The sequence below is a fragment of the Lissotriton helveticus genome, chromosome 1_1 (assembly GCF_964261635.1).
Source record: "Lissotriton helveticus chromosome 1_1, aLisHel1.1, whole genome shotgun sequence".
In the NCBI taxonomy this organism is placed as follows: domain Eukaryota; kingdom Metazoa; phylum Chordata; class Amphibia; order Caudata; family Salamandridae; genus Lissotriton; species Lissotriton helveticus.
In genome coordinates, this window is record NC_136057.1 from 1,713,147,314 (window position 1) to 1,714,300,746 (window position 1,153,433).

At 46.5% G+C, this 1,153,433-nt stretch overlaps 2 protein-coding genes across 4 annotated transcripts; both read right to left on the bottom strand.

Annotated features, from left to right (window-relative positions):
- Nucleotides 1-110,581: 110,581 nt before the first annotated feature.
- Nucleotides 110,582-201,121, bottom strand: SMARCD1 (SWI/SNF related BAF chromatin remodeling complex subunit D1). Its single transcript, XM_078689125.1, has 13 exons — nt 200,876-201,121; nt 168,491-168,690; nt 167,733-167,778; nt 165,076-165,198; nt 146,954-147,076; nt 145,350-145,466; nt 145,024-145,125; nt 144,602-144,763; nt 144,268-144,365; nt 143,586-143,721; nt 118,494-118,616; nt 118,196-118,297; nt 110,582-112,400 (listed from the first exon to the last, which is right to left on the bottom strand). The coding sequence occupies exons 1-13, from the start codon at nt 201,023-201,025 to the stop codon at nt 112,347-112,349; spliced, it is 1,536 nt and encodes a 511-aa protein (XP_078545251.1). The 5' UTR covers nt 201,026-201,121; the 3' UTR covers nt 110,582-112,346.
- Nucleotides 201,122-437,284: 236,163 nt separating this feature from the next.
- Nucleotides 437,285-922,905, bottom strand: ASIC1 (acid sensing ion channel subunit 1). 3 transcript variants are annotated; one of them, XM_078689128.1, is made up of 15 exons: nt 922,541-922,902; nt 845,764-845,959; nt 777,008-777,028; nt 599,976-599,999; nt 491,548-491,584; nt 480,679-480,689; nt 477,480-477,630; nt 475,088-475,215; nt 472,448-472,598; nt 471,474-471,530; nt 467,362-467,515; nt 466,006-466,097; nt 457,438-457,517; nt 454,082-454,186; nt 437,285-446,370 (listed from the first exon to the last, which is right to left on the bottom strand). In XM_078689128.1, the coding sequence occupies exons 1-15, from the start codon at nt 922,900-922,902 to the stop codon at nt 446,266-446,268; spliced, it is 1,674 nt and encodes a 557-aa protein (XP_078545254.1). In that variant the 3' UTR covers nt 437,285-446,265. The 3 variants fall into 3 exon arrangements, with proteins under 3 accessions (XP_078545254.1, XP_078545253.1, XP_078545252.1); XM_078689127.1 differs by lacking the exons at nt 480,679-480,689; nt 491,548-491,584; nt 599,976-599,999; nt 777,008-777,028 and having other exon boundaries at nt 922,541-922,905; XM_078689126.1 differs by lacking the exons at nt 480,679-480,689; nt 491,548-491,584; nt 599,976-599,999; ... (1 more) ...; nt 845,764-845,959; nt 922,541-922,902 and adding an exon at nt 529,655-530,606.
- Between the last annotated feature and the right edge of the window lie 230,528 nt (nt 922,906-1,153,433).

The following is a 1,153,433-nucleotide window of genomic DNA, read 5'->3' on the forward strand; positions in this document are numbered from 1 at the left end:
TACCTGCTAGGTCCCTCCTATGGGTGGGACCAGGGAAGGGGATGGTTACACCCCTTTCCCTTTGTCCAGTTTCGCGCCAGAGCTGGGGCTGGAGTGCACCAGCAACTGGTTTGAACCGGGCTATGCATGGGACACCTTGTGTGCCCCAGGCAGTGTCTCATTTCATTCAGCCCTCCCTGCCCCAATACACTATGGCCTGTCTGGGATGGTGCTAGCACCTCCCAAGATAGGAAACCTATTGTCCAAGCCTCCTCGCTGGAAGGACTCCCAGCAGCAGGAGGTCAGACTTGTGTCTGTGGCAGCAGCATCCATTTTGTGATGCTGAGACTCTGGCTAACTTTAACCGGGATTAACAGGAACAACATGTCTTCTCCCTCTAGAAGGGTGGAATGCTATCCCCATCGCCAGAACTGGCGAGGGGGTAGTATTCCAAAGCGTATGACACCTTACACGACATGTTTTGATAAAGCCAAACCAGAGTTAGCATTTAACCGCGAGGATTATAATGCACTTAAGTGTATATGGTATGGCTATATCATAGAACAGCTATAAGGACATGGTTCCGAAAGCTGCAGACAGGCTCAGCTCATGCTAGAGCACCATCTCACATAACACCAAGCACTCTGCCTCCAGGATTGTTAGGCCTGCCATAGGAGTGACTTATAGGTATATATGTGTCCATATATAATGGTAGGTATAGGAATATTATACCTAAGCAAGGGGTGATTACACGACCTTGCCCCAACTGAGTGATCAGCCAGTTGTGTCAATTTGGATGGCCAGCCAGGGGTGGCATAATTCATGCTGCAGCCCCTGGTAGGCCTTGGATGCACCTATGCCCTGGGTACCTATGATACTCTATACAGGGGCTCACAAGGTGACCCAATATCCAATTTGAGATGTACCTAAAGTACATGGAGTCCATTTTACAGGGAGAGCAGATGTCCTGGGGCCCTGAATAGCAGGATCCCAGGCCAACTAAGTCGAAAACCAGCTAAACAGCAGGCAAAAAAGTTGGGGGTAACCATAGTCAGATATCCATCCTCCTACAGATGGTGCACCCCACCCTCTCATCGTTGAGTTTGGCAGCATGGCTCCTGAGATAGTACAGTGTGGACACTTGAACCTGCCTGACAACTGCATGGAAATACTCAAGGAGGCTAAGAAAGCATCCACCAGGAACTCCTATGCCTACAAGTGGAAGAGGTTCTGCATTTGGTGCACGTCCAAGAATGCGGACCCTACCTCCTGCAAGGAAGATGTCATCCTCCTATACCTACTGAATTTAGCTACATCTGGCCTTAATTTCCATTCTATTAAGGTTCACCTCGCAGCATTAACTGCGTATAGGAAATGCCCTTCACAAACATCCTTTTTCCAGATACCTGTAATTAAAGGTTTTTTGGAGGGCTTGAAGAAGGTATTTTCCCCCCGTTAGGCATCGTTCGCCTTCGTGGGAGCTGAAATTGGTGCTGTCAAGGTTGATGAAGGAGCCTTTTGAGCCTATTCATAAGGCTTCTTTGCAGCATTTGTCCTGGAAGGCGGCTCTCCTTGTGGCTATAACATCGGCTCGCAGGGTGAGTGAGATTCAGGCTCTGTGTTGTCAGGAGCCCTATACTGTATTTCATGCTTCCAAGGTTGTCACGAGGACTCACCCTAAGTTTCTCCCTAAAGTGATATCGGATTTCCATTTCAACCAGATGATCACTTTACCTATGTTTTTTCAACATCCTTCCTCTCCGGCGGAGAGGTCTCTCATTCGCTTGATGTGAGACGGGTGTTGAAATTCTACTTAGATAAGACCAAAGACATACATAGGTCAGACCAGTTGTGTGTTAATTCCAGTCCAGTCAGGACTGGTCTTGCCACCTCCAAACAGTCCATCTCTTGGTGGATTGTGTCCTGTATATACTATGTTACCAGAAGGCTAACAGGACTCTAGGGGGTAAGCCTAAGGCTCATTCAACTTGAGGCAAAGCGGCTACAGCAGCTTTGCTACGTAACGTTCTCATTGCAGATATCTGTAGGGCGGCTACGTGGAAATCTGTCCACACCTTTGCTAAACATTACTGCCTGGATTCTGATGCCAGGACAGATGCGCAAGTTGGGCAGGCTTCGCTGAGGAATTTATTTGCTCAGTAAGGATTTTTCTTCTAGGTTTCTTCCACCGCTGGGTTTGGTTGTTGGGGATGGGCTGGTTATTCTATTCACAGATTATGACTATACACAGAGATCCCCTACTACAGAAGGAGTACTTTCTTACCTGTAACTCCAGTTCTGTAGTAAGGGTATCTCTGTGATAGTCATAAGCGAACCACCCTCCTCCCCGGTGGAAGAAACATATTTTTTTCTGGATGCTACAGGCCTGGCTTTAAGAGACCTTCAAAAAGATCTGAAAGTAACTTGCCTTTGGCTGTGCATCATGGGATACCGAGGGTCTCTGGAGGGTTCCTTAAAGGCACGGTATCCCTTTTCCAGACACATAATGGCAGCCTATTAGGCTTGTCTGTCCAATCCTTCCTCTCTATCATGACAAATGATTTTTGTGAAGGGGAGTTTCTCTATGTGTGAAACTCTGTAAAATGTGTAAATTTATATATTATTTGGCTATCCTTTTTTACTTCAGGATGAAGTGCTGGCCAATGTAGCCTTGTTAATGTCAGGCTGCATTATTTGTCCTTCATTTTCTCTTAAGTGTCTATGCAGGACTGCAGAAGAAGACAACTTAAGAGACTATTTTGATTGCTCCGGGGTCTCCGCACATGGGCGGGATTATTCACAGATTATGACTATCACAGAGATGCCCCTACTACAGAACTGGAGTTAGAGGAAAGAAACTACTCCTTGTTTTGAATATATATGGCCTGGGTGAAATGGGATACATCTTGCTGGTGCCTGAGTCATATGCTGGGCGGTGGTGTGTTGTTTTTTTTTTGTAGGACAAATCTGATGTAAGCCATTAATAAATGTCTTCTACAAACATTCTAAATGTGAACCTGTAATCTCTATCAACGGCACTAGAAATTGCATATGCTGCTTGAAAGAAGTAGAGTCCTTTCCGACTCTGCTGAGACCGCTTCCCGGACACACAGACAGCCGCACCTGAGTACTTCACAGGTCTTTAAAAGACCATTTGCTTGTGAATGAGCCTTTGTTTTTCACCTCTTAGCGCCCCTGCATCTCTACTCTGACTATGGCTGGAATCGCCCGGCCTTCATAGAGCAGCCTATCTCGGAGTCCGCAATGCTGCAACCGGCGGTGTTTGCCAACACACTTAAAAAAAAAAACCACTGGTACAATGTCTGCAAGGTCAGTGGGCCGCCAAGGAAGGCTTATCGGGCTGTACTAAGAGTACCCCTGTTCTTCATCAACAAGCAAGGAGGAACACACCCCGTAGCGCTATTGAAAGTAGCACAGGAGATATGGGCATGGGCCATTCCACTGAGAATAGACCTACTAGCAATACACCTACCAGGGAAGGACAGTGTGGAAGCAGACCGACTCAGCAGGCAGACGGCAGCATCCCAGGAATGGGAAATCAACGAGCAGGAGATAGAAAAAATATTCCAAAGGTGGGGAACACCGCAAATAGACCTAGTTGTAACACGCATGAATGCAAAATGCCAACACTTCGCATCCAGACAACCAGACCATCGGTCAGAAGGGAATGCGCTATGGATAAGTTGGTCAAAGACATTTGCACACGCTTTTCCCCCGATACCACTGATACACAGGGTACTCAACAAATGCAGGATCAGCAACATGACGTTAATACTGATAGCACCTCAGTGGGCCAGACGGTCCTGGTTCTCACAGTTAATAGAAATGGCACAAGAACCAGCACACAGGTTCCCAAAAAGAAGGGACCTGTTAACAATGCAGAATGGAAAGGTACTGCACCCATAGCCAGAGAGACTCAGCCTAGAAGCATGGCTCCTGAAGACCTAGAGTTCACACACCTCAAACTACTGGCAAGTACTCTGGGAGGCAAGGAGGCCTACGACAAGAAAGTGCTACATAGCAAAATGGAAAAGGTTCTTCCAATGGTGCATCAAGGAGAAACTGCAACAGAAGATTACAAGGGAATCCACAGTACTAAAATACTTAACACACCTGCTACAAAGCAAACTAAGCTACACATCCCTAAGGGTGCACTTAGTGGCGATAGTAGCTTACACGAGGGGAGAAACAGGGAAGAGTTTCTTCACCTCCCCAGTTGTGAAAATATTTCTGGAAGGAGCTAAAAGGATTGCACCCCCAAAAAGGATGCCGGCACCAACATGGAACCTCAATGTGGTGCAAACTCAATTGATGAAGGCGCTCTTTGAACCTATTCACAAGGCAACACTGCACATGCTCACACTAAAAACAGCCTTCTCAGTGGCAATCATGTCGCTACGAAGAGTCAGTGAATTGCAAGCGCCAACACTCCAAGAGCCCTATCTACAAATACACAGCAACCGGATTGTAATGAGGACGGACCCACACTTGATGCCAAAGGTGGTGTCTCGATTACACATTATGGTACAAAAGGGGGTGGTGATGGACGGAGCATCTGAACCAATCAAACACTCACACCCAGTCAACAGATCTGGATTTAATCCATCACCGTTCTTTAGCCCACTCCGCCACCCCAGTTCAGACATGGCCATATGCAAATCAGTCTGACACTGTGCCTCATGGGAACAGTCCAGCCCGAACTGCCGAGCCATGCCTTCCCTGGACCGGAAACAAGCTTCCGAGGACCGGTTTCTGGCATTTCAGCCGTCTTCAGCCTGGCTTGCTTGAATCCAGTGGCAAAGTAAGCAAGGGACTCACGACTGAGCATACCCTGCCAACTTATGGCGAACAAAGTGGTACAAAAGGGGGTGGTGATGGACGGAGCATCTGAACCAATCAAACACTCACACCCAGTCAACAGATCTGGGTTTAATCCATCACCATTCTTTAGCCCACTCCGCCACCCCAGTTCAGACATGGCCATATGCAAATCAGTCTGACCCTGTGCCTCATGGGAACTGTCCAGCCCGAACTGCCAAGCCACGCCTTCCCTGGACCGGAAACAAGCTTCCGAGGACCGGTTTCTGGCATTTCAGCCGTCTTCAGCCCGGCTTGCTTGAATCCAGTGGCAAAGTGAGCAAGGGACTCACGTCTGAGCATACCCTGCCAACTTATGGTGAACAAAGTGGTACAAAAGGGGGTGGTGATGGACGGAGCATCTGAACCAATCGCTCAGACGTGAGTCCCATGCTCTCCACACCACTGGAGTCAAGCTATCCTGGCTGAAGACGGCTGATAGCTGATAGCCAGAAACCGGTCTAGGATGCTTGATTCCGGTCCAGGAAAGACATGGCTTGGCAGTTCAGGCTGGACTGTTCCCATGAGGCACAGGGTAAAGGCTGATTTGCATATGGCCATGTCTGAACTGGGGTTGGGTGGAGTGCAAAAAAACGATGGATTTAGGCCCAGATCCCTGTACTGGGGTGAATGCATGACATTGTTCTGCATTCTGTCCATCAACCGTTGTTTTTGCATTGATTACACATTAACCAAACAATCCAAATACCGAGTTTTTTCCAAAAACCAACAACAAGCACAGAAAGGGCGCTACGCACACTGGACGCCAGAAGGACAGTCATGCACTACATAGAAAGGACAAAGAAGTGCAGGAGACGAAACAGTTCTTTGTATCCTTTGGCAGCAGTTTTTGGGGACAGCCAGTCACCAAAAACACCATTGCCCGGTGGATTGCACAAGCAATTCAACTCTGCCACAAGCGGGCAGGACAAAAGCTACAGGGAGCAGCTGAAGCTCACTCTACCAGGAAGAAAGGGGCAACAATTGCATTTCTAGCAAACACACCTATTCAACAAATTTGCCAACTGCAGCATGGTCTTCAGTGCACACATTCACTAAGCACTACTGTGTGGATATTCAGATGAATAAGAAAGCGCAAGTGGGACAGAAGGTCTTACAGCACATTTTCAGTAACCAGTGCTCATCTTCCACCCAACCACCATAATAAGGAGAAACCGCTTCTAAGTCTATGCACAGCATAGTGACTCCAGAAAGATTTGCGCTGCAAAAGGATAGTTTCTTACCTGTTGGTGTAGTTTTGTAGCTTGAAGACTTTCTGAATTCACTAGCGATGCCACCCTCCTCCGCCAGAAAGATGCGAAAGGAGGATAAAAATTGCAATCATAACTAAAGGGATCAACGAAGAAAAATAACACAAGACAAGACAAAATCCGAAGATGGCGACCAAAGGTGGGAGCTTCCGCCGGAAGCGCTTTCACGTCACGAAGGACACCAAATGGTGGGATGTCGACGCCCACCTTGGCCACGAAAAAAAAAAAAGAAATACTATGATTCCGGACCCAACCACTAGTTGGCGGGATAATGCACAGCATAGTGAATCCAGAAAGTCTTCAAGCTGCAAAACTACACCGACAGGTAAGAAACTATAAGTTTTTCATTGTGTACCAGGTATATTGCAATTCATATGGTAAAATATAAAGAGTGAAATCTAGGTATCCAGGAAACCTATGTATTTCTGAAACAGCCACAAGATGTGCAGTTTAGAAGCAATATTTGCACACCTCTGAATTTGTAGTTACACATACTGGTGTGTGAATTTGAGGGCATTTCTGAAATGCCATCTTTCTTATACACTGGCTTGCATTTAGAGGCACAAATGCAGAGAAATACAATTGATAATAACATGTGTTCTACTATTCTGTGTTCCCTTAAGTATCCCGGTAAAAATTGTACAACAATTGTGTAGGTAGACCTAGTGCCCACAATAAGAAAGGACCCAAAATGTAACATGGACAAATCACATTTTTCTACTGAAGACCAACCCATTTTTTAGCAGTGTAGCTAGCTGTGGATTGAGGGGACCAGCTCAACTGGCACCTAGGGGAACTTAGCATACCTGTATATTTTTGAAAACTAGACACCTGGGGAAATCTAGGGTGGGGTGACTTGCATGGCTCTCGCAAGGTTTTCTCTCCCAGAAGACCTTGCAAACCTCAATTTGTGACTAATATTATACACTTTTATTGCATTTCTGTGACAGAAGCTTCTGGAATCAGCAGAAATCCACAAAATTGCTTCCATCCAGCATTCTCCCTCTTATCCCAATAGAAACGCAGCCCTACTTGTGTGGCTGGCCTAGTGCCTGCAACACAAAAGGATCAAACTGAGGTCAATGAGTGTCCCTTTGCGAGGACCCCCATTGATGTTAGTTTGATCCTTTCCTGTCAAGGGCACTACACCCAGCCATACAAGTGGGCAACATTTTTATTGGGACAAGTGAAACTCTGGGTGGTAGGTATTTTGCGGATTCTTTCTGATTCTGGAATAATACGTCACAGAAATCCAAGGAAAATGTGTGACTTAAGTAAAATTCTGAGGGTTACAGGGCGTTTTTGATCAAAGTAAAAAAAAACGTTGTAGGATCCACTAGAGGCACACCACCCTGTACTCCCCCGGGTGTCTAGTTTTCAGAAATGGCTGGTTTTGGTATGTTTTCCTGGGTCGCTGCCGGACCCAGGCCCAAACACTGCAGCTACCCCTTTTGTTGATGTTACCTCATTGCTTCTTGCTCACTTCTCTTTTACAGGCACTAGGCCCACCCACACAGCTGAGGTACCATTTGTATCAGGAGATATGTTGCAACTCTGAATGGCAGGAAATGTGAGGCTCCCAGCAGATTCCCGTACTTTGAGGGATCCACGCGAGCCACCTTGGAGTTCCCCCTGGTATATAGTTTAAGAAAATATATAGAGTTGGTAGATTTTCCATAGAGACAATGTGCACCCTGGTAGAGAAAGAAAAGACCAATATTACTGTACAACCATCTACTCCTCAATACACATACACACTTGTTAGATCTGGCATGAGGGTAAGTGAAACGTTAAACATGTACATTTTATTAGAAAGAGGTTTCACATAAATGAAATTCACTGTTAATATAATTGAAAGTTAAGAATACTGAACCAGAGACTCAACTCGTGAGCAGTAAATCCATGACAAGGCACCAACTGCTTTACACACTGTTCATGTGTCATGCACCCAAAATCATTCACACAATGACAGCCATGGCCCCAGCACATTACAACACTCACATCAGCAAAAAAAAGTCATTCAAGAGTCAATCACTTTCACACGCTCACAGGACTGGCACAGCAATTACACAGCCTGGCAGTAGACTGTGTGTGTGGACTAGCTTTTGGCTGGCAGTGTGGGTGTATAGTGACTTGCTGCTGGTCACTACACACACCACCAGCCAAATGCTAGCACTCACACACTGCCAGCCGAAGTCCAACAACACACACCACCAGCTAGATGCCAAGTCAGACACAACAATCTCACCACCTAGAGGCTGGTGGTGTGTGTGTGTCTGTGTCTTGCTGCTGGTCACAACACACACTGGCAGACAAAAGCCAGCTCACACTCGCCTCCAGCCAAGTGCCAGTTGACGCACATCACCAGCCAAGCACTGGTCCACACACTGTTATTACTTTTTAAAGATTATTATTAAACAAACAAGAAAACAAACCAACTAGGCCTACAAACACAAAAAGTTTAACTAAATACATCACACAACTGCAAACCATGAAACTGGACAAAAGAAAACCATACAGACCAGTCAGTTCACTTTTACTCTCCTGGTTGCTCCCAATACTTTAGTTGCGTGAGGTACTGTTTAAAGCATGGGGGCACACTGCTGATACAGCGGCCTGACTGGGCAGGTGCCTGAACGCCTGGGTCAGAGAAGGGGCCTCCGTACAAACTGTTTCCCTGTACTGTAAGGAGTACTAGACCATACTGGAGCAGTGAAGAAGGGCAGTGAGCTGAGGCAGATCTGACTGGCTGGGGAGACGCTTAGCTTTGTGAGAACGCGAGGTGCCGAAGCTGCTGGGGGCATTACCGGCAAACGAATAGAGGACTACCTGACCCAGGAGGCACAGGGTCCAACGAGCTGCTTAAGCCCCACCTATCATCAAAGTGGGAGTACTTCATTGAGCACCTTCCTCCGCGACGCGGGACGAGCCGAGCGAAGCCCATCCGCGCCCGTCAAAGCCAGGAGAAGGCAGGGCAGCGCCACATCCCTTTCGTCTGGACATCAGTCTCCTTGCCCTCGTTCTATGACATTGGAAAGTGGTTAGTGACTATTACCTTTTGTTCCGGCGGTGCATATATACCGACCGCCGTGTCTCTTTGTTAGCTATTTGTGATCATAAGTAAAAGCGGCGATAAGGGGGCGGGGGCTCACGGGTAGTGGGAACCCTTGATGCCTTTTTGATAAGAGCAGAGTCTGTTTTGTGCCAGGAGATTGAGTTAACTCAAAGGCGCCTTTCTTTGGAACATCGTCGCTCCTCTATCGGTGTCCCTGCTACTGGCCCATTGGTGTTGTTAGAGCCAGATGGATCTGTGGTCAATAGAGAAGGCCAGGTGGATGCATCATTACCTCAGGGCCCAGCAATGCCCTCACTGGAGCCACCTGAAGTTGACTTTCATGAAGAAGGGGATACACCCCTCACCCCCCCTCACCCCCTTCCCCTCCCCCCCCTAAAATATGGACTCGCCAACAACGTATGAACAAAGCTACTAGGGGGGAACACTTGGTAAATGTAACCTCAGTTAAGAGGAAAGCAGGTAGTATCCCGGCCGCCTTACAACAGGCCAGTAAAGTGTCCAAAAAGGGGGGTGGCACACGGGGAAAGAAGGGGTATGCACTTGAGGTAGTTGGCTCAAGTGCACACAGTTCGTTAGATACTAGCTCTCAGGTAGGGTCAGAGCGGATGTCATGTGACTTGGAGAATCGAATTGTTTTAAAAATTGAGGAGAAGTTATTGCAATTATTGAGACCCATCTCCTTCAAACTCTCTGAAATAGACTCTAGGCTGGATAAAATAGAACACCAGTTGCTCTCCCCTGCTGGCAACTCACAGAGTGGAGGCTCTAGCAAACCTATTGCCCCGACCGGGCCTATGGGGGCCGTGCCTATGCAGAACACAACAGTGGTTGACGCAGGGGGCACTGTAATCTCTAAGGCTCCCGTGCCGTTTGTAGGTGGTAAGCAGGGCCTGCCTCCTAATAAGATCTAGGGATGGTTCCAGGGTTGGGATAATCGAGGCACCGGGTCGGGGGACTTATGTACATCAGTTTATAACAGATAGGTTAAATCTTCCCCCCGAGGCAACCCCATATACTGTCATTTTGACAAATGGTCCCCCTCTACAGAGTGGTGTGGATGAACAATGGATGTCTTTGCGAAATAAGGTGCTACATCATGTAAATAATTTGACTGGTTTGGGGGGTTGTTTATTCAAAGAATTTAAAATGACACGCAGGATCCCTTGGGTAGGGAAGTCTGCTAAAACCTTTAGATGAAATTGTGTAATTTTGAACTTTGCCTCACCACAAATTGTTAAACTGATCCTGGAGAGGGTGGGCTCGAGGATGGTATTGGCATTGTACCCTTAGGATTCTTCTATAGAAACCCCCAGCTGTGACATATGAAAGGTCAGAACGCAGGCATTTACCCCAGGCACGAGGCCCCTGTGACTTCTTTGTACCTGTTCAAAATAGATTTGAGGTATTCTCAAACTTGGAAGAAATTGACTGACTAGTCACTTCAGAGGCATCCACCACCGCTGTCCAGCCGATTGGGGCTCAAAGGAAGGAATCATCCAAATTAAGTACTTCCCCCAAAGAGAGGGTGGGTCTGATTGAAACTAAAGAAGGTACCAAGACTCTAATTTGGAACATTGCAGGCCTAAAAAACAACCTAGACGATGTCCTTTAGAGAAACTCCTTATGTGGGGCCGACATTATTGGGTTGCAGGAAACATGGGACACCGAGAACTTGCTATGTTTAGACGGCTACACAACACACTTCATTCCAGCAATCGCCTCTAGTATGGGGAGGGCAAAGGGTGGGTCAGTGACTCTGATTTCTGCTAGTATTTCAGATACCCATACTAAACTGGACACAGGGTCACCGCACTGTTTGGCAGTGCAAATTGTTTTTAGTAATGTGGGCACCATTTTGATTATTAATTTCTATAATTTATTTGACAGGGCTACTACTACAGAACACCTTGTTAATCTAAACTCTTTTCTCGGCAATTATAGAGAAGCCCATACAGACTCCTTTTCGGTTATTGTCTTTGGAGATTTTAACATTCACGGTTTCCCTGAGAACTGTCAGGTTATGGACAGTTTCGGCCCCTTGGACCAGGGTGACACCCATTTTGAGCACTCCTCCCAAGGAGAATTTTTGGAAGCTGTAATGGTTGATAATGGATTAATACTCCCCTGTACATGGAAGGAGGATGTACCTACTTTTAAAGGGAACGGAACACCATCAATTATTGATTACATTTTTTTTAGTTCTGTGCTGGGCGCTCAGGTCTGTGGATACACAGCTATCTGGTCTACATTTAGTGACCATAACCCAGTGGTCTTGACCATGGTGGACCTGGTCGATTAACCGGAGATATATAATAGGAGGACAGATTAACTGGATATTCGGCCGGTAGATCAGGCCCGTAGAATCAGATGGTGCCGAGTAGTGCCTGGAGACTTTCACACCAACCTATTAACTAAGGATGGAATGGAAATGCATATCTGCATGAATGAGCAAGCTGGGGACAAGGAAGTTCTAGAGGCATATGTTAAAATCTGTTTTCAGGTTGCGGATGATCTTAAACGGCCTGGCAAGGTGCATGATTTAACCGGGGAGAGTTGGTTTGATCATAATTGCTCACTAGCACATCGGAAACTGATGGAGGCCCTGAAACAAAATCCAGTGGATAGGCCCATTGTGGCGGCTCTAAGGAAAGCCTACAAAGTTGCCCTGGAAAATAGAAGACGTGAAATCAGAGGCGAGGCATGGGAAGAGCTAACATCGATCAATGTCCTTAAAAACAGCTCCAAATTTTGGGCAGTGGTCAATAAACCTTTCTTTAGTGATTCCTGTAATGGTGAACTAGATTGTGGTATACAGGAACAGGTGTGGTATTTCCATTTTAAATCAGTTTATGAAGGGGCTGACTCAGGAGGGGTGGCTATACCCCTACCCATGTATGATCCTTATACTTTATCGGTCACCGAGATAGAGGTGGCAGAGGCCATCAGTCAGATGACAAGCAACAAGGTACCCGGACCTGATGGCGTCCCAGCCGACCTTTTTAAATCGGATGTCAAGACATGGTCAAAGGTTTTATGTAATGTTTTTAAGAAGGTGTGCAAATCAGGTTTGCCGGGAACCTGGTTTGAATCTGTTATTGTTCCCATTTTTAAAAAGGGAAATAGAGGGGACCCTAGCTGTTATCGCCCCATTTCCCTTATTGATTCTGCTGTCAAAGTCCTTGGCCGGGTGGTTTTAGGTAAACTCACAGGGTGGCTGGCAGAAACTAATACCCTTTCGGGTCTGCAATTCGGGTTCAGGAAAGGGCGAGGCACAATCGATCAAAGTCTCAACCTGCAATTATTAATTGGGAAGTACACAATCGCCAAAAGGGGTACCCTATATTTAGCTTTTATGGATCTTTCCTCTGCCTTTGACCGCGTGAATAGGTCCAAATTATGGGTGATGCTCCTTCACTTAGGCGTGGACAAAAACATTGCTGATCTTCATAGGGACCTATCTGCCACAGTGAGATACGACCGCAAGGGTAATTGTACAGGGAAGATCTGTATTGCCAATGGTGTTAGGCAGGGGGGCATTTTGGCTCCCCTGCTCTTCACCCTGTACATTAACGACTTAGGCACTGTTTTAACGGAGGCTTGGAAGGACATACCGAGGGTAGGCAAACGCTTAATTCCGGCATTGTTATATGCGGATGATGCCGCCCTTTTAGCTCGTACAGCGGTAGGGCTGCAAAGCCTTTTAAACTCATTCTCTGTTTTTATGAAATCGATAGATCTCAGCGTCAATTTTTCTAATTCCCATGTCATGATGGTGGGCACTAAAGTGAAAGGGGTAAAAACTTTGCATTGTGAAGGGAATGTGCTGTCCAGGGTATCCACTTTTCCATACTTAGGCGTTATCTTTGACGATAAGGGCACATGGTCGCCTCAGATAACAGCTAAACGTAATGTTTTAGCGAGATCCATTTTGGCTGTCCTGGGATTTGCCCGTAAACTGGGGGTTAAACCACTTCAAGCTCTGCTAAAGATATACAACGCTAAATGTACCTCCCTTGCTATGTATGGGGCAGACCTCTGGGGTTTTAAGAACGTGAAGGCCATTCAAGTGGCGGAGGATACGTTTTAAAAAACTATTCTATCTGTTCCTCAATCCACATCTGGTTACATTGTCCTAGGAGTGTGGAGTTGGTTTTTTGGAAGACCGAATAGCCATAGCTTCTCTTATAAAATGGATTTCTATCTGGCTAAACCCTGAGCTGGAGCTGAATCAAGAAATCCTTAGAGATTGCCTAGCACTCGATTTTGCCCATCGCATCCCCTGGCTGAGTTATGTCCATAAATTAGCTATCAAACTGGGTCGACCAGAATTGTTCAACTCGCCTGACAAGTTAGTGAAAGGGGACATTAAATGGGCCAAGGATTCTTATAAGTTAGTGGCGTGCTTGGCCAGAGAGGACAGAGAGCTGGGTAAACCGACCGTAGGGGCTCATCAACTATTAAAAACTACAGGAGTGATTGAGCCATACCTGAACATTGTAAATAACACTAATCATCGTTTTTTATTGACCAGATTCAGGTTGAATCAATTCCATCGCCTTTTTTCCGAATCTCCAGGGTGGATAAGGGAGGAAGAGTTGGGGATTTGCTCATGTGATGGCTTTTCCACAAAAGACACTATGTATTTTATTTTATTTTGTGATCACTTTCACCCCATTCGCAAGCGTTTTATTATCCCTCTTATAAAAGATAAAGGTTTTACGCAAGTCAAACCGGCCCTTCTTTACTTGAAGCTACTTTCTAATGTGTGGGAGATCATTAATATAGCTAATTTCCTCACTGTGGCTGTAAGATTAAAGAAAAAAATCAATTGAAACTAGTTATTATAATGATTCTTGAAGAAATGAATTGTGACTGAGCATATTTCTTTTTATTCAAATGGTTTTAAAGGTTTTAAACGATGTTCTTAATTGATATGATAATATGTACTGTATATATTGCTAGTTTGCACTTTTCAATTGTATTCTTAACTTTTTTTACTTTGGTCTTGACATAAAATGTTTAGTATACTTTTATGGTTTTTGTTACGAACCGAATAAAGTATTTTTGACTAACTGACTGACTGGCTGTGGTGCAATGTGACTGGATACAGTATTCATAGGGACGACGGGGACTGTGAAGCCGTGGCTGAGTGCGGAGCCAGGGGTGCTGGCGAAGTGTGGTGCCAGGGAATACCATAGGCTGGTTCCTACTGCTGGATTTGTGGGCTGATTTGCTTAGACACAGTGGGAGGACAGACGTACGTCTCACTGGGCGGACTACATTGGAGGTGTGCTGGAGATCCGGAACACGCGTGAGAGGCGTGACACTATGGGGCGCAATAAAGGTAAGCGGCCTGATGTACCAGCCAGCGAGGAGGCCCTCTTCGCACCTAATAGTGATCCCTCCAACACCTCGGATAGCTAGATGGTGCCCCCCACAGGGACAGATCAACATGCTGCCAAGCTTGATTTAATTCTGAAGGAGATACAGGACTCACGCACCGCTATTGAGCACTGTCCTCTAGTCTGAATTTACTAAAGGCGGATCATAAAAAATCATCGGACAAAGTAAAGTCGAATAAACTTGCATTGGATGACCTGATACCGCAACAGACTATGCACTCCTCCCAAATGGAATAGTTCCAACGACCGCTGCGTTGCTTGCAAGAAAGGGTGGATGACGCAGAAGGGCGATCCTGCCGTAACAACGTCCGAATTCTTGGGATTCCGGAACGGAGCGAGGGGTCCAATCCCACTCAGTTCGTGGAGACCTGGCTGAGAGACCACGTGGCGAAGGAGGGGCTGACGGCCATGTACTATGTGGAACGTGCGCACCGAGTGCCGCCGAGACCGCCTCCAACGGGGGCACCGCCGAGACCACTGATTGCGCGTATACTGAACTATAAAGATCGTGATACAATCCTGAGGGCGGCAAGGGAGAATTCACCAATACGCTTTGAGAACAAAACAATCTCTCTTTATCTGGACTTCACCGTGGCGGTACAGAAGGCTAGAGCCACCTATCAAGATGTGAAGAAAAAACTGAGAGCACGTAACTTGAAATATGTACTCCTTTTCCCGGCCCGGCTGAAAGTCATTCACGGCCAAAAGTCGATCTTTTTTGACAGTGTGGAACAGGCTGCGGAATGGTTGGGAATCACGTTTACACCAACAACATCACAGGCCTCACTACCATCGGGCCAACTGGATAAGACGCGCACACCACGGAACACAGGTGCACGTGGGGAGCGCAATGGACGTGTGGTGGAGACAACGGGCAGTGGCCCCACTTCTGAGCAAATAACGGACAGTCAGAACAATGCCCTTCTGACAGCGGCGGCGCTGGACGTACATGATGCACAGGTTGAGTCCTCGTCATCGCAGTCCTCAGATGCAGCGACTATACGCTCTGATTCCGAGACTAACTTGGCACTATTTCCTTCCATTACTGCACAAATGGCCAGGGAATACTAGAGTTCTGTTGAGGGTATGTTCGGAGGTGGTAATGTATGAGACACTCTGCATATTGCTTTGCTGGTGTGGGCGGGTGGTCGTGAGTCCGGAGGGTTGGTACTGGATGGGGTACTATGTAGATTTGTACGTTTCTACATTTTTATTACGCAGTGTAATGACTGTTTGCAGTGAGGCTGTTGCCACTTTCTCCCCCATGGCGACTGCACTACGGCATTTCTTATTGGGAGTCCATGTTGGACTTTTGTTTCATGTTTGGTCCTCTAGTGTTGTATGGAGGTACCCAATGTTGGGGACGTTTGTTGGGAATGCTTGCTCGGCCCTCATACCCTTGCTCTCCTGTAGGTACGTACATAGTATTGTATTGATAGCCCTGTTGGACCTGCTGTTGCCGTGGTCTCTCTCCTGCACTTGGATTTTCCCTTGCTACTACAGCTCCTCGCCGGACCCGCTTCGCGGGTCCCGCTTCGCTGCGTGGTGCGAGGCGCTCTGTGAACTGAGGGGCTTTGTTTCCTGACATTGGACTTGGGAGTAAGGACAGGCAAGTTCAGGGCTGCGAGCGGACCCGCAGGGACTCTAACTTCCAGGAGTCCCTGCGTGAGGTCAACCCACAACACCTGGGTCGCTCTCCCTGACTGCCCCGCCCCCTGCCCCAGCATTGAAAGCAGCTTCCATATCGAACGTCGTGGGATTCCCTGTTGGACCTGCTGTTGCCGTGGTCTCTCTCCTGCACTTGGATTTTCCCTTGCTACTACAGCTCCTCGCCGGACCCGCTTCGCGGGTCCCGCTTCGCGGGTCCCGCTTCGCTGCGTGGTGCCAGACGCTCTGTGAACTGAGGGGCTTTGTTTCCTGACATTGGACTTGGGAGTAAGGACAGGCAAGTTCAGGGCTGCGAGCGGACCCGCAGGGACTCTAACTTCCAGGAGTCCCTGCGTGAGGTCAACCCACAACACCTGGGTCGCTCTCCCTGACTGCCCCGCCCCCTGCCCCAGCATTGAAAGCAGCTTCCATATCGAACGTCGTGGGATTCCCTGTTGGACCTGCTGTTGCCGTGGTCTCTCTCCTGCACTTGGATTTTCCCTTGCTACTACAGCTCCTCGCCGGACCCGCTTCGCGGGTCCCGCTTCGCTGCGTGGTGCGAGACGCTCTGTGAACTGAGGGGCTTTGTTTCCTGACATTGGACTTGGGAGTAAGGACAGGCAAGTTCAGGGCTGCGAGCGGACCCGCAGGGACTCTAACTTCCAGGAGTCCCTGCGTGAGGTCAACCCACAACACCTGGGTCGCTCTCCCTGACTGCCCCGCCCCCTGCCCCAGCATTGAAAGCAGCTTCCATATCGAACGTCGTGGGATTCCCTGTTGGACCTGCTGTTGCCGTGGTCTCTCTCCTGCACTTGGATTTTCCCTTGCTACTACAGCTCCTCGCCGGACCCGCTTCGCGGGTCCCGCTTCGCTGCGTGGTGCGAGACGCTCTGTGAACTGAGGGGCTTTGTTTCCTGACATTGGACTTGGGAGTAAGGACAGGCAAGTTCAGGGCTGCGAGCGGACCCGCAGGGACTCTAACTTCCAGGAGTCCCTGCGTGAGGTCAACCCACAACACCTGGGTCGCTCTCCCTGACTGCCCCGCCCCCTGCCCCAGCATTGAAAGCAGCTTCCATATCGAACGTCGTGGGATTCCCTGTTGGACCTGCTGTTGCTGTGGTCTCTCTCCTGCACTTGGATTTTCCCTTGCTACTACAGCTCCTCGCCGGACCCGCTTCGCGGGTCCCGCTTCGCTGCGTGGTGCGAGGCGCTCTGTGAACTGAGGGGCTTTGTTTCCTGACATTGGACTTGGGAGTAAGGACAGGCAAGTTCAGGGCTGCGAGCGGACCCGCAGGGACTCTAACTTCCAGGAGTCCCTGCGTGAGGTCAACCCACAACACCTGGGTCGCTCTCCCTGACTGCCCCGCCCCCTGCCCCACCTCTTCTGCTTTATTTTTGCACTGTGATTCCGCTGCGCGGGAGCGCGCGGGAGGGCGCCGGGAGAAGCCCGGGACAAGGGCGGGACCGTCTGTGGCCGTCCGGGGCCGAAGGAGGCCGGGCTGGGCCAGCCCCCTAACACCTGTAGTTTAGTGGCCCGTGTCTTGCCACACGTTGGATATGGCGACAGAAGAGGAAACCCCGGGGAAAAAAGGTAGATTACGCAATGGGTCATTGGAGAATTATTTTCCTAAGAAGAGTGAGGGAGAAAAGGATTCTACCCTAGCAGAGCGTAGGGCAGAGCGGCGTCGCTCAGTTGAGAGCATGAAACATAGACCCCTCACTGATAGTTCCCTGCTTGAATTGACCCGGGAGGGAGGTTCTGTAGACTTGAGTGAGGATAACGCTAGTCAAGAAGGCGTTCCCCTATTGTTCCGTGATTTTGTATCCACTCCCTGTTTGCCTTCGGATAACATTATAATTGTTTCTCCTACCCCTAGTCCAAGTCGCGTCACTGTCACATCTAAACCCAGGAAACAGAAACCTAAGCTTTTACTTGCGGCCCAGATCCACCGCCCACCACCTAGTAAAAAAAGGAGGAAACATAGGGTGGCACCAGGTAAAGCCAAAACCCCGCATACTGAGTTTGGTAAAGGGGCAAAAACCCCCATTTTAACTGAGATTACCCCAGCAGTGGAACAGGATTTTACACCAGCAGTAGTACCACCATTGGTTCACAGTCCACTTGAAGTAGCTATACAGGCAGTGGTTCCTGATAGCAACACTAGAGTTACAGCAGCTGTTACTTCACCTCCCCCCACATTGATAGGGAACTTGGAGTTTTTGTTGAGATCGCTCCTTTTACCTATTAATGAGTCCATTAAAAAGGTGGAAATCAGACTGACCATATTGGAAGCCGCCATAACTAGCATGGCCACTCTGACTAAAACCCAGGGGAGCGGGGTGGCGCATCTTACACCCTCGATAAGGCCCCCTCCTACCTCAGTTCAAAAAAATCCACCCGCCCCAGCTCAGCCGGCCAAGCAAACTCTACAGTCCCAGGGTAGAGTTGACCTTTCCTCTCAAAACCCACCGCCTTCAAAACAATTAAAGTCACCAGAAATTGAATTGGGTGATGCCCCAAACAAACCAATCTTAAAGGCCCCGACAAGTAACAAACAGAATGTCCAAGGGGAAGGTAGAAATAATAGAATACCACATAAAAAGGTCCCACAAGTGGAGATTCCCCCAGAAGCAGTGCCCTCTGTGGTGGTCTTGACTGGGGTCCCTCAGTTAGCAGAAAATAAGAAGGAGGGATATGTAGACCTCAAGAATAAAATTATTCATTGGTTGAGAACGTACAGGCCGATAGCGCCCAATATAGATGGGGATATAGTCCATGTTAGACGGATCAATTGGCTGGGGAGTAGAACTAAAAATATAGAGGGGGATCTAGTGGTGGTCAATTTTAGAGATCCTCGGGCTGTCGATTATATTTTAAACTGGCCACCAGGAAACGGGGAAACTTGCATCATCCCTCGGGCCTTAACACACTTTTATCCCAGGTCAGAGGCTACCCCTTTTAAATATCCAAATAAATTTCAATCCTATAGGCCTTCTCTTACCTTGCCCTACAATAACAAGTATCCCCAGTATGGGCAACATTTTGCCTTGGTGCCTGACCAGCACCTTGCCTGGTCTACGGTCCCTTATAGACATACGATGAACCATGACACCAGGACGAATCATCTGAGACCTTTCACCCCGCTGGACACTTACAATCGGTTTTCTCAGCTCTCTGGGCTGGAAGACTGCGATTGAAGTTCAGTGCTCGGGGGGGAGATAAGTGAACTCCCCGGGGAGGAGGCCCCACGACGACTCTGTGGTAGTATAGATACAGGGGAAGTTAGTCCACTTTCAGCTCAAACTGTTATTACCAACAACATTACTGAGGCTTCTATGCCAGCTAGGCCTTTGACTAGCATGGTTGGTCGTCCTGCAACCCCTATTCCCTTGGCACAGGAGGGGGGGAGCTGTATGACCATGGTGGATAATGAGGGTGTGAATGGGGAGGGATACACCATAGTGCCCAAAGGACGGCGGGTAATAAACCTCCTTTCTTGGAACATCGCGGGGTTAAAAAGGAAGTTGGAAATTCCAGAGTGGCACACGTTCATTGAGAGGTTTGATGTTTGCCTGTTTCAGGAAACTTGGGGCCTATCTCCGTTACACAAATCGGGGTATACCACCCACTTTTTGCCAGCAGTAAGCAAGGGAAAGGGTAGACCAGCGGGGGGCCTCATGGTCTGGATTAAAATAGAACTGGATTGGGTGGTCACACGCCACATCTTGGAGTGTAATGATATACTCCACCTCTCCTATAGAGGCAAGGTGGAGGGTAGTAGGCTTGACCTTTTCAATGTTTACGCTAGAGGGGCCCCTGGGGACTCTGCCTCCTTGATTTTAACAGCTCTGGACTCCGCCTTAGCTAATTGCCCGTCATCAGCAAAAATCATCGTGGGGGGTGATTTCAACTGTACGTTTGAACCCCTCCTCGGAGATGACCCCTTGGGTATTGAAGAGGAGGATTCAAAATGGTCCATCCCAACCTTATCCCTGCCCCCCATTAGGAAATGGTCAGCTAGGGCAATTCAAATCAATGCACTGACTAGGGACCACAAGTTAAGAGCCCTCAACGGCAGGACTATATCCGATCAGGCAGGGGCACTGACCTTCAATAGACTTACTGGGCCGTCCCGAATTGACTACATCCTAATGGATGTTAGTTTTTGGGCAGACCTTATTGACATGGAGGTCCTCCCAAGTCAGGATAGCGACCACAATCCCCTGTGTTGCAAGTTTAATTGGGGTACCCTTAAAGATAGGAGGGTGAATGTCACCCTAAAAACATCTAAAGAGGTTATCCCATATAACAACAATCGCAGACTGAAATGGGATAAGGCTAAACTTAAGGAGGATGATCTAGGGGCCATTAAATCTTTGGTAGAGGGCTTGTCTTCTGATTTGGAGGTCTGGGTCGGTGAAAACCAGATTAGCAGGCTTCCATACCCCTCCCTCGACCTAGTTTATAAAGCCACAATAGACCATGTTGGTCAATTTTTTACCTCGAAAGGGAAAAGTAATAGGGTTACTGTTACACCCCCCACTCTTAATAAACCTTGGTATACAGATCAGTGTAAGGGCAAAAGAAAAAACCTGACAAAAGCCCTGATTTCTGGGGATCCTTTGCTGGTTAGAGCGGCCAGGAAGGATTACCTAAAAACACTATCACTGGCCAAACGCGAGTGGGAGGAACAGCATTGGCAGGACCTATGCAATGCAGTGAGTAGTAGGAACCCGAACCTTTTTTGGGATCTGATCAATAGAACTAGGCAGAGGAAATCGCAACCATTGGCTGCACACATAACTAGTCAGCAATGGTTTGATCATTTCTCATCCCTATATGGAGGCATTGAGGAAACAGTCAGCCCTGGGGCAGATAGTTTGTGTGACGGGGATTCCCTAGGGGTGGACGACCTTCCATTTACAACCACAGAGGTAGTGATAGCGATCAGACATCTCACCCCCAAGAAAGCAGCCGGGCAGGATGGGATTCCTGGAGACCTGTTGATAGCGGAGCCACAGGCTTGGGCCAAATTAATAGCCACAATAATGAATTTGATTACCAGGGGTCACCAGGTGCCAGATTCTTGGAAGGGGGCAGAGGTAGTAACCGTGTTCAAGAAGGGGGCAGGAGATGACCCTGCGAACTACAGACCTATCAGTCTGATAGATATAATTCAGAAAGTGGTTGGCAGGGTCATCATTTCAAGAGTAGGAGATTGGATGGAGGAGGCCAGTATTCTTTCCCACCTACAAGCGGGTTTTAGAAGAAAGGTAGGCACGATGGACCAGGTCTTTCGCTTTTTTGTTATCTATTGGAAGGCAGTTACCATCAAGAAAGGCAGTTTATATATGGCCTTCATAGATCTCAAAACGGCTTTCGACCTGGTCCCCCGTGCTAAATTATGGGAAATCCTTGGAGAGATGGGTTTTCCCAGTGGTCTCCTGAACCTAATCGTAAAGCTCCACGAGGGGAATTACGCGAGGGTCAGATGGGGATCCCAGGGACAGTTAACAGATAGGGTCCCTGTGAGGAGAGGAGTACGCCAGGGCTGTGTTATGGCTCCGACCCTTTTCTCCCTATTCGTGAATGGAGTGGCGGACCGTCTGAAGGGGGAGGAGGCGGATGCCCATCCCTGGCGGGGGAGAGAATCCCCACTTTACTCTTCGCCGACGACACCATATTAATCTCCAAATCCCCAGTGGGTCTGAAAAAACTCTTGAACCGGTTTAGCTCCTTCTGTACCATCCGAGGCTTAACCATCAATACCTCGAAAACTAAATTGATGGCATTCTCCCCCTCTAAAAGATTCAAAAATAACTTCTTGCTCAATGGTGTTCCTCTAGAGCTGGTCGAGTCTTTTGACTATCTTGGTGTCCAGATAAACAGTCGCATGACCTGGAAGGACCATTTGGCCAAAATGTTACTCAGTCACCAAAGAGTATCTGGGGTGACTTTGAGGGAGTTCCGTGAATCATGTAGTAAACCTGTCTCCCCGGCCATGGCCATCTATGAGGGTCAGATTCTACCTGCGGCATTATATGGCTCCGAACTTTGGGGGTTTGAAAATGTTTCTGAGCTATCGACAGCGGAAAACAATTTTCTAAGGAAGGTGGTGGCTCTTCCTACTTCCACCCCACTGATCCCCTTGAGACTAGATCTGGGCAGAAGAGCACTAAAGGACTTGGTAAGGCTACGCCCGTTGCTCTTTTGGACTCGTTTAAGAAGAACTGGGGAGCTTGCAAAATATGCTGAAGGGTTGGACGATCTCCTTCTACTGGATACGGGTAAAAAAATAGGGTGGTTGAATAAATTGAAAGACCTGGCTCTTAACCTGGGGCTAAGGGATGCATGGGAGTCACAATTGCCGCCACCTAAGGAAGTGATCAAAAAGCTATATTGGGACTGGGTACAGAGTAATGCGCTGAGGGTTACGGATGGGGGCGCACTCACGGACCAATTTTTGTTATTTAAATGTGTGAGAAAACTGGAGCCCTTCCTTGACCTGATAACCAAACCTTTAGATCGAGCGCTATATCTAAAATTGCGATATGGGACGCTTCCGGTGCATGATTTCACGGTGAGGTGGTCAAACTCTGGTGCCCCCCTGCGTTCATGCCCTGGCTGGGTAGCACCAAAGGAGTCTGTGGCCCATCTATTTTTTGCCTGCCCAGCTTACAAAGGGGCGCGGAAATTTTGGTTGAAACCTGTTTGCAGGGAACTGGGGTTGAGGTGCCATAGCCAGGCACTACGTGTACTTTCTACGGACTCTTCATCTTCCAGCATGATTTGCGGGGTGGCAAAATTCTTGGGTAGTGCGTGGATGACGCGCTCCCGTTTACTGAAATTGCATTCGGGGGGACCTACGGTCTGATGCTGTATCTGCTGATAGCAAACTAGTGACTGTGGTGCACCTCCTTCTTTTATTGTATTTTAATAATTTTTCTGGAGAATTGGAAATGTATATTGCATATGTATTCTTTTATGGTGATTAATTTGCCGAATAAAGATATTGACTGTATTGATAGCACCACACCTCAGATTACCATATGACAACACGTAAAAAATAAAAAAAAAGCATGGGGGCACACATAGCCCAGGATTAGGACACTCTGGGCAGTACATATGACTGTCCTTTCGCACTCCTCTTCGGACACAGATTCTACATCTCTCACAGGGAAAGTTTTTTCGGTGGCACGTGTGGCTGTAGATACCCATACTCTGCATACTCCTGCCATCTCGTGATGGGTCTGGAGTAGTGCAAGTTATTTATCTTCAAAGAAGTCTTTCAATTCACTAGGTTTAGGGACTCCTCAAGGTGATGTGCATGGGCATCAACTTCATTGTTAAATTGTTTTTTCTCTGCCATCAGGTTCTGGCGTGTGTGGCTCCGCTCCGTAGTTTTTCGGTTCCTTTATCTGTTTTCGATGGTGTTATTGTTCACGTTTTTCCATCTGTGACTCCTATCTAAAACTCTGCCTGTTCAACTCTGTTCGACCGAAACCCTTTCGAGACACCGCCTTTCGGGACCTATCATCAATACTAGTACCGGTTTTCCAGAAACTGCTTCACTGGTAATTGAACATACGCCTGTTGTGCCCATGTTGCCACACGAAGTATCCGCATACGGACCAAGTCAGTGTGTAACTTGTTCCTGTCTCAATATCACAAGTAATCTGACTGCAACGCATGCAAATCGTCCAGGTCAAAGAAAACACTTCTGGACTGCAGGACTCGTTGCTTTGAGATGTCTCACAGAGCCATGGGCGTAGGAAGTGTGGGGGACGAGGGGGATATATCCCCCCAGATTTTGGAGTGGGGGGGACACGGGGGACAAGATTGGGGGGACGAGGGGACAAAGAATTTCCCCCTCCTTTCTGTATTCGCAGGGTCATTAGCGCTCGAAAGCGCTTCGTACAATGGCCCTGTACTTTACCTGTGACTTGCCCCCAGTTACCTGTGATCAGGCTGCACGCGAAAAATGGGCCGAAAAGGGATTTAGCCACTCCCACCCTCCGTCATTGTGTGTCTCAGCCCGGGCTGCTTGACTTGCTGCGGCAGGGCAGTGTCTGGAGTCTTATCTCCAGAGCGCCGGAGTTTTTCACAGGTCTTTACAGACCATTTACTTCCCGCTTGGAACTGGTTAAGGAGGCTTTGTTGTTTTGTTCACTGGTTCGTACCCCCTGTGTCTGCACTCAGCCTATTCCTGTACTTTGTATTTAGTTTTTACTGCCACAGTGGGAGAATGCATTCAATGAAAAGGCATCTCTGAGTAGGGATGCCACCTTTCCCCCCCAAAAAAAAAGTACCTTCCATTTGTTGTGTTCTTCTTCACAGAGTCTGCAAGAGAACTTTAATAATATATTGTTACTTCATTTTATTTTTTGTCATTTAGTCTTTAATGTTGGCTTCCCAGAGCTATGACATGCTGCTTTATTGGAATCTTTTAAACGTGGATAACTGTTTTCCTATGGGGACATTAAGTTCTAAGTGTTGAATGCAAAATGAAAATGTAGCTGTTTTACATATGTACAAGCTTTTGTTGCACTTGCATTACATAACCATCATTGCGTAGCCTCAAAATCAGTGTTCAACTGTTGAAGCGCCTGCTCTTCCAAATGCAAACTGCTGCCACATTTTATGTTGGTGTTCAGTGCCTTATAGACAATCCAGTTTAGCCACGGTAAGGGTATTCTCTCTGGGATTTACAGCTTGGAGTCCATTCCCAGACTAATGAACCTCCGGTAATACTAACATCATTTGAAATGCTGTAGGATAACCCATCAGTGTCAAACTTTGTAAGGGGGGGGGGGGGGCGTGAGAAACTTGACACCTGCAATTATATGAGCTAGAATCAGAATAATTTCTCTCATTGTTGAACTCTGTCAAAGTTAGTATTTTGTAACTTCAGTCTTGTTGGTGTAATTGTATGTGTGAGCACTGTAAAAGTTCTACAAAACCAGAAAATAATTTGTGGTACAGGTATAAACTTGTAGTACATTCTTCATTGTTACAAGTTTGATTACTTTCAGTTTCACGTGTTATAAAGCTGATATCTGTTACCAGCAAGGCTTGCGTTTTGTAAATTCAAAAGGGGAGAACGTTGTAGATCAAAGATTTTCCTGGGCTACAGCGGGGCAGACGTGAACCTGAAACCATTGTTTTTGTAGTTTACCACAGTGGTGACCACTTTGCAATAGATGCTAGAACTCCTGTTCTGATTTGCAGTTTTCTACTGCAGGGGCTACAGCATCTGGAACTGACAAGAGTGCCTGTAACAGGTGGGAGACCAAGAGACTATTTTTATGGAACTCAGCGTAACAGAGTGAATGATTTTGCTGATTCAATGCAGGCAGTGTATGGAGGGAGATTGCCGGGGAAAGGGTGCAAGGTCAGCAGTCTACATATAAAGTTGTATGCAGGCTCGACTGTGGCATAGAGAGGAGAGAAGGTACCACCCCCCACCTGACACAGCGAACAGAGGAAAGGATGGCAAACCAAACAGAACATAGGTGAGCAGGGTATGTTCCTGAGATAGGGCAGAGGAAACGGGCAGAATGAGTACTTTATTGTGGCTGGACAGTGGAAAAGATGCTGTAAATGAACTTTGTGATTTCTCCTACTGGCTCCCACTTCCAGATTAATAGAGCCCCTGGCATAGGGATTGGAGGTCCTCCTGAAGCTGCTTTCATAATATATACGAGTTTAGTAATTTCCATGGGGCAAGAAGACAGCACTCCCCATTCCTCCCTACTGGTACTTCAAGCACTGTTCACATTATGTTTGTAGTCAAATGTGATCGAAACTGTATTTTAAGCCTTCTAACAATTAATAAAATAAGACCCATCATTTTGGTGTCTCTAAAGTGAAGAGCTTTTTTGTGTTGTGCTGTTGGTAGTGATAACCGTTACAACACACATTGTCCATGAAGTTGATGTACAGGCACCCCAAACTCTGCTGAGTGATTACAAGATCCGTAGTAAATGTAGAGTTTCAGCAGTAAGCAAGGAGCACCTACTAGGACGATTCATACTGTGCTCTCCAATTGAAATTCAGGAATTGTGTTCCGAAGCGCCTCCAGACAGCCAATGGTGCAACAGTTATGCTAGAGGATGCTTGAAGCCATGAAACAATAAAAGCAGTGTGGCACTCAGCATGAGAACATCTAGATGGAGGATTATGTGCATCTGATGGTGTTTTGCTGACGATGTGCTGAGATTTAGGAGGAAATCAAGTGATGGAATTCCAGGGGTGTTCCCCTTTTAGAGGTGTCCGTTCCCCCCTGTGAAGGTAATCCTCAAAAATGCCTTTGGATGCTGGGACCTTAGACATAAATAACTTATGAGTGTGTAGCTCATGTGTGTCAAGTAGGATGTGTGTGTAGATTAAATGCTAAATGAGGCCATGGTCACTCAGGAATACATTTTGATTTCCTGTTCTGCCAAAGTGCATAAGGTAGTGGTTGGAAAGAGCCCAGACACCATTATGAATTGCAGGGCTCCTCCAATGCATTACTGTTATCCTTTGTGGTGGATCAGACTCTAAGGATTGGAATGAAGGAGACTAAGGTCCTTTTGTAGTGTTAGGAAACCCTTTGCCCCCTCTAGCTCCATTCTTTCCTGACGGTGTTCCCCACAGAAAGATGAGGGAAATTGAATGGAGAAGCCTCTCCATCTTTTGTGCCTTAGTTGTGGGTCTCCTCTGACTGGACAGCATAACCCTACCTTCCTGCTGGCACTGAAGCAAAGGCTATGGCTGTAAGGAATACACCAAAGACGAGGACTGTCTGAAACAGGTCACAGAGCTGAGTTTGTCTGCCGACTTGCTATAAGTACAGGACAGAAACCACTAGCCAATGTGCCAGGCTTTCTCTGGAACCAGAATCAGAGGTACCTCACAACTGGCGAACGAGAAACTCATTGTGCTCCACGGTATGGAGTCTGACTGGCAACTCCACTTCACCAGGTGCTGGGAACAGAGATGTGAAACATTCTGCTGCTAGGAGAGCAACTTCATTGAGCCTACTTTGAAGGAAAGAGCTGAATGACTGACAAGGAGGGGGTGATGTAGGTGTTCTTGTACAAATGAGAAGTTATCCAGAAAAGAAAGACTGCAAGGACTATAGACAGGAAGAACTGTCAGCAGCATGCTGCAGTCAATGGAAATATCAGCACTCCCACGCTGTGTGGTGAGGTTTTGAGACACGGCTAAGCACTCACAAAACAATTTCATCCTGTGATTCCCCCCTCTCCCTTCCCAGCACTGGTTCTTAATTTTGTTTCCAACAGAAAGGTAAAGCCCCAGGACATCATCCTGAAACTGAACATTTTTTTCCACAAATGGAGCATCTTTGTAACTGGAATTTAATTCATTTACCACTTCAAAGATCATTTTACGAGCACAACTTTTAACCAAAAGGCTTCAGTCTGTGGCCAGGCTCTATACTGTGCATATACAACTCACACATCAATACAAGGATAAGTTACTCCGGGTGTTTGGGTATACATCCTGCATTCAGACACCTCACTCCTCATTCTCATCACTCCCCGTTCACTTTCACGCTTGCCCTGCACTCACAGCGATCACACTGCTCATCATGCACTCACGCAATTCACCCTCCTCCTATGCTACACCCACATGAGCACATTGATCACCCTGCATGCACATGACACTCCACTCACTTGTCACGTTCACCGCTCAACCTACACTCACAGCCATCATACTGAACTCGCGTGTTACCCTACACTAACACCGTTCATCCTTTTCTTACCCTGCGCTCACACATGCACACTGCTCACCCTGCACTCACAGTGACCACACTGCATTTATGCCCCTTGCCATGAACTCGTGCCGTTCTCCCTCCCCTTACCTCGTAGTCACATCAGTACACCGCTCACCCTGAACTCACAGTGATCACACTGCGCTCACACCACTCACCATGCAATTACGCTTTTCACCCTGCACTTACACGAGCACACTACTCACTGCACTCATGTGCCACTTTACTCACCTCGCTGCTCACTTTGCAGTCTCACTCAAGCAAGCACATTTCTCACCATGCATCAATTTCTCACTCTGGACTTTCACCTACACCAAAACTCATATGTCAAATCCCTCACCCTGCAGTCACTCCTCTCACCCAACTCTCCCTCTGTCACATCATTCACTGTGCACTCACATAGGCACTCCTGTCGCTCATACAGCTTGCCCTTCACTCACATCTTCAAGCACATTTTCATTCACATGGGCACAACACTCACCCTGTATTCGTACTCATATCACATAAACAAGAATAGCACACACCCTGGAGTCACACCAGTTACCCTGCTCTTTATCCTCTCACCCTGCACTCACGCAGACAAACCTCTCAGTCTGCATTCATACAGACACCCTGTTCATCCTGCCTGCACACAGGGACAATAGTGTGCCAGACTCATAGGAACACTCTGCGCCAACTCCTCTCACCATGCACTCACCAGTCACTCTCACTGATCACCCTTCACTCTTGCCACTCACCCTGCACCACCCACAGGCACATCACTCTTCCTACATTTACACCGTTCACACTACCTTGCACTTGCTCCTCTCACTGCATGCACTCATATCACCCGACACTCACATGGGCCCTCCTCTCAAACTGCATTCATGCAGCTCACCTAACACTCACATCAACACATTTTTCACCCTACACTCGCACCACTCATGCTGTAGTCACTCACACTATTCACCATCATCCAGCACTTACATGAGCACACCTCTTACTCTGCACAAATAAAAAATACACAACTCTTCATGAATCAACACATTTCTACAACGGCACCCACAGAATACCTGCTCTTTAGATGGTACTAGATGCCTACTTAATTCCATCTGCAACAATGGGGCTGGGGCAAGAGGAGAGAGAGGACTGCGAATGTGGCATGGCACGAGGAGGGAGACTAGGGAGGAGGCTTTAGGGTATGGTGCTGGATTGAAGAACATGTGGCAGCTTCAGCCATTCCTGGCTTTCCGTTCACCACAATGCTTCATCTTGAGACATGCAGTTTTTTTTCTTACATTGCAAGTTGGGTCTCAAAAACCCCAAAATGTAAAGTGTTACTGGATGAAATCCATAGTTGCCGAAGAAGTCAAGCATTTCATAAGGTCAGCTGGATGCATACTACATGTTAGAATGTGGATTAAGTAATTTCCAATACTGTAACTTCTTGATAAATTTGTGAAACCAAACATAAGCCCCGCACAGCTATTTTAAGATGTTCATTTTTCATTCACATCATACTTGTAAAAAATATTGTCAAGGCATTATATTATTATTTTGAATAACGCATAGAGAATCTGTTTTTATTAAGTTTCACTAAAAGGCAAGGCAGGTAAAGCAGAAACAGCAGGGCAATAAAAGTAAATTTACTAATTGAAGTGTGAGTGGCAGTGTGTGTGAGTGTGACGGAGTACAAAGGTACGAAAGAGTGCAAGAGATATAGCGAGAATGTGTGTGTGAGTGTATGTTTGTTATGCATGCAAGTGTGGTGCTGGTCTGGCATACTGGAGGTTATTCTTGCCTTATGGACATGGGCAGTAACAGCATATGGATGGGAGGAGTTACCTATGGCAATCTGCAGGCCATGACATGCTTCCATGAAGACACCGTCAGTGGCTGTGGGGTCTCAAACTGTCTAACTGAGAAAGCTGATAACCCATTCATACCTAGCAGCAGGGACACAGAACACCAACCACCACACCTGGCTGAAGGTCCTGATATGATGCACATAATTATTAGCATATGGGCTGGATCCATAGCAAAATGTTGGAACTGATATTTGAGGTAACTCTTGTCATAAGATTTCCAGTACTCATTTTATAGGGGTTGTCAATGGCAAAATTCTGACTCTTGTATACCGGAGGGAATCTTTGAAGGTACCCATGACTGTGGCTGCAATATCCATGGTAACATTCTGGCACTGTCATATGGAATGTAGTCATTGGCCTAAGCGGCTCACCCAGGAAAAATTAGGATCTTGGTATAGTGGAAGTTATTAAGGACTTAAGACATTTAAAAAAAATCAGATTTACTCCTAGGAAAAGCCAGGCTTCCAAGGTGCACCATGAAAGTACTGGAATATTTCATGAAGGCCCCCTAAGGATCTGCTGCGTTTTCGAAATTTGATCCCAAAAATGTTAACAATTCTCCCTGGTTGAAGTCTACTCTCCCTTAAATCATGTAAGAAAAATCTGTTAAATCATTTTGCTTGCTGCAATTTGGGGGGAGTATTACATTCCACCACTTACATAGATCTTTTTCCTCCTATAATGGCTATGAGGTTAGCTCTGACCCCACTTCTGTAAATGCTTGTCCTACCCCGTTGCTGGGAGCAGGACTGGCTTTAAGGCGGTGCAACCAGTACAGCCGCACTTGGCGTTGACTTTGGTTGGGGCTTTATGTTTAAAAATTATTAAAGTAAATGAACTTCCTTGTGAATCAGGCAGTTTTCAGTCAACAATACAAATGTCAAGATAACTCTGGTGATTAATGTTCCTACTAATAAGAGTTTGAAATGTTGTCTAGTGGAAGTTTTGGTTCATCGTAAAGTAGTGCGGAGGGTTAATGTGCCTGCTTCCAAAGAACGTGTACCTTGCAGATCACAGAACTGAGTGAACTATGAGTAGCACTATAAAAAAGTATACATGATTTTTCCACATCTCTCTAATTACATTGTGAATGCAAATAACAATAAAGCATGTTTACAAACTGTGACTACATGCTGCCTTTCTCAATGTTTCACTTTAAAACTATCTGATTGTATGAACGGACGTACGGTCTCATGCAACAGGCGATTTCTATAGGGTCACTGGAAAGGCCACAAGGTTGTCCCTGTCCCCCCCAGAAACTTAGTGTCTCCTACGCCCCTGCACAGAGCCACAGACGGCATTCCCGACATTTTCAGCAAGGAGCATGCTCAATAGCAGCCACCCTTTGAATAAGAGGAGGCCTTCTCTCTCGATGAAAGCTCCAGCTGTGACCTTGAGATATATTTAGAAATGCTGGAACTTCCATCTTCCCAACCTGTGAGTACTGCAGACCCTGCCCCTCTAACCCAAGCAAACCAAAAAGCCTTTGGCTTCAATGGTCCTAGACTCCGAGGTCCCCAGTTCACCACTGCTCTCTGGCCATGGTCGGAACCAGAAACCCGTTTCTATTTGACCTGGGCCCGGCGCTGAAGTACATGCCAAGCCAAACCAAGCCAAAACCTTAAGCATTAACCTCTTTGGACCAAGACCTGCATTCGGCACACGCATGGCAGTAGACTTCCACCACCCCCCATGCCGACTGTGTCTCACTCTTCCAAATCCAACATTTTGAACTCCGAGCTGAAATTTCAAAGATTTCTTCGGAATATACTTCACCTGTTGAACCCATTTTGGCAAAGCTAGACATTCGACAAAAGAAAATCTACATACAAGTGGGAACTGGTTGCATATTTAAGAAAGCCTTCCTTTTCTCCATCACTAAAGAGGAAGCGGACGTGTGAAGAAGCACTAGAAGCACTCCTTACTTCTCAGAATAAAACTATGGACAATGCCATCATCCTTGTTTTTCTTCCACATCCCTCCACACCACCACCTCTACCTCATTCTCCTCTACCACTATCTCCACCTCAAGACCCCTTAGACATGTCACCTCAGGGGTCACCACTGGTGGGTACGAGGGTGGTGCTACAAGGGGATGATCCATGGGGCATGTATGTCACAGATCGCATTGGAGGTAATGATCCTGACCGTTCATTCCCCCTCCTGAGGATGCAACTTCCCATCAAAATTTCTTAGCGAGGGCCGCAACCTTCCACAATGTGGAGTTACACAGGGAGCCATTGGAAGATGACTTCCTTTTTGACACTCCATCCACTACACACACAGCCACTCAATGTCTATCTGCCCATGTTAAAATGTATGCTGAGACATACTGAAGACATTTTTAAGGACTCTATTAGGGCTACGGTCATAACACAGAGTGGACAATAAATATAAACCTGCCCCATCTGACCCTATATTCATCAGAAGTCCACTTCCACCAGCCTAGTTGGCACCACGGCACGTAAAGGAGCCAGCTGCCAAGCCACTGGAGAGAGACCGCCTCCAGATAAGGAGAACAAGCGATTAGATGCTCCAGGAAAAAGGGTTGCAGCACAGGCTGCTGACCGCTGATTTCCCAGGCTCTCTTGGCACCGTTTGACTGAGCCCACTGTAGCGAAATGGAGGAGTTGCTTCAGTATCTCCCAGAGAAGCATAGGAAAATGGGACAACAGTTGGTAGCAGAGGGATGAACCATCACAAATACCTCTATATGGTGTGCACTAGATGCGGCAGACACTGCGGCAAGTGTGGTAAACACCAGTATGCTCTGAAGATGTCACGCTTGGCTCAGGATCTCTGGCTTCAAACCAGAAGTTCAGCAGGCTGTCTTGAACTTACCTTTTGACAAAGAGCATTATATTCTGTCCCCAGGTAGACACTACTTTAGAGAAGATCAAAAAAGATACCAAGGCCATGGGAGCGTTACAGACACCTGCTCCCAGGGGGTAATTTTCGTCACCCAACACACCATGAGGCATAGAAGTCTCCCTCTTCAGAAGCTGTCAACTCGCAGCAAATGTATTCCCAAGGCACATATGCCCAGAGATACTACCGCAGCTCATTTAGAGGCAATAACACCACGGGTAGAGGAAAAGGTGTCTCCCTCAGCAGAGCCCGCCAAGCAGTGACTACCCTGTTCTACCAAGCCCCAACCCCCAACCCCTCCCGAACATGCAATCCCTTTGTGGGGCAGACGGCAGCATTGCCTTCCAAGTTGGCATTCCATTTCCACTGACAAATGGGTATTAGCCATTATCCAACTTAGCTATTGTCTAGAGCTTATTACCACACAACCCAACATCCCACCTCGTGTTCACAAAATGTCACACGAGCAACCATTGCTCAAACATGAAGTTTAAGCTCTTCTCAAAGGTGCTATAGAGCCCGTCTCTCTTCAACACCATGGTTCAGGGGTATACTCTCTATACTGCCTAATTTAAAAAAAAAGGAGGGTACTTTAAAGCCAACCTTGTATCTCAGGCCCTTGAACAATTACATCCTTTCAGAGCACTTCCACATGGTTACCCTACAGGATGCCAATCCACTTCTCCAACAAGGTGACTTTATGGTAACATTAGACTTAAAGGACGCTTATTTCCACATGCCAGTTCACCCTGCTCATCGCAAATACTTGATTTGTCATAGTGGGCAAACGTTACCAGTTCAAAGTCTTGCCATTCGGAGTAACCACTGCATCTAGAGTGTTCACCAAATGCCTAGCAGTGGTTGCAACATATCTGCGCAGACAGACTATTGACATATTCCCATACCTTGATGACTGGCTTATCAAAGCCAGCACTCTTCATTGGTGCCAACCGCACACTCAGATCATCATAGCTCTTCACAAATTGGGGTTTATTATCAACATCCCCAAATCTCACCTACAACCATTACAAAGTCAACCACACTTGGAAGCGAACCTGAACACATAAACAGGATTAGCCTTCCCCTATCCTGTGAGAATTCAAACCTTTCAGACAAAACTTCCATAGTTTCAAACCCACCATCAACTCGCAGTAAATATGTTCATGCGTCTCCTATTTATGATGGCTTCCTTCATTCCATAGTTCCCCATGCAAGAGTACATATACTGCAATTACAACCGTGTTTAGCTAGTCAGTGGTCACAGGGTCAGTTGACTGATATAGTGTTGATAGACCACCACACTCACCGTTCTCTTTAACGATGAAACACCACCAACCTGTTAAAAGGCTTGTCTTTTCTCGACCTTGCTCACCACATCACTCTCACAGTGGACGCATCAAAGACTGGACGGGGTACTCACCTACAAGACCTAACAGTGCAGGAACTTTGGGATACCAAGCACCAGTCTCGCTACATCAGCTACCTAGAGCGTCTAGTTGATCACCTGGCATTGAAAGCATTCCTACCTCACCTCACTCACAAGGTTGTCCTAGTCCGGACGGACAATAGTGGAGTGGTGTGGCTCACTGGTTAGAGGCAGCAGACCCGGAAGCAGAGGTCGGCCCGGGACCAGGGTTCGATTCCCGACGCGGCAGGGTCTTGGGCCATGGTCAGCAGACTCGATAATTCTCGCCTCGGTGCCCACTCCAACCGTGGGTCCCACTCAGCAACTCTGGGCAACAGCTTGCTTAATCTCTACTAACGGCCCCATCAGCGCCGGGGATGCTTGTCTTCACCTTGGAGATGCCCAGAAGGGACCATCTCACATGGAAAGCCAGGATGGGTTCCCCAGCGGTATACAGCGCCAGGACGCCCCTTTGCTGGGGCAGCTGTGCGCTTTACAAGTATACGACATTTAACATTTAACAATAGGACAGCTATGTATCATCTTCAACAAGCATTGGCATAGCCAATAGGTCTCGCCTTTGGGACCTTATAAGTGTTTAGTCATGCAACAGTTGATGTTGCTGCACCAAGGATATTGTGCTGGATAACTAAACAATAACTAAAACTGGATAACTAAACAATAGGTCTCGCCAAAGGCGAGACCTATTGGCTATGCCAATGCTTGTTTCTCTTTGCCTCAGGAACATGAGCACTTTAAGCAATGAAAAAACTTCGGGTGTTGTGAATGATATATCTATGTTTAATTAGTCAATTCGACTTTCAAATGGCATTTACACAAATCTAGAAAAAAATGACTTTTTGATCAGGCTTAGTCAATTTACAACAAATGCTAGAAAGGCTCAGTAATTCTGCTCCATGTATTTCTACAGACTAGTAAACACGTTCACGCATTTTTGTCCTCATATGTTTAACTCTCTGCTTCTTTATACACACATGTGCATGACCACATTTTCATAAAAGTACGAAAATGACTCTCCCGATCAATGTCTAGTGCTGCTGCCTAATCTGGTACCCAACAAAATTATCTGGATAAATTTACATTAAGGATGTGACTCTTGTTTGATGGCGGTCTGTTCGTGGCTTTATGGCTGCCACAGAAATACACGATCACAAATCTGCTTCAAACAATGCTGCCAACAAAAGACCTTCGCCCACACTTATGTACGCCCACATGCATACACCTGTACGCACTGACAGGTGCACACAAACTGTTAATTAATCATTGAAGACCCGTGTGATTGCGATGGGGGTGAACTCTGTATACATCCTTAATTGAAGTAGGTTGGGTGCGTCTTTGGGTGTCTGGCACAGATACCCCTACATGCAGTAACATGCACATCCAAATGTCATAAATTCATACACATAGAGGGTGAGTCACTGTGTGACTATACCCTTGGCAAGAAAGTGAGTGAGGTTAGGTACGCCACTCAGAGTTAAATGGTCACTGTGGATAACTTTGTGAGACCTGCTGGTCACATGTTTGAGTCCTGGAAAGGCGGACTTTGTCCTTCTTGCTTATGTGATTCATAAATGGAGTACATTCTATTCTGTACTAGTAATACATGCTATTTACAGCGTTATGAAGAGGCAAACGTGGTAGCAAGTGCAGTAGGGAAAGAAATATGGGCTGCCCTTCCCTGTTATCCCCGGTTAAATACGAATGGACAGAAGTCAAGGCAACTTTTAAATGAAGGTGGACACAAACTTCACACCTATGTGTATCGGTGACTGTGAACAAGCCTAAAATGTATCAACATCCAAAAATGCATGGGGACTGATCCATTAACATGCATGTGTAATTTTTCAAGGGTGCAGGATCAGATACTTTGCAGCGCTGTTTTCCACATTAGACAAGATGAAGCGTTGATTGTTTAGGAAGGTGGAGGTTAAAGAGGGAGGAAGAAAGTGTGAGCCGAAGCACACTAACATTTGACAGGGATGTTGGAGAACCACAGCTCTTGGGTGTGGAGAGATACGATCTGGCGTCACAGTTCACAGCGCATAACTACATGGTTTACGAAGGGGATGGACTAGACCAGAGTTTACTGTGGGAGAAGGACTGGTACATGAAGTTGCCACGTCTTCTAATGTACACCAAACAGGACCATGATGGTTATAATGTAATCAGCATTGCAAACTGAGCAGAAAGCACACGTCATATACTCTGGTAGCCTTTATGGAACATACATGAACTGAACAGAGTGCAGATTGATCTGGATTTCTCCGCTTGGAGGATGGGCGGATTGGTTCAAATGGAGACCTGTCGTTAATGGGACCTTTCTTACATAAAGGGAGGCTCAGGGCAAAGGACGCCCCTATTTTCTTTACTACAATAGGCCAAGGAAGGGTCGGGTGTATAGTATTCCCAGATGAACCGCACGTTTCTAAAACAGAACAAATATTAACTAAAATTGAATCACACAGGATGTTGCGTATGCCATTTTATAACGCAATGAAGAGTCCGACAGCAGAAATGCCCAGGGACAGAGACCGCGGAGGGAACAGAAGGAAGAGGAGCGAGCAAAGGCTTGTAAGGCGGGAGGCAAAACTGTTCTAACAACAGATTTAAACGTATTCAATTCCACATCCCGCACAGCACTGACGCAGTATTGTCATGTTGGACAGAATGAGTGACACTAAAAGTGACAATTGCCCTAAATGCAAACATAGGAGAGCACACTCCCTATATATGCATGGAGCTGTCCTAAAAGTGCTGAAACCTGGAAAAGCGTGTGCAAACATTTTGAAAGCACCGTTAAAATGATGTAAGCTCGCATGCTTGAAATTGAGGCATTTAAAACAAGAAAATAACGAGCATCGCTGCACTGACGCTTTACTTTTAATGTTAAAAGTAAAGCCCGGGTGCCGCGTTTATAGCAAAAGTACCGAAATAGAAAAAAACATCTATTTCTTTACTTTTGCTATAATCGCAAGAGTAAAGAAATAGATGTTTTTTTCTATTTGTTTACTTTTGGTATAATCAAGGCACCCGCGCTTTACTTATAACATTAAAAGTAAAGCGTGGGTGCCGCGATTATAGCAAAAATAGAGAAATAGATGTTTTTCTCTATTTCTTAACTTTTGGTATAATCGCGGCACCCGCGCTTTACTTATAGCATTAATAGTAAATCGCGGGTGCCACGGTTATATCAAAAGTAAAGAAATAGAAAAAAACATATATTTCTTTACTTTTGCTATAATTGCATAAGTGCGGCACCCGCGCTTTACTAAAAGTAAAGCGCGGGTGCCGCGATTATACCAAAAGTAGAGAAAACAAGCAATGGCCGCACGGCCTTGAAAGTGACACGGCCGCGCAGCGCGAAAGTGAAAATGAAGCTGACGAGGAGGGAGTGGGAGAAGGGAGGGGGCAGGGGAGGGGATTAGTGCTACCCACAGGCTTTTGCCGGCCACCAGCTTGCTATTACGCACACAGGCGCGCGCGACGTGCACAGCAAGCCAGATGGCAGATGTGCACGTCGCGCGCGCTTGTGTGTGTAATAGCAAGCTGGTGGCCGGCAAAAGCCTGTGGGTAGCACTTTTAAAACCAGCTACTAAATTTTTCGCCAGAGCAGCGCATGCGTTGGCTCTAGCGAGACCTAAAAACAGGGAAGGGGGGCGCCATGGTCTCCACAACTCTCACACCTGTTTTAGACTATCTGGAACTGGACCCTACATCACCACATTCACCTGTTAGTGTAATATCTTCCCGGAACAGGCGACTTTGTTGACCCGCTCATCAGAATGCTTCAAGCCCACAAATGATAATTCCCCCCTAAGTCCTTCTACTCTACTTCCAAAAGTGGGGTTTCCCTCAAATAGACCTTTTTGCCACAGAAGAAAACCCAAAATGCTTAAACTTCGCCTCCAGGTTCCCACACCTGCTATCCAAGGGCAATGCACTATGGATGAGTTGGTCAAAAATATTTGCCTGTGCTCCATTTCTGGTTCGAAAACTCAGACGCCTCTAAAAATGATCCTAGTAGCTCCCATTTGGGCTCGTCAGCCTTGATTTACAACATTAGTAGACCTTTCAGTGGTTCCACAAGAGATGCTCCTTTAAAGGCAGGACTTTCTCACTCAAAATCACGGACAGATCTCTCAACCTAGCAATCTGGCTCCTGAAGTCATAGAATTTGGTTACCTAAACTTACCAGCAGATTGTGGGGACATTTTTAAAGAAGCACGTAAACCTACCACTCGGACCTGCAATGCAGCAAAAAAGGAAACGTTTTGTTTGCTACTGCCATTCAAAACAAAGTGACCCTTTTATCTACTTCACTTACAAAAGGTGGGGTTAGCATATACTTCTATATGCTTACATCTTGCTGCTATGACTGCCTATCTTGAAAATAGACGACACCTTTCCCTCTTTAAAATTCCTGTTATTAAAGCCTTAATGGAAGGATTTAAATGTGTTATTCCACCCAGGCTTTCTTCAGCACCTTCATGGAACCTTAATATAGCACTTACAAGACTCATGGGACCTCCTTTTAATTCTATATAATCATGCCCCCTTCAATTCCTTTCTTGGAAGGTATCAATGTTAATCGCAATAACTCACTCAGACATGTTGGTGGGCTCTAGGCATTCACCATAGAAGAACCATTCTTCCAAATACACAAAGACAAGGTGGTTCTTCGAACTTACCCTAAATTCCTACCTAAGGTAGTTTCACAATTTCATATCAACCAACCCATGAATTGCCAGTTTTCTTCCCTCAACGGGATTCTGTTGCACAAGAGCTCTCCATTAATTATATGTAAAAAGTGCTTATGTTCTACATCGATAGAATTAAACTTTCAGGTCTAAACAACTGTTTGTCCCCTTTTCACCACCACACAAAGGCAACCCTATATCAAAAGCAGGCATAGCCAGGTGGATAGTTAAGCACATTCAGACTTTGTATGTTAAGGCCAAAAGAAGGAGTAGTTTCTGTCCTGTAACTCCAGTTCTGTAGTAGGGGTATCTCTGTTATAGTCATAATCTAGTGAATAGTCCCGCCCATGTGCGAGGACCCCGGCAATCAAAAATAATCTCTTAAGTTGTCAGAAAATTGCAGAACTGCAAAGACACTTAAGAGAACATTTAAAGACAAATAATGCAGCCTATATCCACAGGCTACACTGTCCAGTACTTCAACTAGAACATTCCACCAAAAATCCACAAACAGCAAAGCCTGTCCAGATTTCCCTTGCTTTAACTGCAAAACCCCTCAGAAATGATAGAGAGGAAGGCATGGACAGACAAGCCCCATAGGCTGCCATTATGTGGCTTAAATAGGATACTGTGCCTTTAAGAGAACTTTCCAGAACTTCTCCCAGTATCCCAGAATGCATAGCAGGTCCCTCTCACTTTCAGTTCTTTTTGAAGGCGTAACACGCCAGACCTGTCACATTCCTGAAATGAACATTTCTCTCCACCGGGGAGGCGGGAGGGCGCTTATGACTATAACAGAGATACCCCTACTACAGAACTGGAGTTACAGGACAGAAACTACTCCTTCTGTAGTAGGGGATCTCTGTGTATAGTCATAATCTAGTGAATAGAATGGCAAGCCCATCCCCACACCAAAGCGGCGGTGGAGAAAATAGAAGTAACACCACTATTGTGCGAACAGATTTCGCAGCGAAGCCTGTCCAACCTGAGCGTCTGCCCTGCCATCAGTGTCCAGGCAGTACACAACTAGAGGTCAGAAGAAAATAGACTTTATATTCCACACCAACAGACCTGACGTTTGGGCCACCATCTTTAATTCATCCCTCCCCGTCTCCAAAACCACCTTCACTGATCACAACCGCAAACTAACAATCGCCCCCCTAAATCATCTATCCCTGACGGGAGACATCTCCATCACCATTTATAGGAACGGCACCATTCTTATCCAGGCGAAAGAGGAGAACCTAGAGTTCTTCGACTCTCTCTTCCCCACACTTAGGATGGCTACGTCCCATTACCCACTCAAAACTCCCCCCGCCCAACGTTCCGGCTCCGCTCAAACCCTGATTCTCCAGAACTCGCCACCCCAGCGTCCTGCCACTACACTACCTAGTCCCTCCTCCACCCAGCCTCTCCCGACAGCCTTAACCCCCCATACCTCACAACTCTCGCCCCCCGGCCGTCACACCCATCCTCCCCCCACTGAGCCCCCCTCGCCACCCCAGCGCCCTTCCACTACACTACCTAGTCCCTCCTCCACCCAGCCGCTCCCGACAGTCCTAACTCCCCATACCGCCCAATTCTCGCCCCCCGTCCGTCACACCCAACCTCCCCCCACTGAGCCCCCCTCGCTCCCCCTAAGGACCCTCAACTCACCCCTCCCCAGCCCCCGTAACTCCCCTTACTCTCAGTCCTACGCCCTCATTGGGCCGCGCCAGCGTCGCCTCCCGTCCCTATCCCTTCAACCTGTCAATATCTCGCCCGCACCAGTCCCAGCTCCCCCTTTCTCCCTAGCCCCGCCCCCCCATTGCTCCCAATCTCATCCCCAAAGGACCCCAACCCTCCTACTCCCTAGCCCACAAAGTTCCACTAACTCCCAGACTCCCCCTTGTGATCCTAGACCATTCCCTAGCTCCAGAAGCACCACCCGCTCTCTGACTCCCCCCCTCAATGATCCCAGGCCCCTCATCTACACCATCGCTCAATCCACCCCCTCCAATACCCACTCCCCTTGTTCACTTTGTTCCCTCTAACGAAGTAAACACGCACCCCCGTTTGGACAGTTATTCAACACACCCTCTAACCCTCCCACAATTGATATATAGACCTGACAACCCCATTACTCAACGTCCTAACCCACCATCCCTCTCTCCTCTAGCTCTCACTTCCCCCTCCTCTGAAGCTATCTCCCTCCCCCGTAGGGTCCACAACACCCTACCCTTAACAGCCCTCTCACAACCAATCCCTAATACAGATCCTGCCACCTCCCATCCTGTGATCCCTCCCACTGGAAACCCGCCCATTAGCTCCTCACACCCAGGAACCAGTTCCACTGACCCTCCCCCCCCCCCTCACTCGAGATAGCGCACCGCCTCGACCTTGTTGAAGCACAGATCTCGACCCTGATCCTAGGACTGAAGGAAACCCTCTCTGCCCTCGGGAATCTCCAACTACCCCCTTCCCCCTCCGCCCCACTCCACATCCCTCCGCCTCCCCCTAGGAATGACTTTCCCCGTACCGTCCAGGCTCATACTCTCCCTGGTTCCCTGCCCCCTCTCACGAAAGTCCCGACGAAGTCGCGACCAGTCACTCCCAGCAGAAACTCTACCTCCCTCTCCCCTCTAGAAGTGAGCGCACTCGTCACTTCACACGAACTCCCCCCGAACCAGCCTGCCCTGGCCCCTCACGTGATTTCGACCCTCTCCTCCTCGATCCAAGTCATCACCGGAATTGGTAGGGACCTGCCCACCCATAGAACTGTCAGACCCCCACTTTATCTGTCCCCCATTCCCAGAGCCATCCCTGACAATTTGAAAGCAAAAGAAGACCCCCCCCACTTGAACTGCATGCTTATCAACAGCCGGTCCGCAGTCAAACATGCAACGGAAATTGCTGAATCCATCCTCTCCCATGACCTGGATGTGGCCTTCCTTACTGAAACGTGGCTTAACTCCCTATCCCACCCCATTCTGGATATGCTGGTGCCTCCCGGCTTCTCAATTATCCGTAAAGACAGGCCCATTCACAAAGGTGGCGGCATAGCGATCATCTACAAAAGCAACCTCGCAGTCTCTGAAGCTCCCTCCTACCTGCACAGCTCCTTCGAATGCCTGTCGGTCAACATCAAATCTCACGGTCATAGCTCTCGTCAGTGCCATCTCCTCTACCATCCCCCAGGCAATGCCAACGAATTTAAAGCTCAGTTATCGGATCTGATCACCCAATCTGCACTTAATGGCGACGACAATCTAATTATGGGCGACCTCAACTTAAGATGGAACGACCACAAAAACCCGCTGATTCAATCTCTCAACACCATGCTTCAAGACAACGATCTGGTCCAACATTGCTCAGAAGAAACACATTACAGAGGAGCGACCCTGGATGCCATCATTGCGAACAAAACTGCAGTCTCGATTGACCACATCATCCCGGTGGACTGGTCAGACCACCACATCATTTTATTTCATATCATCCAGCCGGCCGTGTCACTCCCACCCACTCAAGCCCCCCCCAAATGGGTCAGGAACACCACCAGAGTTCCCAGATACAAGCTTGAGGAAGGACTCAGCACGCTCCTCCCGAACACGGCGGAGACCCTCTCTACCTCGGAACTCACCTCGCTCTACCATTCCAATCTAGAGCTTGTCTTAGATCAGCTGGCACCTCTGAAACTAATAAAATCCAGAAGCATCCCCTCCAGATCTTGTTTCTCTACTGACATTAATGAGGAAAGAAGACACCTTAGATCCTTGGAAAGAACTTGGAGAAACAACCCCTCTGCCTTGCATCGGGACCAACTGAAGGCAGCCCGCAAAATCTACTATACTCACATCAAAAGTAAGAAGTCTTCCTTCTTCAGTTCTGCATTAGACAATGCCAGAAACCGCCCCAAGGAACTCTTCGACATCATTAGAAACCAAACCTCCATTCCCAAGGCAGCCAACTTAGCTGCCTCCAAAACCCAATGCGACAACTTCGCAAGCTTCTTCAATGAAAAAATCGCCAACATCGATCGCTCCTTCATCCAGAGCCCTGCAATCATCCACAACCCCCCAGTAACCTCATCTCTCCGCTGGTCTTCTTTCCAGCCGATCGAGGTTGAAATGATAAGCAATATTATCGACGCAGCGAAACCCTCCTCTCACTCTCTCGATCTACTTCCCTCGAGAATGACCAAGGACCTGAAGCTCACCCTAGCCCCAATCTGGGGCAAGATCATCAATAGCTCCTTAAGCGAGGGCCTCATCCCTGACTGCCTTAAACTAGGACAAGTCACCCCTCTGCTCAAAAAACCCGGCCTTGATCTCACAGACATGAATAACTTCAGACCAGTCTCGAATCTTCCGTTCCTAGCCAAAATTCTGGAAAGATGTGTGCTGTCACAATTAAACCAACACTTAGAGAATTCTAACCTACTGGATCCTCTCCAATCAGGGTTCAGAAAGGGCTGCAGTACGGAAACCGCTATCCTAAATGTCCTTGATGACTTGCACATGTCACTCGACTCCAACCAATGAAGCCTCCTCATTCTCCTTGACCTCTCGGCTGCATTTGACACGGTCGATCACTCCCTCCTTCTTAATGTCCTCCGAGAAAGAGCGGGCATCGAAAACACAGTCCTAAAATGGTTCGCCTCCTTTCTTAACAACCGCTCTCAAAGAATAAAGATCAACAGTTTCGAGTCAGACCCCCTCCCCATCAACAGAGGTGTTCCACAAGGATCAGTACTCTCCCCGCAACTTTTCAACATCTACATGGAACCCCTCACCTCTCTCCTAAGGAACTCTAACATCCCCTTCCACCTGTACGCGGATGACACTCAACTCTACTTGGAAACCACTTCGATCGCTGACATTCACAGACTTAATGCCACACTCATGGAGGTTCAACACTGGCTCTCAGCCAACCACCTCAAACTGAACGAAGAAAAAACGGAAGTTCTCCTAATTTCGAACAAAGATGAAAACCCACAAATAGTGGAATGGCTCAAAGCCTTAAATGCCCTCAATGTCTCTCTTACTCCAACGGACTCAGCAAAATCACTAGAAATCACTCTCGACCCCAAACTGGACATGAAGAAGCACATCTCTAAAACAGCCAAAAGCGCGTTCATGAACTTGAAACTTCTCTACAAAATTAAACCCTTCCTCCCCCCCAAAGACCTGAAACATGCCACCCAGGCACTTGTGCTCTCAAGAATTGACTATGGCATTGCTGTACTGACTGGAACAGCCAAGTCACACCTGGGACCCCTCAACTCCACCCTCAACGCTGCCGCAAGAATGATCACAGGAACAAGGAAATTTGACCACATCTCACCGGCGCTCAAAGAACTCAAATGGCTTCCGATTGACCAACGAGCCAACTTCCGCACAGCCTGCCTCACACATAAAGCCTTGCATACAGGCAAACCAGAATACCTGGCCTCTAAACTCAAAAGGGCTGGACAATCCAGGAAACTCAGAAGCTCCAACACACTCCTGCTCATCCCGCTGAAATCACAGAAACGCAAGACCTCTAATAAATCCTTTGCGGGGAACGCTCCCAGGATTTGGAACTCCATCCCCCCACATATCAGAACGACCGCCTCCTTCCCACAATTCAAAACGCTACTCAAAGCCCTCTTCCTTGAACGCTCCGGTGCTTAGCGAGAAGCCCATCTCCCAACAGCAGAAATCTGATATCCTTTGCGGAACTCAAATCTAACCGATTCGCCCCCGAACTCAGTCTCTTATTGCGTTAATATTGCTGTTGTTTTGTTGGTGTACAGGCTTTATTCCCCTCCTATCGTTTCCGATTCTTGTATTCTATGCTTATTGCCTTGGTTGCATTTCTCTATTTGCTGTGAAGCGCTCTGATACCCCCGGGTCCAGCTAGCGCTATACAAAACTTCAATAAATAAATAAATAAATAAAAGTAATGCTTAGCAAAGGCATGAACCGACTTCCAAGTGGCCGCCTTGCAGATTTCTGCAATCAGAACATTACGGAGCAAGGCTGTCGTGGCAGCTTTGCCCCTGGTGGAATGAGCCTTAGGCTTACCTCCTAAGGTCTTATTAGCTTTTTGGTAACATAGCTGTATGCAGGACACAATCCACCTAGAGATAGACTGCTTAGAGGTCGCAAGACCCGTCCTGACCGATCCATAATTGATAAACAATTGGTCAGACCTACGAATATCTTTGGTCTTATCCAGATAAAATTTCAATACCCTCCTAACATCCAGGGAATGTAACGACCTTTCCGCTGGAGACGAAGGATTCTGAAAAAACGTAGGCAAAGTTATGGTCTGATTGACATGAAAATCAGAAATAACCTTGGGAAGAAATTTAGGGAGAGTACGCATAACAACCTTAGCAGCATGAAGTACAGTATAAGGTTCTTGGCAACACAACGCCTGAATTTCACTCACCCTGCGGGCCGATGTAATGGCCACGAGGAACGCCGCCTTCCAGGACAGGTGCTGCAACGAAGCCTTATGAATAGGTTCAAAAGGCTCCTTCATCAATCTGGACAGCACCACATTCAGTTCCCATGAAGGCGAAGGAAGCCTGACAGGAGGGAACACTTTCTTCAAGCCTTCCAAAAAATCTTTGATCACAGGGATCTTGAAGAAGGAAGTCTGCGAAGGGCATTTCCTGTAGGCAGTCAAAGCAGCAAGATGAACCTTAATAGAATGGACATTAAGGCCAGACTGCGCCAACTGTAGAAGATAAGGAAGGATGACATCTTCCTTACACGTCGTCGGGTCATGGTTCTTGGACTTGCACCAGATACAAAATCTCTTCCACTTGTACGCAAAAGAAGTCCTAGTGGAAGGTCTCTTAGACTCCTTCAGTATGTCCATACAATCTGCAGGAAGATTTAAATGGCCATATTGCACTATCTCAGGAGCCATGCTGCCAAACTCAAAGACGAGAGGTTGGGGTGCAACATCAGCCCCCTGAACTTCGTGAGAAGGTCCGCCTGCGTGGCAACCGCATGTGAGGAAGGAGAGACCGGTGAAGCAGGTCCGTGAACCACCACTGTCTGGGCCATTCCGGGGCAATCAGTATCATCCGCGCCCTGGACTGGGACAGCTTGATGAGAACCGTCGGAATCAGGGGAATGGGTGGAAAAGCGTACAGAAAGCTGTTCGACCAATTGATCCATAACGCATTCCCCAGCGTCCCCGGCTGGTAGTACCTGGAGGCGAAGTCTCGGCATTTGCTGTTTTTGGCGGTGGCGAACAGATCTACGTCTGGAGTCCCCCACCTTGCGAAGACTTCTCCTAGCACTTCGTCGTTTATGACCCATTCGTGGTTTTCCTGAATCAGTCTGCTCAGCGCGTCTGCCTGAACATTCTGCACACCTGGCAGATGGGTAGCCGTGATCGTCAGCCCTCGAGCCAGAAGCCAGCGCCAGATCGCCTGCCCCTCCTGCGACAGGGTGCGCGATCTCGAGCCCCCCTGCTTGTTGAGGTAATACATCGTGGTCGTATTGTCCGTCTGTACAAGCAGAGAGTTGGTCCGGAAGGACGGGTGAAAAGCCTTCAGTACCAAGTGAACAGCTCTGAGTTCCAGGAAATTGATGTGGTACGTGGACTCCGTCGGGGACCACGTCCCTTGAATCTGCAGGTCTCCGGAGTGCGCTCCCCAGCACTGGAGAGAAGCATTCGTCATGATAGTGTGAGTGGGAATGTCCTTGTGGAAGGGAACCCCTCTGAGGAGATTCTCAGCTGAACACCACCACTTCAGAGACTGAAGAGCATGCAGAGACAGTCGTATCTTGTCGTCCCAAGATCCTCTCCTCTGATCCCACTGATCCTCCAAGCACTCCTGCAGCGGTCTCATGTGCAGCCGCGCATGTGGCGTCAGGAAGATGCAAGAGGCCATCGATCCCAGTAGAGAAGACACCGTCCTCACTGTCGTGGACGGAGAGGTCATAAGAGCCTGAGCCTTCCGAAGCAGTGATAACCGTCGCTCCTCCGAAGGAGACACGCTTGCTGACAGCGTATCGATGGAGGCTCCCAAGTACTGAATGCACTGGACTGGAGTCGGGACAGACTTGGACATGTTGATGTGCAACCCCAGCTTGTTCAGTAGAACGCACGTCTTCTGGAAGTGTGCTTGCGCTTCCGTGAAGGAGGAGGCCTTGATCAACCAGTCGTCCAGGTACGGGTAGACAAACACATTGTTCTTCCTTAGGTGTGCGGCTACCACTGCCATGCACTTTGAGAATGTCCTCGGCGCAGACTTCAGCCCGAATGGCAGTACTGTGTATTGATAGTGATTGGCACCGACATGGAACCGCAGGAACTTCCTGTGTTTGTGTGCAATGGGCACATGGAAGTATGCATCCTGCAGGTCTATGGCACACAGCCAGTCTCCCCGTTGCAGCTGAGGATAAATCTGATGCAACGACAGCATGCAAAACTTTTCTCTGCGAATCCACTTTTTTGCTTGTCGCAAATCCAGAATGGGCCTGAACTCGTTCTTGTCCTTTTTGCGAACCAGAAAGAACCTGGAGTACAGACCTCTTCCTCTTTGAGACAGAGGTACGTCTTCTATCGCCCTTTTCCTTAACAGTATATCGGCCTCCGCCTGGAGCTCGCGCAGCTGATACTGTGAGCTGACCGGAGGAATCGATGGAGGCGGGCTGATGAACCGAAGACTGTATCCATTGCAAACAATATTCAGCACCCACTTGTCCTGAGTAATTTTTCTCCACTCTGCCAGAAAAGATTGAACGCTTCCCCCCACCGGAGCGGGTAACAGTCGCAGGGGAAGTAAGTGCTCAGGGCCTAGACCCGGCCTGGCCTTTAGTCGCTGGGGTCGACTGATGGCCGCCTCTGCCCCTCTGGCGCTTCTGGAACGGTCGTCTGAACTGCTGCTGTTGTTGTTGCTGATGTTGCCCAGAAGACTGGCCACACCCTCTGCCTTTACCACCGAACCGACGTTGGAACGGACGGTACGACTTCTTTGTCTCTTTGGGTTTCTCCAAACCCACCGCTGTGAGCGTTTCGGGCTCCGTCTTCATGCAGGCCATTTCGTCGTCAGCGTGTTTCCCGAACAGGGTCTCGCCAGAGAATGGAAGATTGGCAACCCTTTGTTGAGCGTCCGGTTTCAGAGACGTGAGGCGGAGCCATGCATGTCTCCGCTGGTTAATTCCGTGGCAGAAACCATGTGCCGCCAGCAGCGAAGAGTCGGCTGCAGCGCTGATGACTTGATTCGCCACCAACATCCCTTCATTCAGCACCTCTTGAAAGTCTTCCCGCTTGTCCCGCGGTAGAAGCTCCACAAACTGTTGAAGGGACTACCAAAGGGCTCTATCATACCGACCCAACAAGGCCATGGCACTAGCAGCCTTCATTGAGGTCGCTGAGGTCCCACAAACTCTTCTCCCAGATGAATCCAACCACCTACATTCCTTATCTGGTGGAACCGTGGAGGAAGGCGTGGTGGCATGCTGTTTGCGTGCCGCCGTCACAATCACCGAATCTGGAGGGGGCTCCACCCTCAGAAAGGCCAGGTCCGAATCCGGAGCCCGGTACTTCTTCTGCAGCCTCGAGGGTGCCGCCTTAGTCACCGCTGGGGTGAGAAAAAGATCCATGGCCAGTTCTTCCAGACCCGGCACCAGTGGCAATAACGGTCGAGACAAATGCTTCTGGTGTAGCGTCTCGAAGATGACTGATGTCTTGGGAGTGGGCACCGTCAAGGTAATGCCCAATTTTGCCGCACCACGTAACAGTACGTCCTGGAATGGCACCAGATCGTCAATCGGTGAAACTCTTGTATCTGGCGAATCCGACAAGGTCGGGGAATAGTCCCTGGTCCCTGACGACCTGGTCCGGGAACGAGACCTGTGCCTCCTGTGGTGCCGTCTAGAACGTGTGGAAGACCTGTGGCGCGAACGTTCCCTTCTCCTGGAACGGGAGCGCGACCTCCCCGCACGTGGGCGCTCCACCGGTTTCCGTGGAGGCGTCTTCCGTGGTCTATCCTGGGGCTTCGGGGTAGGAGTCCCCTTAGGAGGTGTCGGAAGCAGAGGCAGTGACACCGACCTCGGTGGCCTGACAGGAGGCCTCTCCGGCAAAGGCGCTGGTCCATGAGGTGGGACCGGCGGCGGAGGTTGCCCTGAAGGCGGTAGCGTAGGAAGTGGAGGTAGCGGCGGATTAACCGGAGGAGCCTCATTCGGCAGAGGCGGAGGAGTCGCAGGCCTTGGCAGTGTATATACCACCGAGTACACCGAGCCCGGTGACTTCTTCGGGGGAGGGGCCTGTGACCCAGACCCTCCAGAGCGTGAGCGACGCCTCCGACGTCCTCCACCAGATCCAGCGTGACTTTTGGCGCCAGAATCCCTCCTGTGCCGCTTAGGGGAGGTTGAGATCCTCGGGGACGCTGATCTCTTCCTGCTCGATGTCGAGCGTCGTTTTTCAGGCGTGGAACGGCGATCCCTCGACTCTGGCGTCGAACGCCGTCTCCTCGACGTCGAGTGCTTCTTCCTCGACGACGAACGTCGTCCCCTTGACGACGAGCGGTCAGACCTCGACGGCGAGCATCGACTCTTCCTCCTCGATGACCGTTTCCTCACAGTCCTCGACGTCGAGGATCCCCTCGACGGCGAACTGCTCGACGGCGACCGGCGGTGTCGCTTCGACGGCGAGCGCCGGTGCCTTCGTCGACGGCGACGCCTCGACTTAGACGTCGACGACGCCGTCGGCGGTGATCTCGACGGCGGCCTACCCAGGCCTCTCGACGTCGATCTTCCACGCTGTCTCGACCCGGAGCCCCGGGGAGAAGGGGAACACACCGTCGTCATCCCTCTCGACGTCGTCGTCGATGCGATCGACGTCGACGGAGACCGGGACCGGGACCTTTTGCTGGACTTCCTGCCTCTGGGGAGCCCCCCAGAGGCCTCAGCAGGGGCAGAGGGAGCCTTCCCAGCCTGCCCAGACCCACCTGCAGCCTGCAGTCGCCTCTCTTCTAGGCCTTGGAGCCTAATTCTCAGCCTTTCCCTCAGGGTCCTTGTAGAAAAGGTCTGGCAGATGTCACAATCTTCAGGGACATGCTCTTCAGGGAGGCAAAGAATGCAGACGTCGTGTGGATCAGTCTTGGCCTTCTTCCTTCCACATGCTGGGCACTTGTCGAATAAAGCAGGCATTTTAGATCCCTAAAAGCCTGAACAAACACACAGAAGTGAAAAGGAATTACCAAGAAACAACTGAGAACACTTTAAAATCCAAAAAGTGAACAAAAACTCCAATAAACCCTTGAAAAAGGGAGAGCTCAATGCACCAGGGTCCTGTAAGCAGGAGCCGGAAAAAAGAACTGAAAGTGAGAGGGACCTGCTATGCATTCTGGGATACTGGGAGAAGTTCTGGAAAGTTCTCTTAAAGGCACAGTATCCTATTTAATCCACATAATGGCAGCCTATGGGGCTTGTCTGTCCATGCCTTCCTCTCTATCATTTCTGAGGGGTTTTGCATTTAAAGCAAGGGAAATCTGGACAGGCTTTGCTGTTTGTGGATTTTTGGTGGAATGTTCTAGTTGAAGTACTGGACAGTGTAGCCTGTGGATATAGGCTGCATTATTTGTCTTTAAATTTTCTCTTAAGTGTCTTTGCAGTTCTGCAATTTTCTGACAATTTAAGAGATTATTTTTGATTGCCGGGGTCCTCGCACATGGGCGGGACTATTCACTAGATTATGACTATACACAGAGATCCCCTACTACAGAACTTTATCTGCTCCTTCCAGAGAGCACACTACTTGCAAAAGGGGGGCCACCATGGCCTTGTTAGGAAATATTCCCACAGCTGACAGCTACATGGTCTATACACTTTCACTAACCATTATTGTGTGGATGTTTAGCATGCCAACAAGCCAATTTAGGACAGGCAGTGCTACGTACTGTGTTTCAAACCACTGCAAAACCCACAGGTTAGCCACTGCTTATCTGGAGGGACTGGTATACAGTCTCTGCAGAGCATGTGTACCTACAGCCACACATGACATCGAACGAAATAGGTTACCCTGTACGCATCTGTTTGTGGCATGTAGTGCTATAGATACATATGTGCCGACCCTCCTCCCTGGACATCAGTGCTCGTTGCAGTTCCTTACATTTACTATTTATACATTTAGCTTGGTCATTGCATTACCTACACACACTACACTCCTTTCTCACCCGCCTGCGGAAAAACAATCTAACAATGGAGTCGAAGCCCATGCGCATTATCATAGAGAGGAGTCTTCAGTAAACCTCGTGACTCAAAAGAAAATCAACTTGCGCAACTCTGGACACAACACTAGATGGCAGGAGTATGTACAGAATGTGAATCTACAGCGCTACATGTCATGAATAGATGCTTACAGGGTAAGTAAAATATTCCTTTTTGGGTGTGGGAGGAATGTAATCAGGAAAGTTCAGCTCTTCCAATCTAGCCATATCCTCCACCACTCCAACAACATTTGCTTGCTCCACTACTACACGGCTTCCTACTACAGACTGCTGAAACAGAAGAAAGGTCATCTGTGACTCTGGAGGATATTCCTTGACTACAACAAAAGCATTGAAAGTTGCCAAATGAACATCCAACATCTTATACCAAATGTATGACTTCTGACCTGCTCTGTAAGGCTCCAACCTCTGCTTTTCTCAGTCTTCACCACCCATGTGCTTTTTGTCATCTAAAATGCACACAGGTTTGCATACTTCAGCAACCTGAACTCAAACTGTTACAGGTGAAAAACTTTCATCATGATTGGTTGTCAGCATGTGGACATCTCTCCTGTCTAAACATTTCACATCTAGGATTTCATCACTACGTATGGCACTGCACTCTGTTTTCTGTTTTTTGTTGGTTTTTTACATATATGCTCTTTAGTGTAACCTTAACGGTTGGAGTGGATTGTGCCACATGCAACAGTATCCACTTTAAACAATTGCACAACTTTGTAGAAGTTACCTAAGTATATAGGGTGACAAAATTGATAAAAAGTCCTGTACCAAGTTCCCACAATTGTTTCACTGACTCCAAAAGTGGATGGACGACTATGGGAGTCAATAGAAGAATCTTTACCAGTGTACACCCTGAAGTTATATTCATATCCAGAACTATTCCCAGACTGCATATGCATCTTAATTCAATAATATGCCCTCTTGCTAGGAATGTACTGCTTAAAAACCAAACTGCTCTTGAACAGGACCAAAGATTCAGCCGCAGCTATTTATTGCCCTGGAACCTAGATCTCTCAAAATTATCAAAGACAGAGCAAATCTTTATGAGACAGTCACAATCGGGGTAATCCCATGGCAATGCTGAAGCATTATCAACAAAATTCAGCATCTGAAGCAAATACTGATCACGACTCATAGTTGCAGGAAATACAGCAGTTGCTATATAGGGGACTAGAAGACAGCGACAATATCCTTATCAATCCCCAAAAAAGTGAAACCCCAGAATTACTTTAACTCATACAGATTTGTGAGAGTCCAATGGCTAGCTCTAGAGTGAAACGTAAGTCTGGCACAGTTGGCCCTCAAATACTGTTCAGAATACATATTAGTCTGGTCAGCCATCTCATCCAAAAAATACATCATCCACAAACTACTGAAAGAAATGTATAGGCAAAATGTTTTCAGTATTGACTCTACACCCTGCGACGCCATAAAAGGTAGGCAACACAGGCTGCACTGTGTTTGGGGCAACCTAGAATTCTGCACTTCTAATGGGAAGCCTTTTAGCCCCAAGCTACAATCCAGATTCCTTTTGCTGCACTATCTGCATCAGTGTCCTCTAAAAGAGGCACATCCTCTGCACTGATAGTGGCTTCATCATTAGATGATTCCTCTCCTCTCGGACAAAGAAATCACTGCCAGAATCTTGGACTGCGTCCTCTATCTTAGATGCAGAGTCCGTCTCAGAGCCATGATCAGTGGAAGATACAACAAGCATTTGCAATGCAATAGGTCTCGCAGCATTCAAGTTTGAGTTATTGGCCTTGTATATGACAATGTGTTGCATGAATTTTTTTGCAAACTCTATATTGGCTGGTGGTGTTTGTGCCCGGTGAAAGCGTACACTGAGGGATGGTGGTGTTTGTGCCCGGTGAAAGTGTGCACTGACGGCTGGTGGTGTTTGTGCCTGTTGAAAGTGTGCACTGACGGCCGGTGGTGTGTATGCCTGATGAAAGCGTGCACTGATGGCTGGTGGTGTGTGTGCATGGTGGAAAAGCGTGCACTGACATGTTTAAAAGTAAAGTGCGCCATACTGCGATTGCTACAATATTTAACTGTGGATGTGTTAACAATTGATGCGTGAACTGATGGCTGGTGGTGTGTGTGCCTGTAGAAAATGTGCCCGGCGCATTCAGAAAACAGTTGTGGCCACATCAAAGGGCTGCCGCTGGCTCCGATCAGCTGGGAGCCTAGAGCGCCACATAACCCCTAGCTAGCGCATTTTAAAATTTGTATATTCCTCTTCAGCTACCCAAGAGGTGGCAGGTTCACCAACAATGTATTAAAAATGGTTGTGGGGCTGCAGGAGCATGTCAGTCACACAGGAGACCCACTGAAGTTTTTTATTTTTGATGTATTTGATTGTGTCAATCAAAACCGAGGTATTTGATTATGTCAAAGGTGACCTGAAAAGTAATATCACCCGTAATATGACAGATTATTTCGGTTTTTATGTCATCGGTGATTTAATAAGTGAGGTCATGAGCAGTGTAATGAATGGTTATGATTGTGGTGATATAAAGGCTAATGAACATTAGGTATATTTTTTGTAGTCAGTTACATACTGATGTTAGTAGACACGCTGAAAGACTGTTTCTTTTCTTGCACTACAACTACCAGAAGCCCCTGCCTGAAGAACACTGCAGGTGGGTCTACACCACTTGCAAGGATGCTTTCTTCTATCGTAGCATACAAAAGATTAGCCTACCCTTAAGGCTTAAGGAAAAAATCAACATATTTCGAGACGGGTTCTAATGCCGAGTCACACCGTCTCGAAATATGTGGATTTTTTCCTTAAGCCTTTCCTACAAGAGGTGGATTCGTATTTGAGGGACACCACCGACTTTATAACAAAGATTGAGGACACAACATTTGATGATGAGATCCAGGTGATGGCGACACTAGATGTCGCATCGCTTTACACACAAATTCCCCAAGAGGAGGCACTTGAGGTAATGGAACTATACCTTGAACAACGAGAACGTCCCCATCGCGTTCCCACCCAGTTTATTGTTCAGCTGGCAGAAGTGACCTTAAAAAACAACTATTTTAAATTTGAAGACAAGTTTTACGTTCAAGTCAAAGGTACAGCTATGGGATGCCCATATGCTCCGGAGATGGCTGTGCTGTATATGGCACAGTATGAAAAAAGATTCGTCCAAAACAATAATCCTCATAAGACACACATTAGACAATGGTTGAGGTACATTGACGACATCTGGCTCCTGTGGCAGGGGAGTCAGATCAAGCTCAATCAATTCTATGACTGGCTCAATACCAGACATAGAGATATAAAGTTTTGTATACAATCAAGCAAAATAAGAATGACCTTTCTAGATGTGGAAGTCAGTGTACATGACCACAAACTTAAAACATCATTGTATAGAAAGGAGACTGATAAGAACACGATTTTACACTTCAGGAGCGCGCACCCAAAGAGCTTAAAAGAGAACCTCCCCTATGGGCAGTTATTGCGCATTAGGAGGAATTGTACCGAGTTGTCCGATTTTGAAAACCATGATATGGTCTTCTGCAATGCAATGATGAAGAGGGGTTACCCCAAGAAATTGTTGAACCATTCAAAAAAACGAGCGAGGTATACGCCAAGGGACACCTTGTTACAGGTTAAAGAAAAGAAAGAACTAGAAAGACTGGTATGTGTTACCACTTTTGGTCCACAAACCAATCAATTCAAACAGATTGTGCTCAGGAATTGGCACCTGCTTGAGAACCTTGAAGTCCCCATGCAGAAGCCAATATTTGCAATGAAAAAAAACACAAGTATTGGACAACAGATTATTAAAGCAGATGTCTCTATTCCTAAACCGAAAAGTGATTTGATATCTCAATGGAATTTAAAACCTATACAGGGCCATCACAAATGTGGCAATTGCGTTGCATGTAACCACACCATTGAAGGTTCAGAATTTAGCCACAATGGAGTGAAGTGGAAACATGAGCAATTTACTAATTGCAGAACTAAGAGTGTGGTGTATGCCATCCGCTGCCCCTGCAGTAGAATATATATTGGCAAAACGAGTCAGCAGATCAATGCAAGAATAACGCAGCATAGATCTCGCAAAAAGAACAAAGTGACTACAGCACCTATGGTGGAGCATTTTTTGGAAGAGAAACATGGGGAAAATGATTTCCTATGGACTGTTTTATCGGTAATAAATGCCTCTAATTGCACAACAGACATAGAAACAGCGTTGTTGCGCAGAGAGGCCTATTTGATAATGAAATTCAACAGTACGACCAGTGGGCTAAATACTATGAGTGAAATAAATAGAATTTGAGTATTAATAAAGTGTGCATTAAGCACAATCCGTTTAAACCAAATATCACGTGGCTTAACCTCATACCATCTTGGCTTTAGGCCTATTTAGCCACATAAATCAGTCCCACCCAGCAATTTCCATCGACCTGTGCAGGTAAATATAGACATGTTAGTTGCCTTACACAATGAGGCACTACAAAACCCATAATGCATTTGGGTGCGAATAGGCCACCTGATGTGTCACATGACACCAGAGAGAGCAGAAAGCATTGAGTGAGGGAGACATGGCGTCTGTGAGAGGAGATTAAACTTTGGGGACACATTCATCTATTTCTGGTGAGTGCCAAACGCTCGACAGTAGTTTAAAGTACAGTTTATGAGTAGAGCAGTGAAGACTCACGGCCAATTTCACTTTGTTACAGAATGCAAATGATGGACAGTGTGTGCGTTTAAATCGCCCTTCACCGTAAAGCTAGTGAAATTCACCAAGCAACTAACAGCTCATCAAGGTATTTTTCAACCTTATTTTTCACTCTCAAACTACCGTTGCGCGGTTGGAATTAGTCCCGGTATTTAATTAAAAAACGCTTGTTTACAGAGAAAAGCTTCCTGAAAGCAGAGGTTCCCCAGCGCTCAGTAAACGAAGTAAAAGTTTGACCACACGAACTCCGCTCCGCCCTAGGTATGTGGCGTAATTTACTGAGACTTATTTATCAAGACTCGTGCATTGGTCTAGGCGACTTTGTTCTATACGTGACATCTAAATAACACAGTCTTTAATGACACACTTACACAAGTTAAATCTGTTCCCCTGCAGGCGACGGGCGGATGGCTCCTTCACTTCAAAATAAATTAGAAAAAGCAGCAGTACATTTATAAAGACAAGATATGACATACCAGTCATTCAGGTACAACGAGACATGAGAGAATAAAGTGCAGCTATTTATTTAGAAAGAAGTTTTCATTTTAATAATCACATTTTTATAGATCAGAATAGTAAAGCCCTGAAGAGAGTTTGGTGACTTATGACCTGGACTCGAAACGCGTCGGCATAAGCCTCTTAGCACACCGAGGCGCAGTGATTTATACTCACATTAAACCGACAAACTGGTCTTTTTTGTTTGAAAAGCTTTATTGTTCAAAATGTATTGATGTGATAAATAATGTTGAAAATTAGTTTTTGATGTCATGTTTTTTAATTAACTTTTGATCAATTTGTATATGTGTTTTGGCAAATATCACCTCACTTTTGTAAGAAAATTGTTTATGATTATGGTTTGTTTTTTATTGATATAATTTATTCTTAATGAATCACATGATTTTGGTATGTGGGTGAAAGTTGAAATGACAATGTGAACCTTTTTCCACATATGAATACATTTTTGAAAAAAAAGAAAATATTGAATGGATTGATAATTAAATTTCCATGGTAAACAGAAGAAACGTGTTTATCTATGTAGTGTAGTTCCTATTATCCCAATAGGCTCTGCGCATTGGAATAATATCTTCAATAGTATAGACCTAGGGCAGAGGTTAACTAGGTCTTCCACTGACGATATTAGACTTAAAGTTTTTGGTTTTGCCAGCTAGCTCAGAGTTCACTAGAAACTTTCTCGAATAGGCAAGGAGTTTAACCTCCCTGGATAGACAAGAAGGGATTTAGTTTCTGACAACCATAGAACATGACAACTTTGCTCTCCCTAATCAAGAGTGTATCTCTAGAGTCGTGTGAAAACAAAAGACAACTTATTTTACTCAGTCAGTACGTGCATTCTTAGTTTCACCAGATTGTAGAGAAAAGGAAGAGACGGGCGTGTTCAATAAAAGATGGTATTTATTGATCAGTCTCTTTTCTCGTACAAGAGAAATGAATCGATATTATTGCGATACTTATAGTTAAGTAAAGTGCATACAATAAAAGCAGAAGTATAAAATAATACTGCAGAAGCATTGATATGGTTTCTAAGCCATATGATATTTAAAACTGATAAAATAGATACATACATATATACATTTGACTAATCGTACTCAACTGGTGCTTCTAACCACGCCTACCCCAGTGTACCTGACCTAAGCCTAATACGTGGGCGGTAGTAGATAAGTAGCAGTTTAAGTTAAGTTTGTTTTGCCAAGGGACTGACTCAAGAATTCTCTGCAAGGGGTTGTTCAGTTCTGTACCTGAGGTCTAGAATGATTGAGGGCTGGTATCTCTCGTCTCTGGTCTTGATATTCCAGCTGCCTGCGAGGGTGCTGGATTTCTCGGCAGGAGAAAAGCAGCGTCTCGTTCTCAGCGCCTCAGGAAGGCGGGGCAGCGCGTGTGGGCTTCGCTCTCTGCTGGGCTCCTCAGCACGTCTCGCTGCTCCGATCTCGTCACAACCGCGTGTGTTTGCTTAAGGCAATGTCGGTAATATTTATACCTGTAAGGTGCCGAGATTGACGTAAGGATGGACATGGATACGTCAATAAGGATGTCATACGAACGGGCTTGTTCGCACATTCTTTTGCTGAAGTTCTCGGTGAAATCAAAACAATGGCCGCAGGGATTTTCCCAGGTTGTCATAGGTTTGATTTGTTTTGAGAACTCCGTATGCCTTATCAGGGGCTGGAGGAATAGTGCTTGCCTAATTAGATGGCAAGCGTTATGACCTAATCAGATAACGCGTTCCTGTGCCGTGGTGTGGCTTAATCAGATAACGTTTTTTTGTACCGTGGGATGGCTGCTAGTTAATTATTAACCAGAACAGGGTCAGGAATAGGGGGATCGATACAGAACCTATAGGAATACATCACACCCACTCCACGCAGACTATGTCCATATTTACAAGATCTAGGCATAGTAAATATACTAGTAGAGCACGTGTATACCGTACCACCCCAAAATACATCCATATGCATTTTGAAACCATGAAATATACGAAAAGATATATATATGCATTATATGCACTCAAGCAGTATAACAATGCTAAATAAATTACGCATATTCATACATCATTATTAATAAAATATGAAAATTAACACATGAAATGGCTCTTAATACAGAAGAGAAAAAAAAAATGCGAGACCATTTCATCACAAAATAAAATATTTATGAACATGCCAGAGGGCAGCTAATGTCTCTAAAGTTCCTAAACTAGAAATTTAGTTCCCTAGGAATAGTTTCTACTTTAAGCAGAAGATAAGTGTCCCGAAAAACTGCAAAATATTTTGGGGCCGCTGAAAAAATTATGTTCCGCTGTCCATAAACTGGAAAAAATTGTTCACAATACTTTATTATCAAAGTTCAAGGCCAAATTCAGGGTGTTGGGAACGCCGTGTGCTAGCCTGCTCAAAAGTCATTATTTCTGCTCTGGTGAGAACATCATATCATTTAGACTCTCGAAAAAACTGTCAACAGCTTCCTGTGAAAGTTCCATTAACTCGGAAAAAGATGTTACCATGCATTCATGAGCATGATTGCCTTCATTGATGTTTCGATCAGCATAGCTGACAGAAGGTCGTACCTGATCGATGCTGTTTTCATCTTGAACCTCACTACCCCTCAATCGTAGTGGTGAAGTCTCCACGAATGCCGTCATCAGGATTGGTAGCCGCTGGGGACAGCACAATGCATGAGCCGTGACCGGACCCAACAAAGTTTCTGCATCCATTGGCGCATCCGATTGTAGCGTCAGACAGGTGTCCAACACGCATTCTTCTCCGCATAGCAAGCACCTTAATACAGGTAAAACACAGCTTTGCCACATTGGTCTAAATGAAAGAAACCAAGTCATGTTCAGGTCTCTAAGCCGGGATAGTCCAAGGATTTTAGATATCCGGTCCCGGTATCCAATGGCTAGGATTGTTTCTTCCCTTGTCGCAGGTGTTTTGTCTGTGACACGGTTTGCCATAGCGAAATAACAGGATAAAAAATAGGATTCCTGCCACTAGTCCCAAAAGGAGAGGAAGTCCACCAAAGATGGAATGGACAAAGTCCGGAAAAATACCCAGAATGGCTTTAAATGGTGTTAAAGCCCCCGAAAACACTGTCTTAAATACATTTGAGACTCCACTGGTATTAGAAATATTTAAAATTTCGTTCAGGATTTCTGCGAAATGTATGGGGGAATTAGTTGATAACAATGAATGAATCTCTGCCGTTGTCCTTGCAACTTGGAGATCATACGTTTCTTTTGATGACGTGAGCCTGGTCGGCGTCTGAAGGAGCACTGTTTTCATTCTGCTTAAAGTATCAACTCGAATGGAAGCAATTTTCAAATTCGGCCATAACCTTGCCTCCCTGTCTGGCATTGCGCTGGGGAACAATACTCGTTCACAGCACATAACCTTCGCAGTCGTAGTTATGAGATAAGCTATTCCGGGCACCAAGCTACAACATCTGCGGTCTACGATTATAATGTAACTCCCGTTCGATAGTCTCCTAAAGAATGGTTCTATTTGTGTCGCAGGTGTGCCTAGCTGGTGACATGAAAGGTTATTTGAGGACCCTTCACAGGCTCCGTGTAAACTAATACCATTACACAGAAGTGTACCGCTTAGTGCGTTGTCTGTCACTGGAGCGTGTCACAGGTGGTGAGGGTGCTCCCTCGTTGTTTCAGCTCCCTGCTCCGTTGGGAGTCGAAGGACCAGCTTGATTGGGCAATGTCCTGTTCCTTGGCGCTTACTGGGCCATTCCACACACTATACTCCTGCATACATTTTTACGATCTTATACATGGGTGACACACGCTTAAATGTGATTACCTGGAATGTGAGGGGGCTGGGGGATTTCAGGAAGAGGAGGCAGATATTAAGCTACCTTGATCGCCACAACGTTCACATCGCCTTCCTGCAGGAAACGCACTTTGCGGCCCTCAGGTCGCACACATTTGGCAGTAGATGGGCTTCGTACACGGTCTTTGCTAATTACTCCTCCTATGCGCGGGGTACGGCCATTTTGGTTAGGAAAACCACTCCCTTTCAGAGAGCTGGCTCCAGAGCTGACCCCCAGGGGAGATATTGCTTGCTGTGGGGTAGACTGGGACATATGGCAGTGACACTGGCGTGTTGTTATGGGCCCAACTTAGATGACCCGCACTACTTTACGGCTTTGTGGGCTGCGATAGTGGAGACGGGTCCGCAACACCTCATATGGGGGGGCGATTTCAATACCACCTTGCACCCCCCTCTGGATAGGTCACACCCCGCCCCCCACCATTACACTAACAGTCGGGACGTCCTTCAGGCGACCATTGCCGGTAATAATCTTATAGATGCCTGGCGTTCACACTGCGGGCCCAGAGAGGAGGGTACACACTTCACAGCGCAGGCTAGATCATGGGCACGGCTCGACTATTTCCTCCTGACCTCACATCTGTACACATCGCTGGTTCACGCGTCGCACCTCCCCAGGACGTTTTCCGACCACTCCCCCGTCTTTATTACATTGTCCGGCTCTGAACTAGGGCCCCCAGTGACTGCGTGGCGTATGCAACCCTCTATGTTATTGGACTCGGTATTCCAGGAAGAACTCCGGGATGAATGCCTGGATTTCTTTAAACGTAATAAGGACTCTGTCCAGGACGTTGAGACGATATGGGACGCCTTTAAGGCCACGCTCCGAGGTCTCTGTATTTCGAAAGGCTCGGGAGTACTCAAGAGCATACTAAATAGGTTACGCACTCTAGAGTCTGACTTGCGGAATGCAGAGAACTGCCTCAGAGTAAACCCGGACACTGCAACCCTCGCTGTCATACGCGAAAAGCTGTCTGAATACTCTGAGGAAGCTGCTAGAGAGGTGAAGTTTAGGAATAAATACTGGGTGGCCAGGCGATACGGTGAGGGTGAGAGACCTGGGAGGGCCCTGGCGGCGACGGTTAAGCTAATGCGCTCACCGACCGTTATACTGGAACTTGAGACTGCTGAAGGGCTGATACTCAGGGACACCGCACAAATCCTGAACGAATTTGTGCGACACTATGGTGCGCTCTACTCCTCTAACAGGACTGGTGAACTCACGCTGGACGATTATCTGGCGGATGTGTCCTTGGGGTGGTTGAGCGATGCGCAGCGAGCCTTTTTAAGTGCCCCGTTTGAACTGGATGAGGTCAGGGAGGCAATCATGCATATGAAATCGGGCAAGGCCACCGGGCTCGATGGCATCCCTATTGAATTCTATAAAACGTTTATTGATTTCATGGCGCCAGTATTGCGGGAGGTTTATGAAGACGCGCTGGAAGTGGGCCATCTCCCTGCCTCCATGAGAATTGCCCTTATTACATCCCTACTCAAACCGGGTAAATCCGCTTCTAGCTGTGACTCCTATAGGCCTTTGTCTTTATTAAATTGTGACGTGAAAATTCTTGCTAAACTAATTGCAGCGCGCATTAGCCTCCTCCTTCCCGATCTGATTCTTCCAGACCAGGCCGGATTTGTTCCTGGCAGAGCGACGTCGCACAATCTCCGTACCTTCTTTTCGATCCATAACTCCGTCCACGAGGACCTCCCTATGGCGGCCATTTTTTTAGACGCCACCAAGGCGTTTGACTCGCTCGAATGGGATTATGTGTTTAAAGTACTGGAGCGAATGGGGTTCCCACTTATATTCATTTCCTGGATCCGATTATTGTACACACGTCCGGTGGCCAGAGTCCTCATAAATGGGAAACTATCTCCGGAATTCCAAATCTCCAGGGGGACGAGGCAGGGATGCCCCCCGTCCCCGCTCCTATTTGCTATAGCCACTGAACCCCTGGCTGCTAAACTACGGCAACATCACCGGGATAGTGCACTGCGCTGTTTTCAGAGACAAATACTTATCTCTATGTATGCTGATGATATCACCCTTTATGTTCGCCACCCCGGCGAAAACTTGCACCCCATCCTCAGAGAATTTATACGGTTTGGTGCCCTTTCTGGAGTCCAGATTAACTGGAATAAGTCTTGTATTTTCCCTCTTACTGCCTCGACACGTCAGTTTCCACTTGAGTTCCCGCTTGCCTGGTGTGAGGGAGATTTTAAGTATTTGGGTATACATATAGAGAGAAGTAGAGAAGAGCTGATTCGTGCTAATTATGGCACTGTGATGAATAAGATCAGTGACAATGTATCCAGGTGGATCACACTCCCCCTTTCCATGGCTGGGCGGGCCTCACTGGTTAAAATGGTGATTCTCCCTCAACTTTTGTACCTTTTTTTGAACATTCCTTTTCATCCGGGACCCTATTTCTTTAGGCTGCTACGCTCGGAGTTGCTCCGGCTGGTGTGGGGCGGGAAGACACCCAGGCTCAAATGGGAGATCCTGGTTCGACCGTTCTCGCAAGGGGGCTTTGGTGTACCGGATTTTGAGCTTTATTACCGGGCGGCTCAGGCCCACTATGCTTACTTCTGGGTGCACCAGCAGAAATATATGCCTCAACTGGCAGCCGAACACTGGTTGGCCCACCCGACCCCCATTGAGGGCGCATTCTACTCCCAGATTGAGGGCAGAGACAAGACTCCAAACACGGTGTCTAGCACTGTGACGGCGTGGAATTCCATTACCCTGAAGATGGACTTACACTTCCTATATGCTCCGCTAGTGCCGCTGACCTACCACTCGCAACTCCCGCTCCTACAGGAGGCTGGCTTTCAAAAATTGTTGAAAAGAATCCATGTCACTAAATGGGGGGACCTATATCGTGATGGCACCTTCCGTACCAAAGATCAGTTATATGAGGGCATACAACCGACACCTCTAGACTTGTTTTACTATATTAGGCTCAGGCACGGGCTACGGGCCATCACGCCAGACTTCCCCTGCGAGCCCCCAGTGCTTCTTCCTCTGCAGAACCTGCTACTTCACGACAATCCCAATAAACTAGTCTCCACACTCTATAAATCTGTCCGGGCCAATATGACTTATACTGCACTGCCCGCTAGGCACAAGTGGGAACAAGATCTAGCCCTGACCCTTACAGATGAACAATGGGAGTTCTGCCTGCAACAGACCGAGCGCATTTCCTCTAACAGCCGTTTTAGGATCATTCACTATAAATTCCTACACAGACTATACCACACTCCAGCGCGCTTACACAGGTTCCAGCTGAGACCGACGGACACGTGTGACAGGTGTGGGGCTCCTGGGGCTGACTTCCTTCACCTTGCATGGGGATGTGCCAAGGTGGGCCGATACTGGTCCCAGGTGTTTCATGCATTGTCCAAGATGATACACATGACGATAGACCCGTCCCCACTGGTAGCTCTGCTTGGGTATGTTGCACCTCTCCAGGCGGCACACCGCAAATATGTGGCACTAGCTATGCTTTTGGCTAAACGCAGGGTGGCCTGTAGGTGGGGGAGAGGAAGGGCGCCCAAGTTTAAGGATTGGATGACTGACATGGTGCACTGCCAAGAACAATTGCATACTTATTCCGAGCTGCTGCCGCCTACTTCTAGGCCTACTGACATTTGGGCCCCATTGCAATGTTATTTGATAACTGACCCACTGGATGATGATGGCACCTGAGATTGGGATGGTGAGACGTTGAAGAGTTGCTTTCTGGGCCTGGTCTGAGGGTCCTGGACTGATCTGCTGCGTTCTGGCATGATGTGTTTACTGCCCCCCCCCCTTTGTCCCCCCCCCCTCTTTTCGCCCCCCACCTCTCCAGTTCTAGAACATCTGTGGATTGCTCATACCCCCGTGTCGTTGCCGGGGTACTCTCCGGCCTAATGACGTCTGTACTATGTACGCCGTTACTATGTTTTTGGACTCATGGCTTTGTTGACTGCGTGCCTCCCCCCCCCCCCCGGGTTCACCTAGACACCGCACATGCTCATGTTGATAAAATTTAAACAAAAAACTCGAACAATGCAAGACACATTGATTTGGCTATGTAGATGATGCATTTGTCACTTGGTTTCTACTGTTTGGCGCGATTACATCGCACTGATGCACCTTTGTTGTTACTTGTCCTATAAATTTGCACTGATAGCGGCCGGCCTCCGGGTTGTTGGCGAGACGCTGTGTAATCCTGACAATGCTCAATAAATGTTTTGCACCCAAAAAAAAAAAAAAAAAGTGTACCGCTTAGTGACATGGCACAATTATTGCCACTAAGAAACACTTTCCGGCCTTTATTACTGACACAAGCATGTGAATAGAGCAAGTTCCATGTTGACTTAATGTACCCTTTACCCAATTTTTCGTACATGCCAGCCTGTATATATTTTTGGCAATATTGAAACCTGAAAGTAGATATTGGAATATTAATTATTCCATGTATTATCCATTCACTGACAGGTCGTTCTGACATTGTCAATGGTAATCTCTCGAGTTTCTCAATGCTCAGGATTGTATAATCGATTCAAAAAGGGGGGTGGTGATGGACAGAGTATCTGAATTAAGCAGAACACTCCTACCCAGTCAAAAGATCAGGGCTTGATCCATCACCGTTTTTTAGCTCACTGCACCATCCCAGTTCAGAACCTGGCTACATGCAAATTAGTCTGTCCCTGGCCCAGTGCATCATGGGAACAGGGCAGACCAAACTACCAAGCCAATTCTTTACTGGAAAGGAAACAAGCTTCCGGGGACCGGTTTCTGGCATTACAGCCGTCTTCGGCCTGGCTTGCTTGAATCCTGATGGTGCAGTGAGCAAGGGACTCACATCTGAGCATACCCTTCCACACTTGTGGTGGCCAAAACGATTCAAAAAGGGGGGTGGTGATGGATAGAGTATCTGAATTAAGCAGAACACTCCTACCCAGTCAAAAGATCAGGGCTTGATCCATCACCGTTTTTTAGCTCACTGCACCATCCCAGTTCAGAACCTGGCTACATGCAAATTAGTCTGTCCCTGGCCCAGTGCATCATGGGAACAGGGCAGACCAAACTACCAAGCCAATTCTTTACTGGAAAGGAAACAAGCTTCCGGGGACCGGTTTCTGGCATTACAGTCGTCTTCGGCCCGGCTTGCTTGAATCCTGATGGTGCAGTGAGCAAGGGACTCACATCTGAGCATACCCTTCCACACTTGTGGTGGCCAAAACGATTCAAAAAGGGGGGTGGTGATGGACAGAGTATCTGAATTAAGCAGAACACTCCTACCCAGTCAAAAGATCAGGGCTTGATCCATCACCGTTTTTTAGCTCACTGCACCATCCCAGTTCAGAACCTGGCTACATGCAAATTAGTCTGTCCCTGGCCCAGTGCATCATGGGAACAGGGCAGACCAAACTACCAAGCCAATTCTTTACTGGAAAGGAAACAAGCTTCCGGGGACCGGTTTCTGGCATTACAGCCGTCTTCGGCCCGGCTTGCTTGAATCCTGATGGTGCAGTGAGCAAGGGACTCACATCTGAGCATACCCTTCCACACTTGTGGTGGCCAAAACGATTCAAAAAGGGGGGTGGTGATGGACAGAGTATCTGAATTAAGCAGAACACTCCTACCCAGTCAAAAGATCAGGGCTTGATCCATCACCGTTTTTTAGCTCACTGCACCATCCCAGTTCAGAACCTGGCTACATGCAAATTAGTCTGCCCCTGGCCCAGTGCATCATGGGAACAGGGCAGACCAAACTACCAAGCCAATTCTTTACTGGAAAGGAAACAAGCTTCCGGGGACCGGTTTCTGGCATTACAGCCGTCTTCGGCCCGGCTTGCTTGAATCCTGATGGTGCAGTGAGCAAGGGACTCACATCTGAGCATACCCTTCCACACTTGTGGTGGCCAAAACGATTCAAAAAGGTTTTTTTTTGTCCACCCTAAGCGTGGAAGGGTATACTCAGACATGAGTCCCTTGCTCATTGCACCATCAGGATTCAAGCAAGTCGGGCCGAAGACGGCTGTAATGCCAGAAACCGGTCCCCGGAAGCTTGTTTCCTTCCCAGTGTAAGAATTGGCTTTTGTAGTCTGGTCTGCCCTGTTCCCATGATGCACTGGGCCAGGGACAGACTAATTTGCATACAGCCAGGTTCTGAAACTGGGATGGTGCAATGAGCTAAAAAACGGTGTTGGATCTAGCCCTGATCTCTTGACTGGGTGAGAGTATTCTGCTTAATTCAGAGACTCTGTCCCTCACCACCCGTTGTTGTAAATATTTTTGTCCACCCTAAGCGTGGAAGGGTATACTCAGACATGAGTCCCTTGCTCATTGCACCATCAGGATTCAAGCAAGCCGGGCCGAAGACGGCTGTTATGCCAGAAACCGGTCCCCGGAAGCTTGTTTCCTTCCCAGTGTAAGAATTGGCTTTTGTAGTCTGGTCTGCCCTGTTCCCATGATGCACTGGGCCAGGGACAGACTAATTTGCATACAGCCAGGTTCTGAAACTGGGATGGTGCAATGAGCTAAAAAACGGTGTTGGATCTAGCCCTGATCTCTTGACTGGGTGAGAGTATTCTGCTTAATTCAGAGACTCTGTCCCTCACCACCCCTTGTTGTAAATAACAGGATTGTATAATCAGCACCCTTCTGTGCCATACTGATTTGTTTATCAGTAAGGTTAAAGATATTGAACAGTGACGTTGTGTTGATTAAACGCCAAGGCACATAGCCTGAACGCAGATTTTGTAACGTCCAGCCAAGTTGTACAATAGAACGCAATTGAGACTGACCGTGTTGTAACAACAGTAAGTCTTGCGATATTATGTCGATTGCTGAAGACACAATGCTGTCCAAAGAGTATATTCTGGAGGACAGAGTCATTAACCCATTGTCCACTACAGAAAGTGATTTTTCCAAATGAATACGGTCAATTTCCCATATTCTCTCTGATGTTTCAATTTGAGTTATTTTCCAGGCTTCGTTATAAGCTGCATATACAGAGGCTGCTATGAAGCGTTTTTGACGCTGTTTGCGCGGTCCCATAATGAAATCACGCAAGTCAGCACCATCAGTAAGTAAAATCAGGTGTTGCTTAATTTCTGCCAGTGTGGATGTTTGTAGCCATTGAAGGCAGAGCTTGCCCACACTGTACGTGGTATTTATCCCTGGGTGTTGTCTTTGGGAATATCTAGGGTCTGGCCTGGTCAATGTGAACCCTTGGATTTTGTTCAGGAATCTGTCTTGACAGTTATTTGTATCTGTGGGCCAGATCAACCACTTTTTCCAATCAGGATGTGTTCTGTTTTGGCTTAATATATGGTTTACGTCTATCTCAACATCTATAGAGCTATTACTGTTCATTGATGGCTTTGGAATAGACGGTTTGTTTAAGTCTTTGATTTTGGCTAGGCCAAGACAGGTAGTTTGTTGAACAGTGTCATTCAAAAATATAATTTGTTCTGGGATCATGCAGGCTCTAAACAATGATTCTATACCTTGTACTTGCCATTCCTTTGTACCCCAAACACTTTTTACTTCAACATTTTTGTCCCAGTAATCAAAACCAAATGTACTCATTTGCTCAAAAAACGAGTCTGAATATATCAATTTAGTGTTTGTAAGCATGGTCTTTGTACCTGTCTTATTTGATAATTTGAAATAAAATGTTTCTGCATTGCTTGTGTTGAACCCTGAAAAATATGAATATTTGTCATAAAAAGTTCTTGAGCTACCTTTTGGAGGGGTTGCACAGTGTTCCCATTGATTATAATTTAAAACATTCCTAGGTTGTGCAGATTTATGCAGATAATGATTACTATAGTGATTATAGCAGAACATTTTATCATAATTAGACGAACCCTGCAAATAATCATGTTTTGTAAATTTAGCAGACATCACTAGGTCAGACATCATATTATTAATGCTTTCAACGTCCCAATCATCAGCAACTGAGCTTGGTTTTACAAAGTCACTCAATGAGATCTTGATTTGATGTGGATACTTCAGGATTTCAACCGGACCATAGATTTCATATTCAGTATTGTCCCATGCTACCCCACCGGGTATAGGATTGGTTGTGAAGTTGACTGAAGAAAGTTCTCTTTTCTCGACGTGTGAAGACGTGTGTGGTTTGAGGACCAGGTTGATTTTCTGGCTTGCTGTGTCCATTTTAGCATATTTTCCCTCAATGAAGTGTCCCAAACATAGTATCATGATGAGCCAAAGTATGAGGATTATTGCACCTAAGGCCACCCAGAATTCAATCCATGGAGAAATCAGATAGGTTTCTTTCAGATGTTGAAAAAGTTCCTTAGCTTTATCTTTAAAGGTTTTTGTTGATGTTTGTTCCTTTGATTCACTCAGGTTTTCAGATGAATCACTGAAGTTGATGAAGTAACCGGATGCCGTTCTGTCTATTGTTCCTATTGTTTCAGGATTGCTGTTTGCTTTATTAGTGTGTTTTGTTGCAGCAGCATAGCCATTTGTTACTTCATTGTAGATTGGTGTGTCTCTGCTAAATGTTTTTATTTGGGTTTTTAGAGGTTTAAGTTCCATAGCATTGTTGCATAGTCCTTGTTGTTGTTCTGTTGGCATTTCAAATGTGAGTAGCCTCTTAGATTGAACCTCTGTGTTTGTAGCAAACCTTGGTGTTCTACTACTTATCGGGAGTCCACTTGGCCTACTGTTTGTTATCGGCCACATGATTGTGGTTTTATCAGGTCGATTGATACAACCCTGTTCTCCTTTTTACCAGCAAGGGGCGGTAGTACTACTGATCTTGTCCCGTTGATAGACAAGACAGCAACTGCTTTTCTGTAAGAAGGCCCAAATTCCTTCTTTACCGCGATCTTTTCTCTGACTGGATCCCCGACTTTTGGAATCCAGACAGGTCTTGCTGAGACAGGTGGTTTTTCTTCAGTGGTTGTTGGCTGTTGTTTCAACTTTATGTTGCTCAGGTCTTTCCTTGTTTCGTTTAAGTCCTGTAAAATAGCCAAACGATCTTTGATATCAAAGCTTTTTTCTTTAACCACTGAAGTCTGACTGTCATGATCTAAGATCATCATTCTAGTTCCAAACAATAATTCGTACGGACTGAATCCCCTCAGAGAATTTCTTGGCAGGTTATTTAAACTACGTTGGACACTTATTAGATGTTTGACCCACCCAGCTACCGAACCTAATACCTTCGCTGTTATAGATTGCTTTATGTCACGGTTTTTTCTTTCTACGATTCCGTTTCCCTCGGGATGAAATGGACAAGAGTACCGCAATGCAATGCCCATGCTGGTCATGGCCTCCTTATAAGCTCTAGAGCTAAAAGCAGGACCCTGGTCAGAATGCAGCATGCCAATTGCGTATGTGCCGATAAAGACCCGCAAATCTTTTATAACAGTTCTGGCGTCAGCCGATCGCTGGGGCCACATCCATATGAATCTTGTGCAAGAATCCACTGCAACCAAGATATATTTATAGTTACCATCCCTTTGTAAGGCTAATGGTTTATCCGAGATTAGAAGGGGCGTCTGCGCTGGTCGTCTCACTGTTGATACTTTCATTTTTTGACATATTTCACATTCTAGAACATAGTTCCGTGTTTGTCTTCTCATTTGTGGCCACCAGTATCTCTGTTTTAATAACGATACTGTGGCTGAGACACCAGCATGTACAGAAGCAAGTCCTTCGTGTGCCGCTATTATTAGTCCTAACCTATGTTCCATGTTTGGAATTGCCCTATCCCCCACTCCAGGGATTCGAGCAAACGGAACATTGTTTGTATCAGTTATATATGAGTACTTCACTGGAAAGCCTTTTGGGAGTGTTTCTATCGAATCTTTTTCTGTAGCGCTGACAGCTTGCAATATATCGCTGTCTATTTTTGTTTTTGACCGTGTGATGGCAGCTACGGAAGCCGTTTGCACAGCTGCCTTCGCGGCCTCATCAGCCAATGAATTCCCTGCAACGTGAACGCCATCACGTTGATGACTCAGTGTATGTATCACGTGAGTCTTTGGTAGTTCTTTTTGCAAATGAACTACTTGTTCCCAAAGCATTTTATGCTTGATTGTGCCTCCTTTTGCATCCTTAAAACCATTCTGAAGCCAGATCTGCAAGTATTCATTGTAAGACTGAACGCAATAATACGAATCGCACACTATGAGTGTGGGGAATTCTCGATCCGTATTTTCAAGCGCCATCTTGAATGCCAGTAGTTCAGCTCGCTGAGCTGTACAATCTCCTAGAGATTGTGTTTTAGTGACCGCTGGTTTAAATTTCCCTTCGTGCCAGTGACCTTTAACAATCGTGCACGCAGCACTGTAAGCTTGTTTACCCCCTACTGCGGGTTGTGCTGACCAGTCTGTATATATTATACAGCCGTAATGTTCTAGAGGCAGAATTTCGATTGGCGGAGGACATTCAAATTCGTATTGGAGAAATTCTTGTGTTTTTAAGTTGGGATCAAATTCGTATACCACGTCTGTTGCAGCAAGAGAATTAGCCCACTGGATCCACCTTGGATGGAGTGCTTTAGCATTCGGAATGCTTGCCTTTGTTACCGCCTCCAGGGGTGGTATCGGTGTCACGATGATTATTCGTTTACCTTGTGCTAGGGCCCGCTCCTTTGCTACAGCAGTCTGTACCGCGGTCAGAATTTTTTCCGTTGGACTAAATTTCATTTCAGCCTTTGTGTACAAGTGTGATTTGTATGCAATTGGTACCTTTTCTCCCTCAGAGGTCAGGTATGTGAATCCGCATCTTCCTGGGATGACTCGAATCACAAGATTGCGTGTGTTGTCACGTGTTTCTAATTTTGTTTTAATTAACATGTCTGTTTGTAAAGATCTCAAAATTTCTGTGTGTTTTTGAGTCCAATTGATTCTTTTAAAATCTGGTTTTATTAGATCATAAAGGGGTTTGATCCTTTCTGCGTAATTTGCAATGTATGTTCTTCCGAAATTTAGGAAGCCTAGAATTGATTGTAAATTTTTTAGTGTTCTAGGAGCTTGGAGTACAGCACATTTCTCTAGGAAATTGTCAGCCAGGCTTTTGCTTTCACTTGATAATTCATATCCTAAAAACAGGACTGTTAGATGGGCAATTCTTGATTTTTTAAAGTTGAATTTGTAACCCTCTGCTGCGAACCCAAGTATTATGGTGTTCACTCTCTTCAAGTGAGTATCCAAGTCATCATCTGTTAGGTAAATGTCATCGACATATGATAATGCCTCGTCATCGTATGTTTGTAGTAATTCTGTTACTCTCTTTGAGAATAATCCTGGGCTGTTCTTCTGCCCCTGGGGTAAACGGCAGAAGCTTTTTTGCGAGCCATTTACAGAGAACGCAGTCAAATATCTGCTCTCTGGTGCTATATTTTGACAAAAGAATCCATTAGAGATGTCTAATGTTGTTTTGTATTTTTTGCGCACTATGTTATTCATTAGGGCAGCACTATGCGAGTTTTGTACTGCAAATGTTTTGCAACATGAGTTAAGGTGTCTGTAATCCAAAACAAGACGATATGAATTGTTTGGTTTGGAGACAGGAAACAAAGGATTGTTCATTTGTGAGGTGCAAGTTTCAATCACCCCCTGGTATTCAAGTTGATCTAGGATCTCTTTTACCTGTTTTTTAGCTTCTTGCTTAATTGGGTACTGCCTCTGTGCAGTAGGTTGTGATTTTAACTGGATTTTGTGAGGAGGAGAGTCCTCATCCCATCCTACATGATTTTTATATAAAGCAGGAGCTTGAGCTACTGCCCACTTTCTAGCAAGTGTATATTTTTTATGAATTGGAATATGATTTGAGAAGGCAGGCATAATTATTTCTTCGCCATGAGGACACTCCCTGACAAACTCTGGTGGCCAGTCTTTCTCAGCTAGAAGGATGTCATAGCCCTGGGAGAGATTATCCCAAAATAGTCCCCTTATTTTTCTAGTCTTATCCCCCTCTATACGTAATGTTATTTCATATATTTTATGAGGTTTGCTAACTCTGGTGTCTGCAGTTTCCACCTGAATGTATTCATTGGTGTCCACTGTCTCCAGATGATTCATAAGGACTTTGCGAGCTATGCTCTCTTCTGCTGCGCTGTCTAGCATTGTCTGAGCCCATTCTCCGTTTTTCAGCTGTGTTCTCAGTATTCTCGGCATCTTTGATTACTTTAATACTGGCTACCTTCTTTTTTGGAAATTTTAACTTTTTATTTGGATGAGCAGGTTCCTTGTCTTTGGACTTGACGTGCTCTTCCCTGTGTTCTGATCGTCCTCTTCTTTCCGATTTCTGCGAGGAAGTCTGAAAAGATTGAGAGGGACGTGTATCAATATCTTGATATCTATCAGGTTTTTTTATATTATCCCTATTTCTAAGGTTGTATTTTTTCCCAGAGGGCTCACTTTGGGGAGACCTGCGTCCTTGGTTCGGAGATCTTTCTCTCCGCCGAGGAGACCTTCCTCTGGACTGGAATCTTTTTTCTTTAGGATTGGATTGTTTGTTTCCATCCCAGCTCTTATTTTGAGTGTTTAAATTATTTTTAATAAATATCTTTTCAGGACTTTCAATCAGTTGAGGTTTTACCGGTATTCCACCCAGACTATCTCTTCCTAGTTCTTCATAGGATTTCTCTATGATTCTGGCAATTTCAGTTGGTTGGTCTGCTATATCTGTCTCTTTTAACCTTTGGCGGATCGCCACGTTTGCTGCTTCTCCCTTTATGTTGGCTAATAATATAGCCGAGACCTGCTTGAAGTCCTTCAGTAATTTCATACCGAGAGTTAAAGCGGGTTCTGGACCGTATTCATCTTGGATTTGTTTTAGCACATCTGGTATTACTGACATGGATGGTACACCATGTGTTTTTGTGTATATGGAAGCAAAGACTGTACCCCAAGTGTCACAGTCTTCCACGTGTGGTGCGATTCCCATTGGAAGACAGATAGTCAGAATCCTGTGTTTTTCTACCGGGGTGGTGTCTGGAAACACCGCCTCTATTTGAGTGATTTTTTGTGCTAGCCAGAAGGGTATTTGTTCCCGTTTTGCGGGTACTTTACCCAGACAGGACTGTATGTTCTGTGGTGTAATTTTATTTGTGTTACCCTGATGAGGGTTCAGCTGTGGAATTTTAACCGCTGGTTGGACTGTTGAAGTCCGCATTACATATTGGACTAATTGTCTATGTGTTTTGATTAGTTGTTTTAGCTGTATTAAAAGCTCTGCTGCAGGCATTTCTTCAATGTCTGGATGTGGTGTATATCCGGCTAGGACCGGCCACGTTGCTCCTGGTCTACCTAGTGGACCGAGCCTGGTGATGTGATTATTATGTTTTAGGGCGCCATGAAACAAGAGCAGGTGCTCTTGGAATTTGAGTGGTATTTCCACCTCCTCGAAAGGAGTGTAGATATCCGGTGGTTCCTCTATTTTATAATAGTGGAACTCTTTTGTTACAGCGTTTGCTGCTGGAACGTTTATCCATGAATAGAATACCTCTGTCTGCCGATATTCGTGTGCCTCAATTACGAATATGACTGTACCACCTCTTGGTGTCAGTCCATTTTCTATAAGTTTTAAGGTTATAGATTTCCTTATGTTGACCGGGATGATACTGCATTTGGGTCATTTTCCAGCAGAGTATTGTCTGCTGCTAGGAGTTCAGCTGCTATTCTAGCTGTCTCCCTTTCTTCTTCAGTTTCTGACATACTATTGTCAAGAAGATTATTTTATTTATTTGCAGATCAGGTTTCTATGGAAACAAAGATTAGATGCACAATATTTTGGAACAGTGTATCCTTCAACGTTGACTAAACCAAGAACCATACATAGGAGTCTCCTCCTGCGAGGTTTGGCGGATATGACCTTTCACCCACTCCAGACGTCTTTGGAGTATTATGGGAAAAAAGGGGTTCTGTGTGAAAAAGCACGACTGAGTTACTCTAATGTCTTGCGTTAGTTTTATCGCCTATCCAAACGTTTGGGTGCCATGTAGTGTAGTTCCTATTATCCCAATAGGCTCTGCGCATTGGAATAATATCTTCAATAGTATAGACCTAGGGCAGAGGTTAACTAGGTCTTCCACTGACGATATTAGACTTAAAGTTTTTGGTTTTGCCAGCTAGCTCAGAGTTCACTAGAAACTTTCTCGAATAGGCAAGGAGGAGTTTAACCTCCCTGGATAGACAAGAAGGGATTTAGTTTCTGACAACCATAGAACATGACAACTTTGCTCTCCCCTAATCAAGAGTGTATCTCTAGAGTCGTGTGAAAACAAAAGACAACTTATTTTACTCAGTCAGTACGTGCATTCTTAGTTTCACCAGATTGTAGAGAAAAGGAAGAGACGGGCGTGCTCAATAAAAGATGGTATTTATTGATCAGTCTCTTTTCTCGTACAAGAGAAATGAATCGATATTATTGCGATACTTATAGTTAAGTAAAGTGCATACAATAAAAGCAGAAGTATAAAATAATACTGCAGAAGCATTGATATGGTTTCTAAGCCATATGATATTTAAAACCGATAAAATAGATACATACATATATACATTTGACTAATCGTACTCAACTGGTGCTTCTAACCACGCCTACCCCAGTGTACCTGACCTAAGCCTAATACGTGGGCGGGAGTAGATAAGTAGCAGTTTAAGTTAAGTTTGTTTTGCCAAGGGACTGACTCAAGAATTCTCTGCAAGGGGTTGTTCAGTTCTGTACCTGAGGTCTAGAATGATTGAGGGCTGGTATCTCTCGTCTCTGGTCATGATATTCCAGCTGCCTGCGAGGGCTGCTTGGAAGCGCCGGAGCTGGATTTCTCGGCAGGAGAAAAGCAGCGTCTCGTTCTCAGCGCCTCAGGAAGGCGGGGCAGCGCGTGTGGGCTTCGCTCTCTGCTGGGCTCCTCAGCACGTCTCGCTGCTCCGATCTCGTCACCACCGCGTGTGTTTGCTTAAGGCAATGTCGGTAACATCTATACCTGTAAGGTGCCGAGATTGACGGAAGGATGGACATGGATACGTCAATAAGGATGTCATACGAACGGGCTTGTTCGCACATTCTTTTGCTGAAGTTCTCGGTGAAATCAAAACAATGGTCGCAGGGATTTTCCCAGGTTGTCATAGGTTTGATTTGTTTTGAGAACTCCGTATGCCTTATCAGGGGCTGGAGGAATAGTGCTTGCCTAATTAGATGGCAAGCGTTATGACCTAATCAGATAACGCGTTCCTGTGCCGTGGTGTGGCTTAATCAGATAACGTTTTTTTGTACCGTGGGATGGCTGCTAGTTAATTATTAACCAGAACAGGGTCAGGAATAGGGGGATCGATACAGAACCTATAGGAATACATCACATCTATTTTGCTTCGAGTAATTGCAAGAACCAAATATATTAAGGGTAGGCTAATCTTTTGTATGCAAAGTTTATTTGGCCCTGCTTACTCTTTGTCCCTAGGGCCTAACTCCCCTTTTTTTGCTATACTTCTTCTACCGTAGGGCAGGACATGCTGAAAAGCTGTTTCTGTGCCACTACGGCTACTGGAGGACACTGTGGCTAGAGTGTTTAAAAGGGTGCTTCCTTCTCCAGCCACGCAGGACACTCTGAAAGATCGTGTATGTGCTTACTACAGCTTCCAGAAACCCTTGCCTGAAGGATACTGGGGGCAGAGATACAGTGCTTGAAAGGGGACTTTCTTCTCCTTCTTGGGTCTAATCTTGGTCTGTGGCCTGACTATTCCTAACCAGCATAGGTAAGCATGAAGCCACATCTAACATCATTCCTAATTCTGCTTGCAACAGCACTACCTTTTTTTTTATTATTTTTTTTGATTTTTTTTTTAAACAACTCTGATAATACAAACAAATAAAAAGAAACAATACGAATACAAATCTTAAATTTAACAAAGATTTGCATAAAGTCATTAACAAATCAAACATTCCATATACTTATTATAAACCTACAACAGCACTACCACTGCTATCAGCAGCATCCTTAAGCGGGCCATAAAGGTTGCCACTAAAGAGATTGTGCTCATGGAAAGTATACTTTCACTAGAGTCCAAGGGCATATTTATTCATCAAGCTAAATTGGACCTAACTGAGACTGGTCCTGCCTGTTGCTGTGTTGGGTCGGATCCTTGTGAGCCCACAAAACTGAGCTGTGCCTCTAAATGCTCATTCCGTATTGCACCGGTCACTAAAAACAGAACAAAAGGGGCCGCTAAACCAGTAACAGCAAACAGACATCTGGGGCTGCTTTTACTGAGGCTGCTCCCACCTCTGCTTCAGATACCACAGAATCATGCTTTTTAAAGTGTGTTGTGATAAATTCAGTACGATTCTGAAAGATAATTTGCGACTGATTATAAAGCGTTTGGGTCATATTGAGTAATTTCTAATTGCTGCCAGATTCTTAAAGTCTTATGAGTTTAATGCTTCAGCGCATCAGGTGGAAAAACGCAACAGACAGTTCCCCCCCTAACAGAGAAAGTGGCCTCTGGTTGAATCCACCAGCCTTGCCGCACACTGTCGCTTCACACAACGCATCTCCCTGTAAAGATAAATCATGCTCATAATACACCAAATCAAAGTCATACAGGAGGAGTGCATACACCGGCCTGCCTCGCCAGCAAACGCAAAGTACCTTTAACAGGCAAGACGTTATCACCATTGGAGCGCCTGGCACAAGGGACTGTCCCAAGAAGCATCTATTGTGTAAAAACGAGCAACACTCGGTACTAGCCACCGCTCCGCGCCCGTATTTAGAACTACAAAGTGATGTCAGCAATATGGCGTCTGTAGTCTTTGTACAGAAGCAACGTGCAGCATGTGTATCTAGGAAACTTCAAAAGGGGAGACAACCTGATCCCAAAAAGTCTCTGTCACTCAAAACCGCACCTCCACAAACGAGTGTAGGGATTTAAAATCCGAATGCTCCCCAGATGCGCCGAAATGTCCTGACGTGTGATGAACTACAAAATGACGCCATATTTTATTTATTTTATTTACTGGCTTGTATAGCGCTGGTATCGACTCCCATGGGAGCATCTCCGCGCTTTTGACATCTGCCACAGTGCAATCGGGAGAACGTAAGCTGTCTAAAAGCTGAAAAGGAAGGTCTTTAGCATCTTCCTGAAAGGAAGGTATTCTGTGCAAAGCCTTAAGGAATTAGGAAGGCTGTTCCAAAGAGACGGTCCAGCTATTGAGAGAGCTTTACTGCCCTGTCTTGCCTTCCTCGCCCTAGGTACTACTAAAAGGCCTTGTTCGCTCGAGCGAAGAGGGCGGACGGGCTGATAGGGGACAAATTTGGTGGCCAGGTATGTCGGACCCATACCATTGAGACTCTTGTGTATGGTACAGCATACCTTGAATTTAGCCCTCTGTCTGATGGGTAGCCAATGAAGCTTTTCCAGTAGGGGCTTAGAAGGGGAGCGAGGGGGTGCATTTAGGACTAGCCGGGCCGCCGTATTCTGTACTACCTGCAGTCTTGCCATGACTCCCTCATTGGCGGCTAGCAACAGGCCGTTACAATAGTCCAGGCGACTTGTGACTAGTGCCTATACCAATGTTCTTCTGCTGGCATCTGGCAGGAGGGGGAAGATTTTGCGTAGCATACCAATTATGTGGAGGCAGGATCCCACTACCTGGTTGGCGTGTTGCTTGAGGGAAAGTTCCTGGTCCAGCCGGACCCCCAGATTTTTTACAGATGGTTTCGGTTCTGGTACTGGGCCAAGATCTTGGGGCCACCAGTCCGGAGTCCAGAGTTGTCTTACCCCCCCAAACAACATGACTTCCGTCTTTCCAACATTGCATTGTAAAAAGTTGGAAGACATCCAGTGTGCTACCGCTTTCATTCCCAAGGAGAAGGAGTTCCTGATTTCAGGTGTTAAGGTTTTAAAGGGAAAGAGGAGTTGAGTATCATCAGCATAGGATATAGGAACAAATCCATATGCTCTCAAGATGTTAGCCAGGGGTGCCACATATATGTTGAAAAGAGTTGGGCTCAAGCATGAGCCCTGTGGCACCCCCTTAGTGATCTCAACTTCCTCTGACCGAAAGTTGCCCATGATTACCTGTTGGGTCCGATTGGTTAGGAAACTCCTTACCCATTCGAGGGCTTCATCTTTTAGGCCGATGTTTTCCAGCCTGGTCATGAGAATGGGGTGAGATACGGTGTCAAACGCCGCAGACAGATCTAGTAGCACCAGGATGACGGAGAACCCCCCATCCTGGTACATATGCAAATCGTCTGCGACTGACATTAAAGCGGTCTCCGTACTGTGTTTGGGCCTGAAGCCCGACTGTGATGGATCCAGTACTCCTGCAGACTCAATGTATCTCGACAGATGTTTATTCACATGTTTTTCTGTGATTTTGCCCAAGAAGGGGAGTAAGGATATTGGTCTGAGATTGTTAAGCTCACTCCAGGAAATGGTGGTTTTTTTCCTGAGAGGTTTAACCAATGCCTTTTTCCATCCAAGTGGGACCTGCCCCGTACTAAGTGAGAGATTTATTAGTCTCTGGATGGTAGGTCCTAGGGCTTTGGCTAGAGTGGGCATAATACGTGCTGGGATGATGTCTGTGGGGGAGCCGCTCTTTATCTGGGACGTAAGCGCCAGTACTTCCTCAATCTGGATAGGGGGAAATACAGAGAGGGAGTTCTCAGAAGGGAGAGGGCTAGCAGGGTTTATTATAAGGTTGTTTGTGGTACTGTATATTAAGTTGGAAAGTAGAATTTTATCATAAATGGCATCGATTTTGTTTGTAAAGAAGTGAGAAATATTATCGCATAGTTGTTGCGATGCCACTTCCGGACTTTCACAAGCAGTAGGTTTAGTGAAGGTCAGTAAAATCTGATACAGAGTCTTAGAGTTATTGCCGGCCGCCAAAAGCTGTGAGGCTATATGGCTCTTCCGTGCTGATCGGATTTCTTTGTGGTAGGCTTTCAAAGACTCTTTGTAGATATGTTTGTCGCTGTCTAGGCGGGAGACCCTCCATTTCTTTTCTAACTTCCGTGTAGCTTGTTTGGATAGTCTCAGGCTTTCCGAGAACCATATCTCCTGTTTAGGAGTGGGTTTAGGTTTAAAAGTTCTCAGAGGGATGGTCTTATCAATTGTATGTGACAGCATTTCTTCATATTCTTGTAAGGCTTTATCTATGTTGTCATTTCCACTCATTGTGGGCTTCCCAAATGCTATACAGAAGTTTTCCTGAGTTAATCTGTGCCAGGGTCTTCTTTTACAGGGTAAGGTCTGATGTTTTTGGGTGTGAGGGGTGGGAAAGGGGGTGGAGAATTCCAGAACATAGTGATCTGTCCAGTCTACTTGGTACGGGAGGGAACATTCAATAGATAAAGAGTTAGTAAAAATTAGGTCCAACGTGTGTCCTGCCGTGTGGGTGGGCCCTTTGTTGATCTGTTTTAAACCTAGTGAGCTTAGATCACTAATAAAAGTTTTAACTTCGGAGCTGTTTACGACCTCACTGTGAATGTTGAAGTCCCCTAAGAGAAGGAAATCTGAGTTGTCACATACATAGGGTGCCAGAGCTTCCATTAATGTCACAGAGGTGTTTTTACATGGACCAGGGGGGCGGTATATTAACGCTCCTTTCCTACTAGATTTTGTAGAAAAGTTAAGATTAAAAATCATAAGTTCTAGCTCAGGGGTACATATTTCATCCAGAATATTAACATTGATTTCCTCCTTGTGTACTATCGCTATCCCGCCACCGATTTTCAATGGCCGATCCATCCTGGTTATTTTGTAGCCTATAGGGATTCCCAGTGTTATAACGGGTGTTAAATGGGGTTTAAGCCAGGTTTCTGTCAAGAAGCATAGGTCCGGCTCCCTACTGGAGATCAGATCCCATACTTCGACGGAATGTTTTGATAGTGACCTGATATTGCAAAGTATGTTTTTACTGGTGGTTTTAATCTTAGTATTGGTAGAGTCATCAGATGGATGCCTTGTATCATGTTGATCAATGTAAACGCGAGGATTGGGAATATGTGCTATGCTCGTGGGGGCCTCGAATTGAGTTTTACAGTGACGACAGGAAAATGGACCCTCAATATTGTCTATCATCCTGTTAGAGCAGTCGCTGGCGGAGTTACGCAATATATTTAGTAGTACCTGTGAGGTATAACGTAGTCGGTGTGCTCGGTGATTGGACATGGTAGCCGGCCCCCGGCCACGTCCTGTCGCGGACGGGCGCAGACGGGCCTCTCTCTGGCTTCTCTCAGGCGCGTCACTGGCGCTTCCCTGCGCGCGATCGCTGCGCGCTCAGGGTGACGAGAGGGCTAAGTAGCCCCTCCTAACAGCAGGCTAGAGCGCTAACCACTCCGCTAATGTGGAAAGCGGAAGTGGTGTAGTGCCGGTAAAACGCGACCCAGTGTTCCCCCAACAAGTGTGTGCAGGTATCAGCAAAACAGGCTGTAGCGTAGACGTTTGTAGTTCGCACTCCGGAATGCCGCGCACGCGCCCTCGGATGGCCAGAGAAGCAGTGCTGGTGACGCGGGGCTCCCATGCCCGAGGGAGAGCCCCGTGGAGTCTGCAGAAGTCAACAAAGCCGGTAAGTGGGGCTTAGTTGGAGGGGGAAGGGGGGGGGTGCGCTTGTGTGTGCAGCAGCAGCAGCGGCAGCGGCGGCGGGGGTCTTTGTATGTGTGTGTGTGTGTGTAGGTGCGCTTGTGTGTGTTTGTCTCTGTTTGTGCGCATGCGTGCAGGAGGAGGTGTGCCTGTATATGTTTGTGCTTCCCAGGAGACAGCCACGGCGAGCGCGCTCGCGTGGCCTGCGCCGATTGCCTTTTGCGAGATGCGCGCGGCCAGGTACTGTCTCCTGGGAAGCAGACCCAGTGACAAAAGATCTCTGGCGAGACAGCGCTTACGCGCTGTTTCGCCACGAGACCTAAAAAGTAAACCAACAACCTGCTGATTGGTAATTCTGCGGTTAGCCATAATCCTTACTAAATAAGTGATAAACTATCAAACAGAAAGTAAAACTACTGGCATAGAGTAATCTGGAAGGAAAAGTCAATCAATTCAAAGCACACAAAGACAAATACCCTCAAAAAGGATACCACTCCCTTGCAAGAGACAGCAGGCCAAGGATCAACTGCTCCTACTCTGCATAGACATAGCAGTCACCAAAGAAGTCCCACTGAAACACATTACGCATATCACAAGGCAGTATAGAAAGTGCACAAATCAATACTTTACTTTGAAAGTGTGAGAGGGACTGGCGGAAAAAGAATCGAGGAGGTCTTGTGCGTGGATCAATGATGGCTTTAATGTATCTAGTATTAACACAAAGTATAGGTCAGGGATGTGTAGTGATCTTCTTTCTTCTTGTCTGGTCTTTCCCTCCAGGTGGGCGGTGGTAGTGTCCCCGGGTACCGAGGGGAAAGAAAAGATGGAATGCGGTAAGTATATGTGGCCTTATGTTCATATAATGAAGAAAGGGAAAAAAGGGCCGTCACCAGGGTCAAAAGAAAAGGGTAACATCTCGGTGCATGGTTTTTTAGGGAAGTGAACTAGGATAATTTGTTCACAGGAGCCTCTGTCACCTTAAGAGCAGTGACTGCAGTGGGGGACTGTCTATAGTGGCTTTCCCGTGTAGGAGCGAGGTACTATAGTTTCCCCTTATTCGCAAATTATCGCCGGGCAGGCAAGCTCTAATTGAGGCAAAAATGTTTAAAGAAAATGAGGCTTAGACAGAGTGCTCGCAGGCGTGCTCTACGTGAAGCCAATGTTTAAAGAAAATTATGCTCTTGTTTTAAGGCATACACGTAACACAAGACCCACACCCACCCAAACACATCAGAAAGAAAAATGCCCTCCCACTGTTTTCCCCGTGGGTAATGAACTGGCACCCCTCCCTCCCTTCCTACCTACCCCTTTCCCGGTGCACGTACCGCGGTAGCCATACCTCTCCAGAGTTACGGTGGAGTGAAGGCATCCTCCGGGGGCGACCACCAGTCTTCAGTCCAGAGGTCGGGCTTGGCTGCTTCTTCCTCTCCGCTGCTGGGGTCCGGTCCGGTCCGTCGGTCGTCTTCTCTGCTGGAGGGGTTGTCTTCTCTTCGTCCGTGGTGCTGCTCTCTTCCTTCAGCTCCTTTTCGTTCTCCTCCCCGATGTTTCCCGGCTTACACTCTTGAAGGGCTGTTCCCGCCTCCTGGGTCTCCGCTGATTGGTCTCTCTCCCCTCTGGGCCGTTCCTCTTTCTCTCCGCATCTCTTCTCTTCCTGTATACGAGAGGAGTCCGGGAGAGCTAACACTTCGCATACTGGGGAAGTCCGGCATCTCACACAGTCATGGTTAGTGCTTGGGGTAAAAGCGGGTTCCTCCTCACAGAAGGACAATCACATAAAAAGCTAAAGATTCAAACAGTACAGCAGTCGGAAAAGCTATACAAAATGGCCAAGGATATACATTAGATGAAAAGATTACAAAATTAATGAATGAAAGGTGACTTTTACCGCGCAACTTAGCCCAAGGGCATCAAGGCGTAAGACAGATCATCAAGATGAAATTCCCTAAATGCACCATTACTGGTATGCCTCAGTAAATAAACAGGTCTTCAAAGCTTTACGGAAAAGCACAGATGAGGATTGTCCTGTAAGATCAGGGGGAAGAGAGTTCCACCGTCTGGGGGCCAAGATGGAGAAAGCTCTACCTCCCCATGTTGCCTTTGTAAATCTGGGAACTTGGAGAAGATTTTTACTAGATGAGCGTAAAGATCTTGTGGGTATGTAGAGGTAAAGAAGGGGCCTAATATCTTCTGGACCAGTCCCATACACAGCCCCATACGCAAGACATAGAATCTTGAAAGAGATCCTAGACTGGATTGGCAGCCAGTGCAGGTCTCTTCTCGCCAGAGATGCTGAAGATAACCTGGGAAGACCAAGAACCATTTTAGCTGCCGCATTCTGGACTATCTGCAATCGGTAGGATAAGACTCCTGTTAATACCCACATACAGAGCATTACAGTAGTCCAGTCTTGAAGACACAAGTGCCACAGCGGCTTGCTTCTGAGCATCAAGGGAGAGATAGTGGGCGATCTTTATAAGGATCCGAATGATACCGCAACAGGTGGAGACCGTCCTGCTGACCTGACGATTGAAAGAGAGCGAGGTATGTAAAAGAACCCCTGGATTTCGAGCAAATTGACAAGGAAGGGGGCATTCCCCAAGGGAAGCTGGCCACCAGTCCTTAGACCAGATGTCCTGCTTTCCCCCAAAGATCAGGATCCCAGTCTTCTCCCCATTTAATTTCAGGAAGTTCTGAATCATCCCACTAGAGATAGCCTCCATACAGTTCCTGAAATTCACGGCAGAATCCCTCACTGACTGGGTAAGAGAAACCTTGATTTGGGTGTCGTCTGCATACGACAACACCTCAAGCCCAAAAGATCTCACAACCCTGGCAAGGGGGCCACATAGATGTTAAAAAGTGTGGGGCTTAGTGCGGAGCCCTGGGGGACCCCACACTGCACAGGTTTAGATGGAGAAAAGAACTCACCCAGCTTCACCCTTTGTTCTCTTTGGCTAAGAAAGGATGCCAAAAGACTTACGGCAGGCCCTCAGACTCCTATCTCCCTAAGGCGAGTGATTAGAATAGAGGGGGACAGAGTATCGAAGGCCGCCGTGAGGTCGAGCAGGTCCAAGATAGTCGTGTAGCCCTTGTCGACCTTCAGGCGGATGTTGTTGACAACCATAGTGAGGGCAGATTCGGTGCTGTGTGATTTTCAGAAACCGTGCTGAGACGCATCTAGGAGAGTAGAATCCTCCAAAAAGGAGCTAAGGTGATGATCAAGATGTGTTTCCAAGATTTTTGTAGGAGCAGGCAAAAGAGAAATAGGCCCGAAAATTCTTCAATACCCCAGGGTCCAAAGTGGCCTTCTTCAGAAGGGGTTTGACGACCGCCATTTTCCATGAGAGAGGGAAAACTCCCTCCATAATAGCAGAGTTCATCACCTCCATAAGAGGAGGGATAACCACTTCCCTACAGGCCTTCAAAACCTGAGTGGACAGGGGTCTAATGGGGAGCCCGATTTAGTTGTATCAAGAAGCTGATTGATCCGCTCCAAAGTAAGGAGAGGGAAATTCAAAAAACTAGGAACGGATTCATCAGCCTGGCACCCCACCGTGGGAGGGACAGGAGAAGGGGAAGGTCCCAACTCATGGTTGAGGGATTCAAGGGTGTCATAAATATCTGCAATTTTAGAATGGAAAAAGGTTGATATTCCATCGCATAACTCCAGACTTTCCACTACTGGGTCAACCGCCCGAGTCGTGGAGAGGGAATCTATAATCTTAAAAAGATCTCTGGGGGAGTTAAGGGAAGCAGTCAGGTTAGTGAAATGGGTCCTCTTTCTCTCTATAATCGCCAACTTATACTCTTTTAGGAGAAGTTTGTGCTGTTCCCTCTCTGCTGGGTCAAGCCGCGTCCGCCACAACCTCTCCTGTTTTCGACAGCCCTGCCTCAACAGCCTAAGGCTGTCTGAGAACCAGGGGGCAGAGGGGCTCTTTCTGGCAGAGTAGTGTTCCTTAACAGGGGCCAGAGTATCGAGAGCCTCAGAGATGGTATTTGAAAGTCCAAGGGCAGCAGAATTGGCGTCCGGCCCTTTATTGGACCCAAGTTTCTTCATGAAAGGGGAGAGTGTATCGTTATTAATCACCTTGAGGTTCCTTCTAAGTTCCCATTTCTTAGGCTCCCCGGGGGAGGAGACAATGTGTTGGTATTTAAGCTCCAAAGGGACAGCCATATGGTCAGACCAGGTGAGTGGAATTGGAGTACCTGCCTTCAATCTAGCATCGTTTGAAAAGACTCCAACAAGCGTGTGGCCCGCCTGATGGGTAGGACTTTCCAGAAGCTGTAAGAAGAGTCGAGGGTTTCCTCTAAAGACAGGGTGTCTCTGGAGCCTACGTCTTCCAAATGAAAATTGAAATCCCCTAAGAGGGAGAAATTGGGCCTATCAGTAAAGGGTTCTAGCACCTTAATCACATCCTGACTGAAAGCAGATCTAGCACCTGGAGGCCTATAGAACAGGATGCCAGAAAATGAAATAGAAGGGGTGGAATTAATGGAAAAATACAAAGCCTGAAAGGAATCAGAGGGGGTGGAGAGACATTCGGTACAACAGATGGAAGAGGTTTGATGTAGTATTCCTAACCCCCCTCCTCTTCGCCCAATTCTATCTGTCCTGGTCAGGATATAACCCTTAGGAATTGCATCTACAAGATCGGGACCTGAGGACTCCGAGGCCCAGGTTTCAGTGATGAACACCAAGTAAGGTTTCCTTAAAGAAACAAAAACCCTAAAGGAAATGTTGTTTTCAATAAGGGATCTCGCATTAACAAGAAAACCCTCTTCGATGACCCATGAGTGCGATGAAATGGACACGCTAGCATGCATCTGTGCCTTCAAAGTATTCACTTTCCTGGGACAGGTATCTTTGCATTTACAGTTAAGAGAAAATAATGCCTCAGGGCAATAGGTGTGATGACAAGGTTTTCTGATGGGTTTTAAAGCCAAAATCTCTTGTACAGAGTAGAGGACACTTACTAGAGGGTGTGCAGGTGCAGAGCCATTTTCCCTGGCCCCTGGCGCTGACTCAGCGTGGACGGGCGCAGATGGGCTTGACTTATGCGCGAAAGAAAACATGAATCCTAAATAGGATGGCGCCTTAGTAGAGATCAGCACGTGACCCTCCGTGAGCCAATCAGTGCAGAGACTCACGATGTATGCCGGCGCCCTCCACAACAAGCGGGAATACCCCAAAATGAGTTGTTTTCCAACCCCAATTCTACAAACCACAGATCTGCCATGGCTACATCTGCAAACCGGTCACCACCAAGGAAATGATTGGCTACGCAATTTAAAAAAAAAAAAAGAAAATCAAAACAAATAAAAAAAATATAAAATATCAATCAAGAGACAATGATATTCCCTTGAAAGGAGCCGTGACAAAGGCAAAACAAGCATTGGAAATGCAATAGGTCTCGCAGCATTAGAGTTAGTGCTTTTAGAATTGTTTATGGGTTTTTTTTGTAAATCTTTAGCATTTTTGTTTCCTGTAGCCAATGCTAAAGAATTACAAATAAAAAAAGCCATAAACAAATCTAAAAGCTCTAACTCAAATGCTCCGAGACCTATTGCACTGTGTGAGGGTGAGGGGTTGAGGGTGAGTGAGGGTGAGTGAGGGGTTGAGGGTGAGTGAGAGTGAGGGTGAGTGAGGGTGAGTGAGTTAGGGTGAGGGGTTGAGGGTGGGTGAGGGTGAGGGGTTGAGGGTGAGTGAGGATGAGTGAGGGTGAGTGAGGGGTTGAGGGTGAGTGAGGGTGAGTGAGGGTGAAGAGTGGTATACAATTACAATAGGGTGTGGCTACACCCAATGTTTAGCCCAGGTACCACCTTGCGGGCCTAGCAGCAGTGCGCATGGAGGACTGCATTGCCCCCAGCGCGATGGTTCATATGGCAGCAGGAGTGGAGCAATATGCGGGAGGGTAGGTTAATGATGTGTGAGGATAGGAGGGTTGAAGTGTTTTGTCTGGGGCTGGCTCAATGGTTGTTAGAAAATTGCAATTCGTGAGTGGCAGGCTAAGCTCGGAGGGCGGACAGGATCACAGAAGACGCAAGTTAGTCAATGGGGCCCGCTAGGCAACCGTAGGCTATAGTGGGGACCATAGGGGAAGTGATGTGGCCTATGCACAGAGCTGCCGACTTGGGAGTGGCTCAACATCCTGTGATCCTGCGCAGATGATTTACTCTTCTCGGAGTAAAACAAACCAGGTATTTGGCATGGGGTGACGCACCGAGTATCAGGAAGAAGGTTTCAATGGGGAGTCGGGTTAAAGGGTAGACAAAGGCGCACGAGGGGCGAGCGCGAGTGGCGGGGGGCTGCTGCAGGAGCCTCAGTTTAGGAGTTGTCTCCCAGAGTACTAACGAAGAGGAATTTGGCCTGGAGAGACGCAACGGGGGGAGGGTGGGGGGCATAAAAACGCTTCAATTTCGGAGGCAGGTTAGAGGGAGAAAAAGCACAGGAGTGGGAGCGAAGAGAGTGGAGGGGTATGGGGGGCCTCGTTTTGGTGGCTTAAGGAAGGGCAGCAAAGCGTCTAATTACAAGGTTAAGGCGGGGAACCAGGCTGCGCACGAGGAGGCTCGTGCAGATAAGAATGGAGTGGGTCGGTCGGGTTACAGTACATTGGGTGTTCCCCCACATGGGGGGTGGGGGGGCGTTGCGCCCCCACCCCCATGTCACATGACCGGGGTCTGCTGGAGCAGGTAGGAGCCCTTTAAACTCCAGCAGTTTCATTAGCTGGATGCCTGCTAGGTGAGTCACCGTTGAGGGGGCGGGCCCTTAAGGAGGATGAGATCTGGGGGGAGGGGAGAGAGATGTACGTGAGAGAGAGAGAAGGCACACGAGGCAGAGAGACACCAATCACACGCACTCGATGAATCCTGATGAGTGGCGCTAAGTTTCCAAGGCGTTTCTTGCGACAGAGCAGCTCTGCAGGGGCCCCTGGCAGGGGCCCGGGACAGAGACTCACTCCCTCCAGCCCGCAGTGAATAACAAGCGTTGCAGTGAAAATAACGCGCTTATGTTATGCGCGCCTTGCTGTTCAGAAGTAAATAAGTTGTAAGTAAATGGGATGCACTGACCCCATTCTGCAATTTAAAATCCTGTAAGAGATGGTCTCACACTGCCGCTGAAAATGGACCCTAAAAAGGGACTAATGTCTTAAAGAAATGTCTTAAACTCTTTTAACCTAATAAATAATGGTTCCGCTGTCACCTCTGGTAGAAACCTCTGAGCTAAGAAATCACAAATGTTAAATGCAACTACGGCGATGTGCTGCGACTTAAGGAGGGGTAATTTTATGCGCTTACCTATTCGCCAACTAGTGGTTCTGCACTCGTGGCTGCTGGCCTGCGACTCCGTGTCTGCTGTTGGGAGTCGAATCAGCGTGTGATGCAAGGGGGCGTGTTTAGATCCGGAAACGGCGTTGCGCGAGTGCTGTGTATAATAAAGTTATGTGCGTAAGAGATAGTGTAAGCCACGATAAAAACAATAATGAATAAAAAAGAGAAGTGACATATGTTGTTAATCGGACGCTGTGTGCGCTGGGCAAAATAATAATAAAATAAAAACAAGACGGAGGGAAGAGAGGGGAGGGGGGAGGAGAAATGCGACACGGCGGGAAGGGGAGGGGGCGGAGCGGGTAAAATAAACAAGACGGAGGGAAGAGAGGGGAGGGGGGAGGAGAAATGCGACACGGCGGGAAGGGGAGGGGGCGGAGCGGGTAAACAAAGACGGACGTGCACGCGCTTTTAAGCTCAATGCGCATGCGCATTGAGCTTAAAAGTCACGGGCACTGCAAGGAATCGCCACGATTCCTTGCAGTGTGGATAAAGAGTGGATAAGTCCCAATACTCTCGCCTTGCTCGATGCGCATGCGCATCGACAGGCGAGACCTAAAAAGACACCACCATATGTAAAAAAACCTTAGCCCAGAAGCAGATCCTAAACCACATACATAACCTTATTCCCAGGTGACTCAAGTGTTACCAGCCACCCTGAGGCTCAATCCACTCAAAAAAGACCAAAAACGTATGCCCAAAAGGGTTTGATTGAATGCAGTAATATGCCCTCAAGGAGAGCTACCTTTTCCCATACAAAATCCCTGCTGAATAGTAGTGGGCTTCCATCACCCCTCAGAGGGCTGCTCAGCCTAAAAATGCCCAATCTGCCGGGGGGATAAAAAAATCATGGTCCCAAAGGGTCACTCTCCTTCAAAACACAATCCCCGGTGTCTAGTGGGCTTTCTTCCCCCCCACAGAGGGCAGATCAGCCTCAAAACAGTAAATCTGCCCTTGGGGCAGAAAAAGTATGGCCCTCAAGGGGAGCGAGCCTTGTCCGAAGAGTCGCTCACCTTCAAAACATAATTCCCTGGTGTCTAGTGGTCCCACCCGTGATCATGGAGCAGGAATCACCAACAGATAGCGATGGGGGAAACTAAAAATTCTTTCCTTTAGCCCTTTGTCTGTTCTTCTAACAAACCTCCTACATCGCCAGAGAAGGATTTACAGAATTAACGTCCACTCTCCTAACGCGCTGGGAGCAAATGGCTTCCAGTGCGTCCTCAGCACCATCTGATGGCATCTGTGCTGTGTACTCGCTGACATCATCAGATCGCTGAGGGGGTGGCAGGGTGGAAGTGGTGTCGCCGGATCGGCAGAGTCCATGGATCCAGTGAAAACCATTGTTTTCTATGGCGTTTGAGGCTTTGCACAAAAAGGCAAGTAGCTGTAGTCTTTGAGCCTCAATTTCCTTGTTCTCTGGATCACAAGTTAGTTTAGTGGCGTACACTTTAGCACTAGTCAGGGGTCCGGGACCTGAGAAGGGATCTTTTGGTGGGGCTAGGACTCAATTCTCAGCTATACTAGCGGAATCCAGGGCAAACTGGTCAGCTGAGCAGTTTGCAGGTGCAGGGCGTCTTTAGCGTGTGTGTTCCTGAAGTTAAACAGGAGGCTAGCAAACTAGCCCTTGGAGTCCACTCATTGGTCCTTAGCACAAGTGAGAGCAGGTCCAGCCCTTGGGGTCTCTCTCCATCAAGTCAACTGAAGGAGCAGCCCTTCTCTTTCTGAAGTCCTATCTTGGTCCAGTAGGTGCAGGCTTCCTTTGTACAGCCTCTTTTTGGGGTCCACAGGTTCAGCAAGTGCAGTCCTTCTGGTCTTTTCAAGTCTACCATGATATGAGGCTGGATACCACTTCATTTAAAACACTTTGTATTGAAGTTTGAAATAAAGATCTTCAGAATATAAAAAGTAGCATGCAATGCATCATGAAGTAAAATGCTTGTTATAATGAGTGAAAATGTTACCAAAACCCCCACACACCCTAAACCCCCAAAATACCCTTGCTACCCAATACCCTCACCCATCCCTAATCCCTGAAAAACAACCGTACCTTAATATAAATATAGACACATTTACCTGGCATATACTTACATTTTCGTAGTAAAGGCATATGTGTGGTAAAGGTATTGTGGGGTAACAACCGCATTGTAAAGCTTGTATACCCTAAGAAGAGTATGCAATGTATGTCATTGACTAGTTATGAAATAAGGGATTAGAAAAAGGAGGGAAAAAGGGAGAGGAAATGAGCATTTGAGTCAGAGATGTGGATTATATTTTGTTGGGGACTACCAATGCAGAGTGGTGTGGATTTGGGAGCAGGAACGAAAGTGTTAGTCATTACACATGTTAAGAACTATCTGTAATGAGGTAAGTGTTATGCATGGCTGTTCGAAATGGGGGTATCTAGTTGGCAATGGCACAGTAATACAGTGGAAACACTACAGAAGGACACCACACCAGTTTTAGAAAGATATCCAATATTTATCTGTGCAAACAAGACCAAAATGATAGAAGACCAATATTCAGTAACCAAAAATATGCACTTTGCAAGAATGACTTTAAGGTGCAGTTCCTTAAAGCCGGTACCACGGTGCTGAAAACAATAGAATCCAACAGTTCTGGCCAACCTCATCGGTGCGAACCGGTGTCAGAGTCAGCAGACTCTGAAACAGTACCGTTGGCTCCGGCGTGCGGGCCGGTCGCGGCAACCTTTGCAGTTGTCATGTGAAGCGTAGCGGTGGGTTGCCCTCAAGTCGCGTTGATGGTAGCGGCTCAGTGACTGTAGTCCAGCAGCATCAGTGAGACCAGGGCTGTGGGGCGGTGCTCGTTGTGGTGCTGACAGGTCACGGTGCAAGCGACAGTGCCGGTTGATGGGAGCTGGCAGACTGCAGTGTGGGACGGGGCTGTGCGTCATGTGCCTTACGAGCAGGGCACCCAACCCACGGTGCAGTCATGAGTGTCTAAGTCAGCATGCTGCGATGCAGTCGGTGAGACAGGGGCGACGGAGTGAACTGAGGCGGTGTGGAGTGCGGTGCCCACAGGTCACAATTAGAGATGCAGTGGTTGTCATCTGTGAGACCAGCGTTGCCTTCAGGATACGAAGCCAGCAGCAATGCCAGTGACAGCTGCTTTCCCCCTCTTTGGCAACCAAAACCCAGGGTTCCAAAGACAGTACCCAGAGGTAAGTGAAGTCTTTGCTGTCCCTGAGACTTCATGAACTGGAGGCAAGCATTATTTCAAGCCCTTGGAGATACTCAGTGACAAGTGAAGAAAGTTCAGTCCATTCCTTTCACTTCCCAAGGCAGAAGCAGCGACTGCAGGCCAACCCAGCAAAGCAACAACACAGCAAAGGGGCAGTACTCCTCCTGGCAGTTCTTCCAGCTCTTCTTCTTGGCAGGTTCCTTGCCCCAAGCGAGTTCTAAAGTTCTGGGGTCAGGGCACCAATATTTATACTTAGTTTATCCTTGTTCTCTTGGGCAGAGAGTGTCTTTGCTCAGTCCAAACCAGTCTGGTCCTCTCTGGCGCAGCTTTCTGGCAGGAGGACACAGCATTGTCCAAGGTAGACCAGGTTTATTGGGGTGCAAGGAAATCTCCTCCCACTACTCTTAATGCAGCCCAGGTCTATTTAGCTCATCTCTGACTCATCCAGGAAAGGCAGGACACACCTCAGCCCCTCCCAGTGGCTGTCTGAAGAGAATTCACATCCCCAGCCTCTGTCACTCCAAGGCTAGACAGTCCATCCACAACCCATCAGAGGCACACAGGATGGCTAAGCAAGAAAATACCTACTATCTAGGGATACTACTCCTTTCCCAAGGGGAAGATATAGTCGTAAAATGTTACCCAGTACTTCCCATTCTATCCTATGAGGCAAATAGCCTTTCAATAGTGAAAAGTGAAATATACTGCATTTCACTATCAGGACATGTCACACACACCAGTACATGTCCTACCTTTCAAATACATCGCACCCTGCCCATAGGGGTACCTTGAGCCTACCTTAGGGATGACTCACATGTAACAAAAGGAAATATTAGGGCCTGGCAAGTGAGTGCACTTGCCAAGTCGACATGACAGTAAAAACTGCACGCAAGCACTGCAGTGGCAGCTCTGAGAACCCTTTGAAAGGCTGCTTTTGTGAGTGGCACAATCTGTGCTGTTGGCCCACTAGCAGCATTTGATTTACAGGCCCTGGCACTCTCAGTGCACTTTACTAGGAACTTATCAGTAAATCAAATATGCCTATAATCTAAACATCAATTCAGAATGCAATTTACAATAGGAGCACCTGCACTTTAACACTGAACAGCATTGAGAAAGTGCGCAGAGACACTAAATCAGCAAAAACCGGGAGGTCAGACAGCAAAAGACGGGAAACATGCCAAAAGAAGCCAGGTCTAACAATGGCAGTTTGGATGTTTGCATGAACTGGTCTAGTTTGTTCCATAGCTTGTATGAGCTTTGGATGTTATAGTTAAATGCATAGTTATCAGCACTTCTAATGAAAGACACCAAAGGTTCTTAAATGATTTCCATTCACACTGAATGTTTTTGATCCTGATTATTAGAAAAAGGACTAGGAGGTAAAAGTTCTGCCTACTGATGTTAGATGCAGGCATGACAGACCAGGGGCCTAATTCTAAAGTGTTAATAAGTGATAGTTGTGTGTGAATTATCTAATTTATGGTAACTTCAATTTGCAACCAGAAGGATTTGAGCATTGTACAACTAAAGATCGTGTGATCCAGAGAACTAGTTGGTATTCCACAGTTCCAGCTTTTTTCAGACTTTGTAAAGTCCAAATTGTGGAGTCTTCCTGGGGTTCGGAATGTTCTGCGCTGTTTCCAAATTTTGCATTGTTTTAATACTGAGGAGAGTGTGTCTTTAGTTGAAGATTCCCATGTCTCAGACCATTCTTTTATCCATTAAAATAGGGTAAGTGGATGCTTGGCCAGACAGCTGCCTGTGTTTGCATGGGTGTAGGAACAGTGGGGGATGCCCCCCCAGATTGTGGGGGACACAGGGGACAAGAGTGAGGGGGGACGAGGTGAACAAACGAACCTGATGTTTAAAAAGAGATCGCAACACCGTCCCTGTTCAAATTTCATACGTTTTCAGCGCATTATAAATATGGGACTGAAAAACGGATGAGGTTTGAACGGGCTGCCGACAAATTCTATGTCGGGACGGGAGGCGAGGATAATGCCATGCTCTCTTCGCTGTATTAACATAGCAGCGTTTTTAAAACTTTTTTAGACTTTCTTTTTTAAATGAAAAGCAAAGAAATATCTTTAAACTTTCTTTCGAAAAAAAAAAAACTAACAGTTCTCTGAGTCTCTGGGAGTGTGCTTCAACTAATCATAACATAGCAGTAGCCCATAATGGTGACCAATCCGTTTCCTCCTGTGCCTATAATATTCCTTCCTTGACTGCGCTCCCCCTCTTTCTTCGCTACTCGCAGCCTTGAAGTTGTCATTTCTCACCTCTTAACATAAGCTTTTGAGTGTGAGCGTATATTTTAACGAGCGTGTAATTTAACCGTGTTTGCGTGATCGACCTTTTGTATGCTTGCAGCGCATAACGCTATTACCTGCCTGCGGGAGCGTCTTTTCCGCTCTTCCGTGGCCGATATCTAAGGTGCCGCGGTGCAGTCCTCAACCCGCTAGATGGCGCTTAGACTTCGGCGGCTCTTCACCCGCAACGCGCAATTCCTCTTAGTCCCAGCGATTCCCTAGGCCTATTCCTTGTCCGTGACGTGGTTCTTATACCACTATTTTAGTATATGGTTTTACGTGCCCCTAGGGCCCTACTGTATTTTGTGCAACGTATTGTATGATAATTGAGTAACTTGTTCTGTGCTTTAACCTCTGACCTCATAAAGAGTTCAGAGGGGTTGTGTTTATAATAAATACATATATATTTTATATATAACCTGTGTGGCGTCCTTTCATTTGGTAGTCAAGGGGTTACATATGGTAAAACAGCTGGCTTCACATGCTCTCTGAAGTTTTAGCCTAAGAATGCTTTGTCCATGCTACCACTAGGATAGCTGGACTATAAGGTCGACTTTACAACCATAAGCGTTGTTTGGACTGATACAGGGTGCCCACTAGAATAGTGGACATCACATATCAGGCCAACTTCTCACACCATCTGCCCCCCGAACTTCGTTAGAAGGTCAGCCGACATGGAAGCCGCAGATAGGGAGGGAGAGACCGGTGGAGCAGGTCTGTGAACCACCACTCTCGAGGCCACTCCGGAGCAATGAGGATCATCCGCGCTCTGGATTGAGACAGCTTGATTAGCACTGCTGGAATCAGGGGAATGGGCGGAAAAGCGTACAGAAAGCTGTTCGACCAGCTGATCCGTAGTGCATTCCCCAGAGTCTCCGGTTGGTAAAACCTGGAGGCGAAGTCTCTGCATTTGCTGTTGTCGGCGGTAGGGAACAGATCTTTTTCTGGAGTGGCCCATCTTGCGAAGATTTTTTCTAGCACCTCGTCGTTTAATACCCACTAGTGGTTTTCCTGAACGAGCCTGCTGAGTGCGCCTGCCTGAGCATTCTGTACACCTGGTAGATGGGTAGCAGTTATCGTCAGTCCCCTGGCTAACAGCCAGTGCCAGATCGATTGCGCTTCCTGAGACAGTGTGCGCGATCTTGAGCCCCCCTGCTTGTTGAGGTAATACATTGTGGTGGTGTTGTCCTTCTGTACAAGCAGGGAGCTGGTCCGGAAGAACGATAAAGGCTTTCAGCTCCAAATTAACAGCTCTGAGTTCCAGAAAATTGATGTGATACGTGGACTCCACCCGGGACCACGCTCCTTGGATCTGTAGATGGTCCGAATGCGCTCTCCAGCCCTAGAGAGAAGCATCCGTCACAATGGTCTGTATGGGAATGTCCTTGTGGAATGGAACCCCCTTGAGGAGATTCTCTGCTGAACACCACCACTTCAGGGACTACTGAGAGTGCAGAGACAGACGGATCCTGTCCTCCCAGCTCCCTCGTTTCTGGTCCCATTGATCCTCCAGACATTCCTGCAGCTTTCTCATGTGGAGGCCTGCATGTGGTGTGAGGAAGATGCAAGAAGCCATCAACCACAGAAGAGAAGACACTGTCGTCCCAGTTGTTGAAGGAACAGACATGAGAGTCCGAGCCTTCCGAAGGATCTATAAGCATCGCTCCTCCAAAGGACACACACTTGCTCTGAGAGTATCGATGGAGGCTACCAAGTACTGCAGACACTGAACAGGAGTCAGGACAGACTTGGACATGTTGATGTGCAGACCCAGTTGTTGGTTCAAAAGAACATCCGTCCTGTTGAAATGCAATTGTGCTTCCTGGAAGGTGGAGGCTTTGATCAACCAGTCATCCAGGTACGGGTAGACAAACACCTTGTTCTTCCTCAGGTGCGCTGCCACCACTGCCATGCATTTCGAAAACGTCCTGGGTGCAGACTTCAGACCAAACGGAAGTACGGTGTACTGATAGTGATTGGTGCCGCCTAGGAAGCGTAGGAACTTCCGATGTTTGTGCAATGGGCACGTGAAAGTACGCATCCTGCAGATCTATTGCGCAAAGCCAGTCTCCTCAATGCAGCCGAGGATAAATCTGGTGCAAGGACAGCATGCAAAAATTTTCTCTGCAAATCCATTTGTTTGCTTGTCGCAAATCCAGAATGGGCCTGAACTCCTATTTGTCCTTTTTGCGCACAAGAAAGAAACTGGAGTATAGACACTTTCCTCTTTGAGACAGAGGGACGTCTTCTATCATCCTTTTTCGTAACAAGGTATCGGCCTCCGCGCAGCAGGTATTGCGAGCGAACCGGTGGGATAGCTGGAGGAGGGCTCAGAAAACGTCGACTGTATCCATTGCAAATAATATTCAGCACCCACTTGTCCCGAGTAATTTTCTCCACTTTGCCAGGTGATTCTGAATGCTCCCCCCACCAGAGTGGGTAACAGAAGAGGGGGGAAGTAATCCCTCAGGGCTTAGACCCAGCCGGGCCCTTATTCCCCAATGTGGACTGCTGGATGCCTCTGCCCCTCTGACGCTTCTGGAAGGGCTGCCTCTGATATTGTTGTTGTTGCTGTTGCCCAGCTTGGCGACCCTGCCCGCGCTGGAATCTCTGGGAGGAGTAGCACCGTTGGTAGGGGCAGAAAGACTTCGCTGTTCCTTTGGCTTCTCCCAGCCCACAGCCTTGAGCTTCTCAACTTCTGCCTTCATGCAGGCCATTTCCTCGTTCACATGGGTCCCGACGAGTGCGGAACCTGAAAAGGGCAGGTTGGCAATCCGCTGTTGCGCCTCCGGTTTCAGGGAGGTAAGTCGCAAGCAGGAATGGCGTCTCAAATTCACCCTGTGACAGTACCCATGAGCCGCCAGGAGAGAGGTGTCTGCAGCAGCACTGATGATTTGATTGGAAACCATCTTCCCTTCTGTCCCATAGCGAACTGTCATATCGTCCCAGAAGGGCAGGTGAACTTGCTGCTTTCATGGAAGTAGCTGCTGTACTGCAGACCTTCCTTCCCGCCGAATCCATCTTGCGGCTCTCCTTGTCCGGAGGGACCGTGGATGACTGGGCCAGTAGAATGTTGCTTCTTGGCTGCTATCACAATGGCCGAATCAGGGGTAGGATCCGTTCTCAGGAATGCAGGATCCGATTTTTGGGGGCCTGTACTTCTTCTGAAGCCGGGATGGAGCAGACTTCACCGAGGCAGGCGTTAGGAACAGCTCCATGGCCAGTTCCTCCAAACCTGGCACCAAAGGCAGCAACGGACGAGAGGTGCTTCTGTTGCAGTGTTTCGAAGATGACAGATGTGGACGGGGTAGGCACATTCAGTGCTATCCACAGTTTTGCTGCTCCCCTCAACAGCACGTCCTGAAACGTAGCAATGTCATCAACTGGCGAAACTCTCGTAGACGGAGAGTCCGACAATATAAGCAAATACCTCCTGCCACTAGAAGAGTCTGTGTCCCTTGTATACCTGGACCGCGACGATGTCATGATCTAGTCAAAGATCTGCGCCCACTGTGAGAGCGGTGTCTTGCATGGGAAGGGACCTCGGTCTTTTGGGCCCCGCCGGAGCCACCGGCACAGGCGGTTGCGGAAGAGGCGGCGGCTGAGCCAGAATCAAAGGCCTCAGCGGAGGTGGATGCGGAGGAGGTGGATGCGGAGGAGGCGGTGAAGAATGTAGAGGAAGAGGAGGAGACGTGGGTGTCCTAGGCTGTGAGGGTGAGTAGGTCCTGGAGTATTCCGAATCCGGAGACCTAATTACTCTCCTCTTCTTACGAGCAGACCTCGAGGAGGGTGCTCTGGAGGTCAAATTCCGCCGTGACCGTGGACTCTCCGATGCAGAAACGCTAATAACAGAGGACTAGCTTCCACTAGACACTGTTCTGGACGTCGACCCCTTCCGTGACGTCGACCCTCCCCTTGGACGTCGACCTCCCCCTTGGACGTCGACCTTCCCCTTGGACGTCTACCTTCCCCTTGGACGTCTACCTTCCCCATGGACGTCGACCTCCCCCTTGGACGTCGATCTCCCCCTTGGACGTCGATCGAGTTGACCTTTGACGCCGACCTTCGTGTCGACGTTGACAGTGAACGGTGGTGTCGCCTCGACGGCGAGCGCCGATGTCTTCGGGACTCAGCACGACGATGATGGTGTGTCGACGTAGTCTGTGAAGTCCTTGACGTCGACCTCGTCCGAGGTCTCTACGTCCTTCCCCTCGACGTCGAACATCACTTCGACCCAGAGCCCTGGGTTGACGGAGAGCATATCGTCGTCATACCTCTCGACGTCGTAGCCATCGACGTCGACCAGGACCGTTTCTGGGCCTTCTCTTGACTGGGGAGCACCCCCAGAGGCAGATGCACGAGTAGAGGACAAAGAAAGAGTTCCTCCATGCCCAGAGGCCCCACCTGCGCCCTGATGTCTTCTCTGCTCGAGGCCTTGAAGACAGATCTTCTCCCCGTCACGCAGGGTCCTCCTGGAGAAAGAATGGCAAATATCACAGGAGTCAGGTACATGTGTAGATGAAAGACCGAGTACACATACTCTGTGAGGGTCTGACTTGGCCTTCTTCCAACCACACTCAGGGCACTTGTCAAATAAAACTGGCATTTTGACAAGAAGTGGTTCAGCTGCATAAAAAAGACAGCAAATGGAAGAGTAAGGCCCCAGACGTCGAGTGAAACACTAAATATCACAGAAAAGCTCCAAAAATTGAAGATATACCAATAAAGGTAGAGCTCAATGCTCCAGGGTCCTGCTAGAAGGAGCCGTAAAAAAGAACTGAAAGTAACTTGCCTTTGGCTGTGCATCATGGGACACAGAGGCTCTCTGGAGGGTTTCTTAAAGGCACGGTATCCCTTTTCCAGACACATAATGGCAGCCTATGAGGCTTGTCTGTCCAATCCTTCCTCTCTATCATGACAAAAGATTTTTGTGAAGGGGAGTTTCTCTATGTGTGAAACTCTGTAAAATGTGTAAATTTATATATTAATTGGCTATCCTTTTTCACTTCAGGATGAAGTGCTGGCCAATGTAGCCTTGTTAATGTCAGGCTGCATTATTTGTCTTTCATTTTCTCTTAAGTGTTTATGCAGGACAGCAGAAGAAGACCACTTAAGAGACTATTTTGATTGCTCCGGGGTCCCCGAACATGGGCGGGACTATTCACAGATTATGACTACACACAGAGATCGCCTACTACAGAATTAGCAATTCCCAAATCTCTGATTTACGTTCCTCATTAATATACATGTTCATGATGTAAGGAGTAATGTATAAAGTGATTAATAAATAAGCGCAACAGGAACCACCTGCACCAACAGACTACGCATTTTTCCGTGGGTGCCCCAGCCCGCCATCCAGTACAGTAATAAAAGGCCTTAATAGATAGATTAGGCTACAATTCAATTTTAAAGGTAGCGAGACAACTTTCCCCGCGACATCAGTGTCTTCCGTGAGCTATAGATTCCTCATGCTGCGAGTGTCCTGGCACTATTCCAAGTGTCGCGGCGGTGAGGCGACAGAGGCAGAGAAAGATAGAGGTAGATCGCGATAGAGAGAGAGCGACAGAGGCAGGGGCAGACCGACAGAGGCAGGGGCCGACAGACAGAGGCAGGGGCCGACAGACAGAGGCAGGGGCCGACAGACAGAGGCAGGGGCCGACAGACAGAGGCAGGGGCCGACAGACAGAGGCAGGGGCCGACAGACAGAGGCAGGGGCCGACAGACAGAGGCAGGGGCCGACAGACAGAGGCAGGGGCCGACAGACAGAGGCAGGGGCCGACAGACAGAGGCAGGGGCCGACAGACAGAGGCAGGGGCCGACAGACAGAGGCAGGGGCCGACAGACAGAGGCAGGGGCCGACAGACAGAGGCAGGGGCCGACAGACAGAGGCAGGGGCCGACAGACAGAGGCAGGGGCCGACAGACAGAGGCAGGGGCCGACAGACAGAGGCAGGGGCCGACAGACAGAGGCAGGGGCCGACAGACAGAGGCAGGGGCCGACAGACAGAGGCAGGGGCCGACAGACAGAGGCAGGGGCCGACAGACAGAGGCAGGGGCCGACAGACAGAGGCAAGGGCCGACAGACAGAGGCAAGGGCCGACAGACAGAGGCAGGGGCCGACAGACAGAGGCAGGGGCCGACAGACAGAGGCAGGGGCCGACAGACAGAGGCAGGGGCCGACAGACAGAGGCAGGGGCCGACAGACAGAGGCAGGGGCCGACAGACAGAGGCAGGGGCCGACAGACAGAGGCAGGGGCCGACAGACAGAGGCAGGGGCCGACAGACAGAGGCAGGGGCCGACAGACAGAGGCAGGGGCAGACAGACAGAGGCAGGGGCAGAGGGAAAGAGGGAGACAGACAGACAGACAGAGGGAAAGAGGGAGGGAGGCAGACCGAGGGAGGGAGGGAGACAGACAGACAGAGGGAGGGAGGGAGGGAGGCAGACAGACAGAGGGAGGGAGACAGACAGACAGAGGGAGGGAGACAGACAGACAGAGGGAGGGAGACAGACAGACAGAGGGAGGGAGACAGACAGACAGACAGAGGGAGGGAGGGAGACAGACAGACAGAGGGAGGGAGGGAGGGAGACAGACAGACAGAGGGAGGGAGGGAGGGAGGCAGACGGAGGGAGGGAGGGAGACAGACAGACAGAGGGAGGGAGGGAGGCAGACAGACAGAGGGAGGGAGACAGACAGACAGAGGGAGGGAGACAGACAGACAGAGGGAGGGAGACAGACAGACAGAGGGAGGGAGACAGACAGACAGAGGGAGGGAGACAGACAGACAGACAGAGGGAGGGAGGGAGACAGACAGACAGACAGAGGGAGGGAGGGAGACAGACAGACAGAGGGAGGGAGGGAGGGAGACAGACAGACAGACGGAGGGAGGGAGGGAGGCAGACAGACAGAGGGAGGGAGGGAGGGAGACAGACAGACAGAGGGAGGGAGGGAGGGAGGGAGACAGACCGAGGGAGGGAGGGAGACAGACAGAGGGAGGGAGGGAGACAGACCGAGGGAGGGAGGGAGACAGACCGAGGGAGGGAGGGAGACAGACCGAGGGAGGGAGGGAGACAGACCGAGGGAGGGAGGGAGACAGACCGAGGGAGGGAGGGAGACAGACCGAGGGAGGGAGGGAGACAGACCGAGGGAGGGAGGGAGACAGACCGAGGGAGGGAGGGAGACAGACCGAGGGAGGGAGGGAGACAGACCGAGGGAGGGAGGGAGACAGACCGAGGGAGGGAGGGAGACAGACCGAGGGTGGGAGGGAGACAGACCGAGGGAGGGAGGGAGACAGACCGAGGGAGGGAGGGAGACAGACCGAGGGAGGGAGGGAGACAGACCGAGGGAGGGAGGGAGACAGACCGAGGGAGGGAGGGAGACAGACCGAGGGAGGGGGGGAGGGAGACAGACCGAGGGAGGGGGGGAGGGAGACAGACCGAGGGAGGGGGGGAGGGAGACAGACCGAGGGAGGGGGGGAGGGAGACAGACCGAGGGAGGGGGGGAGGGAGACAGACCGAGGGAGGGAGGGAGGGAGACAGACCGTGGGAGGGAGGGAGGATGACAGACCGTGGGAGGGAGGGAGGGAGGGAGACCGAGGGAGGGAGGGAGGGAGGGAGACCGAGGGAGGGAGGGAGGGAGGGAGACCGAGGGAGGGAGGGAGGGAGGGAGGGAGACCGAGGGAGGGAGGGAGGGAGGGAGACAGGGAGGGAGGGAGACAGACCGAGGGAGGGAGGGAGGGAGACAGACCGAGGGAGGGAGGGAGGGAGGGAGACAGACCGAGGGAGGGAGGGAGACAGACCGAGGGAGGGAGGGAGACAGACCGAGGGAGGGAGGGAGACAGACCGAGGGAGGGAGGGAGACAGACCGAGGGAGGGAGGGAGACAGACCGAGGGAGGGAGACAGACAGACAGAGGGAGGGAGGGAGGGAGACAGAGGGAGGGAGACAGAGAGAGGGAGTGGGAGACAGAGGGAGGGGCAGACAGAGGGAAAGAGGGAGACAGACAGACAGAGGGAAAGAGGGAGACAGACAGACAGACAGAGGGAGGGAGGGAGACAGACAGACAGACAGAGAGGGAGGGAGACAGACAGACAGAGAGGGAGGGAGACAGACAGACAGAGAGGGAGACAGACAGACAGAGAGGGAGGGAGACAGACAGACAGAGAGGGAGGGAGACAGACAGACAGAGGGAGGGAGACAGGCAGACAGAGGGAGGGAGAGAGGCAGACAGAGAGAGGGAGGGAGGCAGACAGAGGGAGGGAGGGAGGCAGACAGAGGGAGGGAGGGAGGCAGACAGAGGGAGGGAGGGAGGCAGACAGAGGGAGGGAGGGAGACAGACAGACAGAGGGAGGGAGGGAGACAGACAGACAGAGGGAGGGAGGGAGACAGACAGACAGACAGGAGGGAGGGAGACAGACAGACAGACAGGAGGGAGGGAGACAGACCGAGGGAGGGAGGGAGACAGACCGAGGGAGGGAGGGAGACAGACCGAGGGAGGGAGGGAGACAGACCGAGGGAGGGAGGGAGACAGACCGAGGGAGGGAGGGAGACAGACCGAGGGAGGGAGGGAGACAGACCGAGGGAGGGAGGGAGACAGACCGAGGGAGGGAGGGAGACAGACCGAGGGAGGGAGGGAGACAGACCGAGGGAGGGAGGGAGACAGACCGAGGGAGGGAGGAGGGAGGGAGGGAGACAGACCGAGGGAGGGAGGGAGACAGACCGAGGGAGGGAGGGAGACAGACCGAGGGAGGGAGGGAGACAGAGAGAGGGAGTGGGAGACAGAGAGAGGGAGTGGGAGACAGAGAGAGGAGAGGGAGTGGGAGACAGAGAGAGGGAGTGGGAGACAGAGAGAGGGAGTGGGAGACAGAGAGGGAGTGGGAGACAGAGAGGGAGTGGGAGACAGAGAGGGAGTGGGAGACAGAGAGGGAGTGGGAGACAGAGAGGGAGTGGGAGTCAGAGAGAGGGAGTGGGAGACAGAGAGAGGGAGTGGGAGACAGACAGAGGGAGTGGGAGACAGACAGAGGGAGTGGGAGACAGACAGAGGGAGGGAGACAGACAGAGGGAGAGAGACAGACAGAGGAGACAGACAGACAGAGGGAGACAGACAGACAGAGGGAGACAGACAGACAGAGGGAGACAGACAGACAGAGGGAGACAGACAGACAGAGGGAGACAGACAGACAGAGGGAGACAGACAGACAGAGGGAGACAGACAGACAGAGGGAGACAGACAGACAGAGGGAGACAGACAGACAGAGGGAGACAGACAGCAGAGGGGGGAGACAGACAGAGGGGAGACAGACAGAGAGGGAGACAGACAGAGGGAGGGAGGAGACAGACGAGGGAGGGAGGGAGACAGACCGAGGGAGGGAGGGAGACAGACAGAGGGAGGGAGGGAGACAGACAGAGGGAGGAGACAGACAGAGGGGAGGGCGACAGAGGGCGGAGGGCGACAGAGGGAGGAGGGCGACAGAGGGAGGAGGGCGACAGAGGGAGGAGGGCGACAGAGGGAGGAGGGCGACAGAGGGAGGAGGGCGACAGAGGGAGGAGGGAGACAGAGGGAGAGGAAGACAGAGGGAGGAGGAGACAGAGGAGGAGGAGGAAGACAGAGGGAGGAGGAAGACAGAGGGAGGAGGAAGACAGAGGGAGGAGGGAGACAGAGGGAGGAGGGAGACAGAGGGAGAGAGAAGGAGGGAGACAGAGGAGAGAGGAGGGAGACAGAGGAAGGAGAGCGAGAGAGAGAGATAGGAGAGAGAGAGGAGGGAGACCGAAAGAGAGAGAGAGACACAGATGTGTGTATGCCGGGTCTGGTGGCTCAGTGGACGAATCGTCTGCTGCAGGGGCCTGTGTTCAACCTCATGGTCACAGGTTGTTTTTTTTTGCTCGAGCCCAGCCCCCTCCCCCACTGACCCCGCCCCCACCGGTGCGGCCCTCGGCCACAAACCACACTGTAAATTTGGCCCCCCGAAAGAAAGTTTGTGAGTACCCATGATGTAGAACATGGTCGTGGTGTTGTCTGTCTGGATCAACACCCTGTTCCCGTACAGCTCCTTCTGAAATGTTTTGAAGGCTAGGAACACTGTCTTCAGCTCTAGGTAGTTGATGTGTTTAACCGCATCTTTCTGTGTACATAACCCCCTCACCTTGAGTTTGTTCATGTGTGCTCCCCATCTCAGGTGGGAGGCATCTGTTGTGATGGTCACCTTTGGAGTTGGTGTGAATGGCTTCCCCTGTGCTATGTTTTCTTTGTTCCACCACGCTATTTCCTGCTGCACAGCGTGTGTGAACCACTAGATCTTCCCAACTCCCTGTTGCTTGTGACCATTGCTGTTGTAGCCATTCTTGGAAAGGTCTCATGTGGAGTCATATCAGGGACTAGGTGTATGCATGACGCCATTATTCCAATGAGCTTGCTCACTGTCCTCACTGTCAGAGCTTGCCCCTTGTGGTAGCGATGTGTCTTCTTCAGTAGTGCCTGTGTTCTCCTAGTGCTGGGGAACACCTTTCCTTGTAAGGTGTTTATCTCTGCCCCATGGAATATCTTCACCTGGTCTGGTTCTGTTGAGGATTTTCCCCAAAGTATTGAAAACCCTAGTTGCATTAGCGTTTGAGTGACCTGCTGAATGTGATGTTTGCATTGGCTGTATGAGTTTGCCTTTACCAGCCAGTCATCGGGTATACGTGTATCTCCCGCCTCCGTAGGTGTGCTGCCACCGCAGCTATGCATTTTGTAAACACACTTGGTGCGGACTTTAGCCCAAACGCCAGGACCGTGAACTGGTAGTGCGTTTCCATGATCACAAATCTTAGTAGGCATTTGTGTCTTTTGTTCATGGGGATGTGTAGGTAAGCGTCCTTTAGGTCTAAGTTGCCATGTAATCCCCTTCCTGTATCTGTATTACTTCTTGCAGAGATGTCATCTTGAATGTTTTAGTCCTTACAAATTTGTTTAAGAACCGTAGGTCCAGGATAGGTCTTTACGTTTCGTCTACTTTTGGTACGAGGAAGTAGTTGGAGTAGACCCCCTCGTTCCTTTCGTTGTACGGCAGTCTCTATTGCCTCCTTTTTTAGGAGCTCCTGTGCCTCTAGCAGAAACAGTGATAGTTCTGCTGTAGAGTGTCCCTTGTAGTTTGGCCTCTTGTTTGGAGGTGGCTTTTCTAGTTCTATGCAGGACCCGTGCTGTATGATGTTTAGTATCCATTTGTCGGTTGTGATCTTCTTCCACTCCTGGAAGAAGTGTCTGATTCTGCCTCCTACAGGTTTTATTTGCTTGGTGAACTGTTTGTCTTGTGGTGCTAATAGTTTCTCCTCTCCCTTGTATTGTCGCCCCCAAGAAGTGTTGTGTGGGTGGGCGTCCTTCTTACAGCGGAGTCACTTGGAAGTGGGTAGCTGCACTACGCTTCTTGTCTGACCTCGTCCATTTGAGCGCCCTCGAAAGGCATGGCCTCGTGGCTGGTACTGCCAGCTGTCACAGTTTCTGTGTCTGATTGCCTCCTTGGTAACCCTGTTGAAAGGCTTGATATGATGTTCCGGGCTGGCTGTTTCCTCTGCCTGCTGGTCTCCTTGAGGGGGTGCCCCTTCTCATTCCCCTGAACTGCAGCGCTCCAATGGACCTTGCTGTTTCAATGTCCTTTTTTAGCTGCGTACGTTTTGCGTCAACCGGAGTGCCGAACAGTTGTTCTCCGTTGAAGGATGTGTTCAGGATGTTATTTTGGATTTCTGTCTTGAAGCCAGAGATCCTCAGCCAGGCATGCCTTCTCTCCGTAACCCCAATCATCATCTGCCTACTGGATGTCTCCGCTGCGTCCAGGGCTGATTTCAGGCATGTGTTTGCCGTGTTCCTGGCTTCTTCCACGAGGTGGTGTGCCCGCTGTTGGTACTGCTCCGGGAGATGTTTTAGCAGTTGGCCGACGTCCTTCCAGTGCTGGTAGGCATGCCTGCTAATTAAGGCATTTGAGTTGGCGATGCGCCATTGAATCGCCGCATTCCTCTCATCTTCCTCCCTGTGAAGTCCATCCTCCTGCTCTCCTTGTCTGGAGGTGGTCCTGAGTTAGTGGGCACGTTGGCCCTCTGCCTAGCTGTCGATGCTATTATCGAGTAAGCATGCACTGATCCCTGAATATATGCTGGATCTTGTGAGGAATGTTTATATTTCTTTTCTGTCCCTGGGGTCACTGACTTGCATACAGCTTGCTCCCTGAAGGCCTCCCTGCCCTGGTCCAGCACACTTTGTCGCATGGGTAGGAATTGGCTCCTGGTCTGTGTAGAAGCAGGGTTTTCAGGAGAAAACAAGCTTTGGGCTTCTTCTCCTTTAGCTTCACTCCATAAGTGGCTGCAGTGCTCTTTATGACCATATTGTATATGCCAATGTCGTCCAGCGGCATAGGCCTCGACGGATGTGTTTCTACACACTCTTCTGGGTCTTCGGCGTCGAGATCCTGCAACTCCACTCCGGGTCTTGCGCCTCCGAGGATTTCGAGTCCCGGTAGGTCTGTTGATCCTCTTTGCCTTCTGCCTCGAAGTAATCTAGGCCCTCCTCCGCCTGTTCTTCGGCCAGTTCTGGCGGATCAGGGTCCTTGACCCCCCCTTCGAGTTCTGATTCGGCTGCAGGCTTCTAAGTGATGGTGTACCAGCTCAGCCGGTCGTAATTTTTTTTTCCGCTGGAGGATGTTTGCCATTTCGGCCTCGACCGCCTTCTCTTTTTCTCCATCTCGGCCGCCTGTTCGGCGTAGAGAGCTTTGGCGCTTCGCTTCGTGGTTGTCGGCCTCGATGTCGCCTTTAACTCTTCTTGCCTCGGCATTGAGGTCCTTTTCAAGACTGGGCTTCAACGACCTAGGTTTCTCCAGAGTTTTCGCCGGCTAGGAGTCCTTTTCAAAGGATTCGCGGAGCTGTTTGTCTTTGGGTGCAGGCAGCTGCAGGTGCCGAGAGTTTCGACGGCAGCACCCTTTCAAGGACTTTGCCTCACTCTTTCGAGCGTCGGCCGGGGTTTTTTGGGTTGACGACTCTTACCTCCTTCGCAGACTTCTCGGTCTCAACAACCATGCAGTATTCTGGTCCTTCCGCGATGTTGTCCTCTTCCCCACTGGAGAGGCCCAAGTCTGAGCGATGGGGGTGGTCCTTGCCCCTGCATGTTGTCGTTTGCCCTTCACTGCCTCTCCCGAACTTTGAGGGTCTTGGGTATGAACGCCGAGCAGGCGTTGCAGTCTTCGCTTCGACGGTTAAGCAGCAGGCAGCAGTTGCAAACTGGGCGTTTGTCCTTCTGCGCGTATTTGTGGTGGCAATTGTTGCAGACTTTGAATGGAGTTTTGTCCATCACCCCCTGTGTGCGCATTCTCCGTTGGACGTCAAGGTTTTGGGTGTTTCCTCTCCTCTTCGTCGTCCCGGTTGTCCGGCCTGCAGTTGGTGTGCTGAAATCGACAATCTTCACTGTTTTTTGCTGATTTTTGTTGATTCCTACTTCCAAGTTTCTGGAACTCTTCTGTGACGATCCAGACCCAACGGCGGAAAAATGAATCTGAAGATAGCAACCAAAGGTGGGAGCTTCCGCCGGAAGCGCGTAGACGCACAAAGGACACCCAATGGTGGGATGTCGAAACCACCTGGGCCACGAAAAAAAACCAACTACTACGATTCCCGACCCAACCACTAGATGTCGGGATAATGCACAGCATAGTGAATCCAGAAACATTCACGCTGCAAAACCAATTGAAGGTGAAACTCAGTTTTTGGCTCTGGGTACCTCAAGTTCTTGGAAAACTCACAAATGCTTTATATATCCCGCAACGAGAAGTGTCTAGCAGATGTAATAGTATATTGAGTTTGTAAAACTGCCATTGTGACAAGTTACACATGAAATCACCACAAATGGATGATTTTCTACTAATTTTTAATATTTTAAAATTTCAATACTTAGTTCATTTGGGAAATCTTGAAGGATCTATACTAATGACTCCTTGCTGAATTCAGGATTGTGTCTAGTGTTCGGAAATGTACAGCTTTCGCGATCCACCATGGGTTTCATACCCGTACCCACAACAAACTGGAAGGAGGTTGAAAACACACAAAAATGGGAAAAATGGGCTATCTCCCAGAAAAATACCAAAATTATGGTAAAAAAATGTTTTCTGAATCAAACCGGCCTGAACCTCAAAGCAGGTGAATTTAGCGCTGCAAACCTTTTGCTGATGCCATTTTCAAGGGGAAAAAACCAGACCATTTCTTCTCCAGCACTTTTTTCCCTGGGAAAAAACAACATAATCTAGCTATATTTTAGCTAGTTTCTAGGTCCCCTCTTGGAGAATCCACAAACTCTGGGTACCTATAAAACCCCCAAGATGTTGGAAAAAAGGATACAAATTTGATGTGGATAGTTTATGTGGAAAAAATGGAGGCCTAAGCGTGAACTATACCAAATAGCCAAACAAGCATTGGCATAGCTTTTGGGATCTTATAAGTGTTTAACCAGAGCTATTGCCTTTTCCAATGACTTTAAGCTATGCTGTAGACCAGTGTGGCAGTTGTGCATCAAGTTGAAAAGTTATAATAACAAGCATGTCCCGTCTTCTAAATAGTCTTTGCCTGCTCTGGCAGACAATTTTAACATTTTCTTAGTACTGCATTTCTAAAAACAAAAAACACCACCTCGAAAATCCCCCCAATCTCCATCTCATGTGGTTTTATCTGCAAAGTCTATCCCAGCCCGTGTCACCTAAATAGACATTGTGCATAAATAATTGGCTTCAATACAGTCTGGAAACTTAAATGGCCACTGCCGGACAGACTGAACTAAATGTATTTGGGGTGTTGCTTCACAACACTTGCCTGACTTGGTGTGCCAATAGCGTATATTGCAAGAACTTCCACCCGAGACACTGGCCCGCAGCTACCCAGAGGCACGAGGCTGCCTAAAGACGCCAGGTGACTCCCCCCTACGGCGGGCGCGAGGCCTCCCCTTCAAATTGAGCTAAAAGTGTGGGCCGTGGACGTGTGTGTGTGAAGGAGGACTCCTATTCAGACGGCAGCGTGTGGAGTACGACAGTTCTAATGTGTCTTTTTTACTTTGCCCTGTCAAAATTTTTATTTTATTTCCCCAAAGCATGTACATAACAAGTTAAGACACACCCGGCCTTCAATGCTTCACCTGTACCACTTTCATATGCCTTAAAAACTGCACCCTATCCTAGTTTCTCCACACTCTTTCGCTTTTTTCAGTTTTATTATAGCGCGAACGCGACCAAGGTATTGAAGCGCTTTACATGAGCACCAGTTAGTTACAATACACCAGCTCTCATTCACACAGATATCAACACTCCCCCTCCACCCCCCAGGTGTGCTGCATCCTGTAGCTACAAAGGGTGCAGGGATCCCTAATACAACGAAGGGAGTTGGTCCCCACCCCCTGGTTCTGTAGTAAAACACAGCCAATAATTTTGATGAAGTTGCCCCTTTCAACCTAAGGCTTCAGTGCAACGGCTCCTGCTGATAGATAAAAGTATTCATTGGAACTCTCTAGCCAAGTGCGACATCCCTAATTAGTCTTACACATAGCTGTCGGCCCTGCTACGAGTAAAGCATAACTTTAGGTCAGATCTTCCTGGCCGCGGCCAGTTACTTGTTTGTGGCACGGCAGCTGGTACCGCAGGTGCGGGGTGGCCTCCCAGAGCAGCAGCAGGAAGCCGCCGAGCAGGAGCAGCGTGGAGAGCGCCCTCTGCCGCCAGAAAGCCATGCTGCAGCTGGAGTTGGGCGCAGTCTCGGGCCGAGGAGAAAGCAGGAAGCCCACCGCGTGGGTCAGTGAAACAGCAGGGTGGTTTTGGCTCGGTCTCAGCTCGGGGCTCACACCCACCCTTGGGGCTCGCAGGGAGAGGGGAGGATGCTGTGCATGGGGGAAGGCTGCAGGCGAAAAAAGAACAGCTTGTCCAAGCAGCCAGACTACACCCTGCCTCTCCTCCTCCCGGTCCTTCCTCTTTGCTCTGCCACCCTCTGGTTGTACCACCCTCTGTGGCTCCGGAGGTTCCTCTGCCGTGACAGCAGTTCCCAGAAGCCCCACCACAATATTACCCCGCCACAGGCGCATTAATTCTTAGGGCTTAATATTTGTATGACGGAGCAACTTCTGGCAGTTTCCGTTTGAATTTTTTTACAGCATTTCTCTTGTGTTTTCACCTTTTCATTGTTGAGGTTAACCCAGGAGGCGTGCAATGCGCCTCCATAAAACCTTTGAAAGCACAAAAGACGTATTAGGGGGGTAGTAAAACAAGCATCATGCCAAGACAGGAGACAGGCAAGAACAAGCCTGCGAGAGGTGTGCGCGCGCTTGCGAGAGCAGCCCATCTGTTTCCAATTATCACGCCTGGGTACGATAATTGGAAACAGATTCCGCTGCTGCGCGTAACCGCAAGCATTAGGCCGTGGGCGTCAACATTGGGACAAAAAGTCGCCTTTGGCCAATTGCGTGTTCTCTTTTTACAAAGACACATGCAAAGGCCAATGGAATATCAGGGCTTCGAGCACGAGCTTGCTCTCTCGTGCGCGACGTGCTGGTCAGCTCCAAGAGGCCTCCCTTAGAGCAGCACATGCGCGCTGCGCTAAGGCTCGACCTAGAAAGACCCAGCCCGGAGGGTGCGGGGTAGCAGAGAAAGGGCTAGAACTGGTCATTGCTTATTTTCATAAAAACTGAATGGGGGCAATTTCAGTAACCTATCACAATGTCAAAGGCTTAAAAACATAAAAGTTTCTGAATGTAGCCAACAGATGGCGATCTCGTCAGTGGCACAAGTGACAAAGTGGGGATTTGTTAAATCAAACACAAAAGTTCAGGGGACCAGAGTAGCTAAACAAACACAATTATAAAAGCAAGGAATGGATAAAGAAGACACACGCACAGCCTTAGTACTTGCAAAAACTGCTGCAAACATACAAATGTAATAACTGACAGACAGAAGATGGTTTGCTTACAGCTGTAGACACAAAACTTTCCATTTTTGATACAGAGACTAAAAGTAGCCCAGTGAGGTGGAAAAAAACACTACAAAAATAAGACTCACTTTAAGATATTTTTATTAAAACGGATGTCTCTAGCAGGGAAACGTACAAAATAAATTTGGTCCATCAAAAAACGTTAAGTTAATAAAAAACATGAAATCTGCCAGGATCCCACGTTTAATGGAACCGAGGCATAAATGACACAGGACAGGCAGGGAGAGACGCTGGGGCGCCAGGTATGCATCCAATCTCAGAAATACCAGCTGTGGAGGCCAGTAGCACACTTACTTTGCCAACGTAGACAGATGGAATCCATTCACCTGGGTAGCTCTACAGCACCATCAAGATCTGAAGCAGGGGTTAGAGAATCTGAGGTATTCCAAGCGAGGAAGAAGTAATGGTTGCTTGAATTAAGGCAGGCACCCAGGAATCTTGTGGACCGGGTCCAAGACAGAAAGGAGTGTGCTGGCATCAAAAAGGTCAGCACAGCTTCCAATGTGGTTCATCCATTTCAAAAGCCAGAGGCAGCTTGGTCCAAAAGATTATCACCAGGTGTGGTCACGCTAAATTGTCTATACTTCCCAAGTCTGTGGCAAATTAATTCACAGAGATCTTCCACTATAAACCTAGAGGGAGGTCATTTCAGCAAAAGACTACTGCATGCTTGTGTCCGAGAACTAAAGCCTGGAATAAAGGCAAATCAAGCCTTACGGATTATTGTGACTGATAATACACCTGTGATGTGTCACGGTAAAGCATTTGTGTTGTAATAACAAGAGAATTGAAAAAAATCTAAAGAAAATCTCCCTCACTGTTACAAAGGATAGAGCTTGAAATAAGTACTTCTACACCACTCTTCCAGCCAACTACTGACTAGTAGGTCGGTCGGGATTTTATCAGAAATTGAAATTTACTCGTAAACATCTTAGAATGGGCATCCATTAGGATAGGATAGGATGCTCACTAGCTAGCTCCTAAGAAGATCAAATACATTTGGACCAACATTCACTTACTGCCCCCTAGATCCTCCTCACATTTGTTCCATTTTCATTAGCTTGCAAGGTTTAACTAGGCTCGTTCAGATTCAATTCACTAAAGATGCAAACATCCAACTGTCTCACACACTAAACGAGTCTCAAAGGAAAATCAACTTATCACGACTAACATGGGTCAAATAATTACATCTTTTCGGAATGGATAAAATGCAGTTTACACACTCTAACGGCTTCATTTAACTGCGCGCCCCATACCCACCATTCAACCTGCACTACAGACCTTAAGGTTGCGTTGAGAAAGAAGCCATCACTCTGTTTGGCAAGTTGATAGGCTAACCAGGGCAGTACTTTGAACCAAGTAACGAGACAGCAGCAGAAGGCAGTTCTAGTGAATATAACTTGTGCCTGCCTGTCCGCCCCTCTATCTATCCAAATGTGGACATGTGTCAGGAGAGAAATACAAGGCTTTGTTCCAGAGTGAGCAGTCTAAAGACATGTCTTGGTCAGAGCCCCAAAAAGCAGTGTCCTTCCTGAAACAATCTTGAGTGTGAAGAAAAGAATAATTAGCTCACAAGCGTGGAAGCCACTCTTGTACTAGGTGAAAGCTTCAAAACGCCAGTAACACCAACTGTCCAGTATGGAGACAGAGCCACAAAATGCAACGGCTTCCGCCAGTGTCCTGGTGAGTCGAGGTATGTATGTCTTGTAATTGCATGTGTGCACATCCAGTGCTGGAATCCGAAGGCATCCATGCTGAATCCAAGACCATAAACTGTAGGCTCTTACAGCCCGGCAGCTCAATGCAGCACTAACAACCTGGCCCAAATTTTAGGTGTTGCGAATCCCCAGTGCTTGCTCAAGCTCCTGTCGCCTCTGTTGCACCTGTGGGGAAATTATACATAACAGTTAGCAACGCACGAAACAGAGCTATTCTTTATTGTGTGCTAAGAATTTACAATCACCTTTGTTCTTATTATCCTTAATGATACATTAACAGAATTTACATTTTATTAGCCAATGCCAATTTACAAAGTAACATCTGTTTTATTTCATGTCCTCTAAAGAAATTAAAACCTAGAGGTTACATCTTAACCTCTTGGGTGCAAGGACGTGCTCAGGATGGCCCCATCACACATTTTCCATGTATTTCTGTGACGTATTCTTCCAGAATCTGAAGGAATCCACAAAATACCTACCACACAGAGTTTCACTTGTCCCATTAAAAATGCTGCCCCACTAGTATGGCTGGGCCTAGTTCCTGTGACAGGCAAGGATCAAACTAACATCAATGGGAGTCCTCTCAAAGGGACACTCATTGATCTCAGTTTGTGTCGCAGACACTAGGCCCAGTCACACAAGTAGGGCTGCGTTTTTATTGGGATAAGTGGGAGAATGCTGAATTGAAGAAATGTTATGGATTCCAGCTGATTCCAGAAGCTTATGTCACAGAAATGCAAGAAAAGTGTATATTAGTCAAAATTTGAGGTTTGCAAGGTCTTCTGGGTGAGAAAACCTGGCGAGGGCCATGCAAGTCACCCCACCCTAGATTGCCCCAGATGTCTAGTTTTCAAAAATGTGCAGGTATGCTAGGTTCCCCTAGGTGCCAGCTGAGCTAGTCCACCAAATCCACAGCTAGCTACACTGGCTCCCCATCGAAGCTAGAGTCACCTTCAAGAAGCTCACCCACGCTCACAAGGCCCTCCACGACACGGGACCAGCCTACCTGAACAGCAGACTCAAATTCCACGCACCTCAAAGGACCCTACGAGCAGCCCAGCTCTCCTACGCCGTGGTCCCTCGCATCAGAAAGACCAGATCAGGCGGCCGCTCCTTCTCCTTCCTCGCGGCCAGAGCCTGGAACGCCCTCCCTCACCACGTCAGACAGACCTCTCTCCCCATCTTCACAAGAAACCTCAAAACCTTGCTCTTCAACAGACCCCCTCCTTGATGGACTGGAACCTGCATACCCTCCCCCCGTGCCTGGAGACCCTCACAGGTGAGTAGTAGCGCTTAAACGCATGATTGAGATTTCTGTGTTTGGAGGTCCATACACCCTGAATAGTGAGGTTTTGTAGATTAGCTTCCCCAACAAATCAGGGAAGAATCCTCTGTGAGAATTATTGGTGGAACTAGGTCTTGAAACAGACGCCCCTTGGATAAATTCTGTGGATTCCACCACTGCAAAAAGAGATGTGTGCAGCTATCCAACCAACACTAGATCGTGAAGTTGACCCAGTCACTGTGTCCATTGATGGGAGACACATTCCTGGAGAGGTCTTGTGTGTAGTCTGGCATGTGGGACTATTGAAATGCAAGATGCCATCATGTCTAGAAGTCGTAGAAATTATCGCTGGGATTTTAGTCCAAGTTTGAAACTGTTGAGTTAATGTTACTGAGCTGTTTATTCTGACTGTATTTGGATATGCCAACGCCGACTGTGTGTTGCGCATGGCTCCTTGATACTGCTGCTATGGTAGCTGGTTGTAGATTTGGCTTTTGTAGGTTGATGGTGAACCCTAAGTGATGGAGTAAGGTTAGGGTATGTTGAGTATTTTGTTTACAACGGTAGAGGCTGTTTGCTTTTGTTAACCAGTCGTCTATATATGGAAAGAAATTGATGTTTTGTCTGGAGAGATGTGCTGCTACTAGCGCTAGACATTTTGTGAATACCAGTGGTACAGTGATCATTCCAAAGGGAAGAACTATGAACTGATAATGGTGTCCTTAGAATTGAAACCTTAGATATTTTCCGAGTACAGGATGGATAGGTATATGGAAGTAGGTGTCCATTAAGTAAAATGAAACCATGACATTTTGTAGCAAAGGAATGATTTCCTGACGAGTGAACATGTGGGAGTGTTCCAATATGATGTAATGATTCAGCGTTCCGAGGATGAGAATGGGTTGTAGCGACCAGCCTTTTTTGGGAATAAGGAAGTATAGAGAGTATATTCCTCCTGTTCTCTGCTACGGTTTTGGAACTGGTTATATTTCTCCTTTTTGTAACAGAGCTATTTCCTCTTCTAGGAGATTTTGATGGTGTATTGATAATTTGTGAGGTGGAATATTTGGAGGAGTTGTAATGAGCTCCAGACAGCAACCATGTTGGTTAATATCCAACACCTATTGATCTGTTGTGATTGATTTCCATGTTGAGAGAAAGTTTTAAAGACTACCCCGACAGGTGTTAAATGGTCTGGGGGAATGGTAAGTAAGCCACAGTTTGGTACTGTTTGAGGTACAGGTATTATTCCCTTAAAAACTGTTCTTTTAAAATGGTTTCCTCTGTAGGAACCCCTATAGAACTTTCTAGGAGTAGAGATTTCACCCTGGTTTTAATATGCCGACCCTGTGTTGTCTGAGGAGGCAGATCTTGCTTATATAGTTGGGGCTACAAAATTAACTGCGGTATGTGTTTGGAGAGCCCCATTGATTTTGTGACATTGGTGTCCTTTTTCATTTTCTCATGGGCTGTTTCCAATGGAGGGCCAAAAAGATGTTTATCAAATGGGAGGCTTGAAATTGCCTGTTGTACCTCAGGCTTAAATCCGGTGCCATGGGGCCATGCATGCCTATGTAATAGGAGGCTAGTATTTATACCTTTAACAGTGGTGTCAGCTGTGTCTAGTGCACTTTTACTAGCTTTTACTAGAATTGTTGGTAATGAGATTTCCCTCATTAACAATTTCCTGCCCCCTTTTTCTGTGTTCCTCTGGGATGTGTTGGAGGAGCCCCTAGCAAATAGAGCCTGGCTGTTGGCTATACATCAATGGTTATCCGATTGTGCAGCTACACTTTTTCAGAACCTTCTATAAGTTTAGATTCTTTCTGTTGGGGGGGGGGGGGGGGGGGGGGGGGGGGTGGCATCTCTTGGTGTTTGGAAGTTTGCCCTTTTTCTTGCATTAGACACAGCCAGAGTCTGGGGTTAACTGCCTTCTAATATATAGGATTTGGGGATGCAGCAGCTTTATCATTCGTCAAAGCATGATGTTATGATTTTAGCCATGAGTGTCTTTACAAATGTCATCTGCGTGACGTACCATACCTTTAAGGAGTTGTAGATACTGTGCCCCCTTTGAGCATTAGATAAGGTTTCTAAAAGGAAATGCTCCTTTATTGTGTCCTTATGTAAAGGTACTTGCTACTAAATCCTGATATCCAGAGGCAGCATCAGGTGGTGATGGACGTGTGGGATAGAGATCAGGGTCTGACTCCCCTTGTGGTTTAATATCATAGTCATCCCAAATATCCCCCGGGAGTATGTTTAGTGGTATATCATCATCCTCTACTATGGGTGAGTGAGGCATTAGGTCACCTGCCTCAGATATTTCTGGTGAGCGAGGTGGTGGAGTGGATGGTGGGGGTGGCGGATGTGGGTTAGGTGAAGGTGGAATATGGAAGCGCAAAGAACTAGTGGCAGCATCCTTTTTTTCTTCCTTGGAGGCTGTAGAGGAATGTCCAAATCCTCTTGTAAAGTTACCTATTTCTTAGGAAAGAAAGGTCTTGCTGGTTGAACAACTATTTTCTTTGTTCCAGGCTGAATTTGGAGTGATTTTGGCCTTGGATCGAGCCTTTCATGCATCACATCGAGGATCGGATCGAGTGGAGATTTCCGTACAAAAGTGAATAACTTTGGGAAGGATGTTTCAATTTAGGAGCAGCTGTGTCCGGATCCGAAATAGTAGGTTTTTGTTTCGGAGCTGAAACTAATGGTCGAGACGCTGTAGACCAGGAGGTCGAGTAGATTGAGACCACTGCTGTAGGCCGGATTTTCGGAGCTGAGCCGAAGGCGGGGCTTCCAAGTCAGGCTTTTTTGCAGTGGCAGACCATAAGCAGTGTTTCAAATGGAGTCGATGTTTTTGGGCTTTGGATCAGGGGTAAAAGTACTCCCTGTCTGATGCTTCTGTGCTGGCTGGAGGGTGATTAAATCCTGGTCAGAATTGGACTTGAATCGAAATTGTGAATTGATAAGGATTCCTCTGGCAGTGGATGCTTTTCAGTCTTCCTCCTTTGTCGACTGAAAATGTCCGGTACATCTCCCGTATGTCTACACTGCATATCTTGGGATTTAGCACGTCGATCTCGAAGAGTCTTTTTTGTTCGGAATGACTTGCAGGCCTCTCACATTTCCTCTTGATTATCTGGTGAGAGGTATAGGTTGCAAATGAAGTTTTTGTCAGTAAGGGGGTACTTCGAGTGACACTTCGGACAGAAGCAGAGCAGAGTTCGTTCCATTAGCAGGTCATTTTATAAAGGACCGTGAAAGTGAAGAAAAGGCCAAGCTAGCAGTGGCTTGTAGGCAGAGGAAGCGAGTAGGAGACCCGCTAAGCAGAAGGATGATCGTTCAGGGCTTAATAAAATTGCGATATAGACAATACTGTTGAGTGGAGATCTACTACAGAACCGAAGGGAGCCCGAAAGAGTCCTGAACCAGAGCACGAGAGATTACATCTGAAACAGTTGGCAGAAAAAAACAATCTGGAAATGCAATCAATGACCATGCGCAGTATCATCAAGAGGAGGAGTCACAGCCATATGACGCGAAGAAAACTTCTTGGAACAAAAACTTGCTATCATCCGAATCTAACACTAGATGGTGGACTTATGCAAAGCATTTGCATCTACAGCACACATGCCTTGAACAGATATATATATATATATATATATATAATCTGTGCTGGTCAAACAAGGACTATAGGGTCACACAGAACATGTCATTAATAGTTCATTTCTACTCCATGAGTCAGGACATGCTAATGTGGGAAAGTTAGCACAGGCAAACATTCCATAAAAGCTCAGCAAATATGCTCCTATTGCCACTTTATAGTCACCATGATTACTACATAAAATGGGGTAGGGCCTTCTCAACTAAAAGCATAATCAATTATACACAGCATATGAAAGGACATGTCTGTTTGTTATCGTGGGCTGGCACAGCAAACCATGAAACGAAGTAGTTTTCACCACCAAAAGTAAGAAAACTGTTAACTGCAGTTTGTATTGCTAGTGGCCCCTTTGGAAATTTCCTCAGCTCAGATAATGGATCCAGTGCAAGACTGCTCTTCCAAAAAAGAACATTTACATGAAAATGTGTAGAACCAAAAAAAGAGGAGAAATCAAGCAAGGTTCACCCAGAGGAGTATGCAGCAAAGCGCAAACAGGATCCTAGATGAGAAGACACAATTTTGCTTCCCTTTCCCAAAGCAGGTACAAAAACAAAGTGAGCAGGGTGCCCCTGAAAAGGGTTTAAAATCAACCAGCAGAAGCAATTAGTTTTATTTGCCGCAGTATCAGACTACAGCAAAGATGCCCAACTGAGGTGATAAGTATAAAGGCCATAGAGGATAAGACAGGCACAAATTATCCTCCTACACAAATATACAACCATTCTTTATATCTTCAAGTACAGTTGTGCTCCTAAGGAAAGGGGGAAGACAGTCACAAGAAGTCATATAAACAACACATTCCACCCCTTCCGCCATGCTGCTCATCCACAAGGCAGGGGATTGGACATTATAATAAAACTTTTTTAAAGACACTTACAACAAGCTCAAAAAGGTGGAGAGCTAATGTGGGGGTGGGGAGGACTGCGATCACAGTATTTCCACAAGCTTTAAATGCTTCACACTTACAGTTGCTCACTTAACAGTAATGCTACCCACATCCAGCACACTCACCTTTGAATAGAAATATCTACACACGGCTTCTTGGGCCCAAGGCTGAAAGTAAAACTCAGCTCGGCGCTCCTCCTCAGGATTTCCCACCACATCAGTCATGGTCTGAATTTAACAACAAAAAAAATAATCAGAACCTGCCTCCGAAGGAGATTTTCAACAAACATGTGCTTTGTGAACACAGTCATTGACAGTCATGGGGACGTAAAAGTTCTATGCATAACACAATCAAGCATGACTATTATTACCAATACAAGAAACACGTTGCAGCTCTTCTAGAAGGGTTTGCTGAAACTTTTACCTTGAGATCACGGCACTGGGACTGCAGCCAGTCATTGATGAAGCCCTGTGGGTCTCGAGCAAAGCTCAGCATGAACTCCCTCTGCGTCTTCAGGTGGTTAATAGTTTCTATGGTCTCATGAATCTATTTAAGGCAGAAAAATTGATTTTAAGGTCTACAGCAGTCGGTGGGTGAAACTGGTACGATTGAAAGGGTCAATTTATTTTTTGCATCTCACTGGGGAACAAACAGTGAAACTCACAAAAAGAATAGGCAAATTGAAAGAAAAGTAACCACTCTGCATGAAACAAAGAAAACGTTAATAACTAGGAAGGTGGAGTGAGGAAGCGGTGAGAGTATGGAGACAATTTACCGTGGCTCAACTGGGGCTTGGGGTACAGTGACCAGATATCCTGCATCTACCAGAACAGTTCCAGTTTTCAGGGATTGTCCCAGCAGCCCTACAATTATTAGTACATTATATATGTTCCGTTTTTGGCAAAAGTTCCCAAATGAATGTACTCAACAGGATAAAAATGTTCCCTTACTTAGACTTCTACGAACCCTGTAATTAGACCAGAGCGTGAGAGCATAAATTCCTTTAAAAGAAAGCGGTTTAACGCTTCTCTGCAGGTTTCATTGGACAGCTCTCATTTTGAAAACCGTGGTTTTCTAAGCAGACAATTTCAGAGGACACTAGTGTAAAATTCTCATTGTAGCTATACGGAGTGTGAAGCAAGAGGCCTGAATGTTTTTTTTGCTTCCATCTGAAATAAGGTGCAAATGATCAACATCACAAGTTTATCGATCATAGTTAGTTTCTCCCTCCCTGATGAAAAGCTTTCTTCTGCCCTTCGTTTCTCTTAAAAAGCCTTTGAATTTCAGTGGCTGACCATTTCACACCCATGTTGCAGGGATGTGGAATTCCTATAGCCCGACTCAAGCACAAATTGCTTGGGGTCAAGGGCATCAAGTTTTCATGTGTATTTTGTCCTTGGGACAAGTAGGCCCAACTCCCTGCAGCACAAACCCTTTGGCTGCCAGTTTTCAGTACCACTTTATGGTTCAGGGAAGGACACTGTCTGCATTTAAGGTCATATTGGTTTCCATATGTTAATGCTGTTCAAACTTGTATTCATGGTTCATTAATTGAAATCCTTTATTAGGGTGAGCGCTCTAAGTAAATGTTGTAAGCGCTGCCTGCCCTGCTGACAGTGGTTCCAGTATAAAAATGTGTACACACGTTTTCAAAGTTGCGCAATTTGAGGATATGTAGAATGCTCCCAGAACGCTATCTGATTGGATGCAAATATTTGCAGACGCTTGAAAGCAAGATTGATGACTCTGTTTTGAAAATAAAATATTTCGCTCAACTACGGTAAAAATTCAGGTACCATTTCTTTGCAGTATCATTTAGTAAAATCTGTTACATGCTAATATTTCCCAAAAATATTCATAATGGAAAATCTGTGTAACCAGTTTCAATAAAATTATGGGAAAACAAATAAACAAGCATTGGCAAAGCCTGTAGGATTGAAATTGGTGGTCAGCTTTTTAGTTTTGTCAATGTGTAAATTGTTTTGGAATGGCTTTTGTAAAACATTATTGGTGTGGGAGCTGCCGGGCCCTCACCATAATAACAAACATTTGCAAAAGCAAAAACAAATTAGCTCTCAAAAAGCATATTCTGCCACAGTAGTTACCGGCAGTAAACAAAACTACTTTGTGTGCAGATATGCTCCTTGTGAAATAGCACAATGCTGTCACAGCAAAGCCATCCGATACAGAGAGAGAGAGAGAGAGACAGAATTTTAATAAACACAAAAGGTCATGGTTAACACCAGACCCAATTATTAAATAAAAATTCAAAAGTGCACCCATGGTATATGTCCTTGCATTGAGAGCAGCCATACGGCTTTCATGATTTCACAAGAATTTATAGAAGTAGGGCAAGAAATGGTGCTCCTAGAAAATAATTGTAAACTGCATTTTAGCATGAGCAAACATACATGTGTACTTTTGCTCATGCGGAAATGTGAGTGTATGCAAGTTCACTTTCCCTCCAACCACTGTTTTCCTCAACCTGATGTTGAGACGAAATTTCCAACATTTCTCAGTATGGGAAGAGATCAGAGAAGAGTTGTTGAAAACCCTTAAAACATGCAAGTTAGTAGGTTTGCACAGACTCACAAGGGCATTGCAACCCTGGAACTATTGCTTACCACTTCCTAAAGCCCCAGTATGTAGATCTGCGGAAACATGTCAATATATGGGTATTGCAAGTATTCAAACACTACTATGGTATGAGCCCTGGCATAATCATAGAGTCTATATCCAAGCTCTTATATAAGGAGATTACTGCCAAAACATGTCGCCGCACTACATGGCACCAAAGGGACAGGTGGATTTTGTTACAGGACAAGTAGATTTATGAAGCAACCTGCCCCATGGACAAGTAGATATTTTATTAAATTCCACACCCCTGATTTAGCAAGCTGAATCCTCCCCTATCAATAGTAAATACACAAATGCAATACCCCGTAAGTGCAACTCCTACATCACTTGGGAGAACCTTGGTAAATTACACAAGAAACCGCTTAAATATAGGTGAAGTTAAAATGAAAACTGACTGTTGCAAGGGTGTGACAAGAAGAGATAAAGGGTAATGTAAAAAAAAAGACTGGGAAGGAAGAGGACAAGTGGAGAAAAATATGCACTAACAGCCAGTAGGATTACGTTTGATTTAGTATACGCACGGACAAGACATACATTCACATATTCACATACATTTCACACCTACAGACATACACACTTTCAAGAGTAAGAACTCCTACCCTACAAGCCAGCAGCGAAATCAAGAACACACCTCCGAACCTCACGATGCCCAACTTTCTATAAATATGCCTCATCGTAAACTCAGAATACCAACTACACATAAAAAAATGAGCAGAAACCTACTTGCCCATTCAGAAATCACTTTGTGGACTTACTAGTGTTATGCAGAGTTAGACAAATGTTTATAATGCCAGCACATACACCAATGTAGTTTCAGAACCCCAATACACTCGGACAGCACATAGAGGCATGCATGTATGGACTGATGAGATTAATACCTACAGATAAACAGACCTGCCTGCACCCAAAGGCACAATTAACAGACAACAATGCATTCAGACCAAGAAACAAACCTTAATTCATACATACAGACTAACACTAACAGGAGGTATATTTGAACACCGTTCTTGCTGCTCTAATAATAAAGTCTATTATTCCACATTGGGCACCCAAGTTCCCCTACTGCTAGATGTACAAAGGACTGAACATCAATGCCGCAAGCAGCCAACCATCTAAAAAAGGGAAAGGTGTTACAACAGTCTAATTCGAAAGGAGTGGGGAAGGAGGGAGGGAGTTGGAAAAAATTAGGACATTTATGAAATGGCTGTTAATTACTGAGCTGTAAAAGTGAGCCATAGTTAAAATGGGAATTTTTGCACACTATTGCACAACGAAATGGCTTGGTACAGTATGAAATCTAAGGGATGGCAGCACCAAAGGACTGGACTAGGCTCAAGAAGTGGCAGAGTCTTGCAAGATGAGCACAAACGAATGCAGCAGTAATTGAAGCACAGACCACTGTTAAATAGTAGCTCATTAAATGGAGATGCTTTTTTTTTTAGACTCATCACATTTCAAAGAAAAGTTTAAAAAAATAAACAAAACGTGTTTAGAGCAGGGCTAACCAATATGGAACCAGTTTTTCAAGAAAACCTCTAACTAGGTCTGGATGGAACATCCTACTTACAAGTATGCATCTGTTCTTGGCATGTAGAGCTGCAGATTTCTACACTTTGCATTAGATCGCCACCTGGTGTTGGGCTCGGATGATTGATGTTGTTGTCGTCTTGGAAGAAGTTTTTGTAGTCACGAGATAGGTGACTCCTCCCTTGGACGATAGTTTGCATGGCCATTGGCTCCATCCATAGATTGTTTTTCACCATGATGGGAAATGATGGAGTTAGTAGAAAGAAAGAAAGGATGTCCATGCGTGTTTATCTAATTAAGATAAAACTGAAACAGATACAGGTCCCGGGGAAGCGTGTAGAAATCTGCAGCTTTACATGCCAAGAACAGATGCATACTGGTAAGTAGCAATTTCCGTTCGATGCATATGAGCTGCAGATTCTACAATTTGCATCGATTGTGCAGCAGTATCTCCCCTAGCGGTGGTCACCTGTATCCGTTGCAGTAGTTTGAAAAAAAGTTTTGAGGACAGCTTGGCCTACTGCAGCTTGCGGCTTGGCTTGCACATCAACACAATAGTGTTTAGTGAAGGTGTGTGTTGTAGACCATGTTGCTGCCTTGCAAATGTCTTCTAGGGGAATGTTCCCTAAGAAAGACATGGAGGCTCCTAGTTTGCGTGTGACGTGCGCTCTAGGAGGAACTGTTAATGTGCGTTTTGCCTTGTGATAGCATATTTGTATACATTTAACAATCCACCTTGCAATTCCCGATTTAGAAATGGGGTTGCTTTTATGTGGTGGACAGAAAGCTACAAATAGTTGCTTTGTTTTGCGAAAGGATTTCGTCCTATCAATGTAATAGAGAAGAGCTCTTTTGACATTTAGTGTGTGTAGAGCTCTCTGCTACAGAGTCTGGGTTTTGAAAAAACACTGGTAACTCTACAGATTGGTTTAGATGAAAAGAGGGAATTACTTTAGGAAGAAATTTAGGATTAGTCCTTAGAACCACTTTGTTACGGTGTAATTGTAAGAATGGTTCTTGTATAGTGAAAGCTTGAAACTCACTAACTCTAAGAGAGGCAATTGCAATGAGGAACGCTGTTTTCCATGTGAGGAATTGCAGTTCACATTTGTGTAAAGGTTCAAAAGGGGATCCCATGAGCCTGTTAAGAACAATGTTTAGGTTCCACACTGGAGAGGGGGGGGTAACCTAGGAGGAATAATTCTTTTTAGTCCTTCCATAAAGGCTTTTATTGCTGGTACTCTAAAAAACAACATATGTTGTCTGTTTTGTAGATATGCCGCAATGGCTGCAAGATGTAAGCGTATAGATGAGTATGCTAGATTAAATCTTTGTAAATGGAGAAGGTAACAGATAATATTTTGGATGGAAGCATTCAAAGGGTCAATTTGGTTATTAGTGCAGTAAATGGCAAATCTTTTCTATTTTGCAGCATAGCAAGCTCTAGTAGTAGGTCTTCTGGCTTCTTTAATGATATTCATACATTCTGGTGGCAGGTTAAGGTAACCAAACTCTAAGACTTCAGGATTTGCTAGATTCAGTTGACATGGATCTTGATGCCTGATGTCTCCATGGTTCTGCGTTAGCATGGATGGTGTCAGAGACAGTTTTTGGTGTGGAACTAGAGAGAGTTCTAGCAGTGTGGTGAACCATGGTTGGCGTGCCCATGTGGGAGCTACCAGGATCAGTTTGAGAGACTGTTGTCGGAGCATGCGTACCACTAGTGGTATTAGTGGGATTGGCGGAAAAGCGTATGCCAATCTGCCTGACCAGTTCATCCATATTGCATTACCCTTGGACAACGGGTGTGGAAACCTGGTGACGAAGGTTGGGCATTTTGCGTTTTAGTGTGTGGCAAACAGGTCTATGTCTGGATGACCCCACTTGTGAAAGAATGGTTGAAGAACTTGCAGATGTATTTCCCATTCGTGAATCTGTTGTGTCTGTCGACTTAACAGATCGGCTATCTGATTGTGAACTCCTGGAAGGTGTTCTGCAAGCAGATATATCTTTTGTGGAATGGCTCATCTCCAAATGTTTTATGCGAGGTGGGACAGCTGCAGGAATGTGTGCCTCCTTGTTTTTGTATGTAGTACATGGCTGTCATGTTGTCTGTCCGGATTAAGACAGCTTTGTTCTGTTTGTGCATTTGGAAGGACTTCAGGGCTAGGAAAATTGCCAGCAACTCTAGGTGATTGATGTGAAGCACCTTTTGTTGAGAGGTCCATCTTCCCTGAGTTGTGTGGTGGAGCAGATGTGCTCCCCATCCTATCAAGGATGCGTCTGTTGTCAGTACTATCTGTGGAACTGGCTCTAGGAACGGCCGCCCTTGGGACAAATGTTTGGTGTTCCACCACTGCAGAGAGCGATGTGTGCGGCTGTCCACCAACGCCAGGTCTGTTAGTTGTCCTTGTGCCTGATTCCACTGATGTGCTAGACATTCCTGCAATGGGCACATTTGCAGTCTTGCATATGGTGCAATAAAAATGCAAGATGCCATCATGCCTATTAGTTGCATGAACACTCTGGCTGGGAGAGAGTGTTAGTTTTGAAACCTTGTAACTAAGGCTTGAATGCTCTGTATCCTGGCTGGACTGGGATAAGCTAGAGCTGTATTGGTGTTTATGGTAGTCCCTAGGTATTGATGTACATGAGAGGGCTGGAGATGTGACTTGGTGTAGTTGATTGTAAACCTCAAGTTGTGCAGTGTTTGAATTGTTTGAGATGTGTGTTGGACACACCGATTGAATGACTTTGCTTTTATGAGCCAATCGTCTAAGTATGGGAAGACGTGGATATGTTGTCTTCTGAGATGTGCTGCTAATACTGCTAGGCACTTTGTAAACACTCGTGGGGAAGTTGTGACCCCGAATGGAAGGACTTTGAACTGATAGTGTTGTCCTTCTAGTACAAATCTGAGATACTTCCTGTGAGAAGGATGTATGGGAATGTGGAAGTAGGCGTCCTTGAGGTGTAGTGTGGTTAGGAAATCGCCTTGTTGCAACAATGGGAGCACTTGTAGTAAAGTGATCATGTGAAAATGATCTGATTGTATATACAGATTGAGAGGCCTTAGGTCTAGAAGCACAAGTTACTACTTGTGTAACGATATATCTGTAAGAGACATTAGTTAGTATTAGATTCCTTACCTTAGAATATCCCCAGGCGTCAGACTGGATCCAGAAACTTTTGCGTAGCAGTACCCTTGCGCGTCGGTAGGCGTCGTCTGCGGCTCCGCGTCAGTCGTTGGCGTCGTGGGCGCCGTGATGATGTCGTCGGAGTACTTAGACGCCGCCTCCGCGTGCTGACGTCAGTTCTTAGACACAGCTTTTCCGCGCCAGAAACGCAGAGCCATGTCAAAAAACCAACACTGGTGCCATTGAAACTAGGGTCCTGAAAGGGGTAAACCCTAACCCTAGATATCGGTTCGCAGAACGGGGAGGATGGGTGGGCCTGTAAGGAATCTAATACTAACTAATGTCTCTTACAGATATATCGTTACACAAGTAGTAACTTGTGCATCTGAAAGAGACACGTTTATTTATTTATTTATTTTATCAATTTATAGGGCGCAACAGCTACCCAAAAAGGGTTTCCCGGCGCCTAGACACAGCTAGATTGAGGACAGAGAAGGAGGTGACTGTTAAGTGGTTATTGTTCATACAGCCAGGTCTTTACAAGCTTTCTGAACCTACAGTAGTTTTCCTCCTTCCGGATACCGGGGGGAAGCGTGTTCCACAGGGAGGGTCCCAGATAGGCAAAAGATCTGCCACCTGTTCTTGCACGTTTAAACCTAGGTATGCTGAAACAGGCTGCTGTCTGTGACCGGAGGTTTCTCTTGGGCGTATAGAGGCAGGCAAGAGATTGGAGATATTTTGGTGCTATTCCTGCTTTTATTCTGAACATGTAGTTCAGGGTCTTAAAGCGGATTCTGCTCTCTATCCTGAGCCAATGAAGATTCCGACGATGGTTCGAGACTCCAGAGTTCTTCGGAATATTGCAAAGGAGTCTGACCGCAGCGTTTTGCGCTACCTGTAGTCGTCCGATCACAGATTTGTTTGCGCCCAGATAGAGGATGTTGCCGTAGTCAAGCCTTGATGTGATAAGGGCATTGACTACGGTCTTTTGCGTTGACACTGGCAACATCCACAGGATCTTCCTCAACCATTTGGCTATGGTGAGACAAAGGCCGGTTACTTTACTGGCCTGTTTGTCCATGGATAAGGCATTGTCCAATATAAAGCCCAGATTTCGAGCATGGGACACCGGGGTAGGAAAAGTGCCCATCTGGTCCGGCCAATGTGCAGGGTTCCAGAGAACTGGATCCTTACCCAAAATCAGAATTTCCGTCTTGTCGCCGTTCAGTTTTAACTGGTTAGTTGTCATCCAGTTCAATATTTTTAGTAGTCCTTCCTTGAGTAACGACGGAGAGTGGGGACAAGATTCAGATAGGGAGAAAATGATTTGGGTGTCGTCGGCATAGTTCATAAGCGTTAGACCTAACTTTTCAACAAGTTCTGCCAGAGGTTTAAGATAGATATTAAAAAACAGAGGGCTCAGGATGGACCCCTGAGGCACTCCATGTGATGCAGGTAGGGTGTCTGACACAGCTTGTGCAGAAGCGATCTGAAAGGTTCTATTTGCCAGGAAGGATTTGATCCAATCCAGAGCCTTTCCTCTTACACCATTTGTAAATAGCTCTTTAATAAGCGTTTCATGAGAGATGGTGTCGAACGCCGCACTTAGGTCCAATAACACAAGTGCGACCGTCTGGCCTTGGTCAAGAAGTTTTCTAATGTGTTCGGTGACACCTAACAGGGCGGTTTCAGTCGAGAAACCAGCCCTGAAGCCAGATTGCGAAGGATGGAGTAGGGAATTTTCTTCTGCAAAAGTGGCTAAAGTAGAGTGTACGTGTCTCTCAAGACATTTAGAAAAAGCTGGAAGCAGAGATATAGGTCTATAATTGGCCAGTATTTCTGGGTTTGCAGTTGGCTTTTTCAAAAGGGGTGTCACCATGGCATGCTTCCATAAGGCTGGGACAGTGGCGAGATCGAGGGATGAGTTTAGGAGATTGGCAATGATTTCCAAAGACTGGTCATCCAGTTTTTTAATAATTTTAATAGGGATGGGGTCCCTAGGGGAGCCGGATTTAACAGTTTTTAGGATTCCTTTCAATTTCTCTAATGAAAGAGTCGGCCAGGCTTCCAGTAAATTTTCATCCAGAGCAGTGGGTTGAGGCAAAATTGGGTCAGAAAGAGGGGGAGGATCAGGGTCAGAATTTTGTGTCTTGATGTCTGAGATAATTTTATCGATTTTCTCAGTAAAGAAACAAGCTAACGCCTGGCATTGTTGTGTGCTTAGTGGGGGTGCAACAGCTGTGGTATGTGCGCCCGCCAATTCCTTGACTTTGGAAAAAAGAGTTTTAGGCATGTTAGTTGCTTCGATAATTGTTAGTTAGTATTAGATTCCTTACCTTAGAATAGATACCCCAGCAATACCAACCCCGGTGGTGGGTCTGCGAACCAATAATCACACCAGAAAGTCCTGGAGGACAGAACGGCCAAAGAAGCCATCCCTCCGGACTTGGCTGTCCAGGCAGTGGTGCCTTGCAAACGTGTGCAGTGATGCCCACGTAGTTGCCAGACAGATGTCTTGTAGGGCACTCCCCGGCCCAGGGCAGTTTTATTCGCCGTGGCTCGGGTAGAGTGAGCCCGCAATCCAACAGGGGGCTCCTTTTTAGCCAAGGAGTAGCATGCCTGGATACACAAGATGATCCACCGTGAGATGGTCCGAGACCAGCCGTTTCTTCTTCTGTGGAGTCCGCCGACCGGGACACCCGTCATGAAGCGACCTTAATGTCTCCGCTGATCCCCGCAGCCAAGAACATGCCAGGACGGACCTCATCTGTCCAAAACTCAACAGAGGGTCCTCATTTCCATCCTTGAATCCCACTTCGGGTTTCTACTCATCCCTGTACCGGTCGGCGGCGCGCTCCCTCCTCCCTGAGAAACCACCGAGGAGAGTATTCCCTGCCACCCCAGGGTCTCTGCGCATCCCACTCGCCCCAGGATTCCATCTGCTTCGCCCCGCTTGAGCACTTTCCCGGGGGCACACCTCCTGAGAATCGACTGAGGAGAGAACCTCCTGCCATCGCTGGGTCTCCACGCCTTCGACCTGCACCAGAACGCCTTCTGCCTCATCATACCCGAGTCAGAAATCTTACCTGTTTGTGGTTCCCCTTCCGCCCTTCCACTGTGCCCTGATGAAGGTGTAGTCCCGGACGGGACCATACACCGAAACGCGCGTAGGCGCTCTTTCCTATTTAGGAACCCTCAGAACCTACCCGGACCTCGAACCATCGGTCCCCACGTTATCTACAACCATCATCGCTTGGTGCTGTTTGATCGGAGAATGAATGCTGTATGAATGTTGTTGATATGCTAGAGCGGAATCTGAACCACCATTTACTTATTTTTATTATAGTGTCTATTTATTTCGGTGTAGGTCAATTCTCGAAACATATTTATGTATTAGCAAAAAAAGCAATCCCTTAAATAAATTCATTCCTGAAAAATAAATTTTGATACTAAATGAATAAACCTGTTTGTGTGGTGTAATTTGCCTGGGCTTAGGTGTCTTTGTAGTAATATATTTGGACCTCTCCTAGGCCTTTTTGTTCAAATCCATAGGGCAGGTACCCGTTCTGCTTTGGATGGTCCTCTTGTGCACCGCTTTCCCCTTCTTTGCGCCCACGTAACCAACAAAGAGTTGGTCATCCACCCGGAACTGCCGTGTGCGATCCAAGTAAAATGAGAGCGCACGTTTTGGGTCCAGACGGTGGAGCCGCTCTTCCTCTTTAGAGGGATGCGGTGGCGGGAAGAAGGTTGGCAAGGTGATAGACTGCCCGATGTGGAAGGCCGTGACAACCTTGGGCAGGAAAGATGGCTTAGTACGCAACACCACTTTGTCCGGATGGACAGAAAGGAAAGGTGGAGTACAAGAAAGGGCCTGGAGCTCACTCACTCTCCTGGCAGAGGTGATGGCAACCAGTCTTCAGAGTTAGAAGGCGTAGAGGACAGTTGTGAAGTGGCTCAAAGGGAGCGCACATCAGAAATGTAAGAACCAGGTTCAAGTCCCACTGAGGCATCACAAACGGAACAGGAGGAAACGTGTGTGTGATGCCCTTAAGAAATCTATTTACAATAGGGGACTTGAACAAAGAAGGTTAATCAGGCAGCCTCAGAAAGGCTGAAAGGGCAGAAAGGTAGCCCTTGATAGTGCCCAGAGCAGAGCCCTGCTGGGCAAGAGAAAGAAGGAAGAGAAGAACCTCAGAAAGAGGGGCAGCAAGAGGATCCACAGCCTTTGCTGTGCACCATGCCACAAATCTGTTCCACCTGCAGGCGTATACCGACTTCGTGGAGGGACGCCTGGCTGCCAGAATGACGTTACAGACTTCAGGAGGCAAGTTAAATGGCCTCAACTGTCGCCGCTCAATCTCCAAGCATGGAGGTGGAGACTGGACAGGTTCGGGTGGAGGACCGTCTCCTGCTGCTGCGACAGAAGGTCATCCTGATGAGGCAGACGAACCGGGGGATCGACTGACATACTGAGTAGCTCTGGATACCAGTACCTTCGAGCCCAGTCCGGAGCCACAAGAATGACTTGGGCCCGGTCGCGCTTGATCTTCAGCGCTCTGGGCAGAAGTGGTATAGGCAGAAAGGCGTACAGTAGACCGCAGCTCCACTCGCAACAAAAAGCGTCTCCGAGCAGGTGCCGCCTTGGAAATTCCAACACGCAGAACTGATGACATTGCGCGTTCTCTTTGGTGGCGAATAGATCTAACCAAGGCTCTCCCCATCGCTGAAAGAGGCCTTGCGCCACGTCCGAGTTCGGACGCCATTCGTGATCCATCATGCACCGACGGCTGAGCTCGTCCGCCCTGGCGTTCAGAGAACCTGCCAGGTGTTGAGCCACCAGGGACACGCCCTGGCGTTCCAGCCATTGCCAGAGGCGCAGAGCCTCCTGGCAAAGGGTCCACGACCCCACCCCGCCCTGTTTGTTGCAGTACCACATGGCGGTGGTGTTGTCCGTGAACACCTGCACTACACTCCCCCGGACAGAGGGGAGGAATGCTTTCAGTGCTAGACGAATTGCCCGTAACTCCAGCAGGTTGATGTGGAGCCGGGCCTCCGCCAGAGACCAGAGGCCTCTGATCTCCGCCTCTCCCATGTGGCCTCCCCAGCCCTGGAGGGACGCATCCATCACAACTACGTGCTCCGGTTGGGGTAGGTAGAGGGATCTGCCGCTGACCCAATCGCGGTCCGGGAGCCACCACTGCAGCTGTCTCGCAGTGCCCTCCGAGATCAGGACGTGGTCGGATAGGTTGCCCTGATGCTGGGCCCACTGAAACTTCAGGTCCCACTGCAGAGCCCGCATCCGCCACCTGGCGTGATGCACCAGCAGGATGCAGGAGGCCATCAGCCTCAGAAGCCGCAGTGTCAACCTGACCGAGACCCGGGATAACGGCCGAAAGATGGGAATCAGAGCCTGAATATCCCGGACCCGCTGCTCGGGTGGATAAACCCGAAACTGCGCAGAGTCTAGAACCGCTCCGATGAAAAGGAGCTTCTGAGAGGGGCACAGGTGTGACTTCGGCACATTGATGGAGAACCCCAGCCGATGCAGGAGATCTGCCGGAGTCTGGAGGTGGCTGACGACTGTCTGGGGCGAGCCCGCCTTCAACAACCAGTCGTCGAGGTAGGGGAAGACTGAAACCCCTAACCTGCGCAGGTGAGCTGCGACCACCGTCATCACCTTTGTGAACACCCGTGGGGCGCTGGTAAGGCCGAAGGGGAGCACGGTATACTGAAAGTGCTCGTGGCCAACCGTGAACCGCAGGTGGCGCCGGTGGGCCGGCAGGACGGGGATGTGGAAATAAGCGTCCTGCAAGTCCAACGCTACCATCCAGTCTCCTGGGTCCAGGGCAGCTAGGACCTGAGCCAGTGTCAGCATCTTGAACTTCTCCTACCGGAGGAAGCCGTTGACGTTCCTTAGGTCCAAGATGGGGCGTAGGCCCCCTTTGCCCTTCTTGGGTACCAGAAAGTAGTGGGAGTAGCAACCACACCCTACTTCTGGCCCAGGAACGCGCTCGATGCCCCCTTGGCCAAGAGGGCCGTAACTTCCTCTCACAGAAGATTCAAGTGATCCCCCGATACACGGTGGTTCTGCGGTGGCATGGCTGGAGGAGCCGCCTCGAAGGGGAGGGAGTAGCCCCTTCGGACGATCTGCAGCACCCACCTGTCCGAAGTGACGGTGCGCCAGTGGAGGTGGTGATGGCGAACCCTGCCCCCCACTGGCGTCACATGGGCCTGAAAGCACGGACTAGGAGGATTTCGAGGCGGATGCTGCGGGGGAAGGTGTGGACTGACCTCGCCGTTGTCCCCGACCGCCGGGACGGCGGTTCCCACGGCCGCCACCGTGTTGGGTATTACCCTGCGGAGCGTGGCTGGCAGCACGTGTGGGTGCACCCCTTCCGTGGCCACGAAAGGAATGAAAGGCAGCTGATTGCTGGCGCGGGGCCGAGAGGCCCAAGGGCTTGGCCGTAGCCCTGGAGTCCTTAAAGCGCTCAAGCGCATGATATGCCTTGTCGCCAAAGAGGCGACGGCCATCAAACGGCATGTCCATCAAGGTGTTCTGGACATCGGCCGAAAAGTTGGCGGACCTCAACCAGGCGTAACGTCTAACCGCCACCGTCGCTGCCATCGCTCTACCCAGTGAGTCAGTGGTATCCAGCCCACACCGTATAGAATACTTGGCTGCATTCCGGCCCTCCACAAGGGCTTGGCCAAGTTTGGCCCGTACCTCCAACGGACACTCTGGCAGCACTTCCGCAACCGTATCCCACAGAGTGGGTGTAGCGGCCCAAGAGGCATGCGGTGTTGGAAGACCGCAGTCCCAGACTAAGGGATGAGAAGATCTTTTTGCCATACTGCTCGTACCTCTTGGATTCCCTGTCCGGCGGTGCCGACGGGAATGCGGTCTGGGAATTGGAGGCCTGGATGACCAGGCTCTCGGGGGTAGGGTGGGTGGACAGGAAACATGGGTCGCCCGGTGCTGGGCGGTGGCGTCTGGCCACGTTCCTATCTACGGGCGAACCCGTAGCGGGCTTGGACCAAGTGCCCAGAAGAACGTTGGTCAAGGCCTCATTAAAGGGCAGCAGAGGCTCGGCCGAGCTTGACTGCGGTTTAAGGACCTCAGTGAGGAGATTAGTCCTCACGGCCGCGACGGGGAGCTCAAGGCCCAAGGCCTTGGCAGCCCTCATCAACACCACACTGTAGGTTGCCCCCTCCTCCGAAGCCACGGTAGGAGGGGAGACAAAACCAGTGTCTGGAGAGGTGTCCAGGCCACTGGCCTCCCCAAGGTCTCCTGTCCAGTCCTCATGAGACTGACACTCTCTGGTCAGGGGGTCCTCAGACCCCTCCCAATCCTCTTCATCACCCATCTCCTGAAACTCAGGGTTCTCAACTAATGGGGCCTGCTCATAGAAGTGAAACTCCCCAAACGACGTCTGGAGCGGCACCCATCGGGGCCGTCCCGACGCCGGAACAGGAATGAAGGGGGCATCGGGGACGGCGCCGCCCGAGGACGGCACCGGAGGCGACACCTGATGGGCCGACGCCAGGGAGGTCGTAAGGTCCACCGGCGACGATCCAGATCCCGAAGAAGGTCCAGCGGCGTCGGGCCCGAAGGCGCCTGCGCCGCCGGGACAGCTGTACCTTGCGGCGCCGGGCCCGAAGGCACCGGTGGCGTCGGGATAGCGGGAACCTGCGGCGCCGGGCCCGAAGGCGCCGGCGGCGTCGGGGCCGAAGCACCCGACCCGTTAGAGGCCCCAGACGGGTCCGCTGGGCCCGAAGGCGCCGTGGAGCCCGTCGGAGGAGAGAGTTTCCTCATGGCCATGAGGAAGCGCTCGATCTCCTCCGGCGTCTCGTTGAGCCCAGGGACCGGAGGGTGTGGGGCTGAACGTGGCGCCCGCGACTCTGACGGAGCCGCGTGGGCGGTGTCACCCGAACCCCCGGCAGCATCGCGCGAGCGTCGGGGGGGGGAGTCCGCAGAGCGATGACGCCTCTTGGACTTCTTGTGCTTCTTACCTGACGACGACTTCGACCCGGAGGAGTGCGGCCTACTCCCGGAGCTGTGGCGGCTCCGAGCCCGCGACCTGTCCCTCGACCTCCCGTGGGACCGAGACCTCTCGCGGCGCGGGACCGACTGCCGGAGATCGAGTCGCCTGCGGTACCGCTCCCGCCTGGCTTTCGAAGAGAGGGCCCGGCAGTCGGAGCAGGCCTTGTCGTCGTGATCGACGCCTAGACAAGTTAAACACAGGTGGTGAGGATCCATAACCGACATCGTGCGGTCGCAATCCTCGCAGTGCTTAAAGCCAGGCATCCCTACGGCACCAAGCGGAGTCGAAAGACTTTGAGAAATGATCAAAAAGGTAGTCAAAAATGTACTAGGGTTACTGCCTTTTCCAGATCTGCGCTTGCTGGCGCGGAAAAAAGAAGAACTGACGTCAGCACGCGGAGGCGGCGTCTAAGTACTCCGACGACGTCATCACGGCGCCCACGACGGACGCGGAGCCGCAGACGACGCCTACCGACGCGCAAGGGTACTGCTATGCAAAAGTTTCCGGATCCAGTCTGACGCCTGGGGATATTCTAAGGTAAGGAATCTAATACTAACGTGTCTCTTTCAGATTTGGTCTTAGTGTTCCATCCTTTTTGGGTTTTAGGAAATAGAGTGAGTACACCCCTGTTCCTTGAGGTTTTAACGGAACTAGCTCTATTGCATCTTTTTGCAGCAATGAGAGAACTTCTTGTTGGAGCAGCGTTAGATGTTCTGTGGACATTGGACGCTGTCTGGGTGGTATATGTGGAGGGGTAGCTGTAAGCTCTAGGCAGTAACCATACTGGATAATTTGTCTTACCCACTTGTCTGTTGTGATGGAATTCCAGACAGGTAGGAACTGTGTTAATCTCCCCCCTACAGGAGTGGTATGCTGTTGGGTGAGCTGAAGGAAGTCATCATTTAGTGGTGGAAGAGGATCAATTGTTGTTATTACCTCAACCTCTTCCCTTACTGTTATTCCCGCTGTAACCTCCTCTAAAATATCCTCTATTGGAGGATGTTTGCGTATTGTTTTTAAAGGAAGTTGAATTATCTGCTCCAGTTTGTTTGGAGCCTCCTCTATAAAAGGAGTGACGAAAGGAGCCTCTTGGTTGAGTGGACTGCAAAGCTCCCATAGATTTAGCAGAATCAGTGTCTTTTTTCATTTTTTTTAAGTACTACGTCTATTTCTGGACCAAACAATTGTTGGTTGAATGGCTGATTTAAGATGGTTGTTTGCACCTCTTGCTTAAACCCTGAAATGCGTAGCCACACATGTCTTCTAAGGATGAAGCTAGTGTTTGTGCTCTAGATGCAGTGTCTGCTACAACAAGAGCGCACTTGATTGAGGCATTTGAAATAGGCTTACCCTCCTGTATAAGGTAATTTGCCCGTGCCTTATATTGGTCAGGTAGATGTCTTAAAAGGGTTTCTAACTGGTCATAATGAGCCCTGTCGTATCTTGCGAGGAGGGCTTGTGTGTTAGCTGTATTGCTATCTTGTGCAGCTATCCTTTTGCCTGAAGCATCTATTATTTTTGATTCCTTATCAGGAGGTGGTGCCTCACCTGATGTCTGGGAATTTGCTGTTTTTCTAGCGTTTGAAACGACTAGGGAATCTAAGGGTAGCTGTCCTTTAATGTAAGCAGGATCCCCAGGAGTGGACCTGTACTTTTTTTCTATTCTTGGGTTTATGATCCTAGCCCGTACAGGGTCTTTAAACACTTCTGGGGCATGCCTAATGACCCCTTTAATCATGGGTAATATTTGAACAGATTTTTCTGAGTGTTCAAAAGTGTCTAACAAAAAATCTTCCTCTGCCTCATCGGAGTGCATTGTTATATTATGATAGATGGCAGCCCTATTAAGTAGGTGTCCAAACCCAATATTATCTTCAGGAGGAGATGGTTTGGATGGAAATGTATGTGGGTCAGGGATATCTGGTACATCTTGTGGGTTTGGATATTCCTATCCTGGTACATCAGTAGGGTATGAAAGGGCTCATCTGGGTCTTCCCCATCCCCTATGTTATACTCATCTTCATTCTGAGGTGTCTGTGGAGGTGAAGAGTGAGGTGGAGAATTTTATGATAAATGAACAGGTGAACTTTGAGGTGAAATGTTATAAGGAATAGAAGGTGAAAGAGGAAGTACAGGAGAAGAAGGGTGCATAGGTGATGTGGCAGAAGGAGTAGTTTCTGTCCTGTAACTCCAGTTCTGTAGTAGGGGTATCTCTGTTATAGTCATAATCTAGTGAATAGTCCCGCCCATGTGCGTGGACCCCGGAGCAATCAAAAATAATCTCTTAAGGTGTCGAAAAATGCAGAACTGCACAGACACTTAAGAGAGAATTAAAGACAGATAATGCAGCCTATATCCACAGGCTACACTGTCCAGAACTTCAACTAGAAATTCCACCAAAAATCCACAAACAGCAAAGTCTGTCCAGATTTTCCTTGCTTTAACAGCAATATCCCTCTGGAATGATAGAGAGGAAGGCATGGACAGACAAGCCCCATAGGCTGCCATTACGTGGCTCAGAACAGGATACTGTGCCTTTAAGAGAACTTTCCAGAACTTCACAGTATCCCAGAATGCACTGCAGGTCCCTTTTACTTTCAGTTCTTTTTGAAGGTGTAACACGCCAGACATGTAGCATTCCTTACATGAATATCTCTCTCCACCGGGGAGGCGGGAGGGCGCTCTTGACTATAACAGAGATACCCCTACTACAGAACTAGAGTTACAGGACAGAAACTACTCCTTCTGTACTAGGGGATCTCTGTGTATAGTCATAATCTAGTGAATAGAATGGCAAGCCCATCCCCACACCAAAGCGACGGTGGAGAAAAGAGAAATAACACCACTACTGTGCGAACAGATTTCGCAGCGAAGCCTGCCCAACCTGAGCATCTGCCTGGCATCAGTGTCCAGGCAGTAATGCTTAGCAAAGGTATGGACCGACTTCCAAGTGGCCGCCTTGCAGATTTCTGCAATTGGAACATTACGGAGCAAAGCAGTCGTAGCAGCTTTGCCCCTGGTGGAATGAGCCTTAGGTTTACCCCCTAAGGTCTTATTAGCCTTTTGATAACACAATTGTATACAGGACACAATCCACCTAGAAATGGACTGTTTAGAGGTAGCAAGACCTGTCCTGACTGATCCATAATTGATAAACAATTGGTCTGACCTATGAATATCCTTGGTTTTATCCAGATAAAATGTCAACACCCTCCTGACATCCAGGGAATGCAGGGACCTTTCCGCTGGAGAGGAAGGATTCTGAAAAAACGTAGGTAAAGTTATGGTCTGGTTAACATGAAAGTCAGATATAACTTTAGGAAGAAATTTAGGGTGAGTACGCATAACAACCTTAGCAGCATGAAATACAGTATAAGGTTCTTGGCAACACAATGCCTGAATTTCACTCACCCTGTGGGCCGATGTAATGGCCACAAGGAAAGCCGCCTTCCAGGACAGGTGCTGCAACAAAGCCTTATGGATAGGTTCAAAAGGCTCCTTCATCAATCTGAACAGCACCACATTCAATTCCCATGAAGAAGAAGGAAGCCGGACAGGAGGGAACACTTTCTTCAAGCCTTCCAAAAAATCTTTGATCACAGGGATCTGAAAGAAGGAAGTCTGTGAAGGGCATTTCCTGTAGGCAGTCAATGCAGCCAGATGAACCTTAATGGAATGGACATTAAGGCCAGACTGCGCCAGATGTAGAAGATATGGAAGGATGACATCTTCCTTACATGTCGTCGGGTCATAGGTCTTGGACTTGCACCAGATGCAAAACCTCTTCCACTTGTAAGCATAAGAAGTCCTAGTGGAAGGTCGCTTAGCCTCCTTCAGTATGTCCATGCAATCTTCTGGGAGATTCATATGGCCATATTGCACTATCTCAGGAGCCATGCCGCCAAACTCAAAGACGAGAGGTTGGGGTGCAACATCTGCCCCCCGAACTTCGTGAGAAGGTCCGGCCTGCACGGCAGCCTCATTTGAGGAAGGAGAGACCGGTGAAGCAGGTCCGTGAACCACCACTGCCTGGGTCATTCCGGGGGGCAATCAGGATCATCCGCGCCCTGGACTGGGACAGTTTGATGAGCACCGCCGGAATCAGGGGAATGGGTGGAAAAGCGTACAGAAAGCTGTTCGACCAGTTGATCCATAGTGCATTCCCCAGCGTCCCTGGCTGGTAGTACCTGGAGGCAAAGTCTCGGCATTTGTTGTTTTCGGCAGTGGCGAACAGATCTACGTCTGGAGTCCCCCACCTTGCGAAGACTTCTCCTAGCACTTCGTCGTTTATGACCCATTCGTGGTTTTCCTGAATCAGCCTGCTCAGTGCGTCTGCCTGAACATTCTGCACACCTGGCAGATGGGTAGCCGTTATCGTCAGTCCTCTGGCCAGAAGCCAGTGCCAGATCACCTGCGCCTCCTGCGACAGAGTGCGCGATCTCGACCCCCCCTGCTTGTTGAGGTAATACATTGTGGTCGTATTGTCCGTCTGAACAAGCAGAGAGTTGGTCCGGAAGGACGGATAAAAGGCCTTCAGTGCCAAGTGAACAGCTCTGAGTTCCAGAAAATTGATGTGGTACATGGACTCCGTCGGGGACCACGTCCCTTGAATCTGTAAGTCTCCGGAGTGCCCCCCCCCAGCCGTGGAGAGACGCATCCGTCACTATAGTCTGCGTAGGAATGTCCTTGTGGAAGGGAACCCCTCTGAGGAGATTCTCCGCTGAACACCACCACTTCAGAGACTGAAGAGTATGCAGAGACAGTCGTATCTTGTCGTCCCAAGATCCTTTCCTCTGATCCCACTGATCCTCCAAGCACTCCTTCAATGGTCTCGTGCAGTCGTGCGTGAGGCGTGAGGAAGATACAAGAGGCCATCGACCCCAGTAGAGAAGACACCGTCCTCACTGTTTTAGATGGAGTGGTCATAAGAGCCTGAGCCTTCCGAAGGAGTGATAATCGTCTCTCCTCCGAAGGAGACACGCTTGCTGACAGCGTATTGATGGAGGCCCCCAAGTACTGTTTGCACTGGACCGGAGTCGGGACAGACTTGGACATGTTGATGTGCAACCCCAGCTTGTTCAAGAGAACGCACGTCTTTTGGAAGTGCGCTTAAGCTTCCGAGAAGGAGGAGGCCTTGTCCAAACCAATCGTCCAGGTACGGGTAGACAAACACCTTGTTCTTCCTTAGGTGTGGGGCTACCACTGCCATGCACTTCGAGAACGTCCTGGGCGCAGACTTCAATCCGAATGGCAGTACTGTGTACTGATAATGATTGGCGCCGACTTGGAATCGCAGGAACTTCCTGTGTTTGTGTGCAATGGGCACATGGAAGTACGCATCCTGTAGGTCTATGGCACACAGCCAGTCTCCCTGTTGCAGCTGAGGATAAATCTGATGCAACGACAGCATGCAAAACTTCTCTCTGCGAATCTACTTGTTTGCTTGTCGCAAATCCAGAATGGGCCTGAACTCGTTCTTGTCCTTCTTGCGAACCAGAAAGAACCGGGAGTACAGACCTCTTCCTCTTTGAGACAGAGGTACGTCTTCTATCGCCCTTTCCTTAACAGGATATCGGCCTCCGCCTGGAGCTCGCGCAGCTGAAACTGCGAGCGGACCGGAGGAATTGATGGAGGCGGGCTGGTGAACCGAAGACTGTATCCATTGCAAACAATATTCAGCACCCACTTGTCTTGAGTAATTTTTCTCCACTCTGCCAGAAGAAATTGAACGCTTCCCCCCACCGGAACGGGTAACGGATGTAGGGGAAGTAACCGCTCAGGGTCGAGACCCGGCCGGGCCCTTATTCGCTGTAGAGGACTGCTGTCCCCCTACCCCTTCTGGCGCTTCTGGAAGGGTCTCCGGAACTGCTGCTGTTGTTGCTGCTGCTGTCCCGAAGACTGCCCTCGTCCTCTTCCCTGTGCACCGAACCGTCTCTGGAACGGGCCTTCTTCTCTTTGGGCTTCTCCAAGCCCACAGCCGTCAGGGTCTCTGCCTCCGCCTTCATGCGGGCCATCTCCTCATCGGCATGCTTTCCGAACAGGGTTTCCCCCGAGAAGGGCAGATTGGCCATCCGCTGCTGGGCCTCCGGCTTGAGTGATGTGAGCCTGAGCCAAGCATGGCGCCGCTGGTTGATCCCATGACAGTACCCATGGGCAGCCAAAATAGAGACATCCGCAGCCGCGCGGATGACCTGGTTTGAAACCAGCATCCCCTCTTTGAGTATCTCCTGGAAGTCCTCCCACTTGTCTCGTGGCAGGAGTTCCGTGAACTGTTGCAGGGATTCAAAGAGGGCACGGTCATATCGCCCTAGTAACGCCGCTTCGCTGGACGCCTTCATGGCCGTGGACGCAGTCCCACAAGCCTTCCTTCCAGCTGAGTCGATCCATCGGCTTTCCTTATCGGGGGGTACGGTGGAGGACGGGGAGGTAGAATGTAACTGCCTGGCCGCCGTCACTATCACGGAGTCAGGTACCGGGTCTATCCGCAGGAAAGCCGGGTCCGAATCCGGGGCCCTGTACTTCTTCAGAAGTCGGGAGGGAGCGACCTTCACCACTGCTGGCGTGAGGAACAGCTCCTCCGCAGGCTCTACCAAACCAGGCACTAGAGGGCGAGACGAATGCTTCTTGTGAAGCGTCTCAAATATCACGGACGTCGTGGGTGTTGGAGCCGTCACCGTGATTCCCAATTTTGCAGCCCCCCTCAGGAGAACATCCTGGAACGTGCTGATGTCGTCCACCGGAGACACCCTTGTCCCCGGAGATTCCGACAATGTCTGAAAAAAGGTCCTGGAGGAGTCCGTGCGGGACCTCGATCCATGCCTCCTATGGCGACGTCTTGACCTGGTGGAGGATCTACGCCGACTCCTCGATCTTCCTCTCCGTCCGGAGCATGATCGTGACTTCCTCGGCTTTGGTCGATCCGCCGGTTCCACCGGGGCGGGCGACTTCGGCTTGGCCGGGGCCTTCGGCTTAGGGGTCCCCTTGGGAGGGGTCGGAAGCCTGGGCAGCGAGACCGACCTCGGAGGAACCGGAGGCGGCTTGTCTGCTGGTAGCTGAGGTCGAGGCATAGTGTGAGGCAGTGGTGGTAGAGGAGGAGGAGTAGGGTCCCTTGGAGGGAGTCCCCTCGGTAATGGAGGCGGGGTGTAACCGGCCTCTGTGACTGAGTATACACCATGGAGTACACCGAACCCAGTGATCCGCCTTCCTTCCCAGCCTGGGACGTAGGCGAACCTCCCATTGCGCCAGATCTCCTTCCCCGCCTCTTCGCCGTCGAAGAACGGCGACTGGACGGCGAGCGTCGGTCCCTCGACGGCGAGCGTCCTTTCCTCGACGTCGACCGTTTACCCCTAGACGGCGAATGCCTTTGCCTCGACGGCGACCTTCGGCGCCTCGACGGCGACCTCCTGCGCCTCGACGGTGACCTCCTTCGCCTCGACGGCGAACTTCTCTTAGACGACGAGGATCCCCTCGACAACGATCTTCTCCTTTTCGCTGACGGCAAACGGCGGTGTCGCCTCGAAGGCAAGCGCCGACGCCGGGCCTTTCGACGTCGATCACTCGACGTTGACTCCGACGAGGACGACGAAATCGTCCCTGGAGACCTCGACGGCGGTCTGTTCAGTTCCTTCGACGTCGACGGCGCTTCGACCCAGAGCCCTGGGGAGACGGGGAACAGACTGTAGTCATCCCTCTCGACGTCTTAGTCGGTGCAATCGACCCAGACGGAGAATGGTGACGCTTGCTGGTCTTCCTGCCCCTGGGAAGCCCCCCAGAGGCCTCAGCACGGGCAGAGGAAGCCCCTCCAGACCCACCTTGTGCCTTCAGCCTTCTTTCCTCAAGGCCCTGAAGCCTGATCTTCTTTCTGTCCTTCAGGGTCCTGCCAGAGAAGCCCTGACAAATCCCACACTCCTCTGGGACATGGGAAGAGGGAAGGCAGAGGATACACACCTCATGGGGATCTGATTTTGCCTTCTTCCTGGAGCACTCCGGGCATTTGTCAAATAATGCAGGCATATTTGACATCAAGTGCAAAAAACAAGAAACAAGAGGAAAGGCACCAAAGTACTTAGAAAGCACTCAACATGACAAAAAAGTGAAAACATCACCAATAAATCCCTGAAAAGGGAGAGCTCAATGCTCCAGGGTCCTGCTTGCAGGAGACGGAAAAAAGAACTGAAAGTAAAAGGGACCTGCAGGGCATTCTGGGATACTGTGAAGTTCTGGAAAGTTCTCTTAAAGGCACAGTATCCTGTTCTGAGCCACATAATGGCAGCCTATGGGGCTTGTCTGTCCATGCCTTCCTCTCTATCATTCCAGAGGGATTTTGCTGTTAAAGCAAGGGAAATCTGGACAGGCTTTGCGGTTTGTGGATTTTTGGTGGAATTTCTAGTTGAAGTACTGGACAGTGTAGCCTGTGGATATAGGCTGCATTATTTGTCTATAATTCTCTCCTAAGTGTCTGTGCAATTCTGCATTTTTCGACACCGTAAGAGATTAATTTTGATTGCTCCGGGGTCCACGCACATGGGCGGGACTATTCACTAGATTATGACTATGCACAGAGATCCCCTACTACAGAATCCTTCTTGACAGGCACAGGGTGACTGACTCCGGAATCTGGGGATCACGGTTCGATCCCTGGGGCCGACAGCAGATTAGCCCAGCACCATGTGACTCTGGGCAATAGCTTGGTTAATCTTCCCGGCGGCCCCCAGCGCCTAGAGACCCTAACGGTTGATGGTTCACGCTTTACAAAATGTGGATTATTATTATTATTGTTATTATTATAAGGTGCTGTGTCTATCTTCCTCTTTCTATGTGGCATAGTGGATACATGTTCTGTTTCTGGATCAATGTATATCCTTTTTTGCAAAGGATCAGGTCGACGATTTTTTCAGCTCCAAGCCTGGTTTCTGCTGGTCTCTAGCCTTAGGAGTTGTTGTATAGTACTTTGGCGTAGTTTTCGGCCCCGAAGGTATTGTTTTCGGAGTCGAGGCCTGGTTCGAGGGCTTGGAGGCATCGGAAGCAGGCTTTGTAGGTTTCGGCACCGAAGATTTTGGGATGGAAGCTGTTTTGGTCGGCTTGGAAGCGTCGAAAACAGGCTTCATTGGTTTCAGTGCCATCTTGTCTCTAGGAGTCGACGGTTTTCGAGTGTTTTTCGGAACCGGGACTTCTTTCGGTTTCGGTGCCGAGGGAGCTGGTAGTATCGGCACGTGCGTTTTGCTCGGTATGGAGCTACCGGCTTTAATATTTTCTTCGGAGCCGGGCCTGATGGCGAGGCTTTCGAAGCAATGTCTCGGTTTCGACTGGGCCCCGAAGGCGGAGTTTTGATCTTAGCCTTTGGTTTAGGGGCTGGGGTAGGGGCAGTCATACTCACGTTGACCTGACGGTATGGAGTCATCGGAGTCGTCTGCCTCAGATATGATTTGGAGATCATCGGAATCTTCCTCGGGGACACATGGACCTTCGTCGAAGATATCCACCGGTTCCGGAGCTGATCTCTGTATGTCGCATCGACAGGCCCTCCGATCTTTAATGGTCCTCTTGGATCGAAAGGACGCACAAGCTGTACAGTTCGACTTGTCGTGTTCAGGTGATATACAAAGGTTACACACCTCGTGATGGTCGTTGCGTGGAAATTTTGCTCCACACACGGGGCGTTTTTTTGAATGGTGTCCTTTCCATGAGTTTTAGCCCTCACAACGTGGGTAGGCCCAACAGCCCGCGTCGAAGACCGGAATCGAACTGATGAAGTCGAGTCTATGTATGTTGATGTTGAAGTTTGTTTTTAGAAAAGTTTTGCGCGTCAAAGTCTTTGAAAAGTAGATCTTCGGAGCGGAAAAGTTGCATCCGAACCCAGTGGCAGAAAAAAACAATCTAAGGATGGAGCCGATACCCATGCGCACTATCGTCCAAGGGAGGAGTCACCTATTTCGTGACTTCAAAGACTTCTTCCAAGACGACGACAACATGCAATCATCCGAGCCCAATACCAGGTGACGATCTAATGCAAAGTGTACAATCTGCAGCTCATATGCCTCGAACATACTGTTTAAACATCAGCCACAAAAAGGAAAGGAAAATTATTCTACATAGGCTTCCAAGGATTAAAGGTGCGAGAGGCAACAACAAAGGTGCAGAGAAAGTGCGGAGAAAGTGGAAGGGCGCATTACCTTATTATCTAAAGCTGCGATTTCCTGCTGGCTGGCCGTAGAGAGAAGGAAAGAATTCATCTGCGTCTTCAGCGTGTCATCCACTTCCACATCAATGTCATAGCAGGCAGTTTTCTTCTGGTCATTTGGGTCAACGCTGGGAAACAGAATATAGAAGACGAGTTATTGCACAACCGGAAAAGGGATGTGTAGGTAGGACTCTGGGAAGAGAATAGTTCGGTGTGCTGTAAGTCAGGATTTGGGTTCCTAACAATGCAATAGCAGAGGGCGCTGCATGTCGCAAATAATGTGCAATGGAGGAGCTGTGTCTGTGGCTGAGTCTCTGAAATTTTACTTAACCCTTCATTCTAAAAACAAATCTTTTTTTCTCTTGCTCCTTCCACATTGCTGATGCTCTGCTCAACAGGACTCAAGTAGAGTTACAGCTGTGCAGAATACGTACATAACACAGCCAAGAGAAATGGCTACACAGATGGAAGAGAAAGTTCTTTACTACCACAGCTAACACAGGATATTGCTGAAGGTTCATAGTACAGCAATCTACCCATGAAGTGTGGGCAGCCCACCGATGGATTCAATTCTATGATTAAACACAGGACAGGTTTTGCCCAAATATATCCAACTGTCTGCCCAACCCCGACTGCCATGCGGGGTGTGGTATGTATGTATATACTGGTCCCACCTGATTACATGATTTATGATAATCGGCTCCGGAGGCATCAGCAACGCATGCAGGCGCTGAGGAATCTCAGAGAATTTCATTCGCTGAGATTCAAAGATCTGCAAGAGATGGAAATGAAAGACTTACAAATCAGAGAACAGCACAGAAATCATAGGTAGACTGATGGCTTGTCTTGAACTAAGCAAGTGACAAAAATGAACCAAAGCTTAAGCTATGTAGGAAAAAAATGTTTACTAAAATAGCTAGTCAGATAAGAGACAGGAGAAGAAGTGTAAAATCCAAAAGGGTAAGCACCAAAACTGATGAATGCTCATTGAGTCCAAGGAATCCTAACCTGCTGCAGGTACTTGTCACAGATCACAAACTCCCTCTCGTGGGGGTCCTGAAGCTTGTGGGTTTTGATGTACTGCCAGAGAGCTTGGATAATTACAGGGCGAGTCTGGGTATGGATCCCCAGGAGGCGAGCAAGGCGTGGGTCCAGCTTGAACTGTGGAGGCTGCAAAGAAACAAACAGTAAAGACAAATTAGACATGGTGAATATATAGAACTTGTGGCCGATGCTACCCTGCAATCAATTTTATCATCAGTTTTGTTAACATATTTTGGCATTGTGTGGAGCCAAATTTATAGTTGAATAATGAGGCATTTACACAGAAGGATGCCATCAGCTATTTTTTTCCCTTCTTGCATAGAGTTCATGGTCAGACAGACCAGCTTCTATAGGATTTAGTACATCTTAGCAACCTGCCTACCTACCTGATAGTCCAGCATTAGAAGCACGGTACATCGCACATTGACGTCACCCGGCCGTTTCACCTGGAAGCCGTCTGTCTCTTGGGTGGTGGCAGTCCTATGCCACTGAAAAACAAGATACACTAACCTTAGGGCATCAGGCAGGTAAATGAACATTAGCAAACAAAAGAGAAACTGAAAATCTGGACATCTGTCGTCTCGCCAATCTTGTTTGGTGTAGGAGAGCTTTGAAAATGCAGTACAACATTAATGCTTATCCACTCATTACAAATGGCAGCGCACTCTCAATGTACCAATTCTGTCCCAGAGGATGGTCCCTAGCTGCTTACCTCCACAAGATGGTTGTCTGGCCCATACAGATCCTTGTCCAGCTCGATCACCAGAGATTTAAAGAACGATGAGAATTTCCTTTTCTGTTTTGTTGCATCGTATTTGGACAAAGCAGACTGCACAGAAAAATAAAGACATTTGCATCACAGAAGGTATTCAGAAATCAACATTGCTCATTCACATGACAGTCTAAGTGCTTTCAGGAAAATTAGTCATATAGAAATGTAAGGCCCTAAATGAAAGATGCACCTTGGAGATTAGTGTGTAAGATGCAAATGGTTTTCTTTAGTCTAAATGGTCCATAGAGTGCAGATTTTTCCAGATATCCTAAATTGCAGAGTACGGGGTAAGGCCTCGGATCTATTTCTGTGTTGAAATGAGGACCAGTGGTGAATTTGGGAGCAAACTCTTTCCGAGAACATTGGAGCATGTTGCAGGAGGACCAGATTACATTACACATGGCCAGAATTCATGTTATTAGAAGTACAGGAGAGTAATTGATGTGTTTAGAATCAAAGGATTATGAGGGAACTCTGGGACTCAAATCAGTTCCCGAGATCCAAAGTCAGAACTCTGGCCACATCCTTATTTTTTTAATTTATGGTGTGAAAGTCGTATAAAAGTGGTATGGCTGTGTATGATCACATATAGCGAGCACAACATCTCTGTTGAAATAGCTTTAGGGAGTAGGGAGTAAAAAAACGACAGCAACAACAAATGCTGGAAGGGTAACCGGAGTAGTACTTGAGAATAAATTAAAGGCTTCGTTTTAAAACTGGATTTAAGGACATTGTGCACCAGTGCAAATGTGCTGAACTAATGGGGTTAATCGTTTTAAATATTACTTGCATATAGATCAGGGCTTTCGCGACCCACCTAAAGTCAGCTTGCGACCCACAGCTTGAGAAACAGTACTCTAACGCCTCCTAGAATAAGCCTTGATTGCTTACCATCACTACCACTGTAGAGTAAAGTTTACAAATGAAGTGACATGGATATCTAACTGGAATGCAATGGCATGCAAGGCCAGGGCATACCAGGGGTAAAAAAAAAAAAAAAGAACGCCGCCAAATACTGCAGAGCAACTAACCACCACCCTAGGACTGCAGACTTTAAGATAAGAATTTCATAAGGGCTATTGTTTTGACAGTAATATGCACAGTCTATTATAGCTAACAACTTGTAAGATGCAGATAGCTATAAAACCTTGAACTTGCAAGATGCAGACTTAGGTTAAACAGTTTAAGAGGCATTAAACTCAGCAGAGCTTCAAACATGTAGTTTTACATCCACAGACTTGGCTGCCAAAAAGATCTCCCCAGAGATACGTCCGCTCTTATGGTGGGTTAGTTACGTTGTCAAATTTTTAAGGAATGGCAAGTATGGTAAAAACACGAATATATGAAGCATTAATAAGACTTGAGTCACAGACTTTGCAATAACTAAGTTGGTCTTGGTTCCCCAAATTAGCAATGCGCACACTTCTTACTGCTTACTTCACTTACAGCTAAAAGCCAAGACATTCTAATTCCAGCTACTTGAACTTTACTATCATCCCCTATCCATCACTATATCCTGCCAGAAACCAAAGCTCACAACTCACATCCTCCAAGAGTCGTCCCTCGACGCGCAGCTCCCACGATGCCACAGTCCCTTCGCCATCCTCCACATCAGATTTGGCTGGGTTGAAGGTATTGGAGATAAAAATGCGAAGCTTCCGCTTTTGCTAATGTAAAAGCACAATCCTTATTGAAGAGGTTCATTAGTAATGAAAGTTCAATGCTATTATAGAAGACGACCATGACGTCACACAGCATAAGGCCAAACATACCCGCCAAGCAACGGCAAAAAGAGGGGCCAGCAACGTGTCTCAGAAGTACTTTGTTCAATGCAGATAGGATGAATTTTAACTCCATTCGATTTAGGAATTTATGCCAAGGTTATTTAAGCAGGCTACCAAAATATTGGACAAGGCAATAAAGGTGGATTCTCAAATTATGGGGAGATTCAAGTATCCTGCCAAATAATTTGCCATGACTGTATTTTCAGAAAAAGGAAATACAAAGATGGTTCTATCTCAGTGAACTCGTGGAGAGAACTGCAGGAATACTTTATTGATAAAAACACTGCTTACCTACTTTCGGCAGAATTTTAATCAGTGGAGGCTAAATTAACACCCAACACTGACATTCAATGGTAACTTAAAAGTTGTGCTACATTTTAGGTTTCATGTTCTTTTTTGTATTATTACATATCAACCTTACGTGTATATATAAACAAAGCACTCAGCATTGCAGCACAGGGGAAGAAGATCAAACACAAGAGACAAGCATATAAAGGCACCACACTATTAAACCTACATGAACAAAGCTTCTGAATCCAGGGCTCATCTCAATGCACCTTATAGACTGGTGTATATTTAGCAGACGTGCTACAGTGAACTATAAACAGCGAGAAAGAACAGAAAGTCCGCTATCTACTCATGTTATGCTTCAAAGCCTCTCAACTCGCTAATGTACCACTTTGAAGAACTTCATAGTTCTTATTTAACTTTCAATTCTTATGTTTCTTCATTTCCGGCCCATGCAGGGCCGTGAGACGATGCCTTAGTGATGCACAGAACATTCCCTCTAATGTTCATTAATGAGCAGCTGCCACGGTGTGCACCCACTTACAATAACGACTAGGGGGATAGTGCTGGCTCACAAAGAACTCAAAACAAATTAAGGAAGCAAACAGGACCTCAAGATGGCCTTGTATTAGCTCATGTGTGAATTTTGTTTTGCAAATAACTAGGTCCTGGTATAAGATGTGTTCTAGTGGCTATGTTGAAGATTATGAATCCTCCGAGATTTGAGTTTCAATCTCAGCTTCGACCAGGGACCAAACACATTACTTTTTTGTTTGTTTGCATCTGTAAATACAAAGAAAAGTGTGATGGACAAAAATTTGCTTTAACCCCAGCGTCTGATGATTACTAGGGGCAGCATTCTAGTCCATCAATTGTTTCTCTCACGATCACCCACTGTAAATGTGTAACGTAATATTAATATAGAAAAGGCAAGCATTCACTGCACAATCTAGTGCTTTCCCAATTAAGTTACCTCCTCTACCTCCTGGGCCGCTCTCAGCTGAGTGTTGACGCTGAGAGCTGGTCCCGGGGAGGCGAGGGCTGTTTGGCGGCCATCTTGAGTGTAGGCGCGCCCTCGCGCTCTAGTCACTATAAAAGAGTACCCTGTGGCTCCGCGCAGCGGACGCGGCAGCGGATGCCCGCCGGAGTCACGCCAGAGTCCAGCCCGTCTGCGCCCGTCCGCGCTGAGGACGGGCTGGACGGCTGGGCCCTGGACTCTGATAAAATGTCATCCCCTTCTTGTAGCTATTCTCTTCGCGATATGTTGGCCCTTAAACCGTGTAAAAAACACTGTTCTCATACCTATGAACCTGATGACCTCTCGCTCCCACTCTCCTGTGGCTGCTATCTCCCGCCAGGACCCCCCAACCCTGTTTCCATCTACCCTACCACTGAACACCCTATCACATCTACTGCTAGTACAGTAGAAGTAGAGGGCATCTTGGTCAATGCCCGCTCCCTTATTAAGAACAAGGTTATGTTTAAAGAGATGGTACTGGACAGAACGCCCACCCTAGTGTTTGTGACTGAAACCTGGGCTAAGGACTCCTCCGACCCAGATCTAATAGAGGCTGTCCCGGACGGTTATTGCCTGGCCAGACTTGATAGACAGGGACGAGCTGGAGGGGGGATAGCGATCCTTTATAAAGATCACCTTCAATGCCACACTGTACCTCTGAGTGATTTTCCTGATAGTTTCCAAGCTCTTTATTTTTCTATTAAGGAAGAGCAACGTCCCTTTTTTAACGGTATTTTAATTTACCGTCCCCCCGGCTCGAGGACCCACTTTACGCACCATCTTCTTCAATCTCTTGAACCTCATTTTGGCCAAGATAACCTTTCCATCATGGGTGACTTTAATTACCACCTAGAGCGGCATGACCTCTCTGATACCTCCTGTCTCAATGAGGCCCTTGAATCTTGTGGGCTTACGCAACGTGTTACCGGAGCCACTCACCGTGCAGGACACACCCTGGATGGCATCTTTTCCAATGACCCCCGCTTGATTATTAAGGATATGATCCATCTCTCCTGGTCCGACCATTTGGCGGTCCATTTCCTTCTTAATCACCAACGGGTGAACTCCCGTAATTTGGGGAATCATGTCATCGAGACCACTCGAAACTTCAGGAATATCAACAGCAATTCCTTCGCGCCCTGGGCCGCAAGCTTTGCTAATACTGACCTACATAGCGTACAGACCGCAGTCGCCCACTTCGAACAGGTCACTACCGAGGCCCTGAATCATCTTGCCCCAGAACAATCCCGAAGCCGCGCTAGAAAGAGACCGTCCGCCCCCTGGTACTCCGAATCTCTTAGGCTTCTTAGGCAAGAAGTGAGGAGAAAGGAGAGGTTATGGCACGCTAGTTGGGACTTCAAAAATAAGGAAGCTCATCGACTTCTTGTTAAAAAATACAAGGCTGAAATTTTACAGGCCAAACAAGAATACTTTGTGACCGCGACTTCCTCGCTCTCCTCCCCGAAGGAACTTTTTAAAACTGTAGACTCCCTGGTCAGATTGCAGGTCCCTGACCCTGTTATCCCTTCGCAGGATCTCTGTAATAAGATTGCCTCCTTTTTCCATTCTAAAATACAGAACATTCACCTAGCCCTTGAGGAACAAAGAGTCGTCCTTAGTGCTTCTATGCCTAGCGTAGAGACGTGTCCGACCATCAATGAACTCTCCCCTTCTTGTACTCTGGACACCTTTCCCCCGCTGGCCTTGCAAGACCTGGAGCTTCTGTTAGCCAAGACTAAGTCCGGTTCACCTTTGGATACCTGCCCACTGAAGGTCATCAAACTGTGTAGGGAAACCCTTTTACCACCGCTGCTAGAGATAACGAATCTAGCTATTAGAGATGGCGTTTTCCCTGCAGAGTGGAAGAAGGCGGTAGTGAGACCCCTTCTGAAAAAGGCCTCTTTGGATCCGGGGGTCCTAAAAAACTTCCGGCCTATTTCCCTGCTCCCTGCTCCTGCTAAGATGCTTGAAACTTATCTTAACAAGCATCTTGCTGCCTTTGTCGAAAGTTCGGGATGTTTAGACTCCTCCCAGCACGGATTCAGGAAAGAATTTAGCACCGAGTCAGCCCTCACCATCGTGCTTGATAAGATCCGCACTTCAGTAGATGAGGGCCAGACCTCTCTCCTGGTCCTGCTAGATCTAACTGCGGCTTTCGACACCCTCTCCCCCTCAGTACTTACATCTCGGCTGAGGGAGGTAGGGGTGAAGAACGCAGCTCTGGATCTCTTGACCTCCTTCCTCACGGGGAGGGAACAAAGAGTCAAGCTTGGGGAGTTTCTATCTCCATCCCATCCTTTGCTTTGTGGGGTTCCTCAAGGGTCGGCACTTAGCCCGACCCTTTTTAATATCTATGTGACCCCACTAGCTAAACTAATAAGATCATTTGGGATGGAGGTAGTCTCGTACGCAGACGACACTCAAATCCTCGTCTCTCTTCCCCGTTCCGATGACCTAATCGCCTCCAAGTTTAGATCTTGCATGGAGGCGGTTGGTCAATGGATGATCCGGAACTCCCTGAAACTGAATGGGGAGAAGACAGAGGTGATGGTGTTTGGGGGGAAAGAAAACATCTGGTCAGCCAACTGGTGGCCTGACTCCCTTGGAACTTGTCCTTCCCCCACTTCCTCTGCTAAAAATCTCGGGGTGTTAATAGATCCCGCCCTCGACCTAGGCAATCAGGTGAGCAGAACTGTTTCCACCTGTTGGGGCCTGATCCACACTCTGCGGAGGGTCAGGAAATATCTCTCTCTCCAGGCAAGAAAACAAATAGCTGTGGCTCTCATCGGCTCGCGTTTGGACTATTGTAATGCGCTGTATGCTGGACTTAATAAAGGTCAGCTGCAGCGCTTACAGGTAGTCCAAAACGCCATAGCTAGATTTGTCCTGGATTTACCCAGACGCTCGTCAGCCACTGCAGCAAGGAAAACATTGCACTGGCTGCCGATGGAACATCGAATCCGCTTTAAGGTCCTTTGTATGACCTATAGAGCCATCGCTAAAAAGAGTGATACTGGAATAGGATCCATCATCTCCCTCTATGCCCCCCAAAGGAACTTGCGCTCCTCTGGTAAACTGCTTCTGACAGCCCCCCGTGTAAGAAGAGCCAAGTGGGGAGGCAGAGCCTTCTCCACCCTTGCCCCTAAATGGTGGAACGAACTCCCTTTGGACCTGAGATCTCTCCCATCCCTTCAGAACTTCCGCACTGCCTTAAAAACCCTTCTCTTCAGGCAAGCCTATGTCTAAGGTCCTAAGTTCTCTTGATCTTCCTCTGATCTTCTGTTAGGCGCCTTGATACCTGCGGGTCATTGTTCTGCGCAATATAAATTATTTTTCAATTCAATTCAACGCACTCGCCATCACATTCTAAGTTCAAAACTGTGGTCTCAACTGAGCCACAAACACTTCTTCCGATATGTACTAGATTCGAGATGCCTTTCACAATAGACAACTTCCCTAAAGCACCTGTTCAATATCAGAGACATGATAAATATAGTAACCCCTTCGGTGCTCAGGACGGCCGGGGGCCGTCACGAGTCACGGTGGGCGTATGCTAACGATAGCCGGGTGCCGGCCAAATCCCACCCATTCTTTATTTCGCCTGCACAGCACGAAAATTCGGCCAGCACGGAAGGGGTTAAAGACAAATTAATATATCAAAAAGAATCCAGAGTCAGTTCCCTTCAAATCACGTGATCTGTTACTCTCGCCATGTGAATGCTCCTTAACAGGGATTTTAAGGCAAGACACAGAGGCCAATATTATGCATATCAATTGCCAACTGCCAGCAGCAACTACAAAACAATGTAAAGAACTTAGAATAGGAATCTATAAGTGTTCTAAAGGCTACTTAGTTCCCTCTGAGGCAGCCATCTTCCTTCTTTGTTGCTGCTCACACCTGCATATAAGTCACACTTTTTGCTGTCTTAATTTGGGCATGAATGATACCCTGATTGTACTTTATGAGCTTCTGATACGATAGGTGTGTGAAGAGACTGGATTGAGTGGCCATTTAGCACTTGAGTTTTGAACATTTTATTTTGGAGTTTCCCTTTGAGACCTTGGGGTGTTTCTTTGATGTGCCCCGGGTCTGATATGCACACTCGTTTTGATCTTTTGCCCGCTGTCTACCGACCGGGAAAATATTGAGATGTTCGGCCGCTTTGTTCGCTAGATATTTAGATTTTGATCAGCTTTGCTCCTTCTGACACCGAGCAGTGCCAACGGCTGCTGTGGGCGCGAGCAGGGTGGAGACCGCAGCGTCAGCATGAGCAGTCTTGACCCAGCGATTACTGGCGGGGGACATTTCCTGGTAAGCAATTAAGTTTTGCGTATTCGCATGATTTTTAAAAAATATCTTTAGATTTCAAAACTCCACACTTAAGTCGTTTTTTGGAAGAAAAACAGTGCATTGAAATGAATAGGCTTTTTAAGTAAATTACAGGCAAGTTACTTTGTACGTTACTTTTCTTACTCCTTGCTGGATACCTGAACACTGGGACATTTCCTGTAAACAGGTAAGTAAATACGTTTTGGTTATTTGTGCGATTTTTAAAGAATATTTTTAGATTTCAAAACGCCACACGTAGAAACTTTTGGAAGAAATTTGTCGATGTTATTATATGGAGGAAAAACAGGTTATCGGTTCACAGGTAAGTAATCGACTGTGGGAGTTAAGGTTCTGGGCTTAGACTCAGGGGTCCCCCAGGGTCAGTGATGCACTCTTGTTACACCCTCAGCAGTACTAGGGCGGCCGGGTGCAGAGTGTTAACCCAATGTTATCCAATGAGGGTTAGGGGGCCTCCGGTTGGTGGCTGCTGGCAAGCAGGCCACTTGGTTGTGGGAGCAAAGCTCCTAGGTTTAAGGTCAGGGCAAATGGAGAAACAAAGTAGCACAAAAAGGTGCACCCTCAGCGGCACTGGGGCTGCCGGGTGCAGCCTGTGGAAGTGAAGGCAGGCAGGCAGGTCCTCCGGGGTTTGAGGTTGCTGACTGCAGGACACACCGGGATTTCGCAGGAGCAGGTTTGAGGGGAGACAGGCCTGTAGGGCTGGGGCCAAGTCAGTGGGCGTCTTCCTCTTGTTAGCTGGCTGCAGGGCTGTTCGGTCCTTCTTTTCTTCTTGTTGTCAGGCTGGATCTGAGGAAGCAAGGTTCAGGGTGCCCCCTAAATAGTAGATTTAGGGGTGTTACAGGTAGGTAAAGGGCAGGGGCCAATGGGTCCGTACCCTGGGGGTGGGTGCACCCCCTATCATGCCACCCTCCAGTGGGAGGGGGTAGAAGCCTGTCCCTGGTTGGTTGCCCCCCCCACCCCCCATCCTCAAGATGGCGGGGACTCAGCTGTGTTTCACCTCGTCTCCCCCACCAGAGGGGCGGAGTTGGCAGAGGTGGGCACACCTCTTTCCCTCACTTGTTTATCCTGCCGGTTCTCCTGCCCAAAGTCGGGGGTTGAACCAGTGGGGGCCAGTTGCTGAAAGCAGCAAATGGTCTGGTGAGGCTCACAAAGGCGGCCTGCCTTTGAAACTTCCCCTTCGTGAACCCTGCCCATCCTGGGGGAGGAGACTTGGCACCTCGTCCCGGGATGTGCATGGTCTCCGGCCCCAGTGAGCAGCAGGCTCTCGACCCCGGGGTCCAGAAACATATCTGGTGGTGGCAGCTGAAAGCAGCCACTCAGCCTGGACACTAGTGGTGGGTTCGTTTTCAGGGGGCATCTCTGAGATGCCCCCTGTGTGTGCATTTTTCATTAAATCCTACACGTGCATCAGTGTGGGTTTAATGTGCTGAGAAGTTTAATACCAAACTTCTCAGTTTTCAGTGTAGCCATTATGGTGCTGTGGAGTTCGTAATGACAAGCTCCCAGCACCATATGCTCTTAATGGCATCACTGCACCCACAATGTCTAAGAATGGACTTAGACACTGTATGGAGTACAGGGCTCATGCACCTGTACCCTCACCACTGGCATAGGACACCCAGCTAGAGGGGTGACTGATCTATGCCAGGGCAGTGGGTTGTAGGCATGGCACGCAGGCATGCGTGCCATGTCGACCCTTTACTTTGTTCTGCACCAAAACACGCAGCCTGCAAAGGCAGTGTGTGTGTGTGTGTGTGTAAAGGTACAGGGCCTCTAAGGGTGGCACAATAAGTGCTGCAGCCCTTGGAGGTCTTCCCTGGTCACAGTGCCCTGGGTCACTGTGGTACCATTTACCAGGGGCTTGCCTGTGGCCAGAAATGCCAATTGGTTTATTTTTGGGGAAAGAACACATGCCCTGGGAACCTGATTGGCAGGGACCCAGGGCACACCAAGAAAAAGTCGCCTGGCAAAAAGTGGGTGGGTTACTGCAACAGAAACCCACTTTCCTACAGTTATGCTACTATGTCTTGTATCCTTTAGAAGGGTATCAAACGTTAGGGCTCTTGATATTTCAGGTCGTAGGTTTGTACCGGAAGGGGTGTGCTTTTACATCACTAGGAGAACTAAAACTAGGTCTAGAACAATTTTTTTACCCTAATTTAGATGAATGTAGAAAGCTGTGTGTTGTGTGATGCATCCGTGAGTACGAGAGAAGGACTGAGAATGTGAGAAGTGGATCAAATCCTCAACTGTTGATTTCTTATAGACACCCACATAAGGCTGTCTCCACCCCAACTTTATCTCGTTGGGTCAAAGAAGTTATGGGGAAGGCAGGTATTGATTTGAGTAGACTTGGGGCTCATTCCACTAGAGGAGAAATTGCTTCAAAAGCTCTTCTTCTAGGAGGTGGGCTTAATGGGATTTTAGCCGCAGCGGATTGGTCATCAGATTCCGTTTTTAAGAAATTCTATTTTAAACCTGTGGATTCTTTAGTAAGGAATATTATGGCAAGGATTTAAACATGCATTATATTGGCCTCCGTGCCTTGCCATACATTTCAGACTTTCCACAGCTAGGTGGTTGGAAAATCATGATTTTATTAAAGACACGGAGGCTGACATTATTCCTCCCTGGCTTCTCACCCTATAATTTGTCTATGTCTTTTCTTTCCAGGAGGAGACTATAAGAAGTGTTAGACCTGTCTGGCCCTTTGCGTAGTCCCTCCAATTTATTATTTATTTTGTCCCCTTTTTGCCCCTCACACCGTTGTATCTTTTTGTGCCACTAGGTTTTTATGGTGTTGGTCTGGGGAATAGGTGCTCTTTTGCCCTCATAGTTTTTCATCCCAGGCCTAGATGCCTTTCCTGACAGGAATTCACTTGGAGTCACAAAATGGTGGCTGCCAACTGTCACAACTGCCAGTCCCTGGAATGGCCTCATAGACTAACATTGGGGCCTTCCAGAACCTTCTGGACCCTACTGGACCCTGTGTGGACAGGCTATATAAGGGTAGGGGTCAGGAAGCCATTTTGTGTAGTTAGAGAGTGAGAGGAGTAAGGTGGTGGTGGTGAGGGAGGTGGACGCACAGAGAGAAGTTAGTTGCACAGAAAGTTTGACAGCCTCTTCTGGTAGACGTTTCCCCCTTTGCCTCTAACTAAACCCTCTGATGGGACCTTGTTATCTGAGTGAGGCAGCTCAGAGATTTCCGTTGCCCCCCCCCCCTTGTTGATATCCTCGGGCCCCTGCTAGCCTTAAGCCTCACTGTGGACTGAGTAAAATCCTCTCCCTTTGATTTGCCTTACCGTTCTCCCCGAGAAGTGGCAGTGAATCTCCCTGCACCGGTCGGAGACTCTGTGAGGCAGAGGCAAGGAATTTTGGCGGAGCTGCTGGGCTGGAGAAGGAGATCAGAGTCGCTGGTCTTTGCGCATGCTGAGTAGCGCGAAGCGGTGACCAGCGTGTGAAGGCGGGCGGCTCCGGAGGAGTGAAGTCGTCCTGTATGCTGCGCAGGCCCAGTGAGGTGCGAGGTGATTACCGTGAGGCGAAGCGCCGTCTCAGGGCCGCGCATGCCTAGTGCTGGTGGGCGGCTGGTGAGGAGCGGAGGCGTTCCGTGAGCTGCGCAGGCCCATCGGCGCGCTGGGTGTCCGTCTAAACTGGTGAGGAGCGGAGCTGGAAAGACTGGCGGGCGGCCCAGCAGCGTGAGGGAGACGGGCCTGGTGAGGAGCGCGGGAGTTCTCCTGTGCCCTACAAGAGGAGCGAGGAAGATTTAAGAAGTAAGCGTCCTGACTGGGTGAAGTCCCAGAGAAGGACGAATATTTCCCATCAGGCGGCAGGGTTCAGGGAAAGTGGTGTGACGGAGTCCCTGCAGCAGATCTCAGACACAAGGTGACATTCAGATTTCCTGACTCCTGAGCTGGGGTGTAGCCCAAGAGACCAATAAATCGGTTTTATCTAACGTTGCTCACAAGCTGATGAGCGTGAGTTACATAGGATGTCCGGAGCCACTGGGAGGTAGACACTGCCCTGACCAAGCAATAGAGCCAGCCTATGAGTGGATGTCAGCAGGAAATCCCCTATTGGTAGACAGAGTAGGTGGTTCCTTGGATTAGGTTTGACAGAGCCTGCCTGTTTCCAGTTTCCCAGTGTACTGCGTGGGTACCCAAACAACAGGGTCTTCAGTGGAATTTTGATTTGTCACCTACATTCTGATTGTTGAAATGCTGATGACCAATTGGGGAAACTGAAAAGAGATAAATTGCTCAAAGTTCTATTTGCTCTAAGCCCTGTTGAGTAATACTGATAAAAAGCTGTAAGAGAGTTTAAGACCGAAACCAAATGTGATTGACAAAGGAAATGTAATTTAACTGTGAAATGTGATGACTAACTGTAAGAGTGAAAAGAAATAACAGGAGAAATTATGGTGTGAAAAAGAAAGAGAAAAACCAATCTATTTTTATAAAGCAATCCATATTTTTCCAATCTTTTGGTGTAGTGTCGTTTCTAACGTGGAATTGCATTGAGTTACTGCTGGGTGATTTGCAACCTTCACACATGTGCCTCTAATTGTTAAATGTCTTGCCCTAGGCCAGGCTACCCTAGGTGACCTGACAACATTAAGTGCCATCATACTGGTGTCTAGCGGTGGGATCTTGACTGTGGTTGCGACTACTCTGCAGTAACTGAGTGTAATCCACTAACCTACACCTGGAGTTTTCTCCTAGCGGCCTTCCTAATTTTTACTTTTGTTTTTTCCAAATTTATTCCTGGTGGTGGGGTGGAGGTAGCTTCAGGTTGCCCTTGTAACTCTATTCTTTTTGTGTGTTTAACCTTGTGTTGCCTTTTGCAAAATGGAATTTGCACTGGAAGAACGGGACACTTATTCTGTGGCCCAGCTAAAGGATTTCTGCCAACAAATGGGGGTGTTCTTTAAGCGTGGTGCTAAGAAGGGGGAACTCCAGACCAGTTTAAGGGCTTGGGTGGAAGCATGCAGATGAAGGGACAGACCGGGACACGGTCATAGAGGTAGAGGGATTATTCCCCCCCGAGGTGGGAAACCTACTCCCAGGACCAATGACCTCCTCTAGGAGGGGCAGTAGTGTCTCCGGGGGAAGCTTGACCGAAGCGGAGCTCACAGACAGGAGGGAAAAAAGGAAGCTGAAGTGGGAGTTAGCCAGATTAGAACAGGAGAAGGAAGAGCGGAGAATGGCTCATGAATTCAAACTAAAAGAGTTAGAACTCCAGGCCCTGCAACGGGGACCCTTTCCAACTCCAAATGGTGGCAGCGAAACCAGAGAACCAACCAGGGAGTCCAGACCCTACCTGCCTAAGGATATAATTGCCAGCTATAGTCAGGGGGATGATATAGCCAAATGGCTAGCTTCCTATGAGGGATCCAGGAAAAACACTGGGGGGGTGGGTTGTATAAGTATATGCCTCCCACTGGTCGAGATACCTTGTTAGCTTTAGAGCCAGAGGAGCAGACTAACTACCCCACCATGAAGCTAGCATTGATCAGGAAGTTTGGGCTAACCCCAGAAAAGTATCGCCAGAAGTTCAGGGGGAGCCACAAGTTAAGCACCCAGAACTGGGTGGACTTTCTAGATTATGCAAGGAAGGCATTGGAGGGCTGGGTACAGGGCAGTGAGGTGAAGGATTATGAGGGGTTGTATAATCTTTTTTTTGAAAGAGCATCTACTCGAGAAAGGTTTTCCCGATCTGCGCCAACACCTGGTGGACAGCAAGCTAACTAACCCCCGGAAGCTTGCAGAGGAGGCGGACATCTGGGCAAGTACCTGGGTGTCCTCAAAGGGGACTGGAGGGGATTCCCAGAAGGCCGGACAGGGCGCCCCTCAGAAGAAGGAGGGGGAAGATAAAAAGCGGGAGTTCTCTAAAGGTCCCCAAAACAGTTTCCAGGGAAAGGGAACAGGTTTCACCCCTAAGGCTAACCCGCACAGAAACCCTCATCCTGGCCAAAGCCAGCAGCCAAGGGTTGTCCACTGTTTTGAGTGTGGTGGTGTTGGACATTATAAGGGAGATGTCAGATGCCCAAAGAGACCACCCCCTCCCACCGGAGGAAAAGCCCCGGGAGTAGCTAGTGTAGCGCTCGGGGAGGAGTTGCCCTTAGATAAGGGGGGCGAGTGGGCAGGTGTCACCTTAGTGTCCCTGGGAGAACGGGAGATGGTTCCTAAGATCCAGGTGCCCCCAAATACCACCAAGTATGGGCAGTGGATCACCATCAATGGCCAGAGAGGGGAGGCTCAGAGATACAGGAGCCAGTATGACTATGGTGAGAAGTCAACTGGTGTCTCCAGAGCAGGTGGTTCCCAATGTACTCCACCCCGCCGCGATGGCTGACGGCAGAATGGGCCACTATCCGGTGGCTGAGGTTCCCTTTGAGTGGGAAGGGGTTGCAGGTTCACTTCGAGTTGCCGTAAGCCCTGCCGTGCCAGTTGATTGTCTGCTGGGGAATGATATGGAGCATAATGCTTGGAGAGAGGTGGAATACCGGACGCATTCTGCGATGCTGGGTACACCTGACTGGGCCTGTGTAAGCACAAGGTCTACGACTGCCCGGAGAGGGAGTTCGCCTGGGTTGGAGCCTGGAACAATGGCCCAACCCGCTGCCAAAAAGGAACAGACCCGAAGACAGGAGAAGCCTGCTTCGGCTTCCACACCCCATGTGACAGATCGGCCGCCTGCGGCGGTGGACCAGGAGTCCATGGAGGGGGAAGTAGTTTCTCTGGAGGACCTGCCCATCCCTGCTGAGTGGCATGTGGAGGGAGGGCCTACCAGAGAAGAGTTCTGTAAGGGCCAGAAGGAGTGCCCTACCCTTGAGGGACTGAGGCGACAGGCCGAAGCCCAGGCAGCAGGGGACGTTGCGGGACACTACCACATTTACTGGGAGGATGGACTCCTCTACAGTGAACCCAAGGTACCCGTACCTGGTTCATCAAAGGCCTTGGTAGTCCCGCAACGGTACTGAGCCTTTCTGCTGGAATTGGCTCATGCAATACCCTTGGCAGGACACTTAGGTCAGAACAAGACCTTTGCTCGGCTTGTCCCCCACTTTTACTGGCCTCAGATGAAAGTGGCGTCCAACACTTACTGTCGGACATGTGTATCCTGCCAGGCCAGTGGGAAAACAGGGGTGAAGCTGAAAGCTCCCCTGGAACCACTTCCAGTCGTTAGCACCCCCTTTGAAAGGGTGGGCATCGACATTGTAGGGCCATTGGATCCACCAACAACAGCTGGTCACAGGTTTATCCTGGTTCTGGTGGATCATGCCACACGGTACCCAGAGGCAATTCCTCTGAGGACTGTCACTGCACCTGTGGTGGCTAGGGCCCTGATGGGGATCTTTACCCGAGTGGGATTCCCCAAGGAAGTTGTGTCCGACAGGGGGACCAACTTTATGTCAGCGTACATGCGGGCAATGTGGAAGGAGTGTGGAGTGACCTACCGGTTCACCACTCCCTATCACCCCCAGTCCAATGGACTGGTCGAAAGGTTCAACAAGACCTTGAAGGGCATGATCAGAAGTCTGCCTGAAAGCCTGCGGAGGAAGTGGGACGTTCTCCTACCCTGTTTGCTATTCTCCTACAGGGAAGTGCCACAGAAGGGAGTGGGCTCCAGCCCCTTTGAGCTTCTGTATGGGCACCCTGTACGCGGTCCTCTCAGCCTGGTGAAGGATGGATGGGAAAAGTCTCCCAGGAAACCCCCCCAGGATGTGGTGAGCTACATGCTGGCCTTCAGGAGCCAAATGGCGAAGTTGTGGAAGCAAGCTTCTGACAACTTGGAGGCCAGCCAGGCAGTGATGAAGGAGTGGTATGACCACAACGCTCACCAGGTGGAATTGGAGCCTGGCCAGAAAGTGTGGGTGATGGAGCCTGGAGAGCTAAGTGCCCTCCAGGATCGCTGGACAGGCCCCTTTGAGGTGTTAGAAAAGAAGGGTAAGGCCACATACCTGGTGGACCTTAAGACCCCTCGACAGCCCCTACGGGTGCTACATGCTAACCGACTCAAACCCCACCATGAGAGGCCAGAAGGTCATCTTAATGATGGTGACTGATGGGGGAGAGGAAGCGGAAAGCGAACCTCTCCCAGACTTGTTCTCGTCTCAAGAAAAGGATGGGTCAGTGGAGGGAGTGATTCTCTCTCCAACCCTAACTCCTGAACAGCGGGAGGACTGTCGCCAGATACTGGAGCAATATTCTATGCTGTTCTCCCTTGTCCCGGGAAGGACTCACCTGTGTACCCATGATGTGGACACAGGGGACAGCCCACCAGTGAAGTCAAAGACCTACCGGCTGTCCGACAAGGTGAAGGCTAGCATCCACGGTGAGGTTGCCAAGATGCTGGAGCTAGGAGTTATAGAACCTTCCAACAGCCCCTGGTCCAGTCCGGTGGTTCTAGTGCCAAAAGCCGCTCCACCAGGCACCACTCCAGAACTGAGGTTCTGTGTGGATTACCGGGGACTGAATTCAGTCACAAAAACTGATGCTCATCCGATTCCTAGTTATAACAAAAGGGGTGGTCGATTACAAAACAGTTAAACATATCATTACTTCAACATAAAGATAATGATGAATTATACGTAACCATGTATTGTATGAATATGAAATATAATATATGCGTAACTGCAGAAAATCACTGCGAATAGCTGGATTAAATGCAATTTAAATGACATTTACTTGGTGGATGTACCTTTATGTTGAAGTAATGATATGTTTAACTGTTTTGTAATCGACCACCCCTTTTGTTATAACATTGTACTGACCCAGGTCGATGAGGTAAGGGTTTACCCCATTATTACCTACCACATCCGATTCCTAGGGCGGATGAATTAATTGACCGGCTGGGAGCTGCCCAATATCTAAGTACCTTTGACCTCACTCAGGGGTACTGGCAGATCTCCCTGACAGATGGAGCAAAGGAAAGGTCAGCCTTCTCCACGCCTGAGGGACACTTCCAATTTTGTGTGATGCCCTTTGGGCTCAAGAATGCCCCTGCCACTTTTCAGCGGCTGGTGAATCAGGTCCTCTCCGGAATGGAGGGTTTCTCCGCTGCTTATCTGGATGACATTGCGGTCTTCAGTAGCAGTTGGGAGGACCATTTGCAACATTTGCAAGCAGTTCTCCAGGCCCTGAAGCAGGCTGGATTGACAATCAAGGCCAGCAAATGTCAGATTGGGCAGGGGTCGGTTGTGTACCTTGGACACTTGGTGGGTAGGGGAACAGTGCAGCCCCTTCAGGCAAAGATTGAGGCAATCATGGCCTGGGAACCCCCCCCCAAGACCCAGACTGAGGTCCGAGCTTTCCTGGGCCTCACAGGTTACTACCGTCGCTTTGTGAAGGGATATGGCACTATTGTAGCGCCCCTCACAGAGCTTACCTCAAAGAAACAACCTCGACGGGTAGTTTGGACAGAGGCTTGTCAGCAAGCCTTTGAAAAGTTGAAGCAGGCAATGTGTGCAGCACCGGTCCTGAGGGCCCCAGACTTCTCCAAGGAGTTAATTGTCCAGACAGATGGATCAGAACATGGCATTGGGGCAGTGTTATCGCAACTGAATGAAGAGGGCCTGGATCAGCCTGTAGTTTTCCTATCCAGGAGGCTGCTTCCCCGGGAACAGAGGTGGAGTGCAATTGAGAGGGAAGCTTTCGCAGTGGTGTGGGCTCTGAAGAAGCTGCGGCCATACCTGTTTGGCTCGCACTTCCTGGTTCAGACTGACCACCGACCCCTTCGTTGGCTGATGCAGATGAAGGGGGAGAATCCCAAGTTGCTGAGATGGTCCATCTCCCTACAGGGAATGGACTTCCGGGTGGATCATCGGCCTGGAGTAGACCACGCCAATGCAGACGGTCTCTCTAGGTATTTCCGCCTTAGTGATGAGGACTCCCAAGGGGTTGGGTAGCTCTCCCCACTTTCAGCTGGGGGGGACGCGTGTTAGACCTGTCTGGCCCTTTGCGTAGTCCCTCCAATTTATTATTTGTTTTGTCCCCTTTTTGCCCCTCACACCGTTGTATCTTTTTGTGCCACTAGGTTTTTATGGTGTTGGTCTGGGGGATAGGTGCTCTTTTGCCCTCATAGTTTTTCATCCCAGGCCTAGATGCCTTTCCTGACAGGAATTCACTTGGACTCACAAAATGGTGGCTGCCAACTGTCACAACTGCCATTCCCTGGAATGGCCTCATAGACTAACATTGGGGCCTTCCAGAACCTTCTGGACCCTACTGGACCCTGTGTGGACAGGCTATATAAGGGTAGGGGTCAGGAAGCCATTTTGTGTAGTTAGAGAGTGAGAGGAGTAAGGTGGTGGTGAGGGGAGGTGGACGCACAGAGAGAAGTTAGTTGCACAGAAAGTTTGACAGCCTCTTCTGGTAGACGTTTCCCCCTTTGCCTCTAACTAAACCCTCTGATGGGACCTTGTTATCTGAGTGAGGCAGCTCAGAGATTTCAGTTGGCCCCCCCCTTGTTGATATCCTCGGGCCCCTGCTAGCCTTAAGCCTCACTGTGGACTGAGTAAAATCCTCTCCCTTTGATTTGCCTTACCGTTCTCCCCGAGAAGTGGCAGTGAATCTCCCTGCACCGGTCGGAGACTCTGTGAGGCAGAGGCAAGGAATTTTGGCGGAGCTGCTGGGCTGGAGAAGGAGATCAGAGTCGCTGGTCTTTGCGCATGCTGAGTAGCGCGAAGCGGTGACCAGCGTGTGAAGGCGGGCGGCTCCGGAGGAGTGAAGTCGTCCTGTATGCTGCGCAGGCCCAGTGAGGTGCGAGGTGATTACCGTGAGGCGAAGCGCCGTCTCAGGGCCGCGCATGCCTAGTGCTGGTGGGGAGCGGAGGCGTACCGTGAGCTGCGCAGGCCCAGAGGCGCGCTGGGTGTCCGTCTAAACTGGTGAGGAGCGGAGCTGGAAAGACTGGCGGGCGGCCCAGCAGCGTGAGGTAGACGGGCCTGGTGAGGAGCGCGGGAGTTCTCCTGTGCCCTACAAGAGGAGCGGGGAAGATTAAGAAGTAAGCGTCCTGTCTGGGTGAAGTCCCAGAGAAGGACGAATATTTCCTATCAGGCGGCAGGGTTCAGGGAAAGTGGTGTGACGGAGTCCCTGGAGCAGATCTCAGACACAAGGTGACATTCAGATTTCCTGACTCCTGAGCTGGGGTGTAGCCCAAGAGACCAATAAATCGGTTTTATCTAACGTTGCTCACAAGCTGATGAGCGTGAGTTACATAGGATGTCCGGAGCCACTGGGAAGTAGACACTGTCCCTGACCAAGCAATAGAGCCAGCCTATGAGTGGATGTCAGAAGGAAATCCCCTATTGGTAGACAGAGTAGGTGGTTCCTTGGATTAGGTTTGACAGAGCCTGCCTGTTTCCAGTTTCCCAGTGTACTGCGTGGGTACCCAAACAACAGGGTCTTCAGTGGAATTTTGATTTGTCACCTACATTCTGATTGTTGAAATGCTGATGACCAATTGGGGAAACTGAAAAGAGATAAATTGCTCAAAGTTCTATTTGCTCTAAGCCCTGTTGAGTAATACTGATAAAAAGCTGTAAGAGCGAGTTTAAGACCGAAACCAAATGTGATTGACAAAGGAAATGTAATTTAACTGTGAAATGTGACGACTAACTGTAAGAGTGAAAAGAAATAACACGAGAAATGATGGTGTGAAAAAGAAAGAGAAAAGCCAATCTATTTTTATAAAGCAATCCATATTTTTCCAATCTTTTGGTGTAGTGTCGTTTTTAACGTGGAATTGCATTGAGTTACTGCTGGGTGATTTGCAACCTTCACACATGTGCCTCTAATTGTTAAATGTCTTGCCCTAGGCCATGCTACCCTAGGTGACCTGACAACATTAGGTTCCAACAAGAAGTAATCAAGGAAGAATGTGGAATATTCTCAGAGTTTGTTGTTTTATAGGATGCCTTTTTGGATTTTTCTACACGTTTGATATATCGAAGGTGTTCGCACCAACAAAGAAGGAAGATGGATGCCTCACAGGGAACTAAGTAGCCTTTAGAACACAGATTCATATTCTAAGGTTCTTTACATTGTTTTGTAGTTGCCGCTGTGAGTTGGCAATTAAAGAGATATGCATAATATCAGCCTCCATGATTTTCTACCCACCCTAGCTGTGGAACCCTATGTAAAGCGCTCCGATACCTCCGGGTCTAGCCAGCGCTATATAAAAACCCAAATAAATAAAAATAAAATCCCTCCCATCGCAGACACACTTTACCTTGATGGGTCGCTTCAAAGCTTCCTGGATATCTAGCCTTTTTCTCATGATTGTCTGGTCCAGCTTCCTTTCAAATGCCAACAAATCCATGTAGGCCTGAGACTCCGGAACTAGCTCCCGGATCTGCAGCAAAGAGGAGAATTGGTCAGGCACAGTCACCAACAGGCATCGCTGTAAACTTCCTGTTCACCAGGAGCTGTCAGATACATGGTCTTTCTCAAACTGGAAACTGATCAGATCACATGCAATCTAACCTAAAAGCATCACAATCTCAGAAATGCCACCGTTATCATACTTTCTGCTAAAGCAATGCTGAAAATAAACAATATGTAAATAAATAGGTCCACATTAAGTTCATGTTTCAATCTTTATTTGGTTAAAAAAAACACATAAAAGCACAAATATAAAATACATTTCATTCTTAAAAAACCCAATCATGTACGATAGAATTGCCATGCTCAAAATTGCTCTGTATCAATGCATGATCGCAAGTAATGTTAAAAAGAATCACATTAAAATCAGTAAAATACATTTCAAATGTGAAAACTAGTCACAGGTCCTTAACATACCATGCTATACGCAAAGTGGCTAAGTGCATGAAATGGTAAAAACATGGCATAAATAATGCTAAAAATATAAAGACAGTGGGCAGTAATAAAAGATAATACCCAATCGACTTTCCTACTTATGAACAGAATACTAGGATCGTTTCCCCGTTCATTTCCCAACTAGTCTGTACTGTTTGACTACAGCAGCAATAAATCTATAAATTGTGTGACAAACCACATCAGTTTGAAGCAACTGAAGATACTCCAGTGCCGCCTTGCACTTGAGGATGAGATGCCTCATTAAGGGTCGAGTCCATATATAATTTTTCAAAAGAAGAACAGGTGCAACTGGAAAGTGATTAAGTTGCACAGTATCAGATCTCTCGATAAATACATCTGAGGGATAGGATACCACATAGTGGACCATACGGAGTCAAAATCTTGTCAAATAAAACCTGACAGCGTGGCACCATGGCTAGATATGGTTCCATACAGGTGACGGTGCACAGCGGAAGATATGCTTCAACTGTCTTCCTCAGTTCGGTTCCCACTCTTTTCCCAACTACAAAATGTAGTAGTTTGCTTTTCACTGAAACTTTGATGGATTAGTTGATGCTCAGCGGATTTTTGTAGAAATCCATCTTACTGATAGCCCACAGATATTCTATTGCATGCATCAGCCCTTTAATGTCATGGACTCTTGTCATTTTTAAGCAGTCAGCAATCACCATTTGCCTAAGTTTGGCTTCTGGCCTGAAATAGACTGAAAGCCAGAGCATAGTTGGTGCTAATCCTGTGATCGCTCCTAAATATTGGAGCCCTAGTTCCTTATGACTTATGGCTAGGACACTGTTGGTGAGCAATAAGTCTTTGCAGACCTGGAGTGGTCAGTGTACTCCTATACTCCTGCACCAGAGGAGGCTATCGACACAGATCTGGCTTTATACATTTTAATAACGTCAATTGGCATGGACCCTAGTTACCCAGGAAATTTGAACAGTGATGCTATGGTAGGTTTGAATTGCATTGTCCTCACACTCATCAAATGCTTCCAGGAGCTCATATTATCGAAAACCCCCTGGTAAGCAAAGTCCACATTATTTAACAAAACAGTTCATTGCCGAGGGTACATAGAGTGTTCTTTAAAAAAATTGTCTTACATACGTGTACATTAGAAACCTTTCTCTAATAAATACTCAAGACATTTGTAGGGTGCAGAGAACAGGATGTACGACCATTTGCTCAGCTTTAAACATTCATTTATAGCGGGACAGCTACCACAGAGTTTAATCAAAAGAACAAAAAAACTATTCTACATTAAAGGATAGGGTAGTAAAAATATATGTAATTGATGCATGCAAAAAGGGATAGAGAAGGCTACTTTACATAAGCAAAACGTTCTGTACCATGAGGCACTGATGACAGTGCTATTTACTGAAGTTGCTAAGCTAGTTTATGTATACATTCAGGCTCATACAAAAGACATGGATTGTAGGGCATAAAGGTAAGGAGGGCGTGCTTGTGAGCTTATAGCCTGATCAAATCCAAATATTAGCACTAGTAAATCATTTGCATAAAAATACTGCAGGCCTCTGTTCCAGGATAAAAACGGAAAGCATAGAGAAGTCAGACATACACCAGCTGCTAGGTGCAGAATAAAATGGAGCCCCGGGATCTCATGTTTACTCTACTGAGATAAAAGGCTCAGGGCAGGAATATTTAGTACTAAATAGCTCTATAATAATTAAAATCTAACCAAGCTCTTGAGCTGGTGAACAAAATATCTGTCTAATCTCAAATCTGGCGAAGCTAGATGGTACTCCGTGCCACACGGATGAGAACGACTGCAGGTGGCAAATATGCAAGTGAAAGATGACTTGGTATGGCTGAACAAGAGGCAACTTTGAGTCAACATTGCAAGTGAAAGAAGTCCAGGGAATACACTTCAGCAAGAGTATTCAATACACAAACCACTGGTACGTCCCATCATTTTTGCACAAACATTAGAAATGTCTTGAGAAAAATAGTTCTCCAAACAATCACACAAACCCTTTCACATAAACTAAAACAAAAGTTACTTGAACATTGAAATCTTTGGCAGTGTCTCACCCTCTGAGGTAGAATCTTGTCTGCCATCTTCTTCTTCTTTGTATTGCTTAAAAAAATACAATTAAAATCCTTAAACTAAAGGTCAACAGAAGTGCAATTATGCATTCTTTACAATAAATCCACCCAACACCAACCCAACCAGGAATAAACAGATCTATTTGAAGGAATGACATTTCTGCCAAACCTGCGAGCAACTATTCTCCGAAACGTTTGTGGTCAACATTTGAACAATGTCCTGACATACTCCAAACTTCATGAAGATTAGTACCATGACCAAGGCATGCTCATTCACTGGCAGAACTTTCAGTTTTCCAATGGAGACTAAAAACGCCTGCAGGAGCCTTTACCAAGCACCACTTCAGAGAGGTCCAGCTGGGGTATTTGCTTTTGCAGGGATATTTTGGTTGTCCATTTTAAACTAAAGGGTACCCTCTGCAGCTCAAAGATCACCGTGACCCTAAATTTGCAGCGTGTATAACTGCAGGCGGATAGAAAACATGAAAGCCTAGAGAGATCCCTTCCCAAGTTTGAGATGCTCCGGTCTGGTGATTGCAAAGAATCGAAAGATTTTGCTCTCCTATCCTCCCATAGCATTTCACAGGAGGTGGTTTACCTCAACTTTCAGACCTATGCTTTTGTTGCTATTCCTTACTGCCTCAGCCATGAAATGTGTGGGAAGTAACCTTTTTCACCCAAATGTTAGCCCCTAAGCTGCCATTGCTTTCACCCTCGGAGCAAAATTAAATGTCTGCTATTACCTGTGATTACGGTTCTGTGCTGCTTGCGCCTGCTGCTGCTGTTGCTGCTGCTGAATCTGCTGGGAAGCTGGCCTCTTGCGGGCTGGATCCATTCCGGACTGTGCACCCCCAGTCCTTGCCCCTGGACTCCCACCATACCCTGGTGGTCCCATGGGGGGTCCCTGAGGGGTCATTCGGCTTCCTGGAAGCATACCAGGGCGCTGTGTAGAAAAATAAATTAATATCAGCAAAACATTTTTTAAAGTTGGTACGACAGGACAAGTATTGCTAAAACCAATGCAACAGAATATGAGCATGTGAGGATTTATGAATCCCATTCAACTTCCCAACCACATCTCAACACTTCATTGACAATACACAAAACTCCATGGAGTGTGTCCATGCCTGACAACATTTGCTAAAGACATCTTGAGGATATTCAGACAGTTTGCCTGGGAATACATTCTGCCCGTTGCATCTCATTGGGTTCGTAACTCATTTTTTCTGGCTTTGTTTTAGGCTGCCCAGTGTGCGTTCGACCCTCCCAGTGAGTAAAGTGTCTTCACACTACCTTTCCTTGTATTCTCCCATGAGTGCGCCTTTCAGTAAACAGGCCTGTAAATCTTGTTCTTATATGGTCACATTTGCTGTGTATTCAAAGACAGAAGTCACTTGGTCCGTGCTCCAGACGAGGAAGTGAAGCTGGCACAAGTAGGAGGCAGCAAATAGGAGTTAAAATGAAGCCCATGATTGGTAAGCAATGGGCGGGCCCCAATGCCTTTGCTGAAAACAATATCTATAGTAAGCATCGCGATCCTGAACGAGACCTAAGAAAAAGGTGACAGCGGATGCTTTTTTTTTTATTCTGGAATGCAGGGGAGGACTGTGAAGCCATAGTGCATTTCTTGGGGTTCGAACAGTTCATTCTCCCCTTTAACTGGTAACATTCTAGAATGTATTCTGGACATTACATGATGATATTTTCTTTATCTATGAAGAGGGACAGAAACTTTTAAACAAATGGAAAAATGCTCTTTACAAGTTTGTTACAAAGGATATTTAACAATCCCTTGTCGTGTAGTTCAGAGGACCCCCCAGGACCTGCACGTTTCGGATGACCTAAACTGAGGGCTTTGTGTGCAGACAGACTCCTCTACAGTGCCACTACCACCCCTCTGTATTCTACAGTGGTGTACGTAGTTTCTGGCAACCACTGAACATGAAAACCCTGATTCCTCAAGTATTGTGGAAAACAATACGGTTTCTTTCGCTCAGTCACTCGTGCTTACTTTTCTCAGAATACACATAGAATGGCGATTGGAACAGTTTCAATAATTATTTATTGATCGCTAGCGCCAATATCGTAAATGGCAGATACATTTTTACCATGGTGAATAAAAGATTATATAAAACAATAGCATTGGCTTACTCCTACAATGCGTAACCTACCTAAATGTACTTAGCCTAGATATGTGAGTGAAGCATGGGTATGTAAGGGCTAGGATATATCTTAATGAGACAAGAATCACCCGGGGAAGTGCTAACCCCTCACCTGATGGTTCTGAATGAAGGACCCAGTCTCGGCATCGAGAATTGCACCCAGCAAGGGATGTCAGGCCTCTGCCTGTCGAAGGATCAGCCTGCAGAGTCTCAGTCCAGCCTGGAAGGAATTCTCCTCTCTCTCTATAAGTAGGAGTGAGGGTATTTTATACTAAAGTGGTCACTCCAGGGTTTCGTCTAGAATCGATAGGTTTTGAAAACACTCGCTAATCCTTTTCTAAACAAACATGATCATACACAGCTGGTTGTTGGTCATGGATAAAAAAAGTGGTGACCCTCATACAGAATAAATCTGCTGTGCCTGAGGACATGTTTATGTAAGTCAGGTACAGGGATTAAGATAGGGTACCGAGAGCCTGGTATCGAAGAGACAGAAGTAGGCTACTAGTTAAAAGGTCACCCGTGTAAGACTTATGTCGTGTGGATGGGACAAAATGTATATAATCGGTATGTACGATGGAACATGATGGGACTATCCTAAAGGGCATGACACCCTGGTTTCTCATAATTACCAGAGCTGTATTTTGCATGCGGATGATCTGTGTAGTATGCACAATTAAAATACTGAGAGAAGATACAAAGTGTAAATCAATCCCCAAGTGATTTGATTGCTATTTCCCACAAGTCATTCACAATAACCAAGAGGAAAAGCAATTTCCTAAATATTTGGGGACACGGAGCAGAGAAGACTATGTTTGTCTCTGCAAATGAGAGGCAGTCATGTAGCTGAGGGCTCTACTAACAAATAATATGTACATTGACTCATATGTACAATGAGTTTTGGGAATTTACATTATTATTATTATTATTATTATAAGGTCATTTGTAGCGCATAGCTACCCAAAAGGGCATCCCAGCGCTTTGGCAGAGAGATAGGCGCTTGCAAAATAAGAACCGATCAGAACAACCAGGTTTTCAGATTTTTTCAGGAGGTGGTCAGTGAGGGATAGTTTCTCAGAGACTCGGGCAGGATGTTCCACAACTTAGGACCCAAAAACGAGAAGGGGCACCCTCCTGAATGAGCCAGTATAACCCCAGGAACCATACAGAGATACCGGTTGCTCGATTGAATGGAGCAAGTTGGGTGGCATGGTACACTCAGTTCTTTTCGGAAAAGTGGACCAGACAAGAACATCCCTGGATAAATATATTATAGGGATTTCAACTGTATGCGTTTGTCCACCGTATGCTAGTGAATTTCACGCGACAGACCCAACACAGAGGCATGTTTGGGTAGATGATATAGAAGTATGGTAGCAGAGTTCTGAATGACTTGTAGGTGTCTGATAGAGGCATTGCCTGCTCCTAATTAGAGGATGTTTACATAATCGAAGTCTTGATAGAATCAAGGCCAGGATGATCGTGCTTTGGGCTGAAAACAGGAGCATCAGATAATAATTTTCAGCAATTTCAGGACCGCGAAACAGGGTAAAGCTATCTTGCTATTTGAGATTTCATCTATAGATTGACATCTAGCCAAAAACCAAGGTTCTTTACTTTAGAGACCGGTTCTGGGAGAGTGCTTATGGTCTCAGGCCAGTACTGGTGAACCCATAACAGGGTTCTTAACCATCACCATCACCTTGGTCTTATCGCCATTGAGCTTTGATGAGTTGGTGTTCCTCCAGGTAAGGATCTTACCCAAACAAGAATTCAAGTCATCTGAACTATGGCCTTGAGTAGATGACAAAGAGAAGATGATTTGAGTGTCATCTACGTAGTAAAACAGAGTAAGGCCACAGCTTTCTACAAAATCCACCAAAAGCCAAACAGATATTGAATTGCATCTGGTGTAACGTCGACCCTCGAGGAACTCCAGATGCAAGGGTGTGAGTCTTTGACGCAGAGCTGGAGGAAAAGATTTGGAAGGTGTAGGCTCACAGAAAGGATGCCATCCAAGATGCAGCTGTCCCTTGGAGACACAGGTTCGCCAGACTTTTTAAGAGAATGTATGTGGCAAAGTATTGAGGGCCGTGCTAAGGTGGAGGAAAGTCAACGCAACAACTTCGCCATTATACAGGAGCTTTTTAGGTTTCGACTGCAAAAAGCTGCGCAAGCAGCTTTTGCGCAGGAGAAATCTAATGAGAACTGTAGTGTGGGTTTGGGTCGGCCCTCGTCATTCATTGGCTGGCTCCATAAATGGAGCATAGCCATTGGACGAGGGGCCTGTCCGTCAATGCCGGACCAGATTCGGGGGCGTTCCCGAGATTCTTTGGCTTTTGCCGACGTCACGCGACGTCAGCCGAAAGCCGGGAACGCCCCCGAATCTGGTCCGGCCGGGCCGCAAGCAAGCCGGAAGTCCCGTTGTTGGTTAATTGTTGTCTATTTATCATGTGTGTACTGGCAATGTCAATTTGTGTGAATGGAATATGCAAACAAAGGCCTGCACAAATTCTGTTTTCATACTTTAAAGCCAGACTGATAGGCTTTGCCATTGCTTGTTTAACGAAAGCTGCTCCCTCAATGAAGATCAGGAGCCGCTTCGATGAAAAAAAACACACCGTCGAGGCAAAAAACAGAATGAGTATGGCAGGCCACCCGCAGCTGGACCGGAAGTGGTGCAGTCTCCACCGCTCCAGAGGTTTGGCAGCCAGCTCATCAGACGCAAAATGAGGCCATAAATCTTTCTCACTTTTGGTGGAGTCACGTGCCTTGAGCTGATCTGAAAATGCGCAGGGGCCTGTATCTGATTACCCTCGGCAGGTAAGCCAGCCTTATCTTCCCGAAGGCTGAGTGAGTCATAGCCAAGGGTGTAAGCCGCGCCTGGCTGACCACCGGCGACCAATGCAGCCCGGCCAGCTGCGCGGAGATAGGGCCGCTCTCTCTCCGCTTCCAAACACCCTGACAGCCTCACCCCGAGGAGCGCAGTGACTCATTTGTACGAGCAAGCTCCCTTATGCAAAATGAGATTTTTCTTCCGAAGAGCGCAGCGATTTTGCCATTCACAACGACCTGATAACACGCAACACTATTAAACTGCTGGGTTTCCTTGCGATGCGAGCCATTACACCTGCCGTCTCGAGCGATTAACGCCGTGAGCAAAACCCACACACCCGACTGCTCGGCGGTGATTTAAACACTTATAAACTAGGGAATGGGGAAAAGTCCATGAATGAGAAAAGAGGCCGCGGATGGCACCTCAACCCATAATAATTCTCTGTAATCTTGTCTGGCTGATGGGAGAGCAGATATTTGCAGAAGCGCTGTCGATGGCACTCTTCCGTAACCCGCGAGACCGGAAGTGGCCATGCTGCGTGGTAGGGGCTCGTAGCGGCAATAACGACGGCCTCCTCGTTTCCACCACGATGAAAGATGCGCATCCGGAAATTGATTGACAATCAAGAGAAGCATTATTACTGCAATCGATGCGCTTCTTGCTGATGGCAGCGGGCACTGCCGCATATCTGAAATAAGGAAGGGGGGTGGCTGTGAGGGAGGGGTGCAAACACATTCCAGCGCAGGTGTAATTCTAAAACAAGGGCCATCAAATATGACTTATAGAGGGAGTTGTAGATAGGATATTGATTTGAATTTGAAAATTGTAGAGCGAACACCACAAACAGAATTACGTCTAGTTGATACAACGAGCACAGGCTACATCGCACAGGGAATACACGGGTTAGAGGGCCTCTGAAAAGACTCGTTTTGAGCATAGGTCACAATTTTAAAATGTGTGCAAGCGTTGTTGCTCCACTTTCAGAGGAAGGAATGGAAACAACATAAAAATTGTGTGTTTAGCAATTGTCAGTGTATTGTCTGCAAAGGCTGTAATGTGTCGTACTAAAATGAATGTGTCAAATTATACTGTCATGTTGACATAGACGGAGAGGGACGTACAATCAGAAGGTCACTTGGGGCTGCATTGTAGAAGTGCCCCGGTGTGTGTCTGGCTCTGTGTGTGTGTGTCTCTCCCCCCTCCCGCTCTCGGTGTGGTCCTGCCTTCCTCCCGGAGCCTGATAATGAAAGCCTAAGCAGTCCGGTGAGTTTTGAAGTTCTCCGTGTCCCTTCTCCCGCCGTCCCCCCTCCCGCTCTCCGTGTGGTCCTGCCTTCCTCCCGGAGCCTGGTAATGAAAGCCTAAGCAGTCCGGTGAGTTTTGAAGTTCTCCGTGTCCCTCCTCCCGCCGTCCCCCCTCCCGCTCTCCCCCCTCCCGCTCTCCTTGTGGTCCTGCCTTCCTCCCGGAGCCTGGTAATGAAAGCCTAAGCAGTCCGGTGAGTTTTGAAGTTCTCCGTGTCCCTCCTCCCCCCTCCCCTCCCCTCTCTGCTTCTTTCTGTCAGTACAGCCCGGAATCACCACCTCCGAAGCGCTAATACATCCTGCGTGTAAAAGCAGCACAACTAGAGTGACATACGCAGAAGCGAGGATGAATACAACCGGACTTCAACAATAAGAAGCATAGACAAAGCCAGTAGGCCTCACTATTTTAAGAATGTCCACCATTTATAGAAACCGTTACTAACATTCTGCCAATACAGGCATTTCATTGTTTTTGTGAGTGCTAGAGTGCTTGGTTGCCTCATTAAAATAGGTTTGCTTTATTAAGCGAATTTGTACTATGCACCTCTATTTATATTAGAAAAGTGTGTTTCCTACTTGGTGTGCTTCAGTAGTGATGGGTGTGAGTGTTGCCGGTAGTGTTATTACTAATCTGTGTGGGGTGTGAAGGTAATGTGTGACTGCTAATGTGTAAAAGTACTCCTGGTAGCGTGTGGATGCTAGCCGGTGAGGGGAGTGAATATGCTTCCAGTTGTGTGTGACTGCTAGTCTGTGGTGGATGGGGGGGCTTTTAGTTGCATGTGACTACAACATTCGGAGGGTTGTTAGCCCTGCTGGTAGTGTGTTGTGCTAGTCTGTGAGGGGTGTGACTGCTACTCTCGGAGGGCTTTTAGCGCTGCTGGTAGTGTGTGGTGCTAGTCTGTGAGGGGTGTGAGTGCTTATGATAGTGTGACTGCTACTCTCGGAGGGCTGTTAGCGCTGCTGGTAGTGTGTGGTGCTAGTCTGTGAGGGGTGCGACTGCTACTCTCGGAGGGTTGTTAGCGCTGCTGGTAGTGTGTGGTGCTTGTCTGTGAGTGCTTGTGATATTGTGACTGCTACTCTGTTAGACTTTTAGTAGAGTAGGGTTGCTGGTCTTTGAGAGGTGGGAAAGTGCTATTGGTAGAGTAGAGAGAGTGCAGAGTAGAGAGAGTGCAGAGTAGAGAGAGTGCAGAGTAGAGAGAGTGCAGAGTAGAGAGAGTGCTAGGGAGTGCAGAGTGACTAGGGAGTGCTAGGGACTGCAGAGGGACTAGGGAGTGCTAGGGAGTGCAGAGTGACTGCAAAGTGACTGCTAGAGATTAAGCTAATGGCAATGTAAATGACAATGCCATTTATTTATCTGTTTTCAAAACCAACACATAAATACAAATTTTGTCATTTACAATGCCAATAGCTCTAACTTTTCCAAAGGCGAAACCATTGCATTGTAAATGCTTGTTTAGATGTTCAATGACTCCCGGAAGGGCGGAGTCAGTGTCGAGTCCTGCTCTAAAGCCAGACTGTGAAGGATGAAAAAAATTGTGGGAGTCTACAAAACGCAGAAACTTGCACATTAACATGTTTCTCCAAGATTTTGGCAAAAAGGGGAAGCATCAAAATTGGTCTGAAATTTGACCAATTGGAGGGATCCAAATCGGGCTTTTTAGGAGAGACAGGACCTCGGTGTGCTATGCCAGAGGAAAGCGTCCCTCTTGTAGGGAGGATTTGAGAAGAACTGTCAGTAATTGTATTAGAACTGGCTCCAGTGTACAAAGTTTGTCTGGGGGAAAAGTATCTCAAGGGGCACCAGGCTTTATGGGATGTAAGCGAGCATGAAAGAGAGGTATCCAGAGGGGCAAAAGAGTTCAGACTTTTACTGGCTTGCGAAATGCTGAAGTTATCCGCTTTGCAGGTAGAGCATTCCATCTGTGAGCTGGTGCTAGACACATTATCATCCCTCTGAGATTCGCTCGCTGAGACAGTGTTCGATATATGTCACTTTTTTACAACAACAAAAAGTGTCCTAGAGCCTCACTTTGTGACCGACAGCAAGGGGGATGGGCGTTACATTACCAGGGCCTGAAAGTTCTTTAACTACTTTAAAAAGAGTTTTGAAATAGTTATGAGCAGCTCGGATTTTATCTTGAGTAAAAAGTCGCCCTTGTGGCTCTGCACAGTTTGTGAAAGTCTTAGTGCTGCTTTGTACTTAAGTTTGTGATCCTCAGCATAAGATGTTCTCCAAGACCTTGCCAGAAACTCACACATCTTTTTCTTCCCACAAACAGCCTCACTGAATCAGGGATCAGGAGGGTGGAGTCTAACTGAGGAGCTCGATTTAGCTGGCAAGAGGGCTTCCAGGAAATCTGGATCCAATCATCAACCATAGGTTGGTCTAGCACAATAGCCTGCACTAGACTAGATAAGGTATCTAGGAATCAAAAGTTTAAGAGAGGGGAGGTCTAGTTTGGACCAATTTCTTGACCATGCCGGAGGTTTAGCCACAGCTGTTGCGGGCAGTGAAAGAGTCAGAATGGAAAAGAGCACTGCGAAGTGGTCAGAGTAGTAGTGAGGCACTTGATGTTAGAAAAAAATAGGATCCAATAGATGTCCAGCCTTGTGTGTAGGTGCAGAATTAATTAAACTGAGGTTCAAGGCACTAAGACCCTCTATAAGGGCCGACCATCCAGATGTATATTTAAATCCCCAAGAAGAGTAAAATTGGCAGAATTAAGAATGTAAGGAGACAGAAGGTTAGAAGGTGGTAAATCAGAGCGCCGGATTTGGTGAGGTTATGGAGAAGCAGAGAGAACAAAAACATGGCTTCACAGACAGGGATAAGTATCTCCTGTGTTTTAAATTGGTATTTCTCTTTAAAATGATGGCTATCCCAACTCCTCTCTTATTGCGATCTCGCTTAACAATAAAATAGTTCCAGGTTAAAGCTGCAAGAACATCAGGCAATGAGGTCTCATGGAACGATGTTTCAATAAGGAACATCGCTATCCTCTAGGATAGAGGGGAGTCCCCCAATTCGCACTCTGGCAATTAAGTGTTTGAATTTTGGTAATCGATGAACAAGAATCGATAGCTGTGATTCATCAATCTTTATCTTTATTTCATTTCAGTTGAATTCTGTATATACTTGATATTTTTCTCATTCCAAATCATTAACGCTTAATTCTTGTGAAATATTCAGAGTATATCCTGTTGCCCAATGCATTTCGGGCTTCTGCCCTTCCTCAGGGGCATTACTGCTAAATGTAAGGAAATTACCAACAATCAGTTAAGACACAGGGTTTCATATCAATTACATCACTGATGCTGAAGTGGTAGTGAGTTCATATCAAAGGTGAACAAAAATGTGATCGAAATCCATGCTACGTGTAAATTTAGAAGAGTCAGAATGGGAGGTAGACTGTTTGAAGTTGCAGCGGCTAAGCTCTGGAATAGTCTGCCCTGTGAAATCAGACAAATTCAGGAGCTACTCCCTTTCAGAAAAGCCATTAAGACCTGGCTATTTCCTACACTCTAATGCCGCCATACTGTACACACTCTTACTCCTTGAGCTGTTCAGCGCCAGGATGCCTGCTAGGCGATAATTTGCTTCATAAGTCCCATAAACTAAATAAATAAATAAATAAACCAATGTGATAAATAGAGTGAACAAAACGTGTCCAACTCGTGACTGCGGTGAAAATCTAATTCTGGTATAATTAATCGCACAGGTGTGTGTGGGGTTAATGACTCGCATTGGTAAATCTCGCAAAAGAATGCTCTTCCCGTATCAATCGTGGTACACATAAAGTGTTACTAGTTTCGCCAAAAGAGGAAGAATAGCGTGCTATGTTAATAGATGACGTGTATGATAAGAAACGCTGTGAAAACAACCGTTACCGGAAACGCTTACTTGGATATGTAAAACTGTAAGCACTTGATTACGAATACATTTCGAATGGTAATCTGTACAAAGAGATCGTAAACGATAATTAATGGATTTTCTGTTTCTGCCTGTTAAGTTTGTACAGACAAAGTTCTCATCGCAGCTTACCAGATAGATGCTTATTCGGTAATTTCGGAAAGGTACATGCACAAGCGTGGCTTCAGCGCAAAACAAAATGCTGAGAGTGATATGGCGCCATATAGTAGTGTCAGGAGTCACCTGACATTCTACGAAACGAATGCTGGTATCGTCACGGGCCACATGGTAATAAACATGGGAAAGTCTGTAGTTTTATTGCGTACGGGTCAAATCATGAAATGCAGAAAAATAAAAGGCGGATGCCTGATATGACGAACATCTACTACGAAGTCAAATAAAGTTCCCAAACAAAGTTAAAGTGTGAGATATAGCGAAACAGTGTGAACTCGTGATAAAATATCAAAATGTGAATGTGGGATGTAAACAAGTTATGCTGAAACGGTGCAAACCTGTAATAAAGTGTCAACACATGTAAAAACTGTGCAAAAGTTCAAGAGCAGAAAAACATACTGTCTGGTTAACTAAAATCATGTACACAACAAAACTTTGTAGTGTGAAATATCTATCAAAGAAAGCAACTCAATTCTAATTTCTCGTTGAGTCCGTTAGGGCTGGTAGTGTTCAAATGGTATATCCAATAAGTCGCACGTTGTAGTGTTTCGTATTCTCACGTCCTTGTTCAGCGGCGATTTGTTCTAGTACGCAAAAGCGAAGTCGACTGATGTTATGGTTGACTTTGTTAAAATGAACGGCTACTGGTGATTTCTGATTTTTTGTTTGGATGTTGCTTTTGTGTTCATTTATGCAAATTCTGATTTTGCGTTCAGTTTTTCCGATGTAAGCCAATCCGCACGGACATTTCAATAAATATATGACATTTTCACTATAGCAAATGGCATTGACTTTCACTTTGATAGGAATGCCCGTTTGGGGATGTTGGATGGTATCACCCTTCATGACGGCGTTACAATTCCCACAATTCAAGCAAGGTGAGGTGCCTTTAAAGGTTTTGGACTCACGTCTGGGTATTTTGAGAAGTTGTTGTTATGTTGCAGGTATGTTGGTAAGCAAATCGCGGCATTGATTTAAAGATACTGTTAAAATCTGTTTCAGACTTAAGCATTGGCCAATATTTAAGAATGAGTCTCTTGTTCCGGTGGCTCTGTTGAGTATTTAGACACAAATACTATTCTGTTGATATCGTTGTCTGTTGTTTTGGGTTTTAGTAAAAGTTCTTTAATTTTGATTTCCGCCTTCGTTCTTGCTTCATGTATCACGGTTGTTGGGTATCCTCTCTCCTTGAATTTTTTAATACATTTGTCTGTACTGTGTTCATATAATTCTTTAGAGGATGATATTCTCTTGAGGCGAAGTAATTGCGAGTAAGGCAAGTGCTTCTTCAGTGAGGGTTGATGAAATGAATGATCGTGCAGGAGATTATTGCTATCAGTTGTTTTGGTATATACCTCAGTTGTTAACCAGCCGTTGGAGAGTTTGATGCATGTGTCCAAAAAGGTGATTTCAGTTGCACTTATGGATGCTGTGAATTTAATCCGCTGGTCGATTTTGTTTAAGTTTTCAATAGCTTCCAACAAAATGGGTACAGAACCATTCCATATAACAAAAATGTCATCTATGTATCTTTTGTATGTAACCAGATGTTCTTTCCATATTTCTTGGTTGAAAATGTTATCAATTTCAAAACGGAACATGAACAGGTTGGCATATGTAGGGGCGGCATTGTATGTAGTATTTGTCTTGCCACTTAAAATTCGAAAGATAAAGGGTGAAATGTAGAAGTTCCATTAAAAATATTTTGAGTGACTTATCTTTTTCACTGGTAATCAGAAAAGATTCCACAGCTGTAATCCAAAGGTCACGCGGGATAGATGTGTATAGGGATTTCACATCAATGGTGCACAGAATGGTGTGGTCTGTGATCAATGTTTTGAGCCCGAAATGCATTGGGCAACAGGATATACTCTGAATATTTCACAAGAATTATGCATTAATGATTTGGAATGAGAAAAATATCAAGTATATACAGAATTCAACTGTATTCAAATAAAGATAAAGACTGATGAATCACAACTATCGACTCTTGTTCATCGAGCACCAAAATTTAAACACTTCATTGCCAGAGTGCGAATTGGGGGACGCCCCTTAGAGGATAGTGCTACTTGAATATTTGATATCCTCGCTCTAAGGAGGATTAACCCATCCGCACCACCTACCTTTTCCTCCAAACTCTTAACATTTGAATAAACCAGAGTGCGTGGGTCTTTCATAAACCTGTTTCAACAAGGAACAGGGCATCGCCCATTAAAAAAAAATGGTATAGATGCTGTTGGTGTCTTGGCAAGAAGCGATAATTCTGTAGAAGAAAAAATTACTACCCAACACATTAAAAAGGCACGCAGCCTCATTTCTAGATGCCCCAGGAGAGTAATGCTCAACTTTATTAGCAGAGTTAAAGGAGTTGCAATCTGAGATTAACGAAAAGTTACAATAGGTATACCTCTTGGAACTCACCAGAGGGTCTAAGGAGGCCAAAATGACCTCTGGACAAGCCTAAGCTGGTCTGCAGAAAAGACCATTCTATTTGGATGGATAGATGCAGAGTTTACTGGCCCCTGGTTTCGCTTGTGCGCAGCCAGGCTTGACTGAGGCGTGCCAGTGGCACGCCTGTACCGCGGCTGCTCTTTAATAGAGGCCATGCGGTAGAAACTAGAGGGCTGACTGTACGGCAGAGTGGGCCTCTCAAAATGGCTACTATGCCTTAATATGAAAGAGCAGGGCACTTAAGACTACGGAAACACACTCTACGCCAGAGCCTCGGCCAAACTCCTGAAAAGGCTTAAACGCATCCAGAATGCCTCTGCACGCCTAATCCTCGCCATCCCTTGCCACTGCCACATCACACCCACCTGGGAGACCTGCACTGGCTCCCCATCAGCAAGAGGATAACCTTCAAGCTCCTCACCCATTCACACAAGGCACTCCACAACACAGGACCAGTGTACCTGAACGGACTCAGCTTCTACACCCCCACCCGCCAGCTACGCTCCGCCGACCTCGCCCTTGCCACAGTCCCCCGCATCCGAAGAGCAACGTCCAGCGGCAGATCTTTCTCCCACCTCGCCGCAAAGACCTGGAACACCCTCCCCATCCACCTACGGCAGACCCAAGACCTGCTGACCTTCAGAAGACTCCTCAAGACCTGGCTTTTCGAGCAGTAGCAGCATTCCCCCTCCCCCCAGCACCTTGAGACTCTCATGGGTATGTAGTGCGCTTTACAAATGTATTGATTGATGAATTAAGACACGTGCACCATACTGAAAATGCCAAACACAAGTGATGAAGTTAATAGATTCAAAAGGTCCCAGTCCTCCCCAACAGAATTCCAATCACTCACAAAGCAAGTAGTATGTTTTTGAATAAGGAGTGGAGCGGAGCCACAAGCCACCCTACCCACTGCTGCTCTTAAATAGAGGCTGTGCGTAGAAACTAAAGCAAAGACCTAACCGCACTCAATGTCCAACCCACCATCGTGGACTCAGCAAAATCTTTAGGCATAACACTCGACACCAATCTCAACATGCAGCAACATATCAGCAAGGCAACCAAGGGAGCGAACTTCCAAATCAATACACTGAGGAAACTTAAACCCTTCCTCCCAGCCAAAGACTTCCAAACCGCAGTACAAGCGCTAGTCACCCCTCGAATAGAATATGGCAGCATCGCCCTCTGCGGACTTCCCTTAACTACTACCGCGCCCCTAAGAGCTTCTCTAAACGCTGCAGCGAGACTCATCACTGGGTCAAAAAAGCACTCACATATTTCCCCTGACTTGAAATCCCTGAACTGGCTGCCTTTTGAAGCCAGAATTCATCTGAAAATCGCCTGCATGACACACAAGGCGGTACACCTGAACTCACCCGGCTACCTCGCTCAGAAGCTGACAATCTCTGGCGGCGCTAGAAACACTAGAGGCACACACAATCTTCTGCTGAAACCTCGAAGATTCCGGAAGGAAAAAACATATAAGCGCTGCTTCTCAGGGATGGCACCATGGATCTGGAACTCACTCCCTCCCGAAACCAGGCTCTTATCTTCCTCTACACTCTTTAAGAAAGAAGTAAAAGCTATCCTCATGGCCAAATACACTTGAACTATTATCTCGAACTCTTTAAAGACGTTGCACCGATCTGTACTACGTGTTGCTTATTTGTATTACTTGTCTTATTGATTTACATGATTGGCTTTGCCTCCACCTGTGTGTACTGTTAGCCTTATTGACTCACCTGTTTTAACTATGCTTCCTCATGTACCCCTTCTATGTAAAGCGCTCTGATATCTGCAAAGATCTGGTCCGCGCTATATAAAACTTTCAAAATAAATAAATAAATACAATAAAGCGCTGACGTACGGCAAAGCGGGCCTCTCAAATTTGTTTTAGAAATAAGGAGTGTTGCGTTGTGGCAGGACACTCTACCTGAGCCCTGAAACTCATTCCCAGTAGTGATAGTGATATGTAGTGTCCCTGATTGCATGGACTCATTCAGTAACCTTGTGTGAAAAACACAAAGAATCTGAGAATATCTGGACTCTGAAGAGAACCGTTGTCCTTGAATAATACTCTTCCTATGAAAGAGCTCTTCACTTTATACTACACCCACGTCACTGACTTTGCACCAGGACAAGATCGTTTGAAGCACAGGAGTGCATAGAGTAGAACATTTCACTTTTCTTCCTCTTCTTTACAGGTACTGATCCTGGATAGAGTTTAAAGTGCAATGTTGTATTGTACTGTAATATTTATACATCTCAAATATCCAGTGCCCTAAGAATTATGCCATTCTGTGGCTGCAATGTTTTCAGCATAACCATGGTGCTACCACACTTTCTGCACAATCCACCTTTTGCTGCATTATTTGTGAATTTACACCCAAAAACAATTGTTCCTTGTTCAAACTGATCAAAATGTAGCAACAAAAAAAGCAAAATACGTGGTGCTGCTCATGGCAGGCACTTTGCAATGGGGCTACTGAAGTGAAACTTTTGCCTAGACAGTATGTGGTTAAAATGATAAATTAGGAAAATAGTAGTGTCACGGTATGTGATTCAAAAGTTAGTTAATTGAGCTGCATAACATAGTTTCCCTCCAGAAGCCCTGCATTAACCCTTCAAATACACTACAAAAGGTGCTTTATAAAAGCAGCATAGGATCACGGCTTACACAGAGAGTCCCGTTGTGATCTGCTTACAAAGTGAAAAGGGAAAGACCTTTCTAAATCACAATAATTCCTGCAAGCATTCCATGGGTGTGGAAATCCTATTGCCCGACACCCAGGACATAATGTTTGGGGTCAACGGCAACACGTTTTCATGTTTATTTTTTCCTTGGGACAAATAGGCCCAACCCCCTGCAGCACAAACCTTTGGCTTCTAGAGTACAATACCACATTGTTTTTCTAATCTACTGTGAAATTTTAAGTATAATTTCTTTGAAGCATCATTTGATAAAATGTGTTGATGCATGCTAGTATTTCCTAAAAATAGCCATAATGAAAAATCAGCGTAACCAGTTTCAACAAAATTATAGGAAACATGACAATAAACAGGCATTAGCAAAGCCAATAGGTATGACAATGATGGTTAGCCAATCAGGTGTTTGTTAAGCGCGACTACTCACCCGCAAGGGTCTCAAGGCGCTGGCGGGGTGGGGTTAGCAGCCTCCAGTCCATCAAGGATCAAGGGGGGGGCGTCTGTTGAAGAGCCAAGTTTTGAGGTTTCTTGCGAAGATGGGGAGCGATGTTGTCTGAGGTGGAGCGGCAGGGTATTCCAGGCCCGGGCCGCGAGATAGGAGAAGGAGCGGCCGCCTGATCTGGTCTTTCTGGTGTGGGGGACCACAGCGTAGGAGAGCTGGGCAGATCGTAGGGTCCTCTGGGGTGCTTGGAATTTGAGTCGGCTGTTCATGTATACTGGTCCGGTGTCGTGGAGAGCCCTGTGGGCGTGTGTGAGCATCTTGAAGGTGATTCTACCTTTGATGGGGAGCCAGTGGAGTGTGCGCAGGTGCTGGGAGATGTGGAGTGTCTTGGCAGGTCGAGGACCAGTCTTGCGGCGGCGTTCTGGATGTTCTGTAGCTTGAGGGTGAGGTTTTTGTTTATTCCGGCATAGAGTGCGTTGCCGTAGTTGAGTCTGCTGGAGACCAGGGCGTGAGTGACGGTTTTTCTGTGTTCGAGCGGGATCCATTTGAAGGTCTTACGTAGGAGGCGTAGGGTGTGAAAGCAGGAGGACGAGACCGAGTTGATCTGGCGGTCCAATTTGAGCTTGGAGTCCAGGATGGTTGCCAGGTTGCATGCATGGTCCATGGGGGTGGGCGGGCTTCAGAGGGCGGAGGGCCACCAGGTTTTGTTCCATGCGTCGGGGTTTGGGCCCATGATGAGTACTTCTGTTTTGTTGGTGTTCAGTTGTAGGCAGCTGTTTTTCATCCATTTGGCGACTTTTGGTTTTGATTTTGTGAATGTGTGTCTTGTTTTGACATGATTTTTGTACAACTTTATTGTTGAGGGAGCTGCTGGGCCCTCATAATTATAACAAACATTGGCAAAAGAAAAAAATCTTGGGCTCAAAAACCGCACACTGCCAGTCGTTTCTGCCACTTAACAAAACTACTTTGCGTGCCGATATGCTCCATGTGAAACAGTAGAATGTTGTCACTCACAGTGAAACTAGTCGAGGGAGAGAGAATTGCAATAAAAACAAAAGATCTTGGTTAACATGAGACCTAAATAGGGGTCAAATTCCTCAAGAAAGTCACAAAAGTACAGCCACAGCATATGGCCTTACATACGTGCAGATTTATGGATTCTTTTGAGCAGTAACACGTTTACTTTCCCACCAACCACTTTTCCCCCCGAACCTTGGATGAAGTTTCAATTTTGCCCTTGTCAGATGTAAATTTTCAGTCTCTCTCAGTATGGTAAAATATTAGAGACGAGCTGATGAAAACCCATAAAATATGCTAGTAGGTTTGCACAGACTCAAAAGGGCATTCCAGCTATGGGAACTATTGCTTACTGCTACATCTAGCCCCAGGATGCAGATCGGCGAAAAGATGAAAAAAATAAGTGAATTGCTAGTAGTTAAACTCTGGTATGAGCTCTGGCATGATCAGCGAGGCTATTATGAGCTCTTCTATAATGAGATTGCTGCCATACTACATGCCACCAAAGGACAAGAGTATTTTTTTATAGGGCAAACAGATTTATGAAGCAACATGTCCCACAGACAGGTAGATATTTTATTAAATTCCACAACCCTGATAACAATAGAATGCTTGTTTAGACGAATTGTAGACAATGGAGAAAGTGTCTATGTATCACATCAGCAGGAAAACGTGTACAAAGTGAAGTACCAATACAGGACCAGACTTCCTACAATAGCAGAATGAAAAGCAGCACAAATAGGGTTAAGATTTAGCGGGAAGAAAGCAGCGCATATTTTCGTAGAGTAGAGAATGATATTTAGGCAACCGCTGTAGCAGTGAAGGCCACAGGCCTGCTTTGTAAGATACTTGTGTTTAATAAAATAAGTTGATAAGAGTAGAATAGCTGTGCAGGCCAGCCAGGATGTTAGGGTTCACAAAACTGTCTGCAGACATGTAGGAGTAGTGCCTTACGCTTCAGAACCAGACAGGCCAAGGACACCAAGCTAGAGTAGAAATGTATCAGTCCCCAGGTGTACACTTTCAAAGTCATGTGATTAGTTATTTTTGTAGAATAGTATTGTCACTTATTGACAATGAAGCCTGCCAGACGTTTTTATCGATAATTATGCATGTGATCTATTCACCTTTGAAAAGATATATATTTCGCTACCTGCTTATGTACAATGGGAAGTTTAGTTCACAGCTCAGCAGAGGTGCCTATGCCCCCCCCCCCACCCCCATCTCGATCGAGTGAAATCTGCGCTTTGCTGCCAAATTCTTTTCATTCATTCCGAGAACAGAATGTATGGCAAAAGGACCTTTAGACAAAACTGCAGTGGTCTGTGACCAATGGTGATAATATGCAAGTAAAGAGGGGGCCGGAGCAAATAATTCATGTTTTGAGAGCCAGCAAAAAAGTACAGCGAAGAAACATTGGCACAGAAAGTGGGTGGGTAACAAAATAAGGTCCATCAGCAAGAATAAAAAGAATTAGCAAAGCCAATAGGTTTGGTCTATGTTTAATCTTTTGGCTTTGTTAATGTTTTTTCACATGCTGCATTGCAGTTCAGCTGCTATGCAACATGTCTAAGTAAAAAGGCTTAAGGTGAGAGAACAGCAGCAATGGAAGAAATCAGTTTTAATTCCAGCATAACTGTGATACATTTTATCTCATGCATTCAGGTAACACAAGAGCTCTTCAGCAACACTAGAAATCCAGAGATTCATGAGCAATCTGTTTTAGCCAGTTAATTGACGATCGCAATTACAAGGGTGAAACAGAGCATGAGCCAAGTCGTGTCACTGCTTTTTGACTTTTACAGCAAAATTATTAGTTTAGATATTCTGAGAGGTTAACACATGGCCGAGTTTCATATACAACACGAGTTCAGTGCATAAAATCCAAAGTAGGTATGCAATTGAATGTAAACGTTTTAATTTCTTAATTTCAGCTGCGTTAAAATCAATTACCTTTTGTTGGAAAGATATTTCAAAGTTATCAGTTTATGCATGGTGGTCATGGGTTATTTTTACAAGAAGAGGTGCACAATTATCTTTATCTGGGGTTTGTCAAAATTCTATTTCTTATCATTTATTTTGGAGTCCTATTGATATTTATTTATCACAATAACTATAGCCATTGTTTCTTTCTTTGTTGCAAGATTACTACATATACTGTTATTATATAAGTAGCTCAATTTATTATATATTAACTTTGTGATACTATATGTTCCCTTCCCTTACTCCCCCTTTTTAAGTTATCCTTGCAAAACTATATCTTCATATTTTGATTTACGAATATCTTATATTTTTCTGTATGTCATGCCTATTGTTTCTTCTGCCGAAAAATTCAATAAAACATTTTGAACTTTAAATCAAAAGTAGGTCTTCTTACCTTTCTTTTAGAGTGACCATTCTTTCTTTAGAACATGATTCATGTTCACGTCACCTACGGGCCATGCGGCCTCCTACGAGCTGATTCCCCCATCTCTTGGAGGCCAGAAAGCCAAGTGTCCTTGAAGCAGGGTTGTGACAAGACAGGTGCCTGACTAACTATCCCAGAACAGTTTAAAAGAGAAAGCAATATAACTGTGACCTAAAATAGACCCCTTCACCCTTGTATGCTGCAGTGAGGCTGGAACGGCCAAGGATTAAACAGACAAGGGGGATGGGGGAAATCAGGAAAACAACTGAACTGAGAGCGTGGGAGGTTAGGAGAAAACGGACAGCACTGAGGGTGGGCAAATCTTTACGGAGAATGGAAGGAGGGCAGAAATGCTGATCCGTAAAAAAAACTGAAAGTGCCTGCAGAGTGAAGTAGCCAGTGGCTGGAAGCTGTACTTGGTCCAAGCTCCACGGACAGCAAAGTAGAGCAGTAAGCCAAAGCAGAAGCTGTGCTGACCAATGAGAACCAGGTAAATTAGAGCGATTTGGGGATCAACAAATGTTAAGTTCTGGTAAGTATTGGGCAGTTTCTAAGCCCCTTTTAAGTTATTTTTCCTGAATATAAGAGACTTTGCAGACAAAGCCTAAAAAGACGGGAACACTGCCTGCCATCTCCTGATTGCATGACAGGAGTGTGCATGTTTGTTGCACTCCTCGCTGAACACCCAACTTGTGTACTTCTCTGACTGATCTTTTTGTTTTTTGTGTTCTTTTTTAAGTAACTGAAGGGGCAAATAGATGCATATCAGTTGTTCTGCCCCTCCTCAACAAGATTTCTCCTGTCTGCAGGCACGGTCTGGTGTTTAAAGGCAGGCAGCAGCAACAATTAGTCTTCGCGGTGTTTTGAGCATGCTGCCCCTTCAACACCTGCTGGATAAATATTTATCCACTTGACTCAGCGCATACAAGATGTTCTTTAGCCATGCAGCAAAAAATACTAAAACAGTACAGTGACTGCTGGTAAGTAGCCTGTTAACGTTTAGGCTAAACAAGCTAAGTAGTAAACTATCTTCACCACATTCTTGCAATCGGGAACAGGGGGAAGCAACACGAACAGGCCAGTGAGGGAGCTAAGAAAAGGGGGTGGTGATGAACAGAGTGTCTGAATTAAGCAGACCACTCTTACCCAGTCCAAAGATCAGGGCTTGATCCATCACCGTTTTTTAGCTCACTGCACCATCCCAGCTCAGAACCTGGCTATATGCAAATTAGTCTGTTCCTGTCCCAGTGCATGATGGGAACAGGGCAAACGGTGATGGATCAAGCCCTGATCTTTGGACTGGGTAAGAGTGGTCTGCTTAATTCAGACACTCTGTTCATCACCACCCCCTTTTCTGAATCGGTTTTGGCCACTATAGGTGTGGCAGGGTATACTCTGACATGAGTCCCTTGCTCACTGCTCCATCAGGATTCAAGCAAGCCGGGCCGACGACGGCTGAAATGCCAGAAACCGGTCCCCGGAAGCTTGTCTCCTTTCTGGTGAAGAATTGGCTTGGTAGTTTGGTCTGCCCTGTTCCCATGATGCACTGGGCCAGGGACAGACTAATTTGCATATAGCCAGGTTCTGAGCAGGGATGGGGCAGTGAGCTAAATAACGGTGATGGATCAAGCCCTGATCTTTGGACTGGGTAAGAGTGGTCTGCTTAATTCAGACACTCTGTTCATCACCACCCCCTTTTCTGAATCGGTTTTGGCCACTATAGGTGTGGCAGGGTATACTCAGACATGAGTCCCTTGCTCACTGCTCCATCAGGATTCAAGCAAGCCGGGCCGACGGCGGCTGAAATGCCAGAAACCGGTCCCCGGAAGCTGGTCTCCTTTCTGGTGAAGAATTGGCTTGGTAGTTTGGTCTGCCCTGTTCCCATGATGCACTGGGCCAGGGACAGACTAATTTGCATATAGCCAGGTTCTGAGCTGGGGTGGGGCAGTGAGCTAAATAACGGTGATGGATCAAGCCCTGATCTTTGGACTGGGTAAGAGTGGTCTGCTTAATTCAGACACTCTGTTCATCACCACCCCCTTTTCTGAATCGGTTTTGGCCACTATAGGTGTGGCAGGGTATACTCAGACATAAGTCCCTTGCTCACTGCTCCATCAGGATTCAAGCAAGCCGGGCCGACGACGGCTGAAATGCCAGAAACCGGTCCCCGGAAGCTTGTCTCCTTTCTGGTGCAGAATTGGCTTGGTAGTTTGGTCTGCCCTGTTCCCATGATGCACAGGGACAGACTAATTTGCATATAGCTAGGTTCTGAGCTGGGATGGGGCAGTGAGCTAAATAACGGTGATGGATCAAGCCCTGATCTTTGGACTGGGTAAGAGTGGTCTGCTTAATTCAGACACTCTGTTCATCCCCACCCCCTTTTCTGAATCAGTGAGGGAGCTAAAGCAACACGAACAACAGAAATAGTACCTGAATCACAGCGCGGTCAGACACTAATTAAACTAAATCAGTAATACTTGGTCCATGCTCCACACATAACAGAAAAGGACAGTGGCAAGCTCTGGCCAATTTGACGCTAGCAAACACGAGTATCAATGAAGCCAATGAATAATAACCAATGGGTGGGCTGCAAGCACTTTATAGTATACAATACTCCCTCCTGCATACAGCACATACGTTTTCAGCAGGCAAGACTAACTGCCCGAACTCCTCCCTACACACGTATTCTCCTCCAACGTTTAACCAAAGCTACTAGCCCATTTGATCAACAGACAGCCAACTTTTTATTATCCTCTACTACTACGACTTCACCAGAATCCAAATCAACAAGCTACCTTCCGAAGGGTCTACAACAAAGCACATCCATAATCCCCTTCCTTCTTTAAGTTCAGGTTTAAGTACAAAGACTAGACCATGCACCCAGAACTTTCGTCACACCAAACCAGTGCAATGCACAACCAGTCACATTCACTGGGTCACTGCTATCACCCAAAGAGACACTAGCAACACCTGACATTAAAAAGCAACATGTCCCGACCAACAATCTACTACATCCTACAATTCCTAAGAAAAAGCAATCATTGACAAAGCCAATAAGTCTTCCCCATCAGAGCCAATGGCCTAGCAATGTTTTTTCAGTCACGCTGTTTAGCAGAGAGGATGCTTTGTAGTGAGGCTAAATCTAATTTATAAAGTGATAAGAGGCTGCTAGGGCTAATGCACTTTTTTTTTTAAAATGCAAGTGCAGTAGCGTTGGATGCATCATATTTCTTTTTTATAAAAAAAAATGTAGCCAGCATGGCTACAAATCAATTCCAAAGTTGGCAAGACCCATGCTGTACAACAGGAACAAAAGACCATGGCAGGTTAAACATTCTCAAAGCCAAGATCTACTGGCTTTGTCAATGCTTTTTAAGTGTCTGCAAAGCAACCCTGAGATTCTGAGCAAATCCCTTAATCTCCTCATGAGTGAAAAAGATAAATATGAAATGTTTACAAAAATAAAATCCCATCACACAAAAAAAAGCAATTGTGCCAATGTCCATGCCTTAGTGAAGATACATTTAGAAGCGGGTACTATCTGTTGTCTCAATTAAAATTCATTTTAAAGGAGAAAGGGCTTCTTTCTAGTGCATGTGGCAGAGTAAAACAGCAACAAATGGCAAGAGGTTGAACAAGGACAACAGTGAAGAAAAAAATAAAATAATAGTACCTCAATCACAGCGCGATCAGCGGAAGGACAGCAATCAAGCTGAAACAATCAGTACTTGATCCACATGCTCCAGAGTGATAATGAAACCAACGAATGTTAAGCAATGGACCTGTTGCAGGGCCTTTGTATACAATATTTCGCGCATGCGTTATTGCAGGCAAGACCCAATAATGAAAAAGAAAAGCTACAACTGCGCTATTAGCATGCATTTGCCAACAATATTCTCAACAACTCAATTTGATGTTTGTCACAATACAAAAACTATGCCACTAGCAGTAGCGGGCAGCCTAATCTTAATCATGCCTGGAGAGGGGCATGCAGTTCTCAAACTCAGCCATATTTCATATCAACGTTATGCTCCAAATTCCCAAAGATAGAAAAGGATATCAGGGGCTGTACTAGATGTAATCAACTCTTCAACCAGTGATTTTTGAACTTCACTAAACAACCTCCTATTGGGTGCCGTCCTTTTATCCCTTTGACTTGAAGCTTTGTAAACAACTTTTATAAGACAATATCTCCAAATAAGTCACTTCTAGATCACTGGTATAGCTTATGTCCAAATGCATTAACTGCGTCCCAATTACCTTCAGAGCACAAAACCAACAGCATCAATCTCCTCTCTCTAGTCTTCTCCACTTAAACAAATTCTGTACTCCAATGCAATTCACTTTCTTTTATGTGCTTTTCACAACTTCTCACAAGAACGATTACACGATTAGTCAGAAGTAAGCCAAAGAGAAGTATTAGGATGTATGCAGAGCCTAGACATTTGTTTTTCTTATGTTGGTCACAATAAAAGTCACAGGACCATCCTTCAGGATTTTAACATCTTTGAAAAACCCGAAGGTGCTTCTACTTGTCCAACTAAACCTCAAGTCACACAGCATAGTACTCACACACTCACTAATCGGCAAATCACTACTAATGATCATGTGTGCATGACACCTCTAGCCAATCTGGCTAGCCCACAGCACATGTAATAGTTTGTCTTTAGGTAAGGCTTCACACAGAAGTTGTCATTGCTAAGCAATGTAAATAACAGGTGTCACTATCACCCAAGTGTATTGGTATTTTATTTGGTTCACAAAACAATACAAAATACACAATAGTCATTGCTTTTAAACAGTCCAATTTGGTTTATTTACGGATTTGTATAAGGCTTTCAATCATCCTTTAGCTCTACAAAAACTAAATTCAGCTAACTGTACCTTACACTGATTGGAGTACACCTTGCTGCATTAAAATAATGCATGATCTGCAATAACCGTTTACAAACAAATATGATCCAATGAGTTGGCGAAGCAGTAGGAGAGTCTGCATAGGATTCTAAATATTTGCAGTAAGTATGCTAACATCACAGCCCTAAAGATTAATGGAAACAAACATTGGCAAAGCAAGTACATCTGGATTTCCTTGCTGGGCACATGGGCAGATCTAGAAAGAGTAGAGGGAAACAATGGTTGGAAGATGAGGCAATGTAGCAGAAAGAGGGAGTAGGAGAAGCTGAAGAGATACTGGGCAAAGGGGAGTGGACAGTACTGGAGGAGAAGCAATATCAGTGGACAGAATAGACAGGAGGCGGAGGGCAGCGTACATGGAGGGTTATCTGGGAAGATCGTGAAAACCAAGTAGAGGTAGGCACCAATTGCGTTGCTGGAATTCCTTATGTTTTACCCACTGCTGCTCTGGAATAGACCGCCTATTTCGATGGGAAAATAAATGGGCCAGCTACATTGGAGTGAGTAGGTGTTCGGCATGTGGCGATATTATATGGGCTTAAGCCTATTACTTCATATGCAAAACGGAGGTGCACTGTCCTTGGATGTAGCAGCATGGAGCAATTTCCGGGGGAGGAGTAGGCAATGGTGGAGATGGTGGAGAACAAAAAAGGGATGGCACAAGGAATGATAGCGGAAACATCAGGAACCCCCACAATATTTGTGCTGTATGTTAATAGTGCCCCTGCCAATTCAGCTGTGCCACAAAAGCACAAAAAAATTATAATTAGCCACAGTGGGTCAGTATGAGGTGCGTCACTGCCAATTTTATTTTTGCTTTGTCACAATGCTGGTTTGGTTTTTCCTTTTTATTTTTCTTTCAAGCGAGTGCCCTGGTCCCACCTGGGGTACCCATCAGCCTTATTTTTCATTGGGAGCTGTAAGGACAGTTCCAAGGCCAACGCGACCCCAACTTGTTCCCCAATGCTAGCACCCCACCTCACCCCGGACAAAGGGGGCAGAAACGCACCAGGCAAAAGTTTTCTTCTTACGGGTCTCAGGCCTCATTCAATAATGACCAACCCTGGAGAGATGGGGGCACCCCGGAGGGGCAATAAAAAGGTACCAAGAGGAGGCACCACGTATGCCCCTTCCACAAAAAGGACTTACATTTATGCCAACCCCTGGGCCCTGACTGACAAGGGTATTTTTTAGGTTTCGCCTGGCGGTAGCACTGCGCAGCAGTGCTCGCGCACAGGTAAATTCTTATGATCCTACAGTGTGGGGCTTTGTCCCGCCTTCTCTTCCATTGGCTAGCTCCATAAATGGAGGCTAGCCATTGGAAGAGATGGTTGTCAATGACTCTTTCCCCGTCACAACGCGATTCGGGGGTGTTTCCGTGTCTTTTTTTAAGTCCCGCCCCCCACACCCTCCCTGTTGCCGTCCCGCCACTCCAATGGTCACATCCAGCGCCCGGCTGTCCCGCCTTGGCCCTCGTCACCTCATCCCGGGGCGAATATGAAACGAAGACCGGGCTGTAATTGCCTGCTAATAAAATGCGCAGCTTGCACGTAAAAGCACTTTGCAATCCTCCCTGGGGCACCCAGTGCCTCATAAATATGTAATCACTATTCATTTTGGTGTTAGCAGGCAGCCAAGGAGCAGAGGGGGAGGTGGGGGTCTCGAGATCCGGTAAAGCGTGAAGGGGGCGGGGCATAGGAATTCCCACCTTTTTCTTTCTGGAAGATTCTGTGGCTGACACCGGTCCTTTGGCCTTGGTTTATCGCGTCCGCTCGCACTTAGTGTGTGGAGGGACCCCTGCTCCTCAAAGCAGGGGTTTCCTCCACGCCCGTCGTCTCCAGTGACACATAACTGTGGTGGGTTCCACCCTCAAATCTCGGGCACTTGGCAGTGAGTGGTGCGGGCGAGGCCCAGCTGCCAACGGGCCACTTGCCATCAATTCCATGTACGACACCCTCTAGCCGGACAGGGCCTTTTAGCCTTCATGGAGCTTTAAAAGCTGCAATATTTTTTTTATTATTTGCAGTTTTATATAGCGCGAACTCGACAAAAAGCGCTTTACATGAGCACCAGTTAAGTTACAAAATGCCACATTCATTTTTTTTTATTTTGGTAGGCACGGAGATATTGTGATTTGCCCAGAATCACAGGATGTTGAACCGACGCCTAGACTCGAACTTGGTACCCTAGCCCGAAGTCAGCAGCTCTGGCCGTGACGCCACATCCTCTTGAGCTCAGTTTTGCGATGCTAAAGAAACAAAAGTACATGTCCTAGGCTACAATGTAACGTGTTGATGGCTGAAAGAATCGGGGCAGGGGCTCGCATGACGTGAAGCCACATGTTGGAGATATTCCGGTCAGAGCATTTCAGGTGTGCGCAACACAGCCCACTTTCCGACTCCTGTCGTGCTGGATGTGCTCAGCTGGCTCCTGGCTCCAAGGTGATTTATGGGCAGAGCGGACACTAAGCCTTTCATCTCTGACCTTTGCCCCCCCCCCTCCTTCGGTCCGGAGGCCCTGCACGTGTGCTGCACAGCTGAGCAGTCGGTGTAACCTGCACGGACAGGTCTACAAAGCCAAACGGTGACACTGAAAGGTGCCCCCTCAACGTGCCCTGGTAGAGAGGCCTTTCTGACAGAAGCAACCGCCCGCCTCCCTTACGAGCCCCCCACAATGCTAGACACCCTGCAGAACACAAGTTTACGACGGAGATTTTAGGTGCAGAGGTGAACACACGGGGGAGGGGCGAAGCATTGGCCCGCACAGCTGCAGGCTCGGGGGCTGTCAAAACGAACATCTGGGAAGCACAAAACACCCTTTGACAGGCCCGCGCTGCCTGAAGGAAATGTACTGCTATAACGACCCGGGTGATATATATATATATATATATATATTTGGTGTTGTAGGGTGCTGTATACAGGAGCTGTATATATATATATACACATCACAGCATACTGACAGCCAGGCACCTTGGTGCTAGGACTGTACATCACACTATATATATATATATATATATATATATATATATATATATATATATATATATATATATATATATATATATATATATATATATATATATATATATATATATATATCACAGCATACTGACAGCTAGGCACCTTGGTGCTAGGACTGTACATCACACTAACAGACTGCTATTTTGCCTCTAGCACCCCTCCCCCAAACAAATAATGGATATTGAGGCTGGTACCAATGTCTTTGGGTGTCTGTACACACTTTAATGGACGTCACTGTTCACCCTGTGTTATCAGCTCCTGCTGGGTGACCCTGTGGATAGGATGGGTGGACGCGTGCATTCTGTCCATAAGTGTATTTCAAAATTGGTAGTACACAGTCTGGGAGGGCGGCGTTTCATGGGTGCGTTTTACGTGAAGGGGCTACGGCTTATGATTGAGGGGTGTTTCTATGCAATATATTTATATTTATACTCATTATTGATTCTGGCGTGTGTGACTTATTTTGTTTTAAATCTCTTCAAGCAGTCGTTTAGACGGGGGTGGGGTGAGAGTTGCATTTGGGCTGCAATTCATGAGTAGTCCTTGGGCTGAACTAAGGAATCTATCTGCATTTACTGCTCCGGCGTCAGTTCAAGTTCAGTCTGCCCTCACGAGTTGGATAGGTGTCGGTGGGGCTGGTCTGCAGCGCCTTTAGTTGGTATGGGGGTGCTCTTCAGGCTCTGGGTGTGTGTGTGGGAGGCTCTGGGTGTGTGTGTGTGTTGCTCTGGGTGGGTGTGTGTGTTGCTCTGGGTGGGTGTGTGTGTGTGTGTGTTGCTGTGGGTGTGTGTGTGTGTGTGTGACTCTGGGTGTGTGTGGCTGGCTCTGGGTGTGTGTGGCTGGCTCTGGGTGTGTGTGTGTGTGTGTGGTAGTAATTGCTGTCTGCTGAGCTCGTCCGTAGGGTACAATAGGTCTCACATTTGCGAGAGATTAAGCTATTGGCAATGTAAATGATAATGCCATTTATTTATCTGTTTTCAAAACCAACACATAAAAACAAATGTTGTCATTTACAATGCCAATAGCTCTAACTTTTCCAAAGGCGAAACCGTTGCATTGTAAATGCTTGGTTTTTTTAATTATTACAGTAGAGCGCCACACGCTCTTTTTGTTGTTTAAAGTCTGCATCTTTGAGGATGCATCTCTCAGGCCCTGTTGGGACAGTTTTCTTCATAGGATAGGATAGGATAAAATGTGTTAAGCGCACTTACACCCAGGGGCGTCAAGGGGCTGAGCAGACGAAGGAGAGAAAGGAGGCACGAATCAACCATCTATGATGAGAAGAGCCATGTTTTCAGCAATTTTCTGAAAACCGTGAGAGATTTCGCGGTGGAAATGGAAGGGGCAGGGAGTTCCAGAGTTTGGCGGCCACTACCAAAAAGGAGCAACAGCCCCATCTGGCCTTGGGATATCTTGGAGAGATCTGTTTTTTGCCTCGGAGGAGGATCTTAGAGTCCTTATAAACCATATTAAGGACCTTGAAAGAGATGCGCTTCCTAATGGGGAGCAAGTGCAAGGCCCACAACCCTTCCCTGGCCGATTTGGTGCTTCGGAATGTTAAGGATCAACCTGGTCGCCACATTCTGAAGCTTGTTTTGAGTAGCTGCATTGATGTCGAGATACAGATCATTGCAGTAGTCATACAGAGAGATGACAAGTGCAATGATGATAGACCGATACAGTTCAGATGGAATTCACGGTAGCACCTTTCTAAGGGTTTTTAGGATATAGAAACAGGTACTGAGAGTACGGCCGACTTGGGCATCAAAGGTCAGAGCCTCGTTGAACGAAACCCCCAGGTTTTTTGCTGTCCTAGCCAGAATAGGAAGGGGACCACAGTCTGCCGGCCACCAGGCATTTGACCATATTGAATTTTGCCTAACAAATATCAGTATCAAAGTTTCAAAGTTTATTTATTATGATAAGGAACTCTTTATGAGGTCCACATAAAACAACATATACATACAAAGCACAAATACTTAAAAAGAAAAGAAAAAGAAGATATTTTCATCACAATCACATGAGATATCTTAATACAGGTCCAAAAAACATTTAAAAAAGTTGTACAGTTTAAAAACAAACATTTCATTAGGAGGGTTAATCAAGGCTGCCTTAAACAAAGATGCTGATAATATGTTAAGTTGTAGGCAGATTGATCTTAACCATCTACGCCTGCAAGGCATCAGTGTAGGGCAGATGAACATCACGTGATCTAGATCCTGATCATGTAATTGACAAAGATCACAGCGTGCCGAACAACCAAACCAGCTGGCTTGTAAAACTTTTAGCGGAAGCAAATTATGTCTTAATAAGTACACCAGGCGTCTCACGCCATGGGCGATGTTCCAGTACATATATGGTTGTGCTTTCCGCAGGGTATAAGATTCAATAACAGGCGTACAACCTTTTTTCGCTAGACAGAAGTCTCTATCCAGGCAAAACCCCAATTCCCACGAGGCTGACTTCAAAACTGTTTTTAATTGATGAGAGGACAGTAAAAATAAAGTCTCCTCATCCAATTTCAATTGTAACACAGCAAGTCTAAAGTTTTTTACAATTGATGAGAAGTCATTAAACGATCCTAGTAATTCATTTTTTATAAGGTCTCTTAAGGTATTGGGTTCACCTTTAGATAAAGCTACTACCCAGCGTATAATACTAGCAAGACCTTGAACCCTGCTGCTACGTAAACCCAATTCTTGTCGCAAGGAAGCAGTTGAGTTTGCAGTGCCTACAGACATTAAACTCCGAAGAATTTTTCCTTCTGCAGAGTTTAGAAAACTCCATTTTTTTAGATCAACTAATTCAATTCCATATAACAGGGAGGCTGGAACTTTCGCTCTAAAAACATCTAAGAGAATAGAAAAATGCCTTCTACCTGTTGCTTTATATAGGGAAACTAAGCTCTTTCCCTGAGAAATAGCCTTCCGGGAATTATTATCTGTGTGTGATTTGTCACTTAGATTGTGAGTGACAATTTTACCTAAAAAGGTATAAGATTTCACACATTCTAGTTTTTCCCCCCCCACAACCCATGAAAAGTTAGAACATTTAGGCTTCTTTCTACCAGAAAAACAAATCACCTTGCTTTTTGCCATATTTATTGATAAAAAATGACTTTCCGCGTATTCAAAAAGTGCATGCAACCGATTGTTTAAGCCCTTTGGGGTGAGGTCCAAAATTAGGATGTCGTCTGCATACATAAGGCATGCAATTGGAACACCCCCCAAGGATGGGGCAATACCGGCGCAGGCAGAAAGAGTGATGGGTAAATCAACAATATATAATGAAAATAGCAACGGAGCCAAAAGGCAACCTTGCTTCAACCCATTAGATGTTGGGATTAATTTGGATACGCCGCGATCACCTCCAAGTAAAACTCTGCACCAAGTGTCAGAATATAGGGCACGAATTAACTTAATAAGGGAAGCAGGCATACCAAGGTTAACTAACTTTCTCCACAACAAATTTCTATCTACTTTGTCAAAAGCGGTGGAGAAGTCAATAAAGGCGCCATATACCTGACCACCCCGAACTTTCACATATTTTTCATTGATGACTTGCAATGCGGTCAGGTTATCTAAGGTTCCATGATTTTGTCTGAAACCTGTTTGCTCCAGAGGAAGGATATTATGTTCAGATACCCAATCGTTAATTAAAGAAAGCACACACTTTGCAAACACTTTACCAATGGCGTCAAGCAAGGCAATTTGGCGATAATTTTGTGGTAGATCTCTTGCCCCTTTTTTATACAAAGGGACAATGATGCTTCCTTTCCAGGAGGGGGGGACTATTCCACTTAAAAAACAGAATTTAAACACTGGAAAGAGTATTTTACTCCAAAGTTCACTCTGGTTTTTTAATACTAAAATTGGGATTTTATCAGGACCCATCGCACCAGAGGAACGCATGTTCTTAATGGCACATTCAATTTCCTTTTCTGTTGGACAGTCAAGTGTAACAGCAGCATTATCGAATCCAACATTAATACCATGAGAATTATTATTACTGTACAACTTCTCAATATAGTGAACCCACACCTGTTCCTCAATGGCAATGGGCGTAGGACTGGCTCTAGTACCGCAGCCTTTGCCAATTAAGGACCAAAAGGTCTTAGTTTGGTGGTTAAAAGAGGCTTCCCTCAATTGAATCCAGAGGGCGTCTTCCTTAGAGCGTTTTAAACGAGCCTTAAGCCTAACTCTCCTTCTTTTCAGGATGGACAACTTAGACTTAGCTTCTTGGGTAAAACATAAAAATTGCCCCCTTACAACTTTATTTATTTCTCTATTTATAGCCCGCAAAGGGTAAGGGGCAACAAAAGACTGTTTCACACCTGATTTCTCCTTTGCACAAGCGGTTACAGAATCTAAAAAATTAATAAAACAAGACAGCTCTCTCCCCTCCCAGAGAGGAAGATTCTCGACAGTAACACACAAAAGAGGCGCCAGGTTTTCCACAGTACTGAGGTTCCAAAAACATTTCCCTGAGCTGGAATCAAAATTCACAGAATCTATATCCAGCCTCCATGGAACTACTTTCTGAAGACTAATGGAAACAGAAAGCGTCAATACATTATGGTCACTCAGATTCGATTCAATGACCTTCATATCCTTTACTAGGTGGAAACCGGCATAATCTATCATGATAAAATCAATAATAGATTTTCCCTTATTAGATTTACGAGTAAAAGCTGCCGGGATATCAGACGGAAGCCTCCCGTTTACAATTAAGCAGTCCGCTTTAAGTAAACCATCTAAAATAAGTTTACCTCTTTTGTTAGTTTTTATGTTGGGGGGAAACTGGGCTGAAGGTATATTCAGAGACTCAAATATCAGTATCTCTCTTTTTGGCATTGATCTTTAGGGAGTTACCCCATATCCAGCAGATAATGCTCCCATGCACTTATTACATTTCTCTGCGATCAGTTGCAAATCATTTCAAAGCACCTATTGCCAGAGGAACGTCTTAAAATGTGACGTTAACGTGGCGATAGGGGTTTGACACCCTTAGTTTGTTGCATGACAGAAAGCCACCGAAGTGAGTACTATTGAACTGCAAGGGACGATTCTGGAAATTAATTTCAAGTTACACACAAGCATATATTGCACTGAAAAAGTTATGACACAAAGGAGGAATTGCTGGAGAGCACACACAAATCCGGTATCAACACTTGAAACCTAACAATACATGCTGTGGTTCTTGAGCAGGGGATATAAAACGAGGCACACCTATTTTTAAAGACACAACACAATCACCACCGCTGAGCATCAACCAAGACGAACACCCACACACACCTTTTATACAGAAACGCGTTTCCATGACACCGACTCAAACGCTTCACGCGTGTATTGAAACACGTATTTCTGTCACATCCACATCTGTGAATGTATCACTCGCTCTCCTCTTCAAAGCCAAACAACCAGCTCACCGCGCCCATGCCACTGTATGTAACGTTTTAAATATTCTCCGTCTCTCCACACAATGACATCCCTTCTATACAATTATGACACGTGTGTCAGTTTGAGGGTACGCGTGACAATGACAGCTCTCGGACCGGTACTTTAGAAGCAGAGAAAACAAAAGTGATTACTTTGTACAAATCCGCAAACTTCCCATGCGTAACGTTTTTTGATTCCTCACCATTTTCCCCATCATTCACACCGAAAGTATGCCCCTTGTGCATAACCTCAAACCCTGGTGACCACACTCGAAGGACAGCCACCTTTATTTGACTCTTAAGTGGCCTCCCCCCTCCCACCAAGCATTGGCTGCTCTTCGCTTCCCTCCTCACCGGGTAGGCGGCGCCGGGCATGGGGGATCGGTACATGCCCTGTCCTGGAGCGGGGCCCATGCGCACTGGGGCCCCAGCGGTCCCAGATCCCAAGGCCGCGCCACCAACTCCACTTGGAGGCGCCGCCTGGAAGCCCGCTCGAGCCGCCATCTTCTCGGTCGGCAGCACAATGAAGCGGAACCGGAAGTGACGTGCAGGGCCGCCTTGTCAGGTCGACAGAGAGAGGAAGGAACGAGAGAACCTTAGAGGACGAGACGGAGGCTAATACAACAGCGGCAGAGTTCCTGGTTCCTAGCCGCTTCCGTCACAGACGTTAGAGAGAACCACAATTGGCAGTCGTCTAGAAACGGCGTTTGCGCCGTGGAAACTATGGAAAAAGCAAAAACTATAAACTGTTTTTTTAAAAAGTCAGTATTTTTTTTTACCGCTTTAGCAAGAGAGCTATATTAGGACAAATTGAAAAGTCATATTTCGAATGAATATATATATATATATATATATATATATATATATATATATATATACATATATATGCTTCATGTGCCATCCATACACAAAGACCTATGAAAATCCATTTATTTTTCAATTTCATTACAAGATGGGTGCGAATTTCTCAGCTTCACTCCCTAGTTAATCGTCTTCTCGGGCTAGGATTTGACCTGACGATCATGGGGATTTTAATTTATTTATTTAATGCAGTTTTATATAGCGCGAACTTTACCCATAAATATCAGAGCGCTTTGCAAAAGAACCAGGTAAGTAACAAAAGGTACACAGGATAGACTAAACATGCTAACAAGTTACATATATACAGTTACAGGTATATAAGATAGGCTGAACACGCTAAAAAGTTACCTATATGCAGTTACAACGCTAACAAGTTGCATATTTATATTGTAAAAAATATATAAGGTGTCAGCGTTAGGTTAGAACAGGAGTAAAATACATATTTACAAAGTTGACCTCAAATGAGTGCCAGGTAAATTACAAAAGGTACACAAGGTAGACTAAACATGCTATCAAATTACATATACACAGTTACAGATACACAAGATAGGCTGATCACGCTAACAAGTTACAAACATGTAGTTACAACACTAACAGGTTGCATATTTATATTGTAAAAATATGAAAGGTGACAGCGTTAGGTTGAAACAGGAGTGAAATACATATCTACACAGTTGTCCTCATGTGAGTGCAAGATGGTCGTAGTGGAGTAGAAATAGGTTGAGTTATTCCAGGTTTGTTTGGAGGAGGAGAGATTTAAGATCTATTTTGAAGGTCCGGAAAGAGGTGGTGGTTCGGAGGGATGGAGGAAGTGAGTTTGAGATTCTGGTTGCATTACCAGAGAAGGATTGACCCATAAATCTTTTCCTTTTGAGGGTAGGAGGTTCGAGCATTAAGTTTTCCGCCTTGCGTGAAGGTCTAGAGCCTCCTGAGATTTTTGAGTTTATTAGCCAGATAGCATGGGGTGGAGGTGTGCAGGGCTCTGTGGGTGATACAGGCAGTCTTGTAAATTAACCTTGCTTCGAAAGGAAGCCAGTGAAGAGACAACACTATGGGTGAGATGTGATAATTTCTTTTAGCCCCATATACAAAACGAGCTGCTGAGTGGAGGATGGATTTTAGAGGGGAAAGGTGGGATTTGTGGAGGGCAGCATAGAGAGAGTTGTAGTAGTCCAATCTGGAAAGAACCAATGATTGGACCAAGGTTTTTAGGTCTTGTTCAGGAAAGAAGCGCCGAACCCCCCAGAAAAGGGCACAGTTAGTAACGTGCATTCATGGTGATGGAATTGATATGGGATTGTAAGTTGAGCTTTTTATCTAGGATGACACCTAGGGATTTGGCACTGTCAACAATGATAGGCTTGTTGTTCAGATTGTTCATCCAAGATTGGATAGGAGGAGAAGATAGGTCGAGAGGCGAATGAATTCAGTTTTGGAAGGATTCAGTATTAGTTGATGAGTAGAAAGCTAATGGTGGATGGAGTGGAGTGTAGTGTTGAGGATTGAAATGTCATGAGTGTAAGAAACCTTTAGGTAGATTTGGGTGTCATCTGCATATAGGTGATAATGGATTCCTGATTTTTTTTATTAGATTACCCAGCAGTTCATGTAGAGGTTGAACAGAGTGGGCGCGACGATCGAGCCTTGAGGGACACCTTGTCCAACAGCCATTGAAGTGGGGAGACAATTAGCTATTTTGATCATCTGGAATCTGCCCGAGAGGAATGATTCGAACCATTTGAGTACTGTGCCTTCAAAACCCATTCTTAGCTTTAAAGTGTTCGAAGAGTGTTGTGATTAACAGTGTTAAAGGCTGCGGATAGATCAAGAAGGATCAGTTTGGAAAGTTGCTTCGCCACACAACTTTCTGTGATTTTAGCAAGAAAAGGAAGGTTGGTGGCAGGGCGAAAGTTGTTCACATCTTTTGCATCAGCAGAAGGTTTCTTAAGAAGTGGGGTAACCTGTCCTATTTTAAGGGCAGCAGGAAGGGAGCCTTGGTTGAGTAAGAGGTTTATCAGACTGGTTCAGTAGGGGAGTGTGGGTGTAAAAGTCAATGGCAATGTCACTGGGGATGGGGTCGATGGAATTGTTAGAGGTTTTAGTTTTACATATTCTTTTTTTAATGTAAAATTTCCTAGCTATTGAGAGGAAAGGTTCAACTCTATTAAGGGCACAGAAGTGAGGATTGTGTATGACTTTCTTCACTTCACAGGGGTGTGGAATTTAATAAAATATCTACTTGTCCATGGGGCAGGTTGCTTCACAAATCCACTTGTACTGTTACAAAATCCACTTGTCCTTTTGGTGCCATGTAGTGCATTGTCAAATTATGGCAGCAATCTCATTATAAAAGAGATCTGATATAGCCTCTCTGATTATGCCGGGGCTCATACCATAATAGTGTTTGAATACTTGCAATCCCCTTATTTTGCCACATTTCCGCGCTCTTCATACTGGGGGTGAAGGCAGTGGTAAGCAATAGTTCCAGGGTCAGAATGCAAACCTACTAACTTGCATGTTTTAGGGGTTTTCAACACCTCTTCTCTATTCTTTTCCTGAACTTAAACATTTTGGAAATTTACTCCTGACAATGGTATATGTAAACCTTCTTCCAGAGTTGGGAAAAAAGTGGTTAGAGTGAACCTGCAAACACTCAGAATTTCACATGAGCAAATCTACACATGCATATTTGCTCATGCTAAAATGCAGTTCTCAAATATTTTCTGAGAGTACTATTTCTTCTCCTGTTCTGTAAACTCTTGGGAATTAACAAAAGCTGTATAGCTGCTCTTTATGCAAGGACATAAACCATGGGTGCACTTTTGAGACTTTAAAAAATAATTTGGCCCCTAATTTGGTCTAGCGTTAAGCGTAACCTTTTGTGTTTATGAAAATTCTGTCTCTCTCTGTATCGGCTGGCTTCACTGTGAGTGACAGCATTCTGCTCTTTCCCAAAGAGCATATTGATACACAAAGTAGTTTTGTTCGGTGTCAGTACCTACTGTGGCAGTGTTGGCTTTTTGAGACCAAAAACAATTTTTGCTTTTGCCAATGTTTATTATAATGCTGAGGGCCCGTCAGCTCCCACACCAATAAGGTTTTACAAAAACCATGCCAAAACAAGTCACACATGACAAAACTAAAAAGCTGACCACCAATATCAGACCTACTGGCTTTGCCAATGCTTGTTTATTTGTGTCCCATAATCTTATTAAAACTGGTAACACTGATTTTCCATTATATCTTTGGGTAATACTAGCATGCATCAAGGCAACACTAATTGATGCTACAAAGAAATTGTACCTCAAATTTTACCGTAGTTAGCAAAATGTTTTTTTCCTGCTTTCATTTTTTATGAACACTTTATTTTGAAAGCAAAGAATCATCAATTCTGCTTTCAAGTTTCTGCAAATATTTGCATCAAATCAGAAAGCATTCTGGGAGCATTATACATAGCATCATATTGCTAAGCTTTGAAAACGTGTGTACACATTTTTATACTGGAACCACTATCAGTAGTGCAGTCAGAGCATACAACATTTACTTAGTCTGCTCACCCTAATAATAAAGGCTTTCAATTAACGAACCATAAAAAGTTTGAACAGCATTAACATCTAGAAAAAAATATTACCTTAAATGCAGACCGTGCCCTTCTCTGATGCATAATGTGGTATTGCAAACTGACAGCCAAAGGATTTGAGCTGCAGGGGGTTGGGCCTACTTGTCCGAAGGACAAAATACACATGAAAACGTGTTGCCCTTGACCCAATACAATATGTCATGTTCGTTGGGCTATAGGAATTGCACATCCCTTGTTCATAACTGTCAAATTTCCCAGGTATGTGAGGGATGTGCTGGGCCAGTCCATGTTTTCTTTTCTTTTAATTGTGTGGCTTATAATCCAGTTTAAAATGAGACTCATCGACCAGCGCTGAGCAAGGCAACATTGTTTCTCCTGTTGTCTCTTCTCTTGCTGTTCCTGCTAGGGAAACCGGGTCTGTTCTCAGCAATCCTTTATCATCTAATGCTGGGATTTTACCTGCTGAAAAAGTTGAAATGCTGGCACTATCCTTGTAGGTTGAGTGTTCCAAGGGCCTTGTAACAGAAACTACGATACGTAACCACAGCAGTGAGGATATACAAAATGGGGCAGTCTGCAACACTCCTGTGCTCTCTTTGGAGATGGATAAAATGGATGATTATGAGTAATGCTATCCTGGCCAATAGCAATACAGTCATCTCAAACTGTACTGGAATTCACTGTTTCTGAGCTAACATTAATACCTCTGATGTCTGCAGTGGCCAAGATACCAGTGGGTGCCCTACTGCCAATGATCTAAAAAACAGAGGGACCTTTACAATCTAATACCGATGTCGAGTGGGCTTCTGCAGCTACCAACTCGTTTACTGATACTCCTGGGCCATCATTTGCAACTATTGCTCAACTTATACAGGCACATCTGTCTGAGACACTATAGAATTGTCCCCAGTTTAGGTCTGGTAATATGCAGTTGCTGCAGGCACTTCCAGAAATAACAGGGAAGTTGACTACATTGACTTCTCAGATAATTGAGCTTCAGAGGAGGGTGGTGAACACTAAAGAAGTTGTAATGGTTACATCAAAGGCAATCAGAGAGCATGAATACAGGCATGGAACAAGTGCAGTCCTAGATTGAGGATTTGGAGAATCCCCAATTTCACAACAACTATAGGGTCCTGGGGTCCCAGAGGGAAATAAGGGGACAATCCTCAACAGTATATTATAAAATTGGTCCAGAGAGCTTTTTCTGAGCTATCGGTCTGGGATCTGGACTGTCAGATACAACAGCCACAACAGCCTCTGCTTTCTCATGTTGGTAGTACTTCTAAAGTGAATAGTGCCTGTCTTCGGTCAATCCTGATATACATAGGGAACTTTCTATTGACAAAGACTATATATCTGAAGGCACGACCATCAACATCCTTCACTTGTGTCTCAATTTCTTTAAAAGTGCAGTCAGATTATTGTAACTAACAATCGAACTTCGGTGTAAGTTCTGGCAAATGATTGAACTACTGAAAGCAGGTGGGATTCAAGTCTTCCTCCAAGAGCTTGCTCGTTTGAAAATTATACTAGATGGTCGAACACCGATCTGTTTCACAGAAACTGAGCTTGCTAGAGCCCTTAAGCAGTGGCAAGGGTAGATGTTCATCTTATTAAACCGCTTACTAATATGACTATTGTGATTACTGTGATCATAAAAAGAAGGGTAAACTCTTGTTTTAGCCAGACTCTATAGTGAAACGCTCAAGGCCTTCAATGTTTTGTTGGAAAATAAGAGCAGGGTTGGGGGTTTTGGGTTACACCAAGGACTGTCTTTAAGGTCTGGCAGCTGAAGGGTGGGATGGTTTTTATTCCCTTTGGCCCAGGGTGGGTCTTTGCTGCTGGGTGGGGTTTTTCTGTGATACAATAGAGGCACTTTATTTTGGTTTCATTGGGGGATGGGCTTTGGCGGACGTGGAGGGGCCAGCAGGATAAAATGAATGGTCACATGTTTACATTTTGTGGCTAGATTAACTTTGCGGGTGACATTTTCTTGAATGTGTCACAGGGAAAATAATGAATTCTTGTTCGGCTTGAGTTAATGTATTGGAATGTGGCTGCCTTGAACCGCCCCTTAAAACACTGCTTGGTTAGAGAGTAAAATCTGCTTGCAAACCACAGTTTCTTTGTCTAACAGAGACTCATCTTGCATATTAAGATAGGGCACTGTTACAACAGCTTGGGTATGACATAATCGGATGTACCAGCCAATCGATTTCTATACGATGACTTTGGGAAAAGACAGCAAGTCCAACTTTGCGGTCCAAATTTTGAACGTCTGTCCCAGCCCTCACTTAATTACTGTGCTGCACTAATTGGTCCTAGTATATTGTATTGTATGGCATACTTGTATAGCGCAGACACTGTCACCCAAAGGGTATCCTGGCGCTTTGACTTAACCAGCCATGCACGTTGTTACGCTGCCACAGTCTTACACTGCCCTAGTGAAGAGGTAAGTTTTTAGTCCTTTTTTGAAGGAGGTAAGATCCCCCTTATTTCTCAGAGGCAGAGGTAAGGAATTCCACAGTTTAGCTGCAGAAAATCTAAAAGAACGTCCACCCATCCGAGTCCTCACAATTTTTGGGATTACCACCATACAGGCTGACGAAGAGCGGAGAGATCTAGAAGGTGTGTACCAAGAAAACATTGCCTGCAATGTGGACGGTCCTAGCCCATGCAGGGCGTCAAAAGCGGTGGAGAAGTCAATAAAGGCGCCATATACCTGACCACCCCGAACTTTCACATATTTTTCATTGATGACTTGCAATGCGGTCAGGTTATCTAAGGTTCCATGATTTTGTCTGAAACCTGTTTGCTCCAGAGGAAGGATATTATGTTCAGATACCCAATCGTTAATTAAAGAAAGCACACACTTTGCAAACACTTTACCAATGGCGTCAAGCAAGGCAATTTGGCGATAATTTTGTGGTAGATCTCTTGCCCCTTTTTTATACAAAGGGACAATGATGCTTCCTTTCCAGGAGGGGGGGACTATTCCACTTAAAAAACAGAATTTAAACACTGGAAAGAGTATTTTACTCCAAAGTTCACTCTGGTTTTTTAATACTAAAATTGGGATTTTATCAGGACCCATCGCACCAGAGGAACGCATGTTCTTAATGGCACATTCAATTTCCTTTTCTGTTGGACAGTCAAGTGTAACAGCAGCATTATCGAATCCAACATTAATACCATGAGAATTATTATTACTGTACAACTTCTCAATATAGTGAACCCACACCTGTTCCTCAATGGCAATGGGCGTAGGACTGGCTCTAGTACCGCAGCCTTTGCCAATTAAGGACCAAAAGGTCTTAGTTTGGTGGTTAAAAGAGGCTTCCCTCAATTGAATCCAGAGGGCGTCTTCCTTAGAGCGTTTTAAACGAGCCTTAAGCCTAACTCTCCTTCTTTTCAGGATGGACAACTTAGACTTAGCTTCTTGGGTAAAACATAAAAATTGCCCCCTTACAACTTTATTTATTTCTCTATTTATAGCCCGCAAAGGGTAAGGGGCAACAAAAGACTGTTTCACACCTGATTTCTCCTTTGCACAAGCGGTTACAGAATCTAAAAAATTAATAAAACAAGACAGCTCTCTCCCCTCCCAGAGAGGAAGATTCTCGACAGTAACACACAAAAGAGGCGCCAGGTTTTCCACAGTACTGAGGTTCCAAAAACATTTCCCTGAGCTGGAATCAAAATTCACAGAATCTATATCCAGCCTCCATGGAACTACTTTCTGAAGACTAATGGAAACAGAAAGCGTCAATACATTATGGTCACTCAGATTCGATTCAATGACCTTCATATCCTTTACTAGGTGGAAACCGGCATAATCTATCATGATAAAATCAATAATAGATTTTCCCTTATTAGATTTACGAGTAAAAGCTGCCGGGATATCAGACGGAAGCCTCCCGTTTACAATTAAGCAGTCCGCTTTAAGTAAACCATCTAAAATAAGTTTACCTCTTTTGTTAGTTTTTATGTTGGGGGGAAACTGGGCTGAAGGTATATTCAGAGACTCAAATATCAGTATCTCTCTTTTTGGCATTGATCTTTAGGGAGTTACCCCATATCCAGCAGATAATGCTCCCATGCACTTATTACATTTCTCTGCGATCAGTTGCAAATCATTTCAAAGCACCTATTGCCAGAGGAACGTCTTAAAATGTGACGTTAACGTGGCGATAGGGGTTTGACACCCTTAGTTTGTTGCATGACAGAAAGCCACCGAAGTGAGTACTATTGAACTGCAAGGGACGATTCTGGAAATTAATTTCAAGTTACACACAAGCATATATTGCACTGAAAAAGTTATGACACAAAGGAGGAATTGCTGGAGAGCACACACAAATCCGGTATCAACACTTGAAACCTAACAATACATGCTGTGGTTCTTGAGCAGGGGATATAAAACGAGGCACACCTATTTTTAAAGACACAACACAATCACCACCGCTGAGCATCAACCAAGACGAACACCCACACACACCTTTTATACAGAAACGCGTTTCCATGACACCGACTCAAACGCTTCACGCGTGTATTGAAACACGTATTTCTGTCACATCCACATCTGTGAATGTATCACTCGCTCTCCTCTTCAAAGCCAAACAACCAGCTCACCGCGCCCATGCCACTGTATGTAACGTTTTAAATATTCTCCGTCTCTCCACACAATGACATCCCTTCTATACAATTATGACACGTGTGTCAGTTTGAGGGTACGCGTGACAATGACAGCTCTCGGACCGGTACTTTAGAAGCAGAGAAAACAAAAGTGATTACTTTGTACAAATCCGCAAACTTCCCATGCGTAACGTTTTTTGATTCCTCACCATTTTCCCCATCATTCACACCGAAAGTATGCCCCTTGTGCATAACCTCAAACCCTGGTGACCACACTCGAAGGACAGCCACCTTTATTTGACTCTTAAGTGGCCTCCCCCCTCCCACCAAGCATTGGCTGCTCTTCGCTTCCCTCCTCACCGGGTAGGCGGCGCCGGGCATGGGGGATCGGTACATGCCCTGTCCTGGAGCGGGGCCCATGCGCACTGGGGCCCCAGCGGTCCCAGATCCCAAGGCCGCGCCACCAACTCCACTTGGAGGCGCCGCCTGGAAGCCCGCTCGAGCCGCCATCTTCTCGGTCGGCAGCACAATGAAGCGGAACCGGAAGTGACGTGCAGGGCCGCCTTGTCAGGTCGACAGAGAGAGGAAGGAACGAGAGAACCTTAGAGGACGAGACGGAGGCTAATACAACAGCGGCAGAGTTCCTGGTTCCTAGCCGCTTCCGTCACAGACGTTAGAGAGAACCACAATTGGCAGTCGTCTAGAAACGGCGTTTGCGCCGTGGAAACTATGGAAAAAGCAAAAACTATAAACTGTTTTTTTAAAAAGTCAGTATTTTTTTTTACCGCTTTAGCAAGAGAGCTATATTAGGACAAATTGAAAAGTCATATTTCGAATGAATATATATATATATATATATATATATATATATATATATATATATACATATATATGCTTCATGTGCCATCCATACACAAAGACCTATGAAAATCCATTTATTTTTCAATTTCATTACAAGATGGGTGCGAATTTCTCAGCTTCACTCCCTAGTTAATCGTCTTCTCGGGCTAGGATTTGACCTGACGATCATGGGGATTTTAATTTATTTATTTAATGCAGTTTTATATAGCGCGAACTTTACCCATAAATATCAGAGCGCTTTGCAAAAGAACCAGGTAAGTAACAAAAGGTACACAGGATAGACTAAACATGCTAACAAGTTACATATATACAGTTACAGGTATATAAGATAGGCTGAACACGCTAAAAAGTTACCTATATGCAGTTACAACGCTAACAAGTTGCATATTTATATTGTAAAAAATATATAAGGTGTCAGCGTTAGGTTAGAACAGGAGTAAAATACATATTTACAAAGTTGACCTCAAATGAGTGCCAGGTAAATTACAAAAGGTACACAAGGTAGACTAAACATGCTATCAAATTACATATACACAGTTACAGATACACAAGATAGGCTGATCACGCTAACAAGTTACAAACATGTAGTTACAACACTAACAGGTTGCATATTTATATTGTAAAAATATGAAAGGTGACAGCGTTAGGTTGAAACAGGAGTGAAATACATATCTACACAGTTGTCCTCATGTGAGTGCAAGATGGTCGTAGTGGAGTAGAAATAGGTTGAGTTATTCCAGGTTTGTTTGGAGGAGGAGAGATTTAAGATCTATTTTGAAGGTCCGGAAAGAGGTGGTGGTTCGGAGGGATGGAGGAAGTGAGTTTGAGATTCTGGTTGCATTACCAGAGAAGGATTGACCCATAAATCTTTTCCTTTTGAGGGTAGGAGGTTCGAGCATTAAGTTTTCCGCCTTGCGTGAAGGTCTAGAGCCTCCTGAGATTTTTGAGTTTATTAGCCAGATAGCATGGGGTGGAGGTGTGCAGGGCTCTGTGGGTGATACAGGCAGTCTTGTAAATTAACCTTGCTTCGAAAGGAAGCCAGTGAAGAGACAACACTATGGGTGAGATGTGATAATTTCTTTTAGCCCCATATACAAAACGAGCTGCTGAGTGGAGGATGGATTTTAGAGGGGAAAGGTGGGATTTGTGGAGGGCAGCATAGAGAGAGTTGTAGTAGTCCAATCTGGAAAGAACCAATGATTGGACCAAGGTTTTTAGGTCTTGTTCAGGAAAGAAGCGCCGAACCCCCCAGAAAAGGGCACAGTTAGTAACGTGCATTCATGGTGATGGAATTGATATGGGATTGTAAGTTGAGCTTTTTATCTAGGATGACACCTAGGGATTTGGCACTGTCAACAATGATAGGCTTGTTGTTCAGATTGTTCATCCAAGATTGGATAGGAGGAGAAGATAGGTCGAGAGGCGAATGAATTCAGTTTTGGAAGGATTCAGTATTAGTTGATGAGTAGAAAGCTAATGGTGGATGGAGTGGAGTGTAGTGTTGAGGATTGAAATGTCATGAGTGTAAGAAACCTTTAGGTAGATTTGGGTGTCATCTGCATATAGGTGATAATGGATTCCTGATTTTTTTTATTAGATTACCCAGCAGTTCATGTAGAGGTTGAACAGAGTGGGCGCGACGATCGAGCCTTGAGGGACACCTTGTCCAACAGCCATTGAAGTGGGGAGACAATTAGCTATTTTGATCATCTGGAATCTGCCCGAGAGGAATGATTCGAACCATTTGAGTACTGTGCCTTCAAAACCCATTCTTAGCTTTAAAGTGTTCGAAGAGTGTTGTGATTAACAGTGTTAAAGGCTGCGGATAGATCAAGAAGGATCAGTTTGGAAAGTTGCTTCGCCACACAACTTTCTGTGATTTTAGCAAGAAAAGGAAGGTTGGTGGCAGGGCGAAAGTTGTTCACATCTTTTGCATCAGCAGAAGGTTTCTTAAGAAGTGGGGTAACCTGTCCTATTTTAAGGGCAGCAGGAAGGGAGCCTTGGTTGAGTAAGAGGTTTATCAGACTGGTTCAGTAGGGGAGTGTGGGTGTAAAAGTCAATGGCAATGTCACTGGGGATGGGGTCGATGGAATTGTTAGAGGTTTTAGTTTTACATATTCTTTTTTTAATGTAAAATTTCCTAGCTATTGAGAGGAAAGGTTCAACTCTATTAAGGGCACAGAAGTGAGGATTGTGTATGACTTTCTTCACTTCACAGGGGTGTGGAATTTAATAAAATATCTACTTGTCCATGGGGCAGGTTGCTTCACAAATCCACTTGTACTGTTACAAAATCCACTTGTCCTTTTGGTGCCATGTAGTGCATTGTCAAATTATGGCAGCAATCTCATTATAAAAGAGATCTGATATAGCCTCTCTGATTATGCCGGGGCTCATACCATAATAGTGTTTGAATACTTGCAATCCCCTTATTTTGCCACATTTCCGCGCTCTTCATACTGGGGGTGAAGGCAGTGGTAAGCAATAGTTCCAGGGTCAGAATGCAAACCTACTAACTTGCATGTTTTAGGGGTTTTCAACACCTCTTCTCTATTCTTTTCCTGAACTTAAACATTTTGGAAATTTACTCCTGACAATGGTATATGTAAACCTTCTTCCAGAGTTGGGAAAAAAGTGGTTAGAGTGAACCTGCAAACACTCAGAATTTCACATGAGCAAATCTACACATGCATATTTGCTCATGCTAAAATGCAGTTCTCAAATATTTTCTGAGAGTACTATTTCTTCTCCTGTTCTGTAAACTCTTGGGAATTAACAAAAGCTGTATAGCTGCTCTTTATGCAAGGACATAAACCATGGGTGCACTTTTGAGACTTTAAAAAATAATTTGGCCCCTAATTTGGTCTAGCGTTAAGCGTAACCTTTTGTGTTTATGAAAATTCTGTCTCTCTCTGTATCGGCTGGCTTCACTGTGAGTGACAGCATTCTGCTCTTTCCCAAAGAGCATATTGATACACAAAGTAGTTTTGTTCGGTGTCAGTACCTACTGTGGCAGTGTTGGCTTTTTGAGACCAAAAACAATTTTTGCTTTTGCCAATGTTTATTATAATGCTGAGGGCCCGTCAGCTCCCACACCAATAAGGTTTTACAAAAACCATGCCAAAACAAGTCACACATGACAAAACTAAAAAGCTGACCACCAATATCAGACCTACTGGCTTTGCCAATGCTTGTTTATTTGTGTCCCATAATCTTATTAAAACTGGTAACACTGATTTTCCATTATATCTTTGGGTAATACTAGCATGCATCAAGGCAACACTAATTGATGCTACAAAGAAATTGTACCTCAAATTTTACCGTAGTTAGCAAAATGTTTTTTTCCTGCTTTCATTTTTTATGAACACTTTATTTTGAAAGCAAAGAATCATCAATTCTGCTTTCAAGTTTCTGCAAATATTTGCATCAAATCAGAAAGCATTCTGGGAGCATTATACATAGCATCATATTGCTAAGCTTTGAAAACGTGTGTACACATTTTTATACTGGAACCACTATCAGTAGTGCAGTCAGAGCATACAACATTTACTTAGTCTGCTCACCCTAATAATAAAGGCTTTCAATTAACGAACCATAAAAAGTTTGAACAGCATTAACATCTAGAAAAAAATATTACCTTAAATGCAGACCGTGCCCTTCTCTGATGCATAATGTGGTATTGCAAACTGACAGCCAAAGGATTTGAGCTGCAGGGGGTTGGGCCTACTTGTCCGAAGGACAAAATACACATGAAAACGTGTTGCCCTTGACCCAATACAATATGTCATGTTCGTTGGGCTATAGGAATTGCACATCCCTTGTTCATAACTGTCAAATTTCCCAGGTATGTGAGGGATGTGCTGGGCCAGTCCATGTTTTCTTTTCTTTTAATTGTGTGGCTTATAATCCAGTTTAAAATGAGACTCATCGACCAGCGCTGAGCAAGGCAACATTGTTTCTCCTGTTGTCTCTTCTCTTGCTGTTCCTGCTAGGGAAACCGGGTCTGTTCTCAGCAATCCTTTATCATCTAATGCTGGGATTTTACCTGCTGAAAAAGTTGAAATGCTGGCACTATCCTTGTAGGTTGAGTGTTCCAAGGGCCTTGTAACAGAAACTACGATACGTAACCACAGCAGTGAGGATATACAAAATGGGGCAGTCTGCAACACTCCTGTGCTCTCTTTGGAGATGGATAAAATGGATGATTATGAGTAATGCTATCCTGGCCAATAGCAATACAGTCATCTCAAACTGTACTGGAATTCACTGTTTCTGAGCTAACATTAATACCTCTGATGTCTGCAGTGGCCAAGATACCAGTGGGTGCCCTACTGCCAATGATCTAAAAAACAGAGGGACCTTTACAATCTAATACCGATGTCGAGTGGGCTTCTGCAGCTACCAACTCGTTTACTGATACTCCTGGGCCATCATTTGCAACTATTGCTCAACTTATACAGGCACATCTGTCTGAGACACTATAGAATTGTCCCCAGTTTAGGTCTGGTAATATGCAGTTGCTGCAGGCACTTCCAGAAATAACAGGGAAGTTGACTACATTGACTTCTCAGATAATTGAGCTTCAGAGGAGGGTGGTGAACACTAAAGAAGTTGTAATGGTTACATCAAAGGCAATCAGAGAGCATGAATACAGGCATGGAACAAGTGCAGTCCTAGATTGAGGATTTGGAGAATCCCCAATTTCACAACAACTATAGGGTCCTGGGGTCCCAGAGGGAAATAAGGGGACAATCCTCAACAGTATATTATAAAATTGGTCCAGAGAGCTTTTTCTGAGCTATCGGTCTGGGATCTGGACTGTCAGATACAACAGCCACAACAGCCTCTGCTTTCTCATGTTGGTAGTACTTCTAAAGTGAATAGTGCCTGTCTTCGGTCAATCCTGATATACATAGGGAACTTTCTATTGACAAAGACTATATATCTGAAGGCACGACCATCAACATCCTTCACTTGTGTCTCAATTTCTTTAAAAGTGCAGTCAGATTATTGTAACTAACAATCGAACTTCGGTGTAAGTTCTGGCAAATGATTGAACTACTGAAAGCAGGTGGGATTCAAGTCTTCCTCCAAGAGCTTGCTCGTTTGAAAATTATACTAGATGGTCGAACACCGATCTGTTTCACAGAAACTGAGCTTGCTAGAGCCCTTAAGCAGTGGCAAGGGTAGATGTTCATCTTATTAAACCGCTTACTAATATGACTATTGTGATTACTGTGATCATAAAAAGAAGGGTAAACTCTTGTTTTAGCCAGACTCTATAGTGAAACGCTCAAGGCCTTCAATGTTTTGTTGGAAAATAAGAGCAGGGTTGGGGGTTTTGGGTTACACCAAGGACTGTCTTTAAGGTCTGGCAGCTGAAGGGTGGGATGGTTTTTATTCCCTTTGGCCCAGGGTGGGTCTTTGCTGCTGGGTGGGGTTTTTCTGTGATACAATAGAGGCACTTTATTTTGGTTTCATTGGGGGATGGGCTTTGGCGGACGTGGAGGGGCCAGCAGGATAAAATGAATGGTCACATGTTTACATTTTGTGGCTAGATTAACTTTGCGGGTGACATTTTCTTGAATGTGTCACAGGGAAAATAATGAATTCTTGTTCGGCTTGAGTTAATGTATTGGAATGTGGCTGCCTTGAACCGCCCCTTAAAACACTGCTTGGTTAGAGAGTAAAATCTGCTTGCAAACCACAGTTTCTTTGTCTAACAGAGACTCATCTTGCATATTAAGATAGGGCACTGTTACAACAGCTTGGGTATGACATAATCGGATGTACCAGCCAATCGATTTCTATACGATGACTTTGGGAAAAGACAGCAAGTCCAACTTTGCGGTCCAAATTTTGAACGTCTGTCCCAGCCCTCACTTAATTACTGTGCTGCACTAATTGGTCCTAGTATATTGTATTGTATGGCATACTTGTATAGCGCAGACACTGTCACCCAAAGGGTATCCTGGCGCTTTGACTTAACCAGCCATGCACGTTGTTACGCTGCCACAGTCTTACACTGCCCTAGTGAAGAGGTAAGTTTTTAGTCCTTTTTTGAAGGAGGTAAGATCCCCCTTATTTCTCAGAGGCAGAGGTAAGGAATTCCACAGTTTAGCTGCAGAAAATCTAAAAGAACGTCCACCCATCCGAGTCCTCACAATTTTTGGGATTACCACCATACAGGCTGACGAAGAGCGGAGAGATCTAGAAGGTGTGTACCAAGAAAACATTGCCTGCAATGTGGACGGTCCTAGCCCATGCAGGGCTCTGAATACCAGGCAAAGCGCCTTAAAATCAATACGCTGAACAATTGGCAGCCAATGAAGGTCCATAAGCGCCAAGGAGGAAGAATCCGAACGCCGCCTAGAAAGGGCCAGCTTAGCAGCTATGTTTTGTATTCGCTGTAATTTGCCCACTAAGGTGGCTGGTGCACCCAGAAGTAGCGCGTTGCAGTAATCAAGCCTGCTTAATATGATACTGCGCACTACTTCTGGGTGGGCGTAAGCCGGGAGCAGAAAAAGAATCTTCCGCAGTGTGCGGAGCAGCATCATACACGTAGCCACAGTTTTGTTGACAAACGTGTCTAGCTGTAAGTTGGATTCGAACATCACGCCCAGATTACGAACTGAGTCTGCCGCTAACCCAGGGCCCTGGGAAGAGGGAGGCCAAAAGTCCGGTGGCAGAGGTCGGGGGATGTGGTCTAACGAGCAGTGCAGTACCTCAGTTTTATAGCTGTTAAATTGCAGGGAATTAGAACTCAGCCATTCTGCGGTCGCAGTCATACAATGATGGAAAGTCTCCTGCGATACAGCATCCCTACCTTCAAAAGAGAAGATAAGTTACGTGTCATCGGCATAGTTGATGACCGAAATGCCAAAAGACTTAATCAACCTGACCAGGGGACAGAGGTATAGATTAAATAGTATGGGGCTGATGGCAGACCCCTGGGGTATGCCCTGCCCTACCGTTTTGATGTTAGATCGATAGGGCGGCAGGGCCACCACCTGGTGTCTGTTACCAAGGTAAGATATCAACCAGTCCATGGCCAAACCAGACACCCCAATTTCCTCTAGTCTCCTGACCAGGGTGGCATGGTTGACCGTATCGAACGCGGCCGACATGTCGAGCAGCACTAAAAAGGCTGCTCGACCGAGGTCGACACGCGAACGAAGGTCATCCAAAGCGGTCACCAACGCAGACTCAGTGCCATGGGCTGGTCTAAAGCCAAACCGAGCCACATCCAGGCAGGTGTTTGTCTCTATAAAGCTGGTCAGATGTTTAGTAACCAGCTTCTCCAAGATCTTAATTGGGAAAGGAAGCAATGAAATTGGCCTATAATTTGCTAAGCAAGTGGGATCTAATGTATCCTTCTTCAGGAGCGGCGATACCACGGCCAACTTCCAGCAGTCCGGAACCCGAGCAGAACTGAGAGACTGACAGCAAATGGCATGAAGGGGGGGAAAAGAGCTCCCCATGGAACAATTTCCAATATTTGTGTGGTAGAGGATCAAAGGGAGAGCCCGACAAGACCGCGTCAGCCACTAAGCGAAAGTCCTCGAAGGACGGGACGGGGAAGCTGTTCAACCGGGGCTGCCTATCGTCCATCTCCAAGGGTCCACAAGTGGACATCGCTACAGAGTTAGACAAAACCTGGGAGTCAGGGGTGGATGAAGTACCTAGATTGCTCAGGATGGAAGCAATCTTGTCCTCAAAAGCTTTTGCCAAAGAGTCACACAACGACTGGGAGGCCGGAATATCATTGGTAACACAGGCAGGGCGAGAAAGATCCCTAACGATCCTAAACAAGGCCTGAGACTTGTTCGCTGCTAGCAGTAGCGTCTCCTCGAGGAAATTGGCCTTGGCAAGCTTGATCTGTGTTTTATACACCGACAAAACCTGTTTAAAAAGGGCCTTGTCTGGCTCAGAATACTGTTTCCTCCAGGTACGTTCAGCCCGTTTACACTGGAGGTTCAACTGGAGGAGCTCCTTGGAGAACCAAGGCATTGCGTGTTTGGCCCTGTTCCTGGTTTTCCGCACCGGGGCCAATACATCCAGTGATTTAGAAATTTGCTGGCTAAGGAACTCATAGCTCTCCTCCACACTACCCCTCAAGGTAAAACCTTCCGGGAGCAAGATTGGCAGGCTCGACTGTCTCAGCAGCCTCGACCATTGCCTGCCAACCTTAGTAGTGGCTCCTGTACTCTTCAGTGTATCGGCAGGAAGTAGGAGAGAGAAGTGGACGAGGGCATGGTCCGTCCAACATTGGGGAGTGATGTTCCGTAAGGTCACCTGACCAGCATCTGCAAAGATCAGGTCCAGGACATGTCCCTTAGAATGAGTCTGGGAAAGTACCATCTGCTGCAGATGGATATTGCAGCAGGCCTGGACCAGATCCTTATAAGCTGAGTCTGTGTGCCCGTCCGGCCACAGATTGAAGTCTCCCAAAACCAAAGTCCTGGTGTGGGAGTTAGAGATGTCGTAAATTAGATCTATCAGCTCGGGCACAGCAGATAAAGCATTGGTCGGGGGTCTGTAACAAAGCAACCCGGAATACAGGACGCCTCCTTGTCCTTTTAAGGAGAAACCCATAAGTTCACAACCCGGGATTTCCTTAGTCTCCAGCTGGGAGATGTCCAATGCTTCCCTAAAAATAAAACCCACGCCACCTCCTCTAGACCCCACACGGGGATTATGTCTAATTTTGTAGCCCGGAGGGCAGGCAAAGCCCAATTCCACTACACTGTCTGTTCTAGTCCATGTCTCTGTCATGAAGAGCACATCTAACTCATAAGACTCAATGAGTAGTGCAATTTCCGTGTGATGCTTGCTCAGAGATCTAACGTTGAGCAAGCCACAGGACAGGGACTCCCGACAGCTAGCGGTAGCATGGGGCTGGCGATTCAATAAAGAGCGAGGGTTCATACTCATATAGGACTGGTGCCTAAATCTTCTTTTGCGCAGTTTTTAGTAAGACTGACACTAACGAAGAAACGGGACCGGGTGCTGGATGGCTTCATTGTGCTCTGCATTATAACTGTAAGTGGAATTGACTCGTTGCGTGATTCTTGTTGTGAGGGAAGGGCTTGGTGGAGTCTGTGTCTCAGACTACTGCATTCTATTCTTCGTAATTTTACACAGGTCATTATTATTTCGAATTTGCCAGAAATGTTACATTTACCCTGCAAGGGATAGGTATAATTACACTGCCTCCTACCGATTCCATTGGGTTACGGCTCTCTTACACTTTGAATGCGATCATAGCACATGCTGCGAGAGAGTAAGGATTTAGTTTCTGAGACTCCCCAGGTTGTCTTGGTCGGTCGTCTGTAAATACATACGCCTTGTGCAATTACCAGGAGTTTCCTTGGGGGTACGCACGAGTGTATAGAATGCTAATTACCCCGTTTGTTTTCCTTTAGGGTTTTTCTAATTGTACAACAGTATTGAGTCCTAAGATCTAAGTGCCCACCCATAAGATGGGGCATGATATGTTTTGGTTTTATCGGCAGGGACAGTCGTTTTGTTCCGTTCTTTCATGCCACTTTATGGTTCCTTTTGGCCGGACTTCCCAGTTCTTATCTGACTCCAAACTGGTGTATGAAAAAGTAGCTAGCAGTCTGTTGAGACATTTCAGTTCCTTTTATTTTAACAATTCATTTGCATGTCTTTTTTTCAGTGTCACATCCAGGGACACCTATCATAGTGTCCACCCGGAAATGTATGCATTACTCACTGAGACCTGACCACTATACGTATTGGAGGTAATTGTGAGCGTATTCATCTCATTTGAGTGTTTCTGGGATGACAGTGCTTAACCAGATAGCTGCATTACTAATTGTCTATTTGATGATAATCCATGTATGGTGGATTATAACTATCCTTATTAATTGTTTCCAACACAGGAGGATTTATTTGATAGTACATTTCTGCGTCAGGACCGTGTTCTTGTTCAATGCACACTGACATCCATATTTAAATAGAAAGTGAGTGGACCTCACTACTTATAGACAGGTAGAAATCCATCTTCCTCAATAAAAATATAGTGTTGGCTGGCACATTCTTTTTAGTTGTGTGCGCACAATTAATGTGCTATATGTTATATTCACAGCTTTAATTCGGCATCAAAGAATCAGGTCCGCCATCCGCGTGGCTTCGCACTGAAGTGCCGTTGGCGTTTAAATACCTTTTTGGTGAGTTTGTGTGCATTGGTCATGCTTTGTTCACTGTTGGTGATACATTTGAGTTACGATGTTGGTTCTAGGCAGGTCACCTGTTGGCTGTAATAACCAATTACAGGTGTCGTCTGTGTGGATCTACGTTTGCCTCCATGTTGTATCATGCTATTTAATACACTTTTATATAATCTTTTTCTGTTGTTGTGATGGTATTTAAATTCTCTCTGGTTCTATGTCTTTCGTTGCTTTTTCATCTCTTCTCGCTCTCTCAGCATTCTCTTTCTTTGTCTATCTGGTTTTCCTATCTCATGGGACCTTCTCTCTGTCCCTTGTGTTTCAATTTTTATTCCTTTGTTATAGTCTGATCACACATTTCACTTTTTGTTAGATATGTTAATGCATGGCATTTTGTGTTAACATGTATGTATAAGCTCGATTGTTTTAACATGATGTCATCAAGATAACGAGAGTGACAATATTGCCTTTCTTATATTGTGATGGAATACCATCTGCTCTGCTTTATGCAATAAATCTCCCTTCTAGTCATGAAGGTTTTTTTGATATTGTTCTTTGATATTGTTTGGTCCTTCAACATATTGAACACAAATTGAATCAAGACACTTGTGTATATATAGGATATTTGTGTTAGAAACTGTCATTAGTCTCACTGTGGTGGATTAATGAAATGTCTTTATAAACTTGTTTTCATATATCCTGATTGTTGTACGGTTATATTTACAGCCCTGAGGAAGCCCAATCTAGGCGAAACGCATTATGCATTACTGACTGAGACCTGACCACTATACGTATTGGAGGAAGATTTATTTGATAGTACATTTCAGCGTCAGGACCGTGTTCTTGTTCAATGCACACTGGCATCCATATTTAAATAGAAAGTGTGTGGACCTCATTACTTATAGACAGCTTTAAATCGGCATCAAAGAATCAGGTCCGCCATCCATGTGGCTTCGCACTGAAGTGCCGTTGGCATTCAAATACATTTTTGCCCTGAGGAAGCCCAATCTGGGCGAAACGCGTTGGCTGCATTTCTGTCAAGATATTGTTTGAAGACTGCAATAAAAATATTTGAAGAACAACCTGAAGGACCGCTACTCTTTTTTTAACATATATGAACACCTTTTGGAAAACAACTTGATTCATGCACTGTATTCTATATTGTTGCCTCTCTGTTCTCTATTTTGTCTGTATTATTAGGGTTCTCTAGCAGTGGACCTAAGAGGTGGGCAACAATGGCAAATACGGTTTTGCTTTGACTGTCGTGTATATATTAGGGTAGTGCAACTGCCGATTCCTACTGCTATTCGTTGTTTGTTTGGACTATACGATGAGTTGCTATAGGCTTCCGAGAATTTGAATATAAAACCCTTAAAACTTATACAGACTAAGGGGAGGTGGGTGATTGCTCATATCATGGTTAGGTGTTAGAAATATACTATCTACACGGTGTATGACCCATGTACCGATGACCAAATCCTTTTTGATTGGTTGAATTTAGAGCTTTTGGATTGCTCTGGGGATTTAATAATCCAGGATGATTTTAATTATATTGTGAACTATAAAATTGATACAACAGATCGAGCTGCTCTTCCCTGTATGGTCACAACCAGATCATCCATTTTTGAGTTTGGTTAGGTTAGAAATTATTAAGCACTCAAATCACCCTGGGACATCTCGGCGCTGACTAGCAAATTTATCTACAGGTGGCGGGAGTCGGACAGATCTAGTCGTTGAAGAGGAAGGCTTTCAGCTGTTTCCTGTAGGTACCATAATTTGAAATAGCCCGTAAGGCCTCTGGGAGTTGGTTCCAGTATCTGGGTGCTAGATAAGAGAATGCTCGACCACCCGTCCGAGTCAGACAGATTCTAGGGACTCATAGTAATCCATGAGTGGTGGATCTCAGCCTCCTACTGGACAGTATTTAATGACTTAATTTTGCAGGTAACGAGGGCCTTTTTTGCTAAGGGCGTTGTAAGTGAGACAACAGATTTAAAAACAAGCATTTACAATGCAATGGTCTCGGCATCATTAAAGGTAGAGCTATTGGCATTGCTCATGACATTTCTTTTTTTTTCTTTAAATCATAAATAAATGGCATTGTCATTTACATTGCCAATACACCGCACTCTGCACTCAACAGCACACAGCACTCAACAGCACACACCACTCTGCACTCAACAGCACACACCACTCTGCACTCAACAGCACACACCACTCTGCACTCAACAGCACACACCACTCTGCACTCACTACTCTGCACTCCCCACTCTGCACTCCCCACTCTGCACTCCCCACTCTGCACTCCCCACTCTGCACTCCCCACTCTGCACTCCCCACTCTGCACTCACTACTCACTACTCTGCACTCCCTACTCTGCACTCCCTACTCTGCACTCCCTACTCTGCACTCCCTACTCTACACTCCCTACTCTACACTCACAACTCTGCACTCACTACTCACAACTCTGCACTCACTACTCACAACTCTGCACTCACTACTCACAACTCTGCACTCACTACTCACAACTCTGCACTCACTACTCACTACTCTGCACTCACTACTCACTACTCTGCACTTACTACTCACTACTCTGCACTCACTACTCACTACTCTGCACTCACTACTCACTACTCTGCACTCACTACTCACTACTCTGCACTCACTACTCACTACTCTGCACTCACTACTCTGCACTCACTACTCTGCACTCACTACTCTGCACTCACTACTCTGCACTCACTACTCTGCATTCACTACTCACTACTCAGCACTCACTACTCTGCACTCACTACTCACTACTCTGCACTCACTACTCACTACTCACTACTCTGCACTCACTGCTCTGCACTCACTGCTCTGCACTCACTGCTCTGCACTCACTACTCTGCACTCACTACTCTGCACTCACTACTCACTACTCTGCACTCACTACTCTGCACTCACTACTCTGCACTCACTACTCACTACTCTGCACTCACTACTCACTACTCTGCACTCACTACACACTACTCAGCACTCATTACTCTGCACTCACTACTCACTACTCTGCACTCACTACTCACTACTCTGCACTCACTAATCACTACTCTGCACTCACTACTCACTACTCCGCACTCACTACTCTGCACTCACTACTCACTACTCTGCACTCACTACTCACTACTCTGCACTCACTACTCACTACTCTGCACTCACTACTCACTACTCCGCACTCACTACTCTGCACTCACTACTCTGCACTCACTACTCACTACTCTGCACTCACTACACACTACTCACTACTCAGCACTCACTACTCACTACTCTGCACTCACTACTATGCACTCACTACTCTGCACTCACTACTCACTACTCTGCACTCACTACTCTGCACTCACTACTCACGACTCTGCACTCACTACTCACTACTCTGCACTCACTACTCACTACTCTGCACTCACTACTCTGCACTCACTACTCTGCACTCACTACTCACTACTCTGCACTCACTACTTTGCACTCACTACTCACTACTCTGCACTCCCTACTCTGCACTCACTACTATGCACTCACTACTCTGCACTCACTACTCTGCACTCACTACTCTGCACTCACTACTCACTACTCTGCACTCACTACTCACTACTCTGCACTCACTACTCTGCACTCACTACTCTGCACTCACTACTCACTACTCTGCACTCACTACTCTGCACTCACTACTCACTACTCTGCACTCACTATTCTGCACTCACTACTCACTACTCTGCACTTACTACTCACTACTCTGCACTCACTACTCACTACTCACTACTCTGCACTCACTACTCTGCACTCACTACTCACTACTCACTACTCTGCACTCACTACTCTGCACTCACTACTCTGCACTCACTACTCACTACTCTGCACTCACTACTCACTTCACTACTCTGCACTCACTACTCACTACTCTGCACTCACTACTCACTACTCTGCACTCACTACTCACTACTCTGCACTCACTACTCACTACTCTGCACTTACTACTCACTACTCACTACTCTGCACTCACTACTCACTACTCTGCACTCACTACTCACTACTCTGCACTCACTACTCTGCACTCACCACTCACTACTCACTACTCTGCACTCACTACTCTGCACTCACTACTCACTACTCTGCACTCACTACTCACTACTCTGCACTCACTACTCACTACTCTGCACTCACTACTCACTACTCTGCACTTACTACTCACTACTCACTACTCTGCACTCACTACTCACTACTCTGCACTCACTACTCACTACTCACTACTCTGCACTCACTACTCTGCACTCACTACTCTGCACTCACTACTCTGCACTCACTACTCACTACTCTGCACTCACTACTCTGCACTCACTACTTTGCACTCACTACTCTGCACTCACTACTCTGCACTCACTACTCTGCACTCACTACTCTGCACTCACTACTCACTACTCACTACTCTGCACTCACTACTCTGCACTCACTACTCACTACTCTGCACTCACTACTCACTACTCTGCACTCACTACTCTGCACTCACTACTCTGCACTCACTACTCTGCACTGTTAGAAAGGCGACCCCGGGGGAGGCAGAAGATGTCTGACTGACCACCCCTAGGTCCACCTCTCCTTCGAGAAGTAGCCAAGCGTTACCGAGAGGCCTCCTGGGTGAGGGTCCTCTCCTAGGATCGTACAGCAGAATAATCACAACACTACAGACGGACACCACACCAGAGGTCGAGATCTTAAGCTTTTATAGGTAATAAAGGTTGCTGGTTCTTGGCAGTATATACAGGCAGATCGAAGGATCCGTAAAGTCTCGTAAAGGGGGGTAGGGTAGCGGGACAGTCTCAACTCGGGTGGAAGAAGGGATACCCTACGCACAGCTCTCAATCCTCGAGCTGGGGGGTTCCGAGAGGTCGGGCCGCGGCAGCGCCAGCAGGCCCTCAGGCTGGTTTCAGCAAGGTAGGCCGCGGCAGCGCCAGCAGGCTCTCAGATGGTTCCAGCAAGGTAGGCCGCGGCAGCGCCAGCAGGCTCTCAGATGGTTTCAGCAAGGTAGGCCGCGGCAGCGCCAGCAGGCTCTCAAGATGGTTTCAGCAAGGTAGGCCGCGGCAGCGCCAGCAGGCTCTCAAGATGGTTTCAGCAAGGTAGGCCGCGGCAGAGCCAGCAGGCTCTCAAGATGGTTTCAGCAAGGTAGGCCGCGGCAGCGCCAGCAGGCTCTCAAGATGGTTTCAGCAAGGTAGGCCGCGGCAGCGCCAGCAGGCTCTCAAGATGGTTTCAGCAAGGTAGGCCGCTGCAGCGCCAGCAGGCTCTCAGATGGTTTAGGTTACCGGAGATGAGTTCGTCTGGTGTCGGCCGTGACAGCGTCAGCAGGGCTTCCAGTCCAGGATACAACTGACGTCCTAATCTAGGGCTGGCCCAGATATAGGACTGGAGTCCTTTGATGTCCGGACCCTCGCGCCTGGGGGTCAGAGGGGCCGGGATGATGGTGTCCAGACACCCAGCAGGGGGGTGGAGCCAGCGCCCAGGGAGGCCGGAGGGCGATCGAAACCAGGCGCCCGGGGACGGCTGGAGGGCCATCGAAACACCCTTTTCTCCGGGATCTGTCGAGTGGCCACTCGACCACCTGGGTGGATCTTGGTGCCTCGAGGTCTGGGCTTCGCTGGGGCCTGGGCCGGGGCCGAGGCCACGTGGTCGTGACGTGGTGGGCCCAAGATGGAGTCGGGCGCGGCCTCGTGCTTAAGTCGTGAGGGGCCCACGATGGAGCCAGGTCGGTAGTGGGGGTCCGGGATGGTGGCCGGACCAGCAATGTTGGGGCGTGCAGTGTCGGGCAAAAGGGCTGCCCGATGCTGGGCGGAGGGCCGATGTCGTCCTGGGCCCGCCATGCGGGAGGGGTAGGACCACGCCATGAGGCCGGGTCCAACATGCACTCACTGCTCTGCACTCACTACTCTGCACTCACTACTCTGCACTCACTACTCTGCACTCACTACTCTGCACTCACTACTCTGCACTCACTACTCACTACTCACTACTCTGCACTCACTACTCTGCACTCACTACTCACTACTCTGCACTCACTACTCACTAGTCTGCACTCACTACACACTACTCACTACTCTGCACTCACTACTCACTACTCTGCACTCACTACTCACTACTCTGCACTCACGACTCTGCACTCACTACTCTGCACTCACTACTATGCACTCACAACTCTGCACTCACTACTCACTACTCTGCACTCACTACTCTGCACTCACTACTCACTACTCTGCACTCACTACACACTACTCACTACTCAGCACTCACTACTCACTACTCTGCACTCACTACTATGCACTCACTACTCTGCACTCACTACTCACTACTCTGCACTCACTACTCTGCACTCACTACTCACGACTCTGCACTCACTACTCACTACTCTGCACTCACTACTCACTACTCTGCACTCACTACTCTGCACTCACTACTCTGCACTCACTACTCACTACTCTGCACTCACTACTTTGCACTCACTACTCACTACTCTGCACTCCCTACTCTGCACTCACTACTATGCACTCACTACTCTGCACTCACTACTCTGCACTCACTACTCTGCACTCACTACTCACTACTCTGCACTCACTACTCACTACTCTGCACTCACTACTCTGCACTCACTACTCTGCACTCACTACTCACTACTCTGCACTCACTACTCTGCACTCACTACTCACTACTCTGCACTCACTATTCTGCACTCACTACTCACTACTCTGCACTTACTACTCACTACTCTGCACTCACTACTCACTACTCACTACTCTGCACTCACTACTCTGCACTCACTACTCACTACTCACTACTCTGCACTCACTACTCACTACTCTGCACTCACTACTCTGCACTCACTACTCACTACTCTGCACTCACTACTCACTTCACTACTCTGCACTCACTACTCACTACTCTGCACTCACTACTCACTACTCTGCACTCACTACTCACTACTCTGCACTCACTACTCACTACTCTGCACTTACTACTCACTACTCTGCACTCACTACTCACTACTCTGCACTCACTACTCACTACTCTGCACTCACTACTCTGCACTCACCACTCACTACTCACTACTCTGCACTCACTACTCTGCACTCACTACTCACTACTCTGCACTCACTACTCACTACTCTGCACTCACTACTCACTACTCTGCACTCACTACTCACTACTCTGCACTTACTACTCACTACTCACTACTCTGCACTCACTACTCACTACTCTGCACTCACTACTCACTACTCACTACTCTGCACTCACTACTCTGCACTCACTACTCTGCACTCACTACTCTGCACTCACTACTCACTACTCTGCACTCACTACTCTGCACTCACTACTTTGCACTCACTACTCTGCACTCACTACTCTGCACTCACTACTCTGCACTCACTACTCTGCACTCACTACTCACTACTCACTACTCTGCACTCACTACTCTGCACTCACTACTCACTACTCTGCACTCACTACTCACTACTCTGCACTCACTACTCTGCACTCACTACTCTGCACTCACTACTCTGCACTGTTAGAAAGGCGACCCCGGGGGAGGCAGAAGATGTCTGACTGACCACCCCTAGGTCCACCTCTCCTTCGAGAAGTAGCCAAGCGTTACCGAGAGGCCTCCTGGGTGAGGGTCCTCTCCTAGGATCGTACAGCAGAATAATCACAACACTACAGACGGACACCACACCAGAGGTCGAGATCTTAAGCTTTTATAGGTAATAAAGGTTGCTGGTTCTTGGCAGTATATACAGGCAGATCGAAGGATCCGTAAAGTCTCGTAAAGGGGGGTAGGGTAGCGGGACAGTCTCAACTCGGGTGGAAGAAGGGATACCCTACGCACAGCTCTCAATCCTCGAGCTGGGGGGTTCCGAGAGGTCGGGCCGCGGCAGCGCCAGCAGGCCCTCAGGCTGGTTTCAGCAAGGTAGGCCGCGGCAGCGCCAGCAGGCTCTCAGATGGTTCCAGCAAGGTAGGCCGCGGCAGCGCCAGCAGGCTCTCAGATGGTTTCAGCAAGGTAGGCCGCGGCAGCGCCAGCAGGCTCTCAAGATGGTTTCAGCAAGGTAGGCCGCGGCAGCGCCAGCAGGCTCTCAAGATGGTTTCAGCAAGGTAGGCCGCGGCAGAGCCAGCAGGCTCTCAAGATGGTTTCAGCAAGGTAGGCCGCGGCAGCGCCAGCAGGCTCTCAAGATGGTTTCAGCAAGGTAGGCCGCGGCAGCGCCAGCAGGCTCTCAAGATGGTTTCAGCAAGGTAGGCCGCTGCAGCGCCAGCAGGCTCTCAGATGGTTTAGGTTACCGGAGATGAGTTCGTCTGGTGTCGGCCGTGACAGCGTCAGCAGGGCTTCCAGTCCAGGATACAACTGACGTCCTAATCTAGGGCTGGCCCAGATATAGGACTGGAGTCCTTTGATGTCCGGACCCTCGCGCCTGGGGGTCAGAGGGGCCGGGATGATGGTGTCCAGACACCCAGCAGGGGGGTGGAGCCAGCGCCCAGGGAGGCCGGAGGGCGATCGAAACCAGGCGCCCGGGGACGGCTGGAGGGCCATCGAAACACCCTTTTCTCCGGGATCTGTCGAGTGGCCACTCGACCACCTGGGTGGATCTTGGTGCCTCGAGGTCTGGGCTTCGCTGGGGCCTGGGCCGGGGCCGAGGCCACGTGGTCGTGACGTGGTGGGCCCAAGATGGAGTCGGGCGCGGCCTCGTGCTTAAGTCGTGAGGGGCCCACGATGGAGCCAGGTCGGTAGTGGGGGTCCGGGATGGTGGCCGGACCAGCAATGTTGGGGCGTGCAGTGTCGGGCAAAAGGGCTGCCCGATGCTGGGCGGAGGGCCGATGTCGTCCTGGGCCCGCCATGCGGGAGGGGTAGGACCACGCCATGAGGCCGGGTCCAACATGCACTCACTGCTCTGCACTCACTACTCTGCACTCACTACTCTGCACTCACTACTCTGCACTCACTACTCTGCACTCACTACTCTGCACTCACTACTCACTACTCACTACTCTGCACTCACTACTCTGCACTCACTACTCACTACTCTGCACTCACTACTCACTAGTCTGCACTCACTACTCTGCACTCACTACTCACTACTCTGCACTCACTACTCTGCACTCACTACACGCTACTCACTACTCTGCACTCACTACTCACTACTCTGCACTCACTACTCACTACTCTGCACTCACTACTCACTACTCCGCACTCACTACTCCGCACTCACTACTCTGCACTCACTACTCTGCACTCACTACTCTGCACTCACTACTCTGCACTCACTACTCACTACTCTGCACTCACTACACACTACTCAGCACTCACTACTCACTACTCTGCACTCACTACTATGCACTCACTACTTTGCACTCACTACTCACTACTCTGCACTCACTACTCTGCACTCACTACTCTGCACTCACTACTCACTACTCTGCACTCACTTCTCTGCACTCACTACTCACGACTCTGCACTCACTACTCTGCACTCACTACTCTGCACTCACTACTCACTACTCTGCACTCACTACTCTGCACTCACTACTTTGCACTCACTACTCTGCACTCACTACTCTGCACTCACTACTCTGCACTCACTACTCACTACTCTGCACTCACTACACACTACTCACTACTCTGCACTCACTACTCTGCACTCACTACTCACTACTCTGCACTCACTACTCACTACTCTGCACTCACTACTCACTACTCCGCACTCACTACTCTGCACTCACTACTCTGCACTCACTACTCACTACTCTGCACTCACTACACACTACTCACTACTCAGCACTCACTACTCACTACTCTGCACTCACTACTATGCACTCACTACTATGCACTCACTACTCACTACTCTGCACTCACTACTATGCACTCACTACTCTGGACTCACTACTCACTACTCTGCACTCACTACTCTGCACTCACTACTCACGACTCTGCACTCACTACTCACTACTCTGCACTCACTACTCACTACTCTGCACTCACTACTCTGCACTCACTACTCTGCACTCACTACTCACTACTCTGCACTCACTACTCACTACTCTGCACTCACTACTCACTACTCTGCACTCACTACTCTGCACTCACTACTCACTACTCTGCACTCACTATTCTGAACTCACTACTCACTACTCTGCACTCACTACTCTGCACTCACTACTCTGCACTCACTACTCACTACTCTGCACTCACTACTCTGCACTCACTACTCACTACTCTGCACTCACTACTCACTACTCTCTACTCTGCACTCACTACTCACTACTCTGCACTCACTACTCACTACTCTGCACTCACTACTCTGCACTCACTACTCTGCACTCACTACTCTGCACTCACTACTCTGCACTCACTGCTCTGCACTCACTACTCTGCACTCACTACTCTGCACTCACTACTCACTACTCTGCACTCACTACTCACTACTCTGCACTCACTACACACTACTCACTACTCTGCACTCACTACTCACTACTCTGCACTCACTACTCACTACTCTGCACTCACGACTCTGCACTCACTACTCTGCACTCACTACTATGCACTCACAACTCTGCACTCACTACTCACTACTCTGCACTCACTACTCACTACTCTGCACTCACTACTCACTACTCTGCACTCACTACTCTGCACTCACTACTCTGCACTCACTACTCTGCACTCACTACTCTGCACTCACTGCTGTGCACTCACTACTCTGCACTCACTACTCTGCTCTCACTACTCACTACTCTGCACTCACTACTCACTACTCTGCACTCACTACTCACTACTCTGCACTCACTACTCACTACTCTGCAGTCACTACACACTACTCACTACTCTGCACTCACTACTCTGCACTCACTACTCACTACTCTGCACTCACTACTCTGCACTCACTACTCACTACTCTGCACTCACTACTCACTACTCACTACTCTGCACTCACTACTCTGCACTCACTACTCTGCACTCAGCACTCACTACTCTGCACTCACTACTCACTACTCTGCACTCACTCACTACTCTGCACTCACTCACTACTCTGCACTCACTCACTACTCTGCACTCACTCACTACTCTGCACTCACTACTCTGCACTCACTACTCTGCACTCACTACTCTGCACTCACTACTCTGCACTCACTACTCTGCACTCACTACTCTGCACTCACTACTCTGCACACTCACTCTGCACTCTGGACTCACACCCTGCACACTCACTGCTCTGCACTCACTACTCTGCACTCACTACTCCGCACTCACTACTCTGCACTCACTACTCTGCACTCACTACTCTGCACTCACTGCTCTGCACTCACTACTCTGCACTCACTACTCTGCACTCACTACTCACTACTCTGCACTCACTACTCACTACTCTGCACTCACTACTCACTACTCTGCACTCACTACTCTGCACTCACTACTCTGCACTCACTACTCACTACTCTGCACTCACTACTCTGCACTCATTACTCACTACTCTGCACTCACTATTCTGCACTCACTACTCTGCACTCACTGCTCACTACTCACTACTCTGCACTTACTACTCACTACTCTGCACTCACTACTCACTACTCTGCACTCACTACTCACTACTCTGCACTCACTACTCACTACTCTGCACTCTGCACTCTGCACACTCTCTCTGCACACTCTCTCTGCACACTCACTACTCTGCACACTCACTACTCTGCACACTCACTCTGCACTCTGCAAACTCACTCTGCACTCACACTCTGCACTCACACTCTGCACTCACACTCTGCACTCACACTCTGCACTCACACTCTGCACTCACACTCTGCACTAATGGAATCTTCCACCACACTTTCTAAAACTCTATAGTCCGAAGCATAATAGGCACAGGACCAAAAGCAGGGTAGACATTTGCTTGAAATAATCTTATTGTATTTATGAGAAGCAAAAGCGAGACTGTGAAATGTGCTGAATATCAGTTTGTTACGAATCAACAGAGTGGAGTTAGAGAACCAAGAAATAGTAATTTAGAATCCGGGTTAGAAGGAGTAGTAATCACAAGCTGAGGATCAACGGGCGCGAAACAGCGTGGTGGGCGCGCACGAGACGCAGCGTGGGCGTGCACATCAGCTGAAGATCGCCGGAGAAGACACCGAGTCTGCCTGCTGCCATGACTGACCCGCTGCGGAGGGAAAGAGCCCGGTGAGTGGGGGTAAAGGGGGGGCGGCAGAGAGGGAGTGGGCAGAGAGGGAGGGTGTGTGTGTGTGTGTGCGTGCGTGTGCGTGCGTGTGTCTGTCTGTCTATGTGTGTCTTTCCGTGCCTGCCTGCCTGCCTGCCTGCCTGGGTGTGTGCGCGCGTCCACAGACCCTGGTCGGCTCGTGCACCGCTCTGTACTCCCTTGCGAGCTTACTCGGTGACAATAGTTCTCGTTGCCGAGACCTAAAAAATCTCTTTTTTACAGTGAGCACAAGTGCATGGTCTAGTCAATGTATGGAGGACTTTGAACTCAAAGAGACCAGGATATACCTTCTTTTCCCCACCACATAAACATTACTTCTAGAATTGATGTGGTTTTTATTGCACAGGGCCTGATTTAACATGTAAATATGGAGTTATCTCCTAAGGTCACCTTGGATCACAATCCTGTACTTGTAATATTACAGCTGTCTAATATTAGCATGCAATGGCACTGTATCACTTTTCCTAGATCGATTCGATCAAAACAGAGCTAACTATAACTTGCGCCTGCAATGCACTGCTTATGACATCACATATTACATCACTCATTACATGATCTATGACATAATCCAATAAGTGTGTTAGATTTATAGTTTACATAGTGGCAGGAAACTAGCATATTACATCTCTACCTAATTTTGTACAGTCCAACTAATAGGTGTGTTTACAAAACACGTGCTCCTAATACATCATAGGTGGGAAAAGGTACTGAACACGATTTTATTGGGGTTTTTGCCGCAATCCAGCAGGATCGTGTCCAAATTTGCAGATTTCTATTTTTAGCCGGGGTGGGGTGGGGTGGGGGGATGAGAATGCTGAGGCGTGCCCCTCTGGGCCCCTCCCATAGGGACAAGTGGGCAGGTTATTCCTACCCTTCCACCCATAAATGCAGTGAGCGGTTCTCCATGAATGACTGAAGCCAGAACAAGGCAGTACCCCACACTCCTACCTGTCTCAGTTTCTCCAAAAGAATCGCGTGGGCCACAGTGTCGAATGCTGCCGACAGGTCAAGCAACACCAGCATGGCTGAGGTGCCTAGGTCCACAGATTTGCGAATGGTTTCAGAGACTTCAAGAAGTGCGGTCTCCGTGCTGTACCCTTTTCTAAAACCCGATTGTGAGTCATAGAAGGAGTCATGCGATTCGAGGAATTCAGCCAGTTGCTTCTGGACTTCCTTTTATAGGATTTTCGCTGGAGCTGGCAGAAGAGAGATAGGATTTAAATTCTTGTGCTCCGCAGGATCCGCATCAGGTTTCTTAAGCACAGGCACCAAGAATGCTTGTTTCCAGGCGACTGGGTAGAAACCAGATTTCAGGGAGGAGTTCCAGATCTGGTTCAAGAGCGAATTCAGCCAAGGGGCCAGTTGGTTAAAGAACTGAGCCGGGAAGGGATCTCCTGGGGAGCCCGACTTACACTTGTGTACTTCCTTGAGTGACAACTCGGATGGCAACAGGCGTGAAATTCAGACCAGGTGCTGGGAGGGTCTGGGGTAAGAGAGGATAAATGAGATGGCGGGTAGGTTGATAGAGGGAAAGCAGAGTAAATCATTTGTATTTTTGCCTCAAAATAGTCAGACAGGTCAGCACAGAGGGTATGAGATGGCACAACTGTGCTGTCCAGAGCTGTGGGATTAGTAAAGCTTTGGACTATTTTAAACATCTCTCTAGCTGAGTTGTCAGATTGTTTAATCTGGCTCGAGAAATATTCCCTCATGGTACTGCGCTTGAGCCTATGACATTTTTTAAATGACTCTTTGTAAAGGCCTTTAGCCACCAGATCTTAAGATTTACGCCAGGAATGTTCTAATTTCTTGCAGAGGCTTTTCTCTGTACATAATACCGTGGACAACCAGGGGCCAGAGGGTTTCCTTCTTGCGTACATCACTGTTCTGAGTGGGGCAACACTGTCTAAAGCAGAGGTGACCCAGCAATTAAAGCTGGATATATACCTGTTGGGATCACCCGTTAGCTGGGGGAGAGCATTTAGGAGCGCCGGTCTCATCGCTTCTGAGGTGACCCACTTCCAGTTTCTCCTCCTATCGGAGATTGGTCGGGAATTAAACTGTTTGGATTGAAGCCGAAGATTGAACTGTACCAAAAAATGGTCTGTCCAGGACAGGCATACAGGTGCCTCCACTGTGAGGTTGGGTTTGTAGGAAAAAATAAGGTTAAGCATGTGGCCCACCGTATGGGTAGGGGCGTCACCAATTGCATGAGATTTAAGCCCTCTTGAGTTTCTACCAGCATTAATGCCTGGGAACATTCTGCTGTTGTTGGCAGCGATTCAGAGTGCTCACTTCCGCAGGAGTCTGACTCGTGCAGGAGTGAATTGGCCTAAAGAAAAAAAGCTCCCTGGGATAATCAAAATGCCCTGTTTTTGAATTGGAGCTCCGGAAAGACTTTCACGGGTGTCCCTCAGACCCAACCATCCAGCTATACAAATCTTTGTAAACCTTAATTTCTCAAAAACTATTGAATGGATTTACACCACACCAGAAAGAGCATAATCTGTTAACCAAGATCGAATTTCCTGTCAACTTTGGCGTAATTTCATTTAGCAGTTTTTGCAAAAACGTTTCTGACAAAGTCTTTGGAAAATGCGTGGGGAAATTTGCCTTCGAGACACCCTTTTTCTCGGCCCCGCTTAATGGATCTGCCTGAAACTTTCCAGGAAGGAGATGAGGTGAATTGGCCTTTTTATTGGGGGAGAGAGGGGGGGGTTAGTGTGAAGGTTTGTCAAACAGCGTCAAAATTATTAGCCAACCAAACAAGCATTTACAATGCAATAGGTCTCGCATTATTAAAGTTATATTTTTGTTGTGTGAAATAGTATTGTTTTGTAGTCATAGGTATGTATTAATGCAGATGACAAAGAATATATAACATATAAAGTATGACAAGTATGAAAGAGTGCATTGAATATACAAAGTAATGATATTTGTATTGTAAAACAAAACTTTAATTTTCATTCTCATAATATTGTTGTTAAATTATACAGTACCTAATATTTAATGGTTATCACATTCAGCATAACAATTTTTGGTATATTTTATTTGTTTCGGTAACATAGTAAAGACACAATTGTATAATAAATTTCTATTGGTAAGCAAAAGTTGTATTTTTTATTCTAATGATATTTTACATAAAAGAAAATAGTAACTGTGATATGGTTATAATCGTCACCATCAACATGTTATTGGTCTGTGATTTATGTTGCAGTTTCTGTCATTGATTCTTGACAGATTACATTTTTTTGTATATCGTTTTCACACTAAAGTAATAACAAATGCAAAACACATAGTCTTCTCCATAAAAAGTGCTCCCACGTCTCTGCGAGTCGCAGCACGCCCCGTCCTGTAGCTAGAACGGGAAGACCCCAATGATGAAGCATGACATCAATTAATACTTGGTGTGTGAGGGGTATCTTACAAACACTCTGTGTGTTTTTGAACATTGCACTTCTATACAAACCTCTAGGCACATTTATATTTTAGAGTGTGTGTTGGTACTGGTATTCATTGGTATGTAGCACAGCATTGCATATCAAGAACGCTGGGTTTAGGAACACTAGTGTTTAGGTACACTTTCCTGTTGGTAAGTGTGTCTTTGTGTCACTGTCTGTCTCACTGTGAGTTCACCTCTTAGTTCCAGTATACATCACCAGGCAGTGAATAGTGCACCTTTAGGAAGAGGACATTTAAAATACTGAGCAGAAGCACAACTGAAGGTAATGGCTACAGATGGTGCAAAATAGACTATTCCACTTGCAAATAGAAAGTATGGAGCATAGCAAAGATGGTGGCAAGTTGACCATTAGCCCTATGGTTGCCATGTGTGGAACATATCCCACTGAATTGTTGACTTGCCTGTGAGTGTGTACGTCTGCCTGTGTGTTTGTTTCTTTAACAAAGACTGTGAGTCTGTCTTTGTCTTTGGCTGCTCGTACATACCACAGTAGATGTCAGTTTGTTTTATAGCCACTATAACTCTTTGTTTACACTAGGTCACATACCCAGAGGAACTTGCAAACACAAACCTAATGTAGACGAGATTAGATCGGATCTTGCAAACAGTAATCACCGAATGCTTATATCACACTCACATAGGCCATCACAACATCAAACTTTTCACACTGCAGTAATGACACATGCAAAACATATACTGTGTCTCATAAAAAGTGCTCACAAATGTCTGCAAATCGCAGCACACCTCACCCTGTAACTAGAACGGGAAGACCTAATAATGAAGCATGACATAAGTTCAGTTTGGAAAGCTTTATTCGGTTTGCATGACACCACCATAAAAGCAACATTAAAAATGCATTCAATAGCATATAACATGAATTCATCGTAATTTTAAAATTTTACAATTGCCCTGGTAAGGTAGAAAGGGTTGACTGTACATTCCATATATTTACCCACGGTGTGGTGCACCAACGGAACAACAAAATACTAAAAAAAAATAGTTCTAGCACTCACGTGCAACTCATAACAGCAAATGGAAAAATATTACAATAAAGTGCATAATGCTGAGGGTACTTTAACTTAGGCTATAGCCATTATTCATTAAAGTGACATGTGCCTGGGTAAACACTTACGTACAAACTAGTAGCAGCAAATGGAAAAGTATTACAATAAAGTGCATAGTGCTAAAAAGTATTTTTTGCTAGGGTTGTTATCCCTTATACATTTTCATTAAAGTGACATGTGCCTGAATAAACATTCGTGATCTTGTGGTACATTTAAGACATTTCCACTCCAAAAAGTGTCTTGTACTTTGTGAAGGAGTCAACATAACTGCTAATTGTGGTAGTTATGGTATTATCGATTTCCTTATTGTCCTGCATTTCAGTATATACAATGCAACCCGAAAACAAATATCTGTATTTTCAAGGACATATAATAAATTCATTGCATCCGCTGTTGTACGAACATTGTATTTTAAAAGGATAGGCTTCAGATAAAATTTCCTTAAGAATATATAAAATTTACAGAAAAGTAAAAAATGACAGCAACTCTGGCTAGAGGTATTATCACATGGACATAATACAGTAGATCTCTCTCCTATTACAGGAAAGGATACCAAGTGATGGGCAATCCCCAACCTCAGGCATGTTAAAACAAAACGATGTGGGAGGAGCCAAGATGGCGATCGGGATGGCTGCATAACCGCTTGGCTCCGTGAGCCCTCCCGCCCCGCACGTATATCCTGGCGATAAACCTGAGCAGTCTTTGCTAATTTAAGTAGGTGAAGGGAAGCATTCACTTACCGTCTGCTTTTGAGGCTCCACCGCACAGGAGACCCGAAGAACTGTCTCCGTCTCTTTGGCGGCCTTCGTGGTGCTGAGGCCGGGATCTCGAGTGAGGGGAGTGTCCGGCCGCGAGTGCAACGCCAGCGGCCTCTGGTTGCTCTGGGAAGCCGGTCGGAGAGAACCTGAGATCTGCGAGCCGGAAGAGATGATACCAACCCACCCCCAATAGTGGGTTGCCCTGCGGGAGGTGCGAGACAGCTGGGACGGAGAGAGTCCGTGATGCCCATTTCCCCTTCGAAGTGATACCCGGTTATGCAAACAGCCCTCCCTGGGAGCCGGTGGGTGACCCCCGGGCAGCGGGGAGCTTGTTTAGCCTTTCGGTGACTCTCTTTTCCGCTGCCTGCCCTGACTATTGAGATCCCGCTGTGAATCCTGCTGATCCCGGGGTCGGATCCGTGCGGTAGAGGGGGAAGAGAACGTGACGGCTGGCATGGCGGGCGATACTTTCCCGTGCACCCCTCACCCGGGCAGAGAAACCGTTGCACAAGAGAATCCCGGGGTCTGGCTATGTGAGAAACCGCCCACGCCCAAACATATACTGGCTGCACTAACAACCCTGCAGACGGCCCTGATCCGGGAGGCCCAAGATTTGGGACAAAGGATGGCCGCCATTGTTGCCCCGCCATCTTGTAACGGCACGGATCGCTCTCAAGGAGACGCCGATGTGTCTGCCTCTGCTTCATCGACGTATTCCCCGGATGAGTCTACATTCTTAGAGACGTGGATAGATTTGGTTTCTGAGTTTACTGTGGATGCACCTGTGGCGCATGTGATTGTCTCACCGGGGCCTTTCCCTGGTCGGCTAGAGGAGGAACAGCATCGTTACACGGCATGGGCGGCCCCGTCTGGGTTCTGGCGCTTCCCGCTTCGTGTGTTTCCCTTTCCGTGTCTGGCGGGACTGTGTTCGGACTCGAGACTGTTGGCGGTGTTGACGTTGTTCCAATCAGACTTCCGCCATGCATCATCGGCGAAATTTCGGTGGCTTGGGTCCTATGGAGCGGCGACACTGCCTGATCCTCCCGGTGTACTCGGACCCTTTGTGCTTCTTTGTATCCCGTTTGAGGGGTGTTTCAACGTTGGTACTGTTGACAAACGAGGCCAGGGGTGAATTTGATTGGAACATGGCGGGACTCATGGCTGGTTGATGGTGCTTTGAGGGGCGCTTAGCGGGGTTGTCATTGATTGCATTATACGCGATTGCTGCTACCTGTACTTTTTTACTATTACTGTTTATACGATTTTTGCACGCGGAGGTGGGAGGGGCCGGAGGACCAGATCGTGGGCCCTTCTCCTGTATTTTTTCTCTTCTTTTTCTCTTTTTCTTATCTGTATTTCGGGACTCTTATTTAGGGCGACAGGCACGCTGCGGGGGGCGGGGGAGGCTGTAGCCTTTTGCAGGGGTGCAGGGTTGAGGGTTGGGCGATGGGTTTGTTATTTTGTTCTATCTTTGTTTCTATGGCCCTTTGCCCTTCTTCCTTTTTCGATGTCGTCGTCTTCCATGTCTCCCATGTTGTGTTTCGCCTTGAGGGGTGGGGTTAGTTCGCCGTGATTGCTTGGTGTTTATTGCATCTATCCTGACTCATATACCCCCTCCCCCGTCCTTTTCATCTAGGTACATCACTGGCGTAAAATCTCTTGCTTTAGTTCGCTGTATTAGGAGTGCGTGATTATGCGACATTGATTTTCATTTTATTTTTCGTTATTACAAAATGAACCGTCTCAGATCCTTATTATCGCATGGTACTTTAACTTTATGATGTATCCTGTATGCTACTCAGCTCTTGAACTCCGGACCGATGTGTGTTTTTATACTACATTATCTTAATCGATTTGAATAGCGGCCGGCCGGACTGGTTGTAGGCCCATGTTTGTATCTCCGTACTGTAACAATAAAGGTTCTAAAAAAAAACAAAAAAAAAAAAAAAAAAAAACGATGTGAGGGTCCAGATACATTGGACAAATAAGCCTGGAACCCACTTTTGAGTTTGAGTTGCCTATAGAGCACAACAGTTTTTTGAGTCCTAGTTAACTTCCGTCGCCCTTCCCTTTTGTATAACAAGAAGGAATCCTTGATTTCCTTCTTTGTGAAGGGGATTATGTATTCGGACATCTTTAAAATATTAAGATCAAACAATATATTATACTAATGTATGATATAGCTAAGCCATGGGATGCGGGAGGCATGCTCTAATTTGAGGCAGTCTTCAATTATTTTCTGAGTGAACTCTGTCTCGCTCTTATACCAGATCGAACGCCACAAAAGTAATGGGCGTAAGGCTGCTAGATCTGATATGTAGTTCAGGCCAGTTTCTTGATGGATTAAATCATTAGAAGCCGAAACCGGGGCACACAGTAATCGTTTTAAAAAGCAATTTTCGTTTTTTTAAAGTTGGGTTGTAGATGAATGGCCCCATATACCGGCTCCATATAGAGCTGAGGAGACACATCTAGCATTATATATGGTTACCATATCTTGTAATCTACGATCCACTAGTTTACTAGCAAAACAAAAAATAACATTGGTGTTCCTTATCATTTTGTGTCTTATATTTTCTTGTTCGCATACCCATTTACTATTGTATTCAAAAGTGACACCAAGGTAGCAAAAGGATGTAACGGCCTCTATTTTTGAACCCTCGAGAAAAAATGGCCTTAATGTCTTCTTCTTCTTACCGCAGGCCATGGTGTAAGTCTTTGATGTATTAATTAAAAGTTTTCTATCCTTAATAAAATTTGTAAATTCATTAATAAGTCGCTGAAGGCCTAGGGGGGTACGGGAGATTAAAACAGCATCATCAGCATATAATAGGACAGATACCACTGTGTCATAAATTTTTGGGGCATCTGCCGGGATATTATTTAAAATTGTGGCTATTTGATTGATAAAGAGGGAAAACAACAGGGGTGCCAATACGCAGGCCTGCCTTATACCTCTTTTTACTGGAAAAAGGGGGTTCGCTCGCCTGTGGGCCCATAGCACACACTACACGTAAGTCTCTCATATACCCGTGCCAGGAAACCTACTATTTCCTCATGGGGCTCCAGATTCAAGCAATACTTTCCATAGCAGGGCATGGTCCACCAGATCGAACGCACTACTGAAATCAGCAAAGCACAAAAACAAATTGCGCTCCTTGGCGACTGTGTACTTGCTGATGAGTAGATCCAAATTTACGCATTGTTCGATCGTTCCCATGCCCTTCCGGAATCCAAATTGGGCTGGGGTCAATACATTGTGATCTGTGGCCCAAGTTTCCAGTCTTTTTAGGAGTACCCTGCTCATCACCTTTATGGAGGAGTCCAGTAATGAAATTGGCCGGTAATTGCAGACCTCAGAGCGTGATCCCTTTTTGTGTAATGGGACAATGGTTGACTGTGCCCATGTTACGGGAAAATTCCCCAAAGCCGATATATTAAAAATTATTGGAAGGAGCGGAGCCCACAAGTCCATCAGATCCTTATAAATGTCTATTGGGACGCCGTCCGGTCCTGGTGCTTTTCCCTCTTTGCTATTTATCAAACCCTCGCGTACCTCAGCCACATTAATTAACAACGGTAGTCTTGGCCACGTATAATCATTGTCTAAAAATACATTTAAAACCAGCCTATCAGGGTTAAAAATATTAGAAAAATGTTGAATCCATTCGGTGCAATTTACGTGAGATGTTAATTCAGGTGTACAGTTCTCCTTTAAGAAGGGGCTGTTAACAGTTTCCCAGAAAAGTTTACTGTTTTTCGTGTCGGCAGCCATATTTAGTTTATCCCAGGCTTCAGTTCTCATTTCTTTCTTATGTGACAACAAAATAATTTTATAACTCTTTCTAAGTTCATGGATTAACAGTTGATTGCGGGGTTTGGACCCTAACGCCATTTTGAGTTTCTGTAAAGCCTGAGTACATTTTGAGTCGAACCACCTCGTGCCACCCGGCTTCTCCGCTCTAGGAATTTTAGTCAGTACTTTCTTGATTACATTGTTTATTTCTGTAAACTTAGTAAGTAAAATTCCAGGTGTAACATCCTTATTTATTGACATAAATATGGGACCCCCTCTATATCTACTTTACAGGTCAGGGAAAGAGAGGAACAACAGAAACATAACAAATAGCAATATTCCCCCACGACCTACACAATTTTAGAAATGACAACTTCTACACTTTGGCAAATATTATTTAACACAGTGTGGCAACATTAACTTTTTTTCATTTATAATTTTTGTTATTTTTTTATGTACAAAATATCATTCATCAATTTCTCATTTTGACATATAGATTTTCAAAGTTCATTTAGTAAAACATATAATGATTCATTTAGGACGATAAAAGACATAACCATACCATGCAGAGAAACCATATGAGACTAAACAATTCTTACAAATTCACACAACAGACTCTCTCATTCATACTCCATTCACTCCTTATTCTGCGTCTGAGGGATCGCAGGTTGTGGCGCGAAATTATTACGCAAGGTCGACGCGTTTCGGTGGTGTAAAACCACCTTCCTCAGGACATTTTGGTAGAATAATCAGATATTCATAAATGAATTATAACCACTGCATGGTGGGGTATCTGTAACGATAAATAACATATATTTGTATCATGAACCTCATGTATTTCTTCAGATTAGTCGTGCTTTACATAAATACTGTAATTTGAGTTGCCCTGTGTTTACATCAATAGCTACTGCTTCACATATCTTATTTTAGTGCTTTATATCTTACAAAATTGATCCAGAGACCAGTAGGATAGTACATGTCTTAATCTCCCAACATTAAAAAAACTTTTTTTAGTTTTTAGAAAAAGAGTAAGAAAAGAGAGAAAGAGAAGGAGTTCATAAAGATTTATAAAAAGACTTTTTAAAAAAAAGTTTTTTGTCACATTGAGGCTATCTCTCATCTAGCTTATTTTAGGAGACAGTTGTTTCATACCAAGAATTCTATCGGTAACAGCCAACCCTTGAGGCTGTTACCACTTGAGTTATTACGAGTTCTTACCCGGAACTTTTCACTAGGGTGGACCACTGCTTCGGTCACAAGTTCATATCAATAGGATATGTCATTCTTAAATGTTCCTATATTAAGTCAAAAATAGGATACATCAATCAACTCTTGATTTAAAAACATATTGAAGGTCTAAATCTAATTTAGTTGTAAATGCTTACCAAGCATAAAGACTAACTATTCCTCAGGCGATCACAGTTACGAGGGTTTTCTGGGGTTATATACCCTCATCCAGGGGATCAAGGTTTCCTGAAAAAACCAATAGCAGTTCTTAGTCTAAAGAGTATGGCTTCTTTAGTGTCTACGTATTTAGTAAACATGAGGCACTGCTACTAACCTTCTTCAAGCACTTTGAGTCCCAAAAACTTCTTCTTTCGTCTAATTTATTCAGGGGTATTATTAGTATTGATTTTGATCTTTATATTATCAACCCAATTTATGTAATAAGTAACAAGAACAATTGGTTATATGGTTATACCATATTCCATAAAGGGTTGCCTGTTCAATTTTTCATTATTCTTTGTCTTTTGGTTACAGTCAATGGTAAATAAATCCAAAACCTAACCTGATCAATCGTAGAAGTAATACACCTGAATAAATTAGACGAAAGAAGAAGTTTTTGGGGCTCAAAGTGCTTGAAGAAGGTTAGTAGCAGTGCCTCACGTTTACTAAATACGTAGACACTACAGAAGCCATACTCTTTAGACTAAGAACTGCTATTGGTTTTTTCAGGAAACCTTGATCCCCTGGATGAGGGTATATAACCCCAGAAAACCCTCGTAACTGTGATCGCCTGAGGAATAGTTAGTTTTTATGCTTGGTAAGCATTTACAACTAAATTAGATTTAGACCTTCAATATGTTTTTAAATCAAGAGTTGATTGATGTATCCTATTTTTGACTTAATATAGGAACATTTAAGAATGACATATCCTATTGATATGAACTTGTGACCGAAGCAGTGGTCCACCCTAGTGAAAAGTTCCGGGTAAGAACTCGTAATAACTCAAGTGGTAACAGCCTTAAGGGTTGGCTGTTACCGATAGAATTCTTGGTATGAAACAACTGTCTCCTAAAATAAGCTAGATGAGAGATAGCCTCAATGTGACAAAAAACTTTTTTTTAAAAAGTCTTTTTATAAATCTTTATGAACTCCTTCTCTTTCTCACTTTTCTTACTCTTTTTCTAAAAACTAAAAAAAGTTTTTTTAATGTTGGGAGATTAAGACATGTACTATCCTACTGGTCTCTGGATCAATTTTGTAAGATATAAAGCACTAAAATAAGATATGTGAAGCAGTAGCTATTGATGTAAACACAGGGCAACTCAAATTACAGTATTTATGTAAAGCACGACTAATCTGAAGAAATACATGAGGTTCATGCTACAAATATATGTTATTTATCGTTACAGATACCCCACCATGCAGTGGTTATAATTCATTTATGAATATCTGATTATTCTGCCAAAAGGTCCTGAGGAAGGTGGTTTTACACCACCGAAACGCGTCGACCTTGCGTAATAATTTCGCGCCACAACCTGCGATCCCTCAGACGCAGAATAAGGAGTGAATGGAGTATGAATGAGAGAGTCTGTTGTGTGAATTTGTAAGAATTGTTTAGTCTCATATGGTTTCTCTGCATGGTATGGTTATGTCTTTTATCGTCCTAAATGAATCATTATATGTTTTACTAAATGAACTTTGAAAATCTATATGTCAAAATGAGAAATTGATGAATGATATTTTGTACATAAAAAAATAATAAAAATTATAAATGAAAAAAAGTTAATGTTGCCACACTGTGTTAAATAATATTTGCCAAAGTGTAGAAGTTGTCATTTCTAAAATTGTGTAGGTCGTGGGGGAATATTGCTATTTGTTATGTAACATCCTTATTTAAACAACAATCAATAGCATCTCTACATCTGGTAACCACCTCTGCTTGAATCTTTGGCGGGTCCACGCCAGCCCACTTTATTCTCATCCCGTTGGGCCGAACAGGGACAATGCCTACAAGTCGATCCTCAGTGTTGGGTATTTTCCTCCCCCAATCTAATAATACTATGGAGATGCTATTATGGTCACTAACCACCTGCTCTGTTATCCATAAGTCAATAAAACAGCAGTATTCAGATAATATGATATGATCTATGTTACTATTCCCATTCCTCCCAGTAAATGTCGGGCATTTAATGTTATCTTTGGTCATAGTACAATCTAAAAGCCCAAGATCAAATTTTGCCATGAGTGTATTTATAGCCATGCCATAATTACAATGTGGGAAATGTAGATTATTGTCATCATTTGTGGAGGGAATAGTATGGTGCTTCATAAATCCACAAGAATTAGTTAATGCCGTTGAGCAAACTCGAATATTAAAATCACCTGCCCACAGAATAACTACAAGTTTTCTTGAGAGATTTAATACTCTATCTATTTCCTTTTCTAGTGGGCCTAAAGGTGATTGTCTTTCCTTATTAAAAATATTATTATAAAAATTAATTAAGACATAGTCCTTATCCTTCGGGAACGTTAGTCTCAGGACTTGACTATAATTGCCAATTGAGGCGTAACTTATAATTTTACACCCCGCAAGTTTTGTTGATATAAGCAACAATAGGCCGCCCTTAGCTCTTCCTGTTTGAGAGGGAACTGCATTTAAACAGAAAGAGGTATAACCCTCCACTACAACCTCATTGGTACTCCATGTCTCCTGTAGGCAGATAAAATCACTACCATGTCTTATAAAAGCCTGCCAAAAAGGAGTATCCAACTTTCTCTTCAGGCCTGCAATGTTCCAAGTTGTTAGTGTGTACCCTTCGTGTCCTAAGCCCCCGACAGCATCATCATCCATATCTAAAGTTGGACTTACAATTAACTGTTCTCCCCCGTTGGTTGAACACTCAGTCGGAATTACTATACCATATTCACATATCACATCATCCTTACTAATCTCATTTTCCCTACTCCTCAATTTGTCATCTATGTTAATAGTTAGACTATTTCCCTCGGCACAACCTATTTCATGGAGACCAATTGTTAATGACTGGTCTATCTTGTGTCCCACAGGAACCCTTTCTGGTACTTTATGTCAGTAATTTTCCTCCATCGTTGTCAAACATTCAAATCTGTCAAACAACGGAAAGGGGGCTCGCATTGGATGTGCTACTCGTGGGAGGGGTAAGTAGTTAATGATTGGGTTAGGGCCTAACATTCTATGTGCGGGTAGTGTAGGATTGGTCCATAAATGTTTATAAAAGTACCCCAAAGGTAATAATGTCATGTTAAACTCTGTAGATGATGGTGGGGGGGCGTAGAGTAGAGTTGCATGCACCCAATTTGGTGACCTAAAGCTTATTATTACACAGTCCCCGTCAAAGGACTTGGGGGCTGGGCCTATCCAACCCACTCTTTGGGTGAGTAATATGTATTCAGCACTTGATATGGGGTAGTTGCAGTTGTTAGTCATCCAATGGAGGGTTTTATTCCCAAGTGTTTCTTGCGATTCTGTTTGACCTTCCCGCAATTTAGGTACATTACAAAGTATCGTGACATATGTGGTGCATTCTGGGGGTAGATTCACTACCCGGGGAACATCACTGCGCCTTGTGATTCCTTGGACATAGGAGCCCTTCCTCTCTGCTGTATCGTTTTTCCCTGTGGCCTTAACCCCACGTGGAGCAGTTGTCTTTGTCTCCTGGGTTAAGGAATGCTGTATCCCCTTTGGGATACCCTTGCTATTACTCTGGGGTTTATCCTTATTGAGGTTATCACCAACAGATGATGGGCCCTTACTTATGTTTATGTCACTAATAATCCCCCTATGTTTTCGATTTAGTCTTTCCTTTGCCTTCCCACCCTCTTTGTTGTTATTTAAAGTGGTCTTTTGCAATGCACCATTTGAAGTGGATGCTTGTGGTGGCGGACAAGACTTGGTACCACATTTATCACTACACCCTGCAATCTTTGCTATTTGTTCTTCTATAGAACCTATCCTATTTTCAATATTTGTCATCTTTAGGCAGATAGGCCCTTATAGAGTGGAAAGCAGTGTCTCCATTCGAACCCAAAATCCAGCATTCCCCACCTCGGTATTATCCTCCGAAGGTTGGGCACCTATATTACTTAAATGGCTCGTGACCTCACTTCTTTGACCAGCCAAGTTTTGTGTAGCCTTTCAGTATACGCGCCTAGCTTTGCCCCTTTGTTTGTTTACTAGTTGCTCATTGGTAACATGTTTTAGTTTACTCTTTGCTTTTTGCCCCCTGGTACGTACTGGTGAATTATCAGTGTTTACCCTGTCCACAATCACTGATATGCTACTTTGTTGGGCATCTGAGCCTTCCAAAACTGCCTGATCGTCAGTCTCAAGTGGTAGAGAATCTTGATCGGACCGGTGCGACTGCATGGTGGGGGTAGATGAAAGCCTACTACCCATACAGGGATGTTCATTAATTGCCAGATCTTGTTTTGGGCTGGTCCCGTAGTACACTGCACCAGGTAGTCCCGCATATGAATCTGCAAGTAGGGATTCGGTGGAGTTGTCCAAGGTCATAGATGTATTTTCTACTTGGGCAAAAGGAAGAATACTTGGGGGGAGCGAAAATCATCTCTCGGTGTTCTCTATGGCTGTGGCCACAACCCCTATTGTTTTTTGTAACATTTTGTCTATCGCGGTCAAACTTGGAAGGGTGGTAGTCGTAGTTTGTTGCCTAGTTTGCGACTGTGATGTAACTTGGTTTCTTTTACCCATTTTACGGTAAATAAATTGTAACCTCAACAACTCTGGAACAACCAAAGCAAATACAGGGGTCAATACCAACGGAAATAGTAGATGGATCAATACTTGGCACACTTTTTTAACATTACCACTCGATCCTGATATAGTCTTGGATAAACTGCCAAAGGACGAGGCCCAGCCCAGCCTCCTCAGGCCTCTGACTGCCACAGACGGCCCGCCCTTTGCCCGGGCGACGCGGAGGAAGCTGCCGCAGTATAAGCGCCTCCGGGCGCGCAAAACCAGGAAGTGGGCGGTGCTGGTCGGTGTCGCTAACCTTGCTGGGAGCTGTAGTTCCCCCCCACAGCGGCCGTGCAGGATGACAAGCAATGGCGGCGGGAGGAACAAGCAGCGTCAGGGCCCCAGGAGCGAGTGATGAGAGGTAGGTCTGCCTCGACCCTGCCTCGGCCCCAGTTGTGTCAGCAAAGGTCCGCGCTCCTCAGTGGGAGCTGCCGCAGTATAAGCGGGAAGTGGGCGGTGCTGGTCGGTGTCGCTAAGCTTGCTGGGAGCTGTAGTTCCCCCCCCACAGCGGCCGTGCAGGATGACAAGCAACGGCGGCGGGAGGAACAAGCAGCGTCAGGGCCCCAGGAGCGAGTGATGAGAGGTAGGTCTGCCTCATCCCTGCCTCGGCCCCAGTTGTGTCAGCGATGGTCCCCGCTCCTCAGTGGGAGCTGCCGCAGTATAAGCGCCTCCGGGCGCGCAAAACCAGGAAGTGGGCGGTGCTGGTCGGTGTCGCTAAGCTTGCTGGGAGCTGTAGTTCCCCCCCACAGCGGCCGTGCAGGATGACAAGCAACGGCGGCGGGAGGAACAAGCAGCGTCAGGGCTCCAGGAGCGAGTGATGAGAGGTAGGTCTGCCTCGACCCTGCCTCGGCCACAGTTGTGTCAGCGAAGGTCCCTGCTCCTCAGTGGGAGCTGCCGTAGTATAAGCGCCTCCGGGCGCACAAAACCAGGAAGTGGGCGGTGCTGGTCGGTGTCGCTAAGCTTGCTGGGAGCTGTAGTTCCCCCCCACAGCGGCCGTGCAGGATGACAAGCAACGGCGGCGGGAGGAACAAGCAGTGTCAGGGCCCCAGGAGCGAGTGATGAGAGGTAGGTCTGCCTCGGCCCCAGTTGTGTCAGCGAAGGTCCCAGTGAGTCATTACTGGAAGCAGGGGACCATGGCATAAGCAATATTGCTGATTTGAACCATATGCCTTCTGAAACTAGTCGGCGTTGGTTGGCGACAACGACTTCTGTAGAAACTCGCGAAAGATATTTCATTACAATACAAAAACACATTCAGGAGAAAAAAAACGTGATTTCACCTCTCTCGAAGTAACGGTCTACATGCAGTCACTCGAAAACGCAGCCAAAAGACAAAAATAAATACTTAATGTATGAGGTGTATCTTCATTCGATTTGTGTGCAGCCCTCTGGGTACATTTATAGTGCAGAGTCTGGGTTGGTACTTGTGTTCATTGTTTTGCAGCTGAGCATTGCGTATGCAAGAACGCTGGTGTTTTGGTATACCTTCCTGTTTGTAAGTGTGTCTTTGTACATACATTGGTGTCAGCGTCTGTATCACTGTGAGTTCACCTATTTGTCCCAGTGTACATCACCGGGCAGTGATTAGTGCACCAATTGGAAAAGGGCATTTAAAACTTAAGAACAGAAGCACAGCTGAAGGTTGTGGCTGCAGATGGTACGAAGTAGAAAATTCCACTTACAAATAGCAGGTATGGAGAATAGCAGAGATGGTGGCAAGTTGACCATTACCCGTACAGATGCCATGTGTGGAACATTTCACACTGAATTGTTCACTTGCCTGTGAGTGTGTGCATGTCTGCCTGTGTGTATGTTTGTCAAAGCCTGTGTCTCTATCTTGGTGCATGTATTGTACTTCTACCTTTGTGTGTGGAACATTTAACACTGAATTCTTCACTTGCCTGTGAGTGTCTACATGTCTGCCTGTGTGTATGTTTGTCAAAGCCTGTGTCTCTATCTTGGTGCCTGTCTTGTACTTCTACCTTTGTGCTTCTTCTACATTTTTTTTATCTAACTAGATCTATATATGCATCTTTATATGTCTGTATCACGATATTCTCCTTGGTAAGTACATGTGTATTGCTTTGTTTCTTTGAATGCATCATTGTCAATGCATAATTATTCCTGCATGTCTATTACTGCTTCTACCTTTAGGATTCTGTCAATTTGAGTTTGCATACCTTTGTTTTACTCTTTATTTCGACTTCTATTGTATATTATATATGTATTACATTCCTTACAAAATAATGCCAAAAAAAGACAATCTCTAAATACCATTCCATTGCTAATGCTTAAAGCACGACTTTATTTAACTTTCAAATGTTCAGAAATGAAAACAATAGCAATTGGGAAAAAAAACCTCCAAAATTGGTAAACGCGCGCATTCAGCCTCCAGGTATACATTACTACTCATACCTTTGTAATTGTCTGTACAGGAAGGCAACTATACCCGAATTTAAAGGGAGAAGGCAATTTTTTTCGGAAGGGGGTGGGGGGCTAATTCTAACGACCATAGCCTGTGAGAAGAACTGAAAACATAACAAAAGGTAAATGTACAAGTAAATGGTGTTTTACAAATCTATTAAATACTCCTGCAAGGCTGCAGTTACGCCATTAGTGAACGTGCGCATTGTACCTGCATGTATATTAATGCTCCTACCTTTGTACTTCACTGTGCAGACAGGCAAGTAGAGGTACATTGCAAGGGGTTGATAGCCTTTCTTTAGAGGGGGACTAATTCTAACAACGATAGACAGAGTGCCTGTGAGAAGGACTGAAAACATAACAAAAGCCTAAGTTTCAAACAAATGGTGTTTTAAAAAACTGTGAAGTACTCCTGCACCGCTAAAACTACGTAATTGGAAAACACTCGCATTCTCACTGCTCCTACGTTTGTACTTCTCTGTACAGGCAGACAGACAATTTCGAAGGAGACATCAAATTAGTTTGCAATGGCTTCAAGCACGTCATTCAACAAAAAAAAAAACGTGCACGCGCAACAGCAAGGCTTGTCATTTACCATGCCCGTCGCTCTGTTGCTCTTCTCTCTTGCTTAAAGCACGCCACACAGAAAAAATAAATGCCCGTAGTTGGTAACACACACGCACTCGCACAACAGCAAGGCGTGACATTTCTATTAACATGCCCATCGCTCTGTTGCTCCTCCCACGGCCTATTGGTGTCTGTTACGAGCTTCATGCGCGTAATAGAGACCAATAGGCCATGGGAGGAGCAATGCGTGCAACACAAGCCAATAGTGGGAAGTCTTTTGTTATCGGAAGAACGCAAAGACCAATGACGTTACACCAAACAAAAAAGCACACTGCTACGCAGTGCAACGCTAGGCGCGAGACCTAAAAATGCCTTACCTATGGAAACGTTTACCTAACTATACCCATCCAGTGGCGACCGCCACTGGGTAATATATAACATACACATATCAGCATAATACTTTTTAATATTGAAGTACATGGAAAAATCCCTATGTATCTGCATCTATATTTACATTCATGTAATACTAGTTACATGTTCAGACCTACCCATATATGCTGTGCTTATACATAGACTGTACATATACATTCATTTTTTAATCATAATATATTGTAGTTTCTTTTCCCTCCAATCATATTTACATACTGTAACTTATATGTATTATCCTAGAAGGAGCAGAAGCCTATATGCAGACACTTATCTACTTACATTTACACATATTTATCCATATTTTGCAGATATGGAATATTTTTCCCTCTCACTTTGGTTCAAGGCAGCGTAGCAACTTTGGTGCAGTGTTGCATCAAAGAATAGTAAGTGCGGGCCTCAATAGGGAGAATCTAATTTCCTCTCCGGATTGTTGCACGTTCCCTTTGGTGAGTCCCATTTTTCACGAGGACTCTACTGTTGTGCCGGTATCAAAATATAGCCCAGTTTGCAGAATAACTATCTCAGCTGGGAACATTGTGGGACAGATTTTTCAAGACTTTGCACCAGTGCAAAGTCACAAAAGTGATGCAAATAAGCACAAAGTCTTATTAAGCTATTTACTTTCCAATGCAAAAATTGTTTTGTGCTAGAAAGTGGTCAAATAGTAACGCTTCTTTGCGCTATGGAGGTGTTCTATAAGTGGTAGATGGATATTCTCATGCAGCCACCCATGGATTTTGACGCAAAGCTGTATCTACTTAACAAGATAGACAGCCACAACTGACCTTTGTCGGCGTGATGAACAGGACCCTACCATCCATGAGAAGTGGGAAAGAAAGGGGTGGGAAGGCATGAGCAGCTCAGGAAAATGCTAGCTGATGCATATTAAAAGGGGAACAGCCTTTACAATGCGGGCATTACAACGCGCTGCCATTACTACGCTGCTTTTACAACGCAAGTCGTTTCAACGACTTGCGCTGGAGGGCGCTGTTGGACAAGGAATAGTTTAATTTTCTATTTCAACACCTTCCCTACTGTAACGTGGGCTGGAGTTGGAATAGAACATTAAACTATTCCACAATCCAGCGCTTACAGCGCAAGTCGTTGTAACGACTTGTGTTGTAAAAACAGCGTTGTAATGGCACGCGTGGTAATAGCCCGCGTTGTACTGTCATACAACCATATTAAAATGGATTGGAGGCTTATTCTTTGGATGGGCTTACTGCGCAGACTCGGTTGAGGGCTCCCCTCACCCTCAGTGCCGCAGCCAGGGCAGATACGTCAGCTTAGTGGTGTGACCTTCTTTCAGTTCTGCTGAGCTTGTGTGCCCTGGGGCATTCCACGGCTCGAGTAAACTTAACACAGCACATGAGGACCATAGAGAGCTGCGAGGAAGGCAGGAGGCAGAGTCATGATTGGGATAGGTGGTCTCTGTGGGCTGGGTATGGGTGCTAGGATCCACCCATTATTGTTTATTGCTGGTTGAATTTGCGAAGGGCTTGGGAGGAGTCACTGCACGTATGGACTCTTTGGATTTTTATACTGCACATGTGCCTCCTCTTTCAATGTATACACTGGCTGGTAAACACCTGATGATGAGCGATTTGAGCAGATGGTGAGCACTGCTTATGTGAATGCTGTTTTTTTTTATCCATGCACACAACACACATGCCGGTACTGATATCAGTTACTCATCATTTCATTTGATCACACATCACACTTGATATGACCAAAAAACATAGTTTTTTATTTCTTTTCAATGAATTTGAGAATTAATTTCTCATTAAAATTTTTTTTTTTTAAATGTTTATCATCGGTTTTAATAAGGAGAACATATAGAAACACATTTTCAACAGACCACTAACTTGATTTTACACGTTTTTAACCACACAAATTATATCATTAGACATAACATAGATATGACAAAGACAACAAATTCCACATAACAAATGCAATGAGCTCGAGTTCAGTACTTGGAAAAAAATGAAAACAATAAAAAAAAACAGAAAAACTAAATGAAACAAAAGAATGCAGCCCAAAAGGTTGAAGTTCTTTTGCTGAGTTTTGTTACAACCTTATTCAGGGCAGCGACGAGACAATGTACTATACAGGCACCCAACGTAATTTTTTGTGAAAACGGTATCCTTGCCATTCAGCCCTCTATTACTCGCCCGCATGGCAGGCTTTCTTCCCTTTAACTGACTACAGCATGGCGGTGCACATGGGCGTCCGCAGGGGGGGGGGCAAGGTGGGGCGCTTGCCCCCCCCCCCCCGGATCCAGGCCTGGTTCTAGAGGAGGGGCCCACGTACCTTGGCCGACTTTCCTGCTGGGGCAACACCTGAAAGGCTGCTACAGCCCGAGTGTGACTCTCAGCAGGTCACAGAGTCAGCCGTTCCTCATGGGCAGAATGACAATGGGCCGACAGAGGAGAAACAGCATGGTCCATCTCCTCCCATCCCAGGTCTTAGGAGATGATGTTGAGTCCTTGGGGAGCTGCTGATGCTTTCGAGCGGCACAATTAACAACTCTTAGGCAGCGGACGTGAGCTTTAGTCCCTCACAGCAGGCCACAACGATCAGATAAAAAGCTACGGGGCGCGGGTGGGGGCGTTTGGGGAGCAGGGTTAGTGCCAACATTAGTAGTTTAAAAACTGTGAATTGACAGACCTGATTGAAATTGAAAGTTTCTTTCTTATGAAATTCCATGAGTGCTGTATACAACTAAGAGTGAAAAAACTCTGGAAAAAACACTAAGGACTGAAATAACTACATTTAAAGAACAATATGACAAAAATTTGAATATAAAAAGGAAAATTCGATTTTGACAATGTTGTAGTGAAAAATGTAATTAACCCTCCATGTTGAGACAAAGGGAGGTGTAAGAGCAGAGGAGAGATAAAGAGAGAGACAGAGCCAAAAGGAAAAACAAGCATTTGCAATGCAATAGGTCTCGCATTAATTAAGTTTGACCTATTAGCATTGCTAAATATTGCAACGAAAGTCTATAAATTGTAGGAAAAAAAATGTGTATTTATTTTTGTAGTAATGATAGCGTGCTGCGCTTTAGATGAATATATTTAAAAGTAAAGTGCGCCATACTGCGATTGCTACAATAGTTAATTGTGGATACGTTAACAATTGATGTGTGCACTGATGGCTGGTGGTGTGTGTGCCTGTAGAAATTGTGCACTGATGGCTGGTGGTGTGTGTGCCTGGTGGAAGAGTGCACTGCCAGCTGGTGGTTTGTGTGCCTGGTGGAAGCATGCACTGACGGCTGGTGGTGTGTATACCTGGTGGAAGCATGCACTGACGCCTGGTGGTGAGTAAGTGCCTGGTGAAAGTGTGCACTGATAGCTGGTGGTGAGTGTGTGCCTGGTGAAAACGTGCACTGACGGCTGGTGGTGTGTGTGTGCCTGGTGAAAGCGTGCACTGACGTCTGGTGGTATGTACCTGGTGGCAGCGTGCACTGACGGCTGGTGGTGTTTGAGCCCGGTGAAAGAGTGCACTGACGTCTGGTGGTGTGTGCTGGTGAAAGCTTGCACTGACGGCTGGTGGTGTTTGTGCCCAGTGAAAGCGTGCACTGACGACTGATGGTGTCTGTGCCTGGTGAAAGTGTGCACTGACGATGTGGTTGTGTGTGTGGTTGTGTGTGTGGTTGTGTGTGTGTGTGTGTGTGTGTGTGGTTGCGTATGTGGTTGTGTGTATGGGTGTGGTTAGGTGTGTGGTTGTGTGTGTGGTTGTATGTATGGCTGTGGTTAGGTGTGTGTGGTGTGTGTGTGGTTGTATATGTGGTGTGTGTGGTTGTGTGTATGGGTCGGGGACAGAGGGACGGAGAGGGAGACAGGGGGAGAGAGAGGGAGGGAGACGGAGAGAGGGAGACAGAGAGGGAGATGGACAGAGTGAGTGAGACAGAGGGAGAGAGAGAGAGAGAGGGAGATGGACAGAGAGGGACAGAGAGAGAGAGAGAGAGAAAGAGAGGGAGGGAGGGAGACAGAGACAGACAGAGATAGAGACAGACAGAGAGACGAAGAGGGAGACAGAGGGAGGGAAACAGGGACAGATAGAGACAGGTTCAGAGAGATAGAGGTAGAGACAGGGACAGACAGGTAGAGGCAGAGACTAAGACAGACAGAGAGACAGAGAGGGAGACAGAGGGAAAGAGAGAGAGGGAGGGAGACAGAGAGAGAGGGAGACAGAGAGAGAGAGGGAGGGAGACAGAGAGAGAGGGAGACAGAGAGAGAGAGGGAGACACAGATAGAGGGAGACACAGAGAGAGAGAGACAGAGTGAGAGAGGGAGACAGAGAGAGAGGGAGACAGAGAGAGAGGGAGACAGAGAGAGAGAGGGAGACAGAGAGTGGGAGACAGTGGGAGATGGAGACAGAGGGAGATGGAGACAGAGGGAGATGGAGACAGACAGAGGGAGACAGGCAGAGGGAGACAGACAGAGGGAGACAGGCAGAGGGAGACTGAGGGTGACAAAGGACGACAGACAGAGGGAGACAGACAGAGGGAGACGGGCAGAGGGAGACAGACAGAGGGAGACGGGCAGAGGGAGACGGGCAGAGGGAGACGGGCAGAGGGAGACTGGCAGAGGGAGACAGGCAGAGGGAGACAGGCAGAGGGAGACAGGCAGAGCGAGACTGAGGGTGACAAAGGATGACATACAGAGGGCGACAAACAGAGGGAGACAGACAGAGGGAGACAGACAGAGGGAGACGAGCAGAGGGAGACGGGCAGAGAAAGACGGGCAGAGGGAGGGAGACAGAGGGAGGGAGACAGAGGGAGGGAGACAGAGGGAGGGAGACAGAGGGAGTGAGACAGAGAGAGATAGAGAGAGGGAGGGAGACATGGAGGGAGAAAGCGATAGATAGAGGGAGGGAGACAGAGATAGAGAGAGGGAGGGAGACAGAGATAGAGAGATCGAGGGAGACAGAGCTAGAGAGAGGGAGGGAGACAGAGATAGAGGGAGGGAGACAGAGATAGAGGGAGAGAGAGAGAGACAGAGAGAGAGAGAGATAGAGAGAGAGAGAGCGAGAGAAAGAAAGATTTGTGTATGCCGGGTCTGGTGGCTCAGTGGATGAAGGCGTCCGCTGCAGGGGCATGTGTTCAACCTCATGGTCACAGGTTTTTTTGTTGCTCTAGAACCCCACCCCCTCCACCACTGACCCGCCCCCTCCGGTGCGGCCCTCGGCCACAAACCACACTGTAAATTTGGCCCCCGAGAGAAAGTTTGTGAGTACCCATGCTCAAGAACCACATCAACCTTATTTAGAATGTTTTTGATTTTTTCCGGCCATTTTTAGTTTTTCCCTCTGTTTTATTGTAGTTGCCAGGTCGTCTGCTGTGTCGCCTCACAAGATTTTTGGGTTTCTTTGTTTATTTAAGCACTTTGTCTTATTAGATTTTTTAAAATGTATTTAATACTTGTGATCAATCATGTCGGAGGATGGTGATGAAGTTAAAATGTTGCCCCCCCCTGGAAACATTTCTGCGGATGCCCATGGCGGTGCACAACACCAGGGGTCATACTGCTCTGTGACATGCAGTGGTTAAAACACCAGTGTCACACCTGGAGTCCTGCTCTCTGCTGCAGTCAGTTAAGAGAGAAGAGAGCCTGCTATGCTGGCGCTGATGTGTGTAACTGTGCGAGCGAGTGTGTGTATGTAAGTCTGACTCTCCCTGTGTGTATGGCTGTCGATGGGCTGTTTGACCTGAGAAGAGGACCTAACTGAAGTGTCACTAAATATATATTTTCAAATATTGAAAAGGGAAAGTACATTCTTACTTCCAAGTAGACCATACTGCGGGCACTCAACTGTAGATTGAATCACCCAGACCCATATATAACCTTCCCAGAGGTAGCATTAAAAAAAGCCTGTCACGTCTAGACTGCGCTAGGCAGCTGTCAGATGCTCCAGTTTGGCACAATACGCCAGCACCAACCAGTATTAACTGGAGCCATGACCACCAACGGCACAAAAGACCCTTGTGTTACACTGATCAGTGCACACCCAAAACCACCAAAACAAAAGCAACGCCAAATAAACAATAGGACAGCAGGAACATGGAAAATCACACAAGGAAATGCTTTTCGGGTATAGCCGCCATCAGTTGTGCAAATATGCTTTAAAGCGCTCTGTTTCTTTTTTTTAACTACACCAGCTTACTTGATTTACAGGAGCATGGGCAAACTGCACCTAGGAAGCTAGTGGCCCGATTTCTTCATAGCAGGTCCCTTTCAGTCTAATTCCACAGTGTGCAGCACTAGTCGCCGTCTCCTAGATATAAAACAAAAGTTCTCCAGAAGCATGTAAAAAAAATACACTGTGTGACTATTGAACAGGCAGAAAGTATTCCAATGTATTTCAAACAATACTGGTAGGGAAAGTGTAAAATGAAATGAAAATTATGCATCACAGTGCAAACAGCATGAAAGCAGCTTTCTTTACATTTACTTGCCTAGTGAGTGCAGAGATAAATAATACTCTTCTGTTTTTGGATGACTACCTGAAGCAGTTGCATCATGCTGCATAGAGGCTGTAAGCTAGAATTTTCTATTGCTGAAAATGCATTTTCCACTAAGTCCTGTTAGTCACACTCACTATTCTAATGTGCACCTGAATCAGTCTGGTAATATGTCTAAAGTAGAGTATTGCACCTAGTATTTGGTGAATTATTGCATAAGGCTAAATAAATGTATTTCATCATTTATTCCATGGTGTTCAATATAGTGATGATAATTTGCCTTCCCACCATGGCAAATGACTAGCTTACAGTTAGACTCGTGTAGCCACTCACAACGTTTCTCTGTCTACATTCATGGGCGTCCGCAGAAATGTTTCCAGGAGGGGGCAACATTTTAACTTCATCACTCGCCTTCCAGGGGGGGGCAACATTTTAACTTAATCAATCGCCTTCAAGGCACGTTTAATGCAGACGGCCCATTGTCATTCTTTATGTGATGATTAGCAGCAGACAGAATGACAATGGGCCTGTCCACAGTCTGCTTGTGGTCGGGGAGGGGCTGCTGCAGCCTCTAGAGTTCAAAGACAAGTGCGAGAGGCCCCAAGTGAGAGAACATTTAAACTCCTGGAGCTTCTCGCAGGGGAAAATCTTGAACATTACGGACCAAAAGGAATGGGACCGGCGATCCAGGGGGGGGCAAGCGCACCCCCTTGCCCTCCCCTGCGGACACCCATGTCTACATTTGCCTGCCAACTACTCTTGAATTTTTTCGGTCCAGTGCAGTTCTAGAGACTCCAGTTCACGTTTTTCGATCAGCCGGGTCCGTGTGCGAGGAGCAGAGCAGGCTGTGCACGCCACTGAGAAACGCCGCCGCAGCTGCCGAGGAAGGCCGCCAAAAAGCTGCCCAGTTGTGGACTGGGACTGGTTTGGCCCCCCGATCTCGTTTTCTGCTGACGGGTGACGGGTGAGGTAATCCGTGGCATGTGGAGGAAGCCTTGGAAAGAGCTACAACAGTGATGAGCTGGGAGCAGAGAGTGCGGCCGTCACTATTGACGGCCGCTGAGTGTATTGTATTGTATTGTAATTGCATTTATATAGTGCTTACTACCCCTGACGAGGCGGCGAAGCGCTTTTTCGGCGGGTGGCACGCTACTCCGGGACCCAGATTTGGAATTGATGGAGCGAGGTGGTGAACGCAAAATTTTGTGTACCCCTCTCAAAGTCAATGTTCCATAATGATAACATTTATTAATGGTATGTTTTGTGAATTAATCAACCATAGTTTCAGATGCATACACTTTCTACACACGGGAGTACTAATTTTGCTTGCATGTTGCAATAAAAATTACTAATATGTATTGTTGTCGTGTTGTGAATTAATGCACCGCTTAGATATAAACAAACGCAGCTTAAATGTGCTTATTGTATACGTTTTGTGCTAAGAAGTGGTCAAAAATGTAAGTATAATAAGCATATGTGTGGCTTACTTGCTAGGTAACAACTAATGGGGAAATATTAGTATGGTGGGAGGTAAACAGAAGGGTTTTATTTCCATAATTAACATGAATTTGTGTTTGTTTTTATGATAGTTCCAAAAGTGGCCTCTGAGGCCTGTATAAAAGATTGACGCTTGGGTAAATTGTAAGCAAGAGTTGGACAGCGCAGGTGCGCCAAAAGCCTGCAAGTCAGAGTGAACTGCCTGTGCTCTAGGAGGTTCAAGGCTACCTTGCCCGGATCCTAGGATGGGTGCCAAACATGGACGCTTGAATGTTGTGATCATGGGAAAAGGTTCCGATGTTTCAACTCGAGGAAATGGCTAAGCTATGGACTGACCTAAAACAAAGACCCTTTATTTTTCTGCTGATTCATTGTGAATATGATGCTGTAATGGTGAGGAGATGCTCACCCACCCCGAATTTGTCCAATCAGAGCTCGAATAAGTAGTAGTAGTTACTTTTTAGATAGATTAAATTAGAAATTAGTGTATAAAAACGCCTGGTTTCGTCTAGATGAGGTCGCTCTTTCGATTTCTACACGAAGTGCTGCCAGACTGAAGATCACTTCCTGGATGTAAGAACTTTTTCTTTGTGAACTTTGTTTGCTTTGCAGGACTGAAGGATAAGATGAGGGTGTTAGTTAGGGATGTTAGGAGAGAATGAATTTGGAACTATCTGTTCTTTGCTAAACTTTTAACTAATTTCTAAAAGCGATTTTTCTGAGCTCTAAATAAAATGATCATTTTTTAAATAACGTTTAAGATTTTACTGAATAAAGAATTAATTAATGCATAAATGTCATATATAATAACATTTTGCTTTTAATACAATTGGGAAAATGGAATTTTAAAAGCTGGTCTTGTGATTTTCCTACTCCTAATTTTCTTTTTAGCAGATCCATTGCCATTATGGTGGTCGTCTGAATAATTAAATGTTTGAATAAAACCATGGTAAAGTGTAATAATCCGTAAGTGTAAATAATAACTGATTTAAATAGGTTTTAGACTGATAGAGCAAGCTTCGCATCGCGACTTGCTCGAGTCATGAACCTCGCCCGTGTGTAATCAATTAATAAATTTGTACGTCTTACTAATCTTTTATTTTTATATTCGAACGAAGTAGAGGAAGCTTGCGTATGTGTATTTCTAATACCACTAATCCGTGTTCCTCAATCATGGCCGCCGCTTGGTAAATGGCTTCTGCGCATGCGTCAGTCACACTCACGTGACCTGACGTAGTTATAAGTTTGGTGGGAAAGGGTGCGCATGCGTAATACACAGCTTTCGTGAATAACGTGGTGATGCTCTTGTGAGTGTGTATATGTTGCTAACATTTAAACTGCATAGCATATTTTTATAATGATAAGTTTAAAGTACAAAACCAATGATGTGTTTTTCATACCGTCACTTCTATGTTTTAATTTGTTTTCGCTTACTTTTCATGTATCCTCGACTCGGAGGGGTGCTGGGCTGGGGAGTCCATCTTGGAGGGTATTTCTGCGCAGAATCTAGAAGTTGCCATGGCATTAAACTCAGGCCAAAGGAGGTTGATGCCAGAGCCACCCTGGGAAAGAGCACCTTCACCCAGCAGAAGCATCATGATTATGTTCTATTGTATCGAAATGTATTCTTCTCATTGTATTCTGTGCGGCTTTCTCATGGGAACCCCAATCTCGCTAGGCGGTACCCAGAGATGCAAAGTAGGCCTCCAAATAGTCTATTCTGATTGGTGTGTTACCCAAATCCTACCTTAGGACCAATCCAAATTGAGGGATTCTGATACTTTGCAACATTGGGGGGTGGTACACCGTCCCAAAACAGTATATCTACCCTGGGTTCACCTAGGGAAATTGTCCGACTTGTCTGGTTTAGCTGACCTGTCACTGACCCAACGCACTCAATAGGTGACTTGATACAGAGGAGCTGCGGAGCTCTCTGTCCGAAATTTGACCATAGACTCTGAAGGTTTTACTGAACCTTAAGTGCTGGCGAAGCACTTTGCTGGGGAATTCGCTGACCCAATCGGGGTCCTGATCGATAGCTGCAGAGAGGGTGGAGCGCAGGCGTTGCTTCCGAACTGTGGGTGCCGGTCCTGTCCTGAGGGTCCTGTCCTGAGGGTCCTGTCCTGACGGTCCTGTCCTGATCCTAATCTGGTCTTCCTGTCCTGTCCTGGGTGTCCATTCTGCACCTGCTGTCCATTGAGGGGTATCCTTCCTTGAGGGTTTCCTGTTCTTAACTGACCCGTGGCCAGGGTTTGGTTTCCACACCAGTCTAGGTAAATATTGCTCTGAAAACTCTGAAATCTTGCACCTTTCTATTTTTCTGTCTTTGCTTCAATAAAGACATACCTTTGCACGTGAATTAATTTTCCATGCTTTCTCCCGCAACCATTGAATCATAAAGTCATTTTGCATTTGTTTCATAACGTGTTCCTATGTTACCCTATCTGTTAGAAATTATATTTTGCATTGCAGTTTGTCATTTCCTGATATGGTCTAGAACCTCCTTACTTAAACTGTCTAAAGAACTTTTGCCTTAAAGCATAGCGTGTCTCTCTCCATAGACTCTCCAATAGTTATATAAATGTCCCGAACTCCTGTCTCATATTTTTGAGATAATTCTAGAATACTAGTCCTAATCAAAACCTATCCCATCTTTAGTGATTCATCTTAAACGTTCTAATTCCTGATCCTTCATTTTAAACGTGTCCTGGTTCCATTAGTTTATAAATGGTTGCACTGACTTATTTGCTATTCAGCTATGTACTTTCTGTTATTCTGATTATCGATTGCTTAATTACTGTGAATTTGATGATTTCTGAATTTTACTAAATTAGATAAAGACTTTAAAACTTCCAGTTGTCCGTGGTCATTTTACAAAGAGTATTGAATGTTATTTGTGGGGTTTGTATTTTGCTGCCTTTCCTTTTACAGCTAGCTCCCTGATCCATTGTGGTCATAGGTACCCGCATCGGTGGATGGTAAGTCGGGTACTCTGAGGAATAACGAAAGGAACTCACAAATACCTGATAGCAGACCGTGAGGTCATCCGATCAATGTATATGGTGATTTGAAATATATGGGCCCGAAGTGGCGAAATTATTGGTCGGGTGACCCGCGCGCTCTATCAGTATTTTCTGGTAGCAGAGTTATGGTTAGGGAATAGTTAAAGGTTAGGTAGGACTAGTGAAGCTAAGTCAAGTCGGTAGCTGCTAGTATATTGATGCTGCTATAAGAGCGGCCATTTCGGGGGACTTGATCACTCTCTTGAGAATGCGCTGCTTTTGAAATATATGAATTGTTTGAAAATTGTTATTCTTGTTCTTATATTATTATATGCATTAATCCATGCGTATGTAAAACGTTTTGTTAAGTGTTGTCGGAACTCCCCGGGGAAATTGAATGGCAAGTGGTGAATAGAATCCATTGCCTTGAGGTCGCAGGCTCAAGGAAAGTTAGGTGCAGGTTAGGTAGAACCAGAAGCACTAACTAGGGCTTTTCCTGAATACATGTGTGAATAAATGTTAGTAACGAGGTTCATTGGCAAAATTCCCATAGTGGCGTAACCTAATAAGGGTCACATCGGAAGAGTAGCAGGTTCATCGGAGCTTGGGTGAAAGCAAAGGGGTCCGCTGGGAAACCTTAGACTCGGATATATCCCGGAAAGAGTGGATGGGTCTAGGGAAGTAACAGGTTCACTGATGCTAGAGTGAAGGGTGGGCAGAAGAGATCTACCCGTAGTGTGTGAAAAGTAAATGGAAGTAGTTTACTTGCAGTAAAACAACTCTTTCCTGTCTAGACACTTGAGCACTGTGGCGAATGTGTATTCGTTGTAAAATAACCAAGCACTAGCACTTTAGAAAGAAAGAAAGTTTCCGTTACCTTGTGAAGGGAGGGAGTCAGTCGCGAAGCGTCTCTGACGTCACTCCGTGCCGCGCTGAGATTGGTAGAAACAGCGGGTGGGTAGCGGGGCTGGAATTGTGAAGGAGGGGTGAGCGCCGAAGCGTGAGAACTGTCTCGCGAAAAGGCCGCGCACCCATTGGCCGAAAATATTTGAACTCGTGCACCCCATTGGTCGCACGGAATTGCAAGGCGCATTTTGATTGGAGGTAATTTTGTAAACAAAGTTAAGCGTAGAAATCGTATGTGGCACTCGTATACTCCAGAGACTAGACCCGATCCAAGAAACCTAGGGTTTGAAAGGGATCAGTGGAAAGCTAATAGATACGGCTGTCAGGTCTGCCGTGGTTGCTCCTCAGGATCGGGTCGATGCTATAAAGGGGCCCACCTCTCGATCGTCCCAAGTCCGCCTGACAATTGTCACAGACTGTTAAGGAGATCAAGCGGGGGAAAATAGAAATGTCCGGAGGGGAACAGCTGGGCAACTGGGACCTCGACCTGTAAGTACAGAAGCAAGGGGTAAGTATAATGACAACCCTACCAGTGAATAAATGTTAAGGTATCTAACACTTGGTGCCTCACCTGTATACCCTACAGGCATGCGTGAACGAATGGAGAATCTACAGGGCTGCTTCTAAATCCCCTGGCATGCGCTACCAGTTTTGGGATAAAGAATACCCAAACACAAATGCCCAAACTATACACGAAATGCGATCACATCCATTCGCGGTCCGTACAAAACAAAAGGCTCCTCCTCCTAGGAATTGTATGATAATATTGTTCACTGGGCAGTTCAGGACAAGTCAACCCCAGTTATGATGCATACAATCCCTTTTTTGTTAGGTGTTGATAGAAATGAAAGGAACACAAATATGCCCAACATAAAGTATAAACAAAGCGTCTCTACAGATCCTTCTCTGTAAGCGCTGAGGAATGATATAGGGCGATGACTGGTATCGCGGCACCCAAGCCCAGGTGTCCTGCAAAACCCAGATCAAAAGCTAACTGGTGAATATAGATAGGAGAAGTACACCAAACCTTGGCTCCACCAGCGAGAAACTAGCCCCACACTTGTTTGTTAGAAAAACCTGATTCTCTGTAGTCCGGTGTCCAAACGGGCGCTTCCTAAGCCCCACCAGAGTAATCCCAGGAATCAAATGTACAGACGTCAGAGGACTTCTCCGTAGTAGGCGCTTCCTAAGCCCCACCAGGGTATTCCAAGCACACAAGTAAAGCAAGGTGATACACAGCGCTAGTAGTGAGCGCTACCAGCCCCCACCTCGGGATTTCGAATACCGGATAGCGCGAACAAACGCTTTCCGCCGCTGCAACCAAAGAACCTTCCAAAAGAGACAGGAAACAACAACCAGAGACTCTCCTCGCCAAACAGGAATAATCGGCAGCGCGCCTCCAATGAGACGCAGTATTAACCACTCCAGTCGCACAGCGTCATAGGAACGCGCCGCCGCAAAGGATCATGGGATATGTAGTTCCCAAACCTGTTCAGTTCCAAGGAGCAGGCAGTGATTTACCAGCGGTCGGGGGAATCGTGACAGTACACCCCCCCCTCCGACATTCACTGACTGCCACCAGGCTTCCCAGGATGAGACAAGTGGAACCTCTGAACCAGCCGAGGAGCATGAACAGCACCAACCGGCTCCCAAGAGTCCTCCTCCGGCCCGTAACCCTTCCAAGACACCAGGTACTGGAGTTTCCCCCTCACCCTACGAGCGTCCAGAATACGCCGCACCTCGTACTCCACCTCCCGCTCAACCCTCACAGGCGCAGGTGCCACAGGCCCTGGACCCCGAGCAGGTTTGAGCAGCGAGACATGGAATACCGGGTGTATTCGGAAGTGTGAGGGGAGTTTCAATTTCACCGCCACCGGGTTAACATGGCGCATCACCTGGTACGGACCGATGAACCTTGGGTTGAACACGCTGTACTTCCTGAAACGAATGTTCCGAGTGGACAGCCACACCCAATCCCCCTGTTTGTACTCAGGACAATGCCTTCGGTGTTTATCAGCCTGGGATTTGTATCTCAGTTTTGCTTTTTCAAGATTCCGCCTAGCATGCAACACCGTCTTCCTCAACCGCACTAATCTGGACTGCAACTGTGGAATAGGAGCATCAGTGACTGGTACACTCAAGGGTGCGAACCTGGGGTGGAACCCATATGTACAGAAAAACGGGGTATGCCTAGTAGAGGAATGAACTGCGTCATTATAGGCCACCTCAGCAGACCACAACCATTCCACCCATGCCTCAGTAGTGGTGTCAACAAAACACCGCAGGTATTGCTTGAGGGTCTGATTCAACCTTTCGGTCTGCCCGTCCGTTTGTGGATGGAAGCTGGTGGACAAAGAAGAGGCAATACCTAATCGGTCGCACCAGACCCTCCAGAACTTTGCGGTGAATTGTGCTCCCCTATCGGAAACGATAACCTTGGGAAGGCCATGCAACCGAATCACATGTATTAGCAGGATATGGGCTAATTGACTAGCTGAGGGAACCCCTTTATAGGCGATGAAGTGGCCCATTTTCGTCAAGTAGTCCACAACGACTATGATAGCCGTCATCCCTTGGTCTTTAGGGAGACCCACCACGAAATCCACAGAGAAGCTCTCCCAAGGGCTCACAGGAGTGGGCATGGTTTGTAACAGCCCTTGTGTTGGTCGATGATCGCTCTTAGATTGCGAACAGACGTCACATCGTTGAACCCAAGCATACACATCCGGTCTGATTGTTGGCCACCAATAGGATCGTAGCAGTTTTTCCAAGGTTTTCATCCCTCCAGTGTGTCCGGCGCATGGCAGAGTGTGGCACCATCGAAACACTTGTTGTCTTAAGGCGAGCGTGGGGAGAAGGAGCTGGGACCCCTTTCTCGGCAATCCTTGCCGTATTCTCCATTCCGGGTGTAGACGGATCCATGTTTTCCAAGCAAAGGTCTGGATACCTCTCTTGACCTTGTGGAGAAACTCAGCCGTGTGGATCACCCCTACCACTTGTCGAGGTTCTATGATGCTGGTCTCTGGGGACGCCGTCAGTTCTGGATGACTTTCTTGCCGCGTAAGAGCATCGGCTTTCCGATTGTCACAACCCGGACGGAAGGTTACCACGAAACGAAACTCTGAAAAGAAAAGCATCCATCTTAGTTGTCTGGGGGTAAGGTGTCTGGCTGCTCGCATAAACTGTAAATTACGGTGGTCGGTGTATACAGTGATTTGATGTGCAGCGCCCATTAGCCAATGCCTCCATTCCATGAAGGCGTCTTTAATCGCGAGCAGTTCCTTCTCCGCGATGGTATAATTGCGTTCTGCTGGATTTAACTTACGCGACATGAAGGCGATGGGGTGGAGATGGCCGGTACTCTCATTCCTTTGCGAGAGGACTGCTCCCACCGCTAGTTCTGACGCGTCAGCCTCAACCACGAAGGGGAGGTCCGGTTCGGCATGGACCAGTATCGGGGCTGACGTGAACGCGGTTTTCAACCGATCAAAAGCGTTCTGTTCTTCCTTCCCCCATACAAAGGGGGTGTTCTTCCGAGTCAGTTTTGTGAGCGGCGTTACCATATCGGAAAAGTGCGAGATAAACCTCCGATAGAAGTTCGCGAATCCAAGGAGTTTTTGGATGTCTTTCACAGAGGTAGGTCTTGGCCACTCCACAATGGCCCGTACTTTTCTTTCGGCCATTATCTGCCCCGATGGAGTGAGCATGACTCCCAGAAATTCCACCGTGGTGACGTGAAACTCACATTTTGTTAGTTTACAGTACAGTTGGTTTCGTCGTAAGGCCTCCAGCACCTGACTCACATGTTTGATATGTTCAGGTTCATCATTCGAGTATATTAAAATATCGTCTATATAGACTACTACAAAGATATCCAAGTAGTCTCTCAGTACCTCGTTAAGGAAAAACTGGAAGGAGGCAGGGGCGTTGCATAACCCAAAGGGCATAACCAGGTACTCAAACAGCCCGTACCTGGTTTTAAACGCGGTTTTCCATTCATCTCCTGCACGTATGCGTACCAAATGATAGGCTCCCCTCAGGTCCAATTTCGTATAGATCCTGGCAGATCGTACTTGCTCTAACAATACCGGTATTAATGGGAGAGGATATTGATTCTTTGTTGTTATGGCGTTTAACGCCCTGTAGTCAATACAACAGCGTAATTCCCCGTTGGCCTTTGGTATAAAAAAAAGCGGGGAAGCTGCTGGAGATCTTGATGGTCGGATGAATCCCAAGGCAAGGAGGTTATCCAGATATTCCCGAAGATGTTTGGTTTCAGGTTGTGACAACGCATAGATTCGACCACAAGGAACCACTGACCCTGGTGTTAGGTCAATGCGGCAGTCATATTCTCTATGCGGAGGAAGGACTTCCGCTTTCACCTTACTGAATACCTCCTCATACTCCTGGTAACATCGAGGAAGTTCTACCTCTTTTTCAGCGGCTGTAGAGATCATATGAGTGACTGCAAGTATCCTGGAAGGTCGATGAGACTCCTGGAGGCAGTGGTCAAGGCAATAAGAGGAGGAGAACACCATAGTCTGTTCATTCCATTGTATGGTGGGTTCATGCTTCTTCAGCCAAGGGAGTCCCAATATTATTCCATAGGTAGGGGCCTGGATGAGGTTGAACGAAAGTCGCTCCACATGATAACCCCCATACCACATTTCGTACTCCGGGGTGTGTTGGGTAATAGGACCGGATTCCAACACATGACCGTCTACTGCAAATACGTCTTCGGAGACGGATTTATCCACCGGAGTTACTCCCAACTTCCTTGCTTCAGTCAAGTCCATAAAGCAACCTGTGGCTCCCGAATCTACCATGGCCCGGACCTGCTTAGGGTGTTGATCGATCCATAATTCTATGTCCACGAAGAACAGATGTTTTCCCTCGAAATCCTCCTCTGTTATTGAAGGGATGAAATGTACACTCGAGTCCCTCCCTTCCTTTGGACTCAAGCGTTTGAGTTTTCCGACCCTTTGTCCACTGTGGATACTACTCCTTGTCCTGCACGATAGCGTCCTCCCTTTGGTTTCACAGGACATTCGCGCAGGAAGTGTCCTTTTTTACCGCAGTACAGACACAGCCCGAACTTGCGACGATGTTCTCTTTCACTTGCGGTGAGGGATGCTCTCACCACTCCTATATCCATGGGTTCAGGTTTCGCCTCGGCTTTCTCCCCACCGTTTGGTTTCTCCCCGAACAACAAAGGCCTGTCCTTTCTTCCCGTCTCTCCTTTTCTCTCTCTCAGCCGGTGGTCCAGACGTAAGGCCAAATCTATTAGGGCCGCACATGTGGTAGGCTGGGGCTCAACTTGTGCAATTACGTCTTTTAGGTTATCTGTGAGCCCTTGGTAGAATAGAACCAACTGTTTGGATTCAGGCCAATCGGTTTCAGCAATTAACCTCCTGAAATGGTTTAGATATGTCACTATATCGGAATTACCTTGCTTAAGGACAAGCAACTCCTTATCTGCGGAAAAGGTTTCTGCTCTCCTGTCGAAGGTTTTTTCAAATTCTGCCCGAAACAAGTCCCAATCGTACAGGATCCCATCGTTATTCCGAACGATAGGGACCGCCCACTGAGCTGCCTCGCCACCCAAATAGGAAATCAAAAAGGAAACCCGTGATTGGTTAGTAAGAAAACATTTGGGCTTACAGGTGAAATGCAACATCACCTGTGTCATGAACACCTGCACCTTCTTTCTATCTCCCATAAACCTTTCCGGGGGGGCTAAGGGTACAGGGGAGGGCATTTCCACCACCACTGATGCAGGCTGAGGGACAGGGTTTCCTGCATCAAACGGATTCCGCTGCATGGCATCCATTCGTGCCTGTAACGCTGCAGTATCCTGGCGGGAGGCGGCTAGTTCCGCCTGTACTAAGCCTAATGCGGTTAGTACCTCATCTAAGGAGGCCATCCTTTATGTCAACCCAACCGGGAGGAGCAAATACTCTTGGGCCGATTATTCTGTCAGGTCTGCCGTGGTTGCTCCTCAGGATCGGGTCGATGCTATAAAGGGGCCCACCTCTCGATCGTCCCAAGTCCGCCTGACAATTGTCACAGACTGTTAAGGAGATCAAGCGGGGGAAAATAGAAATGTCCGGAGGGGAACAGCTGGGCAACTGGGACCTCGACCTGTAAGTACAGAAGCAAGGGGTAAGTATAATGACAACCCTACCAGTGAATAAATGTTAAGGTATCTAACACTTGGTGCCTCACCTGTATACCCTACAGGCATGCGTGAACGAATGGAGAATCTACAGGGCTGCTTCTAAATCCCCTGGCATGCGCTACCAGTTTTGGGATAAAGAATACCCAAACACAAATGCCCAAACTATACACGAAATGCGATCACATCCATTCGCGGTCCGTACAAAACAAAAGGCTCCTCCTCCTAGGAATTGTATGATAATATTGTTCACTGGGCAGTTCAGGACAAGTCAACCCCAGTTATGATGCATACAATCCCTTTTTTGTTAGGTGTTGATAGAAATGAAAGGAACACAAATATGCCCAACATAAAGTATAAACAAAGCGTCTCTACAGATCCTTCTCTGTAAGCGCTGAGGAATGATATAGGGCGATGACTGGTATCGCGGCACCCAAGCCCAGGTGTCCTGCAAAACCCAGATCAAAAGCTAACTGGTGAATATAGATAGGAGAAGTACACCAAACCTTGGCTCCACCAGCGAGAAACTAGCCCCACACTTGTTTGTTAGAAAAACCTGATTCTCTGTAGTCCGGTGTCCAAACGGGCGCTTCCTAAGCCCCACCAGAGTAATCCCAGGAATCAAATGTACAGACGTCAGAGGACTTCTCCGTAGTAGGCGCTTCCTAAGCCCCACCAGGGTATTCCAAGCACACAAGTAAAGCAAGGTGATACACAGCGCTAGTAGTGAGCGCTACCAGCCCCCACCTCGGGATTTCGAATACCGGATAGCGCGAACAAACGCTTTCCGCCGCTGCAACCAAAGAACCTTCCAAAAGAGACAGGAAACAACAACCAGAGACTCTCCTCGCCAAACAGGAATAATCGGCAGCGCGCCTCCAATGAGACGCAGTATTAACCACTCCAGTCGCACAGCGTCATAGGAACGCGCCGCCGCAAAGGATCATGGGATATGTAGTTCCCAAACCTGTTCAGTTCCAAGGAGCAGGCAGTGATTTACCAGCGGTCGGGGGAATCGTGACAACGGCATTATGTACGGAAATAAGCAAAAAATGTCCCTTGTAAATAAGGTAAAGAATTACTTCAAAAAGGACAAGCCGATTCAAACTAGAGAGGGCATTGTTATTCCACCACCAAATACTCCCGCCTCTTTCATGATGTTTGACAGAGGGTACAATACATGTGTATGGTTAGAAAATTGGGTGAAATACACAAAAGATGTCGGAATAATGGCCTTTCCGTTAGAAGGTACTTTTAATGGTAGGATCCTATTCAATTTAAGAACCCGAATGAATGAATTACATCCCAGACCGAGACTAACGCAGTATGAGGCATTAGAGGAATGGGAGATTGAGGCTTTCCAAAGAGAAAAGCCCCGAATGGACAAAGGGCTGACAAAGTATTACCCAAAACTGAAACAAGAAACCCGAGACAAAAAGATGAAACAGTGGAGACAGAGCATGATTGTTGAGGGTCTGTTTCCCATGATGCCAGCAGAAGATCCTCCTGGGGGGGGAAAAAGGACAGAGAAATCCAAACACTGGGGGCCCCTGGGAGAATCAGATGACGAATTGTTAGATGACATATGCATGAGAAGTCCGCCTCCTTATAATGAAGGCTACCGACCTTCGAGTGCAGGAGATATTCCCCGGAGACCCCTACAAAGGGAGGAGGTCAGGTCCGCAAGTGTAGGAGGGGATTATCTGATTCCTCCTTATACTGAAAATCTAGGACCCGTAGAAACCAGAAGTATTTACCCCAGGAGACCTGTAGGTGGGGAAATGGGATATTCACGGGAAGGAGATTTTTGCTCTCGTCCTCCCTACGGAGGTGAGGTGAGGCCCTTGAGTTCAGGAATGCCACTATTACAGCCCCGGGATGAGGAAGATCCGAGAATCCTAGGCACAGGAAGTTTGTTTCAGAAACCTAATTATGGTGGAGGGCCGAGTGAGACACATCCCACTGCCCCGAGTTATGCTCCTATTCTGACCCCGCAGGTGTTACATGGAAACACTTTGGACAGGTTATTAGCAGAAAAAGAACAAGAAGCGCTAGGAAATCAGAGAGCTGAGATAATACAAAAAATGTCACAGCTAAATGCAAGTCCTAATGCCTTGACGATCCCAGTAACTATCGGACCGGTGGTTCCGTTGTATGGGGACCGTCAAGGAAGTCCGAAACCTCCCGTAATTACTCCTGTCATTGCACTGACCAGACCAGAACCATTAATTGTAGATGACCAGACCAGTGAGTGCGAGTCGGAGGTCTCGCTGCTAGATCTGCCCATTAGAAAGACTGGAAAAAGGATACCGAAAGGACAGAATACTTTTAATGCGAGGGAAATTCAGATGGAATCGACCTCAGGTACGAAGAGTGTCACATTGGTGACTCCTGAAGAAATCGAAAGATGGAGTCAAGAATTTGAAAAACAAGCGTCCCCAACAAAACCTTTAGATCTCTACAAGCTGAGAATAGAAATAGAGGAATTGATGGCAGGAAACGTAGGATTAGACAGATTAAATACCTACTCTGAAGACGAAATGCTGTTTATCTGCAAGAGTCTCACCCGAAGTACCAGAGTACTTCATGAAAAACTGACAGACACGGCTGCTAGCATGGGAATAGATATTTCAAGATCGAAACCGCTGCGAAAACCATACAGGGCAGATTTCTCAGACAAAGATTTGGAAAACTTGAATATGTCGGGGAAGAAAGCACAGGTCAAAGAATTATTGACAGTATTGGAAAAATGGGGAGATGTGGAAAGGTGGAAAGCCAGATGGGCCAAGAAAAAGGATGAGGCCAGGTCTAGGCAGGCAACTCCCGAATTCTTGCTAAAAGAAGCTGACAAACCAGAACAGTTATGCCCTATGCGTGAAGTACCAGGTGGAAAGTATGTGCACGTTCCATGGTCCAGACAGGATATTGTGTCCTTTACTAACGATTTCCCGAAATTGCGCGAAAAGCCAGTTGATTGGTACAGGCAGGTGGAAAGGTTCGTAAAGGTGCAAAAATGCCTGTGGAAAGACCTGGATGGGTTTTTCGACATTGTGGTCCCGGTAGATCTGTGGACCGAGTGTAAAATAGCCATAGCTTGGCCTAGTGAGGAATACCCGAGAGATGACAAAACAGGGGAACCATCGAAAGAAGTGATGAGAAAATATGAACAAGTAATTCAGCATCTGAAACTAAAAGTGCCAGCAAAGGAAACTGATTGGACCAAGATAGATAGAACCACGCAGGAAAGAGACGAGACAGTGCACTCCTTTTATGAAAGGCTGTTGCAGGTGTTCAAAACATACAGTGGTATAGATAACATCGAGATGAAGGATATGACACATTTTATTTACAGGTTTGTAAATGGTTTAAGACCCGAAATTTGTCAGTGGATAAAAGATAACAAAATCTGTTGGCATACTAAAAAGATGGGTGAGGTCCTACGGTACGCAAAGTACTGTGAGGACGAGATGGCAGAAAAGAAAAAGGCTCTCAAGGAGAAGGTTATGTGGGCTCAAGTGAAGCTCGCAGAACAGCAGGAAAACAATTGAATGAAATGGCCAAAACTACTCAGAACCAAGGTCCTGGGGGTGGGGGTGGAGGAAAGCCCCGGCCCAAAATGAGCAGGGAGGAGGCTAAGAAGAAATTTCCCTGCCACCAGTGCGGAGAAATTGGACACTGGCGAGACGAGTGTCCCTATTTGCCGGATGATAACTCCAAAACACCTGATTTAACTCCACAGACGCAGAATGAAAGACCAAGAAAGACCCAACAACAGGTAAAAACGATTCAGTTGCCCCGAGCACCAAAGCAAGTGTTTAAGGGAAAATCCAAGCAGGGTGATGACGTAGAAGTCTGGGGAAGCGATGAGAACAGAAATACAGCAACTTCGCAGTATTTACTAAATGATACCTTCTTTTGTGATGACCAGTACTGACGGGGCCTGAGAGGGGAGGACGAGGAGTGCGTACTTGGCGCCTCCTTGCCGGTAGACCAGTCAGGGCCATACATTGAAGGAAAGGTTGACGGAAATGATGTCACTTTTCTGTTGGACACTGGCGCTACCCGTTCTACTGTGAGAACAGTGGACGTTCCAAACCTACCCCTCTCGGGAGAAGCAATCCAAGTAGTGGGGGTATCTAATCAACTGATTAGTACTCCTGTTACCGAGCCCATGGAGATCTCAATTGGAAACTTTAAAGAAATGCATAGATTTGTCGTTTGTGACACCAGTCCAGTGAACTTACTGGGACGTGATTTGCTGTGCAAAATGAACTGTACTATCTTTTGCACACCAAAGGGTGTTGAAATTCAGACTCCAGATGAAGATGGCATTTATAAATTAATGTTAATCAGACCTGACTCAGAAATTAAGCGAATGACTATGCAGGATTTGCCCAAAGAACTCCAAGAAACAGTGAAGCCCGAGGTATGGGACTTTACCGGAAAAGATGTAGGATTAATGAAAAACGTAGACCCCATACAGATAGCAATAAAGGACAATGCAGTATACCCTAATACTAAACCCTACAGAATGAATGCAGAAGTGAGAGCAGGTGTTGCCCTGGAAATACAGAAATTGCTAGAAGGAAACATCATACAGGAAGTAATGAGTAGCCCATGCAACTCACCGATTATGGGCATCAAAAAGCCTAGTGGCAAGTACAGAGTAGTGCAGGACCTAAGAAAGGTAAACAAGATAGTGGTTCCTTGCTGCCCTATTGTCCCGAACCCAGCAGTGATTCTGTATCAGATTCCCTGGGATGCTGAGTGGTTCACTGTGATAGACCTATGTCATGCATTCTTTTCCATTCCCTTGCATCCAGACAGCAAATTTCTTTTCTCATTTGCTTTCAACAGTCACGTGTATGTCTGGAACAGGGTCCCCCAGGGGTACACAGAGAGCCCCTCTATCTTTAATCAGATCTTGAAAAAATGCTTGGAAACATTGGTCTTACCTGGAAATTCTGTCCTGGTGCAATACATTGACGACCCCTTGGTGGCGTCCAAAAGTCATAAGGACTGTGTGATTGACACCATTGCCCTACTGAATCACCTGAGTGAAAAGGGACATAAAGTGGCCCCTGAAAAATTACAGTTCTGTGCAAAATCAGTAAAATATCTGGGGCACCAGATAGAGAAAGGCATCAGGAAAGTAACGTCAGAAAGAGTGAGAATAATTGAAAAGATGCAGTTACCCCGTACTCAGAAAGAAATCAGAATGTTCCTTGGGGTGATAGGATACTGCAGGCAATGGATTCTGGGATTTGCAGTCCTAGCTAGGCCTTTGATAAAAATGACCAAGAGAGGAACACCGGATGTTGTAGAATGGGATGATGAAAGCTTAACAGCCTTCACAAAATTGCGAGATTGTCTGTGTACAGCCCCTGCATTAGGAATGCCAGACTACTCCAAGGAATTTGCCCTGTTCTGTGACACTCGCGATAATTGCGCTTTGTCAGTCCTAACACAAGAGCATGGCACAACCAGAAGGCCAGTGGCATATTTCTCTGCCACCCTGGATCCAGTGGCTGCTGGATTACCAGGATGTCTGAAAGCAGTAGCTGCTACTTGCACAAGTTTAGAGCAGAGTGAATCAATTGTCATGGGACATCCTGTAACTGTGTATGTTCCACATGGAGTGGTAATTTTGCTAACGAGAACGAAAACTCAGTACCTCACCCCTAGTCGGCTGACTAAATACGAGAGGATTCTCGTGGGTGCTGCAAATACAACAATTGTCAGGTGCAACATTCTGAACCCCGCCACTCTGCTTCCCAACTCAATGGATATGGAAGATGGGGAGGAAGATGAGCATAACTGCATTGATTTAACAGAATTTTGCACAAAACAACGCCCAGACATTAAAGAAACACCTTTGCCTAAACATGACATGGAATTGTTTGTGGATGGTTCATGCCTAAGACATGAACAAGGAGGCCTGAGTGCTGCCTATGCGGTAGTCTCCTTAACCAAAATTGTAGAAGCAGGTTATTTATTTGAAGTAAAGTCTGCACAAGTAGCCGAATTGATCGCTATGATAAAAGCTTGCAAATTGGGGAAAAACGTACGCCTAACAGTGTATACTGACAGTCAGTACTGTTTTGGAGTTGTGCATGATTTTGGCCAATTATGGCTACAGAGGGAGTTCCTGACTTCATCAGGTACCCCTATTCGAAATGGAAAAGTTGTTCAAGACCTTTTAGAGGCAATCCAATTACCAAAAGAATTGGCAGTGGTCAAGTGTGTTGCCCATAAGAAGGACTTTGACCGTGTATCATTGGGAAATGATTTCGCTGATCGAGTGGCACAATTATGCGCCAGGGATCGATTGATCATAAATCCAAAACGGGGGGGGGGCCTGGAAACAGCTGCCAACTTCGAGTGTTTGAAGAAGTGCCTACATGGGATGAAGTGAGAGAATGGCAGCAGGCGGCACCCTGGCAAGAGAGAGAGAAGTGGAAGGAAGAAGGGTATAGACCAAGACGTGAGGATGGTGTCATCTTGGGCCCAAATGGTATGCCTGTGTTACCGAGACACTTGCTTGGCACAATGGCGAGATTGATACATGAGGGATCACACATTGGTAGGGACGCCATGATTCTGGTATTCCAACAGACTTGGTACAGCAAAAAGTTCAGGAAAGTAGCAGAGTCCCTCTGCCAGAGGTGCCTGTCATGTCAACAGATGAATCCAGGCAAGAGAACAATGGTGGAACTAGGGAAAATTGGGAGGTCAGGGGGTCCCTTTGTGAGAATACAGGTTGATTTCATCTCCATGCCACGTTGTGAGGGGAAACGTTATGTCCTTGTCATTGTCTGCCTATTTTCAAAGTGGGTGGAAGCTTACCCTACTCCCCAAAGTGACGCATTGACAGTAGCAAAGTGTTTACTGAAAGAACTGATACCTAGATTCGGGGTTCCAGTCACTATTGAATCAGATAGAGGCTGACATTTTCAGAATGATGTGATCGACCAACTCTGTAAGGCATTTGGGATCTCGCAAAAACTCCACTGTGCATATCATCCAGAGGCTTCTGGAGTGGTGGAACAAATAAACGGGACTATCAAAACAAGACTAGCGAAATTGTGTGATGCATCTGGCATGACCTGGGTAAAGGCCCTGCCTCTGGTTCTGATGGGACTCCGAAGTATTCCAGACCGAAAGACAGGCCTGAGCCCCCATGAAATTCTGATGGGAAGAGTGATGAGACAAGCGTGGGTACCAGGAAGCAAACTGTTGAGTATTACTGATGATTTGGTGCTTGAATACTGCAAGAGATTAGGTGACCAAGTACGTTATATCTCTCGCCAGATCGGAGAAGACGCCGTCACCAATCCAACGACTCCTCTCCACAAACTGGTTCCAGGGGACTGGGTCAAAATAAAGAAGCATACTCGGTCGAGCTGCCTGGAACCTAGGTGGGGACAGAAGCGCCAAGTAATCCTGGTGACGACTACAGCAGTGAAGTGTGCAGGTGTTCCCCATTGGATTCACGCCAGCCACACCCAGAAGGTACTACCAGACGAGGAGCCTGGAGAAGAAGGCCGTCCAGCAGAGGGGCCTGCAGAAGCAAGACCAGAAGTAACTGACGACGTACAGCCCAGTACCAGTCAAGCTGAGGGGTCCGCAGACGTTGGTCCAGGAGTAGTTGATAACGAGCTACCAAGAGTCCAGCCTGCTGAGGGGTTCCCAGAAGTTGGTCCAGAAGTAGCTGATGACGAGCTGCCGAGCATATGGCCAGATGAGTGGATACCCTTGATTGACCTCACCGAAGACCCAATCAGAACAAGAGAGCGAATTTTGGAAGGTAGAGAGTGGAATAGAGAGGAAAAGCAAGGCACAGGCGAAGAACCTCAGACTATTGAGATTCACATCAAACCTGAGGAAGGAGAAGGTCAGACAGGGACTGAGCAAGTAATTGATACACCTCCACTGACTCCTGATGTCGAAAAGGGACAGACTAGACATAGTATAATAGTTCGAGCAGAAGAAAATCAAGGGATCGAAGTGCTCGAACAGGATCAGACAGGGTTAGAAGAACGTGTTCAGGAAACAGAAACAGAGACATTTGAAAAGCAAAAGCAAAACTCTCCTGAACAAGGCCAGTTTAGTAACCAGGCAGAAGAAATAGATACGAGCCCTGGAACTAGTCAGGTAGGAAGGGAAGTAAAGGAAGCAGAATTGCCACCAGCCAATGAAAATAAAAGGGCAATAAAAGAAAACGAAGTCCCAGTACCAACTAAAAGACTTAAGAAAAGAAAGCACATTGAGCCTGGATTCATAAAGAAATTGAGACTAAGGATAAAAACGGTAGAAGAAAAACGTGCAGAAGAAAGGAGGAGTTCTCGCATAGCAGAACAACCAGAAGACACTTCCAAAAGAAGGAGCGATCGAATAAAAAGACAAAACAAAAAGTACAAGTCTCCTGAATGGACGCTCGTTTTGGAAGAATTTGAAGATCTTGATATAACTGACGAAAGCGACGGAGAACCAGTTGCTGAGTACTCTGCCGAAGAAGAAGACGAGCCACTGTGAATTTGCACAAAGTAAGCTACTGGTGCAAAGAGACAAAGAGGGGTCGAGAAACTTCTTCTGAGCCAAAATGTCTGATTCAAACGTGAGTGGTAGACCTAGTGGCAGCTGTTTCAAAACATGCTGCAAGGTATGTGTATGTAGTGTAATTATAGTGATATTAGTTTGGATAGGACTAACAGTTTTCATTCCTTTTGCGGTGAGCAAAAATACTAATATTGACCCTACTGAGATTACCGACACTGAAGAACTGACAACACGAAGTGTAGAAAGACGTGAAAAAGCACTCAGACAGACAAAACAAGACTTAGAAGCATCAGATGAGGAAGGACTACATTACCACGGAGTTAGAAACAAGACACATTTAAATGTTTTCGCAAACTTGTTAATACACTATGTAGAGACTATGGAAATTGAAGATTGCTATGTCTGCATGAAGCTACCTACCTCTGTGGCTGATGGCGTGACATACCATCACTTGCCCCTGACATATGGAATTTCCTGTAGTATTTTAGCAAGCTTATTTTACAAAAGAGGACCATTACAGTACTATTACTCTAACAATGACGTGATCTTTTCTGAACTTCCTATACGTGGGAACCTGAATCCTGTACATACCAAAAGTGACGTTACTCGCTATATGGGCGAATACTTCCTGACTATAGGTAATATAGACATAGGTGACGCACACAGAGATAACTTAACCTGCTCTTTGCGTGAGCAGGAAAAGATGTTCCTGAACATAGCAGAGAAGAGGAGAATAAAAATAAAAAGAAAGGCAGATGACGAAAAACAGAAAACGCCAAAATGGGCTGAGGACATGGAAGGCACCTCAAAGGGTGGGGCGGGACCTGCTCTGTTGCTGGATTTTGAAAGGAAGGGAAAGCTATGTCTTCACCGCGAGAAGACTAGCTATTATAATAACATTTTCATTGGTTCCAGTGAATGTGAACATAATTACAAGGTAATTGGAGGATGGGGTTTCAAAAATGGGTCAGAGCCTGTGTTTCCTGGAATTTATTATATATGTGGAGACAAGGCTTATTTCAAATTGCCGGATCACTGGTATGGAAGCTGCTACTTTGGCATTGTCTTCCCGAAAATATACCATGTGAATGAAGTTGCTGGAAGCAGTGAAAATACTAATGGCTTAGTGCGTAGTAAAAGAGAAAGCGTAGGTGAAATAATGGGTAGTATTTTCAGTGCACTGATACCTGGAGTGGGAGTGGTTCTGAACACTCACAGAATTTGCAAATTGTCCACTATAGTGGATGTGTTGTCTACTGACACAGCTCATGGATTTCTGCTGGTCAATACCGAAATGGTTGCGATCAGATCAATGGTTTTGCAGAACAGACTTGCTCTTGACACCTTATTAGCAAAAGAGGGCGGAGTCTGCCGGATGTTGAAGGCACAACATTGTTGCACTTATATTCCGGACAAAAGTGTGCAGCTCAAAAGATATGTGAAAAACATTACTAATTTGGAAAAGGAACTCAAACAACTCGAGGTTGACAGTGCCTGGAAGAGACTGGTAGATGGTCTCTCAAATGTAGGTCATTGGTTTGCTAGTTTAGGTAAAAGCTTATTGTTTAAGGTACTGATGCCAATTGGAATTATAGGTCTTATCCTATTTTTCATATTTGTCTGTTGCAAATGCCGTAAGCACACCAGAAAGCATCAAGTGAATGCCAGAGGAGTGAAACGAAGTGTGGATGAGCTTGAATTAGAGGAAATGAATAATCAGATATACAAAAAGGTGAAAAATTCTCACCCTACCAAAAATGAAAAAGAGAAGCTGGATCGCTTGCTGGAAGAGATAGAGCTGTATAAAGTGTGAAGAAGTTGGCATCTGGTTCCATTATTTTTGTGATGATAGTAAATATCATTAAAGAGGGGATTGATAGAGCAAGCTTCGCATCGCGACTTGCTCGAGTCATGAACCTCGCCCGTGTGTAATCAATTAATAAATTTGTACGTCTTACTAATCTTTTATTTTTATATTCGAACGAAGTAGAGGAAGCTTGCGTATGTGTATTTCTAATACCACTAATCCGTGTTCCCAAACATGGCCGCCGCTTGGTAAATGGCTTCTGCGCATGCGTCAGTCACACTCACGTGACCTGACGTAGTTATAAGTTTGGTGGGAAAGGGTGCGCATGCGTAATACACAGCTTTCGTGAATAACGTGGTGATGCTCTTGTGAGTGTGTATATGTTGCTAACATTTAAACTGCATAGCATATTTTTATAATGATAAGTTTAAAGTACAAAACCAATGATGTGTTTTTCATACCGTCACTTCTATGTTTTAATTTGTTTTCGCTTACTTTTCATGTATCCTCGACTCGGAGGGGTGCTGGGCTGGGGAGTCCATCTTGGAGGGTATTTCTGCGCAGAATCTAGAAGTTACCATGGCATTGAACTCAGGCCAAAGGAGGTTGATGCCAGAGCCACCCTGGGAAAGAGCACCTTCACCCAGCAGAAGCATCATGATTATGTTCTATTGTATCGAAATGTATTCTTCTCATTGTATTCTGTGCGGCTTTCTCATGGGAACCCCAATCTCGCTAGGCGGTACCCAGAGATGCAAAGTAGGCCTCCAAATAGTCTATTCTGATTGGTGTGTTACCCAAATCCTACCTTAGGACCAATCCAAATTGAGGGATTCTGACACTTTGCAACATTGGGGGGTGGTACACCGTCCCAAAACAGTATATCTACCCTGGGTTCACCTAGGGAAATTGTCCGACTTGTCTGGTTTAGCTGACCTGTCACTGACCCAACGCACTCAATAGGTGACTTGATACAGAGGCGCTGCGGAGCTCTCTGTCCGAAATGTGACCATAGACTCTGAAGGTTTTACTGAACCTTAAGTGCTGGCGAAGCACTTTGCTGGGGAATTCGCTGACCCAATCGGGGTCCTGATCGATAGCTGCAGAGAGGGTGGAGCGCAGGCGTTGCTTCCGAACTGTGGGTGCCGGTCCTGTCCTGAGGGTCCTGTCCTGACGGTCCTGTCCTGACGGTCCTGTCTTGATCCTAATCTGGTCTTCCTGTCCTGTCCTGGGTGTCCATTCTGCACCTGCTGTCCATTGAGGGGTATCCTTCCTTGAGGGTTTCCTGTCCTTAACTGACCCGTGGCCAGGGTTTGGTTTCCACACCAGTCTAGGTAAATATTGCTCTGAAAACTCTGAAATCTTGCACCTTTCTATTTTTCTGTCTTTGCTTCAATAAAGACATACCTTTGCACGTGAATTAATTTTCCATGCTTTCTCCCGCAACCATTGAATCATAAAGTCATTTTGCATTTGTTTCATAACGTGTTCCTATGTTACCCTATCTGTTAGAAATTATATTTTGCATTGCAGTTTGTCATTTCCTGATATGGTCTAGAACCTCCTTACTTAAACTGTCTAAAGAACTTTTGCCTTAAAGCATAGCGTGTCTCTCTCCATAGACTCTCCAATAGTTATATAAATGTCCCGAACTCCTGTCTCATATTTTTGAGATAATTCTAGAATACTAGTCCTAATCAAAACCTATCCCATCTTTAGTGATTCATCTTAAACGTTCTAATTCCTGATCCTTCATTTTAAACGTGTCCTGGTTCCATTAGTTTATAAATGGTTGCACTGACTTATTTGCTATTCAGCTATGTACTTTCTGTTATTCTGATTATCGATTGCTTAATTACTGTGAATTTGATGATTTCTGAATTTTACTAAATTAGATAAAGACTTTAAAACTTCCAGTTGTCCGTGGTCATTTTACAAAGAGTATTGAATGTTATTTGTGGGGTTTGTATTTTGCTGCCTTTCCTTTTACAGCTAGCTCCCTGATCCATTGTGGTCATAGGTACCCGCATTGGTGGATGGTAAGTCGGGTACTCTGAGGAATAACGAAAGGAACTCACAAATACCTGATAGCAGACCGTGAGGTCATCCGATCAATGTATATGGTGATTTGAAATATATGGGCCCGAAGCCAGAAGTGGCGAAATTATTGGTCGGGTGACCCGCGCGCTCTATCAAGACACTCCACCAAATGTTGCAGCATTTCTCCAGTGTGATTCACCAAAATCCTTGAAGCAAAGTATAAGTGAACAGAGTAAACGTGCAGTGTTATGGGCCCCACTGACGAATGGTTGTGTGTTTAAAGGTTTCAGGGAAATGGTGAGTATTGATTAGAAATTATTTCTGGAGCCGCGCTGTAGCAGTTATATCTTGGTAGCAGAGTAGTGGTTGCTAAGGAAATTAGCTAGGGTTATGTATAAAGTACTATATACAATTTGATGTATAGAATTATGACTAACATCTGTTGAGTTCGTATTACGTTATATGTAGTTTTGAAAAGGCTTCCAAGTGTTGCGTGAAGCCAGTGCCTCTGTCTGCAGGTGGAGGAAGTGTGGCAAGTAAAGTCGCACAGTGCATTTGGTCTGTTTAAAAAAAAAAGGAGTATCGTCGAATACTGCGGTGATATCGTCGTATATCATTGTTTTGGGACCTTAGTTGTGAGAGGATAAATGTATAGTGATGACAGTCTATGAAAACGTAGCCTTCAAGCACAGGGATCATTGCGTATCCTGATTAAAACTTACTGCTGGGCTTGATTGAAGGGTAAAGGGAGTGGCGTCTCTCTTTTGCTAACAATAGAGGAATTCTGTGGTGGGTTAGATAGAAGCGCTGCCTACTGGTAAAGCAGAGTCCATGTATATATGAATAGGGTTTTCCGTATGAACGTGTGTAAATGAAATTACAATACGCATTCTGGTGAAACTCTGGGATTGTCTCTAAGGAGGTGAAAAAGATTTCTGTATGTGCTTTCCTGGAGAAACAAGTTTGTTATTGCCTGATAGAAGGGTAAAATAGGGTAGTGCTGTTTTATCAACGAGTCTAAAATTCTAATTTCTAAAAGCGATTTTTCTGAGCTCTAAATAAAATGATCATTTTTTAAATAAAGTTTAAGATTTTACTGAATAAAGAATTAATTAATGCATAAATGTCAGACATAATAAAATGTTGCTTTTAATAAAATTGGGAAAATGGAATTTTAAAAGCTGGTCTTGTGATTTTCCTACGCCTAATTTTCTTTCTAGCAGATCCATTGCCATTATGGCGGTGCGTCTGAATAATTAAATGTTTGAATAAAACCATGGTAAAGTGTAATAATCCGTAAGTGTAAATAATAACTGATTTAAATAGGTTTTAGACACTCCACCAAATGTTGCAGCATTTTTCCAGTGCGATTCACCAAAATCCTTGAAGCCAAGTATAAGTGAACAGAGTAAACGTGCAGTGTTATGGGCCCCACTGACGAATGGTTGTGTGTTTAAAGGTTTCAGGGAAATGGTGAGTATTGATTAGAAATGATTTCTGGAGCAGCGCTGTAGCAGAATGATGTGCCCAGCAAGACTGCGGAAGCGCCCCAACTAGGGGGTCGATTACAATGGCGGACGGAAGGACGACCGCCGTCCTGGAGTAGGCGGAAAATGCCTTTTTACAGTCCGCCAGCCGCGGCCAGTCCGTCCGCCATATTAGGATGGGAAGCACTGTCAAATGTCCGTACGCCGCGGAAGAACATGCACCGCCGCGTAAATACACCCGACCCCGCGGCAGACGTAACCAATCCAGAGACACCGCCGTACGGAATGACGATCCGACCGTCCTATAAATCACGATGGCGGAAAAGACACAGCAAATCGCAGCGGAAAAACAACCAGCCTGAACACGGCGGATTCACCACAGCGGAAAGACAAAACATTGCAGAGATACCCACCACAGGCAGATCGCCGTCATGGACCCAGCTCTACACGCATTTCCGATACTCTTCGTGCTTCACCACCAGCAAGTCATGGACCGTCGCCGACGACGACGCAGGTACGCAAACACACCAATTGCTGTCGGAAGGGGAGTACCTGCCGGGGCCGTGACGTGGGGAGGGGGAGGGGCATGTTGGGGAAACAGCATTTACGATAGCACCAATATATCAACAATGCAAGGAGACAACCAGGAATGACAAAGAGAAACCACTACACACGATTAACTTGCTTTATTGCACATAATAGGGGTTTAATCCTAGAGTAGCCAGGAGCATGGGCACTGGATAGAACAGAGCAGGTACATCTGAGGCAGCACATGAGGGCACAATGCAGCATCCTAACAGCAACAGGGCAGTGTTCACAACAGAACAGGTACCTCTGAGGCAGCACATGAGGGCACAATGCAGCATCCTAACAGCAACAGGGCAGTGTTCACAACAGAGCAGGTACATCTAAGGCAGCACATGAGAGGGGCAACAAGCATCACAGTCCATGGCACAGAACAGAGCAGGTACATCAGAGGCAGCACATGAGAGGGGCTAAGTGCATTAACAGTCCATGGCACAGAGCAGGTACATATGAGGCAGCACATGAGAGGGGCTAAGTGCATCAACAGTCCATGGCACAGAGCAGGTACATATGAGGCAGCACATGAGAGGGGCTAAGTGCATCAACAGTCCATGGCACAGAGCAGGTACATCTGAGGCAGCACATGAGAGGGGCTAAGTACATCAACAGTCAATGGCAAAGAACAGAGCAGGTACATCTGAGGCAGCACATGAGGGCACAATGCAGCATCCTAACAGCAACAGGGCAGTATTCACAACAGAGCAGGTACATCTGAGGCAGCACATGAGGGCACAATGCAGCATCCTAACAGCAACAGGGCAGTGTTCACAACAGAGCAGGTACATCTGAGGCAGCACATGAGAGGGGCAATGAGCATCAATAGTCCAGGCAAAGAACAGAGCAGGTACATCTGAGGCAGCACATGAGGGCACAATGCAGCATCCTAACAGCAACAGGGCAGTGTTCACAACAGAGCAGGTACATCTGAGGCAGCACATGAGAGGGGCTAAGTGCATCAACAGTACATGGCACCGAGCAGGTACATTTGAGGCAGCACATGAGAGGGGCTAACTGCATCAACAGTCCATGGCACAGAGCAGGTACATCTGAGGCAGCACAAGAGAGGGGCTAAGTGCATCAACAGTCCATGACACAGAGCAGGTACATCTGAGGCAGCACATGAGAGGGGCAACGGGCATCAATAGTCCATGGCACAGAGCAGGTACATCTGAGGCAGCACATGAGGGCACAATGCAGCATCCTAACAGCAACAGGGCAGTGTTCACAACAGAGCAGGTACATCTGAGGCAGCACATGAGAGGGGCTAAGTGCATCAACAGTCCATGGCACCGAGCAGGTACATTTGAGGCAGCACATGAGAGGGGCTAACTGCATCAACAGTCCATGGCACAGAGCAGGTACATCTGAGGCAGCACAAGAGAGGGGCTAAGTGCATCAACAGTCCATGACACAGAGCAGGTACATCTGAGGCAGCACATGAGAGGGGCAACGGGCATCAATAGTCCATGGCACAGAGCAGGTACATCTGAGGCAGCACATGAGGGCACAATGCAGCATCCTAACAGCAACAGGGCAGTGTTCACAACAGAGCAGGTACATCAGAGGCAGCACAAGGACGTGTGTCATTCGCCCCGTCCCATGGACATCAATAATGCAAGGGTGGTTACAATGGACAATCCAGACACCAAGTACAATGACATGTGAGTGATGGGAACTGCACCTCACAGCACAGAATCAGCTGGACTGACTGACCCAGTAGCTTCGGACACAGTGGCAGGATCTGATACAGGATTGGGAGACACAGCAACAGTACCAGTGACTGACACATGAGCCATAGACCCAGACACACTGCCAGCACCAGAAACAGGAGTGTGAGACACAGCCACAGCTCTAGTGACTGACACATGAGCCATAGACCCAGACACACTGCCAGCACCAGAAACAGGAGTGTGAGACACAGCCACAGCTCTAGTGACTGACACATGAGCCATAGACCCACAAACACTGCCAGCACCAGATACAGGAGTGTGAGACACAGCCACAGCTCTAGTGACTGACACATGAGCCATAGACCCAGACACACTGCCAGCACCAGATACAGGAGTGTGAGACACAGCCACAGATCTAGTGACTGATACATGAGCCATAGACCCAGACACACTGCCAGGACATGTCCCTGTACAGTGACCAACAAATACCATGCCAGCATCTGAGACATGAGAGTGGCGGACACAAACAGTGGCAGTACCTGAAACAGGAGAGGGCCCAACTGACACAGTGCTACTACATGAGGCATGACAGCGAACAACAGACACAGTGCCACTATCTGCACATGAGAGTGAACTGCAGCTGACCCACTAGGACCACTGAAATGATGAGCCACAGGGCTGTATGGTCCAGGAGGCAGGGTGGCTCTGGGAGCTGGGGACAGCTGTACTGGAGCGACATTGGGGTGGTCAGGTGTCACTGGTGTGTGTCTCCGTTTCTTAGGGATATGTAAGGGCACCCTGGACATGACTGGGCTGGTAAGTGGTGTGGGCTCATCTGAAACATCACCCATCAAAGGTGGATCATGTGCTGGTGGGGGTCTGCTCTCTGGGGACGTGCTGGACCCTGCTTGACGCTTGCTCTGGCCCTGCCTTCTGTCCTCTGTATTATGTGTAATGGGGGATGCAACAACAGTGTACTCCTTCCTCTGCTTCACCGGGGTGTGGATGGGAGTAGAGGTATGGGGGCACTCCACCTCTGACACATGTGTGTACGTTCCTTCACCAACACCAGCTTCAGGGGACGCAGGGGTGATGTATGCCTGTCCTTGGTGGATGTCCTGTGAATGGGAGAAGCCTTGGCCCTGGGAGGTGTCCTGTCTTTGGAATGTGCCTCATCCGTGGGCGGTGCTCGGTCCCTGGGAGTGTCCCTGTCCTTGGGAGGTGCTCTGTCCTTGGGAGGTGCCCTGTCCTTGGGAGTGTCCCTGGCCTTGGGAGGTGCCCTGTCCTTGGGAGTGTCCCTGTCCTTGGGAGTGTCCCTGTCCTTGGGAGGTGCCCTGTCCTTGGGAGTGTCCCTGTCCTTGGGAAGTGCCCTGTCCTTTGTAGTGTCCTTGTCCTTGGGAGTGTCCCTGTCCTTGGGAGGTGCCCTGTCCTTTGTAGTGTCCTTGTCCTTGGGAGTGTCCCTGGCCTTGGGAGGTGCCCTGTCCTTTGTAGTGTCCTTGTCCTTGGGAGTGTCCCTGGCCTTGGGAGGTACCCTGTCCTTGGGAGTGTCCCTGTCTTTGGGAGGGGCCCTGTCCTTTGTAGTGTCCTTGTCCTTGGGAGTGTCCCTGTCCTTGGGAGGTGCCCTGTCCTTTGTAGTGTCCTTGTCCTTGGGAGTGGTCCTTGGGAGTGTCCCTGCCCTTGGGAGGTGCCCTGTCCTTTGCAGTGTCTTTGTCCTTGGGAGGTGCCTTGTCCGTTGTAGTGTCCCTGTCCTTGGGAGGTGGCCTTGCCTTGGGAGTACCTTTTGAGGGGGATGCCTGTGTTCCATGTGAATCCCTGTCCCCCAACACCTCTTGAGGATCCTGTGTGTCAACTCCAGGGTAGCTGAATTTGTGTACTGTGAAAGATTTCCCTGTCCTAGGGGATGGTGTCTCTTGCCTCCGTGCCGTGCTTTGCTGCTTGTGCCTGCTTCTAGTGCAATACCCTGAAAATGAGGCCTGGTCAGAAATGTCACTCTCCCCTGAGACATCAAGTGGTGTGGATGGGAGAACTGAAGTAGAACCTTGTCCATGCGACTGTTCAATGGCTGCAGACACTGTGTTGGATAATGACTGAACTGTTCTGTGGAGACCAGCAACATCGCCATGCATCCCCTCCATGAATGCTACCACCTGCCCCAACTTTCTATCGTGGTCTAGGAATGCATTGATCATGTTGGTCTGCCCTACACACAGCTGTCGCAGCAGATCAACCGCCTCAGCACAAAGGGCACTTTGTGTCACAGGCGCAGGGGCAGCGGTGCCTGCACTGAAGGCCACTCTGCTCCCCCTACTCTGGCGAGCACGAGCAGTACTTGTTGCAGTTGGTGGCAGTGTGGACCCTGTGTGCTGTGTACCGACTGAAGGTTCAGTTGCCCACTCCCTGTGTCTACCAACAGTGCTGACTCACCACCACTGTCTGAAGATGAGGACGATGGTGTCTCCACATGTGAGTCCTCAGGGACAGTTATGTCCCCCTCTCCGGGGCTGCTCTCTTCAGTCTCAGTCTGCGTGTGTGTGATTTCCGATCCGGATGCATTGGCACCACTGAGCTCCGTTGTTTGTGGGTCAGTGCCCTCGGCCAAAGCTGAAAGAGAGAGAAAAGAGGTATACCTAAGTGCCTCACTCATGTACTGCAAATTACAAATTCAACACTTCCTTGACTGCTGACCAACATGCAGTACCCATCCTGCACACGAACCACCCCTACCAGACATCCTCATGTCAAAGAACCGGGGGTGCCTGTGAAACATGTATATCAAACAAACAGGGCAAGTGCATGCAGACCACCACACATGTGATGCCATGGGACCACAGACCTCAACGGCATGTCCTGGGACCCTGCACTACAATGCAACTGGTATGTCCACCTGGCTGACATGGATGCTAACGCTCACTCTGCCAATGGCACCAACATGCAATTGCAGCACAACATACACACCACAGATGTCACTACTGTGTCTGAGCAGCAATACATGCATGCACTCACAAGTCACAAACACATTCAGTCTGCTTACCGCTAGTTTGCTGCTGCTCCCCTCTCAACCGGGCGGACAGGTCAGGATGCGTCACAGCTATGATACGTAGCATTAGAGGGGTCATGGTACGTCGTGCAAGCCGGGATGATCTTGGAATCAGCTCCAGTGTCATCTCCGCCACATTCTTGCTGAGCCTGGAGATGTCGTCCCAGCGCTTGTGGCAGTGTGTGTGTCGCCTATTGCACACCCCCACTGCCCGTACATCACAAGCTATGGTCCTCCACAAGGCCTTGCGAAGGTGCAGCTTGACCTACCATGATGGGAGACAAGAGGGGGCAAGTCAGTGGACAGTTGGCCATTCACACAGATAGGAGCAACACGTATCTTTCAGCAGCCATGCACAGTACAACACATGTGAAGATCCCACAGCACACCGCCAAGATTGCAGAAGCCAGGAGTCAGTGACCACCTCATGCACACCAACATGTCCCCCACTGCACTTACCACCTGTCCGGGGGCACCGTAGAGCCGTTCATAGTGGCGGAGCACACCGTCCACAAGGACCTCCAGCTCCGCTGCGGTGAAGGGACGAGACCGGATCTCTCGAACTCTCTGCAAGGCAAGGTCCAGGACTGTGGCACAACAGCAGCAGTTAGTGGAGTGCTCAGCAGCAGCAGGTAGAGGTGATGGGTGCAGGCAGCAGTTGTTGGAGTGCTCAGCAGCAGCAGGTAGAGGTGATGGGTACAGGCAGCAGTTGTTGGAGTGCTCAGCAGCAGCAGGTAGAGGTGATGGGTGCATGCAGCAGTTGTTGGAGTGCTCAGCAGCAGCAGGTAGAGGTGATGGGTGCAGGCAGCAGCGGCTAGAAGCAGTGGATGTGTGCAGCTGAAATTCACACATTTATAGGGCCCTGAGCTGATATCAGTGGCCCACGTCTGCAGCAATTGGTTTTCCCGGGCTGCCTCATTCAAAATGAGCCAATGACTGGCCCTGCCGTGGCGGTGCACGGCTTCCGCTATTTTTGAAATCGCTTACGCGCCCCGCGTTACCTGTTTCCATTGGCTACATGTGCAAGGACCATCACGGTCACACCCCGCTAACCGCATGTGCGCGCTACCGCGATGGTGCATCTTTTGAAACTCATGAACCACTGGCATTGCAATGGCGGAGCACACATTGCGCGGGGGCGGGGCAGGCCAACACATACATTTGAATGTGCAAGTGGAAATGGCGGTTGGTACCCCCCTTTCAGTCACATAGTAGCACCCACCGCAGACCACCGGGTGCGGGCGGTCACCCACCGCCAGCCATGGCCGGCCACCCACCGCCGGGTGCGGCCGGTGGGTGACCGCCCTGTGTATTGATGTTACCCTGGCATGGATGGCCATGGCCGGTCACCCACCGCCAGCCATGGCCGGTCACCCACCACCGGCCATGGCCGGCCACCCACCGCCGGGTGCGGCCAGTGGGTGACCACCCTGTGTATTGATGTTACCCTGGCATGGATGGCCATGGCCGGTCACCCACCACCGTGTGTGGGCGGTCACCCACCGCCGGCCATGGCCGGTCACCCACCGCCAGCCATGGCCGGCCACCCACCGCCGGGTGCGGGCGGTGGGTGACCGCCCACATCCGGCAGTGGGTGACCCGCCGCACCCAGCGGTGGGTGACCGGCCATGGCCATCCATGCCAGGGTAACATCAATACACAGGGCGGTCACCCACTGGCTGCACCCGGCGGTGGGTGGCCGGCCGTGGGTGACCGGCCATGGCCATCCATGCCAGGGTAACATCAATACACAGGGCGGTCACCCACCACCCGCACCCGGCGGTGGGTGACCGGCCGCACCAGGCGGTCTGCGGTGGGTGCTGCTATGTGACTGAAAGGGGGGTTCCAACCGCCATTTCCACTTGCACATTCAAATGTATGTGTTAGCCTGCCCCGCCCCCGCGGAATGCGTGCTTCGCCATTGCGATGCCAGTGAGTGATGATTTTCATAAGATGCACCATCGCGGTAGTGAGCATATGCGGTTGGCGGTGTGTGACCGTGATGGTCCTTCACCATGCAGCAAATGTTACGCACAATTGCAGTATCAAGGATCATCTTCTGTGTTGGCGGAAGGCGTACCCGGATGCAGTGTGTACACACACTGCATGTCTCCGCACACATGTAATGTTTATAGGTGTACATGTGTGTCAGGCCATGTCCTGAATGCGTCAAGAATCATAATGTCATGTCAATGGTCTGTGTCCACGTGTCTCATTTATGTCCATTAGTTGCATGTGTGGTCATACTATTGACCTTGCCAGTGGTTAACAAAGGTCAGTGATGTGAGCCCAAGTTGCGTCAGATGTGCATGGCTATGTGGTGACGTCTTGGTTTTGAGCTCACACGTTTCTAATTGTACACATCTACACAGTACATCAAGCCTGTGTACCCACATTTTTAAGCTGTTGAGTGTGTGGTTTGTGTGTGCAAGTAGCATTCTGTGTATGCGTCTGTGTGTCGCATGTTGTATGCCCATGCCTGTCATGTGAGGATACACAGCACTGTAGGTGGTGTCATGGGTGCATGAAGACAAGGAGGGTGTGTTCCATGTTTGTGTTGTGTGTGCACGTCCATGTGTGTCTGTGGGGACGCTTGTCCACACATGGGCCCTCAGTCATGTGATGTTGACTGTTCTTTCAACATGTGTGCACGTACCATTGGACATGTTTCCACACAGGATGTTGTTTGTGGGTGAACATTGTGTGTGTAGTTAGCTGTAGTGCCTTATATTTCGGTCACGTCACACATACAATCCGTGTCTGCAACATGTATTATTTGTATTGTGTTGGTCAAGATGTGATAGTATGGCACAGCTGTGCGTTGTTGGTCAATTGACATCTGCTCCCATCTACTCCCACACAGGAGGGCTCCAAATGTGCATCGACCATACACTGTGCTGGAGGACATGGTTGAAGAGGAGATAATCCGCAAATTTCGGCTTGACCGACGGACATTGCAGGACCTTGTAGCCCAATTGGCACCTCATCTGCAGCCACGCTGGCCATATCCAGGAGCAATTACACCCACAGCAAAGGTGATGGCGGCACTTCACTTCTTCGCGACTGGCACTTTCCAGTACACAGTTGGTCATGCCGGGGGGATGTCCCAATCCATGTTCAGCATGGTACTGCGGGATGTGCTGCAAGCCATGATGCGTTACAAGGATGATTACATCCATTTCCCCAGAGCTGGCTGCAGTGAAAGGTGACTTCTATGCCCTGGCCCAGATTACACACGTAGTGGGTGCCATTGATGGCACACATATTGGTCTGATTCCACCCCAGGCACGTGAACCCGTCTATCGCAATCGGAAGCACTACCATTCTATCAATGTGCAAGTGGTTTGCCTGGCTGACAACATCATCTCCCATGTGTGTGCCAGATTTCCCGGGTCCGCACATGACTCCCACATCCTGCGGATCAGCATTTTCCCCCATCTGATGGCTAATCTGCGTCAAGAACGTGCGTGGCTTGTAGGTGAGTGTGCTGTGATGACTACTGTCTTGTATGTGTGCCATGCTGTTCCCGCCAATACTGGTAATGATGTATGTGTCTGTCATCCCCCCACCTAGGCGACTCTGCGTACCCAAACCGCCCGTGGCTGCTAAGCCCCCTACGGAATCCTACTACCCCAGGTGAAATGCGATATAATGAGGCCCATGGGAAGACACGTCGGGTGGTGGAACGTACATTTGGACTGCTGAAGTCTAGGTGTCGCTGCCTGGATAAAACCGGAGGGGCCCTGCCATACTCACCCGGCAAAGTATGGAAAATAGTGATTGCCTGCTGCATGCTCCACAACCTGGCCTTACGCGAGAACATTGAACTGATCATGGACCCTGCAGACCAACAGCTTGCTCCGCCTCCCATCCCACCCATGTCCAGTGATGAGGATAGTGGGGAGGAAGAAGGTGTGGACCAGAGGCGTCAGCTCATTGCTCGCTACTTTCTTTGAATGTGAGTAACTACCTCTTGTGCTGCTGTTCAATGCGTGATGCATGTTTGCTGGTGATGTGTGGATGTGGTGTGTGAATGCTGCCTGTTCTGGTATGTTCGGTTTGCAAATGGGTGTGTGAGATGGTATACATGCAATGCTCCCTGATGTGTGTCCTGTGATCCGCTTAATTCGTGATGAGTGTGGTTTGTGGCATGTTGCAGTACGGTGCGGTGTGATGGGTGTGATTCAGTTTCCTGACCTGTGCTTGTTGTTCTCTCATTATCCCTAGGTCACTCCCACAGATCCATGATTCTGAAAAACATTGAGCCCTGCACCTGGTAATGACAACTACTGAGACAAACCTGTGTTTAAAACATGGAGTTCACACAGCCTTGAGTGTTTCCGTGGTGTTTATTTACAGGGTGTGGATTACTGTTAGTGCATATTTACAATTAGGTGTTGGGGGAAGTGTGAGTTGAAGGTCATGTCAGATGACAACACCGTGGGGACACCACATTGTGTGATGTACACCTAGTCCAACAGACGTGTGCCAATGCTTGGCATTGTGGGGCAAGATAGTTCGCAGAGTGAATGCCAGGCTCAAGGAAGGGTGAAGTCAGTGGCGGCCCCTCTTTCGAGCGGGTGGATGGTGCATTGCCACTGCTCTCTGCTGGATCCAGCCTTGGACAGCCCCTCCGTCTTGGAGCCGGAGCGGAGCCAGCTGTGGGGGCAGGTTGTTCAGGGACCACCTCCCTCTCAGTGGCCTCAGGTAATGGTGGCGGTGGTGTTGGTGTCCTGTCCCGCTGGCCACTTGGGGGAGGGGGAGGTGGTGTGGCACGGGTTAACCACTTCCTCCAAAGAGCTGTTTGCTGCCCCATGAGGTCAAAAATGTGTCCCATGCGGGTGTCCATGGACCGCAACAGCTGGCAGGTCTGTAGCGAGTGTTGGTGTGCCCGATCCGCCTGTGCCTGCGATCGCTCGTAGGAGGCTTCCACTCTGGCAATGGCATCCAGGGTCTCGGTCCCAGGATGGGCTGGCTCTTGTTCCCGACCTCGCCTTGCACCTGCACTCCTGTTTGTGAGCTGTGGCCTCACCTGTGTCCTCCCCCGTCCACTCTCCTTGCTAGCCTGAGAAGTTGATGGCCCATCATCGGACGATGGGTCAGGCAGGGTGGCACTGGCAGGAGTGGTGGTGGTGGTGGTGGTGGTGATGGTAGTGGTAGCTGCACAGCTCACAATGGCAGGTGTTGGAGTTGTTACACTAGCCAAGGTGGTGGAGGCAGGGATGTCCTGGGAGCCTGGTGGCCCTGGGAGTGTGCTTGGGCCAGCATCGTCCTCTGCACCCGAGGTGTCCATGGAATCTTCACCGGAGAGTCCTGGCTGTGAGGGAGGCGACTGGTGCTGGCGGTTCCTGGTTTCGCCTGTCAAGTTGCGATCACCTGAGGGACAAGAATTTAAGAATCAATGCTGTGGACATGACAGGTTTGTTGTTGTTACATTTCAAATATCTAGCGAATCAGGACATGGTTGTTGGTGTCATCATGTTGGTGTGGTAGACAGTACTGGGCATTATGGTGGTGTGGAGGTGGGGAGACAATACTTGTATATGTGTGGTCCGGTCTTGCTATTGGATGGTGCCCCTGTGAAGATGGCTACCTACCTAGGTTTGAAGGAGAAGATGCACTGCTCAGCAAATGGTGTGCGGACTCCATCTTGCTCAGTGATGGGACATGTGGGCCTGTTGGGAGTTGAAGTGCTGGACTCTCACCCACCCACACCCACCCTCCCTGTGGACATGGGGGCCTGTTGGGAGTTGTGGTGCTGGACCCACCCCCACCCTCCCTGTGTACATGGGGGCCTGTTGTGGAATTTTAGTTCGTGAACTGAACATCATCTGCGCCATCTTGCCCATTCCTCAGACTCACGTATGAACATACACGACAGCCATTTTAGGTACCATGGTCTCCCTGTTCACGATCGATCACCAGCGCACTTCCCTGACCCTGCAAGCATCCCCCATGCACCTTGGCTGCCCCCGCGCTCACATGCACGAGTCATGAACCCTCCTCTTCCGCATGACTCTGTCTCCGGGAATCACACCCCGCGCCTGACCAACACCTCCTTTCCTTCCATGAATACCCCTCTTTTGATAAACCCTTCTACGCTCGATTGTCCACACCGATCCTTCCTTCCATGAATATCTCTCCTTTGATGACCCCTTCCTCTGAGCCTGATTGTCTGCACGGACCGCTGGTCATCCCTTAAGCCTGAGGATACAGTTTATTGCCCACTACTGTATGCACTCGCCCCTCTTCAAAGGAGCTACTATTGATCACGACCTCCCCACCCCCTGAGATTCGATCAGGCGCACACATTCCAAAGGAATCGGCGGAACACTCAGCTGCGTGATAGCCCCTCCTATTGTATGGGGGGTGAGGACCTCTACTGTAGCCACGTGTTGGAATGAGCCGGAACTGGGGGGGTACCGGGGATGTCATTTTTCCATTACTTCACAATGTCTTTATTGTAATAAAGAGCGGTCACATGTCGTAAACCAGTGTATAAAAGGCCAGGTCTCAGAGAGGCTGTCAGAGAGCACCTCGAGACGATACCTTGTTGTCCGATCTGATGTGTTCTGCTCCGTCGGAATAAAACTTGTTTCCTGTCTTCCTGTCTCCAGCGCCTGCCTCTTTATTTGATAACCTTCATATGGTATTAGAGGCATTTCACGCCGGGCAAAGTTACTTAAGAAACATCGACTAAATCGCCTGACCATTTTCCTGACTTTCCTCAATTGGCGTCCCAAGTGTGGGGCCCATCAGCGACACGTGGATCCAGTGGGAGAGGTCCCGACGACAGAGTGAACGACTGCAACGATCGGGAGAGCTCCTGTCCGATAGACCCTCGTCTGACAGCCGATCATCCGAACTTCACTGGTTCCAAGCAGACCTCTCCCGAGTGATCTACGGTCCTGACTGGGAACCATCAGGAGTGCCACGGTAGCAGCAGAGAGTAGAGGACGATCGGGCGCTGGAAGCGGAAGACAAGAAACTGTCCATGCGGTCCGGGTAAGGTTGTGACACACGACAAATTGCGAATTAATTGATTGATTGATTGATTGAAATACTAGTATTTGCTTTGTCGCTCTTTGAGATATTCGCTGCCTGCAAACGGGGAGGAATAGGAATATTCTATCTCCCTTTGCGGATAGTGAAGGGTAGGTAACGCGGACTTTTGTCCCCCATTGTAATCTGCCGTGCCTATTTTTTTCTCCCCACTGATTGATTGTCCGAACATAGATTGTTTGGAGTATAGTTCTTTTTGAGGTTCTCTGCTTGCAAATAACGTAGAATAGCAATATTCTGTCTAGTCTTTGCAAATAGTGAAAGATAGGTAGTGCGGACCTTTGTCCCCCGTTGTAATCTGTCATGCCTGTCATCTCCCCACTGATTGGTAGTTGGTACAACCCGGACCGCTTATTAGAGATGAACCATCCAGCTCCATTGGAAGGCACCCCTAATAAGGACATGTTCACTAAACAAGGACTAGTCGCTATAGCTTATAGTAAGTTATGGCATAAATATACAAAAAAGGATCCCGAAAGTCAGTGGCCACTGATAGGTTCCTTTGATGATCATAAAATAAAAGCGCTAGAAGCAGCTGTTAGAATAAATAAGGCAACACCCACCATGCTCGATAGTATCGGCATGTGGCGCAAAGAAGCAGAGCAACGAAGGAAAAGAGAAGAAGCAAGAATAGGGAAAGAGTTGCGAAAGGCAGCCCACCTGGCCGCTAAGGAACTAGACGAAGAAATAAGAAGGAAAGAGGAAGTTAGACGAACGCAAGAATCAGGGTCGACAGGCCAATGCCCTGTTAGGACCTCCTCTACGCTCTACCCGGAGATGCCCTCCAAACAACGGGCAAACGACGAGTTGCTGCTAGGTCCTCCGATTATCTACATGCCCCCTCCTTATGCCCCCTGCCAGCCTCTGGCACAGCACCTACCAATTCTGGGTGCGGGCGAGGGTAACTCTAGCGCTAGTGCCCCGGCTCTTACGGCCTTCGCACCAGCCACATTGGTAACAACATCAGATGAACTCGAGACTAGCAAGCAGCTAACGGCCAGACCAAACAGGTTGAGCAAAGATGAGCGGGATGGGATTGACAAGATAGCAAAGACACTGGTAGAACGGAAGGAGAGCGAAGAATACACGATGGATATGCACAATTCACATGCCGGTAGCCACAGACGGCATTTCATCTTACGATTCAGCTACCACACCCTGAACGCATATGAGGATAGGTATCAAACTAAGGGTCCTGCTAAGCTGACGGCTCTATATAGAAAGATCGATGTTGGGGATGGGACTGAACGCGATGTGACGGACCTCTTCATGCAAACGCTTGAAGTCTTCCGCCACCTCACGGAACAGAAACCAGAGGTTAAGATCACAGTCCCTGAAACGGCTGAGTCCCCATTAGAAGTAGCCAACACTATGATGCCTATCAGAGAAGCCGCCCCCTACTGGGTTCCCCCAAGAGGTCAGGGAACAAACGACGATATCAACCACGCAGATGCAAAAGGAAGGGTTGTGTACAATTGGGTTTACCAACCATGGGATCGACAAGATATTTTAACCTTTAGGCAAACCCTGCCTGATTTAAGGAAGAACCCGACAGCATTTTACACCGAATTAGGCACAGCCTTGGGTTCAACGATAATGACTCTAGCAGACATTGATTTGTTTTTCGGGTTATGTCTCCCGGCTGACGTGTGGAAGCAAATCCGGAAAGCCGAACACACAGATCTGTTCGGACATACCTGGAATCAACTCAATGAGCTAGATAGACGACGAGAGCCCGGAAGGAAACCGATAAAAGACATACTGGAACTTCCGGACAAAATAGTTCAGAAGCTGAAAACCTTGATCCCAGAGAAAAAGGTAGATTGGTCAATAGTCACGGCTTGCCGTCAGAAACCTCAGGAAGACGTATCAGAATACTTCTCCCGATTTGAAACGGTGTTCTCCGACTACAGTGGCCAGGACATGACCACCGCAACCGGACAACACCTATTTGTGCAAAACTACGTAAAGGGTCTGTCACAAGAGGTTTCCCAAAAGTTACAAACGAGCGAGAGTAGTTGGGGGGCCTCCAAACCCGCCGCTATCCTCCAAATGGCTCAGTACTACGAACACCAAAAGAATGAGAATGATAGGACAACCGAGAGAAAGAAGAAAGATTTGAAAGAAAGGGTGATGATAGCCCAGATACAAGGGGTGGCAGTCGGGAAAGAGCTACACAGGGGGAGCTACCAATCAATCGCCCCTAGAAATCCACCCCCAAAGGACCGCACATCCACTCCCTACTCTGGACGTAGGGACATAGAAGATAATCAGTGTGCATTTTGCAGAGGATTCGGGCATTGGAAGTCTCAATGTCCGGCTCTTCTGGAACTAATTAAAAATAAAGAAACGAGGGACATGACGAATGGCCCCAGGGCTAGAGGACAGGGACGGGGGTACACAAACAGCGACAGACCAGGAAGATCGAACACATTTGACCATCCCGACAGAACCAGTACCAACTATCTGACAGTGAGAACACCCCCGATTTCGCATAGGACTGCCAGGGGCAAGGGAGGGATCCAGTCGAGCTCTGTGTTGACCAGCAAGGTCCTTACGTCACCGCTAAGGTCCTGGGTACAAAGTCTCCATTCTTGGTAGACACTGGAGCGACACGTAGTGTATTATCAAAGCAACTGATTCCAAGGGCACCCTTGTCTGGCTCACACATTACATCGATAGGTTTCGATGGAACGCCCTCCACAAATCCCCTGTCTGTACCTATCTCCTTTGACCTAGGAAACAACCCCACTGACACAACATTTCTGCTCTCCTCCAACTCTCCTGACGCCATTATGGGTATTGATTTACTAAAACATTTCCGAGCTACTATTAGGTGTTCCCCAGATGGAGTCCGAGTCATCCTGTACGACAACCCGAGCATGTCCAGATCCCGCCCCGCACGACATATGTACTCTATGACTGATGCTGACCTAACCTTGCTCGACACCCTACCCCTGTACCTATGGGCCAGAAACGACTCGGATGTAGGACGAATGATGATCGACCCTGTGCACATAACTGTTCGACCAGACGCAATACTCCCGAAACTCCCACAGTACCGGATATCGCCCGAAGGCGAGAAGGCATTGGTAGCGATTATTCAGTCCTTGGTAGGTGCAGGAGTGGTAGAGGAAGTGGTTAGTAATGTCTGCAACAGCCCTATCCTACCCATTGTTAAGAAGCAAGGTGAGGGAGATGAGAAAGCATATCGCTTCATCATCGACCTGCGAGAAGTCAACAAAGTGGTGGTGCCACAGTACCCCGTAGTCTCAGACATCACCACCATTCTGACCCTCATCCCGTCCACTGCCACCACCTTCACCGTTATTGATCTCAAGAATGCATTTTTCTCTATCCCCATCCATCCAGACAGCCGTTATCTCTTTGGCTTCACCTTAAAAAACCGTTCGTACCGATTTTGTAGAGCTCCCCAGGGCTACACTGAAAGTCCCAGCATTTACAGCCAGGCCCTCAAAAGACAGCTGGACGCCGTCCAGCTACCAGATGGAGTGGTGTTGATCCAATATGTCCATGATATCCTTCTGGCGGCCGACACCACTCCACTTGCAATCACGGCCACTATCCAACTCTTGCACTTTCTTGCGGAGAATGGCCACAAAGTCTCCAAAAAGAAACTGCAGTTCTGCCAGCCTCAAGTGACATACCTAGGCCATCTCCTGTCCAAAGAAGGGAGGAAACTTACGCCCGACCAAATCCAAGCCATCCTAGACACCCCCATCCCAAAAACACAGAAGCAAGTCCGTTCATTGGTGGGCCTTACCTCTTTTTGCCGACAATGGTTAACAAATTTCAGTCTCATTATAAAGCCCCTACTTTCCCTGTTGGCCAAAGATGTTCCCTTCCCACTCCCTTGGACCCCCGAATGCCAAGCGTCCTTTAAGGAGTTGCGGGATGCCCTTTGCTCGGCACCCGTCCTAGTAACACCAGATTACTCCAAGCCCTTCTCCCTCTTCACTCACGAAAGGGAGGGATGCGCATTGTCTGTTCTAACTCAGCCCATTGGCTCCAAACAACGCCCTTGTGCCTACTTCTCTGCCACTCTTGACCCAGTCGCCAGAGCTTTACCTGCCTGCCTTCGAGCAGTAGCCGCCGCTGCTGTCTCTATCCGTCAGAGTGAGGGAATTGTACTTTCGAACTCTCTCACGGTGTTAGTGCCCCACGCAGTTGACACCCTTTTGAACCAGACCAAGACCCAACACCTGACTAGTGCACGACTGACAGGGTACGAATTGACTCTACCTGCACCCCACATCACTCTGAAGAGATGCACAACTTTGAATCCTGCTACACTGTTGCCCTTGCCTGAAAATGACCCCGATGTGCCCCCTATACACGACTGTGTGACCCTCACGGACGAACAGACTAGGAGTAGAATTGACCTCCGAGACATTGCTTTTACAGACCCTGATGGAGAGCTATGGGTAGACGGCTCTTGTATCAAACTCTCAGACGGCACCACTTCAGCTGCCTATGCGGTGACAACAGCCCGAACAGTAGTTGAAACAGCCCGCATCACGCAACGATCCGCACAGGCGGCAGAGCTAATTGCCCTCACACGAGCATGTATCATAGCAGCAGGAACCACGGCGAACATTTACACGGACAGCCAATATGCCTTCGGGGTGGTTCATCATTTTGGGCTCTTATGGAGGGAAAGGGGATTCCTGACTTCCCACGGCACGCCCATCCTTCACGGAGATCTAGTCTCCGCCCTGATTGAAGCAGTTCTCCTCCCCAAACGATTAGCAGTGATCAAATGCCAGGCACACAAGAAGGTGACGGACTTAGTTGGACAGGGAAACGCACTGGCCGACATCACTGCCCGAACCACAGCTGAGAATAGGACGACGACACGCATATATGTGACCAGGTCACAAGCAGAACAATGGACAGACGCTAGGGAAACGATTAGGGACATCCAGTCGGCCAGCACACCTCACGAACTGACTGAGTGGGCACGGGTGGGTCTAAAGGACGATGAAGGCTGCTGGCGGACAAAAGACACAAACAAATGGTTGCTGCCTGACTCATACTTGATTCCCATACTGACTATGGCACACTCCCTTGCACACATAGGTTCTGCCCCCATGATTGAACTCATTTCCAAAGTCTGGCACAACAACAAAATCCCCGACTCAGCCAAACGCCTGGTCCAGCAGTGCCTTATCTGCCTACAACACAACCCCGAGAAAGGAACTGCAGTACCCCGGGGAGGGTTTGGGATCCCCGACCACCCCTTTGAGGTCCTCCAGATGGATTACATCCAGCTGGAGAGATGCCAAGGCCTGAAGTACGTATTAGTCATTGTATCCGCCTTCAGCAAATGGGTGGAAGCCTATCCAACCCGTGATAACACTGCCATGACTACTGCCAAAGTACTACTGAAAGAGTTTTTCCCTCGCTACGGCCTTTGCCGAATTTTATGGAGCGACAATGGCCCCCACTTCATAGCTGAAGTTATACAACTAATCTTGAAGGGGCTGGGGGTAAGGTAGAGGTTCCATGCGGTCTTCCACCCCCAATCCGCTGGCCTAGTTGAGCGACACAATGCCACACTGAAACTGAAACTGTCAAAAATAGTGGCCACCACAGGACTTAAGTGGCCGGATGCCCTCCCACTGGCATTGCTATCGATGCGCTCTACTCCCACTAAGCACCACTTGACACCCTACGAGGTTGTGTTTGGGCGACCAATGAACCTCTGGACTGCCCCCAAGCCAACATCCATTCACGACGTCCCCGACGTCCTGCTGTCAGATTATTTGTGCAAATTAACTAAAACGTTGTCTGTCATTCATCAACAGGTGCAGCAGGCCATCCCCGATGCTTCCAGGGGTCCCGGTCACGATATCCAACCGGGAGATTATGTTTTAGTCCGAAATTTTCAACGGGCAAAGAGTCTGGAACCCCGGTGGACGGGCCCCTGGCAAGTACTGATCACCACTCGGACGGCTCTTCGAGTAGAGGGAAAAAGGCACTGGCTGCACGCCCACCACTGCAAGAAGGTCTCCTCGACCCTGGCCACGACAGACAACATCGACACCCAAGAAGAGCTCCTGAACAAAGACCGGCCATCACTGAACTGCTATCCTGATACCGAGGCACTTGAACTTTCAAAAATTCTCTGACCCCACTGTGCCATCCCGGGAAGGGTATTTCCTGCGTCGAAAGGAGGGAGCTTCGGCTAAGTAGACCACGGACTAAGTTAAAATCTCAGAACGGTGGCCTAAAACAACCAAGGGTTACCCGGAGAGAAGCTAAACAAAGTCTGTGGTTCTGCCCACTACCGAGCACCTTGAAGATGATGGAAGCGCCAGATAAGAAGATGATGGAAGCGCCAGATAAGAAGATGACGGACGCAACCGGAAATACCCACTACAGGAACCCAAAGGCTGACAATTTGCATAAATTAAAGACAATCGCCTTCTTCATTCTCTTCCTCCTTTGCCTCCTCCTCATGACTTCCTTCTGGATCTTGGAGGACAGCACACCTGCTCATCAGATATTGCTGACCACTGCACAGCCAACCACCATGAAAGAGCATCACCTGATCTCCCTTTCGCCTCAGCTCCGAGAAAGGCGTAAGGAGTTCTGGAACAATTCCTTCGTGCAACTACTGCACCAGCACAACCTTGCTGTAAATGCCACGAACTGCTGGATCTGCGGGTTGCTCCCGCATGCCACTGGACACTCCATCCCCTTCATCACACTTCTACTATGGGTTCTGGCTGAACAAAACAGGAAGGACGTCTGCCCCCTTTTGCCCTGTGACCTCAGGTTCCTCCTTCCATATGAACATCCCTGCCAAAGAACGAGTTGAGATGCAAGTGCTCCACAATCCAGCTAGACCCACCTTTTCCCACCTGCGGAAGCGAACGGCTGCCACTCTGACTGTGGCCTTGTCTGTCATCAATGTCACAGGTCTCGTGTGCCTCGAAGGCCAGGGAACACAGCTGGTGGGTCACAGTTCCTGTCGCATCACCAGAACATTGGTTTCAGTTGACCCCTCCTCCTTTGTTGCTTCTCCGAATATGTACTTTGTTTGTGGCATCAAAGCTTACACTTGGTTCCCGAAAGGTTGGAGGGGTACGTGCTACATCGCCTTCCTTCTTCCCCCCACGTATGTGGCCCCAGCCTACCATCACCGGCAAAAGCGCGCCGGAGACATTGGACAAGCCGACTCCACCGGAGCACAGTTCCTGGATGCGGTGAAGGGACTTGTTCCTCTGTGGGGCCCAATGGCAAATAGCCGCGCTATCCGACACCTGACTCAGGCAGTAGAAACAACCATTAACATCACAGCTGGCATCCTCGCTAACAACAAGGCTGAGCTTCAGGCAGTCCACCTAGTGGCTCTTCAGAACCGCCTTGTCCTAGATGTGGTTCTGGCCAACCGCGGAGGAGCATGCCGCATCATCGGCTCCAGCTGCTGCACCTACGTGCCAGATAACTCGCCTTCGGTCTACAAAGCAATCGAACACCTCCACAGACTATCCTCAGAGGTTCACCAGGAGCAAGAAGGATGGTCGCTTGGAAGCTGGTTTTGGGACACTTTGAAGGACTGGGGATGGAGGTTGTTTACATTTATACTGATACCAGTCATGATACTGTGTGGGTGTTGCTTAGGTATTCAATGTTTGCCACCTTTGTGTTCACTCATTTCTAACTGTATGTGCCCTAAGACTTTGGACTTTAGAACTGAGCACATGAGTCCCCTCTATGAGATAGAAATACGTGGTCTTATGGGGATAGATCCGAATTGACAAGCTGGAGAGACATGTTAAAAGGGAGGACTGTGGAATTTTAGTTCGTGAACTGAACATCATCTGCGCCATCTTGCCCATTCCTCAGACTCACGTATGAACATACACGACAGCCATTTTAGGTACCATGGTCTCCCTGTTCACGATCGATCACCAGCGCACTTCCCTGACCCTGCAAGCATCCCCCATGCACCCTGGCAGCCCCCGCGCTCACATGCACGAGTCATGAACCCTCCTCTTCCGCATGACTCTGTCTCCGGGAATCACACCCCGCGCCTGACCAACACCTCCTTTCCTTCCATGAATACCCCTCTTTTGATAAACCCTTCTACGCTCGATTGTCCACACCGATCCTTCCTTCCATGAATATCTCTCCTTTGATGACCCCTTCCTCTGAGCCCGATTGTCTGCACGGACCGCTGGTCATCCCTTAAGCCTGAGGATACAGTTTATTGCCCACTACTGTATGCACTCGCCCCTCTTCAAAGGAGCTACTATTGATCACGACCTCCCCACCCCCTGAGATTCGATCAGGCGCACACATTCCAAAGGAATCGGCGGAACACTCAGCAGCGTGATAGCCCCTCCTATTGTATGGGGGGTGAGGACCTCTACTGTAGCCACGTGTTGGAATGAGCCGGAACTGGGGGGGTACCGGGGATGTCATTTTTCCATTACTTCACAATGTCTTTATTGTAATAAAGAGCGGTCACATGTCGTAAACCAGTGTATAAAAGGCCAGGTCTCAGAGAGGCTGTCAGAGAGCACCTCGAGACGATACCTTGTTGTCCGATCTGATGTGTTCTGCTCCGTCGGAATAAAACTTGTTTCCTGTCTTCCTGTCTCCAGCGCCTGCCTCTTTATTTGATAACCTTCGTATGGTATTAGAGGCGTTTCACGCCGGGCAAAGTTACTTAAGAAACATCGACTAAATCGCCTGACCATTTTCCTGACTTTCCTCACTGTTGGGAGTTGTAGTACTGGACCCATCTCCACCCTCCCTATAGACATGGGGGCCTGTTGGGAGTTGTAGTGCTGGACCTACCCCCACCCTCCCTGTGGACATGGGGGCCTGTTGGGAGTTGTAGTGATAGGACCCACCCCACCCTCCCTGTGGACATGGGGGCCTGTTGGGAGTTGTAGTGCTGGACTCTCACCCACCCACACCCACCCTCCCCGTGGACATGTGGGCCTGTTGGGTGTTGTAGTGCTGGACTCTCACCCAACCACCCCCTCCCTCCCTGTGGACATGGGGGCCTGTTGGGAGTTGTAGTGCTGGGCTGCAACCCACCCACACCCACCCTCTCTGTGGACATGGGGGCCTGTTGGGAGTTGTAGTGCTGGACTGCAACCCACCCACACCCACCCTCTCTGTGGACATGGGGGCCTGTTGGGAGTTGTAGTGCTGGACCCACCCCCACCCTCCCTGTGGACATGGGGGCCTGTTGGGAGTTGTAGTGCTGGACTCTCACCCACCCACCCACACCCTCCCTGTGGACATAGGGGCCTGTTGGGATTTGTAGTGCTGGACCCACCCCCACCCTCCCTGTGGACATCGGGGCCTGTTGGGAGTTGTGGTGTTGGCTGCTTTGCCAACATGCAAGCCTGTGTACGTAGGAGGCAACATTTGTGGTTGGTCATGGTGGGTGCATTTGATCCCAGGACTTCACATTTGGGTGACTGTGTGGCCCACAGGCATGGATTGGAGCCTGGGAGATGTGTCTTGGCAGTTGTGCAAGGCAGACCATGACAGTGTGATAGTGGTCATTGGTTTGTACTTACCAGCCTCAAGTCCCTCTTTGATTCCTTTCAGGCTCTCAGGGTGCAGTATGCCCAGCACCTTCTCCTCCCATTCGGCAAATGGTATAGCGTCCGGGGGAGTGCCGCCGCCAGTGTGTTGTGCCCGCAGGTGGTTCTTGGCCCGGATGCCTTTCACCCTTGCCTTGAGGTCGTGCCACCGCCTCTGGATCTCGTGTTTGGTGCGTGGCACGGTCCCTGAAGCATTCACTTTGGTCACTATCCTGTCCCACATGGTGGTTTTAGTTGCCAAGGTGGTCTGCTGGACTAGGGTACCAAACAGATGTGGTTCGACACGGATGATTTCATCCACCATGACCTTCAACTCACTCTCTGTGAACTTGGGGTTTTTCTTGGGTGCCATGGTATGTGATGTGCAAGGTGTTGGTGCGGTGGGGTGGGGTGTGCAGGTGTGTGGTATGTAGGGATGGTGTTGTGGGGGTTTGTGTGGTGGGTGTGTTGGTGTGCAGGTTGTATGTGTGTTTGTGTGTGTCTGCAGTTTGTGCAATTTTGCCTCTTTGTTCCAGCTGTGCTGTGATGCAAAGGATTGTGGTAATGGGAGGGATTCATTTTATACTCTTTGTGGTGGTTGTGTCCCAATGGTTGTTGCCAGTCTGGTGTTCTGTGGGTGTGGTGACTTGGGTGCTCTTGTTTGTGCTGGGGGGGGGTGTCATTGGGGCGTGTAGTTGTTGGGGGTGGGTGTTTCGTGTGGGTGTGTGTCCTGTTTTAGGTGTTTTCTATTTACTTCCGTCCGCCATTTTTGAATCGGTTTGACGGCAGGGGTGATGTTCGTTTGGTCCTTCCGCAGTCATGCTCCGTTTGTCGAGGCTTTTTTTTCCGCGGCGGTCGAGGAAGTTGGTGAGTTCCGGTGGGATGGCGGGGTTATCCTAATCGTGCGGCCGGACCCTCCGCAGGTCTGGCGGCGGTTGGGCCTGTTTCCGCAGTCAATTCGTCCGCGGCGGAGGGTGTTTCTGTGGTACTGTCCCCTTACGGCGGTCTTTGGTGTGATCCGTCCGCTGCGGACGGTGTTTAATGTGATCCGTCCACTGCGGTCGGTGTTTGATGACAGAAATATCCTAATCGCAACCGCGGACTATCCGCGGTGCGGTCGGGAGTATTTTTGCCACGACCATGGAGGACGGAACACGTTTCCGTCCGCCATCCTAATAGGCCTCTAGGTTGGGTGCGGCTTGGAGTCTGCCAGTGTGCCCTGCTCTCTGACCCCACCCTCCACCCCCCTCTCACGCCCCGTAGCCCCATAGCCTGGTGCTTGGTGCCTATAGCACCCACTTGACCTCACTTAAATTGTATTGTTCCATACTGCCCTGCATTGTACAGCATTTTCCTTCACTTCCCAACATCGTCCAGCATAGTCCAAGCATTGTTCTGCATTGTTCTGCCCTTGCATCTGCATCTGTACCGTCTGTCAGGTCTGAGACCAAGAGTAGTACTAAAATTAAAGGAGCCGGTCGCGGCCTGTTGCTGGCTGCAGTTGGTTTCTGGCTCACCGAAAGTGCACGGCAGGTATACAACAAGTGCATCACCCACCCATAGCTCGCCTACCTCCTTTCTCCTCGGTCTCAGCCCTAAATCTGCTTACCTGCCATTTGCTATCATCTTTCTTGTCGAAACAGCAGGAACAAGGACAGACGAAAGGAGCGGAGGGAGCAGCGGTGGCTAGAGCTAGAGGCTGTTGGGAGCCTTGAGTGTTGAGCGCTGGGGAGTTGACTGTCGGAGAGTGTTGGAGAGCTGAATATAACATCAGAACATTTGGCACAACATGGAGTGTCATGAGGTCTGGCAGAGTAAGGCAACCAGTTACTGGACCAAAGCCCAAATAAAAAAAAGAAAAGTCGACTGCAAGGGAGTCCCTGAACCAGGACAAAGTAAGCACAAACGGTGTTGTAGCAAAGGCCGTAGCAAAGGTCGGAAGGTGTGCCTCTACAAGTTCTGCACCTGAAGGGGGTAGCACCTGTAAAATCTATGGTTCAGCAACAACTAACTTTCTAACTGTAACCGACTGCATGTTGCCATTAAAGTGTCAAGAATTAGAAGATCTGATAAACATTGAGGGGGTGCCTCAGAGGAAAATTCCATGTACTTTACAGCCAAAGATCTATACACATTTTTTCTTTTTTAAAGACCCCGGAACAGTAATTTATTCCAACACTGAGAATATAAAGGGGCTGCAAATGCCCCTCCAACCAGGCAAACTCGATGGTATCTCATTGAGTAACATCAAGCCGGTAGACTCTCTGGCAGCATCTCTACCATGTGTAAGGAACAGCCCCACAACTCAGATGAAATAACCTTTGCAACAGAAGATACAGCTGCCCTGATAATTTGGTGAGGCTAATAGCCTAACAGGGGCAATAGCCGGTAGAGACATTAGAGACGGAGGTGAGCCAGAGCAGGTCGTCTTGAGTAATACCAGGGAGAGCCCCTGCAACAAAAAAAGCAGCCCGTCGAGTTGCCAAAAGGGGGACAAACCCCCTCAACCGGATGCGAATACAAATGCAACAGAAATAACTCAAGGCAAACAGAAATCAGTGACCGGGCAGACCTTAGGGATACGCCAGCCCGCACTTTGGAACAGGGCCAGCAGGCCAATCAAAAACCACAGGATTTGTTATTACAGCCAAAAAACAGTTCTGCCCTTCAAACGCAAATTATCTAATCTGATGCATGTGAAGCCCTGGTAGGGCTCAACAACTCAACAGACAACGCACCTCCAGTGCGCCGTACGCTGCTTCCCTGTGACGACTCCCATTCGATGAACACTGATGTGACCTTCTTAGCTTCACAGGAATGGGAGGAACTAGTCGCCTCTTATAACTTAAAACCTGTTCCGCACCACTCACCCAAGGGAGCAATCAATATCCAGCGGATAGAGAAAATAATTTGACTGGATGTTCAACCCCAGAATCCATCTAGGTAACAATTTTAAGTACCTTGCAACACTTAGCTGCGGCACTACAATATCAATTGCATAAACTGGGACCTGCAGCTCACGGTTCTCCAAGTCCTGGCTGACTCCATCTCAGGGATTGATTGGAAATTATCAGAGCTCAACGGCCTTATAAAGCGAGGGCAGGAAGCAGTTTATGTACTTCAAATGCCACAACCAGAATGCTCCTGTGCACCAATAGTGGACAAACTACAAACGTTCCCATCAATAGGAGACCTAATATTAGGCTTAAAAACAACTGTCTCACCCAGTATCCATTCAAGTAACGGACCTCTTTGAACAGTAACAACAATATCGGAGCATCCAAAAGCGGGGTTGATATCAACCAGCCGTATTATCCCTCTGTTGCAGTGAAGCAACATCAACAATAATAGAGAGCGCGGAATCTAAAAACCACTCACCCCTGAAAGCTCATCGGAACCTAAAAAGGAAGGGAAGAAATAGGAAGTCAGAATGTAAGGGTTTATGCATTAAGTATCAGCCCCACGCAACTCTAACAGCTCCTGAATTCGACCTTGAGGCTGTTAAGCAGGCCCCCACTTTTACCTCGGCTGACAGGCCTGAGCACTCTTCCACGGTACCAAACGCTGTCCAGCATCTGATCTGGGCCTAGAGTATCAACGCAGAATGTTTCAGCTGAAGTCAACAAGCAGGAGTCAACCCAAATAAGAGAAGGGCCAGTTACATCAAATTCAGAACTAAGAAAGACTACTAAAAAAAGCAAAATTTAAGGTCGCCCGAGATGACACTCAGATTAATAATACTGAGTTACTACAACAGCCAACAAGAGGAAATGCAAACACATCCTGGGTGTGAGGAAATACAAGGACACAATGTGACCACCAGCAAATCCTCCCCCCATGAAGGACAATCCAGGAGCTACCATAAGTCGTCTTACTCAACCTTGGTCCTCTGGACAAGAGGGATCTCTAACCGAGCAAATGGTGGTACGACACGATGAAGGTACGACTACCATCATATTCATCCAGGAGTATGAATCTCGGGGCAGGGTGGACATATTAAACAGAGGCAATATTTCGCGGCTCCTACACTCTATTACAAGCTTTGATAGCATTAGCTCTGTAGATCTCCTCTATATAGAGTTTCAACCAACCAACAACCCGCAATGTCCAGAAGCACCTAAAACAACATGGAATTCTAGCAAGGTAGTTAATAAAATTTTGAAAGAAGTGCATACGTTTAAACATTGGGGGATACAATTGGAAGTCGAACTGAAACCACCTTATCCAACACCTTTTTTACACACCTGTACGGATGGCCCACCTAAGAATACCACCTCAGTAATAAAAGGAGCCAGGAGCAGTATCCCTGGAGCCTGTACCGTTCACCTCTAATTTATATTGTAGGGAATCACATCTTGCTACACTGACACCATCGCAAAATTGGAGGCAAATACAGTGTACAATTACAATGGAGCAAACAAACTGACAAGGGGAGAGCAGTTCACTGATGGTCCCGGCCGAGAACAACAAAATTAGTATATGTATTTGGAACATCAATGGCTTAGCCAGCAAAATCGAGGATAATCCACCAGCTGCCACATTCCATTCATCAAAAACATCTTCCCACTTAGACTTCACGTTTAAATCTTTAAACATGCTTGGTAAAGTCGCAACTTTTGGAATAGGCAACAAGGAACACAGCGATCACTTACCACAGGAAATTACGCTAAAGGCCAACACAGTCTTCACATTAGAGTCATGCAAAGGGATCAATGTAGAAGGAGCCTCAAACCTCAAGCGATTATGGTGTAATCCCAGTAACATTGACGTAATATCATTTACGGCAAAAACATTGTACATCCAAGGGGTAGGCACCCCAATTCAACCAGTTGAAGCATGGCAAAACTTTACTGTGACCCTAGGCGGAAAAGTATAGAAGGGTACAGTGAAAAAGTCAAGACAGCCGGGGGATGCCTTGATACGATTATCAACTAGCCCAGAATCCAAAGAACTTAAATGTACCATACACTAAGACAGCTGCGTAAAAATCCATTAAATTGGGACCTGCAAAATGCTCTCCGGAAAATGAAGGCACTAATAAAGAGGAAGAAATGGGAAAGGAAAAGATCAAAGAATGACGAATTATAGGCCAAGCTGCTCCATGAAGTCAAACAAAAAAACAGTGCCAGGTTCTGGCAAACAATTAATAGAATCAAACATCCAAATCATCCTGAAATAATCTCCAATATAACGGAGGAAGTTTAGGCTAGATACCTCTTCAACCATTTTAACAACACAGCTAGAAACAAAGGCGAGGAATATGATAAAGAACAAGGGTGCCACTAGCAGGGCAAAGACAGGGTATAGCCTCATTTCAGTCAAGCAGCATGATCCACAAGGAAGTGAAAAACACCTCCGGGAAGGGGACCTGGTGGAAGGCTCAAATACTTCATCCTCCGCCAAAGAAGAACACTATGGTCCAAAGCCAACTGAGATAAAAAGGCAAATAGCCAGGGGCAGACCTACAGGCGCCCCAGGTCCAAATGGCATCCCACCAATGCTGTATAAACATGATGTGGAGTTTTTGAGTCAAGCTCTATTACCAGTTTTCAAAGATATAAAGGATACAACAACAATCCTGGCGCCCCGGAAAGGATCCATTGTCAGTCCAATTTTCAAACTGGGCGACAGGAAACTTCCAAGTAATTACGGGATAATTGCCCTCTTTGACGTGGAGGCAAAATACTTTGCAGGAACAATTCTGGATGAGGTAACATTGTGGGCATCCGAAAACTCCATCATTCCAATCAATAAGACAGGGTTTTGCCGGGGCCAAGGAACCACAACACATCATGGCATTAACCTTGTTAATGGGTTCAACTAAAGAGGCCAAAAACGCCTTATTCCTCTGTTTTATTGATTTTACTGCTACCTTTGATCGTGTTGACCGAATTAAACTTTGGCAAACATTGAAAAGTTGGGGGATACCGAAACCATTTCTGGACCAGCTCAAATTGTTGCACACAGACACCTAGATCAAGATCAACTAGGAGCAGGAACGCACCTTTCCAAACAAATACCGCCTTCTAAAGGGTTAAAACAAGGTTGCTTACTAGCCCCTTTATTATTCGACCTTTTCCTAGCAGATTTGCCAGGCAAACTGGACAAGTGCTCTGCTCATGCTCCAAAACTGGGGAACATATTGCTGTCAAATGTGTTGTATGCGGACGATCTGATGTTGATAAGTCGGACCCCGATTGGCCTTCAACATCTTTTGAACGCTATTTATACCTATTCAAAAAGTAATTCCCTGCAAATAAATCTTAAGAAAACTAAGATCACGGCAGTAAATTACTTAAAAAAGGAAAGGATGAATTGCCATTTAAACGGACAAGACTTGGATTCGCCAACCTGCTACATATACGTGGGAGTACTTGTGTAACATAAAAACACATTCAAAACACAGCTGGAGTCTCTTCAGGGGAAGGAAACCGCGACTTACTTGGCGATGAAAGCACTGAAGGACAAACTGCCCGACTTAACACTTGACCCCTTGCTACAGGTGCTGCAAGCAAAATTGCAGCAGACTCTAACATATGGGAGTTAATCTCTTCAAGGGAATGATGCCGCAGTCCTGGACATAGTGATAGCCAACTCCTATACAGCAATGTTCCACCTGCCAAAATACGTTTCACCAGCCCAAATATGGCTTGAATTTGGACTTCATAAACAATTGGTGGAAAGAAGGGGTGTGTACCTAAGTAGTGGCACAAGATCCACAGCGCAGAGGTTGGCTTGTTAAACTCCCACTTCTGGCTCGAGTTGCTCCGCCACAGAAAATCTCCAGCTAGGGACTATCTGCTTGACTCGCTTAAAGTACTGGGATTGTCCGATCTCTGGGAAACACCTACTGACCACTCGTCTTTTTTAAAAAATCATGAAAAAATCAACACGAATTGTATCCGCCATAGAGGACCAGGAAGTACTTGCTAAAAGGGCACACAGCTGGATAATGATTAGCAATTATGGAATACTGCAACAACAATCTTACACCAAAATTGGAGTCAAAATAAAGACGAAAGAAAAGTTCTTAAAGCTACAACTTGGTGTTATTCCGATTACCCCTCACCTGCCACCCTGGGAGAGGAGAGACAGTTTGCAGTGCTGTCGGCTATGCGGAGTCGGTAAGGAGGACATCTTCCATGTCATCTGTATCTGCCCCAATTTAAAGGACATTAGGTATAGCTTACGACGGCCTTTTTTTAAGCAATGATGGTAAGGTGTGCAAAATAACAGCCTGAAACAAGACTACTAGTGCTAGAACCAGCATCCTTTCTAATTTAGGATAATCAAATCTAGTTTAGTTGTTCCTGAAGCACCAGCAGCTCAAGGGCCATCTAAGCCAGGACCAGTTCACTTGATCCTGAAGTGTTAGCATCTTAAGATCTGTTCACTCCATGGCAATAAAGACCAGCCTACTGATGCACGAAGCACAATCATTTTAAGATCTGCCGGCGAGCACCATACTGAACTATGCAAATTTAAACAATGCCAAGAGTGGACTTTAATAATGCTTTGTTTCTGCAAACTGTTGCCTAATCCAGGGCAATTATGATCAGCTTACTTGATCCAGAAGCATAAGCATTTTGAGACTTGCCCAACTCAAGAAACTATGTCCAGCTTATTTAAACCTGAAGCACTAGCACCTTAAGATCTGCCGATCATATTATACCGATTTGTGCAATTTTAAACAATGTTTAAAAGTGGATTTAATACTGCTTCATTTCTGAACGTTGTTGCTTAATTCAGGTCGACTACATACAGCTTTATTTGTTCCTGAAGCACAAGCAGTTTAAAATCTACCTGATCGAGGACAATTACAATCAGTTTGCTTGATGTGGACAACCACCATCAGTCCTTTCTAGATACTTTCCGCTTGCAGAGAGCAGGCATAAAATGTCTGCAGTTTTACTCCAAGGAATCAGGGGAGGTCACACAGAAATGGAACCTGTATCTCTGGGCCACCATGTTTTTCCCATTCCATGAAGAAAACTCATACTTGGCAAATTGTGGTGTGGGCATACTGTCTGGACTCAATGGCTGGCATTATAATCTATGATCGTGTCTGGGGTGGAGCCGAGGATCGCTTCCATAGGATCCAGCCACCACTAGAACTTCGTTCTGACTGCTGTGGATAATTGATGAGCTCTGAACACTTGACACACTTCCTAAGTTGATTCACCTCCAACCCCTGCAGTGTTCTGTAGAGTAGAGGCCCCAGAAAGATGGCCTGAATGGATGACAACAGAAGTCCTACCAATCTGGCCAGTTGTTTGAGAAGTACTCAGTCTCATTGAATGATGGTTTGTTAGTGTTGGGATCCAAAAGGATAGATTTCCACCACAGGACTCAGTAGTGTGGTTTTAAACCTTTTTTCGTGGGTACAACGAACCACCGCTCCTCTCAGTCTAGAAGAGAGGCACCAACTGACTCTACTTAGAACAGGCAGCAAAGAGTACCATGACTACTACACAAGAAGGCTCTGTGTGGAACCTTAAACAAGCATATGTAAGCACAACATATTACCTTTTTTTTTTACAGAAATACAAACAAGGTTGAATACAAAAGTGCACAAATAAACAAAAATAATACATAGACACAACTGTATGAGATCTCATTAGTGTGTGCATAAGGCATTATTGTGAAAACAATAATAAAAAGCCAAAAGAAAACAAAAGAAATAAAACATAAACAAAGAAATGCATACATTACAATCAGCACAAAATAAACATTGTGCAGAATATGGCACAACTGCAATTTCAGCGTAATTTCCAAGGAAAATGTTTAACACGAACAGACTTCCTTGATACTTGGCATGTCGCATTGGTTTTAGAGACAATATCTGAGGATACAACGGCTGGACCAGTAGGAGAATTGCCTGCAAGCTCATCACTTCTGGTGCCATTGCAATTATCACCTGTAGATTGAACTTTCACAACCTTTGCTAGGTTCCACCAATGTCCGCCACGAACCATGACAGCACCCCCACAAACCTACTCTACACACACTGGTTCACCAAAGGACCTACCACTTTTTTTTAACAAAACTGGTGCTTTTAATACGAACCCAGTCCCCAGGAGACACATGGACTGTCTTAACCCACATCTTTTGATTGTACCTATCAGACATCTTCTTTTGTGCAGTTTTAACTCTTGTTTCCAGTGCATCATTGTCAACTCAACATGACACTTTATCACTAACAGTTCTTAAGAGCCAAGCAGGATAAAGTGCAGATGTGGGTGGGTACTCTACCTTTGAATGATATGAAAGGCGCCACTTTAGTAAGTGAATGTGGCATAGTGCGGTAAAACCACAACATGGATCTGACGGCACCTTCAACATCATAACAATGACTCTTTGCCCAATTGATGCATTCTACCACCCCTCTGTTCATCCTCTCTACTAAACCGTTGGTTTGTGGGTGTCCAACAGAGCTTCGAAGATGCTTCACGCTAGATTCACTCAAAAACACACTCTTTTCCTGATTGACAAACGGCATCCCGTTAACCGAGACAAGGACCTCCAGGAATCCTTCCCTCATGATAATCTCTTTGAAAAAAAGAATGGCGTTAGCAGCTGTGGGAGAGGAGCAGAACTTGACTTCAGGCCACTGCTATGGAAATCCATAAGAACAAACGCAAAGCGTAAGTTGTGCGGGAGAAAATTGAAAGGGCCAACCATATCGATGCGTACCTTAAGCCATGGCTTGGTGGGGAAAGGGATGGGTTGAAGAGGAGGAGTAACAACTTTCATCCCCTTTTCTGTGCCACTACAAACAAGACATTCCTTGACCCTCTCCTCTATTTCCTTGTCCATGGAGGGCCACCAATAATGTAGTCTGACCCGCTTTTTAGTCATGGTTGCCCACAGATGGCAATCATGTGCACAGTCAACCAACTAAATCCGAACATTCATGGGTGGAACGCATCTACCATCTCTCATGACTACTCCGTCCTCAATGGACAATTCTTAAGCCACTTTTCAAAAAGGCTGAATATTCGGGGACACACACCTCTGCCTGGACCAACTTTTCACTATGTAATCTTTGACTTTCTTTGACTCTAGCCAGACAGGAATCTTGACTTCACGCCTCCTTCCATTCTGTCTCGCTGCAAGCTTTGCTTTCAACAGCATCTACAACATCAATAAAACAATCCTCCTTGTCTTCCTCCACATCCATAGTGTCATCTTCACTTAAGGGAAGTCTTGACAACATATCAGCCCTCACATTCTGCTTTCCTGGAATATGCTTAACCGTAAAATCATACTGCAGGAGTTTGGTGGTTAAACGTGCAATGCGTTCTCCCCCCAATATGTATAGCAAGGGTTTATGATCAGTTTGTATGACAAACTTCCTGCCCCAAATGTACGTTCTGAATTTTTCACATGCCCAATAACAAGCCAAAAGCTCCTTTTCTATCACTGAATAGTACAGCACAGGATCTCACAGTACTCTAGATGCACAGCTAATAGTAACCTCATTCATACCTGTAGATTACGTAAGCACTGCCCCTAGACCATAATTGCTAGCGTCAACAGTGATGGTACAAGGAACTGCCAGATCATATGCTCTGAGTGTTTTGGTGTTTACCATTTCGGATTTGACCAGCTCAAAAGTTTCCTGACAGTTGCTATCCCATACAAATGAAACATTCGTCCTCAACATATTGGATAGTACCTTCATCTTGCTAGCATAGTCAGGAATAAAGCGTGAGTAAAACTCACACAATCCCAAAAAAGAACGTAGCTCATCCTTATTTTTTGGACATGGGCACCACCGCTCTTACCAAACCAGGTCTGGGACTTACACCATCCGTAGAAACTAGATGTCCTAGAAATTCTATCTCTCTTTTCCAAAACTCACACTTATTTTTTTTTACAATACCTTTTTCCTCAAAAGTGCCAAGCACAGTTCTCAAAATCTTATGATGTTCCTCTAAATGTTTTGCAAAAATGAGTACATCATCTTGGAAGATGACAACGCCCTTCACATCTCGTAGCACTGACTGCATGACTCTTTGGAAATCCGAGGCCGCGGACGTGAGACCAAACGGAATCCTGCAAAATTGGAAGGATTCAAACGGAGAGATTTCCACCAATGGACTCAGTAGTGTGGTTTTAAGCCTTTATTCATGGGTACAACGAACCACCGCTCCTCTCAGTCCAGAAGAGAGGCACCAACAGGCAGCAAAGAGTACCATGACAACACAGGATGGTTCTGTGTGGAACCTTAAACAAGCATATGTAAGCACAACACAGTTCCTTCTTAATGGCTGTCATCTTCTTCTATGGAAGACTGAGGGTCGCCTTCACTGAGTCTTTGGTAAATCTCAGGAATTACATTGTCTGGGTTGGATGTAGCTCCAATTTCTCCTGGTTGATGGCGCATCCCGGTCTTGAAAGAATGCTAAAGTCATGTTGTAGTTGGAGCACAAATGGTGTTGGGACTGATCCATCAGCATTAAGTCGTCCAGATATACGATCAATCTGACACCACTCGTTATCAGTCATTCTGCAATAGAACTCAGTTTGGTAAAGCACCATTTGGCTGAAGACAACCCAAACGGTAGTGCTTTAAACTCAAACATATGATTTATTCTCATGAAAGAAATGTTCTGTGTGAAGAAAAGATAGGAACGATCAGGTAGGTGTCCTTCTGGTCAAGCCCGACCCTCCATTCTCCCAAAGGATGCACATACTTCAAGAGCTGGAGGCCTTTCATCTTGAAGTAGCCATCCTAGCACTATCCAGCAAAATGAATATTGATAAATACCCTCTGAACTAATATCACTCGACATATTTGCATACATCTGGTTACATAAACAATAGCAGCCATTTGAACGAATAAGCGCACAGAATACAGAGCAGAAAAAGATGTTGGAAAGCAACAATTTAACTAAAGAACTTCCTTTGAGGCTCTTCAGGAACAGCCTGCCAACACAAAGCATCAGTGCTCATTTTACTGCATTTGGTGTCAAAGAGAAGTGACAAAATGGGCAATTCTAAATCCAACATGAAGTCAAGGCTTAATTGAGGCCTAGTTCGGCCTTTGCCAGGAAAACCAATTTTGTACATACAGTATTATTGTTTCAATTGCAAAATGTTCATATTACAAAGCAAGTATTACTTAAACTAAAAACAACACCAACAATACCGTCCTGTAAATTGCACCTTTGGTCTCCATCACTTAATTATTTATGAGTGTAAGGCAATAGGTTCAGCCCATCAAATCTGCCTAGATTTTTCACTTTTTTATCACCTGGCTTTTGATTTTCTTACAGTGGTTGAGCCTTACAACTGGTGGCTCACCCACAGACAACTCACAGTAAATGGACTGCGAATATTTATCACCATTGTCTGCCTTTTAAGAGAAGGGGTAGGAAAGAGCCCCTTTTTGCATGGTTACTCCCACTTTTTGTCTAATATCTGATGCGACCTGACTTGATGTGCCCTGGGTCCCTGCCAAACATGGTCCCAGGGCCTGTGCTCTTTCCCAAAATTGTACCTTTATACCCACAATTTGCACATGCCTGGCCACAGGTAAGCCCATTGTAAAAGGTATCCTGGGTACCATGGGCACTATGACTGGGGAAGGCATCTAAGGGCTGCAGCACCTATTGTGCTATCCTTAGGGGCCCTGCACCTTAACACCCACACACTGCCCCAGCAGGCTGTGTGTTTTGGTGCAGAGAAAAGTCAACATGGCACACATCCCTGTGTGCCATGCCTACAACCCACTTCCTGAGGCCTAGGTAAGTCACCCCTCGAACAGGGTGTACCAGCCCCTAGGTGAGGGCACAGTGGCCTGAGCCCTGTGCCCCTACAGTGTCTAAGTCCATTCTTAGACACTGTAAGTGTAGTAAAGCCATAAAGAGTATAGGGTCTGGGAGTTGGTTAATACAAACCACAGCTCCATATTGGCTTTACTAACAACTGGGAAGTTTGGTAGAAAGTTTCTCAGCACATTAAACCCACACTGATGCCAGTGTGGGGTTTAATCTAAAAGGCACTCAGAGGGCATCTTAGAGTTGCCCCTTGAAAATCGTCCAGCCCTGGTGTGGTTCCTAAATGGCTGCCCGCCATTAGCCCTACCAGACAGGTTTTTGGACCACTGGGTAGAGAGCCTCTGCCCTCTGGGTCCAGAAACAAAGCCCATTCTAGGCAGAGGTGTCATGCCTACTCCCCAAGGATGGGCTGGGCTCACGAAGGGGAAGTTTCCAAGGCCTGCCGCCTTTGGAAGCTGTCCCTGCCTTTTGCTGCTCCCAGCAACTAGCTCCCACTGGTTCTGGCCCCTACTTTGGGTGGGAGAATTGATGGGAAAACAAGCTAGGAAGAGAGGTGTGCCCACCTTTGCAAGCCCCAACCCTCAAGTAAGAGAGGCAACGTGAAGCACACATCTCAGTCCCCTCCATCTTGAAGATGGGGAGACTCAGCCAATTAGGGAGAGGCTCATGCCACCTCCCACTGGAGGGTGGCATAATAGGGAGTGTACCCACCCCAAGGAAGGGAACCATATCTCCCGACCTGCACATCCCTTTAACGCCCCTAAATTTAGTATTTGGGGCAAACCTGAACCTTGCCTTCTCAGATTCGATGAAGAAAGAAGGACTGAAGAGCCGTGCTTACTGACCCAGGAAGAAGAATGGACACCTACTGCTTTGGTCCCAGCCCTATCTTACTGTCCCGACTCTGGCCTGCCTACAGCAAAGAACGTGGTGTATCAAGCATCCCCCCAGAGCCCAGAGTACCTGCCCAGCACTCACCTTATAGACTCTGTCTCCCAGGAGCACAGGATTTGCTTAAGGAAGACTCCAAGACCAGATTCTGGATTCAGGTGACTCAGTGATTCTGCACTACTCTGCACCCGATGCCCACTGCCCGAGTTTGAGTGGCCAACCCAATGAGGAGGTCTCTCCAGCAATCCTGACCAGGGATCTGGTGATCCCCGATCTCCCAAAAGCTTAAAGAAGACGCCTGCAGTCTCAACATGAAGGTTGCCCCAGACCCCGACAGGAACTGGTAAGAAAACCTGATGTGAGAAAGAAGCCCCTGCACCCGACTCCCAATGGCCTTGCGTGGTCCAACCGATGGTGTCCAGGCATCCCCCAAGATCCGAACGTACCTCTCTAGCTTGTGGTCGCCTTCAGAAAGTCTCCCTGCCCGAGCCTGAAGCAACTTCTCTGAACCAAAGGTCTCCATTGAAAATCACAGGGTCCTCAACGTCTTTTTGGCACCTGGCCGTCCCAGTGCCACTGGTGGTGCAGCTCCTGTGCTGATTGTGGGCACCTGCAGTGCTGACCTTAACCCCAGGAGCTTTTTTCTCATACCCAAGTGGCCTGCTCATAAGCAGTCCCTAACCGAAGGCCCCCTTAGCACCGTTGGCTAACATTGGGCCCCTGCACTCTATACCTGGCCGCCCCAGTGCCACTGGTGGTGCAACTCGAGTCCCCATCTAGACCTTGGGGGACCTTGGTCTTAACCTCCAAAACTCCTACTCATGTACTTACCTCATCAACCACTAACACTTTTTCTCCCATAGGAACCCATGTTGAGAAATTTTGGGCCTAAAAAATTCTAAGTGTTGAGCTGATGTTTATATGGAGAAAAGAGGACTAAACTACAAAGTAAAAACAGTCTTAATTACTGTGTATTGTAAGAACCTTAGATGTGGTACCTAGATATACCACCCCCAGTACTCAAAGTAATCCAAACGTAACTAAAAAGTATTCCAAAAGGAATTGTTGTATAATGCAAACTACTTTCTGAATCAATACCAACCTGCAACGGCGTAGCTAGAGCTTGTGGCGCCCGGGGCTATCCCTCAGATTGCCGCCCCTAGGGAGAGGGGTGAGTGGGGGTGGAGGGGTGCTGGGGAAAAAGGACCGAGAGACACGTAGTATCGCCGCTAATAGTTACCTCGATCATGCAAATTACATGCACATACATTACACGGTCCAAGGCTACACAGTTTAATACTCCGGTGACCGGCAGTACAAAGAAGAACACACAGACTGCCACCCTGCAGGATTTCAGGAAGGGCCTAAAAACATGGTTATTCAATTAATGTCCCTCATCAGCAGCACTGCCCCCATCGCCCAGTGCCTAGATACCCTCACAGGTGATAAGTAGCGCTATGCAAATCCTGTTTGTTTGATTGATTGACACCCGATTTCCACACATCGCTTGTGCGTGTATAAGTTTTATCTGTAAAAATGTATGTCTTTGCAAGTTAAGTGACCCCTTCAATGGAGATTGTGCTGTCTATAAATGACAATGCGCGAACACACCATGCAGCAATGATATATGTGCAACATTGTGAGTACAGTGATGAAGCATTGATGGCAGCGACACCACTCTGAAAATTATTCGAGCAACACTGGGTGTTCCCAATCCTTGGTTATTTCTCTTGGTTATTACCTTCTCTGAAAATGCTCTGACGTCATCCTGAACATTTATTTGTAAATATGTATGATTATTATTTTAAATCATTTCTCACATTAAAAAAAAAAAAACCTGTAGAGTAAGTACTTTGTCGTCTGCGTGTGGTATAAAATTTTAAATAAAGAAATAAAAACGTAGAAATGACCAGCATTTGCAGAGTTCTATACTTTATGGAATGTTCTCCGACACCCCACTGTACAACCGGCAGCCATGTCTACGTTTCTGCAGTTGCAGGGCAATGCCTGTAATGTTCAGCTCTTGATTTGAGCACGTGCAGGGACGCAGCTGGCACCTGATGTACAGCTAACAGCAGGCCGGGCATAAAGGAAGGAAGAGTTACTCACATCTGAACTAGAGAATGGCGGAGTGAAAAAGGTGGGAGTGGCACACCCCCGCCCCCACCTTCCCGCCAGTCTTCTGCCACGGTTGGGAAGGCTTTGACTGCTTGGTCTGACATCTGGTCCTCTTCTCTCTCTGCTGTACTCTCACACAGGATGAAGAGCCCACTAGTCTCCCTTATGCTACCGATCCTCGACCTCATCCATCAGCTGCCAAGGTTTCAGAATGCTATGTGTGACATTTTCATAATTTCAATGTGATTATGAGTGGCATTTCCACAAATATGAGAGACACTTTATAGCAAGAAAATCAAGCAATGAAGACAAGGGAAACATATAAATATTAGAAATTACACCCATTTAAGCACAGCTGCTAATCTTTCAAATTGCTTGTGTGTGAAATTTGTATAGATTCAGTGGATTTATGAGAGACATTCAGTGAATAAATGTGTGACACATCTAAAGTGACTCTTTCTTGCAACCAAAAATATGCAATGAAGTCCATGGAAACAGACACAAATCGGAAATCACACATTTGTGCAACAAGAAAGTCAAACTCTGCAGCAGATGCTTTTAAAGTTATTATTTATTTTTTAAATAATCAGCACCCTCCACCCCGACCTCGGCTCCAGGTGCGGCTGAACCACAAGTAAGAAAGGGATCTCTGTCACAAAAGCAGAAACCCACTGAGCTATCCACATACAATACAGTTCTGTAATGGTGGCAGACTTTCTTTACATCAGGCATATTAACCCTCGGCAATAGTTATGGTGAGAGAGAAACTGTGACCTCTCTCCAGTGGGAACATCAATCACAGGACTTATCAGTGACTTCCACTTAGCAAGTCTCTTAGCGCTACTTTAAAGAGCTTTCTGATATAACAAAGAAAGCCTTCTTTAAAAACAATAAATATCTTCGGCTGGAATTCGCGCTAATATGAACTGGCCAAGAAGATATAGTGGGCCAACGACGCACAGTTCTACTTTACCTGCATATTGAAAAAACGTCGTAGGCAGGTCAGAGGAACAGTGTGAGTGACACTACTCTGGTCTCCCACCCATACCCCCCCACCCTCCGCCGCACAGACCGATGGTCCGGGCAGCACCACGGTGCAGGACCCCCTTGTGACTCTCGTGGCATTGATTCATGGCCGCAGGGCAGAGCAACCTAGCCGCCTACTGAGGCCGCACCACCTACAGATGAGTGTGTCACGGAGTCAGTGTCAGCCCTGGCTCTTCCAAAATAGTTATTGCATCTGCTTGGTAAAAGAAAACAGGCTCACCGGAATCTTAGGTTTTCTGCATTACATCGGTGTTCTGCAGAGGTCAAGCACGCACCTCACATTTGCAGTTGGCAGCGCGGTCTTGCGCACCTAGGCCCGGTGACGTCAGACGTAGGTAGGGTGACCCGGTCGCGACTCGCGCACGCACCACACCACCACTACTATGCATGGTGGTGCGTGCGTGCAGCAATTGCAAGCGGATGAGCTAAGCTTGCTTTCACTTCAAACGGAGGCGCAGGCAGCACTGATGGCCCGTTGCGGCGGCCTTTATAATTTATTTGGGGACACTCACTGAGTGTCCCCAAATAAATTATAAAGGCTGCCGCGCGCGCGCTGCCCCCGAAACAGTGCCGCCTGGGGCGGTCCGCCCCCCTCGCCCCCCCTAGCTACGCCGGTGCCAACCTGTAACTATTGCAAACTTTAAGCATAACTGTATTTCATGGTGAAATCCTGCATTCCAAGTATATTTTACCTACCCATACCATGTCCTGTTTGGTTCTAGAAATAAAATACACGTATATCTTTTTTATACTTACCCAATGTGTCTGGAATCAGTCTCTGAGTGTGTGCATCAGTCTTGATTGAGTGAATACAATAAATGCTTAACACACCCTCTGGATAAGCCTAACTGCTCGCCTATACTAACATAAAGAGGGCTGTTAGTACTTACCTAATTTAGCCTCTGCTATACCTCTGGGGACTCCCTGGACTATGTGCACACTATACCTTACTTTGGTATAGTATATGCAGATTTCTATGGCTCAGCTCAGGATGAGAGCCCAGACCTTTTGTCACCCTGCTGTGCCAAGTTAATTACACTTCTCTCTGGCAGCTGAAACAAAGGGCTCCCCACTCAAAGGGGAAACAGTGCTACAGCCAGCTCCTGAGGAGGAAAAGGGTGGGGTGGAAGGATCTGCATCAATCAATCAGCTGTCACACTGTGCCAGGGATGGCCAGCCCAAGCCCACTTAACAAAGGAGGGAGCCTTTGGGGCCAACACAGGAGGGGGCTCCCCATTGAAGATTTGATGGGAAAGGCCTTGGCAGTTAAGCCAGCCAGGGGGCAGAGCTGATGCCCCCGCAGGAGATATGGCTAGTGATGCCATTTTGAATTGTCTCAGAATGCTTCGCAGTAGGGTTGGGACAGGGGCAAGAGGTAATGTGGCACCCCTGGATAGGCCTGAGGGGCCTCACTTATAGAACGTCGTCCTCCCAATTAAAAGGTTTTTCGCATGGGGGAGAGCTCTCTCTTGGCTGTGTTTTTCTGCTGGACACTGGAACTGGAGGCAGTAGCCATGGACAACTGAAAGGAGGAACCTCCTGACATCCATCTGGACTAAGTACTCGGACTACAGTTTCCCCCAGGTCCAGTGGGGCTCTCCCCTGGACCAGGGAAGCTGGTTCCCTAACACCCCAGAGGACTAATTAAGCGAAAGACTGGACTTCTGCGTCAAGGAGGAGAGGAGCTCCAGAAGAGAAAAAGAAAGGCTGGTGCAGGGTGCCAGTGGAGTCAGCTCCCTGCAGAGTTTGCCACCATAGTGGCCAGGAGGCCTGAGGAGAGTGCTCCATGTGGCTAGAGCTTGCTACTAGAAGCAGCATGAGCCCAAAAGCATGTAAAACGGTCCAAGGGGCCTGAGATATCAGCAGGAGAAGGATTTGACCTTTGGCCCCCCAGCGAGGCCCAGCAAGTGTGGGCTCTGCTGCTGGAGTGCTTCATGCCTCCCTTGATGGGCAAATGCATGGGGGTTGCGGCAAGGAATTCTTGGCAGTATTAGCTCTGGGATGGTGAATGTGTGGGCTCCCTCCCTCAGAGATCCAAAGGCCCAAGCATCCAAACCCCGGATTTTCATTGTGGTGGGCCGCCTGGGACCCCCAACTCTGGGCCCCCCACCACGAAGAGGAAGGCTGTAGCACTGCTGTGCTCCGACAAAGAAAAGGGAAGGGTCCTGGATCCCAACTTCAGGTCCAGGCATCTTCCAAGACAGGAGGTGCGCTGGAGGATCTGGAGAAGGGGGAGTGCCATTGCATCTCCTCAGCTGTGGTGGGCCTACCCTGCTCCCTCTGCTTGTTATTTAGAGGAGGTGGCCACCATGAGAAGGAGCGGGAAATAGAACTGCGGCTCCCACGACAGCACAGAGAAGTGCTGCCCGCGTGGGGAGATGGCAGACAGTCGGGGTGTGCTCCCCTAGCTGCTCCCAACACTCGGAGGCTGACAGGGTGCCCAAGTGGGATCGGGCATCACCAACAAATAAACACAAAAAGAGGAAAATCTAGCTGTGCAGTGTGAGGCCATGGGGCTCATCAAAAGCAAGCGACAGGAACCGCAAATCACCCAGGAGGGAGCACCCCATAATGTCCTGCGCTACTTTGTTTTGCCCAAAGAAATCTGCAGTATGGTGGCCTGCAGGATGACAGGGCTGCCAAAAAATACTGACCCTAAGTTTGCAGGGTCCCAAAATGGAAGGACCAACTCAGGATTCCCTTCAGTTTCCAAGCACTCCCTAAGCTGGAGCTGGAGCTCTACAGCTGGGAGTGCAGCTTCCTCTGGGAGCTAAGATCATGATTGCAAGGTTTGGGGCCTAAAGATGGCGAAAGAAGATTCAGAGACATGTTGGTTTGAGGAGTGCTTAATTTAAGTATTTGTCATAAGGATTTGAATAACGCTTTATTGACTAGTGTTCTTCATGAGAGTTTGACACTGCTTTCCCTAAAAGCATTATTCACCATGAGTTTAAGCAATGCTTTATTAAAATGACTGTTAATCCTGACAGTAGCTCATATTCGTGAGAGGCTGTAATGTTTAATTATTGATGTGCAAGCATCTTACTGCAATGTCTGATTACTCATCATAAGTGCAGAAGAGACTGTCCTGCTTTATTACTGATAATGTGGACACATGATTGCAAGGCTTGACTATTGATGATAAGTGCAAAGGAATGATGGTTACTGGAGTCAGTGATAGAATGAAGTATTACTGTGACCTGTGATTCTAAGTTTTAACTGTGCTAACGTTGACCGAATGCCACTGGCACCCCCACAATTATGTGTCATATGATACATGAATGAAAGTACTGTGTACTTTGGGGTTATGACGATTTAGGATTCATACGTAAGGTTGCCAAGGGTATTTCCACCAGCCTTATGTATATTTGCAAATTATTGTGTAGTATTGAGTTGTGTGTGTGTCACAAATGTACTTTTACATTTTTGAAGAAAAACACAGACTGGACAAATATTTATCGCGTGTTATTATTGTGTGCCCGCAAATGGTGATTACTAGCCTACACCGTCTCCCTTGAGTAGGCTTGGGACTACTCTGCTCTGCTACCCTGAGAGTCAAGCGCTAAAATGGGGTGTTTGTTCCCAGTGGAGGGAGAATGTGGACACATTACTTTTTCAGGCTGCACAACTAATGGCCTAGTTCCACAGAAGGAGGATTACGTCTTATTTTAAAAATCTCAAAAAATCTCATAGGTTGGGGATGAGAGGTCTAAATTGAGGTCCCATAATATTTTGTGTGTAATCCCTGAACTGTTTCCAAGACCCAAAGGTTGTTCATCAATGTCTCCCTCTTGGTGCTGAACCATTTAAACTGCCCCCCCCCTAATTCTAGGAGGGAAATATGAACACTCCTTAACCGAGAGCACCCCTGGGGCATTGCCTCCTCTGAAGGGTCCTCTGCTTACCCTGTCTCTTGAGTAGGCTCTTAAAAGGAAGAATGTTTCTGATTGGGAACTACTGTGCTAACCATTATTTATCTTGCTCTGCCCTCTATAGAAGGCTTTGTTAAATGGGTGGCTGGAGGAGTAGTCCTGCTTTTTCCGGCCCCAGAGAAAACTTTACCCGGGAAATTCTTTTTGATAGGCAATTGAGTCTTGTTCGCTGGCTGAGAAAGTTGTGGCAAACTTCCCCAATTTTTTTTCACAAGAATCTCTGAAGAGATACCTGTTGCTGATGGACCCAGCCTCAGATGTGGACAGAATGGCAAGTTTAGGAAAAGTTTTGATAAGTAGAGATCTACGTCTTTCCCCCGGAAAGAGTGCAAGAGTGCCTACGCTAGGCAGCCAAAAGTGGACCAGTGCATGGAAAGGGCAGTAATGCATCCTTATGATGTTAAATACAGCGCATTACTGCTCTTTCACACAGAGCAGGAAAGTGGCTTGCTGCATTGCACTGCATGAAACCGTGATAACGATGCCCCATAGTGTATTTAAGCAACTTACTAGATTACTTGCTTTTTCTTGAGCTCCTTTAGCACTAGAGGACAGTGGCTTTGTACAATTCTGTCAAATGAATAGTAGACTGTGTTAAGTAAATACAGATCACAGGTTAATCTCACACAATATCTATAAAAATAAAGGTACATAGTGAAGTTGAGGGACTACAGGAAACCATACATTAACACCATTGGCTTTCTCAGTCTTTACATAGCTAGTCAACGCAGCAGTCAAAGTGCATTAAATATAAAAATGGATACAGTGATCCTGAGTGCAATTGGGACGGGGTCAGTGAGTGTGGAGGCGGAATCATAGGTTTGGCTAAAAAGAACAAAATATTTATTGACTATTTTATCAATCTTTTACCATTAGCTAACTGCATATAAAATAATTCACAACTTAAATGAAAATAAATGCAAGTTAAACAAATCCCTGACTCTGAAAGGGGCATCAGTGGCAACTGTGAATCCACTCCCTCTTTCAGGTTTATGTTGGCTCCTGCCTTGCAGAATCCAATTGAAAAGTAAGAATTAGCAGGCTGAGTGACTAGTTCAAGGCTACTAGTACAACTGGCATGGTGCGAAATTGGTTGCTACTGCTCTGGAAGAAATATAAAAACTACTTTTTAACCCTTCGCCGATTGGTGATGACAATAATGATGGCAGTGCGATGGCTGAGGTAGAGGCATGCTCTAACCTCAAATATGCACTACAAGTACTTCATACTGTGGCAGGCACAACAATGAGAAGCAACATCATTAGGCGATTATTGTACCAACCTTACAGAATCGGTCAGTTGGTCAGAAGGATAAGGGCTCAGTTCTTGGAGGGCTGTAGATCCCACATTTGCATAGACTTGTTTATATGGAGTTAGGTAGGTTTTCAGCGTATAGCACAGATGATCCTGCCTTGTACAATAACCCCTTTAGCTTCTGTACAGGAGTGCAGTGACCAAAGGATCAATGCCTCTTTTACTGTACGTTTTTTATTGAGATTATTAATTATTCTGACAGTACACATTTTATAAGGACTGCAAGAACTACCTATGAAACTAAAAGTAATTCTTAGGCTGGGCAGGTTCCATAAATTATCTTGTGCATATGCCACCAGATGGCCATGGTCTAAATGAAGATCAAGGCAGAGTTGACAGAGTCACAATTCCCACATCAAGAATATGAACAAGCAAAGTGATTGAGACATGTTACACAGTATACCCAAATATGAAGCCATGTGGAAATGAGGCGCACCCTCCCCACACATCCCTTGTGAAGGCCAAATGTATTCTGCCAGTGAAAGACTAATCACGTCGCCAAAGCATGTTGCAGCACAAGCTACAATTAGACAGGACTCAGAAGTTTTATCCCAACACAAAAAGTGTGCACAGTGACAATTGAGGAGGAAGAGATGATCCAAACAACACAATCTGTGTATCCAACAGAAGAAGGACAATGAAGAGATCTTTATCATCTAATTTTTGGACAAAATCACAAGATGCATGAGGTCTCAGCTTAAATGCACGTTTAGAATCCAAGCCCTGAACATCATCGCCTCATAGATGCAGCAGCATCAGTAAATGTAATGGACCAGCAACAGTTTCTCCTGTCTGAGGCAATCATTGGACAGATCTTCTTAACTTGTCCTTCCAATCTGCTGAGTTCCCGCGGCATGGAAACATCTGAATGTGATTCCTCTGTTTAAAAAATCTTCAGATCCCTCAGAGCTGTTTCGCTTTTGTGTAGTGATGAAGGTCCACACAAGAGGTAGTATTTCATGATGTTTTATTCCATTAAGATAACAAGAAGTAAGGTACAGGACAACATGTAGATATGTGGTAGATCAGAGCCCCACCAGGAGCTGCCTGCCAGCGGCTCAGCCCATGACCAACTGTCGCTCTGCCTCTCTCAGTCCCAACATTCCGAGGCATCATCAGATGCCAACATTCTAGTGAGTCAGAGCACAGGCACTAGCTGAGCAGGTCTGGTAAAACACCTTACAATATAATATGCAGGATACTACATATCCCCTTTCGTTCTAACACATGTATTAAACGAATAAGTAAATAACAAATAGCGAGAGAGAATCAAGGAAGAGATAACAAAGAAGAACAGCAGAGGAACAAAAACAACAACAGGGAAATGAGTAAGCAAAGCAGCGAGAAGAGACAGGTGGAAGAAAACGCGGAGAAAGAAGAACAAGAGGAAGAGAAGAATTAAGCGGAAACCAATTGAGATAACCCAAACTCACGGCCATAGAAAAGGTGTGAGATAAAAACAAGTACCAGAGGATGGAAACAACAAGGGGCAGAAGGACACAGACGTACCAAAGACTAACCCCCGAACGCACCCATTGGCCAGGCAGGCAGGAAGGGAAGAAAGAACAAGGCACGACGCACTACGAACACCACACAGATACAGGAAAGAGGTAATAACGGATTTCCTCCTGAACTGGGAAGGAAAAGAATGAAGATACGAAAGAGAGAAAGGCTGGAGACAAAAGACGACAACAAGCAGTGTAGATCCAGAAACCAAGGATGACAAATAAGAATGACACCACGAGGAAAGCTGGACGAAATGGAAAACAGAGAAGAGGCAAAGTAGATACAAAAAGTAACTAATACTTCCCCCTGTTTTCAATAAACAATAACAATACAATGAAAGTGTGACATTGCGTTATACAAAACAGCAAAATTACAGAATGTACATAAACAATATCAGTCAAAGGGACTAAAACCCATGACCATCCTCTACTCCTGTGCAAGAGTGTGAGGAACACTGTGAATGGGACTGTGACCCATATGACGCCCAGTATAGTGAGACTGAGTAAATGTAAATGGGTATAAGAACTATAAAATTGTACCCTGTGTAAGGGTGCTATGTAAAATAGGACTTAGACCCATAAGACGCCCTGTGTGAGGGTGAAAATGTAAATGGGACTGTAACCCATAAGACACCCTGTGTGAGGGTGACAATGTAAAAGTAAATGGGACTGTAACCCATACTACGGTGCCCTGTGTGAGGGTAACAACTGTATGTGACCAACGTAGGCAAGTGTACATGGGCAAATGGGGTATAACCCATTGCCATCCATAAAGGAAGAACGTAAATGTAGTGTGAGCATAAGGGAGAGTAAACCATTAGTCCTCCCTATGTAGGGAAGTAAAAAAAATGTATGGTGTACACATGTGTAATGGACAAATAACCCAAAAAGGTAAGCACCCAGAGTCCATACAATGCCAGATGTAATCCATGTAGGCAATAGTGTAGAAGGTAAAAGGGAAACCACACATAGTCACCCCTATGTGTAAGCATGTGGTGATAACACAACAAACAAAATACACTTAGCTAGATAACTGCATCACATTAACACTAGGTGTCTGTCCAAGATAAAGGTGTGCATATCACTGTGATACTGTGACACAATCCAACGTTTGTAAGTGAACAAACTAGAAGAGATAGTAGACAGCAAAACTTGAAATATAACAACCACGTGGACTACCAGTTCAAATAAATGTCAAATCCCATCTTTGTAAACAAGGAAGACTTGCCTCTATCCAGATAGGGTGTAATTGTCTCTGAAAACTGTCAGTCGTGGGATTCATAGATGTGAGATGCTTATAAGGGCCTTATGGACAAGACTTAAGGGACCCATATCTGCAGGAATACACTCTCCTCTGAAGATTTAGGTTTCCAGCATGGGGCAGATGAATGATTGAAAGCATCTGGAGCTTCAAAAGGAAAGAGCTCTGTAGCGTAACAGAGCATTTTACACAATCACAAACAAGCATTTGCAATGCAATAGGTCTCGCATTAGGAAAGTTTGAGCTATTGGTATTGTAAATGACTATTGTTTTATTTATGTGTTGGTTTTGAAAATAGCGAAATGAATAGCTTTTTCATTTACAATGCCAATAGTTTTAACTTTTGCAAATGTGACACCTATAGCATTTGTAATGCAATATGTGTTGTATTTAAGCGATAGAGGCTAGAGTCATCCAGGCCTTTTCTGAGCCCAGATTTTCAGAAGCAAAATCAAATATGAATTATATTTTCTTAGAAAAAAAGTCTTGTTAGTTTGCTTGTCGAAGACGGCTCTTCTCTGTTACTAAGGAAACACTTCTTATTATGCATTTGACTTTCCCATGCTTCAAGTGGGGGTGCCAATGTTGAAACTGAAAGTTGATCCAGGTGGCACTGCATTTGGACTAAATTATTAGACATATTTTCCTTGTTAGTAACAGGATTCGCACTCCAGCCTTGCGGTCTGAAACAGTTTTGTTTTTATTGTTATTAAATGAGACAACATAAACGTGCTTGTCCCCTGGGTCCTTGTTAATAATCCCAAAGTTAGCTGGTGTGATCACTGGTGCCGCTGTGGCTGGGCAGGTAGCAGCCACTGTCTTTTTTGTCCCACTTCGGTGTCACTCATAGACGTTGAAATGTCACTTCCTAATTACACTGCAATTATGAAAGTGTCACACACAGCAATCTGAAATATTGGCAGCTATGAAGGAGTTATTGCTGGCAGGGTAGTACTGACATTACGGGGTCACAAACAATGCAGACAATATGTGCCGAGGGGCAATTCTACTTCGGAGGATCAGTGAGCATTGCTCTGCGGGTTATCCTGCCGCATATTTCCTCTTGATTCCATGAGGTGCCGAACGTTGTGCCTGTGCGCACGGGTGCATTAGGGGTGGGTGCATGGGAGTGGGGGGGGTCAGGGCAAGTGCGCTGTGCGGGGACGCGTGCAGCCAGGGTTCGAGGGATGCAAAAAATCAATTTCTGCGTTCAAGGAGGTGCTGAAAGTTCTGCTTGAGTGGAAGGGGGGAGGCAGATGGGGAACACGGGAGGAGCAGGGCACGTGCAGCCAGGATGGGAGCGGGATGAAGAAATATCCATTTCTGGGTTCAAGGGAATGCTGAAAATTGTGCTGGGTGCAGGGGGCGGAGGTGAATGCACGGGGAGGGCAGGGTACAGGCGCTGTACTGGGACGCGTGCAGCCAGTATTCGAGGCGGGAAGAAGAAAGATCCATTTCTGGGCTCAAAGAGGTGCTGAAAGTTGTACCGGAGTGCACGGGGCGGCGGTGGGTGCACGGGGAGGCGGGTACAGGCGCTGCACGGGGACGCGTGCAGCCAGGATTGGAGGGATGCATAAAGATCCATTTCTGGGCTAAATGAGGTGCTGAAAGTTGTGCCTGAGTGCACGGGGCGAGGTGGGGTGCACGGGGCGAAGGTGGGGTGCACGGGGCGAAGGTGGGGTGCACGGGGCGGAGGTAAGTGCACGGTGGAGGTGGGGTGCACGGGGAGGGCTGGGTACAGGCGGCAGGCGCTGCACGGGGACGCGTGCAGCCAGGATTGGAGGGATGCATAAAGATCCATTTCTGGGTTCAAGGAGGTGCTGAAAGTTGTGCCTGCACTCCCTGGGCACGTGTGCACGTGGAGGGCGGGGACCCGTGCCCCCAGGACTCGAAGGATGCCCGGAGCACTCGGCCCGAGCCGGGGAGGGTGCCCGAGCCCCGGGGGGCACAGCGCCTCACCTGTCTGCCGATGCAGCGCCTCGTCGCCTCACTGGATCCGCCGCTGGCGCTGCCGTCTCGGCTCCAGCCTGTCCACTGCCATTGCCATGGTTACCACATTTCCCGGTAAAGCTGTGACTCACGGGGACCACTCCGCCGAGCGAGCGTACCCCCCTCCTCTCGGCTGACGGCTCCCAACCGCATCCTGACCCCTAGAGAACATTACAAGCGAGCGAATCGCAAAAGTTACGATACAAGCACTGGTGAGCGCCACACACAGGGCTGGGCTCGGGGTGATGGGCTGTCTTAGGAAGGTGTGTTAGCAGTCTCAGCAGAGAGGCCAGTACTGTATTGGTCTAGGTGATATCTAACACCAAAAAAATAAAAAAGATCAGCCTCGGCCGGTGCGGTCGGGTCCGGTCCCGGGTTACCGTGTCCCCCAACAGCAATAACAAAAACGGAAGTCAGGCACTTTTGCCTGAGACGGGGGCGGGGCCTGCAATCCAGCAGGAAGTCCCGCCCGCCGCCACAGCCGCCGCCGCCGCCGAAGAAGAAGTGGAGCGATGAGACACTGAACACGCCGAAAGAGCCCGGTAAGTGGTGGGGATGGGGGTCACGCGCGTGTGTATGTGTCTGGAGTGCGTGTGTGTGACTGTGGGGGAGGGGTGTGTGTGTGAGCGAGTGTCTGCCGTGTGCCTGCGTGTAAATGCGCTCGCCTGTGTGTGCGCATGCAGAGGGGTGGGGGGTGGGGGCTGCCTATATGTGAAGCGCTCTGATACCTGATTCGGTTCGGGGCTGGGAAATAAAAAAAAAAAAAAAAAAAAAAAAAAAAAAATGCTGTTACTCTGCGCATGCGCGGGTGAGACGCGCGCTCCCGCGGTGAAATCCGCGAAGGAAACGCTCGTGTCAGATTGGTGTCCACTCTCCCAATAACGGGCAACATTAGGTCTGAAGCAGACTCTCTCAATGCTCACGCATTGAGAGTACGTCTGCTCGACCTAATGAAGCAGACTCTCTCAATGCTCACGCATTGAGAGTACGTCTGCTCGACCTAAAAAAACAGGGAGGCACGTAAAAGGCGCATGCCGGGAAGCTCACAGCACGCACTGGCTCCAAATTTTGTCATTAGAGCAGACTTTGCGTGATGATGTCACAGAAGGCTAACAGCGACTCAAGTTACTGCGCAGTTCTATAGATTGAGGTAAGAACTGCACGCTGTAGTTCAACTGAAATAACAGTTGTAACGGTAACAGTACTAGGAATATGTTGAAAAACTCACCCTGGTGGCGTTGTGAGGGGAAACAAAACTGTATTAATGGCCCAACTGATGTGTTGGAAAAAAAAAGAAATGCCACAGAAACTTGATACAGGTTAAGGGTTACACATTTGGCACGCTCCAGCAGGCAGCAAGAAGACCGCAGAACACAATTTGGCTAAGTACAACTGCGCTTCTCCATACACCGAGACACTGAAATGACAGGATTAAAGCCAGTGCCAAACACACTCATGTAGGCTGGATTCGTCACCGCTCTGATACTTGGGGTGAAAGGTTGTGAGAAAAAGTCAATCTTCTTGTTTTTGTAGACAGGATTGTATTACCATGGTCCTCAATGTCTTTGGATGACCACATGCTAAAAAGGGTTTGCACAGTACAAAAACAGCTTACTAACTCCACTATGCACCACATGGACAGATTTAAATGTACTCCAAATCTAGTTTCTTTTTTTTTTAAAATATTTTTATTGAAGAACCAGCAGCAGCATAAGACAATCAGGGATAATATTAAACAGTGTATACATGGAAAAACAAAACAGAACATAAAGCTTTAAGAATGGATACATTATAGATACATTTAGGAACATTTATGAACTGTGGAACTGAATACAGAAACTAAGAGCTACTAAGTGGTATATATACAATCAAATGGAGTCTTGTAAAGCTCAACCAATTCCGCTTGGAAATATCCCGGCTTTCCAATTTGAAACAGCCCGCCAAATCGCCTCCCCTCGAAGCATTGCTTTAAAGCCTCTAGTAGCAAATGTAGCCGATTCGTAACTGTAAACCGCTAAGAAGCGGGCTAGCCACATCTGAAAGCTAGGTGGGGAAGCTTCTTTCCAACAGGCGGACAAAATTAATCTCAAAACCGCTGTACCAATAAATAACAGTCTTTCTTCAGTTTTTGAAAGTTTTAAAGAGTTGTCATAACCTAAGACAAATAGGGTATCAGACTCGGGGAGTTTATGACCAAATATTTTCTCCCAAAAGGAAGCAATCATACTTTTTATAACAATAAGTTCGGAACAATTGCTGAACATATGGATTAGAGTACCAGGTCCCTGTAAACATCGTGGGCACAGATCATTCTCTCTTTTGCCCCACGCAAAAAGTTTGGCCGGGGTAAAATAAAGATCAAATACTGTTTTGAACAGTTGAGCTTTTAGGTTACTAGCCATAAATAATTTATGGCTCAACTCCAAGACTCTGTCTATGTCAATATCTGGATTATTAAGTTTCGCCGCCCATTTACTTTCCGTCTGTTCCATATCATCCTGTGATTCCGTCAGAAGGGTGTCATAAAACATTCCTATCCTAGTATTTGGTCTAACAGTTGCCTCAATTATATCAATTTTTGAAAGACACAGTGGAGACCCTTTAGCTCTTAGCTTAGCGAATAACTGTGCAAACTTAAGAAAGTCCCCGTTAGAAAGACCATATTTCGATTTTAAATCAATAAAAACAGTGTCTGATCCTTTTAGCAAAAACTCATTTATAGTTTTAATACCCAGCCTTTCCCATTTCCTTGCAGTAGATTCAAAATCAAGACCAAGTGTAATGGTGGAATGCCAGAGAGGTGTATAACGATTAATTTTCCCAATGTGCATGTGTTTGGCTACTTTATCCCAAATTTTCCAGGCGCTATTTAGAATTTCTCCCTTATTCTTCTTATAATAACTTGCCTCGGTCCTTCTTAGTAATAAACCTTTAGCATCTTGGCCGAGTACGAGCTCATAAATTGAGGGAATTAACGCTGTATCAGACCAATTTTCTTCGATCGAATCTAACACCATAGGAGTTAGCTGTTTAAGAAAAGCAGCCCAGTGGTAGAAAGTTATATTAGGTAAAGTAAGCCCACCCCTATCCAGTGGAAGAGACAGAAAAGAATGTGATCGCCTAATCTTTCCGTGCTGCCAAACACATTTAGACATAAGGGCGTTGATCAAAGTGAGAATTTTAGGTTCAACAGATCAAGGAATAGTTCGAAATAGATATAGGCATCTAGGGAGTACATTCATTTTCAAATAATTGACCCTACCTTTGATGGAGAGGTAGAGACCATTTACCCTATCCAAATCAGTCTTTATCTTTTCCAGGAGCGGATCAAAGTTAAGTTTCACTACAAGCTTAGTATTAGAGCAAATGACTACTCCAAGATAAGTAGCTGTCTTGGCTCTTCTTTGATCCGGGCAGACAGTATTATCAGTACATAACATAACAGTCTTTCCTCTATTGAGAGAATACCCGAGCAATTACCATATTCTAAAGCCACTCGCTCAATTTCCTGAATCGCTTCGATCGGGTCAGGTGTTAAACCCGCAATGTCATCGGCATAAGCTAACACTTTTGTTTCAAATTGATTACAGAGTGCTGGTTTAATGACATTGCTTTCCAAAAATTTAAGAATTAGGGGGTTGATATAGAGAGCGAAAAGCAGGGGCGAACAGGGACACCCATGCCTCGTGCCTCTTACAATATTAATATAACCAGATTCCGAACCTAACATTAGAAGTTTTGCTTTGGGACGTATATACATTGATTTAATAGATTTCAAAAATTTAGGGCCGAAATTAGTGCGTGCCATGGCTACCCACAAAAAGTTCCATGAAACACGATCAAAGGCTTTCTCAGCGTCAAGTAGGATCATTGACATCCGGCCCCCCGTGACAGACATGGCATCAAATAGGGAAATAGCCCGACGGGTATGGTCTGTAGTCCCCTTGCCCGGGACGAAGCCATGTTGCCACGGAGAGACCAGATGCCCAATGACCCCACTGAGTCTAACAGCCATCACCTTTGCGTATAATTTGGAGTCCGAATTAATCAAAGATATTGGGCGATAGGATGTTAATTGCTCGGGTGGTTTTCCCTTCTTTGGGAATACAATAATGCTGGCCTCATCCCAGGAGTGTGGAGGAACACCATTGTACTGAACCCCCAGAAATAAATCATATAGAAGTGGACATAGTTGTTGGGCAAGAATTTTATAAATATCGATCGGCAGATGTTAAAAGCGATAATGCAGACTCTACCTCAGCCAACGTAATCTCACCTTCTAACTCTTCCCTGGATATATCACCTAATAGGCTAGCAGCCTCCGGGTTATTGAGGAAGTTCGCCAGAAAATAATCGATATCTTTTTCGGTGGTAACAGCTTCTTCTGAATACAACCTTTGATAGTATTTTTGGAATTGAAGGATGATATCAGCTGCTTGCGAAAAGGTCTGCCCACCGTCTACAATTGTAGAGATGTTATTTGTTACGTTTTTTTGACGGGTTCGAAGTGCAAGCTGCTTGCCCACCTTTTCACCGCTTTCATACACCTTCCTCCTATGAACTCTATAGGTTTGAGCAGCTTTCTGGCTAAGATTAGTATTAAGCTCAGCTTTTATGACCTCTACCTGGAGCATCTGGTTACTAGCATCTCTACCCTGTGCGATTAAGGAAGTGTGGTCTTGCTCAGCTTTAGCCAGTGCTGACACCTTTGACTCATGTTCTCTTCTTAATTTAGTTCTGGCGACGTACTGAAAACTAGTAATCTCCCCCCTTAAAGCGGATTTGTAGGAGTCCCACACTGTATTTCTGGAAGCGCTGAACCGATTTATATTAAAGAACTCTTCGGTCCAGTTTTTAATACGAGTAATAAACTCGTTGTTAGACAAAAGTTTCCTATCAAACGACCAGGACCGTCGTTGAGTGTATTGTGAATTAGCTGTGATCCCAAGTATGAGTGCATTATGATCGGAAATTATTCTTGTGGGTTTATTGATTGTCGCTTGTGGTGCTAAGTCTCCGGAGACAAATATGTAATCAATCCGAACTTGTTTTTGGTGAGGATGTGAAAAATAAGTATATCCTGGGTCGTGAGCATTGTTTAGTAACCAGACGTCAATTAATCCATAGCTAGCCAAGAGTCTTTTAACAGCCTGATACACCCTGGGTTTACGACCATGATATTTCTGTTTGGAGGGAGTATTGGACAACAACGGTATAAGTGAGATGTTGAAATCACCACACAAAACTAGTGGGCCCTGCCAGGTGGCCAGTTCAGCTTCCAGTACCTCAAAGATAGTTGGATCGTCGTGGTTTGACCCATATATGGTGCAAATAGTAATTCCACAAGCAAGCTTAACAATAGCCCATCTACCCTGGGGGTCTGAAAGGTAAAGTAGTCCTAACCCAAGGCTTGTTTTTGCTAAAACTGCAACACCCCTTATGTTCGAAGATTGTGTAGAGGCTATCAATAAATTGTACCCCTTCAAGTTCAACCATGATTTCTTAACCCATGGAACATGAGTTTCCTGAAGACAGAGTATATCAACAGGATTTAGTTTCAATAACTCAGCCAGTCATCTTCGTTTATCCTCAGATAAGAGCCCTCCAACATTCCAAGTTTGAACACTTAATCTACCCATTGCTTATGGGAAAAGATAGTAAAATCACTTTAAGCAGATACAAATTTGTTTTAAAACGTTGCTCCAACTCGAGTTCTGTTCCATTTAACTTCCCCTTGCGTAAGCCTCTTGCTGACAAAACTGGTTCTTTTTTAGTATTTTCACCCCCCCTAGCCACCCCCGCTCCCCCTTCCCTGCCTCCCTCCCCACCCTACCCTCACACACCCCCTTGAACCCCCCCAAACAGTAGGCAAACAGACTCAACCAGAGTCTGAGTGATGCAGTTACAGCACAACATCTAAGCTACCGCCATTTAAAGTACCGAAATAATAAATAAATGCCCAGAAAAGGGGTAAAAGGAGACCCATGATACCACCTATACTAACAATATACAATTAAGTGTTAAATGACAACCTTAAATTGTTTCAATGCCTCACTTCTTAACCATATCAAAATCATACCCTGACTAAGTGTGTGCATTTATCAAAGGTTGAATCAAAAAATAAAGGCCATAGGTAAACAAGTGTCAATGATCTAAGTCATTTCTAAGACAATTCATCAAGGTATGCTTTTGCTTTGATTTCAGAATAAAAGAATTTTGTGAGGCCACCAAATACAATGTTAAGCTTCGCAGGGTTGTTCAAATATGCTTGGGCACCTATGTCTTGGAACGGTTTAATCAGAGAGCGGAGCCGCCACTGTCTCTCCACAGTTACGTGGCAAAAGTCTGGTCTCGTGAAATAAGTGAGCTCGTTGTATACCACCTTACGGTCTGGTCTCGCTTTGTCAGCCACCGTCTGCCTTAACAAGAAATTTCCAAAATATACTAAAATGGCTCGGGGATAAACCCCGGGTTTAGAAGGCAGGTTAAAGGGCATCCGGTGGGCTCGTTGGATTTCGGCGTCCTAGTTCCAGTTTTTGAGATCAGGCATAGACTCTCTGAATAGTTTTACTACAAAAGCTCGAGTATCCGCCCCCTCCATTTTCTCCGGGATTCCCAGAATACGCAAATTATTGCGACGCTGTCGATTTTCGAACTCCTTCAGCTTCCATTTAATGTCTATGAGTTCGGCTTCCTGAAGTTTAATTCGCTCAGAGTTCAGAGTGGCCCCTTTCTTGTTCGTCATAACCCTGGCTTCCATCTCTGTAACTCTTTCGCCTATCAGGTTGCAAGATTTGGAGAGTTTCTTGACAACTCCTTGCATTTTACGGAGTGCAGCCCGGGATCTCTTACTGTCCAGAGCTGTCTCTTCCCTATGAGCTGCAATAGCCTGCAAAATAGTTTCCACTGCTGAGTGAGATATTTCCGAGGTAGCTGAGTTTTTAGGGCCCCTCCCCACATGTAACACCGGATTAGCAACTGAGTGGTTATCGACCGAACCACACTGTTTAAGTCTGGATGTCGGTTTGGGTTTGGCTCTGACAGTATTAACATTCAAACTCTCCTCATCGTAGCTACCCTCGGAAGAGCTGAGCAGTGGTTCTGATTCAGACTCTCCATCATCCAAGCCTTCTATAGAGTCACCTTCATCCGACCACTCGTCTACAGCATTAATCCCATTCTCGTCGGAAAAGGAGTAGAACTCATTAGGTTCTTTATCTTTCTCCTCCAGCAGATGAGCCTTTAAAGAGCTTTCCCCCGATGTAATTTGATCTAACACTTGATTCCCAACCAACAAGCCAGAATTGTCAGAATTGTCAGTGAGTTGGGGGGATGGGGTGAGTTTGGAGGCCCAACAGATGTGGCTGGTAATGATTCAGTCAGGAGCCCAGTAGATAACACCTGTGTTGAGTGATTTACCCCAAGCGGAGTTAATTCGCCTTGTACCCTCAAGACATTTTCTCCTGCCCCTGAAAACAACATACAGCGCCCTTCCAGCTCTTGAATACGACCAACATCACTCACCAGGACCCCATCAGGTGTAATAAGCGGGGGAGAATGAACAGATTGAGCAGACTCAACTGCATCAGTATTACTTACAATTAAGGTGACTGTTGGAGGGGGCTGTACTGGAGTCGTGGTAGCAACAGTAGAGGTAACTCCAGCCAAGGAGTTCATGGTGGTGTTCATGAAAGGCTCAGGCTCCGATGTTGCTATGGGACTCCCGGAATTACCATTGTTTACTCCCGGACTGTGGGTTATTACCTCATTGGCGGCGTTGTTCAGTGTATCTTGGATAGTCTCTTTTACTGGACCTTTCTGCAATCCCCTCTGTAATCCCTTTTTAAGCAACAAGTCCAGTACTGTACCCCCGGTTGAGCTCAGCTTTCTTCTAGCAGCGTGGGTGTTATATCTTGAAGATTGTTCAGAGGAGGCTTGTTGATTTCTAGCCTTAGATCTTCCTGAGTTGGTAAGGGTGTTGCCTCCTTCCTCATCGTCTAACAAATCCTCATGTTGCTGCCGCTCAGCCTCCTTTCAAAGAATTCTGGCGGCCTTTGCTACACGCGCTCTGGTCGCCGCGGCTGAGGCTGCCGTTTTCGAGGGCATAGCTGTAGCCGGGTCTAGTGGCTCTGCAATGAACACGCGAGCAGAGAGAATACAGTTGTAGCACTGCACCCCGTTAAGCGATCGGGGAATACAGTGTAGCCGCGATGGTAGAGCAGCGGCCGCTGAGGTTGCTGCGACTGCGGCTGTGATTGTGGGCGGACTCCTATCTGCAGAGCTGGATCCGGATCTCTGGCTGGAGCAGGAGCCGAAACAGGGGGGAGCCGATAGGTCGCAGCGCTGCCGAACCAGGTGAGCGGTTCTCCCGTAATGCTGTGGGAGCAAGGTAGTTGCAGCTGATCGTTGAACTCGAAAAGCAACATGCGGGGTTTTTTGATCGCCGCAATTTCGTGTAGACTGGGTGGTCGTTGAATTAGGTGCGGCACTTCAGAAACGAGAAGCAGCGGGGCCTTATCTCTCCCCTTTCACATTTCACAGGAACGCGGAGCAGGGCTTAGACGTGGTGCTGCTTCGCGGTCTACAGACAGACCGCCATCTTGCCCTCAAGCAATCCAAATCTAGTTTCAATGAATTTTCAATGCGCTCACTTGTAAAGAAAATACAAATACTTGTGGAATGAAGGTTTCAGCCTGATCCTTGTGGAAACATATCCTACAGTGGTGACCAAAATGTTGTAAAAACAGCTTGCATCGGCGCAGTGTCATTTTGAATGGATAGTAATGCCAGGTTCCATGTTCTTTAAGGTTTTCTTCTGAGACAAGATAATTTTCAAGCTGAAGGTTGAAGGATTGATGTCAGGAATCATTGGTTGTAGCGAGAAAGTCCAAATTAAGTAATGTCGATCAGCACTGCACGCCTGGGCTAGGGCTGGCCGATGGTTTTGGCCACTGGTGGGGCTTAAAGGCATAGTGCTTTGTGCTTACTTGTTTCGTGACGTGATGTCGTCTTTTCTTTTCTGTGAGAAGCTCGTTTCCTCCATGTATCCGTCTTGGTTGTCCTGTGAAGAAAATACATGTTTCTTATTCGCCGTAATTCCTTTCTTATGGATACCTCCTCTTGTGTACATTGTGGTAGTAACCACCATAGTTTCTGAAGATTGCGCCATCTCTTGGTCCTCTAGTTTGTCAGGTACCTGAGATCTTCTTGTAGCTGTAGGTTCTTATCTCTAGTAAAAGAGAGGGACCCAAAAAAAACCCAAAGGGAATGGGTACCAGAAGACAAATGTCAGTCAATAAAGATCCCCTTGGACACATTGGTTTGAGTAAAACTACTCACAAATAATCACAAACTACACATTTGCGAGCACATATGTAAAAGTCAGAAGGGAATATAATAATCATACAATAAGTAAATATACTACACAAATTTATTAAATAAAAACAAGCATAAAAACACCAATATGGTCCAAAAAATCACATTTCAAAATTACAGTATATATCATAAAATTATACACAGTACATTGCAAAGGGACAGATTTAGAAGGAAAAAAGTTGATTCCTATTAGTAAAAAAAGGAGACACAAAGATATGATGAGCACAATTTCAGCTTTTACATCAGAATTGTTTTCTCTCTAAATGTGGTGTGTTTCTCCTTTGGCATCGACGCGTTTCGGTGAACCTTTATCGCTGATAACAATCATCCTTGATACACTGAAACACTTCATTGCTCTCGATACAGTACCCTGTGGTTTGTGCTGGAGATAGTTCAACATGGGTATATAAGATTATCGATGTGGGAATAAACTGCGAATAAATAAATATGTGCACTTGATTCTCCATATTAGAAATGAGGACAAGTAGGGAGGTTGTTGTTATTTATATCAGTACACCATATCGCTATCCCCTAACAGTTTTTGTACTGGCATGCAGATATGTAAGCCACATTTGTGGAACGCTGCTATTCGATGTTTTGTGGGTGGTATTTTGTATTACATCAGTTTATTCCCACATCGATAATCTTATATACCCATGTTGAACTATCTCCAGTGTTTCAGTGTATCAAGGATGATTGTTATCAGCGATATGATATTATGAAGTTAGTCCTGTTGGTCACGTTTAGGTGACCGTAGAAGTATGATACATATGAAATCATAGTTATGTATACCTCCTTAAATATTTGTGTATCTTCATGTATCTGTTTATGTATGTACATGAATTTATATAGCGCAAAATCACCGAGCGGTTTCTAAGCGCTTGCTTAGGGAACCCGTCCTGGTATTCCCCTGTGAGATAACCCCGGCAGGGTATCCGCAAGGTGAAAGCCAGGCACCCGCCGTGAGGGGCCGTTGTGGAGATTAAGCAAGCTATTGCCCAGAGTCGCAGAGTGTGAACCCGTGAATCGAGTAGGCACCGGAGCGAGAATTGTCGAGTCCATGGACATTTTAGGACTCAAGACCCCGACGAGCCGGGAATTGAACCCTGGTCCCAGGCTGACCTCTACTTCCAGGTCTGCCTCCTCTAAGCAGTGAGCCACACTTCTCCACTCCATATGTTTTGCGAGAATATGTATTAGTGATTAGGAATCATTATGAGTAAATGTGCGATGCATTATTTATTTTCTGTAGACCACAGGAAAAAACTGTGTCTTTTTTTAATTACAGACTTTATGGAATGGTTATGTGTATATTTTTTCCTGAAGAAGGTGGCTATATCCTAAAGGTTCACCAAAACGCGTTGATGCCAAAGGAGAAACACACCACACTTTGAGAGAAAACAATTCTGATGTAAAAGCTGAAATTGTGCTCATCATATCTTTGTGTCTCCTTTTTTTACTAATAGGAATCAACTTTTTTCCTTCTAAATCTGTCCCTTTGCAATGTAATGTGTATAATTTTATGATATATACTGTAATTTTGAAATGTGATTTTTTGGACCATATTGGTCTTTTTATGCTTGTTTTTATTTAATAAATTTGTGTAGTATATTTACTTATTGTATGATTATTATATTCCCTTCTGACTTTTACATATGTGCTCGCAAATGTGTAGTTTGTGATTATTTGTGAGTAGTTTTACTCAAACCAATGTATCCAAGGGGATCTTTATTGACTGACAGCTGTAGGTTCTTAGTCACCTTGGCGCCAAAATATGTAGTGATAAAGGTCCACACAAGAGGTAGTATTTCATGACGTTTTATTCCATTAAGATAACAAGTAGTAAGGTACAGGACAACATGTAGATATGTGGTAGATCAGAGCCCCACCAGGAGCTGCCTGTCAGCTGCTCAACCCATGACCAACTGTCGCTCTGCCTCTCTCAGTCCCAACATTCCGAGGCATCATCAGATGCCAACATTCTAGTGAGTCAGAGCACAGGCACTGGCTGAGCAGGGCTGGTAAAACACCTTAAAATATAATATGCAGGATACTACATTTTGCTCCATTTCCTTGCCTCCCTACACAACAGATATTTGTTAAAGGCTCTTCAATCTACAGCTATCTGCCTTTTTGGAGGAAAATAAGTTGTTGGATCCCTCTTAATTGGGATTCAGGGTGACGCAGAAACCACCTTATTGGCTGCCAGTGATCCCATCAGGATCAAGTTGGATGAGGGCAAACCTGCTACCCTCATCCTCTTAGACTTATCAGTGGCATTTAATACGGTTGCCCATGTGATTATAATCAGAAGACTGTGTGAGGCAGGCCTTTTCTCTAATGCCTTAAGATGACTTCAGCCTTACTTCATAGACAGAACCCCGTGAGCCTTCCTTCCCCAATTCAAATCAAGTTCTGTGGCTGTTCCCTGTGGTGTTTCCCAGGGCTCATCTCTCAGTCCAACGTCATTTAACATCTGTAGTGATCCCTATGCCGGAATTGTCTGAGAAAGTAATTTTGAAATCATATCCTTGCTCCGACAGCCATTGAGCAGTTCATTGATGTATTTTTGGTTTGATTTCATCAAGCTCAACTGTTGAGGTGTGCCTAGTTGGATCCTTATTACCTCCTGTCCCTCCCTCGCCTTCCTGCTTAACCAATGAGGCTCCCTTGACTTCAACGGACCCATTCCTCTTCCACATAAAAACACCCCTCGCCCCTCCACATCCTGTTCTTTTTTGTCTCCAAAGAGGCTTACCTTCCGGTGTTTTCCCTTCATGGCAGAGCCTGGGGGGCTTCAATGGATGGATCCCTGGCAGTTGGGTGCTTCTGCCAGCGATCTCCCGGCTAGATGGTGTCGTCCAGGTTACCCTTCAGCAAAGCAGGGAAGGATCGCTTTTGGCAATCGTCGGACAGAGTCCGGCGGTCCTGCAGTGGCTGGGGCTGCGTTTTCAGGTCGACGTCTCTGGCGAGGCAGGATGCAATTTGGTGCATTTTTTGATTTCGAAGGACAGTAGGAGGGAGTTTTGTTGCCTGTTTTTCTGTGTTCCTATTATGGATATTGCGGGGGGGGGGGGATTGTGTCGGTCCATGATCCTTGCACTGCTGGCATCCCCACTTTTGTGTTTTTACAGGGATCCATTTGAAATGTGTCGCTGTGGCCTGGCGTTTGCGGTCTTTGACTCCTGCCCTAAAGGTTCAGTGTTTCGATGCTGGGGCATGCTCCTTAGCAAGGAAGGGCGTTGCACTTTCATTGCTGAAGGTTGGGCCTATGGCCGTCCTACCCTGACAACCCCTCATCTCATCTGATCTCAGAAGTTAAGCAGGGTCACGCTGGGTTAGTGCATGGATGGGAGACCACCTGGAAATACCAGATGCTTAACGATTTTCCATACATCATGTATAAATTATAAATTATAAGAAGATAAAAAAAAAGAAGAAAAAAAGAAAAGGAAAATCAATGCGCAAAAGTTATGGGATCCTGTCTGCATCGTTTGTCTCAGAGTCCCCGTGCGAGGTTGATGCCCCTTATGTCTGGGATGGGATGCTAACCTTGGTTTGAGCTGCATGTAGCCTTCAGACTGAACCTTGATGGTCTGTTCCTGTGTCCACACCCTTGGCTGTTTTTTAGGTCGTGGATCCTTCAGCATCAGATCCTGATGGCGCCCTCAACTTCTTCTGGCTGTGCAGAAGTAGTGTGGGTTGTTTTGTGCCATATGCATGTGGTCTTGGAGTGAGCATCCTTGCTGGCGACTGTAGATGGGGATTGCCCTTTCTTATCAGTATTTTACTCCTTCTAGGTGTGCCATGCCCATTCTTAGGGTTCGGTTATGGTTCTTCTCCTTGGGGTAGTGGAAGGATGGTGATACAGTTTGGTTCCTTGGATGCTGCAGAGGTTGCCGCTGTTGGGGTAGAGGCCTTTTTCTCTCACTGTGCGCCTGGGCTCTGTTTCTGCTCCCCAATTTGATGTGCCTACCTCTGATCTGGATGTCAGCAATGGTTCAGCTGGCTGGGTCGCTTGCAGCCATATCAGCACACTTTGTGCGCTCTTTGACCATGGCTCCTGGGGCTTTAGTCGCGGCTGTGAGTTCCATATAGCTGTGGCTCTGTCAGTTTCTGGAGTGTATGATTCCTTGTTATGGATTGTGTTTGGGACTCTTTTTCTCATTGGAGTGCGGTTGCCATGTATTTTCGAATATTTTATGAATGGTTTCTTGCCTTTGCCAGTGAGGGTGGTCTTTGGCTAGGTTGGGGTGGACGTCAGCTATAATGCCGTCCACCACTCTCCTGGCCCTTTGCTCTGCCTTTGGTGACCTTGCTTCCTGCAGTAAATTTTCCTGAGCGTGCTGTTGTGATTTAGTTGAGGGCTTTGCTGTACGCTTCCTGTCCATGTCTGTCATGGGAGTCTGTGGCACTGGGTGGCTGGTTCTGACATTTTCTTTTATTTTGAGCAGACAGGCTCGGTTTGTACTATGGGTCTTGGTTGTTGGGGCCACTGTCTGCGCGCTCGAATGCGTGCATGTCCCCCCAGCGACTGATGTCTTTCTCTTTCTGGTTTCTCTCACGGGTCTGGGAGGTTTTTTGCCGCTGCTCTGCCGACACCCCTACGTCTTGTGCAGCCAGTCTTCTGGGTGCCTATCTACTTGTTCCTGAAACAGGTCCTCTCGCAGCAGTCCAGTGTTTTAGCGATGGGATTGATCCCTTTCCGGTTTTATGGTCTCCCCTTCGGCCTCAACTCTTCACCTGGAGTGTTTCTGTGGTTCTGGCCCTATGGATGTTTATTTGTCGCAATGAGAGTGTTTTCGTTCTTCCCTAATTTGGTGACCTGTTGGTGCAGCCTCCTGAAATCCTAATTGGTGGTTCATATGGTTGTGGGGTTGCAAATCCTGCTGGGATGTGGGATATTGATCATGTGGGTGCAGTCTTCTTGATGCCTTTCCCAGTATTGATGGTTGTCAGATTGCGGTTTCTGACTCAATGGAGTCTGCTACCTCGGTCCCAGAGGGGTTTCATCAGATTCCGGGTTCCGGTGCGGTCCTTGATGGCGTTGGCAGCGTTGCTGCTGTGGTTTGGTTGTGATCACTGGGTCACCTGGCTTTGAGTGGGTTTCTGGTTCTTGAGCTGGCGTCTCCTGCTCCAGCTATTCTTCTGGTTTCTCTCTCGTTGGTCACCAGGAGCCCTCTTTCCTCTGGTCTGCCTACGGGTGTCGACTTCGGCCCCCTGGGTTCTGTGGTGCTGGCTGGCACTGGGTCTTATTGTGTGGGATTCTTTCAGTCTCCTCTGATTCCATGGTGGTGGCTGTGGTCATAGGCCTCTCCTGGTGGGGCCTGGGGGCTTGGCTGGAGTCTGGGCAGGTTCTGGGATTCTGGTCTCTTTTCTTTCGATGGTCTTGGGACTGGTGGGCATTGTGGAAAGTTGCCCTGGTGCATTTCTGGCGTTCCTCCTGGGGTAGATGGTGCCGAGGCTGACTGACTTTCTGGTGAGGACTCTTCTGTCCTCTAACAGGGCGGTTCCCGGTCCATGCCGGTGTCCTTTTTTTCCACTAGACTTCATTTTTGGGGCACGGGTTGGGTTCTTTACCTGTGTGCTATGCGCATTTGGGGGTGTTAAATGTCCGAAGGGTTTCCTTGAGCCGGAAGCTCCAGCCCTCGTATGTTTCTCCCTGGTCCTGTGCCTGTTCGTTGGGCTTGTCTGAGGTGGCTTCTCAGGCGTCTCTCATAGTGCAGAGCTTGTGGTCTGCAGGACGGTATCCACTGGCTTGGCCAGTGGTTGGTTGTCTTGTTGTGGGCCTCTAGTTCTGGTGTTTGTCCTTTCCCCATTTCAGTTGCTCATGTTTCTGGTGAGGGTTCCTCCCCTTTGGAGTGGCTGGGGCTCGGTCCGGGGTGGGATACTCCTGTGGTTCCATCTCTGCTTTTCTTTTCAGCTCCTCCTTTCAGATCATTGGGGAGGTGTGACTTATCTGGTCTGGGTGATCCGGTGCTGTTGGCGGTGTCTTGGCAGACCTTGTGGTTTGTCTGTGTTGCGTTCTTGAGCCAGCCTTTGGCCTGCCTTTCTCATCTGGGTGTTTGGAGCCACTGGTTGTCCCTGCTATGGCCTGTTTTTTTTCTGGTTGTGGGGTGTTTGTGGTAAGGTGCTGCCATGGTTCTGTCTGTCACTGCTTGGGGGTTCCTTGGGTAACGATTCAAGCGTTTCGTAGTTCTTGGCATATTTTAATGGGGCTGGTGCCTTGGTTTTTTTGGGGGGGCTGTTATCCTGGTTTCCCGGCGCAGTGTATTATTTCCCTGCAATTGTAATTTGCCGGGGGAGTTGGAGGCTTTGCCTGGTCCTCCATTTGTGCCCCTTATGTATGCATTATATGTGGCATGTGGCCCCACTGGGACTGGCCTTCTTTCTTACGCTTCTTTATGTGGATGGTTGCATTCTTGGTCTTGTCGGCTGATAAGGGGATGGTGTTGTTTCTCCCCTTGGGGTTCAGGGCTGTCCCGGCTCTGGATGGTGTCTATGGTGGTTGTCTTCCTGGGGCCCTCTGTGGTGAAGTTTGTGGGACAGTGACGTAGTTGCTGAGTTTTTTCCTCTAGTTTCTGGGCTGGGTCAAATAATTTTGTCCTTTCTGTGGTAATAGAGGTGGTTCTGTGTAAGCTCTAGGCGCTCTTTTATTGTTTGGTATTTCTGACCCAGTTGTCCGTTTCTATTTTGCTTGCTATGTCCTCATTGGTTAAGGAGGATGGCAATGGAGGGACGGGAGGTAATACGCCCATTACTTATAGATAATGGAATTACTCCTAGTCCTTCTCCCACGCCTTCCTTCACGGTCTCTCCCACCCACCCGGTACGGAGCAACTGAGTGTCTGGGCTGGCTTGTTTACGTACAGGATATGGACGAGCCGAGGGGTGTTTTTATGTAGAAAATGGAGGGGTCTATTTGAGGCAAGGGAGTCTCATTGGTTAAGAAGGAAAGCGAGGGAGTAGGACTAGGAGTAATGCCACTATCGATAAGTAATGGACGCATTACATATTGTCTTTGCATGATTGTTTTGTCTATTTATGCTGCCACTCAGAGCAGAGACTGAGCCCACTTAGGCAGGATTGTCAGCATGTGTTCCAATAAGATCAATGGTGTCACTGAATGCATTTAATAATTTCCTTTGAACAAGATGTGAACTGAATTTGCACAGATTGAGGTATGTGCACTTGAGCTGAATAAAATAATGCATAGCAATGCAATGCCTGGTTAGGCTCGGATATCACTTGAAGTTCGCAAAATTATGGTAGAAATAGAAATCATGAGAAAATGAGATAATGCTTCCAAATAGTAAGTGTATCTCTTCTCTTTTTTATTTTTATTGTGAGGCATTCTTTATAACAGAATGCATAGTATTTTTTTATGTTGCTCGCGTTGGTACATGGTACTATAAATAATCCAAACAAAATGGTGCTCGCAATGTGAACAAGGCCGGGTGAATGGCCCAAACGCGTTATATGTTCACGCACAGATGTACGAAGTGTAATATGATATCCATTGCTATCCTTAAGTGTGGAGAGGGTCCATGGTTCCCAAGAGGCTGCACGTTAAATATTAAATAAAAATGCAAATGCCAACAACAGACGGTGCACTTGACATCTTATTTGTTCTCCTCAAGCTAGGACCCCCATGTCTCATGCTCTGCAGCCTGAAGCCATCATCTACACACCGCTGACTACCATAAGGCACCAATCATTATGCTCAGAGTCAGGTACCATAGTAACATAACTTTCCCGGAGATCATGACCATCACTGTCTCTGTCTACTCTGCCCCAATAGAAGGAGTTGGCTACCGTGTACAGAGAAACATGTATATTAAAACATTACTAATAAGTCGATAAAATGTACTTTAAAACCTTCACATGTAATGGGGCGTGGTTTGGACGCCGCGCGGGATGGACGGCTAGGTGGGAGCTCCTCCGCACCGGACCCTCTCCTTCTACTTTTCCTGATGTGACGGAGACCGGACTTCTTCTAAAACGCCGGAATTTGTGACCGGAGTGTGTCGTCAGCATGAGGTGTGTCTTTCCGACTGTTATTCACCGGTCTTCATGACTTTTCTAAGACTTTGCATTTTGTGATGCCGGGACCCGCCATTTTGTAATCCGCCTCAGTGCCGGCGGTTTCCTTGCGGAACTGCTCTCCTTCAGCTCCCAGCTGCTACCGGCCTCACACCATCGGCTATTCTTGCAACCTAGACTTTAGAGGTGAGCTTTTGGGCACATTCTGCCTCTCTATGCCCCTCTTCCACCTCAAGTCGCTCTAACTTTCTACATGTGTCCGCCATTTTGCCATTTTCCACTACTCGCGGCTGATTGCGAGCCGCGGTTTCTGCGCAGCTCCACATACTTTGCTGCCGTCTAAGATGTTCCTCTGCTATCTGCCACCTCATACCCTCCTCTGCTGTCTACGGCCGGCATGTTTCCTGACCTACTGACTCCAACATACTAGCTGACTGAACGCACTTATTACGGAGCGCCTGTCACGGTAACACCTCATTGTGCCTACTTCTGTCACTAACAATAAATATTGTGGGAGGCTCCTTCAAGTCTCCATACATGCCCTTTCAGCTGCAGCGCTTGTAGGAGAAGTAGCGCTTCTGAGGCATTAGTAGAGCGTCCCTTCCCGCACTGCAACCCGTGTTCACCTAAGCGCAGGGGGTTTGAAGTATCAGGTGCTCCCAGCCTCAGCTGTTGCTCATTTGTTGTACATTTTAACTGACTCCATGTATACCACCGAACGAGGGAGTTGAAGTGTCAGTCTCAGCTGTTCTTCATCTGCTGCACATTTCCACCGTCACGTTTCAGTCAGGGAAGTCCAGCGCAGGTGAAGAATTACTTTTATCATGGTCTTTGCCTTTACTGCCACCTACTGGATTTTGGATTTACAGCTGCAGGTGCTACTTTAATATTTCACGATCTTTACCAGAGTCTATGCCCTGCTTCGAAAATTGCATACTATTGGTTTGAGAATCTTCTTAGGAGGCATCATCTGTTGTTTGACTGCACTTCTCACATCAGCTACTTCTTGGTGCTTGCCTCTCTTTGGAGATATTTCTGGAACATTTCAAATGCACCTTTAGTTGTTTCTTAGGAATTGAGAATATGTGAGACGCGACTAGTCATTTTTATGGTCAGATTGCGCAAACTTCTATTTGTCTTCACGCCATCGGGGAGTGCTTCAGAGGCTTCTTCATCTGGTACTAATTAAGCCACATCTTCTATGAAAATGACTTCTCAAAAATCCTCATTGGCTCATACCAATACCAGCAAGCCTCCCCCACCTACTCCAACGGGCAAACGCCTTAAGCAAAATTCTCCTACACCAGAAGACAATCCTTCCACTTCTCCTACTGACCAAATTCTAGAGGAGCTACGTGCGCTACGCCCATTTATTGAAAAAACGAGTACAGATATGCAGCTTTTAAAAGATAAATGGGACAATATGGAAGCCCGTCTTTCTACTGTTGAACAGCACCTTCCTGAAGTTCAATCCAACACACAACGTATAGACACTTTAGAAAAAACTGTCCTCTCACTGCAAAAGCATACAGAAGATTTGGAAAATCGCAATAGGAGGAATAACCTCCGTATTTACAATTTGCCGGAAAATCTTGAGGGGGACAATCCAGTGTCTTTCTTCACCACTTTCTTGCCGAAACTTCTGGACCTACCACCGTCCACCTCCATTAGTATACAAAGAGCCCATAGACTAGGTGCCAGAACGGGCTCCTCCTCAAAACCTCGTGGAGTCATCATCTTATTTCTGAAATACACAGATCTCCTATTGATTCTTTCAGCTGCAAGAACTAAAAAACAAGTGTCTTGGCAAGGTCACCGAGTATTTCTATCTCAGGATGTTTCTAATGTCACTGCCTCCAGACGGAAAGAATTTTTGGCTATGCGTCCTTCTCTGCGCTCCCTGGGAGCAAGATATGGCTTGTTTCACCCTTGTACTCTCAGGGTCACCTATCGCGACAAGACTTGGTCATTTCAGGAACCTGGAGAATTACGAAATTTTCTTCTTCTACACAGTGATGAAGGGATGGACGCCTCCTCTTCTGCTTCGCACAGTGGCTGAAATGGGACTTTTATTGTCTACATGCTTGTTTTTCTAATGGCTTCTCTTTGCCTTCATGTACTTCTCCCTGTTTCTCATCTCAGTTCTCACATTCTCTTTTTGCGTATCTTTTCCCTTTTGTCTTTTTCTTGCGTCTCCTATATATCTCTATATCTCTAATTTCTTTTTCTACTTTTTGGACCTATTCTTCTGCGTCATATGTTCTGTATGTTAACAATTTTTCCTTTTTCTTCCCCAGACGGATATATATTGGATACTCCTTTCAACATCTTGTTCCGTCCCATGTTCCTTTTTTTGCGGTCTTGATGTGGTTCTCCTCCTGCTCCTGGTCCGTGCGTCTTGTAACGCGTCACCACCTCCCCACCTTCCCTTTGTATACTTCCCCTTTCAGGTATGTTTAATACAGTCATCCTTTTGGATTTGTACTGTCTTCTATGCCTTCTCTCTTTCCTTCTTTCTTCCTTCCCCACTGACCTTCTTTCCCTGTTCCTACCCATCTCCCCCTCCCTTTTCCTTTTTCTTCTTCCTTTTATACCTGTTCTTCCTTCTACCTTTTTGAAGAGTTTTATGGTTACTATTTTTCTGCAGTTTGCATTACTAAATGTACAGTATGTTCTTGCAATTCTCGGTTTTGATCAGTTTACTAAGCTTTCACCTTCAAAGTTGTTTCATGGAATGTGAAAGGATTTAATCACCCTATCAAAAGGCACAGAGTACTCTCCCACCTCTCATCTTACAATCCAGATATTGTCCTTATTCAAGAAACTCACCTATCTGATATTGAATCTTTGAAGCTAAAACGATTGTGGGTTGGAACTGTTTTATTTTCTCCTGCTTCTCAAAAAAAGAATGGGGTTGCTATTTTGATTCATAAACGACTCCAGTGTAAAGTAGTTCTAGAAGAAAAGGATGATGAGGGACGCTGGGTTTTGGCTAAACTAATAATTAATAATATCCCAATTACGATATTCAATGTTTATGGCCCTACCTGTTTTGATTCCTCTTTTTGGCCCTCCATTACGGCAAAATGTATTCAATATAAAGATGATTCCTTTTTATTAGGTGGAGATTGTAACCAGATCGTAGACCCATTTTTAGACCGTAGATCCTCTGTTCGTTTTTCCCCTCACAAACCACATAAGCAATTCCTTGACACTATCACTCAATCTCACCTTGTAGACTCATGGAGACTAACTCACCCAGATGTTGTGGACTCCTCTTTTTTTCTCCTCCTCATGCCTCTTTCTCCCGCTTAGACTATATTTTTCTATCTTCATCTCTTTCTCAACACCTTATCTCCTCTTCTATTGAACCGATTGTTATCTCTGACCATGCTCCTATTATCACTGTTTTTGACCTTCTTCCTCTGACTCCTAAATCTTCTCGCTGGCGTTTTAATCCTTCTCTTCTTGTTGATCCTCTTTTTTCTTCCTCTTTTCGCACTTTCATCTCTGAATTTTTTCACCTCAACTATACACCTGATACCCCTCCTCATATACTTTGGGATTCTTTTAAGGCCACAGCCCGAGGTTTTATTATTGATTTTGTCTCCAAAAAGAAGAAAAAATTCCTTCAAGAACGTAAAGTTACCCTTGCTCATATTAAATCGATGGAACATCATTTCTATACCTCCTCTACTAAGATTATGTCTCCTGAATTACTTAAAGCTAAGATAGCCTTTAACAAACTTACCACGGACTCTGCTTCCTCTTTTCTCCTCCGGAGCAGCGCGCGATATTATGGAGGTCGAAATAAATCAGGTAAATTATTAGCTAACTATTTAAAATCCCGTAAAGAACGAACTAATATTGACTCTATTTATTCCCCCTCTAATACTCTTCTTCATACCGACGCAGAAATTTTAGAACAATTCCACTCTTTTTATGAGACTTTATATACCCCCGAAAACCCTCCCGGCCCAGAGCTTCTTCAATCTTACTTTGACAACATACCTCACCCAGATACTTCCCACCTTAATTTCTCGGACGTCGATTCTGACCTCACTCTTTCAGAACTATCCTCTGCTCTTTCCTCCCTCACTAAAGGCAAAACTCCAGGACCTGACGGCTTCCCAGTTGAATTCTACTTACACTTTTCAGACCTCCTCTTACCTAAATTACTAGCTCTCTTTCAGTCTTTTTGTTCTACTGGATCAGCCCAAGGCTCCTTTCAAGACGCTACCATATGCCTTATCCCTAAAGACGGTAGGGATCCTAAGTTTTGTAAAAATTACCGTCCTATATCTCTAGTTAATGTGGATTATAAACTTTTTGCGAAATTACTAGCTCTTCGCCTTGACCCGCTCCTACCGCATCTTATAGGGAAAGAACAATGTGGATTTGTTAAAGGCCGTTTAACATCGGACAATTCTAGACTTTTCCTTAATGTTTTAAGTAAAGCCCCTTCACTTTCACTTCCCCTTGCAGCCATTTCAGTAGACGCTGAGAAAGCCTTTGACCGGGTTGACTGGTCCTTCCTCATGGCCTCCTTAAAATGGCATGGTTTCCATCCCAAATTTATATCTTATATTTCTTTAATATATTCTATGCCCAAAGCCTCTGTTCTCGTTAATGGTCAACTCACTTCCCCATTCATACTCCAACGTGGCGTTCGTCAAGGCTGTCCTTTATCTCCTCTTTTATTTATTTTAGCGCTTGAGCCCTTCCTTACTTCCATACGAAATAATCCATCCATCTCTGGTTTCCCGTATGGTAAACACCATCTTAAATTGTCTGCTTATGCTGATGATATACTTTTATTTATTTCAGATCCGACCACCTCTGTCCCCGCTTTATTAAACGAATTTGAGAGATTTTCCTTGGTCTCAGGTTACAAAATAAATTCTGACAAAACAGAGATCCTTCCTTTAACCAAATTTTGCCTTCCCCACTTTTTCACAGCCACTGGCTTTGCCTGGAATTCTACAAAAATTAAATATCTTGGTGTTCTTTTTTCTAACTCTATTTCTTCGTCTATTCAACTCAACATGAATGCAGTCATCTCTAGAATAGACTCATTACTCACTTCTTGGAATCCACTATTTCTTTCCTGGTGGGGCCGTCTCGATTCCATCAGAATGATGATTGCCCCTATTCTGATCTACTTACTGTCCATGCTCCCACTTCGTATACCAATCTCATATTTCCGTCGCATTGATTCTGTGTTGTCCAAATTTCTTTGGAAGCAGAAAAAAGCTCGCATATCGCTTTTACACCTACGTAAATCTAAACTTAATGGTGGTACCAACTTTCCAGACTTTCGCCTCTACCATAAGTCCTTCTCCCTTCGACAAGCCTCCCGTTGGTTATCTCAGGAACCCTCCCCTTTTTCTCCCCTCTGGCTTTCTGTTGAACAGGAGTTATTGCTCCCATACTCCTTCCAAGAGGTAATTCGCTTCACCTCTAAAGCCCCATGTCTTAATCCCTTTCTATTCAAACATACTTCTTCTCTTCTACATCCTTTAGTCTCCCCTGCCTCAGTATCACAGGAATCCTTCCTACTATTGCCTATATGGTACAATTCACTTATATTAATAAATAACAGACCTATTGCATGGCCCTCATGGAGAGCGAAAGGTATCATATGGGTACATCATCTTTTTGATGGTTCATCCCCTTGCTCCTTTCCCAAATTTCGCTCCCAATTTCACTGCCCTCCTTCGTTTGCAAAGAAATTCCCAATCCTTATGGAAACCATTCTAGATCGTTATTACTCTCTCCCTTCAAAAGACCTATCAGCCTCGTCTTCCTCTCTACTCACTGTTCTTTCTACAACTCCTAAAGCTTCCGTCATTTACCGGTACTTCTCAGCCCCCAACCCAGATCGTCTCAAATCGAAATTGGAATTGTCTTGGGAAACGGATTTACATTCTTCATGGCCGACTTCGCTTTGGGATAAAATATGGGCCAGATCCTTGAAGACTTCCCGTACTGCCTCTCTCACTCAAACCCTCTTTTTCTTTTACCACAGACTATACCTCTCTCCTCTTTCTATCTCTCGTTTTCACCCAGATTCTGTTTCTACCTGTTGGACCTGTAATACTCCCTCTGCAGATCTTTTGCACCTCTTCTTTTTCTGTCCTTCAACTCGTATTTTCTGGTCTCAGATCTTCTCTCGCCTTTCTCGTATTTTTACCATCTCTGTTCAATTCTCCACTTCTTTTGTATTTCTTGGCAGCCTCTCAGAAGATTTAGCTCTCCCCCCACATTCTCATGGTCTTTTTGATCTTATGCTGGCTATTGCATTACAACATATCGTCTCCAACTGGAAATCTTTGAACAAATTGTCTCTAAACTGTTGGTGGAATCTTGTATGTCAATCACACAGACTTGATGTTGCCTTTGCTTCCTCCTGCAAACCTTCCCGAAATGTTGATCTTTACTGGCTACCTCTTACTCTGTACTTAGATCAATCTGCCAAAAAGTTTTACTCTCCACTTTCTTCGGATAATTTCAAACCCCCCTGAACACATGTACTCTTGCCTGTAGTTTTATGATATTTTTCAGTTATGATATTTTTCAGTTTTCATATTGTAATAATTTCAGTTTTCATATTGTAATAATTTAGCTTTATATTGGTCTCCTCTACTTCAAGTTCTTCACTCAAGTACTTACTGAATATGATGGTTTTTTACTGTACTCTTTGATTCACATTTACTGTATTTTCTATATTTATTTATCCATCTTCTATGATATCCACCATGTCTTCTTTCCCTCTCTCCTCCCTTCCCCCTTCCTCCCCTCCCAAATAATTTAAAATGCTTTGTTTTTTCCTTGTGATATTGGCTGCCTCTATTTACTTTATTCCATTGTATGCCCTTTACTCATATTTTGCCGATGTCACCTTATTGTAATATCTATTTTTCCTTTAATAAAGCTTTGAAACATAAAAAAAAACCTTCACATGTACAATCCTTATTTGAAGTGCAAATACTATTTTTAGGGACAGATTTACCACTTACTCACGCAGTGCAGCCAGGGCCGGACTGACTACCGGGTAGTATGGAATGCTGCTGAGCTGGGGGCTGAATTTGTTCATGAAGACCTGCTTGTGCTAAACGAAATTCGTTTTGCTTTAAATATTTCGAAGCACACACATGTCTCCATGAACTAAATCAGCGCCCACCTCAGTGAAATGAGCCCCCAGCTCGGCAGCATTCCAAACTGCCCGGTAGTCAGTCCGGCCCTGAGTGCAGCAGCTGCTAATGCTGGGCTGCGTGAAAAGGAGAGAGGACAAGAGCGCCATATTTACAGAAATATGGCACTCTCCTACCCTTTCCCTAGCGCCGGACTGAAATCTGCTGCCATGCGTCACAGAGACACTTTTGTGCCATAGTGCAAGGGTGTCGGCATGACTCTAGCATAGGGTTTGTACTGGAAGGGTACCCTTCTAGTCAGTGGCAGCTCCTCCGCTAAGGCGGAGGAGCAACGCCCCACTGCTCTCAGAGCAGTACCACAAGGACAAATAAAATAATAATAACACATTGTTATTATCATTTTATTTTTCTGCACGTAGCCAGGTTGGGGCCGGGAGAAGTGGTATGGGCACTACTAAGTGCGCATGAAGACAGCCAAACTGTCATGCACCCCCCACCCATGTTCCTTAGCAGCCGCCACTGCTTCCAGTGTAAAATACTATGCATAGAATTCTTTAACCCTTTTCCATCTTTGTGTGTGTTCGCTGTAAAGTGTAGCACACATACAAAGTCGGAAAAGGAAGGGGAAATGAAAGCATTTTCCTTTGTTGCGCCTATTTTTACAGGGCACAGTTTTCTGATGCTAAACTCTGTCTACTTTATTTAGTAAATAGGGTTTAGCATCAGAAACCTTAGGTGGTTGCATGTTAACACCCACTCGCCATCCATGGTGCGCCCCCTTGGCGCTCAGTAATGCAAAGCAGCGACAGGGCTGCTTCGCATTACTTTCAAGTTATTTCCAATGCTAAACAAGTTTAGCGCTAGAAAGCTGGAAAGTAAATCTGAAAAAATTATTTTATGCTGATTTCCGTCGCTTTTGTGACGCAAGCACGCAATAAAATGTTAGTAAATCTCCCTCTTAGAGTCAAAGTTCTCATTACAAAATGTCATATTGAACGGCTACCATTGTTGCCAATTCCAAACATGTTTTATGAGACGATTGTGAAACGCTGGGTTCTTGAAGCACTGTTGAACATTACATCCTTCTGAAGTATTTCGAATCATTCATTGCCTTTGTAAGACTGAGCTGCAATTGTAGTTTTTTCCAGCAGATGGAGCTCGTGGTCTGTGCATGTGGTACTGGCCAGCTGCGGGGTTCAGACAGGAAAGGCCGAACCTTTGCAGTATTACAAGCAGCCCTTCTATAACTTGATTTTATAGTCCAAATTTAGTAAGACCGCCATTCAATAGTCCACCGTACTCAACAGCTCAGTTTGTTTTATCTTAACTTGGGATGCAGCCCCTGTGCGATACTCTGCAGTCTAAAACCGTTCTGTGTGATGTTTATATTGTTTTGCAGTTTTATATAGCGCTAATTCGAGCTACATTAAAAAAGGACGTCTTCATGTTTTTAGGCACGGGGAGATGGTGATTTGTCCAGAATCGCAGGATGTTGTTGAGCCGGTCCCGAGACTCCAGCCTGGTTCTCCAGTTCCAAGGTCGGCAGCTCTCGCCCTTACGCCACATCCTCTTCGGATGTAGCATCTGAAGCATCCTGAAAAGAAATGCTGTATGTAACAGTACACGGAACATATGCAGTGAGCAGGTTGTGGGAGCAAAACTTAGGTTATGGAATCAAAGTGTAGTAGATGTTCAGGTGTTACACTGGTAGGTTTATTGTGGAAGTAAAGTCAGGGCGAAGATACATTAGTCTGTAGAACAGAGGTCTTTAAACTGGATGTATGACGTTACAACGCATACATTTACAACGCCTGCCTTTACATCGCAAGTTTTACAACGCATACCATTACAACGCATAGTGCTTTTGGGCGCTGGAAAGTGAATTGTTTAATTTACTATTCCAACTCCAGTCCCCGTGGATAGTAGAGAAGGTGTTGGATAGTACATTAAACCTATTCCCTATCCTAGAGCGCCCCCCAGTGCAATGCGTTGTAATAGTTTGCGTTGTAAAAGTTGCGTCGTAAAGGCACTGCGTGGTAAAAGTTGCATTGTAAAGGATGTTTACCCTTTAAACTTCTTGGCTCTGAGCCTCCCATAAGGAAAATGTTTCGAAGTTGGCCTCCTCCAAAAGTTAATGGAAAGAAATAGGGGCGGGGGAGGGATGATCACGGGGTGGGGGAGGGGGCGGGGGGGATCATGAGATCATTTCAGGGGTGCTTTTCTGTGGCTCGTAATCCACGCTAAGTGTGGGACTTATAAAAAAGCAACAGCATCAAGCAAAACACTATTGCCTATAATTGGGATGCTGTGGGCTCTTGGGCAAAAGTGGCACTGCACTTGTCTCACTAATGATAGGTGCTGTCTTGCTGTCACCTCTGACGTTTAACAACATGGGCTCCCATCTCACACCATCCCTCTCCCTCCCATCTCTCATCATCCCTCCCATCGCTCCGTGTCCCTCTCCCTCTCATCTCTCTGATGTCCAAATCAAGGTGCCTCCTCTGCTTCTTTTTTCCCCGTCCCTTGGGCCATTGCTCTAAGGCTCAAAGAAACACTGGCACTGCAAGTGGGATGTGGGCCTCTAATGCAACCACAGCACCAATGATACCTACAGCTCTGCAGAGCTGGGTGTCTACTGGGCCCACTCCACAGAGCCGTTACTTCTAGGCCAGATGCCCAAAGTAGGCTTTCTGCCGCTTTGTGTAAAAAAAAAACAAAAAAAGCACATTTAGCGCCCCCTCCCCCCTGGCCCCACCCCCCTCCTCCCCTGTTGCTTGGGCCCTGTTCCGTGCACAACAATTGTGACCTGGACTCTAAGGCTAGCAAGGTAAATGCACCCCGTTCTTTTTCATAGTAAGACTGCCATAATGGGGTCCAGTGCCCACTCGAGGAGGGTGTGGTGGGGGCTCCTGTGCTGTGAAACAGAGAGTAGAGACTAAAGAAGAAACATGCCTTTTCACCAAGGTACCTGCTACCTGAAAATAATATAAATGTGTGCAATAGTTAATAACCAAATATAAAGGCTGCTTTGGAGCCAGTGTAGCTTTTAATTAATGGAGTCACTCAGCTTTATAAAATGTATTCTTCTAGAGAGGTGATATATATGCCTGTTAAAAGGAGAGCACCTTTTAATGGACACAATAATATTTACAGTAGATATAGTTTGAATGCTTATCACTAAAATGTGTATTTTTAATTCACTTGTTTTTTTCTTAACATTATTTTAAAATTGTATTACACTGTATAAAACAGGCTACTGCAAAATATTGACATTCACAGTGCAGGAGGTATTTTGGTTGGTCCTGATCCCATACCTTTATTCATTATTGTTTTTTAGGTCTCGCCTGTCGATGCGCATGCGCATCGAGCTTGCGAGACTATGGGGGCTTATCCACTCTTTATCCAACTTGCAAGGAATCGTGGCGATTTCTTGCAGTGCACGAGAAATTGAAGCTCAATGCACATGCGCAATGAGCTTCAAAGCGCGTGCACAAGCCCCCAGCCGCCTGCATTGCCTGCTCTCTCTGTCACAGCCTCCCCCAGCTCCGCCTCCTCACTTTTTGATTGCACGGCCGTTAGGCCGTGCCTCCCCTACTCTACTCCCCCCTCCTTCTCCACTCCCCCTCACGAGTGTCACGACGCACCTCCGGATCCGCCCCCTCCCCATTTTCTCTGCCTGCCATGTCGCGTCGCATTTCTCCTCCCCCCTCCCCCCAGCCGCCTGCCTTGCCTACTCTCCCGCCCCCTCACTTCTTGATTGCACGGCCGCTAGGCCGTGCCTCCCCTACTCTCCTCCTCCTACTCTCCTCCCCCCTCCCCTTATCTGGCCTTCCCCCCGTCTGTTCCCTCTCCCCGCTCCGCCCCCTCCCCTGCCCGCAGTCTGTTCGAGACAAGACGAGAATTGAATTCCCTCTCAATAGGAAAGGAGGGAAAGAAAGACAGCGCGGGTCACGCCTTCTGCAGCCACCTTCTTTGGGGGTCCGGGACTCCGGGTGCTTGTTTTATGAATGAAGTGGATGCAAGTGGTGCAGGCGCTTTTTTTATTTTTTACTTGGATTTTAGAACAGCCCGCGGCGGTTTGCAGTGAGCTTTTAACAACACGTCGCCCACACACCAAATTGAGGGAAATCAAAATAAAAACGTCTTGGGGATGTTTCTTGAGTCGTGAACGGAGTCGGCCTATTTTTAGAAAATGCGCTAAGCACATAATTGGGTTGTGGCCTACAAAGGAATGGCGCCACCTTTCACGTATTGGTGGCCTCTGCTCAAATAGCAGCGGGTGTTTTTGTGGCTGTTTGTGTTATGTCTTTGAGTTGTATGGCCTTGTGTGTGTTTCTACGGGTGGAGTCTAGCTATGTGTATGACGCGTCGCATTTCTCCTCCCCCCTCCCCCCAGCCGCCTGCCTTGCCTACTCTCCCGCCCCCTCACTTCTTGATTGCACGGCCGCTAGGCCGTGCCTCCCCTACTCTCCTCCTCCTACTCTCCTCCCCCCTCCCCTTATCTGGCCTTCCCTCCGTCTGTTCCCTCTCCCCGCTCCGCCCCCTCCCCTGCCCGCAGTCTGTTCGAGACAAGACGAGAATTGAATTCCCTCTCAATAGGAAAGGAGGGAAAGAAAGACAGCGCGGGTCCCGCCTTCTGCAGCCACCTTCTTTGGGGGTCCGGGACTCCGGGTGCTTGTTTTATGAATGAAGTGGATGCAAGTGGTGCAGGCGCTTTTTTTATTTTTTACTTGGATTTTAGAACAGCCCGCGGCGGTTTGCAGTGAGCTTTTAACAACACGTCGCCCACACACCAAATTGAGGGAAATCAAAATAAAAACGTCTTGGGGATGTTTCTTGAGTCGTGAACGGAGTCGGCCTATTTTTAGAAAATGCGCTAAGCACATAATTGGGTTGTGGCCTACAAAGGAATGGCGCCACCTTTCACGTATTGGTGGCCTCTGCTCAAATAGCAGCGGGTGTTTTTGTGGCTGTTTGTGTTATGTCTTTGAGTTGTATGGCCTTGTGTGTGTTTCTACGGGTGGAGTCTAGCTATGTGTATGACTATCTGGCACGGTGTTATTCAGCTGTACAACGATGTGGTGCACAAGTGTATGGCTGTTTCTGGGTTGATGTGTGTGTTTTGAATTCCAGGTAACGTGTAGCTACAAATACTTTATGCAAATACAACTTCATGCCAGTTGCTGGGCTCTGAGACAGAGAAGAGTAAGTCACGAGACAGTGCATCTGTTTTCGTAAACACTCATCGAGCCTGGGAAAACTGAATCTCTCCAGGGCAAATCATGCGGCTTTTGGCAAACGAGTTCGATGTGAGGTGACAGTCACCTTCACCACTATCCCGCCAAGAAATGTTAAATGGACTTAACAATTTGTTTCATAAACAAATTGATTTGTGACCAAAAAAACAAGTCGTTGCATGAAAAACTGGATTTGGAACAAAAACATCACATGCAGCGATGCGATCCAATCTTCTTTGCTGTTAGGTTCAGGGTAGCAGATTTCGTACCGCCCTGCCTGTTTGCATATGTCTTGGCTACCATGTTGTCTGCCCCTGCTTCCAGTATGCACACCCCGAGCACGTCCTCGAAACACATTTCCATTGCATCCAGTGCAATAGGTCTCGGAGCATTTGAGTTAGAGCTTTTAGAAATGTTTATGGCTTTTTTTTTTTGTAATTCTTTGGCATTGGCTACAGGAAACAAAAATGCTAAAGATTTACAAAAAAAACCCATAAACAATTCTAAAAGCACTAACTCTAATGCTGCGAGACCTATTGCATTTCCAATGCTTGTTATTAGAGTCTCCCTACCATTCCCAACTCTGGAAGTGACTGTTACACCACTCTATGGTCCTGAAGAAGGTGACAGGCACATTTTTGTGCCCATACCGAAACGTGTGCCGACCTTTGATTGGAGAACAGATCACAGCTTACAACATCGCAGTGAATCATACCAATTGCTGTTTCTCTGCTGAGGCTTGTTTGGATGTACACATTACTGGGAAAATAGTATGAATGTTAAGTATGTTAGTGTTACAGTGTGAATGAAAGTAAGAATGAGAGATGTGGGAATGCAGATAGTTAACCTATTGGTGATGACACCATAGTGTTTTAGTTATATCAAAGTAACATATGTTATTTATTGCATCACAATACATAGAAAGAATGATGAAATGTATTTGTAGATCGCTTTCAGTTATATGATGCCTTGCAAAAAATGTATAAGGAGTAATTGACGATTTGACAAATAACAAAAAAATAATAGAATAAATAACATATTTGTAAAAATATAGATACTATAAAATTGATCTTTAAATAATTCATTTTCTTGTGAATTATTTATCATTAATGGGACAGTACCACTAGCATGTATCAGTAAATTTGAAGCAATACAGGTCAAGAGGGTGCTCTTTTCCATTTCAGTTTATTCCCCCGGCACCTAGGCCTAAAAGTATTCTTTTAGGGGGTTACCTTCTCATTCTTGGATAGCTTAGTGGGCTACTGCTTTTGTCACAGAAATCCCTCTGTTACAGCAGTTCGTTAATTATAATCCTAATATAGCACACTGAACTGTTACCACGGGTCTGCTTGCAAACTGCATCGTTTAGGTTAGGGCGTTCTGTTTCAACCCCATTCTTTCATTATCTATTGCTAGGGTTGCTAAAAAGGGGTTTATTTGGGTAGATATAGATTCTTATTAGTAAAGCCAACCCCAACCAACGATTTAAAACAAATGAAAAGTATGTGAGAGGGGGAATATGAGAGATGAGGGGCACTGTTGGACGACGTGCTGTTTGTGTGGAGGGAGCCACGATCTCACTCACTTCCTGGTGAGCACTTGCAGAGCGGCCATTGTGGCAGGGTGACGCTCTAGTGCTCCACCAGCAGCAGGCTACTTAAATTCAGTACAGCGCCGACGTACAAAGGACAGCAAGCCAAGGCTGAGACTGCGCTAGTTCCGCATTGTAATTTGAATGTAATTCGATTTTAACATTTTAAAAACTGCACTGTTGCCAAATTCTCCTCATTTCCTACCTGCATTGTTTTCTCTCGCTACTCCCGGTCCACCGCAGCAATCACGTGCTGTTTGTGTGGAGGGAGCCACGATCTCACTCACTTCCTGGTGAGCACTTGCAGAGCGGCCATTGTGGCAGGGTGACACTCTAGTGCTCCACCAGCAGCAGGCTACTTAAATTCAGTACAGCGCCGACGTACAAAGGACAGCAAGCCAAGGCTGAGACTGCGCTAGTTCCGCATTGTAATTTGAATGTAATTCGATTTTAACATTTTAAAAACTGCACTGTTGCCAAATTCTCCTCATTTCCTACCTGCATTGTTTTCTCTCGCTACTCCCGGTCCACCGCAGCAATCACGTGCTGTTTGTGTGGAGGGAGCCACGATCTCACTCACTTCCTGGTGAGCACTTGCAGAGTGGCCATTGTGGCAGGGTGACGCTCTAGTGCTCCACCAGCAGCAGGCTATATAAACACAACATGGCGCTAACGCGCAGGCGATGCACGCAGCAGGCGCGCCAAAGGCAAGCCCGTCTGCACCAGGCCGAGTCCCGGGGCCCTGACCCCTGCCCCTTTGCACGGCGATAAAAAAAAAAGATTCACCCCTACCCAGTTGTTGCTGCTCCGCACGAATCCCCAGCCTAACTGCATTTGCCTCAACATGGAAGGGACCATTACTACATGCACTGGCTGTAATTTTTCAGTCAACACGCACTTAGAAGGATTAGGTAATGCCATTACTGTCCCTCAGCATATACAAAGCCACAATAAACCCAAGTTAACCACCTCTAATAACTTCTTCTATAACATCAATTGCTGCTCCCTCCCAAAACACCAAGCGGACATCTTTAACCTCTTAGTGGACCAACACCCAGACGCCATCTTCCTCGCCGATACATGGCTTAATGGCAGCTCTGGCCCTGATGTAGCCAGAGCCCTTCCACACAACTATGCCATTGTCAGGAAAGGTAGAGAAGATAGGTTGGGTGAAGGGATCGCCATTATTTAAAAAAAAATCTTTAGCTGCGAGTTTGATGAGTTACTAGTCCCCGGCTGTGAATTTCCTCGATCTCATCACTCCTTTCCTGTTCGGCTCTGCCAATTTTACTATTTTAGGAGACCTCAATCTTCATCTAGAGGACCCCACTTGTACTACCAGTAATACTTTTATCTCTGATCTGGCTGCTATGAACATCTTACTTCACAACAGCGGACCCACTCACAAAGCAGGCCATCTCCTCAACCCCATCTTCTCAAGCCTACTTTCCCTACACTGTCCAGCGGCAACCCCAGTGTGCTGGACCGATCACTTTTTGGTTAGCTTCAGCATCGAGGCACCTTGTCTAACCTACATCATGCGTGATGGCGTTGCTAAACCGTCCAGAAACTGGAAGAATCTTGATATTGTTAACTTTAATCAGTTTCACTCCACTAATGCCCCCATTTTTAAAAATAATTTTGTTCTTGACCTGGTGGCTTTCCATGACTGGATTCAGTCCGCACTAGACACCTGCCTTCCCATTACAGTCAAGAAGCTAAACAATCATCGCCCCCCCGGCACCCTGGTTCTGCGATGAACTAAAAAGGGAGAAGACCAAATGTACAAATTTGGAACGGCGGTGGCGAAGGATTTATGAGCCCGAAGCTAAAACTGTTTATCTCACCGCCAGAAGGGTCTACCACTCCTACTGTAAGTCTGCTCAAGCCAATTTTATTTAATCAACCATCACCCTGGCTAAAAACTGCCCTAAAATCGTATTTAAGATGGTTAAAGAATTATCGGGCTCAGCAACCAATCAGGCATCTCCCAGCTTAAATAACACCAAATGTGAGGAACTGGCACAGTTCTTCTTAAACAAAGTGGAAACAATATACTCTGCATTGGCTAGCTCCATCCTCCCTTCCACACCTGTGCCTATTGTAATCCTTGTCCTATCCTACCCAATACCTGAATGTTGCACTACCCTTGCTTCTGACCACACACTTGATGTCTGGCTACTTCTGGAGATGGTGACACTTAAACTACTCCTTAATAAAATAAAATCGGGATCCCCTTGCGATTTACTTCCCATCACGGTCCTACAGCAAATTCAACAACCATCTCTGTGTTACATCCTTGACCTTCTTAACGCCTCTCTTAGGGAGTCCCTTGTTCCCCCAGATTGGAAACATGCGACGGTCGGCCCATTATTAACAAAACCTAATTCAGACCCTGAACTTCCCTCAAATTACCGTTAAAATTTCACTACTCCCTGTTCTCTCAAAAAGTTTGGAGAGACATATTAATGGACATCTTTCTAGGTTCATCGAAACCAATGAGCTTCTTCATCCTTCCCAATACGGCTTCAGGCCCAGTCACTCTACGGAGGCCACACTTTTAGGTGTCACTGAAATGCTCCGACAAAACCTGGATGCAGGTGGAACTATTGCCCTGGAATTGCTGGATCTCAGCGCGGCCTTTGATACGGTCTCTCATACCGTACTTATTAAGGCCCTCCACTCCTCTAGGGTTACTGGGACGGCCCTGCACTGGCTTTCATCCTTTCTTTCCAATCGTACCTTCCATGTCTTTTCATCTACTGCTAATCTAAGCCCTACTCTTCGCCTTACGGGGTTCCACAGGGCTCAATTTTCAGCCCCCTGCTTTTTAACATTTATGTTCGACGCCTGGCAGTGTTAGTAGAGGATTCTGGGCTGTTGTTATTCTCATACGCCGACGACACCCAAATCATCTTCTCCCTTTCAGCAGGTAAGACCACATAGCTGTCTATCCTCAAAACAGGCCTAAGCAAAGTTATGACCTGGATGAACGCCAACTTCCTAAAACTTAAAGGTGAAAAAACAGAGGTTCTGATCCTGGGCAAAGATAAAGATCTCTGGGGCCCCCAACATTGGCCCCCAGAAATGGGTGCACTCCCGCAACCCTCAAACCAGGCATGCAATCTTGGTTTCATCATCAACGATTCACTATCCATGCGTCAGCAAGTTACCAAGGTTGCCGCTACCTGTTTTACCATCTTAAAATGGTTGAGGAAGATTGTGTGGATGCTACCTGCTCCTACCCAGCGTACCGTAGTCCAGGCCCTCGTTACATCAAGCTGGACTACTGAAACATCCTCAATCTGGGCGTCAATAAGGATGTAACGCGTAAGTTGCAGCAAGTCCAAAACTCTGCTACTGGATTACTATGCCGAGTTTCCAAAGCTGCTTCGGCCTCCAGACTGCTTGGGAGCCTCCACTTGCTTTAGGGGAGAAACGGGTTGTGTTCAAGGCCCTTACTTACATGTTCCGCATTAAGCATGCTACATCTCCCCTCTACTTACAACGCCTAGCTCATCTTTACGTCCCTTCACTTACTCTCCGATCTTCCACACTTGCAAAATTCCAAGTCCCTAAGACCAGACTCTCCCGTATGGGAGGGCGCACCTTCTCATACTTGGGTCTTGTTTTATGGCATGCTCTGCCTCTGTCCCTCCGTACACAACCCAAACTTCTCTTGTTCCGCAAATCCCTGAAGACCTGGCTCTTTGGCCAGTGGTTTCTCTCCCGTCTCTTTGCTGTTCCTTCACTGCGCCGGGTAACCCTTTTTGGGTAGCTGTCACGCTGACACATAAATTTAATTAAATAAATAAATAAATGGTAGTGAGGGAATCTGTGGCAGAAATCATGGGGGGTGGGGGGGCAGGGACAGTAACAACTGTTGCACGGATGTACGACATTACAACGCATGCTTTTACATCGCATGCTTTTACAAAGCGGTTTTTACATCGCATACCATTACAACGCATAGTGCTTTTGGGCGCTGGATAGTGAATAGTTTAATTTACTATTCCAACTCCAGTCCCCGTGGATAGTAGGGAAGGTTATTGGATAGTAAATTAACCTATTCCCTATCCTAGAGCGCCACCCAGCGCAATGCGTTGTAATGGTATGCGTTGTAACAGTTGCGATGTAAAGGCACTGCGTGGTAAAAGTTGCGTTGTAAGTGATGTTTCCCCTGTTGCACTCACGCCACCAGCACTAAAGATGGCCCAGGTCTTTCCATGTGTGATGGACACTCCCCCTCTCAATCTCTCTCTCCCAACATTCCTCTCTTGCACAAAATCAGTTACCCTACCTCTCCCTGTACCACTACTGTACCCACCCCCCTACAGTACTCCATTGACTTGCAGCTAGGCAGAGGCGCTTTTAAGCCATGGGCAAAGTGGGCTCTGGGCCAGGGCCCCAACCTTTCCGGGGGGCCCTGATAGATCCAGCTCTGTTCTGCAGAGAGTCTTTCACTGATGACCTTGAATAATTCTTAAACAGATTGTTTTCAATGCTGTTTTTCTTTAATTTAATTTTAATGTGGGTGATGTGTGGGAGTCTATCACAGACATTTTGCAGAGAACTGTTTGTTTTTCAACACTATGCAATATTCACAAAAAAGTTTCTTTTAGATAAAAACAAGACCTTCCATGTGAGAAATGGGTGGGGGGGGGGTTACAAAGATTATGTGCAATTATATTAGGGAACTGCTGTATACTCTAATATTAACACATCACTATCATTGAATATTTGATGTAAACACATTTAGAATTTGGACCAGTGTGTCTGTGCACTGTCAGTGACCTGGCCATGCAGGGCATAAAAGGGCTGAAATTGGATCATGAAGCCAACGCTGTTCTGAACAGGGACCCCCTCCATATCGCTTTTGGCCCAAGGCCCCTAAATCCTTAAAAATGTCCCTGCAGCCAGGGCTGTAAGTGGGCCGGGTCTCACAAGGTCAGAGCACTCGCAGTATTTTTAAATGGGTCTCGCAACGGGTCTCTATCGGGTTCTGTTATGTGCCCTGGAAAAGGCGGTACGTTTTTTTCCGGACTGCAGTGACAGCAGGCACTCCATGCACGCGTGCTCACACTGCTCACTAGTGGAGAAGTTTCGGCATGACGTCATGCCAGGTGAGCTTTGTAGGGGAAGGGAAATCCTTTAACCCCTTGACCGCGGCGAAAATTTAGCCGCGGTGCGGGTGATTTATGGCGTGGGCGTGGTTTGGACGGCCCCCGGCCGTCCTCCGCACACGCCCACCGTGAGGTCGGGACGCACGCAAGGGGTTAAAGAGTCATTTTGTCTCTAGATTTCCCTTCTCTTTTTGGAATTCAGGAGCAGCAACATTGTCGAGGTGTCACCAGGTCTTTAAGTGGAAGCTTTTTCAATATTCTATACAAGCCATAGTTGCTGCTTATTTACCATACACATCTAACAACCATTAGCAAAGCCAATAGTCCTGACTTGTTGTATGATGTTACTTGTTGTATCATATATCTGGGTGCAATGACAGAAAAAGCAAAATACAAGTCGGGCGGGACACTATGCTAAGCAGATTTTTAGTTTGTGTTTTTAAGCCACGCCCTTAATTAAACTGGGCACGCCCCTTTGAGAGACCCCACCCCCAGTCTTTTCATCCCACTTAAAGCCCTGCCTGCAGCTAGGATGTGCTCTATAATTTACATACCTTCACACGTAAATACATACCTACAAACATACGTGGGGTACTTAGGCCTTGCGCTGTGCCTCCTACTCCCAGCAGGAGCAGGCTGTACCCTGAGGTGGAGGCCGCCGCTCGGGGTCCAGGCCAGAAATGACGCTCCATCTTCCTGCTAATGAATTCCCACCGATCAATGGGCTGAAGTAATGTTAGCAGCTAATGGTGCGGGAGGAGGGAGGGAGGCTGCAGCCTGCTAATGGAAGCACTCTGCAGCGGCTGCAGTTAGTGAGCAGGCCCCAGGGGAGCTCTTGTGCAAATGAAATGAAGCCATCCCGGAGATTAGCGCCTGATGTCGTCGCGTGCCGCCATGTTTGGGCAGCTCAATGCAACGGTAGTGGGAAGTGGCAGAACTGGTTTTCAAGACCCGGCGCGTTGCAAGCGTTCCCTCCCACACGTCCCTATTTTTCTAACATTCAAACAAGACACCTCGTAATCCTATGGGCATAACGTCACTAATTGGTGAATATTTGGGTTGGTTCTATCTGTAACCACTTTTACTTTCTCGCACCTGTCCAATGAGACAATTTCGAAACACAACCAAACACATGGTGAGCTGCCTACTTAGTACCCCGTACAATGATGGAGAAGGTTCAGCATACGGTATGCAGGTCACAGGGGTCTCATGCTAGTACTCTTCAACCTCTTATCAGAGATAATTGCATGTCAGCACTGGAATCAGGCAACACAACTATGCCACCCTTTAATAAACCAACTATGACACCATTTACTATCAGAGCTGGTACTGTATTTATTTTAGACCATTCCAAATCACTGCTTTATAGCGTCACCGTTAGAGGCCACAAGAGAGCGGTAGAGTGCAACAAGTACATTTAAATGGTCTTTTAGGTCTCGCTGAGCCATTGCGTTAGCGATGCACTGCGAGAGTAAAGTAGGGACTTCCAAAAATGCTCCCAAAGTCTGCAGGCGGATCTGGCACAGTGCATGTGCGCCGGGCGCGCGCATTATTTGTCCGCTTGCAGCCTTTGGGAGTACTTTCGCGGCCGCCTTGATGTTCTCAGTGAGCCGCGCGGCCACTGAGAACATCAAAGCGGCTGCGTGCCTCCTCAGGCACGACATGCTTTGGCGACTTCTTTACCCATCCCCTAACTCTCGCTGTCGTGCCTTCTCTCTCCCCCGCCCTCCCTCCTGTTGTTCATGCCTCCTGGCCCTCGCATGTCCATTCCCCCCATTTCAAATACTTGTTTAGCCTTTGAAGTTTTGTGATATTTACCTTGGGATGTAGCTTTGTTTGATATGCTGTGGCAATTGGTAATGGGTGCTGGTTCCGTTCCAGTACTTGGGTAAACAATAGAAAAGGTATCTTTGAAGAAGTGAACTATAGTACTGGACGTAAACAGATCCACGTGTGTACTTAGCCAAAAATAGAGCTCTGCATTGCCAGTTGGAGTAACCAAGGTAAATTAATTGTCTTATTGAAATACAACCTTTCAGGAAGGAAATCGGCTGCAAAATGAGGCATTGCTCTCGGCTTGTTTAAATAGAGGTGGCTTTTTGGGCAGAAAGATGCTCTTGCAAGCGTTAAATAATGTAAATTCAACCATCCCGACCTAATTGCCTTAATCACGGTGTTTGCTTAATTAAAGCAGCGCGCGGAGACCAGGACGGGGCACGGACGGAAGTTGTTCACATGCAGCTATTGAACCGCCGCCTCCTGCTGGGCTGCTACCCTAGGGCACCACAGAGTGGGGAGGGCGTTGACCCCCATTACCAGGCGTGCCCCCGGCTAGGCTCAGCGGTATATTATAACACATAGGGAAATAAAGAAAACAATCTAGTTACATTTTGTTGCTGTTTCCTTTTTCACCCCAACGTCCGTCGCCTTCTGTTACAGTGTTAATTTAACTCTTTGTAGATTATTCAATCACGTTATATTTCGGGACTTCACACATTATCAAATATTTTCATTTAGATGCGACTTTATGCTCATGTCTGCTTGCATATTTTCTTCTAAATAACTATTTGCTTTCTGTCTTAATAGCAAACACTCACATTACGACTATTTTTTAATAATTGCTTGTTTTACAGGAGATGTTAACACTTGTCTTCTGTTTTTTTGGGGAGACCCAGAATCCTCTGGGCCTGGTTTGGGCTTGCATTGTTTTGTTAGAGACTTCCCACCCTCTTAGGAGCCACGGAGTTGCTTTCCTTGGTTTGTCAGTAGGCTCTTGTTTACATTGTTCATTCAAGTGTTACACAAAGTGCCTGACATTGTTTCTACTTTTTGAGGCGTAGCTAAAAGGTCTGGTTTTTTAGCCTTTGAAATTTTGTGATATTTACCTTGGGATGTAGCTTTGTTTGATATGCTGTGGCAGTTGCTAATGGGTGCTGGTTCCGTTCCAGTACTTGGGTAAACAATAGAAAAGGTATCTTTGAAGTGGTGAACTATAGTACTGGACGTAAACAGATCCACGTGTGTACTTAGCCAAAAACAGAGCTCTGCATTGCCAGTTGGTGTAACCAAGGTAAATTAATTGTCTTATCGAAATACAACCTATCTCAGAAGTAGTGTTGCGGCCATGTTGGTTAAGGAGTTGAAGTCACTTGAGCCCTCCTGTGCACAGAAGGCTGAACCCCGTTCACACTACCACACACACAACCACACATACACACAACCACACACACAAACAACCACACCCACCCAGAAACACACAAAACAAGACACACACACACAACCACACATACAGCCACACATACAGTCACACATACAGCCGCACAACCACACACACAATCACACATACAACCACACACACACAACCACACACACAAAACCACCCACAACCACAACCACACACACAACCACAACCACACCCACCCACAACCACAACCACAACCACACACACACACACAACCACAACCACACACACACAACCACAACCACACACACAACCACAACCACACACACAACCACACACACACAACCACACCCACAGAACCACACCCACAACCACACACACAACCACAACCACCCACACCCACAACCCCAACCACACACACACACACACACACACACAACCACACACACAACCACACACACAACCACACCCCCACACACAACCACACACACAACCACACATACAACCACACACACAACCACACATACAACCACACAACCACACATACAACCACACACACACACAACCACAACCACACACAACCGCACACACAACCACACACAACCACAACCACACATACAACCACACACACACACAACCACACATATAACCACACACACTCACAACCACACATACAACCACACATACAACCACACACACACACATACACACAACCACACATACAACCACACACACACAAAGCCATCCACACAACATTCACACACACAACCACACACACACCAACCACACAACCACACACATAACCACATACACAACCCCCCACACACAAAAAACCCACACACAACCACCCATGCAACCACACCCACAACCACACACACAACCACACCCACAACCGCACACACACAAAACCACACCCACAACCACACACACACACAACCACACCCACACACAACCTCACACACAACCACACACACAACCACACACAACCACACACACAACCACACACACACACACACACACACACACACAACCATACACACACAACCACACACACACACCACACACACACAACCACACACACCTAACCACACGCACAACCACACACACAACCAACCACACAACCAACCACACACACAGCCACACACACAACCACACACACAACCACACTCACACAACCACACACCCAACCACACATACAACCACACACACACACAACCACACACACAGAACCACACCCCCCCACAACCACCCACACAACCACAACCACACACACACAACCACACACACAGAACCACACCCACCCACAACCACACACACAACAACAACCACACACACAACCACACATACACAAGCACAACCACACACACAACCACACACACATAACTACACACACACAACCACACACACAACCACAGACTCACAACCACACACACAACCCCACACACAACCACACACACAAACACACACACAACCACACACACAACCACACACACACACAACCACACACACAACCACACATACAACCACACACACAGAACCACACACACCCACAACCACACACACAACCACACACAACCACACATACAACCACACACACAAGAACACACACAGAACCACACCCACCCACAACCACACACATAATCCCAACCACACACACACAACCACACACACACAAACACACATACAACCACAACCACACACACAACCACACACAACCACACACACAACCACAACCACACACAATCACAACCACACACAACCACACACACAACCACACCGTCAGTCCACACTTTCAGCAGGCACAGACACCATCAGTCATCAGTGCACGCTTTCACCGGGCACAAACACCACCAGCCGTCGGTGCAAGCTTCCACCAGCACACACCACCAGACGTCACTGCACGCTTTCACCGGGCTCAAACACCACCAGCTGTCAGTGCACGCTTCCACCAGGCATACACCACCAGACATCAGTGCACGCTTCCACCAGATACACACACACCACCAGCCGTCAGTGCACGCTTTCACCAGGCACACACCACCAGATGTCAGTGCACGTTCCACCAGGCACACAGACCACCAGCCGGCAGTGCCCTCTTCCACCAGGCACACACACCACCAGCCATCAGTGCACAATTTCTACAGGCACACACACCACCAGCCATCAGTGCACACATCAATTGTTAACGCATCCACAATTAACTATTGTAGCAAACGCAGTATGGCGCACTTTACTTTTAAATAGCTTCATCTAAAGCGCAGCATGCCACCATTGCTACAAAAAAAATACACATTTTTTTGGCCTACAATTTATAGACTTTTGTTGCAATTGGTGTTGCAATATTTAGAAATGCCAATAGCTCAAACTTAATTAATGTGAGACCTATTGTATTGCAAATGCTTGTTTTACAAGAGGAGGAGGCGGCACAGCAAGTGGCCAATGGCCGTTTTGCCAGACACTCTGAAAGTCATTGGAACAGAGTTTGTGACAGTCATTTTACATCTATTTTGGGGCCTATGCCCTCATTTCCCTCTTATTCAGCAAAAAATACCCTGCCTCTTACTAGGTGCTAATAAAAGAACTGCTTGTCAGGTTTATGGATCCAGAATATCCTATATTATGTATCATATGACAACAAATTAGCTTTGTTTATGAAAATATCGTCCGCCTAGAATTAATAGAAAATTGAAACCCACTGGCATAGTATTTTCGTAAACGACATTTCGAGTTTATTAATTAGGTGGGAATATATTATTTATATTAGTATTCTGACATACTGGCTTCTGAGGGCCCCTTGATCTCCTGTGGAGGAAGAGACAACTAACGCACACATTTTAATTCCAAAGTAACCGCCCTTCTCTCGGTTCCTCCCCGGAAATTCGAGCCACGCAGAAGCGCAGACAAGAGACCACAAAGGCCTCTTTTCAAGTGTTACAAAAGGGGGTGGTGATGGACGGAGCATCTGAACCAATCAAACACTCACACCCAGTCAAAAGATCTGGGTTTAATCCATCACAGTTCTTTAGCCCACTCTGCCACCCCAGTTCAGACATGGCCATATGCAAATCAGTCTGACCCTGTGCCTCATGGGAACAGTCCATGCCGAACTGGCTGAAGACGGCTGAAATGCCAGAAACCGGTCCTAGGAAGCTTGTTTCCGGTCCAGGGAAGGCATGGCTCGGCAGTTCGGGCTGGACTGTTCCCATGAGGCACAGGGTCAGACTGATTTGTATATGGCCATGTCTGAACTGGGGTGGCAGAGTGGGCTAAAGAACGGCGATGGATTAAACCCAGATCTTTTGACTCGGTGTGAGTGTTTGATTGGTTCAGATGCTCCGTCCATCACCACCCCCTTTTGTACCACTTTGTTCGCCATAAGTTGACAGGGTATGCTCAGACATGAGTCCCTTGCTCACTTTGCTACTGGATCAAGCAAGCCGGGCTGAAGACGGCTGAAATGCCCGAAACCGGTCCTAGGAAGCTTGTTTCCGGTCCAGGGAAGGCATGGCTTGGCAGTTCGGGCTGGACTGTTCCCATGAGGCACAGGGTCAGACTGATTTGCATATGGCCATGTCTGAACTGGGGTGGCAGAGTGGGCTAAAGAACGGTGATGGATTAAACCCAGATCTTTTGACTGGGTGTGAGTGTTTGATTGGTTCAGATGCTCCGTCCATCACCACCCCCTTTTGTACCGCTTTGTTCACCATACGTTGGCAGGGTATGCTCAGACGTGAGTCCCTTGCTCACTTTGCCACTGGATTCAAGCAAGCCTGGCTGAAGATGGCTGAAATGTCAGAAACCGGTCCTAGGAAGCTTGTTTCCGGTCCAGGGAAGGCATGGCTTGTCAGTTCAGGCTGGACTGTTCTCATGAGGCACAGGCTCAGACTGATTTGCATATGGCCATGTCTGAACTGGGGTGGCAGAGTGGGCTAAAGAACGGTGATGGGTTAAACCCAGACCTTTTGACTGGGTGCGAGTGTTTGATTGGTTCAGATGCTCCGTCCATCACCACCCCCTTTTGTACCGCTTTGTTCGCCATAAGTTGGCAGGGTATGCTCAGACATGAGTCCCTTGCTCACTTTGCCACTGGATTCAAGCAAGCCGGGCTGAAGTCGGCTGAAATGACAGAAACCGGTCCTAGGAAGCTTGTTTCCGGTCCAGGGAAGGCATGGCTTGGCAGTTCGGGCTGGACTGATCCCATGAGGCACAGGGTCAGACTGATTTGCATATGTCTGAACTGGGGTGGCAGAGTGGGCTAAAGAACGGTGATGGATTAAACCCAGATCTTTTGACTGGGTGTGAGTGTTTGATTGGTTCAGATGCTCTGTCCATCACCACCCCCTTTTGTACCGCTCTTTTCAAGTGTGGCATAAAGTGAAATTTAAGGGGCAAGGGGATTTTAGCTCCTGATTTTGTATTGAGAGCCTATTTGGAGACGAAATGTTTGCATAGGGCACCAGTGAAGACAAGGCATGGTATAACTGAAGAGATCAGACACATGTCAATGGTCAACAGAGGACTGTAATTTAGTCCACCTCTGGAGGTCCGAAGAAGCTACATGCTGTGACCGCTTCTTGACCGGATGATATTAACAAAGTCGATCTCTACACCATTTCTTCCTCCAAACTCTCCCTGTTCAGGAGAATAAACTTTAAACAAAACATCTCAGAATGGACAACCTAGTGAAGTAACCTTCTAAGTGGACTATGATTATAAGAAATACTATAAAGGGACTTGCTCAGCTGCTCAAACCTACCGGCTTGCTTAAAACCATAAACTTTGCGTCTGTTTCTCATGCCTCATCGCACATCACACTGTTACTTACTGCCATCTATAACACAATAACTCTACCCAGTGCTTTAAATCGGCCAGTATTGTCCATTACTGAGTACCGGTACATTTTTATTTTTTGAGAGGGAGAGTACCGGCACTTCTCAAGAGTGATGTAATCCTTTTAATTGGAGAGTACCGGCACTTCTCAAGAGTGATGTAATCCTTTTAATTGGAGAGTACCGGCACTTCTCAAGAGTGATGTAATCCTTTTAATTGGAGAGTACCGGCACTGTTCAGAAACAGGCAGGTACTCTGGTACGGGGTACCTTCACTTCTATTTTTCCATTTCAAGCACTGATTGTACCTTGGTGGTCCTCATGCACAACATGGGAACAGTTCCCACATAGGATCAAAGCAAACACAACCCACTTCCAACCACGCACTCTTCACACTGTAGCATAGTGGGAGAGGTGTGGCGCAGCGGCCAGGGCGGCTGAGTCTGGATCACGGGGCTCACGGTTCGATTGCCAGCGGCAAATCAGCTCAGCATCATGTGACTCTGGGCAATAGCTCACTTAATCTCCTTGATGGCCCCCAGCGCCTTGAGTCCCTTAGGGGTGACTAGTTCGCACTTTACAAATACCAGCTTACTTACTTACTAGCATGCTGACCATAAAGGCAAGCACACCAGCACTGCACATAGGTATAGTAAGAGCTATATAAATGTTGCAGTACAATATGCACTTACCACCTGGTACAACTTGGAGGAAACTGTGTGCGCAAAACTGTGCAGTAAAAGCCGGCCTATGCTCAAAATCAGGCACTAAAACAATTGTGCAATTGTTATTTTATTGTATATCACAAAAGTATCAATCAGGTGCAAGAAACACAAATCATACAGTGTGCAAACTGTTTTTATATCAGTCTGTTTGTTTACCTGTTACAGATGTCCAATTTGGAACAAGGACAAAAGTCCTCACACACACCTTTGTTGACGCTCTGGATACTCCTATGGGTCCTATGGGGGATACTTCCAAAACAAAAGAGGAGCGTAGAGGTACTGATAGAGTCACCCTCCTAACAGAACTTTATAACCAAAGAGATTCTATCAAAAAAGTGAAAAAAGTGATAATATTTATATTAATTTTTGGTTTTTCTGAATGGTGCTAGGCTCTCTCTTAAAAGTGGAAAGATGAGAGCACAATGTGCTTGTTAAAATACCCCTCACACACTAAAAAATCCGTTAGTGTCATGCTTCATCATAGGGGTCTTCCCGCCCCTATAACGGGACGGGGCGTGCTACGACCAAACGAACTACGCGGGAGCACTTAAGTTGTGACAGTGGCTATGTGTGGGTGCACGGGTGTCAGTGAAAGTGTAGGGACCTAACAAAGTGAGTATAAAAGAAAGGTTAAAATTCCCTGGCTTAGTAGAAAAAAATTATTTTATTCACTTCTCTAGCTGGGAACATTAAGAAGGGGTTGTGAGGTAGAGCATTAGCTAACTACCTAGTCAGACTAGGTAGTTAGCTAGTTTTTCTACTAAGCCAGGGAATTTTTAACCTTTTTTTTATACTCACTTTGTTAGGTCCCTACACTTTCACTGACACCCGTGCACCCACACATAGCCACGGTCACAACTTAAGTGCTCCCGCGTAGTTCGTTTGGTCGTAGCATGCCCCGTCCCGTTATAGGGGCGGGAAGACCCCTATGATGAAGCATGACACTAACGGATTTTTTAGTGTGTGAGGGGTATTTTAACAAGCACATTGTGCTCTCATCTTTCCACTTTTAAGAGAGAGCCTAGCTCCTATGGGGGATAGACAGCGGTCTGGCAGGCTCCAGAAAATAAATATAGGATCACTGACTGAACTCGACCAACCACCTCATCATACATCATGAATTCTGCCCTGGGACCCGGCAAGCACAGTCACCTTCGCACCCAAGTGAAGGGCTACCGCAGTTCTTAGACACAGGGGCAATTTCTTCTCATCTTGAGAGTCCGGAAGAGGCAGAAGCTGGTTCCTGAAAACAAGTCTTTGTGAACGCCTCTGGATTTCTTTTGATATGATAACTATGCCCATTTGCTAGGAAATCATTTAAGAACAGTTTACAGAGCTCTATCAATCATGATTCCTTCTTGTTCACACTGTTGTACGTCTCTATCTAAAAGAGGAAAAAAAGATTTGGCAGATGTCCAACTATCTGGTCGCAGAATACTGGTCGCAAACTGTAACCAGCATTTTTACAACTAGGAAAGGATTTTAAGAAATGAGATATCTCCTAATAGATTGGCTCTTAAAAAAACAATCGTAGTGAGTCAAATCTGCTGCACTTAATGAATATTAATGAGATATGTCGCGAATTGTGACTCACTACAAGTGGAGGCCATCAGCGGAATGGTGGCCTGCTGGGTTCAGTGGACCACCATGTCTTTGATCTCATTACATTAAAGTAAACTTTTTTTTTTATGCAACCTTTTTTTTCTTAAAGAAAACCAGTGTATGTTTAAAAATATTTTTGTTTGTTTGTTTGTTTGGTATAGTGTTTTCAGTGGTCCCTTGGAACACTACCTACACCCAAACAAACTTTGACAATGGGGGACTCCTTTCTTTTTAAAAATGGGTTACCACCACAACTTGGTGTTCAGTAGTTTTTCAATAGTTTACGACTGGTATTTCATTCCTAAACTATTAATATGTATAGATAGAAATGGCTATTTGGAAAGGACGCCTAAAACATGCCCCTTTCACATAGTGATTACTTATCCATTTCTAAACCTATGTTAGGAGTCAGTAAAAAGTTACTGACTCTTATAATGGGGTTCGTACACTTCTAAAAGCAGTTTTTCAGTCACAATATCCAAATCTGTGTGTTTGTGACCAAAAAATAGCTTTCTACATCTGGCCCCTAGTGTGGTAAAATTGTGATTACACATATAACTTATATTGTGTGGTATCAGTATTTACCCATTGGTGATCCCTTAGGGAGATGGGTTCGCTCTGCACTTTCACTCCCCACTGCCCTGGCACGTTGAGAGCTTAGTGTGGGCAGCAGAGAGCAAATGAGCCCATTAGCTGTGTAAAGGTAATGGGGAGTTAAGAGAGGTTTTTGGGTGTGTGCAGGGAAGGCTTCCTCTTGCCATCCCCTGTGCACCCTGTAACTATTGCTGCAATCAGCAGGCAAATGGAGTAGGTTAAGTTGGTATTAGGATAGTTAACTAAGCCAGTAGTTTTAAGGTGTGAGGCAGGTGTGCAACACCCCTTGGGATAAAATGGCTATATCTCCCTCCCCTTCCCCAGTCGTGTGTCTTAGCCGGGCTGCTGCAGCTGTAGGGGCACACACAATTCTTCATCTGATGTGCACTAAGCTGTGCAGAAGATAAGGCTCAATGACAGCCTCCTACAAAGTATTTCACTGGTCATCCAGGGGCTGAATTGCATAAAACAATTATGGGAATTGTGGTCCTGGGTGCAAAGGGGACCGGGCCAGGGACGTAGCTAAAAAAGAAACAACGTATTCTATAAATATTTTGTTGGCCTTTCATCTTCATTTAAATACATTTAATACACACAAACCTTAAATAAAAAATAGATGCAAGTTAAAGTAACCAGTGTGAAATGCATTCTTTTATGTAATGAAATCTCAATCAATTGATGTGATCACAGCAAATGTCTATGGCCTGATTCACAAAGGTAAATGTACACTTTGTGTAAGTTTACTATTTGTATGCACAAACTGCGAGTTTAATTTTACTAATAGTAATTTTACCACTGCCGAGACTCCGCACATAAAAAGATAGATCTCCCTATCCACTGCCGTCAATGCGGAGACAGGAGAGGAAATTATAACAGCCACATCATCGGCATAGACAGGGATTTTCAGATCTAAGTGATGAATTCACAATGGGGATATTAGAATCCAAAAGTTGTAAAGCCTGAATATACAGATCGAGATAGAGGGCAAAGAGTTAGGGAGAATGAGGACACCCCTGCCTGGTCCCTCTAGTGAAGCATCTAGGATCAGATAGGGCCCCACCACACGAGACTCTAGCCAATAATCCACTGTGCATCAACTTGACCCATGATATGAACCCTGGACCAAAACCTGAAATTCTCATGACAGCCAAGAAAATTGCCAGGAGACACGGTTGAATGCCTTTCGGCCTCCAGCAGGATCACCCCAGCGGGGGCCTCTTCCACTGATGCCACCTCCAACTCTGTAATAGCCATGTTCACATGCAAGGTCATGTTCCAACCCAGGATAAAACCATGTTGATTTGAATCTGAGATGACTATGGATAACCAATTTGCCAATATCCCAGTGTAAATCTTTGAATTAATACTAATCAAGGATACTGGCCGGTAGGAGCCACAGAAAGAGAAATCTTTCCCTTTTTGGGGAAAATTACAAGGGACCCTATCCAGAAATTTGGAGGAATTAAACAGGTCACGAAGGACCTGTACAAGCACACTTGAGAAGGTCTTATATAATTCCAACAGGATTTGGTTCGACCCAGAGGCTTTACCTCTCGCCAGTTGTCCAATGGCCGTCTCTACCTCTGCAAGTGTAATCGGCTTTTCCAACCATTTACAGTGTTGCTGTCTCAATTTCTGACAAAGAAATTTATTGATAGAGCAATTAATGGAGTGTGGGGAAGCTAGACAATTCTCCCACTAGAGATATTGATAGAATTTCCTGAACTCCTCTCTAATTTCAACCTACACTACAATTTCCTCTCCCTTATCATTTACAATCTCATGTACAAGATTACTGCTAGTTCTATCTCTAATTCGGAAAGATTGTAGCCAACCCATCTTCTCATTATTTTCAAAGCATGACATTTGGCTAGGCCAAATCTTCTTGTTGACCCTGTCCCAATTTTTTTAACTTAGTGTTGATTTTACAGACGCCTGCGGTTCGAATATAGAATAATGGGGTAACCCAGTTTTGGAGGTGGTCTAGCTGTTGTATTCAGGCAAACAATGCATATCACTAAAATTGACAACATCTCCGTAAAGAATTGTGAGGCTCTTCTAACAAGATGCAATCCTACACCGTCTTCCTCCTGTAACTTCCTGCCACTTTAGAGACCTCCACCTAGCAAGGCAACATTCCCAGAAGCACTTCTAGACAAAGATTCAAAACTGATAACAATACACTCCAACCTCCAACCTATGCGTTCTGGGTGACCTTAACATTTGGTTTGATAAACCCAATATGACCCATCCAAAAACTATAATCACCGGCCTAGACGCATTGAACCTGCATCAGATTGTCCACAATCCGACACACACCGCTGGATATATCCTAGATGTCATTTTTGCTAACACTGAACTAGTTACCTTTCAAACTATAACTCCAGTCACATGATCAGACCACCACTTGCTTGCCTTCCAACATAAAACAACGCTAAGCGACTCACCTAAAACTACCTTACATCCATCCACCTATCGGCCGTGGAACAAACTCAATTTAGAACACTTGGAAACACAAACTAACATCCAGTACAAATCTAGAAAGCATAAATTCTGTTCAAAATCTATATGAGTGGCTACAGGAAGCTTTTGACATCCTGATACCACTCAAAACCACACAACAGAACAAAAAAAAAAAGCGCCTTGGAGAAACATAGAAATAAAAGACATAAAACAGCAAATTAGAAAGCTGCAACGTACCTGGCTCAAAACTAACGCCAAACAAGACAAACTTCACCTACAGAAAATTAACAGATTATACAAGTCTGCTATCAAAAAAGCTAAGAAAAGGTACTATTCAGACAGAATTCAAAACGCTAAAAGTGCAAATAAAGAAATCTATAAAATACTCAATGAATTTTGCAAACCAAATTGCCTAGAAGGAACTCATCCTGTTACTCAAGATTTCACAGACAAACTAGCAAATCAATTACACGGACAAAGCAGACACATTGGAATCGTACTTAAAACAGAAACAAAGCACCAGCACTAACCCTTGTACAAAACAACAATCCAAGAATGCTCTAATCAAGCCTCTCCGTTCTTTCAGACACATCTCACAAAATGAACTTATGGACCTGGTCAAAGCAAGCAGGTCTGCCGGCAGCCCTTTTGACCCCTATCCACCACAAACTTTCAAGACAATTCTTTTAACAACCTCTGCTGCCACTCCAGTAAGAAGAATCATCAACGATTCCTTAACTACTGGAATATTTCCAGAAGGACTCAAAAAGTAATTCAAATGCCCTTTACTGAAGAAAACAAACTTGGACCCGCTGAACCCTGACAACTACAGACCCATTAAAAATGGACCGTTCCTGGGCAAACTGATAGAAAGAGCAGCGTTTGCCCAGATGTCACAATTCATTGAAGAGAATGACATACTTTTAGACTTCCAAACAGGATTCCATCCGCGAAGAGGCACGGAATCTGCCCTCCTTGCCATCTGGGATGACCTAAAGAATACAGTTGACGGCAACAGGTTGCTGCGCTACTCCTCTTGGACCTCTCAGCTGCCTTTGACACGGTTGACCATGACACTCTGAAACAAAGACTCTATGAAGCCGACATAAAGGGAACTGCTTTAGAATGGATAGCGTCCTACCTTCAAAACAGAACTAATGTCATCCATACCCCGCCTTTCTCGTCCAAACCATACTCCACAAAAGCAAGGGTCCCTCAAGGTTCTATCATCTCGCTCATGCTTTTCAACATCTACATGAAGTCATTACCAGTACTGATCAATAAATTTCACTTCACGTGCTATAACTATGCAGATGACACGCAAATACTCCTTCAACTGGAATATCCCAAAGACATTGGAAAATCACAAATTTTCAGCTGTCTCAGAGCCGTGGATCAGTGGATGACCTGGAGCTATCTCAAATTGAATGCTTCAAAAACTGAAATACTCAAGTATGGCGATTATAAACATTACAACCCGCTTGACGCATGGCCTGATGAATTGGGATCACTGCCTAAAGTATCGAAGGAAGTAAGAAACCTCAAATGACCATGGACTCCAAGCTGTCGATGAATGCCCAAGTGGATAAATTAGCAAGATCAAGCTTTGCTACTATAAAAACGCTGCGACCAATTTTCCCTCATTTGGGATTTCCACACAAGGTCTAAGCTACCCTCTCCCTTGTCTGTCCAAACTCGATTACGCCAATAGCCTCTACCACGGATCACCTTTAACGACCATGAAAAGACTACAACGGATTCAGAACTCGGCTGCCAGACTACTCTTGCATATCAAACCGCGAGACCACATCTCCCCTGCCTTGAAAGCCCTGCATTGGTTGCCAGAAGATCCACGTTCAAGCTGCTTTGTATCACCCACAAAGAAATACATGGAATGGGACCGCTCTTCATCAGGAATAAAATCACCAAACACATTCAACAAAGGAACCTCCGCTCTAAAGGTGCATCTCTCCTCAAAATCCCACCATACAAGAAAAAAACCATGGGTGGCTCATCCTTCTCTGTTCAAGCAGCCAAACTATGGAACTCTTTACCCCCCAACATAAGGTCCACCGACAACCACCTTATCTTCAGAAAACTACTCAAGATTTGGCTCTTCCCCACATAAGCACCATACGCAAACAGAACTTTACAGCATATCCCTCTGTATACAAGCATTTTTTTCACTATAGATATGTACCTAGCTTTGTGTATTACTTTGTATAAAAATGTAAAATAATTATGTTGTTGAGAGAAAAAATAAATAAATAAAAATCATCTTTGGTCTACATGTACATACTTCCATTGTGCATCTATGTACCTTCCATGTACTTGGATCTGTGTGTCTGTTACTTTTTTTCCTGAAAAAGCATATCCAATGCTCTACCCCATTTCTCATCCAGTGCCTCTATCAATATCTTTAATCCTCATATACTTACCTCCTTTATGTATCTATATACTTTCAATGTAATTATGGATCTATACATTTATCACTTCTAATTTAGCATTTCCAATGCACTACCCTATCTCTCATCCTATACATCTATCAATATATCCTCTACATCCACTCTCTCATTTATCCCAAACTCCATACCACAACTATGATTGCCAAAATAACCCTTTCTAGACTCTCTCCTACTCTACCCGTCCTTGCATCATCTGACACCTCTTTTACTATACCGATCCCCTAAAACAAACCTTTCTAAACTCTTTCCTCTGAGTCCTCCCCTCCAAAACTCCTTTTTACTCATCCAAAAGCCTCCTCCTATTGATAATACAAAAAAAAATCTTTCACTCTTTTATCCCTCCACTATCCTTTTCAATCGAAATTAACAGACTAACATGTTCACTTCTCAAATTCCATATTAAACTATACTAATATACTACCCAAATAACTGAATAACATATCCACTACTCAAATGACTTCATATTTTTTTTATTTTTACTATACTAATTTTCAACAGTAATCCTCTATGGGTTCCGGAGTGGCGTGCTACTCGCCAGAAAAGCGATTCAACACCCATCAGGGGTAACAAGTGCTATATGAATGCAAATCTTTCTTCCCCTTTTATCCCTCCGCTATCCCTCTCGCTCCAAGTAACTGACTAATATCCACCACTGAAATTACTTCATATTTCACCATATTAATTCACCACTAATCCTTTGTAGGCTTCTTGAATAGCGTGCGTCAACAAGCGCTATATAAATACAAACTTTTGTCCTCCTCTATCCTTCTGCTATCATTCCAAATCCAAATAACTGACTAACCTATCCACCACTTAAAATGTACTTACATGTTTCACTATACTAATTCAACACTAATCCTCTATGGGCCCCGGAGTAGCGTGCTACTCGCCGAAAAAATGCTTGGATGCCTGGTCAGCGGTAGTAAGCGCTATATAAATGTAATTACAATACAATACAATACAATATACAAACCAAAAGAAAACTATGTGTTCTATTTCCAAGATATGATAATATAGTAAATAAGTATAAATTGTGTAAACAATTCAAACACATATATATACACACACAGATAGACTCTATACGATAACAATTACGTTTGTGATGTGAAGTGAACACAGAAAAATATATATATATTACACATCACACCACATTATATACATGACACATGAACATATACTCCAAAAATAAATAGACACAGTGTGCAGTTTTGAAAGTAAGTATCAACCCAGTAGGTAATTTCTCCTGTTATTTTTCAATTATTCTGGGTGATCATTAACACTTGGCATTAAAGCGTCGATGTTTCGACCCCTGGAATTTATGACGACATTGTAATCATCTGTGTGGGATCTTCTTCAGGACTAGATAATGAGTTTGTGTGTGGCCTTCAAAGAGGTTCCACCCTGATATGAATTACAGCACGGCAACTTGTACTCATGCGATGGATGACCTGATTCTGATGTATGCCTTCTGGTCGTCGGTAGGGTTTAGTCAGTGGCAAGGCTTTCCTCCGGCGTCTGGCGCACAGGGTTCCATAGATGATTCTCCTTGTATTTCAAGAGATTGCTGGTAGGGGGCCTTCTGCCTCCAATTACAAACTATACAGTGGAATCCAAGGCTGATTAATCGCTTTTGGATACTCTTGGACCATATATCCGTCAAAATGAAAACCGGGAAGCTTAAAGTTCCAAGAGCTCAGCAGCTTTTCCCCAGTCCTGACTAGATATACTCTGTGATAATCTTCACTCGATGTAACTAAGGGAGACCTGCTTATACAACATGACTAATTTAGGCATCTTCTGTTGATAAATAAAAAACCCAGCCTTTGACCGCTGCAGAAAGCATTGAGTGCATCCCAGACAGAGCTTGTTAAAACAGAGTCGATGGTGACGTCTAGATATTCCTTAATATTTTCAGTCATTTTAACAGTCATTATACAAATATACTCGTCATCCAACAACAGCTTCTGATTAAAGGCCATTGTCATGGCGTAGGAGGTTGCCCAGACCACTCTGAGCGAATTAACAAAGATAATGATTTATGGTCAGATATTACTCTTGTGTTTGAAACAAATGGGTGAAGTGAATGGTTAACAAAAAACATGTCAATCCGGGAGAGAGATTTCTGAGGGGCTGAATAAAATGTAAACCCAGGGTCCTGTGGTCTACAACTGTGCCATACATCCACTAATGCATAGAAAACCACAATTTAACTCAGGGCATCCCTGAGATTTTTCCCACAGACCGTATTCCGATGTCCCCCTGGACAGAGTGCAACATTGAAGTCCTCATATAATATTGAGGGCTCTGGCCATTGATGACGTTTTGGCCAATAGATAGTTAAACATAGATGGGTCATCTTGATTAGGCCCATACACATTACAGATAGTAATTTGAATATACCCTTTTTGAATCAAAGCTATTAGCCACCGCCCCGTATCCAATTTAGTCTGCAGTACCAGCTAATTTGTTTCCCAGGCTAGTAACACCACCACTTGTCGAGAGGAATTGTAGCCAGGGGCACTAAGAACCCTATTATCCATCTTTCGCAGCTGGGGGTTTTGCTCTAAAGACAAGTGTATTTCCTGGATACAAATGAGATGCAGCTGAGGTGTATCAAACTCCTCATTCATTTTCATTGTTATTCCAAGGAAGAATATGAAGATACTGGCCAAGACCAACAATGCTAACATCCATCATCATCTTCCAGAGCGAAAATGACATCACATGCACCATCTTTTCTGCTTTCGGGGAGGTTCCCATGCTCCCATTCACCTAACCTAGACCTTCCAACTGTTTCCCCCATTTTCCCCTAATATACCTCCACACCATTGTGAAACATGCAACGATTACTAAAATCTACATCCCCAACCAATTTCTCAGCTCCACTCATATAAGACTCCCCACAAAACTACTACACCCCCAACTTCTGTGCCCAAACTCCAGGCCATCATCCCACCTATCCCTTATGCACTAACCCTTCCAAACGGATTAGACCGCTAAAACCTCCCAAGCTTCACCATGGTCAACACTCCATTATTTTCACCAAGCTGACTTAACCCATCATTTGTGGGAGAAGAAGAGGGAGAAGAAAAAAAAAGAGAAGGGGGAAAAATACAATAGATAGAAAAAATCATCCAAGACCAGAGCATAGACTAACTCTACTCAGGAGATACAAGAATGTCTACTTAATAGATAGAGGCCGGAGAGTTAGAAAGAGCTGAAAAGAGAGGGCCGTTCCAAAACAGCATATGAAAGTGTATTAGTCCCCTGATCACAATAGGGGTTTGCTGACTGGAAGTTAATTATTTTGCCAATTCCCATTTCTTTAACAGTTTAACAACTTTGAATACATCTTGGCAAAAATATGTAGGGCCTTCAAATTTGATTCTCAGCTTAGCAGGCTTCATCTGTGAAATGATAGCCACAGTTTTTTGGAGTGTCTGAATTTTCTCGCGGAGCTGCCAACAGCACACAACTGTCTCATGGCACAATCTTCCACAAAATTCCACACTATAAGCTCACATCCAGATATCGGGTCGGGCAACCTGGAAAATTGAATGCTGCAGAATAACGTTTCCAACACAGATTTGAATTGCTTGAGGATATTAAGCAGCTTTCCCCTTCCTAGGTTGCTAAAATGGTAAGTGATGTGCCCTCTGAATCATGTAGTTTATATTCCAGTCACTTAATGTTAGAAAGGCCTCTCTAAAAAGACAAACAATATAACCCCTTGGGTCATCTCCCTAGCTACCCTCAGGTATCCCCAGGACTTGGATATTGTTCCTTCGAGACCTGTTTTCTGAATCTTCTAATTTGGAGAGCCCTTCCTACTGAGTTTCTTGTTGTTGGACAGCTGTTTCGGTCATTCTAACAGTCTCTTGGGGGGCAGCCTGACGTGTCTCTAAGTCTCCCAAGTGGGTGTGCAAAATGTCCATGTTCCTAGGAAGCTTTTGCAACACCACCTGTGTCTACAAATGTTCCCTTTTTAAAATAGGAGAGTCCATCCTATATTCCTCCCTATGAAGCTGCTGTAGATCATAAATAGCAGATAATGTGGGGGTAGTTGTAGAGACAGAGGCACAACCATCATCAATTTCTTGATGGTCGACTCTAATAGTTTCTGATAAACTATGCCGGCGTTTTCCTTACGGACAGCTGATGCCAAAAGTACAGTTTAGGGAGAAAATAATGTTGCCTCCAACCCAGGGGAGGAATTGAGGTTTGTTGCTGTAATCTCCAGACGATCAGGATCCCTTAGTAGTTATTCCTCCTGTTTGGATAAAGCAGAGTCCAGGTCTCCCTGAACAAAAACTTTAGATATCAAATTTTCCAGCTCTGTTGTTGTTAGGGGTCGGCCCACCATTTCTTTAAGGATTAGTGCTGGCAAAATTCTTCCCAGCCATGCCATCTACCCTGCTATGCAGTGGCTATAATCTGCTTCAACATCGTCATCTGATTCCAATAAGTTATGCCCAGGCTGCTGACTTATTCCGGTGCTCGCCCCCTGTCCCCCTTACTCTTTATAGCAGTCCGCACCCTACTGAATAGTGTGCTCCTTCCACCTCTCAAATCCTCCAGGGTGGGCTGGCTTTTTTTCGAAGAAAGCAAGATGGTATCACATGGTCAATCGTGGGAGAGATGCTGGGCGCCCTTGGACTGTATAATTGAAATCCCTCTTTGACCCTGGGTGTGGGAGGATGTTTCCTCTTGCTATTTGACTTTGTCGTATCTGGGGCAATGGTGCAGTGGTATGAGAGAAGCAGGGGGCTGTTTATGACCAGGTGGTAGAGGCAACAACACAATGATCTGGCATGTTGCAGCTCTGTGGGAGGATTCACCTCCCACACGGAGCAGAGCAGGTTTCAACGGGCAGAGGCGTAACAAAGGCCGCCGCAGCCCCTGCTATGTGCGGCGCCCCTAGGCTTACCCATCCCCACAGCCCCTACTGATGTGAATGTTAGGGGCCCCTTCAGCATATCTTGCAGGAGGATCACTCATGTTTTATTATGCCACTGCACAGACATCAAGATGGCAGACTATCAGGGCCTACAATATGCACCTGAAAGATGATCCGTGTGATGCCTCGGCATGATAGACTTGCAGAAGATCGAAGATCTGTTTCTTGTGTGTCTGGGTGACAATAGATCGGATGAGCAGCGCACAGAGACATACACTGCATCTGCATACTCATGCAAATCACTGTGGCCGGCTGTTGATGGGCAACCTCACGCGTAAATGCGTCTCCTTGGTGACGCATTTACGCTGCCTCAACGCAGCGGCAAGACTTATCTCCGGGTCAAGGAAGTTCGACCATATCTCTCCACACTTAAAAGCATTAAACTGGCTACCATACGAAGACAGAATTCAGCTAAAAATGGCATGTATCACCCACAAAGCGCTTCATTACAACACTTCAAGATATCTTGCCCAGAATATAGTATTATCTGGTGGAAATAGACCTGCTAGGAGTGCTAAGGAGCTGGTATTGAGACCACCCATTTTCCGGAAGAAGAGAACGTATGATAGAGCATTCTCGGGAGCAGCCCCTAGAATCTGGAACTCTCTTCCACCAAACATCAGAAAAAAAACAAACACAGCAACATTTAAGAGGGAAACGAAAATATTTCTAATGAGCAAATTCCTCCCATAGCTCCAGATCGATCTTCTTTAACTTAGAGACAGAAGTAAGCCCAAGACACTTACTCACAAGAAGCGAAAATAATCACAACAACGGAGTAGGTCTTACTAGAGGAATACAATCCATGGATGGTGAAGTTGGATATGACTGGACAAGATACTGGACAAGTGAACTTATATCCTAAAAACAATATATACCGCAGGTCTCTGTCCATACTTTGTTAAACTAAAATAGTACTTTACTAATCAGGGTATTAGATTGTAAAGAATATTGAACACTTCGGAAAGATCATTTATAACCTTTATGCAATCAGGAAACCTCACTACAGAGATAGCTTGTATTCAATATGCTATTCTCAGCCTTTTTATATATTGTGTTTATTGTATTTTTATCTTGAGTTTGATCACATGTAATTTATGTCATATCTCTTTGTTTAACCTTTCCTGATAATTTGTGTCTTCATACTACCTCATGCTATGTAAAGCGCTCTGATACCCATGGGTCTTGTTCGCACTATACGAAACACTTTAAATTAAAAATTTAAATTAAATTAAAATTAAAAAATGAAAAGTGCATTATAGATGGCCAAGGTGCATTGCTGCTGTGCAGGATCCTGGTGCATCTTGGCAATCATGGGGAATCGGCATTGGAAGGCGCCAACCTCCTTGCACACTTTGCTGTTGAACATCCAAACCGGATCTGGTGTTTTACCCCGTGCTGCATATGCAAAGGGCACCTGGCTGAGAATGATCGGTTTGCATATGAATTGGTCACATGCATACATGCAACTAAGCTATTTTGCATTTTGATTGATATTTTGAAATATCCTCCACTCCCCACTCCCCTCCGTGAGAGGGGAGTGGGTGGTGAGTGGTACTGCAGGCTGCTCTTCCGTCCGGTGATCCCACATAACTGGTAGCACCAAATGGGTTGGCCACGGTCCAATTTGGTGCTTCAGGTAGGCAGGGCAGTTTAGGTCAGTCACTGCTGCCTGCCCTTGGATCGCCCGTAAGTTAACCCAGCATGTTGGCATACTTTTGTATGGAATAAACCTGCAGCAATCTGTTTCCAACAAAATTGTGTTGCGTGATTATTTATTCCAATTGCATGCCAGGTTCACCAGTGGTGGGTAGGGTTTACCTATATAGGCACTATCAGGAAAGGCAGCAAACAGACCACTATTATTCGTGGAATTCCACATTATTATGCCTGCGGCTGGGAAAGCAGGGCTCTGTCAGTCCTTGCACACTGGGGGCCTCATTAACAAGAAAGCATGCAGCGTGGCAGCGCAAGCCATTTGGCTGCGCCGCACTGCGTCAATTTCAAAGCAGAGGGATGCGTCATATTTACAACAATATGTAGCATCCCTGTGCTTTCCTCTACGCTGGCACACAAATGGCTGCAATGCACCAACGCAGGCACCCATGCGCCATAGTGCACGGGTGTCTGCATTTTAGGAGAGATTGTTTTTGTGGAGGAAGGGACACCTTCCTGCACAAAAACAATCATGTGAGGTGTTTTCCTCTTTCTGTGTGTGCTGCAGATAGCTGCACCCAAAGAAAGAGAAAACAACAAGGAGAAATGTAAGTATTTCTTCATGTTGCACATCCTTACTCCTCCCCTGGGGAGGCGTAGGATTCTGACGCCTTCCCAGGATATTGCGTTAAAACACCCACAGAAACACCTATGGCATGCCCCTTTTCACGCAAAGTTCTGCATGAAAAGGGGCCATATTTACAAGGCCACGAAAAGTCATGCAGGGTGGCTTTCTGTGGCCGTGTAAATATGGAGCACCACACTGCATCACCGGTGTGTCAAAAAAAGTGACACTCCGGCGGCACAAGTGGCTTGAAATGATGCCCCTGGCTGACCAGTGGCGTAACCCAAGCCCCTGCAGCTCCCACGGTGCAGCGGCGCGGGCACCAAGCGGCTCCATTTGGCACTGTGCACAGGCAGTGGCAAAGAGCTCCTGATTGGGTCCAAAGGGTGTGGGCTCGCTCGAAAGACTTTGCAGGGGGCCCCCCTCAAGTTTTGTCATGCCTCTGTCAACGGGAAGACGAAGCACAAGTCTACCTATCAGTGCCTGGTGCGTCAGCACTCATTTCCCAGAGGCAGGGAGAAGCCTTCACCCATTGTCAAGGTTCATGACCGGACTGAGAATAGAAACCAACTCTCGCAATTTCGCTCGACTGACCCAGGGGTTGGGGGGTGCTACTGAGAGAGGGGTTGGTGGGGGGGAAGGATGCTAATGTCGAGCAGCGCTGCCGCTTTTCTTACAGGGGGCCGATATTGCAGCACTGCTTCTAAACCGGGCCCCAGTAACCTAACCGCCCCCCCCCCATGGGTCAAAAATTGCCCCCCACCCTTCCGGCCCACCAGGAACAAGCCAGGTTTCTGCTAGGGCCGGTCTGACCCTGTCAGGGTACGGCCTTGGAGCTCAGTACCAGTGGCGTAACACAGGCCCCCGCAGCCCCCACGTTGTGGGGGGCCCCCTCAGCACAGTACTCAGGCCTGAGAGCTCTGTATTAAATCCAGAGTGGGTGCCCCTCCATGTGCCTTGTAGGGAAGCCCCCTCAACTTTCGTTCTGCCGCTGCTCTGTACACTCCAGGTATGAAAGCTGCTGGTAGCTCCACTGATATAGCACCCTTGTTTGAAGAAGGGGGAGCCTCCAGTCCGGTCATTTACTGTTCAGAGCGAGGCTGCCTCAAGACAGTCCCTACGGCTGCCGAGCTAATACCCTCTCTAATGATGGCTGGGCCAAGTGGTCATGACTCGTGAGTTTCTCGCAGCATATATGCAAGGTGGCAACTAAGGGACCAGCTGTGCCTGCTGGGGGAAATGCTGCTAGTAAAGCTGGGAAAATGGGCAAGGCAGAGCAGATTTACACTTCAAGACAGGCCAGTAGGTCTGGTTCTGGTCCCATCTGCACACCATTTGGCGACAGCTGGAGGAAGCGGTTATCACACAATGTGTAAAAAGGAAGGGGCAGTTTTTCAAAAAAATTACACATCTCTGCATTATAGCAGAGATGCATCAGTTTACTTGTGTCACGCAAAAAACCCTTCACCACTATGGATGCTTCGCATTTACAATGTGGCGCACATGGCGCAAGGATTGTCGGATGGGTCACGCCTCTGTTGGCGCAAAGGTCACACATTGCTGCAGTCGTGTCGCAAGCACGATGCAACTCCAGCAATGCTCAGCAAGGCCTACATCTATTGTGCTGCGTCACTCCTTATGCATGTTTCAAGCAGGCGTAAGGTTTTGACGCAGTGGCGTCGTAGAAGTGGCGCCGTGAAATCTTGTAGATTTCACTGCGTCACTTTTACGAGGCTTTCCTGCGTGGGACTGGGAACGCCCACCCTGCATACATTATACCTGATGCAGGTATAATGAGGCGGAGGGCTTTACATGATGGGTCACGTCGGAAATGTGTCACAACGTGGCGCATTCTTTACACCGCCACTGCGTCACAAAAGTGACATAACGGTGGGGCAAAAGTGTTGCAAGGGGCTTGTAAATCTGCTCTTAAATTATTGCAGGGTCTTGGAGTACTTGGAGCACTCCTGTTTCTCAGGTATCGGTGGCAGGTACCCCTGTAGTCATGTTTCGGTCAACCATTGATCAGTATATATGCCCTAAAAGATTTCTGCCAGGAGTACATTTGGAAAGGATTGTGAATCAAACAAAATGTGGCTAATCCATCTAGCAATACGGCAGTAGTGAAAGCATGGTCTCTAATCCCGCCTTGGCTCCTATCCCTGTACCGATGCATGTACCAGGAGCTGATATTGCACTCATCTCTGTATCAAAGGAGTGAGCATCCAGAACAATAGGTTTGGGTTATAAGGCTCCGAAGATCCCTATGAAGAGTGAGGGAGCCTTATTGATGGAAATAGGCCAGGCCGGTCTTTGGAGATAGAGGTGAGGGTCAATGGTCCCCACATGGTAGCCGGGCGGGCGACCAACCCCACCCTAGAGAACAATCCTTTGTCACCATAAAGACTTAAATGATTCCATCAATTTAACCACATGAGCGCTAGCGAAATTCCGCTCCTGTGCTCATTTTTAAAAAAAACCATTATTCATGACGAGCTGGGCTCGTCATGAGCGTGCGAGGAGGCTACCTCATGACGAGCACAGCTCGTCATGAGCGTCGAAGGGGTTAATACTGGCTCCCAAGCAGCCTTTGGACTTGCTGATTAACCAATTGCACACATTTACATGTATTTCAGGTAGCAGAAACCCTATCAAAAAGACTTAGGGGCATATTATCAAGGGGGTTTATCTCCGCTTTGTTGGCTTTAAAAGCCAAGAAAGCGGAGATAGAATTATCTCCCTATTACCTAGCTGTCGCTAACACCAGTTAGCGACAGCTGGTAGGAGATAGCAACCATCTTGGGCCCCGCTTTGCATGTCAGTGAAATTTATCACTAATGACATGCAAAGTGGGCGTGCCAAGATGTTAGCGACTGGAAACAGTCGCTAACATCGCTATCTCCTATTACCAACTTTTGGAGATATTCGCGCTAAGCGCGAATATCTCCAAAAGCTAACACCTGCCCCTGAGCAGTTCTTAGCCATGTTATCCAATGGTAGGTGGATAACATGGCTAAGAGCATTAGCTCGGTAATGCATGAATATCGCTGACTTTCCAGCGATATTCATGCATTTCGGCCGATTTTTATCGCTTAGGAGATAAACCTTGATAATAGCAAGGTTCCTAAGCGATAAAAATCGCCACAGCTCGGCGATAAAAATATTGCCGCTAAGCCAGCATAGCGATATTTATCGCTAGTTGTTGGTAATATGCCCCCCCGTCCCTTCCTTTTCAGTCAGTGGCACCTGAAAGCCAGCATTATCGGTTCTGGCATGGTTGTTTTAAAAAAAAAAAAAAGTATATAAACTGTTATTTCAATAATTAAAAAAGATTGGGAATGTCGTTCCTAAAAGCTCATGTCCACTTCAATCACTGAGGTCACCCAAAAGCAATTTATAGGTAGAGGATTTCTTTTCATTGCCTCATGTTGGTGTGCTCTCTCTGCACTATCAGCCCACGTGCCCGTGGGCTCCCAGTGGGAACTGGGCAGAGTGAAATTCCTGTATCCAGTTTTCCTGCTTTGGGATTTACTTGCTGCAGAAACAACGAACCAGATTTTACAGTGTGTTAAACCCTGCAGGTAAAATCACTGCAGCCCATATTTCATTCACTCTCTTCAAATTCACAAAGAGGCAGAGCAGCAAAACTTATTAAGAGCATAACTCTGGTTTTGAGGCATAAAATCTCCAACTTCCCCATATAGGCCATAAGACAAACACTCACTGTTCTAGCTTTGGCGCCCCATTAGGAGTATGAAGCACATTATAAATACAAGTACAATACAATAAAACATATTCATACCCTACAGCACTGTGAACCCCTAATATTGGCAATACAGAGCTAGGCAAATTACTGTTGAAATGCCATATCCCTGTCTTTTATAAACACATATTTTACTTAGACTCTGATTTGATGTTGTGATTTGAATTCTGATCCAGGCACAGATGAATGCTTGTGCAAAGGTCACAGTTCTGAGCCATGCATCAGATACCACATTCTGCAATTTTCTCCTGACAGATTTCTCCAGAAAAATGCTGAGAAAATATATGAAGATAAAATGCTAAGACATGTATGCAAAACATGCAGACATCGGTGTTGTAAACACCGATTCCACTAGTTAGGTTTCATTCTGAGATGTTGAACTCAGGAGAAGTTATTTATGTTACCCATTAAATATCTTACACAAGGTTAGCGGTAATTACCATGTGCGCTAATTATAGCCTACATAATTTGATTTCCTGTCCTTAGGCTCCAAATCTATGCTTGTGCTTCATTCGAGATAATATCCATACAGGTACATAGGCTTCAGCATAAGGCACTCTGCTTTGCCCACAGAGCCTATTATGAAACATTCTCCACACTGCTTATGTGTTTCCTTCTGAGTCTAAACAATCTCTTCATTGTGACTCTTCCATCTTGGTATCAGTTCTCCGATTAGGGTCTGGTGGGGACAAAAGGAGGATGTTCCTTCTCTATTGTTGCTTCCTCTGTTTAGAATGTACTCAGTATTGGTCAGCGCTAAATAGTGGACCATTCTATGTTTAGGAAGGCTCTTAAATTAATCAGTTTCATTGATTATCTTCCTATCTCTTCCAATGTTAGTCAGTTAAGTGCCAAGATCCCTCAGGGTGTTTCTTGCACTGTATAGATAACACCACAACTCTTATCTTGCATGTGTAAGTGTCCAATATATTTAATGGGGGGACGTAGGCCCTAAACACAGGGCTGGTGGTGAATTCAGATGAAATTGGGCAGAACGGATGGCTTATGGCTCTTGTCGTTTGGTGATGGGCATAGTAACCAGAGGGATAGCTCAAATGCTTGCCTCATGACTTGTAGGTGGACTGAGAGATAGCTCTACGTTGTGATGCCTGAGCACATAGCTAGAGGCATACATCTTCCGCCTAAAGCGAACACCTCTATGATCAGGTCCTCAGAGTGAAATGTAAGATTGAGCTAGAATTTGCTTTAATGTATAAATTGGGTTTGTTTGTCGCCAGAATGGTGCCTATGCAGAAGTAGTACACCCACACTCCATTCCGCCTCTTCAAACTAATGTAGTTTGGCAGCAAAACGCTTCTAAAACCCTATTATGCTGTCAAACTTAACATCTGTCTGTCAAAAGCATTATAGTTCTGATACAGCATATTATAATAGGTTCCAATGCAAAGTAACAGCACATTGAAAGCAGTACTTTGTTCACTACTTGTTCAAGTATTACAATGACAAACTGGTGACCATTTTCTCTCCCAGTGTGTCTCTTGTGCTCTATTCAGGGTTGCCTTTTACTTTTCTTGCCCCAGGCTGGGCTACACTACTATAATTACTATCAACAGTGGCAGCTCCACCGTTAAGGCAGAGGGGCGTCTCCCCACCGCTCTTGCAGCAGTGAGAACAGGAAAAATTAAATTATAACAACACAGGTTATTATCATTTTTATTTTTCCTCGCTTACTTCAGCTGAGCCGAGGGTGGGGCCATCCATTCTGATGACATGTTGACACTAGGCAGCTGCAGGAAGGAGGAGGAGAGGGGGCACTGCTGCAAGTGAGCATGACCGTTTGGCCAGCCGTCTTAGTATGGCCAAACCGTCAAGCGCACTTAGATCTCTCCACTTGAGCTCTGTTGTACAGCCGGGTGGAGAACAGGCACAGGCTCATAGGCCCTTAGTGAGGACAGAAAAAGGGTGCTCAGACCAATCCTGGGACTGCTCTTATGCTGAGCGGCATCTGTATTGGTGTAAGGGAGCCTGTGGAATGTCGGGAGTCGAGATCAGAGGCTCAGAAGAGAACTGAGGCTGCAGACTGCAGGTAAGCTCTATTTTCTGTTCTCACACGCGCTGCCCCTGCGCAACCTCCCCTGCAGTGCCCCACAACTTTAATAGCACAGCAGCCCCCACTAACTACAGACATTTATGAAGAACCATTATAGAGACTATGGTCATCCTTCTCAAATGAAGTCAGCAGAAAGTTTTAACAAATGTTTCATTTTATAATGCACATTGCCCCAGCGGTATTTAAAAAATTCATTTATATTTGAGTGTATTTTACCATTTGTACTGGGAGCTTCAGAACAGAATTGAAAGCATGGTTGTTGTTATTATCACATATGCTATTAACCTGTTAACCGCGGCGGTAATTCCGCTGCGGTGCGGGCGTTCTCTTGGGTAGGCGGAGCCGCGGCGGCCGTTGGACGTACCGTGCACTACGAAGGGAGTGCTCGCGACTGCCAACGGCCGACGGCAGCAGGGAAGGGGTTAATAGAAACTCCTTCTATGCAGGACATGTCCATCAGCCACACATTCTATGTGTTTTGGAGTTTGAATGAATATTTATATCCTTAGCTTGCTAGAAACATGATTTGTAGCAGGTTCCTAGTGTGATAGTGTGATTGGAAGGATGTTGCCTTCATGGGAGCCTATGTGGAAAGCATTTTAGTGTGGCGCATGAGTAACATGGAATGCGCCCTTACTGTGATGTAGAACTTAGCGATGTGATGATGAGCATGCAGAGATAGACACACAGATTTAAACTTGGGGTTCTTGGTGGAACTGATTGGCTCTGCAGATCCTCGTGGTTCCTACTATGCAGGGCTACAGCAGAGTGTGTCTGTCATGCACGCACCTGTTATGTCTCGGAAGTGCCCTGGATCCACGATGCTATTCACCCTGCCTTCCCCCTGTCACCCTCCGGGTGCCAGGAAATAACACTAACACCCAAAAAGTAACTAAGAGGAACACAGGGGAACAAAACAAGGGTAGGAGGGGGAGGAAAAGACAGACACTCCACAGTCTTCTTCCACGCTGGGGTATATGGTGTCTTCTGTATAACACTGCAAGGATATATAAGAAACAATCATGAGAAGAAACCCCTCCCTGTGTCTTCCTTGTAAAGTTATGTAATGCGTGTCTAATGTACCTTATGGACTGTGTAATGCCCCACGAATCCAAAGGAATATAAATTTAACGACAGGAACTCTAGTGAACTCTGGAACGGACTGTGTACGAAATGTCTGTACCCCTGCACACCTTCAAGGTGCGCCTCAATATATCCACGAAATGCCCTCCACAGAGGGGTCTGACCACACACGCTGTAACGAGCATGTAAACTAAAAGTAAACCTCCAACTCCTTGAGGCAAAAAACCGGAAACAACTGAAAGATACCACCGCACACCGCGGTAAACAGAAGACAAAAGGGATAAGGCAAAATAAAGACACTCTTCCTGAAGCAAGCCGCTTTACGGAAGAACGAATGCACCTACGAGTACTTGCACGCCAACCTTCTCCTAGCTCCTCGGACGCCGAAGTGAAACCCGGAACGGAAATGACACTCTCTAACTGAACGCGAAGCACTTCCTGTATGTCGGGGCGGGCTTATCACTCGAATACTGCTCAGTTGCGCATGCGTGGTGCTAACGCATGCGCACTCGTCTCTCAAACGCTTCTTGCCAACCAAGCCAACCATAAATAACCTGCCTGAACCGCGGAACTACTCTAATGCGCCTCGCCAATCGTACTGCAGGCATGACAGTGTCTCCTTGCAGTACGGAGGCTCGGTAGGGTGTGTTGAGATTGAGAAAACGGGAGGTTGAAGATCAGCCTGGATGCCGCGTGTTACTGGCATCATACATTTAGGGTAGAACAGGGGTTATTTAGCATGTCTCACAATCTGTAGGGATGGACTGTGAATATAGTCCTCCATTTCTCCAGCTAGGTGGGGAATCTCGTCTACTATGAATAGCCACCCATCTAGTACTGAGTGCTAATAAAGAGGACACTTAGCAGGCTAGGATGGAAGAGGCATGCCTCTTTTGGAGTTGGTACAATTGTAATAGCCAACATATATGGGCGAAATCACCATGAAGCCATAAAAGATTAGACTGCTTGCATGCTACTCTGAGAGCGACAGGGGCTTTTGGATCAGGATGAAAGTTTGCGGGTGTCTTGATGATTTGGGAAGCTGTTCGGTGGATAGCCAGATTACAATGGGCCATAAGGAGGCTGTCAGTAGATTGTTTCTATCAACTCTGTAGCAGGACCAATATCCTAGGCATTATTTTGAAAACAGCCAGGTTTTACCTCTCTTCTGAATTTCAGATGTATTGTATACTACGTATTATGACTGCCAAGGAGTTCCAGATTTTCGCAGAGCTAACTTGGAGCACCCATGTCTTTTTTTGGGAGAATTGGTTGAACTTTAGTTGTAGGTATGAAGGTCCCTTTCCTTGGAAATCTCTGCGGATGATGCCTAATCCCTTGACTATTGATTGTCTAGCTAAAGGTAGTCAGTGAAAAGTTTGTCGGATGGATGTAATGTGTTTCTAAGGATTTAGATGAAGTAGAAGCCTGGCTGCAGCTTTCTGGATTCATTGGACCTAACATATAAGGAAGCAAGGGGCGTCTAGGTATAGGCTTTTGGCATAGTCAACCTTGGACATCACAAGAGTGAAGATGGCTTGTAGAATTTAACACGTTCCTCCCTAAGGCTTTTCTACTGACTTTGTCTCAAGGCTAATGTTTCGTCTGTGCCAATGAAAAGGAGTACGCAGATTCTGCCCCTCTTCAGAGTCTTTTATCTGGTGGTTAGTATTTTTTAATGTCTATCAAGGAATCATGTTAATTGATCAGCTGTACTGTTCAAAACTAAAATCTTAATCTAATACCATATTTGTTTCCATCCATGGCCAAACCAGGCCTCAAGTATAGACCCTGACTGAATAAATCTCAACACCATCCTGGTCATGTTGACCAAGGCTATAGAGGTGGCGACTGGGTCAGAGGAGCATAAGAGCTACTATCCCACATCATCACTCAAATAGCCAATATATTATGAGCGGCCTATTAATTGTGATGGGGCCAGTTATAGCTGCAAATGGATCAGAACTATGAATTATTTACTTTCAGGTGGAGGTTTTGGCTCCTGAAAGCTGCAGAAAACTCAAGTGACAGTATGGCCCGAAAAGAGGAATTACTGGGTCATTGGGCCTGAAATTACTGATTTCCCCAGTAATTCTTCATTTCCCAATAGACCCTCAGAGTCCAACTCGTAATGGGCCGGATTATCCTCACCCTCGGAGTTACCGGTAACCCTGGAATTGGCATCTCTTCGCCGGGGAAAATCTAGGTCATTTACTTGGCCACCTGTAATGATGGCTAGTAAGATCCACAAAGGGCATTCCACAACTGTTTACTGGACTGATTCCTCTTAAACCTACTGAGTGATGCTGCATGGTTGTTGGCAGCAACAATAAGCCGGCAGCAGGCAATTTCTTCTGCTAGTCATGTCGCAAGTAGATGTAAGACAGCAAATCCTGTGTTAGGCTATGAACCCCATGCAAACAAAAGGTGATGGGAGGAATGCTTGCAAATATTTTAATCACTGTCAGTCGCTCAGGGTTAAATTTCAACCCATTTTGTTTGCAACCATGCCTCCCTGCAAATCTTTGTTCTAATCTAATTGGAGCAGTCCACCACAAAGATCCAAGCCAAGCACGGTGGCTCTTCTGAAGACACTGAAAGTTTGGTGAAATGTGCCATGCTTTAGATGGCAACTCACCAAGTTTTTCTTGATTTCCAACAATAAACTCCTAATCTGAGAGCTTGTTTAAAAAAATTTTTTTTATAATAAATGGCACTGGGACCCTGTGAGTATTTCCAGGGTGAGGGGTTCATTTTCCTATTTGATCAGTTTGAGGTCACCAGGGTTGCACTGGCATTCCTGAACCGAAAATAATGCACCAGACTTTCTGCTCTCAATAGGGCAGATGGACAGATGCCCCTGCAGCCCCAAAACCATTTGTGGCATGGCTGTCAAAAACATGACGGTCCACAAAACTCTAGAATTAGTGGGGCGTCAGTTTCACGGAGAGGGTACTCTGCCATGTTTGTTGCAAATTCTTAGCCCTTGGCCAAGGAGACTTTGGTTTTTGCCACAAAAGGAAATTAGTTTGCGGATCGGCAATCCCATAAAGACATGAGACTCTTGAAACCTTATCATCTCTATGTGGGTAGCCTTTGTACTTTTTCCCTAAAGGATCAGCAGAAGTCTGATTGCATGACTTCAATAGATAAACTTGAACTTATTCCTGAACACTCTGGGGCAGATTTATCAATCTTTCACACAGCACAACGCAGCAAGCTGCCTTGCTGTGCTGCACTGCATAGATGGGAAAGGGAAGGAATGCACCATAGTTACCATTATACAGCACATTCCTGTCCTTACCTAGAGCTAGCGTACTTTTGGCTGCCTAGCGCTAAGGCAGGCACCCTTGAGTTAAGGTGCCTGCATTTTAGGAAGGATTGTTTTTGTGCAGTAATGGATACCTTCCTGCATGAAAACAATCCTGAGAGGCATTTTCCTCTTTTTACCTGCTTCCTGCCTGCTCACGTTGCAAGAGGAAAAAACAAAGGGAAATAAGGAGGAAAAAACAAGGTGAAATAAAGAAATTTCTCCTCGTTACACCTCACCTGGGGAGAGGCAGCATTTTGACCCATTCCCAGGTCTAGCACTAATGGTAAATCTGGGAATGCACCAAAATCTAGTGGGGGACGCTTGGGAAGACCCAAGCTCCACCCATGGAACTCATCCTTGCTGCAGAGTAATGCAAGGCAGTGATTTGTGCTGCTTTGTGTTATTCTAGATTTATCAAGCCATGCAGGGCCAAATGAGGTGGCCTTGCGTGGCTTGATACATCTCACTTAGGTTTTGTAAGTCTCACTTAGATTTTGCGTCGCCCATGCGCCCCCTTGCATGGTGCAAGGGCGACATAAAACCTCGATAAATCTGGGCCAAAATACTAAGGTGTGTGTATAATCCAAAAGGATTTGTGAGAGATCATTTAGGACTCAGAGTAGCTTGATTTAGGATTATAGAAGGGCATATGTCCTTTATCTTCATAGGGGGCTCTGGGCCCACCTTGTTGTAAACTATACACTAGCTACTACCCTGGGGCGTATGCTGCGATACCATATTTTCTAAATTGACCCAGTGAAAAGACACAAACAGGTAGGAGTGCACTCCTTTATCTAAATAGAAATGTCTGCAGTAGGGAGTCTTGGAAGTCCACCTCCAGTGACCGGATTCATCTTCTCTTCGACAGGGTCTGCTCCGCCATGACCCCTTTCCTAACTCCATGCCCCACATTTTGCTGCATACTGTTGTGGTAGCACATCTTCCAATAATTCCATTAATGTGCAGTGACAAGGGTACATTCTGCTCCTGCATAAGTATTCTGGACCCTGACATTTACAACTACAGCTCTCTGTCGGCTCCTTCTCAAGTGATCCACTCTAAAGTGCTAACGCTTCATGCGTCAGAGCATTAAGACCAGACCTAACGGCTTTGCCAGTGCTTGTTCTTATCAGAATGTGCAGATATTGGTGCGAAGCTACTCTAGCTCTATGTTCAGCGGCCTATGCTATGTCCTCTTCTGGGGATAAAGGCACAATAGGCTGAGGAGCTCACAAACACCCTCAGTCCTCCTCGCCACATCAACAATATTTAATGAGCTCACACATTTTACCTGAAGGAGGGAATTGTAGCTGCCTTATCCCTGCTTTGACCCTCATTTGGAGGGCATTAGCTTCACTTTAACCTCAATTTCCAGTTAATGATCACCAGCATTCTGCTTTGACCCCCCATATCATTTTTCCTTTCCAATGCATCCCAGTGGAAAATTAGACTTGACACAGATTTTAATTTAAAATGAACCTCATTACAGCTTTGAAAAGTTGGCAGCCATGTTTTCTGTTTTGACCTTTCCATTTCTTGTTTTATTTCCATTATTTATCTCTTCTGGCACCTGATCAGAGTGCAGGTCCTTCCCCTACCTTTCCTGGCTCATTCGAAGCTAGGATGTGAGCCTTCTTTCACAGGACGATCAGACCCAAGGGGAAGCCAGAGCATCCCCCAGACTGGAGACTGGAAAGAGGTCCTGTCGCAGGCACAGTATCCTGCATGCTCAGGGACATCTTAAGGAATTTGGGAGCCCTGGCCCAAATGTATTTTGGAGACCCCTGTTCGAAACAGCTTTGAATTTATGATCCAATTTGAGCTCTTTCATGCCCTCTTTGGCCAGGTCACTGACAGTGTACAGGCGCATTGGTCCAAATTCTAAATTTGTTTATATCTAATAGCAACATGTGTTTTCAATACTGTAACACAGCAGCAGCTCACTAGTATTGCTGCAAATAATCTCTGTGACACCTTCCCATTTCTCATATGTGAGGTCCTGTTTTCATTTAAATTAAATTTTTTGACTCCTTGTGTGCTGGTGATGGAACCACTCCGTCGCCAGCCACGGACGCGCTGTGCTGGTGATGGAGGGGTTCCGACACGGCCCGGCCGCCGCGCCTGCGCGGCATCAATTTCGCGCCTGCGCGGCGCGTTCTGTTGAGCGGGCGGGGCCGTGACGGAACCACTCCGTCACAAGCACAGCGCACCCGTGGCTCGTGACGGAGTGGTTCCGTCAAGAGCATGGCGGCGCCGCGCGGCCCCCATACCCCACAGCGCCGTGGCGGAATTACCGCCGCGGCCAACGGGTTAAGGAAGTTGAATGAAACATCAACACAACATTTCTCTACAAAATGTTCATAATGCACTGTCACACATTACCCACATTAAAAATAAATAAATAGGAAAATGCTATTTAAAACAATCTGTTTAAGGATTATTCAAGGTCATCAGAGCAAGACTCTGCAGAACAGAGCTGGCTCTATCAGGGCCCCCCTGAATAGGATGGGTCCTGGGCCCGAGCCCACTTTGCCCATGCCTTAAAACATCTCTGTGCATGCTACCTACACAGAAATGTGGCACTCTGTCCCAACCATACCCGCATTTTCTCAAAGAAAACTGTTTTGTACATTTTTATGTTTCGGTAGATTTTTTATTGAATTTTTAACAGATGTTACAAACACCCAGACCCTTTTCTTTCAGCCCTTCCTCCCTTTTACTATCAGTGTCTCTTATATACCCTCCCTAGAATGTATCATGCTTTCCCATACCATTGTTGTGCGTGGGTATCAAATGTATTCCCCATTAGGCAGCCGCAAAGCCATTTTTTCCTCTAACCCTAAGATTTACTAACTAGCCCCATTTCGTTTCAGGGATCCAGCCTAGTATTCTACTGACCGTGTCTCTCTGTGTGGCAGTGAGAGCTCAGCTTCAGGCGGTCACAGGGTACATTTGTGATGACAGTCTCTTCAGCAGTGACTGCTTGGAATTGGTTCCTTTGGTAGTGTGTAAGTGACTTGGTGTCCCGTGCCAGCGGTGTAGTATCTTACAGGCTGTGTCTCTTCCCTGTACATGCCAAATGCCCCTGTATTTGATGCAGCCTGACATCTCAAATTGTTCCTTATACAGATTGATGCCTAGTTCCCTTTCCCAGCCAAGCTAAGTTCTTAGTGTCCGTCTTCCCCTCAATGAGATGCTTCTGGATTTGTTTATATCCATTGTGTTTCATCCCTCACTTTCTGGAGTCGTTTTTCAAAGTCAGAGTTTGTTTGAGTTTCCTATTTGTTTTTGCATTACCCTGTGCCAGATTTGTAAGCGTCTAACCCTTTCTAATTCACCCAGGACGTAGTCATCTTTAATAAGCTCAAATGATTTGATTTCCCCATTTGTGAACATGTCTTCAGTCTTCATAAAACTTGCTTCTTGCCATAGTCTGAAGACCTCCCTATCTCCCCTGGGCCAAAATCTGGACTCCCAAATAATGGGGTGAAAGGTGATGAGTGTTGGGTAAGGCCTAATGGTTCTCCAATGGCGTCCCGCATTTGGATGATTGCCCTAGTGACGGGGCGGGCAAGTAGGTTTGGGTGTCTATGTTTCAATTGCTTCCACACCGTTTTCCAAAGGAGCCTCTTGCAAGAAAGTGCTCATTGAAGTTCCAGTGGTTCTCTCTTTCAGGTTTTGATCACTCAAGGAAGTAGCTCAGGTGTGCAGCCTGGTTGTTAACCATGAGATTTGGGATTCATTGACTTCCTTTATTTAACAGCCGCGTTCCTATTTTGAAGACGATTCTGGTTTTCTTCCCTCCCTCTAGGTAGTCAGGCCATGTTGTTTGTAACCGTGTCAGGATCCGAGGGTCTTCTTGAATCCGTATTGTCGGGCAGAGAAATACAACTTTCAGTAGTACTGCCTCCTTTATTATGGCAATAAGTCTGTGCCATGAGAGCAGGTAGTTGTGCCAGCTTTGGAGTTCCTTCTGAACTTCCCTTAGCCGTGGACAAAAATGAGCATCATATATGCACCTAATGAAAGATCAAAGGTATAGGCCTAGATATTTTCAAAATTTTTGGCTCCAAATAAACCCCAAAATGGCTTTAAGCCACGTATCCTTGCATAGGGTATGTTCATTCCTTGGAGTCCTGATTTTGACATTCTTTCACCATACTGAGCTACTGTAGTTCCTCCACAAGAACACACCCTGAATGGAAGAGTTGTTCTGTATTTGTTGTGCTAGCAGCTCCAGGTAAAGTCTATAGAGCAATTGGAGATAGGGATCTCTTGTCTGGTCCCCTGCTCTATGCAAACCAGTGCTGACTCCTAGCCATTTACCCATATTTTGGCCGATGCATGGTGATAGTCTGACAATGGCTTGAAGATAAAATACTGTCTCGGGCCCCTGTATCCCAGGATTCTCTCAGGAAGGACCAAACTACTCAGTTGAATGTTTTTATGGCATCCAACAAGAGCATGACAGCCAGCCTCTTTTTTTTGTTACCTACATTTATCAGCTGGATCACCCTCTTGATGCTGTCTCCCACTCGACTTTTGGGGATAAATCCCGCTGGGTCGAGATGGATCAGCCCTGACATTATTTTCTGAAACGGATTTGCAGGCCCCCTCCCAGGACCTACTTAATAGCTGCCACAGTCTGGACATGCATCAAATGCGCTCAGCGGGCGCACTACTGGTGTGCCAAAGACAAGCCCATCTGCCCCTATCTGGGCCTGTCCCGCACCTAGACCAATCAGAGTGCCAGAAATCCTGGTCCTCCCGCCACTACCATGCTGCGACCCTCTGCACCCTAAACCCCGGTCCCTGCTCCATACACTGCAGTCTTGTCGGACAACTCTGAGGGAGAGTACTCCTGCACTTCCTGCAAGTTTTAACCCCTTGTGTTCTCATGACGAGAGCAGGTCGTCATGAGTCACAGTTGAGCTGTGCTTATGATGGCCTGGTCTTGTCATAATGCCGCCGCTCTGCCCACGCGTGGTTAATTCCCCGCCTGTGCGGGCGAATTAATGAGTGGGCGGGGCCGTGACGAGACCAGGCCATCATGAGCACAGCTCTACCGTGACTCATGACGGCCTGGTCGCGTTACGAGCACCGCGATCACCCCCCCCCCCCCCGCGTCGCACAGTGGGGGAATTAGCCCCGCAGGGAAGGGGTCAATGCACTTGCCCACACCAAACACTCACCACATCAACAGCACCCACCACCCCACTCTCTGATACTCCCACAGTCCTGCAACCACCCACACAACAATTCACACTCACATGCATGCTGAACACCCACTCACTCACCAAACAGGCCATAGAGATCTGGGACCTGCTGCATGACAATGCCTCTGAGTTACTTTTTCTCACAGTATCCTGGCTGAACCCAGCCTTGGCACCTGACATCGCCACAGCCATCCCCCTGCCTACAAATTGCCAGGCAAGACAGACTCCACCACATTCATGGACATGTTATCCTTTAACATGGAACATCTATCATTCAACCTCCATGTCACAGCCAACTTCATCCTAAGCGGCACTCTAATCTGCAGACCACTTGGACTACTTACCAACCTCACTGACACCATCACAGACTTTGTTGCAGTACTCACCCTCAATGCTAGCAATTACATCCAATTCTGAGACATGAACTTCCACCTGGATGAACAGGCCGACCCCAACTTAAGAGCATTCATCAAAGGCCTTGAAAGCCTGAGCCTTGCCCAATGAGTAAAGGGACCTAGCCACATCGTTGGACACCTCCTGGACCCTATTTTCATCAACTTTGGCAACATTCGTGTGGATGAACCCACACCATTCCTTGGACAGACCACACCCTCGTCAAGTTCAGCATACCCGTCCTGGTCTAATGCACAAGCACCATTGCCAGACCAGCCTGCTGAAACTGGATCAGCATCACTGACAAGGACTGGAACACCACTCTCAACACCCACCGACCCGAACACAGCAACAGCCTCTCCAAAGTCATCAAGAAATTCAACAATTGGATCACCTCCTGCACCGACTCTCTGCCCCCCTCAAACACAACACTACAACAAGATCCAGACCCCAGGCCACTTGCTACACAGAGGAACTCAGACTGATGAAACTCCACTGAAACAACTGGAGCGCAAATGGAAAATGTGCCAGGATAATGAAGACAGAAGCCCAATCTTATCTGCCTTGAGACTCTACCACCAAATGATCCAGATCACCAAATGCCCCACTGTGGTGGACCGCATCAATTTCAGCACCAACCAAAGCAGACAAATCTTTGCCATTGTGAAAGATTTTACCTCACTATCATCTGCCTCCAACATGATCTCTCTCTTACAGGGCCTCTGCACCAATCTCTCTTAATTCTTCAGCAAAAAAATCTCCCACCATTTACAGCAACCACAGCCCAAAACCATAGACGACAGATCTTGCCAAACTTCTACTGATGTTATCAAATGACCCATTACTAACTACATGGCCTTTCTTCACCTCAGAAGAAACTGCTGCCACCTTGAAGTTCACCCACTTAGGGGCCACTCAGTCTGGTTTCAGACAAAAGGATAGCATGGAAACTGCCCTCATTGCTGCCACAGATGACATCTGAATAGAGGAGACACAGCGGCCCTCATCCTCTTGGACCTCTCCGCGCCATTTGGCACAGTCTCCCACCCTTTCGTCATCCAACTCCTACTCATCCCAGAATCCAAGGACATGCACTCTGATGTATCTGCTCCTTCCTGAATGAAAGGACCCAGTCAGTCAGCCTGGCACCGTACACCTCATCTGCGGGGTCCTGCAAGGATCCTCCCTGAACCACACCCTATTCACCACATACATGATCACTCTAGCCAGCATCATCCACTCTCACAATATCTATGTCCTCTTCTACGCTGAGGACACACAACTTATTCTTTCCCTTACTGAGAAGACGCTCAGTACCCGCATTAAGTGCATTGCCTGCATGACTAAAATTGCCCATGAGATGAAAACCATCTGTCTAAAGTTGAACACCAACAGATCTTCGAGAAGATCACATCACTGTGGGATTCTACCTGGTGGCAAACAGAGCTAGGACTGACATCCACCCCAAGAACCTCGGATCATCATCAGCAGTAAACTCGACGTGACTGCCTAAGTCATTGCTGTCACCGCTTCCTACATCAATACCCTGAAAATGCTAGGAGGATTTTCAAATGGCTCCAAGTCAGCGAACACAAAACAGTCATGCAGGCCCTGAGCACAAGCAAGCAGGATTACGGCAATACCCTCTAAGCAGGGTTCAACAAAAAACTCACCAGAAGGTGGCAGACTATTTAAAACTCGATGGACAGAATCACTCTTCGAGAGTCGGAAATCACATTGTATACCTTTGACATTATCCTAATCAGTCATGGCCAGAATGTTTTGAAGAATGTCAAAACTAACACCTTTAGGCTTGGGCCATCCCAGCCTGAAGACCTCTGATTGCTTTGATAATTTCCTCTTTGGCTATGGGGTAGTTTAGGGAATCTATCTGTTCTGGTATATGATTAGGTAAGCTGACTGCTTCTTGGTATCCGATCGCTTCTTCCCATATTGCTTGTTCGGCTGCATAGAGTGATTTTTTGTACAGTGTAAAGGCCTCTCTCTTATTGTGTTTCCTTTAATCCATCGTTCCATCCTTTTTTTAAATGGACATGATCTGGGACATGTGTTTGGAGGCCAGTAATGTCCGATATTTTGCTTAGCATGGGTGAACACTGGTGGTATCCCTCTCCTTAATGGAATTTGTAGCTTCCTGGAATATCTTTTGGACTAACCTTCCATTTGTTGGGAGAATTAAGTTGCTTGGGTCTCCCCTGGAATGTAGCTTTCACACACACAGGTAGATTGGCCATCACCTGCCCCCTCCTCTCTCACCCCCATCGCCCCACCGGGCCAATGCCTGGTGTCATCCGCAAGGTCTCTGGGATCTCTTGATGCCTCCTTGATCCATTCTCATTCTCCCGTCCCCCTCTGGTTGACTGCATTCCTTACTTTGGGTGGCCTCCTTCTGGGTCTTACAATCTGCTGAGACAAGTTAGTATCCTGGGAGGAGTCCATCAGATTGCCAGTCCCCATATGACCCTGGGAAATCAGTGCTGCCAGGCAGGTAGTGGGGTGCTAATGTGAAAGTGGACCAGGTTCTCATCTTTTTCTGTTATCACTTGCTCTGAAGGGCTGCCCAAGTCTGGCCTGCTTGTCGTTTGCGCCCAGACCAGGAGCGGGCTGTGCAGGTAAGAGCGGTGGAATGTGGGGCTGGGAGGAAGTTGACAGACGAGGTGGAGGGAAAATTAAATATTTATTTAATTTTCCCTCTCCCTCATTTGTTGAGTCCCCCCCACCCACACCCCACCCCACTGCTTTTACCTGCACGGGCCGCTCCTGGCCCAGCCCCACCTTCTGGGCTGCTCCGTATTCTCTAAGTGCAAGCCTCCCAGAGGCTAAGGATACCACCATTTGCATCAGAACATCCTGCACCTTGTCAGTTACCATTTTCTATTTCTGGGATCTTCCTCACTGGGTTCTGGTTTCTGGTCTCTGGCACTGCTACTATTTCAAGACTTTTGGAGCCCTGGGTAGATTGGCATGTCTAGGGGAACGGGGTCCCTCCAGAGTCAGTCCCTTCTAGCATTTTGGCAATCCATCCTCCTCTCGTTGCCCTACTGGGTTTCACTGTCACCGGTCAAGTGTTTCTTCACCATTTTAGTGCTGCGGGCTCAGTTTTCTGCACAAAAATAAATACTTAATTTCCCCCTGTTCCTTGTTAAAATGTTGTCTTGCTCTCTGTTCCTCTGTGTTGTGGTATCACAGAGAAGGTGTTGAGTGCCTTTTGAAGGGTGTGGATGCCAGAACCTCTGTAGATTTCCTCAGTCCCAGCTGGCAGACAGGGAATAAGTGTCTTGCCTCTCCGCCATCTTGGAAATGCCGCACTTATCATATATTTTTTACCATAAATACCCATCTCAAACAAGATTGTAGGGTGACTATAGAAATATAATATGCATGAGTGGGAGCAGGACCATTCTCTTAAAATTCGGTGTCTACATGAAGCTCTGCTTTCACCATAGTGCAAGTTTTAGTTCTGGACTTAGACAGTGCAGTTGTTAAACATGCCTATTGCTAACAGCAGGCTTAGAGTGGGTTTTGAGTCTTCTCCTTTCAGCCATTGGCTCTCTTTGATCAACCTCTTTCAGCCATTACCTTAAGTCTTCGGCAATCATGTCTTGGCTCAGCCTAATGGAATATTCACCTCTCACCAAATGCTGTTGGTTGTTTGGAAGTATCCTTCCGCATCTACTTAAGTGCTGGTATTGAACTGCATGAGGCACTTCTTTACAACTATAGCCCTCTCTGTCCGGTCCTGCTGTGTCTTGCTCTAATGTGCTAATGCTGCCTGCGTTAGCACATTAAACCTAAACCTATTGGATTTGCAATGTTTTGTATTTACATACAGCTTGTTCATTGTTTACTTGGTCTCCTTTGTGAAACTACTGAATATGTCATTTGCAGGACTGCCTTTCTTTGCCCATGAGGTACAATAGGCAGAGAATTGCAAAACGTCCAGCACGAAATGAAAGCTTATAGCCGAATAGCCAGTTTTGATGGTCCTAGTGTTAATGACAATTGCCCTGAATTCAGCCTTTCTAAGGCATGGGCTATGTGGGTCGTGCAAGGGTAGTGTTTTAGGGTTTAGGGTAGGGGGGTCATGCAGGGTAGAGTTTTAGGGTAGGGAGAGGATTGGGGGTTGGGGAGGGTCATGCAGGGGTAGTGTTTTAAGGTTTAGGGTAGGGTCAGGGGGTCGTGCAGGGTAGTTGTTGTAATTTGACAGTGATCGTGGTCAGCATTTAGCTGAAGCCATCTTGGATTTGGCAGCCATTTTGTATGCCATGTGCTACACGTGACCATCCTGCACTCTGTAGAGGCGGTCGCTCCCTCACGCTGCTCCCCGAGCTGCCAGACTCCTACACTGCTGTCTGCTGCCTTCGCCTGCCTGCACGAAGTACCGCAAGTACATCGTAGCGCTTGATTCACAAATAATTAATTAATTTAGAAGCGCTTTTGAGATCGTAGCTCTTTAATTGCAAAACGCCTGATAGAATCTTGAGCAGCGCTGAGCCAAGTGTACTGCTGATTGCTGCCTGGTTGTGCCGGCTCCACTGCCACTTGCACCGCGTTGTTACCGTTTGCGCCCCAATCCTATGTGGCTTTTGGCCTGCGTCCATTTTGTTTACTGCACTGTTGTTGTTGTGGCTCCCTACCCGAGTCTCCACCCCCGCTCCCGCCTCCCAGCTGACCCGCCCTCCCACTGATAGCGTTAGCCCCGCTCCCCCCGCTGTAGCGCTGTGACCATCCTGCACTCTGTAGAGGCGGTCGCTCCCTCACGCTGCTCCCCGAGCTGCCAGACTCCTACACTGCTGTCTGCTGCCTTCGCCTGCCTGCACGAAGTACCGCAAGTACATCGTAGCGCTTGATTCACAAATAATTAATTAATTTAGAAGCGCTTTTGAGATCGTAGCTCTTTAATTGCAAAACGCCTGATAGAATCTTGAGCAGCGCTGGGCCAAGTGTACTGCTGATTGCTGCCTGGTTGTGCCGGCTCCACTGCCACTTGCACCGCGTTGTTACCGTTTGCGCCCCAATCCTATGTGGCTTTTGGCCTACGTCCATTTTGTTTACTGCACTGTTGTTGTTGTGGCTCCCTACCCGAGTCTCCACCCCCGCTCCCGCCTCCCAGCTGACCCGCCCTCGCCCCTCCCCCCTCTACCATCCACATATGACAGATGCCATCACGCGCAGCGGTCACGCGCAGCGGTCGCGCCGAAGGTACGCCAAAGGTAAGCCCTTCTACGCCCGTCCGCGCCTGGACCGCGCCCAGCGCCAGACCCCCTGGTCCCCGCTTCACCCATCCTCCCCGCATTACATACGACGCCTCCTCCCTCTTTGCACTCAACCCCGGCCGACTCACTAACTGCGCCCAAGCAGCACCAGGACACACCCATGGACCCTTCACCTGCAACTCTTGCAAATTCACCTGCGTCAAGTCCCAAACCAAATCCACAAACACCAAACAGAGAGCCAACACCAACCACCTCAAATGCATCCTTCTCAACACCCGCTCGGTTCACAAACACGCCATCGACCTTTGGAATCTACTCGACACCATTTCTCCGGACATCGCCTTCCTAACAGAAACCTGGATGAATGCCTCTTCAGCTCCAGACATCACCATAGCCATCCCGGATGGCTACAAGATCATCCGTAAGGACCGCCCCATCCAAACAGGAGGAGGCATCGCCATCGTCCACAAGAACACCATCCGCGTCTCAACCAGCTCAGATGACAACCTCGCTATCGCCGAACACCTTCACTTCCAGATCCACACCGACCCCAAGACAACACTTAGGGGCACCCTCCTTTACAGGCCACCAGGACCCCGTACAAAATTCAGCGAAGACATCACTGACTTTATCACCCCACACGCCCTCCCTTCGGAAGAATACATTCTACTTGGAGACCTCAATTTCCATCTGGAAAAGAGCAACGACAGTAACACCACCACCCTTCTGGACAACCTCGCCAATATCTGACTCAAACAACTTGTTAACACCCCCACACACTATGCAGGACACACACTCGACCCGATCTTCACTTCCAGCAAGCATATCTCCTTCACTCATACCACACCCCTCCACTGGACGGACCACAGCTGCATCCACTTTATTTACAATAAGACCTCGATCCACAACCACCCTCAACCAACTCTGCGAAGAAATTGGAACAAAATCACCATCGACCAGATCTCAACATCGCTTCTTCAAAAACCCCCTGCCTATTCAACGAACCCCAACAAAGCCGCCATCAACCTCACACAATGGTTAACACAAACCGCCGACAAATTAGCACCCTCGAAAAAACATCAAATCAAGCAAGGAAGCAAGAACGCCCCCTGGTTCAACGATGAACTTAAGATATCCAAGAAGCTCTGTCGTTCCCTCGAGAAAACTTGGAAGGCAGACCCAAACACTATCACCCAAGCCGCCTTCAAAAACGCCACCCGCAAACACCACCAATTAATCCGGACAGCCAAGAAATCAGCACTCAAAGACCGACTAGACAACAATGCCCACAACAGCAAGGAACTTTTCAACATCATCAAAGAATTCACAAACCCCACCGCCAGCTCTAACGACATCACCCCCTCTCAAGTACTCTGCGACTCCCTTGCCTCATTCTTTCATGACAAAATCGCCGACATCCATAACAGCTTCGACAACCAACCTGTAAACCAGTCCACCCCACTCACCTCCGAACCGTTACCTCCTCCGAATATCCTTTTCGAATGGAACCCAATGACCACAGAAGAGACCATTCGCCTGATGAACTCCATCCACTCAGGATCCCCTACAGACCCATGTCCCCATCACATCTTCAACAAAGCAGACACCATTATCGCACCCCATCTCCGAGATGTCATCAACTGCTCCCTTAACTCCGCCACATTCCCAGAAAGCTGGAAACACGCCTAACTCAGCGCCCTTCTGAAGAAACCCACAGCTGACCCCACCGAACTCAAAAACTACCGTCCCATCTCGCTCCTCCCATTCCCTGCCAAAGACATTGAGAAAGCCATTAACAATCAGCTCGCCGCCTTCCTCGAAACGAACAAATCACTCGACTCCTCACAGTCTGGCTTCCGAGCCAAACACAGCACCGAGACCGCCCTCATCGCAGCAACAGACGACATTCGAACACTAGTGGACAACGGAGACACAGTCGCCCTTATCCTCCTTGACCTCTCCGCAGCCTTCGACACAGTCTGCCATAGCACCCTGATACGACGCCTCAGAAACATAGGAATTCAAGGAAAAGCATTGGACTGGATCATTTCGTTCCTCGCTGGAAGAACTCAGAGAGTCCGCCTCCCCCCTTTTAAATCAGAGGCCACCGAAGTCATCTGCGGCGTCCCACAAGGATCATCTCTCAGCCCCACCCTCTTCAACGTCTACATGAGCCCCCTCGCAACGATTGCACGTCAACACAACCTCAATATCATCTCCTACGCTGATGACACTCAGCTGATCCTCTCACTCACCAAAGACCCAACAACCGCCAAAACCAACCTACAAGAAGGGATGAAAGAAGTAGCCGAGTGGATGAAGCACAGCCGTCTGAAACTGAACTCGGACAAAACGGAAGTCCTCATCTTAGGCTCATCCCCTTCCGCCTGGGACGACTCTTGGTGGCCAACGGCCCTAGGAAAAGCCCCCATACCGACGGACCATGCACGGAACCTGGGCATCATCCTGGACTCCTCACTCTCGATGACTAGACAAGCCAACGCCGTCTCATCTTCATGCTTCAACATCCTACGCATGCTCAAAAAAACATTTCACTGGATCCCCACCGAAACAAGAAAAACGGTCACCCACGCACTGGTTACAAGCCGTCTGGACTACGGAAACACCCTTTACGCCGGTACCACCGCGAAACTACAGAAAAAACTCCAACGCATCCAAAATGCTTCAGCCAGACTCATACTAGACATCCCCCGCACAGACCACATCTCCGCTCACCTGAAAGACCTCCACTGGCTCCCCGTCAACAAGAGAATAACGTTCCGTCTCCTCACCCACGCACACAAAGCCCTATACAAACTTGGACCTGATTGTCTCAACACGCGCCTTTCCTTTTACACCCCCACCCGCGAGCTGCGTTCGTCCAACCAAGCCCTCGCCGCTGTTCCGCGCATCCACAAAGCCACCATGGGAGGAAGATCCTTCTCCTACTTAGCAGCCAAGACCTGGAATTCCCTTCCCATCCACCTCCGCCTTACTCAGGATCACCTAGCCTTCAGAAAACAACTTAAAACATGGATATTCGATAAGTAAACCTCCCCCCCTTCCTCAAGCGCCTTGAGACCCCATGGGTATGTAGTGCGCTATATAAATTCTGACTTGACTTGACTTGACGTGCTCACCATGTGTTCTGTCCTACCTTTCTGTCGTCTTCTCTTGTACTCTGCCTAGTGTCAAGGTATATTTAGCCTTTTCTGCTTTGCAGATGCTCAGTTGAGCTTGAAGCTGTCTATGCAGCTGCCATTAGTCTGTAACTGTCAGGATGTGTTTACTAGAATTAACAACTGTTAGCTCCTCCCACTTGTTGATAGTGCATTTTCTGTATGACCTTATGTGTACCTAAAACCTTCTTTCTGTTCTTATACCGCCTTCTTTTGAGCCCCTGTGTGGGTATAAAAGGTCCATGTTCCTACTGTTCGATGTGCTACTTCATACACTACCGAAGGGTGTTATGTGAATGTAGTTCCACCTCTTGAGGTTAATAAAGTACTTTGTTTTGTATTGCAGTTTCCGTGCCAACTTCTTCCTATTGGTCTAAGGACTTTGTGCAGAGAAGGGCGAACCCCTAGCACTGGTAGGCCTAACTGAGGCTCACCACGACAAATTTGCACCCAACCAGTGGGGTTCATCGGCGACTCGGATGCCCGAAGGAGTGGTTGAAACGAAGGATTGGATTCTCGCTACGGATGATCATTGCCCGAGGAGACCCGCGTCTTGGCAAACCACAGCGTTTTTCCTCTCTTTCTGATCTGACCATCCAGGTGGTGCCGGTCCTCGACTGAGATCTCTTCTGTTGATTCGCCGTGCAGTGACCATTTGGTCAATTTAAGAACTTGGCAGTTGGAATGTGGATGCCTGGAATTGGTAAGGTCATTTTGCGACGCTTTGCTGTGGTATTTGGAATTTGTATTGGCCAATTTAGATATGTGAAAAGTTGATATATATGAATTGCAATTTTTTATAGGCAGGTAATGAGAAGAATTTTCTCTGTTTTGAATTGATTTGAACGACACAACGTATAAGAGTACTTTAAGTGATACTTTGGATATAATACTGCATATTCTGCACTATTTTTGGCATGCCTGTTTCTAGCAGACTTCGTAGAATGTGTTGCTTTTATAGTGGTACCAGTTTTGGAATTGATGAAGCACAACCGGCCCCCCCGGAAGAAACGCCTAATAGGGATATGTATATTAAATATGGTATTTCTTCTATAATGTACAGCACGTTATGGAATAAATATACTCATAGGGATCCGGAGTTGCGTTGGCCTATGCATGGGTCATTTGATTTGCGAAAGATTCAGTATGTGGAAAAACGAATGTTTAAGCGAAAGGCAAGGCAAGACATGTTTGACTGTGTATGAATGTGAGAGAAAGAAGTACGTGAACGAATGAGTGTGAGCAAGCCTTGATGGAAAAGGAACAGCGTAAGAGCATTCTTGCAAAAGCATTAGAAATTAAAAATAAAGAAATTAAAGAGAGAGAAGATAGGGAGCGTCATTTACAGGTAAATGGCCAATATGCTGTTCGTAGACCTCTCTATCCTATCCTTAATAAACCCCAAGATGATTCTCTTTTGTTAGACCATTCTCCGCCTCCGTATACTCTTCCTACTGCTCCTCATGACTCAGAAGAAGACTCTTTTACAGAGCAGGAGAAAGCACGGGTTACTCGTTCTATGTTGTCCGTTGAGCGTGCGTTTGAAATGAGATCTGCTGCTCGTAAAGCCGCTCGTAGTGTTGCCCCTGCTTCTGAACTTTTAGATGACATGAAAGATTGGCTTGAAAGGGACCAAATATATTTTACCGAGGTATTTGCTGCAGAGGCCATTGAGCGGTTTAGGAGACATTCTGAGGAATTGGAGGCTGGTGATGTAGCAAATGACTGTAAGCAAATGCGTGATGGTCTTTTTGTCATATCTCAGGTGGCTGACACAAACAGACGTTTGGTTAAACTGCGTGCTGATGCTGTCCGTTTGCGAGAGGAGAAAAAGGCAGCAGAAGCAGCTGCACAAATATCTGAGACCGGCGTGGTACAAGCTTCTATCTTCGCAACAGATAAGACTATAATAGTTCATGCGAAACCTATGCGGGAAGCTGCACCTTTAAATGTTCCTCCTAGAGGCACAGGAACTAGTGATGATGAGGATTCTACTGATGCAAAGGGTTATTTTGTTTATAATTGGGTTTACACTCCTTGGAATAGAGCGGATGACATGGCTCTTAAAACTGCATTACCTGATCCACGGAAGAATCCAGCAGCCTTTTATGAGGAAGTTGAGGGTGCTATTAGCTCTTGTACTATGACTCTGCCTGATATTGACCTGTTTTTCGAATTGATATTACCGCCTGATATGTGGAGAACTGTTCGTAAAGTTAATGATCGTACAGCTTTTGGTGCGAAATGGAAAGATTTAGAACAAATGGCTGAAGAAAGGGAACCAGCACAGAAACCATGTCAGTTAAAATTAGATCTCCCCACGGCTATTATAGTAAAATTAAAGACGATTATTCCTCCTAAAAAAGATAGACTGAACAGTATAAGCATCTTGTAAGCAAAAGGTAGACAAATCGGTTTCTGATTTCTTCACATGCTTTGAGGAGGCATTCCACGATTTTAGTGGCCAGTCATTGACACATGACACGGGCAGGTATCTGTTTGTCGATAACTATGTCGCCAACCTGTTGCCAGGAATAGCTAGTCGCCTAAAGGCCAGTGAGAGTTCATGGACTGCCTCTTCTCCGGTTTCCCTTTTAACTATGGCTCAGTATTACGAACGACAGGAGTTAGAAGCGAAGGGCAGTGAGGATAAAAAGACTAAAGAGTTAAAGAGAGCTCAGGCTTATGGTCCGCCTTCTAGAGGCAATGATTGAGGTGGACGTGGATCTTATGGTTCGTCCTTCCCTTCTTATACTCGTTTGAATTTGTCTGTCGACAAGTGTGCGTACTGCAGGAAATTTGGACATTGGGCTTCCGATTGTCCGGCACTACGTGCTCAGCAGTATCCACGTGGAAGGGGACAAACGTGAAATCATTCAGGAGATCCAGGGCCTAGAGAAAGCACGGATGATCGTGCTAGGTTTGATTCTAATGTGCGTGGACAGGATGGGTTTAACACTTTTGACAGACGAAATCAATATCAAATGTCCGATTATATGCCGTCTGATTCCACAGATTCAGTTTATGCTAAGGATTGCCTAGGAGGGGGTAAGGAATCAGTTGAAGTTCCAGTAGATCAGAAGGGTCCCTATGTTACAGCACATGTTTTGGGTTCTACTGATCAGTTTCTGGTTGATACAGGAGCTACTCGTAGCGCCTTATCTAAACACTTGGTTCCAAGGGCTCCCCTTTCTGGCTTAACTATTACATCGATAGGTTTCGATGGAACACCTTCCCTCAGCCCACTATCACAACCACTGGCATTTCATGTTGACAAGTTTACTGCTCCATGTACATTTTTGCTTTCTCCAAATACACCTGACAATATTGTGGGTCTTGCTATGCTCAAATATTTCAGGGCTACGATGCGATGTTCTCCGGAAGGAGTACTTTTCATTTTGAATGACAACTACCCCATGATTGAGAGATCCTGTATTGTTAAAAAGGACATTGCATTAGCTTCACTCCCGAGTACTTTGTGGGCTACTTCAGATACAGAAGTAGGGCAAATGGTTATTCCGCCAGTACATTTTAGTGTCAAGGAGGGCGCTTTATTGCCACGATTGCCTCAATATAAAATTTCTCAAGAAGGCGAAGAAGAACTTATACGCATTGTCCAGGATTTGATTAAGGTGGGGGTTGTGGAAGAAGTTCCTTATAAGGTTTGCAACAGTCCTTTTCTTCCCATTTTCAAAAAAGACACTGACACTAGGATTTACAGATTCAATATTGATTTACGAGAAGTCAACAAGATTGTAGTACCGCAATACCCTGAGGTTTCTGACATAACAATACTGCTTACCTTAGTTTCTCCAACAGCAACTGCATTTTCTGTAATAGATCTGAAGAATGCTTTCGTCTCGATTCCTATTCATCCTGATAGCCGATATTTGTTCGGTTTCACTTTGAATAATAGATCGTACAGATTTTGTAGAATTCCTCAAGGGTACACTGAGAGTTCGAGTATTTACAGTCAAGCATGAAACCGCAACTTGATTCTATTACTTTGCCTGAAGGAGTGGCTCTCATACAATATGTCAATTACATCTTGTTGGCAGCCAATATGCCTGAGCAGTGTGAAAAATTTACTTTGTCTCTATTTTCTTTTCTTGCTACACACCACCATAAAGTGTCATGGAAGAAATTGCAAGATTGTAGACCGAAGGTTACCTACTTAGGTCACCTTCTGTCTAAGGAGGGGGGTGCACTTACACCAGATTGCATACAAGCAATTTTAGACACACCAGTGCCTTCTACTCAGCAAGATGTCCGTGCATTGATTGATTTGACCTCGTTCTGCAGGCAATGGATATTATGTTTTTCACACATTGTTAAACCTTTGCTAGCGCTTTTGACTAATGACACTCCAATGCCCCTTCCAAGGACAGATGAATGCCAGGATGCTTTTCGTCAGCTACGACAAGCTCTTTGTTCTGCACGAGTGTTAGGCACTCCAGATTACACGAAGGTTTTTACACCCTATGTACACGAGAAAGATGGGTGTGCATTGTCAGTTTTAGTACAGATACATTGTGACAAGCAGCGTCCCTGTGCATATTTTTCAGCGGTTCTTGACCCTGTTGCTCTTCCATTGCCTGGGTGCTTCAGTTCAGTTGCGGCAACAGCTGTGTTCATACATCAGAGTGAAGGGATAGTTTTGTCACATAAACTGTTGGTGCTAGTACCCCATGCGGTCGATGCCCTTTTGAATCAGACCAAAACCCAACACTTAACTAGTGCTCGCTTGACAGGATACTAATTGACATTGTTGGCCCCTCACATTACACTGAAGAGGTGTGTGACACTGAACCCAGCTACTTTGTTGCCATATCCAGCGACTCAGACTCAGTCACAGGAATCTCATGATTGTATCTTCCTTACTGAGGAAGAGACAAAGGGTCGCATCGATTTGCAAGATATGCCCCTTTTAGATGTAGAGGGGGAACTGTGGGTTGATGGATCCTGTTTGAAGTTACCAGATGGCACGACTTCAGCTGCATATGCAATTACGACACTTGAGACAGTAGTGGAGACAGCTCGTATACCACAAAAGTCAGCTCAAGCAGCTGAGTTAATAGCTTTGACACGAGCATGTGAACTTTGCACGGATTTGTGTGTGAACATCTATACAGATAGCCGCTATGCTTTTGGAGTGGCCCATGATTTTGGCCTACTCTGGAAGGAAAGAGGCTTTCTTACCTCTCACGGGATGCAGATAATGCACGGAGAATTGGTGCATAATCTTTTGACTGCACTGACATATTCAAAGAAAATAGCTACTGTTAAGTGTAGCGCACACAAGCAAGTGATTGATAAGACAGGACAAGGCAACGCCTTTGCAGACTGCGTAGCTTGTGAGACTGCGATGCAACAAAGTACTACATCTATGTACGTAGTGAAATCACAGGCTGAGCGTTGGCATGATGCTAGACAAGAAGTATTAGACATACAGAGATCTGCCTCTGTGGAAAAACTTGAGCAATGGTCTAAAGAAGGAATGTTAGATGATGAGGGCTGTTGGCGCAACAAAGATATGAATAAGTGGAAATTGCCTGCTGCTTATTTACAGCCTATGGTTCAAATGGCACATGGGCCGGCACATGTTGGAGCTCTAGCAATAACGAAAACGCAAGTTTGGGAGCATCCAGAGATTGCCGGTACAGCTAAAAGGATAGTACAATCCTGTTTGATCTGTTGGCAGTACAATCCTGGAAAAGGGACACAAACTCCCACAGAAGGGTTTGCTACACCAACTGCACCTTTTGAAGTTTTGCAAATGGATTACATCCAGCTTGAACGTTGCAATAACTTGAAGTATGTCCTAGTGGTGGTATGATCTTTCAGTAAATGGATAGAGGCGTACCCTACAAAGGATAATACAGCTCTTACATCAGCAAAGGTGCTTTTAAAAGAGTTGTTCCCTAGATATGGTGTTTGCAAACTTTTATGGAGTGACAACGGACCTCATTTTATTGGGCAAGTTGTTGAGCATGCCCTGAAAGGATTAGGGATCAAACAGAAATTCCATGCAGTTTTCCACCCACAATCAGCAAGATTAGGGGAGAGGTATAACGCTACGTTGAAATTGAAGTTAGCGAAAATACTTGCTTCCACGTCCTTGAAATGGCCAGATGCACTACCCTTGGCATTGTTGTCCATAAGATCAGTGCCACATTCACGATCTGGGCTTACTCCATATGAAGTGGTATCTGGAAGACCGATGAATATTTAGGGAGTTCCAAAGCCACACGCCGTACATGGTGTACCATGTATTCTGATGAATGATTATTTGGCACAGTTGACTGACAGTTTGATCTCTATTCATCAACAGGTTCGAGAAGCTCTTCCTGACAGATCTACAGTGAGGCCCACAAACTCCGACCTGAAGACCATGTGATGGTAAAGGCCTTCAAGAGATCGAACAGCTTGGAACCGAGGTGGCGAGGTCCGGATCAGGTGCTCCTAGTGACGAGGACAGCGGTTCGAGTGACAAACAGAAATAATTGGATCCATAGCACTCACTGTAAGCGAGTGTCGCCTGCCTTGCTGGAACCTGCTGTGTTGACCAATCATCGAGAGATCTTGGAAATGGAGAAGGGCCACGCTATCTCACCTGACAAATCTGAGGGAGTCTTCCCGGACCACACGATCCCTGGAGTATTGCGATACCAACTGAGACAGAGGAAAGAATCTGCCTTGTTGAGACTGGTTGAGCTGCCGTCCTGGGTTGGGGAAACGGAGCGCCAATGTGGCAAGGGGGGATCAGCCCTGCGTAGTGACACCAGTCTTGACCCTTGGTGAAGTAATCAATGGCTGCCCAGGTATTTAGAGCTCGAACGATTGCCTTCAACAACGGAAAAATCATGTCTGCAGAGAGATCAACTGTTACTGTTGCTAAAATAATTGTGCTGTAGGGTTTGTTGTTGCTATGGTGGCTTTAGCAGTAATAACTTGGTTCGTAGAGAAAGTGGCTCCTGCTCAACAATAGCTGATTGCAACTACTCCTGTACGAGTTGAGCATCATTACTTTATGCTTCCCTCCCATGAGCAGAAGCATCGACAATCCTACCTAAATAACACATTTGTTCAGATGTTGCATCACACGCATAATGCCACAAATACCACCAACTGTTGGGTGTGTGGGATGATACCTGCTCACCAGAAGAAAGGGGGAACACCTTTTATTCCTCTTCCTTTCTCGCACAATGGTTCTTGTCAAGCTTGGTTTGCGCTTTTGATTGCTTCAAAGAAAGCAGCAGTTGGAAGGATTAACTATCATCTTAATAAAGAGTGTTACCCTGATGAAGATGGTTACCCTCAAGCAAAAGGGACTAAATGGGAATGGGAAGAGTATCGACCGGACAATATTTATGTACCATATGTTTTCACGAACACAATAACTATAAAGAACACTGGATCATTTGTAATTTCTGTGACCAGAGCTAAAGCAGATTTATGCATAGAAAGTGATGGGAAAATTAGAGTGGGAAGGAGTGAGTGTACTGTAACATTAACTAATTAAGGTGCCAATAATAGTAGTTTTACATCATCACATAATACATATTTTGTATGTGGTAATAAGGGATATTATCAACTCCCAATTGTTTGGTCCGGAGTATGTTATGTATCATTTCTGTTACCCCCTGTGTTCCTGGCCCCTCCATCATATCACCGTGATTTCAAACTATATAATGATATCTCTAAGAACAGATACAAAAGAACAATAAGTACAGATGAGGTTGATCAGCCTGACACCACTTTGCAACAATATGTCGATTTTAATTTGGGCTTGTTTTTCTTTGTGGGTGCTGCATTGAACAGTAGAAAGATAAGGTGATTGACTCGTGTTGTGGAAGCTGTTACCAATCAGACAGCTATGGCACTTGGGAACATTACAGAAGAGCTGCAAGTTGCAAGGATTGTAGCACTCCAAAATCGTATGGTTCTTGACGTGGTTCTAGCTGATCGAGGTGGTGCATGTCACATTATCGGCAGCAGCTGTTGTATTTACATTCCGGATCACTCACCTTCAGTATATGATGCAATATCAAAACTGCATAAAATTGCTGCAGAGATTCACCCAGAGATTGGTACCTGGGCTTTCTCGAGCTGGTTCTGGACAATATTTGACACTTGGGGCTGGAAGCTACTGACTATTCTATGTATACTACTGGTGATACTATTTACATGCTGTGTATGTATACAATGTGGTCCCATGCTTTGCTCTATGGGCATTACTGCTTGTATACCTGCTAAGCGAAATGTTGCAGAAATAAAAGCCCAACAAATGCTGAATAAAGAAGTTACTGAAATTATGCTAATTAATATACAGGACGCATATTTAGATAATCCAAATGAACGAATGTCTTCAGCTAATGCTAAAATGGTCGTCTGTTGTAATTTGACAGCTATCTGGGTTAGCATTTAGCCGAAGCCATCTTGGATTTGGCAGCCATTTTGTATGCCATGTGCTACCACGTGCTCACCATGTGCTCTGTCCTTCCTTTGTGTAGTCTGCTCTTGTACTCTGCCTAGTGACAAGGTATATTTAGCCTTTTCTGATTTGCACCTGCTCAGTTGAGCTTGCAGCTGTCTATGCAGCTGCCATTAGTCTGTAACTGTCAGGATGTGTTTACTAGAATTAGCAACTGTTAGCTCCTCCCACTTGTTGATTGTGCATTTTCTGTATGACCTTATATGTACCTAAAACCTTCTTTCTGTTCTTATACTGCCTTCTTTTGAGCCCCTGTGTGGGTATAAAAGGTCGCTGGTCCTACTGTTCGATGTGCTACTTCATACACTACCGAAGGGTGTTGTGTGAATGAAGTTCCACCTCTTGAGGTTAATAAAGTACTTTGTTTCGAATGCAGTTTCCGTGCCAACTTCTTCCTATTGGTCTAAGGACTTTCAGCCTGATTCATGTAGGTAAATTGCACTCGCAAAGGGCCAGATTCTGAGAATCTGGCCCTTTGCGAGTGCGATTTTTGCATTTGGTATTCATGATACCAAATGCAAAAATCGCTATGTAAGAATTCGCATATTTGCGTGGAATGGCATTTAAGGAATCTCTAATAGAGATTCCTCAAATGCTATTCATGACACAAAACAAAATAGCGATTTTGGACTTTTGGGGCCGCTATTTACCGACAGGTCAGACCTGTCGGTAAATAGCAAAAACTCAGAAAAATGCTTTTAAAAGCATTTTTCAAAGTTGCATGTAGCACACACACATGTCCTTTGGACATGTGTGTGCGCAACACCTGTCCAAAAGTGCATTTTAGGGGTGCTACAGGGCGTCCTTTGGACACCCCTGGCACCCTTAAAATCGCTATCTTAGTTGCGAGTAGCAAATTGCTACTCGCAAATCCCCATTCATTCCTATGGGCCTCTTGGCCCATAGGAATGAATGGGGAGTATTTGCGAGTAGCAAATTGCTACTCGCAAATAAAGAACATGTAGGAATCGCTATTTAAGTAGCAATTCCTACATGAATGCCGTTTTGCGTGTCCTCAATAGCGAATCGCTATGATTCGCTATTAGGGACACGCAAAACGGCATGTACATGAATCAGGCTGTTTGTGCAGAGAAGGGCGAACCCCTAGCACTGGTAGGCCTAGCTGAGGCTCACCACGACATAGTGTTTTAGAGTAGGGAGAGGACAGGGACAGGGGGAGGGTCGTGCAGAGGTAGTGTTTTAGGGTTTAGGGTAGGGTCATGCAGAGCAGTGTTTTAGGGTAGGGAGGGGGAGGGTCATGCAGGGGTAGTGTGTTATAGTTTAGGGTAGGGTTGGGGGTGTAACTTACAATAGACACTTTTACCAAGTGTATGCCTTTAGCACGCATGCCTTTACGTTGTAATGGCATTTGTGGTAAAAGAATGCATTGTGATGGTAGGTCGTTGTAGAGGTATTAGCGTAGTAATACCCACATTGTAATGGCATGTATGGTATTAGTATGTGTAGCATCATCATACATTCTTGCAAGGGTGATTACCTGGGTTTTTGGCCCCAGGCTTGGCGGCCATCAGGGAAACCTACCAAACCCACACATTTCTGAAAACTAAACATCCGGAGAGTCCTGGAAGGTATGGCTTGCGTGGATCCCTCACGATTTCCTATCCAGAAAGCCCTGCAAACCAAAAGTGAGGTACCATTATTATCGGGAGACTTTGGGGAATGCAGGGTGCATGGACGTTTGTGGATCTACGCAGATTCCAGAGCTTTCCATCACAGAAATATGAGGAATTTGTTTTTACAAAGTTTGAGGTTTTCAAGGGATTCTGGGTAATAGAACCTAGTGAGAGCTACACAAGTCACCCCATCCTGGATTCCCGGGTGTCTAGTTTTCAAAAATGCATAGGTTTGCTAGGTTTCCCTAGGTGATTCAGAAAAGGGGGGTGGTGATGGGCAGAGCATCTGAGTTAAACAGAACACTCATACCCAGTCAAAAGATCAGGGCTTGATCCATCACCGTTTTTTAGCTCACTGCACCATCCCAGTTCAGAACCTGGCTACATGCAAATTAGTCTGTCCCTGGCCCAGTGCATCATGGGAACAGGGCAGACCAAACTACCAAGCCAATTCTTTACCGGAAAGGAAACAAGCTTCCGGGGACCGGTTTCTGGCATTACAGCCGTCTTCGGCCCGGCTTGCTTGAATCCTGATGGTGCAGTGAGCAAGGGACTCATGTCTGAGCATACCCTGCCACTCCTATAGTGGCCAAAACGATTCAGAAAAGGGGGGTGGTGATGGACAGAGCATCTGAGTTAAACAGAACACTCATACCCAGTCAAAAGATCAGGGCTTGATCCATCACCGTTTTTTAGCTCACTGCACCATCCCAGTTCAGAACCTGGCTACATGCAAATTAGTCTGTCCCTGGCCCAGTGCATCATGGGAACAGGGCAGACCAAACTACCAAGCCAATTCTTTACCGGAAAGGAAACAAGCTTCCGGGGACCGGTTTCTGGCATTACAGCCGTCTTCGGCCCGGCTTGCTTGAATCCTGATGGTGCAGTGAGCAAGGGACTCATGTTTGAGCATACCCTGCCACTCCTATAGTGGCCAAAACGATTCAGAAAAGGGGGGTGGTGATGGACAGAGCATCTGAGTTAAACAGAACACTCATACCCAGTCAAAAGATCAGGGCTTGATCCATCACCGTTTTTTAGCTCACTGCAACATCCCAGTTCAGAATCTGGCTACATGCAAATTAGTCTGTCCCTGGCCCAGTGCATCATGGGAACAGGGCAGACCAAACTACCAAGCCAATTCTTTACCGGAAAGGAAACAAGCTTCCGGGGACCGGTTTCTGGCATTACAGCCGTCTTCGGCCCGGCTTGCTTGAATCCTGATGGTGCAGTGAGCAAGGGACTCATGTCTGAGCATACCCTGCCACTCCTATAGTGGCCAAAACGATTCAGAAAAGGGGGGTGGTGATGGACAGAGCATCTGAGTTAAACAGAACACTCATACCCAGTCAAACGATCAGGGCTTGATCCATCACCGTTTTTTAGCTCACTGCACCATCCCAGTTCAGAACCTGGCTACATGCAAATTAGTCTGTCCCTGGCCCAGTGCATCATGGGAACAGGGCAGACCAAACTACCAAGCCAATTCTTTACCGGAAAGGAAACAAGCTTCCGGGGACCGGTTTCTGGCATTACAGCCGTCTTCGGCCCGGCTTGCTTGAATCCTGATGGTGCAGTGAGCAAGGGACTCATGTCTGAGCATACCCTGCCACTCCTATAGTGGCCAAAACGATTCAGAAAAGGGGGGTGGTGATGGACAGAGCATCTGAGTAAAACAGAACACTCATACCCAGTCAAAAGATCAGGGCTTGATCCATCACCGTTTTTTAGCTCACTGCACCATCCCAGTTCAGAACCTGGCTACATGCAAATTAGTCTGTCCCTGGCCCAGTGCATCATGGGAACAGGGCAGACCAAACTACCAAGCCAATTCTTTACCGGAAAGGAAACAAGCTTCCGGGGACCGGTTTCTGGCATTACAGCCGTCTTCGGCCCGGCTTGCTTGAATCCTGATGGTGCAGTGAGCAAGGGACTCATGTCTGAGCATACCCTGCCACTCCTATAGTGGCCAAAACGATTCAGAAAAGGGGGGTGGTGATGGACAGAGCATCTGAGTTAAACAGAACACTCATACCCAGTCAAAAGATCAGGGCTTGATCCATCACCGTTTTTTAGCTCACTGCAACATCCCAGTTCAGAACCTGGCTACATGCAAATTAGTCTGTCCCTGGCCCAGTGCATCATGGGAACAGGGCAGACCAAACTACCAAGCCAATTCTTTACCGCAAAGGAAACAAGCTTCCGGGGACCGGTTTCTGGCATTACAGCCGTCTTCGGCCCGGCTTGCTTGAATCCTGATGGTGCAGTGAGCAAGGGACTCATGTCTGAGCATACCCTGCCACTCCTATAGTGGCCAAAACGATTCAGAAAAGGATCAAGCCCTGATCTTTTGACTGGGTAGGAGTGTTCTGCTTAATTCAGATACTCTGTCCATCACCACCCCCCTTTTTGAATCGTTTTAGCCACCACAAGTGTGGAAGGGTATGCTCAGATGTGAGTCCCTTGCTCACTGCACCATCAGGATTCAAGCAAGCCGGGCCGAAGACGGCTGTAATGCCAGAAACCGGTCCCCGGAAGCTTGTTTCCTTTCCAGTAAAGAATTGGCTTGGTAGTTTGGTCTGCCCTGTTCCCATGATGCACTGGGCCAGGGTCAGACTAATTTGCATGTAGCCAGGTTCTGAACTGGGATGGTGCAGTGAGCTAAAAAACGGTGATGGATCAAGCCCTGATCTTTTGACTGGGTAGGAGTGTTCTGCTTAATTCAGATACTCTGTCCATCACCACCCCCCTTTTTGAATCGTTTTAGCCACCACAAGTGTGGAAGGGTATGCTCAGATGTGAATCCCTTGCTCACTGCACCATCAGGATTCAAGCAAGCCGGGCCGAAGACGGCTGTAATGCCAGAAACCGGTCCCCGGAAGCTTGTTTCCTTTCCAGTAAAGAATTGGCTTGGTAGTTTGGTCTGCCCTGTTCCCATGATGCACTGGGCCAGGGTCAGACTAATTTGCATGTAGCCAGGTACTGAACTGGGATGGTGCAGTGAGCTAAAAAACAGTGATGGATCAAGCCCTGATCTTTTGACTGGGTAGGAGTGTTCTGCTTAATTCAGATACTCTGTCCATCACCACCCCCCTTTTTGAATCGTTTTAGCCACCACAAGTGTGGAAGGGTATGCTCAGATGTGAGTCCCTTGCTCACTGCACCATCAGGATTCAAGCAAGCCGGGCCGAAGACGGCTGTAATGCCAGAAACCGGTCCCCGGAAGCTTGTTTCCTTTCCAGTAAAGAATTGGCTTGGTAGTTTGGTCTGCCCTGTTCCCATGATGCACTGGGCCAGGGTCAGACTAATTTGCATGTAGCCAGGTTCTGAACTGGGATGGTGCAGTGAGCTAAAAAACGGTGATGGATCAAGCCCTGATCTTTTGACTGGGTAGGAGTGTTCTGCTTAATTCAGATACTCTGTCCATCACCACCCCCCTTTTTGAAAGGTTTCCCTAGGTGCCGGCTGAGCTAGAGTTCAAAATCCACAGCTAGGCACACTGCAAAAAAAGGGTCAGTTTTCACTGGAAAATATGGTGTCTATGTTGCGTTTTGTGCCGTTTCCTGTCATGGGCACTAGTCCTACCCCACAAGTGAAGTCCCATTTTTATCGGGAGACTTTGGGGAATGCGTGGTGGGTGGAAGTTTGTGGATCCACACAGATTCCAGAGCTATCCATCACAGAAATGTGAGGAAAATATATTTTTTTGTTTTTTACAAAGTTTGAGGTTGGCAAGGGATTATGGGTAACAGAACCTTGTGAAAGCCACACAAGTCACACCATCCTGGATTCCCCTGGGTGTCGGCTGAGCTAGGGCCAAGAATCCACAGCTAAGAACTTTGCGAAAAAGGGTCTGTTTCTACTGGAAAAATGTGATGTACCTATATTGCGTTTTGGGCAGTTCCTTGTCGCGGGCACTAGCCCTATCCACACAAGTAAGGTACCATTTTTATTGGGAGACTTAGGGGAACACAGAATTGTAGAACAACTGTTATTACCAATTCATTTCTGCCTTCTAAATGTAAGACAATGTGTAAAAAAGAAGTCAGTTTGAAAAATGTCCTCTAATTCACAAGCTAGTATGGGTACCCACAATTTCGGAGATGTGCAAATAACTACTGCTTCTAAACTCTATATTGTGTTCTCTTTTTGGAAATACATAGATGTCCTTGATAACTATTTTTCACCAAATGAATTGCTATATACCCGGTACACAATAAAAAACCATTGCATGGTGCAGCTTAGTTATTGGCTCTGGGTACCTTGGGTTCTTGATGAACCTACAAGTCCTATACATCTCCACAACCAGAAGGGTTTATCAGACATAATGGTATATTGCTTTAAAAAATCTGCCATAGTTAGAAGAAGTTACAGGTGAAAATTTCGCCACAAATGGCTGTGTTTTTCAACTCAATTTCAATATTTTTTTATTTCAACTGTTTCTATAGGAAAACCTTGAAGGACCTACACAAATTACCCCTATCTAAATTCATATTTTTATCTACATTTCTGAAATTTAATAGCTTTTTTGGATCCATTTTTGCTTTCACACACATTTCTACCACCAACTGGAAGGAGGTTGAAAGAACACAAAATAGTAAAAATAGCCTATGTCCCAGTAAAATGCCAAAACTCTGTAGAAAATTTTGGTTTTCTGACAAAAGTCTACCTGTCCCTGAAAGCTGGGAAGATGGTGATTTCAGCACCACAAACCCTTTGTTGATACCATTTACGGGAAAAAAACAAATGCTTTCGTCTGCAGCACATTTTCCCTATTAAAAAAAAAAAAGATGTTGCTGTATTTTGGCCAATATCTGGGTCCCTTGCAGGGGAATCCACAAACCCTGGGTACCTTTAAAATCCCCAGGATGTGTGAAGAAAAGGATGCAAATTTGGCATGGATACCTTATGTGTATGTGGACAAAAAGTTACATTGGCCTAAGCACAATTACCCGAAATAGCCAAAAAAAAGGCTTAGCCCAGGCGTGAAAAATACCTAGCAGCAAAAGGGTTAAGGGTCAGTGGGGACAGTTGCTTACAAGTGTGGGCAATGTCCCTCTTTGCTACCGGAGTCGCTGAACCAATCAGTGTTCGGTCTCCACAGGATCCCTCTAACCCGTCCAGTATCCCCAACAATGTTACTTTATGTGACAGCTGTATGGGAAGGCGCAAGACCATTGAGGGGATGGAGCTTACACAGGACCAGTATGAAGCAATTTGGGGGAATAGCCATGTCATATGAAGGAAGTCGGTGTCCTGGAACTGACATCGAGCGCAAGTGGTGTCAGTAAGAATTCAAGTGTGGCTCAACCTCTGAGGGTTCATATAGGGGTGGCGGAAATAATGGAACTGACTGAACCTTAGTCAGGAGGATATCCCCAGCTCATGCCACTAGACCTCATCTGACTGCGCGATACAATTTGGAAATCCTGCTCTTACTCATCCTCCCAAAGAGCAATCTGACCGTGAGGGGATTAACGTCTGGGAGATCTTGCAGATCCTCACTGTAAGGAGCGAAGGCATGCCTTATTTGTAGGCAGTGGTGGAACTGGGTGGTGTAAAGGGAGAACTGTATCTAGGAATCACTAAAAGTATAGATTTGTGACCCGTGGCAAAAATCGGCCAGTGTGGTGATAGCGGTCAAGTTCCAACAGGATAAACCCTCAAGTCTTGTCAGGTGTGTTGACCAGCGGCCTCTCCACAGTGGGGCATCCCCGTCAGAAGCCTGTTCCACACCATAAAATGAAGGGCCGTTCTCCAAACCAATACAAAACATTCTGGTGACCTCTGATTGTGCAAGGGGAAGTGGGCAACCATAGATATGGTCCACTACGCCATTGAGGCCCATTTCACTAACTTCCAACTGATAGACTGGGTCGCTCCAACTGCCTGACAGCCAATCATTTATTATCAGATGCTGGGCGGCCCAATAATATAGACGGACGTCTACTGCCCCAATCCAACCTGCGTAGACCAAGCAACGGCATGTGACATAGGCTCCAGGGGGGACGCCTGTGCCAGAGGAAAGAACAAAACATCAATGACACGTTCGTGAATCATGCATTCAGGATATGAAGCAGGAAGTTTTGGAATATATAGAGAAATATCAGCATTTTTATCAGTGCTATTCTGCCGAGGAGGTTCAATAGGAGGTTTTGCAACTTATTCAGACTAGCCTGAGTACCGTGCAAGAGGGGTGTCACGTTAAGGGGATGAGTGAGTTCTGGCACAGTTGCCACATGCATTCCCAGGTACTTAAAGCCAAGCCAGCGTATGGGGATGTCCACTTTCCAGACAGTCAAAGTTGTATCACCCCTCACGGGGATATGGAGGGATTTTGCCTTGTTAAGGTATAAAAAAGGGCTAATCACAGTGGTAATAGTTTGCACAATGTTAGTGAACACATATGTCTCCAATTAACATGGAATTATGACAACACCAAAAAGCCCACGTGGCTCTTCTTGTTTTCCAGCTCGAAACTCTCCTGCTGACACTGGTAAATCTCAGTACGATTCTTCACTAATTAGATTCTCTCTATTCTCAGACACACCACATTAATTTCTAATGTTATCCATAGGTGCTTATCCCCTTCTACTCCTCCGGTCCTGAAGAAGACCCCGCATCCAAGATTTTCACTTCACTGGTCCTTACAGGGGTCGAAACGTCGACTTTTTCCTCTATCTTTATACAAACAAACCTGGTTGACAGTGATTCTATAACTGTTCCCACTGTTTATGTTGTTGCATTTATTGTATTGGCCAGTTAGCTGGCAGGATAGGTTAGTTAACCAACTGTGGATGTTTTTATACGCACTACCTTCCCCTTGCACATCACCTGCACTGAATCTCATTTTTTGCACTTGTCACCTCATTTTGCACCTGCTCCAACCAAAATGTAGATATTGACATATACTCTGTCATTTGAAACGTTGATCTTTTGACTAACCTTGTTTGAACGATTAAATTATGGTCATTCATCGCTTTTGCTTTTTGGTGTTGTCATAATTCTATGTTAATTGGAGGCATGTGTGTTCACTAACATTGTGCAAACTATTACCACTGTGACTAGCCTTTTTTTGTACCACTATTTACCCGAGTCCAGTGGTCTATCGGGTTACCCCATTGATATATAACTTGTTACGGTATAGGGCAGATGCCCTTCGAAGAATGAGAGAAGGTCCAGGGCGTGAGGGCTCGAGAACGCCGTGTTCAGGAGACTAAGCAGAACATCATCCACATATAAAGCGATTTTGTCCTCGACATTAGACGTCCAGCACTAGCCCTCGATCTGCGCATCGGATCAGCCTTGCCAAGGGCTCTACAGCCAAGGCGACCAACGGGGAGAGGGGACACCCTTGTCTAGTTCCCTGTTTAATTGAGAACGCACCTTATAGTGCAGTGGTTCCCTAACTTTTTTGACCCGCGGCTCCCTTCACCCATTAGTCATTGCCTGTGTTTCCCGACTGTGGGGAGGTTTAAGCCCGGCCTTTTGAGTACTTACATTTTTTCCCCTGAAAATAAATGGGATGAAGCTGATGAAGGTATTATAATCCTATACACACAGTGTTTCGTACTACTAAGGCAGCGCCTCAAATAAAATATTCCTAGTAAAACCTCTTTGCCAATGCCTTTTTTATAGTACCCTCTCAACCTTTGTATCCCAAGTACAGTGCTAGATAGCACCCCTATGCATGTAGGCCACAATTGCCAAAGTGTTTCTGTGCATGCACTTCCCTTTCTACCCATGTCATACGTGCCAACACACCTGTCTCAGCAGGGTGACTAACCATTTTGTAAATCACATACAGCTTGATTTTTGCTCTCTCCTCCCTAAAAATGCCTCCAAATCAATCCAAGTAAAACAAATTCTTCAGATTTTTTTAAAATATCCCTCTTTTCTTGTTTCCAAATGTTGGCATTATGCCGTATATCGTATTTTACTTCCCTGTGCTCAAGGAGAGAGAAAGCCTGTCTGGAAATGTATGTGTACTGAAAGAAATGTGTACTGGGAATACCTATGATTCAAGTACAAATGTCAATACTTAATAATACTTAGTTTGTATAATAGACAGGACAACTGTACTTTCCTGATAACTTTCACTGGTGTAAAATGCATTTGGAAAAAAACAAAACTATTAACAAGTAACAAAATAAATCAGATACCTTCCGCTTACTTTGATAGTGTTGGAATGTGAGGATCCAATGAAATATGGAGGTCATCTCCCTCGACATGCAATCAATTAAGCACTACTTTAGGGATGTCACTTACAAATCATCGACATCATGCATTTAAGTCTACTTAGTTTACCTGAAGCCAACAATCCCATCAACATTAAATGCATTAAAATGCTTGGTGTGCGGCTCCCCTGGCTGGGTTTGACGGCTCCCCGGGGAACCACGGTGCACAGTTTGGGAACCACTGGTATAGTGTACTATTAACTTGGACCGGGCCATTGGATGTGAGTAAAGCACAAACACCATTGTGCAGAAACAGAATCTGAAGCACATATCGAGCAACACGGCCACCAAATCAGTCCAATCAATGGTGTTGAAGGCTTTTTCGAAGTCAACAAGGAATAGCACCAAATCACTAGACAGTTCCTCCCTATGAGCCAGATCATATTACAGGCGCAGGATGCAGTGCCGGGTTCTGTGATTCAGCATAAAGCCACATTGGTCAGGGTGAATTATGGAGGTAAGGACAGGGTGAAGTCTCGATGACAGGATCATGCTGTATATTTTAATGTCAGTGTTGATTAAGGAGATGGGGCGATAAGATCCACATTCAAGTAAAGGTGGGCTGGTTTTAGGAATCACGACAATGGTCGCAAGGTCCAGATCTCTGGGAAATTAACCTTTTTTGATGGCCTCCCCGTAGAGCTGTAGGAGATGTGGGATCAGAGTATCTCAACATTTAGAATAGTACTCCAGAAGAAAGCTATCTGGGCCAGGAGTCATCCCAGACTTCAGATCTCGGATGGCGGCCTGTATTTCATCATCAGAGATTTGGTCCCTCAAGAGCTCTGCATTGCGTCTGGAGTCAGGGCGGTAATGGGGATATTATTAAACAGTGGCTGAATATGCTTTATGGAGGGTAATGGGTAGCAAGCATACCGTTACCTGTAATACATTGCAAATGCCTCCAAAATCGCAGAGGCAGCAGTAACTACAGACCCTGAGTCATCTGCAATCTTAGGGATAAACCAGGAGGCAATGTCATGGGTTATTAGATGATATAAAATTGCCCCATTTTTGTCACAGGGTTCGTAAATCTGTTGAGAGGTTGCCCTCCAGCAACAGTGTGCTCCACATTGGAGCAGTTGTCATAACACATTTGTATCTATGTCAAGCTGTCGGGTGAGCATCTCCGTGGGCTCAAGGATCACCTTGACTCATTGTTGAGTATGCAGGTCTTTAGGTCTGCAATATTTTGTTGTCTATCTCTTTCTCGTCGTTTGAGGTAACTCCTGGTTTGTCCCTGAATCGCTGGTTTACTGGTGGCCCAGAGCATACCAGGGCTTTGTACAAACCCAGCATTGGTGTCGGAGGAAGAGATGAGCTCACCATGTAGGTGTTTCGTCAGTTCCTTGTCCACAAAGAACATGCGTTGAAATGCCACATCTGGCGAGTAGAGGAGAAAGGTGTGCCCAAGCGAAGGAACTTGTCAAATTTTAGCACTCTGCTACCAAAATCAGACAGGGTAACTCTGCCCTCCCCTTCATATTGTGCATATGACTTTATCCTTAACTTTTTTTAACGCCTTAATCGCAGCAAAAATTCCGCCGCTTTGCGGGGCGTTCCATTAAGTAGGCGGGCCGTATCGGTCAACGGACGTGCGCAGCACTACGGAGGTAGTGCTTGCGACGGCCGTTGGCCGACGGGCGCACGGAAAGGGTTAAATCAATTAGGCTGAAAAGTGGGCCTGGATTACTTACCTGTTAATTATGATCTTTTATCAGCTAGTGTGGTGCCAAGAAAGGTAAGGCAGTGTAGAAGAGGACTCTATCTCGATCAATTATCCTTTACATCAAGACCTGCTATGCAGTTGCCCAGAAAGAGCCTCCTGAAGGGATGAGACCCATTCCACCAGGGCTAAATCAACCACTTCAACACTCGCTCGAGGTGCCCCGATTACAAAAATCTGTAAGGCAGCAACTTGGGCTTCCTTGCACACCTTTGTGAAGCATTATTGCCTGGATGCAGAGGTGCATAGGGATGGACATTTTGCCAGGTATGTTCTGCAATATTTCCTGGTCTTATCATCCATATACCCTCGTCCTGGGCAGGGTACGGCTGTGAAATCTGTTCTACATGTGAGGAATCTGCAGGAAAAATTATCCACCAGAAGAAAAAGTTACTTACCTGCTGTAATGATCTTTCTGGTGGATACCTGAAGATTTCTCACTGACCCGCCCGCCATGACTTATTGGGAAAGTTAGTAAGATCCCATCATATATTATTTTGTTACTGCAATCATTCATTAATGCCAATCTACTCTCTCACCGGAAAGGCTTAGAAAAAAAGAGGGAATCTAATTATACTCTCAGCCTGGCGCTTTATGGCTTCGGTGGTCACTCCCAGTGCAGTCTGAGTCCAGTGCCCTCTATCGGCGACCTCGTTGCTTTGAAGTTTCTGGAGCCAGTCTGATGCCTGGGGTTGTTCTATAGGTGAGGAATCTGCAGGTAGAAGTATCCATTTGAAATATACCTACTCCCAGTGTCTCTTTTTTCCTTGATTTTGGTTTTCATCTTTCATCAAAAAAAGGGTATGATGTGTGCTTGATGCTTAGAGGAACTATGAAATGTGGACTTTGCACTGATCAACCTGCCATAAGACAAAGTATGCTGCACGCACAAACTTATGCATACATGCATGCACTAGCATGTCCATCCACACATACACATACACACAGACAAATATGGTATTTAGATAAACACACTTGCTAGAAACCATGAAAAAAATGCTAATATTATTATATCACGTTATATTATTAGTAGTAGTACTATGTACATGAACACACACACAACCACACGCAGACACACACACACATGTATCCCCCCTTGAGCAGCAGTAAACATGCTTGCAAGCAGCGCAGGAAATAATATATCAACAATACAATTATATTACATACCGTATATTATTAATATTATGATATATACATACACATACATAACCATGTCGGCAGCTATAAATATGCTTGCGAGGAGTCCTGAGAATGGCCCAGCGCATACAGATGTCGCAGACAATGCACGTCACTTATCCCATATAGATGGCTCTGCTTAGAAAGAAACCACTCCAGTACCTTGGGACTTTCCCTCTTTATATCAACTTCACCAGCTGCGAATATTGATATACACTGCATCTGTTTTCTTGTGCTTCAGATGAAACCATATGTACATAGTACAGATACCGGAGAGAGGGCAACACTTGAATATACTCGTCGCTCACGAGAAGGACGATGGCACAGGAACAACTGAACCCTAATATCTATTGGATGCCTATGTACACTGAGGCATGATCAAAGAATATGTATATATTTATATATTTATATATATGTCTATATAAAATGATATGTGGAAATATACAAATGGTTAATGTCGAAACAGAAGTCAACAGTCTAATCCAATATAGGGAAACCTATTTGGTGCAGCCACAGAAAGGGTGCACCCCAAGCATGTGGGATAAGGGGTTAAAACTTGCAAGGTTTTTCCTCTGAAAACTTTGGGACTTATTTTTAAAATCATCCCACCCCTCACAAAATTTGCAACGTTTATATCACAAGAAAAAAATATGCAAAAGTAGTTTCTATGGAAGAAATCTTAGTAAAACCTAATCGATTCTCTTTCACGAAAACATTTTTACGAGAAAGTTCTTCGGCAAAAAACTGTTTTAAAAGACGTTTTACACTCAGGGGAAACTTAAAAAACACTGCAATCATCGCATAGTAAATACTGTGGGATTGATTTAGAATTTGACAACCCCATGGAGTACAGGCCGTTGGAGGGTAACACATAACACCGTCCACCCTATTTAGTTTAATGTGTTTTTTTGCTACCTATCTCTGCCGAAGGACAGTAAAAAATAAAAATGACTCTCACACCATGAAGAAAACTCCTGTGATGTGGCGGTCATATGTTTTTCATTTCTCAGAAACAAACTCCAGCTTTGGAAGTTTGTTTTTGAAAAATTAAAAGTATTTTAAAAGTTTGATGGGCAGCTGTCATTTTTGGCAGAAAACTTTTACAAATTTTACAGCACGGACAGGAACTGCCATCACAACGGTTCCTGTCAATGTTTAGAAGTGCCCGCTTCCTGGAGGGCAACTAGAATTGTTGCCGGGAGGTCTTTCGGGAAGGCGTTGCCAATGTCCTCCTTCATCCCATTGGAATACCATCCACCAGCCAAACTCAAAATCAGCACCTGAGTGAACTCTACAAAACTAAAATTTTACTCCCTTTTATATTGGGAGAAGTACTTCTGCAAACATTCTTTTAAAATAAGTTTTGCAAGCAGTGGAAGCTTAAAAAACCTTTAATCTTTGCAAAATGCAAAGGTTGTAAACATTGCAAAACTCTGCTGTTGAAATTTAAACTTAACCCTTCTCTGATGAGGGACTCGACAGAGCAGATAGGTGGAGGACACTGGTGGCACTGTCGTATTGTGAATACGTGAAGACCCCAGGCTTCCCACACAGAATTCAAATAGGGTTATTGGCACTGCACTTATTTGGAAAAATGAAAATACTTTTAATGGGACAGTATCAGCACCTCTTTATAGTATTACAGCACTTTGTTTAGTGCCACAGTAGTACGAATGGAACTGAATTAACATGTCCCTATAGAACTGCAGTATCTCTCATGGGAATGTATATGACATTCTTTATAGCACTGCAATAGTTTTAAAGGGAAAATATCAGATGTTCTCTGAATTACTGACACTACTTGTAATAGTTACATCACTGTTCAGCAGAACTGCAATACTACTAATTGACTGTATCAGCACTCCTTTGTGGTGTTTGATTGCCTTTAATGGGAAAGCACCTGCACTTCTCTGAAGTGCTGTAATACTTTTGCAGGAATATTAGAACATTGGAATGTTGGGAGCTCCACTGAAAACAATGGAGTGTGCTGGGCTTCTAATATAGCCTTATAACCCGCTGTAGAGGGCTATACTGGCTATTAAAGGCCCTCCACAGCGTTAAAGGTCCCGAGCCGAAGGCGAGGGCCTTTAACAAGGGAGAGGGACTTTAATAGCCGGTATAGCCCAGCTACGAAGGGCTATAAGGCTATTAGAACATTCTGCCACTAGAGGGCAGAATGTTCCAACAAAAAAGAACAAAGCCTTATGGGAGCGTGAGGAGATTGGAATCCCCTCAGGGCCCTTGAAGCCTTTGTTCACAGCCAGAGCTGTGAACAAAGAATCATTGGAATGTTGGAGCTCCAGGCTTATACCAGCCATTATAAGCCCGGAGCACTCCATTGTTTTTAATGGAGCTCCCAACATTCAAATGTTCTAATAGCTGGTAGAAGCCCGGAGAGCAACATTCTAATATTTGCTCACAGCTGTTGCTGTGAACAAAAGCCCCCGTGGAGCCCAAGGGGATTTGAATCCAGTCGGGCTTCGTGAGGTCTTTGTTTAACTCCTTCCATGCTCATGACGAGCTCAGCTCGTCATGCAGTACACTGGTCGTGTGCTTATGACGAGCTGACCTTGTCATGAACAATGATAAATCTGACTTGTCAGCACCCAGCGGGAATTGCTGTAGCAGTCAAGGTGTTAACAAAGTAGAACATTCTGCCCTCTTGGGGTGGCATGTTCTAATAGCCTTAGAGCCCTCCATAGCGGGCTTTACCACCCATTATAGGGCCCGTTCCCTTGTTAAAGGCCCTTGCCTTTGGCTCGAGCCTTTAACGCTGGCTCTATGACTATAGTAGTGGTTCTTCTTTGCAGAATGCCCATACCTCTAATTGGACAAAACTTTCACAGTTCTGTATTTCTGCAATACTTTAAATTGGACTGTAATCAGCACTCCTCTTTGATACTCAATTCCCTTTACTGGGACAGTACTGACGTCTGTAGTACTGTTACTGTTACACTATAGGGTATAACCAAAACAGACGTTATTGCACATATTGCAGTTAACCGTGCCACTGGTAATCAGGCACTGAGTAGTAAGTATGGTAATCTTTAATGGGTCCTGTACTTCCCTGAAGCCTACTGCAATATTTATAGTGGCACCATGGTTAGACCTTTTTCTATAATTCATATATCTTGAAATGGGGCAGGGCCTGCATTTTTAAGCAGCACTACACTACTACTAAATTAACGATGCCCTCAGTTATTAGCAGGTTTGGTATCCTGTTAGAAAGCATGTGAGACCACATAACCTGTTCTACACAAGAAACAATTACTCGGATCACCTCAGTAGTGTAGATTGTGGGCTTTAAAAATCAATCTTATAAGCACTTCCCAAACTCCTGCCTACTTTGTTGATAGAAAAAATAATAAAAAAATACCTTTAGGCATACCTGCTATCTTGTGGAACAACCTCACAGTGTGAGGAGGGGACATGGCCTTGAAGGGATGGGGCCTCTTGCCTTGAAGTACCTAGGAGGCCCTTTTAAACCCCACCCCGTCCAAAGCATCCCCCCCCCCCAAAAAAAAAAAGCTTGCTGAGGCTGGTGCCGATGTTTTTGGGTTGTTTCACACCCCTTAATGGATGTTGGTAGTTCAAAGCCTCTCGAAAGTGAGCTGGAAAACCATTTACAGTGGTTTTCAACTCGTTTTCCCTGCCACAGTGTGATATCAGCTCCTCACCAGGTGACCGTGTAATGGGAGCCTTCAATTGCATGTCACACTGTGGCTCTGTGTGAGTTGGCAGGTATGCTTTAAGAATTTTAACATAAAAATATGTCAAGGAGCCACAGTTTTCTGAAGGAGTTGCCCTTATCTCCTTTTTTCTGGACACTGGTAATGTTTTTGACGCTGTTATGTTATCTGTCTTCTGGCAAGTGATTGTGAATAGATATTTGGTTGTAATACCAGCCTATGGTGGTGGTTATAACATTTATTTTAGAGTTTTTAAGGAAAGGCACAAACTTAGCAAAGGACAGGCTGCTTAATTCCAGTGTTGTAACTTTATTTTATTTACTAGGGGGCCTAAAATATGTTATTTAATTTTGTAATATTAGGATTTTACCTGTTGTTTTATTGAGATGGTTATGAATTTCCTTCAATAAAGTATTTGCAGTTCTTTTTTTGAGGATGTACTGGCAATTCTGTGCGTTAAATATACATTCTATACAGTGGGTATGGGATGTACTGACAGTAGCTGGCAGGTCTGTGAACTTTCATGGCTCACTGCCTTGGCTCTTGCAATGGCATTTTCCTGGCACCAATACCACTTTCACAATGGATCAGTGATGGCACGTCTCAGAAGGGGGCAGTGCTTTGCCCAGGGAAAGGCACTGGTCATTTCTTTTAATCCATTAATCAATGGCGATGTCTGCACTTGTGTGTACCCTGGCACCACTCCCCTGCAAGGGTGCAGGTCCCGGGGGGCGTGTGTGCCACCACAACCCTTTTGTTTATTTATTTATAAAGTTTTATATAGCGCAAACTTGATCCCAAAGGATATCAGAGCGCTTTACAATTTGAGGCAAAGGTAACAAATCAGAACATTAGTCTAACATGGGGAATATAATGGGCATTGAATCAACTAGTACAAACATAACAGCTCAATATAACCCGAGTGCAAGTTCTGGGTTTTGACAATGTAGCACTCAAACAGACCTACAGCTTACAATGTACACAAAGTGGGCTTTAGATCTGCCCCTTTCAATCATTGACTTTCTTCAAACAGCTTCTTTCAGCCACTGGCTTGGGACATTGTTAATCACTGCTTGGCTCAGCCCAGTGGATTATTCATCTCTCACCTAATGTTATTGTTTTTTATTGTAACCTTCCATCTCCACTTTATTGCAAGCACTGAACTGCATCAGGGAGTACTTTACAACTTATGCCTCTCTCTGTCCGAATCTGCTAGTTCCCTCCGGTACCTTTTGCTCTATGTGCCAATGCTGCCTGTGTTAGCACATTCCATATCCTCTCTGTGGTATACATCCTTTACAACGCAACTTTTACCACGCAGTGCCTTTACGACGCAACTTTTACAACGCAAACCATTACAACGCATTGCGCTGGGGGGTGCTCTAGGATAGAGAATAGGTTTAATGTACTATCCAACACCTTCCCTACTATCCACTTGGACTGGAGTTGGAATAGTAAATTAAACTATTCACTATCCAGCGCCCAAAAGCACTATGCGTTGTAATGGTATGCGTTGTAAAACTTGCGATGTAAAGGTAGGCGTTGTAAAAGTATGCGTTGTAACGTCATATATCCCCTCTCTGTAGGTATATTGGCTTGGCTTCACTATCTGAGTAATATTTGCTCACAAGTATGATCCTTGGGCACAGGGTTGCAGTATTCTAGTAACCCTCATTCCCTGCATGCTTGATTATGGCATTGGGAACTACGCCAATACTTGTGAAGGAAATGTGATTGCACATGCAGGGCTGGGCTGGTGTTATAGGACCATCAATTGGAACATATCCAGGCTCGGTACCTTCTAGGAGATCAATGCTGAGCTACTAAAGCAAAATAACTTGGAGTTTAAGGCTTGTATATAGATCACACACCTGGTCTCACTATATCCGTCTGGTCTTAGGCGCAATCAAAATGGTCCAGGAGAGTGGAGGAAACTGTTCATAAAGAGACAGGAAGTGAATATGCCACTACTCTCATGGGGCCTAAAAATGTTTTTGGGGGGTCCCTATACACTGGCCCCTACACACTAGTCAAGACACTCAACACACTGTCAAATACTCCAAAGAAACACATTGGCTAGATTTCAAACATATTGAACAAGATTCTCAACACACTAACTGAAGCCCTGAAAGCACTGAATCCACGTTGTCTCAGATTCATAACGCATTGTCCTGAATTCCTACCAAAATGTCCCTGACATCCAACACTACCACAAACGACTATTACCAACACAGGGATTCAGACTCTCAAAACATTGACCCATATTTCTAACACTTTGGCAGATAACCCAAACACATTGACCTGTTCTTACTACATTGATTCAGACTCAAAACATTCAACCATACTCCCAACACACTGGCAGAGAACACATAACAAGTGATCTACTAAAGTCACATTGACTCACGCCCAACTCATTTCAGACTCCCATTATATTGTCCGGGGTTCCCAACAATCTAGCTCAGAAGCCCTGCAAACTGACCTACTCCCAACACATTGATATAGACTCACTACCACAGTGACCTGGATTGCCAACAAAATGGCCCAGAGACTTGACACACTGTTTCACCCCAACACATCGATTTAGACTCTCAAAACAAAGACCCGCACTCACCACAAAGTATCAAAAAACCTGAATAAATGTTCCTACTCCCATCACATTGACTTAAATGCCCACAATATTAACCCTGACTGAACAAGACTCTTAACACTTTGGCCCAGACCGCCAACTCGTAGACCTACTTCGAGCACATTTACCATGGCTTTCAAAGTATTGACCGACTTCTGACAAATTGACTAGAAGTATCAAAACACTTCCTGACCCCTCCAAATTATTAACCTGTTCCCAAAACACTGGCCAAAGTTCTTGACACTTTGCCCCACACCTTTCAAATTGATCCAGATGATCAAAACATTGGCCCCGGCTTCCAAAATAGTGGCCTAATCCCAACACCTATACCAAGACTTTCAACACATTGACCCACTTCTGACAGGTTGGGACAGATTATTAAAACATTAGCCAAGGCTTCCAACACATTGTCTTGGATTCTGGAATATTGTCTCAGATTCCCAAATTACTGGCACAGACTCTCATCACAATGACCAATATTCCAAAAACATTGGCTTAGTCTCCAATCACACTGACTCAGACCGCTAGCACATTGACTCAGACTTGCAAAATATAAGTGCTACTCCCAATGCATTTGCTCACAACCCTCTATATTAAATCTTGATAGAGCTACAGCATTTCGTTAGAAGAGGGTGATACCTTTTCGATATTATTGATGCATGTAAATGGACTATAGGGCTTCTGCTGTAGGTATACAGAGAACAACGCATCATTAATACCTCATTATTTGCTTCTTAGACAAGTGTTTACTCTCCCCTTCCACTTGTGAATACATTGTTGCTTGTCTGTAGTGGGCAGTCTTCTCTCTGCTTCTACATCTGTACAGTGAGACCACTTCTGCCTCCCTGCAGCCCTCCACAACCTTACTAGCCAATGAATAAGAGGTAGAGACAGTGATGACACCTCTACATACTAGGTTCGCTCTTCTTCAGAAGAGAGATTTAAGGGGTTTCGACCAAAATAATGGTTATACAGAAATAAATATGATTTGGAAGTGACAATTGCCAATGCGTTGACTGTGTTCTCCAATGTGACTTAATCTGACTACCAGTTCTTTCCCGCTTCGCAAGAGCCTCTTGGTCCCAAAATTCCTCTCTTATCACAGATTGCTGTCTCCCCTAACCTTCGACTGACTTATTGAACTGTCCTGCCATTCTCTGATATCTCGCTATTGTCTCCTGGCCTTCTGCTATTTTTTCCTGATTTGTCAATTACTAATTCTGTGGTTTAGTGAAAGAGAGTGTTAAGGGCACTTTTAATCTGGACATGTTAGAAGTTAGTAAAAGTGTTAATGTTGGGAAAATGGAAGGGTGTTAAAAGCTCCTAGAGTGTACCGTAGTTTGTGGTGTAAGCACCAATCCAGAGATCTAGCAGGAGCTTGGAAAGACTTGATTTTGTGGGATAAATGCCTGTGGTTGTGCTGTCCCTTATTGTAAAGGTGCTGATCTTTGTGTATAAATGCGAGAGGGAGCTATAAGAATACTGAATATGGATTGAAAATGTGAAAGGATTTAGCAAACAGCTCATATTACAGGGCATATATTAGTAGGGCAACTGTATACCTGTAATAAGAGCGATAATCCTAGATACAAATTTGGCTGGGAAAGATAAGAAGGGCCAAATGTGTGACAGAAACTTTATGAGGAGTGGTAACAGTCATAAACTTTGAGGGGGTATACATTTGAGATGGCACTGTAAGGACTCTGGTCATTAGATATAAATTTTGTAGCACTCATCCTTGGGCATTGACTTGATATGGTGCATTGAGAAAATTGATCCTGGGGGTAAACTTGCTATGGGACTTTAAGATTCCTGATCCTGGGGCGCAGACTTGCTATAGTAGGCTATAAGCACATATCCCTGTGCGCAGACTTGATAACATGTATCAAGTCTCATTTTGCCTGATAGATTTGATAAAGTGTGTCAAGAGCATTCAATCTATATCCTAGACATGCGAAAAGAGCACTTATCTCAGGCCCAGATTTGACAAGGTGTGTTAAGAGTACCGACCCTTGAACATAGCCTTCATAAAGTGTGTTAATAGCATTCATCTGAGAGGATGGGTCATAGGGCATACACGTAAGAGGCTATAGAAGCAATGTGAATACTATAGCATCCATTTTAGATAGCACAGGAAGAGTGCTGATCATGGGTTACAAGTTTTAGAGTGTGTGGAAAGAATGCAGATTCTCCTGATTATGTTTTACTGGGTATGGTAAAAGTTCTGATCATGGTAGGGTGGCATGAAAGTAGCACTGACCATGATGTTCACATTTGTGAGAGTGTCCTAAGGGAGCTAATGCTGGGGTTATGAACTGATGGTGTTTGGCAGACAATGATCGCGGGCCGTATCACAACAAGAGCGTAGAATGAGAGCGCAGCGCAACAAGACCTGCAACAAGCGAGCGTAGACAATGGCGAATGTCTGAAGCTTCTGTACAGCACAGGAGGACCCGAGATTAGAAAAGTCATAAAAAAGGGATATCCAATGAATCTGAGAAGCCAGTCTATTGTCTGAGAATGGTCAAATACTGAAGATGAAAGTGATGGCCGCACAAGGGGTCCCAGGCCTGTTTCTGGACGGCTCCAACCAGAGACCGGTTCGCAATGGACTTTGGTGGTTTGGATGGTATGTGGTCTTCCGGTCGCCATTTAGCAAGTGAAATCCTCAAAGGTTCCCCGGCCAGGGTGGTGAGGTAGGATGTTGGCAGCATACGTCATGCCGGCTGGGTGGCCTCTGACACCTTCACAGGGATTCTGAGGGAACAAAAGCAGAGAGTCAGTGAAGGGACTAGACAAGTGTCCCCAGGCATCATCTCTTATAGTCTCCTTTGGGACCTGGCCATAGAGTCTGTTCTTTCCATAAGCATGCAAGTGGAGGCTAAAGACTATGCCCTGTCTCTGAATGTGCAAGGGCATATATGGATTGCCTTCAGCTGAATGTGCAAATGGAGACTAAATAGTGTGCCTTGTTCCTAAGTGTGCAGGTGGAGAATGAAGACTGTGTCTCGGTTCTGAGTGAGCAAGCAGAAGTTACAATTGTACCCCATCTTCCACTGTACAAGGCACAACTAATGGAGCGGCCACTGATGCATGCACAAAGGCTGATTTTAGATTATACCCATCTCTTAGTATGCAAGGATGTGATCCATCTGTGAAGCTAAACCAGTACCTACAACTTAGTGAGCATGTGACAATCAAAGAGTGTGCCTCACCCATGAGTGCAGAAGGAGATGCTAAAAGTGTTGCCCATTATTGAGTGAGCAAGTTGAGAGTAAGTGTGTGCCATCCCTGATTATGGAAGACCAGACTAAAGTTTGTACCTGTTTCAGTGTGTGAATCTGGCATGTGAAAGCGCTGTGGCTCTCCCTTGGTATAGATGTATAATGGAAGACTAAAGCATGCTATGATCACTGAATGTGCATGGAGAGACTTGAGACTTTGTCCACCATCCCTTGGCAAGCAATCACTGCTGAAGAGTTATGAATCTCTCAGAGTGCACAGGCAGAGACCAAAAAATGTGCCCATTCCAGACTGCATCCATGTAAGACTTTTCACAGAGGTGTGGGTGTGCTAACTTGTGTGCCCGTTACAGAGTGTGGTTGTTTTAGACTAAAAAGTGTAATTCACTGCAGAGTGGGCGGGATCATCTTCTGTAGTCTGTCCGTTCTGTGATTACCAATTTTAGTCGGTACCGCATGTGTTGTTTGCATGTTCGGCATACACCCAGTTTCACTCCTCATGGCTGGCACTTATTTGTAGGCAACTGGGTACTTCTAGTCTTCGTGTTGCCCTGAGGATATTGAAAGCTGATTTTTGTCCATTGTATGCCTGTGCGGTTGCTAAATATCTGGGTTTGATGTGGGCAAAAAGAAGGATTGTCATCGCATAACTAGATTTTACTGTGGCGATATACGGGAATGTGGCCTTCATTTTTAGGTCTCACTGAACCAGCGCATGCGCTGTCCGCGAGACATTTAGTGTGTGCGTTTTGAAAGTGCTGCCACTGGCCTAAAGCTAGCGTGCACGTGAGCGTGCACGCGCGCTGCCACCACGTGTCTTTCCCCCGCTGCGCTTGATCGCGATCCCTTTCACTTTCGCGGCCCGCGCGGCAGTGTCACTTTCACGGCTGCAAGGCCAATGCTTGTATTTTTACCAATTAAACATTGAACCCCTGCGCCTACCGCTCCAAAATATTTGGCAGATAAATCCACCCTGCCCCCTCACGATTCCTACGCCATACGCTGAAACGGCATCTCACTAATCAGTGCATGCACTATTTCTAAGCACAGCTGTGCAGTATAAAAGCACCTAGTGTGGTAAACTATCTACATTTTCCTCAGTGTTGAATGCACAACTGGGCGCACACGTACTCCCCTCCTCGAGCTCCCCTAGCAGCACCAGCTGCGTTCACATGCAACGTCTGCAGTTATCAATAAAGCACTCGGAATCAAGCGACAGCCTTACCCCCAGTGCCAGCCAATGAGGGGAGCCGCCGATCCCAAGCCAGTGACACAGTATGCAAATTAATAATTATTCTATCCAGCCAATAAAAGCAGTCCGGTGTTCTCCTTGGCTCGGGTTCCCTGGTAACAGGTCCGTTGTCAGCCTAGCTCCTCCCCTCTGTAAGAGAGTCACATGGAGCAGAAGGAACGGCGCTGTCAGATCAGAGCAGCGAATGCTGCGCGCGGCCGCGAGTGAGCGATTGAACCTTGTGCTGTCTCCGTGGTACGCCTTAGCAACTCTCTCATTACTTTACATGCTTCCAAGAGTGTAATCGATGATGTCTCAAGGTAGATGATTTCTTTCAGACGTATCTCCAGTTGAACCTCCATCCTAGCTATAAGTTAAGAGTGACAAATGTGTGAGTTAATAGACTTTTATAGCGCTGCACTGCAAACTCGCCCATAGCACAGGCAGTCGAATCATACCACGTTATATTTGGATCAGAACTGATGTTTTAGTCTATTTCTCAGCGTGTTTCGCTTTAGAATGTGGCGTAACTGCCAGAGATGCCGAGTTTGGAACTGGGGAAGCATATTCGAATCTTGACGTTGGCTTAACATCCTGTGATAATGGGAAAATATTGTAATCTCCCAGTGCGTAAAAAACATGGATGTGTCCTTGTATAATGTAGCTGATGTTCACATAAAACGCGCCACATAAAACTACAAAACAAAAGGCAGAAATGCTGTTTGTAGCCAACGTCACACCATCTGGGAAGGTAAGTTATAGGCCAGCTTTCTGTGGTAAAGTGTACACAAGCCTCGGAGCACTTGAGATTTCCAGGTTCTTTCGTTCTCATCCTGTTCAGGATGTTCTTTGGTTTCTGATACTTAAAGCCCCGTTTTCCCACGACTGAATCGTGTTCACAAGTACATTTAAAGCACACGTTAATGTATGAGCGGCTGAATGCGCCACTCGCTCATAGACCAGGGAAACTTTCTGCATTTTCTTCCCTAATCTGGACGATTATTGCACCATGCACAGCCTTGCTCTGCCAATCTCACGAAAAAGTGTGTGGTGTGCAATGCACCAGGTAATAAACAGGCATTGGCATAGCCAATAGGTCTCGCCTTTGGGACCTTATAAGTATTTCGTTATGCAGCACAATATCCTTGTTGCAACAACATTAACTGTTGCATGACTAAACACTCATAAGGTCCCAAAGGCGAGACCTATTGGCTATGCCAATGCTTGTTTATCAGTTGGAATCCGTATTATTGGCTGCTTAAATGTGAGAAACGTGCAAAACTTGTGACTGTAACAAGATGCTATGCTGCTATTTCAAATTTGTATCCCTCTTTTTAAAGTGAGGTACTTTTATTCTATTTATTGTATACTTTTATGGCTTTTCGCCAAAATAAAGTTATATTTGACTTTGACTAAAGAGTGTCCTCCATTCATGAGTGTTTGGCAAAGTGGGCAGACCAACAACGAAAGAGTACAAGGAGGCTAAAGAGTGAGCCCAGTCATGAGCATGCAAGGTGAGGCTAAGGAGTGTACTTGTCCAAACAAGCAAGAAGAGACCAAAGAGCGTGTCGTCATCCCTAGGCATGCAAGAGGAAATTAAAGATTGGACCCCTTCCAGGGTGTAAAAGGGGAGATTCCAGCATATGACACATTCTTGAGGATGCAGAAGACTAAGGGGCCCATTAGGATGTCGGGCGGGTCCGCCCGACATCCTTTGCCGCCCGCCACCCATTTCCCCCCGCCATATTAGTATGGCGGGGGGGACCACGGCGGACGGAAAGACCGTCCGTGGCTGACGGAAAGACGGTCCGCCGCTTTTCCGCCCCGGTCGCCAGCCATATTATGATGGGCTTTGGGGAATGCCTTTCCCTGGGACTCCGGAGGGGTGGGGGTGCACATGGTAGGTACCCCCCCACATTTCAAAGTGCAACATGGCAGGCACCGCGCGGTGCCTGTCATGTTGTGCTTTGAAATGCACAACGTGCATTTCTAACATTGCGGCGGGCGGCGCTTTCAGCACCGCCCGCCACAATGGTAAAAATACAGAGGCGCCCGACAGTGTGGCGGGCGCATCCTAATGGCCAAGGCTGGACCGCCTCTCCGATAGCGGGCGGTCCCGTTTTGCACCGGGATGGCGGGCGGACTAATGGACCCCTAAGAGTTTGAAACATCCCTGAGTGTGGAGAGGGAGACTGAGTATGCAAGAGGAGATGAATGAAGGTGCTCTATTCTTGAGTGTTCACTGTCAAACTATGCAGAAGGCACCCCTATGAATCTGCATGGGTGGACTAAGGAGTTGGCCCATCTATGAGTGTGACTAAAGAGTATGTACATACCTGGGTATGCAAGAAGAGACAACGGAGAGTCCATTCATCGCTGAATGTTTAAGAGGAGACTAAAGATTATGACCAATTCTGGGTGTGCAAGGGGCGACTAAAGGGTATTCCTTTATTCGTGCTTATGAAAGAATATCCTAAAGAATGTGCTCCTTTCGAGTATTCAAGGTTGAGAGGGACTAAAGAGCAAGTTCCTTACCTTAGATAGCAAATAGATTGAGACAAGATTCTCCCGATTCATGGAAGAGACCCTGGACCACTTTCAGATGTAAATGCCTTTCCTGATCTGCAAGGCGTCGAAAGCTGAGTTTGTCTTTCCTGGTGTTCAGAGATCCCATCATATGTTGGATGATCAAGAAGGTGTCATGACATTCCAGCCATTTCCAGAAGCGCAAAGCCTCTTGGCACAGGGTTGACTACCCCACCCCAACCAGCTTCATGCAGTACCACATTGCAGTGGTGATGTCTGTGAACACTTGAACCAGCCTGCCTTTGATGGATGGCAGTAATTCAAACAAGTTGATGTGGAGGTGGGTTTCCACCAGAGACCAGAGTCCTCTGATCTCTACCTTTCCCAGATTGCCACTCCACTGTCAACTCTGGAAGGGTAAGGGAGTGGGGTCTGCTGCCGACTAGATTGTGATTCAATCGCCACCACTGTAGATCCCTTGCAGTCTCTTCTAAAATCTGGACCCGGTCTGAGAGAGTACCCATACGTTGTGCACACTAGAACTTCAGATGCTACTGCAGAGACCACATATGCCATCTGGTGTGCTTCACAAGCACGTTGCAGGAGGCCATCAGACCCAGTTGTCTCAGAGTAGGCCTCACCAAAATAAAGAGTTGAGGGTTAAACGTCGGAATCATACCCCAAATGTCCTGGACTCTCTGTGTCGGAGGTTAGGGGTGAAACTGTACTGTGTCTAGAACAGCTCTGATGAAAGGGAACGTTTGGTTAGGAGTCAAGTGCAACTTTGTTGTGTTGGTTGTGATATCCAATGAATACAAATGGTTCACTGTAGTCTGGAGGTGGGTGCCGACTGCCTGGGGTGAGTCTGCCTTCAACACCCAATCTTCGAGGTAGGGGAAGAATGGAATCCCCAACCGTTTAAGGTGGGCTGCAACCACTGTTATCACTTTTGTGAATACCAGAGAAGCATTGGTGAGGCTGAAAGAGAGCACATCAAACTCAAAGTGCTTAGAGCCTACTGTGAACCACAGGTCATGTCTGTGGTTCAGCAAGAGGGGGATATAAAATTAAGTGTCTTGCAAGTATAAAGCTACCATCCAGTCTCCAGTGCTCAGGACAGACAGGACCAGGAAAGGGTGAGCATCTGGAATCTGTTCTAAATTAGAAAGGCGTTGACAGGTCCAAGATCCAGAATAGGACAAATATCTCCATCCTTTATCTACACCAGAAAGTAGCAGAACCATCCCTTTCTTCTGTTGTCAGAACCCTCTCGATGGCTCCTTTGTCCTTTGGCAAAAAGAGGTAGCACTTCCTTGTGCACCATGGACAGATGATTCGCCAAGTGTTGTACAGATGGAGGCACTGCTGGGGATGTCTCTAGAACTGAATGTGTCTACTACAATCTGGAACACACACTTGTCTGAGGTGACCGCTTGACATGGTGGTAGAAAGAGCTATATCCTGCCTCCTCCCGGATGGATGTGCCCCAGGGAGGGCACACTAAAGAGGTTTGCTGGGTCCAATAGCGGGATAGGTGGAGGATTAGGCACAACAGTTTCCTTAATGTCTAAGCAGCCTGTGGGAGGCTCTGCGTCAGGCATGAAGAGGCTGGAGAGCCTGCTGGCCTTGTCGATATGGGTGGTACTGGAAAGGGTGTAATCCCCTACTGTAACCACAGGAGGGACAAAAGGAGAAATGCTGGTGATGCGGGGCAGCGGCCAATCCTAAGGAGCAGGCCATGACCCTACTGTCCTAGAACTGCTCCAGCAGTGCATTTGCCTCGTCACCAACCAGGTCGGAGCCATCAAAGGACATGTCCGAAAGGCTTGATTAGCCATCTCTAAAAATCTCAGTCCACCGCAGTTAAGCATGTCATCTGAGAGCCACTGTAGAACCCATTGCCCTGCCAATGGAGTCAGTGGTGGCCAATCCAAACCATATTGTGAATTTTTCTGCATCCCAGCCATCAGTGATGGCTCTGCTAAGTGTCGCTTAGGCGTTCTCAGGGACCACAGGGGGGCACTTGCGCCAAAGAATACCACAACGTGTGGGAGCAGGGGCCCATAACACAAATAGTATTGACCGTTCGAAGCTGGTGGAGGAAAAGATCTTTTTTTTCCGAATGTATCCAGCCTCATGGATTCTCTGTCCGGTGTGACGGTGGCATAGCCCCTGGATGGAGTCTCATTGAGGAGGCTGGTACAACTAAACTCTCTGGAGTTAATGTTCTGTCTAGAATGTGAAGTCACCTGGAGCTGGGAGATGCAGCAGGTCATTTAATAGTTTACTGGAATCCCTAAACAGGACTTGGACCAGGCCCCCATTAGGACATCTGTAAGGGCCTCATTAACAGGATGAATGGGTTCTCATATTAAGTGTCCCAGCTGAAGGACCTTCACCAATAAGTTCATTTTCACTTCCACCACTGGAAGCAGGAGGTCAATGGTGTCATCCGCCCATCTGATCACCATTGCAAAATATGCACTCTCCTCTGTAGTAGACCAGGAGATGTAACTAAACCCGCTTCAAGAGAGTCGTCTAGCGCACTGTCATTGCCCAACTCCTCATACCAGTTCCCTCCAAGGGCAATATCATCAGCGGGGTCAAAGACCCTGTACTTTTTCTTGGAGCCATTGCCCGACCCAATGGACCACAAGCAGAGCAAGTGGGGATCAGTCATGAATATCTGTCTGTGGCAATCCCCACAAGGTTTTAAACCCATAGGTTTCTGAGGGGACACAATTCCTTGCACACTGGAAATTGTAGAAAAAGAGCTCAACAAAAGTCGAAAAAACGTTGTCCAAAGAATGACTGTGGTAGTTCTCCAGATCTCCAACTGTAGGTGCGGAAAGCAAGGAACTGATGTCAGAGTGCCTGGGTGGCACCAATATAGGCACTGTGCACGTCACATCTGACATGGATGATGTCGACATGGAGCCTATGCACCATTTAGGGGTGCAGAAGTACTATTCAAAATTTCTGAATCCAGTCTTACGTCTATGGAATATTCCAAGGTATGGAATCTGCACAGAGAAGTCTCTTCCAGAACTGTACACCAGTCCAGAAAGTGCATGGAGAGAGTATGATGGGTGTCCATCCATGAATGTGGGATGCAAAACTAAAGAGTGCATGGTTCCAGATGTGTGCAAATGAAGACGAAAGAGTGTGTAAAATTCAAAGGCATGTAAGGACAACTAAGGAGAACGTCCCATTCCTGAGTGTGCAAGAGGAGGCTAGAGAGCCTGCAACAGCAATGGGTGACAGAGGGGAGGCAAATTAATACATAGGTGTGCAAAAGATTTCTAAAGAGAGAGTTCATCAACACAATACAGTCTATGTTATAATCTAGGATAAGGGGCTACACTCTCCCCCATGGCTGCTATCTTTGCTAAGGGAAATGGGGTTGCCCAAGACTACACTTGTGGATCACCATGTGGATTTGTTTGGAGCACGTGCCGGATGACCTTACGTGGCGTTTCACGTCATCCATGCTGAGAGTCACTCCCTGGTCATTGTTGTTACGTTTCTGGTCCTTTTGACACTTGGTTCTCCGGCACATCTTGTGTTTCAACACCTAAAGAGGGCACAAAAGAAAATATTTAGGCCTTTGAGATGCCCTAGTGATTAACTCATCTGCTGCAGCGCAACCCTCAGCGCCCTTGACAAATAGACCCTTGTTGTCTCTACACCACTGATCTGTCCTAGATTTGCATGGCAATAACAAATGGTTTCTACGGGATGTAAATGTGGCACGCAGAGTTTTGGACACTGTTAAGTGTACATCCTGTGGAAAAGCAACAGATGTTCAACTTGTGAAATTAAATAGTGACTAAAGGCCCCAGATAACATTATATGCCATTAACCGTCGTACCTCTTGCTGAGCAGTGTCCATAGAGGATGACGTCTGGTGTGTAGGAAATTACCATCTTTTGCATGGTGTACCCACGGATTTTGCCCTAACTGTTGTTGCTGGCTTTAGAACTCTGCGCACTTTACCCCTGGTAACCAGTAGAAAATAATCTTGTACTCCGTCTTTAAACATGGTTGAATTGGTATATTTAACTCACTTATACATCCCAAGTAAATGGTACAATGTATGCCCAGACCTGTAAGAGAAATGTCACTAGTGGTCTGCAGCGCCTATTGTGCCATCCACTACAGTGGCAGTGCAAACCTGTCTTCAAGCCTACCACTGTAGCCTGACTGTTGCTGTGTAAAAATGCAATTCAACCTGTCACAACAAACCCTTTTGACAGGTAAAAATCTTTTATGTATTAATAAGTCACCCCTAAGTAGGCATGGCAGCCCACAAGGTTCAAGGCAGGGTGCATGGTATTTACTAGCAGGACAAGTAGAAATTCAACATTTACAGGTCCTTAGAGTGACTAGCACCGAAAAACTATTTTTACTGTGGCAGGCCTAGCTGTCCTGTGTAGAAAACCAACATATAGATTGAAACCCTAATAGAGAATCAGAATACAGGTTAAAATGAGACCAGATAGGAAAATAATTAAACAACAATTTGTAATAGTTATTAAAATCCAAGTCAATGGTGAAGTCAGATTTTTAATAAATATTAAGGAAACGTAAATGCCTGAGGTTCTTGGAGGCTAATTTGCATTGGCTCTCTGGCTTCCCCCACTCAGTAATTAGCTCTCAATAGGTGTGGAATTCCCCCTTGACCCAAACAATAGGTTGACCTGTGTCTTGGGAATGGGGCCAGCTAGAAAAGAAATTTAACAGCTATTTTAATAGTTATTAAAATCCAATTTAATGGGGGAGTCGATTTTTGTAATAAATATCATGGAAATATAACTTAAAAAGTTAACTTTTCCTATCTGAAGTTCCTGGAGGCTAATTTACACTGGCTGTCTAGCTTCTCCAAGTCCGTAATTAGCTTTGAGTAGGTGTGAAATGCCCTCAGATGCAGACAATAGGCTGACCTGAATGGGCAAAGATGACTCTTCCGAATATGCAGGGTGGGGGATGTAGCCATCCTTTTAGACACTACAGTGGCAAATCCAGCTTGTGTGTCAAAACCTGCTTGGCCACTCAGTGGAGGCCACATATAACACTTTGAGCAGACTTGAAAGGGGAGAGTACTGGATTCAAAGACAGCTCTTGGGGATCCAATGTCTGGTTTCTGAGGGGCTCTGCTTTTGTCCTATCAGTCACCTCTCACTGGGTTTACATAAAACCCTAAGTGCAAACTTGAAAGGGGAGAGAACAGGCTGCCAAGACAAATCTTGTGCATCCACTCTCTGGTTGCTGAAGGGCTCTGTCTTTATCCATCCAGCCTACTGTCTCTGGGTTTATTGTGGTTATAGTACCAGCTCCAACCTATATTTTAGTGTTAAATGTGGGAGGGTACTAGGATTACCATAGTACATGCTACACACATAGCCCCAGCCCTAAGAACCCAGGATTAGTGAGGGCTAAAGACTTTAGCCATCTTAAAAATGCCTAAAGCAGATAGGGTTAGCCCGAAAACATTGACACCACTAGTTAGAGAGTGTCCAGGGGTCATTCCCTCCCACTAGCTCGTGCCAGGCACAGATGTGTCCCCTTAGGACTTTCACTTCAGAACAGTTCCTGGGCCTGTGGAAGATCAGAAGTGGACTGGGTCTGCTGTCTGTGATTTGAGAGGAGCTCTGGAGGACTGGACCTGCTTCCTCTTGTATACAGGACAAAGAAGTGGACTCTAAAGGTCATAAGGCCGACCTCTGTTTAGGCTACGGGAATACATGCTACAATGTGCCTTTTCCTGAAAGTACCCAGCTGACCAATTGCAACAGGAACCGGCCTGGACTCGGATTTTGGCCTCTGCCTGACAATGTATGAGTCTAAGTGTCTCTTCTGAGGTCCGTGGGGGGGAGAGGATGGTTAGAAGTGTACTCCTGTGACTTGAAGGACCAAGTCAGAAGTTGAAATCTTTGACCATGATGAACCTCACTGGTCTAGCCGAACATGCTCCATCACAGTCAGCCTCAAATTGCACCTAAGTCCTGGTTTACCGCGTCCATTGACTATCACTGGCAGCTTTTGCTTTTTTCAGCTATTTCTACTTAACATTTTAACATTTCATATCTCCAGTTCCCCTGGTGTCATTTTGTTTATGAATTTATTTCGGATTTGTATTGTTTTGCATTTTAAATTTATTTATGTTTTAGTACTGCATAATTACGTTACACATTGTCCTAAGTTAAGCCTGTCTGCTCCGTGCCATTGCTACCAGAGGGTTGAGCTCGGGTTCATTTATTGACTTTGAGGGTTCACCCTCACAAGGCTGTGAATATTTCTTAAGGGAGGTACTCACCCATGCCAAATAATAATCCAATTTCCTACAAGGTGTTTATGGTGTGCAATTCTGTTGAAGTCAATGGAGGGGAACCATTTTTTGCAATGTAGGCAAGGTTTGAAGGGTGGCTGAGCAGATTGAAGTGAAAATTTAGCATTTAGCATGCTGCGATGGTGAAAATAATTCCAAGGCAGGTGTTGAGATGAATAAACCAGGTCAAGAGGCCACTGGAATATACTCCATAGATGTTCATTGGGTGTTCAATGCCCATAAGCATGCAACTAGACCCATTAGACACCATTTGTAACTAGTCATTGGAATTTCCAGCTGCTTCCTTTCATTTGGACCACAATCTTTCCCTAGGATTCCTACCCAAGTGTCCCTCCCCACACCATCCAATTTTCCTTCTCAGATTTCATTCTTGGATCCTTCTCTGTTTTCCCAACTCTTCCTAAGAGTAGTTGACATTTTTTCTTTCGAGCTTTAGCATCAATCCGTAATCCAGCGAAGTGCGCAGGTGATGTTACCTCATATAGGTAGTCAAAAAGCTCCAGCACTGTCAGGATACTGGCTCCAATGAACAGCCCCATCTGGCCGCCGATGTCACCTGCAGAAGAAGAGAGGAACCGTTGTAACAGGGATGGCTGAATCTTTTTACTTTAAACCAGGGGCGGCTCCCCTGTTGGCGTGGTGGAGCATCGCCCCATTTAAATGTCTCCAAAAGCCCCTCAAGATCAAAAATAAAATTGTAATTCATTACCATTTTATTTTTCATTGTCCTGTTCTGCACAGAGCATCAAGACGGAGCGGGCCTGCTGAGTGACAGCAGGGAGGAGTGGTGGGCAGAGTGCTCCTTGCACTGTTTAAAAAGTGCATGTCCGTTTGGCCTGCTGTATTGGGACGGCCAGCCAGACATGAACAATTTAAACCTCTCAGCCGAGCTGTCTAAAGACAGCTGGGCTTAGAGTAAGTGCAGGCCTCTTGTGCGCGGTGGAGTGCTGAGTGAGGCTCCTTCCTCCAATCAGGGTGCTGCTATCATGCTGCATGTGAGTAGCGTCAAAACTGGGCATGGGAGTTTAAAATGTCTGACCCCCCGCACCTCTCCCTCCCTCGTAGATGCCAGCTGCCACTGCTTTAAACTGAGGCATCTTTTTCTTCTGTTTCTGTTCCCTCCAGTTCTCGATTTTATGTTTACTAGTATATTCAACATTTCTTAACACTATGTACTTTTAACCCCTTGGGCGCGGGCGCGATTCTGTGCCTGTGCGGCAAATTCCGATCGCGGGTGCGGTCATGACGGCCGGGAGCCGTCATCAGCACACGAGCACTGTGTACCATGATGGCTCCTGGCCGTCAATAGCATGGAAGGGGTTAAACAGTGAGAACTATTTTATTCCGCGTAGCTGTAGGAAAGGGTGCAGTACCAGAATAATGTAGTCAGAATATCATCTGACATAAATAGTGTGTCTTTAATATAATCTACAAAAATATTGCCCCATTGGAATTAATAATAGAAAACGTACACCCAAAGGGATGTTTTGGAAATGATATATAGGAAGTTAGTGTTGGCCAATATTTTTGTACATGATATTCTGACCTACAACCGCAGGTAAAAAGGTGACATTTGATCCTTGTGCAGAATCACTCGGCAATTTCCCTGGCTAAATTTGCCTGAATGAAAGCAGAAAACACCTTTCTGTTACAGGGAGATTAACTGTGAGCCCTGGCCAGTGTTAATTCAAGTCTGACTAGTGTGTGTTTGTGATCCAGAACTGTACTGGAAGGCGCTGCCACACAGGGAGTTTCAGGGCGCGTGCTCCGGTAGGGCGGTGGTCAGGAAAAACAGCAAATGCCACGACCGCCGAACAACGTGTTGCCTTTGCAACGCGTGCCGAACAATGAATGTGTCTGAACCACGCATTCCATTTACATTGCAAGTTGTTACAAAGACTTGGTTAGGTAAATCAGCATTGGACTTTAAAGTCCAACGCTTTCCCTACTGTTGCGGGGACTGGAGATGGAATGGTAAACTATTCCTAAGTCCAGCGTCCCCCCTAGGGCAAGCCATTGTAACGACTTGCGTTGTAAATGGAATGTGTGGTTGACGCATTCGTTGTTCCACCGGCGTTGTTAAGGAACGCGTGCGTGGCAAAAGAAAGCGTGGTTGTGTCATACAGCCTATAAATGGACACCTTACCTTCAGGGCACAAGTCCTAAAAAAGAAGTGGGGGGACGCTGATGTCACTGCAGGAAGTGATGTCACGAAAGGTGGCTTGCACCATCAGACTCATTGCCTTCCCTCGCTCACCCCTTAGATGCGATTGCATCAGAGAAGCCAGCGCGTTAGCAGCGTTCTGAATGGGCTCCGATCTCGCCCCAGAGAGGCCAAAGAGTGAATGTGTGGCTCCATTTGCTCCAGTTATCTAGCTCCCGGTAAAATAAGGGGGAGGACGCCGTCCACCCGCGTGGTACCCCGACTCGAGCCCTGCTTACCTTACTCTGTCATGATTTGGGGTATCAGGATTTCTAGGAGAGCTCAGCGGGCGCTAGCTGTCCATAGTACAGCTGGTGCGGCGTCACCAGGATCCCATTTTACAGGATGACCAGATTTAGAAATCAAATTGCCAACATAGACTATAGGCAGAGAAGTACAGCTACAGTTCGGCGAGGACGGAGTGCCAAGCACAGAATGACTTAACATGTCGAATCAAGGTAGAAAATGGATATAAAGAAAATTACAACTTTCTCACACAGTAGGAGGCCTGTCACAACACACGGTGCCAACGTGCATCACACAATGTTGGAAATCCTCACCCGGACACCCGGTGGGCAGCTGATTCAGGTGGTGGCTCAAAGGTGGGCTAGAAACCCCTGCATATAGGGGGTTTCCAGCTCGTGTTTGGAGCCTCTGCACAGCTGATGATCATTATGGTCTGTGAAACCACCCCAGGAAATCGGTTGCAGAATGAATAGCTTTTATTTATTATTTATTTTGGAGGGGTCTGTGTGGGGGGGTAGAAGTGTCTTACAAGCAGTGCTTGGCACAAAACCCTACTCACTAAGGCCAAACCTCCTCCTCTTACACAAGGAACAATCAGCTAGATTCATCATTATCCCGTTTTGCGAGTCCTTAATAGCGATTCATAAGGAATCGCTATTAAGGACTTGCAAAACGGGATTCATGTAGGAATCGCAAAAAATATTGCGATTCCTACATCTTCCTTATTTGCGATTAGCAAATTGCTAATCGCAAATAAGGAATAACTTCCCATTCATTCCTATGGGCCTACAGGCCCATAGGAATGAATAGGGAGTTATTCCTTATTTGCGATTAGCAATTTGCTAATCAGGCCCATAGGAATGAATGGGAAGTTATTCCTTATTTGCGATTAGCAATTTGCTAATCGCAAATAAGGATGCGATTTCAAGGGCTGTTGTAGTGTAGTTCCTATCTTCCCAATAGGCTCTGCGCATTGGAATAATACCTACACTACATGGCGCCCCACGTTGGGCGCCATGTAGTGTAGTTCCTATCTTCCCAATAGGCTCTGCGCATTGGAATAATACCTACAGCAGTAAAGGCCTACGCCAGACGTTAACTAGGTCTACTACTGTCGATACTAGACTTAATTTTTGGGTTTGCCAGCATAGCTCAGAGTTCGCTAGAAACTTTCTCGAATGTTCAAGGAGGAATTAACTTCCCTGATTAGACAAGAAGGGATTTAGTTTCTGACAACCATAGGACATGACAACTTTGCTCTCCCCTAATCAAGAGTCAATCTCGAGAGTCGTGTGAACAAAAGGCAAATTATTTTACTCAGTCAGTACGTGCATTCTTAGTCTCATCAGAATGTAGAGAAAAGGAAGAGACGGGCGTGTTCAATAAAAAGGTGTTATTTATTGATCAGTCTCTTTTCTCATACAAGAGAAATGGATCGATATTATTGCAATACTTATAGTTAAGTAAAGTGCATACATTAAAAGCAATAGTATAAAGTAATACTGTAAAAACATTGATATGGTTTCTAAGCCATATGAAGGTTTAAAATGAATAAAATATATTTACATACACATATACATTTGACTAAACGTACTCAACTGGTGTTTCTAAATACGCCTACCCCGTGTACCTGACCTAAGCCTAATACGTGGGCGGGAATAGAAAGTTACAGTTTAAGTTAAGTTTGTTTTTGCCAAGTGAATAAATAAAGAATTCTCTGTGAGGGGTTATTCAGTTCTGTACCTGGAAGTTAGGATGAATGAGGAATGGTATCTCGTTCTCTGCTCTCGATATTCCAGGCTGCCTGCGAGGGCTACCCAGAAACGCCGGGGCTGGATTCTCGGCAGGAGAAAGCAGCGCGTCTCTCAGCGCGTCAGGAAGGCGGGGCTGCTGCCAGCGGGGTCTGCTCTGCTCTGGGCTTCGGCAAGTATGGCTGCTCCGTCTCGTCACCACGCGTGTGTTTGCATAGGGCAAGATCGGTAATATTTATACCTTTAAGGTGCCGAGATTGACGTAAGGATGGACATAGATACGTCAATAAAGATGTCATACGATTTGCTCGTTAGCACATTCTTTTGCTAAAGTTCTCGGTGAAATCAAAACAATGGCCGTAGGGATTTGCCCAGGTTGTCATAGGTTTGATTTGTTATGAGAACTCCGTATGCCTTATCAGGGGCTGGAGGAATATCGCTTGTCTAATTAGATCGCAAGCGTTATGACCTAATCAGATAACACGTTCCTGTGCCGTAGTGTGACTGCGTCAGATAACGGTATCTGCATCATGGGGGTTTTCTGCCTCATGGGCTGACTGCTAGTTAACTTGTTGGTTTGTTTAACTAGAATAGGGTCAGGAATAGGGGGATCGATTCAGAACCGATAGGAATACATGACACTGTAGCACCCCTGAAATGCAAGTTTACACAGGTGTTGCGCACACACATGTCCAAAGGACATGTGTGTGTGTAACATGCAACTGAGATAAATGCACTAAAGTGCTTCTTTCTATTTTTTCGCCATTTACCACGAAGTCAGACTTCGTGGTAAATAGCGGCCGAAAATTGCGAATTCGCAATTTAAAAATGGTTAATGAATTGCATTTAAGGAATCTCAAATAGAGATTCCTTAAATGCAATTCCTCGCAAATATGCGATTTCGCAAATAGCGATTTTTGCATTTGGGATGATGAATCCCAATTGCAAAAATTGCGCTCGCAAAGGGCCAGATTCTGAGAATCTGGCCCTTTGCGAGCCGATTTTTCATTCATGAATCCAGCTGAATGTTTCGAATTTGACTGTTCTGCATTAGGGATCACTTGTGTCAACTATATTGCATTATTATGAGTTCTACTAAACAGGTCTGTGTGGCTGCACATGAAGTCTCATGTCCCCTTGGTATTTGTCGACTATTTCAAAACCAGATCCCAGCATAGTTAAGTAAATTTTGCCGGGACAGACCACGAAAAAATTGTCTCTCCCTAAAAATCCAGGAGGCCTGGTTACCCTACCTCTGCACCTTAATTACGGCTTCATTTTATTACTTATCTGGTCTGGATGGGCGTTTTACTGTTTTTTGCATTAGTGTTCATGGCACCCTTACTACACCTCTGGAGTTTCCACTTTTAGGAGAGAAAATTTGTATTTGTTTTACAGTTCTCGAAGTGCTTGTTGTGGTAACTGAATACTAATTTTGAGACCATCTTTAATATTCTTTTTACATACAGCCTCTGTTTCCTTTAAAAACTATTTAGGAATTTAGGGATTTCAAATTCTTTTTTGCACAATTCCAATACGAGTTTTAATGGTTTACCGAATTTGTATACCTGTCGTGGCATGAAAACACCACCCACGCCCGTAAACTGCAGGTCGAGTGGAAACCCTGTGCTTAAAGATGCCTTTTTACACAGTGCACACCCACCCCAGCTTAGCCGGAGAACTGCCTCTGGGGATTTTTCATTTAAAAGCTCTCAGTTATTTCTCTGCATTGTGTTCTGGCCTCCATTTTACAACAAAGATTCCCCCTACACTTGTGCAAAATGGCGGTCAGACTGGCATAGGGGCAGATCCATGTGACAACTGTGTTTTTTGTCTCCCAGGATAGGTGCATATCCTTACCTTTTCCTGTCAACAGGTACGGCTCCTATGACCAGTCTGAACTGACCTCCTAATTTTTGAATTTTCTTATTTGGAGCCTATGAAAGTCGGCATTGAAGACAGTTTTTGGAGATCTGGGATCTACATCTTTCTATCTTTGTTTCAACTAGATTAGAGTAAGATGAAAATATGGGTACTGTTCCTCTCTCCTTAAAAAGTAATAGGATTGTTGATCCCCATACAATTCTGTTTTAAAGACTGACGAGCTGTCAATATACTATCCCAATTTAAATTCGCTTTGGTCCTGATAAAGGTGGTAGGGAAATGTGGAGTCTAGCCATCAAATTTTACGTCGACGTTGTTTAACTTACTCAATGCTCTTGGCCATAAAAGGAGGAAATTATATGTTGGGTCTCCTTGACACTTGGACTTTGGGTCTACAGCAGAAGCCTTGTTTTTAATACGATGGGACTTGATAGGAGTTTTAAGTAATTTTGAGATGGTGATTGAGGGCTTATTTAATTATGTTCAGTTTAAAAAACAATTTAAATAGTGAGGCATACGTACAATAATGAATTGTTTATTAACAAAAGTATACATATAATAACAATGTTTTGAAATGTAATTTTTCTGTAGGGGCTTAGAAGAGGTGTGTGTCTGACGCAGGCAGGCCGTTGGTGCAGTCATTGGAATGAGAAAGCTCAAAGTCAGAGGAGACTTTCTGGCCTTGACTGGCCACTCTATGCTCTAGCATAGTCTCCCTCCGCTCGACGGGGCTCCGCTGAAAGTTTGAGCGGAGACTTACCCGGCCTGAGTAATCGTTGCAAATTGGCACGATTGACCCCCAATACGCTATGAGGCTCATGAAGTAAATAAACCACTGATACAGAGTCTTTTCATAATAAACGCTTATTGGGCGAAAAGACTACAAGCATCTTCACACTGTGAATTAGGAACATACATCCTATAGTTCACTTTTTTGTATTATATACTTTTATAAATATGTGAGTAAGGTGGGGATTTGTGCTACCCTGTCCTGAAGAAGGAGTTTTAGACTCCGAAACATGTTCATGCAGACGCACACACGAGGTTAATGTACATAATTATACACAAATAACCTCACACTGCACCATTTTAACAATACCAGCCCGGGGGCATAAATAAATAGTTTTTTTACCCCACGAGCCAGGTATTTTTTAACCATCACCTATCACTTTTTCAAACCTCACCACTCACGAACAATCATTACCCTACACACACCACACATAGTCTGATTCAGTGTTCCCGCGTAATCGCTGGTCGTAGCACGCCGCATCCCGTATAGGGGTGCGAAGACCCCAATGATGAAGCATGACACCAAGGGGCCTGTTGGTGTGTGAGGGTATTTTAAAAACACTAAGTGCTCCCCACCACAGTAGGGATCACTTCTACCTTCGTAGTGGATTCCATTTTGTTTATGAGATATATGTACGGGGAGACCGGATCCACTTCATTTTCTCTCCCTCCCTCTTTTGTTAAGAAAGATAGGTATGGACAGCATCGCTGTGGATGGGTTACATGCCTCAGAGGAAGCTAGATCTGGAAAAGGGTTGGTGATTGGGGGGGGGTTGCTGGAGAATATGGGAACATTGCCAACTAGCTGAGCATAGCAAGTGAATCAGATGCATGCGAATCAGGCTGTTGACCCCTCCCTGGCACCCTCTGCTCTCCCATCCCTCCATCCTACAAACAGGGTGTGAGTCATCCGAGCAGTCCCACCCCAATCAGTCCCACTCTGCTCCCGGCCTTAGAACACCCTGCAAATGATCAGAGAGCAACTGTGGGTCGAGGGAAAACATCACCACCATCCAAGACGATTAAAAGCAAATTTAATTGCATATGCTAATAAAACACATTAGCATTTTCTAATTAGTATATTCAAATTCAGTGGAGTGCTCTTCTTGTCACATAGAATGGAGATCAGGAGGACCTGGGCTGCCTGCTATGGGAAGCGTCAATTTCTCAAACTGGGGAAAGCAGGCCGGAAAGAAGCGGTTGATGGAGAGGCCCAGGGGCCAATGAGGGGGCACTGCTGGGGCAGCCACAATGCCATGCTTTCTATAATGCAAGGACTTTATTAGACACCTGACTTTCGATGCAATGTTTTATCTAATGCAATATTTGTATCTGGCTACTAGCCTTCAATGGGATGTTTCCTGGGGAAGCTAACATAAAAAAATAACGTTTTCTAGAACAGCAACCTACAATGCAGTGTTTTACTGGGGCACCTAGCCATCGCTCCAGTGTGTTCTGGAGCACCAACCTATGTGATGTTTCCAGAGGCACTCAACCTAAAATAAAATTTTCTGGAGCACACAACCATCAGTGGGTTGATAACCAACAATGCAATATTTTCTACGGCACCGAAGGTAAAATACAATATTTTCTTGATCACCTAGCCTACGATGCTGTGTTTCTGGGGCACATATCCAATAGTTACATTTTCTGGCGCACTGACCTACAGGTTCACATTTTCTGGAGCTTCTAACTGGTAAAGAAATGTTGTCTGGAGACCTAACCTCCAACATATTGTTCTTCTGGGGCATCCACCCTAGAATACAAAACTGTCTTGAGCATCAGGGGTTCAGAGTTTCTGATGCACCCATAATGCAGCATTGACGATCTGTGCTGGTGTACCATGCTAATGTGACCTCACTTGACCTCTTCGATATAGAATCTCTGGGGCCACTAATGCTGTTTTTATAGTGTCTTCTATTATGAAGCATGTTGGCACACTTTATGGCACTGTGTCCCCCTCAAGAAGCTCCCGCTGCAGTGTTTCAGTTTTCCATTGCTTGGAAGTGTTTCGATGGGCTCCATGCTACGCGCCATTTGAGACTCTTACACTGGAACATTTATATTGTCTTTTATTATGAAACGCCTTCGTTGACTCCCATGTACACTGTCCAAGCTCAACCCTTGGTTAATACTAGGTGGGAACCAATTGTCCACAGCAATTCACTTACCCAGAAGCCCCGCTACTTCATAGGCCTTCTTCTGCTCGATTGTCTCATAGTTCAGGGCTTCGAAGAAAATATCCAGAACCAGGATGTTCTCACTGTGCGAGAGGCCAGGAAAGAGAAGACAAAACACCCATAAGTGCGTTCTTACTTAAGCCGTCTTCACATACGCGCTTCCATTGGCTGCACCACCACAGACACAAACCTCTCCAACTCATTCACTCATGTGCTCTCTCTCCGATTACCCCTAGAAGCTCTGTTAGGCCCTCACATCCGGTGCAACTGCCCATAGAGTTTATCAGATTGGTCAAACATAGATTGCATTAATTTTAGGTTTTGCTGGAACGCGCCTCTGTCTTTCATGAAACCCTCAGATTTGTCAGCAGATTATAGGTTTTGTGGAAGGTGCATATCTGACATTAATACACAAGTCACACCGCCTCTGTCGATTCCAATAATCCTTCCGCTCAAGAGATGACATGATTTGATGCTAATTTACAAAAATACCATAACCGAAATATCGTCTGACAGAAATATTGACTCGTAAATGTTGTCCACAAAATTATCGCCCCATTGGAGTTATTAATAGGAAATCTACACCCAATGGTGTGCTATTTTGTAGATGAAATTTGGGACACAAAACTTCTGTCAGGCGATATTTTTGATAATGACATTCTTACATATCCATGTAGATGAGGTCTGCCAGATTTGGGGCTCTTGACGGTTGCGCAGTCGACTTGCATAAGGAACCTATGCTTTGGCTTACATGCTTTTATCTGCCCCGTCTCACCCCTCCCATACTTCATACATTTATACACCCTTCCACTTACATAGATGGCTTTACAGCCATCTTTTCAGGGGCTTACCATGCCTGTTCAACACCCTTCTTTGTTGTTTATACCTTTGCACATACATTCTCCCTGTACCCTGTGCACCACCTTGCAGGCTTGTTATCTGCTAGCTCGTCCATCCCTGTGAACTTCTCCAGCGATCTTCTCTCACGTGCATAAAAAATACCTATGGTTTAAGTTTATGGCTTAAAGGCTAGTGTGCTCTGAGCCACATATGTCTGGTCTACTACACCCTTCTTAGCTTGTACCTCAATGTGAAGTTTGAAAATGGCTGCTGAACTTGGGATTAGAACTAAATCTCGGCTGCACATTCTATACTTCTAAGCACAGCGTGACTTTTCTTGGTCAGCGCTCTGACGCCATTCTTGGCCTGGCCCGCGCTATACAAAACTGTATAAGTTAATAAAATATTGAATCCTGCAAGTAAGGATGCGAAGGTCCATGAACATAGAGGCTGGACGTCCATCCACTATGCAGAAGAAACTAGACAGCTTCTAAGAGCCACACTTACGCAATATACTGCTCGGACTTGTTGTATTTTTTGGCCAGGTACTTGGCGGAGGCCTTGCTAGGGATCTTCACCATCGACAGCTCCTTCCCATACCGCGTCATGTTGCAAGGCGTCTCGCACACACAGTACGTGTTGTCCCTCTCCACCAGAAAATCTGTAAAACAAGAAGTAGAGGAGCATTCTAAGGCACGTGGTCGGGAAACAGCCTTTACCACGCAGGCATTACAGCATAATGCCTTTACCACTCATCAGTTGCAATGCCCTTACCACTCATATGCCTTTACAATTAAATGGTAAGGAAAATATAAGGTAAGTGTGTGTCTGTCTGTCTATCTATCTATCTATCTATCTATCTATCTATCTATCTATCTATCTATCTATCTATCTATCTATCTATCTATCTATCAATCTATCCATGTGTGTGTGTGTGTGTGTATATATATATATATATATTCATATATATATATATATATATATATATATATATATATATATATATATATATATATATATATATATATATATATATATATATATATATATATATATATATATATATATATATGATTAAAGTAAGGATTTTAGGGTTTAGGGGTGGGTAAGGGTATAGGATAGTAATGATGATTTTAGGGTTTAGAAGTAGGTATGGGAATTGAGCCCCCCCCCAATTAAAACAAGCATTGCATATCCAATAGGTCTCGCCTTTGGGACCGTATAAGCGGACTACTGTTAACAAGCAGGCAGTGACACCTATAAAAAGCACAGCGCTCTAAAAAAAAATAACATATGCAAAAGCATACAGCCCCCAGACGAAAGCGAAAGCACGGCGCATTGTCTGGATAGTAACCTGACCCACAAGGAATGCAGCTGCCTCCCTGCTCGCCCCTGCTCGCTCCCGAGGCAAAACACTGTGGGAGTGAACATTACAAAAGAGGTGGGACATGCACCCGCCTTTAGCCATTTGCATGCTTGTGTTATAGAAATCCACACGCAAAAGCCAATCTAATGTGTGAGAGGAGTCACACCCAAACAGAGTAGACACAAGAAGCCTCACAGAACAGCGCATGCGCGATGCTAGGCTTGACCTAAAAAGGTTATATATATATATATATATATATATATATTGAAGTCCACAAACACCCACGTGTGGAACGCACTCACAGTCGGCGTTCATCAGGTCAGGTGAGAAGCCCGGTACATCCAGCATCAGCAGAGACCTGACGCGTTTCGGGCTTACGCCCTTCTTCATAGGTTAGCTGCTTACAAATGACTGCCCGCATGCAAGACTTTCCAGTGTATGTCCCTTTTATTTGTACAATCACATTCCAATGTTGGAGGAACATATCACAGATGCATGATGGGACTGGAAGTCCTTAAGTGTAACACCCCAGTGGGCTACAAGCAGTCAAATGTAAAAATCATAAAAATTCACGGGTGTGCCTTTCGCTTCTCACCACATTCTGCCATTCGCCAGTTTGTCCCACGCCGCTGAAACGCCGTTCAGCAGCGGAACCGCTCAAGATCTGCGGCGGTGCGATCCCCGGCCGGGCTTCTCACCTGACCTGATGAACGCCGACTGTGAGTGCGTTCCACACGTGGGTGTTTGTGGACTTCAATATAATAAGGGCCGACCCGGCCGGGGATCGCACCGCCGCAGATCTTGAGCGGTTCCGCTGCTGAACGGCGTTTCAGCGGCGTGGGACAAACTGGCGAATGGCAGAATGTGGTGAGAAGCGAAAGGCACACCCGTGAATTTTTATGATTTTTACATTTGACTGCTTGTAGCCCACTGGGGTGTTACACTTAAGGACTTCCAGTCCCATCATGCATCTGTGATATGTTCCTCCAACATTGGAATGTGATTGTACAAATAAAAGGGACATACACTGGAAAGTCTTGCATGCGGGCAGTCATTTGTAAGCAGCTAACCTATGAAGAAGGGCGTAAGCCCGAAACGCGTCAGGTCTCTGCTGATGCTGGATGTACCGGGCTTCTCACCTGACCTGATGAACGCCGACTGTGAGTGCGTTCCACACGTGGGTGTTTGTGGACTTCAATATAATACGGCCGACCCGGCCGGGGATCGCACCGCCGCAGATCTTGAGCGGTTCCGCTGCTGAACGGCGTTTCAGCGGCGTGGGACAAACTGGCGAATGGCAGAATGTGGTGAGAAGCGAAAGGCACACCCGTGAATTTTTATGATTTTTACATTTGACTGCTTGTAGCCCACTGGGGTGTTACACTTAAGGACTTCCAGTCCCATCATGCATCTGTGATATGTTCCTCCAACATTGGAATGTGATTGTACAAATAAAAGGGACATACACTGGAAAGTCTTGCATGCGGGCAGTCATTTGTAAGCAGCTAACCTATGAAGAAGGGCGTAAGCCCGAAACGCGTCAGGTCTCTGCTGATGCTGGATGTACCGGGCTTCTCACCTGACCTGATGAACGCCGACTGTGAGTGCGTTCCACACGTGGGTGTTTGTGGACTTCAATATAATACGGCCGACCCGGCCGGGGATCGCACCGCCGCAGATCTTGAGCGGTTCCGCTGCTGAACGGCGTTTCAGCGGCGTGGGACAAACTGGCGAATGGCAGAATGTGGTGAGAAGCGAAAGGCACACCCGTGAATTTTTATGATTTTTACATTTGACTGCTTGTAGCCCACTGGGGTGTTACACTTAAGGACTTCCAGTCCCATCATGCATCTGTGATATGTTCCTCCAATATTGGAATGTGATTGTACAAATAAAAGGGACATACACTGGAAAGTCTTGCATGCGGGCAGTCATTTGTAAGCAGCTAACCTATGAAGAAGGGCGTAAGCCCAAAACGCGTCAGGTCTCTGCTGATGCTGGATGTACCGGGCTTCTCACCTGACCTGATGAACGCCGACTGTGAGTGCGTTCCACACGTGGGTGTTTGTGGACTTCAATATAATACGGCCGACCCGGCCGGGGATCGCACCGCCGCAGATCTTGAGCGGTTCCGCTGCTGAACGGCGTTTCAGCGGCGTGGGACAAACTGGCGAATGGCAGAATGTGGTGAGAAGCGAAAGGCACACCCGTGAATTTTTATGATTTTTACATTTGACTGCTTGTAGCCCACTGGGGTGTTACACTTAAGAACTTCCAGTCCCATCATGCATCTGTGATATGTTCCTCCAACATTGGAATGTGATTGTACAAATAAAAGGGACATACACTGGAAAGTCTTGCATGCGGGCAGTCATTTGTAAGCAGCTAACCTATGAAGAAGGGCGTAAGCCCGAAACGCGTCAGGTCTCTGCTGATGCTGGATGTACCGGGCTTCTCACCTGACCTGATGAACGCCGACTGTGAGTGCGTTCCACACGTGGGTGTTTGTGGACTTCAATATAATACGGCCGACCCGGCCGGGGATCGCACCGCCGCAGATCTTGAGCGGTTCCGCTGCTGAACGGCGTTTCAGCGGCGTGGGACAAACTGGCGAATGGCAGAATGTGGTGAGAAGCGAAAGGCACACCCGTGAATTTTTATGATTTTTACATTTGACTGCTTGTAGCCCACTGGGGTGTTACACTTAAGGACTTCCAGTCCCATCATGCATCTGTGATATGTTCCTCCAACATTGGAATGTGATTGTACAAATAAAAGGGACATACACTGGAAAGTCTTGCATGCGGGCAGTCATTTGTAAGCAGCTAACCTATGAAGAAGGGCGTAAGCCCGAAACGCGTCAGGTCTCTGCTGATGCTGGATGTACCGGGCTTCTCACCTGACCTGATGAACGCCGACTGTGAGTGCGTTCCACACGTGGGTGTTTGTGGACTTCAATATATATATATATATATATATATATATATGAGAGAGAGAGAGAGATTAGCACGGATATATATGTGTTTCACTTACCTTACATAGGCTTACCTTATGTTGAGAAGGTAATGCCTGGTAAAAGTATACGTACGGTAAAGCTTTGCGTGGTAAAGGCAATGCGTGGTAAAGGCATTCTAATTGATGTGTGGTAGAGAGATGCGTTGTAAATGCATGCATGCTAATGTCATACATCCTACGTGGTTGCGACTAGGCGCGGACAGTTGAGGAAAGATCAATGAAGAAAGTCTAGGCTTACCCAAAGCGGAGTCTGCACATTCCTTGTACTGCTCAGGTGTGCAGTACGGAGAGTCACCTACAAGAAGGAACAGAACAGACACAGATGACACAATATCACGAAGACAGGTGTACAAGCAAAGACAGCGACCTTCAACTCCACCTGAATGTTCTTTTAACCTCATGGCTGCTTCTGACGGCCAACGACCGTTGCGTGCACTACCTTTGTAGTGCTGCGCACGTCCGTTGGCCGTCGCGGCCCTGCCCGCTCAATGGAACGTTCCTCACTAGCGCGGAACGTTCGGCGCAGCTAAGGGGTTAATTTTCATAAATATTCCCAGAAGTGTGCCTAAGAGAAAAAAAAAATTCTCATGGAGGAAGCCCTTCTTCGAAGCCCCCATCCTGGAAATGGTGACTGGTGTCACTTTTCAACCATTTCCAGGGTGGAAAGAGATCAGATTTCATTTTGTGAATGTTCGCTTGTTTGTTGGTGGTCACAAACTTACAAAGCAAACCATGGCTTGTGATGCCCATTTTACGTCCCTTGAGTAGATTTTTCAGTACAGATTTCTCTCCATTTGTGGAGGAGAAATTCACAGTAGTAAATGCATTGACATCTGGTATGAATCATTTTGTAGATTCCTGGCAGGCATAAATACATTATTTGTGTACACAAAGTTTATTTATAGCCCAAGATTCCCTTGTTTCAAGGGCCCAAGTCTTCCTGATCCCATTTTTGGGGGTCGCAGTCAGACATCTAAACTTTAAATGAAGTTCAGGGTCTCCGGCATTGCCAATGGAAAACTTGTCATTGACACCATCTAAAACAATTCTGTACTTGATGAATGACCTGCGCTAACCGCTCCCCTACCATAACAACCTTCTGTGCCAGTTCTTTACCTAGAATGTAAATCATCTGTTCCAATACCCTACTTGGCATGTGAGCCACCAGTGCCAGTGCCATCTATTGCCACACAATCTGTATCAATGCATTACCTGGCATATGAACCATCCGACAGTTACAGTTCTCCATCAGATAGCGTGTCTCGCAGTCGATGCGACACGCAGTGATGCTGTAGGTGTCGAAGAATTCTGAGTCGATAGGGCTTGATTTGCAGTCCCCCCATGGAGGTGGAAGGTAGATCAGCTGTATTGAGAAAAGGACGTTTAAGAGTGAAACTTCATCAGGACAAACACTGCCTGTACAGTATGGCACAACCTATATATTTGCAGTGGCACTACTGCCAGAGCACACACAGATAATATACATCCTGGGTTATACCAATCGCTGTGAATGCCATTCTGCATGCTGTGGGTAGCAATAGCGTTTGGTATGGTTAAGAATATCATTCTCGGAATACCATCAGGCAAAAATATCTGAGCTCCGGCACTCTTCCTTCTCTGAAGTATCTGTTTTGCTTTTCATAAATCACCAAAGTAACCATATCAATCAATATCGTGTCCTAAATATTGTTTACAAAAATATCACCCAATTGGACTTAATAATAGAAAATCTACATTCTGTGGGACAGTATTTTTTGTAAACGACATTAATGACGATATTTTTACCAGAAGATGTTTTCTGTCATACAACCGTGGTTCCAGTCGTGGTATCCATCCACAAATTAGGTCCAGTGCTCCATGATGGGCCTCATCTGTGGCTTATGGGATTTGTCAGCCATGATGAACGTCATGAATGTCGGGCCTGAACGTCAAGGGACAGCCTTTTGCTTTAGAACACAATTGGGCTAGAATTGGAAATTGGATCGAGACTGCGTCAGAGGACATCACACAACCGAGACTTCCAAGGGAATCAGTTGAATTCTAAGTCCACAACTGAATTTTAGGAGGTCCTCCTTACATCTCAAGCATAGGGTGTTCCGGAGAGTCAACAGGGGCCCTATGACATATAGGGTGCACTTTCCCTGTTTGCGCCACGGTGCTTCTTCAATCAGGTTGTGCCATGCGCAAACAGGGAAAGGGCACCCTATTATGTTGAAAGTGCTGCCCTCAGGGCAGCCGTGAACTCGTGCTTTCAAGCTGCCGCTCCGTGTTTCACTGTGCAGGCGGCTCTTTTAAAGGGTAGAGAGATCCCCTTGTAAGAAGGTGCAGTGAGTGACTGCACCTGCCTGCAAGGGGATGTGGGGGGGGTCCCCCTTTAGAGGACTACCATCAGGGGCCGCACGGAGAGCGTGCCACCTTTTTGTGGGACGGTGTCAATGCACCTCCAGACAGCTTCTTTGCCTTTGCGCCTGTGTCGATAATACGGCGTGGGCGCAGAGGCAAACCGAGTCCCCCATTTGCATGGAGTCATGCCCCCATGCAAATGAGGGAATGCCCTCACTCGATAGCACTAGCGCTATATGTGTGTCAGCACTATCGGGATTACAGAAAGGTCCGTATAAGCGTCTGCGGCCCCTTCTGTAATACCAAAGTGCCCCAGGGGTACACAAAGCAGGCACAAACTCCTGCTGCGCCGCCAGGGTACTTCTGTAATACGTGCCCTGGTGTTCATACAGGGACACATTTACTGACAGACTATCTGCTAGTAGCTTTAGAGAGGCCAGTCTCAGTTGCCCAGGGATATGGTAGAGCTGCAAGACGTTAGTTCAGTAGGTTGTGGAACATCTTGTGGACTGTACATAGGCTCTTGAATTGATTTATTTTCCTCCCCGTCACTACCAGTGAAGGACAGGCACGAAATGGTAATTATATCTCAGGCCAAATAATAGTTAAAGGGCGGGATCATTTACAATTTGTAAATTATAGCACAAAGATGTAACAGCAGCTGAGATTTTGGGACTGCGGAAGTTCCCTCTTCACGGATATGCTTAAAGTTACATCATCACATGATCAGGAAGGCCATCATTTTAAGCAGTCTTTCTGTCTACTGATGCAACATAGAAAATAGGTTTCTGGTATAGTAGGGGTGGGTGGGGTTTGCGTGCCCAAATTTTGATGTTGCTTTTGGTGGGAAACATCCTTTACGACGCAACTTTTACCATGCAGTGCCTTTACAACGTAGGTTTTTCAACGCAAGTCATTACAACGAATTGCGCTGGGGGGGCGCTCTAGGATAGGTAATAGTTTAATTTACTATCCAACACCTTCCCTACTATCCACGGGGACTGGAGTTGGAATAGTAAATTAAACTATTCACTATCCAGCACCCCCCAACGCAAGCCGTTGTAACGACTTGCGTTGAAAAACCTGCGTAGTAAAAGCATGCGTTGTAACAACGTACATACACTTTTGGTCCTATGACACCCTTTCTCCTAAGCCACAAGCGTCAGAGAAGGCACCAGTGTGGTCTTGAAAACTCCCATACTGAACCTTCTGTGACATTATTTCGGTAGTCAAGCAAAAGGTCTCGCTGCTTATAACATACATAAGTTGTTTTTGCAATTACAGAGCAGCAAAAAACCTGGTTAAGTAGGAGAAACCTCAAACACACCGGAGCGATGGATGCCCTTGAGGTGTGTGGAGACACCGACAGAGAAGGCTGTGGAGCATTGGGCAGGGTGGTTACAAGTAACAGAAAACTGAAGGCCAGACAGGTGAATGGCTTGGAAACAAGTCTTCTTTCAGAGGTATCCATGCATTCCCCGCCCAGGCACAGCACCCTTAGCACCGTACCCTCTGCTCCTGGCAGGATACAAAGGTCTGGAATCCTGGCGCCACTCCGAAGCCCAGCTGATCAATGAAGGGCGGCTCGTCCTGACTGTGGATCTGAACTTTGATGCCCGCCTCGAAGGAGGTCTCATCTGTAAAACAGCAATGTGTATCATGTCAACAGGGGCTGCTCGTCCCACGAGTTTATAGTCCCATAAGAAGTCAGAACAGCCAAAGAGTGGCCACATATTTAAGCACATTTCAGGAGGCAGGGAGGGAGGGAGGGAGGGGGGAGAGGGAGAGAGAGAGGGGGGAGAGAGAGATACAGAGAGAGAGAGAGGGTGAGAGAGAGAAAGAGATACACAGAGAGAGAGACAGGAGGAGAGAAAGAGAGAGCGAGAGGGAGGGAGAGAGACAGAGACAGAGAGAGAGAGAGAGAGAGAGAGAGGGAGAGAGAGAGAGGGAGAGAGAGAGAGAAAGAGATACACAGAGAGAGAGACAGGAGGAGAGAAAGAGAGAGCGAGAGGGAGGGAGAGAGACACAGAGAGAGAGAGAGAGAGAGAGAGAGAGAGAGGGAGAGAGGGAGAGAGATAGAGAAAGAGAGATAGAGATGGAGGGAGGAAAGGAGAGAGAGACAGAAGGACAGAGAGAGAGAGAGAGAGAGAGAGAGAGGGAGGGAGAGAGACAGAGAGAGAGAGGGACAGACAGAGAGAAGGAGAGAGTGATAGAGAGAATTGAAAACTGATTCCCATAGTGTCATGGCCCAACCTACTGTGTTAAGTCCTTTCACGGATTGCAGTGGTATCATACAATTGCTTGCAACCAGCATTACATGGAAACTGTTTCAGCTTTTACCTGTCTACAGTGTTGACAAAAGCGGGAGAATGAGGAGCTGTCTGAGCATGGGATTCATGGATGTCAAGTCATCAAAATGCCAGGGGTAGTGGAAGTGACATCACATGCCCTTTGACCTCCACTTTCACTCCCACACACATACTTTCACATACACACAAATTCACACCTTTACCCTCTCTCACACATAAACACACTCTCACCCGCAAGCACACACACAACATACATTTAAAAGCATTTTTATTTACCTCAGCTCCAATGGAAGGGCATATTCCTGCTTATTGCACTCCATTTTTATTACACTAGTAGGGAATTATATATTTTATTTATTCACTATTAGTGTAATAAGAAATTGACAGAAAATAGAGAGAGTCCAGCCCCCCTGTATTCTTGTCACTGACTTTGCCACCTCTGAGGCCAGGGGTCTAAAGGTCAGTGCTAGGGGTAGCAAATAGCTAGCTAGGAGTTGCAGCTGCGACCTCTGATGACCCCTAAATGACTTCCATGGTGGAATTCGAGGTTCAAGCAATTCTTAAATTGTTTTGCTCATATTTGCCTGTTAGTCATTTTACTTTAAGATGGCGGGAATGCCTGCCATCTGATGGCTTCAGGGGTCACCTATGGTCATAACAATGATAGAAAAGAGGAGCTTGAACAGGTGGAGAAAGTTGTAGCCTCCACTGAACCCAAGCCCAGGACAAGACAAGTCTCCCGCCACTTGGTGTCCATTTTACAGTAATAATAAAATATTTCCAATAGTGTTATCCATCAGCACAGATCCTAAACTCTGGTTGGTCATGTTCACCATGGCTGTTTACACTGCAGTACATTGAGGTCAATGATCTCTACCTACAATTATATTGCTTCCAGTACATTGCCTACCACTACATCATCATTGTAAATACATTATTATAATTTTGACCTTTACGTTGTCTGCCTCTCCCTTTGCTATTATACTCACACCACTATATTTACCCTGTTGAATATAAACAATGAATATAATAATCATGCATTAGAATGCATGCAATACAGGAGCTATATACCTCGTGGCAGTCTTTTCCAACCAACATGGATCGGCCGACTCATGGACTCTGATTGACCTCCTCTCCATCATGACCATGTTTTCCAGCTATCTGAGTTCTAACTGTTCCTGAGCTTTGGGTGGTCTCCCTGCCGAAATGGCCACCTCTGCCAGCCAGGCAGGATCCGTCTATGCTGCGGCCTGGTTGGTCGCCTACCCATCAGGGCCTGGTCTCCCTGCTCTCTAAGCTCTGACCGTTCTTGGGCTCTACGTGCTTCTCTTGGTTGGTCATCGTACGACCAGCCAATCCCATGCCTGTCCTCATGCTCTCTATGGATCTCTGCCTAATAATAATAATAATCACATTTGTAAAGCGCATGGTTACACTAGGCTAGTGTGTCCCAGCGCCTTGATAATATAAAAGGGGCCTTCAGAGGTCTGTAAGGATCATAGAATGGTGCAATTGGGGCATTTAAAAGAGGGGCAAAGGTGGCATCTTCTGAAGCGGGGAAGGAGATTGGTCATGATTGAGCACCTCTTTACCTGTCTCTCCCCAAACTGGCATGTATTCATCCTGCTGGATGTCCAGCATTAGTTCCAGGCCATTTCCTGTCCCGCCCTTCAGGGTGACAAAAGGCGCCTTCCCGTTCTGACCCGAATTGAAGGTGTAGCACTTCCCGTATCGCGTGAAAACCTGAATGAAAAGAGAACGAGAGTTAGTTGAGCGGTAGAGTAGACCCATGTGGTCAACCATATGAGATCTATCAGCCTTTTTAAGCAAAAACATCTCCATGGAAAGCAGGGTGATACTGCTCTACTCAGAGGAACGCTCAGCTGCCTGATACACCTGCTGCTTATATCACCACACATTGCTGAATGACTGCGCTTGAAGTATATGCTAATAATATTATTTATATTATATATTTATGCTATGGCAGTGGAAATAAATCTGGTCCAATAACACATTATTTAGAGCAACTGTACTAACAAACACACACTCACACATTTATTACTGCAGTACTAAGGTCAAATCTGTGTTCATTACCACAGTACAGCTAAGTAAACACAAGAGAAACACTTTTTACTGCCTTACCGACTGCAACTGCATTTGTAAATTACTTTACACAGACAAACAACTCCTAATAGGCACGAGGTGCCCTCAATATGATTTTACCTTACTGCACAAATTTAACTCTGTGCATACTGGCTTCGGTTAAAACAAGTACACTTTAAAAAATACCATGGAATGAACCATAAATACAGATGCGCAGAGTATATTGACCCATGTACTACAATTGCTGAGGGAGCGAAGGGGCATCATGACTCACTCAAGGTGTATATATATTATTACTCCAAGTTACCCACAGGTCAGGGACAGACTCGAACCACAGTGTACATCCGCATACCAACAATCATGTCTCGGGCAGCCGACGCGTTTCGAAATAGATTCCTTTTTCAAAGGCTTGATTCCACTCAATACACAAAGTTATGTTTGATCACTCCTTTATTCAATCAATCGCCTCCTGATAGGCTACTCAGATGAGCAATCCCCCTTAGGTATTCTGGGATATGTAGTCCGCCATGTATAAGAGCGTTTGTGGAATCTTTTCTTAAGACCCTCCAATGGGCCTTGAGGCGTGGATGGTCAATTGTAGGTGCTGTAGCTCCATTAAGAACTGGACATGATTTCCAGCTCCCTGGCCCGCTGTTATCCACGCGGTGGTGCAGTCCCCCAGTGTTAATTATTGCTCCAAGTTACCTACAGGTCAGGGACGCACTCGAACCACAGTGTACTTCTGCATACTAACAATCACGTCAGAGGCGGCTCTAAGCTCATGGCGGCCATGGGCAGGGAGCGTAGGTAGGGGGCCACCGGAAGAACGCAGGCGCAGAGGCCAGTGAAGAGGGGGGGGTCAGGGCGTTTGGAAGTGGAACAGAGCCGGAGGCCGCCAAATCCCTGCCAGGGGCCGGAACGCAAATATGCATCCATCCTCAGAGGATTATTATATTAAGGATATATATTTATGTGGCGGCCCCTGGGGTTTGGTGGCCCTGTGCTTGCACATGCCTAAGGCCGCCCCTGATAACGTCTCAGGCAGCCGAAGCGTTTGATTGAATAAAGGAGTGGTCAAACATAACGCTGTGCATTGAGTGGAATCAAACCTTTGGAGAAGCAATCTATTTCGAAACGCGTCAGCTGCTCGAGACGTGATTGTTGGTATGCGGATGTACACTGTGGTTCGAGTGCGTCCCTGACCTGTGGGTAACATGGAGCAATAATATTTATATAGGGGTATAAGTGATAAAGAGAGAGACTACAGAAGAAGGTGATGTGAAGTGGAGAACGAGAGTGTCTGAGACACTCAGAAGGCCACTACTGCTCCCACAGACCTTAGGATTGTTTAATTCAGTCTCCCATTGTTATATTTGAAACATTTTAATTTCTAATTATTCGCAAATAAATCATTGTTATTCGTCTACCTGATATAGCTAACAAGTATTAGTAAGGCCCATAGGTCTGGATTGTTTTAGGCATATTTGTTCATTGTTGTGTGGCTTGCCTGGAAGCAGAGGCAGCCAAATACACCAAGATGTACACTTTGTGATGCACAGGATTTTAATCCATGCCCTTAATTACTTTATTCTTTAGTCAAGTTCCTTTCAGAGAACCCTCCCACCCTTCCCGTCCTACTTATCGCACAGATTGATAAGTATTACATACAAAACACACACATACAACCAAATGTGATTTGAATGTATGTGGGAACACATCACTATCTAAAGATACATGCATAGATATGTATGCAGACATACATATGAACTCGGGATTAAACATTTTATATTTAACCCCCCCAAAAATTCACTTATTTAAACATCACTGGATCCAGCTCTGCAAGGTCTACAATGGACACTCCATCAAGTAATCAACGTTAGACATGAGTGTGACTCACAACTGTGGCTCCATAGGTTTCTGACAATAAAATGCTGGCATATTTAACATTTACTGTAGTACTACTACTTTATACATTTCAATTGCTTATTATAGTATAGTCAGCTGAGTTATGTATATTCAAGTTATGAGTACCGTTGTTCATATGCGAAGTTGTAGGAATGACCATGAAGGCACTGCCTCGAATGTCACTCCCACTGGTGTGCGTTCTGTCCCGGACAGTCAGGAAAACCAGGGCAGTCCTGGACAGAACTGGCCCCAGGCCATGGGAAATAACTCCTAGTGCATCAAGAACATTAATTACATTATTTCCACAGATGGACCCCTACATTGGGTCTGTCCATGGTAAAAGCACAAATGACAAAAGGTCCGCCATGCCACCATGCTGTAGTGGACCAGCTGTTAATGGTTTTCCGCCAGAGTGGCTCCCACCCTGAAGGCGAGAGCAGCTTCATGGAAAAAATGCACTTCAGCCGGGTGGAAAGAGCTGCCTCTGCCAACCCAGCTGCAAAGCAACTGGTCTGCCAAACTTAAAAGTACGTCATTGGAACTGAAGTTTTGAGTTTTGGAGTTTCAGCTCCCATGCACCCACTCAGTGTCACCTTTAATAGTTCACTCTGCCTCAGTTTCCGACCTCAGGTTGGATACAAAATGTCCTCTTTTCCATTTTCTACAAGTACAGCTCCAACATCTTCCACATGAGACTCCAGCTGTTTGATGTCTTGAGACATACTCAGACAGTTTAACAATCTCTATTTCCATATCTAGTGTGAGATCTTTAGTTTCCAACACTTTTTTGAGTCCTTTTCTGTACTGAGGATCATTTTGTAAAGACCTGCCCGAGCATGTTGTAGCCAAGCTTCTCAACACAGCCATACAATCATCCCATCCATGTCACCACAGAGGAGATTCAGATTCAGGTGGTAATTTACACAAATAGTCTATCAGATCTACAACCTAGATCCTTAACAGTAAGAGTACCAGTGTGCAACTGCTGCTGGACCAACACACCAAACTCTGTTCAATAATGCTGTCCCAGGCAGATGGCCAGAACACTAGGTCACAAACCTGCTAGGTTACTTATGACACAGTACAACGGATCCCTCAGTGACTTGGTCTAAATAGGCCAAAACTGGTCTGGGGTTGCTTGCATTCCTGTCTCTAATCACTAGTATATGCAGTAGACCTTTGTACTCTCTACCATTCCTATGTGACTCTTAGAGTATATCCATTTGTATCCCTTCCCTATGTATATAGAGATAACTCTAATCACTAGTATATGCAGTAGACCTTAGTACTCTCTACCATTCCTATGTGACTCTTAGAGTATATCCATCCGTATCCCTTCCCTATGTATATAGAGATAACTCTAATCACTAGTATATGCAGTAGAATCACCAGTCTCTTCTTTGTGTGACTTTACATCTTGCACATTTGCAATTTTTTCTGTTTGTATCTTTTATGTAACGCATGTAATCCTTAGTCCTTATGGTTTGCAACTGGTTCTTATGTAAAGCGCTCTGACACCTTCGGGTAAAGTTTGCGCTATATAAAATCGCATTAAATAAAAAATAAAAAAAAAGAACTATTCCTATTGGAACAGGACCAAAACTAATTCAAATATGGTTGGGCTCTACTAAGTGGCATGGTGGGCAAAACAATTGTGGACGTGAAATTGGTCGGAACAATCGTCAGTGGCTGAGATTAATTTGAGCATTCCTTCCATCAATTCGGGCCTTAGTTAGAGTTTGACAAATAGGAAACTCAGTCAGAACATAGATGATATCCTTTCCACCATATATCGAGTGCCATAGGCCGCAACACACTTGTAATATAGAGGAAAGGACACCCGCCATGTTTGTTGTTTGTTTCCGTAGGCAACACAAGCAGAAGCTTCTTTCATCTCACCAGGATCCTTGATCCATAATTTGCGCTTTGCTTACAAGTTTGTTCCTGGGACGTCAGAATTTCCAATCAATCTGTTTCAGAACATGGTGAGTTTGGATCTCAGTGTTCTATTTGTGCTGGTTCTCAGCTCCCATTACAGATCTAGTGATATTCTATATCCTGCTGGTTCTAGTAAGTTTTTATAGATCCTCTCGCACATTTATGCACTCAGATCCACACATGTCGCACCCGTTTAATGATCCCTTCCTTTCTCCCAATTGCCGCCACACTGTAATGGCTCCAAATGGCTTCGGTCTCAATGTTTGCATTATCAGTCTAATGAGCAGGCTGTCTTCCCACAGGCCTTTTTCCTTCCTTCTGGCTCAGTTACAAGTACAACTAATTGAAGATTTTTTCAGACTGTAAGATAAACACTTCCCAGTACGGCAGATCAATCACTGATTTCAATAAAACACTCTTCACTTCTGAAGGCTGTAAACCTGGAACAGTTATGGGAAGATTGAGAAGCAGGGGAATGACGGAAGCTTTAGTGCTAATGAGGGTGGGATTGCCAGGTATGAAACGCAAAACAAGCACAATCCGCCTTGAAAAGAAGTTCAAACCAAGTACAAGTCTTACAACAAAGATGCTCAGAAGAAGATTAAAGGGAGCAAGGACTGAAAGTAAGCCTGAAATGCTCACCTGTAGGAAGCAGACACTATTAGTTGAGCACAGCTGCTCCTCCTCTATAGTGTGAACTGCTTGATAGCGACAGACTGCAGGCCTGCCCCTGCTTCTCTTCAGCAGTGTGACTCTGTCCCCACTGGATTTCATCTTTGCTCATGCCTACTATTTGAGATTAAGACCTGCCTCCTTTCCTTCAAGGGTGGGCGTGCCAACGGACTATTTGTCCTGCTCACTGCAGGGTAGGAACCATCACTGTGGCGACCTTTAGGCTCTGCTTGCCTTGTGATGCCTAGAGAAAATGGGTGTCACTCACCTCAGCTCTCAAGCCCCTTCCAAATAGATCTATCTATTTATCTATCTATCTATCTATCTATCTATCTATCTATCTATCTATCTATCTATCTATCTATCTATCTATCTATCTATCTATCTATCTATCTATCTATCTATCTATCTATCTATCTATCTATCTATCTAATCTATGGCAGTGAATGTAAATATGGTCAATTAAAATCTTGTTTGGAACAAATACTTTAATAAACACAGATTCACACTGCTGTCAGGTGGAATCAAGAGTATCCAGGGCATAGTCATTTTCCTCCCTCGGGCACACTCCTCTTCATGGTAACTTCCTAAAATGTACTGGCCCTTTCTATCTAGAAATAACTTCAAGTAATAGACAACTCACACCACAGCTGCAAAGCATACAGCCAGACAGCACATACTTGGTGAGCTTCAACTCTGCTCTTCTCAGCTGACTCCTGTGGTATGGGCTGTGGTGTCACTGGATAGTGAGAGGGACTCTATCCCCTTACCCTCAGAGGTCGAAAGGACAACATCTCGTCCATCACACATTCATCTTTCCACCACAATCGAACACCAAGCCCATTGCAAGGCTGTCTTTAAATCTAGTTTACTGGCTCCCACAGTGGGTCTGGCAGTGCTTCATGCTAGTGTATTTCCCACACACATTTATTAACAAGGTGCAAAGGTCAAATTATGTGTTATTACTATAGTACATCTTGAATGCATTGAGAAAACAGTTCATTGTCTCAAAGACTCAATTCGCAGATTAGTTATCAGAACAAATCAACTGGAGATCAGGCTCTTAAGGTCTATTTTTTGTGATTCAAAAAATATCATGGTTTAAAGCCTACAATCAGATCCAGTGAGTATAATGTACTTTATATTAGGTCAAGCCCAGGCAGCGCATGCGCTGTCTCTTGACATACTGTATTCACTCATGGGGCTTATAGCCCGCCTCCAGCTTCTGACTGTTTTTTTCAGAGTCCTTTAAAAAACGTTGCTTCTAATTGGATCATGGTTCCTGCTTATCCTACCTTTTTTCTCAATTGTTTACTCCCATGGATCGCCCCCAGGGCTTGTCCTCTTCCACTCGTTTCTATATTATTTTTTGTTCAGAACTCTTTTTTTAAAACAAGCATTTCCCTGGCTCAGCATGGCACCCGCTTAACTGATGTTGCGCAGCGCTTCACGACTTCCTCTGCTTTTCCCCTTGCTCAGCGTGGTTCTTTTTCTGAGGAATGTTTCCCTGGTTCAATGCTCTTTACTCTATCTCCCTTGCTCAGCCCAGTTCCTTTTTTTGATCTTACTATTCTCCTGGGTTGCCGGTTCCAGCACGGTCCACCGGTTTTAGTCTCAGCGTACCGTTTCACCTTCGCCTAACTCCAGCGCCGAACAACACAGCCACCATTCATTGGGCACTTAGAGTACCTTCTCCAGACAAGTCAACCCCCACTTGAAGCATTTCCTACTTTTCCAGCCCCAGCAGTACCCCACCCCGCAAAAGGCGCTAATTTCCTCTTTCTAAGCATCACAGGGGCCCAGGAGGTGATCGAGGAAAAAGCTTGTGGAGACTGGGTTTCTAAACCTGTTCTAACTGTAAATTATATGCGGGGGTAATCATTTTTTATGTTAAATCTTTTGTTGCAAACATATGGCTATCACTTTAAGTTGCCAGCAATAACACCGAAAACTTGGTCTACCGGTTTTGGTCACAGTGGACCATTTCAACGTCCGCTAACTCCGGCTCCAAACAACACAGATGCCTTTCATTGGGCACGTAGAGCACCTTCTCCCCACCCCCTATCAGTTCGGCATCTGAGGAGTCCTTGATAAAAGTATTTTGAAGTATTAACGCTGAAGTCCTGCAAGTGGTTTGTAAATGTCACACAAACTCCATGATTATTTTGCTGACTCTAATACTAGTGTGAGGGTCATTTTTTATATTTCAAGCAGTTTCATTAGAGTGCAAAATCATAATCCTGAGATGCAGGTGACTGAAGCAAAATCGACTGATGTATTCCAATAAGCAATGTAACGAACGCACACACATACATAAAATAAATACTCATGAAAGGTTGAACAGTGGGAACAAAACATGCCTATGACTGGTGGCTGTGTGACTTAGTCACTGATAAAGGTGTTATTCCCAGGTGCTTTACGTTGTGTCAGTGCCGGACTGTTGGGATCAGACTGTACTGTACACAGGATGATCTGATGGCAATTTTGCATTTCCAGTGTCCCAGGACTCCCACCAGGGCCGCACTGGGAACCCAAAGTAGCCCTGGCAAATATGTCGGATCAGCACCACCTCTCCCCACGCAGGGGCTGCAAGTGTGAAGCACTGCTGCTTTTGTTACTGGACGTCGATATTGCAGCACTGCTGCAAAACTGGCCACCAGTAACAGAACCGACAACACTGAACTACGGCAATATGTGTTTCTGACGGAAGCCCCAGCCAACAGCAGCGGGTGTGATATTTCATAAAAGCTCCTTGCTGCCCAGGTCTGTATTTAAGTTTGTCCAGTTAGTAACTGACGCACACGGGTTGCCCACGGCACCCAGCAGATTGCTGCACTCAGGTACTTAACATACATTATCTATGTATACAAAACTGTGGAGCAGGAAGGGGGCAGAGTTGCTCATCAGGCGGGCAGGTGGCGAGAATGCGGCCTGCCCTTGGATCGCCCGTAAGCTAACCCACTATGATTACATAACGTTGTATGTAATAAACCTGCAGCAGCTTTTCCCAAGTTAACACTGGTGGGTAGTGTGTTATTTGCGGGATGCATGATATGAGGGGTGGGGGCCGGTTGCCATGATGTTACTATAACATACATTATCTATATATACAAAACTGTGGAGCAGGAAGGGTGCAGAGTTGCTCCGTTCTCATCCTCAGCCCCTCTTTCTGTCACAGTTATTACCCTGTCTTCTTGGTGTTGATAATTTCCATGTGTATAAACAGGAGCGACATTGAAACGCCTAAGGAATGGTTATATTTGCTAGTTTACATATTATAGCCGAGCCCTCACATTTCTCAACTCAATATGTGAGGCGCTCATCTGGACCAGGATTTTTCTTCACTTTCAGGTACTTGTTTTTCACTGTCTCATGCCACATTTCGTGTTGCTCAAAACTCTGTGCAAGTATTTGTCCTTATTCATCCTCACACCCTAGCACCATCAGTGGTGCACTAGTACCACACCAACATACTTACTTAAGACGCAGGGATTTGACCCAGAACCAAGACAGACACAATGAAGACGTGAGTGGATTTGCTATTTTCTGAGCCCTGAGAAAGTTCCAGGCATTTCAGTTATAGGGGACGAAACATGTGTCAGCTGTCTGCACACATCGTACTGTAGATAAATGACATATTTCACCCCTACTTGAACATGGAATTACTCAATTCTAAATAAAGAAGCAATTGTCAAGCAATGAATGGATGTCATCTTGATTCATTTCGAAAGGGAGGACACCCCTATTCTGGTTTGAAATACTTCATGACTGGGGTAAACAGGGTCCAAGCCCTATTGAGACGTTCTCACACAGCAAACATTGGGTATTTTGATTGACAGGAAGAGGGTGCAGGACCCTACATACTCCCTTCATCAATGGCTTCTAGCATGGCAATTTATGTGTGCTTGCTGGGTAAGCATGAGACTGTTCGGTGGATGGCTGAAATAGTAGAACATAGCACATTGTAAGTTAAATTCCTCATTAGCTTGGATCCACAACCAACCAGAAAAAGCTGCACAGACCTATGGCTGAAGGATCGCAAGATGACGGCTGTCTTCATTGTCTTGCTGGAATTACCAACTGCAGGCATAGCTATGACACGTACAGAATATTTATAGCTCCTCTCTCACATACATTTCATTTGTTTTAGAATGATGGGAAAGCCTGGTTTTACTAATCCACTCAGCTATCATAAAAAAATGCAGATCTGTTCTTTGCAGCAAGCATATTAACCCTCTGCGCTACTTTATGCAGAGTCAAAACTGCCATTGGACAAAACTCCATTTCTCTCTCTCTCTCTAGCAGGAACATTAATCACATCACAAGAGCTAACATGACATTTTTATTACTGCCTGAAAGCTGGGCCACATGGAACTCTGCAGCAAGCGCCTTTCACTCCTAAGTTATTGCTCAACACAGAGCCCCCCCCAGAGGTCAGTGCACCCCTCTAGGTCAGCGGCCAGAGCAGCCGCACCAGTCACACTGCCCTAAACAGTAAAAGAAGTTATCCCTTGGCGGACCGTTCCTACATGAAACAAACCCAAATGTTTGTCTCAAACTACCCAAAAGGCCCCCTAGCTCCCTTGGGGGACCTTTCCTATCTTATATACTAATGCAACAGAAATGTAGTTCATTCGTTTTATTGTAAAAAAGGTTCATACAAATACACTCAAATATTAAAAACAAATCATTGTACACATATGTTAAAAAGTCCTAAACCCATTCATGGAGTGCAATAACTCCTACACAAAAACATATAGAACTAAATTGTTAAAAGACAACAGTTAATACATATTATATCAAGGTAAAAGATACAAAAAAAGGGGGAGAGACATACATAGACATAAAATTGTCAATAACTATTGCACGTTGTTTGAGATTTTTGACATCAAAACCCTCCTGGACATATACAATTCTTGGTCTACAGGCTAGGCTTATTAATCTCCTGATCGTGCAGAGAGGCGTCGACGCATTTCGATGGTTTTTATCGATGCATTACCATCTTTATCAAGACAATGTTTATAGATCTCTCCTACAAATGGCACTGGTTGGTTGCCGTCTGTATAGTTCTCCTGTTCACATCTTGCACGGTTTCCTAATTACTCTCATGTACTTCATCACACTTTAATCCAGGACTGGTTATACTTATTTTTTTCGTTTTGGATTTCTCAAATTGATGATAAAAAATGTTTCCTTGGCTGCCTTATTATATTTTTCTTACTTTCTTTATTGTTAAAAGAATTGTTGTCCACTGTTTTATATTTCTTTCTTCAATTTAAGTTCGGCTTCAATGGTCTGTATTTGCCGATATCCTTTCTGCACGTACTCCCTAATGACGTGCTTCTGTGGATTTTAAGTTCACAGGGACAGGTCTTATTTGTCTTGATGCTTGTTCCGTTGTGAACAGGCATGGAGTCTCCCGTGTCCCGCGCAAATGTCCGCTTCTCCTGCAACGTCGGTCGTCTCGTGCAAAAAAACCAGCCTTGCAGATAGGGGTGTGTTGATATAGGGGTTTGACTCTTGTCTCCCGAGCATCGGCTGTGTGTTGTCCACCACTTCCCATCTCGAATTCCTCAAGCCAACTCAGACCCGTCTTCCCTATTGGCAACTCGGAGTGTCAGCCACTGTGGGAAGTGCCTGGCAATGTACCCCTGTCCTAGCTTTCAATGTATTTATTTATTTGAAAAGTTTTATATAGCACTGGCTAGACCCGGAGGTATCAGAGCGCTTCACAATAACATAAGAAAAACGTAGAAGACAGTTATACCGGATATCACAAAGCAGCGAGCCAATACATCACATTATAACATAAGCAAGGAGAGGAGTAAGGGTGAAAAACTTGCTATTTCAAACAATGTAGGGGACATGATATATAGACATAATAATCAAGGGGAATACATTAGTGTTGGAGAAGCTAGGAATGTAATGAGCAGTGGGTGAGTGTAATGATGGTACGGAAGGAAAACTGAAAAAGCGAAGTAGGGGGAAGAAGAAAGTTCAGTCTGTGTGGGGGTAAGGACCCCAGTATAAGTTGAGTAGGTGGAGTTTGAGGTCTTTTATAAAGGTGAGGTAGGTGGGGCTGCAGCGCAGGTCAACAGGGAGGGAATTCCAGATGCTCGGAGCGTTCCCTGAGAAGGAGCCAGATTGGGTGGATTTCTTTTTTAGCAGTGGGCGGACTATGAGGAATGAATTGTAGCTTCTCATCAGTCTGGAGCAACCCGCTTTTTTGAGCTTGTTTGTTAAGTACAGCGGAGTTTGTTGGTGAAGGGCTTTGTGCGTGATGCATGCTGTTTTGTAGAAGCATCTTCCTTCAATAGGGAGCCATTTAAGGGCTTTCAGGACTGGGGAGATGTGGTCACATTTTTTATAATCCATGATGAGTCTGGCCGCCAAGTTGAGAACAGCTCTAAGTGGGGCCAGGTGAATTTTGGGGGTACCTGTGAGGATAGCGTTGCCATAGTCTAATCGAGAGAGGACTAAGGATTGGACAAGTGATTTGAAGTCGTCAGCAGGAATGAAGGGCTTGATTTTCTTGCGGTGGCGGAGGGTATAGAGTGCTCCTTTGGCCGAGTTTTTTTATATGGTCTGTTAGGTCAAGCTTTTTATCAAGCATGAAACCCAGGGATTTCGCCGAATCAGACAGGGAGAGTGAGCAGTTGAGGGTATTCAGGTCAGTGATCCAGCTTTGGATGGGGAGACGATTATTTTTAGGTGAGAAAAGAATGATTTCAGTTTTTTAGGGTTTAGTTTGAGATGCCTGTCGTCCATCACTGTTAAAAAAGGGGGCCTACCCCCGTGACCACAAAGCACATAGAAACACTTGCAGGTAAGTTTCAAGCTTGCAGATCTAATTCCTGTGCTGTACATTGTGAGCTCGCAGCAAAGGCCAGTGCGGTAGGAGTAAGTTTCGTCAGGGCTTTAAGTGGTCCGGGTCTCACTGGTGCTGAGCACCAGCAGTTTTTCAAAGGGGGCCTCGAAACGTGTCTCTATCGGGCTCTGTTTTGTGCCCAGGCACAGGCGGTACGTTTTTTTCTGGACTCCAGTGACAGCAGGCACATCGATGTACGCGTGCTCACACTGCTCGCTTCTCACTAGTGAAGAAGTTACGGCATGACGTCATGCCAGGTGAGCGTGGGAGAGGAAAGGAAATCCTTTAAAGAGTCACTTTCTTTCTTGATTTCCCTTCTCTTTTTGAAACTCAGGAGCAGCAACATTGTCATGGTGTCACCAGGGCTATAAGTGGAAGCTTCTTCAATATTCTATACAAGCCATAGTTGCTGCTTATTTATCTATTGCAGTTAACAACCATTGACAATGCCAATAGTCCTGACATGTTGAAGGTATGATGTTACTTGTATCATATATCTAGATGCAATGATAGGAACTGCAAAATACAAGACGGGCAGCACACTAAGCACAGACTTTTAGCTTAAGTGCTTATAAGTCACGCCCTTAATTACACTGGCCACGCCCCTTTGAGAGACCCTCCAGTTTTTTCATCCCACTTAAAGCCCTGAGCTTAGTGTTGCAGTCGAGCTCAAGGAACAGATCAAAGCGTGCCTTGCTGTTATTTTCACTTTGAATAAAAGGGGAAAAGTAGCTAGAAAATCATCTTATTTTATAATTTGTTTAGACGTTGCTTCTGACTCCCAGCTCTGCGTGCCCTGCTCTACGTGCTCAACGGTGCGTACCCAGCTCTGCGTTCCCTGCGTGCTCAGCTCTGCGTGCCCTGCGTGCCCAGCGGCGGATGCCATGGGCGGCCTCTAGGGGCGCTCTGTCCCACAGTTCCCAGAGCACTTCAAATACTAATTAGCCGCTCTTGTGTGATATTTTTCAAAGGCCCCTCACGCTAATACATTAAAGTAACTGGATTTAACCGCACATTTGGACTTTGATGCTGCAGTTTAGTTGCGTCATTTTACATAAATGTAAGTCTACTTCTCTTAACCTTTCGACGTTCTCTCCAGTCGGGACCACTCGCAGTAGCACAGGGTCATGACTAGAGGTGCACTGGGCAAGAACTCTGAACAGGAGGCGTAGGAAGGAAGGAAGGGGACAGAAACGACGGAGGAAAGCGCTCAGAGGGAGGAGGAAGACGCACTCGTTTGAGCGAGATGATAAGAGAAAGTTAAAGTGATGTGTTAGGAGAAAAAGGAGGGAGGCAAAGGAGTGACACACGCAGCATGGTGAGCGGCAAGGAGAGGGAGATTAAGATTGGAGGAAGTGCGGGAGGGGGGTGCGACAAAGGTAAACTTGCTGCATCATTTATTCACAACACAGATATTTTCTTAACCCCTCCCCTGGTGGTGACGGAACCGCTCCGTCATCAGACACGGCCGCACTGTGCTGATGACGGAGCGGTTCCGTCACGGCCCGCTCGGAGCGCTTGCGCGGCAGCGATTCCGCGCCTGCGCTGAGCATTCTTAAGAGCGGGCGGGGCCGTGACGGAACCGCTCCGTCATAAGCACGGTACAAAAGGGGGTGGTGATGGACGGAGCATCTGAACCAATCAAACACTCACACCCAGTCAAAAGATCTGGGTTTGATCCATCACCGTTCTTTAGCCCACTCTGCCACCCCAGTTCAGACATGGCTATATGCAAATCAGTCTGACCCTGTGCCTCATGGGAACAGTCCAGCCCGAACTGCCAAGCCATGTCTTCCCTGGACCGGAAACAAGCTTCCGAGGACCGGTTTCTGGCATTCCAGCCGTCTTGCTTGAATCCAGTGGCAAAGTGAGCAAGGGACTCACGTCTGAGCATACATGAATATGTCCTTAACTGGTGCTTATTAAAAGCGCTGGTGCTAACCACCGGCTCAAATTAAGAGCTGCAAAAGCACCATTACTGTGACTTCCTCTATGCAACAACAGATTTACTGGAGTCTTATGTAGCAACTCTATACCGACCTACAGTTGTAGCACTTTTAAAGCAAATTGCTTTTCAATTTTATAACCTACAGGTAGATTCTGGCACATTCTACTTCCACGAATTTGGTCGAATTTCTTTTCACTCTTTCTTCTTTTCTATCTCTTCAAATTACCCTTTCTCTTTCTCTGGGTTCCTCTGCTCATCGCTCCCTTATACTACTCTGTCAAGTTCAAGCACACCAAGCTGGTTCATAGATCTTGCTATCTTTTATCAACAGATGTCAGAAGGTAGAAGGATTCACCAACATTCTAAGTCAATGCACAGAGACTACTACGCCAGAAGCAGTGTCCTGAAAGAAATCCCTATTAATTGTAAAAAAAGAAGAGCCAAAACACTGGTCATTGACGATAATTGTTTACATGCATGATGGGAATAGGGGCTTGGTAACTCAGCTGGCTAATTGCTATGTGACATTCATTCAGTCACTGCTTTTTCTATCAGTGCTGTCTCTATCCCACACTTAGAACAACAAGAAAGGGAACTACAACCCCCAGAATGCAAAGCATGTCCAGTTAAAATCTAGAACTGTTTGAAAGTGTCACACCTTCCATAGAGTTTCCTGTCACATTTAGTTTAGGACTGGTTTTCTATACGAAACAAGAAGTTGCTGTTTTTTTTTTAATACACTAGACCAGTCAGTAAAATATTTTAAAAAAAATGTGTTTAACTTTTTATGATTTTTTCTTGGCGGTTAATCAGGTTATTGGTGGATCAACCCAGCTTTTCTGCTTTACCAAATCATATGATGGTAGGCAAATATTTTACTATACTCTACCCCTTTTCCGACATCATCACTTTGAGAGCACTTTGAAATGGATTGATAACCACAGCAATATTTTCCTTTGAATGACCCTGTACCAGAAGTAACTTCCCTATTTGAGTTTAAGATTCAGAATCCTTGCGGATCGTAAAAGGTCCTGCAGGTTAGATTGATCAGTGAGCCCGTTTCTCAAGAGATTGACATATTTCCACCTAAGGACTGTTCCATAGCCGTCTAACCATTTTCTAATGCCTTGAGGAAGACCAGGCCTGCACGCCGAGAGGGGGCGAAGCACATGTTGCCTGTTTTCTTTGTTTTGCTCTGGAAGAACTGCTCTGGGTTATTAGAAAAATAATTGCAATAAAGAATATTTTGGTTACTTTGGACCTACTTATCAATTTCCGAAATATAACAATTAAGACTACTTAGTTACCCAGCTCTGTCCTTCACCAAACTCATGTACTTTGTTTCAATGGGTTAGGGGTTTCCCATTTTGGACATCTGGGGTCGCATCGGATAGTACCAGGTGAATTATGACTGACCAATCCCGGGATAGTTTATCCCGCTTTACTGCTCACATACGGTAGATGTCGCTGGAGGCTACAGAGAACATCAGAGATGAAAGGTTAAGCATGGAGTCGTGGAGGTGTGGGCTCGATTATAAGAAACTAGAAATGTAGAGATCAAGAGACACACTGCAGAAACCATTACCAGAGACACTCCGGCCTTCACCTGCAGAAACAAGGAGGAGTGAGACCAAAGGAAGCTTGTTGAAATCAGCAGAAACTAATCCAAGAAGCTCACCTACACAAATGAGGACTAATAAAACGAAGAGACTGACTTGCTAAAACCGAATTATATAAAAATAATAATGCCTTGGGACAAACAACCAAAATATACAATAAGACGAAGAGATACTTTAATTATCCCTTCCTATGAGTATTATTCTCTTGAAAAATATCAATACTTTATTTCTATCAAAAATCAAAGGCAATTCAATAAAGTCTTTAGTGCTAACGCAAACTTTTTGTATTCATTTTGCACTTTTCAATATCTGTGTAAATATGTATTCATCTTTTTTTTATATATATATATATATATATATATATATAATATATATATATACAAACATTTACATCACATGAAAATATATACAATGTTTACATTTAAACAAACATGTATTTTATTCTTCTTCCTCGTTGCCCTACTAATCAATAAGGATGCTCCCAAAAATATTTTTCAACACAAGCATTCCTTGAAACAGAAGATCACCCTTCAAGAGGGACTTAGAGGCTTATTGCTCCAACCTCAACCCTTTTATAGTCCTCACTATTTATTTCACAATATTTTAAATTCACGTGGGTGTCTTCAATTTATCTGTCGATGCCTTTCAGCCCCAATGTTATTGGGCCTCATCAGGACTAGGGCAGTTGAGTGCATAACTTTTCAAAAATCAACCATTTCACTGCGGTTTCTCTTGGACTTTATGGTTATCCACTCCCTTATTCCTTTACATTGAAACACTGTCACCAGCGGAACATTTCAAACACCGAAGCGTCGTAAAGACTTTACGCTCTGTGCTTCTATGGGGCGAATTCACTTTAACGTCACAACTTCAATATTACAGCTATCCCGCCAAGTCTTAATCCGTTGCCATTGCGCGCCCTATACACATGTGAAAACCAGCAGTGAGGTGAACAAGGCTCATTTAAAGAAGACATGAATTGAGTAAGTAACCAATACCACCTCCCCATAGGCAGTGAGGGCAGAGATCTGCTTAGTTAGATATGCAGTGGCATTTGGCAGTTTCATTGCATCTGTATAGTGACGGGTCATCTCGTACGGCCTCAATGCAACTACTCCACTCTGCCCAGGACTACTGCTGCCTCTGTGCTTTACTGCCGCCTCGATCTTACACTGCTTCTTCCCTAACATTGAGGGTATTACATTACACCTTCATTAAAATTTCAGAAGCTGTCCAGACTTCCTCATCGTTTCTGAAAGTGTCCATTACTTATTAGTCAAGAGCTTCAGCAGATTAGGCACAGAGAGGGAGAGCGAGCACAAGAAAGGACTTCAGAGGTGTTACTTGTGAGTAATGTCACCCTGTCTCAAGGAGAATTTCACCTTACTGTCTCGGTAACCCTCCTCCCTTCATGCCTCCATAAATACCCACTGAATGCATACACTTCCGCAGCGACTCCATGTGTATTCATCACTAAATTTCTATGCGTACCCAATAGTCAATGTCTCTATAAGTAATGCCAAATGCGCAGCTCCCAAAAGCCCTTCTGCATTTATCCAGTACTATCAATACCGGCATAGGTGCCCCCAAAATGTACAGGACCCAGCAGTAGCATATTTATCCATGTTCCTATGTAAGATCCCAGTTCCTTTAACATGTGTGTAGTTAATTATTAATGCGAGTTGCCTAATCAGATTAAAGGGGACCAAGTTCCCTCTATGAGGTATTAATGGGGACACTGACTTATACATGTACTTCTACCATTAATGGTTAAACCATTCATTTTCTGCAAAGGCATCAACCATGCTTTTACCACACAGGAATGTGGGCACTCACATCATCAACCATGCTTTTACCACACAGGAGTATGTGTACACTCACATCATCAACCATGCTTTTACCACACAGGAGTATGTGCACTCACATCATCAACCATGCTTTTACCACACAGGAATGTGTGCACTCACATCATCAACCATGCTTTTACCACACAGGAGTATGTGCACTCACATCATCAACCATGCTTTTACCACACAGGAATATGTGCACTCACATCATCAACCATGCTTTTACCACACAGGAATATGTGCACTCACATCATCAACCATGCTTTTACCACACAGGAATATGTGCACTCACATCATCAACCATGCTTTTACCACACAGGAATATGTGCACTCACATCATCAACCATGCTTTTACCACACAGGAATATGTGCACGCACATCATCTACAATGATTTAAACACGTAGGAGTATGTGCAAACACATCATCAACCAGGCCTTTACCACACAGGAATATGTGCACTCACATCATCTACCATGCTTTTACCACACAGGAATATGTGCAAACACATCATCAACCATGCCTTTACTACACAGAAAATGTGCACTCACATCATCAACCATGCTTTTACCACACAGGAATATGTGCACTCACATCATCAACCATGCTTTTACCACACAGGAGTATGTACATGCACATCATCTACCATGCTTTTACCACACAGGAATATGTGCAAACACATCATCAACCATGCTTTTACCACACAGGAGTATGTGCACTCACATCATCAACCATGCTTTGACCACACAGGAATATGTGCACGCACATCATCTACCATGCTTTTACCACACAGGAATATGTGCAAACACATCATCAACCATGCCTTTACCACACAGGAATATGTGCACTCACATCATCAACCATGCTTTGACCACACAGGAATATGTGCACTCGCATCCTCAGCCATGCTTTTACCACACAGGAATATGTGCACTCACATCATCAACCATGCTTTTACCACACAGGAATATGTGCACTCGGATCATCAACCATGGTTTGACCACACAGGAATATGTGCATGCACATCATCTACCATGCTTTTACCACACAGGAATATGTGCAAACACATCATCAACCATGCTTTTACCACACAGGAATATGTGCAAACACATCATCAACCATGCCTTTACCACACAGGAATATGTGCAAACACATCATCAACCATCCCTTTACCACACAGGAGTATGTGCACGCACATCATCTACCATGCTTTAACCACACAGGAATATGTGCACTCACATCATCAACCATGCTTTGACCACACAGGAATATGTGCACTCGCATCCTCAGCCATGCTTTTACCACACAGGAATATGTGCACGCACATGTTGGAGGAGACACCATAACTGCTCAAAGGAGTCCGAGGCCTCATGAATTTTGAATGGAAAGCTTTGTACGGTCACGAAAAATGCAGTTTTCTGCTTTGCCACTTCAGCATGGATATCTTGAATTATGTGAAAATCTTTGTTGCATACATCCTTACTCAACACTTATGAAATGGTTCCCCACAACTTATACTACGCAGAAAACAATTAGGACCTCATTCCAACTTCCCCGCAACCAGGCTGGTAATTTTGAACCCATTGACTTCTGATACCGCCTTGAGTGGTATTTTGAGTTTACACTTCTGATTTGCGTGTATTTTGCCACTTTTCAAGCAGTTTTTTTCATGTTCACATTGCACAGGAGTTTTCCTGGTGCAGTGTGAAATGGAAGCTTTTTACATAAGTAGTAATTACCTGAAAACTGCCCACACAGCTGAAAGCCAATGATATCCCTGGATGGCGATTCGCCGGGCTAGTCGTAGTGGAGCACTCGGTCAGGTCTCTGTTTCTGTCCAGTTCCACTGAGACCCTGATTATGAGTGCACTGTTAATACTGACGGTACGAGTAACAAAATGTACTGCTCCCGCTGAAAACTTTACAGAAATTAGCACAGTAAATCCCCGTTTCGAATGTTATGCGCCATAAATGTATAACTTGCATTATTGCCCACACTCTGCCTAAATTAACGGCACCCCGGTAACGGTCATTTATTTCAGGGGAATGAAATTACATGGATTTTTACAGTCAAGGCTACTCATAAAGAGGACAGGGCATAGTATAACTCAAAAAAGCGTAAACACGTAGAGAAAAAAAGGCAAACATTTGCCTTTGTGTAAGAAAAACCTTTAGAAAATGCGAACTCGCAGAAAAAAACCCTGCATAGCTTTTCCAGCTTGGCTGGCATTGGCTACTGTGAAACTTATCCCCAATGTATAAAAAGCTTTGTTTGGTAACAGAGTTAAACCTTGAACTTTGAATCTTCAGGAAGAATGAAAATCAGAATCTTTACAAAACTTCGCCAGGAAACAAAAAGTATTTGTACACGCCCGTGTTCTCTCTTCATAACGAGGAGAGCTTGGCTTGGTCCACGGGGATTCAGGACCCCCGGGCCATTCACGTGCATCCCTCCCTCTTCCGTGCACCCCCGAACCCCCTTTTTTCGCCATCTCACAGTAGTTCGTCCTCTCGTCTCAATTTAATGATTCCCTCTGTCACACATGAAACTGAGGATCTCACCTTAACTTCCTATTCTCAGACTCAGTGACGTCTTTAGAAGTAAATTTTAACAGGGCACACACGAGGCCAGTGAAGTCACAGATAAAACCTCTGGGGCGCGCACGCGGTTTCTTATACGTTTGCTAAAAATGCTTACTTCTGAGTTTCTTACCCTCAGATGCATGAACAACCCAATTTGCGATTCCTTAATTGCGAAAAATACCGATTCGCTATTAAGGAATAGCAAAATGGAATGCATCAAGAAATCACTTAAAAAATTGCGATTTCTTAGAATTCCTTAATTGCGACTCGCAAATTGCGAGTCGCAATTAAGGAAAACCTCCCCATGAATGGGAAGACAATCTCAATTTGCGAATCGCAATTAGCGATTCGCAAATTGAGATTGCGATTTCAAGGGTGCAGGGGTGTCCAAAGGACACCCTGTTGCACCCCTGAAATTGATCTGAAGATTCTCAGAATCTGCCCCTTTGGGAGCGGATTTTTGTTTGATGAATCTGGGCCTATGTGACTATGGGGCATATGTATGTAATTTACATTTTGAGAATCTCAAATAGCGATTTTTAAGGAATCGCTATTTGAAAATTGCAAAATGGAATGTATGTAATAAATCGCAATTTTTTTGCGAATCTCTAAAATTCCTTAATTGCGATTCGCAAATTGCGAATCGCAACTAAGGAATGAGTGTTCCATTCATTCCTATGGGCCAAGAGGCCCCTAGGAATGAATGGGGATACATTCTAAAATTGCAATTTTCTAGGAGAAAATCGCAATTTGAGAATCGCAATTCCAAGGGTGCCAGGGTGTCCAAAGGACACCTGTTGCACCCCTGGAATGTGCATGTAAGTACATGTGGCGCACATACATGCCCTAAGGGCATGTTTGTGCGCCACATGGCACTTTGAATTTTTAAAAAAAATGCATTTCAACAGGAAATCGCAAAATGCCATCTACTTGGAGTAGGCGGTATTTTGCGATTCCTTAAGCCAAAATCGCAATTTGCAAGGCACCCCTACATAGCATTTAAGGAATCGCAAAATTGTGATTCCTTAAATGCTTGAGCAAAATAAGGAATCGCAATTCTTGCGATTCCTTATTTTGTTATGTGGCACATACATACCATATGCCCCTTTATATCTCTATTGTTATATATATATATATATATATATATATATATACATATACATATATATATATACATATATATATATATATATATATATATATATATATATATATATATATATATCAGGTTTCCACAATCCATGCTGCCGGACGGCATCAGTCTAAAGAAACGGACTCTTCAAATAATTTCAACTGCCGGTATTTATTTTTTCAATTTTGAAAGTGCATTGCTGTGGGCATATATATATATATATATACATATATATATATATATATATATATATATATATATATATATATATATATATATATATATATATATATATATATATACACACGCATACAAAGTCAGATATAAACATTTTAAGCAAACATGACTGCTTCACAGTGAAACGTATTTTGACAAAGTAATGTGTAGCAAGATGCGGATGTGTTTGTTTTTCTGTGCCCCTTCTTGGCAGGGCTAACAGAGCTGGGGCATGCAGCCCATCTGCCCCCCCTTCAAGAAATGCCAGTATTCGACCTCCTGATGCCGTGTCCCCTGCAGCCTGACACCTGTACTCGACAGTCCCCGCCTGTCGCTCATCAGAACTTGCAGGCAGACAACGCGCGCCATCATGCAGGAGAGCTTAGCATAATTAGTTGACAAGGGGATTCCGCGGCTGCGCAGTAGTGCTCGGGGCCACAGCAGCTGATGCCAGAGTTGAGCCGTTTGAAATCTGTCTATGCTAAGCTGCCGGGCATAAAGGGATGCTACTATAATAGTATGGCCTGTTGCCAATCAGAAAGAGCCCACACCACAAATCCTGTGAGTGAAGAAACTATACTGTTAGGAGGGGCCTGAAGAATCGTTCTATCATTTGGCTAGGCAATCCCACAATCTATCCTATTGTACTTGTATGTCTAGGTTTAGCTAAACCTTTTGATTTTACTGCAATTATATAGCTAATATACTTGCAAGTGTGTCAGCCAGTCTCTCTTTATCCATTGGTCAGTTGAGCTTTTTAATTTTTTCCTCCACCTTTGACATACAGCATAGGGCTACAAGTCAGTGAACTTCAACCATTGGCTAACTTCACGGTCACTGACAACACTCTGTCCATACTAATATTATAAAGAGAGAGCCCAAACCTTTGAGGCGGGTAATCTCAGTAACCACAGCACCAATCACAACACCCAATACAGCGTTGGAAAGGGCAGTTGCAGCAGAAGGACATAGGCTATGCAGACGGATAAAAAAATGTATTAAAAAAATTGCAAAAAACGACATCATCCAGAAGGCCGAGGGCCAAAATAACATCAAACAGGAAATGATGTAATAATGTGACTCACTATATTGACACTGAGAGCCTGGAGCCAAATTGATCGTGAACAAGGGTATGCTATCCCGAAACGCGTAGATTTGTGCCTGCCTGCTTGAAAAACTCCATGCTGTGAGGATTAAATAAAAAAGCACATAAGTGAAGACAAACACGAGTTCGTCCCGTTTTTCTCCCAGCTGGGGGAATTGGCTGTGGATTTAAATGCGGCGTGGTTCTGCCGTTGGGATTTACGAACCGGCGAGAGAGCGCTGCAAATTCTGGCGAAAAGGTACTGAGGGGTATCTATATATATATATATATATATATATATATATATATATATATATATATATATATATATATATATATATATATATATATATATATATATATATATATATATATATATATATATATATATATATATATATATATATATATATATATATATATATATATATATATATATATATCCAAGAAAGAAGTGACTCAAAGAGATAGATTCACCAAAGAACAAAAATATATTTCCACTACAACGTTTCAGCTTCCGCCTTCCTCAGGTAGTTTCAAGATGGTAAGCTCAGTGGCTGCACAGATGACAGCTGAATTTTCAAAAAGCATCATGAGTTCCATTTGGAATGTGGAATCAATGCAGTCCTGAGAGTTCTTGAGATATGCAGTAATCAGGTTGTATTGTCAGTAATGTTCAGTCCATCTGGATGCAATGATTTTAAACGGTACATCCAGAAGTTTTCCCTGGAGTTCAGTAGTTCTTCTTTTGAGACATGTTCCACGGGGAAAATCTTCAAATCTGATAGTGAATGATCCACAAGGTTAAAATGATTGGCTACAGGCTGGTCAATTTTCTCATTAATTATTGCTGATTTGTGGTTCCTGAATCGTGTGCGGAGGTCATTCACTGTTTGGCCTACATATTGTTTTTTACAGCTTTGCCGTTGGCACTGAATCACATAAATAATGCATGTTGTAAGATGCTGCCTTATTGCATAGGTCCTTCTGGCTGCACAGATGACACAGCTGAATTTTCAAAAATATATATATATCCATACTATACTATCTATACTACTATAATAAAGGAGAAACTTTCAGGTTTTGAGGCGGGTAAACTCCGGAACCACTGCGCCAATCTACACACCCGATACACCGTAAAAATCGTCAGGGTGTGTAGATGGTTATAGGTTATATAAAGTTTAAAAATAAAACTTATTTAAAAAATGTATTAAAAAAAAAAGTAGTCCCCCCAAAGTAGCGCCGGCCGCGTCGTGCGTGCTCACGTCGAAGAGCGGCGTCAGAGCGGCGTCAGAGGAGCAGCGGACATGGCGTGGGGGAGGAGCGGTCACGTGAGGAGCAGCGGACAGGCCAGCGGCGGTGCGACCAGCGGAGGGGCGGACATGGCGCGGGGGAGGAGCGGCGGCAGACAGGCGGTGAGGAGCAGAGCGACGAGGAGCTGTCAACTCAGGAACGGCGGCTGAGGTAAGCAGGCGGGTGTCGGGCCAGGCAGGGGACGGGGAGTTACAAAAGGCAATGTCGGGGCAGGCGGGGGTCACCTCCATTGACTCAGGCCAGGCCAGGCGAGGGTCGGGCCAGGCGGCAGGCGGGGAACGGGGCGGGCGGGGCCACGGGCTGCTGGGCAATGTCGGGGCAGGCGGAAGCCTGAAAGCTCCCGGACAAGGTCGGGACGGGCTGCTAGTAATATTATAAAGAGAGAGCCCAAACCTTTGAGGCGGGTAATCTCAGTAACCACAGCACCAATCACAACACCCAATACAGCGCTGGAAAGGGCAGTTGCAGCAGAAGGACATAGGCTATGCAGACGGCCACCATATACATTTAAAAGGTAAAAGAACCGTGCCAGCAAAGTAGTCCCTTGTGGGCGTGTCTGCGTTCTGCTGTGGGCGTGTCCTGGGGGCGTAACAAACACTGGGGGCGTGTGGTACGTTCCGCCCTTCATGCCATGTGAGTCATAATTGTGCCGCATCAAGGGGCACGCTGGGGGCGTGACACGCTGGGGGCGTGACACGCTGGGGCTGTGACAAACGCTGTGGGCGTGTGTCCGCGCTGTGGGCATTTGCCCGCCCTTCATGCCATGTGAAGCGCCAATTATGCAACTGCGCCGCATCAAGGGGCACGCTGGGGGCGTGACAAACGCTGGGGGCGTGTGCTATGTTCCGCACTTCATGCCATCTGGGTTGTACATTAATCAGATCGTCTGCTGTGGCCGTGTGCTGAGGGCGTCACAAAGGCGTTCACCTCGAAGCGTCGTAAGTAACCATTCGCAAGACTCCCTTGGGGGACTGCCCGTTGCCTCACACATACTGGGGGTGCCCAATGCAGTGTGTGCCCTGGCCTGAGTGCGTCTGAAAGGGCCGAACACAGTGTGTGGCTTAGCCTGGGTGCATCTAAAAAGCACTCGGGCCGAAGAGCGTCGGTGTGGGTCATAAAAAAATAAGAACAGCGGGAAACAATCATTCAAGACTCACACAATTCTAATTGTTAGACGGTCGCCGCTGGCCCTCAAGCGGGGGCACACGCGACTGAGCCTGTCTGCGGGGACAATTACTGCAGCCTCTCATGCGCGCTGTTACTGAACTATCACATTAAACCAAATTACACGCGCCTGCTTACATCCGCCAGGGCTGTAGCCGGCCTCAGGCGGCGGATCACTACACTAATTACATGCGCCTGCTAACATGAACCAGGGCTGCAGCTGGGCCTCAAGCGGGGGGACACGCACCGGCTAACATCAACCAGGGCTGCAGTTGGGCCTCAAGCGGGGGAACAGGCGAATGACCGTATCTGAATACACACATTACACACATTCTATTTCATACCCGGACAACGTCAGGACGGGCTGCTAGTTCTGGTATAAAGAGCACATACACACATAGTAGTTCTCCTCATTACCAGAGACTGCTATGGCAAAGAGTGTGTTGAGAGGCCCAAGAAATATTTTGCCTTGAGCCAATGTTTTTTGCTTACATTGGCGAGGTCCCACAGCTCATCAAAAACAAAGTTTTACAAAAACCATAACAAAGTAAAACAAGGATTGACAAAGCCAAACGATTAGCTGCCAGTGCCAACTTATTTGCTTTGCAAATGCTTGTTGTTTACTGGGACAACACTGCAGTAAAAACAGGCATTGACAGCAATGCGTTTGCTACATAAGGATACGTCTAGAGATGATAAAAACACATGATTGGTAATAAATGGTATCAGAACAAGGGCATCTTATTTTATTTCCTTGCAAAACCTAGAACAAACCCTTTCACATAATAAGAAAATGCAGACATTGAAAAAAGCTATATTTGGCATACTTAACCCCCTGTAAAACTGGTTACGCTTGGTATGTAACATATCATGTGTATTTGTAAAGCGTACAATCACTGTATAGGGCATGTTGGCGTTGAAAAACAGATGATATTGTTACTCAACCCCTCGACCTCTTGGCAGCCTTAAACACCATATCCCACCACACACTGATCCAAAGGCTCCACCACATCGTCATCCGAGGGGACACACTCAGATGGATCACCTTCCTCACCGGAAGAATCCAGACGATCCACCTCCCACCTTTCACCTCTGAACCCAAGGAGATCACCTGCGATGTCCTCCAGTGCTCATCCCTCAGCCCCACGCTCTTCCACGCATATGGACCTCTGCTTCCCAACATCATCAGATCCCACGGTCTCAACATAATTTCCTACGCAGATGACACCCAACTCATCTCCTCACTTACTGATGACACCACAACCACCAGAACCATCTTCCACAGATGCATGACAAACGGCGCAACACAGACAAGATGGAAGTACTGATATTTGGCAACAGCAGCAACACATGGAATGACTACTGGAACCCACGCCTACTCCCTCCAATCTTGCCAGAAACTTCGGAATCATCATTGACAACAAGCTCACTATGAAAACATAGACCAATGCCATCTCCTCCGCCTGCTTCCTCACTCTGCTACATAAGATCTTCAATTGGCTGCCCTTGCTCATGAGACACACCATGGCACAAGCCCTCATCACCAGCCAACTGGACTATTGCAATACCCTCGACGTAGGAATCGCCACACATCTTCTACAGAGACTTCAGACCATACAGAACACCGCAGCCACACTCATTCTCAGTTTTCCCCAATGAACTCACATCGCACCCTACTTCAGCAAACTCCACTGGCTCCCCGCACAGAAGAGATGCCAATTTAAGCTGCTGGCCCACGCATACAAGGCTCGACACAACCAAGGACCCGCCTACATTAACCACCGCCTGAACTTCCACCAACCACCGAGAAGACTACACTGCCTCCCTTTCACTTGCCCATACTACCCGCATCTACGAAAGCAGAAGTGGAGGACGCTCTTTCCCCCACATCGCAGCAAAGACCTGGAACAGCCTCCCTCGCACCCCTGGACCATCACCTCACTTCTGGAATTCCGAATTGCCCTCAAGACCTGGCTGTTTGAATAAGCCTCTGGAGCCTGCATGCGCCTGTATACCCTATTGGGTGAATAGCCACGCTTTATAAATCCTGATTGATTGAACTCAGTGATATTCGTTATAGCTATATTCTGCACAACTGCATTAATGAAACCGCACCAATGTATCTTCAATAGAAAAATACTAAATACTTAATCCACCAGTTTTGGTCCCCTGAAAGTTCAGTGAAACTTGATGGAATGAAGACCACAACATGGGAATGGGGGCAGACCTGCAAACTTACGGTACTAAGTTGTAAGAGCTGGAATCTTTGGATATCAAGGACAGGTCAACTTTAATAAACTTCACGAAGGCTTTTAAAGAGTATAGTTAAAGAGGCAGTTCTCGCCACCAACTTCTGCATCTCTAGCAATCACTAACAATAGTCATTATAAAATGTTGTTTTGTTTAATGATGTGAGCTTCGATTATGACATACATTGTGACATCATTCACTGGAGGAACCCTCCAAAACCTTTCTTTTCAGCTGATTGAGTCTTCCTATGCGGCTACAAGCGGCGCTCTCTTTTTCTGCTGTTTTGAAATGTTGGTCTAATTTTACTTTCAATTTTATTTTAGGTCTTGGCACGTTGATACACTTTTGTTTGTATTGGGCACCTGACAAACAAATATATAAATACATAAAATGTTCATGTATATGGTTCTCTTAGTGACACAAAACAGAAGCAAGTTGTTACCCTAACATTAGTTCTAACTATCAACCTTATCTTGGCCCCCAACTCTAATGCAATTCCTAACCTTACACTTAACACAATCGAAACACAGATCCTGTCTTTAAATATAACCTTAATTCCTATCCAACCCCTCACTCCAAATGTAATACCTAGCCTAACCATACCTGTAACTTTAATTTTAACCCCAAACTTAACTACAAACACTACATCCCTGATTATGAGTGGGTTGTTGTTTTCTGACCCCTATGCAAACCCCTGTTTGCACACAGGTCGGAATTCGGAGTTGGGTGGTGTTTAACGCACCCGGTAATTACCCGGTGTGTTGAATAACCTGCCAAAATGTAATGGGGAAAACTACGGTATTTATTGTATCATGCAGATTGTGTTGTAAGCAAAAAATCCACATTATTACCCAATTTATAATAATAGGTGCTAATTATCACACCTGATAAATAACATACCCTTGGGTATTGTTTTTTATCAGGTGCAATAAAAAGCACATATAGTTGTAATGAGGCCAGTATGTATACACAAAAACGATTTCACACAGAACACAACTTAATCTAGATCTTTTTCGATACACATATCTATTGGAATTTAAATTAACATCAGAAAAGAAAAACTGCAGAGCCGAAAGCAAAATTCCCAATCTTGGGTACTCACTCCCTAGGCGTGTATATCTACACCCAAATAACATCCATGAGCAGCAGATACGCAGTGTATCATTTTAATGATACAATCGTATATAACAGTGTTCAGCACACATTGCTAAACTTACCCTGAGCACCTGTTAGAATGGCAAAATTGAAAAGGGGTGTTTTGTACATCTCACTTTGCTAAACACTACATCAGTTCACATTATAGTCCATCTCTGTACAAGGTTTGTTGTCTGGTAGGTACCAGTGACGGCTTCTTCGCTAAGGCGTAGGAGCGTTGCCTCACTGCTCAGAAGGAAAAATAAAATGATAATGTACCGTTATTATAATTTGATTTTACCTATTGAAGTCAGTGGCGGGTGGGGCGGGACTGGCCAGAGCAGAGGGAGGAGTGGTATGCACTCCCTAAGTGCTCTTGACTGTTTGACCAGCCCTCTTGGGCCAGCCAAACCGTCATGCGCACTTTGAATGTTTCACACCAGTCTACATTACACAGCCTGGTGGGGAACATGCACAGGCTCCCTGCCCCCATCTGAGCGCCGGATCATGGCGCTCAGACCAATCACAATGCTGCATTGCAGCCTTGTGATTGGCTCAGGGGAGTCTGTGTGCCTGGGTGCTTCCTGCTGCTGGCCCAGGACTGGAGACAGGAAGAAGGAAGAGGACGGAGGAGAGGCGGCAGACGGCCGTTACAGGGAAGTTCATTTCTTTTTTTATCATTCCCTTGATTCCCCGCCCCGCCCCACCTCCCCGGTTCGGTAGCAGCCACTACTGGTAGGTACAGTAAGGCAGTCTCATATGTCCAGCTCATGTCTTTCATCATGTGTATGTTGTAGCAAGAGTTCTCACCTCACATTTTTCTTGGGTCTATTTGTTAATTCTATAACCCACATATTCAGCGAAGGAACCCTAGCAGTTTTCCAACATCATTTACTTTATCTCTTGGCAACCACTAGTTCCAATACAGTACGTTTCATAGCAGTGGCGGCTGCTGATTGTTGGAAGTGGGGAGGTGTAATCCTTGCCCCTAATTACATTTAGAGAGCAAAGTGAGCGAGCCTGACTTCTTCTAGGAGGGGGGGAGGGGGGGGGGGGGGGGGGTTCTCCCGCTGAAAAAATGTTGAAGCCATGGGGTCAAAGAGTGCATAATAATCCATAAACTCTCACAGGGTAGCCATTCAATTTCCAAGTACTTTCATAGTGTGTCAAGTCAACAAAGCCTGACACTCCTCAGAAGTTGACCCCTTTAAAAAAAAATTGCAATTGGTGACCCTCCCATATGTTAATAATTACTCCCATCGTGTCAGATAAGGCATATTGTTATGGGTGCCTTGTCATGCCAAGCATAAATATGCCAGTGCCCTTATTTTCATATTAATGCCTAACTTATACCTTGCGTGACCCATAGGCCAAAATGTACCTATAATATTTCAGTATGCTTAACACGCAGAGACCACTGGAGGGTAGAGAATGGAGCTGTGAGGAAGCATCCACCGTTGAAGAAAGTGTGACTGCAGGATGACGCTCCCACTTTTACCCTTGGTTCGGAATGAGAATAATGAAACTCTGGTATTTCCCAGGAGTGTGTCTACAGTGGGCAAGTATGGCCAAATATTAATGTGTACCCTTACATGTGTCAGTAACGAGGAGGTGGTATTTGAAAGGGATCTGTAGCCTGAAGAAGGCCAGCGACCTATAGGGGCAATTGTTTTACAGCTGAAACATCGATACCAGCAGTTAGGGTAACAGGGATATAATTTAGCCGGCATACCCCATATTTACGATTTTAATCCTGCCATGGGGGGCCCAGAATAAAATTGAGGGGGTACCCTCCTAGACAGTGTTACATATTTTTTTTTGCTTATTTGAACCCGCTAATACCTTTATAAAATACAGCACTCCACCCTGAGAGTTGGTCTGTGCCACGGTGTGTCAGCAGTCTTATGATGAATGATGCCACAATCTAGTGGTTGAGGGCCATTAAAAAAACAATAGGGTTCCTCAGGGAATAATGGATGTCCTAGGTGTCTGTTAAAAGTTGTGTAGTCCTCTTTTTTAGTGTGAGTTTAACACGCAAATACACAAACTTACTCATTCATGCTTACATTTCACTCATTCTTACTCACACACTCCTTCTCACTGTCCGTAACACCAATTCACAACCAATTCACTCTTTCAGTCTCTGTCACACTCAACCTCATTTACACTCACCCACACCAATTCACTCTCACTCACATTCCCTTACTCTCACACCCTTACACTCATTCTTAATCTCACACATTCGTTTGCACTCATTTTCACTAATGCTCACTCACACTCATTCTCACTTTCATACTCATTCATTCTTGCTCACACTCACTGTCACTGCCACTCTCAGTCACACCGACTTGCACTTGCCCACTTTCATGGTTTTAACTTCACTTTCTTATTCTCAGTCAGTCTCACTTATTGTCACTCATTCTTAGTCACAATTACAATCACTCTCACTCACCCTCATGCATTCTGAATCACTCGGCTGCCACTCACTCACTCCTACTCTCACACTCGCACACGCACCTGCACACAACTGAGAGATGTTGTTTACTTACTTTTTTGTCTGGATTGATTCTAGAATCTGGATAGACACAGTGCCCTCTCACCTCTAACACTGAAGCAGGAAAGTGAAAGTTTTCTGCCTCTTGCTAATTACCTCGCCCTCTCCCAACAAGTCATAGGGTAGGGTCAAAGTGGTACAAAAGGGGGTGGTGAAATGCCAAAAACCGGTCCTCGGTAGCTTGTTTCCGGTCCAGGGAAGGCATTAACACCACCCCCTTTTGTACCACATAGGGTAGGGTCAGGCATCTGATTTTACTCCACCCTGAGATGAAATGGGAGAGGATGTGGTGAGAGCCTGACTGATGAGTAGCCCTGGGCACTACAGGTCTGAGGCTACTTTCACAGGTGATTCTGCCATCCCACATGGGGATGCCCTGATGCTTGTCGGGCTCCTGAGGCCAGGGCTCACTTCTCCTGCCTTGGAAGATCTGCCTGATGGCTGGTGCATGCTCCAGCCATTAGAGAGACTCACTGCCTCAGACTGCTGCTTGAATCTAACCCTGGGCGTAGTGGCGCTACACGTAGCTACGCGAACTGTGTAGTGCGGTCGGGAACATGCTGTCCGCACTGATTGCACAGTGTTGAATGCTTGTCCACACTGTGCAATCATTGCAAACGGCATCTTGCAAAGTGCAAACGGTCTTTTTCTGCCGCTTGAGTAGATTTGTTCTCAAGCAGCAGCTTTCTCAATGCGGACTGTTAGTTTCTCATCGCGAGCGGTCGCGAGCATACGCGCCAACTCGCAATGAGAAACCTGACCTCCCCGCGTTCAGAATCTCGCCGGGATGTTGATTTTGCTCGCTCGCGGTCGCCAACTTGACGTTGAAGACCGAGAGCAAGCAAAAAATGCCTGCTACGCATTTTTCACTGTGCTACGTGCAATTCGCGTAGTGCATATTAGCGCAAACTACGCACGCTCCGCGCGCCTAGCATAGTACTACGGCCAGGGTTACTTGAATCTCACTCCCCCCTCCCCCGTTTTCTACGCCACTCCTTGGGATACTTGATTTTATACGTAACTCCAGATTTTTACTGGGTTCGTACATCATTTTTGATGATCAATATTGTACTGAATATTCTGATGTGTAACTGAATTGATCCCTGCTGTCACTCATTTACGTCTGTTTTTCTGAAGTGTACAACTGGGACCAATCCTATTATGTACTGTACCTTACCCAGGTCCCAGTGGCTTGTCTGGGTTTACCCTTTCTTGTAACTGACTCTCACTTGCAGCAAGGGTCAGCATTTTATTATTTTACGAATAGTGAATACAAATGTATTATTCACAATTAGCATAGTAAAAAGGAAGGCCAGAAATCAAGGAGGGAGCAGCCTCAATGCCCACTAGGGTGAGCCGCCATAGCTTCATAATCTGTTATCTTTTGCTTTCTAGGTGGAATATCACCTAACAGATAGAGATGGTGTGCCACTGCAGTATCCCAACCTATCAGCTCTCTTCATTTTCATACTGCTTCCGCCCAAAAATTCAGTATCCCTACACCAGTCCTCTAGAGTTCCAGATATGTGCCTTTTTCCATCTTTATATTTTGGACATTTATCGCTGTTCCCTTGATCAATCTTACGCTTAATCCACAGGGTGAAGTAGGCGCAGTGTACTCATTTATGGTGTACAAATGCAATATTGACATTGAGTGTCACTGATCGGTAGAAACTATAAATACTGTACTATACCACACCAAAAAGAGAGATTGTAGGGCGTTATAGGGCTCATGCCTGTCCTTAATTATAGATATAAACACAAGAATTGGCGTGGTACCCTCAGGGCTCTGCTATCTGCCTACTTGGCAAAAATTCTAGTCGTTATGAAGGACCTGGAAAGGTCCCCATCTGTTGCTACCTATGCTATAAATACAGTGCCAGTCCCTGGCATCAAGGGTGATCCCCAAACCTCACTCCCATTTCTCCTCAATGGATGCCAGGCACATAGATTCTGTTGGCATGCAGGGTCGGTACAGATCTACATTCCCCATCTGCCAGTCTCAAAATCTTTTGGTTGAGCATAAGTGGCTCAAGTTCCTTTCGGAAATTTGGCCAAGCCGTTCTAGTCTTAGTAGCTAATCGAGTACATACCAGGAACCCGACATCATTCACGCCCCAATGATATCTGAGTATTGCACTCATGTCATATTTCTTTTCCAGTTAAGGTGCCACACTTCAACAAACCCCCGACTTGAAGGTTTTCCTTCTCAGCTCAGGCTAGCAAACGTTGGATCTGCCTCCCCAGATACAGAAATGTTAAAACCAGTTTCCCTTCTGAAAGGCCAACAAACATGGCCCTTCATGCCTCAGAACTCTCAGTGTTCCTTAATATCTCTATAAAATAATACCTGTTATCAGTGTTATAAGTGGAAACATAGATGTGCTGATAATCACTATCCAAAGTGCCTGTTTGCTCCTGGGAAGTGCCATTATCTCCACAGTTAACAACAGGGTAACACACCCACCATCCAATAGTGCACTGATCAGGTATGTGAATAAATCCTTTTTGGAGAATGCTCTTTACCATCATGTACATGCACTATACATCGGCACACATGCCAACAGCAGTGCTTAATTTAAACAAAAATAAGTGCCGGGCCCTCATCATGAGGCCACCACAGTTTGCACCTCACATTTCCACGGTACTTACACAACTATTAAGTATCAAGTCAGACTTTTCGAGGCCGCCAAAGCTTTAAGAATGGCTTGGGTGGCAGGTATTAGTTGTTTTTAATGTACAAAAAATTGACAAACAACTGTTTTTCTGCCCTTACATAAACAGCGCCATCATGTGGCAGCTGTCGTAAGTGCAGGTTCAAGCATTTAGGTGCTGGTGCTAGCAATTAAGTGCCGGTGCTGAGCACCAGCTCAAATTAAGCACTGGTCAACAGCAATAGGTTGACATGTCCAGGTAAAAACTCATGCACTAACACCCAGTTCTTCACTTGTAGGACATACTGAAACTGCACTCATTTGAAACACATGTACAAGCCCATCTCTGATAGTGCCAGGCAGTTTGGGTGTTACGAAGGCACAGTTGTGTACTATTCTTTGTCTCCTGTTATGCAGCAATCCATAAATTTGTATATCTTGTTTCCTCTTTCAAATTAGGTAATTTGTATTTAATGTCCAAAATGTTTAGTAGATCTCATGCAAGGTACCCCTAACACATGATCTACCCAGATTGTATTATTCTAGAACTAGTGTTCCTTTTTTCCTATCAAGGAGAAAAGGGAATCTGTTTATTTCATACAGTTATGGTAGTTGCATGCTTTACAAATGCTAGCTACCTTAGCATACAAGACTGTCTTGCAACCATGTGATCTAGATCGAGTAAGTGGTGCTGTGAGTTTCGGTAAAACAACCAATGCCGCCCGACACTCTTCCCCCCGAGTGGAAAACGACAGACGCATGCCTGTCATCAGGTTACTCAAAATGTGGTCTGTGACTTCCTGCAGTAACACTCTAAAGTGCCCATGTGATTATACTACACACTTACGATTTTTGGATCTGGATGTTCCCGCTATAGTTTTCTGGCCATTAATCCGAGGCTCCTGTCTGTACTTGCCCAAGGTATTGGGACTTACAGTAAAAGTGGCAAAACCCATGCCACCATCACAGACTGAGCTGGCCAGTGTGGGGGATCTAGCTAGGCTAGTGTCCACCTCAGTACCCCATGGGAACCCAAATAAACTTTTGGGTGCACTACTACTCCCTGGGGTACTACTACTTGGGGGTGTTGTAGTAGTAGTAGTGGTTTTCTTATCCTTATTGTTGGCCTTGGGACAATTAGAGCCATACTTCTTGTGGCCAGGTGTTTTGAAAACTAAGCAATAAGATTTCTTTCCAGGAGAAGAAGGAGTTTGGGACCCACCCCCAGAGGAAGAGTTATGTGGACCGTCAGAGGACTTCTCTTCAGACTTATCCTCACCTTTATCTTGGGTTTGGAAAGTATCTTTCTTCTGTTCACCACCACCATGGTTCTTCCGCTTCACCCTGGTTCTGACCCATTTGTCTGCCTTCTTTCCCAATTCTTGAGGAGAGGTTAGATCTGAGTCCACCAGGTACTGGTACAAAAGCTGTTTTTGACAAATATTAAGGATCTGCCCCCCCATAATCAAATTGTACAATCCTTGATAGTCATGCACTTTGCTTCCATGTAGCCAGCCTTCCAGAGCCTTAATGGCACTGTCAATGAAATCTACCCAGTCCTGGGTTGGTGCCTTCTGGGTTTCTCTGAATGTAATCCTGTACTGTTCAGTGGTTAAGCCAAACCCATCTATGATAGCAGTCTTCAGTATCGAGCAATTGTCAGAATTCTCTTCTCTAACAGTGAGGAGCTTATCTCTACCTTTGTCAGCAAAGGAGAGCCACAAGATAGCTTCCCACTGCTCCCGGGGGAAATTCTGAACTTTACAGGCCCTTTCCGAGGTAGTTATCCATTTGTGGATGTCATCCCCAACATGATAGGGAGGGACTATCTTGCTCAGGTTACTATGGTTAAAAGATGTTTCTCTAAATCTAGGGACACTGTTGCTGCCACCATAGGACTCTAGTCCCAATTTCTTCCTAGCTCTCTGGACCTCTAGGGACTCTTTGTCAAGAGCCAACTGCTCTTGTCTAAGCCTAAACCTAGCTTTCTCATGTTCAAGAAGTTGGTATTCCCTATAAAAAAAGAGTCATCCCTTTTACTAGAGATGGAGATCCCTACTGACTACAAAAACAATAGTTTAAATGAGGGTCTAAGGGCATGTTTAATGACCATCCAATAGACACAAGCCCCAGGGGATGCACTATAATAACAAAAAATGTCTAAGGGTCAGAAAAGAACTCTACTATGTAAAACGTCCGAGACACAACTAATAGAGAGACCAATGAGTGATAGGGGTGAGTGATGCACCAATATGTCCTAAAAGGCGCAACATGGTACCTCTAGGGTGTTGAAAAGTACCCAACAGTTTCCGCTCTGTACCGCCCATGTCCTCCTTTTCCTTGAGTAATCGGTTATCATCCATACTTCTGAATGACAAACTTAATAAAGTGTACGATGTGCTATTGACTATTTTGATTTGTTTGTCTACAATTGTTTTCTTTTTTCTCCTTGTATCCTGTCCTTGGCACAACGATTCTTCAGTCCTCTGGAGGACAATTACCATGACCTTGAACCAACAGGTGATATGGTTTATATTTTTAATTTTGCAGTAGCGAATACATTGGTCCTGAAGAAAGCAGTGGCTAAGTATCGCCACATATGCTGAAACATGTTGACCTTCTCTATAAATAAATATTTTGTTAAATCTGTACACAATTCATACTGTTTTTAAATCTTGGAAGACTTGAGAGATACTATTAAAATCTCCTTTCTACTCATCTCTCTCCAATTTTATATACTTCACTTCCTCACACTTTCACTTATGCACTGCAAATCAGTTACCCTTATATATATTGATTTTGGTACTTCCCACCCATACACACAGCTATCATTAGTTAAACGCCAGTCACAGCAACATCTAGTGGCTGACAGCGTATTCTCCTGGGTATAAGGAGAACCCAAATGATGACAAGGGTGGTACTGAGCGGAAACTGATGGGTACTTTTCAACACCCTAGAGGTACCATGTTGCACCTTTTAGAACATATTGGTGCACCACTCACCCCTATCACTGATTGGTCTCTCTATTAGTTGTGTCTCGGACCTTTTACATAGTAAAGTTCTTTTCTGACCCTTAGACATTTTTGATCCCTACTGACTGTCTTGAAGCATTGAGTCTGCAGAGGAGGATCTAGACATCCTTGGTTTACTCTGCACTCTCCCAGGAGGAACAAAGGGGGCATCCTCTGGGCTACCTGTAGTTTCCTCAGGAAGATCTGAATTTTCCAGGTAGGAGTCATCAGGTTCCCCTGGTCAGGGTTAGATTCAAGATCATGTAGGGGTCCCCCTCCTAGCCTATCTTCAGTCCCCTGCCCACCAGCTCTTTGCTGTTCATCTGACCCACTAGCTTTCCTTAGGTCACCTAACAATAACACCTCTAGGAGGCGTTGAGTGTTGACACTTTTGCCTGCCTTCAGCTTTCAAGAGGCACACGGTGCTTTCAGTTCTTGGAACGAAAGCTCGCTGTATCTAGAGGGCAGAGAGCCACTGGCATATCCTTTCGAAGACATACAAGGTGTGGTGTGGTATTGCACCTACCTAACCTAGTGGGAACTAAACTCTTTGAGGTTGAAGAAAGGGTGTGCTAGACCCTGATCCTACCTTCCTACACTCCCACAACCAGAACTTACCCGGCACCTAAATATAACTTGGCTCACTTGAACCATACAAGCACTGGGAACATCTATTGCTCAGCCTTTCAGAGCTGAGACAGCTTGGCTTTGCCTGTATTTAGTAAACACCAATTAAAATACAGATTTGCACTAAAGCCAAGAGTTTACAAACGATAGCAAATTGAAGCCTTTACTTATCTACAATATGCAATGTATATACTGTAAAATATGGTAAAACCATTGGCAAAGCCAATAACTACCAAAGGTGAAACTATTGGGTTTGCCAATGCTTGTTTTTTCAGCTATCCAATCCTTTACTTTCAGCTCACACAAAAAGAGAGCAACCCATGAACTACCTTTAGTCAGGAACATTTTGTAGAAGAATAGCTCTTATAAATGAAAACGTTCCTTTCCCGTTTGAGCACTGGTAACACTACATCTGTTAATCAATAAGTTATAGACAGTTCTGAAGTGTTTGTGTTGAGTCAGGGATGTAGGTTGATGAACATCTGTGTTTTGTCAGCATAATTGTGAAATATGATGCTGTAAGTAAATCCAGTGGTGGCTGGTGACATTTGAAAGTGGTGAGGCTAAAAGGTTGAGACGAGTGCCCTGTGGCGAGCGAGCGTTGCAAGCAAGCCTGACTGGCATAAGGAGGGTTCGGGGGTTCTCCCTCCGAGAACATTTTGAAACAAGAGTGGGCAAATGGTCTCATTTCAGGCACGTTTGAGAAAGCAAGAAGGTTAATAAAGCGATTGTGAAAGCGTAGTTATGACATCAATAAGGAGCTTTCTTATGATAATGACATAGGTAGCTGCCTGTTCAGTATAACCACAGAACGTCCCAACGGCCTTTTAGATAACAATGCAGTGAGTACCTCACAGATTTCTTTATTTATCGATATACCTTTAGAAATGAAATCTACTGAGGAAATACAAGTTACTGTGATTTGTCAGACTGGATACAGTGAGACAGAAAGGCAGAAGCATTAAAAGGCAGTAGGGCACCATATAAGGCACAGTACGTCTCATTCAGGAGATGAAGAAATATGATCACATCGCCCCCATCCTGATGCGACTCGATTAGCTCCCTTTGCTGGTCCACCACATCATCAAAACCAGCTGCATCGTTTACAAACATTGCAAATGATGCAGCTGTTGTTTATGAAGTAGTGGCCCAGCAAAGCCATCATGGCCTGCTGCAGCTCCCCCTTATCTTGACAGGCAGAACAATATTACCAATATACTGCAGCTAAAGCCAGCTAGTACAGTATGCAGTGTCTTGCTCCCATAATCACGTCTTTTCGATAGCGCAAACGTTTTAACACAGTGGCAGTAGTGGATGTAAGGTGGCGTTGTAGAGAAAGACACACCTTGTAAGTGTACTTCAGCAGTGGCGGCTCGCACAGGTAACGCTGTGAGGCGGGGCTGGGTGGGGGGGAGTGGAGTGTGACATACGATGGGAAATTCAAGAGTAAGGGGCATATTACCAAGCAATAGCGATAATTATCGCTATTGCTTGGTTAGAGCTAAAATTTTACCGCTATGATGCGGCGGTTTTTATCGCAGATAAACCTTGGTATTACCAAGGTTTATCGCAAATGCGATAAAAAATGCCCGCAATGCATGAATATCGCTGAAAAGTCAGCGATATTCATGCATTACCGAGCTAATGCTCTTAGCCATGTTATCCACCTCCCATTAGATAACATGGCTAAGAACTGCTCAGGGCAGGTGTTAGCTTTTGGAGATATTCGCGCTTAGCGCGAATATCTCCAAAAGTTGGTAATAGGAGATAGCGATGTTAGCAACTGTTTCCAGTCGCTAACATCTTGGCACGCCCACTTTGCATGTCATTAGTGATAAATATCACTGACATGCAAAGTGGGGCCCAAGATGGTCGCTATCTCCTACTAGCTGTCGCTAACTGGTGTTAGCGACAGCTAGGTAATAGGGAGATAATTTTATCTCCGCTTTCTTGGCTTTTAAAGCCAAAAAAGCGGAGATAAACCCCCTTGATAATATGCCCCTAAGTTATTAAATCAATAAAAGCACTTACTTTACGCTCACAGCATTACCAATTCGGCGATGCTGCGAGCGCAAAGTAAGTGCTTTTATTTATTTAATAACTTACTTTTGACTTTCCCATCATATGTCACACTCCTCTACCCCCCTCCCAGCCACGCCCCACCCCACCACCCCACAGCGTTACCTGTACGAGCCGCCACTGCACTTCAGTCTACCCTGAGAATGTAGGTTCTGCTGGGTTTGGTTTGTGACAGGCTTCATTGCTACTATCTGTGAGTTTACACTACTGTGCAGCTGATGGACATCCAACACTGGGCTGATATCGGGTTCTGTTGGAGAGAAGGAGATAAACCGAGCAGTTGAAAGCTCACTGTCCACAATCTTGGCAAAAGTTTTCAACCATTATATATATGGTGTAAAACCCGATTAAAAGAGACTATCTCAGAAACCACAAAAGCAGTTTCAGAATGAATGAACTGCATGCTACACTCAGCATGGAAAATTAAGTTCGATTAAGACTATGAGCTGTAAATATGTACACTGATGGTACCTTACTTTTCTGAATAGCCTATTGCCCAAGGCCTTGGCTGTGCAAAACATCAAATGCAGTGCAAACATTTATTGGTGGGGCCTAGGCGCTGTTTACATGCAGTCTGGGAATTGGTGAGGCCTTGCCCGTGCTTAGTGAGAAAGTACTGGGAGCAATAAAAACCTCCTATTGTTAGTTTTCTACAAGGGAACGAGGAATTACATGTTAAATTTATGGGGTTTTTCACTCTAAATTCCACATATATCAGATTTTAGCACAGATTTTCCTTCAATAAATAGCAGCGGGTTTGTCCTTTAGAAATTAACAAGGGGAAAATTACGGGTGTGCATTGTTTATGACAGTACCCAGAATTCCAATACAGGCAGGAAGAGAGGTTTGCTTAGGGATTGGAATTTTAATAGCCGTTTTGTTTTCATGGCATGGCATTAGCAAAGCCACCCCCCCCCCCCCCCCCCCCTCCCCCTGATGAGGTATGACTTGCATTCAGTCATTTCTAGTCTGGTGCTTTGTAAGCCCTTTCTTGCAAAGAGAACTACAAATACCAAAAAACATCTTGGTTCCAAGTCGGTAAAAGCGGATCTCTTACAAATGGCAGAGGACTAATAATTCCAAACCAAAATGATGCACTTCATAAAGAAGCTTTGCTGTTTCTTCGTGTAGAAAGGTAATAACTATTGTATTAAACATATGTACTTTTTGAAAGCACTTATGGACTGTCTAAGGGACTGAACGCTCCAACAGGCACATGCATCAATATTGCATTTTGCGATTCCTTAATTGCGAAAAATAAGGAATCGCAATTAAGGAATTGCAAAATGCAATGCATCAAGAAATTGCTAAATAAATTGTGATTTCTTATTATTCCTTAATTGCGACTCGCAATTTGAGACTAGCAATTAAGGAATACCTCCCCATTCATTCCTATGGGCCGAGAGGCCCATAGGAATGAATGGGAAGACATTCTCAATTTGCGATTCGCAATTAGCGATTCGCAAATTGAAAATGCGATTTCAAGGGTGCAGGGGTGTCCAAAGGGCACCCTGTTGCACCCCTGAAATCAATCTGTGCACATATGTTGTGCACACACATGCCCTTAGGGCATGTGTGTGCACAACATGAAACTGTAAAAAATGCACAAAAGTGCATTTTTCAAAGTTTTCGCTAATTACCATGAGGTTCAACCTCATGGTAATTTGCTCCCCTTAATTGCGAAATCGCAATTTTTTAATGTTTCATGCATTGCATTTAAGGAATCGCAAAATGCGATTCCTTAAATGCAATAGCAATTTGAGAATTCGCAAATATTTGCGAATTCTTAAATTGCGAGGGCCTTGACCCTTCATGCATTCCAAAAGAGGATTTTGCGATCGCAAACGGACGATTTTTGCGATTTGCACTGTTTGCGATCGCAAAATCCTTTGATGCATGTGCCTGCAAATTCAATGTAAGCTTCAATGTTATTAACGCGCAGAGTCGCATCTTTCTCTATGCTCACAATATGCCCCCCACTCCTCCTTCCAGGACAACGGAGACTGAGTATGTTTCTCTTGGGGACTGACTAGCTGATCATGGCCTGTGTAAGTGGTGGTTGCTGTTAAACACCATGTAGGCAACCCTCACTATCTTTTTATTGAACCACTTCTCAGATTTATAGAGCTGGAAACAAACTCAGCACTAAGACACCAATATTCAATCTATGTTGTCCCATTAAGGGAAACTTATAATCGCTAGATGGTATGTGGAAGACAGTAAGTAACGCCCACCCCAATGACATGGTGCATACTGCTCTGAAGGTCGTGGGACAGATGACGACCCAGGAGGGGACCTACTTGGGGAGGTCTGTGCCTCTTGGCTATGACCCCTGCATGCAGTTTCATGACAATCTGTTTTTTTTACAGATTAATGTAGCGCAAACTCGACCTGAAGGCAGTGGAGCGCTGAACATGAGCACTCGGATCCGTTACATTCGACTTGATCAGATCCTTTTTTTTCAGTGTGCTAATTATGAACCATACCTTTCTTAATACATATATATATACACAATCACTTTTTTGCACTTTATCTATTCATGCACTTTTTTCCCTTTTGCTGCTACCAAATTTTGCTACTTTGCACCTGACAGTCGATATGTTTACATTTCCCTATTTATCAGCGTTGGTTTGGGAATTTAAACTGTTTGTACCATCGTTTATTTCGATGGGTAGTAATGTAGCTAGTAGATCACTTTTATTGTGATGTACTGAGTATTTGCACTTTAATAATTCATTCTTGAATCTCAGTTCCTGGATTTAACCAGTTATCAACAAACATTTTTCTGTGCCACTATGTCATTACTTTCATCATGTGGATTTAACCTGTGACTGTTGTTTTTTATGTGCGCTGTTTATATTTGACATATGCAGCAAAAGTCTTTTCTCACTGTTGTTACTCACGTGACACCGGAGGTCACCACCAGGGGGTGGTAATAGAGTGTTAGCATTTATAAAAAGCCTGTGATTGTTCATCTAGTTGCAGCGTGAACAAGGGCACTTGTGCTCGAAACGCGTCACTGATTTTGGTTCTGTGTAACTAAAATAAATAACATTATTTGCTGATTTGGTGGTCCGTATCCTTTTTGTTGTTGGCGCGGAGGCTGTGACCACGAGCGCAGAGCAGACAGAGGAGGAACTTTTGTGCTCATATATATATATATATATATATATATATATATATATATATATATATATATATATATATATATATATATATATATATATATATATATATATATATATATATATATATATATATTTTATTTTTTAATGTTTTTTATCAACTTTTGCTCATATGCAGAATTAATATTTGACTCCTCTTTGCTTTTTGTGTAAGGCGACCAACAGCTTTGTTTGGGTCCCACACTTGGTCTCTCAATCTCTGAGTCCCGGCAACAAATTGCAGAATTGCACGCACAGCTAAACTCCAACATGGCCGGTTTATTTTTAAAGCCTACTCTTGTATCGTGCCACAACTACATCCTGTTGCACCACATGCCCCCGTCTCCTGAGCCAACACGGAATCTGCTTCCTTGATTGTTAAGTTACCAAATTGCATGGAAGCAGCTCCAGGATTGGCAGGAGCAGGTAAACCCAGCGCTCCTCAGAAGACTCAGGGTTTGCAGCTTCAACCCCCGGCTCACCAACGATACACTTATGAGAAGCCTCAAGAGCATATGTCAAGTTGGAATCAGAAAGGCACCCGTCCAACCCGACATGCACACTTTAGTTTAAGCCAAGCTTGCGGTGAAGCCCCACCCATGTCTGCCCATCCTGCACTCCCACTCATTCTGCTGACGGTGACACCTGCCCTACAATGAAAATATTGTGGGCGCCCGGCCAGGAAAAACCAACCTAATCTTAGACTGATTTACTATTACTACTGGAGCCGAGGGGGCAACCAATGTAGGGGGAGATACACCAGCACTCTAATGGGGCAGCCGTCCCTGAGTAAATCCGTTTAGCCAGTGGGAGCATACAGGCTTTGAAAAACAGTGGGAGTAAACTAGCCCCCTGGGCTACTTCACAAGGGGGAGTATGAGAGAAGACTGAAAGGCAGTGATGGTAACGACCTGTGATCTGACTGTCAAACAAGGCTGTATCCAGTCTAACACCATCATTCTAAGTACAAGGTCTCAGAATAGCAGATGAGGTCAGCACTCATCGGTAAAGGATGGCCACGCTTTAAGGATACTAAGAGATCAGGACATTTACGTTCAACAGTCTAACTGGCAATCATTTACATAGCCAATGATTATCCTGAAAATCCGCCATGGAACCTGCTCTTGTGGTCCATCCTGCCATAAAGTGAAGATAATGTAGTGGTCCACGTTGTTGAAAGCTGGCGATAAATATAGTAACACTTGGACTCTCCCAGGGTTGCAGCCAACCTCGGCGCACTATCGTTCAAGATGGGGGGTATGTATGTATGTATATGGCATTTCAATAGTGCAAACGTAACCAAAGGGCAGCAGAGCGCTGTACATGTTCAAAGGCAAGGTTAAAATTGGTTAGTAATAGGAGAGTAAGCTGAGTTTTGGACGGTTCATGCACTGCGATAAATGACTTTCCACCTCCTGCTGGCCTGAAGCCTGGCTGTACATGGTGGGTAAAGTGTCGCATCCCTATGCGCTCAGGAAGCCCAGCGGGAGCATGGCAGATTCAGATGTGCTGACCCTTTTTCGCTCTCATCTGATTCACACGAACTGCCATGTTAGATCATGTTACACAGGCTTACCAGACACCCCATAAGATTTGTTTACGATACAGACCGAGTTGATGTAATATACAGTATTTGTTTGATACCTCCTGAAATAGGCTTTGAACATAATGACAGATGCAATGTGAATGTTTTAATTTGGTAGCGTTCTTGCATTGATTAGCGCATGTTAAAGTGTTTCATTTTCATTTACAGAGCTCCTTGACAAAGGGCATGGCCCGAAATGCATCGGAGCAACTACATTTGTTTTTGAAAAATCTAATCTGGATAATTGTGAAAACATAAGATGATTTGAGAAATTTATGAAATAATAATAAAAAAAATCATCAACGAAACTATTGAACTTTATTGAAACATGTTCTTGGAGTCAGTCTTCGCCGACTAACCCACACGGTGTGCCCAATCCACAGGGACGCACTCACAGTTGTTTGTGCGCAATCTGGTTCATCAATCTAGCGTACTAGGACGGTAACGCCACCTGTTGGAGCACCCAAAACGTCTAAACCCAGTCCACCTGACTGTTACAACTCTTTGAATCAAACATTTGCTGTGCACCTAGCCTACAATCAATTTGTTGTATCCTGAAAATCCGCCATGGAACCTGCTCTTGTGGTCCATCCTGCCATAAAGTGAAGATAATGTAGTGGTCCACGTTGTTGAAAGCTGGCGATAAATATAGTAACACTTGGACTCTCCCAGGGTTGCAGCCAACCTCGGCGCACTATCGTTCAAGATGGGGGGTATGTATGTATGTATATGGCATTTCAATAGCGCAAACATAACCAAAGGGCAGCAGAGCGCTGTACATGTTCAAAGGCAAGGTTAAAATTGGTTAGTAATAGGAGAGTAAGCTGAGTTTTGGACGGTTCATGCACTGCGATAAATGACTTTCCACCTCCTGCTGGCCTGAAGCCTGGCTGTACCGGGTGGGTAAAGTGTCGCATCCCTATGTGCTCAGGAAGCCCAGCGGGAGCATGGCAGATTCAGATGTGCTGTAGAATGGTGACTACAGCCTTTCTGATCATGCCGTGGTCCGCCCCGGTGCAAGTGAATAACACATATCCTTTCCCAGGGTACCTGAAAAGCCCCACCTGGGAGCAAGCTAGTTACAACTATATGTGAGACACACATCATTGAGAGAGCCAGAGGGGTTATTAATGGTCACAAGTCAGAGTTTATGGAAAATAAATTGTAAAAGGGTCATAGTAGGTGTGAATACTGATTTTTTGGGTGGGTGACTGAATGGTGGTGTATCTTTACTGACCAAGGTATTGATGGTTAGTCTCATCTGGATTTACCACTGGGTGACAAGCACTGGATGCAATAGTTGAAGAACTGGCTTCACCTCCCACTGAGATGCACCAAACACAATAGCTACGAGGGCTGCTCCAATCCCCCACTGAAATGCTTTGTGCACAATGGAGGACAGAACTGCTACCTCCCCCATTAATCCAGAAAGGAAACAAAACCAGGAACCAATCACAGCAAACTTACTGCTTGTCATTGGGAGTTGGAGCACCTCTTTCATCTGCTGTGCCCATTGCACAGGGACAGGTGTGGCGCAGCGGCCAGAGCGACTGAGTCTGGAGCACGTGCTCACGGTTCGATCACTGGCAGCCGCTCAGTTCATCATCATGTGACTCTGGGCAATAGCTTACTCCACATTGAAACGGACTGCGCATATTTGATTAAAGGGTGCTACAACTCTCATGCACTGAGTGCAAAAAGGTAAGAGACCTACAGAGGACAGACCAGCTCCACTCTATTGACATGTATAGTATACAAGAGACAGTGGACCTACCCTAACTCCCTACTGGAAGCAATAAATAACTCCAAATTTGTTAAGCGCAACGTATCATCCCTAAAGGTATACAGGCGCCGGGTGCGATCAGGGAGATGAAATCCGGACCTAAGCCCAGTCCTTAGTTCAAACTAGACTACACTATTGAACTTCCCTTCTTCGGTGCTTAATTTGTGAAAGAATAAGTGGCAAGGCGCTCAGTTCTGCAAAGAAGACCGCAGCAGACATTCTTGAATGTTACGGGTGCCGAATGCCAATGCTGCAGAGCCTTGATTTAATCTCATGCCTCTTTCTTCCACCACCAAACAATTCCTGTCCCTCCATCTTAATCTTTCAGATTCGTTTTCCTCCATGATTTCTTTCTTTGTCACTGTTTTCCATCTTTCTCTTCCTCCTATTTTCCCCCTTTTGTGCTTTTCTCTCTCTCTTGCTCTGCGTCAAAGTCTAAGAAGGAAAAATAAGGGCCAAAGGGTCCCCACCAGCTCAAAATAAGCACTGCCCTTCTTCCAGGCCTCACCAAAATCTAGCCATTGCCCCCCAAATACCGGTCCAAAACCCAGAAACAAGTCGGATTTAAAGTTCCTAAGAGCAGAGTGCATCTTACCCGGTTCTCAATCACTAAACTGGTATTGGTTCCTGGTTTTTCACTGTTCTCTTTTTCAGAACTACATGCATCACTTACAACAATCAAACAGTAGAGCTCTCCAACTTTATGCGAACTAGGAAAAATTGAGGGGCATATTATCAAGAAGGGCGTTAAAATTATCGCTGCCAAAGCAGCGATAATGGGCTTGATAATAGGCCCTTGAGAATTCCCATAGAAGCCCATGTTCACACTAAAGCGGCGATCATTTTAACGCAGTTCCTTGATGATATGCCCCAGAATGTCAAGGAGCAAAGTTATGCTCACTCACAAAATGTTAAAATTCAAGAGACATCTCAGCCCATCCTGCTCTTATGCAGAACCAAGACTCAGGAGGAGCATACCCAGTAACACTCAGAGCAACAACCTCATGCCTTCAAGACAGGGCTGAAAGGATTTCTGTTAAACAGTCCCCTCCATTTAGCAAGAAATAACGCTTGAGCTAAAGCTGACCCGAGTGTAACGTTAGCAACCAAAACAACAGAGAAACGGGAAGTCAACCCCCTTTCCTTCCTTCTTTAATCACAGATATCCAGGAGGCCAAGAAAATCTATGAAGAAGCCTGCTGTTCAAATGTCACTGCTTATGGCTTCGTGTTCACTTGCACATACTGTTGCTTTAAACCTTTGCCTACAAAACAGTGTCATGTTTGCAAATGCATAAAGCGCTCTGATGTCTATTAGAAAAGGTCAATTAAATAAATAAGTTAACAGTCTGGTAATCAATGTGCATCATGCATATATATCAGGCCAGGGTGCATGAAACTACAACAGCCAGCCAATCCTACAGAGACCCACTACCCTCGGGACCAGACCGAAAATAGGCTGTTTGGGTGATTAGCATCCATCAACTGAGTATTAACTGATCCTCTAATGTGAACCTGAGCTGGTTTCTACATTTAATGTAATTTACTCGCCATGCTTGATTTTTTTAATGCGCTAGGCTTTGATTTTTTTAGCTCGGGCTCTTAAGTACTCTTATGAACCATGTCTGTGACTGATCTTTACTCAACAGTTCTCATTTTTTTGTGTTGTTAAAAATTATGGGTTTGATTTAAAGCTCCGTGCTCACTGAAAATCCTTCTTTTTCTGGAGGAGAATCCAATGCTAAATTTTCTCCATTTTAGGGAGGCTGTGTCATGGGGAATTAAGCTGCTGGATTCTGCTCCATAGTCAGCATTTGCTCCAGAAACTGGAAGAATGTCAGTTACCACTAAAAGAGTCCTTGGGGCATATTATCAAGCAGGGCGTTAAAAATAATTGCAGTTTTAGCGGCAGAAAACTGCCGCTAAAGCAGCGATAATGGGCTTGATAATATGCCCTGGAGAATTCGAGTAGAAGCCCAAGTTCACACCAGAACATGGGTTTCTATTGGAATTCACAAGGCCATATTATCAAGCCCATTATCGCTGCTTTAGCAGCAGTTTTCTGCCGCTAAAACAGCAATAATTTTTAACGCCCTGCTTGATAATATGCCCCCTTGTCACTTCAAAGAACCATTTAGAACTTAAAGAGCACCAGACTCAACGGTTTTATGAGAGGTGACTGTATAAGCATATCATTGCTTAATTTGTAAAATAATAAGAGCTGGTGTACAAACTTTTTTTCTTAAGCCCACGGCTGAAGCTGCTGAATGTTGGAGTTGCTGAACACCAAGGCTATCCAATCCTGATGCCACCTCATGCCTCTTCCATCCACTACCATCCACTCCCCGCCCCTCAAGCTCACTCCTGTAAGGTTCTTTTTTTATCCCTGCTTTCTCCCTTTGTCAATGTTTTTTCCATCATCCTCTTCCCCCCTTCTTTCCCCATTTTCTGCCTTTTTCTCTTCTTCTCGGTCAAAGTCTAAAGATAGAAACATAATGATTGGTCCCCACAAAAGAGTGCTTGTCGGCCCCATCTGCAACACACCTGCTCAAATTAAGCTCTGGAGCATACTGTAATTGCTAGATGTCGAAACGTGTAGACATGTGACTCTTTCTGGAAGCCACAGTCCGCTCCTAGAGGTCGATGTTTTTAGATTCATTTCAGCAGATTGACAAATTAGTTCTCAATGCAGTTTAAATCTCGGTTTTGTTCATCCCAGCATGTTTTTATCCAGATTGTTGGTCATTAATATCTCAAAACTGATGATTTTATATATTTTATATGGGTGTTTTAATTAGGCCTGGGTGGCAAATTCCGTTCCGCTCGAGGAAATTGCACAAACAGCGATCGCAAACAGTAAAAAAGCATCGCGAACAAGCAATTCTGCATGTTCGCGTAATTTCTGCGTGTTCGCGGAGATTTTTACCGTTTCGCGGAGATTTGCGTAAACGCGATTACACAAATTCGCCCACCCCTAGTTTTAATAACTTGTATGTATTCAATTGCTATTCTGCCCATATTGCATGCTTTTATGGGTGTTCGCAGCCAAATGAAGAGAATTCTGTTTCTGATTCTCAGCCAGGGTCCCTTTCCAGTCCAGAAAGATGGTATTTCACACGAATGGAGGCTCTTTATAAAACTAGTGGTATGCTGGCTTCAAGTGTCTTCATGTTCCTTTAGGCGCGAGGAGAAGCAGATAAAACACACTGCACCTACAATTCCAGTAAAAGGGACCTTGGTGATGTGTGACGCAGCCTCTCCCCCCACAAACCCAGGAAGTCTCGGCAGAGACATCTACTCCAGTGTCACTCGACACCATTGCCTCGTCTCCGGTCTAGCGGCCCTGCCATCTGGGACAGGAAAGGGACACATTGATTTGTAATACGAGTCCTAGACATCGAGCTGAAACGTAGGTTTGCCGGTAAGATAGCTCACTAGCCTAAAGTGCCTGCTGCAGTGATCTGTGTGAAACCAGCAAGTCAAGGGTTCCTATCTCGGCAGGTGCGACGTGGCCACCTGCTCTGTCGTGTATGATAAAACACTGACTCATGTAGTTCAAGTCCTTATGTAACACAACTGGTTCTTTTGTAAAGCGATCTGACACCTTCAGGTAATTTTCGCGCTATATAAAAATCGCATTAAATAAATAAAATTAAATAAAACTGGTTAGGACAACGCATCCTGTATGAGGAGGTACACTGCTGCAACATGGCGGAAGGAAATACTATATAGAAAACATAATCATTATTATTATTAGTAGTTTTATTATTATTATTAGAACATTGGAATGTTGGGAGCTCCATTGAAAACAATGCAGTGCTCTGGGCTTATAATGGCTGGTATAAGCCTGGAGCTCCAACATTCGAATGTTTCTTTGTTCATAGCTCTGGCTGTTGACAAAGGCTTCAAGGACCCTGAGGGGATTCCAATCCCCTCACGCTCTCATAGGGCTTTGTTCTTTTTTGTTAGAACATTCTGCCCTCTAGTGGCAGAACGTTCTAATAGCCTTATAGCCCTTCGTAGCTGGGCTATACCGGCTATTAAAGTCCCTCTCCCTTGTTAAAGGCCCTCGTCTTCGGTTCGGGGCCTTTAACGCTGGAGAGGGCCTTTAATAGCCGGTATAGCCCTCTACGGCGGGCTAGAAGACTATATTAGTATCTGACCCTTTTCAGTGGAATATCGTTCCACTTTAGGCAGGAAACTGGTGCTGCGTAGAGAGGTGACGTGAATCTATTTGGGGGATGTTCCATGTCTTCCACGCTGCACCCGACGCAGTACTGCTTGGTGGGTGTCCTTTCGCAAAATCAGCATTTTCGCCAGAGGACAAAGAGTCCCTGGAAGTGGGTTAGAGGAGCAGGGGCAGGTAAGCTCCAGGCACTAAACATGAACTCGTCAACCAATGGTCTATGTGTATCTACCGCCCCCAGCTACATTTCCATAAGGCACTTTTAGTATAAAAAGGGTGTTAATTGAACATCTTCAATTAAAAAACCATCGCCCCATAACTAGGGTGACCAGGCAACCCGGATTTCCCAGGACTGTCCCTGTTTTCACCAGCTGTCCCGGCAGATTTCAGGAAATTTAGCTCATGTCCCGGTTTTTACAGAGGGTCGACTGAAAACCGGGAGCAGTGCCTTTTTATGTTTCACAAAGCAGGGATAGTTAGCAGTTGTTTCAAGAAAGCAATTTAATTAACAGGAAAGCTACTGGGTTTAAAAAAATGCATTTTATGTATGTTCTAACTGCTTGTTCTGTAATCCTCTGCTGAGCAGCGCTGTCCTTCTGTGCGCTCGCTTGAAGTAAAATTGTAGTACTTCTATTTATGTGAAATGTCCCAGTGTTTGGCTTTAACATTCTGGTCACCCTACCCATACACACCCCTAGTTCACATAGTAACCCCCAATGTAAAGAAAACCTAATCAGGAAAGAAGATCTGGAAAAAAACTATATTTTATGTAAAATTCTATCATTTAATGTAAGCAATCACACAGAATCGCTTTCATTCTAGTTTTCGAACAGTGACAATGATTTCATTTGAAAGCCAAAACCCGACTGCAGAATGTCTCCGAGGAAGGTATGAAATCCCATTTTTTGCACCAATCAGTCACATTTGAATGTACATGTTCAATTTTTGGGTCCAGTGGTGGTGCACGACAGCCTTCTGCGTTGGAGCGAAAGCATTCTGAAATTACTTCTTGATTCCGCCTGCCACAAGCCCCCTTCAGTGCCTGGTACAGGGGTTACTTTGCTTCTTTTTCATTTACCAAACCTAACAATGAACATATTTGATCTTTCGTGCCCTGTAAATCTTCCTATAAGAATAGCAGATGGAATCACTTTCTCTGGCTCTTCTAAATATTTCACAATGGCTTTTAAATGTCTTGGTAAAGCAAATACAAACAAAAAAAGCCATAGTACATAGAAATATAGGGTTCAATATTCTAATCTGGCATATTTTCTCCAATGTTACTTCCTCCAACATCCTCAAATTCCTAAATTTGCTTTATATTTTTTGCTAGGGAACCTAATTTTTTCACGTGTGCATCGCTGGAAGTAGGTGGGAAATAGTACCATTTTGAAGGGAAAATGTGCCTATTTTTGTAAAAATAGTAGTTGAAATCACCTGTCACGTATGACGTTGAAGAGGAATCTACACAACTGCCCTGTGGTAATCAAAGGTAGACAGGCCTGTGGGAAGTTTGGTAATTACTTTGAAGGGGTTGACTGTGGAAGGCAAGAGAGACTGGGGCAGGGTCAGTCACAAGCCTCTGACTCTGCCTTGGCAATGGAGCTTTTTTTGAGGATCCGGCCTGTGAAGAAATCGCTAAATTTCACTCTTTGCCCGTCAACCTTTGATCCAAACCTAATGCTATTGGCCCAGCGAACTATGTAAATAATTCATATTAAGATTAATTTTATTGCTACTTATCATTTATATAGCACACTTCATAAAATGCATTGCCACCTGGTGTTTAATGGGAGGCATCCACCTTTCCCCGTATCAGTGGCCCACATTTTAATGTTCTCAGAAGGATGAAAGGCTAAAGTACCCCTGCCACCATTAGAGTTTATTACTTCATGTAAAAGAGAGCTCTCTGCATTTGGATGCCAACCGTCTAAACTAACTTTGACGTGAGCCAAACTATAATATGGGTCATATCTAGTCTCTTAAATTGGCCATTCTTGTTCCTGCCTCCTAATCCAAACACATTACCAAAAACATAACATGCAAAGGGTCTGCACACACCGATCATCTGGATCGAAAGAAGAACTGAAGGGGCTGCCTCTATTTTGTTTTTATACAATATGGTCTCCCTACAGTTGGCATGGGCCCTACAGTTGGCATGGGAAGGTCCCAGGATGGACTGGGTGATTCATTTTATCTCAGAATTGACATTGCCCAAGATGGCGGGAAAAGCAGCCTCTATGATCAAGACCCGAAAAGACCTCTAATGTCCCATAACTTTCAGTTTTTCCTGGTTCTTCCTCATTGCCACACTGCCCACCATAAAGTCTGATGATCTTTCATGCCTTACCGTAATGAAGTCATCTGTGCTGCATTTCTTGCCCCTGTACTTGCAGTCCAGCAGCATGTCTTCCAGCCGGTGGCCGGTGCGGTTGTACATTGCATATAGGTCGTACACTTTGTCAAATTGGTCCTGCCTTGTGGCCGGGGAGAAGCCGGGATCTGTGTCGCCCATTGAGTTCTCATTGTAGTCCAAGAGGGGTGCCAGGAAGAGGAGGTCGGCGTAGTCGATCTGGGATACCCGGAAGCGGTTAAAGTTGCAGAAGGTGATGGCAGGGAAGACCATGACAGAACTGTCCTGCTCGTCCAGCAGAGTGACGTGATGATATTCCATGTAGAAGTTCACCCTGTCCCCCACCTGTAAAAGGAACATGGAGAGAGAGAACAGGAAGGCGCAGGCCCACAACCCCTGTCTTACACCAAAGCCCTCTTCCACAAAGATGTGGTTCGCCCCATGCAATGTACAACTACTAGCAAAGGCGGCAATGTCGGCTGCCTCTTCTTCTTCCTCCTCCTCTTCTTCCTCCACCTCACCTCGCTCGTACGGAAACTCATCCATGCTCTCATCACTCTTCCCAGTTCCAGCCTCGTCCAATGAGTCTTCATTGGAGGTGAAGGACACGGTGCAAAAAATCTGAATGGGCATTTCTCACCCGGCGACCCAGATGGTGTCAGGGAACGTCTCCTCACCTCCCCTTTAGTCGTTACACATTTGTAGCAGCCCAAGATCCCGAACAAACCTTGTCGTCTCCCAGAAGGCTGTTGAAAGTGTTCAGAACTCCCCACAGCTCCAACTTGTTTTTCCACTTCCAGTCCTCCAGATCCCAGGTGGGTTTCTTCGATGCTCAAGCACACGCTGGACTGAACTTTAAACAGGTGAGTGGACAGTGCTGTCTCGATGCTACCCCAATGTTCAGCACGGCGGTGTGCCTGCTTACACTGAGCCTTTTTCCAGAGCCAGAGTCAGGAGAGCACTGTAGGGCCAAGTGAATAATTGATAAAGTCCCGCTGCCTGCCTCCTTGGCCAGGCAGAGATGGGCGGGCTCTCTGGGTGGAGCCAGGGCAGGAACATCTGGCCAAATGACGCTTGCACCACCGCAGCCCAGATGTAGCAGAGACTTCCAGAGTGCTGAGACATAATAAGCACTTCCTGAATCTGAGCAGTCCTTTTAAACTTTCGATGCAAGAGGGGTCAATGTGTCATTCGGCATCTTCTCAAGTTTCATCCCTTCCTCCTTTGCGTTACGGGCCCTTGGAGCCATCCGTCCCTCCCTCCATCTCAGCTTACTTAACACCTTTCTAATCTTTCCTTCCTTTCTCATGTTCCACGCAGCCACATTCCCGATTTTTTTCCCTAATGCTTCTTCGGTCGTTTCTAATCCCTTTACCAAATTCTCTTCTCCATCCCCTACCTCATTGCCCCAACTTTCCTTTTGTTTCTCTTTCTTTCTTCCTTGCTGTTTTCTGTTTATATTTCTTTGCATTGCTCATTCCTCCACATTTTCAAACACAGTTTAGCACATCAGTGCTTTCTACAGGACAGTGAGATGACAAACTGAGAAGGGGAGGGGATTTTCAAAGCTAGAAGGCAGTTATGTGTAGGGAAGGACAAAATATATTGTTAGACTAACCGGAGGCGGAACAGTGAGCCATTGTGTTCTGCCCTGATTTAGTTCTGAAGCCTTCCTTTCGGCTGGGAATTTTGAGCTTCCAGTTGTGTTGGTGTGTGATAATGGCCTTCGAGGTTCCTATTGGTCGGTGCAAGCATTTCTGGAATTTTGCTTCGTTCATTGGCTGGTGGTTGTTTGTAAAAACAGAATTTTGGCACCTTCCCTGTCTTGTGAGTTTTAGCATTTATTTGGTTTTGTGCCTCTTATATAATCGAGAATGTTGACACTGAAGGTGTTTTGAATTCTGAGCCTCGTGATATTTTGATTGTCTTATTGACTGGCCAGAGTGACTCCCGATTGTGTTTTTGCTGTGTTTCAGAGGCTAGTGGGTGTTTGGACTCTTGTTGGCTGGTGGGTGTTACTGCTGATTGGATTTTGAGCCTCTCGTTGGCTGGTTGGTGCGAGGACTGATTGTATTCCACGACTCCTATTGGCTAGCCCTTTAGTTTGAAGGTCATGTGAATATTCTTATGGATAGTGATTGGGTGGTGGCGTTGATAGGTATTTGATGCTTCCAGTGACTCCTGAGTGTTAGCGCTGATTGAATTGTGAGCATCCTATTCACTAGTGAGCCTTATCTCGTATAGAATGTATGCACTTTCATTGGCTGTTGAATATTAGCCATTGAGTATCGATTTGGCTGCTGGGTTTTAGTACTAATGAGATTATGAAGTCTCTTATTGGCTGGTGGTGTTAATGTTGGAGAAGGTTTGAGGCCTCTCATTGGCTCATTGGTGGTGTGGTTCTAGGGCTCTTACTGCTGGTTCGCTGTAAAGATTACTTTGAATCGAGTCATTGGATTGGTGGGTCGAACCGATTTAAGGCCTCTTGTTACCTCGTGGGTGTTAGCTCTGAAGGGGTTTGTAAGCCTCTTACTTTCTGGTGGGTGTTAGTACTGATGGAACATTGAGGCCTCCAATTGAATGGTCGCTGGTGAGGCCAAAGCCTGTCTCATGAGGGTTAGCAATGATGGAATCTGTTGTTCTTGCCTGAAGGTGGGGTGGGTTACTAAAGGCGAACACGGCACTGAAAAACTTCCACCTTAGGCAGCAGTAAGCGCTTGTCCACTGTTAAAAACGTCAGACATTGGAACGCTGGGAACATTTTGATGCAAGCACTTCGTATGTTTAGTTCATCTTTTACACCATGGGGGCACTGGAGCGCTGCACGCGGGTTATCCTGTTTAACCACATGGGTGTTAGGATGCGTGCACGCACATCACATTACTAGAGTGTTCTCAGCTGCACTCTGCTGAAGACCTGCTTACATTAGAGGCTGACCCCTGCCTGTCCAAATTATCCCCTGGCACCACTTCTGCGGTCCTGTCCTCTCCGTCTGGCTCCATCATAAGAGACATTAGAGGTAGCCACAATGTAACATTGAGCTGGTAAAAATCAGCGTATCCTAACCAGGAGCACTGGCAGATGGGAAATGGGCGGTCCGCCCAGGAAGTGGTCTTGCGATAGGAGATGGGCCTGGCCTAGTACGCGTGGGGGTGTGGGGGAAAGAGAACAGCCTCTTCCAGGCAGCCCTGAGCACTCTGTCTCAGAGAAGCGTTCATCGTCTGCCCCAAATGCAGCCTCTTTGTTTAGCTATGAGGAAAGGCGCTGTCACGGTGTGCCCAAAACCAGAAATTAGGCAGCACGTGGCACACGCAGTGTGCCTGCTAAAAAGGGCGGCCACCTTAGTGCCACATTAGGCACATCCCATGTCTAGTTGTGGGGACCCCCGGGGAGTCCCAAGTCTGGCGCAGATTCCGCGTCAGTTCCGGCGCATCTTTGGGTTCGGGCAAGGTACTTATACCTGTCCCCGCCCATCTGGCTGTCCTTTTGGTTCCTCCTGGTCATGCCATCTCCCTCCCTACTGCAATACCAGGTGTGCTGGCTGGGGTGTGTAGCCAGGGAACGAACATGTTAACTTGTTAATTTGTGTTGCAGGCAGCGTTACTGGGCTATTCAGAGGCTGAATGTTACATAGCGGTACCCTCTTCAGGAGCCCAATATGGGTGCAGACGCCAAACAACCCCAGGAGTCTTTACGGCTGGACCCTGGAGGAAAGCTATGATGCCCCGCTAGTCCTTCAGGCGGTTGTTAGCCTGAGCAACCGGGGGCTTGCCTGGACACGCTCCACCCCTAAAAAGGCATGAGTAAAGGGATGGACTGGTGGTCCACGGTATTTAAGGGGGATAATCCCCTCAAAATGGTAGCACTAATTGGGTTGGCCACGGTGCAGTTGGTTCATCAGGCGGGCAGGGCAGCTTAGGTTAGTCACCGCTGCCTGCCCATGGATCGCCTGTAAGTTAACCCAACACGTTGGCATATATTTCTTGTATGAAATAAACCTGCAGCAAAAAGTTTCCCAACAAACATGTCTTGTGTGTTTATTGTATTGTTGTGCATGCTATGTTCTTCTTGTGGGGGAGGTTGCCTATATTGGCACTATGCAGAATATCATGAACAGCTGTGATTTTTAGAGGGCACAGACATCCCAACCAATGTTTCTAGGTGCTGCCTCTGGTGACCGTTGACAGATGTTTATGGTTACCCAAGGATGAAGGGTTAACAGTTAGAGCGGCCGACTTTAAAGCTGGGGAACCAGGTTCAAAACTGGCCCTTCGGCTCAAACATCCTGTGATTCTGGGCAAATCACTTGATCTCCTTATGCCTAAAAATGAAAAAATGAATGTGTCCGTCTGTAATGAAACTGGTGCTCATGTAAAGCGCTCTGATAGCTCTGGGTCGACTTTACTCTATGTAAAACTGCAAAAAAAAAAGGGTTGAACAGATCTGCTGGGATTCGGACTAGTGACAAAGCGGCCGGATACAGAATCCTGGATAGAAGTCAGACCTGCGTCTAATAATGCAGATTGAAAGTTTTGTAGGGAGATAGTTAAGAAATGTGGAACTGTTGCTACTTCTTGTTATAGAGTCTGCGTTTTCACAAAAAATGTTCTGTGATTCACATGGAACAAAACAGGAAGGGGGTGCAGTAGGGAATGGGGGTGTGGAACTGGTGCACATATGAATGTCTGCAACACGTCTGCCCACGTCAAAGACTCCAGATGTGCAAATGGCAGGAAATCCAAAGCGTTTGGGCCACATGTATCATTATTTGAAACAGCGATTACCTAATTGTGATTCTCTACGAATTGCAATTAGGTAATCTCTATTCGAATGCATGAAACTCCATGAGTTTCATTTAGCGATTCTTAATGGGTCGCAAATCGACCTACCTCATTAATGTTAATGAGGCAGGTTGCAATTTGCAATGCATTAGGAGTGCTAAAACATAGGGATGGTGGCTTACTGTGGTCAGTAGACCACCATGTCTGTGATCGCTTTTAAATAAAGCATTTTCTTATCAATGCAATCTGGTTTCCTTAAATTAAAACGGGTTGCGATTAAAAAAGAAAAATTTAAAGTTTTCTTTTCATTTTTCAAGAGCAGGCAGTCCTGCTCTTCAACAGCATTTTTATGAACATTCACAAAGAGGATGTGTTACCACATACTTGCGCAGGGCTAGGGTTTTAGGGTTTAGGGCAGGGGAAGGGCTGGGGGACATATTTTTTAATTTGAAGTTTGGAAAATAATTTACATTTAATTAAATACATTTAAATTAGTTGAATAGGGCTGCAGCTGTTTTTATTTTGCGTACATTAAAAAAATATAAACATTATTTTACATTAGAATTTAGCTTAAAAATTGGTTTATTAATTTATTCATCAATTGAATAAACTTTTATAATGTTCCCTCTACTTTACCATAGGGAGAGCTTCACCCCAGACGATGAGGTGTAAACTGCGGACTACCAAGTGAAATGGAATCTTTGCTGAGGTAACAACAGGGAGGTGTTAAGGAGGAGTAGGAAGTGTAATGGTATATTCCAATAGGTGAACAGGAGGGGTAGGAAGTGAAATTGGATTTTCCACCAGGTGGGAAGGAAGAAAGATTACAGCTTTTCTTCAAGCCAGACCCAAACAATGCTTTATTACTTTTTTTTTACAGACCGAAACATGTATAGACACAAAGGGGCAGATTTTTTCTGTGAACGAATAGAAATGTACTTAGACCTGAACACAATCTTGGGTCCCCCAGAGTAAGTGATTCCTGCTCCCAAACCTAGCCTAAGTGGAAGCTATATGAAATAGCCATGTATAGGTAGCAACCATAGTAAGAAAGAAGATGGATTCATCCATAGTGTGCAGAAGGGTACGGGGCCAAATCATCTGATGGGCTCTTCTACGAAGTGTACAGAGAGCGTGGGAGGAGTCGGTTGGCGCTTTCCAAGAGGTGCAAAGCTGGGGGAGGGGAAGAAGTAAGATCAGCTCTTCCATGAAAACTAAAGAAGAAGCGCGTGGGAGATGAGGAGGAAGGAAGTCTGATGGTATCTTCCGCGAAGTGATAATAAAGGTCGGGATGAAGTGAGGTGATATTTTCTATGAGATGCAGGGAGATGGAAGAGGGCGCGATGGGATTTACCATCAAGTAGAGGTGAACAAGGAAGTGTGAGTGGATCTTCAGTGTTAGAACGCAGAAGGGAACCACAAATTTAGCACGTTCTGGCAGACTTTGAAACAGGAGTCCCACAACCATGTACAGCCAAAAAATGTAAGTAAAAGTGATCAAGGTTGTCTTTCACACTTTCACATGAATGTTATTAAACATTCAGCTTTTGTACATTTGCTGCTGTATTGATGCTTGTTGTGACGGATAGAACAGCACAACGACTGAAAACTGGAAGCAGCACATGGGAAAATCACTTAGGCCCAGACTGAGCCCTACTCTCAACATGTTGGCAAGAAGATCGCGTAAGTTGGCTGTCAGTCGATGCTACAGTACCGGAGGACCAGTGTGGGAATGGATTCTGGTCTGGGATGAGGAGGGGCAAAACACTGATTCTATCACTGATGCAGTACAGGAAACAGCATACTGCAATTTGACTGGTGATGGGTTCTGGAAAGGAGCAACAATGCAACTGGATCATGGTTTGGTTATAGGAACGCGTACTGGGACTGAATCGCTGGCGGAGTAATGCAAGGACTAACAAGCACTAACACTGGGTCGAGCTCCCAGATATGGTACGGCGAACAAGTGCTCCTTGGAGCAGCTTCGTGGAAGAGATATGGAAAGGACCTCCTCAGGGACTAGCATGTGAAAATGGTACGGAAAGGGGCAACCCTGAGACTGGATGGAGAACGAGGATGAAGGAGAACCAATCCTGGAAATGGATTGCATTTAAGGTACAGGATGTGTCAATACCGGAATTATATCCTGGATGTTGTATGCAAAGGTGTTAACACTAGCACCCTATCGTAACTGGGGTATGAGCAGTGGTTATCACCAGTACTGAGCTAGCACTTGGGTAGTTAAAAGAGTTAACACTAGGGCTGGGTTACTGATGGGATACGTAAACAGATTACCACTGCCACCAAACTGTGGGTGAGTTACCCCGGGGCTGAAACAAGGTTGAAGAATGTAAAGGGGTCAACACTGATACTGAATCATGGACGGGGTATGGATGGAAAGGACTACTGCTGGAGCAGGGCTTTAGATAGTTATTGATACAGGATGAAGTAACGGCACTGTTTACAGATGGGGAGCGTAAAAGGGTTAGCAGTGGGATCTGCTCACAGAGGTGAATCCCAGAGTGTCCTGATCCTTTTTAGGTTGTGCCTGGGCAGCTCATGCACTGCTCTGTAAAGACATGCTGTATTCAGGTATGGACATGAAGCTCCGCCCACTCTCTGCCAATATTTTTCATTGGCTTGTGTCTTGTGCTTTGTAAATTCTGGCTCTTCATTGGTCAATAGGCTCAGTAGTACCTCCTTAGTGCTGTCTTGTCTCATCTTGTAACCTCCCAGAAAGGACTGGCGCTCTTACATGTGTTGTTACTCGGTATGCTTTAAATACAGCCTCTGCGCACCCGTGCCACACTTGCACGTTACTAGAAGCCACGCCTTTTTCTTTAGACAAGCCACACCTAAAGAAAGTGGTGCAGCCGCCATTAAAATGAAAGCGCTGTTAAGGGCGCTTTTACCAAAAAAGCATTTGTTTTTCAAACACATTTTTTTGGGTAAATGTGGCCCATACAGTGCTTTCACTTTAATGGCGGCCGTGCCCCTTTCTTGACGCGGCTCATCTAAAAAAAGGGGCATGGCCTCAATTAACGTGCAAGCGCAGTATGGGGCGCTTGGAAAGCAAAAATATTTGCAATGCAATAGGTCTCGCATGTGCGAAAATATAAGCTATTGTCATTTACAATGCCAATAGCTCAAACTTTGGTAAATGCGAGATCAATTGCATTGCAAATGCTTGTTCAGTCAGAGATGGACCAACCAGGCCTCCATCCCTCAGGTGCATCTTCTCTCCCCTCGTCCCTTCCACTCTTCTCTTCTCCCCAGCCTTAGCTGACAGGACAGCCCGGCTCAGGTTCCCCCAGCTGCAGAAGTGCTGAGACTGGAGCCACATCCGATAGCACTGCAGCTCCTCTGGGGGCACCTTGGAAGGTGACCCTGGGAGAACCTTGCCCCCCTCCCCATTCCGCGCCACAGAAAAAAGTCCACATTTGCAGTTTAGCAAGTAAGCATTGCTTGTGGAATTCAGCAAATCTGGCCTATGCCCGGAAAAGAGGTGGTAGGGGTGGGAATAGAGACCAGCATTATTATCTGTGACAGTGATTAACTTGTAAAAAAAATATGTACCAGGGCTCTCGACAGGAGTCAGCTTGCACCATCCCATTTCTCGTGTTAGCGCAACCTTAAAGAAAACCAGCTACTAACCATGGATGTTGGGAGAGGATGTGGCGTAATGGCCAGAGCTGCTGACTTGGGAGTTGGGGAGCCAGTCTCCGCGTCGGCTCAACATCCTGTGATTCTGGGCAAATCACTTCATCTCCCCATAAATGAATGTGTCCTTAACCGGTGCTCATGAAAAGCACCGGTGTTGAAGCACTGATCTGTGACCAATAGTGAACGACAGGTCACAAGCACTGCCACTTTCACAAGGCGAAGCAGTATGCAATGCCCTCTGAGCAGAATTTTCATGCCCCCTGTATATCTCACAAACACTAAAAGTATCTTACCACCACACACTCACGAGAGCTAACGGTGGCTCAATCTCAGTGTCACCATATGAAATAATCAAACCTGGTCTCTCGCTGCCGCACCTTTGATATTACCTCAGTATGGGAGACTCATGCTGTCACACAGTCAACATATTTCACACGAGAAAACTCTCAAGGTCATACAATTTATAAATCTATCAATGAAGAAATCACATTGTCACTCACACTCAGTGGGGCAGATTTATGAGTTCTGGCGCATCTCTGCAAATCAGCAGGGATGCGCCAGAACTGATGCGTCACGCAGTTCCCTCCTTGCGGCACCACAGATGCGCCGCATTTACAATGCGGCGCACCATGGTGCAAGGAAGGGCAGATGCGTGACGCATCTTGTGGTGTACGGGCGGCGCATTGTTGGAGTAGCGTTGCAAGCGCGACGCAACTCCTGTAATGTACAGAGGCCACCCATACATAATGTGGTGCTTGAAGCAGGCGTAAGGATTTGACCCAGCAGCGTCGTAAAACTGACTAAGTGAAATCTTGTAGATTTCACTGCGTCAGTTTTACGGGGCTTTCCTACAAGGGAACGCCCACCCTGCGACAGAACGCCCACATGAAACCTGACGCAGGTTTCATGTGGCGCAGGGCTTTACAACGTGACGCATCTGCCTAGATGCGTCACGTTGTAAATAGGTCGCAGGGATGCGCCACGTTTACGCGCCGTTGCGTGACGTAACGGCGGCGTAAACGTGGCGCAAGTCCGACATAAATCTGCCCCAATATATCTAGCACAGGAGTGACAGGGTGACAAGCTCACTCATTAATAATAATAATACTCCATATCTGTAAAGTGAGAACATATCACCCCTTAAGGTTTCAAGGTGCTGGGACCCGTCACGGAGATTAAATGAGCTACTGCCCAGAGTCACATTGTGCTGAGCTGAGCTGCCGTGGGTAATCGAACAGCGAGCCCCCGCTCCGGCGTCAGCTGCTCTGGCCGCTGGGCCACACCTCCCCGCTCACTATATCTCACAATGGAGCACTCTCACCCTCATACAGTTAGTATATCTCACAACAGAGTGCTATCACTGTCCCACAGTAAATATATCTCACACTGGAGGACCCTGACTGTCATACACTTAATATATCATACACTGGAGCAATCTCTCAAACAGTCAACATATCTCCCACTGCGGCACTCTCGCAGTCACACAGATGATATCTCACACTGGAGAAATCTCACTGTCATGCTGTCAATATATTTAACACTGGAGCACCCTTGCTGTCAAACAGTTAATATATCTCACATTGGGGCAGTCTCATTGTCACACTGTCAAAATATCTCTCGCTGGAGGGCTGTCGCTATCACGCAGGCAATATATTTCATACTAGAGAACTCTCAATGTGACTTAATCAGCATTTCTCACACTGCAGCTCTCTCGCGGTCACATAGTTAATATATCTCATATAAGTGCTGTCTCACACTAGAGCATTCTCACTACCACCAGTTAACAGAGCTCACGTTACAGCACTCTCGCTGTCACAGTCAATATATGTCACACTGGAGTGCTGTCACACTGTTACTATCTCTCACTGCCTCACAGCTAATAAATACAAAGGCACCTTAAATGTGTGATTCTGTGGTGTTTTACGTTACATTATGGTTTTGCCACTTAATCCATCATCTACTATATATTCTGCAGATTTCACACCAAAAATTATTTGTAGCTCAATTGGATCAAAAGTTACTAACCACATAGTGACACTTGTTGTTGCGCAGAGGAAGGCCCTTCGCAAAGGGAAACTTGTTAACTTTGTGTTACTTATTGGTGTATACGGGTGTTAAATTAGCATTGAGGTGACACACTTGCCCATACAGTGTTAACACGAATTACAAGCATTAGCAAAGCCAAAATGTCTTGCCAATGCAAAGGATATTGACTTTGTCGATGTGTTTGAGCGATGTAGCACAGCAATGTGGCTGGTGTGCAGCATGGCTAAATGTTAGGGGGGAAAGGTGGTATGGCGCAGAAAGCACTGACCACGAGGGGCAATGATCCATTTTTTTATTATGGGATTATTCTCTGCCTTCGCAAAAAACATAATTTCGGAAACAAATGATGTTAGACTTGGCACCATTGGTGTGAATCTCCCTTCCACTTTTTGCTGTTGCCTCATCTGTTTTTGCTGGTATAGATGTTTTGGGCACTTTGCCACTGCTGTTGAGTGCCAAAGTGCAAGTGCTCCCTATTGTAAATTATTGTTATGGATTAGTGATTCCATGATTGGTTATTTGATTTACTTGTCAGTCCCTAGTACAGTGCACCATATGGGCTCAGGGCCTGTAAATCAAATGCTGCTGGTGGGCTTGAAGCACTGATTGTGCCAGCCACAGAAGCAGCTTGTAAAATGTGGCCTCAGGCCTGCCATTGCAGAGCCTGTGTGCAGTCTGGGACTGCCATGTCCACTTGGCAAGTACACCCACTTGCCAGTCCCTAAACCTTCCCTTTTCTGCATGTTAGTCACCCCTAAGTTAGGCCCAAGGTACCCCTGTGGGCAGGGTGCATTGTAGGTGAAAGGTAGGACATGCCCCGATGTATGTGGCATGTCCTGATAGTGAAATACTGCCAATTTCGTTTTTCACTATTGCAATGCTATCTGTTCCTATAGGCCAGAATGGGCAGTCTGATTATAACATCTTATAAACATAACAGACCCAGGGAACAAGATAGGAAAATAAAGTTTTGTATGCCTGAACTCAGAGTGTTAAAGTGCATCTTTTAGTGTGGGCCATTTTAATATTCTGTGTTTGAAAATACCACTTTTAAAAAGTAGGTATTTTCTTGCCTAACTATCCCGTGTGCCTCTGCTAGGTTTGTGTATTGCATGTCTGGCTTGTGAGTGACAGGAGCTGGGAGAGGGCTGCGGATCCAGCAGTCTGATGAGTCAGGGCTGGGCTGAATGGGACCTGGGTTGAATTTAGAGTAGGGGGAGGAGATTTCCTTTCACCTGCCTGGGCCAGGTCTGCTTTCAACAATGCTGTCTCCACCTCCTGCCAGGAAACTGCACAAGAGAGGACATAACTGGTTTTGGCTGGGTGCAGACACTCTCTGCCTTCAGAGACAATGGATGTGTGTGTATAAAAAGGGGGACCCAGACCCCAGAATTTTAGATCACTTCTGGGAAATCAAGAGGAACATTTGCCAAGGAGAAGAAACCGGAGAAGCTGAAGGGAGATTACTGCCCATGTGCTGTTTGCTGTTTGGGGTTGGCCTGCAGTGGTTACTTGTTGCTAGGGAAAGGAGAAAAGGACTTTGCTGTTTGCTTTGTCATCTTGAGGAAGATCTCCAAGGGCTTGAAATTGAGCTTGCCTCCTGTCTGAATTCTCAGGGACACAAAGACTTCACCATCAGCTCCCCTGAATTTCTTTGCTGGGAATTCTAATCTGTAGAGAGGTGCCTGCTGCTGTTTAGGACCTCTGGAGACTCTTTGTTGCTGGGAGCTGTAAGTGCAATGCAATGACGAAGAAGCGTGTCGCATCCGCACCAAGACCCAACGCATCGCCGAGCCACGGGGAATTAGCATGCCGTATCTACACCGTGTCCCGACGCATCACCGAGAACATCGTCGCAGCGCCTGCTGTGCAGCTGCAAAAGTTCACGCATCAGACCGGATCATCACATCAAGCCGCCAATTTATCGCATCGCACTGGATCGTCGCATCACATCGAGGCGCCATCTTGTTGCATCGTAACCTTTAACATGCAATACTTTACAACGCAGATAAGTATTTCTTTTTAAATTACATAATTTATATGCCATTTAAAAAGGGATTCCAGAGTTCAGGGACGGGTAGATCTAAGGGTGATTTTACGGGTCAGAGATGGGTAGAAGTAAAGGAAGGTAAGGATAATTTCAGGGTTCACAGGTGGGTAGAGGTAAAGGGGATAAAACTGATTTTAGGGTTCAAGGGTGGGTAGAAGTAAAGGGGTGAGGCTGATCTTAGAGTTCACGGGTGGACAGAGGTTAAGTGAGTTAAAGGTGTTTTTAGGGTTCAGGGATGGGTAGATGTAAAGGGAGGTATGGGTAAAACATAAACCTTTTGAAAACACTGCGTTTTTTTACTGATGAATAAAACATCCTTTAAATTATAAAAACGGGTAACTAACAACAAATAAGTAAATATGCCACAGTGGCAAACATTAATATCTGAAAACACATGATTTCTGTCAACAGTCTTAAAAGAAGGGAATATGTTTATAACTTCATAATCAGTTTTAAGTATCAGTGGGAAAAAATGTATGCTTCTGGTTGACCTGTTTTCTAATTTAGAGGATGTTTTATTATTTTTCATTTAACCCCTAGTGTTTTCAAAAGCTTTATGTTTCCAAACTTACAGCTCAGACTGTAGCATGAAAATAACTTTATATCATAAAGGGCCAGATGTAGGTAATTCCGATTTACCTACTCTTAAATACTGAATCATACCGATTCGGTATTTAAGAGTAGGTAAATTGGAAGTAGGCAGATGTAGGTAATTTAAATTTCACAATTACAGATTCTGTAAGATTCGGTATTTACCGATTCTGTAAATACCGAATCGGTATTTCCCATTGATTCCTATGGGCCTTGAAGCCCATAGGAATCAATGGGAAATACCGATTCGGTATTTACAGAATTGGTAAATACCGAATCCTGGCAGGGGGAACAGGGTGTCACTTTGACACCCTGTAGCACCCCAATTGCAGGCTTGTGTGTCATGTGGCACACATACATGCCCTAAGGGCATGTCTGTGTGTCACATGGCATAGGTGTACATGCACAGATGTGCATGTACACTGGAATTCGGTATTGTACCACCCAATAGGATTGGGTGGTAAATACCGACTCCTAAAGGGCCTGTGGCACTTTTGGATGTGACAGCTACATCTGGATTTACCGAATCGGTAAATATACCGATTCGGTATTTTACCGAATTGGTATATTTACCGATTCGGTAAATTTACAGAATCGATAAAAATTAGGCCCCCTACATTAGAAAACCCTAATACCGGTCGGTAACGGCCGAATACGGCAGTTACCGACCGGTATTATGGCTCCTACATCTGGCCCAAAGTGATTTATTACTTGCTTGCACGCTTTGCAAAAATAGCTTTACAATACAAAGTAATATGCATGCTAAAAGCTTCTCACCAACCTGTAATCAAGTTGTCTTGCAGTAAATTATTTTTAAAAAGTACCACAATCTCAGTGCAAGCAGCACGTAAGAAGAGTAATCAATTAGTACCTGGTCCATGCTCCATGAAAGAAATACACATGAAAAGAAACTGAAGCAGACACATATGTACATGTGCTCACCAATGAGAAGAAAGAAAATAACAGGGGCAATGAAGCCATCTAATGGTAAGTAATGGGTGGGCCCAAATCCCCCCTTTTTTTAAAGTAACAAAAAATCTTCACAAGCAACAGTGCATGTGCTGCCTCAGAGGAGACCTGAACGTGCTAACACACTATAATCACAAAATGTACTGCATTATGCCATGAATTTGGGTTAAATCTCACACTGAAGCACTCTCACTGCAACACAGTCAATATACCTAACATTGAGCACGCTTGCTGTCACACAGTCAATATATTTCACACTACAGGGCTCTCAAGGTCAGGCCGTCAACGTAACTCACACTGCGGCACTTCTGCTGTCATACAGTTAATCTCACATTAGAGCACTCTCGCTGTCACACAGTTAACGTGTCTCACTCTGGAGCACTCTCGCTGTCACACAGTTAACGTGTCTCACTCTGGAGCACTCTCGCCGTCACACAGTTAACGTGTCTCACTCTGGAGCACTCTCGCTGTCACACAGTTAACGTGTCTCACTCTGGAGCACTCTCGCTGTCACCCAGTTAACATGTATCACTCTGGAGCACTCTCACTGCAACACAGTCAATATACCTAACATTGAGCACGCTTGCTGTCACACAGTCAATATATTTCACACTACAGGGCTCTCAAGGTCAGGCCGTCAACGTAATTCACACTGCGGCACTTCTGCTGTCATACAGTTAATCTCACATTAGAGCACTCTCGTTGTCACACAATCAATATATCTCACACAAGAGCATAACACAGTCCACATATCTTGTGGTAGAGAACTCCCAATGTCACACAGACAATACTTCTCACACAGCAGCACGTTTGCTGTCACACAGTTAACATGTCTCACTCTGGAGCACTCTCGCTGTCACCCAGTTAACATGTCTCACTCTGGTGCACTCTCGCTGTCACACAGTTAACATGTCTCACTCTGGCGCACTCTCGCTGTCACACAGTTAACATGTCTCACTCTGGAGCACGCTCGCTGTCACACAGTTAACATGTCTCACTCTGGAGCACTCTCGCTGTCACACAGTTAACATGTCTCACTCTGGAGCACGCTCACTGTCACACAGTTAACATGTCTCACTCTGGAGCACTCTCGCTGTCACACAGTTAACATGTCTCACTCTGGAGCACTCTCGCTGTCACCCAGTTAACATGTCTCACTCTGGAGCACTCTCGCTGTCACCCAGTTAACGTGTCTCACTCTGGAGCACTCTCGCTGTCACACAGTTAACATGTCTCACTCTGGAGCACTCTCCCTGTCACACAGTTAACATGTCTCACTCTGGAGCACTCTCGCTGTCACCCAGTTAACATGTCTCACTCTGGAGCACTCTCGCTGTCACCCAGTTAACATGTATCACTCTGGAGCACTCTCGCTGTCACACAGTCAATATACCTAACATTGAGCACGCTTGCTGTCACACAGTCAATATATTTCACACTACAGGGCTCTCAAGGTCAGGCCGTCAACGTAATTCACACTGCGGCACTTCTGCTGTCATACAGTTAATCTCACATTAGAGCACTCTCATTGTCACACAATCAATATATCTCACACAAGAGCATAACACAGTCCACATATCTTGTGGTAGAGAACTCCCAATGTCACACAGACAATACTTCTCACACAGCAGCACGTTTGCTGTCACACAGTTAACATGTCTCACTCTGGAGCACTCTCGCTGTCACCCAGTTAACATGTCTCACTCTGGTGCACTCTCGCTGTCACACAGTTAACATGTCTCACTCTGGCGCACTCTCGCTGTCACACAGTTAACATGTCTCACTCTGGAGCACGCTCGCTGTCACACAGTTAACATGTCTCACTCTGGAGCACTCTCGCTGTCACACAGTTAACATGTCTCACTCTGGAGCACTCTCGCTGTCACCCAGTTAACATGTCTCACTCTGGAGCACTCTCGCTGTCACCCAGTTAACATGTATCACTCTGGAGCACTCTCGCTGTCACACAGTTAACATGTCTCACTCTGGAGCACTCTCGCTGTCACCCAGTTAACATGTCTCACTCTGGTGCACTCTCGCTGTCACACAGTTAACATGTCTCACTCTGGAGCACTCTCGCTGTCACCCAGTTAACATGTCTCACTCTGGTGCACTCTCGCTGTCACACAGTTAACATGTCTCACTCTGGCGCACTCTCGCTGTCACACAGTTAACATGTCTCACTCTGGAGCACGCTCGCTGTCACACAGTTAACATGTCTCACTCTGGAGCACTCTCGCTGTCACACAGTTAACATGTCTCACTCTGGAGCACTCTCGCTGTCACCCAGTTAACATGTCTCACTCTGGAGCACTCTCGCTGTCACCCAGTTAACATGTATCACTCTGGAGCACTCTCGCTGTCACACAGTTAACATGTCTCACTCTGGAGCACTCTCCCTGTCACTCAGTTAACATGTCTCACTCTGGAGCACTCTCGCTGTCACACATCTAACATGTCTCACTCTGGAGCACTCTCGCTATCACACAGTTAACACGTCTCACTCTGGAGCACTCTCGCTGTCACCCAGTTAACATGTCTCACTCTGGAGCACTCTCGCTGTCACCCAGTTAACATGTCTCACTCTGGAGCACTCTCGCTGTCACCCAGTTAACATGTATCACTCTGGAGCACTCTCGCTGTCACACAGTTAACATGTCTCACTCTGGAGCACTCTCCCTGTCACTCAGTTAACATGTCTCACTCTGGAGCACTCTCGCTGTCACACAGCTAACATGTCTCACTCTGGAGCACTCTCGCTATCACACAGTTAACACGTCTCACTCTGGAGCACTCTCGCTGTCACCCAGTTAACATGTCTCACTCTGGAGCACTATCGCTGTCACCCAGTTAACATGTCTCACTCTGGAGCACTCTCCCTGTCACTCAGTTAACATGTATCACTCTGGAGCACTCTCGCTGTCACACAGTTAACATGTCTCACTCTGGAGCAAGCTCACTGTCACCCAGTTAACATGTCTCACTCTGGAGCACCCTCGCTGTCACACAGTTAACATATCTCACTCTGGAGCACTCTTGCTGTCACACAGTTAACGTGTCTCACTCTGGAGCACTCTCGCTGTCACACAGTTAACGTGTCTCACTCTGGAGCATTTTCGCTGTCACACAGTTAACGTGTCTCACTCTGGTGCACTCTCGCTGTCACACAGTTAACATGTCTCACTCTGGCGCACTCTCGCTGTCACACAGTTAACATGTCTCACTCTGGAGCACTCTCGCTATCACACAGTTAACATGTCTCACTCTGGAGCACTCTCGCTGTCACCCAGTTAACATGTCTCACTCTGGAGCACTCTCGCTGTCACACAGTTAACATGTCTCACTCTGGAGCACGTTTGCTGTCACCCAGTTAACATGTCTCACTCTGGAGCACTCTTGCTGTCACACAGCTAACATGTCTCAATCTGGAGCACGCTCGCTGTCACACAGTTAACATGTCTCACTCTGGAGCACGCTCGCTGTCACCCAGTTAACATGTCTCACTCTGGAGCACTCTCGCTGTCACACAGTTAACATGTCTCACTCTGGAGCACGCTCGCTGTCACACAGTTAACGTGTCTCACTCAGGAGCACTCTCGCGGTCACACAGCTAACATGTCTCACTCGGGAGCACTCTTGCTGTCACCCAGTTAACATGTCTCACTCTGGAGCACTCTCGCTGTCACACAGTTAACGTGTCTCACTCTGGAGCACTCTCGCTGTCACACAGTTAACATGTCTCACTCTGGAGCAAGCTCGCTGTCACCCAGTTAACGTGTCTCACTCTGAAGCACTCTCGCTGTCACACAGTTAACGTGTCTCACTCAGGAGCACTCTCGCGGTCACACAGCTAACATGTCTCACTCGGGAGCACTTTTGCTGTCACCCAGTTAACATGTCTCACTCTGGAGCACTCTCGCTGTCACACAGTTAACGTGTCTCACTCTGGAGCACTCTCGCTGTCACACAGTTAACATGTCTCACTCTGGAGCAAGCTCGCTGTCACCCAGTTAACGTGTCTCACTCTGAAGCACTCTCGCTGTCACACAGTTAACGTGTCTCACTCTGGAGCACTCTCGCTGTCACACAGTTAACATGTCTCACTCTGGAGCACTCTCCCTGTCACACAGTTAACATGTCTCACTCTGGAGCACTCTCGCTGTCACCCAGTTAACATGTCTCACTCTGGAGCACTCTCGCTGTCACCCAGTTAACATGTATCACTCTGGAGCACTCTCGCTGTCACACAGTCAATATACCTAACATTGAGCACGCTTGCTGTCACACAGTCAATATATTTCACACTACAGGGCTCTCAAGGTCAGGCCGTCAACGTAATTCACACTGCGGCACTTCTGCTGTCATACAGTTAATCTCACATTAGAGCACTCTCATTGTCACACAATCAATATATCTCACACAAGAGCATAACACAGTCCACATATCTTGTGGTAGAGAACTCCCAATGTCACACAGACAATACTTCTCACACAGCAGCACGTTTGCTGTCACACAGTTAACATGTCTCACTCTGGAGCACTCTCGCTGTCACCCAGTTAACATGTCTCACTCTGGTGCACTCTCGCTGTCACACAGTTAACATGTCTCACTCTGGCGCACTCTCGCTGTCACACAGTTAACATGTCTCACTCTGGAGCACGCTCGCTGTCACACAGTTAACATGTCTCACTCTGGAGCACTCTCGCTGTCACACAGTTAACATGTCTCACTCTGGAGCACTCTCGCTGTCACCCAGTTAACATGTCTCACTCTGGAGCACTCTCGCTGTCACCCAGTTAACATGTATCACTCTGGAGCACTCTCGCTGTCACACAGTTAACATGTCTCACTCTGGAGCACTCTCCCTGTCACTCAGTTAACATGTCTCACTCTGGAGCACTCTCGCTGTCACACATCTAACATGTCTCACTCTGGAGCACTCTCGCTATCACACAGTTAACACGTCTCACTCTGGAGCACTCTCGCTGTCACCCAGTTAACATGTCTCACTCTGGAGCACTCTCGCTGTCACCCAGTTAACATGTATCACTCTGGAGCACTCTCGCTGTCACACAGTTAACATGTCTCACTCTGGAGCACTCTCCCTGTCACTCAGTTAACATGTCTCACTCTGGAGCACTCTCGCTATCACACAGTTAACACGTCTCACTCTGGAGCACTCTCGCTGTCACCCAGTTAACATGTCTCACTCTGGAGCACTATCGCTGTCACCCAGTTAACATGTCTCACTCTGGAGCACTCTCCCTGTCACTCAGTTAACATGTATCACTCTGGAGCACTCTCGCTGTCACACAGTTAACATGTCTCACTCTGGAGCAAGCTCACTGTCACCCAGTTAACATGTCTCACTCTGGAGCACCCTCGCTGTCACACAGTTAACATATCTCACTCTGGAGCACTCTTGCTGTCACACAGTTAACGTGTCTCACTCTGGAGCACTCTCGCTGTCACACAGTTAACGTGTCTCACTCTGGAGCATTTTCGCTGTCACACAGTTAACGTGTCTCACTCTGGTGCACTCTCGCTGTCACACAGTTAACATGTCTCACTCTGGCGCACTCTCGCTGTCACACAGTTAACATGTCTCACTCTGGAGCACTCTCGCTATCACACAGTTAACATGTCTCACTCTGGAGCACTCTCGCTGTCACCCAGTTAACATGTCTCACTCTGGAGCACTCTCGCTGTCACACAGTTAACATGTCTCACTCTGGAGCACGTTTGCTGTCACCCAGTTAACATGTCTCACTCTGGAGCACTCTTGCTGTCACACAGCTAACATGTCTCAATCTGGAGCACGCTCGCTGTCACACAGTTAACATGTCTCACTCTGGAGCACGCTCGCTGTCACCCAGTTAACATGTCTCACTCTGGAGCACTCTCGCTGTCACACAGTTAACATGTCTCACTCTGGAGCACGCTCGCTGTCACACAGTTAACGTGTCTCACTCAGGAGCACTCTCGCGGTCACACAGCTAACATGTCTCACTCGGGAGCACTCTTGCTGTCACCCAGTTAACATGTCTCACTCTGGAGCACTCTCGCTGTCACACAGTTAACGTGTCTCACTCTGGAGCACTCTCGCTGTCACACAGTTAACATGTCTCACTCTGAAGCACTCTCGCTGTCACACAGTTAACGTGTCTCACTCAGGAGCACTCTCGCGGTCACACAGCTAACATGTCTCACTCGGGAGCACTCTTGCTGTCACCCAGTTAACATGTCTCACTCTGGAGCACTCTCGCTGTCACACAGTTAACGTGTCTCACTCTGGAGCACTCTCGCTGTCACACAGTTAACATGTCTCACTCTGGAGCAAGCTCGCTGTCACCCAGTTAACGTGTCTCACTCTGAAGCACTCTCGCTGTCACACAGTTAACGTGTCTCACTCTGGAGCACTCTCGCTGTCACACAGTTAACGTGTCTCACTCTGGAGCACTCTCGCTGTCACACAGTTAACATGTCTCACTCTGGAGCACTCTTGCTGTCACCCAGTTAACATGTCTCAATCTGGAGCACTCTCGCTGTCACACAGTTAACGTGTCTCACTCTGGAGCACTCTCGCTGTCACACAGTTAACGTGTCTCACTCTGGAGCACTCTCGCTGTCACACAGTTAACGTGTCTCACTCTGGAGCAGTCTCGCTGTCACACAGTTAAAGTGTCTCACTCTGGAGCACTCTCGCTGTCACACAGTTAACGTGTCTCACTCTGGAGCACTCTCGCTGTCACACAGTTAACGTGTCTCACTCTGGAGCACTCTCGCTGTCACACAGTTAACGTGTCTCACTCTGGAGCACTCTCGCTGTCACACAGTTAACATGTCTCACTCTGGAGCACTCTCGCTGTCACACAGTTAACATGCCTCACTCTGGAGCACTCTCGCTGTCACACAGTTAACATGTCTCACTCTGGAGCACTCTCGCTGTCACACAGTTAACGTGTCACACTCTGGAGCACTCTCGCTGTCACACAGTTAACGTGTCTCACTCTGGAGCACTCTCGCTGTCACACAGTTAACGTGTCTCACTCTGGAGCACTCTCGCCGTCACACAGTTAACGTGTCTCACTCTGGAGCACTCTCGCTGTCACACAGTTAACGTGTCTCACTCTGGAGCACTCTCGCTGTCACACAGTTAACATGTCTCACTCTGGAGCACTCTCGCTGTCACACAGTTAACATGTCTCCCTCTGGAGCACTCTCGCTCTCACACAGTTAACGTGTCTCACTCTGGTGCACTCTCGCTGTCACACAGCTAACATGTCTCACTCTGGAGCACTCTCGCTGTCACACAGTTAACATGTCTCACTCTGGAGCACTCTCGCTGTCACACAGTTAACATGTCTCACTCTGGAGCACTCTCGCTGCCACACAGTTAACATGTCTCACTCTGGAGCACTCTCGCTGTCACACAGTTAACATGCCTCACTCTGGAGCACGCTCGCTGTCAAACAGTTAACATGTCTCACTCTGGAGCACTCTCGCTTTCACACAGTTAACATGTCTCACTCTGGAGCACTCTCGCTGTCACACCGTTAACATTTCTCACTCTGGAGCACTCTTGCTGTCACACAGTTAACATGTCTCACTCTGGAGCACTCTTGCTGTCACACAGTTACCATGTCTCACTCTGCAGCACGTTTGCTGTCACCCAGTTAACACGTCTCACTCTGGAGCACTCTCGCTGTCACACAGTTAACGTGTCTCACTCTGGAGCACTCTCGCTGTCACACAGTTAACGTGTCTCACTCTGGAGCACTCTCGCTGTCACCCAGTTAACATGTCTCACTCTGGAGCACTCTCGCTGTCACACAGTTAACATGTCTCACTCTGGAGCACTCTGCTGTCACACAGTTAACATGTCTTACTCTGGAGCACTCTCGCTGTCACACAGTTAACGTGTCTCACTCTGGAGCACTCTCGCTGTCACACAGTTAACGTGTCTCACTCTGGAGCACTCTCGCTGTCACACAGTTAACGTGTCTCACTCTGGAGCACTCTCGCTGTCACACAGTTAACATGTCTCACTCTGGAGCACTCTCGCTGTCACACAGTTAACATGTCTCACTCTGGAGCACTCTCGCTGTCACACAGTTAACATGTCTCACTCTGGAGCACTCTCGCTGTCACACAGTTAACGTGTCACACTCTGGAGCACTCTCGCTGTCACACAGTTAACGTGTCTCACTCTGGAGCTTTCTCGCTGTCACACAGTCTCTCGCTGTCACACAGTTAACGTGTCTCACTCTGGAGCACTCTCGCTGTCACACATTTAACGTATCTCACTCTGGAGCACTCTCGCTGTCACACAGTTAACATGTCTCACTCTGGAGCACTCTCGCTGTCACACAGTTAACGTGTCTCACTCTGGAGCACTCTCGCTCTCACACAGTTAACGTGTCTCACTCTGGTGCACTCTCGCTGTCACACAGCTAACATGTCTCACTCTGGAGCACTCTCGCTGTCACACAGTTAACATGTCTCACTCTGGAGCACTCTCGCTGTCACACAGTTAACATGTCTCACTGGAGCACTCTCGCTGTCACACAGTTAACATGTCTCACTCTGGAGCACTCTCGCTGTCACACAGTTAACATGCCTCACTCTGGAGCATGCTCGCTGTCAAACAGTTAACATGTCTCACTCTGGAGCACTCTCGCTTTCACACAGTTAACATGTCTCACTGTGAAGCACTCTCGCTGTCACACAGTTAACATTTCTCACTCTGGAGCACTCTTGCTGTCACACAGTTAACATGTCTCACTCTGGAGCACTCTCGCTGTCACACAGTCAATATAGTTCACACTAGAGGACTCTCAACGTCACACAGCTAACATGTCTCACTCTGGAGCACTCTCGCTGTCACACAGTTAATATGCCTCACTCTAGAGCACTCTCGCTGTCACACAGCTAACATGTCACACTCTGGAGCACTCTCGCTGTCACACAGTTAACGTGTCACACTCTGGAGCACTCTCGCTGACACACAGCTAACATGTCACACTCTGGAGCACTCTTGCTGTCACACAGTTAACATGTCTCACTCTGGAGCACTCTTGCTGTCACACAGTTAACGTGTCTCACTCTGGAGCACTCTCGCTGTCACACAGTTAACATGTCTTGCTCTGGAGCATGCTCACTGTCACACAGTTAACATGCCTCACTCTGGAGCACTCTCGCTGTCACACAGTAACATGTCTCACTCTGGAGCACTCTCGCTGTCACAGTCAATATAGTTCACACTAGAGGACTCTCAACGTCACACAGTTAACATGTCTCGCTCTGGCGCACACTCGCTGTCACACAGTTAACATGTCTCACTCTGGAGCTTGCTCGATGTCAACTAGGTAACATGTCTCACTCTGGAGCACTCTCGCTGTCACACAGTAAACATGTCTCACTCTGGAGCATGCTCGCTGTCACACAGTTAACATGTCTCACTCTGGAGCACTCTCGCTGTCACACAGTTAACATGTCTCACTCTGGAGCACTCTCGCTGTCACACAGTTAACATGTCTCACTCTGGGGCACTCTCGTTGTCACACAGTTAACATGTCTCACTCTGGAGCACTCTTGCTGTCACACAGTTAACATGTCTCACTCTGGAGCACTCTCGCTGTCACACAGTTAACATGTCTCACTCTGGAGCACTCTCGCTGTCACACAGTCAATATAGTTCACACTAGAGGACTCTCAACGTCACACATCTAACATGTCTCACTCTGGAGCACTCTTGCTGTCACACAGTTAACATGTCTCACTCTGGAGCACTCTTGCTGTCACACAGTTAACATGTCTCACTCTGGAGCACTCTTGATGTCACACAGTTAACATGTCTCACTCTGGAGCACTCTTGCTGTCACACAGTTAACATGTCTCACTCTGGAGCACTCTCGCTGTCACACAGTTAACATGTCTCACTCTGGAGCACTCTTGCTGTCACACAGTTAACATGTTTCACTCTGGAGCACGCTCGCTGTCAAACAGTTAACATGTCTCACTCTGGAGCACTCTCGCTATCACATAGTTAACATGTCTCACTCTGAAGCACTCTCGCTTTCACACAGTTAACATGTTTTAATCTGGAGCACTCTCGCTGTCACACAGCTAACATGTCTCACTCTGGAGCACGCTCGCTGTAACACAGTTAACATTTCTCACTCTGGAGCACTCTCACTGTCACACAGTCAATATAGTTCACAGTAGAGGACTCTCAACTTCACACAGTTAACATGTCCCACTCTGGAGCACTCTCGCTGTCACAAAGTTACCATGTCTTACTCTGGAGCACTCTCGCTGTCACACAGTTAACATGTCTCACTCTGGAGCACTCTTGCTGTCACACAGTTAACATGTCTCACTCTGGAGCATGTTCGCTGTCACACAGTTAACATGTCTCACTCTGGAGCACCCTCGCTGTCACACAGTTAACATGTCTCACTCTGCAGCACTCTCGCTGTCACACAGTTAAGATGTCTCACTCTGTAGCACTCTCGCTGTCACACAGTTAACATGTCTCACTCTGGAGCACTCTCGCTGTCACACAGTTTACATGTCTCACTCTGGAGCACTCTCGCTGTCACACAGTTAACATGTCTCACTCTGGAGCACACTCGCTGTCACACAGTTAACATGTCTCACTCTGGAGCACTCTCGCTGTCACACAGTTAACATGTCTCACTCTGGAGCACTCTCGCTATCACACAGTTAACATGTCTCACTCTGGAGCACTCTCGTTGTCACACAGTCAATATAGTTCACACTAGAGGACTCTCAACGTCACACAGTTAACATGTCTCACTCTGGAGCACTCTCGCTGTCACACAGTTAACATGTCTTACTCTGGAGCACTCTCGCTGTCACACAGTTAACATGTCTCACTCTGGAGCACTCTTGCTGTCACACAGTTAACATGTCTCACTCTGGAGCATGCTCGCTGTCACACAGTTAACATGTCTCACTCTGGAGCACTCTCGCTGTCACACAGTTAACATGTTTCACTCTGGAGCACGCTCGCTGTCACACAGTTAACATGTCTCACTCTGGAGCACTCTTGCTGTCACACAGTTAATATGTCTCACTCTGGAGCACTCTCGCTGTCACACAGTTAACATGTCTCACTCTGGAGCACTCTCGCTGTCACACAGTTAACATGTCTCACTCTAGAGCACTCTCGCTGTCACACAGTCAACATAGTTCACACTAGAGGACTCTCAACGTCACACAGTTAACATGTCTCACTCTGGAGCATTCTCGCTGTCACACAGTTAACATGTTTTACTCTGGAGCACTCTCGCTGTCACACAGTTAACATGTCTCACTCTGGAGCACTCTCGCTGTCAAACAGTTAACATGTCTCACTCTGGAGCATGCTCGCTGTCACACAGTTAACATGTCTCACTCTGGAGCACTCTCGCTGACACACAGCTAACATGTCACACTCTGGAGCACTCTCGCTGTCACACAGTTAACAGGTCTCACTCTGGAGCACTCTTGCTGTCACACAGTTAACGTGTCTCACTCTGGAGCACTCTCGCTGTCACACAGTTAACATGTCTTGCTCTGGAGCATGCTCACTGTCACACAGTTAACATGTCTCACTCTGGAGCACTCTCGCTGTCACACAGTAAGAAGTCTCACTCTGGAGCACTCCCGCTATCACAGTCAATATAGTTCACACTAGAGGACTCTCAACGTCACACAGTTAACAAGTCTCGCTCTGGCGCACACTCGCTGTCACACAGTTAACATGTATCACTCTGGAGCACTCTCGCTGTCACACAGTTAACATGTCTCACTCTGGAGCACTCTCCCTGTCACTCAGTTAACATGTCTCACTCTGGAGCACTCTCGCTGTCACACAGTTAACATGTCTCACTCTGGAGCACTGTTGCTGTCACACAGTTAACATGTCTCACTCTGGAGCACTCTCCCTGTCACACAGTTAACATGTCTCACTCTGGAGCACTCTCGCTGTCACACAGTTAACATGTCTCACTTTGGGGCACTCTCGTTGTCACACAGTTAACATGTCTCACTCTGGAGCACTCTTGCTGTCACACAGTTAACATGTCTCACTCTGGAGCACTCTCGCTGTCACACAGTTAACATGTCTCACTCTGGAGCACTCTCGCTGTCACACTGTCAATATAGTTCACACTAGAGGATTCTCAACGTCACACATCTAACATGTCTCACTCTGGAGCACTCTTGCTGTCACACAGTTAACATGTCTCACTCTGGAGCACTCTTGCTGTCACACAGTTAACATGTCTCACTCTGGAGCACTCTTGATGTCACACAGTTAACATGTCTCACTCTGGAGCACTCTTGCTGTCACACAGTTAACATGTCTCACTCTGGAGCACTCTCGCTGTCACACAGTTAACATGTCTCACTCTGGAGCACTCTTGCTGTCACACAGTTAACATGTTTCACTCTGGAGCACGCTCGCTGTCAAACAGTTGACATGTCTCACTCTGGAGCACTCTCGCTATCACATAGTTAACATGTCTCACTCTGAAGCACTCTCGCTTTCACACAGTTAACATGTTTTAATCTGGAGCACTCTCGCTGTAACACAGTTAACATTTCTCACTCTGGAGCACTCTCGCTGTCACACAGTCAATATAGTTCACAGTAGAGGACTCTCAACTTCACACAGTTAACATGTCCCACTCTGGAGCACTCTCGCTGTCACAATGTTACCATGTCTTACTCTGGAGCACTCTCGCTGTCACACAGTTAACATGTCTCACTCTGGAGCACTCTTGCTGTCACACAGTTAACATGTCTCACTCTGGAGCATGCTCGCTGTCACACAGTTAACATGTCTCACTCTGGAGCACTCTCGCAGTCACACAGTTAACATGTTTCACTCTGGAGCACCCTCGCTGTCACACAGTTAACATGTCTCACTCTGCAGCACTCTCGCTGTCACACAGTTAATATGTCTCACTCTGGAGCACTCTCGCTGTCACACAGTTAACATGTCTCACTCTGGAGCACTCTCGCTGTCACACAGTTTACATGTCTCATTCTGGAGCACTCTCGCTGTCACACAGTTAACATGTCTCACTCTGGAGCACTCTTGCTGTCACACAGTTAACATGTCTCACTCTGGAGCACTCTTGCTGTCACACAGTTAACATGTCTCACTCTGGAGCACTCTTGATGTCACACAGTTAACATGTCTCACTCTGGAGCACTCTTGCTGTCACACAGTTAACATGTCTCACTCTGCAGCACTCTCGCTGTCACACAGTTAACATGTCTCACTCTGGAGCACTCTTGCTGTCACACAGTTAACATGTTTCACTCTGGAGCACGCTCGCTGTCAAACAGTTAACATGTCTCACTCTGGAGCACTCTCGCTATCACATAGTTAACATGTCTCACTCTGAAGCACTCTCGCTTTCACACAGTTAACATGTTTCACTCTGGAGCACGCTCGCTGTCAAACAGTTAACATGTCTCACTCTGGAGCACTCTCGCTATCACATAGTTAACATGTCTCACTCTGAAGCACTCTCGCTTTCACACAGTTAACATGTTTTAATCTGGAGCACTCTCGCTGTAACACAGTTAACATTTCTCACTTTGGAGCACTCTCGCTGTCACACAGTCAATATAGTTCACAGTAGAGGACTCTCAACTTCACACAGTTAACATGTCCCACTCTGGAGCACTCTCGCTGTCACAATGTTACCATGTCTTACTCTGGAGCATGCTCGCTGTCACACAGTTAACATGTCTCACTCTGGAGCACTCTCGCTGTCACACAGTTTACATGTCTCACTCTGGAGCACTCTCGCTGTTACACAGTTAACATGTCTCACTCTGGAGCACTCTTGCTGTCACACAGTTAACATGTCTCACTCTGGAGCACTCTTGCTGTCACACAGTTAACATGTCTCACTCTGGAGCACTCTTGATGTCACACAGTTAACATGTCTCACTCTGGAGCACTCTTGCTGTCACACAGTTAACATGTCTCACTCTGGAGCACTCTTGATGTCACACAGTTAACATGTCTCACTCTGGAGCACTCTTGCTGTCACACAGTTAACATGTCTCACTCTGCAGCACTCTCGCTGTCACACAGTTAACATGTCTCACTCTGGAGCACTCTTGCTGTCACACAGTTAACATGTTTCACTCTGGAGCACGCTCGCTGTCAAACAGTTAACATGTCTCACTCTGGAGCACTCTCGCTATCACATAGTTAACATGTCTCACTCTGAAGCACTCTCGCTTTCACACAGTTAACATGTTTCACTCTGGAGCACGCTCGCTGTCAAACAGTTAACATGTCTCACTCTGGAGCACTCTCGCTATCACATAGTTAACATGTCTCACTCTGAAGCACTCTCGCTTTCACACAGTTAACATGTTTTAATCTGGAGCACTCTCGCTGTAACACAGTTAACATTTCTCACTTTGGAGCACTCTCGCTGTCACACAGTCAATATAGTTCACAGTAGAGGACTCTCAACTTCACACAGTTAACATGTCCCACTCTGGAGCACTCTCGCTGTCACAATGTTACCATGTCTTACTCTGGAGCATGCTCGCTGTCACACAGTTAACATGTCTCACTCTGGAGCACTCTCGCTGTCACACAGTTTACATGTCTCACTCTGGAGCACTCTCGCTGTCACACAGTTTACATGTCTCACTCTGGAGCACTCTCGCTGTTACACAGTTAACATGTCTCACTCTGGAGCACTCTTGCTGTCACACAGTTAACATGTCTCACTCTGGAGCACTCTTGCTGTCACACAGTTAACATGTCTCACTCTGGAGCACTCTTGATGTCACACAGTTAACATGTCTCACTCTGGAGCACTCTTGCTGTCACACAGTTAACATGTCTCACTCTGGAGCACTCTTGATGTCACACAGTTAACATGTCTCACTCTGGAGCACTCTTGCTGTCACACAGTTAACATGTCTCACTCTGCAGCACTCTCGCTGTCACACAGTTAACATGTCTCACTCTGGAGCACTCTTGCTGTCACACAGTTAACATGTTTCACTCTGGAGCACGCTCGCTGTCAAACAGTTAACATGTCTCACTCTGGAGCACTCTCGCTATCACATAGTTAACATGTCTCACTCTGAAGCACTCTCGCTTTCACACAGTTAACATGTTTCACTCTGGAGCACGCTCGCTGTCAAACAGTTAACATGTCTCACTCTGGAGCACTCTCGCTATCACATAGTTAACATGTCTCACTCTGAAGCACTCTCGCTTTCACACAGTTAACATGTTTTAATCTGGAGCACTCTCGCTGTAACACAGTTAACATTTCTCACTTTGGAGCACTCTCGCTGTCACACAGTCAATATAGTTCACAGTAGAGGACTCTCAACTTCACACAGTTAACATGTCCCACTCTGGAGCACTCTCGCTGTCACAATGTTACCATGTCTTACTCTGGAGCATGCTCGCTGTCACACAGTTAACATGTCTCACTCTGGAGCACTCTCGCTGTCACACAGTTTACATGTCTCACTCTGGAGCACTCTCGCTGTCACACAGTTTACATGTCTCACTCTGGAGCACTCTCGCTGTTACACAGTTAACATGTCTCACTCTGGAGCACTCTTGCTGTCACACAGTTAACATGTCTCACTCTGGAGCACTCTTGCTGTCACACAGTTAACATGTCTCACTCTGGAGCACTCTTGATGTCACACAGTTAACATGTCTCACTCTGGAGCACTCTTGCTGTCACACAGTTAACATGTCTCACTCTGGAGCACTCTTGATGTCACACAGTTAACATGTCTCACTCTGGAGCACTCTTGCTGTCACACAGTTAACATGTCTCACTCTGCAGCACTCTCGCTGTCACACAGTTAACATGTCTCACTCTGGAGCACTCTAGCTGTCACACAGTTAACATGTTTCACTCTGGAGCACGCTCGCTGTCAAACAGTTAACATGTCTCACTCTGGAGCACTCTCGCTATCACATAGTTAACATGTCTCACTCTGAAGCACTCTCGCTTTCACACAGTTAACATGTTTCACTCTGGAGCACGCTCGCTGTCAAACAGTTAACATGTCTCACTCTGGAGCACTCTCGCTATCACATAGTTAACATGTCTCACTCTGAAGCACTCTCGCTTTCACACAGTTAACATGTTTTAATCTGGAGCACTCTCGCTGTAACACAGTTAACATTTCTCACTTTGGAGCACTCTCGCTGTCACACAGTCAATATAGTTCACAGTAGAGGACTCTCAACTTCACACAGTTAACATGTCCCACTCTGGAGCACTCTCGCTGTCACAATGTTACCATGTCTTACTCTGGAGCATGCTCGCTGTCACACAGTTAACATGTCTCACTCTGGAGCACTCTCGCTGTCACACAGTTTACATGTCTCACTCTGGAGCACTCTCGCTGTTACACAGTTAACATGTCTCACTCTGGAGCACTCTTGCTGTCACACAGTTAACATGTCTCACTCTGGAGCACTCTTGCTGTCACACAGTTAACATGTCTCACTCTGGAGCACTCTTGATGTCACACAGTTAACATGTCTCACTCTGGAGCACTCTTGCTGTCACACAGTTAACATGTCTCACTCTGGAGCACTCTCGCTGTCACACAGTTAACATGTCTCACTCTGGAGCACTCTTGCTGTCACACAGTTAACATGTTTCACTCTGGAGCACGCTCGCTGTCAAACAGTTAACATGTCTCACTCTGGAGCACTCTCGCTATCACATAGTTAACATGTCTCACTCTGAAGCACTCTCGCTTTCACACAGTTAACATGTTTCACTCTGGAGCACGCTCGCTGTCAAACAGTTAACATGTCTCACTCTGGAGCACTCTCGCTATCACATAGTTAACATGTCTCACTCTGAAGCACTCTCGCTTTCACACAGTTAACATGTTTTAATCTGGAGCACTCTCGCTGTAACACAGTTAACATTTCTCACTCTGGAGCACTCTCGCTGTCACACAGTCAATATAGTTCACAGTAGAGGTCTCTCAACTTCACACAGTTAACATGTCCCACTCTGGAGCACTCTCGCTGTCACAATGTTACTATGTCTTACTCTGGAGCATGCTCGCTGTCACACAGTTAACATGTCTCACTCTGGAGCATGCTCGCTGTCACACAGTTAACATGTCTCACTCTGGAGCACTCTTGCTGTCACACAGTTAACATGTCTCACTCTGGAGCATGCTCGCTGTCACACAGTTAACATGTCCCACTCTGGAGCACTCTCGCTGTCACAATGTTACTATGTCTTACTCTGGAGCATGCTCGCTGTCACACAGTTAACATGTCTCACTCTGGAGCATGCTCGCTGTCACACAGTTAACATGTCTCACTCTGGAGCACTCTCGCTGTCACACAGTTAACATGTCTCACTCTGGAGCACTCTCGCTGTCACACAGTTTACATGTCTCACTCTGGAGCACTCTTGATGTCACACAGTTAACATGTCTCACTCTGGAGCACTCTTGCTGTCACACAGTTAACATGTCTCACTCTGGAGCACTCTCGCTGTCACACAGTTAACATGTCTCACTCTGGAGCACTCTTGCTGTCACACAGTTAACATGTTTCACTCTGGAGCACGCTCGCTGTCAAACAGTTAACATGTCTCACTCTGGAGCACTCTCGCTATCACATAGTTAACATGTCTCACTCTGAAGCACTCTCGCTTTCACACAGTTAACATGTTTCACTCTGGAGCACGCTCGCTGTCAAACAGTTAACATGTCTCACTCTGGAGCACTCTCGCTATCACATAGTTAACATGTCTCACTCTGAAGCACTCTCGCTTTCACACAGTTAACATGTTTTAATCTGGAGCACTCTCGCTGTAACACAGTTAACATTTCTCACTCTGGAGCACTCTCGCTGTCACACAGTCAATATAGTTCACAGTAGAGGTCTCTCAACTTCACACAGTTAACATGTCCCACTCTGGAGCACTCTCGCTGTCACAATGTTACTATGTCTTACTCTGGAGCATGCTCGCTGTCACACAGTTAACATGTCTCACTCTGGAGCATGCTCGCTGTCACACAGTTAACATGTCTCACTCTGGAGCACTCTCGCTGTCACACAGTTAACATGTTTCACTCTGGAGCACCCTCGCTGTCACACAGTTAACATGTCTCACTCTGCAGCACTCTCGCTGTCACACAGTTAATATGTCTCACTCTGGAGCACTCTCGCTGTCACACAGTTAACATGTCTCACTCTGGAGCACTCTCGCTGTCACACAGTTTACATGTCTCACTCTGGAGCACTCTCGCTGTCACACAGTTAACATGTCTCACTCTGGAGCACACTCGCTGTCACACAGTTAACATGTCTCACTCTGGAGCACTCTCGCTGTCACACAGTTAACATGTCTCACTCTGGAGCACTCTCGCTATCACACAGTTGACATGTCTCACTCTGGAGCACTCTCGTTGTCACACAGTCAATATAGTTCACACTAGAGAACTCTCAACGTCACACAGTTAACATGTCTCACTCTGGAGCACTCTCGCTGTCACACAGTTAACATGTCTTACTCTGGAGCAGTCTCGCTGTCACACAGTTAACATGTCTCATTCTGGAGCACTCTTGCTGTCACACAGTTAACATGTCTCACTCTGGAGCATGCTCGCTGTCACACAGTTAACATGTCTCACTCTGGAGCACTCTCGCTGTCACACAGTTAACATGTTTCACTCTGGAGCACGCTCGCTGTCACACAGTTAACATGTCTCACTCTGGAGCACTCTCGCTGTCACACAGTTAATATGTCTCACTCTGGAGCACTCTCGCTGTCACACAGTTAACATGTCTCACTCTGGAGCACTCTCGCTGTCACACAGTTAACATGTCTCACTCTGGAGCACTCTCGTTGTCACACAGTCAACATAGTTCACACTAGAGGACTCTCAACGTCACACAGTTAACATGTCTCACTCTGGAGCATTCTCGCTGTCACACAGTTAACGTGTCTCACTCTGGAGCACTCTCGCTGTCACACAGTTAACATGTCTCACTCTGGAGCACTCTTGCTGTCACACAGTTAACATGTCTCACTCTGGAGCATGCTCCCTGTCACACAGTTAACATGTCTCACTCTGGAGCACTCTCGCTGACACACAGCTAACATGTCACACTCTGGAGCACTCTCGCTGTCACACAGTTAACATGTCTCACTCTGGAGCACTCTTGCTGTCACACAGTTAACGTGTCTCACTCTGGAGCACTCTCGCTGTCACACAGTTAACATGTCTTGCTCTGGAGCATGCTCACTGTCACACAGTTAACGTGTCTCACTCTGGAGCACTCTCGCTGTCACACAGTATCATGTCTCACTCTGGAGCACTCCCGCTATCACAGTCAATATAGTTCACACTAGAGGACTCTCAACGTCACACAGTTAACAAGTCTCGCTCTGGCGCACACTCGCTGTCACACAGTTAACATGTATCACTCTGGAGCACTCTCGCTGTCACACAGTTAACATGTCTCACTCTGGAGCACTCTCCCTGTCACTCAGTTAACATGTCTCACTCTGGAGCACTCTCGCTGTCACACAGTTAACATGTCTCACTCTGGAGCACTGTTGCTGTCACACAGTTAACATGTCTCACTCTGGAGCTTGCTCGATGTGAACTAGGTAACATGTCTCACTCTGGAGCACTCTCGCTGTCACACAGTAAACATGTCTCACTCTGGAGCACGCTCGCTGTCACACAGTTAACATGTCTCACTCTGGAGCACTCTCGCTGTCACACAGTTAACATGTCTCACTCTGGAGCACTCTCGCTGTCACACAGTTAACATGTCTCACTCTGGGGCACTCTCGCTGTCACACAGTTAACATGTCTCACTCTGGAGCACTCTCGCTGTCACACAGTTAACATGTCTCACTCTGGAGCACTCTCGCTGTCACACAGTTAACATGTCTCACTCTGGAGCACTCTCGCTGTCACACAGTCAATATAGTTCACACTAGAGGATTCTCAACGTCACACAGTTAACTACATTTTGACATTAAAATGCCACCTATGGTGCACATACATGGGTAAGTCTCGTCGCATTGGCTAGCCAAGAAGCTCGCCGCTAACCTTTTCCAAGACACTGCAGTTTTGCTAATGGGAGGCAACGCCACAAGCCTTCTGAGGAGCCATTTTAAGTTTCTCCCTCCCCCTGACAGTGGTGGCAAGGACCGAAGGCTGTTAAAAGTTGATGAAGCAAAGCTTCGCATATTTTGCGGACTTGCTGTACTCATGAACCTCGTTTATGTGTAACAAGGTAATAAGTGTACGTCTTACTAATGTTTATTTTATGTTTAAACGAGGTTTCCAGACGCTTGCTTATGTGTTTTACTAAAATAATTTACTCGAGTCACTTAAAATGTCTGCCGCTTGTATTTAGTTACTGCGCATGCGTCAGCCACACTCACGTGTCCTGACGCGTCTGCAGAGTTGGAGGGAAAATTATGCGCATGCGTAATACATAGCTTGGCCCAATGTGGTACTGCTCGTGCCACTGCTCTTGTCACTGTTTCTATGTAGCTAACATTTAGACTGCATAAGTATATTTTTATGATGATAAGTTGAAAGTACAACCCTGTGATGTGATTTCATAACGTTATTTCTATGTATTAATTTGTTCTCGCTTACTTTTCATGTACCGCGGGGAATGGGGGTCCGAACTGATTGGGAGCCATATTGACGGTCTCTTCTGCGCATGCCCATGGAGCATTGAAAGGTGGCCACTTTGTACAGTGGAACTCAGCCAGCTGGCAGCCACAGTCAAGATGCGCCTGGGAAAGCCACCTCTGCGCTACGAGAACGGCGAATGTTGCTCCTCATGTGTTACATTGTTAACTTGCCATTGTATTTCTGCACAGTTTCTCATGGGAACCCCAATCTTGCTAGGCGGTACCCAAATATGTAAAGTAGGCATACAAATCTTGTATTCTGATTGGTGTGTTACCCAAATTCTACCTTAGGACCAATCCAAATTGAGGGATTCTGACACTTTGCAACATTGGGGGGTGGTACACTGACCCAAAAGAGTATATCTACCCTGGGTTCACCTAGGGAATTTGTCCGACTTGTCTGGTTTAGCTGACCTGTCACTGACCCATCGTATTCAAAAGGTGACTGAAGATACAGAGCGCTGCGGAGCACTCTGTCCGAAATTGACCATAGACTAAGGTTTTACTGAACCTTAAAGTGCTGGCGAAGCACTTTACTGGGAGTTCGTTGACCCAATCGGGGTCTTGATCGATAGCTGCAGAGAGGGTGGAACGCAGGCGTTGCTTCCAAACTGCGGGTGAGGTCCTGTCCTGAGCGGTCCTGTCCTGAGGGTTTGCTGTCCTGTCCTGAGGTCCTGTCCTGATTCCTAATCTGAGGGTATCCTGTCCTGTCCGGGGTGTCCATTCTGCACCTGCTGTCCTTTGAGGGGGATCCTTCCTTGAGGGTTTCCTGTCCTTAACTGACCCGTGGCCAGGGTTTGGTTTCCACACCAGTCTAGGTAAATACTGCTCTAAGTTTCTTAAAACTTGCACCTTTCTATATTTCAGCCTTTTGCTTTAATAAAAGACATCTTGCACATGTTGATTTTTCCATGCTTTTGCCGCAAACTATTGAAACGTAAAGACATTTGCATAATTTTCTTGATATGTTCTCATGTCACCCTACCTTTTAGAAGTTATATTTTGCATTGCAGTTTGTCATTTTCTGATATGGTCTAGAACCTCCTTACCTAGACTGTTTAAAGGTCCCTTCACTTTAAGTTTAGCGTGTTACTCTTTATAGGCCCTCCTATAGTTACCCATGCATAGTCTGTCCATGCTTAAACATTTCTGAGATTATATAGTATTTTTTCCATTTGCATTTCATAACAGTATTTCGATGATTACCCTGTCTTTATTTCTCTATAGTTATATCATTTACATTATCCTAGTTATTGAATGCCTTATTCTTGTATATCTCATGAATGAAAATAACGAACTCTAGATAAACATTTTAAAACTTCCAGTTGTCCGTGGTCATTTAAACAATATTGAATGTCATTTGAAATTGCATTTGCTGCCTTTCCTTTTACAGCTAGGCCCCTGATCCATTGAAGTCATAGGTACCCGTGTCGGTGGATGGTAAGTCGGGTACACTGAGTCATAACAGTAGGGAACACACACACAATTGGTAGCAGCCCGTGAAGTTGCCTGGTCAATGAATAGTGTGAATTGAAAGTATATGGGCCCTGAAGCCGGAAACGGCGTAATCATTGGCTGGGTGACCTTGCGCGCTCTATCAGTTTTCTGGTAGCAGAGGATGGTTAGGGACTAGCTAAAGGTTAGGCAGGATTAGTTAGACTAGTTGAGTCGGAAGCTGCTAGTACATTAATGCTGCTAAAGGGGCGGCTGTTCAGAGAGAGCTGATCATTCTCTTGTGAATACGCTGCTGAAATTCATGAATTGTTGTATTGTTATTATTCTTGTTCTTATATTGCTATATGTATTAATCCATGCATTTGTAAACCGTTTAGTTTTGTGTTGTCCGAACTCCCCGGGGAATTGAAAGGGCAAGTGGTGAATAGAATCCATTGTCCTGAGGTCACAGGCTTAAAGGAAAGTTAGGTGCAGGTTAGGATAACCGGGAAGCACTAACTAGGGTTTTCTGAATACATGTGTGAATAAATGTCAGTAACGAGGTTCATTGGCAAAATTCCCATAGTGGCGTAACCTAGTAAGGGTCACATCGGAAAAGTAGCAGGTTCCTCGGAGCGTGGGTGAAAGCAAAGGGGTCCGCTGAGAAACCTTAGACTCGGAACATATCCCGGAAAGAAGTGGATGAGTTTAGGGGAATAACAGGTTCACCGATGCTAGAGTGAAGGGTAGGCGGAAGAGATCTGCCCGCAGCGCGTGAAAAGTAAATGGAAGTAGTTTACTTGCAGTAAAACAAAGCTATTCTGTCTAGACACTTGAGCACTGTGGCGAATGTGTATTCGTTGTTAAATAACCAAGCACTGAGCACTTTAGAAAGAAAGAAAGAAAGTTTCCGTTACCTTGTGAAGGGAGGGAGTCAGCCGCGAAGCGCCTCTGACGTCACTCCGTGCCGCGCTGGGATTGGTAGAAGCAGCGGGCGGGTAGCGGGGCTGGAATTGTAAAGGAGGGGTGAAGCGCCGAGGAGTGAGAACTGTTTCACGAAGGGGCCGCGCACCCATTGGCCGAAATTATTTGAACGCGTGCACCTCATTGGTTGCACGGAATTGCAAGACGTGTTCTGATTGGAAGTGATTTTGTAAACAGAATTATGCGTAGAAATTGTATGTGGCACTCGTATTGTCCAGAGACTAGACCCGATCCGAGAAACCAAGGGTTTGAAAGGGATCAGTGGAAAGCCAATAGATACGATATTATGTACGGAGGAAAGAGAAAGATGTCCCTTGTAAGTAGGGTAAAGAATTATTTCAAAACGGACAAACCGATTAAATCAAGAGAAGGCGTTATTGTCTTAAAGAGACAAATCTTAAAGAGGGGATTGATGAAGCAAAGCTTCGCATATTTTGCGGACTTGCTGTACTCATGAACCTCGTTTATGTGTAACAAGGTAATAAGTGTACGTCTTACTAATGTTTATTTTATGTTTAAACGAGGTTTCCAGACGCTTGCTTATGTGTTTTACTAAAATAATTTACTCGAGTCACTTAAAATGTCTGCCGCTTGTATTTAGTTACTGCGCATGCGTCAGCCACACTCACGTGTCCTGACGCGTCTGCAGAGTTGGAGGGAAAATTATGCGCATGCGTAATACATAGCTTGGCCCAATGTGGTACTGCTCGTGCCACTGCTCTTGTCACTGTTTCTATGTAGCTAACATTTAGACTGCACTAGTATATTTTTATGATGATAAGTTGAAAGTACAACCCTGTGATGTGATTTCATAACGTTATTTCTATGTATTAATTTGTTCTCGCTTACTTTTCATGTACCGCGGGGAATGGGGGTCCGAACTGATTGGGAGCCATATTGACGGTCTCTTCTGCGCATGCCCATGGAGCATTGAAAGGTGGCCACTTTGGACAGTGGAACTCAGCCAGCTGGCAGCCACAGTCAAGATGCGCCTGGGAAAGCCACCTCTGCGCTACGAGAACGGCGAATGTTGCTCCTCATGTGTTACATTGTTAACTTGCCATTGTATTTCTGCACAGTTTCTCATGGGAACCCCAATCTTGCTAGGCGGTACCCAAATATGTAAAGTAGGCATACAAATCTTGTATTCTGATTGGTGTGTTACCCAAATTCTACCTTAGGACCAATCCAAATTGAGGGATTCTGACACTTTGCAACATTGGGGGGTGGTACACTGACCCAAAAGAGTATATCTACCCTGGGTTCACCTAGGGAATTTGTCCGACTTGTCTGGTTTAGCTGACCTGTCACTGACCCATCGTATTCAAAAGGTGACTGAAGATACAGAGCGCTGCGGAGCACTCTGTCCGAAATTGACCATAGACTAAGGTTTTACTGAACCTTAAAGTGCTGGCGAAGCACTTTACTGGGAGTTCGTTGACCCAATCGGGGTCTTGATCGATAGCTGCAGAGAGGGTGGAACGCAGGTGTTGCTTCCAAACTGCGGGTGAGGTCCTGTCCTGAGCGGTCCTGTCCTGAGGGTTTGCTGTCCTGTCCTGAGGTCCTGTCCTGATTCCTAATCTGAGGGTATCCTGTCCTGTCCGGGGTGTCCATTCTGCACCTGCTGTCCTTTGAGGGGTATCCTTCCTTGAGGGTTTCCTGTCCTTAACTGACCCGTGGCCAGGGTTTGGTTTCCACACCAGTCTAGGTAAATACTGCTCTAAGTTTCTTAAAACTTGCACCTTTCTATATTTCAGCCTTTTGCTTTAATAAAAGACATCTTGCACATGTTGATTTTTCCATGCTTTTGCCGCAAACTATTGAAACGTAAAGACATTTGCATAATTTTCTTGATATGTTCTCATGTCACCCTACCTTTTAGAAGTTATATTTTGCATTGCAGTTTGTCATTTTCTGATATGGTCTAGAACCTCCTTACCTAGACTGTTTAAAGGTCCCTTCACTTTAAGTTTAGCGTGTTACTCTTTATAGGCCCTCCTATAGTTACCCATGCATAGTCTGTCCATGCTTAAACATTTCTGAGATTATATAGTATTTTTTCCATTTGCATTTCATAACAGTATTTCGATGATTACCCTGTCTTTATTTCTCTATAGTTATATCATTTACATTATCCTAGTTATTGAATGCCTTATTCTTGTATATCTCATGAATGAAAATAACGAACTCTAGATAAACATTTTAAAACTTCCAGTTGTCCGTGGTCATTTAAACAATATTGAATGTCATTTGAAATTGCATTTGCTGCCTTTCCTTTTACAGCTAGGCCCCTGATCCATTGAAGTCATAGGTACCCGTGTCGGTGGATGGTAAGTCGGGTACACTGAGTCATAACAGTAGGGAACACACACACAATTGGTAGCAGCCCGTGAAGTTGCCTGGTCAATGAATAGTGTGAATTGAAAGTATATGGGCCCTGAAGCCGGAAACGGCGTAATCATTGGCTGGGTGACCTCGCGCGCTCTATCAAAGTAACCAATCGTCTTCATTCTAAATAAATGAAGAAACAGTGCATCGCCGAAACACAGGATCAACAGGAGTTAGAGCGCCTTGCTCTAGGACCAGAGTGAATGAGGGAAGGCGCCCACGGGCAGAAATCTGACGGGTTACCTCGGCCGGGACAGGTCATCGAAGACTTTATCCCACGACACAGATCCCTGCTAAGAAGCAGCTTCATGTCCTGGAGTGGAGCCAGCGGGCCTGGGCTTGTGAATAATCCCAGGATTAGGCCCAGATAAAGGCCGATTATCCATCCATTAGAGGCTGCCACCAGTACACTCGGGGACGGTCGGCGGCCACACTGCCTCGTCAGCAGATATCAGGGTGAGGCGAATGCAGAAGTTCTCAGTTAGCCAATGAGAATGCATCATAGCACAGAAGACAAAATGGGCGACAAATGGAGCTGCCGGAAGGGGCCTCACTGGCTGCCTGCCACGAGGGTAAGACGTTCAGGGCTCCTACACTGCTCCTCAAAGTCTACAACAGACCTAGGCACCTGATCTCTCCAGAAGAACTGGATTGGAGAAGAGCCTGGCTGCTCCGGGGTCACATGTGATCATAGGCAGCTTTACACGCTTACGCCTTCTTCTTGCAAACTTGAAACTTTGTAAGGTGCACATCCGGTTTTAAAAGCATGGCCTACCAAGATGCAACAGGTAGTATATTCATTCCCTAAACCTGCACGTGTGCACAGACGTATCCTCTAATGCACTGCGCAAGCAAAGAGATCATGAACCTGGTACAAGATAAATGAACCTGGTACAAGATAAATTCCAATCTGATAAATGCTGTATATGGTACAAAAGCCGACAGATGGAGCAAACAAAATGGAAGGCCATAAATGCAGTGTGCAATGAGTGCCATGTAATTTAGTGACTGTAGGTGATACAACACACAATAGATTTGGTAAACAACACACAGACCACATATGTGGAAGATGATAAGGTCCATTAATGCGCAATGCTTGGACAATCATTGACATCACAAATGCAGTAAACAACAGAAAAGATCCATACATGCAGCAGACAATCAGTTCTATACATTGCAAATTATTGTAGGTGATACAATATGTGGCAGACGCATTAAACAACACGAAAGATCGCAGATGCTCTACACGACCATCAGCAAACAGGAAAAATACTGCAGAGGATACAAAAGGTGACACATGCACAATAAAATAGGCCATAAATGCAGTAGATGAGACGTATCATAAACAATAAATATCACAGGCAATCCTAAAGGACGACAGGTGCAGTAAACCAAACAAAGCATAACGAATACACCAGGGGATAAGTACTACAGGTGGTAAATAGTGTCGTTAAATCTGCAAATAGCAAATATTGCACATGGCGAATGACCACAAGGACAACACAGTAGATGGTGAAGTAAATAATGAATACCTTAAATGACAGCGATAACAGTATATGCTGCACGGGACCGTGTGGTCGATACACACCGTAGACGACATACACCGGAGGCATTAAAGTAGAAAATAAATAGTGTAGACACAAGTGGCGGCACTAAAACCTGAGGACGATGAGTACAATAAATGACAAATAAAGCTATGTGGATGGCTGGTTAATAGCCAGACTCACTATACACTATAAACATTTTCAGCTTTATGTGCCGAGGACATCTAAACAAATAATCTGTTGCTTATTCTTCTTATATGTTATTAGTGGTCATGTGTTCAAGATTTAGGAAGGCGCATTGGGCTTGTACAATTGCCAATAACGTGGAAGGATTTAAAAATCTTTTTTATAGGTCGATTTGGAGGTTGTCTTGAGGATATTTCTAACATAATAGAACCCAAATGGTGCATTATAAACCCTACTAGGGCAACAGCACGTAGCAGATTTAAAGACCATTCTGTAGAGTGGTAAAGGGCCTTTCATAATTAATTTTTGGGACAAGTAGTGACAGTCAGTGAATTTTTAAACACCCACGCCCTATTCACAATAATAATTTGGAGAATGTTAATTAGTACTCCTGTAGTACTTTTTTACGTACTCATGCACCCTTGAAATTGGCTCAAAACAGCTAAAATATGAACTGACAGGCAATATTCATATTTAGTTAGTACAAGTAGGAATGTGCCCTCTTTTCAAATTTACTAATATGCAGTTGGACGTTTTGGGGCTGATTCACAAAGATGTGTGAAAGAATACTCCTGTAATACTACTGCCAATGTTCGTAAATACTTTTGTGCATTGCCCCCCCTTGAGACTCTGACAATAGTAAAAAATGAAAGATTCAAATATGAATTGTTATGTACTGTCAATCTGAAAAGTGATCCATTACCTGCAAGGGTATCCTGCCGCTGCTCAGGTATGTGTGACTAGCCCTGCCTATGGTAGGTTGGTTAATTGAAAAGTAAGGTCGTCAGCTTCTTTCGGAACACAAGACGAGAGGAGGAGGCTCAGAAGTGGAGTGGGAGAACGTTCTGTGCTTTAGGAGCAATGTAAGAGAGCGCTTGTCCTGCTGATCTTGTTCTGTGTATGCATAGGATGGGTGCACGAGTAGGAGTCCTGCGGAGCGGAGGTGTCTGGATGGTTGGTGGAAGGAGATGCGACTGTCCAGGTAGGTTGGGCCTGAGTTGAGTAGTTCCTTGAATGTGTATGTGAGGAGTTTGAATTCAGTGTGTTTGTGTATCAGGAGCCAGTGTAGGTCCCTGAGGTGTGCTATGATGTGAGTTCTGTTCGGGAGTTTGAGGATGAGTCTGGCTTCTGAGTTCTAGATAGTTTGCAGTCTTCTAATGAGTTGCTTGGTGATCCCAGTGTAGAGGGTGTTTCTATAGTCTAACTTACTGGTGACGGGTGTGAATGACAGTTTTTCTATGTTGCTTGGGAGCCGTTTGAGGATCTTACTCAGCATCTTCGGGGTGTGGAAACAGGATGAAGTGACAGAGTTGATTTGAGCTGTCATATCCAATTTGCTGGCTATGATTATTCCGAGGTTCCTTGTGTGGGTTCTGGATATGGATATGGGTCAAGTTTGGACGACCATCCATTGAAGTCCCATGGTGAGGTTTTCTTGTTGAAGATCACTACTTCTGTCTTGTTGGTGTTGAGTTTGAGACAGTTGGCTTTCATCCAGTTAGTGACTTCGGTCATGAAGCGGTTTCTTGTGCTGGGGGGTTTTGTCTGAGAGGGAGAGGATGAGCTGCGTGTCATCTGTGTAAGAGAGGATGTTGATGTCATGTGTGTGGATGACGATGGCCAGTAGGTTCATACACACATTGAAGAGGGTGAGGCTGAGCAGTGAACCTTCAGGCACACCACAGATGAGTTTGCCAGCTTTTTCCAAGGAGTAAGGTGCCAGGCTGACAGCTTGTGCTCTATCTGTTAAGAAGGAGCAGATCTAGCAAACAGCTGGTCCTTGGATGCCAAGCTCATGCAGTGGTCTGATGCGGATGTGGTGTGAGACAGTGTCAAATGCTGCAAAAGGGTCCAGGAGAATGAGGGCTGCTGTGTCTTCTCTGTCAAGGATCATGCATATGTCATCTGTGGGAGCGAAGAATGCAGTTTATGTACTGTGGTTGAGCCTGAATCCGTACTGCATGGTGTTGAGAAGCTGATGGTTGCTGAGGTTGTCGGTGAGGCGTTGGTTGATGAGCATGATGGTGGCATGTTTCAAGGTGTCTTGGAATGTGGATGAGTCAATGAGACATTGAGGGTGGGTGTTATTGCTTCACTGATCGGTTGAAGTCCCTTGGTGAAGGCATGGTGGGTGCAAGGGTCATATGGAGCCCCAAATGGCTGTCTTCTAGGTAGAAGCAATTTTGACAGTAGTGATGGTAGGCCACAAGGTCAGGGTTTGTTCATCGCCTGTGATGGGAAGTTGACTTTTGACAGAAACGGTGTCCGGTCGAGGGTCGAAGTTGCTGCATATGGAGGGGATTGTTGTTACAGAAGGATTCTGTGAACTTGTTGCAAAGGTCTTACAAGAGGATGATGTTGCTGGAGGCAGCAGGAGGTGTGGTGAAATATTTGATGATGGCGAAGATTTCCTTGCTGATGCTAGCGCTAGTGTTGATGCGATCTGCAAGAGCAGTGTGCTTGGTGCTCCGTGTCTACCCAGGGGGAAGTTGGCTATGATGTGTATCTTGAACGTGAGGTATAGGTGGTGCAGCTGATGGTATATTTGAATATGATGACGACTCCACCTCTGGGTTTGTGCTGACGGTCTTGTCTAACGATCTTGTAGCCAGTGGGGATGGCTGTAGCGATGTTCAGTGCCAAGGTTGGCTTTAGCCATGATTCTGTGGGAAAGGGCAGGTCCAGAGTGTGGTCATCTAGTAGGTCCCATATCTCTGTGGCATATCTGGTGAGCGAGCAGGTTTTGAGGAGCATGAATGTTATTGTGGCATGTTGCTTGGGCGGTGTTTAGTCTGTGTGTGAGTGAACGGGCTGCTCGTTTGTGTGAGTGAGTGGGGGGCTGTGTGCTCTTGGTACACGAGTGATGGGTATTGGGTGTGAGGACATACACGAGAACTTGCAGGAGGTGCATGTGAACGCTCCGTCAATGTTGTGTGACACGGTGTAGCAGCAGTGCAGTAGCTGGGGTTTAGAGGAGGGAGGAGCACAGCAGGGTATCAGTGGGTATATGGTGAACCAGAGTTCCTGTTGCTGGGCGTGGTCCAGACATGGATAGGGGCTGTCATGCTTGCCTTTGGTGCACCATCGGATCATCCGCGCTGCTGCTGCCATTAAACAGATCCTGCAAGGAGGGAGGAGTGCAGCGTAATGGGAGTTGGAAACCAGTGATGTCATTCCTTGTGCAAAATGATGATAGATAATGCAGTGATTTCACTTTCTGTGCAGATGTATAAGGGGAAATCAAGTGATGTTACTTCCTTTGCAAATGGGGAATGGGAAAAAAATCTTCACTAGGCTGTTTGGGGATCCTCTTGTAAAATGTTTTTTAAAACTAAATAGCACCACATTGTGAATTCTGAAGCACATCAGTGCAAATTTGTAAAAGCATAAACATTTATACATTCCAAATCCTATGTTGTTTGAAGTTCTTTCCCAAGGAATTTGGAAAAAATTTATCCAAATAGTGCATTTTAAAGCACTTTCGGTTAGCAACACAAATACAAAATTGGTGGAAATTAAAAGCAATGTACATACGGTAAAAGGTGCTTCCCAAAGAATAGCCGTTTCAAGCAGATGTAAAATTTGCCACTTTTAAGCACACTATGCAAATAACGTAAGAGACAACTGACAAGGGGTAAAGATAATTTTGCTGGGATGATTGACATGTTTCCCCATTTCTAACGGAAAGCTGATATCGCCAATGCCCACAGGCCTTCCACAACTTCATGTCAGTCTACACACGTTCAACATCTCTTCAGCTAGTTACCAGCAACGCTTCCCCAGTTACACATCCAGGCCTGCCAAGTATCACGCAACGGACGTGACACTAACGCATTTTAGTGTGGTGTTCCGCATCACCGCACTGAAATGGATTGTCACGCTTTTTTAAATGGCACTATCTCTCTGCTGTACCAGCCGCGCTACCCAGACTGCTAGCGCACGCCGATGTTCCGTCGTTTTCCACTCCCCATCTGTATGATCTCCCCCCCTCGCTTTTGCGCATGTGTGTCATCGTACTACTATGGAATTTGATGTATTTCTAAGCTCCCCATGTTTTTCCGTTTTAGACTAGTGCGAATGCGTGTTATTGTACGCATGCGTACTAAGGAATGTTTAATTTATTTTGCTCTCCGCGGCAGCAGTACTTTCGGATCTTTCCTTCTGGTTTTCGGGTACCGTCGCAAAGGCCTCCCAGGACAGTCTGTCACCGGAGTGCAGCAGACTCTGAAAAAAGCCCTGGACTAAGGAAGGAGGTGGGCGGATAACAACCCCTAAGTACCAGCCACTCGAGTTTTGAATCGCACCATGCTGCTGTCTAGAGGTGATTCAGTTCACATTGATTGAAGGGGAGAGAGGGGGAGGAGGACCATGGCCAGAGCCAACCTGGCACCCTGCTGCAGAAAGTTCCCGACAGCAGTCACCCTGCCTCCCTGCCCATACATATCTCTCTCACGTACTCACTGCGTGCCCATCCCACCTGTTGCCTTGAAAAGACACAGGGCCTCAGAGTCCGACTCGAGAGCTCACTCATCTCTGGCCCGTCCTGTGAACACAGGCAGCCATGGTTCACGGTGTGCACAGAACGTGCTGCTCCCTCAGGCGATACGGTAAGTCCCCCCCCCCCACACTCAGGCTCTACTCCTGCCATGCCCGAGGATCTTTAGAGATCTCTTCTTGGAAACTTCTTCGAACTGCGCCATTCTCACGTGACCCACACTCAAGCCATCACTTAGGAGCATGGAAATTAGCGTAATTCAGCTCAGCATTTACACCAGTCTCAACTGGTGCCCCTCACTTTCTATATTCTTATAGTAATATCTGTCTGGCTGCAGTGTAAGTTATACAGAACTTTTTGGAGTCCCGGAGTGGAGAGAGCCTGCATCCTCGTGACATAAGTCACACAGCATTTACTAACTTGTTTTACTTGGGCAACGCCCGTGATATAATTATTTTTGGTGTCAGTGAGCGGAGCGCCGGGGGCTAATTTGTTTAATAATGCTGCCGGCTGTCAGTGACATGTATGCCTCAATAGCGTAGTGCTACTTCTTGCCAAATCAGAAGCCTGTGTGTGGCATAATCCACGAGTCAGCACTCTTACTTTTAAATGTAGTCAGCTCATCTCTTAATTTTAAATTTAGGCCGCTCATCTGTCACGTGCTCTCTGTGCCTACAGCCTGGGTGTCCCCTTAGGGGTGTGAGAGGCACAGTAAGGCCGAGAGTGCGCCTCAGAACCCAAGGAGGGCTCCCTCCGTGACTGCTTTTTCCCGCCGTTGTCCCCCCCGCTCACCGCCGCCGCTCCTCTGCAACCCCGCCCCCTTCCTTCTCCCCGGTTCCCATTCGCCACCCCGCTCCCGCCTCCCAGCTGCTCTTCCCTCCCACTTGGCCATATATGGCGGGGACCGCGCGGCAGTGAGCTGTGACCCTTAACCTGGTCACTCCACTCACCGCACGGCCCCCATGTGCCCTGGTCACCGCTGCAGCCCTACTTGCCGCCACTCCTGCTGCCTGGGCTTCCGCCCTGAGGCCTGCCCCCTCGCTGCCTCCTGTGACTGCTTTTCCCGCCGCTCCCTCCGTGACTGCTTTTCCCGCCCTTGTCCCCCCCGCTCACCGCCACCGCTCCTCTGCGGCTCCGCCCCCCTTCCTTCTTCCCGGTCCCCATTCACCACCCTGCTCCCGCCTCCCAGCTGCTCCTCCCTCCCACTTCGCCATATATGGCGGGGACCGCGTGTGCACGCAGCGGGCGCGCCGATTGCGTGCCAAAGGCAAGCCCGTCTACGCCCGTCCACGCCTGGACCGCGCCCAGCGCCAGGACCCCTGGCCCCCGACGATGCCAGCCCACACGACGGACCTACGACGCCGCCACCCTCAACGCACTCAAACCCGGCCGGCACCCCGACTGCTACTGTGCCACCCCGAAACGCACCCACGGACCCTTTACCTGCCAAGCCTGCAATTTCACCTGCCTCCGGACCTGCATCGCACCCGAAAGGCCCGGCACCAGCAACAACCACCTCAAGTGCATCCTGCTCAACACCCGCTCCGTCCACAGACACGCCGTCAAACTCTGGAACCTGCTCGACACAACATCACCAGATGTCGCCTTCCTCACGGAAACCTGGATGAACGCCTCCTCAGCGCCCGACATCGCCATAGCCATCCTGGACGGATACAAGATCACCCGGAGGGACCGTGTCAACCAGACCGGAGGAGGCATCACCATCGTCCACAGAAGCACCATCTGCATCACGACCAACTCCGACGACAACCTCACCGCCGCCGAGCACCTTCACTTCCAGATACACACCGACCCCAAGACCACCCTCATAGGCACTCTCATCTACAGACCCCCGGGACCACGCACACAATTCAGCGAAGCCATCGCAGACTTCATCAGCCCGCACGCCTTCACCTCCTCAGACTACATCCTCCTAGGGGACCTCAACTTCCACCTGGAGAACAACAATAACAGCAACACCACCACCCTGCTGGACAACCTCGCCAACCTCGGACTCAAGCAACTGGTGAACACCCCCACCCATTACGCCGGCCACACGCTTGACCCCGTCTTCTCCTCCAGCAAGCACATCTCCTTCAGCTACTCCACCGGACTTCATTGGACTGATCACAGCTGCGTCCACTTCAACTTCAGGAGAACCACGACCCACCACCACCCGCAACAGGTTCCCCGCAGGAGCTGGAGCAAGACCACCGCCAACCAGCTCACCACCTCCCTCAGCCAGAACCCTCCCGCCAACAAAACGGACCCCAACGAAGCAGCCCGCAACTTCATACAGTGGCTCACCGACTGCGCCGATGACCTCGCACCTCTGAAGAACCCACCCAGCAGACCCGGCAGCAAGAAAGACTCGTGGTTCACCAATGAACTCAAAACCTCCAAGAAAAACTGCCGCACCCTCGAAAAAGCCTGGCGACACGACCAGACTACAGAAAACATGACAGCCCTCAAGAACGCCACCCGCATACACCACCAGTTGATCCGCACCACCAAAAGGACAACATTCAAAGAACGACTGGACAACAACACCCACAACAGCATGGAACTCTTCAGCATCGTCAAAGAGCTCTCCAACCCCAGCGCCGGAAACAACGACATCACACCCTCGCAAGACCTCTGCGACTCACTCGCCTCGTTCTTCCACCGCAAGATCGCCGACATACACAACAGCTTCGGCGCACAGACCACACACCCAACCACGGAACCAACGCCCCCCACCACCACCCTCTGCAACTGGACCCCGGTCAACACCGAAGACACCACCCGCACGATGAACACCATCCACTCCGGCTCCCCTACCGACCCCTGCCCCCACGACGTCTTCAACAAGGCCGTCTCCATCATCGCACCCCAACTCCAGGACATCATCAACATCTCCTTCACCACCGCCACCTTCCCGGAGAGCTGGAAGCATGCCGAGATCAGCGCCCTCCTGAAGAAACCGACAGCGGACCCCACCGACCTCAAGAACTTCCGCCCCATCTCGCTCCTCCCCTATCCTGCCAAAGTCGTCGAGAAGACCGTCAACAAACAACTCGACGCCTTCCTCGAGACAAACGGATCCCTCGACCCCTCACAGTCCGGTTTCCGAGCTAACCACAGCACCGAGACCGCCCTCATCGCAGCCACCGACGACATCAGATCCCTGCTTGACAACGGGGAAACAGCTGCCCTCATCCTCCTGGACCTCTCTGTAGCGTTCGACACAGTATGCCACCGCACACTAATACAGCGCCTCAGCAACACCGGAATCCAAGAAAAGGCATTGGAGTGGATCATCTCGTTCCTCGCCGGAAGAACCCAGAGAGTCCGCCTCCCCCCGTTCCTATCCGTGGCCACCGAAGTCATCTGCGGCGTACCTCAAGGATCCTCGCTCAGCCCCACCCTCTTCAACGTCTACATGAGCCCCCTCGCAGCCATCACACGCTAACACAACCTTAACATCATTTCCTACGCCGAAGACACCCAGCTGATCCTCTCCCTCACCAACGACCCCGCCACCCCCAGAGCCAGCCTACACGAAGGAATGAAAGACGTTGCCGAGTGGATGAAGAACAGCCGCCTGAAACTGAACTCAGACAAGACGGAAGTCCTAATCCTGGGATCATCCCCCTCTGCCTGGGACGACTCCTGGTGGCCCCCTGCCCTGGGCACCACCCCCAAGCCCACGGACCACGCACGAAACCTGGGTTTCATCCTGGACTCTTCCCTTTCGATGACCAAACAAGTCAACGCCGTCTCGTCATCCTGTTTCAACACACTGCGCATGCTCCGAAAGATCTTCCGATGGATCCCCACCGAAACCAGGAAGACGGTCACCCAGGCCCTCGTCATCAGCCGACTGGACTACGGGAACACCCTCTACGCTGGAACCACAGCCAAACTACAGAAAAGACTCCAGCGCATACAGAACACCTCCGCACGACTCATCCTGGACATCCCCCGCCACAATCACATCTCCACCCACTTCAGAGACCTGCATTGGCTCCCCGTCAGCAAGAGAATCACGTTCAGACTCCTTACCCACTCACACCAGGCTCTCCACGACCTGCGCCCCAAGTACCTCAACAACCGCCTCACTTTCTAAACGCCCACCCGCCAGCTGCGATCGACCAGCCTCGCCCTCGCCACCGTCCCACGCATTTGCAGAGCCACCGCCGGAGGAAGATCCTTCTCCTACCTGGCGGCCAATACATGGAACTCCCTCCCCATCCACCTACGGCTGACCCAGGACCATCTCTCCTTCAGGAAGCAACTCAAGACCTGGCTTTTCGAGTAGTAACGGACCCCTCCCAGCGCCTTGAAACCCTAGCGGGTGAGTAGCGCGCTTTATAAATCTGTTGATTGATTGATTGATTGATTGAGTTCCCGGTTGGCAGTGGTGTGTTTAAGAAGCAGAGCGGCACACACATTCACACATGTAGCATGACCCTACATGAGTTCTATATGTGTGTCTGTAGCCTCAGTGTGCCCTTAGGAGTGTGAGAGGCATAATAGGGCAGCGGGAGCGCCTCCGAACTCAGGAAGCGCTGGAGATGTCAGGGGTCAGTGTCATGAAGTGCTTAGAAGCAGAACCCCTCGCACATTTACACCAAAAGCACGAGCTGCATCTGCTCTCTGTGCCTGCAGCCTGGGTGTCCTCTTAGGAATGTGAAAGGAATGATAGGGCAGACGGCGCGCCCCAGAACTCAGGGAGGGCTGGAACTCCTGGGGGTCAGAGGCATGAGGTGCTTAGAAGCAGATCGCCTCACACATTCCCATCTAAGTGCCCTGCCATTTCTGGTGCTTTGCTGCAGTTTTAAAGTCTTCTTGGACTGTCTCGTTGCTCCAATGGGTGTAATTTCTGATATTTATATGTTTGCTCATCTCCGTTGCTTTATTTTGATCGCGAGAAAGTGTCAATCATAGTCATTTAAATGTCACTCATAATTGCAGTGAAATGATAAAAATGTCACACATAGCAATCTGAAACCTTGGCAGCTATGCACATCATTTCCTCTCAGACGTACTACTCTGCTCTCCCTTGCACCACTCCCAGAATCTCTCGCCCCTTACGAGGGGAGGGAGAAAGGCCGTGTCACACTTGGCCAAGGTTCATTTTACCAGGCAGTCCAAGTCCACAACAAGAGGTGAGGCGGCTCCAACTCCTTGGAGAGGAGGCTTGTGGCAGGAGCTCCGTTACAGAGCTTTCCCACCCCGTTGCCTTCCACTACATCAAATTATTTTCCTCGGTGTGGTTCAGTGGAATCTTGAGGAGGGCACTTTTCTAAGCCATATGCAATGCAACGTGATGAGATAATCCACTTTTCAAAGTGGGTTTGTTGCGAGCAAGCTACCGCTTTCGATGGTAGCTTCAGCCCACCGGACTATTAAAAAGAAATGCAAAATGGTGCACTGTGTGTGATAATGCATGCTACACCTCGGATCCCACTTTGATTAAGGAGTATATTTAGTGAAGGCGTCCCAGAATAAATCTCCAAGTCTATTACTCAGCTTGTACAATATGCTACTGCGGTGCTGGGGTGTTATGTACATGTTTTAAGAAGGCACTGCAGTCTTTCACGCATATATTAATTTTGTGCATTCTTCCCTGAAAGATTAAAAAAAGATGCAGTACACGATCCTGTTACTAGAGGGCGCCCGTCTTCAACAAAAAAGCAGGCCAAGCTGCCAACTGTGTTTCTGAAGTAAAGTATGCTAGGCTTTTTCAGCTCTAAAATTAGATACCTTGATTACAAGCGGGCTGAATGTTGGGAAGTTAAGGAGCGCGCCTGGTACATACATTTACTCCGCGGCAAATGGCATTTTCCCGGTGGTCTGCAAGTCATGACCCAACGTGCTCCAATGATACCCTTCTAATTGAGGCCTCCGGTCGAGTTTGGGAAGCATTTCAACTGTTTTGCCTGGGGTTATTATGCATGGAAATAAATCGCTTCTACTGCAAGAATCTGAAGTGGGACTATATAATAGATAGATAGATAGATAGATAGATAGATAGATAGATAGATAGATAGATAGATAGATAGATAGATAGATAGATAGATAGATAGATAGATAGATAGATAGATAGATAGATAGATAGATAGATGTATTTTCCTCCAGAAGGGTTTGGTTGTCTGCTCCAGCAGGATAAAAGTTTATTTACAAAAGATGAATTTCTCCAATGTTACCTTTACATGGCATCAGTCACCAGGCTATGACCAAAAATATCTAAAGGAAGAAAGTTAGTCTAAAGGAAGAAAGTTAAGTCCAAAGATTCGGCAAGTTTCAAAAGCGTGAACCTCACAAGCATCAAAACAGTGCCTCATTCAATCACTGTTGTGGAGTCAGGTCCAAAAACAGACATTATAATGATAATTATGTTTTCGAGATGTTTTCACGTCCCAGTCAACCCCAGAAAAGTAACGGGTAACTTTCCCCAGACCATTTTTCTGATTCACACATAGGTATTGCGTGAATTCCTGTCGCCCACCACAACCATCCGCAACTGCCCTGTTCTACAGGCCACGAAGTCAAGCTGCTGCTTTCACCCAAACTGTTCTTAATTTTATGCCGAGACCACAAACTCATATTATGCGCAACTCCTTCCATTACTGTACTCAGAGCAGGGACACTTTAAGGATTTTGGGGGCCCCCGTCCGGAACAGCTGTGAAGGTATGATCCAATTTCAGCTGGTTCATGCCCTCTTTGGACAGGTCACTGACAGTGCAGCTAATATTCAGGACTAGTGACTTGAGTTTTCAATATTGTAACAAAGCTCACAAATGTTACTGCAAATAATCTCTGTGACACCCTCCCATTTCTCATATGTGAGGTCCCGTTTTGATCCAGAAGAAACTTTTTTATGGATGTTGCTTGAAACATATACAGTCACTCATACATCTACTCACTCTCCCATACAGTTACTCACATATCCACTCACTCATATATATGCTAACACATCTAGTCACTCATCTCTACAGTCCCTGAGACAAGTACATACTCTCCCATACAACCTTCTTTTCTCACAGTCAATTGCTCACCAATAAAACCACTCACACATCCATTCACTCACCCATACAACTACTCAAGCACCAATACACACCCATCCATGCACCCAGTCACTTATGTACACTGTCACTCACCCATACAGACATTTATGTACCTGCTCAGTCACCCATTCAGCCACTCATGCACTCTCTCATTCACCATTTACAGCCACTGACACACCCGCACCCTCACCCATACAGCCACTCATTCATCATCTCATTTACCATCACAGCCACTTACACACCAACTCACTTACCAAAACAGATACTCACAAAGCCACTCACTTACTCATACACCCACTGACACATCCACTCAAAAACGTGCACACCCACTCACTCATGTATAGTCTCTCACATACCCAATCAATCTTGTATACACCACTTACACACCCACTCACTCACCTAAAAAGGAACTCCCAGAGCCACTTTCCTTGGTATATATGAGTAACATTCAGTAACTTTTATAAAACACAATCACTGGATGATGTCATCAGTGATGTAATTAGTGGTCATCAGTGATGTAATTTGAGATTTTGTCAGTGATGTCATCAGTGATGTCACTGACCATGTCATGAGTGATGTAATATGTGAGGTCATAAGCAGTGCATTGCGGGGTGTAAGTTACAGTTAGCTTAGCTGACTATAACTGCTGAATTTCTCTAGTTTTGTACGAGTCAAATGCCAACCTAACTATAACGTCCCTGTAACCTTTGTTTTTTTATTTGAATTTCTAAAGTTTTTTTTTAATTGTATTTCCTAACTATAACGTCCCTATAACCTTTGGTTTTTTAGTGAATATATATACATATATATCCACACACACTCATACTTGTTCATTTGCGTATTGTATGTACACTTGTTCCAGAGCATGGGCGATATAATGTGGCTTTTTGGGCATTTTTTTGCTTACTGCACAAAAAACTCTAGGGCTGGTCCTGTTCCTCCCGTCTTTCATCTCTCAGACCAAACTTAAGATGGTAGCTGCCTCATATCATCAGCCCCCAGACAGAGTTTAACGTATGTTGCAAGTTGTGGTGGGTAACCCTATATGCAGCTACACATTTTGATAAGGCGCATATGTCTCAGTGCACAGTGCGGTAATTTGACCTTTTCTGTCAGAGCATTGAGGTAGCTGGCCCCTTGTCTGTGCACAATGAAGCATGTGGCCCAGTGCCTGAGTGCATATTGGGGTACAGGAGGTGGTCCTGTGTTTTGGCGCACATTGATGTAGTTTGTCCTGTGTTTAGGTGCTCATCATGTTAGGGTAGTGGGCCCCTGTGTTTGTATACATATTGAGGTCGTTGTGTCATGGAGTTCCTTGCTCACTTGGCCACTGGATTCAAGTAAGCCGGTGCTGAAGACAGCTGGAATGCCAGAAACCGGTCCTCGGAAGCTTGTTTCCGGTCCAGGGAAGACATGGCTTGGCAGTTCGGGCTGGACTGTTCCCATGAGGCACAGGGTCAGACTGATTTGCATATTGCCATGTCTGAACTGGGGTGGCCAAGTGAGCTAAAGAATGGTGATGGATTAAACCCAGATCAGTTGACTGGGGGTGAGTGTTTGATTTGCTCAAACGCTCCGTCCATCATCCCCTTTTGTATTGCACTGAAGCATGTGGCCCAGTGCCTGAGTGCATATTGGGGTACAGGAGGTGGGCCTGTGTTTTGGCGCACATTGATGTAGTTTGTCCTGTGTTTAGGTGCTCATCATGTTAGGGTAGTGGGCCCCTGTGTTTGTATACATATTGAGGTAGTTGTGTCGTGGGGGCTTTATTAGTGCATTCAGGCCACTCTGCCTATTCTTTACCTTTGTATTTTACATTTACTGCCATATTGTGAGAATGCATTTCATGAAAAGGAATATAAAGTGGGGTTGCCAAAAGAAAAAGGCCAACCTTGTGTTTTTTAAAGAGCCTGCAAAGACCTCATCTTGACACTAAATAGGGTTATAAATAAAAAAAAATGTATTCATTTGTAATGTGACTTGTATGTCTTTTTTCCCCTTTAATTATCAGCCATGGATCATTTAGGCAGCTCTACAACACAAATAAAAGTGCTTTCTGTTTATATTTGTTGCTCGAAGTATGCAGAGATAAGTGCTGAAAATACTGCTTTAGGTGACTGTTTATTTTTGCACCGTCTGGGACATCAAAATAATGAGCTGGCAACCCCAATCATAAGACTGGAAGTTTGTTGCAGGATCAGCACATTATTTATTTCCTCCACCCTCGATCGCTGATTAATGCCATACTAGCAATAGTTTAACTTGTATCTGAAACCCTACGCCGCAGTCAATAACATGCTGAGTTACTTCAAGTGTCTGGGAATGCACCCTGCATTTAGACAACTCACTCCTCATTTTTGCCCTTCAGTTTCAGGCTCACCCTGCCCTCACAGCGATCACAATGCACTCACACTGATCACCATGCACTCGCACTATTCACCCACTCACCCTGCACTCACACTATTCACCCACTCACCCTGCACTCACAGTGAACACTCTGCAATCGCAATGCACTTGCGCTGTTTACCCTGTACCTAACCCTGCAGTCACACGAGCACACTGCTCACCCTGCACTTATGTGACACTTCACTCACCTGTCCCCCTCACTGCTCAATCTGCAATCTCACTCAAACAAGCCCATCACTAACCATGCATTAATTCGTCCCACTCTGCACTTACATCTGCACCCAAATTCATGAGGTCACCTCACTCACCCTGCAGTCACTCCTTTTACCCTACTCTCACACTGTTGCATCGCTCACCGTGCACTCACATGGGCACTCCGGGAACCCACACAGCACAGAGGGTTAATGTGCCTGCTACTAAGAATGTGCACAATGCAGATCATAGAACTGAGTGTGAGTAAACTATGAGTAGTGCTATTAAAAAATGAAATTTTTGTCAGAAAGGTGCTATAGAGAGTAACTCTCGGCGTAGTGCCTCTACGCATATTTCCACAGAGTTTTATAAAAACTCGGTGGAAACACGCGTGCGCACGCGAGTCAGATGTACAGCGCAGTGTTTTTTTAATTACAGAAGGGGACACGAGGACTGAGGAGCAGGACTGAGATTAACCAGGCAGGGGAGGCAGCAGACAACAGGTAAGTGGCTTCTTTTACATTTTTAAAGACTTTGGGAGGGGAGAGGGAGCGGATAACTCTGATCCGCCACGGAGGCGGAGTTTTTTGCCTACTCCGCATTTGCCACGGAGTGCGGAGTAGGCAAATCTCTGCAAACTCCGCTGGCGGAGCGGAGATACCAGCCCAGGGTTAATAGAGAGATGAAGTGCATTGTTGGTGAGTGGTTGTGAGGGAATTCATGTAGAAGGAGGAAATGTGGGAGGGGCGCCGTATGGGACCAGTGCTAGGGCCAGCCCTGCCTGGGAGTATTAGCCCCCCCCCCCGAAGTTCGGGTCTAGTTGCGCCCCTGCCTGTGGTGGTGCCAGGCGCGCAACACCCATTGGACTCACCAGGCTTCAGGCCCCCCCCTGTCGTGTGTAGCAGCCTGGGATGAGACAGATCCCGGGCACACACAGAGCCGCACCCGAACGTATCACAGGTCTTTAAAATACCATTTGAATGTTAATTAGGCCTTGAGCCCCCCGCCCGAATTATTTTCTTAGCCCCCCCCCCCCCGAAATTTGGCTCTAGTTGCGCCTCTGGGTGGTGCACATGCTTTGTCCGTCGCGTGCCTGGATACATAGTTAGGTAGGCTGCTCTGACGCAGCTGGCACCGCGTCTCAGTGCACGGTGTGGTAAGGGAGGTCGCTGTTGGCCCCTTCAGCTGCTGCTGCATACTCCTCTCTGCTCTCCACCTCCCGCTCCCCGTCAGATCCATATCCGCCATCTGGAGTCATTTCATTAGTCTGACAAAGCGTTTACCAGAGCAGTGAAATATGCCAATCAAAGCTCGCTCTTCATATCCCGGGCCCGGATCTCTGCTAGCCGTCCGTGCCGCAGCAGCAGCATTACTCACACAGCTCCAGCGGCCTCCACGTGCCTTCGATGCACTGCTCTGGGCCCATGGAAGTCCATGCAGAGCAGCTATGGGACGACAAGCGCGCTGCTGGAGAGTCTCTCAGGACAGGACTTTAGGCCCAGGCGTGCTAACATGGGGACCCGCTGGCAGTGGCAGCACTGTCTGCCATGTTAAGACCTAAGTTAGGAAACTATCTCACAAGCTCCGCTTCTGATGGTTAAATAGCAAAAAAAAAGTGAGCAGAATTTGTGAAATCCTTTCATATTAGTGTGCACATGTACACATACGTTAAAACAGGGGTCAAAATAAACCTAGCCACAAGAACAACTCGGCAGACCCTTGCCTTGGAACCCACAAGCATGTCTCTCATTGAGGTAGACCACCAGAGCACGATTTAGAGGGATCACGAGGATGGTGCATTCACTGAGAGACAGCCAAGACTGTCACATGGAGGGACTGCTACCAAGGAAGTTGGGCAAATGGTCCCAAACGTGGTGCAAATGCGCACGTGTGTGGATCCTCAACTGGGGAGGTAGGCAGAAGAGTACACATCTGCAGTTAGAGGCCAGGAGTCAGTCATCAGGCAAATGCTTCCTCTCATTAGTACCAGTTTAGCACCTGATTATTGCAATGACAAGAAAGGGACGTTAACCTTTGCAAAAGTCTGCAACTGCTATGCACCTCACGTGGCACAATTCTTTAATTAACTTTCATTCCGTTTGAGCTATAAATACTTTTTATGTTGAAATATACAAAGTATGCTGCTGACGGAGGAAGGAATATGTGAAACGTGTGCTAAGTATATAATTACAAGGAAATTGCCATGGTCTCACACGTGTATTTTTCCAATTGTCCTATGCAGTTGCGTACCTATGGGGGCAGGGAGACTATTGGCCCTGGGTGGCACTGTTTTTGGGGGTGGTGGCAAGTGCAAGGTAAGTTTTCTTGTTTTTTTCTTTATCCTCCCTCTTCGTCTGTTGCCAGCACCCCCCGCTCGTCATCAGCTGTTGCCAGCACCCCCTAACTCGTCGTCGTCTGTTGCCAGCACGCCCCTCTCTTACCTGCTCTGGGCGTTACTAGGCGGCAAACACAGGGATCGCCCCGGATGGCAAAAGTTCTAGCTACACCATTGGTTCAACATATATTACTTGGTCTTCTAGTTCCCCGATCCAAAAGACACTAGCTATTCTGAGCTAAGTCAAAACAAGCCTATTGACATGTCCAATGCCTAAAACAAGCCTAGGGGTTTGCAGAAGAAAATTACATTTGGTGTCCTGACCCCATTAAACTAAAAGACACGTGTGCCCTGCCCCTAATCACTTAATGTAAAACATGTCTGATGTCATAAAGAAAATGCGTACCTGAGGGCAGATTTACAAGCCCCCTGTGCCACCAGTATGTCACTTTTTTGTGACGTACTGGAGGTGCATTTCACTTCTCCATATTTACAAGGAGAGGAAAAGCCACCCTGCGTGACTTTTCCTCGCCTTGTAAATATGGCCCCTTCACACGCAGCACTTTGCGTGGAAGGGGCATTTCATGGGTGTTGCGTTGGGTGTTCCCACGCAGCACCCATGGAATGAGACACATTTCCAGATTTACGAGGAATCGTAAATCTGGAAATGTGTGTCAATGCTACTCCTCCGGCGTAGCGAGGCACAATGGGGAGAAATGTTTTCATTTCTCCTAGTTTTTTCCTCTTTCAAAGCGTGCTGCGTGCTCCAGCACGCATTGAAAGAGGAAAATGCCTGTAGTGATTGTTTTTGTGCAGGAAGGTGCCTCTTCCTGCACAAAAACATTCTCCCCACGATGCAGGCATCTTTGCACCATGGTGCAAGTAAGCCTGCACTGGCGCATGGCTGCAGTTTGTGCGCCAGCGCAGGGGAGAGCACAGGCATGCAACATATTATTGTAAATATGTCACATTCATGTGCTTCGGAAGTGCCGCAGAGTGGCGCAGCCAAAGGGCTTGCATTGCCACGCTGCGGCACTTCCTTGTAGATCTGCCCCCTGGTCTTTAAGTCCGAAGGAAACATTTTTACTTGTCTCAGACTAAAACAGGCCAGGTGTCCTATCACCTGAATCCAAAACTCATGTTGTGTTCAGCAAACCTTCAACATGCCTCGTGACAGACCCCCAACATAAAATATGCCTATTGGCCTACCCACCAAACTGGGAATCCCATGGGTGCTGTGCCTACCACAAATTGCATCTACCACACAAACATAACAATGGTGTCATGTCCCCATGCCAAAACGCCACTGATCTGATGTTAGATGCCCCCTCGTCCAAAACCATACCTGGTGGCATGCTTTCAAAATCAAAATGCCCCTTCCATCCTGCCCCCTAAACCAAAACATGCCTGGTGCCATAGCCCACTAGCAACAGCATGCCTGCTTTCCTCCGCCAAACAAAAAACACGTAATCAAAACATGCTTGGTGCCACGCTCGGCACTCACAACCACAGGTTACAGGATATAAGGTCTCTTGGAGGATATGCCCCACTAATAATGCATGATCCCAGCCAGGACCCTTTACGTTGTTCATTCTCCTATAGGCCCACATTTTAGAAAAGGAAAGTGGGAGATTTAAAAAAGAATCGGGGTGATGTACTTTCCACATTGACATATTGAAGTAGCATTCATTTTAGACGAAAGACAGCTAAAATAAACCTTTTTTGGCTTCAAAAATTGTGATTCTCTTGCCTGAATTGGGTCTGTTGGCATGTCATGTGCTCATCTTGGATATACCCAGCGGAGGGGAAAAGGGACTGACAGCAGAGGCAGGGGTAAGGCAGGGACAAAAGACATGAGAGCTCCAGATCGATGTATTGCATGGTGTCTGTTTTCTATAGACCTGGGGTTAGAGAGTAACATATCTAAAGGATGCTGCAGGAACTGGAGACAAACGAGCAAGCCATCTCTCACTGCAGGGATCATTATTACCAAAGTGTTAGGTGTTTCTGTGAACCACTTGTCGTCAAGGGGCTGTTTCAATGAACCAATAAAAACATAACAGGATCAAAAATCCGAGATCTGAGTTTGTGAAACTGCACTCCCACAGCTTGCTTCTCATAATGTGTCATGCATAAGTGCATTTGACATATGTCATCACTGATAATAGCCTGTTGAATTGCACAATTCAACAGATTATTATCAGCGATGGTCTTCTTAAAGAAAACTTTGCGTTCCTTTGGGATTTTTTTGCAAAGAAGGCATTATGTGGTTGCTACAGACTTTCCAATGATGAAGTGATGTTATTGTTTGGGTTAGTGCACCGCCTATTTTCCTAGAATGTTCTAGAACCATTCTAGTCTGCAGCTTGAGAGGCCAGCGCTGGCCGATTAGAGCGATTCAAAATGAATAAGCAATTAATCAGTAGCTTTTGAGTCTGAGACATACACGCTAAATCATGGGTATTTTCCAGGAGTCGTCATGAATGTGGCTATCCTGCAGACCATGCGCAACATTTCGTGAGGTCAGACAGACCTGCCCATTCCTGGCCCTCCTCAAAAACGTGGTGAACCTAGCCCTCATGCCCACAACATTCGGTGCCTCTGCCATCGCCGGGGCACCTCCTCTTGTACCCTGCAGGTCCGTGGAATCGCCTGTGTGTCTTCCCAGCACGCGATTCTAGCGTCACTGCCGGTTTTGGCGGCGGATGAGAATTTTCCCGCGATCCTGTTTTAGGGCCAGCTGAGCGGCCTCGCGCATCCCATCTTGGCGCGCGCAATGCTGGTGGGAAATGAGAGGGGGGAGGAGAGAGAGAGGCCGAGCAACAGGTGCTGATCGTGGCCAGCAGAGGAGCTCGCCAATTAGAGAGCCTCCCTCCATCGCCGGTGGCCCCGCCGCGCGCTGCGGAGGGTCGGCGCCGCCGCCAGCGCGCGCTCATTATTCACAGCGCGTGCCGCGGACAGCGACGTCCCAGGGGGGCGCGCGCCGGGGATTAATGGGACAGAGGAACCGCCGGCCACGGAGCACAGCTCCGGCCGGCCGGGAGGGGTGAGGGGCAGCCGCGGCGAGAAGCGGGGGCGCGACCCGCGCAGCGCCTCTGAGAGAGCCCCACTGGCTGAGCCCACGAGCCGTGTCCCAAAGCAGTACTCGGGAGAGCAATATGCAATCAATGTTCATGTGATGCGTAATATATACGTTGAGGCGACACATCCTTACAGCTGACATTAATGTAGTACAAATTGACCTTTAACGTATATACAAATGCGATGATTAATACATGTTACTTGTCACATGTTGTAAGTATGAAAAATACCAATAAACATATATATATTTTTTAAATAAAAAAACTGAAGGCCTCTTCTCAGATGATTGCAAAATCAAGCACAAATGGTTTTTAATCCAGTGTCATCATTAACAAGATGGGCAACGCCTTTTCGCCATTTTCAGTTGGGCAGTTACCAGCAGGTGCAGTTTGGAGGAAATTGTGAAGGGTAAACTGTAGGGTTAATAACATGAGCAAAATTGGGCTGAGAAACCGCACATTATTTCTCACTGCTTACCCAAAAATTAATATTCAGGTGCAAAGAGAGAAACGATGGCAACTTAAATGGTTCTTGTACCGTGGTGTTTTTGCACCCGTTATTTCAGTTAGCGTAAAAAGAGGTTTATGCTCGCAACTAGGGAACATTACGTCAAGTAATCTGTTCTATCTCCTTGCTTCTGATAGGCCAGAAATATATTTTTTGTTTTGCCAAACAGATAAGTGAAAAAAATGCTAAATTGCTTTTATCCTCTTCTGCAAAATGTCGCCAATTTGTGGTTCTCAGAGGTTCCCAGTCCTTAATTTGAGTTGGTTGTTTACGGTTCTCGGCACCTGCATTTTAGTGTTAACACCAGCGATTGTGACAGTCTGTCACAAGGCGGCGCTGTCTGGCTAATTTATAGATGACCACAACGCCAGTTAATTATTAAATCAGCTTACTTTTAAAAAGACCATTCCCTGCCACCCACGCCATTCTTATATCGTCAGGGGCTTGAAATAGCCCGTATTGTCACACCTGTAGAAGTGTGATGGTTAGTAGTTGTGCTGTTACTATCATTGGCAGGGGCAATGAGTGGTGCACGCTGCAGTGTCATCCTGACAAGAGCCCTGGCACGTTTTACAAATTAAGCACTGGAGGATCCCCGAGTCGCATGGGGTGAGAGTGTAGGGGGAAGGGGTGTGGGTGTTGGGGAGGGGGATGGGGATGGGGGGTTGGAGGATTTTGCAAAGCCCACACATTCTTTGAAAAGAGCAACATTGAAGAAAAAAAGCAACCAGTGGAATGTTTTCGGGGGGGAAAGTGGTATCTGTGTTCTGCTCGTGAAATTTCTTTGCGGGTAGAATTCTAATGTTTTCCGTTTCACACATCGAGAGATGCTGATATGCTTAATTCTAGGATTAACCTCACATCCTAAACCAAACCACACATTCTAGCCCCTTAAATCACTAGTCTAGATGGTTTTCTCGAAAGAAAATCTCTGGGGCACCAATTATGAGCCCCACTAATGCGAGTAAGATATTTACCACAATCTATAAATATTGCGGGTGAGGTATTTATCACATGCAGGAAATATCTAATATTTCGACTTTTCTGTTGGAAAATGGGTAAAAACAGGTGGAATTCAGAGCTTATAACTATGAATTCCACCTGTATTTACACAGCATTTTATTCTGGTAAATTTTGCAGGTTTGACGTGCTGCAGTTTACTGGCATAAAATAGCGGGGAGAGCTGCAATAGCAGCAAGCCTGGGAACTCCAATACGCTCAGTAACATCAGTTGAAGGCCCACTTGTAATTAGGACTTTAATGGCTGGGTTGGACAGCAGGCAAACCATTTCCAGAGAGGGATTAATGGGACAGGATATAATGCAACATGACAGTCCAACACTAAACATGAAAAAACAAATGCCCAGCAACAAACTTAGAAATAAAATGACCTTATCATTATTAAACACAAATACATTTTAATTTAATAATGTATGTCTGATATGGTGTTTGTGTGTCTCGTAGAAGGGGGACCCAGGAAGAGTCGTGCGCGAGCCGGTCTCTCCCTGGGTAGGTTCGCGCGAGGGCTGGCCACGGGGTGCAGGTGGCAATTAGTTAGTGGTAGCGCGGGGCGGAGGGCATAAATAGAGGCAGAAAGGGCGGGAAGGGAACTGTGCCGGCGGGAGGCGGGACACACTTCCCTCTTTTTTCTCTTTTCCAGGTCCCTTTAGGTTTTAGGTGCTTTGGGTACTGCCAAAGATGTTTTTAGGCTTGCCACGCTAAGACAGGTCTAGGTTCATTTTCTTTTAGTTGGTAGGCGGGTTTTTATGGGGGGTGGGCAGCCTGGAGCGGGTTGGTCCATCCTCAAAGGGCAGTTAAAGGAAAGGAGGGGGGTATTCAACAAGAGTCAGTTACTTCTGGGTTTGTTTGGGTTAACTTGGTGGGGGTTTCCTCTTTAGTAAGGATGCTAAGACAAGCTGAAGGAATTTTTGGTTTATTAAATAATGAATTGAAAGATGTTTGATCAGAATTTTATTTGCACCTGTCTTAATAAAGTGGCCTTTCTTGCTAACCAAGAAGTTGTGGACAGTGAGTTCTTGCGCGAGCTTACAGGCGCTTTACGGAGTGAGAGGTGTGGAGGCCAGGTTGTGAGGATGAGCCACTGTTTCAAGTCTTCATGTATTAAGGCGGTCAGAAAAAAGGTGGTCTTTCAGGCCTTTTTGGAGTCTGGAAGTTGTCTTTAGTCTGAGGTGAGAGCGCCTAGAACAGCTTGGTGCCTTTCTATGCAGAACTCTATGTATTAGGTGCAGGGCCTTGAAGTGTTCATTTTCCCTGATGTTGAGATGTGTGACACAATCAGTGCACAAATAATGTGGTTGACCATTGCAAACCAACGACAATGTGGGCCTCAATTTCCAAACTCTTTGGAGTTCGCCATTTGTACAGGCGGATTGTGTAGATGGCACTGTGGTAACCTAAAAGTGAATGTACTCCTGCAACAATAAGGAGATCATACAGTGCAGGGAAAGAAGGAGGCAGACCCAAATCAAAAAGTCCAGAGACTCTGTCACAGATTGTGGGACAAAATGGTGATGACACATTTGACGTAGACAATTAAGCCCTCCCGACGCTGAAAAACGAATCCAATATTTTATTATGTATTCTGTTGGCTAAAGTTGGGAGTTCATGGATGGAGGCTGTTAGGACTAGAAAAAAGATCTGTGTCTTACATTTGTTAATGTAAATCTTGTTGAATGTAAGACAGTCAGGCTCCAATTTGCTTCCAAACTTTCTGTCAACCCTCTCGTTTCAGGTGTAGCTGAGTCATGTCAGCATATTCATCACAGCCGAGGATTTAAACATTCGCATTTGTTTTGTTTTTTGTTTTTCCTGTTGGGCATTTGATATCGCCACGCAGTGGGTGATTATAGGGCTATCCATTGACGCTGTGAGGTGCCTGGTGATGAGTTTCCTCTCCCACAGCTTGGTAAGAGGTACAGTGTGAATGAATAGTAAGAATGGCTAAACACAGCGACTGATAGCAGCATTGCGCTGTTGAGTGTCAGTGACACGGGTTGAATTCACTTTGATTATGCACGCACAAGAATGTGGATAATGGCAGTATGCGACAATGATCGCCACAACACCATATTTTGCCACCTATATAAGTGTGGTAAAATTAAACAAGTGTCATAATCACATACCAAGTAGGGATGATTGAGGATGTGTTTTTCACACAGTGTTGACAACACAGGTGCATCAGTAAGCACATCACACTTGGGAAGCATTTAAATGTATTCAGTGAATGATACACTATGATTTTCTTTCTTGTTTTTGTTTCTATTTACAGATGGAGTGAAAAGAGGAATTAAAAAAGATAAACAATCTTTTTATAAAGAAATAAAGACCAACTACCTGCCCTTTTATAAACAGCAGTATAGGGAATCTTCTTCTGCATTTTCCAGGGAGGGTGTTTTTTTGCCCTGAAGAAAGTCCAGGACCCATTTAGGCCCATACTGGACTGAAACATGTTGGCATTAGAGTCATAGGACCATAACAACTCCCATTAACCCCCCATTTTTATGTTTCTGCCTGCAGTTTTTTAATCTTTAAATCACCCTGGTCACATTATTACCAAGAGCTCCCTGAAATACGGTCAAGCCCTCCCTGACTTTTAGGCGTCAGGGTGACCCAATGATGAAGCATGACACCACTAGAGTGTTTTTCAGGTAATTAAAACAAAAATAATTGTTTCCTTCCCCAATCCCTAGTGGGTCTCCTCACAATACGACTTCCCATTGGTACCTTATCAGGGTCTATTATAGAAGAAACATGGTCTTCATCCGCGCATCCAAGAGTACTTATCAGGAGAGTGTACTCCCTCATGAGATTTCTTCTCGGCCCTTACGGTATAGGGAAAGGGCCCTTTCCCTATTTTGCCATAGTTGTGTTAGGGTTTGGTATCAAACACCTTATCTTAATAAAGCCATTCTGATGTCAGTACTAGATTTATTATGGCATGCTGTCAGAGGGCACCTTAGAGGTGCCCCCTGAAAATCTACCGATCTCTAGTGTGGTGACTGACTGCTCCTGTCCAGCCTGCCACTGAAGGCTCGTTTCTGACTTCCTGGAGGTGAGAGACCACGTTCTCTGAGGTCAGAAACAATGCCCATTCTGGCCGGAGGTGTTCCCACCTACTCCAAGCAGGATGGCTGGTAATCAGCATATAAAGGCAGGAGGCTTCAAAGGCTTCTGCCGCCTTTGATATGCAACCCCAGTTTCCCCCAGACAAGGGAAATGCCACCCATTTCGGCAGAAGTACAGGTGGGAAAATTAGTTAGTCAGGAGGCGTGTTCACTATCAGACTAATTACTCCCCTAAGGTGGGCTACCTGAAGTGAAGAGGAAAAGTAGACTTCCACCATCTTGGTTTTTGGTGAAATTAGATACACTGGGTCAGGGTTATGCCCACTCCCCACAGGAAATGGTCATATAGGGGGTGTAGGCACCAGCCGCGGCCCATGCAGGCAAGAGAGGTGTGGCTGGGATGGGGGGGTTTCGACTGACAATGACAAGGGAAAATTAAATAAATAATTGATTCTCCCTAGTCATCATCCATCGAAATACCACCCCACCCGGCCCCACCGATCCGCCGATCTTACCTGCACGGGCCACGGCTGTTAGGCACCCCAAGGATAAATAGCTCATTGGCTACTACCCTTAACGCCCCTTAATGCCCCTAAATTGAGTATTTAGATGGCACTCCAGACACCAAGAACTCAGATCTGATGGACACAAGAAGAGGAGGACAGAGAGGAGTGAAAAAGCAAGAACCGAGTTGCAGGACTTTATGGCGCCAAAACCCTGTCTACCTTCCCCAACAATTGCAATAAACTGATTTGTCCCACCTCTGTGCATCTGCCAAGAACCCCAGTGGAATACTAGCGCCAAGACGCCCCCGGCCATTCGTGCGCTGTATACATTATAAAATCAAATCAAAATCAAATCAAATCAAATCAAATCAAATCAAATCAATCAAATCAAATCAAATACCAGCACTTCCAAATTGCCAGCAATCTACCTTGGAGTAGAGAATCTACTCTCGTGCAGCTTTCAGGCACCTAGCAGGAAAGTCTGTTTCACTGTTCTGCTGCCCTCCCAGTTCCACCGAAGCCCTGTGCTTCATGGGAACAGTCCAGCCCGAATTGCCAAGCCATGTTTTCCCTGGACATGGAAACAAGCATCCTGGGACCAGTTTTGGGCTAACTGTCCTCATCAGCCTGGCTAGCTTGAATCCAGTGGCAAAGTGAGCAAGGGACCCTCTTCTGGGCATACCCTGCCAACTTAGGGCGAACAAAGCAAATACAAGGAGATGATGGACGGAGTGCTGAAACTTTTTAGACACTCACCCACAGTCACAGATCTGGGATGAGTCCATCAACCGGTCCTAGGATGCTTGTTTCCGGTCCAGGGAGGACCTAGCTTGGCAGTTCGGGCTGGACTGTTCCCATGAGGCACAAGGTCAGGAGTGATTTGCAAATGGCCAGGTCTAAACTGGGGTGGCATGGTGAGCAAAAGAATGATGATCTCTTGACTGGGGGTGAATGTTTTGATTTGTTCTGCATTTCGTCCATCAAATTTTTTTTTTGCAGAGTTTTATATAGCGCGAACTAGACCCGAACCGAATCAGGTATCAGAGCGCTTTACGTAGCACCAGTTACATTACATGAGGACACACATTAATTTTTTTAGGCACGGGGAGATTAAGTGATTTGCCCAGAATGACAGGAGGTTTTTGGGCGTCGTTACCGAGACTCGAACCCAGATCCCCAGGTCGGAGGTCGAGCGCCCTAGCCATTAGGCCAACTCCTCTCCTCTCAATTGTGTGTCTTTTGCAAAATCCCAGAATCCACAGATGAGACCTTACTATGGTGACATGGCGTCATTGCCGGACGCTATTACCTGACCCATGGGCCTGGACAGGAAGTGTAGAGAGGGGCAGGACATTCCAGCGCAGGGAAAGATGGGGAGAGGTGAGTTCCTCCAGGAGTGGAAAAATGAGGACCAGACAGGGCACACTGAAAATAATGAATGGAATAACACTATAACTGTGTCCACTTGTCTGTTCATACTGCACCGGGACACTACATCTTGATACTGCCGAACCTGGGGGGTGATAAATGTATCTGCTTGGTGGCAATGCCTTTCTTCAAGTAAGTGCCCAGTGGACCATTTTCCCTTCGTCTGACTGCTGGGAGGAAACCTCTGTGGTTGTATCCTTGGGGAGGGCTGAGGTCCATAAGACTACCACTAAACTGTTGGGTTACCTGCCAGTGCATCCCTATACATTGTCCATCACGAGACCAGCAAAAGCAGTGCTTAATTTGAGCCGCTGGTTCCGGTGCTCAGCACCAGCACTTAATTGTCAGCACTGTTGCTTGGAACAGCCTGCAACTAGGCGGCAAGAGCTAGGTAAGTTAGAGAATACCACAACAACAGTTAATTACTAATGCTAAATTCATTTAAAATGACTATTACCTGTCGGCCAAGCCATTATTTTAGCTTGGGGGCCTGAAATAATCCCAATTGTCACACTTTTAGGAGTGTGATGGCTAATAGTTGTGTTGATACTGTCGTTAGCAGAATAGCAAGGCAATGTGTGGTGGAAGCTGCAGTGAATGCCTGAAAAGAGTATTGAGTCACTGAGCAAAAGGTTAGGCTAATCCCAGGTGGCTTGTCCACACTCAGTACATAGTCCCTGCTCCACCGTGCAGATGAAGCCAAGTCTGTGCATTGGTGGTGGTGGCTTGTGTGATTCACCGACTGCAGTCTCCAGACATCACTGTTGAGCTGAGTATGCTGGCGGTCTTTGCTGGCCAGCGTTAGATAAAGACCACAGCAGTAGGTATATGTACTGTACAGGCAACCCATCTGAGACTAAGATCTCAAATATTTATGATTAGACAATTAATTCACTTTATGGTTAGAGTGCTTACCTATGATGCCGGTAAATGTGCTGTAACGAAGGCCAAAAAACCCCCGTAAACTAACCTCGCCTGCCCGGTCCGGTCCTGTGTCACGTCCCTCTGAATCCCAGAGAGCAGACAGCCTCCCTCTCCTCCCCATAGCCAATCACAATGATGCAATGGCAGCATTGTGATTGGCTGGGACACCAACCGCACAGGCGTCTATGAGGAGGCCGCTTTCTCCATGTAGGATAGCATGCTACCTACATGGAGAAAACAGAGTTGACTGGTTTGGTCTGCTCTGGGGCCAACCAAACTGTCAGGGCCCACAATTGTGGGCAAGCCACTCCCCCCCTGCCCTGTATTCATAATACCATTTTATGTTTCTGCTTCTAGCACTGCGAGAAAGCCCACATGGAGGAGCCGCCCCAGCCAAGATATCACTGTGGGAAACAGTGCCTCTGCTAGGGTTCTCCAACCCTTTATTATGAGTCATATTTACTTAGCTCTGCAAGTTATAAGCCTCTAATGTACCCACAACTAAACAATGCACCTTGTCTGAATGTGTGTGGGCCTGATGGGAACCAGTCAGAGAAGAGAGATTAGTCATTTGTTGTGCAGTTGTGGCTCAAAGTAATCTGCTGACTAAGAGGCAACACTCCAAACTAGCTCCTGTGGTGCTTTGGAGAGCAGTTCAGAGTGCCATACAACATTTTATTTTTACATTTCCAGAGGCTATTTTTGCATTCTGGTGCCCTCTTGTGGCTGCATCAAAAGGCCACAGCGTGCAATGGGCTTTATAGACCATAGGCCCTGTCAGAGTCTTACCCACCCTAAATCTCAGCGATCTTTCCGTCAGATGTGTGGACACAGACTTGGCGAGTGCTGTTTAGCAACAGATGCACACATCAAGGCTAAAAATCCAATATACATGCTGTGCTTGTGAGGTCAGGGGCTGGTGAGTGCATAGCGAGTGCATTGTGAGCAGTGGCGTAGCTAGATGTACTTCCACCCGGGGCGGCCCCTAAGTTTGCCGCCCGGGTGCAGGTAAGAGTGGGTGTGGGGGTCGTGTTCACCTGGGGCTGGCGGCCAGCGTGTTCCAGGGGAGGGAGAAGTGGTTTCGGACGACTTGTTCTCGGCCTGGGAGGATGGTGGTAGTCGACAGACATGACTCTCGCTGCCCTAAACACAGTGCCACCTGGGGCAGGCCGCCCCTCCCTAGCTATGCCACTGATTGTGCGCGCATAGTGAAGAGTTGCTGGTGTGTGCATTGACAATTCAGAGACAAAGGGGTGCAAGTAGCAGGGAGTAAGGGCATGGAGTTTCACCTCAGTAGTAGGCACATGGGATTTATACACACCAGGAGTGTTAAGATCAACTAGTGCTGATCTTCAATAAATAAATAAAGTGGTGGTGGGGCAACAATTTTGCACTTTGAGAACCGGACATGTTTGGAAGCCCAATAGGTCGGGGTTTAATGTACTAAGACATGGAAAAGGCATATGTGCATGCCTGTTCTTTCATACATTAACACATAAAGCCAGCTCTTTTATCTGCCCCAATGCATTCCCCTGAGACACAAAGCACTGCTGGAGCTCAGAGTGTGTACACTACACCTGCAAGCATCAGATTTCTGTAAGATGGTTGGTATCAAGCGAGTCCTATGCATGTCTGAGGAAATAGCGTAGGAAGGCTGCCATGGGCTCTTTTGCAAGCAGGGGAAATGTCCACTTTGAACACTGGTGTGGTACTAAATTTATTTATTTTTATTTTGAAAGTTTTATATAGCGCGAACAAGATGTTTGCAGATAACAGAGCGCTTTACAAAGGCCAGGGGTAAGTCATTGGTAGGGTGGGTACAAGAGGGAGCATGGTTAGGGAGGTAGGTCATCAATGCAAGTAGTACAAATAAGAGGGAGCATGAACAATCAGGTAGGTCAATAGTACAAGTAAAACACATGTGCAAAGGGATCAAACAGGTAGTACAAATCGACGCAGAGTCTTAAAAGATCAAAAGTATCAGTTCAAGTGTATTTAGCCATGAGGATAGCTTTAAGTTCTTTCCTAAAGAGAAGAGTGGAGGAGATGAGCCTGGTTTCAGGAGGGAGTGAGTTCCAGATCCTAGGCGCCATTCCTGAGAAGGAGCGTTTGTAAGTTTTTTCCTTCCGGAATCTTCGAGGCTTCAGCAGAAGATTGTTTGTGCTTCTTGTGGTTCTGGAGCCGCCGGAAATTGTCAGCTTCTGAGTGAGGTAGCCGGGTGAGTTCAGGTGTATAGCCTTGTGCGTCATGCAGGCAATTTTCAGATGAATTCTGGCTTCAAAAGGCAGCCAGTTCAGGGATTTAAAGTCAGGGGAGATATGAGAGTGTTTTTTAGATCCAGTGATGAGTCTCGCTGCTGCGTTTAGTGAAGCTCTTAGGGGTGCAGTTGTAATTAGGGGGAGACCGCAGAGGGCGATGCTGCCGTAGTCTATGCGAGGGTTGACTAGTGCTTGTACTGCAGTTTGGAAGTCTTTGGCTGGGAGGAATGGTTTAAGTTTCCTCAAGGTATTTATTTGGAAGTTCGCTCCCTTAGTTGCCTTACTGATATGCTGCTGCATGTTGAGATTGGCGTCAAGTGTTATGCCTAAGTATTTTGCTGAATCCACGATGGTCGGTTGGACATTGAGTGCAGTTAGGTGTTTAAGCCAGGTTTGAGTGGTAGAGATTTTCGCGGGGGTGAGATCAGAAGGAACTCAGTTTTCATAGCATTGAGTTTGGGGGGGTTATCGGCCAGCCAGGATTGGGTGCTTCTGATCGTTGAGTTCAGACGCATAATGTCATTGGAGGATTGTAGTTTGAGATATAGCTGAGTGTCATCGGCGTACATGTGAAAGTTTACATTGGATGCTTGTAGCAAGGTGGTGAGAGGTTCCATAACTAGGTTGAACAAAGTTGGGGATAGGCAGGATCCTTGGGGGACACCTAACGATACAGGTACTGGAGAGGACATCAAGTTGTTGCTCTTGAATTTCTGAGACCTGTTGTGTAGAAAGGAGGTGAACTACTGAAGAACAGTCCCAGAAAGACCCATTCTTGTGTTTAAGAGTTCGAGTAAGTTCTCATGTTTCACAGTGTTGAATGCTGAAGAGAGATCAAGAAGGATGAGGAGGCAGGTATCAATTTGATCTAAAATTTGGAGGGCGTCGTCAATTATGTGAGTCATAGCAGTTTCGGTACTGTGCCCTGCTCGGAAGCCTGATTGATGAGGGTTGAGGAGATCGAACTGTTCTATGTGCTTTGTCAATTGTAGTTGCATGCATTTTTCCAACAGTTTGGCGAGAGTGGGAATGTTGGTAATAGGACGGTAGTTGTTTAGATCAGTGGGGTCGGCTGTTGGTTTCTTTAGTAAAGGAGTAACTTGTCCAACTTTGAGGGAGTCAGGGAGGGTTCCTTGTTGAAGTGAGCTATTGAATTTTAGTCCAGAGTGGGAGGAGCAAAGGGGTGAAGTCTTTTACAGCGTTAGCATGAAGAGGGTCAGTAAGGTGATTGGATGGTTTCAGGGTGCTGAGTAGTCTGTCAATTTCTTCTTCAGAGTAAGTGCCAAAGGATGACCATGTCGCATTGTTTTTTGGCTCATTGGGCATTATGCAGTGGGGGTTGGAGTAAAGGCTTGCGTCAATGAGGAGATTGCTTCATATGTTGTCAGTTTTTTGGGTAAAGAAAGCGGAGAAATCTTCACAGGAAGGTGCATTGCCCATAATGTCGACTGCTTGGGGTTGTTCCTTGTATTGTGATCGGATTAGTTCGAACAGTTTTCTTGGACGGTTTTTTGCTTGGTCGAGCTGGAGTCTGAAGAAATCTGATTTTGAGCGTTTTATTTTCCTGAAGTATGCGTTTCTCTTTTTCTTCAGAATTCTTAGGTGCAGTGCCGAGGGAACAGATCTCCAGGTGCGCTCTGCCATTCACATGGCCCGTCTGTCTTCATTGAGACTCCCGTCGTACCAAGGGTTGGAGATCTTGGTGGAGACTCTTTTCAGTTGCATCGGTGCAGCCTCATTGATTATTGAGGTCATAGCGTTGAGTTAGTGGTCAGTTAAGTACTGAACGTCAGTAACGCCGGTAGGGGGGAGTAGGAGATTGCAGCTGTTAGGGGGTAAAGAGTTTGGATTGAGTTTCTTCAGGTCTCTTTTCCAAACTTTGGGCTTGGAGGATTGGACCGGGTTACGTTTAACTTTTTCATTGATGAAGAATGTGACAATATGGTGATCTTACCAGTCACAGGGTTGGATAGAATCAAGTTGAATAGTGCCTTCTTTGGAAATGATAAGGTCGAGGATGGAGCCTTTATCATGGGTCGGGCTGTTGCAGATTTGGGTGAGGTCAGAAGCGTTAAGGAAATTTTTGAGGCTATTAACCACTGCGTCACTGCAATCATTCCAGTGAAGATTGTAATCGCCAAGGTAAATTTGTGTGTTTTGCCGTCCTGAGTTGATTGAGATTGTGTCCATTAGTTGTTGGGAGAAGGTGACGTTGTCCCCAGGTGGGTGGTAGATGATGTGTAGTGAACATACAGGTTTGTTTTCACTGGTGACATCAAGGCAGATGTATTCACAGGAGGTAAGAGAGGGGGAGGTGACTTTAATAATTGATAGGTTGCTCTTGTAAATGCATGCGATTCCACCGCCTGTCTTGCTGGACCTGTCAAGTCTAATGATGCAGTAGTTGGGGGGGACTAGGATATCCATGATAGGAGTAGAGGATTCAGTTAACCATGTTTCAGTTAGGATGGCTAGGTCAAGGTTCAGAGAAATGATGAGATCAGCGACCTCCGAGGAGTGTCTTTGGGCCGATCTACAGTTGAGAAGTGTGCATTTGAGTCTGGGGGTGAAGAGGGAGGAGGAGGGATCTAGAGTGAGGGGGATTTTTGTGAGGTTGTTGGGGACGGAGCCTCTGTTGTTATGCGTGAGGTGTCTGAGAGGGTTGGAGAGAATCGTAGGAATGGACAAGTGTGTGGTGGCTAAGAGGTTTTGGCGAGCCGGGACATATGTGCGGAGTAGGGTGTGTAAGTCGATGTCCGAAAGAGTCTTGATAGTGCGTCGGGGGCGATTGGAGGTATTGCGAGAGGGGATAGAGGTCCAATGTAGGGGGTGAGTAGGATGTGAGGGGGATATGTTGTTAGGTTGAGAAGTGGTGGTGGGAGGGGGGTGTCTGGGGTGTGTGAGGAGTAACTCTTTGAGGGTGCGGAGTTCTTCTCTCACTTGGTGGAGGGTGGACATGATCATGTCCAACGTGGTGTTGGGTAAGGAGTTGGGGGTGGGCACTGAAGGAGAGCATGTGTCTAGGTTACTGGAGTAGGGGGGGAGAGGGGTGGGGGTGTTAGTGAAGTGGTTGGCGTTGGAGGTGTTATTGGACAGGGAGTCACTGATAGGGCGGGTGCGGCAATTGCGGGACATGTGGAGGCTGGGCGTTGTGGGGGTGGCAGTGTGGTAGAAGGGAGTGAGAGTGGGGGAGAGGTTGAGGGAGGAGTGAGGGCTAGGAGTGGCGGGAGTACAAAGAGTGGGGGGAGATGTTGAGGGGAGAGTGAGGGCTAGGAGTGGCGGGAGTGCAAAGAGTGGGGGGGAGATGTTGAGGGGAGAGTGAGGGCTAGGAGTGGCGGGAGTGCAAAGAGTGGGGGGGAGATGGGTTGGGAGAGAGTCATGTTGTGTGGGGTGCAGTCAGGTGAGGTGGGTTGTTCTGAGAAGCTAGTCGGAAGTGTGGGGTTCTCGTTAAGTGGGAGTCGGGTAGTGGGAGTGGGGGTGGGGGCGTAGGTGGCGGAGGGGCGATCTGCGTCTGGGATTGAGGATTGTGAGGTGTATGTAGCCGGGGGGTGATAGAGTAGAGTATTGGGGGAAGGGAGGGGGTGCGTGTTAGAGGTAGGAGGTGCTGTCAAGTCGAGGATGTTGGGATTGGAGGCCGGAAGGTGTGGGAACTGAGCGTTGGAGATGTATTCTTTGAAAGTAGGGAACAGGTTGTCAAATAGGTCAAGGTTTCTGTCTGTGGATTGAATTAAGATAGTACCGTTATTGTAGATAATAATGGATGCTCTAGCTGGGTAGAGTTGGGATGGTGTGGTGGAAAGTGTTATGCCATGGGCACTTTTCCTGGTGTCGAGATGGTGAGTAAGGTGAGGAATGCTTTTCTCCATTGTGCTCTGCGTATAGTGTAAAGAATGATGTCGGTGCTCTAAGCTCCATTGAAGAGGGAGAAGTAGGTGTCTAAAAAGGGGGTTTCAGGGTGGGACTTTAAACAGTTGTGTTTAAAACGTTTTGCGTTTTTTTTGGAGAGCTCTGGGGGGAATTAATTTTATATGTGTGTTTGCCCGCGGGTTCCATGTTGGACGAGGGGGAAGAGGCAGGAGAGAGGGGCTGTGAGGGTCGCTGTATGAAAAGAGCTATGGTGTTTGCGAGGGGGATGTGGGAGAAAAGTTAAGAAGTGTGTATGGAGGGGTAGATAATTTGACTAGCTTAAGATGGCCGCTTCGTTAGGCATGATGAAGAGATGAGGATTGACTAGTCTAAGATGGCCGCCAAGGAGGAGAGGTAGCAAAGAGTATAGTAGTCCTATGTTTGTTATTCTGTCCTGAGAACCAGGATGCAGACAAGTTTCGAGGAAGTCCTTTTTCTATCTTACTGGGAGGGTAGAGGTGAGTCCTATGTCTATTTTGGAAGTCCAAGGGGAAGGCAGTGCTTTTAGATTAGCTTTGTGGGGGTCTGGCAATTTGTTGTTGCAGATTTATGACCCCAGCCATTTTGGGTGAGAGATCTGTTTTCTGAGGATGTCAGGGAAATGGAGTCGAGTAAATACTACAATTTTATGGCCCCAGCCATTTTGGGCAGAAGGATCAGAAAAGTAAAGTCATGTAAATCCGCTTGAAAAGTGGTGCAAAAATAAAAATGAAAACTCAGCAAGAGGCACGATACCTTGTCATAATCCTGGGATCGTTTTTAGTACGAGATGCTTGATCTGCTGGCTTCAACACGCCCTTTTTCCACGTTGTCGGTGTGTATATTCCTCTTTACCAGTTGAAGGTTCCATAGAAATAAAGAACTCCAATAACAAATGATAGCCGATGGTAGTGCTGTCAGCGTTGTTTTGTTTTATTTAGTGCAGTTCCTGGGGGGGGGCGGGGCTATGAGGCGTCTTCTCTCCGTGTGCATGTGAAATCGCAGCGCGGTCCTCCCGGGGGCCGCCAAGCCGCGACCCAGCCGACCAGGCGCCCAGCTCCCCCAAGCAGCACCGCAGCCCAGCCGCCACTGACCAGGGGCTCCTCCCGGGGGCCGCCAGGCCGCGACCCAGCCGACCTGCCGCCCAGCTCCCCCAAGCAGCACCGCAGCCCAGCCGCCACTGACCAGGGGCTCCTCCGCCACAGCTCCCGGCAAGAGGGGAGAGGCCAGAGCCACCTCCGCCGCGATCCGTGCGATCCTGGGTCAGTGCTTGCCGTCTCCAGGCACCTCCACCGCGATCCGTGCGATCCTGGGTCAGTGCTTGCCGTCTCCACGTCGGTACTCTCCGCAGGGGGGGTAGGTCTCGCCACTTCACTCAGCCCTACGTGTGCAAAGTGCCGACTGGTGACCGCTTCACTCAGCCCTGCGTGTGCAAAGTGCCGACTGGTGACCGCAGCAGCCACGGCAGGCAGTCATGGCAGGCTCCAACCCACCGTCAGGGCACCGGCGAAGCTCTGATGCTCCGCGGGCTAGAAGTGACCGCCCGTGACCGGCGATCGCTGCATCCACGGCAGGCAGGCAGTCATGGCAGGTTCCAGCCCACCTTCAGGGGTACCGCCGAAGATCCGATCAGGGTGTCGGGGCCCCAGACGACAATGCTTCTCCGACGCCCGCCGCCTCCCGATCGACCACGGGCCACTGACAGCGACCAGCTTCTTCGGCGACCGCAACAGCCACAGCAGGTTCTCACCCTCCTTCTTGTGCTCCGCCGATGGTCCGGTGAAAGTGGCAGGCAACCCAGCCGTCAGGGCCCAGGTATGTGTGTTATACCATTCAGTCCAGTTACTTTCAGGTTGCAATCCAGTTACTTGTGTTCCTCGCTCAAGATGAGTGCTATCAGGGATAATTCCAAGAAAGGGATCCCAAGCACTAGGAGCTCCGGACTAGAGCTCCTACCAGGCCAATTATCAGGGTTCAACAGGCCCCTCATCACTCTGGTGCCACTGCACCTGCTGCACCCATGATAGCTACACCCCTGGTCCTATGCAGAGAAAAAAAAGCGTCTTATCTGATTAAAAGTAGCATGAACTGTATAATAATAAAATGCTTCCAAGGAACAAGGGGCTAGATGTAGGTAACTCTAATTTACCGACTCATAAATACCGAATTTTACCGATTCGGTATTTATGAATCGGTAAATTAGAAGGAGGGAGATGTAGGTAATTTTTTATTTTCTTGTACTACACGAGTTTTACACCACTGCTTTTTGTGCAAACCAGGTGCCAAAACATGAAATACATGCATTTTTTTCTCAAATATGTAGTGACTTTTCAATAAACTTAAAATGGCTTTGCACTGCTGTGAGATGAGTGAGGCAATATCGTAAATTACACCTATAGAGTCAGTTCCCATTTTGTTAGCTCTAGGTCAATTTTCCTATAAAAACTACACAGTTACGCCTAAGTCAAACTTGTTTCTTTCTCTCCAAATGAAAGAATGTTGGAAAAAGACGCATGCTGCGACAGAAATTCATCATGGGAATTAGTGTTGGCAGCCGTTAGTGAAGGAGCTGAAGCCATGTAAAAATTACATTTATTCTTGCTATGGTGAGCACTCGCAGCATAAGACACTTCTGCAAGATTAGACTGAGATAGCCAGGAGAGCTGGGTGGGTGGGAAAGTGTGTGCATCACTTTCTGCACCATTTACACAAAAAACCAGCTCCGCTGTAGTTCATGTGTTGTAGCACACCCTGATGTCATTTGGCCGTCAGGGTGGACCCCAATGATGAAGCATGTCACCAACCAAAGTGTGTGCATGCCCATAACCCTGCTGCACCCCTTTAAATGGGCTCCGGTAGCTCCCGTCGGTGCACAACACCTGTACCTGCAGCAAGTGTGAAGCTCATGTTCCTTCCCCAGAACAGATGCCTGGTGCTTGCTCGCAGGAAGATGGAAGTATAGCTAGCAGTATAGGGGAGTATGCAGAGCTTTTGTCCACTGAGGGCACCATAATTGGAGCTCCTCCCTTTGTTTGTGGTGACACCAAACCATATATTAATGGTTGGCGCATATGCAGTAACAGAGGATCCTGCAGAAAATCCCTTCTATTGCACCCTTGAAGATTAGCTGCCCTCATATGCTTTATGCTTTACTCCTCCGTCCACTCACTTTGGAGTTTGACTGTTTTAACCAAGCCAAGGAAGTGAATTTATAAAACGTCAAACTCCTTCAGTATGTGAAGGGTTTACATTCGATGTTCCACGTGAAACGCAATTTCTAATTGGACTAGATCACTTTTACAATTCTATAACATAGCTGCCAACTGGATCTGTCACATGTGCACCACCTTCACTCTAACCCAGTGCTTAATTTGCATTAAAAAAATTGTGCGGGTGACTAAAATGTTTCTTTGGAGATTGGTATCAGCACCATCCACAGCCAGCACCAGCACTGCCCAGTTACACAGTTGAAGGCAGACGTCTGATGAAGGGAACAAAAGAATGGGAGAAATGTGTTGTAAAGTTTACTTTAGTCAATGTAGTCACACCTTCTGCTTCCAAACCCTCAAATAACTCAGTGAAATCTTCAAATGGTTCCCAGTTAACACATGCAGAATGGTCATCCAGCCCTTCGTCACCATCAAGCTGGACTAGCGCAACACACTCTTTCGAAATCTCTAACTGCTAGAAGACTTCAGGCCATACAAAGTGCAGCAGCCAGACACACACTCAGGCTTTCCCCAGTGTTCACATCATTCTGCGCCTCAAAGCCCTCCACTGCCTCCCCGTTCACTAACCCACACTCTTAAAACTGCTTGCACACACATATGAAGTCCTGTGCAACCCCTACTCCGCCTACCTAGATAGCCCCATCAACTTCAACACACCCACCGGACACCTCTGCTCAGCCAGACTCCTGCTCTCACACATCTCCTGCTTACACAGAACCAGAAACAGCCTTCTTCTTTCTCCTACCTCCTGCCCAAAGCCTGGAACAACCTGTTCCTACACATTAGAGTTGCCTTCTCATACTTGAGCTCACAAGAAACCGAAAACTTGGCTGTTTAAACGTCTCTGTGGTGTCTCCCGTTTCACTCATAGTCTCTGTTCTTTTCCATCTCAGTCACACTCTCCACTCATTTATTTCTCTCTTTCTCACTTTTCAGTCCTTATTCTAGCACATGCTTAATTTTCTTTCATTACTGTCTACCTTGTCTCTCACTTTCTCCCTTCAATTGCTTCTCTCAATCCCTCCCCTCTCACTGTCCTCATCCCTCCCACCTTCTCCTCCTCACTCCCTATCAGAAACTGGCCATTTGCAGGATGAACCCAGGTGAGAGGCGCGTGATACTCCCACAGAATATTAGTTGGTCCTGGTTCCTCAGTCCACACAGAACCTCAGGATTTACAGTATGGGAATGAATGCGGAAAGTGCTCAAACCAGCCTGTGAACTGGCTCACCTCAGTCTATGTCTGCGCATGGGGCTCGGCACTGTCTGCGTTAAAGCCCAGTTTCATACTCGGAAGAGGCCTGCAGCATCATGTATGCAGGAACTCATCGCCAGCTCAGTTAAAAAGCAGCCGCGGTCGGTAGGGGAGTACCTGCCGGGGCGGTGACGTGGGGAGGGGGAGGGGCAGGGTGGGGGTTAGTAATGTATGGATAACGGAGGTTTGCAGGTAAGTAAACATTTAAATAAATCAAACGAATTTCGTTGCGCGCACTGCATCCCCAAATGCAAGGCAGTGTGCGGTACTCCCCTACCGACCGCGGCTGTTAAAAAGAAATTACCATGGCTTCACGGTCTCTGCCCTAGCCGTTCATGGGTTCAGCACCATGTATGCAGAGACTTGGCTGGAGCTCCGCTCTATGTGCGGAAGGGAGAGTTCAGCTCGACAAGGTGAAGAGGTCTGATTGTGGCTGAGCACCACTGTCTCTGTATGCACAAGAACCCACGTCTCTCTGAGTAACAACTCTTTCATTGAGAGTGAATGTGAGAATATGTGTTTGAGAGGGTGTATGGATAAGTGAAAGTATGAGGGAGTGAGTGAAGGGGAATGAGTGCGTTACAACAAGTGAATGAGTGACTGGTTGGAGGTTGTGAGAGGGAGGAGAAGTGAGTTGTGGGAGTAGCTGTCAATGGCGGTGCAGTTGCACCAGGGTCCAGAGTGAGTGAGTGTGTGTAAGTGTGTTAGCAAGTGAGAATGAGACCCATTGAGTATGAGTATGTTTGTGTATGAGTAACAGTGAGTGGGTATGAGTATGAAGGGGAATGAGCAAGGGAGAGAATGTGAGTTAGATTGAGTGACGGGAAGAGACTAAGGCCCAGATTTTCAAAACTTTCACACAACGCAGAGCAGCGCCCTAAGTTGTTTTGTTGCATGAGAGAGAGAAAGAGAGAGAGACAGAAAGTGCTTTATCTACAGAGATATGGTACAATCCCGCCCTCTCCGTTTCGCAGACACACAATTAGGTTGCCAAGCACCAGACAGACACCTTTGCACCATAGTGCAGAGAAGTCTGTTTGAGTCTTAGCATAGAGTTTGTACTGGAAGGGTGCCCTTCCAGTACAAAATACTATGTTTTGTCTAACTTTAAGACTTTTCCTACTTCAGATGATGTCTATACAGTGTGTACACATGCAGAGTGGGAAAAGTTAGGAGAAATAAAAGCAGTTCTCCTTTTTACACCGGTTTTCGAATGGCGTCTATTTTGTGGGGCAAAACTGTGTCTACTGTTGTTAGTAGATAGGTTTTGCATCAAAAACCATGTGTGTTTGCATCGTAACGCCCATGTACCACCCATAGACAGCCCCTTGACACAGAGTAAAGCAAAGCAGCACTTTGCACTGCTTTGCATTACTTTTAGGCAACTTCCCTGTGCAAAGCAGGTTTTGCGCTGGAAAGTAAATTAAAAACATCTGCGCAGCACAAAATGTTTGTTAATCTGGCCTTAAATGTGAGAGGGAGTAAGTATGAGTGATGCAATTGTTTTTTTTTTTTAATGGGGTGAACTCCAGGTGGTGGGGGGGGGTTATTACCCCCCAGCACTTTCAAAGATCTCCAGCAACCACTGATGTCTATACTAATTGACCGAATGTGGCCTAACAGCCTGAACTGCCAACTTTGGAACTGGGGGTTTTGAATACCAGCGTCAGCTCAATATCCTGTGATTCTAGGGTAAATCACTTCATCTCCCGGGGCCTAAAAAAACATAAACCCTTATTTTGTGTTATGCTTGTGTAAAGCGCCCTGATGCCTCTGAGGCCCCCCATGAAAGATGCTTTTGGCAGAAAAGTCTGGCCACTGCATTAAAAAACAAAAACATTTCGCTCTTCACCTTTTTAGCATTTTTTTTAACGCATATTACCCATCACATGGGTAGAAAGCACTTCATAAATCCAATTCCAAATCAAGACAATTCTCTATTTGTGCCTTGTTTTCTTGAAAGCACAGGAACATGTAAGAGATTGCTTTTGAAGTGCAGGCGCAGTCTCTCATACCAGCATTAAAGGGCACGCATTGTCTCTCTTTTGAACAATGGTGATCAGTAAAACACTCTGCCTTGCACAATTAGATCCCCCACTGTGACGTATTTGTCCGGGATGTTGTGATTCATCTGTGGCTCAGAGCGCTGGCTGATGATGGGGTCAGGGTGCCCTAACACAATGAACAAAAGGAAAAGAACTTTGAAAGTGGCAGCACTCTCAGTTTGAAAGTGGTTGGTTGCTTGTCCCTGCAAGTTCAAGTATCAGAGAAAAAACCTGACAGACTCAAACGTTGAGGCTGAGACATTCGGAAAGGGAAACACTGATATTAAGGGAGGGAGACAGCATCTGGTTAAAAGGCAACTACAGTGCTTAGTTTGTAGAAGACTAGCAGGTAGATTCATCAAACATTTTTGCGAGCGCAAACGGTGCGAATCGCAAAATTCGGCCGTTTGCGTCCGCAAAAATGGCATTTGAGATTCATCAATGGTTTATGAACTCGCAATTTGAAAAATCGCAAATAATTGCGATTTATCAAATTGCGATCGCATTTAAGGAATCTCAATTTGAGATTCCTTAAATGCTATTCATGAACCTTTTAAAAATTGCAAAATCGCTATTTTTTGCTGCTATTTACAACGAAGTCTGACTTTGTGGTAAATAGCGAAAAGTTAGAAAAATGCACTTTAGTGCATTTTTCTAAGTTGTATGTTACACACACACATGTCCTTTGGACATGTGTGTGCGCAACCTCAGTCTACATTTACATTTCAGGGGTGCTACAGGGTGTCCTTTGGACACCCCTGGCACCCTTGAAATCGCATCCTTATTTGCGATTAGCAAATTGCTAATCGCAAATAAGGAATGACTCACCATTCATTCCTATGGGCCTTTAGGCCATAGGAATGAATGGGGAGTCATTCCTTATTTGCGATTAGCAATTTGCTAATCGCAAATAAGGAAGCTGTAGGAAACGCAAATAAAATTGCGATTACTACATGAATCCCGTTTTGCGAGTCTTTAATAGCGATTCCTTAATAATCGCTATTAAGGACTCGCAAAACGGGACAATGATGAATCTGGGGGTAGGTGCCGGGGCCCAAACTTTTGCTCACAAGCCTCAGTCAGCGATATATATTGTTGGCATGCCGAATACCTAGGCTGTTAGTCTTGGTTCCACCTCATGCCTCGTTCATCCACCGCCAGACAAACTCTGCCTCTTTATCTCGCTTTTGCAGTGCTTTTTAAACCCTGCTTTCTCCCTTTGTCACGTTTTTGCAGTCTTTTTCTATTTCTTTCACACTTTGTGTTTTTCTCTGTCTTGCTTTAGATCAAAGTCTAGTGCGGGAAATAAGTGCAAAACATGAGTTCAGGTAGGCCGCCCTGCAACCACCAGGCTCAAATTAAGTACTGGCTCTGGTTTTCATATCCCCTGAAAAACTCCCAACCTCACCCTCTGCACCCCCCACACACACACAGAAAGTCCACAGTGTAAGGAGCAGCCATTAAATCAATGTCAGAAGTGTTATATAGAAATGTCATATGACTCAGCTTAACATAGCAAAACACAATCCAACATGAGATACCAGAACATGATATCACATAATGTAACTCGGCGTAGTGTATGTAACATAGCACAGTATAGCAATAGAAAACTACGTACAACAACATAACATTGCATAGCATAAATGACCTTTCCCATCTCCCACTGGGCTGGTTTCTTCTGAAGTGATTGGTGAGCTGGCTACCTTGCATGTAAAGCCTTTCACAGGAAAACGCCCTGCCTTTGTGTCTTCGCGAATTCAGTAAAATGATGGAGCTGGTGGGGGGGAGGGGGGTGGGGGGTCATCTGTGAAGGCTCCCAACATCTGGAATATCCTTCCCACTGACATCAGATCATCAGCCAATTATGTGGGTTTTAGGAAACACTGAAAAACCTGGCCGTTCAGACAACCTTACAACTAACCTTCCACTACCTCAGCGCCAAGAAGCCTTATGGTGAACGCGCGCTTTATAAATTCCGGATAACTTAACGTGTGGCTCGAGTTGTGGTGCTGTTGAGTTGTGGCTGCTTCTGCTGCATGGGGGTGAATACCAATGAATAACCTCTCCTCTCCCGCTGTCATCCACCCACACTCTTTCTCTCCTTTTCCTGACTTTTCGTGGCATTTACACAATATCCCTGACCTTTTTAGCATCAAATATATTTGAACTTTTCATGCTTCAGAGGAGAAAGCAATCCTGTCTGCGTTGCCTGATAGTGTGGCAGGTTGGACTGTTTGATGCAATGTACCGCGTGTCTGCGAGCGCCACGCACTGTCAAGCCGTTGTGTGTTGTGAACTGTTGTGACTGCTCCTCTGAAGGCTCTCAGCAGTCGCTGGAAAAAGGAACTGGTTGTCTTCGGTTATGCTTTTTGTCACGCAGCGTTTTGTTCGCGATTTCCATCAGCCTCTTGGTGCGCTATGGTATATTTTCAAGGGGATATCGCCACCAGAATGTCACTTTTAGCGACGTTCTGGTGGTGATATACCCAGGGCCGGACTGGCTACCGGGCAGTTTGGAATGCTGCCGAGCTGCTGCCTGATTTTACTGCAGTGGGGGCTGATTTCGTCCATGGAGACCTGCGTGTGCTTCGAAATACTGAAAGCAAAAACGAATTTCGTTTAGCTCACGCAGGTCCCCATTAACGAAATCAGCCCCCAGCTCAGCAGCCCGGTAGCCAGTCCGGCCCTGGATATACCCTTCTCTTCATTTACAAAGCGGCTTTAAGCCACTTAACGTGGTTTAATGCTGCCTTGAAATAAGGCCCCTTTTCACGTTTCACTTAGCTTGAAAGGGGTGTGCAATGGGTGTTGCAGAATGCAGCAAACATAGAAAGAGCAAATCGCCTTTCAAGAATGTTTATGTGCAGGAAAGTGTTCCTTCCTGCGCATTAAAATCGCTCCTGCAGCTCAGGAAATCTTGCAACATGGCACAAGGGTGCCTCCGCTGGCGCTAGGCAGCTTTATTAGCACCACCGCTATGGGAAACACAGGAGTGCGCTGTATTTTTGTAAATATGGTGCATCCCTGCGTTTTACAAATGGCAGAGCATGGCGTTACCAATTTTGGAGTAACAGCGCACTCTGCCATTTTGTTGCAAACATCCCCCATGCTTTGTTATGTGATGACCAAGACAGGTGACACTAACTCCACAGGCTCACCCTCTCTGGTGGAATTACAAAGGGTTGTATTACATATTAATAGTCACAAATGGTTTCTACTGAATTCAGGGGTAGTTTATAGGATTTTGGACATCTGTGCTGCTGTGGAAATATTTTCGTTGATGCTAGTTCCATCTTGAAACTGGTTATTGGCGCATGATGGTGTCATTACGTTTTAGTTGTTATTGTTCTATAAAATATTATAGCTCATAAAAGTTCCCTTGTTTATTCAACTCGAAATAAGTCGTCCTCTGCTGCAGCTGGGTTCTAAAAAAACAATTTGAAACTGGTAAACTGGGATTTCTATCAGGATTGTGTGGGTGCTGCAGGGACCCTAACCTAATGGAGAAGGGACACATTTCTTATAAGAGCTGTACCAGCAATCGGTTAAGACCTCAGGGGACATTTTATCTGACGCCGGGCCCAGAGGCCTCCAACCAGTAGCTCATGGGCTACTGTAGCTCTACAGCTACCTCTGAGTAGTTCACCTGTGTGCAGTCCAGCCTATCAAATTAGAAAGCTTTTGCTTCATTGAATTATTATATATATACAAAAATGAAATTATACAACACTAATAATATTAGCAACTCTTAATGCATTTCACTGAACACTAGTAGCTCTCAGTACAGAAAAGGTTGGAGACCCCATTCTGACCAGTGTAATGTGGCCACAGCTGAAGGATTTGAAATCACCTTCAAACTATCCAACAGGCAGGAGACCACAGGAGTGACTGTACATGTCAATTGACTAGTCGACATAATAGCATGGGAACAGCACCATCTAGTGGTGTACATGGACAGAACAGCCTGAACAAATCATAACAGGAAGTTTCAGACACCTGTCAATAATGGAAACGTTGGAATGGCATGAGTGGTACACCAACAACTGACAGTGCTAAGAGGTTACACTAATGGCAGGCTGGGCGCTACGCAAAATCCATTAGCATAGCACAAGCTCCTCATGGCAGTGGCCTGGCTGTTTTGTAGTACATCAGCATGGCAAGGTGTATGCACTCAACAAATAGAGCCAATAGGAGCATAACTTGGTCTGTAACATTAGGGGTGGTGAGCTTCAGATTTCTCAACAATCACACTGGTTAAAATACCTTATACGAGAAGCAAGGCAGGAGGGGGGCCTTACGGAGCAGTAGGAAGGGAGAGGAGTGCAGATTATGAAGGGTACTTATAACTCAATATTTTCGAAAATATTTTTTTTAAAGATTTTTAGAAGAGAGAGAGAGTGTGGCGGTGTGTGTGTCAGTGTGTGTGTTTCAATGTGTGTGCATGTTTCTCTGCTTGTATATGTAAAAATCCCAAGTGAAATCCGACAAACATCTCACTATACTCGATTTAAAGCACCTGTACCCAACTATTTACTACAGAATACATTTACTTTGGTGGTGTAACACCCCAAACACCCCCCTTAAGCTACGCCCCTGAGCGCCAATGAGACACCGTTTCTAGCAGAAGTACCACCCATCATGAAAACGGTGCCAATAAAAATAGGCCCTATCAAAAATCTGTAAATGGAGAGGAAATTCTAACCACACTTGCAGTTCTGCGAGAAATAATCCCCATAGTAAATACTGTACCTGCAGATTTGTGACCCCATCAGACAAAACGGGCCAGAAAATACAAGGCTTGCGATAAATACTGCCCTAGAAGACACACCACCCATCATAAATTATGAGCCAGAGAAAATAACATCCATCAAATATACATTGACAGGAGAAATAATGTCCATTATAAATACTGTTCCAGGTGAAAAATGCCTCCAGGAACAGTGAGCTGGCAGAAGCGGCACTTATCCCAACTTCCTGTGCCTAAAGACTAATGCAATCGTGACTGCAGTGCGAGGAGAAATAATGCCTAAAATAGGTGTTTTACAGAAACAGCACCCGCCATTAAAACAGTACCAGGAAAAGTGATACAAATAATTGTGTCTCGAGTAACATGGTTTTATTATATGTAAGAAAGCTGCCTAATGCCCTTCATAGGTACTGTTCCAGAAGAAATAATGCAGTTCTGTTTGAAAGTTGTTCCTGTCTTCTAGTCCCTGACCACTTGGGTTCTAACAGCAGTGCTTAATTTGAGCCGGTGGTTTCTGGTGCTCAGCACCGGCACTTAATTGTCAACACCAGTACTTATTACAGTCTGGCACCTGGTGGCGCTTTTGATCTAATTTAGAGATGAGCACAACAACAGTTGTTTATTAATTGAATATATATAAAAAATGTCTAATGCCTTCCTCCCAAGCCTTTCTTATAGCTTTAGGGACCTGGAATCGTCTGAATTGTCACACTTGTAGGAGTATGGTGGTTAGTAGTTGTGTTGTTACTATCGTTGACGGCATGGCAGGGGCAATGGATGGTGCAAACTGCAGTGGCCTCCTAACGAGCGCCCTGGCACTTATTTCTTTACGAACTAAGCACTGTCTGACAGCCTTGCCCCGACTCACCTCCAGCAAGGCTTTTTGAACGCTTCATAAGTTGGTGATCCAGCTGGTTAAGTGAAACGCTCTGCACATCTGTTAAGCCTGAGGCCACATTTCAGTGTCCCCCAAAATTAAGTACTTAGAAATACTGTGCCTGAAAAAAATAATTGCCATTTGAAATACTTTGGAAACAGTACTGGAAAGTAGGGAGATTTCACTGGATCTCGGTTCTGACAGCTATTTCCAGGCCAGATCTGGGTGCACTCAATCCGGGAAACATGACGAATTTGTACTGGAGTAATTTTCGGTCACCTGGAAATAATTCAGCAGTGCCCACACGTTGTCTGCATTCCGTTCAGAGCACCAACCTACAAGCAGAGAGGGGGCTTTCTTATTTTAACATCCAGCTGGGCCCTGAACAAAGGTCTGATTTAAAGGGCCATCAGCCCTCCTTTTGTTCAAGTATCATCCTAGCTGTGAGTTATCCCTTAGCCTTACACCTAGATGCCAATGCTTTTGAATTGCTTACGAGAAACTATCGGAGGCATGGTTTTAACTTTGTTCAACTCCCTATGTAAGACGTGATTGTACTGTAAGAAAGCAATATTTATCTGTCTGTATGAGTAATTTCGCCAATATTTGATCTGAATGGCACCTATTATTTTTTTTATTTAATTCTTTTACAGCACTAATCATCCCAGTGTAGGGTGTCAGAGCACTTGAAATCATACACACTCAGGCACAGTAAATCAGACATATGTGTAAATCAATGTACAAGAAATGCTCCAAGGAGGGTCATAAGGTTAGGAATCACTATCGTCCGTACTTGTTTACATTATATTTTAGGAATGAATGGTTGGGACTGGGAGAAATACAGAGTCGGAATATAAAACATGAAGCAGTGATTGTGGTTTTCTGTACTAACAAGACTTAATTACTTCCCAAAGGAGCCCTTCTTTGCAATCTTAGACTAACAGATTGAGAAAAAAACAAGACAGATCTCAACCTCTCACAGTTTGCATGCCGCACCTCGATGCTGGTAACACTGTGCTGTATTAGAAGGTTTGCAGCTTATGAACTGAGAGGGACAAAATGGTCTCAGTGTCAAAAGGAGTAGCTCATTCACCAATATAAATAAATCAGTGGTCTGCATGTTACACATTGTGCTTTGCAGCAGGCACATTAACCCTCTATACTTCTTTTAGAATCAAAACTGTGACTTGAGAAAACGCAGAACGCTCCCAGAACTATGTTAATCATTAGAGTTATCTTCAGTAGCGGCTGGTGTCTGATAAAAATGGTGAGGCAGTGTGGGAGGCAGTAACAAACAAACAAAAATACCCACTTACCTGACCCTCTGCGCTCTTCTCCCCTCTGTTCTTCTGCTCTTCTGGGCACAGGCTCCCAGACTCCCCTGCGGCCAATCCCGACTCTGCTCTCACCATGAGAGGAGGGTCAGATTGGGCGGAGCGCACTGGTATTGCGTGCCATCTGGAGCTGCGAGCCTGTGCTTTCTTGTCTCTCCACCCAGCCAGGCAGCTGGGTTGGAGAGAAGTCAGTGCGCATGACGGTTTCGCCGTCCTAAGACGGCTGGCCAAACCGTCATGTGCACTGACGGCAGTGCCCACCACTCCCCACCCCCCTACTGCAGTGCTGTGTCCCGCCCACAAGACTCGGATGGACGAAAAATAAAATTATAATCATTTTATTTTTCGTCTGCCTCTGTGGCCAGGGGGCGACGGTCCTCCACCATAGTGGAGGTGTTGCGGCTGGTTATTTTACGCTATTATAATCCTCTACGAATTGCTGGGCACACAGAGATCTCTGCAGCAAATGCGTTACTCATGTAAAATATATTGAAATGCAGCCTCGTGACCAATTAAGTAAACTATAACAAATGTGCTGTCACATTTGTCCCTGTTGTCAAATTCTTTGTCAAACTTAGGGGTCTAATTAGGGATCCAAAAGTAATCCTCTACTCATAGTAACCTTATCAATAGTACAAGGGTACGATGACAGTAACACTAACAAACCAGATCACAAGATGTGAAGAACCAGTAACGTAAGTCACCCCTGATTTAGGATTCCCATCAACGGTCTTGTAATGATCAATATTATCATTTGGTAATCCTTATCGGGTATTGTGTCTCTAGATCATTGAGACCGGCATACCCAGATAACCAGATTCGAGGTAGCGACCCACAATCACTCGGTACTACCACATGATGTTGATATGATGGGAAGTGCAGTGTAAACTAAAAATAAGTGGTGGTCTAAAAAAGGATAGGGAGCTCAACCAGGGATACTTTTAATAATTGTTGGCCCCTTCCCTAATAAAAACAAGAACAGTGTAGTATCGTCATCGCAGTCCACACAAATAGCTGCGAGGAGACCAACATGTTTCAGCCACTAAAGGTTAACTCCTCAGGCTTTCGTCAGGGTCTCTGTTCTATAAATATACTACTGCTTAAATGTGAATAAAGTGTGAAAAAATATGCAAAAAAACACACAAGTGAAAACCAGTAAAGGATATGATGTTCCTTCAACTGTATCAACTCCTCTCTTCGGCACCTGGTTGAATATGTACCAGAGTGTCCGGGGAGTGGACCTCACCTCTTCCTGGACCTGGCTCAGGATATGTGAGACCCCGCTCTGTCCGTCGTTGTCTCAAGCCGTGACTGAGTCAGGGGGAGATCTGACTCAGTCACGGCTTGAGACATATTCAACCAGGTGCCGAAGAGAGGAGTTGATACAGTTGAAGGAACATTATATCCTTTACTGGTTTTCACTTGTGTGTTTTTTTGCATATTTTTTCACACTTTATTCACATTTAAGCAGTAGTGTATTTATAGAACAGAGACCCTGACGAAAGCCTGAGGAGTTAACCTTTAGTGGCTGAAACATGTTGGTCTCCTCGCAGCTATTTGTGTGGACTGCGATGACGATACTACACTGTTCTTGTTTTTATTAGGGAAGGGGCCAACAATTATTAAAAGTATCCCTGGTTGAGCTCCCTATCCTTTTTTAGACCACCACTTATTTTTAGTTTACACTGCACTTCCCATCATATCAACATCATGTGGTAGTACCGAGTGATTGTGGGTCGCTACCTCGAATCTGGTTATCTGGGTATGCCGGTCTCAATGATCTAGAGACACAATACCCGATAAGGATTACCAAATGATAATATTGATCATTACAAGACCGTTGATGGGAATCCTAAATCAGGGGTGACTTACGTTACTGGTTCTTCACATCTTGTGATCTGGTTTGTTAGTGTTACTGTCATCGTACCCTTGTACTATTGATAAGGTTACTATGAGTAGAGGATTACTTTTGGATCCCTAATTAGACCCCTAAGTTTGTAGTTGATCGTTGATTCTCATGGGGGATAATACTTAGGCTTGGTCTATAAACATCCCTCTAGCCTTGCAATAGAGTGTGTTTTTCCGTCAAATTCTTTGTAGCAGGATTTTTTTTTTTAAATGTATAGGTTGACTGTAGGTCTCCTTTTCAAGCTCCGCCTCTCGTGACCCCACTCCCATTTCTCTGCCATACCATGACCACCAATTTATGGGCTCCTGGAGTACATTTTTTCAAATTCCAGCACAGTTGGGGAATCATAAATCAGCGGGGCTCCTGTTGTGCTAAACCAGCAGTCCATCCACCTCATTTAAAGGGGTAGAAGCCGCTAGCTTTCTGAAGCCAGAGTCTCAGCGAGCAGCCAGAGCTTATGACCTGCGCTCATCTGCCGCAAGGCCGCTGGGTCAATTCACCAGTAGCCTGTCCTATTTAGGACAGGCCTTCTGACACACACTGTCTTGCTCATGACCGCAATGCCCGGCATAAGCATCCTGGGCAGAGAAAAATCCAAAAGCAGGGAGAACATTCCCTATGTCAGTGCCACTGATTTTTGCCTTTTGCAGAAATAAAACCCGGCTTTGGCGGTTTATTTCTGCGAAACTTAAATAGGAAGAATGGGGTGCCATGATAGGACAGACTGCCTGGCATTTATAGTCTTATCGTCGCTGTGCTTGTAGCAACACTAACTTTCACCAGAACTATCCCTGTCGCCCTGGCGGGAACCTCTAGTTATGAACAGGGCAAGACTGTGAACGCAAACCGGCCCTGGCAATTGAGTCGGACTGGCCGCTGGGGGAGTGCGTATGGAAAACACTGCTGCTGCTTTTGTTAAAGTGGGCCGATATTGCAGCTATGCTTCAAAACTGGCCTCCGGTAACAAAAACGTTCCCCCAGGGGTCCAAAACCGGCCCCCAACCTGCCAGCCCACTGGGAAAACGCCCGGTGCCCGCTATGGCCAGTCCAGCTCTGGTTATGACAAGTAGGCAACCATAAGGTTGCCAGAAGCAAGGCCATCGTCACATTGTTGGGCACCTGCCCTGGTATGACTAATCCGGTATGTCCCTCAGAATTACGGTGCGAGCTTACAGGTTTAGCTGCGTTATTATTTCTGCTAATGCTTCTGTGCCTCTGAGTGGGCCCAGAGGCCCAATCTGTACTGAGAAAAACTGGCTGTTTTACACGATACAGAGGATCGAGGAAGCCGCCTACTCATCCTCGAGAGGTGTCACTTTGCTCCTCGATATCAAAACTACACAGTGATATTTACGCACTGAGACGTACAATATACATTATACAAATTTGTTTTGATTTGATTGGAAGACAAAGCCCTGATGAAGTCGTAGGTGACTGCACCCAAAGACGAAACACGTGTTGGCTGGTGTATGAAGAAGATTGATTCAAGAAAAGATTGACACACTGAAGACTTTCGGACAAATTTTTGGGACTCAATTTTGCTTGTGCTCAGAGTTACTGTTTCACTCATGTTCAATCGGGGAATGCGGGTTGACATCCCTCCTCTTGAGCACTGCATTAATTTGATTTGACAATTGAACAGCAGTTGATGCCCTTGGGCTAAGTTGCGCGGTATAAGATTCCATTCATTCATTCATTCTTTCAGTGTGTACTGTTTCTTTGTGCGCCCCAATTCCCTCATTCAACCTTGCTTGGCTTTACAGCTTCCTATCTAGACTCCTGCCGCACCCGTCATCACCTTCCTCGGCCAGTCACTCCACACATCCTCCATGTGCTCCCACACAGTCATTCCTTTGACTCTAAAGCAGTGCTTAATTTGAGCCTGTGGTGTCCGGTGCTCCATACTGGCACTTTACTATCAGCACCTGCTCTAATGACCGTTTGCCACATGACAGTGCTGTTGTCTAATTTTGAGAGGAGTATAACTACAGTTGTTTAATCATTAAATGTACATTAAAAATGATTATTACCTACCGCCGACACCATTCTTATACCTTTAGGTGGCCGGAACAGACCGAATTGTCACACTTGTAGGAGTATGGTGTTTAGTAGTTGTGCAGGTGCTGTCATTGGCAGCGCTGGCAGGGACAATGGTGCAAGATGCAGTGTCCTCCCGACTGACAAGGGCCCTGGCACTTATCTTTTTACAAATTAGGCACTGCTCCAAAGCATTTCCATTATTCCCTGTTTGTTCTCATACACCCCACTCATCACCCCTTCCTTTTCTGTGTCCCATCTCTTAGCCTGCATTTCCCATGCTTTCCACTTTCTAAGCACCTGTTCTCCCTTCCACAGACTCTACACTGCCTCCCTCTTTATCTGGCTCTAGCAGACTGCTAGTGTGTTCCGGTACCTGGCTCCCCCTCAAACAAAGCCTGCCCATTCCAGCAGTAGGCTGCCAGAAGTCATTGCTAAGACTCTGGCCAAAGCGTGAGACAGGGTCCTTGGATACTTCTTCTGTGCTAGCCAGGTGTGATAACCAGCACCTGCTTCAAAGCACTACAACAAAATGTACCTCAGAGAAAGAGAAAACTGGTCGCATTGCCACATAAGCTATCTCATTATTAATTGAGAAACAGACTTGCTTGCAGTAAAAAATCTAGAAATAAATGTTGCTGACGGAAACTAAAGTCCTGGAAAGCATGGCTCCTGGGGCAATTATGCCCCTTTTTTCTGAGTTTTATATAGCACGACTTGACCCGAAGGTATCAGAGCGCTTTACAAGAGCACCAGTTGCATTATAGACAGACACATTCATTTTTGTTGGGCATGGGGAGATTAAGTGATTTTGATTTGCCCAGAATCGCAGGATGTTGAGAGTTCCTGCCGAGACTCGAACCCGGTTCCCCAGCTTCAAGGTCGACCGCTCTAGCCATAAGGCCCCATCCTCTCCCCCTTCTGGTGCACCCTTGTGATGGCCTTGTCCAGCAGACATTCCTGAATCGACCCATCAGTCTCTTCCCTGACTACCCCGCTGCCATATCTCCCACCTCCTAAGAAGCGCAAAAATCACTTTTGTCTACCCCCTTCCTGTGTCCTTTTCCTCTTTCTGGGAATGTTAAAAAGTACCCAGATTTGTTGAAGCCGATGTCAACTTAGGAGGAGACGGCCAGAAGGTAACAGCAGAATGGTGTGACTAATATTAGTACTTTCTGCCTGCTAGTGGACAGCATATATCATCATTGCTGCAGAACACGGCTAATCAGCAAGACACAGAATAGAGTAGAAGCTAATGTATGCAAGTGTAGATCAGTGCTTAATTTGAGCAGGTTGTTTCCGGGGCGTGGCACCGCACTTATTGTGCACACCAGCGCTATGGCAGTCTGCCACATGGTGGCGCTGTCTGTGGAATGTAGAGATGAGCAGAACAACAGCTGTTTATTAATTCAATATATATTAAAAACGATTAATTCCAAGTTGCAGTAGTCATCAAACGAGGACCCTGGCACATATTTTAATACAAATTAGGCACTGCATCTGACCCTTTTTCAGTAAAAAGTACACACTTACTGGTCCTCTTGTAGTGTTTGTTGTGACAATTGTGGCAGAGAAATCTACTGAGGTGGTCAAAGTGGCAATAAATGGCAGATCATCCCAGTGGCACATAGTAGTGGTTACACCGTTTTTTGGTCACTCGTTCAATGTTTTTTTTTGTTTCAAGTCTGTTTTATTTTCAGGCAATAACACATACCACAGGTCCATTTAAACACAGGGTTAAGCCTATAACCCTAAGCAGGGCCGGCCGCAAAGGAATTTAGCGTTGGGGCCTTGAGGCCTGCAAAGGAAAGGCAAATTGTTACACAGCGTTTTGCCTACAACCCCACTGGGGCCGGCCGCGTTTCATGCTTTTAGCTGTACTATCGTTCGGACATTAAAAAAAGACAAGGACCCCTAGGATCAATTTCAAGGAACGAGTGGGCGACTAGCCCCGTATCTAAAGTCAGCCCAACAGGGCCCAATAACTATAAGAGCGAGAAAGAGATAAAGAAGAAAAGGGGGAATGGAGAAGAAAGTGGAGGTAGAGGAGAGGAAAGAGCACAGCAAGAGTGAAAGCAGTGTGTGCTGGGAGAGGGAGCAATGGAAGAAGGCCTTAGGCAGCCACCACGTCCCAGGGAGTCTACAGTAGCAGTCTGCCGGGATCAGGAGGAACAATGGCATCCTCAAAGAGACGCAACGTTCTGAGCCTGGTAGGCATGTGGCGCGCATGTTCTACAGTGCAGAGATATTGGACTAGGGGCTGCCAAACTGCCTTGAAACGCGTGTCGCGTGCCTGCACACGCGCCATAAAAAGCTCCATCGTGATGACAGGCCAGAGCCGTACAAACAAGGCTGCTATTGGGGGGGCTTCATTTCTCTTCCAGTATAGGGCTATAAGCTGCTTAGCCGCTCCCAGCATCTGGAGCGCTAGGATCCAAACGCTTCGGGTGAGCGCCTTCAGGCTGGCAGGTTTGATGCCTAGTAGGATTGTGCTCGTGGCTTCAGGCAGTGGAAACCCCAATACCCCTTTGATTTGGCTAAGAACCTCCTTCCAAAAAATGGTCAACATTGGGCACGCCCACCAGACATGGATAAAATCCCCAGATGCAGACTGACACCTCCAGCACAGGGGGGAGGATGTGGGGAACATCCTGTGAAGTCGCTGAGGTGTATAATACCATTGAGTCATGAGTTTATAGGCATTCTCCCTCTGTGGGATGCTCCGGTACACCTTGGGGATGTCCCACCAAAGTCTATCCCACTGTGAAGGTTCAATGTCCGTGCCAGACGCCAGCTGCCATTGGTGCTGGTACGGGTGAGAGGCGTAGTTGGCGGGTGCTGCAGAATCTGGTAGATCTGAGAGATCAGCCCTTTTGATCCTCCAAGAGAACGCGCCAACCTCTCAAAGGGAGTAAAGTCGGGGTGGCTGCCTGGTACATTGCCCCCTCAGACACCCAATGTCGCAGCTGAGCATGCTGCATTCTCGCTTCAGATGGCACGTGGAACTCCTCCCTACATTGGGCAAAGGTCTTAAGTGCACCCCCCTCATCTTTCAATGTTTTAAACTCTTCGATGTACAGTGGCGTCACTAGGGGGGTGCGGGGGGTGCGGACCGCACCGGGTGACACCCTCACATGGGGGTGACACCATCTGGTTGCGCCCCCCCAGCAGGCCTCTGTACATGGCACCCCCTGCACCGCACCCGAAGGCCTCGGAGAGACTCGATCCGCTTTAAAAACAAAAGCGAACAGAGATATGTTCTCACCTATTCGAATTAAAATTTTCTCATTAGTCAAAGTTTGAAAAGTGTAGTAATGAGGGGCCCCCGCCATTTATATGGAAAAAGACACGGTGCTAAAGAGGGGGGGCCGGGGAGGGGGGGGTATTAACCGCTTGGAAATTAGCTTTTACTTTAGCTGTTTCATATCGTAAAATTCTCACGTCTACAAACTCGCTGGTGCCATGTACACAGATTTCTTTTTGCATTTTGAAAAGCTTTAAAAGAGAAACCACATGAAAGCGGCAGAGAAAGTGTGCTAGAGAGAGGGAGCTAGAGGGAGTAAGAAGACACGGAGAGAGAGAGTTAGAGTGAGAAAGACAGACAGAGAGGGAACTACAGTGAGAAAGACAGAGAGCGAGAGGGAGCTAGAGGGAGTAAGACAGAGAGAGGGAGACAGAGGTAGCTAGAGGAAGTAAGACAGAGAGAGAGAGAGGGAGCTAGACAGAGAGAGGGAGCTAGGGGGAGTATGATAGAGAAGGAGCTAGAGGGAATAAGAGAGAGGGAGCTAGAGGGAGCAAGACAGAGAGAGAGGGCGCTAGAGGGAGTAAGACAGAGAGAGAGGGAGCTAGAGGGAGTAAGACAGAGAGAGAGGGAGACAGAAGGAGCTAGAGGGAGTAAGACAGAGAGAGAGGGGGAGCTAGACAGAGACAGAGGGAGCTAGAGGGAGTAAGACAGAGAGAGAGGGAGCTCGAGGGAGCTAGACAGAGAGAGGGAGCTAGAGGGAGTAAGACAGAGGGAGCTAGAGGGAGCTAGACAGAGAGAGGGAGCTAGAGGAGTAAGACAGAGAGAGAGGGAGTCAGAGGGAGCTAGAGGGAGCAAGACAGAGAGAGAGAGAGGGAGCTAGACAGAGAGAGGGAGCTAGGGGGGAGTATGATAGAGAAGGAGCTAGAGGGAATAAGAGAGAGGGAGCTAGAGGGAGCAAGACAGAGAGAGAGGGCGCTAGAGGGAGTAAGACAGAGAGAGAGGGAGCTAGAGGGAGTAAGACAGAGAGAGAGGGAGACAGAAGGAGCTAGAGGGAGTAAGACAGAGAGAGAGGGGGAGCTAGACAGAGACAGAGGGAGCTAGAGGGAGTAAGACAGAGAGAGAGGGAGCTCGAGGGAGCTAGACAGAGAGAGGGAGCTAGAGGGAGTAAGACAGAGGGAGCTAGAGGGAGCTAGACAGAGAGAGGGAGCTAGAGGAGTAAGACAGAGAGAGAGGGAGTCAGAGGGAGCTAGAGGGAGCAAGACAGAGAGAGAGGGAGCTAGACAGAGAGAGAGGGAGCTAGAGGGAGTAAGAGAGAGAGAGGGAGCTAGAGGGAGGAAGACAGAGAGAGGAGCTCGAGGGAGTACGACAGAGAGAGAGGGAGCTAGAGGGAGTAAGACAGAGAGAGAGGGAGCTAGAGGGAGTAAGACCGAGAGAGAGGGAGACAGAGGGAGCTAGAGGGAGCAAGAGAGAGGGAGCTAGAGGGAGCTAGACAGAGAGAGGGAGCTAGAGGGAGTAAGACAGAGAGAGAGGGAGCTAGAGAGAGTAAGACAGCGAGAGAGGGAGCTAGACAGAGAGAGGGAGCTAGAGGGAGTAAGATAGAGAGAGAGGGAGCTACAGGGAGCTAGAGCAAGCAAGACATAGAGAGAGGGAGTAAGAGAGCGAGAGGGAGCTAGAGGGAGCAAGACAGAGAGAGGGAGCTAGAGGGACCAAGCCGGAGAGAGAGGGAGCTAGAGGGAGCTAGAGGGAGTAAGACAGCGAGAGAGGGAGCTAGGCGGAGCAAGACAGATAGAGAGGGAGCTAGAGGGAGCAAGGCAGAGAGGGAGCTAGAGGAAGTAAGAGAGAGGGAGCTAGAGGGTGTAAGACAGAGAGAGAGGGAGCTATAGGGAGTAAGACAGAGAGAGAGGGAGCTAGAGGGAGTAAGACAGAGAGGGAGACAGAGGGAGTAAGACAGGGAGAGAGGGAGCTAGACAGAGAGAGGGAGCTAGAGGGATTAAGATAGAGAGAGAGGGAGCAAGACAGAGGGAGAGGGAGCTAGAGGGAGTAAGAGAGAGAGAGGGAGCTAGAGGGAGCTAGACAGAGAGATGGAGCTAGAGGGAGTAAGACAGAGAGAGAGGGAGCTAGAGGGAGTAAGACAGAGAGAGGGAGACAGAGGGAGCTAGAGGGAGCAAGAAAGAGAGAGAGGGAGCTAGACAGAGAGAGGGAGTAAGACAGAGAGAGAGTGAACTAGAGGGCTCTTGACAGAGAGAGGGAGCTAGAGGGAGTAAGAGAGAGAGGGAGCTAGAGGGAGCAAGACAGAGTGAGAGGGAGCTACGGGGAGTAAGACACAGAGAGAGAGAGCTAGAGGGAGCAAGACAGAGAGAGAGGGGGCTAGAGGGAGTAAAGAGAGAGAGGGAGATAGAGGGAGTAAGAGAGAGGGGGCTAGAGGGAGTAAGACAGAGAGAGAGGAAGCTAGAGGAAGTAAGACAGAGAGAGGGAGCTAGAGGGAGCAAGACAGAGAGAGAGGGAGCTAGAGGGAGTAAGAGAGAGAGAGGGAGCTAGAGGGAGTAGGAGAGAGCGGGAGCTAGAGGGAGTAAGAGAGAGAGTGGGAGCTAGAGAGAGTAAGACAGAGAGAGGGAGCTAGAGGGAGTAAGACAGAGAGAGAGGGAGCAAGAGGGAGTAAGACAGAGAGAGAGGGAGCTAGAAGGAGTAAGAGAGGGAGAGAGGGAGCTAGAGGGAGCACGACAGAGAGAGGGAGCTAGAGGGAGTAAGACAGAGAGAGAGGGAGCTAGAGGGAGTAAGGCAGAGAGAGAGGGAGCTAGAGGGAGTAAGACAGAGAGAGAGGGAGACAGAGGGAGCTAGAGGGAGTAAGACAGGGAGAGGGAGCTAGACAGAGAGAGGGAGCTAGAGGGAGTAAGACAGAGAGAGAGGGAGCTAGAGGGAGTAAGACAGAGAGGGAGACAGAGGGAGTAAGACAGGGAGAGAGGGAGCTAGACAGAGAGAGGGAGCTAGAGGGATTAAGATAGAGAGAGAGAGGGAGCTAGAGGGAGCTAGACAGAGAGATGGAGCTAGAGGGAGTAAGACAGAGAGAGAGGGAGCTAGAGGGAGTAAGACAGAGAGAGAGGGAGCAAGACAGAGAGAGGGAGTAAGACAGAGAGAGAGTGAGCTAGAGGGCTCTTGACAGAGAGAGGGAGCTGGAGGGAGTAAGAGAAAGAGGGAGCTAGAGAGAGCAAGACAGAGTGAGAGGGAGCTAGAGGGAGTAAGACAGAGTGAGAGGGAGCTAGAGGGAGTAAGACAGAGAGAGAGAGAGAGCTAGAGGGAGCAAGACAGAGAGAGAGGGGGCTAGAGGGAGTAAGAGAGAGAGAGGGAGCTAGAGGGAGTAAGAGAGAGAGCGGGAGCGGGAGCTAGAGGGAGTAAGAGAGAGAGTAGGAGCTAGAGAGAGTAAGACAGAGAGAGGGAGCTAGAGGGAGTAATACAGAGAAAGAGGGAGCAAGAGGGAGTAAGACAGAGAGGGAGCTAGAAGGAGTAAGAGAGGGAGAGAGGGAGCTAGAAGGAGTAAGAGAGGGAGAGAGGGAGCTAGAGGGAGCAAGACAGAGAGAGGGAGCTAGAGGGAGTAAGACAGAGAGAGAGGGAGCTAGAGGGAGTAAGACAGAGAGAGAGGGAGACAGAGGGAGCTAGAGGGAGTAAGACAGAGAGGGAGACAGAGGGAGCTAGAGGGAGTAAGACAGAGAGAGGGAGCTAGACAGAGAGAGGGAGCTAGAGGGAGTAAGACAGTACCTAGCACCGTACATTTCCGACAGAGGTGGTCCATGCGGTAAGTTGTGAGGGGGTGACAGCATGAGTTACCCGCACCGGGTGACACCAACCCCAGTGACGCCACTGTCGATGTACTCTTTTACTATTCACATTCCTTTAACTCTATTTTCTTTTGAGGTCCTCAAATAACGTAAAATTAGATTTAAAAGTGTGCCCTTACATTCCGTTTAAAACAAAAAAAAAGTATTGAATTGTTTGCGAACAGGAAATACATTTTCGTTAACAATTAAAAATGTTGACACATTTTTAAAAATCAATTAATAGTAAATATTTTTTAATGAAAGTGTAGTTCTGAGAAGAGCTGTTTTGTTCAACAGAGAGGTGCCTGTGGCGCATAGTAAGGAGATGATTACAAAGCGTGCTGCACTGCACTTTGCAGATTGCTTGTAAATAGAACATAAACATGGCAGTGAAATGGACACCATCTCTGTGAAGCAGAGATAGACTGTCATAGATTGACTGACATGGTAAATATAACCAAAGTGGGAATTTCCAAAGTGTGCCCCAAGGTCACGATTCACATTGCGACAGATTTGCTCCATTTTCTAGCTGTGAATAACGACTTTCAGCATTCTGCTGTGCATGAAAACAAAGTGAATGCTTGACTACATGGCACGTACGGTGGCCAGGTCATCATTCTTTACAAAATATAATTTCCACCTATATGTAAAATAATTACAGCAGCACTGTAACATATAGGAACTCTTAGGCCCATATTTACAAGGAAGTAAGGCAGTGCTGTGCTGCAACAATATGACGTATCCCTGAGCTCTTCCCTGCGCTGGCACACAATTGGATGCAATACACCAATGCCAACACCAAACCCAATGCCAACGCCGATGCAGGCACCGGTGCAAGGGTGCATGCGTTGCGTGGATGATTGGTTTTGTTCAGGAAGGGGCACCTTCCTGCACAAAAACAATGATGAGAGGTGTGTTCCTCTTTCTATGTGTGTTGCAGAATGCAGCACGCATAGAAAGAGGAAAAAACAAGAAATAAAAGTATTTCTCGTTGTTGCCCCTCCTTTCGCTTTCCCTAGGGAGGCGTAGGATTCTGACGCATTTCCAGGTTTACGAAACGTTGAAAATCTGGGAATGTGGCAGAATCCATGGGTGTTGGTGGGAACACCCACAGCAACCCATTCGGAATGACCTTTCATGCAAAGTGCTGCATGAAAAGGATCCGTATTTACAAGGACACTAAAAGCCGCACAGGGTGGCTTTACGTGTCCCTGTTAATATGGAGAGCCACACTGCGCTGCCGGTGCATCACAAAAAGTGACGCACCGGCAGTGACGCAAGGGGCTTGTAAATATGCCTCTCAGTGTCCATCTCCTACTATGCTCCCCAAATCACTTTACCGTAACTAGGGCAATCCAATTCTGCCTCTTACTTGATGTTTATAAACAGACTGCTCTGCCCATTACGGTCAGCCTTTTTTGCTGGTTCTCTTCATTCATATTGTCTTATGATTTTCCTGTTCAAGACCACGTCAATATTTCTCCTCCTGGTATTTATTCTTCTGTTTACCATTATTTCCACAAAAAGACATATGTTGCGAATTTTTCGGTGCAAGATTCACCGTGACGTCTTTTGACTCTTCTCCTTGGACTGTCGAGACATTGAATTGCCTTGAAAAAGTGAGAAGCGCCACCGAAACACGTGTTGGCTGTATCGCTATCTTTAATTTGGGCGTATCTTTACCTTTATTTCTGTTTATTCTGTGCATTTTCTACAAAAAACGTTTAATTGCAAAGTTGTTTAGTTACACTTATTTGTCATTTTGTCCACATTACTTCATATAAGTGTTCTAGTAACTTTTGAACTGTTTGTGAGCGATTGATCCACAGCAGTGCAATAATAAAAGCATTTTTCGATTTGTATTGCAATATATGACTGAGTATGACAAAAAAACTTGTAACCTTCACTAAGAACTGCATTCTAGATTGCTTTGGTTTGGGTACCTTTACCATTTCTTCATTAATCCGTATTTGGTTTAGTGACAGAGAGTTAACAGACACTTCAGAAAGCTCCCAGGACTGGACTCCTAATATCCTAATCAGGGCTTTAAGTGGGATGAAAAAACTGGGGGGTCTCTCAAAGGGGAGTGATCGATGTAATTAAGGGCGTGGCTTAATACATGTAAGCCAAAAATGTGTGCTTAGCATAATGTGCCGCCGACTAGTATTTTGCTGCTTCTGTCATTGCATCCAGATATATAATACAACAAGCAACATTACACCTACAACAAGCCAGGACTATTGGCTGTATCAATGGTTGTTAGTTGGATAAGATAAATAAGAAACAACTGTCTCTTTGTTGTATATAAGATTGAAAATGCTTCAGCTCTGAAATGATGAGACTAGGAAACAACTATAATGAGTCTCTTTGAAGTTACATCACAGGCAGTGAAGGGTGGCACTGCTGCAGAGTTAAGATTTTTTTTCACCCCGAGGATGAGAGCAAAAATGGAGAGTCCAACAGAGGCAGCTCCTCCATTAGGGCGGAGGAGCTTCGCCTCACTGCTTTCTCGCAGTGCGAGAAGCAGAAACATAAAATGGTATTTTAAATACCATTTTATGTTTCTGCTCCTCACGCTGAGAGAAAGCAGAATGGTATGTCTGGTTGGGTTGGGCGATTACGGGGAGGAGTGGCTTGCCCAATGTTATGGGCCCTGACTGTTTGGTCTGCCCTCTGGGGCCGACCCAACCAGTCATGCGCACTTTGGGTTTTCTCTACGTGAATGGCCTCCCTACAGACGCCCGGCTGGGCGCCGTCCTCACCAATCACAACACTGCCATTGCAGCGTTGTGATTGGCTTAGGGGAGGGAGGATGCCTGCTTCCTGTTGCTGCTGGAGGCAGGAGAGCAGGAAAGCAGCAGGAAAACACGGCGGCATGGGACCCGGTAAGGTATGTTTTTTTTGTTTAAACCCCGCCCCGCACAAACCCCCGCACAAACCCTCACCTGCCCTCCACCTGCAAGTCATGTGAGCCGCGACTGGAGCCCAATAGGGACCCGTCTCAGTACCTGCTTTTTAGAACGTACTGCTGGGGCTGAGCACCGGCAGGACCCGGTCCACTTGAAGCCCCGATCCCAAAGTATATTCACCCATTTATTACAAGCAGGGCACAAGTCCAAAGACAAGAAGTGGGGGGGACGCTGTCCCAGGAAGTGACGTCACGGCCGGAAGTGACATCACGAAAGGTGGCTTGCCCCATCGGGCTCATTGCCTCCCCTCGCTCACCCCTTAGATGCGATTGCATCTGCGAAGTCAGAGCGCGTGCAGCGTGTTGTGAACTCCGATCTCGCCCAAGAGAGGGCAAAGAGTGAAGTCCAGCTGTTTGGCAGGGGGGACGGCGTCCATCCGGTAAAATAAGTGGGAGGGACGCCGTCCACCCGCGTGGTACCCCGACTCGAGCCCTGATTACAAGAGTGTAAAGGGCATATTGCATATTACAGTAGTGTAGCTCAGCTAACTTGAGAAATCACTGAATAATACCACAGATTCAAATGTTACCATGACTTTTCACAGGAAAACCACCTGGCTAATCTACACCAAGCCCATTTAATCTGATTGTAATTAATTTCACGGTTCTATGACTTTGTTTACCAATAGAACATGTGAAAAAGCAACATGGCATGAACCACGCAGGGCAGATCTACAGATATGTTCTGGCATTTATTGCACGTTGTGGCCGAGGGGAGAGGCCTCAAGGCCCACTGGAGGCTTTCCCTATTGAGGGTGAAGCCCCGCCCACCGTCGTCAATGTTAATAAATGGCAGAGTCTAATCTGCATAGATAGCGCGCATCTCGCGCGCTCCCTTTGGCCCGCGCTCCTCCGCCAGCCTGTGCTGCGCCGCCTCCGGCAGGGGAGCTAATGATATTCATTGCAGATTTGATACATGTCTCCAATTTCCCGACTCACACCTGCGGCGGCAGCGCGAGGCTTCTCTTGTGATTGGGGGAAATTACAAACCATTCATCACCGTCCAAAGGGGACTCTCTGGACACGTCACCGGCAGCGAGAGATGGCAACAGCAAGACAGCCGCGGAGAGACACTCATAAGGCTGAGACCGGTGTAGAGACACAGCCGTGGAGGGGGCAGTATTACCCTTCTACTGTGTTTGGTACTCTTTTGTAACATGCACACGTCACTTTTCTCTTGTAACCAGGGGCGGCTGGTGACATTTTACAGTGGTGAGGCGCAAACTGATTTGCGAGTGCGGGCCCCAGGCCACTGAGGCCGGCGGCGACCCCCCCCCCCCCACCCCACCCACATACACAACACTCAAAGAAATGTATTCACACACGCATACACACAAACACATCCATTCACAACACTCTCCACCAAACATTCATGCATACACGCACGCTCGCACCAAACACTTTAAAATAAAAGAAAAACACACACTCTTACCTTGCTGCCGGTCCCGGTCCGCGCCACCTCTGGGCTCTGCTCCCCACACGTCACAGGCTCACAGCGCCCCTGGCCAATCCTAGCGCCAGGGCCACAGGTACCATCTCGCCCGCAGCACGCCCATTAGGGCTCCTAATGGGCATGCGCAACGCTGCAAAAACACAAGTGCGCATGCGTGGGCACGGGTAAAAATTCACCCTCCGTCCCCACTCATGCGCACTTGTGTTGCCACCTGTACAATCATGTCAATCAATCAACATGACGCCCGCCCGGCGGTCTGACGTCATGTTGATTCATTGACATGTCTTAACGTGAAAACGCAGAGGGAGCTGCGGGCGGCTTCGGGCAGGGGGGGCTACGCCCCCACACCCCAATGGACGAACAGTTTGCTACCTCCTTCATTTTGTTTGCTTTCGATACTCGCATAAAGTGCCACCATTGCCTACGTAACGTTTGTTCTTGTGTGTGAGTGTCCTCCATTTATTGCAGTATTATACCTCTACTTGTACTTTGTATGCTTTTGTAACCTGCACACGTCACTTTTTCCTCCTGTAATGCACCGTTTGCTACCTCTTGTATTTGTTTGCTCACGTTTGTCCCTTTTGCCTCGTGTAACTTAACGTTTGCTTTTGTAATGTGTTCACTTGTAATGTTCTCATGTATCATTACTGTTCCTATTGTGAAGCGCTCTGACACCTTCGGGTAAAGTCCGCGCTATATAAAAACGCATAAATAAATAAATAAATAAATAAATAAACAAGAGAGCCTTGCAGAGAGACCACCCTTGGAGGTCAGTCACTGAAAAGAGTCACTAGAAAAGGCCTTTGCCAAGGGCCCATCCCAGAGAAATTTCTGGAAAGAGGCAAGGAGACCTCACTGCAAGAGTCTTCTCTAGAGTGAGAGCGCTGCATGGAGACCCCCTCCAAAGGAAGCAAGTGCAAGAGAGACGTCAGCGAAGAGAGCATTACAGAGACGCCGCGCTTAGAGTGAAGCCACTGCAAAGACCGTCTGTAGAGGGATAGAGCACCGAAGAGACCTTTGCCAACAGAGCATCATGAAGAGACCGCTGTAGAAGTGACATCACCGCAGCGAGCTTGCCGTCAGAGGTAGAGAGCAAAGAGACACCTCTGTAAAAAGATCATCACAAAGAGACCTCCCTTAGAGTAAAATAACTGCAAGTAAACTTTCCTTACAGGGAGGGAGTAGCATAAGGAAGAGGTGTGGCGAAGCGGCCAGAGCAACTGACTCCGGCACACGGGGGCTCATGGTTCGATCCCCGGCGACAGGTTAGACCAGCACCTTGTGACTCTGGGCAATAGCTTTCTTATTCTTCCCGATGGCCCCCAGCGCCGGGACACCTCGTCTCAGGTAGCTGCGCGCTCTACAAGTGCTGGTATCATTAATATTAACCACTTCGGCGCTCATGATGAGCTCGCTCGTACGCTCATGGCGAGCTGATCTCGTCATGTAACGCGGCTTTTAAAAAAACGCAGCGCACAGCGGGAAAACCGCTAACGCGCATGCGGTTATAGGGCGATCTCTAAGAGGCCGTCAGAAATAGGTGTCTCAAGAAGAAGAGAACATACGAGAGACCTCTCTTGAAATAACTACTGTAAAGAGATTTATCTGTGAGAGAGAAAGCATAGGAGACTTCTCTAACAAGAGACCATCAGAAAGACATCACTGTATGGACTTTAGAGACGATTCTACGAAGAAGACAGCAGAAGAGAGACTTCTACCAAGACACCACTGCAAAGATGCTTCTGCAAGAATTAGACCGCTACAAAGAGAGCCGTGCAAGGCAGACCTCTCCAGTGAGACCAACACAAATAGACTGCTCTTGCTAAGAAGCCGTCCTGAGAGGGGGGAGCAAACACTCCATCTGGAAACAAAACAATTCTTCAACCTTTATATGAAATCCCCTGGAGTCCTACTTACCAACTCTGCGCCAAGATCCATCAACATGCCAATGATACTAAACACTACTGGAAAATCACCATCATTCTCAACTTCCAACAACTCATAACCCTGCTTCGATCACAACTGGATGTCTACCTGAAACTCACCCGGACCAAGACAGAATTCCTTCTGTTCACCAATAGTTACAAGCTATTACAACTGCTAGCCTGGCTGTCTGAAATTAACTTGGATGGATGCATCTCCAAGCTGACACAGAACACAATATCACTTGGTTTCTGTCTTGACACTCACCTCCCCTTCAAAAAACACTTTGCCAAGAAAACCAAGTCAGCACAGTATCAACTTTTCCTTCTAAAGAAAGTGAAATGCTGATGCCAATTCCTTGGAACAAACTTCAGGTCATAAGTCCAGGCCACAGCCATCTTGCATTTAGAATGAGGCAATGTACTGCGGTGCAGCTGTGAGGTAATGTGTGGTTTGAGCACATAACTCCAGCCCTGATGGAAGTACAATGACCCCCCGCCTGCATCATCGACAACAACATAAGCAGAATGACACACAATAACATCAGACCCTTAGGAGGACAGCAGTGGATCAAAACCCAAGGCATTCCTAGAATAAAACCAAAGTGGAACAAACAGAAAACTGGAAAAATAAAACCCACCTACGCTCTGAAGTCAGATATCTTCTGAAGACCACCTATTGGGGAAACACCACCCCCCCACATTGGATTTACACCCACAAAAATCCATCTTCGCTGTAAAGAATCATGAAACATAACTCACTGCTCCTGCCCTTGTTCAGGTCTTACTGCCTCACTAGTCAGGTATACTCTCTACAAATACCTATCCATGCATACACAGCACAGACCTATTAAAAGGAACACTTCAGAAAGACTACCCTCATAGGGACAGAGCATAGGGCGGCATTCTACAAGAGATAATTATAGTTAAGGGCTATAAAGAGACTTCCCAAAAAGAGGGAGGGCATAGAATAGGCATTTACCAAGTGATCATTGCAACTGCAGCGAAGATGTGGCCTAACTGCCCGAACTGCCGACCTTGGAGCTGGTGAACCAGGCTCGAGTCTCAGCGTCGACTCAACATCATGTGATTCTGGGCAAATCACTTAATCTCCATGTGCCTACCAAAAATGAATGCGTCTTTGTGCACTGTAACTGGTGCTCATACAAAGCGCTCCAATACCTTCGGGTCTAGTTTGCATTATATAAAACCACAACTTTTTTCGAAAATGTTTTTAAAAACTGGACCACACTGTGAGGGAGAGCACTACAAAGAAAGCACCATAAGGAGACAGCACACATAAGATGAAATACCATCACAATTTGCTTCAAAGAGACTGGGCCAAGAGAATAATACCCCTACCAAGAGACCGTCGCGACGAGGATGCGCTTATGAGGATGATGTATCAGGAAAAGAGTGGAGTGTAGGGGTCTACAAAGAGGTTGTTTCAAAGAAAGCAATGCAAAGAGACTGTCCTTTGAGAGACAGAGCATAGGATAAACCTCTTCAAAGAGACAATGGCAAACAAGTCACTGTAGATGGGCCGCCCTAAGGATGAAACCACAGCCGGAGGAGAGCCCTCAGATGGAAAACGTGCCAGTGAGGACTCTGACAAGGGATGTATGTCACTACAACGCACACTTTTACAACGCATTTTTTACAACGCAACATCCATTACAACGCATTCCATTACAACGCATACAATTACAACGAAAATAAAAAAACTACATTTACAACGCATTCCATTACAACGCATAACACTACATTGCATGTTTAGGTAAGTATTGGATAGTGTAGAGGTAAAATTTACTATTCTAACTCCAGGGTTGCAACAGTAGGGTAAGTGTTGGATAGTGTAGGGGTAAAAATTACTATTCTAACTCCAGGGGGTGCAACAGTAGGGCAAGTGTTGGATAGTGTAGGGGTAAAAATTACTATTCTAACTCCAGGGTGCAACAGTAGGGTAAGTGTTGGATAGTGTAGGGGTAAAAATTACTATTCTAACTCCAGGGGGTGCAACAGTAGGGTAAGTGTTGGATAGTGTAGGGGTAAAAATTACTATTCTAACTCCAGGGTGCAACAGTAGGGTAAGTGTTGGATAGTGTAGGGGTAAAAATTACTATTCTAACTCCAGGGGGTGCAACAGTAGGGTAAGTGTAGGATGGTAATGTTATGCGTTGTAATGGTATGCGTTGTAATGACTGCGTTGTAAAGACATGCGTTGTAGTGGTGTGCATTGTAGTGTCATGCGTTGTAATGGCATGCGTTGTAATGGATGTTGCATTGTAAAAGTTTCGTTGTAATGGATGTTGCGTTGTAAAAGTTTTGTTGTAATGGTTGTTTCCCTTGACAAGAGACTGCTACAGAGAGACTGTTTCACTGCAAAGAAACTGCCCTCAAAGAGAGCGAGGGGGCAAGAGAGGTCTCAGCAAAGAGTCCACCACAAAGAGATCTACATGGAGAACTATAACAGGAGAAAGAGCCACCAAGAAGTTATCGGAAAGACTTCCCTGTAAGGATAACCACCCAAGAGAAGGAACGTCAGAGAGATCTCCATCAAAAGGCTTCTGCAAAGAGACTATCCTGCGATGGAGATGACCGTGAACAGACCACTCTCAGCGGAAGAGAGCGCAGAAGTATGAGCAAATCAGAGACCTCCGCAGAGACAATTCTAACAGGGAGAGAAGATAGGCAAAACCTCTACAAAGAAACAAATGCAACAATGCTGCTCCAAAGGCTGCTTCCTAGCAGGGAGAAGAATGCAAAGAGACAGTCCTTAGGAGGACAGATCATAGGGTAGACCGCTATCAAGAAACCACCGTCAAGAGACCAGCCTCAGACGGCGATGTTGCAGGAGAGACATCTTCAAAGACAGTGGCACTGACGCAAAGAGATGTAAATGTATGTAAATGTATTGCGACTTATATAGCGCACGTATCACCCGAAGGCATCAAGGCGCTTGCCTTGGGAACCCGTCCTGGCTTTTTCCTTGTGAGATAACCCCTACTGGGTATCCCAGGGTGAAAGCCAGGCATCCCGCAGCAGGGTGGGCCGCCGTAGTGGAGATTAAGCAACTATTGCCCAGAGTTGCAGCGTGGGACCCCATGATTAGAATAGGCACCGAGGCGAGAATTATCGAGTCCGTGGACATTTTGGGCTCAGGACCCTGCCGCGTCGGGAATTGAACCCTGGTCCCGGGCCAGACATCTGCATCAGAGTCTGCCGCTCTAATCAGTGAGCCACACTCCTCCACCTAAGAGTGAGTAGACCAAAGTCAGGTGACCCCAGTGAAGTGCAGTGAGCACGGGACAGGTCTCTGTAGAGTGACCATCGCTAAGAGAGCACAACAAGACAACTCTGCAAGGAGACATCTGCATGGACACCCCTCTAAAGATACCAGTGTTAGAGGAAGAGAGCACAGGAGAGGGGGGGGAGTAAGAATTGTACTTATTATTTATTTGAAAGGTTTTATAAAGCGCAAACTAGACCCAGAACAGGTATCAGAACTCTGTACAGAGAGGACAATTAGCGTTGCCATGGGGAGACAGTAAAATTACAATACAGCAAAGAATGGAGCAGGGAGAGAGATGAAGGGGTGGAGATGGGGACAGGGAAGTGTCGGAGACAAGATAAGAAGAAACAATGGCAGAAAGGATGGGGAGAAATGAAAGTGAGGGAGAGAAAGGATGAGAAGGAGGAAAATAAGATAAAGGAGAAAGCAGCGAAGAAGGATTATGAGGGAGTTACATCAGCACAAAAAACAAGAGGTGGTGAGGGGAAAATGGAATGAGACGGGATGGTAGCGGAAGCAGAAGAGGAGACATGGTGTGGAGATGTTAGAGAGACGGAAAAGAGACACCAATGAGAAGAAGGGGTGAGGCGGGGAGAAGGGAGGGATAGAAGCTGGAAGGAGAGCGCTGGGGGAAGAGTAATTTATGGTGGAAGAAAAGAAATGAGTGATGGAGAGGTGGAGAAGTGAGTATGAGGGGCTTAGATAAAGAAATAGGAGAGGAGGACGGGAAACTGGGGTAAGGAACAGCCGACGGAGGAGAAAGAACCGTCAGTGGCAGAGGAAGGAAGAGAGATGAAAGTGACTGCAGAGGAAAGAGAGGGATGAAAGTGCGACAAGGTAGCCGGGGAGCAGCGCCGCCAGGCTGAAGGGATTAGGGGAGATGCGCTCCAGTGATGGAGGGAGCACAGACAGCTGTGAATGTCAGAGCCGCAGATACGGGCCCGGTATCTCCGCCGCCATCAGGCGCCATCAAAGGCCCAGGTGTCCTTCTAGTCGAGCCTGGCGCTGGCGGGCGCGAGACGGGGCTTAGAGACCCGTGACGGGGCGGAGAGAGGGGGGTGACGGCCATGGAGAGACAGAGGCCGACAGAATCAACGACACCCAGGCAGGGCCGCACACTAAAAGAACTGAGGGGCATATTATCAAGGGAATGATCGCCGCTTTAGCGGACGTTTTCAGCCAAAAAGCGGCGATAATTCTATCGCAGTATCAACATGGGCACGCTAACGCGTGTTTCCTTGTTTTAACAGCCCTTTAAACGCCACTTTGCATGGCAACGATGAATATCGCTAATGACATGCAAAGTAGGCGCTCCCTTACATTTCTCCCTTGAAATCCGCACTGACATGGAAGTGCAAGATTATCAAGCCTCAAGCAAACCCACGATGCAATAAAATAAACTGCGGTAACCGCGGTTATCGCAGGTTTGTAAGGCCTGGTCAGAAACTGACCTAGCCACACTTTTACTGGCAGGTGGATTGTACGGCTGAGGCAACAAGGCATCTTATCAAGGAAACACGATAAATATCGCATTTCCCGCTTTGCGCGATTCTGTTTCAAGCCGCTATCGCTGGATTTAATCACCGTGGAGATATGCCTTGATAATAATGCGATATCTAGGCGATTAAATCTGGCGATACACGGCGTTAAACAGAATCGCGCAAAGCGGGAAATGCAATATTTTTCGCATTTCCTTGATAATATGCCCCCAAGAGACAGAGGCAGACGGAGACAGGAAAGCTGTAACAGCGGAAGACAGAGTGAGAGAGTGACAAACATGGAGAAACGGAGGCAAAGACAGAGAGAGAGTGTGTCATCCATGTAAATATATATTTTTTTACACAATAAAAAATTACAGAAATAAAAAAAGACAGAGAGAGAGATAGGGAATGATTTTCAGAGAAATGGCGACAGACAGGGGCAAAGAAAGAGCCAGACAAAGGCCGACTGAGATAAGCAGAGTCAGACAAGTACAACAGAGACAGAAACTAACGAACAGCCTTAGAAAGACCCCAACAGCAATAGACAGTGGTGGGAACAGAGGCTGACAGAGATAGGCAGAGAGCGCCAGACAGTGGCTAGAGAGGGATACAGATGCATAGACAGAGACAAGAAGTAACAGATTTGCAGGTACAGAGTTGGCAGAGACCTACCGAGTCAGAGAAAGAAAGAGACAGGCAGGGGCATGGAGGCAGAGTTAGGAGGAGGTAGACAAAAACAGGAACTGACTTACATGAAAAGACAGACACACACACAGGCATAGGCAAGGAGAGGCAGAGGCCGACAGGGAAAGCCATAGATAATTAGAGTGAGATAGAAATGGCCAGAAAGAGGAAAAATAAGCAGAGACAAGCATGCAGAAACAGAGGATTTTTATTTGCAGTTTTATATAGCGCAAACTCAGCTCGAGGGCATTGGAGCACTTTACACGAGCACCAGATTACATTATACACGGGCAGATTCATATTCGCTTTTTAGGTTGAAGCCTACCACACAGCACAGCTGTCTGGGTTGCTAAAGACATCTTGGGAATGTTCAGAAAGCGGACTTAGGAATGCATTCTGCCCATTGCTTAGCATTGGCTTTACGGTTTGTAGCTCACAATTTCTGGCTTTCGATTTGGTGCCTTTATTTGCTTGATGCAGTCCAGCTTGAGTTGGTCTCTCCCAGTGCCCAACCCTTGTTTACAGTATTTTTCCACAAGCTTGCTTTCTGTAAACTGCCCTTTAAATCTTGTTGTTATCTTGTCACATTTGCTGTGCATTCAAAGACAGAGGTCAAATGCCAGGCTTTCTCTTCCTGGTAGCTTGGTGTTTATTTTTCCTTCTCTGACTTCAAAGTGGGAGAATGTATGTGACAATCCTGCAGAGTACCCATGTAAGAGGAGAGGGTGCAAGGTGTTTTATGGTCTAAAACGCAAAAAAAAGAACTGTGCTAATGTTTCAGAATATATCAGAATTAGTACAAATCATTCACTTTTGAACACAAATTTTGAAGTGTGGTGGAAACAAATATTTAAATATGATCAAAACACTTCAATACACTAGGGGCCCGATTCACAGCACTAACTTAAGACAAAATCCTAAACTTACTACTATTTTGGTATTCACAGAAGGCACTTACTCATTTCGGTATTCACAGAAGGCACTTACTCATTTTGGTATTCACAGAAGGCACTTACTCATTTCGGTATTCACAGAAGTTAGGACCCCTAACTTTAGGACTCCTAAATGCTTTCTGTGAATACCAAAAGTCTTAAAGTTAGGATTTTTCTCAGTTTGGGAGTAGTAAAGTTAGGACTCCTAACTTTAGGACTCCTAAAGGCCTTCTGTGAATACCGAAGTCTTAAAAAAATGATTTTTTTCAGTTTTGGAGTAGTAAAGTTAGGACTCCTAACTTTAGGACTCCTAAATGCCTTCTGTGAATACCGAATGTCTCAAAGTTAGGATTTTTCTCAGTTTAGGAGTCCTAAAGTTACAAGTCCTAACTTTACTACTCCTAAACTGAGAAAAATCCTAACTTTAAGTTTAAAGTTAGGATTTTTCTCAGTTTAGGAGTCCTAACTTTACTACTCCTAAACTGAGAAAAATCCTACCTTTAAGACTTTCGGTATTCACAGAAGGCATTTAGGAGTCCTAAAGTTAGGACTCCTAACTTCTGTGAATACCGAAATGAGTAAGTGCCTTCTGTGAATGCCAAAATCAGTAAGTGCCTTCTGTGAATGCCAAAATGAGTAAGTGCCTTCTGTGAATACCAAAATGGTAGTAAGTTTAGGATTTTGTCTTAAGTTAGTTCTGTGAACCGATGATGACATTTATATACATTATTGTTCGTGTGCAGTAAAAACGTATTTTGGTGAAAATGTAATGGTCATTTCAATTGAAAATATGTTGTCTGTAATGGTAGTACGCTACGTCACAATGCATACCCCACACTTTGCCTCTCCACTCCACTCAGTCTATGCCCTTCCACTCTATGCCACCCCACTCCATTATATGACATTCCACGCCACTCTACCACATGGCACTCTACCCTACAACCAGCTGCGGCCTGTGCAGGTAAAAGCAGGGGGGGCCAGGTTGAGGGGGGGATTCGATAGACGACCACGAGGGAAAATTAAATAAATAATTAATTTCCCCTCGTTGTCGTCTATCGAAACCCCCCATCCGGCTCCACCGCTCTTACCTGCACGGGCCGCGGCTGCGCTCCTTTCAAGAATTTGTCCACTCACTAGGATTTTTGTGCTATGGTCTGTCTGAAGTACCACTCAGGGGTTTAAAAACAGGCACCCTGCTGGTTTTCCAACTGGGTCCTGTCATGACGTCATTGCCAGAGGTACCTACCATTGTTTAAAGCAAAAGACAAGGCACTATTATAGATGCCATCAGGGCCTAGGATGGAGACATGTTGGCTTTTAAACCAGTGCTTGAAATGGGACATAGAAGTGCAGGTACTCTGTGCCATAGTACCTGCTTGTTTCTGAGAAGTGTCGGTACTCTCCAATTAAAAGTATTGCCGATACTCTCCCTCTCAAAATAAAAAAATGCCTGTACTCAGTACCGAGCAGTACTGGCCCATTTAAAGCACTGTTTTAAACCTTGGCTGATTATGGCAAGTACACGTTCCTCTGACCGTTTCCTCTGTGTACCAATAGCCCAGTCTTTTGTCAGCTTCCCACTCCATAAAACTAAGCTACCCGCATCTCGTGCTCCTCACAGGCGAAGACAGTGGTCTTCGGTTATTGTAAGTGCACAATACTGTAAGTACCATGTAATGTACTTTCTTCCCTAATGTATGTTGTATCACCGTATATTAATTTAAAAACAATACCCATGATTTTTTTGCGAATCAATTGCAATAGCAGTAGAGAAATAATGGTATAAATTCCCAATTCCAGACTGAAAATACAGTAGTTTGCAGTATCAGCCGCAGCCCGTGCAGGTAAGAGCAGTGGGGCTGGGTAGGGGGGATTTTGACAGACAATTATTTATTTAATTTCCCTCGTGGTCATCTGTCGAATCCCCCCCCCCCAATCTGGCCCCACCGCTCTTACCTGCACAGGCCGCGGCTGCCTACGACCCTCTATTCTAAGACACTCTGTTACATGCCATGCCACTCCAATCGACGCCACTCACGTCACGATTGAACACGCTAATCCACTCTATGCCCCTCCACTTTACACCACTTACCTGACTCCACTCTACCCCTCCTCATTCTACCCCGCTCCACTCCAATCTAACCGACTTCATTCCACACCAATTTACCCCAATCAACCCCAACCCCACTTCAATTCGCTATAATCTACCCCAATCTTCTCCACTCCCCTCTACCCCACTCCACTTCACCCAATCCACTCTACTCCACTCTAATCTACCCACTCCACTCCAATCTAACCCACCCCAATTTACCCGCCCCACTCCAATCTTTCACACTCCAATCCACCCAATCTGCTCAATCCACTCTAATCTATCCCACCCGACTCCAATCTGCCCATATCTACCACACTCCACTTCACTCTAATCTACCCCACTGCAATCTACCACACTCCATTCAAATCTACTCCACTCCAATCTAACCCACTCCGCTCTACCACACTCCACTCCACTCTTCTCAAATCTACCCCACTTCACTTCACTTCGACTCCAATCTACCCCACCTCACTTATTTATTTATTTAAAGAGTTTTATATAGCGCTGGCTAGACCCGAAGGTATCAGAGCGCTTTACATGAGAATCAACAATGTTACAGAAAAAGATCAACAATTACACAATGCATCACAAAATAGTCAATACAATTAGGAGAGGAGAGAAAGGAGAGAGAAAAGTAGTGGAGGGGGCAGGGGAGGTGAGAAAGGGAGGATAAGGGAAGAGACAAACAAGGAGAGACTAAAAGGAAATCTGTCTAAAGACCGACTGGGTAGGTGACGACCAAGGCGGGAATCCACGGTCCATCTCCCCTATACCTAAACCAGGTAGCTCCATCGGGCATCAGACATATTTTGAATTATGGGCCCTCGCTAACACTAGGCGGCGTGTTCATCATCACTCCAATTTACCCCTCCCAAATCTACCCCACTCCAATCTACCACATCCACTCCACTCCAATCTACTCCACCCCACTCCACTCCAATCTACCAACTCTACCTCAATCTACCCCACATCATACCACACCACCCACCCCATTGCAATCTACCTCACCTCATCCCACCCCACTCCAATTAACCTTACTCCAGTCATCCCTCTTCAATCGACCACACTCCAATCAACCTCAATCTACCCTACTCTATTCCAATCTATCAATCAATCAATCAATGACACTTATAGAGCGCGCTACATACCCGTAGGGTCTCAAGGCGCTGTACTCTACTCTACTCCACCCAATCTACCCTGTTCCACTCCACCCTAATCTACCCCACTAAACTCCACTCCAATCTATCCCACCCCACTCTTCCTCAAACTATCTCACTCCACTCAAATCTCTACTCCAATATATCCAACACCACTCCACCCACTCTGCTTAAATCTACCCCACTCCAATCTACCATACTTAAATCTACCTATTCCAATCCACCAATCTACCCCACTCCACTCTACCCCAATATACCATAATCCATCCAATTTATGCCAAGCCAACCTTCCCCACTCCACTTTACCCTACTCCACCCTCATCTATTCCACGTCAGTCCAATCTAACCCAATATATCCCACTCTACTCCAAATCATTCCAATATATCAAACTCCCCCAATCTACCGACTCCAATTTACCCCACTCCAAACTACCTCAATCTATCCCCACTCCATTCCATTCTACCCTACTATGGTCCACCCAATCTACCTCTCTGTAATCTACCCACTCCACTTCACTTCAATCTTTATCACTCCACTCCAGTCTGCCCCACTCCACTCCATTCTACCAAAATATCTCCCACTCCACTCATCCTCCAGCCCACCCTTATCTACCACACTCCAGTCTGCCCAATTTACTCAACTCCAATATACCCCACTCTACCCCCACTGTACTCTATGCCAATCTACGCCACTCCACTCTACCCCAATCTATCCCATTCCACTGTACCCCAATATACTCCACTCCACTCTTACCTCACTCCACCCCAATCAACTCCACTCCACCCCAATCTATCCCACTTCACCCCACTGCATTCTAACTCAGCCCATCCCAATCTACCCCAGACCACTCTAATATAACCCGCTCCCCAATGTACCTCACTTCACTCTACTCCAATCTACCCCACTCCAACCTACCCAATCCACCCCACTCCATTCCATTCTACCCTTCTATAATCAACCCAATCTACCTCACTCCAATTTACCCAACTCCACTTCAATGTACCTGACCCCACTCCAATCTACCCTAATATATCCCATTGCACTCTACCCCAATCTACTCTACCCCTATTTACCCCACTGTAATCTAACCCAATCTACTCTACTCCACCCCAATCTGCCCCACTCCTCCCCAATCTACCCCAATTTAATATATCCCACTCTAATCTACCACACCAATCCACCCAACTCACCCACTCCAATCTTACCCACTCCAATCTACCCCAATCCACCCTACTCCACTCTACACCACTCTACCCCACTCCACTCTACACTAATCCACCCCACTACATTCTATCTCAATCTACCCCATTCCACTTTACCCCAATCAGCACCACTACAATCTACACCACCCCACTCCGCCTCACACCACCCCGTTAACATTTAGCCTTGTTGAGCAGCAGCCACACTGGTGTACAACATGGGTAAATTACATTGCCAAAGCCAACAGCTTTTACAGAGGCAAAACTATTGGCTTTCCCAATGCTTGTTTATTTTAAGGCACGGGAAGATCAAACGACAGGAAGCGATAAGCATTCAGAGACAGGAGCGATTAAAGATTGATAGTGGTGAGAAAGAGAGACAGACAATAAAGCAGGAGAGACAAGAAGAGACAGACATGCAAAGGCAGAGACAGGCAGAGCCACAGAGAGACACACACAGAAGGGCAAATACAGACTGACAGGGACAAGGAAGAGGATGAACATGGCAGAGAGAGGAAGAGACAGGAAGTGATGGTCATGCAGGGACTGCGGCAGGCAGAGTCAGGCAGAGAAAGAGAGAGACGACAGAGATGCAGGTAGAGACCGAAGTTACAGACATGCAGAGTCTGAGGCAGAGAGACACTGGCAGAGACAGTGAGAGGCAAACATCAGTAAGACAGACAGAGAGACAGGGATAATAAGGGGCGACAAACATGGAGAAAGTGAAGCTGGGAAAGCAGGGCTTAATTTGTAAAACAAAATAAGAGCCAGATTCCTCGCCAGGAGGCCACTGCAGCTTGCTCCACCCATCGCCCTGCCAGAGCTTCTGACTATTCCAGGTCCCCAAAGCTACAAGAGTGGCTTGTGAAGCAACTATTAGTAATTTTTTAATATATAGCTTATATTAATAATAAACTGTTGTTGTGTTTATCTCCAAATTAGACAGCCAGCACCACCATGTGGCAGCTGTCATAAGTGCCGATGTTTTCAATTAAGTGCCAGTGCCGAGCACCGGAAACCACTGGCTCAAATTAAGCCCAGAGGGATAGTGACATAAGCAAACAGAGATAGACAGGGATAAACAGACAGGCAGAGACAGGTAGACCTGTCAGGGTCAAGAAACACTCTGTTTTAAGAACTGAGATTAGCCTCCTACATTCAAAGCGCTAAGACCGGCCTGCCATGGGCATAGGTTACCCAGCTAGGCCGCTCACCACTGGAGGGGGAGGGCACAGTGGCATAACACCACCATTGCACATTCAGCCTTCTACTGCGATTAAGACCAAATTGGATGGAGTATTCAAGGTACAAAGAAAACCCTGCTAGACCGCCCTGGAACCGTTATGACAGCTCTGAGGCAATATGTCCTACAATGCCATGGCTTTCATTTTGTGGAATGTTTTGCCTTTCTTGGTTCACCTAGTATCTCCTGAACACGCCTTCTGGGATCACAGCACGTGTTTTTAAACCTGTTCTGAAGTGAATATGTTTCACTCCGCAGGTAGACCCAAGTCCGGCAAGGCATGAGAAAGTCTTTATCTTTCTAAGGCCAATACAATGAGTACCATTGAGTCCTAAGAAAAGAAGTGGTGGGACTAACCAAGTTAGACAGTATGCAAGTGACATCATGACGCGTGCCATTCAGAGAGCATCACATCGTGCATTGCATCACAGATGTGACATTTCAGGAAGTGGCATCACATCCCATAACCTCACAAGAAGTGACATCAGATCTTAAGACCTCACATATATGTTTAGCAGGACTATCATGAGTACATTATAGAGCATTATGAGATTTAACAAAATCAGTTCCTCAATTTATACATTTAGTTTTTTAAAACTCTGTCACAAAGAAATTGGCAACAAGGAGACATGTCAGTAAATCTGTTCTGCATTATGGATGGGAAAGTCTGCATTTTAATATATCTTATAGGGTTAAGGCACGCGCTGCAGAAATATTTGTGTGCCCAATAAATCTCAGGAAATATTAATTAAGGTCAGATAACTCTGGAGGTTAATGCGTTTGCTGGAGACATCTGTGTTTTGTCCAGTCTCAGTTTTGAATCAAAGTAGCATAGAGGGTTAATGTGTCTCCTGCAAAGCGCATCATGTAATATGCAGATGATGGATTTTTATTTTATGTAGATAGGTAAGTGGGTTACTGCTTTTAACACAGAGATCCTTTTGTTACTTGCAGTTCATACATTTGTAATCCTTCCAATATAGCACAGTGACTATGAATGAGATGTGACTCCTACACCTTGAAACCCTGACTGTCTTATGTAACTCATCCTGTACATTCATTTATACAGTTATATGATTTATTATCAATGTATAATGAGTATGTGTAATGTAAAGTGCCATGACAGCCTGTATTGGGATGAGTAGCGCTATATAAGAAATACAACAAAATAGTGGTATTTAAATTGTTATTTGGGTAAATACTGGTACAGACCAGCACATGTGACATTCTTACAGTGCATGCATAACTCATATATAGGGACTGAACAAAGTCAAAATCGTGCCTCTCTTAGGTACTTGTGAAGTAATAACAAGCCCTGTGCCTTTTTTCCCCTCCACTGCATTTGCATCTAGATGTTAGGCTCCAGATAGCTCCCAGGTGGGATACTCAAAAAAGAGGAGGCCTGATGACCCTTTAAATTATGCATTTGTTTTGGGCCCAACTGAAATTTAAAATAAAAAAAAAACTCTCCCTGCCTGCATGTTGCTGCTGGAAGCAGACTGACATGTGCAGGGGCCACTTGCTGAATGTGTCCCATTGTCTGAAAATTACACGGCGACAAGTTCAGCATAATCAAGTGGGGCCCAACTTCTTGGCAGGATAGTTGGCGTCCATCCTGTGAAAATAGTGGGTGGACACAGTCTACCCATGTGTACCCCCCAACTTGTGCCCTGCATGTGGCTCAAATGAACATCAGTTATTTGGCAGTGCTGTAAATCTGCAAAACTTTGGAAGCAAGCCTTGTTCGGAAGAACATGCTTGCATAACTTCACACGTTCTCATGCAGAGCCAATGGGCGCGGGAATGAGTAACTGGGACACAGAGGGAAAAATGGGATCAAGCCTGAAAGTCTGCAAGAAACGCAGATCTCTTTTTATTTTTAAATAGGACACCGCAAAAAGGAAGGACTGTAAAATGATCTGCTCTTTAAGCTACTACAAAATGTGCACTCCTTAGTAAGAATATACCCTTGAGCTACAACACTTCCTTCTCTTCTCTCCTTTCATTCCAGAGCGTGAGGGGCAACTTTTGGGGGTCGCTTTGTCTCAGGGGTGACCAGCTTAAAAATCTCTGAGCCCCCTTTGGAGCTGGAGAACCAGATTTGAGTCATGGCGCTGCTTAATATCCCTTGATTCGTGGTACACCACTTATTTTCCCCGTGCCTAGAAAACATGAAATGAAAATGGGTACTTGTAAAGCGCACAGATACTCCACAGAGTGTCTCGGGAGCTGACAATGGACCAACGAAAGACAGGAAACAGAGCTCACGAAACAAGCCATGACCGAACAAGAATTACTGCTGAAAAAGCCAGGTTTTAAGCTGCCTTCTAAAAGTCATTAGGTCCTGCCTAAGATAGGGAGGCAGTCCATTCCATGAGCCGGAGGCCAGCACTTGAAACGAGCGACCGCCTATACGAGAGTGGGCAAACTTGGGAATGTGCATTAGTGACTGGCCTGAGGACCTCGGGCCCCGTTTTGGCATGTAGGGTCGGACCCTTCTCCTAAGATACACTGCCCCGGGTCATGAAAGGAACGAAAAGCTAGAACCAACGCTTTAAATTGGATCCTATTACGTACCGGAAGCCAATGTAAGGCCTTCAGGTGGATTGTCATGTGTGCTCTGGGCCCTACCATAAGAATGGCTCCAGGCGCTGCATTTTGAGCCACCTGCAGACGATCCAATAAATACTCAGGGAGGCCCAGGTACAAGATATTAACATAGTCCAACCTGGATGTAATCAGGGCTTGGACTACTGTCTTCCAGTACTTGACCGATAGCAAAGGAAGAACATTTTAAAACATTTTCAGCATACCAAAGCATGAACCCACCACGGTCTGGATTTGAGCTTTCATTGTTAGGGTAGTGTCTAGCTTGACCCCTAAGTTCTTCACAATGCCGATAGGAGCAATAGGAGGGGACATATCCCGAGGCCATCATTGATGCCATGTTTCACAAGGTGGGCATCCAAAAAAGATAATCTCTGATTTTTCTGGGCTGCACTTTAGTTGATTATGCCGCAACCAAGAGGAAACCTCCGTAGGACAGGTATTAATCTCCTCGCCTCTAAAACCAGAGACTTTGTCGCACGTAAACAACAATTCGTTGTCATCAGCATTTGACACAATCATAGCACCGTGGAACTCAGCTAGAAGTGCAGGAGGAGCCATATAAATGTTAAACAGTGACAAGCTTAGGATAGACTCCTGCGGGACCCCCACCTTCATAAGCGTGATGGAAGCCGGGAAGGGGGGAGACCAAATTTCCTGGCGATGGTCGTTCAAAAAAGAGGTGAACCACTTAAGTACCGTGCCCCCAATGCTGCAATCTGACAGGCTTTGTAAGAGCCGGTCGTGGGGCACGGTATCGAAGGCAGCAGACAGATCTAATAATATCAGAACAGCACTAGCCCCTCTATCTAGTTGCTCTTTCATGGTTTCAGAAACTTCCAATAAGGCAGTTTCAGTGCTCAGATGGGATCTGAAACCAGATTGACTATCATGGAGTATATGATTGGTCTCCACGTATTCCGTCAGTTGGAGATTAACATCCTTTTCTAGAGCTTTAGGAAAGAAGGGCAATAATGAAATAGGCCTGTATTTGGGAGTTACTGTCGGATCTGCAGAGATTTTTTTCAATAGGGGAATCATTTTGTCCATTTTCCAGTGACTGGCGACCAGCCCCTCTTGTAGTGACAAATTCAAAACCAAGTTGACGGCTGGATTTAGGGTCTCTGCAATGGCAGACAGTATTTTTGATGGTCAGGGGTCCAAAGAGGAATCCGACTTAAAGGAGTTCATAATTTCAAGAGATTTCTCTAAAGAAATAGGAGGAAATTGAGTGAAGGAGGAGCTAGTCCCAGGGTTAGCCAGACTAAGAGGCCCCGCACTATCTTCTGACAGGAGGTAAAGTTGTAAAAGACTTTTGAATGGTACATATATTATTATGGAAGTAGTCTGCAATGTGATTTACCCAAGCAAAAGAGGGGGTAATGAAATTCCCACCGCTCTTGGGGAAGAGAAATCTTTGACAATTTTAAAGATTTCCTTACTCTTATTGCTTGCTACCTCAATTTTAGAGGGAAAAACCATTTTCTTTTCCTCATAAATTCTGTTATAATGGGCTTTCAGGGCCTGTTTGTATCTAAGTTAGTCCTCGGGATCGAACTTGATCCTCCACATTTCCTCCAGCCGTTTACAGGCGCTTCTGCTCTTCCTAAGAGTCTAAATAAACCACGGAGCAGAGGCGCGAGTCGGTTTGGCCGCTCGGATAGGAAGAGGGGCCAAACCAAGAGCACGCGCTCTAACCAGCTCTCCAGGCTAAGAGCTTCATCTAGAGATCACCATAGAAGGGAATTGGATGGTGTTTCAGGTCTACCTTCATGGCCTTAGAAGTCATCTGGCAGAAAGTTCTAAAACTATATGGGCGCTGTGTGCCGTGCGGTTGGGAGTGGGGTACTATCTTGGAAAATCTAAAGCATAAAAGAAAATGGTCAGATCACACCACAGGAAGCGGAGTGTCCATTTCAATCGTGATATTAGAAAATATCTGATCTAAGATATGACCCTTCTCATGAGTAGTAAGGTGAACATAAGGGACCAGATTAAAAATATCCAAAGAGTCCCGCAATATCATGGGCTCTGGATCTGTCAGGTTATCCATATGGATATTAAAATCTACCAATACTATACAATGCTTATATTTAGTGGCCACTGGAAAAACAACTTGGCTACGTGACTCTGTACGTCTACCGGAAGGACCGGGAGGTCTATAAATGAGTACACCTGCCAAAGTCTGATGCCCAGATGTGGTAAAGAGGAAGCCAAGGCTCTCAGCTCCATCTACCTCCTCAATGTGGAGAATGGAGCACACAAAATGTTTAAAAAAAATTATCGCAATTCCTCCCCCTCTACCCACCGGCCGATCCTTATTTATGATCAAATAGCCTGGTGGGATAGCGCTAGCATTAGTGGGATTAGAAGCCTCATTAAACCAGGTCTCAGTGACAAACATTATGTCAGGGTTAATATCAGTTGAAAGACCGTACAATTCAAACTCATGTTTTTTAATGGACCTGGTGTTCAATAAGCAGGCCAAGAATGGACCGCCTGCCCGGGAGTGCCTATCTTGGAGGGGGTCACTAGGCTTACTTGCCATACTTTCCCCAATAGGCTCCCTACAGGGCAGGTCGGACTCCCATTTTTACAGATTACAGTAAAGTGGCTTTCCAGCGGGAATCAGAGTATGTGGACGGCAGCCACTTACCATCTTTCCGATACCCAACAGTTCCGCCCAACTATAATATGCAGGATCATGAGAGGAAGCTAGGGAACTGGCAGCATTTCCACCCCGGCCGCCTCCGGGACGCTGATGGGCGCAGACGGGCTTGCCTTAGGCGCAACCTCGGCGCGCAGCGCCCCTTCTTAAATCCCCCAGGGATTTGACTAGACCGCTAACTGTCTAAAATGGCGGTTCTAGTCTCCAGCCAAACTCAGAGTTCGATTCCTCCTCCCGTCGCCTTTCAAGTTCAAAATCTAAACATTTCAGATTACAATCAGTGCATTAATTCAATTTAAAAAGCCTACAAATATTAAAATCCAATTCCTAAAATAACTCGTTGCTCGTTATTTTTAAAAATCAAGCTGACATTATGGGGCATATTTACAAGCCCCTAACATCATAGGAGTGTCCCTTTTTCTGAAGCTCCAGTGGTGTTGTGCCATTCTCCATATTCATATGGTGGAGAAAATCCACTCAACGTGGCTTAATTAATTTTCCCTCATCGTCGTCGTTGAAACCCCCTCCCTCACCTCGTCCCACCGCCCCACCGCTCTTACCTGCACGGGCCGCGGCTGAGAGGCATATTTACAAGGTGGCATTAAGCCAGGTTAAGTGGCTTAAAGCCACCATGTTAATGGGCTGATGCCCCTTTCTGCCGCAGTTGCAATGGGTGTTGCCTTGGGCGTTCCACCGTAACACCCATTGCTTTTTGACGCTGCCCCAGATTTACAAGGATGGGGCAGCACCAAAAACTAAAGCCAGGTAATCCGTGGTTTTAGGATTGGGCTACGAGGAGACATTATTAATTTCTCCTCGTTTTTTTGCTCTTTCTATGTGTGCTGCACACATTGGAAGAGCAAATCACCATTATTGATTGTTTATGTGCATGAAGGTGTCCGTTCCCGCACATACACCATCACCCCTCCAGCGCAGGCGCCCTTGCCACATGGTGGCAGGAAGCCTGCGTGGGCACTAGGTAGCTTTTTTTAGTGTTAGAGAAAACGCAGGGGAGCCCATTATTTTTGTAAATACGGTGCATCCCTGCATTTTGAAAATATCAGAGCACTGCGTTGCCCAATTTGGGGTAACACCACACTTGGGCATGTTCTTGTAAATATATCCCCAAAAGTAACGTAATCTGGTGCTGAAGTAAGGCGCTCGAATGCCATTGGACCTGTTTTTGCCACATACAACTTGAGAAAAAGCTGGTGATGCACATATTCTTCGGTATGTGTAGCTCGGTACCAAGCAAAAGGCCACCACAAGCGAGTGTAATTTTTATACAGGCCTTGCAATAATCCTTCCCAAAAATCTCTGACCAATCAAAACAGGGCAGCTAAGGTGTAAATAAAGTTGTTGCATAGGAGCCCCAAACCCTGTGTTAACAGGTACGGGTCAGACTATACATGGTGACAAGTGTTCCTGTCACAGGTCGCTCTCCGTGATTTCATGCCCACTAGGGGTCATTCCTGAGGGACTTTCCATTCGTGGCCCAGGCACCCTGACATAGTGCTATATACCCATACTAATTTCTAGCTTCTTTGACAATATTCAGGACCTATCTTTAATTCCTGATCCATGTCAGTCAGAATGCATTTACTCCAAAAGTTCCCATTTCCAAGAAGTCCTGACATTGTAGATCATCCCATTATTGATTTCCAGCTTCTTGAAAACACTCAAGACTTGACTTGCATTACAGATCCATTATAGGATTTGCGGCATCTTCTATTGCTTTTCATACCAAATAATGCATTTCCTACAAACCACTGCTCACTGCTTTGTCTCCACCGTTTCTGGCTAAGCATGGGGGAGGAATCAGCACATCTGTGACTGGCTGTTGCGAGCTTGATCACATCTGGAGCATGTGCGCCTTAGTGAACTCTTTTAAAGCTCCTATTAACTTCCCTCCATCATTGGTCCTTGAAGCGGTGTCACTGATTGCTGACCCTCTGGCTCCAGGGATTTCTGTGCAACAGCAATCCCTTGTTCCTCTACTCAGTGCTTTAAATGGGCCGGTACTGTCTGGTACTCAGTATTTGCACTTTTTTATTTTGAGAGGGAGAATACCTGCACTTCTCAAGAAAACTTAATATTTTTAATTAACCCCTTAGCTGCGGCGGCTATTCCGCCGTAGTGCTAAGGGGGAGGGGGGCCGCGCGGCGCTCCCGTGCTCGTGACGGAACCGCTCCGTCACGAGCCTCGGGTGGGCTATGCTTGTGACGGAACGGTTCCGTCACGGCCCCGCCCACCCATTAGAACCCTCAGCGCAGGCGCGGAATTCGCGCCGCGCAGGCTTGGCGAACGGGCCGTGACGGAACCATTCCGTCACCAGCACAGCCCGCCCGAGGCTTGGGACGGAACAGTTCCGTCACAAGCACGCAAGGGGTTAAAGAGTACCAGCATTTCTCAGAAACAAGCAGGTACTCATACTGAGTACCTGACCTTCTATTTTTCCATTTCAAGTACTGCCTGTAGGAGCACTGTTTAGCGGGCATCTTTGCTTCGTCACTAGCACTGTCTGGCAGCGTACCCATGTTTTCTGACTCACATTTTGTGTAAGGCATCTTTGTTTCCAGGATTAGTACTATTCAGCAGGGTTTCTGAGCTGGCACTATTTTAGTGCAACTTTATTCCATCACCTTCCACCACTACTTTAATTAGCTATCCTTTTCCAGCCATTCCTTTGCTTTCCCCGCTTCCCTAGTTCTCAGTTCTCAAGGCACCTGTCCAATCCCTTCTGGCTTAGTCCTGTTTCCTTGTGTGATTTGTTTGTTTGCTTTCTGACAATTGTTATACAGGCTTCCCTTCTATCTTGTAAATTGTCTGTCATGCCTGTATATTAAATTCTCTACTCTTGCTGTTACCGATTCGCATGTTACTGTGTAATCGAGGGTTTGTGGGAACACCTGACAACTTAGGTAGTAGTTATTATGTTCACTTTTATGATAGCATTAAAGTTAGCTCCACAGATCCTGCCCTTGCACGCATAACCTACATGTGGAAATTCTGCATACAGTATCTATAACAGAAGGTGTGTTGTGGGTGTTAATAATTGAGATATTATGTGGCCAGCATGTAAGTCCTGCACAATTACTAGGTCCGCAATTGTCTCCTTGCTGGGAACCAAGTACCCCATTGTAGTACTTGACCATCTCAGGAAGTAAAGCAGAGCAGTTTAAGGGCTAATCTGGGGAGGTCGTGTGAGCTAGTAATCTCCACCCACTGGTCCACACCAACAACACTCAATAAATGATTGTGCAGCCAATGCTTTTCTTTTTTTAATGCCTTAACCGCTGCAGCAATTCCTCCGCGTTGCAAGCATTCTGATGAGTGGGCGGGGCTGCGTCGGCCTTTGGCCGTCGGCAGCACTGGGGAGGGAGCACGGAAGGGGTTAATGGGGAAAGTTACAATTATTACACACACACACACACACTACTAAATACCATGCATAAATGTACAAATATATGCCTCAGGCAGAAGGAACTACATTTGATACATTCCGAAATTACATGAGACTTCTAATGAGTCATGCTGTGGAGGTTATCACTGCCGACAAGTGCCAAGACCTGTGTGCACTTTAACGGTGACCCTGTGTGCCAGAAGGGACCACTGTGGTAAAACCACCATCCAGTGGAGACCGGCGCCTAGTTAGTAGATACTGTGGCAAATCCATATATGAGATGGGGCTTTCGGTACCGTGTGATTGGCAAAGTTCGGGCTGCCCTTCAGAGAATTGAGAAAACACGACCCCTGGGTTGAAACAAGCATCACCTATACCAGATAAAACATCACAATATATGAGGGGTATCATTTTAAATAAAACAAGCCTATTGGCTTTGTCAGGAGAGTAACCACATCAATATATGAGGCAAGCTTGTTGGCTTTGTCTAGGGGTACCACATTAACAGAAACCACATGGTAAAAACCACTGTCAATAAGCATTGCTATGTTTACCAAAAATCATTGTTGACAATACACTTTTGTTGAAATGGAAAAGTCCTCTGCATGATAATGGACGTGTACTCCCGTCCTTAGTACTAAACTGTACAGTTATATGGACCCTAATCCTGATTTTTCTTGTCCTAGGCAAACCCAGATCATGTTTGTGTGCCATGACATAGGCCTGCCTCATGGATTGAGATCAATATACCGTGTAGTGATCAGTGGGAGGGAACAGGTACTTTTAACGCACGGGTACTCATAGTACATCCCGCGGGCCGGCAGCGGCCCAGAAAGCCTTCCGCGGCGGCCCGCGGACCATGAGACATCATACCCGTGTTTTTAAAGAGTGTCTGCAAACACTCTGCTGCTCTGTGGGGCCAGGCGATTCATTCACTGCAGGGGGCACTAAGAGGAGGTGAAATACAGCAGAGCCCCATTCACATGCAAATGGTCTTTTTAAAGACCTGTGAAGTGGTTGGGCGGGGCTGTGTGTCTGTGTGCGTTGGGGAAACAGGCTGGGCTGGGGAAGCTGTCTCAGCACGGTGACACATACCATAGGCAGGGTGGGGTGACAGAGGGAGGTAGATGGACAGAGACAGAGGGAGAGAGGGAAAGGGAGACAGAGAAAGAGAGACAGACAGAGGGAGGAGGGCGACGGAGTGAGGGGGACGCAGTGAGGGAGACGGAGTGGGGGAAGGGGAGTGAAGGAGGGAGTGAGAGAAGGGGAGTGAGGGAGTGTGGGAAGGGGAATGAGGGAGGGAGTGAGGGAAGGGGAGTGAGGGAAGGGGGGGAGTGAGGGAAGGGGAGGGAGTGAGGGAAGGGGAGGGAGTGAGGGAAGGGGAGGGAGGGGGAAGAAGAGTGAGGGGAGGGGAGTGAGGGAAGAGGAGTGACGGAAGGGAGTGAGGGAGTGAGGGAAGGGGAGTGAGGGAGGGAGTGAGGGAAGAAAGTGAGAGAGTGAGGGAAGGGACTGAGGGAGTGAGGAAAGGGGAGTGAGGGAAGGGAGTGAGGGGGTGAGGAAAGGGGAGGGAGTGAGGGAAGGGGAGGGAGTGAGTGAGGGAAGGGGAGTGAAGGAGGGAGAGGGGGAATGGGGGAAGGAGAGTGAGGGGAGGGGAGTGAGGGAAGGGGAGTGAGGAGTGAGGGAAGGGAGTGAGGGAAGGGTAGGGAGGGAGGGAGGGGGTGAGGGAAGGGGAGGGGAGTGAGGGAAGGGGAGTGAGGAGTGAGGGATGGGAGTGAGGGAGTGAGGGAAGGGTAGGGAGGGAGGGAGGGAGGGGGTGAGGGAAGGGGAGTGAGGGAAGAGGAGTGATGGAAGGGAGTGAGGGAAGAGAGTGAGGGAAGGGAGGGAGGGAGGGAGGGAAGGGGAGGCAGTGAGAGAGGGGGTGAGGGAAGGGAGTGAGGGAGTGAGGGAAGGGGAGTGAGGGAAGGGAGTGAGGGAAGGGGAGTAAGGGAATGAAGTGAGGGAAGGTACGGGAGGGAGTGAGGGAAGGGGAGTGAGTGAGGGAAGGGGAGTGAAGGAATGGGAGGGAGGGAGGGAAGGGGAGTGAGGGAGAGAAGGAAGGGGAAGGAGGGAGAGAGGGGAGGGAGGCAGTGAGCGGAGGCAGTGAGGGAAGGGGAGTGAGTTTAGGGGAGTAAGGGAGGGAGAGGGGGAATAGGGGGAAGAAGAGTGAAGGGAGGGGGTTGAGGGAAGGGGAGTGAGGGAAGGGAGTGAGGGAGTGAGGGAAGAGGAGGGAGTGAGCGAAGGGAAGTGAGGGAAGGGGAGGGAGGGAGGGGGTGAGGTAGGGGGTGAGGTAGGGGGTGAGGGAGGGAGTGAGGGAGTGAGGGGAGTAAGGGAGGGAGTGAGGGAAGGTGAGTGAGGGAAAGGGAGTGAGGAAAGGGGAGTGAGGGAAGGGAGTGAGGGAGTGAGGAAAGGGTAGGGAGGGAGGGAGGGAGGGGGTAAGGGAAGGGGAGTGAGGGAGGGAGTGAGGGAAGGGGAGTGAGGGAGGGAGTGAGGGAAGGGGAGTGAGGGAAAGGAGTGAGGGAAGAGAGTGAAGGAAGGGAGTGAGGGAGGGAGTAAGGGAAGGGGTGAGGGGAGGGAATGAGGGAGGGGGTGAGGGAAGGGAGTGAGGGAAGGGGAGTGAGGGAAGGGAGTGAGGGAGTGAGGGAAGGGGAGTGAGGGAAGGGAGTGAGGGAAGGGGAGTGAGGGAAGGAAGTGAGGGAAGGTACGGGAGGGAGGGAGGGAAGGGGAGTGAGTGAGGGAAGGGGAGTGAGTGAGGGAAGGGGAGTGAAGGAAGGGGAGGGAGGGAGGGAAGGGGAGTGAGGGAGAGAGGGAAGGGGAAGGAGGGAGAGAGGGGAGGGAGGGAGAGAGGGGAGGGAGGCAGTGAGCGGAGGCAGTGAGGGAAGGGGAGTGAGTTTAGGGGAGTGAGGGAGGGAGAGGGGGAATAGGGGGAAGAAGAGTGAGGGGAGGGGAGTGAGGGAAGGGGAGTGAGGGAAGGGAGTGAGGGAAGAGGAGGGAGTGAGGGAAGGGGAGGGAGGGAAGGGGAGGGAGGGAGGCCGGGTGAGGGAGGGTGTGAGGGAGAGAGTGAGGGAGTGAGGGGAGGGGAGTGAGGGAGGGAGTGAGAGAAGGTGAGTGAGGGAAAGGGAGTGAGGGAAGGGGAGTGAGGGAAGGGAGTGAGGGAGTGAGGGAAGGGTAGGGAGGGAGGGAAGGGTGAGGGAAGGGGAGTGAGGGAGGGAGTGAGGGAAGGGGAGTGAGGGAAGGGGAGTGAGGGAAGGGAGTGAGGGAAGAGAGTGAGGGAAGGGGAGTGAGGGAGGGAGTGAGGGAAGGGGTGAGGGGAGGGAGTGAGGGAGGGGGTGAGGGAAGGGAGTGAGGGAAGGGGAGTGAGGGAAGGGAGTGAGGGAGTGAGGGAATGGGAGTGAGGGAAGGGAGTGAGGGAAGGGGAGTGAGGGAAGGAAGTGAGGGAAGGTACGGGAGGGAGGGAGGGAAGGGGAGTGAGTGAGGGAAGGGGAGTGAGGGAGAGAGGGAATGGGAAGGGAGGGGGGAGGGAGGGAGAGAGGGGAGGGAGGCAGTGAGCGGAGGCAGTGAGGGAAGGGGAGTGAGTTTAGGGGAGTGAGGGAGGGAGAGTGAGGGAGAGAGTGAGGGAAGGGAGTGAGGGAAGGGGAGTGAGGGAAGGGGAGTGAGGGAGAGAGGGGAGTGAGGGGAGTGGGGGAAGGGAGTGAGGGAAGGGAGTGAGGGGAGGGAGTGAGGGAGGGGGTGAGGGAAGGGGAGTGAGGAAATGGGAGTGAGGGGGAGAGAGTGAGGGAAGGGGAGTGAGGGAGTGAGGGAAGGGGAGTGAGGGGGTGAGGGAGGGAGAGAGGGGAGCGAGGGAGGGAGTGAGGGAAGGGAGTGAGGGAGTGAGGGAAGAGGAGTGAGGGAAGGGGAGTGTGGGAAGGGGAGTAAGGGAAGGGAGTGAGGGAGTGAGGGAAGGGGAGTGAGGGAGGGAGAGAGGGAAGGGGAGTGTGGGAAGGGGAGTAAGGGGAGTAAGGGAAGGCAATGAGGGAGTGAGGGAAGAGGAGGGAGTGAGGGAAGGGGAGGGAGTGAGGGAAGGGGAGGGAGGGGGAAGAAGAGTGAGGGGAGGGGAGTGAGGGAAGGGGAGTGAGGGAAGGGAGTGAGGGATTGAGGGAAGGGGAGTGTGGGAAGGGGAGTAAGGGAAGGGAGTGAGGGAGTGAGGGAAGGGGAGTGAGGGAGGGAGAGAGGGAAGGGGAGTGTGGGAAGGGGAGTAAGGGAAGGGAATGAGGGAGTGAGGGAGTGAGGGAAGGTGAGTGAGGGAAAGGGAGTGAGGGAGGGAGAGGGGGAATAGGGGGAAGAAGAGTGAGGGGAGGGGAGTGAGGGAAGGGAGTGAGGGAGTGAGGGAAGAGGAGGAAGTGAGGGAAGGGGAGGGAGTGAGGGAGAAAGTGAGGGAAGGTGAGTGAGGGAAAGGGAGTGAGGGAAGGGGAGTGAGGGAAGGGAGTGAGGGGAGGGAGTGAGGGAAGGAAGTGAAGGAAGATGCGGGAGGGAGTGAGGGAAGGGGAGTAAATGAGGGAAGGGGAGTGAGAGAAGGGGAGGGAGGGAGGGGGGAGTGAGGGAAGGGGGGTGAGGGAGGGAGTGAGGGAAGGGGAGTGAGGGAGGGGGTAAGGGAAGGGGAGTGAGGGAGTGAGGGAAGGGGAGTGAGGAAAGGGGAGTGGGGATAGAGGGGAGTGAGTGAGGGAATGAGGGAAGGGGAGTGAGGGAGTGAGGGAAGGGGAGTGAGGGAGAGAGGGTAGTGAGGGTAGTGGGGGAAGGGAGTAAGGGAAGGGAGTGAGGGGAGGGAGTGAGGGAGGGGGTGAGGGAAGCGGAGTGAGGGAAGGGGAGTGAGGGAAGGGGAGTGAGGGAGGGAGAGAGTGAGGGAAGAGGAGTGAGGGAGTCAGGGAAGGGGAGTGAGGGAGTGAGGGAGGGAGAGAGGGGAGTGAGGGAGGGAGTGAGGGAAGGGAGTGAGGGAAGGGGAGTGAGGGAGTGAGGGAAGGGGAGTGAGGGAGGGGGTGAGGGAAGGGGAGTGAGGGAGTGAGGGAGTGAGGGAAGGGGAGTGAGGGAGTGAGGGAAGTGGAGGAAGGGGCGGGAGTGAGTGAGTGAGGGAAGGGGAGTGAGGGAGTGAGGGAAGGGGAGTGAGGAAAGTGGAGGGAGGGAAAGGGACGGAGGGAGGGAGAGAGGGAGTGAGGGGGGAGTGAGGGGGAGTGAGGGGGAGTGAGGGAAGGGTGTGAGGGAGTGAGGGAAGAGGAGAGAGGGAAGGGGAGGGAGGGAGAGAGGGGAGTGAGGGAGGGAGTGAGGGAAGGGGAGTGAGGGAAGGGGAGTGAGTGAGAGGGAGTGAGGAAAGGGGAGTGAGGGAAGGTGAGTGAGGGAGGGAGTGAGGGAAGGGGTGTGAGGGAAGGGGAGTGAGGGAGGGAGAGAGGGAAGGGGAGTGTGGGAAGGGGAGTAAGGGAGGGGGGAAGGGGAGTGAGGGAGGGAGAGAGGAAGGGGAGTGAGGGAGGGAGAGAGGGAAGGGGAGGGAGTGAGGGTGAAGGAAGGGGAGTGAGGGAGGGAGGGAGGGAGAGGGGGAATAGGGGGAAGGGGAGTGAGGGAAGGTTAGGGGAGTGACGGTGAGGGAGGGAAGGAGAGGAAAGGAGATAAAAGGGAGAGGGCGGAAAAGGGAGGAAGAGGGAGGGAGAAGGAAAGGGAGGGAGAGGGAAGGAGAGAGAGAGGGAGTGAGACAGTCAGAATGAGGGAGAGATAGGGAGAGAGAGGGAGTGAGAGGGAGTGAGACAGTCAGAGTGAGTGAGACAGAGGGAGGCCGGGGAGGGAGAGAGGGAGATAGAGGGATGGAGGGAGGGAGGCAGAGAGAGAGAGATAGAGGGAGGGAGACAGAGAGAGGAAGAGAGAGAGAGAGAGATGTGTATGCCGAGTCTGGTAGCTCAGTGGACGAAGGCGTCTGCTGCATGGACCTGTGTTTATCCTCATGGTCACAGGTTTTTTTGTTGCTCTAGCCCCCGCCCCCTCCCCCACTGACCCCACCCCCACCTGTGCGGCCCTCGGACACAAACCACACTGTAAATTTGGCCCCCGAGAGATGTGAGTACCCATGTTTTAACATGTCACTGAAGTGAGGTCTGTGGCTCACTCACTTTTTAAACATTCTGCTGCTGGGTGCCTAACTCACCCTTGGCCTACATCAGTTAAATATAGAGTGCTGCGTAGCACAGGGGTAGTGACTCTGCGCTGGATGTATGTGTGCCTGTGATGAGTACCGTGGAGATATAGAGCAGTGCTCTGCAGTACATGCATGATGAATGTGTCTAGTGGGTGGATGTAGACCAGAGAGGAATACATTGCACGAGAGATGTAGTGCTGTGCAGTGCATACACAGGTAAAGGGTGTGCTGTGTGTGTGCTTGCAAGAAGTACAATACTTGAAGGATGAAGTGTTGAGCAGTGCGCATATGGGGAATGAGTGTACTAGCAGTGGGTGTGTTTGCATGTAGCACACCAGGGCACAATACAAAAAGTATACAGTTTTGAGGAGTAGGCACAGAATGATTGTATGTGGTGAAGATATGTGCACATGGTGTGGCACAATGCATGGAGGTGACAGTAGTCAACAGTATGTTTATTTTGTATGTACACTGAGAGCGAATGTGCCTGCAATGGTACTTCATATGGAGGACACAGGGTTCTATTTTGTGAGACCCAGGCCTGCATGGGGAAGACATGAGGAGTGGGAGAATGCTCCCAGACAGATTAGTGTATTGCGGCATTCCTGTAAACTGGGTGGGACACACTGGAGAAGGGAGAAAGACTGCCCATGTACACCTTAGGGTGCTCTTTCATTGTAGATCACAAGGAAATGGCCTAGACACATCTCAAGAAGTAGATAGGACTGATAACGGAATGATAAACAGCAGAGCTTGAAGACCGGGATTAACCTTTTGATACTGTGGCTTACATCCAGGTGTGAACTCTGGTCACTCCCATAGCCTGTGTTGTGGGACTACCAGCTTCGGAGTCTCTCCTGCAGTGACAGACTAACTTTCAAGAGAAAGAGGGAGAAGAAAAGTGTACACTTCAAAAGGAGCAGAATCCCAACATAAAACTTCAAAGACCCAGACCCTAAATCACATTTAGTGTCTGGAAATTACTAACAAACAGGGGAGACCTAAAAAATGTGTCATCTGCCAAATTGGCTGTGTGAGGAGGGGACGCTCTGCAAGACTTCCGCCTGTGACCGGGACAGGGGTCAATGCCTGCTAGTTTCCCTGCTGGTTGAGCGGACATCACCCAGGGAAACCAAGACCTCCTGCTCTGAAGACTGGAGCACCAGCGTCTGCCTGCCTGCCAAGACCAGTGAGCACACTAAGGCAGAGGATAGCCTACACATAGGTATGAGGAGATGGCCGCTGCACCAAACGGTTCATTTCTCATGTGCAGTGTTGGTGACCCCGGTATGCCTAGAGAGGGCTGCTCTTAAAATAGCCATGAGCTGTATGCCATGCTGGGAGAGTGAAACCCTTACCCAGCATTGCTGTATGCCAGGAGGGGCCACTGTGGCAGTTAAAGCTGTTGACAAGGGCCAAGACCTGTATGAGCCTTAGCGGCAAACCAATGTGCCAGAAGGGACCACCATGGTATAGACACCCATACTGAGGAGACCGGCAAACTCGTATGTTAGGAGAGGCTGCTGGTATCGTGTGAGAGGCGAAATTCAGGCTGGATCTCGGAGAACTGAGAAGCCACGACACATGAGTTGGAACAAGCATTAAGGACTGCCCTTAACCTGTCCTGAGGACTGAGGAGGACACCAAGTGTGCATCGCCACAACGCTGTGACCAGATCGGGGAACCAAAATCAACCCCCTCCCCTACTGGGGAGTGCTGAATTTTCCTTGCAGTCAGAAGCTCAGACACGTCTCTGATCGCTGCCGGAGTCGGCCGCTAATGCTCAGGGAGATCCTGTGCCTGCTGGGTGCTGCGTGCGTCCTGCTTGCAGCTCGACTCGATCGAGCAGGACTGGAAAATTGTGAGTGCTCGCGGCCGGGGCACCTGCTGAGATGCTGAACGCTTTCTCGCTGCTGGAGCAGGTAGACTTATTACAGACCTACCACGCCCCAGGGACTCCCTACTAGAGGCCCAGTGGCACTAAAGAAACTTTGACTACTTTCTAAAAGTCGAATTGGACTCTTGAGTAAGGCCTATTAGTGAGCATTCCCTGGATGCGGCCACCAGTGAATGGTGAATTACCCCAACCACATTACATGAAGTGGGTAGGACAGGGATTTGCCAATGAAACTCTAGAACCCTGAACTTAAGTGGATTGTGTTATTGCTTATGAATGCAGTAACACTTCTTTGAATGTGTAGAGTTAGAAATAAAGTACTTATCTTTAATATAAAAAAGGTATTTGACTGGACATTGATTTACTGACTTTGATGTGCGCTCTTTGAGTAAGGAGTCATGTTCACCAAACTGTATCTACACTTCAACCCTCAAGGGAGCCATGGACTGCTTGACCGTAGTTACCTCTGAGAGTGCAGTCAAGTGCAGAAGGAGTACTTCGCCTAACTGCTCAGGATCCATAGTACATCGGGCCCTACAACCACCACCGTTGGACCCGGTAACCTCTCTCTGTCCTGTGGCCCTCTTAAAGGTTTCTGACATCTTTAAATAAAACATTCAAAATCAATATAATGTGTGCTTGAGTCTTTACATTTAAGCACTCACACCACATGAAACGCAACCATAGAACCAACCACTAGAGGTCCGTGCTCCTAAGCAATCAAGCAACCGTTCTAGAGTGTTTTGAAAGCAATGAAAAACTCTCCTGGGTTCATGAATTCAATGACCTAGGAGACTTAGGGGTAGCTCTTGGATTGCTTCTAGGGGGACAGCTGCATCCACCGCAACCCCCAAAACACGGTAAATTATGTTTGGGCACCACAAGATCAATAAAATATTCAAGTTAGGCCTGTAGGGCGCTAAGGTAAGCTTAGAGCTGGGGGCATTGAATATTTTATCAGTTGCTTTGCTGCACTTTCCTTGACCTTTTTTTCTTTCAGTTCAGGTGCCCTGGCCTCACCCAAGGTACCTACAGGCTCCAATAACATTGGGGAGCGCGGGCCATCCCCAAGGCCCCTGCACTCCCACCGACTCCCAGTGCGCTAGTCTGGTGCAGTGCAGGAGCTGGCAACTGTCGTCCTGCTTCCCTGCCTGCTTTGGCTTCCTTTGGGCAGGGAGAGCACAAGGGTATTTCTGCCTTCAGCCCGAGAGCTGCATGGCTGGAAGGTGGTATAATGCCTCCTAGACCCCTCGGCTCATTGAGATTCTGTACCTTGGGTCCCAGTGATGGTCCCGGGACCTATTAGTACTGCGCTGGCCCGGGGGATGGGCCAGGCTAGAACGAGTCTGGAACGGAGCCCCATGCTTGCCTCCTCCTGGGCAAATGAAACAATTAATCCTGTGTCGACCCCGTGCACTGGTCCAGCCCAGAGGTATAACTTTAAAAGTACAGCTGAACCCTATGTGCTCCATTTCTTGAGTAGGTATCAAAGATCAAATCCTTTAATGTGGCATAACTCAGACCCCGAAGTTCAGATTCCAATTACAGTGGGTTCATTTTGCTCATGGTGGCAAGCTCTAGCTTCAAGGAGCAGTTTCCACAGCTCATCTGGTTGGTCCCAAAAGGGCGCACTCTGCAGGGAGCAGGGCATCTGGGGAGGCAGTGGAGTCTAAGCCTTCCCCTAACTGGTCCTCAGGAGGCATAAGAGGGCCACTGCCTCTGGCCCTGAAGAGACTCATCTAGTCTTGGGGTCAGCTGAAGGTCAAGTCCCCAGTCCATCAGGGGTCTTCTCCTTCCATAGTGTTCCTGTTGTTGCATCCATATCCAGGGTCTTACTCTCCCCATCTCTCCATCATACAGAGGTTGATGAGTGTGGGTGGAAGGTTCTAGACACCAGGCACCCTGACTAATCTTAGGATGCCACATCACCCAACCACCCTTGTCACAACCCTCCTGCACAGCATTCTGGGACAATCCAATATGGAAGAACCATTCTGCCCCTGGTTAGAGCTCTGTGACCACGCAGAGGTGTGGCCACGATAATGCCAAACCATCCCTTGTGGTTACTCCAAACCAGTTCTGGGGCAGCCCCCACCCCGGGGTGTGGAGCCAAGTTGGCTAAAGGCACAAAGGAAGGGGTCAGAGGAGGACTCATTTTCATCTGTTTGTGACAGAGGTGGGTTCTTTGAAGTGGAAGGAGTCTTGGAGCACAGCTCCAGACCATCCTGTCAAGAGAAGGCCATCACCTGCTCACACTCAAGCCTTTGTCCTCTGTCTGGGAGCACTTCACACCTCACTACAGGGGAGCCATTCCATTGCCATGTGACAATTAAAGGCTTACAAGCTTTAGGCAGAAAATTGGTAGCTTGCGTTTTATTCAGTAATGAGACAAAATATGATTTCACCATTAAATTGGATTTTAGATTCGGATTAAAAAGGGTCAATACAATATTTGTCTAGTTACTACCAATTAGAGTTCAGCATGTAATAAATGTAGCAATGTAGTCAATGATTCTACAGTGAAAACAGTTTTGGGGGATATTTCACTGTAAATACATGTTCAACATTAATTTCTACAGACCCTTCTTTTAAATATCATGCATCCTCTCAATGAGGCCTACCTATGGATGATTTATTGATATTTAAACGAAAAGATTAGGCCTGTCAAAATGGGTATTTTGACAGGTCGAATTTGAAGTTTAAAACTGCCACAGGCATGTAACCTGAGTGTAGGTACCAGGCTGTGTACAACAGTAGTCTCTCAGGTGCAGCCCGCACATGTGCACACACATGTAGCCACACGTTCACATGTAACCAGCCCAGTGCCCTTTATCCTAGTTTTTCCGAGTTGCATCTCAGTGGCCTTCTCTTAAAAGGCAGACACTGGCAGAAAACCTGCAGTGCAATTACCATGAATTTGCAGTGAATGAGACAGGTAGTGAGACACACCCACAGTAAAAGTCCAAAAAAAGGCTGATCAAAAAGCAAAAAAATCCTGGGGCCGTATTATGTATTGGCATTGTTTGCACCCAACACACCTTTGAAAAGGTTTGTTGGGTGGAAAGAAAGCCAATACACCCGATTATGGTGAATGCGCTGCCCAGGGTGCAGCCGCGAACTTGCGCTGCAGCATTCATGTGATAATATGGAGGAGCTGTTCCGTGTTTTCACAGTGCAGGCGGCACTCGCCTGCACTTTCAAGGAGGATTAGAGATCCTCTTGCAGACGGGTGCAGTCAGTGATTGTACCCGCCTGCAAGGAGATGTCGGGCGTGGTAACTAGTCATAATATCGACTCCAAAATATCGAAAGGACAAAATATCGAGTACAAAATATCGAGTATAGGAAAATATCGAAAAAAAGAATATCGAAGAAGAAAATATCGTATTATTTAATGTGAAAAAAATATCGAGTACAAAAATATCGAGTCAAAAATATCGAGTAGTATTAATATCGATATGTAGTAATAGTAAAAAATATCGAAAAAGTATAGATAAAATGTTAATAAAATATTATTAATAAATATAAAAAATAATATATATATTTATATAAATATAGAAATGTTTGTTAATGTTTAGGAGCGGGATGTTGGGTTAATAGGGGATAAGGGTGGGGAGTAATTTAAAAATATGTAATAAAAAGTGTAAAAATCTATAAAATATTTGTATATTTAAAAAAAAAACTTAACATTTTTTTTTTACAGAATAAATGTTTTTTTTATTTACAAATATAAAAAGCTACTCAAAAATTGGAAAAAAACTTAAAAAAATAATAAAATATATGTTAGAAAATTAGATACATATTTATATAAATATAGAAATTAATGTTAATGTTTAGGAGCGGGATGTTGGGTTAATAGGGGATAAGGGTGGGGAGTAATTTAAAAATATGTAATAAAAAGTGTAAAAATCTATAAATGTAGTATAAAATTAAAAAAATACAAATGTTTATAAATATAATTATTTTATATAAAATATTTATTAAAAATTAAAACTTTTATATCAAAATCTTCACTAAAATAGGAAAAAATAGATAAATATGGGATAATATATGTAAAATACCTAATTAAAAATAAAAAAATAAATGCATTAAAAAAAAAAATCTTATTTTAATATTTATAAATAAATATTAATAATTTAATCAAATACTTTCAAAAATGTTTATAATTATAAATACTTATTATTAATTTAATCAAATATTTATAAAATAAAATAATATTTAAAAATAATTATTAATAATTTTATCAAATATTAATAAAAAATAAATTTTGCTAATAAAAGAAGAAAAAAGATATAAGAATTACAATCATAAAATATGTAAGAAATAGTTAAATCTATTTAATTTTAGAACAATATACAGATACATTAAAAAACAGATTATAAAAAAATAAAAAGGATAAAAATACAAATAAAAAATATCAGAAATTAACATAAATATTATTTTATAACACAAATAAAATAATTAAATATGTGATGAATAATTACAAAAATAGGTCATACAAGATACAAAATTGCACATAAATTTAAAACATTTAGAATAAAAATATTAATTAAAAGTAATATTTTTAAAATAAATTATTACCAAAAATAAACGTTTTTATATAAAAAATACTAAATGATCTAATATATTATATATAGTGTAAATCACAAATAATATGTGGGAACATTTATTTAGAATCAGTGTCCAACACCTACCCTGATATATGCCTGACTGGAGTTGGAATAATAAATTATAATGGGAAACAACCTTTACAACGCAACTTTTACAACGCACTACCATTACAACGAAACTTTTACAACGCAAAAACCATTACAACGCATGTATTTAAAACGCATGTTTTTACAACGTAGGTACCTTTACAACGCATACCATTACAACGTAAGTATTGGTAAGTATATAATTATATTTAAAATGTAATATGTTTGGGTTTTTTTAGGGGTATTTTTAGGGTTCAGGGTCAGTTTTGGGTTTTTGGGTAAAGGGGTATTTTTAGGGTTCAGGGTCAGTTTTGGGTTTTTGGGTAAAGGGGTATTTTTAGGGTTCAGGGGCAGTTTTTAGTTTTTGGGTAAAGGGGTATTTTTAGGGTTCAGGGTCAGTTTTCAGTTTTTGGGTAAAGGGGTATTTTTAGGGTTCAGGGTCAGTTTTTAGTTTTTGGGTAAAGGGGTATTTTTAGGGTTCAGGGTCAGTTTTTAGTTTTTGGGTAAAGGGGTATTTTTAGGGTTCAGGGTCAGTTTTTAGTTTTTGGGTAAAGGGGTATTTTTAGGGTTCAGGGTCAGTTTTTAGTTTTTGGGTAAAGGGTTTTTTTTAGGGTTCAGGGTCAGTTTTTAGTTTTTGGGTAAAGGGGTATTTTTAGGGTTCAGGGTCAGTTTTTAGTTTTTGGGTAAAGGGGTATTTTTAGGGTTCAGGGTCAGTTTTTAGTTTTTGGGTAAAGGGGCATTTTTAGGGTTCAGGGTCAGTTTTTAGTTTTTGGGTAAAGGGGTATTTTAAGGGTTCAGGGTCAGTTTTGGGTTTTTGGGTAAAGGGGTATTTTTAGGGTTCAGGCCAGGTCAGTTTTGGGTTTTTGGGGTACAGGGGTACAGGGTAAAAATAAAATAAAATTAAATATAAATTAAACAAATGAAATGAAATTAAATTAAATTAGGATTGTGTAATGTATTTTACAAGACTATTTATGTATCATTTTACAGATATAATGTGTATAATCCGAAGTCGATAAATCACAAAAACGATATTTTAGTAGTCTATATATTGGTAGTCGATATTTTTGTAGTGTTAGGGTTATTTAGCTTACAAACGATATATTTGTAGTTGATATATTGTTTGTCTATATTATTGAAGTCGATATTTTATAGACTCGATATTATTTACTCAATATTTTTGTAGTTAGTTAAATAAGTATATAAACTCGATATTTTTGTAGTCGATAATTAGTCAACGATATTTTGGCAACTCGATATTTTGGCCGTCGATAATATTTCAGTGATCCGTCGGGCGTCCATGGGATGCCCTTTACCCCCTGGGCACACCCCTATGCAAATGAGGGAAAACCCTCTGTTGATAGCACTGGCGCTTTACGTACACCAGCACTATCGGTATTATAGAAGGGGAGGCACAAGTGTCTGCACCCCCTTCTACAATACCAAAGTTCCCCAGGGGCCCAAACGCCTGTTGCACCCCCGGGGTACATTATGTAATATGGCCCCTGGTGTAGTAAATGGGCAAAACTCATCTGCAACGGTGGGTAAAGAACCTACTGAATTTCAGCCTTACTATGTGGTGCTCCTAGTTGCTTTACCGTGCATTCACTTCAGAATTACTGCTGTTATCTTTCTGTATTGTATGCCATGGATATTAGTTATTCTGAAAGCTGAATTGCCTGAGTATCTGCTGTTTGTCAACTTCAGCTTTCTTTGATACCTTGTGCAGGTCTTCCTTAGTAGACCCTTTCTTTCCCCTGGCTCCAAGTGGGATTTTAGGCAGTTCTGCTACCAATATTATTTTCCTTTTGCCTTCCTTGTCACAAGTTCATGACCAGTCCCTGACACCAGCCTGTTCAGAAGATACAAGGTGACATACCTTGATGATTCAAAGTGTAAAATGTGACTTGTCCCGTGTTACTGGGATCCCCGGGTACTTTGTGGGTTATTAGACTCTAGTATCAGGTTTGAGTTTAATGTGGTGCTCAAACCCCTTAACAAAACCAATCTTGTCCTAAAAAATATCTGCAATTTTTTGCAAAATGTTTTCAATGTCATCCGATTCTGTATCAAAACTAACTAACTTGAGACTAATGACTAACTTGAGACGGATGACTGGTTAATTCTCAATTGCTACAAGCCATTGGCACCCTGAAGATTGAAACAACAAACCCGGCCAACCAAATAATCTCCATGCCAACGTGGAAAAGTGCAATAAATGCACAAATTACTCAAGTTTCATTTGAAAGGGACATTGAAAGGCTTCACAATAAGCCACTCTTCACAGCCTTTGATGACTCATACATAAAGGGGAAAGCTCAACCAATTTTAAATATCCCCTGTGCCCTCGCTCCCGAAGTAAAATCACACATATGAGAATGCTTGTCCTTTCAATTTCCGATTTCAACCTGTTTAGTTAAAAAAAAGATTGCTTAACTCATCAACATCATCTTCAATCCATTCACCTATTTTCACAGGTTCTTCAGGTCCTAGAACCAAACACATACCCATCCTTGCCAAATCATTCTACCATGATGCTCTTCACTTTAACAGCAACATAGACCTTAGTGAAAGTAATCCTATTTAAGCATTCTACTTTAGCCTTAAAGTGACCAACCATTTCAATATCCTTCCCTGTGAAGGCTTTTGGATTCACATCGGTTGGGATAGATTTCACATCATAACCCCAAACATCATAAAATGTAGAACCTCTCAAGATTGTTATCGGAGACCCCAAGTCTGCCATGACTTGTAGAGAAGTACCATCAATCTTGGCTCCGACAAAAGGTCCTTTTATAACCACTGAACCTGTAATAGAATTGCATTCTAAAGTTAAAACAATATTGTTACATTTTTCTAAAGCTGTTACCTCAACAAATTCTATACTGTTCACTTTGGTGTCTTGTTACTTTTACACACTGCCTGGAGATGTCCCATTTTTTACAGGACATACAACATTTTCCAAGTGCAGGACAACTAGGATTGTTACCAATGCGACTTTTCGACACACATCTGTAATAATAAATATTTTGTCTCCTTATAAACTGTTCATCTCATTTACCATGTACGCAAACTGCACATAAAGCTTCCCTGCATTCTCCAATATTCTTATCATTAGTACTCAAAAGATTCACAGGAATGTCAGCATTCAAAGCCTTCGATAAAATCATGGAATATTCTATCCCCTTTGCCAAATCTATCACTTCATTAAGAGTGAGGTTTCTAGCACAGCAATAATCTTTCCTGGATCTTGCGTGAGTAACAATTGAACACAAATTGGTCACGTAAACATACACGTCAATTTTCAACCCAAACCTCCATGTCGCAGAAAATATTCTCAGTTCAGACACATGCTCCTCTGCACACTCCTCCACATTCTGCTTCTGTTTAACAAACTTGTGTCTCGCAAGTGAAATACTGGGTTCTTCAGAATAATGTTTCCATAGTCTCTCTACAGCCTTCTCATATTGATCAGTCTCACCATCACTATCCCCTGCCTGAGCTCACGCTGGAGCTGCAACTGGCAGATTACCAAATACTTCCTGTGCAGCATGTCCAAGGCTACCCTATAATAATGCCAGTTTTCTAGCTGAAGGGTATCTGATGGCATCTACTGTGACTAAATAGTTCTGAGATATCTTAAACCACTGCTTCCACTTAAGCCGTGGTTTGCCAGGGTGCTGCAGAAAAGGTGGTGGCTGAACAAATTGGTGTGCTGATACCACTGTAGCCATACTGTGAACAAATGAATCCATAAAGGACTACCAGTATTACTCTTTTTTTTCCTTTTTACAACTTAAAGGTAATTAGCACGTAAATATCCTTTTAAAAGAAAAGTACTGTGTTAATGAATCTCTGATAAATAAATAAATAAATAATCCAATATGGCCGCAGGACACTGACTCAGCTTGCAAAGACTTCTGGGACACTGCAATGGGCACAGGGGCCTGCACAAGCCAGACAATGCATACTGCACGTAGGGGCCTGTGCGAGCTGGACAATGCATATTGCTGCACGGCAACGGCGTGCTGCTCAATGCCAATCACAAGCATATGCACCGTATTGCAATGGCACGCACGGGACAGTGCTAACCGCTCAAGGGTGAAAAGTGCCTCAAATTCACCCCACAACAGCCCAGCATGGAAGACCTCAAAGCTGCAAAGTACTCATGACACCACAAGGCCGAGGTGCTGAGAACGCCCACAGTTCTGTCCGCTGATGTCAACAATTGCCTGATGCTCTTCCGGTTGGTATGTATGCACATCTATTACCACTCCAGCTCGTCGCCAATATCTAGTAAAGGGATTCACAAACAAAGTGGTTAAAGAATGAATACTTAAGTCCATCATGTAGCGCCCACAACACATCACGTCACGTCCTACTCTCCTGATGTCCTGGTAGCAACTGACATAGCGGTCACTGCCAAAACCTCATGAACGTTCTTATCATGCATTCCAATTCCTACTGTGCTACGAATTCTAATCACTACTGTACTATTCTACATAGCATCTTACCACACCATTAGAAAAAGAAGAGCGTAACGTAATGAAGCCAAAGTGTTCTTGGTTGGTAATCAATGATAAAGTGACATTGGCTCAGAATTTAGATCCGGTGATGATCACTTAATTGTTCAAATTGGGGAGAGATCCTAGAAAAGGTTTGGAGCAATCTCTCAAACACTGTCAAGATGGGGGTCTAGATGTTCTTGGGCCCTTAGCAAGAATGTTTGACTTGGTGGTAGGCGCTCATCTTAAAGGTAAAGATCTGATTGTTGATTTGTTATGGGAATGGTGGAAACGTGCAATATTTTTCTAGGCAACGCTAACGCAGGCCTACTAGCAGAGCGTCGGACAACTGTATTGATGCGCATTATCCAAAAGTTGGGTGATTTGGCCAAGAGAGAGACAAGTGAGGATGCCAAAGGCCTTTTGGTTGGAGAAGGCATGGTGAAATCCTTGAGGAGTACGTGCAAATGTTTACCAGTTTGGAAAAGGCGAAGTTCAATATGAAAAGAGTATTCAACAGGAGTAGTTTTTCTGGGTGGGCTGGAAGGAGAGGGCAACAATTCAGCAACACCAACTATAACACACATGTGTATGGTTACCAATCAAATTGAAATTGTTGACCAAGAGGAAATCAGGAATGTTTTTGTCCTCAAAGGGGAAGAGGAGGAAAATATAAATCGAATAGAGTTCGAGGGCCAAATTGCAATACAGGACAAAGTGAGTATGAAGACCTTTACTGGATTTACCCCCATAAAGGTGGGAGGAAGATTGAGATTGTTCCACCGTCAGTGGAGACAAATAACAATAGATTTGGTGGGTTTAGAGGCTGTGAAATGATATCAAATAGAGTTTGTACACCAGCCTTATCAGGTAGGAGAGCCTAGCGACTTGGTGTTCAACAAAGAATTAGAAGACATTGTGATGGAGGAGATAAAACAGATGTCAGCAATAGGAGTAATAGCAGAGGTAGGAGAGAAGAAAGTATTTGTAAGTATACCTTTTCTTGGAGAGAAAAAGGACAGAGGATGGAGGCCGGTAATACATTTAACCCCTTCGACGCTCATGACGAGCTGGGCTCGTCATGAGGTAGCCTCCTCGCACGCTCATGACGAGCCCAGCTCGTCATGAAACATGCGGTTTTAAAAATCTCAGCACCCGAGCAGAATTCCGCTAGCGCGCATGCGGTTAAGGAACTGAAATCAGTATGTAGGTTACAGACATTTCAAAATGGAAGGGGTGTACGTGTTACAAGACATGTTACAGGAACAGGAAAGGATGGTGAAACTGGATCTCAAGGATGCCTATTTCACAATTCCAATAGGGAAAGAGAGCAGGAAATATCAGCAATTCAGGTGGAAAGGTATTTTATACCAGTTTGAGTGTCTACCATCCTTGGTGTTTTACAAAAGCATTGAAGCTGGTAGTAGGTTATTTGTGGGAAAGAGGTGTTTGGATGCTAATATACCTGGACAATATCCTTTTGATGGGGCAGGTTTAGGGAGCTAAATGTCCAGCGGAAGGATTTGTTGGAGAATTTAGGATTCATAGTGAATATAGGGAAACTGATTTTGACTCCAACATGGTGTGTGGAGTTTTTGGCGTTTGTAGTGGACACAGTGTCTTGTCAGTTTCAGTTACCGGGGAAGAAAGTAAGAAAGATAAGACAAGAAGTGAAAATTTTGTTGAAAAAAGGCAAGATGGTGTTGAGGAAATTAACTTGAGGGGTTGGCCTGTTGCCTTCATCAATTCAAGCGATTCTTCCAGGACCATTACATTACTGGTCATTGTAACGGTTGAAGCCGTTTTGTAGTGTAGTTCCTATTATCCCAATAGGCTCTGCGCATTGGAATAATACCTTCAATAGTATAGGCCTAGACCAGACGTTAACTAGGTCTTCTATTGTCGATATTAGACTTAAAGTTTTGGGTTTGCCAGCTAGCTCAGAGTTCACTAGAAACTTTCTCGAATAGGCAAGGAGGAGTTGAACCTCCCTGGATAGACAAGAAGGGATTTAGTTTCTGACAACCATAGAACATGACAACTTTGCTCTCTCCTAATCAAGAGTGTATCTCTAGAGTCGTGTGAAAACAAAAGACAACTTATTTTACTCAGTCAGTACGTGCATTCTTAGTCTCACCAGATTGTAGAGAAAAGGAAGAGACGGGCGTGTTCAATAAAAGATGTTATTTATTGATCAGTCTCTTTTCTCATACAAGAGAAATGGATCGATATTATCGCAATACTTATGGTTAAGTAAAGTGCATACAATAAAAGCAGAAGTATAAAATAATACTGTAAAAACATTTATATGGTTTCTAAGCCATATGGTGGTTTAAAATGGATAAAATAGATACATACACATATACATTTGACTAATCGTACTCAACTTGTGTTTCTGACTACGCCTACCCCAGTGTACCTGACCTAAGCCTAATACGTGGGCGGGAATAGAAAGTAGCAGTTTAAGCTAAGTTTGTTTTGCCAAGTGACTGACTCAAGAATTCTCTGCAAGGGGTTATTCAGTTCTGTACCTGGAATTTAGGATGAATGAGGGATGGTATCTCTCGTCTCTGGTCTCGATATTCCAAGCTGCCTGCGAGGGCTGCTCGGAAGCGCCGGAGCTGGATTTCTCGGCAGGAGAAAGCAGCGTCTCGTTCTCAGCGCGTCAGGAAGGCGGGGCTGCGCCAGTGGGGTCTGCTCTGCTCTGGGCTTCGGCAAGTCTGGCTGCTCCGATCTCGTCACCACCGCGTGTGTTTGCTTAAGGCAATACCGGTAATATTTATACCTGTAAGGTGCCGAGATTGACGTAAGGATGGACATAGATACGTCAATAAGGATGTCATATGACTTGGTCGTTAGCACATTCTTTTGCTGAAGTTCTCGATGAAATCAAAACAATGGCCGCAGGGTTTTTCCCAGGTTGTCATAGGTTTGATTTGTTTTGAGAACTCCGTATGCCTTATCAGGGGCTGGAGGAATATCGCTTGTCTAATTAGATGGCAAGCGTTATGACCTAATCAGATAACACGTTCCTGTGCCGTGGTGTGGCTTCATCAGATAACGGTTTCTGCATCATGGGATGGCTGCTAGTTAACTTGTTAACCAGAACAGGGTCAGGAATAGGGGGATCGATACAGAACCTATAGGAATACATCACAGTTTGGTTTATCAAGAGGTCTATGGTATGGAGACAGAGTAGTTTTGATTCAGGATGCAAAGGTAGAGCTACAATGGTGAAAGGAGAATTTGAGCGTGTGGAATAGGAAGAGGATATTTGGAGTAAAACCAAATTTAATTTTGGAATCGGTGTGAGCCAGTTTGGATGGGAACTTGTTTCTCAAGTCAAGAAACAGGGGGTGTATAGAATGCATTAGAGAATTCTGGAGGGTTTAGGACCCTTTGGGGTGAATCTTTTTGTGTCCAGGTTGACAACTCAGTTACAGAGTTATGTGAGTTGGAGACCAGATCCAGGAGTGATGGCAGTGGATGCATTCAATCTGAATTGGACGGGGATGAACTTTCCCTCCATTTGCAATGATACAGAGAGTCTTGTTTCAGGTGAGGAAAAAGATGTGTCAGGTAGTGTTGTTGACCCCATTTTGAAAACACAAGTTTATTTTCCAAATTTGTTGGAAATGGCAGTTGAGATTCCATATATTAAATCAGTCATGCGAAGGACTTTTGAAGGGAGTAAAACAGGAGAAACATACTTGGTATTGGCTGGTTTGCTCAACCTTCTAGTATGGAAGGTGTCAGGAATTCGGAAAAATTCACAGGTCTTTCGGGAGCAACTTCTGAACTGCTTGAAGACTCTTGGACAACTGATACAAGGACGAAATACAGAGGAGCTTGGCCAGTTTGGGTACATTGGTGCATGGGAAAGGATTTGTATCCAGTTCAAGCGAATAAGGTAGAAGTGTAATTTTTTAGCAGAATTGTTTGGTAAAGGCATTTCATACAGAATGGTTAATTCATATAGGTTGGCTATAGTGGCAGGTCATTATTTGGTACTGGGTATATCTATTGGTAGAAGTCCCTTGGTGTGCAGAGTAATGAAAGGAGTTAGGTTGAAAAGACCGCTGAGAGCTAAGTATCAGACGTTATGGGATGCGGATGTAGTACTCAAGTTATTTGAGAGTTGGCCAAGAAACAAATATTTAGGAGTGCATGAACTTACATGAAAGTTGGCAGGGATGTTTTGTTTGATTTCTTTCAGGAGGGTGTCTGACAATTTGGGCTTTGAACTTATCTAATAGGTTTTATCAACCAGATGGTGCGCTTTTTGAAGTATGGAAGAGGATCAAGACTACATCTGGTTCAATTTTTTATCCAAGTTTTGATACAGATACTGTATGTAACTCTGTTTGAAATTCGGGTGCGGTTTATTCCACCTACCCTTCCCTTGAGGAGGGGTTTACCGCACCTGAATTTCGACCAGAGTTACTTACGGCCGTTAGAGCTTTAGTACGAGTTCATCAACCACTCGACTCAGTTCTCTTTTATCTTATCATATTGCAATATGCAAAAGCAAAGCATTAATACGGCAACACAGATTCGATTGCTAGGGAGTGCTAGAATTGAAGAAAATGATTGTGATTTTAATGTGGACAGCAAACTAATAAATCAAGCCGTTCCACTGAGACTTTTATCATAGATTTATATGGTCTTGATTTTCAACACATCAACTATGAATATTTGATCTCTTGATACCAAGATTCAAGTCATCCTAGATTAATAGGTGACTACGTAGAACACCTATTATAAATACATCATGGGTGTGAAGAATACAGCTGCTTTCTTCTGGGTGCTACGCCATTACAATCATGAGACAGCTGTTCTAGAGTCTCCATACAATTAGATAAACTGCAATTTTTGTCCTGAAGAAGGTGAAGATCTATCAAACATTCACCGAAACGTCGTGTTGACAGTTTTCTGTGTATTTTTTATCTTTTGTTGCACTAGATATTGTTTTCTATATGAAGTGGATAAAGAAAACAAAATGAATGTACTAATGAAATTATTCTGATATAAATTGGTTATTTTTATGTAATTGAACTTTAAATACTCAACTGATTTTTTTTTAAAAGAACAGGTTTTAAATAAAATATAGTATATTAGAGTATACGTTTTACATTTGTATTTATTGAGTTTTATTGCAACATAATACAGCAGTTTGTAAGTGAAATGTTTCTTTTTAAGAAAATTTGTTTTTTGTTTAAATCACTTTTTGTAGGTTTTTCTGTAAGCAGGTAACTATAGCGCATAATCCTTATTTCTGGTTGGCTTGCACATTTTACTTACTCTTTTACCTCGCTCGCTATCTGTTCTATTGGAAAGGGATTTCTTTATTTTGTGTTTCATATACCCGTCCCTTTTTCTAAGCATTAGGGTTCCTCCCTCTCATTTTGGCGATCGATATGTAAAACCATTCAAAGGTGTAGCAAATGCTACAATTGCAAGATGGGTTAAATCGGTGATGAAAGAAGCACGTGTGGATATGTCAAGATTCACAGCTCCTTCGATTCGAGGAGATAAGGCGAGCAAAGTGTGTAGGTCTGTAGTGCGGTTAGAAGACGTAATGAAAACAGCAAATTGGTCTAATGTAGATACGTTTAGAAGATTTCATTTTATAACTGTCGAGCATGTTACAGGCCACCCCTTGAGAAACTTTGAACATGCATAATGCTAGTTTCTAGTCTTTACGTAAAATGACGGTTCGTATAGGTTGACTGAATAATTAATCGCAATTTTATTAAAGACAAGGAGGCTAGCATTATCCTACACACCCTTCCCTTGAGGATGGGTTAAGGGTCGAGGAGTGATATGTTTATGTAAGGGTGATATTACGGTTCTTTTTTAAGATGGATTAGTTTTTAGGTCGAGTCGAGTGACAGCGCGCATGTGCTACTCGCTTTGTGAGCCTGCTGTGGTAGAGTATGGGAGAGAAGCTGCGCCCACTCTCCTCCAATATTTTTCATTGGATTGTGTCATTGTCTTTGGTAAACGCTGCCTTCTGATTCGTTAATAGGCTTGTTAGTCCCTCCTTAGTATGACCTTGTCTTCAATTGTATCCTCCCATGGCGACTAGCCCTTTTACTTCGGTTGTTACATGGGACCCGTTATTTAGTCTGTAAGCACTATGTACTAAATTGAGTTTCTCTTACTGGAGGCCGGACATGCGCGGCTTCAGCTGAAACCGCTTGTGTTTTTTTAAGCAGCACGGCCACCCCCGTAACACGGACGCCTGCTTTCAATCCCTTCAACCCGGCATTATCTCATGTCTGTTTCAACCCCTCCCCCCTAAGTAAAATAGATTTAGGAATAATTAGCGAATGTCATGTGAATTCCAGGTAGAACATAATCCTACACTAATGGGCTGAAACTGACAACAGCACATCTGTGTTACATGTCATCTGTAATAAAGCCACCTGACAGGTAGTTTTCAAAAGCCTGTTTTTATTATCAACACCACCAATACCACCACCATCAATACTACCACCTCCACCAATACCACCACCACCAATACCACCACAACCAATACCAACACCAATACCACCACTGTCAATACCACCACCATCAATACCACCACCAATACCACCACCAATAACACCACCAAATCAACAACCAATACCACTAATACCACCAACACCACCACCAATACCATCACCAATACCACCACCACCAATACCACCACCACCACCAATACCACCACCACCAATAACGCCACCAACACCACCAATATCACCACCACTGCCAATACCACCAATAAAACCACCACCGACACCACCACCAACACCACCACCATCAACACCACCAATACCACTACCACCACCAATACCACCACCACCATCAATACCACCACCACCATCAATACCACCACCTCCACCACCAATACCACCACCACCAATACCACCACCAACACCAACCCCACCACACATAACACCACCAATACCACCACCACCACCACCACCAATACTTTCAATAACACCAACACCACCAATACTACCACCACCAATACCACCACCAATACCAACACCACCAACATCACCACCATTACCACAACCATCAATACCAGTTCCACCACCACAATACCAATACCAGTACCACCAATACCAGTACCACCACCACCACTACCACCACCAGCACCAATACCGCCACCACCAAAACCACCCCTCCACCAATACGCCACCACCAAAACCACCCCTCCACCAATAACACCACCGCCAATGCCACCACCAATACCAGCACCACCAATACCACCAATACCACCACAACCCATACCACCTCCCACCACCATACCAATAACACTACCACCAATACCAATACCACCACCTCAGCGCCTCTCGCTCACTAGTAATAGAAGGGGCACTGTACGAGGCCGGAGCTGCAGCTGAGACCATCCCTCCCTCCATGCCTGCCATGAAGCACAGCCCGCCCTGTACCAGGAGGTGAAGCCAGGGCCCTACTACAGCAGGAGAGTTTGTATTAGGCCAAAGATAGCAATGACATTATGCAATGTCACACTGCACACTCAAATCACGGAGAGGGCAGGAACTTGCTCCCCCTCCCGCTCTTCCTCCTGAGTCGCGACAGTGTAATCACAGAGTGAAAGGTGTTGGAGTGCTTTGTTAGTGTTTATAGCTCGGATCATATGTAACTCACTTCACACTTTGTGTCTGTGTGATTTATAACACTTACACATCTTCTTCACTGCACTATTTATCACTACTGTGAAGATGTCGCAGACCGGTGTCTTCCTCTAATATTTACAATCTAACAAGCGTTCGAGAAGGCCCTTTATTGCAATGCTATAGGTCTCGCATTTGCGCGAGTTTAAGCTATTAGTATTGCAAATTACAATGCCTTTTATTTTATTTATTTGTTTATTTTTTCATTTTATTTTTTAGAGTTTTATATAGTGCGAACTAGACCCGAGACATCAGGTATCAGAGCACTTTACATGAGCACCAGTTTCGTTACAGATTTTGTTAGGCATGGGGAGATTAAGTGATTTGCCCAGAATCACAGGACGTTGCCGAGACTCGAACCCGATTTCCTAGCTTCGAGGTCGACCGCTCTAGCCGTAAATCTACATCTTCAATATTTATGTTCTAAAACCCAAAACATAAATAAAAGGCATTGTCATTTACAATGCCAATAGCTCAAACTTGCGTGAATGCGAGACCTATTGCATTGCAAATTCTTGTTTTCTCATGCTGTTGTTACGAGTATATGAATTGGTTTCATATTGTGGCTTATTTCACAGATAATTAAACGGGGATAGATTCTATGCTGAAGGGATATTTTTAAAGTTCTATTTGAAAGCTTTTAATGGTTTACTGCTCAGAAGGGGTGAATAAAAGTTAATTGCATAATGCTAGCCTCCTTGTCTTTAATAAAATTGCGATTCTTTATTCAGTGATCCTATAAGAATTGTCATTCTAGGGGATCTGCGCTTCTTTGCAGGGGGTCTTACTGCCTCAAAAACAAAAGCCCTTCCGCCTTCTAAACGTGGACCAAAGATCCTACCCAAACTGGTGTGCTCATCCACAGTATTGAAGGGGCGGTCAAGAGGATAATGGGGGCAACATTCCCAGGAGCCCACGGGCATCGGGGGACTACTGCTGGTGCCCGGGCAGCGTGATTCTTCTATCTAGAGTTTATTAACTGTAACTGCAATATCTTGATACCTGCTAACTGCGACTAAGGGGTTCGTGTGCCGGGGTGGTTATCAATTAAAATGGAAAAGGCACATATTTTCACAACCACCGATCCTGGTTGACTTTTTCCCAAGGTGCCCACAGCTCCAGGGAAAGAGGTAGGGGATACAAAGACGAGGCTGCTTTTTAAGGACTTGTATCTCTAAAAACGTTTCATGGATTTTGATAGGGTTTGTGGTTCTGAGCATTTGCTCTCCTAGCTTTCTCTTTAACACCCTCCAGGTCAGGAGAGATAACCAAGCTAATCCTCGAGCCCTCTGGGTGCCACTAGGGGCGCACTTGTGGGGTCAAGGACACAGGAGGCTCATCATAAGTCTATGTAGGTGCTGATATTTAACTAGGGCCCCAGTCTTGATGGATGATAATGCTGCTCCTTCTTGCACTGCTCTCACACTTTTCAGTCTACTGACCCGATGACCTCCAAAAGGTATGTGAGGATGGAGCCCTGACAGCCTTTCTCTTCAGTAGCAATGGCTCCTGGGTAATTTTAAGAGGGGCCCCAGGGACTCCATATCTCACAGATATTCATTGGTGTTTGGCTAAGAAGAGACTCCCTGGTGGGCTAGGGGGACCCAGCCTTTCAGAGGCCCCCTAACACGTCAGAGGTTACAGGGGTCTGCGTTATGCCCCCGCTTAGGCAGTCCAATACTAGCAGGAATCTGGTCCCAGGCCTGGTCTCCTGCCTGAGGGAAGAAGAACAATCTAAGACCATGGTCCTGGGATGCAACAGTTATCTAACTACACTAGTGTATAAGACCTCAGTGAGTGAATTCTGGAGCACTGAGCTGAGAAAACTGCCCATTATGTATAGCCAATGCTGACCAATCTGCTTTAGTGCATAGTCTAAGCTTTGAGCGGCTCTTCCAGTCAAATCACATCCCAGGCATGATACAGGGCATGGGGTTTGGGAGGGGGAAGGATAGATCCAAGGGAGTCTTCCTGTGCTGGTTCCAACTACTTCAATTCATATATAAATTGGACTTAGCCAGCCAAACCCGTTGTGACAGAGAAGAGGCAAGAAGATAGAACAGAGCTAGGAGCAGCCTGTCAAGGAGAACAGGAGGCAAACTGCAGAAGAGGATCTGACACGCCCTCCATCAGAGTACAGCAGCCCTCTAGAGTAACACTCTGAGAGAAGGCAGGCAAGTCAAAGAGCATGCTCTCTGAGCAACAAAGACTGGGAAGCCTCACCCAAGGGCCTCTTCTGTGCTGTATTGCTGTGCACTCAGTGCCTGTATATCTCACACCGGCAGAAGCGAATGGCCTGTGTACGTGTGTCTGGCTGGTTTTTTCAAATGAGGGAGACGTCTAGCATCTCTGCCAGAAGGAGACAGGAAAAGAGCCTGTCCCTTTTATCACAAAGCATGTTTCCACCTTTGACAGCCTCACAAAGCCTGGGCGGAGTCTCTGTGTGCCCTCAGTCTCACAACTGCAGTTTGAGGTCACCTTCCACATAAACAGGGGATTGCTTAGCAGTAGCGGCTGCTGTGCGGCCATAGTGTTAGGGCGGGGTCGGGCTTGATGGACGACGGGGAAGTGGGGGGAGGGAGGGGAAATCATAACAAACATTGAAAAAATGTAAAAAGGACTTACCTTTCGCCTGCCGCCTTACTCTCGGCTTGGTGTCCTCTCCTCGCTCGCTGCAGCACAGGCTCCCAGGCTCCCTTGCGGCTAATCCTGAAGCTACTTCAGTGTTAGAAAACAACCCCAGGATTGGCCAGAGCGCTGGGAATGTGCGCTCCCAGGGAGACTAAGAACCTGTGGTTTGCTGTCTCCAACCCCAGCAGTGCAGCTGGAGTTGGAGACAGCTCAGTGCGCATGTGCGTTTGGCAGTCCTGAGATGGACGCCCAAACCTACATGGCACTGATAGCAATGCTGCCCATCACTTCCTCTCCCGGCTGCCCCACGAAGGCCCCGCCCCTTGGACGCAGTGCCTACCAGTCAAAAAATAAAACTATAATAACTTGTTTTGCTATCGTTTTCTTTTTCAAAGTTTGAAGGTGGGGGGGATGCTCCTCCACCATAATGGAGGAGCCACCACTGTTCCTTAGTGAACACGTGATGGTCATTTCCACTGAGTTAAAATCAAAACCCATACAGTGACATTGTAGTAAATTGCAAGGAGATCAACACAGTAGAAGGTGCACACTCTCAATAGAACACTTTCCTCCCAACACCCTGCTGTGCAGTGTGTAAAAGGGGACCCTGTCCATTGAGAAAGTACAGGCTGGAAATCATGGCCTACCTGCCCAGGACCCGTGCGAGACAGGGTCTTCCTGTCTGAGACCTCAATGTGCCAGCTCTTCCTGTGCAGGGTCATACCTTTTCCCCAGGGTAGCACGCCCTTCCTTTTCAGACACGCTCTCTCTGGTCAGGACCATTGTCCAAGCTGGGTACCAGCCCTGCCTGTCTCGGATGCTGGTTAGCATGTTTGACCTGTGCCGCATCCTGGCCGGGGCCTCTTGGTAACATGCATGCTTCTTAAAGCCCCCTGTCTTGCTTTGTCTGGTAAGGACGACCTCGTAGGGGGTAAAATGGCCTCGCTGGTCAGGAACCTTGCGTTGCATTGCGCGCCCCCTAGTGCTGGACTCTCGCCTGCCATTCTCTGTTGCCATTCAGACTCGCACCTATTCCAAATATTCCAATATTACTTCCACACGTGCCCGGAGCAGGGCACGCTGGTCCATATGCCACACTTGTCTTCTGACTCCGTGCTTTCCGCCAGGCGAGATGGGTGATGTCACCCGAGGTTACAGAAATCCCTCCCGCCAAATGAGAACTGTCTGGCTTCTAAAGCGAGCTGGGCCTTGCTCGCTCTGCAGGGCGCCCGAGCCAGGGATCGATAGGCAGGAATTATCGATCACTTCGAAGTTCAGCCTCGGGCCTGCTCCATGCACCAAGAGGCAGTGGCTTCAAAGGATGTGGCGCATTAGAAAGTAAAAGGTAGGTGTGTTTAGTTTAGAGCCACAAAACCCTTTGACCCTCCTTCACCTGCTGATGAGGGCGGAGAAGCCTCTGTTGGTGTTCGTAGCAATAGAAGTAACGCCACAACAGTATGGTTGGTCAGTGGCGTAAGGAGACTTGGAGGGGGGGGAGGGAACCCCCCACCCACGCTGCGGACCCGCGCCGTGCACAGTGCCGGAGCAGGGGGTCTCCCTCACCGCGGGGGCTTCTGGGCTATTGTTGTTATGCCACTGAGTACGGTTCGTAGTCACGGCCATCGCCGTGTGAGGTGCATTGTGGGACAACTTCGTATCAGGGCGACCCTGAGGTGATACAGAAAACATCCAGATAGGTGGAATTAAATTCAAAAACATTGACTGCATCGGCTGATGATACAGCCCCTGCAAAAATCGAACTCCCACGAGGAATAACAAGAAACCCCTCAACTAAGGCTGAAGGATGCATTCCTTGTCCTAACCCTTTCACGAGCAATACATCTCACAGTCAAAGATAACTATTTATTAACATCCTTCGAGCAGTGTTCCTAATGCTGCATGAAAGGGCTGTTAAGCATTTAGTTAACATGAAGTGTCCAAAAGGGATTGATAATTGCTAAGAAAGCAATTTCCGCAAACATCGTAAAATATTTATGTACTCGCTTTTGACAGATAATTTCACAAACCAGTGCGCTCGTAGTCACCACAACCTTTACAACTGCAGTCAGGGTCTAAAGTAATCAAACCTTCTCCCTGCACGTTGATGTCATCAAGTGCTGCTGAATGAATGCTCATTAGGTAGGGTAACTTGAGCAGTAGGGTTGAAATCCGTGCAGTAATATAACATCTTAGTGCACAATTGTGCTTGTAAGCACGTTAAAGTACACCCTGTACATGTCAGGTCACGTGCTGCCACCCCTTATTTTTTATTAGAATTGAATGATTGCCTTTACATGTGTTCTTTGCATATTTACAAAATACATCAAATATCTAATAAGATATTTTTAGTAGCAAAAGATAGACAGGATATACACACACAGACGCACACGTGCGCATGCGCACTCGCAGAAAGTCTACACTGCAGCACCATTTGAGGTAAAAGGGGGTATAACCTAGTAACCCAGGGACCAGGGTAGAGAATGATTAGTAACACAAATGGTCCTTGTGGGGGAGGTGTACCCTTTGACTTCCACAGAAATAGGCAAGTAAGGAACACTTCTCTCAAATAAGGTTTCTCTATGCAATTAATATATTTATTTTCATTAGATTATTATCACAAACAAATGCAAGATTTTTGGTAACTTTAAATACCAGACTAAAGTGCTCCTATTGCAGTGACGGCACAGTGAACATGTGATAAGGGGCCATATGTATCATCAAACTATTTTGCATTTCCTAAATAGCGAATTTTAAGGAATCGCTATTTAGGAATTGCAAAATGGTATGTATGAAAAAAATCACTTTTTATTTGCGATTCCTTAGGCTTCCTTATTTGCGAATTCGCATTTTGCGAATTCGCAATTAAGGAATATTTTCCAATGCATTCCTATGGGCCAGGAGGCCCATAGGAATGAATGCAAAATGTTTCTCAAATTGCGAATTCGCAATTTGCTAATCGCAATTTGAGAATTATTGCAAGGGTGCAGGGGTGTCTCAAAGACACCCTGCTGCACCCCTGAAAAGAACATGTGTGTGCATATGGCGCACATACATGCCCTATGGGCATGTGTGTGCATCACATGCCACCTTTAAAAATGCCAAATTGTGCATTTTTGGAAGAATTCGCAAGTTACCATCAACTACAAGTTGGTGGTAATTTGCGAATTCTTAACCAAAATTCGCAAGCCAAAAATGCTACATACATAGCATTTAAGGAATCGTAAAATTGCGATTCCCTAAATGCTATGGAAAAATAAGGAATCTCACAAGTTTGGAATTCCTTATTTTGGGAATGTTTCATACATCCCAAAACATGCAAAAAGGCCGTTTGCCATTCGCAAAGGCCGAAATTCCGCGAATTTCAGCCTTTGCGAATCACAAAAGGCTTGATACATATGAATAAACAGTGCGCTAGTGCTATATACAATATTATCTACATGTGACTGACAGGGATATCGTAATGTCACTTACGACATTCGTGTTACGAGTGTCGCAATCCAGAACAAATGTAAAAATAGTCCACATTTATAAATTATCGATGTTTCGACCCGCTTACCACATGAATCAGAAAAGGGTCATCATCAGGACAGAAGTTTAAAAGAAACGTCAGAGGAGATGTGGCAATAGTCCTATCATCCTGGTAAGTGTCTAATTCAGTGAGTAGCTCATCGAGGTTTGTATAGGAGAAAATGACAAGCAAAAGGGTAAGAATCTTTTTTTAAAAGTCACAGATGGGTGGGCATCTGTACGTCATTTTTGTATACTTACAGTGGGATTTTGATTTAGTTCCTAGAGAGAACCTGTGGGCAATTCTTACCAGCACGGGGGTCCGAAATACTTAATTGATATGTTTAAAAGGCTACACTTGGATAATTATGCCCAAGTTAGGTACGGCCCTGCAGGGGAATTGATACATTTAATTCCAGTGACCCGAGGGGTGAGAGACAGGGGTGTGCTAGCGCCCACATTGTTTCTGTTATATATTAATGATGTGGTTGGGTGAGAGGATGGGAGGGAAAATGTGTGTCCCCACGAGGTCATCCCGACGCGTCCGGTGCGGCTAAGAGACAGAGAAAATGGCGAGGGGGGCTTAAGTACCCCTCGCCTTGCCTGCCGCACCGGACGTTACCATTTAGCTCCTCCTTGCTCCACTCGGGACACCTCTTGCCCGAGGGAGGAGAGGATGCTAGCGAGGGGCGGGGGAAGCCCTCTTTGTCTAGGGGGCCGCCCTCTTTATGGCCACTGCGTGGCCTCGGGCAGCAGCATAGACACATCATGGCAACAGGACCCCCACAACATAGCATGCATCCCGCAAATAACACACTAGACACCAGTGATAGATTGGGAAGAAAACTGCTGCAGGTTTATTACATACAACGTTATGTAATCATAGTGGGTTATCTTACGGACGATCCAAGGGCAGGCCGCATTCTCACCACCTGCCCGCCTGATGAGCCCGGCAGCACCGTGGCGAATCACCATGTGATGCCCCTTATGGTAAACATTATACTCACGCCCCTTGCGGGGCGTAGCTAGGCAAACCCCCGGTTGCACAGGCTCACAACCGCCCGAAGGACTACTGGGGCGCCGACACGTGTTCCCGGAACCTCCCATGAGGCCCAAGGTCTTAGGCTCTGGCACACCTATGTGCCCGCTGAGGTACAGTGCTGCGCTGGGAGTGGGGGATATCGCTTTTGGGGATGTGTTGTCCATCACGCTCAGGCGGTCCAAGACTGATCAGGCTGGTAAGGGGTTTGTCATTAGGCTCTCCCCCCTTGGGGATCCGCGCTTCTGCCCGGTAGCGGTCCTTCGGGCCTTCGTGGCCATCCGGCCCGCGGGGCCGGGTTACTTGTTTGTCCATGCTGACCTCAGCCCCTTGACTAAATATCAGATGGACAAAATAATGCTGGCCTGCTTGGACAGGGCTGGTCTGTTAGTTCAGGGAAAGAAGTTCTCCAGCCATTCCTTCCGCATAGGGGCGGCCACATCGGCCTTCCGCGCCGGCATGCAGCCAGTTCAGGTTCAGTCGGTGGGGCGCTGGGAATCTTCTTGCTATAGACGTTACATTAGGCCTTGATTACGCTACATAAGGATGAAAAAAAATGTCATGCATTGATTGCTGTATTGGTGTGGCGTTATTTGTTTTACTTGTGATTTACTCAATAAAGACCCTTGAACTTATTGCGTCTTTTCTTGGCAGGTTCGCAAGTATGGGTCATGGGGCATTCCATGGTCGACAGATTGGCCCGATGGGCAGAGGTCAGGCAGTGGACCAGCACCTTCACAAGTATCCACTGTGTGTGGTGGGGTTTCCCGGGCATGCGCTGGCATAGTCTCCTCTTCAGACTTCGGGAGGCCCTGGCCCGGGGTGGTCCACCTCCCCGCCACTTGATAATCCACCTGGGTGGCAATGACATTACGTATTTGGGGAAATCCACTCTTTTACAAAAAATGAACTCTGACTTGGGCATTATCAGTGGCCTTTTGCGGGAATGCGAGATCTGGTGGTCCGAAATAGTGCCCAGGAGATCCTGGCGGGGTGCTAATTCCTCTGAGGCAATCGAGAGGTCTAGGAGGCGGATCAATGCTGCCATGAAAAAATTCTGCCAGCGCAGAGGCCTAGGTTTTATCAAACATGAAATGATTCAAGACAAAGTGAAGGGTTATTTTGAGGAGGATGGTGTTCACCTCACGCCTGTAGGTTTAGACCTCTTTCTGCTGGACTTGAAAGAAGCACTCATGAGCAAAGGTTGCAGGTAGTAAAGGTAGCAAAGGTGGGGGGGCCTGTGCGGCAGCGGGTACCACCGCACAGGCTGTGGCGGAGTTACTGGGCGATCCGGAAGAAGAGAGGTGCAAACGATGTACTTCAGCGGGCACATGGGGGTGCCAGAGCCTAACCTGTATCCTCATGGGAGGTGCAGGAATTCGTGTCGGCGCCCCAGTAGTCCTTCGGGCGGTTGTGGGCCTGTGCAACCGGGGGTTTGCCTAGTCACGCCCCACAGGGGGCGTGTCAGTATTTATAATTTTATTATACAGCAGTTGGGTGCTTTGCCACTGTGCTGTTTGGCTCAACAGGCGGGCAGGTGGCGAGAATGCAGCCTGCCTGGGATCGCCCGTAATGTTTACCCACCATCATTACATATGTTCTATGTAAATAAACCTGCAGCAATTTTCTCCCAAACTAATACGATGTCTGTGTATTATTTTGCACGTTTGGGGAACTAGGGGGCGGGAGACTTCCTGTGGCCCTGATGTGACTATGCGCCTGCCCGAGGCCACGCAGTGGCCATAGAGGGCGGGCCACTAGTCTCGGAGGGCTGTCCCGCCCCCAGCAGGATGTTAGCTTCTCCTCCTCGCTGGTTGGAGGAGGCGGCTGGTCGTGATTCTCGTCCAGGGCGGCGGGGAGGGGCCTCCGTGGGTACTTAGGTTACTGCACCACGTTGGAGGGCCTCTTTGCCGCCCCGGACGCCGTCGTGTGCTCGTCGGGACACTCTTTTCCCTCCCTTGCCTCTAACCCAGAGTGTTGGTATGGGGGGATTTGTGGAGGTTTTTAATGTATCCATTTATCGTTGCAGGTTGGAGTTAAGCGGAGTTACTGGGCGATCCGGAAGAAGAGAGGTGCAAACGATGTACTTCAGCGGGCACATGGGGGTGCCAGAGCCTAACCTGTATCCTCATGGGAGGTGCAGGAATTCGTGTCGGCGCCCCAGTAGTCCTTCGGGCGGTTGTGGGCCTGTGCAACCGGGGGTTTACCTAGTCACGCCCCACAGGGGGCGTGTCAGTATTTATAATTTTATCATACAGCAGTTGGGTGCTTTGCCACTGTGCTGTTTGGCTCAACAGGCGGGCAGGTGGCGAGAATGCAGCCTGCCCGAGATCGCCCGTAATGTTTACCCACCATCATTACATATGTTGTATGTAAATAAACCTGCAGCAATTTTCTCCCAAACTAATACGATGTCTGTGTATTATTTTGCACGTTTGGGGAACTAGGGGGTGGGAGACTTCCTGTGACCCTGATGTGACTATGTGGTACAAGCTGCAGCAAGCCTCCAGACGAGATCCCTGGCACTTTTTTTTTTAATTAAGTACTGCAGGAAATATAGGCCCAGTATTCCCCGTTCATCATTTCTAGGTTTCCGTGAAGCTGGTCCTGAGAATTTGAAGACCTTTTGTTCCGCCATCTTGGAAGCTGGTTCTAGTGGCTTCTCCCAGCTCGCGCTGCGCTTGGCCGGTGGCTGCAGGGCGCTCTACGCTGCAACAGGCTAGTGCGCCTGCGCATAGACCCCTCCTGGTTCCGACCACCGGCCCGGTCTTGGCTGGATGACCGCATGGCAGGTATCACAGAAGATAGCGGCTGTGGCAGGCTGTCGAGAGAGGGCATGCTCTGACCCGCGGCGTGCCTCACTGCAGGGTGCGGGGATGGCTCACTGACATCGCTGATTTTATGCAGTGCTTCATCACATCTTGCCGTCTCTTCTTCCAAAGCCCCTCGGGCCTGGGAACCTGCTTTCTGCTATTAAACTCATTACTGGGCCTGAAAAACAAAGGCCTGTAGCCCCCTCTGGTACAGAAGGAAGTCAGCAGAGAGGAAAGACTGTGAAACAAAAAGAGGAGAACCGCAATCAAGGACTTCCGGATACTACTACGTCAGAGGGGAGTATGTTACTCTGCTAAGATCTATCGCTTCAGTGCTGCAGACCCAGGGGGGCCACAGACGGTCCCAGAAAACAGCTCTTTTCCAGCTACAGCGTCACAGATCCCACACTCAGCGAGAGCACCTAATTTATACTCAGTACTGCATCCTCAGTCTCACACTGAGCCAAAGCTGACCTCTCCCACTAGGCCACTACTGAAGAGCAGCCCTGTTCCCACACTGGTTCACACCGAGCTCAGCCCTTCAGTACTACAGCCTCACGGGTCCTACGCTGGCCGACTATGAGCTGGGCTCTCCCGAGGACTGCCACCACATAGGCCTTCATGGTCACTCACTGACACTGCACTGAGCTCCCCAGAACCACAGCTTTATGGGCCCGACCCTCACTTAGCTCAATCTCAGCTCTCGAAGAACTGCAGCCCAGTGAACTTTGCACTCAGGGACACCAGGTCGAGCTCTCTTATGCTGCTGTAGCCACATCGACCCTCACAGTCACTGAGGCCCAGCTGAGCTCTCCTAGTCTAGCCAATAGCTGGACTGCAAACCCAAATCTTCTCTGGCAGTACTGTTCGATCTAGCCCAGCACTGCATGAGGACACAGAATGTGGCCACGAGGCATACTTGGGTCATGACAGCCCACCCAGCTCTGAAAGCAGCCCCATGGCCTGCAGCCTACTAGGGAAATGCCCGGGTGACTGGCCTCTGTCACTCACCCTTCCCTGTCATCTCCAGAGTGGCAGGAAATAGTTGCTGGGAGGCTATTGTGGGGCACGCAAGGAGGCTGATCCCTCAAGCTCACATGGTGTTCCAGCTTTCTGGTATGCCCCAACTGCTCCCCACCTTTGCATTTCAATAACACACTCCCATCTTTCCCACATAGCTTTATGCTCAGGTAAAGCTCAGCCTGGTTAAGTGCAGAGAGAGCCAGGAATGTCTGATGTTAGGGAAAGGTCTCGATACCTTTCCATTTTTGGTAGTTGCCATAAGTACCTGTTTCAAGTACTGCCCGGTACTGAGTACTGGCACTTTTTAATTTTGAGAGGGAGAGTACTGGCACTTCTCAAGAAAAAGGTAGTACTTTTAATTGGAGAGTACCAGCACTTCTCAGAAACAAGCAGGTACTCTGGTACGGAGTACCTGCACTCAGCCACGGACGGTGGTAGGTGTAACTGCAGGGCGGTGATGTAGGGAGGGGGAGGGGCAGGGTGGGGGGTTGTAATGTATGGATTATGGACTTTAACAGGTAAGTAAACATATAAATAAATAAAACGAATTTCGTTGCGCGCACTGCATCGCATTTGGTGATGCAGTGCACACAAAGAAATTCGTCACGGCCATGCCCGTTTAAGGGAACGCTCAGCACAGCAGGGGAATTAGCCCGCGTGTGAGCGTTCCATGGCTCATGACGAGCTGAGCTCGTCATGAGCATGGGAGGGGTTAATATAGATGGCAGGCTTGCTTGCAATTAAAAATCTATCAATTATACTGAAGGACCGCAGGGCCCAGTAAAGCTTGGGGCTCAGAACATATTGTCCTTCTGTCCCCCTCTCCCCTTTAGACAGGGCTGGGGAGAGCTTGACGCTGACAGTTCCATAGTACTAGACTTACAACCCCTCTGGTTCCATCCTAACAGTGTGACCCGTGTCTCTGAAGTGTGTGGGGGAGGGGGCAGCAGAGCTACTAGAAGCAGAGGGTGAGGCATTTTTGTTAAACTCACCTCGCAAAAAAGAGCAGTTGTGGCTTCTCTGCCAAGGCGGAGGAGCTTTACCCACTGAGCAGGTCAAAAAGGAAAAAATGAAATGATAATAACCCATTGTTATTATCATTTTATTTTTCAGCTTGCTCAGCTGGGTAGGAGCGGGATGCTCTGCTCACAGAGCAGTGCAGGGGAGGAGTGGTTTGCCTACTCCAAGTGCGCAGGACGCTATGGCTGGCAGTTTCAGGCCGGTCAAGCTGTCATGCGCACTTTGCATGTTCTCCATGCAGGCTGCATTACAGCCTGCATGGAGAACATGCCCAGGCTCCCCATTCTCTGGCTGAGCGCCCCGATCCACAGCGCTCAGACCAATCACAACGATTAGCTGTCGGGAAGCTGGGAGCCGGGTGCTTCCTGCCCTAGAAGCGGGCAAACAGGGAGAGGAAACAGCGGCAGCTGCAGACACCACAAAGGTAAATGTTTATTTATATTTTTTCTTCATTCCCTACCCACCCTCTTCGACCAACCCCGCGTCCAGACCCCCCTACCTCTGTTAAATACCAGCCGCCACTGAAAAAGAGAGTCTTATTATAAGATCTTTGGATTTCAGTTCGGGAGGGGCTGTCAGGCATTAACCCTTACAGTTACACTTTTGCACTATGCAACCACAAACATTTTACATAGCCATTTTAAAGCTCCCAGCAACCAGATGTATTAATCAAGTACAATGCATATCTCCAATATGCAGAATAAAAAGGGGATTCTAGGGCTAAGTATAAATTTGAGTTTTAAAATATCAGCTCTCCCCAGAAGGCGGATTTGGTTGATACACAGTACACTGTTGACAGGGGCTTAGCTTGGTCAGTATGATGGTGGTGGGGGATGAGCTTCAGATATCTCAACAATCACACTGGGACATCTTGTTAAAAACAAATTATATGAGAAGCAGCCAGACATGAGGTGGGCTTAGAGGGCAGTGGAAATAGAGAGGAGTGCAGATTATTAGGGGTATTTAAAACACAATATTTAGCAAACTAATCAATATTTTTTAAGGCCTTTTTTGTCAGTGTGTGCATGTAACTATCCCAGGTGATGTCTGAAAGACACTTCACATTGCCTGACCAAAAGCGCTTGTACCTAACTATTTACTGCAAAATAATTTTTTAGGTGGGGTGAAACACCCCAAACATCCCACCTGGAGCTACGCTCCTGACTCTTGGTAAGATCCTCTGTTCAGGAGGAATGGACCACCACACGTGAGTTTGAAGAAGTAAATTTAAATAAAACAGGAATTATACTCCAGTCGGGCGCCATCGCATATTCTACATCCTGTTTCTATTTCAACGAGTTCAAAGTATATGTATGTAGTGTGGACATGCACAATGTATGTGCATAGAAGAAGATAAGAGGGAACAGAAGACTACATTAGGTTTTAATAAAAACGAAATTACATGTTTATGTTTTTAACTTTTTTTAATTTCAAAATTAACCTTTGTGGATTTATATAATTTGATCAGAGTTTTGTTTGTGTCTAAAATATTTTTAAATAATTATATTGTTTTCAGAAATATGGATAGCTCCTTCGCTTGTAGACCCTTTGCCAATACGTGAATCATTAATAAAGCAAACTACAATATTTTCGGTCTGCAATTGGAGATTTATGCCATTATTTCTCTCTGCTGTTGCAATTGATTCTAAAAAAAAAAAAAAAAGAAGGTATTGTTTTTAAATTAATACACGACGATGAAATATAGACGTGGGAAGAAATTAAATTGCAGAGTACCCACAGTACTGTGCACTTACACCATCCGGAGCCTACGGCTTTCGCCTGTGAGAGGCACAGATGCTGGTATATTTGTTTTAGGGAGGAGGAAGTTGACAAAGACTGAGCTACTGGTACTTAGAAGACACAGTCAAAGGAGCGTGTACTTGGCATAATCATCCAAGGTTTAAAGCAGTGCTTTAAGTGGGCCGTACTGCCCAGTACTTTGCTCTCCACACCACTGGAGTTAAGCTATCCAGGCTGATGAAGGCTGATAGCCAGAAACCGGTCCTTGGATGCTTGATTCCGGTCTGGGAAAGACATGGCTTGGTAGTTCAGACTGGACTGTTCCCATGAGGCACGGGGTCAGAGCTGATTTGCATATAGCCAGTGTCTAACCCAGGGTGGTGTGGAGTGCAAAAAAAACGATGGATTTAGGCCCAGATCCTTGCACTGGGATGAATGTATGACATATTTCTACATTCTGTCCATCAACTGTGTTTTTTGCACGGTACTGAGTACAGGCACGTTTTTATTTTGAGAGGGAGAGTGCCGGCATTTCTCAAGAGAGACGTAATACTTTTAATTGGAGAGTACCGACACTTCTCAGAAACAAGCAGGTACTCTGGTACAGAGTAACTGCACTTCTATGTTCCAATTCCAAGAACTGGTTTAAAAGCCAGTATGTCTCCATCTTAGGCCACAGATGGCAGCTATAACAGTGCCTTGTCTTTTGCTTTAAAGAATGGTAGGTACCTCTGGCAATGACGTCATGACAGGACCCAGTTGGAAAACCAGAGACGTGCCTGTTTTTAGGTCAAGCCTAGCGTTGCAGCGCATGCTCTGCTCACACTGCGAGGCATGCTGTAGTAGGGTATGTTGTAGAAGTGCTGTGGAAGCCTCCGCCTATATTTTTGATTGGCTGGTGTCATTGTCCATGGTAAGTGATGGCATCCTATTGAAAATTAGGCTTCTTAGCCCCTCCTTGTTACCACCATGTCTCCTTTTGTGACCGCCCATTAGGACTGGATCTTTTACTTGTGGCGTTACACTATCTCCTTCATTAGTCGGTAAGCACTATTTTTTTTCATTCGGATTGGTAAGGGCAGCCGCGTGTTGGGTTGTGTTGGCACCAGGAACCGAAGAATTTAGCCAAGGAACTAAATTCAATAAGATATAGGATTTCTTGTTGAACTTCACTTTAAACATTGTTTACTCAGCCGTTCAATGTTACTAAATGTCTCTGTTTGCTTTATTTTTCTGGATAGCTAATATGCAGGGCTTTGCAGCACCGGTGCCAATTTGGCTCTTAGCAAAACTGAAGAAAAAAAATTAAAAGTTTATATTGACTTTCAGCAACAACTTGTACATATGTATATGCCATGCAGATCCTCGAATCTTAAGCCATTAAGCACATCGCCATGGATGGTGATTACTCTGCAGTTTTGAGAATTGTTTCAATTTCATGAACCTTGCCAGCACAGAGGTGCCCTCTAAGGCAGTGAACATTGACTTTACCATGGGATGCATAACATGTTCTGGAAGGGGAGTGCGAGAGAGTTGGCCTCTGCCACCTTGATAACTTGTATGAAGCCCCTTGTGTTTGCTTTCCTTTATATTGTATTGTTGCTGACATCTCCCTGCGCGTGCCTGCCCGGAGCAGACACCTTTGCACCCCCTCTGCTTTGGTAAATAATGGCTGGAGTGATTATGAAATCCCGCGGGGGGTCCGGTCCAAAACCATTGTGCTGTTCTTTAAAATGAACAGGAGCTGGAAAACAGTTTGTAATCTCTTGGCACAAAAAAATCCTAGCTTAGCTTTAACCTATCGTTCAAGCGATATCTCTGACCAAATTGTGTTATTTAGACGGCCTAACGCCTCTACCTTTTGTTACCTAAGCCTCTTGAAGTGAAGAGTTTTGCCGAAGATCACACGGCTCAAGCAAAATGCGAATGTTGGGATTGGAATTCGGGTCACCCTGTGACACGATTGTTAATTTAGCTGCTATCACACAAATGACACCTCCCCTAAGACCCCTACATTGCTTATGTATAAACTGGTATAATGCAGTGATTGAAGCGGAACATTTAACTGGACGTGGATGCTTTCCAGAACATTCTGGAAAATATTGCACTTTGCCTCTCAGAATCCCAGGCTGGAACAGGATTTATAGATATTGGCAACTGGGTGTGACACAGATAGCGTTAGCCAGGCATCGTGATTTTAAGTAACTTCGTGATCTGGAGGTTATGCTGGAGAAAATAAAGATTTGCTTGGAATTTCACGTCACCAGAAGTAAAAACAAGCATTTGCAATGCAATAGGTCTCGCATTTGCGAGAATTTGAGCAATTGGCATTGTAAATGACAATGCCTTTTATTTACATATTGGTTTTTAAAACATAAATAAAGGCATCGTCATTTACAATGCCAATGGCTTAAACTCTCACAAATGCGAGACCTAATCTCCTCCAAGACTACCTTCAAATTGGAAGCCAAAAGATTCCTCATGAACAAGTTTCTACCGTAAAAGTTTTTAGATCGTCTGCTCTAATGCTTTGGACCTTCACCCTAAGGCCTGCGTTTGATATTATTCTGCTCTACTATTCACTTGCTCCCCTCCCAGTTCGCTATGTTCCAATCATTATCTTACCCTTATTGTCCCTTCGATTGTAACCTTCTTGTTTGATGTGCATATTTGATTTTTTTGGGTTGTTATCCCTTTGATGATTTTTGATGATTGTACTGCAACTTTTACCTTCCTCACCCTCAAATTGTAAAGCGCTCTGATATCTTTTGGGATCTTGTTCGCGCTATATAAAACTTTATAAATAAATAAATAAATATTGCATTGCAAATGTTTGTTTAAACCCTTGAGTGGTACTTCAGACAGACCATAATAGAAAACCCTAGTGAGTGGACACATTCCTGAAAGTAGAGTAGAGTAGGAAACAACCCCCCTGGAGGACTTGCAGCGTGGATTCAAATTTCAACTGTCCACGTACGTTCAGCAACGGAGAAGTTGGTTCCCAGCGTCTCTTCAGATCTAGGGAATGGCCAGTAACTTTCCAGCGTTTTTCACCTATGTTGAAAGTGCCGCAGGGACATAAAGCAACAGTCCCCTGATTAGCAGCAGGAGGATGGGAATCCAAAGTGCTTTAAAAGTGATCTACTGTCCATATCTGAATGCACAGGAATGTCACCCATTAACTGTTTTATTTCTAAAGAAAGCTGTTAAATGTGAAACTCTAATCATGTTGCGCCTGATCATGCAACCAGTAGTTGTTATCTTTTACTAGACCCTACTATTGCACTAACCACAAGTCCTTACCTTGCAGTGAACACACTGGCGCTGGAACCAGGGGTGTGGAGGTGTGCTGCACCCCCAGATAACCTTGACGGAGGTCACTGCTTGCATATTTGTGTTGCAACATGTCATATTTTTCAAAGATTGAACGTCAGATGTGACCTACTTTTGAACAGCTGCTGATAGTTCTTTTAACATCGTTTTTAGGTCGAGGACCGAAGGCTGCGCTTGCCCAGTCTCCGGTGGGAGATTTAATGATTTTGAGTATGGGGCTTGAACCCGCCTCTCTCTTCCATTGGCTGGCTCCCTAAACGGAGGCCAGCCATTGGATGAGAGGGGCATCACTCAGTTCAAGCCCCGTCTCTTTTGGATTCAGGGGCGTGTTTTTTTGCGTTCTTTCGACTGTGATGTCATCCGTCACTCAGAACGCCAAAAACACGCCCCCGAATCCGAAATTTTTGGATGTTTGCGGCCGCCATTGTTGCCCGGCCACCGCCGAGTGGTCTGACCCTCTCCCTCCTGGCCCCGGACGAGCTGTGCTGCCCGGACAATGATTTTGAGGTGGGATCCCCAGGAGCTGTCGGCGGTGAGTGCTTTCACCCCTCCCCCACCCTTTTCGGGGACGAGGCTGCTGGGCCTGGCCATTGCCATGGCTGCAAATCCAGTGTGGGGGTGGGACGGCTCCTGCATTTCAAGGGGCAGCGGATCCCTCCTCTGGTCGTGGGTAGCACGTTGCGGGCTGGGGGAAGGGCAAGGGGCGGTGGGAGGCTTTGTTCTCCAGGGCTTCGCATCCGTGCTTGGGGGCGATGCTCCAGGGGCCCGCCCGTCGTGTCTGAGGTGAGGCCGTGCACGACTTCGTATGGAGTGGATGCACTGCAAGGATGGTTTTCATGTTTTGGTTTGTTTTCCATTGCGCATGTGTTCAAATTCTAAGTCTCATACGGGGCGGGCTCCCCCAAACAGATGCGTGTGGGGGTCGTGCATACCGTACAAAAATCGATATGGGTAAGCCAGATGAGGAAACAGTTGGTGGACTGTATTTATAGAAGTAGAAGTTCTGTATTGAGCAAGGACAATTTACATTATCTGATGTTGTTCTTTCTTTTTTCGGTGCGCGACACGTTTCATTTTCATTGCTGTTGACGCCAGTCAGGGCTTCTAGTGTTTAAACAGACTAGTGCAGAATTGATCGTGGGTTGGCACCAGGGATACGTTGCGTGGGCTGTGGTGTTGAGTGTTGGCGCCCGGCACGCAGTTCAGTGGTTTGCTTTCCTGCCTAGTGGGCACCTTTTTGTCACTGGCACCGCAGGAATATCATGGCAATGTGATCCCTAACTCGCCCCGTAGCTTTCCGACGGGGCGATTCGTGCTCGGCTCTCGGAAGTGCGGATCAATTGTTCACATTTCGTTGTACTGGCCTGTGCACACACTGATCGGCGCGCACGCCGCGGGATTTGCCTTTTTTCCACGAGGCCAGAGATTCATTTTTGGTGATGTGGTGTGCTCTTCATTCCGCGGGGCCAGCTCAGTTCAGATTTGGCTACTGGGAGATGCAGAGCTGGCTCTGGCATGCCTCGGAGCGCGAGGCGTGGGCATGGTTTAGAAGGATGCAGGGAGCTGTTTGCCAGTGGAAGAAATGTGCATTGTCTGATGTGCTTGTGGTGTTGCTCGCTCAGTTGAGTTTGTACAGTAAGTTGCTCTTATGAGTCCCAATTGCTCCTATCTCACCACTGTGGAATTCCATCTGCTGTGGGGCCGCAGCGCTTTTCTAGCATTCTGTGCACAAAGCTCAACTAACACCACAGGGGCAGGGGTTGTGTGAACGTGTGGTTTCGGGGCGTGCCAGGGTGCATTTCCCGTGCTCCCCCTGCCCTGCCCTTTGTGCATGCGTGAGGGAGTGCCGACCTGCGTGTGAGCTGCGGCTTGGCTGGGTGCCACGCTGTGGGGCCGGGCGTGGACCGTCGTGCATGGACATCTCCGTTGGAGGACAGACATCGTGGTTCTCGTCTATCCCTCTTGCCCCTTCCCCATTGTGCCATGCGGCGTTGTTCGGACTGCTGTGCGGTGCTCTGGGTGGGTGGGCCCCGGTTCAGCCCGTGTGTCTCCGGGCACGTCTTTTGGATAAGCGAGTCTCGGGGGGAGGGGCCTGCATGTGCTCCTCCTGACTGGCTTAATCGGTGGGCAGAGCGCCGCGCCACTGGCCCAGGTATCTCCGGGCTCAGGGTTGCGGGGGGCAGTGATGGCTACGGGTGCTGCCCATGCGGCTTGTTGGCGCTGCTATCTCCGCTTTGCCTGGGCACACGGGCCTGGTGCATCTGGGCTCTTGCAGGGAGGCTCTGCACTTCATCGCCCCACGTCTTTCTGGTGAGTGCTTGTTTTAAAAAAAAATCAAAAACAGCTTTATTGAACTAGGTTTCGGACGGGAACAAGCAAACTAGAACAAACATATACAGGGCCAATAAGAGCATGCGTTGCCGCTAACGGAACTTCACTGACGGCAAAAAAATCTACCCTGTCTATGCTTGAACTTTACATGACCCGTGCGTGATCAACCATTGCTTGGATTTTGACCGTCTCGCAAGCCTCTTGACCAACCAGTACTCGTTCCCAAAGGTGAGGAGGAAGCAGGAGGCTTAGGAAATCAGGAGGAGGCTCGCTGCAGGCCTAGCTAGCACGCCGCCGCCGGTAAAAGGTAAGCCATCTGCAACGGTCTATTGTCTCTTTGTTTGGAGAATAAGCACTGAAATTCTTAAAGTCAAAGCCTCTGGAACCTGGAGCGACCAGAATTTCTGCTAAAGACAGCAGGGCACTGGGCCAATGCTGATGTTCGCAGGATGTGGTGTTTGTTGTGTACTCTAGGCTTTATGGGAAGCAGCATTCCCTTCCACCCTGTACAGTTGCGTAGTCAGTTATCCTGTTGAAGTTCTGGATATAAGTGACGTATTCTTCCGACGCAGAGACAGCGACTGCTACGGCATTTCCTGCCCATCTTGCAGGGGAACACAAGCACCTGGCTCGCTGGATAATGGGTTTTCGTGTAATTCATACACGTCCCGTGTAACATCGTTCTTGGCGCTTAGAAAAAGTGCATGTAGGGTGCCTCGTAAATTAAAATGTATGGCTTAAACCGGGGCAATACTCTACCCTATCGGCATAACTGAGCTGTAATGGCCCCTTTAAATATACCGGGACATTCTTGGATCTTACTTTTGACACGTATTTGGCATGGCCTGCCCTCTAAAAAAAACAATGAACTGCTTATTATTGTCTTGTATATGATCGTTCACTGCTGAATGCGTCGCCTTTTTCTGGACTCTGTATATCGCCACACTAATGGACCATTGTAATTGCACCCTTGTTGCTAATTGGATCTGCGCATTTGTGGTTCATACTGTGGGTGAATTGTGACACATGGGAACATTATTATTGCTTATTGTGTTGTCATTTAAGTGGTACTTCTTGTCAAGCTTGTGTGTGTGTGTGGCTCTGTGTGTGTGGGGGGGGCTCTGTGTGTGTGTGTGGGGCTCTGTGTGTGTGTGTGTGGGGCTCTGTGTGTGTGTGGGGGGGGCTCTGTGTGTGTGTGGGGGGCTCTATGTGTGTGTGTGGGGGGCTGTGTGTGTGTGTTTGGGGCTCTGTGTGTGTGTGGGGCTGTGTGTGTGTGTGTGGAGCTCTGTGTGTGTGGGGGGCCTCTGTGTGTGGGGGGAGGGCTCTGTGCGTGGGGGGCTCTGTGTGTGTGTGTGGGGGGGCTCTGTGTGTGTGTGGGGGGACTCTGTGTGTGTGAGGGGACCTCTGTGTGTGTGTGGCTCTGTGTGTGTGTGGCTGTGTGGCTCTGTGTGTGTGTGTGTGGCTCTGTGTGGATAGCTTTTTTCATAGGTGGCTCTATGTGTGGGTGGCTCTGTCTGTGTGAGGGTGGCTCTATGTGAATGACTCTGTGTGGGTGGCTCTGTATGTGTGTGTGGGTGGCTTTCTGTGTGTGGCTCTGTGTGGGTGTAAATGCAATAGGTCATGCATTTGCGAGCGATTAAGCTATTGGCATTGTAAATGACAATGCCATTTATTTAACGATTAAGCTATTGGCAATGTAAATGACAATGCCATTTATTTATGATAAAAAAAAAGTCATGACCTATGCCAATAGCTCTATCTTTAATAATGCCGAGACCATTGCATTGTAAATGCTTGTTACTTTTTCTTTCTGTGGCTCAAAAGTGAAGGCATTTTTCAACTTCTCCATGCTGACTGTATTGCTGGTTTACTGAAGAGCGTGAAAGTCTTCAGTAAGCCAATGTTTTATAGCACACCTAAATCAAAACATCTGCTCGGTTTAGAAACTAAAATATTCAAGCATTAAAAAAATATAACAGCAGCAATGAAACACGGTGGGGCTCACTGTGATGCTCTTGGTCCGTCAGAGGTAATGCTGCACCCAGTAAGAACTGCTGTATTAACCAGGTCTGACATTACCGACCCCTTCTTATTTTCACGCCTTCGAATGGGGAATAACATGGTAATAACACGTTTCTCCATGTTACAAACTACATAACTCAGAATATTCCGGTATTTCCCCACACACATTCTGCCAGGATCTACCTGACTTAGTTTTAGCTAGAAAAATTGGCAGTATTTTCACACACTTTGGAATCTCAATTCAAGCGCAAATATCAAGTCAATTCATCTACTCTCCACATTTTGCCCTTATTCATGGTACCGTGCATCAAAATACACCATTGGACCTCTCACTCCCCCACCCATCCCACCAGCGCACATAGGGAATCCCTCCTTAAGTACTCCTTCTCTTTGAGTAGAATTTGGATTTTTCACAACCCTATTCCTTCACTTAATGTCACTGGCCAGCACCCAATCTCTCAAACGTTTTCTAGCACCAATAGGGATTGGCACCTGAGCGTGTAGAGATTAGATTCGGACTCTTGGGGGCATATTTATGAACAGATGGCGCTGCACGACAAGTCACCTTACTAAGCTGCGCCATTGGGAAAGGGCAGCAATGCCCTGTATTTAAAGGGAATGCAGCGCATTCCTGCCTTTTCCCCTCTGCTGGTGCACTTTAGGCACCCTAGCACCAACGCAGGCACCCTTGCACCACATCGCCTGTGTTGTAGGCAGGATTATTTTTGTGTAGGGATAACCTTCCTGCACAAAAAACTATCCCGGGAGGCCTGTTCCTCTATGTATGTGTGCTGCAGAATGTAGCACACATAGAACGCGGAAGTAGCGAGGAGAAATAAAGGAACTTCTCCACGTTACTCTAAGGAAGGCATAAGGTTTTGGAGCATTCCCAGGCTCACAAGTTCTTGCAAATCTGGGAATGCATCAAAATCCACTTGAGTTGCGTGGAAATACCCATGCAATGCCCATGGAACACCAAACCAGGGCAGAGTAGCACAATGCAACAATTTGCGTTGCGTTGCACTACAGATTTATGAAGCCACTCCTAGCCATGTAAAGAAGCTTTGCACGGCTTCATAAGTTTGTCTTAGGAGCTTGCATCGTGCATGTACCACATTGCATGGTGCAAACGTGACTCAACCCTCTTACAAATGCACCCCATTGGTTTCCGTATCTCTATTTCTTAGGATCTTATTCTAGATTCTTGCCTCCTACAGTAATGAAACGTACAGTCATGTGAGCCTATTACCGAAGCTTTCAATGTTTGCTATAAATGTGCACTTCTGTACCTCAGGATGCTCGTCTCTTTAGAGGCTGCCAGGGAGATCCTTACCTGATTGTTCTGTTGTTACAGCTATTTTGTCAATAAATATTTTTGCGGACTCATTCCAAACGCAGAGCACTGAAATTTTCTTACACATGCTGCTGTAAAGTGGCTTCAGGACATTTTTCCTGAATATCGGTGCAGTATGATATCCAAAAATGAAAGTATAGGAAACAAAGGTGATGATGCGGAGCGCCTGCAGATCTGGCGCAGAGATCCTAAGGCAGAGTCAATTGGGAGTTCTTCAGACACAGTTGCTCTGAGATGGAGGCCTAGTACTGTGATAGGTGCATCCATAGCGTGTATTCTGGAGATGATTGATGGAGTGGTGTGGCTCACTGGTTAGAGGCGGCAGACCCGGAAGCAGAGAACGGCCCGGGACCAGGGTTCAATTCCCGACGCGGCAAGGTCATGGACCAGGGTCAGCAGACTCGATAATTCTCGCCTCGGTGCCTACTCTAACCAGGGATCACACTCGGCAACTCTGAGCATTAGCTTGCCTCATCTCTACAACGGCTCCCCACATTCGCCGGGGATGCCTGGTTTCACCTTGGAGATACCCAGTAGGGACCATCTCACAGGGATAGCCAGGACGGGTTCCCCAGCGGTCTACAGCGCCACGACGCCTCAGGGCAGCAGTGCGCTTTACAAGACACATACATTATAAGACACATACATTACATTGGCGGTATTTGAATGGCTGCTAGGAGCAGGCTACTCAACTAATAATATTAATAATAATTTGATATCGTGCACAAATCACCCCAACAGGGATATCTCGGCCAACCCAAAAACTGAGAGTAGGATATAGAACAATTCCGTTTTTAATGCCTCCCTGAAAGTGCTGTAGTCAGCGCAAGTTCGTATAGAAAAAGGCAAATTATTTCATAAGGTGGGAGACAAATAGGAAAAGACTCTACCACCACACCTTGATCGTCAAATGCGTGGGATCAATAGAAACTGCTTATCACTGAAATGCAAATTCCTAGTGGGACTAAGGCATCTCAACTCTGAGTAATTTGCTGTAGTATGCCTAAAGCAAGTAAGAATTATGGGACCCCCTCTTATAGAATTACTTTCAGGTCAGGGAGAAAAGGGGAAAAAAGCAACATACACTATGACACAACTCCCTCGTAACCTCTCTATTTTCTTACGAGATTTGACCTCTAAATTCAGACACGGGCACAACCAAAATCCAATAATAAAATCATTTTACTTATTCATTTTCTTTTTATTTAAATTATTTTTTCATTTAGTACTTATTTTTATATCATTATTTTCAGCTTAAAAATTTCATTTCATCAAAGAATACATAATTATCATCAATAATTCATAATACACAAAATTCATTATTCACACTCTAATACATTTATTACAGGTAGGTAGAGAACTGACACAAACAATCCACTCACTCACTCATACCTCATACACATTCACAACTCAGTCTATCTGTGCAAGTTAACACGTTCAGTTGGTTCTTGTCTATTGCCTAATGCAGAGCCACTACAAACAGTAGGATTTTACAAAGACTTGGTCAACGCGTTTCGGTGGTAAACAGCAAAGATAAAAGCCACCTTCATCAGGATCTGCCAGATATGTCAACAGTTGTTCTCTACACCCTGGATTTTCTCTTGTTTAGTCTTCAATATAAGATATTGGACATCAGAAAATCTAGGAAATCACTCCAAATTCAAATAATTCGTCAGAAAAGGGCTTGCTACCTCAAATATCTTGTCAACGGAGAGCGTCTTCAGTCCTGCCTGGGTCTAAACAGCGTGGATTATTGCAAGGTTCCACTGAAAGATGGTACAACCTTGGAATGGTTTCTTTGTATTTCCTGGTGTCTGTTAGCTAATCCTCTAATGCAAAGTTCTCACAACCCATCGATCTCCATTCAGACCGCGTTGTCTCAATATTTTCATAAATCCACTATCTCATTCGGCATATCCGTCCATCAACATTGCGCAGCGTCATTTGCGTCTCCACGAGTGAGACGCGAATGACGTTGCACGATGTTGATGGACGGATATTCCAAGGTTGTACCATCTTTCAGTGGAACCTTGCAATAATCCACACTGTTTAGACCCAGGCAGGAATGAAGACGCTCTCCTCTGGCAAGATATTTTAGGTAGCAAGCCCATTTCTGACGAATGATTGTAATTTGGAGTGATTTCCTAGATTTTCTAATGTCCAATATCTTATATTGAATAAATAAACAAGAGAAAATCCAGGGTGTAGAGAACAAGTGTTGACATATCTGGCTGATCCTGATGAAGGTGGCTCTTATCGTTGCTGTTTGCCACTGAAACGCGTTGACCAAGTCTTTGTAAAATCCTACTGTTTGAAGTGGCTCTGCATTGGGCAATAGACAAGAACCAACTGAACGTGTTAACTTGCACAGATAGACTGAGTTGTGAATGTGTATGAGTGTGTGAGTGGATTGTTTGTGTCGGTTCGCTACCTGTTAATAAATGTATTAGAGTGTGAATAATGAATTTTGTATTATGAATTATTGATGACAATTATGTATTCTTTGATGACATTTTTAAGCTGAAAATAATGATATAAAAAGAAATACTAAATGAAAAAATAATTTAAATAAAAAGAAAATGAGAAAGTAAAATTATTTTGTTATTGGATTTTGGTTGTGCCTGTGTCTGAATTTAGAGGTCAAATCCCGTAAGAAAATAGAGAGGTCACGAGGGAGTTGTTTCATAGTGTATGCCTAAAGTAACACAAAAAGATTATGCCTAGGCAGAGAGGTCTAAAACTCACACCTGCCCTGAGTAGAAGTCAGTGCACATTCTTTAAGGATGAAGTAATGTGGTGGAAACTGGGGTGGGAAATGTAGTTCTGTCATTCGGTTGTTCTTGTGATGTCCTGTTGAGAAGCCACTGGTCGATGCCATTGCAGGAATCAAGGAACAGCACTACCGCTACGAGCGCCTGAGGAATCAGATGTGTTGGTGAAGCAGAGGGAGAGTCTCATAGAATTTTTCAGCAATATTCAGCTGGAAAATAATAATACGATGATGTGAAGAGGGATATCCAAGCTGGAGTCTTGGTAAAGGGAAAGGAATTTGTCACCTACATGGTGTATCTGCGCCTCTGCTAGTTTATGTACTCTCAATCTCTTTCTTGCTCATTATCCCACATGCCTCTGTCCTGCTCATGATTCCATCTCCCTGTCTCATTCTTTAATTCCAGCCTCCTCTCTCACTTACTCTTTACACAGCTGTTGCTCTCAGGCGCAGGTAAGAGCGGTAGGGTTTCCTCTTTCTTTGTCTCACTCTATCATTCACTCCTTCCATCTTGCGATTACCACTTTCTCACTCTTTTATTCCTTTATATCCTACTTTAATCCTTCGTCTCACCCTTTTATTTTCCACTTTGTCCGATCATTTTGTAGTTCTTAACCTCGCTTTATCATTCTGTCTTTCCTACTCTTTTTTTACCATGTTTTGTTGTGTTTAATCCTTCTTTCTGTTTCGCTTTCATCCAATGTCTTAATCTTTTGCTGCCCCTCTCTATCATTCCCTTATTCTCTTTCACTCTTTATCTATTTATCTACCACTCCTTCATTTTTTTCTTGTCCTTTCTTTTCTTTTTTTTCTCATGCTTTCTTTCCCTGCATTGCTCTACACTTGACGCTTGTCCACCTCACTTCATTCTAACCTCTTTCGCTTTTGCTGTATATTCTTGTCCTTTACTCTCTCCAAGCTTCTTTCTTTCTTTCTTTTCCTCCCCTCTGCCCATAGCATTTCTGGGGGGAGATGCTGGATGCTAATCAGACAGTGAAGACCAGCGACAGAGCTAAGCCTACTGCAGCGCCTGCTGCGGCTGTGCCAGTTCTGCTGCATCCAATTCTCTCAATGTGTTAAGCACTCCACGAGTTGCTGGCAACCAGCAGCGCTGTCCTCTAGTTTCAGCTAGAGCAGGGAGCTACTGGCATACATATTCACCCCCGTTGGTACCCAGCAAAGAGTTTAGTGGCTAGGAGCATGCAGGGCAGGCGCTAGGCATGGGCAGAGTAGGCAGCCGCCCAGGGCCCGCGCCTGTTAACATGCAAGAGGATCCAAATATTATTATTATTATTATTAATAATTAATTTTATACAGCGCAACAGCTACCCGACGGTTTCCCGGCGTTAAGAACGCTAAAGATATGTGGGAAGGAAAAGATAAATAGTGCAGGTATAGTTTATTGGTGAAAAAGCCATGTTTTTAAGTCCTTGCGAAACTTCTGATACTGTGGTTCGATACTCAACGAGAAACGCATTGCGTTCCAAAGTACTGGAGCCAAATAGGAAAAAGAACGTCCCCCCATTCTAGTTTTTCTGATCCTCGGAATTTGAAAGTTGTGCTGATTAGCAGATCGAAGTGATCTCGAGGGATGATATTGGTGCACTAACGCCTGAAGATAGTGCGGTGCCACTCCTGCATTGATCCTATGCATGTAGCAAAGAGTTTTGAACTTAATGCGATTCTTAATCTTCAACCAATGCAGATCGCGTAGTGCAGCTGAGACAGATGTTCTTACTGGGAGATTGCAAAGCAATCTGGCGGCAGCGTTTTGGACTACCTGTAACCTGTGTAACACCTAGCATCAGTGCCTTTTAAAAGACTCTGTTATTATGGTGGTGCAGTGCTCTGAGGCCCACAGGAGGGGTCCCCTCCCCTGGGCCAGGCAGCCATTAGCCAAAAGGGCTTCTGTAATCTAATTGCTACATCTGCATGAGAACAGTGATTAGATGGGTATTAAAAGTGTCCTTAGGTGTAAAAGTGAGCCCTTCCTCTGCATGAACGAACAGAAGGGTAACCTGCAGGGCTCACAATAAAAGACAGAAACGCATTGCATCACAATGAAGATTGCTCACCTTAGGTTTGCCAGCTTTCCAAGAGAAATATACAAGCCATTTGTTGGTTTTAAGAGTGTACAACGACACAGACATTTTACTAAACAGGTCTTTAAAATAATAGCGCTTATTCAGTAGTAAAATGACTTTTCTGCCTTTACTTTTAGTCAGGCATTATTGATGCATTTCTAAAACACTTTTCAAAGTACTATTTATACCTGCCTGTTGAATTATGTACAGGTAAAGGTTAAAAATACCCAGGACATTAAATTAATGGTGGTGCCAGTAGAAAACTGGCCAGGTGGTAACCCTTTTCACCAGGATGAAGGAAAAGGGACGAAGAAGCAGATAAAATGGAGGTGCAGTACATATAAAGTGGCTAAGACAAAGGAAAGAACTAAGATAAGAGGTGGGGGAGGGGTGGCAGAGTAAAAGTACAACAGAGAGGTGACAGATGAACATAATGGAGGCAGAACAGCAAAGAGAGAAAGAGGCTTGAGGAAAGAGAAAGAGGAGCAGTGTCTGTGACGGGCTGAATCAGTGAGAGAAGGGAAGAGTCTGGCCGGTGCTAAGCATGGGCAATGTAGGCAGCTGCCCAGGGCCCTGCGCTCAAGTTGAAATAGGGGGCCCATCTCTGTGTGAAATGCCACACTATCAACCAGCCCAGCTGCTTCTCCAGTGCCCCCTCCTCAATCCGATCCAACACAGAAGTATTTTTCAAGGGAGGTGTCTTGACCTTCCTGGTCCAAGGCCATGGTGGCATTCTTTGGGGTGCAGGGGTAGGCAAAGGAAAACAGTGGGTGGGAAAGTGGGCAGCAGCAAAGCCAACAATTATGTTGGCTCACAACGTCAGGAGCAGTGCAGCACTTCGCTTAACAACCTACCCTGAATCCTGGCCTGCCTTCTCTGTTTTGCCACACAACAAAAGCCCTCTTTTAATCCAAGGACCAGCTGGGCATATTCAGGTGGCAGGGCAGGGTGTAGCACAACTCAGTCACTGGACCTTGAATCACTGCATCAGGTTGCAAGATCGAGGTGTGGGCCCCCTTCCCTGGGCCCTGCTGCTAGTATCCAGTAATGTGTGGCCCACAGCAGCCCCCCCTTCCCTTGGCCTCAGTGCTATGAAGCCCAGGGGATAAAACTCCATTGCCTGGGCCTTCCAGCACATGGAATAGTATAATGAAAGTGATGAATCAGGTACAGGTTCTAGTGTCAGCTCTAAATCCTGTTATTCTGGGCAAATCATTAAACCTCCCCATGCCTAAAAAACATGTGACCTTTTGTAATGGGATTGGTACTTTTTTCAAGCACTCCAAAGGCCAGGGGCTGAGTTTGTGCTGTACAAAAGTGCAAAAAAGAAACCACAACTCATAGTCACAGTCACCTCACATCCTGGCACTGTACATCATCCATGACTTGTGACCCCCTGCTGAATGGATGAGTAGAATGGCGGGTGGATGGAAGATGGAAAGGGATGATAGATGGATGGAGTGAAAGCGTAGATGGATGGATAAGTGAAATATGGATGGGTGGATAGATGAGTGAATGGATGGATGAGTAAAAGGGTGGATGTATAGATTAGTAAAAAGATGGATGGATGTAGTGAAAGGATGGATGGATGGGGTGAAATGGTGGACAGACCGACTAGAGAAAAGAAAGGTACATGTGTGAAAGGATGGATGGATGAGTGAATGGATGAGTGGAATGGATAGATAAGTGAAAGTGTAAATGGATGGACGGACGGGTGAATAGATGGATGGATGAATAAATGAGAGGATGGGTAAATGGATAGATGAGGAAAAGGATGGACTAAATGGATGAACGGACATAATGGGAAAAGACTGAATAATGAATGAATGAAAATAAAGTTGCACGCACTAAGGCGCACGTACAAGAGGAACGTGGAAGAGCAAAAACAGCGCATAAAGGGTCCATCTGGCTGCAATTATTATCTGCCAGTAAAAAATCCAACAGTAGCGACTTCTGGGGCATAGTAAATACATTAACATCGGGCCCAATACTTCAGCAAGAAGCAGGAATTGGTGCTGATTTATGGACTGCCCACGTAAAAACCCTGTTTAACAAATCTGTGACGGGACCCGAACAGTTGCCCTACGGGCTAGACCATGAACAGAAGGAAATCCAAGCCTCACTCACTCCGGCCTCTGCAGAAGGCACCACATCTCAATCAAATTCATTTATCAACAAGCCAAACTCCCTGACAAACGTGAAAGAACTAAGTGGCCTCATAGCGAAACTAAATTCTGAGGGAGCGCCCGGGCCAAACGGCATACCCAATGCAATTTTTAAGAATAACCCAGAGCTGTGATCTTCCATCCTTACCCCAGTCTTCAATGAGATTTATATGCAGACCAACATCCCGGCTTCCTGGAGGGGGACATTAATCCACCCATATTCAAAAAGGGAGATCATCGTAAGCCGGGAAACTATAGACTAATCTCATTGATAGACGTTGAAGCAAAATTGTATGCTTCGTGCCTGCTAATCCAGTTGCAAGGTTGGATGGGGGAAAAACATCATTCCCAAATTCCAGACAGGACTTAGGCAAGGCATGGGTACTATAACCAACCTTGCCACTTTAGCACTTTTGACGGAAAAAACTCAAAAAAAGAAACTCCGCCTGTTCGCCTGTTTTGTGGACAATAAATCCGCATTTGACAGAGTGAGCAGGAGTCATCTATGGAAAAAACTCAATAGATGGGGCTTGCCGATCATACTGCTTAATGCCATTATCACTTTGTATACTGACACCTTGGCAAGAGTCAAGCTGGGCAATGGGTTGAGTACCACCGCAAGAATCTACACACAAAGTGGCCTGAAACAAGGCTGTGTTCTTGCCCCCAGCCTTTTCAACCTGTACTTATCTGACATAGCTTCATACATAGAAAAACCAGACTGTCATCCCCGAAATTAGCCAACGAACCGGTTGCAATCCTACAATATGCGGACGATATAGTCTTGCTGAGCCAAACCCCAGTTGGGTTACAGAGATCAATAAATAATCTAGTATCCTACTTGGACAAGGAACAGCTGGAGCTAAATAAAGAGAAAACAAAAATCGTCCGCCTAGTGGATAGCAAAAAATTAAAGTTCAAATGGATCGTTAATGGGCTTAATGTTGAAGAAAAAAGCTCATACAAATACTTGGGCGTAACAATCGGGCAGGGCACAACTCATAAAGAACATAAACTGGCACTCATAGCTAAGGCACAATCACTGATCTATGCTTATAGACTAATCCGTAAAAAAATTGACTTCCCGAACTATTCCCACTTGCTAAAAGTAATGGCCGCCCAAATCCAACCCAGTTTGTCCTATGGTTTGGCCCCTTGGTGTGGCAAAGACTCGCACCTACAGAATGAGTTGCAGTCAAAAATTTACAAAGCTGTCTTTGATCTGCCGAAATGTGCCTCGCCCGCCCAGGTCAGATTGGAATTCGGCCTCCAGCTTCAGAAGTACAGGGGAATGAGTATCTCTATAAAACTCTGCCACACTCTCCGCTCCTCTGACCAGTGCACTCTGAACAGCCAATGCTGGGACGAAATCAAGTCTCAGAGGGAGCAGGAAATGCCAAACTCCTGGGGGAGGTTCCTGAGTACCTCTCTGGTCAAGATGGAACTCCAATCAGTATGGGACAAAGGGATGGATAGAGGAACTTTCAATAAAATAATAAATGTTGCAGCCAAAAAGAAATCTTTAGTGGAGGACAAAATGGCACTCACCAGGAGGCGGCATGGATGGACAGTTATAAACTCGTACAGGTTTTCAAAGCCACAAGCTTATTTATCCGCCCATTTCAGCTCTTATCTAAAAACGAGCTTTATAAAGTTTAGAATGGGCGTGCATGACTCTAAGAACTTATACCCCTCATGAAAAACCAGCTTTCAATTCAGAATCCTGTCGACTATGTGGATTTAAAAAAGAAACCCTAATTCATCTACTATGCGCTTGTCCAGCCATCCAAATCCAAAGGATTTGGATGGCTGGATTTAATGAATTGAACATCCAGTCCAGTAGACATGCATGGAGGGCTCGTCATTTATCCTGGCTTGCCGAGGAGTTAAATTCATGAAATTTGTCAATAGTCTCCTACAGCAAGCTGATGAAGACTAAATACAAATTCACGTTAAATTACCCCCACACCCTTTTCAAGGGGTATATTTTGCTAATTTTTTATACTTGAGTTTTAAAACCGTAAAAATAATATTTTTAATAATTGAATTTTATTGCCATGCACTTTTTGTAATACGAAATAGTGATCTAACTGGTCCTTTTATTGCATGATAATGCTATTCGCCTATACAGTTTTTATTCCATTTTCTAGGGGGGTATTTGTAATGATACTAATCAAACAATAAAACTTTTGAACTTTGAATGAAAGAATAAATGGATGACAGAATGTAAAGGGAAAGTGGCAGATCTCAGCAGGTGGATGAGAGGATGAATGGATAGATGTTTAGATGGAAGAGACAAGAGAGTTCTTCTGGGGAGGGTTGCAATGACGTGCTTTGTTTGCTTGGTGCCATAACGCCTTGGTTCAAAGTGTGTGTGTGGGGGGGTATTTGAATTTTCTGGCTATCCCATACATATGTGTGGCATTTTTTTTTTTTTTTCCAAAACCTTTATTGCACTTTGCAAAGTACACAGCGGAGCGCCTACAACCCTGCGGGCCGGCCGCTATCAGAGGATCGTTGTACACAATAATCACCAGCAGGAAGGATATCAATACCACATTAAGAACAAAATCACGGTGGAGAGTACTGAAAAGTGCAAAAGTGCCATTCGAGCCATTATTCAATGCATGAGTTGAGGTTTTGACGTAGTTTTGCGTTTTTGTAGTTACCTTTTTAAACAACAACAAACTCTTAACAATAACAGTTAGGAATGACAGTGTGGATAAGCATTATCCAGTGCATATCAGGTCTTCAGTGTCTCTTGGGAATATGGGAACTTGACAGCACCTCACAGTGCTCACATTTCTTTACCCACCCTACCCGCTCCTACCCCCCTTGGCCCATCTGCCTAAACTCTAAGAAGAGGCCACTGCAGCGGTCCCGGCCACCCCCCCCTGCCCCATCCCGACTAAGTTCAACCCTCCTCCCCCTCCTCATCCTCAGAATCGACCTGCTCATCTTCTCGCAGTAGTTCGCAGATGTCCCCCCTGTAAACATTCCACTTCAGCCATATCTTATTCCATTTCCCGGGACAGGCTCGGCTGATGTACACTGCTCGTTCTGTTAACATTACTCGATCCATGTTCAAGCACCATTGGGACTTGGTCGGTAGTTCTGCCGCCCCCCAGCGCTGTGCTATGTCGCGTTTTGCCACCATTAACCCCGCTGTGACCCATAGTTGCTCGTAACGGTTCAAGTCAGTGGGTTCCCATATATTTAACAAACACCTCCTCGGGTCAGGTAATATGGAGTGATCTAGGGCCTGCGAAAGTGTGCGGAGCACCTGTTTCCAGTACTCCTGGATCTTGGGGCAGTCCCATAAGGTATGGAAGAAAGTGCCTTCCTCCCCACATCCCCGGAGACAGTATGGATGGGGCGCCCTATGTATGTGATACAGCATTTTCCTTGTATAATAAACCCTATGCAGGATCTTAAATTGCACCAGCCGCATGCGTGCCGAAATGCCCACCTCCTTAGGGGACCCAAGTGCCTCGTTCCATTCATGTTCATCCATATCATTAATCTCCCCCTCCCATTTCTCTTTCCGGTGTGAAGTGGGTTCAGGGCTGTTATTGAGTAGCTTGCGGTAAACTAGAGAAGTCGCCCGTTCGAGCATGTGTTCGGTGAGTAGGCGATCCTCCAAGGGTGAAGAATCTGGGAGTTGTGTGTCTGCTGGAATGGCTGCAAGCAGTGCGTGTCGTATTTGAATGTATCTGTACAGTTCCCTGTCGTTGAGCTCATAGAGTTCCTTTAATTGGGTAAAAGGGATTACCTCATTCCTCTCCCATAGGTCACCCACAACGGATATGCCTATTGTGTCCCATTGCGCGAACCCCTTGGTGTTCCTCAGGTTACCTAGTATGCGAGAGTCCCACAGCGGAGTCATCTTAGTAATTTTCCCCGTCCATCCCAGGGCCGCCGTAGCTGCGTGCCATGTCTGCACCGTTATCTTGGTAGGGCCTATCAGAGTGCGCATTTTGCGGCGATCATAAAGTGGACCCAACAGACTATCAGTTCCCAGCTGCACCCTGTCCGCACGAAATGCCGGCTCATCGTGCGGCGCGTGTATCCATTGATTAATGGGCTTCAGGTGTGCAGCCCAATAGTACAGTTTTAAGTCCGGTAGCGCCATGCCCCCGCCATACCAATCTCTGTGTAACTTGGATTGCGCCACACGCGCCGGGAGGTTGCCCCAAAGTAGATTGGAGACCAGAGCCGCAACTTTCTGGAAGAATTTGGGCGGCACAGGATAGGGAGAATTGTCAAGGACGTATAAGAAGCGTGGTAACGCCATCATCTTATATAGTGCTGCCCTGCCGAGGAGCGTTAACGGCAGGCCAGACCAAAACTCCACATCCCGCTTGAGTCTATCCAGAGGCGGCTTCAGGTTCTTGTCTATGAATTCAGCCGGGTCCCTAGTGACGTGGACGCCTAGATATTTGAAAGACGTCCCCGCCAGTCTCAGCGGGCAATCGTCGTCGAGATCCGGAGCAGGACCCCGTAAAACGTAAATCTCTGATTTGGACCAATTTAGCGTATAGCCGGAGATCCTACCGTACGTGTCACAAATGCGTAACAAGGCCGGTATCCCCACCTCGGGGTCCGTTAGATACAGTAACATATCGTCTGCGTATAGGGACAATGTGTGGCATTTTTGTATTCACTGTGATTACTTATGGAATATCTACATCATATGAATGGTATTTTGAGTGCCACCAAAGTGCTACCTGAATTTTACACTAGCATTTATAAACTGTAGCACATTTTGTTTTAAGTGTAAAGTTCCAAGGAGAGCCTCTTGGTGCCATGAGCTGTGCTTGAGGTGTATATTGTGCTTGTAGCAATAGGCATGGTGTCCAAAATAAACTGTGTAATAGTGCTTTCTCTGTTACTTCTTCATGGACCCAGCAAAGAAAAGCACCTTTGTGACCCCTGCCAGCCAGTGTTAGCCTCCCGGTATGGCAAGCTTATTGCATTGTTTCATAAACAACGTCTGACTCCAAATTTTAAGTCCCACTTGTTCATACACTTATAATGCACCCCCTATAGTGGGTCTCCAAGGCAGTCCCCCTATTTGTTCACCACCACATCATGAGCTTTTTAGTAACATCCTCTCAGCAATGCAAGAACTTCTTAATGACTCCAAGAGTATATAAGACCAATTCTCAGGGGATGAGTAAGGCATCAGCTTCCAGTTTCTAGCTATGAAATTGAGCTGTTCCGCAATAGTCTTGAGGCAAAAACTAATGGCTGATATTGTTTCTCTGTCCAGATGATACAAAGGTCTAAACTCTCATTTCATAGCAGCAGCAGGACGAAACAGTACTGGTATACTGGTGCAACAAACACACACAATTGCGTGAACACACTGACAGCAACGTGGTCCACTGCGGTATCCTTACAACTGGCTTCACTAATGGTTCCAACATAAGTGCACAAACCAAACTTTTTTTCCAGTCACAATGCTAGAGATTTATATGAAAACTTTAATTCTTATTAGCACGGTCTTCCACCAGAGGAGGTCTCAAGTTGCTTCTTTAAACCACATGTAAGTAGTTCTGATGTTATTTTCTCCCATCCTGGAATTTGAGGTTTCACCTTGCCATCATAAGTGCAGCAGTACAAGATCCAAATGAAAGGAATAAAACAAATGACGTATACGTTTGGGAACAATATAAAGTCACATTTTAAACAGCCTTTTTAGTACAGGGGTGATTTTAACCCTTCGCTGATGCAACCTCACATGGAGGCATGGTGCTTGTCTACAATACATGTTGTGCTTTGTTTCTACAGAACTCTGCTGCCCTTTTAGTTCTAACCTATGATTTTTAAAGATTTGAAATAAAAATGAAAAGGTACATGTATTTGAACTCAACTTTATTTTGCTATATCTGGTTGCATAATGTTTGCCATAGTGATACTATTCAAATAATATTCCGCAGTGCTAGGGACCTTTTATCATGCACTAATCTGGAGACGATCAGTTTACACTGAGTAAGGAAGTCCATCTTTGTGAGACCTGTGCCCAGCTTTTCCTTTCAATGTGACTAATGTAATCCACCTAATACAGCTTTAAAATAGCTGTACTTATTTCATTTGGGTATTTATCTTTTTATCCATGTTGCTTATTTGCACAGACAAGGTCTCTTGTAGATACAAAAAAAGTTTAGAAGTCCCGTGTATTCACTTTCTGTGACGTCACTTCTTGTTATGTCACATGTAGATTATAGGGGCCTCACATCTTTCTATTCGCCCAGGCTCCAAAAATTCTAGGACCGGCCCTGGGAACATGTACAGTGTGTACTGAACACTATCTGTCAGGATAGCTTGACACCAGTGGCATGGAGAGCACGGGACCCACGTCTGGGCATACCCGTCCCACTTGGGATGACCAATGCAAAAAGAACAATTGATTGACAGAATACAGAACAATGTCATACATTCACCCCCAGTACAGAGATCTGGACCTAAATCCGTTGTTCTTTTGCTCACCATACCATTCCAGTTTGGACCCAGCCATATGCAAATCAGTCTAGACCCTGCACCCAATGGGAACAGTCCAGCCCGAACTGTCAGCCCAGGTCCTCCCTGGACTGGAAGCAAGCATCCTAGGACCGGTTTTGGGCTTTCAGCCCTCATCAGCCAGGATAGCTTGACTCCAGTGGCATGGAGAGCACAGGACCCACGTTTGGCATACCCCATATCTCTTGACTGGGGGTGAATGAATGATATATTCAGCATTCTGTCAATCATTTCTTTACATAGAACTTTTCACCCTAAGTGGGATGGGTATGCCCAGATGTGGGTCCCTTGCTCACTGTGCCACTGGATTCAAGCTAGCTTGGCTGATGAAGGCTAATACCCAGAAACCTGTCCCAGGATGCTTGTTTCCGGTTCAGGGAGGACCAAGTTTGGCAGTTTGTTCTGGACTGTTCCCATGAGACACAGGGTCAAGACTGATTTGCATATGGCTGGGTCTAAACTGGGGTGGCATGGTGAGCAAAAGAAAGATGGATTTAACCCAGATCTCTTGACTGGGGGTGAATGTATGCTTTATTGATCATTCCGTTCATCATTTGTTTGCGTAGCAATACCCAGGAGTAGTCTTTTACCTCTCAACACAAGATTCACACTCACTCTCTCTCAAGCTGACATTGCGGACATACTTTCACGCAAAAGCACCCAGCTACCCCAATCTCTTTGACTCCATTTCCTCCCATGACAACCTCTACCCTAGACAATTCCAAAGAACACAGCATCCCAACTATGTCTCCCCTGATTCAAGCACAAGTCTTATCCAAAGCAGACGACTGCTATCAGGAACAATATCTTTATAATGACCAAACCCCCTGATACCTCACACCAAATCCATTTCCTCATCTCTATGCACCATGCTTCACAACTGTAAATCTGCTATGAAATGCAAACTGAAAATCTCCAACACCATCCCTCAATACAATCGTGACCTCTTAATCCTGACTGAGACCTGGTTCAACGACACACCCCACAACACCTTTGACCTTCTACTTCCTCCAAACTACCTCATCATCGGATAGGACTGAGTAGGCAGAATCAAGGGCTGTATCACAGTGATCTACAGAGATTTACTGCAATGCAAGCAGATACCAAATGGACCCTTCTCCACGTTTCAATGCCATACTCTACCTACACACTCAACACAGCTTTCCCTTCTTAATAAATGCAATCTACCTCCCACCAAGAAATACTATGGCCTTTCTTGAGGAAAACACTGACTTCAAAACTGACCAAACAACGTTGGAGACCCAATGTCTGGCGACATTGCAAAAGACCTTTATATTCACATGCTTCCCCACTGGACAAAACTAACTAGTAAATTGCTCTCTCAGCCAAGGAATATTTCCTGACTGCCTCAAAACTGGGCAAGCCACCCATTTTCTAAAAAAAAACCCTCTGCAGGCCACAACAACCTCAACAACTATCGCCCGATCTGCAACCTGCCTTACCTTTAAAAAAATCATTCAAAGAGAAGCAGTGGGGCAACTTACCCACCACATCAAAAACAAGGGCCTCCTAGTCAAATTCCAATCTGGTTTCAATCAGGGCTTTTGCACAAAAAACGCTCTATTACAGGTGGTTGACAATGCTCTTCAAATTCAAGACACAAACTACCCTTGTTTCCTGATTCTTCCCGACCTATCATCAGCCTTTGACACAGTCAACCACCTCACGCTATACACACACAAAAAACGGAATGGGCATTGATGGCATCGTCCTTGAAATAGTTTGCTTCATTCTTCATGGGCAGCTCACAGGATGTTAATATGAATGACCATCGCTCCTCACCAAATGCAGTGGGTCCTTATTCAAACTACACACCGAGCCACTCAGAGTCCTTCTTAAGAGGTCAGGGAATCTTCTATCACCAATAGGCAGATAACTCACAGCTGTATCTAAAGGTCTGTTCACAAAATGATCTTGCTGCTGGCTACCACCCTAAACTCTGTTCACGACTGGATGACCTCTTGTCATTTACAGTCAAACCCTTCTAAAACTGTAATTCTCCTCATCTCCCCTTTGAAATCAACATCTTTGGTGCAATCCTGGAGGGACTCACACAACATCCTCAACAGTAAAACCAAAACTGTTGACAGTGCCAAGTCTCTGGGAGTCCTCCTAGACAAATGACCCAACCTACACTCTCAAATCAGCACCATGGCAAAAAGCACTCCCTATTAACGGCGTCTTCTGTGGGGAATCTGCCATTACATCCCAGAACAAGATATTACATCTCTTGCTCATGCACTGGTGCTCTCCAGAACAGACTATTGTACATCTCTCCTGAATGGCCTCCCCAAAGCCCATCTCATCCCACTGAAATCGATTCTACACTCAGCAGCACGGTTCGTCTACAGGGCCAAAAGAAATGACTACATCACCAACCATGCTGATCACTCCCAATGGTTGCCAATTGAAGCAAGGGCTAGCTACAAAACTGCCTGCATCACACATAAAGTCCTGCACATATCCACTCCTCGTTACCTGGCGGACAGCAAAAGCAATGCTATTTGAACACCGGTCCTGTAAAAAGTGATGAACAATCGCACAATTATTCTTGGGACACGCAACCAGAACTTGGAATTCATTACCTCCAAATCTGCGCACAACTACCTTGCTGACGACATTTAAAACGGACCTGAAAGACCATCTATTACAGTGGTATTTTAGCTAAAACACTTTAATCGACTCTTGGTACAGACCTCTATACTACACACCTTTTGTACACTCTGTATACTACCTCACAATTTTTACAGCCTGTACACTCTAATGTAATTTCATTTATTTATTTATATAGCGCAACTAATACCCTAAGGCGTCTAGGCGCTTGGCATTCAACCACATGGCATCACTGAGATTTCAGTGAAAGATTCGAAATCTGAATATGAAAAGTAATGAGGTAAATAACCAAGTCTTTAGACCTTTCCTAAAGGAGAGCAGGTCGAGCAAGTTTTTAAGCTTAATAGGCAGACGATTCCACAGTCTGGTGGTGATGTTTATAAAGCTTTTACCAGCCCAGTTCGAGAGTCAGGGTTTAAACACCTCAAGAAGCTTATGTGATGAGGACCGAAGATTTCTGCACGGCATGTACCAGCGGAATCGGTAGATCAAATAGTTTGGGCCATGCATAGGGCCTTGAAATTGATACATTTTTCCACAGGTTACCAGTGTAGGGCATTAAGGGCCTGCTTGGCTGAAGAGTATTTAGGAATGCCAAAGAGCAGCTGAGCTGCAGATTTTTGAAGAACCTGCAATTTGACAAGGAGTCCCTTGTTTATACCGACCAGAAGGGAGTTACAGTAGTCCAACTTGGACAAAACACGTGCAGAGACCACTGTTTTTTGTAGTTCTGGGGGTGTAAAAGGAAAACAATTTCTCAAAATTTTCAATTTTCAATGTGTAGCACACATACAGACTAGCACAATTCTCAAAGGCGGAAGACTTTCGTCCCTAAAATATCCTGGAACAAAAAGGGCAACTCATAGTGCAGATGTTGACTTAGTAAACAATTAAATATTACATTTTCCACAACCGTTCTTGATTGCAAAGGTCAGTCCATGAGGTACATCCACTTATGCCAAGATGATGTGGACGTGAATGCCTTTTTCAATTTTGAATGTGAAAAAAGTAGATGATATGACCGCCTTCATGTGATGGGAAAAGGACACGGTTGTTTCGAAAATGACTCCCAAGTTTTTTGTCTTAGTGGCTGGAATGGGAAGAGGACCCAGTTCCAAAAGCCACCAACCAATCAGTGGACCAGAAGGAGGGATCTCTGCCAAAGAGTAAAACTTCAGTTTTATTAGAGTTTAACTTGAGGCAGTTCTCTGACATCCATATTCTCACACATTGCATACAAGCCTGAAAGTTGAGGGCTGTGTCCTGGATATTATTTGAAATGGAGACAATTATCAGACTATTGTCCGGATATGATACCATAGCAAAAACTTCGGATTTAATTAATCTGGCTAGCGGGGTAACGTACACATTAAAAAGGGTTGGGCTCTAAGAGGAGCCCTTTGGGACCCTGCATGGGAGCTTAAAGCTATGTGACCTAAAGCCGTCCACTTCCACTGCTTGCTCATGATCTGTCAGAAAAGATTTGAAAAGTGAGAGGGCTGCGCCCGCTATACCTATTTCTTGGAGGCGATTTATGAGGAGGCTGTGATCTACTGTATCAAACGCTGTCGAAAGATCCAGTAGAATCAAGACAGCCATGCCTCCGTTATCTACTGAACATCTAGTTTCCTCTGTTGCAGTGATCAGTGCAAGCTCTGTACTATGCTCACTCCGTAAGCCGTACTGCGTTGACCTGGGTCTGTTTTGCCTAAGTTGGATTTTTTTAACAGTGGTAAAATAGAGGTCTTTTTCCAGATTTTTGGGAATGTTCCAGTTTTGAAGGCTAGATTCAATATATCGGTGACTGGACTTGCAACTGTTTCTGCCACTGTATGCACTATCTTAGGAGGACACGGATCCCTTGGCGATCCAGTTTTAGTGGCCGAGAGAAATTTAGCGACCTGCTCATAAGCTACAGGTGAAAAGTCTGAAAGTTGAGGAAAAGCAACAACTCAGAGAATGTTGTGGGCCTTTGATTCTGCTCTCTCTGCATCAGATTGTAAAGATAGAATGCTTGTGTTCTTTGAAGGTCATGAAGCAAACATATCATAGCTGCTAGGTACCTTTCCACAAAAGGAAGATGCTACAGTGTTACAGAATGTTTGGTCTATTACATTGCTCCTAGACTCCTGTGTGTGGCTGAGTTTCTGGATCGTAGCAAACAATTCTTTAGAATTATTCTTCACTGCTTTGATTTTCTCCGAGAAATAGTCGATTTTAATTTTATGAATCGTTTCTTTATATTGTGTTAACAATTCCTTATATGTTTCTTTTTCCTTGGTGTCGTAGATCTGTCTTCAGCGCCTTTCTTGCCTAATGAACTACCTTGTTGTATTTTCAAGCTTTGTAATTACATATAGCTGTATTATCTATCATTAAATGAAATATTTCTTCTGTAAAGTGCTCTAGCACCTTTGGGTAATGTCCTCGCTAAATAATCAAATAAGCAAATACACACATGCACATTCATTACATTATCATGTTAGGTAATATACAGCGACCACATACACAAACCCTCCCTTCCCTCCAGGGGTGTAGCTTGGTCAGTAAGACCGGGATGGGGGGTGTGAGTTTCAGATTTTCCAACAATCACGCTGGCATATCATGTTAATCATTAAATGAGAAGCACAACAGGAGTGCAGCTTAAGGTCCAGTGGAAAGGTAAAGGAGTGCGGTTGTGAGGGGTACTTAAAACACAGTATTTGGTATATAACGATGTTTTTAGACCTTCCAAACGGAGACGAGAGTGCATGTGTGTGCGTTTTTACCGGGCTGAGTATTTAAAAATTCCAGGTGAAATCCCACACCTTATGATACCTGACTGAAAGCTCCTGTATCCAACTATCTAATAATTAATACTATTATTAATTGGGGTGGTGTAAGACCCCCCCCCCCCCCCCCCCCGCGTAGGCACATCCGAATAAACATCATATGTTCAAATAGTTACAGAAGACAGGGAACAAACATAGCCCCACTAGCAGCCCCCCCCCCCCCCCTACACACAAGTAAGCGCCTGGAGGAGCCGGCGAGGGCGCCCCTCTGGCTATAACCGTGGCTTAGAGGCTGCAGCAGTTTATGAAGCCTTAATTCGCTGACCCTTCTCTGCAGCAGGCTCAGGCCTGCCTGTGGTCCTAGCTGTCTGATTATCTCTTAACATCTCCCCCCAGAGAGGCCCTGGGCAGAGCCTGGCTGCAGGAGACGGGGCTGCAGCAGCCTCGCCTGGTGGGTTGTGGGGGCAGAGAGGACAGGCTGGAAGAGAGGCAGGGAGAGGGAGAGGAAACAAGAAGGCAGCAGAAGAGGGAGAAAGAAGGCATAAAGAGCGAGAGGGAAATAGGGAGCGACAGAATAAGACGCAGAAAGAGGGAATGAAAGAGCGAGGGGTGGGGGGGTGATAGGACGAGAAAGAGCGAATGAAAGTAAAACCAGCAAAGAGGGAAGGCTCGAATGAAACAGAATGAAAACCAAAGATGGAAGAGAAAAAAGACAGTAAGAGGGAGTGATTGAGCGAGACTCAGGCAGGGAATGATGTGAGTCAGATCAAGAGTGATACAGAGCAAGAGGCAGAAGGAATAACAATATAAGGGGAAAGAGGGAACGAAGAGCAAAAGAGAAGAAAATGGAGGATAGATGGAAACACAGACAGATGGAATACAAGAGTGAAACATATAAAAAAGAGAATTATACAGCAAGACACAGGGGTGTTGCAGATAGACTTGAGCCCTCATCATGAGCGTAAATGGTGGCTATTTATCATACATTGTATTGTATTGTAATTGCATTTATATAGCGCTTACTACCCCTGACGAGGCGTCAAAGCGCTTTTACGGCTAGTAGCACACCACTCCGGGACCCATGGAGGATTAGTGTTGAATTAGTATAGTGAAACATGCAAGTACATTTTAAGTGGTGGATAGGTTAGTCAGTTAATTGGATTTGGAATGATAGCAGAAGGATAAAGGAGGACAAAGGTTTGTATTTATATAGTGCTTGTTGACGCACGCTATTAAGGAAGCCTACAAAGGATTAGTGGTGAATTAATATGGTGAAATATGAAGTAATTTCAGTGGTGGATATTAGTTAGTTACTTGGAGTGAGAAGGATAGCGGAGGGATAAAAGGGGAAGAAAGATTTGCATTCATATAGCACTTGTTACCTCTGATGGGTGTTGAAGCGCTTTTCTGGCGAGTAGCACGCCACTCCGGAACCCATAAAGGATTACTGTTGAAAATTAGTATAGTAAAAAAAAAAAAATTAAGTAATTTGAGTAGTGGATATGTTATTCAGTTATTTGGGTAGTATATTAGTATAGTTTAATATGGAATTTGAGAAGTGAACATGTTAGTCTGTTATTTTCGATTGAAAAGGAAAGTGGAGGGATAAAAGAGTGAATGATTTTTTTTAGGTTTTAGCAGTAGGAGGAGGCTTTTGGATGAGTAAAAAGGAGTTTTGGAGGGGAGGACTCAGAGGGAAGAGTTTAGAAAGGTTTGTTTTAGGGGATCGGTATAGTAAAAGAGGTGTCAGATGATGCAAGGAGGGGTAGAGTAGGAGAGAGTCTAGAAAGGGTTATTTTGGCAATCATTGTAGTGGTCTGGGGTTTGGGATAAGAGAGAGAGTGGATGTAGAGGATATTGATAGATGTATAGGATGAGAGATAGGGTAGTGCATTGGAAGGAGAAGTAGAAGAAGTTTGAGATGAGTCAGGAGGTTGGGCTAGAAGATATATTGAGCGAAGTATAGGCTGAGAAATAGGGTAGTGCATTGGAAATACTAAATTAGAAGAAAGAGATACATATATAGATCAATAATTACATTGAAAGTATATAGATACATAAAGGAGGTAAGTATATGAAGATTAATTATATAGATAGAGGCACAGGATGAGAAATAGGGTAGTGCATTGGATATGCTTTTTCAGTAGAAAAGTAACAGACACACATATCCAAGTACATGGAAGGTACCTAGATGCACAATGGAAGTATGTACATGTAGACCAAAGATGATTTTTATTTATTTATTATTATTATTATTAGTTTCTCTCAACAACATAATTATTTTACATGTTTATACAAAGTAATACACAAAGATAGGTACATATCTATGGTGAAAAAAATGGTTGTATACAGAGGGATATTGTAAATTTCTGTTTGCGTATGGTGCTTCTGTGGGGAAGAGCCAAATCTTGAGTACTTTTCTGAAGAGGTAGAAGAGTGATCAGTATTGTGTGGGTTTGTAGCAGGTGTGTTTTTAGTGCTGGTATTAGCTGTATTAGGATAGCAATCGTGTAGCTGTTCTGTATCGTGTTCCTCATCCAGCATGCTAAGAAGGCATTTTGATGGGTCTGCATGTGTATGTGTTGGAGATGGTGTTTGAGAGTGAGTTGGAGTGCTGTGTTGCTTTTGTGGTGTAACATTGTTGTGAAGTAGACATGGGGAAGCAAAGTTGTGAGGTGTGGCATGTTGCTTATATTTTTTGCGTGTGTTTAAGGCGGAAGGTGTAAGAGTCAGGGGAGGTGGTGCAGCATGTGGGTCATGTAGTAATGTTCTAAATTGTCCAATGGATGAGAGGCGGTTAGAAGAGAGGTGCTGTATTGCTGTATCTGTGTTAGGTGTGGTGGAAGAGTGAAAGCTTGGCATTGGAGTTTGTTCCTTTGTGTGGTTTGAAAGGTGGATATATGTTTGTATTTTGTGATGGTAAGTATTATGAGGTGCTGCGCTTGGAAGATTTTGTTGTGCTGGTGTGTGTGATATGTTTTGCTTCTGAGGAGTAGTGAAAAAGGGTGCTGATGTATATGTTTCATGTAATGGATTTAGTTGTATAGTATTGTTTGTGAGAGGAGGTTGTGACGTAGAGGGGGTGGTGATGTGTTTATGAGTAGAGTGTATGTTGTGTGTAGGAGGGAATGAAGCAGAGGTGAGAGTGTTTATCTTAGACTGGTTTGTTGCAAGAGTTACAAAGTGTGGTGGTGTGCAGTGTGTGTGTTGTGCATTATGGTAGAAAGGAGAGGAGGGTGTTTGTTGGACAACTGATGGAAGGATGATTATATGTTTGTTAGTGATAAAAGGTGGTCTGTTAGGTGTAATTACAGCTGGGAGAGTGTGTCTGAATGGGATGTCGTTATGTATGGTGTTGATTGGCGTTGTGTTAGTGATGAGTGTATTGGTTAGTGGTATAGGATAGAGTTGTGTACTGTTTGTAGGTGATGGTGGATATGTGTGGTAGGTGGGATAGTAAGGTGTGTAGATGTGGTTTGGCTAGGTTTGTAGTGCATGCTGGTACATTAATCTGTGCATAGTGTTGTGCGTGGTGTACATTTGGTGTGAGTGTGTTGCTCTGTTTGTGGATGTGGGTGGTGTGGGCTGGGTATTGCTAAATGAGAAAAAGGGCAGCATTTCTGGCCCTGGTCCTGACCAGTCTCGAACAGGTTCTAACAGGCAACAGCCCTTGTCCTCTCTGCCCTTAGCCCCGACGCCCGGGCTGACACGCCCTAACCCTGGCCTTTTTTATAGCCCTAGTAATCAGGTGACCTCTTCAGCCAATGGGAACCCTAGCCCTAACACTATCCAATCACAATGCTAGCCTTAAAATCAAGAACCAATAGGAGACCAGGACCTTACAGCCAATCTTAGCCCTAGTCCAAGCACCCAATCAGTTCAAAAACCTTGATCTTTACTTCCAATAAAGGCCCTAGCCCTACCAGTAGTCCCAAAACAAGTCCATGCAACCAATGGCACAGTTAGCCCTAGTCCCTACTTCCAATAGAAATCCTAACCCTACTCCAAGTCCCACACCTAGTCCAGCAACCAATCACACAAGAATCCCTAATCGCTACTTCCAATTAAAGGTCTAACCCGAGCCCTAGTCCCACCCTACTCCCAACAACCAATAACATAGGAAGCCCTAGTCCCTACTTCCAATAGAAATCTAACCCTGGCCCTAGTCCCAACCCTACAATGATTGAATCACAGACCCAGAAACCAATCAGAACCCTCAAACACCCAACCAATGAGGACATTATCTATAATCCAATAGAAACACCAGATACAACCACCAATCAATGTAGATATGTACCAACCACTAGCAGACCATACAAGGTCCCAGCGACCTCAGACAAGGTTTGCTGGCCAGGGAGTTGGAAGCTGCTTCTTAGCACACATATCACAATTAACCAGGCCACTCGTAATCAGGACCTTGGAAGGAATAATAGAGAGAGGTGGAGAAAGCAAGAATACGAGTGAAACAGAATCAGGATATGCTAGAAGGCACAAATAAAAAAGAAATGCTAGATTGAAACAGAGTAAGAGGAAAAGATGAAGCAAAATAGAGAGATAATAAAAGAGCAGTGCAGAGAAAGAGAAAATGATAGACCGAGACATAAAAAGATTATAGAGCGAGAGGGAAAGAAAGAATGAAAAATCGAGACACATTAAGAGGGAATGATGCAGCAAGAAACAGAAAGAGAGAGGGAAAAGTTGAGAAACAGAAAGACTGCTTTAGTGGTAGAAAGAAAGAAGAAAATTAGACCTCGATTAACTAAGATTTTGCATTGCATTTGCACAATTTTTTTTTAACTCAGACTGAAGCAACATCCATTTTAATATTTACAAAGCAACGAAAATTTCGTTTACATTGCTTTGTAAAAAAAATAAGTATTGCAAGGCAGCACATTGCGCTGCTTTACTTTACTGTGTGTCAGTGAGAGGTTCTATGGGTGGTGCATGGGCATTTCTGTGTATTCACCCATGGGTTTTGAAGCAAACTCATATTAACAAAGAATTGTAGACATAGATTTGCGCCAAAATGGCGAGCCTGCCTGAGCATGGCGTAGCTAGGAGAAATATTTTTATTTCTCCTCATTATTTCCTCTTTGCATGTATGCCAGGTTCTGCAGCACAAATACAAAGAGGAACAATCCTCCAAGGATATTTTTTGTGTGGAAAGGTTCTCTTTCCTGCACAAAAACAATCCTGACCATAAAGCAGGCATCCTTATACTACGGCACTTGGGTGCCTGTGTTGGTGCTAGGCAGCCCGAAGTGCACCAGTGCAGGGAGGGAGCAGAACTGTGCCGTTTATTTAAAAATGTGGCAGAGTTCTGCATTTCCCTTCCACGCACCGCAGCAACTCCATTTGCGGTGCTGTGTTGTGTGAAATAATTGTAAATACGGGCCTTAGGGTCCTGTTCAGAAACTGGGTTTTTTAGTATGTTAGCAGCACTACAATAGTACGACTAATGTACTACAAAATGCTATTCACTAATTTACATGCAACGCTATACCTCTGCTTCTGCTGTTTCTATGAGGAGATTCCCGGTGGGACAGCAGGGAGCTCCGCACAGGTAGGTATATGTTTTAGTAGTTAATGTGGAAGGAATGCGGGGAGTGATTGGAAAATGGGGAATATTTAAGATTAAATTGGAGAGGTTTAGGGAGGTTTATTGGAAGGCAGACCCTTAAAATAAAAGGCCATAGGAACCAATAGTAAATTAAAATAACGTATTTTAGCTTTTGAAAAATATGAATTTATCTAATTTAATATTAAAGAAAATATATAACTAAAACTATTAGTGTATTCTAAAATATGGTAATAACCTTTTTTACTACATAACAAATAAATATAAGTTTTATATTTAGGTGGGAACTTTTTTATGAAATCTTAGGACAAATATTTTTAATTAAATGTATACATAATAAATAATAATTTCATAAAAAATTAGGTTAATTGTTTACCATTTTTGTATTTTGATATACATATAAAACATTAATTTAAAATAATTTTCATTAATACTTGACAATAAAATATTTTACTTTTTAAAGTTTAATCAGCTTTTACACTTTTTCCTATACTGTATCATAGGGCGAGCTCTGCCACGGTAGTGGCCTACGCCTTTAATGTTGCAAAAAGCTGCTTTGAATTCATATATTACGCTCTGCCACATGAATTAATGGGGTGGGGGGCATGTAAGTCTACTCGTTTTATTTTTTGGAGTTTTATATAGTGTGAACTAAACCTGAGACATCGGGTATCGGAGAGCTTTACATGATCACCAGTTTCGTTACACATAGACACATTAATTTTTGTTAGGCACTGGGGCCGGCCACACAGTCATGCACACTTTGTATTTTCTGCACCCAGGATGCATTACAGCCTGGGTGGAGAACATGCTCAGGCTCCCAGGCCCCGACGGAGCTGCGAACCACGGCCTCAGACCAATCACAACGCTGCATTGCATTGGTGTGTCTTCTGGATCCTGTTCCAACACAGAGGAGAGACAGGGCAGAGACGCAGCGATAAGGTAAGTGTTTTTTTTTATACATTTCTTTTTACCTTCCCCTTCCTTCTCCCCCCGCCCCGCCATCCCTGATCCGTGCCTGCCACCCCTGTAGACAATTCACATTTCTACCACAAATACATTGCCAGCTCGCATATCCCCAAAACTCATAAGCCACTTCAACACCCTCCACATCACACACTCTCCCAAATCTTGCTCTCATTTGAATATACCATAGATACCTTAGATTTTAAAACCACCTACAAACGCAGTGTTCCTTCTGTCATAGAAACATGGCTCACACTCACCTCATCTCTCATCCTTAAAGAGCTCAGCTCAGACTACCATTCAAGCCTCGAATCAGGCCCTTTTAAAGCCAATGGTGGCTTTGCTCTAATCTACAAAATCTTGCGGCTGTTAGAAGCACTCATCAACCACCACACACAGACTTTGGAATAACAGTCCCTGAGAGGGCACCTGCACCAAGGCCGCAAAGGAACCAATCACAGAGTTCATTAAATCCATGTATCTCACTTCTAGAGGGACCACCTCACTTCATGTCATTACAAATATTTTCTGTATATGTTTTTGCATCACTATCTGATGCATTAGGGGTATGTAGTCTTGGTTTGCGTGCATTGACTTAATGAGATTGACACACCTGACAGCAAATATTGCTGAAAAGTAGAGGACTGGAAACAGCGGCCATAATGGCATGCAGTGAGCTGATCACCTTACACACTTACACTAGAAGCACACTAAGACATTCCAAAGACAACACAGCAGACCACATCATCTCCATCAATCTTTTCCTTGTACTGGTTATTTCCATTTCTGTAGTTGGACGACCACCAAGCTATCCCACATCACTTGATAATTAAGACCGTATCACAAAGTTCAGCCCAAATAACACAACACCTTACAACAGACCCTAACCAGACTTGCCTTCCTACTCACGGTCGACAATATCAACATTACACAAAACGCCATCATTGACCTTCAACTGGTTGGGTACCAGAATACTGTATATTGAATATCATCTGACAAACATATTATGTCCTAAATATTGCGTTTAAAAATACTGCGCCACTGGAGTTAATAAAATAAAATCTACACTCAATGGGCCAATATTTTTGTAACAATATTTAGACTACAATACTTGAGCCAGACAACATTTTTGTCAAGAATATTCTGACATACATCCCTTTCACCAAATGTACTATACCACATACATTTAACTGAAAACCCCGTTATAAGCCAAAATTAAATTTATGCAAAAGAGAAACTTAAAGGTGGCATGTCTGCTGGTTGAGGTGCTTGTGTGATGTATGTTTTGTCTGGTGGGTTTGATGGGATAATGATTGTCTTCTACTGAAGTTTAAATGAGAGTAGGACAAGAGGTAGGGCAGTGGATTGCTGCAGTTGTTCATAGATTTGAATAGTCAACTTTGTCCGGCCGCCTCTTGTCACACATCTCTTGCCAACTTTTATCTCTCTGGGATGGTTGTATCTCTCTGGGATAGCTGGGCTTCCACTTTCACCTACACCTTTACTCTGTTTATTTATTAATAATCTAATAAAGCGCAACAGCTACCCACATAGGGTTTGCCGGCGCTGATCAAATAGGTAAGGTGGCATAGCTGCTGTTTAAAATAATATTAAAATTTTATTGTTTTTTATTGGATCCATGGCCTGCATCAAGGAGGCGGCCAGAGAATCACCTGTGTCCCTCTGGGCTCAGCAAGGACGCAGCTATGGCCAGGGGCAAGGCAGTGATGCAGTCCTCCTTCCAGGCGCAGGTCCCAGAGTGATGGCTTGGCAGCTTTGAAGAGCTTTTGGCAGCAGTACCTGAGTCTGATCGCACATGCTGAGAGTTAGCATCACAGGCAGCTAACCACGCACAGCTAGCCAGAAGTCAGTCTGCTCAAACCACCCCCGGGTGGAGCTCAACGGTTCACAGTGACCTTCTTTAGCAGCATGAACTGCTCAGGCACAACTCAATACGTCTCACAGTCATGTCGATAATAGTCACTTTGGAGACATGAACCAGTGCGCAGGTCAATGCCAATACCTTCTTCAGCGCTGCAGGCTCACCAGGCACACTCAGGCTAGTGCCATGGCAGCAACGATAGGGATGTCAACAGGATTTGCTCAGGCACACTTCAGCAGTGCAGCGGATCCTCTGTTGAGTTCAGTGATCGGCTCGGAGTCCGAAGCAAGCCATTCTTTAGTCTCATGTGGATGGGACATAGATTTGGTGTCAACTGCTATTTTCCTAACCAACAGTCTGCCTCTCCGACAGGATCTTTCTTGTTTTGCATCTTCATTCAGGTAGGACTCTTTAAGTATTCCAGGAAAGAGAAAATAGTTCTTCCTCCAAATCAGACTCAAGGTGATGTCCCCCATATGTACAGGAAAGATGGCTGCCTTTCAGACACCAGCTCTGACCACACAGAAGTCCTCTGGGTACTGTGCGGAACAGCCCTACCTTTCTCAGAGGGAAAGTGAAAGTGGAAGAACAAGTGAGTTGACAACTCCCGTTATTATACAGGGACGACAGAGTGGTGGTGTGCACTCTTACTCTGAACTTTGAAAACTGGCTTGGGTTAGTTATATTTTCATGTGTCCATCTGAAGACGTCTTCGAGACTCACCTTTTGTCTTGAGTGTTGCCCTTTGGAGCAGCATCATTCCCAGTATTGAGCTCTCATAACAGAGGCACAAACAGGTGTGAACTGTGTGCACCTGACATTCATAGTCACGTTTGACAGTGACCAGAAAGAAAAACAAAAGGCCGGACCTTTTCAAAAGATCCTTCACAGCAGGCCCGGCTCCAGGAATTTTTAATTAGGTGGGCCAAGGACGCATTTGGGTGGGCCACTGCGGGCTCGATTTGTCGCATATATGTCTAGGCAGGCCTGCTTCAGGGCCATCCTTTACCTCTTCTTAGTCTTACAAGGCCCAGTAATGAGTGCCCCTCATCGCTCCATAGCCCCTCCCACTATCTCTCATATGCATTTAATCTGTTGTATAACGCTGCTCATATCAATGTAGTGTGTGTCAGTACTTTACATCACGCACACACTTACAGAGACAATGAATCATGCAAGTATGTAAATCAGTCTACAGGGAATGTCACATAAGCCAATGAGGATTACAAGGTGTAGGAATCATAGGTCATCCATTCTGGTGTAGTATATTTTAAGAGGGTTTGGTCTGGGGAAACACAACCTTAGGATTTAAAGAGTATTCCATGGGGGTCAGCTTTACTGATAAAAATGTATATCTGCCCAAACACTCATTTTAGCAACATTAGAATAATGAAAAGACTAGGGAAGTTCTAACTATATCACAAAACAAAAAAAGCAAAGTTCTAATTATACCATTCATGTTTGTTTGCAGCTCTTTGGTGGCAGTTCATTGTTCACTGCCGTTTGTTAGGATTGTAACTTCTGAAGTAACACAAGGATCTCTGTGACAAAGGCAGTAACCCACTGAGCTATCCACATAAAATACAGTGCGTCTGCATTTAAGAAATACTAACAGACAAACGATTGCTCTAAAGCAGGATCATTAATCACCAACTTTATCTGGGCATTGCCATTTTGTATTGTTTTATTGTTGACCAGCATCGGCTATGATGAAATGATAAAAACTGTTTAAATGAAGCACATACGAAGTATGCGTCCTGCTGGGCCTGTGCAGATTTTAAAAATAATTTTTTTTGTAACATTCTCTTACCTACTCCATTAGTCATATTTTGTGTCACAGCCTTATGTGATAAGCAGCTGCAGGGGTCAGGGGGTGACTAGGAATAAACAGACAATTTTTCCCCTGCGCTGCAACGAAAAAGAAATATCAACGCAGCAAGACAGTAGGCAAAGGTTACCAAAGGTTACCGTTGTCAAAGAAAGGATTTGTCCCCTTTCACCATGCAGAGATGAAGGGGTGAAAAAAGTAAACAAAGCCTAATTAACATGTTAATGGTCTTTTAAAGACCTGTTAAGTACTTTGGTGCGGCTGCGATAATCTTAAACTGTTTGTGTGTGTGTGCGCCCGGGAAGCTGTCTCCCCGGGCTGACACACACGACCTGCGCGTTGCGCGCCTGCCTTCCAGCCCTCACTGCTGAGGGCCAAGGCTCCTGTTTGGGTGGGCCAGGCTCATCTTTGGGTGGGCCGGGCCCACCCGGCCCACCCGCTAGAACCGGGCCTGCTTCACAGCCCGACAACAGGAATTGCAGCCCTTAGCTCCTACTATCCGCCAAATGGCAGTCTCCAGGAAGGCTAATCAGCAGCTCTCTGCATCAAAAGACATCATCGATTTTGTAGGAAGTTGCCTGTATCCTCTTTCCCCACCTCAGTGTATGTGCTCCTTCTCTAGTCTGAGGAATGTCAGCAATACACTTCCACGGTCTAGGAAAGTAACTTCAGCTATAACATGTGCACAGTAACAGGCCAGGACTCCAAAAATGAAATCTGCAGACCTGTGCAACTCTGGATCACTCAAACTATTGTACAGCGTGCAAATCGCTCATCATATATCACATGCATACATCCATATGATCAGGACCTAAGCGCTTGGACCAAGGATAATTGCTAGCAGTAGAAATTTAAATGACTCTTCTTCCACTCTCGTGATGCAGATAAAAAGGTCTGGTCATGGTATGATCCCTACATAACACGGTATGCTGCCACCACTTTGCACTATGCATAAACCTGTAATAGGGTCCTCTGTCACTAAAGAGGACTCCCTTGATGCACCTCTCCAGGTCCAGAATAAGTTCAGGACCAGACTCTTGTAAAGACTGACCAAGGCTTTTGTGCACATGTTAGATTAAAGTGAGACTCAGGCCGAAATCAAAAAATCAGGATACCAGATACTCATAGCTGGGAATACAGGGGTAAAAAATGTACACCATGCAAGAGACATTTTAGTCCTGACAGTCACTATTCTCAATATCATCAACTCCTTTCATGAGACAGGCATCTCACCTTTCTCACAAAAAATGGTTCAGGCAAGCACCCCCTCACGCAGGCAAGCAATCCCCCTGGAGTGGCAAAGAAGGGCGGAAGCTGGACAAAGTGCAGGTAAGCAGCAAAGTTAATGTTCCAAATTCCGCTATGAACGCCACTGGAGTCAAGCTATCCTGGCTGAAGACGGCTGATAGCCAGAAACCCATCCTAGGAAGCTTGAGTCCAGTCCAGGAAAGACATGGCTTGGCAGTTCGGGCTGGACTGTTCCCATGAGCCACAGGGTCAAGACTGATTTGCATATGGCCATGTCTGAGCTGGGGTGGCTTGGTGAGCAAAATAACAATGGATTAAACCCAGATCTGTGACTGGGGGTGAATGTTTTGCCATTGTGCAACATTCCGTCCATCATCTTGTGTGTTTTGCTGTTCACCCTATTTGGGAAGGGTATGCCCAGACTTGGGTCCCGTGCTCACTACACCACTGGAGTCAAGCTATCCTGGCTGAAGATGGCTGATAGCCAGAAACAGGTCCTAGGATGCTTGTTTCCAGTCCAGGGAAAACATGGCTTGGCAGTTCGGTCTGGACTGTTCCCATGAGGCACAGGGTCAAGACTGATTTGCATACGGCCATGTCTGATCTGGGGTGGCTTGGTGAGCAAAATAACAATGGATTAAACCCTGATCTGTGACTGGGGGTGAATGTTTTGCAATTGTGCAACATTCCGTCCATCATCTTGTGTGTTTTGCTGTTCACCCTATTTGGGAAGGGTATGCCCAGACGTGGGTCCCGTGCTCACTACACCACTGGAGTCAAGCTATCCTGGCTGAAGATGGCTGATAGCCAGAAAATGGTCCTAGGATGCTTGTTTCCTTGTTGCCATTGTGCAACATTCCGTCCATCATCTTGTGTGAAGAGCTAACTAAACCACCATCATTACTGTCCAGTTGGAGAAGGAAGGAACATATTCCTTGGGCCAATACCACTTCATTGAATTGGAATCCAGATTTGCACCCCAACACAAACTGCTGGCATCTATTGTAAAGATTACTTGGTCTGAAAAGGAAAGCCTTGTTCTGGTTGTCAATATTTATAGAATCGACCATTAATGGAAACAGGCTTCAATTATGCTTTTTCTGCAAATGCTTCCCCACTCCTCCCTTCAAAGCCCAGGAGCAAAGTGAGGAAGGACCTGAAAACTGGCCGAATAAATAGGACCAAAAGGTCTTATAGAGTGAGGGAACCAATGATGCCTTTCGCTCAACCTCTCTAAAAAACAAAATGTGATGAAAATATATATGTAAAAATACAAACATCTGCCATATTTAAACGTTCATTCTACTTTTAAGAATATTCTCCATATCTTTTAAATTAAAAATGGCAACACAGATTGACAGCAAAACAAACATCGGGGTGGGGGGGGGGGGGGGAGCAGGGCTGGTTTGAACATTTCTGCAAGTGCACTTTTGATTCCCAGTTGGGCCCTGCAAGCATTCCTTGTCATCCCTTCATATACCTCCAGCTCAGCGATTGATTTGTAAAATATTAAGTGCTGGGGCGTGACCTTTGCTACCCAATGTGGTGAAAACCAAACTTGCCTAGTTGGATTCCACCTCGTGTCTCCTTAATCCCCTACCAGACACTCCCTGCCCCTCTACTTCACTCTTGCAGGTTCTGTTTCGTCACAATTTTCTCCCTTTCTCACTATTTTTACGTATTTCTTTATTTCTTTTCCTTTTTGTGTTTTTCCTCTCTCTTGCTCTGGCTCAAAATCAGATGATGAAAAGTATGTGCCAGTTCCCATAGATGACTGACTGCCGGTAGGCCCCACTGCATTCACCGGCTCAAATTAATCGAGTCGTGCAACCCCTAGATACCCCTTCTTTCTCACAAGGCAGTGAGGCGCAATACAGCTAAGGGCAATTCAATATGAAACAGTCGTCCGACAAGCAACCCGACCGTTTGAGGTGACGCGCAGACTGCCGCTCCAGGCACAAGACGCCGCCGGCAGCGCGCAGATGAGGTGCCCTGAAGCGAGGAGTCGGTGCAGCACGCGCCGTGGTGAGCTGCGCGCGCGGGGAGGCGTCCTGGAGCGAGAAGCCGGTGCAGCACGCGCCTTAGTGCGCTAGGCGCGCGGATGAGGCGTCCTGGCGCGAGGAGCCTGTGCAGCATGCGCAGTGGTGCGCTGGGCGCGCGGATGAGGTGTCCTGGCGCGAGGAGCCGGTGCAGCACGCGCCTTGGTGCGCAGCGCGCGCGGGAAGGTGGGAGCATCCTCTGGAATCCGATCTGCGTCTCCACCCACCACCGAAACAGGACTTTTTAATAACATCTAATGTTGTTATCTGCTGATACTCGCAGTCGAGTGAAGGAATCCTATTTATAAACGAGACGATGGGGACTACAAACAGACTTAACAACATCAGCGTCTGCCTCACGACAAGGCATGTGTAAGGCCTCTGCGGAATTCTGGTGCCTATCATAATAATTGCATCTTTTTTTATGCAGCTTCCCACCCCAGTACTGCTGTTTGTAAGCCTGAAAATAATAGCATAAATATTACTCAATTAATTGGTACTCGGCCTCCAACTTGGAAGAATTGAAGGCTGGGCTGGCCTTAGAAACATTCAAATGTGGGACCTGCCTATCCCTTTATGTCTCAGCGGTGAGCGCTCAACTCACTCAGCCGCCAGTTCTGCTGGGGAGGTGGGTGGTGCCTATTTTTTTGCCTTTGGCACTAAAAACAGTTTTCACAGGCCGTTAAATAATGTAGCTAGATTTAGCTGTTTCATGATAAGATTGGGCAATCGGAGGGTTTTAAGGATACTGGCAGAATGTACTAAATCTTCGCAGTTGCATGTGTTTGCTGGCGCCTTTAGTTTTTATTGTGATATCTAATTGGTATTACTTTTAATCTACTATAAGGAAACTGGAGTAAATGCATGGAATATTTTTTTCTTTCTTTTTTGAGAACACTTGACAAATCCCAATAACCAACAACACCACTGGATTAGCCACTAGCCTTGGGGTCCGAGATAGGGTGCTACTCTCCCTAAAGCGCTGCAATGCCTCGTTAGGGGAAGTAAGTGCTATATAAATGAAATTACAATTTCAATACAGAAAACATTAATGAAGTCTTGCAATAGTACCGTCAATGTCGTGACACAGTTCCAGTGGCATAACGAAAGTTGAGCCCCCCCCCCTCCGGAGTCAGTCAGGAGCTATCAGGCCAGGGTACTATGCTGATGGGGCCCCTAGAGCTCGGGCCGCGGGGGTCTATGTTACGTCACTGTGCATTTCCTAGGAATAAATTGTATTTGTAGCATGTATGGTCAGTGGCTATTTGGGGCACCTCTATTACTGTAAAACCACTACAGCCTGTTGTTTTTCACATAATAATATATTGTGGTAATTAATTATTTATTTAAATATCCATTAACAGTACGTTGCTGATTATTTTAATAATATATTTACCATTCATGTAATAAACATTTACTAGGCACACAGGGGCCTATGAAGTAAATACGTAGAAAGTAGGTGGTTGAATGTAAAATGTGAAAAATTGAAATCCATGCATGTTTTTGAATTTTTAAATTAGATGCTGAACATTAAATAGTGTAAAAGTGACATTACCTGTCAAAGATGTATTTCTTTTCAGGCTCCAATCATAGGAGCAAAAACGTTTTTAACTCATTAACCGCGGCGCAAATTCTGCCTCGGTGCGAGAGTTCTGTTGAGTGGGCGGGGTCGCGTAGGACAACGGACGTGCGCATCACTACCGAAGTAGTGCTCGCGATGGCTGTTGGCCGACGCGAGCAGCAACGGGTTAAGAACTGAGTGATGCGAGCTCGCTAAGATTATTGATGCAGTCCAGGAATGCTCTGTGTTGGTCTACTCTTCATGAGTTTTACATCTCACTGCATCATAATCATTCCGTTCTTAATTACGAATGTATTTTTAACAAGGTCCTTCTGTCTTTGTTTACTTTAATTATCAGTCAGGTGCCATTAAGGCAGGGCTGGGCCACATTATAAAGTGGTTGCTTTTTACATTAACTGTTTTCAGTATGTACTGATAGGCTGTAAGTGATTTTCAAAATTTTTGTATTGGCTGAGATATTAAAATAGTGGTCATGTCAATAAAAAACACAGCCAGAGGGCAATCCTAGACAGAGCTCCATTGAGTTGTTGGAAACATGTCTAGTTTTGGTGTAACTTTGTTGAGTACATATTGGTCAAGATTTACTAAGATTTTGCGTCAGGGTTGCACTACTTTTTAGGTCTCGCCTTTTCCATTCCGCAGGAATGGATTGGAGAGAATTCTAGTGGTCAAAATACTCGGCAAACTATGGCTTTTTCGGTGCGGTTTTCTTCGAGTTCACGTGAAATCACGTGACCACAAGCACGCACATTTCCCCACCTCAATGCCATCAGCCCCCCTCCCACAGGCTTACCCAGCGTGCGCTGGCTTCCCTTCTCCTCCCCCTAATTGCTTGTTTTCACGGCCGCGCTACATCAAAGGGTTCGGCACCCCGCCCCCTGCTTCACGGACGCTTCTCAGGCCATCTGTTTTTCTCCTCTAAGCAGGCTCGAGGCTTCATCCTGCCACTGATTACCCGTTCCCACCCAGGCAAGTCTTTTGATTCTCACTTCCGTTCCCTTTCTTTTGGAGGCATGACACCTTCTGGTAAAGTCCGCACTATATCAAAACGCATAAATAAACAAATCTCGGCATGGTAACAAAAAGTCCCTCCATTGCCGCACCCATATGCGTATCTCTCTGCATTCCTTGTCCTGGACGGACCCCTCCCCAACTCTTCTCATCCTTCCTTTACCCTGAAATCCGACCCTATTATCCCTCCTCCATGGTCACCTAATTGGTGCCCTTTCTGTGATTTGCCCAGATTCACAGGATCTTGACCCTCCCGCCGAGACTCAAACTCTGTTCCCCAGCTTCAAAAGCGACCGCTCTAGCCGTTATACCAGATCCTGTCTTGGCGGCCGTGTCTCACATTTCCCCTCCCCCTAGCAATGCCAAGAGCATGTTATGCTAGCACATACGGACGTCCTTTTGCCCCCACACTCCATACAAGTGCATGTGTTTGAACTCAGTCTCCTGTGTTTTTTCTTCACTTTAATATAACGCAAACTCGGCTTGATGGTATCGGAGCGCTTTACATGATGAGCCAGTTGCAGTGCACACAGACAGATTCATTTTTATGCATGGAGAGATTAAGTGATTTGCCCAGATTCGCAGGATCTTGACCCTCCCGCCGAGACTCAAACTCTGTTCCCCAGCTTCAAAAGCGACCGCTCTAGCCGTTATGCCACATCCTGTCTTGCCGGCCGTGTCTCTCATTTCCCCTCCCCCTCCCCCTCCCCACAGCAATGCCAAGAGCATGTTATTCTAGCACATACGGCCGTCCTTTTGCCCCCACACTCCATACAAGTGCATGTGTTTGAACTAAGTCTCCTGTGTTTTTTCATCACTTTAATATAACGCAAACTCGGCTTGATGGTATCGGAGCGCTTTACATGATGAGCCAGTTGCAGTGCACACAGACAGATTCATTTTTATGCATGGAGAGATTAAGTGATTTGCCCAGATTCACAGGATCTTGACCCTCCCGCCGAGACTCAAACTCTGTTCCCCAGCTTCAAAAGCGACCGCTCTAGCCGTTATGCCACATCCTGTCTTGGCGGCCGTGTCTCGCATTTCCCCTCCCCTCCCCACAGCAATGCCAAGAGCATGTTATGCTAGCACATACGGCCGTCCTTTTGCCCACACACTCCATACAAGTGCATGTGTTTGAACTCAGTCTCCTGTGATTTTTCTTCACTTTAATATAATGCAAACTTGGCTTGATGGTATCGGAGCGCTTTACATGATGAGCCAGTTGCAGTGCACACACACAGATTCTTTTTTTTTTATGCATGGAGAGATTAAGTGATTTGCCCAGATTCACAGGATCTTGACCCTCCCGCCGAGACTCAAACTCTGTTCCCCAGCTTCAAAAGCGACCGCTCTAGCCGTTAAGCCACATCATGTCTTGGCGGCCGAGTCTCGCATTTCCCCTCCCCCTCCCCACAGCAATGCTAAGAGCATGTTATGCTAGCACATACGGCCGTCCTTTTGCCCCCACACTCCATACAAGTGCATGTGTTTGAACTCGGTCTCCTGTGTTTTTTCTTCACTTTAATATAACGCAAACTCGGCTTGATGGTATCGGAGCGCTTTACATGATGAGCCAGTTGCAGTGCACACACACAGATTGATTTTTATGCATGGAGAGATTAAGTGATTTGCCCAGATTCGCAGGATCTTGACCCTCCCGCCGAGACTCAAACTCTGTTCCCCAGCTTCAAAAGCGACCGCTCTAGCCGTTATGCCACATCCTGTCTTGGAGGCCGTGTCTCGCATTTCCCCTCCCCCTCCCCACAGCAATGCCAAGAGCATGTTATGCTACCACATTCTCGCCTTCATTCTCTGCCACACGTGGTTGGTGTCTGTTGGCTGTACTCCATGTAAGCTAAATACGGACTGACCTGTACATATGTAGGAAGCGAGTTTGACCAGGTTGTTTCCGATTTGGAATTGTTATACACTTTTAGACTTATTTTTGACTATAGTTAAAATGTGTGTGGCACAGACGCTCGCTCCTATTTTCTTCCACTGCATACAGTATCATATGTAAGTTCAGTTTTTCCACCGAGCTAAAATAATGTGTCCAACACTTGTTTTTTGCTGTTCTGGAAAATGTTTTCCCTGTTCATTTCATGCTGGTGTGGTGCAGCCTCCCCGTGTAGTAAAGCCTGCGAAACCCTTTCTCACTATCTGGTCCTAACAACTCATTCCTTGGCAGCCCTGTGAGCTTCGAGTCATTCTACAGTTATGTGAGCTCTGATGGACCTTTGCCAACTGTTCATCTGTTATACTTTGACTGTGGGTAAATATTTCTGTCCTCTGGGACAACGCTGCAACCCCTACAGTTGTCCAACACAGGATATTGTTTTATGGCGGGAGAGTCTGTCTATGGCGGCACAGTTTTTGGGGGTGGCAGGAGTCTTGTCGGTGACGGTCAACTACCACCGTCCCCCCTGCTCCTAGAACAATTTTTCCATTGGCCACCACCCCCTAAACACCTCCCACAAACAAGCCGCCCATTGGCCGTACCCCCCCAATCTTACTTGTACCCAGGCGGCAAACTTAGGGGCCGTCCTGGGTGGCAGTATGGCTTGCTATGCCTCTGCTACTGCCGTCCAAGGCTGACGATGGCCATCCTGTGAGTGAAAGTCACAGTAAGATGCTGCCCGAGAGGAGGGAAAATCCAGATGCTGGGACTTGGTGGCCAAATCTTGCCTCGGGGACGCCAGAAAACGTCTCATGCCTTAACACAGGGTGAAGTTCTCTGACTTAGTGCCTCATACTTTTCACCTTTGTACTGTCAGATCTATGCGTAATTGTACTCAGGGCCGGACTGGGAACCAAAACTGGCCCTGGCAAAGAGCTTGGCCGTCCATTACCACCCCCTTTTGTACCGCTTTTGGCCGCCATAAGTGTGGCAGGGTATGCTCAGACGTGAGTCCCTTGCTCACTTTGCCCCTGGATTCAAGCAAGCCGGGCTGAAGACGGCTGGAATGCCAGAAACCGGTCCTCGGAAGCTTGTTTCCGGTCCAGGGTAGACATGGCTTGGCAGTCGGGCTGGACTGTTCCCATGAGGCACAGGGTCAGACTGATTTGCATATAGCCATGTCTGAACTGGGGTGGCAGAGTGGGCTAAAGAACGGTGATGGATTAAACCCAGATCTTTTGACTTCGTGTGAGTGTTTGATTGATTCAGATGCTCAGTCCATTACCACCCCCTTTTGTACCGCTTTTGGCCGCCATAAGTGTGGCAGGGTATGCTCAGACGTGAGTCCCTTGCTCACTTTGCCACTGGATTCAAGCAAGCCGGGCTGAAGACGGCTGGAATGCCAGAAACCGGTCCTCGGAAGCTTGTTTCCGGTCCAGGGAAGACATGGCTTGGCAGTTCGGGCTGGACTGTTCCCATGAGGCACAGGGTCAGACTGATTTGCATATAGCCATGTCTGAACTGGGGTGGCAGAGTGGGCTAAAGAACGGTGATGGATTAAACCCAGATCTTTTGACTGGGTGTGAGTGTTTGATTGATTCAGATGCTCCGTCCATTACCACCCCCTTTTGTACCACTTTTGGCCGCCATAAGTGTGGCAGGGTATGCTCAGACGTGAGTCCCTTGCTCACTTTGCCACTGGATTCAAGCAAGCCGGGCTGAAGACGGCTGGAATGCCAGAAACCGGTCCTCGGAAGCTTGTTTCCGGTCAAGGGAAGACATGGCTTGGCAGTTCGGGCTGGACTGTTCCCATGAGGCACAGGGTCAGACTGATTTGCATATAGCCATGTCTGAACTGGGGTGGCAGAGTGGGCTAAAGAACGGTGATGGATTAAACCCAGATCTTTTGACTGGGTGTGAGTGTTTGATTGATTCAGATGCTCCGTCCATTACCACCCCCTTTTGTACCGCTTTTGGCCACCATAAGTGTGGCAGGGTATGCTCAGACGTGAGTCTCTTGCTCACTTTGCCACTGGATTCATGCAAGCCGGGCTGAAGACGGCTGGAATGCCAGAAACCAGTCCTCGGAAGCTTGTTTATGGTCCAGGGAAGACATGGCTTGGCAGTTCGGGCTGGACTGTTCCCATGAGGCACAGGGTCAGACTGATTTGCATATAGCAATGTCTGAACTGGGGTGGCAGAGTGGGCTAAAGAACGGTGATGGATTAAACCCAGATCTTTTGACTGGGTGTGAGTGTTTGATTGATTCAGATGCTCCGTCCATTACCACCCCCTTTTGTACCGCTTTTGGCCGCCATAAGTGTGGCAGGGTATGCTCAGACGTGAGTCCCTTGCTCACTTTGCCACTGGATTCAAGCAAGCCGGGCTGAAGACGGCTGGAATGCCAGAAACCAGTCCTCGGAAGCTTGTTTCCGGTCCAGGGAAGACATGGCTTGGCAGTTCGGGCTGGACTGTTCCCATGAGGCACAGGGTCAGACTGATTTGCATATAGCAATGTCTGAACTGGGGTGGCAGAGTGGGCTAAAGAACGGTGATGGATTAAACCCAGATCTTTTGACTGGGTGTGAGTGTTTGATTGATTCAGATGCTCCGTCCATTACCACCCCCTTTTGTACCGCTTTTGGCCGCCATAAGTGTGGCAGGGTAAGCTCAGACGTGAGTCCCTTGCTCACTTTGCCACTGGATTCAAGCAAGCCGGGCTGAAGACGGCTGGAATGCCAGAAACCGGTCCTCGGAAGCTTGTTTCCGGTCCAGGGAAGACATGGCTTGGCAGTTCGGGCTGGACTGTTCCCACGAGGCACAGGGTCAGACTGATTTGCATATAGCCATGTCTGAACTGGGGTGGCAGAGTGGGCTAAAGAACGGTGATGGATTAAACCCAGATCTTTTGACTGGGTGTGAGTGTTTGATTGATTCAGATGCTCCGTCCATTACAACCCCCCTTTGTACCGCTTTTGGCCGCCATAAGTGTTGCAGGGTATGCTCAGACGTGAGTCCCTTGCTCACTTTGCCACTGGATTCAAGCAAGCCGTGCTGAAGATGGCTGGAATGCCAGAAACCGGTACTCGGAAGCTTGTTTCCGGTCCAGGGAAGACATGGCTTGGCAGTTCGGGCTGGACTGTTCCCATGAGGCACAGGGTCAGACTGATTTGCATATAGCCATGTCTGAACTGGGGTGGCAAAGTGGGCTAAAGAACGGTGATGGATTAAACCCAGATCTTTTGACTGGGTATGAGTGTTTGATTGATTCAGATGCTCCGTCCATTACCACCCCCTTTTGTACCGCTTTTGGCCACCATAAGTGTGGCAGGGTATGCTCAGACGTGAGTCCCTTGCTCACTTTGCCACTGGATTCAAGCAAGCCGGGCTGAAGACGGCTGGAATGCCAGAAACCGGTCCTCGGAAGCTTGTTTCCGGTCCAGGGAAGACATGGCTTGGCAGTTCGGCCTGGACTGTTCCCATGAGGCACAGGGTCAGACTGATTTGCATATAGCCATGTCTGAACTGGGGTGGCAGAGTGGGCTAAAGAACGGTGATGGATTAAACCCAGATCTTTTGACTGGGTGTGAGTGGAGTAGTGTGGCTCACTGGTTAGAGGCGGCAGGCCCGAGGGCAGAAGTCAGCCTGGGACCAGGGTTCAATTCCCGACGCGGCAGGGTCGTGGACCTTGGTCAGCGGACTCGATAATTCTCGCTTCGGTGCTTACTCTAATCAGGGGTTCCACTCGGCAACTCTGGGCATTAGCTTGCCTAATCTCCACAACAGCCCCACCAATTCCGGGGATGCCTGGCTCCACCTTGGGGACTCCCAGCAAGGGACCATCCCACAGGGAAAGCCAGGACGGGTTCCCCAGAGTTATACAGCGCCGGGACGCCCCGTTGCTGGGGCAGCTGTGCGCTTTACAAGTATACTACATTTAGTGTTTGATTGATTCAGATGCTCCGTCCATTACCACCCCCTTTTGTACCGGCCGCCCTGGCTGTTTGCCAGTGCCGGTTTCGGCCGATTTTGTTATAGGGGCCTTTTTTTGCAGCTCTATGCTGCAAAAACGGCCCTGTAACAAAAACGGCCCGTTAGGGCCCAAAATCAGCCCCCACCCCAGCGGCCCACCGGGGAAACGCCCGCTATGACCAGTCCGGCCCTGATTGTACTTCCGAAAGGGTCAGAAAGGAGAACGGGGCCACTGGTGTATGTGAACAAGGAGGTCCATGTATGGCCCACAACCCCTCTCACTGTCCTAATAAAACTAATGGCGCGAGCCACCAGAGAGCAACGACCTTCTTCTCCCACCCACCAGACCTGTAGTGTGCATTTTTATATCATGCAGCCTGCAGCACACTCAGATAGAATCGATTAAGAATATTAAAAATGGGCGTTGTTTCGAGAACTGCAGGCGAAGCAATCACGTTCTTCTGTCTTATCCAAGAACCCATGTGGGAAATTAAATTCTACCACAGTTTGTCTTATACATTTGCACTTATCACCTTCATGTAACAACGTCATGATGCAGAGAGCGGAGTTCTCTGCACACACTGTCTTGTGGGCCACCAAGCAAAGATTAATGAATCAGATCTCTCATTCAACCGATGCCCAGTGCTTTAAATGGAAATGTAGAAGTGCTGATAGTCATTACCCAGAGTACCTGCTTGCTTCTGAAAAGTGTCGGTACTCTATTAAATGTATTGGAGCAGTGTTGAGGAGTGCAGACACTGGCCCTGGCAAAGAGCTTGGCCGTCCATTACCACCCCCTTTTGTACCGCTTTTGGCCGCCATAAGTGTGGCAGGGTATGCTCAGACGTGAGTCCCTTGCTCACTTTGCCCCTGGATTCAAGCAAGCCGGGCTGAAGACGGCTGGAATGCCAGAAACCGGTCCTCGAAAGCTTGTTTCCGGTCCAGGGTAGACATGGCTTGGCAGTTCGGGCTGGACTGTTCCCATGAGGCACAGGGTCAGACTGATTTGCATATAGCCATGTCTGAACTGGGGTGGCAGAGTGGGCTAAAGAACGGTGATGGATTAAACCCAGATCTTTTGACTTCGTGTGAGTGTTTGATTGATTCAGATGCTCCGTCCATTACCACCCCCTTTTGTACCGCTTTTGGCCGCCATAAGTGTGGCAGGGTATGCTCAGACGTGAGTCCCTTGCTCACTTTGCCACTGGATTCAAGCAAGCCGGGCTGAAGACGGCTGGAATGCCAGAAACCGGTCCTCGGAAGCTTGTTTCCGGTCCAGGGAAGACATGGCTTGGCAGTTCGGGCTGGACTGTTCCCATGAGGCACAGGGTCAGACTGATTTGCATATAGCCATGTCTGAACTGGGGTGGCAGAGTGGGCTAAAGAACGGTGATGGATTAAACCCAGATCTTTTGACTGGGTGTGAGTGTTTGATTGATTCAGATGCTCCGTCCATTACCACCCCCTTTTGTACCACTTTTGGCCGCCATAAGTGTGGCAGGGTATGCTCAGACGTGAGTCCCTTGCTCACTTTGCCACTGGATTCAAGCAAGCCGGGCTGAAGACGGCTGCAATGCCAGAAACCGGTCCTCGGAAGCTTGTTTCCGGTCCAGGGAAGACATGGCTTGGCAGTTCGGGCTGGACTGTTCCCATGAGGACAGGGTCAGACTGATTTGCATATAGCCATGTCTGAACTGGGGTGGCAGAGTGGGCTAAAGAACGGTGATGGATTAAACCCAGATCTTTTGACTGGGTGTGAGTGTTTGATTGATTCAGATGCTCCGTCCATTACCACCCCCTTTTGTACCGCTTTTGGCCGCCATAAGTGTGGCAGGGTATGCTCAGACTTGAGTCTCTTGCTCACTTTGCCACTGGATTCAAGCAAGCCGGGCTGAAGACGGCTGGAATGCCAGAAACCAGTCCTCGGAAGCTTGTTTCCGGTCCAGGGAAGACATGGCTTGGCAGTTCGGGCTGGACTGTTCCCATGAGGCACAGGGTCAGACTGATTTGCATATAGCAATGTCTGAACTGGGATGGCAGAGTGGGCTAAAGAACGGTGATGGATTAAACCCAGATCTTTTGACTGGGTGTGAGTGTTTGATTGATTCAGATGCTCCGTCCATTACCACCCCCTTTTGTACCGCTTTTGGCCGCCATAAGTGTGGCAGGGTATGCTCAGACGTGAGTCCCTTGCTCACTTTGCCACTGGATTCGAGCAAGCCGGGCTGAAGACGGCTGGAATGCCAGAAACCGGTCCTCGGAAGCTTGTTTCCGGTCCAGGGAAGACATGGCTTGGCAGTTCGGGCTGGACTGTTCCCACGAGGCACAGGGTCAGACTGATTTGCATATAGCCATGTCTGAACTGGGGTGGCAGAGTGGGCTAAAGAACGGTGATGGATTAAACCCAGATCTTTTGACTGGGTGTGAGTGTTTGATTGATTCAGATGCTCCGTCCATTACAACCCCCCTTTGTACCGCTTTTGGCCGCCATAAGTGTGGCAGGGTATGCTCAGACGTGAGTCCCTTGCTCACTTTGCCACTGGATTCAAGCAAGCCGTGCTGAAGATGGCTGGAATGCCAGAAACCGGTACTCGGAAGCTTGTTTCCGGTCCAGGGAAGACATGGCTTGGCAGTTCGGGCTGGACTGTTCCCATGAGGCACAGGGTCAGACTGATTTGCATATAGCCATGTCTGAACTGGGGTGGCAAAGTGGGCTAAAGAACGGTGATGGATTAAACCCAGATCTTTTGACTGGGTATGAGTGTTTGATTGATTCAGATGCTCCGTCCATTACCACCCCCTTTTGTACCGCTTTTGGCCACCATAAGTGTGGCAGGGTATGCTCAGACGTGAGTCCCTTGCTCACTTTGCCACTGGATTCAAGCAAGCCGGGCTGAAGACGGCTGGAATGCCAGAAACCGGTCCTCGGAAGCTTGTTTCCGGTCCAGGGAAGACATGGCTTGGCAGTTCGGGCTGGACTGTTCCCATGAGGCACAGGGTCAGACTGATTTGCATATAGCCATGTCTGAACTGGGGTGGCAGAGTGGGCTAAAGAACGGTGATGGATTAAACCCAGATCTTTTGACTGGGTGTGAGTGTTTGATTGATTCAGATGCTTCGTCCATTACCACCCCCTTTTGTACCGGCCCCCCTGGCTGTTTGCCAGTGCCGGTTTCGGCCGATTTTGTTATAGGGGCCTTTTTTTGCAGCTCTATGCTGCAAAAACGGCCCTGTAACAAAAACGGCCCGTTAGGGCCCAAAATCAGCCCCCACCCCAGCGGCCCACCGGGGAAACGCCGGCTATGACCAGTCCGGCCCTGATTGTACTTCCGAAAGGGTCAGAAAGGAGAACGGGGCCACTGGTGTATGTGAACAAGGAGGTCCATGTATGGCCCACAACCCCTCTCACTGTCCTAATAAAACTAATGGCGCGAGCCACCAGAGAGCAACGACCTTCTTCTCCCACCCACCAGACCTGTAGTGTGCATTTTTATATCATGCAGCCTGCAGCACACTCAGATAGAATCGATTAAGAATATTAAAAATGGGCTTTGTTTCGAGAACTGCAGGCGAAGCAATCACGTTCTTCTGTCTTATCCAAGAACCCATGTGGGAAATTAAATTCTACCACAGTTTGTCTTATACATTTGCACTTATCACCTTCATGCAACAACGTCATGATGCAGAGAGCGGAGTTCTCTGCACACACTGTCTTGTGGGCCACCAAGCAAAGATTAATGAATCAGATCTCTCATTCAACCGATGCCCAGTGCTTTAAATGGAAATGTAGAAGTGCTGATAGTCATTACCCAGAGTACCTGCTTGCTTCTGAAAAGTGTCGGTACTCTATTAAATGTATTGGAGCAGTGTTGAGGAGTGCAGGCACTTTCCTATACATATTAAAAAAGAGCAGGTACTCCGTGCCAGTGGTGTAGCAAGATGGAGCGGTCCAGCCCGGTCGGCACGAGTTTGAGGGTGGCACGCGTTTTGGTGTTGGCGGACCCCCCCCCTGCGCACTTACCTGCGGCCGTCGCGGGCTAGCAAACACAGGGACCGTTGTCACCTCCTATCTCTTACCTGCAGCCAGTTGCGGGGCGGCAAACGGCCTGACTGCTACGGGCGGCATAGGATCTAGCTACACTATTGCCCCGTACCTGACAGTACCTACCCATTTAAAGCAGTGCTGATTCCAGACTGATCTCTCCCAGCACAATAGAGGCATGAATTGAATCCATTACCCACTGTTGCCAGGCTGGGCCCTCCTAACACTACCGATTCATGCACTGAGCTCTTCTCCAGGGCTACTCACTCAAAGCACCCACAGGTTCAGCTTGCCTTCACTTTACACCCCCATGGGTCACTGACACCAAGCCAAATACACCTCGGTATTAAAGACTCATGGCTCACACTGATATCACCTGAAATCTCATTAGTACCACAATCTTGTGGGCTGAGCTCTCAGCACTGCAGTCACCTGGGACCCACTCACACACTGACACAAAACTGAGCTCTCGAGATTGCAGCATCTTTCACTGACACGCCACTGAGTTCTCCTCGGCTCTCCAGAAGCTGAATGTAGCATTTGGATACAAAAGCATATGTGATAACAAACCACTGCAGAAGTTTAGATGCTCCTGCAAAAGTCAACCTCTCTTAGAGCCTCAACTACTGTTAATGTTTTTTAGAGGAATACACGAAGATCACATGAAAACTTCACACCCATGTAGGTCAGTAGATCCTTTTCATGTGCGAGAAGAATCAATTCTTCATAATTCCCAGCTGCCATAACTCATGAACTAGCATTTATTGATGTAGCTTCCATCTAATTCCTCTCCCTGTACGTACACAAAAGTGATCAATACTCGAAAAGACGCAGTCCAACCCGCAGCCACTTTGACCGGTAGCTTCTAAGTATACTGAGCCGAATTCTCTGTCTTTTTCTCCACGAACGTCCATTTGAGGAGTACTGCTTCACTTCGCTGATGTGTGAGCTCAAATGCTCCCATCTGGTCTTGAATAAGTGTTACAGGTATTGTTAAGTGTTGTGATCTAGCGCAAACATAGGAAGTCTGTGGGGTGAATGGGGGATAGGAATTCATTCTCTTGTCTTCTCTGAATGTCCATCATTGGTGAGGACTGGGTAACTGGTGACAGCGCAGCATCTATGGTGGTGGGTGCTGTTGGGCGCTGGTCAGCGGGTGCTCCTCCGCTAAGACGGAGGTGCGCAGCACCGCTAAGACGGAGGAGCGCAGCCCCACTGCTCTTTGGGCAGTGGAAAAAGGAAAAATAAAATGATAATAACGCAACATTATATCATTTTATTTTCCATACTGAGGCAGGTTTATGGGGCGGGTGGGGCAGTTGCCACAGGCAGCTGGGGAGGAGTGGTTGAGGCACTTAAGTGCGCATGACAGTATGGCCTGCCAGTCATGCGCAGTTAACATGTTCTCCACCGTGCTGCAATGCACAGCCTGGGTGGAGAACATGCACAGGCTCATAGACCCCGCCTGAGCACAGACCCACGGTGCTCAGACCAATCACAACGTTGCTGTTATGGTGACAGCAGCATCGTGATTGGCTTAGGGGCGCCTGCGTGTGCTTCCTGCTTCCGGCAGGAACAGAAAAAGATGGAGGCCGGCAGCCAGGTAAGATTAATTTTATTTATTTTTCTAGTCCCCACGCCCCACCCTTACTAATCGGTGGCAGCCACTATTGTTGCTGATTTTTCAGGGCCACCAATATGTAGAAACTCTAGCTAGACAATCAAGCTATCCCTATGGTCACACTACTGACGTGGGAGTGTCTTGAAGTCCGCTTTGCAGGCTTCACTAGTCCGAACTGCTAACTGGAAATAAGGGTCTGGGTACAACTGTGGCTTTAAATGGGGTACCTCTGGCTCTGGGTGAGAGTCAGGGTCACAGGACTGCAAGCAACGGACAACACTAGATGTGGGAGAGTAGAGAAGGGTCACCCTGCAAATGGGTGGGGACGTGTGTCTCATGAGCGTGTGGACAAATCTGGGAAGTGAGGGCAGGCCGTAGAGTGCATGTGTTGAAGACCTTATCTAGGTGAGCAAGCTAAAATCTGTTGCCTCTTAATTCAGATTAACTGAGCTACAGGGTATACGTTGCTCCTTTGTACTATTCCCTCGCTTTCTTGGATGAATGTTGAGGTCAAGCAGGTCAGACGTATCAAGGTACTGTAATTCCTTTAGCCATAATGCCCTGAATGTGAGGGGAAATGGCCTACCTGGGCGGGACCATTCGTTTTACAATCTAAAGTCAAAATGTACGGTCAAAGGAGAAACCTCAGATTGAGAATCGCCCATCTCTCGATAATTCATGTTTCAAAATCATTTGCAACCATAGGGGTTCTTTCCCCATACCGACAAGAAGACAATGGAACGTGATCCCAAAGAGAATACGGATTAACAGCTCTCTAGTACTGAGAAAACAATACAGCCCTGGCTTCTTCTAAAACCATGATTGAAGCCAGGGCCGGCCTTAGCACTGGTGGTGCCCATTGCAACGTCTTTCCTGGCGCCCCTGTGAATGACCTCCTTCTCCACGGATTCCCGCACTACCACATACAACAGTTCCCCTCATCGCTCATTAGCCCATGTCTGACATACATTTAGGTTTTTCATAGCGCTACTCATAGTTCACGACACTCAGTTCTGTGACTAGACAAACACTGATCTCTCTCCAGCAGGAACATTAATCACCAGAGTTATTTCGACATTTTTATTGTTGCATGAAAACTGCTAGACACATAAGGAACTCTACAGCATGTGCTTTTAAGCCCATAAGTTATTTTTAGACACAGCCCCCCACCCCCCACCCGACTTCACCCCCTCAGGTCATTGCCAGGTGCGGCACCAGTCGCACCGCCCTAAAGTTGGCTCTGATTGAAACCACTCTGTCTATGATAGGCACTACAAAATTGTAAATTATCCTCTTCCGATGTCACATAATCTCAAAAGTTTTCAATTATGTTTGCTCCGTGAAATTCATAAAATATGCCATGTGGCTACATTTTAGCAGAGGAATCAAAGGAGTAGCTAGAAAATTAAAATACCCCACCTCAATCCATGCCTCGAATGTCATCGGGTGATTGAAGCAAATAAGTCCTACCCATCCTAGAAGAAAAGGTCCCTTCACCCCTTCTTCATCCATCTAGCTCTCCATCCTTCAAGTCTTTCATCAGCCAATCCATCCATTCATCCATCTTTTCACCATTCCATACATCCTTCCTTTACCATTCTATTCATTCATCTTTTTATCATTTTTCTTGCATCCATCCTTCCAACCATTCATCTATCCTTTTACCCTCCTACCCTTCTTTTTCACCCATCCATGTGTTATTTCATCTTCCGTTTATCATCCACACACCCATCATTTAACCCTTCAATAAAGGTTTCTATCCATCCACGCATTCATCATGCCGTTCATCAATCCTTCCATTCTTTCTTTCGTCCACCCAAGTAAATGTTCTTTAACCCATCCATTTATCAATCTGTTCCCCCTTGCACTCATCCTTTCAGCCATTCCTTCTTGTAACAGGTACTTCCTTCTTTTGGTATGTCCAATCTGTTTTACTTACTTCCTGCCTTCTCTCCCTCTCTCCTTCTTTCCCGCTCTTTGTATCTTCTTTTTTCCATCTGTGTCTTTACTGTGATTGACTTTGCATCCCTTACCTCTGTTATGGGTTTCCCTGACATTGTTTTTAACAGCTTTTTTTTGCAGAGCTGCAGACAGACCTGACTCATAAATAATCAAATAGTATCAGTACCACCGCTAAAGCGGAGCCATGACACAACTGACAGGAGCATTGGAACAACGTTAAGGACCAGAACGCAAGAATCTGTTGTTCGCGCCACTTATGTTTTTGCTCTAAAATGCGTGCTTGCGTCCAAAAATGGACAGAAGAACATGTGTACGCCTAGAGGTGGGCCTTATAGCTTAGTGGACTAATGCAGCCACTGTATTGGCTTGTGTTCACCTCATGATGACAGGTTAAAATCGCGGCAGGTCCACTCAGCATTTCATCCTTCTGAGGTTGAAAAAATGAGTACCATTGGGTTACAATAAACATCTTTTGTTTAGCACCAAGATAACCTTGGGTGAACATGTGCTTTACAAAATACATGTTATGTTAACCACTTAAGTGCTGCTGTCGGCCGTTGGACGTCGCAAGCACTACCTTCGTAGTGCTGAGCACGTCCAACGGCCGACGCGGCCCTGCCCGTTTTTGAGGAAGTGCCTCACTGCTGTGAAATCGCAACGGGTTAAAATAGTAGTAAATGCAAGTTTTGCATTTTGAGTAATTTTGCATTATTTTGGAAAAATTTCAAGCAATTTAAATTATGCAAATTTTCCACATCAAGTCATCCTGTTTTTGCATAGCTATCCCTCACGCTCTGTTTGCATGAGTAAAATGCAACCACATGGTGGGGCACCAAGTCTGGAGGACATTCTCCACGTCTTACACATAACCCCAAAACACTACTAGATGACACTTTAACTAGCATCATCTTCCAACCACGTACCACAGACTAGTTTCTTACTCGGATCACCTTGAAAGTCCTCTGGGGCCTCATCCAGGAGTATGAAAGTGCCTTATTAATGCTCTACAGTACCAGTCTCCACATTGATACAGCCTCTGGGGCCCCACAGCCACCTGACATCCCTCTGAGATCTATGGGGTTCCACACTCACTGACAGTAAACCAAGGGCCTCATTTCCAATATTATGACTCACAGCAGCGCAGCAAGCCTTCCTGCTGCGTTGCCATGCGTCAAAAGAAAAGGTCAGGAAGGCGCTATCTCTACAAGATAAGGCGCATTCCTGTCTTTTTCCCCTGCACTGGCATACAGTGGGCTGCCATGCACCAACGCAGGCACCCTTGCGCCAGGGTTCAAGAGTGTTGGCGTTGGAGAGGTGTTGTTTTTGTGAAGGAAGGGACACCTTCTTGCACAAAAGCAATCACAATAGATGTTTTTCTCTTTCTATGCGTGCTGCACAATGCAGCACACATAGAAAAAAGGAAAACCAAGGAGAAATAAAGGTATTTTTCCTGGTTGCGCCTCCATTACGCCTCCCCTGAGGAGGCGTAGGAATCTGACGCATTCCAAGTTTTACGAAACCTTGTAAATCAGGCAATGCGTCAGGTTTGATGGATGTTGCTTGGGAAAGGTCACAGCAACACCCAATGGAACGCCCCTTTCACACAGAGTAATGCGTGAAAGGGAGGCATATTTACAAGGCAATGAAAAGCCACTCAGGGTGGCTTTGCGTGGTCGTGCAAATAGGGTCAGGCACCCTGCTGGGCCGCCAGGGCATCCAAAAAAGTGACACAATGGGCTTGCAAATAAGCCCCCAAGTTTCCTTCAGTACTGCAGACTCATGAGCTTTAAACTCAGTGGCACCAAGCTGAGCCTTCCTAATACTATAGCCCCACTCACTGCCTGTGGAGTCATCATTCCCACAGATTCACACTCTCACCATTTCTTTCTCTTTGCTTGCCCACTACCACTACCACTTCAGATTGCTCTTTTTTGTTTGTGCAGAGACGCCATGTTCATTTATTGAAAGTGTGTTTGCTAGAAGAAGAAATACTGGGTTAGTCGAGGTTCCTATCAAGCCTGGTGGACAGGAGGGCCCCTCAGCAATGGTGTTGGGTCCTCTTCCTGTTCGAACGGCACATGAAGTGTACTTCCTTAGCAGGCACCCACTGCTATTCGTGGCCACCGGGAGATTTCAAGATGTGCCCATTTCCTGGAGAGATGGTGGGACCCAGGGAGAGCCAGGCGCGAGCTGGTCTTTCCCTGGGTGCGTTCGCGCGAGGGAGGAACAGGTGGGGGTTGATTAGGGGTTTATAAGGGGAGATTAGGCAGGCGGGCTGGAAGTGCGTAGCGGGAGGCTAGGGAAGGGAGGTTCTTTTTTGCCCATTTTCTACCTGTCTGGGGGCCATGGAGGAGGCGGCGGAGGTTCGGCGGGCTGTGCAGACGCTTTGCGCCGCTGGGCGTGAGGACCTCCTGCGGCCCGGAGTGCCGGCGGAGGCGTGGGTGGGTTTGGCCCGCCCCCCTCGCAAGGCTGCTGAGGGCGTGACTCGGGCGGTGACTGCATGTTTGTCACCTGACCCGGACACCGACGGAGACGGAGAAGCTGCCATGCCGGCGGCTTTGCATTTGCCGGCCCAGGTTCCCGCAGACTCGGGGCCCCCGCCGGTTGACCCGGGCGCCCACCAGCAGGTATGTCTTTTACCTTTTGGAAGTGCTGGCTTGCGTGGGGCACCCGGGGGGAGGCGGGGGCGTTCTGTGGGCCGGCAGGCCCAGCGTTTGGTTGGGCCCCCTCCTGGAAAGACCAGGAAGTCTTCTGTTGTTTCTGGGGCGAGGCGGGGGCGGAGCCTTGACCCTACCTGCCTTGCCCGGGCACAGGCTACTGCCACTGTTCCTGGGGGCCCCTCCCCTTCTGTGCCTGGTGTGTCTGACGGGGCTTCGCCCTATTTGTGGGTGAATGGGCAGTGCTACCTGCTGTCCCCTGCCTCCCCCGTGCTGGGGCAAGCTCTCCACCCTCCGCTCAGTGTTTTGGCTCCGGGCTGCCCAGACTCCGGGCCTGCTCCTTCTGCGCTGCCTGTTTTTCCCTTCCGGGGGCCCCCCCCACGGACACTACCTTGTTCGACTCTGGTGATGTTCCCCCCCCTCCCCCGGCCCCCAGGTCCATGGTTCCTGGCCATGTTCCCAATCCTTCTGCTTTCCCGCAGTCCTTGGCGTCTGGTGGGCTGGGTCTGGATATTGGGGGGGCGCCCCCTGTTCCCTGCCACGTGCTGTTCCCGGCCCCCCGGGCGCAGCCTGGTGCCTCCCAGGGTGGTTTGGCGTCCGGGTCGGGTGGTGGCTCTGGGTTGGCGCAGGTTGCTGGGTCCTCCTTTGGGGTTCCCCTTGCCGCTTTGGGGGGGGGGGCAGTTTTGCTGATTCTTCGCATTCTGGCTTGAGCGGCCGCAATTTTCAGGTTGTTCCTCCAGCTGGGCGGCTGTTGCCTGGTTCTACGGGCTTGGGAACTGTCCCTACGGCTGTTTCCGGTGCTGGGATCACGGGAGAGTTATCTGGAGCGGATCTCTCTTCTGCAGCTATGCGCGCGCGGAGTTTTCATGACATTGATTGGCAGTTTTATGATGGGGGTGTTGGGGATGGGGCTCTTCCCAGTGCCAGTGCACAAGTTTCTTTTTCTGGTGATGCTTTACGTTTGGATATTCCTGGAGATGAGTTGGAAGAAGGGGAATTGAGGGATCACGATGTTGGGCTTTTGGCAGCACGGGCCCAGAGGGGTGGGCTGGGGCAACCCCCTGTTTCTCGTATCTTGCAGGCTTCTTGTGCGGACCATGCAGCGGTACGGGAGGCGGCAAGGAGTAGACCACCTCCAGGGGCTCCTGTGGATGTTCAGCAGAAGTCGGCACAGTTGCCTAGAGGTAAGGACGGATGGTGGGCTGTGTGGAACCCAAGGGAGAGTCTCCCGGCTAAGCGTACCCGATCAATCGGTACAGGTGATGGGGTTATTGGTGAGCGAGTCGCTCTGGCACCGAGGCTTGAGCGGCCGGTGAGTTTGAATGTTTCTACTGGGCACAATGCGGGGGCAGTTTCTTCTGTTGGGGCTGGGGTGGCTGCTGCACAGCCTGCTACGAAGGATAGTATCCTGCCTAAAAAATTGCCATATTCTGGGGTGGGGATGCCTTTGGGGTCCCATTTGTCTGAGAAAACTAAAACCCGCATCTGGAATGGTGAATTTGTGGATGTGTTTCGGCTTCTCCATCGCGATGTCCAAGCTAAGGAAGAGTCGAAGGAGGAGGAATTGGAATTGGCTCGGAGGCCTCGAGTACCGTAGTCTATTGAGAACTGGACTTCGGCCTTTTTAATTTATGCCAGCGTTTATTGTCAGCGTCATCCGAGTCAGGCGGTCGACATGTTTAAATATGCGGATGTCATTTGTAAAGCGCATAGTTATTTTGGAGGCTTTGCCTGGTTGTCATACGACGAGGAGTTCCGGGCCCGGATGAGTGTTTTTCCAGAGCGTTCATGGGGTGAGGTTGATGCGGAATTGTGGCTACAGTGGATGGCATCTGCTCACCCGCCTGCTACGACCCACACGGCTAGCGGGCAACCGGTACATTATCGTCCCTTTCCATTTCGCCCCGCTCTTGCTGGGGCGGGGGGGGGGCAGAGGGCAGTTCTCCCCCTCTGGCGCGTGCTGGCATTTTAACAGGGGTTCGTGTAACCGACCAGCATGCCGATATAAGCATGAGTGTTCGCAGTGTGGGGGGCGACATGCTCTCACCCAGTGTTTTCCCGGACAGCGTTTTGGAGACACGGGGAGGGGTTCGGGGGGCAGGGGACAGCCTTCTCACTTTGTCTCAAAGGGCTCCTACTCCTATTAAACTGGATGTCCTTGATTTGTGGTTGTTGGACTAGCCTGATTTTGAGGCGCCCAAGATTTTGTCCTGGGGTTTCAGAGTAGGTTTCAGGATTGGGTATCAGGGCCCCCGTTTGGGCAGGTGGTCTGACAATCTCAAGTCTGCCAAGGAGTCCCCACAGGTTGTGCAGAAGAAGTTGGATGCTGAGCTTGCGGCGGGCAGGGTTGCTGGTCCTTTTCTTAGCTGTCCTCTCCCTGATTTGATAGTCTCTCCGCTGGGTGTGGTACCAAAAAAGGCGGCTGGGGAGTTTCGCCTCATTCATCATCTTTCTTGGCCTGAGGGTGCTTCCATCAATGATTTCATTGACCCGGCTGATTCTACTGTGACATATGCTTCTGTGGACGACGCCTTGCGGCTCGTTCGCGTGGCAGGTGTTGGTGCCCTGCTGGCGAAGAGCGACATTCAGTCAGCTTTCCGGCTTCTGCCCATTCATCCTTGGGATTTTGGTCTCTTGGGTATGCACTTTGGTGGTTATTTCTATGTGGATAAGGTGTTGCCCATGGGCTGCTCGGTGTCCTGTTCCCTCTTCGAAACATTCAGTTCATTTCTGCAGTGGCGCTTCACTTTCATCAGCGGCCACGCCCTGGTCTGCCATTACCTTGATGACTTTCTTTTCATTGGTGAGGGTCAATCTGGACAGTGTCAGTTGGCTTTGGATACTTTTCAGGCTATGTCTGCGGAGCTGGGCGTTCCTTTAGCGCCGGATAAGACCGAGGGTCCGCGTACTTCTCTGATTTTTCTGGGGATTGAGATCGATACCCTGGCTATGGTGGCACGCTTGCCTGCTGACAAAGTGCGGGAGATGTCTGCTTTTATCAGGTTGGTGCTGGGCGAGCGCAAATTGGAACTGCGGAAGGTTCAGAAGCTTTTGGGGTATCTGAATTTTGCGTGTCGGGTTGTTCGGGCGGGTAGGACGTTTTGTAGACGTCTTGGCCTCTCGATGTCCGGCGCCAGCCTTCCTCACCATCGGGTGCGTATTACCACAGCTGTCCGTGCCGATTTGAGTGTCTGGTTACGTTTCCTGCAAGATTTCAACGGCGTGTCCTTGTTTTTTGCGGATGAGGACATTGTGTGGCAGGTACAGCTTTTCACGGATGCATCAGGAGCCAATGGATTCGGCATCTTTTGGGAAGGTCGTTGGTGCGCGGCTGGCTGGCCGGTGCATTGGCGGGAACAGGGTCGCAGCATTGCGTTTTTGTTGGTCGCTCTGTACATCTGGGGGGAGGAGTTTCAGAATAGTTCTGTTTTGTTCCATGTGGACAATATGGCTGTAGTTCACCTCGTTAATAAGCAGAGGGCCCGTGATTTGCGTGTCTTGAAGCTCTTGCGCGCTTTCATGTTGCGGTGTCTACAACTGAATATTGTCTTTAAAGCTCGGCATGTTCCAGGGGCTGCTAATTGCATCGCTGATTCTTTATCTCAATTTCAGTGGTCCGAATTCCGCAAATTGGCTCCTGGGGCGGACCTGGAACCGACGGCGATCCCACAGTACGTATGGGCATTGGGGGATTGAGGGTGCACCACTTGGTGGAGAATTCAGTGGCTGCGTCCACCCGTCGGAGTTATTTGAAGGCCTGGCAGGAGTTTCTGCAGTTTGGTGACGACATGGCGGGCCCATTACGGGCTGGGTTATCTGATGAACAATTTATATTGCAGTTTGTTTTGCATTTGGCGGATAAAGGCCTCTCCCACACCACCATCTCGGGCAAATTGGCTGGGGTGTCTTTTTACGGGCTGCTTTGGTGGGGGAGGGATCCTGTTGGGGGGGTGTTGGTTCGGAAAGTTTTAAAAGGTTTGGGTAGGCTTCAGGCTGGTGCACAGAAGCTGCGACAGCCGGTGACTTTTGATTTGCTTCAGCTGCTCTTATCACGTTTGAAAGGGTGCTGTTATGATGCATTTGAGTGCCAGAAATTTCGTTTGTGTTTTGTGTGGTTATTCTTTGGGGCGTTTCGGGCCTCTGAGCTGCTGGGTTTGCGGGATAGGGTGGGTATGACTAGCAGTGAGGTAGTGGTGGAGCATGACAGGGTGCGTCTGTGGTTGCGTATGTCCAAGACTGATCAGATGGGGAGGGGTAAGTGGGTGTTTTTGGGACGGAGCGGTGTGTCTTCTTGCTGCCCTGTGGGGGAATGGGAGGTTTTTGTGTCTTCACCTCACTTTGTTCCGGGGGCCATTTTTTGCCATGCTGATGGCAGCCCCATTATTGTTTCTCAGTTGTTGGCTGTCCTACGCAAAGTTTTATTGGCTCTGGGGCGGGATCCTTCTCAATTCGGTACCCATTCCTTCAGGATTGGGGCAGCGACAGAGGCCGCCAGGTTGGGGTGGGATTGGTCGCAAATTCGGCGTATTGGGCGTTGGCGCTCCAGATGTTGTGAGAAGTATGTGAGAAAATAGTTCGCCTGTGCTATGCCTAACATTTCTTTTTCTCCTAGGTCCTTGGCCCTCGGTCGCTGGAGCAAAAAGGAGGGTGTGGATTCTTGGTCACTCTTTTGTTAAGAGGGCTGCTGTGGCCGCTGCACGTCAGCTTTGTGGTAGATCTCTGGGTTTAAGCAGCCTGACACACGAAGTCTCCTGGCACAGGGGGCATGCGCTGGGGCGGTCTCTTTCCTGCCTTGCATTCTTTGGTTTCGAAGGGTTGGGGGGGCCCACCGGATTTACTGGTGCTGCACCTTGGGGAAAACGACTTAGTTTCTCTCTCTGGTTTGACTTTGCTGAAGTTAATGAAACAAGATCTAGAAGTCATCAAGACCACATGGGTGCGCACCATGGTCATATGGACTGAGTTCGTGCCTCGATTGACATGGAGTGGGGCGAGGAGTTATTCAGCCATGGACAAAGCCAGACGCAAAGTGAATCGAACCATGCAACTTTTTTGTACTCATTTATGTATTTACAGTTTGGCTCATCATCATTTGAAAGTTTCAGAAACGCATTTATTCTGCGAGGACGGTGTCCACCTGTCCAAATTGGGCATTTCTTTTTACCTTTTGGAGCTCCGGGACTTGATAGCTAAGGTTCTTCAGGTGCAGTTGTGGTGTGCTCCTTCCCTTTGAGTGGGGCAGGAAAACGCTAAAGGTTTTCCTGGGTGGCGGTTTTTGCTAGTGGGGTGGGCAGCCTGGAGCGGGTTGGCCATCCTGAAGGGTAGCTCATTGGGAATCCAGGAGGTATTCGGCAAGAGTTAGTTTCGGGTTCAGTTAGGTAGGGATGTTTAGGCATACTGTGTAGATTGGAATGTTTTGATAATAAATAAATAATTAATGTGTTAAAGAAATGTATTATGCACCTGTCTTAAAATAAAGTGGCCTTTCTTGCTCCTAGAAGAAGTGTGGACAGTGATTTTCTTGCGCAAGGTGGGACCCAGGGAGAGCCAGGCGCGAGCTGGTCTTTCCCTGGGTGCGTTCGCGCGAGGGAGGAACAGGTGGGGGTTGATTAGGGGTTTATAAGGGGAGATTAGGCAGGCGGGCTGGAAGTGCGTAGCGGGAGGCTAGGGAAGGGAGGTTCTTTTTTGCCCCACCCACCCGCCCCCCCCTTTTTTTTCTCTTAGTTGGGTTTTTTACTTAGCGGTGCTCTAGGCGCTGCTCTGGTCCTCGGGATTTGCCACGGTTAGGACAGGTGTCTTGGTTCTTTCAGGAGGCGGTTTTTGCTAGTGGGGTGGGCAGCCTGGAGCGGGTTGGCCATCCTGAAGGGTAGCTCATTGGGAATCCATGGGGTATTCCGCAAGAGTTAGTTTCGGGTTCAGTTAGGTAGGGATGTTTAGGCATACTGTGTAGATTGGAATGTTTTGATAATAAATAAATAATTAATGTGTTAAAGAAATGTATTATGCACCTGTCTTAAAATAAAGTGGCCTTTCTTGCTCCTAGAAGAAGTGTGGACAGTGATTTTCTTGCGCGAGTGATGGTTTTCAATGGAAGTGTCCCAACTCCCAGGTTCTCAGTAGACGAGGTGGTGATGGAGAAAGCAGATGTTTGCCAGTCAGTAGGATGAGGCAGGCTCTAAAAGGAGGGCCAGCAGTGGAGTGCCCTCTCCCTGACCTCATTGCCCGTCTTCTCGTGCTCACCCCCCTCCCGGCGCTCTCCAGTCATGCTCACTTCTTGGCAGGTGTTTAGTTACGTCTGATAAGTAAAAGCTATCGTTCAAGACATAAATAATACAGCAGAAGCTTGGCTCGACTCGCCCTCCCAGCTCATGAATAATCCTCTTGTTATAGATCCGGGCTACGGAGGCCGGAGAGCGCCATCGGCGATATTAAAGATGAGCGCCACGACGCCGTGACACAGGCAGGCAGTCACTGTGTCGCAAGAGGGAGAGAGAGGGCCCGACGGAGGACACAGGGAAGTCCACACATGGCGTGCTCTACACATACATGACTGACAAAGGCAGTCAGTCACTGTGTCACACGAGGGAGAGAGAGGGCCACACTGAGGACACAGGGAAGTCCACGCGTGGCGTGCTCTACACATACATGCGTGGCACAGGCAGTCAGTCACTGTGTCACTCGAGGGAGAGAGAGGGCCACACGGAGGACACAGGGAAGTCCACGCATGGCGTGCTCTACACATACATGCGTGACACAGTCAGTCAGTCACTGTGTCACTCGAGGGAGAGAGAGGGCCACACGGAGGACACAGGGAAGTCACGCATGGCGTGCTCTACACATACATGTGTGACACAGGCAGTCAGTCACTGTGTAACAGAGGGAGAGAGGGCCACACGGAGGACACAGAGAAGTCCACGCATGGCGTGCTCTACACATACATGCTTGACACAGGCAGTCAGTCACTGTGTCCCTCGAGGGAGAGAGAGGGCCACACGGAGGACACAGGGAAGTCCACGCATGGCGTGCTCTAAACATACATGCGTGACACAGGCAGTCAGTCACTATGTCACACGAGGGAGAGAGAGGGCCACACGGAGGACACAGGGAAGTCACGCATGGTGTGCTCTACACATACATGCGTGACACAGGCAGTCAGTCACTGTGTAACAGAGGGAGAGAGGGCCACACGGAGGACACAGGGAAGTCCACACATGGCGTGCTCTACACATACATGCGTGACACAGGCAGTCAGTCACTGTGTAACAGAGGGAGAGAGGGCCACACGGAGGACACAGGGAAGTCCATGCATGGTGTGCTCTGCACATACATGCGTGACACAGTCAGTCAGTCACTGTGTCACACGAGGGAGAGAGAGGGCCAGACGGAGGACACAGGGAAGTCCACACATGGCGTGCTCTACACATACATGACTGACAAAGGCAGTCAGTCACTGTGTCACACGAGGGAAAGAGAGGGCCACACTAAGGACACAGGGAAGTCCACGCGTGGCGTGCTCTACACATACATGCGTGACACAGGCAGTCAGTCACTGTGTCACTCGAGGGAGAGAGAGGGCCACACGGAGGACACAGGGAAGTCCACGCATGGCGTACTCTACACATACATGCGTGACACAGTCAGTCAGTCACTGTGTCACTCGAGGGAGAGAGGGCCACACGGAGGACACAGGGAAGTCACGCATGGCGTGCTCTACACATACATGACTGACAAAGGCAGTCAGTCACTGTGTCACACGAGGTAGAGAGAGGGCCCGACGGAGGACACAGGGAAGTCCATGCATGGCGTGCTCTGCACATACATGCGTGACACAGTCAGTCAGTCACTGTGTCACACGAGGGAGAGAGAGGGCCCGACGGAGGACACAGGGATGTCCACACATGGCGTGCTCTACACATACATGACTGACAAAGGCAGCCAGTCACTGTGTCACACGAGGGAGAGAGAGGGCCACACTGAGGACACAGGGAAGTCCACACGTGGCGTGCTCTACACATACATGCTTGACACAGGCAGTCAGTCACTGTGTCACTCGAGGGAGAGAGAGGGCCACACGGAGGACACAGGGAAGTCCACGCATGGCGTGCTCTACACATACATGCGTGACACAGTCAGTCAGTCACTGTGTCACTCGAGGGAGAGAGAGGGCCACACGGAGGACACAGGGAAGTCACGCATGGCGTGCTCTACACATACATGCGTGACACAGGCAGTCAGTCACTGTGTAACAGAGGGAGAGAGGGCCACACGGAGGACACAGGGAAGTCCACGCATGGTGTGCTCTACACATACATGCTTGACACAGGCAGTCAGTCACTGTGTCCCTCGAGGGAGAGAGAGGGCCACACGGAGGACACAGGGAAGTCCACGCATGGCGTGCTCTAAACATACATGCGTGACACAGGCAGTCAGTCACTATGTCACACGAGGGAGAGAGAGGGCCACACGGAGGACACAGGGAAGTCACGCATGGTGTGCTCTACACATACATGTGTGACACAGGCAGTCAGTCACTGTGTAACAGAGGGAGAGAGGGCCACACGGAGGACACAGGGAAGTCCACACATGGCGTGCTCTACACATACATGCGTGACACAGGCAGTCAGTCACTGTGTAACAGAGGGAGAGAGGGCCACACGGAGGACACACGGAAGTCCACGCATGGCGTGCTCTACACATACATGCGTGACACAGTCAGTCAGTCACTGTGTCACTCGAGGGAGAGAGAGGGCCACAAGGAGGACACAGGGAAGTCCACGCATGGCGTGCTCTACACATACATGTGTAACACAGGCAGTCAGTCACTGTGTAACAGAGGGAGTGAGGGCCACACGGAGGACACAGGGAAGTCCACGCATGGCGTGCTCTACACATACATGCGTGACACTGTCAGTCAGTCACTGTGTCACAGGAGGGAGAGAGAGGGCCACACGGAGGGCACAGGGAAGTCCACGCATGGCATGCTCTACACATACATGTGTGACACAGGCAGTCAGTCACTGTGTCCCTGGAGGGAGAGAGAGGGCCACACGGAGGACACAGGGAAGTCCACGCATGGCGTGCTCTACACATACATGCGTGACACAGGCAGTCAGTCACTGTGTAACAGAGAGAGAGAGAGGGCCACACGGAGGACACAGGGAAGTCCACGCATGACGTGCTCTACACATACATGTGTGACACAGGCAGTCAGTCACTGTGTGGCACGAGGGAGAGAGAGGGCCACACGGAGGATACAGAGAAGTCCACGCATGGCGTGCCCTACACATACATGCGTGACACAGGCAGTCAGTCACTGTGTCACTCGAGGGAGAGAGAGGGCCACACGGAGGACACAGGGAAGCACGCATGGCGTGCTCTACACATACATGCGTGACACTGTCAGTCAGTCACTGTGTCACACGACGGAGGGAGAGGGCCACACGGAGAGCACAGGGAAGTCTACACATGGATGCGGGACACAGGCAGCCCAGACACCTGGAAGAGAGAGGCAGTGTTGGCGGCCAAGGAGGTTGGATACAAGCATTGCGCACTGTCACGTCCCTGCTGCAGGTCCCGTGTAGTGCAATCACACGCTGGACACAAGGTGGGTGCAAATACAATTCTTTATTCTTGCCCTATGACGCTCGTCACACACGTCCGTCCCCCTGCCCGTTCCCGTCCAGTCTGTCCTCTTCCTGTCCCCTGACCGGATGTGGTGTCTGGTGACCTGGTCACCGCCCTCTTGACCCACAGGGTCCTAGTGTCCTCGGTCCCTACGTCAGGTCACTACACCTCCCCCCTTGTTGCAAACAAATGTTCATGGTGCTATTCTCCTGCTCATTGTCGTCGTCAGAAAGGAAAAGAGAGAGAGAGAGAGAGAGAGAGAGAGAGAGAGAGAGAGAGAGAGTCAGTCTCGTCGACCCTTCTCCCCAGTCTCTGGTTTCTACTTTTTTCTACGTATTCTCGTTGTTCCCTTGCACCCCTTCCTTGGTCGTCGTTTCCTGCCATCATCATTTCTTCTGCTTTTCAGTCGTCCTCCGTCTGCTCTCTTTCTGTCAGCCTCTCTTCGTGTTGATCGTTGTTCTCTGCCTTCCACTTTGCTTCTTGCTCCTCTCTTTCTACGGCCGCCCTTTGCTGTGTTCTTTTTTTTGCTCATTTTTCTTTCTTCTCTCCGCTTGCTATCGGCATGTCCTTTTTCTTTTTCATATGTCATCGTTATCAGGCCCATTGTTTTAGCGGTGCTGTTGCTCATCAGGCATGGTCCAGGGGCATCGCCTTTTAGAACATGAATGTCCTCCTTCTTTATTTTGTCCTCGTACCTCAGTTCCTCTGTGAATTTTCCCAAATTCGTTACTTCTTTCTTTGCCCCCCAGGTGAACACTTTTACCTTGGACGCTCTCAGTGTCGGCTTTACTTCCATTTTCTTGTACTCTGATAAACACATGACGTTGCATGTCGCACCACTGTCCAATATAAAGTCTGCTTCGTGCGCTCCTACTCTTATCTTTGCATTGTCTGTCTTCCCTCGGCTGCTTTTGTCTGCTGGCTCTGTGTGTACTTCCGACATGTGGTATAGTCTTTGTACTTTCTCTTCTTCCTCTTCTTCGCTTGACCCTCGTGACATACTTCTCCTTTCATTGTCGACATACCTGACGTGTCTTGTTGTCGACTCCTGTTGTCTTCCTGTTCTTTCCTTGTCGCCTCTGACTTGTGCACTATGGCACATACTGGCGTAATGATTTCTTCCACCACATCTTCTGCACGTCTGGCCGAACGCTGGGCATGTGCCTCTGTGAGGAAATCCCATTCCGCACTGGAAACATGTTCCTTCGCGTGGTCTCCTTTCCTTTTGTTCCCTCCAGTCATTCTTCCCTCGGCCTGTACGATCTCTGTTTGTCGTGAAGTGTGCGTTTTCTATTTCAACGCTCTTCCCTCTTTCCATTTCCTTGGCATGCTCTGTTGCTCTCGCCTCTGCTCTTGCTAGTGACAGGATGTTCTCCAACGACGTCGGCTCCTTGAGTATTCTTGCCCTGAATCCTGTGTCGCGACAGCCTTCTATGAGCCTCAGTCTTATGGCTTGCTCGTTATCGAATTTGTCGAACTCACAATGTGTCACCAATTTTCTCAATCTTGTCGCGAAGTCATCTAGTGTTTCGTCTGCTCGTTGACACGCAACCGTAAATGTGTATCGTTCGAAGTCAATGTTTCGTTGTGGGTCGAATTTGGCTGTTAGGCATTTTTTTAGATGTTCATATGTTTTTGTTTCTTCGGTAGGCAGTGTCACCAGGAGTTCTTCGACGTCATCCCCCGCTAAGTTCAGCAGCAGCCCTCGTTTCTTTACGTCTGCTACATCTGTATCTTCTACGTATCTTTCAAACCGTCTGATCCACTTCTCCCACCTTATTCCTGCCTGTGGCTCCGTTAGGTTGAACGGTAGTGGGCTCCTGTATTGTGCGCTGGGCTTTGAGTCTGCCATTCTTGCCTTTTCCTCTTTCCTTTTCTTTTAGCCTTTTCTAGGCTTTCCCTGTCTTTTTCTTATCTCTTTTAGCCTTTTCTAGGCTTTCCTTGTCCTTTTCTTGTTTCTTCTTCTTCTTCTTCTTCTTCTTCTGTGATTCTCCTTTTCTTTTAGCCTTTTCTAGGCTTTCCTTGTCCTTTTCTTGTTTCTTCTTCTTCTTCTTCTTCTTCTGTGATTCTCCTTTTCTTTTAGCCTTTTCTAGGCTGTCCTTGTCCTTTCCTTTCCTCTTTTTTTTTTTTTTTGCTTGTTTCTTCTTCTTCTTCTTCTTCTTCTTCTTCTGTGATTCTCCTTTTCTTTTAGCCTTTTCTAGGCTGTCCTTGTCCTTTCCTGTTGTGTCCCTTTTGTGTCCTCTTTTTCCTTGTCCTTTTCTTGTCTTTGTTTCTTCTTTTCTTCTGTTGTTCTCCTTTTCTTTTAGCCTTTTCTAGGCTGTCCTTGTCCTTTTCTTGTTTCTTCTTCTTTTTCGCCTGACTCTGGAATGGCCGCTCTGTTTATTCCTATGGCCTTTTTCTATTGTCCCGTTTTTCAAAATGGCCACTCTCTTCTCGCGAGATTTCGCAATTGAAATCTCGCTCGCCTGACCCTGAGATGGCCCCTTCGTTGCTTCTATCTTCTCATTGGCTCTCCCCGCCTGACTGTCCGATGGCTGCCGAGATGTGCTCTTCTCGCGAGATCTCGCGCTCCTATCTCGAGCACGAGGGCCTCGCTCTTTGCTTTCTGGCACTCGCGCTGTGCCTCGAACGCTTCTTACCGCGTTCTGCTGTGGCTCCGTTGGACGCTCTCGGGGTGGGCTCCCGTGTAGCTCCTTGCGTCTTTCCGCCGACCTCGTCACGCCGGTCGATGTCCTGCACGCGTGGCAGTCCTTTCACCTTCGTCGCCAGATGTCACGTCCCTGCTGCAGGTCCCGTGTAGTGCAATCACACGCTGGACACAAGGTGGGTGCAAATACAATTCTTTATTCTTGCCATATCATGACGCTGGTCACACACGTCCGTCCCCCTGCCCGTTCCCGTCCAGTCTGTCCTCTTCCTGTCCCCTGACCGGATGTGGTGTCTGGTGACCTGGTCACCGCCCTCTTGACCCACAGGGTCCTAGTGTCCTCGGTCCCTACGTCAGGTCACTACACGCACCACACAAAAAAGTTCACAGGATGTTAACAGACTGATACCAATATTTGAAAATCCACAATCAACACAAAACAGTTTACATGCCAACTGACACATAGAACTACGGCCACACACATACACATACTCGTGGCATGTGCTTTGTCAGCACAATGTTGGATCCGCTGCACTTGCCAGTCACCCCAGGGCTGCTCGATAATTTGCACGCTTCATTAAAATAATCTGCTTTTAGGTCGAATTGACCAAAGGTCAGTAAAACGCTGCACGGAAAGTCAACGTAACTTCCTCTCTTTGTAAATGGTACCTGGCCACCGTTCGACTACTGATTGCTATTTTTAGACTTGATGCAGATTTACCGCCTTTAATTATGGCTTGGGGAAGGGGTGGTGGTGGGGCTTTCTTTGCAGCCTAAATATGTATTAAAATGTATTTCAACCAGTGAGGCAGAATGATTCCTTGTGTTTCATAAAATAGGTTGTTTCACTAGCGCTGCAAATTTCGTTTACACTGTGTTCTCAAAGCAGCAGTCATTACAAGAAGCCACTGCGAGTTTAGTAGAACCACACGTGTTTTGTATTTCTTTGTAGAGTCTTATGTCTCTGTCTGGTTTGAAGAATCTTAATGGCTCCAAAGACATTGCCGCTCTCCCTATTTTAATAAAGCTGTAGGCTAAATATACACACCGTGGAACAAAGGTAAAAAATCCTCAAATCAAAGTTTTCCACATCTAGTTTGTACACTCCGGCTCTAAAACAAAACAGGTGAATTTAAGGAAGGTAGAGGTTGCTTAGTGAATGTCAGAAGATGATAAAAAATTATTTAAGCATCAGATGTGTAAATATAATCACTTCAGAACACAAAAGCTACTCTTTTTATTACAAGAGTACAACTGCTGACAACTCATCTGGGACACTTTATGAAAACTACATCTCCTTGTAAATCTTCAGCCATCACTAATGTCTTGCACCCTTCTGAAGAACTACTGCAACCATTCCCTACGATTATTCATCACTTGTGGAGTAACGGAAGCCCTGCTCTCGCCTGCTTATCCAGAGGCATGTTCTGGCTAAGCCTGAGCAGTGAACTCCGCTCCGTTCGCGGAGTTTGCAGAGGTTTTCACACACTGTGGAGCTCGGAGAGTTCCGAAAAACTCCGCTCTGTGGAGTGGAGTTTTTTCCCCGCTCATGCTCGCCAATGGTAAGTCGGCGAGCATGAACAAGGAAAATCCAATGCTAGACCACTTCCCAGCAAGGTTTGTCAACGCGGGCAGTCGTGAATGGTTACTACCGCTCGCATTGAGATACCTTCCGTTCGCGTTGAGGAAGCTGCCGCTCGAGTAGAACTTCTACTCAACCTGCAGAAAGAAGCAGCGCCCTCTTGCACTGTGCGAGATGCAGTTTGCGCTTATTTTACAGTGCATGACAAACACCCGGCACTAAAAATCAATGCAAATGGCGTGAGGTAACCCACTGTGGCACTCGCGGATCACCGCGTAGCTTGGTGGAGTTTTTCGTCTCTTCGTGGAGTTTCAATTAGCGGAACTCCGCGAACTCCGTCCATGCTTAGTCTTGGGGTAGGTAGGCTTCAAGCCTGGCCTAAGTTGGTCATTATTTCCAGAATCAACACATTGAGGACAATTGTGAATGGTAATAGTGTCCGACTCTGGTTTTACTTGATCTGTGAACAGCATTCCACAACGTCAACGACAAAACTCTTCATCAGCAACTGTCTCAACAGACCCCCCCCCCCCCCCACAGGTTTTCGTGATTTGCAAAAAAAACTGCTCTTTTGTAAAAATGCAGCAATTTTTACAAAAGTGCTCTGGACAAATCACTTAATCTCCCCGCGACTAACAAAAAAAAAAAAGTTATGTGTCCTTATGTAATGCAACTGGTGCTATGTAAAGCGCTCTGATGTGCAATACCTTCGGTTAAAGTTTGCGCTATATATAACTCCGTAAAGTAAAAAATAAAATAAAAATACAACACCGCCGGTTTGGGTGGAACAGCTTTTAGAAAACAGGGCCTTCAGATCTGGAAAGCCCTTCCCTTTGGATTTAAAGGCTTGTTTACATGTTTTAAAGCGCTGTAATGCTGTTGGGCAAGGTTAGCACAACATAACACTGAAAAAAAGCTGAACCACCTTCTTCTAAAGTTCAGGTGTAAGATCAAAGCTTGGCTTTTCGACGGCCTGTAGTGATACTTTCTTGCCGAACCCTCAGTAACTGCTCTTTATAGAGTACCAAGAGACTATTTTTAGGGTGAATACTGCGTTATTTTAACAACTGTAAAGAAATAGAAACAAAATCTTAAAGTACCTCCCAGAGAGACACTTACATCACCAGTTTGTAATCTAAAATGCTGCTCTGCATGGCTGCTTCCTGTGGGAAAGAGATGCATTCAGGGGTCTTCAATTATGAACATAAAGAATAAAAGAGGCTTGTGGGATTTTTGCTGAGTTTAATATTGGATTTGGACATGTTGTACACAGCATTTTTACTCGACAGGACAGTGCGAATAAAAGGGTTTTCTGCGTCCTCCATTGTACATGGATATAGTGGCAGTGGCCCTGTACACGATTCGCAGATTCACTCACCTGGCTTAGTGAAATGCTGCAAGATTTAAATCTCGATTGGTACCCAGGGCCAGACTGAGAATCAAAACCGGCCCTGGCAAAGTGCTCGGCCAGCCCCCTGGGGTGCGACCGAGCTCTTTGGCGGGGTCGGTTTTCGGCCGATTTTGTTATAGGGCCGATTTTGCAGCTATGCTACAAAAACGGCCCTGTAACAAAAACGGCCCCCAGGGCCCAAAACCGGCCCCCACCCTTGCGACGCACCGGGGGTTTGCCCGGTGACCGCAACGGCCAGTCTGGGCTTGTTGGTACCCTAGCACGTTGGGAAACCCACAACCGGGATAAACTCCTCAAAGGACGTGGAGCTGTAGCCGGAACGCGGAGCTGTAGCCAGGCAACATGAGCCTGTCAGGATGAATGAGGCATTGCAGCTCAGCTGCAATTAGCTGCCAGTTACCTGGAGGTGGGTGTGGCTGTGCTTCAGCTATAGGTGTATAAAAAACCAAGGGCCAGATTGGCTATTCTGACACTCTGGCATTTTCCCAGTGGGCTGCAGGCTAGAGGGCTGCTTACAGATCTGCCATGACTCAGCCAGGCTCCTGCCATGACTTGCTCAAGCCCCTGCCATAACTCAGCCAGGCCCATAATGTGACTAGCTCAAGCCCCTGCCATGACTCAGTCAGGGCCCTTCTGTGATTAGCTCAAGCCCCTGCTAGGACTCAGCAAGGCCCTTGCCATGACTAGCTCAAGCCCCTGCCATGACTAGCTCAAGCCTCTGCTATGAATTAGCCAGGCCCCTGATGTGACTAGCTCAAGCCCCTGTCATGACTTAGCCAGGCCCTTGCCATTACTCAGCCATGCCCCTGTCATGGCTGGCTAAAGCCCCTGCCATGTCTCAGCCATGCCCCTGACGTGACACACTCAGGCTCCTACCATGACTCAGCCATGCCCCTGCTGGGACTAGCTCAAGCCCCTGCCATGACTCAGCCAAGCCCCTGCCATGACTCAGCCAAGCCCCTGCCATGACTCAGCCAGGTCCCTGTCATGACTCAGCCAGGCCCCTGCCATGACTCAGCTAGGCCCCTGCCATGACTCAGCCAAGCCACTGCCATGACTCAGCTAGTCCTCTGTCGTGGCTAGCTCAAGCCCCTGCCATGACTCAGCGAGGCCCCTGCCATGACTAGCTCAAGCCACTGTTATGACTCAGCCAGCCCCCTGCCAGGGCCGGCTTTGGCACTGGTGCTGCCCAGTGTGATAATCATTTTTGCACCCCCCATGACCTCCTCAGATTTCCTCACTACCATCGGGCCAAAGTGCCCCTCGTCTCACATACATTTCAAAGGGTATATTTATGTAGAAATCACACAGCGCAGCAGGTCACCTTGCTGCGCTGCATGATAGGGTAAGGGCAGGAATGCACCATATTTAAAATAATACAGCGCATTCCTGTCTTTTCCCAGCACTAGTGCAGAATGTGCTGCCTAGCGCCAATGCAAGCACTTTTTCTCCTTTCCACAAAGGTGCCTGCATTGTAAGCAAGCTTGTGCTGGTGCAGGAAGGGACACCCTTCCGCCCAAACACAATCCCCTGAAGCATTTTCCTCTTTCTAGGTGTGCTGCAGAATGCAGCCCTCATAGAAAGAGGAAGAAACAAGGAGAAATAAACACATTTCTTCTCATTAATTCTCACCTGGGGAGGTGTAGCACTTTGGCACATTCCCAAGTCTACCACTTATGGTAAATCTGGGAATACATCATAATCCTTGGGAGCTGCGTGGGAACACCCATGGAACGCCTACCCAGGGTAGAGTAACGCAACATAGTTTGCGCTACGCTGCGTTACTCTGGATTTATCAAGCCGCTCAGGGCCATGCAATATAGCCTTGGGTGGCTTGAAAAATCACATTTAGTAGTTGTGTTGCGCTTGCACCCAGCAGGGTAGAACAAAGACGACGCAGCTGCTTCATAAATATGGCCCTTCATTTGTTTCAAAGCACTGATAATGGCTGGCTTTACTAATAAGAATGTATATCTACCCAAACAAACCCTTTTTAGCAACATTAGGAGTAGACAATGAAAGACTGGGGGGAAAAACATGCTGTCCTAACCTATTTTACGCAGTTTGCATGCAGCTCTTTGATGACAGTGCGTAACAGTCACTGTTCTATATTAGGGCTGTATTTTATGAACTGCGGTAAGAAAGGAATCTCTGTGACAAAAGCAGTAATCCACTCAGCTCTACATATAAAATACAGTTCTGTGATCTCCATGGTATGCATTCTTTGTAGCAGGCATAGTAACCCTCTGCGCTACTTTATAGAAAGTCACACTGCCACTAGACAAACTCCAATTTCTCTCTTTCTCTCTAGCAGGAACACAAGAGTTGTCTTGAAATTTTTATTGCTGCCTGAAAGCTGGACGCCTAAGGAATTCTGACGCAGGTGTTTTTAAATCCTAAGCTATTGCTAAACACAGGGACTCCACTGAGGCGACCGCTCCCTCTCCAGGTCATCGCCCAGTGCGGCTGCACCATGACACGCTCAAGCCCCTGCCATGACTAGCTCAAACTCCTGCCATGACTCAGCCAGGCCCCTGCCATGGTTAGCTGAAGCCACTGCCATGACTAAGCCAGGCCCCTGCCTTGACTAGCTCAAACACCTGCCATGACTCAGCCTGGCCCCTGCCAAGATTAGCTCAAACACCTGCCATGACTCAGCCAGGCCCCTGCCATGACTCAGCCAAGCCCCTGCCATGACTCAGCCAGGCCCCTGCCATGACTAGCGCAAGCCCCTGCCATGACTCAGCCAGGCCCCTGCCATAACTCAGCCAAGACCCTGCCATGACTCAGCAAGGCCCCTGCCATGACTCAGCCAGGCCCCTGTTGTGACTAGCTCAAGCCCTTGCCATGACTAAGCCAGGCCCCTGCATGACTAGCTCAAGCCCCTGCCATGACTAAGCCAGGCCCCAGCCGTGACTAGCTCAAGCCCCTGCCATGACTCAGCCAAGCCCCTGCCATGACTCAGCAAGGCCCCTGCCATGACTCAGCCAGGCCCCTGCTGTGACTAGCTCAAGCCCCTGCCATGACTAAGCCAGGCCCCTGCATGACTAGCTCAAGCCCCTGCCATGACTAAGCCAGGCTCCAGCCGTGACTAGCTCAAGTCCCTGCCATGACTCAGACAGGCCCCTGCCTTGATTAGCTCAAGTCCCTGCCAAGACTCAGCCAGGCCATGATTCAGCCAGGCTCCTGCCATGACTCAGCCAGGCCCCTGTAGCCCCATTCTATCACGGCCTCCTGGGGCCTGCTTCTGCTTTGAGCATGTTTTACCAGGGTAGATTTTGGTTTCAAGACTTGCGATGACCATTGTGGAGGGACAGAGGGTTGAAGCAAGTACAGGATGAATATGATATGATTCCGTACAGGATGAATATGATATGATTCCAGTACTCATTACAATCAATTCTAATAAGACTCTTTTGATTCAGGCACAGGCCGGTCACCTCACAGCAACACAAGGTACATTTTTAAAAAAAATTTTGATCCGTTTGAGCTACAAACCATTTTTAGTTAAAATCGTCAGATTATGCAGCAGATTATGTATTATATGGCAAATATGGCCGAGCATAATTATGCAGAAACATTTGCAAACTAGGATATTTTGCCATTCATGTTTGAAATGCTTTTTTTGTGGAAGAAGGAAAGAGGAGTTCTGATGACAGAAACTGCATGGCTTGGAGCAAATTGTTTTGTGATTCCACTTTAAATATATCTGGGACATTCCATAATTGGAAACATATCCCACTTTGTCAATGTATTTTAATGTCAATAACACATATTAAACCTTAAATAAACATATATCCATTGGTTGAATTAAATAACGTGCTACACAATGGCAGGGTGTCTAAATTGCCGTACTACTACCTGTGTTCACTAAATGTACCACAGATTTTCTGTATCATCTCTTGTCTCTAGAACAGTGCCCACCTCTCAGAACCAGCCACAGTTAATGGTCCTCAATAAAACATTCAAACACACAAGTAGAGTGGCATATGAATAGAGACAATGAAACATAATAATTGGAAAAGTCCAAATCACGATGACAGAGACAAAGTATTTCTTTGCGTGGTCGAGTTTCTTTTACTTCTTCAATTCTTGGATTTGGATGCATCTGAGAAGAACGGACTGCCGAACATGGCTCCTGATGATCACGGCGTGACATTTATGCACAACGATTATGGCCGATTAGATATTCGTGACTCTGTATCATTTGCTTCTTGAGACTTGGATGAGACTTTGACTTCCTCTATATCCTTACCCTGGGTTAGCGTCTTGTGTACAATCACTGGATTGGACTACGCCCTGAAGAAGCCCGAATGGGTGAAACGCGTTGGCTGTTTTGTGTAACCTACATGTAGAATACCAATTGAAGAAGTAAAAAGAAACTCAACCACGCAAAGTAATACTTTGTCTCTGTCATTGTGATTTTGTTGCCCTATGTACTTTTCCAATTATTATGTTTTATTGTCTCTATTCATGGGCATCTCTACTTGTGTGTTAGAATTAAATAACGTAATGAACTTTAACTGGTCAGTGAAATGCCAGACAAATACTAAAAATTGGGATGTTTTGCTCGTTCTGGCCACACCTCTGACTCCGCCCAGTGACCCAGTCCTCGGGTTATTCCCATCCTCTGATTCCCTGCCCACAGTTCCCCTACTCCCCCCCCACCCCCCCACTGCGACCACTGTAACGCCCCCCTTGTCTTTATTTATGATGCGGAGATGGGTGGAACTCTTAAGGGAGCTCAGACAGCAGGTCCTTTTCCACAGACCTGGAGAAAATCGGATATGTTAAATTGTAGCGCCTAGAAAGAGTGCCTCGGCTCCTGAAAATATTGTCTAATCCGCCCAGAGGGACAGGCACAGATTGTGTTTTTTAACTGTTGCTTTCTTTCCAATTACAAGCCACCGTAAACCCCTCCTCATCCACGAATTCTTCCTAAAGGCAGATCCCAAAGTTGGATAGCTTTAAGTGGATGGATTGAAAAGCCGCTGTCTCCATGGCAACCAAAGCTGGTTTGTAGTATATGGGCATCACTGCCAACACCTGCCGCAGCGCTGGGAGGAAGGGGGGTAGGGGGGGAGAGACGGGATGGAGAGGACGGGGTGGGGGGGGGGGGGCAAGGTGAGGAAGGAACAGGATAAGGAAAGAATGGTAAGATGGGCAGAGCACTAGGGCGTGGAAGAGGGGGATGGGGAAATAAAGACCCACGGTAAGGGGAGATGAAGGAACAGGATGAATAGAGCAGGGTGTTGGTGGAGGGCCAAGATGGGGACGAAGGGCGAAGGTAAGGACGGGGGGGGGGGGGTGAAATGAGGAAGAGAGGCACGAAATGAGGAAAACGGAAGGACCAGGTGGAGAGAGGTGAAGGTGAGCTGTGAAGGGGCAAGATTCAGAAAGGGGCAGGAAGACACGTGAGTCTGACAAGAATGTGGCAGGTTTGGAAGCGCCAGGGCAGGACAACTAGAAGACAAGCATCAGAGAGCAATAGAACAGAATAGGGGGGGCAGAGTGGTGGGACAGAGCAAGAGGGCAGTATAAGGGAGAAGGCAGGATGGGGCGGAGGAGCAGGACAAGAGGGGGAGAGCGCCAGGGTGGAGAAGGATATGGAGGGGGCAGCGCGGAGAGGGTGGGCAGGATGAGGGAATGGGACAGGCTGCTGGACTGTGGAAAAAGGATGGGGGGTGTTGGGGGAGGAAGAGAGGCTGAGCCTGGCCAGAAGAGGCGGGAAAAGGGAGTTGTGCTAGAATCTAGATGGGGACAGGATGGCAAAGGGACAGGAATGAAGATAGGGACAGCAAGTAGGAATGGTACATGATGGCAAAGGGGAAGGAATGAAGATAGGGACAGCAAGGAGGAAAGGGACCGGATGGGAAAGGGACAGTGAGGAAAAAGGGGACCAGGAAGTAGACAAGAGTATGAGGAGAGGGAGAAGATGGAGGAGTGAAAAGAACTTGGCAGGTGCGGAGAGCATTCGAGAAGTGAGAAAGTACCAGGAAGAGGAGAGAATAACAAAATGGAGAAAGGGGGAAGTACGAAAGGGAGAGCTGCGAGAAAGGGGAGGAGAGAGGACAAAGGAGTCCTCATGAGAATAACACATAAAGGAGGGAAATGTTATGATTGTGGTGCACAACGTCAGATTGTATTAAAAGAAAAAATATAAAAAAATAGAAGTGCATGATACCAGTTCATGAAAAGCAGAACCTGATGGTGAAATAAAGAGGTGAACTACGGTTGAAAGGAAGGATTAAATGCGGCCTGCTGATGAAATGTAGAGCCATGGTTTTGTTGGTGTAATGATGAGTCCATTGCTCTGACTGGTAAAAAATAGAGTCGAGGGGCCAAGAGAAGTTCATGAGGCTTACTGTGTAACATCAGAGTCTCTGGGGCCTCTCGATGAAAGGGAGAGCCACTGGGGCCTGTCTATGAAAAGTGGAGTCAATAAGGCCTGCCTATGAAGGGAGAGCCCATAAGGCTCACATGAAATCAACAATCCTTTGGGTCTGCCCGATAAAAGGAACATTCGATTGGGCTAATCGATGGAAGTGAGAGGCAACGGGGTTTCCTATGAAATGAGCGAGCCCTTAAAGCTTACTGATGAATGAAAACAAAATCTATGGCATCTCAGTCTAAGGGGGCTCTGTCAAGCGTATGTCATACAGGTGAAGTGATATTCGATTTCTGATTTGCCTTTGCGCTCTCTTTAAGCACACATGTGCTCACATGCACCTGGTATAAAATCAAGCAAAGGCAGGCCCAGGCCCCTTCTCCCCTTAGCTGCCAAAGTAGCAGCATGTAAGGTTATTTGCCAACCAAAATATCGCTTGACTCAAATATTGGACCCTAACTATTGTTTACGACAATATACCCCATTGGACCAAAAGTTCCTAGTCGATGCTCTAGAGGTCACCAGAGGGCACCAGTGGTCCCTGGCTGATGAAGGGCAACAGAGGCAACTTGCAGAGGTTGCTGTGCACCAAATACCCCTACTAGTTGCTTTTGGACACCTGAGGCAGCTGGCAGTTGCCCCTGTCAGGTGTTGTAGACAGCTAGCAGTCCATGTCAGCTGTTCGAGGATATCTGTGGTCCGTACCATATGTTGAAGCACACCTACCTTCAGTGCCGCAAAGGCGGAGGAGAGTTACCCACTGTCTTGAAGCAGTAAAAGAGAGGAAAAATTCAAATTAAAATAATGTAATGTTATTATCATTTTATTTTGTCCTCCTGGTGCTGCAGCTTTGCGTGAGGGGCGGGACTGCAGAGCAGTGGAGGCGTGGTAGAACCCTCCTAAGTGCACAATGACAGTTTGGCAGGCCCTCTCTGCCGCCCAAATCAGTCATGCACACGTTTCCTGTTCTCCATGCAGGCTGCATTACGGCCTGCATGGAGAACATGCCCAGGCTCCCAGTCAGCGTCTGAGCACCGAAACACAGCGCTCAGACCAATCACAACACTGCTAAGGCAGCGCTGTGATTGGTTGACTGGAAGCCTGGGTGTGCTTCCTGTTTCTGGAGTCAGACACAGGAGAGCATGAGCAGAGAAGGGGAACCGGGAAGAAAGGTAAGTGTTTCGTTTTTCAACATTGTGACCCGCACCCCGTAATACTACCCCCCCCGTGCCTGCCCTGCCACCAGCACGCTGTGCCAGCCGCGACTGCCTACGTTCACAGGTAGATGTAGCAAAGCCGAGGTCACTGCCCAACAGTGATGGCCATCAGAGGTGTTGGAAGAACAACATTACGCTGAGGTGGTGATGACAAAACCAGTAAATGGTTTTGAAAAGGCTTTGGGCGGCGGGAAGGCACAATACTGATGTGCAAGCAAAGGTAAAGACGAAGACAAAACAAAGCCTGTGAAGGAAAAGCAGAAAGCAAACAGGCAAGGGGGATTGGCATGGCCACGCTCGTCAAATGTCTATTTCTGCTTCCATATTAAATTTCATTTGTATTTAACGGCCTGGAACCCTTTGGACCCACAGAACAATAATGCCACTTTATGGGTGGACGAGAGGGCTGAGCTGGTTGATTGCTTCAATAATGTTGCATCTGGAGCACTGAGGCCTTTCCGCCTTTGGAGGGGATCCACAGGGGACCATAAATGTGGATTTGTTATTTTTAATCACATCTATTGAACCACTGCTGCCTGCCCCAAGCACTGACTGCTGGTACCCTGCTCCTTTAACATGTGGTGACAATGTCTGCTTGGTTGTTTGAAAGGCACTGGTCAGTTTTTCCATGTATATTACACAGTGGCAGTCACCACGGTGTAGTTATGGTTCAGCCACACTTTCTATTGAAAAGGCTTTTTATGATATGTCTATAACTTTAGATTCATGGATGGATCTCCAAGAAATGTAGCAATCTCTTGGAGCAGTCAGCTAAAGCCCATCAAGCCAGATTTTGTGCAGATCCATGTAGGGCAAACAAAGTTAAGGAGGGGAGGGAAAATGGCATGTCCCCCGTTTTTACTCTGATAGGAAATTTTGCTTGCAACTATAACCAAAACAGTTGAACAGATTTGTACCAAACCTGTCTGACCTTTACTCTTACAACTTGCTTTGCTTTTGCTTTGGTTTATACCCAGTCAGTCATTTTTGAGATGTTAGCATTTAAAAAAGATACTGGGTGGGCATGAAAGGGTTAACACCTTTGTACATCCTGCCAGTTTCAAGTGGAGTATTCGCTGATCCGATCTGTGGCTATCTGAAAATCCCAAATGTTTGAAAATAAAGGTATACGCTTGGATGAGGGAGCCTTTTCTCTTGTCATCCAATTTAGATCTGAAGTTCCAAAGTTGGCATCACAGATCTGAGCGCTCTGAAAAATTGGTCTTGCTACCACCATTTCAGGACATGGAGCACAGTCCCCGTAGCTTTGAAAAACAAGCATTTGCAATGCAATAGGTCTCGCTTTTAAGCCATTGGCACGTAAATGTGAGATCTATTGCATTGCAAATGTTTGTTTAATTTTAAAACTGCTCAATTTTATTTATTTTTCATGTTGAGCGCAGCGTCTACTTCTGGGACACTGCTCCCTGTTTAATTTTTTTTGGTTTGTTTATTTATTTTTTAACTTTAAAACCAAGCGCGGCGTCGCTTCAAGGACACCACGCTTGGTTTCTTTCTTTATTTTTTAACTTTAACACTCAGCGGGGCACCCGCTTCAAGGCCACAGCACTAGGTTTCTTTTGTTTTTAAAGGTTATTACTGAGCGCGGTGTCCTTGAAGCGGGTGCCCCGCTGAGTGTTAAAGTTAAAAAATAAATAAAGATACCAAGCGCGGTGTCCTTGAAGCGACGCCACGCTTAGTTTTAAAGTTAAAAAATAAATAAACAAACCAAAAAAATGTAAACAGGAAGCAGTGTCCCAGAAGTGGATGCTGCGCTCAACATGAAAAATAAATAAAATTGAAAATGATCGCGGTGTCTTTAAAGGGGGCGCAGCGATCATTATGCATATCCCCAAAAAAGCAGCCGCCATTGATCCAATTGCCAATAGCAAAAATAGTGCTCACCCCCTTGATAAAGCAGGCTGTGTAACGAGCCAAGTAAAAGGTCCAGTTGTTATGGTCCGTAACAAATGGAGACAAGACAGTACCAAGGCAGGACTAACAAGCCCATTTATGAATCAGAAGTCACCATTTAAGAAGGACAATGACAAAGCCAATGACAAATATGAGAGGAGAGTGGGTGGGGCTTCTAGTGCATACCCTAATACAGCATACCTCGCAGAGCGAGCAGCGCGTGCGCGCTGCTGGTAGGCTCGACATAAAAATTCAAAGGGCCCATAAGGTGGCAGAGGGGCCGACTGTGACTCCAGGCCTTATTGGAGGGACCCTCAACGGACCCGCAGGGTTTAAATGAGAGAAAATGATTAAATGATTCACAGTGTTTTTGGGATACGTGATACCATGACAACTAAAATGGCATCTATGGTCCGCAGTACCAGTCTCCTTACTACGGAACCTTGGCTCCACTTTAGAAATCAAGGTACCCAAAATCCCAAAAAGGATACAGGGAAAGAGCAAGCTTCATGCCTGAGTAATATAAACTCAGAGACGCTTGACCAAGCCATGCCTCACCATTTGGGGGTTTCCGATCATGGGCTCGGAAATATGGACCCCGCAGGTGAGTCATGGGTCATAGAAGCTGGTCTGGGTTAGTGGAACTCATCAGCAGCATCGGGGCCACAAACCCAGTCATAGAATCCTTGAATCCCAAAAGGATTTTTATAAAAGCAGAACCCCGTACTGTGGGATAACTACCATGTTATGTTATGTTATGTTATATGAAATTTGTATAGCTCGCGAATACCCGTAGGTGTCTTGGCGCTTTCGGTACTCCTTACTAAATTTCAGACCACTAAAGGACCTAGAATAGCCATGTCTTCAATTGCTTCCTAAACGCAAGGTGGATCGGTATTTCCCTCAAATAGCGAGGGAGAGAGTTCCATTCTTTAGAGGTGTTGTAGCTAAAGCTACGTCCTCCCCAATTCCCCTTTCTTATTCTGGTCATAGGTATCAAGTGAGAATTGGAGGATCTAAGAGATCTATTTGGGGTACACCATTTAAAAAGATGGGCTGTGGAGGTTGGCTGCCTGTGACAGGCTGAGTGCAGGTCCTGGCCACAGGCCAAGCCCAGTTGCCAACCCCAACTTTGCACGGCCAAAGGCCTGCAGCAGTCAACCACCCTCATCAAAACTGATTAGGAATTCCTATATGGTAACACTTCATCAAGCATAGACAGATTCCCAATCAATGCTCATATCTCACAACCTCACACGTGATGCGGTACTATATTTATTTTGAATGAACGATATATCCATTTGCCTGTTAGGCATTGGCAGTCACCACTGGGTAGTTATAGTTAGGTCAACTGTTGCATATGAAAAGCGGTTTCTGTGTTGCTAATAACTTTGGTCCCGTTTGACGAGTTTCCATGAAACTTTCCAAAAAGGTGCTACTTTTTCACTAGTTTGTGCTTGAAATGTTTTGGGGTGATCCATCGAGTAGGGGCTGAAAAAAAGGGGGGCCCGAAAACACTAAGGGCCAGATGTAGGTAATTTTATTTTACCACCTCTGAAATACCGAATCATAAGAAGTGGTAAAATAGAAGTACCGAGATGTAGGTAAATCCAGATGTGCATTTACCGAATCGGTAAAATTCGGTATTTACCGATTCGGTAAATACCGACCGGTAATGCCCATTCATTCCTATGGGCTTTGAAGCCCATAGGAATGTATGGGCATTACCGATTCGGTAATTACCGAATCGGTAAATACCGAATTTCACAAGGGTGCAGGGGGTGTCACTTTGACACCCTCTAGCACCCCCAAAACGGGTTCGGGTGCCATGTGGCAGGCATACCTGCCCTAAGGGCAGGTCTGCCTGTCATATGGCACAGGTGTGCATGCACACATGTGCATGCACACCGGAATCGGTATTTTACCATCAGATAGGATTTGATGGTAAAATACCGATTCGGTAAGGCTTGTGGGACTCAGAAGAGTCCCACCTACATCTCAATTTTACAGATTCGGTAAAAATACAGACTCGGTATTTTACAGAATCGGTAAATTTACCGATCGGTAAATTTACCGATTCTGTAAAATTGAGTGACCTACATCTCAAATTCCAAATACCGGTCGGTAACGGCCGAATTCGGCCGTTACCGACCGGTAATTGGCCACCTACATCTGGCCCTAATTCCCTAGGTATTTTCCATAGATATCTGTAAGAAGTGCTACCACAAGAACTGCAGAATGGAATTACACCACATTTGGCAGGAAGCTAGATCTTGGTCCACAGATTGTTTTTTTTTTGTGATTTGATGTAAATCTGTTCAGTAGTTTTTTAGAAATTAAGGGTAAAAAATATTTGTATATCTGGAAGGTTGGTTCAGTGAGAGGCTCAAGAGACTCACGCAGTAGAGCCAGTTTAAAAATGGAGCATTCTGATTTGCCTAGGGAGCTTTTTTCCCCTCTTTTTCCCTTAGCTCAATTAGCTCCCGCGAGAGACAGGCTCCCATGGGAGCGAGTGCTCTGAATGACTGCCAGCAATATGAGAAAAATGTTACTGGCAACCATTACAGGACTCAGGGACTTAGTCCCCTGTCCTGAAGTAGTAAATACAAAGAATATAAGTGGGCAGGGTAAGGATATCCTACCCCTCCAGGCCCCATGAGGGGGACCTGTAGAGAGCCCCTCTGGCTAAAATAAATACAAAATCGGTAATTTTTGCCACGATCCCCTAGAACTCCTGCGGGATTGAAAAAAACCCTACCCAAAATGCAGGCCCGTGCTGGATTAATTAATTAATTAAAGGGAGAAGCAGTGGCATAACTAAGCTTAAGGTGACCCCCCTGCAAAAAAACATGAAGGGCTCAGCCCTCTGGACTCAACCAGGAGCTCACGGATCAGGGTATTGTGCCGAGGGGGCCCCCTGGAGCTCAGCCCCCCTTCGGGGCTGCGTGGTCCTATGTTACGCCACTGAGGAGAAGGTGCGTGGCCCCCTCCCCGAGCCATGGGGCTGACACTTACAGAAAAGGGGAGGGGGGCATGCAGCCCCTCTCCCAGAGCCTTGAAAAGATCCTGGGGAACCCATCGCCCAGGGCTTTCAACTTTACAAAAACGAAAGGGGGCCTGCGGCTCCCCTCCAGAGTCATTAATGGCCCCAGGGACCCCATTCCCCGGGGCTGTCTCACAACAGCTTCCCTGCCCACACTGGCATGGGAAGGGAAACTTGTCTTTGCTCCCATCTGGCAGCAGCATTTTCAAAACTCCTGCAAAATGGGAGCAAACAAAAAGTCTGCTCCCGGCGGGTGGGAGCTTTAAAAATGCTCCCGTCAGCTGAGAGAAGAGTTGTATTCTGTGTCCCTGCCAGCACTGATGAGGACAGGGAAGTTAGTTGAATATGTCAGTATCAACATTAATGTTTTGAACACAAAAAAACACAGAAATCCACTTGCGCCCCCGCCATGCACTGCTTATGACCTCACATATGGCATCTCTAATGACGTTCTTTGACATAATTTCTGACATCGTTGACAACATCTCAAATAACATCATTGATGACATCATCCAATGATTATGTTAGTTTGCTTTATAGTTTACATAGTGGGGAGTAGCTACCATATTTCTTTTTAACCTAATTTTGTACCGTCTATGTCCAGCTAATGAGTGTGTTTACAAAACGTATGCGATCCTAATGCATTATAAGCAGGGCTCCCGGTTTTATGGTATTGATTTTTTTAACATTTCCGTCTGTATTTATCCATATTTATTTTTTGGCCATTTTATCAGTATTTATCCATATTTATTTTGTGTTTGGCGTAAAAATTAAGTTGTAAAACTGTACATTTCCATATCTATTTAACTATTCGACAGGCACTCATACTTTGATGTCTGTCATGTTTTCACTATTTAAGCTACCAAATATTACATACTAACGCAACCACAGGAAAAAATATTAGCATTATACCACAAATGCATGTTGACAAATGCCATTATTTAAAGAAATGTCATCCTGTTTTTTCATTTTCCATGCTGTCTATCTGCTCAGTTGTTGGGTTATAATGCATGAAAGACAGCACGGAGGTTCATTCAAAGCACATTTTTCTGTATTTATCCCCCTATAAAAATAAATGCGTACAGAAAACACATTGTTTTCTGTCTGTATTTATCTGTAAAAATCTGCAAAAACAGAAAACAGGGATCCTTAATTATAAGTGTGTAGAGGTGTTGAACATGTTATAAAACTTTGTATAGAAGAGTAACTCTGTGTGCAGGTGATAGTTGATCACTGGTGTTCAGCATGTTCCATACAAGTGTTTTGAATCTGCAGAAAAAGTTTCCAACAGGGCAAAGATTCTAGGTAGTAGATACTAAGTATTGCAAACAACTCTGCTAATTATAACTGGTGATTTTCTGTGTTTCTTCAGTTCAAAGCATTAATGGCGACACTGACATATTCAACTAACTATAATGCTGCTTCAACCTTTGTTTTTTCAGTGATATATATATATATATATATATATATATATATATATATATATATATATATATATATATATATATATATATATATATATATATATATATATATATATATATATATATATATATGGAAGAATGCTCCATCTGGGAACCAGAGAGCCGTGGATGTTGGCACACTGACCGGCGGAGCTTGCTTGTAGTTTCAATGTCCCACATACAGCAATAATAGCGCGTTCTCAGGCAAAGACACAGTGGTATGGGCAAAAAAAGATGTATTCCTTCATAAACCTCACGTGATGCGTTTTGACTGTCCTACGGCCTTGTTCATCTATATATATATATATATATATATATATATATATATATATATATAATGAACAGCAAACGGGCCCGGGAGGAACAAGCGACCCAGGGGTGTTTATTTTTGGAGGAATAGGAACGTTGTGTCTACTAAAGTAATACAAAGGACTACATCATCCATAATCCTTTACTGCGACACGCCCTGGTGGGCGGTATTTTACAATTCAAGACACCTGAGAAATAAAAGTGCAAGAGTTCCTGCCCCAGTACGCCTGGCCTGTGAACAAGGGGAATGGATGCCAGAAACGCGTAAGGCGGAAAGGCGAAAGATTGCTTTCATCCCCGCGCCCTGTTATGCTGTTGCAAGCTGGAAATTAAAGGGTGAAAAATAGTGTTGAGTGGGTGTCTTCATTTGCAGTGGGCACCTTCGTTTGGAATATATGTGGCCTGCCACGGTCACAAAGACATCCGACCACTCGTGAGCGGGTCCTTCTGTCTGGTGTCAATCCAGACACAACAAAGGAGCAACATACCATCCAGGGAGGCGCAAAATTAACAGCAAATGGGCCCGGGAGGAACAAGCGACCCAGGGGGTGTTTATTTTTGGAGGAATAGGAAAGTTGCGTCTACTAAAGTAATACAAAGGACTACATCATCCATAATCCTTTACTGCGACACACCCAGGTGGGCGGTATTTTACAATTCAAGACACCCGAGAGATAAAAGTGCAAGAGTTCCTGCCCCAGTACGCCTGGCCTGTGAACAAGGGGAATAGATCCCTGAAACACGTAAGGCGGAAAGGCTGCTTTCATCCTCGCGCCCTTTTATGCTTTTGCAAGCTGGAAATTAAAAGGTGAAAAATAGTGTTAAGTGGGTGTCTTCATTTGCAGTGGGCATCTTCGTTTGGAAGATATATATATATATATATAAACTTCTCCCTTCACGGACGAAGAACAAAGGACACAGCGGGGCTTCATAGGCTGCTTTTATTTGGAGATGAGGCATGACCGGTTTCGGCAAATAGCCTTCTTCAAATGCCACAGTCCAAAAGCATGCTTCCCACTCAGAATCTTTATGTAGGCTCCTCCTTCCCAGTGGTAGGGGGCTCACCTGCACCGGATTTCTCTTGCACGCGCCAATAACAAGGACTACCAGTCCCAAAATGCAGCATGTAAGTATCCAGTGCAATGAGAAAACGCAGCAAAATTTCGAAATAATATCAACCTTATGTCCCCTTCTTTTAGCCACCGACCTCACAAGAAAACAAGTTCGGAGACGCAGGTGCAGTGACGGCATCTCTCCAAGCAGTCTTGGCCCGCTGTACCACAGCAGCTTCTCGGCACTTGGAGGTTTCGGTAGCGGGTCACGGAAGGTCCGATACCTCGGCATAACAGCAAAACAGGATTTCCCATGTATCTGAGACCGCTTGATGAAAGGGTCCTTTGTGCGCACCACATGCAGCGTGCTAACATATATATATATATATATATATATATATATATATATATATATATATACACATATATATATATATATATATATATATATATATATACAAAGAGGATCCCTGCGAATACTGCAGAAAAGACGAGCCACTCCGGTTTGCAATTGTGAATTTTGCGGGTTTATTCAGCAAATAAACGACGCGTTTCGATCTCAACCGAGATATAAAATTATATGCCGCCACCGTCGAGGAACATTCGGACACTCCAGGATGCTTACTAAAGTTTAATGCATGAGAGTGTAGCCTCACCAACGCATTTTCGCCTGTTGCCTTTTTTGACAGATTTGTCTCTGTGACATGTGTGTGTATATATATATATATATATATATATATATATATATATATATATATATATATATATATATATATATTCACTGAAAAAACCATAGGTTATAGACCATATATAGTTAGGAATTAGCATTTACAAAACCTTATTTTACTCACACAAAACCATTGAAATTCCATATATAGTTAGTTGCACTAACTATATATCGCGCACCCGCAATCCACTGCTGATGATGTCACATATTACATCATTCATGACATGGTCAGTGACATCACTGATGACATCACTGATGACATCTCAAATGACATCACTGATGACATCACTGATGACAACATCCAGTGACTGTATGTTTCTGTAAAGTTAAAATATGTCTTACATATTGAAGAATGAGTGGATGTATAAGTGTCTGGATGAAGGATTTAGTAGGTGCATGACTGACTGTATAAGTGAGTGGTTAAATGTGTCTCACTGAGTGCATGGGTTAGTGACTGAACTGTGTTAATTTGTGCATCATTATGTTTGTTGTTCTGTAAACTGCTGCAAGTGTTGATCATTAGCTATATGAGTAAGTATATGGATTATTGATTGGTTGCTCAAGTATTTGTATGGGAGACTGAGTGTGTGTGTGGGTGTCTGGGAGGTGTATGACTCTGTGCATAGATGTGTGAGCAGTTGATTCACTAGATGTATGGGTTCAAAAGTGCATGTGGAAACAGCTGTATGGGCGGTTGACTGTGTGCATGAGTGTATTGGTGAGTGAATGGATATCTCAGTGCTACATGTCAAAGTAAGTACATATGTAAAACACAGTACATGTGATAGTTGACATATATAAATAACTGTGCATAAGAGCCAGTGAATGTGTGAGTGGCTGTATGGATTATTGTGAACTTGTATCAGGGATTGTATAACAGAGTACATTTGTGTTATTATATGTTTCAATAAGTAAGGTGTGTATAACTATATAGTTGAGGAAATGGAGGTGTGATTGATTCTTTGCAAGACTGACTAGGTGTGTGAGTAACTCCATGGATGAGTGACAGTCTGTGAGTGTCTGTTTACACTGAGTGTATCTTCGGTTATATTAGAGTCTGAAGAGGTTCATCGTATCATCACATGAATGATGTCATCAGTGATGTGATCAGTAATGTCAAATGAGATGTCATCAGTGATGTCATCAGTGATGTCATTTGAGATGTCATCAGTGATGTCATCAGTGATGTCACTGACCATGTCATGAATGATGTAATATGTGACATCATCAGCAGTGGATTGCGGGTGCGCGATATATAGTTAGTGCAACTAACTATATATGGAATTTCAATGGTTTTGTGTGAGTAAAATAAGGTTTTGTAAATGCTAATTCCTAACTATATATGGTCTATAACCTATGGTTTTTTCAGTGAATTTTCAAGGTTTTGTAAATGCTAATTCCTAACTATATATGGTCTATAACCTATGTTTTTTTCAGTGAATTTCATAGGTTTTTTAATAGCAAATCTTTATAAAAATAATACATTTTAAATCGAATTTTATATTTTATAATTCTGTCATTTTTTTTTTTAATTCTTTTTGGTGCGCTCCCGGGGCGCGGACAGGTGAACGCACGGGTAAGCGCAATCTTGCGGCGCGCCCCGGGGTGCGTACTGATGAGCGTCCCGATAGCGGAACGAAAACAACATCGTGACGTATCGCGTAGCCGCCACGCCTTGCGTCATAAGACACGTATCGCGTAGCCGCGAGATGCGTCTTATGACGCACCGCGTAAGCGCACCAGGAAGCGCATACGATCGCGCAACGTAAGCGCCCCAATGCGCTTACGATACACGCCCCGGGACGCGCCCCGGGGCGCGTAGCGTAAGCGCGTCAAACCATGTGACTTTAAAATAACACTTTTCATTGGTTCAGAACTTTTTTTTTTCCAAATTGTGTGAAACCCACCCATTTCTCTCACTATTGCTTTGTACTTGGAGAGAGCAAGAGCTGTTCTGTGTACTGTGTTTATCTCCTACTTTTCTGATCTCCAGCAATGGCTGCAAGAGAGTCATCCAGCAGTGATTCAGATGGATTTTTAGATGAGGACCCTCCTCAGCAGAAGAAAAAAACCCATTTCATCTGGAAATTTTATGACATCCCTGAAGGACAAAAAAAAGTCAACGCTCCAAAAGTAACCTGCAAAATATGTGGTAGTAGTTTATCCAGAGGCAATCCTCTGAAAAAATATAGTTTTGGAAATGATAATTTAATCAGGCATGTGAAAAGAAGACACCCTAACAACTTTGCCAGGGAGAGTGTCAGAGAGCTGGCACGGAATTTACCCACAGATGGCGGCAGCACCTCCACTGGTGGAGCAACACCTTCGGGACCACCCCGTGGAAGAATGGTCCCTAACATTCAGCCGGTGTTTGCAGGCATCAAATTTCTGTGCACGGAGTGTGACGAACTGCTCTGCTATGGGGAGCAGAGTGTTGAACTCATTGCCCTAAAGAAACAGCAACACCGCTGCTCTGCCAGTCCCTAAATTTTCAATTTTTTTTGCTCCTGTTGAGCAGTTTTGGAATCCTTGTTTTTGTTTTTCCCTTGACAAAAATCCCAAAAAAATATAAATTTTTTTAAAAAGTCTAAAAAAAATATAAAACAACAAAAACAAAAAACAAATATATAAAACAACAAAATCAAAAAAAAGTTCTTTTCAGAACTACCTCCAATTTATAAAAAGAAGCTTTTTTTTTTTTTTTAAAAGTCTGTCATTTTTTATCTCCTGGTACGCTCCCCCGTAAGCTCCCCGGTGCGCGTACCGGGCGCTCCCCCCCGCGAAAATCGAATTTTTTTTTTTTTTTTTACCCGCGGGAGCCTTTTATGGCCCCCACATCAAAACTAGTGGGTCAGGGGGGTGTACCCTGCCCCCTTTTGCTCATTTCCCCCCTTTGATTTTTGCCACCTCTTGTGTCTCAATCCTACCGAGACACAAGATGGCGGCCGCTGCGGACTGTTTCGAATGTTTACAGACACCCGAGAACCAATCAGCTTGCCGTGCGCAAGTCGCGTGGCGCGCCCGAAGCGCTCCCCGGTACGCGTACCGGGCGCGGCTCTAGATATATATCTTTTTTTAAACCTAATTTACTCAAAATTCACAGGACCACATATCTTGAGACCTAGCAAAGGCACATCGGGCAAACAATATCTACAATTTTGCCAAGTTTCGTGGAAATCCATTCAGCCGTTCGAGCTAAAAGTGAGGCCAACCGCCCTATGGAAAATTGCATGGCGAAAACACGTTTTGGGACCCCCCTTTTTTCTCGGCCCCCCCTTGACGACCCCCCCCCAAATTTTCAGGGGCTGCTCAGAAACAAAATGTTCAATTTTCCTGAAAATTTCAGCCAATTCCGTCCACAAACGCCAAAGTTATTAGACATAGAATTTTCAAAAATCCCATAGAGAAAAAATCCTAACTATATATACCTACTGGCGACCGCCAGTAGGTAATATATATATATATATATATATATATATATATATATATATATATATATATATATATATATATATATATATATATATTCACTGAAAAAACCATAGGTTATAGACCATATATAGTTAGGAATTAGCATTTAAAAAACCTTTTTTTACTCACACAAAACCATTGAAATTCCATATATAGTTAGTAGTACTAACTATATATCGCGCACCCGCAATCCACTGCTGATCATGTCACATATTACATCATTCATGACATGGTCAGTGACATCACTGATGACATCGCTGATGACATCTCAAATGACATCACTGATGACATCACTGATGACATCTCAAATGACATCACTGATGACATCACTGATGACATCTCAAATGACATCATTGATGACATCACTGATGACAACATCCAGGGACTGTGTATTTCTGTAAAGTTAAAATATGTCTTACATATTGAAGAATGAGTGGATGTAAAAGTGTCTGGATGAAGGATTTAGTAGGTGCATGACTGACTGTATGAGTGAGTGGTTAAATGTGTCTCACTGAGTGCATGGGTTAGTGACTGAACTGTGTTAATTTGTGCATCATTATGTTTGTTGTTCTGTAAACTGCTGCAAGTGTTGATCATTAGCTATATGAGTAAGTATATGGATTATTGATTGGTTGCTCAAGTATTTGTATGGGAGACTGAGTGTGTGTGTGGGTGGCTGGGAGGTGTATGACTCTGTGCATAGATGTGTGAGCAGTTGATTCACTAGATGTATGGGTTCAAAAGTGCATGTGGAAACAGCTGTATGGGTGGTTGACTGTGTGCATCAGTGCATTGGTGAGTGAATGGATATCTCAGTGCTACATGTCAAAGTAAGTACATATGTAAAACATAGTACATGTGAGAGTTGGCATATATAAATAACTGTGCATAAGAGCCAGTGAATGTGTGAGTGACTGTATGGATGATTGTGAACTTGTATCAGGGATTGTAAAAGAGAGTAAATATGTGTTAGTATATGTTTGAATAAGTAAGGTGTGTATAACTGTATAGTTGAGGAAATGGAGGTGTAATTGATTCTTTGTATGACTGACTAGGTGTGTAAGTAACTCCATGGATGAGTGACAGTCTGTGAGTGTCTGTTTACACTGAGTGTATCTAAGGTTATATTAGAGTCTGAAGAGGTTCATCGTATTATCACATGAATGATGTCATCAGTGATGTGATCAGTAATGTCAAATGAGATGTCATCAGTGATGTCATTTGAGATGTCATCAGTGATGTCATTTGAGATGTCATCAGTGATGTCATCAGTGATGTCATTTGAGATGTCATCAGTGATGTCATCAGTGATGTCACTGACCATGTCATGAATGATGTAATATGTGACATGATCAGCAGTGGATTGCGGGTGCGCGATATATAGTTAGTACTACTAACTATATATGGAATTTCAATGGTTTTGTGTGAGTAAAAAAAGTTTTTTAAAATGCTAATTCCTAACTATATATGGTCTATAACCTATGGTTTTTTCAGTGAATTTTCAAGGTTTTGTAAATGCTAATTCCTAACTATATATGGTCTATAACCTATGGTTTTTTCAGTGAATTTCAATGGTTTTTTAATAGCAAATATCATAAGCTGTCGAATGTCAAGTACGTGGTAAGAAAAAACATTTTCGTATTTATGCACACTGATCTGCTTTGAATGCTGCCCCCCCCTCATTTCTATTAGGAGTACTCTCTCTTTGCAGATAGTGAAGGGTAGTTAACGCAGGCCTTTGCCCCCGTTGTAATCCGTCGTGCCTGCTTCTCTCTCCATTTGATTGATTGTTATCCAAGCATTTACTGTTTTAGAATTGGTTCTCTTTGGTTCATTCTCTATTTACAAACAAGCACAGAGTCGCAATACTCTGTTTAGTCTTTGCAGATAGCGAAAAATCGTGTAAAAAAACAAAAGGAATCGAGCAAAATCAGTAGGCCACTAATGGGATCTCTTTTTGACCTCGCTAAAATAGAAACATTAGGAACAACCCCTCATGACAAATACGAAACTAGTGAGATGAACTGAACTCCACACCATGATGGCTGCAAGACAGCTCGGCTCCGCCACCCACCCCGCCCAAAATAACGATAAACTCTATGCAAATATTACAAATATATACAACACACCAGCAAAGTAACAGGGTAAAACATTTTATTAAACAACTATTTACATAACTATTTTATACTTTTTGTTGCCCGATCCGGCTAGCTCAATCGATCGAGCATGAAACTCATGCACTCTGATGGTTCAAAGTTTTGAGGAGTGCTTGTAACACTGTCTGAAGCCTATTTGCACTTGCTTCAGCTTCACTATTCTGAAAGTAAGTGGGGGCTGTTTGAGGACGTGACTGCATTTGTAAACAATGTGATGCGGTGCCATCCTGAACCGCTTGACGGAGGCCCCCGAGGGACGGTGTGATGGCGCGGACTCGGAGGGGCGCTTGGCTCCGGCCCCCTCCCCAAGTCGTGTTCTCCTGGTGTGGCCTGAGATCGCCCCCGACATAGGTGGCCGGCTCCCGGGATCAAGCGGAACTTTTTGCCTTTTGGTAACTCTTCCATTCTTGACCTTGTCCCACAATCCGTTTCACCTAAAGATACGCTGTAGTGGGGCGCCCCTTTACCATTTCAGTTGCCATTCCGCCCGCTTTTGCTACACTGTGCCTCTTCCGCTACTCAGCTGTTTACCGCCCGCTCTTTCGACTACAGCGTCTCGCTCACCATGTAGTTGAGTTGCTCCCGCTCTTGCGGTGCAGCGATAGGCGGCTGCCACAGGACTCTCAAAATGGCGTCCGGCTCTTCAGATTTGGGCGTGGTCCACTAAAATGGCCCTGCGACACCTTGGAACTCGGACGCTTGTCTGCTAGAGCTTGGGCTCCATTCTCGAAAGCGTCCCCTCAGCCTTGAAGATTCTACAAAAGTCTTGGGGGCCCCCGACTCCCGCAGGCTTCTGGTGGGGAGCGGCTAGCATGATTGCTCGTGGAATGGCCACGACGGAGCTACGAAATGGTGGTGCTCTCATGCTAACGCCAGCTTCAGTCTGAAACATCCAGAAACACTGTAGACTACCAATTCGATCAGTTCCGGTAGAGCCCCAACGTGACCCGGTAGAGAAGAACTTGCCCTCCCCTCTTTGACTGATGGTTCTTGTTGCCTGTCCCTTCTGTTGTCATTTAACAGAACTATTTAGCCTGCTGAAAGGGGTTGTGTTCCGACCGCTGGTTGGTGGAGACATTTTGACTATATTCTGGACCTGCGTTGTCGCGTAATGCGTCATATGACGCGCCGCGTTAGCGCATCCGGAAGTGATCCGGGGCGCGATCCGGGGCGCGGCACGCAGCGCGTAACGTAAGCATAACAGGTCATGTGACTTGTTAATAAAACTTTTCATTGGTTCATTTTACTTTTCTTATTCTAATGATGAAAGGCTTGGTCATATGACCTAAAAATTACACTTTTTATTACTTTCGAACATTATTTTTTCTTAAACATATGTTATAATGTTCCAGGCTAATGTACTTTCCCGGAAAATTTACAACTGTCCTGCAAGTAAAATATATTCCTTTTTCGAGAAAAAGGGCGTTTCTTCGTCCCATGACGGAGCCGTTGAGCAACAGAGGGTCGGCCTGCTGTCTTAGTCGCCGATACGCCTGAATATGAGATTCTTATCGATCACTTTATGTTGCAGGAGTAGAAAACACAACAGCCCTTGACCATTTATCTTTACTGCGTTCCTGCGTATTATACCTTTTACCCTTCATGTAATTGGACTGCTTTATTTCACTTGCCTTTTACTGATTCTAAAACAGTGACTATTATTAAAAACTTTACCAATGTAAATACTACTACCATGTTTTCTTTTAAAAACCTTTATTGTGAAAATGTCAGTATACAAATACGGGCCTATAATCACGTGGGCCGGCCACGGAGCAAACTGTAATCGTATATGATGAGTAGACATTTACACTGTAGAGGAATGTAACGGGCGGGCCATTAGGTTGCAAGAAATAAGGTGTCTAACAGTTGCGGAATCGGTGGACGTACATTTTATAATTAAAATACGACAGGGCCAGTTACAATAAAATTATCTAGATATACATTTGCGGGAAAGTACCATGGGTGACGTTAATTCGAACTTTCAATAGTACAGTAATCAATAACACATCAGAACTTAATATCAATAGGGATGTCGAAATATTCAATCAATTCTCGTCCCCGCCCGCTATGTGCTTCAAAACTGCATACGTATCTCGTGATATCAAGGTTGTGCAACCAGTACACAACAAGGAGTTACGAGTCCCATTTATTCCGGCGCCATTTTGGGCGAGGACGGGCAGGTCCAGGATATAGTCAAAATGTCTCTACCAACCATCGACTATGATGATGTTCATATGCTGTATTTATTAGAGTAACACTCATCTGTCCACATGAAATTAATTTGCCACAATCTAAACATGTCATTTTAATCTTTCCAAAGTTCTTCGAAATATTTGGGACCGTTTCCCTTGCCTCTGATGCTGTCAGTGCCACTTCTTTGATGAATGTACTGGCAGGTCGGGGGTTCTCCTCCAAATCTCTCTTTTATGCAGCACTATAATTAATCGGTGCCACCTCTCCATATGACGATGCATGGTATAGTTACCATAACTATATTTTTTTTCGGTTCCTCTGGAGAGTACATCGTGGCAGATGAAGCGTGTAACGTACCGGGCATTTACCTTTTTTTGCATGTAGAGGAAAGGAAAAAAATTTCGAGCGTCCGAGTTCTAAGGGGTCCCAGGGCCATTTTAGTGGACCAGGCCCAAATCCAAAAAACAGGCCGCCATTTTGAGAGTCCTGTTGCAGCCGCCTGTCGCTGTAGCATCAAGAGCGGCCGAAACTCAGCTGAATGGCAACTGAAACGGTAAAGGGGCGCCCCACTACAGCAGACGAGCCTCCACCTGGGAAGGCCCGTTCAAGCCGCCTCCCCCCCCCCCTTCGGGCACCCCACGCCGTTATTCGGAGCAGGATTGTAGGATGGCCACACCAGTGCGGCAACTTGCTAGACACCACCTCGGTGCCAACCGAATCTCAGCGCCTTGTGGTGTCTTCTATTCAGAAAATATTGTTGTGCTGCCTTCGACCTATTCGCCGCAAGTGCGCACGCAACTCAGCTGCATAGCGAGTGAAACACCAAGGGGCGCCCCACTGCAGCCGAGGAACCTTCATCTTGGGGGCGACGCACAGCATCACATTGCTTTCCAATGCAGTCAGATCCTCAAACAACCCCCACTGACTGACGCGAACTCACAGGCCAACGGAGCGCCCCACGCCTACATTCGGCGCAGCATTGTAGGATGGCCACACCAGTGCGACAACTTGCTAGACACCACCTCGGTGCCATCCGGATCTTGGCGCGTTGCGCTGCCTTTGGCCCTATTCGCACATCGGTCCGCTACTGACGCCACCTCACAGGCCAACGGGGCGCCCCACGCCGACTTTCAGCATTGTAGGATGGCCACACCAGTGCGGCAACTTGCTAGACACCACCTCGGTGCCATCCGGATCTTGGCGCGTTGCGCTGCCTTTGGCCCTATTCGCACATCGGTCCGCTACTGACGCCACCTCACAGGCCAACGGGGCGCCCCACGCCGACTTTCAGCATTGTAGGATGGCCACACCAGTGCGGCAACTTGCTAGACACCACCTCGGAGCCATCCGGATCTTGGCGCGTTGTGCTGCCTTCGGCCTATTCGCACATCGGTCCGCTACTGACGCTACCTCACAGGCCAACGGGGCGCCCCACGCCAACTTTCAGCATTGTAGGATGGCCACACCAGTGCGGCAAATTGCTAGACACCACCTCGGTGCCATCCGGATCTTGGCGCGTTGTGCTGCCTTCGGCCTATTCGCACATCGGTCCGCTACTGACGCGAACTCACAGGCCAACGGGGCGCCCCACGCCGACTTTCAGCATTGTAGGATGGCCACACCAGTGCGGCAACTTGCTAGACACCACCTCGGTGCCATCCGGATCTTGGCGCGTTGTGCTGCCTTCGGCCTATTCGCACATCGGTCCGCTACTGACGCCGCCTCACGTGCCAACGGATTTTCTACGCTTTTTATACCCTATGCCGCATAACAGGTCATGTGACTTGTTTATAAAACTTTTCATTGGTTCATTTTACTTTTGGTTTCCTAATGATGGAAGGCTTGATCATATGACCTAAAAATAACACTTTTCATTGGATGAAAACTTTTTTTTTCCCAAAACGATGAAAGCCCCACCTTGTTTCTGGATGTTTCAGACTGAAGCTGGCGTCAGCATGAAAGCACCACCATCTCGTGGCTCCGTCGTGGTCATTCCGCGAGCAATCATGGCAGCCACTCCCCACCGGAAGCCTGCAGGAGTCGGGGGCCCCCAAGACTTTTGTAGAATCCTCAAGGCTGAGGGGACGCTTTCGAGAATGGGGTCCAAGACCTAGCAGACAAGCGTCCGATTTCCAAGGTGTCCCAGGGCCATTTCAGTGGACCAGGCCCAAAAAGGAAAGAGCCTGCCGCCATTTTGAGAGTCCTGTGGCAGCCGCCTATCGCTGTACCGCAACAGTGGGCGCAACTCAGCTGAATGGCGGATTTTGACACAGTGGACCAAAAGCGGACGGAATGGCAACTGAAACGGTAAAGGGGCGCCCCACTACAGCAGACGAGCCTCCACCTGGGAGGCCCGTTCACGCCGACTCCCCCCCCCCCCCCCCCCCGGGGCGCCCCACGCCGTTATTCGGAGGGCGGCAACTTACTGGACATCACCTTGGTGCCATCCACATTTCAGCGCGTTCTGCTGCCTTGAAACTATTCGCACAACAGACCGCTACTGACGACCCACCCCCCGGGATGCCCCACGCCGGATACCCAAATCAGTGCGGCACCCAGGCAACATCACCTGGGTGCCGTCCAGAAATCTGGACGTTGTGCTGCCTTGGGACTATTCGCACAACCGACCGCTACTGACCATTGTTCCTTCTTTTTCCCTAAAAATGTTTAAATGTTTTTACTGTTTTTGTTTTGTTGTATATATTTATAAGTTATTAAAGTTTTATAATCCTACTACTTTGTTGGAGTGCTATATATTTTTAATGTGACACATAATTGTAAAAACTTTGATGTACAAAGAGTCATCCCTGGAATCTTCCGCTTCAGACTCAGTCCCCTCCCCAATCACAATACAGGATGGTTTTCAGATAGTAGGAACGCGTGTGGTGTGACGGATCTCATCGGGTGTGGGCCTTGATCTACTATAACTCCTTTGAAGAGGGGTGATTCTTTACAGCTGGGGCCATAAACTACATCTGCAGGGCTAGCTGATAGCCTGGGACCGGCCTGGACAATCGGACACAGAGGAAGAGGAGTGTCAGAGGGTGCGGTAGTGAATAGGGCGAAAGGGAGGTGTCGGGCGGGCACAGGGTGTGATTCTCAGGGAAGAGCAGCGCAGATGGGGGGAGGTTTATTGCCCATGCATAAGACAGAGAGCGGGGGTGACCAGTGCCTGGGGGAGATGCTTGCGAGGGTGGGGAGCCATGCTAAGGATCGACAGCGTGCAGAGAGTGGGTCTGGTCAAGGCATCTAAAATGGCTGCCGTGCACGACAAAAGTGTGGCATTTGAAAAAAGGCAAGATGGCGCAGACAATGTTTATCAACACTTCCTGATTTCCTTTGAATCGAACGTTAACAGACGTTATCTCTCCCACACTACTGGTCCCCCTGGGCTTAAACGCCGAGATGGTAGGGACTGCATCCCGTGGAGATAGGCCGAGACGTCACTCAGCAGAAAAAAAAGAAAAAAAAAAGTCTATAAACATACAATAAGTTAAAAGTCAATCATTCTTGTTTCCTTGTAGTACGCTCCCCAGTCCGCTTCCCGTTACGCGAACCGGGCGCACCACACCAAAAAAAACGATTTTTTTTATTTTTTTTTGGGCCCGCGGGGCCCTTTTAAAACCTCCACATCAAACCTAGGGGGTCAGGGAGGATCTACTATGCCCCCTTATGGTCATTTGCCCCTTCGCTTTGGCCTCCTCTTGTCTCTCGATCCTACCGAGAGACAAGATGGCGGCCGCTACGGACTGTTTGGAATGTTTACAGACACCGGAGAGCCAATCAGCTTCGCTTCGCAAAGCTCCGTAACGCGAAAAGTACGCGAAGCGGAGCGCTGCCCGGAGCGCTGTTACAGATATATATCTTTTTTTGAACGTTAATTTCTCAAAATCCACTGGAGCACATATATTGAGACCTAGCAAAGGCACATTGGGCTACCAGTCCCTACAATTTTGCCAAGTTTCGTGCAAATCCATTCATCCGTTCGATTATTATTATTTTTTTTTTTTTTGCCCCGCGGGGCCCTTTTAAAACCTCCACATCAAACCTAGGGGGTCAGGGAGGATCTACTATGCCCCCTTATGGTCATTTGCCCCTTCGCTTTGGCCTCCTCTTGTCTCTCGATCCTACCGAGAGACAAGATGGCGGCCGCTACGGACTGTTTGGAATGTTTACAGACGCCGGAGAATCAATCAGCTTCGCTTCACAAAGCTCCGTAACGCGAAAAGTACGCGAAGCGGAGCGCTGCCCGGAGCGCTGTTACAGATATATATCTTTTTTTGAACGTTAATTTCTCAAAATCCACTGGAGCACATATATTGAGACCTAGCAAAGGCACATCGGGCTACCAGTCCCTACAATTTTGCCAAGTTTTGTGCAAATCCATTCAGCCGTTCGAGCTAAAAGTGAGGCCAACCGCCCTATGGAAAATTGCATGGCAAAAACACGTTTTGGGACCCCCCTTTTTTCTCGGCCCCCCCCTTGACGACCCCCCCCCAAATTTTCAGGGGCTGCTCAGAAACAAAATGTTCAATTTTCCTGAAAATTTCAGCCAATTCCGTCCACAAACGCCAAAGTTATTAGACATAGAATTTTCAAAAATCCCATAGAGAAAAAATCCTAACTAGATATACCTACTGGCGACCGCCAGTAGGTAATATATATATATATATATATATATATATATATATATATATATATATATATATATATATACACACACAACCATAATGTTATTGATTAAAGATTAATTCATATAGGGTTTTAGCTTAATGTGTTGTGCTTGGCATACTCTCAGGCTAGGCTGGAATACATTTAAGAATGTTTTGGCACCATTAAAACTTTGTATCTTGTGAGCTGCAATGGTCATACGCTTTAGCGAGTGGTTTCGTGAGTTTGACCCAGAGCCATAATTCAGTTTTTAAACATGATTGTTGTAATGGATAGACGGACGGATGGGTGGATGGATAGATAGATAGATAGATTTAACCAGTCTCGACCGGGGTGCTGGAGCGTAAGTAAGTGGCGGAACAAACGCAAGACATTCACGCCTGGCGCTGAGAACGTGTTTGCGTGGCTGCCTCTGTTTAATGAGTGTGAGGCAATGCCAGGCACCATCCGTAGAGACGGGGCTTGCAGTGGCAGGCAGAGAAAGGTGGAAGGGAATATGAAGCAGAGCAGAATGGGGAGAGAGGTGGCTAGGTGCAGGACAGAGAGATGGGAGAATGAAGGAAAACAGGAGGGCAAGAGTGGGATGAGAAAGTGACAGCGAATGAGAGCAACGGAAAGGCTTGGGAGAGAAGGGGAAAAAGAGTGTAAGGAGTGTGGAGAACTGGCGGTTCTAAAGGGAGACAGACAATGAGGGGCTTTGGGGAGACAGAGAAGACGTACAGAATGTAAAGAGAGTGAGGGGCACAGTTGGGGATTAGATGTGTAGCGCAGCGACAAAGAGAAGAAGGGAGACAATTATGTTTTTTTTAAAGATTGAGGGTAGGAAAGAGGTAAGAGAGAATATGTAAGGGAGAATGGCGAACAGGTGTTTTTAAAGAATGTGGCGTGGAGAGAAGGAATCGCTCGGGAGAAAAGAAATTGGGACTTGGAGAGAAACATTGCTGATTAATCCGCCCTGCACTGGACTACCGGGACATTGGGGTTCTCGTGACAGAGATGCTGATAGAACTGGGCAACAGTTAGTCATGCCAGGTGTAACCTGCTGCACCAACCTTACCGACCATGCAAGTCAAATGCTTTTTGCTGGAATATTTCCCAATTTTCCAAACAATCATTTAAAAAGAAACAGCCCATTGATTTCATCCCTGGCACCCCAAAAATGAATATAACATTTGCGCTGATTAAATCTCCGCCAAAGGACAACCAGGCTAGCACGCACCTGTCCCTGTGGCAGGCACACTTTTGTCACAACATTAAACACTTCCGTGGCATGGACACTGAGACACTAGTAATCAACTGGTAATGAGCGTGGTCCAATGTCCAGAAAATTTGTTTATGTGATCCACTGGGCGTCTTCACATTTCCACTGTTCCTGCTCTAGAGAAATCATGGTCAGAGCCATCCCTGATTTGCATATAGTAGGTCAATTCACATAGTGGCACAAACAATAGAGAAAAGGTGATGGTAATGCAACTCACAGTAGCTACCAGAAGCTGAGATTAACTCACTCATTCAACCTATCACATTTCAGGTGTGCTTCCTAAAATGCTGCAAGCGTAGCAGGCATGGACATGCATTGGTCCGTAGCTCACTGTGCCTTGGATCTCTGATGGGACCCAAGAAGGCTGAAACGTGTCGAGGCTTTTTTGTTTTCCCGGCATGTAGTGTTGTTTGGGATGGACTGTTAGTATTGTGGCAGTGCCAAGACTGTTTTGCTTAAGGTTGGTCCCAGTCTGCATTTGGACAGTCAACAAAGAAAGAGTGAACTGCGTTTTGATGCATAGTCATTACCAGTGCTTGAGGTGAGTATGTGTGTGGCCAACGCCACTGGTTACTGTATTGAGTAGGTCATGGTATTGTGGGTCCTGGTACAACAGGCACCTCCCAGTGGTTCCTAAGCACGTAAATGTCTTGCCCTCTCCATCCTTTTTTTTGGGGGGGGGGGCTTTTTATATAGCGCGAACTTGACCCGATGGTATTGGAGCACTTTACATGAGCACCAGTTACGTTACACAAGGACACATTCATTTTTTGGTAAGCGCATGGAGATAAGTGATTTGCCCAGAATCACAGGAAGCTGAGCCAACGCAGAGGCTCGAACCTGTTTCCCCAGCTCCAAAGTCGGCAGCTCTGGCCGTAAGGCCACTGAGGTGCCTCTCTTGTTTCTCTGGCTATACCTAGGCCATTCGTGGACTACCACCCTCCACTGCCACTCATTCACTAATGATGGTAGGAAGGCGTGCATGGCAGGTGGGCTAACTTAGCATAAGAAGTCATGCTACTTCACAACCTTACATGCCCTCCTTTGCCTTTACTGCAGAGGTACGGACTATGCAATGTAGATTATATATGCATGCAGATACATGATCTACAATGTATGTTTTCACATGTATAGACGGCACACATGTCACTGTACCTGCCACTGCAAATCAGTGAACGCTTGAGGCAACACACGAGCCTGCATTTAAAAATAATGCATGCATCTATAAACATTCACTTACAGCCGCCTACGCAATGCAAATGTTGCTTTAAGAATCCATGCACTGCTGTTAGCTTTTCTATTTAGAGCTCTTCAGTTAGTATCTGCGATGATGTGCCACTTGACATGCGTTTATTTATAATGCGTCATAAAAAGCGTGCCATAAGATTGGGCGCAGATTTACATGCAGGGATCTCGGAGGTTTAGGAAAATGAGATAATTTTAACAGTGCTCTGAAGCGGGATCTTGCCTGTATGAGCACAACCAAAATAAATCCACGAACTACTTAGTTCCACAAATGGAAATGTGAACAAATATCAGTTGTTTCACCTATTGCAAACCGCATCATTTCCACCTCCTAAGGAGTAGAGAACCATATAAATGTCTCCCAGCCTCAACATTTTAAAATACAGGGGGGCAGATTTACAAGAAACTGATGCATCTCTGCATTTTAGCAGAGATGCATCGGTTTACTTGCGTCGCGCAAAAAAACCTTGCGCCACCATGGATGTGTCACATTTACAATGTGGCGCACTATGGTGCAGGGATTGACAGATGTGTCACACATCTGTTGGCGCAAAGGTCACGCATCGCTAGAGTCGTGTCGCAAGCACGACTCAACTCCAGGAAAGCTCAGGAAGGCCTATACCTATTGCGCTACGTCACTCCTTATGCCTGCTTCAAGCAGGCATGAGGTTTTGACGCAGTGGAGTCGTAGAAGTGGCGCGTCTGACAGAGCACCATGTTATTCTGAAAATTGTAGGGGTGCATTATAATCCCCAGTAGTCAGCACCCGCATATTTAGAGGACCATGTTAATGTGTGATCATTAGAAATGTAGTACTAGGCCGAAAATGTTGCCACATGTAGTAGCGTGCTCATATTATTTGGAGACTAATGTAGTGCTTTAACTGAGAATATGTCTTAATTAATACAGAAATTATTGTTTTGTGTTTAAATTGTTGCATTGGGAATCAACGTGCCATATTGAAAGTTGCACGTGAAGGTTGGCTACCAATGAATACAATGTGTATTTTACCTTGGGAAGGGCTCCTTTTCGCAGTTAAATTTCAGATTGTAACTTGGAGCGTATGCAAGGTTGTTTCTCATACTTTTCTGTTGCAGGTGCAATGACACGAAGCTTGTTAGGTAGAATAATCCATTGTTTAGGAGTTAGGTTGGTAGGAGTGAGAACAAAGGGAGGGGATCGGAATGCAGAGATGCTACATTTGGCGGAGAAGGTGCCTGGGACCCAAGGACACAGCAACGGCTTTTGGATGAGATGGAGTCTTGCTGGAAAAATCCAGGAGGCTGTACCTGCCTGGAGGGGTGTGTTTTGGGCTTGTTTACTGTTGTTGGGATTTTGTATTAGGGACAGCACCCTGAGGGAGGAGAGCAGTCTTTAGAGGAGAAGGGCAGACTTTTAGAGCAGACCACGAGGCAGAAGGTAGACTTGGAGCGGATTTGGGGAAAATCAGGCAGGAGAGGGGTGTAGGAAGGAGCATCTTAGAATGAGCTCTGTAGCTTAGGCTACTTATCTATGGAAAGTGAGTGTACTTCTTAGGAAGTCTTCACTACTGACACTTTTTTCTCTTGCCTGGGAGGGAATGCTAAGTAGGGATATCACCTTAGAGTTAGTGTAGGGACAGACTAACCTTTTATTTCTTTGAGCAAATGCAGTCGAGGCTTCAAGCTGGGACTGTGATTGTATGTCTGATACTTTTGGAATTAACGCTGATTTTTATCATGAGTCGTCTGAGACTCTTGCGTGGGATTATGTTTGTATTAGTGCCGGTTAATTTTTTGAACCTCTTACTGAGGTGCTTGTATGTCCCGTTGTTCTTGGCTTTGTAATACATTAGTAAACTTCATTTCGTAGTCAGTGGTCCTTTTAAAATCGCTTTGATTGATTATTTACAAAATTGTCAAAAGTTATGATTTGGAAATCTTCCCTTTACACTTCTTAGCAGACAATAAAAATTCAGTTGACCGGGGATTCTAAGGATTGGTATGGAAAAATGTATATGAGAATCCCAGCCGTACCACAGTGAAATCTTGTAGATTTCACTGTGTCACTTTTACGAGGCTTTCTTGCATCGGAACGCCCACCCTGCATACATTATACCTGACTCAGGTATAATGTGGCGCAGTCCTTTACAATGTGATGCATCTCCCTAGATGCGTCACATTGTAAAAGTGTTGCAACTTGGCGCATTGTTTGCGCCGCCACTACGTCATGAAAGTGATGCAACGGCAGCGCAAAAGTGTTGCAAGGGGCTTGTAAATTTGCCCCCGGGTGCGTAATCTCTGTTTGTGCGTTTAAAAATAGATGCATTTCAGGAGTATAACACATGTGCTATGCTTAATGTACTGATGCGTTACCGTTAATGCTCTAAATTACTGATGGATTGCAACTGCAGCCATATTTGTCTTCAGCACCCACACACCCTCAGAGGGCCTTATTTTTTGAGAAGTGATGCATCGCTGTGTGAAAACAGCGATGCGTCACTTCTCAGTGCGCCCTCCTTGCGACATGATGGATGCGTTATATTTACTGTATGACGCATCATGTCGCAAGGAATGACAGATACCTCAGTATTACTGAAGTATCTGTTGGCGCAAAAGTGACGCATTGCTGGGGTGTGTCTGCAAACAGATGCAACTCCAAGCAATGTGTCCTTTCACATGGGGCAAGCACCATGTGAAAGGGCCTGAGTCAGTCTTACGTCTGCTGTGAGGCAGGCGTAAGATATTGAAGAAGTAGCGTCCCTAAAGTGGCACAGTGAAATCTGATAGATTTCACAGCAACACTTTTACAAGGCTTGGATGCGGAGCGAACGCCCACCCTGCATACATTATGCCTGACGCAGGTATAATGTAGCGCTGGGGTTTACAAAATAGCGCATCTGCCTAAATTTGTCACTTTGTAAATAGGGCGCAAAATTGTGCATTTTTTACGCCTCCAGTGAGTCACAAAAAGTGACGCACCAGCAGCACGAAAGTGTCGCACGGGTTCATAATTTAGCCCTTCAGTTGTTACATGTGCTGTTTGTTCTAACGCCTGTTTTTTCACAAAGCAGATGCCCGCCAATACAACAGGACCCAGCAGACCTGGCTAGCAATAATGTGAAATGCCCTCACCTGACGACTGGGCTCCTAGCATAACCCATGGGTGGCGCCAGTCCTCGCAAGCTCTTGTAACTTGGCACCTGTGGAGCTGACGAAACAGGTGTAAGCTGCAGGCAGAGAGGGCATGTTGGAAGAGGCAACGTTAGGGCGAAGGGGCAGGGGCGGATTGGCACTGCGGGTACTTAGGCATGGGCCGAAGGGCCAGTGTCTCAGTGCACTCTGTGGGACGTTTTTTTCCCCTTTACCAGTCCACAGAGAGCACTGACAGGGAGAGGAATGCAGCTTCGCTGTGCGTCCCACAGTTCAGCGATGATCAGCTGTGGCCACTCCTTGACCCCCTGCCCTGCCAAGCAATCATGCTGATGGTGGGCTGGTGAGGGGTGATTGTGTGCCAGAATCGGCCTCCCAGGGGGCCAGGTGTTGCTCAGGCCTATGAGACATTTTCACCTCTGCCCCTTGGGGCCCAGGCAGCCCAGAAACAGTGTTTGCATTAGTCCTTGCTCACAGCCCTTCTCATTCAGGGCATAGTGGGAGAGGAAGAATGGGTCTCACTATGGGGGCCAGGTGATGTAGGGAACTCGCACCATCTTCCCCGTAGCCTCCCCCCCACCCCATGGATGGCCCAGAGCTGTGTTTTTGCTTTAGCCCCTCTCCTGCCACGCCATTGCCCTGAGGCACTGAGAGGCTGGGGAGGGCTGAGTAATTTACAGATAGCTGGGGCCTCTGTTTTCAAATGCTCCTGCGCTGGGGGATAATTTTTTAATAGAAAGGGCCTCGCTGTTTTCAGGTGCTCCTGCGCTGGAGGGCTGGGGAATAATTTTTTAATAGAAAGGGGCCTCTCTGTTTTTTAGGTGCTCCTGTGCTGGAGGGCTGGGGAATCATCTTTTAATAGAAAGGGTCTCGCTGTTTTCAGGTGCTCCTGCGCTGGAGGACTGGGGAATAACTTTTTTAGGTTTAAAGCATTTTATTGCATAAGTATAAAACAGTACATACAACAAAAACTGGTCGTCACAAAGAGGCCATGGTGAGTCCCCACATCCTGAGCGCCTTCAGATATGCAAATGGTACATTCAGAACAAGTGGAAGGAACATATGCTGGACGAAGAAGCAATGACGACTGACTCCAAAAAAACAAAACTCCCCCCAACAGAACTGCCCCTCCCGCCCTCCCCAAAGTCCCCTCCCCCCCCCATAACGGTGTGCCGAGCCAAAGTCATGTGCCCTTGTTAACAGTTCAGCGGATCCGCCTCCTGTCCCACAGAGATCCCCCAGGGGCGACTAAGAATGCGGAGTGGCCAAGGATGTCAGCCGCATGAGCCTGAGGTATCTGGGGCAAGTAATCTCCTTGAATTCCGACTGCAATAGAGTGACGAAGGGTTGCCACAGCTCCACAAACCTATCAACTTCCCCTGCCACCATAAGGGACAGCTTCTCCATACCTAGAACATGCCACAGCCTGTGTAGCCAACCAGTAGTGTCGGGAATGGTAGTGGTGCGCCAATATATGAGTATGTTCTGGATCGCTGAGCCCAATGCAATTGCTATCTGCCTACCCTTCCTGGATCTCAGGGGGTACATCAACCCATTGGGCAGCCCTAATAAAACATAAGCCGGTAGGCGAGGCAGTTCAATGTCAAAACAGTGGTCGATTTCATCTAGGACTTCTTTCCAGTACAGATCTAGCGATGGACAGTCCCATAAAATATGTGTGAGGGTACCAGTCTGTCCGCACTCGCGCCAGCAGGTGTCGGGAAGACCATGGTTCATGTCGTGTAGTCGCTGAGGTGTATAGTACCAATATGTAGTAATTTTAGTGAAGGTCTCAGTGAGCCCAGTGTGATAAGCTGAGTGACGTGCGCGATAAGATATGTCGTCCCATTCTTTATGGCTCAGTACCCTCCCTAGTTCGCGTTCCCATCTCTCCCTCCCAGGGTTATGGATGTGAAAGGCAGGGGGCTGCAAAAGTTTGTAGAGGTCCGAGACGAGCTTGGCATCTGAAGAGCGGGTCGCCAACCACAACTCGTAAGGCGTAAGTTTCCGGTCCGCCAGTGCCCGTACCTGCGGCTGCAGCGCCCAGTGGCGGACCTGCAAATAGCGCATACGCTCGGTTTCAGGCAAGTGGTAATCCCTCTTGAGTTCCTGGAACGACACTATCCCCTCTGGGCCATATATGTGAAACAGAGCGCTACACCTGGCCGCCTGCCAGCGTGCGAATGCGCCAGGTTCCATCCCAGGCTGAAAATCAGGATTTCCGATCAGCGGCGTAAGCGGCGACGGGAAGGAAGTAAGTTCCCGCGTGACATTCACCGCGTCCCACACTCTAAGCGGGACCCGGGTAACCAGGGACGCGTAGAGGTTAGGGGGCCTATGTGCCCTGCGCATGAAGGGTATCTCTTGCAGAGTTCTGCCCGCCACCGCTTGGTCTTGAAAAAGCCAGTGCCTGTCAGATTCCCATTTGCTCCACTCCACAAAGAACCGCAGTTGCGCCGCTTGAAAGTACTTTTGGAGATCGGGGATGCCGAGGCCGCCCGACTCTGGAGCCAGAGTAGACAAGGCTCTCCTAAGCCTGGGTTTGCGACCCTGCCAGACAAAACGTGCTATATCTGCTTGTGCCTGACGGAGCCACCCCTTCGGTGGCTGAAGCGGTAGCGCTCGAAACAAGTACAGGACCTGTGGCAGAAGAGTCATCTTGACAGCGGCCACCCGACCCAGCAGCGACAACGTGCCCTTGCTCCAGCGGGACAACTCCTCCTTCATCTTTCTGCCCAACGCCGCATAGTTCGCCGCCACCATAGCGGGGAGGGAGGGAGCCAGCAGGACACCCAAGTACGGGATTAGGTCCTTAGACCAACTCATGGGAAAGCGCCCCTGCAACTCGAGGCGCGTCGCGTCAGACAGCGAGAGGTCTAGGGCCGACGATTTCCTCATGTTCATTTTAAAGCCCGCTACTTCGGCGAAGGCGTCCAGCTCGGCAATGCAGGCCGGGAGTGCCTCTTTTGGATCTTCAAGTAGAAGGATCACGTCATCCGCGTACAGGCTGATGGTGTGGATGTAGCCTCCCATTCGGATGCCAGTCACCCTTGCGTTCTGTCGGACTCTCTGGGCAAACGGCTCCATATAAAGAGCGAAGAGAAGTGGGGACAAAGGGCATCCCTGCCTGGTCCCCCGTTCAATCGCAAAGCGGTCGGAGCTGTGCCCGTTAACCCGCACCACCGCGGTCGGGTGTTTGTAACAGTTAAAGACAAGCGTGCGGAATTTCTCCCCTATCCCCGCTTTGCGAAGTACACCGTCAAGGTAAGACCAGCGCACTCGGTCGAACGCCTTTTCCGCGTCGACTGATAAGAGCATGCGTTCCCCAGGGACGCAGGAGGCCTTCTCTAGGGCGTGCACCACCCGCTTAGTATTGTCCACCGTCTGCCGGCCGGGGATAAACCCCGCCTGGTCCGGGTCCACAAGTCCCGGCAGGTATTGTGCCAGGCGAGACGCCAGGATCCCCGTATAAAGCTTGAGATCCACGTTCAGCAACGAGATCGGCCGGTAGGAGCCGCACTCGGACCTATCTTTCCCCGGCTTGGGAATAACCGACACCGTCGCCCAGAGCAAGTCCGGAGGAATGGCACCCGGCTCCGCGAAAGAATGAAAGAGCCTCGTCAACAGGGGGACCAGGTCCTGACAGAACGTCTTGTAAAAAAGCGGGGAGTAGCCGTCGGGCCCTGGGGCCTTCCCGAGTTTAAGCCGGGAGATAGCCGCAATCACCTCCTCCGGGCGAATGTCCCGTTCCAGGTACTCCGCCTGCTCCGGGGTGAGAGAAGGGAGGTCAATCGAGTCCAGATATGCAGTCTCCGCGAGCGACGACGGAGGCTCGCCTGTGTATAAGTCGGCGTAGAATCGGCGGAATCCCTCTGCAATTTGAGGGTCCTCCGTCACCTTCACACCGCTCGGAGTGGAGAGCTCCGTAACCCGCATACGCTGATGTTTCACCCGAAGCTTGTTAGCCAGGAGTCGGCCGCATCTGTCGCCCCCAGAGTAGTATGCATGCTTCAAGCGGAGCGCCGCATACTCCGCCCTGTCCATATCGAGCGCGGAGAGCAATTTCCGCGTCGCTTTAAGCTGCCTCCAAACCCTGGGTGCCCCCGTTCTCTGATGCATCTGCTCCAGCTCCCGTACCCGTGTCGTAAGCTCATCCCGTTTCTGCTGTCGGTCCCTATTCTCCGCCGACGAGATGGAAATGAACTCCCCGCGGAGCACCGCCTTCAAGGCAGCCCATTGCGTCGCACGAGACGTGTCCCCATTATCATTATGGGACCGGTATTCAGATATCGCGTTGCGGATCCTCTGCACCACCGCCGGTTTGTGTAGCAGCGTGTCCCTGAGGCGCCAAACCCCCCGAGAGGGCGACAACGGCGGAAGCTGAAAGGAACCCGACACCGGGGCATGATCCGACAACGAGAGCACCCCTATGTCGGAAGCCGTCGCCAGCGCGGCCATAGGCCCTGTAACTAGAATGTGATCCAGTCTCGCATATGTCCTGTGCGCGTGGGAGTAGTAAGAATAGGCCCGGGTAGTGGCGTGTAGACGTCTCCAAAGGTCGTGTATGTCAAGCTCGCTAAGGCGGGAGTGACTCAGTCGCGAGAACTCCCCGGTGTGTGGGCGGCACTGCGCAGATCTGTCCAGGAGTGAATCAAAGACCATATTCAAATCCCCCCCGATGAGTATGTGTCTGTCGGGTGTAGTTGTAATGTGTTCGAGGGCTGAGTGTAAAAATGTATCCTGGCGGTCATTCGGGCTATAAACAGAACCCACTGTGAATAACAAACCCCCCAATTTGACTCTGTAAGCCAGGAGCCTCCCCTTTTGTTCCGCTACTGTATGCAAGACCTCTCCCCTGAATTTACTAGAGACCAGGATAGCAACCCCCGCTGTTTTAGTGGACCCTGAAGAGAAAAACTGGGTTGGGAACTTCGATGACCTCATTCTAATGCAATCTCGTGTCAAAAGGTGAGTCTCCTGTAAAAGGCAGATGTCCGCCTGAGTATTCTCCAGGAGGGAGAGGATCGCCCTACGCTTAACCGGGTTGTTCAGCCCCTTCACGTTGAGTGTGACTACCTTAAGGGCCATGAATAGGCGACACCAGGGCCGCGATCAATGAAGCAGTGTCGGCAAGGAACATCATGAGGAGCAACGGCAGAAGGTCAAACAAAGGCAAGAGGCCAGCAGCCCCGGAACTACAACCTAGCGCACTTGGCGCGAAGCAACAGGAGGAGGAGCAATAGAGCATGACAGCCCAGCACAAAACCCCAAAGTCCCCCCAATGAACCCCCAACCAAACCAACACTCGACCTCTCCCCCTCAAACTGCTGGACTCGCGGCTTCCCCGAGCCCCCCCTTCCAACCCCAACTCTCTCCCACCCGTACCCCACCCTGTACCCCAACATGTACCCCAACATCCCCAACAATCCAACTCCCCTGGAATGAAGAACATTGTCCCAGTCCAGTCCCTAGTGGACAAGTCTGTGGTAGAGTATTCGTGTGGACGTCCAGCCACCTCCAGCACCCCCCCGCCGCCCCCTCCCCCCCGGAACCCCCGCACCTGCTATGAAGATGAGGCCATCAGGATCTCCCCCCGGAGTGTGCTCAGGGCTATGTCACTTGGCGATGTGGCACCGGTAACCGCCAGTATCGCGTCATCTCTCTCAGCCCTGGCCGCCGGTGAAGCCGGTCGCGCGGGCAAAGCAGAGGCCCGGCGCCGGCGGACAGTTTGCCACCCATCTCTAGTGGCGCGCTGCCCGGGCGGAGCAGGAGTGTCGGCGTCTGTAGCTGTGATCCCCAACACTTCACAGGTGTCCTGAAGGGACCGGAGCTGATGCAGGGTGCCGTTCCAGCGGAAGATGCGCCGAAAGGGGTGGCCCCAGGAATATTGTGTGCCGTGTTCTCTCAAAAAATCCGTGGCTATCTTGAAGGACTTCCGCTTTTGAAGGGTGATCGTCGACAAATCTTGAAACAGCGCCACTGGATGGTTCCGGAAGGTGAGCGGCTGCCGACGTCGAGCCTCGCGCAGGATTTGCTCCTTCAAGAGGAAGTCCGGCAGGAAGGCCAGGATATCAGGAGCGGGCGCGGAGGCTCGGCGCCGCGGCCCCACTCTGTGCGCTCTGTCTATCCGCACTTGGAAGTCTCTAGGCTCCTCCAGAATGTCGCGGAACATGTCGCCCAGGTACGCAGCCACGTCTTCCCCTTCCTCTCCAGAAGGAACGCCGCGAACCCTGATGTTGTTGCGCCTGGACCTGTTCTCGAGATCTTCAGCGTGGGCCTGGAGGTCGATCTGCTGGTCCCTGAGGCGCAGTACTTCCTGCTGCAGGTGCGTGATCTCTTCATCTCGGGCGTGACTGGATTCCTCCACAACGACCACCCGCTCCCCCAGGGAATCGACTTCCCGCCGCACCTCCCTGACCTCTCCCGCCACCTCCTGCTTCAATGCCTGGAAGTCCTCCCGAAGAGTGCTGAACAACGACTCCAGAAACGATCGAGTCACCGGGGGTTCCCCTCCCTCAGCCCCTCGAGAGCCGGACGGGGGGCTCGGGGCGGGCTGGGTCCTGTCCTGTCGGGGGGGGGGCTGCCCTGCTCAGCATGTCAGGCAGGGTGCGGTCACCTTTCTTACCACCTCGGTTGCCCGACATCGTCGCGACAGGCCTGGACCGCGGCACAGGGGGCACCGCAAAGGACCCGGGTGGGGCGGGTTGAGATGCTCACGTCTGCGCTCCTTGTCACGGTGTTCCGCGGTGCGATCACCGCCGCTGGTCCACCCCCTCGTCGTCCCCCAAAGATGGGTGGCAGCGATCGTCCCAGTCGTGGAGTATCACCCCCGAGATAGTGCGAGGAAGAGTGCGGTCGGGGAGGAAGGTAGGTGGGCCTCGCCGCTATGCTGGTTCTGCAGCGCCCACAGGAGCGTAGTCCGCCCAAACGGGCCCGGGCAGTCTCCCACCGCGACACCAATCCGCGTCTCAATAGGCAGGTGCCCTCACCGCAATCGGTGCGCTGCGCCACGTGGTTCCCAGGCCCACAGCCCCTGTACCTCAAGTGTCTGCTTCCGGGGGCTCCGGCCCGGTACCGGAGTGAGGTGTGGTGAAGGAGGGTGGGCTCTGTCTTGCGCAAAAGTCTCTGGGCCGGGCTCCGCCTTGTCTCTATAGGCCCTCCGATGGTCCCCGGGAGGGGGGGGGGACAGCGCCAAGGTCCCCCGCCTGGGCAGCCCAGGGCGCTGCGGCGCGCGGACAGCCCGTTGCGCCAATCCCTCCTACAAAGTGAGGCGCCGTGACGTGCTCCCAGATTGCAGGCCTCAGGGTAGGCCTCGTCCGTCACTGAATCCCCGGGGTCGCGTAGTTGCGATCCCCGGGGGCTGGCACACTGCAGCTCGGGTGGCAGGCCGCAGGCCCGCTGCGATGCGTCCCTCCGCCGCCTCCAGAAATCACAGGTCGCGGGGGTGCTGCCCCCTTGGGTGTCTCGGAGGTGCCGCTGGGGTCCCGGAGCCGATCGTCGGCTGGCACCGCCGGGAGGTCCGGCCGGGGTCCCGGCCCGGCAACAGGCCGCTCCGCCAGGGGACGCCTGGCACACCGCTGCAACGTCCCGGAGGACGCCGGGGTCTCACTGACCGCTCCGCTGCTCTTCCGTGCTCGTCGGGCGCCGGGCTCCGCCTGATCCGGGGGAGATCAGCGGCGACAGGCGGCACACAGGGTCCGGGGTCTCGGGAGCTCGGAAGGATGCGTCCTCCTAGCTCGCCATCTTGGCCACGCCCCTTCGGGAATAACTTTTTTAATAGAAAGGGGCCTCGCTGTTTTCAGATGCTCCTGCGCTGGAGGGCTGGGGAATATTTTTGTAATAGAAAGGGGCCTCTCTGTTTTTCAGGTGCTCCTGTGCTGGAGGGCGGGGGAATCATCTTTTAAGAGAAAGGGTCTCACTGTTTTCAGGTGCTCCTGTGCTGGAGGGCTGGTGAATATTTTTTCAATAGAAAGGGGCCTCTCTGTTTTTCAGGTGCTCCTGTGCTGGAGGGCGGGGGAATCATCTTTTAAGAGAAAGGGGTCTCGCTGTTTTCAGGTGCTCCTGTGCTGGAGGGCTGGTGAATATTTTTTCAATAGAAAGGGGCCTCTCTGTTTTTCAGGTGCTCCTGTGCTGGAGGGCTGGGGAATAATTTTGTAATCGAAAGGGGCCTCGCTGTTTTCACGTGCTCCTGCGCTGGAGGGCTGGGGAATAATTTTTCAATAGAAATGGGCCTCTCTGTTTTTCAGGTGCTCCTGTGCTGGAGGGCGGGGGAATCATCTTTTAATAGAAAGGGTCTCGCTGTTTTCAGGTGCTCCTGCGCTGGAGGACTGGGGAATAACTTTTTTAATAGAAAGGGGTCTCGCTGTTTTCAGATGCTCCTGCGCTGCAGGGCTGGGGAATACATTTTTTAATAGAAAGGGGCCTCGCTATTTTCACGTGCTCCTGCGCTGGAGGGCTGGGGAATAATTTTTCAATAGAAATGGGCCTCTCTGTTTTTCAGGTGCTCCTGTGCTGGAGGGCTGGGGAATAATTTTGTAATCGAAAGGGGCCTCGCTGTTTTCACGTGCTCCTGCGCTGGAGGGCTGGGGAATAATTTTTCAATAGAAATGGGCCTCTCTGTTTTTCAGGTGCTCCTGTGCTGGAGGGCGGGGGAATCATCTTTTAATAGAAAGGGTCTCGCTGTTTTCAGGTGCTCCTGCGCTGGAGGGCTGGGGAATAACTTTTTTAATAGAAAGGGGCCTCGCTGTTTTCAGGTGCTCCTGCTCTGGAGGGCTGGGGAGTAATTTTGTAATAGAAAGGGGCCTCGCTGTTTTCAGGTGCTCCTGCGCTGGAGGGCTGGAGAATAATTTTGTAATAGAAATGGGGCCTCGCTGTTTTCACGTGCTCCTGCGCTGGAGGGCTGGGGAATCAGTTTTTAATAGAAAGGGGCCTCTCTGTTTTTCAGGTGCTCCTTCGCTGGAGGGCTGGGGAATAATTTTTCAATAGAAATGGGCCTCTCTGTTTTTCAGGTGCTCCTGTGCTGGAGGGCGGGGGAATCATCTTTTAATAGAAAGGGTCTCGCTGTTTTCAGGTGCTCCTGCGCTGGAGGGCTGGGGAATAACTTTTTTAATAGAAAGGGGCCTCGCTGTTTTCAGGTGCTCCTGCTCTGGAGGGCTGGAGAATATTTTTTTAATAGAAAGGGGCCTCTCTGTTTTCAGGTGCTCCTGTGCTGGGTAATAATTTGGTAATAGAAAGGGGCCTGGCTGTTTTTAAGGTGCTCAGCTTGTAGGACATTGTCACCTTGGCCCTGTGTTCTTCCCAAGTACAATACCCTCCCACTTACATTCTTGTGTGTTTCATGAAAGGGCACGCCCGCGAATGTGGGCCACGCCCCGCGAATGTGGGCCACTTTTTTCGTCAGTGCCCAGGCCAAATTGTGATCCCAATCTGACCCTGCGAAGGGGGCATGAAGTGCTGGATGAAAGAGGTTAGAGGAAGAAGCAGAAGGAGACCTGTGACACTCCGGAGAAGAGCCCAGAGGTCGGAAGAGGGCAAGGAAGGAGCTAATGAGGCCTTCGGACAGTGAAAGTCACTGCCTGGAAAAGTGCTTTACCAGACGCATTGTCGTGTCGTGACTGGCTGGGCTGCGCGAGAGCCTTTTCAGGTAGGTCCATCACATTGCCCCAGTCTCAGAAAGGGCCTCTATAGCGCCAGGACTTCCGCTGTCGTCAGAGGCTGACCGCCTCACGTCACCTAGCAACATAGTTCAGCATCATGCCCTCCTGCCAGACACAGCACACATGTCGCAGCTGAAAAGGAAGCCCACAGATCGCCCAGGCGCCTTTTGTCCCCTGTTCGCGCCTGCGCAAGGAGACAGATTTTGAAAGATGCACCTCCGTGTGACTGATGCATTTAAATGTTTGACCCAATACCTCTTGCCCATAAACTGCATCCCGCTCATAGCCAGTACCCCAAAGCTCACTTTTGGAAACAGTTTGGACCCAAAGCCTCAGAAAGGATGCAGTGAAGATTCCTTGGTGGGACAAAGCTGTGCATTTCCCTAACCACCAGCACTACTCTGCTACAACACCATCTCTTGCTGTGCTGGATGTGCCTGCTATATTGGGCATCAGTGCATTAAGAGAGACTTCTGGGGATAGAAGCTCTGTAACTGGTGACTCCCTCCATAAAAGCTGTTTTGGTTCCAGGACCATCGGCGCACTACCCCAAGCAGGAGCTGCAAACATCTATCTATATTGTCCTACTCAAGAGTGAGCGACTGAACCTCCCCACCAGCTTCTAGGAGAGCTTGCGTCTGAGTGGGTATGGTTAGAAGATTTCAAAGAGACTACCTGCTCGGTAATTCCTGCCCTTCCATAGCACCTTGAGGCCACGGCGCATGAGCAAGCACTAGTCATCCTTTGGGGAGGTGTCTCACGCCTAGTGGATTAGGCCGCGGCTGTTGAAGGTTTGGAGACCTTTGAGAATAGTTGATTTCTCCTGGTGCCGGCTGTGGGTCCAGACCTTTATTTCAGCACCTTAGATAGAACTTCACGTTCCTGCTAGACAGAGCTATCTGCAGACGTATTTCTGCACCATGGACGGAACGGACAGGTCCTGTCTGCGATAGAACTGGCTGTGATAGGTCCATATTGGATAGCAATTGTTTCCACACTTTATCTGGTCCGGGCTTTGGCCATTTGACTCCTAAACCAGTTGGGGGTCATGACTTTTGGAAAGTTAGTAGGTTCAATCTATTGCTTTGACCTTTTTATATTATATATATATATATATATATATATATATATATATATATATATATATATATATATATATATATATATATATATATATATATATATATATATTTATTTATTTATTTATATATATCACTCTAAGTTCATTAAATAACTTTATTTTTATTACCCTTGTGGCTGGACAATCCTTGACTTCAGAGTTTAAGGTTTTGGATCTCAGTGCCAACACACCTAGGTTCCCCGGTATATCCTGTAATTGTCCCTGTGTGTAATTCTAGGCTGGTTGTGAAGGGCGTTTGCCCCTGGGTGGGAGGGATGAACTGCTTTAGGTGGCATAGACCCCTCTGGATGCTTTGACCCGTCACATGACTCCATGGCTGGTAGCACTGGGCAGGCCAGGCTCCTTCTGCCTTGAACAGCGGTCGATGCTCTATATTTGCTTGCCAAGGGCTGTGCCATGGAGTCATCTCACAGCTACATCACTGGTTGCTTATTGTAGAGTAATTTACCAGGGGCTGAGAATAATTCAAGCATACCGTTCACTTCTCTCACTGAGATACCTTAAGAGTGACGGATAGTCTTTGGTGTGGGTCTCATCGCCCACTGTCACATAGGTGTCAGCTGCACCTGCTTTGGACTTTTGGCCTTACGGTGTGGCATGTTTCGATCTCTGGGAGCCTTTGGCAGGTGATGTGGTGCCAGCAATCGCTGCCCAGGGCATAGGCCACGGCTCTGCCTAACTCCGGTTGCCTTGACTGTGCTGTGACTCCATTTCATGCTGCTTTGGACAGGTGGCATGGATTCCTCTGTTGCTGCCTTGGACAGGGGGCATGGGACCCTGTCTGCATCCATGGATGCCTTCTGCAGGATGTACACAAGCACGGGCAGAGAGCTTGACTCATCTATTGGTGCCCTTGACAGATGCTATCGCTGCATTGCTAGCGGCCGTTGGCACGTGCCATGGTCCTGTCTTCGCGTGCCCTCACAGGAGCAACGGCTCCCCGTCTGGTTGTCTTGGCGAGTGACAGAGCCCTGCTCTTGGCTTCCAGTCCCAGGGGGCATGGCTCCGTCTCTTGTGATCTTGGGTAGGTGCCAGGGCACTATCGCTAGCTCCCTCTGCTCGTGGCATGGCCCCGTGCCTGGCTTCCTTTGGCAGGCGGCAAGGCTCCATCTCCAGTGGCCATCAGTCAGTACCCTGGCTCCATTTCTAGCTCCCTCCGGTAGGTGGCGTGGCCCTGTCTTTGGCTTCCATTAGAAGGGCGCGCGGCTTGGTCTGTGGTGCCCTTCCGTCAGCACCCTGGGCCCATCGCTGGCTGCCTTAGACAGGTGCGCAGCCATGTCTCTGGCCGCCTTGAGCCGGAGGACCCATAGCACCGACCCAAGGCCGCTGCTCTTCCGATGTTTAGGGAGATTATGAATACATACCTCCTATATACCATATAACATACCTACCACTGTACGGGTCCTCGGCGGACCCGTATAGTCCATGCTATCGTCCGGAAGCGCCAAGAAACACCTTTGCTCGAAGTCTACGCATTTGGAAGAGCCCGTAATGCAGAATGTTTGAGGTAAAGTAAGAGAGCCTGAAACCCCGCCACACGCGCCGGGGGCTGCGGGTCTGAAGCGCCGCGTCCCCCGCGGGCCTGTAGCGCCTCCACGAGCTGCCGGCTCTGGTCTTTATTCCCACGAGCCCGAGAGGCAAATTAGGCCCTGGCTTTGATCAACGCGTGGCGGTTCACCTGAACACTCTCCGGCTGTTTGTTCCTTTTATTTATTCAGGGATGTGTGTTTTTTTTATCCACGCTGGTTTGTAGTGTCGCCTACGCATTCTCCTCACGGCGCCTCTCCTCCTCGCTTGCTCCCCAAACCACTTTCTCGTATTATTTGAGGTTTTATATAGCACGCACTACTGTACTGCATGTACGTCATTGGAAGTAGTCAGGGGTCGCAGCTCCCACCTCTAATTTACTCCCTGCTACTCCTGGCACCTTCGGGAAGCAAGTTAGAGGCCGGAGCTGCAACCCCTGACTATTCCCAAAGGACATCCATGCATACCATGCCCGGATGGATGGCATAGTACGTACGATGGCTACGGAAGCTAGCAACCGCATTATGTGCAAACATATATACAGGTGCCACTGGAATTATGCGGTAGGAGAGGGGCAATTATTCGGCAGGGTTGACAACATTATACAGCCATAAAAGGCAAATTATGCACAACGCGGCACATTTTGTTATAGCATAACTTCATTATTTTGTTACTTCAACACTTGTTGACAGTTCTGGATAGGTTGCAGCTAACTGGTACCAGTTTAACACCCAAATACAGCAATAAGCAACAGAAAAGTGACCAGTCAACCTTCCCAAACGGCCTTCTACTACACAGCAACACGTGTTGCTGCATTTTTAGTATCCTTTGAACCGTTTAAGATAGAAACAAAATATTTTAATTAAAATCTGCAGATTATGCAGCCGATGATCGATTATGTGGCAAATGCGGCAAATCTATAATTATGTGAAAATCGCCGCCCAGTCCCATAAATCCAGTGGCCCTGAATATATTGTATCACTTCTTTAGCACTTTCCAACCTTTTATTGGGGCCACCAATAGCCTTTAGGGCGGTCGGATGAGTAGATACTGCTTCAGTTATGCATGGATAGGTGAAGAGTGTTGTTGTAGTGACATTTATCAGTGTTAAGTCTTTGTGTCATGGGTTAGGGCCGGACACTTGTTGCAGGGGCTTGTAAGCACGTCTTACACGTGATAGAAGCAACACATTGTCAGGATATGCCTGCAGGCAGCATACAGAAACTAGTCACACAGCCACAGAGTCAGCTGGGTCCTGTATTTGTGAACACGAGTATCATTATGACAAGTCAGCAACGAGCAGGAAACAAGATTGGTCGAGTTTCAACTCATTGGACTGAGGCCTGTCATACATATTTCTCTTTTTACCAGGATTATATTTTAAATTGTATATTTTCCCTAACGACTTAAGGTTATTGTAGCACTTTTACTTGAACTGATTTTTATTTTATTTATACTCTTTTATCTTTTCTGTAATGATTTATGCTGTTCTATGATCGATTTCTTTTATAGCGCAATGCAGAAATAAAGAAAATTTACAGCTACATTTCTCTTTTTACTTTTCAAAATGACGTGGAAAAGCAATAACAATAATTTTATAAATAGCACTTCATACCACACTTCTGAAAATTCAAAGCACTGCACATATCAAGTGTTACTGCTACCTAGTTTAATAGTTCTCAATTTACAGACTTTGGATGGAAAGAATGCTGAGTCTGCGTTCTTCACATTTGACCTGGAAATCAGAGCAGATCTCAACGGCAAGTGTTTAACTCACTGAGCCTCATTGCCAGCATTTTTGAGGCATCAGTTGTGTCCATTGTTGGATCAGGAGGGGCCAGATTTGTTCCAGATTTTCAAGATAACCATTGACTATGCAAACAACTCCTATTATGATTCACTATATTTAAGGTTGTCTCGAGTCAAAATCCCCAAAATATTTCATGGGTATGGCTGTTGTGGTCCAACTCTGGATTTCCCGCCTTGTCTTATTTATTTATTTATTTTTGAGATTTATAAAGCGCTCAAATACCCGAGGGTGTCTCGGAGCTGTGGACAACGGCATCTGCTAATGAACGAAGTTATTGATTGTATAACCAGGTTTTGGACATTATTCTGAAATTTAACAAAGATTGACAGGATCTTATATGTAGTGGAAGGGAATTCCAGAGTCTAGTAGCAGAAACAACAAAGCGCTTGTCACCCCATGTGGCAGTCTTGACGCGAGGGACCTTCATCAACAATGCATTAGCTGAGCGAAGAGCTCTATTAGGAGGGTAAATAGCTAGCTCTTTTAAAAGAAATTGAGGCCCAGAGTTGCACGTGGCCTTGAAGGCAATGCAAAATGTCATGAACTTGATTCGGTTCTTCACCGACAGCCAGTGATACTGTTTAAGAACATGAGATATTGGCTTAAACTTGGGGGTTCTATATAGCATCCTGGCTGCAGCATTCTGAATAGATTGTAACTTTTGTATAACCTTGTTTTGTGCCTTTACAAATAGTCCATTACAGTAGTCTATAGAAGACAAGACTAGAGTGCTGACCAGAGTTTTACCCACATTCAAGGGAAGGAATGGTAAGATTTTTTTATCATTCGCAATTTGAAAAGGATGCTGATACTACTGAGTTGGCATGTTGTGCAAAGGTCAATTTATCGTCAAATATGACGCCCAAATTTCTGACTTTAGTTACTGGCGGGTAGCCTAGAGTGGTAGGCCATCAAACCTGAGACCAAGCTGGGAATAGATTGCCAATAGTCATGACCTCTGTTTTGTCAGAGTTCAGCTTAAGGCAACTTCTGGATATCCAGTTACTGATAGCCAGCATTCCCTTTTGGAATTCAGCTGCCATCCTATCACCGTTGTTGTTTATTGCCAAGACCAGTTGGGTGTCGTCGGCATAGGATGTGAGGCCGATCCCGTGTGATTTGATGATTCTCGCCAAGTCCGACACATAGATGTTAAACAACTTCGGACTTAGCGATGATCCCTGTGGGACACCACACGGGAGGGCTAGTTGGGCAGAATGAAAGGTGCCCAGGTTTACCGACTGGGTATGTGAGGTGAGAAAGGATGACAGCAGATCCCGAGCCTTAAACTGAATGCCCATTTTAGTGACATGGTCGATCAAGGTGGAATGATCGACCGTGTCAAATGCGGCTGAGAGATTCAACAAAATGAGGACCGCTGTCCCACCTTGATCCAGGATAATTCTAATATCCTCCGATGCTTTAATCAATGCTGTTTCGGTTCCGTGCCTTCTACGGAATCCGAATTGGGTATCATCCAGAAGTTGATGATCTTCTATGAATTTGGAGAGCTGTGAGTTCATTATCTTCTCCACAACTTTAGCTTGAAATAGTAAGTTTGCTATAGGCCTGTAGTTGTTAGTGTTTTCCAAATCTAGATGACGTTTTTTTAATAAAGGTTTCAGGCAGTTGGATAGATACCTGAAGAGAACATTGCATTGAAGATATTAGCCAGGATAGGGGCTATTTGTGCGTAGAATTGATTAAACACAGTAGGCGGACAAGGATCATTGGCTGAGCCTGATTTCACAGTGGACAATATTTTGATAATTTGGTCTGATGTTTTATTGTCAAATTGTGTTAATGTATGGTCAGGGACACCATTACTAAGTTGCAGCTCCATAGAGTTGGTCTGAGATGCAAATTTGGAGTATTTGTTGTTTATTGATGCACCCATGGAGGCTGCTGCTAAAGGGGAAGGTCCATTCTGACAGCGAGACTGCAACAGTGAGTTGGCAGCATTCTTTTGTTGTGTTGCATTGGGATTTGTATTTGTATGTCTGTTAACTTTTTATTAATATTTATGAGAATTATAACATGCTGTCAGTCACCTAGGCTACTTCAAGGTGCTTAGTATGCATCAAGGCACTTTCAGGACGCAGTATGGTCATACTATCATTCTCTGAGTAGAAAAAGTAGGGTAAGGGTGGAGTCATACAGGCTATTGCGGCAGTCTGCTGATCTTCCACCTAGTTCAAGCCGACCCTCTAGAATCTTGCGAATATCTAGGTCTTAATATAAGATCAGCAAGCAATCAAAGATGCAACTTGCATGCGTTTTACCACCCACCAGGAGATAACGCAAAGTTCACAGAGCAGTTAATGGAGATCATAACGGCCAACTCTAACAATAATGCCAATAACATATTTTTAGGCGATTTCAACTTACATTGGGATGACTGCAATGACAAATGGCAGTCTGCTGATCTTCCACCAAATTCAAGCCGACCCTCTAGAATCTTGCGAATATCTAGGTCTTAATATAAGATCAGCAAGCAGTCAAAGATGCAACTTGCATGCGTTTTACCACCCACCAGGAGATAACGCAAAGTTCACAGAGCAGTTAATGGAGATCATAACGTCCAACTCTAACAATGATGCCAATAACATATTTTTAGGCGATTTCAACTTACATTGGGATGACTGCAATGACAAACTGGTCAACAAGCTTAAAGATTTCCTCATCGAACTAAACCTCACCCAAGCATGCACGCAACCTACACACTCGAAAGGAGCGACGTTAGACTGGATTATTTCAAGAAACAAAGATACAGCAATCCTCTCCATAACCCAGTGTGACTGGTCGGATCATCATGCCATAACATTTGTGATACCCATAGTGAAAAAAAGCATGACCGTGCAACCCTCCAAGTTCAAAAAATGGATTCGAGACACAAATGAGGCTAATATTGAGCTACTGGTTGAAAGCTGTGAGAGAGACCTAAAGCCACCTAGCAACCTGCTGAATGTAAATGAGCTGACCGATCACTACATAACATCAGTCGGAAATATCGTCAACAACACCATGCCATTAAAACTGAAAAGAGTCTCGGAGAAGACAAAAAATCCTTGGTTTAATGGATCACTGAATGAAGACAGGCGCAAATTGAGAATGGCCAAAAGAAAATGGAGACAACACCCTTCATCCCCCGAGCTGAAAGCCCTCAGAAAAATTAGAAACCAATATAACAAAAAGATCATCAATTAAAAAAAGGAATTTATAAGATCAGAACTTGACAATGCCAAAAACAGACCACGAAAACTCTTTGAAATCCTAAAGCACCAATCAAACAAAGTAGCTAAATCCGTTCAAGAGAACTCAAAAACACCCTTAAGCTGCGAGGAATTTTCCACATTTTTCACGGAGAAGGCCAAATCGCTTGAAGTAGAGCTCACAAACGCCGTGGCTAACCTTCCCACCCTACCATTGCCTATGAGCGAGGCCAACTCGACAACAGAGTGTACTAAGACAAAAAACAAGGCAAATTGGGACACATTTGAATTATATGACCAGTACATGATCACCAAAACGCTCTCGGAAATCAAACCTAACAACCACTATCACGACCCCCTTCCCGCAAAATGCCTAAGAGAAATCAGCCACATTGTGGTTCCAATCTGGACCTAAATAATAAATGCATCACTATCACAAGGGATCCTCCCCGACTGCCTAAAAACAGGTCAAGTTGTTCCCATAATCAAAAAACCTACAGCGGATGCAACAGATCCGAACAACTTTCGCCCAGTGACCAACATCCCTTTACTGGCCAAACTAATTGAGAAATGCGTGCAGGGCCAACTGAGCCAACACATCACCAAGTTCTCCTTACTAGATGAATGCCAATCAGGATTCAGAGCAGGGCATAACACGGAAACAGCGATCCTCCATATTGTTGATGACGCGCTACAAGCCCTAGACCAAAATCAAGCTTGCCTACTGATTCTCCTTGACCTGTCATCGGCCTTTGACACAGTAAATCACGAAGCATTACTGACCAGGTTGCAGGAAAGGATGGGACTGTCTGGAAATGTGCTGAAATGGTTCGATTCTTTCTTACAGAACAGAACACAACGATTCCTGGTCAACCAATCAATCTCACCCCATGCCCTAACTCAATAGGAGTCCCTCAAGGATCGACGCTATCCCCTGATCTGTTTAACTTATATGTCAAACCTCTTACAGAAATTCTCCGAAAATCACAGATATCCTACCACATGTATGCAGACGACACGCAAATATACATAAAGATCGCCTCCCTTGAAGACATTGAACTAATGAATGAGACATTAAAAATGGCACTGCAATGGTTAACCACCAACCATCTGAAGCTAAATGCTCACAAAACAGAGTTCCTACTAATTTCACCACCAAGGAGCCATACGGAAATAAAGGAATGAACCAAGTTGGTGACTGCGCTAGACTGCACCCCAACCCTAGTCAACTCAGCTAAATCGCTAGGAATCACCTTGGATGAGAACCTGGACATGAAAGCCCACATTAATTCAATGGCTAAAAGTGTCCGCTTCCACCTGAACTACTTAAGAAAATTGAAATCATTCATCTCAGAGGCGGATCTCAAACTGGCAATCCAATCCTTAGTTATCGCGAGGATTGAATATGGTTGCACCACCTTAGCTGGCTTACCAAAAACGTCCACAGCACCACTAAAAGCCTGCCTTAACGCTGCGGCAAGACTTATCACTGGATCGAGGAAATTTGATCATATATCTCCTCACATGAAAGCATTAAACTGGCTACCTTATGAAGCCAGAATTAAAATGAAGATAGCATGTATCACCCATAAAGCGCTCCACTACAACACTCCAAGATACCTAGCCAAGAAAATTGAGCTATCCGGAGGTAACAGACCAGCTAGGAGCGCCGAGGAGCTGCTGTTGCGGCCAGCCATCTTCCGAAAGAAAAAGACTTATGACAGAGCGTTCTCAGGAGCTGCCCCCAGAATCTGGAACTCACTCCCTCCAAGCATTAGGAAGATTCACAATATTGCAACATTTAAGCGGGAAGTGAAGTGCCTTATGATGAGTAAATACTTTACATAGAGAAGCTTAAGGATCACTGCTATGATCTATTGCTGCCCTAATACAGAACATTTATGTCATCAGAAGGGGAAGCATCGACACGAATAATACGAATGCTAATCGATGACATGAGACTGACCCCACATAAAAGACTCCACGGTATCCTTACCGCAGCCTCATGTCAATGTGAACTTATAACTGCATCCCACAAAAACTTTATAATGATCTACCTCAATTATGTTTTGTGTATATGGCTTATGATATAAGTTAAGCCGCAACTTACCTCTTAACGCAAACTGCACATGTGTTATGAATGTATACCATCTACCTCATATCTGTTGTTCTTATAATTGTTAGCATATTTGTTAATCTGTAACTTACTTTTTTATGTTAAGCGCTCTGATACTCACGCGTCTTTTTCGCGCTATACAAAACTTTATAATAAAAATAATAATAAAAATAGCCAGACTCAGAAGATGGAAGTGGAACCTCCCCTGCGCCTTACCAGACCACCAAAGGTCCTCAAACGGCCAGTTCCAATAGGAAGTGACATTGTATGGGAGTAAGGACACCCTAGAGCAGAGGCGCAACTAGAGTCACATTTCGGGGGGGGGGCTACTAAAAATTTTAGGGGGGCTAATTCTTCCAGCAATAGGAAGAGTGGAGCTGCAAGGGCTCTAAAGAAGGGATTAAAAACAACAAAGCCTTGTTAACAAGTAAATGTTAAAAGACCAGTGAAGTACTCGGGTGCGGCTGCAATAAGACGGACGCCAGACCAGCCAGCCTGGGAAGCTGTCTCAGCCCGGGCTGACACACACAACGGGGTGGGAGTGCTGAAGCCCTTTGAGCCCAATGGGCGTTGTGGGCCTGCCCTAGAGTATCTTCAGGGTTGTCTGGAAGCCACTCTCGTGAGACAGGGCTGGAGTGTACAATGAACACAGAAGACAAAGCAACACCCAAACCTGGATACACACTCAGAAAAAATATAAAAATCAATACACAAACCCAGAATCGTGCTACAGTGTGCAATGAGCAACTCTTCACAGAACCAAAACTTGATTCCAGAACCAGGATAAAGCGTACAATAAATTTGGACATAAAGAGTCACCACCCAAGCTCAGTTGACCCTAATAGGCAACGATACACAGGTCCTACATCGAAACCTGGAACCTGTCCTCAGTTCAGAACCAGCGGCAAAACCCCAAACCAGCCCAGGACATAATGAGCAAAGGTATTCAGTATCAACAGCCAAACCCACAACCGAGCCACATATATTGAACAAAGGTATACTGAATGAGGCGATACTTTGAATAAAGGTGTAAAAACAAACAATATATTGTTTTATAATATCTTTAACATATGATGCATTGTAGAAACATAGAAACGTATCTAGAACTGCATAGTTAATTCAGTAAAGTTACATAGAACCAGGCCATCTATTGGAAAAAAATACGGAGTCACAGAGTACATTTCAGAAAGGCGTATTGAACCAGGTCATATGTTGACGAATGGCACATAACAAGGGATACAATGAGGAAGGTATACAGAACCAGATGATACATTGAATAATAGTGTTAAATTCAAGGTATTTAGAACCAGACAATACATTGAAGAAAGGCATACAAGTAACAGGCAGTACCTTGAACAAATGTATACAGAAGCAGGTCATATTTTAAATATAGAGAACTGTACTCCACCAATAAATTGTAAAAGGCACGTAGAATCAGAAAATCCACTGAACAAAGGTATACAGAAATACACTGTACATTGAATAAATGTAGATGATATATTTAAGATATACAGGATATACAGAACCAAGCCATAAATTCAGGGAAATATACTCCTGGGATTATAAAAGCATCACTCTTGGGCATAGCCCGCATATAAATTCTCAAGTGGGGTTCTTAATCCTGGGATATGGATTATCTCTCATGGGCACACCTTACACCTACACTCTCAGAGTGGCCACAATTTTAGGATTACAGGCTTATCGCTCGTGTGGACAGCCCACACATACATTTTCAGGGTTAGAATAGTTACTTATGAGAGTCCTGGATTATCCCCACTGGGTACAGCCCACCACATAGTGGGATAGCTGTTTCCTGTTTTTAGGGATTATCACTCCTGGTCCCACCTTACCTTTACATCCACAAGACAGATAGCCACTTCAAGGAACAACTCCCCTCTAGCCCCACATAAGAAGAGTTTCACCCATGAAACATCATCAGCAGGTCCCATTCAAACCCACTACCAGCACCACAGGTTGTGAATAATCGTCTGTAGATCTACTATCCATGACCTCGCCAGGAGCTGAAGCCCAGATACGGACATCTAAGGCTGCCGGCCAAAATACAGCTACAATAAATCCAAGTTACCCATGATTGAATATAATGGAAACAAAGCAGTTTACTTAAAAGCAGTCCACACACAGGAAGAGTTCAACTTCTAATGTTGCTTGCAAGGAAAAAGATGAAAATTAGAACAAGGTGGCAGTGCATAATTGTTAGGTTCCCAGCCGTACCTTCTCCCTTTCCACCCTCCGACTGATGTCACCCTACAGACCTGCAACCATAGCACAGCCATCCCGTATACAGACTCCACAGGTATATCCATCACGCTCACTATCTCACAAACCTCCAGAGATCCCTAACCATCCAGCCTGCCTTTGAATTCTACCTCAAGCCGCAGCAACCACACATTGTTCCTCACCCATAATCCACATACCTCCTCTCTTTGCCATACACAAGACCCCACCTCCGTGTGGTATCATCATGACAAGTAGACAGAGGCTCACCAGCTAGAATGTCCACTCTTTAATGCAAGATCCTTGAACAAGAACCATTTAAACTTATTTAGTCTGCTCTTGGAAAAGGCACCGCACCTCACCTTCATCTCAGAAGCATGGCTCAACGATGACTCCTTAACCAGTGATACTCAAAGTACTGCCCGGGCGCAGCATGTGGCCATCCTGACCTTTAGATGCGGCCCCCTGATCAACAGCATCACTCGGCTGCTGTTCACTCAACACAGCAGTAACATTAAAACAACGTTAAATATACCCGTAAGCCCTTATTTAAAGGTTAGTTGAAGTTAAAGACAGGAAGTCACCAGGTTGTCCTGCACCACTTAACTTTAGGAACACCTACATTTTCAAAGACATCTTGTAGCAAAAGTGTAAAAATATGATAAGGTTTCTTCAAAAGTTCAAAAAGTGTATTTCATTGACATGCAGAACCATTTCACCTTAGTATATCAGATTATAACAGTACATTGAGAAGTGACAGTTTTCAAAACTGAATTTAGAAACATGACTTCTTCCCCCAGACTGACAACAATGCCAATAGTGAACAAAGAGGTAAGTCAGTTGTAAGGTACACACCATTAGGGTAGCCTCCTATTATACATGAACAACATTATTGTTTATTAAACCATACACAGGAGGTGATTTTGTACAGCGCACATCCTGAAGTCATGGATTTTGAGGTCCTCATGTATATGAGAATAAAAGAAAAAGGAGGGAAAGTTAAATGAAACAATTGCCTAGGATCATACAATTTGGTAAAGTGGGGAAGCTGGGATTAATCCCAGGTTTTCTGGTTACACATTGTGCAATTCAGCCATTAGATGTATGTGCTTCTCTTCCCCTATATCCACCTTACCAAGCGCCTCCCCTCGCCCCTCCCGGATCGCCACCCTGCTGGCATCAATGCGGCCCTAATTCACATCACAGACCAAACTTTTTGGCCTTTGGGAAAATGTTTACGAGTAGCCATGCCGTAACCCCATGCCTTGAAGCTATTCCATCTTGATATGTCATTGTCAACAAAATAAAAATCGTACTGGCAATATCAGAGGAGGATCAGAAATCATTCATAAGTAATCATTAACATGTCTTGCATGAAAACTACACCATGGCTGTGAGAAGCTGGCTTGATATATGATGCACACTTATGTAAGTGGACACCCTGCACCAATCCAGACAACCCCTATGGTAATTCTAGTGGTCATAGACAACCTTAGAAAGCTCACTAAGTGGTAGCTGTGGAGACCACCCTTCAGGCTTAGTCCAGGAGGAGTGTAAAGCAACTTGTTTTGCGTGTAACAAGAGGGAGAGAGAGGACTAGATAGCTAGTCCGAGTCCCCGAGGGTTTATATGTGATTAATCAAAGAGGACTAGCTTAAGTTGACCAGAGTGTTACAGTACTCTAATTAGTTCTGTCACGGGCACCTTGTTGGTGTATTCATGAAGCCCTCACCCACCAACCTAGTTGGTGGCATGCTTCATCATCGGGCCCACCCAGTGACACCTAGTATGTCCCGGGTGTGCTACGACGCCTGATTACAGCGGAGCTGGTATATTGCTGAGAGTGCAGTGAGTGAGGTTGAGTGAGTTGTGATTTAAAATGGCTTGGTGGTGGTCCCAGTACCCGAGGGTAAATTAAATTTTAATAACTGGGCCGTCACCAGCGGTTAAAAGTAAGGCTACAGGACGCGTGAGGGTGGCGAGTTACTGGAGGGAAGCGGTAAGGGGATGACCAGTCTTTCTGGTCAGTGCCTGCCTTGTACCTGTTGTCCCGCCGTCGTCCTCCGGTAGGACGACGGCGGGACAACAGGGACAACAGGTACAAGGCAGGCACTGACCAGAAAGACTGGTCATCCCCTTACCGCTTCCCTCCAGGAAGCCTTGGCTAATAACCCAAAGCGTATGCATGAGAAGGGAATCCCCCTCTCACATATAGAAAAACGCCTTAGTGAGTGTGTCACATAGTCTGTACCACAACACTAAGTCTGTTTTATTTCACCACACCTTTTTAAAAAACGGTCCTGAGGAAAGCCAGAATACTTTAAGGCACTGGCTGAAACATGTCGACCATCTGAAGGACGCAGGGGGCAGTAACTCGCCACCCTCACGCGTCCTTTAGCCTTACTTTTAACCGCTGGTGACGGCCCAGTTATTAAAATTTAATTTACCCTCGGGTACTGGGACCACCACCAAGCCGTTTTAAATCACAACTCACTCAACCTCACTCACTGCACTCTCAGCAATATACCAGCTCCGCTGTAATCAGGCGTCGTAGCACACCCGGGACATACTAGGTGTCACTGGGTGGGCCCGATGATGAAGCATGCCACCAACTAGGTTGGTGGGTGAGGGCTTCATGAATACACCAACAAGGTGCCCGTGACAGAACTAATTAGAGTACTGTAACACTCTGGTCAACTTAAGCTAGTCCTCTTTGATTAATCACAAGCAACTTGTTTTACCAGAATCTTATCTTATGGGTACAGATTAAGTGAAAAAGAACTGCATAGTGTATTTATAAAAATATGTATTTATTATAAGACACTCACTAACGCATACAGATATCTGATCACCAGAGATATTCACAATGCACACCATACTTTTCAATAGAAACAGGTAAGTAGCACGTAATACACATTGGTCACCAGGGGGAGACCAAACTATATACTAAACTATTGGTATGCGAACCACAACTCGAGCCAAGACTATACCCAGAAGATGTAGAAGTGCCTGGGACCCAAGGAACGACCCAAGGTAAGTAACCAGGAGCCCCACGGAGGCTGTGTGCAGAGTGGGAACACGACCGAGAGTTCAATGCATGTCAATGGGTTATTCGCTGTTGCAATTTTAAAGAAGGACTCTTCCCAGTGGACCCTGAAGAAACCCAGTGGAAGACAGAAAGTTGTAGAGCCACCCCGTAGGAGAGTAGGATCTGCTTCTTATAGTACCTGATTCCTCTCTAAAATGATTGCATGTACTTTAAGTACACCACAGATTGGATTTTGGGGTACCCTTATAAGTCCCTAGTATAAGGTATCCTATATACCCAGGGCATAGGTACCGCAGAGGACTCTCAGTGGCTGCCGCATGTATTATGCCACCCCTGGGAGACCATTCAAAATGACACAACAGGTATGCTACAACAGCCCGTGTAAGGGGGTGTATGCACCCCTTACTTAGATATAGGTTCCCTATATCTATCCATATCACTGCACATATAAACCTATTAGTCACACCTATGGGAGGCCTTATCAATCCTGAAGGCAGGGTTCTGGGTTTTATGTAAGAGGGTGCTCCTGCATGAGCAGAGCCCATCTGCAGCCTTCGGAACCTCTATTCCAGGTTTGTTTGTGATGCAGCCAACCATATACTCTTAAGTGCATTATAACCTCGTGGTAAATGCTAACTTTGAAATGGCTGCAAGGAAATGTGCCAAACACCTTGGAATCATACCTCCCAGCCAGTACTGGCAGGGGAGGTATGATTCCACCATCCTAGAGGGAGAAATATGACTACACCGGTACACCCAGCAACAGCTTCACAGAACCCTGGCATCACAAAATGGATGCTGCCAGTCACAGACTCGCGTCTGCCCTCCTGCTGCTGGATGAAACTCTGGCAGGGGAGGCTGGACTATAGGTTTCCTGTCACAGGGAGGTGTGGCCACCTCCCAGACAGGCTTTAGTGTATTGGGGCTGGGTGGGTGCACTCTAAGAGTGCTTTATTGTCTGCACTGGGGACACATTTGGTGTCCCTGTGCATTGTCAAGCTCAAACCGGTTGCAGGGGCACTCAGCCCCTGCTCTGGTGCGAAACTGGACAAAGGACATGGGTGTATCCACCCCTCTGTCCTGACCCTCCCATAGGTGGGTGCGCAGAGTTTGTCCCACCCCTTCCTTGGATATAAGTAGGAACCCCTGACTACAGGACTTTAGATTTACCTGGACAAAACTCTGCTACAGGATCCCAGAACTTCAACTATCTATACGTCGTTGGATGACCGAAGAATCTACCTTGGAGTAAAGGAGTTACTCCCCTGCAAGGCAGGCAACAAAGACGCATCTGTCTGGTTTTCAACTATGCAGCTCCTGAAGGACTCAGAAGTCTTTGCCACTCAGGAGGTGGGTTTCCAAGCTTCCCCGAGGCCGATCCTTGCTCTCAGCAAACCTGAGACCCAAAGCCCTTGTGTGGACCATGCAACCTGAACCCCAGGACACCGTGCACATTTGCAGTAGCATATGATTTTTGTTGATCCCTGAGGCTGTGCTTTGGGCTACTTGTAGTCCATACCCCAGGCAATGACTCTACCGAAGATTACTGGACTACACTTCACGAGTGACCTGTGGGCTGGTATTTAGTGATTCTTCTCGAGGTTCCTTCGCGATCCCTTGTCTGTCAACTTGTGGGTCCCTGAGAAGGGTACTGTAACTTTTAACTTTAACAGGCTTACCTGGTTGCCTCAGACGTGCCCTGACTCTCCATCACTTGGGGAGTGACCAGGACCTTGCTGGTCCACATCAAAGCTTTTTTACTCTCACAGCGTGGATTCCTGTTGCCATGGCTTGTTGGTCTTTGATCCGGACACCGACCCCCCCAGCACTTGACATCCTTTGTGGGACAGCTCACCTGTGGACTCTGGTTGTCGTCAATGTCTCCTGATCCCCTTGGCAGCGGAGTCCAGCTTCACCTCATTGCACCTGAAACACCCGACATTGGTGGGCATTGGTCTACCGTGCTCCTGGTCACCCTGAAGTGACCCAGACTCTGTCCCCTCTGCTTTCAGGTTCTTCACAGCTCCGATCCAAACTTGGATCACACCGGACGCTTTTCCTTTCCACGGCAGCAGAACTCTGCAGCAACTCGCCATTGAAAACAGCAACAATTCCCGACACCATTTGACACCTATGCACCCGGCTTCCCTCGGTGAGGTAACTCGAGTACCCCAGTGCTCACATGGGTGCTGGCCTTAGAACCTGCTAAGTCTAAAAGGGTTTGCTCCAGGTCCTCTCCAAAGTGTCCCTAATCTTTAAAATTCCAGTCGCGACTTTCCCATAGGATTGTACGGAGCTCACAGCTGTGTTCTCAAACTGCACATGTCCCACATGGGTCCCCTGTGTCACTACCTTGGGTGGTTCCTTGGGGTCTCAGTGATTCTACGTGCTCTAGGCACTGTGTCTAGTCAAGTTGGGGTTCTTATACCATTTTCTTTCTTTTTTTCTTTTTTCATTAAACTTTTTATTAACTGCATAGAAAGAGACAGTAGCGTACATCACATTTTGAGCATTTTTCGCATTTCCTTACCAGACAAAAGCAAGGTTCAGCACATGAAATCACAAATACAAGCTTTACAGTGAGTAGGATTACATCATTTATGCAACATTTCGAGTGGTTTGTCAACCCTGGTAGTCTCTGGGGGCTCACAGATATGTCCCCTGTACTCATTCCAGCTGGACCAAATACCAACCCACTTCTGTGGGCAGCCCCTCGCCACGTAGACTGTTTTTTCATGGAGCATGCACCAGTCCATGTCTTTTTTCCATGGATCAACCTTTGGGGGCCTACCAGCCCCCCAGAGTCTAGCTACATTACGCTTTGCAATCATAAATCCAAGTGCAGCCCATGTTCTACCCGGTGTAGATAGATCGGTGGGTTCCCATATATTCAGCAGGCATCGTTTAGCCTCCACCCACAATTACACCCCCCATACCTCGCGCATGCACTGGTGTATTTGTTGCCAGTATATCTGTATGAGAGGCCATTCCCACAGAATATGAAGAAACGTCCTCGCCTCCTCGCATCCCCTCCAACAGAGCCCGTCAGAGCCACGGCCCAAAAGTCGCAACCTCGTGCCTGAGATGTACACTCGATGAAGTATTTTCAGTTGAACCAAACGGAGTCTGGCCGATATGGCCACCTCCCTAGGGGATGCCAGCGCTCCATTCCACTCCTCTTCATCAATTTCTAACCCGTCCGCCTCCCATTTTCTTTTGAGAGTGTGCAACAGGTCAGGGGAGTTATTAACAATCTTCTTATATGTGAGGGAGATGGCGTGGTCAGGGACGTGACCGTCTAGCAGTCTGTTTTCCAGGGGGGAGGACGCTGGAGGAAGGGTCCCAGAGAGAATGTTGGATTGACGGGAGTGGCGAACCTGCAAGTACCGGTAAAATTCACTGGGGGCAAGCTCATAAGTCTGCTGGAGGTGCGCGAATGATACAACCCCTTTGGAGACCCATAGGTCTCGGATGTGGGAGATCCCAATCAAGTCCCAGTTGTGGAACCATTTTGTGCGGTGCAGGCTGCCCAGACGCTCAGAGGCCCACAATGGAGTGGACATAGTGATGGTATCTGCCCAGCCCAGCTACTTTTGCATCACGTGCCAGAATTGCAGAGTGTTTAGTGGGCCCGGTGAGCGGGAACCTACCTGGTTTAGAGTAAAGCGCTCTCTCATAGTTCCCCCCCGGCAGCTGCCAACGGTCCATCCCGTACCCGGGTTCATCACCATCACAATACGTGCCTTGGTTAATGGCGGAGAGGTGTGCAGCCCAATAATACTTGCGGATATCAGGTAACGCAATACCCCCATCGAACCAGCCAAGCGTCAGCTTCTGAAGGGATATGCGGGGCGCAACTGCCCATAGTAGCTCCCGGAGTGAGGCTTCAAGTGTCACAAAGTAGGACTGTGGCACCAGATCCGGATGATTCTGTAATGCATACAAGAATCTAGGCAGTGCCATCATCTTAAACAGCGACGCCCTGCCTAAAAGGGACAGTGGGAGTTTGCGCCACGCGGCCGAGTCCCTCCGGAACCTCTGCAAGAGAGGGAGGAGGTTCATCTCATACCGGGTGCTCGCAGTCTTGGAGACATATACCCCAGGTACTTGAACCCGTCCTCAGCTAGCGTAATCGGACAACCACGGGGTACAACCGGTGGACCACAATGGAGGACATATAGGACCGATTTGCTCCAGTTTATACTATAGCCTGAGTTACGCCCGAAGCTCGTGAAAATGTCCATGGCCACAATAAGAGATTTACGAGGGCTAGTCAGATATAGAAGGATGTCGTCCGCGTATAGCGAGATTCTGTCCTCCCAGCCGTCTGCCCAACGGATTCCTTTTATGGAGAGGTCTTGTCGGATTCAGGCTGCCAAGGGCTCCAGGGACAGAGCAAAAAGCAGCGGCAAGAGTGGGTACCCCTGTCGTGTTCCCCTCTCCAAGGCAAACACCTCAGATAATTTGTTGTTATATACCATTTTCTTAATGCATGGTTTGGTCATCCCCTGGGGGACCATTGTATATTGTGCTATTTACTTGCGTTCTAGTGTGTATATATTGTGTACCTTCCTCTCTAATCTCATAAAGAGGTTAGTAGAGAGTGTTTAGTAATAAATACATATATTTTATATATACCTTGTGTGGTTCTCCTTTCATTTGGTCATTCAAGAGGTTATAATCTGGTAAACCAAGGTGATATACACTCCTTCACGTCTTAGCCTGTAGGCTGCTCTTCATAGTGACCACTAGGATAGCCTCAATAAAGGTTGTCTTAAACCTATTCATCAATAAGGGTTGTTTGGACTGGTGCAAGGTGCCCACTATAACTAGTGGACAGCATATACCAGGCCAACGTCTCACCCCCCAACCCGTGGATAACTTAGGAACCATGATACCTACACCAGGGAAGCCGGGTGCATAGGTGTGAAGTGGTGACGGAAACAGCCGTCGGATCCAATGGAGAACTGCAGTAAGATGCCACTGCTGGGGAATTTTGAAAGTGTCCAGTGGAACCCAAAGGTGGATTCAGGAAGAGTTGTACCTGCAAGCAGTGGGGACAGAGTCTATACCACTTAGGAGTGACCAAGAGGCACGAAAGATGAATACTCACCAATGTCGAGTGTTGCAGGGAAGCTGATGCTGACCTTGAACTGCAGCTGTGAGGACCAGGCGATGCTGTGGACAACTAGGAGCCATATCCGAGCTGTCCCCTGTTGGAGGTCGAGAGTTGAGGGTTCGGTGTTCGTCGGACGCACCCACAAGCCTTGGTAACGGCAACCAGCGTGGATTTCGAAGAAGGTACAATGTCGGGACCAGCAAGGTCCAGGACACTCAACAAAAACAGGGGAGTCAGGGCAGGCCCTGAGCAATCAGGGGTGCCCAAAGAATTCAAATATGACCCTCAGGCCGGAGGCACTGGAGTCGCAAGAGGAACCTGAGCCGCTCACCAGAGATGCAAGCCCATGGTGCAAGTGTTGTGGTTAGGACAAAGATATTGGTCACAGGAGATGCTTGAGGTTGGGGCTATATGGAGACCGAAGATCTTGGTGGAAGTAAGCTAACAAGCCTTTGCAACTGCAAGTTGACGCATTTCCTGCAGTTCCGATGAGGGATACTGGCCTCAAGCTTGGTGAGAGGACAGGGCAGGCCTCAAGGGATGTGAAGAACCACCACCTGTGTTGCTAAGGCTGTCAGAGTACGTGGGAGCCCATGATAAGCAGACCGGTCAGCTTATTTGCTGTGCCTGCAGGGAAGAGACTCCTTCACTTCAAGGGAGATTCCTTCTGATGTCTTGGATGCCCAAAGGCCTCGGAAGGTTCCTTTAAGGTGTACACGCACAGACGTTGCAGCAGACGAGCAGGGCAATAAATCAAGAGCAGTAGGAGTCCTCCCAGTTGCAGCCTTTATGCCCAGAGCGAAGTCCAGCAAAGTCCAGAGTACCGAGACGGTTTAAGAAGAAGTGGTGTCTGAAATTAATCATGTCCCATGGCGAATCTAGGGACCCATCCACAGGTAAGCCCTTAAACACCCTTAGGAAATGGTTGGGACGATACAGGGTTCCTCCCTAAGTAGGGGCTGGACAAGGGAGACCCAATGGCTCCCTGAACTGGTTTGGACTGGATTATGCATGGAGGGTACCAAGTGTGCCCTGCACTCAGACTATGTGGGGCTGGCAAGTGCCCCCACCCTGCCCCAATACACTAAACCCTGTCTGGGAGGTGGTCACACCTCCCTGTGACAGGATACCTACTGTTCTGCCTTCTCGAGCTTGGCTCAGCAGCAGGAGGGCAGAAACGTGTCTCTGGTCGGCCGCAGCCCTAGCTTGCTATCCAGGTCTGAAAGAATGGTACCTGGAGCACTGAGGGCCTCTCAAAGGGGCTTTATGGTGCTGAAATACCAAACATGATAGGATTTGTTACAGCCAGTTTCAAGATGGTTATCGCGTACTGACGCCATGCCCTCTATATGTTATATGGCTGTCTCACTTACAACCCAGGAGAATGGACACCGTAGGTTATAGGGGTGTCGTGCTCATGCAGGGGCACCCTCACACTCAGAACGAGCACCCTGCCTTCAGGATTAAAAGGACTGTTCTAGGGGTGACTTTCAGGTTTTAAGTGTAGTGACCTCAGATATAGGTAAACCTATATCTTTCGTAAGTGGTGCTAGCACCAGCTTGCACAAGCTGCAATGGCAGGCCTGTGGTTACAAATTGAGTAGTCTCCCATGGGTGGCATAATACATGCTTCAGACCATGAAGTGGTGAAGCGTGGCTGACTGGTTAGAGCGGCAGACTCTGATGCAGAGGTCTGGCCCGGACCAGGGTTCAATTCCCGTCACGGCAAGGTCTTGGGCTCAATGTCCTCGAACCCGATAATTCTCTCGCCTCGGTGCCTACTCTAATGATGGGTCCCACTCTGCAACTCTGGGCAATAGCTTGCTTAATCTCCACACCGGCCCTACCGCTAGGATGCCTGGCTTCACCTGGGGAGCCCAGGAGTGGGCACCTCACAGGAACAGGCCAGGACAGGTTCCTCAGCGGCACAGCACGGGGACACACTGGCTAGTGTAACCAGGCGCTTTATAAGCTCAGGATTATTATTATTACAATGAGGGACTCCTGGTGTACCTATGCCTGGGCTCCCTTAGTACCATATACTAGGGACTGCTAAGTGTACACCAGTGTCCAATCTGGGATGTACCTAAGTACTTACCATACCAATTTTGGGGAGAAAGTACAGAGACTGAGAACCGGATTGGCAGGATCTCAGTCTGACTAGTCAGGAACAGCATAACATCAAGCAAAAAGTGGGGGTAACCATAAAAGCAGATCCTACTTTCCTGCAGTGGCTGATCCTTGCTGGCAGATCCTTGCTGGTAAAAAAATGATCTCAATCCAACCTTCGTCTGCTCCTTCATCCTGATCGACAGACCACCTCCCAACAATGGAAAATTTAAGGAAGCCTCACTATGGACAGTAACCAAGACTCTTCTAAATCTCTTCAATTTAGACATTCTAGGGGACCTAATAATTTGGTTTCACATGAAGGAGTAAACTAAACTGAAGTCGTCATGTCCAATCACAAGGTTGTTATTCTCTGACAGTTCATACCTGGTCCCACTCATGCTGTGGGTCTCATATTAAATCATATTCCCTCACCATGACATACGTTGGTTACTGACCACTTACCGGTCATCTGGAGTTGGTCATTACAAGTTAAACATACAGATCCATGCAAACAACTCAAAAACATCAACCCGCAACAACTCCATATACAAATAATGCAAACATTGGACTTCCCAACACGTAACTCCCAAAGAACTCCAGGCAATATGAAACCACATGAGGTATTTGCCAGCTACCACTTAATTCCCACTGGTCTGGACAACCAGACACTGATAAAAGACCCATCTCGTGGTAACCTCAAGAAAAAGACCACACAGCTCTATAATAAGATAGAAAAATGAAAATAGGCCTTAGCATCCTGCAAAGGAAGAGGAGGAAATCAAGGGATGGAAAATGCAAAATCGTACCGCAAAGCATACAAAGCAGCCATTCGGCCATCAGAGTTGCAAAAAGATATTACAACTCCATATGCATAGTTGTTAGAGACTGCCAGTCAAAAGAACTTCACATGGGGAACAGCCTTTACAATGCGGGCATTACCACGCGCTGCCATTACTATGCTGCTTTCACAACGCAAGTCGTTTCAACGACTTGTGCTGGAGGGCGCTGTTGGCAAAGGAATAGTTTAATTTTCTATTCCAACACCTTCCCTACTGTCAACGTGGGCTGGAGTTGGAATAGAAAATGTAACTATTCCACTATCCAGCCCTTACAGCGCAAGTCGTTATAACGACTTGCGTTGTAAAAACAGCGTTGTAATGGCACGCGTGGTAATAGCCCGCGTTGTAGTGACATACATCCCTTCACAAGGTTCAATCAGAATTCAACAATCCACCAAAATTCAAAGGCTGTACAATCTGGCTCATCCATCTGAGCCTCCCATATCGCACAGATATTTATTGAACTTGGGCTTAATTGAGGCCCCTTGAAGGATTGGGGGCTGTATGGGCTTGTGTTCCAGCCCTGGACAGAACTTGAATATGTGGAAAAGATACATGTGATGTATATACAGAAAAAAAATGGAAATGTTCTTTTATCATTCGTTTGTAATTATGTAAATGTGTTGTTTTTGTGAAATAGGCCTTTTTACCTTGTAAGTGAGAATTATTATGTCATCACTTCTTAGCGGGGCTTTAAGTGCGCAGGGTCTCACCGGTGCTTAATAAAGGAGGCCTCGAAACGGGTCTCTATCGGTCTCTGTTTTGTGCCCTGGCACAGGCGGTCCGTTTTTCCCGGACTGAAGTGACAGCAGGCAGATGGATGTAGGCAGGTGGATGTATGCAGGCACACCGCTCACTTCTCACTAGTGGAGGCATGACGTCATGCCAGGTGAGTGTTGCAGGGGAAGGGAAATCCTTTAAGGAGAGTCATTTTCTCTCTGGATTTCCCTTCTCTTTTTGAAACTCGGGAGCAGCAACATTGTCGTGGTGACACCAGGGCTTTACGTGGAAGCTTTTTCAATATTATGTACAAGCCATAGTTGCTGCTTATTTATCTTATTATTATTATTATTATTATGCGTTCTTATATAGCGCTCGATTACCCGTAGGCATCTCGGCGCTTGCCTTGGGAACCCGTCCTGGCTTATCCCTGTGAGATACCTGTACTGGGCATCCCCAAGGTGAAAGCCAGGCATCCCGCCGCGGGGGGCTGTAGTGGAGATTAAGCAGGCTGATGCCCAGAGCTGCAGAGTGTGAACCCGTGATTCGAGTAGGCACCGAAACGAGAATTATCGAGTCCGTGGATATTTGGGCTCAAGACCCTGCCGCGTCGGGAATTGAACCCTGGTCCCGGGTCTGACCTCTGCTTCAGGGTCTACCTCCTCTAACCAGTGATCCACACTTCTCCATCTTATGCAACTAACAACCATTGACAAAGCCAATAGTACTGTCTTCTTGTAGGTATGATGCTACTTGTTGTATAATATATATGGATGCAATGATAGAAACAGCAAAATACAAGTCAGGCGGCGCACTATGCTAAGCACAGATTTTTAAGCCACGCCCTTTATTACGTTGGGCACGCCCCTTTGAGAGACACCCCCCAGGGGGGGGGACACACACACATTATTGTCCTAAGGCCCTGCGCCTTGGAGACGGGTGGGGGCGGGCAGACAGGAGGGGCGGATGCTGGCCGTCTGCAGGGGCTCCGGGGATGTCTCCTTCCTGCAGCACGCTACAATTAGAACGACGGACCGAGCTTGAAAGGAACAGTCAAGGCTTGGAAGAGGGGAGGATCGATACCAACAAGACATTTCGGCAGGAACCGGACCACCCGTCGATCCTGTGCCATCGACTTTTTAAAGAAAAACCTCACAAGAAAGCGAAATAAAGGCGACTTGTGGTACGTGTGAAGTACTCTCCGCGTCGCCGGGGTGCACCAGTGCGCTTCACTAATAGCACCCCAGCATGGGGTACCCCCAAAGATGCCACTGGATACATGTTCCGAAAAATGAAGGGGAAGGGCACAGAAAAGTGTCGTCGTGCCGTCCCCCCCACCCCCCACTACCTACCTACCTACCGCATGGCAGCTATGCGAAGGTTCCAGAAAGAAAGTTCACAGGGTTTATGTACTTGCTGCAGAGAGGTGTGCACGTGCAACCTGAGGGGCATGGGTTATAAACAGTGCTTGAAATAGAAAAATATAAGTGTACTCTCCAGTTAAAAGCATCACGTCACTCTTGAGAAGTGATGCACCCTCCATCTCAAGGTAATAAGGTGCCGGTACTCAGTTCCGGACAGTACCGGTTCATTTAAAGCACTGGTTATATAATTCCAGAAAGTGAGGTTAATTTACCTGCTGCAGGGCACGCTATACCACCAGATATAGCCCCAGCTTCCAAACCAAACGAGGCTGCACAGAGGATTAATGCATCTACTGCTGAGACTTCCGTGATCCAGCAGGGTCAATCCCAGAAGCACTCAACCTTTCGTTCCTTCATGGTCGTTAAATCGGTGCCCTGATTGAGTTGAATTGTAGGTAATCTGTTTGAGAACCCAAAGCCAGGGCTATGATGACATATTAATGGAAGGGAGTCTGCTAGACTTTCAGCCACTTGTGTTTTTTTTACCCAAGAGCCTTCTCTATGTTGGGACATGTAGGAGACCTTAAGGATCGCGAAGGCGAAAATACAAGCCCAGAATCCATTTTGTTGTTGATTAAAACAGGGCTGCCTGGGACTGTGCCTCATGAAATGGGGGCCTGTTGGCAGCCCTGTACATACAGTAAGCAATTGTAATACGGATATGTGGCAGATTTCAGGGCCTCAGCTGGATGGGACCCCCGGGCACAGCTCCCCCCACCTCTGATAGTGGGTTCAGCTGTGCAATGGCCCCGCCTGAGCAGTGAAGCCTTTCAGTCTCGTTTTAGCTGTAATTTGCATTTTGATGCGCTTGGATTGGAGCACAGCGCGGGACATTGTTGTCTATAATGAAACAACCTTTGCAGAGAAAATGAAGACATTCATTTCATTCAGGCCTGCTGTGCACGCTCACAAATGTATGTATTTACCTTTTACAAATGTCAGAACGGCGTCTCTTTTCCCACCCTTCACCTTAGTAGCAATCTGATCTTTTTCTCACCCTTGCCTCCTCCTCTCTGCTTTTTTCTAGTCTAGAACCCCTGCTCATACACAGTCTCTTCTGCAGGACTCGCCAACTGCCCTCCACTACCGCAACAAACTGCTCTCTGCACACTTCCATAATCAAGCTCTTACCCCCAGATGCATCAAAGTTATGTTTTGCGAGTCCTTAATAGCGAATTTTAAGGATTCGCTATTAAAGACTCGCAAAACGGGATGCATGTAGGAATCGCAATGTTATTTGCGATTCCTACTGAATCCTTATTTGTGAATCGCTAATTGCTAATCGCAAATAAGGAATGGCTTTTCTATTCATTCCTATGGGCCTAAAGGCCCATAGGAATGAATGGGGAGTCATTCCTTATTTGCGATTAGCAATTAGCGAATCGCAAATGTGCCGCAATTTCAAGGGTGCCAGGGTGTCCAAAGGACACCCTGTTGAACCCCTGAAATGGTAATGTTCACTGGTGTTGCGCACACACATGTCCCAAGGACATGTGTGTGTGTAATATACAACTTAGAAAAATGCACTAAAGTGCATATTTCTAAGTTTTTGCTATTTACCACGTAGTTTGAATTCGCGGTAAATAGCGACCCCAGATTACGAACTCGCAATCTTGGAATGGTTCATGGTTCCTGCATTACATTTAAGGAATCGTAAATTGCGATTCCTTAAATACAATCGCAATTTGAGAACTCACAATTAATTGCGAATTCTTAAATTGCGAGTGCATGAACCCTTGATGTATCTCAAACGCCATTTTTGCGGGCGCAAACGGCCGAATTTTGCGATTCGCACCGTTTGCGCTCGCAAAAATGCTTGATGCATCTACCTGTTAGTCTCCAAATCACGCTTCTGCCTTCACAACCTTCCCTCTCTCCCCTTCACGAGCTCACTCAGCAGTAGCGGCTCACCCAGGTAAGAGCAGTAGCGGCTCACCCAGGTAAGAGCGGTGAGGCAGGGCACGGTGGTGGAAGTCGACAGACGACTGGTTTAGTAATATTAAATAAATAGATAAAACTACTTACCTTGCGCTCGCCGCATCATCGGGTGCACAGGAAGTGTTTTTATTTATTTCTCTATTTAATATTACTTAACCCGTCGTCTGTCGACTTCCACCACTCCCATCCTGCCCCGCCTCACCGCTCTTACCTGTGCAAGCCGCTACTTTCACTCAGACAGAACCCCCTCCCACGTCACAGTGGACAAGAACGGAGTGGATGCCCGATTACTTCTGTATTTATCAGCTTCATTTGCCACTGCCCACTCTGACACGCTACTGCAAAGGCTCCATCAATATGTGAACGTGCCCTAAAATGGATTGCTTCTTACCTTAGAGACAGACAAAGTGTGGCATACTTACCACCTTTCATGTCAGCTCCTCACACTCAACGCTGTGACGGACATACCGCAGGGGTCCATCATATCACCTCTATTATGCAACATCTACCTACCCCCATTAACGGACCTGATTACATCATTCAACCTCAGCTGTTACAACTATTCAGATGACACCTAAGTTATTCTAAAAAAGTATGGCCTGGAAGACCTCTAAAGCTCAAAACCTGATGACTGCCTTCACAATGAAACACATGGATATGAGCAACCTCTAAAGCTCAAAACATTTAAACAGACGTCATGACCTGTGGACAAAGACAAAAATACCACCTAGCGCCATATGGGCCAACGAACTTGGGGCCCTGCAAACATCAAGTGAATTCAGAAACCTTGGGGAACCTTGGATTCAGACTTAGCCTTGATGCGATATGTCAACAATGTCACAAAGACCACCTTCTACACAATGAAAACACTGAGTCGCAACTTCCCATGCCCTAGATACAATAACAGTAGCAAACTATCCACATACTTGTTTTCTCCAAGCTTGATTATGTCAACGGCCTATACCTTGGTCCACCCATATTCATCATAGGCAAAATGCAACTTCTCTCCACCGACACCCAAGAGAATAGATGCCACCTACACACAATGACTCCTTGGCTACATAGAAGGGCAATCAATGTTCAAGGCTCTCTGCATTGCCTACAGAGCCTCTAAAGGATAGGAACTGTTATACCTACACTTTAAATTCAAGCAATGCAAACAAAACAGGACACCTGGCACCATGGATCATCGTCCCACCTCAAAATAAGACCTCAGTAGGAGGGGCTACTTTCTCAGTACAAGCCACCAAGTTCTGTAACTCACTACCAGGTAACATTTGAAACATTTACGAGCATATACACTTTAGAAGACAGTTGAAAACATGGTATAGCCAAGATAACTACATCATGCACCAACCCTGGCATAGAACCCAGAAAGCTAATCATACCTTCAAGTGTAATATATGGTTTCAGCAACATAGCCTGAGGCACATGCAAGATGTATACGCAAATGTGAAATTATTCTTCAGATGTCAAAGTTCATTGTTATCAAAAGTGTAATCTTTATTGGTCCTTCGCCCACTGCCAACACGTGTTTTGTCGTCTGTTTTACTTAGGCCAGACATATGTCCACAGCGTGAAAACAATCACACTCTGACATAATATATGTTCTTCTCACGACAAACTCAAATTGACAGTATGGTCTCAACATCGGAGAACACCCTATTCACAAGTTGTTTAAAAGAAAACAGAATAAATAAACATACAACCCTGTTCCATATACCGTATAGGTCGTAGATGTGTCTCAAACGCCATCAATAGTAATTCACATAAGACATATCTTCTACAGGCCTTGCCGATGACTCAGTACTGTACCAGCCAATAAACCAGCCATGATCAATTGAGCAGATAGGGAATAACTGGAGAGATCTGTCAAACACTACTGGCCAATTCAAGGACTCTTATCTAGTCGAACAGTGAAGGTCTCAACTAGCTACACATTATGACAGTTTCTTTATGTCTCACAATGCCATTCAAATATGGGATAATAGTAACAAATTCTATTCCAGCAGATCTCCCCATCATTTCTCTCTCCAACCACGCCTGATCAGGACCAAAAACTTGAATTAAAATATCAGGCTGGATAACTCAGTGCGGTAACTAGCTAAGCAGACAATGATCATAAGAAATACCATAAAAGGACTTACAGAGCTGCTTAAAGCTGCCAGCTGACTGAAAACCATACACAGTATGTCCTTCTCTCACACCTCTTCATTCCGAACACCGCTAAGCGCTGCGTCCCATAACACGATAACTGCACTTTGGCGGTCATCACGGATGACATGGAAAGACTTCTTACATAAGATCACAAAACAAAGACAACACACTCTCACTCACACACCCTACACAGTATAGTATGCTGGCCATGTAGACAAGTGCTTTAGCGCCACACATAAAGGAAGTAAGTGCAAAATAAATCGTGCAGCACAATATCATATAAAAGTAAGTCACACCTGTGACTAGGTCCCTCTGTCTGCCTGAGCCCCTCCTACAACAGAATGATTTCCCAGCACACCCCGGGTACTGAGGAGATATCACTCGTGGCATGGGACCTGTGCCCCAAAATATCTCTGCCCCTTTTGTATTAAAACATTCTTCCCACCCCTTATTCATCGACTGCTTTGTAATCTTTCATTTCTCAAGGGCAGCTCTGCCAGTTAGTATTAACACCTTAGCCGCGGCCGTTATTTCGTGGCGGTTCCGCGGAGTGGACGGGGCCGTGTTGGCCATTGGACGTTCGCAGCACCAGCGAGGTAGTGCACGCGACAGTCAATGGCCGACGGCAGCAGGGAAGGGGTCAAGACCCAAATATCATATGTATGTGAATGTGTATATATATTATTTGCATAGAGCTGGGACTCAGAGGAGGGCTGGTGTGTTTGCTATTCGGTCTCTCCCACCGACTGCTGACGTTGCCCAATGCACCAGCTGATAGTGCAACTCTTATTGGCTTATTATTTTCTCTGTATAAGTAAGTATGTTATACTGCAAGCTACCCCTCGTCCACTTACTACTACATATGAGCTACTATCACTACTACAACTAGATCAACCAGGTAAATATTAAATGTAGTATGTAATTAACCCTATATCAACAGTACATCTACAATGATCATAACCCGTCAATAAAGATAAATCGATTAAACTAAATTATATTCAGTTAAACTATTTAGTTAACCTTAATGTTACCCTAATGGCTAACCTAATCCTAAATCAAACGAAATGTAATTACTACTATTAACCTAATAATTATGTTAACCCTGACCGTAGCCTTATATTATTATTTAAATACATTAAATTAAAATGAACATAAGCCTAATGCCAATGGAAACCCAGCCATTCAATTAATTTCAATTCAATTACATAAAATTAAATAATGTAATCATCAAGCTAGCCTTCAGCTTAAATTATTTTATATTTTAATTAAATTAAATAAAAACGAATTTTAACGTAGCCAAACAATTAACTTAATTTGAACAAAATTAATTTAAACATAACCTCCTTACCTAAATTAAATTACTTAGAAATTAATTAAATCCTATTGAATTTGTCATACTTAATGTAGTGGCATCCTCAGTGGGTGGTATTTACGATGTAACGGCAACTCGTGGATGTCATGTATCTGAGGCACTGGGGGCGGAGCACACTTGTATCAGTCCCCGTATCAGCCCCACTGATGTGTACTGTGCCATATTGATCACAAGAAGATTTGTGCAGTACTTCGGAAATACCAATGGACACCTTGTAATTTCCATTTATTTCAACCGAGCATAATTCCACATTTATGGAGAGATGGGGCCTGTGAAAGGCATTGTGAGCCTTTGGGGCATTGCCTATTAGCCGTGGTAGCAGTGCCAGTCTACTCAAGTTGATCCCGTTATCATAAGAGCAAAACAGCCCTTTTGGAAAATCAAGAGCTTTCCCAACGATAAGGCCAGTGGTTGTTAAATGTCAGAAGGGTTTGGAAAGAGTCAGTCCAGTGTTTCATGCTGCTAGGCATGTAAGTTAGTCTTTTCTCTAACACCAAGGGCTTTGAGACACCTTCAGACAGCTATTTTTCCCTCCTCAGTGAAATGTTTTTTTCCCATGGAGGAACCGTTTTCTCTACACAAACACCAATTTTAGTGGTTGATTCTTCCCCATGTCATCCTGAAAAAGGATTTATTCTTTTTTAGAAGAAAATTCACAACCTTTCCTAGCGAAATTTGCCATTTCTTGGTGCATCATTTAGTCAACCATGCCTCATAATTTGTTCATCCACTGCCACATAATTCCTTTGGACCTGGCTTAACCATACCAACACAAATAAGTTTCATATTATTTCTGCTGAAGGATCCCCTTTCTGAAAGGGGAGGTAATAAAATGCAATAACACCGCTCTCAATCAGCAGGGCAGCAACCCTGGGTGCTTTGATGCAGACAGTTGACCAGGCATTTACCCAAAGACATTAGTGGCCTTTCTACTTCTGGTAACCATTGACTGGTCTTTATTTAAAGCAAACAGGCCACAAACAACTATCCCTCAACAAAACGAATTAAGAACAAAGATCCACAGTTCAGTACTCACAACTTTGAAGTCTTCAGGGGTGCACGTCGTGCCCTGAAAGCGGCAATCAAGCAGCATGTCCCGGATGTCGTGGCCCGCCCGGCTGTAGAACTCAAACATGCTGAAGGGTTTGGGCTTGAAGTTTCGGAAGTTGGCCTTCTCCTGAAGGACATTCAGAAGGTTCTCGTCACCCATCTGAGTGTCGGGGATTTCATACCTGTGGAATGGAAGAAGGTCAGAGAGCTACTTGTCAGCCAATTGGAGTCCACATCAGTCACCTACCCATTAGTCCTTGAGGAGGCCACTTGAGCCATCTACCCATCAGCCCTTGGGAAGTCTATGTTAGCCACCCAACTGGCATTCAAGAGGGACCTCATCCCAGATATCCATTATTCAGTGCTTGGGGAGATCACATCCACCCCTTACCCATCAGCAAAATATGAGCCTATGCTAGATACCCACCCATCAGCCCTTGGGGCGTCTACATCAACCAGCCTCCCATCACCCAAATCAGCCAAGGGGGAAGCAACAATAGACATCCATCCATAAGCTCTTGCAAATTCCAAGTCCGCCTCCCACCTGTCAGCCACTATGGAGTCCACATCAATCAACCACCCATCAGGCCATGTAACCAGCCAAAAAGAGTGGATACACTGGAAAATGACAGCGAGAGAAGACCACTTTTATGCAGATGTAAGAACGTGCAGTACAATTAGCAGGGCAACGTCACGGCAAACACTGGGAGATGGTATAGAGCTCTAGGACATAGTATAACATGCCAGGCAATGCTATACTAAGATTGGTGACATTATACCATGCCAATAGATGTTTTGTAGTGTTTTTAAATGCCTTTAGACATGAATTGCTAGAGATCCTATGCAAGAATAGGAACTGTTTTTAAATGCTATGTGAAATTTCGAAATGCCAGGAGGTATTGTAAAATTCTGTGGGATGTTGTAAAATTCCAGGGAATAAGGGGAAAATGCAGGGTGGTCTTATAAAGTGCCAGGGAAGGTTATAAAAAGACTGAGAGTGTGAAATGCCAGAGAGGGCATTAAAATAAATGGGTGCTATAAAACACTAGGGGACAATATGAAGTGGAAGGGAAGTTATGCCAGGAAAGCAGATGTTTTTACATTTTATGTGATGTTATGAAATGGCAGGGGGTGTTACAATGTTACAGCATATAGGAGATGTTGTGAAATAGCAGACAATATGAAATGTTAGGATATTGCATAATATTTTATCCCGTTAGAGAATTCTGTGCCTTGATAAACAGAATGCCAGCAGATTTTATTAAACAACCAGAAATGTTCCACAGTGCAGGAGGAAAGTAATAAATACAAGGTGTTGGACTTGGCACCCTTGCCGTGTTTTCCCCCCTAACCTTTTGCCTTCAGACTTCCTGTTTTTGCTGACATCGTTTTTGCTGGTTTTAAGACTGCTAACCATGCTAAATTTGCTTGCGCTCTCAACTTAAAACATATATTTGCTTATACCCAATAGGCATATTTCATTTACTTGTAAGTCCCTAGTAAGGTGGAATTACCTGTGCCCAGGGTCTGTGAATTAAATACTACTTGCGGGCCTGCAGCAGGAATTGTGTCACCTACTTAAGTAGCACTTAAACATCTCTCAGGCCTGCCAATGCAGCCTGGATGTGCAGTTTTTGAACTGCACTTACGACCTGGCAAAATCAACCTTTTACCAGGCCCAAACCTTCCATTTTAATACCTATAAGTCACCCCTAGGGTAGGCCCTGGACAGCCCAGAGGGCAGGGTGCTATGTATTTAAAAAGTAGGACATGTACTTTTAAGTATTACATGTCCTGGTAGTAAAACACTTTAATTAGTTTTTACTACTGCAAGACCTTCCTCTCTCACAGGACAACATTGGAATTACCTTATTACATTTTATAATTTCCAAATGAGACCAGGTAACCAGTTCCTTATTGTTGTTTCTGGGAATGTAATGAACAATCCTAACTTATGGTGAAGTCAGATTTTAAAGTACAATTTTGAAAATGCCACTTTTAAAAACTTGCATTTTCATGTCTTAGCCATTTGGCACATGCAAAATGTCTCTGGGTCCCTTGACTGGGTGTGGGTGACAGTTAGGCTTTGTGTATTCCTCCTAGACAACCACACACAATGGGTAGATTAGGTGTGACTGGATGGGCCATCACTGACAGGAAGGATGTGAGGGAGGAGCTGGACCCAACCCTACTTACACTTGAATAGGCTGTGTCCTATCTCCACACAAAGGGTTGTGTACCTCCTATAGTTAGTCTGGAACCAGGGCCACGAACTCAGGGCAACTGTGTAATTCAAAAGCATGCCTCTAGAACCTTCTCCCCACTTCAAAGGCACAACTGGCTATAAATGCTGGACCTCAGAAACCACCATTCAGAATACATCTGGACCTGTGAATACTCTGTCAGAAAGAAGGACTGTAGTGCTTCTGAAAGGACTGCCACTCTGCTCGACTGCTGCTCTGAACGACTGCTGCCCTGCTGTCCTCATCTGCTGTTTGAAGCACTTTTCTCACTGTGAGAAGTTCTGGACCTGCATCTCCTGAACCTAGAACCCAGAATGACTCCAAGGACTAGTTGGCTGGCCTCCTGATCTGAAGCCGCAGGGTCACAACTGACTTCCAATAACCTTGCACCTGAACCTGGAATCTGCCATTTGTGAACCTACCGTACCAAGTGGTGCCACCCAAGTCCTGGACCCTTTAAGTGGGCTTAAGGTACTCTACCAGCCTCTGTGGTTCCAGTGGAACATATGCATCACCTCTTTTGTGCCGCGCAAACCCTGGCAGAACAGACATACTGCTACTGCTTCATGGATTGGGCCCGCTGCAAACACCAGTATTGCATCGTAGTCCATCGGAATTACCGATGCGCGATCCATTCTCATCGCAGGCCCTTGCATCCCTTGTTGACGCTAGCCTCGATGATGAACGCTGGACCCAGCATTGCAGCCTTGCAGCTCTTAGGAACAGATGCATCAGCCCGATTGCCTGCCACATCCTCGACACCAGACTTCACATCACAAACCTTGGCAATGACCCTAGCAGGTAAACATCGTTACCACGACTTGCGCTGGAGGGCGCTCAAGGTCTAAAAATATTTAATTTACTATCCTAACACCTTCCCTAGGGTCCACGGGGACTGGTGTTAGAATAGTAAATTAAACTATTCGAAATCCGCGCCCCCCCAACGCAAGTCGTGGTAACGACTTGCGTTGTCACGGCCGCGTTGTAAAGGTATGCGTTGTGACGGTACGCGTTGTACCGTCATATATCCCCCTAGCATTGCAGCCTTGCCACACCTCGTAATTGGGGCATCGCTTCAGCTGCTTAATGCATCTTCGACTAGGATCCTCGCAGCTCTCCGCAAAACAGGATTTAAGGTACTTTGTTCAGCAGGTCTAGCTGCGTCCATGTAGCTAGCCTGTGCTCAATTGCCGTCGGCCTCAACTTGTGACTTTGTCCTGATCCGATGTTGCCAGACATTCATGATTTGTGCTTTGTGCTTTTTGGAGCGATTTTTTCAAAAATCTTTGAAACTGCAAATCTCCGGGTAGTCTGATTGGATTTTTGAAATTGCGGTCGTGTTCTATTTAATAAAAGAAGTTCTATTTTTTGTACTTCATGTGGGATCCCTTATGTGTGTTTTTTTCACTTTATTACTGATTGAAGTGTTGCACGAATACTCAGTGGGGATAAGGCGGATGAGCGTCGTCCCACTGCTCCAAAGGAAAAAACAATGATAATAACTATCATTATCATTGTATTTTTCCTTTGGAAGTCAGTGGCTCGCAGGGCGGGGCAGGGCATCACAATGAGTGTGGAGTGATTTGCACTCTCTAAGTGTGCATGACTTCTTGGAGTTGGCTTGTGTTTCACCCTGACAAGGATCGTGGTTGCTGCTTGACCAGGGCTCACACTCCAGTCAACCAACAACCCAATTTCTTACATTGGTGATCAGCTGTGAGGATTAAGACTTGTGTTTGTGCAGTGCCATATGGTGACTGTGTGTATGCTACCATCCCATATCTGACACCAATTGAATTTAAAATATCAGTGATTGGCATTTTTGGTTTTCATACATTCTCTCTCTGACTGTTGTGTCTGAAACCAAACCTGTGGGAATGGAGTTTGAGCTGGCAAACATGGGTGCCTACACAATGGCCCAGTTCAATGAGTTCTGCAAGGAGAGGGGACTTCCAGCAGGGAGCACCACCAGGAAGTTGGAGCTCCAAAAGGCACTGAGAGCTTGGGCAGAAGGCAATCAGGCATTGATTGGAGCCACAGAAAGGAATAACGGATTGCAAAGGCAAAAAGACGGCCTGCCTGAGGCACATCCTTCAGCTTAGAGGGATAACTTGACCCCGAGTTGGAACTCCCTGCCAGAGCAGAGAGCAGTGTGTCTTCTAGAGGTCTGGAAGGTGGAGAGGGAGTTAAGGCTGCACATGGCCCAGTTGTAAATAGAGGACATGAAACTAGCCACGGAGGCAGAGCAGAAGCAATTGCCCGCGGAGTTAAAGAAACAGGCCATGGAGGCAGAGGTAAGAAAAATGGCTCATGAGAGGAGCCTCAGAGATCTGGGAATAAGGACTAGGCAAGCAGAGCCCAGCAACCATGGTGGCAGCATATCCGCAGGGCCCTCGGGAGATAAGAGGGTCCATATTCCTAAAGGTTTGGTGCCTGACTTTGTTGTTTGGGATGACATTGACAAGTGGTTCAAAGTGTACGAGATTGCTTTACAGATGCACAGGATCACTGAGGAGGATTGGGGGTAGCCTGTGGGAGCACATGCCTAGTGAGGGGAGGGACACCCTACTGCCCCTAGAGAGGGGACAGGATGAGGTATCCCCCCATAAAGCAAGCAATTGTTAGGAAGTATGGCCTTACCCCAGAGAAGTTTAGGCAAACCTTTAGGGACAGCCAGAAGCTGCCCCAGCAGACCTGGGTGGATTGTGTTGACTCTTTTTGCAAGGCACAGGATGGCTGGGTGAAGGGCATGAAGTGAACGATTGTCAGGGGTGTGTACAATTTGATTGCAAAGGAGAACATGTTCAGTCTTTGTTTTGCAGATCTGCGCTAACATCTGATTGAAAGTAAGCTCACTGGCCCCAGGCAGCTTTCTAAGCAGGTAGACCACTGGGAGGACAGGTTTACAACCAGAAGGAGGGGGAGACAAACATAAAACTAATGGGTTCTCTAAAGTCCCCCAAAATAGTTCCCTAATGTCAGGATTCCCAACCCCAACTGAGATGAATAAGTGGTTCCCTGACAGTAAGTCTTCAGGGAAAGCACCCCTCAGGAGCTATGAGTACCAACAGGAATGGCAGTTCCAGGGGGGTATCAAGTGTCCCAAATGGGCCCAGCCCCCAACTGGTGGGTAGTCTCAGAACAGGTAGTAACTAATGTATTCCACCAAGTTGTTGCAGATGACAACCGTGAGTGTCACCAACCAATGACTCTGGTTCCCTTTGATTGGGGGGGGGGTGTCTCAGGTTCTTTGGGGATAGTTGTGGGTTCCCCCATGCCTGTGGACTGTCTACTTGGGAATGACCTGGAGCACACTATTTGAAAGGAGTTGGAGCTCCGGTCGTACTTGGAGATGTTAGGGTCACCTGAGTGGGTGTGCATGACTACCCGGTTCCATGGCTTCCAGAGAGGGTAGTCAGGAGGACCAGGAACCTGGAAAAATGGCCCAGGTGCCTGCTAAAAAGAAGAAGGGCAAGGAACATGGGAAACCCGCTCCTGAAACTCCCACGGTCCTGGAGGAGGCTGAACCCGAGGGGGACACCCCAGAGTCTACAGGGCAGGTGGTACAACCCTGGAGGACCTAACTGAGCAAGCTAACTGGCAGAAGGAAGGGAGTTCCACCAGAGAGGAGTTCTGCAAGGTGCAGATCAAGTGCCATGACTCTTGAAGACCTACAGTGGCAGGCCAAAGCCTAGGCAGCTGGTTACACCACTGGTGATCTCCTGGGACAATGGTCTCCTGTGTAGCGAGCTTAAGGTTCCTGAGCCTGGTGCAACACATGTGTTGGTGGTCCCCCTGTGCTACTGGGCCTTCCTACTGGAACTGGCTCACAGTGTACACCTGGCGGTCATCTGAGGCAGGACAAGACATTTGACAGGCTTATCACCCACTTTTACTGGCCCCAGATAAGGAGGACCCCATATGCTTTCTGCAGGTCATGTCCTACCTACCATGCCATTTAAAAGTCAGGAGGGAAGCGCAAGGCTCCCCTTCAGCCTTTTCCTGTGGTTGGCACCCCCCTTTGAAAGGGTGGGCAGCTACATTGTTTGGCTTCTGGACCCAAGGCAGCCATGGACAACACGGTCTTGGTGGACTGTGCCACTTGGTTCCCAAGGGCTATCCCTCTGAGGACAGTGACTTCACCACAATGCGCAGTGCACTGATAGAGATATTTACCTATGTGGGGTTCCCCACAGAGGTGGTGTGAGACTGTGGTACAAACTTCACATCAGCGTACATGAAGGCTGTGAGGAAGGAGTGTGGGGTAACCTACAAGTTCTCTACTCTGTACTACCCCCAAACCAATGGGCTTGTTGAGAGGTCCAACAAGACCCTAAGGGCATGATAATGGGCCTGTCAGAGCCCTTGACGTGCAAGTGGGACATACTTTTGCCATGCCTGCTGTTTGCATACCGGAAAGAATCCAAAAAGGGCTTCAGCCTCTTTGAGCTTCTCTATGGGCACCGGTGTGAGGACCTCTCAGTCTGGTAAAGGGGGGCAGGTATGGGAGCAAGCTCCCAGGAAGGTCCCCCAGGATGTGGTCAGCTACATGCTGGGACTCCATACCCAGATTAAGCATTTCTGGAAGAAAGTCAAGAGAAATCTGGAAGCAAGCCAAGGCAAATCTAGAAGCCACCCAGGAGGTCATGATTCATGAAACAGTGGTATGACCAGAGGGCCACTCTGATCGAGTCTATGTAGCCCAGGGTCCTACAAGACCAATAGTCAGGGCCCTATGAGGTGAAAGAGCACAAGAGTAGGTCACCTACCTTATGGACCTCAAAACTCCAAGGAACCCTTTAAGGATTTTGCATGTCGATCACCTCAAACCCCACTTCGAGAGGTCTGAGTTAACCATGCTCCTGGTCATGGATGAATCAATCAATCAATCAATCAGGAAATTTGAATAGCGCACTACTCACCCGGAGGGTCTCAAGGCGCTTGGGGGAGAGGGGTCCGCTACTGCTCGAACAGCCAGGTCTTGAGTTGCTTCCTGAAGGAGAGGTGGTCCTCGGTGAGATGGAGGTGGATGGGGAGGGAGTTCCAGGTCTTGGCTGCCAGGTAGGAGAAGGATCTTCCTCCCATGGTGGCTCTTCGAATGCGTGGAACGACGGCGAGGGCTTGGCTGGTCGATCGTAGCTGGCGGGTGGGAGTGTAGAAGGTCAGGCGTTTGTTGAGGTACCTGGGGCCTGAGTCGTGGAGGGCCTTGTGTGCGTGGGTGAGAAGACGGGTCGTGATTCTCTTGCTGACGGGGAGCCAGTGCAGGTCTCTCAGGTGTCCAGAGATGTGGCTGTGTCGGGGGATGTCCAGGATGAGTCGTGCGGAGGCGTTCTGGATGCGTTGGAGTCTTTTCTGCAGTTTGGCTGTGGTTCCGGTGTAGAGGGTGTTTCGTAGTCCAGTCGGCTGGTGAGGAGTGCCTGGGTGACCGTATTCCTGGTTTCGGTGGGGATCCATCGGAAGATCTTTCGGAGCATGCGTAGGATGTTGAAACACGATGATGAGACAGCGTTGACCTGTCTGGTCATCGAGAGGGAGGAGTCCAGGATGAAGCCCAGGTTGCGTGCGTGGTCCGTTGGTTTGGGTGCGCTGCCCAGGGCAGGGGGCCACCAGGTGTAGTCCCAGGCAGAGGGTGATGATCCAAGGATGAGGACGTCCGTCTTGTCTGAGTTCAGTTTCAGGCCGCTGTTCCTCATCCACTCGGCTACGTTTTTCATCCCTTCGTGTAGGTTGGTTCTGGCGGTGGCGGGGTTGTTTGTGAGGGAGAGGATCAGCTGGGTGTCGTCGGCGTAGGAGATGATGTTGAGGTTGTGTTGGCGTGCGATGGCTGCGAGGGGGCTCATGTAGACGTTGAAGAGGGTGGGGCTGAGTGATGATCCTTGTGGTATGCCGCAGAAGACTTCGGTGGCCTCGGATCTGAACGGGGGAGGTGGACTCTCTGGGTTCTTCCGGCGAGGAACGAGAGGATCCACTCCAGTGCCTTCTCTTGGATTCCGATGTTGCTGAGGCGTTGTACTAGGGTGCGGTGGCAGACAGTATCGAACACTGCGGAGAGGTCCAGGAGGATTAGGGCCGCTGTTTCCACGTTGTCGAGCAGGGTTCGGATGTCGTCAGTGGCTGCGATGAGGGCGGTCTCGGTGCTGTGGTTGGCTCGGAAGCCGGACTGTGAGTGGTCGAGGGATCCGTTCATCTCGAGGAAGGTGGCAAGCTGTTTGTTGACGGTCTTCTCGATGACTTTGGCAGGAAACGGGAGGAACGAGATGGGGCGGTAGTTCTTGAGGTCGGTGGGGTCTGCTGATGGTTTCTTCAGGAGGGCACTGAGTTCGGCATGCTTCCAGCTCTCCGGGAAGGTGGCGGTGTTGAAGGAGCAGTTGATGATGTCCCGGAGTTGGGGTGCGATGACCGAGTCGGCCTTGTTGAAGACGTGGTGGGGGCATGGGTCGGTTGGTGATCCGGAGTGAATGGTGTTCATCGTGCTGATGGTGTCTTCGGTGCTGACCGGGGTCCAGGTGCTGAGGGTGGTGGTGGGGGGCGTTGGTTCCGTGGTTGGGTGCGTGGTCTGTTTGCCGAAGCTGTTGTGTATGTCTGCGATCTTGCTGTGGAAGAATTAGGCGAGTGAGTCGCTGAGGTCTTGTGAGGGAGTGATGTCGTTGTTTCCGGCGCTGGGGTTGGAGAGCCCTTTGACGATGTTGAAGAGTTCCTTGCTGTTGTGTGCGTTGTTGTCTAGTCGATCCTTGAATGCTGACTTCTTGGTGGTGTGGATCAGTTGGTGGTGTTTGCGGGTGGCGTGCTTGAGGGCGGTCATGTTGTCTGTAGTCGGGTTTTTTCACCAGGCTTTCTCGAGGGTGCGGCAGTTCTTCTTGGAGTTCTTGAGGTCGTCGTTGAACCAGGGGGCTGCTGGGATGGTTTTTCAGGGGTGCGAGGTCGTCAGCGCAGTTGGTGATCCAATGTGTGAGGTTGTTGGCTGCTTGGTTGGGGTCCGTTGATCTCGCGGGAGGGTTCTGGCTCAGTGATGTGATGAGCTGGTCGGTGGTGATCTTGTTCCAGCTCCTGCGGGGGGCCTGTTGAGAATGGTGGTGAGTCATGGTCCTTCTGAAGCTGAAGTGGACGCAGCTGTGGTCTGTCCAGTGGAGTCCGGTGGAGTGGCTGAAGGAGATGTACTTGCTGGAGGAGAAGATTGGGTCGAGCGTGTGTCCGGCGTAGTGGGTGGGGGTGTTCACCAGTTGCTTGAGTCCGAGGTTGGCGAGATTGTCCAGCAGGGTGGTGGTGTTGTTGTCGTTGTTGTTCTCCAGGTGGAAGTTGAGGTCCCCTAGGAGGATGTAGTCGGAGGAGGCGAGGGCGTGCGGGCTGATGAAGTCTGCGATGTCTTCGCTGAATTGTGTGCGAGGTCCTGGGGGTCTGTAGATTAGGGTACCTCTGAGTGTGGTCTTGGGGTCGGTGTGTATCTGGAAGTGAAGATGTTCGGCGGCTGCGAGGGTGTCGTCGGCGTTGGTCATGATGCGGATGGTGTTCTTGTGGACGATGGTGATGCCTCCTCCTGTCTGGATGACGCGGTCCCTCTGGGTGATCTTGTATCCGTCTGGGATGGCGATGGCGATGTCGGGCGCTGAGGAGGTGTTCATCCAGGTTTCCGTGAGGAAGGCGACGTCTGGAGATGAGGTGTCGAGCAGGTTCCATAGTTCCACGGCGTGTCTGTGGACGGAGCGGGTGTTGAGCAGGATGCACTTCAGGTGGTTGCTGTTGGTGCTCGGCTTGGCGGGTGCAGGTGTGGTGCAGGTCCGGATGCAGGAGAACTTGCAGGATTGGTAGGGGAAGGGTCCGTGGGTACGTCCTGGGGTGGCTCGGTGGCAGCCGGGGATCCAGCCGGTGTTGAGTGCGTTGAGGGTGGCGGCCTCGTACGTCCGGCGGGAGGGATGGCATCTGCGGGGGCCAGGGGGGTCTGGCGCTGGGCGCGGGCCAGGCACGGACGGGCAGAGACGGGCTTGCCTTTGGCGCATCCGCTGCGCGTACGCGCGGACTCTGCCATAAATGGAGAGTGGGGAGGGCGGAGCGAGGGAGGAGCAGCTGGGAGGCGGGAGCGGGGTGGCGAGTGGGGAGGGGAGCAGAGCGGTGATGCAGGAGGGAACGGGGGTGGGGCCGCGGGGAGCAGCGGCAGGGAGCGGGGTAGAGGGGCACAACCGTGGGTAGAGAACACAACAAAATACAATGGCACAACAGGGGCAGATACAAATACGGTCAGAAATACAAAATTACAAAATTATAGGCACAACATGCAAAACGGGCAAAACCAGATACAATACGGTCAGGCGAGATCACAGGGGTCAGGGTCAGGGGCACAACAGAGGCACAACGGGCAGCGGCGGCGGCAGCAAGCGGAGACTGGGCACACCAAGGATGGGCCACGCGGCGGGTGGAGCGACCGGCTCTGACCAGGTCAGGTCAGGTCACAGCTCCCCACCTCGTGGGGTGGAAGAGAAGAAAGAACCTCTCCCTGATCTCCTTTCTTCTAAGCAGCAGGATGGGTGAATGGGGTGTGTCAGCCTCTCTAATACACTGACCCTAGAACAACAGAGAGACTGCTGCCAGTTGTTGGGGCAGTTCACCTTTTTATTCTCTCTTACCCCAGGACTCACTACATGGTGTACCCAGGATATTGACACTGGGGACAGCACACCTGTGAAAAGTAAAATGTACAGGTTGTCTGATATGGTGAGTACCTGCATCAAGAAGGAGTTCTCCAAGATGCTGGATATAGGGGTTACTGAGCCCTGAAACAGCACTTGGTCCAGCGCAGTGGAGTTGGTCCCCAAGGCAGTTCCTCCAGTTGCCATCCCAGAACTAAAGTTCTACATGGACTACTGGGGGCTCAATGCAGTCACCAAGACAGATGCTCACTCCATCCCCAGAGCTGATGACCTCATAGATCAGCTTGGAGCTTCCAAGTTCCTCAGCACGTTTGACTTAACATCTGGGTACTGGCAGATTGCCTTGACTGAGGGGGCTAAAGAGAGGTCCGCCTTCTCTACCCCAAAGGGCACTTCTAGTTCTGGGGCATGCCCTTTGAGTTGAAGAATGCCCCTGCCACCTTACGGAGGTAGGTCAACCAGATCCTGGTTGGGTTGGAGAACTACAGTACAGCCTATCTAGAAAACATTGCAGTCTTACGCTCTAGCTGGGAGGACTATTGATGCAAACTTGGGCAAGTGCTTCAGGCTCTGCAGATGGTAGGGCTGCTTATCAAGGCCAGTCACTTCCAGATAGGGAAGGAATTGGTGGTCTCTTGGGAATATCAAGTGGAAGGAGGCAAGGCGCATCCCCTCTGGCCCAAGATTGAGACCATTCTGGCTTGGAAACCACCAAAAACCCAGACAGAAGTGAGAGACTTCTTAGACCCCATCTGGTTATTAAAGGAGATTCGTCAAGGGGTATGACAACATTACTGCTCCTTTGGATGGAGCTGACATTTGAGAAGCAGTCCAGACAAGTGATCTGAAGAGGGGCGTGCCAGAACATTTTTGCCACCTTGAAGAAGACCATGTGCATAGCACCCATGCTCAAGGCCCCTGACTGCTCCAAAGAGTTCATTGTACAGACAGATGCATCGGAGTATTGCATGGGGCTGTGCTCTCACAGCTAGACAACTGGGCCTAGATCAACCTGTAGCCTTCATCAGTAGGAGGTTGTTTCCTGGGGAACAGAGGTGGAGTGCAATAGAGAGGGAAGCCTTTACAGTAGTCTAGGCACTAAAGCAGCTGGGACCTGTTTGGTGCTCACTTTGGTGTTCAGACAGACCACAGACCCATCAGATAGGTAATGCGGATGAGGAGTGAGAATCCTAAACTGTTCAGGTGGTCCATCTCCCTACAGGGAATGGACTTTACGGTGAAACACCGTCCTGGAACAGACCATGCAAATGCTGATGGACTCTCCAGGTTCTTCCATCTTAGTAAAGAGAACTCCCAAGGGGTTGGGTAGCTCTCCCCACTTTCAGCTGGGTGGACACGTGTTAGACCTGGCATCCTTGGCGTGGCTGCCCCCTAAATTTTTTCCTTCAGACCTCCTGTTTTTGCTGATTTCATTTTTGCTTGCCTTTGGACTCTGCGTACTTTACCACTGCTCACCAGTGTTAAAGTGCTTGTGCTCACCCCTTAAAACATCTAGATTGGCTTATATACAATTGGCATATTTAATGTAGTTGGGAGAGGTGTGGTGCAGTGGCCAGAGCTGCTCACTCTGGAGCATGCCGGTCACGGTTCGATTGCCGGCGGCAGCTCAGCTCAGCTCAGCATCATGTGGCTCTGGGCAATAGCTCACATAATCTCCCTGACGGCCCCCAGCGCCTTGAAACCTGAAGGGGTTATATGTTTGCGCTTTACAAATAGGAATCATTATTATTATTATTGTAAGTCCCTAGTAAGGTGGCAGTATGTGTGCCAAGGGCCTGTAAATTAAATGCTACTAGTGGGCCTGCAGCACTGATTTTGCCACCCACTTAAGCAGCATATTAAACATGTTTCAGGCCTGCCATTGCAGCCTGTGTGTGCAGTATTTGAACTGCCATTTTGACCTGGCAAAATAAATATTTTGCCAAGCCCATAACTTTCTTTTTTTGAATATATAAGTCATCCCTACGGTAGACCCTGGACAGCCCAGAGGGCAGGGTACTATGCATTTAATAAGTAGGACATGTACTTTTAAGTTTTACAATCCCTGGTAGTCAAAAACGCTTACATTTATTTTACTCTACTGCAAGGCCTACCTCTCCCACAGGATAACATTGGAGTTACCTTATTGCATTTTATATGGGTAATTTCCAAATGGGAAAATGAAAAATATCCACAGAAGCCTGTGGTATGGGAAGCACTATGCACTCGTTCACAATAACGTGATTAGTTCTTCGTAATTTTCATCCATATATTCAATTCAGCATAAACTTTACAAATGAAACCGCCTCTATTTCATCAAAGGTTCAAAAGATTCAAAACTGAATACATTCACAGTCTTTTTTGTTCAAAAATGAAAGCTTTAACCCATTCAAACATAAAAGCACATGTTGACACAAACAGATTGTTGGCACAAAGAGAAACATACTGGATTAAGTCCCTCAGGACGCTGACACCCTATGGGCTCAATGACAAGATAGAAATGATGTGTTTTTTGTAATTTGTAAATATGTAGTCGTAATGAATATCCCTGGTTGCACATGTGATTTAGATGGTATTCATATTCACACTCACAAAACTTCACGGTTTTTTTGTTATGAGTATTTTAGTAATTATTATTATTATTTTTGTAATCATTACTTTCGTAATTATTATCATTGGTAGTGAGAGCACGTGTTCTTGTCCTTTTTTCTGTAATAGCATGTGGTTAGTTAGGTTTTTTCTATTGAAATGGGTGGATCGCGCTTTAGCCGAGTAAAATAGACATGGGGGCCATTTTGGATGAGGTTGTTGAAGCTGGGAGTCCGTTTTTGATGTTTACAGCGACATGACGTCAGACGCCACTTTTCCGGCGTCTGTGTACAGGGTTCGATATTGCGAGTCAATGGCAGGAGACACTCACTAACAGAATAGCGCGGAGCGGTTGGATACAGAGCGAGGTAAGACGCTGGCAAAAGCGCATTAGTGAGAGGCTATTTAATAACGTAAGGCGTTTGGATACTAAGGAGTACTCTCCTTGAATGTTTTACAGATCACGAAGTTGATGTGATTGAAATACAGCCTGAGATAGTTAAAAAAGTGCCGCAGTGATTTAAAGTTGGGGTCTTCGTGACCAAGTAAGTATTGGTTAGCACTGGTATAAAGAGGAAAATAGTCATATACACAAAACACTAAGGGATTATTTATTTTTTGTTTTTTAGCAAAAGAATAGTACGGACCTTGATGGTTGACAACTCTTTATAGGATCAGTTTGACATACTTTTTATTCGATCAGCTTAACAAAGGTATGAGTTTACATGTAGGCGACATACACGATGTTGTCACTTTTGGTGAGGTCTGCATCTTAGTGAGCACGAGGCGTTGGTGATTCTGGGCTGCATGGTCTATTATCGGTTTGGTTCAGTTTGATTCATTTAATTTAGATGGTGATAGGTGAACTTTGGTGAGCATGACTTTTGAATACACATCAGATTTTCAAATCACATGAGGGGATTCTCTGGTTGATACTTAAATGTAAAAATTATGAAACTATTGTACATATGATTGCTAATGATACATGCATTGAATGTATATATGAAAAAGATTTTTGTTATTTATAGTGCATTCCCCTGACGAAGGTGCATACCGAAATGCATTGGGACATGGCATTATTTGTTAACGCTTGGAGAGTTGTTTGAAGAACACACGATCGTATTCATTGTCGAACAAGAAGAATAAAAATATCTCTGAAGGAAAGAGACACCTTTATTGTTTCAAAAGCTTTTATGTTTGAATGGGTTAAAGCTTTCATTTTTGAACAAAAAAGACTGTGAATGTATTCAGTTTTGAATCTTTTGAACCTTTGATGAAATAGAGGCGGTTTAATTTGTAAAGTTTATGCTGAATTGAATATATGGATGAAAATTACGAAGAACTAATCACGTTATTGTGAACGAGTGCATAGTGCTTCCCATACCACAGGCTTCTGTGGATATTTTTCATTTGTACCAACTTGACTAGGAGCTAGTCAAGACATGGGTTAGCACCTGAATAATTTGTTAAAATAATTTGCTGAAAACAGTTAAAGTGTTAAAAAAGGAGTGCATATCGCTATAAACTATTGTAATTTCCAAATGGGACCAGGTAATCAGTTAATGTTTGGTGTCTCTGGAATTGCAAAGAAAAGTCCTAACTTATGGTGAAGTTGGATTTTAAATTACAATATTGAAAATCCCTCTTTTAGAAACTTGGCATTTCCTGCCTTAACCATTTGGTGCCTGCAGCCTGTCTCTGGGTCACATGCCAGGGTGTGGGTGACAGTTGGGCTTTGTGTATTCCCCCTAGACAGCCACACACAATGGGGAGGCTAGATGTTACTGGACGAGCCATCACTGGTAGGATGGGAGGGAGGAGCTGGACCCAGCCCCTCTTAGACTTGAATAGAATGTGTACTTTCTCCACAGAAAGGGCTGCATACCCGCTGTAGTTAGTCTGAAGCTGGGCTAGGAAGGTAGGACACATGTACACTTCAAAGGCATGTCTCTAGAAGCTTCTCCCCATTTCAAAGCACAATTGAGTATAAATACTGGACCTCAGACCCCACCACTCCCGTACACTTCTGGACATGTGTATACTCTGCCAGGAAGAAGGACTGCCTGTGCTGCTGAAAGGACTGCCATTCTGGTGGACCACTGCATGGGAGGACTGCTGCCCTGCTGTACTGGCCTTTTGCCTGCTGCCCTCTTCTCTGGGTGATTCTGTTATACCCAGAACCCACAGGAACTTCAAGTACATTCAGTCATTTATCATTCTTATTCCTTCGCCACAGTGGCCTAATATGCTGTTCTGTTACAATACCCCTATTCTTTCGCCAAGTGGCTATATAAGGGTCAAATGTCTCTGGAGGGTGCTGTTAAAAACATGAAGTGAAAAAACGTGAACTATAGTGAATAAATCATAACATTACTAGGTGACGTGGTCTCTTATTCTATCTTGTTAAGGGTTCTTCCAGGTGAAGAATGATAAATGACTGAATGTACTTTACGTAGAAAGTAGAGATTTGCTTAAAAATATGACATCAGGAGAAAAGGAAATGTATAATACAAACACACTTCAAGATGTCAGCCAAAATGTAATTGTGCAGTCCTGTTTCTATAGCCATTACAAACAGTGTATGTAACTGGTGGAAGGCTGTGGTATTGTTGTGTGAGCAAGGGAGCAAGGGCTTCCGAAACGCGTAACAGCAATAAACGACACTGTGTGCAATCCTGACTTCTGAGAGTGCGTCGTAACTTTGTTTAATATTGAAATTGAAAAACCTGGCGGGGCTCTGCCAGCTTGACGCGCCACCAGACTACGGGCGGTTCCCCCTGCAAACGAGCCGCGGAGAGTAAGCAGCTGATTAAGGTGGAACTACCGGCCCATGTCCAAGAACAGCCGCGAGGGAAAGACGGACCACAAGCGGCGCCCGCTGGACGACAACCGATTCAGCCTCACAGCCCGACGGAGGACATTCCGAAGGTAAGCCCAAGTTCAAAGCCGGAACTCCGACGGCAAAGCGTGGAGACGCGGAAACCGTCGGAGTGAAAGCTGAGACCGCGGGGGAGCCGACTGGTGTCATGGGCGTTTAAAAGAAGCATCAGACCTTGGGGCGATAAATCACAATTGAGAAGCCCAGAAGGAGCGCATCTAAAGAGAATATTTAAATGCGCTTGAACTCAGCGAAGAAAGTAAATAACTTTTACGAGGGCATCTGGAACTCTTACTGTAGGAGGGAAGCAGGAACGCACACAGTGCATATAAAGAAATCAGTAACGAAAAATTGACTGTAAAACGTGAACACACAATCCAGGTACTAATGTGATGTAACTGCAGTACCTGGCAAGACGTTTTCAAGCTTGGGAAGAGAAACGTGTAGATATACCCTGAAACTAATACGAACGCTATTAGAAAAATGGAAGATGACACACAACGCAGACTTGCTGCGCAGTCACTGTTAGCAAGAGCACCCGGTAAGGGACAACAGCCTGGGACCCAGAAGCAAGTGGAAACAACTTTAATTGGAAAACTGAGAAAATATGAGAAATTAAAAAAGAATGAAATATCCAAATGGTGGGAGGCAGTGTCCCTACAAGATTATGTGGATAAAAACATGATCCCTAGAGGGTTGAGAATATACATCACGCCCTCACATGAATCTCCTAATCCACGCATGCTTGAGGAGTGGTTTGAGAACTCAACAAACAGCTCTAGAACTATGCTCTGCATCCTGGTCAAGTATGCCTGGGAGGATAGAGAGAGAATATTGAAAGAAATAATGGACATTGAAGATGAATTCACAAATGAGACCGATCAAATGAGCATAAAAAAATACAAGGAGGATATGAAAACCAGACTGAGCCAGCATGAGGAGGATATAAAGATAAGGAAGCAAAGGAAACTGCATAGAGATTGCAATGACTATGATTCCGGTCGCATCCTCACGTACAGCAGAAAGTATGACCATATGTACGATTTAAAACAATCTACCCCAGTAAGCCGAACCCCTCAAATTCAAGGTAAAGAAGTAGATACAGAAACAATAGAAGGATCAGATACAGATGGCTCCATACAGAGTACCAGCACAATTGCAGAAATGGAAATAATAACATCTAGACCGACGTATTTAGACGAATTCCGAGCGCTGAAGAGGGGGCAGCAGTCGGGAAGATTCTCACCCCCTCCAGCACAGAGAGGAAGAGGCATCAGGGGGAGGCCACGGGGGAAAGCAAGAGGAGCAGGAAGAGGAACGGACGAAGCAAGCAGCGGAGACAAAGGAGGAAACAAAGGAAAAGGAAAAGGAGTGGAACGCGAGCCAGTAGGAACCAGATTTGGGGGCTACAAGAAACGCAATCAATAATGGAAGACAAAGATATGGTAAATAGAACAATAGTAAATTTATCAAGTAGAGAGCTAACGAATACAGAAAAGAATATTTTAAGTCTAGGACTCTCGTTCTGCCCAACAGAAATATTCAACTATAGTGAGACCAGGATAGACATTTTTCGCTTTATAAGGAAGTTAAAACTGGCGAAATGGCATGCATTGAGATCAGATACTAGAACTTCTATTGTGCATGAACCGACAGCCCCATGTCAGCCTTATCTAGAAGAAGGTGATACCAATGCTATCCAAGTAGCACACAGTCTACTTAGGGAGGGAGAGGGTATGAATATATCCAGCCATAATGAGGAAATGGAAACATGGAACATAACTACAGATAGAGCTGCCTTGACGAGGTTTAAACCTAAATCTGTGTTTTATCCTAATCTCCTTCATGATAATGTTGATACCTTTCATGATGTCACAACTAAATCATTATTGAAATACAAACACTACTCTAGAGAGAAGGAAGGATGTTTCAACTTGAATTTTAAACAAAGAAAAGCGATTGACTCCCTAGCGACTGATTCCTCCATTATAATACGACCAGCAGATAAAGGGGGAAATGTGGTTGTACAAGACAGAAATTTGTATATTGAGGAGGCCATGAGACAGTTGGAAAATGAAACATTCTACTGCAAGAGTAATGGTGGAGTGTACAGAGATAATATTTTGACAATGTGGTCAAAACTAGCCAAATGGCAGGAGGAGGGCCTATTATCATGGGAGGAATATGTGTTCCTAAAGAAAGATTATCCAAAACTGCCGATAATTTATTTCTTGCCAAAAATCCACAAGAACCCACTAGCACCGCCAGGGAGACCTATAGTGTCATCTATAGGAAGTGTTTATGAAAATGTTTCTAAATACGTTGAACATTTTTTGCAGGAATATGTAGGAAAGCTCCCGTCATATGTAAAGGACACTCAGGACTTCCTGAAGAAAGTTAATGACATAAATTGGAAACCAGAATATTTACTAATGACAATGGATGTGAATTCATTATACACGATAATTGACCACAAACAGGGCATTGATGCATGCATGTATTATTTAAATAAGCGTAACATAATGTACCTGAAGCACACAAGAATGATAGGTGACATGATAAGAACATGCCTAGAGAACAATGTGTTCAGGTTTAATGGTGAGCTATATAAACAGACTACAGGTACATGTATGGGTACAAGCTTCGCGCCGAGCTTCGCGAATTTGTTCTTAGGGAAATGGGAGGAGGAAATCCAAACAGATCCCCGATACTGGCAGGCTCTCAAAAAAGTCAAAGTTTGGCTAAGATATATAGATGACCTGTTTGGTTTGGAGTGGAAATGATGTGGAAGCTGAAGACTTTGTGGAACAACTTAATGTCAATAACTATAACATAAAGCTAACTCACTGTAAGGATAGATACAAGGTTGAGTATTTAGATGTTGAGGTCAGAGCAGAAGGAGACCGACTGACAACGAGACTGTTCAGGAAGGAAACTGCGGGCAACAGTGTTCTCCATGCTCTTAGCAGCCACCCAGATAACCTAAAATGGAGCATCCCTTATGGGGAACTTCTAAGAGCAAGGAGAAACTGCTCCAATACTGATGATTATGAAAAAAAGAGAGTAACAACATGATACAGAGATTCAGGGAAAGAGGTTATCCTAAATGGGTCCTGGATAGGGCCTTATCAAAAATGGAAAGCATAACTAGAGAAAAGACTCTGACACCTAAGGAAGTTGAAGAGAATGAGAACGATACCACCAGAGTAATCCTTACGTATAATAAGGGGTCACAAAATGTGAAGAAAATAATTTCAAAAAATTGGAATATCTTGAAATGTGACCCGATCATTGGCCCCAAATTGAAGGCAAGACCAGCAATCACATATAGAAAAAGTCGAAGTTTGAGGGACTTAATCACGAGGGGAGACATCACAGAACACAAGGATAGGAACCAACACAACCTAGAGGGATTCTTCCCGTGTGGGCATTGTAAAGCTTGCAGATATAGCTCGATGCGAAAGGAGTTTAAGATCCCTCATGGAACGAATAAGAAAAAGACTATTGGTCAATTTTTGACATGTAGCTCAACACATGTAATTTATGTACTTGAGTGTCTATGCCAAAAAAGATATGTGGGGAGCACAACTGTGATGGTGAAAAATAGAGTTATGCAGCACCTAAGAGCAATCACGAACAGGGATCCACAATACCCTGTCGCGAGACATTTTGCCCAACACCACAATTCTAATTGCAATCTACTAACATACTTTGCAATAGAACAGGTAAACCAGAACCCGAGAGGGGGAAAGAGAGAGCTACAACTGAGAAAGAAGGAATCCAAGTGGATCCTTGAATTAGAAACAAGACAGCCTAACGGACATAATGATCATGAAGAGTTAGTAGTACACCTGTATGACTCCTAAAATTAAAAAGAGCTTTCAAAAAGAGGGTAACATTTAAAAGTAGCCCCATTGTTAACTCATCAGTCATTGCAATAATTAAGGGCTAACATGTCTAAATGTTTCTCATCGATAGATACCAGGAAATGCTTGAAGTTGTAAATATGTTTTTATCTATAAGAGGAGTTCAATTGTAATTATATGTCTGTTTTATTCTAACAGGTGGCATCAGGGAGCTCAGAGTAGATATCACGTGCACTTCACGAGCAATTGAACCTGTCACCTGGAAGAACCCTTAACAAGATAGAATAAGAGACCACGTCACCTAGTAATGTTATGATTTATTCACTATAGTTCACGTTTTTTCACTTCATGTTTTTAACAGCACCCTCCAGAGACATTTGACCCTTATATAGCCACTTGGCGAAAGAATAGGGGTATTGTAACAGAACAGCATATTAGGCCACTGTGGCGAAGGAATAAGAATGATAAATGACTGAATGTACTTTACGTAGAAAGTAGAGATTTGCTTAAAAATATGACATCAGGAGAAAAGGAAATGTATAATACAAACACACTTCAAGATGTCAGCCAAAATGTAATTGTGCAGTCCTGTTTCTATAGCCATTACAAACAGTGTATGTAACTGGTGGAAGGCTGTGGTATTGTTGTGTGAGCAAGGGAGCAAGGGCTTCCGAAACGCGTAACAGCAATAAACGACACTGTGTGCAATCCTGACTTCTGAGAGTGCGTCGTAACTTTGTTTAATATTGAAATTGAAAAACCTGGCGGGGCTCTGCCAGCTTGACGCGCCACCAGACTACGGGCGGTTCCCCCTGCAAACGAGCCGGGGAGAGTAAGCATATATATATATATATATATATATATATATATATATATATATATATATATATAGAGAGAGAGGGAGGCACACAATACATAATGGTATCTCTATGATATGGTCCAGTTTCGCCACCAAGGCATTCCAATGATATCAAAGATTACGAGGCCTTGAGCAGAGTGGTTTGTAAATATCAGCATAAACCAGAGATAGCAATATTGGACCATATTACATGCTAACTCCTATGCATCTTTTACATTACATGTTTGTTTTAGGTCTAGCTTGAAAGCGTTGATTGAAAATAGTAAATGAGGGGGTGCGTGACTTTGACTGCAATGCAGCCGGCCTGCTTGCCTGAGCTTCAAAGGCACGGCCCCATGTGTCCAGTAATCCTGTGTCATCCGACCCCCTGATGTAAGCCTGTGGGCATGTAGTGACACAACCTGACTGGAGGGGGCTCTGCGAAGCTGGGTGTCACTTGGGGCCCGGAGAACACAGCCACAGTCTGGGAATACTGGAGGAGTCCGCAACATGGCAGCACATGATCGCGGCTCTGCAGGGCTCCTCTCCTGCTGCCACTGCTCTGGGTGGTCAGTCGTCGGGTCCTTGGAGGACCTGCCTTGGTGGCAGAGTGGCGGTCGTTGCATCTGGCCTTGTCCGCAGCCGACAGACTTTGTGGTTTGTTGGGTGTCCGCACCACAGAGAGTACCCTGTCTCTGCCGGATCTTCACCATGGGGAAACCAAGGGCTGATAGACCCATGTCACCTTCTGGGACCAGGCTCCCCTCACAGTCTGCATATTTCCCTTGCAGAGCGTACCCTCTGGTGGCTAGAGGCGGTTCGTCACAGACAAGCGGGGCATTTTGGCAAAGTTCTAGATGAGATCTCAGAGCTGAAAGGGACTCTTGAAGCCAAGACTGACAGAGTGGCTGTGGATATGGGCCTTCTTTGGATGGATCATAGAAAACTGGAGGACCGAGTGACCATGACAGAGGTGACGATGGAGCGTATGGATCCAGCCATTGAGTAGATGCAGATCCAGCTTTGGGATATCATGGAGTCGGTAAGTCACTCACGAGACCGAGCGGAAGATGTGGAGGGCCATTCTCGGATAAATAATATCAGCATCACAGATCTGCTGGAACATGCGTTTGGCCCCTGTGCGGAGTTGTACATGAAGCAATGGCTCATTCAGCACATCTATGATGGCAAGCCCCTGTCCTTCTTTATGGTGAAGAGGGCCCATGGGGTCCCAGGTCGGCCCTTGGACCCAGGGGCTCTGTCTTAACCAATGGTTGCGCAGCTCTTGAATTATAGGGACAACATTCTTCAGACCGCCCACATGCATGGCCCATGGATAGTGGATGTCCACAAAGTGAACCTATTTTCAGACTTTACAATCTTGATCCAGGGAAAGAGGAACTCCTTCCTCCTTCTTCCGAGTTAAGACACAACTCCACCAGCTGGGTCTCCGCTACGCTCTTCTCTTTCCTGCAAAGGTTATCATGAAAAAAGACAATACCACTCTCTATTTTATGAATCCAGAGGAGGTGTGGCTGGAGTGGGACTGCATTCCTTGATCTGAGCTAGGCGAGTAGAAGGTGGATGGGGCTGGAAGGTGCAAGAGGGCGGCTTGTCGTAAGGACAGAATGCTGGGGAAACCCACAAAGCACCAGGTGGAGCTGGTGGCAAAGATGGCGACCTACAGGGATTCACAAGGAGCGGACTCAGGGGACAGCCCTGAGTATGATCGGGATGACCTTGACTCATTGGACATTGATGGGGAGCAGTTCCTGAGACAGGGACCAATGGTTACACCTATGAGTGTGGATATGAAGGGCCAAGGCGGTGCCTACCTCCACATGTGAGCATGTGATGTGATCCGACCCTGGGGCCCAGGTGCGTGGCATTGATGCTCGCTCTGAGCCACTGTGGACTGCACGCCGTGGCAGTTGGGTCCTGTCGCCCCCCGCTGGGAGCACTTTTTTACTCCTACTACAGGACTTTATCGTTAGGGGGACCGAGGGGGGGTTGGGTAACAGACTTTGCCTTAGTTAGGGTGTAGGCATAGTTGACTTATGTCTAGGAAATGTGGAGAGGGGGTGGGTTTGACAGGGCAAGGGTATTGTTTTTAGTGAGTGAGCGATTGCAGCATAGGATGGGTGCACGAGGAGAGGAGATGGTCACTGGGGTAGGGGAGGGCACTAGGGGGACGACCTGCAAAATGTTTCTGGACCGTGGCGACTTTTGGAGAGCATGGTCTCAAAATCCTTACATGGAATGTGAACAGGTTGGGGAGCAAAATAAAGCGAGGTGTGATGGCACAATGCATTAAACACATGACCCCTGATACCGTCTTCTTGTAGGAACCCCACTTGCTGGGGACAGAATGTGGACAGAATGTGGGTTTCTTGGGTGGGGGCAGTACGTTTCCCTGATCACTCAGGGTTTACACTGGGATCCCGAGGTGTAGCTATTTTGACGTGGCAGACCCCCCCATTCAGGGCCGGACTGGGAACCAAAACCGGCCCTGACAATGTGCTCGGCCGGCCCCCCCGCCCATCGGGCGGGAGGGGGGCGAGCGCTTTGCCAGGGCCCCTTTTCAGCCGATTTTGTTACGGGGCCGATTTTGCAGCTATGCTGCAAAAACGGCTCTGCAACAAAAACGGCCCCCAGGGCCCAAAACCGGCCCCCACCCTTGCGGCCTACCGGGGGATTGCCCGGTGCCCACAACAGCCAGTCCGGGCCTGCCCTCATTTAAGATCACCTGGAGGTGGGTCGACACAGCTGGGTCTGTCCTTGGCTTCCAGGGGACCAGAGCCACGCAGGGGTATATACTCATGAACATCTATGCACCTCTGCGATTACAGTGGAATACCCCATACAAAATAGGTGCAATACTCTTGGAGGTGGGTGGTACATTGCCAAAATTGGGTGGGGACTTTAATGGCTCCATTGCCCCAGACTTGGATAGGTCACAAGCGACGTTAGACCGGACCCCCAGCATACCTCACTGTCACAGTTGGTTCGGGTCGGGGGCTTGTGGATTTCTGGAGACTTTGACACCATACACTGAGGGTGTTCTGCTTCTATTCTGGAGCTAGGGGAATGTTCTGAAGGCTAGACTACATGTTCGCACTCATGGGTCGCTATCTAGCTGTACAAGGGGCTGAGTATCTCACCAGGGGTATCTCGGACCCCTCGCCACTACTGGTCACTCTGGCAAAAGGGGCCGCATGGGTTGGGGCTCTGGAGATTTAATATCTGGGAACTACAGGACTCCGAGCCCATCAGGTAACTCAGATTGGATTCTGAGATTTACTTTGGGGAAAACAAGGACTTGGTTGGCTCCCATGCCATCGACTGGGAAGCATATAAAACTGTTCTATGCGACAAAATACAAACATTGGTCACAAGCAAGAAGCGTGCCATGACAAAATGCTCGCTCTTGAGCGCTGTATTCTGTACCTCGAGTATAGGGCTACTACATTGGCCGACGTGGCTGCCCTCCAGCAGCTGAATGATGTTAGGGAGCAATATCACAATTTGGCGGATTCTGCAGCTCGTGGCATTTACCTGGCAATTCAGAGGAAGCTTTAGGATGTAGGGGATAGGATGGCTGCCTACTGGCATGTCCATGCCGTAGAGAGGAAGAGGCGAGATTGGTGGGGGAAATCGTCACATTGACAGGAGAAATGGCGACCACCAGCATGGACTTTGCCTGATAATTTGCCGGCATTACTTTGCATTGTATGCAGCACGCTCACAGGCGTCCGACCTGGAGGTGGTACGATGTCTGGCTATGTTACATCTCCTGACCCTGCTGCAGGAGGATGTGGACATGTTGGAGGCCTAGTTCGAGTTCGAGGAGCTGTCTGGGACACTCACAGCAATGCAGAGCAGCAAGGCCCCTGGGCCCAATGGGATAACCTGGCAATTGTTTAAAGACTGGCTAGGCTGGTGGGTTTGCACTTATTGCAAATGTTTGAGGACTCGCGCATGCAGGTGCTACTACATCCCGACCCCGAAATGCCATTATTGCAGTTATAGATATAGATGGTAAGCCCAGGACGGAGTGTGGGTCGTACTGCCCTATCTCGCTCCTCAATGTCGAGACTAAACTGATGGTGGCTATGTGGGTCCACAGGCTCAACAATGTTATAATTTTGCTTATTCGCTGGGATCAAAACGCGTTTATGCCTCATAGGTCTACCCGACTAAACCTACTGAGGCTGACGAATTGGCTGGATCCGGTTCAGGGTATTGTGGCCCCCCTGGCCATTGTTTCTACAGTTGCAGAGAAAGATTCAATTCCATCCTCTTTCCCTGTTTAAAGTTGAGGTGCCTTGGGATCATACCCCGCTTTTGTAGCTGGGTGGCCCTACTGTATAAGGACCCCACTGTGACAGTGCGAGTGAATGGAGAGATTTCCAAGACCTTTCTGATTGGCAAGAGGAACAAGACAGGGATGTCCTCTATCCCCTCTTCTCTTTGCCATTTGCATCGAACCCCTGATGGCCTGGGTTAGGATCGGCCACGCTCCTCAGTGAGGTGAAGTCCGATTAGAATAGACGAGGAATATAATTTTCTTGTACACCAATGATGTTCTATTATATGAATTGGACCATGTATGACATGTTATTCCTCTTATGAGGACCTTTGAGACATTTGGGGACTATTCTGGTTACAGAATCAAATGGCATAAATCAATTCTGTACTTCCTGAGCCACTGGGATCCTCGTTCCATGTTGGAAGCCTCTCTGCTGATAGTGAAGGATGTTTTTTCTGTGTGGGAATGTGTGTCACCATGAATAGAGACTTGTTCATGGGAACTAATTTGGAGAGACCTCTAGTTGAATTTCAAAATTTACTGTCTAGATGGTGCAGGTTTGCCTTTGATGCTCCTTGGCAGAGTAGCCATATATAAAAGGATTTCCCAAAGTTACTGTATGTTCTGTAAAAAGCTCCCTGTGTGGTCCCCGTATCCATCTTCCTCCGGATATGCAGAGAAGTGAGACTGTCACAGAGACAGCCTCACTTCTCTGCATATCCGGTGCGTGACAGTGTCACTCTCGGATGCCTTGGCTCCCCAGTTTGCACTGAAGAGCTTATATCGATCCACCTACAATGGGGGGATTGCCCTGCCTCACATCCAAGCCTATTGCTGGGCAGCCCAGTGACAGTGACAAAACATTAGTTATTGGGCCTACACCCCAGCTGGTGGTCCCGCAGTCCTCCTGGACCAGTATGCTATGGTGGCCCCTATATGGGTACATTATTTCCACGACAGACAAGACAAAAGGACCCAAATCTGGTAGTTCTTACAGCTGTGGCCAAGAAGCGCACCCATATAGATTGGAAAGAAAGGGTCACGAAAGACACACCGCTTTGGGTGGGGGGACGCGGGAGACATCCGTTACAACGCTGTCTTTACACCGCAATGCGTTTACAACGTGGCCATTACAACGCAAGTCATTACAACGACTTGCGCTAGATGGCACTATACACTAAGGAATAGTATGATTTACTATTCCAACACCTTATTACTACCTCTCACAAGTGCAATTTTTCAAATATGTGCAACTCCGACACGCACTTCATGTTGAGGGTGTTGACCAGACGGACTTGACTGACTTGGCATCACTGGAGAGCCTCTTACTCAGAGACCCATTGGGCAGAGGGCTATTTCTTCACTCTCTAAGGCCATCATAAATAATATTACGGATAACTTGGGGCCCTTGCAGCAGGGTTGGGAGCAAGACTTGGTGGGGGATGGAGAAATTTGAATGGGAGGATGTCCTGATGCATCCCCAGAAGGTTCCATTTAAGCCCACTACTGATTGATCCAGTTGAAGAGCCTACATAGGGTTATCTGGACTGGGTCAAGATGCAAAAAATGGGGCAGATAGCCCTGCCTGGTTGTCTTAGATGCAGTGCCACTGAGGGATCGTTCTAGTATACTCTCAGGGGGGTCCGGGATACTGGGGCATTACGCTCCAGGAACTCAGAGCAGTGATCGGGGAGGAGAGACCACATAATCCCCAGGCTGTACTCCTGGGTGTCCCCGGGAACGTTGACCTGCCGAGGAAAAAGCTGATATTCTGCACACTTGGGCTGATAGTAGCAAAGAGGGATATTGCACAGAGTTGGGGGTCACCCGCACTGCCAACTAGAGCCCAGTAGATCGCAGGGATGGATGTCGGTAGGGGTGTGGAGAAAGTAATAAATGAAGCTAGGGATTGTCCACGAAAATGTGACGTGGGGGATGTGGCGGATCTATCATCGCCTCACATCGCATAACCCACTCACGGAGGATCTGCAACGGAGCCCCAATCCTAACCATCGGTTGTCCTCTGCGTGGAACTAGCGGGATTCTGCAGGGGGTGGGGTGGTCCTCCTCCATGTTCACTGGATGGATGGGACCCACCGGGGTTGATGGGAAGTCCCCGGTCCTTGGCTGGTTCCCCAGGCCCACTGTCTGACATGTTCTCCTGTTGTAGGATACCTTCCCATTGCCGTAAGCTCCATGTTCAGGACTCACACTGTTTGTAATATAACTGAAATTGTTAATAAACATATTTTTATACAAAGAAAGAAAATAGCACTGACATATTGAGTTATATTGTGTTGCTGTGTGCAGTATAAAAGAAGAGCGTGATTTTTTTCAATGTGGTTACAAATATAGAATTGTAGAAAAAACCCTTTGTGTCGCAAAACACATTCTGTCTGAAAAAGGAAGATTGTTGAAGCTGTTCTCTTGGAATTAGAAGTTTAGGTTTTATTTACCTTTCATGAATAGACTGTTAATAAAGTAACTGGTAAGGGCTGATGGAATTATGCAAATTTGTGGCTGCTTTATTTACAGCATAATTATGGAATTACTTCATCATTTGATGATTTGTAGCTCAAATGGATTAAACTATTCTGCAGGACAAAATGCCACGTAATGCAGCACGATTTGACTCTTCCTACCTCTTAATTTAGATAAACCTGTTGCATTATGTGCTTTTCCACAGCTGCAGTGCTTACTTTTTGAAAATATAAGTGCCGAGGCTCGTCAGGAGGCCACTGCAGCTTTCACCACACAATGGGGCATATTATCAAGAACGGCGTTAAAATTATTGCCGCTTAGCAGCAGGAAACTGCTGCTAAAACGGCGATAATGAGCTTGATAATAGGCCCTTGTGAATTCCAATAGAAGCCCAGGTTCTGGTGTGAACCTGGGCTTCTATGGGAATTCACAAGGGCCTATTATCAAGCCCATTATCGCCGCTTTAGCGGCAGTTTGCTGCAGCTAAAACTGTGACAATTTTAACTCCGTTCTTGATAATATGCCCCAATGTCCCTGCCATGATGCTAATGATAGTAAGAACACAACTATTAACCATCGGTATACACCCGTTACGACGCAACTTTTACTCCGCACTACCATTACAACGCGGGCATTACAACGCATGACATTACAACGCATTGCGCTGGGGGGCGCTCTAGGATAAGAGGTAAGTTTAATTTACTATCCAACACCTTCCCTAGGGTCCACGGGGACTGGAGTTAGAATAGTAAATTATACTTACCACTATCCAGCACCCCAAAGCGCTATGCGTTGTAACGGTATTCGTTGTAAATACCGCGTTGTAATGGTATGCGGAGTAAAAGTATGCGTTGTAACGTCATACATCCTTAACCATCACACTCCTACGCGTGTGACAATTCTGACTATAACAAGCCCCCAAAGATCTAAGAATGGCTTGGGTGGCATTTATAATGTATATCAAATTAATAATTAACTGTTGGGGTAATCTCTAAATTAGACATACAGCGCCACCTTGTGGCGCACTATCACAAGCGCCAGTGTTGACAAGTAAATGCCGGTGCCGAGCGCTGGAAACCACCTGCTCAAATTTAGCACTGCACAGCCGCATAATCATAGCAACTCTATCAATAGTAAACTTCTGCAGAGTGTGTACACCATTAGGAAGAAATATGTGTCTATGGTGTAATGAATGATACAAGGATATAAATAATGCCAGGAATTTTAAGAGATTCCAGGAGATATAAAGAAATGCTTAGAATGTCATGACAGACCAGGGAATGTGAATAAATGCCTGAGACGTTATGAAAGGCCACAGGGTAAAAAGAATGTTCAGAACGTTATACGAGTCTAGGGCAAATAGAAATGTGTAGCATGTTATGAAAGAAATAAAGAAATACTTAGAATGTTATGAATGTCCAGGGGATGTGCATAAATGCTCTGAATTTTCCAGGAAGATATCAAAATGCTTAGGGTGTCTTAAAAGGGGATATCAAGAGATGCCTGATAGATTATTAAGGGTGACTAGAACACCACAACAGAGATGTGCCGCGTGTGACCCCGGGACAGGTACTCGTCAATGGTATTGTTGGGCCTCCGACTGGTAGTATGCAGTGGGAACCAATAGCAGCCCTTGCAAAATGTTCATCCTACATTCATAGAGCACCAAGCTACAGAGGGCGCCCAACTCAGTCCAGAAGGATTTGTGGGGGCAAGTACCTCACCAAAATGTTTTGGAAAAATTTAAGCCCAATGTCGCTTTATACAGCATGACTTTTTTCAATGTTTGCTAAAAAGTCGTAGGATTTACAGACGTTTCCAAAGAGAAACTAATGCAATATTCCAAAACTTTCGAGTCCACCCAAGACCCCAGATCTGTATGTGCCTAGGAGAAAATGGTGTGCTTGATGCAAAGATCTGGGTGAACAGTAGGTAAATATGTCGGTACCACTGGAGAGGCAATTCCTATCTGATAAACAGTGCTCCTTTGGAAAGCAGGGGAATCAAAAGCCACATGCAACCACCAAATATATCGGTTTTAAATATTGTGCCTTGACATTTCACACATAATTGTCCATGTGACAGTTGATAGCCCATCAATATTTTGTGGTGGAAAATGTAACACCACAGGAAATAAAGCTGGTATATACTGCAATGTGTGTGGGGATGAGTTACATTTATGTGTATGTTCAAATATTTTGTGATGCTCCTACTAGTATGATGCTCAACACACCAGGCTACAATGGATGCTGTTGTAATTATCATCAAAAGACAAAAAAATGATGGACGGAATGCCGTATAAATCAAACATTCACCCCCAGTCTAGAGATCTGGGTTAAATACATCTTTCTTTGCTCACCATGCCACCCCATTTTAGACTCAGCCATATGCAAATCAGTCTTGACCCTGCTCCCCATGTGAACATTCCAGCCCATACTGCCAAGCCAGGTCCTCCCTGGACCAGAAACAAGCATCCTGGGACAAGTTTTGGGGTTTCATCCCTCATCAGCCAGGCTAGTTTGAATCCAATGCGAGAGTGAGCCTGGGATTCACATCTGGCCATACACGGCACACTTAGGGTGAGAAAGCAAAAGACACACAAATAATGGACGAGATGCGGAACAACTCAAACATTCACCCCCAGTCTAGAGATCTGGGTTAAATCCATAGTTGTTTTGCTCACCATGCCACCGCAGTTTAGACCCAACCAGTCCGAATTGCCAAGCCAGGTCCTCCCTGGACCAGAAACGAGAATCCTGGGACCAGTTTCGGGGTATCACCCTTCATCAGCCAAGCTACCTTAAATCAATTGGCCCAGTGACCCGGGACCCACGTCTGGACATACACAGCGCACTTAGAGTGAAAAAGCAAAAGTCACATAAATTATAGATGGGATGCGGAACAAATCAAACATTCAACACCAGTCAATAGATCTGGGTTAAATCCATCATTCTTTTAGTCATCATGCCGACCCAGTTTAGACCCAGCCATTTGAAAATCAGTACAGACCCTGCTCCTCATGGGAACAGTCCAGCCTGAATTGCTAAGCCAGGTTCTCCCTGGACCAGAAACAAGCATCCTGGGACAAGTTTCGTGGTTTCTTCCCTCATCAGCCAGGCTAGCTTGAATCAAGTGGCACATTAAACTCGGGCTCACATCTGGGCATAACCGGCGCACTTAGGGCGAGAAAGCAAAAGACACACACATTATGCACAGAATGCGTAAGAAATCAAACATTCATCCCCCGTCAAGAGATCTGTGTTAAATCCATCTTTCATTTGCTCACCATGCCACCCCAGTTTAGACCAACGATTTGGCTGGGTCCAAACTGGGGTGGCAAAGTGAGCAAAAGAAAGATGATGGATTAAATCCAGATCTGTGACTAGGGGTGAGTGGTTCAAAAGTTTCAGCACTCCGTCCATCATCCTGTTGTGTTTGTGTTGTAATTATCGTTATCATTCCTTCCATCACTCAATTGCTTGTTACTTCTCAAATATGCGAGAGTTTTGCTCAGCATGTTACGGCCAATTGCCGACCCTCAAATAACCTGGGTTGCCCATTGTGTCAGGTATCAGCTCAATGCGTTTATAAATCATGCTTTGCTTGACAGTAAACTGCCATGGCAATGTATGCTTCACATAGTGCGTAGCACTCTGCACCTCCAGCTAAGGGACTGCCTGCCTGGCCAGTGTGGCGAGGCACAATTAAATAATGAATAGCTCTTTAAATGGCAAGGGTCTACTAGTGTTTGAGGGCTCTAGGATGGCCACGTTCTGAGGTTGTTATTTCCGAACACAAGGCCTTTAATGTGCAATATGTCAATTTAAAATGTTTATTCTCAGATTGGAATTAATAAAATACAATTTTCCGCAAGTCAAGTCATCAAATGAATTTAATACTAAAAAATAAAAATACGGTAAGTATAATAATTCAATCGATAAATATTATTTTTAAACAAAAATTAAAAAAAATACTCATCCTTCCTAAGGATTTTGTTTTTATTTATTGTTTATTAAACTTGGTTAAAAGTTATGGTGCTAAATGAACTTATGTTTTGTCACGCTTGCACACTGGGTCATCAGCGTTTTTACAGTTGTTGCATGCTCTAGGGTTTACTCTCCGTCGTGGAGTACTAGTATGAGGAAGAAACGGCGTGACCCTTGATTGGGTGACGTCCCCTAGTCACAGCTTAGTCCCAAAAGGGTTGTAGAGTTCTTTCTCCATCAAATCCTATAAGTATGGATCATCAAACAATATCCAAATCCATTGTATTCAAAGATCCTTTATTTCTTAAATTCATTATTTTCTTATTTCATCTGTTCAATTCAAAACAAGTTTATGGCATCCAGCCTTATTATACCCAGAGTTTTATCCATCCAATGCATTTCGGCTATGAGTTAGCCTTCATGAAGGACTGGGTTCTATAAATCAAAAATACATGATCATGCATGAGGATTCATCAAGGAACACACATATGAGAATAGTTCTGCCTGTGTCAAGGAATTAAGTGCCAATTATTAATCTAGTGCAAAGTGACACGACTGCGAGCGGGGTGAATCAATAAAGAAGTTAAAACAAAAGGAGTTAAAACCAAAATTACCTGAGGAAACGTGCAGCTATATACTGGTGCTTATTAGTGTTCTGCTTCATAGAGCGAGTAAAAGAAAAACCAGGTAAGCAGTGACGTGAAATAAAAGATATAGCGAACAAAATGAATAGCGACCGCCTATTTAAGTTCATACTGTGATAAAGTCGTAATTCGTCTTAGTAAAAAAACAAGAACAGTGGTGTACGTGAGGTTAATAGGTTTCGTGAGTCATTCGAAAAAGCGTCTTCACGCTCGCGGAAAAAAAGGGTGAGCAGCGTGTACTTACTCGTGAAGGAGAAAGTATCTGGACGCTCGTTATCGGCCGGTTCCAAAAACGCTCAGTGTGCTGTTAACTGGAACTGCATGTGAGGCGATACTGATCCGCCAACACTTTAATTAACAACGAAAACGGACTCAGCCCAAGATTATACCTGGCAGCCATCTTGGAGAGTATAAAAAATGTGAAAAATAACGCAAAGATTAAAACACGAAATTATAGTGATTAAGGAATGCCACAACTTAAACAATCTATTCTAAGTGACAGTGTTAGATACATGTGAATGTATGTGATATGTTGTCATAAAGATTAAATACAAACGGGAGCAATGAGATTTATACATGCGATGTCATGCTAATCAAGTAAAAAAAACAATGTCTTTATAGGTAACAGCTATATTCCGTGCGATCATTCATTCCAGTCGGTTTCAAGGTCTCCATTTTATAAATCCAGAAATTCTCACGTTGTAATAAGTTTTTGTTGTTATCCACACCTTCTTGTCTCACAACGGTTTCCAAAATGGTGTACCTTAGTTGGCTTATGTTATGTGAATCCTCACAAAAATGAGCTGCAACTGTTGATTTCATCAATTTATTGCGAATGTTTGATTTGTGCTCATTCAATCTTGTCTTTTTTTTTTCTCTCAATCTTTCCCACGTAACCTTGTCCGCAGGGACATTTCAACAAGTAGATGACGTTCATTGTATCACATGTGGCTGATACCCGTAGTTTAATTTTATATCCTTTGCTGGGATGAGTGATAAAGTTCCCTCTAATGATGCTATTGCAGTGACTGCAATTGTAACATGGTAATGTTCCATTAAAGGTTTCATTGGGTTTGGGCTCCCTAGGTTTGATCATGCTTCCCAGATTTCTCGCCCTTTGATAGGCGAACAGAGGCATCTCACAGAAGATGTTATTGAAATCTGTTTCTTGAGATAGTATCATCCAGTGCTTTCTAATGATGTTTTTAAATGCTTTGCTTTTTGTTGAATATTTTGACACAATCACCACTCTTGTGTTTTCCTTTTTTGTTGTTTTTGTTAGTAAATCTCTTCAGTTTTTTTGTGCACATCTTATCCTGGCATCATTTAATGTGTCTTGAGGATATCCTCTATCTCTAAATCTGTTTTCCATTTCCTTGATTCTAATTTCAGCTTTTTCAGGTGACGATACTATCCTTTTTACTCTTAACATTTGTGAGTACCGAAGATGCTTCTTTAAAGAGTCTTGATGGAAGCTGTTGTGATGTAACAGATTGTTACGGTCCGTAGGTTTGCGATAAATGTCAGTCTCAAACAAAGAGCCTTTTCTGAGAATCTCCACATCCAGAAATGTGATCCTGGCATCGTTGATCTCTGATGTGAACTGAATACGTTCATCCCTTGTGTTAAGTTCGGTGATTGCTTCCTTGAGCATCACTTCTGAGCCAGTCCATATAATGAACATATCGTCTATATATCTCAATATAAGTTTAGTGTGAGACTTCCACGGTTCTTGGGTTAGAATATGTTCCGTTTCAAATTGCTCCATGTAGAGATTTGCATATACCGGAGCTGCCGAATTTCCCATGGCAGTTCCAGTTTGCTGTAAATAGTATTGATTTTTCCATTAAAAGTAACTGTGGAAAAGAGTGAAATATAGCAATTCCATTAGAAAGACTTTAAAATTCAAATCCAACTCTGTATTCAGTAGCGCATATTCTATTGCTTCTATCCCATCTTGATGGGGTATGGATGTATATAGGGATTTAACATCCAAACTGCATAGTATTATTCGTTCTTCTTTCGCTATTTCGACCTTTTCTAATTTTTCCAGAAAATGGGTCGTGTCCTTTACAAACGTCTTCATCCTCATCACACCGGGTTGAAGATGCTTATCCAACAACTGTCCTATTGGTTGATGTATGCTCCCAACAGTTGATACTATAGGTCGAAAAGGTGGACTCCTAAGATCTTTGTGTATTTTGGGTAACATATGTATTGTTGGACTTTTAGGGTGGCCTGTGATCAAAAACTTCCTGGTTCTCTCATTGATAATCCCATCATTGTGTGCTTTATTGATAATTATCTCCAATTGTTTTGAAAACTGTTCAGTTGGATTGTTATCCAATGGTAAATAAACTTGTTTGTCCGCTAGATGTTGTTCTACTTCTTGCTCATAATGTGAAGTGTTCATTACAACAATTGCCCCTCCTTTATCAGCCTTCTGACAAATAATTTTTGGGTTGTTGGCGATTTTACGAAGAGCATCAATTTGTTTCTGTGTGAGATTATGCCGTCGTGATTTCTTCATGAAACTTAACTTAGATAGTTCCATTCTCACCAAGTTTTCAAACGTGTCCAATGTTTTGTGAGATACTGGTGCTATATAAGTGCTGTGTGGCGATAATCCCAAAAGTTGATCCCCTTTAGTATTGCCTTTTTCAGTGACAATATTATCAAAAAAGTGCCTGAGACGTTATTTCCTCATCAGTTTATAGAAACTGACTTCCAACTCCAATTTATCTGTTTCAGTAGTTGGGACAAACGTCATCCCCTTCTGTAATGTTTCGATGGAAATCTTATCCAGTTCATAATCAGAGATGTTGATAACCAGGTTTCTTAACTCAAGTTCTTCTTGGGTTTGTCCTTCTTCTTCTCTGCCGCTGCACTCCGAGTGTTCGGTGTGTCTTTTTCTTTTCCCTTTGCCCCTCCTGGGTCTTCTTTTTCTTGTTGGCCAACCTCTAAACAAGGCTCCTCTTTGTGGTTGTGCTAGGTTTTGACGATGTCCTGAGCTTTCCGAATGTAGTTCAACTCCTGTGGGTGGCTGTTGTCTGGGTCTCCCAGTGGTCTTAGGTCTTGTTGGTTGATCACTATCCGTTGAGGATGTATCCGTGCTCTGTGTATATAGTTTGTTTTGTCTGCGGCGGGCATATACCTCTGCCCAGGTATATACCTCCCCGAGTTTGTAATCCACAGTGTCTCTTCGTAGTTTCCTAATTTTTCTGTCATTAATCTCTTGTGTGTGTCTTGTTAACTGGACATTAATGTCCTCCAAAATCTTTGTCCATTCCTCTGGTGGAGTGCTTTTTGTCAATTCCTCAGTTACTGTTTCTATCTCCTTTTGTAGCTCCTCCAAAATGATTGATAATTCCTCTATGATAAGAAGGATGAGGTCCAAAGGACACTTGTTCAGGATAGCGAACCATTTGTCTTTAAATTTTAGTGAGTTTTTGCATAGCGAAGGTTTGAGGGCAATCCTTAAGCCCCTTGGGATTCGAAGCGCTCGATGGTATTTAACCAATGTACTTGCATGTAGCCTCTGATTGATCTCCCTTTTGGAGAGGTAAAGCAATTGTCGTATGCTTTGTTCCTTGTTTCTGCGTGATGTGGTTTCCGTTGTGTCCTCATGGATCAAGGCGTAAATGCGGGTTGCCTCATCCGTTGAAAAAGCAAATGTATCAGCTCTCTTATCTGTAATGTTCAAAATCTCTTCGTATTGCATGTCTATTGTAGGTGCCAAGCGTGTTTTTTCGGAATAAAGTTAATGACACATGTGTTTTGTCACGCTTGCACACTGGGTCATCAGGGTTTTTACAGTTGTTGCGTGCTCTAGGGTGTACTCTCCGTCGTGGAGTACTAGTATAAGGAAGAAACGGCGTTACCCTTGATTGGGTGACGTCCCCTAGTCACAGCTTAGTCCCAAAAGGGTTGTAGAGTTCTTTCTCTATCAAATCCTATAAGTATGGATCATCAAACAATATCCAAATCCTTTGTATTCAAAGATCCTTTATTTCTTAAATTCATTATTTTCTTATTTCATCTGTTCAATTCAAAACAAGTTTATGGCATCCAGCCTTATACCCAGAGTTTTATCCATCCAATGCATTTCGGCTATGAGTTAGCCTTCATGAAGGACTGGGTTCTATAAATCAAAAATACATGATCATGCATGAGGATTCATCAAGGAACACACATATGAGAATAGTTCTGCCTGTGTCAAGGAATTAAGTGCCAATTATTAATCTAGTGCAAAGTGACACGACTGCGAGCGGGGTGAATCAATAAAGAAGTTAAAACAAAAGGAGTTAAAACCAAAATTACCTGAGGAAACGTGCAGCTATATACTGGTGCTTATTAGTGTTCTGCTTCATAGAGCGAGTAAAAGAAAAACCAGGTAAGCAGTGACGTGAAATAAAAGATATAGTGAACAAAATGAATAGCGACCGCCTATTTAAGTTCATACTGTGATAAAGTCCTAAACGCCTCCTTTTTCTTAGTAAGTATTCTACATGGATAGGTGTGCTACACAGAATTGTAGGCATTTTCGTTGGAGCAGCAAAAATAAAGTTCTGCAAGTGTATTGCATGGCACCAAGAGGCTCATTAGGATGACGGGCGGACTTTGTCAACAGGCCATCCCGACGTTAAGAGGGACCACCCACCATAATGGCCCGGGTCCCGTGGGGGCAATTAGGATGCACCCGCCACAGTGGCGGGCGCATCCCGCATATTTAACATTATGGCGGGTGGTGCTGAAAGCAACGCCCGGCACAATAGTAAAAATGCATGTCGCGCATTCCAATACACAACATGAAAGGCACCGCAGGGTGCCTGCCACGTTGTCTATTGAAATGCAAGGGGGGTACCATAAGTATCCCCCATGTCCACCCCCCAGAGTCCCTGGGGGCCCGTAATGGGTCTCTGCAAGCAATTCCCGCATGCCTTTCCGTGGCGGCATTAAAGGCATGTTTCCACCCCAATAGTAATATGGCTGGCGGTGTCTAACAGACACCGCCACCATATTGAACTGCCCGTTCGACGTGTTGAATGGGCAGAAAAGCAGCAAACGGTCTTTCTGTCTGCCGTGGTCCCCCGCGCCATAGTAATATGGCGGGGGGAAATGGATGGCGGGGGGGACGGATCTCGGGTGGATCGCCACCGCCATGCGGGCAGTGGCGATCCCCCCGAGATCCTAATGACCCCCTAAGAGTTGCTTCTGTATCGCTCTGAGGCATGTGATGCTTTCATCTGTTTTGATGTAAAAAAAGTAGTTTAGCCTTTAAAGAATCTATTTTAGGGATGTACATTTTCCTTAATAACCTTGCAGGGCCGGACTGGGAACCAAAACCGGCCCTGGCAAAGTGCTCGGCCGGCCCCCCCGCCCCCCGGTCGGGAGGGGGGCGAGCGCTTTGCCAGGGCCGCTTTTCAGCCGATTTTGTTACAGGGCCGATTTTGCAGCTATGCTGCAAAAAACGGCTCTGCAACAAAAACGGCCCCCAGGGCCCAAAACCGGCCCCCACCCTTGCAGCCGACCGGGGGATTGCCCGGTGCCAACAACGGCCAGTCCGGGCCTGTAACCTTGTGTATATCTCTCAATTGCCTGACTGAAATAAGACATCCAGTTTTTAAGTTGTTTAGCGGTCTTAACTCGTGCATGTCCCATTCAAATGATTTATTTCATAGGCCCACAGCACACAGAGCAACATTTCTGCATGGAATTTCGCTCTGCCCGATTAAGTGTGGCTCGGTTTTTCACACCTTTTTTAGGTCGAGCCTGGGCAGCGCATGCGCTGCTCTGCCAGGCATGCTGTATTGAGGTAGGGACTTGAAGTGCCGCCCATATTTTTCATTGACTTGTGTCATTGTCCATTGTAAACTGTGGCTGTTCATTGGTCAAAAGGCTTAGTAGTTCCTCCTTAATACCGTCTTATCTCATTTTGTAACCTCCCATGGTGGCCCCCACTGTTACGCATGTTGAAACTCGATAGGCTTTAATTACAGCCTCCAGGCACTATTTTCTCAAATAGCTTTGTCCTGCCTGCTGTTGCAGACAGGAAACGCTCTCTCCTAACGCTTTAAAAAAAATGTATAGCACACAGTTGCAATGAAATTGTTCTCGCATTTGCAAGAGTTTAAGCTATTGGCTTTGTAAATCACAATGCCTTTTATTTATCTGTTTTAAAAACAACATATAAATAAAAGGCATTGTCATTTACAACGCCATTAGCTAAAAATCTCATGAATGAGAGACCTATTGCATTGCAAATTCTTGTTTTAGGGTATGACAGAATCATACCCGATCTTTCCGACCAAGAAATCCGGATAGAAAAATTGCCTGACTCTTTGGCAGCATCTAAGCTTAATTTCCCGTTTTTCTTCTGACAGCTATGCTCCGTCTACCAGAGAAAACATTTTCCTTTCCGCACCGTTCTCTCCGCTCCACACCCCTTTTTTGCACCAAACCCACCCAAAACTCCATGTATACATTTAGCGCCTTCTCAGAACAGGTGATAAATGTATGTGTTAAAACTCCATTGAAATTGGGAATTCTTTGCAATTTTACAACTTGATATATCAGCCCCACACAGCAAATCCCTATTCCATGGAGTTGTTCCTCTTAAATGAATGGCGTTAGTGTAGGTTTATCTCATGACAATGGTAAAATCGCATGCAATGTCACCATTAATTCAGAACAGTGCAACTTTTAATGGGGCCATTTGCGTCTAATCTATGATGTTGCTAAAACGCTCATCAGAAATGCAAGTAATTCTTCTGAAAGTAAAAAATAGAAAACCTGAAATTGCCCACGGGATAAGCACCTGGGTCCTTATTACAATGAGTGCAACAGGAGTTAGCGATCGCTTTGCGTGTCTCTGGGGCACTTTGGTATTACTGAAGGGAGCGCAGACTCTTTTGCGTCCCCTTCAGTAATACCGATAGCGCTGGCACACTTACAGCACCAGCCCCATCTACAGAGGGTGTTCCCTCATTTGCATAGCGGTGTGCCCTATGCAAATGAGGGAATTCCTTTACTTCTGTACCCCCTCCATATTGCAGACGCGGGCGCAGAGGCAAAGAAGCAATGCACCAACTTCTAGGTGATGCACTGGGAGTGCGCCCCCTGACAGCAGCTCTCTGGAGGAGAGAAAGGGGGCCTATGGACCCCCCCCCCCGACATCACCTTCCAGGCAGGTGCAGTCATTGACTGCCCCTGCCTGCAAGGAGATCTTTATTCCCCTGTTAAAGTACAGGTGGGTGCTGCCTGCACTGTGAAAACAGGGACCAGCTGCTCCGTGTTTTCAAATGAATGCGCTGCCCTGGCAGCAGCGCATACATGGTAACGGGACGCATTGCCATTGTTTGCACTTGGCGCATGTTTTAAAAGGTGTGCCGGGCGCAAACAATGACAATGCGTAATATGGCCCCAGGGGCACTTTTATGTAAAGGGTGCACTTTTTCTGTTTACGCTCGGAGTACCTAAAAACAGGTGCGGTAGGCGCAAACAAGGAAAGTACGCCCTATTACAGTGAATGGGCTGCCCCAAGGGCGGCCGCGAACGAGCGCTGCCCTGGGGGCAGTGCATTCAGGTGAAAAACGGAGTGGCTTTAATGCAGCTGCTACATGTTTTCACAGTGCTGGCGGTACCCGCCTGCACTTTTAAAGGGGATTAGAGATTCCCTTGCAGGCAGGAGCAGTCAGTGACTGCACCTTCCTGCAAGAGGATGTCTGGGGTGTCCATGGGACCCCCTTTCTACCCACCAGAGGGCTGCTCTCAGGGGGCGCAGTTGCAGTGTGCCACCATTTAAGTGGCGCACTGTCAGTGCGCCTCTTGAGAGCTTCTTTGCCTCTGCACCTGCACCTGTATACGGTGCGGGAGCAGAGTCAAAGCGATTCTCTCATTTGCTTGGGGCACACCCCCATGCAAATGAAGGAACGCCCTCTGAAGATAGCGCTGGCGCTTTATGCTATCTGTATTACAGAACAGGCCCCACAAGCATCTGCGGCCCCATCTGTAACACCAAAGTGCGCCGGGGGGACGCAAAGTGGGCACAAACACCAGTTGCGCCCACGGGGCACCTTCTGTAATATGGCCCCAGGCCGTCAAACCTTAAATGAGACCTTTTGTCCTGTAGTTCCTTTTTGTGTTTTCTTGAATCTTACAGGTAAATGGAACAGTACAGGATTGGTATTTCGAGCCTACAAGAGGGTGGTCATCGGGGTGTGATTATGGGCAGGAGGATGCCGAGTAGTTTTTGAAGTAGGACCGAAGGCAATTCATTGAAGTCTTTAGGGAAATCCTGCTAGACCCTATGGGCCTCATTTATGAGGCTGTGCGTCACTTTTACGCCGCTGGTGCATCACTTTTTGTGATGCACCAGCAGCGTACAAAAATTTGCTTTGTTGCACCATATTTACAAAGTGACGCATCTAGGTAGATGCGTCACTTTGTAAACCCCTGCGCTACATTATACCTACGCCAGGTATAATGTATGCAGCGGGGGCGTTCTGACGCAAGAAAGGGTCATAGAAGTGACGCAGTGAAATCTATAAGATTTCACAGCGCCACTTCTAGGACACAAATGCGTCAATTTCTTACGCCAGCCTCACAGCAGGCGTAAGACTGACGCAGGCCCTTTCACATGGGGGTTGCCCAATGTGAAAGGACACATTGCTGGAGTTGCGTCACTTTTGCGCCATACAGATACGTCAGAAATACTGACGTATCTGTAACTCCTTGCAACATGATGCGTCATACTGTAAATATGACGCATCATTGGTGTCGCAAGGAGAGCGCAGTGAAAAGTGAGGCATCGCTGTTTTCACGCAGCGATGCGTCACTTTTCATAAATGAGACCCTATGAGACTTAATATATGTTCAGGTACTTGTAGAATGACAGTGCTTAATTTGCGCTGGTGGTTGCAGGATGGGCCACTAGCGTTCATTGTTGGTGACCGGCACTTACTTTTCCTCATCAGATATTGACCGAGAGCAAGAGAGAGAGAGAGACACGGACCTATAAGAGGGAGATGAAGGGGCAGGGGGTGTCTGGTACTGGATTGAAAATGCATGAGGTGGATGGAGACCACACATTTGGCTCGATGAAATGTAATAGCCCCGGCCGCTATCTTCTGGGAAGAACTTGGAGCACTGGTGTTCATTCTTTTACAAATGAAGCACTGGACTGGAACTTGCAAGACCTGCTTAGATGAGAATCAAGTCCTCAAAGCCTGGTACACAGGGATGATGGAGTGAAGCAGGTTATAGCAAAAGATCAGCTTTACTACAGATGATGCCACATAATCTTTAATACATTGGTCTTGAAAAAGTTGAGTAGCTCTTTGCAGACTTTGTGGCAAGGCCATGTTTAGGTTTTGAGCAATTTTGACTCAGTGACCTTGCATTTAATTGTGAAAATATTCTTCACTGAGCTAGAAACTTTCCTGATTCAGTATGCGAACTAAGGCTGCGTTGCCAAGTTTAGCACTTTGTGACAGCTAGGAAAGTAGCTACTATAGAGGTCTCAGTTTTCCTCAGTCTTAAGCATCGTTTATGAAGGCCTCAGAGTAAATTTCGTAACTTTTTTACTGTACATATCAGAATTATGATTGGCACGAATTTTATTGCACCTGAAAATAATGGGTGTGATAAAATCCACATCCCACAGAAACATGCTGGCAGGTCAAATCTGATATTTTCTACGGGAAAGTGTCCTGGAAATACCAGTGCATGTGGATGATGACAGGCGAGCACCCTAATCCTCGTGTTATGCCCCATTTCTTTGACGAAACTCAGACTAGGCGAGATTGATCCCACTCCAGAAATTCCAGACGCATCAGTGTTGGATTTTATAGGGTGCGATAACTACCGTATAGGATCACAGGACACTCATATTCGAGGCCTAAGGCTTTCTCCATTGGTGCAGCATTTGGAGCAACCTTCTTGAGATCTGCTAGCTCTTAGGTGGAGTGGTGTGGCTCACGGGTTGGAGGTGGCAGACCCGGAAGCAGGAGTCGGCCCGGCACCAGGGTTCAATTCCCGACGCGGCAGGGTCGTGGACCAGGGTCAGCGGACTCGATAATTCTCGTCTCGGTGCCTACTCTAACCAGGGGTCCCACTCGGCAACTCTGGGCATTAGCTTGCCTAATCTCCACAACAGCCCCATCAACGCCGGGGATGCCTGGCTTCACCTTGGGGACTCCGAGTAGGGACCATCCCACAGGGAAAGCCAGGACGGGTTCCCCAGCGGTATACCGTGCCAGGATACTCCGGTAGTAATTGAGCGCGTTACAAAACAGCTTATGACATAAGTTGAACCTCTTGTTGGCCACCTTTGATCTAGTGTTTGATCCTCTTAAACATATCGAGAGCTCTGGCAGTGTTAGAATGCTTGTTGGTATCTAGCAATATAATCAGGTCTCAAGCGTACTGAAACTGAGGCCTTCAACACTTTATAGATGTTAAAGAGGAAAGATTGGTGTCCTTTCTTTAGTGACATGATGACATGAATCCCGGTGAGGAGAAACTGGCTCTCAGGCTTTTTCAAGGCTAAGTCAAGAGTTTTAAGTGTCATCACGTGTAATCTGGGAGTGGTTTGCCCACAATAATGGTTTGAAGATAGCTGCTGAGAATGCCATGGCCTGAGCGATACACAGGCCAAGACAGTATCTGGCCTTAAGCGTAGAGTAACTAAGGAAATAAACATTGACCAGAACCTGCCCTACAAAGCTGTTTCCTTATTTATCGAGCAAGAGTTCGAGGTTCTGCATAAGCAGGGACGCGAAGGAAAGGGCAAGTGCAAATTGCTCCAAGTATATCTCTACAACCCGGGGGAAAAGGCTTGCTGAATGGTATAAAGTGGCGCACCAGGGGCTTGAAAATATACTATATTACATGCAAGGGCTGTTATAGTCTACTGAGAAGGTAGGGCGCGCCAGGGAAGTCTATGTAATACCAGGGGGCACAATGATATGCCAGGACTTTAAAATATACTTGAGGCGTTATCACATACATGGGGACATTGCTACAAACTATAGGGTGTAATAGACAAAGAGAAGAGGTTCTGCGACACCTGGGACGCGATTATGTACCAGGGATCATATGGTTTCCCATGGACTCTGTTCACATATATCACCAATCAATTATAAAAAGACATCACCTGGAATGTGTTCACCACAAGAAATGTCACGTGCCACAATTATAATGTAGAACATGTATTTATGACTTGTATTAGGTGAAGCCTCTTACTTGATAGGGACAACTATTCATCTGCTAATAAGGGAGCCATTAATGAGCTGATGAGCAATTGCTGTACATATGCCAGCGTGAATAATGGCTTGAAATTGGCAATTAATAAATGGCTCTCTCTTGCCATTAATGAGTTGAGAATACAGGCATTTATTAAGCCGAGGACATTGGCGATTGATAAGCTAATGACAGGCGTGATTAATAAAATGACAGAGGTGATTAATGAGCAGGCGCTGAACAATTAATCAGCTGATGAATGAAGCAATCAATGAGCAGGTAAGAAGGATACATATCAGGATGATGATTAAGGGCATTAATCAGCCAGAGATATAGGTCATTGATGAGCTGCTGGTAGGTAGAATCAATAAGTCGATTGCATGGCTGCTAATAAGTTACTGGTAGGGGTCATTATTAAGCTAGAGTTAGATATTATCAGTAAACTGATGAGAAAGTCACTAATGAGATTATAAAACCGATCTTAAATGGAATGATGACAAAGGCAACTAAAGTCAATAATGACAATAACTAATTTAATCTGCAATTAATAAACTTGTGCTAGGGTGATTGGTGAGATAATAACAAGAGAATTACATAAACGGATAATAGGAACTGTTAAGTTGCTGCGCGCTTTACGAATAATGTTAACATAACATAACATAATGAGGTAATGACAAATACAATTAATTAACTATTTACAGGGGCGAATCAATAGCCAATGACCAGTGGAAATAATCATCTGGTAGCAATTGAAACTCATGGTCTAATAAATGGGCTTGAGTTGAGGGTATCATATTGACTATTAAAGGCTGAAGGCAGCAGCAAATAATGGGCTGATGAAGGGGTAATTAATTACGCCATAGGGGCAATTAATGAAGTGATGGCTAAGGAGCTAATTCTAGTCAGTAAAGTGGCTGTGAATGTAATGTAGCTCCCACTGTAGGTTGTCGCAAAGGCTTTATGAGCAGCCCCAGAAGCAAGGAGATGATGCCAACTGCAAGTAGATACTTAAAGCAGTGTTCATGGAAGGGTTTCACCAGCCGCGGTCTGTGTGGGTAACAGCGATGGGATGGTGGGGCCACGTGGGGGGGGGGATTTCGAGAAACGACGCAGAGGGAAAATTAAATAAATAATTCATTTTCCCTCGGCATGGTCCCTCGAAATCCCCCCAACGCGGCCCCACCGCTGTTACCTGCACGGACCGCGGCTGTTTTTCACATATATATGAAATAAGCTTTCCCCAACACTGTCCTTCCTCAGTCTTGATTGACATTTCCCAACTCTGGCTGCTTTCATGTGCCGGAGCTGGGTACATCTTCCAAAGCAGTCTTCACACCGCTAGATTGCAGAGCTCCAGGGGCCCCAGAATATACCTTTATCCCTCATGTAACTGGCCATCTTCTCAACTGTACATTCACTGGTTCCTTAGCCCCGACATCTGAAGTCACTGCATCTCGCCATCACCAGTCTATTCATCACTTCCTGACTGACTTTAGCTTCTTAGTCATCAGTTCATTGACTGGCCCCGATGAAGTCATTACCGGTTGGGGTGGTTCTTCCTGTCTCTAGGCCGGGTAGTCAAGTGATTGCCATTGATCTGTACTGTATTTTAACATTTGTATACTGCTGTCCTACCGCTTGTCAAGGTCCCACCACACATGGTCGAGTGATTAATTACTAGAAGGTAGCATGGATGGGAGGATGTTTTTTTGTTGTTGTCAGATTTATAAGTCTTGAGTTTTGGTATTTTTTGAGAGGCCAGAGAGTGTGCAGTATTTGGAGAAAATATTGTGTGGACTAAATATTGTGTCAAGAATATAGAGGACAACAATATTGTGAAGGTATGTTTCGATAGTTAAGCAAAGTTTTACTATGCATAACTATGCATATATGTGCCATGATTATATATATATATAAATACATATATATATATATATATATATGCCAGAAGGGTAATAAATGTGGCAGTTTGTTTCCGGTTTCCACTCTGCATTCCCTCTGATGAAAGAGAAGGTTCTCTGAAACGCGTAAGGGACAATCAAATGATCGGGTTGCTGTGTCACTTCCATGAATAAATAATTCTGCTGAATATTCCTGCGTGGAGTTGCGTCTTTAAGCTCGGGGGCTTTGGTAATGATATATATATATATATAAATAAAATCATGGCACACACACACACACACATATATATATATATATATATATATATATATATATATATATATATATATATATATATATATATATATACATATATATAAATAAGCACAGTGTTCTATCCGGAGGCCCACCAGGGAAAATAATTGCGGTAAATAAGTGACTGTTTCAGAACCTACAAAGGAGAAATTTTAGCTCTCAGGACTACAAGTCCCAGTCTGCATAAAATAAAGACACGTGTTGGGCGTGGCCCACTGGGGGCAGTACAAATGTATGCAGACAATCAGAGCCCTCTGAACTGCCACAACGCGAGCTGCCTATGATTAAGAGGAATCTACCTCGAAACGCGTCAGGCGATATGAAGCAACAGAACCGGAATGAAAAAGCTGGCTTTCCGTTTGAAAAATAAAACTGCGAGGTTTTTCATCCACTGCTGTGTGCGCCCTCATTGCTTTCGGGCCTTTGTTGAACATACATATATATATATATATATCCAAGGTATGTAGATGTGGAGTTAAGAACAGTAAATCTATACTTAAGTATTTGCATTTACTTCTAAATATTTCTGCCCTCTGTATTTTCGACATGATATTCTGTCCACACGATATTTCTGTTACTCAGATTCTGACAGTGATCCAGAGTGCGCTCCAGACTTGCACAGTGGTGTGAACACACAGTTTATGCTTGTTGCTGTGAGCAAAGTAATGTGATGATAGGATTGTAAGCAGCATATATAAAACCTGTCTACAGTGGCAACACTGGTATCAGTTTGATGCAGGACTATGCACAAATAGCTATTCATAGTACGTAAAGTAGTACTATGTTATGTTAGCAGGTGTTATAACATGCACAGCTACTCAGATAGAACACATGAAAAGAAATTCAGTAAAAAAGCAAAGTTTTAAGGGGCAGATTTACAAGCCCCTTGCGCCACATTTGCGTCATTTTTCCCATGTTAAAAATGACGCAAAAGTGGCGCAGGGGGCTTGTAAATCTGCCCCTAAGTTTTTTCCTAAACTGAATGGCATTCTGCAAGCTATGTAAATCAAGCGGAAGAGGATTCCAGGCCACTGCGGCCAGATAGGCCAAAGAGCTGCCACTTTTCCTTTTCAGGCGCTATCTGAGCAGAGAGGCCCTTAACATATTTGAGGAGCGCAGCTGTCTACCGGGAATGTAGAACTCTGAAAACGCGTCCTGAGATAGGCAGGGCCATACTCATACAGTTCTGCATGGGCCATTACCAGGTCCTTGAACTTAACCCGTGTTCCCACAGGCAGCCAATGAAGATCACTCAAATGTTGCCTGATACTCAAACATTTAGGGAGGCCGAGAGGCAGTCTAGCAGCGGCATACTGAACCACCTGGAGTCTATCCAGGAGGAAGCCAGGGAGACCCACATAGGGTGCATTAGCATAGTCGATACGTGAGGTGACCCTCACACGGGTAACCGTTTCCTTAGCTGCTAAAGGGAGAAGAGGCAGAAACTTTTTTAGTAGCTTCAAAATGCCAAAGCAAGTACCTGTCAGCTTACTGATTTGGCTGCTGAAGCTAAGCCTTTCGAAATCATAAGGTACTTGACTGGGAGGCCCTGCGGCGAGGGCTTAGGGAACTCCGGCCAAAACGAGTGCCAGAACAGAGGGGGAAATGTGCCAAAGAATATAATCTCGGTTTTATCTTCGTTATACTTGAGTTGGGTGGAAGTGAGCCAATTAAACACCGCTGCCGGACAGGTCTTAACAAAATCAGTGGACAGTGTACAGTACAGAGGTACTACTCATGTATTGCAAAATGCTATTCATAAACCTATGCATTGAAACCTTCACCTCACCTATCTTCTCTGTGCGCAGATCTCTTCCACGGTGACAGAGATCTCCGCACATGTAGGTATACATTTCAGTGTTCATATAGGAGGGACGAGAAGGAGTGGCTAGAAAATGGGAAACATTTAATCCTAAATTGGAAGGGTTTAGGGAAATTTAGGGGTTTAAGGACGGTCATGTTAACACAAACACAGACCCATAAAAGAGTAAGACCACTGCTATTTACAAACCACACACATAAAGCTACTACAGCCATAAAGGTGTCCAAACAGATTAAATCGTGCTTCTGCCCAGCCTTCAATAACCACACATGACCACTGATAGGTACTGCAATACACTCCCATTGAAAATATTATAGGTAGGGAAAAAAGAATAGGAATTAATGTTTAAAATGTCATATTAAAAAATGCGTACATTAATAAAAAAACTTTATAAGTAAAAAAAAGTAACTATATATATACACATACATATGTATATAGAGCTAAACAATATGTATATATACTTATTTTATTATGTTAATAACGTTAATTTCAAATAATTACATTAAACAAAAAGAAACATTAATTTCAGTTAATGAAACATAATGTTTAACATAATGTACTACATATTAAATATAAATAACGATATTAATGAGGTTGGGATTTTTTGAAAAATATATTTTTTTAAATTATGTATAAATGAAATTCATATATTTACACTAATAGATTAATACAATTAATTATTGAGTTCATGTGCTGCAAAACATTATTTGATTAGATCTAGGCTGAAAATAAATACTTATAGTTCATTTACATTTATATTTTTCGCTAAAATATATTCATTCTTTTTCTAATAATAATAAATGGTATACATTTTCACAATACTTTCCCATGGGGAGCTCTCCACTACGGTGGTGGAGATATCTACCTACATGTAAAAAGTTACTAGTAGTAACTTTGCACTTGTAAATCCAGTTGAAGGTAGTTAAATATATAGGAGTAAATACACAAATGTATATTTTTCATTCTGAATAGGCCCCCAGGTCTTTATTTATTTTCTGAAATCTCTATAATTGTCGATGGTTCTTATCCTCTTTGTGCGTTTCCGAACATGCATGTTTGTACTGAGAATGAGCTCCTACCTAGGTGAGTTTTCGGAGACGGGGATTATCATCAATGGAGCAATACTTGAGCTAAGGTTTCTATTTTGGTTGTGTGCCCTAAGTTTGGATTGCAAGAAGTTTGGTCACAGAATGCTTTATGTGCAAATCAAAAGGGCTTTGAACTATAGTCTTCTTACCACTGGTAGCCGGGGAAGAGCCTTCCGAGTGGAACTAATGTGGTCTTATCTGTTTAGGGTATGGACTTAATTGGCAACCCGTGTTCAGGATTCTTTGTGGCTCAACCATTAGTTTTCTGTAAAGTCCACTATAGAGTCTATTTGCATAGTCTAGACTGATATCACTAAGGCCATAGAGGTCTGTATCCTAGGTTGTAGGAGATTTAAGTACTGTCATTGTGTATAACTTTACTAAATTGTGATTCAAGGGAGAACTTCAAGTCCATATTCAAACCAAGGTTTTGACTTCACTTATCGTCAGCATCAGTCCCAATTTGAGAGGCAAAGAGGATATAATCTTATGATTTTGCTAGGATCCATAGGTGAGTATTTTTATTTTGAGGTGTTACGTTTGAGGTAATTCTCTAGCATTCAGTGGCCATTAGACATCTGCAGAGTTCGGATGTCTTGACTTCTGAAGGTTGTTCCAGTTTTAAGATCTGAGTATCAACATCATAGTTGTAACATATTAGATCAAATGATTTCACATGGTCAGGGAAAGCAACTCGATAAAACATTAAAAAATGCAACTGTTGATCCTCGTGTAGCCTCATCATCCCATAGCACCATAACCGCACCTCAGTGGTCATCATGAATTACATGGAAACACTTTCCTCATATGTTCAAAACACAGACCGCACTACGAACCACACACCCTGCACAGTGCTACCCATGGAGGAAATCCCTTCTGAGCCCCACCTAGGGCTAGTAAGCACTATTTAAATGTTGCAATGCAAAAATACAAGACATCTCCCTAGTGCAGGGTGGGGTCTTGAAGTTGTCAGCGAAACAATTTTGGTCTATCTATGAGGTATGATTTATCCATTCCCTCACAGTGCCCTGTGTCATAAAGTCTTTGGCTAATATTTGGCAGCCAACTGTGTCAAAAGATGACTGATGGTCAAGTAAAAGTAGAGCAGTTACTCAATTTTGATGGAGCTCTTGAGGTCACTTAGGCGGAGATAGCTGCTGATTCCATGATTCTTCAAGGTCAGAAACCACTCCATCTATGTGTTGTTCAATGAGCAACACATTTTGAACAGGATACTCAAGATGGGCCCTTTTGATAATGGTCTATAATTTGTTCGGTCAGCCTGGTCAAGACCCCGTTTATTCAATGTAGGTTTATTGAAGGATGGCTTCAATTCACTTTGGACTACACCAGTTGATATAGAGGAGTTGGCAATCTCTCTCATAGGAATGGAAGCAGCAGAATCTAGGAGAATAATTTAAGATGTTTGTAGTGCAGGGTTCCTCTGGGGACCCTGCCAAATATAATTATTTAATTAGGGAAACAGATTCTTTCACAATCAGTTTGTTGAAGGAGCATAGTATAAGTTCTTTTCATTTACAATACTAGTCATCTGCCAGAGACCCTAGACCAGTCTTGTTCATTCATATGCCACACAATAAGCAATTTGCAGAATTTGCTGCCCTTTTGTGGAATCAACTAACTTTCACAGTTGAAACATATCAAACTAAGGTTTATCTGCATCATTTAAAACATATTGTGGGACAAATTTCCAAATTGTTAATGCAACTCAGTGGAGTCACCAATTTGCTGGGCTCCTTTGTACAAGGAGGAAAACCCAGCACAGTGCAAGGAGGAAAACCCAGCACAGTGCCATATCTAGTAAGACTGTCTGGCTGCTGGCATCATTACCTGTGCTGGTATCATTACCTGTGCTAATTAGGCTGCCTTGCACGATGCCCAGCCGTGCACCGTGCTGCAGAAGTGAATGTGTGCCGTCTAGCCCAGGATTTATACAAGCAGCATACCCTTTCATTACAAAATATCGTATGCCTAGACACATTTCAGAAGGATCCCATGCCAACGATGTGTGTTGTACACTTCAGCATACATGCATGGCTTCAGTTTTTTAGGAGAAATAAAAAAATTCCCCCATTGTTTCAAAGAGGAGTTACTTTTTGTCGCGATGCCCTGTCTGGTTTTGTTAGTATATCGGGTTTTGCGTCAGAACCTAGAGAGGTTTGTGCTGGTCAGCCAAAGAAATACACCAGTAATGCCCCTTTCACGCAAAGTGACACATAGCTGGGCAAAGTGCTTTCAGTGCTGAGAGAAGGGCACCATGCCAGCCTTGGAGTGTTGTAGTATTCTTACATGTGTGCAAGTCTTGTGTCAGTCTGGAATGGCCTCAAAAGGTGGACAGACTGAATCTGAACTGGGTTCCAGCTCCAATAGGGCTGCTTAGCAAGCAGCCTTTGAAAGTGTAAGTCGCAAATACACAAACTGACAAAATGGCTCAGTGGAGTAAACACTTGATGGTGACAGGTAGTGACCTATAGGTCACACGTTCACATCCTGAGAAGGACAACTCACCCTTCCATCTTTCCATGATGCTAAAGTGACTATCGCTGAATTGAACAATAGTCAACCAGGTATTTACAGTGCTGAGAATCAACAGTGTCTCAGTGCGAATCACTATATATAAACACATTGTTATTATTATCATATTACTCATGATACTTGGGGTATTCACCATTGCCCTTTCCTGGACCACCTCTACCTTTCTCTGTATACCATCAATAGTATCCATGTCACTTTTATCTCGAAGCCCTTCCCCTACTGTTCACACAAAGTCCTGACTCTTGACCCAAATAATTATCCCCTTGATTCTCACCTTCTCCAGCTACATAAACAAAATCCACCGACCATCTTCAAAATGGACTGAACACCAATCTTATTTATTTGAAGATTTGAGACACGACTGGCTTACCTTTGTTGGAAAAGGCATTCAACCTGGAGAACTAACTGGAGATATTTTCTCAGGTTGAATTAATGGGCTTTCTTTCACCGAGTTGATTCACTGGATATGTCCACGAGCTAAGGCACCTTTGATTCTAAACAGTAAGGGAGGTCGGGATTTTGTAATTTCATGAGGGGCATGCAGGAGCTCCTCTGACCCGATTAATATTAAGCATCACGAGTGAATACCAGGTAGCCATAACTAATATGTGTCTAACAAAACAAATCTCCTTGTACATGGTGTGGGTGTGTTTTTACAAATGAATGAGATCAATGAGGAAAGGTTGCTTAGGGTTATTTAAATGGTTTTTGAATAGCAGGATATCGACCCAGGTCTGCGCTCCGTCCTTTGCCACACCATCACAGACTTCATTGCACCCCAAGTCTTAGACTTCAAGGACTACATCTTCCTCAGTGACCTACATTTCCACATCAACAAACCCAATGACAAAAGCACCGCACACCTACTCGACAGTATGAGCAGCCTCAGATTGGTCCAGATCCTCAACGACCCTACACACACTGCAAGACACAGGCTGGACTCAATTTTCACCTCCACTAATCGTGTCAAATAGAGCCATGTCACAGAACTCATATAGACCAATCACTTCATTGTCCACTTCAGCATCTCCAACCCATGCACCGCCACCCCCAAGATGACCAACGCCCCCCACCGGAGGTGGAATAAAATCCCAGAGACGAGCTGGGTGTGGCGATTCTGCCCCTTTTCTAGCCCCTCTACCACTCTCATGGACTGATAATCTGGTCATCAGGTTAGTGTATTTAATTTTCTTTATTGCACATTTTGTTTTCCTTTCTTTTGCTTGTTTACTCAAAGGATCAAGCTAGAGTCTGAAAACTATGCATTAGGGGCCGGACTTTCTGCAAACAGAGATTCGAAGTTGATTCTTCTTCTGTGTTGGTCTTCCCGTCCGTTTGGGCTCTGGGGTGTTCCTTGAGAACGGTCAGAAAAGAATACAAGCGGCCAGTCTTCAAACTAAGGACCTATTTCTATTGTACCCATCACCACACCAGAGTGGTTTGAGTACACCACACACTTCCGTGAACTGTGTAGTTGGCGTTTAGTTATCGCAGAGTGCAGCGCGTATTCCCACCCACCACCATGCTAAGCACTTGCCTGAGACCACAACCCTCCTGGGCCACTGTGTTGGGAGATTCAGCCTCAATTTCCCCTTTGGGACTGCTGGACTCAGGCGTGTTGCTCCCAGCAGGGACCTCACTCTCTACAGCCTTGATGTCTTCTGGTGAGGTCGGTTTTTGGAACAGCGTAGGGAGTTCGTACCTCTCTTCCTGGATCGATTCACCTCTCGTAATCTTTCCCTCATTGGCTATGGTGATACACTGCTCTGTTTCCTCATTCCGGCTCTTTATTGTCCTCCTTTCCGTTAGAAAGCTCTGTCACGCCGCCACCCCTGACTCCGCCCCTTAAATGCTCCTATTCTCGTGACAACCTTCCGGGACTCTCCTGTGCGTCTAGAGAGGGATAATTACATTGTGCATGGAAGGTAGTGGCGACTAGGTTGGATGTACCGGAATCCATCCTGGATTGATCACACTAGATGAATTTCCTCAATACCTCCAACCCTTCTACCGCCACCAGCCTCGAACAGGGAGAGTAAAACTTCAACGCCTGCATACCTATTGAGCACAAAGCATTGTTCCCATCAAGAGCAACATCCAGAGAAAATCCTTCCAAAAGGCCAGTGGGTACAAAGAAGAACTCAGAACAGTGAAACAAGATAACAAAGTTGGAGAGGAGATTGCGCACCAGCAAGGATACCTCCGATAGGACAGCCTTCAAGACCTCCCTCAACTTCTATCACCTACTGCTGAGGGCAACAAAGAAGAGAATCCTTGCTGCATGCATCGAAACCAGTGGCAAAAACACCAATAAACTTTTCAACATAATTAGGGAATTCTCCAACCCGACTGTCAGCGAAAACAACATCACACCCTCACAGGAGCTGTGAGATACGCTCGCCCACTACTTCCACGACAATATCGCAACCTTATACAGAAACTTCGAACCCAACCCACACCTACGGACTTCTTTGACAGATACACCACCACCGTAACCGACACGAACCACACACTGACCACCTGGAATATCCTTTCTACCAAGGACACGTCATCCACCATGAAATCCATCCACTCAGGAGCTCCCACAGACCCATGCCCGCACCACATCCTCAACCTCAGAAATCAAAGGCTCGTCTAGGAACTCACCACCCTACTCAACACCTCTATCACCACTGCAACATTTCCTGACACCTGGAAACATGCAAGGCAAACCACTGCAAAAAAAATCCTCCACCGACCCAAGCACACTTAAAAACTACCAAGCAATCTCCCTGATCCCATTTCTAGAGAAGTTACTGGAAAAGATCATCAACAATCAACTCATGACACACATGGAGTAGAACCAGCTACTAAAAGCCTCCCAATCTGGCTTCTGCAGCAATCACTGCACCAAAACCACCCTGATCACAGCTACGGACAACATACTAACCCTCCTCGACTGAGGAGAAACAGCAGCTTCGATCCTCCTTGATCTCTTAACAGCCTTCGACTCAGTTTCTTAGCACACACTGATCGAAAGACTGCACCACATCGGCATCCAAGAGGACGCGCTCAGTAGGACAGCCTCCCAATCTGGCTTCTGCAGCAATCAAAGCACCAAAACCACCCTGGTCACAGCCACGGATGACATACAAACCCTCCTCGACTGAGCAGAAACAGCAGCTTCGATCCTCCTTGACCCCTGGGCAGCCTTCAACACCGTTTCCCACCACACACTGATTGAGACTCCACCACATCGGCATCCAAGAGGACGTGCTCAGATGCATCACCTGCTTCTATACCGGAAGAACCCAGAGGATCCACCTCCCACCTTTCACCTCTGAACACAAGGAGATCACCTGTGGTGGACCCCAGGGCTCATCCCTCAGCACCACGCTCTTCAATGCATATATGGTCTCGCTGGCCAACATCTTCAGAACCCACGGTCCTAAAATAGGGCTGATTACGATTGCGTAAGGACCGCCACCGCCAGTCATACGGTGGCGGTTCTTCCGCAACGGACCGAGATTTCCCCCCGCCACATTATGTGGCGGGGGAATCGCGTTTGGACCACGGCGGACGCAAAGACCGTCCGCCAAGGAATTGCCACAGGCAATCATTGCGATTGCCTGGTGGACAGTCTGCATCTATGAAATGGTGGCGGTGCCTAGCAGGTACCGTCCGCCAAATCACGATGCTGTCTCCAGCCAGCCTTTCCGTGGTGGGTAAACCGTCATTGAAAGGCTGGTGGAGATTGGTTTCGGGGGCCCGTTGCGGGCCCCTCTTGTGTTGGTGGAAGGTGTGGGTGCACTGGGGGATACCCATGGTACCCCCCTACATTTCACTGCACCAAGTGCCAGGCACCGTGTGGTGCCTGCCACGTAGTGCAGTGAAATGCACAACATGGTATTTTAACATCATGGCGGGTGCTGCTGTCAGAAGCACCTGCCGCAATGTTAAAATGCAAAATGCGACTGCCATGTTAGCGGTCGTTTTCTGATTTGGTGTGCGGAACCGCCACATGTATTGAGGACGGTCCCGGTCACCACCACGATGGCGGACAGACTCCAGTCTGTCTGGCATCGTATTGAGCCTCATAATTTCCTATGCATATGGCACCCAACTCTTCCTCTCTCTCACAGATGACCCAACCACCACCGGATCCAACTTTCACAGATGCATGACAAACATCACAGAGTGGATGAAGAACAACTGCCTGCAGCTGAACACAGACAGAAGTACTGATCTTTGCAAAGCAGCCCACGACTCCTGGTGGCCATCAGACCTAAGACCCACACCCACTCTCTCCAACCATGCCAGAAACCTCCGAATCATCATTGACAACAAGATCACAATGAAATCACGGATCAACGCCGTCTCCTCCGCCTGCTTCCTCACTCTGCAAATGCTACATAAGATCTTCAAGTGCCTACCCTTGCAAACAAGACACACCATGACACAAGTCATCATCACCAGAGGACTGGACTATGGCAATGCCCTCTACTTAGGAATCGCCGAACACCTCCTACTGAGACTTTAGACCATACAGAAAGCCACAGCCAGATTCATACTCGGCCTTCACTGAAGAACACACATCGCACCCCACCTCAGGAAACTCTACTGGCTTCCCATACAAAAGAGATGCCAATGCAAACTGCTGACCCACGCACACATGGCTCTACACCACCGCCTTAACTTCCACTAACTTCCTCACTTTCCCCTTGCCCCTACTCCTCGTATCTACCGAAGCAGAAGTGGAGGATGCTCCCACATCACAGCAAAGATCTAGAACACAGCCTTCCAACGGACCTCCAGACCTTCACCTCACTTTCAGAATTCTGAACAGCCCTCAAGACCTGGCTGTTCAAATAAGTCTCTGGGACCTGCAAGCACCTGGATACCTGATCGGGTGATTAGCTGAGCTTCATAAATCCGGATTGATTGATTGAAACAACCCCTCCATGTAAAAAATGATACTACATAAAGCCAATCCAGCTAAACCTCTGTTACAGTTCCAAGATTCTACCAAAGCAAAAATATAATTGGTGATTCATACTTCACCCAAGTAATTATTTCTTGTATTTAAACTATCCTGACTTTCTAAGGACATTTGTGAAGGTCCTTTGTCCACAGTTGAATATTCCCTTTACTTTGGTAGGATGCATGAACATAATTAAAATATCACTACCTGTGCAATGCTTCTCTAAATTTCAAATGCTTCGGGTTCATTTACCACAGCATTTTTTCAATAAATTGAATAAAACATGGATGTGTTACATTTGGAGTGAAAGCATGCAACAGACCAGCTGTGGGGAAGTATGTAGTCCAATTGCTGAAATTGGCCAGGCTGTACCATTTTAGGCAGCAGCAGGAACTGGTCAACATCATTTCATACAATGCCAGTGAAATATGTCTAGGGCTATACCAGCCCATTTTACATTATCACATGTAAAATAAATAAATAAATATATTTGGGTGAACAGAAAGGGGGCGTAGCCAGCCAAGCTGTCCTGCACATACAAGCATCAGATTAGAGGGGCTGGACTGACGTGCAGCATTCAGCCACCCAGATTATTGTGGGCACTCCTCCCCCTCGTGCACCAGACACGAAGTTTAAAGTAGGCTTTTAGGCCTAACTAGTAGTATATTTTGTACATTCTAAACAGTTTGGAATGGAGGAATTAACACAAGGCCCTACCAATTTTGAAAAAACATGCATTACATTTTTTTTAACTAAAGACAATTTTGGATGCTTTAGTGGAATCACCTTTTAACAGAGTGGTACAGCAAATGCCAACTCTTGTATCCCTTTGCTGTGCCACCAATGTAGGAAGCAGGCTCTTTACATAGTATACCAAAAAGAGGCATGCTGTGTTAAGAGTCCAGGAATCTCTTATAAGTGGAATGGGGCTTCCTTTAACAATCCCTAGGTGCTTTATTTGTGGTAGTGTGGTCTAGCAGCCGTATCCTTATCAAGTGGGGAGTGTTAGGCATCTGTTGCATACACCAAGTCAATAAATGATACACACACCCAAGAAGGAGATCCACATCAATTTTGAAAAATAACTCATATTTTTATAAATATTTCAACACCAAGAACTTCGTAATTGGGTAAGTACTTTTCCAATTATCACTTTTACCCTTTTTAGCAATGTTAGAAAACAGTCAGTTTTTATGTGGTAATGCTTTCCTATGGAGAGAACCTTTACTGCATACAGGTATTCGGAATAGGATATTGAGGGCCCCCTTTAGGTCATGGGCTGCTAGCGGGCCAAGGTCCCAAGTTCCACCAGCAGTTCGGTTTTACCTGCCCTGGTGTGTCCGGGTGCACAGGTGCTGGACGGGTTGGTAGCCTTGCGCGCTACACCGTAGGCAAAGAGGGGAACCATCTAGAAATAGTCTTCGAAGGGGGACTTGGGGACAAGTCTGGGAGCTCGCAATGGGGGCTCCGTTCTTGAGGTTCCTGGGAGTAAGGGGGAGCAGTAAGAGTGTGTGGAAATGGGCCTGGAAGCTCAAATGCAGAGTGCTTTGTTTGACTGTCCCTCATGCATTGTAGGAAGTTATGATTCTTGGTGTGGACCTGCAAAGGGGGACAAACCAGGATAGATGAGTCTCTCCCGGTGCTGGCACCTACAGAGCTGATGTCGCTTATTTGCTGGTCGGTCTTCGGATTGCTAGAGTCTGGATTGGACTCTAAATAGATGTTGGTCGCAGCAAGGGGTCCGCGACCCCAGGTATTGGTGTCGGGAGACTCTTAGCGGTCCTTGTGTCTCCAAACTTGGTAAGGAGACAGATCTAACCCCTTTGAGTATGCTGACCTCCTGCTGGGCAGCTGCTACATTGGTGGGCATGGTGGTCAGCAGCTTCTAGGAACTGGATGTCGCGATCTGTGCCTGCAGGATGTAGGGGAGTGGCTCCTCCACTCCAAGGGGTTGCTGGCTGATTTTCAAATTACTGGCAAGTCTCCTTAGATTTTAGAGGATGCACAGCGGTAGGATGAGTCAGGTCTTTGCAATTGTCGAGTTTGGTGTGGGCAAGCAGGGTTTGGCGCCAAAAGTCCACAGCAGTCTTCAGTTTCACGTAGATTGGCTCTTCAGTGTCCTCCTCTTGTTTAGTGAGTTAAATATGAAGTTCTGGTCTCAGGGGGGCCACCTAAATACCCAATTTAGGGGCATTAGGGGAGTGGAGGGGAGTAGCCAACAGGCTACTTACCCTTGGGGTCACTACACTTCCTATATGACCACTTCCTGTGGAAAGGGAGCATAATCCAATCCCAGTGTTTCTAATTCTGCCATCACCAAGATTTTTCCTACAGTGGAGCACATCCGGAAGCTCACCTTAGGGGTGTGTCTGATCTGGGTGTGCTTCACACCTCTTTGTATAACAAATTCCCAGCCTGTCCTGGTGCCAAGTGTGCCTCAGGGCAGGAGGTTGCAAAAAACACAGTTGATGGACAGAATGTAGAACAATGTCATACATTCACCCCAGTACAAGGATCTGGGCCTAAATCCATCCTTTTTTTGCACTCCACACCACCCTGGGTTCGACACTGCCTATATGCAAATCAGCTCTGACCCTGTGCCTCATGGGAACAGTCCAGTCCGAACTACCAAGCCATGTCTTTCCCAGACCGGAATCAAGCATCCAAGGACCGGTTTCTGGCTATCAGCCTTCATTCAGCCTGGATAGCTTGACTCCAGTGGTATGGAGAGCCTGGGACTCACGTCTGAGCATACCCAGCCCACTCGGGGTGAAAATTGCAAAAAACACAGTTGATGGACAGAATGTAGAACAATGTCATACATTCACCCCAGTACAAGGATCTGGGCCTAAATCCATCGTTTTTTTGCACTCCACACCACCCTGGGTTAGACACTGGCTATATGCAAATCAGCTCTGACCCTGTGCCTCATGGGAACAGTCCAGTCCGAACTACCAAGCCATGTCTTTCCAAGACCGGAATCAAGCATCCAAGGACCGGTTTCTGGCTATCAGCCTTCATTCAGCCTTAGATAGCTTGACTCCAGTGGTATGGAGAGCCTGGGACTCACGTCTGAGCATACCCAGCCCACTCGGGGTGAAAATTGTAAAAAACACAGTTGATGGACAGAATGTAGAACAATGTCATACATTCACCCCAGTACAAGGATCTGGGCCTAAATCCATCGTTTATTTGCACTCCACACCACCCTGGGTTAGACACTGGCTATATGCAAATCAGCTCTGACCCTGTGCTTCATGGGAACAGTCCAGTCCGAACTACCAAGCCATGTCTTTCCCAGACCGGAATCAAGCATCCAAGGACCGGTTTCTGGCTATCAGCCTTCATTCAGCCTGGATAGCTTGACTTCAGTGGTATGGAGAGCCTGGGACTCACGTCTGAGCATACCCAGCCCACTCGGGGTGAAAATTGCAAAAAACACAGTTGATGGACAGAATGTAGAACAATGTCATACATTCACCCCAGTACAAGGATCTGGGCCTAAATCCATCATTTTCTTTGCACTCCACACCACCCTGGGTTAGACACTGGCTATATGCAAATCAGCTCTGACCCTGTGCCTCATGGGAACAGTCCAGTCCGAACTACCAAGCCATGTCTTTCCCAGACCGGAATCAAGCATCCAAATACCGGTTTCTGGCTATCAGCCTTCATTCAGCCGGGATAGCTTGACTCCAGTGGTATGGAGAGCCTGGGACTCACGTCTGAGCATACCCAGCCCACTCGGGGTGAAAATTGCAAAAAACACAGTTGATGGACAGAATGTAGAACAATGTCATACATTCACCCCAGTACAAGGATCTGGGCCTAAATCCATCGTTTTTTTGCACTCCACACCACCCTGGGTTAGACACTGGCTATATGCAAATCAGCTCTGACCCTGTGCCTCATGGGAACAGTCCAGTCCGAACTACCAAGCCATGTCTTTCCCAGACCGGAATCAAGCATCCAAGGACCGGTTTCTGGCTATCAGCCTTCATTCAGCCTGGATAGCTTGACTCCAGTGGTATGGAGAGCCTGGGACTCACGTCTGAGCATACCCAGCCCACTCGGGGTGAAAATTGCAAAAAACACAGTTGATGGACAGAATGTAGAACAATGTCATACATTCACCCCAGTACAAGGATCTGGGCCTAAATCCATCGTTTTTTTGCACTTCACACCACCCTGGGTTAGACACTGGCTATATGCAAATCAGCTCTGACCCTGTGCCTCATGGGAACAGTCCAGTCCGAACTACCAAGCCATGTCTTTCCCAGACCGGAATCAAGCATCCAAGGACCGGTTTCTGGCTATCAGCCTTCATTCAGCCTGGATAGCTTGACTCCAGTGGTATGGAGAGCCTGGGACTCACGTCTGAGCATACCCAGCCCACTCGGGGTGAAAATTGCAAAAAACACAGTTGATGGACAGAATGTAGAACAATGTCATACATTCACCCCAGTACAAGGATCTGGGCCTAAAGCCATCGTTTTTTTGCACTCCACACCACCCTGGGTTAGACACTGGCTATATGCAAATCAGCTCTGACCCTGTGCCTCATGGGAACAGTCCAGTCCTAACTACCAAGCCATGTCTTTCCCAGATCGGAATCAAGCATCCAAGGACCGGTTTCTGGCTATCAGCCTTCATTCAGCCTGGATAGCTTGACTCCAGTGGTATGGAGAGCCTGGGACTCACGTCTGAGCATACCCAGCCCACTCGGGGTGAAAATTGCAAAAAACACAGTTGATGGACAGAATGTAGAACAATGTCATACATTCACCCCAGTACAAGGATCTGGGCCTAAATCCATCGTTTTTTTGCACTCCACACCACCCTGGGTTAGACACTGGCTATATGCAAATCAGCTCTGACCCTGTGCCTCGTGGGAACAGTCCAGTCCGAACTACCAAGCCATGTCTTTCCCAGACCGGAATCAAGCATCCAAATACCGGTTTCTGGCTATCAGCCTTCATTCAGCCTGGATAGCTTGACTCCAGTGGTATGGAGAGCCTTGGGACTCACGTCTGAGCATACCCAGCCCACTCGGGGTGAAAATTGCAAAAAACACAGTTGATGGACAGAATGTAGAACAATGTCATACATTCACCCCAGTACAAGGATCTGGGCCTAAATCCATCGTTTTTTTGCACTCCACACCACCCTGGGTTAGACACTGGCTATATGCAAATCAGCTCTGACCCTGTGCCTCATGGGAACAGTCCAGTCCGAACTACCAAGCCATGTCTTTCCCAGACCGGAATCAAGCATCCAAGGACCGGTTTCTGGCTATCAGCCTTCATTCAGCCTGGATAGCTTGACTCCAGTGGTATGGAGAGCCTGGGACTCACGTCTGAGCATACCCAGCCCACTCGGGGTGAAAATTGCAAAAAACACAGTTGATGGACAGAATGTAGAACAATGTCATACATTCACCCCAGTACAAGGATCTGGGCCTAAATCCATCGTTTTTTTGCACTTCACACCACCCTGGGTTAGACACTGGCTATATGCAAATCAGCTCTGACCCTGTGCCTCATGGGAACAGTCCAGTCCGAACTACCAAGCCATGTCTTTCCCAGACCGGAATCAAGCATCCAAGGACCGGTTTCTGGCTATCAGCCTTCATTCAGCCTGGATAGCTTGACTCCAGTGGTATGGAGAGCCTGGGACTCACGTCTGAGCATACCCAGCCCACTCGGGGTGAAAATTGCAAAAAACACAGTTGATGGACAGAATGTAGAACAATGTCATACCTTCACCCCAGTACAAGGATCTGGACCTAAATCCATCGTTTTTTTGCACTCCACACCACCCTGGGTTAGACACTGGCTATATGCAAATCAGCTCTGACCCTGTGCCTCATGCGAACAATCCAGTCCGAACTACCAAGCCATGTCTTTCCCAGACCGGAATCAAGCATCCAAGGACCGGTTTCTGGCTATCAGCTTTCCTTCAGCCTGGATAGCTTGACTCCAGTGGTATGGAGAGCCTGGGACTCATGTCTGAGCATACCCAGCCCACTGGGGGTGAAGATTGCAAAAAACACAGTTGATGGACAGAATGTAGAACAATGTCATACATTCACCCCAGTACAAGGATCTGGGCCTAAATCCATCGTTTTTTTGCACTCCACACCACCCTGGGTTAGACACTGGCTATATGCAAATCAGCTCTGACCCTGTGCCTCATGGGAACAGTCCAGTCCAAACTACCAAGCCATGTCTTTCCCAGACCGGAATCAAGCATCCAAGGACCGGTTTCTGGCTATCAGCCTTCATTCAGCCTGGATAGCTTGACTCCAGTGGTATGGAGAGCCTGGGACTCACGTCTGAGCATACCCAGCCCACTCGGGGTGAAAATTGCAAAAAACACAGTTGATGGACAGAATGTAGAACAATGTCATACATTCACCCCAGTACAAGGATCTGGGCCTAAAGCCATCGTTTTTTTGCACTCCACACCACCCTGGGTTAGACACTGGCTATATGCAAATCAGCTCTGACCCTGTGTCTCATAGGAACAGTCCAGTCCGAACTACCAAGCCATGTCTTTCACAGACCAGAATCAAGCATCCAAGGACCGGTTTCTGGCTATCAGCCTTCATTCAGCCTGGATAGCTTGACTCCAATGGTATGGAGAGCCTGGGACTCACGTCTGAGCATACCCAGCCCACTCGGGGTGAAAATTGCAAAAAACACAGTTTTTGGACAGAATGTAGAACAATGTCATACATTCACCCCAGTACAAGGTTCTCTTTTGTATCGCTTTGTTCGCCCTAAGTGTGGCAGGGTATGCTCAGACGTGAGTCCCTTGTTCACTTGGCCACTGGATTCAAGATAGCCTGGCTGATGAGGATTATGAATCCGAAACCGGTCCCAGGATGCTTGTTTCCGGTCCAGGGAAGATATGGCTTGGCAGTTCGGGCTGGACTGTTCCCAGAAGGCAAAGGGTCAGACTGATTTGCATATAGCCATGTCTGAACTGGGGTGGCTGAGTGAACTAAAGAATGGTGATGGATTAAACCCAGATCAGTTGACTGGGGGTGAGTGTTTGATTTGTTCAAACGCTCCGTCCATCATTCTCTTTTGTATCGCTTTGTTCGCCCTAAGTGTGGCAGGGTATACTCAGACGTGAGTCCCTTGTTCACTTGGCCACTGGATTCAAGATAGCCTGTCTGATGAGGATTATGAATCCGAAACCGGTCCCAGGATGCTTGTTTCCGGTCCAGGGAAGACATGGCTTGGCAGTTCGGGCTGGACTGTTCCCAGAAGGCACAGGGTCAGACTGATTTGCATATAGCCATGTCTGAACTGGGGTGGCTGAGTGAACTAAAGAATGGTGATGGATTAAACCCAGATCAGTTGACTGGGTGAGTGTTTGATTTGTTCAAACGCTCCGTCCATCATTCTCTTTTGTATCGTCAGGGCAGGAGGTGGCATATCCTAGGGCTTGGGGAATGCCTGGGTCGCATAGCAAAGGCGTCAGAGACTTTGAAGACATTGAAGACTCTGGCCTTAGTATGCTGATTTACTAGCCATTGTGCTGGAGGAGCTGTAAACACCTCCTGCCAAAGCATTGTACCTGTCCTCTGAGAGTGTGAGAGTGAGGCTTGCCCCTCCTAGGGGGTCAGACGCACGTCTGTGGTTGTAGGACAAACTGTACCAGTCAGTTAGCACACCAGAGGACTAGCAGGGTTCGGGGTTACCTCTAAGGTGCCCTCTGGGTGCATGTATTAATAAATCCATCACTGGAATCAGTGTGGGTTTATTAATATGAGGTATTTGATACCAAACATCGTGGGTTTCAGTGAAGCCATCATGTAGCTGGGGAACTTGTGATCACCAGTGCACAGTACATGTACATAAGATGGCTTCCCTGTTCACTTGCAATGTCTAAGAATCGACTTAGATATCACAGGGGCATATCTGGTCATGCAGATATGTCCACACATTTATTATAATGCACCCAGCCTTAGGGCTGTAAAGCTTGCTGTAGGGGTGACTTATATATATTGCATCCAGTGTCTGCAGGTATGGCACACAGGATGTGTGCTTGTGGGCCATGTCATGTTTTCACATTTGTCTGCACCATTTCACGCAGCCTGCAATTGCAGTCTGCATGTTGGTGCTGAGGGGTCTCTTAAGGTGGCACAATACTTGCTACAGCCCTTAGGGACCCTCTTTAGTACCCATGCACTAGGTACCAGGACTGTCATTTACTAGGGACTTCCTGAGGTTCTAGATGTCTTGCCAAATGGGGATCAATTGTACAGTTTTACGAATAGAGATCTGGCACTGGAGTCTTGGATAGCAGGAACCCAGTGCCCTCCTGTCGAAATTGCATCAGATACCAGGCAAAAAGTGGGGATGACCCTGTAAACAATGGTCACTTTCCTATAGACATGCAGTGAGAATTGGATATTAGTGGGGTCATCGAGGCGCAAACTGAGTTTTCACCTGCTCATAGCAGAATTCTGGAATAGGGTTTTATAATAATGAGCAAGACTGTGAAGACCTCAGGCCAAATGTTGCCAACCCACTGATGGGCCATTCTTCTGGACCAACTGACTGAATCAGGCAACTCTATAATACAATAGTTAAGTTTTGGCTCCCTGAACGGTCTTTCTTAGGCCGCTTTTTGGAACTGAGAGGAGGTGCCATCTGCTATACAATGTAGAAATAGAATGCTATATATGAAGAAGTAGGGGATAATTATTATCAGTGAAGGCAATGCAATATGACCACTCTGCAAAAAATGTTGGTCCCATTATATAGTTTCTTGGGGAATCAATTTAGATTTTTGCAATATGAATGACAATGATTTATTTCTTATGCCTCCTTCTGTGTTTAGGTTTGAACTAGCAAAGAAATTGTTACATTTATGAGATCTCTTGATTAATATACCATATATACATTGCAATACAATTATATAATTAAGGAATATAAATTAACTTTGCTTGTAAATATATTTGATTCATCCTGCAAGACTGAAATCCCCTGCCCGAAAAAAACACAGACTGAGCAATCGTTAACTTGGGTAGAATCTCGAAGTAGCCGATCTCTGGATGCCTCGCAACCATTCAAAACACAACACAGGCCGAATGAAATGAAATAACCCTCTTTGGCAACTGCTCCACAATCAAATATACTTTAATGCCAGTCTACTAAGACAAATGCAGGCCTGCACAGTAGGACAAATTAACTAAGTGGCATCATCCTGCCTTTACCATCTGGGAAGACTCTTCCAATCTCTTTCAGAATTTCCTAGAGATGATTGCCTTGTTTTATGTCACCAATTCTACTTTAATAGCCACTACCCCAGTGTGGCATCTCTTTGCAAGAAACTTCCACTTTTATACTCACTTAGAACACTGGGGAACGGCGTTTCGATCTTTACTGACTAGACGGTGTTCAAAATGACGCGACCTTGAAAGTTACTTACAAGATCCAATTAACGATGTATTGCGATGTCCGGCGAGTTATGTAGCAGGGTCAGTCCTGCTTGTAGGGAGAGTTAATCAGACGGACGGCACTGCTTGCAGTGGTCCGGACTAAGCAAGTAGTGCTGTCCGTCTGATTAACTCTCCCTACAAGCAGGAATGACCCCGCTATATAACTCGCCAGACATCGCAATACATCATTAATTGGAAATCAGTCCAGCCGTCCGCCTTATAATTCATCGGATCTTGTAAGTAACTTTCAAGGTCCCGGCATTTTGAACACCGTCCAGTCAGGTTCCGCCCCCGAGGTGCCCACCCAATTCAACGTGCTCACACTTAATGTCCTGATGATGATCTTAATGTCATAAAGATCGAAACGCCATTGACCTTACAATCAAAGTTCCATTGCTATTTATTAATTAGGAGCCTTTGAATATTGTTTTCAATGCGATGTAAAGTTTTATTGTTACTAACCACTTTCACTTCATGCACCGTCACGTGTTTATGTGTGAGCACCAGAACTATTTGAAAAAATGAAGGATATTTCTTTTTATGATGTTAATAAAAGGTGATGTCATTCGAAGAAACCTTGTGTCCATACATATATTGCTTACTGTGTCCATCTTGGATTCAGTTAACTAATTTGTACTTGAGTGACACTCAATCGAGTAAGCAGTAGCCTTTGCTACGCGAGGACCCCCTTAGGCCTCACCAAGACCACTGTTTTCTTAAAACGGAAAATACAGGAGACATGACCCTCCACAGCCCACAGAAATATGGAAATGGCATATGTTCCACCATGCAAAGAATACTAGTGAATGTTATTCAGTTGTGGCTCTCAGCCTCACTGCTTCGCAAACAGATGGATTTTGCCAACCAACACCTCATACATTACAGTCTGCTTTTAATAGGTGTGCTTCTGACTAACAATACTTCACACACCACCATCCATTGAAAGATTATTAGAACCTCACACCCCACTGGTGCCTTGTAGATCACCAGCCTCTCACATATTGTCAAAAGTCCACACATCAGCAGTACTGCACACATCACTGCACCTCAGACAGACCCAGCAGCATATATATCTCAGTAGACTCACACACCACCAGTGCTTAACACACCGCGAGTGTATAGTGCCTCAAACCTCCTCACACACTACCAGTGCCTCTTACACCAAAAGACACCCCATACAACGCAATCCATCATACTGCTCCAGCACCTCTCACAGCAACTGCGCCTACCACATTCACATCCTCTCACACACCCTTAACACCTCACACAACACTAGAGCTTCCCATAGAGCTGACAACGCACAGACTACCACTGCCTCACATTACATCAGTACGAATATGTGACATTACAACGCAATCAAATTGATCGCGGAACGTTACATCACAGTTTTTAAAATACAAGTCGTTAGTTACAACGACTTGCGCTGGAGGGTGCGGGACTTAGGAATAGTATGATTTACTATTCCAACACCAGTCTGCGTACAGTAGGGAAGGTGTTGGAATAGTAAATCATACTATTCCTTAGGTTAGAGTGCCAACCAGTGCAAGTCGTTGTAACGACTTGCGTTGTAATACCCGCGATGTAAAGGCATTGCAATGCAATGTCTCAGTGGTAATGGATGTGTCCCCATCAGCACATGCCACAAGCTCCACACCCAGCAACTACTACCAATGCCGCATACAGAGTCAGTGCCTAGCACACCGGCAGCGTCTCTTGCGGCACCCATGCCACCAGCTTCACACCCAGCAACTACAACCAATGCCTCATACAGATTCAGTGCCTTGCAGACGGGCAGGGCCTATCGCGGCACCCATGCCACCAGCTCCACACCCAGCAACTACTACCAATGCCTCAATCAGAGTCTGTGCCTTGTACACCGGCAGCGCCTCTTGCAGCACGCATGCCACCAGCTCCGCACCCAGCAACTACTACCAATGCCTCATACAGAATCAGTGCCATGCACACGGGCAGGGCCTCTCGCAGAACCCATGCCACAAGCTCCACACCCAGCAACTACTACTAATACCTCACACAGAATCAGTGCCTTGCACACGGGCAGGGCCTCTCGCTGTACCCATGCCACCAGTTCCACACCCAGCAACTACTACCAATGCCTCATACAGAGTCAGTGCCTTGCACACCGGCAGCGCCTCTCGCCGCACCCATGACACCAGCTCCACACCTAGCAACTACTACCAATGCCTCATACAGAGTCAGTGCCTTGCACACCGGCAGTGCCTCTCGCAGCACCCATGCCACCAGCTCCGCACCCATCAACTACTATCTATGCCTCAAACAGAGTCAGTGCCTTGCACACCGGCAGCACCTCTTGCGGCACCCATGCCACAAGCTCCGCACCCAGCAACTACTACCAATGCCTCATCCAGAGGCTGTTCCTTTCACACCGGCATGCGGCACCCATGCCACCAGCTCCACACCCAGCAACTACTACCAATGCCTCATACAGAGTCAGTGCCTTGCACACCGGCAGCGCCTCTTGCGGCACCCATGCCACCAGCTCCGCACCCAGCAACTTCTACCAATGCCTCATCCAGAGTCTGTGCCTTGCACAGCGGCAGCACCTCTTGCAGCACCCATGCCACAAGCTCCGCACCCAGCAACTACTACCAATGCCTCATCCAGTGTCAGTGCCTTGCACACCGGTAGCGCCTCTTGCGGCACCCAAGCCACCAGCTCCACACCCAGCAACTACTACCAATGCCTCATCCAGAGTCAGTGCCTTGCACACCGGCAGCTCCTCTTGCAGCACCCATGCCACCAGTTCCACACCCAGCAACTACTACCAATGCCTCATACAGAGTCAGTGCCTTGCACACCGGCAGCGCCTCTCGCCGCACCCATGACACCAGCTCCACACCTAGCAACTACTACCAATGCCTCATACAGAGTCAGTGCCTTGCACACCGGCAGTGCCTCTCGCAGCACCCATGCCACCAGCTCCGCACCCATCAACTACTATCTATGCCTCAAACAGAGTCAGTGCCTTGCACACCGGCAGCACCTCTTGCGGCACCCATGCCACAAGCTCCGCACCCAGCAACTACTACCAATGCCTCATCCAGAGGCTGTTCCTTTCACACCGGCATGCGGCACCCATGCCACCAGCTCCACACCCAGCAACTACTACCAATGCCTCATACAGAGTCAGTGCCTTGCACACCGGCAGCGCCTCTTGCGGCACCCATGCCACCAGCTCCGCACCCAGCAACTTCTACCAATGCCTCATCCAGAGTCTGTGCCTTGCACAGCGGCAGCACCTCTTGCAGCACCCATGCCACAAGCTCCGCACCCAGCAACTACTACCAATGCCTCATCCAGTGTCAGTGCCTTGCACACCGGTAGCGCCTCTTGCGGCACCCAAGCCACCAGCTCCACACCCAGCAACTACTACCAATGCCTCATCCAGAGTCAGTGCCTTGCACACCGGCAGTGCCTCTCGCAGCACCCATGCCACCAGCTCCGCACCCATCAACTACTATCTATGCCTCAAACAGAGTCAGTGCCTTGCACACCGGCAGCACCTCTTGCGGCACCCATGCCACAAGCTCCGCACCCAGCAACTACTACCAATGCCTCATCCAGAGTCTGTTCCTTGCACACCGGCATGCGGCACCCATGCCACCAGCTCCACACCCAGCAACTACTACCAATGCCTCATACAGAGTCAGTGCCTTGCACACCGGCAGCGCCTCTTGCGGCACCCATGCCACCAGCTCCGCACCCAGCAACTTCTACCAATGCCTCATCCAGAGTCTGTGCCTTGCACAGCGGCAGCACCTCTTTCAGCACCCATGCCACAAGCTCCGCACCCAGCAACTACTACCAATGCCTCATCCAGTGCCAGTGCCTTGCACACCGGTAGCGCCTCTTGCGGCACCCAAGCCACCAGCTCCACACCCAGCAACTACTACCAATGCCTCATCCAGAGTCTGTGCCTTGCACAGCGGCAGCACCTCTTGCAGCACCCATGCCACAGGCTCCGCACCCAGCAACTACTACCAATGCCTCATCCAGAGTCACTGCCTTGCACACCGGCTGCGCCTCTTGCGGCACCCATGCCACCAGCTCCACACCCAGCAACTAAAACCAATGCCTCATCCAGAGTCAGTGCCTTGCACACCGGCAGCGCCTCTTGTGGCACCCATGCCCCCAGCTCCACACCCAGCAACTAAAACCAATGCCTCATCCAGAGTCAGTGCGTTGCACACCGGCAGCGCCTCTTGTGGCACTCATGCCACAAGTTCCACACTCAGCAACTACTACCAATGCCTCATCCAGAGTTAGTGGCTTGCACACCGGCAGCTCCTCTTGCGGCACCCATGCCACCGGGTCCGCACCCAGCAACTACTACCAATGCCTCATACAGAGTCAGAACCTTGCACACTGGCAGCGCTTCTCGTGGCACCCATGCCACCAGCTCCACACTCAGCAACTACTACCAATGCCTCATACAGAGTCAGTGCCTTGCACACCGGCAGTGCCTCTCGTGATACCCATGCCACAAGCTCTGCACCCAGTAACTACTACCAATGCCTAATACGGAGTCAGTGCCTTGCACGCCGCCAGCGCTTCTTGCGGCACCAATGCCACAAGCTCCGCACCCTGTAACTACTACCAATGCCTCATACAGAGTCAGTGCCTTGCACACCGGCAGCACCTCTGGCGGGACCCATGCCACAAGCTCTGCACCCAACAACTACTACCAATGCCTCATACAGAGTCAGTGCCTTGCACACCGCCAGCGCATCTTGCGGCACCCATGCCACCAGCTCCACACCCAGCAACTACTACCAATGCCTCATACGGAGTCAGTGTCTGGCACACCGGCAGCTCCTCTTGCAGCACCCATGCCACAAGCTCTGAACCCAGCAACTACTACCAATGCCTCAAACAGAGTCAGTGCCTTGCACACCAGCAGCTCCTCTTGCGGCAGCCATGCCACAAGCTCTGAACCCAGCAACTACTACCAATGCCTCATACAGAGTCAGTGCCTTGCACACCGGCAATGCCTCTCGCGATACCCATGCCACAAGCTCTGCACCCAGCAACTACTACCAATGCTTCATACAGAGTCAGTGCCTTGCACAGCGGCAGCTCCTCTTGCGGCAGCCATGCCACAAGCTCCGCACCCAGGAACTACTACCAATGCCTCATACAGAGTCAGTGCCTTGCACACAGCCAGCGCATCTTGCGGCACCCATGCCACCAGCTCCACACCCAGCAACTACTACCAATGCCTCATACGGAGTCAGTGTCTTGCACACCGGCAGCTCCTCTTGCAGCACCCATGCCACAAGCTCTGAACCCAGCAACTACTACCAATGCTTCATACAGAGTCAGTGCCTTGCACACTGCCAGCGCTTCTTGTGGCACCAATGCCACAAGCTCCGCACCCAGTAACTACTACCAATGCCTCATACGGAGTCAGTGCCTTGCACAGCGGCAGCTCCTCTTGCAGCACCCATGCCACAAGCTCTGAACCCAGCAACTACTACCAATGCCTCATACAGAGTCAGTGCCTTGCACAGCGGCAGCTCCTCTTGCGGCAGCCATGCCACAAGCTCCGCACCCAGGAACTACTACCAATGCCTCATACAGAGTCAGTGCCTTGCACACAGCCAGCGCATCTTGCGGCACCCATGCCACCAGCTCCACACCCAGCGACTACTACCAATGCCTCATACGGAGTCAGTGTCTTGCACACCGGCAGCTCCTCTTGCAGCACCCATGCCACAAGCTCTGAACCCAGCAACTACTACCAATGCTTCATACAGAGTCAGTGCCTTGCACACTGCCAGCGCTTCTTGTGGCACCAATGCCACAAGCTCCGCACCCAGCAACTACTACCAATGCCTCATACAGAGTCAGTGCCTTGCACACAGCCAGCGCATCTTGCGGCACCCATGCCACCAGCTCCACACCCAGCAACTACTACCAATGCCTCATACGGAGTCAGTGTCTTGCACACCGGCAGCTCCTCTTGCAGCACCCATGCCACAAGCTCTGAACCCAGCAACTACTACCAATGCTTCATACAGAGTCAGTGCCTTGCACACCGCCAGCGCTTCTTGTGGCACCAATGCCACAAGCTCCGCACCCAGTAACTACTACCAATGCCTCATACGGAGTCAGTGCCTTGCACAGCGGCAGCTCCTCTTGCAGCACCCATGCCACAAGCTCTGAACCCAGCAACTACTACCAATGCCTCAAACAGAGTCAGTGCCTTGCACACCAGCAGCTCCTCTTGCGGCAGCCATGCCACAAGCTCTGAACCCAGCAACTACTACCAATGCCTCATACGGAGTCAGTGTCTTGCACACCGGCAGCTCCTCTTGCAGCACCCATGCCACAAGCTCTGAACCCAGCAACTACTACCAATGCTTCATACAGAGTCAGTGCCTTGCACACCGCCAGCGCTTCTTGTGGCAGCCATGCCACAAGCTCCACACCCAGCAACTACTACCAATGCCTCATACAGAGTCTGTGCCTTGCACAGCGGCAGCACCTCTTGCAGCACCCATGCCACAGGCTCCGCACCCAGCAACTACTACCAATGCCTCATCCAGAGTCACTGCCTTGCACACCGGCTGCGCCTCTTGTGGCATCCATGCCACCAGCTCCACACCCAGCAACTACTACCAATGCCTGATCCAGAGTCTGTGCCTTGCACACTGGCAGCGCCTCTTGCGGCACCCATGCCACTAGCTCCACACCCAGCAACTAAAACCAATGCCTCATCCAGAGTCAGTGCCTTGCACACCGGCAGCGCCTCTTGTGGCACCCATGCCACCAGCTCCACACCCAGCAACTAAAACCAATGCCTCATCCAGAGTCAGTGCCTTGCACACCGGCAGCGCCTCTTGTGGCACTCATGCCACAAGTTCCACACTCAGCAACTACTACCAATGCCTCATCCAGAGTTAGTGGCTTGCACACCGGCAGCTCCTCTTGCGGGACCCATGCCACCGGGTCCGCACCCAGCAACTACTACCAATGCCTCATACAGAGTCAGAACCTTGCACACTGGCAGCGCTTCTCGTGGCACCCATGCCACCAGCTCCACACCCAGCAACTACTACCAATGCCTCATACAGAGTCAGTGCCTTGCACACCAGCAGCTCCTCTTGCGGCAGCCATGCCACAAGCTCTGAACCCAGCAACTACTACCAATGCCTCATACAGAGTCAGTGCCTTGCACACCGGCAGTGCCTCTCGCGATACCCATGCCACAAGCTCTGCACCCAGCAACTACTGCCAATGCCTAATACGGAGTCAGTGCCTTGCACGCCGCCAGCGCTTCTTGCGGCACCAATGCCACAAGCTCCGCACCCAGTAACTACTACCAATGCCTCATACAGAGTCAGTGCCTTGCACGCCGCCAGCGCTTCTTGCGGCACCAATGCCACAAGCTCCGCACCCAGTAACTACTACCAATGCCTCATCCAGAGTCAGTGCCTTGCACACCGGCAGCACCTCTGGCGGGACCCATGCCACAAGCTTCGCACCCAGCAACTACTACCAATGCCTCATACAGAGTCAGTGCCTTGCACACCGCCAGCGCATCTTGCGGCACCCATGCCACCAGCTCCACACCCAGCAACTACTACCAATGCCTCAAACAGAGTCAGTGCCTTGCACACCAGCAGCTCCTCTTGCGGCAGCCATGCCACAAGCTCTGAACCCAGCAACTACTACCAATGCCTCATACAGAGTCAGTGCCTTGCACACCGGCAATGCCTCTCGCGATACCCATGCCACAAGCTCTGCACCCAGCAACTACTACCAATGCTTCATACAGAGTCAGTGCCTTGCACAGCGGCAGCTCCTCTTGCGGCAGCCGTGCCACAAGCTCCGCACCCAGCAACTACTACCAATGCCTCATACGGAGTCAGTGTCTTGCACACCGGCAGCTCCTCTTGCAGCACCCATGCCACAAGCTCTGAACCCAGCAACTACTACCAATGCTTCATACAGAGTCAGTGCCTTGCACACCGCCAGCGCTTCTTGTGGCACCAATGCCACAAGCTCCGCACCCAGTAACTACTACTAATGCCTCATACGGAGTCAGTGCCTTGCACAGCGGCAGCTCCTCTTGCAGCACCCATGCCACAAGCTCTGAACCCAGCAACTACTACCAATGCCTCAAACAGAGTCAGTGCCTTGCACACCAGCAGCTCCTCTTGCGGCAGCCATGCCACAAGCTCTGAACCCAGCAACTACTACCAATGCCTCATACAGAGTCAGTGCCTTGCACACCGGCAGTGCCTCTCGCGATACCCATGCCACAAGCTCTGCACTCAGCAACTACTACCAATGCCTAATACAGAGTCAGTGCCTTGCACGCCGCCAGCGCTTCTTGCGGCACCAATGCCACAAGCTCTGCACCCAGTAACTACTACCAATGCCTCATACAGAGTCAGTGCCTTGCACACCGGCAGCACCTCTGGCGGGATCCATGCCACAAGCTCCGCACCCAGCAACTACTACCAATGCCTCATACAGAGTCAGTGTCTTGCACACCGGCAGCTCTTCTTGCAGCACCCATGCCACAAGCTCTGAACCCAGCAACTACTACCAATGCCTCATGCAGAGTCAGTGCCTTGCACACCGCCAGCGCATCTTGCGGCACCCATGCCACCAGCTCCACACCCAGCAACTACTACCAATGCCTCATACAGAGTCAGTGTCTTGCACACCGGCAGCTCTTCTTGCAGCACCCATGCCACAAGCTCTGAACCCAGCAACTACTACCAATGCCTCATGCAGAGTCAGTCCCTTGCACACCGGCAGTGCCTCTCGCGATACCCATGCCACAAGCTCTGCACCCAGCAACTACTACCAATGCCTAATACAGAGTCAGTGCCTTGCACACCGCCAGCGCTTCTTGTGGCACCAATGCCACAAGCTCCGCACCCAGTAACTACTTCCAATGCTTCATACAGAGTCAGTGCCTTGCACACCGCCAGCGCTTCTTGCGGCACCAATGCCACAAGCTCCGCACCCAGTAACTACTACCAATGCTTCATACAGAGTTAGTGCCTAGCACACCGCCAGCGCTTCTTGCGGCACCAATGCCATAAGCTCCGCACCCAGTAACTACTACCAATGCTTCATACAGAGTCAGTGCCTTGCACACCGCCAGCGCTTCTTGTGGCACCAATGCCACAAGCTCCGCACCCAGTAACTACTACCAATGTCTCATACGGAGTCAGTGCCTTGCACAGCGGCAGCTCCTCTTGCAGCACCCATGCCACAAGCTCTGAACCCAGCAACTACTATCAATGCCTCAAACAGAGTCAGTGCCTTGCACACCAGCAGCTCCTCTTGCGGCAGCCATGCCACAAGCTCTGAACCCAGCAACTACTACCAATGCCTCATACAGAGTCAGTGCCTTGCACACCGGCAGTGCCTCTCGCGATACCCATGCCACAAGATCTGCACCCAGCAACTACTACCAATGCCTAATACAGAGTCAGTGCCTTGCACGCCGCCAGCGCTTCTTGCGGCACCAATGCCACAAGCTCCGCCCCCAGTAACTACTACCAATGCCTCATACAGAGTCAGTGCCTTGCACACCGGCAGCACCTCTGGCGGGACCCATGCCACAAGCTCCGCACCCAGCAACTACTACCAATGCCTCATACAGAGTCAGTGCCTTGCACACCGCCAGCGCATCTTGCGGCACCCATGCCACCAGCTCCACACCCAGCAACTACTACCAATGCCTCATACGGAGTCAGTGTCTTGCACACCGGCAGCTCCTCTTGCAGCACCCATGCCACAAGCTCTGAACCCAGCAACTACTACCAATGCCTCATACAGAGTCAGTCCCTTGCACACCGGCAGTGCCTCTCGCGATACCCATGCCACAAGCTCTGCACCCAGCAACTACTACCAATGCTTCATACAGAGTCAGTCCCTTGCACACCAGCAGTGCCTCTCGCGATACCCATGCCACAAGCTCTGCACCCAGCAACTACTACCAATGCCTAATACAGAGTCAGTGCCTTGCATGCCGCCAGCGCTTCTTGCGGCACCAATGCCACAAGCTCCGCACCCATTAACTACTACCAATGCCTCATACAGAGTCAGTGCCTTGCACACCGGCAGCGCCTCTTGTGGCACCCATGCCACAAGCTCCGCACCCAGCAACTACTACCAATGCCTCATACAGAGTCAGTGCCTTGCACGCCGCCAGCGCTTCTTGCGGCACCAATGCCACAAGCTCCGCACCCAGTAACTACTACCAATGCCTCATACAGAGTCAGTGCCTTGCACGCCGCCAGCGCTTCTTGCGGCACCAATGCCACAAGCTCCGCACCCAGTAACTACTACCAATGCCTCATACAGAGTCAGTGCCTTGCACACCGGCAGCACCTCTGGCGGGACCCATGCCACAAGCTCCGCACCCAGCAACTACTACCAATGCCTCATACAGAGTCAGTGCCTTGCACACCGCCAGCGCATCTTGCGGCACCCATGCCACCAGCTCCACACCCAGCAACTACTACCAATGCCTCATACGGAGTCAGTGTCTTGCACACCGGCAGCTCCTCTTGCAGCACCCATGCCACACGCTCCGCACCCAGCAACTACTACCAATGCCTCATACAGAGTCAGTGCCTTGCACACCGGCAGCACCTCTGGCGGGGCCCATGCCACAAGCTCCGCAGCCAGCAACTACTACCAATGCCTCATACAGAGTCAGTGCCTTGCACACCCCCAGCGCCTCTTGCGGCACCTATGCCACCAGCTCCACACCCAGCAACTACTACCAATGCCTCATACGGAGTCAGTGTCTTGCACACCGGCAGCTCCTCTTGCAGCACCCATGCCACAAGCTCCGCACCCAGCAACTACTACCAATGCCTCATACAGAGTCAGTGCCTTGCACACCCCCAGCGCCTCTTGCGGCACCCACGCCTCTTTGCAGACCCAACTCTTACTTATTGTTGAGCAGCATCAGGAGCTCGCCAGCGTGGTACAGGTCATTCTTGGTCAGCTGGCTGAAGCGGAACTCATTAAGGTTGCAGAAGGTAACTGCAGGGAAAGTCATGCGCGGCGCCATAACCTCATCCAGCTTGGTTACGTGCGGATACTGGAAGTAGTACTGGATCCGCTCAGTACAGACAAAGAGCAGAAGTGCCAGGGAGCCCATGAAGCAGAGCACCCAGATAAACCTCTTGAACGAGAGTCGCTCATAGGAAAAAATGTGCGCCAGTCCATGGAGCGTGGAGCCGCTGGCGAAGGCCTGGAGGCTCATGGGCGCCTCGGTGTCCACCTCTGGCTCTTCTACTTTCAGGTCCATCATGTCACCCTCCGGACCCAAGACTGAGTAATCTGTGGAGAGGAAGAAGAGGGTGGGTGGGTAAAGAAAACAAATATGACTTTCAAAAATCATCTGGTGCTATTGTGGCACCAAAGCCTGGTCTGGTTGCCAACTGACACAGACTATAACCCAAATCACACAGTTTATGTCTCAGATAGTGGTGCAGGAGTAGTTCTTCATAGTTTCCTATTATAAAAACTTGAAATAATTTTGCAAAATATAGTTCCCTATTTTAACCTTAACTACATTTGGAGCAAATACAAGGGCGATGCCTCTGAAGCATAGAGCAAATACCCACCAAAGGGAGTATACCCACCAAAATACATTACAGGTCCTGAGAGATCAACAGCTGCATAAAATAGATTGTCTCAAAATAAAGTGACCTGTGCAATTGTAACTAGTATTGATTAATAAAACAGGTCGTTTCAACAGCATTAACTTACAATACACTATTTCAGTTTAAAGTGACCTGAGCAATTATACCTTGTGTTGATAATTCACACACACACCTTCTGGTCAGACTATATATAAGGACCAAAGTAGACATTAACCACATGCAATAAATTTCAGATAAAATAGCCCATATCATTTCAGCTCAATTCGCTAAGTGAACTGGGTAGGAAAACAGTAGGACCACTAAAAATGGGGAAAAAAAGAATAAAAAAGGCATTAAAATTATCTTGCGGTGGGATGATCATACAGTTGCATCATTAGCTCTGGGCAGAGTACTGCATCCATCCTTCTCATTGGAGAAAAAAAACGCCCTCCCTCCCCCCCCCCCCCAACATTAGAAGAATTCCATCCATCGCAGCCTTCAAAAAGGAAGCAAAATCGTTTTATATGAGGAAATTTCTCCCCTAAATCCTTACAGCTGTACGTCTGTCTATTAACCTGTCATGTTTGTTTCAAAGTTCACGCAAGCTGCTCATTAACCATTTATGGACTTGTATATACGTTTTCTTGTGGTTTTATGGTTCAAGAGGCTTTATGTTAATCTATCTGTTGAGTATTATATATGTTTATATGCTTTCCTGAAGTATAAATGTCGTAAACCAGTAATGTCTTGTAATATACAAGTTTCGGATTGTTGAAATGCTACTGTAAAGCGCTCTGACACCCTATGTCGGGTCATGTTCGCGCTATAGAAAACACTAAATAAATAAAAATACCTTACATTAAAACTTTAAAAACAAAAAGGGCAATAGCAGCCTACTGTAGGCTTTCTCTATATAAGGTGGCCCAAGTTAGTGCAGCGTAGAACAGTTAATAAGCTAAGAAGGTGGACTAATACATTCACAGTCCCCACGTCAAATATTAACTTTTTTAGAATACACTTAGAAGGCCTAATCCATGCAACCATCAGATATTTAGCCATACCAAAAGCCACTACTCTACTTGTATCAGTCCCAAGTATTGTGTATGCTTCTAAGTGTCGCCTCGTGGCAGTGTTCCTGCAAAGGGGACAATCCACTTTGCCCGAAGATTGTGATAACATGGTAAAAAGAAATAGGATATAGATCAGTGTTTCAGGCCCCACTAGGCATGCTGGCCACATGTCGTCTGGTGAATCCTTCACTTGCCATTTGCTACAGATCTTTTTAGTGGTTAAGGTTCTATATCTAAATTTGAAATACATTTTCTGTGCCAGGGCAGGGGGCAATTTTAACAATGGTTGGTTAATACCGTATGCAAGGCTTAATATCTACAAATTCTAATCAAAGCAATCCCTTGCACCTGGTCCCAGTTCCCACGGCTACCAACTCCCAGTAGGTTTCTTTTACCCTAGCTCTAGGGACCAAGCACATAATCGGGGGGTGAGGTCCAATAGTTTGCCAACCCCAATTTCCATAAAAGTGCCTTAATGGATCTCAACCAAGAGATTTTTGCAACGCTTGGAGGTACCGTAAGATGTCTTAGGCCCACTAGATAAGGTTCAAGAGCCTGGGTAGACCACAACCAATGCCAAAAAGTTTAGAGTCTACATTACATTTTTGGGGAAATCTACCTTTGGGCCAAGTTCAAATAAACAGGGGTCAGAGGAGTACACATAGGGAGATTCAATAGAGATCTAATAAACCTATGCTTGACTGTTAACAAGCTATTCGTACATCCCCACAGTTCTACACCATACAAAACCGCACTCAAGGCCTTGGTGCTATAAATCTCTAAAGCTGGGGCAACTCTTCTAGACGATGGATCTTGGCTACACCTGCAGTCTGCTGGATTAATGACACGTGTGTCTTTTCAAGTTGTGGGGCACCCGGGTTGAGGCTACGTCTTACACTTAAGTAGTCAAAGGTTGACACCAAATCAGTGGGGTTTTGCCCACTAGTATAGAGGGTTAATATGTCTCCTGCAAAGCACATCATGTAACATGCAGATGACAGATTTTTATTTTATGTAATGGGTAAGTGGGTGATTGCCTTTAACACCGAGATTCTTTTGTTACTTGCTAACATAGCACAGTAAGCTATGAAGGGCATGTGGCTGCTACACCATGTAACCCTCACGGTCTTATATAACACATCCTGCACATTGATTTACACACATATGATTAATTTTCAATCTATAATGTGTACGTGTAATATAAGTAGTAGTGCTAAAGCACTATAAAAGAAATAAAACAAAATAGTGGTATTTAAATTGCAATTTGGGTAAATACTGGGAAAGACCAATACATCTGACATTCTTACAGCACATGCATATCGGTTATATACAGGGACTGAAGAAAGTCAAAAGCATACCCCTCTTAAGTACCTGTGAAGTGACTACAAGCTGAGAGCCCTTGTTTCCCCTCCATTGCATCTAGTTTGGAGGGTCCTGATAGCTCACAGACATGATACTCCAGCAAAAGAAGGCCTGATGGCCCCTTAACGTTGGCTTTTGTTATGGACCAGTTGGAATCTGATAAGCCCCTCCCCTCCCTGCACGTCGCTGCTGGGCACAAACACAGACAACCTGAGAGCACTGCTGAAATTGTCCCGGTGTCTGAAAATTATACCAGGACAAGTTTAGCATATTTCTGTGGGACCCAACCACCCAAAACAGTGGGTAGACGCTGTCTACCCGCGTGTACCATCGACTTGTGTCCTGCAAACACTCACTTAGCATGGTAGATGGACTCCCATCCTGATATAGATCAGGGAATGAGACAAAAGAATTCCATGACTTGACCAGTCTTAGTCTTTCCAGCCAGCACAAATTTGCTACGTTCAACCCATACTCAGGTGACTAGAATGCATTTTAGTGGTGCGGGGTGATTTTACTGTGACACTTTCAACCAAGGAATCACCACTCAAGTATGATTTAATTTGATTGTTTCTTTGTAAATATTTTCATACGCTGTTCTACATTTTCTAGCAGATGATAGCAAAGTCATTTGACAAAAATGGGTTCTATAGCTTAAAGCAATAAACACCAGTTTCTCGCATGTAACGCGCATAGGGAGATTCAATAGAGAGTCTTTTAGTCCACTTGTCAATTATCTTGGCATTTACTGGCATACCCTACCTTCATTTCTTCACTTTGGTTTACCCTACTGTGGAGAATCCCTACCCGCCTTTCACTCCTAACATTTCAGTTGCTTATACCCTACACTCAGAAGAACACAGGCCACACTCACTCTCCCAATGATTGCCACCAGCATAGAACCTACTCAAGATTTTATGCTGAAAAATTAACTTGCAATTAAAAGAAGCATTGGCAAAGACAATGGCCTTGGCGCAATGGCTAAGGTTTTTTTAATATATATTTTCTTTACATTTTGTATTGCGAGCGTATGCCCACAAAAAGAAAAGACAGACCGCCACATAAATGTGACCATCATACCCTTGCGAACAAAATGTTACGTTTTGAGAACGTTCACTGATGTTGCTATTTAACCAGTGATTAAAAAAACAAGTCTTTAAGTTGTACCATGCATTGTAACATGGCTTTTTATGAAGACGGCAAGAAGTCATTACCCACGCAAGCACTCAAACTGCAAATAGCTACAGTCACAGTGTTGCTTAAACTCTTTATGAGAGCATGTTTAAAAGCAGAGATGACTTATTCATCATCTAACTAGGCATCTGAGTAACAAGCAACATATGTATCTGTATTTAAAGAGAATGGACATAAATAAAAAACACACTTTAGAAGAGCTTTGTCACTGAAGAGAAAGGTGCTATTTTGAAGCGGATGTTAGTAATTTGCACAATCTTTTCTAGACACTCAGAGGGAAATAAGTCAACTAAAACTAAAGTGGGCTGCCCCATGTTGTATGCTGTAGTGCTCAGCAGGAAAAGATGAATGACAATTCAACAGAGTAACTAGGCTGTGTGTATGTGTGTGCGCATATGTATGTGTGCGCGCGCATGTGCGTGTTCGCGCGCGAGTGTGTGTGTTTGCGTGTGTATGCGGTGTGCATTATATATGAGTTTTTTCGGAAACAATAATGTGGTTAACAGAAAATGGATTGGTGGATAGATTTTGTATTTTTACAAAAAGTATGTGGGTAGGCGTGGAACAGTAAACTGCCAACCCTCCACAAAACACCTGCCCCTAAAACACATAGATTTCAAGTTACTATACAGAGCAATAATAGGCTTGACTAGCCACTGTGTGAGGTTATATTTCAACAAACTGCTGAATTATATAATATTTTGTTATATCAAATGACATACTGTGCAGAACAACAATTTAGAGGCAATGCCTTGTAACTGCTTGGCGTTTTCAGGGGCCTAGGTGACCAAAAGTTAATGCTTCAGTATCTGAGATGCATGCTCTGGAGCATGGAAAGTGCTAGGAGCAAATCCACTGGATGTGGGTAAAGGGATAGACCAGGAAGAGGGGTAATCAGAGGTGAGTGGATGTCCTGGTTCCTTCTCTCCTCTGGCCAGGGGAACACAAAGGAAGCTTTGTCATTGCTGCTAAACCAGAGCAGGGTATGACGCTGAGGGCACTGGAGTGCCAGTTTCCTGTTTCCATCAATAGGAAGAGGGCGGGTGAGCCTTTCCCTGGTGGGTATCATGGCACTGAGGCCTAGAGTGCATTGGGGCTGTCCTGCGATGAAGCGGTGGGTGTTGAGGGACGTGCAAGTGCCTTCCATGCCCTGGTGCATGGTGGTCATCCCTGCCCTGAGCTGAGGAGGTGGAGGGTGGTAAAAGCAAGGAAAACAATACTACTGCTGAGTCCTCAGACATTTCCACCCTTTCTTTCTTGGTGTTCATCCATATGTTATCTTATACGTCAGTTCCTGAAGAAAGACACCCAGCAACCACACTCCTACCTCAGGAGAGCTACCACAAGCAGCATCCTAGTATGCAGAGTCCTAATAAAGGACCCACAAAGACATGCAGAGGCCTTGCACTGAAGGAGCTCTACCTCAAGGTTTCAAGCCTACATCAGTGGGCAATGACTTTCTGAGCACCCTCTTTGGTCAGATTCGGTCCAATATTTGGAACAGAAGAAACCCTAGTTCATGATTTCAGTCATTCGGGATCATTCCCAAATGCCTACACAGCTGTGTGTAGTCTGTGGTCGCACCCTTGAGTCTGGGAATGGCATAGAAGGTTGTTTGTATCCATCCAAGGATGCTCTTCAGTCAATGACTGTGTACACCTTTTTAACTATCATTACATCAAAGCTTAATTATATATTTAGTCCTGTTGCTTTGTTTCAAGGTGTTACTCGGTATCTCCTGCTAATGTAATCACCTTGAAAGTATGCTACCTTTAGTCTCAAAGCACTCAACACTCTACTAAGGAAGTTACAAGTATGTGTTTCTCATTCTGGGGAGCAGTGCTTTTAATTGAAGCCCTGGTGGCAGAAACACAGAGCTATGAGCCATCACAGGACCTCCACAATTTCATAATAATTAATAATCCACATTTGTAAAGCGCACAATCACCCATTAGGGTCTCTAGGCGCTGGGGGCCGTCGGGAAGATTAAGCAAGCTATTGCCCAGAGTCATATGGTGCTGGGCTAATCTGCCACCAGTGTCGGGATAGAACCGTGATCCCCCGATTCCAGAGTCAATCGCCCTAGCCGCGGCGCCACACCTCTCCTTGGGCTCACGAGCTTCTGGTGGGTGGAAGCAAGAACATGATCTGTGTCTTTTCATAGTGTGGTGGAAGGGTTTTAAAGTCAGCATCTGGCATTGCCAGGCCCCTCCTCTGGATCGCACTCTTCCCTCTGTCGCTCTCACTCCTTGTTGGTTTCTGGGTGTCAACGGTGCCACCTCCCGCCTCTTGCTGCAGATCAGCATGGAGGCAGATCTTAAGGAAGTGCTCCTCTCTGTCCAGCGTGCATGCTTGTGTCCTTGAAATTAGCTTTTAATGTGATGGCTTGCTTGGTACCTGGAATGTACATCCTGTTCCTGCTCATGACAGTTCCAAATAGGAAATTAGAATTCTCTCATGCTAGGCAGACTTGCAGAGAAATGTTTAAGCTAAGCTCCTGTGCTAACCGAAGTGTGACTACCAGCAGCGGCTGCTGCCAATCCGACATGGTGGGCAGCCGGGGCAATGCCGGGAAAAAGTCATTAAAAAAAATAGTTTACACACTTGCCTTTCGCTGCCAGCCACCGTGATCTTCTGCTCCCTTACATTGCCGCGCCTCGCTGCTCTTGCCACTAACATCCCCAGGAGTATAGGGTCCCAGACTCCTCACGCAATCCCAGTGCTTCTCTCATGCAATTACTCCCATCACAAATTTGGACTCATCCTATAGGTCGTTTCTACCGCCCATATATTATATATGACACTGGTGCACAACCTTTTTTAACCCGCAGTGGTGCCCTACGTCAAAACTCCTTGGTCCCCCTATCCCTCTTTAGTCATTTGGCTCAAAACGTAAACAACTCCAGCTGAAATCTTAGACTGTTATCCTGGAATATTGCAGGGATACGCCAGAAGCTGGTTAATGAAGACTGGTTATCTTTTATCCGGACCTTAGGTGTAATATGTGGCCAGGAAACCCTGTCCATGGACCCTATTCACATTGATGGGTTTCATTATTTTTGTTCACCTGCAATTCCATCCCCGGCAGGGAGGGGTGAGGGTGGCTTGGCCGTGTTTGTATTTGCCAACATTAAAAATGAGAGGATAAAAGTAATAGAAGCTAAACCATGTTTCCAAATTTGAAAGGTCCCGCTGCCTGAAATGTTTAACATTATTTTGCAAATGTTTTATTTTAATTTCTTTTCCGCATGGTCGGTGGGCATTATCAAAGAACTGAGGCATATATTAACGAACTCCTTATACTGTAAGGGGAGATACGTATCGATTAAATGGGCCAGTAATTTTAATATAGAGCAGTGTTTGTATAGTGGTAGTCGTATATGCGGGGTCTCAGATGGGGAGAGGGAAGATGCTAGCCACTTTTTACATTCTGCATACCGGAAGCCCTAAACAAAATAGAATTTTTGAATAACCAGTTTTTTTCATCTGACATCTCAAGTCCAAATTCTGTTAAACACTCCACTTTTGTGGGAAGAGACATGGGCAGTACAATAGACTTTGGGGCAGATTTACAAGGAACTGACACATCTACAGAGATGCGTCCGTTTCCTTGCGCCAGTGCCAGGTGTCCTTCCACCACCATGGATGCACTTTATTTGCAATACAGTGCTCCACGGCGCAAGGATTAACAGATGCATCAGAAATTCTGACGCATCTGTTGGCCCAAAAGTGACGCATTGCTGGAGTTGCTAATGAAAGTGACGCAACTCCAGCAATGCGCCACACAGATAGGTGAGTCCCATTCAAAAATCCCTGTGTCATTCCTTACACCTGGTCTGAGCAGGCATAGGGATTTTTGACACAGTGAAGGCGAAGAGTGACGCAGTGAAATGTACAACATTTCACTGTGTCAGTTCTACATGGCTTTTGCTTGGGAATGCCCACTCTGCATAGATTATACCTGACGCAGGTATAATGGGACGCAGGGCTTTACAACGTGACACATCTCCCTAGATGCGTCACATTGTATATTGGCCGCATTGTTTGCACTGCCCTTCCGTCAAAAAAAGTGATGCAATGGTGGCGCAAGGGGCTAGTAAATCTGCCCCACTGCGTTTGTCTCTGAGGGTTTGGCTCGGAGACTAGTTCATTATGAGGTGAGGCCTCTCCCCTATAGTGACCACAATCTAGTAATCATTGGTTTTGATATATCACTGAACACTGGCCCTTTTAACTCACCTAAACTTCCTGTAAGTTTCTCGGCAAACAGGGGTATCTGAATAAAGTGGGATCAAATTGATCCACACATTCTTCACAAAGATCTTGTTACCGGAGCTGGTCTGGATGTTTTCTGCTGCCTCCCTCCCAACACCAAGCCTAATGTGATTTGAGAAAGCTTTTGCCCGTTTGCTAACAAGCAACAAGCCAATTTTCTATTTGCTTAACGCATTCCTGGTTTAATTCAGAATGTACATTAGCACTTATATCTCTCAAGAAGGCCACTAACACCCTCTAAGGAAATATAGAAGAAATTAGGCCAGCAAGCAAAATCTATAAACAGGCGCCACCAACAAGAACATTGAAATTCAAGCTAAAGCCTGGGAAGATCTTGATACCGCGGCCAACCTGAAAGATAGCAGGTTGCTTTGGGAAGTTGTAAACCATCCCTTTTTCTCAGATGGCCCAGTCTATGGCATAGATTGACACATTTTAGAACAAGACTGTGTCAGTTATTTTACTGATGTTTTTAACCCTCGTAATTTGATGGCTGGACCCTCTGTAGGAACAGCAATCGAGACACTCTTTTTTAATGAGAACTGGCTCAATAATTTTATTAATATAGCAAAAGTCACTATGGCTATACAGAGTGCAACACCAGGAAAGGTTCCTGGCCCCGATGGCGTACCAATAGACCAGTTTAAGAGTAATTCAGAACTTAGGGGCATATTATCAAGGACCGACGTTAAAATTATCGCCGTTTTATCGGCAGGAAACTGCTGATAAAACTGCGATAATGGGCTTGATAATACGCCCTTGTTAATTCCCATAGAAGCCCATGTTCTGATATTAACATGGGCTTCTATGGGAATTAACAAGGGCGTATTATCAAGCCCATACGGCGATAATTTTAACACCGGTCCTTGATAATATGCCCCCAGGTCACAAATGTACTCAGAGCAGTTGCCAGGGAATCCCCGAGTGATTTGTGGCGAGGATCCACCACAGTATCGATATACAAAAAAGGGGACACGAATCTCATGGTATGCTATCACCCAATTTAGCAAAAGTATTAGGACATGTCATACTGGGAAAACTTGAAAAATGGAAATGGGAAGAAGCAAACTCATTTTTTCCAAGGTTCAATATGGGTTTCGCCAGCTCTAGGGACCACTGAGCAAGCACTAAACCTGTCCCTCATCATGGGAAAGTACGTCAAGGCCTGGACAGGTGCACTACACATCGCTTTTATGGACCTCTCCTGTGCCTTTGACTTGATAGATAGAGGGAAACCATGGGAATTGATGGAGCTTGCAGGAGTGGAACTCCCCTCGTTGAACCTTATTAGGAACCTGCACTGGGGTACGACTACAACAGCACAAAGAGCGTATACGTACCATAATGGTAGCAAGAGGTGTAAGGCAGGGCTGTGTTTTAGCCCCATTTTTGTGTTTATTTTATAATAATGTTTTGGCTACAGCCCTGAGCTCCAGTAGTAATGACACCCCTAGAATTGGCTCTAATCCAGTCCTGGTTTTACTCCATGCGGATGACGTTTTAATTGCACAAACCCAGAACGATTGCATAAGCTTTTAAAGAGTTTTAATGTTTTTATGACTAATTTACACCTTGAAGTGAACCATCAATAATATTTTATTTTAACTAGCAGGCCCGAAATATACAAAATCAAAAAGCTTTTTTATAGGTGATACTCCAATTACCAAGATCTCCCATTTTAACTACCCAGGTATTTTATTTGAAGCCGATTTGACCCGAGGAAGACTCATAAATCAAAGAACTCAGAAAATGGGGACAGTCTATGACTCGATTTTAAAATGTGCAAGAAAGCTGGGCCACAAGCCTCTAAAGGAGATGACTCAACTTTATAAGAGTAAAGGCATTGCTGTGGGAACATATGGAGCAGGTGTGTGGGGCTACGAACCGCTAGACAGACTGCAGACAGAAGGCTCTTATCTATCCCCTAATTTACCTATAGCTTCATTTCGCACCTTGAACTTGGCATGTGTTTTTTTGAAGGTGTTGTTAAAATGGCTCCATTCTTACTGTGGGTTAAGATGTGGAGCACCCCTAAAGCCAGCTTCTCTAGATGTGTGTTGAAGGACTGTTTACATTTAAGAATTAAGAAGGAGATATGCTTTATGAAACTGGAAAATGTTCTTAAGCCTGTTGACTGTATGTATTTTATTCTGTCATTTTAATGAAGAATATGTCTCTGTACTACGAATGCATTTTTTACGCATTCCATTACAACGTGGTCGTTACAACGACTGCATTGTTTCAGCACAAACCATTACATCTCAAGTCGTTACAACGACCTGCTGTAGGGGGCGCGTTGGATTTAGGAATAGTATTATTTACTATTCCTACTACAGTTTGTGCAATAGCAGGCAAGGTGTTGGATTTTCAATCCAACACCAGCGTGCCCCCTACAGCAAGTCGTTGAAACGACTTGCGATGTAATGGTTCAAGTTGAAACAACACGGTTGTTGTAACGACCGCGTTGCAATGGAATGCGTTGTAGCACATTTGTAGTAAATGATGTTTTCGATGAGGTACACATGTGTTCGATGAGGGTCACCTATTGACCTCCATTGATGTGGTGTTGAGGTACAGCACTGTGCAGCAGCAAATCAGAGAAACCTTGAAATTGGCCCTATAAGATGGCATGGAGTCTCTGTCCTGAACTCGAGGTTCAAGCAATCCGGATGAAACAGAAAACCTGGCTGGAACCAACCAGTTGCGAAAAATTGAAGCTTTTTATCTGTTGAGTAGAACACTCGAAAACGTTATAGGTGGATAGTGCAAACTCTGAAGTGCAACAGCCTATCAGTCCTCGGTATCAAACACACAAACAACTCTTACTGCTCATTTCAACTTCAATAGATGTTTGACAGAAACCACCGCAAGAGCTAACAATCAAGGGACTGCAATGCTAGACATGAAATATATTATAAATATATTTAGCTGGTTGAATGTCTGATTCTTTGTCAACAAAGTATGACATTCTCACACCCTGAGACCTTCGCATAGACTGTCCTGAGAGCTTTCAAGTGATTGCGAAGCCTGCTGATGACCCAACATAGACACTATACTGTGTACAACTTGTTCAGGGTAATACGCCTGGCACCAATTTATTTGGCTACCCATTTCTGGTTTATATTTCTGCATTTCATTTTTACTCTACTTCTAAATGTACATTGGGCATATAACTGTTTTAATATACACCTCTGGCTGGACATTGATCTCTACGAATTAGGATAACTTTTGTGTAGAATTGTGTCTGAGCCCAATCCCCACACCACTTGTCTCAGTAAGCCTTGACTGAAGGATCACTGGTGAGTCAAGGAAACAAAGTACGTCTTGGTTAAACATTGTAAGCACAAATATCCATGGATCTGGGACAACAGGTAGGATAAGGCAGTGTGATCGCAAACCTGCCCAATGTTTTCGACAAACCATTGGATTTAGAGGAGAAGCCGTGCATGCCAGTCCATCTGCAAACAGGTGCAAGAGTGAAATTTTTAGCACCCAGGAGCTGAAATGTTTAATACACACCATCTTCATAATCAAAGGACAGTATTTTGCTGTGACATACAATGTATTTAATAGGAATACTAAACTCTCAATTTTTATGGTTGTATGATGTTACAACGCGATCTTTTAGATCGCGGTAATCACAACGCATCTTTTACAACGCAAGTCGTTACCACGACTTGCGCTGTTGGGTGCTGGACTTAGGAATAGTAAGATTTACTATTCCAACTCCAGCCTACGTACAGTAGGGAAGGTGTTGGAATAGTAAATTTACTATTCCTTAGTCTAGAGCGCCCTCCAGCGCAAGTCGTGGTAACGACTTGCGTTGTAAAAGACGCGTGGTAATGGCAGCGCGGTGTTTTGACCGCGTTGTCATGGATGTTCCCCCATTTATATATTCCCCATTTCTGTAAAAAATAGTTTTTATGCAGTGTGCATATAACCCATTAAGCTTTGTACACAGCACCTATTATTGGCCTTTTAATCTTGGGGGCACACAGCTTGATAGGTTTAGGGCCCGAGGAGGCATGTTTGAGTCTGGCAGTCAGTAGATTGGGCTACTGGGCCACCAGAAGCCAAAGATTATGGCATAACAAGATTTTTGTCCATACCGTCTTATTTCAGATCCGAAACGTCAGACAGTGATGCCATGACGCAGGGGCCCTTGAGTGACTGTAGTCTTGTGGAGAGGTGAGTGAGTGAAGGAACTGCAGGCTGGTATGAGTGCTATAAGAAACAGGCCTTATGACTCTCTACCACAGGTGTGTATATAAGAGGAAGCTGAGTTTTCCAGGAACAGGGTAATGACAATTCCCTGCAACCTGAGGTACACCTCACTCACGTGTGGTGAAGGGGCGTGATGGAACTAAAGCCCTCATGCAGCAAGGTAGACTGTGAACCATCCTCTTTTTGATTTTTTGGCCTGTTCGTTGAGTTGCCTTGGTGAACATGAGCTCACTGTAGGTGTCCCATGCATTGTTTCATCTTCCGCAGCATAGCACAAGCGTTTGCCGGGCACTAGCCGTGCTCAAAGTGCACTTCACCTGGAACAGTGGGTGACGTCAGTTCCCTGAGCAGGCAGTGGGTAGAACAGCTGGTGTATGGTCCTAAATACCTGTATTCCTGGAAGAGGGGCTTATGACCCTTTCACATAAAAACCGCTCAGTCCTTCATAACATTGATTCTCCAGGTCCTCTTACTGTGTATAGTGCGATTTGTGGCATGGGAGATATATGCTGTTTGCATGGCACCAACAGGCGCGTCCATCTGCTCTGCGAGTGGCGTGTTCTGAGAGGCCATACTAATTGCAGCTAAATTTGATGATTTCCTATCCGCCTTGTGTAGGTGACAACTTGCGCATTGCTTCGCCTCAAGCAAGAACCATCTGGAGAGGTGGATAAATACACGCCTTGCGAGTCCAGAGCGCTGCTCGACAACAAAGAATTCACCACCACTGTTTTAGCTACCAGGGCTGCTGTGCCCTCACATCTCCCCATATCCAACTTACCCATGCTCAGGGTGTCTGGCCTGTGCCCACCAAAATGCACAACTGCCCATTTTCTTACATGTTGCCATCCTCTTTCTGCTGTGCCTTGAGCTATCTGAAAACAGAAGATACCCCCTATAGGAATGCGCTGCTTCTCTTCAAACGATATTCCCTGTGATCATTTGGCGCCACCATCTCACCACCATCGCTGAAAATGGGCCCTGCATTGGCTAGCTGGGATTGTGGGATTTAAACATTGTTCTGTTTGACTTCCTTTCAGTGGCCCCTAAACTGAAAGAGAGCTAGTCCTCCAGAGCCCGTTCCTTGTGTCCATCTGGACAACTGACAAACATCTATATCATCACTTGGGAGAGATATATGGCCAGAAACAGGTCTCAGTAAGTTGGCATTCCCAGGCGGGCTGGGACTCGAACTAAAACAATTGAAAATCAGAGTTGGGAAAATCCTTGTTGCTGCGACATCCCTTGGCGACTTGCTGTTGGACTACTCAAAAGAGAAAAGTAAGGGCCATTGCTTAGAGGAGTTCCCAATAGTAGACACATCCCTTGTAACTTCCTAAGAAAATGAGATGTACAAGCTTTGTACATAAAAAAATTCAGATGAGTAATATTCCAGAACAGTGTGGGTTCTAAAGGGACACAAAACACACTATTTAGAACAAGGGTCCAAGGGCAAGTTTTATGACCCAAAACTAGATACACGCCCCTACTAATAACATCAACAAACAAAAGGTATCTAGGGGTCAGGGAAGTAAGAAAAAAGGCTCAACTCACAAAATATCAATGACATCACCAAATGTTAGTTTCTAAAAAGTGGAAAACCCAAGTGATCCATTATACATGACTAAATACACGTGGGCAAAAGAACCAAGGGTAGGTGAAATTCTCCCATTAGTTGCCGATCTGTTCCGCCCTGTTTAACATCATCTGGGTTCTCCTTACCCAGGAGAGAATGTATCCACAGTCTAATGGTATGATAGAGGCTGTGAAGACCCAGTGGCTAGTGTTTAAACAAATGGGTAGTGCAGATATTAAATAGATGTAATTAGGCAACTGAAAAAGCAGTGCAAATAGTGTAAGTAGTGATAGAATAAAATTGAATAAAGTTGAGTAGAAGTCTTATTTTTAATATTTTCTCTCAGCTCCTCCAAATCTAAAACAATGTGAAAAGAAAAAGAAGCAAAGAAACAGATTTAACATAATATCTGTTCAGCAATGGGGGTCGACATGTTTCTGCATAAGTGGCTATTATGCCACTGCTTTCGTCAGGACCTAGATGTTGCTACTGCTGTATAGTGAAAAAGTGAAAGAGGGTTTAAAAATGTATATCACCTTTTTCTTTTCACATTGTTTTAGATTTGGAGGAGCTGAAAGAAAAAATTAAAAATTAGACTTCTACTCAGCTTTATCCAATTTTATTCTATCTCTACTTATACTATTTGCACTGCTTTTTCAGTTGCCTAATTACATCTATTTAATATCTGCACTACCCATTAGTTTAAACACTAGCCACTGGGTCTTCACAGCCTCTACCATACTATTAGACTGTGGATACATTCTCTCCTGGGTATGGAGAACCCAGATGATGTTAAAAAGGGCGGAACAGATCGGCAACTGATGGGAGAATTTCACCTACCCTTGGTTCTTGTGCCCACGTTTGTTTGCCCACGTGTATTTAGTCATGTATAATGGATCACTTGGGTTTTGACACTTTTTAGAAACTAACATTTGATGATGTCATTGATATTTTGTGAGTTGAGCCTTTTTTCTTACTTCCCTGACCCCTAAATACCTTTTGTTTGTTGATTCTAAAGGGACACACCATCTGCTGCAAGAGTATTCCATCTTCCAATGAATGGGAATATTGAACCCCAAAGGTGGAAATTGGAAATTATTGGGGCATTTGTGTATTCTGCCACACTGTGGACAGTAACTTTGGTCAACTCTCGAGGTGAAAACTTAGGAAAATTTAAAATAACACTGAGTGAATTGCAGCCTAATCCCTCAACTGATTAAAGACACAGGAGGACACCTTGAAATACAGTGCTAAATAAAGATATGTGAGCAAATGACAAACACTGTGTACGAAGGGACTTGTCAAGATACTGTAATAAGCCTACATTGAGTTGCTAGTTGTGGTCTATGCTATTTATTCAGTGGAAGCCTAAAGATTACAATCAGGCTGAAACATGTCAACATGAGAGGTGGCATTTAAACTTTTAAGCCAACTAGGGGAGAGGATGTAGCCTTACGGCTAGAGTGGTTGAAGTTGGGGAACCGGGTTCGAGTCTCTGCAACGACGCTCAACATCCTGTGATTCTGGGCAAATCACTTAATCGCCCCGTGCTTAACAAAAACGAATGTGTCCTCATGTACCGAAACTGGTGCTATGTAAAGCGCTCTGATATCCGATATCTTCGGGTCTAGCTCGTGCTATATAAAACTAAAAAAAAAAAAAGTAAACAAATAAGATTCTTTTGTATAGATGAAGTAGAATTAAATTAATGTTTCTTGAACAATGCCTCTTCTTGTTTTCATGTATACACTCTACAAAATATTGTGTTGTGTCTTAAAGAGCAACCAGGACAATTAAACATGTTTGTGTTTAAAATGTAAGGAATTAGGTATAGGTTTTGCTCAAAATTTCCGACTGAAATAAAACATTGGATAGAGGACATATTGGTGCCACAAAAGTAGATTTCATTAGTAATAGCAATGAGTGCTGCATATCAAAGAATATTATGAGGACTCATTGCCTAATACACTCCCAATTATTTGAACTAGTAAGTGGAGTCTAGTTGGAACATTTCTATGTATAAATATTACCTGGAGGAGAAGTCTCCATGGATGCCTCAAGGACTGGAGCCCTACCAAGGAGAAACAATGGTACGCAGCCCAATGGGCAACACCAGGACTGGGCGTGTTTACCTTACAGGGTGTTCCCTGACAAGTCAGGATCATTGAAAGACTACAGGGCATATTCACAAGAAAATTTCAGAGTGCGCAGCTGTGCCAAAGTTGGCAGCGCCATGCACTGACATTTTCAAAATGAATGTAGGGTTGTGAACTATTCACAAGAAAACTGCGCATCCCTGTGTTTCCCCTAGTGCTGGCACACAAAAAGCTTCCTAGCGCCAATGCAGGCACCCTGCCGCCATGTTGCAAGGGTGTCTGCACTGCAGGGATGACTGTTTATGTGCAGGAAGGAACACATTCAAGCACATAAACAATCACTAAAGGTGATTTACACCTTCTATGTTTGCTGCTGAATGCAGCACACATGGATTTGTTGCTGAATGCAGTACACATGGAAAGAGCAAAAAACGAGGACAAATTAATAATTTCCCCTTGTTGTGCCATTCTAACGCCTGGTATTCCATGGCGTTAGTTTTTGGCGCAGCCTCTGCCTTGTAAATCAGATGCTCCGTCCATCACCACCCCCTTTTGTACCGCTTTGTAAATCTGGAGCAGCATCAGAAAGCAATGGGTGTTGCGGTGGAACGCCCACAGCAGCACCCATTGCCCGCCCCTTTGTCACAGAGGATTGCGTCGGAAAGGGGCATATTACAAGGTGGCTTTAAGCAATGCAAAGTGGCTTAGCGCCATCTTGTAAATATGGAAAATGGCACTGCGCCACCAAAGCATCAACAAAAAGGGACGCTGCGTGGTGCTGAGGGCTTGTAAATATGCCCTTGATGTATTGCACAGTTTGCACTGACCTCTTAGTGATAGACCTCTTCACCTTCACCTCATCACGAAGGGGACACAAGAGTTTTTCCTTTTCACTGTAGATCTTTGGTGTCTATTTCACTAGACATCATAGATTGGCCTGATTTCAAAACAGTTTGGACCATCTTTATTCACCTTAAGGTTCAGAAGATTATGTAGTTCAAAGGTCTGGGAGACCATATATCCAAGCCAATTGTTCCCTTAGTCGCTTTTGGGGACCCGTGTTTCTAATGGGTATCTCTTTGACACCTAACTGTTAACAAGTCTGCACCTCCAAAGTTGAGATGCCCCCACTGGGGACCTACTACGAGTATTAAGGGGGCATTTCGAGCTTGGCAGAGTGGGTGCACCACGGTATATCAGCAGTGCTTCCATCCTACTAAACTTGCAGTTCCCCCCCCACTCCATTTAGAGTCAGGGAGAAGCACTGGGTTTACACTGGTGGGGCCTATGTACAGAGAGACAACGCTTGTGGTTCACGGCCATTATTTTTTCAGGTGTTGAGAGAGAGTTTTCAGAAAACTGTGGTGCATATTTGCAAGGAAATGACGGAGCACAGAGCTGCAGCAAATTCTGCAGAGCCAATCTTCGCCATTTCCAAAATGTAGGGATGCGCCATATTACATCATTACAGTGCACCCCTGAGTTTCCCTAGCGCTGGTGCTAAAAATGGCTGCCTATTGCCACCGCAGACACCCTTGTGCCATAGTGCAAGGGTGCCTGCGTTGCAGGAAACAATAGTTTATGGGCATGAAGGTGTCCCAATCGTTAATGCCATTTTGCTCTGCAGCACACATAGAAAAAGCAAAAAACGAAGAGAAATAAAAATATTTCTCCTCATTGCGCCATTCTAACGCCTGGGATTTCATGGCATTCGTTTTTGCTGCTGCCTCGGATTTACACCTCCTTATTAATCTGGGGCAGTGTCAAAAAGCAATTGGTGTTTCGGTCTAATGCCCACAGCAACACCCATCGCACTCCCCTTTCACGCAGATACATGCATGAAAGGGTACCATATTTACAAAGCGGTGTTAGGCCACAAAAATTGGCTTCACGCCACTTTGTAAATATGGTGCAGGGCATTGTGCCACCGAACCTCAAAAAAAGGGACATTCCAGTGGCACAATCTCCTTGTAAATATGCCCCTGAGTGTTGCAGAGTGTACATGTCAAACATGGCACCCACTTGGCAACAATCAGCATCTTCCTGTCTGGGCGGGATCGCCAAATATGGTGGCTGCCGCTGACCTGATTGGCTGCTTGCCACATTCTAAATGAGCCTCTTAGGGCCTGATTACAAATGGTGCGTTAAATTGCCATTTCTACACAAACATCTGTTTACAAAAGAATCGCAATTACAAGTGGTGTGATGTCTATTGCACCCGGTACTTACCAGGTGTGATAAAGATGGAAAACTTTGTTAAATGTCTGATATTCACAGAGACATGCAGGTTTTGGTGCATTAAGGACAAAAATCCATGTTATTCCTCAAAAGGTCAGAACATGCTTTAATTATTGCATTCAGTATATTCTGAACACAGCGGTGTTGGATTTTATCCTATGCAATAATTATATCACCCAACACAGGCCACTTGCAAACGGCTCTAAGTCCACTCCGTACAGCTATGACCCCAGAACATTGGCTTGCAACAACTTTGAGTAAGGACAGGTCACCCTAAATTGTGCCCGGTTTTCCTCTTCTGCGGACTACAGAACCTCCTGTAATTCCATTACCTGGACTTTTGTTTTGAAGCGTTTTTCACTTGTCACCCGGAAATCGTCACTAAATGCCATGCAGATCCCAGTTCACTTCCGATTTTTTTTTTTTTAATGAGGTCGCAGCAGCTTGTACTCAAACACTCTGAGCTAACCCCAATTGCATCACAGCTCCTACTAAACTAGACCAGAGAGCAAACATATCATGGAACAGTCAGTGGCGTAGCTAGCCCTTTGGCCGCCTGTGGTGGTCCCTGAGTTTGCCACCCCGCGGTGGCCGGAGTGAAGAGCCGGGGGTCAGATGCCTGCCCCAAGACTGCAGGTAAGAGCAGTGGGAGCCCGCCGCCCCCCGAACTCATGCCACCCGGTGCGGACTGCCCCCCCCCAGCACCCCCTTGCTACGCCATTGGGCACAGTGGATACTCTGTAACATTCTTTCTAGCTCTAAGATTCAGAGGCAAGCTCTATCATACAAGAAAATATCATCTGACAGACATATTGCTCCATTGGGTGAAGAATTTCCATTATTGACTCCAATGAGGCAATATTTCCTGCAAACAATATTTAGGGTACAATCATTTTGTCATGTGATTTCTTTGCCTCATGCATGTGCAATAGTCCTTGAGGCCCTGGTATACCAGTGGTAAACAACCATCCTTGCCCCACATACTCCCTAGCAACCAAAGACCGCGTCAGGGCCAGGTCCCCTGGGGATGGGTGAAGAAGGTCCGCGTGCTGCTGACAGCTGAGGGGCACCTTATAGAACCATAGAAAAGAGGATGGTTAGTGAGGAGGACAGGTAAGTGGCATGCCCTTAAGCCTGGGTGGACATGGAAAAGTAAGCCAGATGAAGGCGACGAGTTTAGTGCCATGCCTTTGAGGCTCTGGTCGAACCTTGACGGGTCCTCAGATCGCTGAGGATCAGCACTCCTGTCAAAAGACACCAGACAGAGTCTCTGTGGCTGGCGTATTGCTTGCGTCATAAGTGCAATGAGTCCGTTCGTGTTGCACAGCGCCATTGCGACATGTGTGTCGGGTCCCCCGCCCCGCTGAAACAATAGGAGCTGTAAAAAACCTCGGCATCTGGTTCGATGAAAATCTAAACTTTGTGACGCAAGTGATGAAATTGTCCGGCACTTGCTTCGGCTTGCTTAGGAGTCTGAGGAAGCTTCTCCCCTTCCTGCCCAGCACCGCTAGAGAAACAGTGGTTTGTGCGTTAATTCTGTCCCGCTTGGACTACACCAATGCCCTCCTGGTCGGCTGCCCGAGGTCCCTAGTAAAAAAATTGCAAGTGGTCCAAAACTCTGCGGTGAGACTTCTTGTGGGCTTGTCTCCCAGGGACAGTGTTTGGTCACATTTGCGTGCCCTGCACTGGCTCCCAGTCGAATCGCGCTTGAAATTCAAAATGTTGACCATTGCTCATCGGGCCCTGTAGGGCACCGGTCCTGTCTACCTGCAAAAGAGATTTGCCTTCTATGTGCCGGGGAGACAGCTTCGGTCCTCTGCTCTATTGCTGATGCAGACCCCGAAGTTCAAAGCGCCAGCATCTGGGTGGCAATTCTTTCGTGCGCAGGGCAGGTTTGGCCTGGAATCTTTTGCCCTTAGCCCTGCGGAGCATTCAAGACTCATTACTGTTTAAGAAGAAACTCAAAACGCTGCTTTTTTAACCAGTTGAGCGGGCATTTCTTTCCTTCGGAAGCTAGCGCCGGGAAACTCCCAATTATCTGTGCGCTTTACAAATTAAATATAACATAACATAACAATAAACCATCCCAAAGCTTCTTGTCTGAGCGCCACCATCCGCTGACTTTTTGCTCCCTCCAGGGATGGTCCCCTTTTGCAATGTTTTTCCACATGTGGCTACTAAATACCACCCAAGTGTAGCTGCTGTGTGCACAGAGCATGCTCCACCCAGTTGGGGAGCACACAGACAACTCCTCCTTCTATCCTGTGCAGAGTCTAACCTCCCTGATGAACTAAGATTGACCGCTCGGTTGGGAGCAGTCCTTGTGAGGATGGAATGCAGGGTATTGGTGCCCCTATGGTGAAGTCTACACATCTCCCTGCCTATAATTCAGTGTGAACACCCTGACATAAGCCATTCTCCTCACAACTGGTTTTAGCTAAAACAATATTTCCTGTTGCAGAAACACCGCTGCCCCTTGAGTTGTGTCTCCATGTTACGGCTGAGATGCGACAGGTTACGTCTGATCCTCCTCTTATCTTCTGGATAGGTTTGTCTCTGGGACTTCCTATTGGCTGGCTCAGAGCTTTAATCAGCATCCTTGCCCAGCTCTGGTCAGTGTCAGTCTGCCATCCTCATGAAGAGCCTTGCCTTGAATTTCGGCCGCCAAGATCTTAATAGAAGTATCTTTTCAAACTGGATCAGCACCCCTCATAAATGATGAAAATTGGACTGTAAGCTTCAGTTATTCGAAGAGTTGTCTGCCAGAAGAGATGTCTCCGCCTCTATGAGTGATGGACTCCATGACTATAATGACCCACCCTCATCATGAATAACCAGTGTCCAGCCCTGGACTGAGACGGTGCTGCTTGAGCAAAGGAGAATTGAGAAAGGAGGGGCAGATCCTGGGGGCCAAGTCAAAATTGAGGTAGCACCCAGGAAAAACTGTTAGCCCATGGGGGAGCTGAGATTCCTGTGTCACCGAATTCTACCTATCTCTGTCAGTGACTTTGGGCCTGGGATTGAGTGTCTGCCTCATGCTCTGTGTGGGTGCCTGCGGTCTTCTAATGCTTACTAAGGCCCAATGAGGCATCAAAGATTTGGAAATAGGAATCCCACAGATCCTAAACTGGAAGACCTCCTCTTCCCAGAGAAACCTCAAAGTTTACTGGCCCCTGAAGCACCCCATGCTGCAGGCCTGAAGACAAGGAACAGTAAAATTGTCAACTGCAACCCACGTTCTCAATCTGTTGCGCCTTGTGGTTTTTTTCGGTGGACCCAATCAAAACTAAAAGAGCTACAGGGACCAAAAGACCCACGATGCATCTAAATATTTTGCTTCTAACCAGCTTGTTCTGAGATAAAGACACAAAGACCTTGTGACCTAGTGCAACACAAAAAAACTCAACCAGGACTGTCCAGTTTTGGGCTAATGACTCGTTTAGCTCTTCAGGTAGCCCAGTGCAATAAATGTGAGCAAAGGAGAGACATTAAAATAAGTTACTATTTATTTTAAACATGTAAACAGCCCAACAGCCAGCCCAGATGTACCAGGGAGTGTACATTAAAACAAAAAATAGTTAGTAAATAAGACAACGAGGTACAAATTCAGTAAATGCTCAATATTGAGGAGTGGTACAGAAAACTTTAGAGAGTAGCATAAAAAACATGTAGATATGGGAAATTGGGGAAAGCCAGAAGAGCAACTATGGAAGAATGGAGAAAGGGAAGGCTTACTACAAAATGAAGAGCCCTAAAGGCGTGTGAAAGAGAATCAGGGGCGGCCAAGCCTGAATTAGCAGGCATATGTACAAGCCCTTATCGCCACAGGAAAGTCACTTTTTCCGACACTGTGGTAGCGATAGGGGCTGCACCTTATTTACAAAGCAGCTTTAACGCTGCCTTGTAAATATGGCCCCCTTTCACGCTATGTGAAAGGGGTGGGCAGTGGGTGTTGCTGTGGGTGTTCCACCTAAACACCCATTCATTTTGACGCTGCCCCCTATGTACAAGGGCAGCGTGCATAGGAGGCAGCACCAAAATTAAGACCAGGGATAACCTATGCTTAAGTTGGCGAAACTAGGAGAAATGCATTATTTTTCCCGTTTTTCTTTTTCCATGTGTGCTGCGCAAGGCAGCACACATGGGAAAGGCAAACTGCCATGGATTGTTTATGTACAGGAAGGTCCCCCTTCCTGTACATAAACAATCCTTTAAAAAAAATGCAATTTTGTGACTTTCATGTGTGCCGTATGAAGCAGCACACATACAAGTGACAAAATGGCATTTCAGGATTGTTTATGTGCAGGAAGGGACACCTTTCTACTCATAAACAATCCTCCCCTGTATGCAGGCACCCTTGCGCTCTGGTGCAAGGGTGCCCGCTTTGGCGCTACACTGCTAAGTGTAGCCCCATCGCAGGGGGAAATGCAAGGCTGCACCATATCCTTGTAAATATGGTGCAGCCTTGCGTTTCTGAGGTGGCGGATTGAAGCGTTAAGCCATGACGGCTAACGCATCACTCCGCCACTTCCGCGTACATATGCCCCTGAGTTCCAGTGGAGGCCAAGGCTGCAGGAAGTCCTGATAACATGGGTTAGCATAAGGAAGTCTCAGGCTCAGTATCAAGGAGCCCAACGACCTTGCTTGTGATCTCTCACCTAAAACTTCCCAGCAGTGGAAACTCTGGGCCCGGGCAAGTGTCTTGTAAGAGATGCGCACGTGAAAGGGTAAAAAGTGAAGAGAAGATATACTACAGACTAGTGACAACTGTATGAGCAGGCTGATACATGATCTATACATGAGCAATGGTGCAGCAGGTGCAGTGGCACTGGGACCCTGGAGCCTGAGTGGCCAACTGCGTCTCAATTAAAGCTATGTTTTACTACCAAACAAAGGGATAGGGCCCTGTTTCTTTGCTTGCATTAGGGACCAGTGCACCCCTGCTCCGCCACTGAGCTGAGTCCAGAGCCCTAGCCAATCCCAGAGTTAACCTAGAGTGCTTGCGGCAGGAGCCACTGAAGAGCCAATCAAATGTAAGCGAGCCTCGGCCTAACAGAGCAAGGAACATAATCTGTGGCCGCGGGTCAGGGAGAAGAAATGGCGGTCGCAAGCCCTGGCGCTGCCTGGTGCCCCCAGACACGGGGGGGGGGGCTGAAGCCCTTTGAGCCCAATGGGCGTTGCGCGCCTGCATGCAGTGGCACAAAGGGCTACAGACGCAGCGCTACATCGATGTGCACCTGATGACCCACACACTATTATACACGGAAGTGCACACAGCAACATGCAGGGCCACGCATGACGCCAGACAGATGTGAACAAAGTGAAACGCCCAAGAACACACTGAGGAGAGCGGACTCCCAGAAGGAGGTCCGCTCCTCAGCCCCATGGTCTCTGCCACACACGAACAAACGTGGTGCCACAAAAAGCTGCACAGGGACACGCGGCTGCTCATTTCTCGGGGTACCCAGAGGATTTGAATCTCCCTCCCGCCCCGTACCCCGCCAATCTCTGTGCGTGTTACAGCAAGAGGGCCATTTCCACCTGCTGCCGGCACTACCTGCCTGACTCCCATCATGCAACGACCAATCACACCTCACACCAGCGAGACACCTATGACCGGCAGGTAAACACTAGAGCACCCTCATGCACGGAGTGAAACACAGACTGCTTAGAATGCTAGACGGCTACACATACGTAGTAACGCACACTCACACATCACCACACACATGGAGACAAACACAGCAAGTCACGGGCACACTGAAACGTGCACATGTGATGTACCACAGAAAAACCGTGCCACACACAAAGATAAATAGAGACATACACAGAAGCGCACGCACATGCAGCGAGAAAGGCACAGAGACATATGCAGACAGATATAATCAGAGAAAAAAGGAAGGTCCCTTGGAACATACTCTCACATATAAAGCACCACACACAGCTTCCTAGAACAAATTCACGTTACGTCCACACTAACCTTTACAAAACATTTTGGTTTCTACCATTGCACCTGCTCTAACCCCACACAGTAGCAGACACACGCATAGTGAGACATACAGATACAGGCGTGTAGTGGCACAGAGCGAAACATACAGTGACTTAAGGAACGCAGTCAGTGACACAGGCAGACGCAAACACACATACAATGACGGAAACAGACACATGGAGCCACATAGAGCACATACACATAGAGAAAAATACACAGTAACCCATACACTTATATACATATATATTGTGACATACAATTGTCATCCAGTGGCACATAGAGAAACGCAAATAATGACACACACATACACCTACGGTGACGCAGCCAACGCGATTGAGAGACAGTTACACGCAGTGTCACAGAGAAATACACACAAACGGAAGAGATATAAAATAGTGCACACGATGAAACTGAAATACACAAATGCAGTTTATTCACAAAGGGGAACACGCACCGAAACAAACACATTATGTAAATCATAGAAACACACACACATATATGTGTTGTTGCCATGTTACACTTGTACAGCAGAAACACAAACACGTTGGGACAATTGGTTTCACAAACAGACACACATTGTGACGCATAGGGGAAAAAACAAAGTGACACTACACTGAGATAAACACATACAGTCACACAGATACATCCACAATGATGCAGGTGCACAGAGCGACATTATATATGTCTCTATGGGTGTGTGTCACCACGTGTGTGTACCAAGTAAGGTGTGTGTGTCTAACTGTCTCACAGCGTGTGTCTCTGTGCCAAAATATATATATATATATATATATATATATATATATATATATATATATATATATATATATACATATGTATGTATGTATATATAAATATATACGCACACACACAGAGTGACACACATACACACAGAGTCACACACAGGGAGACAGGTATACACACTCACCTTACTTGGTACACACACGTGGTGACACACCCATAGTGGCATAGGGAGAGAATTCAAACCCAGAGTGGCACGCAGGGCCACTCTCCAAGGCACACGCAGCGGCACCCACACATCCACTCACCGGGGACTCACCTGAGGGAAAGGCCGAGGCAGGGTTCCCCCTCTCTGGGCGCCGGCGGCTGGCGCCCCACCAGCACCCGAGTGCCGCAGATGCTCAGCCCTCGCAGGCGGCGGATTGGACGGCGAGCCGCGGAGAAGGCTGTCGGCGCAGTGTGGGCGACGCAGCCGGCACAATCCTGGACCGCTGAGACATGGACTCACGGGGGCGCTTAGAAGAGACCCCCAGTCGGTGCGCCGGCTCGCTCGCCCGTGGCTGGGAAGGAGGTCTGGGGCTGCTAGCCCTGCCGCTCCTCCGAGACGCAGCCCATGAGGCCCTGGTTCACACACCCGTGTGTCCTCTGGAGTGCCGACATCTGATGCAGGGAAGACTGATCCTGAGCAGAGATGCCCGGCAAGGATGTCCCGACGCCGGAGGGATAACTGGGAGGATGCTGAGAGGGACCCGTGGAAAGATGCCGAGATCCTGCCGATGCGGCTGCGAGGATGCTGGCAAGCACCAGGGGCCAGCGAGGATGCAGGGAGGACCCTGGGAACGAATCAGAAAGGGCCAGTGAAGGGGCGCTGCGATTCTGGAGGTACGTGTGCGAGGGATGCCGAGGGGGCCCGTGGATGGATGCCGTGAAGCTCCAGGTACCAGTGCAACGATGCTGAGACGCTGGATGGAGCCGTGGCAGGATGGTGGGATGCTACAGGCACGGATGCGAAGATGCAGGTGGGACCAGTGGAAGGATGCTGCTGCGACGCTGGATGCGAGGCTGAGGAGATGCTGGGATGCAGGAGGACGCCGTGGACGCGGAAACTCTGGAGATCCGCTCTGTCAGTTTGTTCTTATCTCATCGATTGATTATTATGCGCTGCGCGCCGCCGAGCCGGCTTCAGAGCGCTGCTTCTTAAAGGTCAGAATTCTCCTCCGATCCCGGCCATGCATGGCTATTGATGTAATTGCTGGATGAGGCGGGAGTCGGGAGGTACCGCTGCCTGGATGCGGCGGCGCTGGCTGGAGGTGCCGCTGGCCGGATGCGGAGCTGTGATGCTGAGGCTCTGTGCTTGTGGATGGTGTGTGCGCCTCGCCCCCCTCCTCCCTGCCTCAGCTCAGCTGCCTGTGGTGACCAAACCGGTCTCCCCTGCTGCACCTGCCGCCTCCCGGCACTGCCGGCTATAGCATGATGGACATGGAAGACGGGGGGAGGGGGGAGGAGAGGGTCTGGAGGGATCCTGTGGAGGGTGCCGAGGCACTGGCGGTACTGCTGCAGGTGTGACGGGCGTACAGAGACCGCTGGAAGGGTCCAGGTCCAGGCCTAAAGGATACTGGAGGGACCGCTGGAAGGGCTCAGGAGGTACCACTGGAAGAATGCAGAAGGTAGCGCTACTAGGATGTAGGAGGTAGAGCTGGATACAGCTGAGATGATGCCGTAGGTACCAATGAAAAGATGCTGGAGTTAGAGCTGTAAGGATGCTGGAGTTAGAGATAAGGATGCTCGAGGACCCGTAAAGGAGGATGCAAGTGCCGCTGAAAGGGTTCAGGAGGTACCACCCAGATGATGCTGAGTTACAGCTGGAAGGGTGCCTGAGGTGTAGCTTTGAAACGCTTTAAGTACCTTTGAAAGGAAGCCCGAGGTCGCATTAGCAGGATTCTGGTGGTACGGCTGAAAGAAGGCTCGATTTACTAACTTTCAGGATGCTTAAGGTATTCCTGAAGGAATTCCAGAGGTACCCCTACTTGGATACTGAAGGGACCAGTGCCCCTGAAAGAATGTTGTAAGGGCATCTTAAAGGATACTAGATGTACAACTGGAGGTAGCACTGCACAGCTGCTGAGTTACAGGTGAAAGAATGATGGAGGGGCCTCTGAAAGGATCCCAGATGTACCACTGGAGGTAGCACTGCACAGATGCTTAGTTACAGCTGAAAGAATGATGGAGGGGACCCAGAAAGGACACCAGAGGTACCACTGGAGGTAGCACTGCACTGCTGCTGAGTTAAAGCTGAAGGAATGCTGGAGGGGCCTCTGAAAGGATACCAGAGGTACCACTGAAGGTAGCACTGCACGGCTGCTGAGTTACAGGTGAAAGAATGATGGAGGGGCCTCTGAAAGGTATACACCCGTTACGACGCAACTTTTACTCCGCACTACCATTACAACGCGGGCATTACAACGCATGGCATTACAACGCATTGCGCTGGGGGGCGCTCTAGGATAAGAGGTAAGTTTAATTTACTATCCAACACCTTCCCTAGGGTCCACGGGGACTGGAGTTAGAATAGTAAATTATACTTACCACTATCCAGCACCCCAAAGCGCTATGCGTTGTAACGGTATTCGTTGTAAATACCGCGTTGTAATGGTACGCGGAGTAAAAGTATGCGTTGTAACGTCATACATCCCTCTGAAAGGATACCAGAGGTACCACTGGAGGTAGCACTGCACGGCTGCTGAGTTACAGCTTAAAGAATGATGGAGGGGCCTCTGAAAGGATACCAGAGGTACCACTGGAGGTAGCACTGCACTGCTGCTGAGTTAAAGCTGAAGGAATGCTGGAGGGGCCTCTGAAAGGATACCAGAGGTACCACTGAAGGTAGCACTGCACGGCTGCTGAGTTACAGGTGAAAGAATGATGGAGGGGCCTCTGAAAGGATACCAGAGGTACCACTGGAGGTAGCACTGCACGGCTGCTGAGTTACAGCTTAAAGAATGATGGAGGGGCCTCTGAAAGGATACCAGAGGTACCACTGGAGGTAGCACTGCACGGCTGCTGAGTTACAGCTTAAAGAATGATGGAGGGGCCTCTGAAAGGATACCAGAGGTACCACTGGAGGTAGCACTGCACGGCTGCTGAGTTAAAGCTGAAGGAATGATGGAGGGGCCTCTGAAAGGATACAAGATGTACCACTGGAGGAAGCACTGCACAGCTGCTGAGTTACAGGTGAAAGAATGATGGAGGGGCCTCTGAAAGGATCCCAGATGTACCACTGGAGGTAGCACTGCCCAGATGCTTAGTTACAGCTGAAAGAATGATGGAGGGGACCCAGAAAGGACACCAGAGGTACCACTGGAGGTAGCACTGCACGGCTGCTGAGTTACAGCTTAAAGAATGATGGAGGGGCCTCTGAAAGGAGACCAGAGGTACCACTGGAGGTAGCAATGCACGGCTGCTGAGTTACAGCTGAAAGAATGATGGAGGGGCCTCTGAAAGGATGCTAGATGTATCACTGGAGGTAGCACTGCATGGCTGCTAAGATACAGGTGAAAGAATGATGGAGGGGCCTCTGAAAGGATCCCAGATGTACCACTGGAGGTAGCACTGCACGGATGCTGAGTTACAACTGAAAGAACGTGGGAGGGGCCTCTGAAAGGATACCAGAGGTACCACTGGAGGTAGCACTGCACAGCTGCTGAGTTACAGCTGAAAGAATGATGGAGGGGCCTCTGAAAGGATGCTAGATGTATCACTGGAGGTAGCACTGCATGGCTGCTAAGATACAGGTGAAAGAATGATGGAGGGGCCTCTGAAAGGATCCCAGATGTACCACTGGAGGTAGCACTGCACGGATGCTGAGTTACAACTGAAAGAACGTGGGAGGGGCCTCTGAAAGGATACCAGAGGTACCACTGGAGGTAGCACTGCACAGCTGCTGAGTTACAGTTGAAAGAATGATGGTAGTACCTCTGAAAGGATCCCAGACGTACCACTTGAGGTAGCACTGGACTGCTGCTGAGTTACAACTGAAAGAATGATGGAGGGGCCTCTGAAAGGATCCCAGATGTACCACTGGAGGTAGCACTGCACTGCTGCTGAGTTAAAGCTGAAAGAATGATGGAGGGGCCTCCGAAAGGATCCCAGATGTACCACTGGAGGTAGCACTGCACTGCTGCTGAGTTACGGCTGAAAGAATGTGGGAGGGGCCTCTGAAAGGATACCAGAGGTACCACTGAAGGTAGCACTGCACTGCTGCTGAGTTACAGCTGGAAGAATGATGGAGGGGCCTCTGAAAGGATACCAGAGGTACCACTGGAAGTAGCACTGCACAGCTGCTGAGTTACAGCTGAAAGAATGATGGGAGTACCTCTAAAATGATCTCAGATGTACCACTAGAGGTAGCACTGGCGGATGTTGCAGTTCAAGTTGCAAGATACAGCCTACAATAGGCTAAAAGTACCTGCCTAATTCTGCTAGAAGCACCACTACGAGGAAGATGAAGGTACATCTGAAATGATGCTGAAGTAACTCGGAAAGGATGGTAAATGTACCAGTACAAAGTTGACTACGGTACCACGGTACGGAATGTTGGGATGGAAGTGTCTCTCCCCTGATGAACAAGCGTGTGCTGCTTCACTGAGATTCTGACTGCATGTCAGACACGTAATCTGACTTTCCTTTTGGCATTGGCATGCCAATAATAAAACCTTAGCGCAGAGGCCTAGGCCTGTCACTGACAATTTCAGTCCAGGACCCGTCCTGTGACATGCAGGGGCGAATTTAGTGTGCCCTCATAATAGGCAGTTGGCTACTTCCCCTATCATGGGTGCACCATGTACAACCTACCATGTTTTATCATTATAGTGCAACTGAGCTTTTTGCACTGTGCCGTTGTAAGTGTGGTTCAGTAACACTTCTTGTCTAAAGCTACATTGTTATGCGAAGACCAAGAACCTTGTGCTGACGTCCCGTGTGCTGTCAGGGGCATGTGGATGTACAATGATCCTGTGATACCTGTATGGGAACACGGCTGTGTGTGTGTGTGTGCGTGCGTGTGTGGGTATGACCACTAGCGCCAGTGAGATACTTTTTGGATGCTCCTGGTTTAGCTGGAACAAGGTGAAGGATTAAGAAATCTTCCCTTGATATTGAAGATGTAGTGCCTGAATTCCTGTGACTGGAGGGTCGAGACCGAGACACTGAAGTGAAGAGGAGGAAGTGTTGGAATGCAGTTTCTGTTGTTCAAGATGAGGACATTTGTACGCCAGGCCTACCCTTCTGTCTGTGTCTTATGACTGCTTCATGAAGGTTGATGACAGCCAGATGCAGAGAGTTCACACTTTATTGGGCTCATGTTTTGGGTTGTCCTGCTTGGAGTCCGCCCTTCGACCTGCTGTGAAAAGCATCACTGTACACAAAGCCTGAGTCTGAGAGCAGCATAAGAAGGACACTTGGACGAGAACCACCAAAAACTGGTTTTGAAGTTTCAGTTCGTCGATCCATATACCCTATCTGGAAAATATACATAAAAGTGTGTTCCAGACCATCCTACTTTCTTCCATTCGTAAGTTCTTCTTGACCAAGGAAGAGAGTGCTCTGCAGAGTACAAGACAAGTGTCTCTGCAACTAGGGCTAGTGTCTGCCTAACAGCCAGTCTCCCAGAGGTGAGGAGACATTTCCTACAGTCTGCACTTTATGCTGGATGAGTCAATGGTCTTCCTAATGTCTAGAAGGCTGCCTGCATTTTGAGAGAGGAGTGGAATGTGACTGTCCCAGCAGGATTAGAAACTGTCCAGGCGGAGAAATGCGGTTTGTTCCCAGCTTGAGAAAACATAGAAAAAAGACTGCGTTCAAGAGTGAAGGCAGCCCACAATGTGAGCAGATCTCCTGGGGCCTTATTTATGAGAAATGACGCATCGCTGCGTGAAAGCAGCGATCCGTCACTTCTCAGTGCGCACTCCTTGCGACATACCTGATGCGTTATATTTAATGTATGACGCATCACGTCGCAAGGAGTTACAGATACGTCAGTATTTCTGACGTATCTGTAAGCGCAAACGTGACGCATTGCTGGAGTGTGTCACAAAAGTGACGCAACACCGGCAATGCGTCCTTTCACATGGGATAAGCCCCATGTGGAAGGGCCTGCGTCAGTCTTATGCCTGCCTCACAGCAGGCATAAGATTTTGACGCAACGGCGTCCTAGAAGTGACGCAGTGAAATCTCATAGATTTCACTGCTCCACTTCTACGAGGCTTTTTGCGGGGGAACGCCCCCCTGCATACATTATACCTGATGCAGGTATAATGTAGTGCAGGGGTTTACAAAGTGACGCATCTGCTTAGATGTGTCTCTTTGTAAATAGTGCGCAACAGGAGGCATGTTTTACGCCGCCGATGCATCACAAAAAGTGACGCATCGGAAGGGCAAAACTGACGCAAGGCCTCATAAATGAGGACCCTGGTCTTTTGGCATGGTTCTTGCTGAGAACTTCTCAGAAGTCTTCATAAGACCATGTGTAGCCTCATCTGCTGACAGACGCTGTGGGCTGTTAGCTGGTGCTGGTGCTGCTGCTATCGACAACAGGAAAAAAGACACGTCGCTGATAAGTGGATGTCGGTTGGCCTGGGAGTCTGCAACTACATGTCACCTCTGAGTGTAGCCCAGTGTGCTTGTGATGATGCACCTGCCAAAGAAGACATGCCATGACGCTAAGTCCCACCATGCTGTCAGTTTCCATTGACTCTGGCGATGTGGAGAGGCTGCCACCAAGATGGAAGACGAGGTCTACACTTGTCACTTCACCCGATCTGCCAGACCATTGCACAGGCGCCGCAAAGCTTCACCTGCTGTGGCCATAGCAAGAGACTGACTGAGACGCGGTCTGTGAAAAACAAGAGCATAAAGAACTATTGAACTGCATTACACACCTACACCTGTGGGGGCAGCAGAGACACAAGCTGCAGCTGTGCCTCACTTATGCCTTTGCCCAAGAAAAATGGGGACTGTAGCTACTAGGGTCACCTGCGAGATAGAGAATACTGGAACGGGGGTGGAGTGGAGGGGGGTGTAGCACTTATTGCGATCACCACCAGTGATCCAATCCTGTATTTGCTGATTTAATTGAATTGTGTAGTATTTAATTCTACTGTGTGATTAAATGCCACGCGTTTACAAAAAGACAACAAAAACAACAAGGTGATGGAAGGCATGCTTGAATTAATCTCAGCCACTGGCAATCTCTTAGGGCTGCTTTCAAGATGTTTTCCACCCAGTGTGCCATTGTAAACAGAGACCCGCCCGATGCAAATCAGTCAAGGCACACCATACTTAGGAGCCCTAAGTAGGGCGAAACTGGCCGGGGTTGCTTGTGTTTCCTTTCTGGAGGAGACTTTTCCAGGCAGTTTGGGACAGACTGTTTCTCTGAGGAGCATTATTGGTACAGATTTGCATAATGTGGGCCTTTGTCTAGAGTTTCCCAGTGGCTGAAAAATGATGGACTGGAATGCAGCCAGAGTATTTGGCAGTAGCTGAGATTAATGTAAGCATTCCCTCCTTCACCTCGCTGTTATTGCAGTTGACTCTCTATGTGGGATGGGTATAGCCAGACGTGGACCACCTGATCACCGCTCCCCAAGGACACAAGCTACACCCTACTGGTGAGTCCTAAGTAGGACGAAACTGGTCTGGGGTTGCCCGTGTTCTTTTCAGGAAGGGCCCTCACCTGTCAGTTTGGGACAGACTGTTGACCTAAGGAGTAGGGTTGGTACTGATGTGCATAAGGCAGGACTTTGTCTAGAGTGGCAACATGGGTGAAAAATGATGGACTGGAATGCGGCAAGAGGGATTGCCAGTGTATGAGATTAATTTGTGCTTTCCGTCCATCAGCTTGTTGTCGTTTCAGTTTACAGAAGACAAGCATTGCTCTGGACACTAAGTTATTGTGTCTAATGGTTGAAAATTGAGTTCTGAACTCTTTGCCCACCACATTGCCTCACTCAGAAGCATGTGACTGCTTGCTCGCGCGACACTAGCACATCAGTAGCAAATTACTTCAACCACGATGGTTGGAGCCCAGTAGCTCCTATCTGCCATGTGGCCCCCTGAACTGGATCTGACGGGGTTAATCAAGGTGCAGCTGCCAAAATACAGGAGTACAGCTAAATGGATGCTGGAAGTATCTCTGGAAGGATGATGGAGGTACCCTTAGACAGCTGACACAGAGTTGGAATGATGTTTGAGGCACCCTTGAAAGTGCTCTTGATGTACCACTTCAAGTATTTTGTAGGTACCGCCGGATGGATGTTGGACTTACCACTGGAAGTATGTCTGCGGTTCCTCTAAAAGAAAGGCAGATGTCCAGTTGCCAGAATGCTTTTGGTAGCACTGAATGCATACATGCGGGAATTCAAAGGGAATGCATGCTTGAAGTAAAGCTTAAAGAATCCAGAAAGTATATCTGAAAGGATACTACATGTATACTCAAGGTACCACTGGTTGGATACTAGCATATTTACTACTATCAGACCAGTGGTACCTTGAATATACCATTGGAAAGATGTTCGATGTACTACTAGAAGGATGCTGGAGCGGACCATATAGGAGCAATGTTTACAGCTTAAAGGGTGTTGCAAGTACTACTAGGAGGATGAATAGGGTGCCACTGGAAGGATGAGGAAGACGCCACTGGAAGGATGAGGAGGGTGCCACTGGAAGGATGAGGAGGACGCCACTGGAAGGATGAGGAGGGTGCCACTGGAAGGATGAGGAGGACGCCACTGGAAGGATGAGGAGGGTGCCACTGGAAGGATGAGGAGGGTGCCACTGGAAGGATGAGGAGGGCGAAGGATGAATAGGGTGCCACTGGAAGGATGAGGAGGGTGCCACTGGAAGGATGAGGAGGGCGCCACTGGAAGGATGAATAGGGCGCCACTGGAAGGATGAGGAGGACGCCACTGGAAGGATGAGGAGGGTGCCACTGGAAGGATGAGGAGGACGCCACTGGAAGGATGAGGAGGACGCCACTGGAAGGATGAGGAGGGTGCCACTGGAAGGATGAGGAGGACGCCACTGGAAGGATGAGGAGGGTGCCACTGGAAGGATGAGGAGGACGCCACTGGAAGGATGAATAGGGTGCCACTGGAAGGATGAGGAGGGTGCCACTGGAAGGAGGAGGGTGCCACTGGAAGGATGAGGAGGGTGCCACTGGAAGGATGAGGAGGGCGCCACTGGAAGGATGAATAGGGCGCCACTGGAAGGATGAGGAGGACGCCACTGGAAGGATGAGGAGGACGCCACTGGAAGGATGAGGAGGGTGCCACTGGAAGGATGAGGAGGACGCCACTGGAAGGATGAATAGGGTGCCACTGGAAGGATGAGGAGGGTGCCACTGGAAGGAGGAGGGTGCCACTGGAAGGATGAGGAGGGTGCCACTGGAAGGATGAGGAGGGCGCCACTGGAAGGATGAGGAGGGCGCCACTGGAAGGATGAATAGGGTGCCACTGGAAGGATGATGAGGGCGCCACTGGAAGGATGAATAGGGTGCCACTGGAAGGATGAGGAGGACACCACTGGAAGGATGAGGAGGGTGCCACTGGAAGGATGAGGGTGCCACTGGAAGGATGAGGAGGACACCACTGGAAGGATGATTAGGGTGCCACTGGAAGGATGAGGAGGACACCACTGGAAGGATGAGGAGGGTGCCACTGGAAGGATGAGGAGGGTGCCACTGGAAGGATGAATAGGGTGCCACTGGAAGGAAGAGGAGCGCGCCACTGGAAGGATGAATAGGGTGCCACTGGAAGGATGAGGAGAGCGCCACTGGAAGGATGAAAAGGGTGCCACTGGAAGGATGAATAGGGTGCCACTGGAAGGATGAGGAGCGCGCCACTGGAAGGATGAATAGGGTGCCACTGGAAGGATGAGGATCGCGCCACTGGAAGGTTGAGGAGCGCACCACTGGAAGGATGAAGAGGGTGCCACTGGAAGGATGAGGAGGGTGCCACTGGAAGGATGAGGAGGGTGCCACTGGAAGGATGAGGAGGGTGCCACTGGAAGGATGAGGAGGGTGCCACTGGAAGGATGAGGAGGACGCCACTGGAAGGATGAGGAGGGTGCCACTGGAAGGATGAGGAGGGTGCCACTGGAAGGATGAGGAGGACGCCACTGGAAGGATGAGGAGGGTGCCACTGGAAGGATGAGGAGGGTACCACTGGAAGGATGAGGAGGGTGCCACTGGAAGGATGAGGAGGACGCCACTGGAAGGATGAGGAGGACGCCACTGGAAGGATGAGTGCCACTGGAAGGATGAGGAGGACGCCACTGGAAGGATGAGGAGGGTGCCACTGGAAGGATGAGGAGGGCTCCACTGGAAGGATGAGGAGGGTGCCACTGGAAGGATGAGGAGGACGCCACTGGAAGGATGAGGAGGACGCCACTGGAAGGATGAGTGCCACTGGAAGGATGAGGAGGACGCCACTGGAAGGATGAGGAGGACGCCACTGGAAGGATGAGTGCCACTGGAAGGATGAGGAGGACACCACTGGAAGGATGAGGAGGGTGCCACTGGAAGGATGAATAGGGTGCCACTGGAAGGATGAGGAGGGCGCCACTGGAAGGATGAGGAGGGTGCCACTGGAAGGATGAGGAGGACGCCACTGGAAGGATGAGGAGGACGCCACTGGAAGGATGAGTGCCACTGGAAGGATGAGGAGGACGCCACTGGAAGGATGAGGAGGGTGCCACTGGAAGGATGAGGAGGGCGCCACTGGAAGGATGAGGAGGGCGCCACTGGAAGGATGAATAGGGTGCCACTGGAAGGATGAGGAGGGCGCCACTGGAAGGATGAATAGGGTGCCACTGGAAGGATGAGGAGGGCGCCACTGGAAGGATGAATAGGGCGCCACTGGAAGGATGAATAGGGTGCCACTGGAAGGATGAGGAGGGCGAAGGATGAATAGGGTGCCACTGGAAGGATGAGGAGGGTGCCACTGGAAGGATGAGGAGTGCCCACTGGAAGGATGAGGAGGGCGCCACTGGAAGGATGAATAGGGTGCCACTGGAAGGATGAGGAGGGCGAAGGATGAATAGGGTGCCACTGGAAGGATGAGGAGGGTGCCACTGGAAGGATGAGGAGGGCGCCACTGGAAGGATGAATAGGGTGCCACTGGAAGGATGAGGAGGGCGCCACTGGAAGGATGAATAGGGTGCCACTGGAAGGATGAATAGGATGCCACTGGAAGGATGAGGAGGGCGAAGGATGAATAGGGTGCCACTGGAAGGATGAGGAGGGTGCCACTGGAAGGATGAGGAGGGCCCACTGGAAGGATGAGGAGGGTGCCACTGGAAGGATGAGGAGGGCCCACTGGAAGGAAGAGGAGGGTGCCACTGGAAGGATGAGGAGGGTGCCTCTGGAAGGATGAGGAGGGCCCACTGGAAGGATGAGGAGGGCGCCACTGGAAGGATGAATAGGGTGCCACTGGAAGGATGAGGAGGGTGCCACTGGAAGGATGAGGAGGGCCCACTGGAAGGATGAGGAGGGCGCCACTGGAAGGATGAATAGGGTGCCACTGGAAGGATGAGGAGGGCGCCACTGGAAGGATGAGGAGGGTGCCACTGGAAGGATGAGGAGGGTGCCATTGGAAGGGTGAGGACAGTACAGTTCAAATGATGCTGAAGGGCCCTGTGATTGGTTGCTGGGTGAACCACTAGTCAAATGCTGGAGGTACCACTTAATGCTGTTTGAGGTACATATTAAATAATATTGATGGCACGGCTGCAAAGATTCAGGGAGTACCATACAAGGATGGTGAAGGTAGTAAAGGAAGGACACTGGAGGTACCACTGGACGGTGGCTGGAGCTACAGCTGAAAAAATACTGGCGTGGCCCTGAAAGGATGCTAGATGCAGCACTCCAAGGATACTGGAGGTATCACAGCTTGAGACACAGTTTAGAGGAGGCAGATAGTACCCGTTACTGCGGATGCAGTTGAAACGACTCTAGGGCACACCGTAAAGGAAGCATTGTGGCATTATAGTGATCAAAAGATTCTGGTGGGGGTTCAACTGGGCATGGTATGCACAGACAGAGGCACGCAGAGGCACGCACACACTTCCTGGAATTGAGAACGTTACACCCCAAACTGTCAGGAAATAGACAGAGGTAACTCCATACATCACAGGTGTAAACAAGGTCACCCGAAAAATCTGTGAAACTGACAGTTACTCTCAGTGTCAATTGGAAGGGAGGATACTCCCCCCCCTTCAAACTTCTTTGTAAATTACCCAGGGTATCCAAGTCCTGTTGTTTCGCTAAAATGAATGGACAAAATGTGTCCAAAAATGTTGCATCTTTTTGAGTACTACACTGTGTGCACCTGATGCACACTAGAGTTTTCGTGAAAACATAAGTTGTCAAGTCACTTTCATGCAGACATGGATGTTTGCATACATGACCCCAGGCACTATTCAGGGAAAGGGGCCACAGGCACCAAGAGCGTGTGCCCCTGTGGGGATTTGCAGCATGTATCGAGTGGCACACAGGACAAACTATCATAGGAGTGACCCAAAGCCCCTCCGTAGACATACATTGTGTGCATTTTTATTTTAATTTCTTTGACTACACTTGACTAGTGAAACAGCTAAAGCTTTCGTTAGGACAGTCCTAAAATAAATGGGTAGGAAAGGCTATGGCAGCGAGTGCATTGGAGTGCAGGGGATCAAAGAGGAAACCAGCACTGGCAATGAGAAAAAAGATGAAATACAGGGCACAAATCGAGTTGAGATATAGGGTATAATAAATAAATAAGTAAATAAGCAAATAAATAAATAAATAAATAAGTAAATAAAGGGGCGCACCCTGCAGGTAGAGGTGGTTTCGTGAGCAGCCAATGGACAATTATAGAAAAGGTCACGATTCTGGAGCAAGTGGCGGTGACTGTGCACAAGTATGCCAAAACATGAGGCATCTGTAAGAACCATAACACTGAAACGTGCTTAGTTATGAATTAATCTTTTCTACCAGAACACTGCACAAAGTACCAAGGCAAGGTGGTGAACGAGCAACACATGAATAGCACATATATTTTGAGGAGCTTTGCATGATCACAAGTTGCTCATGTAGCTCAAAAGGACACATTCATTTTTTTGCTCATGTTGCTCAGCAGGACACGTTAATTTTTTTGTCAGGCACCGGGAAATTAAGTAATTTGCCCGAAATCACAGGATGTTGACCCACCGCCAAGGCGCGAACTCAGTTTCCCAGATTTTAGGTCGACCGCCCTAGCCGTTAGGCCACATCCTCTCCCCGTATCCTGTGTATGATGGCCCACTGCATCTAGATGAGGTGCCTAACTCAGCTCAGCAAACAGTTTTCTGGGTGGGCAGGACCACTTGACACCAGGTTTGTGGAAGATGTGCGACAGAGTGATGATGCAGGGGAGCCAGACACATTGGGCGTGTCTGTTGCAGGCACCTTATGCTGAGACACACGACCAAATGTGGAATTAATGTAATTCTGCTTCCTCAACGCAACGTTTCCACGGCAAGGCCGCAAGGAAACAGGATCCTGAAAGTAACCCCCACCACCAGCTCTCAGAAGGTTACTCCTAAAATTGGACCAGGCATCCCAGTGGAACCATCATTAATATCAGCTGAGGATCAATGTACAGGTCAGGTTCCAATATCTGTCCTTTGTAACCAGGGCTTTAAGTGGGATGGAAAAACTGGGGGGTCTCTCAAAGGGGCGTGGCCAGTGTAATTAGGGGCGTGGTTTTAAAACACATAAGCTAAAAATCTGTGTTTAGTATAGTGTGCCGCCCGACTTGTATTTTGCTGTTTCTGTCATTGCATTGAGATATGTGAGACAACAAGTAACATCATACCTACAACAAGCCAGGACTATTGGCTTTTTCAATGGTTGTTAGTTGCATAAGATAAATAAGCTGCAACTATGGCTTGTTGGATATAATATTGAATAAGCTTCCACTTAAAGACCTGGTGACCCTACCACAATGTTGCTGTTCTTGCGTTTCAGAAAGAGAAGGGAAATCCCGAAAGAAAATGACTTTCTAAAGGATTTCCTTTCCCCTACAAGGCTCACCTGGCATGACGTCATGCCGTAAGTGAGCAGTGTGAGCAGCGCACATCCATGTGCTTGCTGTCTCAAAACGGGTCTCTATCAGGCTGTTTTGAGCCCTGGCTCTTTTTTCCAGACTGCAGTGACAGGAAACTGCTGTCACTGCAGTCCGGAAAAAAAACGGACCGCCTGTGCCAGGGCTCAAAACAGAGCCCGATAGAGACCCGTTTCGAGGCCCCCTTTAAACAAGCATTTGCAATGCAATAGGTCCCGCATTAGGAAAGTGTGAGCTATTCGTATTGTAAATGACAATTTTTTTTAAATATGTGTTGGCTTTGAAAATATATAAATTAATAGCATTGTTATTTACAAAGCCAATAGCTTACACTTTCCTAATGCGAGGCCTATTGGCTATGGCAATTCTCGTTGGTAGCAAGTAAGGACAGTGCTGTTGTGGTGCTGAGTGATGCTGTTGTGGTGCTGAGTGATGTGGTTGGGCTGAGTGATGTGGTGGTCTATTAGAGTGATGTGGTGGTGTCCCAAAGTGATGTGGTGGTGTACCAAAGTGATGTGGTGGTGTCTGTGAGTGATGTGGTGGTGTCCCAGAGTGATGTGGTGGTGTCTGTGAGTGATGTGGTGGTGTCCCTGAGTGATGTGGTAGTGCCCCTGAGTGATGTGGTGGTGTTCCCGAGTGATGTGATGGTGCCCCTGAGTGATGTGGTGCTGTTCCAGAGTGATGTGGTGCTGTTAAAGAGTGATGTGGTGCTGTCCCAGAGTGATGTGGTGCTGTTCCAGAGTGATGTGGTGCTGTCCCAGAGTGAGGTGGTGGTGTCCCAGAGTGATGTGGTGGTGTCCCAGAGTGATGTGGTGGTGTCCCAGAGTGATGTGTTGGTGTCCCAGAGTGATGTGGTGGTGTCCCAGAGTGATATGGTGGTGTCCCAGAGTGATATGGTATTGTCCTAGAGTGATATGGTGGTGTTGTGAGGCGTGCAGCAGTGTGAGGCGCGCAGCAGTGTGAGGCATGCAGCAGTGTGAGGCGTGCAGCAGTAGCAGCAGTGTGAGGTGTACAGCAATGTGAGTCGTGCAGTAGTGTGCAGCATGCAGCAGTGTGAGTAATGCAGCAGTCTGCAGCATGCAGCAGTGTGCGGCATGCAGCAGTGTGAGGCGTGCAGCAGTGTGAGGCGTGCAGCAGTGTGAGGTGTGCAGCAGTGTGAGGCGTGCAGCAGTGTGAGGTGTGCAGCAGTGTGAGGCATGCAGCAGTGTGTGGCGTGCAGCAGTGTGTGGCTTGCAGCAGCGTGGCGTGCAGCAGTGTGAGGCGTGCAGCAGTGTGAGGCGTGCAGCAGTATGAGGCGTGCAGCAGTGTGTGGCGTGCAGCAGTGTGCAGCATGCAGCAGTGTGAGGCATGCAGCAGTGTGAGGTGTGCAACAGTGTGAGGCGTGAGGTGAGGGGGTGTGAGGATGAGAGGGTGTGAGGGTGAGAGGGTGTGTGAGGGTGTGTGAGGGTGAGAGGATATGTGAGGGTAAGTGAGGGTGTGTGAGGGTAAGTGAGGGTGTGTGAGGGTGAGGGGGTGTGAGGGTGAGAGGATGTGTGAGGGTGAGAGGGTGTGTGAGGGTGAGAGGGTGTGTGAGGGTGAGAGGGTGAGTGAGGGCGAGGGTGTGTGAGGGTGAGGGTGTGTGAGGGTGAGAGGGTGATGGGGTGTGAGGGTGAGGGGGTATGAGAGTGAGGGGGTGTGTGAGGGTGAGGGGGTGTGGGCTCTGAGGGTGTGTGGTGGTGTGAGGGAGAGGGTGAGGGGTGTGATGGTGAGGGGGTGTGAGAGTGAGGGGGTGTGTGAGGGTGTGAGGGTGAGGGGGTGTGGGTTCTGAGGGTGTGTGGCAGTGTGAGGGGGTGAGGGCGTGTGAGGGTGAGGGGGTGAGGGTGAGGGGTTTGAGGGTGAGGGGATGTGTGAGGGTGAGAGGGTGTGTGAGGGTGAGAGGGTGTGTGAGGGTGAGAGGGTGAGTGAGGGTGAGGGTGTGTGAGGGTGAGGGTGTGTGAGGGTGAGAGGGTGATGGGATGTGAGGGTGAGGGGGTATGAGAGTGTGGGGGTGTGTGAGGGTGAGGGGGTGTGGGCTCTGAGGGGGTGTGGCGGTGTGAGGGAGAGGGTGAGGGGTGTGATGGTGAGGGGGTGTGAGAGTGAGGGGGTGTGTGAGGGTGTGAGGGTGAGGGGGTGTGGGTTCTGAGGGTGTGTGGCAGTGTGAGGGGGTGAGGGCGTGTGAGGGTGAGGGGGTGAGGGTGAGGGTGAGGGGTTTGAGGGTGAGGGTGGGTGAGAGTGTGTGTGAGGGTGAGAGGGTGAAAGGGTGAGAGGGTGGGTGAGAGGGTGAGTGAGGGTGAGGGTGTGTGTGAGGGTGAGGGGTGTGAGGGGGTGAGGGTGAGGGTGAGTGAGGGGGTGAGGGTGAGCGAGCGTGAGAGTGTTGTGAGGGTGTGAGGGTTAGTGAGGGTGAGAGGGCGTGAGGGTGTGAGGGTGAGTGTGGGTGAGAGGGTTGTGAGGGTGAGGGGGGTGAAGGTGTGAGGGTGAGTGAGGGTGTGTGAGGGTGGGTGAGGGTGGTTGAGGGTGAGTGACGGTGAGTGAGGGTGTGAAAGGGTGTGTGAGGGTGAGTGAGGGTGAGTGAGGGTGAGTGAGGGTGTGTGAGGGTGAGAGGGTGTGAGGGTCCGAAGTAAATGGTGGCAGGGCAGACATCATTGCAGCTAGCAAGTCGATATTGAAAATGTGTTGACCATTTCCTGCAAGCTATCTTCCCTCTTTGTAATAAACATGGTAAGTTGATAAATTACACAGTAAATGTGGCTCGAGTGTAATTAAATTCTGGCTGTGACGGGGGCAAGATGGCGGCCGCAGCTGTAGCCGTGTGAGGTGCTATCCCGTTGCTCCGTCCGCTTTCCTACCTGCGGTGACCACGCGTCGGTTGAACTGAGTCTAGAGTGTCTCAAGGCTCCGTGCATTCTCGGTTGCGTCGGATGGTGTCCCACGCTCAGTTCTCTGAGAGCTGCTGGTTCTTTTGTAACCCAGAAAACAAGGTGGCTTGCACTCGACCCCTTGTCTAACTACAGGCTATCCTCGCTCGCAGACGCAGACAGCGCGCTGCACTCAGTGGCGCTTCAGGACAATTTTTTTTTACCGTCGCCGCTTCACTAGCCTGGCCTGTTTATCGCTGCCTTGCACTGCCGCCTGTACACCGGCGTTGGAGCGTTGGAGCGGGAGTTGGTGGTGATGCCCTCGATGGCGTTCTGTATCGTTGGCTGGGGGCTCGCCTGAAATCAATCTCTTCCATAGCGCCTAGGAGAAGGCGCTGGTATTGATGCGGCGTGAGGCTCTGTAAGGTGCAGCAGGAAAAGATTGGCAGGAGTGAAGGACCCAGTACTATTCTGAGACAGGCAGCGCTTTGAAAATCAGTGCAAACAACAAACAGCAAACAACAAATAACAAGTAAGCCTTTCTGGTGGATTCTGGGACCAGTAGTCTCTGGATATATATATATATATATATATTTTTTTTTTTAAAGACTCTTTTTCTTTTTCTGTTTCCTGTTTTCTGTTTTGAGTTTGACACTGCTGGTATTAAGGAGTGGACACTGTGCCGAGATTCAGCCCTTAGTTCAGAGGATGGCACCGAAGGGCAGGGGCACTGCTAGGAACAAGGGAGGCGCAGCGGCTGAAATCTCAGTGGGGGCTTCAGCCATCGGAGAGCCGAATCCGTCTGCTGCAGGCACTAATGACATTGAACTTAAGGCTAAAGGGAATGTTAATAAGAGCAAGCCTGGTGGGGCCATCAACAAGCAAATTCAGAGCGTGGTGTCAGAGGATATTTCGATCACCTCACCTAACCGGGTGTCGTCAGCACAGGGTGCGTTAGGTGATATACAGTGCCAGTATCGGGACTCTGCGGCCCACCAGCCTCAGGTACAAGAGACACCTATGAGGCAGAAAACTGTTCCAGCGATATTTGATAAAAAACGTGCTGTCAAGAACAAAGAGCCTATATTGGCTGCTAACACGTTGTCAAGTGAAGTTAATGAATCTGCACAGCTAAGCCCAGGAACTATTGTGGAAACAGTCGATACAGTCGATAAAATTATTGAAATGGAAGCCGACGGGAAGTTCTATTCTATGTCAGATCTAACAACCTTGTCAGACAAGGAGCATGAGTTAGATAGCTCCAGCAATCTGGGCGACTGGGGCGACTTACCAGACGACTTGGAAGGTGAGGAGTTCGATCAATCTGTCTCCCTGTCCACAGTGAGGAAAACGACTGATCTCTTGGATGGAGTGCAGCAGGGTCAAACCCGGGAGGTTACGCATGTAACGCAGTTAAACTTAGAAGTGGAAGAGGAGCTTGAAGAGAGCTCAATAACCCTCGGCTTAATATACAAGACTATCATGGCTCATCGGTCTGAGACGAAAGTGGAGGGCTTTAGTACGCAAGGAGCAGTAAAGAAATTACAGAATACCGTGAGACGACTGGTCAAAACTTGCGCCGAGGTAACTACGAGGGTGGTTGAAGTTGAGGAGAGAGTCTCCTCAGTTGAAGATACTTTAGTGAAACAACAGAAGGTTGTGGAGTCCTTGCAAAGAACGGAGTCTGACGTTGAATGGAAGCTCACTGATTTAGAGAACCGGGCACGCCGCAATAATTTACGCGTGCTGGGAATAGCTGAATCGAAGGAGGGTGCGGACCCTCGGAAATTTATTATCCAGCTGTTTAAGCAAGCTTTTCCTGAACTAAATACTTGGGATTGGGAAGTCGAAGTAATTCATGCTCATAGATTTCCTTTTGTGGTAAGAAATCGGACCAAGGAAGGCCAAAACAGTCAGAATCTCTATCCAAGGGCAATCCTAATCTGTCTCAACAACTACTTGCTACGTGAGGCATTGTATGATTTAGCAAGGCCGGATAAGAAAAGAACCGCTATGGGATGCGAGTTCTTTGTCCGTCCAGACTTTTGCTCTACGACTGTGAAAGAACGATGGCAAATGCGAAAATTAATCGTTCCTTTTCAAGAAGTGGGAGCCCAGGTGTTCCTGCTTAATCCTTCCAAGTTAAAAGTAATTGTCAACGGGAAAGTACGTTTTTTTACATCGTGCAAATCAGCACAGGACTATCTAAAGGAGGTGGTTGAGCACACCAAAAGATAATTTTATATTGCTTACTGGCTTAATTATTATTATTTTTTTTGGATCACAGTATGTACTAGGTGTGGATCACCAGTTTAACTCACTGTTTGTTCATTTTTCGGCAATGGGTGTCTAACTCTTTTTTTTCCCAGCGAATTTGATTGCTAGAAATTTGGCTATTCAAATGCTTATGTTTGTCATAATTGATATAATCGAGTATTCAACTATCTCTATTTTTATGGCTATGACACTAGCTATGATATAGAAGCTGATTACGATGTGATGATTAGGCTATGAAAGTTAATAGTCTATAACTGTCTTGGATACTTTTCAATATGGTAAAATGTGGTAAAATGTAAATACTTAGATGCTGTAGGAAGTAAATATGGTATAAGGAGAAGAGGGGAAAAGGGGTGACACAGGTATTGGTAGGGGAGCTGACGGGGGGGCACGGTAATAGCATCTCAACATCACTGAGGACTTAGTCCTTAAGCCTCACAATGGGTGGTGGGGGTGGGGGGGTAGGGAGGGGAGGGATGGGATGGGGGTGGGTGGACGGGAGCAAGGGGAGGGGAGGGGATGGGGGAAAAAAATAAAAAGAGTATTTGTTTGCATTGCAGTAATGGTATTACAGTTTGAGTACATGCACATCCTGTTTTGGTCTGTGTTTTCTTTTTTTCTTTATTCTGATGGGGCAGGATAAATTGACTCTATCTACATGGAATGTATGCGGTCTTAATGATGGTAAAAAACGGGCTCTCTTTTCTAAAATTGTCCATCTGATGCGGGTAGACTTCCTTTGCATACAGGAAACTCATGTACCATGGGGGAAGCGCGATCTCCTTAGGATAGCTGGCTACGAGCTCCTTATATGTTCTAAACAGTCCTCTATGGTTAGAGGGGTCGCTATATTCATGAAGCGGGGTGTGGGATCTTGTAAAAGGACATTGGGGGATAAAATGGGTCGGTGGGCCATAGCCGAAGTCTCTATAGGGGGTAAACAATTAACGATTTGTAATGTGTATGGGTCGAATTTAGACGATCCAGAGGTGATGCAACAGTTAAATGTGGAATTGGCAGCTTGGCCTTCCCCCCTTTTATTATGCGGGGATATGAACATTAATACTCTAAGTAATTTTGATCTAACTAGTGACTTAAATTATGTGGGCAGAAAGCTAAAAGTATTTAAAGCACTTCAGACTCTTCTTCAGGAGCATGGTTTGGTTGATCTCTGGTTTCTTCACAATAAAGCCGAAGATGGGTTCACTCACCACTCTATCCCCCATAATAAAAACGTCAGATTAGACTATGTTTTTCTTACAGTACAGGTGGCAATTGGTTCTTCTATTTCTTGTTTTCCTCGGCTTATTTCAGACCATAGCCCATTGATAGCAGAGTTTGATTGGCCTCGAATTAGGGGACCCCCTAGGGAGTGGACGTTTGAAAGGAAGCTGCTCCACGAAGATGAGTATCGGACCCACATTAAAAAGTGGATAGTTCAGTTTTTAAAAATAAATATTGGATCAGCATCGGATCAAGTGGTATGGGATACGTTGAAAGCAGGTATACGGGGGGAAACTAAGAGCTTCACTTCGTACAGATGGAAGTATGAGCAAGAACAATTACGCAGGCGTGTTGAGGAGCTAAGAGAGGCAGAAATCGAATTGACTCTGAATATTAAGAATGGCTATGAAATTCAGCCGAGTCAACAAAAAGTATCTATCTTGAAAGCCCAACTATTGGAACCACTCGGAAAAGATCTTGCATCAAAGTACTTACAATATCGCACTGAGATGTTCGAGTTTGGGGAGAACTCTGGTAGGGTTTTAGCTAAGAGACTTCGCCAGCGTAGTATACAGAATCAGGTAGTGAAAATCCAAGATCAATATGGAATAACTCATGATACTCAGGAGGCAATTAATAGAGTTTTTTTGGATTTTTACTCTTCTTTGTATACGGAAGGTAGGGAGGATATCCCTAGATCAGATATTGATAGGGTCATGGAGGAGTATCTAATGGATGTGGAGACAATTAAAATCTCTCCAGAACAGGCTGCATTTTTGGGCTCTCCTATTCAAATGGAGGAATTGGAAATTGCCGCTAAATCTTTAGCTAATGGCAAGGCTTGTGGTCCAGATGTGGTTCCCCTGGAATTTTATAAATTCTTTTTAGACGAGATTAAGGTTTTTTTTCTTGGGGTTTTGAGGGCAGCACAGAGGGGCATAGTGCCAGAATCATGGCAAAATGCAACTATAGTTTTGTTCAGGAAAAAAGGGAAACCAGAGCTGCTGCCGTCATCATTTAGGCCGATATCATTAATTAATGGAGATTCGAAAGTTTATTCCAAAATTTTGGCTCGTCGACTAGCGCAAGTAATAACCCCACTGGTCTCTATATATCAGCACGGATTTATTCCAGGTAGGGACACAGCGGACCATGTTAGACGCTCCATCGCATTGCTAGACAGGGCACATGTCACGAAGTCTCCCCTTGGTTTGATCCTGTTGGATGCCGAGAAGGTGTTCGACAGGGTCTCCTGGGAGTTCTTATGGGCAGTTTTAAGATGGAAGGGCTTTCCAGATGGATTTATACAGGCAGTCTCTGCTATGTATCATTCCCCAAGGGCCCAGTTGCGTATTTCAGGGCAGCAGACTAGCTTTTTTCCTATTTCTAGGGGCACACGGCAGGGGTGTCCCTGTTCACCTCTGCTGTTTGCCCTATATATAGATCCGTTTCTCTCCAAAATTATGGCCAATCAGGCTATAGTTCCAATCAGGGCTGGCGGCATCTGCTATAATCTGTTAGCATATGCAGATGATATAGTTGTGATAACATCTGATGTATCATCTGCATTTGTGGCTTTGAAAGAATTATCTTATAAGTTTGGAGAAGTTTCGGGCTATAAGCTCAATGTCTCAAAAACGCAGGTGATTCAGACTTCCGACATGTCTTTATCTGATGCCCCAGTTGTATCTGAAGCTATGTACTTAGGGGTTCGGATAAGCTCGAGAGTTGACAGAATCCCGGACCTAAATATTCTCCCAATGATAGAAGCAGTTAACACCAAACTTGAGAGACTAGATAATTTACTTCTATCCTTATATGGACGCTGTAGTGTTCTTAAAATGATAGTCCTCCCGAAATTTTTATATTTGTTCAGAACTGTACCGTTAATATTTTCTCAAAATAGTTTAATTAAGGCAGAGAGGGTGTGCAACAGGTTCTTGTGGGGATATAGGCGATCGCGGCGTGCCGCTAAGTGGATGTATCTTCCCAGAGATAGGGGGGGTTGGGCGGTCCCCAGTCTTGTTATATATTATTGGGCAGCAATGTTGCAAACTATGGGAGTGCTGATTTCTGGTGATAAGGCGATTGTTCCAGTGGCTATCCAACCTACTATATATGAGCTAGGGCTTGGTGAAGCGGCCAAGGGTATTTTGCTGGAAGTTCTGGAGCCTAGTTATTATAAAAGGACACGTTTCAAAGTTTTGATTGCTGCATGCTTAATTTGGCGGAAAATTAGGAAAAACTTAGATATTCCAAATCTGAACTTCTACACGCCTTTTAAAAACAGTAGAGTGTTTCCTAGCATCTTTCAAGATCATGTAATGCTTAGGTGGCAAAGGAAGGATGTCTGTACGCTAGGGGATCTAGTCGAGGATGGGCAACTCTTAACATATAGCGACATTAGGAACAAATATAATATACCCCAGCGCGACTTTTTTAAATACCTACAAATACAAAGTTTTGTCCATAAACAATTGAAGACCTTACCAGCCATACTTAATAAGTTACCAATTATTGATATAATTAAGAAACGGAGTAGAATAGGGGTACTGTATCAATATATAGTATCAACTTTTCCCGACGACGTAGCAGCACAAAACGCTAAGTGGGAAATTAAGCTAGGGCAGACAGGTATTAATTTAGCTCCAGTAATTGAATTTGCTAGTAAGGTCATTATATCAGGTTCATTGAAGACGCAAAGTTATATGGCTATGTTAGATCTCTACTATACGCCAATGAAAATTGCAAAATGGGGGGCTAGAAAGGGTAATATTTGCGCTCGGTGTAATTCATTGACCGCGGACATAGTACATATGTTTTATGCTTGTCCAGTATTAGCAGGATTTTTTAATGATATCGAACATTTTATCAACTCAGAACTTAAGATAAACTGCTTACTGACTTCAGCATTAGTAATATTCGGGGTTGATATGGGCAATAGCTCAGCTGGTATTCATCATTCTTTTAATGAATCTGCTTTTTTGTTTATAGCTATGTCCCAGGCGCGTCTATGTATTACATCTCAGTGGTTGTCTGCGGATGCTCCAACGTTTACACAATGGCGAGCAAGATTATTAGCCCTGCATAAGTTAGAATTCTCTGTATTTTCATGCAAAGGGAGAAGAAGCCGGCTACTAGCAACTAGGATTTGGGCCCCTGTGGCAGATTGGGCTGGCTAAAGAGGGGTATTGATTGCTTTGTATTCTTTAGTCACTGTTGTTGATTTTGACCTTCACTTTGCCAACCGCTACATAAGCGCCTTCATTAGAATGTTTATAGGGATGTGTAATGTTACTTTCTTGCAAAGCTTTTTCTTTTTTTTTTTGGTTTAATATCAATTCTGCAATGTGTATTGTCATTTGTTTTCGTGCATCAATAAAAAAAAAAAAAAGTAAATGTGGCTCGAAAACATTTGTATACTCTCTACTCCGACCAAGGCTGGAATTAGTCACTAGTTAAAGACCTGAAGACTGGATGTGCTCTCTCTGAACACACTGCAGCGGCAGAGCTGTGAACATCGGCCCATCAGATCTGCACACAATTTGTCATAGATAGACAATAAGCACATTGCATGGAGAGCAAATGTTCCTTCTGCTGGACTACGAAGCAGTCTGTAAGACATAGACACACACTACATGCTCTACTGCACAACCTCATGAACAAACTACAAAGTCCACAAGAGCTAAAGATAGAGCTAGGCAAACACAAAGCGCAGCATACATATATCTACGGAAATCTAAGATGAAGCAAAATTAAACACAAGGCTCACGGTGCCCTCAAGCCACAGTCTAGCACACCATGACTGGGAATCCATCTTAGACGGAGCCATAATGAGCGAGTGGCCAACAGACCCTGTAAGTCCCAGTGGGGTACACATGTTACTATGCTAATCCCTAAACTAAAGCCACAATAAACATGTGGTAAATGGAGACTATAAACAACAAGCTCTCGGCATTGCTGTTGGGGAGGCGGGGGAGCGGAGCGCATTCCTTTGAAGTGTGATGTAGGGGGGTGGGGGGGGGCAGGGGAGAGGAGCGGCCACATCAATGGAGAGCAGATGAAGTGCTAGGATTCCGCACGACCAGACTGACTTTTGCGTGGCGCGCAGCGTAGTTGGGAACACAGGGACATATAGCATGGGACAGAGTAGCAGCGTGAGAGGGACAGAAATGCATATTTTTAGCGCTCAGCATGGGCGGGGGGCAGTATGTGACAGAGGCAGAGCGTGGGCAGAGTGGGACGCAGTAAGGATGTGGGGTCAGAGGGGCACATAGTATGGACGGGGGTGGGGGATCAGAGGCAATATGTGAAAGGAGCAGAGCGTGCCATGGGGCAGACAGAGTGGCGCACAGCATGGACGGTGTTGGGGGAACGGAGAAGGCAGCATGTGACTGAGAGGCAGAGCGTGGGCAGGAGACAGCGTGGCACGCAGAGTACTTGGGTAGAGAGGGACATTTAGCATGGGGCAGACTATCAGCGCGAGAAGGGCAGAAATGTTGATTTTTAGCGCACAGCATGGGCGGGGGCAGTATGTGACAGAGGCAGAACGTGGAATGTTTTTAAGACATAAACTTAAAGAGAGGGCTAAGCGTCCCGGCAGACAGCGCCCTAATTTAAGCTCGGACACTGTTATAGAAGCAGCCGAGGGCAAGAGACTGCCCGCTGGTAAAAAAAAAAAAAAAACAAGCAGAAAAAAGAAAATGCAGGAAAGAAGGAAATAATGCAACAAAGAATGAAATAAAGAAGGATGCAAGGAAAGATGGAAAAAGAAAGGCAGTAAAGAAGAAAATAAAATGGAGATTGGAAGAAGGAAGGAATGAAAGATAAAGGGAAAGTAGGAAAGAATGAAGGAAAGAAAAAGAAGTAAAGAAAGAAATAAGGATAGCAAAATGGAAAGATACAGGTAAATAAATAAAGAGAAAAATGGAAAGAAGGAAGTGCAGAAAAAGATTAAAGGGAAGAAAAAGAACTAAACGAAGGAAACATTTTTGCGAGACAGTCCTATCGGCCTGTGGGGCATTATGACATCACATCACAAACTTCAGCATTGTGGAGGGCAGGCCGTTATTAAATGTTAGTGCCCCCTTTCCAAACAAGGTATTTGGCTACTAGCGCTAGATCATTCAGTTTCATGTTATCATATAGTTCCTGCTTCAACCTCAGAAAGGGGCCCGTACTTGGAGGCAGACGATTAAGTTATTCATTAAGAAGTAAGCAAATAACGCACGTCATTACATCACCATAGGCTAAATAATGTGCACCAGATTGACCATTACACATACCTCACATTTTTCGATGGAGAGGGCATGATGGATTCACGTGTGGATGGATTGGTTTGTGCCCAGATAGCTTTCTGTAAGATGTGCATTGTGAGATATATTACTGTGTTTAACTTAATGCCTCGCGCTGCTTTCTGTGGTAATTCCCATTGATCAGCGGGCGCGCGGGTGTTGTCACTGGTGGCAGCGGCTGAACTTAGCTACTGTACTAAGAGCATAGCCGCCGGTGTCCGTGAGCTCAATAGGGGACGCCAATAAAAACATATTTGTACAGGGAGCATAGGGGGCTTCAGTGCTGTGACTGACAGACTGGCACTGACTGAAATGCCTTGCGCATTCTCAGGATAGCTGCAGCGTTGGCAGTGAAACCACACACCCTTGCCTTGCTGTGTGGCTCCACAGTGCACTCTTTGTGGAGGTTGTCAACAACGTCATTGCCTAAAATGTCAAATGTACTAGTTTCTTAGAAGTTGAAACTGTTCGAGGTTTATTTTTTGGGCACCTTATGTTAACATGAAGTGGGAGCCATTACTGATAAAGGGCAGGAACCCGCGAGTGATGTGTGCGGTCCGGCATTGTGAAAGTGAAAGCATGCATGGGGCTACGAAAATAAACAAGTCAGATGGGGGTGGGGGGGGGGCGGGGGAGCAGGGGAGCGAGCGAAAACATGCATGGCGCTACGAAAATAAACAAGTCGGATGGGGTGGGGGGCGGGGGAGCAGGGGAGCGAGCGAGTGGGAGGGAACGAGCATATGGGTTGTTAGTGAGACCAAGCGCGCGCTGGCGAAGCGTCACGCTTCAATACTTCACATGCATGTGGAGGAATCCGCGCTTGTTCAAGAGTTTGTTTCGCCTCCTATACACTCACCTATTAATCCCTGCGGGATATAATAGTCGAGACCTAAAAACTGCCGGTGCTCAGACCCCTTGAGATCGGGCCCACTCGACAGACAATAACAAGCAAAAATTGATTATTTATTTAATTTTCCCTTGTTATCGTCAGTCGGAATCCCATCCAACCCGGCCCCACTGCTATTACCGCGGCTGCTAGCACTTGCTGGTACCTGTGATCTGGGAAGTTCCTGCATACATTTTGTTTAAATCTGTTTATTGGTTTTTGGAAACACAAGACAGAATACAGGTACAAGGTATGGCTCGGCATTACTGTAATGATACTTTTCATGCATATATCTCCAATACATTAGAAAGAGCATTTGATAGTTATACGGATGAGGCATGGTGTGGCCAGAAAGGGGGCAGCATGCAACATAATAAGCTTATGGCGGAACAGTACGGGGCTAAGATAATTGGTTATGCCGATGACACACAATTGCTGTTTACCTGGCCGGACGATCATCTGGATACCACGGCAGTCCAGCTCTGTTTGTCCTCAGTCTTTCGCTGGTTGACTATGGCCCAGCTGAAATGCAATGAGGACAAATCCGAGGTTCTCTTCTACGGCTCTTTTCCCTCCAGCTTTAAAGATACGCTGTGGCCCCCGAACATTTCCAGCCCTAAGGTGATGGGTGGTCCTGCTAAAAATCTTGGTATATGGTTTGGGGAAGATTTAAGATTCGAAGACCACATAAGGAAACTCTCAGGGACCTGCTTTGCTACCCTGAGAGTGTTGCGAAGATTCTTCCCACTGCTCCCTAGAGAAGCAAAAGAGACTGTTGCCCGAGCTCTCATTTTATCGAGACTGGATTACGCGAACGCTTTGTTCAGCGGTATCCCTACTTATCTGGTCAAACGCCTACAGGTCATCCAGAACGCCGCTGTCCGTCTCTTGTTTAATGTTCCGAGATGGAAGAGCGTCCGCTCCCACATGTGCAGCCTTCACTGGCTGCCAGTGGCTCAGCGCATTTTATTTAAATCCTTAGTGCTCTCTTTTAAAGCAACTCACGATCAAGGGCCAGCCTACTTGAAGAAACGGTTTACCTTTTATGCCCCTCCACGTTGCCTTAGATCGTCCTCCCTGTACAAGATGACTCTTCCTCGCTTTAAGCGGACTAGATTAGGGGGTCAGTCGATAGCCGTGGTGGCTGCCAGGGCATGGAATGCCCTTCCCCTTCACCTGCGCTCCATTCAGTGCGTGGGTCAGTTTAGGAAGAGTCTCAAAACTCATCTGTTTATCGGTGTGGCATAAGCTGGTCCCCTCGCTGTCTTTTTCTGTCTTTCTCCATCGCGCCAGGATACTCCCAAGTAACAGAGCGCGCTATAAAATGGTTTATACATACATACATACATATATAGGCACGTGTACATTGCCCGCTTGGCTCAAGATCATGGGGCACTGGGACCCATAGTAGTGCTTGTGCAGGTCCTAAACATGCTTTGCCGTTGGGAGGGAGATCTGGCAATGGGGGTTATAGGCAATGGCGAGCTACCCTGGGTTCCTGCATACATGTGTTGCTTCTATTACAGTCTTGGAGAGCTAAACGTTGGATCAGATAGGTTATTCATGTGTAGTTGGTAGCACCCAGTTTGTTAACCCCTTCCACGCTCATGACGAGCTGGGCTCGTCATGAGGTAGCCTCCTCGCACGTTCACGACGAGCCCAGCTCGTCATGTAACATGCGCTTTACAAAATCACAGCGTGCGAGCTGAATTCCGCCCGCACGCATGCGGTTAAAGAAGCGAGGATGAGGGATTTAGGTGCAGCAGAAGAGGGCTCTTTTACCAGTAAACATAAACAAAACCCTCACTTGCCAGGACATTACCAAAACATAGTAAGTACTTTTTAACTTCTAACTAAGACTTTTCATTTGCCCATCTGTTTGTGGGTGGTGAACCCATGAAAATCTCCTCTTTTCTTAAACCTGGTGTCCTGGGTGTGGTACCCCATCACAAACACAATTTTTCTTGATCTGTGGCAAAGGCCGGTGGGCAGAAGATAAAAAGCACCTGCCCCTTGCTTACAAACAGTTAGCTGTATTTTTTAGGGGTATGTCATTGAACATTCTGTATTCTGCGCTGTTCAACCTCCACCCCCCTACACCCTCCCCCCCCCCCCCATTCATACAGGAGCTCTCAAGGCAGTATTTACAGCTTTGAGCATCTTGTTATTCTTCCACGCTTGCAAGACAGCCAGCATTTCTTGGGCTGCCTCCATAGGAAATGCTAGGGGTGACAGACTGCCTTTCACAGTCTCTGATGGCAGCGGTGCCAGAACAACTCATCCAATGGCACATTCCAGATCACTATGGAGTGCAACTTAGCTGGAAAAGGCAAACATCTCTGAAGCAGGTGGGTAGCTGCCGGTCACGGTGTCAATAGAAGTAATGTAACATGACAAATAGTTTCAGTATTGAATAGCGGGTAAAGTCTCTGGAGCATTTATGAAATAGCGTAGTCACAATCACGTTGAAAGTCTGAAAAATAAACATGGAAATCAGGAATGAAGTTTCAGGGATAGAAAAGGGTATAAAGTCAGGAGTCCATTTTAATTCCAACTTTCAGAAGACACACCAACTTGTGCACAGAGGATGTACCAGGAAGAGATAGAGGTCACTGGGGGTAGGGTGGGCTACATTCGATGGGCCATATATAGTCAAAGTGCATCCAGAAGCATACTGGACGTATCAACCAGCATCTGACACTCTCTGGTCATCCTGCAGTGCAATGGGGCCTGGATCCCGATCAGGTCTGGACCCTAATCAGGAGACCGAGGGAAATCCCCTACTTGTCTGAAGGACAGGACTGCATTCAGGGCTAGCTTGGCTTACAATGACTTAGTCTATCCAGTAATGAAAGCAAAACTGGTGGAGTGCCACATCATTCACAGATCAGCACAATCGTATACATGATTGGCGCCTGTGGAAAAATAACACTCCTGGGCCCAGATGCATCAAGGTAAAATCCGCTCGCAAAGGGGCAGATTCTCAGAATCTGCCCCTCTGCGACCGGCATTTTTGCATTTGGGATGCATCATCCCAAATGCAAAAATCGCAATTTAAGGAATCTCTAAATTGAGATTCCTTAAATTGCGATTGCATTTAAGGAATCCCAAATTGAGATTCCTTAAATGCAATGCAACAAAGTCAAAAAATTAGCGATTTCGCTAATAGGGGGAGCAAATTACCATGAAGTTGAACTTCATGGTAATTTGCAAAAACTTTAAAAAATACACTTTTGTCCATTTTTCAAAGTTTTATGTTGCGCACACACATGCCCTTAGGGCATGTGTGTGTGCAACATATGTGCACAGATTAATTTCAGGGGTGTAACAGGGTGTCCTTTGGACACCCCTGCACCCTTGAAATTACATTCTCAATTTGCGATTCGCTAATTGCGAATCGCAAATTGAGAATGTCTTCCCATTCATTCCTATGGGCCTCTAGGCCCATAGGAATGAACGGGGAGGTATTCCTTAATTGCGACTCCCAATTTGCGAGTCGCAATTAAGGAATATTAAGAAATCACCATTTTATTTTAGCGATTTCTTCATGCATAGCATTTTGCTATTCCTTATTAGCGAATCCTTATTTTTCGCTAATAAGGAATCGCAAAATGGATGCTTGATGCATCTGGGGGCTGGTTTCTGTGCCCGATGCTTAAGTATTCCGATATTTGACAAGTTTCTCATCAGAACTACCTGGGAAACCAACATCTTTTATGCCAACTTATCTGAAAAATTGTGCTGTTAATTATTTATTTACTTTTGCAGTTTTACATTACGCAAACTCGATTCGCAGATTTGGAGCGCTTTACATGAGCACCAGTTATGTTGAAGAAGATCACATAGATGTTTTATTTTTTTTGTTGGCACGGGGAGATAAAGTGATTTGCCCAGAATCACAGGATGCTGAGCCTACACCAGGACTCAAACCTGGTTTCCCAGTTCCAAAGTCGACACCTCTGTCCATACTGAAATGATGAAATACATATTTTCACAAATATTTGACCGGTAGTATGACAATATTCTTAGAATATATTTTATCTGACAGAAACATTGTTTCTTAAATATCGCTAACAAAAATATCGATCTATTAGGTGTAGATGTTCTATTAACGTCAGTGGGGCAATATTTTTGTAAGCAATGTTTAGGACACAATATTTCTGTCAGGTGATAAACTGAAACCTATCCCACCCACTCTCAAACTCTTCTGGAGGAAATTTTGCTGACTTTGTGAATGCAATATAGGGTTTGGTTTTGAAACATATCAATGCATACCAATCAATCAATTAATCAGGCTGGATTTGAATAGCGTGGTTAATCACCTGTGAGGGTATCCAGGCGCTGAGAGAACTGCTGCAGTGGTTCTCAGTTGAACAGCAAGGTCTTGAGGCCTTTTCTGAATTCCAACAAAGAGGATGAGGTCCGTAGCTGGAGTGGGAGGTCATTCCAGGACTTCACAGCGAGATAGAAGAAGGATCAGCCTCCACCGTTGCTGCGGCAGATATGTGGGGTGTGAGTGAGGCAGAGTGATCTGGAGCGCAGGTGTCTGGAGGGAAGGTGGAAGTTCAGTTGTTGGCTGTTGAACGCTGGTCCCTAGTTGTGGAGAGCCTTGAAGGTGCAGATCAACATCTTAAACTGGCTTCTCCTCTCAATGGGAATCCAGAGGAGCTTCTTGAGGTGGAGGATGATGTGGGACCATTTAGGGAGGGCCAGGATGAGACTGTCCGCTGAGTTCTATATTGATTCCAGTCTTCTGAGAAGGTCAGAGGTGATTCCTACGCAAAGTGTGTTGCCGTAGTCCAGTCGGCTTGTGACATGGGCTTGTGTGACGGTCCATCTGGTGTCCATGAGGAGCCACTTGAAGATCTTGTGGAGCATGCAAAGGGTGAAGAAACAGGAGGACGAAACTGTGTAGATCAGGACAAAACTACGTTGCTGCATAGTGCGATCACCTTCTTCCCATTTTCTTAGGTTAAGCTTAAACTATCCTAAGCAGTCTGTCTAATTTTAAATGCTTTATATTTGGTTATTATTGCATATTGGTGCACATTTTATCTGTGAATCTAATGTATAAGTGCTTCTATTAGCAGGCTTAAAAGCCAATACGCATGTACTCATTACAACTATGCAACACTGCGAATTGCAGAATGATATCCTGACCCTTACATATCACACACATGCAACAATAGACACTAATCCATTTGGCAAATAATTAAATTGTTGTTGTGTTACTCAGTTCCTATAAGTTGGACAGCCATGCCCTGATAGGGCCCTGATCTCACTGTGCCATCAGACTTAAGTTGCACCCTACTAATGAAACCCAAATGGGATAAAAAAACATTTCTTTGCATGCTTGTATTCCTGTGAAGAGGGTTGTAGCATAGAATTTTAGGCATAACAGGTCCATGAGTGCTTAGCCAGAGTGATTCAGACATTGTTGGGCCTCTTCTTTAAAAGCAATTAAACAATAGAATAGAATGCTAACTAATAGTTCCCCAGAGCCACCTAGAGGCTACAGTTACTGGTGAGGCACCAGGTAAACAAAAGGGGTAGTCACTCTATGATTGCCAATTAAGGTTGATCTTTCTATGGGTCTTCAAGGTAATGGGGCTTGGAGTACCATTGCAACCTCACAGAACTTTGCTTTGGTGGGGGCCACCTGCATCCAAACGTTTTGAGCTCCCTGGTGGTGATTCGATGCCAGGAACCCAGTCGTACGAAGAAGGGCTGCTAGGAAAACTCCTAGGGATGACAGCTCAGTGACTAATGGTTACTGTCAAAATATGTTTTCACGAGGAATCAGACAGACCTGGACCACATTTTCACATGGGTTTGGAGATCTCAGGAACAAAGGAACTTGAAGATACCATGAGGGTAATGGGCCCATGAAAGACTTGTTCAAGGTCTGGAGCAGCCAGCATGGTTGGATACACAATGCCCATGCTTGAAAGAGCTCTTCAGGGAGCCCCAGGTGTCTGCAGGCAAACAGAGCCAGTCACACAAATCCTAACAACCTGCTTCTAGCCCCACTAAATAGATCCTGAAATATGTTGGGGGCTCCTTGACAGGTGAGGGTTTAGAAAACATATTAAGAGGAGTAAGATCATCAGGCGATGACTATACTAGTACTACTCATCTACACTTTGTCTGTCATTCTCATTGTTTCCCTGGTCTGATGGTTCCACCCTTCCTTCCACGATTTCCCTCAATCCTTTGGACAATTTTGTCCACAGTCTCTGGGGAAGAGTGGGCAGGTGGTCAAGAACTGGTCAGTGGCTCCTAATTTTGGAGGTATTTCAAGAGTTCTGCCGATAGGTAGGATAGTCTCTGCAGGCAGATCTCTCCAAATTGGTTTTCGACAGGGGATGTAGGAAAGCATGAAGCACCAAAAACTGGGTGGAAAGTTAACTAAGTAATATTGAAATATTATTTTCATTGATAATTAATTAATTGATTGTTAACTGCATAAATTGTTTAATAGTTTTTAGTTTTTTAATATATATTTGTATGTTAATAAATAATTTTAACATTAAGAGTTACATATTTTTTCTAAATTAATAGGTTTATGCAAATATGTAATGTGTTTAAAGTGAAGTACGTTTCCTACTGTTGCTTAGACTGGAGTGGGAATAGTACATTTAACACCATCCAAAGTCCAACGTTTTCCCTATTATTGCACAGACTGGAGTGGGAATGGTAAATCCAACCTGGCAAAGTCCAACGCTTTCCCTGCTACTGCATAGACTGAAGTAGGCATAGTAACTTTAACCCCTTCAAAGTCCAACAGTTTCCCTAGTATTGTGCTATTTGGAGTGGGAATAGTAAATCTAACCCATCTGAAGTCCCATACTTTCCATACTGATACACTTTTTTAGAGTTTCAATATTAAATTTAACCTCTCCGAAGTCCAACACTTTCTCCACCATTGCGTGAGTAGAGTAGGAATAGTAAATATAACCGCTCCAAAGTTTAACGCTTTCCCTACTGTTGCTTAGACTGGATTGAGAATATTAAATGTAATCCTTCCAAAGTCCAACACTTTCCCTACTGTTGCGCAGACAGAAGTAGGGATAGTAAATGTAACCTCTCAGAAGTCCTATGTGTTCCCTACTGTTGTGTTGACTGGGATAGGAAGAGTATTGGAACTGGCACATTTGGTTGGCTGAGGCGAGGCCCTAGCCAGGCAGAACCTATCACTCCTGTCAGGGGTGGGTGATTATGCTCACTGCAAAACCTGCGATTTATCTTGGGTGGCTTGGCACCAAGCATCCAGGCTTATCACAAAGGCAATGAGTAAAGCATTGGCACAGCACTCTCACACAATAAATACACTCAGTGCCACTAAAGAGACTTCACAGGTGGTGTATGTAAATAAAGTTTGTGTTCAACACACACATTAATTAACACAACATGAAATTCATGTATTTCTGGGAATAAATCACATTTGGAAATATCAACAGCAGTACTAGGACTAACCATGTTAAAATGACATCAGTAATATGTACACCTGGCAAAGATCCTATTTTGCCTTCCAGCACCCTTATGCGGTGCAAAACATTGCCCGAATGAGGCCCACCCTGGCAATTATTATAATTCAATACCACACAGTTATAGTGTGCTTCCCAGATCACACCAAAAATGTGTACACAGAGATAATTACAGCAGTTTTAAACAGCACCGCGCCCCAAGGCCACACAGGTAAAAACCAAGGTCAACCGTAGTACTCTTTTGGCAAGGACACGACGTGTGAAGCAACACCGCTGTGCGGTGTAATTAATAACAGACAGTCACTCACTCAGCACTGATACATGGTGCCACAGATATCAGGCAGGTCCGTATGGAGCTCACTCGCACACACACAGCACCATAATGCAGTGCAATTGATATCCGGCAGGTCAGTTGATAATGCACATGCAGACCCCATGGCCCAAGCCCTCCTCCACCATTCAGCCAACCCCAACTACCCAACACCCACGGACTGGAGATAAAGAAAACGTTCCCTATGATACTAGCCCGATCGCGGCCGGAGTCACACTTAGTCAGGGTCCCAGGGAAGAAGGTGGGAGTAGGCAGGGGTGGCTCCTCCACTAAGGAGGAGGAGCATTGCCCCACTGCTTTCAAAGCAGTGAAAAAAAAATGCTAATAACTTTGTTATTAGCATTTTATTTTTTGTAGCTGCAGGGCAGGGTTAGGGCGAGGCCGGACTAGGGTCATAGGGGGAGGAGTGGTGGGCACACTCTAAGTGTGCATGACTGTTTGGCCAGCTGTCTTGGGCCGGCCAAACAGTCATGCGCACTTTCCATGTTCCCCACCAGGCTGCGTTACAGAGCCTGGCGAAGAACATGCACAGGCTCCATGTCACAGTCTGAGCTCTTCACAGTGACACTCAGACCAATCACAGTGTGCGTTGCAGCTTTGTGATTGGCTATGGGGAGTCTGTGTGTGCTTCCAGTTCCTGCTTCCGTTCTGGGATGTCGGCAGGGAAGCAGAGGAGAGACGCGGCCGACCGAAGAGGTAAGTGTCCCGCCAACCATATTGCAGCCTCTGACCACCAAGCCACCTCCAGGAAACGGAGGCTCCCTGGCAGCATCGGCAGTCCCAGGGCAGTCCGACCACCCAAGTCATAATAGGGCAGTCGGACGACTGGTGTGGCAGTAGCTGGTCCGCCACCACCGCTCCACCACAAGTCTGGTGGTCCACGGACCACTCGACTTGTAAGCGGGCCCTAAGTCTCCAAGAAAAAGAATGCAGCTGAGTATGTTGACACCTGCTTGAGTTTCCTAGAGGGGCCCTCTTTAGTCACGGCCATGCGGCAGAGGGCAGAGGACACCTGCAATTGTTGTGGGGTCCAGAAGCACAGCATGGCAATGAGTCAGTATAGTAGGAGTTGCAAAGGTTGCTTTAGAAATAAGATTACATCTGGCAGAAATTATGCTTTGTCTGGGTAGGCAGGGATTATCTCTTAAAACAACCCATGCATTTTTAGGTGTGACCCAGACTATTATCCCCTCCCTTAATAAACCGTATATTAATGTTTTATGTAATATGAGAGTCCCTGATGAATGGTTTGTTTCTAGTGAGGGACCTAATATTACAACTATGTTACTACCAAAGACAATAGGCCTGATTGTGTTTATTGTAAAAAGGTTTGGTGAAGCTTGCTGGCATTCTTTTGGAATTATGAAAAGCTGGAGATAAAATCTTTAGTTCTAACTTCATGGGGGAGATTTACTAAGCTTTTGCGCCGTGTTTGCATCACAAAAGTGACGCAAAACGGAGCAAAATCTTATTTTCCTAATTTACTTTCCAGCGCTTTTAGCGCTGGAAATAATGTAAAAGTAATGTATGCGCTGCTTCGCATTACTTTGCGCCATTAGGACGTGCCAAGGGTGGTACATGGGCGTTCCCATGCAACCACACGAGGTTTCTCACGCGAAACCCAATTTACTAAACACAGTAAATTGGGTTTAGCGTGAGAAAACTGTGCCCTTTTAAACTAGGCGCAAGGAAGGAGAAATGCTTTCCTTCGCCTTCCTTTTCAGACTTAACATGCACACATACAAAGTTGGAAAATCTATCCCTCGTGTCGAGGCATAGAATTTTGTACAGAAAGTGTATTCTTCCTGTACAAAACCTATGCTGGACTCACACACACACACCCTAGCACCATGTCGCTTAGGTGTGTGGGTGGCGCACAGCAGCTGTAATTAGCGGGGCGCAAGGGAAAGGGGAGGAGAGGGCCAAATCTTTGAAAATATGGCCCTCTCCTGCTCCCTCCCTGTCGTGCAACGCAGCGCAGCCTCGTGGGGGCTGCACTGCATGAATGTTTCGTAAAACAGTTTGATACCTTGTTACCATAGACTCATGTATAAGATTAGTTTCTTTTCACAATGAAAACTCAAGATTTGTAACTTTCACCCTAGTTACGTGTGAGGATCCTTCTGAGGGGTGGTTAAATCTCTCTCCCCCTCCCATTCCCCCCCTCTCTCTCTCTCTCTCTCTCTCTTTCTCTCTCCCTCCCCCTCCCACTCTCCCTCTCTCCCTCTCTCTTTCTCTCTCCCTCCCCTCCCCTTCCCCCCACCCCCCCCCCCCCTCTCTCTCTCTCTCTCTCCTCACTGATACCCGGCGGGTCTATGTGGTTCGGACATCACCAGGCGAACTTCAGTGGGGAGCAGCACACAGACTGCAGGATTGATCACGTGTAACTAAGAGCTCCGGATTTTTTATCTTAAACCTCATTTATTGAAAGCACTGAATCCCACTGATAGGAAAAGAATCCACAAACCATTACAGCCCAACCAACCCTACTTAACTTTCTACCTGAAAACCATCCTAGATTACATCTTTACACATGTTGATCTTTGGTGATGGTTTATAACAATCAATATAATTTACAAAGTGGGACAAGCCTTAAAAAGTTGAATCCTGAGGGGTGTGAAGCCTACAGCTTTGAGTGTAGTGGACTGTGAGACTTAACGCCTTTGTCCCTCACAAGTCTGGACCCTGAGGCCTACTTTCTGAGGGGCTCAATGAGATTTGAGGCCTGGACTTTCAATCTGGTTTTGGAGAGACTTTGAGCCTGGTTTTTAGTTTGGTGGTCCAATGGACCGCCAAACCCTCGGTGGTGGTGCGGGCAACTGCCGCACCGGTGGTCCAACCGCCCTAAAACAAGTTGAGCGGATGAACCGCTATGGGACCGCTCAAACGGACTGAGGCCCGTAATAGGCTGGAGGTGTTGCTGCGGCACTGCCAAGCATATTAGGAGTTTCCTCACCGCCACAGTTTTTATGGTGGTTAGCCCGCCATGAAAAGTGTGGCAGTGAGGACAGAAGGGGGGCCCTGCGCTAGGGGATGCATGCATGGGGACACATAGTGTGCCCCCTTGTCTGCATGCACCCCCAGTTCCTGCAGAGCATGGACTTGACAGTCCATGCCCTGCAGGAATATGCAATGGCATTCCTATTGCGTTGCCTTGCTAAGGCTCACGTATAAGTCTAAGCACTGCACCGCGGTGGGCCAGCTCAGGACCGCCCGCACTGTATTCCTGTCGGATTCCGCCGGGCAGCCGCATTATGGCTTTGGTGGTGTGGTAGTGGGGCATTGGTGTGGCGGCCTGCTGTCACACCGCCAAAGTCATAATAAGGCCCTTTGTGGAATCTGTGCAATGGGCTCTGTGGTGCACCGAGGTCTAACCTCGCATGGGTCGCAGATGCGTGCTCATCAGGGGGGCCTTCATTTTTAAACCGAGCCTCCAGCGTCATTTGAGGCCTACTGTCTGAGGCCACGATTAAGAATGCTTCAAGATTCTCATTCAAGTGTCTCACCCTCAAGCAAGTGGACGAATTTGCTCACTCACTTGCACCGTGAATATCTCATCTCGCCTTCTGACTCCCCACGTCCTTACTCCTCCCCCCCCCCCCCCCCCCCACTATTCAAATCACCACATCCGGGCTGAGGATGATGCACTCGAGGAAATGTGACAGAATATGATTCATTATGGAAAAGTAATCATTTATGCACGCCTCTGCCGTCCTTCTCACGTCTGATTAATGACTGTATGTACAGGAAAGTCTCTCGTGCGGGGAACGTGCGTATGGGGAGTCTCTTCTGCAGCAACTCTGTAAATAAAGGAGCCGGGGCGTCGCGCGGGCCCCTGCAGCCTCTGCTGCTGGGGGCTCCAACCCTTCAAGTCCCCTAAACCTGCCAAGGGGCCCCTATTCAGCTGAAGGATAATGAATAGCTGCATCTGTGAGATATGGAAAACTCAGGGCCCCTCATCACTCTCTGCGAGTGAGCGGACCATCCAACCCCTATCGTGCGTTCAGATCAGCAGAGACTGAGGGCCTCTTTTATGAGGTTTGGCCGCAGGGCAGCGCCGCAGGCCTTCCTGCTGCGCTTCCCTACGGCAAAAGAAAAGGGCAGGAATGCTCTATCTATAAGACACGGCGCATTCCTGTCCTCCCCTGCGCCGGCGCACAATGGGCTGCCTGCGCCAGCGCAGGCACCTTTGTTTGCACAATGGTGCAAGGGTGCAAGGGTGCCGGCCCTTGCGGGGATGATTATATCTGCACAGGAAGGGAAACCTCTCTGTACAAAAATAATCACTTGTGCAGCACACATAGAAAAAAAACCAAGGAGAAATAAAGATATTTCTCCCCATTGCGCCTCCCTTACGCCTCCCCTCCCTTGCGCTTTTGGCACTGCCTGAGATTTACGATTTCTCGTAAATCTGGGGTAGTGTCAAAAGGCCATGGATGTTGCTGGGAACACCCCCAGCAACACCCATTGCACGCCCCTTTAACGCAGAACACTGCGTTAAAGGGACTGATATTTATCAGGCAGCAGTTCGCCAAAAAAGGTGGCTTAGTGCTGCCTGATAAATATCGCTCAGGCTTCTGCGCCACGGAACTTGAAGTTCCGATGGCGCAAAGGGGCCTAATAAATGAGGCTCTGAGTATACAGTGCTTTCGTCACCACTGACTGTATGGTATCCCCTGCACTGACTGTGTGTATATTAGAGCCTCCTGTTCTAATTGTGTTTACAGCACAGACACCAGCTATGAGAGTTGTGTATTACGCAAGCTACACCACAAATTGTGTTTACATTGAAGTTTCGGCAGACTTTGTGTGCGCTTCAGTCTCCAGCACTGTTTGTGTGTAAGTTGGAGTCTCTTGAGACTGTGGGCCCATTTCAGGGCCGGCTTTAGAACTGGTGGTGCCCTGTGCGACAATGTTTGTTGCCCCCCCCCTCCAATGACCACCTCGGCATGGATCCCCTCACTACCAACATTTGACAGTGCCCCTCAAGTCTCCATAACCATTGTCTCTTAGATTCATTTAGTTTTATAGTGCCACTCATACCAGTTTAAGATGTCAGAACATCACAAGACATCACACACTCATTGCACATAGACAATCAACCATCACTGTTGGGCTGCATTTGTTTCCGCTGAGCCCCCCTCCCGTGTGGCAGTACCTGTGGGCCGGGCTTTGCTCCGCTCCTCTGCTCGGCCGGTCTTGGCTCCGCCGAGCCCCTCTCACCTTCACCTTTGAGACTTCACTTCCCAGCAGCCCCGCTAGCGGCAAGGATGCCGCACACGTCATCGAGAAGCGCCAGGAGGCGCATAAAGGGCGGCTTGGGGCCGAGTTCCTGGCGAGAACTATACCTTGTTGGGCTGCATTTGTTTCCTGCGGGCCGGGCTTTGCTCCGCTCTCCCGTTTGGCCGGGCTTGGCTCCGCGGAGCCCCCCTCCCATGTGGCATTACCTGTGGGCCGGGTTTTGCTCCGCTCTTCCGCTCGGCCGGGCTTGGCTCCGCCGAGCCCCCCTCACCTTCACCTTCGAGACTTCAACTCCCAGCAGCCCCGCTATCGGCAAGGACGCCACCCACGTCATCGAGAAGCGCCAGGAGGCACATAAAGGGCCGCTTGGGGCCGAGTTCCTGGCGAGAACTATACCTTGTTGGGCTGCATTTGTTTCCTGCGGGCCGGGCTTTGCTCCGCTCTCCCGTTTGGCCGGTCTTGGCTCCGCCGAGCCCCCCTCCTGTGTGGCAGTACCTGGGGGCCGGGCTTTGCTCCGCTCTACCGCTCGGCCGGGCTTGGCTCCGCCGAGTCCCCCTCACCTTCACCTTCGAGACTTCACCTCCCAGCAGCCCCGCTAGCGGAAAGGACGCAGAACACGTCATCGAGAAGCGCCAGGAGGCGCATAAAGGGCCGCTCGGGGCACAGTTCCTGGCAAGAACTATACCTTGTTGGGCTGCATTTGTTTCCTGCGGGCCGGGCTTTGCTCCGCTCTCTCGTTTGGCCGGGCTTGGCTCCGCCGAGCCCCCCTCCCGTGTGGCAGTAACTGTGGGCCGGGCTTTGCTCTGCTCTTCTGCTCGGCCGGGCTTGGCTCCGCCCTTCCGCTCGGCCGGGCTTGGCTCCGCCGAGCCCCCCTCACCTTCACCTTCGAGACTTCAACTCCCAGCAGCCCCGCTATCGGCAAGGACGCCACCCACGTCATCGAGAAGCGCCAGGAGGCACATAAAGGGCCGCTTGGGGCCGAGTTCCTGGCGAGAACTATACCTTGTTGGGCTGCATTTGTTTCCTGCGGGCCGGGCTTTGCTCCGCTCTCCCATTTGGCCGGTCTTGGCTCCGCCGAGCCCCCCTCCTGTGTGGCAGTACCTGTGGGCCGGGCTTTGCTCCGCTCTTCCGCTCGGCCGGGCTTGGCTCCGCCGAGTCCCCCTCACCTTCACCTTCGAGACTTCACCTCCCAGCAGCCCCGCTAGCGGAAAGGACGCAGAACACGTCATCGAGAAGCGCCAGGAGGCGCATAAAGGGCCGCTCGGGGCACAGTTCCTGGCAAGAACTATACCTTGTTGGGCTGCATTTGTTTCCTGCGGGCCGGGCTTTGCTCCGCTCTCTCGTTTGGCCGGGCTTGGCTCCGCCGAGCCCCCCTCCCGTGTGGCAGTAACTGTGGGCCGGGCTTTGCTCCGCTCTTCTGCTCGGCCGGGCTTGGCTCCGCCGAGCCCCCCTCACCTTCACCTTCGAGACTTCACCTCCCAGCAGCCCCGCTAGCGGCAAGGACGCCGCACACGTCATCGAGAAGCGCCAGGAGGCGCATAAAGGGCTGCTTGGGGCAGAGTTCCTGGCGAGAACTATACCTTGTTGGGCTGCATTTGTTTCCTGCGGGCCGGGATTTGCTCCGCTCTCCCGTTTGGCTGGGCTTTGCTCCACCGAGCCCCCCTCCAGTGTGGCAGTACCTGTGGGCCGGGCTTTGCTCCGCTCTTCCGCTCGGCCGGGCTTGACTCCGCCGAGCCCCCCTCACCTTCACCTTCGAGACTTCACCTCCCAGCAGCCCCGCTAGCGGCAAGGACGCCGCACACGTCATAGAGAAGTGCCAGGAGGCGCATAAAGGGCCTCGTCCCACGGGACGCACGCGGGAGCGTGCCGGGAGAAGCCCGGGACAAGGGCGGGACCATCCTAGGCCGTCACAGGCCAGAGGAGGCCGGGCCTGGCTACTCCTTTAACGTGTGCTGTACCGTGCCCAGAACTTCACAGGTGATCGGGACTATTATCATAGTTTGTACCTTACTGTATGCATTAGGGTTTGATTTGTTTGTTCTGTGTAACATCTTTACCAGTGATCATGGCTCAGCTACCAGGGAAAGGGAGGAAGATAGCGCAAAGTACAACAGGGGGTAGCGTGACAGGGACCCTAGATAACTTCATTACAAGAGCGGCAGCAGTGCTAGAGCGTGAAATAGCCATCACAGAAAAATGGTTATCCCTGGAACTTCTGGGCTCAAAGCGGTCCTCCCTGGGCAAAATCAAAAATGCAACAACACCAGAAAGATCTAACCCCACGAGAATAAGCGGGATTAGCTCAGGTTCAGATGGGTGTAACCTTGCTAACTCTGTGATTAGCTCAGTGGATAGTATTTCATCGCCAGAAGAACATCGACCCATTGTATTATCCACTAAGAAAGTGCCTGTTGTTGTCGATAATGTGAAACCTACAGTCCCATGTCTTACTCAAACCGGGAAAAGGAAAAGGGGTGGTGGCCGTCAATTGGGAAGAAGATTTAAAGTCCCTAAGACGATAAATAAATCAGTAAAACTATTTCCCCCCCAAAGAAAAATATTTACTAACACATCCACCATCCCAGTGAAAGTTTTGCCAAATATAACACCCAATGCTACATCACACTTTTCCGCAGGCACTACACCCGGGCCCAGCGATGAAGTAGGATTAATACCCCAAATAGAACAGCTGCTCAAGTCATTTATGCAATCATCACTGTGTAAATCAGTGTAATGGAAATGTTACATAAGACTGAGGCATTCAAGGAGTAGGAGGCTCTTTTCAGCCATACTGGTAAGCAGTATAATTTAAGAGGCCTGGGACTGGAAAAGCACAATTTCAGAATTTAAAATGTTACACCATTGTTAGGAGTTTTCTTTAATATTAAGAATTGATTTCCACCCAAATGAGCCCCTTTTGCAATATTAGGAAAGCATGGCAAAAAATACATAGCTCTAATATTTTCCTTGCAGTTTGCATGCAGCTCTTTAATGGCAGTTAATAGCTCACTGCTCTATATTGGGATATTAACTTATAAACTACAAGTATCAAAAGGATCTCTGACAATAGCGGTAACCCATTGACATATTTATATTAGATGCAATTTGTAATGTGAATGGGACACGTTCTTTGCAGCAGGCACATTAACCCTCTGTGCTATGAACAGTCAAAACTTTCAATAGACAAAGCTTCAGTCTCTCTCCAGGAAGAACATTAATCACCGGAGTTGTCATTTTTATTGATGCCTGAAAATTGCTGGGACAATGTACGTGACATCAGGTGCTTTTAAAACAATGAACATGGCGTCCCCACCCCAAGTCAGCGCCCCGTGCCGTGGCCCTGATCTCACTGCCCTAGAGCTGGCCCTGGCCGATTTCACACAGTAAACTTAGACCTGAAGTCTAACTTTCGACCTGAAGTCTAACTTTAGAGCTCAAGGGCTCGATTCTCAAAAAGACTTACGACTTGTAAAGTTAAGAGTACGAAATCTCTGTGCTCGGGTGGAGTCTCCGTACTTGTAGAGGAATCTCCGCACTAGGAACGGTATCTTCACACTGTGCACTCTCTGCAGTGTGCCGTACGGAGATTCCGCCACGAGTGTGTAGACTCCGTCCTGAGTGCAGAGACTTCACACTTGTAACTTCACGAGTTGTAAGTGCCATTGTGAATCGGGCCCCTAAGGTCTACAGTTAGACTTCAGGTCTAAACTTAGACATGCGGTCTAAAGTTAGTCTTCAAGTATAAAGTTAGATTTTAGGTCTAAACGTAGACCTTAGGTCTAAGTTAAGGTTTCAGGTTTAAGTTTACCTTTGTGAATTGGGCCCTCTATGAGCATTGTAGCATGCAATGGTGGTTGAGGCTTTTTTCCACTGGTAGGCTGGGGCCCGACTAATTGAGTCACAACAAACAGGGGTCTTAGTAAACTCTTTCCACGCTTGATTCTAAAGGATGAGAAGGCAAGCTTTCACGGGCTTCTCAGGGAGATAGTGTGGGAGGTAAAGACTCAGAACTTGAACAGCTATGTAATATAGACAATAGATGTTTTCCAGGGCAGTACTTTTCTTTATAGAAAAAGGAACCTAGTTTTATTACACACCAAAATATTAGACTACAAAAAGTAAGGCCAACCTGGTAAAGGGCACTCATACAGGCACAATGGAATTGTATCCAGACAGACTAGAAGAGAGTATGCCACTGGTGCAATCTCACTATGAGCAGCTTTAATGATTCTGTACCCTGCAGATCAGTTCAATCTTGTCCCTCTCCCAAATTTTTTTTTCAGACCTTCGATGCGTGAAGAGCAAAATATAAATTACTTCCTTGTCCATCTTCCCCAATGCAGTCTTACCTAAGAGTTTCCATCTCTGTCTTGCAGAACTTACTCTATAGCTGATCTGAAAATCCCTCTAATATGGCTGCTATTACCCAGAAGTCAGTAGAAAAGGGAAAATCACAGACATCGCTGCATGTCATTTCTTTTCTGCGTCCTGTGACCCTAGCTGATTCAGGTAAGTGGTATTTTGTGTTCTTCCTTTTTTATCAGTACTCTATGTATGAAAGCTTGCCTTAGCAGTTTATATACTGTTTTGTTCTTTGTCCCTCAATGGTGCAGAGAAAGAATATCGATGGAAAAATATCGACATGCAAGAATATCAAGGTAAGAATATCGACAGTGTAAAATATTGAGGAAAGTTTTTTCTATGTTAGAAATATTGAATTTAATGTTATTTCGAAATATCGAATTTGAAAATATAGATGGTAAACAATTGATGTAAATAATATCGATTTTATGGTTTCTATTTTGTGAATGTTCTATTTTTTATTTTTTATGGAATTTTGTATTAGTAATTTATAATGTTTATATAACTTTTTATGTTTAATTATTTTTATTTGTATTAATAAAATTCTTAGGAGCGGAATGCTGGGTTTATAGGGGATACGGGTGGATAGTAATTTAAAAATGTTGATAAAAAAATACATATAAAATTAAAATTTGTATATATTTTAGGAGCGGGATGTTGGGTTTATAGGGGATAAGGGTAGGGAGTAATTTAAGCATATTGTGTTAAAATTTTTTATATTTTGTCGCTTATTACAATGGCGGAACGATCGCCACCGCCGGGCCGGTGGTGGTGATCATTCCGCCATCATAATGAGATTTACCCACCGCCATATTAGGATGGCGATGAGTATTGCGGCGGATGCAAAGTCCGTCCGCCGCTTTACCGCCGGTGGCAATCATTACGATTGCCTGCCGGGAGGAGCAGGGGCACTAATATGGTGGCGGTGCCTAACAGGCACCGTCCGCCATATTAGGATGTGGGGACTGAACAGCCTTTCACCATGGAAAGGCAGGAAGGGAGTGGTTTTGAGGGCCTGTTGCGGGCCCACATGTGTCTGGGGAAGGTGGGGTGCACTTGGGGGGTACCTATGGTACCCCCAACATTTCGCTGCTCCAAAGGTTTTTTCCTTTATTTGACAGTACCAGTTAGCACTAGCCGCCATGTTCTACTTTAGTTGTGTAGTCCTTGTTAAGCATCACGTGACTACTTCCTCTGTTTACATAGAGCTTTTCAACTCTATGCTCGCGTTTCAGCTTTCAGCAGTTTCCAAGGTAATGTACTTCGAAAACTTTGGCGGTTCACAAGGTTAGTCTATATTGCGGGGTCATGCCCGATGGTTGTTCTAGTATCTCTATAAGTTTCATATTTATAGTGTCACCCTTGCATTTCAGGTGACAAGCATTTCTCTTCGGTATTACCACTATATGTTCCAACGGCAGGCACCAGCTCAGCCCTTGCTTGCACTTTCACATTCTGCACTTCCCTCGTATTAGTGCTTATGTGCACTATTTTTTCATTGCAGTAACCACAGAATAGTTCCCCCAGTTTGGGCATTTAATACTCCTGGTTTGGCTCCATTTAGGTTCTCCAGCCTCAAGGTGCGTTCGTAGCTTTCTGCGCCTGCGTCCCACGCCTGGAATCACATCTTTTCACTGTCGCTCACCACGTGTTCGGATTTATGCACCTTGTGGAAGTATTGGGAGAAGCTATTCCCTATTCAAATTGGTATCACCGTTAGTACACAGTCACGTCTGTTTATTTTTAAGCACACTTCAGTACATTATCACGTTTGTTCATTTTAAAGCGCACTTTTGTAACTGGTAACCAAGATGTACATTTCTTTATGTTCCCACTGCGGTCAGACAGTACCTGATGGGACCGTTGGGAATGGATGGCTTTGTACATTTATATAGAGTGCTCTGTATGTTTGTCAATGTGATTATGACATATGGTTCTACTTTCATTTACAGTGGCCCCTGAGGAAGGGATAAGAGGTCCTGAAATGCATTGGGCCGAAGGTCATCAATCGCCATATTGCTTATGTTGACGTTGTCATAGTTTTCTGTTTACGAATAGTTTTTCTATGTACTGATCGTCATGAATTAATGACAAACCGAAAAATACAATTGTAATATTGTGTAAAAACGCATCTCCTCTGAAGTAAATGACAATCAATTGAGATATCATTGAGAGATGATTTCATTTGTGGTACACTGCATGAAATGAGATAGAGTTTTGTTTCATTTTGTCTGTAGTTAGAATAGATGTTCACAGCTGTGCACACGTTTCTTTCAAGATATTGTGTCTTGAACCACCACATATGAATACATTTGCCCAGGGATTGGCAGCCCTCTGACACGTGCAGCACGCAGTAGTTTGAGTAAACCCCGTCTGCAACATGTTTTCTTAACAGCTCGGATTAACTTTGCATACGGTTAGGTGTGCAAGCGACAACCCCCCTTTTTTTGTAGGCACCGTGTGGTGCCTACTTTGAGGTGCAGTGAAATGCCAGACATGCGATTTTGAAATTGAGGTGGGTGCTGCTGTCCGCAGCACCCGCCGTAACGTCAAACTGCAGAATGCGACCGCAATGGTGGCGGTTGCATTCTAATTTGCGGTGAGGGGCGGCGGATGTCTGGTGGCCGGTCCCAACACTGCGGGGAGGGTGGGCGGACTCAGGTCTGCCCGCCATCCTAATGAGCCCCTTATTTATTAAACTTTAGGAGTGGGATATTGGATTTATAGGGATATGGGTGGTGAGTAATTTAACAATGTTTGGATAAAAAATAAATTTTAACCCCTTCCATGCTCATGATGGAATGGTTCCGTCATGAGCACAAGTTCAAGTGTGCTCATGACGGAACCATTCCGTCATGAGCACATGCTAAGAAAATCCCTCTGCTGGAGACAGCAGAGGGATTTTCCTTTTTTTTGCCTGGGAAGGTGGGGAAGAGCTTCCCCAAACTCCCCAGGCCTATTTTTGAATTTCGTTGTAATGACGATCACACGCATGGCGCGCTATCGTCATTGCAATGACAACGAAACTGAAACTTAGTTTCAGTTTCTCAGTTTAGGTGCTTTTGGGGCCCCCCCAGATAAATGTCAGTCTTTCTGCCCACCCCCCAGGGGCAGGTGGGGGCAGTAGCCCCCAATCTGCCGCTGGGGGGCAGAAAGCCCATTAGAAATCAGGGATTTTTTTATTGATGTAGGGATGGGGGCTGCCCAAGATGGGTAGGCCAATGCCCCCCTCCCCCAAAATAAAGCAACGTTCTTCCTGCTCCCCCCAGGGGGAGATGGGGGCAATAGCCCCTGATCTACCCCCGGGGGGACAGAAGGCCTTCTAGGCAGCAGGAATTTTATTTTTTATAATGTATGGGTGGGGACTGACAGACTGGGCATGATAATGTCACCACCCCAAAAACAATTACCACAGTCTTTCTGCCCCTCCCCGGAGGCATATTGGGGTAATAGCCCCTTATCTTCCGGGGGGGGGGGGGGCAGAAAGCCCACTAGGCCTCAGGATTTTTTTTTTTTATTCAGGGTTGAGGTCAGCCCAAAATGGGCATGCCAATGTACAATGTAAAACCTGTACATTTTTTATAACTAGACACCAAGGGAAATCCAGTATGGGGTAACTTGTGTGCCTCTCACCAGGTTCTGTTACCCAGAATCCCTTGTAATTTAGTTTAAAAAAACACATTTTCCTCACATTTCTGTGATGGAAAGTTCTGGGATCTGCGTGAATCCATAAAATTCAACCCAGCACGCACTCCCCAAAGTCTTCCAAGAACAATGGTACCGCATTTGTGTGGGTAGGCCTAGTGCCCACAACAGAAAACGGCCCAAAACGCAACATGGACACACCATATTTTCACAGTGAAAACTGACCCTTTTTTGCAAAGTGCCTAGCTGTAGATTTTGAACCCTAGCTCTGCCGTCACCTAGGGAAACCTAACAAACTTATACCTTTTTTAAAACTAGACACCCAGAGGAATCCAGAATGGAGTGACTTGACTGGCTCTCACCAGGTTCTGTGTTACCCAGAATCCCTTGCAAACCTCAAATTTGTAAAAAAATATTTTCCTCACATTTCTGTGGTGGCAAGTTCTGGAATCTGCGTGGATCCACAAAATTCCACCCACACCGCATTCCCCAAAGTCTTCCGGGAAAAATGGTACCTTACTTTTTTTTTGTTGAAAATATGTTTATTGTCACAGCAAGGTCACCATTATACTTATATTCATTCCGTCATTTCAGTGTTACAGGATATAGCACGGTATCATCATCATCTTATCAACAACAGAACTATTTTTTCCGTTTACGTTGTGTAGTATGGCGCTTCCCCAATGACCAGAAATATTATTACAAGTGTACTGTTGTTTCAATTTTTCATCAACTAAACTCCTCTCCCACCCCCCCCGGCACATACATATGATATAGAGCTTTCTCATGCGAGCAATAACCATTCCTTAATATTCTGTGGTGTAATATACATTTGTCGTACCATTCTCACGTTACATTGCAACTGCAGGGTATGCTGCGTTCGAAGTCTGCAACCTGTACTAGGTGCATGCAGTTCATCGCGGAGTGTAGCCGGCACTCTACGAAGGAGCCCTCACCTGCCCCTGCCGGTTTGCCTCCGCAGTCGTTATCGGCATAAGTATTCATTCAATGTGCGCCTTCACGTACGTTTCAAACTCCACTACCATCGAGTTCCAGTCTAGGGAAATCGGGTTTTTGCGCAGGCCTCTTCGCTCCTCCCTTTGTAGCTCCTGGCCCTCAGCCTTTCCCCATCGGAACACCTCGCCATACCATGACTCCATACTCGGCGGTCTCGCCGACTTCCATTTCATTGCTATCGCCCTCTTCCCTAATAACAGCGCCAGGTCTACAAATCTAGTGGTCACATTCCTCTTTTTTTCTTTGTGACCCATTCCCAGTATGCTGTATAGTGGTGAGTCATAGGGTCTGCCTGGGGCAATCCCAGTTAGGATGTGACAGATTGTGGCCCAGTAGTGCCCCAACTTAGGGCAGTCCCAAAACATATGTATCATACCCGCGTCATCACGGTGACATCTGGGGCATTGGCTGGACGTCTCAGGAAACATCACGTGTAGTCTGTGGGGGGTTACGTATGCCCTATGGACAATCATGAGCTGAATGAATTTGAACTTAGGGTTGCGTGACACTTTCTTGGGGAGCTTTAGTACCTTTTCCCAGTCCTTATCTCCAATGTCTCCGCCCGTGTCACCCTCCCAACGTGTGCGGAAAGGCTGCAGTGGGGTAGCTTTACTCGCTCTGATGCCCCTATTGAGCCACTTTGTTAAATGGCTGCCCGGTCCCATTAGATATTGCATAGTGAGCAGGGCAGTCGCCGTCGGTTCCACACCTTCTCTCGCCCAATGTACGGATATATAGTGAGTGACTTGTGCATGTAATAGAAACAGCGACCATGGAGTCTGGTGTAACTGCATGAAGTCTGCATGTGTAAGAAGTCTGCCCTCCGAGAAGAAGTCCCCCACATGTGTCACCCCAGCCTCGTGCCATGATCTCAGTTTACACTCCGTGAGCGTGCCAGTTCCTAGGGGGATGCCCAAAAGGGGTATCGTGGGAGCATAAGCCTGCCGTCCACCAGTGTACCTGAGTGCTGCCCTCCACTGCTGGATCGCAAGTCTAAGCAAAGGAGGGGCCGAGTCTGGTATTTTCGCTTTGGGGAGCAACAGTCGGTGTATACATCCCCCGTTCCTGTCCGCCTCCGTCATGTTCAACTCGTGTAGATTACGTCCTGCTAGCCAGTAAGCTAACCATTGAAGCAGCCTAGCGTAGCCATATGCTATCAGATCGGGTACTCCCATACCCCCGCCGTCCGGTGGCAATTGTAGTTTAGCTAGACTTACGTGTCTCCTGCCAGCACCCCACACCAATTCCGTCAGCAGCGTGTGTAGTTGTTTAAAGAACTTTCTCTTGATTCAAGCACATGATTGTAGTGACTGATGGTGCTTTGTTGTTCTTTCTTTTTATGTATCCGGATTCTCCCCTGCTGGATGTTGTGTTCTGAAGTCAGGAGGATGAAAACAAATCACACTTCTCAGGTGATATAATTACTTTTTATGTATAGCAGTAGCTAATGGTCCTGAAGAAGCAGCAGGAGACCACTAGGCTCCGATTGACTGCAGAAACATGTCGACCTAAGATTCTTGTTGGTAGTTATTTGTTACACTACTATGCACTGTTTTTATTGACTTGGGAGTGAAGGGGTGCAAATTAAATGATTTTCCCCGTCACTATCCAATTTTATACCATTTCACCTTTTCACTGATGCACTTTCACTTTAGTTAGCACTGCTATTCAGTTCCTTCATAGACACTATTTTCATACCTTAGCCTTTTCTCACTGACATACTCATTTCAGATTAGGTTTATAGCACCTGCCGATGTGTTGAGTACCTGTACCCTCGAAGTGTGAGAGTACCCAGATGATGAAGGGCGGTCTCGTTAGTGGACTGATGGGAACTCTCTCACATTGAGGAGGTTCCCTCAGCAAGATTACACATTTGCTTTTGTACACAGTAGTTTGTTGTGATGGATACATAATATAGTTAGTCCCGTGACCCACTGCTATTTCTTTGTTGGTGTACATGTCAGTTAGGGGGCATAGCAGTCTTGGTCGTTAAAATTCCCCTAGGACCCTCCACCCCTAGTGTTTTGTTGTTTAAAGAAGGCCATGGGCACCAGGACAGACAAATTCGTGAAGAAATATATCAGTCTGGGCAGGACTACCATTTTCGAAATCGCCACTCTGCCCGCAACCGACAATGGCAGAGTGTTCCAGAAGCGTACTTGTGGTTTTAGTGCATTAAGGGCCTTACCCAGGTTGCCCTCCAGTAGATCCTGTGCATCCCTGTATATTTAAATACCTAAGTATTTGAAGGTTACTGGCACTAATTGGAACTGGTATGGTGTAAGCTGTATGTGCGTGTCTGCCACAGGCCTGTGAAAACTATACCCGTATGATTTGGATGCATTAATCGCGAGTCCCGATAACCCTTCAAACTCACTAAACACCTCCGATATCTGCTCCAGGGGTCTTGTTATGTCGCGAAGGAACAGCAGTATATCGTCCACGTATGCAGAGATGATATGGTGGGCGGGAAGTCTGGCAATCCCCATGGTATCCGCCAGTGTGCGGACTTTTATCATCAGGGGCTCCAGGGCTATTATAAAGAGTAAGGGCGATAGTGGGCATCCCTGCCGCGTTCCCTTTGCAATGGTAAGTTGGGCAGAGATACATCTATTGGTCCTAACACGTGCTGTGGGCTTGTGGTAAAGTAAAGCGATCCATTTTATGTAATCCTGCGGGATGCCAAATTTGCTCAATACTGCCAGCATATAATCCCATTTTAGGGAATCAAAGGCCTGCTTAAGGTCCAGTGATATACACCCCTCATTATTCTCCCCTCCCTCCCCTCGGGCCATAAGTTGACTTAGTCTCCTCAGGTTCAATGCGGTGCTCCTGCCTGATACAAATCCGCATTGGTCTGGGTGTATCACATCTGGTATATATTGCGACCATCGAGTTGCCAATATTTTACTGAGTATTTTATAATCCGTGTTTAGTAGCGAGAGGGGTCTGTAATTCTCTACGTGTAGCGCCGCTCTCCCTGGTTTCAGCATAGATACTATCAGTGCCTGTAGCGTCGACTCTGGCAGCTCTCCACTATCCAGCGCTTCTTTGTAAAGCGCAAGGAGACGGGGGGCCAGGAGGTCAATATAAGTCAGATAGAATTCCGCCGGTAGTCCGTCCGAGCCCGGTGCTTTGTTCCTCGGCAGTGCTTTTATGGCCTGTCTGACTTCTGCCAGTGTGATGGGCTTAGAGAGATCGTGTTGTTGCATATCTGTCAGTTGTGGAATGCATGTGTCAGTCAGGAAGGACTCTAGTTCCGGTTCTGAGAGCGGCGCATGCGCGCCGTACAGGTCTGCGTAGTATGTCCGGAACATATCGTTTATATCTAATTGGGTCCGCACTATGCCTCCAGCTTGGTCGTACACCTCGGTTATAGGGACACTGTCTGGAGCATTGCGCGTCAGGCGTGCTAGCAGAGTACCCGCTCTGTCAGCTTGCGTATACATCCTATTCGTGTATTCCCTATAATCTATTAGTCTTAGGTCTTCCAGGAGTTCAGCGTGTTGGATATGAGCCTCCTGTAATTGTGTGAGGTTACCGTTAGTGCCTGCCGCCTCACCTTCCAGCGCCGGTAGGCTTCCCTCTACTGCCCTCAACTTCTCAAGTACTATGCGTTTCACTCCTACTTTCGTGCCCATTGCCACTCCTCGTAAAGTTGCCATGAAGGCGTCCCACTCTATTTGCCTGCTACTGGCAGTGTTTTCGTTCTCTGTGATGTACTTTGTGCTGGCGTCTAGCAGTGAGGATTTGAACACTAGGTCCTCCAGTAAACCTGGCGTTAAGCGCCATTTCAGGATGGGAGTGGGTAATCTCCCCCACTGCAAGGTCAGTTCTACCGGATTATGGTCCGACAGTGTCTTACCCATATGTAGTACTGAAGTGAGTGACCCCCGCAGTGTCCTAGAGCAAAATATGCGGTCGATCCTGGTGTGTAACCTGTGTAGTGAGGAGTAAAACGTGTATTCCCTGTTGTGCGTGTTTAGGACCCTCCATGCGTCGTCCAACTCCCATCCGTTTGCCCATTGTGCCAGTGCCATAGCCTGTCTCCTACTATCTGTCGCATGCAGTGGTGGGTGTGACCTATCTAACGTAGGGTCCAGAACCGTGTTGCAGTCCCCCCCTATCACCCAATGTTGTCCCACCCAGTCCGACAGCACTCCGCTAATGTCATAAAAAACGCAATTGCTCCGAATTGGCGGCGTATATACTGCCCAACACTATACATGTGCCATCCAGTGTCCCTCGTATGAACACATAACGTCCATTCTTGTCCACCAGCTTCTCCACTAGTGTAAACGACACAGTGTTCCTGATGCAGATAGCCACCCCCCTTGAGAATGCTGAGTATTCTGTGGTGTACAGTTGGCCCTTCCATTTGCGAGCCAGTTTCTCTCCCTCCGCCCTATTCAGGTGTGTTTCTTGTAGGTATGCTATCTGCGTTTGCCTCCTATTCAGCTGCGCCCTTATTCTATGCCTTTTGTGAACCGATCCCATGCCTCGTACATTCCAAGTGCAGAACTGATAGTGGTTAGAGATCGACACGACAGGTATCCTCCTCTCCCTCGGCCCTTGCCCACACTCCTCTCACATATGTCAGCAGAATGTACATTTTAAGTGCCATACTTGTGCGTAACTCCCCAACTTTGAGGTCCCCACTCCACAACTGTGTGGGACCAAACCATAGTACCCAACTGGGGTACGAACTGAATGCAGTCATGCCTACGCCTGGGGGGCGTGTGCCCAAGCGCACTCTCTCTGCGGGTAACTTACAAAAGGCCTCCGTTTAACGCCCTATTAGCAACATTTGTCCTGGTTCCTTTTCCCTCCCTCCTCATAGTCTGTCAGAGTCACATATACATTACCGAGGCGCCTCCGTTCCGCCCACTCTCACATGTCCTCTGCCATCTGTGCCGTTATGCGTGGGGAACGGTGCAGGCTAGCATCCATGTCCGATGCCACTGTACTTGAGCTGTCTTGGCTGTTCGATACCATATCAATATTTTTGTCGTGCTCTGCCAAAGCGTTAGTCGTAAGCACCATCAGATCCGTTGAATTCCCTCCTCCCGATGTCTGTCGTCGGCCGTCCTGTGACGACCCTGCCTCCGGAGCTTCATTCTGGGTCGAAGTGTTGCCCTCGTTTGTGGATTGCTTCTGGTTCCGCGAGTCCGCGTCCTTGCCTCTCAGTGGGGGCGTTGGGAGTGCCACCTCCATCTATTCAGATGCTTCCTCTGGGTCATCAAAGAAATAGGACTTGCCACCATGGATAATTTTTAGTCTCGCTGGGAAAAATAACGCGTATTTCATATTACGGTCTCTTAGGGCACGTTTCACTCCGCAGAAGGATGCCCTGGCTTTCTGCACTGCTTGTGTAAAGTTCGGGTAGATTGAGATTGTCCGGTTGACGTATTTTAACGCCCCGGCCTCCCTCGCCGATTTCAAGATCATGTCCCTGTCTTTGAAATGCAGAAGACGTGCTATTAATGGACGGGGTGGCGCCCCTGATCTCGGTGGTCTCGGTGGCACTCTGTGTGCTCTTTCGGCACTATACATCTGGGTGAGTTCCGCAGGGTCCACTATTGTCTTCAACCAGTCTTATATGAACCTGGTCGGATTGGCCCCCTCGCTTCGCTCCGGCATGCCCAAAATGCGGATGTTGTTGCGGCGCGAGCGTCCCTCCGCATCATCCACTCTGTCTCTCAACCCCTTGAGCTGCTTCTCTAGTACCTCCAGGCGTGTGGATTGTTCCGTCTGCTGTAGGATGAGGTCGGCCAGGGCGATCTTGTGTTCCGCAACTTTTTCCACCAATTTCTTATGGTCGTCTTTCAATAGGGAGAGGCCCGTCGACATCGTGTCGATTCTGGCTTCCAGCGCTTCCCTAGAGGCTCTGATTTCCGTCAGGATAAGATCCAGCTTCGCAGCCTGCGCACTCACCCCAGTTGGTGGGATTATATCATCATTGGTGGATGCCAGATGGTCGTCCGAGCCAGAGGAATGCGCCGCACCATTAGGGACCAGGTCCGGCTACCGGGGTCTATTGCGTCCCATCGTGGCCTCCTATTCCCTACCCCGTGGGATACCTCTGAGTATCGTCCGCCTTCCCACCCGGAGGCAAATGTCTCTTTTGCGGTGCTGCCGGACCTCCACTGGTGGCCTGTCCCGCGGTGGGCATGCTCGAAAGGTGTGCCCTCTTCAAGTGAGATCCTCCACGGTTTCGCCCGGCTTTGCCCCAGGCGGTCGTGGGTCAGGTATTGCGAGTGTGAGTCTTCCCCTATATCCCCCGGAGTGTTATGACTCTGGTCTTGCACCCCGCTCTTCAGCGATCTCCAGCTGCCACTCGTCTCCACATCCACAGATGTACCAGGAGCCTGAAGTCTCAGTATTCAATGTCCCAGTTCCACCGCCACTATGCCAGCCGTTTCTCATAGGCAGGGGTTCACCAATGGCCTGTGATGCAGTTTTAACAATTATAGAGCGCCGCAATGCGTGTATCCCCCGGCCGCAGCGTGTCTTCGCAGGGGGGGAGGGGGGGAGGAGGCGGGGTATAAACTGCTTAGACTCTTCAGGGTCGTCCTATATATACCTGGCTGTGCATGTAGGGCGAGCTACCTGTCTCCTGTTTTTCATCTCCTGGCAGCGTGCCTTCCTTCGTCAGGGACCCGCCTCACCACACGTAACCATAACAAGTCGCCATTGAGTCTTGAAGGAACAGCAGCGTTGTGCACTCCCGGCTTCCCGATGTCTTGGCGTTATGCCTGATCTCAGTGCCACCTGTACGTGTCCACTTTCTCAGTCGGGGCTGGGGTCTCTGTTCCGCGTCCGCTCTGTCAGCTGCTCGTCCCCCTTGGTCCGGTAGTGGGTCTCCTGCACACCAGGGCACGGACAGCCTTCCCCCACCTCTCTCAGGGCCGTCAGTCCGATGCAGACCTTCACGGGGCCGGCCTTTATTTCTCATTAATCTCTGCGTGCGACACTCAGCGCCCTCCGCGCTGATCTCCTCGTTCTATCCCCGTCCCCGGGCCGGGCCTCCCTTGCTTGGCTGCGGGGCGTCCTAGAAGCTGCACGCAGGGCTTCTCCCCTGGACCCCCGCCTGACCTGATTGCGTCATCTGCCCCCGCAGGCCTCCGGTGGGTGATCCGCTAGTCGTCGGTCATGCTGGGCCGCCAAAGCCGAGCTGGCGCCATCGATGCTTTCCGACAGCCTTGCTCGCACCCCTCCAATGGCCGGCTCTGGGACGCCTTCGCAACTCGCTGCCTGTGTGCCGCGGGTCCACCTCTGCTTCCACGTACATCAGCCACTATTCACACCCACAGCACTCTCCACCCGTGAATCAGGGCGATCGCCGGGGCGCGGGCAGTGCTCCGGTGCCTATTTCCGACATGTAACCGGGGGCGTCCGGCTGTGCTCCCTCTCGCGCGCCGTCCGGGCACCACTTCCGTTCTGCCACTGTATACCTGTGGGCTGCGGCTTTTCCCTGCTCTCTAGGCCTCACTGTAGCTCTGACTCAGGCCGTCTGTCGGGATGTCCCGGTGCTTCCCACGGCCCACCAGCGCCTGAAACAGCCTCACTGCGCCTCGGGTGTACTCGAGGTAGGGTTTATTTACCAGGTTTCAGGATAATTTATCAGTATTTCAGGGGTTTTCACGATGGAGCTAACTCAGCCCGCGTCTGGCATGCTCGGCTGCTAGCCCCGCACCCTCAATGGTACCTTACTTGTATGGTTAGGTCTAGTGCCCACGACAGGAAACATCCTAAAATGCACCATGGACACACCACATTTTACAGTGAAAACTGACACTATTTTGCAAAGTGCCTAGCTTAGCTGTAGATTTTGAACCCTAGGTCTGCTGGCACCTAGTGAAACCTAGCAAACCTATACATTCTTTAAAACTAGACACCCAGGTAAATCCAGGATGGGGTGACTTGTCTGGCTCCCACCAGGTTCTGTTGCCCAGAATCCCTTGCAAACCTCAAAATGTGTCCAAAAAAAACCAAATTTTCCTCACATTTCTGTGGTGGAAAGTTCTGGAATCTGTGTGGATCCACAAAATTCCACAAACCCCGCATTCCCCAAAGTCTTCTGCGAAAAATGGAACCTCACTTGTGTGCATAGGCTTAGTGACCGCTACAGGAAATAGCCCAAAACGCAATGTGGAGACACCACATTTTACAGTGAAAACTGATACTATTTTGCAAAGTGCCTAGCTGTAGATTTTGAACCTTAGTTCTGCCGGAATCTAGGAAAACCTAGCAAACCTATACATTTTGTAAAACTAGACGCCCAGGGGAATCCAGGATGTGGGTGACTTGTCTGACTCTCACCAGGTTCTGTTACCCAGAATCCCTTGCAAACCTCAAAATTTGTCAAAAAACTCATTTTACTCCTATTCCTGTGGTGGCAAGTCCTGGAATCTGCGTGGATCCACCCACCCCACATTCCCCAAAGTCTTCCGAGAAAAATGGTACCTTATTTGTGTGGGTAGGCCTTGTGCCCGCGACAGGAAACAGCCCAAAACGCAACGTGGACACAACACATTTTACAGTGAAAACTGACACTATTTTGCAAAGTGCCTAGCTGTAGATTTTGAACCCTAGCTCGGCCGGCACCTAGGGAAACCTAGCAAACCTTTAAATTTTTTACAACTAGACACCAAGTGGAATCCAGGATGGGGTGACTTGTCTGGCTCTCACCAGGTTCTGTTACCCAGAATCCCTTGCAAACCTCAACATTTGTCCAAAAAACACATTTTTCTCATATTTCTGTGGTGGCAAGTTCTGGAATCTGCGTGGATCCACAAAATTCCACGCACCCCGCATTCCCCAAAGTCTTCTGAGAAAAATGGAACCTCACTTGTGTGCATAGGCTTAGTGACCACGACAGGAAATGGCCCAAAACGCAATGTGGACACACCACATTTTACAGTGAAAACTGATACTATTTTGCAAAGTGCCTAGCTGTAGATTTTGAACCTTAGCTCTGCCGGCATCTAGGGAAACCTAGCAAACCTGTACATTTTTCTGTGCTGGAAACTCCTGGAATCTCTGTGCATCCACATTATTCCACCCAGCCCGCATTCCCCAAAGTCTTCCGAGAAAAATGGTTCCCGTGACAGGTGAAGGCTCAAAACATATTGAGGCGACTTTAAAATTACCTATCCCAAAACAACTTGGTTTTGCAAGGGGGAGTCCCATGAGTTTTTGGCCCCAGGCTCGGCGGCCATCTGGGGAAACCTATCACACCCACATGTTTCTGAAAACTAGACACCCTGGGGAATCCAGCAAGGTATGGGTTGCGTGGGTCCCCCAACATTTCCCTACCCAGAATCCCCTGCAAATCTCAAATTTAGCTGGAAAAAAATCACTTTTTTCTCAAATTTCTGTGTGGGAAAGTTCTGGAATCTGCGTGGATCTACAAATTTGCTTCTAAACAGCATTCCCCCAGGTCTCCCAATAAAATTGGTACCTCATTCGCGTGGGTTGGTCAAGTACCCGTGACAGGCAAGGGCCCAAAACCTATTGAGGAGACATCAAAATTACCTATCACAAAACAACGTGGTTTTGCAAGGGGGGTCCCATGAGTTTTGGGCCCCGGGCTCAGTGGCCACCTAGGGAAACCTACCAAACCCACACATTTCTGAAAACTAGACACCTGCGGAGTCCAGCCAGGTATGGCTTTCGTGGGTCCCCCAACATTTCCCTACCCAGAATCCCCTGCAAAGCTCAAATTTTGTTGAAAAAAATCTATTTTTCTCACATTTTGGTGTGGGAAAGTTGTAGGATCACTGGGCTGACACAAATTTCCTACCACCCAGCGTGCCCCCAGGTCTCCCGATAAAAATAGTACCTCACTTGTGTGGATAGGCATAGTGGCTGCAACAAGAAATGGCACAAATCGTACTGTGGAGACTTCAAAATTATAACAAAACTACCTGGTTTGGGGGGCCTTGGGGGGCACCTGGCGTTTTGGCCCCGGACTCGCCACCATCTAGGAAAACCTACCGAATCCACACATTTCTAAAAACTAGATACCCTGGAGAGTCTAATGAGGTATGGCTTGGGTGGATCCCCCAATGTTTCCCTACCCAGATTCCCCTGCAAACCTCAAATTTAGCTGAAAAAAAAATATTTTCCACATATTTATGTGTGGAATCATCACCATGGCGGCACAAATGTCCTACCCCACAGCATTCTCCTTGGTACCCCGAGTAAAATGATACCTCACTTGTGTGGGTGTCCAATACAGAATTGGCTAAAAACATATTTTTAAAACAATGTAGCTCTTCGAATTCTCACTGCTACACCCTTATTCCCTAGGTTTTGGGCTCTTCCCAGTCACAGGCCCTTGCCCTACCCAAACAAGTGAGGTATCATTTTACTCTGGAGACTGAGGGGAACGCTGTGGGCTAGGACATTTGTGCCGGCACGGTGTTTCCACCCAAATATATGTGGAAAATGTGTTTTCTTCTGCTAAATTTGAGGTTTACAGGGCATTCTGGGTAGAAAAACGTTGGGGGATCCACGCAAGCCATATCTCACTGGACTCCCCCGGGTGTCTAGTTTTCAGAAATATGTGGGTTTTGTAGTTTTCCAAGATGGCCACCAAGCCCAGGGCCAAAAACCCAGGTGACTCCTCTTGTAAAACCAGGTTCTTTTGTGATAGGTCATTTTGATGTCTCCTCAGTACATTTTGGGCCCTTGCCTGTCGCGGGTACTTGACCCACATGAGTGAGGTACCATTTTCATCGGAAGACCTGGGAGAATGCTGGGTGATAGGAAATGTGTGGATCCACGTAGATTCCAGAACTTTCCCACATCGAAATTTGAGAAAATAGTGATTTTGTCATCAAAATTTGAGGTTTGCAGGGGATTCTAGGTAGAGAAACGTTGGGGGATCCATGCGAGCCATACCTTCCTGGACTCTCTCTAGTTTTTAGAAATGTGTGGGTTTGGTAGTTTTAGAAGATGGCCACCAAGCCCGGGGCCAAAAACCAGGTTGTTTGTGATAGGTCATTTTGATGTCTCCTCAATACCTTTTTGGCCCTTGCCTGTCACAGGTATTTGACCCACCCACACGAGTGAGGTACCATTTTTTTTGGGAGACCTGGGGGAATGCTGGGTGGTAGGAAATTTGTGGATCCGCGTAGATTCCAAAACTTACCCACACAAAAATTTGAGAAAAATGTGAGGTTTGCAGGGGATTCTAGGTAGAGAAACGTTAGGGGATCCACTCAAGCCATACCTTCCTGGACTCCCCCAGGTCTCTACTTTTTAGAAATGTGTGGGTTGGATGTGGAGTTGGAATATTAAATTATTATGGTTTATTGTCCAGCACTTTCCCTAAGTCTACTTGGATTTGGAGTTGGAAATGTACATTATTATGGTTTACTGTCCAGCACTTTCCCTGAGTTTAATTGGATTTGTAGTTGGAATACTAAATTATTATGGTTTACTGTCCAGCACTTTCCCTGAGTTTAGTTGGATGTGGAGCTAGAATATTAATATATTATGATTTACTATCCAGCACTTTCCCTGATTTTAGTTGGATTTGGAGTTGGAATATTACATTATTATGGTTTACTATCCAGGACTTTCCCTGAGTTTAGTTGGATTTGGAGTTGGAATAGCAAATTATTATGGTTTACTATCCAGCATTTTCTCTGAGTTTAGTTGGATTTGGAGTTGGAATAGAAAATTAATATTGTTTACTATCCAGCACTTTCCCTGAGTTTATTTGGATTTGGAGTTGGAATAGTAAATTATTATCGTTTACTATCCAGCACTTTCCCTGAGTTTAGTTGGAGTTGGAATAGTAAATTATTATGATTTACTATGCAGCACTTTCCCTGAGTTTAGCTGGATTTGGAATGGTAAATTATTCTGGTTTACTATCCAGCACGTTCCCAGAGTTTAGTTGGAGTTGGAATAGTAAATTTGTGTGGTTTACTATCCAGTACTTTCCCTGAGTTTAGTTGGAGTTGGAATAGTAAATTATTATGGTTTACTATCCAGCACTTTTCCTGAGTTTAATTGGATTTGGAGTTGGAATAGTAAATTATTATGATTTACTATCCAGCACTTTCCCTGAGTTTAGTTGGATTTGGAGTTGGAATAGTAAATTGTTATGTTTTACGATCCAGCACTTTCCCTGAGTTTAGTTTGAGTTGGAGTTGGATTAGTACATTATTATGGTTTACTATTCAGCACTTTCCCTGATTTTAGTTGATTTTGGAGTTGGAATAGTAAATTCCTGAGGTTTACTATCCAGCACTTTCCCTGAGTTTAATTGGATTTGGAGTTTGAATAGTAAATTAATATGGTTTAGTATCCAGCACTTTCCCTGAGTTTCGTTGGATTTGGAGTTGGAATAGTAAATTATTATGGTTTACTATCCAGCACTTTTCCTAAGTTTAGTTTGAGTTGGAATAGTAAATTCTTATGATTTACTATGCAGCACTTTCCCTGAGTTTAGTTGGATATGTAATGGTAAATTATTATGGTTTACTATCCAGCACGTTCCCAGAGTTTAGTTGGAGTTGGAATAGTACATTTGTGTGGTTTACTATCCAGTACTTTCCCTGAGTTTAGTTGGAGTAGGAATAGTACATTATTATGGTTTACTATCCAGCACTTTTCCTGAGTTTAATTGGATTTGGAGTTAGAATAGTAAATTATTATGGTTTACTATCCAGCACTTTCCTTGAGTTTAGTTGGATTTGGAGTTGGAATAGTAAATTGTTATGTTTTACGATCCAGCACTTTCCCTGAGTTTAGTTTGAGTTTGATTTGTACATTCTTATGGTTTACTATTCATCACTTTACCTGATTTTAGTTGATTTTGGGGTTGGAATAGTAAATACTTAAGGTTTACTATCCAGCACTTTCCCTGAGTTTAATTGGATTTGGAGTTTGAATAGTAAATTATTATAGTTTACTATCCAGCACTTTCCCTGAGTTTAATCGGATTTGGAGTTGGAATAGTAAATTATTATGGTTTACTATTCAGCACTTTCCCTGAGTTTAATCAGATTTGGAGTTGGAATAATAAATTATTATGGTTTACTATCCAGCACTTTCCCTAAGTTTAGTTGGATTTGGAGTTTAAATAGTAAATTATTATGGTTTACTATCCAGCACTTTCCCTCAGTTTAGTTGGAGTTGGAGTTGGAATAGTACATTATTATGGTTTACTATCCAGCACTTTCCCTGAGTTAAGTTGGATTTGGAGTTGGAATTGTGAATTTATTATGGTTTACTATCCAGCACTTTCCCAGAGTTTGTTTGGAGTTGGAATAGTAAAATAGTATGGTTTACTATCCAGCACTTTCCCCGAGTTTAGGTGGATTTGTAGTTGGAATGTTACATTATTCTGGTTGTCTATCCAGCACTTTCCCTGAGATTAGTTGGATTTGAAGTTGGAATAGTAAATGGTTATGTTTTACGATCCAGCACTTCCCCTGAGTTTAGTTTGAGTTGGAGTTTGATTTGTACATTATTATGGTTTACTATTCATCACTTTACCTGATTTTAGTTGATTTTGGAGTTGGAATAGTAAATTCTTAAGGTTTACTATCCAGCACTTTCCCTGAGTTTAATTGGATTTGGAGTTTGAATAGTAAATTATTATAGTTAACTATCCAGCACTTTTCCTGAGTTTAATCGGATTTGGAGTTTGAATAGTAAACTATTATGGTTTACTATTCAGCACTTTCCCTGAGTTTAATCAGATTTGGAGTTAGAATAGTAAATTATTATGGTTTACTATCCAGCACTTTCCCTAAGTTTAGTTTGAGTTTGAGTTGGAATAGTAAATTATTATGGTTTACTATCCAGCACTTTCCCTGACTTTAGTAGGATTTGGAGTTGGAATAGTAAATTGTTATGGTTTACTATGCAACACTTTCCCTGAGTTTAGTTTGTGTTCACGTTGGAATAGTAAATTATTATGGTTTATTATACAGTAGTTTTGTTGAGTATAGTAATTTTTGTTGTTGGGAATGTAATTTTTTGGGGGATATTATTCTGCTTTTTGTCAGACTTTTTTTATTTGGTAGTTAGTAATAGGATTTCTTTTATTCTTTATTATGTATAATTTTTTGTACAGTTTATCTGTATATTGTAATAAGTAAATAGATATACGTTAGTTTATATTCTCAACATTTCTTTATGTGAAAACATTTATATTTTCATTCACAATTAAATTCTTTCCATTTTTTGGGTTAGACAATTTATTATATTATTTAAAATATAAATTATAAATGTTGATGGTATGAATATTTTATTATAAAGTATAATATATTTGTAACATTAATTTTTTATGTATAAATGTTAAACAAAAAATATATTTTTCTATATACATTTTTTTAACAGTTTTGAAAAATATACCATTTTTGGTAACATAGGGGCTCATTACGATGGGGGGCGGACCGGAGTCCGCCCGCCATTGTTGCAGTGATTGAGACCGCCCGCCAATCATGCGGTGGTCCCACCACTGAAATAACAAAGCACCCACCAGTATGGCGGGCGCATCCCTCGGATTTAACATTGCAGACGGTGCTGCTGGCTGCAGCATTGTTCGCAATGTTAAAATGTCATGCAGTGCATTTTCCTGCACTATGTGGCAGGTATCACGCAGTGCCTGACCCGCAGTGCAAGGAAATGCAGGGGGGTACCAAGAATACCCCCAAGTGCAGCAACACCCCCCCCCCCATGACAAGGGGGCCCGCAACGGGCCCCCAAACCTATTCCCCGCCAGTCTTTTCATGGCAGTTTTCCCATCATGGAAAGGTTGGTTGAGGCCAGCATTGTGATCTGGTGTACGTGCAACATCACCATTGACCTCCTTCTGTCCGCTCCGCCAGGCATAACGATTGCCTGTGGCGGAAGCGTGGCGGGCGGTCTTTGCGCCCGTCACGCTTGCGGGGGACATTGCCAGTCAGATGGCGGAGGGCCCACCACCGGACGGCTGGTGGTGGTGGGCCTTCTGCCATCCTAATGAGCCCCATAGTCATGTAATGGTAAGGCAAAATATTTTACATTTTTTATTCATAAACAGTTTCATTTTTATGGTTTATTAATTTGTTTGTACCAGAAAGTAAACATTTGTATACATTTTTTCAAACATTTTTATATAACATTTAATATAATTTTATTATTTTTGAAAAATTAAATAATATGTATTTGACAAGGTTATATTTTATTATTTAGTATATTGAATATTATTTTAATAACACAATATTAAATATGTTACATAATTTACTATATTTTTAACAGAAATATTTTGTACAACCTATATATTTTTTATCACATTTTTATATTGTTTGTACATTTACATTGTATGAAATAATGATATATTTTAATGTACATTAAATATTATAGTTTAGCTTTTTTGAATAATATAGCAGTTAATGAATATTTTAGATATTTTTTTAATTTATTTTAAACAGTGGGAAAAAACATTGCAATACATAAAGTTATACATATTAATTTTAATATTTTTTGCTATATCTTCCATTGTTTTCTATGGAGAGTTAGTCTTTTTTTCATTTCAATTATGCAGCCATTTTTTTCCTTTTTCCTCGCTTTTCTGTCCATTGGTTTCATTTTTAGGTCATTTTGGAAGACGGAACCTCGCGGGTGGGAGCTGCTTTTCATCCAATCAGGTTAGTTTAATTTTATATATATTTTTAAGTTAGTTTTAGGGTAGGGTTAAGGAAGTAGTAGTGTAAATAGATTTGTTATGGTGTTATTTGATTGTTTTTGGTGTAGTTAGTTGTGGTTTTGGTAGTTTAGTCAAAGAAACAACTAAGGAGCGTCATGCCAAAGTTAAAGAACGAGCAAGCATGTAATAGTAACCCACGTTCAGGATCACCTATATGAGAAACCTCTTTAGGTTGTTCAGAAGGCCCTCACTCACCAACCTGGTTGGTGACATGCTTCATCATTGCGCCCCACCAGGAGTGGCCGAATGCCACCCTGGTGTGCTGCAACGCCAGGTTACTGCGGAGATGTTTTTTTTGATGCGTGCAATGTGAATAGAGTGATTTAAAAATATCCAAATTGTGTCCAAAAAAGTTTTATTCGTTTTGCCAATTGGATATGTATAAAAGATGTGTAGGGTAAAGGACCTAAATTAGAAGTCCAGATTTACCCTTTGTGAAGTCAACATGTTTCAGCCTATGTGAAGGTAATTATACAGGCATTCGTCAGGACCAGTGAGAAGAAGTGTAGTGAAGGACCCCGGCGGTATGGGCGCGCTAAGGCCCACCCTAACCTGGGATCACTATTATTAAAATAGAAATTACCTTATGTAAAAACACTATCAAAATTCCGTCGCAATGGAGTGGAACCGAGTTTATTGAGGGCGCTAACACTACAAGCACCATGGGTCGGGGGGGGGGGTGGGTAGCGAAAATGGCACACCACCCTTGAAGCTAGGCACCCGCTTGGCACCTGCGTATCCCTCGTTATACAGGCCCCTGTAGGTAGTTTAGTGTCTTATGTGTTTGACGAAGTGTTGGGTATGATTAGAATGTTATGTAGTGTTACTCCTGTAACACTACATAACTGTACTGTACTGTAGTAGCCTCCAATGCCTTCTACAAACTTCGATTGGTAAAGAAGATTATTCCTTTTCTCCCCACCAATGTGGGAAAGACACTGGTTAGCGCAATGGTCCTATCAGCACTGGACTACTGCAATGGCTTGTTTGCAAATGCCCAAGTTAAGACAATTAAGAAATTGCAAACAATCCAAAATGCAGCAGCCAGACTTCTCCTCAATATTCCCAAATTTAAACCTATATCCGAATCCTTGAGAAGTCTCCACTGGTTACCTGTTAGGAACCAAATTAAATTTAAGACGTTATGGTGTCGATTCCGATCCGGTAAAATGCGCTCCGAATGGTCGTACGGAGAGTTTTTTCCCCGTACGAATCGTATCCGTAGACGTCCCGTACGTACGATGAAGTACGATCCGTACTAGGTGCCGAACTCCGTACGAGTCGTACAGGACTCCGTACGACTCAAATCTCCGTACGAATCTCACTCGGAACCCGCAGTACGCGACATCGCGGCACGTTTTTACGACCCAGCAAGTACGATCCGTGTCGGGTACGCGCCGTACGACCCTTTTCCTACGGGAGCCGAAAACAGTCGTAAACGCAGAGTTCGCGCCGAAACAGGTACGGAAGGCCCCCCCCCGGGTACGGCACGTACCCCCCATGATCGCAGGGGTACGCGCCGTACCCCTGTGGTCATGCGGGGTACGCGCCGTACACCCAGCGTACATGGGGTACGCACCGTACCCCATGTACAGTGGGTGTACGGCACGTACCCCATGTACGCTGGGTGTACGGCACGTACCCCGCATGACCAGAGGGGTACGGCGCGTACCCCTGCGATCATGGGGGGTACGCGCCGTACGGTGTGTAGGTGAGCGTGCGATTTTCCGTACGAATCGACGTGTACCGTACGAATCGCGTACGGGTCGGCCGATCGGGATCGGAATCGTCCGGTCGTACGGCGTCTGTACGAGTCGTACGGAAACGGCTCCGGATACGATTCGTACGCCGGATTATTTTACCGGATCGGAATCGACCCATGTATCGTCTATAAGGCACTTCACCATCAAGCGCCTCAATTCCTGTGCGACCACCTTGTCCCGTACATTCCCACTCGAATGTTACGATCTGCAGGACAGAATGACCTGGTAGTGCCACGGACTAGATTGGTCAATTGGGGAGACAGACGTTTCCTAGCTGCCGCCCCAAGATTGTGGAACACGCTTCCACAGACAATAAGATCAAGCCCAAATCTATTGTCCTTCAGGAAGAAAGTAAAAACCTGGCTATTCAACCTCTGAAAACCTGTATAGATCATATAGGAGGGTAAAACAGTACAGCGCCGAGATGCCTGCGGGCAATTGTTCGCGCTTAATAAATGCCAAAAATAAATAAATAAATAAATAAATTATGGGCCTGATTAGGATTGCGGTTTTCCCGCATCCTCCGGGCCGGCGGAAGCCACCGCCGGCCCGGAGGATGCGGGAAAACCGCTGCGGACAGAAAAAGACCCCCCGCCAGATTAGGATGACTGGGGGATCGTTTTTCAGTCCGCAGCATTTCCGCTGCGGACGCCTTCCGTCCGCGGCGGAAAAGCTTTAACATGGCTGGCGGTGTCTATCAGACACCGCCAGCCATATTAGGATTCCTGCTGAAAGATGCCTTTACACGGCGGCATTTCCGCCGTGTAAAGGCATACGGATTTGTGTTTGGGGGCCCGTTGCGGGCCCCCATGGGTGAAGGGGGGTGGGGGGTGCACATGGGGGGTACCTATGGTACCCCCCTGCATTTGCCTGCACAAAGCGGCAGGCACCGCGAGGTGCCTGCCGCTTTGTGCATGCAAATGCACAACATACATTTCTATCATTGCGGCGGGTGCTGCTTCACGCAGCACCCGCCGCAATGATATAAATACAGGATGTGACCGCCAGGGTGGCGGTCACATCCTAATTAGCCCGGAGGGACCGCCGCTGCCCCTGCGGACGGTCCCTCCTTCTCTATGGTGGCGGACGGACTCAGGTCCGTCCGCCATCATAATCGGCCTTTATGTGTTTAATAAATATATTATTGTGTATGTAATGTTGATATTAATGCTTGTGGTTTGTATTTGTGTTGTGGGTGGGTGTTGTTTTCTTTTTTATTTACAGGTGTTGTCTTTGGCGAATGGATGGATTTACCGACACGTTTTTTTTAAGTAAAGGAAAATATTATTTCTTGTTTGATAACAAGTTGCTTTACATTTCCTATTTAGTTATTGGAGCGTTTTTTTCTAAACTATTTTCGGGTTTTTGAGGGTTTTGTTATTAACAGGATTTTCGCGTTGGACTTTTTTTGTACAGTTGTATTTTTGCATTTTTTTGGGCTTTGCTATCCAATGGATTCATATTTTATTGGTTTGCTGTGGATTTTATCATTTTCGAGGATATTCTACTGCTACATAAATATAACTATTATGTTTTTTTTACTATGGTTGGGAAATGTATCTATTTTTTCCATAGTTTTTTAAAATTTAATATTTATATTATGTCATTTAATTTTGTGCTATATTTTAAATTTTATGACATAATTATGATTATTAATAACAAATATATGTTGTTTATATGTTTTATAATTGTAAGATAAATGATGTTTAGCATTTTGTTTAGTTTAAAGAATGTATTTAAGAATTATGTCTAGGTATTCTAGACCTTGTGTAGTTGGATACAACTTAGTTTTATGTTGCAGGTATTCATAATTGGTTTTAGTTTATTTGCTTAGTTTAGGGCCTATTTTACTTAGGGATTGCTCAAGTCTTGGTAGCTTTGTTCTTTTTTAATTGCTTCAATTAGTTTGTGTAGTGTTGGTTGTCCCCTTCCTATTGTGGTTTGGAAGGCATTAAGCCATTCTTCCACCGTGTTGTTTGTTTTGGCTTTTTGAGCCGCAGTACTGGCGTATGCGTTTCACCAGAGGACCTGAAATTTAGGTTGTCTACGGTGCCCTGACCTATTTAACCTTCCCACCCAGGTGTCTTCGAAGTAGTCTAGGAAGGGACTTAATTTTTATTCATTAACTTGATAAAAAGGACTTTCTATAAGTAAGTTGTAGTGATTGGCTACTTCAGTAGTTGGGACATAGGCCAGGGCTATTAATTTTTTTATTTGATAAGCAAAAATGCTATTTGTTGAATAGTCTATGCTCAAAGTAGATTTCTGTAGGCGCCTCCATATGCTCTGATTAAAATGGTAATAGCAACCTTGGATTGCAATGTGTGGTTATAGTTTGACGATGGATTGAGTCATTGCCTGTTCAAAGTCTATTATGATTCTTTGGGAACAGTAATTTTCTGTGAATTGTTTGAGTATAGTTAGTAGTTCCACATAAGTGGTGTTCTGTTTATTAGGCAGTAATGCGTCAGTAAATAAAGGGAATATGTTCTCTTCATATTCTCTGTGGATGGTATACAGCTGATAGAATGGTTTGGGCCAAACTTTAAATGTGCCACCCATCATCCACATTGCGCAGTTTTTAAGGTTTTGTAAATTTGTATTAGTTGCAAACATAAGAATTCTTTTTTCGTGACTTTTGTTGTCATAAATAAGGAATTTTTCCTCTTTGTGGGGGATGGTAAACTCAGGTAGTATTTGAATTTCTCCAAAGGTTTGGGGGATAGGTGGAGTTTGAGATGTAGCTCTTTTAGTATTTGCTTTTAGTCTTTTCAAATTGGGGATAGAAGATAGTTGTTCTGTGACAAGTTCTGGCACACTAGTCAAAACTAACCTTGGGTGCAGTGGGCGTTGTGGGACTACGCGGAGCGCCACTGAGTTAAAAGCAAACTCAGTGAAACTCTGCATAGCTCCGCTACGCCATCCGCCTCCACCCCTATTACTTTAAACATTTACAGTAGTTAATAAAAAATGAAATACCCTTACCTTAAGCGGGCTGTCCCCAGGCTGCCCTCCTCGTCTGTTTCCTTAATCGGTATGGATGCGGAAGAAATAGACGAGGAGGGCAGCCCGGGGACGGCGCGCTTAAAGTAAGTATATTTAATTTTTTTATTAACTACTGGAAATGTTTAAAGTAATATGGCGGTGGAGGCGAGTGGCTTGCCAACTTCGCTCCGCTGCGAAGTGTGCGACTTGTGTCTACTCCGCGTTCTCCGCGGAATGCGGAGTAGGCACAACTCCGCACACTTCGCGGGGGGAGCAGAGTTCTCCACCTACCCTCAGTCAAAGCATTTTTCAGTATTTGGTTGCTTGTTTGTTGGGAACTTGTGCTTGCTTCCCCTATTGTCTCTAGGGCATCTTTTACTTGAACTTCAGATATATTGGGGGGATGATTGTGTTCTCTAACATTTACTACATTGGTATCTATTGTAGTGGCTCTCACATAAACGGCATTGGAATAATATTTACTACATTTCCAATGGGTTATATTTTCAATTACTTTTTATTGGGTATAAGTGTAACCCCTGTAGCAAAGAATTAGTTTCCTCTTTTGTGATGAAATGAACTTTGCTCCTTCTGCCATTTTGGGGGTATATCTGTGAAGATATATGTACATGTTTAATAATTATGCAATGTTAAATAATAAGCATGCTAGTATAATTAAAATTACATAAAATATTCTTAGTAGTGTTGCTTTAATTTCTTGATGGTATGTTTTGATGGTCGTTGTTTATTCACTGTTACATTTTCTTTTGGTATGAAAGTAAAATGTTTCTGTGATAATAAATTTACATATATTTTTAATTAAATTGTTTCATTTTATCTTTAGTAGTAAAACAATTAATACTTACTAGTTGTAGTTGATGAATTTAATTTCGTGGATGTTTTTTGTTGGTGCAGTTTGCAGAAGCGGAGAAAAGAAAAGTTTATTATTAGTTAAAATTGTTATTTTATTTAATTTATTGTTTAATATTTTGTTCTATTTGTTAGTTCATTTATATACTTAGTATGTTTGACGTTTTCTTTAATGTAGATTTTGTAGTTTTCTTCGAAGTTGTCTGTTATAACCTTTTTTGTGCAGTTGTATTGAAGTGTAAGCTGTGAAGTAAGAGAGAAAAGGTTTTATTTTTAGTTTGTTAGATTTTTTTTATAATTTATGAACACATGCATGAAGCTAATGAATTGAGAATCTTTAATAGCCATGTTTAAGGAATTGCTATTTAAGAGTTGTAATTTTTAATGTATGTAGTACTTGCTAAATAAATTGATATTTATACGCAATCTGTAATAGGGAGTAGGGAGTATAATATTTTGTTATTAATTCCGATGGGTGTAGAGGGTCATAGTAATTTATTGGAAACTTTTTGTAGTTTGATAGTACCTATTTTTCTATTGCGTTTTGAGTTGATGTATTTTAAAAGTACTTTTGATGGTTATAAATGAGGCTATTTTGATAATTGGCTTGTTTGTGACCCGTAATAACATTGATGCATCTGCTAATTAGTTTTTATTTTAAAACATTTTGTAATACAAATTATATTCTTACTAATGTTTGTTGATGTAGAGGTTTTTGTTGATGTTGATTAGTTGAATTTTCTGGCAGCTGTAAAAAGAAAAGTATTTGTTAGCTATGTTTGTACTTTTATTACGTTTTAAAAATCAAATAAATGTAATTTATTTGTAGGTTAAGTTCTATATTTAGTTTGTTATATTGTAAATGATGTTGAGTTAAATACTGTGGGCGCTAAAAAGTTTTCCCACTATTTCCTAGGTGTATTTGTAATGAAGTTTAATCTGTGATATTTAAAGAAAAACATGTAATGATTTTACTTAATAAAATTAAAAAAGGTAAAATATTTATATTTTGTTACAATGTTTTGTTCTTACCTCTCTTATAGAAAATTAGATATAGTTGTTTATGTAGTTATTCTTTCTTCTCTGCTCTCTCTCTCTCTCACAAAGTAATGCTCTTCCTCCATGTTTGGCCGATATACAGTAAAATTGCATTAATTATTTACTTGTTTTTATAGTGTTAATTAGTTAACGTTTTCTATTGGTTTGTTTTTGTTTAGTTTAAATTTATTGGTCGAGACACCTTTTTTGAATTTTTTAGCAGTTACCATTTAATTAGTTTAACATATATATATATAATGTTTATATTTATGTTATTTATCGTTGTTATTTGAATATATTGGTAAATAAATGTAATTTACATTATTTTTGGTTGATATATATTAATTTTAGTTAATTTTCGGTTTGTTGGATATTTATTTAATGTTGTATAGGTAATTTATTTATTAATTTGTGTTAGTATTGTAATAGTATTTGTTTTAAATAATTAAATATTTTTTATATATCTTGTTATAGTTTATGTTAAGAAATTGGGATATGTAATTACATTTTATAATTTTAAATAGTATTTTTTAAGTTTGAATATTCTTTTCGATGTTGTTAATATGTATTTTATTGATATTTGTGTAGTCGATATTGTTGATATCAATATTTTTTATGTATTTCTTTTATTTTTAATGTTATTGATATTTTTGTTAACTATATTTATGTTGTCGATATTTTTGTCATTGATATTTTTATAGATGATATATTTTTGTCGATGTTTGTGTAATGTCTTGTTTAAGTATAGGGTGTCAATATTTATGTTTACGATATTTTTCCTGCAATATTTTTGTAGAACGAAGTTTTAGGAGTCGATATTTTATCAGTGACGTGTCATGCAAACTGTTTGTGTGCTGCATTTCTTCTATCATGATGCCGGGGTTAATCTGCGCTTAGCGCATTCCTCAGATGGCAGCTCAATTGATCATGAGACGTCCTAGAATCTACGAGTACTCTCGGAAGACTCACAGTTGCTTAGAAACTGAAAAAAGTTTTTGACAGTTTTGAAGCTTTGGCTGCACCCAGCTTTGGCTTGGCATTGGTGGTGTAACTCCAGCTTCTGTGTACAATGTTGCGGAGGCACCAAATCCTTCATCAGGTTTCCCAATGGTGGCTGCAATTCAATTGAGGATTGAACAAGCCATGGAAGCCGCATTTAGGGCCAGAGATGGCCCTTCACCACCCAAGGTGCCTCACTTACAGGCAATGGTTGATTCTGATGGTGATACAGAGTATGAACAAATAAGAGGCTGTTTTTTTACAAGGGGCTGAACTTTCTGATTTATTGCAGGAGATAACATTGGCCTTTCTGCCTCTGAGCTTGTGGTTGGAGAAGAAGATTTTCCTTCTCAGTATATGCGCCCTGAGCCAGAGTCACTTCCAATGCATTTAGCTATCAGGTGTGTAATAGAGCATGAATGGTGAGATGTGGATAAATCCTCTTTTCCGCGCTTCATGGCTATTCAAAACTCAGTGGATACATTTGCTGAAGAGTTTCCAGTTATTGTTGAGGTGGATGACCTAATGGCAGGTCTTTCCTCACAAGGAAATATTGCAGCAGAAGATGACTCTCCTCGGATCCAGTTGATAAGAAGTTGGAGGGATCGGCTAACCAATCATATGGGGCCTCCAATTTTGTTCTCAGTGTAAATACCTACACTACTTATGTGGTGCAGCCCTTCCTGAAGAACTTTAATTAATTGGCTGACCAAATGTCTGAGAGAGTAGACTGTTCATCTCTCTTGAGTGGTATGGAACAGCAGGTCCATTTTTTATTGATTTTGTCATTCAATAGTCTCTGTGCTTGAGCGGTGGCTTCAAGAGCAGCAGTGTAAACACGCCGTCACTTATGGATGCAGACATGGAATGCAAAACAAAAAACGGGTTACTCTAGCCATGTCCTTTTTTAAAAGGACTTTAGCTTCAACCACTGCGACAAAGAGATTGACCAGTGGGCAGGTCAGATGTCTTGTTTAAGAGACATGTAGACGCAAACAATTTCGCATTGACGGGCAGTTGGTCTGGTAGTATTAGGATGTTGCCTGGAGTTCCCAGACCTGCCTTCAGATCATTTTCAAGCTACTCCACTTCCTAGAGACCAACAGAAGAACCTTGCTCTCTTGCACAGCATCCACATCCTTGTTAAAAATGCTCTCTTCCTGGTGCCACCCCTCGAGCGGGCCAAGTGGTATTACTCAATAATTTTTTTGGTTCAGAAGCTTTCAGGCGAGTTCCGCCCTGTGCTGGTCCTCAAAGATCTCAACAGCTTCCTCGACCATCATACATTCAGGATGACCAATCTGGAAGGGATCTTTTCACTCCTCTTGCAAAGAGATTGCCTGGCGTCCTTTGACATGAAAGATGCTTACCTTCATCTTCCCATTTTTCCCCCTGACCAATGATTTCTATAGTTGCTTTGGGCCAATAGCATTACTAATTTCAGGTCCTTCCATTTGGGTTAACCTCAGGCCCAAGGGTTTTTACAAAACTCTCGGCTCCCGTGGTGGGTATTTTACATTCTTATGGTATCCATGTATATCTCTATCTTGTTGGCTGGTTAATTAGTGTTCCTTCTTTTTCTAAGGCAGAGATCAATGCAAAGGAGGTGTGCACCCTTCTTCAGAAATACAGGTTTCGCCTCAATTTTGAAAAGGTGCAACATATCCCGACTCAGACTCTTCAGTTCATCAGAGCCCTGTTCTGTATGGACATAGGGGAAGTCTTTCTTTCTCCAGAAGGAATCCACAGGTTAATTTCCCATCTAACAGAACATTTGCATTGCCAAGCACCAGCAACATTATAGTTCCGGAGTCAGGGAGAGATGGTTTCAGCTCTGGCCATAGTTCTATCGAGCAGACTTCACCTTTATCTATTGGTCGCTCATGTCTTGGCCGATTGGAATCTCATAAGTATGAAGTGCAGACTCCGGTTACACTATGAATAAGATTGGATCTTCTGTGGTGGCTCTGTCAATAGAATCTTTACAAGGGACCCCTGCTGAGACAGTCCACTCTAGAGGTGATTTCTACTGATGCCAGCAAGATTGATTAGGGACAATTCTTGGGTACTTCACAACCCAGGACGTGACAGGAGTCTCAATGTTTGTCCAATTGGAGAGACTTGGTGGCTGTCGAGAAAGCTCTGCTGTTCTTTTTGCGTCAGATCAGACAGCAGACGGTTTGCATTCAGACAAACAGGTGATGGTAGCCAATATAAACCATCAGAACGGAATGATCCTTCCTCTGTATTTTCTCTCCAGGGAGATATGTGCTTAGGCAGAGTCCAATCTCCATTCTTTGAAGGAAGTATATCTTACGGGGAGGGAGAATGTGCAGACGGACCATCTGAGCAGACGTTTTCTATTCTCGGAGTCCCTCTGTCTGTCTGTCTGTCTGTCTGTCTCTCACTCTCTCTCTCAGAACCTTTCAGTAAATTTGTCACCAACTCGGTCCTCCTTGGTTGGACCTATTTGTGACCAAGGAGAATGCACTTCTTTGTCACATTTGCTCTCTGGCCCCAGCTAGGGAGGCACGTGCGATAGATATGTTGTCGGTGAGGGGAACGTCCATCAATCATTTCCATCAGCAGCCCCCTGTGCCTACAATTCCCAGGGGGGCTGCACGAGGTACACACATCACGCGTCAGCGGAGGGCGCCGGAGGCCCTCAAAGCCAGAACGGCCCTCCCGCAGCGTGGGACGCGCTGTATTGCTGAGAGCCTGCCGTGAGGGGAACGGCCAACGTTCATTGCTTACTTGTTGTTTGGGGGATACCCTGCTCTTTCCTGCCTGCGGCGCTGCCGTGAGGGGAACGGCCATCAATCATTTCCATCAGCAGCCCCCCCGTGCCTACAATTCCCAGGGGGCTGCATGAGGCGCACACGTCACGCATCAGCGGAGGGTGCAGGAGGACCTCAAAGCCGGCCCGGCCCTCCCGCAGTGCGGGCGTGTCCGGGCGCTGCCCCCGTCGTAGCCCAGAGGAGGCTGGGCTGGGCCCACTCCCTAACATCTGATCAAGACCTTGGACATCGTCTATCCCCTCGACCCACCCAGACAAGTAAGCAAACAACTGTGATACTGGCTGGATAGTATAAGGGAGGCAGGATGAGTAAAAGGAAGAAGAGCCAAGTAGACATTAAGGCAAGTGCAGAGGCACAAACAGGGGGGTCAAAGGTCATTGTTATCATACCTTGTGGGGGCCATGGGTGTTATTGAAAAACAGATTAATACCGTAGAAGAAACTCTGGTAAAAGGGAAACGTAACTTGGAAGCAGAGCCAAGCTCACCCACCCAAATACTGGACGTACCTACATGTGAGGATCACTTGAGGCGAAATCAACGCAATGGATGCATACAACAGCCCTAAGGTGTAATAGAAGTGAGCTTATCCGAGGAAGAAGAGCAACCACCCACAAAACGTTGTAAGAACCCGGACACTATTGAGGGTGAAAGTAATCTCGAGTTAGACTTAAGTATTCCTCATATATGTTCAATTAAAGAGTGCTCAATGATAAAAAAAAGACCAAAGGGAAACAACTTTGAATAAACCATCTGGTCGTAAGATTAACAAAAATTTGCGCAAAATGCGTCTCCATACACAATCTGAGCGGAACATAGTGGCCATAGAAAAACTTACAAAGAGTATAGATATACTGCACAGTACTATGGCCGAAGCATTACAGTCTTTAGCAAATAGAATGACAAATGTGGTGGATTTGCTTAAAAGGAAAAACACTATGACCAGAGAGCCCACCCACATGCCCGTACAGTCTGGCACCCAGAACATAGCAACTATAAGCACACACACCACATCGATCACTCCAACATTAATTGCAGAACCTGCACAAGTTAACATTATTCACTCAGGCCCTAGGCTAACTGCAATTAGGAATAAGGAACAAGAGCACCTCGACAAAACAAAACCCTTAGATGAGGTGCTCGGTCCCAATAAGAGTAGAAGCTCTGTTATAACTCCTACAGGACAAACTAACCTAATAGAGCACCACGTAGCGGATTATCTTGACTTACCACCAGCTGCCACCCCGTACATAGTGGTTCTGACTAACGTCCCAGTCTTACTGACATCGAGACATGAAACATGGAGGGAATTCAGGAATAAGTCACTTTATTGTCTAGGGAGACAAACGGGTTTTAGTAATGACTTATTTAAATGCTTCAAGATCGTAAGAAGGGTGACATGGGTAGGCAGGGAACACAAGACAACACATAGAGACTGTATAGTCTTGACATTTAGCGATCCCAGCCTTGTCCGCGCTATCCTCGCAAGAACTGGACATATCCCGATAGATAGCAACGCCATAAGCGTACAACCACTAGGGGCCTTCTACCCCCGGGCTCATTCGCCCGCAGGCACGATACAAAGCGATATGAAAGAGTCAGCGCTCACACCAAGGTGGAGTATACCATTGCACAACCCGTATGAGTTACTATCATCGATGGATGATCAAGATTGACAGGGAAAGCGCAGGCGGCGGGAGTTACCCCCTAAGTTGACTAATCTAGTACTGACACAGGCAAATATGAGTGATCATCTGGGAGGGGCTGATGACTTCCAGTGTGAACAGGGGGATATACAGATGCCACATACAGTCATTACCAAAGGGCAAAAGAAGACACAACCAGAGAAATTAAAGGATTTCCAAAAAACAGGGAATGGCACCATAACAGCAGAACTGACATCGCTCAAGGTAGAAAAGTCTAGGAATAAAGAGATGGACATGGAAAGGGTTTTTCCCAATGGAAAAATACAGAGGCAATCAAAAATCCTGAGTTGGAACATCGCAGGGCTGTCTGATAAAGTAGGCGACCCCCAATGGTTAACCTTAATAAAAGGGTACACCATAGTATGTCTCCAAGAAACCTGGTCTGTGGAAGAAATCCACATAAATGGGTATCAAACCTTTCATACATCAGCGAGTATTAGTACCCAGGCGAGGAGTAAAGGGGGGTTATGCACTTATGTTTAAATTTCAGAAGGAGCCACAGTTGTAAAATTCATTACACCAGAGTACTTCCAGATCCTAATAGTCACTTGGGGAGGAGTAAAAAATATAGTTGTAGTAAATTTCTACAACAATATCCCTAGACTATTGCTAGACAATGTCCTAAAAAATCTTAACAGCACTGCTTAACCTAAAGGAAAAAATGACAAGAGACATGGTTCTCATATGGATGGGTGATTTTAATTGTTCACTGTGTCAACGTAGCGTCCTCGGTACTTGTGGCCTAGGTGATAATAAGGAGGATACCCCTACGCACTTCACACATTCAAAATTAAGGGATCTGTTGAACAGTTTGATTTTTCAATTTGATCTGTCCTACGTGAATGAATTATGCTCACCACCGGTACCATTTCAGCCTACGTTTAATGGGAGAGGGTGCAATTCAATAATTGATTTTGCCCCCCTGTCATCAAGGTACTCCGCAAATGTATCCTCTTGGAGAATAACTGATATCCTGTTGAGTGACCATTATCCTATCTTGTTTGTTTTGAAAATAAAAGGGATGGAGGAAAACACAAAAGGAGATATCCTTTATAATCTTCCCATCAATCTCGCTTGCTCAAATGGGTATTCTATTAAATGGGCCAAAGTTGAACCCGAGGTATTCCTCCAAAATCTAGTTAAACAGACCCACAATAACATTGAAATATGTCTTTCACAAACTGAGGATAATCACATTATCTACGACTCCTTTTATAAAATAACTGAGGAGGTACGAAAATTACTTACAAGGGATCAACGTCAAAGTATTAATAAACCTCAGGGATGGTTCAATAAGGAGTGCACAAAGGCACATACTAACTTGAAAGGTGCCTTGCATGAAGAACCTAGATCAATTGAGAGAGTGAGGAGAGCAAAAATACTGTACTGTGCAGCCATCGCCAAAAGGAAAAAGCAATTAAAAAGAGAAGCTTGGCAGATGCTGCACGAAGCATGCCTAAGGAATGATAATACATCCTTTTGGAAAGCGGTAAATGCCCCCTTTCTATCAAACAAGGGAACAGACACAATAGATCTAGCTATTTCAGGGGATACCTGGGCTAAACATTTCATGGGCCTTTACGACAAGTTCACAGAACATGGAAGTAACATGGGTAATCCAGCCACAAAATCCGAATATAATACTCTATCAAGGACGTTTTCTCTGGATGTTGTATTTGAATGTGAGGAGGTTATTAGAGCCATCAAAGAAAGTGCCTCAGGAAAAGCGCCAGGGCCGGACGGCGTCCCGATTGACGTCTATAAATTTAAAATAGATCTATGGGCCCCACTGTTAACCAATGTGTTAAATTGTTTTAATCAATATAAATTTAATTCAACCTGGTCAAAAGCCATTGTGATCCCCATCTTCAAAAAGGGAAACAGAAATGACCCAAACTGTTATCGCCCCATATCCCTATTGGATGCCTTAATGAAAGTGGCTGGTAGGATAATTTTAAACAGGATACAAGAATGGGCTGAGGAGAAGGGAGTTACCTCGGACCTGCAATATGGATTTCGGACAGGGATAGGTACGATTGAACAGGGTCTTAACCTCTCATTGATAATAGGCAAATATACACAGGTCAAGAAGGGGAACCTCTTTCTGACGTTTGCTGATTTAAGCTCAGCCTTTGATTGTGTAGACCACGAACAATTATGGAACACACTTAATGATATAGGAGTAGATCCTCAGCTTCAATTATTCATAAAGGAATTGTACAGGGGAGCGGGAGCCAGGGTACGGTATGGCAGGAGAGGTGAGTGTTCAACCAAATTTGGGATAAGGAGAGGGGTAAGACAAGGGGGCATACTAGCACCCTTTTTCTCTACCCTATATATTAACAGCATAGGACACCACCTTTGCTAATTCCAGTACGACTATCCAACAGTCAGTGGTACCCCTGCCCCAATCCTTCTGTATGCGGACGACGCCCTAATCATGTCACGGACCAAGATTGGTCTCCAGAGGGTTGTAAAGAAATTTGCAGCATACATGAAAGATAGAGGGTTAAAAGTAAATGTTACAAAGACCTTTTCCATGACCTGTGGAACCAGGATAAAGAGCACTTGCAATATTTTCCTAGATAAGAATAAGATTGAGAGTACTAATACATTTTCCTATCTAGGAATTACCTTTGATAGGAATGGAACCTGGCAGGAGGCTATGATTGCGAGAAAATTAACCTTCTCAAGGCAATAGAAGCTGTGAAAAATTTCTCTAAGAAATTGGGTGGGAGACCTGTGCCAGAACTGTTGGAGATTTATAAAGCTAAGTGCATTTCTACTGGTACTTATGGGTCTGGAATTTGGGGGATTGAAAACGTGGAATTGATTCAATGATGCGAAAATTACTTTGCCCGCTATTTATTAGCAGTACCGAGATCCACGGCTACTTACAGCTGTCATAGTGATCTGGGTTTAACTCACATTACCGACACCATCAAAATTTCCCCCTTACTGCAGTGGCACAAAATATGGGTTACACCAGAGACAGGCCTAAATAGAGACATAATCACAGACTGCCTTAATCTAGACAGAGTTGCCAATATAAAATGGATCACGTTTATAAAAAACACGATGCATGAGATCGGGCACCCAGAGTACTTTGAAACACCAACAGCTATGGAATCAGTATCTAGAAAAACATTTAAAAAGGTGGCCTTGGAATATCTGGAAAATAAAAGGTGGCTTTCCGAAAAGGTCAAATGCTCAGTTATGGAAAATCAGCTGATGACCACCTGTGAGGGGATTTAACTATATTTGTTACTCGAACCAAGTAGCTATTTACGGATGCTATTGGCACGCTTCCGTACTGACTCCTTCCATAGACTGATAACTTTCCCAGAAATCAATGACTGGTCAAAAGATCTGCCTAAGTGCCCACGTGACGATATATCCCACCAAACTAATATGCACAGCATCCTGTTTTGTAAATTTTACCTGGTCCCAAGAAAAAGGTTCCTGATCCCTATTTTTAAAAGTTGGGGGCTAAACAGATGCTGGGTCGCATTTTTAAAATTGCAACAATTGGAGACTGAAATTGTAATTAAGGCAGTTTCTTCTTTTTTAAAGTTAGTTATTAGGTTCCCGAGTACACTGTGAACGGTTGTAAGCAGAGAACATACATTATTCCATACTTGTATCGAATATGTAAGCCTGATTATGATGCCTCTTAACCGGAACACAATGTGAGTGGTTGCATGTAGTGAACATATGCCATCTTATATTTGAACTGATCGCGTAAACCTGTATATGATGTCTTTTCCTTTTTAAAGAGGCTATAGGCTCGTTCACGGTATGTATCAATTAATTAATGAATTTATCACTTGTTTTTTTATATAAATGTCTTTTAATGTTGTAAAGATTCTTTTTGAACTTTTTTAATCTGTGCTTTTATGATTTTGTAATATAAAGTCAAATAAAGCATTATTGAGTTGAATTGAAAAAAATGGCCTCAGGGTCTTCTTTACTGCTTCCCTCATAATCCTCCAATACCTCTAGTATTGCAAAAGATTCGGAATCAGGCACAGGTCCTTTTGGTGGTGCTGGGGTGGTCACAAAGCCATGGTTTCCATTATTGATGCAGATGGCAACAGTCCCTCCAAGGGTGTTTCCTTCACACCGACAACCACCCCCTGTGAGTCAGCCACAATAGTCTCAGGAAACTCTCAGGTGTCCGAATATAGGGGTTTGGTGGCTGAATGGGAGATTTTACTTGGTAAAGGTTTGTCTTCAGAAGTAGCAGACGCTTTACAACAGTCAAGGAGCCCATCTACTAGAAAATCTTACAATCTCCATTGGCAGAATTTTGAAAAATGGTGACTTTCCAAGGGTTTACAACTATGCTTTGTGAGCCGATTAAACTTCTGGATTTTTTTCAGGATGGGTTTAGCAGGCTCCATCATCAGAGCTAAATGGTATACAATTCTGGTTTTTAAGATAGACATTGTACGGTGCCCAAGTCCCTTGGGAGATGATTTTCACCCTGTAGTTTTGCCCTTTGTTCATGTTAGAAACTGACGCACGTTACCATAGCAAAAAAACAGGCAGTAAAAATTACAACCCCCATGATCCTCTGGTGATGTCACATGCACGTACACCAGATGCCTCCGCACCACAGCCACGGCCCAATATTTGTGGGCCCTGTATGGATTTGGGTGTTGGTGATGTAACAACTCTCAGACGATTATGGACTCCCATATCCAATTAACGGACATACTCACAGCACGATTGGCTGCCCGCCACTGCTAATGGCATGAATTGTACCACAAGCCAGGGCAGGTGGACCACAGTAGGTACCAAGGAAGATAGGGACCCTTGACAAAGTAAGTAATCTTGGGACCTAGATACCCCGCCTGAAAATCTTCAAGAAGTTTTGCCTTAATTCAACCTTTGGCTGCTGTATTTGTGACACTTACAATCCTGATAATTATTGGATATGTATGTTTTTCTTTGTGCTGATTCAATCTGCATTTTTCTTCTCCCTCTACTTATATATCTATGGGGGACCAAGAGTTTGACTACAAGGCCAACCTCCCTCCACACCAGAGGGGTTTGAAAATACCCTCTACCAGGGTAAGTGTTTGAGTCCACTGCATGCCTCTTCCAAAGTATGCCTCCCACTTAATCTTCACATGTTTGCAAGTTTTCTTGACCACAACTTCTAATCATTAAGTATGTATGTGTTCTAGATTGGTCTTAATACTGAGAAACATGTGTCAATTTCTCACCTGAGTTTCCACAGGAGAGGACGAAAAGCAAGATGTGAGATCCCAACTTCCCTGCAACACCAAGACTGCCCAGAAATGTCAAAGCATGTCGTGCTGAAAGGGGAAAGAGGGGAAACATGGGATAAAGAAAACATTGGTCCCACAGAGCCAACTCAGAGAGGTAAGTAAGGTCCCGGGTATCTCTATGTGTTCCCTGTGTATAAAGAAGAGAGAAAGGACATCCGTAGGTGGGAATCATCCTACTTGTAGGCGAGACCAGTATACTCTACTATAAATCTATGCTCTCTAATGCATTAACTACCTGTATTATTCCCCTGTCCGGAAATTAAAGGAATAACTGCATACACATGGTTTGTATACAACCTATGGAAACTAAAAGAAGGGAAAACAAGGGCATTTGGAACATATGAATATTAAAATAACTCTAATAGGAAATAAATGTATAAACAGCCAACATACCTAAAAGCATTCTGTGTCATGCTTATAAATAAGCCAAAAAAAAATAACAATATCCAAAATAGGAATAGGAATAGAAGAAGCAGGGGTATCCCTATTAGAGAACTGACACAAACTAGAGCACAAACATTAGTGCAGGGCTGAAAAACAAAAGAACAAGCATTTACAATGCAACGGTTTCGCCTTTGTAAAAGTTAGAGCTATTGGCATTGTAAATGACAAATTTTGTATTTATGTGTTGGTTTTGAAAACAGATAAAGAAATGGCATTGTCATTTACAATGCCAATAGCTTAATCTCTCACAAATGCGAGACCTATTGCATTTGCGCACACACACAGAGCACAAACACACACACAGAAATGGGGGGGGGGACAAGGAGCAAAACCAAGGCCCAAGTGATTGGTTCTTTCTGAAATGATAGTGATGAGCTAAAACGATAGCATGGAATGCACTGCTAGTGATTTAGAGTAATTCAAGCATTTCAATGTGTCACTTGTATTCTCTCCCAGAAATGTGCTGCCATCATTCTCACCTAAGATCCCATTACTTGTTAGACATGAGGGCTGATAATCGAATAAACAGGTGTAAGAGCTCATATGTTGAGTAGTAGTTCTTTTTCAATATGCATTGCTGTGAGTGTATGCGTGTTTGTGCTCACATCAATAAAGAAGGGAGAATTTCGAATATATTTGTAAATTAATCCACCTGCTCTGGCCACTCCCCACTCCTCTCCCATCCTGCATTGTTATGGTGGGCGAGAGGGTTTAGTATTTAACTGACAGGGGAAAACTTGGTCAGCAGACGCCATGAGAGTCAAAGTAGATGCAATGCCCCCATGACTCTCCAGCTGCACTCTGGGACTGCATACCTTTGCTTCGCCCACTCGGGCGACCTCATAGACAGTGGTCATTAGTAACAATACTGTTTGCCAGAAATATCATGACCAAATTATCATTTATAAAGGAATTGTCCAGGCTGCCTGACAAGAGGGTCAACTCCCCCCCTCCCCCCCTCTGCAGCACTGGCCTTTAAGAGCCAACACAACTTTCCCAGAAGTACTCCTATAAGTGTCTGACTTTACCCCAGCAAAATTAGCTTTTGAAAATATATGGCATGTCAGCAATACTCCTGACTTCATAATGTAGAGCACATCCATGACAACTATGCCACCAGCCTAACCAAAGATTCTGTGTCTTGAGGTGTTTACAAAGAATCCAGAAGTTAGCCCCTACAACAGCTCCTGCGCATAAACCTATAAGAGAACATATTGCTGCTTTGAAGGCCTTTCACTGGTTGCCCATTACAAAGGGAGCCACCTTCAAAACCCTGTTTATGCCACACAAAGCCATGAATAGAACAGCACCAACCTTCCATCAAAAGATCAACACACACTACCTGAAAAGATTACTTTGCTGTAGATTGACACCACAACTGGTTTTTCTGACTTACAAAAAGAAAACCATTGGTTGCACATCTTTCTCTTTGCAAGCAGCAAAACGATGGTGCTCACTCTCAGTGGATGAAGGGTGCGTTGAAGCTCACCGGACATTCAGGAAGGCAGAAAATACCTGGTTCTTCCTCTCTGGAATCAACTGACTGTACAAGTCATGCCACAGAGCACCAGAATCAGAAATAAACTCATACAAGATCAACCAACCAAACCAAACCACGTCCGGGTTATTTCAGAGGCACCACCACCAACATGCATCCTAAACAAGCGCCGCATTCACTCAAGCAAAGGTGTAACAAACAAACTAGAAACACATATTAGCTGGTTGCATAAACCCAACCTAATAGTCGGCGCACAGCCAATACTGTAAGCAGCTCGCTCTTCTAATTTCAACCAAACATAACTAATCACTAAACAAAAACAAAACACTAATCACTCCCCCTAACAGTGAAACTGACTGAGGCAATACACCATTAACTACTAAACACCTTTCTCTAATAACACTGAGTCCCAGTGGAGTAGCATGCTGTCTGTCTGTCTGTGGTTGTGTTATAATATAAAGAAAAGGCATTGTGATGTACCAGTAAACACAATAAATTCAACATGGGGTATAAAATAAGGGTACTGCGATATACTAGAGAACAATGCACCCAGATTGTGGTATACTTCATACAAAGACAATGGGAATTGCTCTAAACACATTGCATTGCGATATACTAAAGATGAAACTGCAAAGGAATGTAGGAATTTGGAGCCTCTGATTGACTTAACATATTTTTTTATTGTTGCCCCTTCTCATTGAGAGCAAACGCTCTCATAGCCAGCATGAAATTGCAACACTGTCTTGAGAGCCAACAAAGAAGCAAACAGACTTTGGGAGCAAAGGGACCTTTGCACCGAACTTTGGACAGACTGATCGACGCCACTCTAGGAATTCCTAAAAGCGCTTTATGGCATCAAACCGGGATAAACCGGTGTAACACCACCTCCTGCGACAAACAGGAGAGGGGGCAGGGAAGAAAACAAACATGTCTTTGTGATGCATTCTTGCTACATTTTGGAACACCCAGGAGGGAGCTCTTCAAAACAGAGCTTAGTATTTGTCCTTTCTTTTGTATCGAAACGAGGGATAGTGGGAAGACTCCGCCATAAGACAAGTTAGCCGTATGACATGCATTTTGAAGTGAACTTTAAATAGATAGAATTTGTGTAAAAAAGAAAGGGGTTTATCTGCCCCCTTGTTTTGTAGTGGAGCTTTATGGCTTAACGTAATAGCAGCTTAATAGATTTTTTTTAAATGTTAGAAATACAGCATAGCGTGGGTACTAAAACAGCATATCCATATTTGATTGAAAAATAAGAAAGCCATACATGTTAGGAAGGGCATTAGTGTGGAGAGGTGGGGAATCACATGCATACATTTTCATCAAAAACAACGCTATCCGGATCAGGTGACAGAATGTGTGTGTCTTTGTAGCAGTCTAACCGGTCAAGATAGTGTGTAACCTGCTTTTAAAAGCCCATAATAACATTAAAGCTACCCCGACAGCTCACGAAACCCCTCTGCATCCCTTCCAAAGTCACGGAGGAGCACTCAGTAAAACGATCATGACACCACAGACTTCGATACCGCTGGTGCGCTGCCCCTCGCCCTCAATTATAAGAATGTTATGAACTTTTCATCCACTACTTGTTGTTCGAGGAAGATTGCCCCCATTCCATATAGATCCTGTTCTGTGGAACACGCGTTCCTCTCCGAGATCTAGCTAAGTAGCATCGATATCTTTGCTGCCCAGCCAGATGAAGGTCAAATAAATAATGAAAATGTGCTAAAGAAGCCAAGGGTAGTGAATAATATCGGTGAAGTGTATTTTGCCCTCTAGAAGACTCGCTCGTCTGTGGGATTTCCCAGGAAATCCGTCCGATGTTGCTCGCTTTCTACTGGCACCCACCAGGGATGGAGGCGGTTCTAACGCTCCGACTGCAATGCCGTGCTCTCATTTAGGAAGTCATTAATCATATCTCCTTCCCCGGAAAGAGGTGAAGGAACCTGTGGAGTAAGAGCCCCCTCCGCAACAAAGGCAGCAACCAGGGCGAGCAAACGTAGGCTTCCCAGCTATGTTAATCAACATTACAGGGTGTTAGTGCGTCCACCAGAAGAGTCCTCTTAAAGCACGCGTGATTGTGTATTTGCACAAGAAGTGTGATACCACGCCCTCTGTGCCTGCACACCGCTTGCTCATGGCAGATAGTTGCAATAGTGTGTGTTTTTTTCAAGTGACTAGTCAGCGGATCCTCCTATACAGTGGATTAAACTTACGTTCTCTCTTCCTATTTATTGCCCACGTCCATAAATCCAATGAATGCACCAGTTTCTCTTTCTTGGTGTTAAACCCCTTTTGGAGATGCCGAAAGATTGCATTCTGTACACAAAGCGCTCGTGACAGCTACTGAACCTTTTTATTAGAGAAATAACTGTCCTTCATTGGGATCGGACGGGCATAGCACAGGGGTGACCAGACGCAGCATTGGAAACCCTGACTAAGAATCAACAAAGCAGTGGGCGCGCTTCCGTTCGTGCGCGGAGGATGGCGGTCCAGGCTGCACGTGCACCTACAGGGAGGGCGGCAGCGGAGTGTGTTTACATGCGGGGCGCGTCCCGTTGTCGTCCCCTCATCCAACCCCGGCCGGGCTGCCTGCCTCCCCCCCGCACCACTCCCTCTCCCTGACAGCCCCTCCGAAGACCCGACGCGAAATTAGCAGCGAGGAAGCGTGTAATTGGGAGAGTCACGTGTGCGCAGGGGGCCGGGAGCCGGGGAAGGGAGGCAGCCACAGGCAGCCGAGCCCAGAGCAGGGGCAGTGCCTCAGAGCATGCGAGCTCTGCCCGGGGGCGCTCATAGCAGGTGGGATGCGAGTCGGAGCAGCGAGGGGAACCCGCGCACACCACCGCTTCCGAGCAGCCAGCCCGGCTGCCAACATGGCCGAAGGTGCATTTTCATTCTTCCTCCTCCTACGATTCCCTGGGATATTTTGTTTACATCTGCGTCTTAACTACTCAAGTGATGCCTAAGACTACATACTTACTCATTCCACCACCTCAGATGCAAGCAGCATAAAAAACAAGTCAATACGTGAACCCACCCACCCGCCTCAGCTCCAAGAAACAAATGGCGGCCGCAAACATCCTGGGAAAAAAAACAATAAGACAACACCCACCACCGCATGACGTTCAAAAAGGGGCGGGATGAGTAAAAATCGCCGGAACGCCCACGAATCTGCTCGGGCAATAACTGACAGATCTCTCTTCCAATGGCTAGCCTCCATTTATGGAGCTAGCCAATGGAAGAGAGAGGCGGGACAAAGCCCCATACTGTCTAACGTAAGATTTCGCCTGCGCGAAGACTGCTGCGCAGTGCTACGCCAGGCGAAACCTAAAAAGTAATACCAAAAGAAGCTCTGAAGCAATTTTCTTTCTTTCCATTTTAGGTCATGAGAAAGGCTTGCATAATCAAAACGGAACTTCCAGTATGCTGAGAACAATATACAGATAAATATAAGTAATTGTCTTTACAGACAGCGCAGAGCGCGTTAGAGCCTAATAAAGTGGAGACGCTGAGAGCATCTTCGTTGATTCTTTCCTCTTTGTAACAGGCGAAATCAGGAAGGAGGAGGTCCAGTGCAAGGAAAGAATCCGCCGAAATCCCGATGAGGAAGGCGACTGCGACGACATCATGACCCAGAAGCAAAGGTCAATGAGTACACGGCGAAAAAGACGCATGGGGCAACTAGATCGCGAAGTGTCCTTCTCACCCTGCCAACCGGCCTTATTCTGGTGTTGATCCACCCATGCGGAGCATTGCCGACAATTTGTGTGAAAGATGGCATGTACCAAAAAGTGGAATGCAATGCTGATGTGATACCGGCACCATCACTTGGATTGCAATAACTATTGAGTTGAAGTATGTGAGTTGAAACGTACACGAGGGTGGGATTGTGTGCCCCACATAAATACACTTTTGCACTTATGTATTTCACTTGGTTTATATTTCCTCATTTGTAGGTACCTTTGGACTGGCAAGTATTAACTGCCTTTGCATGACTATAATTTAGTGTGCATGCCAAAACAAAAATATTTCTGAGAACAGAAATGTCACCTGGGGAGTATTAGAAAAGCGAACCCGCCCTGATGAATACCCAGGACCTTGTACGGTCAGTAGTGTAGGGCAGAATCACGTTGGCACTATAACGGTCATAGGACCATTGCATCCTTGTTGCCCCTTTTATAGCTTATTTTAATCCTTCGATTTCACCCCTCTAATAAAAGGATACCTTGTGAGTGGATAAGGAATTTTTAATTACATGTCATGTCCCCAGACACATTAATATACACAGAGCTCCCTGGAACACAGTTGAGCCCACCCTGACTTGTAGGAGTCAGGTTGAGCTCAATGAAGAAGCATGCCACTACTAGAGTGGGTGAGGGTTCTTTATAAAAAAGGATCACTTTTTTTCCCTACCTCTCACTGAGGTTGTGTATAGTTGTGGTATGCATGAACCACCCCCCCCCTTGTTTCTCTAACCTATGTCACAAAAGGTGTTTTATTTGGAAGCCATTTGTTTGGGGTGTTGAGCGGGAGAATTGAGAGTCTTGCTTTTCGTCTCCCCTTTCATTCATTTTTTATACAGATAGGGTGGATCTTTGTCCTAGTCTGTCCTATTTACCAAATGTCCCATTTGCCATTCGCTGTTCTCATGATGCTCTCCCCAAAGTTTTCTTTCTTGAGTCCTTGTCAGATGTGGAGGAGACACTTTATACTTTAGGTTTCCATAGTGCCTTGTCTATTTATTTGCACAGAATTGCTGCATTTTGCAAAGTCAATGCATTATTTGTTGTGTATGGTTTGCCGAATAAAGGCTCTCGTCCCTCAACATCGACTCTTTCTAGATGGATTAAATCCACTATCAACGTGTGTTATGAGTTGGCTTGAGTCCCTCTCCCTTAAGTTATGGAGGGTAGTTCCACCAGAGGATTGTCACCCCCATGGGCCTATTTTAGGAGAGCCTCTTTGCAGGACATTTGTTGTGCTTTCACATAGCAATCTCCACATACTTTCCTTTCCCATTATCGAGTTCAGTTGGGGGAGGATTTTTCCACTTCTTTCAGGGGTAGTGTATTGTCTGGGGTGTCAGACCCTTAATTTGCATGTTGTGCTCTTTTGAGGAGATGTTATCTTGTATTAAACATAGAATTTTGCATCCATCAGGTATTGGCATGGCTCTTTTGCTGCGTGGAATTATTCACCAGCTGCTTGGATATATTCTTGCAGATAAGGACTGGATCTGGATGATGGACGAGGAAGTAATGTCCCAGTTACTTTCTGGTAGTCTTCATTACTCCACTTCCAAGTCTTCCCAGCTGCTGTCCTATATTGGGGGGGGGGGGGGTATTGTAAGGAATCTTGTGAAATGGGCAGAAAGTGATGTCGGTGATCCTCCCTTACCTACTGACTGCTAGATAATAGCAGTCATGTTGGGAGGATTTTCAGATCAGGTTGGAAACAGGTTCTGTGATGGAATCTCGCAGGTAAGGACTGTATGGGGAAGACTTGGACTCGGAGTAATGAAGAGTACCAGTAAGTAACCGGCACATTCAGTTTAGCGGTAGAGGCACAGTCAATGTTGGAGTTCTCTTGTTTGGTTTACCTGAAGTAACACAAGCGCAGCAATCTTGAGCATGAGGCTCACACACAGCAAGAGTGTGAGTGGTCCTGCAGGCAGTTCACATCAATGTGTGGTCAGGTGGGCTCTCCCACCTACTTTTCCGGGTGTCCAACGAGGAAAGTGGTATTTCCTGCAAAGCAGCAGTTCAGGCCCAGGTGTTCCTATTACCCAAACAGCAAGAAGACTTTCCAGGGAGTGGGAGGGCATTTCCCGGCTATGCCTCTAGGTACAGTTATCAATATAGCTATAAAGATGGAAACGTGAAGAGAAGCGAGGATTGCATCAGACCTACCGACAAACTAGACCATGCAACAAAGTGATGCTTGCTGAGCCATGACAGAGTGAACAGAACCTGATGCAGACAAGACTTGTGAATGTGGAACTCCAGTGGACCCCAGGTGCACCAGAAGTGGTGGGGACCAGGGGAAAGACCCTAGTCTGGAGTGAATCAACCGCTCAGATTGCAAGTTTAATTGGAGTAAGGAACAGTGACTTCAAAGGGCCCAGCACCCCTTTCCCTGATCATGCACCAGTGCAATGACCCAAGAAGCACCCGTGCAGTATAAAGTGCCAGGTGAAAAGTACACTCCATGACCTGGGCCCAACTCCCGAAGGCCAAATAAGGAAGGTCCACAAGGCTGAGGGAAAGGCTTTGAGAGATGCCGGCTTAAGACCATGTTGCAAGTGACCAGGAAGACATGGAGGAAAGGAGTGCCAGTCATAAAACTGGGACAGGCGGGGGAACAGGACTTAATTGAAGCCACACAAGCTCCCCCTAAATAAAATCACAAATGATTAGGAGTAAGGAAGTACATGTAGCCTTGGGAAATTGTTACTAATACCGAGATGAGCTCAGGTACATTATGGGACCACTGCAGAGGACACAGCAACTAATTTCAGACAGAACTCCACCAGGTCTGAAATCAAGAGGGGGTGTACATTTGAGATCATGATGAGCACCAGCATGGGAAAGAAACTGATTAAAGATCCTCGATCCAATTCGTAAGTGACTGGGGGAGTACAAAATGAAGCAGCATCAGTGCTTTTATTTTTAACGAGGAAATACACCTTGCATGCTAGTGGGCCGCATATTCCACTTTGGACTTGAGCTTACTCAGTGACGATGAAATAAAAATGGCAGAAGAAGAGAACAAAACTGAAGTAGTCCTGGCTAAGATAAACCTAGTCACCGAAGATCTTATGAGAGATCAGATTGAAAGAGTCCGCTATCTTGAATATTGAGCTGAGGACTCGGAGGGGTGGGCTAGAAGAAACAATATTAGCGTAGTGGGGCTACTGGTAAAACTTGAAGGAAGTCGTATGTGTACATACCTGGAGGCATGGATTAAACAGTCAATAGTGCTCACAGATTATCAGTGAGCCTGCCCTCTCCAAGACCAATGTTGTTTGGGCTGCAGCATGGGAGAGACCACGCCGTTGTAGAGAAGGTCAGTTTGAGAAAGGGCTTGCACGCGGCGGACCTAATGGTATCTACAGGAGAAGAAATTAACTGGAGCTCGGACATGGAACAATCTAACCACTATGGAGACGACCAATGAAAAGCCCAAAGCAATCCCAAGCATGCCTGATGAACTAAAACAATTACAGAGTGAAGCCGCAATGCAACAACTGGGCTATAATTGCATCATTAACTGTACCTACAAGTATCACATGCATGCGTCACAGGGGCAGCTGGGTTGATGCCTATGATTAGGTCTCACCCTCCCTGAACAGATGTACGTGCCAGAACATATAGATGGGTGTACTTTACTGCTTGTTATGATGTCTTTAGATGGGGATGGGGAAAGTTGGGGAAGTTAATAGTTTTGTTGTTGAGAAGGTCTCCAACCGGGGTACAAGCAAAGAAGAATGAGATCCCATGCACCGTGGAAAGCGGGAAGAGGCTCGTACATAGGAAACCCTTTTGATGCATGGGGCGCGCTGAATCCCACACAGACACTACAAGTCCAAGATGAGTGAGTATCAAGAGAAAATAAAGAAATTTACTTACAGAGAATGTAAGGGGGCTCAATAGAATGTCAAAGAGACATAACAAACATACATACGTTTATAGTAGAGGGGAGCAAAGGGCGTTTTTAATTGAATGAGACCTGACATGGGCCAAAGGGCTTGCACTGCAGTTACCTTAAAGGAGGCAAATGTATTCCCCTCACTTCTTGGTGTACACTAGGGAGTGCTGATATGACTCAGACCAGCGGTATCTTTTCCATCTGACAACAGAAATCACAAACAAGGAAGGTATGATATTTCATAGCGAGCAATAGGTTTAATGAAGGGGAAATCACACAGGTGCCCTAATGATAGAGCTGCCTTCTTTCCTACATGAGGCATCAAAACAAATGGCTAACATGGCTCATTATTTATTGATAGTAGGCAACACCGTTAACTGCATTCCCACATATATCTGGACTGACCTGAACCCCTCCCCATACATTTGTAATGACCCGAATAACAAAGACTATGCACATTTGTCTTTTACACTGGAACTTAGTAGTAGACTCTTTGAGAGTACACCATCCACATGTCAGGGGTTACTCCTAATATTTGGCATGCAGGATCCACCTACACATCTAGAATGATTCATGTGAACACCCCAGGTAAGTGGAGAGTAGCTCCTACTGAATACCTCACTAGAACCATCTCTGAGATAACCCACTGCTATTGACAATGAGATGTGGTGAATTGAGAACAGTGATCCCAATTGGAAATTGAAGGCCAGGGAACAAGAAGATCAGATGTAGGTAATTCTCATTTACCGACTCTAGAATACCGAATTTTACCGATTCGGTATTCTAGATTCGGTAAATGAGATGTAGTTAAAAATTCGGTATTTTTTACAGAATCTGTAGGATTCTGTATTTACCGAATCGGTATTTACCGATTCGGTAATTGTCATTGATTCCTATGGGCCTTGAGGCCCATAGGAATCAATGTCAATTACCGAATCCTGTGTACATGCACATCTGTGCATGTACACCTGTGCCATGTGACACACATACATGCCCTTAGGGCATGTATGTGTGCCACATGGCACACAAGCCAGAATCAGGGGTGCAACAGGGTGTCAAAGTGACACCCTGTCCCCCTTGCAAATTTGGTATTTTTACCGAATCGGTATTTACCGATTCGGTAATTGTCATTGATTCCTATGGGCCTTGAGGCCCATAGGAATCAATGACAATTACCGAATCGGTAAATACCGATTCGGTAAAAATACCAAATTTGCAAGGGGGACAGGGTGTCACTTTGACACCCTGTTGCACCCCTGATTCTGGCTTGTGTGCCATGTGGCACACATACATGCCCTAAGGGCATGTATGTGTGTCACATGGCACAGGTGTACATGCACAGATGTGCATGTACACAGGAATTCGTTATTTACCATGGAATAGTATTCCATGGTAAATAACGATTCGGTAAGGGCCTGTGGCACTGATTACAGTGCCACCTACATGTAGATTTACCGATTCGGTAAATATACCGATTCGGTATTTTACCGAATCGGTAAATATACAGGATCGGTAAATATACCGATTTGCCACATTTTCAGGCCCCTACATCTCCATCTGCAAATACCGGTCGGTAACGGCCGAAATCGGCCGTTACCGACCGGTATTTGCCTTCCTACATCTGGCCTCAAGTGTTTAGACAATAGGGGAAGAGATTCAAAATTACTTTCGGAACAAAGGGGTACAGCCATATCTGTGTTAGAAAAATGGGAAACCTATAAGGCAATTATTAGGTTATTAGGGAATAACTTTTAAGAATAAATGTATAGCAGGGATGAGGCCTTAATTGATCAGACAGGGAAGCAGATAAGCAGGAACCAGCATTAAGATATATAGAACAAGCATTTACAATGCAATGGTTTCGCCTTTTGAAAAGTTTGAGCTATTGGCATTGTAAATGACAAAATTTGTATTTATGTGTTGGTTTTGAAAACAGATAAATAAATGGCATTGTCATTTACAATGCCAATAGTTTAATCTCTAGATCGAAACTTGTAAACAGCTACTCCAACCGGAGTGTTCCGGCGCAGCGAGTGTTAAACCGATGTATCAATTGTAAAACGTGCTGCCTTCTAATGTCCCAATTAAATGTGACTGTCCCATTACATCTCAGATGGCTACCACATACCATACTGTTCAATCTACAGCAGTGATACTCGAAGTACAGCCCTGGGGCCGCATGCGACCCTCCTGACCTTTACATGCCACCCCGGAGCAGCAGCAGAACTGGGCTGCTGTTTAGTTGACTCAGCATGAGCATTACAAGAATGAAATATACCGCAAGCACTTATTTAATGGTTAATTGTAGTTAAACAAAAGGAAGTGGCTAGGCATGTGAAATAATGTGAAATAACAGGAATCACGAAGGTGTGCATCAATTATTGTGATGGGACGCATAAGTCAGAAGATGCTATCCCGAGGTCTTCTACCCATAACAGCTAAGAAAGTGCTTAAGTACCAAGCAGAGCCAAACTGAGAACCAAAACCAGCCCATGCAAAAACGTTCAAACCGCCCCCCTGTACGAACCATATTAGTGTCACAAGCAAGCCTGCCTCTCTCCCGTGGATCTGAAGACAAAGACCTTTCATCAAAGGAGGTTTTAGGAAAAATAGGTCTAAATGATGCAAATTACAGCGTGGTTTATTAAATAGATTAGATAAAAAGCCATCTAAACTGCAAGCAGCTCTGCAGGAGAACTAATGAAATACTGCAACAGTTCAGACTCTGCAGCAGTTGTCAGCAGCATAATGGCACCAAAGCAGAAAAACAAACTCCGCTATGGCTGGTCCCAAGCCCAGCTGCAAAAAGAGGAGGGTTAAGCGTTTGGCTACCTACCCCACTAAGTAAAAAAATAGTATTCTAGCTACAAAAATGTGAAACAAAAGACCAAGAGACATTCTGGGCTTTGAGTATAGCAGAATCTCCTGCAGGGAGAGAGATGACAACACGTGGTAAAAGCTAGAGATCCCTGGCACCCACAAAGCTGACCCACCTGCGTTCAACCAAGACCATCTGCATCGGGACATGAAACATGAGGACCATGTACGAGACAGGTAAGACAACCCAAGGGCAGCAGGGATGAAAAGATACGACTTTGCCCTGCTTGGCATCAGCAAAACCAGATTGATACGGTTCGGTCAAAAAAGACTGGCTCCAGGAGGAATGCTTCTGTATTCTGGACACAAGAAAGAACGCCCCACATACTTAGGAAGTAGCACCAAAGCTAACACCTGCAGTCAACGGGCCAACAGAGTACTGATTGGAAGGGAAGCCACTGTCCCAGAATTATCACAGCAACCTTCCACTCAAAGAGAAAGTGGATCAACAGGAATGTGTACTGACTGATGGATGGACTATATATACCCCCAGGAAGGGTAGTAGGCATAAATATGAAAAACATACAATCGTAAATAAACCATGTGACAGATACAGAAAAACTCTATGAAAAGAAGGCAAACATTTGTATCACTGATGATGATTAACTAGGACAATATTCTAGGCATTACAGTCCTGAACACTGGCTACCTGTCATGGGTGCAAGTTTAAGTTTGTAAAGTAAACTGAGCACTCTGTAGGGTGTGGACATTGGTATGGGAACACGGCAAGAATAGGGCCTCTGGCGGTCTCAGGGCTGGATCTCGATACTCCAGCCCAAAAAAAGATCGCAATTTGGAGTCCACCAGGAGGTGCCAGTATGTACAAATTACCAGCACAAATTAGTCAGTACATGTGAAGGCAAAGGTGTAAATTAGGACCATCAGACTTTGGAACAATCAGTCTGACAACAGGAGGGGGTGATATCCGAGATGATGGGGGGTGGTGGGGCATATGTAAGGATGGAGAGAGATACTCCTCGAGAAGGAACAGTGAAGGCACGCTTTATAGCGCCCCCTACAGCCCTGCAGAATGGAAGAGGGGCAGCGCCTAGATGCGACTTCAGAGACCGTGGGAACTAAACACTGTGCTCTCCAAGTGAAATAATAAACACATCCCGCGCTTTCCAAGTGAAATACGCAGCATTTTCAGAGAGCGGTAAAACTGTCTTGCGAGCCCAACTCCCCCCTCCCGAGCCAGGAGTTTAGAGGGAAGTCATCACCCCAGGCAAGCCATGTCCGAGAGCGCCAGCATTGTCCGGGACATCCCGGGAGCAGTGTCTGGGAAGTGGCAGCACCCCTCCCCCGCAGCCTGCCCAGTGAACACAGCACGTCCCCCCAACATCACATGTGTTTACTCTGGTGGAGGGCTGAGTCTGACCGGGGCTCGCGCGGTGGTGGTGGTGGTGGTGGTGGTGGTGGTGGTCACCCACTTACCGTTCACGTCCGCAGCAGCAGCCGTTCCTTCATCTCACGGGCGGGGGGCGGCCGCAGACAGGCCCGTCGGCTCCGCAGACGAGGGGGTCCCAAGCGTCCCTTAAACCCCGTTTCAAGCAGGCTCCACAAACTCCTGATGGGCCAGGCAGAGGCGTCCTTCTCCGGGCGGCAGCGTTGTCTGTGACAAGAAGGGTGAAACTAGCAGAGGAAGGTAGAGGAGGGGAGCGGTACAACTCAGCACAGCACAACCGGGGGAGTTCTTGTCGGGAAACTGGCCCGGACGGCGGGAGGGGGCGGGAGAGGACACGGATGGCGGGAGGGGGCGGGAGAAGACACGGACGGCGGGAGGGGGCGGGAGAAGACACGGACGGCGGGAGGGGGCGGGAGGGGGCGGGAGAAGACACGGACGGCGGGAGGGGGCGGGAGGGGGCGGGAGAAGACACGGACGGCGGGAGGGGGCGGGAGAGGACACGGACGGCGGGAAACGGGCACAGGACAGCGAGGGGGGCGGAAAGGCACACGGAGGGGGCGGGAATGGACAGCGCATCTGAATTCACTTTCAGTGAAAGGGGAGGGAACAGAAAAAACGTAACTCCGCCCTGGGAAAAAATCTCGGGAACGCCCCCGAATCTGGTCCGGCCTTGACGGACAGATCCGGCACTCAATGGCTAGCCTCCATTTATGGAGCTAGCCAATGAGAGCCGGGGGACGTTCCCGAAGTGCTTATTGTCGACATAGGATTTCACCTGCGCTGAAAAGCTGCGCAGAGCGCAGCCTTCGTCAGGCGAAACCCAAAAATGTCAAAGGATTTCTTAATGGCTCACATATCAGGCGCACCAAAGACAACATTTTTTTGGTGCTCAGAATAAATATATTTAGAAACTTGAAAGTAGCAATATGAACTGTACAAGAAAATAACCACAGACCTGCTCTACATGATCAGGGAATAACTGGCTTACTTCAATTCACAAGCAAAGTTAAGATGAACGTTTTTGGGTGCATCGTTTTCCCATTTTTATTTCAGGGAATGAAGTGTGAGGTTTAACAAACAAAAGTACAAATTATGCAATAAGCGTCCCCAAGGAAACCACCACCTCAATACCTAAAATCGTGTGAAAATAGAAAAAACAGAGTTGAATAAGATCTTCCCGAAACAGCACACAGAAAAGGACAACTTTGGAACTCAGTGGCCACTGCTGGAACATGACGAGGACCACATAAGCACTGTTCACTCACCAAGACTTCTTTAAGCGCCGTCAACCTATGAGCAGTCCCTTTTGGAAACACTGCAATGCGGGCAGATCGGCAATGGTATCGGCATGAGACTAGAGACTATAGTGCCCGAGCAGGGTTGTGTTCTCTTACTAAACTAATACACCACATTGATCCCTTACTCCCTGTGTATACAAGCCACGCTAGACATTTCACTTGCACACATTCTTGTCACTAGCACTTTATCAGCTATAACCACTCTGCAATATTTAACTCTAGCACTTTACTACATCAAATCACTTTACAGCTCTGTATGTATGCCACTTGTTGCTGCTGCTATATTTTAGACGATTGCACAAATTGTTGTTTTTAAACAATTTAAATGTATATATTCATGATCGAATGTATTTGTTTTCTCGTGATCAGAATATTGGAAAGATTTTAATTAAATAAATAATAAACCTTACAAATACCAATATAATAGGGATGACATTTCCTTTTATAGTTGCTACTTTACTTTGAGTCCAAACGCTCTTTCCCTTTAAACTTGCCAGAGTCTCTGCTATAAACTGCCGATTCTGTGCACCTGTTCTGCACACATATGCAAGTGTCACATACAGCACATTACCATCCCATACACATCTTTGCCAGTTTCTGCACGAAAGGAGGCAATATGCATCAATTTCCGATGGTTTGACCGACAGCGGTGATTAACAGGAATGATCCACTGAATAAGAGTAACAGAGACAGCATAAAGCTAATGGTCAAGCAACTTTTCTGGGGCTCATGAAACCCAAGGGTAACCAGTCATGCTATGAGGCAAGTACTGCTGTTGTACACAAAGCCATATTAGCCAGATACTTGCAAAGGTCAGGAGGTGCTAAGCTAAAGAGCTGATTGCCCGAAAGCTCTCCGAGCACAGCAGGTAGTGTCATTTGGATTGAAGACCTTTTCTTACACTGGCCAAGAGTGTCCTAATGTTTGAGCAGTCCTCCACTGACCCCATCAGTCACTTAGACAAGTGTCTCTGGGCTATCAACCACCTGCAACTGAAAAGGACTAGATGTTGATCAGCCATTAACTTGCCTGATCAACAGAGTTTAAATCCGGCGCCAGGTGCCTTGGTCAAAACTCTTGTGCGTCAAATTCAATCAACACCTTGTTTCTTAATATTATAATGGCCTGGACGGCGGGAGGGGGCGGGAGAGGACACGGACGGCGGGAGGGGGCGGGAGGGGGCGGGAGAAGACACGGACGACGGGAGGGGGCGGGAGAAGACACGGACGGCGGGAGGGGGCGGGAGGGGGCGGGAGAAGACACGGACGGCGGGAGGGGGCGGGGGCTTGTTATGTCAGGTGTTCCTAGACATGTGTACTCCGCCTTTATTTATTTTGGAGCGAGGAGTTGTGGAAGCATATACGATGTTGGATTTGACAATCACAGCTTTGTTTACATACACCGCTGAAAAAACTCCCTTTCTAAATAACGGGTGTTTTCACGCACTGTAATGACATATGCCAGCATTTAGCAACACCTAAAGAGGGAAGGTTAATAGGCTTGCCTAAAATTTGGACGGGGGATAGTTCCCTATTCCCATGGATTGGAGTGGAGGTAATTTTTAGCTGGCGGAAGCTGAAATGCTGGCATTTTTGCTACAATCTAAAATCTAAATCGGATATGTAAAACGTACTCAAACGAACAACCTCAAAAGGATGAACAGCTGATTTCACCTTGCTCGCTTTTGAACCGTTGAACTTGAATTTGCACAGTAGTGCACTCTGACCGAAAGGTACGTGAATACAATATCCAGCGAGCCCCGGTCTCTCAATATCTTTTCACGTTTATGGAGTACCTACTGCACTTTTTCAATCCATTTTGCCTGTTGCTCACAGCCAACCATGTTTATGCGGTACTGCTCTTTTCTAATTTACATTAATATTCTGTTACTGTTTCACGCCGCACCTCACGTTATTTCACCTACAAAGTAACCCTTGTTCTATTTTCTCATATTTTGCACAGGACGAGGCGGTGACACTTTGTTCTTACTGAAAGGAAGCGTGTTTGGACACAAACATACCCCAAGCCAGACCCCTCTTTTCACAGAACCAGTCCGGCACAAATCACTGTCAACTGCGACTCTGTGGGGAGAAGGGACCCGGGCCGTGCCATCTGCTGGTAGAAACACAGAAGAGGCGTTCCTTGCTTTTGTTTATGTGTGTATGTTTGCAGTTTTTTTTCTATTTCACGCCGCCCCCTCAATCTATATTGCATGTAAAATTGTGAACAGATGGGTGGAGAGGAAACGTTTCATCAGTGCCATCCATATGGGAGATACTGGATGTTTGCTTTACCATATCAGGTTAAGAGTACTCTTGTATTGCAGTCAATATGGCGGTCGTGGGTTTTAAGTGGGCAGTGGGATTCAGCGACTGCTGCTCTTTCACTCAATCATCTCGGATTTATAAAGCACCGCCACTCACCCGTGGTTGTATCCAGAGAAGACACGGACGGCGGGAGGGGGCGGGAGAAGACACGGACGGCGGGAGGGGGCGGGAGGGGGCGGGAGAAGACACGGACGGCGGGAGGGGGCGGGAGGGGGCGGGAGAAGACACGGACGGCGGGAGGGGGCGGGAGGGGGCGGGAGAAGACACGGACGGTGCAGTCAATATGGCGGTCGTGGGTTTTAAGTGGGCAGTGGGATTCAGCGACTGCTGCTCTTTCACTCAATCATCTCGGATTTATAAAGCACCGCCACTCACCCGTGGTTGTATCCAGAGAAGACACGGACGGCGGGAGGGGGCGGGAGAAGACACGGACGGCGGGAGGGGGCGGGAGGGGGCGGGAGAAGACACGGACGGCGGGAGGGGGCGGGAGAAGACACGGACGGCGGGAGAAGACACGGACGGCGGGAGGGGGCGGGAGGGGGCGGGAATGGACAGCGCATCTGAATTCACTTTCAGTGAAAGGGGAGGGAACGGAAAAAACGTAACTCCGCCCTGGGAAAAAATCTCAGGAACGCCCCCGAATCTGGTCCGGCCTTGACGGACAGATCCGGCACTCAATGGCTAGCCTCCATTTATGGAGCTAGCCAATGAGAGCCGGGGGACGTTCCCGAAGTGCTTATTGTCGACATAGGATTTCACCTGCGCTGAAAGGCTGCGCAGAGCGCAGCCTTCGGCAGGCGAAACCCAAAAAAGAAGAGCTGGACAATCAAGTTGGGTAGAGAGAAAAACTAGAACATCTCATAGAGACTAAAGAGCTTGACTGTAAGCAGGGTCACAGGAATTATGTGATTTTACAGCCACTAAGTTTTCTGTATATTTATGGAATTGCAATTTTGAAAATAAAATTCTAGTTCAAACGGATCAAAGTTACAAAAAACTCTGCAACAAGAGCCCTTCCCAAAGGGTAACTGGTCTCCTTTCTGTAGCATGTTTCTGTGTTAAACTGGTACTAACTGGATGAACCAGACAGTGTTAATATGTGTAAAAATGACAAAATAACCAAACAATACCCACCCAAAAGGAGATGCTCCTATATACCGTATAGCAGTGTTTCCCAAACTGTGGTCCGTGGACCCCCAGGGGTCCCTGACACATTCCCAGGGGGTCCGCAGGCAGCAGTTAAAAGCACTGCAAAGTATAAAGTTTAATTAGCAGTTTTCAAAGAACAATAAAAGTGTCAAGAAGATAACGTCAGTGATTAATGCCCCTGCAGGAGAGAGAGGAAAGTTTTGTCCAGTGGCAGCTTTGACTTATCTAATGTAGCACGTGCAAGGCTGCAGAAGACGGGTGCGCCCGGTCCTGAGAAAGCACTAGAGACAGGCTTCCTTTCTAAGCGCTGCCTCGGGCTTCTGTGGTAAACAATATGAAGTTTATTTCAACCAGAAATTATATTTTTAATGGCGTAGTCTTGAAAATGTGCTTCTGATCAGTTTTTTTTGGATGTATGACGTTACAACGCATACTTTTACTCCGCATACCATTACAACGCGGTATTTACAACGAATACCGTTACAACGCATAGCGCTTTGGGGTGCTGGATAGTGGTAAGTATAATTTACTATTCTAACTCCAGTCCCCGTGGACCCTAGGGAAGGTGTTGGATAGTAAATTAAACTTACCTCTTATCCTAGAGCGCCCCCCAGCGCAATGCGTTGTAATGTCATGCGTTGTAATGCCCGCGTTGTAATGGTAGTGCGGAGTAAAAGTTGCGTCGTAACGGGTGTATACCGTTTTTTTTGTTTTGGATCAACGTCTCCCCTTTTTAGCCCTGCTCCTGGTGGCAAGGGCCAGTACGGCAACATAGGAGCTGGGAAAAAGGTTCGAGCCTTCGCGTAGGCTGAACATCCTGTGATTCTGGGCAAATCACTTAACCTCCCAGTGCCTACCAAAAATGAATGTGTGTTTTGTGTGTTTTACATAAGTGGCGCTCATGTAAAGCGCTCCAATACCTTTGGGTCGATGTTGCCTTTAAAAAACTGCAAAAAGTAAACATGCATTGGGTACAAATCTGGCCTCGCTTTAGGCCCTTCCACGTGACGCCGAAGGTGCTCATAAAATTACAGTAGGGCTCACTCCCACCCTGGCACAGGCTGCTCAAAGCTGTAATCCTCACTGGCGCTATTTTGGAGTGGGGGCCAGCTGAAGTGGACAGATCTATAAAATGCACCTGCCCGATCCCGAGGAAGCAGACATGCCTAATCTGATGGCGCTCCCCAGCTAGGACTTCTGTATGAAACAATTTGGAGTTAATGTCAGTTAAATAAAGTTTATATTTGATGGTCCTTCCAAGCCATGTAGTGTTTCTTAGCCCTGGGGCTCCACTTGGTAAACGTGTGTTTTGGGTTCAAAATGCAGCTGTTTTGTACACGAATCCCTGACCCCTGCAGAGCGCAAGAACAGGATGCGCCCAGGGAGACAAATCCTGTGACTTTTCCCAGACTTGTCACAATACTGTTCTGTGTTTTTGCTATAACTTTAAAAGCAAAAAAACCTGGACACGGGAGGGGGCGGCATTTTTCAATTCTCTCCAAGGGCGACAAAACACCTAGAAACGGCCCGGCACAGAGGGTTATATGCCTACTGCAAAAAAAGTGTACCATGCATTTTACAAAACAGTCTTTTTTATGCATATGTCATTGTGTTACTACTTTTGTCAGAGAGATTCTTTTGTTACTGTGCCGTTCATAAATGACAATCGTAATCTAGTGCAGTGACCTATAAACTGCCATCAAACAGCTGCTTGCTAATTGCAAGGTACAAGTTAGTGACTTATGTTTTTTCCCACTCTCATTATCCCGATGCTGCTAAAAAGGCTTATTTGGGTGGAAATTAATTTTAATTGTTAAAGTCAATGCTAACCACTGTGTTATGTTCTGAATCCTGAGTTTGTGCTTCTCCAGACCAAGCACTTTAACAATTTCTACCAGTATGGATGTCCTGTGAACCCTACATCTTGTAGTCCCCTTTGCCTTTTGTAACATTTTGTATACACTGATTTACATGTATGATTCACTGTCTCTATATGTGTGTGATGTAAAGTGCTCTGACATCCTACAATGGTATTGGAGATGCTGTAAGACAAATGAAATTCATGTGACCGAGGGGCTATGGAGAGATGAGAGGCACTGTTGGAGGGTGATAGTGAGGAAATCATTGAAGAACCTCCTGAAAGATTGTCGTATTCTGGTGCATAGTCAGGTCTTCATTTACTATTCTTTAAAAAGCGAAAACATTCAATATATAATGATAAATGTGTTGTAGACTGCACCATTGTTTCCTAAATTTTTTGGGGGGAGAGCCTCCCAAAGCCTCCTTTGTAGTGGTCAGGCTCACTCCCTGCACTTGGTGTGCACTGTATGGGGACTGGTCTGAAAACATTTGCCAGGGCTGCTTTGGGTTTCCAGTCTGGCCCTGTCAGGAGCAGGAGCCTCGTACTGCAAAATAAAACCAACCATTGAAAAGTTAGTCACGGAGATGCTGCACCAACCTTCCCATTAACTTTTTTCGTTTTCTTGCAAATTTTTTCAATATAAAATACAACAGAAGTGGCGGGGAGTGTCGTTAGCCTCCGTGCCTTAACAACACAATCCGCCACTTCAGAAACGCAGGGCTGCACCATATTTACAAGAATATGGTGCAGCCCTGCGTTTCCCCTGCGCTGGTGCTACACTTAACAGAGGAAGATTGTTTATGTACAGGAAGGTCCCGCTTCCTGCACATAAACAATCTTGAAATGTCATTTTGTCACTTCTATGTGTACTGCTTAATGCAGTACACATGGAAGTTACAAAATGTCATTTTTTTTAAAGATTGTTGATGTGCAGGAATGGTCACCTTCCTGAACATAAACAAACCAAGGCGTTTTGCAAAAACGAGGAGAAATAAAGCATTTCTCCTTGTTTCGCCAAGTTAAGACCAGGTTTTCCCTGGTCTTAATTTTGGCGCTGCCTCCCCTTTACGTTGCCCTTGTAAATAGGGGGCAGCTTCAAAATCGATGGGTGTTGCAGGGGAAACACCCACCGCAACACTGACTGCCCACCCCTTTCATGCTAAGCATTGGGTGAAAGGGGTCTTATTTACAAGGCACCGTTAAGCCATGTTTAGTGGCTCAACGCTGCCTTGTATGTAAGGCGAGGTCCCTATCACCACGGAAACGTCGCAAAAAGTGATGCTCCCATGGTGATAAGGGCTTGTAAATATGCCCTCTAAAATCATTAGTAATTCAAGTATTTGTTTTGTGTGCACACGTGTGTTCATTTTTTTTCGAATTACTGTTTTAATGTTTGAAATTTAAATCCTACAAATTGCCTGGGGGTCCCCGGCTTCCAGTGGTGACTCAATGGGGGTCCTCTGGAGTCAAAAGTTTGGGAACCACTGCCGTATAATTTGTCTTTTCTTGTCACACAATGTAGTCAACCCTGCTACATAATTGAATCCTCCTGTGCCGCATAATTCCAGTGGACCTGACTATAAACAATCCCTAACAAAGGCTCATAATAAGCACAGCACAACAAATAGGCTGCTGATCTCGTTGGCCATCCCTGAAAAACAAGAGGAACCCCCATCTTTGGAATTCAGACAGCTGAAGGTGAAAAGGTACACTCACTAAAAGAGATAAACTGAGCTTTTGTAGAGTATTATGAAGTACTTTATACAACCCCAGAACAAGCTAATGTTCAGCTAATACAAAATTATATAGAAGAAACCAGTTTGAATACACTGCATCAGGGTGAGGCAGAGTTCCTGGGGAGGAAATAAAGAGAAGCAGAAGTGAATATGCCAATAAAGGGTCTGGCAAGGGGGAAAATGTCGGGCTCAGATGGTCTGTCCATGGAGTTTAATGCAACATATGTGAACCCAGGGCCGGTTCTAGGGCAGTGCGATGGCACCATGCTCTGGCTTCGGGTGTGCATGTACGTTATGGTTTTAAAAGCACCTATTGTTGCGTTTCTGGCCTCCAACAATTTTCAGGGAAAAATAAAAATCTCAAGATAACTCTTGTGACTAAAGTTCCTCCATAAGAGAGATTGGAGGTTTTTCTAGAGGAAGTTTGACTCATGGTAAGGAAGCGCAGAGGGTTAATATGCCTGCTGCAAAGAACGTGAACCATTCAGATCACAAAGTGCATATAATGTAAACAGATCAGTGGGTTACTGCTTTTGTCTGAGAGATCCTTTGTTACTTTCAGTTTATAAGTTATAATCCTCACATAGAACAGTGAGCTATTAACTGTCAGCAAAGAGCTGCATGCAAACTGCAAGGTATAGGTTAGAGTGCTATGAGTTTTCCCCCGTCTTTCGTTATCCTAATGTTGGAACAAGGGAACACTTGTATAGAAATCAATTCTTATTTGTAAAGCCAACCCCCAACTGTGGTATTACTTTTCAAATTCTTAGTTTGCGCTTCTCCAGACCAAGCTCTATTAAACTATACTGTCTACAGTATGGATGACATGTGACTCCTACACATTGTAGTTCTCTGTCCTATGTAACATTTCCTATACTCTGATTTACACACCTATTATTGATTGTCTCTGTTTAGAGTGTGCGCAACGTTAAGTGCTCTGACATCCTACACTAGTATGAGTGGCGCTATAAAATGAATTAAATGCATCTCAGAGAGAGTGATAATGGACACTTGAGGGGCACTGTTAAAGGGTGGTAGTGAGGGAAATCTTGGCAAAAGTGATCATGGGGGGGCACCAACAAACATTGTCGTACTGGGTGCCACCAGCGCTAGAGCCGGCCCTGAGTGAACCTACTGGTACCAGTGCTAGCAGACGTGTAAAACACTGGAAGGAGAGAATGTAGACCCCCCCCACAACCACTAAAGAGACCATTATGTTGTCACTCCTGAAACAGGGTAGGGCTATTTCTTAGGGGATATTTCTGAGATGGTATCATACAGGCCTCTCTCATTGCTCAGCAACGATTACAAGGTGATAAGCAAAGCATTTAGTAGCAAGATTGTTGTCACATATGTCTGGACTAATACACCCTGACCATGATAGGTTCAGCCTGGTGCATAACACAGCAATAAACATAAGAAGGCTATTGCAAATAACAGATCACCTCCCAGACTTACACCGAATGCACTGATACTCTCAACTGATATTCAGAAAACCTTTGATGGGAACTTTCAGCACACAGTAACGTCAAACGTGGGATTTGGGGCAGACTTCAGAACCTGGAATGAATTGTTATATACAGACACTATAGCGAAAGACCAAACAGGGCTAATAATATCTAGTAACACACAAAAATCGAATACATCAAAGAAAACCTGCCCCAGGGAATGGTGATTGGATACAGCGTGCATCCACTGTAATTGCTTACTAGAAAAAAACTTTTTCTCTAGAGACCCCTCACCCACCAGAGAACCAATAGGGGAATTTCGGGGTGGGTGGAAGTTTGTGGATCCACGCAGATTCCAGAACTTTCCATCACAGAAATGTGAGGTAAATGTGTTTTTTGGACAAAGTTTGAAGTTTGCAAAGGGTTCTGGGTGATAGGAGCTGGTGAGAGCCACACAAGTCACCCCCTCCTGGATTCCCCTGGGTGTCTAGTTTAAAAAAATGGATAGGTTTTCTACGTTTCTCTAGGTGTCGGCAGACCCAGGGTTCAAAATGTATAGCTAGGCACTTTGCCAAAAAAGAGTCTGTTTTCACTGTAAAAATGTGGTGTGTCCACGTTGTGTTTTGGGCTGTTTCTGGTCACGGGCAATAGGCCTACCCACACAAGTGAGGTACACTTTTTATTGGAAGACTTTGGGGAATGCGGGGTGGGTGGAATTTTGTGGACCCAAGCAGATTCCAGAACTTTCCATCACAGAAATGTGAGGAAAATTTGTTTTTTTTTTACAAAGTTTGAGGTTTGCAAGGGATTCTGGGTAACAGAACCTGGTGAGAGCCACACAAGTCCCCCCCCTCATGGATTCCTCTCTGAGTCTTGTTTTCAAAAATGTAAACCTCAAACTTAAAAAAAACAAAAAACATTTTCCTCACAATCCTGTAATGGAAAGTTCTAGAAACTGCGTGTATCCACAAAATTCTACCCACCTTACGTTCCCCAAAGTCTTCTGATAAAATTTGTACCTCATTTATGTGAGGAGGCCTAGTGCCCGCAACAGGACATGGCCCAAAACTCAATGTGAAGACACCACATTTTTACAGTGAAATCAAATCCTTTTTTAGAAAACTGCCTAGCTGTAGATTTTGAACCCTAGATCTGCCGGCACCTAAAGAAACCTAGGAAACCTACGCATTTCTTTAAACTAGAGACCCAGGGGAATCCAGGAGGGGGTGACTTGTGTGGATTTTTCCAGGTTCTGTTACCCAGAAATTACTGCTAACCTCACAATTTGTAAAAAAAAACACATTTTCCTCACATTTCTGTGATGGAAAGTTCTGGAATCTGTGTGGATCCACAAAATTCTACCCACACTCCCCAAAGTCTTCAGATAAAAATAGTACCTCACTTGTATGGGTGGGCTAAGTACCTGTGACAGGCAAGGACCCAAAATCTATTGAGGAGACATCCAAATTATCTATCACAAAACAACCTGGTTTGGCAAGGGAGGGTTACCTGGGTTTTTGGCCCTGGGTTTGGCGGCCACCTTAGGAAACTACCAAACCCACACATTACTGAAAACTAGACACCCAGGGAAGTCCAGCGAGGTATGACTTGTGTGTATTCCTCAATGTTTTCCTCCCCAGAATCCCCTGCAAACTTCAAATTTAGCAGAAAAAATCTAATTTTATTCACATTTCTGTGTGGGTAAGTTGTGGGATCACCAGGCTAACACAAATTTCCTACTACCCAGCTTTCCCCCTGGTCTTCTTATTAAAATGGTACCTCACTCGTGTTGGTGGGCCAAGTACCCGCGATAGGCAAGTGCCCAAAACATATTGAGGAGACCTCAAAATTATCTATCACAAAACAACCTGGTTTGGCAAGGGAGGGTTACCTGGGTTTTTGGCCCTGGGTTTGGCGGCCACCTTAGGAAACTACCAAACCCACACATTACTGAAAACTAGACACCCAGGGAAGTCCAGCGAGGTATGACTTGTGTGTATTCCTCAACGTTTTCCTCCCCAGAATCCCCTGCAAACTTCAAATTTAGCAGAAAAAATCTAATTTTATTCACATTTCTGTGTGGGTAAGTTGTGGGATCACCAGGCTAACACAAATTTCCTACTACCCAGCTTTCCCCCTGGTCTTCTTATTAAAATGGTACCTCACTCGTGTTGGTGGGCCAAGTACCTGCGATAGGCAAGAGCCCAAAACATATTGAGGAGACCTCAAAATTACATATCACAAAACAGCCTGGTTATGCAAGGGTGATCACCTAGGTTTTTGGCCCCGGGCTCAGCGGCTATCTTGGGAAACTACCAAACCCACACATTTCTGAAAACTAGACAACCTGAGGAGTTCAGCGAGGTATGGCTTGCGTGGACCCCCCAACATTTTCCTACCCAGAATCCCCTGTATACCTCAAATTTAGCTGAAAAAAATCAAATTGTTCTCAAATTTCTGTGTGGGAAAGTTATGGGATCACTGGGCTTACACAAATTTCCTACCACCCAGCGTTCCCTCAAGTCTCCCGATCAAAATGGTACCTCACTCACATGGGTGGGGCCAAGTACCTGCGACAGGCAGGGGCCCAAAACATATTGAGGAGACATCAAAATTACCTATCACAAAACAACATTGTTTTGCAACGGGGGGTCACATGGGTTTTAGGACCCGGGCTCGGCAGCGTTCTTGGGAAACTACCAAACCCACACATTTCTGAAAACTAGACACTCGGGGGAGTCCAGCGAGGTATGGCTTGCATGGATCCCCCAATGTTTTCCTACCCAGAGTCCCCTGCAAACCTCAAATGTAGCTGAAAAAATAAACAAAATTCTCAAATTTCTGTGTAGGAAAGTTGTGGGATCACTGAGCTGACACAACTGTCCTACCACCCAGCCTTCCCCTAGGTCTCCTGATAAAAATGGTACCTCACTCGCTTGGGTGGGTCAAGTATCAGCGACAGGCAAGGGCCCAAAACGTATTGAGGAGCCAAAAATTACCTATCACATAACAACCTGGTTTTTCAAGGGGGGTCACCTGGGTTTTTAGCCCTGGGCTCGGCGGCAATCTTGGGGAACTACAAAACCCATACATTTCTGAAAACTAAATAACAGGGGATATCCAGCAAGGTATGGCTTGTGTGGACCCCCATCGTTTTCCTACCCAGAATCCCCTGCATACCTCAAATTCAGCAGAAAAAAAATCTAGTTTTTCTCAAGTTTCTGTGTTGGAAAGTTGTGGGATCAATGGGCTGACACAAATGTCCTATCACCCAGTGTTCCCCCAGGTTTCCCAATGAAAATGGTACGAATAAACAAATAAAATCCCTGGCATATAGTGGGCTTTCTGCTACCCTGGGGGGAGCAGATGGGGGCTACTGCCCTCATCTGCCTCTCCGGGGGGCAGAAAGACTGATTGTGCCCAATTATTTTTTGAGGGAAGCAAAGGCTCTTGCCCAAGGGGCAGCTCCCCCCTCCCTGGTGCCTAGTGGTTGGATCCCTGCTTGGGGATCGCCCTCCTGGGGTGATCCCCAAGCAGGAATCCACTAGGAAGGGGTACCATAGGAATGGGGAGATTCTCCCCAATCCAACGATACCTCACCTGACTTTCTACATGCTTAGGGGGCTTTTGGAAAAAAGTAAGACCAAAACGGCGCCTTTTACAGCAAATTTTCATTACGTATTTATTTGTATTAACTTTCAAAGCACAGTAAATAGTAGTCGATTGACCCAGGTTACCCTGTCATATGTACCCATAGACATTCTTACGGAGAGCACCAAAATAGACACAGGAGTAGTGAATCAGATAGCACAAAGTATAAGTGAGACCACCCCCCAAACAGTGTGTAGCGAGCAAGCGCAGTGAGCGAGCCTAACCACTACTAGGGCGGTTTGGGGGTTCTCCCCAATAAAATGTTGGAGACAGAAAGGCCAAAACAATGTATTTTTCAAAACATTTTTCATGACATATTTATTTCTATTAACTTTTAAAGCATAGTAGATGATGACCTTATGTTGCACCAGGATACCCAGTCATAAACCACAGACATTCCTACAGAGAACACCAAAAAATTTAATTTCGACCATGGAACATGAATTTAAATATAATACATTTATTCTTACTATAAAATAGTATAAAACAAACTAAAACGCACTTAACCTCAAACAATTATGCAATGGTTTAGAGAAAAAAATGTACAAGACAAACAACAAGCAACAAAACAGGTCCCTATGTTTCCATAAATGGAGAGAAAAGTAATATGCATCCCCTAATAACCCAAGAACCCATTAAGGCCACAACCACATTTCTAATAAAACACAAATAAAAATTAAAATAAAATAAAACCAATTTTAAGAAAATTGTACAATTTATTACATACGATACCAGATTGTTGTACACAAATAAAGTGCCATTCAATACAGTTAAAAATGTGTCAATTCACATAAAAAACAATAAAATACGAGTTGTCGACGCTGCGTTTCGGTTTTTGTTATAACACCTTCATCAGGACAAAGTTCTTATGAAAAGATTGGACATATTTCAACCTCTATTTTCAATTTGAGGTTTCTTCTCATGTTTCTCCGTGTTACCTTCTTAAGGATAGGTGCTTTAGCTGATTTGTAATAGTTCTTGATTTATCATCTGATTCAGGTACCTTAAAGTTTCCAGGAATCTGTACTTTTTTTTACAGTAAGAAAGAGTCGGTTAATTAAAAGAATCCACCTAGACAAGATAACTCAGGAGGACAACGTGATCATCTACAAACGCGATTATCTTAAAAAAAAACGCTATTATCAGGAAAATCCAGCCACGCGCAGTCCCGAAGGCACGATCCCTGCCTAGTGGCCACGAATTATAAATCAACACAATACGGTGGCTCCCTTGACCTAAAAAAAAAAGTACAAAAAAAAAGTACAGATTTCTGAGAAACATGAGAAACATGAGCACAATCGAGCCCATGCAGTGTGGGTGCTTTCCTAGAAAATACACTTTTAACCACTGATGAAAAGGAATTTGTGGTACCACCATTTGTGGCAAAATCCTATATTTTCGAGATCTGCTGGGGACATGTACAGGCGCCATGCAATCAGTCTTACAGCAAAATGCTTTCTAATGACTCCCATTTTAATTTTCCACTCCAGAAAAGACTGCATCAAGCCAGACTGAAAGAAACTAAATGGCAAGCTCAGAGGGAATGTCTCCTCTGGCGAAATTTCTGGGTGTGGTATTCTGAGTCTAAGACATGTTAGCCAAACAAATTGAAAAACACGTGTGCTGGCCTCGTAATGCCCGTAGCTTGTGGTTACCATGTGGCCATGGGACTCCACTCCTGGGGATACATTTCCAGTCATGTGGTTTCAGAGGTAGCAGTCCAACAAACCCAAAGACAATTCATTTTTGAACCCAGAACTGTTCACGGCGATTTTCAGATTAATTATAGGCTGCTTAAGTATGAAGGACAGACATTTCAGGCTCACATTTAAGAGCATTAAAAATAGTCTGAAACTTAAGCGGGGGCAGGGGGAAGTATAAGCTGCAATTAAAGGTATATATTGAGACCTGCCACGTAAATATATTTTTTATTATTATGTATTTTCTTAAAAAACAGGAACCCTGCGTTCTCACAGGTCACAGCAGCCTGGCTGCCTGTGTAGTGGAAGGCAAGGAAATGATACCTGTACGTAAAGTGGTTCCTCTGCCTGCGGCACGTTGAGCAGAATTTGAAAGTGGAGGAAAATGGGTGAATACTCTGCCTTCCTCGCATCCCATGCTCCTACGAAGCTTGTTCTTGGTAATCCACACTTGGCACAAACAAATGCAGCAGAGAAAAAGACAACAGCAGCATGGCGCCTGCCAGCATGTATCCAAATATTGTGAAGCAAGCACCATGCGAGGACCCGGCGGCGCAGAGGGATGGAGGTCACCTATTCACTTAGGGGCAGATGTATTAAGTAATTTTTTTGTTGCAAACGCTGCGAATCGCAATTTTGCAGCGTTTGTGACAAGAAAAAGTGCAACTGGCATGTATGAAACAATTCGCATCGCATTTTAAGAATTCGCAATTTTTGCGAATTCTTAATGTGCGAGAAGTGTTTTCCGCAGAATTTTTTGCGATTCCTTATTTTGCATGTTCTTACTTTTGCGATGTTCGCAAAAATAGAAATCGCAAGTTAAGAAATCGCATCAAGATGTATGAAAAAATCGCAAATTGCGAATTTTCAAAAATCGCTAAATAAGAAATCGCAATTAACACCAAATAGAAGCAGGTGGTAACTGAAAAAATATATAAAAAGGCACCCAGAATGCATTTTTTCAAATTCCAAAATGGCGGGTCTGTACCTGATTGCCAGGTGGCTGCGCATTCAAGCTCTTGCCCAGAGAAGACAAAGACAGGAGAGAATATTCAGAATACGCATTACGCTGTTCCAGCAGACTCAGGAGGAGATTTATGACAAATACAGACTTCATCCACACACCATTTTAGACCTGATAAATGAATTGGAACCTTTTTTGGAACATCCTACAGGCAGGACACAATCAATTCCCACACATGTGCAGGTATTGTGCTCACTGCACCTTTTGGCTTCAGGGTCTTTTCAAAGTGTCATTGCAGAGGTTGGTGGAGTGTCACAAAGTGCCCTATCACGCTTTTTCCATGTATTCCTGGATGCAATGCTAAGGAGACTCCCACATCATATATATTTTTCTAATACACAACAAGACTTACAGGAAACAAAGTTGGATTTCTATCAAATAGCACGAGTTCCACATGTAATTGGATGCATTACGGAACCCATATTGCTATCACTCCTCCTGCAGCCACAGAATATGTATTTCGGAATAGAAAAAGCTACCACTCGCTCAACATCCAGATGATATGCAATGCCAAAAACATTATCAATGATATTGTTGCAAAGTTTCCAGGGAGTACACATGACTCCTTTATCTTAAGACATAGCGCAATTCATAGACGCCTTAGTGCTGGTCAATTTGGAGACGGATACCTGCTAGGTGAGTAACACTCATGCAAACATCCATCCATCCAGAACATACAGATACTATTTTTTCTCTCACATGCAGGTGATAGTGCTTATGCAGTGCGTGATTTCATCCTAACACCATACTTGAATCCTGCAAATGCAAGTGAAAGACGGTACTACAGGGCACACCGGTCCACACGTGGGGTAATTGAACGGACATTTGGAATATTAAAAAGCTGTTTCCGCTGCATACACAAAAGTGGAGGAGCTTTGCAATACAATCCTGAAACATGTTGTAAAATTGTTACAGAATGTGCAATGCTGCATAACATGGCCATGCTCAAAGGCACAGACATTGAAGTGAGTGAGTCTGACTCATCTGATGATGATGACATCCCTCCACCAAGAATGGCAGTAGCTGGAGTTGGAGCAATGGCTGGGCGCCAAAGAAGGACAGAGAATACACAAAATTATTTTTAGGTAAGAAAACATAAACTACAGACTCAAGTTTGCAATTGTTGTTTTAATTCACAACAGACAAACTATAGTGCATTGTGTGTGAATCCTAAATTACTAATGCTGGAAAAGAAAATATCCATACGTGGAACACAAAGACAGCTTTCACAATGCAGTTATGCTGAATAGGTTACTAATCCAACTTTTACTTTTTGCGCTGGCGGCTTGAAGCAGGTTGCTCCTGTGAATGCATGGCTTCTTGTTCTGGTCCTGTACTAGCATGCCTTCCACTTCTGAGTTGGGTCAATTGGGTTGTTGGGGTGGGGTTTCTACTGCTCCTACTGGAGTTGTCCTCACTTTCAGCAGAGCCTAGGAGAGCACTTGCACCAGAGTTGGAGGTTTGCATAGTTTCTAACACCGAGGTCATTTTGTCCACACTTTTAGCCATTTCACATGTGCAGTCACTCAATTCACGCTGCATGTTAATGCTGCGCCTGGTGAAATTGCTAGTGACAGAACAAAGCTTGTTAATTGCCTTAGTGTAAGTATGCATCCTGACATGTGCAGTCTTTGCAGCCCTGTTACGAGCACTTTCTGTTTGTGCAAGGGTCAAGCAGAGTTTCTCGATTGATGCAGCAATGCCTTCTTGATTTTTATTGGATTTCAAAAGCTGTCTATTTATTGACCTGAGTGCCTTGTGTTGCAGGCGCTGTACATGAAGCATATCCTGCTCAAGGCCAGCAAAAACAGTGCCTCCTTCACTGGGCCCACTGCTGCTCCTAACGGAATGACCGTGCCCTCCTTGGTATTTGTGGTTGGTCTTGTGTGTCTAGAGGGGACACTGTGTCAGTCTCATTGGGTACTGAACCTCCATCTAAATTTTCCTCATCTTCCATTGCTGGCAGAGGTGCAACATGTCTGCGCTTCCTGTTGATGTTTCTATTTTGGACAGGGGCATCAGTTACTCCTTCTTCTGTGTCAGACGTAACATGTGGAGGAGAGTTATCCAAATCGCTCTCTGCCCTGGACTCTCTTGAATGTTCTGTGGATGTAGAGTGTGATAAATGAATTTGTGTTTCTTCAAAATAAAATGATTTCATTGCAGACAATAACTTGCACTACACTGTTTTAGTCTCACAAAGTACTACTTTAATAAAAAATCATGTGCTCATATGATGAAAAGTGTGACAATCATAATTGCACTACAACTCCCATGATGCATTGCTCACTTCTGGTTTCACAGTCTAACTGGACATCTATTTATCTACCAAAAAGTATAAGCACAGGACACACACACATTCATTACACACATTCTAAGAACTAATTTGCATGCATCTTACCTTGTGCAGTTGCTGTAGGGTCTGAGCTATCAATGCTAGCCACTCCACTCACACTCTCTGGTAGCAGGGTTGATTCTATTAATTCCTCATGGGGTGTTGGTTTGTCTACAGATGAAGTTCCACCACCTGTTTTATTTGCCTCTTTAATTCTATCTGCAGGGCTCTCTTTTGATCTTAGTCGCATGTCATACCATCTCTTCTTAATTTCATCAATGGAGCGAGTGGTAACTCCTACTGAATTCACTTTTTCCTGGATCTCCAACCAGATTTTCCTTTTTCTTGAGTCAGGAACTTTTAGTGCTTTCTTCCCAAAAAGATCCTCATGGTTAAGAACCATTTCTTCTATGAGGATTTCTTGCTCCTTTTCTGAAAATGTTTGCTTCCTTTTTCTCTTTTCAGCTAACATTTCCTCCTGTGCCTTCTGTGACTCCATTGCTCTCCAAACAGGTCTGCTCTGCCTCACAACACTCCTCCAACTGCCACTGGGTGTGGCTCAGGGAAGCAGGTGCAAGCAATCACTGGAACTTCCTGGTTGTGATGTCATCAGGCTGTTCCTGCTTGCATGTTCCCGTTTTTGCGATTTCTTAATTTGCGAAATTCGCTAAATAAGAAATCGCAGAAAAATTGCAATTTATTCTGCGATTTTTATGGAATCGCAAATTTATCGCAAAAATGTACATACATCCCATTTTGCGATTCCGAAATTGCGATTTGCAAAAAATCGCAATTAAGGACTCGCAAAATGAAATGTTGATACATCTGCCCCTTAGTAAAGACTGGATATATGAAAAGACGCAGTAGCCATGTGCCTAGCGCTCCCTCAAGACAGGACCCGATCTTAGAGAACACAGACCAGGTGCTCACTGGCTCTAAAAGCCAAAGAGCAGGCTGTTGACTTTAGAAATCCTTGTCTGTTTTTGAATACTCTCTGTGCTTTCCGTACATGTTAACCGGTGGGGCCAATTGGCCAAAGAGGGAAAAATCCCGTCCTGGCTGGCCGGCTCTGCTAGAGTTCTGCTTACTGCCAGCAGAACCTGCTCATGTCTTGTTTGCTGCGTGTTTTGTGCGGGCTAGACGGGATGGCACATGCATGGCACAAGTCCTAAAAAAAGAAGTGGGGGGACGCTGTCACCGGAAGTGATGTCACGACAGGAAGTAACGTCATGAAAGATGGCTTGCACCATCGGGCTCACTGCCTCCCCTCCCTCACCCCTTAGATGCGATTGCATCTGAGAAGTCAGCGCGTGAGCAGAGTGCTGTGAGCTCCGAGCTCCTCATCCCAGAGAGGCCAAAGAGTGAAGTCCAGCTGTTTGGCAGAGGGACGGCGTCCACCCGCTGAAATAAGTGGGGTGACGCCGTCCACCCGCATGGTACCCCGAGTCGAGCCCTGCGCGCATGTAATCTATGGAGTGCCGGTGCAAGCGTTGCTGCTAGACAGGACAGATGGCACTACACGGCCGGCTTGGTTGCCTGCCTCTGTGCATTTAATACATTTGCTTTTGCCCAACTAATTGTGCAAAGTTTTTCAAGCCTTTGCAGACTCCACTGCTTGCTGCTTCTTCTCTGTTCTGGTCCGTGTCCGTCTCTGAATCTGACTAACAGGACGCGTGACGGAATGGAACACCGGCGGGCGAACTTGGGAAGTGGGGTGCAGATCATTGGTCTGATTCACGCATTGCACTGCAAGACGCACAAGTCAGACCAATGATCTGCGCCGCCTCCTCAAGTTCGCCCTCCTGCTGCGCCCTATAGTCGCGCTGTCATTGGCGTTCTGAGCAGGTCTGGATAGACAATAATTCTGGTCCTACATGCACTAATACCTGCATGAAGGAGGGTCATGGGCACCTGGAAGGGCGGGTTGAAGGACTGGGGTATTTAAGGCCCAGCGGTGCCAGGGGACAACACCTAAAACCTTCGTGGGATACCTGTTCTGGCGCACTAAAGACAGAGACACGGGAGACTTCCTTCGGCGTCAAAGATCAGAGTTTATTACTGCAGGGAAGCAAAAGTCACATGAAGTACAACGGAGTGTAGGTTCTGAGAGTCTGCTTCAAATTGCATTTGTGAGTCGCTCTCTTTTATACAAGATTTTGTCATTGCACAATATGTAAGCAAAAGGTTACAGCTCAGTTCCCACAGTAAAATTCAAAAGGATCGCTTTCATGTATTCAGAACCCCGGAACATAATTACATTAACATCACCAGTTCCAACTGTGAAAGCACATCTTTCCACCATTAGGTACATTCCACTTGAGTTGTAAATAGGCAAGAGAAAGAGACGAGAACAGCTGCAAGGAAGTCAGACAACAGGGAACAGAAAATGTGAGGATAATATTGGATGCGTAATCGTAGCTTGAAAGGCTTGGTCCCAGCACGTGCGAGGCTGAAACAATAGACCGGCACGGCAGAATCACCTTCGAGCGGAGGCAACTGCCTTAGCAGTGTCCTCCCCCTAGTCATAAAAGACGCATGAAAGGAATATGCTTCTACCGTAAAGCTTGGGAACTAGAGGGTCACGATGCGGGCAGTTGCCTGTTCGCTGACTACGTGAGGGCAAGGAACAAAATGGATGCCGTATCTAAAATGGAACCCGAGGGTTCATTGGAGAAACCTGTAAATGAGACGAACTCTTCTGAGTAGCATGACGAAACCGCGTACACTTACTAAACTCGTCATTTACAGTTCATAGATACCACACTCGTCCATATTCGGCGATGCCCAAAACGTCGTAATGATTTTCACGGAACCTCAGACGCTCCTTTTGCCCTCATGTAGGCAAGAACTAGTCGAAGTCGGAGTCAATCTTGATTCTCATCAGATCATTCAGATGTTGTTGGAACATAATTCTATCCATCAATGCCTCTTTGGTAACAGATGGCCTTCTTATACACGTTGTAGCACAAAGGCCACATAAGGCAGGACCACACTGTACACAAAGACAACATGTGAACAGAAACGTCATAACAACCCCTATAACCATCAGAATCTTCCAACCCCAAGTCGACATTAGACCCCAAAACCATCCTAGAAGCGTCCAATCTCCCTCATCCACGTGTATGGACTCCGAGATTTTGTGCAACTTGGAGATGGCTTGATAAACCGTTGGAGCGTTATCAGGTATGAATATGCAGCAGCTCGAATGGATGACCTTGCACACACCACCTCTATCTGCAAGAACAATGTCTAGAACCATACGGTTCTGTAACGTCATAATCCTATCCGCTTGAAGCTCTGCTGTCAGATTACCAAGGGCGTTTGCAGTTATGTTAGCAGTTGACTCTACTACACGAGTTAACTGTCTCAGATTTCTGCTATTGACCATAGGGCCCCAAAACGGTAGAAAACCCTTGAAGAAGTCCCCTGCTTCTTGACCGGAAGTATCCTCTTTACTAATGACACCTCTCACAACTCTGGTTTTGTGATAGTCGGCAGCAACAGTGAAAGTCGGGGGCAAGAGATTTGCAATATAGCAGGTACCTGAGAAGTCATGAGGTAACCACGTATATGCTCGGTCATAACATACAAAATAGGTACCCTTGGCAGTCAGAAAGACAGGGGAAGAGAGCATCGGTAGAACGTAAGTATCCACACAAGCACTCTTCCCAAGCTGGGCTCTTGGATTTCGGCCACGACCTTGCAGACACAAGTGGCCTAGGTGAGGTACAATCCAGATTGGAGATGAGCTTTTAAGCTGCCTATCACCCACTGATATACTATACTCAGCCTCACTAAGGTACTTATAGGCCTGCACTTCCTCCTCTGGGATAAGTGAAGCATCAAAAACGTCTCTATCTAGATCAGCAATCGCTGTCGCCAGAGACTTATGGTACGGGCCAGGACCAAAACTTGCTGAGCGTGGCTCTCGATGGGGGTAGGAATCTAGTGCACTACGGAACATGATTTGGAATGCCCGAGCTGACCCTTGGGGGCTGTACGGAAGAACCAAATATGGGATACCCCTGTCCATGGTATGCGGCATTAGCCCACACACCCAACAGTTTGTAGTATTTACCACCAACTGATGCTGATGCAAAAGTTGCACAAAGGAATTGTTTCTAAATTCCGCACGTCTGACTTGTTCATGTTGAGGCAGTAGGTGAAAAGAATGTGGAGAAACAGTGGAGACGAAATTTAGATCATGAGAAGGAGAGGTAGGTAAGGCAGAAGGCAGTAATGATTGAAAACCAAAATATACTCCACCCACCAGCAGCATAGAAACAGTTAGGAACAACATGAAAACCTGTAATAAAAAACATTTTGTTCGAAATGTGCTGTACAATTTAGATCTTTGCGCCGTCTTTTCCTCTAGCTTCGACAGCTTGGAGAACTCCATCCTCTAACAACCGTCCGCAACGTTCTTGACGCACTTCGTTCTGAGTAGCGATTATCAATTCCCAGGAGTTCCCAGAAATCGACAAAAGAAATTGACCTAATGTCAATAACTGCTAAACAGAAAGAAGTACCCGCGCGGCCCTACGGCCAACCCAGATGGCGGGTTTTAATCAGTTAAATAATCAATTTTATATACGTCTCCTAGCTGTTCTGGAAAAGAAATACATACATAATAAAATGTCCACAATGGTCAAGGCAAACTGTGAGGGGGTATTTTGAAATCCAAAAATAATAAAAATGTATTCATCTTTATTGCGTGTACGAAGAAAGTATCGGCTTCTTCCGGGTCGAGTCTGATCTTCAAACAGTGGATTGGATGGCGAAAGAGTGTTCGATCGTTCAGGCAATTGTTCAGCACTTGAATTCTCCAATGTTGAAGGAAAGGAAGTTGTTTGAGAGGAATCAACAGGGGTGTCAGATAAAACTGAAGTGTTCCCTATGGGCTGAGCTTCGCTAAATGGGACAAAGCGCTGGGGAACGTCAGTTTCAGACGAGGAAAAACCTTTACGTATCCATGTGTCTGCCGGCAGAGGAAGCGGAACCTTCTTGGTGTGGGTGGCATGCACGCAGTGTTTTCGTCCCTCCAGCCGAACCGCCGTCCTCGTGGCTAGTAGCACATGGAAGGGTCCCACAAATCTCGGCTCAAGGTGACGTTTTCGTCCGAAATTACGGGTGAGGACCCAGTCCCCTGGTTGGAGCCGATGACCAGGACCCTCTGTTTGTGACGGCAGAGCCTCAAAGACCTGTTGATGAATCAAACTCAATTTAGCAGTCAGATCATATAGATAATCAATTAACATTGGATATTCAAGTCTGTTCAATTCTTTAGGCCTCGGAACCCCCCAAATGTTCGCAGGACGGCCGAACACAATCTCATATGGGCTAAGCCCTACTCGTGAGTGTACAGTAGCCCTGGTCGATAAGAGAGCTAGAGGCAGAGCGTCAGGCCATGATAAACCAGTTGTTGCCTGAATTTTAGCAAGTTTTAGTTTCAGGGTGCCATTGTATCCTTCCACCAAACCCGCTGACTGAGGATGATTAGCACTATGGAATTTCTGGGATATTCCTAAACCACGACACACACTCTTCATCACGCTTCCCACAAACTCACTTCCGTTGTCCGACCATACAATCCGAGGCATGCCGTACCTGGGGAAATACTCTTTGAGCAGAATTTAAGCTGTGGATAGAGCAGTATTATCCTTAAGAGGGTAAGCCTCAATCCATCTGGAGAATGCGCATACTACGACCAAAACATACTTCAAATTGTTGCATCTCTCCATATGGATGAAGTCCAATTGGATAACTTCGAAAGGACATGTAGGAGGGGCAAAATGACCAGGTGGAGTGGGGGTGCCCTTACCGGGATTATGCATCAAACATACCATGCAATTCTTAACCACTCTCTCTGCACATTTAGTAATCCCATCATTCTTCCATACAGGAGACAACAACTTGCATATGCCCTTCGAGTTAATATGTGCTGTGCCATGGGCCATTGTAACAACAGCAAGCACATATGCATCCGGTAACATCCATCTCTGTTTCTCTGACAAATCAACCCAACATCCATCCTCATCTAATTTTCCCATGCTTTCTTTCCACTTAGTCTTTTCCATTTCAGTGGCCTCATTCTGTATTTCCTTCACACTCTCCACTGTGTCCTCACACATACTAGTTTCCGCAGGCCATCTCACTGAACTTGTAACATACATTCGATTTGTCAGATCTTTAGCTGTCTCTTTAGCAGTTTCGTCTGCAAACGCATTACCATGACCAACATCATCTGTCACTTTTCGATGCGCACTACATTTAATTATGGCCACCTGCTTAGGCAATGTAAGTGCATCTAAAAGGTCATTCACAAGCTGTCCATGCTGAATCTTTGTACCATGCGACGTAAAAAATCCTCTTTCTCTCCACAATCGCCCAAAACTATGCGCCACACCAAAAGCATACTGACTGTCTGTAAACACATTCACCCGCTTTCCTCTAGACAACACACACGCTCTCGTCAAGGCAATCAATTCAGCTGCCTGAGCCGAATTCTGACTCAATCTCGCAGTTTCCACAATCGTACTCAACGTCACTACAGCATACGCAGTCGTCACATCACCATTCGGTAACTTAAAACAGGAACCGTCAACATACAAAGTACCATCGGGATCTACCAATGGAGTATCTTTTAGGTCAATACGACCCTTCGTTTCTTCTTCAGTTCTCAGATAACAGTCATGTGGTGCTACATCACTTGACTCTGTGTTGATCGGCAATAATGTTGCTGGATTCAACACATTACACCTTTTTATCCGTATGTGACTAGCCAGTAACGTCAGCTCATACCCAGACAACCTTGCGCTCGTCAAATGTTGAGTTTTCGTTCGGTTCAAGAGAGTGTCAACTGCATGCGGAACCATCACCGTAAGCATATTATCCATGACCAGACCTGCGGACTGTCGAATGGACGCCGCAGCTGCCGCTGTTGCTCTTAAACAACTCGGCAAAGCTCTAGCTACTGGGTCTAAGGTCGAAGAAAAATATGCGCAGGGACGCTGTTTGTCACCAAATTGTTGCGCCAGAACACTCAACGCACAACCATCCCTCTCGTGAACGTACAGTGTAAACGGCTTACTGTAATCAGGAGTACCTAACACGGGAGCCGAACACAACGCATCACGTAATTCAGAAAAACCTTTTTGACACTCTTCAGTCCATGGCAAAGGAGTCGGAACATTCTTGCACGTGAGAGCTAACAGTGGTTTCGCCAATAGTGAAAAATTTGGGATCCATTGTCTGCAGTATGACGTGATACCTAGAAAGGCACGTACATCTCTCTGAGTTTTTGGCACAGTCATTCGGGTAATCGCTGCAATTCTCTCTGGGGTCAACCTTCTCCCTTCTTTTGACAATAAGTGACCTAAGTAGGTTACTTCTTGGCAACAATATTGCAGCTTGGAAGGTGACACCTTGTGATGTAAGTTACATAAATGCCGCAACAACGATACTGTAGCAGTTCTACAAATATCTTCGGTATCAGCAGCTACCAACAGGTCGTCAACGTACTGAATCAAGGCTGCGCCTGCCGGTAATACAAATGAATCAAGTTGACTTTTAAGGGCTTGACTGTAGATCGACGGGCTCTCACAATAGCCCTGTGGTGCGCGTTTCAGTCTAAAACTGCGACCACCTAATGAGAATCCGAATAGGTCTCTGCTTTCCTCAGCAATCAGGATACTAAAGAAAGCATTCTTTAGGTCAATTACTGTGAACCAGGAGGCAGACACTGGAATCAGGGTTAACAAAGTCGTGATATCAGGGACCACGGGGTATTGTGGAATCACGATTTTATTTACTTCTCTCAAATCGATTATGAAACGGTACACAGGAGGTTTAGATGGATCAGTTCGTTTTAAAATGGGTAACACAGGACTATTACACACATTTCCCCGAGTTTCTTCAACGACACCCTTTTCGATCAGATCGTGTACAATCGTTAATAGCGCCCGTTCTCCCTCAATGGAGATACGATACTGTGGTATACGTGGCAATCGCACATTTGGTTTCAGCTTGATCATATAAGGTGGGATGTCCAATAGACCCACGTCATTGAGGCCTGTGGCCCATAGAGACGCAGGAAGGGAGCTCAATTCCGGTGGGAGTTTATCGATCGACAAGTACATAGGAGAGATTACTCTCCGACCTAATGTAAGCTCCACTACTTCAGGAGAGCAATACAAAGTCGCGTATAACCGTTTCAGCAAATCCAGACCCAAAAGATTCTCACCACAACCAGTAGATAGAATCAATGGAGCCTCTAGCTCACGAGGGCCAATTGCAAGGGGCAAAGGGCTAGAAACAGGATTGCTAACAGGGGCGCCAGAGAATCCAACGGAAACATTTGTTAAGCCGGACAAAGGTGCGCCAGGGAGTTTCGAATGCATGATGGAACTTTTCGTCGCACCAGTGTCTAGCAGAAAAGGCTCAACTACGCCATATGTAGCAACTGCGACGTAAGGCCAACGCTGATCAACCGGAACTGATACTACTCCCTCTCTCTGTCGGTGGCTGTCCTAGTAACGATCGTTTACAACAGTCGCATGTTCAACGTAATAGTCGTCCGCGTAATACTGCGCTGATTTATCGGACCTTACATTTCGCTGGTCAACACAATTATTCGCGTCCGAGGACGTACCAGGGCGCTCAGCCTGATTTTGAAAGGCACCGCGACCTCTACCTCGAGATGCTTGTTGAGGACCACCACGACCCCCTCGTGCCGACACACCATTAAGGCGGTCACGCAAAGCGGGACAATCATATTTTATATGTCCCTCTCTTCTACAATATGCACACTGGTTATACCCAAGCATAGATCTAAAGTCAGAGGAGTCAGGACGTGACTGTATTCTGGAGGATTGCGATTGTGGTCTATATTGCTGTTGCAAATCAGTGTGATTTGAACGCGGAGGATACGCTTGCTGCAACAAAACCTTCGTTTTCAGCTCCTTCATTTTCTTATCTACACGTTCACTTTCTTCTTTTTCCCTATTCTCATAATATTGAGCCGTCGCTAATATCTGTGCAGTGGTTGAAACAGCCCATGCACTTTTTGAATTCTTCAATTTGTTGCATAGTTCAGGTAACAAATTTAACACGAACTTATCAACAAATAACCGCTGACCTCCCTCAGTGCTCATATCCTGACCACTATGATCGATAAATGCTTCCTCGAACCTAGTAAAGAAGTCCGAGTCTCTCTCGTCTTTCTTTTGCTTACAAGCTGCTAATTTATCCCAGTTCACCCTCATCGCTGGCATGAGAGTTTTCATAAGTGTAATTATTCTCTGAGGTAGATCCGTAATTAACTGCTCAGGCTTAGCCCCACCAACTTGTCGGCCATCAGCTGCTATTAGTGCAGCCCAGTCACCACCTAACTCATTCGCATGATTTTCCTGGCGAATTTTCGCCCAAACCGGTTGCGGTACAACATTACCGAACAGCATGTCAATGTCGGCAAGGTTCATAATAGTAGCATCTACCAATTGGGACAACTCCTTATAATAACCTGCTGGATTCTTACGCGGATCAGGCAAAGATTGTTTCACCTGCAAGACTTCTGATCGCTTCCATGGGAGGTGTATCCAAACTCTTTGGAAATGTGGAAGAACCACAGGATTAGCATTAGGATCACCTGGCATGTATACTGGCGGAACTTCTCTCATAGGATACTGACCAGGAGCCGCTTTCCAAGTTTCTAAGTCGTCATCATTAAATGACACACGAGAAGGCACTGTGGATCTAAAGGATAACAATCGCTCTAAGGCACGTCGTACATCGCCACCTACAATCATACCGTTCGAAAACTGACTCTGAAGTTCAATCATATCGGGCGGTATGTTATCTAAATTGTCATTATACCATTGTTCCCTCAAAAAGTTACACATTTCTTCGAACACGAATCTCTGTGTCGGCTCATTAAACTGAGAAAACGTCTCGAAAACCATGCGTGGAGGATAGTTGGCAGGATGTCTTATCCACCTATGTGCCATTGTCACTAACGTCTCTTTCTCCCTTCCACTAGGGATCTGACTCCGTCTTTGGGGAGTTTCAGAAGTATCGGATGGAAATAACTGACCAGAAAGCGGTGAATAAAGGGTAGCAACAGTGTTAGGGATACGATTACGAACAGAAGGAGAAAGAAGAGCAGGAGCCACAACGTTAGAAGTGAAGGCAGACACAGCAGAAGCAGGCAAGATAGTCGGGGTGGCAGGGACAAGAGGCTGAGAAGGTACAGGCAAAGGAGCAGTAGGAATAGAGACAGGTGGTGGGACAAACGTAGGACCAACAACGGGCTGACCCGCAGCCGCCGGAACAACGGGAGGGACAACAGGAGGAACAACAGGCGGAACAACAGGAGGAACTACAGGGGCCGTAGCACCCTGTGCATAAGGGGGCGGCGATTTTATCAAATATGCTAACAAGGGATCCTCCTTTGAATCCTCTTCTTTCTTATCCTGACTAGTTGGTAAAACCGGATAACATTTGTCTATCCTCATATGATGTAATCTAGTAGAAACTTCTATTTCTTTTTCTTCTTTATCTCGCTGACATTGTTGTACAACTTGCATTATCGGGACCATACCGTCTCTTCGATTCTTTTTAGACTGTTTGATTTCTTTCTGCTTGGCCTCTTTACGCCACAACCGAAAGGAATCAAACATAGCTGGCCTAGCTTTCTTTTTAAACAATTTAGCTTCAAGATTATCTAAAATCGCAAGTTCAAAACTTCCGTGCGGTGGCCAACTAAGGACACCATCTTTTTTCGTGTAACGGACCCAATATTTATTATATATAATAGGGCCCACACCATGTCGACTATAGAGCTCATATATCGGAGTTCCAACCGGAGGTATCGGACACGAGTCCTCCAACCGGGAATCCTTGTTGCAACATTTAAAGAAACCAAGAAAACCACTATGGCTAGGCATCGTGCACACTAACCTAGTATCAAACTTCAAGGGTTACCGAAGCACTAATTCTTCGTGAAAAACAAAACCCTCGGTTTTTGGCAATTGCAATTGTCAAATAACAACTAAGAACCAACAACTAAGAACCACAAATGCACTGGAATTATGCAGACAACAAAGCTTCAACAAGCTGTAACAACAACTAAGGACTGGGAGCGACCCACAAATACTTAACTGAGGGCTTCAATGGCGTCACCAGGAAGGCCCGTCTTTCGTCTCGCTGTACGAAAGGTCTACGCCAGGCGTCGAAAACAGGTCGACAGTCAGGGCATCGGTCCGTCGCAGCCGTCAGGAGGCGGGAATCTTCGCGGGAAAAATCTTCGGACCACTTATTTCGACAACAGGATCGATGAAGCGGGGTGCACCTTTTCCTCGGAGATTTCACACGAAGTTCCTCACAATCGTCAGGCTTTGGACCGGTACCGCCGATGTCGCCCCACGTTGGGCGCCAACTGAAGGACTGGGGTATTTAAGGCCCAGCGGTGCCAGGGGACAACACCTAAAACCTTCGTGGGATACCTGTTTTGGCGCACTAAAGACAGAGACACGGGAGACTTCCTTCGGCGTCAAAGATCAGAGTTTATTACTGCAGGGAAGCAAAGGTCACACGAAGTACAACGGAGTGTAGGTTCTGAGAGTCTGCTTCAAATTGCATTTGTGAGTCGCTCTCTTTTATACAAGATTTTGTCATTGCACAATATGTAAGCAAAAGGTTACAGCTCAGTTCCCACAGTAAAATTCAAAAGGATCGCTTTCATGTATTCAGAACCCCGGAACATAATTACATTAACATCACCAGTTCCAACTGTGAAAGCACATCTTCCCACCATTAGGTACATTCCACTTGAGTTGTAAATAGGCAAGAGAAAGAGACGAGAACAGCTGCAAGGAAGTCAGACAACAGGGAACAGAAAATGTGAGGATAATATTGGATGCGTAATCGTAGCTTGAAAGGGCTTGGTCCCAGCACGTGCGAGGCTGAAACAATAGACCGGCACGGCAGAATCACCTTCGAGCGGAGGCAACTGCCTTAGCAGTGTCCTCCCCCTAGTCATAAAAGACGCATGAAAGGAATATGCTTCTACCGTAAAGCTTGGGAACTAGAGGGTCACGATGCGGGCAGTTGCCTGTTCGCTGACTACGTGAGGGCAAGGAACAAAATGGATGCCGTATCTAAAATGGAACCCGAGGGTTCATTGGAGAAACCTGTAAATGAGACGAACTCTTCTGAGTAGCATGACGAAACCGCGTACACTTACTAAACTCGTCATTTACGGTTCATAGATACCACACTCGTCCATATTCGGCGATGCCCAAAACGTCGTAACGATTTTCACGGAACCTCAGGGTGGAGGCATCGAAAGTATACGCGGCGCGCACCCTGCGCACACAAAACACTACTAATATCAACCAACACTCCAACAGTGCACTCTGACCTCTGTCTGTGTAAAAAGCACCACTGTAATTCGTGAGATGAGGTCACTTCACTAATGGCAGTGGTGCTTTTTCCCCGCACAGAGGTCAGAGTGCAGAGAGACTGTCACGTATCGGTGGCGTTCTGATTTTGTTATTGGGGGCTGATTTTGTACAAAAATTCGGCCTGAGTAACAAAACCGGACCACTGTGACAAAACCAGCCCCCACCCCTTCCGGCCTACCAGAGGATTGCCCGGTGCCCGGCATCACCAGTCCGGCCCTGGGGAATTCCTGTGCCATGGCGTCGGACGCATGGGAGCTGTCCGACGCACATGAGCACTTATGCATTGGACGGCTCCAGTGCGTACGACGCATGGAACTGGTTCATAGGATCTACCTTCAAGCTCAATCTGCATAACATACATATCTGTAAAGTACACGTTCACCTGTGGGCATCTTGGCACTGAATAACAGATGTTTATTGTTACCAAACTCAATCGTACTCATTTTATCGACCTTAGAAGGATGAAAAGCTGAATGGGCCCACCAGAAGTTGAACCGGTTTCCATCAGGTCAAAACACAGGCCCCAATAGTGGACACAATAGTCCACTAACCCACGAGACTCGGCAATCTATGTGTCACAGGTGCAAAGAGGTGGGTTCAGATTTCTCCCACATGTCCTGGAACTGCCCTGAACGGTTGGCTTTCTGGGGGAACGTGAATGAATTCTTCAATGTCAACGAATAGGAATATCACACAAACACAACGGTTTACATTGTAGGATAACAGATATGGCTCTTCGACAGACCCCACCCTTGATGGACTGGAGCCTGCTAAATCACCCCCTCCCCCCAGCGCCTTGAGACCCTTAAGGGTGAGTAGTCATGCTTAACAAGCGCCTGATTGATTGATTGATTGACAGATGGCCAGAAGAGTAATGAGTAAATGTATAGACCTCACGCTTGCCCTATCAAAGCGACAAGTGGTAGTGAGCTGGAAGACCCCTAAAAGCCCTAATCAATGAACCAGGCCCAGAGAGACACAAAAATGGGTTGAAGCTGAAGGCACAGTTTTGCACAGAGAGGTAAAATGAGGGAAGAGGAAGCAAAAAGTTTCCAAGAGCGTGGGAATAGATAGTGTCGTTTATACATGACATAGAGGCAACAAAGGGACGTGCACCCCACAGACTACCCAAGAAAGTGAGTCTGCATTGTGAGATATTGAAAGAATGGACTTCCACATAGCCTTCAAGGTTTTTTAACTGTAGACATAATTTATTGAGGAGCAAATGCACATGAAGTTTGGAGTAGTCTGATAAGTGGCATAAGCCAATGAGAACTGAAAATAGTGTTTGACCATGACACTATTCCCTGAGGCTGCCATGGGAAGAGCGTCAATGCTCTAGAGTGCTTTATGATAAAAATCAATGAAATATGTGACAGCATGTTTTTATGCATACCCAGCTGTTTATAATAACATCTGTGAATTCGTTTTTTACCTGCTTGAAGCCATACTAGATAGAGTCCTAGCATTATAGCGCAGTACAACACACATTTTAAATGCACTGTGGTCTTGTTATCCCGTGCGGTACATTGCACATTTCACCTGACTTCAAGTAAGCATAGCATTTTAAAATAAAATACACTTACATTCCTGCGCTACGCGTTGTCCTCCTCCTTCGGTCTTCTCTCTTCAAGGCAGGCTCCAATGTGGGACCCAGCCAACTCACCTAACTAATCCTGATGCTGTTCTCACCAGCTAAGACAGCTGGCTTAGAGAGGTATAAAATGAGCATGTCTGGCTGGCCGTTGCAAGATGGCTGACCAAAGAGACATACGCATTTTAAACATTAGCGCACAGCTACCTGCTGCCACTCGGCAGCACTGGGCCCGCCCTGGCCTGACACGCAGAGTGGGATGGGTTGGTTGCTTAAAAATAAAATTGTAATAAAGAAACGTTATTATTTTTTATTTTTCAGCTCTGGCCTGGGGCTTTTCTTTGTGAGGAGCCGCCACTGACATAGACAAGCGAGAATTGCAGGCTCCATACTCATGTTAGCACTGGTTTCACTCCTTTGACTCAGTCCATTCTTCTGGGCTGTCCCACAAACTGGGACCAGCGTCTGGGCTTCTCCACCTCGACCTGTCACTTCCATTCATAGTCAGGCATTCCTTTCCCTTTCTCACCAGGCCAGGCACGCTCTCAGGCGCCAGGCAGACCCCCACCGATTATAACAAGATGTTACATACATTTTTTTTTTACAACTTTTTTCTTCACTTTTGTCAGGTATCCTAAGACACACAGCATTAGAAGAATTCAACAAATAACAAACAACGATACAATCCAATGTGTAGTTTGAGAAGATCGCACTGTAGAAGATGTTACAGACTTTAGGTGATGTCGCCTCACTTCTGGGAGACTGGGTGCAAACGACAGCAGCCCTGGAACTCAGAAGTTCTTCAAATACTCAGCAGGCCCCTACCTCCCTGGGTCATGAAGAAACTACAACTGGAAGCAAGTAGGATCGTTTGCCTCGCACTTTTTTAGCTGTTTTGCAGATGGGGACATTACTCCCATTGACAGTGTTCTGGAACCAGTTTGAAGAGGTTCCCTTTAAAAGTTTCTCATAATCTTCATTTTAGCTGATAGCCATAAAATAACAATTCAAACATATATATACAGCATAAAATTGATACAATTACATCAGGCAATTGCCATTAAACAATCAAATTCCAGCAACAGGATAAAAATGAGATAAAATCAGTTAAAACAGCACAGTCATAAAACTTTTAGCAGTCAACTAGAAGATGAATGGAAGAGTGCAGTTAATGTAGTCTTGGGTACAGTAAAGCATCAGAGGTGTACACAAGTTGGCTTGCGTGCCTATGCAGCAAAGTGCAGGAGCGTGCTGTGGGGTATGACTCATTATGGGCACCCAATCGCTGGCGATACGGGGACAGTGATACGTGGGCACATTTTTTAGCCTAATCCTCATCATTACTAGCAAATATCATGACACTGCGAGGAGAATATTTTGCCTTGTATCGTATTTTAGTATTCGGATTGCCTCAGCATACCTCCTGACTCCCACATTCCGGCACTGGCCACTTTCTTCACGCTTTCATGTAGGCTGGTCAGGAGAACGGGGCGTGCTCCTCGATTTCCTTGGGGCCACCACAGAAGGGACAGGCCTTCTTGGTTGGGTCACCTGTCCGAGCCCACCTCATGGGGAAGGAAAAAAGTGAGTGCAATATTGGAGGTAAAGCTTCTGGACTGCCGTAGGTTCAGTCTTGTCAAGAATTTGCACCGCTCAGAAGATTTCCTTCACCAAGAGAAAAGCATCAGTCAAGGATCCATGTGAGGGTTATGTGTGCAGTAGGCTCTCGCTATACTGACTATAGTTTCCATTGATCGATAACTTGTTGATGGACAGGGCTGACAGCAGCTTGCGCCACAGAATCCTATGACCTGCCTTTGTGAGATTTCTAAGACACACCGAATTCAAGGAATATTACTGGAGACCCAGAATATCCGCCAACTCTTGGTGATAGGAGAGGAGTTTGGGGGTAGCCAAGATCTTCCACCAATATAGAATATGTCACATACCTATCGCTTCAGAGATTGGACTAAGGCCCAAATCAAGTCTGAGGGGGAGAAGAGGGGTGCTGGCGGGGAGGCTCAGCAGGTGGCACAGGAACCAATTTTCTGCTACAGATAAGGCGGCAGGGTTCTTGTGGTCCCCATTTCTATACCATATAGGGCAGCACCGTGAGCCTGCTGTCTATAAATTTATAGCACTGGTAGAATTGGGCTAAATTGGGATCTTCTGTGAATTGTGGCCAATCCTCCTGTATGCTGCTCTAAATTCAGTCTACAGATGTGTTGGCGCCAGTCCAGCTGGTTGGTGAGGATCAAACCCAGCTATTCAAAAGAATGTACTTACTCCAAAGGAGCCCCTTGAGCTTGGACTCTGAGTTGGGTCTGGTGGAACGACAGTAATTGAAAATAATGTATTTTTTTTCCGCTACATTAATTTCCAACCCGCTCTGTCTGCAAAAGATGTCAAACCTGTCCAGAATCATCTGAAACCTCTTAGGCGACTTGGAGAGTAGTAGAGTGTCACCCGCAAACATCAGGGCTGGAACCCTGATGCCTGCTAGACTGGGAACATCTCCCCCACATCGGTTTCGGTGTACTACTAGCCCGTTAACATAAAGAGCAAAAACATGGGGGCAAGAACACAACCCTGCCTAACCCCTCGGGTGATGGGGAATTTATCAATCATCTCCACTAGAAGTCCACACCACACCTACACATAGTTGTGTTAATGCAGCCAGATTATAATAGCCTGGAGATAGATGGGAACTCCCAAATCAGCCAGCACTTGCCATAACGTAGGCCTGGGGACTAGGTTGAAAGCTCACTGCAAGTCTACAAAAACAACATATAGCCGTTCACCATCTAGAGTCACTGTTTTTCAGAAGAGGAGTGGGAGGTGGAAAACCTGGTCCACAGTGCTAGTGTGTTCACAAAAGCCTGCCTGTAAGGGGGTAAGAATCTCCTCTATGTGTACCTTGTTCGAGTAGACTCCTGCTAAACAGCTTTTGCGAGCTCTCCAACAAGCTTTTTGGTCTATAGTTGGACGGCAAGGTAGGAGGATCCTTTTTGTGTAGTGAGATAATTATTTCACCCCCTGCTAGGTTAGGGGAAGGGGTGCCCCCTTAAAGATAGCATTTAAAAGCAAAGAGAAGTATGGACTCCAAACATCTCCCTCACTGAGGAAGAGGTCACCCTGGATTTTGTCAGACCATAGTGCTTTATTAAGGAGATCTTAAGGGTTGCTGATCTTTCCTCTAGGGCTGTAATGTGGGGGTCTCCCCGCATTCACTCTCTGACTCCCTTCTATCATTATTAGAACTACTCAGACCAGACGTAAGAGCCTTGTTTACATCAGTTCAATAATAGAGGCTAGAAAAAGTGGGCGACCCACTCCCTAGCAGGGACATTGGTTTCAAGAGTGTGGTATTCCTCGTGGGAGCCGGTGCACACACGGTTCCAGAAAGTGCGTTGGTAACCCTGTTGCACCGCTTCTAACAGGCCTTTCCACTGGTTGATCTCACACTTCCTTTTAGCTTGGTTAATGGCTTGTTTGTAGGCTTTTGCCAATCTTTTAATGCACTCTTGTTGTGTTGTCTGATGGCAACATCAGGGATGGCCTGGCTAGTTGACAGTTTTGATTAAACAACGAAGGGAAAGTACGCCTCCCTTCGACCCTCTTGGCTTCAACGTAGAAGAGATGCCTAAGCCCTTCAAGCATGCAGCTATCAATAGTTATGAGATTATCCCATGTTCTCTGGGATTCAGGGGCCTGTCAAAAGATAGACAACCCTCCATGCTTGCTACTAAAACTTTATATATTTCCCCAACCATGGCTTAGAGCAGGCCATCCCATACCACTTTACTCTACTTTCAAAAGTACCTCCTCAACTGGCAGGGAAGACACAGTTGTTACTGAGGGGATGTCTTGCTCTGCAGGTAGTAATGACCAGGCCACTGGAATTATACGATTCTGCATCCGTGGCGATTTCCCCATAATTATGTATTTGACACATTCGCCACATAACCCATCATCCGCTGTATAATCTGCAGATTTTAACAAAACAAATAGTTTGTAGCTCAAACGGATCAAAAGTTACTAAAAATAGCAAGACTGGTTCCCGTGCACCAGAAGACTTTTTACAAAGGTTGACTGGTCACCTTTCCGTTGCTTATTGCTGCACTTGAGTGTTAAATTGGTACTAATTAAGTTGAAATCTTTTTTCAGGCAATGTTAAAAGGTGTAAAAATGAGAAAATAATGACGTAACAGGATCCTACATTTTGCTGCATTATGCTGCATAATTTGCTTTTTTGCTACATCATTTAGTCAAACCTGTTGCATAATTTGGTTCTCTTCTGCCACACAATTCCAGTGGCCTTGGTGAGGATGCTGTCCCCAAACTGGAGAACCCAAGCATATGCACGAGGAAGTGTTTAATCCATCACCTGGTTGCTATCAACATCTGGTATAAGACTCTGGTACGAGACAAAGGGGCAGGTCCAACCCAGAGGTTTCCCTCTATACAAAAAAATGGGAGTCCCATTCTCGGCTAACCACACTGATCAGCCGAAGGGTAGTGTTAAAAAAGGCGGACCCAAAGAAAAAGGCAAAGGGAGCTTCTATGTAAACCTTCATGAAACTTGGGAAATCTCTTGGAGTAGCAACAATGTTTCTTTGAAGTACGATTTTTTTGAGAAATATATTTTTTCAGCATTTATTGAAAAAGGCTACATCGATGTAGAGGCATAGATACGTCCTGCAGTATAGGTATTGAAGGTTTAAAAAAATATTTTTCAATAAATATGTTCACGCTATTTTAATATTAATATTTTTATTTTTGAACTCCATACGCTTAAACCAAAAAATTGAGCTTCTGTCACAATAAACTGAGGATAAGGTGTTCAGTGTAAATGGGGATTACACAGTGTGAGATAAATGAGGAAAAACATTCCTTATCTATTTATGTGTATATCAAAAACACAGCACCCATGTGTGTGTGTGTGTGTGTGTGTGTGTTTATATATATATATATATATGCAGAGAACTAAGACGCACCAATTCTGCGTCTATGAAGGAAAGCACTCACAAGGTATCCGGTGTACAAAGTGCTTTATTCGCAGACCCCTTCCGTTGACAGACGCGTTTCGCCTTGCGGCTTTGTCAATGTCAGGTTTACTGTACAACAATTCGACATTTCAAACCGTGACGCCTCACATGACAGTAGTAAACAACAATGATGGACTACAGCATCTCAAATTCATCACAGCCAACTTTAAACATGTTAATTGAAATGCAATTAATTGAAATGTCGAATAAAGTTAAATAAAGTGCCAGTGCAAATGTGAGTTAAAACATTTGGTTTGGAAAACTGACCAATATTCTTAGTTAGGTGTATATTTATTATTAGGGAGAGACATCTCTATATATATTTTCAAACCTATATCTAAGATTCATTTCATAATGTTTATCTTGGTAAATCACATCAATACTGTCTCCCAACTTCTGTTATTTAGCCCTGTATGGGCTAGCGTATCAGTTATTTCGAGAATTAGTTCACAAAATATGTATAACATTAATTCATTTATGCAGGCGGTTAGTCATTCCTAAGTTCAGATGGCAAGTAGGTGTCTGGTCATTTTTACATTTTTACATCACCCCACTACAAATGCACCCAAAGTTCTTTGTCTGGAGGTCGATGATGTATTTAGACTCCAATATTCTTAATTGTTTTACTCTATCTCCTCCTCTTTCTTTCCTGTCAACCTGATCTAGACAGTAACATTTCAAAAGGTCCTGATTACTTTGATGGTGTTTCTCAAAGTGCCACGCAACTGGATATGTCTTATCCTTGTTAGCTATTGCACGCATGTGTCAGAGAACACGTTTCTTGGTGGGGTGGATGGTACTCCTGATGTATCGCTTGGAGCACGGACACTCCAAGCAGTACACCGTAAAGTCAGAATTACAGTTTAGGAACGATGGGCCATACTTACAATAACTGGCGCATCCCTGCAAATCAGCAGGGATGCGCCAGTTTTGTGCGCCACAGCTCCGCCATCATGGATGCGCCGCATTTACAATGCGGCGCGTGCAAAAACGGCACAGATGCGTAATGCATCTGTGCCTAAAAGTGACGCATTGCTGGAGTTGCATCGCAAGCGCGACGCAGCTCCAACAATGCTCCGTTGGCCCTATCTAGTTAATGCTGCGTCAATCCTTACGCCTGCTTCAGGCAGGCGCAGGGTTTTGACGCAGCATGGGCTTAAAAGTGACTGAGTGAAATCTTGTAGACTTCACTCAGCCACTTTTAGGAGGCGTTCCTGCGCCGGAACGCTCCCCCCTGCACAGGAACGCCTACATGTGGCGCAGGGCATTACAACGTGACGCATCTCTCAGATGCGTCACATTGTAAGTACTGCCGCACCATGGAGCAGGATTTGCGCCGCCGCTGCGTCACAAAAGTGACGCAACGGCGGCGTAAATGAGGCGCAAGGGGCTTGTAAATCTGCCCCTTAGTTATCTGCCTGATAGGTCTAGGGTCTCCTGGTCCCCCTCTGAAATTAGTCTTCGTGCTACTATATTTGCAGGCTTTACAGCGAAGGCAAGGAAAAAAGCCTTAACTAAGTTCCTAAACTTAGGACCTGGGGATCTGGGTTCGAGTCTCGGTAACGACGCCAAAAACCTCCTGTGATTCTGGGCAAATCACTTAATCTCCCCGTGCCTAAAAAAAAAATGAAAGTGTGTCCTCATGTAACGTAACTGGTGCTATGTAAAGCGCTCTGATACCTGATTCGGTTCGGGTCTAGTTCGCGCTATATAAAACTGCAAAAAAAAAAAACCTGTAATTAAGAAAGGGGGGGGCCGCTCGGCCCCCACGCATGCATGGCGGGGCGGGCCCCCACCCCCTCCTGCAGCCATTGGGTCGCGCCCCCCGCGACCCGAAAGCACTATCGGTGTTTCCGGGCCGTGGGGGGTGGCTTGCGGGTTAAAAGCCCGGCGAGCGCGCGAGACGGTCTCTTTGTCCCCGCGCTCGCCCCAGACAACAGCTTCGCTCCCCCCACCAGGGCCGCGGAGCCTTTAATTTTTTCTTTATATTCCAGGTTCCAGACGAACAGGAGATTGGGAGTGTGACCGCCAGGTTGAGCCGAGCAGTCCGACGTGGGACCCGGTTTAATCCCGGTGGCTGCAGTGTTCGTGTTGTCAGGGGTCGAGCAAGCGGTCAACAGAGCGGTAATTCAGGACGGGGGAGCATAAGCCAGGTTCTTTACCCCTTCGTGGGGAGGCAAAGGGGAGGGTCGATTTGCGTGTTGCACGGAGGGGTTTAGGACACAGTTTTCGTCATAGAAGCGAAGCAGGCTTCTCCCCGGCAGCAGTTGGATGGGAGACCTCCAGTAAGATACTCTAGCAGGGGGATAATTGTAAAAACGCTGGAAAATTTTTAACATTGGTGGTTTTTAAAAAAAAAGGGCAGCGTTTTTTGGTGCTACTCTGGCAGGGGAAACATTTTTTAATATTGTTTGGTTTTGAAAAGGGCAGCTTTTTTGGTACTACTCTAGCAGGGGGATAATTGTACTCTTAAACGCTGGAATTTTTTTTAACATTGGTTGATTTGAAAAAAAGGCCAGCGTTTTGGTGCTAGAAGTACACGAGGGACATTGTTGGGGCTGGTATTTACAACATTGTGTGCGTAATACAGAAAGGGTTGCAGATATAATTTGGATATGGCTGCACGGGGCGCGAGAGGCTCTAAAGTAGAACGCATGTTACAAACAATGATGCGCAGGATGGAAGCAATGGACAAAAGGTGGGGGAAAGTGGATGCGCTGGGGAGGACTGTGGCTGAGATGGGTGAGAGGCTGGAGGCTAGCACGGGGAGCAGGCCTAAGCGAACGATAGTACCACCTAAACCTAGAGGAGACTGGGAGGTCCCCCCCGCGCGCGGTAGGGCCAAAAAAGGAGGCAAGCGGCGTAATAACCCCAGACCGGGTGGGGAGTAATCGGTAACAGGGCCAGTCGACGCGCCAGCACCCGCCCCAGCACCCGCGCACCCCGTGATTCCCCCGGTAGTGCCAGCAACCCCAGTGACTGCACCGGCGGAACCGGCTCCAGCCACGCCGCCGGTGATAGTGGTGCCAGCAGTGGTGCCACAGGGGAGTCCAGCAGGCCAAATCCCGGGAGTGGGGCCGGTTCCCCCGGAATTGGAAGCCCAGATAGCGGCGCTGGTCCCATGGTTGGGGATAGGGGGTGTCTTACCGGCCACAGCAGATCCCTTAGCAGAGGCACAGAAGGTGGTGGCCCGAATTATGGCGGCGAGGGCAGGGGGTAACATGTCAGGCACTCCGATTTCTCCCCTAACAGGCGCAGCAGATGACGGGGGAAAGAATAAGATTATTGAGCCTACACGCAGTGCGGAAAGTGGTAAGGAAGTTGCTTTACCCCTTTTGGGGGTAGGCGTGCTGCCATGCAGGGGGGAGGACCTGGCTCAACATGTGGCCCAAGCTGTGAAAGAGTGCATCTGGGCAGACAAATTTATCAATATGTTTTCCTTGCTCATTGATAACAGAGAGTGGGAGTACGCAAAGACCCAGAAGGATATGTTACTGCCTAGCGAGTGGCGATCCCAGTTTTTGAAGTTTAGGGTGGAAGAGACCCTCAGTAACTGGCTCAAGGCGTTTTCAGTATTTGTAGCAGTAATCGCTGAGCGTTCACCAGGGATGCAGGCCCAATTGGCCTGTTACCAGAGTAGGATCATAACGTTTAGCGAGAAGCATGGGGAGGCATGGAAAGAATATGATATTGCGTTTAGGAAAGCGAAGGAGTTTAACAAATCTTTAACCTGGGACAAAGTTGACTCGGCATCATGGCACTCTCAGTTCTCGGGGGGGCAGGCGCCGGGTGGGGCCAATACTTGGAATAAAGGGTACCCTTACAGGCCGCAACAGCAATTCCAACAGCCAGCCCAACACTCTGGCCAGCAGCCCTTTCGTGCGGGCTTGGGTGGGACCCGTCCAGCAGACCCACTGGCAATGCAGGAGGAAAGGGGGTATGCTGGGACTTTAATAAGGGGGCATGTACTAGGGCCCCGGGCACATGCAAATTTAAACATGCATGCGCCAGCTGTGGGCAGGCTTCCCACACTGAAGCCAACTGCAGGGGAAAAGGTCCTCAGAGCGGTAGAGGGAGGAGGAGACCAGAGTAGGTCTTGTCACACCCTGGTTGCCCACACCCCTATTGACATATCAGTGATGATCCCATGGCTGAATAAATACCCAGACCATGACTCTGCCAGGTTACTACAGGAAGGTTTCACGCATGGCTTCAGGATTCCAGCCGCAGGCTATGTGGGTAGGCCACAGTGCAGGAACCAACTCTCAGTTAAACACAACCCGGGCGTAGTGGAGGAAAAAATTGGAAAGGAATTGCGCCTGGGCAGAGTGGCGGGCCCCTTTGACGATATCCCGTCACCAGATTTTGTGTGTTCACCGCTGGGGGTGGTCCCGAAGAAAGATAGGGGTGAATTCAGGCTGATCCATAATCTCTCAGCACCCAGGGGCAATTCATTGAATGATGCAATTGATGATGACATATGCAGCGTGAAATATGCCTCTTTCGACCAAGCAGTGGAGATGTTGAGAGCACTGGGGCATGGGGCATTGATGGCGAAATCTGACATTGAATCCGCTTTTAGACTACTCCCAGTCCATCCCGAGGATCAACACCTATTAGGTTTCACCTTCCAGGGGAAATACTATATGGACAGATGCATGCCCATGGGTTGTTCCATATCATGTTCATACTTTGAAACTTTTAGTTCATTCTTGGAATGGGTTTTGAGACGGTCCACGGGACACCGACATGTAATGCACTATCTGGATGACTTCCTCTTCCTGGGGGCGGCGGGCTCACGGGAGTGTGCAAAGGCATTGCAGGATTTTTGCGTGCTGATGCGCGCTTTCGGAGTCCCGCTGGCTCAAGGCAAGACGGTGGGCCCGGCTACTTGCCTGGAATTCCTAGGTATCGAGTTGGATTCGGTAGAGGGCTGTTTCAGGTTGCCAGGGGAAAAATAGCCAAATTCAGAGCAGCCCTGCAACAATGCTTAAGTAAAGAGAAAGTGACATTACAGCAGTTGCAACAGACGGTGGGCCAACTTAATTTTGCATTGAGGGTCATACCCATGGCACGCCCCTTTTCACGCTCTATTGCCCAGGCCATGAAGGGTCTGAGAGAGAAAAACCACCAGACCAGGTTGTCAGCAGAGGTTCGCCAGGACATGCTCATTTGGATAGCATTCCTGGAGGATTTCAATGGCAGGGTGGTGTGGGGGCCTTCACCTGCGACGTCGGCGGAGTTAGGTCTGTGGACCGACGCCGCCGGCAGCGTAGGGTTTGGCGCCATCCTGGGCAATAAATGGGTGGCGCAGAAATGGCCGAAATGATGGGAAGAAAATGGGCTGACTGTCAACATAAGTTTCCTGGAACTATTCCCCATTTGGGTGGCATTGATGGTGTGGCCCGGACAATTGTCCAACCGGTCAGTGGTATTCTGGTCGGATAACATGGCGGTGGTCGAGTGTATCAATCAGCAGGCAGCACGTTGTCCCTTGATATTGCGCCTCATGAAAGAAATTGTCATTGCATGCATGAGGTTGAACGTTCAATTCAGAGCCACACACGTCCCAGGGGTGCTGAACAATGCAGCTGACGCCCTTTCTCGCTTCAAGATGCAGGTGTTCAGGGAGCAATTACCAACTGCAGAGGCGTCACCGGCACACTTCCCCACAGCGCTCTGGCAGATTGGTGCCCCCGACTACAGAACCTCGTGGCAACGAGCCTAGCCCCCAGGACCAGGACGGCCTATGAAGGGGCGTTCAGGTCGTATTGTGAATTTCTGGGGCAAGAGTGGGAAGAGACTTGGGACCAGGAAGCGAGCTTCACTCTCTATTTAGAATCAATGCGCGAGGGGGGCGTTCAGCGGCCACAGCTAATAGACACAAGGCGGCGGTGTCATTCTTCGCACAACTAAGGGGCGTCAGGGATCCCACAAACAGCTTCTTTGTGCGAAAGGCATTGAAAGGGTGGCGGCGGGAGCAACGGCGACCGGCGGATGGCCGGAGGCCGATAGGCCTAGAACGTTTGGCGAAAGTACTGGTTGCCCTACAGGGCATATGCTGCTCCCCTGGGGAGGTACTCTTGTTTTGGGAGCTTTCACACTGGCCTTTTATGGGGCACTGCGGATTAGTGAACTGGTGTCCGCCAACAAAACAGACATGACGGGCGGCATTCAAAGGTGTGATACAACGATCCGGGGCGATGCATTATGGATTACAATTAGGAAGTCTAAGACGGATCAGGAGGCCCGGGGGGAGAGTTTGGTGCTGCATAGGGCACGCAGTAACCCATGCTGCCCAGTAGCCAGCATAGAGGCATTCATCAATCAGAGGGTAGCAACACCAAGTGGACCTTTACTGGTACACGCGGACGGGACCCCTTTGTCCAGATTTCAATTCCAAAGGGTATTGGCAATGGCTATTAGAGAAGCAGGATTGGACCCCAAGGAATTCGGTACCCATTCATTCAGGATTGGGGCGGCGACAGAAGCCGCGGCTAGAGGTTTGCAGTCAGGCAGTATAAAAAAGATCGGAAGATGGTCTTCTGACGCCTATAGGCGCTATGTGCGGCTGCACATGCTGTAAGGTAGTAACATTTCTCAAATTGACATTTGCCTTGTTGTGTGCTTCCCTTCCAGTTTCCCGGATCTGCCACGCAGGACGGGAAATTGCGCAAAGTCACCCGACGCCCACACCAACAACGTTGCATCGCCAGGAGGAGCAAGAGAATAAGCGGATAATATGGGTTGTAGGTCATTCTTATGTGCAACGTGCTAATCATGCTTTTATTTCAGGTGGGTTTAGACGGCGGGCGGAGGCACAGGGCTCCAGGGTGACCTTTTTCGGTAGAGGGGGACTCTGCATTAGTCAGCTAAGGGGCTATATGACTCAGTTGTTGCAAACACACACGCCACCACCCTCAGTGATAATACTGCACTTGGGGGGGAATGATCTGGTGAGAATGAACAAAAGGGTTTTGGTGGAAGAGATAGTCTCCGCAGCTGGGTGGATAGCTAGGGAATTGCCAGGGTGCACAATAGTGTGGTCCCACCTCATTCCACGACTACAATGGAGGGGGGGCAATTCAGTAGCGGCATTGAACCACTCGGTAAAGAGGGTCAATAACAAGTTGGAGAAACTCTTTCGCACCACAGTACTACAGAACATACCGCACGGATGCATCTGGGGCAGCCAATTTTACTTGAAGGACGGGGTGCACCTGACTGAGGAGGGCAATGACTTATGGGTGAGAAATATAATGGCATGGATTGTGAGTTCTGGTAAGTAATCATGACCTTATAAGCGTAGGGAGGTTTTGTGGGGGTGCATATAGCCGGTTGACTATGCTGGCCCGTGGCGGTAAGGTCATAATCGGTGAGCCCAATTGGAGGTCCTTAAGGGGGGGCGGCACCATTAGCATATGGGCTCGCCCAGGGGGAGGGGCCACTGGTATCTCCCAGGGTACCTCTCAGAACTCCAGGGGCAGGATATACGTTGGCTTACAGGGGTGAGGGGGAGGGAGCAACGCTCTATCCTTTGTGGAGTAGCCACCCCGCACATACACTATGATGTCGGTAAATGACGCGAGTGTAAGGGCCCTCCTATCAGGGGTTAAATGGAGTTCCCGGTGTGTCCGAGGGTAAACAGGGTACAGACTCTCCCGGTGAACGGGCCCTCGTGGCGCATGCGCACTCGGTCGGGAGAGTGCAGCAGATAAGGATCGGACACCGGTTAGCGACCTTGCCGTAGGCCCAGTAATTATAAAACTGCAAATGATGTGAAACTAGATTCGGTTAGGAACACGCTGTATTAGACAATTTGTTAAGGTTAGCCCTTTCAGACATGTCTATCACACTGTAATCTATTGTGGATATTTGCCGTTTTATAATTGTGTAAAATACCGTTTTTAATTTTGACAAGTTTAATTTTGTTTTCATATTTAATAAATACGGCCGGGGGATCTCCCCCACTTCCAAAGACTCCAACTGTTTTCCTCCAGTTCATTTCATTGTGCTTTATCTGTGACAGGTGGGGGGGGTGGCCGGTAGTCCCTGCCCATGAAGAAAGGGGGGGCCGCTCGGCCCCCACGCATGCATGGCGGGGCGGGCCCCCACCCCCTCCTGCAGCCATTGGGGCGCGCCCCCCGCGACCCGGAAGCACTATCGGTGTTTCCGGGCCGTGGGGGGCGTGGCTTGCGGGTTAAAAGCCCGGCGAGCGCGCGAGACGGTCTCTTTGTCCCCGCGCTCGCCCCAGACAACAGCTTCGCTCCCCCCACCAGGGCCGGGGAGCCTTTAATTTTACCCACCCACCATCCCTGATACCTTTGGATTGGAGTCTTTGGTTGTGGCTAGCCGTTAAGTAGTGTAACGAATAATGGTTGTTGGCATATGTTAACGTGCAATTTTCATTCCTTAGGCCCTTTGTTCCCTAGAACAGGCAAAGTTGATTTACCGTGTGCAGTGGTTGTGTGATTAATTAAAGTTTTTCCTCAGGCCTTTTTTCCCAATTAGTAGCAATATATTGTCGTATTTATTATATCGGTCAGGCGGTAAGGTCATAATCGGTGAGCCCAATTGGAGGTCCTTAAGGGGGGGGGCGGCACCATTAGCATATGGGCTCGCCCAGGGGGAGGGGCCACTGGTATCTCCCAGGGTACCTCTCAGAACTCCAGGGGCAGGATATACGTTGGCTTACAGGGGTGCGGGGGAGGGAGCAACGCTCTATCCTTTGTGGACTAGCCACCCCGCACATACACTATGATTTCGGTAAATGACGCGAGTGTAAGGGCCCTCCTATCAGGGGTTAAATGGAGTTCCTGGTGTGTCCGAGGGTAAACAGGGTACAGACTCTCCCGGTGAACGGGCCCTCATGGCGCATGCGCACTCGGTCGGGAGAGTGCAGCAGATAAGGATCGGACACCGGTTAGCGACCTTGCCGTAGGCCCAGTAATTATAAAACTGCAAATGATGTGAAATTAGATTCGGTTAGGAACACGCTGTATTAGACAATTTGTTAAGGTTAGCCCTTTCAGACATGTCTATCACACTGTAATCTATTGTGGATATTTGCCGTTTTATAATTGTGTAAAATACCGTTTTTAATTTTGACAAGTTTAATTTTGTTTTCATATTTAATAAATACGGCCGGGGGATCTCCCCCGCTTCCAAAGACTCCAACTGTTTTCCTCCAGTTCATTTCATTGTGCTTTATCTGTGACAGGTGGGGGGGGTGGCCGGTAGTCCCTGCCCATGCTGACTTTACAGTGTACTCTCGAACACGTACGCGCACGAGTCCTTGTTCTGGGGCCTAGAAGATCTAATAAAATATTTTGGTGGAATTTTCCCTTCAAGCGCCATTGGTGGATTGTCTTCAGTATTTAACATTATCTGCAGAAATCAGATGATTTTCTGCTACCTCCCAGCTCTAAATCAGGCCGCTAGTGCCTCTGTGTTATGTGTGTGTTGGGGGGTATATCCCTACCATAAGATGTTTGTGGCACTTCATGCCCTGTTTTGGGGGTGGAGTGTTTTCTCCTACAGGGAGAACTGAAGTCAGCACCTCAGCTGAGGGTATCATGTCTCCCAGTGTGTAAACACCCACCCATCTAACCTTCACCCCTCCTCTAAGTTCCATTTTCCGCAGCCAAAGAGCAAATTAGATACCCCTTTAACATTTCTGATAAAAACAAGAAAGATTGCCTCATTACCATTTAATTTGAGTGACATGTAAAATGTCTCACTGGAGCCTGATTGCAGCTAATGGTGTGCAAATTGCATCAATCGGGCTCCACGCTGCAGATCAACGCTTCTTAAGAGCTCACCATGGAAGATATGCACTTTACGCCCAGCGCGAAACAAGTAGCATTAGATTTAGGGTGCTTAATGGAAAGTGGATGCAGATGGGGCTGGAGAAAGACAAAGAGGGTTACTGCTGGCCAGGGCCCAGGGAGGTTCAGGCTTCACTTGCTCCCACCGCGGGTTGCAAGAAGTATTAATCAAGGCAGATGTGGAGCCTGTCTATAAAAAAACACAGAAAAAAGGCCGGGGGAGATTTTAGGATTTGAGTGTGGTTCTGCCTTTCTATATTGCCTTTTTAAGACCAATTCTACCAGACAGCTAACAACATCTTGGGAACATTCGAAAAGCCTCCATGGGAATGCATTCTGCCCATGGATTACCATTGGCTTTGTGGTTTGTAACTTACATTTGCTTGTCTTCTATTTGCTGGCTTTATTTGTTTAGGCTATCCACCTTCCCTTGCACAAACCTTATTTGCTGACATTTTCCACCAGAACCGAAATTCTGTAAACAGGCCTTCAAATCTTGTTCTTATCTTGTCACATTTGCTTTACATTCAAAGGCAGAGGTCAAATATCATGTGTAGTCTTTCAGGATGCTTTGTGTTTACTTTTCTTTCTCTGACTTCAAAGTGAGATGATTTATAGGGCAATCATGCTGGCCACTCAGCTGCGCGGTAGGAAGGTATTTACTTTCTAGCACAAAACTTTATCTGTAAATGAACTGTGCAGATATTTCAGAATATGGATAGCAAAAATGAAGCACATTTTTTGGTCATTCTGAAGTGCGCTGGAAACAAATATTTTAATACGATCAAAACAAATCAATACACCAGGTGATGACATTTTCACACAATATTGCTTGTGTGCTGTATACGTTTATTAGTAAAATTGTTTGTCTGTGCAATTGTAATAGTCATTTCAATTGAAGATGTGTTGTCTGTAATTTCAGTGCACTAGCACACCATGCATACTACACCTAACCCCACTCCACTCTGAACCACTACTCTGCACCACTCCACTCTACGCCACTTCACTTGACGCCTCTCAATCTAGGTGACTCTAATCTACTCTACACCTCAGCACTCTACTCTATGCCACTGCACTCTAAGCCACTTCACTCTACTCTGAAACAATTTACTTTACGCCACTGCACTCTATGCAGTTCTATTCCACTCTGTGCCATTCCACTCTATGCCGCTGCAATATACCCTGCACCAATCCTCGCTACCCCACTGCATTCTATGGCACTCTTTTCTACACTGCTGCACTCTACACTTTACTCAAAATCAATATATTTAATGCCACTGCACTCTACGCCAATCTGCTGTGCACCAGTCCACTATAGGCCCCTGCACTATACACTCTAAGCCACTCTGCTCTGCAACACTGTACTTTCTGCTACTGATTCCTATGCCACTCTACTCTGTGCCACAATGCTCTGTGCCACTGCACTCTATGCCATTGCACTCTACCCAGCACCACTATACTCTACACTACTGTACTGCACTATATGCCCATCCAGTCTATGCCAACCCACTCTCCACTACTCCACTCTACGCCACTCTAGTCAACTGTGCACCACTGCACTCCATGACAGTGTACTCTATGCCACTTTGTCCATGCTGCACCACTCTACTCCACACCAGTGGCGGCTGCCAACAATGGGGAGTGGTGGGATGGCAAAAGGGTAGCGGGGGCATGCATGTGCTAAATTGCCAACATGCATTACATTATCCTTTTAAAGTTTACAAGCTCTATTTACTTGAAAGTGACTCATTGCGGTGCCGCAAACCATTTTATTGTGCCGCTCTGAGTCACTTTCAGAGCACAGGGATGCGTCATATCTACAATGATACAACAGATCCCTGTGCTCCCCCCTGCGCTGATGCACAATTGGCTGCTCATTGCGCCTCCTCACTCCTCCCTTGGGGAGGCTTAGCATTGTGACGCATTCCCAGGTTTACGATTTCTCATAAATCTGGGAATATGTCAGGTCCAATGGGGGTTGCGTGGGAACACCCATGCCCCAATATGTTTAACTTGAAAACGGAAATGTAGTGCATGTGACGATTTAGTGCACATTAACATACAGACATGAGATACATTAAAAAAAAAGGGAAATAAAAGTCACCTTGCTGCATGTCCTAGCTCCAGTCCTGGTGTTCTTCTCACCTCCAGCACGGGCCCCAGCCAACTCCTAACCAATCCTAGCACCTCTCTCATGCTGTTAACCAATATGAGAGAAGCGCCAAGTTTGGATGGAGTTTGCTCTCACAGCGCTTCCAAGGACACTGGAGGTCTGTGCTTGCTCTCAACAGAGCTGTCTAAGACAGCTGGGTTCAGAGGTTTAAAGTGTGCATGTCTTGCTGGCCATTGCACGACAGCCAGCCAAAAAGACATGCACACTTTAAACTTAAAGTGCCCAGCCCACCACTCTGCCCCGCTGCTGCCGGTCAGCAGCGGCCCACCTCGTCCTGACACTCTGCTCGGGACATGGGTAGTGAAAAATAAAATGGTAATGAATTAACTTTATTACTATTATTTTTCATCTTTGGGACATTTTAATTAGTGAGGCGACACGCCCCCGCTCTAATGGAGGAGCTGCTCCTGCCCCACACTACAATGCAACTCTACACTACTGTACTCTACACCACTCTACTCTGCACTACTCTGCTATGCACCACTCTACTCCACACCAACGCACTCTACATCACTGCACACTAATTTGTCCCACTCTTCTCTAACGCCACTCCATCGCACTCTACACCAATGCACTGTATGCTACTCCGTTCTACACCACTCTAATCTATTCTGCACCCCAACACTTTATGCCGCTCCAATGTACACCTCTGTACTCTACCCTGCACCACTCCACTCTACACCTCTCTACACCTCTGCACTCTACCCTGCACCACTCAAGTCTATGACACTCCACTCTGACACTCTACTTCACTTTCCTCCACTCTATGCCACTCCACTGTACAGCACTCTACTCCACTGTATGCCACTGTGGAGAAGTGTGGCTCACTGGGTAGAGGAGGCAGACCTAGAAGCAGAGGTCAGCCCAGGACCAGGGTTCAATTCCTGGCTCGGCGGGGTCTTGAGTCCTAAAATGTCCATGGACTCGACAATTCTCGCTCCGGTGCCTACTCGATTCACGGGTTCACACTCTGCGACTCTGGGCAATAGCTTGCTTAATCTCCACAACGGCCCCTCGCGGCGGGATGCCTGGCTTTCATCTTGCGGATACCCTGCTGGGGTTATCTCACAGGGGAATACCAGGACGGGTTCCCTAAGCAAGCGCTTAGAAACCGCTTGGTGATTTGCGCTATATAAATTCATTTACATTTACATTTACATTTGTATGACACTGCTCCACTCTCCAATGCTCTATGCAACTCCATGCCACTTTAATTCACTCTATTCTATGACACACTACTCCACTCTACTCCACTGCGGTACTCTATGGCACTCTGCTCCACTCCACAACACTCTACAACACTCTACTCCACTCTATGCCATCTCACTCTCCTACACTACTTCAGTCTACAACAATCTACTCGGTTCTACATCACTCTACTCTACAGCACTCTACTCCACTCTACGCAACACCCTCTATGCGACTCCTCTTTGGTCTACACCACTCCACGACACTCTATGCCACCCCACTCTACAGTCCTTTACTCCACCTTCCACTCTACTCCGCTCTACACCCTTCCACTCTACAACACTTTACGACACTCTACAACACTCTTCTACCTCCACGATACTCCAAAACACTCTACTCCACTCCACCCCACTCCAAGCTACTCAACTCTGCTCTACTCCACTCTACCCCACTCTACCCCACTCCACAACCCTCAGTGGGGTACGTGAATGATGCTGCCTGTACTGTAAGTAAAGGATGCTATCAATGGTGTATGTGAAGGATGCCATCTGTGGGTTATGTGATTGATGCTGTCTGTGGGGTAAATGAAGGATGACATCTGTGGAGTACTTGATTGATGCTGTCTGTGGGGTAATGAAGAATGCTATCTGTGGGGTGCATGATTGATGCTATCTGTAGGGTACATGAAGGATGCTCTTTGTGGGTGCATGGTTTATGCTGTCTGTGGTGTAAGTGAAGGATAATGTCTGTGGGGTGCATGATTGATTGTGTCTGTGGTGGAAGTGGAGGATGTTATCTGTGGGGTGCATGATTGATGCTGTCTGTTGGGTACGTTAAGGATGCTATCTGGGGTGCATGATTGATGCTATCTTTGGGGTACGTGAAGGATGCTATCTGTGGGTACATGATTGATGCTATCTGTGGGGTACGTGAAGGATGCTATCTGTGGTTTATGTGATCTGTGATCGCCAACTACGATCGTCCAATCAAGCCCTCGCCGCAATCCCGCGCATCCACAGATCCACCATGGGGGGAAGATCCTTCTCCTACTTAGCGGCTAAAACCTGGAATTCTCTCCCCACCCACCTCCGCCTCACTCAGAACCACCTCTCTTTCAGAAAGCAACTAAAAACCTGGATATTCGATAAGTAAATTCACCTCCCTCCCTCAAGCGCCTTGAGACCCTCTGGGTGAGTAGTGCGCTATACAAATTTCTGAACTTGAACTTGAACTTGGTTTGCATAATTGATGCTGTCTGTGGTGTAAGTGAAGGATGCTAACTGTGGGGTACATGATTGATGCTATCTGTGGGGCAGTGGGCAGTCAGAAGACTTCTCTCCCACAGTGACAGGTGACATATCCTGCGACGCTCACTAGAATCTCAACTGCCACCCGCCATCAATTTCACCACAGACTGGTCACGAGAGTGGCAGCGACTCTCCATCCTGCAGGGGATGGGGCATTGTGCCTAACCCACCCACGAACATACACTGAAAAACAAGGAGCTGCTACAGTGGCTTTGCAGATTGTCAAGTAAACTGAAGACAACCCACCGTGCAGGCAAAAAGAAGCAGAAGGAAGGATACTTATCCCTACAAGGAGAGCTTATCCCTCCAGGGCGAGCTGTTTGGAAGCCCCTCATGAAAAGTAGAACCTGTCCAGCCTGGAGCGGTGAGTGGCAGCCTCCCTACTGAGGTGTGCCTGAAATCCTGCCTGATTAAGGAGAGATGGACATCGTGGCTGAGAGTGACGGATTGAGGAGGAAAGAATTGTTGTGGGGGAGACTGACTCACCACAGAAACCTATCAAGGAATAAGCTAGCCCACTCACCATTCAGCCTAGCCCATCTCCATACATATGTACAGCGAAGGACTCAGGAAATCCACATGGAAAGTAAGCACACTCAGAAGGTAAACCTGTTTGAGTCGTTTTTATGTCTTGGCTGGGCGTGGCAGGGCAGAGCTCAGCTCCGCCTCTCCGAGAGGTCTTTTAAATACAAGATTTGTAAAAGGGACTCTAAGCCCGCCCCTCTTTTCCATTGGGTAGCATCAGCGTTTATGGTAAATGTTGGCTTCCCATTGGAAAAGAGGGTTTTTGGGTGCCACCCTGTCCGCTTTTCGTACTGTCCCTCTGGACACAATAGCCTGCTTTGTGGCTGCCGTAAACACTTTTCTTATCTGCTTGTTTAGTTAACAAGCAGATAAGAAAATTCTTCAGTACAGCCGTGAAGAAGACGAGCTGTTCTGACCACTCCCCCTTCCTCTTCCACCCACCTCTGGAATTGCAGTACAGACGAGCCTCCTGTGACCTCCCACGCCACGCCACCCCCTCCCCGAACCTGTTCAGCTGGCATAGAGTTAAGAGACGACAAAGTTACAGGACAGTGATGAGAAAACCAAAAGTGAGAGAAACGAAAGTGACAGATTGCAGAGAAACAAGGAAGAGGAGCGCTCCCCCACTGAGGCCCAGACTGCTCCGCCGGTGCATCATTAGCATTCCCTGCAACACTCCCTACTGCTCTGTGCACTCCTCTGCTGGTGCACTGTGAGCATTACCTGCAGCTCTCCCGGCTGCTCCGTGCACAGCTCCGCCGGTGCTCCATGCACAGCACCCCCAGCTCTAACTCCAGGCTCCTGCGGTGATTCAGTGGGGGCAGATAGATGATTCACTGTGTGATCTTGTGGCCTGCGGAGACCTGTGCAGGGTTACTCACAATCAAGTCCAGGGTTAACCCACAAACAATAACCACCCAATACCCAAAGCATCAATACATAGCTGATCAGTTTTGCCGCAAGATGCCCACAACAAGGTGGACGAGCTGGGGCTCAGGTTCAAGTCTGTTCCTAAGGGCCTGTGGCACCTGACACCTGGTTACACAGCCTCTTCCTCCAGTCTTACAAGCTCCCACAGCAGAGCTATCCCTCGGGTTACACAGCATCTTCCTCCAGTCTTACAGGCTCACAGCAGAGCTATCTCTCAGGTTACACAGCCTCTTCCTCCAGTCTTACAGGCTCCCACAGTAGAGCTATCTCTCAGGTTACACAGCCTCTTCTTACAAGCTCCCACAGCAGAGCTTTCCCTCGGGTTACACAGCATCTTCCTCCAGTCTTACAGGCTCACAGCAGAGCTATCTCTCAGGTTACACAGCATCTTCCTCCAGTCTTACAGGCTCACAGCAGAGCTATCTCTCAGGTTACACAGCCTCTTCCTCCAGTCTTACAGGCTCCCACAGCAGAGCTATCCCTCAGGTTACACAGCCTCTTCCTCCAGTCTTACAGGCTCCCACAGCAGAGCTATCCCTCAGGTTACACAGCCTCTTCCTCCAGTCTTACAGGCTCCCACAGCAGAGCTATCCCTCAAGTTACACGGCCTCTTCCTCCAGTCTTACAGGCTCCCACAGCAGAGCTATCCCTTGGGTTACACAGCCTCTTCTTCCAGTCTTACAGGCTCCCACAGCAGAGCTATCCCTCGGGTTACACAGCCTCTTCCTCCAGTCTTACAGGCTCCCACAGCAGAGCTATCCCTTGGGTTACACAGCCTCTTCTTCTAGTCTTACAGGCTCCCACAGCAGAGCTATCCCTCAGGTTACACAGCCTCTTTCCTCCAGTCTTGCAGGCTCCCACAGCAGAGCTATCTCTCACGTTACTCATCCTCATTTCATCCAGTGGAGTAGACATGCTCCTGGCCCAGCTCCCTTCTCCTGCCTTAGTCTCACATCAGAGCTATCCCTCAGGTTACACAACACTTCTAAACCGGAAAATATATTTACGTACTTCACATAATTCAAAATGCATTAATTAATAAATTCCTCCCAGGAATCTGTGTGATTGGTGCTCGGTGCTCTTTTGTGAATGTCACCAGTAACCTATACCCCCTCATTTATCTTTGTTGATCGTTGGAATGCACCCCAGTTGATCTACAATCTTAACCACGTAGCCTTTATGCATTCGAAATACTGGTGCCCCAAACCCCTCTAATTTTGCCTTGCACTCCTTTAAAACAAGCATTTGCAATGCAATAGGTCTTGCAGGTACGCGAGTTTAAGCTATTGGCATTATAAATACCAATGCCCTTTACTTATGTTTTAGAAACGAAAATAAAAGGCATTGTCATTTGCAATGTTAATAGTCAATAGCAAATGCCTTTTATGTTTTACAGAAGAAAAACAAAATAAAAAAACAATGTCATTTACAATGTTAATAGCTCAAAATATTGTAATTGCGAGACCTTTTGCATTGTAAATGCTTGTTAGTATTAAATCTGTTTTTATTGGCATAATACAAAGCAAGGCAAACAGGACAAAGTCGCCTACAACCCAGCGGGCCGGCTAATATTGGTTCCCTCATCTGGGCACGACAAAGATGGAGGTACTATCCCACTAATAATTAACACAGCATGATACCTACAACCCAAGAGGGCCGAACGCGTATAAAAAATAGGGAGCGAGGACAGCAGACCAAGGAGGGAGGACAGCAGACCTTGACTCGTTTTTAAAACAGATGCTCCACAGATTGTTCACAAGGAAGAGTCTTGCATGGTTTCTGTATTGTAACCTCCAGTCTTAAACAAAACAAAACAATATTTACACAAAGACAAACAGTAAACCAAGCAAATGGCAAGAACATAAAATAAGCAGAGGCTCTGAATTGGGCTAGGTGAGGACAGAAACCAACACAATAAACCTCTGTTGAAACTGGAAGAATGCGGCACTGAGGCTGAAGCTAGCAATGCTCTGCTGATACAGACACAGGAAGTGCGTGTTGTTGACGGCCACCTTCCTGCACAAAACAATCTAAAGAGGCATTTTCCTTGTTCTGTGCACACCTGGAAAGAGGAAAAAACGAGGAGAATTGTAAACGGAGAGGTATAAGGTTTTGCCAAAATCCATTGATGTTAGGTTGGAACACACACTGCAATGCCTATGGAACGCCTCCTTGACTCAGAGTAAGGCAACACAGCTCTATACACTGCCTTGCCTTATCCATATCAATGAGGCCATGAAAAGTCACGCAGGGTGGCTTTGCGTCGCCTCATAGATACGGTTGAGAGGCCTGCGCTGCCGAAGCGTCAAAAAGTGACGCTCTGTCGGTGCAGGTCTCTTGTAAATAAGCCCCCTGGTTTTCATTCCCACTGGCGTTCCAGCACTAATAGCTTTCACATCCCATCTGTGAAAACATTGAAGATTGATTTTTTCCAACCAGGGGATTTTTGATGGTAGAAATATGTGTTTTCCTGCGTGAAACGTCCATAAATGTTTAATGCTGAGCCTGGTTCATCCGAAAAGAAAGCTAACCTCGTGCAATGGTATTTCTAAATTCTGCTTCAATATTGAACAATCATATATTGATCAGTTTTTGCTTTTAAAAGTAAAAGATTATTTACAAACGCGGCACTTGGTATGACTATCGAGATGACATACTTGTAAGCTCGCAGTCACCGGTTCAATAGAACTTCCACCTTTCAAAAATAGAAGCACCAAAACTCATTCCTTCTCAAGTTGTAGCCCTCAAATCGGGACTGTTGTCCCTTCCTCTCTAAACAACTTCTGTTCTGACTGCTTCTAAAAGCGTCACTACCGTCTTATCGTTCAAAGACGTTTCCTAGTCTGTCACGTTCCCTCAGACATGGCTTCCTTGTGACGCAATTACTCTTTCTTTGTGCTTTGGCTTTCTTGTTTTCTAATTTCTCGATACAGGCAGATCCTATATTAATATTTGACTTCCCACAATCCCCCAAATCTACCAGGCAGAAGGCAGCGCCAGCACAGCAAGAGATTTGCAACCAAAGGTTAAACCCATTTTATTTAACATTTCTTTAGTCTCTGAATAGCCTGAAGTCCTGCAGTGCAATGTCAAGCAAACTTCATCCCATTTACTTAATGTTCGGGATGAACAGCAACTGCTTTTAAACGGCCAAGTGGTGCTGGATAGTTATACTGCAGCCTGAGCCACTGTAATCCATGCAGTAGTGAAATGAATGCGTCACTTCCCACTCTCCCTTTTTAGGTCTCGCCTGGAATAGCTTCCAAAGGAAGCGTCCAGGTTGGAGACTTATAGTTATCTGGCTTGAGGGAGGGACGGACGAGAAGGTGCACGAGCTTTTTCAGGCTGGATTCGTGTGCGCGAACGCGCACGTTCCGTCCTGCGCCGCCCTCCCATACTCCCAGCCTAACGCGCATGCATGCATGCACACAGACAGACACACACACACACACACACACGCGCACTCGCACTTACACAGACACGCAGGCACCCAGACAGGCAACCCCCTCCTCCTCCTCCCCCACAGTCACACACGCATACACACAGACTCTAAGACACACGCACGCTCACACACATACACAGCCCGACGCCGCGCGCGCGCCCACACATGCCCGCCCTCGCAGGCCAGCCACAAAGCGAAGCCCCACTCACCGGCAGCAGGACTCTTCCTCCATTCTTCGGCACCGGGGCGCAGGGTAGGCTCCTGCCTGCTCCGGTGCTGCAACCAATCGCGGCTCTTCAGGCTCTTCTGTGGGAGGCGGGGTAGGCTCCCGCCCTCCTACTTCCTGTTTTCGGTTGTCGCGCCGGCCTGCCTGACTTCCTGGTCGCAGGCCGGCAAAGTGACGGCGGTGATTTGCGGTATTTATTTATTTAGTTATTTATGCATTTTTATATAGCGCGGACTTTACCCGAAGGCGGTATTTATGTATTTATGCATTTTTATATAGGGCGGACTTTACCCGAAGGCGGTATTTATTTATTCATGTATTCATGTATTTGGGATATGGTGTGGCTGGTGACGTGTGTTTTTTCCCCGCGACCTTGTGTCACCGTACTTCGTTTTATTCAAGGAGTAATCATGTCTCTTCAGTCGGCCGGTATCGGAAGCGATTGTTTCAGAAGCTGGATTGCCCCTATAAAAACGCAGCAGCTGGTATGTAATCTATTAGCAGGTGACGTGCATATCGCATGATTCTCCGCAGCTCAGCGTGCTCATACACACCCAGTTTTTAAAGCAGCTTCCGTGCTCATGTCTGTCCCATGCATTGTCCCGATAGTTTACATGCACTCACATACGCCCTGTGCATTGCACCAGTAACTTACATCTCACCACTAGCTTTATTTTAACATTAGCGTGTATTCAGCTTGTACACGTGTACTGTATCAGAAGTTTTACGTACACATCTTCCAGGTGCTGTTTGCACATCTGCAGCATTCTCCCAGTAGCTAATGCGCAAACATATTTCCCCAGCAGTTTATGTGCAATCATCTGTTCCCAGTGTTCAGTTATGTCTGCACAGTCTACTGTACCAGCGCATGTACACGTTTGTCGAATACACTCTTCCGGTGAGTGATATGCACACATTCATCTTCCAAAACACTGCCGGCAAAACATAGGATTCTGAATTTGTTCAGCAAAGTAGGAAACATAGACTCATCTGCCCGCCACTTCCCCTGGCAGCTGATGCAGACACCGGTCACGGCATTATTTTGGCAGGTGGTGAGCGCCCGTGTGTACACTCGCTTGGTAGACAGCTAGCCCACTTCCTTACTTAGCAACTGACTCGTGTATACTTCGCATGCATTCTACAAACAGCTGGTACCAACATTTCCCTTTCTCAGTCAGTGCTCACATCCGCATGCTGCTTTCTCGCAACAAGAGTTGATGTATACAAATATATCAAATGCATCCGCTTAGCAGCTGATGTCGGCATATTTCGCAATTGCATTACATCAGCAGCTGAAGCACATCTGTCGGACGCTATCTTTCACACTATATGGGCACATCTGTCCGTACATTATTCTGATTGCTGGTGACCACGAACAGGTCACCTTTACTTCCTCACAGATGGTGTGAAAACCCTCAGAAACTGATGGACAAACAAGGAACCCTCTGCACTGACAGCTAATACGCATTCTACAGCCATCTATTGCATATCTGTGGCGGATTCCGGTATCGATCGCCACCATTCTGCCGGTCTGTAAAGAAGCGATTGTTTCAGAAGCTGGTATGCCCCTATAAAAGTGCAGCAGCTGGTATGTAATCTATTAGCAGGTGACGTGCATATCGCATTATTCTCCGCAGCTCAGCGTGCTCATACACACCCAGTTTTTAAAGCAGCTTCCGTGATCATGTCTGTCCCATGCATTGTCCCGATAGTTTACATGCACTCACATACGCCCTGTGCATTGCACCAGTAACTTACATCTCACCACTCGCTTTATTTTCACATTAGCGTGTATTCAGCTTGTTCTCTACGTCATACCAGAAGATGATGCGGGCAGATCTATACCATGCATCCTTGCAGCAGCTACTCATGGTCCAATCACGGGTGTACCTCGACTCCTAACCGGCAGCCCATTCCATCACAGACCCATCCCAACTGCTCGACATCGTCACTCTTCCTCTGACTCAACTTCTCCCATTATTCTAGCCCCTCGTTGGGCACACCCAATCAGCCCTTTATTAGGTCTCGCTGGCAATGCATCCGCAAGGATGCATTTGTCCAGCTGGAGACCAATAGTTATCTGTTACGGGGGAAGGAGGACAAGAGGGTGCACGAGCTTTTTCAGGCTGGATTCGTGTGCGCGAACACGCACGTTCCGTCCTGCGCCGCCCTCCCATACTCCCAGCCTAACGCGCATGCATGCATGCACACAGACAGACACACACACACACACACGCGCGCACTCGCACTTACACTTACACAGACACGCAGGCACCCAGACAGGCAACCCCCTCCTCCTCCTCCCCCACAGTCACACACGCATACACACAGACTCCAAGACACACGCACACACGCACGCTCACACACATACACAGCCCGGAAGTATTTTATTCACAGTAGCTCATTTCCCCATCCCATTATAATACTTATCACGGCTCAAAAACACAGCTTTAATGATATCACATTCTCTGAGAACTTTTTGGGGATTGCGCCTTAAGCACTATTTTATGGCCTTGCTGCTTTCACATGCATCCTTTCTGCTGCAGATTGCCCTCACAACTTCTATTGTGAACAACAGAATCTGCACTTACTCTTCCAAGTCACATTACTTGAATGATTTAAGGCAATACATTCAGGTTACATTATAATTTGTAGGTGTTGGTTTCAAATGCTCTTTCTGGCAGCATCTTCCAGTTCTATGTTAGTAAATATGATTTGAAACGCTGCAGAGGGTCTTGTCCAACCATTATGTATTTAACAATGTTATTCAGTTTCAAAAGCTGCTATTTACAATAGTTCGATTTCACTTTTCATTAAAAACAATCTTACTGCGGCTAATACAGATCATGCGTACTCTGCATAATTTTAAGAGGTGTGCCAGCGTAAAGTACTCGAACAACAATGACGCCTGTCTTATAAATGTCACCAAAAAAATGTTAATATTTCACTTCTGTTCTTGGATTTTCGTGAAAATACAACACATATTGCATTACAAATGCTATAGGTGTCACATTTGTGAAAGTTAAAACTATTGGCATTGTCAATGACAAAGCTATTACTTTAGCTATTTTCACAACCAACACATAAATAAAAAAAATGTAATTTACAATACCAATGGCTCAAACTTTCCTAATGCGAGACCTATTGCATTGCAAATGCTTGTTTAAGTGGATCTCTCTCTCTAGCGGAAACGTTATTCCACAAATTTTTTCAAGATATCCTTCCTAATACACTCATCACCCCAGGCCCATCCCTTATATTACCAGATTCCCCCTCTATCTTTACCCTCGGCACTCAGAGCCTTTATAAAGTAAACTTGGGCTACTTTAACCGTTTCGCTGCGGCGCACATTTCCCCGCTGTGTGGGCGAATTCTACGTGTGAGCAAATCTGACGCCCCCCAGCTGTCCGACGCACATGCCCACCATGAGTCCAAATCCTGTCCAAATTCCCCTTCTCTACTTAAAGTAGGACTCCAAAACATACTAAACTGGATGACGAGAAATCAATTAAAACTCAATGGTGACAAGACAGAGATCCTGGTCCTGGGTAAACATCGAGACTTGTGGAATCCCTTACACTGGCCTGATCAGATGGGCGCTCTTCCTACCCCGGTGACCCATGTTCGGAATCTGGGCTTTATTCTGGACAATTCCTTGTCCATGAATCAACAGGCGAATAAAGTTACGGGTCTATGCCTCACCATAATCAAATGGTTGAGGAAAATCCTCTGGATGCTGCCTCTTTCCACACAAAAGACCGTAGTCAATGCCCTTATAACATCGCGGATTGACTACGGCAACATTCTGTATCTGGGAGCTAATAAATCAGTAGTCGGCCGACTACAATTGGTCCAGAACGCTGCAGTACGTCTACTGTGTAAAATTCCCAAAAACTCCGGAGTCTCGAGTCACCGCCGGGAACTCCACTGGCTCAGAGTCGAAAACAGAATCCGCTTCAAAGCCCTGAACTATATGTTCAGAATTAAAGCGGGCACGGCTCCTAAATACCTCATAGCTCTAGCCCACCTTTACACCCCCAAACGCAACCTGCGGTCACAATCGGCGGCCAATTTCTGTGTGCCGAGATTCAAATTGGCAAGAGTAGGTGGCAGATCTTTCGCCCATCTGGGACCATTCCTTTGGAACACACTTCCTCCATTCATCCGAAAGGAAGAAAATTATGCCAGGTTCAGAAGGCATGTTAAGACCTGGCTATTTGAACAATAATCTCAATAGCCAGTTCCCTTCTTCTGTCCTCAAACTAGCTATGTCCAGGCGCCGGGAAACCCTTTTTGGGTAGCTGTTGCGCCCTACAAATTGAAAAAATAAATAAATAAAATAAATGACGTCCGATGTACGGAAGACGCTAAGTAGTGCATAAGCCAGCTGTGGCTACTCCCAGGCGAGGTTCGTCCATTGGGGCGTGGGGGCGTAGCCCCCCTGCCCGGCCCCCAGGCCCGACGCCGCCCGCAGCACCCTCATGACAATCATGTCAATGAATCAACATGACGTCAGACTGCCGGGCGGGCGTCATGTTGATTGATTGACATTGTACAGGCGGCAACACAAGTACGCATGCGTGGGGAGGGAGGGTGAATTTTTACCTGTGCCCACGCATGCGCACTTGTGTTTTTGCGGCGTTGCGCATGCCCATCAGGAGCCCTAATGGGCGTGCTGCGGGCGAGAAGGTACCTGTGCCCCTGGCGCCAGGATTGGCCAGGGGCGCTGTGAGCCTGTGACGTGTGGGGAGCAGAGCCCAGAGGTGGCGCGGACCGGGACCGGCAGCAAGGTAAGAGTGTGTGTTTTTCTTTTATTTTAAAGTGTTTGGTGCGAGCGTGCGTGTATGCATGAATGTATGGTGGAGAGTGTTGTGAATGGATGTGTTTGTGTGTATGCGTGTGTGAATACATTTCTTTGAGTGTTGTGTATGTGGGTGTGGGTGGGGGGGTGGTCGCCGCCGGCCTGAGTGGCCTGGGGCCCGCACTTGAAAATCAGTTGGCGCCTCACCACTGTAAAATGTCACCAGCCGCCCCTGGCTACTCCACTAAGGCGGAGGAGCGTTGCCCCACTGCTCACTGAGCAGTTCGGAGGGGAAAAATAAAATGATAATGCACCGTTATTATCATTATATTTTACAGTGTTGGCTCATTTGGCTGAGGGGCGGGGCGGGTCTGGGCTGTTCAGAGCTAGGGGAGAAGTGGTGGCACTTTCTAAGTGCGCATGACGGTTTGGCCGGTCATCTTGGGCCGGCGAAACAGTAATTCGCGCTCAGGATGTTCTCCACCAGGCTGTATTGCACAGCCTGGGTGGCGAACATGCACAGCATCCCAATCCCTCACTGAGCGTCGAACCTCTACACTCAGACCAATCACAACGCTGCTGTAAGGCAGAATCGTGATTGGCTAGGGTTTTCTGCGAGGCTGTATGCTTCCTTCTACCGGAGAAAAGGATGGAGGAGAGGCGGCGGCCAGTGACATCCAGTGCTTTTATTTATATTTTTATTCTGCTCTCCACTCCCCACCGCACCACCTCCCCAGTTCAATAGCAGCCGCTACTGGCATAAGCAAACAATGGCATCATGTGAGACACTAAAGCTAGTACTCTGACACGTGGGAACCAAAACGGACATGAGGAAAGGGACACTTGGGCACCATACCATAACACAGGGACACCGACAAGGCTAAACCAGTGCTGTCATTGGCGCACTACCACAGGAGCACCAATAATATCACAAGGTCCTAGGTTGATGATGCTTGGACACAATACCAGGGGAGTGACACAGCACAAGGGCACCAATAAAAGGGCACTGACTTGTGGTTACTGACAGGTGGGTTTTAACCCAGGATAGTGGCACAAAGACACTGACATAGGGGCACAGCCATTGGTATTGGCACATTAATATGGACATTGGGCACTGCCAAGGGTTACTGTGACAGTGACACTACCTTGAGCACAGACACTGAGGCACTGGCACAGAGACACTGAAACTAACATGGGGACATTGGCATTGTGGTGCTAACATTGTCACATGAACAACGACATAGAAGAACTAGGAAATGGACACTAGGAGACTGACACTGGTTTACTGACAATAGGACATGAATAGATGAGGAAATCGAAACACTGACATTGATACAGGAGCACTGACATAGCACCAGGGCACTAGCATGCTGGCACTGACATGGGGTCAATGACAATGGAGCACCAACATTGGCTCTGGGAAACTGCCAGGGGGGACTTGAACTGGGGCGCCAACGCTTGCATATAAATACTGGTAGGAGGGACACTGACACTGGTACACTGACACAAGAGCACTGATATGGATACATTGACATATTACTAGAGAAGCTCACACTGGAACACTAGCACGGGTATTCAGACATCCATCACTGGCCCTGGGACACATTCACAGAGGCAAAAGGCAAGGAACACTGCCACTAGCAAAGGGGCAAATGAGGGCACAGGGACACTGATACTGGACTATAGCATTTGGGCACCCATACGGGGCCTTGGCCGGACAAGGCGCTTCAACGAGGTATGGTCTACTGTATCTAGAGAAGCATGGCTATTTTCCTTGCTTGAGTCTTCTTCAATTGGACTGCTTGCAGCCTGCTCAGTCAAATTGGAAGCCCTGTGCAGGCAGCAACAGACATAGAAAGAGACCAAGAAAGAGTCAACTTTTCGACCCAGAATGCATCATCGCTGCTCAAGGTATTTTCTAACAAGCAGTGCTTAATTGTAGTTTGTGCAGGAGCCCTACGTTCATCTTAGGACTCTGCCACTGGTGCCACTTAATGCTGGAGTTGGTGGATGCGAAGAATGCGTAGTTTTGATTCCACCTTATGCCTCTTTCATCCACCACCCGACACTTTATGTTTCTTTTTTATTATTTTTGCGAGTTATCTTTCATCTCTGTTGCTTTTCCCATCTAGTACTCCTTCTTTCTCCTTTTTTGGCCGTTCTTTGTTTTCGTCTTGGTATAAGGCTGATGATAAGAAGTAAGTCTGCGTTCCCAAAATGAGTGCCAGTTCCTACCACCTGCACAAAATAAGCACTTTGTCCAAGGCCCTGGAACGATGGAAGGGTGGCGGCCTAGCTAGTTTTTGTTTCTTTGACAGGTGGAAGCGGGCTCTTCGCCACATTCACTCCCTGAGCTGGTCCTGTTGTCTCTAAACTCTAAGCCTACTTTGTCAACCTGTGCTGAAGACTAGTACCACTAGTCTACTAATACCTACTAATTATAACAAGTTGTAGAAGTAGGCCAATTGTAATACTTTAAAACATACCGTAATATATGTCACATTCTTTAAAATCTTATCATATTATGCCATTTTAGGTAAGCCCTAGAGACATTTTTAGCTGTCTCGACTGACTATTATTTTTACAAAAACGAATGCATAATATACATGAATAGAGAGGCTTTTGCTCAACAGGCTTCATCTATTGGTTGATTAAACTGTCATTCTCATTTGGCTTTCGCCTACCACAGTATACAGCATGGGTCAATGAGTCAGTCCACTTTGCACATTGGATCCTTTCACTTTAAGTGACTGCACAAAGTGTGTGCATTTTGGCTGTATCTGCCTGAAAAAGCTCCTTGAGATGTGATGCACACCTTTTCATCAAATCTCAAAATAGCCCTGGTTAACGTTTATTCCAGGCCAGTGAGGACTAGCCAAGAATCTCTGACACTAGATCTGTTAGACCGCCTAACTTCCAGATTTACCAAAAATATGTTGCTAGTTATAGGGAGTGACCTTAACTGTCAATTTGAGCCAACAAAAGATCTTAATGACACACCATCTACTGAGGAAGACGTGCTCTGGGCCACCCCTGAGCCTAATATCTCTCCAATCAGGGTATGGACAGCATTGGCTCTTCAGATTAAGTAATTCACCCTAAATTACTCCCCAAGAGCCTGCAACTGCAGTACCAGATCTGATTCTCCTGGGAAACACACCTTTAACAGGGTTTGCCACTCTTCTATCCTAGACTACATCCTAGTAGAAACTAGGATGTGGGGTAGGGTTGTTTATTTTGCTGTCTTCCCACGGCACGACAGCAATCACAACACCTTAACTCTGGAGCTGCAGTTGTCAGCCACAGGGAAAAACCATGATCCTTCCACAATGATAGATGATAGATTATCTCTCATCAATGGTAGGCGGGAAGTAAGATGGGCATGGTTCGAACAATCACCTAAATAATAGCCTTGTTATACCAATCCATCATACCAACCCTTCTGGAACTAGCAAAGCTTACAACTGCAGGTGGTACTGTTGCATCCCCAACTGAAGTTACCAAGATGCACAAGGCACTGACTGCTAAATTGGTGGATGTATTCCGGCCAATTGGCACCCGGGGGAGAAGGGGGGAAGATAATGTGGAGCTGGTTCAGGGGCAGCTGTCAGGAGGCAAAGAGGGCCCTGATAGAGACTATAAAATCTAAGAGCAGAACCCAAATCATAATAGCGAGGGTTAACTAAAAAGACACCATCACACTCACGAAAACATCATAGGAAACAGACCAATGGGCATCCCTGAAACAGGCTCTAGCACTTAAGTATATGAAAACCTTTTGGAACATCGTAAGCCCAGGCATTAGCATTGGAAAGGCTGCCCTAGAGCCCAATATAGTGACTAATACTTGGAAAGAGCACTTCCAGGCCCTCTATGCCCCACCGGAGGCTGAGAGTAGCACTCAGACACCAGCAATCCAACCACCACAAAACCCCTACATAGAGACCACTATGCTGACCCTGACAGAGGTTATTAGTGCCGTAAGAATAATAGCCTCCGGTAAAGCCTCAGGATTGGATAAAATACCTGGGGATCTTTTCCGTGCTGAGCCCATTATTTGGGGGCCATACCTGTGGTTGTTTTTTAATGCTATATTACAAGGGATGGCATTCCCTGCAACCTGGGCTGGAGCTGAGATTCTTCCAGTGTATAAAAAAGGGTCTCCACTACTACCCATCAACTATAGACCAATCAGTCTGATCAATGTAACACAAAAAATCTTTGCTAGTATTCTATTGGATCGCCTCCAGATTTGGAGGAACACAAAGTTATGTGTCCATTTTCAAGCTGGCTTCAGGGAAAAAACAACCACTATTGACCAAATATTTAGGCTCCAACTCATCTATTGGAAAACTGTCTACTTGGAAGGTGGAAGCCTATATTTGGTCTTTGTGGATCTCAAAAGTGTTTTTGATCTAGAGCCAAGAGATGCCCTCTGGGTGGTATTATGTGACTTTGGAGTTCCCCATTATTTCCTGAACATGCTAAGAAGACTGCACAAAGGCACTTATGCTCATATTTGGTATGGGAAGCAGGGGGAACTCACTCCACCCATTGCAATCAACAGATGAGTCAGGCAGGACTGTGTGCTTGCTCCCGCCCTGTTTTGTATCTATGTTAATGGACTGGTTGATGCACCGAGCAGATTGAAGGATATAGACGCTTCTAAACTAGTGCACAAGTTAATCCCGGCAATGATGTTTGCAGATGATACCCTCCTGCTCTCCAAGTCACTGATGGGCATCCAGGGAATCCTTGATGGTTTGGGCGAGTTCTGTAGAAGCAGGGGGTTGGACATCAATATACAGAAGACAAAATACATGGTCTTCTACCCCGCTTGAATAACCGGCCCAAACCCGCACATGAATGGTATCCAACTTGAGCTGGATTCTGTTTTCGAATATCTGGGTCTCACTCTAACAGAAAAAATGGATTGGGTGCCACACATGGATAAGTCAAGCCTCAAGCTAGCCCAGACCACAGGCGGGCTGACCAAGATTTACAGAAACTCCTTTCATAAGCTCGTAGGACCGGTTATAGAGATCTATAAAACACATTAAGGAGTGCTGCTATATATGGGGCTGTACTCTGGGGGCATCATCTTTCCAAGACCATCATCAAGACTGAGAATTATTTCTTCAGACAGTTGTTCGGCCTACCAGCGAGCTCCACACTTGTTCCATTGCGTCTGGACCTAGGGGTGAGACCAATCATAAAGGAAATTGACTGCAGACCCCTAATATTTTGGTGGCAGCTATTGGTGATCCCTGAACTGGCCAAATATAGGACAGAGCTACAAAAAAATCTTGGGGTATCCGGGTATAAGTAAGCTGGCATGGTTTGCACACATCAAGGAAGGTCTCCCCGCTATAAGTCGAGACAGTCTATGTAGTAACTCGGAGGTAGCATGTAATGAAATCTTGCGTATACAATTAGTTAATACATATGGGGGGTAAACTTGCCTAACACCATGTGAACTCTGCTATAGTCTCTCTTACAGTTAATTTACTGAAAATAAAGGACACCTACAATTTGGAGCCTTGCTTAGATGATATGTTCCTCAACAGGACTGCGCATGCACAGGCTCCCGCGCATGCGCAGTTTCCAAGATGAAGCTGCGGTGGGGACGTTTGTGGCGCAATAAGGTACGTTTTATTTAAGTTGTATTTTAGCCTTTAAATATAATTTAATAAGGCATGCGGGAGGCGGGCGGGAGGCGGGCGGGGCGGCCAACTTCCGTTCCGCCCACGAATGTGCAGAAATTTGCCCCGTTTTTCCGCCTTCTTAGCGGAAGTTGCAAATTTCCGCACATTCTGTGGGCGGAATGGAAATGTCCGCCCAACCCTAATTTTTATAAGTACTTTGTGTGGTTCTTTTTCATTTAATCTATACAATAAGATTGCATTCTGGTAAAACAAGCTGTTTTAAACTCCTTCAAGCCTAAGCCTGAAGGCTGCTCTCTAAGGTTGTCCAAGACCACTTAAATCACCATAAGGGTTGTCTGGACTGGTGCAAGATGCCCACTTACATTAGTGGCCATCATATACCAGGCCAGCTTCTCACTCTGGTTCAAAGTGCTCTTTTTATTTTTTAACATGTGATACTGGCTACCTATCTTAATCTGCACCATGGCTGACTAGTTAGATGGGGATTTATTTTGTGTCTGCTTTCTGAGCTGCTTTTATAAAGTGTTTAAGTGACATGGTAACATGGCAGACTACCTGTCATTTGAGTCTATGGTTAGACTGTGATTTAGCCTTATCTATGTCACAAATAATACTAAAAATATGCAAGGAATTGCTGGAAGGCTTGTTGTTTAAAAACATCACTAGTAGTTCAATGTGAGAAGCTGGCTTAGTTTATGGTGTAAACCTATGTAAGTGGGCACCGTTTGCCCATCCAGACAACCCTTATGGTGATTTTAGTGGTCTTAGATAAACTTAGAAAGCTTTCTTTGTGGTAGCTGTGAAGAGCAGACTTCAGGCTTAGGCCAGAATGAGTGTGAAGCAGTTTGTTTTACCAGAACATAATCTTATAGGTATAGATTAAGTGAAAAAGAACCAGACAGTGTATTTATAAAAATATGTATTTATTATAAGACACTTACTAACACATTCAGATATCTCCTAGTCGGAGATATACACAATACACACAATACTTTTTATTAGAAACAAGTAAGTAGCACATAATACACATTGGTCACCAGCGGGAGACCAAACCATACACTAAAATAGTGATCTACGAACCACGACTCGAGTCGAGACTATACCCAGAAGACGTAGACATGCCGCGGACTCAAGGAACCGCCCAAGGTAAGTAACCAGGAACCCTAACGGAGGCCTTGTGCAGAGTGGGAACCCGACTGCATGATCAATGCAAGTCAATAGGTAAGTCACGGTTGCAATTTTAAAGAAGAAGGATCCTTCCTGGTGGACCCCGAAGAAACCCAGTGGAAGACTGAAGGTTAGAGAGCCACCCCACCCCTGGATACCCTAGAACCAGGATAACTACACCAGGGAAGCCAGGTGCATAAGTGTGAAGTGGCGTTGGAAACCGACGTTGAACTCAGTGGAGGACTTCTGGAAGATGCCGCTGCTGGATAAAGTGAAAGTGTCCAGTGGAACCCAAAGGGGGATTCAAGTTGAGAAGTACCTGCAAGCAGAGGGGACAAAGTCCATGCAAATCAGGAGTGACCAGGAGGCATGGACGACGAATGCCCCCCAATGTTGAGTGCTGCAGGAGAGCTGATGAGGAGTCAGGGCAGGCCTGAGCAATCAGCACAGCCCAAATAATTCAAAGATGACCCTCAAGAGAACCCACAGGCCGGAGGCACTGGAGGCGAAGAGGACCTTGAGCAGCTCACCAGAGATGTAGGCCCACGGTGCAAGTCATGCAGTGAGGACACAGATCTTGGTCACTGGAGATGCTTGAGGTTGGGGCTACTTGGAGCCAGAAGACCTTGGCAGAAGGAAGCCAACAAGCCTTTGCAAGTGCAAGTTGGCGTGGTGCAAAAGGGTTTGTTTCCTGTGGCTCCGACGAGGGATACTAGCCTCAAACTTGGTGGGAGGACAGGGCAGGCTTTGAGGGATGTGAAGAACCACCACCTGTGTTGCTGAGCCTTTTGGAACCCATGGGTGTTCAGGATCAGCAGACCGGTCAGCTTAGTTGTGGTGCCTGCAGATGCAGAGAAGTGACTCCTTCACTTCAAGGGAGATTCCTTCAGGTGTCTTGGATGCCCACAGGCCATGAAAGGTTCCTCTATGGAGCACAGCATGGACATTGCCGCAGACGAGCAGGGCGAAGAGATCAGGAGCAGCAGGAGTCTTCCCAGTTGCAGCCTTGATGCCCAGAGTGAAGTCCAGCAAAGTCTAGAGTGCCCAGACAGTTGAAGAAGTGGTTTCTGAAATGAATATTGTCTCACGACGGTTCTAGTGACCCTCCCTCAGATAAGTCCTTAAGTACCCTAAGGAAAGGGTTGGGGCGATTCAGGGTTCCCTCCCAGGGGAGGGGTCAGACAGTGGGGAGGATACGCCCATGCCCTTTGCCAGTTTCACGCCAGAGCGGGAGCCAAGAGCTCCCTGAGCTGGTTTGACCTGTACTATGCAAGAAGGGCACCAAATGTGCCCTTCAAGGAGACTGAGTGGCACTGGCAAGCACTCCCACCCGGCCCGATACACTAAACCCTGTCTGTGAGTTGGTCACACCTCCCTGTGAAAGGATACCTATTGTTCTGCCTTCCCCTGTTTGAGCTTGGCTCAGAAACAGGAGGGCAGAATTGTGTCTTTGGTCGGCAGTAGCCATGTTGTGCTATCCGGGTCTAGAAGACTGATACCCGGAGCACTGAGGGCCTCATGGAGGAGCTTTACAGTGCATAGAATCATGCCTCCCACACCGTTTACAGTGTGGGGGTATGATTCCAACATGCTTGATACCAAACATGATAGGATTCGTTAGAGCCCGTTTTTAGATGGTCATTGTGCAATGACGTGGTGCCCTTCTATATGTTATATGGCTGTCTCACTTTCAACCCAGGAGAAACAACTCCATAGGTTGTAGGGGTTTCCTGCTCATGCAGGGGCACCCTCACATTTAGAACAGAGCACCCTGCCTTCAGGATTGAAAGGTCTGCTCTGGAGGTCACTTATAGGTCTTAAGTACAGTTACATTAGATATAGGAAAACCTATATCTTTCGTAATTGTGCTAGCACTAGCTTACACAGGCTGCACTGGCAGGCCTGTAGTTACAAACTGAGTGGTCTCCCATGGGTAGCATAATACATGCTTCAGAACATGGGGGACCCCTGGTGTACCTATGCCCTGGGTACCTTAGTACCATATACTAGGGACTGATAAGTGTACACCAGTGTCCAATCTCATATGTACCTAAGTACTTAACATCCCAATTTAGGGAAGAAAGCACAGAGCCTGGGGTCCTGATTAGCAGGATCCCAGTCAGACTAATGGGGGTAACCATGCAGAAGGATCCTATCTTCCTACATTCAATAATCTTTATTTGTTCTTAAAAGATCATAAAAGCACTAAATAAAAACAGTGCAATAAAACATATAAATACAAAAGAATTATAAATAACTGCAAATATCACAAGTAAAACAGCCACACCACTTAATGTTTTTTAAATTGAAATTTTTGATTGCAGGCATATGGCAGCCATGTTCTGCGGGCAGCATCTTTTCTTTGTTTTTTTCGGTTTGTGGTATGTGTTTTTTTTTTTAAATAATAAAAAGAATATAATAATAAAGTAAACATTGCACCAGCCTGCTAAGACTAGACCTATTGGGTTCACCAATACTTCCTTAAAATAAATCTGGAGGGTGGGGGTGGAAGCACATTCCTGTTCAATCCAGAAACCCCTTTTTGTGCTGTAGATGTTTCATGTGGCCAGCCTCGCCCATACCATACACCAACCCTCGGCTACGGGCGCGGATACTGCCAGGCATGTTGGTTATTGTATATTAGGTATATATGTGCTAGCTATGACTTTTATTGTTAATATTTGTTAATATTTTTTGTATAAAATTCTCTAGCTTTATTTCATTGGTTTCTCTATTTGCTTTTCGTGAAACTCGTCAACACCCAAAGTCTTTAAGCTCCTGCTTATGCTATGTAAGGTGCTAAAATGTTCCCCCTGATCATCATTTAGTGACACCCAGGGGTACAGCTGCAAACCCCAGCTCACCCCTTGAGCCCCTGGGACCACCTTTGCGAACTCTTTCCATGGAAGTGGCAAAATCTGTAGCAGGAACACAGGGGACATTGGTTGTGGCTACACTTTCTTTGTTTTTCTTGTCAATATATTTTATTTCACAAATTGTGAATAATCTTATATTGTTCAGAATTAGTGTAATAAAAAATGGAGTACAGTTATTTGGAATCTAACCCTCTCTGGTTGCCCAAGTAAGTAAGCAATGTGTTTAACTGTAAGTTGTGGGCGTGCTTGCAGGTGAGAGTGGGGCAGATTTACAAAAAAGTGACACATCTGTAGAGACGTGTCACTTTCCCTGCACCACCCTGAGAATCCCTTGCCCCACCATGGATGTGCCGTATTTACAATACGTCACACGATGGCCCCAGGATTGAAAGATGCATTAGAAATTCTGACGCATCTGTTGAGGCAAAAGTCACGCATTGCTGGAGTCGTGTCGCAAGCACGAAGCAACTCCAGCAACGCCTTTGGAGGCCTATTACCACTACAATGCGTCACTCCTTACGCCTGCTTCAAGCAGGCGTACAGTTTTGACGCAGTGGCGTCCTAGAAGCGAAGCAGTGAAATCTTGTAGATTTCACTGCGTCACTTTTACTAGGCTTTCCTGCGTGGGAGACGAAAAACCATCTTTTGTATCAACGGGATCATCTCATGTAAAACATATGTATGAATGACATATCTATTCAAAAGAATATTTTTATTGTCTTTTAAATCCATTATCATGTCAATGAACTGTTCCATGACACTATTTTATCAAATTTATTAAAAATGTACTCTCTATATTGCTTTCAGTGCTTTATCATTATTATTCATTATAGTTTTGCTTTTTAATTTTGCCAGTTCTTGTGTGTTGCCTGGGTGTTATATTTTTCATAAAATGTTTGCCCTGACCCAGGAACTGTATCCTTATCAGGGGGTCCCTGTTTTTTCACACATTGAGCGCCCACGCTGCATACATTATACCTGACGCAGGTATAAAGTGAGGCAGGTGTTTACAACAAGACGCACCACCCTAGATGCGTTACATTGTAAATTGGCCGCATTTTTTACACCGCGGCTGTCATAAAAGTGACGCAACGGTGGTGCAAAAGGGTTGCAAGGGGCTTGTAAATCTGCCCCAGAATGTTTGTGTGCAAGTTGGCATGTGTATGCATGAATGTGTGTGTCTGTGTAAGCATTTGTGTGAGTGAAAGTAAAACTGAAATGCAAATCTTCTACCCACTGTGGATTTCACCACCTCGCATGAATAACAAAAGTACAATATGTTAATGGATTAAGAAATGTCCATCCAGTGTTGATATGGTTTAAAGTTTTCTTTTAATCTTCTTTATTCATATAAATTTCATCGGGCAACACTGGATGGACATTTCTTAATCCATTAACATATTGTACTTTTGTTATTCATGCGAGGTGGTGCAATCCACAGTGGGTAGACGATTCGACTTTGATCATTGAGATCGCCCCTTGGGGACAACAGGGGCAGTGGAAATGCACACCATGAGAGGTAGGAGCTCAGAGGATAAGTCTTATTTTGGGAGGGTGGGCATGTTGCCATATGAGAGGTGCGTCACACACAACCTGGTTGTGTGTAGTGTTGTGTTGTTTCATTGTTGGGTTTGCTAAAAGTGAAATGCAGTATGATGCCACTTCCGCTACCTGGCTAGGTGAATGGACGTTCATGATGTTCCCTGGGACTTGCATGAGCTGTATAAAACTCCAAAAATACAATAAATAAAGTAAAACACCTACCTTTCAAGCACAGAACTGTAAGGCACAAGGTCATTTTAAAAGGTACATCACACACAACTCTGCCTAGCATGATTTCAGATCATACTTCACAACAGCCCTTCTTATCGAAGACTGCTCCCATTGGTGGAAAAACGAAAAGACAGTATGGAGTATCCTTCTGCCTGACCCCCTCCTAAAAATGCATGTAGCCTCATGGCAAAAGCCATATTTCACACATTATTATTTGGAGGCAATCATTGATTTTTTTCTTCATTTCTATTTCCTTCCTAATTGTTGCAGTGCTGTTGTAAATCACCCACGCCCTTGAGGGCTGAATGGAGCAGCTATTTGATTTGACAGATTGAGCATTAGTTGGGGTGCTGACGCTGTGGAGCAAAGGGATTTCTCATTCCCAAAGAAATACCGACATCAACCACCTACATACAGCAAGGAAGGGTTTGTGCAACGGAGGGCAAAGCTAAAAGTCACCATTGCCATGATAAACTGCTTTTGTTCAGGCTAGAAACCTGTTTTTATGGTGTAAATCAGGGGCGGCTCTAGGCTCATGGCAGCCCTGGGCAGAGAGCCTAGGTAGGGGGCCCCCGGAGAAACGCAGACGCGGAGGCCAGTGAAGTGGGGGGTCAGGGTGTTTGGAAGTGGAACAGAGCCGGAGGCTGCCAAATCCATGCCAGGGGCCGCCACGCAAATATGTATCCATCCTCAGAGGATTATTATATTAAGGATATATATTGGCGTGGTGGCCCATGGGGTTTGGTGGCCCTGTGCAGGTGCACAGCTTGCACATGCCTAAGGCCGCCCCAGTGCAAGTGCATACTGCAGCGGACAGGCGGGGGTTAAACAAGTGTGTACATAGCTGGATGGGCTCTGCGGAGATGGTCCCTAGTGCCCAAATAATGAATTCAGACTTCTCCAGTGCAAATAAAGGTGCATTTAATTTCATAATGGAATATGGACATCCAGTACAGACACTGACGACGAGTGGTAATTGACTCTGGTAGAGCTGTTACTTTGCCATTACATCAGTATGTTCCATTGAACCTCGGAAGAACCAATGAACATTCAGTAAGTCTGTGTACACCCTAGCATACTCTGATAACACAAAATTTAAATTATCCCCTTTCAATATATTGAAAAAAAAGAAAAATGTAAGTCAACAACTGTGCCCGTGTGCCGGTGTTGGTACACAAGGCTCAGTAAAACGTGGACCTCATTTATTAGATTTTTCCGAAGGGCAGTGCCGCAGGCCTTCCTGCGGCGCCACCCTATGGCAAAAGACAGATCAGGAATGTGCAGTATCAATCAGTTACGGCAAATTGCTGCTCTTTTCCCCTGCCCTGGTGGACAATTAGCTGCAGGGTTCCAAGGCAGGCACCTTCTCACCTTGGTGCAAGGGTGCCTGCATTGCAGGTATGATTATTTTTGTGCTGGAATGGAAACCTTCCTGCACCAAAACAATCACAAGAGGCTTTTTTTCTCTTTCTATGTGTGATGCAGAATGTAGCACACATAGAACAAGCATGTGCAATGCAATAGGTCTCGCATTAGGAAAGTTTGAGCTATTGGTATTGTAAATGACAATTTTTTTCTTTATGTGTTGGTTTTGAAAATAGCAAAATTAATAGCTTTGTCATTTACAATGCCAATAGTTTTAACTTTCGCAAATGTGACACCTATAGCATTTGTAATGCAATATGTGTTGTATTTACGTGACTTAGATGTATTGACATTACAAATAACAATGGCTTTTAATTTTTTTAATATGGTGGCGGTGGTGGGCGTGGTGGTGGTGGACATGGTGAGTGTGGTGGTGGACATGGTGGTTGTGGTGGACGTGGTGGTGGTGGATGTTGTAGTGGTGGTAGTGGATGTGGTGGTGGTGGACGTTGTGGATGTAGTGGTGGTGGACGTGGTGGTGATGGACGTGGTGGTGTTTGACATAGTGGTGTTGGACGTGGTGGTGTTGGACATGGTGATGGTGGTGGATGTGGTGGTGGTGGATGTGGTGGACGTGGTGGTGGTGGACCTGGTGGTGGGGGATGTAGTGGTGGATGTGGTGGTGGACTTGGTGGTGGTGGACTTGGTAGTGGTGCACATGGTGGTGGTGGGGGTGGTGGTGGACGTTGTGGTAGTGGACGTAGTGGTGGTGGACTTTGTGGTGGTGGACATGGTGGACGTGGTGTTTGTGGATGTGGTGGTGATGGACGTGGTGGAGATGCACGTAGTGATGGTGGTGGTGGATGTGGTGGTGGTGGACGTGGTGGTGGTGGATGTATTGGTGGATGTGGTGGTGGACGTGGTGGACTTGGTGGTGATGGTGGTGGACGTGGTGGCGGTGGACGTTGTTGTAGTGGATGTGGTGGTGGAGGACATGGTGGTGGTGGATGTAGTGGTGGATGTGGTGGTGGACGTGGTGGTGGTGGACGTGGTGTTGGATGTGGCGGTGGTGGACGTGGTGGACATGGCGGTGGTGGACATGGTGGTGGTGGTGGACATGGTGGTGGTGGACGTGGTGGTGGTGGACGTGGTGGTGGTGGACATGGTGGTGGTGGGGTGGTGGTGGATGTTGGGGTGGTGGACGTGGTGGTGGTGGACGTGGTGGTGATGGATGTGGTGGTGTTGGTCGTGGTGATGGTGGTGGATGTGGTGGTGAATGTGGTGGTGGTGGATGTGGTAGTGGTGGATGCTGTAGTGGTGGACATGGTGGTGGCGGGGGTGGTGGTGGACGTTGTGGTGGTGGGGGGGTGGACATGGTGGTTGTGGACATGGTGGTGTTGGATGTGGTGGTGTCTGACATGGTGGCATTGTACATGGTGGTGGTGGATGTAGTGGTGGTGGATTTGGTGGTGGTGGATGTGGTGGTGATGGATGTGGTGGTGTTGGTTGTGGTGATGGTGGTGGATGTGGTGGTGAATGTGGTGGATGTGGTAGTGGTGGATGCTGTAGTGGTGGACATGGTGGTGGTGGGGGTGGTGGTGGACGTTGTGGTGGTGGGGGTGGTGGACATGGTGGTTGTGGACGTGGTGGTGTTGGACATGGTGGTGTTGGATGTGGTGGTGTTGGACGTGGTGGCATTGTACATGGTGGTGGTGGATGTAGTGGTGGTGGATTTGGTGGTGGTGGATGTGGTGGTGGACGTGGTGGTGGTAGTGGATGTGGTGGTGGTGGATGTTGTGGTGGTAGACGTGGTGGTGGTAGACGTGATGGTGGCCTCATGGTGGATGTGGTGGTGGTGGTGGACATGGTGGTGGTGGACGTGGTGGTGGATGTGGTGGACATGGTGGTGGTGATGTAGTGGTGGTGGACATGGTGGTGGTGGATGTGGTGTTGGTGGATGTGGTGGTGGTGGTGGTGGTTGTGGACGTGGTGGTGGTGGATGTGGTGGTGGATGTGGTGGTGGACATGGTGGTGGTGGACGTTGTGGTGGTGGTGGTGAACACGGTGGTGGTGGACGTGGTGGTGGTGGACGTTGTGGTGGTGGACATGGTGGTGGACATGGTGGTGGTGTACGTGGTGGTGATGGACATGGTGGTGATGGACGTCGTAGTGGTGGACATGGTGGTGGACATGGTGGTGGTGAACGTGGTGGTGGTGGATGTGATGGTGGTGGACGTGGTGGTGGACATAGTGGTTGAGGACATGGCGGTGATCGACATTGTGGTGGTGGACGTGGTGATGGTGGTGGACATGGTGGTGGTGGATGTGGTGGTGGTGGCAGTGGTGGTGGACTTGGTGGTGGGTGTGGTGGTGGTGGACATGCTGGTGGTGGAGGTGGGTGTGGTGGTGGTGGTGGACGTGGTGGTGGTGGACATGGTGGTGGTGGACGTAGTGGTGGTGGATGTGGTGGTGGTGGAGGGTGTGGTGGTGCGCTGCTGTAGGCTCGACCTAACAAAAAGTAGCTATACTTCAGCCCTCGGGGCAAGGAATGTCAGAATGTTTATATTTACATATGCAGCAGCCGTGCTAACGGATCATGTTGGCGACTCGATGAAACAAAACACTCGATAAAAGACCTGTGTTCAGTGGTGGTCAGTGCCGTATGAAGAAATTAACACGCACATCATTACAGTGATGTGTGTTTCTGACAAACTCGCCCCAAATCAAAAAAGGAATATAATTAATTAACGGAAAATTAAACAACAAAAAAAGCATGTTGACCGGAGACAAAATCCTAGTGATCATGAATTTAAGAAAATATCTAGCGTGTCTGCTCGACAACCCATACTTCCTTATTCAGTGAGATTTACAATGTTAAATGTGGCCACAGTTGTCAGCCACCATTTCCAAAGTGACCTGCATGCAATAATCCTACGACAAAGCACTTACCCGATGTGATCCGTTTTAACGCTTCAGAGGTTAACCCACTCCTGAGTGAGCCAACTCGCATTTTGTAAACAGTAACTCATGTGTATGCAAAAAGCATGCTAAAAGCAATAATTACCGGCATACCTGTGCCTGAAAAAGTGCTGTGTAAATCGTATGAAAAATGAAGATTCACACACAGATTGAAAAACTTAAAAGAACAGAATGTTATCACGCGCACGCACAGATGTTAACTTAAACTGCAAAGTGTCAGTATGCCGGTGCCCGAGGCTGTGATGTGTTTCGCAGCATCTTTGATGTTCTCAGTGGCCGCGAGGCTCACTGAGAACATCAAAGCAGCCGCAAAAGTTATCAGCAGGCAGACAAATGGTGCGCGCGCCCGGGCACATGCACTGTACCCAATCCACCTGCTTTGGGGGCACTTTCAGAAGCCCCACTAAATATCTCGCAAGGCATCGCTAACGTGATAGCTATATGAGACCTAAAAACCAGGAGCACACACTTTCTCTCTCACTGGCACTCACACAGAGGCAGATGAATTCACACATGCTCATGGAATTCAGCACACAGGACACACCCTCTCCGTAAACTAACATGAAGCATGAGAATAGGCTGCCTGTCGAATGACATTAAACCCAGCACACCCAACATCATACATACAGTTTGATTAACAGCCTAGGGTTTGATTGGTCCTTGTGCTGTTAGTGTGATGCACGACCTAGAATCAATGCCCTGATCAGTGAACCACCCTGTCACTAGGAAAACAAGCTTCTGATGCCTATTTCGGCCGTGGCTTTGCTCTGACAGTGAGGGTGATAGATAGATAGATAGATAGAGTGAGGGTAATAGGTAGATAGATAGAGTGAGTGTGATAGATAGATAGATAGATAGATAGATAGATAGATAGATAGATAGATAGATAGAGTGAGGGTGATAGATAGATAGATAGATAGATAGATAGATAGATAGATAGATAGATAGATGGATGGATAGATAGATAGATAGATAGATAGATAGATAGATAGGTAGGTAGATAGATAGATAGATAGATAGATAGATAGATAGATAGATAGATAGATAGATAGATAGATAGATAGATAGATAGATAGATAGATAGATAGATAGATAGATAGATAGATAGATAGATAGATAGATGAGTGAGGGTGATAGATAGATAGATAGATAGATAGATAGATAGATAGATAGATAGATAGATAGATAGATAGATAGATAGATAGATAGATAGATAGATAGATAGATAGATAGATAGATAGATAGATAGAATAGATAGATAGATAGATAGATAGATAGATAGATAGATGAGTGAGGGTGATAGATAGATAGATAGATAGATAGATAGAGAGAGAGAGAGAGAGAGAGAGAGATAGATAGATAGATAGATAGATAGATAGATAGATAGATAGATAGATAGATAGATAGTGATAGATAGATAGATAGATAGATAGATAGATAGATAGATAGATAGATAGATAGATAGATAGATAGATAGATAGATAGATAGATAGGTAGATAGATAGATGAGTGAGGGAGATAGATAGATATATAGATAGATAGATAGATAGATATATAGATAGATAGATAGATAGATAGATAGATAGATAGATAGATAGATAGATAGATAGATAGATAGATAGATAGATAGATAGATAGATAGATAGATAGATAGATAGATGAGAGGGTGATATATAGATAGATAGATAGATAGATAGATAGATAGAGTGAGGGCGATAGATAGAGTGAGGGCGATAGATAGATAGATAGATAGATAGATAGATAGATAGATAGATAGATAGATAGATAGATAGAGTGAGGGCGATAGATAGAGTGAGGGCGATAGATAGATAGATAGATAGATAGATAGATAGATAGATAGATAGATAGATAGATAGATAGATAGATAGATAGATAGATAGATAGATAGATAGATGTGCTGAGAAGAACACAGGCCCAGTCACTGCTCCTCTCTGCCAAGCTGCTCCAAACCGATTCTTCTCGGCCAATTGGCTGCGAGGAGTGATTCACTCGAGTAATTTACTCCTGGTGAGCCAGGTCTGCCCTCTGACATGGTTTCCTAATTTATGACCTGTAACAACAAGTTAAAGCCTGACAAATGGTGCGCGCCGCCGCTTTGATGTTCTCAGTGGCCGCGCGGCTCACTGAGAACATCGAAGCGGCCGCGAAAATGCTCCCAAAGCCTGCAGGCGGACAGATGGTGCGCGCACCTGACGCACATGCACTGTGCAAGGTCCGCCTGCAGACTTTGGGAGCATTTTTAATGCCCCTTACTATAACTTTAGCAGAACAACACATGCGCGTTGGTTCTACAAGACCTAAAAAGGAAAAACAAGGCGAAATAAAGATATTTCTCCTCTCCTGTTTCTCCCTTACTTGTACCCTGGGAAGGCGTACTTTTTTGACGCTGCATAAGAGTTACGTTTTCTCGTAAATCTGGGGCAGTGTCGAAAAGCCATGGATGGTGCTGGGAGCGCCCCCAGCAACACCCATTGCACCCCCCTTTAATGCAGAAAAGGGTGTTGAAGGGAACAACATTTACGAGGCAGCAAATAGCCCAAAAGAATGGCTTAGTGCTGTCTGGTAAATATGGAGCAGGCTCCTGCACCACCGAAGTGTCACAAAAAGTGGCATACCGGCAGCGCAAGGAGCTTATAAATGAGGCCCGTGATGTCGGCGTCATCCTCTAATGCATCTGAAGAAGAATGAACAACAACCCTACACAGATGAGCCAACCACTGCTTTGCTTCTGTAAATGTCCGGTGGTTGGTCTGCAATTTTGAATGCATGCAAAGGGTACAGTAAATGTGCAATGATCCCTTATTATTGTATACCATACTGCAACGTAAACAATTATAACTAAAGCATTAAAAAAAAACAAGCCTAAAACAAAAAGAAACCTATGTACAAATACACGAATAAACAGCAAATAATAATGCATCATCCATATATGTTCTGGTGATCTTTACAGATCTTCATTTCACACCTGCCATTTTTCCAGCACCGCTACCATTCGTCATTGTTCCTACCTCCCTAGTCCCATTCGCGCCTGCTCAATTCTCCAACCTCCCTTCATTTAACAACCGGACATTCTTCTCATATTCCATACTGCTGCTCCAACCAATACCACCCTATTACCATACATGCAAATTACATGCATTTGGGCAGAACATTTTATTTTGTCTCTTTCTTCCTTTCCTACTCATTTTTATGCGCACCCAGGGACATATTATCAAGAAAGGGCGCTACATTATCGCCGCTTTTATAGGCAGGAAACTGCCACTAAAGCGGCGATAATGGGCTTGATAATATGCCCTTGTGAATTCCCATAGCAGCCCAGGTTCTGGTGTTAACCTAAAAAAAGGTGTATTCTACAACACATATGTCATTATATATTGAATTGTATTAGCTTTTAAAGCATAGTAAATGATGACCTTGATGTGCACCAGGATACAACAATCTTCGTTGGGGCTCTTCTATGATTCCCTCACTATCACCCTCCAACAGTGCCTCTTATTTCTCCATAGCCCCTCTGTCACATGTATTTCATTTGTTTTATAGAATCTCTCATACCAGTGCAGGGAGTCAGAGCACTTTACATCACACACATACAGAGACAATCAATCATAAGTGTGTAAATCAGTGTATAGAAATTGTTACAGTGGGAGAGGTGTGGCGCCGCGGCCAGGGCGACTGACGCTGGAATCTGGGGATCAGGGTTCGATCCCCGGCTCCGGCGGCAGGTTAGCCCAGCACCATGTGACTCTGGGCAATAGCCTGCTTAATCTTCCCGATGGCCCCCAGCGCCTAGAGACCCTTACGGGTGATTGTGCGCTTTACAAATGTGTATTATTATTATTATTATTATTATTATTATTATTACAAAAGGCTAAGGGGACTACAAGGTGTAGGATTTAGTGGTAGGCATTTTTTAAGAGTGCTTAGTCTGGAAAAGCACAAACTCAGGATTTAGGACATAACAGCGTGGATAGCTTTGACTTTAATAATAAGACTTTATTTCTACCCCAACAAACCATTCTTTAGACGTATCAGGCTAATGAAAGACTGGGGAAAAAACCTAACTTACTAACTTGTAACACACAATTTGCATGCAGCTCCTTGATGGCAGTTCATAGCTCACTGTGCTAGATTATGATTTAACTTATGAACTGCACAGTAACAATTGAATCTGTGAAGAAAGCAGTAACCCAGTGAGCTATACACATAAAATATTGTTTTTTTTTAAATGCATGGTACACATTCTTTGCAGTAGGCATATTAACCCTCAAAACTACCTTAGATGAGTCAAAGCCGGCACTGGACAAAACTCCCATCTCTATCCAGCAGGTACGTTAATCACTTGAGTTTTCATGACACTCTTATTGTTGCCTGAAAACTGCTGATTATATAAGGAACTTTGGAGTGCTTTCAAAACTACTGACTGCGGACGCCCTAGGAATGTTCCATGGACCCCTGGGGGTCAGTGAACCACAGTTTGAGAACCACTGACCTAGGGAATACCTTCAAATAATATATGTGTCATGCTAGTACACAGCAAATGTGGATGCCAACCTGAATGTCATTCTCAGGAACTAACATGCTGCTATTGGTGTTATAAACTATGTCAAAGATCTTTTTCTTGATTTGGTGATACGCTTTGGACAGATCCAGAGTTGGCAAAAAAAACTTTCCCTTGACCAAAGTTGCCAAAATCTTGTTTAGTTGGGCAGGGAACGCAGGCCTACAAAAATTAACTCACTGTGATCTCTAGAATCAATATACATTCTGATTTTGCCATTATGCTTTTGTACAATAACAATCAGGGTCAACCCCTAAAGAAGCCTCAATGGGCTCATTTATACCTTCTTCACACAAAGGTTTCAACTCCACTCTTCAAGCTTCCTTCAAGGCAAAAGAAACATTTCTAATCTTGTAAACCATGGATTTTGTTCCTTTGATCGACCATATCTTGTGAATTAACCCCAATAGACTCCCCCAACTCTTCACAAAACATGTCTGGAAATTTCCATTTCCTTTCAACAGCCTGCATTACTAAACTGTGTTTTTAGTTTTAAATCTATCTAAAAACTAATTTGCTCTCTCTTATTTTCCTAGTAAGGCTTTACCCTCTCTTCCTCATATAAACCATTCCATAGGTTTCTCGTCCCTTGAACTTCAATTTGGCCCTAAAACAACCCACAACTGGTAACGTCACTCCAAAATATCCCACTGGACATACATTTGATTTTTCCAAGGGAACTTTGCTTAACTTATTAAAATGTACTCCTATCAATTAGAGTGTACAGTGAACACAAATCCGTCCACATTTCTACCTCTTGTCCTTCAAGTTCCACACTACACATTGGAGGAATATGATTGTTGTCCACCTCACATACTGTTTCATCTTTGATAATTGTATTAGAAACCACTAATACTTCTTTTTCCCCTCCATCTTCATCTGTATTATTTTCACATACTTGCACATCAGTCACACTTTTATTAACGCTCCCAGACTCATTTCAGCATGTATATTATTTTGTTTAAACTTGTAACATTTAATTTTCAAAGTAGGACAATTTCTTAATGCTACCAAAGGTCTGGCAATGCCACACAATAGCTTCACAAGCAGAGCAGGTTCAGGTGGATTTTTTGACAACATAAGAGGAGGTACTACTGATCCCGTTATCGTATATGAATAGTAACTCTAATGTCTGGCTGTCCTGAGACTAAGAGCAGTGCCCACCACTCCCCCTAGTGCATGTCATCTCCTGGCCCCGCCCCCAAGCATTGGCTCTGAGTGCAAAAATCAAACAAATATAAACAAGGGGTTATTATCATTTTATTTTTATTTTTTTGATGACTGGCAGAGGGGGCGATGCTCCTCCGCCATAGCAGAGGAGTTGCTATTAAGTGAGAGATAGCACATTATTTTGTCACATAACCAACATTTTTGAAGTCTTTCCAAACAGAGAGAGTGTAGTGTAGTTCCTATCATCCCAATAGGCTCTGCGCATTGGAATAATACCTACAGCAGTAAAGGCCTAGGCCAGACGTTAACTAGGTCTACTACTGTCGATACTAGACTTAAAGTTTTGGGTTTGCCAGCGTAGCTCAGAGTTCACTAGAAACTTTCTCGAATGTTCAAGGAGGACTTAACTTCCCTGATTAGACAAGAAGGGATTTAGTTTCTGACAACCATAGAACATGACAACTTTGCTCTCCCCTAATCAAGAGTAAATCTCGAGAGTCGTGTGAACAAAAGGCAATTTATTTTACTCAGTCAGTACGTGCATTCTTAGTCTCATCAGAATGTAGAGAAAAGGAAGAGACGGGCGTGTTCAATAAAAAGGTGTTATTTATTGATCAGTCTCTTTTCTCATACAAGAGAAATGGATCGATATTATTGCAATACTTATAGTTAAGTAAAGTGCATACATTAAAAGCAATAGTATAAAGTAATACTGTAAAAACATATATTACATACACATATACATTTGACTAAACGTGCTCAACTGGTGTTTCTAGATACGCCTACCCCGTGTACCTGACCTAAGCCTAATACGTGGGCGGGAATAGAAAGTTACAGTTTAAGTTAAGTTTGTTTTTGCCAAGTGAATAACTAAAGAATTCTCTGTGAGGGGTTATTCAGTTCTGTACCTGGAAGTTAGGATGAATGAGGAATGGTATCTCTCTCTCTGGTCTCGATATTCCAGGCTGCCTGCGAGGGCTACCCAGAAACGCCGGTGCTGGATTCTCGGCAGGAGAAAGCAGCGCGTCTCTCAGCGCGTCAGGAAGGCGGGGCTGCTGCCAGCGGGGTCTGCTCTGCTCTTGGCTTCGGCAAGTATGGCTGCTCCGTCTCGTCACCACGCGTGTGTTTGCATAGGGCAAGATCGGTAATATTTATACCTTTAAGGTGCCGAGATTGACGTAAGGATGGACATAGATACGTCAATAAGGATGTCATACGACTTGCTCGTTAGCACATTCTTTTACTGAAGTTCTCGGTGAAATCAAAACAATGGCCGCAGGGTTTTGCCCAGGTTGTCATAGGTTTGATTTGTTATGAGAACTCCGTATGCCTTATCAGGGGCTGGAGGAATATCGCTTGTCTAATTAGATCGCAAGCGTTATGACCTAATCAGATAACACGTTCCTGTGCCGTAGTGTGACTGCGTCAGATAACGGTATCTGCATCATGGGGGTTTTCTGCCTCATGGGCTGACTGCTAGTTAACTTGTTGGTTTGTTTAACTAGAATAGGGTCAGGAATAGGGGGATCGATTCAGAACCTATAGGAATACATGACACCCACTCCACGCTAACTATGGACATATTTACTAATCTAGGCATAGTATAACATAGTACAACATACTATAGAGTAGTGTGTATACCTTACCACCCCAAAATACATAAATGCATTTTGAAATTCTTCAAATATACGGAAAATTTGCAGACATATATATTGTATGCACTCAAGCTATGGAATAATGCTAAAGTAATCACGCATTTGTATACATTATTGCTTATTTGGTATATGAGAATTACACATGAAATGGTTTCTTAAATACAGAAAAAAGTTTCGAGACCATTCCATCACAGAATAAAATATTTGTGAACATACCAGTGGGCAGCTAAAGTCTATAAAGTATCTAAAAATAGAAATCTTAGTTCTTTAGGAATAGTTTCTTACTTTAAGCAGAAGATAAGTGTCCCGAAAAACCGAAAAAATGAATTGGGGCTTCTGAAAGAGTTGCTGTCCGTGAACTGGAGTGAAAAATAGTTCATGTGACTTTATTATTTAAAGTTGAAGGCCGAATTCAGGGAACGCCGTGTGCGAGCCTGCTCAAAAGTCTCTATTTCTGTTCGGGTGAGAACATCATATCATTTAGGCTTTCGAAAAAACTGTCAACAGCTTCCTGGGAAAGTTCTACTAACTCGGAAATAGGTGTAATCATGCATTCTTGTGCATGATTGTCTTCATTGACATTCTGATTCGCATTGCTGACAGAAGGTCGTACCTGTTCGATGCTGCTTTCATCTTGAACTTCACTACCCATCAATCGCAGTGGTGAAGCTTCCACGAATGCCGTCATCAGGATTGGTAGCCTTTGAGGGCAGCACAAAGCATGAACCTTGATCGGGCTCAACAATGTTTCTGCATCCATCGGCGCATCTGATTGTAGCGTCAGACATGTGTCTAACACGCATTCTTCTCCGCATAGCAGACACCTCAATACAGGTAAAACACATCTTTGCCACATTGGTCGAAATGATAGAAACCAAGTCATGTTCAGGTCTCTAAGCCGGGAGAGTCCCAGGATTTTTGATATCCGGTCCCGGTATCCAATGGCTAGGATTGTTTCTTCTCTTGTCGCCAGAGTTTTGTCTGTGACATGGGTTGCCATAACGAAAAATAAGGACTAAGAATAGGATTCCTGCAATTAGTCCCAAGATCAGGGGAAGTCCGCCAAAAATCGAATGGACGAAATCTGGAAAAATACCCAGTATGGCTTTGAATGGTGTTAATGCCATTGAAAATACTGTCTTAAATACCTTTGAGACCCCATTGGTATCAGAAATATTTAAGATTTCATTCAGGATTTCCGCGAAATGTACGGGGGAATTAGTTGATAATAATGTATGTATCTCTGCAGTCGTCCTTGCGACTTGTAGATCATACGTTTCTTTTGATGACGAGAGCCTGGTAGGCGTCTGAAGAAGCACTGTTTTCATTCTGCTTAAAGTATCTATTCGAATAGAAGTAATTTTCAAATCGGGCCATGCCCTTGCCTCCCTGTCTGGGAAGGAGCTGGGGAACAACGAGCGTCCACAGCACTTGACCTTCGCAGTGGTAGTTACTAGATAAGGAGTCCCGGGCATAAGACTACAACATCTGCGGTCTACAATTAGAATGTAACTCCCATTATAGAGTCTTTGAAAGAATGGTTCTATTTCTGTTGCAGGTGCGCCTTGCTGGTGACATGAAAGGTTGTATGAATTCCCTTCACAGGCTCCATGCAAACTAATTCCGTTACACAGAAGTGTGCCACTTAGTGACATCGCACAATTGTTGCCACTAAGAAACACTTTCTGTCCTTTATTACTGACACATGCATGTGAATAGGGCAGGTTCCATGTTGTTTTAAGGTACCCCTTTCCCAATTTCTCGTACATGCCAGCCTGTATATATTTTTGGCAGTATTGAAACCTGAAGGTTGAGATTGGAATATTTATTATCCCATGTATTATCCATTCACTGACAGGTCGTTCCGACATTGTCACTGGTAATCTTTCGAGTTTTTCAATGCTCAAGATTGTATAATCAGCACCCTTTTGTGCCATACTGATTTGTCTATCAGTAAGGTTAAAGATTTGGAATAATGACGTTGTGTTGATTAGACACCAAGGCACATAGCCTGAACGCAGATTTTGTAATGTCCAGCCAAGCTGTACAATAGAACGCAATTGTGACTGACCGTGTTGTAATAACAGTAAGTCTTGCGATAATATATCAATTGCTGAAGACACAATGCTGTCCAAAGAAAAAATTCTGGAGGACAGAGTCATTAACCCATTGTCCACTACAGAAAGTGATTTTTCCAAATTAATACGGTCAATTTCCCGTATTCTCTCTGCTGTTTCAATTTGAGTAACCTTCCAGGCCTCATTGTATGCTGCATATACAGAGGCTGCTATGAAACGCTTTTGACGCTGTTTGCGTGGTCCCATAGTGAAATCACGCAAGTCAGCACCATCAGTAAGTAAAGTTAGGTGTTGCTTAATTTCTGCCAGTGTGGAAGTTTGTAGCCATTGAAGGCATAATTTGCCCACACTGTAGGTGGTTATTATCCCTGGGTGATGTCTTTGAGGATATCTAGGGTCTGGCCTGGTCATTTTGAACCCCTGCGTTTTGTTCAGGAATCTGTCTTGACAGTTATTAGTATCTGTGGGCCAGATCAACCACTGTTTCCAATCAGGATGTGTTCTGTTTTGGTTTAATATATGGTTTACGTCTATCTCTTCATCTGTATCAGAGTTATTGCTAAACATTGTTGGCTTTGGAATAGACGGTTTATTTAAATCTTTGATTTTGGCTAAGCCTAGACAGGTGGTCTGTTGAACAGTGTCATTTAAAAATATCATTTGTTCTGGGATCATGCAGGCTCTAAACAAAGCTTCTATACCCTGTACTTGCCAATCTTTTGTACCCCAAACACTTTTCAATACAACATTTTTGTCCCAATAATCAAATTCAAAGGTATTCATTTTTTCAAAGAATGAGTCTGAATATAACAATTTTGTGTTGGTTATCATGGTCTTGGTCCCTGTCTTATTTGATAATTTAAAATAAAATGCTTCAGCATTACTTGTGTTAAAACCTGAAAAATATGAATATTTGTCGTAAACGGTTCTTGAGCTCCCTTTTGGAGGTGTTGCACAATGTTCCCATTGATTATAGTTTAAAACATTTCTAGGTTGTGCAGTTCTATGTAAAAAAATGGTTACCATAGTGGTTATAACAGTACATACTATCATAATTGGTAGAACCCTGCAAATAATCATGTTTGGTAAATTTAGCAGACATTACTAAATCAGACATCATATTATTAATGCTTTCGAAGTCTCAATCATCAGCAAATGAGTTTGGTTTTACAAAGTCACTCAAGGAGATCTTAATTTGGTGTGGATATTTCAGGATCTCGACCGGACCATAAATTTCATAGTCAGTGTTGTCCCAGGCTACCCCACCAGGTATCGGATTGGCTGTGAAGTTGGCTGAAGAAAGTTCTCTTTTCTCGACGTGTGAAGATGTGTGTGGTTTGAGGATCAAGTTGATTTTCTGACTTGCTGTGTCCATTTTTGCATATTTTCCCTCAATAAAGCGTCCCAATGTTAGTATCATGATGAGCCAAAGTATGAGGATAAATGCACCAAATCCCACCCAAAATTCAATCCATGGAGAAATCAGATATGTTTCTTTCAGTTGTTTCAAAAGTTCTTTGGCTTTATCTTTAAAGGTTTTTGATGATGGCTGTGTCTTTGATTCACTGAAGCCTTCAGAGGAATCATCGAAGTTTATGAAGTAGCCAGATGCTGTTCTGTCAATTGTTCCAATTGCTTCAGGATTACTGTTTCTTGCATTTTCACTTGGTACTTCATTATAGATTGGTGTGTCTCTGCTAAATGTTTTTATTTGGGTTTTCAGAGGTCTGAGTTCTATTGCATTGTTGCATAGTCCTTGTTGTTCTTCTGTAGGCGTTTCGAATGTGATGAGCCTCTTCGTTAGGACCTCTGTACTGGTAGCAAACCTTGGTGTTCTGCTACTTATTGGGAGTCCACTTGGCCTACTGTTTGTTATCGGCCACATGTTGTGGTTTTACCAGGTCGATGGATACAACTCGGTTCTCCTTTTTACCAGCAAGTGGCGGTAGTACAACTGATCTTGTCCCGTTGACAGACAAGACAGGAACTGCTTTTCTGTAAGAAGGCCCAAATTCCTTCTTTACCGCGATCTTCTCCCTGACTAGATCCCCGACTTTAGGAATCCAGACAGGTCTTGCTGGGACAGGTGGTGGTTCTTCAGTGGTTGTTGGCTGTTGTTTCAACTTTATGTTGCTCAGGTCTTTTCTTGTTTTGTTTAAGTCCTGCAAAATAGCCAAACGGTCTTTGATATCAAAGCTTTTTTCTTTCACCACTGAAGTCTGACTGTCAAGGTCAGAGATAATCATCCTAGTTCCGAATAATAATTCGTACGGACTGAATCCCTTCAGAGAATTTCTTGGCAAGTTATTGAGACTACATTGGACACTTATTAGATGTTTGACCCACCCAGCTCCCGTACCTAATATCCTTTCCGTTATAGATTGCTTTATGCCTTGGTTTTTTCTTTACACCATCCCGTACCCTCAGGAAGGAAGTGAGAAGATTCCCGCTGGGCTATGCTCATTTGGCCATGTTTCCCCCCATGCTTGAGGGCTAGAGTGGAGACAATGGTCAAACATAGCATGCTCTTAGCGTATATGCCATTTTGACTCGCAAATCTTTGTATAACAGTCCGGACGTCAGCCGAGTGCTGGTGATCTACATTATAAGTGGAACTAGCCTGTATAAGTTAATCGCAACCCTTCCTTTTTACTCCTGCTTTTTCCTGGAGTAAACCGACGAGGTATTAAACTGTTTCTCTCCCCACTGCGATCTCTGTTGCAGTTTGGGCAGTTTTTTACAAACATGGTGTGACGCAGGCTCATGCCTGGCCACCAGTACCTTGATTGTAATTCTTCCAGAGAATTTTTTAGTTTGAGGTGTCTGAGACCCTCGCCCATATGTGCGTCTGCGATTAACAAGTTTCTCCTGTCCATGTTTGGAATCACTCTATCCCCCACTCCAGGGATTCGAGCAAAAGGGACGGAGTTTGCATCGATTATGTATGTATAATTGAGTGGATAGTTGATCGGTAACGCTGAGCAGTCGCCTTTTGATGACGTTTTCACTGCCAGCACTGTTTCACCGTCAATGTATTTTAATGTACGCTTTTTTCGATCTACGGGAGCCGTTTTAGTTGCTGCCGCTGTGGCTGTTTTAGCCAATGAATTCCCTGCAACGTGAACGCCATCACGCTGATGACTCAGTGAGTGTGTCACGTGAGTCTTTGGTAGTTCTTTTTGTAAAAGAGCTATTTGTTCCCAAAGCAGTTTCTGCTTTATTGGTGCATCTGTGTCATCTTTGTAACCGTTTTGAATCCATGTCTGCAAATCCTTGTTATATGATTTGACGCAGTAATATGAATCTGACACTATAAGTGTCGGGAATTCGCGATCCGCATTATCTAGCGCCATTTTCAAAGCTAATATTTCAGTTTGTTGTTCTGAATTAGTTTCTACTGAGTGTGTCTTTGTTAATAGAGGTTTTAGTTTACCTCCGCGCCACACTTCTTTTGTAATCTCACATGTGGGGTTGTATGCTTGTTCTCCCCAAACGGAGGGTTGAGCATGTCCGTCTGTATAGATTACACAGGCGTAATGTCGTAAAGGCAGAATATCGATTGGCAGAGGATATGTTTCTTCATATTCTAGATTTTTCAATTCTTCTAGTTCTTAGAAAATTGTCAACCAGGCTATACTTGATAATTCATATCCTACGTACAAGACTGTTAGATGGGCAATTCTGGATTTTTTTAAATTGAATTTGTAACCCTCTGCTGCGAACCCAAGTATTATGGTGTTCACTCTCTTCAAGTGAGTCTCCAAGTCATCGTCTGTTAAGTAAATGTCATCGACATAAGATAATGCTTCATCATCATATAGTTGTAGTAATTCTGTTACTCTCGCTGAGAATACCCCCGGGCTGTTCTTGTACCCCTGGGCTAACCGACAGAATTGTTTTTGAGTGCCATTTATTGAGAATGCAGTTAAATATCTGCTCTCTGGTGCTATGTTTTGACAAAAGAATCCATTAGAGATGTCCAAGGTTGTTTTGTATTTTTTGCGCACTATGTTATTCATTAGTGCAGCACTGTGTGAGTTTTGCACTGCAAAAGTTTTGCAACATGTGTTAAGGTGTCGGTAATCCAAAACTAGACGATATGAATTGTCTGGTTTGGAGACCGGAAACAAAGGGTTGTTCATTTGTGAGGTGCAAGTTTCAATCACCCCCTGGTATTCTAGCTGATCTAGTATTTCATTTACCTGTTTTTTAGCTTCTTGCTTAATTGGGTACTGCCTTTGTGTAGTTGGTTGTGATTTTAACTGGATTTTGTGAGGAGGAGAGTCCTCATCCCATCCTACATGATTTTTATATAAGGCAGGAGCTAGAGCCACTGCCCACTTTCTAGCAAGTGTGTATTTTTTATGAATTGGAATTTGATTTGAGAAGGCAGGCATAATTACTTCTTCGCCATGAGGGCACTCCCTGACAAACTCTGGTGGCCAGTCTTTTTCAGCTAGAAGGATATCATAGCCCTTGGAGAGATTATCCCAAAATAGTCCCCTTATTTTCCTAGTCTTATCCCCCTCTATACGCAATGTTATTTCGTATATTTTGTGAGGTTTGCTAACTCTGGTGTCCGCAGTTTCCACTTGAAGATATTCATTCGTGTCCACTGTCTCCAGATGATTCATAAGGACTTTGCGAGCTATGCTCACTTCTGCTGCGCTGTCTAGCATTGTCTGAGCCCACTCTCCGTTTTTCAGTTGTGTCCTCAGTATTCTCGGCATTGTTAACTACCTTGATACTGGCTACCTTCTTTTTTGGAAATTGTAATTTCTTTTTTAGTTGAGCAGGTTCCTTGTCTTTGGACTTGGCGTGCTCTTCTCTTTGTTCTGATCGTCCTCTTCTTTCCGATTTCTGCGAGGAAGTCTGAAAAGATTGAGAGGGACGTGTATCAATGTCTTGATATCTATCAGGCTTTTTTATATTATCCCTATTTCTAAGGTTATATCTTTTCCCAGAGGGGTCACTCTGGGGTGACCTGTGTCTTTGGTTCGGAGATTTCTCTCTTCGCCTAGGAGACCTTCCTCTGGACTGGAATTTCTTTTCTTTAGGATTGGATTGTTTGTTTCCATCCCAGTTCTTTTTTGGTGAATTATTATTAAAAAATATTTTTTCTGGACTTTCAGTCAGTTGTGGTTTTACTGGTATTCCACCTAAACTATCTCTACCTAGTTCCTCATAGGATTTTTCTATGATTCTGGCAATTTCAGCTGGTTGGTCTGCTATATCTGTCTCTTTTAACCTCTGGCGGATCGCCACGTTTGCTGCTTCTCCCTTTATGTTGGCTAATAATATAGCCGAGACCTGCTTGAAGTCTTTTAGTAATTTCATACCAAGAGTTAAAGCGGGTTCAGGTCCATATTCATCTTGAATTTGTTTTAGCACATCTGGTATTACCGAAATGGATGGAACACCGTGCGTTTTTGTGTAGATGGAAGCAAAAACTGTACCCCAAGTGTCACAGTCCTCAATGTGTGGTGCGATTCCCATTGGAAGGCAGATAGTCAGAATCCTGTGCTTTTCTAGCGGGGTGGTGTCAGGAAACACCGCCTCTATTTGGGTGATTTTTTGCGCTAGCCAGAATGGTATTTGTTCCCGTTTAGCCGGTACTTTACCTAGGCAGGATTGGATGTTCTGTGGTGTAATTTTATTTGTGTTCCACTGGTGAGGGGTCAGCTGTGGAAGTTTAATCGCTGGCTGAATTGTTGATGTCCGCATCACATACTGAACTAATTGTCTATGAATTTTAATTAATTGTTTTAGCTGTGTTAACAGCTCTGCTGCAGACATCCCATTGATGTCTGGATGTGGTGTGTATCCGGCTAGGACCGGCCACGTTGCTCCTGGTCTACCTAAAGGACCGAGCCTGGTGCTGTGATTGTTATGTTTTAGGGCGCCATCAAATAAGAGCAAATGCTCTTGAAATTTGAGTGGTACTTCCACCTCCTCGAAAGGAGTGTACTCATTAGGAGGTTCCTCTATTTTGTAATAGTGGAAGTACTTTGTTACAGCATTTGCTGCTGGAAAATGTATCCATGAATAGTATACCTCTGTCTGCCGATATTCGTGTGCCTCAATTACGAATATGACTGTGCCACCTCTAGGTGTCAGTCCATTTTCTATACGTTTCAGGGTTATAGATCTCCTTTTGATGACCGGGATGAGTATTATATCCCCGTCCGCATCTAGTGCTGCAGCATCAGCCGCTGCGAGTTCAGCTGCTAATCTGACTGCCTCTCTTTCTTCTTCATTGTCTGACATTTTACTGTCCTGAAGGTTATTTCTTTTGTTTGCAGATCAGGTTTCTTATGGAAACAAAGATTAGATGCACAATATTTTGGATCAGTGTATCCTTCAACGTTGACTATACCAAGACCCATACATAGGAGTTCCCTCCTGCGAGGTCTGGCGGATATAACCTTTCACCCACTCCAGACGTCTTTGGAGTATTTGGGAAAAGGGGTCTGAGTGAGAAAGCACGACTGAGTTACTCTAAATGTCTTACGTTAGTTTTATCGCCCTTTCCAAACGCGTTGGGCGCCATGTAGTGTAGTTCCTATCATCCCAATAGGCTCTGCGCATTGGAATAATACCTACAGCAGTAAAGGCCTAGGCCAGACGTTAACTAGGTCTACTACTGTCGATACTAGACTTAAAGTTTTGGGTTTGCCAGCGTAGCTCAGAGTTCACTAGAAACTTTCTCGAATGTTCAAGGAGGACTTAACTTCCCTGATTAGACAAGAAGGGATTTAGTTTCTGACAACCATAGAACATGACAACTTTGCTCTCCCCTAATCAAGAGTAAATCTCGAGAGTCGTGTGAACAAAAGGCAATTTATTTTACTCAGTCAGTACGTGCATTCTTAGTCTCATCAGAATGTAGAGAAAAGGAAGAGACGGGCGTGTTCAATAAAAAGGTGTTATTTATTGATCAGTCTCTTTTCTCATACAAGAGAAATGGATCGATATTATTGCAATACTTATAGCTAAGTAAAGTGCATACATTAAAAGCAATAGTATAAAATAATACTGTAAAAACATTGATATGGTTTCTAAGCCATAAGATGTTTTAAAATGAATAAAATATATTACATACACATATACATTTGACTAAACGTGCTCAACTGGTGTTTCTAGATACGCCTACCCCGTGTACCTGACCTAAGCCTAATACGTGGGCGGGAATAGAAAGTTACAGTTTAAGTTAAGTTTGTTTTTGCCAAGTGAATAACTAAAGAATTCTCTGTGAGGGGTTATTCAGTTCTGTACCTGGAAGTTAGGATGAATGAGGAATGGTATCTCTCTCTCTGGTCTCGATATTCCAGGCTGCCTGCGAGGGCTACCCAGAAACGCCGGTGCTGGATTCTCGGCAGGAGAAAGCAGCGCGTCTCTCAGCGCGTCAGGAAGGCGGAGCTGCTGCCAGCGGGGTCTGCTCTGCTCTTGGCTTCGGCAAGTATGGCTGCTCCGTCTCGTCACCACGCGTGTGTTTGCATAGGGCAAGATCGGTAATATTTATACCTTTAAGGTGCCGAGATTGACGTAAGGATGGACATAGATACATCAATAAGGATGTCATACGACTTGCTCGTTAGCACATTCTTTTACTGAAGTTCTCGGTGAAATCAAAACAATGGCCGCAGGGTTTTGCCCAGGTTGTCATAGGTTTGATTTGTTATGAGAACTCCGTATGCCTTATCAGGGGCTGGAGGAATATCGCTTGTCTAATTAGATCGCAAGCGTTATGACCTAATCAGATAACACGTTCCTGTGCCGTAGTGTGACTGCGTCAGATAACGGTATCTGCATCATGGGGGTTTTCTGCCTCATGGGCTGACTGCTAGTTAACTTGTTGGTTTGTTTAACTAGAATAGGGTCAGGAATAGGGGGATCGATTCAGAACCTATAGGAATACATGACAAGAGGGAGAGAGCGTGTATGTGTTTTTGTCCGTTTGTGTAAAAGTTCCTGGTGAAATCCAACAGACACTTTACCATATCCGACTGAAAGCACCTGCACCAGGGCTGGACTGGGAACCAAAACCGGCCCTGGCAAAGTGCTCAGCCGCCCCGGGGGTCGGGGGGGGCTGTTAGGTGGACCGTTGAGGGTGCCGCCAAGTTCTTTGCGAGGGCCGGTTTTAGGACGATTTTGTTACAGGGCTGATGCTGCAAAAACGACCCTGTAACAAAAACGGCCCCCAGGGGCCCCAAACCGGCACCCCACCCATGCGGCGCACCGTGGAATTGCCCGGTGTCCGCTATGGCCAGTCCGGCCCTGACCTGCACCCAACTATTTATACATTTATATGGGAGGTGTAACACCCCAAACACCCCCGAGAATTATGCCCCTGTATCCTGTAGCACTCACTGCCACATGTGCTCTCTATGCTCAAAGAGTGCTCACTCACTGTCACATGCTCAATCAGTGGGGCCTGGCATCCGGAGGCTGACGACACGGGTGATGTAGAGTTCACGGTATGCGCAATGGGGTCTCAAGAGTACTACCTGCCGTGCTCTTTCTGTGGAGCTTCACAGACTGAAGTTGCTCAATCAACCCACAATGGTAGATTCAGAGACACTTCCATTGCAAACAAAGGTGCGTTTAACTTCAGAATGGAATGATACATCCAAGTGCAGCCATAGCAGGACAACTGCTATCTCATCATTACATTTACACATTCCATGGAACCATTACAGAACCAATGAACATTAACTCAGCATTGCTCTGGCATATGTCAATGCCAGAGAATGAAACATGTTCTTCCTAGTAGCACGTGGGGGGACTGAAGGTTTTTACAGATGACAGGTCGGATGTCCTTTGTAGAAACATTTATTCAGCTCTTTTCTGAATTGCTGGAAATTTACAGTGCAAATATGTTAATTAATACATCTAAGAGTATGCTTGAGATGGGGAAGGGAATAGATGCCACAGAGATAACTGGTGAGATGTCCCTTGATGAGTGCCCTGTGGCGAGGAAGGACGACTGTCGGCACAGATCCGTGGACGCTTCTCTAGCTAGGAGCTATAGACACATGAAAGAATGGCAGGTGGCACCACCCATTGTAACATTTAACGTATACACAAGACCAGTCTTTGAAGGTGACACCGCCTTCAGTAACATTTAACAGTTTACCCAACACCACCCACAACAAGTGGCAGCACCCACAGAAACGTTTAACCGTGGAGGGGGTGTTCCTGGCACTCACGCCCACTGCACAACGGGCGCTTTCTCCCTAATGGATCGCATATTTAGTCTTGTGCTAAGGCCGGTTTATCAGAGTGCATGCAGGATGGGACTTGGAAGGGAACCTAGGGGTGCCTGGTTAAGAAATACAGTAAACAGACCAGCCACCTCAATTTGTGAAACTTGAAACTGTTCTGCACCTGGACTTCCCTGGAAGAAGAGGACACCCCCAGCTCCTGGATCAGAAGCAGCTGGCGCCTCAACTGTAAAGCAGGCTGAGGAACAAGGTACAATTCTTGCGGTGAGTAACTCTTGATTTTTAATGTAGAAATTATTCAACAATATTTGCGCTTGGTTTGTACTGCAGATGAGCACCATAGGTTCAGGACTTGACAGCCAGGTGTGAAAAGTTGCCTTTCTTAATCAACAGTATAGGACTAAACGAGAGGTACCTATTGGTGAACCATGTTTGGAGACAGCACAAACAAGCTGGAGAATGGGGCCAGCAGTAGCGGCTTGCACAGATAAGAGTGGTGAGGCGGGGCGGGGTGGAGGAATTCGACAGATGATGCGTTAAGGAATAGTAAATAAATAAATAAATAAATAAAACCACTTACTCTGCGCTTGCCGTATCCAGGCCCGTACTGGCCATAGCTGGCACCGGGCAATCCCCCGGTGCGCCGCACGGGTGGGGGCCGGTTTTGGGCCCCTGGGGGCCGTTTTTGTTACAGGGCCGTAGTTGCAACATAGCTGCAAAATCGGCCCTGTACCAAAATCGGCCCAAAACCGGCCCCGGCAAAGAGCTCGCGGCACCTCCAACCCCCCCCTCCCCCGAGTGGGGAGGAGGGGGGGGTGCGGCCGAGCCCTTTGCCAGGGCTGGTTGTGGTTCCCAGTCCGGCCCTGGCCGTATCGCTGCATGAACTGTTTTTAACACGTCATGTCTCTGCCCATAGACTCTTATTCAATGAGCTCCTGTTCTCAGTTGTTAATGGATTGTCACTTCTTCATCCCACTAGTGTGGGGTTTCATTTTATAGATGAGACCACCCCAAGCATCCTCCTGTTCCTGCCCTTGCTGACGCACACTCTTCCGTTTCCAGTGATGACACTTAGTGCCCGACTCCATGCCCCAGCCTAAACATGTTCAACTCAAAACTTCTCGTCCTCTTACTTCTTTTTCATACTCGTTTCACAGCAGTGCCACTGGCTGAATTCTTTTGTACAGAACCAGCAGCTGGTGTCCAGCGCACTTTCCGTCCGTGTGCCCGGGCTCCTTTTTGAGAGCGATCATGACCCCAAGAGAAGGAAGCCCTTTGGCCAGTGCCATGCGCGCAACACCCATTGGGCTCACGGGGCTTCAGCCCCCCCGTCATGTTGGTCAGCCCGGGTGAAGACAGCTTCGCGGGCTGGTGAGCATCTAATTGCAGCCGCACCCGAGTACTTAGCAGGTATTTAAAAGACCATTTAGTTGTAAATGAGGCTTTTAGTTGTAAATGAGGCTTTTGTTGTGTGTTCACCCCTTCGTACAGCCACTCTGTCTAAGTTCGGAAGAATTAGCCCCCCCCCCCGAAATTTGGCTCCAGTTGCCCGCCTGGCCGGTGCTTACCTTTACAGCCATATCCCCGGGGCTTTCTCTGGCTCTGGTGCTGTTCTAGGCAGGGCTTTAACTGGGATGAAGAAACTGGAGGGTCTCTCAAAGTGGCGTGGCCTATGTAATAAAGGGCGTGGTTTAAAACACGTAAGCTAAAAATCTGTGCTTAGCATAGTGTGTGGCCCGGCTTGTATTTTGCTGTTTCTGTCATTGCATCCAGATATATGATACGACAAGTAGCATCATACTTACAACAAGTTAGGACTATTGGCTTTGTCAATGGTTGTTAGTTGCATAAGATAAATATGCAGCAACTATGGCTTGTTTATAATATTGAAAAAGCTTCCACTTAAAGCCCTGCTGACATCAGGACAATATTGCTGTTCCTAAGTTTCAAAAAGAGAAGGGAAACCTAGAGAGAAATTGACTCTCTTTAAAGGATTTCCCTTCCCCTACAAGGCTCACCTGGCATGACGCCATGCCGTAACATCTCCACTAGTGAGAAATGAGCACGCACACATTGATGTGCCTGCTGTCACTGAAGTCCCGAAAAAAAGTACCGCCTGTTCCAGGGCACAAAACAGAGCCCGATAGAAACCCGTTTTGAGGCCCCCTTTAAAAAACTGCCGGTCCTCCGGTGCTCAGACCCGGTGAGACCCGGCCTACTTAAAGCCCTGGTTCTAGGGCTGAACAGCTGCCTCTAAGTACTGCCTTTGTAAAATATACTGCTACTCTGTTTTCCTACATGCTGTTTTTGCGCAAATGACATCAAAGCGCTAAACACAGCTCTGTCTCCTGGCGGGCAAGGAGCTGCTGCCTCAGACTACTTGTTCAATTGCCAATTAGTGCCTCATGTCCTGGCCAATCACAATGCAGCTCCCTTGCTGAGAGCAGCGCCATGATTGGATCCGGCAGGTGAACCCTGTGCTCATTATGAGTGCAAGGGACTGCGGCTGGCCCCTCTCCTCCTTTCACTATGCACAGACATTCACAGATTGTGATCAGCCTCTAGTGCGCATGTCAGGCTGGTCACAGAAAGGTCAGTCGGCCAACCTGACATGCGCACTTTGAATTTCAAGTGTGTTGAGGTGAGCCGCTATTGTATTTTTTTTATATTTCTTTTTATTAAGATAAACAAGAAAATACAAACAAAATATTGCATTGGGAATACTTCGACATCAATATAGCAGTGCTCGGAGCAGAAGAAGACTCGCCCACAGGATAAAACAGAATTTGCAAAAGCTGGGGATCAAGGGGAGTCCAGAGTGTCCAAATCAGTTCGTCTGGCCGGGGGAACACAAATATCTCCCCGGTAAACATTCCACGGCCCCCATATCTTCGCCCATTTTTCGGGGCAGCCCCTAGCAACATACACCGCTCGTTCTCGAAACATACACCAGTCAAGGTCCTGGGCCCATTTAGTGCACTGCGGCGGGAGAGCGGCTCCCCACAACTGAGCTATGTTGCGCTTGGCAATCATACACGCCAGGGTAACCCATTGCTTGAGATATTGATTAAGATCTGTGGGTTCCCAAACATTCAAGAGGCACCTACGCGCCTCCAATCGCACTTCACAACCCAGGACATCCCGTAGAATACCATGTATGTCGTGCCAATAGGCCTGCACTCTATCACAGTGCCACAGTATGTGAAAAAACGTTGCGACCTCTCCACAGCCCCTCTTGCACTCGCCAGTCGTACTCCATCCCATCTTCACCAACCCGGGACCCGAAACATAGGATCTATGTAGAATCTTTAATTGCACCAAGCGCAACCTCATCTGTACAGCCACTACCTTGGGGGAGGACACAGCCTCTACCCAGTCCTCATCATCCAATTCTATGCCATCGACAACCCAAGCCTCCCGCAGAGACCCGAGCGGGTCACCCATGTGGTTAATCAGTTTGCGGTACATTAGAGAGATGGTTTTCTCGGGCAGGTGCCCATCCAATACACGATCCTCAAGGGGGGAGGCTTCGGGGAGGGGATGACCCGGTGAAACATGGGACAATAGGGCATGTCTGACCTGCAGGTAGCGGAAGCGCTCATTGGCATGTAGATTGTGACTCTGCTGGAGTGCTTCGAAAGTCAATATCTCCTCCCTCCCCCAGACATCTGTTATCCGACTAAGTCCGATCAACTCCCTCTTATCGAAGCCCTTGGATGTACACAAATTGCCCAGCTTGGCAGAGCTAAAGAGAGGGTTCGCGAGGGTCAACCTACCCTCCCATCCCAGACTTCGCTATTGTATTTTTAAGCCCTACCCACTCATCACCAAGCAGCCCTGCTTGTGTCCTGACCAAAAAAAAACAAAATCTACAGCACCCACGGCCGCCCAAAAATGTAAACTGTATTTACATTAAAAACAGGGTTTAGGGGGCAAATATAGGGGGGCAACACCCCCAATGCTCTAATAAAGGAGCCGCAGCTGGAGGAAAGGTACAAAGCAAACATGTTTATCCTAAGTGTACGCTTTATATGGCATAACAATAAATAATGCATTTCAACTATCAGTCAATTCATGAAAGAGTCTGCCTAATTTACGGAAATGAAGATTGCTCTATGTTTTATGTCTGACTCATAGGTACTATCTGTACTAATAATGGTGTTGTTGATTCCTTTTGGTTTGTAAAATATGATAAAAAAATCTTACAAAGAAAACATTTCCCATTACAAGCTGAGCCTACAAGCCCAGCATGGAAAGTGCTGTGGCTGTAAAAGTCAGGATTGGCTGGAAGCTATGAACCTTGTGCGGTATTCACCAAGTGGGATTTTTTATGGTTAAGAGATCACAATATACCTTATATCAAGCTATATTACGTGAATATGTATGGCGCTCATTTCAACCGAAAGGGTATCTTTGCGGAGCAGGGTTTGCTGCCCTGTCTTCGGCCTAGTCACTAGTGGAATAACCAGGTTTTTAGTTTTTTTGTAAAAGAACTGAGCTTGCTGCTCTGACGTAAACAGGGAGGTTGTGCCAGGCTTTGGGAGCCCAGCAAACACAAGGAGATGATGGACGGAGTGCTGAAACTTTTCAGACACTCAACCCCAGTCACAGATCTGGGCTGAATCCATCATCGTTCTTTAGCTCACTTCGCCACCCCAGTTCAGATACAGCCATATTCATATCAGTCTTGACCCTGTGCCTCATAGGAACAGTCCAGTCCGAACTGCCAACTCATGTCTTTGGGAGCCAGGCATGACAAGGCTGGTTCACCGGCTCTTCCTCTTTGGATGAGGCGGACAGGCGCGAGAAGGAGGTTGGAGAGTGGACGTGACTGGTGAGCGGGTGGAAACTGATGCGGCTGTTGATGTATAAGGCAGTGCTTTGTATGTGTGCGTGAGGAGTTTGAAAAGGGTGCATTTATGAATGTAAAGTCAGTGGAGGTCTTTGAGTTGACTGAATAGGTGAGGCATGGTGGGTGTTTGCTCGTGAGTCTGACTGCTGTGTTCTGGATGACCTGGTGTCTCTTGGTAGGCTGTGCAGGGATGCTGACATATAGTCATTTTCCATATCCCAGCTTCCCGGTGACCAGTGCTTGGGTAGTGGTCCAGCCGGTGTTGAGTGGGAACCATGTGAGAATTTTCCTGAGGAGTTTGAGGATGTTGGAAGCTGGAAGAGGGATGCGAAGGCTCAACTTTTAATATTCTCGCTTGTGCACAAAGTGTAGTGAGGAATGATTATCAACACAAATCTCTTTTCCTGATGAATGCATTTTTGAAGATGTCAGGATTGTTAGTAATAACAAACAATACTCAGAAACGCCACCAGGAGGTTAAGGGTCCATGTTCCCAAAAGCCCCAGTTGCCACATAAACAATACTGAAACTCTGGATAGTGGATTTGTTTTATACCCCAAACACCATAGTATCAGCAAAAACAACTGAGCTGCTTTGAAATTGCGCCCAGACAGCCAGGAAGTTATGATAGACATTAAGGAAAACATTCGGCCAGATGTACTTAGAGGTAGGTCCAAAATACTACACTTCTACAATTTGCGCACCATTTTATGAGTTGTTGCATGGGGTCACAGAATGAACTGGCTAACAAATATTAATTAGGCAGGTCGCTATCTGTTACTAGTTACTGTAACTGGTTAGTAACACAGGGATGGTGGTCTGCAAAGGTGTTTTTTATTCCCAAATGAGAAGCATGTTTTTAAAGCAGCACATATTCCTTAAAGGAACTGGTGCTGCTTTAAAACTAACAGGGAGCGTGACTTATTTTTTATCATTAGATTTTGAGAATGCACACAATGACTCATTCTTCCACCCCACACTTCCTATCTCTAAATCTCATGCTTGCACGTTATTTTTCATTCCTGCTTTTCCTTTGTCACTGTTTCCTATCTTTCTTTTCCCACTCCTTTCTCTCTTTTTGCCCTTCTCTCTCTTGTTAAGGGTCAAATTCTGAGAAGGAAAAATATGTCCCTGTTGAAATTAAACTCAACATTAAAAAGCAGAAGTGTCATGTACTTACAATTGTTAAGGTATAATCACCACACACCATTACATTTTACATACTACAGTAGGACAAAAAGATGGTTGCTAGAGTTTTTGGTTTGAAAAGCAAATGCTATTTTTTGGGGTTGGCTCTGCAACTGTGCAGGTGTTTGAAAACGAAAAGTCTGTTTATAAACACCCAGTCAAAGATTGTGCAAAAGTATTTTGCGGTTGCAAACCCTGGATCTTATTTACAAGCCCCTTGCGCCACTGGTGCATCACTTTCAGGAGCAGCTCCTCCACGTGGGCGTAGGAAAGATGAAATGGCATCACCAATGCCATTTTATGTTTCTGCTTCTTGCACTGCAAGAAAGCAGAAGGGTTTTTTGGGGGGGCGGTCCTGCTCCAGTGCAGGGGAGGAGTGGCTTGCCCACTGTTGTAGGCGCAGACTGTTTGGTTGGCCCCAGGGTCGACCAAACCAGTCATACGTACTCTGCCCTTTTCTCCAGGTCGGCTGCATGCAGCCTGCACGGAGAAAACGGCCTCCCCATAGACGTCAGAGCGGGTGGCGTCCCAGTCAACCACAATGCTGCCATTGCAGCGTTGTGATTGGCTTAGGGGAGGGAAGGGAGGCTGCCTGTTTCCTGTGTGGACTGGAGCAGACACACGCAGGATGACGCGGGACCAGACCGGTAAGTTACATTTTAAAAATGTATTTAAAATTAACAGTGAGTCATGCCGGCCGCAACTGGTCACTTTTAATATGGGAAAAAGTGGCCCACCAGCGGTGCAGGGGCTTGTAAAGAAACCTCCCTGCGATCTGGAAAATCACAGTGTTTTTGACTACAAAATGATATTCTAAACTGTACTAAACCACAATTGGGATTCGGAAAAGCCTTTCCGAATTTCAAAAAGGAACTTGCAACTCAGTCTGAACTACAATTTGCAGGAAGCATGAAAGGGATGCTTCCCTCCTAATTTTGATTTGCAGTGTGGTGCGTCAGTGGTTTGTGACCACAACTGTAGTTGCTAACTATTGAAAAGCTACTGATAACTCAAAGGAGGTGGAAACTCATTCGCAAAAGAGCAGATGTCCCTATTGGAAAGCTTCACCCTGCGTACCTTTCCTGTCCATGTAAATATTGCCCCTTTACACGCAGCACTTTGCATGAAAGGGGCGTTCCATGGGTGTTGCTGTGGGTGTGGGTGTTGCTGTGGGTGTTCCCACACAACACCCATGGAACCAGACACATTTGCAGATTTACGAGAAATCGTAAACCTGGAAATGCATCAGTTTGCTATGCCATCCTAGGGGTGGCATAGCCAGGCGCAACGAGGAGAAATGTTTCATTTCTCCTAGTCTTTCAATGCGTGCTGCATTCTACAGCACACATTGAAAGAGGAAATACCTGTCGTGATTACTTTTGTGCAGGAGGGTGCTCCTTCCTGAACAAAAAACAATCTACCCATTGTGCAGAAATCCTTGCACCATGGTGCAAGGGTGCCTGTGCCGGCGCATGGCAGCTGTTTGTGTGCCAGCACAGGGGAGAGAACAGGAATGCGTCATATCATAGTAGATATGTCGCATTCCAGTGCTCTGAAAGTGCTGCAGCGTGGCACAGCCAAAGGGCTTGCGGTGCCGCTCTGTGGCACTGTCTTGTAGATCTGCCCCAGCTTCTTCTTAAACTGGAAAAGTTTTTGGATGCAACACCAGTTCATTTACGGAAAAAAAGCATTTGCAAAGCCAATAGGTCTTGCTTATAATAGAGCTATTTTGTTGTTTTTTTGTTTTGGAGTTTTATATAGTGCGAACTACACCCAAAGATATCGGTATCAGAGCGCTTTACATGAGCATCAGTTTTGTTAGAGATGGACACATTCATTTTTGTTAGGCACGGGAGATTAAGTGGTTTGCGCAGAATCACAGGATGTTGAGCGTCGTTGCCAAGAATCAAACCCAGTTCCCCAGCTTGGAGGTTGACTGCTATAGCTATAAGTCAATGATCTTTTTAGCCTGGTGATACAGCAGTGTGTCTCCTGTGAAGCCTACTTAAAATGAAAAAAGCACTATGATGCGGCCAGTGCTGGCTGCACCATAGTGTTTTTTAGGTCTCGCCTGTCGATGCGCATGCGCATCGAGCAAGGCGAGAGTATTGCGAGTTATCCACTCTTTATCCACACTGCAAGGAATCGTGGCGATTCCTTGCAGTGCCCGTGACTTTTAAGGTCAATGCGCATGCGCATTAAGCTTATGCGCATGCGCATTGACCTTAAAAGTCACGGGCGCGTGCATGTCCGTCTTTGTTTACCCGCTCCGCCCCCTCCCGCCGTGTCGCCTTGCCTACTCTCTTCCACAGCCTCCCCCAGCTCCGCCCCCTCACTACTTGATTGCACGGCCGCTAGGCCGTGCCTCCCCTACTCTCCTCCCCCCTCCTCCCCTGCCTGCCTGCCGCTAGCTGAGTCCTAGCGTTGGCTGAACATCCCGTGATTTTGGACAAATCCCTTAATCTTGCTGTGACCTTGTTTCTACTTTCAGCGCGGAGGCTTATTTCTAAACATGTTCACACTCTCGACGTCTGAAACGGGTGAAACAGGACTATGAGATTGCAAGATTTCTGCGAAAATTGGTAGTCTTAAAGAGCTCTGCCGCCCACTTTAAAACACATTCAAGACCTCACTAAGTGAGAGGAGACCCCACTGTTCCTCTACCACGAGGCATCAGACCTTTAAGACCGCAGCGTTCTTTCTGTTCGAGTGAACGCAGACCCTGTACAATACCACTCGTACGAGTCACAACCCAGCCTACTATAATCGCGCATCTTTGTGTGACACGTTCCGTGAATTCCATTCCCCGAATCTGTTGCGAAATACTACAGCCCACACTTTACCCGTGTTGTGACTGACTAGTTTTAATTTATTGCGGTGCCCATTTCATTTACACTATTTTTGTTCTGAAGTGTCTGCCATTTATTGCAGTATTGTACCTCTACCTGCACTTTGTACGCTTCTGAAACCTGCACACATATCACTTTTCCTCCTATAATGTACCGATTGCTACTTCATGTATTTTTGCTGCTCACCATTGTCACTATTCATTCACGCAACTCAACGTTGCCTTCCTTCACCTATAATTTTCTCCTCACGCATCCTTAATGCTCCCATCGAGACGCGCCCCGCCAACCCACTGCAAAGTCCGCGCTACCAAAACCAACAAACAAACTATCACCCCCGCATCGCTCTCCGTACTCTGGCCTCAGCAACCCCCTTCTCCACCCCCACCAGTCCCCTCGGCTAACTTGGTAGAGATGCGGCCCCGCCCGGGCTCCCCCCTCCCAGGACTTCCTCCTCGCATCCCTGCCCCCTCGCGCTGCTTCAACCCCTCCCCTGGCCACGGCACTTTATTAGGGGCCTAACCCGACCATTTGACTGTCATTGTAAGTCTCTTGCTGGAGCTACAGTCCCAACAAAAAATAAGCCTTTCGGCAGTCCGATGTCCCAGCTGCGTCTAGCTTGCTTTCTGTGACCAGACACACGTTTTTTGGCTTTTATTGAGTTATCCCCTCTGCTCTTGAACATTGTAAATCGCACCCTCTCTTCTATGGGTGCTAAGTGCTATATCCTGTATTTTTCTTCTTCATATATGACTTTGTTTCTATCACTGTGCTGCTCTCTGCAAATTTATAAAGCGCTCTGATACCCGTCAAGTTTGCGCTATAAAAAACGATCAAATAAATAAATACTTGCATGAAGTCCGTGTTTTAAATCTAGCGACTGAGATGTATTTTCTATTTTGTTTAGTTCATTTCGTGACAAAAACGTTACGAGTCATTGCCTGTGCGACTTCTTTTAATCTTGCAGAAGCAAGGCTGCACCACGCCACATCTTGTTCCTCTTTTACCCACTCTGACACTGTCCCGGGACCGTCAAAACCAGTTTGCCCAGTTTGGAAAGCTTCACTTCAGTGCTTCTCTCCTCTACCTGCATATCAACACGGTGGTGTGAGGGGGTGTGGTGTCGGGAGAGGTAGGCTGGGGGGAGGAGAGGTGTGTTTGTGACAACTCCCAGGGCTGTGCACAAACGCCTTTCATTTGCTCGGTTACCAACAATCTCATAGCCAGCTACTTAAGTGTCCAGGGAAGGCAACACGCAGGGCCGAAAGCTGCCGTTATTATCCGTAACGACCTCAGAGGGGACCTCTCAACATTACTCACAGAAAACAACTCAGAAGGTGGAGTCATTATACTAAAAGGAAACCGCACAGGCTTTCTGTATACTGTGACTGTGGGAGAATTAGTTAATGTTCCTGCGTTTGAGTTAGAGCTTTTAGATTTGTTTATGGCTTTTTTTCTTTGTAATTCTTTAGCATTGCCTACAGGAAACAAAAATGCTAAAGATTTAAAAAAAAAAAACATAAACAATTCTAAAAGCACTAACTCTAATGCTGCGAGACCTATTGCATTTCCAATGCTTGTTTATTGGTGGCAGACGGGTGGCCACTGCCCTTGTGGAGGCAACACTATCAACAGAAGGGGGGGACGCTGACGCAGTCAGTGCTAGCCACAGTATCTGAAGCAGTTAGCATAGCCTCTTTGACTTACACAGTTGTAAGCAAGCTGTATTATGGTGAACCAACTCAGTGCAGTAGATGCAGTGACACCGGGGCCCACTTACCCTCATCTGTGGCTATTTTTTTAAGCCAAAATGGGCGAATTGGAGCTAAGCCAACATTCCTAATTTGCAATAGGCTCCATGGCACCCTTGCCACAGCATTGGCACCTGCACTACCACTAGGACTCAGCTGTTCATCCCAGGCTCACAGTTCTGCTGTAAAATGCTCCGTTGATGTCTGCTTCAATATGCCCTTCTTTTAAACAGAGTTTGCCTTCCTACACTATGCTAGGTCAACTACAGCGCAATACAGTAGCATGGGTTGCACTCGACCAGGGGCGTATTATAAAAATTGTCCAGGGGGTGCAATGGGCATGTGGGACCACTTTATGCGCTCCTGGGGCAGTGTAGTATTGTGGAAATGGCTGCTAATGCTTGTGCTGCCCCTTCTGTGATACATGTGCACCAGCGCTATCTCTAGAGCGTGTTCTATCCTTTGCATGGATGTGTGGCCTGTGGAAATGAGGGAATCTCTTTCCCTCTGTGTCCAGTTACGTATAATGGACACATCCGCAAAGGCAAAGAAAATATCAGGAGGCACACTGAAAGTGTGATGCAAAAAGGTGGTGCACTATCAGTGCACCCCATGATAACAGCCCTCTGGAGGGGTCTTATGCACCCCCCCAGACATCCCCATGCAGGCGGGTGCAGGCACTCACTGTACCCATATCCAAAGGGATCTTTAATTCCTCTTCAACATGCAGGATGGTTGCTGACCGCACAGTGAAACAAAGAGTGGCTTTCTATCTGCAATAGGGCGACTGATGTCTTATGAGTGGGATGGTTTCAAGTTGGAAGCTCAGAGACACGAGCACAGCGCTGGAGTGAATAACTGCATAAGAAGTGATTTCTGACGCTTCGCCCTGAAAGCCTTGGTCAGGTTCAAATCTGCAAATGCCACAACCGCCACGAGCTTGGATGGGATAGATTACTGCTCGGGTCTCGAGGTCTGTCCTGAGGTAGGTGCATCTGCCACACATCAATATTAGCTTTGAGGAGAAGATGAACTGGCTGGTTGTTTGCATTTAGCCTGTCTCTTTTATAAAATAAAGAAAAAAATAAAGAAAACACAGAGGCTCTTTTCAAAACACCAGGGGCCATATTGTCAAGAACGGTGATAAAATTATCGCCGCTTTAGCGGTCGGAAACTGCCGCTAAAGCGGCAATAAGGGGCTTGATAATATGCCCTTGCGAATTCCAATAGAAGCCCAGGTTTGATGTCCTTCACACCAGAACCTGGGCTTCTATTGGATTTCTGAAGGGCATATTATCAAGCCTCTTATTGCTGGAGTAGGGAGGGACACGGAAGGGGGAGGAGTACATAAGGGGGGCATCTGAAAAGCTGCACTCTTCTGCACCTACAAGAATAAGCAGTGGAAGGGCACAAGTAATGCATCCATGCACGAGAGGAGGGACAAAGAAATAAACTGGAAAGACAGCTGACCAGTGCTTAATTTGTAAAATATGAAGTCCAGGTGCTCAAATGTTTTTTGGAGGCCACACCCACTTTCCTCAGCTCCACCCACTTCCTCCACTGGCTCCACCCACTTCCTATATTACCTCCACCAACATCCTCAACTGGTACTGCTGAAGTCAGATGTAGTGCCCGATCTGAATTTCAGCAAGGGAGCCTTCCTCCAAATAAGGTTTTGATAGGAGGTTCCCTTACCCTGTAAAAATGTTGAAAAAGAGTAAATCAAAAGTCAATTTAAAGCTCAATTTGGAATAAAATAGCTAAAATGACTAATGCATTGAATAGGGAGATGTGAAATATTCCAGTGCTCTATGGGCTAATTTGGGGAAAGGACAATACTGGGTTCTGCCGTTTTTAAGAGAGTCTTATTGTGTGTCATGAGTTCAAAGATACAACTTTTACGTATCACTAAAGTCTGAGGATTTTGAAAAATCTAAACTTAACACCTAAGAACAAGAACAACCTATCTATGGCCAAAAGACATGTCCACAATGCAAGGATCACAATGAAGGGACACCAGACACAATTTATTTACCAAGTACTTTCCATAATACATCTTGGTCTGTGATGTTTGCTGAGTTGTCTGAATAAAGCACAGACATGCAAACAAAGATAAACAAAAGGATAACTGTACATATGCATTAACATGCGCATACACAGATATATTACATTTGTGGATAGTACAGGACGCACGCAGAGTGCAAAAACATAACAATACAAAGGTGTTGCACATACTCAGTGGCAAATACCGATGATAGAAATGAAAATGACCCATAGCAACTGAGACTTACAGAGAATCAAAATATGTGCCCTTTACATACAAACAAACAAAAACCTAAACCATTCCATACTGAGCATTACCCGTCCTCCACCCTCCCTGTCCCAAATACACACACA

Coding starts and splice junctions, on each gene's coding strand:
- SMARCD1 (XM_078689125.1), bottom strand. CDS start 201,025: ATGGCGGCTCGAGCGGGCTTCCAGGCGGCGCCTCCAAGTGGAGTTGGT. Junction 145,126..145,349: donor CAGACAACCATCTTGTGGAG/GTAAGCAGCTAG, acceptor CTTGTTTTTCAG/TGGCATAGGACTGCCACCAC. Junction 118,617..143,585: donor TCGCAGCTTTAGATAATAAG/GTAATGCGCCCT, acceptor TGCCTTAAATAG/ATTCATGAGACCATAGAAAC.
- ASIC1 (XM_078689128.1), bottom strand. CDS start 922,902: ATGGACCTGAAAGTAGAAGAGCCAGAGGTGGACACCGAGGCGCCCATG. Junction 472,599..475,087: donor TATCCTGCCAGGAGCAGAGG/GTACGGTGCTAA, acceptor TTCTCAATACAG/CTGATCTACCTTCCACCTCC. Junction 466,098..467,361: donor AAGTCCGAGCAGTATATTGC/GTAAGTGTGGCT, acceptor CCTCTCGCACAG/TGAGAACATCCTGGTTCTGG.